At 44.4% G+C, this 1,153,433-nt stretch overlaps 2 protein-coding genes, 1 long non-coding RNA gene and 1 pseudogene across 12 annotated transcripts; 1 reads left to right on the forward strand and 3 right to left on the reverse strand.

The window, feature by feature from the left end:
- Nucleotides 1-43,146: 43,146 nt before the first annotated feature.
- On the reverse strand, nucleotides 43,147-624,200 carry LOC146785286 (E3 ubiquitin-protein ligase TRIM39-like). Of its 8 annotated transcripts, none has more exons than XM_085634247.1 (8): nucleotides 623,989-624,200; nucleotides 438,127-438,254; nucleotides 366,587-367,005; nucleotides 315,103-315,177; nucleotides 312,324-312,542; nucleotides 191,601-191,623; nucleotides 173,868-173,983; nucleotides 117,363-117,481 (listed from the first exon to the last, which is right to left on the reverse strand). In XM_085634247.1, the coding sequence occupies exons 3-8, from the start codon at nucleotides 366,998-367,000 to the stop codon at nucleotides 117,447-117,449; spliced, it is 882 nt and encodes a 293-aa protein (XP_085490373.1). In that variant the 5' UTR covers nucleotides 367,001-367,005; nucleotides 438,127-438,254; nucleotides 623,989-624,200; the 3' UTR covers nucleotides 117,363-117,446. The 8 variants fall into 8 exon arrangements, with proteins under 8 accessions (XP_085490378.1, XP_085490379.1, XP_085490373.1 ...); XM_085634248.1 differs by lacking the exon at nucleotides 623,989-624,200 and adding an exon at nucleotides 514,011-514,125; XM_085634253.1 differs by lacking the exons at nucleotides 117,363-117,481; nucleotides 173,868-173,983 and adding an exon at nucleotides 43,228-43,341 and having other exon boundaries at nucleotides 191,559-191,623.
- LOC146785287 (uncharacterized) lies at nucleotides 201,271-234,782 on the forward strand. The gene is made up of 2 exons (XR_014970613.1): nucleotides 201,271-201,464; nucleotides 233,209-234,782. It is a non-coding gene; the product is annotated as an uncharacterized LOC146785287 (long non-coding RNA).
- On the reverse strand, nucleotides 548,194-549,540 carry LOC146785288 (NACHT, LRR and PYD domains-containing protein 12-like; annotated as a pseudogene).
- Nucleotides 624,201-1,043,378: 419,178 nt separating the features above from the next.
- LOC146785289 (potassium voltage-gated channel subfamily E member 3-like) lies at nucleotides 1,043,379-1,049,296 on the reverse strand. 3 transcript variants are annotated; one of them, XM_085636410.1, is made up of 2 exons: nucleotides 1,048,886-1,049,296; nucleotides 1,043,379-1,044,072 (listed from the first exon to the last, which is right to left on the reverse strand). In XM_085636410.1, the coding sequence occupies exon 1, from the start codon at nucleotides 1,049,239-1,049,241 to the stop codon at nucleotides 1,048,906-1,048,908; it is 336 nt and encodes a 111-aa protein (XP_085492536.1). In that variant the 5' UTR covers nucleotides 1,049,242-1,049,296; the 3' UTR covers nucleotides 1,043,379-1,044,072; nucleotides 1,048,886-1,048,905. The 3 variants fall into 3 exon arrangements, with proteins under 3 accessions (XP_085492536.1, XP_085492537.1, XP_085492535.1); XM_085636411.1 differs by lacking the exon at nucleotides 1,043,379-1,044,072 and adding an exon at nucleotides 1,044,898-1,045,465; XM_085636409.1 differs by lacking the exon at nucleotides 1,043,379-1,044,072 and adding an exon at nucleotides 1,044,898-1,045,471 and having other exon boundaries at nucleotides 1,048,886-1,049,288.
- Between the last annotated feature and the right edge of the window lie 104,137 nt (nucleotides 1,049,297-1,153,433).

A 1,153,433-nucleotide genomic window follows, 5' to 3' on the forward strand; every position in this document is an offset into this window, starting at 1 on the left:
GGCAGGCAAGGGCCCAAAACGTAGTGAGGCGACATCAAAATGGCCTATCGCAAAACCACCTGGTTTTGCAAGGGGGGTCACTTTGGTTTTTGGCCCGGTGCTCGGCGGCCATCAAGGGAAACCTACCAAACCCACGCATTTCTGAAAACTAGACACCCGGCGGCTTCCAGGGAGGTATGGCTTGCATGGATCCCCCAACGTTTCCTTACCCAGAATCCCCTGCAAACCTCAGTTTTTGCTCAAAAAATCACTTTTTTCACACATTTTGGGGTGGGAAAGTAGTGGCATCACCGGGCTCACACAAATTTACCACCACCCAGCGTTCCCCCAGGTCTCCCCGTAAAAATGGTGCCTCACTTGTGTGGGAGGCCCAAGTACCCGCGGCAGGCAAGGGCCCAAAACGTAGTGAGGCGACATCAACATTGCCTATCCCAAATGTCACCTCACTACGTTTTGGGCCCTTGCCTGCCGCGGGTACTTGGGCCTCCCACACAAGTGAGGCACCATTTTTACCGGGAGACCTGGGGGAACGCTGGGTGGTGGTAAATTTGTGTGAGCCCGGTGATGCCACTACTTTTCCACCCCAAAATGTGTGAAAAAAGTGATTTTTTGAGCAAAAACTGAGGTTTGCAGGGGATTCTGGGTAAGGAAACGTTGGGGGATCCACGCAAGCCATACCTCCCTGGAAGCCGCCTGGTGTCTAGTTTTCAGAAATGCGTGGGTTTGGTAGGTTTCCCTAGATGGCCGCCGAGCACCGGGCCAAAAACCAAAGCGACCCCCCTTGCAAAACCAGGTGGTTTTGCGGTAGGCCATTTTGATGTCGCCTCACTACGTTTTGGGCCCTTGCCTGCCGCGGGTACTTGGGCCTCCCACACAAGTGAGGCACCATTTTTACCGGGAGACCTGGGGGAACGCTGGGTGGTGGTAAATTTGTGTGAGCCCGGTGATGCCACTACTTTTCCACCCCAAAATGTGTGAAAAAAGTGATTTTTTGAGCAAAAACTGAGGTTTGCAGGGGATTCTGGGTAAGGAAACGTTGGGGGATCCACGCAAGCCATACCTCCCTGGAAGCCGCCTGGTGTCTAGTTTTCAGAAATGCGTGGGTTTGGTAGGTTTCCCTAGATGGCCGCCGAGCACCGGGCCAAAAACCAAAGTGACCCCCCTTGCAAAACCAGGTGGTTTTGCGGTAGGCCATTTTGATGTCGCCTCACTACGTTTTGGGCCCTTGCCTGCCGCGGGTACTTGGGCCTCCCACACAAGTGAGGCACCATTTTTACCGGGAGACCTGGGGGAACGCTGGGTGGTGGTAAATTTGTGTGAGCCCGGTGATGCCACTACTTTCCCACCCCAAAATGTGTGAAAAAAGTGATTTTTTGAGCAAAAACTGAGGTTTGCAGGGGATTCTGGGTAAGGAAACGTTGGGGGATCCACGCAAGCCATACCTCCCTGGAAGCCGCCGGGTGTCTAGTTTTCAGAAATGCGTGGGTTTGGTAGGTTTCCCTAGATGGCCACCGAGCACCGGGCCAAAAACCAAAGTGACCCCCCTTGCAAAACCAGGTGGTTTTGCGGTAGGCCATTTTGATGTCGCCTCACTACGTTTTGGGCCCTTGCCTGCCACGGGTACTTGGGCCTCCCACACAAGTGAGGCACCATTTTTACCGGGAGACCTGGGGGAACGCTGGGTGGTGGTAAATTTGTGTGAGCCCGGTGATGCCACTACTTTCCCACCCCAAAATGTGTGAAAAAAGTGATTTTTTGAGCAAAAACTGAGGTTTGCAGGGGATTCTGGGTAAGGAAACGTTGGGGGATCCACGCAAGCCATACCTCCCTGGAAGCCGCCGGGTGTCTAGTTTTCAGAAATGCGTGGGTTTGGTAGGTTTCCCTAGATGGCGGCCGAGCACCGGGCCAAAAACCAAAGTGACCCCCCTTGCAAAACCAGGTGGTTTTGCGATAGGCCATTTTGATGTCGCCTCACTACGTTTTGGGCCCTTGCCTGCCGCGGGTACTTGGGCCTCCCACACAAGTGAGGCACCATTTTTACCGGGAGACCTGGGGGAACGCTGGGTGGTGGTAAATTTGTGTGAGCCCGGTGATGCCACTACTTTCCCACCCCAAAATGTGTGAAAAAAGTGATTTTTTGAGCAAAAACTGAGGTTTGCAGGAGATTCTGGGTAAGGAAACGTTGGGGGATCCACGCAAGCCATACCTCCCTGGAAGCCGCCGGGTGTCTAGTTTTCAGAAATGCGTGGGTTTGGTAGGTTTCCCTAGATGGCCGCCGAGCACCGGGCCAAAAACCAAAGTGACCCCCCTTGCAAAACCAGGTGGTTTTGCGGTAGGCCATTTTGATGTCGCCTCACTACGTTTTGGGCCCTTGCCTGCCGCGGGTACTTGGGCCTCCCACACAAGTGAGGCACCATTTTTACCGGGAGACCTGGGGGAACGCTGGGTGGTGGTAAATTTGTGTGAGCCCGGTGATGCCACTACTTTCCCACCCCAAAATGTGTGAAAAAAGTGATTTTTTGAGCAAAAACTGAGGTTTGCAGGGGATTCTGGGTAAGGAAACGTTGGGGGATCCACGCAAGCCATACCTCCCTGGAAGCCGCCGGGTGTCTAGTTTTCAGAAATGCGTGGGTTTGGTAGGTTTCCCTAGATGGCCGCCGAGCACCGGGCCAAAAACCAAAGTGACCCCCCTTGCAAAACCAGGTGGTTTTGCGGTAGGCCATTTTGATGTCGCCTCACTACGTTTTGGGCCCTTGCCTGCCGCGGGTACTTGGGCCTCCCACACAAGTGAGGCACCATTTTTACCGGGAGACCTGGGGGAACGCTGGGTGGTGGTAAATTTGTGTGAGCCCGGTGATGCCACTACTTTCCCACCCCAAAATGTGTGAAAAAAGTGATTTTTTGAGCAAAAACTGAGGTTTGCAGGGGATTCTGGGTAAGGAAACGTTGGGGGATCCACGCAAGCCATACCTCCCTGGAAGCCGCCGGGTGTCTAGTTTTCAGAAATGCGTGGGTTTGGTAGGTTTCCCTAGATGGCCGCCGAGCACCGGGCCAAAAACCAAAGTGACCCCCCTTGCAAAACCAGGTGGTTTTGCGGTAGGCCATTTTGATGTCGCCTCACTACGTTTTGGGCCCTTGCCTGCCGCGGGTACTTGGGCCTCCCACACAAGTGAGGCACCATTTTTACCGGGAGACCTGGGGGAACGCTGGGTGGTGGTAAATTTGTGTGAGCTCGGTGATGCCACTACTTTCCCACCCCAAAATGTGTGAAAAAATGATTTTTTGAGCAAAAACTGAGGTTTGCAGGGGATTCTGGGTAAGGAAACGTTGGGGGATCCACGCAAGCCATACCTCCCTGGAAGCCGCCGGGTGTCTAGTTTTCAGATATGCGTGGGTTTGGTAGGTTTCCCTAGATGGCCGCCGAGCACCGGGCCAAAAACCAAAGTGACCCCCCTTGCAAAACCAGGTGGTTTTGCGGTAGGCCATTTTGATGTCGCCTCACTACGTTTTGGGCCCTTGCCTGCCGCGGGTACTTGGGCCTCCCACACAAGTGAGGCACCATTTTTACCGGGAGACCTGGAGGAACGCTGGGTGGTGGTAAATATGTGTGAGCCCGGTGATGCCACTACTTTCCCACCTCAAAATGTGTGAAAAAAGTGATTTTTTGAGCAAAAACTGAGGTTTGCAGGGGATTCTGGGTAAGGAAACGTTGGGGGATCCACGCAAGCCATACCTCCCTGAAAGCCGCCGGGTGTCTAGTTTTCAGAAATGCATGGGTTTGGTAGGTTTCCCTAGATGGCCGCCGAGCACCGGGCCAAAAACCAAAGTGACCCCCCTTGCGGTAGGCCATTTTGATGTCGCCTCACTACGTTTTGGGCCCTTGCCTGCCGCGGGTACTTGGGCCTCCCACACAAGTGAGGCACCATTTTTACCGGGAGACCTGGGGGAACGCTGGGTGGTGGTAAATTTGTGTGAGCCCGGTGATGCCACTACTTTCCCACCCCAAAATGTGTGAAAAAAGTGATTTTTTGAGCAAAAATTGAGGTTTGCAGGGGATTCTGGGTAAGGAAACATTGGGGGATCCACGCAAGCCATACCTCCCTGGAAGCCGACGGGTGTCTAGTTTTCAGAAATGCGTGGGTTTGGTAGGTTTCCCTAGATGGCCGCCGAGCACCGGGCCAAAAACCAAAGTGACCCCCCTTGCAAAACCAGGTGGTTTTGCGATAGGCCATTTTGATGTCGCCTCACTACGTTTTGGGCCCTTGCCTGCCGCGGGTACTTGGGCCTCCCACACAAGTGAGGCACCATTTTTACCGGGAGACCTGGGGGAACGCTGGGTGGTGGTAAACTTGTGTGAGCCCGGTGATGCCACTACTTTCCCACCCCAAAATGTGTGAAAAAAGTGATTTTTTGGAGCAAAAACTGAGGTTTGCAGGGGATTCTGGGTAAGGAAACGTTGGGGGATCCATGCAAGCCATACCTCCCTAGAAGCCGCCGGGTGTCTAGTTTTCAGAAATGTGTGGGTTTGGTAGGTTTCCCTAGATGGCCGCCGAGCACCGGGCAAAAAACCAAAGTAACCCCCCTTGCAAAACCAGATTAACTATTGTTACTACAGCGTGAGAATTTTGGAATAATACTGCAAAGAAAATGTGGCAGACAGTTTGAGGTTTACAGGACAATGGGGATAAAAAATATTTTTCAATTCACTAGAGAGACATCACCATGAACTCCCAAGGGTTTTCGACAATATCTACAGTTGGTGGGTTATTCTTGCATGGAAAGTGTACCTTGCCAGAGAAACTAAAGACAAAGATTCCTGCACAACCATCTATTCCTCAAACACACACACATACTGGTTGGATTTGGCACGAGGGCGAGTCATGGTTCAGTGTATTAAATTTTATTAACAAGAGATTTCACAAAAATGAAATGCACTGTCAATAATTAAATTCTCAAAAAACCAAACCAATGACTCGCAGCTCGTGAGCTGTAAAGCCACGTCAAGGCACCAACCACTTTACAGGCCATTCACACACCTTTCATACGTGATACAAACAAGACCATTCGCACCACCAGGCACAAAAGCAACACATTACAAAATTCACCAAAAAGGGACAAGGTACACCCTGCTTCAGAAAGACAAATATTACTGCACAGCCATCTAATCCGCAAGCACACACACATACTGGTTGGATTTGGCACGAGGGTGAGTGATGGTTCAGTAGATACAATTGTATTAGCAAGTGATTTCACAGAAATGAAATGCACTGGTAATAATTGAAAGGGCGAGAAACTGAACCATTGACTCACAGCTCGGGAGCTGTAAAGCCACGACAAGGCACCAACCTCTTTACAGGCCATTCACACACCTTTCATACGTGTGAGACATACAAAACCATTCACACCGTCAGCCGCGGGCCCATCACATAACAAAACTCACACCAGCACACAGCGCCATTAAAGGGCCCATCACTTTCACACGCCCACAATCCAGACACAGCAACTACACAGGCTGATGGATTGCGTGGAGTGGCACTCAGCTAGCAGTGTGTGTAGTGACCAGCAGAAAGTCAATACTCACACACAGCCAGCAGAGCACCAGTCCACACACACCGCTAGCCAAACACCAGTCCACGCACACCGCTAGCCAAGCGCCAGTCCACAGACACCACCAGCCAAGCACCAGTCCGCACACACCACCAGTCCACGCACACCGCCAGCCAAGTACCAGTCCACGCACACCGCATGCCAAGCACCATTCCACGCACACTGCCAGCCAAGCTCCAGTCCACGCACACCACCAGCCAAGCACCAGTCCGCACACACCACCAGTCCACGCACACCGCCAGCCAAGTACCAGTCCACGCACACCGCCTGCAAAGCACCATTCCACGCACACCACCAGCCACGCACCAGTCCACGCACACCGCCAGTCCATGCACACCGCCAGCCAAGCACCATTTCACGCACACCACCAACCAAGTGCCAGTCCACACACACCAACAGCCAAGCGCAAGCCAACAAACACCGCCATCACATTTAGGATTTTTTTTTTAAAAAACACAAACAAATTGCAAATAGATACAAATCTTCTAACAGAAAATCAGCAACTAAATACATTGCACTAACACCAACCTTGAAACAGAATCAAATTATCCAAAGAATACAGACCAGGCAGTTCACTTTACCACTCAAGAATCCTCCCCAAAAATTTTTCGGGTGTGGTACGCTCTAAAACAAGCAGAGAGACACAGTGCAGGATGAGAAGGACAGTCGGGGCAGTACATACGACTCTCCTTCCGCAAACCTTTTCGCCAACAGACTCTACATCTCCTACTGGGAAAATCTTTTGCGGGTGTGGGAGGAGTGTGATCTGGAAAGTGGCGTTCTTTCAATCTAGCAACATCCTCCACCAGTCCAACTCTAGGAACACTTGCCTGTTCCACTACAACAAGGCTGCCTATTACAGACTCCTGAAACTTAGCAAAAGTCATCTTTGACTCAGGGCAAGAATCCTGGAACACAACAAAAGCATTAAACATTGCCATGTGGAAAAGATGGATAGCCAACTTCTTGTACCAAATGTAAGCCTTACGAAGAGCAGTGTAAGGTTCCAACCTCTGATCTACTCTGTCAACACCACCCATGTGCCTATTATAGTCTAAAATGCACACAGGTTTGCGCGCTTCAGCGACCTGACCCCAAACAGTCACAGGTGCAGTGCTTTCATCATGGATGGTAGTCAGCATGTAGACATCTCTCCTGTCAGTAAACTTCACAGCAAGAAGCTCCTGGCAACGCAACGCACTGCACTGTCCCCGCACAAGCTTTTGACACACAAGTTCTTTCGGGAAACCTTTACGGTTAGAGCGGATTGTGCCACAAGCAAGAGTGTCCACTTTGGCCAATTCCCTGAACAACCGCACACCAGTGTAGAAGTTGTCTACATATAAATGGTGGCCTTTGTTAAATAATCCTCTTCCAAGTTCCCAAACAATTTTCTCAGTCACTCCAAAAGTGGACGGACAACCAGGGAGATTAAACCTAGATTCCTTACCGGTGTACACCCTGAAATTAGAGACATATCCAGTCCTACTGTCACACAGCATATACAGCTTTATTCCCTAGCGTGCCCTCTTACTAGGAATGTATTGCCTAAAAACCAAGCGGCCCTTGAACAACACCAAAGACTCATCCACTGCAATTTGTTTCCCAGGAGCATAGATCTCAGGAAATCGATCAACAAAGTGATCAAGGACAGGCCTAATCTTAAAAAGACGGTCACAATCAGGGTGATCTCGTGGCAACGCTAAACCATTATCAACAAAGTGCATCATCCGAAGCAGAAGCAAATACCTGTCACGAGTCATGACTGCCGGAAAAATAGACGTTGCCATCAAGGGACTGCTAGACCAATATGAAGCCATTGATGGCTTCCTTAGCAAGCCCATCAAAAAAGTTAAACCCAAGAACTTCTTCATCTCTTCAACATTTGTGGGAGTCCACCGGGTAGCTCTAGAGTGTGGCTTAAGACTGGCACAGTTGTCCCTCAAAAACTGTTCGGCATACAAATTAGTCTGCTCAACAATCTCTGCAAAAAACACATCATCCATAAACAACTGAAAAAAATTGACCGGCAAAAAGTTTTCAGTATTCACTCTAGACCCTGGAACACCAGTAAACTCTAGCAATGCCGGCTGCACCATGCCAGGGGCAACCCAGAGGTCATCACTTTCAACGGGAAGCCTTGCAGCCCCAGCCTGCAGCCCAGATGCCTCTTGCCGCACTACACCAACGGGAAGCCTTGCAGCCCCAGCCTGCAGCCCAGATGTCTCTTGCCGCACTACACCAACGGGAAGCCTTGCAGCCCCAGCCTGCAACCCAGATGCCTCTTGCCGCACTAGCGGCACATCAGTCTCCTCCTCTAACACAGGCACTTCATCCGCACTAAGAGTATCTTCATCATCCGATGACTCCATACGGAGAGACAACTCACTGCCAGAATCGTCCCCTGCCTCCTCTCCCTCAGATGCAGAGTCAGTCTCTGAACCAATATCAGAGGAAGACTCAAACAGCAAACCAACAACCTGCTGAGCAGTCATCCTGCGGCTAGCCATTTTACTTACTAAGATAGAAGACTGCACAAACAAGTCAACAACAACCAACAATGTGCAAACCAAGTAAGTAAAGAAATGTGTACCTTTATCACAAAGATCAATGTACTCAAAAACTATACAATCCAATTACAAGAGACAGCTGCACTCACCAGAAACTAACTCTGCAGTGACACAGCAAAAACCAACGATATCAAACTAGAAAGAAGAAAAAAAAAACACATTACTCACAAGACAACAAAATACACATCGAGCACCAATGCAAAAAGTTTTTGACACTCAAAAAACAAACATACTGCTATTATTACACCATTTGCAAAAACAATTCATGCAGAGAAATCAAACACATTTACATTGTACAAAAAGAGTCTCTTACCAAACTACACAAACAGCAGAACCGCCAGAAACACGGCAAACTCAAAAGAGCAAAAGCCTTCACCTAGAACAAAAAAGTAAAAAAAAAAAAACATTACTATTGCAATTCACAAAAAAAAACAATAAACATAACAACATTCTATGTTACTACCCAAATGGTCAATCGTTATGTTCCAGGTGGGGCAGAAAACAGCAGGAAAAAAAAGGCTACTCTGTCCCGGGGCGGGTGCGCCAAATACATATTATAAAAATTGCCCCGTGGAAGCGACACTTGCCAAAGGGGTCACTTCCATTTTTATTTACACTACTTCCCTGGTGTCCAGTGGACTTTTCTGCCCCCCCCCCTGGGGCCAGACACGGAGCGAAAGTGGAGCGATCTGCCCCCAGGGGGGGCAGAAAAGTCTTTGCAAAAATGATTCCCCAAGGGAAGCGACCCTTGCCCAAGGGGTCGCTTCCCATAACAAAATTGCGAAATTCCCTGGTGTCTAGTGGGCTTTTTTGCCCCCCCCTGGGGGCAGAAACGGACCGGAAGTGGACCGATCTGCCCCCAGGGGGGGCACAAAAGTCTGTGCAAAAATTCTCCCCCAGGGAAGCGACCCTTGCCCAAGGGGTCGCTTCCCATATCATCATTACGACATCCCTGGTGTCTAGTGGGCTATTCTGCCCCCCCCTGGGGGCAGAAACGGACCGGAAGTGGACCGATCTGCCCCCAGGGGGGGCAGAAGAGTCTTTGCAAAAATTCACCCCCAGGGAAGCGACCCTTGCCCAAGGGGTCGCTTCCCATATCAATATATCAAAATTCCCTGGTGTCTAGTGGGCTTTTCTGCCCCCCCCGGGGGCAGAAACGGACCGGAAGTGGACCGATCTGCCCCCAGGGGGGGCAGAAAAGTCTTTGCCAAAATTTAACCCCCAGGGAAGCGACCCTTGCCCAAGGGGTCGCTTCCAAATTCACCATTACGACATCCCTGGTGTCTAGTGGGCTTTTCTGCCCCCCCTGGGGGCAGAAACGGAACGAAAGTGGACCGATCTGCCCCAGGGGGCGCAGAAAAGTCTGTTACAATATTGTCCCCCAGGGAAGCGACCCTTGCCCAAGGGGTCGCTTCCCAAATGGCCGAATACAACATCCCTGGGGTCTAGTGGGGGCATTCCTGTCCCACGATCGCGACGCTGTGCGCGATCGTGGAACAGGAATACCCAGCATTGAGACATCAGGGGAGAGGAAATACTCTTTCCTCTCCCCCGATGCCTCAAGGCCCTGGAATTCCGCCCCCCCGCCACACTGCAGCAAAACACCTACCTTCCTCGTTGGACGCGCTGGAAGAAATGAATTCCAGCGCGTCCAACGCTTCCTGATGACGCCAGCGCGCGCTGTGCGCGCTGACGTCACCAGGAAGCGTGGGGGGGCTCGGGGGTGGCAGCGGAAACTCTTCCGCTGCCATCCCCATCTGTGGGGGCACGATCGGTGCCCCAGGGGGGGAGCGCCAGCGCTTCCCCCAGGGGCTGTGCTCATGACGGAGCGGTTCCGTCATGAGCACAGCTCAACCGATGCTCATGACGGAACCGTTCCGTCATGAGCATCGAAGGGGTTAATGAAGGCAAAAATAATACAAGGAATAAACAAAGGTTATAGTCACTGGAATCCTCCAGGCTAAGTACGTTACCAGCCCACAGCACGGATGGTCCTAACCGTCCTCTGCATATACGCCGATCCCGGCGTATGCCAACAGAGGGCAGAAATGAAATGGCCGACAATGCCAATCGGTAGGCTGTGAGGGGCACGAAGAGTGTTGGGGAGAATCGAGGAGTCAGGGAAACACCCAGCCGGGGTCTCTACCTGAAGGGAGCAGCCGCTCAACCTCTTCCTCAGACTGCACCGGGACGCGGAGTCACCTCCTGGTGATGCGTCACCGATACCCCAATCACAAGCAAAGAAGACTGAACCGAGAGCAGCCGCTCGATCGATCCTGTGGACTTCCGAGTCTGTAACGCGGCAAACACCTCCTGGTGTGCGTTACAGCTGGCAGTCCCTGTATCTCTGGTCGGGCTGGGAGTTACGACTCCAACCAGCAAAAGCGCCACTGCGCTTTGACTCAGCCGAGTCAAAAAGCGAAGCTCAATGGTTATCCGGTAGAGCTTCCGGGTCCTTCACAGGTGACGATGGGGCAAGACACGGCCCAGGGAGTAACGACTCGACCTACCTCCGTTCTTGCCTTACTGGAGCACCACTCCGGAACACTGCTTCTTCACTAAGCAGGTACGTCGGTGTAAACACAATATCCGACAGCGTTGTACCTCCCGGTTCCTCCCTTTATAGGGCGTGTTTTCCTTGAGTTATGTAACAGCTCTCCTGTTTACATAAGGGCGTGTTTTCCTTGAGTTATGTAACAGCTCTCCTGTTTACATAAGGGCGTGTTTTCCTTGAGTTATGTAACAGCTCTCCTGTTTACATAACCTCTCAACCGCTAAGCATCCTGGGAGATGTAGTCCGTTTTCGCTGGTTACCGTTTTCCTCCCCTCGCATGACAGGAATTCTTGACACATGTTCGAGCAATTGACTTACTTTCACATGGAGGGAAGCTAATATAACTTTCCTCCCTTCACTCTGAACATGGGACTCATACTCAAAAAGGTTTTCTCATTAGGATACTCCTTGTTCTTGTACCTCCAGTCCCCTTTCAAAAGGGGAGCACAATGATTTCAATGTTGCAGAGTCCTTTTCCACTACACCTTCTACTTGCCTTGCAGTCATAATTACAGATGGTTACCTAGTGCAGAATTGCTAATGCCTCATTGTTCTGTGTAATTGTCACCCATGGCGATTGGTCAAGTGGTGCCCTGACATCAGAAAGCTACAGCAGGATGTCATCTTACATGAGTGCAAGCAATAGGATACATTTATCATGCTATTGAAATGGGTAGCAGGCTAAACAGGAATCTCAGGTGATGGCAAAGATAGAGAGATGAAAGAAACGAGGGCATTATTTGAGACTTATTCATTTTTTGAAGGTGTTGGTGATCATAATATTCTCAGGTTCTCTATAGGTTAAATGATAGGGATGTGCAAGAATGAAGATGTCAGAATCTGTTGTTCATAGTTTTCCCGTTACCACTAACTGTAGCATGAACCTTCATCTATAAACTGATCAGATCCCTTAATAGTTATTGGTGTACCATAAGCTAAAAGAATTGCAGTGAGCAGGGTACGCTGTCACTTGGCTAGCAATGAGATTGTTTTATCTACGTTCTAATATACGTGCTAGAGTTGTGTTGAGATTGGTAGCAAAGGAGGCTTCGGATTGTGAGAAGTATCCAAGGTTGAAAATAAAATTGAGATTTGAATTCTTTTTGAGCTGTGGATTTTCACAATATCACAGACATCAAAGTACTGATTATTAACCCTTTATCAAAATCTGTTTGTTGTTGTGTTTCATTAGTTTGGAATAGACTAACAGTGGACTTTTCCATTTGCAGAATATATTGAATGACCAGCTGGGGCAGTGCTGCAGAAGAAAATTTTTCGGAGTTGCTGAGAGCAAAAAAAAAAAAAAAGTTCAGCAGCTGTCGGCTTGATTTACCAATTTACATGGTGAGTCAAACTCTCAATTTATCATTTTGCTTGTCCTTAAAAGAAGTTCACAGCATCTGACGGCTCTCAGCACCTTTTAGTGGGGTCTTTCGCATGAATAGTATTTGTCAAGACTGAAGCGATCAGGATGACGCTATGGGCATCATGAAAGCTTCTCAATTATGTTGACTGTCTACAAGGCTGACAATCCTACTTTAGATACTTGTGCTAGCAATATGTCAACAGAGGAAATTAGTGTCTTTGAGGCTGGAATGAGGTGTCTCATGTTAGAGCAATTGACTTACTTTCACATGGAGGGAAGCTCATATAACCTTCCTCCCTTCACTCTGAACATGGGACTCATACGCAAGAAGGCTTGCTCTTTAGGATACTCCTTGTTCTTGTACCTCCAGTCCCCTTTCAAAAGGGGAGCGCAATGCTTTCAATGTTGCAGAGTCCTTTTCCACTACACCTTCTACTTGCCTTGCAGTCATAATTACAGATTGTTACCTAGTGCGGAGTTGCTAATGCCTCATTGTTCTGTGTCATTGTCACCCATGGCGATTGGTCAAGTGGTGTCCTGACATCATAAAGCTACAGCAGGATGTCACCTGACATGAGTGCAAGCAATAGGATACATTTATCATGCTATTGGAATGGGTAGCAGGCTAAACAGGACTCTCAGCTGATGGCAAAGAAAGTGAGATGCAAGAAACGAGGGCATTATTTGAGACTTATTCATTTTTTGAAGGTGTTGGTGATCATAATATTCTCAGGTTCTCTATAGGTTAACTGATAGGGATGTGCAAGAATGAAGATGTCAGAATCTGTTGTTCATAGTTTTCCCATTGCCACTAACTGTAGCATGAACCTTTATCTATAAACTGATCAGATCCCTTAATGGTTATTGGTGTACCATAAGCTAAAAGAATTGCAGTGTGCAGGGTACGCTGTCACTTGGCTAGCAATGAGATCGTTTTATCTACGTTCTAATATACATGCTAGAGTTGTGTTAAGAGTGGTGGCAAAGGAGGCTTCGGATTGAGAGAAGTATCCTAGGTTGAAAATAAAATTGAGATTTGAATTTTTTTTGAGCTGTGGATTTTCACAATATCACAGACATCAAAGTACTGATTATTAACCCTTTATCAAAATCTGTTTTTTGTTGTGTTTCATTAGTTTGGTATAGACTAACAGTGGACTTTTCCATTTGCAGAATATATTGAATGACCAGCAGGGGCAGTGCTGCAGAAGAAAATTTTTCGGAGTTGCTGAGAGAAAAAAAAAAAGTTCAGCAGCCGTCGGCTTGATTTACCAATTTACATGGTGAGTCAAACTCTCAATTTATCATTTTGCTTGTCCTTAAAAGAAGTTCATAGCATCTGATGGCTCTCAGCACCTTTTAGTGGGGTCTTTCGCATGAATATTTTTTGTCAAGACTGAAGCGATCAGGATGACGCTATGGGCATCATGAAAGCTTTTCAATTATGTTGACTGTCTACAAGGCTGACAATCCTACCTTAGATACCTGTGCTAGCAATATGTCAACAGAGGAAATGAGTGTCTTTGAGGCTGGAATGAGGTGTCACATGTTAGAGCAATTGACTTACTTTCACATGGAGGGAAGCTAATATAACTTTCCTCCCTTCACACTGAACATGGGACTCATACTCTAGAAGGTTTGCTCTTTAGGATACTCCTTGTTCTTGTACCTCCAGTCCCCTTTCAAAAGGGGAGCGCAATGCTTTCAATGTTGCAGAGTCCTTTTCCACTAAACCTTCTACTTGCGTTGCAGTCATAATTAAAGATTGTTACCTAGTGCGGAATTGCTAATGCCTCATTGTTCTGTGTAATTGTCACCCATGGCGATTGGTCAAGTGGTGCCCTGACATCATAAAGCTACAGCAGGATGTCATCTGACATGAGTGCAAGCAATAGTATACATTTATCATGCTATTGAACTGGGTAGCAGGCTAAACAGGAGTCTCAGGTGATGGCAAAGATAGTGAGATGAAAGAAACAAGGGCATTATTTGAGACTTATTCATTTTTTTAAGGTGTTGGTGATCATAATATTCTCAGGTTCTCTATAGGTTAACTGATAGGGTTGTGCAAGAATGAAGATGTCAGAATCTGTTGTTCATAGTTTTTCCCATTACCACTAACTGTAGCATGAACCTTCCTCTATAAACTGATCAGATCCCTTAATGGTTATTGGTGTACCATGAGCTAAAAGAATTTCAGTGAGCAGGGTACGCTGTCACTTAGTTAGCAATGAGATTGTTTTATCTACATTCTAATATACGTTCTAGAGTTGTGTAGAGAGTGGTGGCAAAGGAGGCTTCGGATTGAGAGAAGTATCCTAGGTTGAAAATAAAATTGAGATTTGAATTCTTTTTGAGCTGTGGATTTTCACAATATCTCAGACATCAAAGTACTGATTATTAGCCCTTTATCATAATCTGTTTGTTGTTGTGTTTCATTAGTTTGGTATAGACTAACAGTGGACTTTTCCATTTGCAGAATATATTGAATGACCAGCAGGGGCAGTGCTTCCGAAGAAAATTTCTCGGAGTTGTTGAGAGCAAAAAAAAAAAATGTTCAGCAGCCGTCGGCTTGATTTACCAATTTACATGGTGAGTCAAATTCTCAATTTATCATTTTGCTTGTCCTTAAAAGAAGTTCATAGCATCTGACGGCTCTCAGCACCTTTTAGTGGGGTCTTTCGCATGAATATTATTTGTCAAGACTGAAGCGATCAGGATGAAGCTATGGGCATCATGAAAGCTTCTCAATTATGTTGACTGTCTACAAGGCTGACAATCCTACTTTAGATACTTGTGCTAGCAATATGTCAACAGAGGAAATTAGTGTCTTTGAGGCTGGAATGAGGTGTCTCATGTTAGAGCAATTGACTTAGTTTCACATGGAGGGAAGCTAATATAACTTTCCTCCCTTCACTCGGAACATGGGACTCATACTCAAGAAGGTTTGCTCTTTAGGATACTCCTTGTTCTTGTACCTCCAGTCCCCTTTCAAAAGTGGAGAGCAATGCTTTCAATGTTGCAGAGTCCTTTTCCACTACACCTTCTACTTGCGTTGCAGTCATAATTACAGATTGTTACCTAGTGCGGAATTGCTAATGCCTCATTGTTCTGTGTAATTATCACCCATGGCGATTGGTCAAGTGGTGCCCTGACATCATAAAGCTGCAGCAGGATGTCATCTGACATGAGTGTAAGCAATAGGATACATTTATCATGCTATTGAAATGGGTTGCAGGCTAAACAGGACTCTCAGGTGATGGCAAAGATAGTGAGATGAAAGAAACGAGGGCATTATTTCAGACTTATTCATTTTTTGATCGTGTTGGTGATCATCATATTCTCAGGTTCTCTATATGTTAACTGATAGGGTTGTGCAAAAATGAAGATGTCAGAATCTGTTGTTCATAGTTTTTTCCATTACCACTAACTGTAGCATGAACCTTCCTCAATAAACTGATCAGATCCCTTAATGGTTATTGGTGTACCATGAGCTAAAAGAATTGCAGTGAGCAGGGTACGCTGTCACTTAGTTAGCAATGAGATTGTTTTATCTACATTCTAATATATGTTCTAGAGTTGTGTAGAGAGTGGTGGCAAAGGAGGCTTCGGATTGAGAGAAGTATCCTAGGTTGAAAATAAAATTGAGATTTGAATTCTTTTTGAGCTGTGGATTTTCACAATATCACATACCTCAAAGTACTGATTATTAACCCTTTATCAAAATCTGTTTTTTGTTGTGTTTCATTAGTTTGGTATAGACTAACAATGGACTTTCCATTTGCAGAATATATTGAATGACCAGCAGGGGCAGTGCTGCAGAAGAAGATTTTTCGGAGTTGCTGAGAGAAAAAAAAAAGTTCAGCAGCCGTCGGCTAGATTTACCAATTTACATGGTGAGTCAAACTCTCAATTTATCATTTTGCTTGTCCTTAAAAGAAGTTCATAGCATCTGACGGCTCTCAGCACCTTTTAGTGGGGTCTTTCGCATGAATAGTATTTGTCAAGACTGAAGCGATCAGGATGACGCTATGGGCATCATGAAAGCTTCTCAATTATGTTGACTGTCTACAAGGCTGACAATCCTACTTTAGATACTTGTGCTAGCAATATGTCAACAGAGGAAATTAGTGTCTTTGAGGCTGGAATGAGGTGTCTCATGTTAGAGCAATTGACTTACTTTCACATGGAGGGAAGGTAATATAACCTTCCTCCCTTCACTCTGAACATGGGACTCATACTCAAGAAGGCTTGCTCTTTAGGATACTCCTTGTTCTTGTACCTCCAGTCCCCTTTCAAAAGGGGAGCGCAATGCTTTCAATGTTGCAGAGTCCTTTTCCACGACACCTTCTACTTGCGTTGCAGTCAAAATTACAGATTGTTACCTAGTGCGGAATTGCTAATGCATCATTGTTCTGTGTAATTGTCACCCATGGCGATTGGTCAAGTGGTGCCCTGACATCATAAAGCTACAGCAGGATGTCATCTGACATGAGTGCAAGCAATAGGATACATTTATCATGCTATTGAAATGGGTAGCAGGCTAAACAGGACTCTCAGGTGATGGCAAAGATAGTGAGATGAAAGAAACGAGGGCATTATTTGAGACTTATTCATTTTTTGATCGTGTTGGTGATCATAATATTCTCAGGTTCTCTATAGGTTAACTGATAGGGTTGTGCAAGAATGAAGATGTCAGAATCTGTTGTTCATAGTTTTTCCCATTACCACTAACTGTAGCATGAACCTTCCTCTATAAACTGATCAGATCCCTTAATGGTTATTGGTGTACCATGAGCTAAAAGAATTGCATTGAGCAGGGTACACTGTCACTTAGTTAGCAATGAGATCATTTTATCTACATTCTAATATACGTTCTAGAGTTGTGTAGAGAGTGGTGGCAAAGGAGGCTTCGGATTGAGAGAAGTATCCTAGGTTGAAAATAAAATTGAGATTTGAATTATTTTTGAGCTGTGGATTTTCACAATATCACAGACATCAAAGTACTGATTATTAACCCTTTATCAAAATCTGTTTTTTGTTGTGTTTCATTAGTTTGGTATAGACTAACAGTGGACTTTTCCATTTGCAGAATATATTGAATGACCAGCAGGGGCAGTGCCGCAGAAGAATATTTTTCGGAGTTGCTGAGAGAGAAAAAAAAACTTCAGCAGCCGTCGGCTTGATTTACCAATTTACATGGTGAGTCAAACTCTCAATTTATCATTTTGCTTGTCCTTAAAAGAAGTTCATAGCATCTGATGGCTCTCAGCACCTTTTAGTGGGGTCTTTCGCATGAATAGAATTTGTCAAGACTGAAGCGATCAGGATGACGCTATGGGCATCATGAAAGCTTCTCAATTATGTTGACTGTCTACAAGGCTGACAATCCTACTTTAGATACTTGTGCTAGCAATATGTCAACAGAGGAAATTAGTGTCTTTGAGGCTGGAATGAGGTGTCTCATGTTAAGAAGGCTTGCTCTTTAGGATACTCCTTGTTCTTGTACCTCCAGTCCCCTTTCAAAAGGGGAGCGCAATGCTTTCAATGTTGCAGAGTCCTTTTCCACTACACCTTCTACTTGCCTTGCAGTCATAATTACAGATTTTTGCCTAGTGCGGAGTTGCTGATGCCTTATTGTTCTGTGTCATTGTCACCCATGGCGATTGGTCAAGTGGTGCCCTGACATCATAAAGCTACAGCAGGATGTCACCTGACATGAGTTCAAGCAATAGGATACATTTATCATGCTATTGAAATGGGTAGAAGGCAAAAACAGGACTCTCAGGTGATTGCAAAGATAGTGAGATGAAAGAAACGAGGGCATTATTTGAGACTTATTCATGTGTTTTAAAGTGTTGGTGATCATAATATTCTCAGGTTCTCTATAGGTTAACTGATAGAGATGTGCAAGAATGAAGATGTCAGAATCTGTTGTTCATCATTTTTCCCATTACCGCTAACTGTAGCATGAACCTTCCTCTATAAACTGATCAGATCCCTTAATGGTTATTGGTGTACCATAAGCTAAAAGAATTGCAGTGAGCAGGGTACGCTGTCACTTGGCTAGCAATGAGATCGTTTTATCTACGTTCTAATATACGTGCTAGAGTTGTGTAGAGAGTGGTAGCAAAGGAGGCATCGGATTGAGAGAAGTATGCTAGGTTAAAAATAAAATTGAGATTTGATTTTTAGTGAGCTGTGGTTTTTCACAATATTATAGAATTCATAGTACAAATTATTCATGCAGTTTTTTGTTGTTTTGCATTGTTTTTGAAATATTCAAGTTATAATAATATACTAACAGTGGACTTTTCCATCTGCAGAATATATTGAATGACCATCAGAGGCAGTGTTGCAGAAGAAAATTTCTCGGAGTTGCTGAGAGCAAAAAAACAACTTGTTCATCAGCATTCGGCACTACTTTACCAATTTATATGGTAAGTCAAACTCGCATTTGATCGTTTTGCTTGTCATTAAAAGAAGTTCATAGCACCTGATGGCTCTCATTACCTTTTAGTGAGGTCTTCCGCATAAATATAATTTGCCAAGACTGTAGCAATGTGTATGATGCTATGAGTGTTATGATAGTTTATCAAAGACTTTAACTGTCTGCAAGGCTGACAAAACCTTCTTCAGATACTTTTGCTGTCAATATTTCATCTGCTGAAATTACAAATACAGATGGTTACCCTGTGTGTAATTGCTGATGTCTCGTCCTTCAGTGTAATCAGCCCCCAGGGCGATTGGTCAAGTTGTGCCCTGACATAAGAAATCCACAGGAGGATGTCATCTGACATGAGGTCCAATCAATTGCCTAGCAAGCAATAGGTTACATTTATCATGGTATTGAAATGGATAGCTGAGTAGACAGGACGCCCAGCTAGAATCTGAGATGTTGAGGTAAAAGAGACTAGGTCTTTATTTGACTTACACATTTCTTTGAAGGTGTGGTTGATAATATTCTTGAATTCTCTACAGGTTAACTGATAGGATATGCTAAAATGAAGATGTTAAAATCTGTTATTAATAGTTTTTATTGTTACCTTTAACTGTAGCATAATCCTTCCTCCCTCAACTTATCAGATGACTTTATTGCTATTGGTGTACCATAACCTAAATAATTGCAGTGAGAATGGTACGCTGTCACTTGGCTGTCCATGAGATCTTTTTATCTACATCCTAATATAGGTGCCATAGGATTGGGAGAAGTATGCTAGGTTGAAAATAAAATTGAGATTTGATTTTTAATGAGCTGTGATGTTTCCACAATATTATAGAATTCATAGTACTAAATATTCATGCTGTTTTTTGTTGTTTTGGAAATATTCAAGTTATAATAATATACTAACAGTAGACTTTTCCATCTGCAGAATATATTGAATGACCAGCAGAGGCACTGTGCAAAAGAGATTTTCTCTGCGTTCCTGAGACAAAAAAAAAATCTCGTTCACCAGCCTTCCATCTGCAGAATATATTGAATGACCAGCAGAGGCACTGTGCAGAATACAATTTCTCTGCGTTGCTGAGACAAAACAAAACGTGTTCACCAGCCTTCCATCTACAGAATATATTCAATGACCAGCAGAGGCACTGTTCAAAAGAGAATTTCTCTGCCTTGCTCAGACAAAAAAAAATCTCGTTCACCAGCCTTCCATCTGCATAATATATTGAATGACCGGCAGAAGCAGTGTTGCAGAAGATAATTTATCTGCGTTGCTATGACGAAAAAAACCAACTCGTTCACCAGCCTTCCATCTGCAGAATGTATTGAATGACCGGCAGAAGCAGTGTTGCAGAAGAGAATTTATCTGCGTTGCTATGATGAAAAAAAACAACTCGTTCACCAGCCTTCCATCTGCAGAATATATTGAATGACTGGCAGAGGCAGTGTTGCAGAAGAGAATTTTTCTGCGTTGCTGAGACCAAAAAAGAAAACTTGTTTATCTGCCTTTGGCACTACTTTACCAATTTATATGGTAAGTCAAACTCACATTTGATTGTTTTGCTTGTCATTAAAAAAATTTCATAGCACCTATTAGCTCTCACTACCTTTTAGTGGGGTCTTCCGCATAAATATAATTTGCCAAGACTGTAGCAATGTGTATGATGCTATGAGTGTCATAATAGTTTATCAAAGACTTTAACTGTCTACAAGGCTGACAAAACCTTCTTTAGATACTTTTGCTGCCAACATTTCATCAGCCGAAATTACTGTCTTTGAGCCTGGAATGAGTTTTTTTAAGTTTGAGCGATGTATTTACTTTCATATGGAGGGAAGCTCTTTTAACCGGTTTCCCTGCACTCTGTATGTGGGACTCTGATACTCAAGATGTATTTCTCTTTAGGATACTCTGTGTTCTTATAACTCCAGCCCACCTTCAAAAGAAGCCCAATCTTTTCAAAGTTGCAAAGTACTTTTGCATTACACCTCCTACTTGCCTTGCAGTCATAAATACAGATGGTTACCTTGTGTGTAATTGCTGATGTCTTGTCCTCCGGTGTAATCAGATCCCAGGGCGATTGGTCAAGTGGTGCCCTGACATGAAAAAGCCACAGGGGGATGTTATCTGGCATGAGGGAAAATCAATTGCCTAGCAACCAATAGGTTGCATTTATCATGGCATTGAAATGGATAGCAGAGTATACAGGACGCCCACCTAGAGTCTAAAATGTTGGGATGAAAGAAACTAGGGCTTTATTTGACTTATACATTTGTTGGAAGGTGTTGTTGATAATATTCTTGAGTTCTCTACAGGTTAACTTATAGGGATATGCTAAAATAAAGATTTTAGAATCTGTTATTCATAGTTTTTATTATTCACATTAACTGTAGCATAAACCTTCCTCCCTCAACTTATCGGGTGACTTCATTGCTATTGGTGTACCATAACCTAAATAATTGCAGTGAGAATGGTACGCTGTCACTTGGCTGGCCATGAGATCTTTTTATCTACATCTCATTATAGGTGCCATAGGATTGGGAGAAGTATTCTAGGTTGAAAATAAAATTGTGATTTGATTTTTAATGAGCTGTGGTTTTTCACAATATTATAGAATTCATAGTACTATTTATTAATGCAGTTTTTTGTTGTGTTGCATTGTTTTGGAAATATTCAAGCTATAATATTATACTAACAGTGGACTTTTCCATCTGCAGAATATATTGAATGACCAGCAGAGGCTGTGTTGCAGAAGAGAATTTCTTTGCGTTGCTGAGACAAAAAAGAAATCTCGTTCACCAGCCTCCCATCTGCATAATATATTATTTGACCGGCAGAGGCAGCGTTGCAGAAGAGAATTTTTCTCTGCGTTGCTGAGACAAAAAAAACTTGTTTACCAGCCTTCCATCTACAGAATATATTGAATGACCAGCAGAGGCACTGTGCAAAAGAGAATTTCTCTGTGTTGCTGAGACAAAAAGAAATCTTGTTCACTATCCTTCCAACTGCCTAATATATTGAATGACCAGCAGAGGCAGTGTTGCAGAAGAGAATTTCTCTGCGTTGCTGAGACAAAAAAAAACTCGTACACCAGCCTTCCATATGCAGAATATACTGAATGACCGGCAGAGACAGTGTTGCAGAAGAGAATTTCTCTGCGTTGCTGAGACAAAAAAAAACTCGTACACCAGCCTTCCATATGCAGAATATACTGAATGACCGGCAGAGACAGTGTTGCAGAAGAGAATTTCTCTGCGTTGCTGAGACCCAAAAAATAAAACTTGTTCATCAGCCTTCGGCACTAATTCACCAATTTATGTGGTAAGTCAAACTCACTTTTCATCATTTTGCTTGTCATTAAAAGAAGTTCATAGCACCTGATGGCTCTCATTACCTTTTAGTGGGGTCTTCCGCATAAATATAATTTGCCAAGACTGTAGCAATGTGTACGATGCTATGAGTGTCATGATAGTTTATCAAAGACTTTAACTGTCTGCAAGGCTGACAAAATCTTCTTTAGGTACTTTTGCTGCCAACATTTCATCAGCGGAAATTACTGTCTTTGAGGCTGGAATGAGTTTTTTTAAGTTTGAGCGATTGACTTACTTTCATATGGAGGGAAGCTCATTTATCTTGTTTCCCTGCACTCTGTATGTGAAACTCTGATACTGTAGATCTTTTTATCTACATCCTAATATAGGTGCTACAGTTGTGTTGATAGTGGTAGCAAATAAGGCGTAGGATTGGGAGAAGTATGCTAGGTTGAAAATAAAATTGAAATTTGATTTTTAATGAGCTGTGGTTTTTCACAATATTATAGAATTCATAGTACTAATTATTAATACCTTATAAAAATCAGTTTTTTTTGTTGTGTTGCATTGTTTTGGAAATATTCAAGTTATAATAATATGCTAACAGTGGTCTTTTCCATCTGCAGAATATATATTGAATGACCAGCAGAGGCACTTTGCAGAAGAGAATTTCTCTGCGTTGTTGAAACAAAAATAAAACAACTGGTTCACCAGCCTTCCATCTGCAGATTATATTGAATGACCAGCAGAGGCAGTGTTGCTGAAGAGAATTTCTCTGCATTGCTGAGACTAAATAAACAACTAGTTCACCAGCCTTCCATCTGCAGAATATATTGAATGACCAGCAGAGGCACTGTGCAGAAGTGAATTTCTCTGCGTTGCTGAGACAAAAAAAAACTTGTTTACCAGCCGACCATCTGCAGAATATATTGAATGACCAGCAGAGGCAGTGGTGCAGAAGAAGATTTCTCTGCATTGCTGAGACCAAAAAAAAAAGCCCGTTCATCAGCCTTCTGCACTACTTTATCAATGTGAATGGGAAGTCAAACTCACAATGGCAAGTTCCTCCACCTTATTAGCAACTTTTCAATTTCCTTTGCTACCTGCCCTAGATTATGTGCTGGAACTGCCCCCAATTAATGAATTATCGAGATGCCCAAATACCTGAACTCAGTCACATCCCATTCGGTGATATTTCAGGACATAATCTATGACTTAGTTGTATTCACTGCATAACCTGACTGTGAAAAAATGTGGGGCACTAACTTTACTACCCTGAGAATAGTCTGAAAGGGGTCTGATTTATATATTATTAAGTTGTCTGCATAAAGTGCTATCTTGCTTATTAGTTGTTGCATAGAAAAGGAATTACCTGGGGGTCTCTGCCCAGCTACTTAGAAAATACCTCTATATAAATATCAAACAAAAGAGGAGAAAGAGGATTCCCTTGCCTCTTACCCAGGGTAATCCTAAAACTCTCTGTCAGAACTCCATTGAATAGTATCCTTGCCAATGAGTTTTCATACTATCTCTGAAGAGTCAAAATAAAACATGGGCTAAACCCTTCTACCTAGATTTTCCACATATATACTCAGCAAACACAGCCAAATGAGTTGGCGGCATCTACTATGGCAACAGCCAATGGAATTGCATAATCCATTGCCAGATCAATACACCAGATCTATTGCTGTGTAGGATCATGAATTTGACGCATAGGAATAAACTCTTTCTGGTCCAGGTAAATTAATTGTGGGGCCTTCTTTGCTAGCCCACCTGCTAGAATTCTGGTGAGAACCTTATAATCGGCATTCAAGAGACATTGGCTGATATAAATCTGCCTTCTTTGGATCTTGAGCGGCTTCAGAATCAGCACTAGCATAGCTTCCCTTCATAAATCTGTGATCTGGGCGTTCTCAAAATATATAGAATTAAACAACTTCCTCCAGACCGGGATTTCCACCTTCTTTTGTATCTTGTATAGTTCCAAGGATATAGCATCAGGCCTCATAGCTTTGCCGTTCTTAGCCCGACTCAGAAGCTCCCAAACTTAATCTCCATTATTTGTTCTTCCAGAGACTCCCTTCCTGTCTCTGTATAATTCTAAATCCAGGATAGGATCTTACCTGGGCTCACAGTTTTGGATCACGCAGAATTTTTTTAAGGGTGTAGCTATCCTTTTGAGGAAAGGAGCAGGACTGGAGGTGCTATTGTCTAAAATGGATAGCTCGGGTAGATGGGTTTTGGGGGTATAAGATGTTCTAATGTTGAGTTTGTGTGTGTGGGTTTTTATGGCCAGAACATAGTCGACCTGTCAAGAATTCCTGTCATACAAGGGAAACACGCCCTTATGTAAACAGGAGAGCTGTTACATAACTCAAGGGAAACACGCCCTTATGTAAACAGGAGAGCTGTTACATAACTCAAGGGAAACACGCCCTTATGTAAACAGGAGAGCTGTTACATAACTCAAGGGAAACACGCCCTTATGTAAACAGGAGAGCTGTTACATAACTCAGGGAAAACACGCCCTATAAAGGGAGGAACCGGGAGGTACAAGGCTGTCGGATATTGTGTTTACACCGACGTACCTGCTTTGTGAAGAGCAGTGTTCCGGAGTGGTGCTCCAGTAAGGCAAGAACGGAGGTAGGTCGAGTCGTTACTCCCTGGGCCGTGTCTTGCCCCATCGTCACCTGTGAAGGACCCGGAAGCTCTACCGGTCAACCATTGAGCTTCGCTTTTTGACTCGGCTGAGTCCAAGCGCAGTGGCGCTTTTGCTGGTTGGAGTCGTAACTCCCAGCCCGACCAGAGACACAGGGACTGCCAGCTGTAACGCACACCAGGAGGTGTTTGCCGCGTTACAGACTCGGAAGTCCACAGGATCGATCGAGCGGCTGCTCTCGGTTCAGTCTTCTTGCTTGTGATTGGGGTATCGGTGACGCATCACCAGGAGGTGACTCCGCGTCCCGGTGCAGTCTGAGGAAGAGGTTGAGCGGCTGCTCCCTTCAGGTAGAGACCCCGGCTGGGTGTTTCCCTGACTCCTCGATTCTCCCCAACACTCTTCGTGCCCCTCACAGCCTACCGATTGGCATTGTCGGCCATTTCATTTCTGCCCTCTGCTGGCATACGCCGGGATCGGCGTATATGCAGAGGACGGTTAGGACCATCCGTGCTGTGGGCTGGTAACGTACTTAGCCTGGAGGATTCCAGTGACTATAACTTTTGTTTGTTCTTTGTATTTTATTTGCCTTCATTAAAAGAACTAACCCTTCACAAGTGGCTGCGTCCTCATTGTCGTGTCTGTTAAACGATCCTGAGACGTTCAGGGCGTTACAAAATATCCGACCTTAATAACACTAACTGTCTCCCGGTCGATAACAGACATGGCAACACTTGATGATGTGCTGGCTGCTTTAGCGGCCATGCAAGTTGAAGTGGCTGCCTCTAGGCAAGAAACAGCCGATGTAAAAGCCAGACTGGATGCTATCCAATTGGACCCGCTCATGCCCAGCACCTCCCTCACGAACCAGACCCCTGCGGTAGTAGTGGAAATGCCGGTAGCCATCCCCTTGGCAACACCAGAGAGGTACAGTGGGGATCCTAACACAGTGCAGGTATTCCTCACACAAGTGGCGCTACATTTATCGTGCAAACCAAAGGCGTTCCCCACGAGTCAGGCTCGTGTGGCTTTCCTTATATCCTATTTGGCTGGAAACGCGGCACAATGGGCCGTACCTCTGGTGAGCAGGGACGACCCCCTCTTATGTGATTGGGGTGCTTTTCGCGAGGAATTCCTGAAGGTATTCGACAGAAGGGCTGACTCGTACACGGCGGACCGTGAAATGCTTGAGTTGAGACAGGGATCCAACGACCTGGTGCAGTATCTCAACGCGTTCCGAAGGCTGGTTGCGGAAACCAAGTGGCCTGTTGCTAAACAGACGGCGCTCTTCCATCAAGGGCTGTGCGATGAGCTCAAGGACGCCGTGGCTCATATTGACCCTCAACCCAAGACATGTGAGGGCCTTATCAACCTGGTATTACGGCTGGAACATAGGCTAAGTGAAAGAAAGGGGGATCATGGGAGAAAAGGAAAATCCCTTCCATCCTATGTGACGGTGGGAAGTCCTGAAACTTCCACCGCATCCAAGGGAGAACCCATGGACATCAGCGCAATACGAGCGAGCCTCACAGCCACGGAGAAAGAGTCACGCCGTAAACAAGGATTGTGCCTATATTGTGGCAAAAAAGGCCACTACGTACGTGAATGCCCTGCCAAACCGAAGACGTCACGTTATCGGGCCAACCGGTCGGTAACAGCCGTGGTGGACATACCGGCGGAAAACTAGAGGACTCCAAGACCAGAGAAGGGGCATCTCGGAGTCACTCATCCATCCCTTCACTTTCCAACTCGGTCACTAAGGGACAACGACACCTGTTTATCACGGTGCACGTGGGAGTGCATGACCAGTGGATACCCGTTGTGGCCATGGTGGATTCAGGGGCCACTGGCATGTTTATGGACCACAACGAGGCATGCAGGCTAGGGCTAGTGCTTCTTCCCAAAGCAGTACCCGAAGACGTCTATGCGGTAGACGGAAGGCGATTGGTGACGGGGCCCATCGGACAGCACACGGGGGTCCTTCCGATGAGATATGGGAGGAACCATTTGGAACAAATCGATTTTAACATCATCCGAGCGCCCCAATATGGCGTCATATTGGGATTGCCGTGGCTACAGAAACACAACCCCTTTGTGGATTGGCCAACACATCGCATCGAAATGACGTCACCGTATTGCATCCTGCATTGTGGAATAAGAACGGAATCCCTTGACGCAGATGAGAGCGGGAGTCAGACGGTGGCTACAGCGGCAGAAAAAGATGTGGCTCTCCCCCAGGCTTATCACAGTTTTGAGGATGTATTTGATGAGGTGAAGGCGGAAGTGCTACCACCACATAGACAGTTTGACTGCCAGATCGACCTGGTGCCAGGGGCCAGCATTCGCAGCGGCAGGCTGTATGCCCTGACGGAGCCTGAAAACGTGCATCTCCGGGGGTACCTGGATAAACTCCTCAAGCTAGGATTCATCCGCCCGTCCAAGTCTCCGGCCGCCTCGCCACTCTTCTTCATCCCGAAGGCTAATGGGGAGCTGAGAGCCTGTGTGGACTTTAGGGCATTAAATGCGATAACCATAAAAAATCGGTACCCCTTGCCTCTCATCAGTGTACTTCTGGAACAGGTCAAGAAAGCTCGTATCTACACCAAGTTGGATTTGAAAGGGGCATACCATCTGGTGCGCATGAGGGACGGAGACGAGTGGAAGACCGCCTTTAAGACCAGGTTCGGCCTTTTTGAGTACCTCGTCATGCCGTTCGGTCTGTGCAACGCCCCGGCAGCCTTTCAGTACTTTTTGAATGAGGTATTCAGAGAGGAGTTGGATATCTACGTGGTCGTATATATCGACGACATCCTCATCTATTCGTCCAGTGTGGAGGAGCACGTACACCACGTCAAAGCTGTGCTCCAAAAGCTGAGGGAAAACATGCTGTTTTGTAAACTCAGCAAGTGTGACTTCCACGTCCCATCCGTGGAATTCCTCGGAGTGATGCTGAGTCCAGAGGGACAGGAGATGGCAGAACGAAAGATCAAGGCGGTGAAGGAATGGCCGGTGCCCCAAAGCGTGAAGGACGTCCAAAGTTTCATTGGCTTCGCCAACTTTTACAGGCGGTTTATAGATGGATTTTCAGGAGTGGTGGCCCCAATCACCCAGCTACTGAGGAAGTCCAAGGAGTTTGTCTGGTCCCCTGAAGCGAACAAAGCCTTTGAGGCCCTGAAAAGCGCCTTTGGTAAGGCGCCGGTGTTGGCTCACCCCGATCCGGATCTCCCCTACGTGGTGGAAGCGGACGCGTCGGATGTGGCGCTGGGGGCTATCTTGTCCCAACGCAACCACGACACAGGGGTGCTTCATCCCGTTGCGTACATGTCCCGCAAACTCAACGACGCCGAACGCAACTACCATATTGCGGAGAAGGAGCTTCTCGCAATCAAGGACGCCTTCACCGAATGGAGGCATTGGTTGATGGGGGCAAGACATGTGGTATCGGTGTACACGGACCATCGGAACCTACAGTTCATGACGGCCACTAGACACCTTTCTCCCAGGCAGCTGCGGTGGATGATCTTCTTTGCGGGGTTCAACTTCCGCATCACATATCGGCCGGGGACGGAAAACCGGAAGGCGGACGCCCTGTCCCGTCAATCTGCAGTTAAGGAACCATTGCCTGCAACCGAGCGTTCCATCATTTCCCCGAGGATGGTATTGGGGGTTATCCAACCGGATACTTTCCTGAGGGGAATAAAGAGAGGGATCAGGTCATTCGCATGGCGGAGGTGGCTCCTCAGTCACAGAGAATGGCAGCTGAAGGACGGGATACCCCTGAAGGGCAGGTGCCTATTGATACCCACGCCTAGGCTAAGGAAACAAGCATTCATCTGGTGCCATGACTCTCCATGCGCAGGTCATTTGGGCTTTGAAAAAACGGTGGCTAGCATGGGACGGCATTTCTGGTGGCCAACCATGAGAGTGGATGTCAGGAGGTGGGGACAGGAGTGTCCTACGTGTGCTACCATGAAGGCCGACCATGGCCGAACCCAAGGGCTCTTACATCCACTTCCGACCCCGGATAGACCATGGGATAGCATATCACTGGACTTCGTGGTGGGCCTACCGGTAGACCAGGGGATGACGGCAATACTGGTGGTGGTGGATTACTTGACGAAAATGGGGCACTTCATCCCCTGCAAGAGAGTCCCTACGGCCGGGGAATTGGCGTCACTACTCCTAAAGAATGTGGTACGACTGCATGGATTACCTGGGGTGATCGTGTCGGACCGGGGGTCGCAGTTTACTGCGCAATTCTGGAAGACTTGGTGCACTGCGCTGCATGTTAAGACCGCCCTGTCCACCAGCTACCACCCTCAAACGGACGGCCAAACCGAGCGCCTGAACCAAACGCTCAAACAGTATCTGCGATGTTTTGTGGACCAGGGCAGGGAAGAATGGGTCGACTTGCTATGGGTTGCAGAGATAGCCTATAACAACGCCACTCACAGCTCCACACAGTCATCTCCGTTCTATAGCAACTATGGCCAACATCCCAGGTTCTTGCCATTTCTACATCCGTTCAGAGAGGACAGGATTCCCGCCACAGCGGACAGGGTGGCACACATAAAAGACACGTTGATGCGCTCAAGGGCTGTCCTAATAGAGGCCAAGAGAAGATACAAGGCTGCGGCAGATAGGAAGAGAAGGCCCGGGCCACTGTACCGCACTGGAGACTACGTCTGGATATCCACAAGAAACATGAGGTTTCGAAAGAACAGTGTGTTCCATCCCAAGTACATGGGCCCCTATCGAATTACCAAGTGTATGGGTCCCGTGAACGTGAAGGTGTGCTTGCCCCAGTCATTGCGGATACACCCTGTCTTTCATGTATCATTGCTCAAACCAGCACCCTCCAAGCCGTCTGGGACACCTAGGCCGGTATGCGTGGAGTCGGAGGTGGAGTATGAAGTGTCGGGCATACGGGCGTCCAAATGGCGCAGGGGGAAGCTGTGGTACCTGGTTGCGTGGAAAGGCTATGGCCCGGAGGAGCATTCATGGGAACCGGCTGAAGGGGTTCATGCTCCGCGCTTGGTCTCCTTGTTCCATCGGCGTTTTCCTGCCAGCGCTGGACCCGTGGGGAGCCGCTGAGAGGGAGGATGTACTGTCAAGAATTCCTGTCATACAAGGGAAACACGCCCTTATGTAAACAGGAGAGCTGTTACATAACTCAAGGGAAACACGCCCTTATGTAAACAGGAGAGCTGTTACATAACTCAAGGGAAACACGCCCTTATGTAAACAGGAGAGCTGTTACATAACTCAAGGGAAACACGCCCTTATGTAAACAGGAGAGCTGTTACATAACTCAGGGAAAACACGCCCTATAAAGGGAGGAACCGGGAGGTACAAGGCTGTCGGATATTGTGTTTACACCGACGTACCTGCTTTGTGAAGAGCAGTGTTCCGGAGTGGTGCTCCAGTAAGGCAAGAACGGAGGTAGGTCGAGTCGTTACTCCCTGGGCCGTGTCTTGCCCCATCGTCACCTGTGAAGGACCCGGAAGCTCTACCGGTCAACCATTGAGCTTCGCTTTTTGACTCGGCTGAGTCCAAGCGCAGTGGCGCTTTTGCTGGTTGGAGTCGTAACTCCCAGCCCGACCAGAGACACAGGGACTGCCAGCTGTAACGCACACCAGGAGGTGTTTGCCGCGTTACAGACTCGGAAGTCCACAGGATCGATCGAGCGGCTGCTCTCGGTTCAGTCTTCTTGCTTGTGATTGGGGTATCGGTGACGCATCACCAGGAGGTGACTCCGCGTCCCGGTGCAGTCTGAGGAAGAGGTTGAGCGGCTGCTCCCTTCAGGTAGAGACCCCGGCTGGGTGTTTCCCTGACTCCTCGATTCTCCCCAACACTCTTCGTGCCCCTCACAGCCTACCGATTGGCATTGTCGGCCATTTCATTTCTGCCCTCTGCTGGCATACGCCGGGATCGGCGTATATGCAGAGGACGGTTAGGACCATCCGTGCTGTGGGCTGGTAACGTACTTAGCCTGGAGGATTCCAGTGACTATAACTTTTGTTTGTTCTTTGTATTTTATTTGCCTTCATTAAAAGAACTAACCCTTCACAAGTGGTTGCGTCCTCATTGTCGTGTCTGTTAAACGATCCTGAGACGTTCAGGGCGTTACACGACCCCTCATTTCTCGCGACCCTGGAGTGGATTCTGTTGGAGGCTCCATTACCGATAGTCTGGAGGGAGGGCTTTAATACCCTGCGTGATTCTACCCTAGATTCTACCAGGAAAAATTGTACCTCTATGCCTAAAACTAGGCAGGCATTAAGGAGTATGCTTCAAGATCTGGGGTTGGCTGATGTGTGGCACCACCAAATGGGCCAGACAAGGGGTTACACATTTCAGAGTAAAAAATATGGTTATTTCTCTAGGCTTGATTACTTTTTTGTGGGCACAACAATAGCAGATAAGGTTAAACAGACCCTCCAGAATTTAGCGATTTGCGGCGAAATCTGCACTTTTGTAAAAATGCCACGATTTTTACAAAAGTGTCTGCGATATTGAAGGAATGCGTCTGGAATAGATTATCGTATGAAATACCACTTTTTGTGGTATTTCATACAATAATCATCCATGGTTAAGCAAATGGGCTAAGCTTGCCACCCCATGGTGAAGTGGTGAATAGCGGTTCCATTTCTTGGAGCAACAGACTTTCGTAGTGACTATTCTCTAAACCCCCTTCATGATAGCAATATTGGGTATGTTTATACAACAGGAGTGGTGCACGTCTATAGTTTGCTTGGGTTGAACCAGAAAAATAAAAAGTTTCAATAAGAAAACAACCAGCAAGTAATTCACTACTGTTATGCCAGCGCAAACACCTTTTCACAGAAATTCAGATCTACAAAAATAGTGTGGCCTGGTTTTATGTGAAATGCTGCAGGCCAGCCAAATGAAACCACGGGCAAAAGGAATGAAAAACAAGTTACATATTGTGACAATGCACATAATGATGACATAGCATTTGACCCATGTACAATATTTACACCCCCCACCACCACCACGGGTCAGATTCCCACCACCAGGAAACATTTCCATAAGATATACTCAGACAAGCACATAACCTGCAATTGAATACAGTTTGTATAGTTACAGAACCAGTAACCAGGAAACAGCTTCCAGAATTGTTCCTGAACGAGGTCATGCTGTGGGCATCCTCAGGGAAGGCCTGAAAGGCAATTCAACACCCACCTCACTCTACAAACAGTCCCTGTGCTTAGCTCAAACCTTCATGGATATTGTAAAGAAACTTGAAATGAAGGGGTTGTATGGCATAAAAATGATCTCTTTTGAAACAATTACTGCTGCAGGGTGAGTGTGAGAAGGAGACAGGTTCACCCCGTCACTTACCTTCCGGGGGCCCCCGTATCCCCTGGTCTCGGGGAGCCCGGAGAGCCGACACCCGACGTCACAGGTCCGTCGAACATATGACGGAAAGGATAACCGCCCCCCCTTGTCCTTCCCCTTCGCAGGGACGAATCAGCGACGTGGAGAGCGTGGTAGGAGGAGGGGCTAACCCCGGAAGAACAACGGACCAGGCCGTGAAAAGAGACGAGGGACACCAGATCGAAGAGGAAGCGGTCGAAGGACTAGGAGAAGAGCAAGGCGGAAGCAACGGAGAAGAAGGACGCGAGGACCGAGATCGAGTCGGGAGAAAGACCGAAGAGGACGGAAAAACCGAAGAAGACGAGACGTGGTGCGAGGAGTGGTGGTGCCCACCGGAGGAGGCTGGAGAGCGGCCGCAACTCAGGGAGAGTTGCGGCGGAGCCTGTGAGTAACCCTGAGCGAGGGCGCAAGAGGAGCGGGTGGAGGTTGGGACCGGGTACAAGAAGGGAGGGATTGGCTGACGAGAGGGAGCACTGTTTAGAGTAAAAGTCCGCAATTGTCTCCGTAATCGTGGTTTGTCAATAGGAATGATTAGTCATCCCTAGGACTGCACTTTCCTGTAACCCCTTTTCTCCCATGTTCTGTTTGTCGTTTTGAGTTGCCTAAGGACCATATACACGATTAAGGAAGAGAGTACGAACCCTTTCCCGATCTGTACCTTATTCCCTTCACTTCCCCCCCCCCTTTTGTTTTACCTCTTCACCGTTCTCGCCCAAAATCACCTGTAAATACAAACACCCTCATAAGAAAGGAGGGAAGCACAATTCTCACGTGGTGTTGCGGTGATGGGATACAACCTTGGCACATACCATATACGTTCCTGACAGCCGTCTTTTCCTCTCTCCTATGAGCCTCCCTGGGACGAATGTGGGTCCGGATATACAACTAGGAGAAGAATCTCCCAAAGGACTCGGAGCGGTCGGAAGGGGCGGAGAACCATCGGTCGAAGGACCAGTAACAGAAGAAGAACCACAAGGGACTGTTGAGACATCCATACCACCCTCGTGTGGCCCATTACCTGTAATTTCGAATAAAACTCGCAGAGCATCTCACTATATACAGCCTCCTCGTCTGATTATCCGACCCGCCCTCCCACAAGTGGTGTCAGAAGTGGGATCCCGAGGAGACATGGAGGCCGTATTAACCAAAATGGCAGAAAATCAGGAGAGCCTAGGAAAGGCGATGGAGAGGTTCCTCACGGTGGTGGAAGAAGATCGTGGGAAATTACAACAAGTCATCACCAATCAAGGACAGACTCATGATACGACCATGGGGAAAATAGCGGATGCCCTGGGACAACAAAGAGGCCCCAGTACATTACCCTCCGTCATCCTACAAAAATACGTCAGTGGTGAGGATCCGGAGTTCTTTTTCAATAACTTTGAGCGCATGGCATTAGCCGCCGCATGGCCAGCTGATAAATGGGGACAATACCTAGGGCCTTTGCTTTCGGGAGAACTACAAGCCTCTTACCAAGCAGCGAACATCACGGGACTGACTCCATATCAGGATATCAAACATTGTATCATGGAAAGACTAGGAGTCAATGACGACACCTACCGATTGAGACTCAGACAGATCAAAGAAGGGCCCCAAGAAACACCCCGAGCCCTTTACTTTAGAGTAAAAGACATGGCCGACCGGTGGCTAAAACCAGCCACAGCTACCAAGGAGGATATTATGGCCAAAGTCTATTTGGAACAATATTTGTCCTCCCTTCATCCTCCCATACAGAAATGGGTGAGACAGCACGCTCACTTGACCCTGGAAACAGCGGTAGAGATCGCTAGTGCCTATAGCCAAGCCCAAGAAGCACAAAAGGGACGAGAAGAACATCCTTGGAGAACAGGAATAAGCGGGACCCTTCGACCCTCTCGTCCGACGTTAAGTCAAAAACCCGATCCTGCTATTATCATCCCAGGACCTCCTCCCTTCAGGCCTCAGGGTCCACCGGTGTTCAGACCTCCCCCCCCTGGGCCCCAATGTTTTCACTGTGGGGGGCTAGGACACATAGCCCGGTTTTGTCTCCAAAAGGAAGAACCCATGGAGATTGGAGTAGCACGGAATTACAGTTGTCACACCTCGACCCGACAAACCCCTCCGTATCACTGCGGGGTCTACGTAAATGGACAGCCCCTGACCGCATTGGCCGATACAGGCTGCCGACAGAGTGTCGTACGACCCCAGGATCTAGGTCCAGCGTGTGGGGATCCAGATGGCACGGTGCACATCCAGTGCGTACACGGAGACACTAAATCGTACCCCACCACTCATGTTCACATACAGCATGCCTCAGATTCCGGCTCAGATCTCAAAGTGGGCCTGATTCCCCGACTCCCGGAACCAATTATACTGGGGAGCGACTATAAATATCTACCCGAGCTACTCACGAAAGCCGTTCCTGAAGAGAAGGATTGGTGGAAGATAGCACCTTTCTCTCAGTGCGAGAATCACGAATGGCCACCCTCCAAGAGTAGAAAAACCAGGAATCAAAGAAGGAAAGAAAAGGGTCATCCAACGTCCGTTTTTCCCGTCAGGACGGAAGAGGGTCCCTGGGAAACCAACCGAGACTTTCGAGCCGCCCAGAGAGAGGACCCTGTATTACAGGAAGCATGGAACCAAGCCAAGGACCAGGTAGACCCCCTTCATGTAGGACCTCAATTCTTCATCCAGAATGGTCTGTTGTATAGACAGGCCAAAGCCACAGCCAATCCCCAGTTGTTAGTGCCTACCCCGTTTAGGGACAAAATACTGTACCTAGCCCATAGTCATTTACTGGGAGGACATTTTGGAGACGAGAAAACCGAACAATTAATCTTAGAACAGTTTTATTGGCCAGGCATATATAAACATGTAGAAACCTATTGTCGTGAGTGTCCTATCTGCCAAAAAAACAGTAGGTATAGACCTCCAAAAGCCCCATTACAACCTCTCCCAATAATCAATGAGCCGTTTTGTAGGATCGGAATGGATATCATAGGACCTTTACTTCCTTCCCGGAGTGGGTGTCGCTATGTATTGGTACTGGTGGATTATGCGACCCGGTTCCCAGAAGCTGTTGCCTTAAAACATCCCGATGCCACCAGTATCGCCAAAGCAATGATCGCCATATTTTCTAGGGTCGGGTTCCCGAAGGAAATTTTAACTGACCAGGGAACGCCGTTTGTGTCCAAATTAATGAGACAAGTATGTGCCCAATTGGGGATAAAACAGATAAGAACAGCAGCGTATCACCCACAGACCGACGGTCTGGTGGAGCGATACAACGCCACCCTCAAGATCACCCTAAAAAAACTATTGGAACTAGAAACAAGGAAATGGGAGGATATGTTACCCTTAGCCCTATATGCAATCCGCTGCAAAACCCAGAAAAGCACGGGTTACTCCCCCTTCGAGCTCCTGTATGGTCACCAACCTAGGTCCTTAATGGACATGATGCGGGAGACCTGGGAGGCAGAACCCGACCACTCTAAACCGCTAGTAGAATATGTATCCCAACTACGAACCCATCTGGGACAAATAAGAACGATAGTAAGAAACAATCTGGAAAAAACACAGGAAGCCCAAAAAGTACAATATGATAAAAAGGCGAAGAGTAGAACCTTTGCTGTGGGAGATGCCGTTCTGCTCATGTTGGCCTCCTCTGACCACAAATTATTAGGACAATGGCAGGGTCCCTATATAGTGTTAGAGAGAGTGACCCCCGTTACCTACAAGATCGAATTAGATAAGAAGCGCGGAACCAACCAGGTGTATCATGTGAACCTTTTGAAACGATGGGAAGGACCTCTTCCTTCTTTAGTAGGGGTTGGGAAGGATCTTCCCTTATATGTCCAATGCATTGATGCAGAGTTGCCCTCCGACTTACGATCGGAATTAGTCAACTCTCTCTTACCCCTCCAGCCCGTCTTCTCCTTAACCCCTGGACGAACCACTTTGGTGGAACATTCGATAAAAACCCAGGCAGGGAAAACGGTACGCCTTCGTCCGTATCGGATACCGGAGGCCCGTAGGAATACTATACGTGAGGAGGTTCAGCAGATGTTGCAGATGGGTATTATAGAACCTTCCACCAGTGAATGGAACTCCCCAATAGTGTTAGTACCGAAACCAGACGGTTCGGTACGCTTTTGTATTGATTTCAGGGAGGTCAATAAAATCTCGGAGTTCGATACCTACCCCTTGCCCCGAGTAGATGAGATGATAGAGCGGATCGGGAAGGCTAAATACATCAGTACCCTGGATTTGTGTAAGGGGTACTGGCAAATACCCCTTCGACCCCAAGATCGAGAAAAGACAGCCTTTTCCACTCCCGATGGGTTGTTCCAATTTGTAGTACTCCCTTTCGGGTTGCACGGGGCTCCAGCTACCTTTCAGAGGGCTTTGAACCGTATACTACAACCACATGAAAGGTATGCCGGGGCATACATAGATGACATTGTCATCTACAGTGAAACCTGGGAACAACATTTGACTCATCTCTATGAGGTAATTTAGACCTTGGGCAGTCAGGGACTCAAAATCAACCCGGCCAAAAGCCATCTAGCCGCCCAAACTGTAAGATACCTGGGGTATCTGTTGGGAGAAGGAGTCATACGACCACAAGACAATAAACTAGCGGCTATTACACAAATTCCCTTCCCACGTACCGCAAAAGAACTCCGGGCCTTTTTGGGGCTCCTGGGGTATTATAGGAGGTTTATACCCCGGTTCTCCCAGATAGCTGCCCCCCTGACAGATCTATTACATAAATCAGTAAAAACAGAAGTCATGCTAAGGAATCCCAGCCCCACAGTAGTGCAAGCATTTCACACCCTGAAAACCACCCTAACCTCAGACGCTGTATTGGCTAGCCCTGATTATAGCTTGCCGTTTATACTCCAAACTGACGCCTCCGATCAAGGGCTGGGGGCGGTCCTGTCTCAAGTCACCCAACAAGGGGAGGAGAAACCCATACTGTATATCAGTAGAAAACTGTTCCCCAGGGAACAGAACTATGCAGTCATCGAAAAGGAAGCCCTGGCCATCAAGTGGGCCATCGACGCCCTGAAGTATTACCTGGAAGGAAGGGACTTCACCCTGTATACCGATCATGCGCCATTAGAATGGTTGGCGCGGAACAAGGGGAACAACGATAGAGTACTACGGTGGTTTTTATCCCTCCAACCATATCGCTTTCATACCAAACATCGGAAAGGAAGTGAACAAGCCAACGTAGACTTTCTTTCTCGATTTCCTCAAACCCAAACCCCTACGAGAAGGACAGCAAGGGAAAGGGGATGTGAGAAGGAGACAGGTTCACCCCGTCACTTACCTTCCGGGGGCCCCCGTATCCCCTGGTCTCGGGGAGCCCGGAGAGCCGACACCCGACGTCACAGGGCCGTCGAACATATGACGGAAAGGATAACTGCCCCCCCTTGTCCTTCCCCTTCGCAGGGACGAATCAGCGACGTGGAGAGCGTGGTAGGAGGAGGGGCTAACCCCGGAAGAACAACGGACCAGGCCGTGAAAAGAGACGAGGGACACCAGATCGAAGAGGAAGCGGTCGAAGGACTAGGAGAAGAGCAAGGCGGAAGCAACGGAGAAGAAGGACGCGAGGACCGAGATCGAGTCGGGAGAAAGACCGAAGAGGACGGAAAAACCGAAGAAGACGAGACGTGGTGCGAGGAGTGGTGGTGCCCACCGGAGGAGGCTGGAGAGCGGCCGCAACTCAGGGAGAGTTGCGGCGGAGCCTGTGAGTAACCCTGAGCGAGGGCGCAAGAGGAGCGGGTGGAGGTTGGGACCGGGTACAAGAAGGGAGGGATTGGCTGACGAGAGGGAGCACTGTTTAGAGTAAAAGTCCGCAATTGTCTCCGTAATCGTGGTTTGTCAATAGGAATGATTAGTCATCCCTAGGACTGCACTTTCCTGAAACCCCTTTTCTCCCATGTTCTGTTTGTCGTTTTGAGTTGCCTAAGGACCATATACACGATTAAGGAAGAGAGTACGAACCCTTTCCCGATCTGTACCTTATTCCATTCACTTCCCCCCCCCCTTTTGTTTTACCTCTTCACCGTTCTCGCCCAAAATCACCTGTAAATACAAACACCCTCATAAGAAAGGAGGGAAGCACAATTCTCACGTGGTGTTGCGGTGATGGGATACAACCTTGGCACATACCATATACGTTACTGACAGCCGTCTTTTCCTCTCTCCTATGAGCCTCCCTGGGACGAATGTGGGTCCGGATATACAACTAGGAGAAGAATCTCCCAAAGGACTCGGAGCGGTCGGAAGGGGCGGAGAACCATCGGTCGAAGGACCAGTAACAGAAGAAGAACCACAAGGGACTGTTGAGACATCCATACCACCCTCGTGTGGCCCATTACCTGTAATTTCGAATAAAACTCGCAGAGCATCTCACTATATACAGCCTCCTCGTCTGATTATCCGACCCGCCCTCCCACAGTGAGTAGGTCACGGCAACCCCCCGAACTCACCCCTGCCAAATGGTCTACTAGTTGATCCTGTCATTCAGGGAATTGTACTCCAACTCTGAAGAATTCTACCTAGGCCAGCTACAAAAGTCAGTGTCTCATAGTAAAATAAAGTGCCCTGCCTCCGGCTATAAGGAGAGTCACCCTTGTGCACACAGAACATAGACAGTCACTTGATAACATCAAACAGTCATAAGTGGAGACCGGCGTGTCCTCTACCTCTTGTTTTTTTCTTCATCCAGAGGTGAAGAGGACAAAAGAGGATTACCTGGGGGATAGCACAGTTTTTTTAAAACCCTTGCCAATCCCCCCAGATGCGACACCACCCAGACAGAAATGAAATTTCCATAAGGTGATGGGGCTAATTAGGAATGGCTTGATGACCCATGGGGTTTGGGGTAATGCATACTCCCTGCGCTCTGGATCCACTTCAGCTTATTAACAGCACCCCTCTGCTCTCTCCATACATTCAGGAATATAGACAATGGCTTTCTACCCATACCGGGAGCCCAATTGTCAGTTTTTGCGTCAGAGCGGCAAAAAAACTGCCCTGGCCTAAGAAAAAAGTTACATTGTGTTCCCCTTAATGGGTTGACAGGGTAAACTGTCTCCCAAAACCTTATGCAAGGGAGGTCATAGTATTGTAATTGCATTTATATAGTGCTTACTACCCCTGACGAGGTGTCAAAGGGCTTTTTTGGCAAGTAGCATGCTACTCCGGAACCCAAGAAGGATTAGTGTTGAATTAGTATAGTGAAATATGAAAGTAATTTGAGTGGTGAATAGGTTAGTCATTTATTTGATTCAGAAGGTTAGCGGATGGATAGAAGAGGGAAAAAGGTTTGCATTTATATAGCGCTTGTTACCCCTGCAGGGGTGCATATATGGGCACTAGAACATCCCAGGGAGAAATACAGATCCCTCCCACGAGGTTAGGACTGGAGCTCTGCTTCCGTAGAGCTACAGACACTTTAAACATGCATATTGCAAAGTGGAATACTCTGCTAAAACAGTTTCCATTGATTTCAAGCTGAAAATGAATGATTATTTGTAAAATAAAGTGCTAAATTTAAATATTTGTGCTGCTAAATTTCCATATTTGTGCCACTAAATTTGATAATCCATGCTGCAATATCCTAGGGGGTCTGGTTAACAGAATTGCTCATCGGCCAGGACATATGTCTGACAAATCATAGTTACAGGTGAATGATCGATGTCTTACTCATAGACAAAACCCTAGGTGGATGGTCAATCATGCCCTTCTCCTTGACGCTGAAGTCATCTCGTCCCTGGAACAGGCCAGCAATGATTTATATGTTGATAATATGGGATCAGCCTCCCTCACAACAGTGTGGGACACATTTAAAGCATTCAAAAAGAGTTTTTCAAAACGCAAGGTGCACTAAGAATAGGACGGAGAGAGTGGAATGTGGTGCCCTTGAGCAGGAAATTGGGGTGTTGGAGGCCGCCCTGCAGGTGCAAAGCTCTCCCCAGGGTAGGGAACAAGTGAGAAAGAGGTTTGAGGGCGCCCAGCTAAATTACAAGCTTAGGAAAATAAATGCAGGGATGGGTGACAAGCCAAGAGAATGAAGGTCTTTGAGCATGGGGAAAGAGCAGGAGCACTCCTAGCTTGGAAATCCAGACCACAGTGGTCCAGGAAAATATTAAAGAGTAAATAATGAATTCCTAGGGGGACATGTCCAAAAAAGCAGGGTAGATGCAAGAACATCTGGTCTCCCTCTTCTCCCCATTATATACTGAGGAAATTACTCCAGACCTGGAAGACATTAGAGGTGGCTCCGGGATAGGATCTTATCTTGGCTCACAGAAACAGGAAGACAGTCTCTGGAACAAGAAATAACTGATTGCCCATGTTCTGAAGATACAGCCATTGCTATGACTTCAGTGGAAGGGTTGTTAGACGCGTGTGACACCAGTGAAAATAATGAAAAGACAATACCAAATGCAAGGACAAAGACCTTATAGACAAATTATCCTAGCATATGCCATACTGGTCACATCCACCTAAAGACCGAAATACTGAAAACAATGACAAGCTAATTCCTCACAACCTTGCCAAGGTTACAGAGCTACCAGCACAAATTGAGGTTTTTACATGCAGGCTGGCATTAGATAAAATAAGATGACTATATCATACCCATATTGCAAATTATTTAAGTCAGACCCCTATAGGGCTACAGAGGTCAATAAATGCACTGGCTAGTTATATGGAGCAAAAGACACACAATTGATGGATGGAATGCAGAACAAATCAAAACATTCAACCCCAGTCAAGAGAACTGGGTTAAATCCATCATTCTTTTGCTCACCATGCCACCCCAGTTTAGACCTGGCCATATGCAAATCAGTCTTGACCCTGTGCCTCATGGGAACGGTCCAGCCCAAACTGCCAAGCCAGGTCCTCCCTGGACCAGAATCAAGCATTCTAGGACCGGTTTCGGGGTTTCACCCCTCTTCAGCCAGGATAGCTTGATTCCAGTGGCACAGTGAGCCCAGGACCCACGTCTGGGCATACCTGGCGCACTTAGGGCGAGAAAGCAAAAGACACACAATTGATGGACGGGATGCAGAACCAATCAAAAAATTTACCCCAATCAAAAGATCGGGTTAAATTCATCATTCTTTTGCTCACCATGCCACCCCAGTTTTGACCTGGCCATATGCAAATCAGTCTTGACCCTGTGCCTCATGGGAACAGTCCAGCCCGAACTGCCAAGCCAGGTCCTCCCCGAGTGGGACGGGTATGCCCAGACGTGGGCCCCGTGCTCTCCATGCCACTGGAATCAAGCTATCCTGGCTGAAGAGGGGTGAGACCCTGAAACTGGTCTAGGACGCTTGTTTCCAGTCCAGGGAGGACCTGGCTTGGCAGTTCGGGCTGGACTGTTCCCATGAGGCATAGGGTCAAGACTGATTTGCATATGGCTGGGTTCAAACTGGAATGGCATGGTGAGCAAGAAAACGATGGATTTAGGCCCAGATCTCTGTACTGGGGTGAATGTATGACATTGTTCTGCATTCTGTCCATCAACTGTTATTTTTGTAGTTATATGGAGCAGCAAGGATATGCGCTGAACCTAAATAAAATAAAACAAACGTGGTCTGTTTGATTGACAAACCAGTTAGGAGACGTTTTCTTTGGATCAATGTCAATAGTATAAGAGGTTACATCTTCTATAAGTCCCTGTGAATATTGATTAATTGTCAGCTGACCTTCAAACAACACTTTCCAACGGTTAGTAAATGTGTTGTGGCCCATATCGTGGCAATTATTCAGTTGCAACAAAAGCTAAACTGCCCATCCTGCTGTCATCCCTTGCTCAGAGTTATGGCCGCACAACTTCTACCAACGGTTGCACATGGTAATAACCCACCCCAAAAAAAGAGGCGGCCTTGCTAAATTTGGAAAATGGATTTGTAAACAAGGTCTACCTCCACGCCAAGTGATGGCTGGAACTTGGCCTACTGAACCGAGAACTGCAAAAAATGAATGCGTTTGTAAAATTGTCCTGGACCCTTTGTGCCTACAAAAAAGGCTCCCTGAACAACTTGTGCCAGGAGGACATAGAGTTGCAGATGAGTAAAAACGTAATCAAATTATGGGGAGCTTACCTGTTGTCATCAATAAAAGCACTGGGCACAAAGGAAGACTAGGACACACTGTCAATGCATGCCATTTGGCTGAAAATCATTACCTCATACCAGCATTTAAAGCCCCAAGCATGCCTGACAACCCATTTTCCACTTGCATTAAAAAGTCAGTTTATGTTGTTTTACATTGGGCAATTCAAAACAAAAGATAGACAATTTGAAAGTACTGCCTATGAGGGTACAAATGAGATTCAGGCTCCCACATCTTATACCCACATCCAGCACTTTTAGTACACATTTGGAAGTTACTTAGATCAGTCTTTTGTGCAAGTGCACATGCGCACTTGTAGGCAAGCTGTAACTGATTCAACAGATTCAAAATCCCCTGGTGTTCCAAGGAGCCAAATTACTGTGCCTGGCTCAAAAAATACTCAGTGCCTCAATGCCCCAGGGGCCACAATGAGACACCACCAAAGAGGTCATTAGCTAAAGACTGTTACAGACTACCTAATGACCACACACTTTAGTTAATGCATCAGGCAATCAATTAAGCTTGCAGACTTGTAGGCTATGCACATCGCATTTGCAATTTTTGTGTTTCATAACTAATAAGCTGATGCTGCATTGCCACAGATGTTAAATTAATGTGTTCAACTGTTTTAAATCATCTGTTTTAATGATTTTAAATAACTAAATAGATGCAATTCAATACAGAGCTCCCAATCTATTTCCAGAAACCTAAATCACAAAACAGAATGAGGAAAAGTAGGTTGTAAGCTTGCAGGATGGTCATAATGGCGTATACATCAACTTTCCTTGTTTGCATCAATTGTGCAAAGCCTCAGTTCTGGTTCCATGTCAAAAGTGCAAAAATATGGGCTGAGGGCACGGGTGAAGTGTTGGGGTGGAAAAGTGAACAGCAGAGATCTTTCGTCCACATTATAACATGATCGCGTTCCTGCTTCATAGTTTAGAAAAACTCCCAAAGTACTGGGGCGCACACTGCAGCTGAGATGTGTCACGCTGCAGGAGAAATGAACAAAGTATCTCTCACCTCCCACTAGGCTCACCATCCAGGAGCCTGTCTTAGGTGGTGGCCTGATGAAGACCTTTTGTTGTGCGTACTCTTCACAGACCCCCACTGACCAGTTCTTCTTATCTGCCACCACCACCTCCCAATAATGCTGCCATGATTTGAAGTTCTCCTGTCCCAAGACACATGGCGAGGTGATGTGTTTTGCAGTTGTTAAAGGCCAGTCTTGCCCGGTCGGTCTGGCTCTCACACATTTACAGTCATCTGATATGACAAGGAGGGGATTGGCAGTGCTGGGATCCAGTGTGACATCTCCTGGCAAAGACAAAATAAATCCCAGATTAGAGGTATACAATTTCAAACATGTTCGCTACAAGAGATTTCAAAGCTATCAGCGCACTCTTTATAAGCGCAACTAACCACAGTATCTGACAGGGGCGGCTCCTCCATGTGGGTGGAGGAACATCACCCCATTGCTTTCTCGCAGTGCGAGAAGTAGAAACATAAAATGGTACTATGAATACCATTTTATGTTTCTGCTTCCGACACTGCGAGAAAGCAGAAGGGTTAGGTTGGGGGCAGGCGGGTGGGTGGTCCTGTTCCAGGGCAGGGGAGGAGTGGCTTGCCCACTGTTATGGACGCTGACTGTTTGGTCTGCCGCAGGGCTGACCAAACCAGTCATACGAACTCTTCCCTTTTCTCCATGTAGGCTGATTGCAACCAACAATGAGAAAATGGCCTCCCATAGACACCCGTGTGGTCAGCGTCCCAGCCAATCACAATGCTGCCATTGGAGCATTGTGTTTGGCTTAGGGGAGGGGAGGGAGGCTGCCTGCTTCCTGAGTGGAAGAGAGGACGCAGACCTGATCGAGCAGCGAAGGTAAGTTCGATTTTTTTCTTTTTTTTTTTTTTTTTAATTTATTTAAAACCAACCACCCCCCACCCGCGAGTCATGACGGTCGCGACTGGTATCTGAAAGAGCTTACATGACAGAAGAGAGACCACCTTAGATGCAAAACAATGTACGCAACAGGAGCCAATCAAAGAAAACAGCAGTAAACTTTCTCATATGGGAAAAATTAAAATGACAACAGTAAAAACCACTCAAATGACAAGATCAACCCACATTTGAAGAGAATGATGATCTCAAATGAACTCAAACAGCCCTTCACAGCAGGGGGCAATATTCATGCTGAACAAGCAAACCAGAGCCTGGAGAACTAGTTACATGATAAGAACCAGCCAACAACAGCAAATGACGTAGTTATACACGAAGCACTAATTAACATCATTAGCAGTAATAGTTTACTTGACAGCAACCAACTGCAGCCCAGTGTACTCCTTTCCCGGAGTGATCCGCCTGGACCACAGTAATGGGTTTAGTTCGACTCCACTCAGGGCATACACTCTGTCTCATCCCTCATGTACAGAGTGCTACAGCAAGGTGACTTCTAAACTGTCTCAGAGGTTAAAGTTCCCAAATTAATCTCATTCCTTATGCAGAAACCCCATTTATAGAGTTGAGCGGGATACAATTCTTCAAATCCATTTGTGGTTGCAGAGAGCGAGTGTGTGATAAGTGCTTTGTCAGATAAAACAAAGGTTATTTGATTTTATCAGTTAGAGGATGATCACGTCTAAACATATACATGCATTCATTAATGCATGTAGGAGAGTAGGATCTGCACTTATGTTGCCCCCACTTTTTTTCTGATGTATACACTGGTTTCTGGCTATAGTCTGGCTGGGACCCGGCTAATCAGGGCCCCAGCCTCTCTGTTCTCTCTAAACAACTTGGAGTGCATATTAGATGCACTAGTGATTGGATACTGTGGTACCTTATGAGCCCCTAGTATATGGTACCTTAGGTACCAAGTGCATAGGTACTTTACAGGCCTTCCAGGGGCTGAAGCATGTATTATGCCACCCCTGGGAAGCAGACTAAATCTGCCACCACAGGCCTGCTACTGCAGCCTGGGTGAGGTAGTGTTAGCACTCCTCACTGAGGTATAGGTTCCCTATATCTCACCTTACACACACATATAAACCTATCAGTCACCTCTAAGGCAGGCCCTATCAATCCTGAAGGCAGGGTGCTTGGTTTACATGTGAGGGTGTGCCTCTGCCTGAGCAGGGCCCCTCTCCAGCCCTCAGAGTCTATTCTCTGTGGCTGTTTGTGGATGCGGTTAAACCATATACTCTTAAGTGCATTATAACCTGGCGGTAAATGCTAACTTTGGGATGGCTGCATCAAAACATGTCGTGTTTGGTGTCAAAAGCCTTGAATCATACCCCCACACCAGTAACTGGTGTGGGAGTATGATCCCACCCTTCTAGAGGGATAGACATGTACCTACTGTGGAAACACGGTAGAATCCTGAAAGAGCCCTGGCATCACAAAATGGATGCCACCAGCACAGACACTGGGCTGCCCTCCTGCTGCTGACCGAAACTCGCAGTGGAGGAGGCCCAACAATAGGCATCCTGTCACATGGAGGTGTAACCACCTTCCAGACAAGATTTAGTGTATTGGGGCTGGGTGGGTGCCCTCCTAGAGTGCTTTCAAGTCCTACCCTGGGGAAGCAGTAGGCTCCTCTGTGCATATGCCAGCTTAAACCGGTTCAGGGGCTACCAACCCCTGCTCTGGCGTGAAACTGGACAAAGGGAAGTGGGTGTAACCACCCACTCTCCTGACCCTCCCATAGGAGTGGTCATACAGCTAGTCCCTCCCTTTCCTTAAGTATAAGATAGGGAACCCTTGCTATTGCAAACTAGATATCCCTGGATGACACTCTACAAGAATAATCCTTGACCTTCGACGTTCCACTACCTTTGGAAGACTGAAGAATCTCCCTTGGAGTCAAGGAGTGACTCCCCTGCTTGGCAGGCACCAAAACTTTCCCGCTCCTGCTGGAGTCCAAAGTCCCTGCAGCCCTGAAAGTGGATTTCCTGACTTCTCAACCACCATTGTGAGTCCCCAGCAAACCTGAGGCAAGTGGACCCCACGAGTGACGAGGAACAGCAATACCCGGGTACCGTGCACTATTGTCAAGTGCAACCCCTTCACTATGTTCTACGAACTTGTGCATTGGACCAAGTGTGGTCCAAGCCTCCATCAGGATTTCCTTCAAAAATCAGAGGCCTACCTCATCCTGAGTGACCGTGGGCTCCTGTGAAGTGAATCCTCATGAGGCATCTTCACGATCCCTTGCCGGCTGGCTTGTGGGTCCCCTGAAGACTTTTCTACCAAACCAAAGGGCTCCCCTGGTTGCTCCAGGCCTGCCCTGACTTACCCTTGCTGGGTGAGTCTCTAAGATCTTGTTGGTCTGCACCGCTGACTTTCTTCATATTCCATGAGACTTGCTGTTGCCAAGGCTTGTTGACTCCAATCCGGTTGCCGACACCTTAGTAAGCTGCAGACTTTGTGGGACACACTGAATCCAGCTCCTGGTTGTCGTCGATGCCTCCTGGACCTCGTGGCTGAAGAGTCAAGACACCTGTGATCACCTGAAATCACCCGACGACTGTGAACATCCATCTTCCTGGACGCGGGTCACTGGCAAGTGACATTGAACACTGTCTCCTCTGCTTTCAGGTCTTCTTTCTTCAGAATCCAGTCTTGGATTCCACCGGACACTTCTCCTGTCTTCGCAAGCAGAAAACCTTCTTTGGCTCCCATTGAAAACGACGCCGCGACCCGACACCAAAAGACACCTATGCACCCGGCTTCCCTGAGTGAGGTAACTCGTGCACTCTGGTGCTCCTGTGTGTGTTGGCTCTCGAACTACTTACCCTGTAAGTGACTTGCTTGTAGACTCTCCCGAAGTACCCTAAAACTTTAAAATTCCAACCGCGACTTGCTCCATTGAAGTCTATTGGGATCCGCGGCAGACTTCTCACACTGCATGCGTCTGCCGTGGGTCCTTTACTTACCTGCCTTGGATGGATTAGTTGAGGCCCCAGCGCTTCTGAAGACTTTAGGCCTTCTCCCTTCTCAAGTGGTTCTTCTTATACCTCTTTTTTAGTATATGGTCTGGTACGCCCCTAGGGCCCCAGCCATATAAGTGCTTAATTTGTTGTGAAACATTGATTTGTGCATATGTTCCTGACTTCTAATCTCATAAAGAGTTTAGTAGAGTGTGTCTAGAAATAAATACATATATATGTTATATATCTACCTGTGTGGTGTCCTTTCATTTGGTAATTCACGAGATTATAAGGTAAAACAAGCTGCTTTACATTCCTCTGAGACTTAGCCTGAAGGCCGCTCTCCACAGCTACCACTAGGATAGCTACCTTTAAAAGGTTGTCTTAAATCTATCTACCATAAGAGTCGAATTGGACTGGTGCAAGGTGCCCACTTTAACTAGTGACCAGCTTATGCCAGTCCAACTTCTCACAATGCGTAACAAATAAGGAGAATAATGTCGCCGTTAAAAAAAATCATGATAAGCTCATATCTTTTGTTTTTTAAGTATATAAGTTTTAATTCCATGATAGCTATTTATGTACCATGATATTTCAAGATGTCATGTAACCTTACTAAGGAGCGAATTATTTCTGGCAACCACTGAACATGACAACCCTTGACCCTTCAGGGATCATGGAAACAGTACAGTACTTTTCGCTCAATCGTGCTCACTTAGTCTCACAGATACACACAGAATAAACATTGGGAACATTTTCAATAACTTATTAAACCAGCATCATTCTACTATAAAACATAAGTGCTGCAATGATGAGAAGACAGAAGCAAACGTAAGAGATTACTATCCAAAAAAGAGTAAATCGTAGATACATTTCCACCATGGTGCTAAAACCATGAATATACGGAGGCATATATAAAATCAGTAATCTTAGGTAGGGTCTGCATTGTAGGAGTACGCTAAGTGTACCTAAATGTACCTAGCCTATATGTGGGTGTATAGCCAAGAATTCCCTAGGAAGAAGCCAACCTCATTACCTGATGGGAGGGAATAAAGGACCCTGTTTTGGTCACAAGTTGGACACCCCGCAAGGGATGTCAGACCACTGTGTGCTGGAGCTTCTGTGTGCAGGGACCCTAGTTTCAGCGTGGAAACGTCTCCTTTGGTTACCTATTGAAGGTGCGGTTCTTTTATACCAAAAAGGTAACCTCAGGGGTTCTGCCTAGATTGATATGTTATGATTGTGATTATATAAATGAACCTGAATCAATAAATGCAATTATGCAAAGCAGTCCAGTCATCCGCGGATGACAATAGCGATGACTTTCATACACAGTTTTTATACAGAGTATGTACAGGGGGTACATGTCGTACATAACATGATTAAGATATGATTCTAAGAATCCTCATGCATAATAAACACGGCTAGTTTCAAGGAAACCAATAGACATTTATTTAGCACATAACTGGGTAAAAGGTCAGTGCTAGAATTGTTCTGTAGCGCAAGGTAGGACAATGTAGGTAAAATGTCGCTTCGCTACTTAGGTCTAGCTCATGAAACATAACAAAGAGATGTGTCCCTGTTCTAGAAGTAGAACACAACTTTTGGCAAATCGCTTCCATCCTAAAGTCCCTTTCATAGCTTGCATTGCAACCTCTGGTTAAGTAAGTATTATAGAGGTGATTCCACTTTTTTGATGCAGGGGTACAGAACAGCAGCAATTCACTTGTCATCGCAAAATTAGGTATTCCTCAGGAAAAGATAAAAGCATTATACAGCAACAAAATAATTCATAGCATAAGATCATTTATATCAAGCTTAATAGCTTTAACAGTCAATAATAAGTTCTATTGTATGAAATCAGATATTGATTCAGTGACTCTAGACCAGAAATCTTTTGGTTCTATGTACTCTGGTTGATTCAAATTGTTCCTGGTGTACATTGGAGAATGCAAATGATGTACATATTTTCCTAGACATTTTCATTTAAATAATCTCAATGGTGTATAATAAAGCATATTATCAATTTAAATTACTGCGATGAAAGACTGGCATTTCTGAGAGCATCCAATCCCATTTTGATTAAATTCAAAATCCCCCCACCTCTCCCAGCGCTGAGCCCTTTTTTTGCGATTTGGGGAACTTTGCGCTTAGGTATCGATAACCTTTTTTCCACATGAGGTATCCTTGCCATATTTGTGCCCTTTTTCCCAAAATCCTGAGGATTCTAAAAGTGCCAAGGGTTTGGATTTTCCTGGGGGGGGGGGGTCGGGGGGGGGGGAGAGGGGGGATGGAAAATTAGGAAAAATATTACAACATTTTGAGTTTCTTGAGGAAAGTAGGAAAAAGAGCTCTGGATAAAATTGGGTTTTTTTCTCCTAAAAGTGGAATCAATAAAAGGGTTTACAGTGCGAAAGTCACCATCTTCCCAGCTTTCAGAAACATGAAGAGCTGAATATAAAAAGAATTATTTACCCAAGTTTGGGCATTTTTCAAAGGGATAGCCCATTTTTCATATTTTCTTTTTTGCTCTCAACCTATTTCCAGTTTGTGGTGGAAACCAGTGTGAAAGCCAAGGATGATCCAGAAAAGATGTATCTTTCTGAAAAGTAGACAACATTCTAAATTCAGCAAGGGGTCATATGTGTAGGTCCCCCAAGGCTTTCCCAAGCAAACTGGTAAAATAAATAAGTACTGAAAATGAGTAGAAAAAACGTCCTTTGATGACAACATTTTCATCTGTAACTTTTTGTCACAATGGGTGATTTACAAAACTAATATACCATTACGTCCGCTAGACCCTAATGGTTGTGAGCATATATAGGGTTTATAGATTTGCATAGAACCCAAGTTACCCAGAGCCTACAACTGATCTGCACCGTACAATGTTTTTTCATTGTGTACCGAGTATAGACCATTTCATTAGGTGAAATAGGTGAAGTGAAAAATGGGTATGAAGGAAACCTATGTATTTATGAACTGGCCACAAGATATGGAGATTAGGAGCAGTGGTTATTTGTACATATGAGTTTGTGAGTACCCGTACTAGAATATGGTTTAGAGGGTAGTTTTCCAAATGTCGTCTTTCTTACACACTGGCTTACATTTGGATGGCACAAATGCAGCAACATTCAATTGTCAATAACAAATATCGTACTTTTCAATGCTTCTACATGTTTTTTGATGGAAATGGTACCTCACTTGCGTGTGTAGACCTTCTACCTGCAACAGAAGTGTCTCTAAATGCAACAGGGATACATCACATTTTTCCACTCAAAACTTACCTTTTTTATGCAAAGTGGGTAGCTGTGGATTGTAGGCCCTAGTCAGCCAGCACTTTAGGGAAACCTAGCAAACCTGTATGTTTGCAAACTAGACACCTAGCGAAATTCAGGATGTGGTGACTTGCATGGCTCTCATCAGGTTGTTTTACCTAGAATGCCTTGCAAACCTCAAATTGTGACTAAAAAAACAAATTTTTCTCACATTTCTGTGATGGGAAGTTCAGAACCTGCGTGGAGCCACACACTTTATTCCACCCAGCATTCTCCTAAGTCTTCTGATAAAAATGTTTTCTCACTTGGGTGGGTAAGCCTAAAGCACATAACCGGAAACTGCCAAAAACGCAACATGGATACATCACACTTTTCCACTAAAAACACACCAGTTTTTGTGAATTTTGGGCCATAGCTAAGGGGGCACTGAGGCAATCTCAGCAAACCAACACATTTTTTGACAACTAGACACCTGGGGAATCCAGTGTGGGGTGACTTGTGTGGCTCTCAGAAAGTTGTTTACCCAGAATCCCTTCCAAACCTCAAACTTTGATTAGAAACCTAAGGGAGACCAAACAAATCTGCACATTTAAGAACACTAGACAACTAGGGAAGTCCAGGGTGGTGTGCCTTGTGTGGATCCCATGAGCTTGTGTTGCCCACAATGCCATGCAAACTTCAAACTTTGCCTGAAATCACACATTTTTTTGTGATGGAAACTTCCAGAATCCACAAAGTTTCTACCACCCAGCATTACCCCACTTGTGCTAATAAAGACGCTGCCCCACTTGTGTGGCTGGGCTGAGTGCCCACGACATGAACAGGTCTTCAACACTAGACTACACCTAAATCATGGCCTTCCTTGTTACTCTGCCCACACTCAGCCACATGGCGGAGACACCTGGCTCCGTCTTTGTGAATACTTGACTGTCTTAAAATTATTCGTTATCGTGTCAGCCATGGTCTTGCTATAAAGCACTAATGGAAATGCCACTTGTGTTATAGGACAGTGGGATTGCTTCATCAGAAGGTTGGCAGAAACGTTTGCCACCTCACCCAAATTGAAGCCTCATCAAACACCCATTGGGTTGGGGAAGCAACTCAAAAAGGCAATTAACAGCACCATAAGATCCCTTTACCACAAAACTGTTGACATAGGCCTTCAAGCAACTCTAAGACTACACAAAACCTCATTTTAGAAGCTGAAATGGGCCATAAGTAGATCACAGGAAGATGAGCTATGGGCCAGATTACCATTTCAAGAAATTAATTTTGGCCCTGGGGAGGTGGTGTTCATCGGGGCCACTGGGAGTAATGGTAAGTCTCCCCCATTTGAAAATTAAACAGCCCCAGGGAGGTGGCGATCCCCGGGCATAGGGGGGTCTGCAAGGCCCCCTACTGCATTAGTGTTAGCCTCGGGGAGGTGTGGCAATCCCCAGTGCTGCGCGGGGTGCGATCTCTGCATAATTTATAAGTGAAACGCCGGGAAGGTGGGGATCCCAGGTTTTTTTTAAACCCTAGTAGGGCCCCCCTGTGCCCCCTCCTTTCGTTTTTTTTACATGCCCCTGGGATTTGACCCACCGGGTGCTTCCTTCATGTCTTTTATTTCTCAATTTTAAGCTAGATCCACCTGCAAACTTGCAGCAAAATTGAACCCAAACATTTTTTTTAACCCCCGACCGGGTTCCCTCGGGGACCACGACAACAAACCTAGGGTGTCATTGTAGTCCCTGCCCCCTTTTCCTGGGCTCCTTTTAAAAAAATTGTGGGACTCTGCTTCAAGCCGAGTCCCAAGAGGGCTGCCAACATTTCCTTGTTGAAGTGTTGGCAGCCAATCAAATTTCAGTACAGGGACTGCTGTGGATTTGCAGAGCCACAAAAATCCACGTCCCTAGATATCTATTGTCTTTTCCCTTCTAATATCTCAAACTACTGAATGGATTTACAAACTTTCTGGACCAATATCTAGCTTTCTGCCAAATTTTGTGTAATGCCGTTCAGCGGTGCGACATGTAGACGTGTTTGAAATCCCTATGTGAAAATGCATGGGTAAAAAGCGTTTTGGCACCCCCGTTTTTTTCTCAGCCACTGCTTGATGGATCACACTGAAACCTTCAACACACCAACTGAACAGACTAAAATCAAAGTTTTGAAACGTTTGTAAATATTTAGAGTGGCACCAAAGTTATTGGTAAAACTAATGCTGCTCTTCTTATGGAAACTAGGTCTATGGAAACGAGGTCCTAACTATAACTACGATGTAGTGGAAATCGCATTTTATTTGTAGGGGTGCATTATAATCACATGTGTAGAGCGCACCGACATATAAGATTTTTTCGTAGTAACATGCAGTGTTAGGATTTAAAATGTATTAACCTGAAGCGTGTGCTAAGGCCATTGAAAAGTAACATGGAGATTTTATGTAGTAAGTGAATGTAACTAGCAGGAACAGCTTGTGCTGTGAAACTGACATTTATTCATGTACTAAACGTGTTTATTGATAGTGTCATTTTTGGTGTAGATAAATGCATTGATTTAATGTGCCATATTTTCCTATGCAACTTTGTAAAAGCTCATATGCTGGTTTCTTTTGTTAGCTGAATCTTGTAGGCCTGAAATGCAGTTCCCTGGAAACTCTTGGTTCAGAGTTAATAGCCGAGTTTCATGTGTGGTGTGGAATTTGTTCTTTCTCATGTTTTTTGTTGCAGGTGAAAGAAAAATTATTCTAACTGACAAGAATGCCTTTGTAACTTCTTCACTCCTTGCCTGACTAATAATACAATCGTATAGCTTGGGTCGATAAAGGAAGGTCATTGTGCTTCACATCTGAGAAGGCCTAGGAACCAAGGACAAATTGTTGCAAGAGAAGAACACAGCTGTCCCATGGAAAACTACCTTTGGGATTGTACCCAGAGCAGATGGTGTGACCTGCAATGTATCTTGGGAAAGATGCCTGTAATAATGTGCTGTTGGCAATAAAGAGACCACTTCTTCCTTTACCTTTGGAGAGAGAGCCTCTTAGCATATGGAGTCTTTAGAAGAAGTATCTCCAGCATCGAAGGGTCAGACAGCATAAAGCTATTGAGACAGAGCTTGTTCTGACACCTTTTTATTCCTTTCCTGAGAATGCTAGTAGAGATGTCATTTTAGTGTTAGTGTAGGGATAGATTAATGCTTCTTACTCATCAACTCTCGATGCAGGGGAACTTGAATTTATGCTTCCTAATCCTCTGTATTTTAATCTTGAATTAAATGTTTTAGTTATGCTACATTGTCGCAATTGGATAAGCAGATCTGGCTTTATGCTTATTCCGATGTACTTTTACACTCTCATCTTGAGGTGTCTTTATGTTCAGTTATTTGTATCTTATAAATCAACTGACCACACATAGTTGTTTGTGGTTACTAACAAGGTGTCAAAGAGAATTTTGTTTAATTGATTAACAGTAATAACAAATGTTCTCCCCTCTACGCGTCCATGCTGCTAAAACAAACATCGGATTGTGACTCCAGAATAGGTCCAGAACTTATGGGCCCAGCCCTTTCAGTTGGTAGCAGAGTAGGATGGTAAGCACATGAAGCGAAGGGAGATTCCAAAATTAGTCTAGAACAGTGAAATCTAGAACCTCAAAGTACCAGAATAGAGCCCAATGACCGAGAACAGAGAGCAACAGAATCCAGAGGAGATTGACAGAGTCTGATGTGCGGCAAGATCAGCGGCGAGCAGAGGAGTGAGTATCGATAGGGTGTATGTTGTGTGCTAGATTGTGGGAATGATTTGATTGTGTAATGTCCTGCAGAGTCGATGTGAGAATCAACTGATTATGAGTTCAGGCTAAACGTGATCCAAGGATTGAGATTTGAGTTTCAGGTTGCAAAGTGGCCTAAGATTCCAGGATATATTAAAGGTGCAGAAGACACGGAGATTAAGATTGTGATTGTCTGACCGAAGAGTTGAGGAGTTGCCGTGAGATGTCAATGGCAGGGAAATTTGTGTGATTGAGATGCATGTGAATCATTTAGTGGACCTTGTGTACAGAGGTGAGCTCTACTGATTCATGTGACCAGCGCAGGTTGAGGTTCATCCTGTGAGATTGTACTTGGGTGACTGAATTCTATCGATCTTTTAAATGGCAGACAATTATGGGGTTTAAGACGACTGTGTGAGCGAATGTACATGGAGAAATTGTGAAGGAGGCTGAGCTGCTGCAAGGAGTGAAGGTGACGTTAGTGTGTGTCCTGCTGGGATTGGTTAGTAGTCATCAGGAAGCCATGGTTTGAAAAGCATTGTTCCATCATAATCCATTGAACAACTAACAGCAATTGAAACATGCAATGTTTTAGGGTGTTGAGGGATCTTTTCAAAATTGGCATAAAATCACTGTAAAGGAGGGTAAATTGTCTTTCCACATTTTGGTTAATTTCGGTTGGATGTATTGCACCAGATGAGGGGAGTAGATTTGCACTGCCGCCTTTGCCTAGACCATCACAGTTTGAGCCGTTAGATGCATGGATGCGTGCAGCACATGCTGAGCAGAGGGAGAAATACCAGTAGAAGATGAGGAAGGATTTCAGGGCATGCCAGGACTCACAGTGGGACACACAGCTTAAGAGATTGAAAGTGGATACTATTGAGGGAGAAAGGTGTACCCAATGTTAGTAGGAAAAGGAGATTCTCAGAACAGGAGCAACAAGTCAAATGGTAACGATAGTAGTGACACAGATAACAACCCATCCAATATGTTGTCTTCAGAGTGCCCATCACCTTATAATCCACAATTTGGGGACGGGGGCAGGACTCGGGAAGTGCAAAATCATTGGGAGTGCCTCAGTTCAAGTGGGTCCTATTACAGCAGGAGTAGGGGGACAGGAGTGTCCATCCTAGGAGTTAAGGAACAGAACGGAGTTAGCGCTGCTTCACAGTTTTCAGAAGCTCTTACAGTACCGGATACTATTGGTTCCATTGTTCCTGTGTGTGACCCGAGCTCAGTGGGAAACCTTAGTTGAAAACGGTCCATACAGGTTAAAGGAATTGGATTGGGAAGATCGAGGGGACGAATGGAAATTGTCCATCCCTAGTGCCTGTGAAATCTAGTACCCCTTTAACATCTACTGCCGATCCTTCTGAGTACACATTGGTTCCAGTACTATACAGTCTATACCTATGGCAAGCAGTATTTCAGACCTATGGATGTGGGAAACAGCAGTGGGGGACCAATGGGTGCAGTCTCAGAAGCAAGCTCGAGTCAGGGAGCCTCTGGAAATCAACATGTCTTAGATGTTTCTGTCTTAGAATCCTGGGTGAGAGATCACAATAACAGCAAGGAGGGTCAGCATAGTACATCAAGTCAGGGAACCATCAAAGCTGCAATGAAGGTGAAAATATTAGATGTAGTAAGGTTGAAGGCGGAGGTAGACGAGATCATTAGTGGGAATTTACCTTCGGACAGAATAGAAATCTATGAGCCAGATGACCTGTAGTTTGTAGCGAAGAAAGTCACCCACAGGGCAAGACGAGCACATGAGAAGGTATTAGAGTTAGCTCAGAGGTATGGATTTGACGTGTGAAAAAAAATGTTACAGGGAAATCATAGGCTTAACTACAGTGATCAGGAACTGGAGGAAAAGAGAATGATGGGACTGAAGACACTTATCAGAGAGTTGATTGTGGGAATAAGGGCTTGGAGTAGTTTGGATAAATTGGAGGAAAGGTGGTCAAAGAAGAAGAGTGCAAAGGTGCTGACAGGGGAAACACTACCTCAAGGAGGGACAACATAGGGGGTCGAGCCATATCTGTTATGGGAGGTGCCTAGTTGAATGTACGTATATGTTCCTGAGAGTAGAGGTGACCTTGCTGCATTTAATGATAATTCCCCCAGGTCGAGGACGGAACCTGATGAATGGTACAAGCAAGTCAATCACTTTGTTAAAATCTTAGTGTTGTTGATTGACTTAAATGCTGTGTTTTAAATTGTGGTTCCTAGAGATCTGTGTTCAGCTTGTAAGATAGCCATTGACTGGCCTGCTGCTGAGCCAGAGAGGGATTCAGTAACTCATGGTCCTTTTCCGTTGGTTATGAAAAAGTACAATCAGGTGATCACATGGTTGCAGTCCAAAATAACCCAATTGATGTCTTGAGGGGCTAAGATAGAATAAACGACCCAGGAGCCTAAAGAGTCAGTACATGGATATTTCAAAAGGCTGTTACAAGCCTTTAAGCAGTACAGAAGTATATGACAGGACTGAGGCTGGAGGTTAGCCTCATGATCCAGCAACATTTCATCTGTTGGCAAAATAAGTCTGTGGGCAAAGTCCTGCGGTATACCAGGTATTGCAGTGATGAGGTGAATTCCAAACATAGAAGGACAAAAGGAGAAGTTGATGCTGGTTCAAATGTGAAATGCACAGAAGGGAGATCAGATACAGGCAACACCAGAAACAGTAGTTTGCATTCAAGGAAATGTCCAAGTAGGTGTCGAAGTTGCATCAGTTGTGAGACTGGCGGGGCAGGGAAAAGGAAGAGGTGTCCCCATAGATCCTAAAACAGGGATAGATGTTGCAACACATGACAAAAGTGACAAGCAGTGGTCTTTTTCAAAGATCGGGCATTGGAAGAGCGAGTGTCTTACCTGAATTGTGCGAATCAGCTGCAGGAAGGAAACCTTGTACAAGTGACAGGTGTGGTAAATCTGTCACCAACAGTAACTAGGCCGAGTTCTCTAAATGCAGGAGGGAATCATAACCAGTTAGTGCACGTGCCACAACGTCCTAGAATCTCGTAGGGAAACCAAACTTATCATTAGATGCCCCTAATGGAACGGCTGGATGGATTTGATCAGGACCCGTCCTTATGACGGTGCCTGAGGAGGGAGGTCTAACTCTTATGACTGTCCCAAGTGTACAGAGTGGACCAGACGTAGATGGCCATCCCATTACATTCTTGATTGATACTGGTGCTACCCGTTCTGCTGTGAGATCTGCAGTACTCCCAAACGTACCCTTCTCAGGAAAATCAATCTAAGTTGTAGGAGTTACTTACAAAAGAATGACAAATGCTTTGACGGAAGAGGTACCAGTGAAAATTGGAACCTTTCAAGTTCACCATCAGTTTGTGGTGTGTGATTGAAGTCGAATCTGTTTGCTAGGACGTGACCTTTTGTGCAAATTGAATTATACCATCTATTGCACGCCAAGGGGAATTGAATGGCAGACTAATGATAAAGACATTGTTTTCAAGTTGGCTAATCAAAATCATTATGTAACCATGTTACCTTTACTCACAGTTGAAGGCATGCCACTGGATCTGAGAGACACCGTCTCTCCAGCAGGAGAGGAAATCGGACTGATTCGAGGAGTTGAGCCTGTCCACATACAGATCAAACCTCATGCAGAATTCCCGAGAACACCTCAATACAATCTGACCCCAGAAACGGTGGCAGGGATTGGCAGGGATTACACCTGTAATTGAGTCCATGCGCAGGGCATTCTAAAAGAGATCCTGTGAAGCCCGGGTTATTCTTCCATCATGGGATTGAAGAAACCAAGCGGGAAATATCACATTGTTCAAGACCTTAGAAAGGTGAATAACATTGTGATGTCATGTTGTACCGTGGTACCGAACCTATATGGGATCCTGTTTCAGATTCCTTGTAAGGCTGCATGGTTCACAGTGATTGACCTCTGGCTCTCCTCATGCAATGGGATGGACAAAAATGCCCAGCAGATTTTATTTGCTTTCCATCTTGAGAATCGTGTCTTCATGTGGTGTTGTATCCCTCGAGGGTATACTGAAAGTTCATCCATTTTCAATCAGGTACTAAAAAATAACCTTGAGAGCGTATTTATGACCCAAAAATCGGTGCTAGTTCAGTACATTGATGACCTCATTGTGTTTGAAATGCGGGCTGCTAATAAGAATGATATAATCACCTTACTTGAACCATCTAGCTAACAATGGGCATAAGGTGTCTCCAAGTAAACTTCTTTATTGCCTGAATGAAGTTCAATATTTGGGACTTCAAATTGAGAGAGGCAAGAGAAAGGTGTCACCAGAACGAGGAATCGATCATGAAAATGTATCCGCCTACTACCCAGAAAGAGGTCAGGATGTTCTTGGGAATGGTTGGCTACTGCTAACAATGGATTCCAAATTTCTCCTTGATGGCAAAGCCTTTGCAGATGCTGACCCACGAGGATATGTGTGATCCATTACCTTGGGATAACAACTGTTTGCTTGCCTTCTAGAGCTGAGAGAGTGTCTGTTGTAATCTGGCATTCCTAAAGTTGAAGCGCCACACAAAGCATTCTCATTATTCTGTCATGAGCTGGAAGGTTGTGGTCTTTTTATACTTGTCAAGGTACGTGGGGGTGCCCGTAGACCAGTGGCTTATTTCTCAGCTACATTAGATCCTGTAGCTTCAGCGTTGCCCAGATGTCTCAAATCCATTGCTGCACCAGGTGTCAGTACTTAACGATGGGAGATCATTGTGATGGATCATTCACTTACTGTTTATGTACAGCATTCAGTTGAGCTCAGTGCCAAAACCTACTACCTTGCTACCTGTTCCAAATGCTGATGGGGAAAATTGTGAAGACCAAGACTGTCTGGATGTTACTGAGCTTTGCACCAAGCCGAGACCCGACGTTGTTGATGAACTATCAACAAAAGGGACTTGATCTGGATCAATCAATGGTTCATGTCTAAGAGACAATTAAGGTAATCTGAGAGCAGCATTTGCGCTCTGTACCATCTATGGAGTGGTGTAAGTTGCCTATTTATAGGGCGTACACTCACACATTCATTGCTTTGACCCCTGAAAGTCTTGTCTCAGAGCAAATCGTAGTCACCATCTATACCAATAGCCAATATTAGCAGAGAGGGTTCCTAACATCATCAGGCTCTTCCATTAGGAATGGGGAATATGTGAGACAACTATTAGAAGCGTTGCCGTTTCCAAAAGAAGTGGTGGTTGTTAGGTGCGCAGCCCATGGAAGGGAAATCAACATTTTTACCATGGGGAACCTGTATGCTGCTGAAGGTGCTAGTTCTTATGCTACACATGCATGTATTTTCAAGGGGGAATACATTGGCTAAAGTGCAGAGAAGATCAAACTCAGCATGCCGCCAGCTGTTGCAGACACATGGGATGAAGTCAGGCATTTGTAAATGGAAGCCACAGACAAGGAACAAGGTGGTTGGATCAGAGCAGGTTGTGAGAAAGAAGAAAGTGACATATGAGTTTCAACTGATGGTAGGGCAGTCTTATTGAATTGTCTGTTAAACCCAATGGCAAGGCAAATTTATGGAGCAGCTAACATAGGAAGGGATGTAATGGTGAGATTATTGAGGCAGACTTAGTTCAATCTGAGGTTTTGTGTGATTGCAGAAGCAGTGTGTCATCGGTGCATCACGTGCCAACAGATGAATGCTGGGAAAAAGACAGTTGTTGCTCTGAGTAACATTGACATATCAGGGGGTCCCTTCAATTGGATCCAATTGGACTTTGTTGAGATGCCTGTGTGTAATAGATTGAAATACATCTTGGCTGTAGTGTGCATCTTTTGTTGATGGGTGGAAGCTTATCCGACTAGAAGGTGTGATAGTGTCACAGTAGCGAATTTATTGTTGAGAGAACTCATTCCTAGATTCGCATTTCCAACTACATTGTAGTCAGATAGGACATACTTCCATAGCGAAGTCATGAAGCTATTGTGTACTGCCTTGTGTGTGGATCAAGGATTGCCTAATGCCTCCAGCCAATAACTACAACGCATAGTGGAGCTAATTAATGAGACCTTAAAGGCTGGCTAAAGCATGTGCTTCAACATCTTTGAAATGGCCTGATGTGTTGCCCTTGGTTCTTGTAACGCCCTGAACGTCTCAGGATCGTTTAACAGACACGATAATGAGAACGCAACCACTTGTGAAGGTTTAGTTATTTTAATGAAGGCAAAAATAATACAAGGAATAAACAAAGGTTATAGTCACTGGAATCCTCCAGGCTAAGTACGTTACCAGCCCACAGCACGGATGGTCCTAACCGTCCTCTGCATATACGCCGATCCCGGCGTATGCCAACAGAGGGCAGAAATGAAATGGCCGACAATGCCAATCGGTAGGCTGTGAGGGGCACGAAGAGTGTTGGGGAGAATCGAGGAGTCAGGGAAACACCCAGCCGGGGTCTCTACCTGAAGGGAGCAGCCGCTCAACCTCTTCCTCAGACTGCACCGGGACGCGGAGTCACCTCCTGGTGATGCGTCACCGATACCCCAATCACAAGCAAAGAAGACTGAACCGAGAGCAGCCGCTCGATCGATCCCGTGGACTTCCGAGTCTGTAACGCGGCAAACACCTCCTGGTGTGCGTTACAGCTGGCAGTCCCTGTATCTCTGGTCGGGCTGGGAGTTACGACTCCAACCAGCAAAAGCGCCACTGCGCTTTGACTCAGCCGAGTCAAAAAGCGAAGCTCAATGGTTATCCGGTAGAGCTTCCGGGTCCTTCACAGGTGACGATGGGGCAAGACACGGCCCAGGGAGTAACGACTCGACCTACCTCCGTTCTTGCCTTACTGGAGCACCACTCCGGAACACTGCTCTTCACTAAGCAGGTACGTCGGTGTAAACACAATATCCGACAGCGTTGTACCTCCCGGTTCCTCCCTTTATAGGGCGTGTTTTCCTTGAGTTATGTAACAGCTCTCCTGTTTACATAAGGGCGTGTTTTCCTTGAGTTATGTAACAGCTCTCCTGTTTACATAAGGGCGTGTTTTCCTTGAGTTATGTAACAGCTCTCCTGTTTACATAACCTCTCAACCGCTAAGCATCCTGGGAGATGTAGTCCGTTTTCGCTGGTTACCGTTTTCCTCCCCTCGCATGACAGGAATTCTTGACAGTTCTAATGAGCTTGTGCAGCATTCCTGACATGAGAACTGGGTTGTCTCTGCATGAAATGTTTGATGAGAAGTGCGATGCACATGCCTGCTGTTCCAGCAGCTGCATTGATTAACATCAAAGATGACTTGATCCTTGACTACTGTAAAGGATTGGCTGATGTGGTTCATTCTGTGTCTCATTAGGTTGGAGCGACAACTGCACCAACATCAAAAGACCTCTGCCACGACCTGCACACAGGTGACTGGGTGCTTGTACAGAAGCATGTAAGGAAAAACTGTCTTGACTCTTGGTGGCGTACACCATATAAGGTGATACTTGTGTCAAATACCGCTGTGTAGTGTGGAGGAGTACCGAACTGGATCCACGCTTCCCGTACCTGAAGAGTAACAGGTCCCTCCGATGAAACAGCTCCTCTCCCAAAAGTAGTTCCAGCAGTTATTGAGGGGTCACCGGAGAGGGCAAGCCAAGCTGTGGAGGTTTCTGATGAGGCCAGATACCCGCCAGATCAAGCTGCGGAGGGTCAAGCTACACAGGACCCTGGTATAGACACTGATGGAAGCAGTAAGGTTGCAAGTGGTATAGAGTCTGACTCAGCAGAGGAAAATGGTGTGGAAATTGGTCATGTGCAGTCAAGGACGAAGGATGCCGCAGGTGAGACACGGGCTGTGAGACAGAAAAGAAAGAAATGCACCAATAAGTGAATCTTCTCTTTCAGACGCAAATTTTGGGTTCCGAATCCTGATCTGAGTGAGTACAAACAAGCCACAGGAAGTGTAAGGAGGTCCAGGAGAGCAAGAGTGCCATTTCAGAGAGATTTCTCTCCAGAGTGGACTTATCTGGTTACAAATCCTGGGGAAAGTGAGGTCCGAGTTTTTGTTAGTGATTGTCGAGCTCTTACTGAGAGTTCCTAAAATAGAGTCTGTCTAATGCAATTCTGTCTTTGACTATGCCTTATCCACCAAGGTTGAGTGGTTTACGGCCTCTGATTCGGGAAGACATAGAATTTCCGACCTTCAAAGCTTCACAGTCTCCTCAATAGATTGTACCATTGAGAGCTGAACTGTTACAATGAGTCATTGTAGAGATGGGCTCTAATCTTATATGGGAAGTAAATTTAACATTTTAACTGTAAATAAAATTGCTTGAAAGAAGATAAGCTAGGCCCAAGTGGAAGAAGAATCAAAGTAGGGACTTATAGAAGAAGAAATTGGCACGATATTTACACAGCTTGAAAGACTTCCCTAGCCCAAAGACTGTTAAAGAATTTGTCCAAGATCTAAAACGATTTGCTAAAGGCTTTTGTTGCATATGAATAGGAGACCATTCTAAGGAACGGGGTAACCCAAAGTAATCAAGGACCTGGGTATTATATGGTACAAAAGACAATGGTCCTGAACCTATATTTCAATGGAATCAATCAAGGGTTATGATTTAACATATTATAGAGTAGAATACTCAACATAAAAAGTGCAACAAAAGTCCATAATCTGGATAACCATATATTTATTTAAAGCAATTTTGGTGAAAACCAGACAGTACATAATACAAATAGCAGTTGGAGAAAGGTTGCTCCAGAGGGAGACGTGCAGTGAAACAGAGTGCTCAAGAGTGAAGTGATGAAGAGAGATACTTCAACAGAAATGTATAAAAAATGTAATATGTCAAGGCAAAATCAAGGGGGACCGGTTGTAAATCACCGTCCCTAGGTAACCTGGCCCAATTATATTCACACAAGATTGTTATATCAGTTCTCACTAGAAATCAATTCTAGGGTGGCACGTGAAAAGACCAGAAAAAGGGGTCCAGGTTAGGTTAGTTGGGCGTCGATGTTTCGATCCGACTTGTGGCCAAAAGGGCGTTTGGTTCCTCGGCCTGGCGGATCTTCATCAGGACTGGGCTGGGCAACCCATCAATTAAAAGTGAGGACAGAAGTCCGTGGTTCCTTTAATGAATCCAACATGGGGGTATGCGTCTCCAACGTAATCTTCACACTTGGTTTCAATAGATATGCCCCGGTGACCTAAAGGAGATCATTGCGATTCCAAGCCACTAACAAGAGTCGTGAAATCAAATTGCTCCGGGGGTTAGGCAAGCGCGTCTTCACTTCGCGGCCGTCTCCAGGCATTTGACGGCTTAACGCTTACCGTGTGTTAATCAAGGAGAGCGAGACCGCCGTTGCTGACTTCTGTATGGAGATCGTAATCTCGCGATGTGTCGAATGATATGGCTGTGTGTACCCGACTCGTTATAGCGTGAAGGGATAGAAAAGGATATAGAAAAAAGACTAGTGGAAAAGATAATGGAAATGATAATAGAGTTGCGAGTTGTAAATTGAAAATAAGAGAAATGTGTTGTGAACTATAAGTGAAAAACATACATATAAATATAAAAAAATTAATTAAAAAAATTAAGTGAGAAGGATATAAAAAAAACACCAAGTGGTGAGAGGATGTCGCACGGGAACAGAAAGGAGATGATAGTGTGTAACATGTAACTGCAAGTGTTGTGAAAGTGAGAATATGGGAACATTTTTATAGACAATTACTGAACATGACTATGGTATGTAATAAAGGGCAGTATTGACATCTGAACCATATTACAAAACAGATCAACAAGGTGAAGTTAGAAAACAGAAAATAGAAACAATTCTTCATAGGTAACATAAAAATTCCATTCGATCGTTCATTCCGAACGGTTTCATGGAGTTTAAGAGATAAATCCAATAGTTCTCTCGCTGTAACAGGAAATTATGGTTGTCTCTTCCTTCTTTTCTGGAAATTGTTTCAAGAATGCAGAATTTAAGTTGGCTGATGTTGTGGCCGGCTTCTAAGAAGTGTTGAGTCACAGTGGATTTCATTTGCTTGGTTCTGATGTTGGATTTGTGTTCGTTCAACCTAATTTTGATTTTCCTCTCGGTTTGCCCTACGTAAATTTTCCCACATGGGCATTTGAGCATATAGACAACGTTGGCAGTGTCTCTAGTGTAAGTGGGCACCTTGCACCAGTCCAGACAACCCTTATGGTTATTCAAGAGGTCTCAGACAACCTTAGAAAGCTATCCAAGTGGTAGCTGTGGAGAGCAGCCTTCGGGCTTAGTCTTGAAGGAGTGTAAAGCAGCTTGTTTTACCAGAATGCAATCCTATAGTATAGATGGAATGAAAAAGAACCACACAAAGTATTTATAAGAATATGTATTTATTATGGAACACTATCTAGTATGTTAAAGTATCTCCTACACGGAGATCGACACAAAGCACACAATACTTGTGTAGAGAAAGCACAGCAAATAGCACTAATAGTGGGCCCCAGAGGGGGGACCAAACCATATACTAAGAACGTGGTATAAGAACCACGACTCGAGTCAGGACAATGTCAAGAGGACGTTGAATTGCTGCGGACCAACAGAACCACCCAAGTTTAGTAGATAGGGACCCGATGGAGAGAGTGTGCAGTGTGTGAACTTGACCGCGTGTTCCATACAAGTCTATGTGCAAGTTGCTGTTGTATTTTTAAAGATTAGAGACCCTTCCCAGTGAACCCTGAAGAAAACCCATGGGGAAAGACAGAGTGTTGGAGAGCCACCCCACCCGTTGATACCGTGGTACCCAAGTTACTTATCCCAGGTAAGCCGGGTACATAGGTGTGAAGTGGCATCCGAAACCACCGTCGAACCCAATGGAGTACTTCAGGAAAGTGCTGCTGCAGGAAGAGATGAAAGTGCCCAGAGGAATCCAAACGTGTATTCTTGAAGAGGATTACCTGAAAGCAGTGGGGACAGTGTCTGTCACTCAGGCGTGGCCAGGAGACTTGGAAGACGGATGCCCTCCGATGTCGGGTGCTTCAGGGAAGATGATGGTGACCTTGACTTTGCAGCTGCGAGGACCCGGCAATGCTGAGCCTGACTAGGACCCTAATACAAGCTGTCCCATGAAGGATGTCTAGTGCAGAGGGGTCGGTGTCTGGCGGGAGTACCAAAAAGCCTTGGCAAACACAGTCCACGTAGGAAGTCAAGAAGGTGTACGGTTGGGACCAGCAAGGCCCAGGAGGCTCATCACAAGCAGGGGAGACGGGGCAGGCCCGAGCAATCAGGGGAGCCCAAGCAAAACAAAGGGGACCCCCAAATGGACCCACAGGCCAAAGGCTGGTGTGGAGATCCAATAATTCATCAATGAAGTCCTTGTTCTGCCCAGGAGGTCTACAGTAGAGCAGGAAGGTTGTGGTCTGAGTTGCAGAGAATGGAAAATGACACTTTGACCCTTAAATGTGTATGTTTAAATGACTTACCCCTAATTGGCTTAACTTAACGTACTTGCCCCTGGGTACCTCTGGTACCATATACTGAGGACTTATAAGTAAGTTAAGTGTCCCACATGGACTGAAGCACTTATTGTGCCACCATGACTGTGCAAAGCAAGGCATGACTCCAGCAAGCCTTTGCAGACTGGAAGAAAAGATTTTAACTGCTACCTCAACTTTGCAATTCAAGCCAATGGCATTGCCCCGGACTTCCTTTTCGATATTCGCAAGTCACCCTTAAGGAAGATCTAACAAGCCCTAAAGGCAGTGAGCATTATATTAAAAAGAAGGAGGTTTACTTTTAAAAACTTTAAAAATGACAATGTTGGGTTATTACTGTCAAGACATGTAGTGTAGTAAAGCTAGTAGCCTCATTAGCAAGTATGAAGTTACACACGGACAACATAGCAGTGCAAATTTGCAAATGGGGTTACTAATTATGGTACTTCATCATATCAAAAGAATCATTGCATTAAATCCAACATGTTGATCGAGTCCAAATTAATTTAAATATTTTATAAATGGCAACTTTAGAAAGATGCCACTTGGTTGCCCAAAGTTGTCCAGTTGTCGTTTTCGGCTGTGCACAGCTGCTGTCGGTGCAACAGCCTGCTGCTCTCCTGGGGAGGGGTGAGAATGACTCTCAGGAAGTGAAAAAAGGACTTGCGAGTATAGAGACATAACAAGAGTTGGTGTGAGCCCAACCAACAAGCTTCAATGGGAAAGTCACCTTTGAAGGGAAAATGGAAGTCAAACTTGTAAGGGGCTATTATGATCACGGGAAGAGAAGGGAATGCTGCTGCCAAACCTTTTTTCCAGAGGAGTGTAGCACCCAAGTAGCCATTCCTCTGGGTTGGGCTAGGAAGCTCCACACACAGAGGGAAGGATCTTGCTATGCTAGGAGTGGGCAGAATAGAACATCCCAGGCAAAAAAGCCTCACTGATGCTGACATCAAGTTGCAGTCTGGAAGGCCAAGATCTGACCCTCAAACATTGGCTCAGAGTCTCCTGGACCAGGAAGAGTCATCAAAGTGCACTTTTGTTGAGCTAGAAGGAAGTTACCACAAGTTAAAGGAAATTGCTAGGTTTACAGTAACCGGAGACCAGTAAAGCAGTGGCAACTGGACCTGTGCTAGTCTACACCTAGATCTCATGGAAGATCAACCCCTGAGGCCAAAATGCCCCCCCAAGCTGGAGGACCAAGATATGGCCACAGGAAGACCCATCAGCTCAGCCTCCTCCTCAGCATCTTCATGCATCCTCTATTCCCTGTGAGAAGTTGGCCTGGTATATGCTGTTCACTAGTTATAGTGGGCACCCTGTACCAGTCCAAACAACCCCTTATTGATGATAGGATAAAGACAACCTTTATTGAAAGCTATCCTAGTGGTAGCTATGGAGAGCAGCCTTCGGGCTAAGTCTTGAAGGAATGTAAAGCAGCTTGTTTTACCAGTCTATAATCCCTTGAATGACCAAATGAAAGGTAGCAACTCCAGGTATTTATAGATCTAAAATAGATGTATTTATTTCTAAACACACCCTACTATAATAATAATGATACTGCCATTTGTAGAGTGTGAACAGCTACCTCTGAAGAGGTGTCCCAGCGCTATAGCAACAGGTCGCACGTAAGAAAGCAAGCAACATAACAAGAGTCTTGATTAAAAAGCCATGTTTTGGCTGCTTTCCTAAATTGCGTTTCTGAGGTAATCTGACGGAGGGCATTAGGCAAGGCGTTCCAAATCAAGGATGTCCTGAGCATGTAAGATCTGCCTCCCATCCGTGCTTTCCTGACTCCAGGGGTACATAGCAGGTTCTGCGAACTAGACCTAAGTAGATTATCCTGCTTGTATGCACCTAGCCTATGCTTCAAATAGCTGGGGCAAGTGCCATGGAATACCCTACTAGTCTCTTTATGAGGCTAGAGGTCCAAACACATAAGTTACACGTCAAATATTACAGTAAAATAGCAGGAATACACGTCAGGCCCTAGGGGCGAGCCAAACCATATACTAAAATAGTGGTATAAGAACCATGACTTAACTAGACACAAGGCCTAGAGCCTGTAGAATTGCTGGGACCCCAAGGAACCACCCAAGGTAGTGACACAGAGGACCCACGGGGGCCGTGTGCAGTGTAAGAACACAGCCGCGAGCTCCCGTTAGCGTCTATGGGGAAAGTCGCGGTTAGATTTTTAAAGATTAGAGAATCTTAGAAATGAGCTAGGACCAAACCCTTTTGGACTTGGGAAGTTCTAGGGTCAAGACCCACGGGAGCACCAGAGTACTCGAGTTACCTCATGAAGGGAAGCCGGGTGCATAGGTGTCAAATGGTGTCGGGTCGCTTCGTCGTTTTCAATGGGAGCTGCAAAGAAGTGCTGCTGCTGGGAAGATGTGAAGTGTCTGAAGAGATACAAGCCTGGATCGAAGTTGAGAAGAACCTGAAAGCAGAGGGGACAGAGTCTGGGTCACCTGCCAGTGACCAGGGGCACGATAGACGAATGCCCACTGATGTCAGGTGTTTCAGGTGAAGAAGGTGAAGCTGGACTCTTCAGCCACGAGGACCAGGAGGCGTCAAGGATGACCAGGAGCTGGATTCGAGCTGTCCCACAAAGGATGTCGAGTGCTGCAGCATTGTTGCCTGGATTGGACACAACATGCCTTGGCAATAGCAATCCACGCAGAAAGGAGAAAGATGCCTCGGCGCAGAACAGCAAGGTCTGAGGGACTCACCACTTGGTAGGGAGTCAGGGCACATCTGGAGCAACCAGGGAAGCCCAAGGAAAATCAAAGTTACCTTCACAGGGACCCACCAGTTGACGCACCAGGGATCGCGAAGGAACCTTGAGAGGAATCACAAAATGGCGGCCCACGGGTCACTCGGGGTGACTAGGCCGACAATCTTCGGTAGATTCTCTGCTCGAGGTACGGGCTACAAGTAACCCCAAGCACGACTTCAAGAGACGCCGAGAAGTCAATGCACTTGCAAAAGTGCATGGTGACCAGGAGTTCTGGTTCCACGTTACTCACGAGGGCTGCGGGTCTTAGATGGCAATCCTCTTCCTGTGTTGCAGAGTCTTCGGCGTCCAGCGGAAGCTTCGGAGATGCAGACCGGCAAATGCTTTGTTGGTGCCTGCCAGGCATGGGAGTCACTCCTTGACCCCAAGGGAGATTTCTTTAGTCCTCTAGTCTTGAGTAGACAGTCGAAGTTCCAGGATTCAGTTGCAGAGTTTTGTCCAAGGATATCTAAAGTCCTGTTGCCAGGGATTCTTTACTTATACCTAAGGAAGGGGTTGGACTAACTCTAGAGACCCACCTATGGGAGGGTTTTGAAAGAGGGGTGGCTACACCCATTTCCTTTGTCCGGTTTCGTGCCAGAGCAGGAGCTGGAAGCCCCTGAACCGGTTTGAGCTGGACTATGCACAGGGACACCAAATGTGCCCCCAGTGCAGGACTTCAAAGCACTCTGAGAGTGCTCCCTCCCAGCCCCAATACACATCAGCCTGTCTGGGAGGTGGTAACACCTACCCTGTGACAGGAAACCTATTTTCCAGGCCTCCCCTGCTGGAGTTTCAGTCAGCAGCAGGAGGCCAGACCCGTGTCTGTGGCTGCAGCATCCATTTTGTAATGCCAGGGCTCTGTTAAGTTGGTATCTGGTATACCGGTGCTGCCGTGTCTCTTCCTCTAGAAGGGTGGGATCATATTCTCACATCAGGAATTGATGTGGGGGTATGATTCCAAGATGTTTGCATGGAAACATGTCATGTTCGGTGTCAGTCAGTCCAAAGTTAGCAATAACCGTTTTAGATACCATCCACTTAAGAGTATATGGTCAGGTTGCACTACTGACAACCCCGGAGCAGAGATTCCAAAGGCTGCAGAGGGGCTCAGCTCATGCCTGGGCACCCTCTCACATATAACCAAACACCCTACCTTCAGGATTGATAAGGCCTGCCATAAGGGTGACTGATAGGTTAAATATATCTCACCAAGCACTGCACATAGAAACCTATTTCTCAGTAAGGGGTGCATGCACCACCTTACCCAGGCTGCAGTAGCAGACCTGTGGTGTCATTTTGGAGGGCTTTCCAGGGGTGGCATAAGACATGCTTCAGCCCCTGGTAGGCCTCTGGGGTACCTATGCCCTAGGTACATATTATACTATATACTAGGGACTTATAAGGGCACCTCAGAATCCAATCTGTGATGTACCTAAGGTACATGGAATCAATTTACAGAGGAAGAAGCTAGGCTGGGGCCCTGAATAGCAGGGTCCCAGCCAGACTTAAGTCCAAAAACAGTGTTACAGCAGCAAAAAGTGGGGGTAACCATGTGAAGCAGATCCTACTCTCCTACATTCCTTACATGAGGACAACTTCATTGACTTCAATGGCAGATCGACCCAAGAACTAACTGAACTGGAGACTGCTAAAATCTACAGGTAACTGGTCCGCTGGACCTCACTGACCTGTGACTGGCTGGTTGGATTTGGCCCCCCCAATACACGCTAGATCGCGATTTAGGGTTAGCCACAAGAAGCTACTTGAAAATAGCCATCGCTATAGATTACAAAGATTTATTACATCAAGTGAAAAGCAGTGTTTGTTGTGTCTTTAAAAATACATCTCTCTAGAATTCTCTGGTGGATTACATTTATTGAGGTGTCTATAAAAGAAAAGCTTGCATTTGTTTGTTTTTAAAATAAACTGATGTTCATCTGGGTTATCTAGATCGGAGTGTGAATATTGGGATTGGCAATATGAGGTGCTGGTGAGTCACATGATTTTATCTTACCGGTTTCATTTGAACAGAAAGATCGTTCCAAGGCCCTTCCTGGCCCAAACAGGCAATATTATCCTCTGACTGCCCTTTAGTGGGGACGCCTGTGTGATAGGATGCCCTTAAGGGTTGGTTGAAGTAGGGGGAGGGCAGAATGTGATATAACAGCTGCATTTCACATTTTCATCTGAACAGGCAATGTCCCTTCCTGTGCAAATGGATGATGGGAAATAAAGTACATTTGCTGGGTTTCCCTTTTGAAGAGGTGTCTGGCAGGACAACAGTGGTACCAATGCCTTTGCAGATGGATGATGTGAAATTCAGTGATCTTACTTCCAGTGTAGATGGATGATAGGAAATCCAGTGATTCTTATTTTAAAGATGAATTTGGAGGGAAACAAGTGAGTCACTGAGGGTCTGATTCAACAAAGGTCAACTTACACATTTTGGTAAGTTTACTCTTTTTCAGTATTCACAAACAAATGATTTACTAGTAACTTTATGACTAGGGATGCTCCGCTGTTGGGAAGGAAAACTCTACACATAAAGATTGGACAGACCTTTCTTTTTGGTTTTGGAGTTTTCTGCCCTGACTGCAGAGTCTCTTCAGTCATAAAGTTACTATTAAATTACACTTTTTTAACTGCTTCATTGGCAAGTGCCCTCACCTTTATAGCAAACATTGCTGAGCCGACGCAGGGGGTAAGCGAACCGCTTGTGAAGGTGAATAGACTGATTGGGTCGTGTTAGAACTTGGCCTGGTATATGCTGTCCACTAATTAAAGTGGGCACCTTGCACCAGTTCAAACAACCCTTATCGTGATTTAAGAGGTCAAAGATAACCTTATAAAGCTATCTAAGTGGTAGCTGTGAAGAGCAGCCTTCAGGCTTAGTCTTAAAGGAATGTTAAGCAGCTTGTTTTACCAGAATGCAACCTTGTAGTATTGGTTAAATGAAAGGAGAACCACACAGTAGTTATATTATAAATACATATTTTTATAACACTCTAGTGTGACACAGTATCTCCTACACAGAGATAATCACAAAGCACACAATACTGTAGCACAGAAATGAAAGTAAATAGCACTAATACACAGTGGACCCCAGGGGGGGGGGACCAAACCATATACTAAAATAGTAGTATAAGAACCACGACTCGAGTCAAGACAGTGTCTAGAGGATGTAGAATCACTGGGACCCCAAGGAACTACCCCAGGTGAGTAAGTAGGGACCCCAAGGAGAACGGGTGCTATGTGCAATTCAATGGGAGAGTTGTGGATGCAGTTTTAAAGTTTAAGGTCCCTTCTCAGTGGATTACGAGGAAACCCTTAGGAACATAGAAGGTTGTAGAGCCACCCCACCCGTGGATACTGAAGTACCAGAGTTACCAATCCCAGGGAAGCCGGGTGCATAGGGCTGAAGTGACGTCGGAAACCGCCATCGATCTCAATGGAGGACTTCAAGGAAGTGTCACTGCTTGAAGGAAGAAAAGTGTCCGTTGGATTCTTTATGCAAACAAAACAAGAAGGCAGTTGTGGTATATACAGTAGCACATCAATACAATAGAAAACTAAACTATGCGCTATGACAAATAATAAATTCCCAGTATTGGTGCCTCTCAAGGTCACAAAAACATCCCACTGGCAAAGGATGTCACTACACGGTATGTTCCAAGAACATCTGTGTTTTTACTATAAGAAAACACTGTGCCTCGGCACTCCTGATGTAATTGTTTTAGTCTTGGCCAGTAAGCAACAAAAAGAAAACAATCCTTTCTAAACCTGCTCACAAACACATGTCAATCTTAATGAATCATGCAAGAAATGTCTTTGATCATTACTGAAGAGTTTTAATTGTCTGATAACAATGCTTCACTTCGCACTAGTAACATATCAGTCCAGTGTAGAGAAACAAACAATATTTCAACAGATGGAATTCGAGTTCCTGATGTTTCCTCGGTGTCAGAGATGATGGCAGCCAACACTTGTTTCGTTAATCACTGTAACTTCTTCAAGGCTTCAATTCTCCCTCTATTCTAAGTTAGGAGCAGCATACAAAATCTAAAATGTACAGAGATTCCGAAAAATCCTTATATGACTTCATGAAATCTGGATGCCTTTCAAATAACAGATCCACATGAGAATTCAGTAGTTCTCTGAAGGGGTCCTAGAAAATTAAGTCCAGATCCCAGGTTCAAATTCTGTACAAGCCACTGTTGTGAAAAAGTTGTCAAGCCTTATGCGGAAACGCAGCGTCCACGTTCAGATAACAGAATTTTATGGATAATATCTAAAACTTGCACTATGTATATAAAGAGTGCTCGAGGGCTATGATGTGCCCTTCCAATATGTGTAAATAAAATGCACACTAATTCCATCTGATCTAATATTGTTTGTGTTTCTACACTGGACTGATATGTTACTAGCATGAAGTAAAGCATTATCTTCAGACAATTAAAACTCTTCAGTAATGATCAAAGACATTTCTTGCATGATTCATTAAGATTGACATGTGTTTGTGAGCAGGTTTAGGACCTTGTTTTGAGGATTGTTTTATTTTTGTTGCTTACTGGCCAAGACTAAAACAAGTACATCCGTTGGATTCTTGTCGAAGAGTACCTGAAAGCAAAGGGGACAGAGTCTGGGTCACTCAGGAGTGACCAGGGACTTGGTAGATGAATGGCCACCGATGTCGGATGCTTCAGGTGCGCGGAGGGAGTCCTTGAATCTACAGCTACAGGGACCAGGAGATGTTGAGGACAACCAGGAGCCAGATACGAGCTGTCCCACAAAGGACATTGAGCGCTGAGGGGATGGTGTGCAGTGGAAGCACCAACAAGCCTTGGCAATGGCAAACTTTTCAGAAGGTCAAAGGGGGTTACGGTTCGGACCAGCAAGGTCCAGGAGACTCACCACAGCAAGGGGGGTCATGTCCTTCCTTGAGCAACCAGGGGAGCCCAAGAATAGAAAAGTTGAGTCCACTTGAGGGTCAAAGGCCGGACGCACAGGAGTCACGAGAGGACCTCGAGCAATTTCACCAAACAGCAGTCCACGGAGCACTTGGTGTGAGGAGGCCGGAGTATTTAGTTGGAAATGGTGCCAGAGGTTGGGGCTAATTGGAGCCCAGTGTACTTGTTCGGGAAACGCCAACAAGCATATGCACTTGCAAATGCATGCAGAGCTTAGGGGTTCGGGTACTGCAGGCCCTATGAGGGATTCTAACCTCAAACCTGGTGAGATGGCAGCTCAGACCTCAGGGGATCTAGAAACTCAGCTTCTATGGTTTATGAAGGCTTCAGCAACACAGGAGGTGAGGGTCTGCAGACCGGACAGCAGTGTTGCAGTGCCTGCATACGCATGGGAGTGACTCCTTCACTCCAAGGGAGATATCTGCAGTTGTCCTTGATGCTTCACTGGTCCTACACGAAGCCTGGATGGTGCACAGGCACAGACGATACTTCAGACTGGGAGGGAGACAAAGTCGAGCCCAAAAGAAGTCCAGCGTGTCCAGACAGTCAAAGTTGAGTGGTTTTTGGCTCAGAATCTTGTCCACATCGAATCTAGGGTCCTACAGCCAGGTAAGCCCTTAATTACCCACGGGAGAGGGTTGGACAGTGGGGAGGTTACTCCCCATGTCCTTTGTCCAGTTTTGCGCCAGAGCGGGAGTCAACGGCTCCCAGGACTGGTTTAAACTGGACTATGCACAAGGACACCCAATATGCCCCTCATGCAGACTTTCAGTCGCTTGCATGAGCACACACCCAGCCCTAATACACTAAATCCTGTCTGGGAGGTGGTCACACCCCCCTGTGACAGAATGCCTATTGTTCTGCCTTCCCCTGCTTGAGCTTGATTCAGCAGCAGGAGGGCAGAAATGTGTCTATGGTAGGCAGCCAACATTTTGTGCTGTCCGGGACTAGAAGGCTGGTACTGGGAACACCAGGGACCTCACGAAGCTCGCCTCTGAGGGGTGGAATCATACCTCCCCCACCAGTTACCGGTGTTGGGGTATGATTCCACAATGTTTAAAACAGCTGAAACTAACCCTATCGTGTTTGGTGTCAGAGATGGTCATCACGCGGTCGCATAATGCCACTCTATATGTCGTAACTGACTGCCTCCCTCACTGACAACCCGGGAGAATGGACTCCATAGGCTGCAGGGATGTCCTGCTCATGCAGTGGCACCCTCTCACTTATTACCTATAAGTCACCCCTACAGCAGGCCTTAACAGTACTGAAGGCAGGGTGCTCGGTTCTAAGTGCAGTAAACCTATATCTTAAGTGGTGCAAGGACCTGTAGGTCCATTTTGCATGGCCTCTCATGGGTGGCATAATACATACTTCAGCCCATGGGGGGCCTCTGGGGTATCTATGCCCTGGGTACATGGGCACCATATACTAGGGACTGATAAGGGTACCCCAGTATCCAATCTGGAGAGGACCAAGGTACATGTCGTAACAGTTTACGGAGAAAGCAGATAGACTGGGGTCCTGATTAGCAGGATCCCAGTCAGATTTGTCAAAAACCAGCACAGCACCAGGCAAAAAGTGGGGGTAAGTATGCAGAAAGATCCTACCTTCCTACAGGTCCCCTCCGCTGCAGGCACATATTGGAAACTAGAGCGGCCGATACCTGCTAGCAGACCTCAAATCATACTGGACTTGCTTCTCCTCCTTCTGATTTGTGACTGGTGGCCGCTTCCCCATGGGTGTGCACAGGCAAGAGGGGGGCAGCGCCTGACTTGAGCAAGTGTGCATCAAGGAGATGTGGCTTCCCTGTAGACTGAAAACACTATGGTTGCTCCTGCTTCTTCACAGCACTGAGCAGATGCCTTTCAAGGGGTTCAATTGGAGTCCCTCCGGAGACCTTCCATACATTTGATTGATGTGCTGCAGGAGGGTAAGACGAGGCGCCGAGTGGTACAGGCTGAGGTGTTCAGAGCCCACCTTGCTGTGCTAAAGTTGGCAATGGGGAAACAAAAAAAAGGAGAACCACTCCTTGTGGGCAGGACAGGTGACCCCTCTGTGACCTCAGCAGATGTGGGTACATGCAGCCTGTTGGGGATGGAAGATACCATACAAGACCACACAGGGAAATTCAGGGAAATTCTGGCTGCCATCATAGACATCAAATCTACCCTTGAACCCAAACTGGATGCTCTCACCATTGACAGAGGCCTCATACAAGTGAACCATAGGAAGTTGAAGGAGACTGCAGACACAACAGAATCCAATATGGCTTCCTTTCACCCATTTGTCCAGGATGCACACTCTCATATGTAGGTCGTTCAGGAGAAGGTACACCAACTGAGGCAGAGAGTCAATGATTGGGAGGGTCATTACCAACAGAACAAGCAAGTTGGCCTGCCTGAACAAGCTGAGCATGGAGCTCTTCTTATAGCATTTTTTGGTAACCAATGTCCTGGAGGGAAAGCAGTTGATGTTCTTCTCCATGTAACATGTGCTAAGGATGCCTATTCATCCCCCGGGGGCTCCACCTAGACCTGTGGTGGAGCGTCTGTTCAATTTCAGTGACGGGGATAACATATTGCAGGTGGATGGCACTGCAGTCACCATTGATCCTGACTTCAACATGGAGGTACAGAAACTGAGAAAATACTTTCATGGAATAAATCAATATCTTAGGTAATGGCACATACGATACATGTTGCTATTCCCGTCCAAACTGTAGGTTATCTATTAGGATGTCGCGAATTTTTCATTTCTCTGGAAGAATCCTAAATATCACTTTAAGGTGTGGGGGGGTGTCCTGGTTGGGAGGTGGGCTGACAGCAGAGGGTGGACAGAAGCCCAATCAAGGCCAGGGAGAAGGAATAGACCAAAGAGTGCTCCTCCTTAGTAAAAGATTGATGAGGAAAAGGCAATGGCAGTTGCAGTGGTGGGGCATAGTGTAAGGATCGTCAGTTATGTTCCACAGGAGCGTCAGGAACCTGGAGAAAGTCCTCAGTCTTCCCCTCCGGTCTTCCGACTCTATCAGACTCTAGAGTAACGGAAGACACGATAGGGGAAAACAGGGAAACAAAACAAGGATAGGTGGGGAAAGAAGGCTGGCTGTGCAAGTAGACCACCTCAGGTTAATGGCAGGAAATCTCAGCTGAAAAACAAATTCTATATTAATGGTCTCACAATCAAATGACATTAAGGTATTAACACTATGTTATGTAAACCTACCAATATTATTTGGCACCACTCGGTATATAAGGAACTCCCAACACTGTTGTAGTTATTTCACAGCACTAGAAATCCCTATGACGGGAAACAGTGTTACTAACTCGTCATATGCTTTGAAATGATGCTTAATTATCAAATGGTTAGGCTCACCCCTTTACTATGCAAAGGACTGAGGGAGATGTCTATGAACGTCTTCTTCAAATACTTTCCTAAGGTTAGAGATTCACTGAGGGGCCGAAGGGAAATGACATGGATTAGGGACTAATGGAGGACATTCATATATAACCCCACCTATATTAATAACAAGCTTTATTACCAGGTCCCTTTATCTGCTGCCTCCTAACTGTAGCGCAATGGTCCACGCTAGTCAACCCCACCTTCAAACAAAATGGGGAATAGAACGCTGGAGCGATAACACCTCACTCCTTTTGCGGGATGAATACTGAATACGGAGCGAGAACTTTACAATGGTGACAAGGCTTGCCGACACACCGGCTATTTACACAACAGAGAAATGCTCTAAACGCCAGCTTGAACTAAAGAAACCAAATGCCGGTCACCCACTTAAGTCTAAAACAACAGAATAGCTCGCATAGAGAAGAACGCCCACAAACTCTATCGAGCTCGAGCAGGAATTCAGCACCTTACTTGGTAACAGGCGCTCACACGGTCAAAGTAACACCAACCAACTGGAGTGCGCATTCAACGTTACCGCTTCACAGAAACACGGCAACTGCACGCGAAACACGACAGCAGGAGTCCGACAGCTCTCGAACTTCGAAACGCCGTCAAGACCGGAAACAGGAAATACGAAGGAACGGAAGTCAGGCAAAACACGAAGGGGACGGAAATGAGCTAGGTGCAAGAACGCTAAGCAGCATTTACACGCGCCTACGCTCCTTATGTACTACTCGTCTCTCTTGGGCAGGACCGCGGGGCATGACACATAGTACTGGGACTCCTCCACACTTGACAGACGATCAGCTTTGGAGGCCTTGCAGGCATGTGGATCTGGTTACAGTGACTGAGACCTTAAATTGGTGGAACTAGTCCTCCGGTTGGTCCCGGAGGTAACACTTGTGGCTGTGGATGGGATTCTGTAACTCCCTAGTCTGCCCATGGATATCTGCAGTGGAAAACTTTGCACTTGCTATAAAATAGGCAGTGGTGGCGCAGGGCATGGAGAGGGCATTTTTCTTAATACTGGCGATCCTGTTTATGATCATGTCCCCTGCAATATGTCTCCTCCTGGGCTTGAGGACTTCTAGACAGCAGCATTGCATTGCAAATGGATGAACAGCTGTTGGTAGATCAACCAGGGACAATGAGTTAAATTGGGGTTTGTTTAATTATTGCTTACTTTTTGCTTTTAGATTCTTGGTACCTGAGCACGAAGGTAGTGCAAAGAACGACCCCCCTGTGAAAACTTGACATGTATCTGACTGGCATGTGTTAGCCCATCTAATACACTCTACACATTATGGAAGACGGCAGTCAGAAAACTGGCCCCAGCTACAGCATCCTTACATGGAATGTCAGGGGGCTAGCGAACTACAAGAAAGAGAACAGAATTAATTCCTATCTAAACTACAGGAAACCCACCTCAAAGATAGCAAACTGGACAAATTACATAAAAGTTAGAGAGGCATAGTGGTGGGCACTACATACTCAAGGTATGATGTGGTGATTTTTGGGTTGCCCCTGGGTTACCCTATCAGTTATATCAGAGGGCAGATTTGCTAGATGGAAGGGACTGCTGGACGGTCTTCCACTCACAGTGGTTGTACTTTACACACCTAGCTGAATCAGATTAAGTTCCTACATTCCCTCAACTCTCCCTCCCCTAATGCCAAAGTGCCATGTATCTGGGGAGAAGGCTTCAACAAAGTATCAGACACACACTAAGACAGATATTTTCCCCAGTCAGGTGCCTTGTTGGTGGCCACGACAACGAAGTGATTGCAGCAGTAGATGACACACATGCTGGTTGTGGATATCAGGCGCCATATTACTGTCATGTTTTTTTTTAGAATGACTACTTTCAGTTCAAAATATTTTACTGAGTTTTAAAAATAGATGAACAATAAACAGACAAAAAATATTAGCTAAAGTGTGGTAAACAGTCACAGTAATGAGATGCATAGTAATGATAGTGCACAATTAGAATATCCTGTGCATAAGAAGTGTATTGGAATTAATAACAACCTTGAAAAGAAATATAAATTATAAACATATATAGGGCTACATATGAATACTGATTTGAGAATATTAAAAAGAAATGCATATTCATATCTGTTCAATTCGAAATATATGGAAAACACTGGATGAATATAAAAATTCGGATTAAAGGAGATATTTTAGTTTTACAAAAGAAAAATCAATTCTTTTCTTCAGAGAAAGGCTCCAATCCCAACAGACTTGTACAGATAAACAGTTTGCAGATTTCCATTTCGAAGTGATAGCTTTGAGTGCACATTAAATAAGAAGCTAAAAATTATTTCATAGCCATTTATGATAAATGTTTAGGAAGGGAGAAAGATTTGTTTATAATGATGATAGGGGAATAACAAACTTAAATATACCAACATTGAAAAATGAGATTACAATCAAAAAGCTATGTTTCAGATTCTGATGCTGAATTACAATGCCAACAATCGGGTTTATCAGCAAGGTGTGCATCATATACTTTGACAGGAGACCAATAGCAATTGTTTAAATTAAATTAATTGGATTGGCAGATAGACGAAAGTAACCAACTAGAAATATTGGAGAATGGCCACTTTCAAAGTGAAAAATTCATAGTGCTATAGTTCTGGTATAAAATTCTTATTTCAGTGCTTTGAATACGCAATAGGATCATTTTTCAAGCTATGATTATAACACATGTATCAGTGCATGAGTCAGCCCTGGTACTCATGGCAGCAAAATTTGGCTGGCAGATCCTCATGATACCTTAGGTTTTGACCATCTTTCGCTATTGGATCCCCCTAAAACCAGAATGGTAACTTTTGGAAATAGGTCTGTGAGAATGTGGATATTAGTTGGGGAGGATGTGAGTCTTTATCAAGTACTAGTGTTACAATTTCGTACCAGTTTGGTCTCAATAATTCAAACCTGACCTCACCCCATGGTAGCTGTATCACAGAGCAGGCAGGCTTAACTTAAGTGAAATATCTAAAGCATCAGTACCAAAACATGTTTTCTACTTTTTTAACTAATTCCATAACAACCCTACTCCAATTTAGGAAGGAAAAAAGTGCCAATCGTCGCTACACTGGGTCCATGTAAAAAGTTAAGACCAACTGTCCGCTACTGTCGGTAAGGTACATTTCTGTGGAAAGTGCTTGCTGCTGTGTCATCGATGGGTCAGGCTTCAGACTGAGTCTAAAGGAGGGTTATACAACAGTAGCTTGGTGAAGCGTGGTTCCTCAGTTTGAACCACAACTCTGGTGGAAAACTTAGGGCCTAATTATGAGTTTGCTTGCCCATCGAACTGGCGGTCCGACCACCATATTCAGAGTTTGGTGGTCGGACCGCCACAGGATCACAGCAACCACCGGGTATCATGGATGCTGCAGTGGTAGTACAGCTGTCAGCGGCCGCAATATGTGGGTGAGGCCGATGCTGCACCACAGAGCATATTATGAGTTGCCTCACTGTGACCCTATCCACAGCGAAGAGCTCGGCATGGAAAGGGTGGTGGTGAGGCAACTCAAGGGGCACTTACAGGAACCCCTTGTGACTCATGTGCTCCACTGCATGCAACTCCTTGCACAGTTGTGTCACCTGCATGTCCCCCCGCATGTTGGCCCCCTCAGTTCCTGCACAGGGAAAAATGCACAATATGGTGCATTTCTTACTGTGCAGGAACGACTCCTATGGCGCTGACTTTCGATGGCCCTCTTTTGAGCCTTAGAAAGGCACAGCCATAGGACTACCACAGGAAGACCGCCAGCCAGGATTCAACTCGTAATCAAGCGTGGGGTCTGACTACAGATTTGACTGTCTCGCAGCGAGGGGCTGACATGGCGGCCTGCTGTGAGACTTCCAAACTTGTAATCAGGACCTGAGTCCGAAGGAGGGTTCGACAACAGCAGCTTGGTGAAGCGTGGTTCCTCAGTGTGAACCACAGCTGTGGCAGGAAACTTAGTTCTGTGGTTAGCAACCTCAAGAAAGTTCTGGACGGGCGAAGTCTGGAATCTGTACTGAGAAAGGGCTCGTCAGATGCTGTTTGACATCCATCTCTGTGAAGTATCTCTCTGTTTGGATTTTGAAACTCTTCTGAAATCCCAAATCAGTTCAGCAGGGGAAACCAATGAGTTGAACCTGATTGGCGCTTTAACATCAGCAGCTTCAGTGCCGGCCTCAACTGGTTCTATGGACAATTAGAAACTTTTTCAGAACTTTTTCTACAGTTTTGCAGGTTTTAGGGTTAGAAAAGTACACTCTAACACCGGCCAAATGTCCATGACCTTGTGGTCTTTGGTGACCTGGGTGGCCCTAAATGGGTTTCTTACTTCAGGAGAGTGGATTCTCCTATCCCCCTGTGGATCCCACCTCTCAGCCTTCTGTACTAAATGGATAGTCGGTCCGACAGAAGAAAATACAAACCAATAACTGTTTATTATAATACACTCAGAGTGGAGCCCAATCTGCCTAGTCACTAGGAGTGCTAAATAGGGAACTGAAATCGAAAAACATAAAGCTACATTATGTACATTTCATAACCGGGCGCAAATACGCCCACAGTGGAATTTTCCAAGCAGGTGCAGTTAAACAGCGGAATACAGAAAAAAACCAGTTCAGCGCTCATATCTTACATAAAGTAACATAGTCGAAGGTCGTTCCACCCGGAGCCCGCCACCAGACATGTAGGAGGGGGCCTCTATCTAGTGAGAAAGCTATGTGCTGACATGAACAGTGTGCTCATTACTAAAACAAAACCTAAGGGAAGAAACAAAACTCAGAGGGGAGTATTTCTCGGAATTGGACGAGATCCGTTTCAAACAGCCTAAAATGGCACCCAAATAGAAAATGGTGCAGAGAATGTTAACTTACATAGAGCACTGCGTAAGCATAAACAATTTCAATTCTAACAGAAAATGTTTAAGCTCATGCTAAAAGGAGGGTCTAACAGGAACAAGGGGAAATAAAACTACAAACGGTACTAAGAAATCGCATGAATAAACAATTATGAGCACTCCATACTATCTTTTTTTTTTTAAAAACAACGAAAGAGTGAATGGGGAAAAAAGGACAAAAGGAGAGCAACAGCGTGGGCAAAAACCAAAAGGATTTGTTAAAAGAACTCTCACTCACCAACCTAGTTGGTGACATGCTTCATCATCGGGTTCCCACCAAGGAGGCCGAATGCTTCCCTGGTGTGCTGCGACGCCTGAATTACAGCGGAGCTGGTTTTTGGATGGGAAGGTGGGTGTGAAATTTAAAAGGTTAATGGTTTTAACCAGCAACTAATTTAATCAAGGCAAACCAAAGACCAGTAAAAACAGGAGAGATGGACTAGAGCCGGTTGGTTAGGATAAACCAAGCCCGTCCGATTGTAATTAGTGAGAAAGAAAAAAGGTCGACATGTTTCTGCTTATCATGCTCAGTTGGCTAAGCATTCATCAGGACCAGGTGGACCCCCACGGCGGTATGCGCACGCTAAGGCGCACCCTAACCTGTGGAGATCAAGTGGTAAAACTTACAGTTCTACCGAAAAAGCCTTCTTACTATTCCGGGGCTAATAATGTTCGTATACAATGTACGACTAACATCATGGGTCCGAGAGGGGGGTAGTGAGCTATAGTATTTCCATGCTCGCACACTCCCGCGATAGACCTGGATCGGTCCTGCTCGGCCCTATCAACATCAGGAAGTGGAACAGTAAGGAGGGAGGAATTCTCGAAAATTCCCTCATCGATATTCATAAGATCCTCAATATCCTTTTGAATCATAATAGAAGCGTAGGTGTCATGAATTGATATCTTCTTTTTGGGGGTGAGAATAGTGGTAATAGGTGCAGCAGAATGGAAGACATTGAATAAGGGCACAGCAGAGCACCAATATCGCAATCAAATAAATCACTTATTCAAGAATCCAGCCCCAGCTGCCAAAGAGAGACCAACTCCAATTCCCACTTTCCATTCCTTTGACGTTGTCAAGGATATCTAAAATGTGTTTGGTAATATTCTTTTCCATATTCTTGATCCCGACCACCCACTGATCGCCCACTCCTGTACATACACCACCACTCTCAGTTGGAGAGCACGCCAATATATTCGGAACAGTGTGGTGATGTCATGCAAAGCTGCCACTGTGGTATTAGATAACATTTGTAGCTTGCACCCAAAATATTCTCTAACCTTCTCACCCATGGACATAGAGGCACCACTTAAAGTGAAAATAGAAGAAAGAATGTATCCAAAAGTGACACCATGGGGGCGTGGCCAAGATGGCGGTGAGATAGGACAGGAGTCTCTATCCCTCCGGCGCCGCCGTTTCTCAGCCTTGCATTATCCCCCCTTCTGGCACCCATCTGTGCTCACCGGAGGGTGTCTGGCTGGCTGTGGCTGTATGGCGGCTGGTGGTGGCTCCTGTTTCGGTCTTCGGGGCCGGTGATAACTCCCGCGCGGTGCATCCCTCCCGGCCCCGGTATTGCTGCGGCCTGGAGGGGAGTGAGCGGTGCACCTGACGTTCAGGGCGCATGATGGCGGAGCACCGAAACCACTGATTGGCACCGCGTTCACCCAGGAGGGATCCAAAGTGAGGTTGGCGCGGCGGCGCCCGAGAGTGCTTTGCAACGGGCGCCATCTCTCCTGCTGCAGTGACGGCCTGGTTGGGTCTCTGAAAATGGCGGCCGATGCTCCGGGCCTCTGACGGAGCTTGAGAAGGCCGAGGCTGCGCACCCTACTTGGGCCCTGAGGCTGGTGTGGGGCTTGCGGGTGACAGCGCTTGCCCCAGGAAGCAGGAGGTGAGGAGGATCGGCTGGGTGCGGGGCGCGCTACCGGCACGTGAGGGCGTCGGTCCGCAGATCGGCGAACGGAGCTGCGCTCAGCAGGCAAGCCCTCGGATGAGTGTAGTAGCGCATGAACCTGCTGGGGTGCTGGTGGGGCAAGTCTGGCGTGTGACAGCTGAGGAGTGGCTGCCCTCAGCGCTGGGTCCAATGCAAGGGAGGAGACAAGTGGAGGCCCGTGCTGTGATCTGAAGGTTGGGCCTACCTGACGGTGACTGCAGGGTCATGCTTGCTGAGGCCTGTCAGCTTGATCCATCGTGCAGTAGCGGCTGTGTCTGAGGATGCCTGCATGACTAGTGCTGCCCTGACAGACAGCGTGTTGATGTTTGGCGGGGTCTGTGGGCAGAGTCTCTTCCCCGAGCAAGGGGAGGTGAGGCAGGCTGCGGAGAAGTGTTGTTGGGCCTGCTGTGTCCTGGAGTCCTACTGGTGCTGGCCTTGTGGGTAGGCTGGAGGGAGGTGGCCGTGCCTGGCTCTTCCGGGGCCTATCCCTCTGCGTGGGCCCTGGACTTGGCTGCCCTGTTGGTTGAGGGTGAAGTCGGCAGTGAGCCTCACTTGATTTGTAGGAGGAGTTGCGGCTGCTGGGGTGCGGGAGCGGCTGGCGCGGTTCTCTCTTTGTCCCAGTGGAGTACTGGCCTGAGCGCTCTGTCCTGGCTGTCCGGTCCCAGTGTTGTTAGTGAACAGGCGCTTGGCTCCGGTTGGGTACCAGCTGTGGGGGCCAAGGAGCACGTCGGAGCTAAGATGTCGACGTCCAGAGGGCGGAGGGAGAAGTCTCTGAAAGATGCAGAAGCCGACGGGCTCGTCGGCCTTGCAGCCTGCGGTTGGGGCTCCGGCGGTGGATGAAGAGGATGCGCCAGCGACTAAGGCCTTTATGCTCGAACTCTTCTCGGCTATTAAGGAGGACATCCAGGATCTTCGGTCGCAGCTCTCTGCTGACTTGCGTGAGGTGCGGCGGGACGTCGATGGCATTGGGGAGCGGGTAGCGACACTGGAGGAGCATGATCTCAGCAGGGAGGACGATCTCCATCAGCTCCAACAGGAAATGTTGTGTCTGAAGGGACAGAACGTGGAGCTCCAGGCACACGTGGAGGATTTGGAGAACCACTCCAGACGTAACAAAATTCGGATTCGTGCGGTCCTTGGAAGGGTGAGGGCGACGACCTGCGGGCCTAGGTCAGTGCTTTGTTTCTACAGATTCTCGGGGATGAGGAGTTAACAGAGATTCGGATGGACTGGGTTCATCGGGTGGGCCTGCCGCGTGGTGCCAAAGCTCCCCCTCCTGATATACTTGTTTGCGTCCACGACTTTCAATTGAAGGAGCGTATCCTGCGTAGGGTGCGGGATTTGAATCCAGTGCAGTTCCGTGGTCACCAGCCCATGCTTTTCCAAGATCTGGCCGTCTCTACTCTGAGCAAGCGCAGAGACTTTAAGCCCATTACTAACCACCTTCGCGCTCAACAAATCCTTTACTCCTGGGGTCACCCGTTTCATCTTATCTTCAAGTACAATTGCACATTGCACCAGCTCCGCTCTTTGGAGGAAGCGTATGACTTGTTGCGCATTGAGAAGCCCGCTGATGGGGCGAGAGCTAAGGGGTCGCCCCCTCGCAGACGTCGTCGCTCCTCGGGGTGGCAGCGAGTGGGAGCAGCGCGTGTGAGCCCCGCCCCTGACATGGCTGCTAGCAGACTGGAGCGGGAGGCAGCGCTTTCTTCCGTATCGCAAGCCACGGATAGCCCGACGACACCTTGAGTCATTCACCATGGTGACCACTTGGGTGCTTTATCTGGCGCCGGAGGGAGGAGATGTTTTTGTCTGTGGGTGGTTTACCCCATGACTTGGTCATCGAGTTGCCAACTGCCGTCGACCTGTTGCGGTCTGGGCCTGTGCCACGTTTCCCCGGACATTGTATTCTGTGACGAACTTTTGTCATGTTTTTTGGCTTGCTCATTGTTTTGTATTTTTCGGGGGGTTTCTTTGGGAGTTGTACAGGGTATTCTTGTGTTTTAATTTGGGACTCCGCATCAGCTCACGAGTTTCCACGGCAGTTCACTGGTTTGAGTCAGCTGGTCCTCCCTACCTATGGGGTGGGTGGTCTAGAGCGGATAACTAGCCCCGCGCTTCCCTGTTACTGTGATGGGTAGGGACCTGAAAATCGTTAGTTTAAATGTACGGGAGCTGAATAATCCTGTAAAGCAGGCTGCAATCCTCTCCGTCTTAGAGAATGCTGGGGGTGATGTCTGTTTAGTCCAGGAAACCCACCTGCTAGCTATGGACACTAAATGCATGCGGGATAGGCGGTTCCCGCAACAGTTCTGGTCCTCGGGGCCGTCTAAGAAAAGCGGGGTGGCGATTTTTCTTAGTGCAAAGTCGCAATGTAAAGTGGTTTCCATGGTGGAAGACATACGGGGCGGCTGCTGGCTGTCAGGATACATTGGGGGGATGAATGTTTGACAGTGGGGTCGTTATATGCCCCGAATGAGCGTCAGGAGCCATTTTTGCGCCGGGTCCTGTCCGAGGTGCTTGCCACCCCCGATTCGGCACTCTTGATTGGAGGGGATTTTAATGTGGTAATGGACCCTATATTAGATAGGTCAGAACAGAGGTCTACTCAGGATGGAGCGCTGTCGCAGCCTTGAAAGCAGTGGTTGTCAGACTGTGGTTTGTGTGATGTGTGGCGAGTGCAGCATCCTAATGTGCGTGATTACACTTACTTCTCAGCGGCGCACAAAACATATGCGCGCCTTGATCACTTTTTAGCCTCTTCGTCTCTTCTCCCGCTTTTGCAAGCGGTGGATATTACCCCCCACTCCATATCGGATCATGCTCTTATCACGGTCCTCCTCCCTGTGCGATGCGTGCAGTCAACACCCCCAGGCTGGCGTCTTCGTGATTCCCTTCTTCGCTCGGATGATGTCACTAAGCGCGTCCGGGATACTATTGTGCATTACCTCTCTGAGAGTGATCAGGAGGGTACGCCCTTAGCATCGGTGTGGGAAGCTTTGAAGCTAGTAGCGCGAGGTGAATTCATTGCGATCGTTGCGTCGTATGCAAAGCTGCGCAAAGAGAAACTCGCAGAGGTAGAGCGGGAAGTGGGGGAACTGGAGGCAAGTTAAATCAATAAGGACATTGTTCCCTGTTGGCGGCGAAACTGAAAATATCGATCACCTGCTCAACAGAGGAGAAAAAGGTGGGAAGAGTGTAAAGATAGGGAGAGGGAACAAGGGGGGGGGGGGGAAAGAAGAGGAGAGGGGAATAGAGGTGGGATGAAAAGAGGCAGAGAGAATTTCCCCAGTCTCAAGGATCCACTCCTGAAGGGGAGGACTCTATGAAGCCTCTCGTGAGCCCTCACACACCCCGAAGGATGTCTTGCTTCATCATTGGGCTAGTTGTTGCTCCTCGTCGGGCCGGCGCTGCAATGCCCGACGGTCCCCCGAAGGGTCTCTCTATCGGAGGTCTTTTAAAGAGAAAAGCCGTAAGGTGAATGCGGGTGTGTGGGCAAAGAAAGCAGTGAGGTGGATCCGAGAGATAAGTGGTAGGATGCGTGCAGAGTGTGTGAATTTAAAAATGCCTAGGGGTGTCCAGAAAGGTGGATATTTAATAGTATGGAGCCTCTGGCAGACTAAAAAGACCAAAAGGTCACGGGGTCACTAATCAGCTCAAGGTGCTGGTGTGACTACAATTAAAAAGGTCGACATGTTTCACGCCTTGGATGCCCGGACGGGTCAGTGGCGTTTCTTCAGGACCGTAGACAAGTGAAAAGTAGTGCACGGTGAAGACGGGAGTGCCAGAGATTGAAAGGGTCACTCACGTCTAAGAAAAAAGGTTAAAAAAGGTACGGGACTGCGGGGTACAGTGACCTGGTCAGCAGAGACAAGAAGAACGTACCGAACTAGTGTAACCTGTAGGGGAAATAAAACGGGAGGGGGGAGGTAGGAAGGGTAGGGATGCGAGAGAGAGGGGATGGGAAGGGGAGGGAGGGGTGACAAGACACACATGAATAGTTAGGACAGAACTGGTACAATTTGGACACAGTTATTACGAGAAAGCACAGCAGGACCTGTATGTGCCCCCGCAAACCATTCACATGGTGATAGTGCGGTCACCCCGGTGACCATGTCAACAAAAACGAACATCAGTGACGTATCGGGCGTCCTGCATGAGTCTGAAGTGCAATCTACTGTTTCAAAGGTAGACTCACTCCCCTGCATTGAGGAGCGGTGCAGGGCGGGGACCAACACTCATTGCGGGAGTTACTGTATAGATATTAACATTGTCACTGAGGTTGGAAGGAAGCGTAGGTGGGGGTGTTATTAGTGACGCCAGAGGAGGCGGCACGTGTTATCGTGGACAGGGCATAGACATCATCAACTTAATGTAGCGAACAGATCATAATAGCAAACAACACACAATGCCATGAAAAGCGGACCCACTAGACTAGTTCTGGGGGGCCCGGGCGTGAAAAGATTATGTGCAGTGAGCCGAACAGATGGGAGAAACACAAATGCAAGAAAAACGAAAAGCACACACTTCACGTCGCAAGTAAACAACGAGCCCACTGGACTGATTGAGGAAGGGGCGTGGCCGGACCTGATGGTGCGGACAGAGAGCGGACGCTCAATAAGAATGTCACTTGAGGAAACAGTGTCTATGCACATGGCCGTGAGGAAATTAAAAGCATGAAACTTCTATAGTGAATTGCAAGGTAACCCCATCCTTACCCTCGTGTATCTGTACGGGGCTGCATAGGATCCGCCGAGGCTGCCAGCGCCCTATTTGCTGGTGGACCAAAACAGAGCGTAGAGAGTATAAGGGAGTGACTCCTGCATGGAGGTGGACTACGTTTACAACAAAGTCCCTGTAGGATCCTGCCTGTGTGTACTCACGGTTGCGTCGGGGCCGGCTCAGTCAGCACCTACCCACTGCCATCGGCTGCCTGGAGATAGTGTCCGTTGCTTGCAGGCTTCATTTTAAGGCGTCGGAGAAAGGGAGTGAACCACTTCCTGTGGGAGGGCCGGAGGCTGTGCGCGTGCCGTGTGTCGCGCATGCGTGGGTGAGTGTGTCTATGGTTGTGCGCATGCGTGGAGTAAAGAAGTGAAGCTACGCCAGATGCGTATGCAGTATAGACACCCCATAGTGTCCTGCTCGAGGATGGTGAGTTATCCTAAGGGGCTCGTAGGCCCATAATAAACCCCAGGTACAGCCAGGACTGAAGAGGGTGGCATACTCGGGTAACCCGGACATGGTATGTCCCGTGATGTGTACTGTGGGTCCCCGGTGTGTCCCGGGTGCAGTCAAGAATACGAAAGGTGCCAGATATGTGTATCTCGGACATGTTGTGTCCCGTAGTGAACAATGAGGCGAACACGGGTCCCCTAACCTGTACACACTGAACCAGGAGCAAGCGAAGAGGGGGAGAAGAGAACTCCAGACCGTAGGGTTGTATGTAAACTTAGTTATAGCGCGCCCCCGTGTATTCTATTACTCGCTCATATGTGGTGAGGAGTATCCACGGGAGTGAAAGTATGGTCGTAGTGAGTTACAGTTCTACCCAGGGTATCTCGTCATTAAGTCCCTGCGTATTGGTACGGAGGCGGAACACCCAGCGTTGCTCCTGGCGTAATAGGGCTTGAGCATTCCAGGAGGGTCGTGACTCTAGTATGGTCCATGTAAGTTGTTCGCTGGTATGCCCATGGTCGATGAAGTGGTTAGTGAGCTTCGTCGCAGTCCGTCCACGACGGATGGTACTCTTGTGTTCGCTGATGCGGACTTTAATGGGGCGTGAGGTCATGCCGACATACCTTGAGCCACACGGGCATGTAATGAGGTAGACGCAGTTTTTGGTGTTGCAATTAGTGTGACCTCGTTGTTCCCATGTAAAGTTGCCCAGAATGAGTTGCTTACTGTGCGTGGTCGTAGAGCAAGCGTGGCAGTTTCCACACGGGTAATGGCCTGACACAGGGGTTGAGTTCCACAGTGTGTTGTTGGGTTGATCCTGTCTACGTTGCAGCGGCCGTGTGTTGACCAGTCTGTCACGTAGGTTCGCTGTTCTTTTAAATGCGAAGCGTGGTAATTCTAGGTTCAGTGTGTCAGTGTTCAGAATTTTCCAGTTCCGTTTTATGATCTGTTTGATTTTGTTGGACTGGGGTGTAAAGGTGGTGACGCATGTGATGGACTCGCTGGGTGTCTTTGTTCTGTGTTCCAATAGTGCGTCCCTGTGATTGTTTCGGGCTCTTTTTCTTGCGTATCTGACTACTCTCTTGGGGTAGTGTCTGTCCAGGAGGTTTTGCTCAAGGTGGTTGGCTTCGTTCTCATAATCCTGACTGGTTGAGCAGTTCCGTCGTATGCGCAAGAATTGTCCGTACGGGAGGTTCTCCCGAAGGGCTTTGGGGTGGTGACTGTTGAAATCAAGCAGACTATTACGGTCTGTCGGTTTTTTGTGAAGTGTGGTCCTCAGGGTGCCGTCCTCGAGGATGATCAAAAGGTCCAAAAAGGGGATGGAGGTGTCACTTATAGTTCCCGTGAATCGAAGGTGTGGGTTCAGTCCATTCACCCATTCCAGGAAGGTTTCGCAAGACGTTCTGGTGCCCTTCCAGAAGATCAAAATATCATCAATGTATCGTTTCCATACGATGATGTTTTGCTTGTATGGGTTTGTGTCGGGAAAGATGTGACTGTTCTCGAACGAGGCCATGTACAGCCCTGCCAGGCTCGGCGCGAAGGTACTCCCCATGCTGGTACCTTGTACCTGATGGAAGATTGAGGTTTTATACATAAAGAAATTCTCTTTCAGGGCTAGTGAGATCAGATCCATGATGAAGGTCACTGGTGTATTGGTGAGAGGTTCCATCCCTTGTAGTAGGTCGTTGACCACCTCAATGGTGGCGTCTTGAGGAATGTTGGTATACAACGCCTCTACGTCCATGGTGAGGAGAAAGTCAATAGATTCCATGTTTTCTTGGTTGATTTTTTCTATGAGATTAAGAACGTCTCGAGTGTCCTTCAGGTAAGCGGTGGTATTCTGTACCAGCGGACGAAGAAAATAATCGCTGAATTGGCTCAGTGGTTCCAGGAGGGAGTTGATGCCCGAAACTATGGGTCTCCCTGGGGGTGGGGTGACCCCCTTATGTATTTTGGGGAGGATGTAAAAGTAAGGTGTTCTGGGGTCATCGTTGATCAGAAATGCCGCTTCCTGTGGGGAGATCCACCCCTCTGTATTCGCCTCGTTGACCAATATCCTGATTCTCTTCGATAGATCTTCAGTGGGGTCTTTGTTCAGTTTGCGATAGTATTTGGTGTTACTGAGTTGTTTCTCACATTCAGCTTCGTAGTCAGTGATGTCCAGGAGGACAGTTGCGCCCCCTTTGTCTGCCGGCTTAATGATGATTGTCTCATCTTTCCTGAGTGATTCTAAGGCCTGACGATTCTTACTCGGGAGGTTGTTGAACGTAGGTCCTTTCATGAGTTGAGTCGTCTCTTTCAGTACAGCCTTCTCAAAGGTAAGTACCTCTGGTGGTACCATAGAGGATGTAGGTGTGAACTTAGATGGGGGTCTCAGGCCGGTGTCATCTTTGTCCTGGGGTGGTTTATCCAAAAAGAATGCCTGTAATCGAATCTTCCGGAAAAGTTGGTGTAGTTCTTGATTCATCCTGAAGTCATCTTCCTTTGGGGTAGGAACGAAACCGAGGCCCAATTCGAGTGTCGTGGTTTCATCTGCATTCAGTGGTCTCTTGGAGAGGTTGACAATCAAGGTCTTTGATTCGTCATGCTCCTGGTTTGTCGCTGGGGTTGCTGGTGTGGTTGTCCGGCGTCTTGCCATATGACCTGTTTCTGACCTCTTCTTCTCCCTCTGCCTCGCCCCCTGCCTCTGTACTGAAAAGGAGGAGGTGGGTTCGGGAAGAAAGGTTGGGTGTAGCCTTGCTGGGCATAGCCTGATTGTGGTCCGTTGAAGGCAGGATACCACATTGGGCCTTGGGGCGGATAGGGGTGATGGTGGAAGCCATACGGGTTGGGTGGCATGAGTTGGGGCGGTGGGAGAAGGCCCTGTTGTTTCGTGGCTCTTCCCCAGCTTCTATCGCTTGAGTTGCTGTAGGACGACTGCCCTGAGTGATTGGATGAAGTCGAGCCATTTTCAGAGAGGGCATCGTTGTCCGTGGTTTGATAGTCCTCTGTGATGTACGGGTATACTTTTTCCCTGTCAAATTTTTTGACATCTTTCTGGAGTTTGGTAATTTTCTGTTGTAACAGGTAGTCACGGTGTTCATTCATCTCGCTGTTGATCTCTGCGAGGCGTGTTTTGTACGATGATATGTTGATCCCTGTTTTCAACCCATCCTCAGAGATCTTAATCTTGATGATCAGGGCTTCTGATAAGCGTTTCGCTGTGCTGATGATCAGAATGAGCCAGTCACGAGTGCACTTCCAGGCAATCTGACTCCATTCTCTCTTGAATACCGGGTCGTCAAGGAAGATGCGAGGGGCTGTTCGTACAATGAGGCCATTGGGTGCCGCATTGGCCCTAAGGTATTCGGTCATAATTTGGCCATGGAGAGTAACCTTGACCAGTGTTTTTTTAAGAGTTGATAATGAATTCCAGTCTCCTTGGGTACTGGAGCAGGCCATATTCCCGTCTGTGTCGAGTATAGACGGTGTTCTCAGAATTTCAGAGACGATGTCTTCGCCAAACGCGAGACCTAGGGTGTCCCCTATGTTAGGTGTTGACATGTTCACAGTGTGTAGGTGTGGGGCCTAAAGAAGAAGGGGGGGGGGGTTTTGGAGTCAAAACGTGAGAGGAGAGGGGTAGGGAAAGGAAAGAAATGATGTAGCAGATAGAGAGGTCCCTCGGCTGGGCCGCCGTGCAAATACTCAGTCAAAAAAGGAGAGGGGGGGACCAGGAGCTCGTTATGGTCCAATGTCCGTGCTCCACTCGTAACAGTTAAATCAATAAGGACATTGTTCCCTGTTGGCGGCGAAACTGAAAATATCGATCACCTGCTCAACAGAGGAGAAAAAGGTGGGAAGAGTGTAAAGATAGGGAGAGGGAACAAGGGGGGGGGGGGAAAGAAGAGGAGAGGGGAATAGAGGTGGGATGAAAAGAGGCAGAGAGAATTTCCCCAGTCTCAAGGATCCACTCCTGAAGGGGAGGACTCTATGAAGCCTCTCGTGAGCCCTCACACACCCCGAAGGATGTCTTGCTTCATCATTGGGCTAGTTGTTGCTCCTCGTCGGGCCGGCGCTGCAATGCCCGACGGTCCCCCGAAGGGTCTCTCTATCGGAGGTCTTTTAAAGAGAAAAGCCGTAAGGTGAATGCGGGTGTGTGGGCAAAGAAAGCAGTGAGGTGGATCCGAGAGATAAGTGGTAGGATGCGTGCAGAGTGTGTGAATTTAAAAATGCCTTGGGGTGTCCAGAAAGGTGGATATTTAATAGTATGGAGCCTCTGGCAGACTAAAAAGACCAAAAGGTCACGGGGTCACTAATCAGCTCAAGGTGCTGGTGTGACTACAATTAAAAAGGTCGACATGTTTCACACCTTGGATGCCCGGACGGGTCAGTGGCGTTTCTTCAGGACCGTAGACAAGTGAAAAGTAGTGCACGGTGAAGACGGGAGTGCCAGAGATTGAAAGGGTCACTCACGTCTAAGAAAAAAGGTTAAAAAAGGTACGGGACTGCGGGGTACAGTGACCTGGTCAGCAGAGACAAGAAGAACGTACCGAACTAGTGTAACCTGTAGGGGAAATAAAACGGGAGGGGGGAGGTAGGAAGGGTAGGGATGCGAGAGAGAGGGGATGGGAAGGGGAGGGAGGGGTGACAAGACACACATGAATAGTTAGGACAGAACTGGTACAATTTGGACACAGTTATTACGAGAAAGCACAGCAGGACCTGTATGTGCCCCCGCAAACCATTCACATGGTGATAGTGCGGTCACCCCGGTGACCATGTCAACAAAAACGAACATCAGTGACGTATCGGGCGTCCTGCATGAGTCTGAAGTGCAATCTACTGTTTCAAAGGTAGACTCACTCCCCTGCATTGAGGAGCGGTGCAGGGCGGGGACCAACACTCATTGCGGGAGTTACTGTATAGATATTAACATTGTCACTGAGGTTGGAAGGAAGCGTAGGTGGGGGTGTTATTAGTGACGCCAGAGGAGGCGGCACGTGTTATCGTGGACAGGGCATAGACATCATCAACTTAATGTAGCGAACAGATCATAATAGCAAACAACACACAATGCCATGAAAAGCGGACCCACTAGACTAGTTCTGGGGGGCCCGGGCGTGAAAAGATTATGTGCAGTGAGCCGAACAGATGGGAGAAACACAAATGCAAGAAAAACGAAAAGCACACACTTCACGTCGCAAGTAAACAACGAGCCCACTGGACTGATTGAGGAAGGGGCGTGGCCGGACCTGATGGTGCGGACAGAGAGCGGGCGCTCCTCTGTTGAGCAGGTGATCGATATTTTCAGTTTCGCCGCCAACAGGGAACAATGTCCTTATTGATTTAACTGTTACGAGTGGAGCACGGACATTGGACCATAACGAGCTCCTGGTCCCCCCCTCTCCTTTTTTGACTGAGTGGGGAACTGGAGGCAATCCATAAGCGGACCAGTGCACCGAGAGTGTGGAGAGAGTTAGAGAAGCAGCGGCGTATGCTAAAGCATTTGGATTTGGATAGGGCTGAGCATGCTCTCCTGCGTCTGTGTCACAAATTCTACCTCAGCGGGATAGATGTGGAAGGATGCTTGCTCATAGGCTGCGGGCGCAAACGCAGAAGTCGGCAATCCACTATATTCGTGACCAGAACGCGGTTGAGCATTTCACACAGATGCCCTTATTGTTGAGACCTTTTGTCAGTTTTATCAGCGCCTTTATGTGAAAGATGATGCTCCCATGCGGGATCCAAGGGACTACCTGCGGGCTTGTGATATCACTCCTTTAATAGCATCGTCGGTTGCCAAGCTTGACTCCGCTATCCGTGTTGAAGAGGTAGTGTCGGCGATCTCGCGCTTAAAAACTGCTAAGTCCCCGGGTCCGAATGGCTTCACGGCTTTGTTTTTATAAAACATTTTGTATGGAGCTGGTTCCCCTTTTAACAAGGCTTTTTAACTCCTTCCTAAACTCCGGGACGGTGACGCCCTCCATGTCTGAGGCGGCGGTTTCTGTAATTCTCAAACCCGGAAAGGATCCTGCGGAGTGTGGCTCGTACAGACTGGGGGAGATAACACGAAACGTATTCTGCACCTCCTCGATCTTGTTCACTGATCGCGCATGCAGGCCTTCCTCCTCCCGATTGACGCGGAGGAGGCATTTGATAGCGTTGACTGGGAGTACTTATTTTAGGTGTTGCGCATCTTCGGGGGTTGGGGTTAACTTTATCCGATGGGTCAGTTGCTTATATGCCTCCCTCACAGCAGCGGTGAGGGTGAATGGCTGTAAGTCGGCGCTTTTCCCCATTTCCCGGGGCACGAGGCAAGGCTGTCCCCTGTCCCCACTCCTGTTTGCGCTCTATATGGAGCCTTTTGCCCAGCGTATTCCGTCTAATCCTGACATTGTGGGCCTTAAATTTGGGGCTGATCCACACAAAATCACCATGTATGCCAATGATGTCATTCTTTCGCTCACACAGCCCCGGTCAACGCTCCGTTATCTGACCAAGGAGCTGACTGCCTTTGGGGAGGTGGCGGGGTTTAAAGTCAATTTTACAAAGTCCCAAATCCTGAATATTTCCGTGCCGGCAGCTGAGGTGTCGGATCTGCAGCAGGACTTTGCTTTCCAGTGGGTGCACTCGAATATCCTGTACCTTGGCATTCGCCTGACTGCGTCCATAAATAGAACAGCCGCTCTTAATTACGCCTCGTTAATGGAGCAGACGGCCAAGGCGCTGGCAGCCTGGTCCTGGCTCAAGTTGTCGTGGTACGGTCGGATGGTGGCGGTCAGGATGACGGTGCTTCCTCGCATCTTGTACATCTTCCAAATGCTCCCCTTGAGTCCTCCGCCAGGGGTGCTTCGGAAACTGCAGGGACTTCTAAATAGGTTTTTGTGGGATAATAAGAAGCCACGTCTCGCGCTGGCGCTTGTAGCCCAAAAGTGCAGGGAGGGTTGGGCTTTCCATTTGTGGGCGCTTACTACCAGGCGGCGTGCCTCCGCTATATCGTAGAATGGAACCGACCTCTATCCAGCAAACACTGGAATTTTACGGATCAAGCAGTGGCCGGTCGAAATATATGGCGAGAACTGTGGCTTCAGTGCAGACATAGAGCGTGGGGGCTGTATTCCTCACCGATCACCTCCCCGACCCTCAGAGTGTGGGATCGACTGGCGGGTCCGAGGGGTTGGACCACGTTCCCTTCCCCTATGACCCCAATTGTGGATAATCATGATTTCCAACCGGGCTGTGCGTCCCCAATTTTTCAGTGTTGGAGGGAGGAGGGTTGTAAACGCGTAGGCTCTCTTTTTGATCTTGAGAGTGTAATTCCCTTTTCCCAGCTGCGCGAATATTTTGACCTGCCGGTGTCGGATGCCTTCCACTACTCGCAGGTTGCACATTGGGTTATGCGTGCGGATAATTTTGCTCTTCTGTCCCGGCCCCTTACGACCTTTGAGAAGTGGATAATGTGCAAAAGAGGGGACCGTAAGCTCATGTCTTTATTCCATGATTACCTTGTACTCGCCGACACATCGCACAAGAGCGCAAATCAGATGGGAAACGGAGCTGGGGAGGCCCTTGACACTTAAAGAGTGGGAACACATTTTTTATCGGGCGCATCACACTGCTTCCAACACCGCAGGGGCAGAATCTGCCTACAAAGTGGTTACTTATTGGTATCATACCCCTGTGCGCATTAAGAGTTGGGATAGATCCAGATCGGGCCTCTGCTGGCGGGGTGTGGTCAGCCTGGTACCCTGGTTCACTTGCTATGGCGCTGCCCGAAGCTGGTGCGTTATTGGAGAGCATTTCTTGATGATATAGATGTGGCCTTTCAGATCAAATTGCCCCGCGCTCCTGAATACACGCTATTGGGTCTTCCCCATCCTAAGTTTTTCCCTCTGAAATCATTGCAGGGTAAACAGATAGCCCTGGTATTGTTGGCGGCTAGACAGGTGCTTTTAGCGCATTGGGGGTCCCTGGCATCCCCGGATCCCCGTGATTGGATCTTCAGACTGTGGCAGCAGTTGGCTATGGAGCGTCTGTCGCTTACTGCAGATGGGAAAGGCACGGAATTTGCTAAGCTGTGGGCTCTGTTCTTGCAGATTCTCACTAGAGATATGAGGGAAGTAACCTGCCCAAAATTTTTGCAAATCTTGCAGCTCATTCCCTTAGAGCCACCTGGAGTATCCAGTGCTGGAGAAGCTAGATGAAGGTCCATTGCTTGGCGGCTTCGGTGTGGGGTAGGTGGTCATGCCCGAGCTGATGCGGAGAAAGGGAGGGTTGGGGGGGGTGGTTTTTGTTGTTTAAGTACTTCTAAAAGTGGTTTCTTTGCTTGATGCCTTCACGTTTTACCTTAGCATGAATTGAACGCGGGGTCGTCTTCCGGGATGTAGACCTAAACGCTGTGTCATTTTCAGTGCTTTTCGCTCTGCCAGCAACCTGATGTAGGCAGCTAAGCTGTGTACAGTCGATTTCGCAACCACGCAATAAAAAAGTTGCATTCCAAAAGTGACACCATTACTATAATTATTGTCCTCTAGATCGGTCACTCCCTCACAGAAATCCTTTGTCAAAGTCCTTTAAACCCATCGTATGTGAGGCTTAGCATATTTACAAGGTACACCTAAAGGCAATACCATTCCAAGAACTACATCATCTGTATCATTGTGGACATTAGAATATGTCCCATTAGACAAAAAGAAAAACACTGGGTGTGCATAAATTAGTCCCTCATAATCCACTGCTGCATACCTGGAGTCCATTCCAAAAGTACTTTGATCATCATCATTCACCCAGGGGATTTTATTTTGGTACAGCACTATTTCTGAGCAATTTATATACAGTGCTATTCACAATGGGGCAACAAGCGGGATAAAAGCCAGCCTCTTGGGTAACTATCAATTCCTTGTAATGCCAACCCACCAATGTGACATTCTTTTTCTCCATATATAAATTGTCACAATAGGTATTGTTATCACAACCTGGATAACACATTCCCAGTGGCTTTTTATGTTATAGACATGGTCCCGTATAACCAAAACCAAATACTCCTTTCACTTCTGTAAATTGAGGCGGTCGAGAATAAGTATAATTTACAAGTGACAATGGATATGCAGTCCATAGACTAGTGACAGATTGGGTGGGTTAACAAGCTGTCCCCTCTCCGGAGAACCTCTTATGTGTCTCCAAAAATACATTACTCAGGCTGTTATTTTGTTTCTTTTCGGGGAGATAGCCTTACTCTTGCTGCGTAAAGGTACACTTTGATCATTTTCCAAAACCCATGACACCCACACAATATTATTCTCAGCAAAACCAAAAAAACAACACAAATCATTTTGTTTTTCCATGTCCTCATCATATTATACTGTGCAACAAGAACCATTGGCTGCTCTTCTTCAGCAACCTTTCTACCAAAGGGATGCATAATAAATTGCATAAAGAGGTAAGAATGCAACGAAAATATACTAGTTCCAAGTGTCCGTCAGAGCCTCACTGGTACAGGCTCCTATCGTCCAGCAATAGGTTGGGGATCTTGAGCACCGGCGGTGAAGCTTACTCTGTCCTAAGCTCTTTTAATTTATCCCATGTAGATAAACATGGTACACCTGAAAGGTATACTTCTGTTCTCCCTACCTAATGTTCAAGTGAGCAGGGCAAAGTGATGTTGTGGTGGCCTGGAATCCTCAGGATCGTACGTTGCTCTAAGGGGTCCACCTCTCGACACCCCCACGGTCTGGTCAGATACACACAGACTCCATGAGGTGATCAAGCGGGGGAAGGAAAGGATGGGGACAGCGGGGAGGGAGACCTGTAGAGAGAAGAAGACAGATATCAGCACTAGAGAACACTATGCTTTCCTATCCTTCCCTTTTTTGCCCTCCCCTCCAACCCTAGGGAACCTCGCGTACCTGTAAAGGAAAATAACAGTAACGCCGAGGCAGGTACTCACTCTCACCACGAGCGACAGCGTAGGAAGATTAGACAGTTAAATGCTGTTCATAGCGTTCATCAGTTAAGAAAACATAGGTCTGACCTGCCACGAAGGAATCCTCTCTTCATGCAGGTGGAAGGTTGCTCCGCACGGAACCCTGGTAGCGGGTCCCCCCAACGGAGCAACTAAGGGGCGAGGTCCTGTCCTGCCACCCAGTGCTGTTAGACAAAACAGCAGTTTGAGGAAAGATTACCAGCAATCACCGCCACGTCGGCCCCACAGCACTGCACCGGATTCAAAGTAATCGGCACCCGGGCGGCGTCTCCAGAAGCACTTGAGCGCTTCCTGGATGGTACGTCATCACGTTTCCCGGTGTGCCGCAGGGGTGCTTGGGTGATGTAGTTTCCCTAGCACGTTCTCGTGCGCCGTGGCATTGTTCCCCCGTCTCCCCTCCTATGCGTTCTTACAAGTGAATACAATATTCTCCACTAATTTCTGTTGGTGCTGAACTCAGTACTACCTATCTTGCGCAGTCCATCGCTAATCTTTCTTCTCCTTGGACTCAGTATCCCTCAGCCGAGGGCGCAAATTGTACCTGGTAGCCCCAGGCACCATGTGATCAATTAACAAAGGCTCCTGAATAGCTCGAATCTCTGGGGGAACAGCCTCGTTCAAAACATAATCCTTCTCCTTAACGGTCTGTGTCCAGGTCAGCTGGGCGTCGCTGAAGGGAATAAACCTGGGCACCTGCTCGCACTCTGGGGCATACTCTTAAGGAGCTATAGCCGAGTTAACGGCACTTTAGTGCAGCCAAAGTCACGATAAATCCATAGCCCCATTCACAAGCTATGATAGCATCCTCAAAAAACATCGCCACGGATGACCCCGGCGACTATCGCTTATGAGATGCAGAGTAGGCGTTCCCAAGCAAAAAGCCGTGACAATACCACTCCACAACATTCTCAACAACCTGCCTGATCTGCGATAAGAACACAAAACAGCAGGAAATTAACACCTGCTCTGACCTGGTGCAAAGTCGGATGACAACCGGCTGCAGCCAAGGGAGCATAGCCCATAGCCAAGCATGAAGAACAACAGATGCCCCCGAGCAACTGAACATGCAGCCCGGAGCCCCAAGAGGACAACAACACATATCCCCACTCTGACCCCAGACCCCACCACCCCCCTCCCTTCTGCCAAGGAGAATGCACATCAACTCCACAAAACCATGACCCAAACAAATCGCCTGAAGTCACACAACCACAACACCTAACAGACAGGTGTGGATGTGTGTTTCAAATTTGGTGGCCACATCATATAACCAAAACAAAACCATGATTGTTTTTATTTGTTTCATCTGTAATAAAGAAGAGGCACTGCATGTCTTCTCTGGGCAGTCCCGGAAGAGGGAGAGAGAAAAGAGAGAAGGAGAGAGAAAAGAGCGGGAGAGAGAAAAGGGAGAGAGAGAGGGAGATAGAAAGAGAGAGTGCCGACACTGCGGACCCAGGCCCCACGGCTCACCTGCAGCCACCGCTGTGTCTCCAACCACGTGCCGGCACACACTGCAGTCCCCCAGGTCCCTCATCTGAAACAGTTGCCAGAGACATGAATGGCAGAGTCCATACAGTAGCACATGCCATCACCGCTTCCCGCCCCAGTGCACACAGGCTGCTGCACCCCAGCCCCTCCCACCGCCCAGCAGAGACTGTCTGCCCCTGCGTGACCAGGCCTCACTGCTCCCCTTCCGCCACCGGCGTGTCTCCAAGAGGGCCCACCACGTGCCGGTTGGATCTCCAAGACCGTGGCCCCCCACCATGGCACCATCCACATCATGCAGCCACGCACCATGGGCCACCAGGTCACACACTTGATTCTGGGTCTTGATTTCACAATGGCAGAGAATACCTCAGTGCACAGGGCATCATCGCAGGCTGCACACCCGCTCAGCCCAATAGGTGCCACTAACTCTCTGAACTGTGAGGCGACGCCACGTGGCAGGAGGCAGGCACTGCCTGCTGGCTCAGGCCTACACTGCGGTCCAGCAGGCCTCACACCAATGCCAACATTCTAGAATGCCCGGAAGACGCATCATCGTAGGCTGCATAACCGCTCAGCAGTGAAGGTGCCCCTATCTCATTGCATCGAAACACACCGCCCCGTGGCAGTGTGCCTGTGCCTGCTGCAGTGCATCCGGTGCCACCAAGTCTGTGCACCGCTAGCCATAGACCCTTTATGATTGCCCAGTGCCGGTGGTGACATGATGGCGTCTGCACCACAGGACTCAAGGTGACGTGGCAGGGCCCTAGGCCCTCATGCATAAAGGATACCCACACGGAGACACCCATTTGGAGAGTGCAAATGGCCTCAAGTATGTGCACCAGGCCCTTTTTAGTGGCACGGTCACATGTCCTGTGACGCCGGTGCCGAATGGGTGTGGTGTGGGTCTGAACCATCCTGAAACAGCAGTGAGGGAGTGGCCATGGCATGCAGACAACTAGACCTGTGAGGAGAAGATCCCTACAGGGAAGACCTGGGACATGTAGCATTGTCGTCCCCCCTCTGTGAGCGTAGTGGACTGGCCTGGCGTATGCCAGTCCAGCATAGGTGTGTGAACAATAAGCCCGGGGCTGTGTGCGTGCTTCAGTTCTGGCCTGAACAGGGAAATAACAAATGCATGTTTCCCCGTTCTAGTGTCGGCGCCACCTGGCACGCAATCGGCAATGTGTCACCCTGTGACCCAAGTCCCACAACATAAGCAACATGGACGTAAGGTGCAATCAATACCCCTACATGCATTCATGCCTCCACACCTGCAAGATCATACACATGACACATTGTTGTGAAAATGAATGTTTAATGCATATTCAATGGAGTGTTGTATGCGGAGCAGTACAGGTCCATGCAAAGACCACATTGCAGCGTCGGCCCGTGGTGGGCCATCCAGAGTCCTTCTGTGAATGACATGTTCCTCAGTAGTGGAGGAGTTCAGTCCGCAGTTTGATATCTGTGTCATGGGTGACCAGACAGAATATGGCAGTCCAGGTCGAGGTCCAAGGTGAGTGTCGCAGAATGCATCGGGGGACACTGGAAGGGGATGATGCTGAGGGCAGAGCCAAGCATTAACAGGCCATATGGTGGACATGGATGCTACTGCTTCCTTATGACCACGAGGCCAGATTCATCCACATCTTTGTCCTCTGCTGTTTCAGGTGCCTCATATGTGGGTGGTGGTGGTGGCTGTGTGGCAGTGACACCGCAGGGGCCGGAGATGTGGATGGAGTGGTAGCAGCAGCATGCATCGGCGCCAGGCCTTGTGGCAGCAATTCCATGAGGATGGTCTTTATGGCATTGAGGGACCCAGCCAACTCTCGCTGGTGTGCAGCCATCTCAGCGGCTGTTTCCGCACGCTTACGCTCCCTGTCCTCCATGAGCCTCCGCATGAGTCCCAACTCCTGGGCGAGCTCTCAGGAGCCACTATGACTGGACAGTCGTTCTTGCCTCTGAGTCAGCACCCTGGCGATGTCTGACATGGTTCGTTGAAGAGCATGGAGTGGACTGTCGGTGTCCGTTAAGGACTGTGAGTGGTCCCTGATGGGACTTATACACCCACGTATGGCATCTAGTTTGGCGGCCATGCAGTCGAACCCCACCTGCACCTGTTCGGCCAGCTTCTCCTGGCACTCCAACACATGGAGTTGGAAGGCCATGTGTTGGTCGTGCGGGTCAGCTGTGGTGGTGGGTGCTGCCTGCTGTGTGTACTGTGTAGGGGGTGGGTTCTCCTCGTAGCAGCTGGGCTGCGCTGCTCCTGGAAGTGGGCTCCGGAGGCTCTCCACGAGCTGTTGGAGAGTGTCGGAGTCAAAGGTCTGGTTCTCCTCTTCGTCATCGGAGAAGAGAGGTTGGAACTGCTCTGCAGGAGGTGTTGTATTTCCCTCTGCAATGTGAAGGGGGGATGCAGTTTAACATTGTGTTCACATGTATGTTGACGCATTGAACATGTTTACATGCAGACTGAATGACTGTGTACATTATGACTGTTTGTGGGGAGCTGCCTATGTGATGTGGGACAGTGGACATTTCGACCACTTCATGGATGTGTGTTTGTACTTGTACATTGTCAACTCACATTTCCCTGTAATGCCATATGTGATTGGCCAGTTACTGCACACAAGCGGGACCAGTTGTGTCCCCAGTTCTGTTGTGGACGTGTTGCGGATTGTGCCACATTTTGGGGGCGTTGCCCCTGCAGCTCTGAGTTGGCTGCCCCTGATCCCTTACAAGCGGTGTGCCTCTGCCTTCTGTGCTTATACAGTGCTGGGATGTGGCATTCGTGGGTGCATTGGTATCTTGGTGGGAGTTGGGGGGCTGGGGCATGATTTGTCTGATGATTTGCTGTGCTTACTTGTGCATGTGTTCCATTTGGCCTATCTCCTCCATCCCCCCAGTCCCTGGTTGTTACTCACCCTGTTGCTGTTGTGTACGGTCGTGTTGAGCAGTGTCCGGGCCCCCAACTCCTGCCACCGTCTCCCCACTGATGACTGTGGACACCATTTCCTCCATCTCGTCCAACTCCTCCTGTGGCGCTGGACTGCCACCTCGTGTCTGCATTGCTGCCTTCCGGTTGTTTGCGAGCTTCTGCTTGGTTTTGCGCTTGACATCATTCCAGCACCTCTTGACCTCGTCCATTGTCCCCTTCAGCATTCCGACTGCATTCACCTTGTCCACGATGGTCTGCCATGTTCCATTTTTAGTTGCCAGTTGATGGTGTTTTATCACCTCCATTATCAGGATCCTGTTTTCCAGCAGAGTGAACCTTTTCTTCCTACTCTTCTTCTCCTTGCCTTTTCCTGACCCCGAAGTCCTAGGCTGGTCCTCCGGTGGGCTTATGGGGTTCTGGTTGTCCTCAGCAGTTGCTCCGGCTGACTCCATTGTGCTTCGCAGTTGTTTGGCTTTTGTAGGTGTTTTTTTTCACCTTTTGTAGTGCATTTTCCCGCATGTCACGTGGGGATTGCAGGCCTGTGGCTGGTTTTCACAGATTTTTCTATCACGATTGGCATCATTGCCGCTTTTTTGGCGTTGATGTTTCGCATCACGTTGGTTTTTACATGTTGGATTTACACGTTGTCGTGGGACTATCGTATGTTGCCGCCGGCTTGGGAATACCAGATTGACACAGAATTATATTCCCGCGATGGACTGCGATGTGGTGAGTTGCGATAAGCTACTCTTGCCGTAGTTATCACACGTTCTTTAGAATATGCCCCTCTGTGTCGCCCACGCCTTCTTTGACCCACTGGTCATTTGGCAACGGCAAAGGAATCCTCCGGCAGTGGGTGGCGTGGATCCAGTTTTTTTGACCAGCAAACTTTACAGCCGTCTATGTCACCAACAGAACCTGATCAGGACCCTTCCAGCGCAGCTCCAAACTTTTCTTTCACTGGAAATTCCGGAGGAGAAAGTAATCTCTGGGCTGAATGTCATGGCCGGGTCCCTCTGGTATAGGAGGTAGGGACTTCCGCACGGGTTGGTGAATAGAACGTAAACTTTCGGTAAGCTGGCCACGATAATCAACCAACACTGGATATTCAATATCTAAATATTTACTAGGACGTGGGATGCTCCACACATTTGCCTGGTCTCCGAACACGACCTCATAAGGTGACAATCCTGTTATAGACTGGGCTGTTGTTCTTGTTGACAAAAGAGCTAACGGTATAGCATCTGGTCATTTTAACCCTGTTGTCTCTTGGATTTTTGCCAATTTCAATTTGAGAGTGTCATTGTACTCCTCAACAAGACCAGCTGATTGGGGGTGATTGGCAGCATGAAATTTCTGCTTAGTGTGCAACCCTTCACAAATCAGTTTAATCACTTTCCCATTAAAATTACTTCTGTTGTCAATCCAGATAATTTGAGGCAAGTAGAAATGTGGAAAGTACTCTTAAAAGGAGTACATTCACAATCATAATGGCCGTATTATCTTTAATGAGGTAGGCCTCAACCCATTTACTGAAAGCACATACACCCACCAAAAAATACTTAAGTTTATTGCATTTCTCTAATTCGATTGTCAAATGGGCAATAACGAGCTGAGAGACAATGTACGATGAGGTGAGTATTTATTCTCAAAATTTGAAACATATATCGGTACAAGTCTTGGTTCTGGCTTCCTTCTTGTCTTCAGAGGAAGTCTTCAGGGCTGGTTCTCTTCAACATCTCATCAGATAGGACCCAGTAGATGTGGATAATAATGAAAATAAAAAAACAAAATTAAGAAATACGTTTTAATGAGTTCATCCTACACGGACTAATTGGTTGTAGGGAGACGAGTGGGGGAGGAAAATACCTTAACCGCCACCAGGTGACCGTCAGCACCACGCTTGCTTACGCTGCGAGCTATCTGAGGTTTTTTCGCCTCCCCGGTCCCCATGGTGGATTCCCTCCCGTTCCGATCTTCTTTAAAGAGCCACCCCCGTACCCGAGAGCGTACCTCTGATAGCCATGCTCCTCCTGGAGCGTGGTGGGTAGGCGTGTAGTACTGGATCGGGTCCGGCTCCCTTTGTTGAATTTTTAGAGGTGGCGACATCCTGGTCTCTCCCGTGGAGGAGGCGTCTTCTTCTTTGCTGGTTCTTTGACGGTGTCCTTCTTGTCATGGGGTCCCGACATGTAGGTGCTCCAGTCCTCCGTCTTTCCGTCAACTCACTCTTCCAATGCCTGTACTTCAGTTTAAATGGTCCGCCTCCGCCGTGCCTTCACTGGAACAGGGCCATGTGACCCTTTCTGATGGGTCAGGTTGGCTTCCTGGGAACTGAAATCCTTAAAGGGGCCGTAACCAGTCTCTACCTCCTGTTGCCACGGCGACTGAATATAGAATACAGGAGAGATGAAAGGGGGTAAGAGGTCAACGTTTTTACTTTCCTCCTCGCCCCATGAAGTCACCACGGGACATATGTAGTCCATTTGGAGGACCTCAAAAGGAAAAGTGGGTGGTGCAAAATTACCAGGTGGTGTAGTGGTGCCCTTATCTGGATTATGCATCATACAGACCATGCAGTATTTCACCAAATGTGCAGCCATCATGTTATCATTAAGCCACACAGGGGCTAGCAATTTACAAATGCCTTTTGCACTAATATGAGCTGGACCATGTGTCATAGTGACCACGGAAAAAACATTTGCATCGGGCAACATCCTTTTTTGTTGCCCCGATTTATCAATCCAACACCCTTCCTCATTCAACTGTGCTGTACTCTCCTGCCATTTTGCTAGTTCCTCTATCGTGGCTTCACTTTGTATTTCCTTTACACTCTCAAGGGTATTTTCAAATATAACAACCTTGGGAACCCACCTAGCTACCTGCAATAAACATGCGTTTCATTTTACTTCGGGCAGTTTCCTTAGCTACCTGATCTGCAAAAGCATTTCCTCTACTCACATCATCTGTAACCTTCCTATGGGCACTGCACTTGATTATTGCCAATTTCTTTGGGAGCGGTAAAGCAGACAAAAGCCGCAATATAAGGTGCCCATGCTGAATCTTGGGAACATGAGAGGTAAGAAACCCTCTCTCTGCCCAAAGCCGGCCAAAATTACACGTGACCCCAAATGCGTACTGGCTGTCAGTGTAAATATTGACAACCAGCCCTTCACTCAATTCGCAAGCTTGAATAAGGGCAGCAAGCTCAGCAGTTCGAGCCGACTGATAAGGAACCTGTGATGTCTCTTCCACTGTCCGCAATGTAGTGATAGCATAAGCTGCAGTGGCGGTGCCATCTGGTCATTTAAAACAAGAGTAGACCCAAAAAAAACAAGATGTCGTGTAAAGAACCTAGCAGAAAAAAGGGAAGTATTTTCGCTCAATCTGAGTTGGAAAAGCAGCTGAAAAGAAGTCCCGTCACTCACCAGGGTTTCCCCATGGTGACATGCATCATCATAGGGGCCATCTCAGTTCGCTGTGAACTGAGGCGTTCCACGACTTGCGGAGTTACGTAGGAGCACTGTTGTGAGAACTATGCGTGGTGCGGTGGAGTGGGAGGCGAGTTAAAAATTTCCTAACTAGTGGGCTAAATAACTTTATTCTGGCTCCTAGTCGGTATGTCTAAAAATGGGGTAAGATACTGGGAAAAACCTAGCTATGATGGGTTAGGGGTCCCTAGTAAACTGTCAACATGTTTCGAGCCTCCCCAAAGCTCTTCGTCAGGACTACACAGGGTCCAGCCCTGTGTATACCACTCCTAAAGTGACCTCGACTTGAAGTAAATAGTGTTGATAAGCAAAATAAACGCTGCAACTAATAACCATGTGTTAATACATACGATAAATCAATTTGTCACGTAGTGTCTATAGGATAAAAGAGAAGAACATTGTTAATGGAAAAGCCGCCCCCCAATCTAGATCGGTGGGTATATCATGTAGATGCAGATTTCTCACACTTAATGCTGCGTTATGGTGTGTGAATCTAGCAGTAAAAACGTGTTTCGCCGTGCCTGTAAAAAGTAAAATACTTTTTGTGAGAAGTTGGCCTGATATATGATGTCACTAGTTCTAGTGTTCACCGTGTCTCAGTCCAAACAACCCTTATGGTGATTGGTTGTAAAGTCAACCTTATAGACCAGCTATCCTAGTGGTAGCATGGACAAGAGCAGTCTTAGGCTAAACTCTGTATGGCATGTGAAGCCAGCTGTTATACCATTTGTAACCCCTTGAATACCAAATGAAAGGACACCACAACAGATATATATATAAATAGAATGTATTTATTCTAGTCAAAATACCCTCAGCACTCTTTATGAGATTCGAGGTAAGTACAACATAATCTTATTTAAGCATACATAAGTCACACAGGTAAGTAATACAGTTAGGCCCTAGGGGCCACGCAAACCATATACTAAGTAAGTGGTATAAGGACCACTGTCACGAACACAAGTTAGGCCTAGGCCTAGGGAATCGCTGGGGCTACACTACACTACCAGTTGCTAGGAAGTGGGAGGCCCACGGGATTCAGGTGCAGAGTGGAAACACTCACGCGTAATGCGTTAAAGTCGATAGAAATAGTAATAGTTAGAAATAAAGAGTTTTAGGACACTTCGGAAGGAGCTAGGAGTTAGAGACTTGGAAACTAGACCCTAGGATAGTCAATACCCTTGTGAGCACCGGAGTACTCGGTTTACCTAGCCCACGGGCTGCGGGTGCATAGGTGTGAACTTGTGTCGGGTTGCTCTGTTGACTCCTATGGATGCCTGAAGAAAAGTTGCTGACAGGCAGTCAGTGAAGAGTGTCCGGTGGATTCCAAGGTTGGAATCAAGAAGAAAGAACACCTGCAAGCAGAGGGGACAAAGTCTGGGTCACTAGCCAGTGACCGTGTGGAACCAGGAATGAACCAGGCGATGTCGTGAAGATGCAGGTGAAGAAGTGAAGCTTGTCGCAGCAGCCACGGGTACCAGGAGGCGTCGAGGACAACCAGGACCAGGAGCCGAGCTGCCCCACGAAGGCTCTTGCTGTCAGCGGCGTCGATGTTGAGTTAGGACCCAACAAGCCTTGGCAAGTGCAACCCACGCAGGATGAAGGACTCGCTTCTGTCGCAGACCAGGAAGGCCTGAGGTGCTTCTCTTTCTCAGGGAAGCAAGGGCAAGTCTGGGTGAACCAAACCAGCAGTGGAAAGTTACAGGTTCGTCATCGCAGAGGCTACTAGCCAACGGGCCAGCAACCGGACAGACGGGTCGAGCAGGAAAATGCAGAAGGGCCCCACGCAGAACTCGTGGAGTGTGGAGGGCTGATCTTCGTTGCAGATGGTGCTCGGGGTTGGGGCTTCTCAATCCCCAGAGTACAACTTCGAGGATGCCTCAGAAGATGCGCTGTAAGCTATTAGCCAATTTTCCCAGGTAGCCGGTCCCATGTCTCTCGTTGCCTCCACGGATCTCAGCTCGGCTGTAGATGTGGATCAGGGTCGGAGAAGTCTGGAAGTCAAGGCGCTGGTCGGGCTCTGCAGTCGGTTCCTCGTAGAGCTTCGGGCAAAGCAAACGGCAGGTTGCTTGATGGTGCCTGTTTGAAGAATCTCCCTTGTGGCCAAGGAGTGACCACCCTGTACGTCTTCTTCCGTAGTTGAATGTCGAAGGTCCAGAGTTTCTGTTTCAGTCTTTCAGGATAATCCAAAGTCCTAGGGACTCAGCTCCCACTCTTTTACTAATCTAGGGGGCTGGGTTACCTGCTAGGTCCCTCCTATGGGTGGGACCTGGGAGGGGGGTGGTTACAACCCCTTCCCTTTGTCCAGTTTCGTGCCAGGACTGGGGCTGGAGTGCCCCAGCACCGGTTTGAACTGGACTATGCATGGAGCACCTTGTGTGCCCCAGGGAGTGTCTCGTTTCTTTCATCCCTCCCTGCCCCAATACACTAAGGCCTGTCTGGGGTGGTGCTAGCACCTCCCAAGGCAGGAAACCTATTGTCCAAGCCTCCCTCGATGGAAGGACTCCCAGCAGCAGGAGGTCAGACTTGTGTCTGTGGCAGCAGCGTCCATTTTGTGACGCTGAGGCTCTGGTTAACTTTAACCGGGTAAGTAGGACTTCAACATGTCTTCCCCCTCTAGAAGTGGGGAATACTATCCTCATCACCAGAAATGGTATGGGGGTAGTATTCCAAAGTGTTAGACACCTTACACAACATGTTTTGATAAAGCCAAACCATAGTTACCATAACCGCCCCCAGGATTGTTAAGGCCTGCTATAGGAGTGACTGACAGGTTACCCATGTGTCTATATATATAAGGTAGGTATAGGAATACTACACCTAAGCAAGGGGTGATCACTCAGCTGGGGCAAGGTCGTGTAATCAGCCAGTTGTGTCATTATGGAAGGCCAGCCAGGGGTGGCCTAATACATGCTGCAGCCCCTGGTAGGCCTAGGGTACACCTATGCCCTGGGTACCTAAGGTACACTGTACAGGGGCCAATAAGGTGATCCTTACCAATTGGGTTATGTACCTAAAGTACATAGTATGAATTTAGAGAGAGAACAGCTGGGCTGTGGGTCTGATTAGTAGGCCCAGAGCCACATCTAAGTCGAAAACCAGTGAAGCAAAAGCAAAAAATGGTGGTGACCATAAAGCAGACCCTACTCTCCTACACTTTTGCTGCTCGAGTGATAGTGGGTGACATTAATAAAACAAACACCGCGTGACTTAACATGACACACAAAACACTTAGTCACATACTCATATGTGGGCACAATTGTACCCCATCATCTTCAGGGGATGAGGGTCATCGACATATAGTTCTCCTTGAGGGTCAGATAAGGGAACATCAGTCAGGTCCACCCGTCCTTTTGTCTCCTCCTCCGTCTGGAAAATACAGTCATGTTTGTCGACTGCATCATTCTCAGAAGGGAGGGGTAGTAACGTAGCTGGATTCAGAGTGGCACATCCTTTGATCATAATGTGTTTAGCAAACAATGTCAATTCATAGCCAGTAAGACGTGCACTGGTGAGGTGCTATGTCTCTGTCCTATTCAAAAGTGTATCCACAGCATGGGGTACCATAACTGTGAAGTCAGTATCAAGTACGAGTCCAGCCGATTGCCTGAGCGAAGTGGCCACAGCTGTGACCACTCTCAGAAAACTAGAGAGGGCCCTAGTAACAGGGTCAAGCAAAGCAGAAAAATAAGCACAATACCTCTGTTTATCCCAAAATTTTTGTGTTAGGACAGAAAGTGCGCAGCCAGCCATCTCATGGACATGGCACACCGAATTTTAACAAACCGTTTGTGCTCTAAGTACCGGAGCTGAACAAAGCGCAGTTTTTAACTGCTCAAAAGACTGCTGGCATTCGGGCATCCAAGACAAAGGCTCATGCACTGCTTTCATTGTTAATGCAAGCAAGGGTTTGATTAGTAGCGAATAATTTGGGATCCACTGATGACAGAAAGATGTACGTGCTTTATAGGTATTACTTCCTACTGAGATTGTGGAATGGGCATTTTAACAATAGTACTGATACGCTCAGGGGTCAATCTCCTACCCTCCTTCGACAGAAGGTGACCTAGGTAGGTAACCGCCTGTCGACAACACTGAAATTTCAAAAGAGACACCTTATGGCCAAGATGTGCCAAATGCAGCAACAATTGTACAGTTCTATGCTTGCAACCTTGTTCCGTATCAGAATCAATTAACAGGTCATTGACATATTGCACCAAGACATTACTGGAGGAAGTGATAGTGAATCCAACTGACTTTTCAATGCTGGACTATAAATACTAGTACTCTCCGTATAGCCCAGCGGAGCACAACAGAATCTAAAGCTTCTGCCTGCCAGTGTAAATCCAAACAAACACCTCCTCTCTGGATGAATAGGAAAACTAAAAAATGCGTTTTTCAGATCCATGACAGAAAAGAACTTAGCAGTAAATGGAATCATCTTTAAGAGCGTAGTGATATCAGGAACCACTGGAAACTGCAGAACCACAATTTTATTAACCTCTCGCAAATCAATCACAAAGTGATAAACATCATCGATAACATCAGGGGAACCCAAAGGTGTCCTCTTAAGGACTCAAAGAATAGGACTATTGCAAATGTTAGCAGACGTTTCCTCAACTACTCCCTTTTATATCAAATCTTGAATCATCTGAAGAGCCTGTTCACCTGCCTGCGGTATCTTATGCTGAGGAATGCGGGGTAGAATAGCATTTTCTTTAACTTGTCTAGAAACTGGTGGTATATGCAATGGACCCACATCTGTATCATCTGTGGCCCACAGTGTGGGTGGTACCTGGGAAATTCAGGTGGAAGGGGGGCATCCTGAGAGAAACACTTCCTAGTGCTCACATTGGAACCCATAGAAATATAAACACCTGCAGGGGAGCAAGAAATTGTAGCATACAATTTCTTCAACAGATCCAAACCCATCAGATTTTCACCACAATTGGATGTTAACAAGAACGGAGATTCCACAGTGAAAGCACCAACAGTCAGTGCCAGGGGTCGTGAAATGGGACCTTACAACAGGTACGCCTGAAAAAACCTACCAAAACATCATTATGCTGCCGAGGACCATATGTCGTGAAACAGAATTCTTCCTAGTCGAGCCTTGCAAATCCACTGTGACATAAGGTCCACGCTGATCCACAGGTATCTGAACTGGTCCTTCACTCTGGCCCTGGCTGTCCTAACTGTAAGAAATACCTGTCACATCATCCATGTCATAATCATCATGATAATACTGTCCATCTCTTGGGTCATCAAAATAATTATCAGAACGGCCCACTGGAGCGGCAACAGTCTGATTTCTGTAGGTTCTACCACCAGAACCTCGTCCTCTGGAGATGCAACTTTCTGTAAAAGCACTGGGCACTGGCTACACCAATGTCTTTCCTCCTTACAATACGCACACTGATTCTGCCCCAAAGCTGTCGTGGAAGGCTGCCGAGTACATGGCAGCTGTCGAGAAGGACCTCCTCATCCCCTATTATTTCCCTAAATGCTTGCTGCAACACCACCTTCATATTTAAATCTGTATGTTTTTTTTCAGTTTTATCCTTTTCCTCCTGATCTCGGTGTTCAGAATATTGGGCCATAATCAAAAACTAGAGAGAGAAGACGTGGACCAAGTACTCTCAGACGCCTGTGATCCTGCAGTGTACCAGCAACAGATACTCCACTACCATATACTCACCTGGGCCCATAAACACACACAATTGAGTGAACCGCTGGAGTCAAAGTTTATATATATTTTCAATAATCAGGATTAGTTATTTGGTACCTCTGTTCATCTAACCCTTTCACTAATCAAGTAGTTATTTCCTCTGGTCGATGGACCATTAAATGAACTAGTTGATGGTGACAATGTACATAACTCTAACTTTTCTATATGTAAAGTAAATAATCACAGACTCAGGAAAGTTTAAAATCTTTATCTACATTTCAAACTCATGTGCAATCAGCATTATTCTTAGGAGAGAAAATTCAATTATATCATCAAACAAATATAACAAGGACTTACTGAATGAACAATGTCTGAGGAAAAGGAGAGGATAGAGAGAAAAGAACATCTGCAAATAACGTAAAGTTATAGTTACCACGAATGGTGTGAAGACCAACCCCCTGGCCAAAGGGCAGGTAAGGTCCCCCACAAAAGGTCAGGAGAAAAAGACTTCAGGACAGGATAGTTGACCTTTCGAAATACCGACGGTTGCGCCGCACCCCTCTCTGACACTCTCTTCCCCCTCAAGTTTCTATCCTAATTTAATTGGGTTAGATAAGAAGATCGTGAAAGAAAGTACTGCATTTGGCTCTTCATGAGCATCCCACAGCATCTCTCCCAGAATCAGCATCTCCTGCTCCAGGCTCTCCCTCTCAGCAGCCTCAGTTTTAGTTAGTTAGTTAGAACAATCTTAATTATACCTTTCGTTCATCATGTTCCACCCACTAAAGTTTCAATATCGTAAAAATACGAAATCTAATTGGTCAGGCAAGGGGGGGGGGAAGATCATCACACCATGCTTACATGTCATCTAAATCAGTTCGACCATTGTTCACAAACCCATCCCCTTAATTTTTATTCATAATTTTATTTCACACACGCCCCATTTTATTTGCAACATTTTTTAACAGTCTGAATACGAGTCCACATCGTTATACCCTGGGAACGGATGGTGAAAAGTTTAACATTTTGCGACCTTGGCTCCCGTTCAACATCAGTGTCTTCACTCCGAGTTAACTTTCAGTGGACATGCGCAGTCTTCCTTTTACTCAGCTTACTTCAGTTAAACATGAGAGACACAAATGTGCACTAGTGATAAAGTCAGAAAGACAAATATTAATTTTACGAACAAATGGTTTCACTGTATACCACCCATCTCTGCTCTATTCCCCTTTACTTCTTAATACTTTTCCCGCATTAGCATTAGTAAAATAGCTTGTTTCACTTCAGGTAAGCAGATGCCATGCACACAAGTCTTCAAGACTCCATTTTAGTGTTCATTCGCAAGAATTTCTCTCCAAGCGATAGCTTGTCATACTGTGTAGATGCAGTTGACGCAAGCGCAGTAAAGATTTCACGTTAAAAGCGGTTTCAGTCCTTCGTTCATGTTATTCACGTTAGTAAACACATAAGCAAGCTTCACTAACCCGCGTATTCATGTGGTGCGCATTCGTTTTACGCAAAACAATTTTAATAACTTGTTAGGAAGTAAAAGGAGCGGATTGCTTCTGAGCAAGTGTCTTTTCTACGAGTCCTTGCTCCATCACCTGCAAACGAGTCATGATTTCTGGAAGAAGGTTAGTAACAAACCTGTCAACAAACAATCGAACTCCTCCCTCAGTGGACATATCCTGCCCACTATAATCTAAAAACTTATCTTTAAACCGAGTAAAAAAATCATACACACTCATCCTTCTTCTGTCAACAAGCTGTCACTCTGTCCCAGCTTACCTTCTTACGTGGAATCAATGTAGTGGACATATGCTGCAGAACGTGCTGCTGCAGAAAAGGCTCAAAGTCACGCATAGCTTGCCAAATGTCCACAGTGTAATAAACTGGATTACTAGACCACTTCATAGCCTGTCTTGCTAATACATCCTTCTTATCCCCACCTACTCCAGAGCGCACCAACGAACCCACTCGCTCCCTAAATTTTGCCTTGTACTGGCGTTACAGCATCCAAAAGTATTGGAGGATGAATGACCATAGAAGGAGAAGCAACAGAATCAATAGGTGTAACTGTAGTCAATGTTTGCACCGGAGAAGAAAGAACATGGAGGATGAATGACCATAGAAGGAGAAGCAACAGAATCAATAGGTGTAACTGTAGTCAATGTTTGCACCGGAGAAGAAAGAACAGAGGACACAGGAGTTGAAACAGTAAATGTACTAGAGGTCACAGTCATCAAAGATGGTGAGGACAAAGAAGGAGAGGGGGCACCATAGCTGTCAATACAGAACAACCAAAACTTATGAAACAGGCTGCTGTGACTGTAAAGGAAAAGTAGGATATATCCTCTGTGGGGCAAAAGGAGGCGGAGGTTTAGTATCTAACACCTCTACAAAAGTATCATTTTCCTTTTTGACCAAATAAGACTTGTCAACATGCAGCAAAAATCTCCTATCTTCACATTCAATTCCTGACTCCTGTTTTTCTCTATCATATGCTACAGCTTTTTCCATCAATGTTTGCATTTTGCCTTTATGTGTGTCCCTCTCCATCTTTAACCGCCTCTGTCTGGCCTGTAAAAACCCAATCTTTTGTTCATTAAAGGTTCCCGTCAAAGGCCACTGCAACTCGACATTGTCCCTCGTATATTTGTGCCATAATGTACTAAACATAATAGGGCCAAGACCATGTTTCACATACATATCAAAATTAGGGCTGGCTTTAGGAGGAGCAGGCTGAGCTTCTTCCAACCGAGCATCTGCAGAACAACACAAATTCCAACGTTTGCTTAGGCCAGGCATTATAAAACAGAAACAAAGTCATTAGTTTTACCTGGCAAAGTATTTGCAAATACTTTTTATCAAGACAGTGCTTGGACCATACCGAACTCAAACCTAAACGGTACCATATCCACAAAGAACCAAAACGAACTCACCTGATATCAGTGGTACAAACAAACCGGCTCTCCACTGCTGACTCTTCAGACCAAACGGTCAGACCCAAGGGTTTCTTCGTTCAGGACTCTTGTCGGGATGACCACTGGGTGAGGCACCGTCCGGCAGGACAGAAGGAGAAGCTGCGAGTAACAGATACTCTTCGTGCAGGGATCCCTGAGCCGTCAGTATGACCCAATGATGTCCTCGGCCCCCCCCCCCTGTCTGTGGAAAGTGATGAATCAATCACCCGAAGGAGTCCCTGTTTGTGCTCCAACTGAAGGATGTAACCCATTTAGGGACATCCAGGTCACTAAAGACCACCTCTCAGCCTTCTCTACTGTCTGACCGATTCCTCATTTAGTACAGAATACAAACCAATAACTGTTTAATATAATGCACTCGGAGTGGATCCCCATCTGCCTAGTCACTAGGAGTGCTACAGAGAGAACTGAAATGGACAAGCATAAAGATACATTATGTACGTTTCATAACAGGGTGAAAACATGCCCACAGTGGAATTTTCAAAGCAGGTGCAGTTGAACAGCGGAATACAGAACAAATGGTTCCGCACTCATATCTTACACAAAGTAACATAGTCCAAGGTCATCCATCCGGAGCCCGTCACCAGACATGTAGGAGAGGGCCTCTATCTAGTGAGAAAGGTATGTGCTGACATGAACAGTGTGCTCATTACTAAAGCAAAACCTAAGGGAAGAAACGAAACTCAGAGAAAAGCGTTTCTCGGAATTGGACGAGATCAGTTTCGACCAGCCTAAAATGGCGCCCAAATAGAAAATGGCGCAGCTAATGCCAAACTACAGAAAGCACTGCGTAAGCCTACACAATTTCTTTTCTAACACTCCCCAAAGCAATCAGGAAGGGCCAGGGCAAATCTAGTTGGAAATGGTCAGCTGGGCTCTTGAAAAGTAAAAGTAGCCTTCTTGAAGTTGTTGTGGTCCTGTAGCTTAACAGGATGTTAGCCAACTGATCATTCAAACTGATTTCTTAGTGCAAAGTACAAGTGGGAACAGGTCCTGCCTTGAGGTTTCTCTCTACAAGTTCAACTGCATGTGCAGACCTTCTGTCTTCCACATTGTCACATTTATGTCTAGCACCAGTTTGTGGGTGCAGGAATCTTGTTGACCAATGGGGAAAAAGTTCGAAGAGGGAACCCTACCCACCTTGACATCACTTGCATATCTTGTATAATGTGCAGTTCCTGATCATGCAAACTATTCTCTTCTGTGAATGGGTCAGCATATGTATTGATGCCAGATACGTATTAGGGTGAGATGTGAAATGGGCTGTTGCTGCAATGCAAACAAGGATAAGTGTCAATTTTCTCATAGTTTCAGTTTTCATATTTGCACTAGAACGCATTGCACTTTTTGATTCTTTTGCACATTGTACATATTACACATGGTATTTGGACAAAATATTGGATCAGAAATATCGAGTTGCTGAAATATCAGAAAAAGAATATTGAGATATAAAAATATCAAAAATATTATGATGCAGAAATATTGTTTTCAATATCATTCTCAGTAACATCATTGTTAATATAGTTTTCAAAAATATAGTAGTAAAAAATATAGTTTTTTGTTATCTTTGTGTGTCAGCTAATGTGTGGACTTTGTGTTATTATTGTTTGTAAAATTGTTAATATTTGTAAATATTGTTTGTAATTTTAAGTGAGTTATACGTTTTTAAATTAATAGCTAATATTAATTTATATTGTCATGGGGGTTGCTAGGTTTGTAGGGTGGGAAGTTAATTATAAATTATTATTAATTAGTTACTTATTTTTACGTATTTAATTGCTTAATAAATATGTAAATAGTGTAATGATTATATTTTGAAAGTTACATATTAGGCCGGGCTGCTGTGTTTGTACGGGTAATGGATGGGAAGTTAATTAATAATTAACAATTTATGTAATATTAGTCATGCAACTTGTGTAGTACTTGTGTTTTTTAAGTTCTATATTAGATGGGAGCTGCTGGGTTTGTAGAGGTATAAGGTGCAAAATTAATTTATTTATTAATTCATATTTAAATTATTAATTAATATTTAATTGATAATTATGTTCATTGTGTTACATTTATTTATTTTAATTATATGTTAAGTGTGGACTGTGAGGGTATAGTGTGGTAAGTTAATTAATTGATACATTACTTGTTGTAATTGATAATTATTAATTATATTATTAATCAATTTACTACTTAAGGAAAAGGAGCGTCTTCTCATTATCAACAATTATATCAGTCCACAGTTGACATGTATCCAAAGAACAATCGGCAGGCCAGATTTTAGTTGCAATGAATTATTCAGTTTAATTCCTGAAATATCAAAAACAGCATCATCTGTTCAGTATCACATGGTCTTGACAGCCTACGTGTTTCGTCCTATGCTGGACGTCATCAGGGCTGCAAGAAAAGTACATATAAACTTATCAGTACCTTTGAATACAAATAGTGCAAACATCAATACATTGCTCAGTATCAACCCAATTACAAACAATTTATATGATTTGTTCAATGATATCCTGCCTATTTCCATTTTATATTCCTTGTCCCAGGACCCTAACATCGAAACATCTTTTGAAAAGAACATATTGTTTATCCACAAAAAAATCTGTCATTTTTATAATGAAATTACTGAATTCATATTTAAAGATAATTTCCAGATCAAACATCAACAGGTCTTCTAAAAAGAACATACTGTTTATCCATACAAAAATCTCAGTCATAATTATATTGAAAATACCCAAATTCATGTTTGAGGATAATTTGCAAATCCACTAATCCTAACCCAATCCTGGACCCTCTTGTCCAATTTTAATTTATTGATACTCTGTTACCTAATCACTTAAAAAAGTGAAATTAAAAGGGACATACCTAAAATTATAATGCAATTAATCCTTTGTCTGAAAGTTAATCTTCCTAGGTTGTTCCTTATTCATTAGCTTCGATATCTAAATGTAAAAATATTATTGTGAGTTCTCTGCGTGGCAATTATGATCAACCTAATTGTTATCCCTCTGGATATCAAGACCTACCTAGTCAGTGGCAAAATCCGTTTCATGTTATATCCCGTATTTATTCAATTGGTCATTAGTCTCCCCTCGATCCTTTTCCAATGTATAAATGCTATATTCAAATAAAGCGCATTTTAATCTTGCTGAAAGTTAATTCTAAAACAAAAAGTAGGTTTTATTTGGAAAAATCTATTAGTCCGTCAATTTTATATCCTATGCACCTTAAAGTCTGAGTGTACTGTGTTACTGAGGATCAATAAAACAATATAAAGGCATGTACCGTAAGTTTGTACTCTTCATTATTCCTCAGTAACTTGGCTGTTATATCGCACAATTATTTGCTGCATCCAAAAAAGAAAGAACAACTCTCATAATCCAAACTCGAAATCCCATTTCACAAATGATCTAAAAGAAATATTGTGACATTTTAACCTTCTACTCGCTAAGCCACAAACAAAACATCACTGAAGCCCTTAATCGTTTCTCGAAGTAACACTCCAATTCCTCTCCCCAAAGGGAAGAGACTTGTGTTACGAATCCCAAACAACACAATCCTAAAGCCTTAATCTGATTACTAACAACTGCCACGATGAGCCTGTGTCCACGTACAGCCAGTCCGATAAATCCCGCTGTCGTTAAACTTCTTGTGCTCTACTCCCTTTAAATGTTTTTTGCACCAATTAGGTTGTCAAATTCTTTCAGCACCAATCACAAATCCTTATTCGATTTACATTTTGAATACCTGTTTTCCATGCAGTCCGACTCTATTTGGACCAATCAAATTCCTAGTTCGTCCTACCTTTCTAATCTACATCCCATTGCTGGCTCATCCGCCTTCGTACTTGGAAACCAAGCTAATATCTGGTAGCTGTGAGCCAATCAAAGCTCATCATCGCTATTCCCCTACTCTGCATTCTGTCGACATGTGCTCTATCTGGTCTGATTACACATTCCGCCTATCAGACACATTGTGAGTCCTCTTTCCGTTACCTTGTACGTGGATACGTTATGATTCTAATTGGCATGTTTGCCAATAGGTGACAAAATTCTACATTTATTTATTTAAGGAGTTTTATATAGCGCTAGCCGGACCCGAGGTTATCGGAGCGCTTTACAACAGTTTTTTGCAAGAGTTATATAGTAGAGCAGTCTTATGCAAAAAGGTTCGGAAGGTCAAGTGTGCTGTGCATTATTGAGATAGTACGCGAGTCCTGAGGTAACCTCATTGTATGCACAATTGTCTTGGAATGAGCTGAGGTGTGTCTATGTGATACAAAGTCGGAGAGCAACGGAGTCGGGGTTAGCGTTAAGGCGGTGGCTATCCATTCGGGAGGGAGCAGTTGAGGAAGATGGCTTTTAGGTGTTTTTTTTAATTTTGAGAAGGACGAGATAGTTCTGATTGCTGCAGGGATGGAGTTCCAGATTTTGGGTGCGATTCCGGCGAAGGACCTAGCAGCAGTTTTTTGATTGCGTGTTTTCATAGGGATGAGAAGAAGGGTGTTGGAGTGCCTGGGGTTTCTTGTCTGACCGGCCCTCTTGAGTTTGGCGGCCAGATAGTCCGGTTTTCCTGTGTGTAGGGCTTTGTGCGTGAGGCAGGCAGTTCTGAAATTGGCACTTTGTTCAACTGGTAGCCATTTTAGTTCTCTTAGTGCTGGTGCAATGTGATCGTATTTCCTGATTCCAGTGACCATTCTGGCTGCTGTGTTGAGGGTTGTTTTGAGGGGCGCTAGGTGGGATTTTGTGGTGCCGGTGCCAGTTAGGGTTGCATTCCCATAGTCAAGTCTGAAGAGCACCAGTGATTGGGTGGCTTGTTTGAAATCCTTGGTAGGGATGAATGGTTTAGTTTTGTTGAGAAGCTTAAGGTTGAGGAAGGAGCTTTTTGTGCAGTTTTTGATGTGATTGGCCATACCAAGTTTTGGGTCTAGGATGATTCCTAGTGATTTTACGAAGTTAGCCAGAGTGAGATAACAGTTGAGAGCATCCATAGCTTTAAGCCATTCTGCAATTTAAGGGTTCTCTTCTTTGTTGGAGATGAGGAGGATCTCCGTTTTGTCTTGATTGAGTTTTAGGTGATTTTGAGACAACCAATGTTGGATTTCTTTTAGAGTGTCATTTAGTCTGAGGATGTCATCTTGGGAGGAGGTTTCTAGATAGATCTGGGTGTCATCAGCATATAGGTGGAAGGGGATGTTGGCATTTTTAGGTATGGTGGTGAGGGGTTCCATGTATATGTTGAATAGTTGTGGTGAGAGCACTGAACCTTGGGGAACACCCCTACTGATGGGGTGTAGGTCGAAGGTAAATTTTTTGATTTTTATCCTTTGCGAGCGGTTATGTAAGAAGGAGGAGAACCAGCGTAGGACCACCTCATCGGCACCTATCTTTTCTTGTAGGGCCTTGATGAGTAGTTGGTGATCAACCGTGTCAAAGGCTGCTGATAGGTTGAGGAGAATGAGTAGGCAGCATTGATCGGTATCGAGCGATTTGTGGATATCATCTGTGATGCTGAGGATCGCAGTCTCAGTGCTATAGCCTTTTCTGAACCCCGATTGGTGGGGATCAAGAAGGTTGATTTTGTCCATGTGCTAAGTCAGTTGGGAGAGGACGCATTTTTTGAGGATTTTGACTAGGAGGGGGAGATTGTAGAAGGGTCTTAAGTTATTCAGGTCCATGCAGTCAAGGCCTGTTTTTTTTTTAGTAGTGGCATTACTTGGCCGACTGAGGTATTCAGGTATGATGCCGGTTCTCAGGGAGCTGTTAATGTTCCTGCACCAGAACGGGGCTATGGAGAGTTTTCGTTTTTTGGTCAATTGGGTGGGTATAGGTTATACATTATCAAAACCGTGGTTACGCTATGATTATAATTAGCGTATTTACCAATGTCTATCAGAGATCTCATGTCGCGCTGTATCCACACACTGCATTTAACCAGCTACCGATACCATGACTTCAATGTCAACTTTCACGCTCAGTAGGCATGCTCGTCGACATATTAGTCGCTCCAAATATTACAGTCCTGACTAATTCTCGCTCCAGTACTTATATTCGGTATACGCACTCATATTCGCATTGTCATTGATGACTGGACTGATTCCCTGTTTATAGTCTTCATCTCCACTTAAATAATTTAATTTGTGTAATTAACCTATTTCCTGTAATTTTCTATCCCATGACATTAGTTTTTCAGTCATTGCATAGCAATAGTTGTTCCATTTTAATTAACCTCACCTCATTTATCAGTTGTTTTAATCTTAATTATTAACTGAGAGTTGAAGAAAAATAATATAAAATGTAGGCAATTATCATAAATAATCAGCTGAGTGGGTTAGTTTAAGTAATAATGCTGCTCATTGTCACTATTTAGGCCTAGGGCTACTGCCCTACACCTACTGATCCATCTAGCTGCTTGCTGTCGCAAGTATAGTTCCCAGTCCCCACCTCTTGCTCCCTGTTCTACTCTTTGTAAACCATGAAACTTAAATTTTGTTTTATCTTCATGATTGTCGTTTATGTGCTGAATAGGTGGAGATTTGACATTGTTTAGAATTGCTCTCCTATGTTCCTGAATCCTCACCTTCAAAGCTCGCTTAGTGCTTCCTATATAAATCTTCTGACATTCACATATGATAATATGAATTACTCCACAACTATTACAGTTCACGATATTTTGTAGGACTGTTGTAGCATTTGTGATTGAATTCCTGAATTCGATTCACACTTAAGTTACATGCTCCGCATGTAAAGAACCCTTTAGGTGGGGCCGGAAGCCAATTCCCCCTCTGGGAACTTAATGGTTCCAAATAGTTCCACGTAATTAATGCCCCTAGAGTGGGACATTTCCTGTGTAAAATCTTGGGCTTGTCGGCCACAATGTGTAGTAATCCTGGCACTCCTTTTAGTAGATCCCAATTTTTTTCTAAGATCTTATAGATCTGTTTTTGATTAACACTATAAGTTGAGATGAAGGCTACTCTTTCCTTTTCTGTTGTTTTCTCTTTCTGTACCAGAGTTGTCTCTCTCTTAACCAAAAGGATTCTGGTTTTAGCTCAATTTTAACCAATCTTAGATTATCAAGCAGAGGATACTCAACTTTGTAACTGGTTCAGTTCTGTTTCGAATTCCTTATCTAAACTACAGTTACACCTAATGCGTATCATTTCTCCGTAGGCAATCCCTTGTATGACTGCAGGGGGGTGGGCACTGTCTGCTCGTTAAAATAGAGTTTGTGGCTGTTTTTTTTTTTAAATAACTTTCTTTGTACTCTATTCTCTACTATAAACAGCTCCACATCTAAAAAATTCAATTTTGTTTTGTTGGTGGCACATGGTGAAGGTGACATTAAAATCATTGGTATTCAAAATATTCTGTTCGATCAATCTCTAATCCTCTCCATATAACCAAAATATCATTGATAAATTGTCCCCAAAATAAAATTAAATCCATCCATTTTGATGCTCTCCTACTCCAGGCGTGCTCCCTCTCAAACCACCCCATAAAGAGGTTGGCATAAGAGGGAGCAAACCTGGAGCCCATTGCAGTGCCTCTTATCTGGTGATACCATTCACCTTCAAAATCAGCATGCTCATGTCTGCTAACATATTAGAGTGGTCCCATAGACTCGCACTTCTTTTTCCCACAAAGTGATGTAACGCCTCTGCGCCTTTATCGTTTTCTATGCAGGTATATAAACCTACAACATCTAGAGTAACAAAACTCATCTCTTCCTCCCAGACCATGTCCTGTAGTTGATTTAGCACATCCATAGTGTCTCTGATATAAGAGGGAAAATTTGTGACTAGAGATTTTAAAAACAAATCTACAAATTCAGAAAGGTGTCCTGTCAGACTCCCAATGCTGGAGACTGGAGACTATAGGTCTTCCTGGTGGCTTCTGTAAAGATTTATTTATATATTGCCCAAGATACATAAAAGGAAAAGTGGGATTGAGCACATTTAGATATTTATATTCCTGCTCATCCAAGAGAATAGTCTTTCTGGTATTTTTCTGCCTGCCTCTTTAGTTGAATTATAATTTAGTTTCCTGCAACAACTCGTGTCCCCCAATTGCCTCTTTATCTCATTGCAATAATCCACCCTGCCCATGACCACAATATTGCCGCCTTTATCGGCTTCACGTATTACTATTGTTGCATCATTTTTTAGGGTGATGATTGCTTGACGTTCTTCTCTGGATAAGTTATCATAATAGCCATCATTTTTCTTGCCACTTTTAATTAAATCCTCTAATTTATATAAATCATCCATGGTCTTTTTCACAAATAAATCAATCGCTGCAAACTGGGGACCATGGGGAATAAACTTGGATGCTGGTCTCAAACCACTAGTACAGTCATAGTCTGTTGGGGTATCTACATCTTCTATTCCATATTTTTCACCTTCTGTCAAAGAAACCAAAGTATGTGTTTGAGATATCATCAGTGATTTCACTGACCATGTCATGAGTGTAATATGTGACGTCATCAGCAGTGCTTTGTGGGGGCACGAGTTGTAGTTAGCTGAACTAACTATAAAGGCGGAATTTCTATGGTTTTGTACGAGTGAAATGTCCAACTAACTATAACGTCCCTGAAACCTATAGTTTTTCTAGTGAATTTCTAGGGTTTTTTAAATGCTATTTTCTAACTATAACGTGCCTGAAACCTATGTTTTTTTTTGAGAAATTAGCATTTAAAAACCACTGAAATTCACAGAAAAAACCATAGGTTTCAGGCACGTTATAGTTAGGGATGTTATAGTTAGAAAATAGCATTTAAAAAACCATTGAAATTCAATTAACTCCCCTTGAATCCAGAAGGTCCCTGGTGGCCAAATAGCCCACTAGGTACCTCCGGTAAGCGCCACAGAGCTGCGTTGCAGACAGGTGTAAAAAGGGGCGTGGCCTCGGACCACCTCTCTGCAACGCAGCTCCCTGGTGCATAATGAAGGTACCTGGTGGACTAGTTGGCCCCCAGGGACCCCCATTATTGAAGGGGAATTAATTCCCCAACTTACAAGATGCCAGGGGGCGAGTTTGCGGAGTGCTGCAGGGAGGGGGCGGGGACTCCGGCGACTTGCCAGTTCCTTTTAAACACAAAATATTAATTGACTTTTATGGGAGGGGGGCTGTGTGTCCCCCCCTTACCTGGGCCACTTTTGGCCCCGGGGACCCCATCCCCCAGGGCCTGGCAGACTTAAAAAAAAAATAATAATAATTCGGGAGGGGGACCGCGCGGCCCCCCTCCTCAGGCCATTTTTGGCACCAGGGACCCCATCCCCCGGGGTCTGGCCAGCCTTTTCGTGTTTTTTTCTCTATTTAATTAATGGGGACGCGAGGCCCCCCTCCCAGGCCACTTCTGGCCCCAGGGACCCCATCCTCCGGGGCCTGGCTACTACGTTGGGGGCCGCGGGGGGAGCCCCAATGCTCCCACAGTCCCATCTGCTTCCCACCTCCTGCGGGAGCCGGCATTGCTTTTCCACACGGGGAGCTGCTAACATGCAGCTCCCCTTGTGGAATAGCAATCTACTTTGGATTTTTGAAGCGAGAGCAGGTTTCCTGCTCTCGCTTCCAAAATCCAAAGCAGAGTTTGCTCTTGCCCTGCCATAGCAAACAGCAGTGGTCTGGGGGTGGGTACCCCAGGACACTGCAGGAGCCGGTCCTGGGGGCTTTTTTATTAAATAAAGCATGGGGGTCCCGCCACCCCATGCTGCCCTGAGGACCGCCACCTCCCCGGGGCTTCTTTAATTAAGGGTGGGGGCCTCGCAGACCCCCATGCCCCAGGGACCACCACCTCCCAGGGCTGTAATTAATAATTATTGTGAGAGGGCTCGAGCCCCCCCACACTGCCCCGGAACCACCACCTCCCCAAGGAACTCGGATTTCAAATGCGGGGGTCCGTTACGGACCCCGGGGACCACCACCTCCCCGGGGTTTTAAACGTTGGGAGGGGGGCCTTCTTGACTCTTCTCATTCTGTTATTTTAAATTTGTGCATATAATTTCAATATTTAATGCTGTCAATATTTAGTCTTGCGCCAAGGATGACACAAAAATGCCCCCTACAAAGAATCACAACAAGTACAACACCATGCCAACCACGCACTTCACCATGGTGCAGCTTGCTAACAGTTTAAAAATGCCTTTCACCGCCACACGAAGGGGTTTGAAGCACTATATAAATGCCATACAGTTCAGGGGTTACACAACAGGTTTGTATGTTTTGCCTTCTAGTGCCGGTGAAGCATGGGGCTGATATGTTACAAAGATGAAATGATATGTGCATGAGTATGTGTATAGCACACATGTACCATTTGAATGGCTTTGTAGCACTTTTGGAGTCTACATGCCTGTGCTATTCTCTTTAACTTGAATCTAGGTGGTCTGAACAGACTGTCCTTCACTAACCAGGCTAAATGACTTCAAAGTGTGTTATAGTGTTGGTCCTTATTATTGGTGTAAGCTGCAACTAAGATGTACTTGATTCTTTCAATGATCTCTGCAGCGCATTATGTATATGGACTGCTATACTTTTGAGTTAAATGCTGGTAGTCAACGTAATAAATCCCAGGTCGGACAATTACAAGCATGCACTCCCATAAACACAGTTGTCAATTGTATAGGTTATAAGCAGGGCCACTGGAATTAAGCGAAAATCACAACGGCTGCACAATAGCATAATTATAGATTTGCCGCATTTGTCTCATGATCCACCATCTGCTGAATAATCTGCAGATTTTAACAAAAGAAATTGTTTTTAGCTCAAACGGTTCAAAAGTTACTAAAAACCTAGTGGCGCGTGTTGCTGTACAGTAAAAGGCTTTTTGCTAAGGTTGATTGGTTACCTTTCTGTTCCTTATTGCTCTGTTTGGCTATCAAACTGGTAATAATGAGGTGAAAAAGTACAAAAGAATGAAGTAATACTATTAAAAAATATGCAGCATAATACTACATAATTTACCTTCCTTGCTGCATAATTTACTCAACACTGCCGCTTAATTTGTCCCTCTCCTGCCGCAAAGTTCCAGTGTCCATGGTTATAAGCAATTGTGTGTGCCTGTAGTAATGGTGTATTTATGGAAACGTATTCCGACTGGTCTGGTATTGTCAGATGATGTGGAGATATGGGTGTGATGTTGAGGGGGGCATTTCTGCCACGGCCAAATGCGTTTTGAGCTATTTTGTGTACATGAAGGTGCCAGAGTTCTGTCTGCTGTGTTGGATGTCAGTTGTCCTATTTTTATGTATGTACATCTTGATCTTTCTTCAATAGATCATACAGCAGCTATTTAGTTCAGATACAACTTTGAAAAGAGAAATGGCACCTTATCTGCCCTTTTGTCGTGTGAAGTGGCTGGTAAGGCGAGCTAGTGAAATGCAGTGCTGTGTGAATGTGTTGCGTTAACGCTAACTTGTTCTGAATGTTTCAAGAAGAGAGGGCAGCAGTGCATAATTTGTGAAAAAAAAGGTGCCAGGGCCCTTATGAGGAGGCCTCTGCCCAAATAATAATTGTCTCACTGATTGTTTATACCGTGCTATATTAAGTATATACAGCTCACACACACTGAGAGAATACGTCTTGGCGCTATGTGTTTTAAAAATATATATTAAGCAACCCCGTTTCAAAGCCTGACATTGCAAGACACAGGTGATCCGTGTTTCGGTGCAACAGATGCTTTTCTGTGTATAAATAGGTCTGAAATGATATATACAAAGGCATATGCCTAAATAGGCACAGTCTGTACATCTGCCTTACTGCCAAACCACGCCAATCTGCCTAGATTCTTTCTGCCCCTCTCTAACTGTGCAACAACCTTACAGTTAGGTGGGTATATACAGAACAGTCTCTATGCTGGGTTAACGATATTGGTTTAAACTCAAGTCCACAGTTCTGAAAGGCCTCCTGGCGCTATCATAAGCATGTTTCCTGGGCAGAATGCGGTGCTCGTCTGAGTGGACTCCTGAGCTGCTGTAGCGCCTCCGATCCCTAGATCCTCAGACTCCCACTCCCTCACCAGCCATGCCCTCAGCGTGGACAGACTTATAGTGCCTTGGTCCATTTTTGTTGTGCTTTCCGGCACCCTCACACGTTTCACAGCTAGCCATATACTTCCAGTGCTAAGGTTCATGTGTCTGCCGAATACTCTACCTTCTAAGAAGCTCTTGCGATCTAAAATGGGTACTTTTGATATGTAGAGAATTATTCTGTAGTGCTAACTCAGGTCAGAATGGTAATCATTGCTTGGCACAACATCTTAGGTTTGGTTTCAGGGCGGAAGCAGTAAAGGGGAAAAGAACGTGATTTTCGGAAACTTCTGTCTGGGGCTAACCCTATTTTAAGCCAATTCTGTTCCTATTTTTAACGTTTGAACTGTAGCAAGGCGTATGTTATACTCGTTTGATACATGTATTTATGTGGGGGCGTAAGGCTAGATTCACAGCAGTGGCTCTGGAGACCAGCACAAACGAGGCAGACCTGTGTTGAAATATATTCACTATGACAGTGCAGTCCTTCGGGGAAGGTCTGAACCGGGGACAGCATCTCAGCCGGCCCCGGTGAAGCCAGGATGAGGCAGACAAATGCCCGAGCCCCCAGCCATGTGCTCGGCTCCCCGCTTCATTTCCACTGGAAAGGGGGCTGCTACAACCCCCTCCCTGCCCTGTTCACCTGTCTCTCCCTCCCCCACAAACCCTCTACTGGGATGAGGAATAGCCATGCGCCATAATCCGAACTACTGCGCTATGGTTTTTTAATCATGTGTGTACGCATTTTGACAGTGAAGTAGTTGTTTAGTAATCTCATAATCCTGACAGAATTGAACAGTGTAAATCTTGGGAAAACGCTTCCCACCTGAGAAGACCCACCAGACCTGCCCAACCGGGGCCTCATTTAAATGAAGCGCGGGAGCCGCGCTTCATTTTTTAAAAATAATTTCGGCGGGATTCGCGACCCCAGCGTGAATTCCGCCATAATTATAAAAAAATATGTTTTTTGGGCCCTGGGGTCTATGTGGGGCCCCCAGAGCAGGCCTAGGGGGTCAGGGTGTTTCTACTCTGTTCCCTTTTCTTGTTTTTAAACATTTTTTTCACTGTTTTCTTGTGACTCGGTAGAACCGAGTCACAAGATGGCTGCCAACACTTCCTGGTTTAGAGTGTTGGCAGCCAATCACAGTGAAGCTCGTTCTTGGGAGGGTTTGCGAACACACCGCTGCCCCAGTAATTAAAACTTTTTCTTTTTCAAATTTCTCAAGAACTACTAAACGGATTTACACCATTTAACAAAAAGGACTCTTTCTGAACCAAGACCTACCTTTTTGCCAAATTTGGTGTACTTCCATTCAGCAGTTCGGGCTGTAGCTTTGTCTAAAGTTTCCCACGGAAAATAACATGGGCAAAATGCATTTTGGGACCCCCCTTTTTTCTCAGCCCTGGCTTGACGAATCACCCCGAAATTTTCAAGACAGGAGCTGACCGGAGCGGGCCACTGATTTTGAAAATTTTGCAAAGATTCGTCATTTGGCGCCAAAGTTATTGGGAAAACAAAAAACACTTTTCCTATGGAAACTAGGTCCTAACTATAACTACCTACTGGCAACCACCAGTAGGTAATTAATAATATATTAATATATATATATGCTTTTTATAGTAGTAACTTAGCACTATTTTACATTATAATAAACGTTTGTGTTTTATGTATAAATATACTGAAACTAATATTTGTGTGAGACTAATATTTGTGTGTATGTTTAGATAAGTATACACTTATATATAGTATTAAAAGTTGCTTAAGTGTATTTAATTTACATTAAAATAATAAATCTTAAATATTTTCATATATAACATTAATATAAAGTATATGATCTTGACCTACAATGCAGATTCCAATGGTATTCGTAAAATCTTGGCAAAAAATTGGGACATTCTCAAATGTGACCACACTATTGGTGACCACATTTCGGATAGGCCCAATATAACTTACAGGAAAGGCAGGAGCATCAGGGATATGTTAGTTTATAGTGATGTTACCATCTATCCCAACAGACACGAACATGGCTTGAAGGGATTTTTTCCCTGCGGGCATTGCAAAGCATGAAAAAACAGCATTTTTGTCAAAGGTATCTCATACAATGGTGTCACCAAAGAAATTGCACAATTCCTCACCTGCAGTACCACCTTCGTCATTTATGTAATTGAGTGCCCATGCAAACTTTGGTACATAGGAAGTACCACTCTGTTGGCCAAGAAACGTGTACTTGAACACTATCGAGGTATCACACATAATGACGAGAAGTATCCAGTGGCCCGTCACTTTAGGGACAAACATTTCTACAATCCAGCCCTTATGAGATTTTTTATTCTTGAACAGATTACCATCAATCCCAGGGGCGGCAATAGAGTACTCAAATTGAGACAAAGGGAGTCCAAGTACATCGTGGACTTCCAGACCAAGGTACCAGGTGGTTTAAATCAGGATGAGGAATTGGCAATACATCTTAGAGAGTATTAGCTGACATTTTGACTGCTCTCCTCATAGGATGCTGCCTGCCGTCTCCTAGGTGTATATTGGTTTTAATATATCTGTGAGATTTTTAACGTACAATCTATGATTCTTCCTCTTCCCATGTGGTAGATCTGTGCATTAGAGACTATATGCGAATTGTTATTAAGTTGCATATGATTTATATTTCATTTATTTATTTCTATTCTTTTTTATATCTCTTTTTCTCTCTTTTTTCACAGGAGGAAAGGAAGGGGCCCACACTTCACGGGCAACCTACCCTTTTCCCCCTTTTCTTCACTGAGCACCATGACTGGTCGGCCTCTGAGAGCACGTATGACTTTGAATTTATAGGTCACCACTTATTACAATATGGCACTTGCCGTCGACTTTGACTTGGATCATTATTTTATATGACCAGCATATGTTAGCTATATTCACTAGTGGTCTTGTACTCTTAGCTTGTCCATATACTTGCATATACATTGTGGGGCATTTTAGTCCTTTTAATGCAAGAGTGTTGAACACTGGGTTGTCTGAAGGCATTAAACCGTATATGGGGGCACTTGCCCATCACATGGTGTTCTATCAACATAAGTGTTGACAGTGATATTCAAATATTAACAAATGTACATTGTATTCATAACTTGACGAATGCACACTATGTGCATCAGCTAGTTTAGCGCTTCGTCGCACGATTGGGTCTATTCACATGTATCCAGTGAGCTGGCCACAATATTCTCATTGATAATCATCACATTGTCGGCACCATTAGAGATTGATCACTGTTCCACTAATGCAGCCACATTTTATTTTACTTTACATTTGACTATATGGCAATAATGTTTAGTTTTGTGATGAGACCGACATTCTCATGGTCATTCTAAGTGCATTACGAAAACGTAATTACATGACATGAGTGGATCGATTTTGATATCCAGTGAACTTGCCATATATCTTTATTGACAACCATGTTCATCCTATTACTATGTGGCAACATACCATTCTAAGATGTCTGCCGTCATAGCTACAGCATGATAATTTTTGTCTTTTGTTTATGCTCACTACTTTAAGCTTTATCAGTCATGGTTTGTGGTGCACTGTTGGATTACGTGAACAAGGCTTCTCCGCAAGCTGAAACGCGTTGTAATTAAACACCCTTGAATTCTCTGGAGTGTCCTGTGATCCGTTTACCGAGAGCGCACTACTAGCAACCTTCTTTATTGGATTTCACTACCGGCGTGCTCCGCCGGTGTGTGCGCCACCTTCCTTGGGTCCTTGACTGTCGGCAGGAGCGACTTTGTTGGATTATATATATATTACCTACTGGCGGTCGCCAGTAGGTAGTTATAGTTAGGACCACGTTTCCATAGGAAAACCTCAACATTCTATTTTGAATAACTTTGGCGCCGGTCGACGAATCCTCGCGAATTTCTCAAAATAGGTGGGGCGCTACGCTCCGCTCCTACCCTGAAAGTCTCGGGGGGATTCGTCAAGCGGGGGCTGAGATAAAAGGGGGGTCCCAAAACGCGTTTTTCCCATGCATTTTTCCATAGGACCTTTAGAACGAGCTACAGCCCGAACGGCTGAACAGAATTACTAGAAATTTGGCAGAGAGGTAGTCCCTAGGTCAAGGAAGTGCCTTTTGTAGGTTTGGTGTAAATCTGTTCAGTAGATTCTGAGAAAATAGCCTTTAAATCAATATATATATCTGAGCCCGCTTACGGTACGCTTACGGTACGCTTACGGTACGCTTACGGTACGCTTACCGTAAGCTTACGGTGGCGTGCGTGAGCGCGATTCTGATTGGCTCTTAGATCTTAGTAAACATTCGAATCGGCCGAAACCAGGAAGCGGCGTCCGCCATTTTGTCTCTCGCACTGAGTGTTGTTTATCAAACATGATGGCCAAAAACATGTTACGGGGCTGTTTTGACAACTCCCTCCCACATAGTCATGTTGAGGGAGTCCCCAAACATCCCCCAAGAGCAAAAACGGTTTTATTTTTTTTTCGGCAATTTCGCGGGGTACGCTTACCGTACGCTTACCGTACGCTTACCGTAAGCTTACCGTACGCTTACGGTAAAAAAATAAAAATAAAAAAAACACTATCCACACTTACCCCACCCCCTGTGCTTTTGGTGGCCGCAGGCCACCAAATGTGCAGGGCTTATTAATAGAGAAAAAAAACGTAATTTTGGCAACATGAAATTATAAAATCGAAATAAAAAAACAATATCCACATTGACCTCACCCCCTGTGCTTTTGGTGGCCGAAGGCCACCAAATGTACAGGGCTTATTAAAGTTGATAAAAACCGTGCACGGAACGAACTGCGTTAAGTGGGCGCGCACGCCACAAATGGCGTAAAGTAACTTAGCATTTAAAAAACCGTACAAATTCACTGAAAAAACCATAGGTTTCACACACGTTATAGTTAGGAAATAGCATTTAAAAAACCTTGCTAATTCACTGAAAAAACCATAGGTTTCACACATGTTATAGTTAGCTGGACATTTTACTGATAAAAAACCAATGAAATTCCCCCGTTATAGTTACTGTAGGCAACTATAACTCACGCGACCGTAATCCTCTGCTGATGACATATGTGTCTTTATGAAAAAAAAATATTTGTAATATATGTATAGCTAAAATTTAATGGAAGAAGATATGGGCAAATAAGTGTCTAAATACAGTATTAGCATCAGCAGAGGATTGCGGTCGCGTGAGTTATAGTTGCCTACAGTAACTATAACGGGGGAATTTCATTGGTTTTTTATCAGTAAAATGTCCAGCTAACTATAACATGTGTGAAACCTATGGTTTTTTCAGTGAATATATATATATATATATATATATATATTCAGTGAAAAAACCATAGGTTTCACACATGTTATAGTTAGCTGGACATTTTACTCGTAAAAAACCAATGAAATTCCCCCGTTATAGTTAGTTCAGCTAACTATAACTCGCGCGCCCGCAATGCACTGCTGATGACGTCACATATTACATCACTCATGACATGGTCAGTGACATCACTCATGACATCACTGATGACATCTCAAATGACATCACTGATGACCTCACTGATGACATCATCCAGTGAATGTGTGTTTTTCTGAAAATTAAATATGTTTTATATATGTATATCTCAAGGTCGATGGAAGAATAAATGGGTATATTACTGTCTAAATGGATGATTTCTTTTTGAAAAATTGATTCTGTAACTGACTGATTAAGTGTATCATAGTGAATACATGGCTTAGTGAGTAATGTTTAAATATATAAATATCTGTATCAGTCTCTCACTTTGTGTATAAGTGGCTGCATGGGTTGGAGAGTAGCTACATGGGTGTCTATATAGGTTATTAGTTGGTTTTTTGAGTATCAGTATGAGTGTCTGCATGGTTCGGTGGGGGGTATGACGTAGTGCATAGGTGCATGAATGAGTGACTCACTGTTTGTATGTGTTGAACAGAGCATGTGTGCAGGACTGCATGGGTGGATGAGTGTGTGTATGGGTGTGTTAGTGAGTGAATGACTGTCTCAATAGTGTCTTTATGAGTAACTACATATGTTTAAAACTAGTATATGTGACTATTGGTTTATATATGTGAGTATATGTGAGAGTGAGAGATTGAAAGAGTTCCTGTATGAATAAGTATGTGTTTCTATAAGTGATTGTTTAAAAGACCAAGTATGTGTAAGTTTCCGTAGAAGTAAGTGTGGTGGTGTGTGTTTAACTGTATATGCAAGTAAATGGATGTTTGATTCTTTATTGGCATGAGTGACTATGTGTGTGAGTAGCTCTATGGATGAGTGGCGTTGTGTAATAGGATGTATAGGTGTATGAGTACATATGATAAGTGAGTACATGTATGAGTGACTGTATTGGACTGTTGGTGAATGAGTGGATGTGTATGTGGATCTTAGAATTACTGAAGAGGTTGTTGTAACTGGTATTGGTATGTCCATTGTTTTGTAAATTTTAGTCTCTATTTTTGATTGTGTGTATCAAAGGTTTTATTAGGGGAAGAGGAGGTCTGCCACTCTATCACAAGGATGATGTCATCAGTGAGGTCATCAGTGATGTCATTTGAGATGTCATCAGTGATGTCATGAGTGATGTCACTGACCATGTCATGAGTGATGTAATATGTGACGTCATCAGCAGTGCATTGCGGGCGCGCGAGTTATAGTTAGCTGAACTAACTATAACGGGGGAATTTCATTGGTTTTTTACGAGTAAAATGTCCAGCTAACTATAACATGTGTGAAACCTATGGTTTTTTCACTGAATTTCTAAGGTTTTTTAAATGCTAATTCCTAACTATAACGTGTGTGAAACCTATGGTTTTTTCACTGAATTTGTATGGTTTTTTAAATGCTAAGTCCTAACTATAACGTGTGTGAAACCCATGGTTTTTTCAGTGATTTTGCAAGGTTTTTTAAATGCTAATTGTTTTTTTTTCTTCTATTTTTTTTAACATATTTTTATTTTATTTTTCTTACCTTTTATAAAGACTATGGTTAAATTTTTAAAATTCTTTAATATGTTTTTTTTTATATTTTTTTTAAAATAAACATGTAAAATTTATTTGCAGTACTTTTTTTATATTTTTTTTATTATTTTTTTAGTACGCGTACCGTAAGCTTACGGTAAGCGTACGGTTTACGCTACATCCGTAATTTATCCACGCTGCTTGCGTATAGTTACGCAATTTGCGTAGCCGCGCGTACTCCGCGTGGGACGCGTACGCGTGTGCGCTACACGCGCACGTTACGCGGAAGTGTCGGGTAGTGTCTGTTATGCGCATGCGCACAAGCGCGTGTCTTTTTTACGCGCATGCGCACTTTTGCCGTAAGCGCACCGTAAGCGCACCGTAAGCGTACGGTGGGTCATGTGATCATGAAACACAACTTTTGATTGGTTGAAACTACTTTCAGTTCTAGAACTCTCCTACACCACACCCATTCCCCTCATTTCTGCTTGTGATCCCTTAGGAGAAGGAGCTGGTTTGTCTTTGGGATACGATGGCAGAACAGCAGAGCTCTTCTGAGAGTGAGGCTAGCACTAGCAGCACTGTCTTGAGGCAGAGATCGAGGAAACAAAAGCCCTCTTATGTATGGGATTATTTTACTTTTCCTGAAGGCCAGCAAAAGGTGAATGCACCCTTAGTAACTTGCAGGCTGTGTCAGCGTGTACTTTCTAGAGGTAATCCTGACAGGAAGTATTCCTTTGGGAATCACACCATGAAGAGACACCTCAAGGATGTACACAAAAGGACACATGGTCATCTTTTTGGAGGTAACTCTTCAGAAAGACAAGCAAGTACATCCACAGCAGCTCAGCCTGGACCATCATCTGCAGAGCTGACTCCTTCTTCTGCAGGTCAGGTGAGCCCTTCATCTGTGGGGGGAGCATCTCCTTGTGCTGGCCCTCTGGAAATTAACCCTCGGTTTGCGAGGGTTGAAGTACGGTGCGCCACTTGTCACGATCTAATTACTTATAGGGAGACCAGTGTTTCCCTAGTGAACAGTAAAATAGATCAGCACACTTGTCGTACCGTCTAATATTCCCAATCTTTCTTTCCTCTGTCCCTGCATGAACACAACAGCTGTTTTAAGAGCCAACCTTACCTTTCATCTATTTTTTATATATGTTTTTAAAAACTTTTTTTTTTTTTTACCGTACGCGTACGGTACGCGTAATTTTTTTTTTTTTTTTTTTAAAAAACACAAAATCAATCATCACATTACAAGGTCCTTGAGAGACTACAATTATTATTATTGACTTACCATACTCACTCAAAAAAATATTTATTCATTTGTTTTTTTAAAAAATAGCTTTAAAAATGGTTCTAGTTTTCAAAAATTTTCTATATGAATCTGAAAAAAAAGAAAAAAGTATTAATATTTTTAAAACATTTTATAATACAGTACACATATTTACATTTTTTTCCCAAAAATATTTTTGCCTTATTTTTGCTGTTTTCAGAATATATTACATTTCACTATAAATTGTGAAAGCAATTGCATTCATCATTTTACAGCGGGCAAAAAAAAATAACAATCACAAAGATTGTAATAAAAAAGCCCAGAATCTCTTTTTACTTAAACTTAACATTATAGAAATGCATAATATTCTAAAAAAATATCATATAATACCAATAGTTATTTCTTTAAAATACCGTCTGATATGTTTGAGATATAATATTGTGATTATACTTCTGAAACAAATAACTCCACAATACATCTGATTCCATTTCCTTTAGGGCAAATAGTAATTTTAAAATTTTGTTTGGAATAAATTTCCAACAGTAATCAAATAAAATTCTAAAGTTTAATTTGTCCAGATCTCACTGATTCTCTGTTACATTTTGGTTCACAAATATTTTTGGAATAATTTATTAAGTCCACAATAGAATTGGTTACTTTTCCGCATGGCCAAATAGTAATTTTTTAAATCATTTTTGAAAAAAATTCCAATGGCAGTCCAATAACATTCCAAAATTTAAATTGTGCAGATGTTACCGATTATCTCTAAATTATTGGTTTTTCAAAGTTTCATTAAAAATTAAAAAAGTCCACATTACAATTGGTTATCTTTCCATTAGGCCAAATGATAATTTAAAAAATCATTTTTCTACAAAATTGTAATGGTAATGCAGTAAAATGGTAAAATTATTTTGTCCAGATCTTGCCAAATCTGTCTAAAATTTAGGTTTCAGGAAGATTAGATAGGAATTTGCTAAATCAAAAGGCAAACGTTGTTTGAAAATCAATTGGGAATCATTACACAGTGTCCAACCTTTTTCACATTTAAGATAAACTGTGTAATGTCCAGAAGTAACAGTAGGTCCATCATGGAAAATTATTGCAACAGTTACAAACGTTTTTCCTGAAATTGATAATTGCTGTCCTGTAAACTTCTTTATTAAAGTATCCAATTTTGAACCATCAGCTCTACATCGTTGCATCATTAAAATTACATACTGTCCGTATTCCTTTAAAATTAATGTTGAAAACATGTCAGATTTACACTCACCACATTTCATGCTATGATTAGCATCTTTAACTAATTTTGCAAAAGTAACTGTTTTACTTTCTGGCAATGTCAAATAAATAAACCTTTCATTATCAACATTAGAACCACATATATTATAACAATTATCACAACTATGTTCCCATTTATAAGAGAGACCAAAAAAAATGTCAATGGGAACTCCTTCTTCTTCCACTACCTGAAGAAAATACATCAAAAATTCCTGTACGTCTTGCTGTACATTTTGAGAAAACTGTGTTCGTCCTGAACATACATCTAAAAGTTTTCTAATTTCAGTGGCACTTTCTATTTGAATTTTATCTTTACTCAGCTTTTGAAAAAGGAGACTCAGCTCTGAACAGAATCTTTTTCCCTGATTTACTATTATCTGCTCTTGCAAACTTTCCAGATAAAATGCAACATTCAGCACTACATTTGCGTAGCAGTTGACACCAGAGCTATTTTCAAAATGACATCCTACAACCTGTTCTTCATTTTCCTTTTTCTTTTTGCTTGCAATTACATCACTCCTCTTTTTTTTCCTCTTCTCTACATCTTCATTACAGATATTGTCATTTTTTCTTTTACGAGAAACTACACGTTTCTCTAACACAGGATACTGACCTAAATGAGGAGCATAGCTTCTTCTTAATCTATTATACTCCTTTACACAGTTTGTATCAGCACTAACTTTTGAGTCATCAAAGTCTATCATGAATAAACCTGATAATGTTTTCACTCGTGACAAAGCAACATATGCCATACCTTCTTTGAACACAGTTGAACCAATGTTCACAAATGCACAATCTACAGTCAATCCTTGAGACTTGTGAATAGTTACAGCATATGCTAGAGAAAACGGAAACTGCTTCCTACGTGCATATAAGTCTTTCACAAGCATGAAACGAACTGTACAACGACAAATATCTTTAACTTCTTCTATCTGATCAAATTTTATTTTTAAACATTCAATTCCTTCTTTTTTCTGATAATTAATAAAACCCACAACTCTTCCCATAGCTCCATTAACTAAACCTTTTTCAACATCCAAATTTCTTCTTAAAAATACTCTACAGTTCATGCAAACATATAGATTTTTTTCTAATCCAGCTGTTTTGGAGATGTTCTTCTCTAGTGAGTCCAATTTATTTTTCATTTTGCCTGTTACTGTGACAGTAATTCTTCCATCCTCAATTTTGTCCACTGCTTCCAATTTCCTGATCTCTTCCTTTTCCAATTTCAAAAGCTCCTCATTGAATATTGAGCATTCACGTAGAGTTGGCATTAAGCAGATGACACTTTTGTTTTCTGCAATGTTCTTGTATATCTTCTCTGCAACTATTTCTTCCTTTGGAAATAAATTATGTAGCAGCCGACTCTGTAATGCTTTTTTGCCAACTTCTGTGAGTAGTCCAATTCTGATATCCTTCAGAATACTTCCATATTCTTCATCGCTTGCTTGCCTCATATTAGTAGTAAGTTCCTTGTACTCAAAGAAGGACCAAATATTTGTATTTCCGATGCTTCCCAATGACTTCTTTGTGTCTTCATGTGTGACAGTACTAAACACTGGTTGTCCTTTAACTGGAGTAAGTTGCAAAAGATCTCCAAAAACTATGACGTGTTTTCCACCAAATAACATGTCATAGTCTGTCTTCAAAATTTGCTGCATTCTTAAATGCATAAAGGCAAGCATTAAGTTTGATACCATGCTCACCTCATCAATAATGAGAACTTGCATCTTCTTCAATACTCTTGAAACTTCCAAGGATGCTTCTCCAGTTAGCTTGTTGAATTGTATTTTGTTCTCATGCTCCACTGGTAACATTAGCAAACGATGTAAAGTGATTCCTTTTATGTTATATGCTGCTAACCCAGTTGGAGCAGTAACCACACAAGACAAAGTAGAATCCGTTTTTTGCTTTAGGTAGCTTCTGATGACTTTTATTAGGAAACTTTTTCCAGTTCCAGCTTGTCCGCTTACATACATCCTGATTGGATGAAATGATGTGCATGAGCACTCTTTTTTTTCATGTAGAAATCCGTGATCAATTTTGTTTTTGATCTCTTCATAAATTTGTTGCTGCTCTTGATTCAGTTGTCTTTCCAAATTTTCTAAGTCTATAAATTCTTCTTGAGCTTGATTCATAGCCGTTTCCACTTCATTCATGGCTATTGATGCTTCATTTTCAACGATTGGTTGTCCTAGGGGATCTTGACTGAGTGTTCCTGAACTTTGGCTGTCCTGAGAACTGTCTCTAGCTATTTCTGCTGCAATTGTAGTTTCCTGTTCAATTTCTTCATTTAACATTTGCAGATAAGTTGAGAATGTACTGCATTGTATGCTGTCTTTGCAAGCATTAAAATAATCTTCATAGCTTTGAAATTCTCCCAGTAGTTCATCCTCTGTACGCCATGGTTTAAACAACTGTAAAAGAGCCAAGTAGTAAAATTCCTTCTTGTCAGTAGTGTCACAACTCAGCTTCCGGTGATTTATCAAACTTCCTTTTGTTTGCTTCACCAAACATCCTTCTTCACCAACGACTTTATATTTTCCATTGTTGATGTCTTCTGCAGCTTTCCGTGAATAAATGTAGTTCTGCAACACTTCATAGAGACACATGTTCTCCAGATGATGACTTCTCTTGGGATAATAAGTGTCCAACATGTTTGATTTCAAAATATCTGTACTTTCTGGGTCATTCTCGGCCAAATATTCAATTTCTCCTACAGATTTCAGTACCCGATTTCTCATTGCTGCAAGGCCTAAACTTGCCCAAATTATTCTTCTTGACTTCGAGTAGAGACTTGCAGAAGATAACCTATCTGAACATTCGTAGGATCCAATTTCTCGATGCGATAACATCTTCAAACTGAAACTGTACAGCTTCTTACTGACAGTCTTCTCGTGAGAAATCTCTTCCCACATTTCCTTCAATTCTGTTTTTTCTGATTTCGTAATGTAAGACGTTACATATCGAGCAACAGCAATGGAATTGTCAGCAACATACTGTATATCCATGTTAGCGTTCCACATGGATAAAATGACTGGGTTGTAGTCATTTATATTTTTTGATTCTTCTTTTCTTTTAAGGTTGTAGGTATTCTTTGGTGATTTTCTTGTGATAGTATGTCTCACAGCTGACATAAAACTGTTTACTCTTCCATTTGAAAGAACAGGTCTAGGAAATCCAAATCGACATTTAGTGTAGTATTTTTCTTTGCTCTTGTATTTCCGTCGACAGTATTTTCCACACCGATGACTTTGGAAACCTAAAACTTGCTCCTTTAACTTTTTCTCTTCTGTGTTTTTTGGTATAGCACATGTTGCATATTCTTCAATGTAAGATAACACTGCTTCATCAGTATCTGTTCCAAACTTTGGGGCATCCTTGATCCACAACAGCATATGAATATGAGGAGCACCTCTTGCCTGGTACTCTTTTCTCCAAAAGAAATCCACTACTTCTCCAAGAGGTGGATTTTTTTTATTGCAGATGAAGGACATCATAGCCTCAAATCTATGATTGAAATATCTGCAAACATTAACCGGATCCAATGAGCACAGTTCTCCTGCTGTCTTGTATTCGATGTTTTTAATGTTTGAATTGGCCTCTCGTAGAAAATCCAGTAAATCATCCCAAGCGTACTCGGCACAGCTTAGGGTAAGGAACCATGTTGGTGTTTCTAAATTCCGTAACATGCATTTTAGTTCACCATGGCGTCGGTACCAATATTCATTTGCCCCACGCTGACAAGCCATCAGATTGATCAGTTGTGTTTCCAAATGATCATCTCGGTGCTGCACTTTCTCCATAAAATCCTTAGCAGACACATTTTGTAAATGTACTCCACTTTTTAAAATGTGATTTACTGCATAAGACAGTGCAGACAAGTCGCTTTCAAATAAAAGATGGAACAAATAAGGAATACTTTGTCGAAATCTGGGATCTTCAGCATATAGTCTTGTAGTCCGATACTCAGAAGCTGGAATCTGTTCTGGACGTTCATCGTATCGTCCTCCTTTTCCTTTAGGAAACAGCTGGGGAAAACATCGAGCTTCCAAGCTCTCCTCCCATACACTCACGGGAGTTCCTTTTGCTTTCTTCATCTGAAAGAGATCAATATTGTCTCCCATAACTTCTTTTGAATGAAGAGGATGTATGCTAAAATGTTCATAAATTTCTTCTTCCTTTGACTTGTCCACTTTTTCAATTTGTCCAGTTGGTGTTTCTGTGTCTTCTTGTAAATCTTCTTCTTCTTCTTCTTCTTCTATATAAATTGATTCATACCATTTGTTATTCCTTTTCAAATACAAATTTGCTTTTTGTACTTTCCGTACATCTACCAGCTCCTGCCAAATCTTCTTATTCTTTGTAGGTACACCATTAACCAGAATAATTAATGGTTCAGTTTCCAAAGTATCCGCATCAATAGTTTCCATATTTTTTTTCAAATCCAAGGGCAAATACACCACACTACCTTTTAAACCTCTCAGTAAATCTGAAGGAGGTAATTTACCAGTTTTGGGCTCCATACGTACTATGGTCTGGAACGGATGAACACATTGAATGAGTATAGACTCATATGTATTTAATTCAGAAAGTTCAGCAGGAATAGCATCCAATTCTAAATTATTATGTACAGCTCTGGTCGGCATTCTATTTTCCTCTAACTTGTTGTAACAGTATTTACAAATACGCTGATCTTCACCCAATTCAAAACAATTTTCTAGAAATATATATGTGGCAAAATCCTTCCACTTATAATTATCTTCATTTTCACTCTTTCTGTAGAGATCAACATTCCTAGTTTGTTTTCTATAATGAGTTCTGCGGCAACAAATACAAGTAAAATTTGGTCTTTCATTAGAGACTATTGCAAATTTTGTTATGTGATCATTAAATGTGTTACTTACAGAGGGTTCTACATTCTCTTCCACTTCTTCCTCATTTACTGTGTCCTTCTCTGCACTGTTTTGTTCAGGACCAAAGTAACAAAACTGAATTTCATCAACAACCTTCTCTACATCTGATACCGTTCCTCGGAACAGAGCCCTATTCAATTCATTTAACTTTATTGCTGGACTTTTGGCAAAATACAACCGTCTCACAAACTTTCTCATTTCAGTATGATGAACAGCCAGCATCCTAAAATGATGGAAAACACTATTGCACACTTTTCTAGATAGACAAGCCAGAGAATGACCCTGCAAACCAGTATTCTCTCTCACTCTGCATGGATCCAGACTTTGAAGCACCTTAATCTTCTGTTTTATACTTTTTTTACTATATTCTCTTAGGAATCTATTGACAAATTTCGAGAGTTTCTGACGCACAGTGCAAATACTACTACAATTCCAAGTGTACACTGGGGCTTTAGGACGTCTCCTCATTGCCTCATCTGCCATCACTTGTACCTCATCTCTTGGAACCATTATCTCCTTCTCCATTATGCAACCATTTTTTACTTCGTATGAACGACCTCTGGTGTCAACTGCATGCAGCAAACTATTACTTTGAAAATAGCTCTCTTCATTAAAAAAAGGTTCACTACTTGAACTATGCATCCACTTTCCTAAAAACACTTTACAAAAGTTTGATCTGTTCACTACTCTTTTCCTTTTGCTATGTGATTTCAGTACATTAACCATTTTGTCTAATGTACGCATCCTATTCAAAATTAATATGAATAGTTTCCTTTTTAATTCTAATGTCTTTGCTGCAATGGCTGCAATTTCTTTTTTTCTCTTATAAAACTTTGCCTTTTGCTTATATTTCTTCACATCCTTTATCAAATTGGACATAACTCTTCTCTGAAACATTTTTCTACGTATCTCTTTAAACGCTGTTTTTCTGTTTAAGTTTAACTTTTTAGTTGCAGAAGGTATATTTGCATTAACTAAATTCTCAATTTTTTCTTGTCCTTTTAGTTTGAAATCATTCTTTCCTGTACAGACATTTTGTACATTTTTCCTTTTTTTGAATATATTCCTTAGAAAATCTTTTTTTTGCTTACCAGAAGATTTTTTCTTCCTCCCAACATCAGCATCTTCTACTAACTTTGATCCTCTAGTTGTCTTCAAATATAGTTTTTTTTTTTGCGTTTTTTGAACTCTGGATTTTGTAGGCATCTTAAATTTTGTTCACTGCTCTTCAGCAATACCTGAAAAAAACTAAAAAAAAAATTCCTTTATTTTATTTAAATATATTACTACATTTCTTTTCACAATACTCACAAAACGAAATTTCTTTGCCAATTTGAATGCACACTTACTGCTCTTTTTTTTGGGCAAGTGAAAATCACTTTTACAAACTGACACATTATGAAACCACTTTTCAGATTTTTTAAAAAGCCCATGTCCAGACTGCTACACTCCAGCAAGGGCAACCAGCCTTAGTGATGCTGAATGTTTTTGCATTACAGACTGAAACCTGAAAACCCCACTCGCTTGTAAATACTGTGCATGATTATACATGGCAAGCACATGGGTGTGTGCTAAGAGTCTGCTTCTTCCCCCAAAAAATCGCTCCCCCTTTTTCCTACTAATGCAACTGTGAAATCACCAGAAAAAAACGCAATAAATCTCTGCCTATAATTCCTCTTTGCACACAGAGTCATGTTTTCACATTAGTCCCAAAACGAAATTTCTTTGCCAATTTGAAAGCACACTTACTGCTCTTTTTTTTTGGGCAAGTGAAAATCACTTTTACAGACTGACACATTATGAAACCACTTTTTTGATTTTCTTAAATGCACATGTCCAAACTTCTTTTTCAGACTACCACCATGTGTAACCTGGGTGGCTGCCTACACTCCAGCAAGGGCAACCAGCCTTAGTGATGCTGAATGTATTTGCATTACAGACTGAAACCTGAAAACCCCACTCGCTTGTAAATACTGTGCATGATTATACATGGCAAGCACATGGGTGTGTGCTAAGAGTCTGCTTCTTCCCCCAAAAAATCGCTCCCCCTTTCCATCTAATGCAACTGTGAAATCACCAAATAAAAACGCAATAAATCTCTGCCTATAATTCCTCTTTGCACAGAGTCATGTTTTCACATTAGTCCCAAAACGAAATTTCTTTGCCAATTTGATAGCACACTTACTGCTCTTTTTTTTTGGCAAGTGAAAATCACTTTTACAGACTGACACATTATGAAACCACTTTTTTGATTTTCTTAAATGCACATGTCCAAACTTCTTTTTCAGACTACCACCATGTGTAACCTGGGTGGCTGCCTACACTCCAGCAAGGGCAACCAGCCTTAGTGATGCTGAATGTATTTGCATTACAGACTGAAACCTGAAAACCCCACTCGCTTGTAAATACTGTGCATGATTATACATGGCAAGCACATGGGTGTGTGCTAAGAGTCTGCTTCTTCCCCCAAAAAATCGCTCCCCCTTTTTCCTACTAATGCAACTGTGAAATCACCAGAAAAAAACGCAATAAATCTCTGCCTATAATTCCTCTTTGCACACAGAGTCATGTTTTCACATTAGTCCCAAAACGAAATTTCTTTGCCAATTTGAAAGCACACTTACTGCTCTTTTTTTTTGGGCAAGTGAAAATCACTTTTACAGACTGACACATTATGAAACCACTTTTTTGATTTTCTTAAATGCACATGTCCAAACTGCTTTTTCAGACCACCACCATGTGTAAAATGGGTGGCTGCCTACATTCCAGCAAGGGCAACCAGCCTTAGTGATGCTGAATGTATTTGCATTACTGAGTCCAACCTCAAACCCTTAAACTATTCTTTTTTTTTTCCAGTACACCTTAATTTATTGTGAAAACATAGTCCATATTATTTTACATGTTCCTCACATTTAAATTTCTCCCAAAACAGAAAATGATAAACGCAACTTCAACAAAAAGAATTTTCATTTCTATTATTCATTTCTTAATTTACCATATACATCTCCTCTCAAACTCTATCCTCACCTTTAAAATTAGTTAGTTGTGAAAGAAATGTGGCACTCAAACAGCAGATTATCAGAGCCAGGATCTCTGTTGTGTTCACCTCTCTCCTCTCAGCAGAACCAGATAATGGCAAACTTTCCCTCTATTTTTCCACACATATACATGTAAGTTTCAAATCTCTGTGCTTCCCCCTTTTTTTCAAATGTAATCACACATTTCTATTGGTTGAAAACCAACCCTTTTCCAAAAGTACCCTGCCCCCAACTTGACTTCTGCCTAGTACCCTTCCCCCAACTTGACTTCTGCCTGCTACCATAGCAACAGCTCATGGAACACTGCTGTGTGGAGTTAGGTCAGAAGTTCGCCACACAATGTTTCAATTCCACAGAGCAAGAGTGCTTGACTTTTCAAACCTAACAGCAAATCCATAGTACTGTTCTTTGGTAACACATTTTTCTGTACCAATACAAAACATGCTTCTATTAATTTACACATACAGCCTAGTTTTTATTCTAGAATGGTATGAAACAGCCAATCAGTTCTTTTTGTTTTGAAAAAAATATGTATGCCTCCATTTCCAAACTGTCTTTCTTTTCATATTGCCATTCTACTGAAAGACACCTCCTGAGTGCATCCAGTTCTCCTTTGAAGATGTTCACAGTGTGGATTGTAGGGCACAGCTATGTCTTCTGGAGTGAAAAGTTTGCAGAGAAAACAGATATGGTGAGAGACCTTGCTTTGCCAAATGTAGACATTAAATGGATTGGTCAGAGAGGGTTAAAGTGGCACCAGTTGATGCCATTGGTGAAATCCTTCATGCAAATCCAACACCCTGACCTCATAATAGTGCACTGTGGTGGCAATGACCTAGGCACTTTGACTGGGGTAGGTCTGGAAATGCTTATGAAGGACACCTTTGCACAACTGTTTTCACTTTTCCCTAAAACTGCCTTTGTGTTTTCCAACATATGCCAAAGGCAAAAATGGAACTGGTCCAATCATTTCTGTCCGCAGATTGACAAAGCAAGAAAGCACGTCAACAAATCTGTTTCTGCTTTCCTCCGTGACTATGGTATGGGTGCCATTTACCACAACAACTTGCGTTATGACATGCAAGACATTTATAGAGGAGATGGTGTGCACTTCAATGATGAAGGGAACAGAGTCTTCCTTTTGAACCTTAGACTCTGCATCGGTACTTACTTGTAAGTACCACTTAAAAAAATGACTTCATAAACACAACAGCTCTTTTTAGAGCTCCCTAATATCTAAACTCTTAAATCTGCATTTCATTTATTTATTTATTTATTTTTACCGTACGCTTACCGTACGCGTACCCCGTGATTTTTAAAAAAATCAATAAATGTTTTTTTTGTACTTTTCTGTCCTTCTTTGACCCCCTTACAAATGTTAGGGGGTCTGTAACTCTCCTCATTGCCCCCTTTTCTTGTTTTCACTCTTTTTTTTCAGAGTGAAATACACAAAATGGCGGACGCCGCTTCCTGGTTTCGGCCGATTCGAATGTTTACTAAGATCTAAGAGCCAATCAGAATCGCGCACGCCACCGTACGCGTACGGTAAGCGTACCGTAAGCGTACCGTAAGCGGGCTCAGATATATATATTGATTTAAAGGCTATTTTCTCAGAATCTACTGAACAGATTTACACCAAACCTACAAAAGGCACTTCCTTGACCTGAGGACTACCTCTCTGCCAAATTTCTAGTAATTCTGTTCAGCCGTTCGGGCTGTAGCTCGTTCTAAAGGTCCTATGGAAAAATGCATGGGGAAAACGCGTTTTGGGACCCCCCTTTTATCTCAGCCCCCGCTTGACGAATCCCCCCGAGACTTTCAGGGTAGGAGCGGAGCGTAGCGCCCCACCTATTTTGAGAAATTCGCGAGGATTCGTCAACCGGCGCCAAAGTTAATCAAAATAGAATGTTGCGGATTTCCTATGGAAAAGGGGTCCTAACTATAACTACCTACTGGCGACCGCCAGTAGGTAATATATATATATATATATATATATATATATACATACATATATATACACACACTAATAAACTATTTTTATTAGTTAACAATATTGGCGTGAAACAACAAAGTTAGTACATAAATATATAAAATATTCTAAGTGTAGGGAAACAATAGTCTAGTAACTAATTTTTGTACATGCCATTTCTGTATCAAGGTAATGTTGTGATCCATTGCACATATCCAGATTTGCAAAACTATTAGCTATATTTGCACACATATATGACAGGGCCATTAGGAGTAATGTGGTATGATAATGCATTTTATAGAGAAGTAGGGTTATTCCAAATAAGTGCAGGCAAGATTTTTAATGGCTAATTCGGGATTCATATTAACATGGAAGTATAAATGTGGGACATTTTATCGTATTTGTGCATTGAGTAGTGCCATGCCTTATGGTTATAATGATGCTATAATGGCTGATTAAGGTGGATAGCATATTGTATGAAGGTTGATCTGGGCCCATCTGTGAAAAAAGTGTTTGGCTATAAGATTAATATTAACAGACTATGAGGATTATATTGTTTAATATAAATGGCCTGAATAATTAGCGAACTATGAAAGACATTGAAAATGGATAATAGACAATACTCTGGATATAATCCTCACTCAAGATATTTATATTAAACTTGCCAAAATGACAAACTTTTAAATGTTTCATAAATGGGCAGGCTATGATTGCCTCTCTTCATCAGCAGCAGCCAATAGAAGGGTAGTCCTATAAATCAATAAACAATTACAGATGGAAATCAGTACCTCCCATACAGATAAAGAGGGTAGATAGGCTTGGATTATTGGCTTTATTGTCAGACAATTCTCTATGGTTGCTACAATATATACCCCAATGAGGATCTCCCTGTATCTCATTGAATTGCTCTCAGTCAATTATGATTATGCCTGGCAAGGTGATCATAAAAAGTGACCTTGGGCCAGATGTACGACCTTTACATTTTGCGACTCACAAATTGCGTTGCTTTGTAACTCGCAATTTGCGACTCGCAAAATGCAATTTACAACAGTGTCTCATACACTGTTAACGATTCCTAATGGGGTCGCAATTAGCACCTGCCTCTTGAATATTAATGAGCCAGGCAATTTGTGACCCGATTAGGAATGGCCAGCTCTCACTGGGATGGTGGCATGCTCGGGTCAGCAGACCACCATGTCTGTCACTGCTTTAATAAAGCAGGTTTTTTTTTTAATTTTTTTTTTTAATGCAGCCCATTTTCCTTAAAGGAAAACGGGATGCATTTAAAAAAGAAAAATTAAACGTTTGTTCCTAAAAAATGAAACAGTCAGTGGTCCCTGGAACCACTGCCTGATCTCAAAAAATATTTTCGCACATGCTCACAAAGTGGAAGGGGTCTCCTGGGGACACCTTCCCATTTGCGAGTGGTTTACCACCTGCTTGAAGTAGGTGGTGAACTGCGAATGTTTTGCTGCCGCAAATGCAGTAGCAAAACTATGTTACATTACTTTGTGACTCGCTATTAGGAATAGCATTTGTGACCGCAAAAAAGGGTCCTGGCATGTACAAACGGGACGATTTTCTGTTTGCAACCACAAAAAACGGTCGTACATCTGGCCCCTTAACATTATCTAAATCAGGAGTTTAGGTTCATCAGTGAGCTATCACAGACCATATAAAAGTAGAAGGGATAAGAGACTCTCTTATAATCCAATAGTATTTCATTTAGTGGATGTTTTGAGAAATTAATTTTCAAGTAAGCAACAGTTATGTATCAGTATAGATCAATAGCAAGGTTGGATTTTTTTTTAATCATCATCTGACTTAATTCTTCAGCGGTATGAACATTATCCAAATGGTTTTTTAGACCTTCAAATTGTAGAAATGCATATCTTCTATATTAGGTAGCCCCAGTCTGTTAATAATAATACTTTATTGCACAGTTAATAAAAACCATTACAAACCAACATCAATAAAAACGTTTTTGTGTGTCTGAAGCAGCATAGAAGATTATATTAATACGGTGGTAAGATATAAAAAGCTACAATTAAAAAAAATTACTAAGTCTAAAATTATAAAACTACAGCGGGAAGGGAGATTGGCCCACTGGTAAGTCAGTTCTATCTTTACCATTGAGGAGCTTTACGTAATTGAGCTGACCTGCTTTCCTCTTCAAGATGCATTTGGTTGTTGCAGTTCATAATCTGGATCGGTAGCAAGACATTCTCATCTCCATATGCTTATTCTTTGTAGCGTTAAGTTCCAGTGGGCTCCTTGATGCCAATTGGGCCCCCATTATTATCCGAGTGTTTTAGCTCTGAGGATGCAAGTGATGCACTGGGTTCCATCAATTTAGCTGTTTCGGTTTATTCTTTCTTTTTATTAAGGCGGACTTCTGCAGCTTCAATATATTTTACTAGTCTGCAGCTCAGTTGAACTTCGTCACCCGAAAAGCATGCCAGGACAGCTTGCCTGCATGACCTAATTCGTTTTTTGTTAAATAGTGGTCTCAGAAGGTTCCGGCGGTCTTGCAACAGCTCCTTGCAGATGGTAATAAGGTGTATGATGTTATCTTAGTCATTCCCACAAAGACGGCACTTTGCTGGCATTGGGGGACGTAGCCAGGGAGACATATGGTCTGCAGAAGGCAATAGTCCTAGGCGATATTTCAGAAATGTCTCTTTTGTTTTTTTGGTAAAGCTAGTCTGAAGATATAATTGTGGCCTGAGCTTGGAGTAAGATTGTATGGTTAGCCACCCATGAGCTCGCTCAGTCAATAAAACTTTGTCCTGCAGGAGAGATTCTTTTCTAATGCTGTTGTTTACTGCTTTTTTAAAACCTGCCAGAGGCGCTTGTAGATCCCACAGTTGACGCACCCCCAGATGTTTTATTGCGTCCTCCAAGAAAAGCCTTGCGGGGCAATTTTCTTTGGTTTGCAGTTCCTTCCAGAGGAGAGCGTTGAGTGTGTTTGCTTCCCCCCTGCTTATTTTGTACCAGCTTTTTAAGTATACACCTTTACGTGCCAGCTCTTCCTTTACCAGCCCAAATTCAAGTCTAATCTGCGCGGCTGAAGTGTACCTTGGCAAGCCAAAGATCATGCGCATGGCTCTTGTTACTGTTCTATCTACCGTTTTGGCGTCCCTTCCTCTCATCCCTTCGCTTCCATAGGTGATAGATGGGATCAGTTTTGCCTGTTTCACCTTTATTAAAGGAATGAGGTTTGGTCCTGTGATCTTATTTTTTAAGTTTCTTAGGGATACCGCTGTCATTAATCCTCTCTTTTTTATCTAATCGCGTTGTGGCTTGAAGCTGCCGCTGTGGTCTAAGATGTCCCCCAGGTATCTATATTTTCTTGTAACGTCCAGCTTCCTTGAGTCCAGGAACCAACTAGTTGATAATTTCTTTTTGCTATTAGTTATGCACATGACCTTTGTTTTTTCTTGATTGATACTGAGTTTGTGGTGAAATCTAACAGTCGCTGTAAGCCTATCGGGGTCCGGCTAAGCAAACATTGGTTTGAGAACGGCAGCCCAATATTCCGGCTCTTGTTTAAACATGACTGGGGGAAAGCCATTTGGGCCTGGTGCTCCCTCGCGTCTCCCTTTCGAGATTCTTTTACATATCTGTACATTCGTGATTGAAAATTCCTCATTGTGTTCGAGAACTTCTTTGTATTGTGAGTTCCACGCTTCGGAGACATTATTGGGTTTGTATGAATCTATCCGTGATTCTTAGGCATCGTTTAGATGTGCACCAAGGAAAGTTGTTCAGGCCTCTTCCGTGGCATAGGATTCAATCCCCTGACTTTGCTCGCTGATCAAACTGTTAATGTTTTGCCAAAACCGCGCGCTGTTATTTGTTTTGGCGTCATGTAGGATTTTTCCCCAAAAGGCCTCATCAGCTTCTTTTTTAAGTCGCCATATCAATTTCCTGCGAGTAGCTTTTAGCTGTCTAAGCGCTTGGCATGCGGCGGGATCTGTCCTTGCTCTTCGGAGAGTGTTGTTAATCTGGGTCTTTAGCTTTTTAGCTGGGTATTTTTTCTAAAATTGTGATGGTTAAAGCCCCGAAACACAAGAACCATTCTGTCGGTCCTTACATTTTTATTTGTATTGAATTTATCTCGTAAGGTTTTGGTGAATTTATCTCGTAAGGTTTTGGTGAACATCTCCCAACTTTTTATTGAGTCTGTGGTTGCTGATTTTGCCTCTCCTAGTGCTTGTTTCGCTTGAGATGAAAGGCGGATAAAGTGCAAAACTAATGACCTACAAAGCCTTTTATTTGTTGAACATTCTGAACCTAGTCTGTTGGCGGCGGGAGGGCTTGATGTTATTGGAGCTTCAATCGTGATTTCCTGGGGAAGGTGGTCACTGTAATCCATCGAACCGATGTGGAAATCTCTTGCCCTTTGATACAGGCCTCGAGAGAGAAATGTGAAATCGATTGTGGAGCTAGCCTTAGTGCTATGAAATGTGGCGGATTGAGGACGGTCCCCTGAGAATCTACCATTGAGTGCTCGTGGGCCCATCTCTTCTAATTTTGAGAGTAGGCTCCTAGCTGTTTTCGAGCTTCTGCCTCCCAAGGTGTTATCTTGGTTGCTTGGTTCCCAGGCAAAGGGATCCTCATCTTTGTTAGTCTCTGAGGCTAAATTGCTGAGCATATTTAAGTTGAAGTCCCCGGTGATGATCAGGCTGTTGGATTTCTCAGTTGTTATTAGTTTTGTGAGTTCTTCCTTCAGCTGTTGAGCTCCCTTGGTTTTTTCCCTAGGGTGTAAGTAAAGGTTTATTAGGACTATGTCCTCTTTTTTGTTCTGCTCTCGAGAGGTCACTCGCAGTGCTTGCATTGCATTTAGGGGAAGTAGCTTGTAAGCCAGGGGTACTACTTCAACAATGGATTTTAGTGAGCTGCATATAGCCAGGCCTCCCTTCTTATGGCCAAACAATGAGCTCTATGTAGGTGGCAGGGAGTTTAAATTGTATCCCGACAGTACTGGTGGGATGTCGGTCTAGGTTTCTTGCAGTATGATGATGTCGAATCTTTGCAAGTAGGTGTTTAGTTCTGGATCCGAGAATTTATCTCCGAAGCCATTGATGTTCCAAGAGCACAGGTTGAGGACATTAGGCATATTCCCTATTGTTGGTTTATTTTGTCATTGATTTTTGACTTTGACATTTAGGGTCCTGGATAGCCAACTCCAATTTTGAGAAGTTGGACTGTGATTGGCAGATAGTCTCTTATTGGCCTGTTCTCGATGGACTAAGTTCTCAGGGGTTTTACTCCGTGCCCCTCTTAGGACTGAGTTCGAATTAGGCTGCCCGTTCTCTTTCTTTTGCTGGCTATCCAGGGTTAGAGGATCTGGATATCTTGGTTTAAGAAATGGTTGAAGTTTTATTCCCCATGACTCGAATTTTGCTTGTTCTTTTAGCAGTCTCTCCGGGAATTCTGCTGTGGCCCATACTATTTTTGTTGCTTCTACCCCTGAGTGTCCCGGCATTTCTATGAATTCTACTGATTCCAGATCACTAGAGGATATATTTTTAAGACTGTTGATTGTTTTCAGTAGGCGTAGTATATTCCCCCTATTTAGAGTATCTATTGTGCCCCTTGATTTATACTCCGGGTGGAAGACTATTATGGTAGTGCCTATTTGCCCCTTGTCTTGTGTCTGGATGTTGTTCACAATATTAGGGTCCTCCTCTGAGCCTTGTTGTTCCTCCTTTGCTTGTCAGTCTGTTTATAGATGGTTGTTCAATAAATTGCATCCGGAAGAGGAACCATGGGTTTCAGAAATTAAAATAGAAATGACTCAGGTTTTTTTTTCAAAATGATAATACTGCAAGTGTTTATGTGGTTTTGTACACAATTAAGAACACCATTAGAGCCACTATAGGAACTAAAGATATAGCAGAAAGAAATACCATTCGACTAATAGAGAACAAGTTGGAACATTGAAAAAAGCAGGCCCAAGATCGGTATCTATGTCATAAGAACAGTATCAACGGCCACTCTCTTGACATATCACATTGAAATATATTTGACTATTAAAAATTTTATACAGAGGGCATATGTGGAGAGTGAATATTCTGGTCTGTTTTTGACCTGAAAGGCATGGAAAAAATTGTCGAAATTAGGTCACTTTATAATGCTGAAACAATTGCTTTAGTTACAGAAAGCAAGATATTTCAGGACATGGTACAGCAGGATTATGAAAATATGTATGGCTACCAACAAGAATTGGAAAAGCCTTCCTATTCCAACATTGTCAGGAGTTAAGCACAAGCATTAGTAAAACCATTCACATTTATGTTGATATACTGGTAAAATTTAGTGAATAGGAAAACTAGTGGGGAAGATGGTTTTCCAGGTGAGTTTTTAAAAAGAATCTGAGTCACTTCCCTACCTGCCACGCTACCGGAGGAGGTGTTGCCTTTTGCCTGGTGTGCGGCGAGGTCACGCTGCTGAGCGCCGCTTCGCTGCTGCCTGCTGCTTGCTGCCTACAACTCCCATCACCCTCTGCGGCAGGCCCGGAAGCCGCCGGACCCTCATCCGCGCCTGGAGGCGCTTAAAGATCAGCCGTGCCGCTGACAGAGTGGGCGAGTCACTTCCCTACCTGCCACGCTACCGGAGGAGGTGTTGCCTTTTGCCTGGTGTGCGGCGAGGTCACGCTGCTGAGCGCCGCTTCGCTGCTGCCTGCTGCTTGCTGCCTACAACTCCCATCACCCTCTGCGGCAGGCCCGGAAGCCGCCGGACCCTCATCCGCGCCTGGAGGCGCTTAAAGATCAGCCGTGCCGCTGACAGAGTGGGCGAGTCACTTCCCTACCTGCCACGCTACCGGAGGAGGTGTTGCCTTTTGCCTGGTGTGCGGCGAGGTCACGCTGCTGAGCGCCGCTTCGCTGCTGCCTGCTGCTTGCTGCCTACAACTCCCATCACCCTCTGCGGCAGGCCCGGAAGCCGCCGGACCCTCATCCGCGCCTGGAGGCGCTTAAAGATCAGCCGTGCCACCGTATCGCGGGTCCGCGCGCGGGTAGGCGCCGGGAGAAGCCCGGGACAAGGGCGGGACCGTCTGAGGCCGTCCAGGGCCGACCAGGCCGGGCTGGGCCCCCCCCTTGACATTGGGCGCAAGAAGTAAGTCATCGCCGATATAGACTCTGGTTCACTGACACTTGGGTAAACTGTGCCTGTCGTTATTCATTGATCTGTTTGGTTCCGTGACAAATGGCTGGAAAGGGTGGAAAGGGTAAGCGTCTCACGGCCACCCCCACAGTAGCCGGGACTATGGACCAATTCATTACACGTGCTGTCTCGGTATTGGAACATGAGATAGCCATCACTGAAAGACGCCTTTCGTTAGATCCCTTGTTTGGTAGGCGCTCTTCATTGGGTCCGCTAGCTCTCGTCAAATCACCAAACATCCCCAGAGAGCAGCAGCGGGAGGAGGTATCATCACTTTCCACGTCTGATTCATCTCAGCGCCTGTTATCTCCATCCGGGAGGTCGATAAATCTCCCAGTTATTACAGATGTAGTGCTAGAGGAGGAAGCTGCATCTTCACCCGTTCCCAATGTCCCCCGCCCTCAGACTAGAGCAGGGGCTAGATCTACCACATCCACCAGTGCAGCTACCCAGAAAAGGAAAAGGGGAGGGGTTAAGGATGGTGGTAGGCAGGCAAAAATACCCAAAGCATCCAAGAACACGGGACTCCCTGACACCTTAAGTACTAGTGCCCACCACTTTACGACTGAAACTAGTTTACTTGCTCCCCCTCCACCTGATACTAACAACATAATCTTTCAGCTAGAACGCATAGTACGATCCTTAATCTCTCCATTATTGGAAAGGATCGAAAAGGTTGTAACTAAAGTCGATAAATTGGAACAATCCATCTTGGATAATTTTTGTTCGCTAAAGAATGTTGTTAAGCTGTGTACCAGGGATATACCTAAAACTAATTGTACACACAGAGCAAAATCTACTCTTGTCGTTCCATCCTCACCAGGCATACCCTCTGCCCCTGTTCTTACTACTACAGGTATTGGTATAGCTACAAACCTTTCTACGCCACCTCGAAATACTCAACAACTATCACGGCGGGAGGGAGCGCAACAAATCAGTCAGTCCCTGAGGCAGGAGGGTTGGTGAAGCAAAGTACCCTCGGGCACTAACACCACGAATTTATAAAGACCGAGCACGATTATTGATATACCTCCCCTAGGTAATGCAATCAGGCCACTCCCGACCCAAATACATTTACCACAAGAATCTTTTCCCTACGTTGTGGTACTAACGGGTGTCCCCGAACTCCCCAATAACAAAAATGAATCCTTTGAGCAATTAAAAAATAAAGTAAGTCATTGGCTTAACATCCATAGACCAATCCCGACTGAACTGAATGGTCGGATTCTTTTTGTTAGAAGGGTCCACTGGATAGGCTCCCAACCAAAAAACACTCAGGGTGATTGCATCATTGTTAATTTCAAAGACCCACGCCTCCCTAGGTTTATTACTGAACACACATCCTATGGTCCTAGATCTGGCATAGAGGCCCACAACTTAAACTATTTTTATACTCGAGGTTTTTGTCATTGACAATTGCATAGTTTGACATCCCCCTTACCTCCTATGACATTGAGGGCAAACGTTAGCCTACCCACAGATGCCCAGGTGGTCATTTCCCTGGCCCGGATAGGTACACACACAACACCCAGAGCCCTATTGACGTCTCCATCCGGCCTGAGCGAGAGGGCAAATGTACCTAGCAAGACTATTGTGCACCACACCATACGGCCTAGTAACTATTTTGGCACTCTTTTGTCGTGGAACCTGGCTGGTATTAAGACTAAATTTGACTCACCCGAATGGGTCAGCTTTGTTAACAACTATGATGTCTGCCTACTGCAGGAAACATGGTCCCCCGAGGCTCGGTTTATGCCAGGATACTTGAACTTTTATGTTCCAGCAACCAAAGGCCCGAAAGGCCGTCCTTCTGGTGGACTAATCATTTGGGTTTGCCAGGATCTATTTTCACGTGCTGTTGCGATCGACACTGGGTCCCCGGATATCCAATTAGTGAGATTAACTCTTGACCACAAGGGCACTTTGGATATTTACAATATTTATCTTAGGGGCACGAAAGGGAAAAAGTCAAGGGAGTTGGACATTTTAACCACACTCATTGAATCTAATTCGTGCCAGAGGGATCTGATTGTAGCCGGGGACTTCAATGTTACTTTCGAACCCCTTCTAGATTCTGATTCAGAATGGGGTTTTGACCGCGACGAGGACCGACAATGGGGTATCCCAGTACTTTCGTTACCCCCCATTAAAAGGTGGTCCACGGCAGCAGTCCAGGCAAATGCATTTTGCCTTGAAAGCGGCTTACGGGCACTGAATGGCAGAACAAAAGGTGACAAGCTGGGAGCACCCACCTTTGATAACGGCCGCTCAGTCAGCAGGATTGATTACGTCCTTTGTTGTTTGAGGCTGTGGTGCCACCCTATAGACATGGTGGTGGAGAAAAGATTAGAGAGTGACCACAACCCCATTTGCGTCTCCCATTGCTGGTGGGGTACACCCCGCTCACTGATCAAGGTACCAACCTTGGATCCCTTGGCGTGTGTGCCATCAAACGATATGCGGAGGCTAAAATGGACCCTAGTAAAGACCAACGCCTCAGTAATGGCCCATATTGAAACTACCCTCTCTGCAACTAATGCCAATCTTGAAGAAATTTTGAAAACTAAAGATCAAAATGTACAAGCAACTAGAATACATGAGTCATTCTTCGAGGGTCTACGTGCTTTCTTTTTTAAGCAAATGCAAAAACAACAATTGACGTGGGACCCGTGCTCACTACGCCACTGGAGTCAAGCTATCCTGGCTGATGACGGCTGATAGCCAGAAACCGGTCCTAGGATGCTTGATTCCGGTCCAGGGAAGACATGGCTTGGCAGTTCGGGCTGGACTGTTCCCATGAGGCACAGGGTCAAGACTGATTTGCATATGGCCATGTCTAAACTGGGGTGGTGTAGTGGGCAAAAGAACGATGGATTTAACCCAGATCTCTTGACTGGGGGAGAATGTCTGCATTGTCAGCATTCCGTCCATCATTTGTTTGTTGTAACGCTTTTCGCCCTAAGTGGGATGGGTATTCCCAGACGTGGGACCCGTGCTCACTACGCCACTGGAGTCAAGCTATCCTGGCTGATGACGGCTGATAGCCAGAAACCGGTCCTAGGATGCTTGATTCCGGTCCAGGGAAGACATGGCTTGGCAGTTCGGGCTGGACTGTTCCCATGAGGCACAGGGTCAAGACTGATTTGCATATGGCCATGTCTAAACTGGGGTGGTGTAGTGGGCAAAAGAACGATGGATTTAACCCAGATCTCTTGACTGGGGGAGAATGTCTGCATTGTCAGCATTCCGTCCATCATTTGTTTGTTGTAACGCTTTTCGCCCTAAGTGGGATGGGTATTCCCAGACGTGGGACCCGTGCTCACTACGCCACTGGAGTCAAGCTATCCTGGCTGATGACGGCTGATAGCCAGAAACCGGTCTTAGGATGCTTGATTCCGGTCCAGGGAAGACATGGCTTGGCAGTTCGGGCTGGACTGTTCCCATGAGGCACAGGGTCAAGACTGATTTGCATATGGCCATGTCTGAACTGGGGTGGCGTAGTGGGCAAAAGAACGATGGATTTAACCCAGATCTCTTGACTGGGGGAGAATGTCTGCATTGTCAGCATTCCGTCCATCATTTGTTTGTTGTAACGCTTTTCGCCCTAAGTGGGATGGGTATTCCCAGACGTGGGACCCGTGCTCACTACGCCACTGGAGTCAAGCTATCCTGGCTGATGACGGCTGATAGCCAGAAACCGGTCCTAGGATGCTTGATTCCGGTCCAGGGAAGACATGGCTTGGCAGTTCGGGCTGGACTGTTCCCATGAGGCACAGGGTCAAGACTGATTTGCATATGGCCATGTCTGAACTGGGGTGGCGTAGTGGGCAAAAGAACGATGGATTTAACCCAGATCTCTTGACTGGGGGAGAATGTCTGCATTGTCAGCATTCCGTCCATCATTTGTTTGTTGTAACGCTTTTCGCCCTAAGTGGGATGGGTATTCCCAGACGTGGGACCCGTGCTCACTACGCCACTGGAGTCAAGCTATCCTGGCTGATGACGGCTGATAGCCAGAAACCGGTCCTAGGATGCTTGATTCCGGTCCAGGGAAGACATGGCTTGGCAGTTCGGGCTGGACTGTTCCCATGAGGCACAGGGTCAAGACTGATTTGCATATGGCCATGTCTGAACTGGGGTGGCGTAGTGGGCAAAAGAACGATGGATTTAACCCAGATCTCTTGACTGGGGGAGAATGTCTGCATTGTCAGCATTCCGTCCATCATTTGTTTGTTGTAACGCTTTTCGCCCTAAGTGGGATGGGTATTCCCAGACGTGGGACCCGTGCTCACTACGCCACTGGAGTCAAGCTATCCTGGCTGATGACGGCTGATAGCCAGAAACCGGTCCTAGGATGCTTGATTCCGGTCCAGGGAAGACATGGCTTGGCAGTTCGGGCTGGACTGTTCCCATGAGGCACAGGGTCAAGACTGATTTGCATATGGCCATGTCTGAACTGGGGTGGCGTAGTGGGCAAAAGAACGATGGATTTAACCCAGATCTCTTGACTGGGGGAGAATGTCTGCATTGTCAGCATTCCGTCCATCATTTGTTTGTTGTAACGCTTTTCGCCCTAAGTGGGATGGGTATTCCCAGACGTGGGTCCCGTGCTCACTACGCCACTGGAGTCAAGCTATCCTGGCTGATGACGGCTGATAGCCAGAAACCGGTCCTAGGATGCTTGATTCCGGTCCAGGGAAGACATGGCTTGGCAGTTCGGGCTGGACTGTTCCCATGAGGCACAGGGTCAAGACTGATTTGCATATGGCCATGTCTGAACTGGGGTGGCGTAGTGGGCAAAAGAACGATGGATTTAACCCAGATCTCTTGACTGGGGGAGAATGTCTGCATTGTCAGCATTCCGTCCATCATTTGTTTGTTGTAACGCTTTTCGCCCTAAGTGGGATGGGTATTCCCAGACGTGGGACCCGTGCTCACTACGCCACTGGAGTCAAGCTATCCTGGCTGATGACGGCTGATAGCCAGAAACCGGTCCTAGGATGCTTGATTCCGGTCCAGGGAAGACATGGCTTGGCAGTTCGGGCTGGACTGTTCCCATGAGGCACAGGGTCAAGACTGATTTGCATATGGCCATGTCTGAACTGGGGTGGCGTAGTGGGCAAAAGAACGATGGATTTAACCCAGATCTCTTGACTGGGGGAGAATGTCTGCATTGTCAGCATTCCGTCCATCATTTGTTTGTTGTAACGCTTTTCGCCCTAAGTGGGATGGGTATTCCCAGACGTGGGACCCGTGCTCACTACGCCACTGGAGTCAAGCTATCCTGGCTGATGACGGCTGATAGCCAGAAACCGGTCCTAGGATGCTTGATTCCGGTCCAGGGAAGACATGGCTTGGCAGTTCGGGCTGGACTGTTCCCATGAGGCACAGGGTCAAGACTGATTTGCATATGGCCATGTCTGAACTGGGGTGGCGTAGTGGGCAAAAGAACGATGGATTTAACCCAGATCTCTTGACTGGGGGAGAATGTCTGCATTGTCAGCATTCCGTCCATCATTTGTTTGTTGTAACGGTTTTCTTTTTTAAGCAATCAAGAAAGGGCTCTATGCCACCGTCTAAGCAACCTAGGTGGTACGACAAACAATGTAAAAGTGCAAGAGGCACCTTCGCCAAGCCCTTTCTAGTGGGAGTATACCACTCATTCAATCTGCTAGATATGCTTATAGGAAAAGCCTTGCCCAAGCAAAACGAAAATGGGACGTTCTGTTCTGGCTTGAATTGAAGGATGCTTGCTACGCCCGGGACACCAGACTATTCTGGAATGTGCTAAAGTGGGGCAGAGGGGGCGCCCCTGAAAACCCCGCAAACCATGTCACTCAAGAAGATTGGTTGGGGTACTTCAAACCCCAATATGCACGAGACCCCCATTACAGAAATGAGGGGCTCAATTCCATATGTCTTCTATTCGTCGGGGCCCTTTTGTTCTAATGATGTTTTAGTTGCCTTGTCTTGTGTAGCCGCAGGGCGGGCCCCTGGTTTGGACGGTGTTCCATCTGACCTTTTCCTCGATAATAAAGCTTCCTGGAGCAAGTACATCACCCTAATTGCGAACGCCGTGGCTGAAGGTGCCCCAGTACCTAAATCCAGGGGGGGTGCTATTATAATTCCAATATACAAAAAGGGTGACAAAACCCTCCCAGGGAACTACAGGCCCATCAGCCTAATTGACACAATTCAAAAAGTCATTGGGAGGATGGTACTGAACGAGGTACTCATCTGAATAGAAGCTAATAAGATCCTTTCTAATCTCCAAGCGGGCTTTCGCAAATTTACCAGCACTGTGGACCAGGTGTTTTGCTTCAAACAATTGCTTTGGAAGGTTGTCGAACTAGGCAAAGGCAGTCTCTACGTCACCTTTGTGGATTTAAGAGCAGCCTTTGACCTTGTCCCTCGAGAGCAACTCTGGAGGGTTCTTGAAAAGCTCGGTCTACCCCTGGAGCTCTTGACTCTAATTAGGAGACTCCATGAGCCTAACTTCGCAAAAATACAATGGGGTGGTCCGGGGGAAACAACCCCCGAGTTTCCTGTCGAGCGAGGTGTGCGCCAAGGATGCGCCATGGCCCCTACACTTTTTTCTTTGTATATCAACGGAGTAGTTGATTATATACTTCAAGCTAACACCGACGCCCCCAAGTTGGCAGGAGCCCCTATACCAATACTAATGTTTGCCGACGACACCCTTATAGTGTCTAAAACACCGCGCGGCATGCAAAGGGCTCTGTCAATTTTTGAACATTTTTGCAAAGACTATGGCTTGGAGGTTAATGTGTCAAAGACTAAGCTTATGACATTCAACCCACACCCAAGCTACAGAGCTGGCAAGCTCATAATGAACGGCCAAATTCTGGAGGAGGTAACAGACTTTCCCTACCTGGGCATTTATGTCTCCCATAATAATCGGTGGAATAGACATTTGGAATTGTCCACGCTGAAATTTACCCAGATCACGGGTGCGCTGGTTAAAGAGCATAAAAAATCTCTCACCAAACCTGTTAAACCAGTGCTACAAGTATATGAGGCAAAGGCCCTAAACTCAGTCCTGTATGGGGCAGAGCTCTGGGGTTTTGACTCATTAACACCCCTAACAGCCGTTGAAAATACATTTTTTCGTTACATTATTGGCTTACCACAAAGTACGCCAATGGTCCCATTGCGTTACGATCTAGGTAGAAAGGCCATCAAGGACTTGGCCAGTCTCCATCCGGTTTTATACTGGAGGAGACTATGGACTACACCGGAGCTCCAATCTTGTGCATTGGGTATCATGGACGTAATTCAGGTTGACAAGTTCCACAAGATTGGGTGGTTAAGGAATCTTCATGAATCTTTAAAAGCTCTGGGGTTGGAAGATCTATGGAACGACCCAGTTGGCGCCGAGTTTCCAGCCAAAAAGCTATTGAAAACATTATATTGGGAACAGGTAAATCACAGGGTGTGGGGTACCTTTTCTGCCCCCACAATGACCAGCCGTTTTTTAGAGGCAAAGGTCGTACCTTTTTTAGAACCTTTTTGGGATTTGATCACTTCGCCAAGTGATAGGAAACTTTACTTCCAACTCAGAGCAGGCTCCCTCCCACTTAGGGTTTTAACTTGCGGGTGGTTTGGTACAACTATATGCACCTGTCCTGTTTGTGGTGCTAAAGAAGAAACCATCGCCCACTTCTTGTTTGTTTGCCCTGCATATGCTACCCCAAGACGTCACTGGCTCTCTCCTTTATGTAAACTACTGGGCACAAGGAGATCTGCCGTAGCCATCAGAATCTTACTTACAAGCACTTTACCATTCCACCCAATAGTCTTAGCTAAATACTTGGGGTGGGCATGGTCTCTCAGACTAAAAGCCCTCCGGTCCAGTGCAAAGGCACATAGGTAGGGCCTCAAACACCACTATTATTTGCCTATTAACTCTATTTTTAACATTGTTTTATTACTGATATGTAATGTATATCATCTTGTCTGCTTCAATGTTTAATATCTCTCTTACTTACAACTTTTATCTATTTATTGGAAAGATTTTAGATTTTATATTACCCAGTGATTGCCTCATTTGATAACTGTGTTTTTGTTTGTGTCTTGTATGAATTAACTTAATTCGAATAAAGACTATGATGATGATGATGAAATTTTAAATCAACCTATTTTGAAATTAGCAAATTACATATTGAAGGGAGGGAGACTTTCACTGTCTTTTGATATCGCTGTACTGGTAAGTTTCTCTAAAAAGAATAAAAATTAGGGGTGAGCGAAGAATTCCACTCTGGTAGCCGAGTTTTGCCCACTCCGTGCTCCATGTAGAGTCCAAAACACTCCGCAAAGTGACAGGGAGCGGAATTTTTTTAAATTTATTAAGCGGCTAGGCAATGATAAGTTGGCGAACACTTGTGTGAAAAAATAACATGCTAGACCTCCTGGTAAGATTTCTCATCGTGGGAGGTCACGGCAGGTCACGACCGCTTGCGTTGAGAAATCTGCATTAAGAAGCTGCTCGAGTAGAATGTCTACTTGAGTGGAAGAAAACAGCAGCACCCTCTGCTGATTTTACAGTGTGAGACAAACTCCTGGCGCTAAAAATTAGTGCAAGCAGCGCAACTTAACAGACTCTGGCCGAACTCCATGGAGCGCGGCTAAGTTTTTCTCGTACTTCGCGGAGTTCCACAGAGTAAAACTTCCCGAACTCCACCCAGGCCTCATAAAAATCCTGGAAACTTAAACCCCGACAGGCTAATTAGTTTCTTGAATATAGACTATGAAATAATAGTGAAACTGTCAGCTTGTAAAATGCTTTAAGTTTCGACCAAATAATAAAAAGGATCAAAAATCTACTAATATGAATTGCTATTATAATAAAAACTAATGCTCCAACGAAGCAATTAATTTCCAGTTCAGGTTTTTTTATTAGATGGTAAAAAGGCATTTGATGTTGTAAAGTGAGAAAGTCTTTTTTCTTTTTTAAAGCCTTTGGGCCACACCACAGCTTATCACGGTATTATCCAACCTCTTCAAAGCAGCGAGGACTAGATTAATTGTGAATTGTATTGATACTAGTCCTTTCAAAATCAAACGTGGAAACAGCCAGGGATGCTCACTATTCCCTCTTCTTGCCTTATATCATTTCTTATAGCAATGGCTAGTAAACTTTATACGACATTTAAAGTGCCCACTAATAAAATTACTACAAATAAGTTATTTGGTGATGATGATATGCTCTTTTTAAGACCAGAACTGGACATCCAGCAAAGAGAATTTAATATCTTTTTGATGGGAGGATATAGAAAAAATAAGTTACTTACCTATACACTGTGGTTCTCCAGTATTGATATCTTTCATAGATTCAAATGCTTGTATCTTCCCCGTCGTCATGGTGGGAGTCTTGCAGTAGTTAGAAAAGAAGTACCATAGAAGTACATAGAAACCACCAAAAGGAAAGAAAAAACTTTAAAATTCTTCAGCATCTTTATGTAGGCCCAAACTTTGACCAATCAGAGACCAGCCCAAGACCTCAACTCCCCAGCAGAGCCACCAGACCTCAGATTTCACGCACAAGTGTGCTAAGGTTAAGGGGAGGAGGGAGGGCCGCATGTGAATCTGTGAAATATATCAATACTGGAGAACCACAGTGTACAGGTAAGCAACTTGTTTTTTCTCCAGCATTGAATCTTTCATAGATTCACATGCTTGTATCAGAGTAGTTAGCAGTGTCATTCCTTAAGTTTGCGACTAGGCAAAGACCTTCATATGCAATAAAAAATGAACATACCAATACATATGAATCATGAAATCCAAGTAAATTGTTAAATAGAAAATAAATCTGTGAAAAAACAAATACACAAGATAAATAGAAGTGATAGATACGAAAAACTGTACCTTAAGCAAACAGATGGTATGGAAAGCGGATGCTGCAGTGGGTCAAGCTGTCCTAAGACGAGTCTAGGCAGTAGTGCTTGGTGAATGTATGCACGTTAGACCATGTTGCCACTCTACAAATTTCTGGAAGCAATACCCTGGCAAACAGGGCTGTAGAAGCTGCCATCTTCCTTGTGGAGTGCGCGAAAACTTTTGCAGATAATGGTTTTCCAGCTTTGTTATGGTAGAAAACAATTGCAGAGGAGATCCAACGTGCAATACTGCTCCTGGAAAGGGCTTGGCCCTTCCTTGGCGAAGTAAAGGAAACAAATAGCTGATCTGAATTTCTGAAAGTCTTTGTTCTATGCATGTAGAACTTGATGCATCGCTTTACGTCCAAAGAGTGCAATGCTCTTTCAGCGGCAGTAGAAGGATTTCCAAAGTACATGGTGAGCACAACTGGTTGATTCAAGTGAAAAGAAGTTGGAACTTTAGGAATGAATTGATGATTTGTTCTCAAAAATAGCCTGACTTGTCTGAATTGAAGGAAAGGTGCAGCTACAGTGAAAGCCTGATTTTTTCTGATTCTTCTAGCCGATGTGAGGGCTAAAAGGAGAGCCGTTTTCCAAGAAACATATTTTAAATCAGCCTTGTGTATGGGCTCGAAAGGCAATTTTATCAATTGGGTTAGTACTGTGTTTAATTCCCATAGGACTGCAGGGCTCTTTAAGGGTGGGAAAACTCTGAAGAGGCCTTTCATAATTTTTGTAACAATTCTTGTAGACCACAAGGAGAGTTCTCCAGGTGTCCTGCAAAACTTGGAAATTGCCGCCACGTGTACTATGATTGATGAGTGAGCCAAAATTGACTTAGCTAAGTGAAGTAGGTAAGGCAAAACCTGTTCTGGGGTTGAGAGCAAAGGATATAATTATTTTTCCGCGCACCAGTGGCAAAATCTCTTCCATTTACAGCATACGACCTATTAGTGGAAGAAGCTCTGGCTCGTTGGAGGATGGACCTGCAATCTGGAGCAATGTCTAAATCTGTGAATTCATAGTCGTGAGGTTCCAAGCTGACAAACTTAGAGATTTTATTTGAGGATGAACAATCTGACTGTTGTTCCTTGAGAGCGGGTTTGGCAGTGGTGGAAAGAGAATGTGCGGAGATATCGAGCACAGGAGAAGCTCCGTGAACCAAAACTGCCTCGGACATGCCACAGCTATGAGAATGAGATGACATGGTTCTTTCTTCATCTTGCTCAATACTCTTGGGATGAGGGGAAACGGTGGGAATGCATAGGCGAACGTCCCCATCCACTGCATCTGCAGAGCATTCCCCCAAGAGTTTTTCTGAGCAAACCTGCTGGCGAACCTTTCGCACTTCCTGTTGCTCTCTGTGGAAAAAAGATCCAGTTTTGTAGTACCCCACAGTTTGAAAACTCATCGCAACTGTTCCACGTCTAACTCCCATTCGTGACATGGATCTGATTTTCTAAGCAGGAAAAATTACCAATCGTTGTCCATGCCCGGAACATGCTCTATTTGCAAAGTTAGGTTGTGCTTACATTCAAATCTCCTGGGCCTGTTCTGATAATGTGAGAGACCTGGTGCCCCCTTGTTTGGTAAGATAGAACATTGTTGTGGTATTGTCTGTTCTTTACCAGAGCAGAGGATCCCTGGATTCTTTAAAGAAAAGCTTGCAGTCCCAGAAAAACTGCCCTCAGTTCCAAAAAACTGATGTGTAAAAACGTTTCTTAAATGGACCATTTTCCGTGGATTTGAAATTCTTGGAGATGCGCCCCCCAACCGTCCATTGAAGCGTCCGTTGTCATAATGTAACAAGGCTGTGCTGGTTGAAATGAGAGGCCTGGAGAGATATTGCTTTCTTTTTCCCACCATGATAGAGCCTGCTTCATTGTGTGTGAGAGAGAGAGATGGTGTCCTCGAATGAGCCGTGCGCCTGAACCCAGTGTATGTCTACCTGCTCCTGGAGTGGCCTCATGTGCAGCCGACAATTCAGAATCAACAGGATGCATGATGACAGCATCCCCAGTAAGGATTTGAATACTCTCACAGAAGTGGACTCTATTGCGCGCAGAAGGGTTGCTAAGCGCCTTATCTTGTGCTTCCGTTCTGAAGTGGGAAACGCCTTCATCAACTTGCTGTTCAGTAAAGCCCCTAGAAAAATATGCTTTTGGCTTGGAATCAAATTCGACTTCTCTACGTATAGCTGTAACCCCAGAGACTTGAAGAGCTGCTGACAATCCCGTGTAGATTTTCTGGTAGAGTGAAATGTAGCTCCTTTCACTAGCCAGTTTTCTAGGTAGGGGTAAACCTGGTGCCCCTGCCTTCTCAGAAAAGCTGCTACAGGAGTCATACATTTCGTGAAAACTCTGGGAGCTGAGCGAAGGCTTAATGGCAAAACCTTGAACTGGAAGTGATCCCCAGCCACCTCGAACCTTAGGAATTGGCGATGCTTTGCATGAATGGGGATTTGAAAAGTATGCGCCCAAGAGATCGAGGGACGCTAGAAAATGTCCCTCATTTATTAATAAGAGAATTGCTTGAAGGGACTACATCCTTTATTAGGAAGAAATTAGAAAAGGTGCCTTTCAGACAATGAGGGAAGGGCTTTTATTCTATTGCCCATTCTTTTAGTAGTAGAAATGTCTTGCTTTAACAAAGAACAGATGATGATGATGCATTTTTCTTGGAGGTGGAGTTCTTGTGGACAAATTCTAGGGTGTGACTGTGTTGGATGATGTCCAGCACCCATTTGTCCTTCATGCTGGCTTGCCATTGATTTAGAAATGGAGAGAGCTGATGGGACTTTAGAGGCTGAAAAGGAGATGAGATGGCTGGTGGAAGACAAACATCACTGACGTCTTGAGGAATCCTGCGATTTTCCTCATCCTGCAGGCTTGCGTCTAGCTGATTGTATGATAGATTGGAGGCACAAAATTGTTGCTGTCCTCCATATTGTGGTCTGTCACTCTGCTGAGAATATGTATGACTGGTAGGACGGTCTTTGCTGGAACTGACCTCTTCCTCTACCTTCACGAAGGGACTGAAAACACCTTTGTTGCAATGTGCCTTAGGAACCTGCGGTCTCGGTATCCTTTGTGATGCCCTGTAGCTCTTCGTCTATGTGCTTTCCAAACAGATTTTCCCCATCGAAGGGCATATCCAGAACCTTCAAATGAACTTCAGGGCAGAAGGACGTCACCCTAAGCCAGCCCTGTCTACGAAGAACTGCGGCACCTGCCATTTGCCTTAAAGCAATCGAAGACAAATCCATTGCAGAATCAATACCTCTGTAGACACTCTAGCACCCTCCTGCAGGTGGTCCTTCGCTTCTTTACTTTTATCCTCGGGAAGGTGTTCGAGAAGAGGAGCCAGGTCTGACCATAACTGACGGTCGTACCTCCACAAAATCGCTAAGGCATTAAAGGCCTTGATAACAGTAGCGGCCATAGTAGCGAAGCGTTTGCTGATGCTGTCGAGGTGTTTGCCTTCCCTATCTGGAGGCACTGAGCAAGGAGATTGTGGATTCCTAGAATGCCTCTGCGCAGCTTGCATTATAACTGAATCGGGACGAGGATGACCAATTAAATACGCCGGAGCAGAATCAGGTGCGTTGTATTTTTTCTCCATCCTCTGTAACACAGCAGGAACGGAGGCTGGGTTCTTCATAATTTTCAGACCTTCACTCCAAATCGAATCCACAATCGGAATGGATCGAACCAATTTCTTTGTTGCATCCTTAAAATCATAAGGAAAACATTCGGTTTGTACCACAGGCAAAGGCAAATCAAATCTTCTAGAGGCTCTCTCTAGTACTTCATGAAAGCCCCCAATATCTCCCAGGGGAAAGTTTCTTGGGGGGGGGGGGGGGGGTTAGAAGGCGACGGCGAAGATGGAGCCACATAATCAACCCATTCTTGACCAAGTAGGTCCGGTTCCTGAGTGAGCTCACCCTCTTCAGGTTGATCGTCTGCCTCACTCTCGAAATAATCATCTTGGATTGTAATGCATCGAGGAGCCTGTCTCTTAACCTGTGCAACAGGCGGTGGAGGCGGAGCAACCTGAATATTCAGACCGCAGGGAGTCAATGGAACCGGGGCATGAGAGTACAGAAATCTTTTAGGCAGATGTTAAATGACTATCCTAAGGTCTGTGACTGGGGAGATTGGCAACGGCATGGAATCTCTCCGAACTTCCTGACGCTCTTCACTATCCTTACGAGGCGTATGCTCTTGGAAAGAGTTGTATCATTGGGTCTGAGAGCGACCCGTGAATAAGTAATCCCCTTCTATATATTCTGAAGTGTCCTGTCCTTGTGCCTCCTCCTCCTCATAAGTGTCCTGGCATTTAACTCTAAGCTGTGAGGGGCTGTAAGCAGCGCTAAAAGACTCTCATCCCCTGATTCCTCCATATCAAGAAGGTGAGAGAGAAGCAACGGTGATATCTTGGGTAAAGGTGACAAGCCTGGTGATTTTGGAACCAAATGGAGACCTTTAACGTCCTGCTTTTGATCCGTAGATGATGCCGTTGGCGACGGAAAATGCCTGATAGTGTTTAAATCACCCTCTTGGCCAGTGTCGACGACGATCACAGTTGTCGACGGGTGTGGGGCCGTCGACTCTCTGGTCAACAGTCTTCCCATCAACGAAGTTTTAGACGCAACTGTCGACAAAGTGTTCGTCGTCATCATCGCCATCAAAGCCGTCAAAGATGCCGTCGACAAGAAAATCGTCGTCACCGTAGAAGACTGGGATTTGGTGGAAGTCCTCAATGACGGATCCGTCGACAGTGTTTTTTCACCAACGAAGCCTGTTTGAGAGGTGTGACAGGCAGAGAAGCAGTAGAGGATTTCTTCAGCCCGATTCCTTAAGCTTAAGGGCTGTTTTATCGGCAGTAAATATTTCTCTGCCTTTAATCTCTTTGAATCAGTTTAGTGAAGTGGAGCCCTCACTTTTATGCTTCCTCTTAGCTGAGGATAGCCCAGGGCTCTCTTCAACATCAGATCCAGAGTCTGTTGTTATGGCTCCATAAGAAGAAATCAAAATCAATCTGGTCTACCCTAAACATACAGCCAAGGACTGTAAATACTACAGAGCCTTTTCAGCAAAAACTCTAAAGGATAAAGGCAATAAAGAAAGTCCTTGTGTGGATCTTCAGAAAAAAGCCTTGCCTTCCCATAGGATCTATATGGCCTAAAAAGTGTCTTCTTAGAACCCTCAGACATCTTTGAAGCAAAGAAGGTAGAAAAACTATACTTTGACGTGAATTCTAGCGGGGTCAAAAGTTCACTCACGGAGAAACTGAGCAGCGCTCAGGGAGACTCCCTTACACACGACGTGCTGTTAGAGACCAACCCTAGACCTCAACTCCCCAGAGCCAACAGACCTCAGATTTCTAATTGGTCAAAGTTTAGACCGACATAAAGATGCTGACGAATGTTAACTTTTTTTCTTTCCTTTTGGTGGTTTCTATGTACTTCTATGGTACTTCTTTTCTAACTACTGCGAGACTCCCACCATGAAGATGGGGAGGATACAAGCATGTGAATCTATGAAAGATGCAATGCTGGAGAATAAATGAACTGAAAATTATGATTTTTATATGTAATTGCTCTACAGACACTTTAGTTCCAGAGCTATGGCTGTTGATCAACTAGAGGTAAAAGAGGTATTTGGAAATAGATATGACTACTAATGTGGATAATCTACTGAGCTATACTGCAGACCATTAAAATATCAAATGTAATCTTTTTTAACAAAATAGAATCCAGTTTTTCTCACAATCATCGGTAAACTAGCTTTCATAAGAATGTTGGTAATTATTTGGATCAATAAAGTATCTGGGTTGGCACTCAACCAGCAAAGTTAGAGGGATTAGCTCTGCCAGAAATGAAACAATATTATTTTGGAAATTTTGCACCTTTTTCCTCCGGTTTCATATGTAATGTACATGATAATGATAATGATTTTATGAGTTAGATGCTTGAGAAATATAAAATTAACAGCTTTTAGCGTTTGACTATAGCATCAAAATCATTTACAGTAGATGGATATTTAATGGAAAAGAATAATGCATGAACATTTGCTCTTTCTATGTCTCAATGTGTCCACCCGTCTTGAGGATATTACACTCGATCAACAGCTACTCTTGGAGAATAATAGGCTACAAAGATGAAAATTGAAAGGGTACTCTTACATGGTGGACTTCTTACACAGGATGTATTGAAAACATGAGCTAATATTGGCCCACATAAAAGACATTTGAAAGGACATTCATTTATAAGACCATAAAATAGAGTCTATTATTTAAAATTTCAGATACCTCTTTTTTCAAAGAGTTTAGAACTGGCTGAAGATCTCATAGAGGCAACCACAAAAATGTCAGTTAAAATTTTCTAAATAACAGGCTCATTATCATAAAGGAGTGTATGTAGTCTCAAGAATGGCTCATAAGTGCCAGACAGCTGAGAGCATGACCATCTCACTTGAGACATGAAATACAATGAATTGGTATGACTTTTGAGTTCTCAACGGAGTACATTTTCACAATATGTAATTTTTTGCTAAGTGCTTATTATACAGAACAGTGGCATTTTTAAATGAGAATAATTCACAAAATCATTGAAATTGTTATAAATATGCATCGTAGCTGGAGGGCAATTGAACACAAATTATATGAGCATGCCCAAAATTGAAGAGCTTCTTGGCAGAGCTATTGCAATATTGTCAGGCCAAGTTAAGTATACATCTATTAGATGATCCTCAATTAATCCTGCTGAACTATACTGTGCTCCGTTAAAAAAAACTGCAATATGTTATGCATAAAAATGCTTATTGCATGATCTTTTTAAAACTGCCAAAATGGAAAACGACATCAACTCCCTCATTTGAACAAAAAATGTTGAAAGTAAAAGAATGTGAAAAGCTATATGCATTCAGAACTGGATCATTTATGAGATTATTGGCTTTATGAGAAAACTTTGTATAAGGGAGTAGGACTCACTGGATTCTAGCAGGTAGGATTTGGCGCAATTAGGCCCCCCCCCTTCCTTTGGTTTATGGTGTGATGAATGATGTTAAATTATAAGGGGATTTTGCACTGTAAGAAAATATGAAAATGTAATGATCCAATACTTAAAATTCTTAAACATTTTCATCTGTGCTACATGGAGAGATTTTGCTATATTATATATATATATTTACCTACTGGCGGTCGCCAGTAGGTAGATATAGTTAGGACCTATTTTCCATAGGAAATCCGCAACATTCTATTTGGAATAACTTTGGTGCCGATTCTCCGCAAAATTTTCCAAACTCTTGGCCAGCTCCGGTCTGCTCCTATCCTGAAAGTTTCACGGTGATTCGTCAAGCGGGGGTCGAGAAAAAAGGGGGGGTCTCAAAACGTGTTTTCCCCATGCATTTTCCCATAGGACCTTTAGCCGCAGCTACAGCCCAAACTGCTGAACGGAATTACACCAAATTCTGCAACGAGGTAGTCCTCATGTCAGACTCGTGCCTTTTGCTTAAATGGTGTAAATCCGTTTAGTAGTTCCTGAGAAAATTAGAGTTAAAAGTACATATATATCTATGGCCTCGGAGGATCCGCGCACCCTCCCGATCACAAGATGAATTTTAATTGGCTGCCAACACTCTGAATCAGGAAGTGTTGGCAGCCATCCTGTGCCTCGGTAGAACCGAGGCACAAGAAAGCCAAAAAAAAACAACGCAAAACGCGACAATGGGGCAGGGTAGAAACACCCTGACCCCCTAGGCCTGCTCAGGTGGACCCACAAGGACCCCCAAGGCCCCCAATTTTTTTTTCTTTTCTTTTCTTTTTAATAAACGGGAGGATGCGCGCTGGATACGCAGATCCTCCCGAGAGAAAAAAAAATTCAGCGTGGACTCCCGCGCTGAATATGCTAATTTGCCCCCGGGTAAACCAAATCCCGGGGGCATGATAAAAAAAAGTGTGGGGTCCCCAATTCTTCCGATATAGTTAGTTGTACTAACTAAATCTTGCGCGCCCGCAATCCACTGCTGATGATGTCACATATTACATCATTCATGACATGGTCAGTGACATCACTGATGACATCTCAAATTACATCACTGATGACATCATCCAGTGAATGTCGTTTGGTTAGTCATTTAAATATGTATTATATATATATAGCAATTTGCATTGAAGAATGAGTGGAAATATAAATATAAATATCTTGATGGAGGCTTTAGTAGCAGTGTGATTGACTGTTTACTTGACTAATTTATAGTGTCTCACTAAATATATTGGATAGTGACTAAACTGTGTGGTGAATATCTGTATCACTTTGTCAATTGTTGTGTAAACTGCTGCACCAGTTGGTTACTAGCTAAGTGAAAGTCTATATTAGTTATAGATTAGTTAACTGAGTATTTGTATGTGTGTGTGGTTCGGTGGGGGGGGGTGTGACTGCCCAAATATGTGTGAACAGTTGATTCAGTAGGTATATGAAGTTAAAACTACATGTTATAACAGTTGTTTGGGTGAGTGAATATCTTTATGGGTGTGGTGATGAGCAAATATATGTCTCAATGGTACATGTCCAACAAACTAGAAAAATAAAAGCCAGTGTATGTGTCAGTTGTTGTATATAAATAGGTATACATAAGACTCAGTGATTGTATGAGTGACTGTATGGATAACTGTATACTTGTAATAGTGTTTTAATAACATACTAAGTATGAGTTATTATCTATATGAATAGATGAAGTGGTGTTTGTATAAGTGTGTAGCTGACTAAATGTAAGTATGATCCATTGTTCGGATAAGTGAGTAGGATGACTGCATAAGTGATTAGGATGTGTGCTGGTGTGTAATGTCGATATAGGTGTATAAGTATATTTGATAGTGTTCTATTGATCATTGACAGCATGTATAAGTGAATCTATAGGTAAGTGATTAGATGTGTGCCTAGATCTAGGAATCACAGAGTGGGTGTTTAGAAACTTGTATTGGTGCGTCAATGGTTTTAAATCTGGCACTCTGTATTTTACAGTGAGTGATGAAAGGTTATACTAGTGTATGATGAGGTGTATCTGATTGTCACGTGGATGATGTCATCAGTGATGTCATTTGAGATGTCATCAGTGATGTCACTGACCATGTCATGAATGATGTAATATGTGACATCATCAGCAGTGGATTGCGGGCACGCGAAATGTAGTTAGTACAACTAACTATAGCCGAGGAATTTCAATAGTTTTGTTCGAGTGAAATGTCAAGCTAACTAGAACACCCCTAAAACCTATTATTATTTCATTGAATTTCTAAGGTTTTTTAAATGCTAATTCCTAACTATATCAGGCCTGAAACCTATGTTTTTTTTCAGTGAATATATATATATATATCATTGATATAATATTGAGAGGAGTGCAAAGGCTCAGATTTCTCCCAATTAATAAAAATAAAAAATGAAAAGGCTACCAGGGGCATTTGGCAGACAAATATTGACTTTCTAATGCCCCTATTTCTGAAATAGTTACACAAAATTTGACGTTGGCATTAAGGTGGATTTTCCCTAACTATGAACATTAATTTGGAGTGTTTTCCAAGCTAGTGTCAATCTGAAGTAAGCTTTATTAAGTGCAATAAAGTAACCCTGTGTTTTCTATTGCAAAGCCAGCCTTGCTACTGTGCAACATGGGTTTGGGGGCTTTTACACTGTAAGGATATCTAAACATTAAATATACATGTTCTACTTTTAAATACCTGCCCTAAGACAGGGTGACTAGTAAGTCAGACTTTAGGGGTTATTTACTACTATATAAAGGAAGGTCAAGGTTTTTTAAAGGGATAATTTTAAGAGATCAAATGGCAGTTTCAAAACTGCTCAGCTAGTTGCTGGGAGTCAATTTGTACATTGTCACTTTAGTGGTGGCACAATAAGTGCTGCAATACACTAGTGACATTTAACTTACTGGCCCTGGGTACATGGGGTACTATGTACTAGGTACTAAAATGTAAATTAAATGTGCCAATCAGGATTTTAACCAGTTCTGCAACAGCAAAAAGTGTATGCATCCACAACAACTATAAAAAAAATTACCACAACATAACATAGCATGTAATATCTAAACAACAGCTGTTTCAGCACTTTTGTGTATACTGATGAACATGCCAGATTGGCTGGCATGCGTATTTTGGAAATCAACCCAAATTATTATATAGTGTTAATTGGGTGCATCAGGAAAAGCAGGGTGGGGGTATCTTCACCTTTGAGTTCTGCCATGTTCTTCTCAAGGATGATGTACTGTCGGTGGAGAGTCTTCAGCGTCGCCTTCTCTGGGTAGTTTTTCTCCAGGGGATTATGATTTTTTGTACTTTCACACCTGAGGGTTGAGACATATGTTATTAACCTAGAGTGTCCTTTGGATAAGTGAGGGTGAATGGGGCAGAGGGCTACACCATTAAATAGAAGACACATTGAGGTCTTGATAATGGCAAAGAGAGTACATTGGCCTTCTAGAATGAGTCATTCAAGGAGGTGACATAATATTTAATGGAGGCAATGAATAGCCATGAGAATGTTCAATCTGAGACATGTGGAAGACTAAGGCCCTAATTTGGATGTAAGTCGGAGTTTCCTCCGACTGACAATCCTGTGGTTTCGAAACTTACTGACCTTGGGTTGGAGGTCTGAAACTGCAATTACCTTATGGTGTCAGCCACATGGTGCAGGGATTTACAGGGAGCACCATAGGTGCCCCCTTGGCTCCCAACCAGAGTCCACTGAAGAAGGGGGGCCCTGCTAGGACCCCCAAAGATGCTTTCTGACAGGATTTCCATGTCGGGCTTTGTCACATGGAAAGCCTGTCGGAAACCAACATCATAATCCCGTCGGCACAAACGCCGTCCTTGTAGGATTATGTTGGTGGTTCTGACTGGCCAAGAGGCTCCTTGAACCTGTCAGAAGCCAGTTGGATTTAGCGGCCGGTTTAAATTCCGACCGCTGTAATCGTAATATGGCGGTCGGAATTCAAACCAAGGATGTCGGTCTGTAAGCCTCTAGCGAGCGATCGGAGACTTACTGGTCGGCATCCTAAGTAGGGCCCAAGTGGTAACATACATAAAGAAAAGTTTGTAATGGGAAAAAGAGAAAAAAAATCAATGGGAGAATGCAAACGTTCTCAAACAGGTAAGAATCGGAGAGGACATTTCCTTGTGTGATAAAGTCTAGATTTTTAACTTTGAAGGGATCAGGATGGAGGGTATAAGCTGCATGACAATAAAAGTGCTACATAGTTCGGTCCATAGTCTTAAATGAAGATAAAATATGGAGGCAAATACTTGGGCGCAAACAAAAATTAAGTATTGAGATTTGATTGAAAAAATCACACTGAATGTTCATACGTACTACTGTAACTCATTGTAGAATGCTTTCTATGCGTTAATTGCCAAAAAAAACAAAACACTAATTGCAACATTGGCATATCATCCAGGCAGCGTGCAAACTGTCAGGCAAGATCAATTCCAGCCACTGCCAAGCCCCCAACCAACACACCCTCAGTGAGTAAACCAAAGACAGTGCCTTTAGATGGTGGCCAGAGGATCACTAATGAAAAGAAAAGACAAATAGTTCATAAAGAAGCCTTTTAGTTTGGAATTTCTGTCCAGAAAATATACAAAACATCCAATACAAGAAACATTTTAATGTACCAATCATATAGGACTTGATGGGTGGAAAATCAATCCTGTGAGGACAAGGTGTGAAGGGGCTTGACTTTGGATAATGGAGGCTTAAGGAGTGATAAAGCCACTGCAGTCCACAGACTGGAGAACAACCGATGCTCATTGCCGCCATTGGAAGCTTGAAAAATGACTTCACTTTAACAGGAATTCTGAGATTAAACCATCCATGGCATTACAGGACTCTTCTCCAGGCTAAAGCTGAAAATCTAGTGGCGATTCACCCTGCCGTGCACAGCATACAAAGACTATAATTTGTTGTGATCTATATTTGTACTTGTTATGATTTAAACTGGTGTGGCAAATATGTACATAAATAAATAACTAAATAAATGAATCTCCATAGTTTCATCTTAAGTGTTGGTTTCTAGTTCAAAACCAAAAGTGTGTATGTTGTGGCCCAAAAGATATTTCAACCTCCTCCCCGTAAAGTACTCCATTACTCCTTTGCCTCCTGCTCTGCATCGGTCCCAGCACCCCACTTCAACATGGACTTCACCTAACATCTCTCCATCTACTTTTTCACTGCTATCCCACCAATCCTCATTGGATGTTTTTAAAATAAAACAATATTTTTGAATCCTTATTGGGGGCCTGCTAGCTGCAACTTGCTATTGGGATGCCCCTTATCTTTGATGCTCTTTCATGTATATATTTTTATTTTACTCTACTACTCAAGGTTAAAATCTGCCTTCTTGGAATAGTAAACATTGTGGTAGATTTACTAAAAACTCCCGCAACTCAGTGCAGCAACCAAAGTTGATGTGCTGCACTATGTGAGAGAACAGCACAGAGCCATACCAATCAAGACATTGCACTGTTTTGTTCTCTCACTAGAGCTGCAGCGCTAGCAGCTGCCTAGAACTATGCCCGCACCTTAGTGCAAAGGTGTCTGTCATGCCTAGCATAGTTTTTGTTCTGCAAAAAATACCATGTCTAGACAAACTTTCAAACTTTCAAACTTTTCCCACTTTGCATGTGTGATGTACAGTAAAGCACACATGCAAAGTGGGAAAAGTTGGAAGAACTATAAAAGCTTTGTGGCCTATTCACAAAGTGCATTAGGAAGTACATTTAATAGTACTACAAAAGTACTACTAACGCTTCTGGATAAGATGGAGGCAGTGTAGGACTGTATGTGGAGCTTATCACATATGCCAACCTCCCCTCAGGACACCAGAGGTGCACCTGTCAGGACCCATTGCAGCATCAGACCTTGGGTAATGAGCATCATCAAAATACGTACATTGGCCATCGCTCAGAGACCGATCCCAGAAAGAAAGATCCACACGTAAGAGAGAGCACTCCACACTATTGAAAGTGTCTGCCATTTGATGTACTGATTGGGCTTGAGTGCCCGGGTGGACAAGGAATTAACTAGCAATTCATGGGGCCGAACTGCAACTGCCACCAGTCATGAGTAAGCAGGTGGGTGGCGGAGAGGCATTAGACCCTGGGGCTTGTGTTAAAATGATGAGACACGCGGCTAGAAAATGGTTATGAAACCTATGGAGGATGTTTGAAGAGAATACAGTGACCAGGGCTAGTTGTGGTAAAAGGCCCACGGAAGCTGAGTGAAAACTAGAGGTTCCCCATGATGACCTGGCACATGGCAATAGATACTGTAATAAAATCTGGAAATTACGAGAATATAAAGAAGGGACTTTCTTTTGCAATACGAGAAAGGCTGAGATGCTGTGGTAATACTGCTCCTTCCCCAGGATTGATTTCTGTGTGCTGCTGAATGGTGTTGTCCGATGTTGGGAACCAAATGACAACTAGCTAAACTAAGGAAATGTGAGTGTTAAGTGCACTGGCCCATGCAATGCCCCCATAAGGGACAACAGGTAGTTCCTATTGAGGTTTTTTTTTTAATGAGAAAGCCAGATGGTGGATCTGACCATATGCATGCACAGGAAATGGCAGTGAAAGCATCTCAACTTACAAAGGTTGATCTCAAACCTGCCTCCTGCAAATGAAAACGGCCGTGAAAAAGATTTTTTAAGAAGGCCTGAGTAAACAGCTATTGAAAATAGGTCTAGATTTTACAGACATTAAAAAACAACCTAAAACTAAAGGAGCAAAGCCTAGATCAGCCAGAAGAGGTCATGCAAACTGTGGCAGACATGGAACAAACAGTTAGAGCAACCATATGCTACCTAGAAGTGTAGACAAGCTGGCTGATGGCAAATGTAAAGACCTAGAAAATAAGTCACACTGCAAAAATATAGGAATCCAAAACTTATAAAGGTCACAGAGGTCAAAATATGACCAACTGTATAGCAGAACTGCTCAGAGCCATTTTACCTCAAGACGTGACCTAGCAAGTGGGAATAGAGATAGCTCTCAGAATGTGAATGGAGAACCTCAGAAGAAAAGGACAGACAGGGAGATATTGTGGTCAAACTGTCTCACTTTCCCCCAAAAGAGTGAGTCATGGCAATGTCAGGCAAGATGAAGAAAATCGCGTATTGTAATAGAGAAGTGGTCCTATGCCAAGATCTCTTTACAGCAATGCCGCAGAGATAGAGAATTTAGAGAGATCAGTGCAAAACTGAACAAAAGACAAATTCTTTATATTTGTCTCCTACCAGAGGGTTGCAGTTTACTTGAAAAGGGCTCGATAAGTTCATTAGAGCACCTGCTGCATTTTTTACCCTCCTGGTACTACAAGATGATAGAGAGGAGAGTAAATGTAAACTGAACCGCAATAAAATACAACTATGCCACAGAGGAAAATCAATGACAGGTGATGGGAAAATGCAATGTTCATGACTTAAACCAACAGTGACAAAGTAATGAAACCATCAACACAAGAGAAAGGAACTGTGTAGTCACACAGACATCAAAAATTTGGCAACTTAATAGGAGAGAACCCGCAAGACGGCCTTTAAGGTAGGGGTGAAAGGACTTGAAGAAGCTAGCGAAAAATGCAGTGGAAGTTGGAGTATTAGAGGTACATAAGAGACATAAGATAAGTGCAATGCAAATGCCCAATAGAATGCATTTAGAATCCCTACATCCCGTTGCTGACACAGTCCTATAATGGGTCATTAGTTTTAGCAAGACGGGAGGGGGAGACAATAGAGACAACATGATCAGACCCTTGACTGTGCACAACCTTTGGTTTTTTATCATGTAGTCCACCCTTGTGAGTTATAGAAGGGAGCAGAAGGGTCGACCTTTAAACTCCTGTCTCATGATCTTTAGGGATACCCCGCCCATAAAGGGAAAGATAAGCATGTTCAAGTTAGACTTGGTGTTAGTTCTGTCATCCTTAAGTTGGTCTTTCCCCCCACGTTTGGCCTTTTCCTTCCCATTTTTTGCTGTAAATTTTTGTTGGTGTTAGGAACCTGCACACTGTAGCACTGGTTAGCAGTGGTAAAGTGCATGTGCTTCTCCTCTCAGCTTGGTAACATTGGTATGTACACAATCAGAATATTTGGCTTCCTTGTAAGTACCTTGTAAAGAGGTATACCATATACTCAGGGCCTGTAATCTAAATGCTACTAGTGGGCCTGCAGCACTTACTGTGCCACCCACACATGTAACTTTTCAAACATGTCCCAGGCCTGTCATTAAAGGGCATGTGTGTGCAATTTCCCGCCACTGCGATTTGGCATTTAAAACCCCTTCCCAAGCCTTCAACTCCTTTTTTAGTGCCCATCACTCACCCCTAAGGTAGGCCCTATATGACCATGAGGGCAGGGTGGAGTGTACCTAAAAGGCAGGAAATGTACTTCCGTGCTTTACATGTTCTGGCAGTGACAAACAGCTGAATTTGTTTTTCACTGCTGTGAGGCCTACTCCTTTCATAGGCCAAAATTAGGAATTCCCTTATACATCTTAAAGCTATTCCTTTCTGATCAGGAAAAATTACTTAATCATGTTTGGGATGGTAGGAATAGTAATGATAAATCATTTTTAATGGTAAAGTTGGATTTATCAGTACTCTTTTAGAAATGTCACTTTTAAAAAGTGGACATTTCTCTGATGTTAACTTTGCTCTGTGTTTCTGTAGCCTGTCTCCAATCCATGTCTGGCATGGGTAACAGATACACTGTGTGCATACTCTCTAGAAAACCACAACACAGGAAGGGCTGGCTGTGACAGGAGATACATCTGCATACTGATAGTCTTCCTGGGTAAGGAGCCAGGGAGGTAGTTCACACATACATCTGAAAAAGTTGTGTCCTGCAACCACACAAAGCACTGATTTACCCCCTACTGATAGTCTGGGGCCAGGGCTTGGCTTAAATGGGCCTTGTGCACTTCAGAGGACTCTTTCGGGAAATTACCCCCCTACATCAAAGACACATCTGAGTAGAAGTATAAGGGCTCTGACCCTACCAAGAAGTGCACTACTGGACCTGGAAGAAACTACGCTGGAATAAAGACTGAGCATAGCAAGATGGCAAACCTTCAGCATAGCAATGTTTCCAGGAACTGCTGCTGGGCCTGATTGAGCTGCCCTGCTGCCTCCTGATCTCTGCCCTGTTGCAAGAAGGAAGGACACCCCGGAGTTAATCTAAGGGCTTGCTGACTTGCCTCCTGTTCTTTCACGAGGTATCAGGACTATCAGAGACCTCCTAATCAATTATACCCCAGTATTGAAACACTCTTAAACTACAAGAACTCTGCTTCAAGAAAGCAGGTGTAATTGCCAGTCAGATTCCTGAGCACCGATCCCGGTGTTAATTGTCTGCATTTGGTACCATTCAGAAACTTGCAAGACTCTGCCTGGGGGGTACTGAGAGCGCTTGTCGTAGGGACTGGTCGTGGTGGGCTCAGCACATCATGTGAGGTTCCGCCTGGCAGCTCAACAAACACCTCCTGGGGGCCTCTCTTATTGCCGCTGCATCAATAGAACTCCCCTCACCACAGCCCCTTCACTGAGCAGGTGTATTGGCAGCACCGCGCACCACGAGACTCCCTCGACCAGCAGTGGCTGCACACACCTCCTGTTCCACTCGGGGGCCCGAGCAAATCACCGTGCCCGGAGGAAGCTACAGGCACTCAGTGAGTACCCCAGACTTGGGCAGGCCCTGGCCATCAGCAGCTGTTCCAGCCCGTGGTGAGTGACAATTGAGTAGTTTGCTTCTGCGGCACGCAAGTGGTCCCTGGAGTGGGTCAGCATCCTTTACCTGCAATTTGCCAGGGCTTCGATGGACATCAACCCTTGAGGCCAAATTCACCCAACCATGTTTATGAACCCAGTGGCGGCCACAGGAAGACTCCAGACACCAGCTCAGCATCTTCAGCATCCTTGAGCATATTCAACACCCTACATCGCTTACATTATTGATTCCTTTGGTGGTTCACCCATAGAGCCTGGAGCTAGACTGGAGACCTCTTTAACTGCGAGGTAACTGTCCAATTGAACTTTATTGATCTCTATGACCGACTCCCTGCCAGTCTTGGTCTCCAAAAGAGTGGGTTTATAGTCATTTCCACATTACTTGTGGCTAACCCTAAACCATGAGTCTTAGTAGATTACAATGATTTATTGTTTGTTTAAAAATTAATTTCAGTGAAACCCTCCAGTGGATTTTTGTCATTGAGGTGTTTATTTAAATATAAAAATACAACCTAATTTTATAAATTGGTGTTGTGTTTTAATTTTGATTTACCCCACGCAGCATAAGAGAAATACATTTCCAAACTTATATAGAGAAATGTACACCTCAGGCAGTGAAAAATCACAATGAGATTGACACCTTTATAAAATAAGATCCTGCTCCCAGCAGTCCCTCTCAAGTGGCAAAAGCAGCTTGCCATTCCTTTCACCTCAGAATAACTCCTAAAAGCAACACATCTCTACAACCAAATAAAGCCCAGGGTCCAGGTGGACTCACAGGAGCCTTCTAAAGAGAGTTTGCATCACTGCTGCTGCAGCCACTAACAGACCTGTACAACTCATTTTGCAAAACCAGTAGTACTACCCAAGCCATGTGAGAGGCAACATTGATCCCAAAAACAGGAAAGCCTACCGACAAATGCAAATCATATAAACCAATAGCACCCCTGAATACTGATGCTAAGATTTTTACAAAGATCTTGGCTGAATATCTGGGAAGAGTGCTGCCAGTTCTGGTTGCAACTGATCAGGTGGTTTTCATTAGGGAAAGCTAGGGGGCAGACAATGTGCGAATGATAGCACATATAGTTGTGAAATGTAGGAAATTAATCCTGGCTCTCTTGGTGTCTAGAAATGGACACTATCAAACGAAACCCATTAAATGACCAGCATCAAAATTAGTGGATGTGGGGGAACCCTGACAGATTCTCATTACATAGGGGAACTAGACAGGGGTGCCCCCTGCCACCACTTCTTTTTGGCCTGATGATTGACCTCCTGGTCATCTATATATGAGAACCCCCCGGCACTAAAAGAGTGGTTTGATGTAAAAGAACAGAAACTTCCCTGATGAAGTGCTATTGACATTAACCGAACTCAGTGCCTCTGAGTGATTTATTCTTGGATTTCAAAAAGGTGGCAGGTTTTCTGGTCAACAGATAAATCTTAATTGTTTCAGTTGTGCATCTGTTTCTAGGTATGGATATAGTTAACCAGGTGAAGTGCACTAAGAACGTGATCAAATACTTGGGAATCTATTTCACCAACACAGTAGAAAACTGGGTTGTGGATAAGTGGCCCAGATTCAAGTCTCAGATAATATCAGACATAAATGGAAGGGGGAATCTATATCCTTAATGGGAAGACTCACTGCTATAAAAATGAAAGTTGTAACCGACTGCTGTACCTCTTCCAAGCTCTGCATATGGCTAGTCCACTGGTAGCATTGGAAAAGAAGGATTTCAGTTCCTGGATATTATTCAACACCATAAAGCAGCTCATCTCGGAATCATAGTTGAATGGTCAGCAAGAGAATCTGAAAGAAGGTGGCTATTTATGGATAGGGCAGTGGCGGGCAGAGACATGATGGACCTGCCATGGCAAAACAAAGGGATGAGAGCCAAGTCACTATACATCTTAAAAATCACTAAGAAAGCAATGGGGTTATGGGACTGCATTGCTGCACATAAGGTCTATCAGCTGACATGAATCCAGGACGTCTTGAGGTTTGATTTGTGGACAAAAAATATGTTCGAGGAAAGCGAAAATCAAATCATTCAGTGACTGTAAATGGGAGTTTCAAAATAAAGAAACTGACAGGATGCAGTATTACCAAGTTAAGCATTAGGCCATGCGCCTCACCATTAGAGAAGCTGCGAACAGACCTTCAACACAGTTTGAAAAATTCCTGAGCACACATGAAATGACCAAGGGACTGATAGCAAAGCTCTGACAAAGGGTTAATATAAAAAACGAATGGACCTACCCGAAACAATGAGCTGGATAGAACCTTTAGCGACATGGAATGACCCCATAATTAGATCAATTTTTACAAAAGCTTTAAAAGTGTTCAACAAAGGCAAAAAGAGCACGAACTAATAATGGAAAACCTTTCTCACGCTCTTTTGTACATGAAGAAAAAGTCAACAATTTTGGTCCCCCTTGCAATATTATCTGAACTCAGTACTACTGAGAAGTTAGGCTCCATCGGAATCTCCATAATGAACATTAACTTCATTTAACAAATAGACTTGAGAGAAATGAGGCCTCCATGTGTGTCAGGGCTACATAAGTAATAAGGCAGTGTTAAATGGACATAGCGAGCGGTAGCTTGGAGACTGGCAGGCTAGGCAGGATTTAATCACGGTTGCTTTTGTTTTCTTGTTATTTAATAGCATTCTTTAAAATGACATGCATACAAAATGGGGCTTGTAGAAAAATAAACCAAGATCACTGTAGGAGACCCTGTATTGAGAAATGTGTATTATTGTAGATCTAGGTCTATGAACAAACTAAATATAAATGTGTTATACTACTAACCTACTACAAAATGGTATTTACACACTTATGTGTATGGAGATCTCTGCAGGAGAGGCATTGGTGGAGACCTCCGAACAGAAGTATACATTTTAGTAGTAAATGAGGGAAGGATGAAAGGGAGTGGCTGCAAAATAGGGAACACTTACTACTAAAGAAATTGGGTTCAAGAAGGAATAAGGAGGGGTTAATGGATGGCTAGGGGTTTAAGAAAGAACATGCATCCAACCATAAAATAGTATGCCCTTTCCTAGTCACACACTGCCCTTCTGTAGTTACTACTGTCAAAAAGGATCCAAAGCAGTCATAAATGTACTTCAGCTCAGATGTGGACAAAGTCCTGCCCCACCCTTGGCCAGTCATACATACTGCAAGACCCTATCCTAGAAAATAGTGAAGGTAGGGGCTTAAACCCCATAGGAACAAATGTTAACATTAATGAAATGATGTAAACATTTTTCAAAAATATTATTACATTTAATTTCATGTAAAAAAAACAATCATTTATTTTAAAACAAGCAAGTAGGAAGTGGTCCGCCAGGTTATTGCCTCTTTTAAAGGAAAAAAGGGGCGGTGGCTGGAAAGATGGATGTGTCCATAGGACATTCCAATTTTTCTCAATGATTTTGTTTACTTTCTGCCCGTCGAGCAATAAAGTAGAGACAAATGGAATGCATTTGTTCTCTCATTTCTGTGTAAGTAAAATATCCCTAAGGCAGTACCAAGCACGCTTGTAAGCCAGTGTGATGAGGCACCGTGGGTAGCCGCCTGAGGTAAGTTTTTCTGATAGAATCGCTGCCTCCCGGAAGTAATATTTTTTCCATTTGCAGTTCCTCTGTATCAAGTGGAAGTGGCCAAATAGGAGACCATCTCTAAGCCCACTTGGATGGTAACTGGAGTATAATAGGAGTGTGATCCATTCCGTGGGATTGCGGAATAGTGTGGTACCGATCTTTTTGTCCTCTTCATGGAGGGTCAGATCCAGGAAGTAAAGATCATTTTTAATAGAGGAAGAAGTGAATTTCAAATGGGACTAGCAGTTATTAACCCACTCCATGAAGAAGATAAGGATATCTTCGCTACCCTGCCATAGTAGTAGGACATCGTTGGTATACCTGCGCCAAATACTTATTTGGTTCAAGAAAGGGTTGAGGGGTGTGAGAATGAAATACTTCTCCAGATGGTGTATGCACAGGATGGCAAAGTTGGGAGCAAAACATTCGCCCACGGAAACCCTTTTAATTTGCAAATGAAAGGTGTCCTTGTAAAGAAAATAATTATTGCTGCGAGCAATTTTGAGTAAATCCATTACAAATTCTGTTGGGATGGGATAGGGTTTAGGACGTGCAACCTGAAGGTTTTGGATAACCAATAAACCATCATCATGTGAAGAATTGGTATAAATGGACTCGATGTTGAGGGCGAGGCCCACCATTAAGTCAGTAGAGGTGATGAATGGTTTGTCTTCTATAAAATGAATGAGGCCAGTACTGTCTCATATGAATGTATCAGTTGATGGAACAAATTCCTTGATGATAGCATCTATGCATTTACCCAATGGATCAAGGATAGAGTCACATCCAGAAACAATAGGGCGGCCTGGCAGATTGGAAGTGTCCTTATTTATCTTTGGGAGGGTATAGGTAACAGGCATCCATGGATGTGGTTTGCTAAGAAAAGGAATTTCTTTTCCATTATTATGCTCGGGAGTAAAGCCTGACTGGTTACCCTTTGACCCCCTATCTGACAGTCATTCAAAAATACAGAGGATAGAGTGAAATAGTGGTGGACCAGTTGGTACATGCCATCACATGGCCCAACAAGTCCATAAGGCCAACTCTATCACATCAGTATGGGGGCTACCCACTATGTTTGGACTTTTTAGATGCCAAAACTGCTTAGCTTGCCCACTCATATTCCACAGAGAAGAATTTATGGTGGACAATTACACATACCAGCTAAATCAATCCACCAACTGCTGCTCTATGAATGTAATGTATGCGATACGGTGTCCATGTGATCTACTGTACATTGGCCAGACTACACAGATGGTAAAACAGCACATCATCCAACACAAAAGCTGTATTTGGTGCTGAGTGGAAAATGCCCACCTTGTCACACATTACACTGAGAAAAATCACTCTGAAACAGACATGGCGTGGTAAGTTATTGACCAATGGGGTGGAAATTTTCAACAACTCCTGAACGGATGTGAATGCAGATGAATAACACATTGTGGTTCTGTTAAAAACAGATTGAACACGCTTGATGAATGGAATAATACCATTATGCTCTGGGGAACTGTCTTCCTTATTGGCTTTCCCATAATACTACTTTGGGTAGCTACATTTCATAGGTAATAATGGAAACAAGGAAATGACTACCCAAAGAACCAATTTGATTATTTACTACCTGTTAATTTGGTATCCCCTCCCTTACCTATTCATATTGCAGGTCTGTCCCATAGGATTTGAACCCTTTTAGTCATCTCGGCTTCCAAAGAGTATGAATATGTTCCATTATCATTGTATTATTGAATATTACCTGTATTGCATAACGAAAATGATCACCTTCCTTCTGTAATTTGTTTTGTTGCGTCAGTTATTCTATGTATGTATGTATGTATAAAACACTCTTTTTAATGGCCTTGCTGTAGCCCCCTTGGGGGACTCGTAATACCTTCCTTCTCCCTCTCTGTCTTCTCTAGTGTTTTACACATCCGGCTTCTTAATCGTTTCCGGGACGTTTCCATCCATGCCCCCTGCACGGATTCACACCGGCGTTGGGAATTCCCAAGGTCACTTCTCGGATCCAGTTAACCACCTCTACCGCTGTGGACACGGCCCCCTCTCATTCACTGGTGATCCTGGCCATTTTGCACACGCCATAGATTGTGGTCCTTCCCTCTCTCCCCCCTTTTTAAATGCCCCCACCCTCTCCTCTCATGGTTTTCAGTCTCGCTACAGGACATTTATATGATTACGCTGGCTCCGTCTAGACAACGTTTTCTTCCTAACCCTGGGACGAATCGGACCGCGTACGCCTGGATACACACACCTATTCCATTTCCCAACTGGGGAGTCTATGATGGGTATATTGCTATTACCCCAGGCCAATTGTTGATAATCGCTCCTCTTCCCTGCCCTTGCATGCCAAATTAACACTATTCACAGCACAATTGAGTTACAGCGGCCAATGAGGTCTCATCGTAATCATCACTGCAGTTCCACATAGTGTCTGGCAGCACATTACCCATTGAGTGCAATACAGATTTACTCCAGAGTACACATACTCCCATGCCCTCCACTCCTCCCTGTTACCTCTGTCAATTGTCTCCCCCTGCTTATGTAGCCCTCTGTTCAGAACTCCCGCAATACAATCTTTGGATTTCTTCCCATTCTACAAGGATTTGTGTTTCTCCCTTGGGCACTTTACCTAAGAGGAATATTACATTTACCTAGCCCACCCTACTCCATGTATTTGATCATCTTTCTGTTCTTTATTAATGTCCTTGGTGGATCAAAACACTATTCTTATTCTATCCTCTTTGATTTCTCCTTGTACAGCTCCAAAACATTGTTGTGATCAATTCAGGTCATCTTCAGGACCGGGTTACAAGTCGAAACACAGTTGACTATTCAGCAAAACTTTTGGCACAATTTTGGCCATTCAATTCATTATTGACTTTGAATTTCCAAAAGAATTTGAATTGGAACTTCTTGTAAAGCAATATTTATCTAAGTGTTTGTACACTAATTACTTCCTTGGTCCAGAGATTCTTTTCAGAGGAGCTATGGTGCCAGGAAACCAGGGGGGAACACGGTGGGGAGAAAAAGGGGAGGGAGAATTGATGGAGCAAGAGTGGCAGGAGAAGAAGGGGGGTAACAAGGATTAGGATAATTGGGAAGTGCAGGAATGGGGAGTGTTAGTGGGGGAATAGAAGAAATAAAGGGGGGGGATAGGAGGAAGGGGAATCATGTGGGTGGGTGCATAAAATTGTAAAGTAAAGTGGAGTAGAATGCTTTGATGATGTGAAGGAGTCATGTTGATATTCTGATTGGGCTTCCTGTCACAGGACAACCCTCATTGTCATTTTCTGTCTGCAAAAAAGGCGTCCATACCTGGAGAAAGAGGTCAGATTGATTATGTAAATTATATATGACTCGTTCATGGGAGGCTGTGTGGATCATTGCCACCAACCAAGTCTCTTGAGATGGAGAAGTTGGCAACCTCTACTGACGCAGGATACATAGCTTAGCTGTGGCAAGCGCAGTATGACAGAGTCAATGTTGCATTTTTGACAACTCTGGGGAGCATCGCAAATCATGTAAAAGGATAGCAGCAGTGAGCAGTAGACACATGGGCATAGTGGCGCTCAGGGTCTTGCCCATGTAAGGATTGTACCAAGGGATATTCGCATATAATATGGGTAATATCGCAAGCCGTATTTGCACATCATCAGCAGTTTGAATGCGAAAGAAGGCCAGTGTTATGTAATTTCATTAGTGACCAGTGCCACACATGTAAGATTTTAAATATACTAAATTTCAGTCTTGACTCTCGAGCACCCCTGTCCAGATCATCTGATAATTCTGCCCACTCCTCCATTCCATTAAAGATCAAAATCAGGTATGCCATCTGTGACGAAGAGTTTGTAATAAGGGTTGTGAGAAAATATGAGAGGTGAGTACTCTGCAAAGACCGGACATGACTCCTTTGTGCATGCCCCACGTGTGGAGGTACAACAGCACTGGTAAGATTGGTAATGATGATGGCCAGGGGCTTGGCCCAAGACATTTCTGCAGGCTGCGACAAAGCTGCTTATACCTGCAAAACTGCGACATGGGAAGAGAAAATTCCTCTTGGAGCTGCGCAAATGTTTTAAAGTCCCCATTATAGAATAGTTGATCCAGGGTGAATATGCTCACCGACTCCCAGAGGGACCATGATTGTGGTTGTTTATTGAAGCATATGCCAGCACTCTGCCGGAGGGGGGCTTTTTCATGAATTTGTGGGTGTGAGACCATTAACCGATGCACACATTGCTAGGCCCTGTGCATGGCTAATAATATCGGGTTAGAGGGGTTTTGAAGGCACACCTCTTGTCCATATAAAGAAGAGAGGCCTATCCCTGTAGATAGCAGATGTCTCTTTATGTGCACCCATTGCGGTACAGTGGTGGTTATTTTAATAGTGGTGATATGGGTAATAGTTTCAGTGATAATAGTGATAATGAGGGTGGAAATGGTGGTGACGATGGTAATGGTGATGCTCTTCACTCGTTCTCCTCCTATCTTTCCAACCCACACTAGTTTGTTCATATAGATATCTTCTGGTCACAAAAGCTTCCTATCATCTTTGGAGGCTTCTAGGGCTCCCTATTGTCTCCTGTCATCTTCAATCTTTACATGGAGCCACACGTTCCTCTACCCACAGATATTAGGATCAAGATTCACCAATATGTTGATAATACACAGTTCTGCTTGAAAGTCTCCCCTGCTTCAGACATACAATGGCTCAAACACTGCTTGCATCTCATCCAAACATGGATCTTCAGCACCTACCTGAAGCTCAACCCAACCAAAACAGATCCTGTTATTTTCCACGAACAACAAACAAGACAATACAAACCTGGCTCAATGAGTAGAACCTTGATGACCTTGAACCCCAACTATCACCGAATGCCAAGTCGCTTGGATTCACCCTGGACATCAGCCTCATTCTCAAAAAACACATTGCCAAAAACACAAAGACGGTTGGTACCAGCTCGTTCTTCTAGAGAAAGTCAAACCATTTCCTCCAAAAAACAACTTCAGAACTTCTTTTCAAGCCTTCATGCTCTAGCTTGTGGATGGTGGTATTGCCATATTCCAAGGACTCCCACACTCGACACCAGCATCCGTTATGCTGCGGCATCTTGGATGCCCCTGTCACATCCAGGCATGAAGAAACATAATCGCATTGCCTCTATATTGATGGGACTCCCTTTTTATTTACAAAGTCAGCATGTACAGCACTCTACTTATCTTGCAGACAAAGCTAAACATTTCTGGTGGTTTTCCATACATATTTCTTAGATCAACCAATGATGTGGCACATTGGGTCGGACAAGCTGGACGGTCAGATTTGAGCTATGAAAGTTCATTGGGATAGGCACTGTCCCATCTTTAATTTGAAGATGCAGTACTAATGTAACCAGGAATAGTATGATAGGTGTCTTGGAACTGGTTTGTTTCAAGTTTTTTTTAAAGTTATAGGTTCTAGAGAAATAATATTTATGTTTTAAAAAAAAAATGATCTCGTACAGATACTGGTATTTCTGGACCACCTCCACCTCTTTGTCTATACTGTGTCTGGATATGTCAAGCAGTTTTATTGGGGCCGTAGAGAGTGAAGGAACAGATTCCGCCTGCTTTAAAAGGATATTTGCTTTTAGTTAATCTAAGTAAATCCTTTGTCAGGAAACGGGTAAGGCATACGCTTCAAGAGTTTTGAATATTTTAGGGTCTTTATTTATGGATTAAATATGGGTCATCGTGTTCCGTGTAATGTCTCCATCTTCCACCAACCTACACTTCCTGTCAATTTGTCTCACTCATTTATGCTTTTTTAAAGCTCTTTGTCCCATATTCACGTTTTTCCTATCTTTATTTTTCTCCTTCCTGCTTTATTCCTTACCTTTCCTTCTCTTACTTTTCACCAAGGGACTTTGACCACAAGCAAGTCACAATCCAGTTCCAGGCCACAGCCCAACACCAGTAGGTACCGCCACAAATTAAGCAATGGTGTCCCCTCGTGCAGTTACAAATGTTGTATCGTGTTTATGTCATTAGAAGGCTGTTTAATTGTTACAAGCAACACGAATATTATGCCATTTACACTTTGCTTGGATTCAGAGAATGGTGTAGTATTGTTGGGGGGAACATCTATGTCTTGGAGAGGTATATTGTGACAGGATCTTGGGAAGGCACTCCAAAGCATAGTAGTAACAGCTGGTAATAGTAGTCTAATGCCAGACCTAAAGACGGCATATGTCAAGTCCTTTTGATTCTGCTAAAATCATATGCACAATATAATTACGGGGGTTTCAGTCAGCCCTTTTCACCCTTGGTCTTTAGCTGACTCATTCACCTTTTAGCACCCACTGTGGCATACAGCATTGGGCAGTGGGTCAGTTCCCTTCAGTAATTGTCTAACTTCGCTGTGACTGATGACAATCTGAAGGTTCACAGGGAACACATCCACACACTACTACTACTACTGTAGCAATTCTGACTAAAACATATTTTTGCTTTCAGCCACATTTTTTTTTTTACTTTAGAGGTCAGAGCTGGCCTTTCCTCAGATAGCAACCTGGGCAGAAACAAATTTGACGCCCAGACTGCTACTTGTAACTAAAGCAAGAAGTAGCAACGGGTCCTATTTCTATTCGCTGGCCAGTTGTAACCTCACCCCAGTGACTATCTCTGAACACAAACATTTGTGATCCTCCACCAAGCCACCTTAGTTTCCCCACATCGTACCTCCTTCACACTGGTGACAAGTCGGTGGGTGGTGTAATGGGATTGTGAGCGTGCGTGATGGTAAGGGCTAGGAGAGAGATGCGAGGGGACTTGTGGCAGTGTTAAAGAAGGTACCAGCAGCATGTTAAAAGAAAATAAAAAAAGAAATAAAAGCAGTTTTGGCAGAATCACTGGAGCCAGGTTAGAGGTAGACTGCTGCATACACAACCTTCGTGCAGAGGGGTCAGTGTGACCCTCTAAAGTTTAGCACCCTGAGCCTGTGCCCAGCTTGTCCATACCAAAAGCCAGCGCTGGTAGAGGAAGAGGGTCCAGCAACTCCCCCCGCCGCCGCAACCCCGCGAAAAAAAGAAAATGTAACAAAAGCCATGGCAAAACATAACAAGCATTTATAAAGTCAAAAGGGTGGCAGCCAAACCTGTTTGGTTTTGCCAATGCTTGTTATTATGAGATGGTCTCTGCTTTGTTTTGCTCATAATGTGTTCAATTTTGGACAGTTGTTTGTAATGAAAAAAGAGCGCTCCATTCCCGTATGTGCGTAGGAACAATGATTAAACTGGGCTCTTTCGAAAAGGTTTAATATGGTAAAAAAAATTGAGAGGCAGGGATCAAAAGAGAGAGAGAGAGAGATGGGACGCGAGAGAGAGGGTGGGATGGGACGCTAGAGAGAGAGAGAGAGAGAGAGAGAGAGATAATGGTAAAGAGAGAGGCATGTTGTGTGCCGCCCTAGAGGGAAATAATCAAAAGTGTGTGATCAATACCGTGCCTCAGGTCAGAGTGTGTTTAAGAGAGATATTTACTCACAGGTGTCCTGTGGCGATATAGGACCAGAGAGTTAAACGCTACCTGCTCATGATGCTCCACATGTCCTAGAAATAGAAATGGGGTAGGGGGCACAGAGGGGAGAGAGAGAGAGGGAGAGAGAGAAACAATACATAGATTAATATCAGTGTCTCTGTTCAGCACCACCTCTTGGTATGAATGTCTGTGACCAGCATACATTAGAATTGAATGGGGTACAGAGCCATGGACCCAGATCACAAAACTCTGGCTCTGTTACATGTGAGTGGTGAGCAAGCACCTTCAACACAAGTTTATGAAAGCAGATGTGTGGATGTGTGACAAGAATGTTTGAGCATATTTGTTGTGCTGAATCTTTTGTGCTAGTGAGGTGCAATGTCGTTTTTGTGTTGTGTTTTCATACCAGATTATTGGATTGTGTTGTTGCTGTGTTGTGCTGTGGTTGTTGGGTTGTCTATTTTGTTTTGCCCTGTTTTAATTTTAGTTGTGTCGTTATTTTGCTTTGAGTTATGGTATTGTGTTTTGCTGTTTACTTGTGAGATGTGAACAAAATACTGCCACGTTTCCAGCCAAAAGAAACGTATATCTTTAAGCTTCCAGTTGTAAACATTGATCTGCCACTCTCTAGGGTGGTAAAATACTGCTGATCCAGCGTTTCATCTATTTAGGGCACTAGGCAGCCCAAACCTGTAGCAAAGACCTGTCATAGACGAGCACTTCCAGTTCCACCTTTATGTGATACGGCCTATAATCTATAACTGATTTAATTTATCATCAATACAAAAATCCATCTCTGACATCTCTTCTGGCACAGACAGTTAATAGTTGCTTACTTTAGTTTTACTCTGCCATGGTTGCCTAAACCCTTTCCATGTTTAATTCGAGGTTGCCTCCTAACCTTTACAATGATTGCATACTAGATGTAACGGTGCAACGAGGGTCAGATTTACTGAAAGTTCATGCAACACAGCAAGGCAAGTTGCTGAACTGCTTTGCGTGAACGGGCGAGAGCTTGTAACCCCTACCTGGCGTAGTGTAACACACCGCAGCAGAAGGCGCTGTGCTCCATAATGTTTTTTTTTTTTACAAAGACACAATGCGACGCAAATCAGCCCTTATGTGGTTTTGTAAATTTCAATTAGCATTTTGCACCATTGCTGCGCCACAAAAGTGGCTCAACAACGAACCAAAGTATTAGTAAATCTGTGCCTTGATGGTGAAGGACATGTGTTATTTCATTCTTAACGATTGTGAGTCATTATAGCCAACGAAACATCAAGTATGTTTCATATAAAGGTGCCTTGCTAAATAAAAAAAACAATACCAACATTTTGTTTTTCTTGGACATTCCAAATACTCATTATTACCTACAATAACTTCATATTTTATCTTTGGCACTTTTCCTGAACAATTTGAGATCCGTTTCCTGTAATGTTACTTCATGCTATGAAGGCTGTAAATAACACTCACATGCAAACAAAGTACATTAACTATATGGTTGCAACATGACATGTTTTTATGTTTTAATCATCAATTGAATTTATGTTAATAAGATTAGATAATGAAGTTGATGCTTGATAACAAGCATGAAATAATGTATGATGTGAATAGAAAATGTTTTTATTACGCTAATTAGTACATTGGAAATGTTTGAAGAAGCTGATTAAATGCTTAACATTTTACGTTCAGTAAACTTCTGAGAGAAAAAACTTTTTCCTGATTAATGGCTCAGGAGCACAAATATATTCTTAACAAAAAAACAATGCACACATAGATTGTTGTGCAAAAATAAATCCCCGGAGGAAATATAAAATGAAACAGAGTTGACCTCCTTATTTACAACAAAAGTGTCTACCCCCGCCAAGAAAAGTTGTTTTAGATCAATTTGACTGCAAATGACAAGCAAGAGAAACCACAAGTTGTGTGAATAGCCTGCATCTGAAACACATCAAATATACTTGAGGGCAGATTATGGCCACAAGTTTGATATAATGTTACCAAAAATGCTCACAATATATGACAGAAGGGCCACTATTGTGCAGTGATAGCTAATTGTCTCGAACAATGCCCACAATGTTAATATGGGCCACAGTTATACCAGAGTTCCCCAATAACTTATGATATTCCATGGATTCAAGCACCTATTGTGATAACTTTCTAGTCAACATATTATATGCTTTTTCGAATATTCACTGTAAACCAGAGGTATCCAAGAGACATTGCAGAGGACGCCTCAGCCACAACTTATTGTGCCATGATTGGTCATAGGCGAACTCACACAAGAGTAGATGAATACCGCTCTGGCGGAATCAACCACATAGGGAGTTCTTATAATTCTTAGTCTGAACTGAAGGAGGGATACAGTAGTATAAATATCTAAGGATAAACCCGAGGAGTTCCTTTTTATTAACGGGCAACCTTGATATGGTTTCAGGAAAGGCTTGAGATGATTGTAGATCCAGTACAATGGTTCATCAATCCATTTTTCTGCCAACATGTTTTGACCAAGTTTGTAAGCCAACACATGTCAATGGTCTTCTTCAGGGCCAAATAATTCCCTGTCTAGCCTATTGTTACGCCCTCAAGAAGACCATGGACCTGTGTTGGCCTACAACGTCGGTCGGAACTATGTTGATATTATAAACAAATTATCTTCGGTAATTTCATTTGAAAGCACTGTTTTCCAAATTAAATGATAAATTCTATAGATCTATTGACTAAGTACTGTTCCTTTCAAGATATTGTCTGCAGAGCAGACATTCCATTTATGCTCACTCTTCTCCTTAATTCATAGAGGCATTCACAGAAGCCAGAAGTAGAGAGCTTGGAGAGAGGGAGAGGTGGTGGTATGCCCTGTACAACACTAAGCTGTTTTACAACGTCTGTGGTACTTCTTGGAACACAGGTGACAGAGTTTGATTGAGAATTCTTCCCTATATTGGAGCTGGTAAGGACATAGTCACTGCCTAATTTGTAAAAGAAAATAAGTGCCAGGATAGAGATGCTGAATGCAAGACAATTGAAGGGGAACGGAACATCATCACCCTGATACTGGGGTGCTGCATAAAGATCAAGGGACAGCAGTACCTCCTGTTTATGAGTTCCTGACTGAGAGCAGCCTAGGGGACTTTTTGAATCTCGCTGCCCTCCAGCCCTTTGAAAGGAGCACCACATTTCCCTGCCTAAAGTATCCCAGTGCATGTGAAACACAATCTGTTGTATGCTTCTCTAAGGAGCTCTTTAAAATCGTCAAATCCCTTACCACAATAAACCCCGGAACAAACAGCTCCCAACATTCCAAAGAAAGATGAAATGGGTTAGCCTCATCTTTCAAGTGCAAAGTGGAAAATATCTACAATTCCCTCCACCCTAACTCCACCAAGACATTAAAGTGCTATGGGGGTCCTCTGAAGTACCTAAACTCCCCAAGGAAGAGTGAACAAGTGAGTGACAAAATGAGTGAAGATCTGGGGTGCTCCATATTACAGAATATTAAATCAGGCTCCCCGCTAGACCTGGCTCCACCCCATATTCTTGCCCAGGGTGAGAAAGCTGTTCTTAGCCAACTTTCCAATCTAATAGATCTCGCCTTTGAAAATGGCACAGTACCCATAGAGTGGAAATACGCCATCATTAAACCCCTGCTAAAAAAACACAACTGGACCCTGCAGTTCTGGCCAATTATCGCCCAATATCCCTGTTGCCTATTTTAGGCAAGATTGCAGAGAAACACGCAAACAGCACGATCTCCAGTTTCCTGGAAGACAACAACATCATACACCAGACCCAGATGGGATTCCGACCAAAACACAGCACGGAGTCAGCACTGCTTGTGGTCACTGAAAAACTCAAATACATCTTCGAACAAGGGAGAACTGCGGCCCTAGTACTTTTGGATTTAAGCACAGCGTTCGATACAGTAGACCACACAGTGCTAATCCAAAGGCTTGAGGATGTTAGAATTAGAGGAACAGCCAACCAATGGGTTGCATCATTCCTGAGTAAGATCCTTCCAATGCATGGAGGCCGGATTCAAGTCAGACTCCCTCTCAGCTCCTTGGGGAGTCCCTCAGGGATCCTCCCCAAGTCCAATAGTCTTTAACAATTACCATAGCCCCTTGGCCCACATAATACAGGAATTTGGTCTCTCCATCGTGTCATATGTTGATGACACGCAACTAGTGGTCTCAATCTCAGATTCCCTTAACTCAGACCATAGACAACTTGTCCCTTGCCTGGAAAAAATCGGATCCTGGATGGCTGACTGTAGCCTCAAATTGAATGGGGACAAAACCGAGCTAATGATCTTGGGCAGCAACTTCAGCCCTCGCTCGGAGATTCCCTGGCCAACTATTTGGGGGCCGCCCCCTCCTCCTAAAACTTAGGTATGTGGCTGGACCAGGACTTGACGATGGAGGTCCAGGCCAAAAAACTATCAAGTACTTGCTTTGGGATACTCCGTATGATCAGAAAAATAATGGCCCTGCTCCCAGAGGAGTCGAGGAAGACTGTAGTGCAAGCCTTGGTGGTATTGAGGCTGGACTACGGCAACTCTCTCTTTATGGGCTCTCCTAAATACGTTACGAATAGACTGCAAGTCGTACAGAATGCAGCTGCCCGACGGCTGTTGAATGTACCCAGACACCATTCAGCCCGACCCTCACTGAGGGAGCTTCACTGGCTTCTGGTCCAAGCCATGATCAAATGTAAGTCCTTAAGCCTGGCCCATCGAGCCAAGTATGGGAGAGGCCCCTCCCTGATCCAAAAGATGGTCTCACATTACTCACCCCGTCACCACCTTAGGTCAAGTTCCAACTTCCTGATGAATCCTACCAGATTCAAGAGAGCCAGATGGGGCGGAAGGTCATTCACCCATCTGGTACCCAAACTGTGGAACAGTATGGATCCAGAACTCCGACTAATTGAAAACAAAGTGTCCTTCAAAAAAAGGACTCAAAACATGGCTCCTCACCTAAACCCAAGTGCTAACATCTGCCTGTCCTGTATCACCTCAGCGCTGACATGCCCAAGGGTAGTCACGCGCTTTACAAATCCCCTAAACCCTGCTACTACACTGCTAGAGGGTGGAAAACTGCCCAAACAAAAGGATCCTCACCGTGACATTTTGCAGCACTGCATCACCTATCAGGACTGTAATTGCTTGAAGCCAGCTGGGGGCTGCCTCTGCCTCACACCTTTGTGGTCACATCACAATGTGCAAGTAGTCAAAGAAAATGGATACTCCAAACATCACTGGCAAACTCAAGAGTCTCCTCCTGCAACCACGGTAGAAATTACTTTCAAGAAGGACCCTCCTAAGAGGAACACAGCGGAGCGACTCTAGACACGATTTTACAGGTGATAGCTGCATGACGCGAAGCACTCGAGTTCAAAATACATACTATGGTAACAGACTTGGGGTTGTTGTGAGATGACCATCGATGCCTGGCGGAGAGGGCCACTACCATTGAGCAAACACTGCATGACCTCAACCCTGCGGCAATGAATGTCGAACAGGGAAAGCAGGGTAAAGACACTGGAGATGCGAGCGGAAGATGCTGAGAGTAGGGCAAGACTAAACAACCTTCAAATCATTGACCTGTTGGAGAGCATTGAGGGGCCGGGTGCCGACATGACTAACTTTTTGTAAACAGTGGTCCACAGCGAAGTGGCCCTGGTGGGCCTTTCTCCGTTTTAACACACTTGAATGCACCCAGCGTGTACCACCATGACCACTGCTGCCGGGAGCAGGCCATAGACCTGTAATAGCCAAAATACTAAACTTTAAAGATCAGGACCATATTCTAGTTCAAGCCCGGCTCAAAGGGGACATAATAGTGGAAAATTAGAAGGTGATGATTTTCCCTGACTTCACAAAAGAAGTGCAATAGCAGAGACCATCTTTTGCAGAAGCTAAAAAAGTCTCAGAAGTTTAGGCATAGCATACACCATGCTGTTCCCTGCCAGGCTCCGAGTGACATATGACAATGCAGTGCACTTCTTCCCCTCCTCACCCCAGCGCTTGGACTGGATTGAGCATCTCCCCCGATGGGAAGGAAGCCCTGTCATTGGCAATCAGTGGAGCACTTGAAAACCTCCAAGGAAGAGAGTAAAAACTGACACGAATGCAATCCCATCCCGTTCCCCAGCACTGCAGGAAAGACAGAGAATGGTAGAGGTGGTGTTGGCCATAAGTGGAGCAGGATCCAGTCCTCCCTCAGAACTGGGTGAGGGGGAATTCAGGGACTCAGACTCTGACCATGCCTCGATCTCCTCCTGAGACTCAGACATCTCTTTTCCACAGGTCCCACATCGCACTGGAGACAAACGTATTTAATACTTCTGCTCTGGGTGGGCTGTAGTAGCTCTAGATTGGGAGTACCACTGCCTAAGGAAACAATCTGAGTTATATCAATGGGCTTTGACTTATTGGGGTGGGAGTGGACTGAAATAATCCTTATTGTTTTCCAGATGGCGTGAAGTGAAGCTGGAAGCCCCCTTGTCGAGCGCACCCCCACTACTTTGAAGTTGTGTGTATGTAGAATGCATGATTGCTGAATTACTATTTATTGGTTTGGATGGAGGTGATTTCACTTCTTATCCTGGGGTTGGGACATTGTTGTTTATTCTATAGGGACTGTGTGTTGTACTACCACTGCCTCCATGGTCTCACCCTTTGCACAATGGCTTCAAGCCACTGACCCTTATGAGGACTGGTGCCCAACAAAGAAAGACCCAGGGTGTCACTTAAACCGCTCACTATGGCAAGCCCCTTGTCCTATAATTTCATCAGCTGGAATGTCAGGGCCCTGAATAGTATGGCTAAGTGCAATAAAGTTCATGCATACTTAAAGAGATGGGGAGCCCATATTGCCCTTTTACAACAAATCCACCTCACTGACCCTGAGAGGGAGGAACACCGCAAGACATGGCGGAACAGATATATGCCACAATCTATACAGCCTTTGTCAGGAAATCCTGGGGTGGATCTGCCCTGGAGTGCCGTTACAGAAAACAGGTAAGATAATTGACCCTAATGGGAGGTATGTCCTGGTGATGGGCCATCTTGCAGGTCTAGAACTGACCATTGTTGAGCTCTATGCCCCCAACTCAGACCAGGGGGGTCTTCACTGAATTGTCCCAAACACTGGCCCCACACCTGATGCAGCCCATCCTACTTGGTGAGGACTACAGTAGTATTACTGACTCCACACTCGACCACTACTACAAACCCTTGGGTGATCCATTGTAATAAGACTAGAGCGGAAATTCCTGGATTGCAGTGGAGATGGGGCTCAATAGAGTCCTAAAGGCATTTGCACCCAGGGATCAGAGACTATTCATTCTTCTAGAGGATGCACAATCTGCATGTCCTACTGGATACTTTTCTTTGCACATCGCACAGTCCTGTGCACTCCTGGGAAGCAGAGTTACTCTGCCGCACGGTCTCTGACCATAGCCCAAGATTACTTGCATTTAATTGCCACAGGGAGGGCCCTCGAATCCCTGACTGGTGCTTGCAAGTTGAAACCCCAGAGGATCTTGTTTAGGCAATCCATAGGGAAAGCCATCAGAGACTACTTTACAGATAATCAGAGGAGATGTTGTTGGGTGTGCATTGAGTGAGATGCTTTCAATTCAGTGATAAAGGGCAAGTGTATCATTGATGTAGTGGGGGGGTCCGTCATGCCCTGGTCCATGACATAGAAACACAAGAGAGAACCTGGATTACCTGGGGGGACCCAGAGAGGGCACACCCTGGGAATCAGGAGCTGAAAAAACAGCTTCTAGACGTTAAAGAACTATTGGCTGCATGCACAGAGAAGTATACACAAATCGTATGCTGATGTTCCTCTGCAATGTGGAGCAATCAAGCAACAACTCAGGCCTCTGCATTAACTGGAAGAAAATGCACACCTGGGGGGTCAAAATCTACCACATACCCGGGACATCCTAGATGGCAATATTGGGGTGGCTGTTAGGGTGCTTCACACAAATGTGAATCTCTGGAAAATTCTCCATCTCTGTAGCAGGACATATTGCGATTGCAAAAATGGTGGCACTCCCTCACCTGCTCTACCTTTTTAGCACACTACCGATTATCATTCCCCGCAAAATGTTTTCAGAGATGGACTCGTTACTGAGCAAACTTATCTAGGGTTGGGTAGGCATAGGCCTACATCCGATGGGGGACTGGCAGTGCCAGACCTTGAAGACTACTATCTGGCAACCTAAATCCAGTGATTTTAAATAATGGCTTCACTTAGATTGTGCCTTTAGGCTGGTGTCTCTGGTGAAATCAGCAGGTTCCAGATCCTTTTGACTCCCAAAAGTCCTGTTATAGGGGGATCCATGGAGTTGCAGGCTGGCAGTATCCCCTAACCCACCTACATTACTCTCCAGATATTCTGTTATGAAGATTAGAGATCATGGACAGGACAGGGGCACTGCGGGGATTGACGGAGTGGTCAACATTTGGAATGACCCGAGTTGGTGATCTTTACAAAGACGACAAGCTTTTGTCATTTGAGGACTTTTTGGAGGCGTACAAGCTGCCCCGGGGACAGTTTTTATGCACCGAGCAGCAATGGCGGCATTGCAGAACCATTGGAGGACAGGCACAGAAGACCTGGTAGATCCCAAGCAATCACTATCCTATGTAAGGTACTGAGGGCGTATATGACTACCCGATTGGGAGAACAGCGCCTGAGATGGGAAGAAGACATAGCACTCCCAATTACAGACACAGGGTGGAGCACAATGCTACCTAATACTTACACAGTCTCATGCAACAACACATTTAAATGAATTAATTTCTATTTTTTGCATGGGGCATACCTTACCCCTGGTAAAATTATGTGAACGCTCGGAGCACCTGCAGCAGCTTGCCCACATGCAGAGAAAATGGAGCACAGTTGCCTGAAATGTTGTGGGCCTGCCCTACTTTACTTGATTTCTGGGAGGCAGTAGTAGAATGCATTAGTGATATTACTGGGAGCACGATCCCATGCACCCCACTATTAGGGGGATTCCCATGATCAGCCTAATACAAAGTACTTACTAAATTTGTGGACCTACTCTGGTACTCATGAAGCAAGAGATCACCATGCAATGAAAGAGAACCAGAAGCCCCAGGTGAGCAAGTGGAGGGAGGTCCTCCTTCTATGGGTGGGACACGAACGTGCAGTTTTATTTCAGGAAGTGAGTAGAGGTCGCAGCTTGATAGATAGGACCAGGGCTCGAGACACCTTAGTAGAATGTCTGAAAGAACCTGACACAGATTCTCCTTACAGTTCCTTGATTTCAAACGATTCCTCAGGGAAAGCCTGAAACTAGTTGGGTTCAGATATGAAACACTTTGGGTTGTTCGCTCCTGTGAGAAAGAATGAGATCTAGCTCTCTACTGTGCAGGAGAGATAAACTCAGTGGCGGCTCCCCCATTTGGGCGTGGGGGCGTCGCCCCACTGCTTTCTCGCGGTGCGAGAAGGCAGAAAAATAAACGGTAAAAACTACCATTATGTTTCTGCCTTCTCGCATTGCGTGAAAGCAGAAGTGCCTCTGTGCCTGGTTGGGGGTGGGCGGTCTTGGTCGAGGGCAGGGGGGGAGTGGCTTACCCACTGTTGTGGGTACTGATCGTTTGGCCGGCTCCAGGGCTGACCAAACGATCAGTACCCACAACAGTGGACAAGCCACTCCCCCCTGCCCTCGAGCAGGACCGCCCACGCTCCATTGTTCTCTATCCAGATAAAATGTCCCGGCTGGGGCGCTTTCCTCCTGCGCCTACAATCACGACGATTGGCTTGCGTAGGGAGGGAAGCTGGCTGCTTCCGGTTCCTGCAGCAGGAACACGCCGACCAGTACAGCGTGAGTCGTGACCGGCCAGCAGCGGAGGCGGTACCAGGCACTCAGGTAAGTTTTACTGTCTTTAAATTGTTTAATCCCCCCCCCCCCTCCGTGATTCCCCCCCCCCTTCCTCCCTCGAGCATACAGGCAACGAGGAAGACTGACCCCCTTTAAAACAGGACCGCACAATGAGAAAGCACCAGCACTGGCGAGAAACACGCGACTCAGTAACAACTGCTTAAATCGGTTTATATCCAGAAAGCTTTTTCGAATGTAGTACCTCCCACCTTCCACACGCCCCTGCCCCATCACCAATCCCTCACAAACATAATATGCTAAAACTATGGGCATAGTTCACCCCCACCCTTAAACACTTCATTAGTTGGAGGGCAGCAGTAATATGGTGGAGGGCGCTCCGGGATGCAGGTTGGACGCCTCTTGTTCAGCAAAGAAACCTGTCCTGGTGTGTTCATTTAAATTGAGGTAGATATTCAGTTAGGTGATGCTCAAGCGGTGAGAGGGGGCGGGGCTCAAGTACAGAGCCATAAATGCAAACAAGGAAAATCACAAATACGTAATCTAATTTCAGTGAAATTTAAACATTAGGGTAAAAATGCAATCATCATTTAGCTGACTGCAACCACAGGCAACACTGATTTTCTTTGTTCGGACTGCTTTTGTGATTATCTGTCTCCAGTGAAGTCCGATATACGTGAAATGAACGTCACTTCTTTATATCTGTGGTGTCTCGTCAATCATTTTCAACTACGTTTTCATTCCCTGTCTAGTGTCTGTAATCAGGCTGCAAAAAGCCTGCAAGAAATAATTGTATTACATTCCAAAGGTGAAGTGGGTAAGCATAGCGTTCACTGTGTTTCCATTTACCAATGCAGCGCAGCCTATACTGTCAAAACGGCATACACGTAGGACCTGACTGACTGGTAAAGGGGCTATTAACTGGTGTGAATGTTTATGTTACTTCTGGCAAAATCTGTGTGCCTTTGTGTTTTTGAATTATTGCTGCTTTGTCAAAATGCAGAGGACAGGTCAGTTGTAAATGTGAAGTGGAGAGCAGACATGACACGTTTTGCGTCGGACTGATGAAGTCAAGGGTTGCTAATGTAATCTGGTGATAGGAGGAGGAACACGCAGTTAGGGTCTATTACAGTGTTTGCATGTGTCAGCGCAAAAGAACAAGGAGTTTGCGTCATTAAACCTTTCTGTGCATTACCTATGGGGATTATCTTTCAAAGGCACTGTAGTACACTCTCCGATACACAACAACTTCGATGGTCTAGTAAAGGTACAATAATATTACTACACAAACATAAAAAGCCCTTAGTGAAAGCTACATTATCTTATGTACAGTTATAGCTCAAAGTCGAGCATCTCTTCACAAGCAGGTAAAGGTAATATCACAATCTCACATATGGGAAAAAATGATACTGTCCTGGATAGAAATTATTGAAAAGCTTGTGTGCAGACACCCTTCTGCCTTTCTCATCTACTGCTGTCCAAATGATTTAAAGGCGCAAAAAAAGAACTTCCCAAATCAAAAAGCACAGCCCCTCCCTGTAATAATAACATATTCTCCCATAACACAGTTGGCGGTGAGAACTTGAGTGACTTAGCGTGCATCACTAGTCGCTCCGGGTGACAACCCTCAGTCCCTCCACCCCTTGCACCCTCATGCATCTCTTTCTCAACCTAACGTATATTATTACTTTTTATATAAGGTTTTAGACTGTCGAAATGTTAAAAATATAGTGCTATTTTATGCTTCTACCTGAAGAGCTGCTGTGCTGAGAATACATTTGTTTGTGGCTTGCCAGAGATTTCTGCTGTTGCGATAACATGGGGGGTGAGTTTGAACAGAGCAATATATCTTAGTGGTTTGCGTGGAAATCAGTAAAGTACATTGGGCAGTGCACTGACAGGTACCTAGAACTGCATGTTAGATGTTAAAATGTCATTTTATTCGCTGCATTCTGCTTTAAATGATAAACCTTTACCTTTTAAGATGTTGGACGATGTGTGCGCCTTGAGGCTCTTTTTGCCCAGCGCTTTGTTAACTCTTGCAATGTACCGTGTATGCTAGTCACAAAGGCAAATGATTACCTAAATTCATAACATTTTGTTTTGGAAGGTCAAAGTTCTCCTGCTGTGCCTTGTTTCTCAGACGTAATGCAATCTAGAAACATCTGCTTGTTAGCTAGGCTTGATCGCGTATTCTGTTGTTTTTATTGTGTGGAATTTTTATCAATTTACCATAGCAGAGCAGTCATATTTTTTTTCATTTCCCAACGATATGCCATAACTTTGGGAAATGAAAAAAAATATGACTGCACATGGGATTGTGACAGCTGCCTACTTAACCAAGCAGTGGGTGCAGGCAGATTTGAAACAAGCTGTCATGGTTCAGAAAGTCATGGATGGGGGCAGATATTCTAAGAGCTCGTATTGCTCTATTAACTTTCCTGCTTCCTCAAATTTGCTTGAAAATGCACCATTTAACCACTCTCTTTTTCAAAATTTTCTCGGGGGAGATCCCCCAAACCACCCGTAGGTTGTTCGAACTCGCTCGCTGCGCTCGCTCGCCGCGGTGCAGTACGGCAATAATTTTACGCCCCACCACTTTCAAATGTCACCAGCCACCACTGGATAAACTGTAATGCATTGCTGAATTTGACATAAGGCATGGAATGGGAGGGGTGAAGGGAGGAAGGGTAGTACAGTTTAACAAGTGCGTTAGAGGCAGGCTGAACTCCAGTTAATGTATTGTTCGAACTTTTGTTTCTGAGAAATACTCGCTATGATCGGGCTTCCGCAAATGTACAAGGAACACAATATTTCTGATTGTAATTTGTATTTTGGCCTGAACTGCACAGTTTACCACTGATAAAAAGAAATACAATTTGTTTTTTTTTTAAAGTCGTCATGGCAGTGTAAACTTGCCACACAAGCTCTGCAGTGGCAGGCGTGAAACATGCTTAAAGGGCTACTTAAGAGAGTTGCGCAATCAGTGCTGCAGGCCTTCTAGTAGCATTTGATTTACAGGCCCTGGAAACATGTAGTGCACTGTACTAGGGATTTATAAGTAAATTAAATTTGCCAATTGTGGATAAGTCAATCGGCCGCCACAAACAAGAAAAGGTGGGACAGGGAGGCGGGAGCAAAGGAGCTGGGAAGGGAGGGAGTTTAATTATAATAAAAATGAAAGAAAAGTTGGACTTACCTGCAGCTGCCGGCCACCTCCCGCGTCACGCCTTTGTTTTGGTTCTTCCTTATCCCAGCAGTCACTGGGACTACATCAAACACTGCCTGGTTTCAGGTAAGGCTTGCAGACCAGGAGAGCTCTCCTGTTCTCTTCCAGCCTCCCCCCATATCAGCAGGCATTCAGTTTTCAGCTTGCCTGGCTCCGGACTCCACGACTTGGAGTTTCACTCACCACAAGGAAACCTTGAGTGCTAGCCAACTGTCCCTGGGTGCATTTTAAAGCCAAATCAGCAGTCTACTAACCTACCAGTCACCTCAAATCTAAGGGGGATTCCTGCAAGCCAAAGCAACAGCCAGCCCATCTGCTAGTCACCTTAATACTCCACAACTACAGTACTCAAGGGGACAGACAACAGCACTCGGAGTTTAGGGGGACATTTACCTCAAGGAGAGGACCCTCTGTACAAAAGGCTTTTTCCCCCCTCTCAGGGAGAAACCACAACAACCCAGGGTGAGCTGCGGAGGTTAAAGGTCGATCCCTACATTCTCAGCATGCAGAGAAGGAAGCCCACTACCCGTTCAAAATCAGACTAAGGAGAAACAGAGGAAAGCCTCCCCAACTTCAGCAGCTATCAGGAGTTCCCATGACACTCAGAGCACCGTCCAGGCTCATTTAGCCCCCAAAGACTCCCCCCAAAGGCCCCAACATGCACTTCTTTCAAGCATCTTCCCTCAGCGGGTCCCAGCAAACACTTCACTTTCCATCAGAAAACCCAATGGCAACTCCTTGCTGGCTGCCTGATCCTACAGAAGCCACCTGTCTCGCATAGTAGTGCGTCTCAACTGGGAACGTAGGTCTCACTCCTGCCCAAGGCTGGGCAGCGCCCTAGGGAACAATCCAACAAACCCCCGGCCATCACACAATGCTGCTACAGTTATTCAGGCCTGGGACTCTCAAAAGCAGAAACAAACTATTTGAAGATGGCCAGGGGCCTTTGATGCATTTGGCACTACTTCTGAGGTAGTTTCCCTACAAGTCCGCCCTCAGCACCAACCCTCCCCCAGGCCTCCACTTAGACTAGTTTTCCAGAGCTACTCACAGCCAGTGCAATGAGGACAGGTGTACCCAAACCCAACCAAGACCTGGGGGACCTCTCAGCATCCTTTTTCCATAACCTGGAGACCAAAATCAAAAGAACATTGAAGCTATCTATGAAGTTGTTTAGAACACCACAAGGAACCAGACAATCTTCCCCAGGCACCAACAGGATGGAGGACTTTCAACTGACTTCCATTTTCACAGCACAAAACTCCATGGCCAGAGCACTAATATGGCAATCTACCAAAATGGAGGTACAAATATATCTCCTCCAATCAATTGCACAGTGGCTAGTGGACCTCAGAGAAAAAAATGTGTTGCTGCCAAAAAGACTGCACCTGCTCATCTGTTGCTTTCATTGATAAATGGGCAACTCTCCCTGAAGTCTTGATCGTCCTGGCCGCAACATTGGGGGGAAAGATCAGCACCCTGCAGTTAGCAGGTCAGCACCCCTTTCCAACCAAAGTTTAGTGGCAGTCAACTCAGCCGGCCCATTCTCTAACTCAATAATTGATTTAACAGACAGTCCTAAGCTAGCTCCAGGCTCACGGGGCCTATTCTCACACGACAACCAACTTTCTGAATCTAGCACCGGCACCAGCACTCGTCCAACAGGCATTACGGAAGGCCCATATAGTTCAAAACGGCCAAGTGAGCCCCTCTCCAGGAGGGCCAAGAAAAAACAAAGAAAATAGCACTAAAGTGTTCCAAACTTAACGTAAACTTCCAAAAGAGTGGCGTCTTTGCTAACCACCCAGAACCTGCCTCCTCCTGCTGTAAACGTTCTCACCCAGTCGTATGCGATACCTGCCCCAAGGCCAGGTGCCAGCAATGCAACAGCCACTTAAGCATAAGGGCCCAACTCCAAAACTCCTCAACCTATGAAGCCCATAAAGGTAGGGCATGATGCTAGAATAAGCCCTGTCCCAGAGAAGACACAGCTCCCCCCAAACCCCTAAAAACAAAGGAGAAGGCTAGCACCATGGCTGCATCTGCCTGGGAGTCCAGCACACATAACAGAGAGCGCACTGCCTGGGGCTCTATAAGCACGCCTGCTATGAAACTCTGCCATACCAACATTCTATCCACCTGCTCTTTTACGCAAAATGCTTCCCCAAGGAGAGAAGGCACCTCACAGAGCACTTTTTGGGCAAAGAGAGCCCACGTCACATAATCAACCACTACACAGGTGGTGTTGAGTGCCCTAGGGATAATGCTAACTCCTAGATATCGCATCAAAGGGCAACACAACATCTTAAATAGGGGCAATATACTCCATCTACTTAAGCACATACTATCTCTGGCTTACATCCAATCAGAAAACCTCACCTGGGTTAGATCCATGAATCTACCAGGTGACACCCATGGCAAATCAACCCTGAAGGTTAAATCCATCATTCTTCTGCTCACCATGCCACTTTAAGACTGCAAATCAGTCTTGACCCTGCTTCTCATGGGAACAGTCCAGCCCAAACTGCTAAGCCAGGTCCTCCCTGGACCAGAAACAAGCATCCTGAGGCCGGTTTCGGGTTATCACCCCTCATCAGCCAGGCTAGCTTGATTCCAGTGGCACAGTGAGCCTAGGATCCACGTCTGAGCATACTAGGTGCACTTTGGGCGAAAAAGCAAAAGACACACAAATGATGGACGGAATGCAGACAAATAACAAATTCACAGTCTAAACTGGAATGGCGTGGTGTGCAAAAAACGATGGATCTAGGCCCAGAACTCTGTACTGAGGATGAATGCTTGATATTGTTCAGCATTCCGTCCTGTTCTTTTATTTAGGAGACTTGGACCACTGAAAAAATGCCGCTCACGGCATGTTACGAATTTCACTCTCCAGCAATAAAGTGCAACATCTTCAGCTGGCCATCTGGTGGTCTCTCTGTCTTCATTAAACATACTTGAAAAATTGAGGCCAGCGAAATATGCACCAATTTGCCTGACCTACAAGTGCTGCTCTTCAAAGGGTTAAAGAACACACTCCAGCCTATCCAACCCTTATATCAACCCTGCTCTGTACCAGAGAAAGCAGGCTCTAAATTCCCTGCTCTTATAATTGAAGATGTACGAAATAAATATACTTCTCACTCTCCTATATTTGTTGGGGATTTCAATAAAACGGCCCTGGGCATGTTTCCCCGACCCTCCAGGTCTCGCACAGAGTCTGCACCACTTCAGAGTCTCATTGACAGTCGAAGATTAGTTGCTGTGCAATCCCTAAAAGAAGCATACGACCCACAATGGCTACCTCTTCCAACCTTTAGGAATATATCGACAGTTGATCATATCTTTATTAGAGACTCGCTGTCCTCCAACATTTGCAAATTTGAAGCTGGCGAGAGGGGCAAGAGTGATCATAGGCCTCTGTGGGCAGTCCTGCAATTAGCCTCAGAAGCTTTGCAGCGATCACTGTCACTTAGGGAACCGGGGAAGAACGACATAAGGTCCTTCTGAGAATTAAATGGCCTGTAAAGCTGGGCGGAAAACTGTCCATGTGAATTGAAAAAAAGGAGTTGGCCCTCTCAACATTTGGGACATTCATTAACCCGGGGCACTGGGAGGATCTGATTGCTGAACTTAAACAGGCACTGGGCGGCAGACTGGGATCTCTCCGAGAAATGACACCTCTGTTCAAACATCTACTCCTCTCACCAGATCCAAGGACCTACTTGCTAGCAATCGCATTCTCTGAAGGGCACTGAAGGCCAGAGTTAAAGGTGGCAATAATCACCAAGGCCAAAAGATCTCAGAGCTGCCCAAAGATAGATAGTATGTCAGCAAAGGGCAAAGAAAATTGAGGAATGGCTGAAAATGTTCACCCTCCTAAAAAAGAAGAGCCATTCCCACCTTCCCATACCAATAACCTTAGTAATTTCATCCAGACTAAGGAGAATGGCGTGGCGGAACAAGTGTGGGTCACTTATGTTAAGCAGTTATACACCAGTGACTCGGGAAAAGCAAACATATCAACACATTGACCCCCAGCCGCACTTTATCTGGACCAACAAGTTACCTTCATCTTGGAGGCCTCTGTAACAGACACCATTAACACAATGAGGAACAAAGGGTCCCAGGATCGAAAGGGATTCCTGCTGCCGTCTGAAAATCTACATGCCTCTACTTGGCTGGGCTCTTTACACCTCTGATGAATCCTGTCGGTATCGGTGCAGTTTCAAAAACGTAGTTAATTATTTTCCCAATCCATAAAAAGGGGACCACTCAAACCTGGCAAACTGCCGGCTCATTGCTTTATTAGACCTAGAAGCAAAAAGCCTATGCCCACATTTTTTGGGCAGAGATGGAAGCTTGCGCATCCGAGAACAGCATCCTTCCTTTCTTTCAATCAATTCAGGCCTGCAAGCTCCACAATCGACAATATCTTAGCACTAGCACACTTGTTACACCAAGACGCCCTGTGAAAACAACTGCCACTATTTTGTTGCCTTGATTACTACAATGCAGCATTTGACCGATTGGACCATTATAACCTGTGGAAGAAATTGACCTCATGGAGAATTATCCCCCCCACCCCAGCTTCTGAACGCCATAATATCTCTCTACCAGGGGACTTGGGTCTGGATAAAAAAAGTCAAACCACAGTAATGGCCAAGGTGCCAACTAACAATGGTCTTAAGCAAGGCTGTGTGTTGGAGCCTCCTCTTTTCAGTCTGTACACAACAGACCTGGGCAAGGCACTTGAAGGTGCTAGTTGGGAACGATTGGCTACCTATCCTGCAGTATGCAGATGATATTATAATCATGGACCATTCCAGAATAGGCATACAGAGAGCCCTCAGCACCCTCCATTGCTACAAGCAAGTGAACAAACTCTTGGTAAATCGGAGAAAGACCAAAATAGTCATCTTTGGTAAATATCCACACAAGAAACTCAACCAAATGGCAGCTAGGAGACCTGTAAATTACAACAACTACAAAGTACAATTAATTAGGCATCTGGTTCAATGAGAGGGATAAACCAGGGGACCACCTAAAACATCTCAGAAGTTAGGAAGCCAAGATCACCACAGCCTGAAATGCCTAAATTCCTATCTTCACAGCTCAACAGCGGTACCAATATTAAAAGTCCCAAAAGCAAAATTGATGCTAGCTCTAAACAACGGCTATTTAGCCTCCCCCGGTGCACTGGACACACATCTGATAAACTCTCAAATCACACTGTACAAAAACATCTTTAATGCTCCTCAGCAGGCCAGAAGATCAAGGCTGTGATTGGAGCTGGCCCTTGCAAGTCCGGTACTGGCAGTGCCTCGGGGACCTAATGATATACTGCATTAGGACCCTGTGGGCCCCGGAGTCGACTCTCAAAGCACAGCTTAAAACAATCTTTGAGGAAGAGGACTCCCCATGGCACTCCCAGCTCGCAGTGGCAAATAGCGGTCTGAACATAGAGACCGCCAACCTGCATAATTCGGTCATGCCATTCTCAGCCTGGAAAAAAGCAGTGAATGAGCAGGTCATGAAAACCTCATTTGAACGGTCAGAGAACCATCCTTGTGGCTCTGGATTAGACCTGGGTGGTGTTCATGAAGTTCTACTTGTGGAACTCCGCGAAGGCCAGAAACACTCTGCCGTGCTCTGCGGAGTTCTGCCAGCGACAGAGTCTGTTAAGTTGCGCTGCTCCCACTGATTTTTAGCGCTGAAAGTTTGTCCCGTACTGTGAAATCAGTGTGAACAGCACTACGAATCATGCCAGAAGATGCTGCTGCTTTCTGCCACTTCAGTAGACATTCTACTCGAGAGGCAGCTTCCACAACACGAGTGGCAGCTTCCTCAAAGTAAGCGGCATATTCCTCAAAGCGTCCTGCTGTGACCGCCAGCATTGAGAAATCCCGCCAGGATTAGATGTAGCGTGCGTTTTTTTTTTCGCAAGCACTAGCCAACTTAACATTGGCAAGCTGCTCGAGACAAAAAAACTCTGCTCAGAGTCACTTCATTTAGTTTTGCAGAACTCCGTGCTCCACGCGGAGAGGGCGAAACTCTGCGAAATCCGCCGGCAGAGCAGAATTCTTCACCCACCCCTACTCTGGAGGACTCCCATATCCTGGGGCAGGCTCAGCAATACCTTCAACAAGCTTTCCCATCTCCAACACCTAAAAAACAACTCACCTACATGAAGCTTCTTGCCCTTCCAATCATGGACTTTAACCCAGCCGGGGCATGGAGGGACAAGGTAACAGCTTGTCGATTATGCAACTATTGCAGAGAATTGTCCCAGATCCCACAGGCAAGCACTGGATCATTGTCTCTCCACTTACTTCAGACTCATGCCAGGCCGAGGAAACTTTGGGGTTACTCGACCCATAGGTTGCGCGTCTATGATTAGACAAAAACCACGTTCCCTCCCTCGTAAGCAAACTAAAGTGGCTTATTAACTAGCAAGCAGTCAACTGCCTAGTTATTAGTCATTCAAATGTTGTACCGCAGGCACTTTGCACTTTTTGCACACAAATCCTTCCTTATGCTTGCCCAGAGTACCTAGGGCATATGAACTGTAGAATTAGAGTTTACAATTTTTGTCTTTAAAACAAAGGAATTTTAAATTATGTTTTTTCGAATGCTTATATTTTACAGATTATACTATTTTATTACATTTCAAATTCTTACTTGGCGGTACATAGGAAATTGCTGAGCACTGATTTAACATGTAATGATTTTAAGTAATCGATCATGAATAAACTTAATGATAAATGGTAGCAAAAGGATACCAGATGATCACATGCAAGCAACATTATTACAGTGTTTAGGCAAGAAAGAATTAAGAATATTTCACATTTTATCTTCACCAGAGGATGACTGTTGAACTTGGCCCTTCTGGCCAGTTCACCCCTAGAACTTTTTGCATTATCTTAGCCTTTTTCCTATGTTGTACTAGTGGTTTTAGGCCTCTAGGCGCTTTCACACTGTGTCCCAGTGGAAAGTGCGTGCGCTCTGTGTATGTTTAGTGAGACTGACCTGCCCTCCCAAAGGAATGCATGGGGGATCTGAGTGACCGTGTTAAGTCCTGATGTGAGAGGAGTGCAGGGTCGAGTTTGGTATGTGCGAACTCGTGAGAGTGAATGCTGCGCAATGATGTGTGCGGCGTTACGGTGTCTCGTGTAGAAGTGCCACTTCTAGAAGCTGGCCTGTCTGTATAATAAATGTGCAGTGACTGTCTGGCTTGCTATTGGCTGGTGTGTCTGGCTCCAGGAGTCAGGATGGGTCTGCCCCGGTGGTGAATGGAGAGAGCTGCATGTTGATGGCAGGGAGGAGTACACCTGGGACCTGAATAGGGCTGGGCTTTCCCCACACAATGCTGGCTCCACCCCCTGTGGTGCGTCTAATGTCCCTGGCCTGTCCTGTGAATAGGGAGAGGGGCTGAGCAAAACAAAATTCTCAGGAACCAGTTGCATCTGGTTCGCCCCTTCCCTGCACCTTTGAAGACAAAGGATTTTGTGTACAAAAGAAGGGGCTGTGATCCCAGGAAATGGTTCAGTGTTCCTGTTCCTGACGGAGGAGGGGGCTTGCTGCTGCCCCTGAAACCTCTCCTGGACTTGTTCTCCTTTGCTGCAGGACTTTTGCCTGCTCCTAGCGCCTGGTGAGCGCTTTATTCCTTTGTCAAGAGCCAAGCGCTTTATTTTTCCCAGAGGAGGAGCGAGCAGGCTATGCAGCGCTGGGCTGCGATCTCCGCCGAGGGAATCCTGACATAGGGATTCCCCTGTGATGCTGCCGGGAGTGGGTGCCCACTCCACATTATGGTGCCTTTGATAGCGGGAGCCTACCCCGCTTTATTCTTATTTTTACGCCGAGTAGAGGGAGCCCACCCCGCTTCACATTTTAAATTGCGAGGGAGCCCACCCCTCATTACCGAGCAGAGAATGCTGCCGCGATCCGTGGCCCGCCTGGTTGTGGGTGGGGTCAGCCGGACGGAAGCAGGAGAGACATGCAGCCGTAAGCGTGGCTGCGTGATGAGGAGGACGGGAGCCTACCCCGCCTCCTCGAGTGCCGTTAAACAAGTCCCGGGTCCCAGCATGGGAAAAAGGGAGCCTTGCGGGCTCCAGTTCCACCCCCCCCCCCTCGTCCTGGAGGGAGGGAGGCGGGTTCGCCATCCGGAGCCGTGCAGGCTCCACGTTGAAGTCCCGGGTCCCAGGAGGGGGCCTGGGCAAAGTGGAGAAGCTGCCGATGCCAGACGGGGCTCCCGTGGGGAAGAGGGAGCCCCGCGTGCAGCCTCAGCGTTGCCGCCCGGAATAGATGCCGCCAGAGTCTCCCAAGTGAGGGAGGAGCCCAGAGTACGGCCGCCAGAATCCCCTGAGAAGACTGGAGGAGTCCTGCCTCTGGAGTGGCAGCCCGGTGAGTGGTGCTGCCTGGGGAGAGCGCGAGATCAAGGCACAGTGTCAGTGCTACATCCCTGAGCGGGCCCGACGTTGCGGGCTGCCCCAACGTTATGTGCATATTTTGTTTAAGGGCCCCAGTGGGGGCCCACCGGCCAGTGGTGCCCAAGCCTGCCACTGGGTGGCTCCAACGAAGGCCATGATTATTTTAGGAAGGCCCAGAGGGGTCCAATGCTTGTCAGGGTACATTATTTACTTCTAGAGCCCCAGATGGCTCCAACAGTTGGGGACAAATTCCATTTTAAAAGCGCCAGTGCGCTCCACAGTATTGGGTGCACATTCCATTTTAAAGGCGCCAGTGCGCTCCACAGTACTGGGGGACATGTTGTGTTTAGAGCCTAAGTGGCTCCAACGTTTTTGGCATATTGTGTCAAGGACCATTTGAGAACCCATGCCTCATCATTTGACTTCTACAGCTGCGCAGCACTTAGTGCCAGCTGCAGCGTTTAGGGCCCTGTTCTTGTCCCCAGCTGCCCAGCAAGTAGTGGGCAGCTGCTACGTTTAGGTTCTGGCGCAACCTGGACCCTAATTTGATTTAGGTGTTATTGTGATTTATATACTAATGCGTTGGGTGTTAGGAAATGTACTGTGTGTAGCATGTTTTGCGCACCCTGTGTTTTATACCTCTAGATATGATTATCCAGTATTAGGGTATCTTTCATAGATTCACATGCCTGAATCATTCCCCGTCGTCGGGATGGGAGTCACCGGTAAATAACAAAGCAATGTCTTAGTAGACATATATAGTAAGAGGCCCCAGAGGCCTTAGCTTAGTAAGCTATCCACGTCCTTATGTAAAAAGGACCAAATTTTGTCCAGTAGCCAATCAGCTAGCACCACCCTCTAGAACCCTCCTGGAAGGAGCTCTAGTCCCTCAGATTTTCTACCGCATGTCGTGCTAAGGGAGTCTCCACTGAGCTCTGCTCATTTCTTTTGGATTTACAGTATTTCTTGCTACAAATTTCTTGGATTTCGTCATGGCTGATACCCCAAAGAAGGGACTGTTCAGATCCTGTGCTTCATGTGGGAAGAAGAGGCTTCACGTCGACGACCAGCATAACGACTGTCTGTATTGCCTCTATCCCAACCATGATTCAAAAGACTGCAAGGTATGTCGGACCTTCTCATCTAAGACCCTGAAAGACCGAGAAGGGCGCCTTTTAATTTGGCTGCAAAGGCTAAAGGACAAGGAATCTGTTGTGTCCTCTGAGGAAAGTGAGGGATCTTCAATCTCTTCTCACTCCTCACGTAAAAGACCAAGGGTGTCATCTCCGGGCCCTTCGTCACAGCCACCTCAAAAGAAGACGCAGAAAAAGTCTTCAGAGGTCCTGGCCTTGCCTCCGCCAGGGATTGCTTCTCCTAAGGCTGTACCACATACCTTCAAAAAACCAGTCTCCACCTCATCGACGACGGCCTCGTCGATGGTGGCTTCGACGAGAAGATCTCCGTCGACAGCAATTTCTGTTACCTCGTCGATGACGACACTATCAACGGTGGCATCCCACTCTATGTCTTCGACGACGACCACTTCGTCGACGGCAGGTAAAGCTATCTCGTCGACGTTAGACATTAAATAGTCATCGTCGTCGATTAAGCTGCCGAAGGGAGCGTCGACGACGACACCGTCGACGAAAGCTTCCTCGTCGACGTCGACTTCATCGTCGACGAGGGCACCGTCGACCATCGCCATCGACGCCATCGTCGATGCCATCGTCGACGAAGAAGACATCTTCATTATCCTCGTCGCTGACGACGACACCCTCATCGACGACGTTGATACCTGTAACACCGTCTACACCTCTACCGTCGACGGGCCCGTCGACGGATATGGACTCTGATATCCAAAGTACATATGTGCACCTAAAAATAACCAAACGTGCACTGACTCCGGCCCTCACTTCACCCAGTAAGGTCCCAACCTTGCCTCCGACTCACCTTTTTGAAGAGGAAGATTCGGATGATGCCAGTCTCTTTCCTGCGGCGACAAGTCCATCGCAACTTCATGTAAAGTATCAAGATGTCTCTGACTATGAGGACATTGCCCAGGAAGATAAGGAGGTTTCACCTCAGGAATACGTGCAGCCCCCACCTTCCATGGTGTGTCTGCCTGCGTCTCTGGTCACGGACCTCCAATTCCTAATATCGGATTACAAACAACGATTTCCGACGCCGGCACCTTCCCCGATGCCAGCTGGGCCTTCAACATCACGGCCACGACCGCCTCCATTGGTTTTGCAACCAGAGCCTGTCGCATCGCCACCTCGTCCCATCTCGGATGACGAGGATGAGGAGGAACCTGAAGAAGGAGAGCTTCAGGACATCCAATCTCACCAGGATGAATGGGATGATTACATCCTTCCCTGCCCGGTTTCACCCGCCCCTACCGCAGCCGACTCGCCGCCAGAGGGCATCGGCGGTTTTCATAACATCATAGAAAGAGCGGCCCAGCGCTTCCAGATTCCAATGCCCTCGCACCAACAAGACTGTTTCCTTTATGATTTTAAGGACCGTTCAAGAAGTCTGTTCGGGCAATTCCTATAATTGATTACATTTGGGACCAAGGCATAAAGATTATGCAGAACCCTTCATCGGTCCCTCCAGTACTACCACGCCTGGACAAAAAATATAAAGCTCCAGACACCGCTTCGGCTTGTCTCACAGGCCATCCAAAGCCGGACTCTGTCATTACTCAGGCTGCACAGAGGAGATCAAACAACCCAGCTGCTCTGTTGACAGCTCCACCAGATAAGGAGGGAAGACGTCTGGAAAACATAAGCAAGCGTTTTTCCTCAATGTCGGCCTTAACAGTGCGTGCCTCCAATGCCCTTGCACTGTTGGGACGTTACAACCGTCAGATGTGGGCGGACATTGCACCATACTTGGCGGACTTGCCAGAGGAATCAAAGGATGAGGCAAAAAAGATTTTGCTAGAGGGTGAAAGATCTGCCTCTGAACTTATAGACTGCGCAATGGATATTGCTTCGACCGGTTTTAGACAGCTGGCTGGCGCAGCAGTCCTCCGACGCCAGGGTTGGCTCAAAGCAACCTCGTTCAGGCCGGAGGTCCAAACCAAAGTGCTGGATATGCCATATGATGGCCAACTTCTCTTCGGACCTCATATTGATGAGGCATTGCAGGTTATCAAAAAAGATACTGATACCGCCAGGGCTTTGGGTTCTTTACAGTTTCGGAACCCTTCCTTTCGTGGTTCAAGAGGGAGAGGTCAGACTTCCACTAGGGGAGAATTCCAACAACGTTCTTCCTTCTCTTCCTCCCAACAATACCGTCCGCAATACCAGCAGCGACAGCAATCCTCATACCACAAATCTTCCTTTCGTGGCAAAGGAGGAAGACAAAAGGGCGCCGCTCGGCGGCAATGACTTTTGACTGCAGCCGGTTTCAAGCTTCTCTCCACCCTCCAAAATTGGCGGAAAAATCTCCCACTTTCTCCCAAATTGGCAAAAGATAACTACGGACCGATGGGTCTTACAATTAGTACAATTCGGCCATTCTCTGGAATTTATACGGATCCCTCCCCAAACTCCTCCCCGCCAAAAAACTCACAAAAACCTACGTCCTCTACTTCTAGAAGTGAAGATTATGCTCCAGAAGGGAGCTATAGAGAGAGTTCCCCCAAGCCAACAAGGAAAAGGGTTTTACTCCCGCTTCTTCCTCATCCGAAAAAAAGAGAAAAAATGGATACCTATATTGGACTTGAGGGATCTGAACAAGTTTCTGAAAAAACAGTTGTTTCGTATGATCACCATTCAGGAGGTTTTACATCTACTCAATGCGAACGACTACATGGTGTCGTTAGACCTACAAGACGCCTATTTTCATATACCAATACACCACAACCACAAAAAATTCCTGCGATTCATGGTGGCGGGCAGGCATTACCAGTTTCGGGTTCTGCCTCAAATCGGCGCCACGCATTTTCACCAAATGTCTAGCTCCAGTGGCTGCACACCTACGCCATTACCATCATCAGGTCTTCCCATATCTAGCCGACTGGTTTATCAAGTCTCCATCTCTAGAAGGCGCGACAAGGTCTTCCAACGCTTGTCTGACGCTCTTCGATTCACTGGGACTAACTCTCAACCACGGCAAGTCTGTCCTGCAGCCGTCCCAGCGCATGCAATTTCTGGGAGCTACACTAGACACCATACAGAGGAAAGCATTCCCATCACAGGAACGCAAGGACAAACTTCGGTCTTTGGCGCTCCGGATAATGTCCAGAAAGACGCTGTCAGTGCGTCTCTTCAAATCCCTACTCGGGATGATGTCTTCTTGCATCCTATTGGTCCCGCATTGCCGTCTTCGGATGCGACCCCTTCAGGAAGCACTGTCGGATCAGTGGATCCAGTGTACAGGGTCCTTCGGCGACATCATCCAGGTGACCCCAGTGATCAAACAAGCTCTCCGATGGTGGGTTTGCTCCCAGAACCTTTCTCAAGGCTTGCCTTTCTTGCTTCCTGCTGCTCCTCATATAATCACCACGGACGCCTCCTTAGAGGGCTGGGGGGCTTTCCTTCAAGAACTGCAGATAAGCGGAAAGTGGTCCCCTTCAGAGAAGATGCTTCATATCAATCTTATAGAACTACGCGCAGTCTATCTGGCTCTGGTGGCCTTCCTTCCCAGAATCAAAGACTCCATGGTGCTTGTCCGGACAGACACCACCACGACAATGCACTATCTGAACAAACAAGGAGGAACTCGCTCGCTGACACTTTCGCGCGAGTCGCCAAAAATTTGGAACTGGCTGCTCCGCCACAACATCTCCCTCCGAGCAGATTATGTTCCAGGCGCCCACAACGTGTTGGCAGATTATCTCAGCAGGAGGCAAGCAGTATGCCACGAGTGGGAACTGGATCAACTGGTTCTCAACAACATATTTGCTCAATGGGGCACCCCTCTGCTGGACCTCTTCGCCACCCAGAACAACGCCAGATGCCAACACTTTGCAAGCTGGCATCCCCAACCAGGGTCCCTGGGGAATGCCTTTTCGATAGCATGGTGCAACGTCTTTGCGTACGCCTTTCCGTCGTTTCCCCTGATTCCCAGGGTACTAAGGAAGAAGAAAGCAGAACCCTGCACTCTGATATTAATAGCTCCAGCTTGGCCACGCCAACACTGGTTCACGGAACTTCACCTCCTTTCCCTGGAACCTCCAATCAAATTGAAGCCGTTTCCATCTCTTCTAACACTCAACAATCAGCAGGTTCAACATCCGGATCCGGCATCTCTCAGGTTATCAGCATGGCTCCTGAGTTCAGAGAGTTTCAGGGCTTAGACATTCCTCCAGACTGCAGACAAATTCTAGCTCGAGCAGATAGTACCAACAAAACGTATTCACTCAAATGGAAGATATTCTGTATCTGGTGTAAAACAAACAGGTTACACCCTCTTTCTTCAACCCCGGAGCAGGTCTTGCCGTACCTCCTGCATCTGGCAAAATCTGGTCTTGCTCATGCCTCCATTAAGGTCCACCTAGCTGCAATTTCACGCTTCAGGAGATCCTCTTCAGGTCCATCATTATGGTCTCATAGACTCATTAAGCAATTCCTTAAAGGACTGTTTCGGACCTTTCCTCCAGTAAAGCCTGTTCCACCGGCTTGGCATCTCAACACGGTTTTAGCTCAACTGATGAAACACCCGTTTGAGCCAATGCACAGAGCTGACCTTAAGTATGTCTCCTGGAAGCTTGCGCTCTTGCTGGCCCTTACCTCGGCGAGGCGAGTGGGGGAGCTCCAAGCGTTCTCCATCCAAGACCCATTCCTTCAGTTCAAACAGGATAGAGTCCTTCTCCGCACAAATCCAGCCTTCATTCCTAAAGTTCCATCTCAGTTCCACCTTAATGAACCTGTTGTTCTACGCTCATTCTTCCGAATCCACAAACAGTGGCGGAGAAAACTCTACATTCCTTGGACATTAAGCGCTGTCTAAAGTTTTACATTGATAGAACGAAATAATTTCGTAAATCTAATCAGCTCTTCATAGCGTACAGTAGGCCTCGAAAAGGGCTACCGCTCACAAAACAGAGCATTTCCCGCTGGATTTCTTCAGCCATCACTTTCTGTCATCAACAGGCAGGACGTCCGCTGCGATCAACAGTTCGGGCCCATTCCACAAGGGCCATGTCTACTTCCATGGCACTGTTTGCTGGGGTGCCCATTGTAGACATTTGTAGAGCGGCTACATGGAAGACGCCGCCGCATACATTCACCAAGCATTACTGCCTGGACACGGAGTTCATGAAGGATGCGTCAGTGGGTCAAGCGGTACTACGTCATCTTTTTCAATAGAGGTGAGCCCTTTCTTTCATCCCACCATCCTTGCTTTACGCACATTTCGCATTGTAATGTATTCTTTGACTGAGTCATTGTTTGTTAGTGCTGCTGTTTCTTACAGATATATGTGGTTATCTAGTGGCTGTATATTTACCATACCTTTCGAAATGTGCTTTTCATTGCTTACTACTCTGATTCAGGCATGTGAATCTATGAAAGATACCCTAATACTGGATAAGGAACGCGTTACTTACCTGTAACTGCGGTTATCCAGTATTGGTATCTTTCATAGATTCACATGCAACCCACCCGCCTCCCCTGGAAGGGCTCTCTTGGATCTCTCAGTGATACAACTACTTAGCACTGTGCTTACGAAAATCTGAGGGACTAGAGCTCCTTCCAGGAGGGTTATAGAGGGTGGTGCTAGCTGATTGGCTACTGGCCAAAATTTGGTCCTTTTTACATAAGGACGTGGATTGCTTACTAAGCTAAGGCCTCTGGGGCCTCTTACTATATATGTCTACTAAGACATTGCTTTGTTATTTACCGGTGACTCCCATCCCGACGACGGGGAATGATTCAGGCATGTGAATCTATGAAAGATACCAATACTGGATAACCGCAGTTACAGGTAAGTAACGCGTTCCTTTCTGCATAGGAGGTTGTTTTACCTGTTTTGGTTTATGTTAGGGAGATTATACTTCCCTGTGTGATGTACGCCCCTAGTGTAATTATACTTAGGAGGTAGGGTCTAATGCGTTAGAATTGTGAGAGATTGCATAACGTGTTTATGCCCCTCTGATGTATACAGGATAGGTTTTATACCTGATTCTATTATGATAATGCTGAGGTCATTATTGTGCCAGTAGTTACTGGTTGTGCTCTACAGTGATAATTTGTGTTACAGTTAGTATATGTTCTACATTTACAATTGGTGATTTGTGCTAATTCTGACAGTGGTCCATGTGGCCCTGTCTGGTGTAAATAGTCCCTTGTAAAATTCTTCCCAGTGCCAGTCGGCACAGTGTAAATTATGTGATTATCATCTAATGTGTTTATTATAATACAAAGGCTATTTTTTATATATAACCTTGTGTGGAGTTTCTTTTGTGGTGGGCCTAGGGTGTTGTTGCTGTGTGCGCGCGCAAACGCTTTACACATTGCCTCCGAGATAAGCCTGACTGCTCGTGCCAAGCTACCAAGGGGGTGAGCAGGGGTTATCTTTGGCGTGTAACTCCCCAGCCCTGACTTAGAGTGGCGGTTTCTGCCTGGCTTTGGCGCAAGCCCTAGCCAACCAGAAATCCCATTTCTAACAATGCCGATAGTGGCAAAAAGCATGAAACAGCTAGGGATATGATTTTGTCAAAAAATAAACATTATATGAGTAAGATACATTTTTTTCCTTGGGTTCAAGAAGATAATAAATATAGTAAATGAATATAATAAATTAGTAAATGAATGTAAACAAGTATGTTGCCAGTGTTGTGTTAGGGGTTTATTAGTTAATTTTAAATTAACGGTTCAACATGACGAATATTTAACAGACCAGTCATGGTTCAGATGTCAAACACTTTAAAGATAAAAATGTGGCAAGTAAGAAATCCCACATTGCTTGAGACAATGGGTATAGATAATTGAGAAAAAATAGCATCTTAGAGCCTGACAAGGAAACCTGGCTGCCAAATTTCATATCATACCCTCTGCTTGGTATTTGTACTGCCGTTTCTGTGCCTCTCCCCGCCCCTCTCTCCTCCGTGACCTGACTGCCTGTGCCTTTTTTCCTTTTGTATCCTGAGTGCCTGTGTCCTCTTTTTGCTTCTGTACCCCGAGTGCCTGTGTCCTCCATTGCATTTTTGTGCCCTGAATTGTGCCCCCCTCTTACTTCTGTACCCTTGTTTGCGCCCCGTTACTCTCCTCGCCACTCGTTCCCGCCGCCGCGGCCTGGTTGCCCCACCCCCTTGCATCCCATTGGCCGCCCCGCTCCCACCTCCCAGCTGCTCCTCCCTCCCTCTCCCCCTCATATGGAGGCCGCGTAGCGGGCGCGCCGCTGGCGCGCCGTAGGCGCGCCAAAGGCAAGCCCGTCTGCGCCCGTCCGCGCCTGGACCGCGCCCAGTGCCAGACACCCTGGCCCCCGCAGACGCCAGCCCACCCGCAGGACCTACGACACCGCCACCCTCATCGCACTCAACACCGGCCGGACCCCCGGCTGCTACCGAGCAACCCCAAGAAGCACCCATGGACCATTCACCTGCCATTCCTGCAAGTTCTCCTGCATCCGGACCTGTACCGCACCCGCCAAGCCGAGCACCAGCGGCAACCACCTGAAGTGCATCCTGCTCAACACCCGCTCCGTCCACAGACACGCCGTGTAACTCTGTAACCTGCTCGACACCACATCTCCAGACGTCGCCTTCCTCACGGAAACATGGATGAACGCCTCCTCAGCACCCGACATCGCCATCCCGGACGGATACAAGATCACCCGGAGGGACCGCGTCAACCAGACAGGAGGAGGCATCGCCATCGTCCACAAGAACACCATCCGCATCACGACCAACTCCGACGACACCCTCACAGCTGCCGAACATCTTCACTTCCAGATACACACCGACCCCAAGACCACACTCAGAGGCACCCTCATCTACAGACCCCCAGGACCCCGCACTCAATTCAGCGACGACATCGCAGACTTCATCAGCCCACACGCCCTCCCCTCCGCTGACTACATCCTCCTTGGGGACCTCAACTTCCACCTGGAGAACAACAACGACAACACCACCACCCTGCTGGACAACCTCGCCAACCTCGGACTCAAGCAACTGGTGAACTCCCCCACCCACTACGCCGGACACACGCTTGATCCAGTCTTCTCCTCCAGCAGGTACATCTCCTTCAGCCACGCCACCGGACTCCACTGGACAGATCACAGCTGCGTCCACTTCAGCTTCAGAAGAACCACGACTCACCACCACCCGCAACAGGCTCCCCGCAGGAGCGGAAACAAGATCACCACCGACCAGCTCACCACATCACTGAGCCAGAACCCTACCCTACCGCCAGCTCAACGGACCCCAACCAAGCAGCCAACAACCTCACACAGTGGATCACCAACTGCGCTGACGACCTCGCACCTCTGAAAAACCATCCCAGCAGGCCCGGCAGCAAGAAAGCCTCCTGGTTCAACGACGACCTCAAAAACTCCAAGAAGAACTGCCGTACCTTCGAGAAAGCCTGGCGAAAAAACCCGACTACAGACAACATGACCGCCCTCAAGCACGCCTCCCACAAACACCATCAGCTGATCCACACCACCAAGAGGACAGCGTTCAAGGAACAACTAGACAACAACGCACACAACATCACAGAACTCTTCAGCATCGTCAAAGAGCTCTCCAACCCCAGCGCCAGAAACAACAACATCGCTCCCTCACAAGACCTCTGCGACTCACTCGCCTCGTTCTTTCACCGCAAGATCGCCGAGATACACAACAGCTTCGGCGCGCAGACCACGCACACAACCACCGAACCGACGACCCCCACCACCACTCTCCGCGCCTGGACCCCGGTCAGCACCGAAGACACCATCCACACGATGAACACCATCCACTCCGGATCACCAACCGACCCATACCCCCACCAAGTCTTCAACAAGGCCGACTCCGTCATCGCACCCCAACTCCGGGACATCATCAACTGCTCCTTCAACACCGCCGCCTTCCCGGAGAGCTGGAAGCACGCCGAACTCAGCGCCCTCCTGAAGAAGGCATCAGCAGACCCCTCCGACCTCAAGAACTACCGCCCCATCTCGCTCCTCCCTTTTCCTGCCAAGGTCATCGAGAAGACCGTCAACAGACAGCTTGCCGCCTTCCTCGAGACAAACGGATCCCTCGACCACTCGCAGTCCGGCTTCCGAGCCAACCACAGCACTGAGACCGCCCTCATCGCAGCCACTGACGACATCCGAGCCCTGCTCGACAACGGGGAAACAGCGGCCCTCATCCTCCTGGACCTCTCCGCAGCGTTCGATACTGTCTGCCACCGCACCCTAGTACAGCGCCTCAGCAACATCGGAATCCAAGAGAAGGCACTGGATTGGATCATCGCGTTCCTCGCCGGAAGAACCCAGAGAGTCCGCCTCCCCCCGTTCAGATCCGAGGCCACCGAAGTCATCTGCGGCGTTCCGCACGGATCATCACTCAGCCCCACCCTCTTCAACATCTAAATGAGCCCCCTCGCAGCCATCGCACGCCAACACAATCTCAACATCATCTCCTACGCCGACGACACTCAGCTCATCCTCTCCCTCACCAACGACCCGGCCACCGCCAGAACCAACCTACACGAAGGGATGAAAGACGTAGCCGAGTGGATGATGAACAGCCGCCTGAAACTGAACTCAGACAAAATGGAAGTCCTCATCCTGGGATCATAACCCTCCGCCTGGGACGACTCCTGGTGGCCCCCCGCCCTGGGCAGCGCACCCAAACCTATGGACCACGCACGCAACCTGGGCTTCATCCTGGTCTCCTCCCTCTCGAAGACCAGACAAGTCAACGCCGTCTCATCGTCGTGTTTCAACATCCTGCGCATGCTCCGAAAGATCTTCCGATGGATCCCCACCGAAACCAGAAAGACGGTCACCCAGGCTCTCGTCACCAGCCGACTGGACTACGGAAACACCCTCTACACCGGAACCACAGCAAAACTACAGAAAAGACTCCAACGCATCCAGAACGCCTCCGCACGACTCATCCTTGACATCCCCCGACACAGCCACATCTCCGGACACCTGAGAGACCTGCACTGGCTCCCCGTCAGCAAGAGAATCACGTTCCGACTCCTCACCCACGCACACAAGGCCCTCCACGACCTGGGCCCCAGATACCTCAACAACCGCCTGACCTTCTACACCCCCACCCGCCAGCTACGATCGACCAGCCACGCCCTTGCCGCCGTTCCACGCATCTGAAGAGCCACCATGGGAGGAAGATCCTTCTCCTACCTGGCAGCCAAGACCTGGAACTCCCTCCCCATCCACCTCCGCCTGACCCAAGACCACCTCTCCTTCAGGAAACAACTCAAGACCTGGCTGTTCGAGCAGTAGCGGACCCCCCTCCCCCTAGCGCCTTGAGACCCTCCGGGTGAGTAGCGCGCTTTACAAATGTCTTGATTGATTGATTGATTGATTTATGAATTACCTATCCACATTATTACAAGTGCAGTAGGATATAATGCACTTGCAATAAATGTCAGACAAGATACCCATCACACTTGTGATGGAGTACCTGTCTGGCAAACTCTAAATCAGGCCCTAAATGAGTAACCTTTATCAGTGATAAAAACATGATAACATCTAGATAGTGGGGTGTAGTAAATGGAAAGGAATACTAAGATGAAAGCAATGTGTAAATAAAGAAAACACAAACAAGAATGTAAAAGGGGAAATCAGGATATATATAGGACACACAGGCTTCAGTGGTGAAATATGCATGGGATGTGGAAGTTATAGCCACAAATCGGGTGGCAAAGATGGTTGCGCTTGCAGAGCCACGTGCATTAATCCAAAAGTTTTATATTGTGTACAGGTACACAGAAAAGGTTATATGAGAAAGTGTATAAATTGCATAAATTCTGAATATATGCTGAATGATGTAGGGGATGCCTGATTAGAAATGCATTTAAGGGTACCAAGTGGAATATACAAATCAAAAATATAGATGTTGTAGTGATATAAACCTTAATAAACCATAATACCATTGGAAGAGTCCTTAAACATGAGACAGAGAAAATTATTGAACTGACTTGGAGTAAGAATGCAAATGCCAAGTTATCTTATAGCCTATATTGAATGTATAACATTACAATGCAAATATTTACAACGCATGCTTTCACAACACGGTTTTTACATCGCAGCATCCATTACAACGCATGATTTTTTAACACTTGCCATTAAACACATTTTTAGAAACTACATTTACAATGCATTCCATTACAACGCATACCATTACAACGCATAATACTTTCAGGGCAAGAGTAGGGTAAGTGTTGGATAGTGTAGGGGTAAAAAATACTATTCCCACTCCAGTGAGTGCAACAGTAGGGAAAGTGTTGGATAGTGAAGGGGTAAAAATAACTATTCCCATGTACCCCAAAACCCATACCCACCCTAAAACTTAAAATAATACCCCATTACTTACCTTATAATCTGTTGTAATGGCATGCGTTGCAGTGACATACGTTGTAATGGCATGCATTGTAGTGACATGCGCTGTAATGGCTGTGTTGAAATGGCATGCGATGTAAAGGTAGTGCGTTGTATAGCTGCGTTGTAATGGATGTTGACCGCCTACATTGGATCTAAAAACAGGAGTACTATGTTCAGAGTATATCTAGCAATAAAGGAACCCACATTTTAGAATGGTTACACCAAGCAACTCCAGGTTTGGAGAGAAGACCATGAGTCAATTAACAAATATGATTTTTAAGACTATACAAAGAAGTAGGTTTTTGGATAAGAAAATAATGGTCAGTTTTTATGGAGAAGTTAGGAAAACTAAAGGCTTTAGCCATGAATATACTGCAGAGAAGATGTATTCAAGGTATTTAAAGTTAGAAGCACACCACTGAATATAACAGAGAAAATTAAGCACGAATTAATGAAACTGTGTAATTTCGGTACCATAAAAGAATGAGCTGCATCAGAGTGGCTCACACCAGTCATTATAGAAGGTAAACCCAGACTACTCGAACAGGGTATCTAGTGACATCAAGGGATTAAAGAATGCAATTTTGGTAGACAGACATCTCAAATAAACATTGTTGAGATATTGAGACCACAAGATAAATCCAATAGAGTTTTCCTATCATCAGAATGCTAACCGATATAATGATATCCTTCATCAAGCCATCGAATATCATTTGTGACATAATTTAGCATGTCAATACCACCACATTTTATGTTTATTGGCAATGCCTTTGTTCTTCCGAGAATGATGAGAAAATGTATGAGGATATGTTGTGAGTAAAATTACTTTCAGGATGACATTTTGTTCATTAGTTCCACTGAGATGGAACATAAAGCCAAATTATATGAGGTATTATAAATATTGAAAGTGAATCAACAGAAGAAGGATTTACTTGGACATTAATCAGGAACGGTGGAGTCTTATTTTACAATTTTACAAAACAGTATAAAAAATCATAAAATATGATTTATGTATAAAAGGAAGAAATATGTATACAATAGTTTAGGAGAAGTTCAATTTGAGAAGACGAAAGTCAAGGATACACCCATTATAGAAACATTTCTGTATACTTCCCCCCACCAATAACCCACTTTCCAGCAGAAATTACTAGTAATAAGTCCACTAACATGGAATAGGGTCAAGTAAAGGTCTCAGTAAATTAGCCCCTTGCTCAACCCTTGGTAGCTGACAACGAGCAGTCAGGCCTAACCTAGGAGACAGGAGTTTAAAGCATTTAAAAACAGAAATACAGCAAATAAGTAAGAGAAAACAAACAATAAAAATCCAACACCACTTTATGAAAATAGCAAATATTTTTTATGAGCAAACCGACACCAAAACTACAAACATCCAATGTAGGGAAGCAGAGATATGAATTTTTAAAGATTAACCACTCTATAGTGATTAAAAGCTCGTAGCGCCACTCTGGAACATCTGGTCACACTTAACCAGGACAAAGTCAAAATTTCACGGCCACCAGCAATGGAGCCCTAGTCGGATACACTAAGCAGGAGGCCCGGGTCAGAATTTTACTTTCACACTTAGAGACATTCCTGGAGTGTTTTCTTCTGATGGCCGTCGACCCTCCACAGCAGGCCGGATTCAGACTAAGGTTTCCTTGAGGAGCAGGTCGAATCACGGAAGTCTGGAGCCTTCAGCGGGGTGAACCTGAAATCCTAGCCTGGTCGCTGTTGAAGGTTGACTCTCGCGGATGGGTTGTTCACCTCATTGAGCTTTTTCCCAAAAGTTCTCCAAACCTCAAGAGGTGCTACCTGAAGGCCTCCTTGTGGGTTCAAAGTGTCCAAAACATAAATCTAAAGGTCTGAAATCTCCAGGATGGTCTCTGAAAGGTCTGGACCACAACTCCCACCATGCACCTAGCCAAATCCTTAAAACCCACTGGACACACTCTAGGTTTGTGGAAATGATGCAGGTGGGCTCTGCAACCTTTAGTTGAAGGGAGCCACTCCTAAAATGTTCTTTAAGCCACACACCGTCCCCAGGCCTGTAGTACCAAAGTGTGCCACAGGCGCAGTCATTCAGAGTGCAGGGTTTTGGGTGCAAATTCAGGTTCCAGCAGGACAGTGATTCTTTTCCTTGTAGTCTCATACAGCAGAACAGCGAGGTTAGGCACCTCTCACATATTTAATCTCTGCTTTGGGGCACCCCTGACTAATAGGATGAAGGGTGCCACCCTGGTGCAAGACCACTTCCCTAATAGTGTGGCATCTTCTTTCCCAGAAAGCACTATTCCTCCAAAATCCATCATGCCTGAAATCTCAGCATAGAAGTAAGAGCTAGCTAAACCAACTCACAGGGTGGCACATTTTCGTAAGCCCGCCCTCTCCTCACATCTGCAAATTCCTCTCCTTAGCCTGTCATCTGGTAGGAAGAGGGGTGGGCCTGCCTGGCATTTTAGCCTGTTCTGTTCTCTTTTGAAGCTCATGCAATTATGGTCCATCACCCTGCTCAGACATTCCTTTGCAGCTGCAAAACTCCCACCATCAGATAACCTCTGCTTAGCGATGGCACTTGTCACCTAATAAAGGCAGCCTGGCTAATCCTGTTAGAGCTGACCAATCAGGGAAGACTGCAGGAAGGCTGGATGTTGGCTTACAGAAAAAAAAAGTTGTATAACTTTTTTCTGGACCAGTTATTGATAAATCCAAATAGATTCCAATTGTCGAATTTATCATACCATTCTTTTAAGTCTTTGAATGATATGTATTCACTTCCAAGCAATAAATATGCATGCATAACATATTGAAATGTTAGCCAATGAGCTAAGTATCTAAAATGGGGAAAGGAATAAAAGGGGCAGATTTCCCCCACCAGGGTTTCATAAAACATCTTTTATAAGGACCCTGCTTATAGTTACATGACTTGCTCCCCCCCCAACCCTGGGACACATAGCAGAGGTCTGGGGGTACCTAATATATAAAAATAATGTAGATTGCCACTTCTGAAGTGCCCATAGCACCAACGTCAAGTTTACAGTGAACACACTTTTAGAATCAGTGCTGCAGGGCAGGGCTTCTTTTTAAATGACAGACACTCAGCAGTGCACACATGCAAGTGCAAGCAAAGCTGCTGGCCACTAAACCTCCATGCCCTATTTTATACCAGAGTCTTATAGGAATAATCAATTCCCCTGCCCTCTTATCTACCAGGGGTTTATAGAGTAGGTCATACCAATTGTAAGAATGTACTTTTAAAGCAGTCTACAAGGCAAGGCTGCATTTAAAATTACACACAGCAGTGCACACATGCAAACTGCATAAACTCTGCTGACCTTCTAACCCCCCATGCCCTATTATCTACTAGGGTGTTAAGTAGATTAATCCCCTTTGCCCTATTACTTACTAGAGACTTCTAGGGTAGGTCAGGCCAATTGTAAGTGTACCATAATACATAGTGTACCCTATACATATGGTGTGTTTCAAACATTGACTGTGCCCTGGGCTCTGCTGTCTGACTCAGCACTGGACTGGGCCTATTACCACCAGTATCATTCAGCAAAAAATGGGGGTGAGCAGGACAAAAGGATGACTTTCTATTAGTTGTCATTTACAAAATAGCACCATAGTATAAACAGATGGCAACCAAACACAGATTTTGTTGGTGCTGTCTTAAATCAGATACAAGAGGCTAGTGCAAGTGCAAGTGTACTGCAGGACCTAAGCAATATAAAAAAAAATGATAATCTGCACAAAAGCATGAAGTATTGAAAACTAGAAGACTAGTATTTCTTGCATGCAGGCATTTCAGACCATGCATGTTACATACCACTCAAAATATGTCCAGGCCAAAAAAGTCTCTAATTCGCTTAAAGACTATGCAGGATTCTGGATTAGCCTCACCAATGATTATGAGATGGCTGGTAAATGTATAAGAGTAAAACTTAACATGGAGTTTGTAGCTTGAAAAAAACTGCAAATCAGATTCATTTAAAAAATAAGGATGAAAATACTAAAACAAGAAGGATTGAAAGATGAGAAGCAAAAAGACAAGGTTAGGGAAAAGTTGTTGGAATGGAAGTAAAAAAAGCTATAGAGAAAGCAGAAAGGATATTTTTGGTGCTCAAGGGTTTATAATTTCACCACCAAATAGGGACATGTTTAAGAGAAGGATGTGCAACCAAATGTAGAGGCCTTGGTAAGGGATAAAAGAATAATCAGAGCCACCAAACTAATTCCAACAAAGGAGATGGAAAAAAAACAGTTGAATTAGGCACATCAAGGCCTATTAGGACACAGCACGATCAATAGTTGCTATAATTATAACCAGCATTAGATGGAAAGGTAGAACTTTTGGATAAAGAATCTACAAGCGTACATAAAACTAAGGTACAACCATTGACACCTGTGGAATATCATGTAAAACCACGATGCAAAATTGACATTGATATCATGGGATCTACAGATAGCTTTGGTGAATGCACTTGGTTAATTTTGTGGATGATTATGACAGTCGATTCTTTTTTAATTTGTGAGTAATGTAACTACGCAAAGCGTAATAGCTTTTCTAGAAAATGTATTTCACAAACGTTATCTAGAACACCTTATATCGAATAATGGGCTACGGCTATGTTTTGATGAAATGTGCAGAAATTTAAAAAGTTGAATCATAGTACACATTAAGACTGCAAGAATTAATAATAATTTACTTAGATAAAAAGTGGGGAATGAGAAAATTAAAAGTGGAAGAGAGGCAAGTGGTGAGAATAAAAAGTCCAAAATCAGAAAGAAAAGTACCTCAATGTTTTCCAATTAATGTGATGAGAGTGGGTAGAAGTACATTGAGAGTCGGAAATAGCTCTGTGTCAGACAAAGGAAGGCCAGTCAAATTAAATGTGGAAGCATTAAAAAGAAAAGAGACAAAAGTAGGAGGGAAATGATTGATAGAGAAAGTGTTTGGAAATAAAGGTGATGAGTATGTCATTGTTTCAGTTATAACAGGTCTGCAATATTTCTTGTATGAAATGTATATAGTTCATGCTGCACCTATAGAATGTGGATTTTTTATCTATTGTAAAGATTCCCTGTGCCTTGAAGGTCATATGTAGTTGGTAGATAATGACAGAGGATCTGCCGCCTACAAAAGGGTCTGTCGGAGATAATTGCATTGTGTTTATGCACTCTATTTAACAGCATGCCAGCAGAACAAAAGGTGGGTTGTGTATCTACATCTCTAATTATCTTCTTTTTCCCAATGTTACTACCTGATCTACCACTAGTTTTCACCAAATACTTGTAGTGGACTTATCACAAACAATTGTGTTGTGGTTAATTTTTTATAATAATGCACCTAATTGGGAAATGTTGACAGTACTATGCCAGCTGGACAGGGATCTTATGTCCCTGTGCTGTATCAAGAAGAAGGAGTTTATCATCGCTTCACGTGGTGATTTTAATATTTACCTGTGTCCCCTTCCTTCAAATAAAGTATGTGGCTTGATAGACACTTGAGGCCTTGACCAAAGGCATTTTATTCCTACTGATTATGGTGATAAAGTGAATGAGATGGTATATAATCACAACCTTGCCTTTGCTAATCAATTATGCTCCCCCGTTCCTTTTAATAGCACATTTAATGGTAGCAGTATCAATGTGGTAATTGATTACATTTTATCATAGTATAGACCACAGGGTGTCCTGACTAATTTTAAGATACTCTGTGGTTAGTGGTCACTGAGAGAGATCGAGTGTCTAACCTTACCCATTGGGTAAACCACGCATACATGGCTAACATAAGCGTAGAGAACATTGAGGTGGCTTAGAAGTGGCTTCGAACAATGGTCTTTCCATACATTGGTCAAAGGTAGATTCAAACAACTTTTTGAATAATTTGGTTACCGAACACCAGGAAGATTTTGCAGATTGCCTGGTTGTTTTTGAGGTTGTTTTGATGCCCTTTATAAACATCTCAAGAGGGATCAAAGAACTCTTGTCAGCTCATGACCACCAGGCAAATCATCGCAAACAAGGCTGGTTTTACCTTCATTGCTCGAAGGCGCTTAAGGATCTTAAAGCTACCTTGCCCATCAAGAAATAGTGCCTTCATAAAGTTATTGTTAGGGCGCATTAACACTGCACCATTTTTGGAATTACAGGCGTTGGACGCTTTGCAGTAATTTTCAATCGATGCCTAATTGAAGGGCGCACGATATTGCCGATTTGAATATAAGTAAAATGAAGACTATGTATATAATAGTGAGAGATTAGAAAGGTTACAATGTGGGAAAACCTTCGTACTTAGAAATGTGAGTACCACATAAGCAGTGAAAACAACACATACGGCATTGCGGACCGCAGAGGAAACATGCGAGTAAGACACGATAGCTCGCTATTGGTTGCTTTTATCCAGGCAGCCGGTGGAGCATACTAATTGGATTATGTAGTGTTTCCGGGGACGCGGAGGCCCCGGCGAAACCTACGGCACTAGGTTAATTTGGCCGAAATACTTCCTGTTTTCACGTAAGGAGGGTACGGATAGCATCGTAATATGATAGGCTAACACCGTACAGACCAGAGGGAAAGCAATTTAGGCATATGTTAATTGGAGGGCTACCTTTCTAAAATTGTGATTGGTGCATTGTACTTTTAAAAGCGTAGTGGCGGGAAATATGCATCACAGCAGAGTTATCATACCGGCTGTGGATGCTTCGTGAATATGAGGAATGAATCGGCAAATTGTTTTTCTGGGAAAGCGCTTCGCTTTAATCAATATAGGAAAGTCTTATTTGATAGGTTTATGAAGGGCTAATAATGATGTCCTCCTTTACCATGTTTTTAGATTGTCATTAAAAAATTGGTTTCATTATGGATGATTCATTTTGGAAGCTATTCTAGAGGAGAGGGGAGCAGACCTTGATCTAGGTGAGGATTAGCGTTTAAGGAGGCACTTTTATCATGATGAATGCTAATATTTATGACATTAGGACTTGTAATATGGATTGGAGAGAGAATAATCAGATATTATGTTTTATATGTAGAAAACTCTATTTTTTGGAAGAAGTGACTTAACATTGGAGAGAACGTATATTCAATGAATATTAGCATCTTTCAACGATTGACATCTATATTGATGCATTAATATTTAGGAGGTATGTTATATATTATTTCATACAGTTGACGATTAAGACACAAGTCCAGAGGTTCTATCTTTGGTGCAGGCAGTGAACAACACTAGTGTAATGGGCATTAGAAGCTATTAATTTATATTTTAATTGAAATCATTGAATTACAATGATTTTCAGAACGGCAATGACATTTGTTGTAAAATATCAATTGGGTGAATATCAATGGTCAATAGACGTTTTAGGATAATATTTTCTATGGCAACACTCACAGTATTGCAACCATGACAAAGTATGCGAAAATATATGATTCCATGGGCTATGCTAATGCAATGGCGATGTAATTAACCAGGGGTAATTCTTTCATTTTTTAAATTGTTAAATAGGCAGGATTCCAAATAAATGTTGTTATTTTGAGTATGATTTTCCATTGTAGATATTCACAATGTATTGAATAGTGATATTATGTTTTTCTTTCATTTCTACAGCCCTGATGATGTCCCAAGGGGGACGAAGTGCGTGGCTGTGGCCGTTTAAAATTGTATAAATCAACTGATTGGATACATAAGACTGTACAAATCGACATAAACTTGTTGGAGCACGCTATATGAAAATTCTTGAAAAAATAAAGAAGTTAACTGGAAGTGACTTTATGGACTGCATCTTTTGAGACTACAATGTTTAATTGTTGGATATCTATTATTATTCCGCTCCTTCCCTTCTTGATTGACGTGCCCAAAAGATGTTCAGATCTGCAGGCAAGCATATAGATTGGCACTAAGGGAAAGGGAAAAGAATTTAAAATGCTGGTTGAACTAGCTTCTATCAAAGCCTCCCAGGTATCAGAGATAGCACAGCTTTTTGGTGCATTATAAGTTCCCCTTCCTGAAAGATGAGGGAGCACTTCGTTTGGAGACTGCCATCACTAAAGTGGAACGGATAGCCCATTTTGCTCTATCCACCAGTTATCAAATTCATCTACTGTTTGGGAGGATCCTGCAATCAATCTTAGGTTTATCCTTGACAAAGTGAGTAGGGTTATTATGCTTAGAAAGGGTGGGAAGGCTCCTGCACCAGACGGAATTCCGGTTGATCTTTTCAAGGAAAATATTGCATTATGGGGACCTATGTTAACTATGGTGCTAGAAGGATGTAGATGTGTAGTTTTTTTTAGCACTTATTTCAAATGCTTATTTGTCCTGATTTACAGAAAAGGTGATCGTTTAAACCTATCTTGCTACCTCCCAATCTCCCTACTTGATTCCCCGATTAAAGTTGTAGGCAGGATTATATTGTAAACACTAGAGGATTGGGCGGACAGCAATGAGATACTATCAGATGCTCAGTATGGTTTTCGTAAAGGTTTAGGGACAATAGATCAGTGCTTGAACTTAAAACTGTTAATTGGAAAATACCCACTTGGTAGGAAAGGTAATTTATCTTTGGTCTTTGTGGACCTATCATATGCGTTTGACTGCATTCATCATGAAAAACTGTGGTCCATTTCAAAATAGCTAGGGGTAAATAATTCTATAACTTTTTTTTACAGAATCTGTATACAGACAGTAGAGCCAGAGTATGATATGGCTTATGGGGTGAATGTACACCATGTTTCGTCATGAGGGGGGAGTTAGGGAGGGGTGTGTCCTTGCCCCATCTTGTTTACCCAGTTTATTAACAACCTGGGTGACATGTTGGTTAAAGGGTGCAAGGACCTCCCCCAAAGAGGACAAAGACCGGTCCCAGCCCACCTCTTCGGATGATGTCATACTTATGACCCGCACCTCCATGGTCCTACAAAGTCTTTTGATTTCCTTTTCGGAGATCATGCTCAGATTTATGGTTATGCCAAAATCCTGCAGACATCTATAATGAAATGTGGGAAGGGCTTAGTAAGATGTTGGGACCTTTTTGTTAACAACAATAAACTTTGTTTTACCACTTCATTTTCATATTTAGGGGTCATGTTCTCACAGAGTGGGTCATGGAGGGTTGCTATTATTGCAAGGAAATTTAACATTGTAAAATCTTTTGCTGCCTTGACTAAGTTTGCACACCAACACAGCAATAAGCTGGTTAATGAAATACTGACTATACACAAGTCCAAGTGCATATCAACTGCATTACATGGGGCAGAGCTATGGGGATTCTACAATATGACCTCCGTACAAACTGTGAAGAATCTGATTTTTAGATCTCTTCTGTCAGTTTCTCAGAGCTGTTTGTCCCAGGTTTGCCATTCACAGTTGGGGATACTGTTCCTAGTCAGCACAGCATGATCACGTCCCATTCTTCTGTGTTACAAAGTTTGGACTAGTCCAGACACTCTTTTGAATCGTAAGGGATTCCTGGATTGCCTTAATTTGGCAGCATAAAATCATGTACCCTGTGCTGAAAAATGTCAAACCGATCTGCTCAGATTTGGGGCACTGAGAATTCTTTGAATCACCTGAAACTTTGCATTCCATATCAAGGAAAGAACTAAATAAGATGTCTCACATTGTTTGAGGAAGCTAGGTTGACTAATGAACTAATTAATCCCAGTGTACTAAGGAACAAAAGGTCTTTGGTTACTTGTTCCTTACAAAAATATTTAATGTTTGTTCAAAGTACCCAGCATAAGTTTGTCCTGACTTGCTTTAGGAGGACATCTTTCTCCGCTTAGTGGCATTTCCAACCCAGAATGACTGGTCCAAAGGTTTACCTAAATGTCTGTGTGATAATACATCCACTCGGAGCACCATACATTCAAGGAATTGAGGAGTCAACATACTGTAGCTATTTTACTTAAACAGTGCTGCCCTCCCTTCTTTTACCTGCAAATGTTAAGGCTCAGATTATCATTCTTACTATCTGCTACTCTGTGGCAATCTATTTGTGGAACGTTTTACAGTATAGGAAAACAATGATTTTATAGCATGGCTTTCTGATATTGCTTTTTTCTATTGAATGTATACTTTTAGTCGGTTGCTTTGTATGAGATCTGAATATTGATTTAATACATATTGTATTCAACTTTTATGATATTTCATGAGCTAATTCTATGTGGCATACATATAACTATTATGTAGCACAATGCACTACACACATTAGGCATCTTTATGTCAGTGCCATTTTATACATTATTTTGCAAATCTTAGACTTTCCAGATGGCATAGCAGACCTGTTTTAAGCGTATTTTAAGGTTTTTTTCTTGAAGTTTTTGTCGCTTGGTTTTAGTCTTAATGGGAAGACATTTTTTTAGCTTTAAGTGAGGAACCAAGATCTCATGCTAATTCTATACATGTTGTATTGATTTGATTTTTTAATCCAAAGATCCTATCATGTTTTTATTTGGAGTATGTCCTTTTTGTGGTTCAGATGAACCGAAATAAAATTATTGAAGACTGAAAACAGCATGTTCATTACTTAATGGGACTATCGAAGCAAGTCACAAATTTGGCCAAGGTGGGGACAGGCTGCTGTAAAGAAGGAAGCCAAAAATATCCAGATAGTAAGAAATGTATGGCCACTTTGACATTGACAGTGGAGACATCCATGAGCCTCATTGCAGTCTACCATAACTGACTTGGTTCACTGTTGTGCAACCATGCTGGACATTTGCTCGATTTGTCTCCAGACTTGTGTTGAATGGCCAGAAAATGTCAATAGTCTAGGCTCCGTAGTATGTACATCAGCATTAGCGACGTATTGTATAGAGCACTGTTAGCAAACAATCTGGCTTCTTATCCTATGATGCCCCACACCAAGGACGGACAGAATTGGATCTCCCTACGGGAACATCATATTTTTTTTGCATGAAATTTCCCAACATTCTGTAAATGTTATGCCCTTGGAGAAGAATTTGTTTATGAGTATCTTCCATGACTTTTCTTTATGTCAGTATGCATTACTTCTAGAAAACAAGTCTTGCGAAATACTGGTAGGAGACTGATTCGAGCAGAGAATATCTCTGGGTGAAACATTTTTTGTGTGACCCAGCCTCCTGCCTCGCAAATATTAACAAAAATTGCTTAATGGAAAATTTCAAGATGTTTTGCAAATGTCACTTAAAACTCATTCAGAAAGAGTTTCTGGGGCTTTTAACTAGCCTTGGTGTAATGTCAAGAATAATTAGCTATGGTCAAAAAAGATTTTGTAAAGAGAATTTAAATGTGCCACTAGAATGTCAACATCTTTTTCAATGAAGATCATCTACAATGTCATGTGTAATTCTTGTACAGGGGAATAAATGGAGTACTCTCCACACATCCTAATGCACAGATTGCACCACCCAGAATCATAAGGCAGCTGCAATCTTAATGTGATTAGCATGGCCATGGAAAGGGCAAGTAAGAATCTATCAAGTAACGGTGAGCAACACAGTTAGCATTCCCACACCTCAATGTGACTGCCTGCATGAATTAGCTACCAATTTGTGCCACTCCAAGAAGAAGAAATGTGTTTGTAAGTACATAAGGGACATGCTGAGTACCCACCTTAATTGACAAGGAACAATGAGGTCGCTTCAAATGGAAATACCACTCTAATCTAAATCAATACATATTTAGCGTATGAGGAGTTAAAGTTATGAGATAGTTGGCCCCTTCACCTTCTAGCCTGTATTTACCTTTCCTCTCCTGACACATTTTTTATATCTGACAAAAGGCAAATTTAACATTACGGCACTTTAAATATAAAAGAAAGTTAGGCTTGCTCAACCCAATCATTGCCTATACATTCCATATAATAACCATAAAAAAAATAAGTATACTCTTTACAGGGATCCACACAAAAACAGAAGAGTTTAAGATTAGGACATTAGTTCATGCCTCCCACCCTAGGATTACCTGCAAGTGATATCCCTAGCGCCACTTCAAGAGGGTGGAACAGGGAGTATTTGTACAATGTAGTGTTGCACGGAACCTGCAGCTCAGTGAATATGAACGCGCACACTGTGACCTCAAGCACCTTCTGTTTTAAGTCCACTTTCCTTGCCCTTACTTGTGCCTACAGTACAAGTAAGAGCAGAGAAAGTTGTCTTAAAACAAAAATACCCTAATTGACAACAAGCAGGAAAAACACTCCTGTGAGTGGTGTTTCAACTTCCTCACCCACCAGCACAAACACACAAGTATAATCCCTCACCTACATGCCAAGTCCAACTTCATTGATTGTTAACCCACTCATGGGCAACTGTGAAAGAAAAAAGTACAAGGGGAGGGCAAACAACGCCCTTACACCCATTTAAACCTGATCTTATAGATGTGTGTGCAAGAACCCCCCGCAAATCAGTGAGTTTGAATTAAACAAAAAGTTCCACCCTTGTAGCTGTCAACAGAGCGTCCTTCCGATGACCTAGAGTCGTGTCACTCCTATTCTCTTGGAGAACACACAGCTTTGTTAAAATAACCCCGACCCACCAAAAGGACCCTTGGTGGCATGCTTCATCATCAGGTTCTATACGCCCCCTCTGCAGGACGGGGCTTGCTACGACCAACGAAGACGCGGGAGCACTGAGTAGTAAGCACTATGTGTAGTCTAGGAGGGAGAATGGGAGGGTCAGATGTGAATAGTGAAGTGAATAGAATGGGTAAAAAATACTTGGCTATGCGGAAAAATCAATTTTAATGTCCCTACTAGCTGGTATAATTAAAGTGGGGAAATGGAGGTACTTTTGCGTGGGTCCTTTTGGTGGGTTAGGATTATTTTAACAAAGCTGTGTGCTCTCCAAGAGAATAGGAGTGACGTGCATCTAGGTCCTCGGAAGGACACTCTGTTGAAATCTACAAGGGTGGATCTTTTTGTTAAAATCTACAAGGGTGGATCTTTTTGTTTAATTCATGCTTATTTGAGGAGGACGTATCCACCTCTTCTACCTCTTCACTCCACCCTTCTGTTTTTTGTAATCAGTGAGTTTGGTCATGATTACAGACGGGTTGGAAGAGAAGAGGGTTCAAGGGCCACTCCCTAACATTTATGCTCATCATGTTTTCACTTTCAAGTGAGATCATCTACTCCAGTGTCTAAGTCTCTGAATCCTCTGATGCAAGCCTGGTGTGTTTATCAAAGTTGTTAACGATACAAGGAATCATCCCTTTTGCAAGCCATCAACTCTGGCAACATCATCTTTATGTTTCTCCTCTTGTTTGGATAGTTTGTGCAGTGATTTGTTGTTTGCCTTTGAAAGAACCAGCAGGCTCTTGCCTGAACAGAGTTCCCTTGTTTCTTCTACTAGTATCTACTCATTCTACTAAACAGAATCCCAAAGGCAGCAATGGACTGAGTAGGAATCTGTGGTGACCAGTTTGGTCTTTGGTTCATCCAGGAGCAACAGCATGTATTTTGAATTCCAGTCCATTCAGATTTATCTCAATAACATCAAAATGATGTCTGTTGATACTAAACTGCTTGAGCAAAATCAACTGTATGTCAGAGCAACATCTACAGAAATATTGTTTGGCATCAATATCGTGTCCTAAATAATGTTTACAAACAAACAGCTCCATTGGGTGTAGTTTTCTTTATACCTAAAGTCTGATTATATTCTGACAATGATATTCTGCCTGGTCATTTCTAGACTGTGGTTCTGTTCAGACTATTTTAAGAGGTGTGCTATGGTGGGGGTGAAGAATGATTCAACAGAGGAACAGCATCAGTGCACTGTGGGCTAGATTTACAAAAAGGTTTGGAGATTTCTTTCAGCATGACCCCCTTGGTGAGTTAGTTTCAAGAAAGAGCTTGCCACACTGGCCTTCGCTTTTTTCGAGCTGTCCCACTATCATGGTGGTGTTGTGATAGGAACAGCTCGCCACATCTTCATCTAGATTCTGAGGACTTTTGTACGGTTGTATGATGGAACAACTACCACTTGAACAACTACAGTCTATACAACTACTCCTTAACCACTACTTAGTTTAAACCACTAGTTTTAACAACTATTGTTTACATCTACTATGCCTGTAACGCGATTGCCTGTATCCCATTAATGTATTTATATGTATGTCGCCAATAGGTAGTTATAGTTAGGAACTATTATCCATAGGAAATTCGCAACATTCTATTTGGAATAACTTTGGCACCGGTTGATGAATCTTCGTGAAATTTTCAAAACTGGGTGATTCATCAAGCGGGGGCCAAGAAAAAAGGGGGTCCCAAAACGGGTTTTCCTCATGCAATTTTCCATAGGACCCGTTAATCGCAGCTGCAGCCCGAACTGCTGAATGGTATTACACAAAATATGGCAAAGAGGTAGCCCTTGGTTCACACTCGTGCCTTTTGGTTAAATTGTGTAAATCTGTTCAGTAGTTGCTGAGAAAATCAAAAGTAAAATCACAGATATATCTAGGCGGAGCCTAACCACACATCTCATCGTGAGATCTGATTGGCTGTCAGCACTTCATCCAAGAAGTGTTGGCAGCCATCTTGGGACCAATATACATGATAGCACCTCATTAAAAAGCATTGCAGTTAATAGAAGGTTTTAAGACTTTAGTTACATTATAAATCATTTGTTGATGGTACCATACTCATTTTAGGAATTGTGGTGTGTTCTAAAGTGATTTTACCATGTGAAAAAGCCTTCTGCTGGGATATCATGAATCATGTTTGAGAGAAAGCTATTTTTTCATGCTTTTCCCACAGCGGATTGGAAGGTGATCTATAAGCTAAACTGAGAGCATATTTTCTGTATATTCACATTATCTTTCTCAGTTATGTGAGAATGAAGTCTGACGTTTTCAGTAAAACATGTACATCTAACAAGGGCAGAGACTGTCAGTTGATTCCTTTGTGTTCTACTGCAGCTTCCCAGAGTGTTCTAAAGAACAACTAGAGCGCTAACAGTCTTACTTATGACAAAAGTATGGCACACCTGAAGCCATCTTGATTGGAATAAAGTGGTAACACTTACAACATTTAATTTGCAAAGTAGTAAAATTAGGGGGTTCATTTTGCATAGAAATTGTGATTAGTGCTGCAGAAAGAAAAATTAGGGCACATTTTGACTTCTCAAATCCTCTTCTATTTCATTAAAACATTCTGACATGCAGACTGAAACATGCACTTTGAATACCAGCAGCAGACTTCCCTGGTGATCAGTAGCTTTACTACAGTGACCTAATGAGCAAGTAGAGTGTTAACATTCAGAATTTATGGCAAATGTGTGACACATCTGAATGCCTTCTTGATGGAACCAACGTAAACAAGCATTGAAAATGCAATAGGACTTGCCCTTGTTTAAGTTAAAGCAATTCTGTTTGTAATAAGGTGGCTTTTTAGCTTTGCTTTTATTAGTGTTTTTCAAACTTTCATGTACATAACATGCATATGTATGCATATATGTATATGTATGCATGCATTTATATTTGTATTTATATAGATATGCAGATTATATATATGTTTATATATGTATATATATATATACACATACATATATATAAATGCATATGCATATATATATGTGCATATGTTTGTGTGTAGAGAGAGGTAGAGGTGTAGAGGTAGAGAGTAGAGGATGAGTAATAGAGAGTAGAGAGACGAGAGTGAGTAGTAGAGAGTGGTAGAGGGAGTAGCAGAGAATGAGTAGTAGAGAGAGAAGTAGAGAGTAGTAGATAGTGGGTAGTAGAAAGTGAGTAGCAGAGTGAGAGTAGTAGAGAGTAGTAGAGAGTGAGTAGTGGAGTGAGTAGTAGAGTTTGTAGTAGAGTAAGTAGTAGAGAAAGAGTAGTAGAGAGTGCGTAGTAGAGAGTAGTAGAGAGAGAGTAGTAGAGAGTGAGTAGTAGAGAGTGAGTAGTAGAGAGTGAGTAGTGGAGATCAGTAGAGAGTGAGTAGTAGAGAGTAGTAGAGAGGGAGTAGTAGGGAGTAGTAGAGTAGTAGAAAGTGATAAGTAGAGTGAGTAGTAGAGAGGGAGTAGTAGGGAGTGAGTAGTAGAGAGAGTAGTAGAGAGTAGTAGAAAGCGAGTAGTAGAGAGTGAGTAGTAGAGAGTGAGTAGTAGAGAGCGAGTAGTAGGGAGTGAGTAGTAGAGAGAGTAGTAGAGAGTAGTAGAGAGTAGTAGAGTGAGTAGTAGAGAGTAGTAGAAAGCGAGTAGTAGAGAGTGAGTAGTAGAGAGTGAGTAGTAGAGAGCGAGTAGTAGAGAGTGAGTAATAGAGAGTGAGTAGTAGAGTAGTAGTAGCGAGTGAGAAGTAGAGTGAGTAGTTTAATTTAAAAGGAACACAATGAGGGGGTTCATTTTGCCATAAAAATTATGATTAGTGCTGAAAAAAGAAAAATTTGGGCACATTTTGAGTGACTTCTCAAATCCTCTTCTATTTCAATAAAACATTCTGACATGCAGACTGAAATATGCACTTTCAATACCAGCAGCAGACTTCCCTGGTGAGCAGTAGCTTTACTACAGTGATCTAATAAGTAACTAGAGTGCTAACATTCCAAATTTATGGCAAATGTGTGACATATCTGAATGCCTTCTTGATGGAATCAAAGTAAAAAACTGAAAGTATTTCCTACTGAGGAGACTGAGTAAATAAGGAAATTAGGAAACTTCATAACAAATAAGTCTCCCAAGATGGCCACCAGAGACAAAAGAGCCCACATGTAGCACAAATATCACCCAGATGTAGCCCAAGTATAGCCCAATGACAGCGCTCGAGTGGTTCTTTAGAACACTCTGGGACATTCTAACAGTCGTACTTACGGCAAAAGTATGGCACACCTGAAGCCATCTTGATTGGAATAAAGTGGTAACACTTAAAACATTTAATTTGCAAAGGAACAAAATGAGGGGGCTCATTTTGCCATAGAAATTATGATTAGTGCTGCAGAAAGAAAAATTAGGGCACATTTTCACTTCTCAAATCCTCTTCTATTTCATTAAAACATTCTGACATGCAGACTGAAACATGCACTTTGAATACCAGCAGCAGACTTCCCTGGTGATCAGTAGCTTTACTACAGTGACCTAATGAGCAAGTAGAGTGTTAACATTCAGAATTTATGGCAAATGTGCGACACATCTGAATGCCTTCTTGATGGAACCAACATAAACAAGCATTGAAAATGCAATAGGACTTGCCCTTGTTTAAGTTAAAGCAATTCTGTTTGTAATAAGGTGGCTTTTTAGCTTTGCTTTTATTAGTGTTTTTCAAACTTTCATGTCCATAACATGCATATATGTATGCATGCATTTATATTTGTATTTATATAGATATGCAGATTTTATATGTGTATATATATATATACACACACACATATATGCACATATATATGCATATGCAGTTATATATATGTTTATATGTGTGCGTGTAGAGAGAGGTAGAGGTGTAGAGGTAGAGAGGTAGTGAGGTAGAGGTGCAGAGAGGTAGAGGTGCAGAGAGGTAGAGAGTAGTAGAGAGAGGTAGAGAGTAGAGAGTTAGTAGAGAGTAAGAGAGAGTAGCAGAGAGGGAGTAGTAGAGAGTAGTAGAGTGAGTAGTAGAGAGTGAGTAGTAGAGAGTGAGTAGTAGAGAGTGAGTAGCAGCGAGAGAGTAGTAGAGAGTGAGTAGTAGAGAGTGAGTAGTAGAGAGTAGTAGAGAGTGAGTAGTAGAGAGTGAGTAGAAGAGAGTAGTAGAGAGTGAGTAGTAGAGAGTTGTAGAGAGTGGTTTGTAGAGAGTGTGTAGTAGAGAGAGAGTAGTAGAGAGTGAGTAGTAGAGAGTGAGTAGTAGAGAGTGAGTAGTAGAGAGTAGTGGAGTAGTAGAGAGCAAGCAGCAGACAGCAAGTAGTAGAGAGTGTGTAGTAGAGAGTGAGTAGTAGAGACTGAGAAGTAGAGAGAATAGTAGAGAGTAGTAGAGTGTGAGTAGTAGAGTGAGTAGTAGAGAGTAGTAGAGTAGTAGAGAGTGAGTAGTACAGAGTGAGTAGTAGAGAGTGAATACTAGAGGGAGAGTAGTAGAGAGTGAGTAGTAGAGAGAGAGTAGTAGAGATTAGTAGAGAGTGAGTAGTAGAGACTGAGAAGTAGAGAGAGAGTAGTAGAGAGTAGTAGAGAGTGAGTAGTAGAGTGAGTAGTAGAGAGTAGTTGAGAAGGAGTAGTAGAGTGTGAGTAGTGGAGAGTGAGTAGTAGAGAGTAGTAGAGAGTGAGTAGTAGAGCGCGAGTAGTAGAGAGAGAGTAGTAGAGACTGGTAGAGAGTGAGTAGTAGAGAGATAGTAGAGAGTAGTAGAGAGTGAGTAGTAGAGAGTAATAGTGAGTGAGTAGTAGAGAGTGAGTAGTAGAGAGTGAGTTGTAGAGTGAGAGTAGTAGAGAGCAGTCAGTCAGTGTCAGTCTGTGTCAGTCAGTCAGTGTCAGTCAGACAGTCAGTGTCAGTCAACCTGTGTCAGTCAGTCAATCAGTGTCAGTCAGTGTCAGTCAGTGTCTGACACAGATTGACTGACACTGACTGACTGACACAGATTGACTGACACTGACTGATTGACACTGACTGACACTGATTGACTATCAGTCAGTGTCAGTCAGTCAGTGTCAGCTAGAGCAGCTCTGATGGCCTGGTTCTCTGGCTCTAAAGCAGCTCTGCTGACCTGGTTCCTTGGCGCTAAAGAAGCTCTGCTGACCTGGTTCCCTCCCTCTAAAGCAGCTCTGCTGACCTGGTTATCTGTCTCTAAAGCAGTAGAGAGTAGTAGAGTAGTAGAGAGTGAGTAGTAGAGATAGTAGTAGAGAGTGAGTAGTAGAGAGTGAGAAGTAGAGAGTGAGTAGTAGAGAGTGAGTAGTAGAGATTAGTAGAGAGTGAGTAGTAGATAGAAAGTTGTAGAGTGAATAGTAGAGAGTGAGTAGTGGAGAGTGAGTAGTAGAGAGTGAGTAGTAGAGAGATAATAGAGAGTAGTAGTGAGTGAGTAGTAGAGAGTGAGTAGTAGAAAGTAGTAGAGAGTGAGTAGTAGAGAGAGTAGTAGAGAGTGAGTAGTAGAGAGTGAGTAGTAGAGACCGAGAAGTGGAGAGTGGTAAATATTTCTCCTTTACCGGGACTGAATTTGGTACAGAAACATTATAAAATAGCTCAGTAAAATGAAAGGCAGAATCCGTGATATTAGAGTTTCGGAATGGGCTTTATTCCAATAAGCGATTATAATCGGATGCCTCAAGTTCCATCACCACGGGGGTTCAGGAAGTGAAGTACATACTTTATTGACAAGCAGTAACTTTTATAATACATACATTATAATGAAGTGAATACAGTAGGCGTAACAATTGATAAGGACATTGACGTTTGGTTTGCGTAGCCGAAAATGGGTGTAATAATGAGTAAAAAGGAACATGATTGGTTGTGATGTCATGTATAGGTGGATCTATAAGATAATACTTGGCATGGATGCGCGCGCAGCAGTATGACGTGTAATTTGACGTGTAACTAGGGGGTGACGGGGACTTGACATTTAGCTCTATATGTGGAGACGAGAAGTCTGGGAGGTCAAGTCAACCTAATCCCAAATCATATCTAACATCCTATGTTTAAAGAACTATGTTATCCAAAAAGGAGGACTCTCGGACAGAATCTATTCTATACTGACTGTGCGTGTACAAGCGTCTAAGTGTCTACACTGAATGCGAGGGGGTAGGAATATTCCATGGTAACAAGGCTATGAATTACTTGTATGAGGACAGAGAAGATGGGTCTTTTTGCTTGGTAACTGGAAGAATGTTTACTTAAACTACTAGGCAGGAATGCATCGGCTGAGGGGGAAGCAGATAATTCGAAGGTGAAATACAGTTCTTGGCAGAGAGTAAGCTGATGTCAGGCTTCGCGAGCCGCGCAGAGAATGAGACAAAGTTCATGGTCACAGATGCAGGCTCGGGCTGGAGTTTTTAGAGGCAGAAGGCAAGAAGAGTTTGATGACAGAATCAGGGCCTACTTGCCTGGACTGAAAAATGGCATAAGTGAACCATATAAAGCCGGTGGCCTTTCATATTTAAGAATGGAATATCCGGCCTATTCATGGCGGATCTGGCAGAGGACATGTTGACGGTGGACACGCATGTGTTTGCGTCATCAATACTGGAACTGGAGGGACCATACATGTACTTGCGACATGCACATAGAACCGTTGGGGTCCAAGATAGGGGACATAACTGACCAGGAAAATCCATATTTCCACATTCCCTCCTTGTCCCCTACTTGCCCTTCAAGAGATATCAATCTTCATCAATCCATTGATCTGTTCATATAGCATCATTTGTTCTTCTTTCTTCTTCCGGGATCTCGAATGAAAATCTTGATGTGGGATACACGATGTGGCACACAGACCACAAATCGCTGGTCCACATTGTAGACATAGACAGCAACTGAATAGTATGAGAAGGCCAATACCTAGGAAGGATAGAACTCTCCATCCCCAGGCTGATACCGCATTCCAAAACCAACTGGACCAAGTCCAAGTGCCTGGGTTCTGGTGTATCTGGCTTACAATCTTATGAAGGCGAGTGATGGCTTTATATACAGATGGCGAATTTTCTGGTATGAATACGCAACAGCTTGATCCGATGACCCTACAAGCTCCGCCCCTATCAGCCAGGATGACGTCAAGGACAAGACGATTTTGAAGCACAACAATCCGCATAGCAGACTGCTCTTCCGTTAAATTGCCTAAGGCGGAAATAGTCTCATTCACTACTGCTTCAAGGGTTCTAGTTAATCTACGTATCAGCTTACTATTAGTAACAGTACCTATATAGGGAAAGACGCCTTTATTAAAATCTACATACTTGTCCCATGCCGTCTCAGTGTAATCGACAATGGGGAGATCTCTCCGTTTTCTGTTGTGTACTAAATGAATATTTCTGTAATAATCAGGAGGAGCTAGGAAAACAGGTGGCAAAAGGAATGCAATGTAGCAGGTACCATCCCAATCTAGGGGTAGACGCATATATGCAGTCTGACCACATAGGAAGTAGGAGTGGCGAGAAGCTCTGAATGAAGATTTGCCTTGGTCACTGAATTCTACGGTAGTAGTGCATTGACTGTGGCCCATATGTATGGAACCAACCTTTCTTACACATAATTCACCTTTTGCTGGGAATACTGACATGGTGGGTAAGACTAGCTCAACTTCGGATACGACATTTAGAATCATGAGATTAGGTGTAAAATTACCTAATCCATATACTTCATTTTCTAGATCAGTTCCTGTTCTTTTGGGGCGACCCTCCTTGTCAGGGTAACAGACTTTGAATAAAACTAGGTTCAGGTTTCCCCATATCCAATGGTCTTGGTAAACTGCTGTGTCTGAGTCTATGGAATTAATTAAACTAAACCATGCTCCACAGGAGCCATTATGTGTAAATGGATGTGGAAAAAAAGGCAGGACTCCTTCATAATTCTGGTAGGGAGGGAGTCGGCCACACACCCAACAATTGGTGGCGTTACTAGTCTGATGGGAATGATGTAACATACTAATGAAAGTGTTATTGCGCAGCGCAAGTCTATAAGACAATTCATGCGGAGGTAAGTCACTAAAAGAATGTTCAGCAGCAACATTATAAACATGTCTAGAAATAGGGTAATATATGTGCAACAACATACTTGTAATAATTATTAAAAGACTCAATAAAAACAAAATTAATAATGTCACTATGCAGTGGCTACGCAGTGATTTACAATACGCCTGTCGTTTCAACATTTTTCGGGTATTTTCTCTACTCAGGTCCAAGGGATACATGTCAGAGACAATTCAACCGCTTCACCTTGGAGAGGACTTAAACAATCAAATTGCTCGACTTGGTGGGCCTAAGCTTTAGTTTGTAATTTTCAGATTTGCTCGGTTCAACAAAAGGAAGCTTTGTATCAGTCTGTGAGGGAGTGCAGGGCACAATGTCTATATCCGAAGATAGTCCATGAAATTTCTTGATGTGGCTTGAATGAATCCAGCCCTTGCGGCCCTCGATCTTCACGGCTGTTCTTGTGGTCAACAGGACCAACTTGGGTGCTTTCCACCTGGGCTCCAGTTGAGTCTTTCGGTCGAAATTTCTCACAAAGACAAGATCCCCCGGAACCACGTCATGGGGTTTCACCTCAGTGTTGTTGGGAAAGGCTGCAGCTACCTGTGAACGAGAAGATTGTAGTGCAGACATCAAGGAAGCCAAGTAATCTGTCAGCATATTACAGTCAATATCAGTTATTTTGCGTGGTATAGGCGTCCCCCACATATTCGGTGGTCTACCGAAGATCACCTCATACGGGGATAGCCCTGTTCTAGAGTGTGCTACCATTCTCATGTAAAAAAGTGCAACTGGTAATGCTACTATCCAGTCGACCCCTTTCTCTCTGCATATTTTGGACAGTCTGATTTTCAGTGTCTGATTATGTCTTTCTACAAGACCTGCTGCCTCGGGATGTCGGACACAGTGGAATTTCCACTGATATCCTAACAGAAGTGAAACGTGTTTCATTAATTCGGATGAGAACGGCTGGCCGTTATCTGAGTAGACAACACGTGGTAAACCGTATCGTGGGAAGAATTCTCGAACCAACTGTTTGGCAGTAGTCGGGGCAGTGTAATCTGAAACCGGGTACGCCTCTGTCCAACGGGACAGAGCGCAGACAACTACGAGAACATATTTGAATCCTCGACATCGTTCCATCTGGATATAATCCATCTGTAGGACTTCAAAAGGGTGATCAGGAGGATGAAATCCACCCTGTTCTACGGGAACACTTTTTCCTGGGTTGAACTGGCAACAGATCATACAGGTACGGACCTTTTGTTTCGCTGCTGCTCGTAAATGTTTATTGAACCAAATGTGTTGAATGCTGTCTAGCATAGCTTTTTCTCCTAGATGTGCCGGACTATGTATAGTGTTAATTACGACTTGGACCATTGAATCAGGAAGGAACCATACAGACCTTTCCTTCATCATCCATCCTTGGTCCGTTTGGATCCCTCCTAACTCGGTCCATTTCTTTATTTCGTCTGGTGTAGCATGTGTCTGTATGTCAATTACGTCAAGAGTAGGATCTTTAACGGTCATACAATGTGTCGGTGTCGGGACTATTGTCTTTGTCATGTCGGGGGTCTGAGTTTGAGCAGTCAGTTTAGCTGTTCTGTCGGCTAGATCATTGCCCTGGGAAATGATATCAGTAACCTTCGTATGGGCCTTACATTTCATAATTGATATTTCAGTGGGTAGATGTATTGCATCTAATAATGCGTGAATGAGGGGTCCGTGCTGAATGTGGGCACCGTGGGAAGTTAAATAACCTCTCTCTCGCCACAGCACGCCGAAGTCATGTACAACTCCGAATGCATAACGTGAATCAGTGTATATGTTGACTTTTTTATTCGTGGCTTGAATACAGGCTTGCGTCAGAGCGATGAGCTCTGCGGCTTGAGCTGACAAAGTATTTATACGATTAGTTTCAATGACTTCAGTATCTGTTGTGACTGCATAAGCGGCTACTAACTCTCCTGTACTTGTTCTCATGCATGAACCATCGACATAAAATGTCAAGTCTGGATCTGACAATGGAACATCGGTCAAGTCTTGTCTGGGTTTTGTCGTTACAGTAATAACTTCAATACAGTCATGGGCTAGTGGGTCTGTTCCGGTTACTGGCAAAAGTGTGGCCGGATTCAATGTGTTACAGCGTCTTATTTCTATATGTGGCTGAAACAATGTAAGTTCATATCCTGTAAGTCGCGCTATAGTCAAGTGTTGTGTTTGCGTTCTATTTACAAGAACCTCTACTGCGTGGGGTACTTGAACTGTCAATGGATGTCCTAACACTATGGCATCGCTTTGTCTGATTGCTAAAGCTGTCGCTGCTACTGATTTCAGGCACGCAGGAAGAGCCTGAGCTACGGGATCTAATGTACTAGAGAAATAGGCACATGGTTTGTGTGCTCCTGCTTGTTCCTGTGTGAGTACTGACAAGGCAGTACCTTCGCGTTCTGTAACAAAGAGTGTAAACTGTTTTTTGTAACATGGCGTTGCTAAAACGGGTGCTTGACATAAAGCTTTCTTTAGGCTTTCAAAAGCTTGTGTGTGTTCCTGAGTCCAAGGGAGAACAGTCGATGTGGCTGCCTCCTGTGTTGTCAATTGAATGAGTGGTTTTGCTAGAAATGCATACTGAGGGATCCACTGCCTACAATATGAAGTGAGGCCTATGAAAGCCCGTACCTCATTTTGTGTCTTGGGTATTGGCATGTTAGCTATTAACTGAATACGGTCGGGTGTAAGCTGCCTTCCCTCCTTGTCCAGCGAGTGTCCAAGATAAACAACTTGCTGGACACAGAATTGCAGCTTAGAAGGGGACACCTTGTGCCCTTTTTCGGCCAGAAATTGTAAAACTGTCAGTGATGCTTTCTCACATTCAGGTTCGCTTCTTGCGGTAATCAGCAGATCATCGACATATTGAAGCAAAGCAGTGTTGACTGGCATGTGGATACTGTCAAGTTCTCGTTTCAGTGCTTGGCTATAGATGCTGGGGCTTTCTGTAAATCCTTGAGGTGCGCGTGTGAATTTAAAGCTGCGCCCATTTAAACTAAATCCGAACAAATATTGGCTTTCCTGATCTATTGGGACGCTGAAAAAGGCGTTTTTGAGATCAATTACAGTAAAGAATGTCGCTTCGGAATCAATGGCTGTCAGTAATGACGAGATATCTGGGACCACAGGAAATTGTGGCACAATGCATTTGTTTAATTCGCGCAGATCAATAACCAATCGATATACTGGCGGCGCTGTAGGATCTGTTCGTTTAAGAATCGGTATTATCGGTGAATTACATATATTGGAGTCTGTTTCCACAACTACTCCTTGGGCAATGAGCTCGTCAATGATTTGTAGTAAAGCCACTACAGCATCTGGTGGTAACTTGTATTGTCGCATTCGTGGTAGCACCACTCCTGCCTTTAATGTGACTCGATATGGTGTAATATTCATGCAACCAACATCAGTAGGGCCTTGTGCCCATAGACGTGTAGGTAAAGTCTGCAGTCGGGGATCCATGTCTCTAGATACATAGTGACCTTTAAAATCACGTAAAAACAATCTTACTCCTTCCGGAGAACAACATATTATAGCTCCTAGAGCTTTCAACGTTTTTATTCCTAACAAGTTTTCTGGACATGATTTAGTAAGCAGTAAATCTGTAGTTCGGGTCAGAGGTCCTATCGTAAGTGGCAAAGGCTGTGACACTTCATTAACAATAGGTTTTCCTGAAAAACCAAGGGAAATATTCTGTGAGCCTGAGAGGGGTGCCCCTGGAACTTCACTACGTTTTATAGTTGTTCGACTTGCCCCTGTATCGAGTAAAAATTTTCTATCTTGACCTAATAATTTACTATGTACATAAGGTCCTTCTTGATCTACAGGAATCTCGATAAGGGGTAAGTCAACTTCCCTCTCTAGGCTTGTTCATGCGTAACGCTGATACTCGGGATATTCATACTGTGCGGTCTGATACATTTGTCGAGTTGTTGTCTGTGTGGCAGCAGCAGGCAACGGTGGTGCAGCTGGCACAAACTGTATTGACTGTTGTGAGGCTGGCATGGCCTGGGCATGCTGCATAGCTCCTTGTTCATTCTGATCTTGTCTTAGTGGCCGTGATCTTTCTTGTGTTTTACCTATGGCGATATTATGTTTTAAAACTGGACAATCGTGTACGTAATGGCCTGGCTTTTTACAATAATTGCATGTCCCCTTTACAGGTCCTGCTGAATCGGAATGTGTCATACCCTTTTTATGTCCTTCAGCTGGAACTGTCTGGGAAACTAGCATTTTCATTTTTGTGTCTTTCATGCGTCTGTGTTCATGTTCTTGTTCCTCTTTAATTCTATTGTGGTGGTACTGTAACATTTGTAACATTTGTGTTGGAGTGTTACCTTGCCAGGTACTCTCGAATTTTAATACTCTATTCTTTACTGGGGGCAGAGCATTTTCTACTAATTTTGTTACAAACAGATGTGGGTATGATTCGCTACTTGCTTTTATGCCACTATTTATACCAAAACATTTTTCAAAACGGGCATAGTAATCACTAGTGTCTTCGTCTTGCTTCTGTTTACAGGCTGAAATTGTACCCCAATCTTCCTTTTTCGTAGTTAATAAACGTGGCAGTACCTGTACTAGTAGTCCTGGTAATGCCTTAGTTTTGTCCCCAAGCCCCGAACCTGGACCTCGGGCCCTTTCTTCTGCTTCTAATGCTGACCATTCTATCTTTTGATCACCTACCTCCCACTCTTTTTCCTTGAGTTTCTCATAAATGCCAGCAGGCATCAACACCTTTAATATTGTCATAATGTCGGGGTAGGTATATTCTCCCATGAGTAACATGTCTTTAATTTCTCGGTGAAACCCCGCTGGGTCCTTGTCATGACTGGGTACTACTTTCTTCATTTCTAACAATTCTATTTTCGATATAGGCGTATATACAAATACGCGTTTAAACTCGTTGTCCTCACCCTTTATTGGGTGCACTTCTCGTAAGGGATTCTGTCTATCTATGTGATACGTAGTCCTTTCCTTGACAGACAATGGAACATGTTCTGAACATACAAAAAGAATATACTGCTTTCTTGATTCTAGAATTTCTTTAATTAATTCAGTACCTGGACCTCTCCATTTATTCATAAGTAATTCAGTCAGTATGTCAGGCAAGGGACCAGGGTCCGAATGCTGACTCCGATATAGTATAATGAGTTGTTGAATCATATAAATCCCAGCTAACCTTTGTTCATCTGGGGTAAGATTCAAAAATGTGCGTACTACTGTATCATCACTATATTTTCCGGGACTGTCCACCCAATGGACAGCTGCCCTGGCTAAATCTTGTTCATCCATAGAATCGAGGAAATGATAACCCCTTCGTTCTTGTAGTAGTTTGTCGGCGGTTTGGAACGAATGCTCGTTAGACCTTATGTTAATTATAGGTATTTGAAAATTTCTGTTATTATCTGGACATATCGGATGTATTGAGTCAGTGTGATATCTAGTCTTACTCCTATTACAAGATCTTCCTCTACCTACATAGGCTATGGTGTCCGACTGTCCTGTGGGCAGTCCTGACCCTTCTTCCTCGTTTTGTTCGAACTCGTCTACCTCTAATCGCTCTTCGTGTAGGCGTTCTATTTCTTTACGGATCTTTCGGCACATGGCTATTATACAGTTTTGTTTATCATGTCTCCCTTCCGATATATTCTGGCTCCATCTTGTAAGAATTTTCATGGCTTCCGGGTCTACCCCCGGTCGGTCTTGATTTCTGATCACACAGTTTATGAGGAAACGTAACAGTTCCCCCTGTATCTCTACTTTCTGGTATTCCATAGCTCTGTAAATACATTCTGGATCTCGCCCTGTTTGGACAAAATGATATATATTATCTAGATGCGCAGTCATTCCTGGTAACTTTGCTAAATACACTGCGGCTCGTCTGATACGCAATGATGCTAGGGTCATTTCGTCCTCCTTTCCAGGCACCGGGTCATATCTACAGTCTATAAGAAGTTCCTTAAGCGTACGGGTACTAAGGAGTTTGGGTGTACGTGAATGCGCTGACTCTTGAAAAGTAAGTTTATTTATTCTGGGTGGCGTAGAAAAGACATTGGTAGCTCCTCCCGCGGCCCCATCTGGGGCGTCGGGTGTAAAAGGATTCGTCGAACGTGACACAGCAACTACAGGTGTGGACACAGCCATAGAAGTAGCTGTAGGAGCGGATACAGAAACAGATGTGCTTGCCGGAACTTGTGACTCGATTTGTTGCTGTAGGGATACGGGTACTGGATCTTGGCGTTGAACCTCCCTGGTATGCGGTCTATGTAGGGCAGAGTTAGCATACTCGGGAGCTGCGTCATCTAAATATGAGGAAAGAAAAACATCTTCTGCGGTTCTAGGATGCCCCTTAGGATGTACCTTTATTGGGAACAATGGGGTTGGCAAGTCTTTTGGTGTCTCTGGAGTAGCCTTAGGTAATCCTTCGGCCAGGAGAGGATACATACCATTCATAAGGGCATTTCTTTGTCTGTCTACTTGTTCTGATTTTACTCGGATACCTTCCTCAATTAATAGATTCTCTCGAACTTTATTGGAATTCTCTTTACTCTTCTCCTCCTGTCTACGTGCTTTTTCTGTTCGTCTATGTGATTCTTTACGCCATAATTCAACGGCGTCTTTCTGTGACTGTCTGACTTTTCTTTTCCATAACTCTTCCTCGACTTTCACGATGCATTCTGCATCCCAGGTCCCCGCTGTGGGCCACCTTTGACTTTCTGGTAATCCCTTGGTATAGTCTACCCATAAATCAAGAAATAATATAGCGTCTAAGCCATGTTTGTGATACATAAAGTGCCCCGGAGTGTCCCTAGGAGGAATAGGGACGGCTTCTTCGAGAACCCCTTTTCTGGTAGTGATCTGTCTTAATTTCGAAAAGAGCGGCATATTGAGAACTGACCTTATACTTGATTTTGACCTGATACTTGAATTTGAACAGACTTAATACAATAAACACGATAATGAACAGTCATTCATACCACGATATTCAGAACATACTTAAACACTTTAAACATTTAACATTAAACCATTAACTGAAACAACAATGATGATCGTCTGCATAACTAATCACCAAGCTTAATTCTCGACAATAACTAGACAATAACTAGACACTTCGGAATACTTGATATACTGCTAAACAGTACAGATACACTGCTAAAACAGTGCAGACCGGATTTGTGTACCCAAACCCGTCTTGACCGGCACAACCTATGTGCACGTCAGAAATGCCTCCCCAGCAATGGTACTCACCGGGTAGCTTCGGAAACGGAAGGCCTCAGTAACTTGAACTTGAACCGGACCGGACTCGACTCGACTCGACTCGACTCGACTCGTCGGACACTGGGCTTGACTTCGGACTGGTGGGTCTCTGTATACCTCGGATCTTGCTCTCTCAGCTAGGCTCTGGTCGGGATACTTCGCACTTCTCACCGCCTCGTCTGGGTGTTGATTGCAGTCTCAGTCGCCCCCGCTTGACCGGAGGGAGATACAGGAAATCCTGCTGGTACGCGTTATTGTCCGTCCAGCTGTGGCAGGAGACCGGGCCTGCAACACACCGCCGGCGCGTGAGATGAGAAAGTGTCCCTATTCGGGCGCCATCATGTGGTAAATATTTCTCCTTTACCGGGACTGAATTTGGTACAGAAACATTATAAAATAGCTCAGTAAAATGAAAGGCAGAATCCGTGATATTAGAGTTTCGGAATGGGCTTTATTCCAATAAGCGATTATAATCGGATGCCTCAAGTTCCATCACCACGGGGGTTCAGGAAGTGAAGTACATACTTTATTGACAAGCAGTAACTTTTATAATACATACATTATAATGAAGTGAATACAGTAGGCGTAACAATTGATAAGGACATTGACGTTTGGTTTGCGTAGCCGAAAATGGGTGTAATAATGAGTAAAAAGGAACATGATTGGTTGTGATGTCATGTATAGGTGGATCTATAAGATAATACTTGGCATGGATGCGCGCGCAGCAGTATGACGTGTAATTTGACGTGTAACTAGGGGGTGACGGGGACTTGACATTTAGCTCTATATGTGGAGACGAGAAGTCTGGGAGGTCAAGTCAACCTAATCCCAAATCATATCTAACATCCTATGTTTAAAGAACTATGTTATCCAAAAAGGAGGACTCTCGGACAGAATCTATTCTATACTGACTGTGCGTGTACAAGCGTCTAAGTGTCTACACTGAATGCGAGGGGGTAGGAATATTCCATGGTAACAAGGCTATGAATTACTTGTATGAGGACAGAGAAGATGGGTCTTTTTGCTTGGTAACTGGAAGAATGTTTACTTAAACTACTAGGCAGGAATGCATCGGCTGAGGGGGAAGCAGATAATTCGAAGGTGAAATACAGTTCTTGGCAGAGAGTAAGCTGATGTCAGGCTTCGCGAGCCGCGCAGAGAATGAGACAAAGTTCATGGTCACAGATGCAGGCTTGGGCTGGAGTTTTTAGAGGCAGAAGGCAAGAAGAGTTTGATGACAGAATCAGGGCCTACTTGCCTGGACTGAAAAATGGCATAAGTGAACCATATAAAGCCGGTGGCCTTTCATATTTAAGAATGGAATATCCGGCCTATTCATGGCGGATCTGGCAGAGGACATGTTGACGGTGGACATGCATGTGTTTGCGTCATCAATACTGGAACTGGAGGGACCATACATGTACTTGCGACATGCACATAGAACCGTTGGGGTCCAAGATAGGGGACATAACTGACCAGGAAAATCCATATTTCCACAGAGAGTAGTAGTAGAGTGAGTAGTAGAGAGTAGTTGAGAAGGAGTAGTAGAGTGTGAGTAGTGGAGAGTGAGTAGTAGACAGTAGTAGAGAGTGAGTAGTAGAGAGTGAGTAGTAGAGCGCGAGTAGTAGTGAGCGAGTAGTAGTGAGCGAGTAGTAGAGAGCGAGTAGTAGAGAGTGAGTAGTAGAGAGTGAGTAGTAGAAAGTGTAGAGTAGTAGAGAGTGAGTAGTAGAGAGTGAGTAGTAGAGAGTGAGTAGTAGAGTAGTAGAGAGCAGTCAGTCAGTGTCAGTCTGTGTCAGTCAGTCAGTGTCAGTCAGTCAGTCAGTGTCAGTCAGTGTCAGTCAATCAGTGTCAGTCAGTCAATCAGTGTCAGTCAGTGTCTGACACTGACTGACACTGGTTGACTGACACAGATTGACTGACACAGATTGACTTACAATGACTGATTGACACTGACTGACACTGATTGACTATCAGTCAGTGTCAGTCAGTCAGTGTCAGCTAGAGCAGCTCTGATGGCCTGGTTGTCTGGCTCTAAAGCAGCTATGCTGACCTGGTCCCTTGGCTCTAAAGAAGCTCTGCTGACCTGGTTCCCTCCCTCTGAAGCAGCTCTGCTGACCTGGTTCTCTGGCTCTAAAGCAGCTCTACTGACCTGGTTCTTAGGCTCTAGAGCAGCTCTGCTGACCTGGTGCTCTGGCTCTAGAGCAGCTCTGCTGAACTGGTTCTCTGGCTCTAAAGCAGGTCTGCTGACTTGGTTCTCTGCCTCTAGAGCAGCTCTGCTGACCTGGTTCTATGGCTCTAAAGCAGCTCTGCTGACCTGGTTCTCTGACTCTAGAGCAGCTCTGCTGACCTGGTTCCCTCCCTCTAAAACAGCTCTGCTGACCTGGTTCTCTGGCTCTAAAGCAGCTCTTAGAGAACCAGGTCAGCAGAGCTGCTCTAGAACCTGGCTCTACAGCAGTTCTACTGACCTGGTTCTCTGGCTCTAGAACTGCTCTGCTGACCTAGTTCTTAGGCTACAGAGCAGTTCTGCTGACCTGGTTCTCTGGCTCTAAAGCAGCTCTGCTGACCCGGTTCTATGGCTCTAAAGCCGTTCTGCTGACATAGTTCTCTGGCTCTAGAGCAGCTCTGCTGACCTGGATTCTCTAGCTCTACAGCAGCTCTGCTGACCTGGTTCTCTGGCTCTAGAGCAGCTCTGCTGAACTGGTTCTTAGGCTCTAGAGCAGCTTGCTGACCTGATCTGTGGCTCTAAAGCAGCTCTGCTGACCTGGTTCTATGGCTCTAAAGCAGCTCTGCTGACCTGGTTCTATGGCTCTAAAGCAGCTCTGCTGACTTGGTTCTCTGCCTCTAGAGCAGCTCTGCTGACCTGGTTCTCTGACTCTAGAGCAACTCTGCTGACCTGGTTCCCTCCCTCTAAAGCAGCTCTGCTGACCTGGTTCTCTGGCTCTAAAGCAGCTCTACTGACCTGGTTCTTAGGCTCTAGAGCAGCTCTGCTGACCTAGTTCTCTGTCTCTAAAGCAGCTCTGCTGACCTGGTTCTATGGCTCTACAGCAGCTCTGTTGACCTGGTTCTCTGGCTCTAGAGCAGCTCTGCTGAACTGGTTCTCTGGCTCTAAAGCAGCTCTGCTGACCTGGTTCTCTCCCTCTAAATCAGCTCTGCTGAATTGGTTCTCTGCCTCTAGAGCAGCTCTGCTGACCTGGTTCTATGGCTCTGTGATGCGGGCGATACCGAAGACGAGTCTTCCGTGAACTTCAAGATGGCGGCGGCTCCATCCCACCAGGAGGAAGGCAGCGCTCTAGTTCTCCCGGCTGGCGCAGAACTGACGTCACACGCCAAGCCAAGAGAGTGCAAAATCGCCTCGGACAGGAGAGGAGGAGAAGAACCCGGAGTAGCGCCGAGGAGAGACCCGTACAGCGGACAGAGTCGAGGGAGTACCGAAGAGGGAGAGCAGAAGGACCGTGAGGACCCAGCCAATACCACTCTCGTGTCCAGTCGTCCATCGGAGAACCAGGACGCCGAGACACCCCATGCTACAGTCCCGGAGGACTGTAGCTTCAGGTCAGTGCCTTTCCTGACCTATTTAAAGCGCTTAACTGGGAGGGGGAGAGCAGGGAGGACACACGAAGCAGGGCACTAGTCAGGACCGTCCTATCCCTCACGACCCCCCCCCCCTCACAGACCGTGGTGACAGTACAAGCAGGTGGAGGGTCAATCACACCCAAATGAAAGTCCTGTGTCTGACGGGAGGTTGTTTTGTGTTTCCTTTGTTTCCATGAGCCACGACGTTACCCAAAGAATCCCAAGAGGCTGACGTAAAGCGGACAGACGAAGAGGGAGCGTCCACCGGACCTGGGACTTCGTCTCATTTTCTTTGCCCTTATGACTGGGTGTATCAGTTACCCCTATTCGGACCTTGTTTAAACCATTAATAAAATTAAAAACCCTAACATCCTCCGTCTGCCTCCTAAAGTACATCGTAACTTACTACCGAAGAGGGTCAGTTGTAGGCCCTGGAAGGGTGGCAAACTCACAGGCTCTAAAGCAGCTCTGCTGACCTGGTTCTCTGACTCTAGAGCAGCTCTGCTGACCTGGTTCTCTGGCTCTAAAGCAGCTCTGTTGACATGGTTATATTAAACCAGGGCAGCAGAGCTGCTTTAGAGCTATAGAAGTACATATATATTATTTTTATGAATTTCTTAGATAATCTCTTACCCCAATATGTATATTAAAGACACATACATATAATTTTGGAACATAATTTTTTTTGCAGGAGTCGCGCAACCAGCATGTATATGACGTCACGCGGGACCCGCCACTGCGCAAGCATCTCGTGACGTAAAGCGTATGAGTCACGAATGCGCGGGAGCAGGAGTCACGGACTGGTTGCATACCAATCGCGCACATCACGTAATATTAAATGTATACGATGTAACTGAAAAACACGCAGCCGTCGCACACCGTATGCGGATCCTTCACAACTTTTCTAAAATGGCGGCTAGAATCCGCGCGCCCACCGTGATGTGTACGCTTTGAGAGCGCGACCCCGAAAAAAAAATTGCATTTAAAAAAATAATAATATACATATATTAACATAAAAAATGAAAACCAAAAAATTAATCAATATTTCAATTTGAATGTTTTTTTAAACATTTTTTTGCAATTTTATATAATGTTATTTAGTGAATAAAATATTTATAAATAAACAGTAGTTATACCTATTTTTTGTGCTGATTGTCTACAGTTTTTTTTAACTATCACAATTAGAAATTAGCATTTAAAAAACCTTTGAAATTCACTGAAAAAACCACACTAGTGTAAGATGGGGTGTATCACATTGTCACGTGGATGATGTCATCAGTGATGTCATTTGAGATGTATCAGTGATGTTATCAGTGATGTCACTGACCATGTCATGAATGATGCAATATGTGACATCAGCAGCGCATTGCGGGCACACGAGTTATAGTTAGCAGAACTAACTATAACGGAGGAATTTCTATGGTTTTGTATGAGTGAAATGGCCAGCTAAATATATATATATGTGTGTGTAATGGGTTCGTATGTACATGTAAAATACTTAAATTTCGTGGTAAAGGCATGCATGATAAAGACATATGCGTCATAAAATTAATGTTGGTAAGTATTAACACTATGGGATCGATTAGGATGTAGGGCGGATCGCCACCGCCCGCATGGCGGTGGCATTCCGCCCTACAACACATCCCGCCTGCCTCCCATTTCCCTGTCGCCATATTAGTATGGCAGGGGTTTTCCGCCAGTCACACAGGTGACTGGGCGGAAAAGGGGCCTGATTTGGTGGTGGTGTCTGCTAGACACCGCCATCCATATTAGGAAGGCAGCGGGAAGCAGCCTTTCACGTAGCGGCAGAAAGGCATGTGGATTGTGCTTACGGGGGCCGTTGCGGGCCCCCAGGGTATTGGGGGTGGGGGGTGTACATGGGGGTACCTATGGTACCCCCCTACATTGTCATGGACAAGGTGGCAGGCACCACGCGGTACCTGTCACCTTGTGCATGACAATGCACACAGTGCATTCCCAGCATTGTGGCGGGCGGTGCTGTGAGCCACAATGCTGGGAATGGAGGATGCCACCGCTGCAGTGGCATCCTAATTGCTGGTGCAGGCGGCCAGTCCCAGCACCGCTAGGGTGGCGGACTGTCAGGATGTGTCAGCAGCGCCAAAACAAGTAATGCCACTAACCTTTAGTACCACCAGCGGGGACGACGGAGTGTAGAGAAGTCCCCCTACTTCCCTGAGCACAACCAAACACAGAGTAGATATACACTGCTATGCAAGGAAGCACCCCGGGGACTAGGGAAAAGGGATAAAATAATAAACTCTGCTGCTGTGCGGGAGTCTTCTTACACCTTAAGTCTGGTCTATGGCTCGGTATAACTTCAGAAGTCACCCCACAATCATAAGCTGCAGATGAACGAACAGAGAGGGATATGAGAAATAATTCGGGTATTCATTTATATCACATAACAGGATGCTCATATAGACAGATACTCACACTATAACAAGCAGCAATACTCTTAGAGAAGGTTCTGAGACTATCCAATCCCAGTGAGACCATACACTGAGAGACGATGAACTGGAATGCCAGGGAGTTTATGAACTCACTGAACCCAAGGATAATTTCAATCAACAAACAAAGTCACGTTAAATGGTGCCTAAAGAGGACTATGAATAGCACCATAAACAAGCATAAAAACGCTGTTAATAGCACAGCATAAGAGCGAAGGAATAAAGTTGTGCACGCAATAGTCACAAGCTCAAGTTCAATACCACTGAGCAATTGCGCGCCAAACCACTGTTTCCAAGCACAGTATAGATTGTAAGCACAGGCTCCAAAAGAGAAGACCAGCGTGGAAATAATTACGAAATTAAACTGTTTCAAAAAGCAGAAGGAGCACTCCAGCACTTCCTTTCTAGTTAGGTTAAATACCTTGTGTTTCCAGCGTTGGTAAAAAACAGAATCCTCTGACCTTGAAAGCAACCCTTCAAACACTTCAGAATGAAGAAATGTCAGCAACAGTGATTAATGTGAACCAACTGGAACACTTCTAAGAGAAAGCCCGGGCCTCAAAAAGCAATTGCCTTGCTTGACGAAAAGTGTTTCTATGAGGAGTTTTCCAGTTGGTTCACATGAAAGCTTGGGCCTCGGAAAGCAATTGCCTTGCTTGTCGAAAGAACTTCAGCAGGAAACAACAAATCCAAACTGGAAATCCAGTGGGGAATACCATCCACTTACTCGAACTCAAAAACAGGTGAGATTGTCAAGCCCCGACCCCAGGAAGGGGAGGGGCTTTATAGGAGCAGAAATCCAGGCATCTCCTTATCCATCTACCAGCATTCCGTCCCAAGGGATTCTGGGACATGTAGTGCGCTGTGCGCCATTTGCCAATAGACCTGGTAACATGCATACAAGGGAAAAGAGCCTTAACTGTAGGTGCAGGGAAACCCATCTTTCGTGATCTACGCTGAAGAATCGCGACACGGACGGACTAAAGTCCCCACCCGCCATCCTAATCGGCCCCTATGTGTGTATACACACACACACGGACACACACACACGGACACACACACTATTAATGTTATAAAATCCCTTTCCACCCCAAAAACCCACACCCACCCCAAATTTTAAAAATTCCCTTTCCACCCTAAAGCCTATGAATTCCCTTTCCACACGAAACCCCCACACCCACCCTAAAATGGCCCCTGCAATCCCAAAAACCCATACCAACCCTAAAATTACCCTTGTCTCCCAAGAACCCATACCCACCCTAAAATTGCCCCTGCAATCCCAAAAAACCCATACCAACCCTAAAATTACCCTTGCCACCCAAAAACCCATACCAACCTAAAAACCCATACCCACCCTAAATCCTAAAATTACCCTTGCTACCCAAAAACCATACCCACCTTAAACCCTAAAAATACCCTTGCCACCCAAAAACCCATACCCACCCTAAACCCTAAAATTACCCTTGCCACCCAAAAACCCATCCCCACCCTAAACCCTAAAAAATACCCTTGCCAGACAAAAACCCATACCCACCCTAAAATTACCCTTGCCACCCAAAAACCAATACCTACCAAAAACCCTAAAATTTTCTTTGCCACTCAAAAATCCACACCCACCCTAAACCCTAAAAATACTCTTGCCGCCCAAAAATCCATACTCACCCTAAACCCTTAAAAATCCACTTGCAATCATGTATTTACCTTTCATACTTTCCAAAATACTTTCAGTTTGAAGTAATATTTTTGCTGTGAGTATGCCTTTTCCTTTGAACTTAGCTGTAAATGCATTAAACACATTTTCACATAATAAACACTATTTTCCTTAACTTATTTTGTTAAAAGAAAAAATCAAAAAACCCACTCTACAAAACCATATAAAATACGGCCATCCACCATTTCATCAATAGTAATACATCTGTTATATACAATCCAAGAGTGCCATCTACTGGCCAGAGGTAGTTGTAAATGCACTAATGGTTTAAAGACTCGTGGTTCAGGTTGAGGTCGTTGTTAAGGAGTCGTGGTTCAGGTCCTACATTGTCAATGAGTCGTTGTAAAGGCCGTTTCCCCTTTTGTACATCCTGTAGCCTGTTTAGTCAGTTTTTGGGTGGTAACCTCGAATAGTAGATGCTCGATGGATGACTCTGCATTAGTCCCAGTTTCTGAAAATGTGCAAAGTTCACTTTGCAGCATGTTTACTTCAATTACAACTGTATCCGTTCCAACATTAGAGTACTGCAAATATCAAGGATTGCAATGAGAATGGCCTCAAGATATTAGGACTTCTTGAAAATATTTGCTTATAGAGGAGAAGCCATATGCACCATGTCTCTTTCTGCCTCAGGAAAAGATTATTCTGCAATATGGTCCAATTGTAGATTAGGCTTGTCAGAACAACGTAACCTAGCTCATTTCTGAAGGCTCTATTAAACTGCCAAACAGCTGTAAAAGTGGAATTGGGTGATTAAATTATAGTGCCCTGTCAATGCTGAACCTCCAGGATTTCTTTCTGCATGGCTGTGACTTTGTTTAGTGGCACCTGCAACAGAGGAAAGTTTGGGGGACAACAAGTCCGATACTAAGGAAGCACCCATATCAGAGCAGAAAAGCACCCTCACGTCATCATACAACATACTGGCCTTCATTCACAAAGGTAAGCTTACACTTCTATGTAAATTCATGATTGTTAGCTATTCACAAAAATTATTTTACTTCTGGCATCCTTACAACTGCGGATTCTCCGCACATGCAAGGATAGGGCTATCCTATCTTTTTATTTGTGGAGACTCCACAGTCGTAAAGATACTCCTAGTAAAATATTATGAATGGTAAACAATTGTAAACTTGCACAAGTGTAAATTTACCTTTGTGAGTCAGGCCCACTGAGCCTAGAAAGGAACCAGGATAACACTAGCATCCAGTTAGCTACACCTCCGGTCAGAAGTAAACTGTGGGAGTTTTCGTCAGTGTGCAGAGAGGAGTAAGGCAGACCCCCATGCAGCTCCCCATGTTCCCGTAGAGCGTGAACATAAATTGATGTTGCTTCTCATAGTGGGGCAATTGATTCTAGAGAGCTCAAAGCACCCAAAAGGAGGAGAAGAGCTGCATCAAGGACTTCTCCCATCTTTACTACCAGTCTACAAAAAAAGCACATTGGGTATCACTGTACCCCAAGTGCAGGTACTCCATATCAGACCCTAGTCCAAGGGCCGACACAGCTCACGCCCTTTTTGTCAGGTGGGTGGCGGTTATGGCTAGAGCCCTCACTAGGTACTCTTGATTGCTGGATCACACTGGAATGGCATGGTGAACAAAAAAACAATGGATTTAGGCCCAGATCTCTGTACTGGGGTGAATGTAAAACATTATTCTGCATTCTGTCCATCAATAGTTCTTTTTGCATTTGTCACCCCAAGTGGGACGGGTATGCTCAGACGCGAGTCCCGTGCTCTCCATACCACTGGAATCAAGCTATCCTGGATGAAGAGGGGTGAAACCCCGAAACCGGTCCTAGGATGCTTGTTTCCAGTCCAGGGAGGACCTGGCTTGGCAGTTCGGGCTGGACTGTTCCCATGAGGCACAGGGTCAAGACTGATTTGCATATGGCTGGGTTCAAACTGGAATGGCATGGTGAGAGAAAAACGATGGATTTTAGCCCAGATCACTGTACTGGGGTGAATGTATGACATTGTTCTGCATTCTGTCCATCAATAGTTCTTTTTACATTTGTCACCCCAAGTGGGACGGGTATGCTCAGACGCGAGTCCCGTGCTCTCCATACCACTGGAATCAAGCTATCCTGGATGAAGAGGGGTGAAACCCCGAAACCGGTCCTAGGATGCTTGTTTCCAGTCCAGGGAGGACCTGGCTTGGCAGTTCGGGCTGGACTGTTCCCATAAGGCACAGGGTAAAGACTGATTCACATATGGCTGGGTTCAAACTGGAATGGCATGGTGAGCAAAAAAACGATGGATTTAGGCCCAGATCGCTGTACTGGGGTGAATGTATGACATTGTTCTGCATTCTGTCCATCAATAGTTCTTTTTGCATGGATCACATAACCACAGCATTCCTGCCACACTGGTGTCATATGGGCTTGTTTTTCCTTACCAACACTGCTCAGTTGGAGACATGTCACGTGGACAAAGATGGTGGCCCCACTGAGAAGTGTGAAACTGATTGAGGGTCACATGTTCAGAATTAATTTGTTCAGATGTTTCAAGGATGCAGAGGCACCAACTCTATGCTGCTCCCCGCCACAGCGTCATGGCCCTGAAAGCACCGTTATATTCCCGAGTTAGGCCCATGTAGCAAAGCAGCTTATTTCTTACATTGTTCTATTTTTGCGTTTGTGACAAAGTTGGAATAGTTTCCCTGAAACTAAACTTGTTTACACATCTAGCTTTGCACAACATGATCACAATCGCTGAATATCATGTACAAGGTCTCTTCTCGCACCATTTACAAATGTCATCTCTAGCTTCATCCATGGGGTGAAAGGGCTAGCTACATAGCCATAACATCACTAATCTATATGCACATCACAAGGATGCATTTATAAAAGCTGAGCATCCCGATATTTTAGGAGAGGAGGCACTTCAGCTGACACTGAGGGTTCCTGCATGCTGATACTTCACGACGCAGTGGTCTGACTTTTCGTCAGGGGTGTCCAGTTTGTGACCAAGATGAGGTCCTTCATTCTCTCTGATCAGGTAATAGGGTTGGATCATCCCTTGGGGGGATTCTTGGCTCCACACCTACGCACACTCTAGGTAGACTTAGAGTAGGGTTCGCATAGTATGAGTACGCTCGATTACTACCTTGTTTTATATTCCTACATATATAGACTGTTTTAGCACAATGGTAGAACTATATCTATGGCACCAAAAGTGTAAATAGTAATCACTTTTACCTGCTTCGGTCTATTAATCATAGCAGCACAAGTATTTCAAACAAGAATAACGTTGGTTTAATAAATATATTTAAAATGTCCCACTGTGTATTCTCTGTATACTTCTCTGAGAATAAGTGAGCAAAAGGTTCGGTACCGTTTCCACGCTAAAATGGTCACGGTTGTCATGTTCAGTGGTTGCCAAAAACCATTTTCTCCCTGGTAAGGATAGGGGAGCTTACAGTGGCACTGTGAGCTAGCTAGTCTCTAGACCAACATATCCTGGGGGCTGTCTGGAATCAGTCTGGACACCAAGCTCTTAGATTATGTAGTCCCCTTTACCACTCAGCCTTACACCAGCACTCAAGTTAGACCAATATCGTAGCTGCAAAAAAACATTTTTGAAAATAAAAATTTAATTTATAATGTTCAGAAACTGTTCCAGCTACACAGGGCAAGTGCTGGAAGACTTATAGTACAAAAAAGTCAAACTCATTTTCTGAGATTTCCACTGCCTTTGCCGTTATAGCCTAGTCTTGCTCTTGGATTAAATCCCTAGCCAGTATACCCTTGTGAGAAGTTGGCCTGATGTATGATGTCACTAGTTCTAGTGTACACCTTATATCAGTCCAAACAACCCTTATGGTGATTGGTTGTAAAGTCAACCTTATAGACCAGCTATCCTAGTGGTAGCATGGACAAGAGCTGTCTTAGGCTAAACTCTGAATGGCATGTGAAGCCAGCTGTTATACCATATATAATCCCTTGAATACCAAATGAAAGGACACCACAACAGATATATATATATAAAATAAAGTGTATTTATTCTAGTCAAACCCTCAGCACTCTTTATGAGATTAGAGGTAAGTACAACACAGTCTTATTTAAGCATACATTAAGTCACACAGGTAAGTAATACAGTTAGGCCCTAGGGGCCACGCAAACCATATACTAAAGAAGTGGTATAAGGACCACTGTCACGGAAATAGGATAGGCCTAGGGAATCACAGGGGCTGCACTACACTAGCAATAGTTAGGAAGTGGGAGGCCCACGGGATTCAGGTGCAGAGTGGAAACACTCACGCGTAATGCGTATAATCAATAGAAATAGTACAGTTCTGAATTAAGCAGTTTAAGGACACTTCTGAAGCAGCTAGAGAGTCGAGACTCGGAAACTAGACCCTAGGATAGTCACTACCCTTGTGAGCACCGAAGTACCCAAGTTACCTAGCCCACGGGCTGCGGGTGCATAGGTGTGAACTTGCGTCGGGTTTCGTCGTGGACTTCTATGGATGCCTGAAGGAAAGTTGCTGACAGGCAGTCAGTGAAGAGTGTCCGGTGGATCCCAAGGCTGGGATCAAGAAGAGAGGAGACCTGCAAGCAGAAGGGACAGAGTCAAGGTCACTAGCCAGTGACCACGTGGAACCAGGAAGGAACCAGGCGATGTCGTGAAGATTGCAGGTGAAGGTGAAGCTTGTCGCTGCAGCCACGGGGACCAGGAGATGTCGAGGACGACCAGGACCAGGAGGCGAGCTGTCCCACGAAGGCTCTTGCTGTCGGCGGTGTCGAAGTTGAACTAGGACTCACCAAGCCTTGGCAAGCGGAACCCACGAAGAACAGAGGACTTGCTTCTGGTGCAGACCAGGAAGGTCTGGGGTGCTTCTCTTTTGGAAGGAAGCGGGAGCCAGTCTGGAGGAGCCAAACCAGCAGTGAAGATTTCTGGATGCGTCGTCACAGAGGCCACTAGCCAACGGGCAAGCAACCGGACAGGCGCGGCAAGCAGGAAAATGCAGAAGGGCCCCACGCAGGACTCGTGGAGTGTGGGGGGCTGATCTTTGGTGCAGATGGTGCTTGGGGTTGGGGCTTCTCAATCCCCGGTGCACAACTTCGAGGGTGCCTCAGAAGCTGCGCTGGAAGATACTAGCCACTTTTCCCAGGTAGCAGTTCCCACGTCTCTCGTCGCCTCCACGGATCTCAGCTCGGCTGTGGATGTGGATCAGGGTCGGAGAAGTCTGGAAGTCAAGGCTCTGGTCGGGCTCTGCAGTCGGTCCCTCGTAGAACTTCAGCAAAGCAAAGGGTAGTCTCTTGATGGTGCCTGTTTGCACAGGGTAGCCACTCCTTGGCCACAAGGGAGATTCTTCAGTCTTCTTCTTTCGTCGAATGTCGAAGGTCCAGAGTTTCTGTTCAAGTTGCAGGTTCAGGATAATCTAATCTCCTGGGGCCCAGCTACCACTCTTATACTAATCTGGGGGGCTGGGTTACCTGCTAGGTCACGCCTTATGGGTGGGACCTGGGAGGGGGGTGGTTACACCCCCTTCCCTTTGTCCAGTTTCACGCCAGGACTGGGGCTGGAGTGCCCCAGCACCGGTTTGAAATGGACTATGCACGGGACACCTTGTGTGCCCCAGGCATGTCTCATTCTTTTCATCCTTCCCTGCCCCAATACACTAAGGCCTGTCTGGGGTGGTGCTCGCACCTCCCAAGGCAGGAAACCTATTGTCCAAGCCTCCCTTGCCGGGATCACTCCCAGCAGCAGGAGGTCAGACTCGTGTCTGTGGCAGCAGCATCCATTTTGTGATGCTGGGGCTCTGGTTAACTTTAACCGGGTAAGTAGGTTACAACATGTCTTCTCCCTCTAGAAGGGAGGGATAATATCCTCATCCCCAGAAATGGGATGGGGGTATTATTCCAAAGTGTTAGACACCTTACACGACATGTTTTGATAAAGCCAAACCATAGTTACCATAACCGTTTAAGATTATAAGGCACTTTAAGAGTATATGGTAGGCTATATCATAGAACAGCTATAAGGACATGGTTCCGAAAGCTGCAGACAGGCTCAGCTCATGCTAGAGCACTATCTCACATGTTACCAAGCACTCTGCCTCCAGGATTGTTAAGGCCTGCCATAGGAGTGGCTGATAGGTACACATGTGTCTATATGTAAGTTAGGTATAGGAATACTACACCTAAGCAAGGAGTGATTACACAACCTTGCCCCAGCTGAGTGATCAGCCAGTTGTGTCATAATGGAAGGCCAGGCCAGGGGTGGCATAATACATGCTGCAGCCCCTGGTAGGCCTAGGGTACACGTATGCCCTGGGTACCAAAGGTACACTGTACAGGGGCCAATAAGGTGATCCTATCCAAATGGGTTATGCACCTAATGTACATAGTATCAATTTTAGAGAGAGAACAGCAGGGCTGTGGGTCTGATTAGCAGGCCCACAGCCACATCTAAGTCGAAAACCAGTAAAGCAAAAGCAAAAAGTGGGGGTGAACATAGAAAGCAGACCCTACTCTCCTACAACCCTGGTTTCTCTTTTTCCTTATGCTCAAACATTAATAGTAGAATAGTTCTGTGCAGGGCTAAGGCAGAAGGAGAAGTATCGTTTCTTGATAAACATTACAACAAACCTTTACAGCTAGCGCAGTAGTTTACAAGTTGTTAGAAAGTCCAATTTTTTGTCATGGTCGCCCCACTTTTTTCTCTAGTTGCTATCTTCACAGGTCTGGAAGTGCACTGGGACCCGCTATCTAGGCCCTAGTAATTTTCCCTTAAAGTGCAACTGTTGAATTTGTACACCTAATTGGCAAGCCCTTATCAATCTTTGTAAGTCCGTAGTAGATGGTACAGTGGTACCCAGGGCATGGGAGATAAGGTGTCACCAGGGCTGCTGCACTTTATTGTGCCCCAAGTAAAAGTATGTCTGCAGGTCTGGCATTGCAGCCCTCCAGCTGGAGAAGAGCTCTGCACACACTACCTCCTGGGCTAAGGAGGACAACCTTAAGTAGAGTGCATTATGTTAACGGTATGGATATATATGTTCATACATATATATCCCTACAGTAACCCTGCAAAGCAAGGTTTTACTGTAAGAGATCGGAGTTTCATAGAGTAACATAAGCTGGATACCGGGCAAACTCGAGATAGCCAGCTCCAATATGAAATGGCTGAATTGTGTTGTGTTTGGTATCAAACACTGTGATTTTTCACCCCAACACAATTTTCGTTTCAAGGGTGAGCTGGCATGCACAAGGATGCCACCCTGTTTGAGTTTCCCCCTAGGATATGAAGCTCCAGTGCCTTGGCAGGCTCCCCAAGCTGTTTACTGCCAACACAAGAGTCTGCACTCATGGTGGGATGTGCTGGCTCCTCCCTGGACAGAGAGAAAGGCCTGGGCAGGAAGGAGGTCCCACCTCCACCCTCCCAGAATGGCTAGAGCTTACATTAATCAAGGCGGTGAGCCTTCAAGGCTTCGCTGCCCTTGATATGTAATTACCGTGTCCCCCGCTGGAGGACAAAGCCCTTCCCACAATGTCCAGCCCTCTAGGTGGGGAAATTAGTTATACTCTGGGGTGGGTTAGGAGGACTGTACACCCAAAGAAGTGTTCTGCCATTTTGAAAGGACCCAACATAGAGAATTCTGTGTAGGACAGTGATGTACACCCACAGGATGTTGTCACTACAGGGGCAGATTAGCCTCAGGGATCAGTAGCCAATTGGCCAATGTCCTTCACACCCTTAATGCTCCTTAAACTAAGATTTAAGGGGCTCCCCCTGGCCCCAGTACTACAGTTCTAACTTGGAATCCGAGAAGAAGCACAAAGATGTCGTCACCGAAGCACAGCGACTCTTTGTGCTGGTCAGTGGCCTGAAGAGACCATTGGCCAGATGTATGAACAATGTTATCATGTGCAAATGGGTTAGCGACTCATTTGCGCATGCTAAAATTGTCATGGCCATGTACCAACATAATTTCGCGAGTCGCAAATCAATTGCGACTCGCAAAAAAGTGTTTAGAGACTCGCAATTGGGAAGGGGCATTCCCTTCCAAATAGCAATTCTCAAACCCAAGTACTAATGTTTTGCGACCGCAATTGCGGTTGCAAAACACTCACAATTACCACCTACTTCAAGTAGGTGTTCATGCAGTCACAATTGGGACCCCTTCTCCTTTGCAAATGCCTGTGAAATAAATTTTAAAGGAGAGGCAGTTGTCCCAGGGACCACTGCCTGCCCTTAAAAAATGAAACTAAAACGTTTCATTCTTTTCTTTTTAAATGCATCCTGTTTTCCTTTAAGGAAAACAGGCTGCATTTTTTTTTTAGAAACTGCTTTATTTAAAATCCATCCCAGACATTGTGGTCTCCGGAGCCCAGCAGGCCACCATTTCTGGGAGGGCCTGTCATTTCCAATGGGCTCGCAAATTGCGAGAGGCTCATTAATATGAATAAGCCTCGCAATTTGCGACCCCATGTGGAATCGCAAACAGGGTTAAACACACTTTTGTCCATTTGATTTTGCGCCTCACAATTCGCGACTCACAATTTGTCGCAAATTGTGAGGCACAAAATCAAATGCTTGTACAGCTGGCCCCATGTTCTGAATCTGTGGTCCATGGTGAAAGCTTGCTTCTCCCTGCACGAGGGACTCCAGTAGACACCAGAAATCAAAAACAGACTGCTCTGACTGGTGGAACCAGTGGACTGCAACCGCCAGAAGACTAGATAGGCTGTGTCACAAGAGTTGCTACCCACTGGCCATGTCAAGAGGAGGCTCATAGAGAAGAGGTGTCCTGCAAGCCCAAAGTGTTGGCTAAATTCACACCAAGTTTTGAGCCATTAGTACACTCATGTCGATGTCCAGCTACTGGTGTACCGGAAGATTTCATTTGCTTAAGCCAAGGCTTGGGGATCGCCAGTTGGGAGATCGACCAAGCAATCCACATCTCCTGCCCAAGAGCACCTCACAGCGACTGATGTCATCAACTACCCAACTGTTGTGTTTCTGCATCAAGAAGTTGGAGTCGTCGAGAGTGCCACAAAGCAACTTTGATGAGACCTCCCTGGGTGATTGACAGCTGACAGCTACCCTCTGCACCCGGTGCTGTCAAGCAAGGTAAAGAAATCCAGCTGTTGGACCCGGGTCCTGGGACCCCAAAGGCCTAAACTCTCCAAGGGTACAGCTTATCTTTAATGACAAGTGTGGTTTTGCCAAGTACTACATTTTCACAGCTCCTGTGGATCCCATTCAGCATCATGGACAGCCAAGAAACCTCTGCACCCAGACTCCCTGTGCAAGGTAATGAAGTAATGATTTTTGAGTCTTGGTCTACGGACCCACAGAACCTTAACCACAAGAGGGTTTGTTTGAACTCGCCCTCCAACTATCATTTTGCTGAGTCTGTTTTCCCCAATTGTCTTCAATGGTGAACCTTTGCGGTCATTGCATTTACTTTATAATCCTTTGAAAAACTATAACTCTGGTTATCTGTAACATGTCAAGTTCATTTAAGTGCCTATATTTATATAAAAATGCAAAGTATTTTTATAACTTATTGTCAAGGTTTCTTTTGAGTCATGTCACTTACTTGTTGTCAATATTAATACCGTGAAATGCTTAACACATGTTCCTCTGAGTACTCCTAACTGCTCAAGCTACACTACGAGGACCAAGCTAAGGGTACTAAGTTTGAATCTGAGGACCACTTCTGTGTATTGTGGTAGTATTAAATAATAAGGCCCCCCCAGCTATATCATATAAACTTCCACCTTGCAACACGAGGGATAAGCCCAATGGTCCTGCAGTGCTTCTTCTCTCCTAGTCATTAACGACAAACGCGCAGTAAATTGCATTTGGATAGTGAAACAAGAAACTTTTATCTTTTATTGGTGGAGAGCATACACACACACACACACAAACATACACGTATACATATATATCATCATAAAAACATAATTTTCAATCACAAAGATCTTATAATGGACACTTCAGTACATACATAAACATAACAACGTAAAAGAGTAATTTAAAATAGCAGAGTTGCCTTCTGGCTAGCACGGGGGCAAGTAAACAGTTGACAAGGGGGTACAGTTTTGCTTTATAAGGCAATGCCATATTAAAAGCACAATCGCATATATACGCAAAGTTACCAAGGTAAACAATTAGTTTCATTATAAGTAGATAAATAATTAAAAAGCAGTAAAAAGATGGAGCCAGGCAATACTAAAAGGACATATATCCATTACTACACCAAAGCAAGGATATCACACAATACACTTTGAGCGTCTGATCCATAGGGCCATTAGAAAAATGTATTGAATCCAAATATCACGACTCTCCTTGTACTAAGTATTCTGAACACTTCCAGGGACTGTCTAACACTAATACACCTGCATAGCGGGATAATCCACTTGGGTCCTCAAATTTTTGTCATGGGGCAAAAAAATACTAAATGGACCAGGGACTCAGGACCTCCTTTGTATGCTGGGCACATATCGTCAAAGTGAGCTTGGCTTTGCCATCTACTACAGCGCACCTTAATGGGGAGTGACATATCGAAATTGAAGGAATAAATTCCGAGCCAATGGTGGGACAATCTAATCACTAGTATCTTCAAATTACGGAAAGGCTTTAAAAACTATAAACTGCTGAGTAGGCAATCCTTCAGCATTGGAAACATTCTCCACCATAATGAATTCCCAGTAAACTTCTTTGACCCGGTCACTTGTGATCTGGCAAATCTTCTCTGGGTCAGTCCAACTGGTTTCCAACCCCAATTTTCTCAGGAGTACCTTGAGGGAATGAAACCAAGACATTTTGCTAACTCTTGTAGATACCATGAGATCCAAACGTCCCACTTGGTATTGGTTAAGCACTTTAGTAGCTCAATGCCAAACATTAGGAGCCTCCATTCCATTTTATGGGGAATCTTTCTTTGAGCCAAGTCAAGGACAATTCAAATCAGAGGGGAGCTTGCCGGAAGATTAAGAAGGGATATTACAAAGTGGTATTCAGTCACAGAAAGGCAATCAATATTCCCACCTCCCCACAATTCTGCTCCATGGATGACTAAGCCTAGGGCTTTGGTATTATAGATTTCTAGTGCTGGAGTCACTTTTCCTGGCACAGTCCTTTTGTGGATCTTGGTTATGTGAGAGGTTTGCTGAATAAGTGAGAGATGCGCTTTCTCAGGTGAGGAGCCAGCACAAGTTTAGAGTTAAGCGCATGCCTAAATAATCAAAGGTGGAAACCAATTCAATAGGGCGATCCCCAATGGACAGACATCTGTTGGGTGTATTCAGGGTATATTGGAAAAGCCCATATACTTAGTTTTTGAGACATTTAACTTCAATCTTCGTTCATCCAAAAATCTTTTAAGATCATTCAATAGCTAATGAAGCCCTTGGGGAGACTGTTCCGATGATACGCTATTGGTATCAAAGAGAAGGTATGAAGTAAAAAATGTTTTCCTTTTCGAATGGAATATTTGCTAATTCATTCACACATTCTATTAATTACAACTACCAAAGTCAGGTATTCACAAAATCACTCATTGTAATGGAACACTTAAATGCAAGGCAACGTCAGTTTATATAAAATCAATTAAATGGTTTATTCGATTCACAAAGTTTCTTTCACCACAATATAATCATTATAAAAAATGCATTAAATTTTTAATAAAACAAAAACACATTTAAATAACAAATTGAATAAAAAAATACAGAGTAAGACAAAATACAAATCAACAAGGAGATTTTAAAAAAAGACAATCAATTTGTCATGAAACAGTTAATTCAGAATTTTGTTGCCCGCGATCGGAAGACGCGGAAGTAGCTGCCCGGGAACGTAGATCGTCGGACTTCAACAGCCACGAATTAATCGTACCCGGAGCAGTAAAAGAATTCCTTACAGCTCAGAATCGTTTAACAAAAAGGAACGAAGTGATTAACAAAGAAGCACGCAGTGAGGAGATTAAATAAGATGTTCTTTGCCCACACCCACGAAGAACCCGGAAAGCCCAGGGAAGTGCAGAATTGAAAAAATCACTCCCGCAGGAGCACAGCAAAACCAATGAGCAAGCCTAGTGCGTTGGTCGCACAGGCAACCGTTCATGGATAAGGAGATACCATTTCTAATAGTCCTGAAGAAGGAGGTCATAAACTACGAATAGCCTCCGAAACGCGTCGACGCAATACCGTTGTGTTAAATTTGGAAGGGGCACACAAAACCTTTGTTAAATAAGGAAGTCAACCCTTATTCAATTGTTGCCCACAAGGTTTCCGAATTAACTGTTTCATGACAAATTGATTGTCCTTTTTTTAAAATCTCCTTGTTGATTTGTATTTTGTCTTACTCTGTATTTTTTTATTCAATTTGTTATTTAAATGTGTTTTTGTTTTATTAAAAATTTAATGCATTTTTTATAATGATTATATTGTGGTGAAAGAAACTTTGTGAATCGAATAAACCATTTAATTGATTTTATATAAACTGACGTTGCCTTGCATTTAAGTGTTCCATTACAATGAGTGATTTTGTGAATACCTGACTTTGGTAGTTGTAATTAATAGAATGTGTGAATGAATTAGCAAATATTCCATTCGAAAAGGAAAACATTTTTTACTTCATAGTTTGTCGGTGCTCTATTTCCTTTTTGAAAATACAGAGCCCCTCTCTTACCTTGTTTTAAATCAAAGAGAAGGGCCAGGACCCTTCTCTCTCTGACGTTTGGAGCACACACCCATCTCTGTCAAGATATATATATATATATATAACCCACTGGTGGTCACCAGTAGGTAGTTAGGACCTAGTTTCAATAGGAAAAACATTTTTTACTTGCCTATATAGTTAAAGCTGTTTGAGTCATCTTCACAAAATTCTTCCCCAAATAGTGACAATCTGGGTTGTGTTGTGCATGGAAAGTTTTGGGGTGATTCGTCAAGCGAGGGCCGAGAAATGGGGGGGGGGGGGATTGTTAAAAAAAATGCTTTTTCCATGTTAATTCCCACAGGAATTTTAGACATGACTACAGTCTGAACCTCAGATTGGAATTACACCAAATTTGGCAGAAAGCTAGATGTTGTCCCAGAAAGCGTGCTTTTTGTTATTTGGTGAAAATCCATTCAGTAGTTTTAGAGTTATTTAAAGAAAAACACATTTGTATATCTAGGGGTGCAAATCCATTGCAGCGCTGTACAAATCCATGCACCTACAACAGTGCTCTGATTGGCTGGCCCCAACCTGTGTGGAAAGTTGCAGTTGCCACTTTATTAATCAGGGCATGGTCCCGGGGAGGGGGGTTGAATATAGATTGCAAATTGTAGAAGGGGACTCACGCACACGCTCACAGACCCACTCAGACACTGATACAGCCATTCACAGATCCAGCCAAAGAATAATGCACTCACTCAGATCCAGTCATAGAATAGCGCACCCACTCGTGGACCCAGACAGACACTAATGTAACCACTCACAAACCCACTCAGACACTCACACATCCAGTCACAGACCCAGTCACTGATGCACACACTCAGAGACTGATGCACCCTGTCACAGACCTATTCAGATACTGATGCACTTACTCACAGACCCACTAAGACACTCACACACTCATTGAGTGGGTGCTTGAGTCTGTGACTACATCCCTCAAAGACCCAGACAGACACTAACACACCCTCTGACAGATCCACTGAGACATTGACACAACCACTTACAGACCCACTCAGGCAGTTATGCACCCAATCATAGATGTCTCAGCCACTGACGCACCCACTCACAGACTCACATATACACTCACAGAGCCATTCAGACACTCACAGACCCAAGAATACACTCATGCACCCATTCAGAGAAGCAGTTACAGACTAATGCACCCACTCAAAGGCCCAGTCAGACACTAACGCACTCACTGACAGACCCACTGAGACAGTGACACAACCACTCACAGACGCATGTAGACACTCATGCACCTCCTCACAGACCCTTTCAAATAAAATACTCACCCACCCACTCACAGATCCACTCAGCCTTATGCACCCATTCACAGACCCACTCAGATTATAGTGCATCCAGTCACAGACCGACTCATAGACTCCTGCACCCACTCAAACATTGAGAGACCCACTCGGAGACACACTCACACCCCCACTGACAGACCTACAGACAGTCACGCACCCACTCACAGACCCACTGAGACACTCATAAGTTCACTGACAGACCCTGTGAGACATTCACACACATACTCACAGATCCACTTAAACACAAATGCACCCAATGATAAACCTACTCTCATACTTATAATGCATCCAACTCAGGCACTTACGCACCCACTGAGAGACCTACTCAGACTCTCATGTACCTACTCACAGATACACGTAGACTCAGAGACTCACACAGTCACTGATAGACCGACTCAGGGACTTACACACTGACAGACTCACTCATAAAGTCACTCACAGATGCACTTCAACACTAATGCACCCTCTCACAGATCCACTCAGACACTTATACACCCACTCAGATACTTATGCACCCTCTGATTGACCCACTGAGATACTCACGCACCCACTCACAGATTCACTCAGACTGATGCACACACTCACTCACAAACTCACTCAGACACTGACACACCCACTGACAGACTTACACGGACAGTCACACACCTACTCACAGATCCACTGAAACACTGAATGTCTAATGGGGTCTGCAACTGGGTACATTGCACAGCTACTCACAGAGCCATTTACACATGCACAGTCCAAAACAGAGTCATGAATCCTGAATTTGCTGTTTTCTATTGAACGTATGCTTTTGGTTTGCAAACCCAAAATGGATTTGTGACCCCCCCCAAAAAAACAAGTTTTAATCAAAAATTCACTTGTGTTTGGAAAAAGGGTGGCTCTTAGAAGAGCCTTTGTGTTAATTGTGTATAGATGATAACTACACGCAAAGCCGGATGCAGTCCTTCAAGTTGTTAAGGAATATGCTGTCGCCTTTCTCTAAGAAATGTACTCTGTCACTTCTGTATATATGCTCCATGTCAAAGTGTACATTGTTGTTGTAGATGGAGCCCATGTTGTGGTCTTTGATGTATGAAGAAATTGTTTTCTAAACATGTTTCCTGGCTTCATCTATCTGTGGACAGAATACATTTGACCGCTTCCAATTCTGCCTTTAGACAAATGTTAGAGAACACCTAGGCAGTGTGAGGGGGAAAGTGCTATTAATTTACCAAAAGTGTTCTTCATGAGGATTTCCAGTCCTAACCCAGTCAATGTGTCTAGGTCATTGCCCCCACAGTGCCCAATTGTGATGTCTGAATATTAGCAATCCATAATGCTTTTAACCAAAAGGCAGCAACTGATGCCACTTTAACCCTCTCTGGCAAACACAAGTTCCTGTCAATGCCTCTTTTTAGCACACTCTCTGGCCCAAAACACAAAGCTATGACCCACAATCCACACACTAACCGTTTTAAAGGCAAGAGCAGAAGCACACAGGAGAATGCTGGGGTTGAAATAGGCAGTGTACAAAATGAAAGGAAGTTAAAATGGAAGACAGGACCTGGTTTAAAAAAAAGGACATATTTGACTGGATAGTGTAAATATGTTGGGAGCTACAAATAGGTAGTGATTTATTATGTAAAGAAAGTGGCTCTGTGATTGACTCTGGTTAATGAAAAAATACTTTTTTCTATTTTGGATATGCTAACATTTTCAAATACTCAACCGCACTTGCTACAGTTGAATTTGAAGCTAGTATGTTGCTGACAGAAAGTGTTGAGAACTTATGACCTACTGGTACAGTAGAGTGTTGCAAAGGAGGTTGCTGTGGAAACTGAGGTAGAACAGTGTGGAGGCAGGATTCTAAATACACCATATTTTCTAACTAGAAAGGAAAGTGGTTTAGGCATAGTACCTATTCGGAAATACAAATTTCCCAAATTAACACTATCACAGTATGTCAAAGGGAGATGAAAAATGAAAGTAGTACATTGGTAATGCATGAACTGATACCAGTAGAGATTTTCAAATCCATCGCAAAGTTACACAGGGGCCTGCTCTAAGCATCACAACCGATTTGCGAACCCCCCACAGACACTACCAGATTGAGCTTCTTAGCAGGAGACTAAGAAAGAGGTTTTGAAAAAAAACCAGACCATTCACAAGTGGAATAACAAAAGAAAAAAAAGAAAAGAAAGGTTATGATTTTCTAAGTATCACTCTAAAATAGTGGGGAAAGATTGCCATTACTGGTTCCTTTCTGCTGGGAATTTCAAGTAATAGTGCATTAAAAAATGGAGAACAACCAAGCTAGTACACAGGTTCTAGATGCATTCTACATCTGATTGTGTAACCTAGAAAAGTAGACCTTCAAATATATGTGAGGTGATCTAGTCCAGTACCTGTGTCTTCAGTTTAGATTGCTACATTGAAATGACATTTATAACGTCTTGGCAAGTCCTAAGGTTTTCTTTTATTACACTTAAATCATTCCTAAGGTAAACTGTATGTAGCTAATAGGGGAGGACAGTTCGTCTTTACGAGTCAAAACATGTAGGTTGATGTTTCAGTGAGTTAAAAATACAGTTACAGAGCAGTATACCCCTATTAAACATCCACCGATTTATCTATGCATTCAGTGAGATACCTATTTAGAAAACCATACAGCCACTCACAAACTCATTCAGACAGTGACATAGAGTCAGTTGTACACACAGTTACATTCCTCTGTTACTGCTGGATACATAACTGGTGTGTCAGTGAATGTCTAAGCATCTAACGCTTAGTAACACATCCAGTGAGCTATATATACAGCTACGTGCATACAGTTTTACAGAGGATTGAATTAGTACGTGAGCCCCGCATATATTGATATAATTAGTTAGACATCCAGTAAAACACCCACAAACAGATTGATGCATTCAGTCACTATGTACTACAGTGCTGACAATAGCAGCCTCGGGCCTGCTACTGCAGAGCGTTTGTGGGCAGTTTTACTGCTAAGTCAACTTGACAATTAAAATCCCTTTGTCAAGTCTTAAACGTGAGTGTATCCGGTTCTTTGAACCTTAGGTCAGGGTAAGCCTTAGAGAGCTTATACCGCCAAGGTGTCATTTTGTATTTTCTACGAGGTCCTGAAGAAAGCTTTGTGATTAACAATAATAAGCTGAAACATGTCGACCAATTGCATATATACTTAATAGGATGTATCTGACCAATAATTATCAGAACTAGTCATCCTACACTGTTTTAATCAGTGCCTGATTAGTCATCATTAAAATTGTCTTTTGGCGAATTTTGGGCATTTTTTAATCTTCACTTTTTTTCACATATCACACACGAGAATTCTGTTTGTTTGATATCTGCGCTCCGCTGTAACGAAAGCGTCGAAGCACACCAGAGGTGCATTTGGCACCCCTGGTGGAACCCTATGATGAAACATGTCACCGACTAGGTTGGTGAGTGAGGGTTCTACGCATATATCTGATTGATCTTTCGGCAGCATTTCGTAATTTACATATGCATGTATATGTGCATATGTATTCGTATGTGTATGTATATATGTGTATGTATGCATAATTTTACTACTGGTATTTTTCTGCTTTCTCTGTACACACTCTTTCGTTGTTTAAAGTTCTAGCATAGGGGGAGTAAGAGTGTGACTCAACCCTCTCTCGCTTGTTGTTTTCATTTATGATCTAGGCAGCGTGCAGCTGTGAGAGTTTGTCACTGATTTCAGTGAGTTTTGACTAAGATTTTAAACTGAGGCACTAAAATGGAGAACACAGGGCTGTCTTACACTGATGCAGAGGTTGACGCATTACTAGCTGATTTCTCTCTTTTTTCGGACCCTTCAATAGCACAGACAATCTCTCAGACTACGGAATGGGAAAATTTAATAGAACAAAAACAAAGTCGCATTCGTACCATCCTTCATGGGACAATATTGACTGAATATCTACACAATAATATAGCCCCTAAGGGCCTTCTGGTTACAAATGCACCTCGTATTTTCCTGGAAGACCCTGTATTTAGGAAGGATTGGGCCCAGATCGCGTGGCATTGTACCCGTGACTGGCTTGTCCTAATCATTAAAACTGCCTTAAGACTTTCTGAGGCCTTTATGGTAGAAATCCAACTGACAGAAACGCATTTTAGAACGACTCTAACTGGTTATAAGAAGAAACTTGATGAGCTTAACAAAGAAATCACTGAATATAAAGATACACTAACTCAATCTAAAGCTCAGAAATTCCAGAAAGATCTGAAACGTTTCTCTTTTACCAAGATTTATCCCTATTTCCACCCTGATTACATTCCTCCTACAAAAAACGAGGATCAAATGGACATGGCAGATGACAATGATTCTTTTTCAAGTGGCTCCAGTAATGAGAGCACAAAATTTAAACAACGAGGGAGAGGCAGGAACAGACCTTATCAGTATCAACCTAACTGGCAACCTTCCCCCAATCAAGGGGGTTTGAGTTATCATAATCAGTTCCTATCTCCCCAATTCCCCCCTTTTATGGGTTGGAATCCCGGCTACATGCAACCACCTCCTTTTGTACAGAATTCCTTTCGCCCTCCTTTTTTAGACAGAGGTCGGCGAGGACGAGGGAGAAGGAGAGGAAACAATCAGGTACATTGGGACCAGGAGGAGGGGATAGGCAACCACACACGCAGCAAGGCCGGGACCAGCAACCAAAGAGTCTAGTGACTAATCTATCTTCAGTTATCCTTACTCAAACTGAAAGTGAGGTACTAGAGAGAGGATTGGGTTTCGTCCCTACTGCACGACTGGATCGTTTCCGGTTACATTGCGAACTTTCAGAATTTTTTAGAAAACTAAAACTGAAGTTCTTTTTTGAGAAACATCAGTCTGAAATCACTGTAGATCATCCCAGTGACACTGGTTTACGTCTAAAATCGACTTTTACACCTCCCCCTCATCTGATTCCAGCAGAAATAACTGCCTTTGAGCAAGCGGTTTTCAATGATGTGGAGTCATTCCAGGATCAGGGAACCTTTAAGAACATGAGCTCAGTGGAGCTCCAGGCCCTACAGTCCTTACAATCCAACTCCTCAATTGTGATAAAACCAGCAGACAAGGGGGGTGGTATTGTGATTCAGAATGTCAATGATTACGATCAGGAATGTAGACGCCTTTTGGACAACCCTAAAAATGATCTTGTGTTACCTAGTGACCCTTCCCCACATTTAAAGGCTGTCATACACAAACTTGTTGAACATGCAGAGTCCAGTGGGTTTATTACCAAACATGAGGCAGATTTCCTTACAAAAGGGGCAGAGAAAATTCCATACTTTTATACTCTGCCAAAAACTCACAAAAACAAGCTACCACCTCCAGGTCGACCGATAGTATCGGGCATAGGGTCCTTGCTAGAACCCCTTTCAATCTACTGTGATTTTTTTTTAAAACCAATCATCCAGAACACCTCGACTTATTTAAAAGGCCTCTTTACAAGATCGAAGGGTAAATAATGATATTACCATCCTCGTACCATTGGACATTGAGAGTCTATATACGAACATTCCCCAGGACGATACCATTAAGGTCATTGGGTAAGCTTTGGACTCGGTTCCTTGGACTTTCCAAACACCTAAACAATTCATTATTGACTGTGCAACTTTGGCACTCAAGAAGAATCTTTTTGAATACCAGGGCACACTATATCTCCAGTCCACAGGCACTTCGATGGGCAGCACTTTTGCGCCGAGTGTGGCTGGGATGTATGTCTACGATTTCGAATGTAAGCACATTCTGAGTGCGTCTAATCCCTTCTCCTCCTATCTTTCATTTTGGAAGAGGTATATAGACGATGTTTTTATCATTTGGCAAGGCCCTGAGGACATTCTTCTTGAATTTTTTCTATGGATCAACACCTGTGATCCTAATTTGCTCTTTACTCACTCTCACAGTAAGGATGAGATGGTCTTTCTGGATGTGGTGGTCACTATGACAGAAGGCAATTTACTGACTAGAACTCATTACAAGCCCACTGCAAAAAACAACCTTTTGACTTTCTCCAGTTTCCACCCACAACCCCTTAAAGAAAATTTGCCCTATGGGCAATATTTACGCATTCGACGTAATTGTAGTAAGGTGGAGGACTACCGAGCACAGTCAAAAGAGCTGACACAGAAACTACGAGAGAGAGGCTATCCTGACAGGATCCTTTCTAATAGTTGCAAGAGGGCTAGGAACCAACCTCGAGACATTCTCCTGCAAGACCTACCTAAACAGGCAACTACCATTCCATTGACATGTGTGACGACCTATAATGTTGCGTCAAATGCAATTTCAAAATCCATCAAAAAACACTGGAGGATACTAGAGAGTAATAACATCAAATACAGTTGGTCGCACTCTGCTCGTCACACCAGCAAGTTGCCCCAAGGAACTGTGGTCAATGTATTGGCGACGGCGAGTACGCCTATGCCACGGTGTGTGTAGAAAAGTATGTGTCGCATTAGCCATCCCTGGACACGTGTTTCGAGGTAGTTGCCTCTCGTCAGCAGGGAGCAGGTAAGTGTATAGGGGTGCCGCGTGGACTGCCAAAATGTAATTAAAACAGGTAGAGTACCTCTCATGGCGGCCAATTGGATTTGTTGTATTAAGGCTCCCTTGAGCCATTGGGGCTGACGAGCCCTGGACCAGCACCTGCGCGCCATGAGAGGTACTTTACCTGTTAATATGTTATTGGCAGCCTACGCGGCACCCCCATACACTCACCTACTCCCTGCTGACGAGAGGCAACTACCTCGAAACACGTGTCCAGGGATGGCTAATGCAACACTTTCTTTCAACACTGTGGCACAGGCGTACTCGCCGTCGCCACTACATGGACCATAGTTCCTTGGGGCAACTTGCTGGTAAGACGAGCAGTGTGCGGCCAATTGGATTTGGAGTAATAACATGAAATGGGAGAGACCCCTGTTCTCGTATAAAAAGGCCAGAAGCATCAAAGATTCTTTGGTTCACACTAGACCTAGAAATCTGAGGAGTCCCACTGTATCCTCTGTTCTTAGTACATGGGGTTTACCACCAGTTCTGGGGCATTTCCCCTGTGGTTCGTGTAGTGTCTGTTATTTGACCTCAGCCACTAAGACACTGAATCTGGAAAGTGGTAAGATATGGACACAACGCGAACACACAAATTGTAATACCACTGACGTGGTCTATCTAATCACCTGCCCCTGTAAGCTTAATTATGTGGGGATGACTACCAGGAAGGTCAAACAACGGATTGGGGAGCATCGTAGCAACATCCGCTGTAAGAAAAACACCACTAAATTGACTGAGCATTTTGTACGTCTGAACCACACTGTGGATGATCTACATTGGACCATAATAGAGCAAGTCAAAACAGGGTCCAATTCATCGAAATTACTGTTCGAAAAAGAACAGCGATGGATTTACCGCATGTCCACACATCTAGTGGGGCTAAACGACAATATTCCGTGGGGATCGGTCATGAGACGCAGTAATTAAATGCCTACAGTAATACTCTATTGTATTTTCTGACTTTTATCCTAAGGTCTATTGGACTGTTTACCATCTAAATAACAAGGGCTGTTTGTTATACCTTTATTAGGGCTGACTTTCTACCATCCATACTTAACCTGTGATCTGTCTAACTTTGCATTTAATGTGGTTGATCCGCTATCCCTTTTGTTCTCTCATGTTCCCACACAAATAACGAAGGTTTTTTGTTGCACCGCTATTTGGGATGACTTACTATTATTAAGACTCAACCTGTGAACTATTTAATTTTGCATCGAACTCAGTTGATGCCACCTTTGGTTTCTCAGGCCCTCTACTTTTCCGACTCTGATTGTTGTCTGCGCATGGGTCGCGACTCACATAAAGTTATGTGTGCTTTTTCAATTTTTTCTTTGCTCTAAGAGGAGTTTACGTTCTAGCAGACGTCTTCCACGCTGGTCACGTGATATGCTGACTGGTTTGAGGAAGTTGAGTGACAGCATTATCGTCACTTCTCAATGCTATTTAAACTCGGCTTTTTCTATCGTCCGGTGACTCCGGGCTCGGTGGTACTAATTAGGTTGATCTACCTGGCAGAGGACTTGGATGAAGTGAGTACCGTGTTTCACTTGCAATATAGAGAAGCACGCCGGGTTTTTGATTTCACGGGGATAATAATGTTATGTGTTTTTCCTGTGTTCTTCTTTCACGACTCCAGTTGTTCTGTAGTCCCGCCACCCACCTTCTTGCCTAAGGAGCAAACCTTTTCATTTTAACACGCAAGCCTTGTGTATATATTCTCCATTTATTTGATGTGCCTTAGTTTAAGCGTTTTTACAACTACCGTATAGTGAACCACGAGGTCTAGCTCATCTGATAATGGGCATAATTGAGGAGATTCACTCATTTTATGCATAATGGATTTGAAGGTTTCTTCATAAAAGTTTTTGGAATTCCTCCACGATTCTATAAGCACTGGTTACCAAGGGATGTTGTCAATGTACAAAATTAACTCTCTAACGTTAGTATACCAGATGTCCATGTGCTGTTGATCTTTTCACTCAAAAAGTATGAAAGCCGCTAGATGAAGCTGTGCTTTGGAAATGAACAATAGAAGTACTTTAGAGTTCATTATGTTTTCTTTCAGATATCCTGAGGGCTTTGTGGATTTTTCGAGGGCTCGCACGGAACCGTGAGTGTATCCGGTTCTTTGAACCTTAGGTCAGGGTAAGCCTTAGAGAGCTTATACCGCCGAGGTGTCATTTTGTATTTTCTACGAGGTCCTGAAGAAAGCTTTGTGATTAACAATAATAAGCTGAAACATGTCGACCAACTGCATATATACTTAATAGGATGTATCTGACCAATAATTATCAGAACTAGTCATCCTACACTGTTTTTAATCAGTGCCTGATTCGTCATCATTAAAATTGTCTTTTGGCGAATTTTGGGCATTTTTTAATCTTCACTCTTTTTCACATATCACATACGAGAATTCCGTTTGTTTGATATCTGCGCTCCGCTGTAACGAAAGCGTCGAAGCACACCAGAGGTGCATTTGGCACCCCTGGTGGAACCCTATGATGAAGCATGTCACCGACTAGGTCGGTGAGTGAGGGTTCTACGCATATATCGGATTGATCTTTCGGCAGCATTTCGTAATTTACATATGCATGTATATGTGCATATATATTCGTATGTGTATGTATATATGTGTATGTATGCATAATTTTACTACTGGTATTTTTCTGCTTTCTCTGTACACACTCTTTCGTTGTTTAAAGTCTTAAACTTCACCTTCTACTACATGTAAGTAGGCCGTGGGTAGGTGATAGAAAGGGTGGTATATGCTTAAAAGGTAAGACATGCAGTTTGAAGTTTTAGTGAGTTTCAGGTTAACATATGCCCAGTTATGGAAAAAACAAAAAGAGTCCTCTCAGAATTTACAAAATAAAGTGCTAAGCTTCCAAAAAATGACAAAACCCAAGTGAACCGTTTGGTTACTAGCATGGGAAAGTAATAAAATGTTTTAAAATAACCCTCACCCACCAAAATGTCCCTTGGTGGCATGCTTCATCATCGGGTTATTCCCGCCCCGCTGCAGGATGGGCGTGCTACGGCCAACGAATACGTGGGAGCACTTTGGAGTGAAGTAAATTAGGTGCATTGGTGTGAGAGTGGAAGGGTCAGGAATTTGTGAGTTTAAAAAATACCTGGCTTTTTGGAAAAACTAAACTTTAATGCTCCCTATAGCTGGTATTTATAAAAAAACGAGTAAAGAAGGAGGGGAAAAGCTTTAATAAGCAGCTCCCTCGCTGGTCGACATGTTTCGAAGCCTACCCTTAAGCTGCTTCTTCAGGACCAAATATAATGATCCCTGTTACCACTCTGACTAATGCCTGGTGCTGTTAGCCTATTAGCTGTTTCGGATTTAAATACTTCTGTGCAAGACATTCGTTCGATACCTACTTGGTAATATTCTTTAATAGAGCGAATATACAATTTCTTAATTTTGACAATCTAGAAGGATAGAAGCAAAATTAATTAGTAGTCTAGGTGCTCTTTGATATTATCATTACATATCTTCACCCTAATTGTGTGAGGAAAAAATTGTGATATATTTTTTTCTCTATGATATATTTTTCATTTCATGCACAATATTGCATAAATCATTTGATTCGTGCTACCCTCTTTTTAAAAAAAGGACATACAAGACATAACAATATATAACATTTAAACATACACACACACTTGTATTTTCATAAGTTGTGCAGAGACCTTAGCCTTTTTTTAAATACCAATCAGCCTAAAAAATGTGAGGCAGTGAAGGTGGTTTTTCACTCCTCTTTATTGATGAAAGAAAATGGTAGAGAAACTTACAATATAGGTTTCCTAATTGGACCCCATGAGCATCAACACGGGAGGGGAGGAGCTTATAGTCAAACACAGTTGGTTTAAATGAAAAAGATTTGATTTAGAAACTAGGTACAAAGAAATGATTATCTGTCCTGGTGTTGAGGTCAGTAGAACCCAATAGTATGGTAGCCTAAACTATCGGCTGTGCTGTACTTACTTCGTCAAAGCATCTCTCTCACCCATAGAACACTGAATGCTCACTGAGACCCGGTATTTGTATGCGGAGCGAGCTGCAATCAGTGACAGGCAAGAAATTCAAGAAATGGAATAGGTTGAACACCGCACCTTCCATAACACGACTAAAGATCAAAAACAAGCAATACAAGATTTGGCCAACAACAGTGACATTGTGATAAAACCGGCCAATAAAGAAGGTGCCATAGTAATTCAATCTACAGAATCATACGATCAAGTATGCCAGCACCTCGTGCAGGATCAAAGGAACTATGAGATTTTAGCAGAGGGCACCATAGAATCGATCCGGATAAAAATTGCACACATGGTTGAGGAAGCCACTTCCCACAATTTGAGATCTACAAAAGAAGGTGATTTCTTGACAGCAAAATCTCCAACTACCCTATAGGAAATAATGCCATAGGTTGGGGCTAATTAGAGCCCACTTGCAAATGAACGCAGTGCACAGGGGTACAGGTATTGCAGCCCTCACAAGGGATTCTGTCCTCAAACTTGGTGAGAGGGCAGCTCAGCCATTTACAGACGTAGGAACTCACCTCCTGTGTTGCTGGAGCCTTCGGAGTCTGTAGGAGCTCAGGAGTAGCAGACCAGTCAGTTGTGATGTGGTGCTTGCCAATGCAGGGGAGTGACTCCTTCACTCCAAGGGAGATATTTTTGGTTGTTCTTGATGCTCTACAGGTCCTGCACGGAGCCTGTATGCTGCACAGGCACAGACAATGCTTTAGACTGAGAGGGAGACTAAGTCCAGGGTGTCCACACAGTCAAAGTTCAGTGGTTTCTGGTTCAGAATCTTGTCCACGTCAAATCTAGGGTCTGACAGCCAGGTAAGCCCTTTGGTACACACGGGAGAGGGTTAGACAGATTCAGGGGACCCTCCCAGGGAGGGTCTGGACAGTGGGGAGGTTACTCCCATGTCATTTGTCCAGTTATGTGCCTGAGCAGGAGCAAACGGCTCCCAGGACTGGTTTGAACTGGACTATGCACAGGGAAACCAAATGTGCCACTCATGCAGACTTTCGGTCGCGGGCAAGCGCACACACTCAGTCTTAACACACTAAATCCTGTCTGGGAGATGGTCACACCTCCCTGTGATGGGATGCCTATTGTTCCACCTTCCTCTGCTCGAGCTTGGCTCAGCAGCAGGAGGGCAGATATGTGTCTCTGGTCAGCAGCAACCATTTTGTGCTGCCTGGGACAAGAAGCCTAGTACCGGGAACACCAGGGACCCAGCGAAGCTCGCTTCTGAGGGCTGGAATCATCCCTCCCACACCGTGATTCCACAATATTTGACACCAAACATGAAAGGGTTAGTTTCAGCTGTTTTAGAGTTGGTCATCACACGGTCACATAATGACACTCTATTTGTCGTAAATGGCTGCTGCACTAACAACCCGGGACAATGGAATCTGTAGGCTGCAGGGGTGTCTTGCTCATGCAGTGGCACCCTCCCACTTAGAACCAAGCACCCTGCCTTCAGGATTGTTAAGGCCTGCTATAGTGGTAACTTATAGGTTTTAAGTGTAGTGACCCTTAGATACCTATATCTTAAGTAAGTGGTGCATGCACCAACTTACACAGGCTGCAATGGCAGGCCTGTAGTTCCATTTTACATGGCCCATCATGGGTAGCATAATACATGCTTCAGCCCATGGAAGGCCTCTGGGGTACCTATGCCCTGGGTACATGGGTACCATATACTAGGGACTGAAAAAGGTACCCCAGTATCAAATCTGGAGTGTACCCAAGTACATGAGACAGCAGTTTAGGGAGAAAGCCAATAGACTGGGTTCATGATTAGCAGGATCCCAGTCAGACTAGTCAAAAACAGTATCACCTTTAGTAAAAAGTGGGGGGGTAACCATAAGAAGCAGATCCTACTTTCCTACACAAAAGCATAGAGGCACTGCCACACACTGTTAGAAAGCAACAGAGACACTTAGAGAATCCCTCACACACTGACATACCACTTATGTATCAGGGAGTAACAGAGTAACTGTACACACAGTTTGAAACCCCAACACTTAGTAACACAGCCAGTAAGCCATCCATACAGCTACTCGCTTACAGTTTTGCAAACCCATAGGGTTACTAGGAAAGATGTAAAATAGTGATATTGTTATATACACATCCAGTCACACACCTACAGAGAGACTGATGTACTCACACACATATGTACTCAAGTGCTGACACAATTAAGTCACCCATCCAGAGGCAAAGCCATTTAAACATATCTTGGGTCTACTAATGCAGAGCCTGTGTGTGCAATTTTACTACTGAGTCGACTTGGCATTTAAAATACCTTTGCCAAGCCGCCTCCTACTACATATAAGTCACCTGTAAAGTAGGCTACAAGTAGACCAAAATGAAGGGTGGTCTGTGCATTGAAGGTAAGACATGCACTTTGTAGGTGTGCATATAACTCATTAAAACCTCAGACACATATGCCCAGTTATACATGCAGTCTCCTACCAATACTACAACTCATAAACCTATTTACAAAAGTACAGAGGCGCTCACACACCCAGTTAGATGGCAACATAGGCACTTACACATCCACTCAAACACTGAAATACCACTTGTGTACCCAGCAGCAACAGTCAGATTTACACATAGTTGCATACCCCAACACACTGCTTGCATACAGTTTTACACATGCATAGAATTAGTAAGAGATATACTATATGTTTAGTTAGACATTTGGTAACACACCCACAGACAGACTGATACATTTAGTCACATATGTACTCAAGTACTGTGATAATCGAGCTACCCATCCAGAAAAATAGCTCTTTAAACATGTCTTGGGCTTGCTACTGCAGAGTCTGTGTATGCAGTTTTACTGCCAGGTCGACTTGGCATTTAAACCCCCCTTTTCCAAGACTTAATCTACCCTTCCACTACATATAAGTCATCTGTAAAGTTGGGTTATAGGTAGGTGATAGTGAGGGTGGTATGTGCTTAAAAGGTTAGGTATGCACAATTAAGTTTTATTGAGTTTGATACACACTTATAGACCCATATACCCAGTTAAGCATTCAGTCTCCCACCCAATACTGGAACTCCTAAACCTATATACAAAAGTATAGAGGCACTCACACACCAAGTCAGACAGAGAGAGAGGCACTTAAACATTCACTCACACACTGACACACCACTTATTATCCAGCAGTAACACAGCCATTTCCATAAACACTTACATACCCCAATACTCACTTAGACAGCCAGTAATCAATCCATACAACTACTTGCATACAGTTTACAGATGCATAGGATTAGCAGGAGAGTCACTCATATACTGATATAGTTACTTAGACATCCAGTAACTCGGCCACAGACTGATTCACTCAGTCACATACGTACTAAAGTGCTGACATAATCAAGTCACCCATCCAGAGAAGTAACCCTTTAAACTTGTCTTGGGACCAGTAATGCAGAGCCTTTATGTGCAGTTTTACTGCTAGCTCGACTTGGCATTTATAATTCTTGTGCCAAGTCTCAAATCCCACCTTCTACTACATATAAGTCTAGTGTAAAGTAGGCCATGTGTAGGCGATAGGGAGGGTGGTATGTGGTTAAAAGGTAATTCATGAAGTTTGAAGTTTTAGTGAGTTTCATGTACACTTACAGACTATTATGCTCAGTTTTGTAGCCAGTCTCCCAACCAATAGTGCAACACATAAACTTGTATACTAAAGCATAGAGGTGCTCATATGCACAGTGATAGCAACAGAGTCACTTAGTCATTCATTCACACACTGACATACCACTTATGCATGCGGCAGTAACAGAGCAATTGTACACACATTTACAGACCCCAATACCCAGTAACAGAGTCACTAAACTATCCATACAGCTACTTGCATACATTTTTGCAAACTTATGGAGTTACTAAGAAAGCCATTGAAATTGTGGGTGTGTTACTGGATGTGCATGTAACAATATCGCTGACTCTGATGCACTCATTCACATATGTACTCAGGTACTGACACAATAAAGTCAATCATCCAGAGAAGTAGCCTTCAAAAATGTCTTGGGCCTGCTAATGCAGAGCCTGTGTGTGCAGTTTTACTGCTAGGTTGACTGGACATGTAAAATCCCAAGCCTTAAACTCCCATCCTACTACATATAAGGCACCTGAAAAGTAGGCTGCAGGTAGGCCATAGGGCAGGATGGTATGTGCTTAAAAGCTAAGACATGCACATTGAAGTTTTATTGAGTTTGATATGCTCTTGTAGACCCATATGCCCAGGTATATATCCAGTCTGTCCCCCACACTGTAACTCACATAACTACTTACAGAAGGATACAGTCACTCACACACTCAGTCAGACAGCAACAGAGGCACTCACACACTCAAATAGCATTTATGTATCCAGCAGTAACAGAGCCAGTTGTATACACACACTAACACAGCCAGTAAGCTATCCATACATCCACTTTCAGACAGATTTACAGACCCATAGAGTTACTAAAAGAGCCACTCGTACACCAATATAGTTACTTATATATACACTTGCACACAGGGACTGGTACACTCTCTTAGATATGTACTGAAGCACTGGCACAACCAAGTCACCCATTGAGACAGTATCTCTTTAAACATGTGTTTGGTTTGCTACTGCTGAGCCTGTGTGTGCAGTTTCACTGCCAGGCTGACTTGTCATAAAAAAATCTATGCCAGCCTTAAAATCCCCTTTTTATACACATAAGTTACCTCTAAGGTAGGGCATAGGACAGGGTGCTATGTGCTTAAAAGGTAAGACATGTACTATTTTGTTCCAGTGTAGCCCTGCCAAGTCCCACACATCAGGCGTTAGACTAACGCATTTCAGGGCGGTGGTCAGCATCACAGCACTGAAATGCAAAGTCACGCATAAATGGGATATGCCCCCTCGCTTATAATGCTGACTAAACTAAAGGAGTGGCAGCGCGCCGTGCCGTGGGCACTGCCACTGGCAGGCATGGGGGCTGTGGCTGCTACAATTTATTAATAAAAGAAGAAGATTTTCCAGAGCAGCATTCATTGTGACAGACCGTGAGGTAACTAGGCGGTGCTCAATTGGCGCGCGCCGCAGAACGTCATGTTCTGCTTCCGCCGGCTGTAGTTAAACGTGAGGCAGTCTGGCAAATAGTGGTAGCGCTGGTGCTGCTCGGCGGTAAATTGAAATCAATGACCCCGCAACTGCAGGACCCAACCCACGGACCCCGGCGGCTGCTGGATCCTACAGTGTGCAGCTCCGCTGTTCCTGCTGCTGACTGAGTGAGTAAGTGTTAACTAATTTTCTGGAGTAACTACTACTAGTTTCAGTAAGTTGTAGTCCAGGAGTGGTTGCTCGGTCGGCACGGGTGGCAGCCGGGCAAAGAGCACTCATTAATAAAAGTACCACTGCTACCGGCCAGTCAGCATGGAAAAAACACTTCTGAGCGAAAACAGATGCGGTTTTGGTGTCTCCAACATCTCCTCAGGCACACTCTTTAACTGTGGCCTGCTATTGCAGCCTGTGTCCCCTCAGTCCCCATGCCAACCAACCACAGAGCTTCAGCCCCAAGACGCACCTCAAGAAGAGAAACCAAGTGGTGAAGCTTCCAGCTTGGTAGATACACTCCCCAGTCACTTTACTGGCAGCAGTCAGGCGAGTCATTAACGCATTTTCACTCTACAGTCTCTGTAGCATTTGCTTAACAATACTGGGCCGCAATGCCAGTTAGTTTACACCTGCAAAGGAATGTCTCTTTGAATTATAGTTCAGACTGAGCCTGGGAGTTTACTTGGTTCACGCAAAGAATACATTATATTAATATTGTGAGCGTGATGAATGATGCCTGGCAATTTCTAGCACCATGCAGCTTTAAAGGCCAAGCTGACCGCATCACATTATACTCAGATGCTCTACTGTAAAGGAACTCTTAAACGGGTGGTCATATTTGAAATAGCACAGGTCATATGGGGTTCTAAATATATATTAATGTATGCCTTTGTAATCAAAGTTATATTCAACAGAATGCTTTTTTCTTTGCTTCTGCGCCTGCTGCAGGCGGTGAGCGGGGTGGAGCCCTCAGGCCAAAGCGGTGTGACCCCAGCCTAATTGGAAGTACACTGTTAGCTCGCCTAGACCGGTGGGTGTGTATGACTGGAACAACATGTGACACCAGCAGATCCCCATTGATCAAGGCCCTAAAAGGAAGCTCCAAGCACTGCACAGAGTGAAAGCTTACTGATGCAGGACAACACTTGCAGCAGCCCTTATCCTCTCAGAGAGAGCCTCAGCCACTGCCCACAGTGCAAAACCAGCCAGCACTCAGTAGTACAGCAGGCCCTGGCAGAAACCAGAGGCAGTTCCACACCATTTCTGTGTGGCAAGTCAACCCGCAAGTGCTGTAGCTCAGAACCTATGAACTACTGCAGTTTAAGCAATTATCAAAAATCACCAGTCCAGCCCTTATGTGATGAAACACTGCCTTGTAATACTTTCTGTGACTAACTTTTATCCAGTAACACTTTGCATTCTGGGACTTGTAGTTTTCTCTTTTTCTTATCCTACAGAATGGGCATAATACAAATCCCAACAACTGGACTTTGTGGATGTGGGTTGCTTCTTCACTGGACTACTGGAGTTTGAGCATCTCCAGGGCACATATGACCTTCCATTTCAGGTGCTTTGAAGCAGATTCAAGATGGTTTTAGAGCTTCTCATAGCTCAAACAAAATTGCTTGGTATTGCTAGTGAGAAAGTGTCACTCTAAGTGTCACCCATTAGCACATTGAGCATCACTCATAAGTACATTGAGAGATAGAAATGTTGCACATGAGCAATCTGAAAACTTAGAAGCTATATAAATATTCCATTGCCACCAGCTGAACCTGTAATACTCTGGTCCTAATGGAAGCAGACTCTTTGAAAGTCAGCAGTACAGCATTATATTTGTATAGCGCTCCCAACCAAGTGTACCTGCCTAAACCCGCCGCGCTTGTATTTAGTAGTTCAGCTAACTTGCTATGGCTGCTATTAATAAATAAATTAATGCTTCAATCAGTCTGACCTGCCTGTGCCCTCTCCCTTCAGTGTACTGAGTCTGAGAACTGTGCAGTCACGCAGTCTTACTCTGCTCAGTTTTCAGCTGCCTTCCAATAGCGCACTTTAGTTCAGTGACTTTGTAGAGTTTCTAGTTGCTCAAATGGGTGTAAGTTTATGTTTCCCCTGTCTTCATTGCTTGAATTTGCTCGCGAGAAAGTGTCACTCATAGTCGTTGAAATGTCACTCTTAATTACACAGAAATTATGAAAATGTCACACATAGCAATTTGAAACCTTTGGCAGCTGTCAGTGAGTTTGCTGCCCACTTAAACATCTTTACACCCAAGTATACATCCAGACTTCCACCCATACTGTAACTCATATACCTACTTAAAAAAAGATAGAGGCACTCACAAAGCCAGTCCGACAGACACTTAAAAATGTACTCACACAATGACATACCACTTATGTATCCAGGAGTCACAGAGCCATTTCTACTCACACAATTATATACCCCAATAGTCACTAACACAGTCAGTAAGCTATCCACACAGTAAATTGCATACAGTTTTACAGGGGAATAGAGTTCGTAAGAGAGCCAGTGAAATAGTGATATAGTTACTTAAACATCCAGTCACACACACACAGACTGATACACTCAATCATATATGTACTCAAGTACAGACACAACCAAGTCATCCAGCCAAATAAGTAAGCCTTTAAACATATATCAGACCTGCTACTGTAGACTGTGCATTAAGATTTTACTGTTAGGTGGACTTGATATTTCAGACCCCTTTCCCAAGCCTTAAACTCTCCTTGTACTACATATAAGTCGCCCCTAATGTAGGCAGTGAGCAGGCCATAGGACAAGATGATATGTGCTTAGAAAGTAAGACATGTATATTGAGACGAAGTAAAGCTATTATGTTTAATGTCTGTGGAATTAAATACTGTTATTATGGATTATATAGGGTTGTAGGTGTTTTAGGTATATAATGTAAAATGTATATTGTATTTTGTTTTCAGATATCTACGTGTGTTAAAAAAACATTGGCAAGAAAGGAACAGAGGAAGAAAAAAAAAACAGTACTATCTGTAAAAAACTGAAAAAAAAAAAGATGATGGACAGAATGTATTGAGGAAAAAAGATCTGCTGGTAAAAGAACTAAGCAGTTTCTTTAAAACAATATCAAGAACATTGAAAAATTTGGAAAAATTGTGAACAAAAAGGAAGCTAAACAAAGAACTCCGAAACAAAAAGCAGTTACTCATGTTCAAACTGGAAAAACGTCTAAAAAGCAACTCCTCTGATATTAAGGCAGAAACAATACAAATACTTAGGAAAAACAATATTTAGGAGTAAGGTAATACAAAATTTACAAAGAAATATAAACCAGTATAAAAGAAGAACAGCAGCTTACAAACAAAAAGAACACATGGAAAATGTAGTAGATAAAGCATTTGCTTGAAGCGTAAACTATTTATATTAATAGTTAAGAGAATGAGAAGACTGGATAACACTGTTCTGTACGAAGAGGAAAAGCCAAAAAGACTTGGTAGTAAAAGTAATTGTTGCAAAATCTTCAGCTGCAAATAAAAGCATACTTCCAGTGCTGAGCCTTTTTATAAATGAAGACGTTAGTGCATGTAGTTGAAACAACTCATCGATGTTATGAGGTGAAGGATGGTACTCCTATTCCATAATAGGAGATTATTCATAGGAATCTAGAGGAAGTTATAGCTGAAGAGGTACACGGAAAGCGTAGGCAGGCCCCTATATACAAATGGAACTGTAGCAGTATTTGCAGTGTGCGGCAGGAATCATTTGATATATTGAGAACTTTCCTACATATCTTTCCATACAGAAGTCTGAAACAGAATATAGGGATTTGCAAGGATTAGATCCATACAAAGTAAGGAAGTATAAACATTTACAGGGACATTCATTTACATGTCTTTCAAAGAAAATATGCCAAAGCGCCCTACATCACTTGAGAATGTTAGCTGTTCACCACTCAAAAATGCTAATTTTAGTTAGGAGGCTTTACTATGTGAAATCTCCTTCCCTCTGTTTAAGAGAAATGACTAGAGCTTGTTTACATGGTAGAGTAGCAGAAGTAGAAAACGTTTGTGAAGATGTTTAGTTTTGATTCCTTGGTCCTGAAGAGGAGTCTAGGGAAAATGAGAATTTGGTTACTGGAGGTGTAGAGGAACAGGACACAGGCATTAGTATTGATAACTTTACAGAAGAGATTAGAAAGATCAACACAGTTTCTTCTGAGAAACCAAACCGTGTTTGTATTTTATAGTGAGTGCATCAACAACAAAGACAAACTTATAATTGTATTCTCAAAAACTGAACCGGAGAACAGAGATAGGAGGCAAGAATTTGCTGTTTATTTATTTGTAGAAAAACACTGAGTTGTCTATGCAGCAAAGTACATGTAGGTGTTGCTATGATAAGTTAGAGAATAACAAAATGCCAGCTAGAGCAGTACATATCAAGTTAGAGTTAGTATGTATTCCACCAGAACTATGAGATTTAAATGTTTATGAATCTATTCTCATATGATGTGTACACCAATTTCAGGCTTTAGCTCGTCTGGAGCCAAAGACTGAGAAGCTGCCACCAACTGAGCTATAGAAAGGTCTTAAAGGTAGAGTTGTGTATTTACCTTTAGAATTTAAACAGAATATTGAAACTATGGGGTTAGAGAGAGATACTGATTAGCCAGTTATCATTCTCATAATTGGTGTGCCTACCAACAGCAAATGTATTGTGTGTAGTAACAGCACCAACTGAATTAGCTGCAGTAAAGGAATTACTCTAGATTAACTACTTATGCTTCCTGTTGAACATGATACTAAACTGGAATACCAAATGTTATTGTGAATATTGTCATGAGGTGTCAAGAGTATAGAAGAAACTGAAGCTTTTAATTATTGGTGAGGTGAGCATGGTCCCAAACTTAATGCTTGCCTTCGCGCATTTTAAAATGCAACAGATTTTAAAAACAGAGAATGCTGTGGAGTTTGGAGGAAATTAGTTGTCGTCGATGACCTACTGCAACTTACCCCCATTAAAGGACAGCCTGTTTTCAAGACACTTCTCCATGATGAAACTCAGAATTCTTTGGGAATTATTGGCAATGTAAACATTTGGCTAAACCTCCAATACAAGAAACTACTTAAAAATACATGTCAATTATCTGATGTGGAATATGTAAATATTCTGAAGGACATTAGAGTAGGAGTTCTGACTAAGAAACAGAAATGTACCTTCCTTAGGAAGTCAACTTATCAAGAAACTATTCTCTTCTAAGAACACAGCAACACAGCTAATGTTCAATATAATTGAAGAAGGGAAATCCATAGTCTGCTTAATGCTTACACTTCAAGAGTGCTCCAATTTTAATGAACAATTACTGAAACTGGAGAAAGAAGAATTTTTTTGAGAATCATTTTTTTGAAATTACAGCAATCAACAAAATGGAGCACCAGGAGGTAACAGTACTGCTAAGTGCAAACCTGCAAGTAAAATTGGATCCTTGGAGAAATCTGTATCCAGGACGGCAGAATTAGAAAAGTGATTACACGTGTGCAAAGGCTGTAGAGTAATTTTGAGGCATGATTTAAATGTTGAAGAAGGATTGGTAAATGAAGCGATGGGTAAATGTATTGAAATCATTAATTTTCCAAATAGGGATGTCATTGAATACATAGCCATAGAATGTGAAGCAGATTATTAGATGTATTGTATGTTTTTTGCTTGTGACAGACATATATGCAGCAGCGGCAGCAGAACTAAGTGACTCTCACATACGCTGTAACTATCCATAAATCTCAAGGTTTAAATGTAGACGCAGCGTTTATTAATATTGGTAGTACTATATTAAAAAAAGGTATGTCATATGTTGAATTGTCTCAAGTAGCAACATTGTCTGGTTTGTTTTTGGTTGATTTTGATAACAGCAAAGTTAGTCAATGCAAGTTGTGTCAGAGAGTAAAATCACTTAAGATGTATACGTTCCTCATTTATGACAGTGTCTCATTTATGACAAACAGAAAATCTGCCCAAAGCAGAAGCTCATAAAATAATGTATGGATGTTGCAAAAAAAGAAGAAAAAGAAGAACAAAGAAGGTGTTAAGAAGAAAAAAAAGGAGAATGAAGGAGCTATTGTAGCTTAGTAGTTGTCAAACACTTCTGGTGTCAACTGCTATGCAAGTGTTGTTCTCAATGTACTGTTTCATTTACCACATCTTATAAATGCAATTGGACAGAAACCACATAAGAGTATATTCTGCACTGTGTGCTTTGATGCAATGTTTACATACTGATGAGAATGTTGGCTGCTTGAGTGGAGGGCGGACCGGTTAGAGCGTGACATGCCCCTGCCCCCTGACTCATCATACGGGCTGCACAAAAAGGGCTGTAACCCAGGGACATGCGATTTAAACTTAATGTGAGTCGCGTCCTGCTGGCTGCGCTCCGCTTTTGTGTTTGTTTTTACTGAAGCCTTTATTTTTCGAATTGCCATTTTGACACAGTGTGTTTTAAAAAGAAACTTGTTTGCTGCTAAAACTCCTACCTTGCGCCGCACGACTCTCGCTCCGACCTCGGTCCACCACAGCTGTTGGCTGCTTGAGTGGAGGGCAGACCGGTTAGAGTGTGACAGGCCCCCCCTGACTCATCATACGGGAAGCAAAAAAAGGGCAGATGCCAGGGACACGCAGCGGGCGCGCTCAGCGGGCGCGCCGCCGGCGTGCCAAAGGCAAGCCCGTCTGCGCCCGTCCGTGCCTGGCCAGGACCTAGGGCCAGAAATCCTGGTCCTTCTATTGAAAATCACGGACATACTTTCGATAAGCAGCCTACAATAAATGTTCAAACTAGCAGTTCACTGAGCCCAGTGGAAAACTCCAGACTCCGGTATGCCCCAGAGCAATTACAGGCTCTTTGAGTACCTCTGTCCCCGGAGTGCACAAGAGCACATTTTGCAGATAAAATAGAAACATACTCTAACTGCGGTTTCTGTTTCACACCTAGAATGGAAACCAAGAAGGATAAACAACCCTCCAGTACAAACCAATTATCTTCTCAAAACAAACTCTTCTCTCATCAATATAAATTGTCGTTCCCTCCCTAAACACAAACTTGATGTATTTGACTTGCTAATTAACGACCAACCTGACGCGATCTTTCTCACAGAAACCTTACTCCACGAGAGCTCAGGTCCTGACATTGCCGCAGCGTTACCCACCAATTATGCAATAGTCAGGAAAGATCACAGCGTGAAAACCAGAGGGGGTATATCTATTGTCTTTAGGAAAGACTACCAATGTGAATTTGAACATCTCCCTTTCCCCAACTGTGAGGCAGCCCTCTTCAAGCTATCCCTCACCCCAACGATTACCCTTTCAGGTATACTTGTCTATCGTCCCCCCACCCCCTCTTCTTCCTGGACCTCGACATTTCCTGAAATCATAGCTCCTCTGGCTATGAAAACAGCCACCTTCTCCCTTTTGGGAGATTTAAACCTTCACTTAGAAAACACAGCTTGTAAAAATAGCTCTAATTTTATTTCTGACTTGGCCTCCATGAATGTCCATCTATTAAATTTTGGGCCCACACACAAGGCAGGCCATTTTTTGGATCCCATCTTTTCTAACCTCGTGGAGATCACTTGCCTTCCTGCAACGGTCAAGTTGAAATACTTGACATAATTTGACTAAATTGCTCGAAGACACTTTTCAACACAGTCAAGGAACTCGCCGGTTCCAAAACCCAAGCGTTGCCTCCTGCACTCAATAAAAAGAAATGCGAGGTTTTGGCGTCCTTCTTTGTCCAAAAAGTGGATAAGATATATCAAGATATTGTGCTGGCGCAAACGGAAAATCTTTCCCCCACTCCTTTACTCCTTTCACCTTGTGAAACAGATGACTCTCTGCCCAATCAAGTAGCGTCACCTGATATTCCTGACCACCACCTCGAAACCTGGCCTTTGTTGAATACAGATACTTTAGTTAAACTTCTCAATAACACAAAATCAGGATCACCTAAAGATCCGCTGCCTATTTCTGTAATAAAGCAGCTGGGTTTACCTTCGCTATCCGTGATAACTGATCTCCTAAATGCCTCGCTGCAGGAAGCCTTTATCCCATCAGAATGGAAGCATGCCATGATACACCCCCTTCTCAAAAAAGCAAATGTTGACCCCGACATACCCTGCAACTATCGGCCCATATCACTATTACCTGCTTTCTCTAAAATTCTTGAAAAGCATATCCATTTATCTCAGTTTGTGACAGCCCAAGAACTTCTTCATCCTTCTCAGTCAGGCTTCAGAGCAGGTTTCTCCACCAAAACCACCTTACTAGGGGTTACGGAAAACATACGTCACCTCCTAGACAAGGGAGACACCGTGGTTCTTATCCTGTTAGATCTGAGCGCTGCTTTTGACACGGTGTCTCACTCTGTGCTAATCAAAATTCTTAGGTCATTAGGCATCTGTGGCTCAGCTCTGGATTGGCTCATTGCATTCCTTACAAACCGCACCTTTCAAGTTTTCTCACGTACAGCCTGCATAGAAGTCCATTCCTTTTTTCATGGAGTGCCGCAAGGTTCTATCCTTAGTTCCCTACTTTATAATATATATGTAAGACCTCTAGCTGATGTGGCGGAGGAATCTGGGCTATCCCTTTTCTCATATGCAGACGATTCCCAAATAATTTTTTCTCTCTCCTCAGAAAACACGAATGCTCCTTCCTCTCTTAAAACTGGTCTAAACAAAATAACATCATGGATGCAACAAAATGTTTTCAAATTGAAGCGAGAAAAAAACGGAGGTACTTGTATTGGGCAAAAATAAAGATCTCTGGGACCCCAAACACTAGCCTTGTGAAATGGGCACTCTTCCCTCTCCTTCCCCCCCAAGTCCGTAATCTGGGCATCACGATTGATGCTTCACTCAACATGCATTCCCAAACAGTTAAAGTAGCAGCGACATGCTTTACTATTCTCAAATGGTTACCAGAGTCCACCCGGAAAACCGTGGTCAATGCCTTAATAACATCAAGACTAGACTACGGAAATGTGCTGTATTTGGGCTCAAACAAAACCGTAGTCCACAGACTACAGATGGTGCAAATTCAGCGGTCAGACTCCTGTGCGGAGTCCCGAGGGCCACCTCCATTTCCTCCCATCGACGTAACTTACACTGGCTCAGGGTGGAAAACCAAGTAAAGTTTAAAGCCCTGAGCTATATGCACAAAATCAAAACTGGTCATGCTCCACAATATCTTCAATATCTGGTCAGTCCCTACTTTCCCTCCCGAAACCTTTGCTCCGCCACTCAAGGGAGGTTCATTGTCCCCAAAATCAAACTAGCTCGGATGGGCGGAAGGTCCTTCTCTTATCTAGGTCCCACACTCTGGAACGCCTTGCCCACAGCACTACGCAACAAAACTGACTATGTTCAATTCCGCAAGTCCTTAAAGACGTGGCTTTTAGATAGAAGACAAGAAGGGCTGATTATTTATCAAAGTGCTGAATTTGCTCACTGCACCGGGAAACCCTTTTTGGGTAGCTGTCGTGCATTATAAATGTAAATAATAAATAAATGTAATATATAGTGCTTCAGGCATTCCAGATCTAGTAGATATATGCAGTGGATCAGTCATATTTACTCAAAATACTCAACAAGATGCACAAGAATTTATAATGGTCAGCCTTGGAGATTAGAAGAAGAAGAAATGAGAATTGCTGACTTATTTGGATTCAGCACACGTGGAACCATGACTGTGAAGATTGCTCTATTATGTACACAATTCAAATAAATTCTGAGTGATTTTTGTACACATTACCGAATTGCAAAACTGTGTCTTTTAGCAGATTATTCAAAATGGCTAACCAAAATATGACATGCCCAAATTATAGATGAGATGTTGTGTTTTATATCTACATTGCATATATGAAGAAGTAGAAAATAACTTTTATTAGTGCTACAGTGATGCAGAGCATATGGATCTAAATTGGAAACAGAAATACAAACTTCAAAGCAGGAAAATATCAATTCCCAGAAGAACTTATACTACTTTGGCTATCATCTTTCACGAAGGACCAGGCACTATAATGTCTATTTAAAGACTGAAACTGGATGAAAGGAATGCAATGACTTCTATCATAAATTCAAATCCAAGCGAAAACCTTTCAAACTTTCAAATTCTTATCTGTTGTTTCTTCAACTAAAGTTTTACGGAGTATTTTTCATAAACAAATTATGTAGGTATTTCTTCAACATGGATCATCAGTGTTTAAGACATTCTTTGGCCTACCAGAGGTGGTTTTTAAAAGGATCTCCAAAATTAAAGTGTGTTGTCTATCTATTACTAGTATTGTACCAGTTATAATAATAAAGCAGGTATTTTTGCCAAATTTCTTTTAGATTAGTTGAGCAACTGCAAGTGAAACAATTCATTAATAATTGTAGTGAGTGCAATGCATAGTCTCATTTATTTGTAATGATATACTGTGCAGTTTTGATGTTTTTTCCAACAGTTGATGCAATTATTTTTTCCCCACTGTTCAAAGATGAATATTTATACAGTACATCATTTATTGATTACAAGTATGGAAGCTGAGAACAGTAAAAAATGTGAAAATGAAATGCATTCATGAAATGTAAAATACAATTACAGCATAACAAATGTGTACTGTTTTGATTATAATATGAACCTATGCATTGCAGAATTTTTAAGTTTTATATGGGAAAATCTTATACTAAGTTATATTTATGTTTTTTCTTTTTATAGAAGAGATGATTGGCAGCATCTACTGGAGTAATGCAATATCGTATTTAATTATTTGTACGCTGGTCTAGAAACATCATAGACATCGAGGCACACACTGATATAGCCATTCACATATCCACTCAGAAACTAGTTAATCTAGTTACACCCACTTACTCATCTATACAGCTACTAACACACAAACTAAACAAACCCATACAACTAGTTACAGACACACTTACTAATCCAGAGGGACTTATACAGTCACTTACTCAAAGATAGACCCACTGACACAGCCACTCAGTCAACCATATACCCACTGACATACCAACTAAGTAATCCACACAGTCAGTAACGCATCCGCTAACTCACTGATACAACCATTAACACATCCATAAACGTAGCCACGCACACACACAGTCATCCAACAACTCACCTACACATGCACTCATGTACCTATACAGTCACACACACACACACACACACACACACACACACACAAACAGTTACTCACTATAGCCTTATAGCCCGTTGTAGTGGGCTATGCTGGCCATTAAAGGCCCACTCCAGTGTTAAACAAGGGAGTGGTTCTTTAATGGGTGATATAGCCCACTATGGAGGGCTACGAGGCTATTAAAACATTCTATCCTCTTAGGGGTGGAATGTTCTAATTACTAAAAGAAAGGCCTCACGGAGCCTGAGGGGGTTGAAATCCCCTCGGGCTCTGTGAGGATGTTCTTCACAGCAAGAGCTGTGAAAGCAGAACATTGGAATGTTCATTCTTAGTGCTTTTACCAGCCATTACAAGCCCACAGCACTCAATTGTCTTCAATGGAGTGCTCAATATTCCAGTGTTCTAATATAGCCTTATAGCCCGCCGTAGCGGGCTATACTGGCTATTAAAGGCCCGCTGCAGTGTTAAAGGCCCGAGCCGAAGGCGAGTAACTTTAACAAGGCAGTGGGACTTTAATAGCCGGTATAGCCCTGCTACGAAGGGCTATAAGGCTATTGGAACATTCTGCCACTAGAGGGCAGAATGTTCTAACAAATTAAACTAAGGTTTCAGGGAGCGAGAGGGGATTGCAATCCCCTCAGGCTCTCTGAAGCCTTTATTCACAGCCACAAAGAAGAATTGGAATGTTGGAGCACCGGGCTTATAGCAGCCATTATAAGCCCGGAGCTACTCCACTGTTTTCAATGGAGCTTCCAACATTCAAATGTTCCAATCATGAATATACTATTCACACAGCCATTCCCACATGCATATAGGCACTCATGAACCCACTCACCCTTATACCACTCATGCATTCACTCGCTCATACAACCACTCATGCACCTTTTCACTCACTCATACAGATACTCTCACCCAGTCACTCACCAGTATATCACTCACACACACACTAACACTCACTCACCCATACAGCCACTTATGCACCCTATTGCTCACTCATACAACTATTCATGCACCTAGTCACTCACCTATACACCAGTCACACACCATGCAGCACTCACACCAACTGTCACCCTTACACCCACTCAAAGATGAAATTCACTCATTAATATAGGCAGGTCTACATGCAGTCTCTAAGTGGGTGTGTTAGTACTTGTACAGGTTACTTACTCATACAGCCATAAATATACCCAATCACTTATCCATACATTGACTAACATACCCATTCCTTCATTGATACAGCCACTGACACAGGTACTCACTCACCTATAGAGCTACTCTCACTCCCACACTCATACAGCCAGTCACAAACACAATTACCCACAGACCCAGACACACACAGACTAACCTATGCAGCCACAGCCCCTCACTAACCCATACAGACACTCACACACATATACCACTGATGCAATTACTCACTTATCCATACAGGTTGTCAAACACTCAATTATTCACTCATAAACCTAGTAAAACACTAAATCCCTCACTCACCCATGGAGCTACTCATCCACTCACTCATAAATACACCACTCACACATCCATTCACTTAACCATACAGTCTCTTATGCACCCACTCACTCACCCATTAAGCCACTCACACATCCTTTTACTCAGGCACTCATGCACCCACTCAATGACTCATGCAGTCAATTATGTACCCACTCACTCATCCATAGAGCTACTCTAACTCCCTTTGATGCAGCCATAAACCCCCTCACACATGCACTCACATTCCAATATAGCCACCTATGCAACCACTCACCCATATAGCCATTCACTCGCCTACTCACTCACCCACCCATACAATCACTTATGCACCTTATCACTCATGCATACAACTCACACACCCACTCACTCAAATATCACTGATACACCTACTCACTCACTCATACAGCCACTAGCACACCCACTAAGTCGCCCATACAGCCACTCGGACACAGTCACTCACCAATACAGGCAATTCCACATGCACTCACTTATCCGTAGAGGTACTCACACACGCACCCACTCACTCACTCACAGACCCATACAGTCATTAATGCATCCACTCACTCATTCCTAAAGCTACTCACAGGGGTACTTACACACCCATACAGTTACTCAAACACCCACTCAGTCACTCACAAACACAGTCACTAACTGATACAGGCACTCACATATACTAATAAACCCATGCAGCCACTGACACACCCACTCTCTCACGCATACAAACACTAACACACCTATTCACTCATCCATACACTCACTAACACACTATCAGACAAAACAAGTTATAGTCACATTGTTACAAACATACATTTAACATATGTTTTTTCTTTCTTAAACCAGAATAGGTGGTTCTAACAAGAACCATTTTGTTTTCACTTTTTTTCTTTTTTGTATTTTCTAACAATTTTGTTTTTTTCAGTTAAAAAAAGCAGTAAAACCTACTGCAACAAAACAAACAATGGTTCTGCAAAACAAATTTAACACAAACAAAACAAATACTTGTGTATGTTACAAATGTCTATTAGAGCAGGGATTGGTTTTTCCCCCATGTTCAAAATCTTCGTACAATTGAGAAACAATTGCCTGATCTTTGCAAGCTCTTGGGCAATCACAGCAACACCTGATGACATTTGAGGACCTGATGAGGCCCCTGGCTGTTCATCATCTCCAGCAGATCCTCTTTGCTGGCTCTTCTCCCATTCTTTCTGGGATTATTCAAGATGTTTATGGTGGATTGTTTTCAGGTGCTTAAGCAAGCTGGAAGTACCACACTAGTATTTCTGGTCTGTGCTCCTCGATAAGTGTCTTGTGGCAGATGTTACATGCCACCTTTTTCACCAGAACTTTTTTTTTTTGCACAATGGGACTGGAAAAACTGTGACGCAAAACTCTCTCTTTTTGGCCTGAAGTCCTTCTCTGATCCAGAGTTAGACTGATCTTCTCCATGAGTCTCAGGAGCTGATGCCATTTTTTTGAAAGACAAACTAACCAAAAATACCAAATGCAAAACAAAATGAAGAAGGGAGATGGAGAAGTATTAAAATTCCCACCCACTCCTTAAGAATACAGAAAATGGGTGGGGCCTTCCTCTATTAATCATCGAAAGATGTTTACAGCAATCAAATCAATTTTTCCAGTCTCACATGGAATCCACGATGACGTCGCGGTTACAATGCAACATCATTGTGAGTCTGGAAAATGTATTTAAACAAGCTTTAAATAGTTTTTTACTATAATAATAAGAGTTTCATCACCTTCTAATTAAACCACTCACCTTAAGCAATATGTTTTAAGTCTCTAAGTGTGTTTCTAACTATTGCCAAAAAAACACATTGTTGTGATCTCTAAAGATCCTGGAAATATGCGACCCTCTGTTCGTAACAGATTTGCAAATCCTAATAATATGAGCCAAAAGGTTAGGAGGAAGACCACTCTTTATTTCTCACTCTAATAATTTCATTGGGTACAAGGGGCAAAGAGGTCTCTGCAATATAGGACTGGGAATAATGACGGCTCTACTATAAAACTATGAACTGTTCTTCCATCACATTACAAAAATTAAACGCACACAAGGTCACTTGAGAAATGTATTCATGGTCCATTACAAATCTGTACAGTAGAATATGCACTAGATATTTATCCATCAAGATACCACTTACTAATTAACAGTATGAAGTACTCCAGTTGAGTAGACAGTTTGTGCAAAAAAATGAATGCAGAGTTAACATTGCGTCCTGGCCCTCTTGCTCATTTCAGAAAATTTTAATTTCAACAGGAAGCACTTACAGATATAAACATATCAAGTGACCCAGATGAAGCTCAACATCTGTAAAGCACAAATGATCTTAACTTATGGGGTTGGCAAATACAAAGGAAGTGTCTTTTGATGCAATGTTCATTTATCAAACCACAATCTCTCTGTAGTGAGTGTCACAAGTGGGTTCTTTCTTTTCATGTGCTCGTGAGAACAGACTTCATTGTTGTTCCTTTACATTGCTATGTGTATGCAAATCTGCAAAATAACTTAAAAGCTCTGCCCATTTGCTTGTCCACCATTTATGTTAACAGTATGCAAAGGTCTCCCCTCCTTTTCTCATGTCGGTGGAATGTTTAAAAAAGGACTCTTGGGAATGTTTCCCAGCAAATTTGGAGACAAGTTCTTGAAGCACAGGAATATGAAGATAGCTCAGTCACAGAGAGAAACACTTGGTTCTTATTGTTAAAAGTATCCTTGTTTGGTGGAGATTCACACTTTAGTAGTCTTGCCGTCTTCTGTATACAAGTATAGTTTGATACCAAAGATTTCTGGGACAAGACACTAGACAGAATATCCCTTTGCCAAAGTTAGACGCATATAAGGACACTGGAAATATTAACTCAAGGTCCTTCACACAGTTGTGTTGTAGAATGTGGACTAGACATTTACCCAACATGGTAGCACTGACTAATTAACCATTATGTATTCACTGAAAAAACAAAATGTTACAGGAACATTACAATTAGGAAATAGAATATAAAAATAAATCCAAAGGTTACAGGGATGTTATAGTTAGGCTCAAATTTCACTCATACAAAACCATAGAAATTCAGCAGTTACAGTTACCTGAGCTAGCTATAACTTATGCCCCCACAATGCACTACTTATGACCTCACAAATTACATGACCCATGACATGGTCAATGACATCATCCACAGAACCACTCATATCCCATATAACCTTTCATACACCCTGTGGTAAGGACACCGGCTCTATCACGCCACCCGAGACGTCCGAAAACTCCAACATGGCTGCCGGTGCACCACTGACAGGAAGTAGCGGTGCCGGTCTAGACTTTCTCCCCCTCAGCACCTGAAGCAGGAACCCAGAGGAGGGACAAAAGGCAGAGATGGAGGAACGAGACGCCAGCAAGTCGCGGGAAGCTAGAGAGAAGAAGGAAGACGGGGAAGGCGGCCCCGAGTCCAGCAGAAACTGAGGAAACGACTAGGGATACGGAAGAAGACGATCCCCAACCAGACCGATCGGTAGAAGGAGGAGGCGAGGGCGCGAGTAACGCCCACAGGACCGGCTCTCCTGGAAGGGACACGGAGGCGGGTTCTCCCTACACCACGGACCTCAGGGTCGTGGCACCAGGCAAGTGACAGCCACACGTCCTTTCTCTATAAGGGGGTGGTGGGCAGGTCTAAGGGCCACACAGAGACCAGCACGTTGAATCTCTCATGTAGGCACCGCACATTTAGGACACCGGTGGTAGAACACAACCTTCCCTCCCTCCCTCCCTCTCTCTCTCTCTCTCTCTCTCTTGGTATTAAAACAGCTGACTCAAAGCAGTTTTGTTTCTTTTTTTTCGTTGCTGTCCTTGCCCTGTCCCTTCATTCCAGAGACACAGAGGGAACAGATCGGGATCTCGACCTAAGGAGAAAAGAACCCCAGAGAAAGCCCAGATGTTTGATTTTTGGAGAAAGGAACCTTGATTTCACCGGATTTGTTTTGTCCCTTTCTCACCTGCCATTCCTGGAGATGCTGTACTGTTAAACAAATAATAGAAAAAGAAAATAAAGAACATACTTACACCAAAACATAATGTCTCGACCTCCTCTGGGTAAAAAGGTGTAGGAGGTGGAAGATTTACCTTAGGGGCAAAAAGCTGACAAACCCACTGACACATCCACACAACCACTCACATACCCTTTCAAAGATCCATCCATGTACTCACACAACCACTCATTCATCCATAGAGCCATTCATGCACCCACTCACTCACCCATACAGCCACTCACGTACCCACTCACTCACCCATCCAGCTTCTCAACACAGCTACTCACTCAACCCTACAAGCACTCACACACATACAACCATGCAAGCACTCACACATCAGCTCACTCACCCAACCGCCATCCACAGACACTCACTCTCCAATACAGCTACACACACACCAACTCACTTAACCAAACATCCACTCAGCCACTCACTCATCCATACAGCCCCTACTCACTTATACAGCAATTCAGACACCTACTCACCCACCCCTACAGTCACTAACACACCCAATCACCCACCCATACAGCCACTCACACAGCTACTCACTCACCTACACAGAAACTGACACACCCACTCACTCACCAATGCAGCCATTGACTCACCTACACAAATACTCAAATATGCACTTATATAACCATACGGCCACTCACACACCCACACAGCCACAAAGATACCCACTCACATATGGATACACACAGCCATTCACATAATATATGTTAGAAGTAGTATCACTCAGTAGTACACCCAGTATACTAATTTAACCTTTGAAGTAGCCTAGTATGTATGTTTACTGGATTATGTCATCAGTAATGCCACTGACCTAGAGTATTGTAATATGTGAGGTCATAAGCAGTGTGTGGCATAAATTATAGGTAGTTCAGATAACTGTAACTGACACATTTCTATGGTTGTGCATGACTGAAAAGTGAGCCTAGCTATAACATCCCTGTAACCTTTATATATATCTCAAACACAACACAATCTTCCCAAGCAGGAAGAATGCGGTATGCCAGACTGCAGGAGATTTGAAATGAACACTTTATTGACACTTCAGATGCACAGCAGGGCTTTAGATATACAGATATAGAAAATACCAAAACACAAATGATAAAATGTGAATATTGATGATACTGTATACTTATTTACATGGTCAGAAGACTTTTAATCAGAAATGAACATTATTTTTAGTTTTTTTTTTTATAGTTATGTTAATAATGATAATAAAAGCTCAAGGAATCATTCAAAAGTTATGGCTTGATTTTTAACAGAAGAGAGACAGCCAAAAAGTGCTTTGAGGAAACCTTATTCGCCTTCTTAAGGGTAAGAATGCAGAGCATGGGCCGTATCATGAAGAGCTACAGTAACTCATAGCAGAGCTGAACACTTTTTTTGCATTTGAGGTGTCTAAAATGTATATATACAACTGAGAATTTGTCTGAATTAATGCATGAAATGAAGAAAACGCAAGTCAGAAACAGTGAGCAAAGTTTGTCTCTTTCTGTGCTGAGCCAGCTCCCATATGTTGACAGATGTACTCTACATCTGATACACTTAGAGTAATCCTTTAAGTAGGCAGGTATTTTCTTATAACAGCGTTTCCTTCAAATTATCTATTACTGAGAACGAATCTCCACAAATAAATTTCCAGCACACAAAGTCACCATACAGTGAAAGCATCCTTTTTATTAAATGTTTTGTTAAATTGGTTCTTTCTAGGCATTGCTTAAACATTGCACATTTCTTTTGCAGAGAGTATGCAAAAATCCCCCACAAATTCCATGAAATGCTGATCAGGCATTTTGCAGTATTTTTTCTGTGAAATGCATCCATTTTGGAATTCAGGACTCATTTTTGTGCTAAAAAATCCCATGCAAAATGGCATGTGATGCCGAACAACAACCACCTGTGTTCTGTTCATTTGCATTTTTTCATGATCCTGTGAAAGGATTTTTACCCAAAGGAATTCTCAAGGTAACATGGCAAAATAGCATGATCTTGGGAATTTTGTGGAACAAACATATTGTGAATTGCCAGAACTTATGCAAGATTACACTGATATGTGCAAAATTTCACCCAGGCCTCACGCCTGTACTAATAATTGTTAGGTCGGCCTTAAACTCAAACCCTGAAAAAACAGGATAGACTGTCTGTGAAACACATTTTGTCAAGTTATTTTCACTGAAAGATCAAGTAGTAATGACTTTTGAATGATTCATTAACAAAAGCAACCCAAATTCTCATAATACCTCCCGGCAACCGAAAGTTACTGATGGGGAGGGCAAAAACCGAAGGAGGACTGCAAACGCAAAGTAATAAAATTGTACTGCAAAGCCCACTAGTTCACATTTTTCAGTGGTGCTTCTTCAGTGGTAAAGAGGCCATATAGTCAAGGGAAAAGACCTATCCTCTATACCTAGTCCAGCATAACTGACTATAACTAGCAATTAACATTCTAGAACATTCCTTTGATGAAGACTGCTTTTCATACATAGTGTGACGTCATTCACTGGAGGGCCCCTTTCAATGAAACCTACCGAAGAGAAGTCATTGTTTGCCTTCCTCTATAGAATTGAACTCCACAGTGCACATAAACCACCTAAGGCAGCATTGGTACACTAAGTTAGGGGAAGCTCTAAACACTCCAAACATAATTATTACATTCGTATGAGTAAAACAACTGCAGGTATTAGCACCAGGAAGGGATGATCTGAAATTTAACATCTATTGCCATCCATATAAGCTACTGTTCCTTCTGGCGCATGCATGTTGAGTATCTACAGGAGCAACACTTCCTCACAAGTTCCGTTTCAGAACTTTTGGAAAGAAAGATATTTGTAAGTCAGAAACTCGAGTTGTAAAATATCATAGGGCCAGTATCTCAAGGATCAAAATATCGAGACAGTAAGTGCATATACAAATGCATAGATTTACCATTCTTAAATCCATATCAGCGTTCCTTTAAAACATATATTTATATGTGTTGCGTTGAGTAAAGTACTTACCGTGATGAAAAATTGGTCCTTGATAGTTAGCTCAGAATATTTTGGACCCACAATATTTTCTAGTTAATAGTTCTTGTGGAATACCATCAAGATGCTCTAAAAGTATTGAAGATTTTATGCGAAAGTTCTCCTCCAGCTCTGTTGTTAGATCCATAGCGAAGTGTCTGCATATTCATTTGTTGCCAATTCCACTTATTCTGTGCATATCTTCCATTGGAAAAAAGTTGTATTTCTTGTTCCATTGAGCATAAACACCCTTCCACTTACAATAATTCCATATTCAGTCATAGGATTTTGTGCTAGTAGTTAGATGCAGTAGTGATGGTTCAAAGTCAGAGCAGTTAGTATGTATCCTATGGGAATCACTATTGTATGCTGCCTCGTTAAGGCATTAACGAATTAGAATCACATTATCATAGCAAAAATCAAATATAACTCTGTGAAACTGAAAGACAATGTTGAGAGACCATAGAAATCCAAATAATTATTTTCAAAGTATGAATTACAATTATTCCAAGGGAGTTTACAGGATGACATTAAGGAACTTCAATTGCAAACTGGGTATGAGTAATCGCCTGCTCTGGGTCATAGGTAAGAAGTCATAAACAAGCTGTTTCTGTTAGAAAATGTCATAAATTATATATGTGCCCATGATATTAGAAGGAGCTGAATCAGTGCTCTCAGAGGAACTACTGCCTTGAGAGTACTGAGGAGCACATCTTCGACATCCAAAGGTACTTAATCTCACTCACCTTCAGTATCTCCCTGTCTGGTTGCTCGGTCTTTGATTGTAGTTCTGATATTATGTTCTGGAGGTAGTGAGAATATTTTGATAATGTTTTCCTTCTTTGTATAATCTTCTCTAGAATATCTACTCGTTCACACTGCAAGTCGCAGTAAAGACTATGCCTCTTTGTAATCAGTAGATGCTGCAGATATCTAAGCTCATTTCTGATCATTTGTTTCTTACTCTGTAAATTGATATTTAATAAACCATTTAAACCAGGAAAAAGTATGTGCATGCTGTAAATATTAAAGCTTATTTAAAAGTATCCAAATTCTGAAAAGACATTCAAGGATTAAGAATTGGATATATATAGACAAAATTATTTCATACACACTTCCCACATAATTTCTGATAAAAGAAAGCAACGTTGGAAATGTGCCAGTAATCACATTATGCTTCAATCAAAACACCCTCACTCAAGTATTCCAACAAATACCAACCTCTATCACCTATATATCAGAATATCAACAGCAAAAAATACTGCCAGGCTGAAGTATTGTGTCCTAAATATCATCTACAAAAATATTGTTCAATTGAGTGAAGATCTGCTATCATTAGTTCAAATGAAGCTATATTTTTATAGAAGATACCTAGGACCGACTATGTCTGACATTTTGGAAGCATGCCCTTTCATTCTTAGTGGTTTGTACTGCATTTATACAAATTAATGAAAACAAGAGTGAGAATTCGTACAAAACTTTGGCAACGTCGTTTCTATATTAATCCAGAGCTTTAAGAAGTAAATTGTAGTTTGTTTTCAGATCACGCAAAAAAAGTTTTAATATACATAGACATATTTGAAAGTATCATAACAATTACATTTGAAAGAGAACTGTATTTTATTCATCCCCCCAAAAAATATTGCTAAAATAGGTGAGAGTTGGTGTTGATCTTCTCCCATGCATTTAGAAAAATAGTACAAAAATGTCCTTTCAAATATGTTTCCATCCAAAAGTAGTCAAGCTTTTTTAAGTGGGGCTTCCAGTGAAGAGACATTCACAAGTTTAAGAGCAGAGGGTCTCCATGTTTTCTATTATGAAAGACTTGCATGTGATAGATTGGAAATCCTACTTCATTCGTAGTGGTGCATCATTATCACGTGTAGAGCGCACCCTCATATATTTGTTATATTAACATGAAGTATTAGAATTTTGAAATGTATTAATATAAATACGTGATGTGTTTTAGGCCAATGACAAGCAGCATGAAGAATTAACGTAGAAAATGAATGTAACAAGCCAAGAGCATTAACAAGAGGAAGTTGTGCTGTGAAGCTGACAATTCATTCATGTATTAAATGTACTTATTAATTATTTCATTTCAAACGTAAGTAAAATGCATCACTTGCAATTGCCTTAATCCTATGTGAATTTGTAAAACTTACATGATTTTTTTAAATGTTAGCTGAAATTTGTAGGCATGAAATGCAAGTCCCTGAAAATTCTCACTTTAGAATTAACCGTTTCAATTTCAAGTGTGCGGTGGAATCTGCTCTTTCGCACGTTTTGTGTTGCAGGTGAAGAGGATCTCTTTTAGGCAGAATAATGTCTTTGTTTTATTAGTTAGGCAAGGAGGGAAGAAGTTACAATTAGGTGGCTTGAGTTGATAAAGGAAGGTCATACGCTTTGAACAGGAGAAGGCCTGGGAACCAAGGACAAATTGTTGCGAGAAAGGTACACCCGTCTACATCGTGGAAAAACACATTCAAGACTGTATCCAGAGTGGATGGCGTGACTCAAAATGCATCATGGAAGGGCTACCTGTGGATAACTGGTTGTTGGAACCTGGGATAGTGTGCCACTTCTTTCTTGCCTTTAGAGAGAGCGCATTCTAGAATGACCTCTGTCTTTGTGATGGTAGCTTTATGCTACTTGGCCCATTGATCGTGAAGAGGCTTCTTAGGAACACTTCACGCACTGACAACTTTGTCCTTTATCCTGAAATTACACATGTAGGGATGTCACCTCAAGTGGTAGAATAGGGATAGAATTAATGCTTTTCACTCACCAACTCTTGATGCAGGGAAATTTGGACTCATGCTTCCTGATTTTCTGCATTATACTTCTTGAATTAATTGTGTTGCTTATGCTGCTTAAACTGGATGCATGGATTTGGCTTTATGCTAATTACTTTGTATGTCTATAACCTAGTGTTGAGGTGTCTCAATCTTCATTTTTTTCTGGCTTTGTAATAAACCAACTAACCCTTAAGTAATTGTCCGAGGGTTATTATGCATCAAGGAGATTTATTTGTCTAATTGATTGTCTTCCTTACGACTTCATGCTGCAAAAAAGAACCATCAGAATGTGACTCTAGAACAGGTCTAGAACTTGTGGGCCCTGTCCTTTCACATGAGAATCATGCAAACTTGATATCTCTTGCAATATATAGAGGATTCTAGACATAATCTTTGTGTGATGTGTTTTGACAGCTTTTTTCTAAAATGCCAGTATATCTCTTGTTAAAAATCTAGAAGGCTACATCTTATTCTTTTTTTTTTTTTTTTTTTTATTTCCATGAAAGTTCCACTATTATAAACATACATGACTTATCTTATTCTAATGTAAATCAGAGTCTGCTTAAAGTGCTTACTTAAACACATGGAATCATAAAATGCATTTTGATTTATCTAATGGGTAATTTTATTATTGGCATAAAGTTTTCACCCAGCTTCTCCATAATAATGGAGAAGACATGGTCTGATCCTCCTGCCACCCACCTAAAGAGAAAGCCATCTCACCCACCTCCAATGCCTTGAGTTTTGGCTCGTTTTCCGACAGCATCTTCTTCAGCCTTTCTCCATGCCTTTCAAGAACATCCTAGGAACAATAAACAATATTTTTCTCAAAACCTTTGTGCTAACTGCCATTAATTCAAATGATGTAGAACTCAAACAGTACATGGCTGTGTTATATCACCTTGCTCCCAACATCACTTGCCACCACGTTACACCACACATAAATAGCTGCGCATCCAGCAACAACAATTGTGCCATTTTTAGTGATAACATATCTGCCCAGGAAGAGAAGAACCAGAAGAAAACAACAAGATCATATATCAGGACACCTCAGATTCTGGCCTCTGAGGTTAATCCAAGTTTCAGTCAATGCACTATACAAAGGATAACAACATAAAATACAATTTTGAAAGTGACCTTTCCCAAAGGCAGTGTTTCCGGTCTAATTATGATCAAGGTTGTATGAGGAAATAGCAGCTGTATAAGTGCATAATGTTCAGTGTAAATACTGCCTTGCTTTAAAGCCCACGTTCATCAACTTCAATAAATGTAAGTTCTTTGATGCATGTAAATACCCAGTGGATCTTTTTTCATATGCATTTTTGATTACTATGTATGGCATGTCTGGTGTGCTCCGAATGAATACACATTTACTGTTGTCTTTCCTCTTCGTTTGTGATCAATAACAAAATAAAGGGTTTGGAGCATACATTATTTCCTATATATTATTTATCTTTTTTTTCAGTGAATTCTTAAGCTTCATATCCTACTGAAAGGACACTGTGGGGCAAAAACAGGTGAAAGGTGAAAAGAGAAAGGAAAGAGGGAACACAAAAATCAGTGAATGACTAACTAATGCATGCAGTAGATGTCAATGGTACTCATTATGAGTAGACTGGTAGAAGAGGGTGGTAATATCACTCATGGTTTTACTGGTTCTAGGGATATTAGTAAAACCCTGTTTTAGTATTCCCAAAAGCTGACCAACTATTTATGGCCCCCTATCAAGTGGGGAATAACTTGGACATCAGTGCTACTACATCAAATTTTGAAAGCTAACCTATAATGCCATTGGCTTTACTGATGAAGGAATCCAACAAGCATAACCTGGAAGGTTTGTCAGATTTGTCACAGTAAATCATATAGTATTAATGCTCCTCAGAATTCTGTAATCCCCAGTGGTGCCCTGCACTTTCTAGCTACATTTTTTCACACCTTTTAGGTGTATGTTTAGAGCACAGCTCAAAATCAGGTTATAAACCTTGCAAAAAAAATTGCTACTTTGCTTGAAAGAAGGACCATAGAAGTAGTGCCTGTGGAAGAGAAAAGCTTAGGAGTTTGATGTCTTTACATCTGAAGGTATTGTTCTTGGGTTCGGTCTTGTTGTCCTTGAACTCAGGAGATCACTTAGTGTCCTTCAACCACCAGAATGGTTATTTTAATCTTCCAACTCTACCCTTCAAAGTTGCAAATTGAGGGTCATGGTGGGGTCGCAACGATGCACAATGCTTATAAAAAGATCATTGCTCATCCACAGAGAATAGCGTATATTCAGGTTATGATTCTGATTTGTGTGACTCCTGTATGGATCCTGGTCCTGTACATCTTGTATCTTTTAGGCCTAGTGGTGTCATGCACCTTGTTGGGGCTCAGGCCAGAGATGTATATAGAAGAGCCCTCTAGTGTTCCCTAAGGAGGCAGTAGCTGCAACCCCAAAGAAGTATGGTATGGATGATATATGAACCCTAATCTCTACAGATATTCCTACACTTACTCACAGAAATAATGAAGTTACATGTAATATTGCACACTACCACTATGAATGCCACACAAGGCCTTCACAACAACACTGCCACTTCCTTGGCAAAGGGATCTGCCAGGATGAAACAAGAATTCCACATCTTACCACAACTGGGTGACCCACTTTAAAACCTTATACAGTTGTTTCTACCCACATACAAACTATGAATCCCAAAACAAGACTGGTCAATCTCAAGTTAGTACTGTGCGACCGTCCTGTCCTAACGCAGATTCTTTCTTTGAGACTGGACACTTCAACAACATTGAGGTCATACCTGTCATAATTTCGCAGAAAACAGGGAAGACCCCAGAGCTGGAATGAATCCCAGTGGACCTCTTTTCCTCAGCACCAGTCATCTGGGTTCCATACCTCACCTCCATTTTTAAGGCCATTCTGGCTGGTGCAGATATTCTCAAGTCATGGAACGGGGCAGAGATTATTCCCATATAAAAGGATCAAAACTGGATCCGGCGAATTTCCAGCAAATCAGTCTTATTGAATCAAGTCAGAAACGTTTCTGGAAAGTTATATTAGACCGCTTGCTCTCTTGGATTGAAGAAAGCAAAATCCTGACTCAATTTCAAGCTGGCTTCCGCCCCAGGACCAGTACGTTTAAACAGGTTTTTAGGTTCCAGCTGGTTAGGTGGAAAGAGGTGGTTTTTGGTGATTGTAGTCTGCATGCCACATTTGTAGATCTTAAAGCAGCATTTGGCATGGTCCTGTGGGATAGACTGGAGAATCCTTACCGAAATGGGGCTTCTAAACCACATTCTTACCATCATCATGCGCCTTCACTAAAATAATTTTGCTCAGGTACGATGGGGCCCCAATGGGAAATCAATTGGTCCACTTGGGGATGATAAAGGATTCCGGCAGGGCTGTGTACTTGCCCCTATATTATTCTTGTTGTTTATCAATGGATGCATAGACTACTTGATGGCCTGCGACAATGACTCCCCGGTTCTTGGGAAGACTATGATTCCAGCCTTGTTGTTCACAGAGGATATGCTGTTGATATCAAAGACTCCCTAAGGCCTAGAGACACTCCTGAGCAAGTTTAGTCTCTTTTGTTTAGGCCAAGGCCTTATGATAAATGAAAGTAAAACCAAATCAAATTCATGGCAATTCATCTGCACAGAGGCTTTAAAGGAACTATACTGCTTTCTTGAGGGGAAACGGGTAGAGAGAGTGCATGAATTAGATTACCTCGGTATCAGTCTGTCTAGTACAAATTCATGGGTAAATCAAGTTACCAAAAGCACCCTCATTCTGAAACAGAGCAGCAGCATTACTAAAATTTGCAAATAATTTCTCTACCCATCCAGTCTCTCTGATCCTCGAAGCATGGAGGCCCCAAGCCATTGCTGCAAGTATCTACTTAGCAGAACTGCAGAATCACGTTATACTAGACGCATTGGAAGTGGCAGAGAACAACTTCTTGAGAATGGTACTTAAAAGCCCCCAAAGCACCCCTCTAGTCTATAAACATGACTAACAAATCTGGCCCATTGTCCAACGAATTCAACTTTTGTACTGTTCCAGGTGGGAGGAGATAGATTTGAAACTTTGGGAATTGCCGTTTTTTACTTGTGTGTACTTTCACTGCTGCAAAATCCCCACGGAGACACTGCTTTTCATTTTTTAACTTCCCCTCTGCCTCCTGCCATGCACGTGCTTCGTGCTGGTTGGTTGGCCTTGACCAATCAGACAAGCCAGGGAGGAGCCAGTTGAGCACCTCGGATATTTTAAGCACACCGCGGGGGGGGGCGCTCCTGTTCCAGATGATATTTGTGTTAGGAGGAGATAGATTTGAAACCTGGGGAATTGCCGTTTTTTTACTTGTGTGTACTTTCACTGCTGCCAAATCTCTACGGAGACACAGCTTTTAATTCCTAAAAACTTCCCCATGCTTCCTGCTACGAACGTGCTTCGTGCGGATTGGATGACCTTGACCAATCAGACGTAAGCCCGGGATGCGCCAGTTGAGCTCCTTGGCTATTTTATGCACGGCGCAGCACTGACGTGCTGCTGTTCCAGACGTTATTAGTAGTGTTCAAGGTAAATTGGAAATTCCACCGGGGTGAAATTTTGGAGATTGGAGAGGGTGAAGCTCTCAATTTCTGCATCACCATCTCCCCCCTTTTTTTGTTGCGAGGCACCCTGGTATACAGACCCCCCGGACCGGCAGGCCCTTTTCTTAGAGCGCTGGATGAGCTAATTATCCCATGAGCTCTTCATTTTTCCCACTTCATACTCCTCTGGGATTTTAATATCCACTTGGACTGCGGAAAGGCAGGAGACACTCAGGAGTTCCTCGACTTCCCGAGACTTGCCGAACTCCAACAATGGGTTAGCTCTCCCACTCACTGGGGTGGTCACCTGCTTAATCCTATTTGTTTCAACTTTTCTATCTCAGTTAAGGATCCCCTACCTGTGCCCTGGTCCAATCATTTCTTGATCAATTTGTCCTGACAAATCCATTATAAACATAAGTCGAGACCACCCGGTCAGGGGCACCAGGGGAATCCTCCTTTAGAATCGACCCTACTGCCCTCAGTCTTGCTCTTGCAGTCACGCCCAGCTCTCACCAATGACTTGACTGAAACCCTAGACAGTTTCACCAACTGGATTTCCCAGGTGGTAGAGCGCCTCGCTCCCGTGACCTGTCATAGCTGCATAAGGGATTCTCCTTCTAAACCGTGATTCTTGATCTCCCTTAAAACCCAGAAGCAACAGTGTAAAAAATGTTAACGTATGTGGAGACAGGAGTATTGCCTGATAGCCAGGACTGCCCTTAGAAAGGTACAAAAGTCCCATTATGCCTCAATCACTTAAGCTAAAAGTCTTCATTATGCTGAGTGCATTGCCCTTTCGGGGAACAATACCAAAGAAATCTTTAACATCGTTCAAAGTTTCCTCCCCCCTAAAGCGGAGGCCATCACCCATCCCTCCTTGCCTGCCTGGTGTGAAGAACTCTAGTTTTTTCATCAATAAGATCCGAGCACTCCAATCTAATTTTGACTTTGGCAATAGCTTGCCAGCAGGGAGCACTCTTCCTGACTGGCTGTCTCCTACTACTTCGACTACGTTTGTGGCCTTTGAAGCCATCGCTACGACGTACTCTTTAACGGCCCTCAAATCTCTTAAATCTGGTTCACCAGCAGACCCTTGTCCAGCTAAATTGCTGACTAGGCCGCGGAGACGATCAATCCTGAGTTAAATTCAACTGATCAACCTATCTCTTACCACAGCCACTGTGCCTACAGCCTGGAAACAGGCCAAAATTGTCCAGTTGCTGAACAAGCCCACTCTTGATCCCAACTTCCCTCCAGCTGTCGCCCTATTTTCCTCCTCCCTGCTGTGGTGAAAGTATGTGAGAAACTAGTTAACAGACAGCTGTCTGAATATGTAGAACAACATGGCGTGCTTCACCCAGCACAATCCGGCTTCACAGCCTCTTATTGCACTGAGGTTTCTCTGGTAGAAGTTGCTGAAGCCATTCGGGAAACTTTTGATTCCGGAAGCAGGGCAGCTCTGATTCAGTTAGACCTGTCGGTTGCATTCAACACTGTGCCACACTCCCTGCTCCTGGATTGTCTCCAGGAAATTAGAGTATCTGGGTCTGCTTAGAGGTGGCTGAAATCTTTTCTAGAGGGCAGAACGAAACAAATCTGGATTCCTCCTTGTTCATCGTCACCTCAGAAAGTGACCCAAGGAGTGCCACAAGGGTCGATACTGAGCCCTTTACTCAGTAACATTTACGTCTCTTCCCTGATCCAGATGGCTGAAGAGCTCGGTGCCAAAATCATCGCATATACTGATGATACCCAGCTCCTTACATTGAAGAAAAATGACTCCTCCACCTCCCTAGTTAAATCTTGAACGTCAGGTGTCTTCAGCTGGTTCTCTGCTGCCCAGTTAAAATGTAATGAGGAAAAAAACGAGATTCTTCTTTTCGGGAACTCCCCCCCCATAGTTCCGGAAGTCGTTCTCGCCAGAAGAATCTCCCCTGCCGACCTCCGAGGGTCAACCCACGAAAAAGTTAGGGATCTGGTTTGATGAGAAGCTGAGCTTCACTACTCAGATTAAGAAGCTGACTGGTTTGTGCTTTCTCCCCATCTTGGCAAGGGAAACTGTCACCCATGCGCTGGTATCCTCACTCCTTGATTATGCCAATGCCTTGTACGTGGGTCTGCCCGGCTATCTACTGAACAAACTGCAGGTGGTGCAGAATGCCACCGCCAGAATTCTTCTTAATATTCCCATAAAGACCTGCGTGAGAAAAAATCTGCACAACCTGCATTGGCTGCCGGTGATTGAGAGGGTGAACTTTAAATCCTTGGTCATGGCACATGCAGCTCTCTATGGACTTGGCCCTGTATACTTGAGAAAGAGCTTCAGGTTCTATGTCCGTACCTGTCAGCTGCGCTCAGTCACGCTGTTTCTTGCTCACATCCTGAGATTTCACCTTAAGAGGGTAGGAGGGAGCTCTCTTGCTTTCAGAGCAGCTGTGGCCTGGAACCTTCTCCCCCTAGACCTCCGCAGCATTCAGGATCCTAAGCTTTTCAGGAAAATGCTTAAGACCTTCCTTTTTATCTAAGCCGTTCATCCTTCTTACCTGCCTTTCCTTCTACTGGGCTCGCGCCGGGACACTCTTCTGAGTAGCTGTGTGTGCTCCAAATCCCCGTAAACAAACATTTGGAGGAGATAGAATTGAAACTTGGGTGATTGCCGTTTTTCACTTGTGTGTACTTTTACTGCTGCTAAATCTCTATGGAGACACTGCTTTTAATTTTTAAAACTTTCCCTCTGCTACCTGCTACAGACGTGCTTTGCGCAGATTGGTTGGCCTTGACCAATCAGACGCAAGCCTGGGAGGAGCCAGTTGGGCCCCCCGGCAATTTTTAATACATGCAGACGAGACGCTGGCGCACCAAAGGCAAGTCTTTCTGCGCCCGTCTGTGCCTGGATGTTGCCAGGCGCCAGGCACTCTGCTCCTTTGCACAGCCACAGGATAGCCTATTCCCACAAGGAGCTTCTATATCTCAAAACTCAACCCAACCTCTGCATCAAGCATGCCTGGCTCCCAGTAGATGGCCCATTTTACTGCAAACATTATGAGTTTAAGCTAAGGATGGGCAGCTGCAATATGGCACCTTCCCACACCTCAGAGTTAAAATTATTTTGTTTAAACTGTCGTTCACTGGTCAACCACTACGCTGAAGTGTTTGACCTGTTACAACACTGAATTTACTTTTTTTAACAGAGACCTGGCTTACGCCTGACTTTGTAGCTGAGCCACTGTTGGCTCTTTTTTCAGGGTTACACTATGAAACAGTACAATAGAGTTGGGAATAGAGGGGGGGCATAGCTGTAATCCTTAAGGAGCACTATTCTTGCAGTATCACCAGGGACTCTATTCCGGACTGTGAAAATGCCCTCTTTAAAATGATACTCAACTGCTATTTCACGCTATCAGGCCTGCTAATCTGTCATCCCCCTGGTCCCTCTAAAGCATTTAGGGAAGTTTGTGTTAACCTGGTTGCCACACTGGCTACTAAATCTGCTAATTTTAACATTGTGGAATACCGCAACCTCCACATAGAAGACTGCCATAACAAGGAGGTCGCTAATTTCTTAACTGATCTTGTGGCCTGCCAGTTGATACAATGTGTCCCGAGTACTACGCACTTAGCTGGGCATCTTTTAGACCCTGTATTCTCCAATTTACCCTTGAAACTTCATCATCACCCTCTCCCTATGGCCTGTTCGGACCACTTTTTAATTTCTATATCGCTACGAGATCAAGGTCCACCACAGCGTGTTCACTCCTGTCCCATTCTGAAACGCCCGTGGCATAATCTAGATGCAGACCACTTCTGTGACCTCCTTCTAACGCAGATGCCCCAGTTGCCTCCTAATATAGAGGCAGCTAACAGCCTTTTCCATGCATGGCTCACCAATTGCTCTTGACAGCTGCATTCCTGCCAAACGTACCCACAGTAAAGGAACTCTGACCAGTCCTTCGTTCAACAAGTCTGTGACCCTTGCTAAGAGTCCATTAAAGCTTACCACCAACTAATTCGGAAGTCCAGGGCCGATTATTTTGCACTCAAAATTAAAAGTAGCAGTAACCCTGCAAAAAGCATCTCCTCCCTTCTCAAAGATTTGAGGAAACCCATCACAGCAGCTGAACCTACCATCACTTTGAAAACTCAGTGCGACGATCTGGCTAACTATTTCATTAATGAGGTAGAGAATATCTACAAGAACTTCCTGACCATGAGCCGCTACGCAAGTCATAAGGCACTGACAAGCTCCCCAGTCCCCTCTCCTTTAATATCGCAGGCAGAGGTACGCACTCTCAGCAGCTGAATCAATTCCGAGCTCTCCAGCTGACCCACTCAAACCTGACCTGTATCAAAAATTTCAGAAACACCTTCTACCGGTCTGCAGTGAGCTGATTAACCTGTCATTGTCAATGGCAATGGTACCTGCTCCATGGAAGCATGCTAAAGTAATTCCACTGCTGAAAAAACCCTCTTTGGCTATATCTAAGCCAGAAAACATTTGTCCTATTTCCCTGCTCCCGTTCTTGGCTAAAGATACTGAATCTTATGTAAACTCCATTCTGACCAAATATGTGGAGTCCAACGAAATTCTGGACTCTTCCCAGAATGGTTTTAGATCTCACCACAGCACCGAATCTGCCCTTTTGGCGGTTACTGGACATTTGCGGGGCTCCCTAGATGAGGGAAACACCTCAGCCCTGATCCTACTTGACTTAAGCGCCCCGTTTGATACAGTATGGCATGAGATACTGTTGCGGCGCTAACAGGCGATAGGTATCAGAGGTACCGCATTAGCATGGTTCTCATTATTTCTTGCTGGAAGATCATTTCAGCTTATCGCTCCCCCGTACTGCTCTCAGGAGTACGCCATACGTCATGGAGTGCCCCAAGGACCGACGCTGAGCCCCACGCTTTTTAATATTTATATACAACCCCTTGAGGTGGTAGCGAAGGAGAGAGGGCTGTCTTTAGTATCATATGTTAATGACACTCTGCTTGTGATCTCCTTCTCCAACAACTCTTATCAGAATCTGACCAAATTTCACGATGACATGGTGGCCCTTGCAGACTGGATGTCGGCTGTCTGCAGCTTAATGCAAACAAATCTGCAATTCTTTTAGAAAGAGATACTCGCATATGGGGTGAGCAGCAGTGGCCCACCTCACATGGGTCAGCCCTCCTGCTCAAGAAGGCTGTAAAAAATCTGGGTGTCTAGGTAGACAGTTCATTGTCCTATGGAGCGCAGACAAAAGCAGTTGCTGGAATCTGCTTTGGACTTCACCGAGGAGCTAAGCCTCTGGTAGGGTTCTTCGACCCACAAACATGCCAGATCATTATCCAGTCCTCTATACTTTCAAGACTAGATTATTGCAACTCTTTGTATCTGGGCGCTAACAAATCTGGAATCCAGCAATTACAGAGGGTTCAAAATGGCCATCAGGAACATTCAGAATCACTGGGCCTTCAGAAAGGCTGTGAAGACCCAGCTCTTTCCGGCATAATTTCCCAGTCCTATCTCGCCTCTGCAATCTATTTCTGGAACTAACCCTGGGACGCCCCGTTGCTGGGACAGCCATGCGCTTTACAAATCAACTAACACAACATAATGGACTGGTTTTGAGTCTGGTCGAACCCTGAGTTGGCTAATTACAGAGGGTCTTCGAGATGTTTTGGACAGGTCCCAGGGTGGGAGAAACCTCCTGTGGCTGGCAGACATGCTGCTCACTAGGTTTGCAAATGTATTGGTCAGATCCACGATTGATTTCCCCCCTTGAAATAAAAACTCTGAAGGCAATGTACTGGGATCAGGTGGGGTCTGAACTACTCCTTCAGCCCGGCTTGGTGAAACACACCAAATTGTTCCTAAAATGCAAGCCATTCCCTTCTCAACAAAAACTACATGGATGAATTAGGCCCTCCATTCACAAAAGAATTGTACATTAGATTTAGATTGGGCACCTTACCTTTAGCAACTGCCACCAGCAATTGGAAAGCCAACCACAGGGGTACCAATTCTTGCCCTGCATGTTCAAAATACTACAAGCAGAGAAGGCGCTGGAAAGTTCCTCTATGCTGTTTCCACGGTGTCCACCACTACAGGCTAGCAGTGAAAATCTGTAGAGTTGACATATCTCCAGTAATAGAATTCTTAATTGCCAAATCTTTAGAGAGCATCTGGCCCATTCTGTGTAAAATTGTAATGTCTTTTAACTCGACATTACAGCCTAGTGCCACATCAATTAAGGATATTTAACTGTATTTCCAGAATGTGCTGTGTGATTTTACAGATCTGACTTGTGTTACTATTGTTATGCCTGTGATTTTAATACAGTTTCCAGACTGGATTTGAAGTAATCCATTTATATTGTATAATTTAGGAGAATTGCTTTTATGGTCTATGACCGAAATAAAGAAAATTAAATGGAATGGGATTCATCAGCAATGTCGTCTTTTTTTGGTTCTTCTCCAACCATTCCAATAAACACCAGTTTGTTCACAAGGGCACTTCCAGGTCCTAAGAGAGACCTCTCACCTGCGAAGTCGCTCAGGATTCCATACTGTCTCCTGTCATCTTCAACCTCATGGAGCCACTTGGTGCTCTACTCACAGATAACAGCATCAAGATTCCCAATATGCCAATGATACACAACTCTACTTGAAAGTCTCCTACTTGAAAGTCTCCTCTTCTTCCAACATCTAATGGCTCCAACAGTTCTCTAAACAGCATACAGACTCGGTCGTTCAGAGCCTATCTGAAGCTCAAAACAACCAAGACAGAATTCCTGTTATTTTTGAAGAACAAAAAGCAGGAAATAATATAAACCCGCCTCAGTAACATGAACTTTGATGGCTTTGAACCCAACTTTCATAGAAAACCAAGACACTTGAATTCACTCTGGACACCAAACTCACACTTCAGTAACACCTTTAAAAAAAATACAAAGATGGCATGGTAGCAGCTATCTCTTCTAAAGAAAGTGAAGCCATTTCTGCAAGAAATCGACATCAGAATTGCTGTTCAAGCACTCATACTCTTGCATCTGGATGGTGGCTAATCCCTTCTCTATGGCCTCCCAGATTCTGCACTGGCAGCCTCCAAGGGCATCTTACACACTGCAACATGTCTTATGTAGGGCCTTAAAAACTTTGATTATATCACTCCCATCCTGATGGGAACTCCATTGGCTACCCTTGCCAGCACGCACCATCTTCAAAACCAGCCATGTCATTCACAAAGCAATCACAATCCAGCCTCCCCCTGATCTTGTAGACAAACTCACCATCTCTGGTGGGTCTAGACACGCCGACGTCAGTACACCATCAGACTGCAGAATATGGAGTGTAAAGTGAAAAGAAAAAAACGGGCCACCAGGCATTTTCCATCTATGCACACAGGATTTGGAATAACATCCTTGTATTAATCAGAACCACCTGAACTCTGCTGCAGTTTAGGAAAGTGTTAAAAACTCTACTTTTTGAAGAACACTACATCACAATGCATTAAATATGCACAACCAGGTACCTCACCCATCACTCTTTGACATTATGCTTGTCTTTGACCTTGTACAACACTCTGCTGCCTTTATGCTAAATTCACACTGCAGAACATACATACTTTACAATACCCTCAATTTAAATCAGCTGGTGCTTTCTTGCAGCATGTGTAAAGTTAATAATGTGCCTACATTTTATTGGACTCAATCACTTGTCCATCCTTCTAGGAAATTTGCAGGAGAGTTGTGGCATTGGCTTTACAGTTGTTTACCCTGGCTAGAATCTCAAAAGCCTCATACCTGCTCTATCTACCTTAGATCTTAAGCAGGTACTTCTTTGAACCACTCCCCATGAAACATATATCCTATCTGCCTTTCAGAGGATGACCTTCATGATTCACACAGGGTTACTTTACTAGGCTCAGATTGGGACACAAAATAGGCCTCGGCACCAAAATAAAGTGGCCCCCATTAGTGACTCAGTTAGATAAAAAAGTTGCCCACATTTCCAAAAGGGACAGTTTTTGCCTTGTAAAGACGTTCTATAGGTGTTTTCCAAGATATGGAAGACTGCATGCATTTGTGCTTACTGCAAACAACGTTCTGAAATAATATCAGCAAAATAAACTGTGAAAACTGGACCACCCGACAATAAAACAGGCCTACTAACCTCCAGAAAGACCAGCTCACACACTGACCTATCAGACCAGACCTGCGGGCATTACCTGATTACCCTATAAGTCAGTTGGATCCTATGCTTTAACTTAAAAAAAGTGGGAAGCCTAGCTTCTATCTCCCTGCTCTATATGTCTGTGTTTGTGCCCACAGCTCCAGTTCAATTGCTGGAAGGCTGGACTTGTGCTGCACTGCACTGTAGCTCTCTGGCAAAGAATAAATTGTGCCCCAGCTGATAGTCTGGGAAATGCACAGATGAAGGGTATGTCTCAAAAGGAAAGACTATGAGCATCAAAAGGAGGCTTTAACTCTTTCATTTTGTCAGATATCCTATTCACAATCGCCAGAAATCATTATAACCCACGTGGAGGGTGCTCCCTAAGCTCGACTCACTGGGGTTTAGTATGAGCAGCCTGCCATTGGTGGTGATTGTCTTTTACTGGTGGTGATCTTATTGTGTAAAAGAGAACATATGGAGATGAGTAGATAGCTATTCAGGTTGATGCACTTCAAGGCATTCTTTTTGATGGGACATTGGGTTGCTATGTTGACCATCTCTAGTCCTGCATGTCTAATGCATGCTATCTGCCAGAACCCTGACGGGTACCTGACTTAGACTGACTTTGACAACTTTTACTGCATGCCTTTCATCCTTGATGTTTTGAACCTTTCTATTTCCCACACAGTGTATGCTGTCATCCAATTCTGAACTTTATCAGCTGTAGATCCTCCAAAGAGTGGCAGAATCTGATTTACAGCTGCGTCACCAGGAAAGCCAAAAGGGATCATAACTTTTAAGCCATGCTAAAAAGGTCATCACCCTACGTGAAATTGCCAGGTTACTGGGACTGCTGAAAAGGAAACTGCCAGATTGTTGTGTTTACAAAGAGGTTTATTTGGAAGGTAACTGCTTTTTGAGTGATGTGTCCTATATTTTGGAATTTTCATCTGTGTTAGGGATGCAGACTCCAATTTGTACACCCACTGCCACTACACCTGCCACTGCACACACACCAGCCCACCAACCAGCCTGACCCGAACACACCACAGACACCACCTGAACAAAAACACCAACATGCGCCCTTCTCAACACATGCTCACTATGCAAGCACTCCACTGAATTATGGGACCTCATCGCCACCCTCGCACCCAGCACAGTCTTCCTCCATGAGATCTGGCTCAACCGAATATCCAATGTTCAACACTCCATCCATCATCCCCTTTGGTTTTGCTTTGTTCGCCTTAAGTTGGCAGGGTATGCCCAGACGTGGATCCCTTGCTCACTTTGCCACTGGATTCAAGCTAGCCTGGCTGATAAAGGCTGATTAGCCAGGAACTGGTCCCAGGATGCTTGTTTCCGGTCCAGGGAAGACATGGCTTGGCAGTTCGGGCTGGACTGTTCCCATGAGGCACAGGGTCAGACTGATTTGCATATGGCCATGTCTGAACTGGGGTGGCGGAATGAGCTAAAGGATGATGATGGATTAAACCCAGATCAGTTGACTGGGGGTGAGTGCTTGCAATGTTCAACATTCCGTCCATCATCCCCTTGGGTTTTGCCCTCAACTGACTATCCGCCACAATCCCCAACTATTATAAAATCACTCACCAGGACTGCACCAACAAACCATCATTCACTAACAGACCATACAGTGTACCACCACCACCGACAAAACCACCAACCCCATGGAACAACTCAACTACAAGCTCCACACAGACAAGACAACCACCAGAGGCACCCTCATACACCGACCCCAAGGTCCATGCTCTAGCTTCTGCAAAACCATCGCAGGATTCATTGTGCCCCTAGCCCTAGACTCGAAGGACTACAATTTCCTATGCAACTTAAATTTCCACATGGATGACCCCAATAACAAACACTGCACACCTCCTCAACAGTATTGATCCAGCGGTTCAACAACAACAGATACTCTACTAACATATACTCACCTGGGCCCATAAACTCACAGTGCATAAAACCGCTGGGGTCAAGTTTGTAATTTTTTCACAATGTTTAGGATTAGTTATTTCATACTCCTAACTAACCTTTCACTGATCAAGAAGTTCTTTCCTCTGGTCAATGGGCCATTAGCTGAACTAGTTGATGGTGATAATTAATTCTATCTTATTCATTTATTTAAAGTAAAGAACCACAGACTCAGGAGATTTTTAAATCTTTATCTAAATTAAATGAATGGGAACCATTTCAAAATACAGTGCAGTCACCATCATTCATAGGAGGGAAAATTCAGTTAATTAAACACCAAGCATGTACTTCGGACTCATACAATAATCAATGCTCAGAAAGGAGAGGACAGAGAGAAAGGAACATCAGCAAATAACGAGAAATTATATTTACCAAGAATGGTGTGAAAGACCAACCCCAGGCCAAAGGGCTGGTAAGGGTCCCCAGAATAGGTCAGGAGACAAAGACTTCAGGACAGTATTCAGGACAGGATAGTTGACCTCTCCAGAATACCGACGATTGCGCTGCACCCCTCTCTGACACTCTCTTCCTCCTCAAGATTCTTATGCGATCTTCTGATCTAACCCAATTAAATTAGGATAGAAAGTTCTGCTTCAGGTTCTGCATTCGGCTCTTCACCAGTATCTCACACCATCTCTCCCAGCAAAACAGCATCCACAACTCACAGCATCTGTGTCTCCTCGTTGCTTCTTCATCTAACTAACTAAAGCTTATCTTAATTATACCTTTTGTTCTTTATGTACCACCCACTAAAGTTTCAATATTGTAAAAATATGAAATATGATTGGTCAGGCAAAGGGGAAGCTCCATCACACCATGCTAACATGTCATTAAAATCAGTTCAACTATTGTTCGCAAACCCATCCCCTCAATTTTCATTAATAAATTTGATTCTCACTCGCTTTCACATTTCACTTTGAAACAATATAATACAATTTTGAATAGGAGTTTTCATCGTTGAACTCTTCACCATTCGTTCCCATGATGTAACACTCAATCTTGGCTCCCTTTCAAATGTGCAGTCATGGCCTTCATGGCTTCACTCAGAGGGCATGCGCGAACTTTGCGTCACTCAGCTTAATCCAGTTGTACCAGAGAGGCCCAAATACGCACTTGTGATAAAGTCAGAAAGACGAATATTAATTTCACAAATAAAGTGGTCGCACTGTATACCACCCACCTCAACTCTATTCCCCTTTACTTATTAATTCTTTTCCCACATTAGCATTAGTAAAATAGCTTGTTTTCGTTTCAAGATCACAGATGCCATGCATGCGAGTCCTAAAGACTCCATTTTAGTGTCTTCTGCTCATGAGCCAGAATTTCCTTCCAAGCGTTATTCCTTCATACTGCGTAGATGCAGTTGATGCATGCCCACAAAAGTTCCCCGTTTAAAGCGGTATTAGTCCGTCTTCATTGTTATCCGCATTAGTACACATATACGCAAGCTTCACTAACCCGCGTGTTCATGTGGTGCGTATTAGTTATTCACGAAACATGACTAATAACTTTGTTAGTAAGTTAAACGATTGGATTGCATCTGAGCAAGATTCTTTTCTGCGAAACCTTGCTCATTCAATCCCCTCTCTGATGGCATTTTTGAGCCACCACAAAATTACCCATCCCTTCCCAGATGCCAACTTTAGCATATCTCTGCTTCTTTTTCTTCCCCTTTATTTTTGTTGGTTTCTCCTTTTCCTTCCAAATTTTTCATCTTTTTATATAGCTTTCCTTTTATTTCTTTAAGATGAATTTCTTTGTATTCCCTCTTTTGTTTCCATCCTTTCCCTTCCTTTTCTACAAGTATTCATTTTTTCCCCTTGCTTCTACAACATTTACATGTAATCAACATTATCAATACTATTGTCATTATCACAACTACTGGTAATATTAATTGACCTAGAAAACTCTTCCCAAAATTAGTAAACCATTTCCCTATTGATGTTATACTCTTAATTTCCCCCATACATGGTCAACCTCCAGTTGTGTCAAATCTTCATGCATTCTTGTAAAAGTTTCAATATACCCTTTAATTTCCTTACTTTTGTCAGCAATGTAAGTGCAGCAGTGTTGAATTTTCAACATACCACAGACTCCTCCCTCCTTTGTCAATAAGATATCAAGAGCAAGATGATTTTGTAAAACCATAGACCTTATCGCAACCATTTCTGTATTAATCATTAAGAAACCTCCAGCCGCATCTGTAGAAAGAAGATCAACTATTGTTGACATTTTGTAAATTTTACGAGAATTTAGAATGACTCTAACTGAGGGTATCAATGCACTAACTATATCCCCTACAATTTCAGATAAACTAGCTCTCCTTATTCGTGTTAGTTCATTAGTTATTTCATGGATTCCATTGATTCTGTTCACATGGTAGATCTTTGGAAAATGGATTCCAAAATAACAACTACCATACCATCTTGAGGGTAACCTATAATAGGCATTATTTCCGCACACATAATAAACTCCTGGAAATACAGGATCAGTTCCCCCCCCTTTAGTCCTCATCCTCCTACAATTAGGAAGTTGTGTTCACATTCACTGGAACCAATGAAAATTTTATTATAATCTGTCTTCAACCTATGAAGGCAGAATTTTCCCCTTTTCACAAAGTCTAGGGACATTGCAGCATGAGCCTCGCCCTTTGCTTATATTCCCTCTCTCAGCCCATGAAGGTACATGAGATTTCTGTCCAGCAGCTTTCTTTGTTAAATCCTGTCTTCTTTCTTCTACTAAATTCAAAAATTATTTTTCCTTCTTCACGTAATATACACGTTAGGTTATCCTTGTGTGCCTGTGCTATATCTATTGAACTCATTGTTAAGAAAATTTCTCCCATAAACTGAGCATCTTTACTAGTAAGTACTGGATTCATATTCTTTTTAAAAAGGTAGTTCATAAAATACTACAACTAAGTTAGAGGAAAAATACCGAAGTTTCCCTGTTGCATAAAATAAGCTTGATCGAACGCTACATGACACACCATATGTTAAAGGTATATGGTGATAGGTCCCCTTCTGACACGGATGAAGGTAATTTCATACAGACATAACTACTAATCAGCATTGTATTAACGTACTGAAATAACAATTTAGTAAATACATTTAAAGACGAATCATTATCGGATTCATTATGAAGATAGTTTATCTCATCTTCTACCACCTATTTCTATTTTAGTCCCTTTTATTCTATCTACTTTCTCATTAGTAGTTGTATTATTCTTATTATTTGTTTCCATTAACAAAAGTACTCCACTGTTAGAAATAACCACACTAATACTACTAATAGGATACTACATATGCAAAACCTAAGACATTTTCGTTTAATACTTCGTTTTGGTTGTTCAGTGACTTCAACTTCTGCCATTTTAGTATGAGAAAAATTATTTTTTCTTTTCTTACTTTATTCTCAACTCAGTCTCTTTTATTTCTAAGGGGGTTTTAATCTGTTGTCATCAATCTGTGCAACATGTACTTCCTCAGATTCCTCACGTAAATCTAAATTTTCAAATTCTTCTAGGATTACATAGGTCCACTCAGGGGCCTAGTATTTTCTGTTTAGAATCCTCAGTCTTGGACTTCTTCGAGTGAGTTTTACTATTGGCTGTTTGGATTTAGTTTGACTTGAAACTTCATTTACTTGTTCTGGTATTTCCCCTGATTTTCTAAGGTAGTATCTTAATCTTTTCACTCCACCTGGCCAATTATCACCTTTTCTAACTCTTTTGACCTGAATTGCAAATTCACTTTCTTTGACGTTTACTAAAATTCTTTTATTTTCACTTTGTCTGGGCACAATCTGTTCTTGTTCTTCTTCCCTTTCGAATTGTCTTTGTTCTGTATTTTCTGAATTTGGATCTTCTTCTACCTGCACCTGTTCAGGTCTTATTTTAGTTTGTTCTTCTTCTGCCTGAACCTTTTCTGCTACATATATCTGGTCCTGTTCAGGTCTTATTTCAATTTGTTCTTCTGCCTTAACTTGTTCTTCCTCTATCTCACCCTTCTCAGGTTTCTCAATAGCTTTGTTTATTTCTACCCGAGTGTGTTCTTCTTTCCTCATCTTTTCCTCTCTACCTTCCTGTCGCTCTAATTTGTTTGTTCTTCTTGTTTCAATAACAGCTTCAGGTACTTCAATCACTGGTATCCACTCTTCTTGACTTGTATGTGGTTGTTCATCATCTATTTGTCTTTCAGAATCTGTCACTTTAGATTTTTTGACTTCACAACCTTCAGCTTCCGGTGTCTCGGCTAATTATGTCAGTTGCTGCTCTTGTTCTTCAGATGGGCTTGGAATTCTTCTGGTATTGCTAGCATGAATCCAGTTGGGTAAACCTGCACACTTCACTGCTGTGGTAGTGACTAGTACGACTTGACGTGGTTTATCCCACCTGGGTGCTAGACACGATTATCTTGTGTGTTTCTTCACTAACACCCAGTCTCCGGGATTCAAATCATGCGCCTGGTCTGGCTGCCTTGCAACCTGATGAGACAGAACACACCATTTCAGCCAATCCTTTGCAATAGTCCAATACCAGATCATCAGTTATATTCATCAATTTATTTCCAGGAATAAATGCTTGCCTCATTGCCCTTCATGAGGGCTCAACCCTGTTTTCCTGTCAAGAATGCTCCTGAGACCCATCAATACAAGAGGCTGTGCTTCTGGCCATTTTAGCATTGTGGATGCACACACCTTCCCCCTAACCTTGACTTGATTGTGCCGTTAAGCTGTTCCACTATTCCAGAAGCCTCTGGACGATAAGCAGAGTGTAGTTTTTCTTCAACGTTAAATGCAGCACAGATTAATCGAATTATCTCATTATTAAAATTAGGTCTTCTATCTTTTTCCAAAGTAACTGGAAAACTGAAACAAGGTATCAACTCCCTCAACAGTAATTTAGCAACTGTGAGACTGTCATTTCTTCTTGTGGGGTATGCCTCTACCCATCTCGAGAACAGAAACACTATGACAAGTACATACTTCAATCCATTGCATGGAGGCAACTCAATGAAGTCTAATTGCAGTCTAGTGAAGGGTCCTTCTGCCTTTCTAATCTTTCCCCAACTAACCACTGTCTCTCTGCCTGGGTTTTGCTGCTGACAGAACAAGCATCTTTGGCAAAGGCTCTTTGCAACTACCCTAAACTTTGGATTGTACCAACTTTGCCTCAATAGCCTGATCATTGAGTCCCTGACAATATGTGTTGTCCCATGTTATACTCTTGCCATTTGAGATAGTAAGCAATCTGGCATGACTGGTCTGCCATCTAAGTACACCCACACTTCAGCTTCTGTCCATTTTGTACAACCTGAATTTATCCAGATTTCTTTTTCCTTAACTTCTTCCTGCAACTGTCTAACCTTATCCCATGTTTCTGGAACTGAGAAAAACTTAAGTTGGCAGCTGGTTTCAATTGTTTCCGCTTTTCTGTTAATTACCATTGTGTTTCTCGCACAGTATTGAGCAATGTGGTCTGCGTACTTATTACCTGCCGTCACACAGTCAATTCCTGACCGATATGCAGCGCATTTAACAACCGCTATTTCCTTTGGCAATTGTAATACTTCCAACAAATCCTTTACATTTTTACTGTTTCGAATAGGAGATCCCAAAGAAGTCAGAAATCCCCTCTGCATTCAGAGCTGGCCATAGTCGTGCACAACCCCAAAACCATATTGACTATCCGTAAATATGGTTATTTTCCAATTTTTCCCAATTTTGCATGCCTTTGTTAAGGCTACCAATTCGGCTACTTGTGCAGACTTGACTCCAGGTAAACAGGATGCTTCAATGACTCCTGAAATTTTACATACAGCATATTCAGCACTTAGCCCTCCTTCTTCCATTCTCAGACATGACCCATCCACGAACAATTCATTATCAGATTCCTTCAAGGGTGTTTCTTTTATATCAGGGCGAAGCTTAGTACATAATTCAGTCAAGTCAAGGAAAGCTTTATTCGACTGCATTTTTTGACACTCATAAAAGCTCAAGAAATTCATAACAAATACATACAATTCCTAAAATTACACACAAACAAATAACAAAGATATAAAATTCAGTATAAATTTTAAAACAACAATGATAAGAATCGATCTAAAAATGGCAAATGCCCATTCGATTATAATTCATCAAATATCATACTTTTTCTAAAATGCAGTACCTTCTTTAAATACATTGCTATGCGCCAAGCTACATGTTCGTTCTCCAAGAACTGAAGTTTGATCAAGGCCGAGTGACATTGCCTTAACTCCTGTTGTTTTAAAAGAGGCAGAATCCACACTTTCCTTAACACTAAAAAAAATTTACAAAATAAAACTAAGTGTATAGTGGACTGCCCAGCTTGCTTATCACACGGACAAGGTTGCAAAGTTTGTGACCAATCGTTCATTCTTGGAAAAGTCACCAATCTGTGAACAGTACCCAGCCGGAACCTAGTTAAAAGACGCCTGTCAAAACCACCCGGTACAAATGCTAGATATGGTTCCATATCAAGAGTGGTTAAATTTAACTGGTGTTGTTTTACACTGGGCTTTAAAATCTCATCTGACATTCTTATTATGCTCAAGAGCTAAAGACGCTCCTTTCTTAGCTTCTTTCTAGGGATTTTTGCATTGAGTCTGGGTCGGTAAAATATTCTGCGTGCCCTAGATCATTCATAAACTTACACACGTACCTAACCAAAGGAGTTTTTAAAACCCCCTCTAATTTAAGGCAATCTTGTAGTATCTCCCTATTTGGCTTGGTTTGCTCCTTTAACCAAATCCTGTGCCACAACAGGAGGGGTTCAAGTTTTATGAGATCTGAGATAAATGGGAGACCCAGCTCATCATGGCAAGCATAGGAAGAGGTGCTAGCTGGGACTGATAAAATATATCTTAAATATGAAGTTTCCACTGCTTGGATCGGGTGAACATTAACAAAACCCCAAACTCCCGCCCCATACATTGCCGTTGTAATACATTTGGCTTTATAGATCTGAATAAGCTCTGCCGGGGGATTTCTACGTAGCTTCGTAGAAAAGGAGGTATGGGCAGCCTGGTTCTTTGCAAACGTCAATTTTTTTTTTTAATAGAAATAGCTTGAGCCCATGAATCACCTTGATTAAATAGAATACCAAGGTAAGGAAGCTCTTGGTTGTAGCTAACTTCTGCCCATCAACATACCTGCCCCTTGAGCTTTTGCTTCTCCCACCGCAATTCATAATGTATGTCTTTGATTTGTTAATCGAGAGACCTAGATCCTTCATAAAGTCTGTATAACTGTCCAGGACCCTCTGAAGACCAATTTGAGTTCTTGACATAAGTACTGCGTCGCCCGCATAAAGGAGAGCAGGTATGGGTCGATCACCTACTAAGCGGAAATCCTGATTATTCCTGAGCAGTGCTTTTTCCAAACCGTTAATATACAAATTAAAAAGAAAGGGAGCCAGTACACAACCTTGCCTGACCCCCCTTCTAATGGGAAAAGAGGCTGTGCGCTCACCTCCTACAATTAGCTGAGGCACCACTATACAAATACCGTAAAAAAAGGATAATATGGGGTTCCACATAATTCAGTCACATCCAAACAATCATGATCAATCTCATCTTTCACTTCCTCACAACATGGATCTGGCAATAATGTGTAGGATTCATTATTGTACATCTTATCACTGTCACATTCATAGCTCCCAAAATCACTCTTTCATACTTCGTCAACCGACTAGGAGTGAGGTGCTGTGTTCGCTTTCTTGTCAAAAGAATCTTAACTGAGTGTGGAACGTACACCTTTACAGGATGTCCCATCACAATTGACTCACTTTGCTCCAGACGCGTTCAAGTAGCAGCTACTGCTTTTAAGCAGCCAGGTAAGGCTGAAGCCACTGGATCCAAGGTGGCAGAGAAATATGCCACTGGACTTCAGCTCAATCCATGTCCCTGTGTTAAAACTAAAAGTGCACAATTTTCTCTTTCACAACAAAACAACGCTAACTATTTTGAATAATCAGGTATACCTAAGGCAGGGGCCTCACACAGACAATTTCACAAATGCTTCCAGACATTCGTCATTCCAATCAATTGGATCTTTCGCTCTTTTCCGAGTCAATGGTTTTTCTAGCAGGGAGAAGCTATTTATCCACTGCCTACAATACCCAACCACTCCCAGAAACATTCTCATCTCCTTTTGTGTCTGAGGAAGTTGCATCTGTTTGATTATTTTTATTCTTTCTGGTGTCACTTATCTAACTCCTCCTTCTACTTTATGCCCTAAGTATCTAACTTCTTGTTGACAAAACTGCAATTTTTCTAGAGCTACTTTGTGTCCTCCTTGGGCCAAATGGTTCAGTAAAGCAATTGTGTCATTTACACAATCTTTGTGTCTTTGATGCAACCAATGGGTCATCAATGTACCGAATCAGAACTGATTTCCCCAGGCATAATTAAGGACTCTAGACACTTTTTCAAGATTTGATTAAAAATGGAGGGACTCTCTGTGTACCCTTGAGGAACTCGGCACCATGCCAAAATACGATCTTCAAACCTGAAGGCGAAGAGATACTGGCTGTCTGGGTGCAAAGGTATGGAAAAGAATGCCTGACACAGATCAATTACTGTAAACCAACCTGTATTCCAATGTATTTGATAAAGAAATACTGCTGGATTTGGCACCACTGGGCAACAAGGCACTACAATTTTGTTTATTTTTCGCAAATTCTGCACTATCCTGAACTTACGACTGGGCTTTTTGAGCCCCATAATTGGCGAATTACAAGGACTACTCATTATCTCTTTCAAAATTCACGGTTTAATCATTTGGCCAATTACTGGAGCACCTCCTGCTTTTACTTCTGGACTCATTTTGTACTGTTGTGTGTTTGGGAAAACGGCACCTTCTTTTACCACTATTTTCACTGGATCTACATTTGTTCATCCACCCTATAACTTTTCCCGAAAAATCCCGTACATCTAGATTCACTGTGTTTCTTAATTCTTCTGGAAATTCACTTTGTCATTAATGAAAACATCTCATCTACTTCTGTACTTGCTTAGCTAGCATCATTTTTTAAACTACGTCCTCATCAAGTGTTTGGAAAGCAACACTATTAGACGTACAGTAAATTGTGCAGTTCATTTTGCACAATAAGTCTCTTCCCAATAGATTTACTGGGCTTGAGTCACAACCTACAAACGAATGCATGTCTTTAAAATTTCCAATATGCACTTCCATTGGTTTTGTAACTGTGGTTCTAATCTGTTTATTTGACACTCCTACAACTTGGATAGTTTCTCCAGAGGGGTAGGTTTGGGATGTCTGCTGTTCTCACAGTAGACCGGGTAGCACCAGTGTCCAATCGAAAAGTGATGTCACTTTCAACTTTCTGGTCAATAAATGGACCTGTCTGATCTACCGGGGAGGAGGAGGAGGAGGAGGAGGAGGAGGAGGAGGAGGAGTCCTCCTCCTCCTCCCTCCCTCCCTCCCTCCCTTCCTCCCTCCCTCCCCCTCTCTCCCCCCCTCTCTCTCTCCCCCCCCCTCTCTCTCCCCCTCTCAGGCACCATCATTGCACATAGTCAGATTCGACATCGTTCTATAAAACATACTGTGAAACCACAGGTTTATTCTTACCACTTTCTCCATGAAATCCAGTGTTCGCACTGTATTTTTGAATGTTCACATGGTTTGGCATAGGAGGTTGTGGCAACTGATACTGTGGAGTAACTATCTGCTGCTGCTGTTGCACAACCACTTCATTATGCATCTGCGGATTTAAATTTTGATTTGGCCCATTATTATTCTAGACATTTTTACACTCATTCCTCCAATGTTCAAGCTTTCCGCAAGCATGACAAGGAGATTTCTTCCTTGCTTCCTCTATTCATTTGTGCTCGTCCTTTACCACCACTCGACACTTGTTCACTCTGACTCCGGTCTTTTATCTCATTATCAGTTTGGGAAATTAATTTTGCTTCCTGCTGCCCTGCCAATTACACTTCTCTTTTAGCTTCCTATGCTTTGCCTCAATGTCGTCATCACAATACTTTGCATATTTCAATATTTCATCTATCGACTTGCTTTGCCAGCACAACATGTGCTGCTGAATCAGCTGACTAATCTCTGGTTTCAGACCATACACAAACCGATACAGAAAATGTCCCATATCCTTATCTCCAATGTTCTCAAAATCCACTATACTGCTTAAACAATTGTAACAACCTCTCATAGTACGCATGCACGGACTCTTTTGGCTCCTGAGTCGTTCTATCTATCTTAACCCAATCAGTCTATTTGGGAGGGATTTTCCCTTTCAATAACGTAATTACTTGGTGATACTCTCCTCCTCTGATGGAGCTCTTGTTTTAGAATCTCTCGGATACTCCTCATTTGGCAAATCAACTGTAATCTTACATTCTGTCCATAGTTGAGCTGGTACCACAATATCGAATAAATCATCCAAATCCTTCAACAAAACCTTTGAAACTTTCACAATCCTTCCACCTGTTTGTACCATTCAACTGGTTTTTCTCTTAACCTAGGGAAATCATTCGTAAATGACAAAATATCCTGTCTACTCCAAGGAACATGAACATATCCACCACCAGGAACTACTCTCATTGGACACATTCTCTCAATCCTATGTGTTTCTTTCATCGGAAATGAAGGTGACCCTTCTTTTGCTTGTACTTCCTCTTTCTTTCTTGTCCACCTACTCCTCCACTTGTCAATGTCTCCCCACTTTCGCAAAATATTTATCAACTCTTATCTGTAATCTTTTACCAGATGCATTCATACTTTCTAAATCCTTTTCAGTAAACAGCACTCGATATGGTTTTTGCAATAGTTTTGATTTCCCTATGTCTATTCCAATCTCTGAGGCAACTTCTGTCAATTTCTCATGAAATATTTTTGCTGTTCTTGTTATGCTCTTGCATAAAAATAACAACTCTTCATCATCGTAGATATTCAATCTTTCTGTACTCACATTACCAGCTATAATTTCTTCCAAATCCACTTTCAATCTGCTGATATCTAGAGTTTTTGATTGTGAGCTTAATTTTTCTATTCCCTGTGCCCAGCTCTCTGAATCTTGAGGAGTAACCGCTGTTGAACCTCCTGTTCTTGCAGGGACCATAGACCCTTTGAGTTTCAAGATCTCAGGTGAAACTCTCTTTGGGGGTTTCTGCTAAAGGCTCCAATATTGGGAGATCCATTAATAAAATGACTTAATCACTCTCACTGGTCTGATCATCCAATATTACTACTTCTTTTCTAGGATTACTCAAAGTAACTGTTATGGCTTGAGGTTTTGGGCAACTCATTTTATCTCCATATAACAGAATAACTGGAACAATATACTCACTGGTACTGTCAAGGATTCTGTATTTAAATTAAATTGGCTTATTTTCTAAACTAATACTTTCCTAGTTTTATTTAAGGCTTCCCTCTCATTATCTTTCAACACCTTATTAACCGATGTATCATGTCAAATTTGTGGGATTAAAGGCGTTCCTATCACGGGTGCACTCGGGTTAACTCTTCTAGGTTCTTCTTGGTATGGTGGAGGGCTTTTAATTAAAATATCCTCCACTAATTCAACATGATTCTCCATATCCTGTCAAATTCATGTTTCTCTTCTTTTCTTTACACTTGCCTCCTGACTGTTCTTCAGCCATGAATACTGGATACAAACCCTCTGTCACTACAGCTCTTCACCAACGCTTCATTTGATCTCCACTCGACTCATACGGATAGCTAGGAAAAAACCTCTAAATCGCCAACCACTTCTGAATTTTTCACGATCAAATGCCTCAATCTCCCATTCTTCCAAAGCTTCATACTGTGTCATTCTAGGATTTGGTCCTAACATATTCATTCTATCTCTCAAATTCTGAAGTATCTTTAGATTAAAAGTACCATGTTTGGAAAAAGCCAAAACACTATCACCTTTTGTACACTCCACCCAATTCTCCAACCATACACAGGTGTGATATCCTTTCTCCATCATCATAAATGAAGCAGGTGTCTTAGGTGGCGGAATAAGAATTCCCCCTCTAGTCATTACAGGTTTGTCTTTCTTTAAGAATTTAATTTTCTTAATTAACGTAATTTTCTTTCATCCTCCAAACATTTCAGACGTACGATATAGGAAAGAGTCTTCCGTATATCTTCTAGCTCGATTACCTACGCCACGTCCGATGTCAGCACGGCTCACACCCGCAGTCAAATCAGGACACGGCATACAATTCTTCTTTCAACCAACCCTAGCGCTGCTTTCATCTATCAACCAATCAGATTCAGGCTCGCACTCGTGGTCTGACCAATGCCAGCGTGGCCTTTTGTGACGTCCGTATTGCTCCTCACTACTGACCCTCCCTTTACAACTTGCTTCTTTCTCACGCCCGCTGTTCCAACCAATCCCAGCACAGCTCTTTGTGACGTCAGTTTAACTCCTGTGACTGACCCTCCCTTTACAAGGTTATACGAAAACTTCTCTTAAATAAACTTTGTTAGTAACATAAAAACATTCTCTACTCTGTCTGTTCCACTAACCAAAGGAAAGATTTCAACTTATAATTGAGTTTCAGAATTAGTCCTCTTCCGCTGTGAGCACAACCCCTGTAACCCATCATTCAAGCTCAGGAGAACCGGCTACTCCTTCAGTGTCACCCGTATCGGGAAATTAGACCAAAGTTTCACCAGCGAACCCCTTTTGCTATCATTCACACTCTACTTTTACATGATATAGTACCCAATACAACACTGCCAGCCTGCAGTGTGGCTTCTATCACCAACCGCTTATTCCATATTATTCCATACCCGGGATGCCCAGGCAACCTCTGTACCTGTGCTTCTAGACAACATAAAACAAAACACTAACTTTTGTTAAACGTAAATCAATAATCAATAACAATATTTAGCACCAAACTAGTCAATAATAACCATAACTCTGCTACCAGAAAACTGATCCAGCGGTTCAACAACAACAGATACTCTACTATCACCTGGGCCCATAAACTCACAGAGCGTAAAACCGCTGGGGTCAAGTTTGTAAATTTTTCACAATGTTCAGGATTAGTTATTTCATACTCCTAACTAACCTTTCACTAATCAAGAAGTTCTTTCCTCTGGTCAATGGACCATTAGTTGAACTAGTTGATGGTGATAATTAACTCGAACTTCATCTTATTCATTTATTTTAATGTAAATAATCACAGACTCAGGAAAGTTTTAAATCTGTATCTATATTAAATACATGTGAATCATTTCAAAATACAGTGCAGTCACCATCATTCATAGGAGGGAAAATGTAATTCATTAAACACAAAGCATGTACTTTAGACTCATACAATAATCAATGCTCAGAAAGGAGAGGCCTGAGAAAAGAACATCGTGCAAATAACAAGAAATTATATTTACCAAGAATGGTGTGAAAGACCAACCCCCTGGCCAAAGGGCTGGTAAGGGTCCCCCGGGATAGGTCAGGAGAAAAAGACTTCAGGACAGGATTCAGGACAGGATAGATGACCTCTCTAGAATACAGACGATTGCTCTGCCCCCTCTCTGACACTCTCTTCCTCCTCGAGACTCTTCCGCGATCTTCTGATCTAACCGAAATAAATTAGGATAGAAAGTTCTGCTTCAGGTTCTGCATTCGGCTCTTCATCAGTATCTCACAGCATCTCTCTCAGCAAAACAGCATCTACGACTCACAGCATCTGTGTCTTCTTGTCTATTCTTCATCTATCTAACTAACTAACTAAAGCTATCTTAATTATACCTTTCGTTCTTCATGTACCACCCACTAAAGTTTCAATATCGAAAAAGTACGAAATATGATTGGTCAGGCAAAGGGGAAGCTACATCACACCATGCTTCTATGTCATTAAAATCAGTTCAACTACTGTTCGCAAATCTATCCCCTTAAATTTGTATTCATAAATGTGATTCTCACTCGCTTTCACATTTCACTTTGAAACAATATAATAACATTTTGAATAGGAGTCTTGTTAGAAATGGGGGTCTCTACTTGGCAAGGGCTTGCACCTTTGTCCAAATAGGGACCATTCTTCCTAGTCAGGATAAGGGAGTTACACTCCTAAAATAACCCCTGCTCACCCCCTTGGTAGCTTGACATGAGCAGTCAGGCTTATCCTAGAGCCAGTGTGTAAAGCATTTTGCAGATAACCAACAGTAATACAGTGTAAGCACTGCAAACAGACACCACACCAGTTTAGAAAAATATCCAATATTTTTATATACTTGAGACAAGACCAAAATGATAAAAATCCACAAAACAGTACTTAAAAATCTTCAGTTACAAAAAAAAAACCTTGTAAAACAGTTCCTTGATGTAATCGCTCCATGCGGGGCTAGTTCTGGCTGACCGCAGAGTCGTGGGCCAGCAACTGCATTGGGAAGACCCGCAAACAGTACCTTTCAGGAATGCAGGGCGCCGATGACCTCTCGTTGAGCTTCTAAACAGACGGCGTCCCCAGGCATCGGTTCTGGAGCTCGGTGCAGGAGTCGTCGGGGCCCTCGAAGTCACACGCGTTGCAGATCGAACTCCTCTTTGTTGAAGTCAGGAGTGCTGGCATCGGCAGGCGATGGGTGCTGCGGTGCAAAGTGCAGCGGTGCGGCGTGTGGTGCCCTCAGTTCGCGGTGCGAGCAGCAGCTCGGTGGCGTGTGAGATGAAGGTGGTGCTCGTCACGGTGCTGGCAGGTCACGGTGCAAGCAGCGGTGTCATTGCTGAAGCGCTGTCATCGGCTGATGAACTGGAGTCGATGGCACGGACGTCGGTAGGCCAAGGCAGCAGTGCGGGATGAGGGTGGTGCGTCGTGTAACTATGAGCTGTGCCCCCGAACCATGGTGGAAGCAGCGGCGGCAATTCCGGCATGGAGTGGCATCGTCGGGGATATCAAGGTGTCGTCGTGAAGCGAGGCGGTGCGGAGTGCGGCGCCCACAGGTCGCGGTGCGAGCAGCGGCTTGGTGGCGGCATCCGCAGGCGTCATCGGTGAGACCAGGGTCAGGCTGCGGCGTTGCCCTCTGCACTGCCTTTAGGACACGGAGTCGACAGTGGCGTCGTAGACGGCATCGAGCTTGAAGTCTTTGCTATCCCTGAGACTTCTTGAACAGGGGGCAAGCTCTACCTCATGCCCTTGGAGAAACTCACAATAGTAGAATGCAGCCAATGCAGGCCAACACAGCAAAGCACACAGCAAAGGGTTAGTTCCTCCTCACAGCTTCTCCAGCTCTACTTCTTGGCAGTCTTCCTGATCCAAAAGAGTTCTGAAATCTTGGGGTCTGGGCCCCAATATTTATACTAGCAAATCCTTTGTCCTCTGAAGGCAGAGGGTCCTGTCCCTAGTTCAAAGCAGTTCTGGGTGCATTCTGCCAGTGTGTACCTTCTTCATTTGTCAGTGTGGGCCAGGGCCATCAGACGCACAATAGGAGGTGGACCCGGCATTGTGGAAGGCAGGCACAGCCCTATTCAGGCCCAGGTGCTACTCCTCCCACCACTCTACATTCAGATAGGTCTATTCAGCCCTGTGCCGACTCAACCTGTCTCTTGGAGTCTCCCCCGCCCCTGTCACTCGCAAACCAGACAGACAATACACAAGCTAGCAGAGGCAGGCTGGATGGTTGGGTAAGAAAATACCTACTTTCTAAAAGTGGTATTTTCAAACACAGAATGTTAATGTCAGGTTTTGTTCTGCGGAATCCAGACGCAGCAATAAGCTCCACCTCCGGACCGTCCGAACACCCTGAAGTGAATAAAGACACAGGGTGTTCGAATAATACGGCGAGGGAAAAAAACCCTATCCGGGGAAAAAACCTTAGGAAGGGAAAGGAAAGGGTCAGCAGGGAAAGGATGCTGAAAAACAAGATACACAGGTTAGTACCATGATCATAGTCTACTCTCAATAAAGTCTCGCTAAAGTAAATGACTGTTCACCTGAAGTTACTCAGCGTAAGGTCTGCACTTCAACGAATCTCTCCTGATCCTCCCTCTCCCTGTAGAACACAAAGAACCCCGTTAGCTGGCAGCGTGGATATCGTCCTCCTTCTCCCTAGAATATGGTTGCTTTCTGCTTAACCTACCCTTGCCACCTGAACACTAGGACCCCAAAATGGATACAATCAGGATAATGTGCTTGGATCCTAGCTCCCTTTCCTGAGGGTTCACCAATCCCTGATGAGTGAAAAAAGAACAGTCTCGGGGTATATTACATCATATACTCCGGTCACATGACAATAATCTCCATCCAAACGTAGATTCCTCCAAACACGGTAGGGCGTAGTGATCAACTACCGCCGTCCGCTTTGGCACCTGTAATCCACAATGTAATCTGTGATTCGTGACGGCAATGCAGAGGAACGCCTTCCCCTAGCACTCCGCCACTGGTATCCGCCACTCAAATGCCTACAAAGGGCAAACAGACAATATTCCGCTCTCACGAGCTGCCGTCTACTGTCAGACCTCTATGGTAGGTCCCCTGACAGTTACCTGGCTTCCTGAGCTGCTTGCTTAAGCGCGAGATGGCAATCGCCGGGCTAAACACGGTACCTGGTCTTTTGTAGTCAGTCCGCCCCCAGTCTTAGGACACAGTCGCCACGTAGAGGCTCCGGAAAAACGAGAGCAGCCGCTCTCGTTAAACTTCCAAAATCGCGAACGTCTTCCCCACCGTCTTTCCGTCCTATATCCGAGTTCCGCCGCAAAGGCTGATGGGAACAGTAGTTTAAACCCCGGTGAACCTGGGAGATGTGGTTTTTCGGCAGGCGCACGGCTAAATCCTGACAGTTAAAACCAACTTCACTAAAAGATGTATTTTATCATTCTGAGTCGGGCATACTAAACTCTAATTTCTACCATGTTCCCTGGGTCAGTTAGAATTATAAGATGTTATAATCAAACTGCCCATTCTGGCCTATGGGGACAGGTAGCCTTGCCATAGTGAAAAACGAAATAGGCTGTAATTCACTATCAGGACATGCCACACACACACCAGGGCATGTCCTACCTTTTACATACAATGCACCCTGCCCGTGGGCCTACCATAGGGGAGACGAACATGTAGAGAAAGGGAAGGTTTAGGGACTGGCAAGTGTGTGCACTTGCCAAGTCAACATGGCAGTCCCAGGCTGCACGCAGTCTCTGCAATGGCAAGCCAGAGTTACACTTTACGGGCTGTTTGCGTGGGTGGCACAATCCAGTGCTGCAGGCCACCAACAGCATTTGATTTTATGGGCCCTGGCACGCGCAGTCCACTTTACTAGGGACTGACACATACATCAAATAGGCCAATCATGGAAACACCAATCCATAACACATTTTACAGAGAGAGCATATGCACTTTAGCACTGATAAGCAGTGGTAAAGTGCTCAGAGTCCCAACATCAACAACAGCAGGTCAGGAAAAAATAGGAGGAAGAAGCAAAAAGTTTGGGATAACCCTGCAAAAAGGGCCATCTCCAACACAACCCCCTTCCAGCCTAAAGCCAGGGTAGACCAATCCATACCTTGATGGACTTCACTGCTTGGGGCGATAGAACATGGAACCTGGCCCACAACAGCAGGGTTTTGTTCCCGTTCTATGCCTCCCTAAACCCAGTTGGATCCCTCTATCCATGCTGTCAGGGCCCACTAAGCTGACCCATGGGGAAACCTTCTCCTCACCTGTGAACACCCTCTGTGCAGCGCCTAAACTTACTTTGCTCACAGATGTGTCCCAACAGGCCGACAGTACCCGCATGGCCACAACAGCGGTGTGGCCCAGTCCACCCTGGGGTGTGACTCCTCTCCCCCTCCCAGGGGCAACTCTGTCCACCAGGACAGCAAGCCACAGTGACTAACGACAGTTGTCAGTGGGGAGACCCAGGCCTTATGCCTCTCAGGGCTCTCTAACCTCTGTGGCATCAGAGATTGGGGGGCGGTAGCCCCAGGTGCCTGGCACACTTTGTCCACTCTCCCTCTAGTCAGGTCAGGGATGACATCCTAGCACTGACCCACCAGCCTAGGGTCCGTACCCGGCGGCTGGACAGGAGACTGGGGTAGGCTTTCCCACCCCAGGTCCTTCTCCTTGGGCCTCTGTACCCTCCCACCTGGAGCGGCACCCATTTCCAGAATTGTTAGGGCACCTGTGGCAGGTGTCCTGCACAATTCACCCACCAGTTATGGGGTGCTATCCTGCAACTGGTACACCAGCCCAGGGTCTGTACCCTGAGGCTGAACAAGGGACTGGGGTGGACTGTCCTACACCCGGTCCTCCTCCCTGAGGCTTTGTACCCTCCCCACATGGAGCAGCATCTCCAGAAGACAAACTGGTAGGGGCACTATTAGCAGTCAGCCCTTCCTCCAGGTCGGGGGGGGGGGGGGAACACCCTGAACCTGATCCTCCAACCCAGGGTCTGTACCCTTAGGCTGGACCTGTGCCTGGCAATCCAGGACTTCTGGGGGAGTACACCTACCCCCCAAAGGATAACACACTCCTCATGAGTTATGCAAGAGTCTGCCTGGCGCAGGTCTCCAGCCGCCTGTCCACCTGACAAAGCATGAAGACCCCCCAGGCCAGAAGTGGCCTCACCAGGATCAGTCCGGTGGTGCTCGGACCTCAGAGTTGGCAACTCCTGACCCACTGATTCTTCCACTGGGGACGACGTCCTCCCCTCACCCTTTTCTATGGACTCATGCACCCTCCCAACTGGAGCGGTGCTGCTAGAAACCAGGACCGGTGGGATGCTTGTTTACAGCCACCCCCCCAGTTGCCCAGACACTAGGGGATCCCCCTTAATAGGTGGCCTTCCAGTACAGCTAGGGCCCCCTAATGGAACCAACCAGGCTCTGGGACCAGGTGTCGGGCACCTTGTGCCACAGCCCCTTCCCACTCCTTCTCCACGGAGACAGGACGTGATTCCCTACACCCTTCCCCACGACATTAGGACCTATCTGGGCTACCACAAACCTTTCCCACCACCCTTGGTTGGGAAATACCTAAGCCACTTACTTCCGGATCACCCCCAGATACTTCTCCAGACCCTCTGGAATCCACAAAAAGGTCTGCCTCCAGTGCAAGCTCCCTGGGGTCAGAGAACTCACACTCCACCGGGTGTTGGCATGGCTCTGGAAAAGTGACTTAAAATATGCTCTACAACAATTGAATCACACAGCCCCACACAGGTGTTAACCAAACTACCCTTCATCCAACCGTCCAGTGCCTCAAAAAAGTATGCCACATCATTCTCACAAGACTGGTGAGACAGTGTCTGACTGTTGCTGTCCCTCAACCCATACTTTTCTGACTGGTCTCCATACTCACTTACCAGGACCCCTATCATGGGGGAAACGGTCTCCCTGCACCTCTCATCTAGAGTTAGTAGAGTGTCTCTCCCACTACCAGGAATATGATCCCCTGGGCTAGTTCCCCAATCCACCTCAGGGACACTGCGTACCACTGGAGTAACCTCATAATCCTGAACCCCCGGGTGTATGTCAACCCCCTCCTTGAAGCAGGGCCCCAAATGTGTGTGCGTGTACCTCACCCTCAGTACTGGACACTACATTTTGCCTGCCACCATCTGGGCTGGGCATAGCCCTACTGGCTTCCCAGTCCAGGACTCTCATCTTAATGTTATGGTCTAAACTCCTCCTTTTCTCCTCCATGGCTAACCTTAGCTTCTACTGTTCCGCAACAGCTCACTTTGCTTCCCGTCTGTCCTCCAGCTCCTCTGGGGACAAGGCACTGCAGCCTGGTTTAGAGGGTGCCCCCCTCCCAAAAGCACATCCACCCTTGGAATAGGCTCTCCTGCCTCCATGCCAAGATTCCCAGACAACTCACTAGCATGTCTGGCTGCTACCCAGGCCCTCAGCGCCTTTTGCAGCTCCTCTTTTCTGGTTAGGCCCCTGATTTGGATTTAGAGGTTTTTGCAGATCGCCTTCATTTCCTTCACAGTGTAGGTTTCTAACCTCTTCTCCTCAAAGGCCACTTCCAAGGATGCAGCAGATGATGCAATTGATTCAGGCATGATGTACTGGAAAGTTAAAGTTCAAAGCCAATGGAAAGGCAAAAATAGACCCAAAAAGAAACAGTATGTGGTACGTAATGGTCTGCGATGTGGTAGTAGTGCACACCAATCACTGTAGGTCAAGTGTAAACAAGTCCTATCCTCACCGCTGCCACCCAATGTTAGAAATGGGGGTCTCTAGTTGGCAAGGGCTTGCACCCTTGTCCAAATAGGGACCCTTCTTCCTAGTCAGGATAAGGGAGTTACACTCCTAAAATAACCCCTGCTCACCCCCTTGGTAGCTTGGCATGAGCAGTCAGGCTTATCCTAGAGGCAGTGTGTAAAGCATTTGCACATAACCAACAGTAATACAGTGTAAGCACTGCAAACAGACACCACACCAGTTTAGAAAAATATCCAATATTTTTATATACTTAAGACAAGACCAAAACGATAAAAAGCCACAATACAGTACTTAAAAATCTTCAGTTATCAAAATAACTTTGTAAAACAGTTCCTGGATGTCGATAGCTCCATCCGGGGCTATCATGGCATCGTGAGCAAACAAATCCAAACAAACAGTTCTGGCTGACCGCGGCGTCACGGGCCAGCTATGGCGTCAGGAAGACCCGCAAACAGTACCTTTCAGAAATGCAGGGCGCAGATGACCTCTTGTTCGGCTTCCAAACACACGGCGTCCACAGGAGTCTGTTCCGGAGGTCTGTGCAGGAGTCGTCGGGGCCCTCGAAGTCACACGCGTTGCAGATCGAACTCCTCTTTGTTGAAGTCAGGAGCGCTGGCAACGGCAGGCGTCGGGTGCTGCGGTGTGAAGTGCAGCGGTGCCCTCCGGTCGTGGTGCGAGCAGCAGCTCAGTGGCGGCATAAGATGGCATCATGGGTGAACCAGGGTCGCGGTGTGAGATGAAGGCGATGCTCGTCACGTTGCTGGCAGGACACAGAGCAAGCAGCGTCGTCGTCGTTGCTGAAGCGCTGTCATCAGCTGACGAACTGGAGTTGAAGGCACTGGCGTCGGTAGGCCAAGCCTGCAGTGCGGGATGAGGGTGGTGTGTCGTGTAACTTTACAAGCGGTGCCCTTGAACCACGGTGCAAGCAGCGGCATCAATTGGAGCAGCTGCGTCGGGGATATCAAGGTGTCGTTGTGAAGCAAGGCAGTGCGGAGTGCGATGCCCACAGGTCACGGTGCGAGTGGCTCGGTGGCGGTGTCATCGGTGAGACCAGGGTCGCGGTGCGGTGTTGCTGCAGTGCCCTCTGCGGTGCCTTCAGGACACGGAGTCGGAAGCGGCGTCATAGACGGCGTTGAGCTTGAAGTCTTTGCTGTTCCTGAGACTTCTTGAACAGGGGGCAAGCTCTACCTCAAGCCCTTGGAGAAACTCACAAGAGTAGATTGCAGAAAGTTCAGTCCAGTCCTTTCACTGCCCAAGACAGAAGCAGCCACTGCAGGCCAACACAGCAAAGCACACAGCAAAGTGGTAGTTCCTCCTCACAGCTTCTCCAGCTCTTCTTCTTGGCAGTCTTCTCGATCCAAAAGAGTTCGGAAATCTTGGGGTCTGGGCCACAGGAAGTGGAGCCAGCATTGTGAAAGGCAGGCACAGCCCTATACAGTCCCAGGTGCTACTCCTCCCACCACTCTATATGCAGATAGGTCTATTCAGCCCTGTGCTGACTCACCGTGTCTCCTGGAGTCTCCACCACCCCTGTCACTCGCAAATCAGACAGATAATACACAAGCTAGCAGAGGCAGGCTGGATGGTTAGGTAAGAAAATACCTCCTTTCTAAAAGTGGTATTTTCAAACACAGAATGTTAAAACCAAACTTCACTAAAATATGTATTTTATCATTCTGAGTCCAGGCATACTAAACTTGAATTTCTACCATGTTCCCTGAGTCAGTTAGGATTATAAAATGTTATAATCAAACTGCCCATTCTGGCCTATGGGGACAGGTAGCCTTGCCATAGTGAAAAACGAAATAGGCTGTAATTCACTATCAGGTCATGCCACCCACACCAGGGCATGTCCTACCTTTTACATACAATGCACCTTGCCCGTGGGCCTACCTTAGGGGTGACTAACATGTAGAAAAAGGGAAGCTTTAGGGACTGGCAAGTGTGTGCACTTGCGAAGTCGACATGGCAGTCCAAGACTGCACGCAGGCCAGAGATACACTTTACGGGCTATTTGCGTGGGTGGCACAATCCAGTGCTGCAGCCCCCCAACAACATTTGATTTTATGGGCCCTGGCATGTGCAGTGCACTTTACTAGGGGCTGACACAAATCAAATAGGCAAATCATGGAAAACCAATCCATAACACATTTTACACAGAGAACATATGCACTTTAGAACTGATCAGCAGTGGTAAAGTGCCCAGAGTCCTAAAACCAAGAGGCTAAATGTTTAGGGATAACCCTGCAAAAAGGGCCATCTCCAATAAGTCTTCATCGCTGAACTCTTCACCATTCGTTTCCATGTTGTAACACTCAATCTTGGCTCCCTTTCGAATGCGCAGTCAAGGCCCAAATACACACTAGTGGTAAAGTCAGAAAGACAAATATTAATTGCACAAATAAAGTGGTCGCACTGTATACCACCCATCTCAACTCTAGTCCCCTTTACTTAGTAATACTTTTCCGGCATGAGCATTAGTAAAGAACAAGTTACTAACCTTCGGCAACACTTTCTGATGGATACAGTATCTGCCTGTGGATTCCTCACCTTGTGAATATCCCCTGCGCCAGCAACATTCGGAAACTTTTGTAGCTCTCCACGCCGATGAGGTCGAGGACGACGTCACAGAGGCACAGCTCCGCTCGCGGCTCCGCTGACGTCACTGGATCCATAAGACCACCTAGTCGGCGTGATGACGTCAGTTCCGCCCTTTTTTCTGTGCCTTCGAGGCACACGGACAGACGGACAACAGTATATACACAGTATACACAGTACATAATATTCAAACCAACACACACAGTGTTAAGACAACGCAGGAAGGCAAAAGAAATTACACACTTCCTTTGATAGCAACAGATACATTTTGTCACATTAACAGTATTGTAGGTATACAAGGGTGGACAACGGGGAGGCAGTTGGGTCAGTGAGGAATCCACAGGCAGATACTGCATCCACCAGAAAAAGCGTTACCGAAGGTAAGTAACTTATTCTTCTGATGGATACATCTGCCAGTATATTCCTCACCTTGTGAAAAGATTCCCACAGCAGTCCCATTCCCGGAGGAGGGTGTCCACCCTTCTATACCAGAAAATCCTGAAGGACGGAACGAGCAAAGAGTCTGTCCCTCCTCAACTCAGAGTCCAAGCAGTAATGCTTCTCGAAAGTGTGGAGGGAGGCCCAATTGCCACTCTACAAATGTCCTCCACAGGAACACCCCTAGATAAGGCAGATGTAACAGACTTTGCCCTAGTAGAATGGGCCCTTATACCCTCTGGAGGCTCCTTACCGGCCAAAGAGTAACACATCTTGATGCACAAGATATTCCATCTGGAAAGGGTGCGCTTGTGCACCGCTCTGCCTTTCCTGCAGCCAACAAAGCCCACGAAGAGCTGGTCGTCCACTCAAAAGTCCTTAGTCCTATCGAGGTAGAAGCTCACCGCCCTCTTAGGGTCCAAACGGTGAAGCCGCTCCTCCTCCTTGGAAGGGTGAGGGGGAGGATAGACGGTAGGAAGGGTAATCGATTGCCCGAGATGGAAAGGAGTTACCACCTTAGGCAGAAAAGCAGCCCTGGTCCTGAGTACCATTCTATCAGCATGAATGGTCAAAAACGGGGGTTTTGAACTCAGAGCTTGAAGCTCACTTACCCTCCTTGCCGAGGTAATGGCAACGAGAAAAAAACGTTTTAAAAGATAACAACCTTAAGGAACACTTGTGCAAGGGCTCGAAAGGAGAACCCATCAGGTAAGTTAAGACAAGATTTAAATCCCATTGAGGCACAATAAAAGGAGTAGGCGGAAACTTATTGGTAAGGCCCTTAAGGAATCGTAAAACAATAGGTGACTTAAACAAGGACGGCTGATCTGGCAAGCAAAGGAAAGCCGACAAAGCCGATAGATATCCCTTCACAGTAGCTACAGCAAAGCCTTGCTGAGCAAGAGAAAGAGCAAACTGAAGGATGTTGGATAAACGAGCCCTCAAAGTATCAAAGGACTTCTCTCCAATCCAAAGGACAAATTTTGACCACCTGTAGGAATAGATCGACTTGGTGGAATGATGCCTGGCAGACAAAATAACGTCTACCACGTCAGGCGGGAGAAAAAAAGAATTCAGGTTGCCCCGTTCAATCTCCAGGCATTAAGGTGTAAGCTCTGGAGGTGAGGGTGTAGAACCTGCCCCTCCAACTGCGAGAGGAGGTCTGCCCTGAGAGGGAGACGGAGCGTAGGGCACGAGGAGAGGTGGAGAAGATCTGTGTACCACACCCTTCTTGGCCAATCCAGGGCTATCATTATGACTTGGGCCCGGTCTTGGCTAATCTTCCTCAGAACCCGAGGAATCAATGGTATGGGAGGAAACGCGTAAAGGAGTTGTGAGCTCCAACTCAACTGAAACGCATCCCCCAACGCTCCCTGCATGGGAAACTGGAGACTGCAGAATGATGGGCAGTGAGCATTCTCGTGAGTGGCAAACAGGTCCACCGAGGAGTTCCCCACGTCCAAAAGACGTGACGAACCACCTCCGGATGGAGCCTCCACTCGTGGTTGGCAGAGAACTGCCGACTGAGACTGTCTGCCCACACGTTCAGAACTCCAGCCAGATGATTTGCCATCAGACAAATCTGTTGATCCTGAACCCAGTACCAGAGACGCAGAGCCTCTCTGCAGAGACAATGCGATGCCACTCCTCCTTGATTGTTGACATACCACATCGCGGTAGCGTTGTCCGGCAAGACTTGAACCGACTGACCGTGAAGGGAAGGGAGGAAGGCCTTGAGTGCCAAACGCATTGCCCGCAACTCCAAAAGGTTGATGTGAAATTCGATCTGGAGGACTGTGATTGACATAGGGGGAGTGATAACTACCCTGTTCGAACACACCCCCAAGAAATCATGCTGATCGGAGACAGAACTCTAGATGAAACAATTGCCTGTACTAGTGCCCGAGTTCTTACGTATACCTCCACGAGAAACCATCAAATATTGGCATCTGTTTGTAATATGTCAATTGAACAAATGATCCCCTTTGGCAACATAATAAATACTCCTATGGCAATAGAAAGGTAAAAGCCCTTACAAAATATTCCTAATAGTGGTAGCAAAATAGCCTTGATATCATGGAACATTGCAGGTATTGCCCAGAAAATGCTGTCTCCTGACTGGGGTAACTTTATTGACAAATACGACATTTGTCTATTTCAGGAGTCTTGGGCTGTTGATCCTGTTTTTAGGGCAGGATACCTTAACTTTTACATCCCTGCAAAAAAAAAACCCTAAAGGGCGTCCTGTAGGTGGCCTTGTGGCCTGGGTTCGGCAAAATCTAGGCTGTTGTGTAGTATTGTGAAAATCCTCTGATAAAGATATTTTAGTGTTGAAACTCAGTAGGGCTAATGAGAGTACCCTTGCTATTTTTAATGTGTATGCTAGGGGTCAGAGGGGAGGACAAAGCTCAGAGACTATAACATCTCTGGACTTACAATTAGAAAATCTTCCCGTTCATATTATTCCTATTGTAGCAGGGGATTTTAACACTACATTTGAACCATTGGGCAACGAGGTGCAGGAGTTATCAATAGAACAGGACCTTAGATGGGGAATCCCAAGGCTTGATTTACCCCCTGTTAAAAGATGGTCAAATGTTGCAATCCAACTTAAGGCGTTGTGTCTTGAAAGAGGCCTCAGGGCTGCAAATGGGCGTACCAGATCAGATTCGAAAGGAGTAACTACCTTTGACAATGGGCGCTCTACTAGCCGTATCGACTATATATTGATTGATCTTAGGTTATGGCATAGACTTGATGACATGAAGGTAACATGGCGGCTTGAAAGTGATCACAATCCCCTATGTATTGATTTCTGGGCCACGATTAGGGAGGGAGACGTGACCCAAGCTGAGGGAACTATATCCTCGGATTTAGTGATCGCAAATGATAAACGCCATGTAAAATGGAACAAAATAGTTGAACATCCTGAAAAGTTGGAAGCCCTTAAAGCTGAAGTAGTTAAGAACACCGGTTTTATGTCAAGAGTCTCTAGTGTAGAATTCCCACGAATTGTGATAGAAGCCCATACTAGTCTATTTGATAACTTGAAAACCTACTTCTTAAAGGATATGAAGCCAGGGAGACAGGTTTCAAAAACTAACAACGCTAGTTGGTTTAATACTACATGTAGAGTGGCTCGCCAGAAGCGGAGTGAAGCTTTAAGATCAAGAGACCACTTGGGGGTAAGAGGTGCAAGGGACCATTATAGGGATGTGCAAAAAAAAGCAAAAAAACACTGGGACCAAGCATGGTGGCAGGATCTGAGAAGTGCCTGCGCAGCAAAGGATTCGAGAATTTTCTGGAGCATTGTTAACTGGGACAGGGGAGGGCGTCCGGAGCCCCCCCAGAATAATGTTCCTCAGGCACAATGGGTTGAATTTTTTAGACCCCAGTACGCTGGTAGCGCAACTGGGGAGGATCTACCATCACATTTTTTTAAATTTTATTCTGGCACAGTGTTTTCTATCAAGGATGTTGAGGTAGCACTTGATTGTGTGACAAGGGGAAGAGCTCCAGGTATGGACAGAATTCCGGCCGATGGATTTCTCAGTGATAAGCCAACCTGGTGTCAGTACATAGCCCTTCTTGCTAAAGCAGTGGCTAATGGAGCTCCAGTGCCCCCATCTTGGAAAGGTGCTGAGATAATTCCTTTTTTTAAGAAAGGAGACAAATCCCTCCCCAGTAACTACAGGCCCATAAGTCTTATTGATTCAATACAAAAGGTTATGGGTCGTTTAGTGTTAGGAAAAGTACAGACTTGGGTAGAGGATGCTAACATTCTGTCCCCATTTCAAGCGGGATTTCGTTCCTGTACCAGCACCACAGACCAAATTTTTCGGTTTTTAACTATTTACTGGAGGAATGTGGCCCTGAATGGGGGGTCACTTTACGCTGTCTTCGTAGATCTTAAATCAGCGTTTGATCTGGTCCCTCGGAGGAAACTGTGGGGTGTGCTTGGTGACCTGGGGATGGCTCCGGAATTGAGAACACTTCTCGCTCGCTTACATGAGGGCAATTTTGCAAAAGTTAGATGGGGGGCGCAGGGGGAGGTTACCGACTCCTTCCCTGTTGGGCGTGGTGTCCGACAGGGGTGTGTGTTGGCTCCTACCCTGTTCTCTTTGTACATCAACGGGGTAGTGGAGTACCTTTCGATGACCCCCACTGATGCTCCCCTACTGGCTGGCAATCATGTCCCTGCCCTCATGTTTGCGGACGATACTTTGCTCATCTCCAGGACACCGAGCGGCCTCCAGAAGGCCATTAATGCATTTGGAGAATTTTGTTCTTTAAGAGGGCTAGAAATAAACACTTCAAAAACCAAGTTCATGGCTTTTAATCAGCATAAATCTTTTAGAGGCAGTATTTTAATAAATAATGTGCCCCTAGAACAGGTGAGTGCGTTTACGTACCTTGGTATCTCCCTCCAGAAGGACTTGGGTTGGAATCACCACTTGGATCTTACAGCCCTAAAACGACACCAGCATATAGGGTGTTTGACCAAGAAATAGAAGTCCTCTTTTACAAAACCAGTCACTCCTGCCCTAGAAATTTATAACGCTAAAGCGGTGAGCTCGGCCCTTTATGGAGCTGAGCTCTGGGGATTTAACGATATAAAACAGCTAGTAAGATTAGAAAACAAATTTTTACGTAACTTTGCTAGCGTCCCAAAAAGCACTTCTACGATCCCGCTTCACCTAGACCTAGGGAGGAAAAATATAGCGGACCTAGCAAAGTTACGGCCACTCCTCTATTGGAGACGTCTCTGGGTCACTCCGGAACTTGCGCAATATGCCCTGGGTTTTAAGGATGTGATCTTACGGGACTGCTTCCATAGAGTAGGTTGGCTAAAAGAGATCAGGTCCCTACTTATTAAGCTGGATCTAGAGACACTTTGGGACAACCCTGAGATGGCAGTCCTCCCATCAAATGTGCAACTGAAACAGAAATACTGGGAAATGGTTTATGCATCTGTAGTTCACTCCAGTATTTCAACTAGCCTAACAGGTCGCTTTCTGGATTCTAAATCATGGCCAGTGTGTGAGGCCTACTGGGATTTGATCGAGAGGCCCTTGGACCGAAAACTTTATTTTCAGTTCAGGATAGGTAGTCTACCCATCAAGACCTTTACCTGTAAATGGGCTTCTAGAACTGATGACAAATGCCACTGCTGTATGGCAATGGCTGAGACCATTACCCATGTATTTTTTGTTTGTCCGTTATATGCGGCCCCACGGCGGAGATGGCTGAGGCCGATTTGTATTTTGTTGGGTGCCCGGAGATGTGCTGTTGCGCTGAGAATCGTAGGGTCTGATTGTAGCCCTACTATAGCTATAGCAGTTGCCAAATTCCTGGGCTGGTCCTGGATCATACGCACTGGCACTTTAAATAAAACTATTGCTGCTACCTAATCCTAAGATGTACTTTCTAAATATGATCTGTTTCACCGTGCTGTCTCTCCTTTTTTAACTGTTCTTAAGGTTTTTTAGATACATGACAGTATACGGAATTTAATTATCTTTTATCTTGTAATTGTAATGTATTATGTGTTATCTATTTATTAAGTCGTGTGATATGTGTTGTATTTATGTGCTTTTATGACAAACTGTCGAAATAAAGCTTTTTGAATTTGAATTTGATGTGAAACAACCTTTCCTCTGGCGACCAAAGACCCTTGATCTCCAGATCCCCCAGATGAGCACCCTACCCTAAAGTGGATGCATCAGTTATCACCGTGGCCACAACTAAAGGAAGATGGAAAGGCTTTCCTTGAGACAGATTGCCCTCCACACTCCAAGACAGATCCGCTGCAGCTTCTCTGGAGATCCTCAGACTCTGAGATCTCCTTTATGCCGATACCACTGCCTGCGGAGGCACCACTGGAGGGCCCTCATGTGCCAGCATGCATGGTTGACCAACAGAATGCAGGAAGCAAACAGACCGAGCAGACAAAGGACCTTAAGGACTGGAACGACCGCTCCATTGTAAAACAAGGGAATAATTTCCTGTATGTCGAGAATCCTTTGTGACGGTGGGAATGTTCGACACACAGTAGTTTCCAGGACCGCCCCTATGAACAGGTTGCGCTGAGCAGGCACCAGGTGAGATTTGGGCACGTTTATCGAGAAACCGAATTTGTACAACAGCTGGGTTGTAACTTGCAGATGATGAAGCACCTTCTCTGGCGACTCCGCTTTGATCAGCCAGTCGTCCAGATAGAGGAAAACTGGAATCCCCGACCTTCTGAGATGGGCTGCCACCACTGCCATCACCTTGGTAAAGACTCGAGGTGCAGTAGTAAGACCAAACGGAAGGACCGCAAACTGATAATGTTGTGACCCTACCGTAAAACGGAGATACTTCCTGTGCGACTTCAGGATGGGGATGTGGAAATACGCATCCTGCAAGTCAATGGACACCATCCAGTCCTCCTGTTGCAGCGCTTGAAGAACCTATGCAAGGTTAAGCATCTTGAACTTCTCTTGCTTCAGAAAAGATTCAAGATCGTGAGGTCCAGGATTGGACGCAGCCTGCCATCCTTCTTCGGAATCAGGAAATACCGTGAGTAGCATCCCTGACCCCTTTCCTGCTCTGAAACCACCTCTATCGCACCTTTTTTTAGTAATGTTGGGACCTCCTCCTGCAGGAGAAGAAGATGGTCCTCCGAGCAACCACCTTGGCAAGGAGGGTAATTCGGAGGAAATTCCCGAAAGGGAAGGGCGTACCCATTTTCTACAAGATCTAGAACCCAAAGGTCTGTAGTAACCGATTCCCAATCTTGTAGAAAATGGGTAAGCCGGCACCCCACAGGACCAACATGATCCAGAATGGTGGATCTAGGGCTGTTTTGCAGTGGTGGGAGGGACGGAGGAAGAGGAAGAGGAGGAGGAGAGCTGCCGACCTTGAGCACGACCTCTGATTCTGCCCCTGTAGCTCTTATACAGGGTGTTCTGTTGCTGCTGCTGCTGGGGCTGCCTGTAGGTCTGAAAGGACGATCTTCCAAAGCCTCTGTACCTCCTAAAAGAACCCTAGGTTGTGTCTGCAGACCCTGAGATTTGGCCGTGGCTTTACTTTCTTTAAATCTCTCCAATGCAGCATCAGCTTTTTTACCAAAAAGCCCAGAGCCGTCAAAAGGCAAGTCCAGAAGAGGGAGAACTCAGATGATTTCAGCCATGCACTCCTCCTTGTGGCAACAGAAGAGCCCATAATTCTAGCGACAGAGTCCGCAGTATCCAACCCACTCTGGATAACCTGACATGCAGCCGCCTGAGTGTCTGATGGCATCTCATTAAAGTTATGTCTGTCCTCCTCTGATAACTTAGGGGCCAGTTGTTTAGCTGAATCCATGAGAGCATGGATATAACAGCCCAAAAGACAGGTGGCATTTGTCGATTTTAAGGCCATACTGGCAGAGGAGAAGACTTTATTGGCCGATTGGTCAAGTTGTTTTAGCATCCCTGTCACTAGGGACCTGAGGAAAGGCACCTGAAGATCTCTTGGAACAAGCAGCCTGAACCACCAGACTCTCCGGAGAAGGATGGGATGTAAGAAAGTCTGGGTCCCCTGGAGCCGCCCTGTATCTTCTAGCCACAGTTTTAGAGACCACAGGAGCTGAAAAGGGCTTACGCCATACCTCCATGACCCGTTCAATGATGGCATCATTAAATGGCAGTAAGGGTTCTGACACAGAGGAGGGAGAATGTGCAGCCTCTGTGAGGATGTTTGGCTTGAACTCAGCAGATGGAAGCTGCAGATCCAAAAGCTCCACTGCTTTTTTAATAACCGTGTGGTAGGGAGCCACATCTTTAGAAGGAGTATCAGCTGGAGGAGTAATCTCCCACTCTGGTGACAAATCCAGGCCACTAGCTTCTTTCAACTCCTCAAACAAATCATCAAACTCCATGAGCTCACCCTCTTCCATCTCCTCAACCTGGTACCTTTGTTCTTCCAGGACTCTGAGCTTCTCTCCTGGATCTAATCCTCACAACAAGTGTCGGCGGCGCCGTAACCGACTCAGACGGTGCTGCCAGAGTCGAACGAGGTCGAGCCGGAGCCGGTGAAGATGGAAGCGGCATCGATGTCCTCGGCGCCGGGAAATGCCAAGATGGTGTCGCCGGGAAAAAAGGCATAAAAGGAGCCTAAGCACAGGCTTGAGGAATCCCCAAGTTGAAAGCCATTGGACCCATCTGGCCTGAAGGGGCTCCTGTCAGGATTGCCGCAACGGAGACCGCCAAGAACAACTAAGATGGCTGCTGGAGAAAGACGCGCATGAAAAGGGAGAGGTCAGTGGTGCTGAAAGCCCGGCCTCCCTCGCATGACTGTGCTTCGCGTCACGGAGTTCGTACCCGCTTTTACTTCCGGTGCACTTGGGCAACTTCACTCCCATATCGGTGTTTCGCTCTTGCTTTGTGCTTATGTCCTTCGGTTCCTGTATCGGCGCATTCTTTCATCAAAACTAAAAAGAAATAGAAAGAAACAGACTTTTGGGCTGCTTCTTGACTAACCGTGGATACGGTAACAACGCACTTGCGCCGTCACTTATTTTGGTTTACTCTGCTGCAAAACTGGGGACACGGTAACAGCGCTCCTGCGCTGATCTTTAGGATTAGTTGCCATTTTGTTGTTTACTTACCTGAGGTAATAGATGACTTGGGGGGTTTTGAGGCAATCTTCTCTTTTAAGGGTGCTAGGTGTACCTACAAGTGAGGATACAGAAAAAGCCATATATTGTACCCCATCTCACCGTTTTATCCCAGTGTTGAGTGCTACAAGAATTGTATAGGTGGGCAAATGTTAACACTTTGTAATTGCAGGGATATGTGGAAACAAACTAATTATACAAAGACTTATTCCTTTGTTTTACAGACCTACAACACATGCTGTCATATGACCCCTAGCTGCTTCTTTTTCCAGTACAGAAGAAGGGAACATTTAGGTATAGGAGGTCCTACATAGAAAAGTTATACAAACAGTTTGTAGTCTGTTTGTGCTCTCTTTTGTTTTCCATTTTACAGCCTTGAGTTTCCAAGTCCTGTGGTTGCTGATCCCAGCCGAGGAATTTTCTTCCCTCCTTTCCTTGTTTTGTTTCCCTTCTTCCCCATGTTACCTAGGCTGGGTCTGGTACAATAGGTGATAGGGGGAAGTTGTGGACCACTCTTCAGGTCCATAACGTTCCTGTGGAAACGGGTGAGAATCTGACAGCTCCAGAGGGGTACATCGCTCTAGCGAAGACTCCATACATTGTATTTAAATAATGCGTGGGATCTTGACCCGCGCCAGGAAAGGGAGGATATGGCTCAGATTGAGGCATAACCGGACTTGGGCCGATCAGCGCCGACGGTGGAGACAGCGGAGTCGAAGACTCATCAGGAGTCGGATCTTCCTCAACTGGAGCTGGAGAATGAGCCAGCGTCGGAGAAGGAGCCGGAGCCAGAGAATGCTCCGGTGAAGCCGCAGGCGAGGTCAGGCCAACAGGAGAAGCAGGAACAGAGACGGGAGAAGGTGAGGTTGATCTCGGAGCGGCTTCTCTATCCGAACGATGTCGAGAACCATACCTGTTCTTGTTTTTGTGTTTCTTGGGATTTGAAGCATGCCCCGACTCTTCTCCTTTTTCATTCTGGCAATAAACAACTAGGCCTCTTTCCTTTAAAGCATTTGTACTCATCTTGCAGCAGCAGGAGCATCCCTCGACGTCGTGATCTGACGACAGGCACCAGACACAGTTCTCATGCGGATCCGTGATGGACATGTGCTTACCGCACTCGCTGCACGGCTTGAATCCGGACTTCTTAGTCGACATTTTCTAACAGGAAGCAAGAAGCAGCAAAACAAAGTAACTAGCCAAAACTACAGAGAGTCCCAGAAAACCGTAAGCGTCGATGGCGCGGAAAAAAGGGAACTGACGTCATCACGCCAACGAGGTCTTCTTATGGATCCAGTGACGTCAGCGGAGCCGCGAGCAGAGCCGTTCCACTGTGATGTCGTCCTCGACCTCATCGGCATGGAGCGCTACAAAAGTTTCCGAATTTTGCTGGCGCAGGGGATATTCACAAGGTGAGGAATCCACTGGCAGATGTATCCATCAGAAATAGCTTGTTTTCGTTCCAAGCAAACAGATGCCATGCATGCGAGTCTTCAAGACTCCATTTTAGTGTCTTCTGCTCATGCGCGAGAATTTCCTTCCAAGCATTAGTTCATCATACCGCGTCGATGCAGTTGATGCATGCGCACAAAAGTTCCCCGTTTAAAGCGGTATTAGCCCGTCTTCATTGTTATCTGTATTAGTACACACATTCGCAAACTTCACTAACCCGTGTCTCATGTGGTGCGTAATAGTTATTCACAAAACAGGATTAATAACTTCGTTAGTAAGTTAAACGAGTACATTGCATCCGTGCTAGTTTCTTTTCTACGAAACCTTGCTCCATCAATATGAGCAGCCTCTGTTTGACCCAGATTCTCCACAACCTTACACACACCGCAGGACACACGATGGACCCCGATTTCAACCCCAGCAACCGCGTCAAATACAGCCATGTCACAGAACTCACATGGACCAATCACTCCATCATCCACTTCTGCATCTCCAGCACCCGCACTGCCACCCCCCAGATGACCAATGCCCCCTCGCCGGAGTTGGAATAAAATCTCAGAGACCAGCTGGGTGAATGTCCTCAAGTCAACACCTCCAACCCTGCTACCGCCACCAATCTCGAACAGAGAGTAAAAAACTTCAATGCCTGATCACCAATTGAGCAGACATCCAGAGAAAATACTTTAAAAAGGCCTGCTGGTACACTCAAGAACTCAGAACAGCGAAACGAGACTGCAAACAGTTGGAGAAGAGATGGTGCACCAGCAAGGGCACCTCAAACAGGGCAGCCCTCAACCTCTACCACAACCTGCTGAGGGCAACAAAGAAGACAGCCATTGAGGCACGCATCACAACCAGTGCCAACAATGCCAAGGAACTTTTTAATATCGATAAGGAATTCTCCAACCCAGCTGCCAGCAAAAGCAACATCACACCCTCACCAGAGTTGGGCAACAACCTCGCCCACTTCTTTTGTAACCATATACAGAAACTTCGAACCCCAATCCATCCCTATGGACTTTCACGACAGATATGCCACTACCATAACTGACACAACCCACACACTGACCACCTCGAAAATCTTCTTCACTCAGGAAACATTCTCCACCATGATATCCACCCACTCAGGAACTCCCACAGACCCATGCTCTCAACACATCTTCAACCTCAGAAACCAAAGGATAAGCCAGAAACTCACCACCCTACTCAACACCTATCACCACCATAACATTTCCCGATGCCTGGAAACAAGTCGAGGTCTTCATTACTCAAAAACTCTCCCCCGACCCGAGCAAACTAAAAAACTATCGTCCAATCTTCCTGCTCCCATTCCCAGTGAAAGAAGTGGAAAAGATCAACAATCAACTTGTGACACCTGGAGCAGAACCAGCTATTCAACACCTCCCAATCCAGTTTCCACAGCAATCACAGCAGTGAAACCGCCCAGATTACAGCCACCTAGACATCCAAACCATCCTTGACCGAGAAGAAACAGCAGCTTTGATACTCCTCGACCTCTCAGCAACCTTCAGCACTGTATCCCACTGCACACTGATCGAAAGACTCCAACACATCGGCATACAAGGGAACACGCTCAGATGGATCACCTCTTTCCTCACTGGAAGGACCCAGAGGATCCACCTTCCACCTTTCACCTCTGATCCCATGGAGATCACCTGCTTTGTCCCCTATGGCTATTCCGTCAGCCCCACACTCTTCAACGCATATATGACCCCGCTGGCCAACATCATCAGATCCCACGGTCTCAACATAATTTCCTACCCAGACGACACCCAACTCACCCTCTCACACACCAACAACCCCACCACCACCAAAACCAGCTTCCCCAGATGAATGACAAATGTTGCTGACTGGATGAAGAACAACTGCCTGTAGCTGAACACAGGCAAGATGGAAGTACTGATCTTTGGCAACAGCTGCAACACATGGAAAGACACCTGGTGGCCATCAGACCAAGGACCTGTACCCACTCTCTCCAACCACGTCAGAAACTACAGAATCATCATTGACAACAAGGTCACCATGACATCACAGATCAACACCATCTCCTCTGCCTGCTTCCTCACTCTGCACATGCTACATAATATCTTCAAGTAGCTACCCCTACACACGAGACGTACCACGACACAAGCCCTCATCACCAGCCAGCTGGACTACGGCAATGCCCTCTACACAGGAATTGGAGCACACCTTCTAGGAGACTTCAGACCATACAGAACACCGCAGCCAGACTCCTCCTCGGCCTTCCCCCACAAAGCCACATTACACCTCACCTTAGGAAATTCCATTGGCTCCCCATACAGAAGAGATTCCAATTTAAGCTGCTGACCCACGTACACCAGGCTCTACACAACCAAGGACCTGTCTACATTAGCCACTGCCTGACCTTCCACCAACTATCGAGAAGACTACCCTCCGCTTCCCTTTTACTTACCCATACACTCTGCATCTACCAAAGCAGAAGTGGAGGATTCTCATTCTCCCACATTGCAGCAAAGATCTGGAACTGCCTCCCCACGCATATCTGGACAATCACCTCACTCCCAGAATTACGAATGGACCTCAAAACCTGGCAGCTCGAATAAGCCTCTGGGGCCTGCAAGCGCCAGGATACTCTATTAGGTGAATAGGAACACTTTATAAATCGTGATTTATTGATTCATCAAGCCACGCAAGGCCACCTTGTATGGCCGTGCGTGGTTTGATAAATCTAGATTAACGCAATGCAGCACAACTCGCTGCGTTGCATTACTCTGCACAAGGGATGCATTTCATGGGTGAAGCGTGGGTGTTCCCATGCATCCAACCATGGATTTAGGGGCATTCCCAGACTTACTATTCCTGGTGACCTGGGAATACATCAAAATACCTTGAATCCCCAGGTGAGGCATAACAAGGAGAAATGTCATTATTTCTCCTAGTTTTTTCCTCTATGTGTGCTACATTCTGCAGCACACATAGAGAGAGGGAAATGCCTCAGAGAAATGTTTTTGTGCAAGAAAGTGCCTCTTCCTCCACAAAACAATCCTTTCTGCAACACTGGCACCCTTGTATCAGGTGCAAGAGTGCCTGCGTTGGTGCTGGGCAGTGGTGTGTGCATGAGTGCAAGAAAAGGACAGGAATGCAATGTATAATTTTAAATATGGAGCATGCCTGCCCTTGCTGTTTCACGCTGTGCAGCAAAGCGGCTTGCTGAGCTACATGAAAGTTTGCTTAATATGCCGCTTAGGGACAGATTTACTAACATTTTCCTTCATGGTTGCCCACTTTTGTGGCTGATGCATGATACAAAATGCTAGTAAATATTTACAAAGCCACGCAAGGGGGAATTTGTGCTACCTTGCATGGCTTTGTAAAAAAAGGTTACGCAATACAGCGACTTGCTTTGCATTGTGTTACATTTCATTCTGAGAGGCATTCCATGGGTGAAGCATGGGCGTTCCTATGCATTCACCCATTTGTTTACTTGCAATTTCTGGTTTACCAAGAGAATGGTGTAACAAGGAGAAAAATCTTTTTTTCTCCCATTATTTCCTACAATCCGCAGCACACATAGAAAGTGGAAAATGTCTAGAGAGATAGTTTTTTTGCAGGAGGTTATCCCTTCCTGCACAAAAACACTTCCCCTTGTAATGCAGGCAGCCTTGCACCATGGTGCAAATGTACCTGCATTGACACTAGGCTGCCTGAAGTGCACCAGCACTATCAGATGTATGCTGCATTTGTGTGGATATGGTGCATTTCTGCTCTCTCCCTTGCAAGCAACGAGCGCATCAAGTTGCCTTGCTACACTGTGTTGCATGAAGTGTTAGTAAATCTGGCACCTGCTCTCTCATGCACAATTTATGTACCTGCGTCAAAAGCGATTGCCTGCAAACAGCAAAGCTTGGAAACATAGGGCAGTAATTGTCTGTATTTCAAAGCTCTTCAGTCAAGAGCACATGCGCTACCTCAGAGATTTTTCAAATAATGGTTTGATTTGTAGATGTAAAAAAGAAATGCCCAGATACCCTGTCTATCTGCACAGCATAAAGAGTGGGCTCTGATAGCCCCCATTGAATATAAATACCATCTGCTATGGAGCAACAACCTAGAATGTTTAACATAGTTAGTGATCAGTGCCCCTAGGATCTGCTTTGCACGTACCTTATACTGTAGGGCAGCCTCTTCTATGGGACACACATCATGAGACCTGTGATCCCCCGCCTGTCCACAGACCACACAGATGGGTTCTCGGTCATCCCTGCAGAAGAGTGTTAGTTCTTCTTCGTGTTCATCACAGAGATTTCTATTTTCGATTTTCCTCTTTCTTCTATTCATTTGTCTGATTACAGCTGCTACATTTCCCAGTTGCCTGTTATGTTGAAGTTGTTTTGTTTTCAATTTTGCTCTGCACACTGGACAGGACAGGTTTCTAGGCACCTTCCCCCACCTCCGAGTGATACAAGTTTCACAAAAGTTGTGTCCACACATTGTGGTTACTGGATCTTTAAAATATTCTCCACAAATCAGGCAAGTAACTTCAGCAATGAGATTCTGCAGCTGATGTCCTAGTTCCATTATGCCTGGAGAAGAATTTAGAGAGGCATTATTAAATGTTTAATGTTATGCATAACACAGAGTACATGCAGGGCTTCACAGCTAAAGGCTGCATTTACAACCATGCCTCATGGCCCAGAGATTGTTTTCTTTGTAGAATGAAGGTAAAGGCTTGCACCAAATATGATGGCACCACATAGATAGTGACAGACACAATAATTATGATTTACAACTATAATTCCCCAGTACCCTCCTGGTCTGATTGCGATAATTTGCCATTTGGGCCCTCATTAAAAGTTGCCCGGAGTAATATCCCCAAGAGAAATACTGCTCTGGGCAAAAACAGGTTTTGTTGTGGCTCTTCGTCCTCAAACTCCAGACCCAACAATTAATGCCCCAGACAAACTTAGCCCAGAGACCTTTGAGGAGCTGCTTGGGCTGTAGGCACATAGTGCCTCTTACTCCTGATGCCCTCTTACTTCATCTAGGGTTGAGCAGAAAAAATTCCCCATAGTGAAAGGATATCTGCCATGCTTTTTCCCCCGGCTGCCAGACCACTCCCCATACCTGAGGAAACAAGCAATTGCAGTGCAATCGGTCTCGCCTTTGGGACTTTATATGTATTTAGCTATGCAGCACATTAGCCTGGGTGCTGAAACATCTACTGTTCTTCAACATGGAGGGAAAGTAACCACCAAACTGCGTGACAGGCCAGGTTTGAGAACACATGGAGAGAAATATTGCATTTCAGCATGAAATGGTATGGTCCAAAGCTCTGTTTTAATATGTAATCGGGGCCTTCGGTTGTCATATCACTGAAAATACAAGATTTGAAAAAAATATTATTGTCTATGGGTGCTCAAGGAAGACAATTTTTTATGGACAGGAATCTAGAGAATGCTAAAGTGATTCTGGTATTTTACTGACCTCTGCTGATCGTTTTCTATCAAGAAAGTTAAATAGAGGCAGTTGCCAGATAAATTAAAAAAAGAAAGTTCCTCAGCAGAATGCAATTCTGGTATTTTACTGACCTCTGTTGGTCGTTTTCTATCAAGACAGTTAAATAGCGGCAGTTGAACAGAAAAAAAGTCCAAGTGGAAGCATACAAGTCCTAGGGCTGATCTCCAGAACCCACAAAGTATATACACATATAAGTATATAATAAGTATATACTAAAGTATATACAAGTGGTCTTGAATGTTTGAACTAAAAAGGGCCTGAAACATTAACCACCTGCCTCTTGCGGAATTGAACCCAGTATTACAGTTTGTGTGTAATTCCTAAATCCTAGGACAAATGTTTGTAATCCTCATTATCTCACGCAGCAAGTTCGGTCACTTTTATTAAATTTGGCCATCTTATCGATTCACAGAGATAACAGGGAACTCAAAATGAAGCACTCTGTGGCATTGTTTATAAGGTGTAAAGTCCTCTTCTACTAATCGTCCTCCGTATTATCTGTTAATCAGTTTCCGTCTGCATGTCATAACCTCTAAATCAGTGCTTCTGAAACTTTTTAGAACCACAATCCACTTATTAGCATGGCAAACTTTCTTGACTCATCTAGCTTTAATTGACATGGGGGGCGATTTTTAATTTATCGGGAGCATCATTCAGTAGCGCATTAGCCTTAAGAGACAGCACGTTTTCGATTGAATTGGCCATTACATTTGCACAAACATACAGTTTTACTGATGGAACAATATTGCACACATGATGATGCATAGAAATTGTGTTTCAGTGAATATTTATCATTTGCTCTTCACCAAGTAAACGTTTCTTGATTAGTTTTGATCCTATTAAATCTGTTTATCATACTTCGCAATTCCAAAAACACATATGCTTCATTTTTGCTTTCCGAACTGCTGAATGTGTACAGTTCACTTACTGATATTTATTTTTTGTTGTGTTACAAAAAATTACATCCTATAACCTTCCCTTTCACATACACTGTCCCCAAGCACGAGTGTCATATAATTCTCTATACTTTTCTTTCTCTGACTCAAATTGAGAGGAGCCTAACACAATTAAAAACAAGCAGTGGTTTGCCAGAAGACATAGCCTGATATTTGACCTCTATCATTAAAGTAGCAAATGTGACCAGCTAAAAACAGAGTTTAAAGGCATCTTTATTTATTTTTTGGACCTTCACCATTTACCAAAAAATGTTTAGCAACCCACTAGTAGGTCCTGACCCACAATTTGGGAAACACTATACTAATTATTTGTCTTATGGACCATATCTCCTTCCTTTCTCAATTGTATGCAAACAATCTATTTTTTTATATTCTAAAAGGAAGAGGTAAAACAAAGGGAAAACGTTGTGGCTAACATTGAGTGGCTATGAACAATACAATAGCAAAGCCGTAAAAGTCCCTTTCTTATCATTACTATTACAACTATATTTGTGAATTCTACACAAGTGTATCTCCTTTACTATGGGATACCACCGTTTTTACACACCATCTTCTTACATCATTGCATACGCCATCCTTCCATCATCGAATTCTCTTACTCACAATCAACCTCTAAACCTAATTCCTTACCCCATCTTAAATGTTACCCCAATCCCAACCCTATTCTTACCCTCTCCCTAGCTTATATTCTTACTGTACCTTATTCTAGTCCTTGCCCTATGCACATGTTATAATAATAGTTTATTTCAGACAAAAAAATTCCATAAAACACCAATGCTATAAAAAAATACAATAAGAAATTTGCACACACATAGTGAATGTTTACTGACAGCACAAATATAAATACTTTCAAATAATATATTACTAGTATAATTGAAATTTTAGTGAAGGCTTTTATAAGGAAGTTACAAGACCCAGTTCAATAATACAGTCATCTCATTTTGGAAGTTTCACCCAAAAACCACATTTCGTAGTAGAATGTTAATATCACTTAGCCAAGCAGACTGATATGCTGATGGTTTATCACACAAAGGATTGGGAGCTCTCCAAGCTATGCTATGGTAGTTCGAGTCCTGTAGAAGTCCTGTACAAAATTGTAAGCATCCAAGTTTTCTGAGCTTAGTGACTGTTTTTCATCCACCCTAGTCTCTTTCACAGTCATGGACCCTGTGAAGAGGAGAGCAGCTGATAGGTAGCTGTGAGTCAATCCCCTTTTACACTGCATGAGGCTAGGTGTGTGCCTTTTTGTTTTACACAAAAGAGGAGGCTGGGGATTTGCTCTACAGATAAACCCCACCCCTTATCTTTAAGGTATTTCTTATCAAGGTTTGGGATGAGCTTTGGAACTCTGGAACCCCTCAGAGGTAATGGTGCTAGAATATAAAACCTTGGTGAGCTGATTAAGATTCTTTTCCTCATTATGTGAAGGAAGAAATAGTTGTTTTTTTCATCCCTTTGAGATTGTTACTGTTCTTCACTTTAGACTTTTTATGAAATCAGAATTTCCAATAACCTCATCCTATTCTCCTCAGGCTACATAAATCCTCAGTGTGTGTATTTGTGGGCGAAGTGTATTGACATTTGACCTATCTGAGAGGTGTCATAAGAAACATGAATCCCATGCCCATGTTATGAATCTTAGCATGCAAATGATGACCTGCACTGATGGCTAGTTGCAGCTCTGCACTGGATTGCTATACGTAAACCTGGGATCCTCAGACAAAGATTTACTTTTTGTTTCTCATTAAAGTTTTTTATTTTTTATTGAGCAGAATATGAGAAGCGAAAAAAACAGCTGTCGAGAATACAATCTCATCACACATAATTAAGCAAAACTTTCTATCAAATGCAATTGATGTTAGCAGCAAATCCTTGATAATGCCTCCATCCTACCTAAAAATGTACAAGATAGTAAAGTGCTCTAGTTCTGCTCTCCGTAGCTACCACTTGGATAGCTTTCTAAGGTTATCCTTTACCTCTTAAATCACCATAAGAGTTGTTTGTACTGGTGCAAGGTACCCACTTTAATTAGTGGACATCATATACCAGGCCAACTTCTCACAGTGCTCTAGTTCTATAGTGCAGTGACATTGAAAACATCATAAATATGTAGGATTGACAAAACCTTAGCCAAGTTCTATTTATGAAATAGCCCGCCCCTTAAAGGCTTTTGTTCCAAACCATCAGAAAGCCATCACTATCCCCTAGCAAAACTAACTCCAAACCTTCTCTTATTAAACATTGAACAATGAATAGTACAATACAAAAGTGCTATAGAACGTAAACAAGCACATAGATTTAAAACTCATTCATAAAATGCATTAGTGACTTATTCAAGTAATTTTGCTAATGATTTTAAACCTTAAGAGAGTGCAATCATGGGATAACTTGTATTCTGTAAGCTTTAATTCCTAACCACTAAAGAGTCTTCACTGTTTCCTAATAAAACTAACTCTAGCTGTTTTTCTATCATACCTAGCACCCTAGCAAAAACGCTGTAAAACTGGGCACCAACACATACATTTACTGGTTACTTAATAGAATGCATTAGTGGCTATATGCTTTACAATAAGATATTGGAATCTTGGAAATCATGAGCCAACTCACAAATTGATTGAAAACCTATTCATGAAGAGAAATTATGCTCACTGGATTCGAATACTTTCAAAATTGCCAAGCTTTTTGCCAAGTAACCAACTCGTCATGCATATGCCTCCTCGGAGACTGTAGTCATCTTCATTTTAGCATACCAAAGTTCAGGTGGTTGGGATTTTTTACGTTCTCCAATATTGCAATATCAAGGAGTGTGCAACTGAAATGGCAACACAAATAAAATATTATAAATGCTTATTGGCCCTACTAATAACGTATGACGAGCCAAATAATACAAAAGTAGCTTCTGGCACTATTGCCAGATGAGGACATTTACTACGCTCTTGAAAGAATTATTCCAGAATTGACACAGCGCAGGGCATTAAATAAGAAAATATGCAACCAATCTCCTGTATAGTTTAGTTGGCACCAAAAACATTGATCAGGGATTGACTGAAACATCAGATGCAGGGTTTGAGGGTATAATATGCTAACCATCTTGACAAAAAATACATTATTTTAAAATTAGCTGACCTCAAGGATTTACCCATCTCTGAAACATATTTTCATTTCCCTGTTGTTGTCTTGCAATTAGTCGTTTTTATAAACTTTACTCCAAAAATTCAGGAACCAAAGCAAGAGTAGAGTACTTGTGTAACGCCCGACACCAATTGCCCACTTCCGTCAATTTGTTGTTTACTAAGAGAAGGCCTAACACTTGTGCCGCCTCACTCATCTACTGATAATTTGACCTTAAAAAACCTGATATCTCCATGAAACTGAACATTAGCGAATGGCTCTGTCCCAAGTTGTACAATTATTTCCTCCCATATTATCGGTTTTTGCCCCATGAAAAAGTCACCAATCTTAGTGAACCCCTTGGCCTTCCAGGATTCCTAACTGAGCTTAGACAGAAGAAGTCCTAAACATTTGCCATCCTGCATTCAGGTAAACACATGGCAAACTGGAACCTGACATGTATTTAAAAAAAGCCTGAATAACAACTTTCCAATACATGAAGCATCGTGTACCTGGTCATTTTGGGAAGATTTGCTATTTTTAATAATACTGGTAGATCAATTGCTGATTCTTTCACCATACCTATTAATAAAAAGTTATCAAAAACTGCTGTCTCCAATGAAAGTTGAATCACATTATCCAATAGTGCAGCCTGATGGTAGGTCTGAAAATGAAAGCACAGAAGTCATCCCTGGATTTTAGCAATAGTAGTATTGAAAGCTTTATCCTAGGATGTTTCTTATTCCATTTTATGTTTTAATCAGTAGATCTATCTCTCTAAAATATGAATTACTAATGTTAATAAGAAGATTAAAAATATAAAGGCAAATTAGACATTTTAAATAAAGCCACCCTACTGATCAATGTGTAAGGAAGTAGAAATCATCTACCAATAGTGTTTTTAAATTTGGCAAGCAAGGAATTATAATTTAATTGAAACAATTGCAAGTGGTTATTCGTAACACATAACCCCCAATAGCAAATTGGGGGCTGGGAGTCGAACTGATGCTAGAAATCTTAAGGGACGATTTCTTATTAAAGTTATTAGTCTGTGCCTTGTGCTAAATGTTCAGTGAGAAGTTACATTTCTTTGTAAGAATTTAACAAGGCTTTGTTGTGCAGTTCCAATATCTGGAGCTTCAAGAGGGTATCTAAGGCTAGTCCTTCACAGAAAGATCTCCTTGTGACCCAAAGGATAATGTGTCTCCTGTAGATCAGAAGCTTGAGTTCTCAAGGACCTTTGTGGACCTGTCTTGTTTGCTTGACCATTTACTTACACATCTGTTCAGCCTGAATTTCAAAGTGCTGATATAACCTTGGTTATTACTGAAAAGTGATAAGTGAATGCTTATCATATTGTAGACTTTGTGCCTCTATCAGCAACAATGAATCCCCCCACGGCCTTGGAGATCATCTGTGGCAGGATTATAGGTATATATCTGAAAGAGACATCTAGCCATAGGTTCCTTAACCTTTGAATTGAAACCTTTTGGGTCCTGTACTCGACAAATGTAAGCTACATACCTGCATTCCGTTTGTTTGCGTTGTTTGGGAAAACTCCAAGGATTGTGGCTCCAGCCAGAGGCTGAAGCTGAAGGCGCTCAAGGAACGCTGTATGAAGTTGCTGACGGCATGTCTGACTGGGTCCTCTGAGACTTCACGGCCTTGGTCTTTTTCTTCTCATAGCGAGGTCTGTTCCAGGAGCCAGAGCAGTTCTCAAGGACGTCGATCTCCAGAGACATCCAAAGGTAAACACAGGCTTTTGAAGTCACTGAACCCTCCAGCTTTGCTGTGTGGAGACTCCATCTCCCATTGCTCCTCTCACTTGCCTGTTGAGGAGGCTGTATGTGACTCTGCCCGTGTTTTTTCTTCTTTCCATGAGCCGTGGCATCGATGGCCCAAATGAGGGGTATTATAATTTTCTGTGGGCACCCACATTCTGCTGGAGCGCCCCAGGGCCCCAAAGAGGTGAGTGGAGACACACCAGTGGGTTCACCCTCGGTGTCGTTTGGGCCATCTGAGTCATTGGGGCGGTGCCAGTCGGCGTTGGCCAACTCCGCTACGGCACCAGTGCACGGCCCTCTGGGGGGCTTTGCCTTCGGCATCCGCTCTTGACAAGCCAGCTATGGCACTGATCTCGACTGCACTGATCTATGTCACTTCTCCTTCTCCTATCGAAAGTTTAAGGGTCACCTGCTCAGCATTGGGTGCAGAATCGATAGAGTAAACTAGGGAAAATGTGGCATTTTCACTTCCTTCTCAAGGTGAGACTTCAGGACGTCACCTTTTGACAGGTGATGCAAGGGAGTATGGGTTTTTTCAGCCCATCCCTGAGATTATTCCATCTTTGGTGGAGAAGAGTTGAATAACTGCACTTTGAAAGGCTAGTGGGCTGGAGTCTTCTCCAGCCTCAGGGCTACTTTCCCCTCCTAGTCTCTGAGGCAAGTTCCTTATTTGCCGATATGTTGAGGAGAGTGGCTGTAGTTTTAGAGTTGTCACTGCCTACGATGCAGAAGTCCACTAACCATCTGACTGATGTCCTTTACCAAGGTCAGACAGGGGAAGAGTCTGTTCCTCCATACAGTGAAGCCCTGTTCGACATATTGTTAGGAACTTGGGCCAAGCCTGATTCAGTAGTCTCAGTGGACTGAGATATATCTCACAGGCACCTGCCTGCTCCAGGAATCCCAGTTTGTCTCCTCAGGCATCCTACCACTCGTAGTCTGGTAGTTTAGGATGCTACAGACTCACAGAATATATATTCTTCACCTAAGACTCAATTGAATAGAGACTCTAGGAGTCAAGATGCATGAGGCAAATGCATATTTGCTTCTGCAAGTTCTGCTTTAAGGTCTACCAACAAGTCTTGTGTTCTTGGGCATTTTTAACACGCTTTGTGGGACTCTATGCAGACTATGTTGTCATCACTTCAGGATGACCTCTGTTCTGATATTGAAAAGCTGATTAGAGATGGCCAACAGGCAGCTCAGCTGATAATTAGATGTGGCATGGATACTACTGATACAATAGGGGGCCATGGAATCCTCTGTTGCACTTTGGCATCTTGCATGATAAAGAACTTCACGTTTTTCAGAGGCTGTCCAGGTGACTTTGGTCGATATGCATTTTGATGGTACCCATCTTTTTGTGGCTCAGGCCAATTCGGCATTAAGGCACTCCAGAGATAGTCAGAGTGATACAGTCATAATTACTCTTTTTCTATTTAGATGTTCTTTAGTGTTGTCCATATACTTGGGTTTTATAGGTGAGACAGGATTTTTGTTTTTCAAGGAACTAGTCTTGTCAGGGCATTGACAGACCCACCTTTTGTTTACACCAGATTGGTATTCCTGCGAGAAGCACATGTTATAGTTTCAATATTGTCTTGAACAGTTTATGTGGTACAAGAATACCTGAGGAATAGTTTTTCCTTTTTCATGTTCCTCCTGAAATGGGCTACATGCTCAAGAGGTCATTTGCAGATGTGTCTTCCGGTTAGAAAATTTACATTTTGACATGCTTCTTCGAAGAAGTTCAGTATGCTGGTATGAATTGCTAATGACTTACAGTATGTCTTATAGAGACATGTAACGGCCCAGAGGTTTCGTTCCTCGCTCCAGGATTGATCTACTCTCCTTCACCCTTCTAGATTGTTTTATACCTCGTCTGGGACGCTTACTTAAACTCTGCCCTTGCGCCCAGTACCTGTTCCCCCTGGAATCCACGCCTCCCCTCCATCTACACCCTCTGGCCGTCCTGCCAGCCCGCGTCCTTCTCCCCTTGGATTTCATGCTGGAACCCTTTGAATCACACAGCGTCAACCATTATATCTACTAATTTACACAACGCCTTTGGTTTCTACCAGAAGCACTACCCCCTAATTATTGACCTATGTCCTGATGATGACCTGAAATTATCCAGGTTGAAACACCGTTGACTACACAGCCTAGAACTCAGGCACTTCTGTGGTCAAATAAACCATCAAAATAATTTTGTACATAATTGTATACATCTGCATTGTTTGTTGACCACTGTATTTCTTTTCCATTGCGCCATTCATGCTGTTACTTGCACCTTTGTGTCACTGCGCCATTCACAATTCACTAGCACGTTCAGTGCCCACCTTGTGTGTTACAGTCATTGTACAAATATATGTACTGTAGTGCTTATTAACTACTTGCAGAATTGTATAAAAACTTCATTTTATCTATCCTTGGCTCATGCTGTGGTCTCCCTCCCTTTTCCCGTTCACTTGTGATTGACCTCACCTCGCCAAATTGTTTTCTTCCTTCTTTTAAAATACCCTCCAGTTGAGACGTTGTTTTTTGTTGCATATTACGCCCGGTCTCACTTGGGTTAGCGGGCTCTACTCCTGTTTATTGCTATGTTTTTTTTTCTTTTTTTTCTTTAAGGGATCATAACAGTACAATCTGGGACTTTGTAAGAACTAAATGTGCATTATGAGCCCTTGTCTGCCCTTACAGTCAGATTGGATTTTGGCTCTTCTGCCTTGTGGACAGTTGCTGCAATTGGGTCCCCTTTTAAGGTATTGTCCAGAGGTCTGATTTATTTGATTCAATTTGACCTTCTAGGCCGAAGTCGGTCATAAGTGCTTGCTGTTGGCAAGGGCTCATTTTCATGTGGGTTTTCATTAGGGGGTACAAGCCAGTTAGGATACTTTTGACAGCCAGCAGTATCTTAATAGTAAGTCACACAAGGTGTTTCATTGAGAGCGAGATTTTGCTTCTGATATTATATTGTATGGTACTTTAGGACCCTTTTTCAGTTCTGTTTATTTATGTGTGTACACAGAGTTTACAGAAGTGTATTGCATATGTGTTTACACATGCAGTGATATAGTTCTGCTACATGTAATTCAAATGAATTTGATATTCTATTTTGAAGCCGGAGCCATTTGTATGCGTGGAACGTACATCTATAGATCTGGGTATAATTGATGAATATTTATAGCAGATTGATATCCGTTTGCCATCTTTCCATCTATACAGGCACTATGCAATGTGGGGATCGTTTGGTGGTCATTTTGCCTAAAAAACACAAAAAAACAAAGAGTAAATATTCTTTGTTTAGGGATCGACTTTGAGGTTTATCCGTCTTGATACCTGAAATGATCTTCCTCTCTTGCAATGAATGGCTTTATTCACCTTGGTGTTAATGGGAATGGTTTCTGGGATCCCTTCTCTTCTGGAGTTATCAGGGCAGATTTCCTTCAGATATTTCTTTACTGATGCAGAGAATGTGGGTTACATGGCATTCGGTTTGCCTTTGGCCCTTCTAGTCCAAGGACTCACTTACCCTTTGGGGGTTAAATACTATTATCTGACTGTTGTCAGATTCCTTCTGACAGGGTATTAACCTGTTCCCCTTGAGGCTTTGGTTTTTCTGTGCCCGCTGGGTTGTTTCTTATTTACATTATCTGTGGTCATTGCCACTATTTTTAAAGGGAACCATTATCTTTTTCGTTTAATTCATATGCATGTCTGGTCTGTGGTTCATTTCAACCAGCAGGTTTTCTTGAGAACTATTGTAGGATTAGCTCGCAGACCCTCTTCCGGGTGGGTATAGCTATGGTTATTAATTAAAAAGTTAAGGCATCTACAGCTAGATGTCTATCAGATTAACAAGTTACTTATCTTCTGTTACATATTATCTGGTAGAGAGACAGTCTAGTCGCAGATCCCTTAACACCCTGCCCATAATCCTCGCTCTGCAAACATCCTGTAGTATAGGAGTTATACCACTTTTCAGTACCGGTTTTATATACCGGTGATCACTGTTTCACATAGTTGTGTGATTCAATAGATCGCTCGGTCTTACTTCTTAAATAATCACTTGGTATTGCCATACCTTTCATTTTCAATTGCTTCATCACTCTATTGGGTCTTTCCTTATGGGCCTTGTCTGGGTATTGTTATAAGATTTATTTTCATTTTCTAATTATGTTTTTTAAAGATATACTGATTTTTTTGGCACACTGTTTCCACAGCCAGTTTTGATAGTGGCTCAGTATTTTATCGTGGAGGGTTTCACAGAAGAAATTGACGTCCGTGCCCCGGAGGGGACTTAAATGGCTCCACTGACAGAGTCAACGTCATCATGGGGTCGTGCGACACCGTCCCCCGGCACGCAGAGGTACAGCTGAAAAAGTTCCAACTCCAGTCTGACACCTAGGGGAAAATTCAAAAGTTAAGGAATCTGCAGCTAGACTATGTCTCTGCCAGATAATAAGTTACCGAAGGTAAACAACTTGTTCTTCAGCATGTTCAGTCTTGGATTTTCTATGTGACATTTTTCCTTGCAGGGACTTTTGTATTCGTTCACTTGGCCGAGCAGCTCCTGCTGACATCTATGTGCAAACTTCTAGTCATTTGCGTTTGTCCTGGCTACATCCTTGCTGGCTTTCATGCTTTAATGGTTGATTGTAAGATTCCGGTTAACATGGATTGTTGTGTCATGCAGATACTTTGACCTGAAACCTTTATGTCCATTATTGGGACTCCATTTTGTCATCAGCCTTCTTGGAAAATGGCGACCTCTTCCTTTCTAGATTCTAAAACATGGTGGTCTTTACCTTCCTAGGCAAAATACTTATGTCACATTCCTTTGACCCATTAATGTGTCACATCCTTGTAAACCTAATCTATAAAAGATGTCATATCCCAAGGCAATGATGTATAAACAGAAAGTAATTTCCCTCAGCAGTGACATACAAAAGCGATCACATCCTCCTGGTAGTGTCACAAATAAATGTTTCTCGTGCGACAGTTGCCTGAGACAGGTGTCTTTTACAAGTTCAATTAACAATTATCACCCAAACAGTGTGGTCTGTATTGATGTATTTTTATCTTATCAGTACATCTATCTGATATATATGATTATGTCAATACATTCCTTAAAAAGGTAAGAAGGGTCAATTTACTATAAAATTCATCTGAAATCACCACTAAATCTAAGCGCATAGAAGTAGGTGTTAGGTTGCTAGGCTGAAAAATGAATTTCTTACTCTGTTGGAAATGTTTATATTATTCTCATTGTAGGTCACATGCCTTGGTGCTATAGTAATCATATTCTGTGTGGTTACTTTTCATGTTCTAAACAACAGAATTAGAAAGCTGAAATAAACACATTGTAACAATAAAATGTCTCTTACTTAGTGCAGTACTTCTGTGATATTCTAAAGACTGGAATCGAGTTTAAATTACCACTACATCCCTGAAACCTTTTCAGAACTGTTAGTGACCTAGAAAACACTGACATCACATCAACCAGAGAGCTGCGTGAGCTTATGTGGGGGTACAGTAACCGAGACTTTCACGTTTAAGTGTTGGTGAACTAAACTAAGTTCAGGTATCTAGGTGGGAAAGTCAGACATTGTAAAACTAAGTTCTTAGGCTCAGTTTACAATTTGTGATTATATTTTACTGTTCAATAAGGTTGCAAGAAGCTGGTAATGTGGACATAACAAACAGTACGCTTTTGAGCATGTATGCTAATCTTCCCATAAGTCCACTTAGGAATTCTGAAGACTTGATTCTTTTTCTTTGTATTATGAGCTGCTTACCACACGGACGGGGACATTGATACACTATTGTCTAAAAAGGGTAATCAGAAAGGTAAAACAATAGCTTATTTCTGGTCCAGCAGAAGATGCTTTCTTTGAAAATCAAAGAGTCACCGTTCAAATCCCAGATAAGTATTAGAAGTGTGTGAAATGTACAAATACATTGTTTGCGAAATACACACTTTTTTTTAAATCTCAAAGTGTACACAAAACGAAATTCACCAGTATCTCAAGGGTATGTCTTGCATAACAATTTAGAGAAGACAAAGAATTCACAGAAGACACCAACAGAGGACTAATCAAATGAGAAAAGGTGTTAATAAAGGAGAAAATATTCATTAGCAATATCTATATTTAAATCACTGTATTGTGGGAAAAAATCATGTGAAATGTTATACTATGTGAAATTGTGTACATGTTGCTCATTTTATATGGTTCAAAATTAAGAAATTATACTTGCATAAAAAAATTTGTAGAGTAATTACGAGTATGCAGCTCTTTAACACTAGCTTCTTAACTGAAACTGAATTTTTCCACAGAAAACTGTGTAAGACATTATGAATTCGGTATGTAGACTACAGATAGGCCTTCTGTCTTTGATATGCTCCTACATTTGCCTTTATGTTGATTTTCTACCATGTTTTGCTTCATTCAGTGTTTTCTGGTTTCCTGGCACTTAGATAAGGCAATTTCCTTTCAGTATTTTCAGAAACATTCTGGCCATTCTCCTTTGATACACATGATTATGAGGAAAAAAAACATCACACTTGACGTCAAAGACCTCAGTCATCTTGAACAGTCTTGATGAGACCTCAATGTTGGTTGAAAGTTCTGTTCTGGCAGTCTATGGATAAACTATTATTATACTCAAGTGTACATTGAAATAGTTGGCTATTTTCTGCCTGATAAGTTAGATGTATAATGCCTCTCTGCAGGCTGTCTAAAGCTTACTTTTGAGGGGCAAGGGTATGCTTAAGGCAATTTTTTTTCCATGTTTTAAATCTGTCTATATTACACAGCATAAAATACAGTCGAGTGTGCAGCCAAAACAAAACTCAGTAGGGTAAATAGAATAGTTACATTTCTCAAACAGTAGTCAAATTTCCGGTGCCATACTGTTCTATCATTCTTTTCACACCAGGGAACAGTGCTTTGTTTATTGTTGTGGCTGCTCAAAACCACTGAGGCCCTCATTATGAGTGGCCTCTTAATTCAGATAAGGCTGGTAGTTTTCTACTTTCATGTGGAGATTTCAGCTGCTGAAAACTGCCACATCTCTAGGAGGTCTAGGGAAAAATGAGAAATTATGGGGCAAATCTGATCCTGAATTACTGATTCCCCGCAAGTCCTTTTTCACAGGTGCCCCTGTGATCTGTTACTATGGGGGGGGGGGGGAAGCCCAGACCATTTTCTAGGCCACATGCAATGAGGGCCAAAGGTTTCTACAGAGGGATCGATTCCAATCCCGGGTCAGACAGCTCTTCGAGAGCTGTCTGTAGCCTTACCGTGCGACCGACACGTACCCGACATGGTCCGTCCTGTAGAAGTAAGATGTGCATAACTGCCAAAAACATGACCGACACGTAGGCTGTGATTCAAGCTCCATTCTCCGTCCGAGCAGGTAACTCCGAACGCAGAACCGAGTCACCCGGAAGCAGTATCCATAGCAGTTTCCGGCCTGACAAGTACGATGTGTACTTCCTACGTGCCGGATGGGTCGCCACGTACGGCACGTCACAGCATCCGGAAAACAGGCATATCAGCTACGATTCTTGCCACAACTCAATCCACGGCTACGAGACGGACCAGCTTGCAGCGGGTACGAGACGGAGCAACAAGCAGCATGTACGACACGAACACATCATGAATCCCATCGCGCAGGTCATACCAGTACTCAACATTTATGACCGGATCAGGAACCGATGCCGACGGCGCAGGGGGTAAGTCAGACACCTACCACAAAAACAAACGACACTTACCCGCAAAATGGCACACACACACACAGGGGATCCACATCCTGACCACTAACAGGCCCCAATAGGGGTTGTATGGCCAGCACCACTACCACCCCACCCTTAGGGCTTATGTTCCCCTGCACCCCTGCCACCCCCAGCCATAGGGTACCTGTTGCCCATCACCCCTGCCACCACCACGCATAGGGGACCTGGTGCCCATCACTACTGCCACCCCCAGCCATAGGGGACTGTTGCCCATCACTTCTGCCACCCCCACTCATAGGGCTTATGTTGCCCATCACTACTGCCACCCCCAGCCATAGAGCATATGTTGCCCATCACTATTGCCACCCCCACCCATAGGGGACCTGGTGCCCATCACTCCTGCCACCCCCAGCCATAGGGGACCTATTGCCCATCACCCCTGCCACCCCCACTCATAGGGGACCTGGTGCCCATCACTACTGCCACCCCCACTCATAGGGCTTATGTTACCCATCACCCCTGCCACCCCCAGCCATAGGGCATATGTTGCCCATCACTACTGCCACCCACACCCATAGGGGACCTGTTGCCCATCACCCCTGCCACCCCCACTCATAGGTGACCTGTTGCCCATCACCCCTGCCACCCCCACTCATAGGGGAACTGGTGCCCATCACTACTGCCACCCCAGCCATAGGTAACCTGTTGCCCATCACTACTGCCACCCCCACCCCCACTCATATGACTTATAATGCCCATCACCCCTGCCGCCCCCAGCCATAGGGGAATGTTGCCCATCACTATTGCCACCCGACTCAAAGGGCTTATGTTGCCCATCAACCCTGCCACCCCCAGCCATAGGGCATATGTTGCCCATCACCCCTGCCACCCCCACCCATAGGGGACCTGTTGCCCATCACTACTGCCACCCCCAGCCATAGGGGACCTGTTGCCCATCACTACTGCCACCCCCACTCATAGGGCTTATGTTGACCATCACCCCTGCCACCCCCAGCCATAGGGCATATGTTGCCCATCACTACTGCCACCCCCACCCATAGGGGACCTGTTGCTCATCACCCCTGCCACCCACACTCATAGGGGACCTGGTGCCCATCACTCCTGCCACCCCCAGCCATAGGGGACCTGTTATCCATCACCCCTGCCACCCCCATTCATAGGGGACCAGGTGCCCATCACACCTGCCACCCCCAGCCATAGGGCATATGTTGCCCATCACTACTGCCACCCCCACCCATATGTGACCTGTTGCCCATCACTACTGCCACCCCCACTCATAGGATGGGTAATGTGCCACACATCCATCATACTCCAATATTAGGTATGTCAGCAAAATACATCCCCCCTAACATCATGACAACAGTGTTTAGTCTGTGACAAATGCCCACAACAGTGATTATGACTTCGAACATACAACGTAACTAACAGCACATGTGTGAACAACAAATGAGTGTGCCCTACACAAGGCAAGCATCACCATAGCACTGTGTCAATGTAAAAAGAACACCCCCTCACTGTGTAGAACAAAAGTTAAGTGTGGGCTTCAAAACTGCAGCAGATGTTGAGCATTGTGGTGATGGGGTCTAAACCCCCCCTCATCACAGTGGCCAAAAGGTAAGTGTCATCATGGTCAAAGCTGCAAATAACAAACAGCATGTATGATCCCTGCTCCCAAGACATTAAACACTTCTGGGGCGAAGTAGTGGTTGTGTCCTATTCCCACAGAGATGTGGTGAGGCCAACAGTGCTGTGAAAACATAACACTCTCGGCCATGTGCAGACAGGCACCACAAATGGGGGCTGACAATGCATACAGTGTACAATGACACAAGAGCAGAAGTGACCATCACAAAGCATACACACATCTCGAAAATAGACAATAATCAAACAACCTGTGTAGAGTGTAGGCGTCAGCTCACAAACTCCCATTCCATGCCAGCAATGGCACCTACTAACCAGGATGAATGTGCACAATGATGCGATATGACTCACAGAGACAGCAGGGAAAATCACAGAAACAGCATCCAGACAATGGCCCACAACAGCAATATCAATGCACTGATGCAGATGCACAATCACAAATAGGCAACCTCACACTGCACATCTGACACAACGTGTGTGTGTGTGTGTGTGTGTGTCTCAGTATCCCCAGGCAACTACACAACACATGAGGGGGGTTGAACCACAGTGACACAGAGCTGTACACAGTGCCATACAAAAGTAAACCATCATTGGGACACCCTTAGTGGGCAATCAGGCATTGTGAGATGAGAGGGAGCACAACAGGCACATGACACAAGCTGGAATGAACACCAACTAACACAGCAAGAGACTGATACACAACAGCACTGCCCCCAGTGACCGGACATTGGGGTGACAAGCATGCATGACACCTCCACTGTGATGACAAAGGCAGATGTCGTACAAACTGGGAAACCCAGACATTTGTCCTGTTCCACAAACGTACATCACACATACACAGACACAAATCACTCAGCATGGCCCCTCATCCATGGACTAACGGGAGCTAGGGGACCATCCATGCAAACATTTACATCAGTCCACCCTCAACACCACACACCCTGAACTGCAACAATGTGCATCTGTGAAGCCCACATGGACAGGTGACATTGCACATGCACCCATGAAAAACACAGGAATGTTGGGAGGAACTAAGGTGCACAGACTCATCACACAAGGACAGTTTACAACCCTGGGGAATAACAGACATGCTGCACAGTATGCGGTACATAGCCATAACATCAAAGCTCACGTAATCTTCAGAATACCTGCCACAGTCCCAGGACAATGCAGAAGCCAAGGAGAACCACAAGGCACACATGCTGACACCTGCCAACATTGCAGCCCTGAACCCGACAAGTGGGAGCAGTCACACACACATACACATGTCTCAATCACTGATAGGTACCACCTAGGGACAACTACATGACATTGCAAATAAACAAGTGCCTTGGGGAACCCTGACTGTGTCCCATCTGCGTCTGACATCATCATCACCACCACTCAGAACTGACAAATCCCAATGATGATACACCAATTAACAGTAGTGTGTCATGCACCCACATATATGGAAGCCCATGGCAAAGTAGTGGGATGAACCCAGTACCACTCAGCAAGCATCAACAACAGGAACATATCAAGGGAACACTGCCTGTGTATGAAAAGGGATGTGGACACACATGCTCATACAACACACACCATGGGCCCAGGCTAGGTCATGGGACAACACACTTGAGGGGACCCAACTCCTGTGGAAGCCCAGCTGTGCCAAACATATTCACAGCACGTCTCACTCATGTCAGCAGAACACTTGGTCAGTCAGCCATCAATTACCACACAAAGGCTCTGGTCACAACAGCCTGGGTACGTGAGTCTCCCCGAAGTCCTCTGCACATACTCAAAACATATGTCTAGCAAGTTGCACAGAGGACCCAGTTGCTCCTACACCAATGATGCCCACACCTGTAGGTCCAGTGGTGATGCGCACAAAGTATGTGAAATTGACAAATTGGACAATGGGAAGCACATCATATGTGCATGGGTGCAAGCCAGAGATGTGACCATGCAAATGAAATGTTCAGAGATGTCCACAAATAGTTGCTCATGACACACCCAGGTAGCTGCAAAGGATGACATGGATACACACCAGAATAGGATACATATCTCATGGACCACATGGAGTAACTCACATCAACACATCAGTATTCTACATTGGAAACCAAGCATTACAGGTGCAAGGGCATGTTAAACATCATCAACATAATGTACAGCTAAATCAAGTTCACAGGGATAAAGAAAAAAGCTTTATTCAGCATATTAAAAGGTAAATGTCCATTCAAACAAAATGCCAATGGCCAGTCCATGTCCAAATGCCAAGGAATGAACTAGAGTGACAACTGTCACACGTTGCTTGCCTGCACTGCTAAGGACCGGGGTCATCCCCTCGGAGGGGCATACATGGGGGCAAGCCAGGCACCGCAGGGACAGGATCAGGGCTCAGCAGAAGGAGGCAGTGAAGAGGTGGTGGATGCAGGCGAGACACTTGCAACTGCAATGGAGACGACTGAAGTGGTGGGTGCAGTCACAACTTTGGGGCATAAGTCAGATGGGGTGGGTGCCGGCACAACTCCAGTGGGCAGGTCAGATGGAGTGGATTGGGTCCACACTGCAGTTCCCAAGTCAGACGGGGTGGTCGTGGACTCCACTGCAGTGCCTACATCCATGTGAGTGGAATGGGGTGCAGGTGAGGTGGGCAGGGCAGGGGGGGGGTGGGACACGTTCCCACATCAGTGGCAATAACCGTCTGACCTTGTGTGGAGGAGCAAGTGGTGGGGGGGGAGGGCCTTAGCATTTTGGGGATGGTGTATCTGTGGGTGGGGGAACCCGGGGCAGGGAGTGGCGGGGATCCTCTGGAGTGGTGGCCTGGGGGATGGAGGACAGAGACTTTGTCTTGGAGCTGCATGGTGGTGGGGGGTCTTGCTCTTCCGGCTCCGGGGGGACTTGCGGGTGGGGGTCTCAGTCTGACTGCACCTGGGGGAGGATGTCTGGGTGTGAGGGGCACTCCCCTCTGTGTGTGGGGACTTCCTCTTCCCCTTGTAATCAGGATCTGCTGGGTCGGTGGAGAAGAGGCCAAGGTAACACTGGAAGAGCTTCTGGGGAGATGGGGTTGCAGGTGAGGCAAGGGGAGGGGTCTGGGAGGGAGAGGTTTCGGAGGACTGCGGAGAGGTTGTGGATGACTGTGTGTGTGTCTGCAAACCAGCCCCTGTGAGTGTGGTATCAGTCCCCTGCGCTTGCTTGTGTGCACGTCTAGACCTTGGTTTGGATGTTTGTGTGCTGGCCGTGTCTGCGGCTCTGTGAGAATGTGCAGGTGTTTGTGTGCTTGGCACAGGTAGGCTGCTATGAATCGTGGGTGGTGCAGGGGTAGGAGGGGTGCAGGATTGTTGGAGGAGGGACACTGCTGTCGTCAGGGAGGAGGCCATGGACTGATTGGTCCTCTGTAGGGCAGACATGCCCGATGAAATACCCTCCATGACACCAGTTGTGTCAACAGACTTGTGTGTGCATGGAGGACCTTCAGCATCGACGTCTGCCCTACATGGATCTGTCTAAGTAAGTCCACAGACTCCTCACTCAGGGCATCAGGGGACACAGGGACACGGGGTGCAGTGCCTGGCACAAAGGAGACATGCTCACGAACACGGGAGCCTACAGGGACCCCTGGGATGGGATCCAATGGGAGGGTGGTGATGGTGGTGGTGGTGGCGGGGACAGCCTCTCTAACTGGGGTTTGGTGGCTGCTGACACCCGCCTCCACAAGGGAGTCATCCTCAGAGCTGCTGTGGCCCTCAGCTGGGGGGGGGGGTGGTGCTGACGACTCCTCTGTGTGGCTCCACTCGCCCTACGTGCCACTGGGTCCCTCCCCCCCCCCCCCCAGACTCCTCTCCCTCTGTCCCTGTCAGGCTCTGTGGCTCCTCCCGGTCCATGGAGCAGTCCCCTCCAGTGGCCGTGGATGTATCTGGATAGGAATAGGAAGTAAGAGAACAACATCAGTCACCTGCACCGACTGCACACACCACAGTGAATACATCACATCACAGGGCAAGCCCTGGCATCATCAGCTGGACACAGCTCAAAGTGCCAACACAGTTTATAATAAGCCAATTGTAATTCTCAACGTCAACCATGGCACACATATCCCTCCTTGACTTGCGCACATATGTCTGTTGCATGTTGGATGCTAATACCCCAATGTGCCGACATGCACCACCCACACATTATTTGGACATGCAAGTGAACATGTAGGAGTATGTCACTATACACACAGCACATCTCTTGCTACTGACTCAGTACAGGTGTCCGGATGAAGGGATGGGCAGAGACTCATTTCACATGTTTGTGATGCATGCCAGCAGCACACACTATGATGTTCTCATGTCCTGATGGGCAATGCCACAATGGGGTGCATGGTGCACACTTGAACACAATGCAGGATCACTCATAGCAAGTTAAATGCCATGGCGCTGGGATGCCCTGAAAGTCAGTCAACGATGTCTCCCGTCACAGGGGCAGGGCATCCAGACAACAATATGCACTGACTCACAATCCTAGCTCAGGGGTAAAGCTAACTCTGCAGATGACCGGCGCACTTGCCCATCCCCTGCAAACAACATATACAGGACCCAGAAGACCCCACATCATGCAAATCAGACATATGAGTCTCTGCAAACGCAACTCCCTGTACATTAACACATCACAGTCTGCCATGCATGTAACCCAGCTGCATGAAGGACACAGTTACATACACCATTGTGCACGGTCAGATGATCACACACCTATATGTCACAGGTCTCGTCTCTCACAGTCACATCTCAGATGTCCTGCTGACACTCTATATCACGGACACCCCAGTTGTACGTAACAAGCCACACCCTAATGACAGAGGCAGACACCTGAGGGCACATGTCACTAAGCACAACCTGTAATTTAATACACAGGAGTGGGATTACAGAGTGTTTCTAAATGCCCTTGAGGAGGCATGACTGCCCAGGTCTCCATGAAACAGTGTTTGGCCGTGGAAAGTAGTCAGGTGGCTAAGCAAGTGTGACATACTTGATATACATACTCCTGAGGCCCCAAAATTGGCGTACCCTACTGCATGGGTTTGTTTGAAATACCCCAGCCACATGTAGCGAGTCAGACCAGCAATTGGAACACATCTCAAGGGCGCACACACAGATCACATGTCAGATCTCAGGTATTGGGCAAACAATTGACCCACCCATGAAACACACAGAGTCACGGGAACAGATGCTGTCCGGTAGATGACGCATAGCTGACTGCAGGGACACAGTGCCCTAGTGACAAGCAACAGACTGTAGGGGCCACACCTGTGGAACAGATGAGGAGGGTGCATCACACAATTGAGGGACCAGAGTATTGGACTACAAAATCTACGTAATGTGGAAGCGTGACCAGGCCAAAAGAGTGCAATTAGCATGTCAGACATAGTACACAGATTAAAAACTGGGGTGGTGTAGTGGGCAAAAGAACGATGGATTTAACCCAGATCTCTTGACTGGGGGAGAATGTATGCATTGTCAGCATTCCGTCCATCATTTGTTTGTTGTAACGCTTTTCGCCCTAAGTGGGATGGGTATTCCCAGACGTGGGACCCGTGCTCACTACGCCACTGGAGTCAAGCTATCCTGGCTGATGACGGCTGATAGCCAGAAACCGGTCCTAGGATGCTTGATTCCGGTCCAGGGAAGACATGGCTTGGCAGTTCGGGCTGGACTGTTCCCATGAGGCACAGGGTCAAGACTGATTTGCATATGGCCATGTCTAAACTGGGGTGGTGTAGTGGGCAAAAGAACGATGGATTTAACCCAGATCTCTTGACTGGGGGAGAATGTATGCATTGTCAGCATTCCGTCCATCATTTGTTTGTTGTAACGCTTTTCGCCCTAAGTGGGATGGGTATTCCCAGACGTGGGACCCGTGCTCACTACACCACTGGAGTCAAGCTATCCTGGCTGATGACGGCTGATAGCCAGAAACCGGTCCTAGGATGCTTGATTCCGGTCCAGGGAAGACATGGCTTGGCAGTTCGGGCTGGACTGTTCCCATGAGGCACAGGGTCAAGACTGATTTGCATATGGCCATGTCTAAACTGGGGTGGTGTAGTGGGCAAAAGAACGATGGATTTAACCCAGATCTCTTGACTGGGGGAGAATGTATGCATTGTCAGCATTCCGTCCATCATTTGTTTGTTGTAACGCATAGTACACAGATTAGGCATGGACTTACCCCCTTCCTGCTGCTGTCTGGCCTCAGCTGCCTAGCCAGGTCCGGGAAGACCACCACCAGTATCCGGAGCATGTGGGGGGTCAGGGTCCGGTGTCCACCCCTCCTGCACGGAGGTGACAGCTTCAGCTGGACTCCAGCTATCCTCTGGGTCCAGCCCTGAAGGTCCTTCCACCTCTTCTGGCAGTTGCGGATCCGGCGCTTGTAGACCCTCACCGAACAGCCTGGGCGATGGTCAGCCATATCTCCTGCTTCTGGTGGGCATCAACCTGTGAGGATGACAAAGTTAAAAGTACATTAACACATATGCCCCAGATTTGTGCTGCACACATTTGGATATACATGTCATCATCACAAAGGGAAACTAGTTACACAGGTACTACAACCATGGGGAAGGACAAATCACCTGCATGTCTGACATGTTAATAATGCCTGGATAGTTTAAGCTTGCACTAATGCACTTTAGCAGCAGGACACCTGTTCATTACATGTACCTACACACTTTGGGGGATGAAAGTAGTCAGTGAGAATGCTTGCCACGGGTGTACACACTGCTAGTTAGACAACATGCATAATTAAGAAGGCAGTGGACTGCACACTCACCTGCTCCCCTGGTTTCCCATAGAGCCTGCTGTACTGTGGAAGGAGCCCGTCTAGCAGGGCCTGGTTCTCTTCCTCAGTGAAGGCTGGGGCCCTCTCCAGTGTACGTGCCATAGCAGGAGCCAGAGGATGCAGAGACAGCAGCAGTGGTAGCAGGGATGTGGTCCAGTAGCATGTAGTGCAGGCAAGTGAGGTCCCTGGGGTCCAGCCAGCCTTATATCGGAGCTGCAGAGACAGAATCTGTGCCATGTGTCCCAAGTGATAGGTCCAACACGGTTGCATTCTATGAATCTGGCCAATCCATGGAATTGTACGACTCATACACGCCTTCCACATCGTTCAAATCTTCACCTTCATGAAACACTTGAAATTGCAACATTGTTGTAGGCATCCAACTGAATTTCCAGTGCACAACTCGTACAAGTTTTGAAGCCGCATCCATGACAGTCCAGAGCCAATGGGTGCACCCGGTCAACTGACTGTACAATGTGTATTTTGAAATTACACATGCACCCGTCTCCATACGATTCAATGGCCAAGTAGTACACCTGTCTCGGACCATACCTGCCTGACACGTATGCATGACAGTCACCTGCTTCGGACCTCATTGCATTCAATGGCAAAGCGTACGCACGGCTCGGTCCTGAACCGTGCAATGCGTACGCATTGTCGCCTCCTTCGGACCTCATTGCATTCAATGGCAAATCGTACGCATGGTTCGGTCATGAACCGTGCAAAGCGTACGCATTGTCACCCGCGTCGGACCTCATTGCATTCAATGGCAAAGCGTACGCATGGCTCGGTCATGAACCATGCAATGCGTACGCATTGTCACCCGCGTCGGACCTCATTGCATTCAATGGCAAAGCGTACGCATGGCTTGGTTATGAACCATGCAATGCGTATGCATGGTCACCCGCGTCGGACCTCATTGGTGTGACTATTCTACAGATTCAACACACAATTACTAGCCAGGGACACCTGTGCACACCTACAACACTACAGCATTGGCCACTCAGTGTCCAATGGCATGTAAGGCTGCATTCCCTGGGTGTTTGGGGGGGCCCACATTTGGTTTGTTGGGTGGCACTTTTGTGCAGCCACTCCCAGGCTGTGCACATGTCCATGGGGGCAGAATCCTTTGTGTGTCGTGCACATTACCACTGTGATGTGCAATTGTACAGTAATGGGCATGAGTCACGGACACAGTTTCATGTTGGATATGTTTGGGACAAGTCACATACATCCGGAGTCCAGGGGGTGATGGCATGTACGTCACAGTGACACCTGTAGCCACAATACTGATGTGCACCCACAGTCTGTGTGCATGTTGTGTCTCAGATGTGTCTGATCAAATGTGGCCAATGGGTGACAGTCTCCACATCCATGTGGTATATGCATCAACCTTGATGGTGTGTGTGTCTAAGAGACGTAAATGTAGGGCCTGCAGGAACAACAGTGGCCACTACCTTTGGGACTTACGCTTGCCTTGTGGTGTGTACGTGATACGCTATGTCCATGCCAGTGTCGATGTGGCAATACAGAGACCCTGGGTTTCTGCATGGCAAAGATTTGTGATGCCTGGGAGACATCAGGCCTCACTTGTCACTGTGGTGTGTGTTTGGAACGTCACAGAAGTACATAGGTTGGGTGACACAGCCAGATGATTGGCCATTGCACTACATGGGACTCATGTGGACAAGTGGAATTGAGATGTGAGGTGATGGGTCATGTAGGGGACATATGTGTCCATGCCCAACAGCACACACCTCAGTACATTGTGTAATGTCATGGTCTATCATGTGATATTGAGCCTGGTCATGGCCACATGGGTGGATGAACCGACAATCTTCCTTTATGCATCTCTGTACTGCAGGGAACCAGCTGTCCATAGATCATTCCCAGACCTTGTGACCATGCAGGAACGCAACTGCATCAGACGGTACCGCTTCACCAGGCCACTGATTGAGGAGTTGGCGGAGCAGTTGGCGCCACATCTGCTACCTGGCCGGACATACCCTACAACACTGACCCCAGAGGTGAAGGTGATGGCAGCCCTGCACTTCTTTGCTACTGGTACCTTCCAGTACACTGTGGCGACTGCTGGTGGTATGTCGCAAACTATGTTTAGTCGGGTGCTACCCAATGTCTTGGAGGGGATGTTGCATTTCCTAGACCTGTACATCAAGTTCCCTAGCCCAGCTGAACTCCCTGAAATAAAGGCTGCATTTTATACACTGGGGAGGATGCTGAACGTCATCGGATCTATTGATGGGACACATGTGGCCTGGATACCACCACAGGCACATGAGCAGGCATACCGGAACAGGAAGCACTACCACTACATCAATGCTCTGGTGGGACGTCTTGCTGACATTTCTATCACACGTGTGTGCACGGTTCCCTGATACGGCACACGATGCCTACATAATGAAGAGTAGTCGCATTGCAACGCTGATGTCACAGATGCCAGCTCAGCATGCCTGGCTTGTCGGTGTGTATTGACGGTTTTGGATTGTGTGTGTTTGTCAATGTTGTATTCCACACTCCTACAAAACTCAGCTATTTGTTCATTTGTGTGTGTGTGTGTAGGTGACTCCGGATACCCCAACATGCAGTGGTTGCTGACACCCCAGTCGGACCCCTGTGACACCAGCCGAGATGCGCTACAATGAGGCACATGGTCGGAGCAGGAGGGTGATTGAGCGCACATTCGGCCTCCTGAAAAGCCGCTTTCCCTGCCTGGACAAGACCGGAGGGGCCCTCCCATATGAGCCTGCAAAGGTGTGCAAAATAATCCTTGTATGCTACATGCTACACGACATGGCAGTGCGGAAGGAGGTGCCTCTCATCCAGGATGACGATGACCAACCTCCAGCACCTGTGGAGGATCCCGGCCTGGGCCAAGATGCCAGTGATGAGGATGAGGGTGACGTCCGCTCATCAACAACTTCTTCACCTGAATGTGAGTTTCCAGGGTTGTCATGTCAATGTATGGAGGTAGCCTGGAATGTGTTGTGTCTGCTCTGTTGCTGTCTGAGTGTGTCTGTGTGCCACTTGACTGGATGCGTGCAGTGATGTCTCTATTCAGGGGGTGTGTAATCCACAATAGGGTTGTACTGCCAACTTGTTTTTGTGTAGGTTTCTTGCAACATATTTTGTGCATGTGTATTGCATTTCTCTCCTGTTCTGCTGTGCGTTTGACTGTGGCTTGTGTCGGTCCTTCCCAGGGTACTTTGCCTGTTGTTTGGTCAACACTGACCCCCAACACCCAGAATCCAACACCAGTGTGGAAGTGGTCAATTCCCATCAACTAATGTACCACACATACCTGACTTCAATTCTCCAACATTTTGTGAGTGTGTGTCCACTGTTGCGTAGAATTACCGTGCAACTATTGTGGAATAAACAGGTTGCTGATGTGTAATGAACCTGTGCTATGCTTTATGTGCGTTGTCTGTCTTCCCACATCTGACTGACATCCGCTTACCTCACCTGTGGACTTGTTACCACTGACTGGGGTTGGTGTTGTGTCTGTGCATGCCAATGTGTTACAGGTCAACATCATTGTGTGGGATGAGTAACATGGCCATGGTGAGTATGTGTTGTGGTGCCATCGTGGTGTGTCTCCCTCACATGTGTCACATCACCATGACTCACGTTACGTTGGTCACATTGTTGCAGTATTTGGCATGCACTATAATGTGTAGCAGATCGACATCTCCATGACACATGACAAGTTGGAATCACAACAGAGGCAAGTATGGTGTACTGGTGAGTTTATTTTCAAACATGTGTGAGGAAAGTGCACAGGATGGTGGGTGCTGTACATTGGTTTTGGAATCCAAAGTTCACATAAGAGTTGGATGTGCTGGTAGATGAAATGTCCAGAGTAAAGTCCACAGTCATCTACTACATTGGCCCAACATGAACCCTCCATGTCATGTGGGCGAGTTGTGTGCGATTGGACAAGATGAACGGGTTGCGTACAAAGAACATTGTCCAGAACAGGTTTAGAGGCCCTGGGGGATGTGCTGGGACATCTGCCTCTCACATATCCTTCGGATGACCCCTCTTTTCCTGGGGGGGGGGGATCCTCAGGTGCAGGCCTCTGCGGTGTAGGGGAGTCTCCGCCAGAGTCCTCCTCCCTCCCTGTGGCACTGGCAGATGGTGTTGCAACAGATGTTGTGGCCACACAGGGAGGTGTGGACAGGTTTGTGTTGATCTGGCGGAGGCATTGGAGTATGTCCCGATGCACCGCAGTAAGGGCATCCCACTTGGCCTCCATGCGGGCATGGTGGGCAGCCTGCTCCTGTTGCATGTCCTCGAAGATCCCCACTACCTGGCCAAATCCTCTGGTGCTATCCTGGTACGCATCTATGATGCATGCCAGGTGGGGGGAGTCATGCAGTCCAGACCCCTCTGCAAGGCACGCCGTCTGCCTCCCACCCCTATCCACATGGGCAGGACCAGCGGCGGGACGCACAGGTGACACTGGGACCCCTTGGGTGGTGTTGTGTCCCTGTGCTGTGGGTGTACAGTGGCCTTGGTCTGTCCATGTTGGCGGGGGTGCCCTGTTGGTTTCCAGATGCTGGAGGCATGGGTACAGATGTTGATGCTGCTGGTGCTGCATGATGACTCACACCGGAGGGGCCAGGTTGGTCGTTGTCATCTGAAGAGGACAGAGACAGAGTCAAACCAGAGAGCTCAGTGTCCGCCAGAGTCTGGGACTGGGAATTCTCTTCATTTAGTGCTGGGTGCCCAGCACCACCTGTGTTTGGAAGAGACACACGATGCGAGTTATGTTTCTACATGCATCGATGGTTCACAAACATGACATTTTCTACTTTACGGACAGATGCCTGCCTGTACACTGCTTTTTCCCAGCTTGTCACAGACAGAGTTTGATATTGTTGTTGCCCATTTCCCAGAATGGCCTTGTGCTCCCCACAACAGAGCCCAGTGTCAGACATCTTGTCAGTCCCTTCCCATTCCCTGTGAGGCGAGCATGGTTCAGTGTATGCTTACTGGGCCATGTGGGTGGGTGTGGATTGTCTTTGACTGCGACTCCCATCATACTCTTGGCTACACCCCCCCTTCCCAGCATGCCCATACTTCCTCCCTCTTGACTCTGCTTCCCTGTGAGGGGGTGTGACAGCAATGGCAAGATGGCGGACTGTGAAATCCTGGTGTTTGTTTGGCTACATTTCCAAAGAGAGGCCCTGTGCTTCACACAGCTGCACCCAGTATGGTGTATCTTTTGCTGATATTTCACATTGGTGTGGGTCAATGCATTCTACCCGGTGAGTTGTGTGGAGTTTGTGTTGAGGGGTGTGTGTGTCTCCCCACTTGCTGGTAAGTATGGTCAGAGCTGTCAGCCCTCCTTCCCACCCGGCCAGACATCCCCACCATGAAACGTGCTTCCATTGTGGGGCGTGCAAGTTGTCTTTCAGGATGTCAGTCAGTGGTATCCTGCTTCTGATTTGTGCACCAGCCCTAGCAGGGCCTTGTGCTCCCCACAGCAGGAGCCAGTGTCAGCCATCTTGTCAGTCATTTTCCACTCCCTGTGATGTGGGCATGTTTCAGAGAGGTCTTGATGGGCCAATTAGGAGGGGGAGCATTATCTGCGACTACAGGCCGAATTATGCTTTTGGATACACTCACTTCACCTGCATCCCCACAATTCCTTCCGGTCAGTCAGCTCAGTGTGAGGTAGTGTGTTTGTGGTAGCAAACTGTCTGGCAGTGTCTATTTAGCTTTGTACCACTGCCTTGCTCTATTTGTTTGTAGGTTGGTGCATGTCATGACACAGTTCCAAGTCACTATGAGATGGCAGGTATTGTGTTTGTCTGACTGGCATACACATCTTGGTATGATAATCTATTGGTTACTGTAGCTTTGCTTGCGGTGCATGGTTTCACTGTCCCCTTGCCACACAATATTGGGTATGTTGTTTATGTACTCACCAGGCTCTGGTATGTCTGTTAGCCCATGGACGCTCTCTGGTGGTAGGATGTCCCGCACCTTCTCCTCCCAGGTCCTGAAGTAGACTGGTTTGGCAGGAGGGCCACCAACTGTGCACTGACTCAGGGTGTGATCGTTTTCAATGAGTTTCTTGACCCTCCTGCGCACGTCATACCACCTGTTCTGGATATCGTCCTTTGTGCACCTTGCTGGTGCTTGAGCATTCACCTTGTCCACAATCCTCGCCCACATCTTGGTTTTCTGTGACATGGGGGTCCTTTGGACCAATGTACCAAACAAATGGGGCTATACTCTGATGATCTCGTCTACCAGCACTCCTAACTCACTATCTGAACTTTGGATTCTTCTTTGGGGTCATGGTGATTGGTGGTGAGGGATGTGTGCGTGAGGTTGCAAGTGAGGGTGGGTTGGTGTTGGTTTTGCTGGCTGTATGTGTGTGTGCTTTTGGATGAGGTGCTGATGGTGTGTGGGTTGTGTGATGGGAGAGTTGTGAGTGTCTGTGGTTGCTGTGTAATGGTGTTTGCTGCTGGCTGTGTCTCCTGTTTGCAAGGGATGATGGTAGTGATTGTAGTCCTTTATATAGTTGGAGTTGTGTCTTTGTCCCAGTTTTTTATTTATTTGATATTTATTGGCTTTGTCATTGCTTGTTTGGTGCTTTTTTGGTCTTTTTTCCTTTGGGTTTTGTAGGCATGAAGGAGACGTTCATCTGATGGAAACGGACAGTGATGTTGGCTCGTGCGGGCTTCTCCGCCTCGTTCACGCTGCCTATCTTCTGTGTTTCATACGCGTCAGTCGCGAAGGTCTCTATTGCTTGTGGGCCCGGTTGTCTGTGCGTGTCGGTCGTGCGGCTTGGTCTCCATGCGAATCGGTCTGGTTTTACACGCATTGCATCGCACTGCGCGGATCGAACATCGCGGGTACGGGTCAGTCGGGTTCATTCCGGGTTTGTGTCGGTCGGTGAAATTTGCATCGGTTTTCCGGCCTGGATCACTATTTTCCCTACGGCTCGGTTGTACAGCTTGTATTCCGTACGTATCTGTTGTAATTCACACCCGTTGCATCGTACTGCACGGGTCGTACGGCGCTGGTCCGTGTCGTTCGGTATCCGGTCCAGGTCCGTGTCGGTCAGTTCGTTTTGCGGCCAGAATTGAAATCGGCCCCAGAGTAGCTCACAAAATCCTGCAAGCTCATGTCCCTAGGAGTGAAGATAATGCCAATTTTCTTTCTTGAGAGTGTGTAAACCTTGTATTTTGTGATAATACATTTTTTCCACATTTTTAATGGGAAGAAAATCAAGATTTTATCAAAGGCATGGAGGCTAATAATATGCATCATCTCTTTTATTGCCTTATACACAGCAGCAACAAGAAACATAAAATTAGAATACCAACAATACTCTAGAACCTTTAGAACATGCATATATTTTCAGAATGCGCAGCCATAGTCATTTTCTTGCTGCAAATAATCCAAAAGTTCATCTTCATATTAAACTGCAACTCAACTGGAAAAAAAAATAACTAAATCCTTGATAATCCTCATTGAAATAAGTCTTCTTAACTTTGACCTGAATCACAAAATCAAACAGATCAGACAGGCTGGGCACAAACAAGGGAAGAGATAATATTAGCCTCCGTGCCTTCAATAAAATCATGATTTTCTTCCCATTATAACTGTGGTAAATCTGCATTTTATGGTAAGGCCCGAAGACTATTTTAGTTCAAAGCACATCCAAAACTTTCTGTGCAGCATTTTCCACAGGTTTAAAGCAAAACCTTTTAAACATTGCATCACTACACCAATCCGCAGCCAATTATTACCCCATCAAGAAAGCTTTGCTTGACATTGCCCCTATAGCAGAATGCACCCCAAATATGCTTATACCCTCCATTTTCATCACCTCCTTAATCTACCTTGCCAAGGTAGGTGCTGACACAGCCTTAAAAGGCTGTCTAAAAGAAACCATTACCTGCAAACAGCCTCTCTCCTTCAACTTCTCAGTTCTTTTCTCATATTCTTTCAAACTAAGTACCACACACAAATTGTCACGTCCCTCCATGCTAGGATAAAATATGGCCCTAGACAGTCTTAGTCCTCTTACGCAACACAAAACACACACCCTCAGGGGGGATCTTCCTAGAAGTTACCTCCAAGGCTCTAATATCAGATACTCTCCTAAAAGAAATAGGCCAAAGTAAAATCATCATTTTCCAAGAGAACACCTTCAGAGTGAAACAATTTGCTCCCCAATTTTCTGCTTCCCTCAACACCACATTTACATCCAATAGAGAAGCATAATTTGTTTTGGGAGGCAATTCCATTGTACACTCTTAACAATCCTCTTTACCAAAACATGCTGACCAACTGGTACTCCGTCCACCAATTCATGTCCTGCTGAAATCTCAGATCTACTTAAATTCACCTAATTATATGCCAGACACTGCCTGAACTAACCCGTCAAATGATTTACTACATCAACTACGGGAGCAGATGCGGGATCCAAGTCACTCACAACACACCAACTGTCGCGCCAAGGACTAACCTTTTTAGGGATACCCACAGGAGCGAAGAGGCTCCTACCACCATCTAAGGAACACAACCTGTAAGCGACAAATCCTCACTATACCAAGTTGTCTCCCCCGGAAGGTAGAAGGAGGAATGACGACGAGACCACTTCTTGTGATTCTTAAGGTGTGAGGGCGTCTCAGCCAGGGAACTCTGTAATTGTCCTATTGACGTGTCAGGAATCTCTCGAATGCATAGGGGAAAAAATAAGAGAAAAGAACCTATTTGTAGACGTTTCTTTTATATAAGCCTCTTAGCCGCTGCCTCTAGTACAATGTGTGTAAAACAACCAAGGGAGTACTCACCAAAGGCACTTACGTAGGCTCTCAAAGAGTGAATCTCACTCTGTATCCACAAAACAAAGTAAGACGTCAGTAGGGAGATTCTTATAGGGTTCCTAATAACTCTTGTTGTCCCAAAAATAATAATCACAACACAAATATCAAAACGTGACTCTGGTTCATCAGTGCACTGACCTTTCTTGCAGTGCAGCGAACGTCTTGAGAGAGGACCATGCTGCTTCACACTGGTCCAGTACCTGAAGAGCCACAAACCAATTCTTCTGCGGGACTAAAGCGGGACAGAGACCATAGCGCACTTCTCAATGGCAGCCCTCAATTTCCAGTAATGCGATGAAAGGAAGGAGGGACAAAGTAAGTCTCCACCTGTTCACTGGCAGACTCCAAAAATGCCAGTTGAGGACAGCGGGACTGAGGGTGGTATTCTTCCCACCGGCCGACTTCAAACGCCAGCATCGGGGTGCAAATATAGAGGGACAGGGTGTATTCATTTCTCCATCAGCCGATTCAAAAGGCCGGGATCTGGCCATGAGCAACACATAAGTGAATGTCAGGGCGGAAAAGACTAGACCGCACAGGGAATAGCCTCAAAGTCAAAGGCGGAAGTGGAGCAGGGACTCAGGAAGGAGGATCCAGGGCATGGTCCAAGCGTCGTCGGGGAAGAATGAAGCCAAGCCCGGAGGCTGCTGTGCAGGGAGTTTATATACTCCTCGCTCATGACAACATGATCACTAATTGGCAGCAGCGGTGTTGGGGTGATCCAGTGAATACAATTGGCTTTCTACACACGCTGTCTATTTGTAAAGAAAGAAGGAAAGAAAATGATCCCTATTGTGGGGAAAAGGGTTTGCGCTGGCATATCATGGTTTCAAAACTACTATTCTAAGCCTGTGCTGTGACACCAACTACACCATCTTCGCCAGATCGACCTGTTCGCCCTAGTTGGGCCTGGTGCCCAGGACACCTTGATAAGTTCTGTAGCCTCCTCTGATAACCCAGGCACTTGCCACACTCTCCTTAAATTAGCCAGCCAATCAACATCAAATGTCCTGCTAATACCATCTCCTGACAATTCCCTTGAGTATACAACAGAATCTGAGGGAAGCATAGTAACAAAACTGGATCGTCCAACAATTTGTTCATCACATCTAGGAACCACACCTGAGATTGCCAGAACGGAGTGACCAGCACCAACTCCGCTCTCTCTCTCCTTACTTGCATTAGCACTCTCTGCACCATTGAGAAAGGAGGAAAAGCATACATTCTCCCTTTCTTCCAATACTGAAGAAAAGCATCTGCCCAAGTCACTTCCGGATCTGGTCTCTAACTATAAAACCGGTGCAACTGTGCATTCAGTCTGTCCACAAACAACTCCACTTCCAGAGGTCGCCATCTTTTTTCCAATCTCAAGAGCACTTCCCTGTCCAACCTTAAATTGCTTGCATCTGTCAGAAACCTTGAGTTCAAGTCAGCTTCTAAGTTGTTCTTCCCTGGAATATACGGAGCCTGCACCATTATCTCCCTGTCGAAACAAAATCTCCAAAACTCTTTATCCATCTCTGCCAAACCTCTTGAAAAAGGCCCCTCCAACTTGTTGACATAATGAACTGCTGACACCTTCTCCATCTTCAACAGTACACAACAGTTTGCCTGATCTTCCAGAAAACTCTTCACCTCAAAAGAACTCGAAGAGTTCCGGGGGTTGATGGGCATCTCCTTCTCCACCTTCGACCACTGTCCCCCAGTTGTTCCCGTGCCACATCTCGCTCACCAACCACACAGACCTGCATCCGATTTGATTACCACTTCCAGAACCCCCCCCCCCCAAAAAAAATTCACCCTTCCGTTCCATGTTCATCAAACACAATTTCAAGACATGCATAGTATCCAGATTCATTCCTACCTTCTGGGAATACTTTACCCTTAACCTTAAGTGATAACCTTTTAACCTTTGGAGAGCCCTGTAACGTAGGGAAGATGTAAAAAATTGCCTGAATCGAACCCGAAAGTAAACCTAGTACCATTGCCAAATGGTGTAATGTTATCCAATCTGAATTCTTTACTCTCTTCAGTTCCCTGTGAATTCTCTTCACTTTTTCCATCGGCAACCTCAACACACATTCCAAGGTCTGTATCTGGAAACCTAAAAACTTCATCTCCTGAGCTGGATTCACACAAGACTGGTCTCTGTTCACCACAAACCCTAAATCCTTCAGCATTCACACAGCCAACTGCCTGTTCTAACGCCATCATTTCCTCCTTCCTCAAAACATCGGCCAGATACACAATCAGATGGACACTCCTTGATCATAACCACGCCATTATAGACCTCATCCCTTTTGTAAAGCACCATGGTCTGATGTCAACCCAAGCGGCAGGCTGTGTAACCTCTATCGACTCCCATTCCATCTGAACTGTAGATAATCTCTGTGTTCCACACACACTGGAATCGTCAAATAGGTGTCCTTCAAGTCCAACCTTGTCAACCAGTTCCCTTTCCTCAACAAATTTCTTAACATGTGTACCCGTTTTATTTTTAAGTGGTTGTAACACACCCAATATTTAAATGTCCTCAGATTTATAATCACGTTCATCCATTTGTCCTTCTTTTGACTAAGAAAATGTTGCTTACAGAACACCCTGGAACCTCTTCCGCTCTTTCTATTGCGCCCTTTTCCAAAAGCATCTTTACTTCTAGAGTCACTACATCCTCCTGTTCCTTGGAGAACCTCTACAATCCTGGACACTCCTCCTGAATCCAGACCCCTACAAAGTCTATATGATAACCCTAAATTGTAGTCAAACCATGGGTCTTGAGTAATTTCTCTCCATCTTGTCACAAACTGAGCTAGTCTGCAGCCCAGCTTTGCATGGATACACAAAGGATCTTCGCTTAAACTCACCTGTTGATCCCCTTCCTCTTCTCTCACTCCGGATTCCACGTAACCTCGCCTTTTGCATCTGTGGATAAAATTTAATTTGCTCTGATCCCATAGCCATAGCCATAGGGTCTGAAACTCCGTAAGAAAGATTGGCAAGTAATTTCCTTGACCACACTTTCTCCCAGCCGCACCAAAATCCTTTTTCATGTTCTTCTGGACCTTTTGCAATGAATTAAAGGTCCCCCCATACCTTGACATGTCTCTGACAAATTCCTCATCAAATGACATTCCCTCGCTTTCAACCCCAAACTCCTTGCTGGCCAACTCCGCCTACTTGGAGTCAATTTTCATTAAAATGCTTTTGTGCCTCTCTAAGCATAATGCCGCAATCGAATTGCCCAAGAGGCAAATTGCTCTCTGCACCCATTGTCCTTACTCAACCACATCTACCCCCATATTATCATCATGTGCTTCCTCGCACATTTCAAAAACCTTGGTCAGGGGTCCCGGAATGTCCAACAATCTATCCTGGCACCCTTTCAAACCTTTATCCAACTCTTTTCTTGGCTCTCGCCTCGTTTTATTTAGAAAAATCATCATTTTTGGATCCACCTCCGGAGTATTTGTGACTTTCGACTGCAGGGCAGGTCTTGGACACTCAGACCTAAACCAAATCCGCACCTCCTTTTGAATTGCCCTTCAAATCCAATAACTCACATATTGCGCCACACGTCATGCTGGCAACCACTGTGGCAACAACGGATGCTGAATCTGAGGATCAAACATCTCCTCTCCAAGGGGATCCACAAAATCTCCCATCTATAACTTTATCTTCTTTTGATCTGGCCTCATTGCGCTCCGTTGCCGGTCTACACAATCCCCAATGACCTGTAAGCCCTTACTTTGAAAAATCTGTTCAACCATCGCATATCACAGCTATTTTAACAGCTACCCTGATTATAAAAAATATTGATCACTTTGATGCCTTTACAAAACACATACGCTCTGAATATAAGGTCCCTCTCATTCATCCTCACTGTTGACCTGCCTTCAATACTACTAACTCAATAATAATTTTAAATGTACTTTACATGAACTCTTTCACCTTTTACTCAAACAGGCCTGCTCCCAGTACTCACTCAAACCTCAAACAAAAAAGCCCATATCTTATGCATATATCAGCCTTTGAATTTCTCATACACTACTAAGAACAGTAGAATGTACTTATCTGTGGATGAGCAGCAACAAAATAAGGAAGGTGGCTGTGCATTCTGAGAATATATGCATGTTCTAAAGGTTCTAAAGTATTGTTGGTATTCTAATTCTGTTTCTTTTTGCTGCTGTGCAGGAGGAAATAAAACAGATGATGCAGAATATTGACCTCCGGGCCTTGCCATAAAATGTGTTTATCTTTGCAGGCATTCCGTAGAAATGTTGGCACTCAATGTTTAGGGAATGGTATCAATGTCTTGGGACAAAACTCTAGGGAGTTTGGGAAAAATCTAAGGTCCAGATTGAGGTAGTACAGGCATGAGTAACATTGATCATCGAAGGTCAGATTAAAGTCAAATTTTTATGATAACCACTAACTATGTGAGAAATTTCAGTTTAATTTCTGTGCATCATGAACAAATTAAACTAACTAAACAATGCAAGACCACAATGGTCTGTGGTGGGTCAGCACAAATTATTGCAGAAACAGGAGGACAAATAGCAGGAGGACTATGAGTACTAGGGCCAGAATCATCAGGATCAGATTGAAGAGGACTATGAAGCTCAAGACCAGGAGCACAATGTAGAAACGGAAGACTAAGATAAACAGGACTAAGATAAACAGGACAGGGACTGGGAACAGATGACGGGTCACGACCAAGGGCTCCATGAGGACTGGAACAAGGAGGCCTAGGTGAACTAAAAGTATCAGGGCCAGGAGAACCAGAAACAGGATAAGGAGGGCCATGAAGATCAAAAACTATGGGACTGGGACCCAGAGTAAGATGTGGAACAGATCAAACTGAACTTGAGGGACGAGGACCAGGGTGGAGATCAGATGTATCAAGGCTTAAACAAGGAAGATAGGGGACAGGACCAGAGAAATCAGGATGGCTAAAGCCACAAAGATAATCTCAAGAGGACCAGGACACAGTAGACCAGGGAGACCAGGACAAAGGGGACCAGGGAGACCAGGACAAAGGGCACCAGGAAGATCTAGGCAAACAGGACCGGGACCTGGGATTCAGAGATCAGGAGGACCTGTGTGAGGAGTAAAGGGAGATCAGGATCATCATTTCTGGGAGGAGCAGGCTGAAGGGGCTAGGAATAAGGTGGCCAGGAGGATGAGGAGCAGGATGGCTAAGACAAGGGGGACCAGTACAAGGAAAACCATGACCAACTGGTGTAGAACCAAGAGAACAAGAAGTAGGAGGACCAGGGTCAGATGGATCAGGTCTAGGAAGATCAGGAGAAAGAAGATTATTAGCAAGAGGACCAGGGGACAAGAATAAACAAGGAACATGGGGGTCAGGACCAGTGCCAGGAGGACCAAGAATAGAGCAAGGGGACTGAAAGGATGTGACCAAAAGTAACAAGAACATGTCTGCAAATGCAAGAGGCAGCAGCACCTCAGAACACCAAGGGAAGAAGAAAGACCAAGCACAGTAGTAGCAGGACCAGGGTGAAAAGGATCAGAAGGCCCAGAACAGTGACAGCCAGGAAGTCAATTGGGAGTGCACCATAATGGCTTTGGCAGACCAGGTCCAAAATGGCCAGGCTTAGGAGGGCCTAAACAAAGAAATCCAAGGAACAAACCAGTGGGTACAGAACCAGAAGGACCAAGAGAACAAAAATCAGCCAGAACTACAAGGACAATCCAAGCCAGGAGGATAGAGGCATAGAGGGTCATGGCAAAGAGGTTCAGGAAGAACCTAGGTGAACCAAGGGGGCCAGTAGGACCCGGAGTGGAGGTATCAGGAGTCAGATGAACAGGATGAGAAAGATGAGAAGAACCAGGACAAGAGACTCGGGTTAAACAGACTCAGGAAAAAATAGGAATTCAAGGCATGGGGGGGGGCAGAATGGACCCAAGACCAGGACCAAAAGAACTAGGGATCCAAACACTGAAACAAGAAGGACAAGAAGCAAGAGGATCAAGTCCAGTATACTCTAAATTAGGAGAACAAGAACTGTGAGGGGAAAGAGCAGAGGCCAAAGTCAAAAGAGGAAGAGCTAATAAAACCAAGGAAAAGAGAATCCATGAAACCAAAACAAAGAGGACCCAAAAGATCAAAATCCAGAGGCCCAGATGGATCAAGACCTAGCCAAACCAAAATGAGAATGATCAGAGTGAGGAGGAAAACAAGCCCAAAGACCAGGATGACAGAGGCTAGGAGTGCCAAGCTGATTAACTAGGCCCAGGTTGGCCAGGAGGAGGAGGAACAGGATGACCAGAACAAGGAGGATCACGAACAAGAGATTAAGCTAGTTTAAGGACTAGGGCAAGGACCAGGAGGACTACAGATATCAGAAACAGGTAGACCACAACCATGGGGGCCACAGTGAGGAGAATTGGGCGGACCGGAAGGATCAGGATCAACAAAACCGATGCAAAACTAGAAGGACCAGTTGGAACGTAACCAAGGAACATGATCTAAAATACCAAGTGGAGTAGGAAGACCAGGGCCTGGCATAGCAGGACCAGGGTGACAAGGATCAGGAGGACAAGGACCAATGTATACAGTACCAGGTGGACTAAGAGGCTAGGGACCAGCATCAGGAGGACCAGGGTGGCCTAAACCAGGAAGACCAGTTATGCTAGGCCTGGGAAGATCAGGACAAGGATGGCTAGATGGAGCAGGGTTGGGACGATCAGTAGGACCAGAACAGAGGGGGGGCCATGGTTAGGAAGGACCAATATAAGGAGCAAGAGAACAGGGAGTGCCAGGAACGAAAATTGGCAGGTATGCCAGCAAGTACTAGAACCAGTAGAACTGGATTCAAGAACCCACTACAAGGGTGACCAAAGCTAGGGGGACCTGGGGGAGGACCAGAACAACCCAGAAAAGGAAGGCTTGGAACAGGACCAGGAGTACCACCAGTACCAGGAGGCATAGAAGGATCAAAAGGAGACTTATGTGCTTCTAGGCCACCTGTATTAGGATATGCTTCTTGCAAATGGACCTCAGTGATGAGTCTTACGCTGTCAACTCATAGAGACCACCCCTTTTTACATTGCACTGATAATAAATATGGGCTCAAAAAAGCAGCTTTCATGGTGGATACAAAATCCTGTCACTCTAGCAGTTGTTGGCGGTGGTAGAGTTGCCTGAGGCTGTATCAGGGGAGAGGTGGACTAAACACTTGGCAAAGGGGTCTAAATTAGGCCTGGGTGACACTCTACGGAATTCCGTGGAGTTGCAAAAAAACCCATAAGATTCCACGGAATTCTGCCAACAGACAGGAAATGCTCATCCTGCCATTTGTGCTGCTTTTTCCATGCCAGTAGCGCATTCCACACTGAAAAATTTGCATTAACAGCACCGAGCAGTGCACAAGGGCACAGCCATTTTGTTTTTCCTGATCCTGTTTCTCCCTGCTGGCTGCCTGTTCCACTCTTAATCCTATCCAACCTAATCCACCCCCATCTGATATCCCAGTTTCCAATGCCAACTTTTGTTTACTTCTTGGCGTTACTGTCTGACTTTCCCTGTGTTTATTTAGTGTTCCAGTTTGTGTTTTTGTGATTGTTTTTGTACGTTACTTTTACTTTTCCGACCTGTCCTCCGTTTCCTTCCTATCCCAGTCAGACCCCCTCCTGGCCTTCTCCTCTCCCGACTGCAATCCTCTCCAATCCTCCCTCCCCATCATGGCAGCAGAAGCAGACAGCACCACCTGCCACCCTCTGTGGGCAACGAAGGCAGGTAGGGTAGATGTGAGGCCAGCCCCATCTTCACACTCATTTTCTGGGTGCACGCCACCTCCTGTACAGCAGGTGGCAGGACAGGAAAGGGGTATGCCCTGTGGTAGCATCTAGTGCCAAGTTCAGCTATGTGCTGCAGCACTGGCATTACATGCACCCAGCAGCAGCTGACACACCGCTGGGCAGATATCCTGGGCATGGATCAGGGCCTGTATGACATGCCCCCACCACACGCCCCGGGGACCGCCACCTCCCCGGGGCACTGAACATGTAAAATAGGGGGTCCAATACGGACCCCCAAGCCCCGGGGACCACCATCCCCCCGGGGCTTTAGCTTAAGTGGGGGGGATGGCCCCCCCAGGGCCAGCTCCTGCAGTGTCCCGGGGTGCCCAACTCCGGGACACTGCTGTTTGCTATGGCAGGGTGGGAGCCTCGCGGCTCCCACCCTGCCATAGCAAACTGCTTTGGTATTTGGAAGAGAGAGCAGGAAACCTGCTCTCTCTTCCATCCTCTTCCATCCTCTTCAATCCTGAGGTCTCCTGGGTGCCAACTAGCCCACCAGGTACCTCCAGTAAGCGCCACGGAGCTGTGTTGCAGAGTGTTGTAAAAAGAGGCGTGGCCTCTGAATACCTCTCTGCAATGCAGCTCCCTGGCGCATACTGGAGGTATCTGGTGGGCTAGTTGGCCCCCAGGGGACCTCAGGATTGAAGAGGAATTAATTCCCCAACTTAAAACGCGGCACACAGCGTGTTTGCACACGTCACCTCAGGCCACTCCCCCTTCCTTCACCATTGTACAAATATTACTCTAAAATCAGCCGAACTACGAATTCCGATATACTCACCTGTAATCAGGAGAGAACCCAGTGCTGCATCTTTTAGCCCAGCACTGACCCTGAAAAGTAATTCTAAGCGTACTTACCAGTAACTTGTATTTCCTTCCATAGGAATCCATTGTGTGGTTTTCACCAGAAATGTTTCTAAGTGTCTATTTTCACAAACTAAAAATATTCCTAAAAAATAGTCTGTATGACTTAAACACATTCTTTCAACTGTTTACAGGAGGTTGGCCAGTGCTGGATCCGGGATCCACCACTGAGTAAGCAAAAGTAACAATAACACTACTTACCTGCTGAGTGAATTTTCTGCCGTAGGATAAAATTGGTGATTCTATGGGAAAACGTTTCTAAGTGTCAACATTTAAAATACAATAATATTCCTTAAAAATCACTACTGTAACCTAAGCGCTTTTACTCAACTGTTTACAGGAGATGTCCAAGGACTGAATCTAGGATCCAGTCTTGTGGTTAGAAAAGTAATCCATAAAGTAACTAATTGCATTTAACTAGAAATTCACATTGAGCTCAATGTTGCTTTGTGTTTGAAATTGTGTTGCCCATTGCAACAACTGTAACTACTGTATTTAAAAGTCTGTTGCCTATTTGCCATGTATTTAAACTAAATAAATTAATTCTGAGAAAGTATATTTTGTATAGCAATGTATAATGTAATTATAATGTAATTAAAAAAATATATCTAAAAATAAATAGTTTAAAAAATGTAGTAAAATCAGTATAAAAAAAAATCAGTATAATAATTAATACATTCAAAATTGTCATTTAGAAAACCTTTGAAATTCACTGAAAAAACCATAGGTTTCAGGCCTGATATAGTTAGGAATTAGCATTTAAAAAACCTTTGAAATTCACTGAAAAAACCATAGGTTTCAGGGGCGTTATAGTTAGCTGGACATTTCCCTCATACAAAACCCTAGAAATTCCCCTGTTATAGTTAGTTCAGCTAACTATAACTCGCGCCCCCGCAATGCACTGCTGATGACGTCACATATCACATATTACATCACTCATGACATGGTCAGTGACATCACTGATGACATCTGAAATGACATCACTGATGACGTCATCCATGTGATAAATTAGTGCATCTTCTCACACCCTTTGATATACTCAATCAAAATTTCAGACGTCCATTCTCAAAACCATAGATACTCCAATACCAATACCCACTCATTGACTTAGAACTACACACACATCCACTCACTCACCTGTACAGTCACTCATACTTACAGTCACTCAGTACAGGACTATCATATGCATTTATACACCTACATAGACACTCACACACCACCAATCATCCATAGAGGTACTCTCACACCTAGTCAGTCATGCAAATAATTAATCACACTCCCATTTACTCACCTATGCAGTTATACACACACAAGTTCACTTACTCATAAAAATAGTACCACATTTTTACGCTCTTATACAATAACTGATACAAGCACACACTCATCCATACAGCCACTCACAATCACACACTCTCACATATACCCACTTATATACTCTTACACACATATATACTGCCTTTCACATATGTAGTTACTCACACATGTACCACTGAGATATACATTCAATCACTAACACACCCATACATACACTCACCCAACCATACAGTCCATCACAGATGCACTCTTAAAACCATGCACCCATAGAATCACCCACTCACACATGTATGCACAGAGTCACACACACCCCACCCACACAAACACTCAGGCACCTAAACAGATACTCAGACAACCAATCAATAACCCATAGAAACTCTCATATAGCTATTCACAAAACCATGCAGCCGCTTATACACCAACAGACAGATACAAACATTCACACAGTTTAGTCACTAGTCTGCAGTAAGATACGCTTAATGACTCACTTATACAGTCAGTCACGCACCTACTAAATCATCCATTCACACACTTATACATCCACTCATTATTCCATAGGTTTTTCCCTATATATATATATTAAACATATTCAAAATTTACAGAAACACACACTCACTGCATGACGTCATCAGTGATGTCATTTCAGACGCCATCAGTGATGTTACTGATAGGGGTGGGCGGAATTTACGAAATCCACTTTCGCAAAATATCGCGAAAATGTTAAAAATTATCGCAAACACGCGGAAATATCGCGAAGATGCGGAAGTTTTTTTCCCGCATGTTCGCGAGATTTTCTGCATGGTTGCGGCTCGCCAACTCACCCATGGGGTTGCTCGCGGGCGCGGCCATCTTGTTTTCAGTTGTCTCGCGGTGCATGATCGCGAGAAGAAAGAAGTGATCGCGCGACGCATGACGTCACTGCGGGCGCGAACTGTCGCGAGACAGCGCAAATGGCTAAAAACAATACAACATCTCAATGAGAACGCGACCGGATCAAGAAAACTTGTCGGCGAACACAGGGATTCAGGTAAGGCAATCGCGCGCGCGAGAATATATTATTTTACAGCACGAGCAAGAACCAAATTATCGCTAAGCTGCGGAATGCGGAATGCGGAATGCGGTAATTGACATTTTCGCGCTTTCCACGGAACGCGAAAATGTCAAATGTCAAATTATCGCAATTTCCGTGAACGGAACGAAATTTTCGCCCAGGCCTAGTTACTGACCATGTCATGAGTGATGTAATATGTGATAGGTGACGTCATCAGCAGTGCATTGCGGGGGCGCGAGTTATAGTTAGCTGAACTAACTATAACAGGGGAATTTCTAGGGTTTTGTATGAGGGAAATTTCCAGCTAACTATAACGTCCCTGAAACCTATGGTTTTTTCAGTGAATATATATATTACCTACTGGCGGACCCTGTTTCCATAGGAAAACCGCAACATTCTATTTTGAATAATTTTGGCGCCGGTCGACGAATCCTCACGAAATTTTCAAAATAGGTGGGGCGCTGCGCTCCGCTCCTACCCTGAAAGTCTCGGGGGGATTCGTCAAGCGGGGGCTGAGATAAAAGGGGGGTCCCAAAACGCGTTTTTCCCATGCATTTTTCCATAGGACCTTTAGACACAGCTACAGCCCGAACGGCTGAACAGAGTTCCTTGAAATTTGGCAGAGAGGTAGTCTACAGGTCAAGGAAGTGCCTTTTGTAGGTTTGGTGAAAATCTGTTCAGTAGATTCTGAGAAAATAGCCTTTAAATCAATATATATATATCTGAGCCAGCTTACGGTGCGCTTACGGTGCGCTTACCGTACGCGTACGGTGACGTGCGCGAGCGCGATTCTGATTGGCTGTTCGATCTAAGTAAACATTCGAATCGGTCGAAACCAGGAAGCGGCGGCCGCCATTTTCTCTCTCGCACTCTGAGGGGGGCAGCATAAACAGTCAAAAAACATCTAAAGGGGTAGTATATTTAGTTCTTAACCACCCAGCATCGATATAGGTGTCCCCCAACATCCCCCAAGGCCAAAAAAACAATTTTATTTTTTTCGAAAAATCGCCGATTACGCTTACCGTACGCGTACGGTTAAAATTATTTAAAAAAAAAAAAAATTATCCCCACTTTCCCCACCCCGTGTGCAAATGGTGCCCTAAAGGCACCATTTGTGCATGGCATATATATTAATCAAGGAAACTAAAAATGAATACCTTTCACAACGAAGCAGCGCACCGCGTGACCACCGTGCGTGCACGGCACTAACTGCGTAAAGTGGGCGCACGGTGCGCGAAGAGCACCGTGCGCGCACGGAACGAACTGCGTTAACTGGGCGCGCACGCCACGAATGGCGTAAAGTAACTTAGCATTTAAAAAACCGTACAAATTCACTGAAAAAACCATAGGTTTCACACACGTTATAGTTAGGAATTAGCATTTAAAAAACCTTGCAAATTCACTGAAAAAACCATAGGTTTCACACAAGTTATAGTTAGCTGTACATTTCACTCGTAAAAAACCAATGAAATTCCCCCGTTATAGTTAGTGCAGGCAACTATAACTCACGCGACCGCAATCCTCTGCTGATGACATGTGTGTCTTTATGAAAAAAAAATATTTGTAATATATGTATAGCTAAAATTTAATGGAAGAAGACATGGGCAAATAAGTGTCTAAATACAGTATTAGCATCAGCAGAGGATTGCTGACCTGGTTCTCTGGCTCTAAAGCAGCTCTGCTCACCCGGTTCTATGGCTCTAAAGCAGTTCTGCTGACCTGGTTCTCTGGCTCTAAAGCAGCTCTGCTGACCTGGTTCTCTGGCTCTGAAGCAGCTCTGCTGACCTGGTTCTCTCCCTCTAAAGCAGCTCTGCTGACCCGGTTCTCTGGCTCTACAGCAGGTCTGCTAACCTGGTTCTCTGGCTCTACAGCAGGTCTGCTAACCTGGTTCTCTGGCTCTACAGCAGGTCTGCTAACCTGGTTCTCTGGCTCTACAGCAGGTCTGCTAACCTGGTTCTCTGGCTCTACAGCAGGTCTGCTAACCTGGTTCTCTGGCTCTAGAGCTGCTCTGCTGACCTAGTTCTTAGGCTACAGAGCAGCTCTGCTGATCTGGTTCTCTAGCTCTACAACAGCTCTGCTGACCTGGTTCTCTGGCTCTAAAGCAGCTCTGCTGACCCAGTTCTATGGCCCTATAGCAGCTCTGCTGACCTGGTTCTCTGGCTCTAAAGCAGCTCTGCTGACCCGGTTCTATGGCTCTAAAGCAGTTCTGCTGACCTGGTTCTCTGGCTCTAGAGCAGCTCTGCTGACCTGGTTCTCTGGCTCTGAAGCAGCTCTGCTGACCTGGTTCTCTCCCTCTAAAGCAGCTCTGCTGACCCGGTTCTCTCGCTCTAAAGCAGCTCTACTGACCTGGTTTCTCTGGCTCTACCTGGTTCTTAGATAATCTCTTGCCCTAATATGTATATTAAAGACACATACATATCATTTCGGAAAATAAAAAAAATTTGTCGCGCCCCAGCATGTATATGACGTCACGCGGGACCCACCACCGCGCAAGCATCTCGTACCGTAATGCACATGTGTTGCAAATGCGCGGGAGCAGGAGTCGCGGCCTGGTCGCATACCAATCGCGCACATCACATAATATTAAATGTATATGATGTAACTGAAAAACACGCAGCCGTCGCACACCGTTCGCGGATCCTTCACAACTTTTCTAAAATGGCAGCTAGAATCCGCGCACCCGCTGTGATGTGTATGCTTTGAGTGCTTGTCTCCGAAAAAAAAATGGAAACATTTTTTTAAAGAAAATAATATAAATATATTAAAATAGAAAATGAAAACAAAAAAATTAAATCAATATCAGTTTGAATGTTTTTAGATTTTTTTTGTCTATTTTCAGAAAAATATATGTTATTTAATGAATAAACTATTTATAAATAGTTAAAACACTGTAGAAAATCAGTACAAAAAATAGGTATAACTACTATCACACTTAAAAATTAGCATTTAAAAAACCTTTGAAATTCACTGAAAAAAAACATAGGTTTCAGGGGTGTTATAGTTAGCTGGCCATTTCACTCGTACAAAACCATAAAAATTCCTCCGTTATAGTTAGTTCTGCTAACTGTAACTCGCGCGCCCGCAATGCACTGCTGATGATGTCACATATTGCATCATTCATGACATGGTCAGTGACATCGTTATGCAGTCTGTTCATCTAGCTAACCAGCCAACACTAACTATAACTCGCGACTCTACCATGAACAGTGGTTGTGACAAATATTGTAATTTAAGTTATAAGTGATGTTATGAATGTTATGATTTCACATGCTACAAGTGATTTATTTTGTAAGGGTATAAACAGTTCATGGAAAAGGCATGAGTTATAGTTAATGTAGTGTGGTGAATGAGGTCACAAGACTGTGTTCAGAGGTGCGCAACTTATAGTAATTTGAAGGTGGAGCGAAAATTATAAATTGAAGTTATAATTGTAACTTTACAATTTTAAATGTTTGTGTGTTTTAAGTTGGGTTTGTATAGAAAGAATGCATAAGGTATTTCTAACTATATATTATCCTTTACCTTTGTTTTTTTCATTGTATGTTAATGTTTTTTATTTTTGAATAAAAGTAGGTTTCAAATCGCAGTGTGGACTGTAGGAAGGTAGGGTCCTTCTTGCATGGTTACCCACCACTTTTTGCCTGGGGTCAGTGTGTTTTTCAATAGTTTGACTAGGATCCTGCTAATCAGGACCCCAGTCACTGTGCTTTCTCCCTAAATTGACCAAGGTAAGTACTTATGTACATCTGCAATTGGTTACTGGTCACCCTTGTATGTCCCTAATATATGGAACTGAGTTATCCAGGGCATAGGTACCCCAGGGGTCCCCCATGGGCTGCAGCATGTATTGTGCCACCCATGAGAGTCCACTTAAATGGTGTTTAGAGGCCTGCCATTGCAGCCTGTGTGAAATGGTGCTTGCATCTCTCACAACAGATATAAGTTTGCTAATATCGGATGTCACTGCACTTACAACCTTAAAGTCACCCCATGTCAGGCTCTTCAGTCCTGAGGGCAAGGTGCTTGGTTATAATTGTGAGGGTGCCCTTGCATGAGCAGGACACTCTTATAAACCCAGAGTCGATTCTCCAGGCTTTGTAACTGTGGTCAGCCATTTTGATACATTAAGTGGGCATCAGTCATTTTAAGAGGTCTATCTATATAATGGCTACACCAAACCCGGTCATGTTTGGTATCAAACATGTTGGAATCGTACTCCAACACTGATTCCAGTGTTGAAAGTATGATCTCATGTACTGAGGGGCTCCCTTGGGGTACCCCTTACACTACTGGTAACAGCCTTTCAGGATCTGACAGCAAGCTAGTGTTGCTGCCGACCATGGACAGGATTCTGCCCTCCTGCTGCTGAGCCAAGCTTGAGCAGGGGAAGGTAGAACAATAGGTTTCCTGTCATAGGGAGGTGTGATCATCACCCAGACAGGACTTAATATATTGGGCTGGGATGGGGCACTTGCCCGCGCTACCAGACTGCTTTGTAGGTACATTTGGTGCCCTCCTTGCACACTCCACTTTGAGCCAGTTCAGGGAGCCCTTGACTCCTGCTCTGGCACAAAATTGAAAAAAAAAAGGTCACAGAAGTATCCTTCCTTCTGTCCAGCCCTTTCTCTGGGTGGTACACTGGAGTCGTTCCAACCCTTTCCCTAGGGTACTTAAGGGCTTACCTGTGGGCAGCTCATAAGATTCATTGGGGGACAAGACTCAAACTTGAAACCACGTCACTCTTTGACTGTCTGGAAACTTGGACTTCACTGGACCTCACCTGGAACAAAGACTGCACCAAGGATGACTCCTACTGCTCCTAGTCTCACTGTTCTGCAACTCGCCTTCATTGTCTGTCTCTGCTTCTTCCAGGATCTTCAACAGACCTGTGGGTATCAAGGACACCCAAAGTAATATCCCTTGGAGTGAAGGAGTCACTACCCTGCATCTGCAGGCACCGCAATGAAGCTGAGCGGTGTACTTCTCCTGACGTCTCACAGAATTGAAAAGTCTCAGCAACACAGGTGGTTGTTCTGCAACCCCCTCAAGGCCTGACCTGTCCTCTTTGCTATTTTGAGGCTGTATCCCTCGTTGGAACCGCTGAAACTAAACCTCTGTGCACCGAATTCATTTGCCATTGCCAAGTCTTGTTGATTCTGCACTCCAGAGATCTTCGAGTTTCAAAAAGCTCCAGCATTCAGCACCTCTTTTTACCAAGTACAATGTCCTCATGACATCCTCTGCATCAAGGGCCTTCCTTCTTCATGAGCTGTTTGAGGTCCTCTTGCGACTCTTGTGCCCTTGGCATTTGGGTCCTCCTTAGGGCCTTCTCCTGCTCCAGTGGGCTCCCCTGCTTGCTCTGGACCAGCTATGGCTCTCCTGCTTGTGGCGAGTCCCTTGAAGCTTGTTAGTGATCCCACCCGACTCCAACCCCTTGGTTTTCAACTTCCAACGTGGGACAGCTCGTGCACAGCTCCTGATCTTCCTCAGCTTCACCTGGTCCTCACAGCTGCAGGGACAAGGTCACTGTCAACACTTCTGAACCTTCTGACATTGTTAGGCATTGCTCTTCCATGCCTCCTGGACACCTCTGAGTGGCATAGACTCCGTCTCCTCTGCTTACAGGTTCTCCTCTTCAAGAATCCACCCTTTAATTCCAACGGACTCTTGCACAGTCTTCTCCAGGGGCCTCTTCTGTGAAGTCCTCCATTGTGGTCTACGGCGGTTTCCGACGTCACTACCCACCTATGCACCCGGATTCCCTGGTGTTGGTATCCTGGTTCCCAGGGTATCCACGGATGGTTGACGCTCCAAACATCTGTCTCCCACTGGGTTTCTTCAGGGTCCACTGGGAAGGGGCCTGGTCCAGGTTTCATTCCTAATTGTAGCTCACATCTCTCTTTTTTAGTATATGGTTTGGTCTCCCCCTGGAGACCACTGTATTTTCTGCTTACTTACTTTATTGCAATTAAAGTATTATTGTGCATTCATATTGATATCTCTGGGTAAGAGATATACCAATGTGTTAGTGAGTGTTGTGTAATAAATAGACCTATGTTAATATATACACTGTGTGATTCTTTTTTGTGTAACCTACACAACATGATTAAACTGGTAAAACAAGCCGCTTAACACCTTCAAGATAAACCTGAAGGCTGCTCTCCACAAATACCACTTTGAGAGCTTTCTATGGTTATCAAAAACCACTAAAATCACCATAAGGGTTGCCTGGATTAGTGCGAGGTGCATCACTTAAATAAGTGTGCACCATATTAAAGCCAGCCTCCTACTTGGAGTATCAATGACTGGAATATCATAAAGCGGAGTGGAATACAGTACAGTGAAGAAGAGGGTCGTAGAATCTAATGTAGTAGAGTGGAGTATTGTAAAGTGGAATTGAGTGGAGACGAGTACAATAGACTGGAGTGACCCAGCGTACAGTGGAGTAAAGTGTTATAGTGCTATACAGTAGAGTTGCATGGTGTGTCGAATCGTGGATTGGAGTATTGTAGAGTGCAGCGGTGTGTTGCACAATTTAGTGGCATGTTGAACAGTAGAGCAGAGTGTTTTTACAGTACAGTGTTGTCAACTGGAGTGTCATGAAATGGAGCATGATGGATTAGAGTCTCATCAAGTAAGTGGCATAGAGTGGTATAGACTGTAGCAGAGTGTTGTAGTGTGTAGTGGAATAGAAGGAGTTCAGTGGAGGAGTGTTGTATAGCTCAGTGTTGTCGAGTGTAGTGTTGTGCAGCACAGTGGTGGAGAGTCTCGTACAGCGTAGTGTTGTACAGTGGATTACCATGCACTGTGCATCAGTCGACTCCCCATGACGTTGTTGGCGTCGTGTTCATCGATATGACGACCCTCCTAGTCTGATCCTCCAGGTTCATGGGCATCCAATTGGTGGCAGAATATGCCATCACCTCCACCACTGGTGTGACATCACCTTGAACAGGTGGGTTCTTCAGATAGTCAGAAGGGGCTACTCTCTTCCCTTCAAGACTACCCGTACCACCTTGCCTCCTACATGCAATCGGCTGATGGAGGATCACCTTACTTTACTTTGAGAGGAAACTGCAACTCTCTTGGCATTGCATCCTGGAATGTAGGAGGCCCAGCAAATAAACAGGGTTTACCAGGATGGCCCGATTTTCTAAGTGACCTTGATATAATTTGTATCCAGGAAACTGGATGTAGAGCCCCCATTTACTTTGAGGGTTTTTCATCACACTGCCTGGAGGCTGCTCCGTCGCCTGCCGGCAGAGCCAAAGAGGGGCTTATGGTTCTCATATCAAATAAGCTAATGGTAAACATCAACAAACAAATAGCTGTAGGACCACACTCATTAATCCTGTGGCTAACATTTAGGGGAGGCCGTGATATGGTACTGGTTGATTACTATGATAATGTTCACTGCACTCTTGGGAAGATGGTGTCAGCCCTTGAAGGGGGGGGGGGGGGATTATAGACACTTCTCTCCTCTATTACTAATAGTTTATTATTTTGGGGAGGGTACTTTAATATCCAAGCTTGCCCCCTGTCTGCCACACGGGTGTGTGGGGTTACCGACCAGGTTGGGGCTGGCTACTTAAATTTTTCTCATAATGATTATGGGGTCTTACTGAACTCCATGATTACTAAATTCAATTTACATGTATTAAAATGTGCCTGTGACAATAATGGAGACGCTATACCGACCTTTACAGGGAGGAACACAGCATCTGTTATTGGCCACATTTTTTTTTTTTTGTAAAAGTTTTTTTATTAAGCATCAAGCAGAACAGCAATACAGACATTAGTACATTTCAGGGGCGCGCAGGCTCCGAGGTTGCAAAACAGTCAGCTAAAGTGAGTGCAGCTTCGCACCGCCCCAGTGCATACCACACCCCCGAACAAAGTGAGCGATGCTAATTGTGCCACATTTTAATATCAGCTAATGTAAGTAAGTGGTGCTCCACAACCAGTGTTGCCAAGTTGAACCCGAGTGATCCTAATTGTAGTGTATTGATTATTTCTTTTTAGGGTGAAGAAGTCGATGGCTCAGCAAGTTTCATTACAGATATTACCCCCATAACACCCAACGGGGTCTGCCTTAAGTGGGATGGAGTTGATCCAATTCAAATCATGTACGGTATCTTTTCCGAGGGTTATAGAGATATTATTTATTGCCTGGAAGAGAAAGTTGCTCCTGAACGGCTACTCTCTATTTTTATTGGCATCACCAATATAGTTAATTATCTTTTGACCCATCCGAGCAAATTGGGTGGTGCCCAACGTAGGGGTTGTTTTAACCATGTATGTACAATAGCCTCCAAAGAACTGAAATTGGCCCTTTATTGTCAACCCAGGGACAATATGATGATTAAATCATTTAGATCTAAATATAAAGATGTCCTTGTCAGGAAAAAAGAGCTTTAAGAGGAGGCCTGATCCAAATCTTCTCGGGCCGCAGCGGATAATAAATTATTTTCCTAAAGAGCAAATCTCTTCCTGAGTTCTTATCCCATGTCACATGCGAGGCTTGGGTTACCCACTTTATGGAAATATTGCAAGGGAGGAACAGCCATTTGGGACCCCTTTACCCTTGAACATCACGACAGAAGAAGTCTCGACAGCTCTGAAGGAAAGCGTAGGGAGCAAAGCCCCAGGTCCTGATGGGGTCTGTAAGACCTGGGGTCACCAAGCCCTAAGGGGGTAACGTGACTCGAGCGGTTGGGCACCCAAAGGCTTATGTGTAAAGCGACCATACAACACACACATCCCCTGAAACAGGAAACGCACACAATAAGGGACACCACACAGTAAGATCAATGCAAATTAATCAGTTTTATCTAATCAAATGATATGCAAGCACAGTTCCTTAGATGGCAATGGGCATCACTTGAACACATTAACATTTAGAGTCACCAGCATTTCATTATTGTCACATAGGCAGTACCTGAATACCTTTGCGTCAGATTCACCAATAATTCATTATTATGCAGTAGGCCACACCTGTATACCTTAGCGTCAGATTCCAGGGCACTTCATCATAGCTCCAATGGCGATACCTGGCGAACCTGGGGGAGTGGTAACTACAGCGGTCAATCAGAGCGCTGTGCCCCTCCCACCACTAGCGTTTCACTCTGCCGTGGGTACCACGCGCAGTGACTAACAATTATCAGCGCTTTGAAATAGGGCTGGGAAACTTAGCGCCACCTCAGAAAACTAATAGCGCGTTAAGGCAGGACTCGCAAGCATATCGTTAGCCCGGGCATTACTAGCGCCTCGGAGCAGAACTTGGGCACACAGCGCTACTCGTAATCACAAGGCATTAGGCACTTCAGAGCAGAACTTGAGAACACAGGGCTACTCGTAATCATAAGCAGTAAACATTTCAGAGTAGAACTCGAGAACACAGCACTTCTCGTAATCCTGAGACATTAAGCACCTATGAGCAGAACTTAAGAACACAGCGCTTCTCGTAATCATGAGACATTCAGCACTTTTGAGCAGAACTTAGGAATACAGCGCTTCTCGTAATCATGAGACATTCAGCACTTTTGAGCAGAACTTAGGAATACAGCGCTTCTCGTAATCATGAGACATTAAGCACTTTTGAGCAGAACTTAAGAATACAGCGCTTCTCGCACTCAACAGGCCTTAAGCAGGCGGTCCCCTTTTACGCGGCAGTCTCAAGGCAAGGGGGCAATCCCACGGAGGGGAATCAGAGTCTCGGCCGGCACCGGAGCGGTCCCCAGACGGTGCGGTGACGCTCCCGATCAGCAGGGGGCGCACTGGATCCTCCGCAAGACTCCCAGGGAGCAGGGGGGTGAGTCCCAGGCCTACACACGGCCACACTACCTCCCAGCCCCCAGGGGTTACCTTGATCTCGGCGTCCTGGTCTCAGGAGACACTCGGGGGTTCCTCACGGCTTCAGGCCCCGCAGTCAATGCGCTCAGCAGCCGGGGACTGGTCACAGCCTCTCACGCCTCCGACAGCAGCTGCGACGGCAGCGACGGGGCCCGGGGCTTCTCCGCGGGCCCCGACTCAATGATGGGGCACACTTCAGGCCTCCAGGCCGCGGCGGTGAGCACGCTTCAGGTCCCCGCACCAGGGGGGGGGTGACAAGTTAAGCAGGGGCGACGGCGGGCTCAGCGCTCCGCGCCCGATGCGGGACTGACTCAGGGGATCCCAGGCAAGGTCGGGGAGCGCAGGGGTCACAGCGCTAGTACCTGGTTGATCCCCAGCAGTCCAGCAGTCACTTTCAACTTAGATTTCACTAGGGAGCTTCAGAATTAGGTTTCAGCATTCAGTTTCAGCATGAAGTTCCCGCGTTTGGTTTCAGCATTCAGTTTCAGCAGGAAGTTCCAGCAATCTTACTGGCGCAGGTGTCTCTGGCGCCCTTAGGGATTCTGTTTCTGGGGGTAGGGATTGAGTTGGTGACTAGTTCCTTCCTAGTCAGGTTTGGCAGATGGCCCCTGGGTTCTCCTACCGCTGGGCTAGATCAGTGGGCTGTACAGGATCCCTCACTCACTTAAGAGGCAGTACCCAAGTCCTGTCACTCTCAGAGGCATGAGTCCCTGGCTAGGCCCTACCGCCGACACTCCTGCGTGGATCCTCCAGGTCTGCTTTTCCCCAACTGGCCAACTAACTAGAAAAAGTTCCCTCCCTCACTTAAGTAGCCCTAGGTCAGGTGACCTCTATCCAAGGCAGCAAAAGTAAAACCACACCTCCATTCTAGAAGGTTCCAGCACATTCCAGGAGCTTCCCCATTCTACCTATGGGACAAAAAAGGCGGGCTGGTGTCGCAACAATGTTGTGGGGTTCCAGCCAGCTCCTGGCAGCTAGGGTGCTACTAATGAAGACCACTCTGCAGTAGCAGGGGCCTGTGGCAGCCATCTTGGGAGAAGGGAGCACCTGCACCTTAACACTGATTGGCAATGAAAAGGCGCCCAGAGACCTAAGTCCAACGTAAAAATGAGGGTGGAAAAAATGAGGCACGATCAAAAATAGATGGGGAGACCACCCTAGGGCTGACAGGTCTAACAGGGTCCCAGTGGATGTCTACAAGGAGGTTTTTACCCTGTGGGGCCCAATCTTAACTAGAGTTTTTAACATGGCTGCGACTTCCGTGATACTGCCATCTTGGAGAACATCTATCATAGTAACAATCTATAAAAAGGGCAACAAATCAAAACTATTGCCCCATATGGCTTCTAGATTCTTCGGGAACATTAAAGTCCTACTTATGAGATTGGAAGAATGGGCATGCAAACACTCTATTCTTTCGCTTGCCCAGTAAGGTTTCAGAAAAGGTGTGGGGACATTACAGCAATGCGTGAATTTAGGTTTAATAATAGGTAAATATTCATGTGCAAAAGGTGGGAGACCATCTCTGCTTTGCAGATTTGAGCAGTGCTTTTGATTTAGTTGACTATACTGTTCTTTGGACAACGTTGCAGTCCAAGGGGGCGCCCAAAACAATCATCTGCTTTCTTGCAAGGCTATATGAGAAACTATCATGTAAAGTAACCTTTGGCCCACGAGGTGAATGTACTAGGAACTTTGCGGTAGAACATGGTAACTGGCAAGATTGTGCCCTTGCCCCCCCTACTATTCTCCCTGTTTATTAACGGGGTGGACATGGACCTACAAGCCATACAAGCAGATGCCCCCAACCGGCTGGGCATTCTAAACCAGTGCTTCTGTATGCAAACGACCCAGTTTTGCTGGCAAGGACCCTGGCGGGGTTACAGCAACTAATTAATTATTTTGGGGATGTCATTACTGCACGAAAACTGGTGGTCAACAAAAGTAAAACCTATACAATGATTTGTGGGGCAAAGCATAGGAAATGCAGAATGTTCTTTATGGATAACACCCCGGTAGTTACTGTGGACACCTTTTACTACTTGGGTATTATTTTTTCAGGTAATGGCCTATCGTTCCAGGAAATTATAAATGTCAGGGGAAAGATGAACAGAAGTGCCCAATGAATCTTTAGATTTTCATCTAAGCTGGTCACCAGAACAATAAAGGATATGATAGCAAACTACAGGGCCAGGGATGTAGCCATTGCTACATATGGGGCCGGTGTGTGGGGCAATCATAATAGCAAGGCCTTCTAGATAGAGGAAAATAGCTTCCTTAAACACCTGCTATGCCTGCCCACTTCAGCCTCCACAGAGATTATACATTGAGAGGTAGGACTACAACATCTTTCAGATATAGCTGCACTTCGCCCCTTGTTGCTCTAGCGTTCTATTTGGCTGAAAGAGGAGACTAGCTTCACCAAATCAGTTATTTTAGATGGTCTGTCTTTGGATAATGTATTCTGTATACTGTGATTAATTTATATCAACTCTCTTTTTATCAAGTTATTTAAGATGGCAATTTAGCCTGACCCTTTATCAGTAGTATAACTTACTAAATGGACTATTAAAGAAACGTTATTGATTTATAAAAAGAAAGCCCAGATGGAATTAGAAGGTGAGAAGTCAATTGCTGCAATCAATCTTACACTTCTGCTAAAGGAGGGATGCCATGGTTATTTAATGTATGTCTCTAACTTAATGTATTGATTTGTACTGATTAGATTCAGATTGGGTATTGCCCATCATCTAGTTGCCTTCCCAGCTATGAAATCTTGGCCCCTAGACACAATTCCCTGCCCATGCGACAGTCGGAGCAAGCAAAGCACTATGCAGTTTATATTGTTCTGTGATTTTTATTCAAGTTTTAGGTGTTATTATTTAAAACCCCTTTTGCTCGCACAAGGCATTGGTTCGCACATTGCTGCCCTGAAATACCTGCTTGAGTTAAACGATATAAGGGTTTGTCTCAATGTTGCACTTTTTATTATAAAGGCAATTAGTATACGCAAAAGTATAGTCTTATTGAAGCCATGATGAATCTTTGATGTTTTTTTAATCTCATAGGAATTTCTTAACAGGAACTTTGATATGTTTTATGATCACAATGATGCTTTATGGGGGTTGTTTTTTACTTATATTTTTAACATAACTGTGTGCTTTATTGTATTTGCTTCTTCTGTATACTTTTATGGTTGTTTTTTTACATACTGAATAAAGTTTCTAATCAAATCAAATTGACTCTCTTGGCCAAGGTAGCCATAGAGAGGCTTCCAGTGCAAGAAGTAGGCTGTGGTTGCTATTCCCGCTACCTACTGGTTCCCAAAAAGGACAAGACCTTCGTCCAATCCTCTACTTCAGAACCCTCAACTGCTTCTTTAAAAAAAGAGAAGTTCAAGATGCTCACTCTGGTTCAGGTTCTGTCTGCCCTGCACCCAGGAGATGTAATGGTAGCGCTGGACTTGCAGGACGCTTACTTACATATTCCTGTCCTGCCTGACCCGTCGTCGCTACCTGCGGTTTACAATGGGCCACAAGCATTTTCAGTTAGCTGTTCTCCCCTTCGGCCCCACCAGTGCTCCTCGGGTGTTCACCATTATGATGGCGGTGGTTGCAGCTCATCTGCGGAGACCAGAGGTTCCAGTCTTCCCCTAGCTCGACGACTGGCTGCTGAAGGCAGACTCACCCCAGAAGGTCTTCTCCCACCACCAGGCTACAGCGAACCTACTGCCTTTGCTGGGGTTCACTATCAACATTCCGAAGTCACACCTGACTCCTGCCCAGATGCTCCCTTTCATCACAGCTGTCTGTACACAGTGCAGGTTCAGTTTATCCTCTCGAACAGCAAGTCCAGCATTCAGGCTATGATACTGATGTTTCAGCCTGTCCTGGATTTTGGTTAGAGTGACTCTGAGGCTGCTGGGCCTCATGGCCTCTTGCATCCTGCTAGTGACTCATGCCAGATGGAAGTAAGGCTCTGCAGTGGGATCTGAAGTTCCAGTGGGTGCAGCATCAGGGAAATCTCACCGGCCTGGTCCAGATCTCGAAGGGAACTGCGCAAGATCTGCAGTAGTGGTTGACAAACCAAAAATGGGCTACAGGCAGACGCATCTCCTCTCTCCCTGGGAATGGAAAAAATACCAAACCTAATACTTACGTACATTGAATGGTGTAGCACAGAACACAGGGAAACTGAAGCTGAAACCAAGATGGCTGCCTTTGACTTTTGCAAAGGCAGTCATCAGCCAATCAGCTAAGGACTAGTAATTGCTATATACCTCTAGAGTACTGTGGTACTACCACGGCCACAGATATAGCTAAATTAAAAACACTCAAAACTTATGAAATACTTACCCTCCTTATGTGCAGTACCCCCAAAGAACCATGTGTGCACCATAATATGTAATCCCTCCAAATTTCATCAATATCCTACCAACGTTTTTCACGCTACGTGAAATTTAAAACTATGTAAAATGCATTGGATTTTATGCCTGTTTTGGGCCCCCCTTTTTTCTTTGCAGCCCCTTGATAAAACACCGCAAAACTTTCAGGTCTACAAGAATGAAATGAGGGCAGCTGTTAGGCAAAGTTTTTCAGACAATCAAACGGGGTGCAAAGTTATTAAGGAACAAACCTCCTACAAATTCCTATCTCTGGTCACCCTAACTATAACTATAGAGTGTCTACCGCCACTCTGTAATTTTTCTATATATTACCTACTGGCGGTCGCCAGTAGGTTGTTATAGTTAGGCCCTAGTATCCAAAGGAAAATAATTTTTCGACTTGCCCATAACTTTGGTGGTGTTTGACCAATCTTCAGGAAATTTTGCAAAAAAGTGTCTAAGTAGGTTGTCATGGAAAGTTTGGGGTTGATCCATGCACTGGGGACCGAGAAATAGGGGCACAAAATAAGGGTACGCTTAATTCCCATACGAACGCATTGTTGAACCTACAGCCCGAATGGCTGGACGGAGTTACACCAAATTTGGCAGAGGTAGATGTTATGCAGAATGTGCTTTTTCTTATTTGGTGCAAATAAGTCCAGTAGTTTTGCAAACATTTAAGTGGAAAAAGATCTATATCTCGCTGGTCACAAAGTCTTTTCAAATAAAGTCGAGCTCGTGCAGAGAAATGCACCGCTCTAATTGGCTGCCAACACTTCAACCAGGAAGTGTTGGCAGCCATCTTGGGACTCTGCTTCACTGTGTCCCAAAATACAAGAGAAAATAAAGAAAAGGGGGTAGGGTTGGGATACCCTAAACCCCAAACCATGGAGTTAAAGCATAAAAGCATTATTTTTTTTTTTTTTTAAATTTCGCAAAATCGTGGCAACATTTTTCAAAAAGCAAACAAGGGTTTTACAATTACCCCCTGGTGGGCAGGTTCCAGGGGCATATGATGTATGTAGGAGGGGTTTAGATGATAGTCGTGCACAGCTCCAAGGTAATCTTTAGGTTAAAGGCGTGAATCGTGCTCCTTCGTTTACTCCCTGCTTTGGAGTATGTGCTATGAACTGAGGAAAGCAGTAGCGCTGATCAGTGCTAGTGTCACAAAGGGCACTGATTTTTGGTGTGCTGGATTCACCAGCAAATTTTGATCAATAAAGTTTTCCAAACTTGAAATTGCTCTTCATTGCAGTATTTTATTCATACTTCTGAAAATATATTCATGGAAGTATTCAATAGTTTATACTTGGTATTCAATTCCTTTTACAACAATCCATATGTTCCCAACAATCCTTATATTCCTGTTCCAATGCATTTCGGCCTACTGGCCTTCATCTGGGAAATCTATGAAACAAAGAGTGGTATCTATCACTAATAATTCTTCAAAAACAAACAATGTTTAACTCACTAAATCTTTGTTATATAATATCTGGTACCATCAAGTGATATACATACTATGCTACGTTCGACAATTGAAGTAGCCATTTACATTTACGCGTACAGATTATTTTCCGATGTTAAAACCAAATGTATGCGTGTTTTTACTGCTGTTAACTGGAGCCTAGTAACGTTACAAATTAATCTCGCAGTCAGATTGGCTAGCGCTGCGCGTTAACTAACAAGCATTCGTTGACGCTTTAAACCAATGTTAACAGTTCTAATGTTAAACAGGTTCAAGTTGCCTCGAGTGGGCTGCAAGCATTAAACGTAACGTGGTAACGTTACTATTCCAACTTACAGACAGGTTAAGTGGCGTGGCACATTAGCCGACAAATGTTTGTAAGCGCTTAAAGCAAATGCTCGCGGTTCCGATATTAAATGAGTGCAAGCTGCTTCGGGTGGGTTACAAGCTTTTAAACGTAATTCCTTCTTACCGAATATGCAGGAGACTGAGTTCTATCAGCGCTGTAAGCAGAACGTTCTCAGCGCGATGCAAGTTGGCGTGTGACGCGTGTGGGCTGTACTACGATGTTTTAAAGTCGCGCATGTATCAGTTAAAGGGCCAGTGTCTATATGTGTGTTTCATACTAAGCAATACTAACACTTAATGGCAATGATGATAGTTACAATATATTATACCACGGAAACAGTATATCATAATGTACAATTAACATAATCATGACAGAATATTAATAGATTTATAAATAACAACTAAATTCAGTTCTTTCATTTATCCCCTGAGGACGCAGGGTTTGCAAGTGGAATATCCAGTGATTTTCACGTGTCAATAAAGTCTTTCTATTATCTCTCTCTTCATTTTTTTCCACAATTTCCAATATGCATGCTCTGATCTGGTTAATCTGATGATTTTGTTCAATAAAATGGTTGGCAACCGCTGATTTAAACACTTTTGTTCTTATATTGCTTTTGTGTTCAGTTAATCTTGTTTTTAGTTTACGTTCAGTTTGTCCCACATAGGCTTTTCCGCATGGGCATTTTAGCATATAAATAATGTTTTTTGTGTCGCAGGTACCATTAACCTGTAGCTTGATTTTGTTGCCCCGCATGGGGTGAGTGATGGTGTTACCCTCCATGATATTGTTGCAATTACTACAGTTTCTGCATGGGATAGTGCCTTTAAAGGTTATTAAAGGTTTTGTGAGAGTAGGTTTCTTTATGATTTCACCGAGATTTTTAGCTCTGGTAAATGCAAATGTGGGTTCATCCTGGAAGATATTATTGAAGTCCAGTTCTGTTTTGAGCATACACCAATGTCTTTTGATGATTTTCTTGAATTGTGGAGTGATAGTAGAATATTTACTCACGCATGTAATTTTAGTTGTTTTTACACTTCTTTGAGAAGAGAGTAACATCTGCCTGTTCTTGGCTGTGGCTCTTTTGTGGGCATCCTGTAACACCTCATTTGGGTATCCTCTTTTCTTAAATTTGTCAATCATGATTAGTGCTTGTGTCTTGGATTCCTTCGGGTCTGAGACAATCCTTTGTACGCGGAGTAATTGTGAATATGGTAAGTGTTGTTTGAGAGGGGTAGGGTGGAAACTTTGGTAGGCAAGCAAATTGTTTCGATCAGTTGTCTTGGTGTATAAAGTAGTTTCAAACTTATCACCTATTTTAAGGATGGTTACATCCAGGTAATTAATTTGTTTCTCATGTACTACATGAGTAAATTGAATCCTTGGATCAATCAGGTTTAGTAGTTGGATGTTGTTGATCAATTGGTCTTCTGTATCTTTCCACAAGATAAAGATATCGTCTATATATCGCAGATATAGATGTAACCCTTGTTGCCATTGGGGATTTTGTAGAATGTATTTATTCTCATACTGGTGCATGAAAATGTTCGCGTATGCTGGGGCTGCTGGATTTCCCATGGCGGTGCCAGACTTTTGTAGGAACCATTTATCCTCCCATTTAAAGAAGCTGTGCATCAATGTGAAATTGAGTAATTCCAGTAGAAATATTTTCATATTTTCGTCATATTCCATCTGAAGTAAGGCAGTTTCCACGGCCTCTATCCCTAATGCGTGGGGTATAGAGGTGTACAGTGCTTGTACATCAATGGTACACATGAGTATCTTTTCGTTGGAGTCCAATTTCACGTTATTCAACTTATTTAAAAAATCTGTAGTGTCTTTAATGAAAGAGTTCATGTTGATGACGTAAGGTTGGAGGTATTTGTCAATTAGTTTGCCAATAGGTTCCTGTATGCTGCCACAGGTTGATACTATGGGGCGACAAGGTGGTTGTAGGAGGTTCTTGTGGATTTTTGGTGTAAGGTAAAACCTTGGTGTTTTGGGATGATCCATAGTCAGATATTTTTTCATCTTATCATCCACGCATCCTTTATTGATGCCTTCTATGATGATGGTTTGTAGTACCACTTGTATTTCCTTGGTGGGGTTTTTATCGAGTTCCATGTAGGTATTCTCATCATTAAGATGAGCTTGAGCTTGTGAAATGTAGTAATCTTTATTCATGATGACCAAAGCGCCACCCTTGTCCGCTCTCTGACAAATGATGTTGGGATTGGATGCTATGTTTTTGAGAATAGCTAGTTCTTTCTGGGTAAGGTTTTTACTTTTAGTTTTTTTACGATAGTTGATCTTACCTAAGTCTTGTTTAACCAGTTGTTCGAACAAATCAAAAGTCTTATGGCTGATGGGAGCCATGTAGGTGCTAGTGGTAGTGAGACCTTTAAGGGAATCCTCCTTACTTTGTTGTTGATCCTGTTGTTCTCCTACTATGTTAGAGAAAAAATGACGCAATCTGAGTTTTCTCATCAGTTTAAAAAATCAGTGCCCTTTGTGACACTAGCACTGATCAGCGCTAGTGCTTTCCTCAGTATGTAGGAGGGGCACATGGAGCCCCCTCCTTGGGCTTAACAAAGGCACTTTTAAATATAATGCTGGCAGGCAGTTAATTGGGGGGGCTCATTGACCCCCCTGCCACAAGGACCGCCAGCTCCTCAGGGCTAGTAAAAATGTGGGGGGCCTTGGGACCCCCTGCCCCAGGGATCGGCACCTCCCTTGGGCACACACTTTACTTAAAAAGCAGAGGATGCCCTAAGGCCTGCCTACCGCCTTCAGGGATGGCCACCCTGCAAGGGCACAATTGCAATCACTAAGGCAGTCCCTTAGGGACCCCCGGCACTGGGGACCAACACATCAATGGGGCAAATGTGATCAAAGGAGGGGGCCACACAGCTCCCACAGGAGCCCTAGATGGCCCTAGGCCCGCCACCTCCTCAAGGTCAGACCCAGCAATGTTCCAGGGTTCCCACCCCTGGGACAAAGCAAACCATTGCAAACACTGCTCCGCTGTATGGAAGGTAGAGCATTAAAATGCTATCACTTCCAGGAAGTGAAGCACAATTGCTTTTGGACAGAGAGAGCAGCAGGATAGCCGCTCCCTGTGTCCAAAAGCAATGCCGGGTCCCGCAGGAGGTGGGGAGCCTGCAGGGACTGCGAGGCCTTGAGGTTCCCCCCGCAGTCCCCAAAGGAGAGGGGAGGCCTTGGGAGATAGGGTCCCCAGGGATGAAGTGGGGGCAGGGAGGGGGGGCCCTCTCCACATTTAAAATATATAGATTACCTACTGCCGGTCGCCAGTAGGTAGTTATAGTTAGGACCTATTATCCATAGGAAATCCGCAACATTCTATTTGGAATAACTTTGGCGCCGGTTGAAGAATCTCCGCAAAATCTTCAAAACTGGTGGGGCGCTCCAGTCCGCTCCTATCCTGAAAGTCTCAGGGTGACTCGTCAAGCGGGGACCGAAAAAAAAAAAAAGGAGGTCCCAAAACGTGTTTTCCCCATGTAATTTTCCATAGGAACCTTTAATCGCAGCTACAGCCCGAACTGCTGAACGGAATTACACCAAATTTGACAAAAGGGTAGCCCTTGGTTCAGAGTCATGTCTTTTGGTTACATGGTGTAAATCCCTCGAGTAGTTCCTGAGAAAAATCAATAGTAAAATCAAATATATCTGGGCAGAGCCTAACCACACATCTCATCGTGAGATCTGATTGGCTGTCAGCACTTCATCCATGAAGTGTTGGCAGCCATCTTGGGACCAATTTACATGATAGCACCTCATTAAAAAGCATTGCAGTTAATAGAAGGTTTTAAGACTTTAGTTACATTATAAATCATTTGTTGATGGTACCATACTCATTTTAGGAATTGTGGTCTGTTCTAAGGTGATTTTACCATGTGAAAAAGCCTTCTGCTGGGATATCATGAATCATGTTTGAGAGAAAACTATGTTCTCATGCTTTTCCCACAGAGGTTTGGAAGGTGATCTATAAGCTAAACAGTGTATGTTTTCTGTAAATTCACATTATCCTTCTCAGTCATGTGAGAAGGAAGTCTGACATTCTCAGTAAAACATGTACATCCAAAAAGGGCAGAGACTGTCAGTTGATTCCTTTGTGTTCTACTGCAGCTTCCCAGAGTGTTCTAAAGAACAACTAGAGCGCTACCAGTCCTACTTATGACAAACTTATTGCACAACTGAAGCCATCTTGATTGGAATAAAGTGGTAACTCTTATAACATTTAATTTAAAAAGGAACAAAAGGAGGGAGTTCATTTTGCCATAGAAAGTATGATTAGTGCTGCAGAAAGAAAAATGAGGGCACATTTTGAGTGACTTCTCAAATCCTCTTCAATTTCATTAAAAAATTCTGACATGCAGACTGAAACATGCACTTTCAATACCAGCAGCAGACTTCCCTGGTGAGCAGTAGCTTTACTACAGTGATCTAATAAGCAACTAGAGTGCTAACATTCTGAATGTATGGCAAATGTGCGACACATCTGAATGCCTTCTTGATGGAATCAAAGTAAAAAGCTGAAAGCATTTCCTACTGAGGAGACTGCAGTAAATGAGGAAATTAGGAAACTTCAAAACAAATAAATCTCCCAAGATGGCACCAGAGACAAAAGAGCCCAAATGCATCACAAATATCACCCAGATGTAGCCCACATGTAGCCCAATGACAGAAGTGTGCAAAACACTTATTTTTTGTGTATTTGCAGTTTTATATAGTGCAGCCTTGTCAGGTATTGGAGTGCTTTACATGAGCATTGGTTACATTACACAAGATCAAATTCATTTTGTTTTGTTTTTATTAACATTTTTATTGAGCAGAGGAGAGCAGGATAAATAACAATTTATAAACACTTTTACAGTTACTTTCTGATACATGTATGAATCTGAAACACCACATCATGACATACCAATCTGTAAACGAGAATATAGCCTTAAAAAAAATAACAATAAAAAATAAAAAAACAACCCCACATAAAGTAGCGTCATGCTTTCTTAAAGTATAAGCCATAAAAATAACCCGAAACAAAGTGTAGGGCTACTAAAGTGCAGCGTGCGACACTATGGGACTTTCTACAACACTTCAATTTTATATTGATAGCAATTTATCTAATGGCCTCCATTTCACAGTAAGAAAAGCATTTTGGTTGTAGACATGGGGAGATTAAGTGATTTGACCAGAATCACAGAATGTTGAGCTGAAGCAGAGACTCCAACCTGGTTCCCCAGTTGCAAAGTCTGTAGCTCTGGAAGTAACACCACATCCTCTCCCCTAGGTGCAACATTTAATCAAGTGATCAACTGGATAAAAAAAACAAAGATTACAAATAATTTAAAAGTTGTTTGTCGCTATTTGAAAACTCAGAAAATAGGTCCTCATTTTAGTTTTTTAGAGCACTAACCATAATTTTGATGCAAATAAGACCCTCTCATATATGTAATTTCTAAAGGCATTCTCTAGGTATTACATCAAGATGACGTCAGGCGTTCCACACTTTTGTAATGAACATAGAATGTTAGCAATCTAGTTGTTCATTGGGATACTGTTGAGAGGCAGAGGCCAGGGGCACGGACTTTGAAAATTGAAGGCAGGTAGGAGAGTGCAGAGTCAACAATTTGAGCACACTGGGCGGGCAGGCAGGAAGGGCAGTGGCAGCACAACAGACTATGGAGGGCAGTGGAAAGGGGGCAGGGGCAACAAACCTACAATACAGGACTGGCAAGAGAGGCTGTGGCAATATAATAGACCATTGTGGGCAGAAGGAAGAGGCAGTGGTAATCCAACCATACATGCCAACAGACCCTTTTCAGCCAGGAAACGTCCAATGTTTTTAAGCTCAAATGGGCTTAATTTGATCTGGCTAAAATCTCGTCTTTTTGAATGTAACTCAAAGGGGAAAATAAATACCCCAGTTTATTTCAAAATCTCCCTCTTACCAAGTTCAAAATGTTTGCAAGTATGGTACATTGGATCATGGTAGGCAGTAGGAATTGGGGTAGGGACATGGACTCGGATAACAGAGCACAGGAGGGACATGAAGAGGTGCACCAAAATGACCCTACAGGGCAGGCATCAGGGTTTGCAGCAGCACAATACACCACACAGGGCATGCAGGACGGGAGTGCAGCACAACAATCCATAGAAAGCAATAAGGAGGGGACAGGACCATGCACATGGGCAACAGAGAACAAAGGGGAAAGAGGTAATGGTAGCTAGCTAACCATAATGGACAGACAGGAGAGAAAGCTGCAGCATAACAGACCATAAAGGGCAGGAGGGACGGATCAGGGGCATTACAATGGAACAGACAAGCCAGGAGGGAGGAAATAGGAGTCTGTACATGGAAACAGAGGGCTGGGGGCAAGGGGGCAGGGCAGGATCAGCAAGATGACCATGGAGGTCAGGCAGGATGGGCACTAGAAACAAGACACACCATGGAGAGCAACAGTGAGACTATGATGGCATACACACAGACCACACAGGGAAGGTGGGAGGGGCTGTGGCAGCACAGAAGACCATGCATGGCAAGCGGGAGGGTTAGTGGCAGCACAATGGCTATGATGGGCAAGAAGGAGGGTGCAGGGGCATGCACAAAGGACCATGGAGGATAGAAGGGAGGGTCAGGACCTGGGCACAGACAAGAGAGATCAGGGGAAGGGGCCTCACAACAGAGGCAGGAGGAGCAGTTGCAGCACAACAGACCAGGGAGGGCAGAAGGGTGTGGCAGTAAAACGGACCATGGAGGACAGGAGGAAGGGGATAGGGGCATGGCATGTGGACAGGCAGGGTGGAGGTGGCAGGGACAGGTTACAGTCATCCGACAATGCTAGGCAGGTGGGAGGGGAGTGGCAGCTCAACAGAACACTCAGAGTAGATAAGAGTGGCAGGTCCATGGAACATGGTAGGCAAAAAGGATGGAGCAGGGGCATGCACAAAGACATCGGAGGGCAGGGGGAAGGAGAATAGGGGCAGCAAGCTAAGCACAACGGCTAAGCAGGAGGTCAATGATGGGCTATAGAATTGGGCAATGGAGGGCAGGAGGAGTGGACTGGTACATCATGCTAAATGGAGGGCAGTGGCAGCACATCAGACCATGCATGGCAGGAGGGAGGAGGCTAGTCCATGGATTCAGACAATAAAGGATAGGGAGGAGGTAGATGGGGCAGCAAGCTAACTGTTCAGAGAAGGGGGGTATTAGGAACTTTATTGTTTTTAAAATGTGTGTGTGCGAACTACTTCAAATATGAACAAGTATGCAGCATTATCTCACTTTTATTCAGGAAGAAGAGGACGTTTGTGACTGTGACTCTGGGGTCACTTGGCAGAAACACCCCCTGCCCCTCCACCCCCATCGCAAAATGTAATGCCCGTGAAAAGGGTAGGTGGACGCAGTGTTAGAGAACATAGGCCTGAGAGCACGATTGAAAATGAAAACTAGATATAGTATATGGTATAAACTATGCACCAAAAAGTGTGATATAATATGAACCGGGGCGTGAAATACAATATGCAATACATTGTGCGCAATGACAGATTCATTGGAGAGCGCGAGATAGCACAGGTACTAGCGCGTGCTATGCGATATGCGCCTTGGAGTGTAATATGCACAGGGCAGTGTTGTGTAACCTAACTAGTCTCTTAGGTTGTAATAGAAAATATGTGCTGGGGAGTGTAACTTTGCATATGCACTGTGACAAAGATATGGATCCCAGATTGTAATATGCATGACATAGCGCTGTGCGTTATAACATAGGCCTCGAGGAAGGCATGTTAGATGGGGCAATATAACCCGTGCGAAGGCAAGTGTGGCATGACATATTCACGGGGTGGTGTTACAGTGCACATGGGCTAGAGAGTGTCATAGCAGACGCACTAGCTGGAGGAATACAACACAGAGGTGTGTGGCACTCGGCGGGCACTGGTGGTTGTAACACAGCATTGGGCTCAGCCAGGAGCACGCTGTGACTCTCAAGTGTGGTTCGTTTCCTTTCCAGAGAGTAAAATAAAAAGTATTACACATCCGGCGGTGGATGTATGTTTTATTAACCGTGAGGGGGGGTTTCTAGCTTAGTTTGGTCGAATTTTTGTCAAATCCCCTTTGAATGGCTTGGTGTGAGTGTGTATTAAATGTGCACGTCAATAGCTACACATGTTTGTATAAATAAACGACAAGGGTGTCTACTTGGAGAGTACCCACCGGCGGGGGCGCCGGGATTAGGCACAGTAGGGCGTCAGACACGTCAGAGCTTCACTAGCAATATAAATACATTCCATGTGGATTCATTGTATGCATAGTCGCCTTTTAATGAATATCACGCAAATCGTCATGGTGATAGGTACATACAGTTTGTCCAGCATGTCCTAGGTGTTTCTATAAATATATATTTTTTTTAAACAATAAAAAAAACAAAGGCCGGCCCCGGGGGATGGGGTCCCCGGGCCATAAGTGGCCTGAGGAGGGGGGCAACGCAGCCCCCTCCTAAAGAATTTTTTAAAAAAAGAAAAGGCCATGACACGGGGGTTGGGGTCCCCGGGGCCGATTAAGGCCTTGGGAGGGCCACATTTATTTTTTTCAACAACATAAAATTAGGGTGCAGGCCCTGGGGGATGGGGTCCCCAGGGCCAATACATAGGAAAAAGAAGGGGGGCCACACAGCCGCCCTCCTTAAAAAAAAAAAAAAAAAAAAAAGAGACTGGCATCGCACTGGAGGCCAGACCTCCTCCTTGCAGCACTCTGCAAACGCGCCCCCTGGCCAGTTGTAAGTTGGGGAATTAATTCCCCTTCAATACTGAGGGTCCCTGAGGGCCAACAGGTATTTCCAGTATGCGCCAGGGAGCTGCATTGCCGACAGGTGTTCTGAGGCCACGCCCCTTTTTACACCTCTATGCAACGCAGCTCTGTGGCACTTACTGGAGGTACCTAGTGGGCTAGTTTGACCCTAGGGACCCTTAGGATTCAAGGGGACTTAATCTCTCAACTTAGAACGGCCACAGGGCGCGTTTACACAGTGGGGAAGGGAGGGGACGGGGCCTGAGGTGACGTGTGCAAACACGCCCTGTGGCGTGTTTTAAGTTGGGCAAATAATTCCCTTTCAATTCTGAGGGACCCTGGGGGCCAACTAGCCCACCAGGTGCTTCCAGTAAGCGCCACTGCGCTGCAGAGAGGTGGGCTAGGCCATGCTCCTTTTTACATCTCTCTGCAACGCAGCTCTGTGGTGCTTATTTGAGGTACCTAGTGGTCTAGTTGGACCCTAGGGACCCTCAGGATTCAAGGGGACTTAATCTCCCAACTTAAAACAGCCACAGGGCGTGTTTACACAGTGGGGAAGCGAGGGGACGGGGCCTGAGGTGACGTGTGCAAACACGCCCTGTGGCGCGTTTTAAGAGGTAGTTTTAATCCCCTGCCCTATTATATACTAGGGGCTTACAGAGGAGATCATGCTAATCACAGGGGGACCCCAACGCATAGTGTTCCCTAGTGTATGTAGGTGTTTTTCACTGTATTCGGAGTGTTTTTTAACATAGCACTGGCTCTAGGACTGGTTAGTCAGACTCAGTTACCACCAGTATCCGTCTGAAACGTGGAGGGTACAGGATGATTTTGCAACAAGGATTCTTTCTGCTCTTCTGTTTGTTCTTTCTGCACGTTATCCTTCTTCCTGCACTTTTCTTCGTCTTTGAGGAAATTCACTGAAAAACCATAAGTTTCAGGCACGTTATAGTTAGGAATTAGCATTTAAAAATCCTTAGAAATTCACTGAAAAAACCATAGGTTTCAGGGGCCTTATAGTTAGCTGGACTTTTCACTCGTACAAAACCATTGAAATTCCCCCGTTATAGTTAGTTCAGCTACAGTGATGTCATTTGAGATGTCATCAGTGATGTCACTGACCATGTCATGAGTGATGTAATATGTGACGTCATCAGCAGTGCATTGCAGGCACGCGAATTATAGTTAGCTGAACTAACTATAACGGGGGAATTTCAATGGTTTTGTACGAGTGAAAAGTCCAGCTAACTATAACGCCCCTGAAAGCTATGGTTTTTTCAGTGAATTTCTAAGGTTTTTTAAATGCTAATTCCTAACTATAACGTGCCTGAAACCTATGGTTTTTTTCAGTGAATATATATATACACAGTACTAGGAGACACAGATGAGCTACAGTGAACAGCAGTCAGTTGGGATAGTTCTACACATACTGGACAAGAGAATAATAGCGGTACACAATCCTGGCACACAGACTATAACAACATTTAAGAAATGTCAAAGTGCCTTAATATCTAGAGCGTGGAACTTGCTGTGAGTCACACTTGCATAGGGCACTGAGGTAAAAGTATATGCACTACACCTTGTGCAACTGCGTCTCCCAGTGCCAAACTATAGACCCACTACTCTGAGCCCATACCCTACACTTGAGGGGCCACAATAATTACAAAGCTCCCCCTCTATGGGAGACACTCCACATCTACCACTGCAGTTGCCACCGGTATCCCCATCAACGTCATACTACTAGAGACTCCTCCACAGAATTAATTCAGTCAGTGAGAAGTGTAGTAAGCAACGGGAGCCCTGATCTCGCCCACCAGCACTCACACCATCTCCTTAAAGCACCAACTACCTGGAGCAACAGGGAGGTTCACAAGTTACTAACGAAACACTAGGCTGTGAACATCACACATCATTGCTGCAGACACTCCACGACCCCAACTTGCCCCTGGTTTGTGAGCCTCACGCCCAGCAGCTGCATGAACAGCAGCAGCAGCAGCCCTTACCAAGTATCATAGAGCAGTTACAAAGACACCCCTCTACGATGCACTACCCATTATTGTGGGCATATTAGAAAGAGAATAGTATTGTTCATTCGCTGTCACAAATTGCCCACCTGAAAGATAGCTCCAGGAGATGAGCAAATAACCCACACAATACCCTAGATTATAGATCACGGTAGATATAGAAAAAGGCTGTGTGTTGCCCTTTCTGAGGATACATCACCATCCTCTGTTCAGGCCCCACCCCTAACTTGTACAATACTATTGACACTAATCTCAACCCTGGGAGTTGATGCAGCAGATCTGCAGCAGGTGAGGCTGATAACACCCAGTGGAGGTACACCGTTACTCCTTTCTACACACAACGCTAGAGAATAATGGCAACACCACTGGAACACGTGAGAAAAAATGTCACCGCTCAGGAAAAGTGTATAATAAAACATTGTGGAGAGTTGCACAAACTCACGCAAAATATGCTACACCCATGGCCAAAAGAAGGTACATTTGATAGGGCAGTTGTAGAGAAATTGCTGGCCGACATCATGGAATGTATGATGTCAGCCTAAGGTGGAATGTTTGGGATTGAACTGGAGAAACTGTTGAGCTGGGAGCTCAGCTGGGTTGTCGCTATATAATAAATCTTCTTGAGGAACCAAACTACTCTTCATGTAATCTTTACATTGGCGACGAGTTACAAGCCTGTGCAGGGGACAGAGAGCGACAAGTCCATCCCTGGAGAAAGTGAACCTGCATGTCAAAACGTAAGGCAAGTGTTCACGGTTTAAGGTTAAAAAAAAAAAAAAAAAAAAAAAAAAGGGGAAGAGAAAAAGACAGAGGGAAAAGCAACGCTGCGCGAGATTTAAGTGGCCACTTTAAGGGGAAGACTAATCTTATCATAATCATCCCCATAGGATTGCTTGCGTCCTGCTTCCTGTCTTTGATGGCACACCGGCGCGATTATCGGCGCGCGTGTCCCCAACTAGCGGTTAAGGATCTAGTTGAGTGCTGTTGAGCGTATCTCACTGCTAATAGTTTATTTCAGCGAGTTTGTAAGCTGAATTCATCATAAGGAGATATATGCGGCCGACGGTTTGCTGAATTCCGGAAATTCAAAATAAGGAATTGTCCGCGGGTGCCAGTGTTATATTCTCTGAGATAAGACTACTATCTTTAATAAACAGCAACTGTGCTGTGCGCAATGAGGGGTGAAGATTTTAAACATGCCTTGGCGATCGCATAACTGAACAACGCGCGCTAAACATTTCTCCACACGCGACATAAGCGCACGCTCACATTGCTGCACGCGACGCGCGCTGAGGATTTCATTAGAGCCTTTCCAAGTATTATTTCAAATGGGCCTACCTTGGGGATCTTCAAGTCGTCCATTGGTGGAATAAAGGGGACTTGCCGTGGACCTATCGTGTTGAGGAGGAGCGCTCGTATTTCTGACTTGCCGTGGGTCTGTTTTGTTCAGGAAGAGCACTTGTGTTCTTGAAAACAAAGAAAGGACAATTTTTAGGAGGAGCACTTGTGTTTCTGAAAAGAAAGGAAGGACTACCTCCTTAGTGAGGAAATGGTAAAAACCAACAAGGGACATGGACCCTACGTAAACATACTGAAGATATAGACAATAAACATTGGAGTGATTTTAGGTGAACACGCTAAATACGAAGACTATAAACATTGGAGTGTATATTAGATTTTAATTTGCTTTATTGTTTTAGATCGTTGTTTCTAACTCAAAATGGGTGATCAGAGCATGGCGTCACCTCCACCCTTTTTAGCTTCTCCAGGAGATCCACCCGTTCCGTGGAAACAGTGGAAAATATTGTTCTTCACACATACATTAGCTATAGGTGGAGATCGGTATGGTCTGCTTAGGCGCCAAGCCATTCTCTTGCATCATTTGGGTATAGAAGGAAGGAGGATCTATGAGGATTTACCTGAAGTGTCATTAGGAATGGGAAATGGGCAACCGAACAATGTGTTTGAAATGTTTATACAAATGTTAGATATACAATTCACTCCTAAGACGAACTTAGTATTAGAACGTCACAAGTTCTTTTCTAGAGTACAGAAAGTTGAGGAAAATATTGCATCTTATGTGGCTACATTAAGGGGATTGGCATTATCATGCCACTTTGAACAGTTAACTGATTCTTTGATTAGGGATCAAATTGTACGTTGTACTAATGACAAGAGGATAAAAGAAAAGTTATTAACGAAAGATCCTAATTTAGAAGAAACTATAAAAATTGATAAAGGGATGGAACATACGGCTATATGGTTGAAAGAAATAGACAACACTAGTTCGGAAAATAAAAGTAATGTTGTAGCTGAAGTAGATGTTCCCCAAATAGAAAGGAAGAGTGTAGGAAAAAGTACAGATACCAAAGTAATAACTGATAATAAGAAAAAAACAGAACTTGGGGCAAGGCAGAAAAATACAAATTGGAGAGAAATAAAATGTTTCAGATGTGGCGCGCCGGGTCATTTAGCATCTAGTACAACGTGTGCAGCTAGATCCACCTTATGCAGGAGGTGTGGAATGAGAGGGCATTTTGCAAAAATGTGCAAAACCAAAATGGGAAATAGTGACACAAAGAAAATTCAATTAATAGACCAAGAGGTCGATGACATTTGTGTAAATGTTCAAGAAATAACTCTGACGGTGAATGGTGAGCAAGAAAGTTTTAATGAGAATGGTGCGACTGTAGTAAAACCGTGGGGTGTGAAATTAGAAAGTAGCAATAAATTAGAGAAGCCGCATAGTGATATTTTATTTGATGGATTTCCTATAAGAGTGTTAATAGATTCAGGAAGCTTATTCACTCTTATTTCTAAAGAGACCTTTTTCAAACTCAATGATTCTTCGCTAATGAAGTCTGATATTAAGGCTGTTGGGTATGCTGGAAGGAAGATAGAGATTTTGGGCTTTAAATGGACAACAATAAGTTTTAAAGACAGGAAAGTTTTTGGAAGGATGTATGTAACTGATTATGGCTCGGATCTCCTTGGTTCGCGACATCAATATGACTTAGGGATAATCATCAATCCTTCTGCCAAAGACCCAATACTATTAGCCGAACAGGACAAAATAGAGGAAGTTTCTCCGAAAAATTGTGAAGACTTAATGAAGAAGTTTCCTAAGGTGTTTTCAGATGAATTGGGTCTGTTGAAAGGGTTTTCCCATAAAATCATTTTGAAACATAATATTGTGCCGGTGGTACATAAGGTGAGGAATGTACCTAACTTGATGAAACAAGCCTTGAAAGAGAGCTAGATAGGCTGTTGGAACAACAAATTATTGAACCAATAGAAGCCTCGGAGTGGTTGGCTCCTATTGTCGTGGCACCCAAGGGGGATGGGAAGATTCGCTTATGTATTCACTTGCGAGATTTATATAAGTGTATTTGGATAGACAGGCAACCATTACCAAATATTTCTGAGATGCTAACTATGGAAGGTAAGGGAGTTATGTTCAGCATGCTGGACATGTCCTCTGCCTACCATCAAGTGAATTTACATGAGGAGTCACGACATTTAACATCTTTCGTTATTCCGTTGGGGGCATTTCGTTATAAAAGGATGCCTTTTGGGTTAGCATCAGCATCTGCTGTCTTCCAGAGAGTGATGAAAAATATTTTTGGGAACTTAAAACACGTATTGTGTTTTCAAGATGATGTGCTGATTGTGGGAAATAGTGACCGTGGTCACGATGAGTTGTTTGAAGAAGTCAGGTTTAGATTAGAAAAATATGGATTGACTGTGAAGAGGGAAAAGTGTCAAATAAGGAAAGAGGAAGTTACTTATCTGGGACACACCATAAATGTTAAGGGAATTAGTCCTAACAAAAGTATTATAACTGCTGTGGAAAATGCTTGTAGACCTGCATCTAAGGATGAATTGAAATCATTCCTTGGCTTAGCAGAATACTGCTCTAAATATGTAAAAAAAACTTCACAGAAATTGTCGAACCTTTAAGGAAGTTGATGAAAAAGGGTGTGGAATATAATTGGGCAAGTGATTGTGAGAATTCCTTTTCCGAAATAAAGAGATCTATTGTGTGTGCCCTAACGTTGGGTCATTTTGATGTGACAAAGAGGACATACATAACTACTGATGCAAGTGGGGTTGGAATTGGAGCCGTACTCACTCAAGTTCATGATGGGGTAGAAAGTGTAATTGGATTTGCATCAAGGAGGTTACAGGGAGCTGAGGTTTCTTATTCTGTAATTGAAAGGGAGGCTCTGGCTTGCTGTTGGGGAATTAACCATTTTAGATTTTATGTGTGGGGAATTCCTTTTAAATTAAGGACAGACCATAAGCCACTGACATACATCTTCAAAGTTGGTCGAGGTCTTGAAGGGAATGTCACTCCTCGTATTACAAGGTGGTTATTGGGTGTGTGGGAATACAATTTTGAAATTGAGTTTGTTAAAGGAAGCAACAATGTTGTTGCTGATTTTTTGTCAAGGATGCCTGAGGAAGGTGTGGTTTCAGAAATACAAGATAGTGAGGTGTTATCAATTGAAGGAGAGCTATGTATTGCTGCTAGTGAATGGGCATCTGCTAAAGAGAGTGATGGTGTCATGAGGGAAGTTGAGGAAAAGGTTGTGCATGGTTGGGACAATGGAGATACTCAGAGCTGATATACGAGAGTATTTCAAAGTCAACGATGAGTTAAGCATTGTAGGTGGAAAACTCAGGAGGAGGAGTCAGTTTGTTCCTCCCATCGCCATTCAACCTAGAATTCTTAATATTATTCATGAAGGTCACTTGGGACGTAGCGCCATGAAAAGAAGAATCAGGGAGGTGTTTTGGTGGTCAGGTGTTGATCATGATGTTGAGGAAAAAGTAGAGGATTGTGTGGCATGTGCTAATAGTGACAAGTCTAAAGTAATCAGACAACCTCCATTGGAAATGACACATTTTCCTAGTAAGCCTTGGGAAAAATTGGCGATTGATTTTTTGGGACCTGTGGTAAAGTTAGGAACTACGAATAAGTTCATTATTGTACTAGTGGATTATCATTCCAAATGGTTTGAGGTCAAAATTGTGCCAGAGGTAAACACGTCTATAGTTATATATTTTCTGGAAGAGACTTTTCTGGATGAAGGATTGCCAAAGACCATTGTCTCTGATAATGGGGTACAATTTGTATCTAAAGAAATGGTGTCTTATTTGAATGGTTTGGGTATCGCTCATGAAAGAGTGGCACTGTTCCGTCCACAGGCCAATGGCCTTGTGGAGAGAGTGAATCGGTTGATAATGGAAAATATACAATTGTCATTGGCAAATCAGTTATCATGGAAAAAGGAATTAAGAAGATTGATGTGGTCGCATAGAGTCACACCTCATTCTTCAACTGGGATTGCACCTTTTGTTTCTCTCAAAGGGAGGATTCCAAACTCTAAGGAATGTCCTGTGTGGTTGAAGGATGGTGTAGAAGTTGTGGTGGATAGAGAAAAAATTAGAGAAAATGTGATGGAGAAAAGTAGTAAAAATGTTTTATACTACAACAAAAGAATGGGAGGGAAGAGATCTTTGTTGATGCCGGGAGATTGGATTGTGGTACGGAAGAAAGGTTTTGTCCATAAAGGAGAAAGTAAATATTCAAATCCTTGTAGGGTTAAGGAAGTCAAACATAATGTACTGATTCTAGAAGATGGAACCATTAGGAGTATGGGTGACGTATGTAAAGTTTGAAGTTAATCTGTAGTGTTTATGATTCAAAGTTTAACCAGACTTGGTTCTGTTAATTCATAGGGAAACTGTTGTAAAGATCAATATTTTGTTTATTGTAAAGGGGGAGATGTGTAGAGAAATTGCTGGCTGACATCATGGAATGTATGATGTCAGCCTAAGGTGGAATGTTTGGGATTGAACTGGAGAAACTGTTGAGCTGGGAGCTCAGTTGGGTTGTCCCTGGATAATAAATCTTCTTGAGGAACCAAACTACTCTTCATGTAATCTTTACAGCAGTACTAGATCACGCTACAACATTCCTGGAGGGGAAGTACTCCAGTAAAACTCAAAAAACATAAAGACACCCTGGCTATATGGAGAGTCTTTAAGGACAATGACGAACAAGCCCCAGTACCTACCGCACCTCCACCAGCCTATGACGCAGGTGACATATATACAGAGCGAGTTATCAAGGCTGACCTAGAGCCTAATTCAAATGACCAGGCAGCTGTAGGCCATGAGGATATTTCTGTCCCAGACCTCTCAGATGATTCACCAGACAACAGGCCAGAGAATACGCAGGGTCAGCTATCCCTAAGCTCCCAAAGCCCAGGGATGCAGTGTGCAACATCAGGAATACCAGGTCAGATTGATGCGCTATTTACAATAAAATTTACACCAGCATCCGAATCTGCAGCACACCAGCAGGAAGAGGACCCAGAGAGCGATGTGGCCTTTGGTGGTTCACAGCACAGTTCCCACCTGCCACTTCCCAGGCCTAACCCCTCCCCAGCCCCCACATTTTTCACTGAAGATAACGAGCCGTTAGAGACAAGGACTAGAGATTATGGCCCATTCCTCTCCCCTGGCCAGCAGCATTACAATACACAGGCACACTATAATGGGTGGGGGCCCCTTAACACTGGTCCCAAGCGAGAGAAAGAGCACTTGCTACAATTCAATGAAGGAAACAGGGATAGTGAACAATATCACTCTGAAGTAGCCACCGAGGCAGACATTAGCAGGTGGAGAACAGAGCATGATTTCCACCAAAGAACAGGTAGAGAAGCAGGGGACATGTCACACAAGCAGGACTCAAGAAGCCCCACTGGCAACCCCGCAACAATACAGCGGTTGTCATTACAAGTGTTGCAGGGTAGAGGATCAACTCACTGAACTAATGGGTGGTTTAGGCCAATTTAGTAAAAAGCAGCAACCAACACTAAATTAATTAGCTGGTGCTGCCTTCCCGGTGGGTTCACGTAGGGGCCATGGATAGACTTACATCAGGGAGCTCAAAGCATGGCCCCAGCCCCACCACAGAGCAACCCAGCAGCTTCTCCGACGGCCAACCTAAGTACACCACAAGCTCTGCCAACAGTTGTTAACTATAACACCCAGATGACACCACCATCTATGCCCATACCTCAGGCATCGCCACCAGTAGTTGCACCACACAGGCCAGTGGCACAACAGATAGATAGACCTAGATAATTTTGATCTGCGTAGCATGCTTGAACGGGCAGAAACAAGATGGAGAAGGCAGAGAAGAACAGAGATAGAAAGACTTGCAGTGTTAGGGAACCCTGGGCGACCTGATGACATCCCACAGGAATATGATGTATCAAGTACTGCACAGCTGCGAACAACAAGATCTAGAGCTCTGCACCGCATGGCCATTTACAGGCCAACACCGCCAATGACCAACGGTCTGACGCCAAATGAGATAGTAATACTTGGAGAAGGGTCTGACTACTATGTCAATCCATTCTCAGATAATTTGGCAGGTTGGACAGAAGCTAATGCAGCTCAAATTAATGTCTGGCCTCGAGAAAGGTCTTTTGAACCAGAAGAAATGGCCACTGCTGAAGAATGTATTCTGCAGGGGGCAAGAGACAACGATTGGGACTACGAGTACATGAGCCAAGGCCTAAGAGTCTGGCAGAAATATGCACATAGATATGATCACACAAGGCCCACAGGGGTGACACACCAGCTGCCCCTGCTATTTAAAAATGTCAATGACCCCCCCCTATGTCCCTTGGTCACTTATGGACAAGGACAATTTGAAGAAACAACTCCCACCCCTCACAGAGGGTGCTGGAAAGTGGATACAAGCCTTTACAAAGCCCACTGCAGGTGTGCCATTGGCTATTGGGGATGTAAAAAGTCTGCTAACCTCCCTGATTGGAGAGAATGCAGAGGATATGTTCACACGCATGGACACAAGACTGTCCACCACTAATACACGATGTGATGGTAATCCTTTCAATAAGATTAGACCATCCCCATGAAATGAATTGCGCTGGAAGTTTCCCCGACGTCCCGGACATTGGGTCTCTGATGTCACAAACAATGCAAAGCAATGAAGATCCAGCACAGTACATTTCAAGAATGAAAGAAAAATGGCATCAGTAGTTAGGAGAAAAATGGGACGGGACTGGGGGTAATTGTAGATTCTTTTACCACACAGTTAAAAAGGGGCTGCCCACCGCAGTACAGTACAAATTAGATGGAATAGTAGCAATGGAATGCAAACCATGGCCAGAAATACAACACAGGAAATTATCAAAGAGAGGGAGTGAAGAGGTATCTTCACTCCCTCTCTTTGATAATTTCCTGACCTTTGACAGCGTGCAGCTGTGGGAGTTCCTTTCCCATAACTTAACCATATTCCGGTTAAGACTTTCCTAAACCTTTTTGAGTATATCTTTGTAGTTAGATTAGGCATCCTGTTACACCTCAATACATCATGGCGGAAAATACCGGTTTGACATTTACCGACGAAGAAATAGAGAACATTTTGTCGTCATTGGGAACCTTTGAAGGACTGAATATGTCAGGATTTGAGAATCAGGGCGCCTACGGGATTACGAGCTCCTGGTAGGCGAACACTACAAGTCCCAGCAACCCCAGGTGAGGGGAGGGGCTAAAAGACTTTATAGACACAAACAACGCGTCGTGGCGTTGTTCGTGATTCTGGAACCTGAACGCAGCGGAGGACGTTTCACGCTGCTGCGGCTCAACCAATCAGTCTAGTGAAACCTCGTAGAAACCCGCCGAGGGATCTCGGCCGACGGACCTAGGCCTCTTCAACTAAGTAGTCGAGGAAACGGGGGATTCGTTGAAGGACGCCGTTGGAACTCTCGTTTTCTGGATTTCCGGAGCGGCAAGTCCGGACGCTATCAGACCTGGTCAGGTAAGCCGTGTATGTGTGCACGGCGGACAAAAAACCTTGTTTGGACCCGAGACGGCCGTCTTGTGGAACCGTCTTTGTTATAGCTGTATTCTTTATTAGTGGCCATCCGGCAGCCATGTGGGTGGAGCCGGCCAATAGTTCTTCATTTCTTTGACGTAGGTACAGTGCCTACAGCACCACCAAGGAGAGGGAGCTGGGTTCAATCTCCAAGACTCCGAGACCTGTTGGTGGGGAAGAGAAGCCCTGAAGTAAAGGGTTCTTGAGGCCACTGCCCGATTATCATTTCTTCGAGTCCTAGTACAAGGAGTGTGGGGAGGCGTTGTTTGGTACGTACGAGGACGAAGGTGTATGAACGGGGTGGAGGAATGAATCGACAGGGACTTTGGTGTTAACGTGTTGGCCTTTTTGTTTCTTCAGTATATGGAAGTACCCTGCCAGCCCAACGGGAAGACTGGTGCTCAGAGAAGCCCCGTGGCAGGTATGAGCGATGACTAGTGAGACTTCATGAGAGTAGACTATCTGCGAGTTGGTTGTAATTGTATACTCTTGTCTTACAGGTGTCCCTTCCCACGCAGATCCTACCCTATCCTTTCCCTCGCCTGATCGCCTCAATACTCTGGAGCACTATCAATCAGAGTTTGGGGATGTCAGGAGGTGGACCCTATTCAGCATCGCCCAGATCCTGAGGAGAATCGGGGAGCCGTGACAGCATCACGAACCCAAGAAACATACTCCTCCCGGTCTGGGCTTTGAGCACAGATGGCCACGTTAGAGGAGGTGATCCAAGCCCTAGCGGCCGTGCAACAAGAGTTGGTGGCGTCTCGCGCTGAGACAGCCGCCTTAAGAGATAGGGTGGAGAGACAGACGAGGAACCCCTTTGATATAGGGGCTGGACAACCCCAGATTCAGGTCACAGTTCCCCCACCCATACCTTTAGCTAGTCCCGAGCGGTATGCGGGAGATCCTTTAAAGATACAGGCGTTCCTCACCCAAATCACGCTTCATTTCTCATGCCGTCCGTCGTCATTCCCGACGAATCATTCCAGGGTGGTGTTTGCAGTTTCGTATTTGACGGGGGATGCGGCTAATTGGGCGGTTCCGTTGGTTAGGAACGATGATCCGTTGCTGACCGACTGGAACGCCTTCCGTGCGAAGTTTGAACGCGTGTTCGATCGACGGGCTACCACCCTTAGTGCCGACCAAGAGCTGTTAGAATTGCGCCAGGGCAAGAAAGATTTGGTTACGTACATGACAACGTTCAATAGACTAGTGGGGGAGACAGCGTGGCCCGAGGAGAAAAGAATGGCCTTGTACTATCACGGGTTAAAGGATGACCTTAAAGACGTCCTGGCGCAGATAGAACCCCAACCCAAGACCTGTCTGGAGTTAGTCAACTTAACACTACGTCTAGATCATAGGCTCGCAGCGAGAAAAGGCGAGAGGGGTGCAGGAGGATGGGAGCAGGATAGGCGAGCCCCGCCAGTAGTTCCTGAACCCGTGCCCGAACCCATGGAAGTCGGAGCTATACGACCTCCATTGTCAAAAACCGAGAGAGAAAGTCGCAGGGTCCTGGGACTCTGCATGTATTGTGGGAAGAAGGGCCACTATGTAAGGGAGTGCCCCCAGAAGCCCAAGAAACGACCTACCGGTTCGTTTGGGAAAAAGGTGGCAGTCACAGCCAGTGGAGAAAACCTTCCATCAGACAAAGCCGAGAGCGAAACAGTCTCAACAGAGTGGAACTTGCCTTCGCTAGCGGTGGGTGAGAGAAAGACTACCGAAACCCATATTGTGCTGCCCATGTCCTTAAAGACCGGGTCAGCCTCACATCAGGTTCTTGCTATGATAGACTCGGGCGCCACAGGCAACTTTATGGACGACGGGTTGGTACGTAGGTTGGGCTTGGGTAGGGTCCCGGTTCTCAAACCTGAGACAGTGTTAGCTGTGGATGGGACTCCTCTGACCTCCGGTCCCATCACCGCACAGACGGAGGAGATAGTCTTGGTTCTCCACGGGGAGCGGCAGGATCACGTAGAAGAGATCCAGTTGAACATCATCGAGGCCCCGCAATATGAGATAATCTTGGGGATGCCGTGGTTATGGCGACATAACCCAACCATGGATTGGAGACTGAAAACTGTCTGTTTCACCTCCCCAGAGTGCCTAGAACAGTGTATGAAGGAGAGGGGGTCTGTACCCCACACGCACGCCCTGGCATCGATTTGGCAGGTAGCCACAGCGGTCGAAAAAGAGACCGCACTACCGCAGGAATATGCCAGTTACCGGAGTGTGTTTTGCGAAAAGGAGGCAGAGACACTGCCGCCCCACCGCGAGTACGATTGTAGGATAGACTTGGTGGATGGGGCGGTAATGCCCGCTTGTAGGGTGTATGCCTTATCGGAGCCCGAGACCAAACACCTGCGGGAATACTTAGACAAATTCTGTGCCTTGGGGTTTATTCGCCCTTCCCGCTCGCCCGCGGCGTCCCCCCTCTTTTTTGTATCGAAGGCGAACGGCGATCTTCGAACATGCATAGACTATCGCATGTTAAACAAAAACACCATCAGGAACCGATACCCTTTGCCACTCATCCCTGTGTTGCTGGATCAGGTGAAGGAGGCCACCATTTACACCCGGCTCGATCTCCGAGGGGCCTATCATCTGGTCCAAGTCCGCCGTGGGGATGAGTGGAAAACCGCGTTCAAGACCAGATTCGGTCTTTTCGAATATCTTGTGATGCCGTTCGGGCTTTGTAATGCCCCGGCGGCATTTCAATATTTCGTGAACGACGTCTTGAAGGAGTACATAGACAGATTTGTCATCGTTTATATCGATGACATCCTGATTTTCTCTGGCTCCCCCGCGCAACATGTAGGTCACGTACTACTGGTTCTCCAACGCTTACAAGAACAGCGGCTATACTGCAAAATCAACAAGTGCGAGTTTGGAGTCCAGGAAGTAGAATTCCTGGGAGTGATTCTGAGTCCGTGGGGGTTTAGAATGGCTGAGAGAAAGGTGAAAGCAGTTCAGGAGTGGCCGGTGCCTAGCTGTGTGAGAGACGTCCAGTGCTTCCTTGGGTTCTCCAATTATTATCGGAGGTTCATCTCCCATTTCTCGCAACTGGTTTCTCCCATCACCAGGTTGCTGAGAAAGGGGGCCGTGTTCATTTGGACCCCGGAAGCCATGGAAGCCTTTCGTCAACTAAAAGAAGCTTTCTGTACAGCCCCCATCTTGCGACACCCACAAAATGACGCTCCCTTCATAGTAGAGGCGGATGCCTCCAACGTGGCTGTGGGGGCGGTGTTGTCTCAACGAGACAAGAGGACGGGACAGTTACATCCCGTGGCATTCCTGTCAAAAAGATTGAGTCCTGCGGAAACCAACTACTCGGTGGCTGAAAAGGAACTTCTGGCCATCAAGAGGGCCTTCCAGGAATGGAGGCACTATTTATGGGGGGCTCTTCATCCCGTCACCGTCTACACCGATCACAAGAACCTGCAATACATGAAGACGGCCAGGCTCCTATCGCAGAGACAGCTCCGTTGGATGTTGTTCTTTGCTGAATAAGAGTTCGTGGTCACCTTTCGTCCAGGCTCAGACAATCGAAAAGCAGACACCTTATCGAGGATCGGAGAGAGCGAAGCAGTGGCGCAACCACCGTTGGAAGCCATAGTCCCTCCGGAGAAAGTCCTGTGTGTGATCACCGCGGAGAAGTTCATGGAGCACGTCAAGGCCAGTCGATCCCAGGTACGGTGGCAGCGCTGGGTGGAACAGGACCCCTGTAGAGTCCTGAAACACGGGATACCTCTCCACAAGGACCGGCTGTTCCTGCCCACAAAGGAGCTACAGCTACAGGCTTTCAATTGGTGTCACAATTCGGTGTTGGCCGGACACCCTGGAAACCAGAAAACGATACACCTGGTGCAAAGACATTTCTGGTGGGAGAGTTTGAATGCAGATGTCAAACGATGGGTGTCTCACTGCGAGACCTGTGCCCGGGCTAAAGGAGAAAACAACAAGGCTCGAGGGAAACTGATGCCGTTGCCCACACCACCACAACCCTGGCACACCATCAGCGTGGATTTCGTTTTAGGCCTACCCCCTGATCAAGGATTCACCGCTATCTTGGTGGTAGTGGATGGCCTAACCAAGATGGGGCATTTTATCCCCTGCAAAAACCTTCCCACGGCAGGACAAACAGCGCAGATGCTCTTGACCCAGGTGGTGAGGTTACACGGCCTCCCGCGAGTGATTGTCTCAGACAGGGGCCCCCAGTTCGTGGCAAGGTTCTGGCGCATGTGGTGCAAGGCGCTACATATGGAGCCTGCTCTGTCCACCAGTTTCCACCCGCAGACTGATGGGCAGACCGAGCGCCTTAACCAAACCCTCAAAAAATACTAGCGCTGTTTTTCAGAAGAAGCGACGGAGTCATGGGTTTCATTGTTGTGGTTGGCTGAGCTGTCGTACAACAACACCTGGCACAGCTCCATCCAAGAAACACCGTTCCGAGCCAATCGAGGGTTTCATGCCGCAACACTGCCGGTGGCGATTCCCCAAGAAGTACGGAATCAGCCCACGGTGAAAGAACAAGTGGACAGGCTCTTGAAGCTCCACGAAAAGCTACAGGGCGCTCTGAGACAAGCTAAGCAACAGTACAAGCACTGGGCCGATCGCCACAGGCAAGAGGGACCGGAGTATCGGGTGGGGGATCAAGTGTGGCTCTCCACAAAGAACATCCGCTTTCGATGGCGCAGTGTGTTTCATCCCCGCTACATCGGACCATATACGGTGGTGCGACAAATCAACCCTGTGTCGTATCAGTTGAAACTGCCTGCCTCGTTAAGGATTCATCCGGTGTTTCACTGTGGTCTTCTGAAACCGGCGAGGAAAGCCAAGAGCCGCAAGACTCCGCCGATAGCACGGGACGGCCAGCTGGAGTATGAAGTCCACCGCATTCTGGACTCCCAATTCAGACGTGGTCGATTGTGGTATCTGATCTCCTGGAAGGGGTTCCCGTCCGAGGACGACTCCTGGGAGCCAAGCACGAATGTTCATGCCCCTCTGAAGGTGCGCCGGTTTCATGCCCGCTATCCTGAGAAGCCAGGGTCAAGGAGGCGCTGGGGAGGGGGACGTACTGTCAGGATTTGAGAATCAGGGCGCATACGGGATTACGAGCTCCTGGTAGGCGAACACTACAAGTCCCAGCAACCCCAGGTGAGGGGAGGGGCTAAAAGACTTTATAGACACGAACAACGCGTCGTGGCGTTGTTCGTGATTCTGGAACCTGAACGCAGCGGAGGACGTTTCACGCTGCTGCGGCTCAACCAATCAGTCTAGTGAAACCTCGTAGAAACCCGCCGAGGGATCTCGGCCGACAGACCTAGGCCTCTTCAACGAAGTAGTCGAGGAAACGGGGGATTCGTTGAAGGACGCCGTTGGAACTCTCGTTTTCTGGATTTTCGGAGCGGCAAGTCCGGACGCTAACAGACCTGGTCAGGTAAGCCGTGTATGTGTGCACAGCGGACAAAAAACCTTGTTTGGACCCGAGACGGCCGTCTTGTGGAACCGTCTTTGTTATAGCTGTATTCTTTATTAGTGGCCATCCGGCAGCCATGTGGGTGGAGCCGGCCAATAGTTCTTCATTTCTTTGACGGAGGTACAGTGCCTACAGCACCACCAAGGAGAGGGAGCTGGGTTCAATCTCCAAGACTCCGAGACCTGTTGGTGGGGAAGAGAAGCCCTGAAGTAAAGGGTTCTTGAGGCCACTGCCCGATTATCATTTCTTCGAGTCCTAGTACAAGGAGTGTGGGGAGGCGTTGTTTGGTACGTACGAGGACGAAGGTGTATGAACGGGGTGGAGGAATGAATCGACAGGGACTTTGGTGTTAACGTGTTGGCCTTTTTGTTTCTTCAGTATATGGAAGTACCCTGCCAGCCCAACGGGAAGACTGGTGCTCAGAGAAGCCCCGTGGCAGGTATGAGCGATGACTAGTGAGACTTCATGAGAGTAGACTATCTGCGAGTTGGTTGTAATTGTATACTCTTGTCTTACAGGTGTCCCTTCCCACGCAGATCCTACCCTATCCTTTTCCTCGCCTGATCGCCTCAATACTCTGGAGCACTATCAATCAGAGTTTGGGGATGTCAGGAGGTGGACCCTATTCAGCATCGCCCAGATCCTGAGGAGAATCGGGGAGCCGTGACAGAATACAGCAGAACCCTCATTTGGCAACAATGACTGGGACGAGATAAAGGAATTAAGGCGCACTCAAATAAGAACTGCCCTCCATGGTCTACTCATGTCAGAATACCTAAAATAAAATGCAGCACCACAGGGTTTGATTGTTCGCAACGAACCATACATCTTTCAACATGATATGAGGCTCAAAAAAGACTGGTCACAAATATCGTGGCATTGCACAAGAGACTGGATTGTCCTAATGATAAAAACAGCAAGCAGATTGGCATTAGAATTGAAAACGGAAATCCAAACCATAGAAACAAGACTAAAGAGCTATGAATCTCCCAGTAGCCTGAAGAAACATCTAGAAGAACTCAATAAAACGTTGAACGACTTTGAGGCTACTCTTAAACCGAGCAAATATAACAAACTAAAAAAAGATACCAGTAGATTGAGTCATGAAAAAATATATCCATATATCAGAGAAGACTACAAACCTCAACAAGAAGTGACTACAGACGATGATTCATCTGATACCGGTTCCAATAGCTCGGGGTCCAACCACGGGAGAAGTCCTAGATATCCAAGCATGAGGAGCAACTATAGACGCCCTAATCAACAAGGACCAAGAGGATGGGGCAATTTTCAAGGGCCAACTATGTATCCTCCGCAATTCTTCGGACCACCCCCATTCCCACATCCTCAAGGGACATATCCACCATGGCACTATCCACTCCAAGAATACTCCTATTTTGATCAAGTTCCTTTTTTAGGAACACGTCAAGGAAGAAACAGGGGAAGGAATCGGAGAGGCAACAACGTCCATTGGACACCCAGAGAAGAAGAACAAGTGAAAGTATCAACCAGGAGCATGACAAAGGCATCAACAAGCAAGAAATGAACCTGGTAGTGAATCTTACCAATGATCCATTAACAGCAGCACAGATCTCAGTCCTAGAAAAAGGACTAGGTTTTGTGCCAACAGCAAATATGGATAGTTTCCTACTATGTAAAGAAATACAAGAATTCATGAGGAGACTTAAATTACAAGTCTTTTTCAAAGACAAAGAACCAAGAGAAACACAAGACACTGGCTTAAAACTCCAATCCACCTTCACACCACCGGATATCACTCTTCCCATAGAACTGCTCACTTTTGAGAAAGCTGTAATGAAAGATTTGGAGAACCTGCACCCAACCACGAATCAAGCTTTCCAGAACACAACCAGAAATGAAAGACAAGCAATACGAGAACTCAATGGTAATCCCAACCTGGTGATAAAACCTGCTGATAAAGGAGGGGCCATAGTTATACAATCCAAAGATCAGTATGACAATGAATGTAAACGTCTACTTCAAGACCCTAGAAATTACAAAATCCTGGATCATGATCCAACAGAAAGGGTAAAAACAAAAATTATGAGCATGGTAGAAGAAGCACTTGCTCATGGATGGATAACGAAAAAAGAAGGAGACTTCCTGATTCAAGAGTCGCCCAGAACACCTTATCTATATACTCTTCCCAAAATACATAAAAAACTAAAAGATCCTCCCGATCGTCCCATCGTATCTGGTATAGGATCCATCCTAGAACCAGTTTCAAATTTTGCAGATGCATATTTGAGACCCATGGTTCAAAAAACATCAACGTACCTGAGACACCAAAGACGTTCTTGTGTTATTAGAAGATCTTCCTTTTGACCCCGAACACCAATTGTGTTGTGATGTTGAAAGTCTGTATACCAGTCTACCGCATACAGAGACTCTAAACATCATTGAGGAAGTCCTCTTTGATACTGATTGGGAGTATCAAACACCCAGAAACATCATCATGGAATGCTGCAATCTAGCACTGAGAGAGAACTTCTTTAAGTACAACGATACCATCTATCTTCAGAAGCACGGGACCAGCATGGGGAGCACCTTCGCTCCCAGTATAGCTGGTCTCTATGTACATCACCTGGAAACAACGAAGATTCTACATCCCAACAACCCTTTCCACAACCACATTAGTATCTGGAAAAGATACATAGATGACATATTGATCATCTGGGACGGCGATGAAGATACCGCTAATCGATTCATTACTTGGCTTAACTACCAAGATGAGTTTCTGAATTTCACCAGCACAATTTCAAACAAGGAGTTTATCTTTCTTGACTTGAATATATCACCTAAAGATGGGAGACTGTTGACTACGACACATTTTAAAACCACAGCAAAAAATTGTCTTTTACTATATCAGAGTTTTCACCCTAAACATCTGCGAGACAATCTTCCTTATGGACAATTTTTGCTTTGAAGACGTAATTGTACAGAAGTCGATGATTTCAAAATCCAATCGGAAGATCTCAAAGTCAAACTTGCAAAAAGACAATACCCCAAACGGATCATAGACAAAGCATACAAAAGAGCGCGCAAGAATTGCAGAGAGAGCCTTCTTGAACCTGCTATACCCAAACTCAATGAGAATCGACCATTCTGTATTACCACATATAACACTAATTCCAACAAAGTTACTAAAATTGTGAACAAGCATTGGCGTATCCTGAATAGTGGAGGACTCAACCTCCCGAAACCGATTTTTTCACACAGAAGAGGGAAAAGTATTCGCGATATGCTTGTCCACACAAGACCAAGTCCTAATGAACCTACAGGCCAATCAACAGCTATGGCTAAAATTCAAGAACACCATCCATGTGGAAGATGCAAAGTTTGTTCACTTACCAGCAAGAGTACAAGTATCACCTTTCTTGATGGCACTAAATGGGAGCAGAGAAAATTCACCACCTGTAACAGCAACAATGTTGTGTATTTGATCACATGTCCCTGTCAACTAGAATATATAGGGATGACAACACGATCCGTCAAAACAAGAATTGGAGAACATAAAAGTAACATCAGGTGTAAAAGAGGTGCTACAAAAATGGCAGCACACTTTATTGATCTTGCCCACGCACCAGAAGACATATCATGGACAGTCATTGAACAAGTTCCAAATGAAAAGTATCTCTTTGAAAAGGAACAAAGATGGGTACACCGCCTAAAGACTAATATCACAGGCCTGAATGACGACATTCCATGGAGTCAGTTGTAATTGCATTAAGAATTTCCTTTCTGAGCTATGGAACTAATGCCTCCCCCTTTTGAAATTGAGAACTTATTATTTATTTATTTTCAATCTTTTTTGTCTATTACGTTTCAACTCTTGACACAGGGAGTTCAACGTCTCAAGAACCAATATGGTACTATAATTAAATTTTGATATAACCATATCTTTTTTATAAACGATAAATCTGTTCATAATCCGATAGAATCTAAAGTTGAACACCATTTTTTTCCCTTTTCAACTTAAGAAACATAACAATTATTACCATCTCCCTTCAAAATGATCGTTTTCCAAATGCAGTATTTCCACCATCTGTGAAAAACCAGGTAATGAAATATGTAGTACTTTACAGACCGATCCGGGGCAGCCACTTTTTCCAAGCCCTTTATGTTCTAGCCTACGAATTGCTGACCTTTTCCCACCCGATTACGCAACTTGCCTTAACATTTTCTTTTTATTTTTTTATTTTTATTTTTATACATGTATTCTTGACAAATAAAGAAGACATCGCTCATTTTTGTTTGGACACAACCCGCAATAAATACGATGTGTTTACAATCGTTTATTTCCACGTGCACAAAACCAGGAGGTAAACGATAAGTGAAATGCCACTATTTCCTTTTTGAACTTATATTCTATTAATCTCAATAGACATGACAACCATTACTACCTTCAGAACGATCGTTTTTCAATGTTCATTTCAACCTTCCGTGACAAACCAGGAAGTGATATATCGACTACTTCGTTGTCCCACTCTGGACGGCCATTTTTTTCAAGTTCAAACTGGTGATTCTTTCTCGCAACCCTGTTTCAACCCGTTTTTCTTTTATTATATATATTTTTTTCTGACTAAAAAAAAGACACCGCTCATTGTTTGGACAACCCTTTTAAAAAAACGATGTGTTCACAAACTTTCATTTTCTTTCTCTCAAAAAGCAGGAAGCAAATTATTTAGCACTCCGTAAGCCCATTCCGGGCGGCCATTTTCTGTAGCCTTTTACGCACTAGTTTTACTTGAAGCTTTTCCCGCCTGTTCCCTCCCGATAAAAGCTTCGACTTACACTTCCGTGTTGACATCCACGGAGCAACACGTAGGTACATGGAAGCGAGGAATGATCCTGAAAATCGTAAGTTTAGACTTGGCCAAGTCTTTAAACCAGGCCAGTGTGACTGCTAATTTGCCGACTTACGGCGGCCCTTTTCAAAAACGAATGCGAGGTTTATTACCCTGCAGTGACTAAACCAGGCACCCTTCCCTCCAGTGTGTGCTCATGAAGCTTGAACATTACGCCTAATTAATGTATGTACATAGCGAATTTACACAGCAAACGATTGTGGGCGATCACGCCTAATTAATGTATGTACATAGTGAGTTTACACAGCAAACGGTTTTGGGCAATTGATCAACGGGAGCATTTCTTTTAAAAGCAACAGATGGTTGATTTTTATACTATATCAATAACATCAGTGTTTTGGGTCGTCTTCTGACATCTACTTTTGTCGTAAATGTTGTCGTTAATATATGTACAGTTTGTCCTTTGTCTAACTACCATTTCCTTTCCATTTCTACAAATAAAACATGGGTAGTGGGTAAAAAATACCTCACCCACGCTGATATAGAAAGAAAAATATATATTGAGAAAAATATATCACGAAAACAAAATGAATTCTAATTAGATAAACCAAAGTATGGTGATGTGTTAATCTAACAGCGATAAACTCGTTTGTATTGTTGTTTTCCTTCCTTTTTTCTTACAGATACCAAATTGGTCTTAAATCACTGGGGTCAATGTACCCTTGTTCACAGATCTACAAACCTTTAAAGGTCTGGTGTATTGCAATAATAGGCATACAAACCAAATTACTAATTCTATATTGAGTGCAATAGCGATTACTAAATGTCGGTCCTGATGAGTAAAGCAGTGGGGACTGCTTACGAAACATGTTGACCCAGTAGGCAGCCACAAATTTGTGACACTTCCTACACTCTTCTCCATTTTTAATTTTCCCAGCTAGAGAACTGAATAAAATTGTTTTTTCTACTAGCCAGGGTCCTTTTAATTTTTATATCTTACACTAAACCCTAGCACTCACATCCCTTCACTACACATAGCCTATCTATTCATAACAACAGTGCTCCCACGTATTCGTAGGTAGTAGCACTCCCCACCCCGTAGAGGGACGGGAAGACCCCCATGATGAAGCATGACACTATGGGATTCATAGTGTGTGAGGGGTATTTTAAAAACACATAGTGATTTCCGTGACACCTCATGGATCACTCTTTTCACCTTACTTACCATCACTTAAAAATTAAAAATAAATAAATATTATTAACTTTCATATTTAGATAGGGTAGAACCACTTTTGTTTATAATACAGAAATACAACACCACATCATTCATTTTTGCAAAAAAGAGCAGGAACAGGAGAAGAAGAGGCTATTAGCAATTGAAAACGCAGCAGCTAAATTAGTACAGCAAAAACTTAAGAAAAGAGAGGCCCTTGACACAATGATGGTAGCCATACCAGTGAGTCAAATGACTGCTGTCACCAATTTTCAACAAGATGCCCAGAATGCACTAGGAGGTAACACACAGGTAGCAGCACCACTCATGCAGGCACAGCCCATCAATAACAATGCACAACAACAGACATACACCAATGGGCAACAACAGGAGTAATATGGTAATGAGCAGATGAGGTATGCAAATACTGGGATGCGGGGAGAGGTAGAGGATTAGGCTCCCAAAGACCTGCACCACAGCCAGGAGCACGACTGTGTTTCTACTGTCAGCGACCCAGACACCTTGTTAGGGAGTGCCATACTAAAATATGGGATGAAGAGAGAAGTCGGCAGGTAGAGGACATCCACAGCAAGCTCAGGTGCCAACACAATACTTCCAGCAGCAGCAGCCACAGTCACTGCCGCCCCAAGTAGTGTACTCCTATCCTTCTCCAGCACAGCGACAGCCAATGCTGCAGCAGGCACAATTACAGACACATGTGATGGCTCAAATGCAGCCCCCTATTCAACAAGCACAGCCACAGCTACTTCAGCCACAAATGTCTGTGCACCAAATGGTACCACAGACACAAGCCCCTGTACCCCAGGGAGCCACGGTAGTGCCCCCCACCAATACGTTTTCCCAGGGCACCATCCAGCAGTACCAGGCTGGAGGATATTTAAGTTAGGACAGCCCACAGACAACTCTAGTGTGGCCCATGTTATTGTGCCTCACAAATATTAGAGAGGACCAAGTTGTGTATGTCACGATTAACAACAAAACTTATAGTTTCTTGAATGACACAAGTGCTACATTTTCCTGTATTAGGGAAGGAGCACTGCCCATCTCCAATCTGATTGCAGACACACAGGGTTTCCTTGGGGCAATAACAAGGGTCCCTTTCACCAAGCCACTACCAATGGAAATAGGAGGTAAATGTATTCAGCAACGTCTACTCTACTCAACACAGTCCCCAGTAAATCTCTAGGGACGTGATCTCATGGCCAAATTAAATGATAATAAATTTCAATGAGAACGGCACAATGACCTGCTCCATTCCTGGTACATCAATGGCCAGAATGACGGCTGTCACTGTGGATTCTTCCCGGAGAGAGGAGATAAGAGCCCGCCCAATGGATGAGCAAGCATTCTCCCCAGCGGTACACACTGTTGTTGCCAACACACCAGAGATGAATGGGCGCACTGTCCAACTTCCCAAAGAATTTCTCTTTCGTCCCCAATCACAGAACATCCCTGTACCTGGCAAGAATATGATCCTAGGAATACACTGTCATGAAATAACACCCACATATGGAGCCTTTTTAGCCCTAGACGACTACGCCCATACATGGGCCTGTGTCATTTTCATTGAACCTGGACACCAGGTGAGGAACATTTCAGATCACCAACTATTTGGAGATCCTGAGGAATATTCCAAAGCAGAAATTATTTATCAAAATGCAGTCCCCCTATCGGTGACGGTTGAGATTAGAATACCAACTCCACCCACAGTATTTGATGCTACCCGTGACTCAGACTTAGCTCAGGTACCCAGCATCCTTTGGACAACAGGTCCCAATGATGTGGGGCTCATTCAATCAGCTACGCCATTCAGAGTGACACTGAAACAAGGCGCCATTCCACCCGGAGTGTGCCAGTACCCTTTGTCTAAGGAAGCAGAGGAAGGCATTGCCCCTACCATACAAGCACTGCTAGGCCAAGGTGTGATATACCCCTGTATTTCCTCGTGTAACACGTGCCTTTTTCCGGTACGCAAACAGAAAACAAACCAATGGAGACTAGTACATGATCTTCGCTCGATTAACAGCATAGTGGTTCCAGAGTTTCCCATTGTCCCTGACCCTTCAGTAATACTTACCAACATCCCACCTAATACCAAATACTTCTCCGTCATTGACCTGAAAAATGCATTTTTCAGGGTCCCTTTACACACTGACAGCCAGTTTTTATTCGCATTTTCATTGAAAGGTAGGCAATTCACATATCAAAGATTACCTCAAGGGTACTGCGAGTCCCCCAGTGTGTTCAACACAGTTGTTAAAGATGACTTGTCAAATTTCCAATGTGACAGCACTTTGCTACAATATGTTGATGACATACTCCTCTGTAGCTACACTGAGCAGCAGTGCCGACAGGATACAATTGCTCTGCTTACAACACTGGCACGGAGAGGATACAAAGTAGCCAAATAAACTTTTTCCTGACAGTATTGAAGTACAGTACCTAGGTCAGCTGATTTCAGCATCAGGGAGAAGAGTTACCCCAGGAAGAGTAGAGGTAATACGAAACACTACTGAACCTCAGTCAGTTAAAGACATGCAAAGGTTCCTAGGACTAGTGAACTACGTCAGACAATGGGTTTTTGACTATTCTACCATCACTGCACCACTCCTGACAGCTGTCAAAATGGCCAAAGACAGACATAACAAGATTGACTGGACATCTGAAATGACATCAGCCTTTGCAAAATTGAAAGATGAGATTACAAATGCACCAGTGTTAGGATCTCCTGACTACACAAAAGAGTTCTATCTATTCACTGACTGTAATGGACAGGTCATGACAGCAGTCCTACCCCAGAAGTACCCCATGGGCCACAAACCCATTGCATACTTCAGTGGAATGTTAGACTCAGTAATGAAGGGCCACTATCCCTGTGAACAAGCTTTATCGACCGCAGCATTTGCTGTTGAAAAAAGCACCCCCATAGTTATGGGCTTCCCTCTGACACTGTACACTGAGCATGCTGTCTTTGCAATAATACAAAAAGCAAAAACATCTCTTACCACACAAAGAGTGTCAGGATATGAAGTAATACGGTCATTGCCATCCTTGAAGGTTGTTAAATGTCACACTGTGAATACAGCCACGTTCTCTGCCCATCCCATTGCCACCACTGATGACACTCATGATTGTGCCACATATTGTCCAGACGAGTCAGGAACAGCAAAAGAGGACCCATTACCAAATAGTATAATTTACTTTGTTGACTGTTCCTTTACCATTGATCAAGAGACAGGAATAACGTACACAGGTGCTGCAGTGGTCAGAGCACAACAGATGGACTCCTCTGACTCTCTAGACATTGTACAGCAGATAGCATTGCCATCACATTACTCAGCACAAGCAGCAGAATTAGTAGCTTTGATTGCAGCCCTCAAATATGGAGCAGATAAGATTACTGTGAACTCCGATTCTGCATGTCACGACGACGACACATTCCAGCATCTTGAGATGGAAAAGGCGGGGCTTCCTCAAAACAGATGGCACACCAGTACTGCACAAACAGTTACTTGAAGAACTAATAGATTCATTAACATTGCCAACAGAAGTGGCTGTAGTAAAGTGTGCTGCACACACAATTGGCCAAGATTTCATTTCCAGAGGCAATGCCATGGCAGATTGAGCTGCAAAAGCAGCTGCCAGAGGGCCCCGACCCGTACCATCTCTAGTCACAGCGCAAAATACCTGTGTCCCCATCCTGCTTGCTCAAGATGCATCCTTAGCAGAACAGGTAGATACACAAAATACAGTTGATGACACAAGTGAGCTGCCGCTATCAGATACCCCTGATCCAACACTTCAATACACTATTGATGATAAAGAGCAATATGATCTCATTGCACAACTACACCTTCAAGAGATACAGGAGAGTGCCCCACCTGAAGAAAAAGAGTTGTGGAAGAAGAGGGCAGTGCAACAAGATGCCTCAGATTTCATTTACAGACAGACAATGACAGGAAAGCCAGTCATGCCACAGCACTATTGCAAGTGGCACTCACTCAGTTACACCTTCCTACACATGTCCCTCGTGATATCATGTCCACAACTTTGCAGACAGAGTGGTTCCTCCCCAATGCGTATGAGCAGATACAACTCTTTATTCATCAATGCCTCATTTGTCAACAGTATTCACCTAACCCAACTATGAAAACAGTTGCCTCAACAATACCAAGGCCCAAAGGTCCCTTTAGAGTGCTCCACATTGATTACGTAGACATGATTGACAGGTGCCATAATTACTGATACCTCATTGTAGTGGTATGCCCTTTTTCACGGTGGATTGAAGCTGGACCAGGTGTCCATTGTGAAGCAAAGGCCGCAGCTACCTTCCTGCTTCGTGAGGTCATATGTCGCTGGGGTTTACCGGATGCCATTCGCAGTGACAATGGCAACCATTTTTCAAACGCCATTTTTGACGTACTTACCACAATGTTAGGAATAAAACATAAGTTGACGTCAGCCTATCACCCGCAAAGCAATGGTATTTGTGAGCGCCTCACGGCCTGCTGAAAGCCAAAATCAGTAAGATAAGTGCAACAATTGGAAAGAAATGGCTCTATTGCCTTCTCATTGCTCTGTTCACACTCAGAAACACTCCCAGTTCTGATCATCACCTCACCAGCTTGTCACGGGCAGATCAATGAATGTGGTTGTTCCCTCCACCAGACCTAAAGTAGACACTGAAACGTCTTCTGAGATTGTGAAAGCTGAACTGTTTGATAACTTGTGTGCTCTAACTCGTGCTGCAAAGTTCCTTTCTATTCAGATATCAAAGACAAAGAACAAGGGCCCTATTTCTGATGAACTTCCACCTATTTGCCCTGGCACAAAGATCTTCATAAAGAAACAAGTCCGGAAGCGGAGAGACCCAAAATTTGAAGGACCCAATGAAGTTATAGACTTCACCCACTGCTGTCCGAATAGCGGAGAGGAAGGCATGGATACATCGGAGCCACGTGAGGATCCACCCGGCACCATCCAAGGTCTGAATTATGAATGAGAGTAGGGCATCGTGTTTCCACTGACCATCCAAGAGGAGTATGGAGATCGCATGGTGGTCTATGGACTGAGACGCAGTAACAGACGCACCCCGCATATCGAACTTTCACTCAAAAAGATATGTACAGTCACCATTATTTTCTTTGGTACATTTGTTGTTGCAGTAGCTGTATTTCACTGGCTTGCAGTACGTTCAGAGAGAGAGAGGTGCAGCTAGCAATATTAGACCTATCACCACCACAGGACACCCCCTGTCCAAGACACTTCCTGGTACCTATGCACCGTCCACCCTGGCGCCTTCCACACCCCCTGCCAACCCTACAGAATGGGATATGGGACTTGATCTCACCCTGAAATCCCCTGTGCCAGATACTCAAACGTTCCTGCCAAAATAAGCGAGTGTTCGGTATAAATTGAGTACCAAAAGCAAGAAAGTGCCAGTCAGGTATACGCCACGTACCGCACGTAAGAAAGCAACGGCCCGCCAATATCAGACTGGGTCAGTGACCTTCAAAACACAGTTGTTTACACTTCTGACCAGCACTCTATGCCGGATTTCCACTCCTAGTGCCCTGATAAGACAGCAGAGGATAATGGGGTTCACAACGCACTATTAGACAACATGTTGTATAGAAACATGATGGAGGTTGTGAGAAAGGTCACAAATGAGTCCTGTTTTGTGTGCTCACACATCCCTCACGCTGTGGGCGCAGATAAATTATTATTTCCCAGAGAAGTGCCACCACCCACCGCCAAATGTCTCCTACACCGGTTTCTTTGCCGCATACATGGTCAGATACAACTCCACTCAGCCGAAATAGATGGTGCATTTGTGAACACCACAGAGTGGGATGACAAGTATATTACATTTTCAGTTGTAACTGATCCATCAGAGTTTGAAAGGGGAATGGAGGTTTATCATGGTATAGAAGTGCCTGCCAACCTAATGCAGGTTTGGGAATATCACTTTAAGAGACTAGGGTACTTCACCTTCCCAACACCCCCATCAAAATGCCACTCACCCGAACATCGCCACGCCAACCATACCGATTCCAAATGCCCTTGTCAGTGGAGGCCAATACTGCGCCAAAAGGCCAATATTTATTTTAACAGCAAGTGGAATGGCCCACATGACATGATATGTAAGGCCGCCTCCTTAGGAAACACCATTGTGGAGGAAGAGAACAAACATATTAACAAGGATACAAGGGGGGGTGGGGGGGGGGGGGAAGTGTGCTGAGATATGGGCACAGGAAACTAGAAGATACACTTTCAATGAGGGTACAACAAACAAACCAAAAAGAGCATACAAGCTAAAGTCTCCTCTCCTTTGTTTCCTAGGTAACGGTACAGTTTCTGTGGGGCGGAACACTAACTGCAGCGACACAATTTTTAATTCGGACCTTCAGTACGGCACCTCCAGCCTCATGGACATCTATTGGGCCTGCGGTGAACACATTTACCTGCAGCTGCCTCCCCACTGGAAAGGACTCTGCTCCATCATTACGATGCATGAACTGCACTTGGTTGTACCAGCAGCGAACATTTCCCACATCCATACCCACCCGATGACAGGTGATATCACCCTGCTCCACCAGCAAAAGAGGGGCGTCTTGAAATATTTCTCAGGTGGCCCATTTCACGAGATTCCACAAGAATTCCGCCTTTTCAACGAAGCTGAACTTTTCTTCGGGGGCGCTTTCCCCCTGTTCCAGACAAAAGCCAATGCTCGCTGGCTCCAGGTGACGCGGTACAAGCTGATGCAGCTCGTCAACAACACCTGTGATGGGTTCAACGCCGTAAAAGAAGAACTGCGACCTTTGCGACTTATGGTTCTAGAGCACATATATGTTCTAGATCAGTTAACTGCAATGAATGGTGGTGTATGCGCGAAGGTGGGGAGACCCTGCTGTACTTTCATTTTGGCCAATGATGCGGACAATGGAACACTTACAAAGGCCATTAAGAACTTCGACAATCTGGGGAAACAGATGCATGAGGAGGGAGGTGCTGAAGCAGACGTTTTTGCTAATTGGTTCAACTTGGACTGGATGCCTTCATGGCTGTCTGCTGTACTAACATTTATAATGCCTATCGTTTGTGTGTTGTTGCTGTTGTGTTGCGGTATACAGATTTTAATACATGGTGTAAAAATCTCTAAGGTCATTGGTATGAACTACGCAGACTCAGGATTATACACTGGAGTATGCATGGAACAAGGGGATGGGGAAGAAATAGCTATGTTAAATATAGTAGAGCTCACCATCCCTCACTCCAACAGGTCACAGGTTCCCCTTAATAGTAACTACCAGGCCCAGGTGCCTAGTAGCCCCCCACTTCCCTTGAGTAAAGACTTGGTGCACCCATATGGGATAATGGCTGACCAATTAGGGGGAGGGGATCACCTGGAAAGATAGAAGCAGACCCGAATAAGAGCCCTGGAAAGCCTTCTCTTCGTGACGCAACCTGGCCACTGCCCCCACCACCAGCTAAATATGCTGTATGAATGGTGTTCAAAAATGAACAAGTGGAGGGAAAATGAGAAAGGGACTGATTTTCCCATATAATTACCCTGAGACATCCCTACCACTCAGCCAGCATGAAACCCCTGTTTAGGTACTTCTGTTCAATATGTAGGCCTCTTTGTTAAGTTGACCATAGTTCTGCCATTTTCCTGTATAGCAGGCTAAAGGCAGGTCTGACCCAAATCATATCCAGCTCCTCTTTCTGCGAGGCCTCCTGCTCCAAACTAAGAGCCCCCACCCTACCCGTGTGCTAAGTTCATTATCTCAAAATTCAACATCCCCCTGGTCTTTCGACATACAGTAGGCTGCATCCTGGGCTGGTACATACTTTTAAGGAAGTTGCCACCGCAGATGTGCCAAGCTAAGGAACACAGGATGTGAAGATATATATATGTATATACAGAATACCTTTACAAAACACATTTTTCTACTTGCCCTCACCAATTTACGACGAGCGCTTGGCCTGAAAAACTGACCTTTTCACCTAGTCTACGTTCCGCATTTAGTGGGAAAGCGACGATACGTCTGATAAAAGTTGCAGACCAAGTTTTTGGGGTAGACTGACGTAGGTAGAAGTGGCGTGAGATGACGTTATTGTAGGCCCTTCTCATAGCCTAAAACCATATAAAAGGGGAGCTCACACAGTCCTCGGAGGACTACCTCGCAGTCTGTATGTAGGTAACAGGCTGTGTAGGTTTCCCGCCCCCCCCCCCCCCCCAAGAGCTAAGAAGCTCTGGTCTTACTTAAAGTGTCTTGTTCTGCTTTGCTTAAAGTATTTTGTTCTATTTTACCTATATGAAATGTCATGTTATGTTTAACCATTGTTCTTTTCACTTTTGCATTTAAAATGTTTTGTATTGTAATTGCAGGATTGCTCACTCTTGGGTAAACGGGAGTGTTCCTAGGTAAAAGTGTTATGTATGCGGAGACATATTTTACTTCATTTATGCTGTTTTCATGGTGCATTTATAAATGTGTTCTTTAGATTTAGTCTCTCTCGCTCTCTGACAGTACAATAGTTAAGATACGGAAATACCATCTAATCCATGTGACTATCTGGATTCTGAATTTAATGCCTTTGTCTTGCAGTTTCTTTGAAGTTGTACCTTCTCATTAAACTGCCAATATACTTTGCTTCAAATTCCATGGCTCACATGTCTGTTTCCTTCACTTTTAGAGCGAGCGTTCCTAGGCACCCCGGCTCAAATTAAGGTGCCCCTTTTGTCCCTGACTCACTCCCTCGATCACTCGTGATGGCTCCCAGAGGTCTGTGCTCAGCCCCCTGCCCCCTTGACCCTTAATAAAGCTTCCCTCCAACACCAATACCAGTTACAAGAACCTATTCAGTAATTCTAAGATCCACATACACTCATTCACCAATAGTCCTATACAGTCACTCATACATGTACTCTCATCATATGTATTCATACACCTATACATCCTGTTATACAACGCCACTCATCCATAGTGTTACTCACACACATAGTCACATACTTATTCATACAGGAACTCTTCCAATCTCTCACTCTCACATACACTCACTTATATACACCAATAGTCATATATACTAGTTTAAAACATATGTAGTTACTCATAAAGACACTATTGAGACAGTCATTCACTCACTAACACACCCATGCACAGTCCTCCAACCATACAGTCCTGCACACATGCAGTCTTCAACACATACAGTGAGTCACTCATTCATGCATCTATGCATTACGTAATACCCCCCTCCGAACCATACAGACACTCATACTGATACTCAAAAAACCAACTAATAACCTATATAGACACTCATGTAGCTACTCACCAACCCATGCAGCCACTTATACACAAAGTGAGATACTGATACAGATATTTAAACATTACTCACTAAGCCATGTGTTCACTAAGATACACTTAATCAGTCAGTAATACAATCAGTTTTTCAAAAACAAAACCATCCATTTAGACACTTATATACCCATTTATTCTTCCATCGACCTTGCGATATACATATATAAAACATATTTAATTTTCAGAAAAAACACATTCACTGGATGATATCAGATGTCATGAGAGATGTCATGAGTGATGTCATGAGTGATGTCATGAGTGACGTAATCAGCAGTGCATTGCAGGCGCGCAAGTTATAGTTAGCTGAACTAACTATAACGGGGGAATTTCAATGGTTTTGTACGAGTGAAAAGTCCAGGTAACTATAACGCCCCTGAAACCTATGGTTTTTGCAGTGAATTTCTAAGGTTTTTTAAATGCTAATTCCTAACTATAATGTGCCTGAAACCAATGGTTTTTCAGTGAATATATATTACCTACTGGCGGTCACCAGTAGGTAGTTATAGTTAGGACCTATTATCCATAGGAAATCAGCAACATTCTATTTGGAATAACTTTGGCGCCGGTTGACGAATCTTCACGAAATTTTCAAAACTGGTGGGGCGCTCCGGTCCGCTCCTGTCCTAAAAGTCTTGGGGTGATTCGTCAAGCGGGGGCCGAGAAAATAGGGGGTCCCAAAACATGTTTTCCCCATGCAATTTTCCATAGGAACAGTTAATCGCAGCTGCAGCCCTAACTGCTGAACGGAATTACACGAAATTTGGCAAAGAGGTAGCCCTTGGTTTACACTCGTGTCTTTTGGTTAAATGGTGTAAATCTGTTCAGTAGTTGCTGAGAAAATCAAAAGTAAATTCATAGATATGTCTGGGCGGAACCTAACCACACATCTCATTGTGAGATCTGATTGGCTGTCAGCACTTCATCCAAGAAGTGTTGGCAGCCATCTTGGGACCAATATACATGATAGCACCTTATTAAAAAGCATTGCAGTTAATAGGAGGTTTTAAGGCTTGTGTTACATTATAAATCATTTGTTGATGGTACCATACTCATTTTAAGAATTGTGGTGTGTTCGAAGGTGATTTTACCATGTGAAAAAGCCTTCTGCTGGGATATCATGAATCGTGTTTGAGAGAAAACTATTTTCTCATGCTTTTCCCACAGAGGTTTGGAAGGTGATCTATAAGCTAAACTGAGAGCATATTTTCTGTCAATTCACATTATCCTTCTCAGTCATGTGAGAATGAAGTCTGACAATCTCAGTAAAACATGTACATCCAACAAGGGCAAAGACTGTCAGTTGATTCCTTTGTGTTCTACTGCAGCTTCCCAGAGTGTTCCAAAGAACAACTAGAGCGCTAAAAAGACAAACTTATTGCACACCTTTAGCAATCTTGATTGGAATAAAGTGGTAACACTTAAAACAATTAATTTGCAAAGGAACACAATGAGGGGGTTCATTTTGCCATAGAAATTATGATTAGTGCTGCAGAAAGAAAAATTAGGGCACATTTTGTCTTCTCAAATCCTCTTCTATTTCATTAAAAAATTCTGACATGCAGACTGAAACATGTACTTTGAATACCAGCAGCAGACTTCCCTGGTGAGCAGTAGCTTTACTACAGTGATCTAATCAGTGGCGGCTCCCCCATTAGGGCGTTGGGGCGTTGCCCCACTGCTTTCTCGCGATGCGAGAAAGGCAGAAACATAAATGGTAAAAAAACGACCATATATGTTTCTGCCTTCTCGCATTGCGAGAAAGCAGAAGTGCCTCTGTGCTTGGTTGGGGGCGGGAGCGTGGGCGGGTCCTGCTCGAGGGCAGGGGGGAGTGGCTTACCCACTGTTGTAGGTACTGACTGTTTGGCCGTCGGCCCTGAGCCTACCAAACAGTCAATACCCACAACAGTGGGTAAGCCACTCCCCCCCCTGCCCTCGAGCACGACCGCCCACTCTCCCTTTTTCTCTATGCAGGAGAAAATGGCGCGGCTGGGGCGCTCTCCCCAGCGCCTCTTCAGCATTGAGATTGGTGGAGGGAGGGAGGGAGGCGGCCTTTCCAGTTGACGAGGAGCTGCAGGAATTAACGCAGGACCGGACGGCGGGAGTCGGAAGTCGTCGGACCCATCCAGAAGCTCAGTAAGTTAAAAGTTTTATTTAATATTTATTTGAAGTAAGTTAATAATTATTAAACCCCTCCCGCCTCCCCCCATACCCCACCTGACGACCCCATTTCCACCCCCCCCGGCCATAATGCAGGCCGCGACTAGTAATTGTATTTATTTGTTAAAGGTTGGTCGAATTAATTTCCTGTTTAATTCCAGTGGTTTTACGGTTGCCATATTTTGTACGGGCTTTGGTCGAAATCAAGCCCATTTTCTCGACTAATGGTTAGTGAATTTCTTAAATGAAGATATGCCTATTGGCCGACCTAAATATCTCCAGAACGAACTCTCTGTTGTCAACAGTTAGACCCCCGGCCTCGTGGTCCTAGTACCTGCGTCTATCACCTTTGCACTGCGACATTGTCTAGAGACAAACAGCTCCGGGAGCGCATAAACCGAGAGCAGGCCGTATTAAAATTCCAGATTATGCCGGGCGCCGTGAATGGCAGCTGCCCCTGTATTAAGGGGCGACTAATGAAGCTGCGAGAGTTCACAGCAGTCATGTCTCCGAGTTTAGGCGTAATGCATGCTGCAATCGACAGTGCCCACTATGTTTGAAAAACATGATGTACGAGAATCGTGTTTCAAGCCTCTGTCACTGCGCATGGTATGTTATCCATTCCTGACGATTGGTTTTGAAGCTTGGGGGTCTGGTTAGGCTGCAAAAATGAAGCACTTTACAGGTTCGCGGCATCATAGTGAAACGTTGCCGTTTTTCAAAGAGAAACAGGCACATTTTCATTTTTTCCACGTGCCTTGCCCTTTTCTGTTCACACTTTCTTCGTTTCTACCAATTCCTTGGTATTCCTAAATAAAGCCTCCCGCCTCCCCCGTGACTCAATATGCTGTGGCCATTTGTCGCGGGTACATATTTCACACAAACGCTACAAGTTTGACATGGAAACCCTGGTAACAGAAATGTACAGTCTGGGGAAGTGGGCCTGCGCTGAACCATGTATTCATGTGTGAGTTGGCCTTCTGTTTTTGTGGTTGGCATGCGGCGGTAACGCTGCGAAACATGAAAGACTCAGCTCTGTTGAGAAAAATACTGTCACCCTGTGACCCTAAACAGAAGTGATTAAAACGTGATTTTCCCATGTGCCTCTCTTCTCTGGGTATGAGGGTGTTTGCAGGGGGTGGAGGAGGGAGGAAGCTGACGGATAATCATTCCCTTGTAGTGGGATCAGCAAATTAGTGAGGGGGGTGGGGTTATATGGATTCCTTTCGCCATAAAGGGAATCCCTGAGATGAAAGCCTAGCCAAACACAAAAAACACAAAGAGATCGCATACGGCAAACTTGTACTCCCCTGGCAACGAGTGGGTTAATTAGTTGTGCTTGTGGGAGGAAAAGAAAAGTGACTGTAAAAGATTTGTTTTTATTATTATTCAAGCGTCTTGAAAAGTGGTTGTTAATGAAGACTTGCTGGGTTCTACGCTGCATTGTAATAAGCATAGGCCTACACGTCTGTGCACACACACAACGGCACCTTTCTGCACTTGCCACTGTGCACTACGAGACCTGACTTACGAAGTGCAGACTTATGGGCCATGGCTGATGTCAAAACTTTACTGCTTTTTAAAAGGTCACCACAGTTTTTAAAACCCATTCTTACCTGGCCCCCCCAAAAGAAACTGCTGTGTAGGTGTTAAATTGTACCTGAACTTGATACCCAGTCTGGCATGTTGTGCATTTTGGGCAGTCGCTGTGTTGTGTCCTAGCGGATCTCTTGTTCAAAATATTTATTTTACATAGTTCACAGCATAACTAGGCAGGTTCAAGGGTCCAGAGCAGAGATCTGGGAGAAAAGGAGAGATGGAAGGAAGGACGGGAGAGATGAAAAGATGGATGGGTGATGGAGAGAAAGAGGGATGGACGGATGGCAAGAAAGGTGAATAGATGGAGACAAAAGATAGTGATGGTACTGGGAATGTATGAGACTATATGTGGGCAAGTTAACAAATAAAAGGAAGAACTCGACCACAGCTGAGCCATTCACTGTCTTTGTTAGAACAGATTCACAATTGCTTTATTAACATTCCTGCTATCTCAAATTGGCTTTAAAATGCACCATTTTCCCACTCTTTTTTCAAAATTTTCACGGGGAGAACCCCCAGAACCCCCGTAGGTGGTTTGCGCTCGGTCGCAACATTACAGTAGGCCCATTGTTTTACGCCACACCACTTTCAAATGTCACCAGCCGCCACTGGATCTAATGAGCAACTAGAGTGCTAACATACAGAATTTATGGCAAATGTGTGACACATCTGAATGCCTTCTTGATGGAACCAAAGTAAACAAGCATTGAAAATGCAATAGGTCTCGCCCTTGTTTAAGTTAAGGCAATTCTGTTTTTAATTAGGTGGCTTTTTAGCTTTGCTTTTATTAGTATTTTTCAAACTTTCATGTACATAACATGCATATATGTATATGTATGCATGCATTTATATTTGTATTTATATAGATATGCAGATTGTATATAAGTTCATATATATTATCTACTGGCGGTCGCCAGTAGATAGTTAAAGTTAGGACCTATTTTCCATAGGAAATCCGCAACATTCTATTGGGAATATCTTTGGCGCCGATTGACGAATCTCCGCAAAATGTTCCAAACTTTTGGCCAGCTCCGCTCCGCTCCTACCCTGAAAGTTTCGCGGTGATTCGTCAAGCGGGGGCGAGGAAAAAGGGGGGTCTCAAAACGCGTTTTCCCCATGAAATTTCCCATAGGATCTGTTGTCGCAGCTACAGCCCGAACCGCTGAACGGAATGACACCAAATTTGGCAAAGAGGTTGTCCTCAGTTCGGACTCATGCCTTTTGCATATATGGTGTGAATCCTTGCAGTAGTTCCTGAGAAAATTAGAGTTAAAAGTACATAAATATCTATGGCCGCGGAGGATCCGCGGACCGTACACGCACCGTACGCGCACCCTCCCCGAACTGGGCGCGCACCCTCCCGATCGCGCGTAATTGGCTGTCGAGTGTCTCTCTACATTCCAAACCAGGAACTGTTGGCGGCCATTTTCTGCCTCGGTAGAAGCGAGGCTGAAGAAGCAAGGGGAAAAAGTGTGTAAAACATATAAAGGGGGCAGAGTGGAAATACTCTGACCCTCTAGAGGTGCTAAGGGGGGAACCCCTTTTTTTTTTTTTTTTTTAACGGCGAAATGCGCGCATCCTATCACGTTGGATGCATGGATTCTCTCGCGGTGGGTTCGCGGATCCAAGAGAAAGAAAATGAAATTGTTGGGAGATAAAGATTAAGCTTAAGTGTTTTGTTCTTGAGTGGCTCTAAAAAGAGTTGTTGTATTCATTGAGATTTTTTGGTACTTATAAGTAAGTACCTATACAGAGTCTAAAGTTGTTGAGGAAGACTCAGTTTCCTTCATCAGTAAAGTGTACTCCATCTCTCCTATACATCTCTTGCATATGAAGGCGCAGATTGTTATTGTAAATGGACCCCATTCTGTAGTCTCGAAGAAAAGCAGAAACAGATTTATTCACATGTTTCCTAGCTTTCTCAATCTGTGGACAAAAATGATCGGACCAGTTCCATTTCTGCCTTTGGCTTATGTTAGAATACACAAAGGCAGTTTTAGGGAAAAGTGAAATCAGTTCTGCAAAGGTGTCCTTCATAAGCATTTCCAGACCTACCCCAGTCAAAGTGCCTAGGTCATTGCCACCACAGTGCATTATTATGAGGTCAGGGTGTTGGATTTACATGAAGGATTTCACCAATGGCATCAATTGATGCCCCTTTAACCCTCTCTGTCCAATCCATTTAATGTCTATATTTGGCAAACCTAGGTCTTTGTGAATGCCTTTGTTTTCTGCATACCTTTGGCTCCAGAAAATGTAGCTGTGTCCCACAATCCACACTGTAAGCATCTTGTAAGGAGGTCTGGATGCACTCAGATGGTTTCTGTAAATGAAATGGCAGTTTGGAAAGTAAGATGTTTCTAAAATGGTGGCTAAGATGCAATTTTGAAAAAAGACAAGAAATCATTAGTTGTTTGACAACCTTCTACACTGAAAGGTAGGGTGCATATTTCTGTTTTTTAAACTCATGATTCTTATTGGTTGACAAAAACTGATTGTAAGGAACATTATATATAATAAGCTGATATGTTGAGAAGTCAAGCACACTTGCTGTTTTGATTAGCAACATTGTGTGTGCTGAACTTGTGACCTGTGTGCTCAGTACAGTGTGCCATGACCTGTTTCTATGGTAACGGGCAGAAGGCGGATTGGGGGAAGGGTTGAAGTTTATGTAATTTGGAAAGGGTTGAAATGTTTAACCAATAGAAATGTGTGTTTGCTTTTGAATTTATGTGGGAAGGAATGTGATTTGATGTTTATATGTATATGTGTGGAAAATGAGAGGGAAACTTTGCCATTCTTTTGTTCTGCTGACAGGTGCACAGTGCAGAGATGCTGTATAAGAAAATCTGGTGTTTGACTGATATCTAGTGTGTGACTGATATACTTCTTAATCTACAAAACATCTTGAAATGTGAGATATTTAATTGTGAGGGGATGTATGTAGACTATTTTTATTTTAAATCAGACTAATGTATTTCTTCTGCTAAAGTGTAGGGAGTACTTTTTTTCTCTACAATCTTGACAGTGTGTGTGCATGTAGAAACCATTTAGTGATAAGGATTTGTTTTTTTCATGTGTTTGTAGACAGATAACTATGCAGTTTTTATATTTTGGTAGAAACCAGTCATTGTTTATGAATTTGTGAAATGAGTTATGTTTCTGCAGTAAAATGTAGTACTCCTTCTAGATGAAGAAATGTGTTTTGGTATAGTGCAAGGGATAGTGTTGTTGGTCTAGAATCACACAGAGAGCCTGTGTGCATTTGGGAACCACTGTGAGAGAAGCATTTAGTAACATCTTGTATTTGCTGACAGATACCTCTTTTAAAACCTGTCATGTTGTCAAGTTTTAGTAGCATTAGAAGCCAGTCTTTGCTTATGCGTTGATTAAATGAGTCAAAACAACAATGTCTCAACTGGATGTCATTTAAAAGGCAAATTTCAAAGCAATAATGAAATCACAAGGGGAAGGAAGGGAGACCACTAAGAAATTCATGAAAAAAATATATTGTAAGTAGTTAGAACAGCACTACGGTACAATAAAAGTACAAAAGACCAAAACACACAAGTGAGCACTGGGCGTGCTAGTGATGGTGAACGGCGCAGTGAACACAATAGGTGAAGACAGCGTGAACGGCGATGAAATAATAATGACAATGTGGTCATAGGAATATAACTATATACAATCTAATTTAAATAATTTTACAAGTGACCACAGAAAAGCCAAAGTTCTTTGCTGAGGGTTGTCGACGGCGTTTCAGCCTGATTGATTTCAGGCCATCATCAGGACAATGGTCATAAATAAACGTGTGCTGGACGTAGTATAGGTAAATACGGAGAATCCAATAAAGATAAATCTGGATGCAGATCAGCGTGTAATCAGTAGATTAGTAATCAGGGGTAAACATCACCGGGATCTGCAACCGGCAAGCACTCGAAGTCCGGGAGCCAGGTGTAGGCGTCAAAAAGGTACGTGCCTCGGGGGAAGAATCAGAACTGAGTGAATCAAAGGGCTGCAACCGACAATCACTCGAAGTACGGGAGCCAGGTGTAGGCGTCAAAAGGTATGTGCCTCGGGGGAGTCAAAGCTGAGTAAATCAAAGGGCTGGACCAAATCTTCAAAGAAAAACGGGACGGGCGAATCAAGCGTCCATGCATGACATCACTGATGACATCACTGATGACATCATCCAGTGAATGTGTGTTTTTCTGAAAATTAAATATGTTTTATATATGTATATCTCAAGGTCGATGGAAGAATAAATGGGTATATAAGTGTCTAAATGGATGATTTGTTTTTGAAAAATTGATTGTGTAACTGACTGATTAAGTGTATCATAGTGAATACATGGCTTAGTGAGTAATGTTTAAATATGTAAATATCTGTATCAGTCTCTCACTTTGTGTATAAGTGGCTGCATGGGTTGGTGAGTAGCTACATGGGTGTCTATATAGGTTATTAGTTGGTTTTTTGAGTATCAGTCTGAGTGTCTGCATGGTTCGGTGGGGGGTATTACGTAGTGCATAGGTGCATGAATGAGTGACTCACTGTTTGTATGTGTTGAACACAGCATGTGTGCAGGACTGTATGGGTGGATGAGTGTGTGTATGGGTGTGTTAGTGAGTGAATGACTGTCTCAATAGTGTCTTTATGAGTAACTACATATGTTTTAAACTAGTATATGTGACTATTGGTGTATATATGTGAGTATATGTGAGAGTGAGATGAGAAATTGAAAGAGTTCCTGTATGAATAAGTATGTGTTTCTATAAGTGATTGTTTAAAAGACTAAGTATGTGTAAGTTTCCGTAGAAGTAAGTATGGTGGTGTGTGTATAACTGTATATGCAAGTAAATGTATGTTTGATTCTCTATTAGCATGAGTGACTATGTGTGTGAGTAACTCTATGGATGAGTGGCATTGTGTAACAGGATGTATAGGTGCATGAGTACATATGATGAGTGAGTACATGTATGAGTGACTGTATAGGACTGTTGGTGAATGAGTGGATGTGTATGTGGATCTTAGAATTACTGAAGAGGTTGTTGTAACTGGTATTGGTATGTCCATTGTTTTGAAAATTTTAGTCTCTATTTTTGAATGTGTGTATCAAAGGTTATATTAGGGTGAGAGGAGGTCTGCCACTCTATCACAAGGATGATGTCATCAGTGATGTCATCAGTGATGTCATTTGAGATGTCATCAGTGATGTCATGAGTGATGTCACTGACCATGTCATGAGTGATGTAATATGTGACGTCATCAGCAGTGCATTGCGGGCGCGCGAGTTATAGTTAGCTGAACTAACTATAACGGGGGAATTTCAATGGTTTTGTACAAGTGAAAAGTCCAGCTAACTATAACACCCCTGAAACCTATGGTTTTTTCAGTGAATTTCTGAGGTTTTTTAAATGCTAATTCCTAACTATAACGTGCCTGAAACCTATGGTTTTTCTGTGAATTTCAAAGGTTTTTTAAATGCTAATTTCTAACTATGCCTACAGAGATAGGACATGTGAAGAAAGAAGAAAAAAAGCACAGAAAGAAACAAAAGAAGTGCAGAAAGAAGCAACAGAAGTCCTCAAATACGAAGATAAGTGCAGGAAGAAGGATAACGTGCAGAAAGAACAAAAAGAAGAGCAGAAAGAAGCCTTGTTGCAAAATCATCCTGTACCCTCAACTTTTTCAGACGGATACTGGTGGTAACTGAGTCTGACTAGCCAGTCCTAGAGACAGTGCTATGTTAAAAGACACTTAGAATACAGTGAAAACACCTACATACACTAGGGAACATTATGCGTTGGGGTCCCCCTGTGATTAGCATGACCTCCTCTGTAAGCCCCTAGTACATAATAGGGCATGGGGATTAAAACTACCTCTTAAAACAGGCCACAGGGCGTTTTTGCACACGTTAACTCAGGCCCCGGCCCCTCCCTTCACCACTGTGTAAACATGCCCTGTGTCCATTTTTAGTTGGAAGATTAAGTTCATTTGAATCCTGAGGGTCCCTAGGGTCCAACTAGCCCACTAGGTACCTCCAGTAAATGCCACAGAGCTGTGTTGCAGAGAGGTGTAAAAAGTGGCACGGCCTGGACCACCTCCTTGCAATGCAGCTCAGTGGCGCTTACTGGAAGCACTTGGTGGGCTAGTTAGCCCCCAGGGGCCCTCAGTATTGAAGGGAAATTATATCCCCAATTTAAAACGTGCCATAGTGCGTGTTTGCACACGTCACCTCAGGCCCCGTCCCCTCCCTTCACCACTGTGTAAACGCGCCCTGTGGCTGTTCTAAGTTGAGAGATTAAGTCCCCTTGAATCCTAAGGGTCCCTAGGGTCAAACTAGACCACTAGGTACCTCCAGTAAGCGCCACAGAGCTGCGTTGCAGAGAGGTGTAAAAAGGGGCTTGGCCTCAGAACACCTGTCTGCAGCGCAGCTCCCTGGCGCATACTGGAGATGCCTGTTGGGGGCGCGTTTGCAGAGTGCTGCACGGAGGGGGCATGGCCTCCGGCACGATGCCAGTCTTTTATTTTAATTTTTTAAGAAGGGGGGCTGTGTGGTTCCCCTTCTTATTCTAATTTATTGGCCCTGATGACCCCATCCCCCAGGGCCTGTCTCCTAATTATATTTTTTTGACCCCAATCCCTAGGGCCGGCCACTGTTTTTTATTATTTTAAAAAAATATTTATTTATAGACACACCTAGGACATGCTGGACAAACCGTACGTACCTATCACCATGACGATTTGCGGGATATTCATTAAAAGGCGACTATGCATGCAATGAATCCACGTGGAATGTATTTACACTACTAGTGAAGCTCTGACATGTCTGATGCCCTACCGTGCCTAATCCCGGTAGACACCCTTGTCGTTTATTTATACAAACATGGGTAGCTATTGACGGGCACATTTAATACACATGCACACCAAGCCATTCAAAGGGGATTCGACAAAAATTCGACCAAAACTATGCAAGAAACCCCCCTCACGGTTAATAAAACACACATCCACTGCCGGATGTGTAATACTTTTTATTTTACTCTCTGGAAAGGGGACGAACATCACTTGAGAGTCACAGCGCGCTCCTGACAGAGCCCAATGCTGTGTTACACCCACCATTGCCTGCCGAGTGCCACACACCTCTGTGTTGTATTCCACTAGCTAGTGCATATGCTATGACACTCTCTAGCCCATGTGCACTGTAACACCACCCCGTGAATATGTCATGCCACACTTGTCTTCGCACGGGTTATATTGCCCCATCTAACGTGCCTTCCTCGATGCCTATGTTATAACGCACAGTGCTATGCCATACATATTACAATCTGCGATCCATATCTGTGTCACAGTGCATATGCAACGTTACACTCCCCAGCACATATTTTATATTACAACTTTAGAGACTAGTTAGGTTACACAACACTGCCCTGTGCATATTACACTCCAAGGCGCATATCGCATAGCACGCGCTAGTGCCTGTGCTATCTCGCGCTCTCCAATGAATCTGTCATTGCGCACAATGTATTGCATATTATATTTCACGCCCGGTTCATCTTATATCACACTTTTTGGTGCATAGTTTATACCATACACTATATCTAGTTTTCATTTTCAATCGTGCTCTCAGGACTATGTTCTATATAACACTGTGTTCACCTACCCTTTTCACGGGCATTACATTTTGCGATAGGGGGTGGAGGGTCAGGGGGTGTTTCTGCCAAGTGAGCCCGGAGTCACAGTCACAAACGTCCTCTTCTTCCTGAATAAAAGTGAGATTATGCTGCATACTTGTTCATATTTTAAGTAGTTCGCACAGACTCAATGTTTTAAAAACAATAAAGTTCCTAATACCCGCCTTCTCTGAACAGTTAGCTTGCTGCCCCATCCCCCTCCTCCCTATCCTCGGTTGTGTGAATCCATGGAATAGCCTCCTCCCTCCTGCCATGCATGGTCTGATGTGCTGCCACTGCCCTCAATTTAGTATGATGTACCAGTCCACTCCTCCTGCCCTCCATTGCCCAATTCTATGCCCCATCATTGACCTCCTGCTTAAACTCTGTGCTTAGCTTGCTGCCCCTATTCTCCTTCCCCCTGCCCTCCGATGTCTTTGTGCATGCCCCTGCTCCATCCGTTTTGCCCACCATGTCCCATGGACCTGCCACTCCTATTTACTCTGAGTGTTCTGTTGAGCTGCCACTCCCCTCCCACCTGCCTAGCATTGTCAGATGACTGTAACCTGTCCCTGCCACCTCCACCCTGCCTGTCCACATGCCATGCCCCTATCCTCTTCCTCCTGTCCTACATGGTCCATTGTACTGCCACACCCTTCTGCCCTCCCTGGTCTGTTGTGCTGCAACTGCTCCTCCTGCCTGCCCCGTGTGGTCTGTTGTGAGGTCCCTTCCCCTGAACTTTCTTGTCTGTGCACAGGTCCTGACCCTCCCTTCTATCCTCCATCGTCCTTTGTGCATGCCCCTGCACCCTCCTTCTTGCCCATCATAGCCATTGGTCTTCTGTGCTGCCATGGCCCCTCCCACCTTACCTGTGTGGTCAGTTAGCTGCCCCTGACCCCGTCCCACCTTCCCTCCATGGTCTGTGTGTATGCCATCACAGTCTCACTGTTGCTCTTCATGGTGTGTCTTGCTTCTAGTGCCCATCCTGCCTGACCTCCATGGCTATCTTGCTGCTCCTGCCCTGCCCCCTTGCCCCCAGCCCTCTGTTTACATGTGAAGACCCCTACTCCCTCCCTCCTGGCTTGTCTGTTCCATTGTAATGCCCCTGATCCGTCCCTACTGCCCTTTATGGTCTGTAATGCTGCAGCTTTCTCTCCTGTCTGTCCATTATGGTCAGCTAGCTACCATTGCCTCTTGCCCCTCTGTTCTCTGTTGTCCATGTGCATGGTCCTGTCCCCTCCCTCTTGCTTTCTATGGATTGTTGTGCTGCACTCCCGTCCTGCATGCCCTGTGTGGTGTATTGTGCTGCTGCAAACCCTGATGCCTGCCCTGCAGGGTCAGTTTGGTGCACCTCTCCATGTCCCTCTTGTCCTCTGTTATCCAAGTCCATGTCCCTATCCCATTTCCTTCCATGATCCAATGTACCATACTTGCGAACATTTTGAACTTGGTAAGAGGGAGATTTTGAAAAAAAACTGGGGTATTGATTTTCCCCTTTGAGTTACATTGAAAAAGAGGATATTGTAGACAGGAGACAGATCAAATAAAGCCCATTTGAGCTTAAAAACATTGGACGTTTCCTGGCTGAATCGGGTCTGTTGGCATGTATGGTTGTACCACCATTGCCTCTTCCTTCTGCCCACAATGGTCTATTACATTGCCACAGCCTTGAAGGAGGGTAGATTTTGTATCACAGGGGGCCCCTGGCCCGTTCTGTCCACACCTGAAGTATGAGACCCTTGTCCTTGCCCTGCCAGCCGCATTTGTAGGCCGTATTAAATTGACCAGCGGGTCCTGTGTTGCTATATAATTATCCTGAGACATCCTTACCACTCAGCCAGCATAAAACCCCTGTGTAGGCCCTTCTGTTCAATATGTAGGCCTCTTTGTTAAATTGACCATAGCTCTGCAATTTTAGTGTATAGCAGTCTGAAGGCAGGTCTGCGAGGCCTTCTGCTCCAAACTAGTAGCCCCCACCCTACCCGAGTGCTCCGTGCTCGGTATCAAAGTTCAACATCCCACTGAAGCTGTCGACATACAGTAGGCTGCATCCTGGACTGGTACTTGCTTCCTGGGCAGGTTTCCCGCTTTTAAGGAAGTGGCAACCGCAGAGCGTCAAGTTAGGAGAACTGAGGAGATTTTGTACATGAATATATTGAATTCCCGTACAATACCCATTATTTTCTGCTTGCTCTATGGAACTTACGATAAGCGATTGGCCTGAGAGACTGACCTTTTCACCCAGTCCATTGTCAGCATTAAGTGGGTAAATGACGAAATGTCTGGTAAAATCTGCAGACGAAGCTTTTGGGTAGCATACGTAGCTAGATGTAGCGTGCAAAGGAGCCCACAAAATGATATAAAAAGGGAGCACCCACAGATATCGACGGACTACCTCGCCGTCTGTATGTAGGTTAACAGGCTGTGCAGGTTTTCCCCAAGAGCTGGGAGCTCTCGTCTTCCTTTGCTTAAAATGTCTTGCTCTGCTTTGCTTGAAGTATCTTATTCTATTTTACCTATATGAAATGTCATGTTATGTTTAACCATTGTTCTCTTTACTTTTGCATTTAAAAGATTTTGTATTGTAATTGCAGGAATGCTTGCTCTAAGAGTAAACGTGAGTGTTCCTAGGTAACATTTTCCTTGGTGTAACTTGTTTCTCATGATGCATTTATAGATGTGTTTTCTCTCTCTCTCTGTCAGTACATTAATTGAGATACAGAGAATATCATGACAGCTGTATGATTATCTGGATTCTGTATTTTGTACTTTATGTCTCTATTCTGCGGTTTCTTTGAAGTTGTATCTTCTCATTAAACTGCCATTGTATTCTGCCACCAATTCCATGTCTCATATGTCTGTTTTCTTCATTTTTGGAGCAAGCGTTCCTAGGCACCCCGGCTCAAATTAAGGTGCCCCTTTTGTCCCTGACTCACTCTCCTGCTCAGTTCTGTGGTGGCTCCCGGGGCTCTGGGGACCGCCTCGAGCTTCCTTGACCCGTAATAGATCTTCCCTCCAACAGCCTCTCTTGCAAGTCCTGTATTGTTGGTTTGTTGCCCCTGCCCCCCTTTCCACTGCCCTCCATAGTCTGTTGTGCTTCCACGGCCCTTCCTGCCTGCTCAGTGTGGTTAAATTGTTGCCTTTGCACTCTCCTACCTGCCTTCAATTTTCAGAGTCCGTGCCCCTGGCCTTTGCCTCTCAACAGTATCCCAATGAACAACTAGATCGCTAACATTCTATATTTATTACAAAAGTGTGGAACGCCTGACATCATCTTGATGTAATCAAAACTGTAATACCTAGAGCATTTCCTTTAGAAATTACATATATGAGAGGGTCTTATTGGCATCAAAATTATGGTTAGTGCTCTAAAAGACTAAAATAAGGACATTTTGTCTGAGTTTTCAAATAGCGACAAAGCACTTTTAAATTATTTGTTATCTTTATGTTTTTTTATCCAGTTGACCACTTGATTAAATGTTGCACTTAGGGGAGAGGATGTGGTGTTACTTCCAGAACTGCAGACTTTGCAACTGGGGAACCAGGTTGAAGTTTCTGCTTCAGCTCGACATTCTGTGATTCTGGTCAAATCACTTAGTCTCCCCATGTCTACAACCAAAATGAATATGTGCTTGTGTGATGTAACCAATGCTCATGTAAAGCACTCCAATACCTGACAAGTCTGCACTATATAACACTGCAAAAACACTAAATAATAAGTGTTTTGCACACTTCTGTCATTGGGCTATATTTGGGCTACATCTGGGTGATTTTGGGCTACATTTGGGCTCTTTTGTCTCCGGTGGCCATCTTGGGAGATTTATTTGTTATGAAGTTTCCTAATTTCCTCATGTACTGCAGTCTCCTCAGTAGGAAATGCTTTCAGTTTTTTACGTTGATTCCATCATGAAGGTATTCAGATATGTCACACATTTGCCATAAATTCTGAATGTTAGCACTCTAGTTGCTCATTAGATCACTGTAGTAAAACTACTGTTCACCATGGAAGTCTGCTCCTGGTATTAAAAGTGCATGTTTCAGTCTGCATGTCAGAATTTTTTAATGAAATAGAAGAGGATTTGAGAAGTCACTCAAAATGTGCCCTCATTTTCTTTCTTCAGCATTAATGATAATTTCTATGGCAAAATGAACCCCCTCATTGTGTTCCTTTTTAAATTAAATGTTTTAAGTGTTACCAGTTTATTCCAATCAAGATGGCTTCAGGTGTGCCATACTTTTGTCATAATGAAGACAGTAAGCGCTCTAGTTGTTTTTAAGAACATTCTGGGACATTCTGTCATTGGGCTATACTTGGGCTACATCTGGGTGATATTTGGGCTACATTTGGGCTCTTTTGTCTCTGGTGGCCATCTTGGGAGACTTATTTGTTATGAAGTTTCCTAATTTCCTCATTTACTGCAGTCTCCTCAGTAGGAAATACTTTCAGTTTTTTACTTTGATTCCATCAAGAAGGCATTCAGATGTGTCACACATTTGCCATAAATTCAGAATGTTAGCACTCTTTTTGCTCATTAGATCACTGTAGTAAAGCTACTGCTCACCAGGGAAAACTGCTGCTGGTATTGAAAGTTCATGTTTCAGTCTGCATGTCAGAATTTTTTAATAAAATAGAAGAGGATTTGAGAAGTCACTCAAAATGTGCCCTAATTTTTCTTTCTGCAGCACTAATCATACTTTTTATGGAAAAATGAACCCCCTCATTTTGTTCCTTTTGAAATTAAATGTTTTAAGAGTTACCACTTTATTCCAAGCAAGATGGCTTCAGGTGTGCCATAAGTTTATCATAGGTAGGACTGTTAGCGCTCTAGTAGTTCTTTGGAACACTCTGGGAAGCTGCAGTAGAACACAAAGGAATCAACTGACAGTCTCTGCCCTTGTTGGATGTACATGTTTTACTGAGAATGTCAGACTTCATTCTCACATGACTGAGAAAGATAATGTGAATTTACAGAAAATAAGCTCTCAGTTTAGCTTATAGATCACCTTCCAAACCTCTGTGGTAAAAGCATGAGAAAATATTTTTCTCTCAATCATGATATCCCAGCAGAAGGCTTTTTCACATGGTGAAATCACCTTAGAACATACCACAATTCCTAAAATGAGTATGGTACCATCAACAAATGATTTATAATGTAACTAAAGTCTTAAAACCTTCTATTAACTGCAATGCTTTTTAATGAGGTGCTATCATGTATATTGGTCCCAAGATGGCTGCCAACACTTCTTGGATGAAGTGCTGACAGCCAATCAGATCTCAGGATGAGATGTGTGGTTAGGCTCCGCCCACATATATATATGCTTTTAAATGCTATTTTCTCAGGAAATACTGAACAGATTTACACCAAACCTACAAAAGGCACTTCCTTGACCTGAGGACTACCTCTCTGCCAAATTTCAAGTAAATCTGTTCAGCCGTTCGGGCTGTAGCCCTGTCTAAAGGTCCTATGGAAAAATGCATGGGAAAAACGCGTTTTGGGACCCCCCTTTTATCTCAGCCCCCGCTTGACGAATCCCCCCGAGACTTTCAGGGTAGGAGCGGAGCGTAGCGCCCCACCTATTTTGAAACATTCGCGAGGATTCCTCGACCGGCGCCAAAGTTATTCAAAATAGAATGTTGCGGATTTCCTATGGAAAAGGGGTCCTAACTATAACTACCTACTGGCGACCGACAGTAGGTAATATATATATATATATATATATATATATATATATATATATATATATATATATATATATATATATATATATATTATATTACCTACTGGCGGTCGCCAGTAGGTAGTTATAGTTAGGACCACGTTTCCATAGGAAATCCGCAACATTCTATTTTGAATAACTTTGGCGCTGGTCGACGAATCCTCGCGAATTTTTCAAAATAGGTGGGGCGCTACGCTCCGCTCCTACCCTGAAAGTCTCGGGGGGATTCGTCAAGCGGGGGCTGAGATAAAAGGGGGGTCCCAAAACGCGTTTTTCCCATGCATTTTTCCATAGGACCTTTAGACAGGTCTACAGCCCGAACGGCTGAACAGAATTACTAGAAATTTGGCAGAGAGGTAGTCCTCAGGTCAAGGAAGTGCCTTTTGTAGGTTTGGTGTAAATCTGTTCAGTAGATTCTGAGAAAATAGCCTTTAAATCAATATATATCTGAGCCAGCTTACGGTGCGCTTACGGTACGCTTACCGTACGCGTACGGTGGCGAGCGCGATTCTGATTGGCTCTTAGATCTAAGTAAACATTCAAATCGGCCGAAACCAGGAAGCGGCGGCCGCCATTTTCTCTCTCGCACTGAGAGTCATTTTTAAAATATAAAGCCCAAAAACATATAAAGGGGCTGTTTAGACAGCTCCCACACACATAGCCATGTTGAGGGAGTCCCCAAAGATCCCCCAAGGCCAAAAACGGAATTTTTATTTTTTCGGTAATTTCGCCGATTACGCTTACCGTACGCGTACGGTAAAAAATGTAAAAAAAAAAAAATTATCCACACTCTCTCCACCCCGTGTGCAAATGGTGCCCGAAGGGCACCATTTGTGCATGGCTTATAAAATATACGAAAAATTAAAATATTACCTTTCAAAACGAAGTGCATCATATGTCCTCCATGTGCGCACGGTGCGCGAAGCGCATCGTGCGTACATGGCCCATCTAGCGTAACGTGGGTACGCGGTGCGCGCACGGCACTAACTGCGTAAAGTGGGCGCACGGTGCGCGAAGCGCACCGTGTGCGCACGGAACGAACTGCGTTAAGTGGGCACGCACGCCACGAATGGCGTAAAGTAACTTAGCATTTAAAAAAACGTACAAATTCACTGAAAAAACCATAGGTTTCACACACGTTATAGTTAGGAATTAGCATTTAAAAAACCTTGCAAATTCACTGAAAAAACCATAGGTTTCACACATGTTATAGTTAGCGGAAATTTTACTGATAAAAAAACCAATGAAATTCCCCCGTTATAGTTAGTGCAGGCAACTATAACTCACGCGACCGCAATCTTCTGCTGAGGACATATGTGTCTTTATGAAAAAAAAATATTTGTAATATATGTATAGCTAAAAATGTATGGAAGAAGACATGGGCAAATAAGTGTCTAAATACAGTATTAGCATCAGCAGAGGATTGCGGTCGCGTGAGTTATAGTTGCCTGCACTAACTATAACGGGGGAATTTCATTGGTTTTTTATCAGTAAAATTTCCGCTAACTAGAACATGTGTGAAACCTATGGTTTTTTCAGTGAATATATATTACCTACTGGCGGTCGCCAGTAGGTAGTTATAGTTAGGACCACGTTTCCATAGGAAATCCGCAACATTCTATTTTGAATAACTTTGGCGCTGGTCGACGAATCCTCGCGAATTTTTCAAAATAGGTGGGGCGCTATGCTCCGCTCCTACCCTGAAAGTCTCGGGGGGATTCGTCAAGCGGGGGCTGAGATAAAAGGGGGGTCCCAAAACGCGTTTTTCCCATGCATTTTTCCATAGGACCTTTAGACAGGTCTACAGCCCGAACGGCTGAACAGAATTACTAGAAATTTGGCAGAGAGGTAGTCCTCAGGTCAAGGAAGTGCCTTTTGTAGGTTTGGTGTAAATCTGTTCAGTAGATTCTGAGAAAATAGCCTTTAAATCAATATATATCTGAGCCAGCTTACGGTGCGCTTACGGTACGCTTACCGTACGCGTACGGTGGCGAGCGCGATTCTGATTGGCTCTTAGATCTAAGTAAACATTCGAATCGGCCGAAACCAGGAAGCGGCGGCCGCCATTTTCTCTCTCGCACTGAGAGTCATTTTTAAAATATAAAGCCCAAAAACATATAAAGGGGCTGTTTAGACAGCTCCCACACACATAGCCATGTTGAGGGAGTCCCCAAAGATCCCCCAAGGCCAAAAACGGAATTTTTATTTTTTCGGTAATTTCGCCGATAACGCTTACCGTACGCGTACGGTAAAAAATGTAAAAAAAAAAAAATTATCCACACTCTCTCCACCCCGTGTGCAAATGGTGCCCGAAGGGCACCATTTGTGCATGGCTTATAAAATATACGAAAAATTAAAATATTACCTTTCAAAACGAAGTGCATCATATGTCCTCCATGTGCGCACGGTGCGCGAAGCGCATCGTGCATACATGGCCCATCTAGCGTAACGTGGGTACGCGGTGCGCGTAGCGCACCGCGTGCCCGCCGTGCGTGCACGGCACTAACTGCGTAAAGTGGGCGCACGGTGCGCGAAGCGCACCGCGTGCTCACTGTGCGCGCACGGTGCGCGAAGCGCACCGTGTGCGCACGGAACGAACTGCGTTAAGTGGGCACGCACGCCACGAATGGCGTAAAGTAACTTAGCATTTAAAAAAACGTACAAATTCACTGAAAAAACCATAGGTTTCACACACGTTATAGTTAGGAATTAGCATTTAAAAAACCTTGCAAATTCACTGAAAAAACCATAGGTTTCACACATGTTATAGTTAGCGGAAATTTTACTGATAAAAAAACCAATGAAATTCCCCCGTTATAGTTAGTGCAGGCAACTATAACTCACGCGACCGCAATCTTCTGCTGAGGACATATGTGTCTTTATGAAAAAAAAATATTTGTAATATATGTATAGCTAAAAATGTATGGAAGAAGACATGGGCAAATAAGTGTCTAAATACAGTATTAGCATCAGCAGAGGATTGCGGTCGCGTGAGTTATAGTTGCCTGCACTAACTATAACGGGGGAATTTCATTGGTTTTTTATCAGTAAAATTTCCGCTAACTAGAACATGTGTGAAACCTATGGTTTTTTCAGTGAATATATATTACCTACTGGCGGTCGCCAGTAGGTAGTTATAGTTGGAACCTAGTTTCCATAGGAAAAGCATTTTTTGATTTGCTAATAACTTTGGCGTCGTTTGACGAATCTTTGTGAAATTTTTCAAAACAAAATTCTATCCAGGTCAGCTCCTATCCTAAAAGTTTGGGGGTGATTCGTGAAGTGGGGGCTGAGAAAAAAGGGGGTCCCAAAATGCATTTTCCCCATGATAATTTCCATAGGAAATTTTAGGACGAGCTACAGCCTGAACTGCTGAATGGAATTACCGCAAATTTGGCAAAAAGGTAGAGCTTGGTTCAGAAAGCGACCTTTTTTAAATGGTGTAAATGCGTTAAGTAGTTGCTGAGAAATTTAAAAAATAAGAGTCAAAAAATCAATTTCCCATAAGAAACTTTGGGCAAGGCTACAGCCAAAACTACTGAACGGAATTACCCCAAATGTGGCAAAAAGGTAGTGCTTGATTCAGAAAGCGACCTTTTGTAAAATGGTGTAAATCCGTTCAGTAGTTGCAGAGAAAGTAAAAAAATATAAATGTATATATCTATGGCCGAGGAGGGTTCGCGAACCCTCCCGACCACAAGCTTTATTCTAATTGGCTGTCAACACTTCAAACCAGGAAGTGTTGGCAGCCATCTTGTGACTCGGTAGAACCGAGTCACAAAAAAACAGAAAAACAAAGGTGTAAAAAAAGAAAAGGGGGCAGGGTAGAAACACCCTGGCCCCCTAGGCCTGCTCAGGGGATCCCACAAGGAACCCCAGGCCAAAGAAAGCTTCTTTTTCTAAAAGAAAATCAGCCGAATTCGCGCTGGGTGTGCGAATCCGGACAACATTTTTAAAAAAAAGTAATTGAGGCCCCCGGGTGGGCCAGGTACCAGGGGCATTTGTAACAAATATATGCGGGCCCGTGGGGGCCCCTGCAGCCCCAGGGACTGCCACCCCCTAGGGCTTTCTTAACAATATGTGCAGGAGGGCACTCGGCCCTCCCACAGCCTCGGGGACCACCACCTCTGGGGCTTCTTTTTTAATGTGTGGGGGCCCTCCAAGGCCCCCCAAGCCCTGGGGACTGCTTTTATTAATTATTCACAGGGTGCACACGGCCCCCTGCTGCCCCAGGGAGCACCACCCCCGGGGCTTTAAAAAAATAAATAATAAACCTGTGTGGGGGTGCTTGAGCCCCCCCACATGCCCCGGGGATTGCCATCTCCCCGGGGCACTAACGTGCAAATGCGAGAGTCCTTTATGGAAGCCCCAGGGACCACCACCTCCTGTGTACACTAGTTGGGAGAGGGGCCGCGCGACCCCCCTCCAGGAGCCCTCAATGGCCCTGGGGACCGCCACCCCCTCAGGGCCGGCTTCGGCAGTGTCCCGGGGTGCCCACCCCGGGACACTGCTGTTTGCTATGGCAGGACGGGAGCCGTGCGGCTCCCGTTCTGCCATAGCAAACACTGGTTTGAATTTTGGAAGCGAGAGCAGGTTTTTTGCTCTCGATTCCAAAATCCAAACCAGATTGCTTTTCCATACAGTGAGCTGTATGTTAGCATCTCCCCGTGTGGAAAAGCAATGCCAGCTCCCGCAGGAGGCGGGGAGCCGGTGGGACTGTGGGGGCATTGGGTCTCCCCCACGGTCACCAATGGATAGGGCCGGCCCCTGGGGGAAGGGGGCCCCTTGAGGCCTAAGGAGGGGGGTCACGCAGCCCCCTCCTTTAAAACTAATTTTACAAAAAATCAAAATGTGGCCATGCCCTGGGAGATGGGGTCCCCAGGGCTGAAATTGGCCTCGGGAGGGGGGCCGCGTGGCCCCCTTCCCGTTTTTATTTTTTATTTTTTGTAAAAAAAAGCAGGCCCTGGGGGATGGGGTCCCCAGAGCCCTAATTATTGTAAAAGGAGGGGGGCCACAAATCCCCCCCAAGTAAAATAAAATACTAAAATTAAAAAGCCGCATTGCAACAGAGGCCCCGCCCCCTAACTGCAGCACTCAGCAAACGCGCCCCCTGGCACGTTGTAAGTGGAGGGATTAATTTCCCTTGAATACTGAGGGTCCCTGGGGGCCAACTAGCCCACCAGGTACCTCCAGTATGTGCCAGGGAGCTGCGTTGCAGAGAGGTGTTCAGAGGCCACGCCCCTTTTTACACTTCTCTGCAATGCAGCTCGGTGGCGCTTACTGGAGGTACTGGAGGTACCTGGTGGGCTAGTTGGCCCCCAGGGACCCCCAGGATTCAAGGGGACTTAATCCCCTACCTTAAAATGAGCCACAGGGCACGTTTGCACACTTGTCACATCAGGCCCCGCCCCCTCCCTGCACCACTACATCACTGATTGAACATATGTTACTGAATGCATGGCTATAACGTGCCTGAAACCTATGTTTTTTTTGTGAATTTCTAAGGTTTTTTAAATGCTAATTTCTAACTATAACATGCCTGAAACCTAAGGTTTTTTCAGTGAATATATATACACACACACACACATACATATATAAATGCATATATATATGTGCGCGTGTGGAGAGAGGTGGAGACAGGTGGAGAGTAGAGGATGAGGAGTAGAGAGTAGTAGAGAGTAGTAGAGAGTAGTAGAGAGTAGTAGAGAAAGTAGCAGAGTGAGTAGTAGTGAGTAGTAGAGAGTGAGTAGTAGAGAGTGAGTAGTAGAGAGTGAGTAGTAGAGTGAGTAGTAGAGAGTGAGTAGTAGAGAGTGAGTAGTAGAGAGTGAGTAGTAGAGAGTGAGTAGTAGAGAGTAGGAGAGTGAGTAGTAGAGAGTAGTTGAGAGCGAGTAGTAGAGAGAGTAGAGAGTAGGAGAGAGAGTAGTAGAGAGTGAGTAGTAGAGAGTAGTAGAGATTGAGTAGTAGAGAGTGAGTAGTAGAGAGTGAGTAGTAGAGAGTGAGTGTAGTAGAAAGTAGAGAGTAGGTGTAGTAGAGAGTAGGTGTAGCAGAGAGTAGTAGAGAGTAGAAGAGAGTAGGCGAGAGTAGAAGAGTAGTAGAGAGTATGTAGTAGAGTAGTAGAGATTGGTCAGTCAGTGAGTGTCAATCAATGTCAGTGTCAGTCAGTGTCAGCTAGAGCAGCTCTGCTGACCCTATTCTCTCCCTCTAAAGTAGCTCTGCTGACCCTATTCTCTCCCTCTAAAGCAGCTCTGCTGACCCGATTCTCTCCCTCTAAAGCAGCTCTGCTGACCCGATTCTCTCCCTCTAAAGCAGCTCTGCTGACCCGATTCTCTCCCTCTAAAGCAGCTCTGCTGACCCGATTCTCTCCCTCTAAAGCAGCTCTGCTGACCCGATTCTCTCCCTCTAAAGCAGCTCTGCTGACCCGATTCTCTCCCTCTAAAGCAGCTCTGCTGACCCGATTCTCTGGCTCTAAAGCAGCTCTGCTGACCCGATTCTCTGGCTCTACAACAACTCGGCTGACCCGGGTCTCTGGCTCCAGAGCAGCTCTGCTGACCCGGGTCTCTGGCTCTACAACAACTCGGCTGACCCGGGTCTCTGGCTCCAGAGCAGCTCTGCTGACCCGGGTCTCTGGCTCTACAACAACTCGGCTGACCCGGGTCTCTGGCTCTAGAGCAGCTCTGCTGACCCGGGTCTCTGGCTCTACAACAACTCGGCTGACCCGATTCTCTGGCTCTACAACAACTCGGCTGACCCGGGTCTCTGGCTCCAGAGCAGCTCTGCTGACCCGGGTCTCTGGCTCTACAACAACTCGGCTGACCCGGGTCTCTGGCTCTAGAGCAGCTCTGCTGACCCGGGTCTCTGGCTCCAGAGCAGCTCTGCTGACCCGGGTCTCTGGCTCCAGAGCAGCTCTGCTGACCCGGGTCTCTGGCTCCAGAGCAGCTCTGCTGACCCGGGTCTCTGGCTCCAGAGCAGCTCTGCTGACCCGGGTCTCTGGCTCCAGAGCAGCTCTGCTGACCCGGGTCTCTGGCTCCAGAGCAGCTCTGCTGACCCGGGTCTCTGGCTCCAGAGCAGCTCTGCTGACCCGGGTCTCTGGCTCCAGAGCAGCTCTGCTGACCCGGGTCTCTGGCTCCAGAGCAGCTCTGCTGACCCGGGTCTCTGGCTCCAGAGCAGCTCTGCTGACCCGGGTCTCTGGCTCCAGAGCAGCTCTGCTCACCTGGGTCTCTGGCTCCAGAGCAGCTCTGCTCACCTGGGTCTCTGGCTCCAGAGCAGCTCTGCTCACCTGGGTCTCTGGCTCCAGAGCAGCTCTGCTCACCTGGGTCTCTGGCTCCAGAGCATCTCTGCTGACCTGGGTCTCTGGCTCTAGAGCATCTCTGCTGACCTGGTTTCTCTGGCTCTACAGCAGCTCTGCTGACCTGTTTCTCTGCGCTCACGATGCACGCACTCGACTTCGCGAAAATATATTTAAAAATAATATAAGTTTATTATAAGTACAAATATATTATTTCTATGAATATCTTAGATAATCTCTTGCCCTAATATGTATATTATAGACACATACATATAATTTTGGAACATCATTTTTTTTCCGGAAGACGCGCACCCAGTGCGCCCCAGCATGTATAGGGAGTCACGCGGGTCCCTCCACCGCGCAAACATCAAGTATCGTAATGTGCATGTGTCGTGAATGCGCGGGAGCAGGAGTCACGGACTGGTCGCATACCAATCGCGCACATCAGGTAATATCAAATGTATATGATGCAACTGAAAAACACGCAGCTGTCGCACACCGTACGCGGATCCTTCACAACTTTTCTAAAATGTCAGCTAGAATTCGCGCACCCACCGTGATGTGTACGCTTTGAGTGCGCGACTCCGAAAAAAAAATTGAATTTTTGTTTAAAGAAAATATAAATATATTAAAATAAAAAATGTAAACAAAAAAATTAATCAATATTTCAGTTTGAATGTTTCTAAAAAATGTTTTTGGCAAATTTCAGAATATATAATGTTATTTAATGAATAAAAGATTTAAAAATAAACCGTTAAAAAACTGTAGAAAATCAGTACAAAAATAGGTAGAACTACTATCACACTTAAAAATTAGCATTTAAAAAAACCTTTGAAATTCAGAGACGTTATAGTTAGAAATTAGCATTAAAAAAAGGTTTCAGGGGTGGTATAGTTAGCTTGCCATTTCACTTGTACAAAACCATAGAAATTTCTCCGTTATAGTTAGTTCTGCTAACTATACCTCGCGCGCCCGCAATGCACTGCTGATGAGGTCACATATTGCATCATTCATGACATGGTCAGTGACATCACTGATGACATCTCAAATGACATCACTGATGACATCATCCACGTGACAATCTGATACACCTCATCTTACACTAGTATAACCTTTCACTCACTGTAAGATACAGAGTACCATATTTGAAACCATTGACACACCAATACCAGTTACTACATACCCACTCAATGATTGCTAATTCTACACACACACACACACAACTCCCCATTCAACAACAGAATCATTTATACATGCAGTCACTGATTAATAGAACACTATCAAATGCACTTATACACATATATAGACATTGACACATCAGCAGTCATCTTAGTCGGTTATGCAGTCATCCTACTCACTCATGAAAAAAATTAATCACACTTAACATTTTCTCACTTACGCAATTATCCAACAACACCTCATTTATTCAAACACACAGTAACTCATAGTTAATCTGTTTAAAAAAATCACCATTACAATTATACACTCATTCATATAGTTACTCACAATCACTGACTCTTACACATACTTATTTAGATACACCAACTTACATACAATGCCTTTTATTTTTTTACTTTGTTGAAGATGTACAACTAAAACATATTCGCTCACCAACACACAAATAATTACACTCAGACACCCAAACAACTGTTTCCACATGCACTCTTAAACCTATCCACCTAGTCAATCAACCATTAACACATCTATGCATAGAGTTACACACACCCCATTCAACCACACACAGTGTCCCATACAAATACTCACCCAACTAATCAATAACTAATATACACACTCATGTAGTTAGTGAGCAACTGATGCAGCATGTTATACAACAGAGACAGTGATGCACACATTCACATAGTTTAATTACTAATCCATGTATTAAGTGAGACACTTAATTACTCACTTACACAGTCAGACAGCTACTAAATCCTCCATCCAGACTGTTATAGATCCACTCAATCTTCAATACAGATTGGTATATACACACCTACATATATATATTCACTGAAAAAAAACAAAAGTTTCAGGGACGTTATAGTTAGGAATTGGCATTTAAAAAAACCTTAGAAATTCACTGAAAAAACCACAGGTTTCAGGGGCGTTATAGTTAGCTGGACATTTCTCTCGTACAAGTTTTAAATATCGTTAAGTTTTTAAAAACTTGATGAACTTTTAACCTGCACGTGTTGTAGAATGTTCTAGAGAGTGTGTGGATAGAATACGTTGCACTTCTGACTTCTATGTGTTGTTCAATATTAAAAAAATGGTTCATATGGAAAATTAAAAAGAAACCAATAGAGAAGTTTTGAAACCTAAAAGAATCAAGGAACTATTCTAATTTATTCTTTACATGTATTTATGTGTGCAGCAACATAATTATAGACACAACAGCACTAGGATGAGGAAGAAGCAGGGAGTGGGGGGAGGGGGGCGGAGATGGGCAGAATGGCACCCATGCACAATTAAGTACAACACACATCTAGACTAACAATGGCCAAAATGAAACACCAACAAGCAGCACAAGTCACACAACCCGCCAACATCACACCACTCAACGAGCATAGAAGTGAAAACCACGGTGCATTCATACAGGATGTGTACAAAGGCCATTCGTTGGTGTTGTGGGATGTCTGCGACCGTGGTCATCATGGATGAGATGCCCAGCATGTGGCACATGGTCGAGTTCACCATGTGTTATAATGCCTATTTGCGTATGTCCTGCTACATTCCAACTACAACATCACAGTGCCGTTTGGAGGTGGTGCATGCCAGTTTACAACATCACCTGCTGCGGCTCTTGTAGCAGGCCACACCAGAATACAGAGACACACTTACCGCACTTCCTGTACACGGACATGTCCGAGACACCCCGTTCCCCTTGCCGGATAGGCACACCCCTGCACTGACATATGAACCCCAGACCAGCACACGCCAGTTGTGCATGCAGGAGGATGCGTGCGTAGCTACACATCCAGGCTCACTGCCAATGCTGAGGTGACAGCACACTGTGATGTTGCAGGGCTCATGCTTATCATGCTAAGACAATGACCACAGGGACACACTTACTAAGATGTGGGTTTGGGGGGCATTGGCAGTCCTGGAGTTGTTGAGATGAGTCTTCTGGCCCTCATGGGCATCCCTGTATCATGCTCATTGACTCTATGGTACCTGTGGGTGTTCTGGTGTGGCTCTTGGCTGTGTTCCCTTTCATGGTGCAGGTAGTTGTCCTGCTTAACACCAGCTGAAAGCAGGTGTAAAATCCCTGGTGCCAACGTGTCTTATCGCCGGAATATGTTTCGGATTGCAATTGGTGTGAAAGTTGATGTGATTTTTTTCGTGTGCAGAACAATATACGAACTGAGCAGTGTATCTCATTAAGATCCAGCACCTGACGCACTATTCCCAATCAATATAAATACAATGAGATTACTTAATAGATTGTGTGTGTACACTAACTGCAGCCAATACCTCAGTGCAATTCAATACAGGATTTTAGTATTTAGAATAAATCGGAAAGGTGCACCTCGTGTCTTTTTGCACGGGAATGGCTACTCTCCATTTCATTATCAGCACTTTAACGGAAGTAAAGTTGAGATAAATCTAACACGTTATTCAGAAGTGAGTGCAAACTGCAGATCTCATCAGTATTCCAGCGATAAGTCCCCCAAAATTTAACACCATGGTGGACTCCATCAAATAACAGTAATAAGAACAAGAAAGAGTCACACAGCAGTTAAGAGAACAACCAAAAACGTAAATTATTTCAAACTTTATTTTTTATAATAATATATAAACGAAAAACTATTTTCAAACTTTATTTTTTTATTAACATATATATGAACAATCAACTAATAAACAAAATGTAACAACAATAATAAAAAACAACAAGGTGGAACACTACTGTGGGGACAATGGATGTCGACGACCGACCTGGAAAATAAGAAAGATTGTTAAAAAAAAAACCATGGTATTCTCAACAAAATACCACAATAAACAAATCACAGATATATAAAATGCATACAGCTAACAAAATGTTATAAGTTTAACTTACAAAAACTGTAAATGTTGCCGCTTTAAAATATTTACCGAATCTGAAGAAAATGTTTTGCAGAAGGCACCACACAAACAACGTTTTTCTTCAGTGGTGAGGAAATTTTTTACTTTTTCCAAGGAACAAACAAAGACCAATGCCACCTTCGTCACTCGCAAGATTTGCCAAAGAGTTCTGTTACGAGGAAATCCTAACAAAAAATACTCGTGCGGCACAGCAAGTATGATGAAACACCTAAGGACCCTTCATCCAAACAATCTTGCACGAGAAGAGTGCAAACAGATGAGAAACACTCCTGTTCTGTATCTGTAAAAAAGAATCACAAATAAATGTATATTAATAACTTTCAAATTTATACTATTCCATTACTGTACAAACACATTTTATATAAAAACTGACTATGAAACTATAGCCCTGAACCACAAGTGTGACGATCATTAAAACACTACATGCATAGTGCATACTACTTTGAAGCAGTTCATGCCCTAAAGCCTACCTCACTAAAAGACTACATGCTAACTGACTAAATGATTACAGTAGTATAAGGAGACACACTTGGTGACTCACAGGGTGTTTGCTAGAAGAGTATGAATACTAACTAGGGAATAGAAGGTGTGAAACACAACTGTGTAGGTGATTAGAGGACTGCATCCATACTGCATAGGCATTTAAAGCAGTCCATGTGCTAAGGCCTGGCTCACTGCATGACTACTTGGGTACTGACTGAATGATTATCGTACAGCAAGGAGAGTGCCTAGGTGAATTTATAAGTGCTAGGCTTTTCGCACAGAGAATAGATTAGTACTTGGTTCTGAATGGGTCACTAGAGGAGTGCAAAGGCAGTGACAAGTGCTGGACTGTATGGATACTGACTAGGAAATTGAAAGTGTGAAAGACAGGTGTCTAGGTGGTTAGAAAACTGCATGCATAGTGCATAGGGGTTTGAAGCAGTCCATGTGCTAAGGCCTGGTTCAGTGTATGAATACTTAGGCACTGACTGAATGATTAGAGTACTGCAAAGATAGTATCTTGGTGAATTTATAAGTGTTTAGGTTTTAGCACAGTGAATGGATTAGTACATGGTGCTGAATGGGTCACTAGAGGACTGCAAAGAGAGTCACAGGGTATTTCCTGGAAGTGTATGGATACTGACTAGGGAATTGAAGGTGTGAAAGACAATTGTGTAGGTGGTTAGAGGACTGCATACATAGAGGATAAGGGTTTGAAGCAGTCCATATAATAAGGCATGGGTCACTGGATGAGTACTTGGGTACTGACTGAATGATTAGAGTACTGCAAGGAGAGTGCCAGGGTGAATTTATTAGGATTTGGCGCTGTGAATGGATTAGTACATGATGCTGAATGGGTCACTAGAGGAGTGCAACGGCAGTGACAGGGTGTTTGCTGGAAGTGAACGGATACTGACTGGGGAATTGAAGGTGTGAAAGACAAGTGTGTAGGTGGTTAGAGGACTGCATGCATAGTGGATATGGGTTTGACGTAGTCCATGTGCTAAGAACTGGCTCAGTGCATGAATACTTAGTCAGTGACTGAATCATTAGAGTACTCGAAAGAGAGTGTCTAGGTGAATTTATAAGTGTTTGAGTTTTGGCACAGTCAATGGATTAGTACATGCTGTTGAATGGGTCTCTAGAGGACTGCAAAGGAAGTGACAGGATGTTTCCTGGAAGTGTATGGATACGGACTAGGGAATTGAAGGTGTAAAAGACAAGTGTATAGTATGTCAGAACACTTTTATTTGAAGCAATCTATTTGGTACTTAGAAACTGACTAAATAATCAGACTACTTCTAGGACAGTGCTTAGGTAAAACTTTTAAATTTTCAGTTCTGCCACAGTGAACAGATTAGTACATGGTACTGCACCTTAGTGTCAAACCCGGACTCATTTTATCAATGCATAAGCAAAGACTAGCTTCTAATGCTACTAAAACTTGACAACATGAGTTGTTTTAAATTAGTTATCTGTCAGCAAATACACGATGTTACCAAATGCTTCTCTCACAGTGGTTCTCAAATGCACACAGACTCAGTGTAATTGTAGACAACAACCACTATACCTAGGAGTTTACCAAAAATCATTCACTACTGTGGAAGTGGGAAGCGAACTGCACACAATCTTCATATTTCAGGACTGCACTTTTGTGTCAATGCCCGACTCATATAATGAAAGCATAAGCCATAACTGTCTTCTAATGCTACTAAAACTTGACAACATAACAGGTTTTACAACACTTCTCTGTCAGCAAATACGCAATGTTACCAAATACTTCTCTCACAGTGGTTCCCAAATACACACAGACACTCAGTGTGATTCTAGACAAACAACACTATCCCTAGCAGCTTACCAAAACTCATTCACTACAGTGGAAGTGGTAAGGGAACTGCACACAATCTACATATTTCACGACTGCACTTTAGTGTCAATGCCTGACTCATTTAATCAACACATAAGCAAAGACTGGCTTCTAATGCTACTAAAACTTGACAACATGACAGATTTTAAAACAGTTATCTGTCAGTAAATACACAATGTTACCAAATCCTTCTCTCACAAACCTTACCCAAATGCACACAGACTCACAGTGTGATTTTAGACAAGCAACACTATCCTAGGAGTTTACCAAAACTCATTCACTAGTCTGGAAGAGTTAATGGTACTGCACACAATCTACATATTTAAGTACAGCACATCACTGTCAAAGCATGACTCATTTAATCAACATATAAGAAAAGACTGGATTCTACTGCTACTAAAACTTCACAACATGACAGATTTTAAAACAGTTATCTGTCAGCAAATACATGATGTTACCAAATGATTCTCTCACACTGATCCCAAATACACACTAACTCACAGTGTGATTCTAGACAAGCACCACTTTCCCTATGAGCTTACCAAAACTCATTCACTACAGTGCAAGTGGTAAGGGAACTGCACACAATCTACGTATTTCACGACTGCAATTTACTGTCAATGCCTCACTCATTTAATGAAAGCATAAGCCATAACGGTCTTCTAATTCTACTAAAACTTGACAACCTGACTGGTTTTAAAACACTTATCTGTCAGCAAATACACGATATTACCAAATGCTTCTCTCACAGTGGTTCCCAAATGCACACAAGACTCACTGTGTGATTCTAGACAAACACTATCCCTTGCACTATATGAAAACACATTTCTTCATCTAGAAGTAGTACTACATTTTAGTATAGAAACATAACATAACTCATTTCACAAATTCATAAACAATGACTGGTTTCTAATTCTACCAAAATATAAAAACTGCACAGTTATCTCTCTACAAACACATGAAAAAAACAAATGCCAATCACAGAATGGTTTCTACATGCACACACATTGTAGAGAAAAAAAGTACTTCCTACACTTTAGGAGGAAAAATACATTAGTCTGATTAAAATCAAAATAGTCCACATACATCCCCTCACAATTAAATAACTAATCTTTCAAGTTCTTTTATAGATTAAGGAGTATATCAATCACTCACCATATTTTTTTTTACAGAATCTCTGCACTGTTGCACCTCTCAGCAAAAGCAAAGAATGGAAAAGTTTCCCTTTCATTTTCCACACGTATACATGTAAACATCAAATCACAATCCTTCGCACATTAACCAATAGAAATGTTTGCTTTTGAGTTTAACATTTCAACCCTTTCAACTGAAATACATTTCAACCCTTCCCCCAATCTGCCTTCTGCCTGTTACCATAGAAACAGGTCATGGAACACTGCACTGAGCTCACAAGTTCAGCACACAATGTTCCTACACAAGACAGGAAGTGTGCTTGACTTTTCAACATATCAGCTTATCATATATAATGTTCCTTACAATCTGTTTTTGTTAACCAATAACAATCATACCTTTAAAAAACAAAAATATACACCCTACCTTTCAGTGTAGAAAGTTGTTATACAACCAATGATTTCTTGTCGTTTTTCAAAAAACGTTGCCGTGGATCCGCGCACCCACCGCGAGAGAATCCGTGCATCCAACGCGATAGGATGCACGCACCATGCGCGTATTTCGCCGCTTTTTTTTTTTTTTAAATAGGGGGGCCACAGGGGGTCCTTCTGGGACCTAAGCAGATCTAGAGGGTCAGAGTATTTCCACTCTGCCCCCTTTATATCTTTTACACACTTATTCCCCTTACATCTTCAGACTCTCTTCTACTGAGGCAGAAAATGGCTGCCAACAGTTCCTGGTTTCGAATGTAGAGAGACGCTCGACAGCCAATTAGCATTCAGCGTAGAATCAGGAGGGTGCGTGCTCCATTCGGGGAGGGTGCGCTTACGGTGCAGGTACGTTCCGCGGATCCTCCGCGGCCATAGATATCACTAACTTTTTTACCCTAATTTTCTCAGGAACTACTGAACAGATTCACACCAAATATGCAAAAGGCACGAGTCCAAACTGAGGACTACCTTTTTGCCACATTTGGTGTCATTCCGTTCAACGGTTCGGTGTGTAGCTGCGACAACAGATCCTATGGGAAATTGCATGGGGAAAACGCGTTTTGGGACCCCCCTTTTTTCTCGGCCCCCGCTTCACAGATCACCGCAAAACTTTCAGGATAGGAGCGGAGCGGAGCTGGCCAAAAGTTTGGAGAATTTCGCGAAGATTCGTCAATCGGCGCCAAAGATATTCCCAATAGAATGTTGCGGATTTCCTATGGAAAATAGGTCCTAACTATAACTATCTACCGGCGAACGCCAGTAGAATAATATATATATATATATTCAAATACAGATTGAGCGCCGGGCAACTTACCTGTAACCCAAACAGTCTCAGACACTGGTCCCCACCAGTGTAGTTCAACATATTAAACACAAACACATCTGAGAACAGTACAAATCCACAGATTCAATAATACATAGATGATTAGTCTTCTTGTTCATTCAGGGACGTTATAGTTAGGGCCAGATTTCACCCATACAAAACGAGTGAGTATCAGCAGTTATAGTTACCTGAGCTAACTATAGCTTATGCCCTACAATGCACTGCTCATGACCTCACATATTACATCACTCATGACATGGTCAGTGACATCACCAAGGACATCACTGATGACATCTCAAATGATATCACTGATGACATCATCCAGTGAGTGTAAGTATTACTGTACTACTCAAACGGACATTGCAGCATGTACTAAGTTGAGTTCCAATGTGTTGGCACCTCCTGTATGAGGGATTTAACCGATACATTTTTAGCATGCTGCAAGATCCTCAACTGCTTCCAGGCTTTACAAAAATGACTTAAACGAGTGTAGATTCTTCAGCAGGTGGCCAGTATGTTGCGGACTATGTACTTATTTATTTTTTTAGAAAGTCCGGTACAATCAATGTAATGCAATGTGCCAAACACAGGACCCTGAAATATTCACCATCTGCCATGCTCTTGACTATATCACTGCCATTGTCTGTGGAAACAAGCCCAATTCGGAGACCTCGGAGTCAAAGCCATTCAAACACCTTTCTGTTAAAGTCTTTCAAGATGTTTGCAGCTATATGGTATTTCTCTATGGCGATCATCATTACTGTTGCATGCCACTGATGACTTTAGAAATGCTTAAGTGTTGAGAGCTACAGATAGCGGTCGCCTAATCTCCACAAAAGAGACATGTAATTAGTAGCATACCAAATGGTCAACATGTTTGTCATCAGGTGATTGGTGCATAATTTGGCCAATCAATTGCAGCACTTCTTGATGGAGTTCTAGAACAGCGACCCTGGCAAAATAGATATGGCTGGCAACCTTTCATTTTGGGGAGATAGGCATCACAAATTTTTAACAATGCCATTCCTTCCACAAAAGAAAAAAAGGAGGAGGTCCAGCGCGAACATTTTAGTCAGTTTACTATTGTATACAAGTCCAGTTGGGTGGTTGCATTCAAATGGTCAATTCTGCCTACTAATAGTAGCTTGGATTGTTATTTTTTTGGGGTGCAACTGATACGGGTGGATTCGGGAGAGACCCCTGAGGTGGAAGTCTCAATGTGCATCTTGAGGGAATCAGTGTATGCGGTGATGTCAGCATCCAAGTTTTATGCCATTTGGAGGTTGGATGTGATGGCACACAGCAGGAGACCGGGCTTCTTTGTGTAAAGCGGTCATCATTATCTTCATCCTCACCTCCTATCACTGTGATTGGAGATGCTTCCCCTCTCTCATCACCACCATCTACCTTTTTAAGGTGCTCCTCCAATTGGATTGCATGAGGTTTTTATATTTGAGACGTTTGGCCTCCAGTAGCATAGTGTGAACATGGCTTACCTCAATGAACACTTGTGTGGCAAATGACATACTGAAATGTTATCCTCCTGTTTGCTAATCGTAAAGTCGTCTCAAACTGGGGAGGAGAACATTTTTAGTGTGTCACTGCCAATGTCTGAAGAACTGGAGGTAGGGTGGGTGTGTCGCTTGCCTCTCTTTAGTTTGTTCTTCAACTGAGGGAGTGGGAGGTGCAGGTCTAAGCAGGGCCTTACAAATATGAAGGTGGTGGTGGTGGAACCAGTGCCACATCCCTCTGAGCAGGTCAAAAAGGTGGGGTCATCTGTGTCCTCTGAGCCACCCTCCATACTGAATCACAAGCTAATCAACATCACCGTCACTTTCCTTAATTCTAAGGCTTTCAGGAACTTTCCTTTTCTCTGGTTTTTCATGGAGGGCCTCGGACTCGGCTGGGGTCCAACCCATGACCAGATCGTCAGACGGGCCTCGGAGAAGATGGTAGAGTAGCCTTTCTATTTCTTGCTAGTGATCGTGAAACCAGTGGTTCAAGAGCTACATCTTGCTCATCAGGAAGCTCAACCTCCTGTTCTACTCCTACTTCAGAAAGTACTATTGCTGGTTGTGGCTCCTGTCGTCCAGTCTGCTCAGTTTTCTGCTACATTTGGGTAATTTGCAATTGAGACAAATCCAATTCAGACTCACTACTCCTGCCATGACTGCAGTGGCTGCCTTGATGAGAGATACGTTTATGGTTTAGGATGGGGTGGTGCCATTGTTGATGCGGGAGTGCTGCTCCCAGCTTACTTCCTGGAAGGTGCCAGGCCCACAACGTTTCATGAAAAAGGTGGAGGCCAGCATGCCAGTGGTAGCAATCTGCTTCTTCTGCTCCTCACTGGCCAATTTCTTTCTTGGCAGGAACACCATCTTCAAGCTCCGTCAGTAGGCACTTAGTTGCACAAGCGGAAGCAGAGGACTCCAGTGGTGTGGGGTCACATTGTGCTGGCCTTCTGTCTGGCAGTACTATGGGCGATGTCTCTTGTGTACCTAAAAGCAAACAAACAAACAAGAAGCACATTCAGTGAAACATGGCATTTTAGCAGTATGAATTATTCATACAGACAATACAATTTGGTGAGGTCATCCCCAAAAATTAACAATACTGTATCCATTCCAAAACAAACCATAACATAATATTTCAATTAGGATAACAACATACAGTTCTAAAGGTTAACTGTATGTGCCTCTACAGCCTATGAGATACCACTGGCAGGCAGGGGATGCAGAGGAAAATGGAAAAAACCTTAAAACATGAATGCTGGAGTGCCCCTATGGCCTAAGAGACCTGTGGCAGGCATGGGGTGCAATGAAACATTGAATAATCATTAATAAAAATGAATGCTGATGTGCACCTAGGGCAGCTAGGGGGTGCAGGGGAAAATTAAATGCTGGTGTGTCTTATGGCAGGCATGGGTGCAGAGAAAAATAATATACTTCTATAAAAATGAATGCTTATGTGCGCTAATGGCCTAAAAGGCCTATGACAGTCAGGGGGTGCAGGGAAAAATTTAATAATTCCTAAACAATTAATGCTTGCATGCTTCAATGGCCTATTGCAGGCAAGGGGTGCAGGGAAAAATTGAATAATCCTTCAAAATTCAATGTTGGTGTGGGGGGAAATCAAATATGCCTTAAATTAATGCCGGTGTGCGCCTCTGGCCTATGAGACCTATGACAGGCAGGGGGTGCAGGGAAAAATCCGATTGTGTAAAACATGTAATTGCTGGTATCTCACTAGGAACTATCCTTTAGGATTGAAGGAGGTGTAGGGAAAAATAAAACAAAAATGCAAACAGTATATAAACACTGCACATACACACTACAATCATATTCAAGGACATTAAAGTGATATCAGGGAAAACAAAACCAAATTAGCAAAAAAGCCTTGTCCTCTTCTATCAATGGCCCTAGAAAATGGCTTAGAAAGCTGGAAAAAAAAAAAGGATTTAACACACTGGCTGGCTACACAATATGGCAGCCAGCCACATGTTCAAACAACAACAAGCAAGAAGGCATGGACAACTAAGAACAGGTGCAGTCCTATGGCAAAAGCACACTTGCAGGTTACTCAAAATGGCTGCCGGCCACATTCTCAAACCACAACTAGCAAGAAGGCATGGGCAACAAAGAACACATACAGGCTTATGGCAAAAGCACAGCAAACAAAGGAGGCATTGTCAACAGAGAAGAACAAACTACCATCAATACAGCAATGACAAAAACAAAAAATAAGTATGTTACAAAAAAAATCCCAAAACACACATCCTCCCAAGGCATCAAAATATTTCCCCATCTAAATATACACCTTTTGCAGAAAAAAAGGGTAATACAAAAAAAAAATGTTGCATTTATTCCAACACCGTCCTTAAATCAAATGTTTTAAACGATAGATACCACAGAAACAGTGGTTTCTTATAGCCAATGCCCAATACTGGTTGGATGGCCCATGGGCAGACAATGTCACATGATAAAATAAATGAATAGTGCAAATTTCACAGACATGGAGAAAATATGCTTAACTGTTCAACCTTTTTTTCTTATAAAAGCCAATGCATGTGACATCTTAATTGTCAAGGACAACCCAAACTCATCCATACATGCCCTCATGGGAACAATTGAGCAACATTTTGAAATGTGGTGTTGTAAACTAAACAGAGACAAGTCGGACGTTAAATTTCTTATTTCACTAGGAACAAAGAACCTCTTGGGTGAATAAGTCCTAACTTGGCAACCTCAATACATTAAGTATTTGGGTATTTAATTCAGCTCTGATCTAGTCGATACTTTAAAACACAATAAACAAATAACCCTTCTATAGATCAAGGAATGATTAGACAGACCCCAAAATTCATCACTTGGTGGGGTGGTATTGACACCATAAAAATTATAGGTACCCCGACAATTACTTAATTAGTATGCTCACCCTACTGCTTTCGGACGACTTCCACCGGCAGTTAGATAAACTGATCACAAACTATCTGCCAAAGTAAAAAAGGCTAGAATAGAGCTACAACAACTACACCTCACTAGCACACTAGGAGGAGTTAACCTTCCCGGTTTTAGAAATGATCAGACAGCCTTTTTAGGCAAACAGGACACATATTGGTTCTCCATACCTAGAAATTATACTCCCATGTGACTCACATTTGAAAAGTCCATTCTGGACAATCTAGATACTGCTGTTGTGCTTACTGTTACTTGCAAACATTGCAACTAATCCAAATATATATTTAAAAATACCAGAAATGCCTTATTGGCCGTTGACAGGAAACTGCCTTCAAAAATGTAGTTCTCCAATCTAGCCTCTCTTTGCAACAACCCAAACATCACATACCAGGGTCAGATCTTCTATTGGGACTCATGGGTTGCCAAAGGTATATACTTCCCTAGACAACAAGGTTCTATATGCACTTCCTTAACCTTCTCAGATCTAAAGAAACAATATCATATAGATGAGCGAGAATTCTACAATTTCCTCAAAATTAAGACGTCCATTACAAAATCCAAGACCCGCAACAGAGAACCATCCCTAACATCTCTCATTATGAAACTCAATTAAGTAGACCATCAGGTTTCCAAATTGTATCATTTTCTGCAAACTAGCACATCAAACACAAACAAGAAAATAATGGAAAACTGGGACAGCCAATCCTCAAACCCCACATCTGAAATGGAATGGAGTTAGAAACTGAGTTTCTGGTTGGCAGAGGCATGCACCCTGTCCAAGCAGAAGCCACAATCCTATTCAGAGTAAGCTAGATACACTTTAAAAGATAACCTGTGCTCACCCTCTGGTAGCTTGGCACAGAGCAGTGAGGCGTATCTAAAGAGGTAATGTGTAAAGTATTTGTGCAACACACAGACAGTAACACAATGAATACACAGCAAAACGACTCCACATAGGTTTATAAAAAATGGATATTATATTATAAACAAAAGGAGACCAAACCGACAAAAATCCAATGTATAGAAGCTGAGATATTAAATTTGAAATGCATAAATACAGTAAAGTCACTTAAAAGCTACTAGCTCTAAATGGTTACTTTAGGTCACACTGGACCATGGAAAAGCCAAAGTTTGAGCCAACGTTGTGAAAGCACAGGCCGGCTGCACAACCCACGCATGCCCCAGTGAAGAAAGTAACTTTCCTGATCGCAAGCAACGAGATGATCTTCTCCAAGCAGTGAAGGTAATTGGTCAGTTCTGATGAGGGGTGCTGGAGGAAAGACATTGAGCGATGCACCAGATTCTGCCACACAGTGGAGGAGATGCATCGATCTCACCAAGTTGCAGCAGCAGCGATACACTATCCGATGCATCAGTCTCTGAAGGCAAAGTACTGGTTCTGATGAAATGTGCTGATTTTACCCCTACAACCAGATTGATGCACTGGTTCTGTTACACCCAGACAGGAAATGCATCAAAATCCATGTTGCAAGTATCTGGGCCACGTCCAGTGAGCCAGGCACAGAAGCAGGGGAAGAGACTTTTATTTCCCTGAGTCTCAAGTAGCAGGAGGCAAGCCAACAAGCTCATGGAGATAACTTGCTGTGAAGGCAGAGTCCAGCTTTACTTCAGCTGAGTCAGAGAGCAGCAGACAGCAAGACAACACAAGAGAAAAGCAGGCCATCTAAGTCTACAGTCCAAAGATGAGTCCTTTAAACAGAACAGCAGTCCTTCTGACAGAGATTCAGTTCAAGATCCAGAAGTGTCCGATTTTAGGGGGTCAGAGGACCAGCAGTAATACCTAAAGTGCTTTGATGAGGGGAGGGGGGATTCAAAACAGCTCTCTGAAGGGCACAGGTTCCCCTTTTAGCCCAGTCCTATCTGCCAGGCTATCTATGGGGGTAAATCAGCCATTTGTGTGGGGACAGGGCACTACCTATTCAAGTGAAGTGTTAGCCCCTCCAGTCCATCCTGGCAAGGCAAGACAATCAGAATGCAGATGTATGTACATGGGTATTCACACACATATCTTTCCTGTTTTGTGGCTGTCTAGAGGAAATGTGCAAAGTGTAGCTTTCACCCATCCCAGAAGTGTACTGGAGACAGTCTGTCAGGAACACAGAGCAGTGAGTGCAGAGAAATGCCCACGTTCTTCTAAAATAGAAATGATAAATCCAACTTCACCAGTAAGTAGGATTTATCAATACCATTGCAAACACATGAAACATGAAAATGTTACTCTTCTCTGATCAGGAATTACCGCTTAAAAGTGAAATTTAGGAATTCCCAATGCTAACCTATAAGAAGAGTGATCCTCCTAGCGTAGTAGGAAAAAACGAAAAAGGCTGTTTGTCACTACCAGGGCATGCAAAGCATAAAACTATGTGTCCTACTTTACTTACATAGCACCCTGATCTTAGGGCTTCCCAGGGCCTACCTTAGGGGTAACTTATAAATACAAAAATGAGAAGTTTAAAGCTTGGCAAGTAGTTTTAAAGCCAAGTCGAAGTGGATGTAAACTGCACACATGGGCACTGCAGTGGCAGGCCTGAGACAGCTTTGAAAGGCTACTTCTGTGGGTGGCACAATGACTGCTGCGGGCCTACTAGTGGCATTTAATTTACAGGCCCTGGATATGTGGTATACCACCTTACATGGGACGTACAAGTAAGTTAAACACCAAATTACACATAAGCTCACGGAAGAAGCACATGCACTTTAGCACTCATTAGCAGTGGTAAAGTGCTCAGAGTCCCAAGGCTAGCATAAAGATTCAGCTAAATGTCGAGGGAAAAAGCAAAAAGATTGTGAAAAGACCACCCTAAGGTTGACAGGTCGAACAAATGCCATTTGGAAAAAAGGTTAATTAACACAAAGTAATACCTGTTCTCTCCCAAACTCAATATTGGCTAATCCATAAAGTCTACTGGACTCCCTCCTACCTACATACCCTGAAACTTTTATGAAACCCTACATGTTGGACTTGTTCGGTAGAAACCAGGAACCTTGCCCATCTGATTTTTCACTGCAAAACTGAAAATCTTTCCGGGACAATGTTTTCTCCTTTATCTCCAAGCTCTTCAATATATGCCCCAAGAGGGAATTCTCCTCTCTAGTCAAAGGTTTCCTTGACTCTAATATTAAATGACTGGCTGCACACCTCCTACTTGATCTCTTGTTGATAGCTGCAATTAAATTGCTTACCTCTGACTGGAAACCCACTTACAAAGCTGCTTTTACAGTATGGTTAAACTGGATATCACACATCAGAGGGGCTGAAATTGTTGCTCTGCAGCACTCATCCTGCAAATCACAACGTATATGTACATGGAAATCAGTAGATAACATCTTTGCTGTCACCAAACCCCCTTGAGTTGGAATTCCTTGCTTTTACCTTAGGATCTGAGATGGCTGACTTTTTACCCGTACTAGTGCGAACGTCGCATGTGGTTCCAACAAGATAATCTGCTTTTTTTCCTTTCTACTTCCTTGTCATGACTTCTTATTTTGTAACTTCTGTCTTTTTTTAATATCGATCTTATGTTTCATTTATACTAAACTTGTGGAAGTTTCTAACATTAATGCATGCAATACTGCACTTTTCCTCCTCAAATGATATTGTGAACCGTGTATGATTTACCTTGTGTATTTCTTTCATGTACCAGCTGTGACAATTAAAATTTAGTTTTTTACTGTCTATTTTTGTATGAAAAATCAATACAGTATTTTGAACAAGAAAACCTAAAAAAATGTAATGCCAAAAAAACCTCTACTGCAACTCCAGGCCACCCACCACAAACACAACCAAATTAAAAAATTTAATAAAAGGTTCAAATATATGCAGGTGCATGCCTTCTATCAAACAACACCCTCAACCAAAAATATTTGAACTTACTCGTTGTGAAGTCCTTAAAATCCAATGGTATATGCAGCAAGAATTGCAGACAAAGAAAGTGATCCTTTCACCTCAAAATCCAACTTAAAAGTGACCAGGATATGGACAAAGCACTGTGAGGAGTCTTCTGAACAGGAAGAGGAAGATGGAGTCTCTGAGACTTCCTTCATGTTGAAAAAAAACCAAATATATGCATTTTGTACTAAACACCAACTGTTCAAGTAGAATATTCACTTAAAAAGAGAGTTTCAAGTTGATTTAATTTCTTCACGAGCATAAAAATCTACTTGAGGTGCAGCCCGACCGCACAAGATAACTACCATTACAAAATGGCGCCGGAGGTCTCCATGTCAACTGGAAATTGTGCTAGAGGCCAGCTAATCTTGCTTGTGCTTGCAAGTATGCATTAATGGAGCTTTGCGTTGTTCCTGTGAACATCGCGAGGCTCGAGTGGTTGATTGGCGGAATTTGACAGGAACTCCTCTGTACATGTATAACGTGAAGTTACCAAATTCCGCCAATCCTGCCAGAAGAATTATCATTCCACCCGGGCCTAGGCTAAATGTGGTTGGGTAAAAAGGGTGGGGGGTCTGTGAAAAATGGAAGAAAAAGTTTGGGAAACTAAGAGCTGAAGTCAGCATAAAATGGTCAGTGGCTAAAAGAGGTAGTTTCATGGACAGAGGAAGGGGTGAGGGAATCAGCAGATAAATGGGCTAAGATGGCCTGCAGAAGGCCTTTGGATAATAATTGGATCTGGCTATAGCTGTTTTAACACTGAAAGCCAAGGCCAGCAGCTGCAGCACTAACATGAGTGGCCTGCAAAGCTTTAGGAGAAAGTGGAATTGTGATGGAACTATGTTTTCTGCAAAAAGTGATTGGAAAGTGAGCAAATCGGCTCTAATGGAGAAGATTGCTAGAGTAGTCTGCAAACCAATTAGCCGTCAGAGGAATCATAATACAGATCATGGGGTTTTAAGGTTAAAATGACAGTTGCAAGGGCTGTAAAGATAGCAGAGATTTTGCAGAAGTGGTCTGGCTGCTGACAGGTGGGGGCTCGGGGCAAATAAAATAAAAAAGTCAAAAGAGGTATTCTCAAGACAACACTGAGGCAGTGAGAGCTAAAATATTGATTCTGTGATCACGGAGGGACGACAAACGGGTTCAGTGCTCTCTGAGGTCAAGCACTGGGGTGAACAGACACTTGAGAGTCAGCAAGGCTGGAGTAATAGGAAACAGTAAGGAATGAATGCTAGAAAAAAGTGAATACTTGAAGGCCGGCAGGGCAATGTGAAGGCTGACAGGGTGCAGGCGGGAGATCTGAATGCCTAAATCAACAAAAGGTATCAAGGGCTAGATGGGTGGCTAAGAGGGTCATCTAAGGATGGTCTAATAAGATAGTCAGCTGATTGGCTCAGAGGGTTGGAAGAGGTGGCATTGAAATGTAACACTAAGAGGAGGTGGCTTCTGTGCTGGTGTGGGGCTATGAGTGATGACAAAAACAAGGGCCAGCTGCAATGTTAAGAGAAGGCTGTAGAAGCACTTATATCGACAGATGTATAATCAGCATTTGGAAAGAGTAAAATATGGGTTCTTAGGGAGTAAGGCGCAGAACTGAATGGAGTACTGGCAGAATGAGCTGGCAATTATAAAAGGGCCTGTAGGGGTTGCAAAATCCAATAGAGAGAGACTGACAGGTCAGATTAGTTGTCAAAACTGGCAAAGGGGAGGTTCTGGAGGATTGGGAGTGACAATGTGGACCAGCAAAGGGATTCTAAGCGGCAGAGGCACTGGTTTATAGGCTGCAAAGCAGCAAGGAGTGGCAGAATACCATGTTTTGTGACATATTAGCCTTGACCAGTCCTTTTTTCCTGTGTCAAGGTAGAGTGCAGTCTACGGACCTTACTTACAAAGTTCTGCATTAGCATCACTCTTTGATCCCTGTACTGACTTTCTATGTGTTTTGAGTGCATGAATGTGCAGTGCATGTGTTGCACTTATTTAGTAGATAGACTCCATATTCTGTGAGAGCCTGAGTGCTGGGGCCAGAGGGCTGCATTTTGGATGAACCCTAATTTAGGCTAGCCCAAGATGGAGGGTGAATACAGTTGCCCTGACTGGATATGTACTGACAACATTCCTGTTGCTGGAGTTTGCAGATCCAGACTCTGAAGTGAGGGAAGACCGAGACAGGTCTACCCTTAGAAATTCAATGAGGTCATTCTTAGCACAGGGTTGCGGATTTGATGTTCCTTAGCACTGTCATTTGAATGATGGTAGGGGTGAGGGATGGGTCAGTTGTTTCTATTATTAAAAGTGAGTATTCATCTAAGCAGTCTTTCACTTTTGGTCTTCCTCCGATTTTTGCTTCAGGAAGGCTAATACCAGCCAGGTGCAGAGATCGCATACTCTATTGTACCCTTGTTTTGGATACTCCTGCTTGGAGTCAGCACCACCTCTACCTGCAGCAAAAGCCATCACCTAGCACAAATGCGGTGTCTGAGCTACAGACAGAAAATTACATTTGAAATAGAACCACCCAAAACTGGTTCTGAGACAGTGCATCCACATCGCTTGTCTGGAGGAAAACGTGCAGAAAAGTGTGGCTGCAAAATGATCACTCTGTAGGTCACAATAATTAAGGTTAAAAAACGTCTCTGTAAATTTACTGTTGTTTCTCCCATATTTGTCATTTGCAATGAATAAAATTGCTCTCTGTCTTTTTTGGTCTGTGCCTTTCTCCCCATAGTGATACAAGTGTAAAGTCTTGTGCTCATTCAGTATATTAATCTGCTGCTATTAGTTAGTGATTAGTTCCTGTCACCTTAAAGCCTGAGTTTAATGGCCAGGATGCTCACTCAGAATCAGAACCAAGTCAAACAGAAAAGCAACAAAAATGTAGCCCTTCCAGAGGATATGCATGATTTCCAAGTTCACTGGGGAGAACGTAGGTATAGCCAGAATAACGGACCGGGTAAGATTGTATAGCAATTTCCAAGCCAAGTAAAGGATTTTTATCTTTTTAATCTAGTTAAATTTTTCTGATGTTGGAAGTACAATGAAAAAATTAGGAGTCCTCGCTCCGTTACTCCCTGAAACTTAACTTCTCAAGATGATTTTTCTGAGAGCATATCAAATGTTGCAATAAGCTTCCCAAATACATTCTTTGTTAACACTGCAAGTACCATATCATTGGTGTAGAGACAGAAAATAATTTCATTGCTGGTCTATTGGGCAGAGAAAGTGTCCTGTTCTAAGAATGCATCGTCTTATTTACATGCAGAATATATGTGGTACCAATACCTCACCATTATACACCAACGTGGCTATACTTGTTGAATAGCAAGTAAGTAAGAATACTGTATGGTATCAGAGCTACAATATTTGTTACAAAAACATATAGAAAGTGGTTAATGATAGTATAATCAACACCTACAAGTTTGGAACATCAACTGCGTTACTAGCTCTAAAAAGGTAATGCATATAGGCCGTTTAAGAATCGCATATTTGAAAAAGGGACTAAGCAGAATATATCCTTGATCCATAGTCCCCAGTAATTTGTTTTAAAAGGTATTAGACTCAAATGATGATGCACCAACCATGCAATCATTTAGTCTACACAATATATAATTTCCAAACATTGCAACAAAGGCATCTGACAAAAGAGTGATTCACGTTTGCTCAAGTACATTGATTACATTTTTTTAAGATACATACTTTTTCTTCCTTCTGTCTTGATAATTGAATGAACACTCAATGAAACTAAGTCTGCATAAGGGGTACTTTGCAACTGGTTTTCAAATCACACTATGTCACTTGGGTACAAGTTGTTTCGTTCAAGTGTTTGTTTTCACAAATCACTGTTTTCAGACAGTTTAGTCAGATTTTTTTTAATTGCACTAAACTTGGGGCAGAAAAAGAGGTATTGATAGATCGAGCTTTTTGGTAATCCTATATCCCATTTCTGGTGCATTCATATATCTTTGAGTTTAAGCAAGTACATAGCTCTAGAAGAGTAAATAGCACTTTGTCTTGCAAAGAATCTAATCCTCTGTATCCTCAGACACCTCTTTAGATACATTTAAAAGTAGCAGGTACAGTGCTTAATTCGTAAAAGAAACAAATATCGAGCCTGTGGAGTCTTGATTTCAACTCAAACACTCCCTGGATCTGTATTTCTATCTTGCAGGTTCGTTGTTATTCCTTTTTTTCACTTTGTCACTGATTTTCCATCATTCTCTTCCTCCTTCATTCTCCTGTGTGTATTTTTCCTCTCTTGCTCTGGATCAAGGTTTTATGAGAGAAAACAAGTGTGGTCCTGTTAGAAATGGGGTATATGGTTGGCTAGGGTACACACCCAAGCCAGGCAGAATCCACCACTCTATTCAGGGTAAGGGAGATACATACCCAAGATAACCCCTGCTCACCCCCTTGGTAGCTTGGCAGACCAGTAAGGCTTATCCCAGAGAATTGTGTAAAAGCTTTTGCGCAACACACACAGACCTTTGACACACTAGGCACACCACAAATAGAGAGACTTCACACAACAGTGTATCAAAAATACCCTTTGTATTATATATACATACAATCACATTAGACCATAAATCACTTTGTAGCGAGTAAAGAACATTAGATCACATTACATAAATCACTGCACCACTAGGCGCTTGTCACAAAGGTGCATATAAACCACATAAGACCGCAATTACATGATTTACTGTGCCACTAGGTACTAGTCATAAGAATGCATAAATCATGAATCATCATCCGTTTGCCAGAAGGCAATTGCCATACCACATTTAGAGCAATGAGGTAAATCCCTAGAAGTTGCATATGTTAAGAAAATAATGAAAACAGCATTACTTATGCATGTATTGGGTAGCTCCCTGAAGAGAGTATTCCTTATTCTGTCAATATAAGCACATTATACATCAGGGTACAACATATGAATCATTTGAGGATGTGTTGCGGGGCCTTGGGCTGAGGACTGCTGCCAATAAAAATCCTTGCTGTGGAGAGGGACTCCTAGTCCCAAAAAGCTGTGCCCAGGAGGTGGGGCCAACATTCTGCGTTTTAGCCCACGAAGACTCCCGCAATGCGGGACGCATTGCTGGGCCGTGGGCTGAGGACTGCTGCCACTAAACATCCTTGCTGTGGAGAGGAACTCCTAGTCCCAGAAAGCTGTGCCCAGGAGGAGGGAACAACTTCCTGCTCTTTATCCCACGAGGAGTTCCGCGGCGCAAGACGCGTTGCTGGGCTATGGATTGCTGCCACTAAAGATCCTTGCCGTGGAGAGGGACTCCTAGTCCCTGAAAGCTGTGCCCAGGTGGAGGGGCCAACATCCTGCTCTTTAGCCCGAAAGGACTCCAGTGGCGCAAGATGCGTTGTGGGCCCTGGGCTGAGGACTGCTGCCACTAAACATCTTTGCCATGGTGGGGGGCTCCTAGTGTCAAGTTATGCAAGTACTCTCTTACCTTCAGGAGCACTTGATTGTTTTCGCAGAGACGCTATGAACCAACTTCCTAGAACTCTACTGGATAACCTATGAATTTTAACTTACTCTAGGCTACTAAATAGAGCCCCGGGAGGAGGGCCGGATACTGGACGCACGTAGAAATCCTGTTGTCGACCTGCGAGGCAACAGAATATTAATGTAAACTATGCGAACCTAGTTTTCCTATTTTACACTGAGTTTTAACTTTAGCCTTTTTAATTTTGTCTTTTCTAAATAGAACTTGTGCCTACCTGCGATCTGGGGAATTCTTGATATGCGCCCAGTCGTCTTGTGATGATGTAGAAGTGCAGATGATGAAATGTTGTAACGACTTCAGTCAGTATCTTGTGAGTTATTTGCTTGTATCTAAATAAACAAACATAGCATTTACTTTCTAATCTTGCATTTGAATATTTTCTTTTAGCATTTCTATTACGACTTTTCTTTTAAAAACTGCGAAGGCACTTACTTTTATGAGCTTGCACCCATAATCCGTAAACCTTCACTAGACCTGCAATATTTAGAATAAAAAACATGCAACGCAAAAGACATACAAAAAGTACTCTTCTTCACAAACTTTTCTTTTAGTTGAAAGTCCAAGTTCCAAGCATTATCTATGCTATGTAATCAAGAGTTCCAAAAATTAAAGTTCTAGGTGAAATTCTTCAAGCTTTCTTGCGTAGGGCGCCAGAAACTAAAATCTGTACTTAGATCTTCATTCTTTGAATTCCTCTATCCTTAGATTCCTCTGGTGAAGCGATGGTGCCCTCCTGTGGATGAAGTCAGAAGACGCGGCAGCTCCGAGATTCAGGTGAGTTCTTCGTGGAATGCAGGAGGCTAAGCACTGGAAAATGGCTGGGTGTGGCTTTAAATACTCCTGCCACACCCAGAACACCAGAACCTTCTTTACGTGACTCGCGCACGTAGCGCGAGTCACCGTCTTTGCCGATCCCGGTTTTAATATCGGGTCGGCTTTTGAATGCAGTGCGCTTCTCTTGCTGCGCGCTAACTCTGCATTTAACAGGCATCAAATTGCTAAAATCCATACAGTAAAGCGGAAATGTATAATCATGAGCCATAAACATCGCAATTTAAAGAAATAAGCTTTCTACAGCATAACCTAAATACTTACAGTTATGGCAATTATAACACTTACGGCAGTTACAATAATAATTACCATAAATGATTCATTAACATAAAACACATTACAGATCTCTTTTCACGGAGTGCTGGTTGCACGGGACAGGGGTGGGTTTTTACTTGGGGAGAATTCAAGGCGCTTTAAAGGAAGCGTGTCCTTGATGTTATATGTACATTATGTTTCATGACAGTACTCCCCTCTCAAGATCCCCCCTAAAACTAGAGGGACAGGTTTTGGTTTATCAGGATATTTTTTGTGAAAAAGTTTCACCAACCGAGGAGCATTCTGAAGATTCGCAAGAGGTTCCCATGACCGTTCTTCAGGACCGTAACCTTTCCAATCCACTAAATAATGTAATTTCTTTTTAATTCTTTTTGAATCAAGAATTGCTCGAACTTCAAATTCAGGATTACCATCAATTTCTACAACAGGAGGAGGGGCATTAATCCGAGTTAAAGGATTAAAAGGCTTTAGTAAAGAAACATGAAAGACTGGGTGAATTTTATAACGAGGTGGTAAGGTTAGATGAACACTAACTGGATTGAACACCTTCTCTATAGAAAATGGTCCTATGAAACGAGGACAACATTTTCTTCCACCTAAAATCTTTAAATTTTTTGTGGATAACCATACCTTATCACCACTGGCATAAGATGGTTGAATTGAGCGATGAGAGTCTGCTTGTTTCTTTTGTGTTTCTTTAGCACCTGCTAGATGATAACGAGCTTGTTGTTGAATAGACACTAATTCTTGTACATAAGTAGAGACCGAGGGAGTCAAGTTAGTTTGAGGTTTGTCAATACAAACACCTTGTGGGTGATAACCATGAGAACAAAAGAATGGAGACATTCCAATAGACACATGGTCAGAATTATTATATGCGAATTCTAAGGCCCATAAAATATTCGACCACTCTTGTTCACAACTGTTGATCATACAGCGTAAAAATTGCTCAATGGTTTGGTTAGTTCGTTCTGTCAACCCATCCGTTTGTGGGTGATAACTGGATGAAGTACGAATGTCCATTTGTAGGTTTTTCCCCAATTGTTGCCAAAAATGAGAAATGAACTGGGGGCCCCTATCTGAAATGATAACGGAGGGAATTCCATGTAATTTTACGATTTCTTTCATGAAAATATTAGTAAAATCTTTAGCTGTGGGTAATTTTTTCAATGGTATAAAATGAGCCATACGAGTGAACTGGTCAATAACAGTTAAAATCGTAGTGTAACCAGTTGAAGTTTTGGGCAATTCTACAATAAAATCAAGAGATATGGTATGCCAAGGTTGTGGAGGTATTGGTAAAGGACGTAATAAACCACTAGGGGATTGATGTATAACCTTGTTCTGTTCACATACAGCACATGTTATAACAAACTTTTTTACATCTTCAAACATAGTTGGCCTCCAAAAGGTTCGTTTAATTAACTGATATGTTTTCGTGATTCCAGGGTGTGCAGATAAGATGTTATCATGATGTAAATGCATTACCTTATCTTGTAAAATTACATTTGGTACAAATATCTGGTCACCCATATACAAAAGATCATTTCTTAACTGTAACATAGGATAGTCAGATTTCAACTCTTGCACAGTTTTAGTGTTTAGTTCTTTTCGTATTTCAAATATGATGTCTTTATCAATTATGCCAACTTGAAAACATTGATCGGGTAAAAATTTTTGTGACATTTCTTGACTTTGAAAACAGTCTTCTGTAATTCCGATTCGAGATAAAGCATCCGCTTTATTGTTTTCTTTTCCAGGACGATACGTAATGATGAAATTGTAATCATTAAAAAACAAAGTCCAACGTAACTGATGAGCAGATAGGGCTTTGGCTGATCGTAAAGATTGTAAATTACGATGATCAGTATATATTGTGACCGGGTGACGCGCACCCAACAAGTAATGGCGCCATTCTTCAAATACAGCTTTTATTGCCAATAATTCTCTGTCAGCTATGGCGTAGTTTTGTTCTGTAGGAGTTAATTTCCTAGAATAATAAGCTATTGGATGCATTTGTCCAGTTTCTTTAAGTCGTTGTGACAAAATTCCTCCAATCGCAAATTGTGAAGCATCAGCTTCAACTATGAATGGTTGAGACGGGTCAGGATGCATTAAAATTGGAGCTGTGGTAAATTGATTCTTGAATTCTTGAAAAGCCTGTTCAGCAGACTGATCCCATTCAAATTTTGCATGTTTTCGTAATAACTTGGTGATTGGGGTTATGAGCTTTGAAAAATCATGAATAAACCGCCTATAAAAATTGGCAAACCCTAAAAAACTTTGGATTTGTTTCACAGACGTCGGGCTAGGCCAGGTGAGTATGGACTGTATTTTCTTTGGATCCATTTCAATTCCAGATGGAGTAATAATATAACCCAAAAATTCAACTTTAGTGACATGAAACATGCTTTTCTCAAGTTTGACGAACAGAGAATTTTGTAAAAGTTGTTGAAGAATGGCCCTTACTTGCTTTACATGGTCTTCTTTGTTTTTCGAATAAATCAAAATATCATCAATATACACCACGCAACAGATGTCTAAAAAATCTCGTAAGACTTCATTGATAAAAAACTGGAATGCTGCTGGGGCGTTGCAGAGTCCGAAGGGCATGACCTGATATTCATATAGACCAAACTTAGTACGAAATGCGGTCTTCCATTCATCTCCCTCTCGGACTCGTACAAGGTGATATGCCCCACGCAAATCCAGTTTTGTATATATTGTGGCATCTTTTATCTGATCTAATAAAGTCGGAATTAGTGGTAAAGGGTACCTATTTTTAATTGTCACATTGTTCAAGGCGCGATAGTCTATGCACTTGCGCAAATCTCCCCCCTTCTTCGGTATAAAAAAAAAAAAAAGAGGGGACGAGACTGGGGATTTAGAATGTCTAATAAATCCATTTTCCAAATATTCATCCAAGTAGATTCTCAAATGTTGATTTTCAGACTCAGTAAGTGCATATATGCGACTACAAGGGAGAGTCGCACCTGGCACAAGATCAATCCGACAATCGAAATCTCTATGAGGCGGTAACGTGTTAGCCTTTTTTTTTTATCAAAAACATCCAAAAGATCTGAATATTCAGATGGAACTCCTTGAATGGCTAACACAGTCTCTGATGTTTTAGGAAAATCATAACCCTGTATTAATAACTCAGAAATGTGTTGTGGTAAACAATTGGCTTGACAATACTCTGATTTAAATAACAAGGTTTTCTTTACCCAATCTATTTGAGGATTGTGTAAAGCTAGCCACGGAATTCCTAAAATTAACCGAAACTGTGGTGCATCTATGATGTCAAAAGATATAGTCTCAGAATGTTGTGCTGAAGAAATCATGAGTAAAGTGTCTGTCTGAAATTGTATTGGGCCTGACGATAACTCTTTTCCATCTACTGCTCTTACTATTTCAGGGTTATCTTTTTGCACTTTTGAAAATCCTAATTCACTTAAGAATTTTGTGTCTATAAAGTTTCCTGTAGCTCCAGAATCAATTAGGGCATCTATAGACCAAATCACAGATTTATTTTCAGGAGATTGTAATGTCACTTTGATACCAAGATGGTTTGAAGTCATAGTAGGATTAGTAGAGGCCAAACTTGCTTGCGTACTCGACAGAACGGCCTCTTTTTTTGTCGAGCACTCTAGTTTTCCGACTGATCTAAAAGGGCCACCTCGTTACTCTTCCCTTTTTCTTTATTAGGACGGGTTGGACATTCTTTTACGAAGTGTCCAGATTTTCCGCAATACAAACATTGATTCATCTTTCTACGTTTCTCTTTTTCTTCCTTTGTGAGAGGGCCTCTCACGGTGCCTATCTGCATTGGTTCTCCCATATCTATTTTGGAAGAGGATTCATTTCTCGGAGTAGATTTATCCTTAAATAAAAACATTTTAGAGTCAGTTTTGGTTTTTTCTCCTTTTCGTTCACTTAGCCTGTGATTTAACTTCACTACCAAATCTATAAATTCCCCACAGTCTCCAGGTGGGTCTAAGATTTGAGTAACCATGTCTTTTAATTCATCTCTTAGTCCTCTGTAAAATATTGACACTTTTCTCTTCTGGCCAGTCAGCTTCTATAACTAGCCGATTAAATAAGGAGATGTAATGAATTAAATCAGATGATCCTTGTTTTAAATTGAGCAGTGCATGATCGGCCGACTGAACAAAGACATGTTTGGCAAATAATTTTTTCATGGTTTCTTTAAACCGTCTAAGATCATATAGTAATGGATCATTCCTGTCCACAATTGGTACTGACCATAAGGCTGCATCACCCCCTAAATAAGATAAAATGAAAGCCACTTAAGAAGAGTCGTCAGGAAACGCTGTAGGTTTGGCTATAAAATGAAGGTGACATTGATTCATAAAAATAGTAAATTTTGCGCGGTCACCATAAAATCGTTCTGGGGGAGCTAATGGAACTGAAATTGGCGTTACTACTTGAATTTGTGTAGGGGTTGAGGCCGAAGCGTTATGCAAGGTTTGCATATTTTGCGTAAAACTAGATGGTTTTAAAATGGACTTATTTGTAGAAGGACCTCTCCGAGGATTTACACCAGGAGAAGCTGTGGCCTGCATATTATTTTGTAAGACTGAAATATCTCTACGTAAGGCTGCATTCTCTGTTTTAATATCAGTTAACATTACAGCTATGTCTTGTAATGAGATCTGTGGATCTGGATTCATAGCGTCCGGGCGAAACCCTTTTTCGTGGGCTTAGCCTTCTGTCAAGTTATGCAAGTACTCTCTTACCTTCAGGAGCACTTGATTGTTTTCGTAGAGACGCTATGAACCAACTTCCTAGAACTCTACTGGATAACCTATGAATTTTAACTTACTCTAGGCTACTAAATAGAGCCCCGGGAGGAGAGCCGGATACTGGACGCACGTAGAAATCCTGTTGTCGACCTGCGAGGCAACAGAATATTAATGTAAACTATGCGAACCTAGTTTTCCTATTTTACACTGAGTTTTAACTTTAGCCTTTTTAATTTTGTCTTTTCTAAATAGAACTTGTTCCTACCTGCGATCTGGGGAATTCTTGATATGCGCCCAGCCGTCTTGTGATGATGTAGAAGTGCAGATGATGAAATGTTGTAACGACTTCAGTCAGTATCTTGTGAGTTATTTGCTTGTATCTAAATAAACAAACATAGCATTTACTTTCTAATCTTGCATTTGAATATTTTCTTTTAGCATTTCTATTACGACTTTTCTTTTAAAAACTGCGAAGGCACTTACTTTTATGAGCTTGCACCCATAATCCGTAAACCTTCACTAGACCTGCAATATTTAGAATAAAAAACATGCAACGCAAAAGACATACAAAAAGTACTCTTCTTCACAAACTTTTCTTTTAGTTGAAAGTCCAAGTTCCAAGCATTATCTATGCTATGTAATCAAGAGTTCCAAAAATTAAAGTTCTAGGTGAAATGCTTCAAGCTTTCTTGCGTAGGGCGCCAGAAACTAAAATCTGTACTTAGATCTTCATTCTTTGAATTCCTCTATCCTTGGATTCCTCTGGTGAAGCGATGGTGCCCTCCTGTGGATGAAGTCAGCAGACGCGGCAGCTCCGAGATTCAGGTGAGTTCTTCGTGGAATGCAGGAGGCTAAGCACTGGAAAATGGCTGGGTGTGGCTTTAAATACACCTGCCACACCCAGAACACCAGAACCTTCTTTACGTGACTCGCGCACGTAGCGCGAGTCACCGTCTTTGCCGATCCCGGTTTTTATATCGAGTCGGCTTTTGAATGCAGTGCGCTTCTCTTGCTGCGCGCTAACTCTGCATTTAACAGGCATCAAATTGCTAAAATCCATACAGTAAAGCGGAAATGTATAATCATGAGCCATAAACATCGCAATTTAAAGAAATAAGCTTTCTACAGCATAACCTAAATACTTACAGTTATGGCAATTATAACACTTACGGCAGTTACAATAATAATTACCATAAATGATTCATTAACATAAAACACATTACAGATCTCTTTTCACGGAGTGCTGGTTGCACGGGACAGGGGTGGGTTTTTACTTGGGGAGAATTCAAGGCGCTTTAAAGGAAGCGTGTCCTTGATGTTATATGTACATTATGTTTCATGACACCTAGTCCCAGAAAGCTGTGTCCAGAAGGAAGGTGCAACATCCTGCTCTTTAGCTCACGAGGACTCTCGTGGTGTGGGACTTACCCGGGCAAAGCCCGGGCCAAGGACGGGCCGGTCCTGTGCCAGTCAGCGACAGGGAGATGCTGAGCAGGACCACCCACCTTGGTTTTGCTGCACTACAGTGCCACCTGTTTGTGCAAGACTTTGTTTTGTCCTCTCCAAATCGGCTTCAATCAGTCGTTGCCCGATGTGGTAACGGAGCCATCCGGCCCGTTCTGATACGCATCGCACGCATCCACGCACCCGGAGGGCGGGCACGCCCGAAGGTATAAATAAACGGGCGCAAGACCGCTCGTGGTCTTTGGCCCACTGTAGTACACCTGCTTCCTGTGTCCATATGTTCCCTGCGCCTACCACGTACCCAGGCCTAGTGACACTCCACATTGGTGACGAGGCAGAGCCCACCCGCGCATCGCCCCTCCCGTGTACTTGCTTTGCGAAGGTCCCGCTGTCGGCGATTCCTGGAAGTCCGGAGGCAGGACAGACCGCGTTTCAACACGAGCGCCCTCGCGCTGCCAGGCAGGGCCGTTGGTGACGCTCTGGAGCCCTGGGGGAGGATCATCTGCCCGCCCACTGCCGGTAAGCTAGCGCCGGAGGGGGGAATCGACCCTCGCGAGCCCGTGCTGTGTCTGGTCGGGGTGGGAGTACCCCATGGTCGTCTGCTTTGCAAGGCCCCCCCTGCCTCATAGAAGTGTGCGCGAGGGAAGGGAGCTGCAGGGGCGTCCGCAGCAGTGCCTGCTTGGGAGGCTCAGCCCACAGAGACAAAGAATCGAAGGGAGCAGCCAGTGGTCTCGCCTGCGCGCAGCGCCAGCCAGGCAGCTACAGTCATCCTAGGCAAGGGAGGAAGGAGACAGTGGTCTCGCCAGGGTAGCGGACCTGCAGCCACGGCCCGAGAGGAGTGTGTCTGACGGAGAGGTGCAGCAGGCATGACCACCCCCGGCACCAGTGGAGGAGGCACTCAGCAACCGCCACCGCAGCGGGCCGCGCAGCCAGCGCCTGCCGCGCCTGGACATGGCGCAGTAGCCCCGCTACCTCCATTTAGCGAGCTTTCGGACCCCTCCACGGCGGCAGTGCGATGGCGCTCATGGATCGGACGGTTGGAGCACTACTTTGTTGGGGTGCGAGAAACGGATGAAACAGTCAAGAGATCTCTCCTCATGTGCTACGGAGGCGAAGAGCTGTACGACCTCTTCGAGACCCTACCAGACAGAGGGAACGCCAACTACTATGCGGGTGCTATAAGGGCCCTAAATCGTCACTTTGACCCCCAGACTAACCCCGACTTCGAGTGGTTTAAACTCAGCCAGGCGCGACAAGAAGAAACGGAAACCATCGACGGCTTCTATGCCCGCCTTCGCAAACTCTCGCTATCGTGCACGCTACCGGACCAGAGAGCAGAGATTCGGGCGCAGCTCATCCAGGGATGCCGGTCGGTCCCACTGCGGCGCCTCATCCTACGGCAGCCGGGCATCTCCCTTGACGAGATCTTGGTTCTGGGCCGGTCCCACGAGCTATCCAATGCGGACGCGATGGAAGCGGCCCTCAACCGGCCGGCTGCGGCCCTGAAAGTGCCTGCAGTCAAGGAGGAGAGAGTGGATGTACTACAGAGGCGACCGACCCATCAGCGTGGAGCCACGAGGGCTCCCCAGAGGAACGCCTGCGGTAACTGCGGCCTAGACCACCCACCAGGCGGAAGATGCATCGCGAGAGGACAGACGTGTTTGAAGTGTGGACGGGTGAACCATTTCGCGAAGGTCTGTAGAGGCGGAAGAGGGCGAAGCAATGCTGGGGGCACGCGAGGTGCCGTGGCGAGTGTGTGTCAACTGACGTTGGAGGAGTCCCCCGCCCAAGGCGACAACACCCAGCTGGAGTTGGAGGGCGAGGCGGATGATGACGAGGTGTTCGTCTCGTTTGTTGGCAGAGAAGGCACGAGGCGCAGGCCGCCGCCCATGTGCGACATCACGGTGGCCGGGTCTCCGGTGAGCGCTCTCATCGACACTGGGGCATCAGTGAACGTAATGGATAGCTGCCAGTACGAGAGACTGTCGCCGCGACCACCCCTGCGACCCTCCAAGGCCCAAATATTCACATATGACAGCGACAAGCCACTGTCCCTGCGAGGAGTGATCGAAGTTGAAGTCGTTAGCGACGGCAGGAAACTGGCCACGACGTTCCACGTGGCGGAAGGAAAACGGGGCACCCTGCTGAGCTGTCACACCGCCGAAAACCTGGCGCTGGTGTTCTTCGCGAACCAGGTGCACGACCTGCACGCCAGGGAGATGTTAAAGGACTTCCCCATGCTGTTCCACGGTCTTGGATGCCTGCGCGGGAAACAGTTCAAACTGCACGTGGACCCCACGGTCCGGCCCATGGCGCTCCGGCATCGGAGGATACCATTCCTCCTCAGACCACGAGTGGAGGAGGAGTTGAAGAAGTTGGAGGACCTGGGGGTGATCGAAAAGGTGTCGGGCCCCACCCAGTGGGTGTCCCCCCTCGTCGTGGCGCCCAAACCCAAGCAGCCAGGCGCCATCTGCTTGTGCGTCGACATGCGCCTCCCGAACAAGGCAGTGAAGCGCAAAAGACACCTCACACCCACCATGGACGACATTGTGCCTGACCTCAACGGCGCCCAGTGGTTCACAAAACTGGATCTCAATGCAGGATACCATCAGCTAGAGCTCCACCCGGACAGCCGCAACATCACCACTTTCTCCACCCACGTTGGCTTACGGAGGTACAAGAGGCTGAGTTTCGGGATCTCGTCAGCCGCGGAGGTGTTCCAGAATGCCATACGGGAAACTCTCTCTGGACTCCAAGGAGTCATTAACTTGAGCGACGATATACTGGTGTTCTTGAAGACATTGGAAGAGCATCACAGGCATCTTCGAGACACACTGCAGCGGCTGGCGGACAATGGCCTTACCCTGCACGAGGCCAAGTGCTCCTTCTACCAGGAGTCGGTCGAGTTCTTTGGCTACGTCCTCGAGGGAAGGTTTGAGAGTCGATCCGAAGAAGGCGGAAGCGATCCGAGCAGCCCCGAGGCCCACATCTGCCACCGAGGTCAGGAGTTTTCTAGGGATGGCAACCTATTGCGGGCGGTTTATCCCCAATCTCGCGTCCTTGTCGGAGCCACACCGCCTCCTCACGAAAAGCGGCCAGCCCTGGACCTGGGCAGTGAAGGAAGATCTAGCATTCCAGGCGGTCAAGGACGCGCTCATCGACGACAAGGTCATGTCGTATTTCAGACCACATCGGCAAACGGAGGTGGTAGTGGATGCTAGCCCCATCGGGCTGGGTGCAGTCCTGATGCAGGAGACGGAAGCGCGGGAGTGGGTCCCCACCGCATATGCCAGCAGGGCCCTGACTGCCACCGAAATGCGGTATGCGCAAATAGAGCGAGAGGCGCTGGCCATCAAGTGGGCCTGCCAGCATTTTCACCTCTGCCTGTATGGCCACGACTTCCGGGTGGTCACTGACCACAAGCCCCTTGTCCCGCTCTTCGCTGGCACCGCACGACTGGGCCCACCACGGATCGAGAGATGGGCAGTCCAGCTGCAAGCCTACCGGTTCTAGGTAGTCTTCCGCCCTGGGGCCAATAATCCTGCTGATTTTCTGTCAAGACACCCGGGCCCATCCCAATCGGGTCCAGATCCTTCGGATGTGAGCTGCACGGAAGAGTTCGTCCGGATGGTGTCACAAGCGGCGTGCCCGGTGGCACTCACGTTGGAGGGCATTGGCAAAGCCACGGAGTTGGACGAATGCCTCATCAAGGTGAAGCAAACGCTGGTAAACCGGAATTGGCGGAACTTCCTGGACGGGGTGCAAGCCCTCACCGAGGAGGAAAGGGTTTTTCGGCAACAGGTGTGGAAAGCGCAGAGTAAGCTCAGCGAGGGACAACATAGAGTGATCATGAGAGGTGCCTCGCTCGTAATCCCGAGGAGTCTCCAAGGAGAGGTGGTTCGCCTGGCTCACCAAGGGCATCAAGGCGTCTCCAAGACCAAGGCCAGGCTACGGAGCAAAGTGTGGTTTCCTCGGATGGATGCCATGGTAGAGGAAGTCGTCCGCAACTGTCACTCGTGTAACATCACGGGGGGCGAGCCGGCACCGCATCCGGTGATCACGGAAGACCTGTGTCTAGAACCCTGGTCCAAGCTGTGTGTGGATTTCGGATCTTTTCCAGATGGGCGACACACCTTGGTGGTAATGGACTCGCACTCCAAGTTCCCGGTGGTGGAGGTGGTGCCCTCCACAGCGTTCAGCCAGGTGAGAGCGGCGCTGGACCGCACATTCGCCATGATGGGTCTGCCCGAGGAAGTCCGGTCTGACAATGGGCCGCCCTTTCAGGGCAGAGAGTTCCAAGAATACCTGGCAGCCCGAGGAGTCCGGCACCGGAAGATCACCCCGCAGTGGCCCCAGGCCAACGGAGAGGTAGAACGGTTCATGCGCACGATGAACCGGGCGCTGAAGATAGGAGTGGACCAAGGGGAAGATGCGGAGCAATGCCTATCACAGTTCCTCAGCGCGTACCGCCGGACACCTCACTGTACCACTCGGTGCGCACCTGCGCACCTCCTATTCCGGAAGGCCCCCAGAGACAACATCCCGGCGAGTCAGTCGTGGCAGCCTCGGCCGCTGGACCAAGGTGCGGCTCAGGCCAGGAGGCGGACCTCCAATGAGAACGCCAGTCGGGCTCGGAGGGCCCAGGCGAGGAGTCTCCGGGTGGGGGACAAGGTCATCATGAAGGACCGCTATCCAAACTGGAAGTATCGCACCCCGTTTGAATCGGAAGTGTGGGAGGTAGTCAAGGTGCAGGGCACCATGGGGTCGGTCCAGAGAGGAACACGAGTAGTGACCCGAAACACATCCTGGTTCAAGCAAGTCACCACGGCCCCGCGAGAGACTGACCCGCAAGAGGAGGAATTGGATGCAGGAGAAGGGTGTAGCTCGTCCGGAGGGCAAGCGAGCCCACAGCGGAGCGCACCCCCACAGTCCGGCGCGGAAGTGCGAGAGGACGGGACGAACGGGTCCCCCGAAAGTGCAGGGGCACACAGTGGAAGAGGAACCTGCGGGACCGGACGAGGAGAAGTCCCCCGGAGCCAGAAGTATGGCCTCCGGCCGAATCCGGTCCCTAATCAGAGACTGAGGGACTTTGCGTGGTGTGCGCAAGAGAGCCGAACAGTTCCGTAGCGGATGATCTCTCTATCTGAAAGATTGGAGGGATGTGGTAACGGAGCCATCCGGCCCGTTCTGATACACATCACACGCATCCACGCACCCGGAGGGCGGGCACGCCCGAAGGTATAAATAAACGGGCGCAAGACCGCTCGTGGTCTTTGGCCCACACTAGTACACCTGCTTCCTGTGTCCATATGTTCCCTGTGCCTACCGCGTACCCAGGCCTAGTGACACTCCACACCCATGACTAAGTCTCCAAGACTGCGTTTGAAATTGGAACCTGCTTTCTTAAAAAATCTTAAACCGGTGCGAATCTCGAACATTACACAGCTGGGAGAGAACTTGAAATAGACTTGCACCCTATACATCATTGTTGGCGAGGTTGCAACGTTGACATTTTATGGTATACCTACTGAGGGGAGTGTAACTGCCTATCCCTTGGATAATGTGCACACTAAGTGTAGTGACAAAGGGTCTGTTTGTTATGTTTTTTTAGAAAATACTGTCAATTGTTTGGGTAACCCTGAACAGCCCAACCTCATTATAAAAAAGAAAAAGAGGGAAGATTACAGTCCGCTCGACCAGGGGGAGGCACTAGTTGAAGTATTCCCACCTTAACATAATTCAAAAACTCGCCACCATGGGTAAGGGGGAAGGCCACAGAGGGACTTCGCAAAAGAGAAATCATCCAAAATAAGGAAAAGCGCAGCTGAGAACTGTACTATAGAAGAAATTGATGACCTGATTGAAGAGGTAGAGTCAATGCTAAGCAAAAAATGCCAAACAGTAAGTAAATACAAAACAAAAACCACAGCATTTTACAGTAAATGTGCGTCAGGTTCCCAGATAGAAAGCACTTTAAAGCCAGGCCAAACAGAAGCAATTATTGAGACCGTGCCCCGCATACCTGGTACCCAACAGTCTTCAGCCACGCTTTCCACCCAACGAGATTCTGATGCCCCACAGCAAATGAACTCCCATGCCCTAGATGAGCTAACTTGCACTGTCAGAGGCTAGGAGGCTCCATTGTCCATTGAGTGCTCAAATAGGTTTTTCCTATTAATCTCTGCACCAGCGTCAGACGATAGTCTTGCCCATTCCCCTACCCAAAACTCTAATCCAAATGTGTCACCTAGTACAGAGGTGAGATGCTCTAACCAACGAGGTTGCCAATTTAAAAATATTAATTAGGAACCTAATACAGCAAGGTAATTCAGACAGGAATGTTGTACTTGAGGAATCTTGTGGACAAAATAGAAGTCCCAAGATGTTCCCCAGGTTGCCTAAATTACCAATTCTAAGCCTTTTTTCTGTTAAAATGTTTTCCCTCGTGACTCATGAACTCCACTACCAATATAACCCGTTGTGGCTATATTTTTCATTAATAATAAATCAGTTCCACCACACCATTTAAAGATGGCGCCGACAATTGCAACCCGGATATGACATCAACCAAGTCAGATCCAAGGCGGAGCATCATGGGTCCTTCCGGTGGCTGCTAGTGAAGTAAACTGCGATCGGCATGGGAGCTGGAGTGGAGCAAAGCCGGACTTGCGTCTGTGTGCGGTTAGAGTAAGCATGCCCGGGTGCAAGGCTGTGAGAGAGCATGCTGTTTTTCTGTAGCACTCAAATGGGCAGTACTTGGTGGTGTTTGTGGTGCATAATCGCTGTGGAAGGAGCATGCGACCTTTTACTTGGGTATTTCTAATAACCAGAAACGGAGGTCATAGGGGGTTAAAAGGCACCGAGGTGTTGATGATATTACCTCCAAGTGGGTGGATATCGCTATAGATACGGCAATGTTTAATTGGCATATCCACTCTTTAATGAGCACAGTAGTGAGATATGAAAGGTGTTTTTAGATTGTGAAAAGAAACGAGGTGAATAATACACAAAGTTAATACGCTCAGTGATTTACAATTGTGCATATAGCCCCAGGTTGACAAATTGCACCTGCAGGAGATCCTAGGGGTGTGTGGTTAACGGTTAGAGAATACCCCTCGAGATGGTTTACCGGTATGAAAGATGATAGCAACCACCCGGTAAATATATCAGGACTGCTGTGTACCATATGTTACCGTCTAGGGCAAAAGATGCCTGGTGAAATTTTTATATTTTTAAGATTTCCTCACTGTTTTGGCATGGTCTTTGTCTCTTTTCTTTGTTTGTCTGTCAATCAATCTAGGCTCAGAGTGAAACTATAGTGAGGTGAAGACCGGCCCAAGCCATGATGAAATTGCTGCAAGGTATTTGGCAATGAAACATGTTGGCCGTTCCATTACTGAAGTGGTCCGCAACAATGTTTCCTTTTTAATCTGAATGGGCTCATGAAATCCAATAAAGTAGGCTGATTTGCCAGTGAGTCCCAACTCATTTTAGCTTGGAGAAGCGAGTATACCCTTTTTTCACGACGGGGGTACTAGGGGGACAGCAGAAAATAAGCACAGTTTGTGCATCTGTTCACATCTCACCTCTTATTTTTTCCTTTTCCTCACTCTCTAAACTAATATCCGACACATATTTTATTTTCCACGGTCAAGAAAGTCATCAATGATGATAAAAAAGCGAGCAAACTGGTGAGTACCTACCAGCAGCTCTCTTGGTGATGCTTATGTGAGGTACTTTCAGACCTTTCACACATTTTTCTTGTACACACCAATTAGTGGGGGTACTAAGCTGGTGGATTGACAAACACCGAAATGTAGACACTTGGGTCCAGCTGTTATTGGCACTCTTTAGGTTCCAGCCTTTGGGGCAGAGATATTACTTCCCTGCCTATAGGATCCTCATAAATCAGGTGTGTGAGCTCAATCAGGTCTTTGTTGATATAGTGATATAATGAGTGGAGGGCGACATGATTGATTATTCCCTCAGATGCTCCTCATTGTTGATGATGATGATGTATGCACAGGGGCTCAGACGTGAGAGCATTTTATCATATCAAAAAAAAAAATTGACAGACTTTGCCAACAGTGTGGAACCTTTAGTGGTCCAGCAGTCTTCTCCTAAACATCCTTTGGTTATCGGCTTTTGGTGATACTACTGAAATTATTACGGATAGAATTGCCTAGCCTTTTCTGATGAGCAGATTGCTTTACTATTGTCAGGCCCCTCATTATTACAGGACGCCCCTTTAATTAGTACCAGATCAGCGAGAGAGGAGTGGGAGATACTGACAAACACAAAAAAAATGCCAGATCAGGGTTGCCCTGCATGGGGCGTTGATGACTGAATATCTCTGCGCAGGTGCTGCCCCTGCGAGCTAGATAGTAAGGATAGAACCAAAAACATTTTGAGGATAAACAGTTCCAGGTGGACTGGAGTTACATTGCAAAAAAGTGTAACCGGGACTGGTTAATCCTTATTATCAATACAGCGAAGAGACTCAGCAAAGAGTCGTTGAAAGAGATAGTTGACCTTGAAGAGGCTATTAGGGGGACACGACCATCACTGACACCAAGGAACAGCTGATATGGATCCAAATTGATCTTGCGGATTATAAAAATTACATGGTCAACCAAAAAATCCAGAGTCTGAAACGCAAATTAGATCGGTTTTCTCATGAGTGGGCTTTACCCTATGTGGAAGATCAATATTATCAGCCCAGTACAGAACAGGGTTACCAAACAGGGGATTGTCGTCCGACTAGAAGAACCAAACACAGCTGGACATTTGACAACACTAGTAGTGAGGAAGAAGAGGCTAGTGAACAACCCCCGACATCTAATCAAAATTGAGTGAGATTTGAACGGCGTGTACTTCAGGACATTGCTGCCTTAGAGCAGTCGAATAGGCAGCAGACTTTCAGCAACATGGGTCGTGATGACTGGCAAGCAATAAATTCCTTACAGGAATGTAAGGAGGAGAGGCAGGAAGCCCACCAGAAGTACGGCGATTCCCGCTGCGGACCGGAAAGGGTGAGTGGTCTAGTCTCGGAAGACGAAGGAGGCCCCCTTACGTCATACGGAGGAGACGGCCAAAAGCGTGGGGAGATGGAGCCAGAAGAGAGGAGAGGTGGGTCGGAGATGGCAGGAGGAGACCGGACAAGCAAGTAGGACGAAGCAAAGGAGGAAGACACGGGCGGCGACGGAAGGAGGGCGGAGACCCAGGAGAGAGCATTGTACAATGCGGGCAAGCCCGGTGGCTCACCGAGGAGAGAGGACGCCCTGGGTCCCTATGCCATGGTCCTGGACACGGACCGTGGAACAAGGTGAGTACCTTTGGGAGGATCGTTTTGGTGGGGGTGGTGGGGAGGCACGAGGAAGTAGGTCACGCGTGTGTTTTTTTTGTATAACTACCACGCCAGCTTTTCCACTCACGCCCCTTCCTCACAGTCCGCTATAAACTGGTGACGGTAGCACATGCTGATAAGCCCCTAGTCTGCCAGTAACCCCTGGTTTATTTCTTTTTCTTCCTTTGTGTTTTTTTTTTTTTTGCTTTTTGCTGCACCACCAAACCGACGGGAGTGGTACACGGAGGAGCCAGGAGCCACCACGTTCAAGGCCTGAAAAGAAGACCAAGGGAAAGGAGCAGCCTGTTATCAGACGCTATCACTGCTGCGAAGAACACAGCAGTTCCTTATTTTTTTTTGTTTGCCCACAGAACAAAAACAGTGATTGCCTGAGAACCACCCCAGAAAAGAAATAAACCTCGTTTTCGTTGCAAGTACACCTGATCTGTTCCGTGGTCTCCTTTGTCATACCCCACCCCACTACAAGGACAATGAAGCTATAACTAAAAAACCGGCCTATAAGGGCGGCACGGTTGTGGTGATGAATACTAGGGATTAGGAGGCAGAGGTTTTGAGACTCCTGGGAATGTGTGAGAATTATCAACCGCTGACACTGGAGCCTATAGGGGAATTACAAGATCTTACTAGGGCCATGGTAACAGGTGCTAAAAAGAGAAGGTGAATCACCCATAAGGAAGCTGACTTCCTTATGAACCTCAAGCCCAGGATGCCGGCATTCTATATCCTGCCGAAAATTCATAAGGCACAGGACCCTCCTCCGGTTCACCCGATAGTATCGGGTATCCAATCTGTTTTAGAGCGGTTGTCCCAGTTTGTGGACTTCTTTTTGAGGGAGTCAGTAATAACTCAAGCTTCATATGTACAAGACACCACAGATGTCCTAAACATCTTGAAAACTATATAGAGTATGATCCTGAGCATCAATTTTTGGTGACAATAGACATCGAATCTCTTTACACAAGTATACCCCAAGATACCACGCTGGTGGCAGCAGCGCGTGCACTTGGGTCTCGAGAATGGTTTTACGATACACCGCAGTCATTTATGTTGCAGTGTGTGGAGTTGGCATTCACCAGAAATGTCTTTGGCTTCAAGAACAAATTGTACCTTCAAGTGTCCGGTACCTCTATGGGGGCAACTTTCACGCAGAGTCTGGCCTGCATTTATGTGGGCCAGTTTGAGGAGAACTTTATCCATCACATCTCTAATCCCTTCAAACAGAACATGTCTCTTTGGAAGAGGGTCATTGATGAGGTTATATGCATTTGGACCGGGGCTGAGTATAGACTGTTGGACTTCCTAGAGTGGCTCAATGGGTTGGATAGATGTCTTAGATTTACATGGACCATCAATAGGCATTCTGCCACTTAGTTAGACTTTGACATCACAGCTTTGGACAAAAAACTCCATACTATGGTCCACCAAAAACCTACGAACAGGAACTCACTTTTACACTATTGTTCCTTTCACCCTAGGGCCTTGTGTGATAATCTGCCCGTGGGCCAATTCCTAAGATATCGTAGGACATTATACGTAAACCAAAATGTATATGGAGCAATCTCAGGATCTGGTAACTAAGCTTGGAAGTAGAGCATATCCTACTCAAGTAGTGAAAAGAGCTCGTAGGAGCGCGCTGAACACTCCCCGTGATGCCTTACTGGAAAGAAATGAAAGGCAGAAGGAGATTTGCTTTAAGTTGTCACAACTTTTGACCCTATGTCTACAAATATCAGACAAATCAGCAGATAACACTGGTCTTTGTTGAACACAAATGCTGTTAAAACGTCGCCCCCGAGGTTTTCATTCAGGAGAACACCGAACTTGAGAGTTTGGTTGGTTCACACCCGCCCCATCCAACGTATTAAAGAATCTGGGATTCCATCTGGACATTACCCATGTGGTGGTTGCTCTGTATGTGATCTAACAGAGACAATGAAATGAGTGCAATTAGCTAACGGAAAGACATGGTACCTAAACAAGTTTAGCAATTGCAATACCACCAATGTGATGTATAGACTAACCCCTCTCCTGAGGACTGCATTATATTGGTTTAATAAGGCACAAAATCAAAGTCAGAATTCAGGAACACATCAGCACAACTGACCACACACCTGGTTCGACATTTTCAAGAACAAAGACAACTTCAGGGACATGAGGTGGACAGTGCTAGAAAGAGTAGTTGGAGATGCACACAATGTTGAAGACACATTGGTTAGGAAAGAGATGCAATGGATTTTTTCAGAGCAGGTGGACCAAGTTGGTCTGAACGATTACATTGAATGGAACAAAGTGGGCAGGGCAGGTAGCCTATATGAGGTGTGGACCAGACGTAAATGAATCAAGCACATCTGGTTCGTTAAGACCCAAGTGATGTATTGTTCCAAATAGCAACACTCTGCGATGTCAGTGATGGTGGTGGCTATATATCTGAGCACATTCCATTCAAATACATCCCCTTTATGTAAAATATAGAGGTACCGGGGTTGACCCAGCTGGCTGAATAGCTACGCCCTTTGCTAATTAGGTAACCTTGTGCACCACGGTACTTAGATGGTACAAGGAGGGCGTGTAGCTAGGGGATTGCAAGATTATGCCAAATATATGGAGAGATACACGTCTATTATTAACACTCTGGCATGCGCCTATAACAAAATCCTCTATGCTCACATATTGGAGATAAAAAAAAACTGTGTCTCACTTTTGCGTGCAACTATACCAACCACTGATAGTTGTGCACAGGTTTTTGTAATTCAAAGCTTCTTTTTTAATTTAACCCAAAGAATTAGCAATTCTAAGCCTTTTTTCTCTTAAAATGTTTTCACTCTTGTGACTCATGAACTCCACTGCTGAAATAACCTGGTGTGGCTATATTTTTCATTAATAACAAAATCGCTTCCATCACACCATTTAAAGATGGTGCCGACAATTGCCACCCGGATATCACATGGGTCCTTCCGGTGGCCGCTAGTGAAGTAAACCGTGATCGGCATGGGAGCTTGAGTTGAGCAAAGCTGGACTCACGTCTGTGTGCAATAAGAGTATGCGTGCCCGGGTGCAGGGCTGTGAGAGAGCTTGTTTTTCTGTAACACTCAAATGCGGCAGTACTTGGTGGTGTTTGTGGTGCATAATCGCTGTGGTCGGAGCATGCAACCTTTTACTTGGGTATATCTAATCACCAGAAACAGGGGTCAGAGGCGGTTAAAAGGCGCTGAGGTGTTGATGATATCACCTCCAAGAGGGTGGACATTGCTATAGATACGGCAAGATTTAATTGGCATATCTACTCTTTATTGGACACAGTAGCGAGATATGAAAGGTTTTTTTAGATTGTGAAAAGGAACAAGGCGAATAATTCACAAAGTTAATACGCATAGTGATTTACAATTGTGCATATACCCACAGGTTGACGAACTGCAACTGCAGGAGACTCTAGGGGTGTGTGGTTAACGGTTGGATAATACCCCTTGAGGTGGTTTACCGGTATGAAAAATTATGGCAACCACCCGATAAATATATCATGACTGCTGAGTACCATATGTTACCATCAGGGCAAAAGATGCCGGTTGACTTTTTTTTTTTTTTTTTTTTTTTTTAAGATTTCCTTACTGTTTTGGCATGGTCTTTGTCTGTTAATCAATCCAGGCTCAGAGTGAAACTATAGTGAGGTGAAGACCGGCCCGAGTCCTGATGAAATTGCTGCAAGGTATTTGGCAATGAAACATGTTGGCCTTTCCATAATTGAAGTGGTCCGCAACAATTGGTTTCCTTTTTAATCTGAGTGAGCTTATGGAATCCAATAAAGTAGGCTGATTTGCCAGTGAGTCCCAACTCATTTTAGCTTTGGGAAGAGTTTTTACCCTTTTTTCACTAGGGGGTCCTAGAGGGACAGCACAAAATAAGCACTGTTTCTGCATCTGTTCACATTTCACCTCTTATTTTTTCTTTTTTCTTACTCTCTAAACTCATATATGACACGTATTTTATTTGCCAGGGTCGAGAAAGGCACCAATGATAATAAAAACGTGAGCAAACTGGTGAGTACCTACCAGCAGCTCTTTTAGTGATGCTTACGTGAGGTACTTTCTGACCTTTCACACGTTTTTCTTTTTTCTTGTACACACCAATTAGTGGGGGTACTGAGGTGGTGGATTGACAAACACCAAAATTTGGACACTGAGGTCCAGCTGTTATTGGCACTCTTTAGATGCCAGCCTTTGGGACAGATATTACTACCCTGCTTATAGGATCCTCATGAATCAGGTGTCCAAGCACAATATCGTCTTTGTTGATATAGTGAGATTTGAAATTACCAAACAAAGGATACAACACCCTCATCTCATAGGCAAACCAGTAGAGGGCCTGAACGTAGATCTGTACAATCAAGATCAAGGGGATGGGAACGGTTGGGAGAGGGGGAAGACTAGCAGTATTAAAAAGAGCAAGGCCTGAGAGATGGGATGCGTGTATGAGAAGAGTGATGGCTGGACAAAAGTATATTTACAACAACAAACCACAGCATAATTACAACCAGAGGGGACATTACAACTTGACAGTAGGAAACACAGGAAAGCGACTTTGTGAGCAGGACCCATACATTGCACAGTTGAAGCCAAACCCAACCACTAGTTCTCTAGACCGCAGGCAGACCCCCACTAACTACAGAAACAAAGATAGCCATAGATCAGTGGAGTGGAAAATGTACATGACAAATGTCCCTAAACTTAACCTTTCTTCCGATAGGAAGGATGAAGAGTCATTAAAAAAATAAGATAACATACTGGATAAGACAAAAGCGTAAATGCTTATCAATAATACGTTCAGACATACAGAAAGTGGAACGTTTGTCGAATAAGCATGTAGCCTATGACACTATACTCCTCATCCAAAAATCAAAGAGCCTAGACAATGGTCTAATTGCACTTGACCTAAGAACATGCCCTCCCTCTAATACCCTGGTGAAATTTAAGCAGAACAGAAACAGTAACAATGCAGGAGAGAATCAGATAGAGCCCACAAATCCCTGAAAATCACCCCATCTCGGCCCATCCTAAAATAATCTGGAGGCAGTTGATTGACGGTCAACGCAGGACTTTGTACCTGCCCGATGTGAAAGGCCCTTGTGTACCCCTAGAGGAAATCTAACCCTACAGTTTATGGGGAGGGCATAATGGGAGATTCTGTACTAAACAGTCCCATCCCAGAAATGAAGAAGCCCAGCTACTGTAAAGGAGTTTAGTATCTTGGAGCATAGCAGGGCTGAAACAAAAAGTAATAGACCATGAATGGCAGGAGTATATGAACCAATAGGACTTTTGCCTGTTACAAGAAACCTGGGCACTGGAACCACCACATAAGTTGGGTTTTAAAACGTTTAGCATCAGCGCCGTTCCCTCAACGGGTGGCCTGGTCTTCTGGACAAAAAGAACTTTAAAGGGTGATATAACCCAGTTGGAATTACCAGCAGTAGATATTCTGGGGGTGAAACTAAAAACACAAAATAAAGCAGATATATATCTGCCAAATGTCTACAATAGATCAAGACCTACTAGTATGGAATCCCCAGTGATTGGACAATTTTGTAAGCTCCAAAGAACCCTAGGGCAACAGTAAATATAGGTGGAGATTTTAATTGTAAATCTGAACCGGTTGTAGGCTTGGAAAGTATTCCAGAGGAAGCGGATAAGGCAAGCGATGTTCCGCCCTTGGAGGCTGGCACCTCTGTATCCTGCACAACTGCAGTGGCCCAACTGATCCGATTAGTTTCAGGGCAGGGATTGAGGGCCTGCAATGGCAGGCTGCCCTCAGATAGACGAGTGCCTATACATTCAACAGAGGTCATAGTAAGAGTAGAATTGATTACATAATGGTCAGTGCCAACTCATAGGGTAATTTAATTGATTTAAAAGTAGAGGTTAGAGATGACAGTGATCACTTCCTACTGTGCTTAACAATGCTGGGATCTCTTTTCGAAACTTGGACTCTGGGAAATAATGCTAACGTTAGAAACCCAATCCAACCGATAGTTAGAAAAAAATCATACAGTTCTAAAAAAGCCATCTATTGTAGGCGATCGTAAAACTATGAAGAGGATTTATAATACCTTCTCAGATGTTTTAGCTCCTTATATAGATACATCTACGCAGGAGATCCCTATTGTACCATGGTAGATAAATTGAAACTGCTCTTGAGTTTAGAGTGAGAACAAGTACGATTGATCAGGTCTTCATACTTTTATGCATAGGTTGGAGATACACAAATTTAATGGGAGGACATCTGTATATAGCATTCATAGATTTGAAGGCGGCTTTCGATCTTATCCCCAGGGACTCCCATTGGAACTCCTTCGAAACTCAGGGAGTCCCTGCAGATCTTTTGACACAGATAGTCTGTTTGCATGAAGACAACTATGCAAAAGTTAGATGGGGACCCAGAGGTGAACTTACCGAGCCGATCCCTATAAACAGAGGAATAAGGCAAGGTTGCATACTGGCACCCACTATTTTTATTATACGTAAATGACATTGTGAATCACCTCCAAGGGTGTAAACACAATTTGCCAAAGTTAGTAGGGGTGCCATTACCGGCACTACTATTCGCCGATGACACAATCCTGTTATCACAAACTCCGAAGGGATTACCAAATCTATTAGACTCCTTCAGCGAATATTGTGTTTTCAAAGGCCTCGAAGTAAACTCCAACAAAACCAAATACATGGCCATAAATCGCATAAAACTTTTTAAGAAATATATTACAGTTCAAAAACAAAAGCTAGAATGTGTCCAACTTCAACTACCTTGGCATCACATTAGACACAAAATTGACATGGAATTCACACTTACATAAATGCAAGGCTATCTCGCTCCAAAACCCCATGCCAATATTGAAAAGCAACAGAAAAGTGCATCTAAAGCAGTGACTCCCACTCTTGAAGTCTACAAGTACAGGGCACAATCCGCAACCCTCTATGGAGCAGAGCTCTGGGGGGGCCACTTGGCAAAACATGCTTACAGAGGTTGAAAACAAATTTCTAAGGATGTTTTTACATCTGTCTGTACGCACTCCTAGGATTCTAATTAGTCAGGATAGCAACATAAAGCGAATAGACCAACAAGCTACATTGAGACCTCTGGTATTCTGGGTCCGTCTGTGGACCATAGAAGAACTTAAAAACTATAAATAGGGGCTAATCGAGATACTGAGACTCGACCAGCATGCAACACTTCCATAGGTTAGACATGCGTAAACATCGTTCTGTAAACTAGGTCTAGACCACTTTTGGGACACACCCAGCACATTAACTACATTTTCAAAAAAGATCTTGAAAAATACATAGTGGGCGTACATGCAAAATAGTATCCACCACTGTTCTGAAATAGGTAGGTAAAAATCCCAGTTCCTATTAACAAAACCACTTCCCTCTTTTGAACAATATTTGGATGCAGTTCAACCGCAACTGGACAACTCATTGTACATGAAGTTTCATTTTGAGGTCCTACAGGTCAACTACAATACAGCAAAATGGTCACATAATAGCAGTGATGATAGAGAGGCCTATTGAGCCCTAGGTTCACTTAATGCAGTAGAAAATGACTCCCATATATTATTTGTTTGCCCAGCGTATGCCACACCAATGAAAAATGGATTAAACCCCTGTGTCAAAATTTGGGATAGAATTTTTAAAACTTATACATCCCAGAGAATTGTTTTTAGTGTAAGCAGATATGTATTTACTGTGAACCTAATAAGCAAGGGAAAAGACATTACATTTTAGCTATTTGTGTCTTGATTTTCAAACAATGCACTTTATTGCACTTACACTTTATTAACTTATGCCTCGAACTAATACTCCTTCAATGACTGAAACATTACACAACGGCATAAAGAATCAGAACACGGTTTTATATTCATAATCAATGTATGTGTTATTTATTTTAAGATAATTTCTGAGCAAGTGATCACAACTGGAAAAACACGGGCATTTTTTATATTTAATTTTAATCGTTATGAATGTATGAAATGCACAAATCTGCATCCTTTATGATTTTTTAAACCAAATAAAGATTATGAAATGAATCAGTTGTGTAAGGCCCACAACCAGGTGAATCGCCATATATATACCGCCGTAAAGACATAAGGTGAATCTCCTACAACTGCAGGGAACCCATAGAGGCAGTGCATCCGCACGTCTATTCTAAGCTATGCAGTATTTCAGGTATTCCCATTATGATACAGAAGCCTCTGCACGAGGGAAACTTGGGCTTACCTTACATATAAGAAAAGGGAAGGTTTGGGCCTCAAGTGGGTGCACTTGCCAGAACATGGCAGTTCACAACTGCGCACGCAGATACTACACTGGTAGGTCTGAGATGCATTTACAGGGCTACTCATGTGTGTGGCACAAGAAGTGCTGCACGCCCAGTAGTAGCATTTTAATTACAGGCCCTGGCACACACTGCACTTTACTGGGGACTTACCAGTTAATCAAATATGCCAATCATGGATAACCAATTATTGTTATAATCTATGCAGAGAGCATCTGCACTTTAGCACTGATCAGCAGTGGTAAAGTGCCAGAAATCCAAAAGACCAAACAAAAAAAAAAAAAAAAAAAAAAAAAAAAAAGGGAAATCAAGCTCAGAAAAATAGGAGGCAAAAAGTTTGGGGATAAAACCTGTCAAAAAGGCCAGGTCTAACAGGTCCCCAAAGATAAATGCAGGTGCCCGCCCCCACCTGCAACCACAGGCTCAAATGAAGCTCTGGAGCAGGAGCATTTGTGGAGGAAGTGATAACTCCATGGGGCTTATTTACAAGCCCCTTGCGCTGCGTCACTTTTTGTGATGTACCTGCGGCGCATTTTTCTGCCCCATATTTACAAGGGCATGAAAAGCCACCCTTCGTGTCGATTCCTGTCCTTGTCAATACGGCTCCTTTACAAGCAGCACTCTGTGTTAACCCCTTGGCTGCGGCAGGAATTCCGCCGCAGCGCTGGGGGGGGTGTTTGGGGGCAGCGCGGTGGCGCTGTGCTCATGATGGAGCCACTCTGTCATGAGTCACGGTTGAGCTGTGCTCATGACGGAGTGGTTCCGTCACGACTCCGCCCACTGCGCTAATCGCCCGCACAGGCGGGGAATTAGCGCCGTGTGGGCGGAGCGGCGGCCAACGGCCGCAGCATGACGGAACCACTCAGTCATGAGCACACAGCACCCGTGGCTCATGACGGAGTGGTTCCGTCATGAGCGGGGAAGGGTGCATTCCGTGGGTGTTGCTGTGGGTGTTCCCACCCAATAATGACGTTTCTTTGCTATTTGTACAGTGCTCAGGTGAGAAATGACGTGTCTGATATTTTTACACCCAGAGCAATATTGTGGAAGACGTCTGCTGCTTAGCCACAGTCTCAGTAAATAGTTACGTTTCTTTGCTACTTGGACGGCTGCTGGCCAAACAGTACATAATTTCTGCTCTTTAGGTAAATAATGAAGTTTCTTTATATTTGCAAGGCTACGATGCAAAAAGTACATAATCTCTACGTTTTAGCCATCAGCCAGGTACACAGTGAAGTCTCTGTGCTATTTATAGGGCACAGGCCAATGTGTACATACTCTGCTATTTAGGCAGTGGCAAGTTAAATACTGAAGTGTATTTGCTATATGTAATGGGCAGGAGAAATTGTACATCATGTCTGCTATTTTGCCATCGACTGGGAAAGGAGGGGTTTGTTGGCAATTTGCATGGCCACTAAATAAATAGTGCAAAATGTGTGCACTGGCTGGGTGAATAATGAAATGTATTTGCTCCACTTCCAGCCTATCCCTGCATAATGTGTGCTAGTTAACATAAATGTTGCTTGTTTCCACGGCTACTGGCCAAAACTGTGCGTAATCGCTGATTTTTATTGAGAATCCATTTAATAATGATGTTTCCTTGCTATCTGTACAGCCGCCAAGCAAATAGAAAATAATCTCTGCCATTTCTATAAACAGAAAACAAAAGTCTCTATTTTTTTCTTTGGCATGCTAGATGGCCAACACCTATTTGAATATCGAACTGCATATTTAATAATTACCAAAGACAAAAAAGCGTGTTAAGATACATTTCGGCACAATGTTACCTATTGAAAAACTGCCGACAACGGCTTCTTTGCACTCATGTTACCTTTGAGCAAAAAGCACTTCCCAACGCACACATAAAACAAAGGAATTCGGTGCCAATCTCACAGCAATAGTAGCCCATCAAAGTCTGTGCCCACAGAGCATTCCAAATGGTGGTTTCTCTATATAAATTCTACTCAACCGATAAATTTCAGCTGACATACCCAACTCCGTTTAATCAAGATGGGCGCATATTTGTGTGCGCCAAAACCGTGTACGCGTATCGTTTATTCCCCTTACCTCCTGCTATATTTCAGACTTTAATGTAGGTGAAGCAAGGATCAAATAAAGTTCCTGCCTGACCCCAACACACTTCTGAAAATTGATCGGTCCCCTAGCTTAGTGGTCTCAGCCGTGGCGTCAGAGAACACGCGCTTCTCATCTCGCACAGAAAGCAATGCCATACTCCCGTGACGGACTTCATTTCATGTTTTCTGTTCCCTCCGTTACCTTCAGATGTCTTTCTTCCAAGCTGCTGGGGTCGGCGGGCAGTGTGCAAATGGCGTGGCGCAGCCCTGTCGCTGGCAACGGGTGCTCTAGGAGTCCACGCCAAGGTTCGGTGACGTCACAATGCCAAACGTGACTGCTCAGACTTGCCGTAGATCCAGTATATAGGATTGCTGACGTAGTCTGGAAAAATACCATGGGGGTTCGTAGCAGGTGATTATATCACCTGCTAAGCATGCTGGTGAAGCCTCAAGGTACAGGATTATAGTCTCCGTTAACCAGCGGCTCACTCGGTTGTTTGTAACACAGAGGGATGTGCTGCTGCACTGTCCGGCTGAGTGGGGTTTGTCCAGGGGTGCATTTATAAAAAAACATAATAAATACAAACTTGATTTCTATGTAAGTACAATTTAAGCTTTAGCCTTTCACCTGAAGACATTTTAAGTGACATAAATGCTCTTTTTCGGGTTTTCTTAACGATGCTTGTACCTTTCAAGGCCAAATATTGCACTGTCACAACTTACTCTGATGACAAGTATTATTCTCCAGTATGTGCTGAAACGTATACCCTCTGAAGTTGTAACGAAAAACATCTGCTGCGAAGGACCTTTGAGATCTTGCGTTTTAGCAGATCTGCAGTGAGAAATAAATACGTTACTGTAGAAAGGTGGGTTTCTCCCCCAAAGTAGCACAGGAGGCAGTGCTGAATTATACTGTGTGTTTATTCAATTATAGCACACAACACACAAGAGCGCCGGGCCACACAACCTTGCGCGCCGCGGCTCCGCTCTCAATCCGCCCCACACGCTGCTCGCGCATGCGCATATCGTCCGCCTCGCGTTCTCTTCTCGCGCGCCGCGTCATCACGCAGCGTGCGAGACTAGAACGCACACTACATATCCCCCTCCTTTTTCACATTTTTGATAACATATAGTCCTCACTGTCTCTAGGGCTTACACCCTCCATCGAGTTCAAAGTCCTTGAAGCGACTGTGCTTCACAATCACTCTGCCTGCACGGGTGCGCCTTACCGGGGTGCCAGGGTTACCAGGATTCTCGCTTCCAGCTGGGCTGTGGCCTCGATGTTGTTCGCCTCTCTCCCCTCCTCCAGGGCTGTGGCCGTCCTCCATCGCCAGCTCTTCCGTTTCCTTTAACCCCGGGGGGCCCTGCTCCTCTCTGTCCTCTTTCTCTGCTGTTCCTCCCCTTCCTAGGGTTGGACTTTCTCCATTTTCTTTCGTGTATGTCTCTTGGGTTGACTGTTCATTCTCTTCCTCTGGCCATTTCATGATCTTGTTACATTTTGCCATGCGGTCATGGGACCACACGTTTCCATCGCTGAGTAAGGCGGCTCTCTCGTATACCTCCTCCACTTGTAGAGGCAGGCTGTACTTGCTGTCTCCCTTCTTCCTTCGTACTGCTAGCTTAACTCTCACCCACTCTCCTTTCTCCAGAGTGGCATTCTTGACCTTCCGTCTCTTATTGTAATGTTCCGTGTACACCCTCTGGGCTTTTTCCAGGTTGTGTTGTACCACCGCCGGAGACCATTGACTTGTGATAGTCTTTTCCCTCCATATGACGTTGTCTTTGGTGAAGGGGTGCCTCCCCCGTAGGATTTGGAAGGGGCTGTACCCCGTCCCCGTGGGGGTGATGCGGTAGGCCCACACTGTTTTCTGCATCTCTTTCTCCCAGTCCTTTCCCATCATGATGGCTGCTTGTATGGATCCCATCAGCACTCTGTTGAAGCGCTCCACCTGCCCGTTGCTCGCCGGGTGGTACACCGCCGTGTGCAGCAATTTGATCCCATTGCGCTCTGCATATTTGTTCCATTTTTCCGACCTAAATTGGGGTCCATTATCGCTCAACAGAGATCTGGGGATGCCTTCTCTCAGAAAGACCCAAGTAAGGAATTTTATCACAGTTTCTGTTTCCATTTCTTCCTGTACGTGTATCTCCTACCATTTGGAATACTTGTCGACCAAGACACAGATGTACTGGGGTGTTCCATGAATGTCCAGTACCGGCCCCAGGATGTCCACCGCCACGTCTTCCCATGGCCCACTAGGTACGGCGAATTTCCCCAGCGCCGGCCTTAGGGGAACCAGCGTCTTGTCTGCTCCTTGGCACTGTCTGCACTCCCTCACTTGCCTTTCCACTTGAGCATCCATACCTGGCCACCAGTACATGTGTTTCGCTTGCGCCTTCGATTTCACTATACCCAAGTGTCCTTCGTGTAGTAACGTGAGTAGTCGGGGGACCACTGCCGCTGGGGGAACCACTTTGTCTCTCCTGTACAGGAATATTCCCTCGTTCCCTACAGATAATTCTTCTTGTACTTCGTAGTATTTCCGGAGGACTTCTAGTCGCTTCTTCTCCGGCCACCCCGTTATTATATGTTCCTTGACCTTGCGGATCTCCTAGTCTTCTCCGTATGCCTGTATCCAGTCTTGCTTGCTTATCACCCTTTCGGGATCCTCCATTATTGCCACCATCTCGTCTTCCTCAGGCGTTTCTTCCGGGGCACTCTCCATGGCCGCTGCTCGGCTGAGATAGTCCGCCACTTTATTCCGGGTCCCCGGAATATACTCTACGTCGCATCGGTATTCCAGTAATTTGAGCGTCATTTTCGCTATGCGGGGTGTGGCTCCTGCATGCCCGCTCGGGGTGAGCACCTTGACCAAAGGCTTGTGGTCCGTCTTCAGTGAGAACCTTGTGCCCCATAGGAACTGGCGATATTTTCCCATCGCCCACACCACCGCTAGCATCTCCTTCTCAATCACACTGTATTTCTGCTCCGTGGGCGATAGTGTCCTGGACGCAAAACTGAGTGTCTCCACCTGTCCATCACTCCCTTCCTGCAGGAGTACGGCCCCTAGGCCTTTCTCGCTAGCATCGGTCGTCAGAATCGAGCGGCCTTGTGGGTCATATCCCTGCAGGGGCACCTCATGACTGATGTCTTCCTTCAGTGCCTCAAATTCTTTGTGTGTCTTCTGTCCATTTGTATGCTGTTTTGTCTCTCGTTGGTTGCCTGAGGTGGTGGGTCTTGGTTGCAAAGTGTGGCACGAATTTGCTGTAATATTCGGCCATCCCTAAGAAGGACCTTACTTCCTCTTTGTTGCTGGGTGCAGGTGCATTACATATCGCCTCCACGTTCGCCCTTTTGGGAGTGATGCCATGTCCGCCTATTTCGTGCCCCAGGTAGGTGACGGATGTCATGCCCAGTCTGCACTTTTCCCATTCGGCTGTCAGGCCCTTGTCCTCTAGCACTCTGAGTACTTTCTCCAATCTCTCATCGTGTTCTCTTCTATCTGCCCCCATGACCAGTATATCGTCCTGAAAGTACAGGACGCCCTCAATGTCCTGAAACAGCCGGTGCATCAGCTTTTGGAACACCGCTGCTGCGGAGGCTAAGCCGAATGGCATTCTACGGAATTGGTAGCACCCGAAGGGTGTGATGAACGATGTCAACTTCCGGCTTGACTGGTGCAGGTCTATTTGGTGGTAGGCAGACTTTAAATCGATGGTGGAGAACCACTTCACCCCTTTGGTCCTGGCTAGCATTTCCTCGATGCGCGGTAAGGGGAACTTCTCTACTATGAGACACTTGTTTAGTTCCCGAAGGTCCACACAGAGGCGGACTTTCCCATTGGGTTTCATCGACACTACCAGGGGGGCGAGCCATTCCGCGCTGTCAATCGGCTCTATTATCCCCTCCTTTTCCAGCCTGTGTAATTCCTTCTGCACTGCTTCTTTCACCGGGAAGGGTATGTTTCTGACTTTGTGGGACACCGGACGGGAGTTTTCTTTAAGCACTATCCTGTGTGTAAATTTTTCCAGTTTCCCCACCTTCCCTCCGAATACCCTCGGGAATTTATGCTTCATCGCTTCCAGTACCGGCCAGCTCCCTGGCGACTGTCATGAGGACTTGTGTGTCGCCTCCCGGGTCTAGTTTGATCCCTAGATCCCCTTGGTCCATCCATCCCAGTATGGAGGGGCCTTTCTCCGCTATGTACAGTTTGCACTCGGCTTGTCTTCCCCGGAATTCAAAGGTCAGCTTTCGGTACCCTACCATGGGTATCGGTTCCCCTGTATACGATACCGGACGAATGTCTGGGGGTTCCAGCCTTGTTCCCAACGTTGGTTCAAACTGCTCCTTCCATACCGCTTCTTGGATGATGGTATACGGGGATCCCGAGTCAATCACTATTTTGATGTTCACTCCTCCTATCTTCATGTCGCATTGGGGTTTGCGGGTTCTCCTCCCGTCTATCCCCAGCACTTGATCCTCGATACACAGTACCTCTACATCTGCCTCCTGCTCGTCTTCTTCTCGTTGCTCCTGTTCCACATACTTCACCACGGGTCTCTTAGTCTTCCTTCGGCAGACTTTCTCATAGTGGCCCATTATGCCACAGAACATGCACTTCGCCCGGAACGCCGGGCATCTCTTGTCCTGGGCCACGTGGGCAGGGCTGCCGCATCTGTAGCACGCTCCAATGTTGTCTCTTGTCTGTTTCCCCGTTATTACCGTATTCCCCTTCCACTTTGGGGGTCCTCTGCTCTCCTGAGCTGGTTGCTTACTTCTCCCCTGCGTGTCCGCATCATCCACCTTGTTCACCATGACTTTGGGGACCACCTCTCGTTTCGCTGCCTCCGCGCACCGTTTGGTCAGCTCAGCTTTCTTCACCATCGCCATCACTTCTTTTAATGGCGCCTCGCTGTTAGCCCACAGTTTATCTTGCACGCTTTTGTTCATGGTATGCATGCCGATTTGGTCCTTGATAAACTCATCGTTCAGGGCTCCGTATTTGCATGTCACTGCCAGTTTCTTCAAGGCCGCCACATATTCGTCGATGGTTTCTCCTGGTTCTTGTCTTCTCTGTTGGAAGTTGTACCTGTCCATCGATACACTCACCGCTGGGCGGTAGTGGGCGTCCAGGTTCTCCATGGCGTGCTTATATACGTCGTCGTCCGTGTTTTGTCTAAGTTGCGGCACCAGATTCTGGTAGACTCTTATGCCTTCCGGGCCCAAATTGTGCAGGAGTATTCTTTTCTTCCTCGCACTGGGGAACTCTTCTCCATTCTCATCTTCTAGAGCCGCCAGGTAGTTCTTAAAATATTCCCGCCAATCTTCCCACTTCATTTGGGGTTCTCCTGGTCTTGGCAGGAACGGTATGAGCGCCGTCAGTGAGGTACCTTGGGTGCTCATCTCTCCTCTCTTCCCTGGCGCTGCACCTGGGCCTCTTGGACTCCCTGGAGTGTCTACCCGCTCTGGTCGTGCCTGCTCTTTCTGTCGCGTCTCCTTCGACCCCCCCGTCGCTGCCTGCCGCCGCTTCCGCCAGGATCTCTGCGACTAGGCCTCACTCGTGCCCCACGTGGTTTCACGCTATATGTAGGTCTCTGCACGTGGTCCGTACCGTGTGTTGGCTGCCTCTGCCACGCTCTTCGTGTGTTCCCTGGGGACTGTTCTGCTCCCTTTTTTTTTTTTTCCGTCGGTCGGTCCCCACTGCTCTGGCCTGTGCTCTCTGCTGGTGGTTCAGGGTCTATCTGCTGGCTGCAGTTGTAGCTATCCCACTCTCGTCGCCACTGTAGAAAGGTGGGTTTCTCCCCCAAAGTAGCACAGGAGGCAGTGCTGAAATATACTGTGTGTTTATTCAATTATAGCACACAACACACAAGAGCGCCGGGCCACACAACCTTGCGCGCCGCGGCTCCGCTCTCAATCCGCCCCACACGCGGCTCGCGCATGCGCATATCGTCCGCCTCGCGTTCTCTTCTCGCGCGCCGCGTCATCACGCAGCGTGCGAGACTAGAACGCACACTACAGTTACAAAAGCAAAATGACATAGTTGGAAAAAAAAAAATCAGTCTCCCACAGATCCCGGAGGCCCATCTACTATTATCCTTCTCTGTCCCACATGTGTGCTGTGCGGTTGTGCTTGCATGATGCATGTGAAGGAGTCCACGTGCTGGTAAGGGTGCCTTCTCAGAGTTCGTGGGAAAAGGAGCGCAAAGAAGACGGAGCAATATCACCTGTGCAGAAGGAGCAGAAACTTAACTGTTACTACAGGTCGAAAAGCCTTTCCTGGTGGCCCTTGTCTGCTCTCAGTATGAATGCACATATGCACGGTAAATAGTTACTACATCTCAATGAAGGGAAAATGTAGCCAGGGAACAATGAGAGGAGGGAAACATTTAGGAATGTATTGACCATAAAAAAGATTCCCACACTGCAAGAAATGGTGAGACTCTGAGGGCTGCGAGAAGGTACAATGAAATCAAGTATGTGGCACAGGGACATACAAGAGCAACGTTTTAAATGCTAAGGACATTTCTTATCAGTTTACATTTACAGCCAAGTATGGAAAGGTTTGGTGTGGGAGTCATAATGTTAGTGTTCTATTGTGCTCTGGCATCTAACCGGATCAATGTATCCATTTCAGCAGCCTTATTCGATTGAGATGTACATTCAGCAGCTTTGGTTTGCTGCTTTCATCTTGGTGGGCAAAGCAGAAATGTTTCTGTGGCGGGTGGGGGGGGGGGGGGCGGGGGTAATGAGCCCGAGGAAGGCAGAGATTCCCAGAGGAACTTGGCAAAGGTAACAGAAGAGCTTCTTACTAATTTTGACGAATGGTGTAAATGTATACTTACTCCAGCTAAATTTGTGTAACTGGGATGTTTTCTTCTTCGCTGTGTTTTAGCGATAAATCCAGGGCTGGTTCCAATCCAGATTAAGCAGCATAGTTTAAACTGTATAATGTGTTAAGTGACCAAATATAATTAAAACCCCAGCAGTGGTGTAACAGATCATGATGGAGCCCCCCCCCCCCTGCAGAATCTGAGGAGGGTTCTTCAAGTCGCCCCTATCTCACTGATATTCACTGGCCTTGGGATGAAGGGGGGAGGGGTTTGACAGTTGGGGGCACCTCTGCACCGAATGGGCTGTGGTGGCTTGACCTCCAATAAATCTAAACAGAAAGTCTAAATTTGAATCAAATGACTGAATCAAAATGCCTTTTAGCATTGGGACTACAATGACATGAGCCTGCAACAATTCGGCCGCACTGATACGGAGTCCTCCAGACCATGGACTCCAAAGTTCTAACATGAGATGCAGAAGAAATTCATGCCCTGACATCGATGCAAGCAGGAAGTTATTGCGATGTAGTCAACAGGCTCTGAAGTGTTGTTGCAAATGTAAATCAGGTCTTTCTTCTCCAAGGCACTTCTTACAAATTTGTCCTCATAAATTTCATACCAGCAACCCATAGAGTAGGAGAACTACTTCCTCACACATCTCGCTTGACTGTGCTCGCAGACTCCAGTCCAGCATCTATTCCTGGAGAGGCTTTGATCAAGCTCCACCTTTAATCTTATTCCACACTCAAACAAAAAAGGAAGCAAAGGACAGACAAAATAAGTTTCATCGGGGGATTTCTTTCCTCAATGGCTGCTCAATAGGAATGTGGTGTAGAAACAAATCGAAATAATAGCTTTTGAGATCTGCTTGACGTACCTCGGAGTACAGGAAGTCCTCCAGCAATTTCAGATGCATCTCCACATCACCGGTGTATGCACAACACACTGCTGCAAACGGTTCATGGAAAACTAAGTAGGCAAAGATGTAATAGGGTCCATTCTGTCTCCCTTTCCAACTAACCTGGTTTAGGGGGCAGCTGGAAGCAGCCATAGGATGTGTGTGTCTCATGGGTCTGTATGTCTGCTCACTGAAAATAACTTTCTTCTGCTTAATACCAGGCAGAGCCAATGTGGTGAGACCCTTTGTCTATCAAAGCCCAGTTGATCCTTTTCCAATAGATAGGAGTAGAAGGAGGTGAGGAGTTGGGCTGGGGTATGCTCGCACCGCACAGATATGCTCCCCACTTTCAGAGATTGACAGTTCAGTTAACAGGCCAGGGGTATGAAGCATATGGTGATCAGGTCTACATCATGCTGCACGCAGTTGATTGCCACGGTTGCCGTGCTCTCACTGTGGAAGAACTTGCAGAAATACCGTCACTGCTCATCTACTGAAAATCCAAATATGGTTGCATGTCTGTCAATAGTACTTAGGCCGATGAGTATTCCCAGCTTGGCAGTAGTGAGTAAGGAAGCCTCAGGTAAATCCTTTCTCATGAGCAGCTTACCAAAAATGGCCAGAGGAGGAAGCTTTGTATCAATAGACACATCCTGGCTTGATTGTTCATCACACATGTCCACTTCATCAATCCCATCCAAAATTATGAGAACTTTTTCGGGTCCTGCTAGCAAAGCCTCTTTCAGCGTTTGTACTGACCCTTTGAAGTTGTTAAATAATACATCAGTCAGACGGAATTCATCCTGAGAAGCAGTAAAAACGGAGCATCTCACACAGAAGACCAACATGAACAGCTCATTGTAAATCAGTCCAGAAGCCCACTTGAACATCAATTTATGAGCAGTGAACATCTTTTAGATTCTAGCCATCCAACAGAACGTGTGTTTGGTAAGTTGCAATGATGGTCCTCTTGAAATAAATCCTTGACGTTAATGCACCTTCCTTGGTGTTCGAGTTCCCTTGGGCTTTCCTGGTGAATGCTTCCTTTATTCTTTAGAAGGGATTCTAAGTCAGCCTCATTCTCTTGCCTCTGCTCTACTATGACAACATCTCTGTAGAACTGATCAAGGCCTTGTTGGCCTTGTCCAGCACAAGACACTTAGGCCTCAATTATAGAGTGTTTAAGTAGGAAAGTAGGATCTACTTATATGGTTACCCCCACTTTTTGCCTTGTGCTAACCTGTATTTTGACTAGTCTGACTGGGATCCTGCTAATCAGGACCCCAGTCTATCTGCTTTCTCCCAAAATTGTTGTGTTGAGTCCTTAGGTACACTCCAGATTGGATACGGGGGTACCCTTCTCAGTCCCTAGTATATGGTACTAAGGTACCCCAGAGGTCTCCCACGGGCTGAAGCAAGCATTATGCCACCCATAGGAGACAATGCAAAATGGATCTACAGGCCTGCCATTGCAGCCTGTGTAAGTTGTTACTTGCACCACTTACTTAAGATATAGGTTTACTATAGCTAAGGGTCACTGCACATAAAACCTATAAGTCCCCCCTATAGCAATCCTTTGCAATCCTGAAGGCAGGGTGCTTGGTTCGAAGTGAGAGGGTGCCCCTGCACGAGCAGGATGCCCCTGCAGCCTACGGAGTCCATTATTTCGGGTTGTCAGTGAAGCAGCTGTATACTATATAGAGGGGCACCGTGTAATTACGAGATGACCACCTCAAAAAACGGCTGCAACGAATCCTATCATGTTTGGTATCAAAAATGTTGGAATCATACCACCACACTGTAAATGGTGTGGGAGGTATGATTTCAAGCACTGGAAGAGCCCTCCGTTAGGCTCTCAGTGTTCCCGGTGGCAGTCTTCCAGACCCGGACAGCACAAAATGGTTGCTGCCGACCAGACACACATTTCTGCCCTCCTGCCGCTGAGCCAAGCTCAATCAGAGGAAGGTGGACCAATAGACATCCTGTCATGAGGAGGTGTGACTACCTCCCAGACAGGATTTTGTGCATTGGGACCAGGTGGGTGAGTTTGCCAGCTCCAGAAAGTCTGCATGAGGGGCACACTTGGTGTCCCCGTGCATAGTCCAGTTCAAACCAGTTCTGGGAGCCGTTGGCTCCTGCTCTGGCGCTAAACTGGGCAAAGGACATGGGAGTAACCTCCAGAGGGTCCCCTGAATCTCCCCAACCATTTCCCTAGGATACTTAAGGGCTTACCTGGGTGTAGGTCCCTAGATTCGTCGTGGGATAAGAGTCAGATCACATTGTCAACGGAACCCCTCTAAGTTTTTTGTAGGTCTGGGAGAAAGGTGGAAACAACAAACAAAAACCAATATCAATCCTCCCACTAGACCTATATTTCTTTCACAAGGCTGCATACAGCTCTATGGGACTAACCACAATTAGGGCTCACGGTTTTATGGTATTAATTTTTTTGCCATTTCCGTCTGTATTTATCCATATTTATTTTTGGGGTATTTTATCTGTATTGATCCATATTTATTTTCCCCACAAGTAAAAGACGCTGCAGCTAGTATTTTTCCACATTTATTGAAATGGACAATGCACTCATGCACTAGTTTGTTATTGGTCAACACAATACATTCATCTGAAAACTTTGCCATTCGCAGAATGTCCCAAATACGCCTAAAAGTGCTATCATCTGGTCCATATTCTCATTGTACCAATGACTCTTTCACCCCTCTACTATACCCCATACTCCAGTCCTTTGATGGAAACCACAACTCCTACAATGCACAACCCAATGCCGTTCTGCTTTCTAGTTATCCTCGTGAATCAAACCCATTCCACCACTCGTTCCCCTCTCTTCTCTCTCCAAGTCACTGACATCTGAATACAAATCTCACATCTTACCCTTCTCCTGATAATACTTAATGAGTTTGCCACCTCCTCAATCCAATCCAAACTGACATGATCGTGCCCCTCTCATCTCGCCCCATATGCCTCCAATCTGTATGCCGAGCTCCCATCTACCCCATCTATCAGTTCTGTAAAATGAATTACCTCATTGAAATCGTTACTGGCAACATAACCTCCTCGTCTCCATTTCTTCGAGTTATTGACCATCATGCAGCATCATAACCATTCACATTCGCGCCAGTTTTAAACCCCATTCACATGTGCCCAATCACTGTACGTGCTCCCAACTCCGTGACGCATTACCCCGCTGCTATACCTCGGTTATCCAATCATGTGTCAGAAACCTCAACGCGTGCAATGCTCTCCCCACTAACAGTTCTCATTCTGATCAACTATAACAAAAATTGTGATAAACACATGCTCGCAAATCCAACTTGCCCCCATCCCCAGAATCCCATGATGCATTCAAACTACATAATTAGTAAAAGAAATGACATGAATTATAAAACAAAATGAATGCTTGTTTCGTTACTCGAAAAAAGAAAACGCCTAAAACAAAATATAGGACTAAAAATATATGACATGACAAAAACATCACACACAGTTAAACTAGTCTTGTATCAGCCACAGTCCTTAAGATGTCATATGTGCACTTGTAACTGCAGAGAATTCAATCCAACTCTTCACTGTCTCCATAGTGATATGTTAATCTTGACTGAAATAACACCTGTGACATTTTTCAACGGGGTGCAACCCTCCTTCGGGACGGAGATATTGCTAAGCATGAAACATTGTTGAGTATGCACTCCTTCCCTTAAATTAATTCAATAGTCCGGGCTGAGACAGCTTCTCGGACACACACAGTTTTTGTGCTGCCAGTCGCACCAGAGTACTTCACAGGTCTTTAAAAGACCATTCACTTGTTAACGAGGCTTTGTTGTAAATACTGATAATGCCAGAGGTGATACTTACTCTGTGGTGAGCAATCACCATACCATCCTGTTTTGCAAAACTCTGCTGGAGCACGGCAGCGCCGCAAAATGTGCTAGTATTTTCCTGTTTTTACATAGAAATACAGACAAATGAAAACGTGTTTTCCGTCTATATTTATATGTAAAAATCAGTTTAAACGGAAAACCGGGAGCCCTAACCACAATGAGTACAGGGTACACAAACAATTTCTATTTCGACATAAAATAATGATTTATGAATAAAATACATTGTATCATTTATATAAAAAAAGGTTAAAAAACATTCATTGTATCCATCATTTTCTTCCACATTTCTTTTAGATGAATGTTCCACAATTTCATTTTTTGACAAAGATCAACATAGACTAGGTTTGTTATAAACTTGAACAATGCTATACATGTCATTCATAAGAACTTAAATGACCCCTACAGATTGACCACACTTTCATCCTAGCCTTTCACATCCAAATACATGCTCATTCATGCAAAAAATCATATCCTACCCTCCCTTGGTCGCACACACTATAAGGTCACCCACAAGACCGATGTATTACAGTCTTCGTGACAGTGTGTGGGCTGGGTATCTCACAAGCAGGTCGAATGACATGAACCACATCTGTGGTTGCCTAAAATGGGCATGAGGCCAGTGATAGATCTTTGTGTTTTGTCTATTTTCGGTCCATCTCCGGTATGTACTAGCGTATCTTTGAGATTCCGATTTCTTCTATATGCTAGTTTGTGAAGCTGTATTTTTTCTTCATCGTCATGGACATGAAGTATTTTCCAGTTTCTATTTAGAATGTTCCTTACTTTAAAGTTTAGTTGAGAATGATTGACAACACCTACTATTTGGTCATTGTTTTTCCGGACCGTTCCCAGTAACAATGCATCTCGGTTATAGTATTTGGCTCGTTTGAAGGAAGTTTTAACCAGACGCTTAGGATATCGACGATCCAAGAGGCGTTTAAGCAATTCACCATGTCTGTTAAAGTCTTTTATACTCAAGCAATTTCTGCGAATTCGTAAGAATTCGCCGAATGGAATAGAATCCTTTGGTCTGGAGCGATGGAAGCTACAATGCTGGAGGATGGTATTTTTTGCCGTTGGCTTCCTAAAGAAACTCCCCTGTAAGTCACCTGTCTCTCCTGAGATGAGTATATCCCAAAACTCTACTTCTGTAGTGCTGAATTTAGCCCTGAACTTAAGGTTTGCATCACTGGCATTAAGCCATTCTATATATTCTTTAAGCATGATGAAATAACCTATCCCTATGAAAAGAGGTCATCAATAAAATGTCTCCACATTTTAACATTTTCATAGAATGGTGCCGCCTCATTGAAAAGATGTTTTAGCTCATATTCATAGTCAGATCAGACACCACTGCACTTCTACCGTCTGGGCACGCTGGACTTCGTTTGGGCCTGACTTCGTCTCCCTTCCAGTCTGCTGCATTGTCTGTGCCTGTGCATCATACAGGAACCTTCCAAGGCCTGTGAAGTATCAAAGACAACCACAGTAATCTCCCTTGAAGTGTAGGAGTCACTCCCCTGCATTTGCAGGCACCACAACTAAGTCGACCGGTCTGCAGATCCTTAGCTCCTCTGGACTCGGTGGGCTCTGCAACACAGGTGGTGGTTTTCCACAGCTCCCGAGGCCTAATCTACCCTCTCACTAAGTTTGAGGCCAGTATCCCTCGTGGGGGTTGCAATTACAGAACCCCTGTGTACAGCGTCCAACTTGCAGTTGCAAAGGCTAGTTGGCTTCCTTGGAAGACGATATTTGGGCTCCAAGTAGCCCCAACCGCGAGCACCTCCAGTGACCAAAATCTTCAGCCAGACCACATTGTGTGCATTGTGGCCTCCATCTTTTAGTGAGCTGCTTGAGGTCCTCTCGCGACTCTAGTGCCTCCAGCCTGTGGGTCCACTTGAGGGTCACACTTGTAACTTTTGGGCTCCCCTGGTTGCTCGGAGCCTGCCCTGACTCCCCTGCCTTTGCTGAGTCCCCTGGACCTTGCTGGTCCAGACGTTACTCCTTCTTTGATTCCTTCATGCTTTACCTTTACCAAGGCTTGTGGTGGGCCCGCCGGACACTGACCCCTCAGCACTCGACATCCTTTATGGGACAGCTCGTATCGTATCTGGGTCCTGGTCTTCCTCAGCGTTGTCTAGTCCTCACAACTGCAGAGTCAAGGTAATCGCCATCTCCCCCTTAACCACCGACATTGGAAGGCATTCATCTTCCAAGTCTTCTGGTAACTCCTGAGTTGCATAAACTCTGTCCCCTCTGCTTTCAAGTACTTCTATTCAATAATTCACGTTTGGATTCCCACGGACACTTTCTCCTCTTCCAGCAGCAGCACTTTCCTAAAGTCCTCCATTGGTTTCGATAGCAGTTTCCGACACCACATCACACATATGCAAAAGGCTTTCCGGGTGTAGGTAACGTGGGTACTAGGGTATCCACGGGTGGGGTGGCTCTCCAACCTTCTGTCTTTCATGGGGTTTCTTCAGGGTCTACTGGGAAGGGTCCTGAATCGTTAAAAATCCAACCGTGACTTACACAGAGTTGTATGGAGCACGCGGTTGAATTCCCACACTGCACAAGCTTTGCGTGGGGCCCCTATCTACTCACATCAGGTGGTTCCTTGGGGTCCCAGCACTTCTCCATCCTCTTGACACGGTCTTGACTCCAGCCATGGTTCTTATACCACTTTTAGTATATGGTTGGGTCCCCTTCCCAGGGGCCACTGAGTATTTCGTTCTATTTACTGCGTTTCTTTGCTAAAGTATTGTGTGCATTGTGTTTATTTCCATGTTGGGGATATTGGAACACACTAGAGAGTATTATATAATAAATAAAAAAAATTATAAATACTTGGTGTGGTTCTTTTTCCCTTAATCGATACTAGAAGATTGCATTCTGGTGAGACAAACTGTTTTACACTCCTTCTGGACTAAGCCTGAAGGCTGCTCTCCACAGCTACCACTTAGAGAGTTTGCTAAAGTTGTCCAAGACCTCTTAAATCGCCATAAGGGTTGTCTGGACTGGTGCAAGGTGCCCACTTACATTAGTGGACATCATATACCAGGCCAGCTTCTCACAGCTTGCTTTTCACAGCTGCCTTGTATGCTGCTTTACCTACAGAGTAAAAAGTTTAAAAAAAAAAAAGAATTGATTTACTTTTCCGAGTGAAATACAAACATTCAAATTATAATTTCTTGATTGTGAGTTCCAAGAAACATCATTGGATATCTGCAAGAACAGCACAGCATGTAGATGAGAAAAAAAGTAGAAGATGTGAATAATGCCTCAATAAGACTTTCACTTTAGGCTAAGATTCCAGTCATACCTGTATTGTAACTGTGGGTGAGAGCAGGTCAGGATAGAAGGGAAAGCCAAAACTGGGTGGCCTCGCCAATAAATACACAAAATATAGAAGTCCACTGAGATATGTTCCTCAGTGATGTATGTGGCATGGTACATTGCCAAAGACTGGAGTCAGCTACAACGAGGGGCTCATTAAACAGTACAGTGTGAGGGGTAGTGCCTCATACAAGATGGTTATACCATTCCTCAGTGAAGCATGGGGCATAGTGTTCCATCAAGGGATGGCTATACCAGTCTACTGAGGGACACAATCATCAGTGCTGGGTGGTGAGCAGGGTCTGCATATGTGGATGCATTTGTAAGTAATCATACCCTGTAGGGCAAAAATGAATATTGACTTGAGCAATGATTGACTCTCTAAAGGTGCTCAGCTCCAGCTGCACAAGCTGCCAAATGAGGGGATGTTGCAGTTTATCCCACTCTACTGTTTGAATATAGGACTGTTGGAAAGTCTCCGTCATTTGCCAGTAGTCCTCATGGCTCTTCGGATACACCCTTCTTACTCATCCTATCACTTACTATCCCATAGACAGCACAGCCTAAGCGTGCTGCACATCTGCTGACTTTAGTTGAAGTGCTCTGTGCAGGTTTTATGTAAAATCTGAACTCTCAAGTCCAGACTTCTACCACCTCTAAAATCTATAGGTAATAATGCAGAAAGAAGGGGTGAGAAAAAGCCCATATAACAGCTCTTACTAGCTCAGCTAATGCAACCCTCAACCAGAGAGTACCAATGTCTCGAATATATAAAATCTGAATGCCACAAAGTGGGTTATTTGCCAAGGAACAACGCAAAGAAAATGGTGACCCTATTCATGTGCTGATGTGGAGCAAGAAAATCTAGTGGCCCTGAACAGAGACACCAAAAGCTCCTTATAGGTGATCTGACATAAGAATAAGCTACACGTCAGAAGAGAGAGGCGGTCCCACATACAGCCAAATTACAGCAGTTCTCTTCTTTCTAACCCAGGTTCTGAAAGAAAGATAGAATGATCACCTCTTGAGAACTACGTAAACTGGATGAAACCAGTGGCTAAAATAGAGATTGAAAATGCGAGCTTCAGTTCTATCTTACAGTTACACAATAAAGCTCCAAGATCTTCCAGTTTCCAGGTGTGAGAAGTTGGCCTGGCATATGCTGGTCACTAGTTATAGTGGCCACCTTGCACCAGTCCAATTCGACTCTTATGGTAGATAGGTTTAAGACAACCTTTTAAAGAAAGCTATCCTAGTGGTAGCTGTGGAGAGCAGCTTTCAGGCTAAGTCTCAGAGGAATGTAAAGCAGCTTGTTTTACCTTATAATCTCTTGAATTACCAAATGAAAGGACACCACACAGGTATATATATCAAATATATATGTATTTATTACTAGACACACTCTACTAATCTCTTTATGAGATTAGAAGTCAGGAACATATGCAAATATCAACGTTTCACAATAAGTTAAGCACAAATATGGCTGGGGCCCTAGGGGCGTACCAGACCATATACTAAAAAAGAGGTTTAGGAATGTCGACTTGCAAGGGGACAAGGCCTAGGGCCTGTAGAATCGCTGGGGCCTCACTAATCCACCCAAGGCAGGTAAGAAAAGGACCCACGGGAGACTCGTGCAGTGTGAGAACACAGCCACGGGTTCCCTATTGATTTCAATGGAGCAAGTCGCGGTTGGAATTTTAAAGTTTTAGGGTACTTCTAGAGAGTCTACAAGCAAGCCACTTACAAGGTAAGTAGTTCGTGGGCCAACACCCACGGGAGCACCGGAGTGCACAAGTTACCTCACCCAGGGAAGCCGGGTGCAGAGGTGTCTTTTGGTGTCGGGTCGCGTTGTCGTTTTCAATGGAAGCTGAAGAAGTTTTGCTGCTTGTGAAGACTGGCGAAGTGTGCGCTGGAATCCAAGGCTGGATTCAGGATGAAGAAGACCTGAAAGCAGAAGGGACAGTGTTCACAGTCACTTGCCAGTGACCCGGGGCCAGGAAGATGGATGCCCACGAAATCGGATGATCAAGGGTGTTTTGACTCTTCAGCCACGAGGTCCAGGAGGCGTCGACGATGACCAGGAGCTGGATTCGGAGTGTCCCACAAAGTCTGCAGCTTACGGAGCCAACAAGCCTTGGCAACAGCAAGTCTCGTGGAAAGTGAAGAAAGTCAGCGGTGCAGACCAGCCAAATCTGAGGGACTCACCCAGCAACAGTAAGTCAGGGCAGGCCTGGAGAAACCAGGGGAGCTCTTTGGTTTGATGAAAGTCTTCAGGGGACCCACAGGCCAGCCGGCAAGGGATCGCAAAGACGCCTTGTGAGGATTCGCTTCACAGGAGCCCACGGTCACTCGGGACAAGGTAGGCCTCTGATTTTCAAGGGAAATTCTGCTGGAGACTTGGACCACACATGGTCCAATGCACAAGTTTGTAGAACGTCGTGACGGGGTTGCACTCGACAATAGTGCACGGTACCCGGGTATTGCTGTTCCTCGTCACTCGTGGAGTCCACTCGCTTCAGCTATGCTGGGGACTCACAATGCCCTTCGAGAAGTCAGGAAATCCACTTCCAGGGCTGCAGGGACTTCGGACTCCGGCGGGAGAGAGAAAGTTTGCGACCGTGGATTCAAGTTTTTGGTGCCTGCCAAGCAGGGGAGTCACTCCTTGACTCCAAGGGAGATTCTTCAGTCTTCCAAAGGTAGTGGAACATTGAAGGGCCAGGATTCTTCTTGTAGAGCGTCGTCCAGGGATATCCGATTTGCAATGGCAAGGTTTCCCTATCTTATACTAAAGGAAAGTGAGGGACTAGATCTATGACCACTCCTATGGGAGGGTCAGGGGAGTGGGTGGTTAGACCCACTTCCCTTTTTCCAGTTTCGCACCAGAGCAGGGGCAGGTAGCCCCTGAACCGGTTTGAGCTGGCATATGCACAGAGGAGCCTACTGCTCCCCCAGTGCAGGACTTCAAAGCACTCTAGGAGTGCACCCACCCAGCCTCAATACATTAAATCCTGTCTGGAAGGTGGTTACACCTCCCTGTGACAGGATGCCTATTGTTGGGCCTCCTCCACTGCGAGTTTCAGTCAGCAGCAGGAGGGCAGCCCAGTGTCTGTGCTGGTGGCATCCATTTTGTGATGCCAGGGCTCTTTCAGATTTCTACCGTGTTACCACAGTAGGTACATGTCTTCCCCTCTAGAAGGGTGGGATCATACTCCCACACCAGTTACTGGTGTGGGGGTATGATTCCAAGTTGTTTGACACCAAACACCAAAGTTAGCATTTACCGCTAGGTTATAATGCACTTAAGAGTATATGGTTTAACCGCATCCACAAACAGCCACAGAGAATAGACTCTGCCAGCTGCAGAGGGGCCCTGCTCAGGCAGAGGCATCCCCTCACATTGTAAACCAAGCACCCTGCCCTCAGGATTGATAGGGCCTGCCTTAGGGGTGACTGAGGTTTATATGTGTGTGTATGGTGAGATATAGGGAACCTATACCTCAGTGAGGAGTGCTAACACTACCCCACTCAGGCTGCAGTAGCAGGCCTGTGGTGTCAGATTTAGTCTGCTTCCCAGGGGTGGCATAATACATGCTTCAGCCCCTGGTAGATCTGTGAAGTACCTATGTCCTTGGTACCTAAGGTACCTTATACTTGGGGCTCATAAGGTACCACAGTATCCAATCACTAGTGCATCTAATATGCACTCCAAGTGGTTTAGATAGAATAGAGAGACTGGGGCCCTGATTATCAGGGACCCAGCCAGACTATAGCCAGAAACCAGTGTTCACATCAGAAAAAAAGCGGGGGCAACATAAGTGCAGATCCTACTCTCCTACACCAGGCCAAGGTAATCCCACCCAAAACTGTGGAATTGATTTCAGAACAGTGATCTCCAGGAGCTCAAGGGATCGAAAGTGGAGAGATGCTAGAGAACAGTAGGCTCCATGCATGAACAACAGGGTCGGTGCTGGCCTAGAGAAAGCAAAACACCTCAAGAGCCTCAAAATCAAAGGCTTTCTCCACTCAGACCTCCAAATGAACCCTGTTGGCTCTTATTTATTCTTATTGGAAGTGAAGCATAACCATTCACGGCTCCACGGAACTCTCCTCCTGAAATAATTGCACTACATCCGGAATGCCGTACACCACTGATAACAGGGATTATCTTTGCACCATTTCTTGGAACTCAGATCACTGGAGAGTCTCTTGAAATGTTAGATTGCAAGTTTCTTGGGATTACTTCAAATGCCACCCCACCAGTTCAAAATCCATACCTAGAGCTTTAAGTTCCTCCAAGCCTAACTACCTGATTGACAATGACATTGGGGTGCTTCACTAAAAACAAATCCAATGAATTGCTTAGTAAACAGTTAGAAGGTAATCTGAAATATAGGTTTATAAATTGCATGCCAGGTACGTAAGAAAATCAATACTTATTTCAGGAAGAGGTAAATGTGTGATTTGCCTTTCTGAATGAGAGATGGGCGGACTGAGCTGGTCAGTCCACTGGAAGACACTTGCAAAGCATTTATTGTAACACCATTGAAATGGTTGTATTTTCACTCAGGAGGTTATAAATATCATGACTTTAAGTTTGAGAGTATCTCCTACTTAGACCACTTTGTCACCTTTTTTATGTAGCCCAAGTAGCTTTATTTTATTTTTGTAAATGTTGAAATTCTGTTGTGTTCAGGGCCGGACTGGCTGTAGAGGGCACCGGGCGTTTCCCTGGTGTGCCGCCAGGGTGGGGGACGGTTTTGGGCCCCCGATGGGACATTTTTGTTAAGGGGGCTGCAATATGGGCCCCCTCTAACAAATCGCCCGAAACCGGCCCTAGCAAACAGCTCAGCCGCACACCCCCTTGCCCCCCAGAGGGGGGCAACCGAGCAGTTTGCCAGGGCCCATTTTGGTTCCCAGTCCGGCCCTGGTTGTGTTTACTTTTCTTCTTACCTGAAGTGCTTAATTTGTGCCAGTGGTGCAGATGGTGCACATAGTCACCCATTTTAGAGACCTGGATTTAGGTTTCATCGTCGTGTTCTGGCCAAGTGTACAAAAGTGAAAGGAACACATTAAAGAAAGTGCAGCGTCCTCCGCAGCCCGGTAGCATGAAAATGAATTGTGCCACACAAGAAGCTGACACATACGGAGCTCAGTAGTACACGTCTTTTTTTCTCAGAGTGTAACGAATAACTGACACATACTGCATCATGAATTTTATTAACTACACCCAATCACTTACATCACTAGACTACGGAGTCAGTTAGGGACCATATGGGTCCCGCGCCCTATAATACACAAGACTCTTCGGAAAGGATCATGAAGAAAAAGAAAGTAAAATAGTGACAAAGGAAAAGAATGGCAAAAAAACTCCAAGAGTGAGATAAAAATACAGGAAGTTGAAGAAAGCGCCATGAAGTGCAATTAAGAATAGGATGCCTTGGCATCCACAATCCCACCTTTCAGCATGGCAGACAGCGAGCTCCAAAGAAAAACTTCGGACCGCTGCACTTATTTTTGTTACAAGTTAAGCACCACTATCTGTTATATTTTGCTGGCCTATTTTAGCAATTCTTTGTGCAGAGTAGCTGAAAGGCAGAGGCTAGATATGTTAACAACACAACAGGTAATCAGCAATAATTTAAATGAACTGGGCTCTGATGTCACCGGAGCTGATGCCGGTACAGCACACGGGGCGGGTACAAAACGGAGACAAACGATAAAACAGAGACCGCAGGCGAGACATGAACTGACTGAACAGTTCACACCAAGGATAGCATTCAGTCCGGTTCCAACGCTCGTAATTGTGGTAAATAAATAGGGGGGAGGACCTTAGCTTAAGTAATAACAAATCAGAGACCTGGAATCATGAGGAAAGGAGCAGGAGTTAGGTATGAGAGGGACTGGCATAACAAGAGAAGATTGATTGGTAATGACTTGTTGTATTATGTCAAGTTATTGTTCGGACTTCTATGTTAGAATTGCATTGTAATAATCAAGCAAAAAATTATATAGTTGAATGGGATACACTTGAGGAGCGATCTCATGCCAGCAACGCTCTGTCAGTGTGTATATATGTGTAGTATATTATTATGTCTTAAGTTGTCTGTTGGCCATAATACGCAAATAAGTAACACATGCTATAAACTTGGAATTACGATCTGCCATGCGTAGATATTGTAATAAGTTCTTCATACACTAGGTCTCTAAAGTTAACTACAAAATGCAAATAAAGACTTTTTTTTTTAAATTAAAAAATGGGAGCTGATGTCGGTGACATGGTTTGCCTATCCTGGGGCATTTTGACCCTTCCTAGCTAAGGTCTGCAGAAGAGGGTTGATCAACTGGAGAATCAGACAGCCTCCCTTAGCAGCGAGTAAATGTAGACTTGGGTGCTCTAAATCAGTGGTTCTTAGCCTGTGGTCCGAGGATCCTTGGGGGGGTCCACCAGGCCTTACTCAGTGGGTCCGCAACTGTATTTAAAAAAGAATGATATTAAAATTAAGAAATTTATCATTAATAAAACTACATACAAATATAGAAGCATAGTGGAAGATGGTAAAACTTGTTCTATATGCGATTGTGAATTAAGCAAAATATTGCAATATTGGAGCTTTGGTTTGGAGCATACTTTTTTTTGAATTTTTGTGTATTATTTTCAGCTTTCAATCCTAGAAATTGCCAATAATGTCTCACTGGAGGTCTCTGGATTCCAGTAACAATTCAGTGAGGGTCCAGAGAAGTCAAAAGGTTAAAAACTGCTGCTCAAGGTTACTGTGAGGTAGGGCAGGCAAGCAGGATGTATACCGGGGTGGGTGGCACACTGGAAATTACGCATACTGAGCCAGGGTCATCGCAACCCATGAAAAAAAAACAATTATTCAGTAGTTCAGGTGACAGAAGTCACCCTGCAAAGAATGTGATGTATAAACAGAGATTCACAAAAAATGCATTGAAACATAGGTAGGACAAATCTTACATAATGCAGCTTCATACTGAGATAAGCAGTTTGTAATATCCTGTTCATGTTAATGTTCTGCCATTATCTCTCCCCCTGCTCAGCCAGTTTGAATGTGCTGTGTGCTGCATGGAATTTTGGAGTTAGGATGCGTATTGGAATGTTGGGTGCCTGTGAGGTGAAGTGCAACAGTTGGAGAATGGGCTGAGCAGCAGGCAGGCTGCTCCTGGTGGGGCTGCTTCACAAGGGCTTATCTACTTGTAACTTACTTCAATAAATCTACATCCTACCTGCATGAACCTCCTTACTACATTATTTTGGCAAAGAGTTGGTGCTATAACAAGATTTCAGGGACCTGGCGAAAAAAAAAAAAAGGAGGACCTGAAGATGGAGCAAATGACAGAGCCTACAGATGCTGGAAACACAAAGTACATGAGGAGGTTTCCACAGGAAAGGAAAAACTCCAAACAAGATACAAGGGTATTCTACACAGAACAACAAAAGTCTACAAGAAAGAAAGAAGTCCTTCACAGAAAAGCAAAGAAGTCAACAAGAAACACGTAAAATGACACACTATGCCTCTCAGCCCCACAAGCATCATCATCATCTGACAGTCCTAGCCCAGGCGTGCTGTGTCCATCAACATTACTTACTTTGGACTTTCACGCTACAACCACTGATTCCGTCATCAAGTCTAACAACCTACAACGTTTAAATTCTTTTGGGTCATGTGTATGCATTTCTAGTCACATACTGCTTGACCCTGTGGACATTCAAAAACAACAAGGAACTAGAAGAAACTACGCAGTCAACAAGAATTGGAGGAATGGTCCCTGCCCCCTGTCGTCCATGCCTAATGACACAGTGCTGATGATTTCTCTCTACAGTGGGATGTTTGTTTCTGGCTACAACTTGCCACCTTGTGCATCGGTATGTAGGGAGATGTGTAGCTGCAGGACGCCTAAACGTGCACATTTGTTACATCACATGCTGTGGATCACGAGGTTTGTCTGGATAACTATTCTAACGATGTGGTGTTTCATCAACCTAGGGACCTGCTTGAGTGGGTGCCTACTGGCTGTCCTTGGTCTTGTCTGTCACCTTGGCAATGTTGTGACTGACTTTCTACCTCATCAAATGGAAGTTGTGGCGTTGGTGCCTTGCCTGCTCTGTGTCGGTTTCTGTGGGAGTGTGACATTGCTGGGGAGTCGTTTTTTCCCCTCATCACAGTTTCTCTCATCAGAAACACAGCTTCTGTGGCCGTTAAACTGCTGCTTTGCGGTTTGGAATTCTAACGATTTTATAGTTGCAGCGTGTGCAACATTACTTGCGTTCCTCGTCGCGTGAATCCTTGGTGTCATCGTCAACGTTGCTAGGTAGTTTCAGGCAGCTTCCTGAGCTGCTCAAGGATGCATGGGTACATGAACGCGCCAGGAACAACCCCGGCACTATGTAGGATACATCCCGCCATTTTCTTGAACATCAGATGAAGTCTAGTGTTATTGTTCAGTGCTGACGAGAGGCATGGCTGTGTCTGTGCCAAATATCGATGTCGGTTCAAAGCTACAGAGCTCTTCCTAAGTGTGTGCACCAGAGGTTACTTTACGTCATGGCCGCATGCTGTTTGGTGACTGTATAAAGCACACTGGACAGTGGATGTGGCTGTGATGGGTCGCAAGTATTAATTTCGTCTTGGAAGGTGGGCTTCTGTTCTTTTTAAACCTACTGCAGCACCTGGGTCGATATTATAAGTTCTTGCCTTTGACTTGAATGTGTGCGTTTGTTTTTTGTTGATACGCACACTCTTGGCATGTGTCAAGCTTTGCTTATTAGAAACTTGGCGTTTTCACACTGGATTGCAGCGACAAGCTCACCACTAACTCTTACAGTGAGCATGGACTTTGGATTACCTACTCCAGCCTGGACTATGCTCACTACAACTTTCTTGGAGCTGTTTTACGTGCAGTTTAATTTTGTGATACGTAGCTGCTTTGCTGCTCATATCCTGCATGGATTGTTCCTTACATTCTTTTCACATTTCCCCATGTTCTCACTTTACATTGTACTCTTCCCTACTAGAGGGATAGCAACGGGTTACAGACCCTGTTTACGTAACATTTATCTCAATGGGCTTTAGCCCCATTTGACTACTTCACATTTGTCACTATGGGTTACAGCCACTTTTGCTTACATTACATTTGCCTCACATGGGTTTTTCTCCCATTTACACAGCTTCTTGTTGTACTTACCCTCACTCAGAGTACCTTCTTATGGGTCGTAGGCCCATTCATGTTAGCTTTCCTGCCCTATGCCTGGAGGTAGGTTATGGGGATCAGTCCCATTAACAGTTACTTACCTTCTTCTGTTCCCGGGGTAGGTCATGGGTGTCAGTCTCATTTACATCAGCTAGTCACCCTTATGTCGGGGTAGCTCATGGGTTTTAGTCCCATCTACATATACTTGTGGTACATTATTAACCTTACTTAGGGTGTCTCTTATAGGGTGTGAGTTCCATCTCCGACAGTGGTTATCCTCATGAGGGCTGTCCTGATGGGTGTCTCTCCCATTTACATAGGTCTCTTCACTAACCTTTACATGAGTAATCCCCCGCTGGGGTACAGTTTTGTTTTAGTCTATGCCTAGACTTTGCTGTTCATTTATTTTTAACATTATGCTACCATTGTATTATTTCTCATTTTGAAATTAGGGGAGGATGAGTGATACTGTTTGTATTTCCTTCTCGGTTTTCTCACTTGTTCAGTTCTCCTTGTGATGTTACATTCTCTTTTCATCCATGGAACTTGGACTATATTGGATTGTTATTCTTCCTTTGCCCATAGCCTCTCTCTTATCGTAGTGTGTTTCTCTTTCTCCTATATCAGATGGAGAGCCTCTCTCCTCTACTGTGTGTGTCTGGGTGCCATGCATGTCTTCGGAGTGTATTGTGCTATGTCTTCCTTTCTTGCATGCCTGCCTGGCGAGTGGGTGTGTTTCGGGGTTGCCTTTGGTGAGTTTATGTCCATCTTCCTATTTGTTGTTTCCTATGTCTTTTCACTTTATTCTACTTGTTTGAAATTTATAGATAGAGAGGATGGTTCATATTAATTTTTGTATATTTATCCATCACTTCCTTTTCATGGTCTTCCTCCTATCTCTTCGCTCTTTCCAATTGTTCATTATGCTTGCATTTACTCTGTTACTTAGTGTTCACATTGTTTTATCTTCTTTCATGTAACCATATTTATGCTTCGGTTATATAAGAAAGGGGGTATGTAGTATCCTGTTCATGTTAATGTTCTGCCATTATCGCCCCCCCCCCCCCACTCAGCCACTGGGAATGTGCTGTGTGCTGCATGGAATGTTGAAGTTATGATGCGTATTGGAATGTTGGGTGCCTGTGAGGTGAAGTGTGAGATTTGGAGAACGGGCTGAGCAGCAGGCAGGCTGCTTCTGGTGGGGCTGCTTCACAAGATCTTATCTACTTGTAACTTACTTCAATAAATCTACTCAATCTACATCCTACCTGCGTGGACCTCCTTACTACACAGTTGTAGAGGAGTTTTTTCCTCAGACACTGTTCCTGTTTACCAAATAATCCACAAAAGTGCACTCCCTGTACTAGAGTTAGGAGGACTGGTTGTCACACTTTTATGTTGCAAGGTGCGGAGTTGCTTCGCATGTTTTATGTATAGAAGGGGCTTTCGCTCGAACACCGGAAACAGGACGTATGTTTGGGTGGGCTGCCTGTTATGTTTAAGGTGGGAATGCATTATAAATAATAGAGCTGCCTGAAGAACAGAGGGAAGAGCAACCTCACAGATGCTACACTGACATGAAAGAGAGGATTGGTTTCCTTGGGTTCCTTTTCAGAGGAGACATGGTCTGGCATTCGAGTCTGACTGTTCCTGTCGGAGCAGGACTAAGGCTGATTTTCATATGGCTGATTCCTGACTAAGTTAGAATGGTTGACAAAACAAAACATTGTAGTCCATAGTGATTACCAGTGCTTGATTTGTAATAGAATAAGTCCTGCTGCTCAAAGTTATTGTCAGAGGCCGACGGTTTACACTTTTAATTGTCAGCAGGACCTAGACACTAGGGCTGGGAAGTCTTGATTACACCGCGTGCCTCCTTCATCCATGCACAGACATTTCCTGCCTTCATCTTGCTTTACCCTCTTTGTGTTAATATCTTTCTTGCTTTGGGTCAAAGTCTGATGAGGAGAAATAAGCGCTGGTCCCCAAAAATGAGGTGTAGCACCGAAGGAGTATGCAGTTCCTGTAGGGTGGGGAAAGAAGAGAAGGAGGCTAGGTTGGTCAACACCCTTACTCAGTAGTAGAGTGTGGGTGTCTCCCAATTTGGGAAGTGGGGCCCTCACACCCATTTGGGTGTCATGCTTCATCATAGGGCTTGCTCCTAGTCGGGCCGGCGCTGCAATGCCTGACGGGCATCCTATGAGGGGATCTTTGTCAGAGATTATTTCCCCCAAGCCGTATAGGCCAGGTGCGTGCGAAGGGCCTAGTGGTGTAGATTTGAGGTGATGTGAGGAGAAATAAAAAGAGGCTAGGTGGTGCTCCAAAATGATTTTTAAATCTGCGAGCCCACTTGTCTCAATTAAAACCAGAATAGGGATATCGTCGATTATAATGGTCGTAGGTGTCTATATGTGTGTAGTCATGGTCAACATGTTTCTTGCTTTATGTATGTAAATCACTCTGCAATTCTTCAGTACCTTTCTTGAGGCTCTTTCTACATGGATGGTTGGTAATGGAAAAGGAACCAATCACTCTGATGACCCTTCACTGAGGTACCTTAATAATACAAATCATGGGGCCAACCCAATTCAGTTTCAAGTCACGTCTCATCAATAGTTAGGCAGAGCAAGGATAGTTACAAAAGTTAAGGTAATGAGTTTCCTGGATAACAGGTGCCGGGAACCTACCCCTCGCTCTGCCTCATTGGGAGCCTCTTCCCCTGGAGAAGCGTAATGTTATTTACTTACTAACACGGTTTATTTTTATTTTTTCTGTGCAGGTCATGCAGGATTTGTGTGGACATCGGGGTATTATCACAGAATCTTGTAAGGATGGCGTGGCTTTCCTAGAGAGACACTAACATGGATCCAATTGCAGCGAGTCTAACTCTTTTCCAAAATGAGAGTTCTAAAACTGCAACACTAGGAAATGGTAGCTCAGGAGTCAGGGGCTCAGTAACTCAAGTATGTGTCGGCTTGTAGCCAATCTAACTAATAAAGAGAGAGGAGGACATTTTGTGTGGGGATTAAATCACCCCAGATATTGGAAGAACGTTGGATCTTAAAATTATTGCTGGTATAATATTATAGAATGATTGTAGCCATTTTGTTCAGACATTGTTTGATAGCACATAGTTTATGTAGGATGGGTGTATGGATGATATAGCGAGACATTTGGGAGTCAAACTACTTTTGACGGATAGTCTGATGACAATTGTGCTTATGGTGATTCACTCAACATGGCATTTTTGAACACTCTGGTATGTTCCTGGCACGTGTGTGCTGAACTAGTTGAGTTGGTAAAAAAAAAAAAGTGTAAAACGTGCCTTTTGAAGCATGTCGTCCATATTGCTTTGAGAACATCTAAACAGGCGCTCATAGAATTAACGGACTCAAAGATGTTGAATACTGTCAAAGCAAGTCCCTGTTTACTGGGTGATGTGCTTCCCCAGTATGCTCATATTTTTGAGTACAAGCTTTTTCATCCCGGACTCTATGACAGGCAGAGAAGCACTACTCGGGAAAGAAGCTTTAACATGATCAAATTTCCTAATCTATTTTGTCCAGCACTAATTTAAGAGCAAACACTGATCACCCTCTTTGAATCTTTGGCAAAGTGGAAACTTGAAAAAAATGTTTAAGTGCAGCTAGCACTTCCAGTATTGGACCTCCATGAATGTCAATGCATGGGAGAAGTTTATAGTTCGCGGAACTCTGCAAAGTGCCAAAAAAAACTCTGCAGAGTTCGCAAGTGGCAGAGTGCAGTGCGAACTGCGGTTCATGCTAATCTTCCTGCCGCTCGGGTAGAAATTCTACCCGAGGGGCAGCTCGCGCACACCAACTTCCTATTAGCAAGCGCAAGCGGGGAAAAAAGTCTGCTGCACTACGTGGAGCGGAGTTTTCTGCACTCCGCGAGCTCAGTGGAGCGCAAAGTTCAAAAATCTCTGCAAACTCTGTGAACGGAACGGAGTTCACTGCCCAGGCAGAACAAATTAGATTATCACTTAAAGTAGAGCTTAGCTAGTTTGTGTACCTTGCATTTAATTTTTGACTAAGATTTTTGAATGAAAGGGGTTTCTACGCACACTGATTACTAACAAACGGTAAAGTTTATGCAATAAATCTAGACATACTATGGAGAAAAAAATGTGAATGATTGTGTCCTATGATCTATAGCTTATTGACACCACTCAGTGAAGCAATGAGGTCAATGTTATGGTCACACCAGACCATATCAAAGTTGTGAACAAGAGGACACCATTTCATTTGATGTGTGTTCTGAAAGGAGGACGTCCAATCTAGCATCAGGTCACCTATTGAAATGGAAATATGGACAGGCATGATAATGGTGCAGAAAGTAGGGCACGTAAATAGAAGGGTGCAGTCTATAGGACAGTATTATTACAACTCGACAAACTGCACACATGAATCCAGTATTCTTGTAGATGCTCTATCTGGATAAACCCAATTATGATAAATTCCTAAAATGACTAAGCCAGGGCGAGAAATCCAGGTTGATGAAAATTGATTATGAGGTATTGTCAGAATTACAAAATGCCCTTTTCCAGGAAAATCCAATGAATAACATAGAAAAAGAAATATATTCTTGAACCTGGTTAGACTAAGTATTTCTGTAAAAAAGTTTACACAACCTCATGTGTAAAGAACTTTAAGAATGTAAACAAAAAGGAAAAAAAGAAAAAGCTAACTGGGGAAAAAAACTGGACATGGTAGTCTTTAATCTATGTTTACCAAAGTATGAATGGAAGCTCAAACGAACACAGCATCAAAGGAGGATAGGGGAACAAGGGGTATGTGGGGAAGGGGACTCTCAAACAAAAAAATGTAAAGATTGAAAAGGACTTGGATGAGCGTTAATAGGTGAACCCTCTAAAACAGAATAAGGAGGATGAAGGAGAACAGAAAAGACGGAGCCAAGTTAACAGGATATACGTATTGTATCTGGTATTTCTAAAGCACGACTATCACTCCGCAGGAGTATCTTGGCACTATGCAGAAATAGATGGATGGTACAGGGTGGTCCGAGTTGCCTTGGAGAGACTGAAAGGGTTAAATGAGAGAGAAGCATAGAGAGTCAGGAGGCTCCAAAAATCCAGGTTTTTAAGGATTTCCTGAAATAGGCGTCAGATTGGATGAGACAAAGATGGCTGGGGAGTGTATTCCATGATTTTGCCCCGAGGACAGTTACTGATCTACCTCCTCTACTTTTATATTTGAAAGGTGCAGGTTTTAAGAGGTTAGCGGAGGTGGATCTCAGAATACGTGTTTGTGTATAGGGCGAGAATCTAGATCTTAGGTACATGGGTCCTGTGGCTCTAAAAGTAATGACGAGTATCTTGAATACCACTCTTTTGTGGAAGGGTAGCCAATACAACACTTTTAAAGCTGCGGATGCTGAGGAGCAACGTGACAGCTTAAATACCAGGCGGGTTGCTGAGTGTTGAACGGTCTGAAGTTTTTTTTAGGATTGCTTTGTTTGCACCTGCATGGAGGCTATTGCAGTAGTCTAGCCTAGATGTTATTAGGCTGCTGTAACAGTTTTCCTTGTGGCTGGGAGAAGGTCAAAAAGAAAATTCAGGGATTTGATCAGCTAACAACACTTCCCTGCCACTGATAGTGCTTGCGGACGGAAGGATAGGGTAGAATCAAATTTTATCCCAAGTTTGTTTACTACCTCCACCGTATTGGGTGGTGGAGGGGTATTTAGTGGCCATCAGGGACTGGGGGTAAAGGTATTGGCTTTGCCTAGGAGCATGATTTCAGTCTTTTCCGAGTTATACTTTAAGTGATTCTGCTTCACCCAACGAAAGACCTCTGTAAGACAATGTTGGAAGTTTTCTTCAGCATTGATCGAATGTTTAGCTCATGTTAGAATCAGCCGAGTGTCGTCTGCATAAGAGGTATTTTCCATGTTGAATGATTATATCGATTCTATAAGTGGGGCCATGTAGATGTTAAACAGTACTGGACTCAATACAGATCCCTGACGGACACCTATATGCAGAGGTTTCATGGCTGACTGGTAGGGCCCAAGCGTGGTAACTTGCTGACGGCCTGTCAGGAATGGTTTGAGCCAGGCCAAAACCAGATGGGAGATGCCACATGCGTTGATGTGATGTAGCAAGATCTCATGGGAGATGGTATCCAATGCAGCCGATAGATCTAACAAAATCAGTACTGCGTTTTTTCCCTTCATCCAGGGCGGATTTAAGGCTCTCCGCGGTATGGAAAAGTGCTGATTCTGTGGAGTGTAATGGCCTAAAACCTGATTGAGTCGAATATAGGATGTTTGTGATTTCCAAAAAGGTCATAAGTTGACTGTTGGCTATTTTTTCAGTAATTTTACTGAGACAGGGTAGTAAGCAAATAGGCTGGAAGTTAGAAAGGGTGGTGGGATCTAACAGCTGTGTTTTTTTCTGGAGGGGCTTAATGGACGCGATTTTCCAGTCTGGGGGTACCTCTGCTAATGAAAGTGATGAATTGATTATACTAATAATGAATGGGTTCACAATGTCAACAATGGTGTGAAGGATTTTCGGAGGGCAAGGGTCAAAAGGGGATTCCGATTTGCAGAAGCGGATAGTTTGGCGGGATTGTTCCATATCAATCATTTGAAATTAATATAGGTAGTGCACTTTATTCTGGACTTTAGAGGCTGGTCTAATGGTGGTGGGAGGGTGGGGGGGGGGGGGGAAGGTATATCCTTAAAATTGGCATGAATGTTTTGAATTTTCTGTTAAAAAAATATCCGCTATTTGATTACAGAGAGATTGTGAGAGAAATTTCTCATTCGAGTGCTTTGGGATGCGTGAAAGATTTCACTATCTTAAAAATAGTTTTTGGGTCAGAGTCAGCTGAGGCAAGTACTTTGGAGCAATATACTTTCTTTTCTAGTCTGGTTAGATGAGGATAGGCTTTTAAGGCTTGTTTGAACTGAGAAAGATCTTCTGATTTATAGTTTCTTCGCCATCGGCGCTCAAGCTGCCTACATTGGAGATGTCGATCTATCAATTTTTGTGTGAACCAACAACAAGAGGTTTTAATGATGGGGTTTGTCCTTTTTAAGTTGACTGGGGGGTCTAGAGTGTAACAGAGTAGGGACATCCAAGAGTTAAAATTTTGGGAGTACCTAGCATGGTCTCCTTTTAAATTGGCTATGATGTCTAGAGCTATATTATTAAGATCAAGGTTGGTTAACATTTTTGTTCCATTTACAGACCATGGTGGGAGGGCCGCTGGAACGGCTCTGTATGTGGTTGGTAGATGTGCGATTTATCTCAAATGGGGTAAACCAGTGGTCCGTCCAGGCCATAGGTAGTGGGGGATTGATTTTAAGGGATTGGTAATCAGAACATATTCCATCCAGTGTATGTCCGGTGCTATGAGTGGGGGAGCATACTAGCTGTTCTAGATCTAGGGTGTTCAGTGTGTCCAAGAAGTTTTTAACTCCTGGTTCATTTTTGCATTCTAGGTATAGGTTGAGGTCCTCAAGGAGGGTGAACTTGGAGTACCTAAGGATTAGAGGACCAAGGCCATCCCCCAGCAAGTCTAGGAATTGGGTGCTTGAGCCTGGCAGACGATAAACTAGGCCTCCAGGGAAGAAAGTAGACCCATCGATTTGAAGACAGAAACCTAAAATTTCAGCCCCTTTTAGATCAGTGATGTCAAAGGAGGAGCATTTGAGCGTATTGTGGTAGAGAATTGCAAGCCCACCTCCGTGTGAATCCTATCTATCTTGTCTTTGTAGGACGTACCATTGGGAAGGGCCTGAGCAAGGTCTGGGTCACACCACTCCTGGAGCCATGTTTCTGTAACAAACAGCATATCAAGGTTCTGATCCAGGATCAGATCATGAATGATCTGAGTGTGCTGGGGGAGAGATGGAGCATAAAGTAGTCCTCCTAGGAGTGAGTTGGCGAGCCTTGCTGCTTTCTTAGGTTGTTCTGGTTGCAGGTTAAGTGCAAGCTTGCTTTTTATACAGGTGATGGGTCCGTTCCAGTTTTCCGGGTGCAAGTAATTGTCACAGTTCTGTGGGGTTTTATTGACGCTTAGTAATACATCTCTTGTTAATGGCATACCCGGTTTAAAAAGGGCAACATTTTCCATAAACAAAGGCATGCCTAAGGTCGACTCCCCAATATGTTGGGGCCGGGACACAGAGCATGGATGCCCACATTGGAAGATAACAAGACATAAATTGCTTAGTTACAATAGACAATTTGGTAGATGGAAAAGACAGTGAAGGAAGTGAGGAAAGCTATAACTTTGATATGACTGAATGTGCTAGGAGAAAACTGGGAACTGGATGATGCTACAGGAAGATGTCACATTGCTAACACTGTGGATGAATGTAAGGAAGACAGGATGGTCAATGGTATTGAAAAAAAAGTAGCGTGGATTCTGGTTAAGAAACCCGAAGTGAAGTGTTTTACAGACATACATGAAAGCTGTGGCCCGATTTCTAGTTTGCCAACATGATTGCGTGACAACTACTTTTACATGGAGTAATTCTGTAATCTTGGATGTTTTGGTCTTTAAATTGCGTATTTCACTTCCTCAGTTTTTATTATTGGATTATTACTCATTCTTCATTTACTCATTCAGTTAGTTGTTATGTTTTGTAAATGGGGATTGTGTGCTGCGCTTATTCCCATTTTGAAGTAGGTGATTAAAAATATATGTGTTTAGGTTTATAAAACATTACAATTAAACTCTGGCTAAGATCACGAATCACTAAAAACAACCAACTTTACTCAAAAAGCAGAATCATCACTGCAAACCGAGAATACTTGACCAGCACGTTACATGCAAATGAATGCCTATTGGGCGGTTTATAGTATTCACAGAAAGCTGTGCTGTCTCCCAAGCGCTCAAAACAACATTTAAACCATTTGACTATTCAGCCCTGGGATTGGAAATTCACAACCGGGATATATTTTACAATACACTTTCATGGTTCTAGTTTCCACCCCACTGAAAGCTTTTCTAAGCCATAGGTGCATTCAGCCTCAAACCCCCAGTAGACACTGGGTAAGCGGGCATGTCTTTGATCTTCTTGCACAGACCCTACAACACTCAAGAGTGATAGGTAGATTTTTTTAATGCATTTGTCACTTTGATTGACAATAAGAACTAAACAAGCATTTGCAATGCAATAGGTCTCGCATTTGCGGGAGTTAGAGCTATTGGCAGTGTAAATGACAATGTCTTTAACCTATGCGCTTTCCTTTACAGTGCAGTGGCCTTTGAGACCTTATACATTTTTTGCAATGCAGTATATTAACCTGGGTTCTGTGCTGCCAGGAATTGAATAGCTATACAATTTCTATGCACTGGGTCATGAAGTCTGATTCAGGAATATACGCAGTTAGCAGAATGAAGTCTAGTGACGGATTTTATTTAGCTAGATCACTGATACTCCAAGTATGGCTCTGGTGCCACTGGCAGCCCTCTTGACCTTTACATGCGGCCCACCTGGTGAACAGCAGCACAAACTGCTGTTTAGCTGCTGAGCACTAATAGTCAGGAAAAAACGTTTAATAAAAGGGCAAGCATTTATTAACCTGCAACTAAATGCTTGGCTGTTTTTTTTTTACCATTTTCCTAGAACTCCTTGCACAATCCCTGGCCCACCCAGATCCTGTATGCCCACCCTCCTGGCATCAGTGTGGCCCTCGGTCATACCACAGACTGTACTTTGTGGCCCCTGGGCAAATGTTTGAGGGGACCCATGAGCTAGGTCATCAAATTTAATGAATAATTTGCCTAAAAAAAAACCCATTAAAAATGTAAATGGACCTTTTACCAGTTGTGTACTAATTGAGGGAAAAGCGCTATTCCAGATGAGGTAAGAGCACTAGAACACGGTTAAACAATTGGTTAAAAGTGACCCCACACTGAAGCACATATTTAGCTCAGTTGTAGAGTGCGTACTTAAAAGAACCAAAAGGGCTTGGCATAGTTAGGTTTTGGAGAAATCAGTCTCGGCAGTGCAAATATTTGTTTTTAAACTGTGAAAAACAAGCATAAACATGGTAAGTACCAAATGTGCTACATGAACATGAACAATGTAAAAACCAATATGACTGTCTAGCATTTGTGCCAGTCATTTCTGTATCAACACTTTGAATGAAGTAGGAGTCTTGTTATCTGGATGCCAGAGCTGGGTTATATTACTCTGTTTCCTAGGAAGTTAGATGAGTTTCAACCAAGTCACCATTTTACTTCATAATACCTTGTTACCAAAACTTGCGACTGAAAAACACCCAAACCATTCTTCATCAATCCCAACCTCTGACAGCTACTCCCCTCCTTGACACAGTCCTTATGAGAGAAGCAGCAGCAATGAAAGTTCACAATTACAAACACAAGGCACACATCTTTCCTGCTATAATCTAGTTGAAAGAAAGCAAGAAGTAGGAAGGAAGCGAGGAGCTAATCCAACAGGATAACTTGGACTGGAAGTTCCCAAGATGAGGGTGGGCTAGCCAACAGCAGGGCACAGATATAAGCTCACATTAAAGTGAGACAGGAGCATAGCTTCAGATTTGCACACCACTTGTGCCGGGTCCTGAAAGAGGTCTGAAGAGCTTGGATTGCGTTCGAGCTCTGACAAGGCTATATTCAAATATGAAAGGTAACCCTTCTGTGCGCACCCTCCCCACTGTTCTTTCCACCACTAGGTGGATGATATGCAAACCGGCCACAAACCACCATGCAGCCACTGTCCCATCCACTGTCTGCATGAATACACGGCTCAAACCCAGTGGCAGCTTTCCCCTTGGGGCGTGGGGGCGTCGCCCCCACTGCTTTCTCGCCGTGCGAGAAGACAGAAACATAATGGTAATAACTACCATTTTATGTTTCTGCCTTCTCGCACGGCGAGAAAGCAGAAGTGCCTGGTTGGGGGTGGGTGGTCCTGCTCCAGGGCAGGGAGGGGGGGGGGGGGAGAAAGAGTGGCTTGCCCACTGTTGTGCATACTGAGCAGGACCACCCACTCTCCCTTTTCCTCTATGTAGACTGCTGCATGCAGCCTACATAGAGAAAATGGCCCAGGTGGGGCGCGCTCCAATGCGCCTCACCACTTGTGATTGGTGGAGCCTGGAGGGGAGGGAGGCTCAGGCTGCCTTTGCTGAGGACGAGAGCTGCAGGCTGTGAAAAAACGCAGGACGGTGGGAGAGGGAGCCCGGACCCATCCAGAAGCGGGACGGTAAGTTTTATGTAATATATATTTTTTTTATTACATTTTTTTAACAAACCTCTCCCCCATACCCCCCCCGCGACGACCCCATTTCCACCCACCCCCCCGCCCACGACTGAAAAGTACTAGTCCCCGGTGCAGGTGTACAGACATCCCTTCAAGCTCGTCATGGCGGTGACTGAAATCAACTTTTGTTTACATTCAGATTGCCTGGAGCAGACAGAGCTGTGAGTGTGTTAGATAGAGGTGGAGGCCAAGTGGCTTCTGTGGTGAATGACGAGCAATCAACCAATAATAATAATCTCAAAGTTCAGTGTTACACAGTGAGTTCTCCTAATCAATATAATCATATTGTCAGAGTGCTGTTAATAGAACGTCTTACTGCGGCCTAACTTCGTGGCACTGTTCTTACACACTACCAAGGCACCAAAAGACGAGTCGGCCTGAGGCTCACCCTTGTAACCTGCAGGCTTCATCCAACATCAGTAACACGCACAATAATCCAATGAGCTCCGGTGTCATTTGCAGTTTTCTGTCGAGAGACATTTTTGGGAAGCTGATAATTAAATTTCGCAGAGAGCAAGCTGCTCCTGAGCTGCCCAGATCTGCTGTTGTCCTTTCAGCTCAGTAATAAATTACCGAATCCTGAAATATGCCCCCTACATAGCAAAAGCCTAAATACCGGTCGGTAACGGGATATTTACCGAAAATCGTCCGTTACCGACCGGTATTTGGCTTCCTACATATGGCCCTTAGTGTATGACCCTACATTAATTCCATCATTTTATTTTCTGTGGCTAACATTTGCTTTCCAGCCTCTGGCTCTGAGGCACTTCGAATCTGGGCAACATTTGCTCTTTGGACTGTAATTTGGTGTTTGAGATTCATAAAAGCTTCTCTGATGGGACCAGCGATTGTGTGCTTGTTGTGGTGGCAGGTACAGAGTTCAGAAAGGACATTTATCTGTACCACACTCGGCCACATCTTGGGAGGAAAGAATGCAAGGGCCTGCTCACACCTCCTTTCACCCCACTGTTGAATCTAGATTAATAGAAGGGTGAGTCAGCATAGAGAGAATTCACATGCATTTCCAGAACAACTTTATGCAACCTTTAAAGAATGAGTTGATGGTTCAAGCCTTTCACTTGTATGCATCAGTGGCGGGCAGAACCATTGGAAGGATATGGTTTTGTGGGTGAAACATTCTTCATAATTATGGATTTGGCGCATTTGCACCGTAATCCAGCATCAGCGGCATAATCTGCAGATTGAAAAAAAACTTTTAGCTCGAAACAATCGCCAACCACTAGCACAATTGAAGCACTGCTTACACCACCGATTCCCCCTTATGTTGTTTGGGCTAGCTCGCTATGCTTGCTCGCCTTAGGGCAGTGCAGCAATAATTTTACGCCTCACCACTTTTGAATGTCACCAGCCGCCACTGCTCAAACCTAAACAAATAGTGCAAACATGATCACACCCTGCAGGAAAGAAGTGACTCAGCCATACACAAGAATGTATGGAAACATACTATCACTAGATGAATTACGTTCACCAAGGGTACTTTGTCATCACTTTTGTGCACAAAACTTTACTCAAGCCTCTTTACCTCTGGATTTTTCTCGGTACTGCGCGTAGCAATAGCATTCAGGAAAAAAAAAAAAACACTGATCAAAATGAAAATGACAGGCCAAAGGATGTGGAGGGAAGGCAGAAGGCTGTTTTAGGGATGTGTATGATGTTTTTTTAAACATGAGGCAGGGAAAGCAGTTAACATTGTTTCCATGTCAAAACCAAAACAAAAAAAAGAAGGTTCATGCTAATCTAGCTAGTGTTTTACATTCACTATGTCTAGCGTTTACAATGAAATACATAGAAAGGAAAATTCCAGTCACATAAACGTTTTATAATAGAAAAGCGCAAGATGCGTTTAAAGCTGAGGAATCTTATTGAGCGCTTCCTGCTCTTTTCTTTGGTTTAGTGCTAGGCAGGGCCCTGTTAGATTTACAAACAAAATGTGTGTATGTTCTCCGTTGTGGAGAGGCGAGCGAAGGTAGGGCTGAACTCCCCACAGCTCTTCAAACAAACACCGTCTAGAGCCATGGGGCCGCGGCCTGTGTGTTCCCCCATGCTGCTTGCAGATGGGAAACACTTTTGGCAATCCACTAAAATGGGAAATACTGCTCTGCTTTAAAGAGTCCATGGACATGTTGCTGCTGTGCACAGAAACAGGCGACACCCCCCAGACGTGGAACGAAGGTGGTTAGCAGGGGGTGCATGGTGACATGTAAATGAGCACTGCTTCCGGACTCCAGCAAGCAGCACAAATATGCACAATTTGTAGTAGGCCTCAGCATGAACGCATGCACCAATCACTGCAGTGTGCTAAAATATACAAAGATAACAAGCCTGCAGCACGGTGCTTAAGCATGCAGTCCGTGATAACATCATGTTTGGGTCCTACATCCAGGAACCCAGTTCCCGCTATCATGCCTTCCAACGCCCTCTCACCTTGCTCTCCCATACGGGAAACACCCTTAATAACGAATCCCTAACAACGAGTGGGCTTAACAACGACTCCCAAACAACGACCTGTACCTGAACCACGACTCCTTAACCCCTTCGACGCGCATGACGGAGCGGTTCCGTCATGCACGTCGGTTGCGCTGTGCGCATGATGGAACCGCTCCGTCATGGCCCCGCCCGCGCACAGAACCTTCAGCGTGGCGCGGAAATCCGTGCCGCGCTGAAGGGGTTAACTACTATATCTTAACCACGACCTCCAAAACCAGAGGTAAGTTTCAATAATTAAATTAAAAAAGTTACAAATGTTATTTTTTTTAATTGATTAATTCATTTCCTTATTTTAATTACACTGTTGATATAATGAACTTTATATAAATTTTAAAAAGTTAGGCCAGTAGATGGCACTGTAGGTTTGATTTTTAAATTATGCGAATTTGAACTGTGCTCGCTGTGACTGTTCCTATCTGGTTTTAACAGTAGAAATGGTCACAAAAGGGTGGTTGGACGTTAATTATACGTTTTATATGAGAAGTCTTTAAAAAATGAAAATATGTTCTGGAATCCATTTTTTAATAATTTTATTTTCTGAGAAAAAAAATGAAGGAATTATATTTTATAGTTTTTTGCCGTACATTACTGTATCTTTGTAAGTTCTTATTTAACCTATATTTTTAAAATAAATACGAAGTGTTATTTAGTTTAAATACAATTTTTTCAAGTTTCAATCTTGCGTAGATTTGAACGTAGTGGTAGATTCAGGTAACATGGCAATTAATTCATTTTCGTGGTTTAGTAAGTCGTTAAAAAAGTAGTGGTTTGGCTTTGGTCGTGGTTCAGCCTTCGTGGTTTAGGCATTCGTTGTTGAAGTGGTAGTTGTTTAATCATACATCCCTCCCATACATCAGAGATGGATTTCTCCCTCAGATGATGTCCCCCCTCCCCTGCATCCCCTGGCCTTGAACTCACCTACACCCTCCCTAGTGAACAACCCCCCTCCACAAGACCTATAACCCACATCCGGGCCCTGCTGCTAAGCTCAAAGAAATACACTAGGAACTTCTAAATCTCAAAATTATCATTCAAAAGCTCATTAATTCCACTGAGGAGCTGGCCCTGGATCTCTCTTCCAACAAGTCCTTGCAAGAGATCCGGCATATGATCCAACCCCACCAAAATCTCCCACCTCTCTCCACTATGTTACTGAGTGACCCCGGGCTGAAACCTCCAACCCAGACCTGGAACACCACTCCCTACCCAAATGCCCCTACTAGACCCGCCAGATCCAAAAATCAATTAACAGAACCAGACATTCTCTCCCTCCTCTGAGCTTACAACGCCCCTCTTACGCTCATCCCATTCCCCTCCTAGAACTTCACTAACTGCCCCTTTAAATGCCCCGGACTCTGCTTATCCCAAGCAAGGGAACTCAGAGGCTATCCAAAGCATCACATCTAACCCTCTTAAAGCACCCAGACTCAACGTTGATGCCTTAAACATTAATAACCTCATGCAGATCCCCACTATGCAACCTTTGATCACTGACAACAATTCACACCTGACATGCATGTTACTCAACTGTAGATCAGGGGTGAAACATGCCACGGACCTTGCAGATCTCATCCTTGCTCAAGAACTTGACCTCCTTATCCTTACCAAAACTTGGTTTAATGACTCCTCAAGCCCCATCCTTGACACTCTAGTCCCTCCCAGCCACAACATTATCAGACTCGATTGAGCTAAGAAAACGGGAGGTGGCATAGTTTGTATCTACCACAACTATCTTTAAGCAAAACAGTCCCCTTCAGCTAATCTCTCATCCTGTGAATGTTTAGGCATAGACATCACTACCTCACATAGACCCCTCTACACTCGCACATCTTCTACCACCCACCAGGAGACAACCTCCCTCTCATTGAACAAACTATGGAGACCATCTCCTCCAACCTCGGCCGACACTGTCCACAGATCTTCCTTGTCGACTTCAATCACCATTGGAATGACCCGCACGATCAGGTGGTTAACACTCTTAAAAACCTCCTAACTGACCTCTCCCTGACTCAATTCTGTGATAGTACCACACACAACTTAGGCTTGACCCTTGACCTAATTATCTCCATTCACCTCAAATATATTCTCCCCTGAGACTGGTTGGACCATAACTATATCAACTTCCGTATCCTTGAAAGCTGGCACTCCAAAAGATCACAACCAATAAAACAGAAACAGTGGGGGGGGGGGGAAAAAGAAAAATCGCTCCACAAGACAAACGTTATTGAGCTCATCTCTCGGGGGCGTGGCTTGGCACCCAACGCGAATGGCGGCACCTGTGAGGCTCCCTGGAACGGTTCAGGACAGCACGTTCTGCGGCTTTCCTTTTGTTCGGGGCGAGCGGTTTTGGACATAGGAGGATGTGCCGAAAGAGACCGGCTGCTTTCTGAGACCTTCTACTGCCTGTAGCTCTGAGAGTTCATCATACCGTGCTCTGCCTTTTTAGGAACGTGGAGCGCGGCCGCCATCTTGTCTACAGCGTCTCTTCTGAGGAGAAATCCTGGTGAGAGAGATGCAGTGCGCACATGCATGTGGCGGTTTTCTACTCCTGCAAACTCTAATATTTTGAATATTTCAGCCCTTATCTGTGGAGCCCTACATTGAATTAGTATTTTCATGACATTCTGCTTATGCCTACCATCATCATCTTTTGCTTTGCTCATATCAACATTCACTTTGGAGGTTGGTCTGTCATGAAACCCTGATAACCTCATAGATTGCCTAATTCCTTTAAGATTGGAAATGGTTCGCTTCGCTATGCATGCTTGATGAACACTGTTCTATATAACCTCTTCTTGTATCTAAGCACTGGTTTTGGGGACAGACTAAATAAGACTCCAAGCCGTCTTAGACATTTCACCATTAAAAAGAAAGGTATATTAAAGGAATATCCTTTAGATACTGGCAAATATCAGAGGTGGTGTACATGCCTTAACCTTTTGTGTGTAAGAACAGACGTGAAAGACTTTTTGCATGGCCATCCTCATCACCTAGCTCTTCTCTATTGATCGCGCGGCTCGTACTGAATTCTATCTGCGGCTCACTCAACAATACCTCTTCACAGGGCTTGGTTGTAGTCTCACCAAAACATAGTAATACTGAACTCTACCACATCATGTCCGACTCTCATATGGGAAGACTAAAAAAAAAGCTGGGCTCCTTTGTACCACGCCTTACACATACGTTTATCAAAAGCTCTAAAATCTTCTCTGAATTTTCTAAGATGGAGGAGTCATTGGCACCTGCTTCCAAAGCTTTATCTCCTTTGAACGCAAGTACTTCTATGGCTGGCAAAGTTACTACCAAAAGGTTGAAAAAAGATCCACCTTCTCCATCGAAAGACTCTTCTCCTGTATCTTTAGATATATTATTGGAGGAAAGACGGGCACTTCGCCACCTTATGGAGGATACTTACACAAAGCTGCAATTCCTAATAAAGAACTGGTCTCAGATAAATGAGCGTCTCACCACAGTGGAACAAAGTATCTCTTCATTTAGTCATACTCATGAGAAGGTTAATTCACTACAGTCACAGAAATCATCATTACAGCAACTGGTTGAGGATTTGGAAAACCGAAATGGAAGACATAATCTTCGCATTCATGGTTTGCCGGAGGGCTCAGAGGAACCAGATCCCTGATCCTTCTTCAAATCCTTTCTTCCTAAAGTTTTACACCCACCAAAAGGAACTTCGCTCAATATTCAACAAGCTCATAGACTTGGTAACCAACGCGCAGACACCGCCTCTTCCCGGAGACCAAGAGGGGTCATCATGTATTTCCTGGAGTGCAGAGATCTTCAAGGTGCTTTTAGCAGCCAAGTCTATTCAGCATATTTCATGGTCCGGATCTACATTCTTTTTTGCTCAAGATTATGCCAAGTCCACGGCAAATAGACGCAAGGAATTTTTTTGCATGAGACCTGCTTTACGTGCTATGGGTGCTAGAGACGGCCTTTTTCACCCCTGCCTCTTCAAGGTCACATACAACAACAAAATGACAACTTATGAAGACTGCAAAGTTTCATCAATGTTTGCAAAACTGACTATTTTCTTTTCCAGAGCTTCATCTTCATTTTCTCAAGCGGTTTGAATGGTTCTTTTGTTTATAATAATGGTACCTTTTTTCGATTTTATCGTTTTTAGGTTTTGTTCTCAAGCTGTTTAATTGGTTCTCATGTATATTATATTGAAATCTCTTCTTGGTTTTATTGGTTCTATGTATTAGTGTCTAATACCTCTATTCAGAGTATTTGTTTGTTCTTAGCAGTCTGTTCCGTTGGCTCTTTTTGTGGCATTGTGTTTATATTATGCGTGTTCTATCTTCCTGTAATGATAAATAAGGTCCTTTTTTTTCTTCGTTTTTCCTCCATACAGGTCCCTGGATGTATCCACTTACTATGTATCCTCACCTTATTTGATTTGATGTGGTTTGTTCTCGTCCTCGTTTAGTTGAGTCTGAACAAGCTATTCGTTCCTCATGGCTTCACCTACCCCCACTCCTTTGTGATGTCTTTTGAATTAGGTATGTTTCTTTTTCATTCTTTTTTCCCCTCCTTTTTCTCGTCTCCTATACATTTGTATTACATCTTTTCCTACTTTTTTTCTTCCCCTCCTTCTGGTTTATTACTCTGTCCTCACATTAATATCTAATTTTCTTTGGTATCTCTCTCTCTATTGTCTTTCCTACTTTCATGATCTTCTTTCTTCTTCCTCTTCTTCTCCTTTTTTCTTCATGTCGTATATCATTTTTCTACCCAAGTCTTTCACTTCCTAATTTTCTTAGTTTTTTCTAGCTCACTTCTATATCCATCTTTCTCAGTTTTTCTTTATCATTATATTTTATACTCTTCTAGTTGGAATGTTAGGAGTCTCACTTTTTGTTCTTCGAAGGTCTTTGGGGGCCTTCCTTTCCTGGTTATTTTTTTGGGGTGTTTTTATGTCTTTGAAAATCATATCATGGAATGTCAGAGGTCTGAACTCTATCAAACGTCAACGTGTTTTAACGCATTTATCCAAATTAGGAGCAGATATTGTTTGCTTGCAGGAAACTCATTTAAATGCTATAGAATCTTTAAAGCTGAAGAAGGGTTGGGAATGTCTTTTTCTCCAGGTGATGGCAAACGCAGTGGGGTTTATCACAAATAATTAAAGATTAATTTGCTTTCTCAACAGTCCGATGAGGAAGGTAGATGGTTATATACTAAAATACAAGTGGGGAATGTTCCGATATCTTTGTTTAATGTTTATGCGCCCACCAATGGCGATACTTTGTTTTGGTCTTCTTTGTCTCAGCAAATTTCCTCGTACATTGATGATAATTTAATCCTCGTTGGTGATCGCAATCAAGTGATGGATCCTTTCACAGATCGAAGTTCATTGGTTTCTTTTAAACCCCATAAAGCACATAAACTATTCATTCAAACCATTCAGCAATATAAACCTATTGATGCATGGAGAATTTGTAACCCCACCACTAGAGAATTCACGTTTTTCTCCCCAGCACACCAAACTCAATCCAGACTGGATTCTTTTTTTGTTTCACACAAGATACAAACTTTCAGAAGCGCTGAAATTGGCTCCATTCTGATCTCAGACCAGGCTCCTATTTCCATTCAATTGGATTTAGTTTTAAAATCTAACTTACCTAGAAGGTGAAGATTTAATAACTCACTTCTTCTTGACCAAAATTATCACACCTCTTTTGTTTCCTTTTCTAATGAATATTTTTCTCTTAACCAAACTGATAATCTACATTTTTCTATTGTTTGGGATGCATTTAAAGCAGCTGCTAGAGACTTCATCATTGGTTTTGTTTCCAAAAAACGTAAAAAAGCCCGTAAAGTTACCAGTGATCTTTTAGCTGAGATAAAGAGGCTAGAACACTCCTATTACTCCTCAAAATCCAAGAATTGTCTCTCACAACTTAAGGCAAAATTTCAATTTAATAAGGAATCAAGTGACAATGCCTCGTTAGAGCTGTTGAAGTCAAGTGCTAAATTCTATGGTGGTCAGAATAAAGCTGGCAAACTCCTGGCGATGTACTTAAAATTAACAAGTTTGATATTGATGCTATTTTTGATGAACACAACGCATTGCGAACCAAAGATCCAGAAATATTAAAAGAATTTCTTTTTTTTATAAATTATACTCTCCTTCAGATTCCGACATTACACAATTTCGCCCAGGTATCCATAATTCCTTTAATACTCAAATAAATTAGCCTCGAAGGGGGTAAAGTCTATCACAACAAGAAATTCTTTGTGCTTTACAATCACTTAAGAAAGACAAAGTCCCGGGACCTGATGGATTTACAGTTGAATTTTTTACTCAATCAAATAACTTCCTTTGGTTATTATACAGAAGATAACCATAAAAGTACAATTTGATAAGCACATTTATAATATATATTAAAAAGTGATAAAAAAGAAAATCAACCCTCGTTAAAATGAATAATAACATTTTCATGCATGAATTGATTTCCGTGATTTAAAAAACATTTTTTTTTTAAAGCGGAAACAGATGCAACAGTAAATATATGGTCTAGTTTCTGAATGGTTAAAAATGCAGGGCGACATGGGCTAAGTTCCATACTCTTTAATATTGGTACTATCCATCTTCCCCTCGATATAGAGTAGAACTTACAGAAAAACAAAATGTGTATATCCGATTGACTAGACAAATCATCACATGGACATTTATAAAGTTGTCTTGTCCAGTCATTCATCTTGGGGAAGCTTAAAAATCTAAATAAGATATTTAGCCTAAACCGTGTTAATAAAAACCTTTCAAAGTCCTTCATGTATATCTTAACATACGGTTGAATATTAAAAGTGGTCATTATTAGATGGTGAGCCACCACGGTGGTTGTCGTCATTTCACAGTTAATTCTACAATCACTCAGATATGTCATACAACGATCTTTAAGGTCTTTCCTAGAGACATTACACATCGATGAGGGATCGCTAAAATACTCCTGGTGGCCTATTTGTATAAAAACATCTTTACATAATGCAACCACTTAATCTTGCTAACGTTGTGAATATTCATCGCATCCTTCAAAATGGAACGATTAAAAACACTCTTCAGTAGTCCATACCTTATGCCACAACAGAACCGGTTGTACCTTAATTACATCTTCTAGGTACGACTGTCCGAGTTCAGCGTGACATAAATGTGGAGGCACTATCCGGGACTACTAAGAGATATCACAGAAAACAATTTTCTGCAACCTGTAATGATTTCACATTTGTATGTCCCCATAACCGTGCGCCATAGGTCGCAATAGCTACACAAGTGGCTCCATCGACGCACAGAAGTTACCCAATCAGCCTTCTGCCCATTTTTCGACTAAAATTAGTCAAAGCCATTAAAGAGTTACAAAACAGGAATCTTCTTCTTTTACCGCATTTGTCCATGTACCAGTCTGGTCAAACAAAAGTCCTAAATAGGGAAATGTAGGTGTAAAATCAAGGGGTTTAGAGTTCATGAACATTACCTTTTTCTTTTTGTTAGCCCCAGAGCCACAATTCATGCAAAACGTCTTTGTGCAATTGATTCCCAAATCCAGATTTGTCATGAATTGAGAGAAGAATGTTACCATCCTCTGCATGCCAACGGGTGTCCGGGCCATCAATACCACATCATCCGCGTATAGGAGTGCAGGAACAGATCCATTGGCTACCTTAGGCAGGTCCCAGCAATCCCTCAGCAAGGTTCTTTCTAGGTCATTAATATAGATTGTGAACAAGAATGGGGCAAGGACACATCCTTGCCGCACTCCTCTTGCAATACCAAAAGCCCTTGTACAATCCCCATTCTTTCCAAATCTAACTTTGGCCCTTGCTCCAGAATAAAGCTCCTGGAGAAAAGAAATTATAATTGCATCCACCCCTAAATTTTCCATAATTAGCCATAACTTAGTGTGGGTAACACAATCGAAAGCTGACGTTAAGTCAACAAAAGTTAAAAATAAGCAACCTCCCTTGGCTCTGGTATATTTTTCTAGGAGGATATATATATTAAGGCCCTGATCAATAGTACCAAGACCCTTCCGAAAGCCATATTGCAGATCACCAATAATTAAATGTTCATCCGCCCATGATTGTAGTCTATTTAAAATCACACGTCCAGGGGGAGCGCTAGGTGGCGCTAGCCAAGATGGCCGCGCCGAGGTAGAGCTCCGTGCTACCTGACCCCTCACATCCGTTCTTCCTCCGTTGTTGCCGTCCTGGCTGCAATCCGCTTCCTGCCACTTGCTGCGGAGTTGTAGCCCTACCCTCGCTGCGACTTTTGGCTGCCTCCGAGCCTTGGGGACTGAGCTTTGCCGCCTGCAAGAGTCACCGCAGCGGGGGCGCGCACTCGGCCGGTTCCTCGGCCGGCGGCGCCTGCTACGAGCGCCCGCGGTGCTACACGAGGGGCGCAGGCCTCTGTCTGCTGGCGGCTGTCCGGAGGCGGGAGAAGCCCGCGGAGAGGCATATCGGCCTGTGACACACCGCGGGTGAGTGGGGGGGGGGGCGCGATAGATCCCCAGCGCCTCCCCGGACCTTCCCCGGCCGCGGGGCCCTGATCGGCGGGCGGATCGGCCCGAGCAGTAGTGGGAGCTCGTGGGGCTGGGCCCGGATCAGTGATTGCCGCCACCCGCCATATTGTCGCACCCTGGCCTGTGAACCGGTGCATCCTCCGAAGGACTGCCTTCCTCTGCCCCCCCCGGCCCCCCTGCTGCGAGCGTATGGTGGTGATTGCTGCTGGCGAGGTCCCCCGTGGAGGCTCGGCCCCCCCCCCGGATCTTCTGGAAGGCCCCCGCACATCGCGCTCCGGTGCCCGCGGCGGCGACCTGACGGGGGGGCGACGCTGAACTGGTTCCGCCTGGTGCCGACTGCTGGGGGGCTGCTGCCGAGGGGGCCCCTCTGCCCATTGCCCCTCGTCCCCCCTGCCTGGCGAGGTGGCCCACGGGGCTGCGGTGGGCTGGAAGGGGGCGCCCTGTGACCTCTGCGTCCCGGGAGCGGGGGCAGTAGCGGTGCTCCGAGCTGCTGGACTGGCCCTGCGGCTTGCCCGGGGGCCTCCTTCTGGGACTGCACGGGACGCGGAGCGGTGCTCGCCCGGCCCCGGAGGGCGCGACGCGTTGATCCACCATGGGCAAGGACAAAGGCCCTAAGCAGCTGGCAACATCCCACCAAACTAAGATTGACCGCTTCGCGACACCGGACCCCCCGGGTGCCAGCGGAGGGGAGGCGCCCGCCCCCAACAAAGACTTGGCCACCATCCTACACGCGATCGATGCCTCTCGCACCTCGTTGGAGGGGATGGTCGGGGAGGTGAAGATAGATGTTGCGCTTCTGAGGCAGGATCTCCGCAACGCCACGGCCCGCATCACGGAGGCCGAATCGTGGATCTCCGCGACGGAGGATGACATCCATCAATTACAAGACCAGGTCCGGGAGCTCACGACCCACTCCAAGGAACTACACAGGCGGACGGAGGATGCCGAAAATCGCGCCCGCCGCAATAACCTTCGCTTGGTGGGCTTCCCGGAGGGGCTCGAGTCGGGCCGGGCCGACGACTTCCTGGAGGCCTGGTTTAAATCCTGGATGCCGGCGGGCAGCTTGTCAACCTGGTTCGTGGTGGAGAGGGCGCACCGGTCGCTGGCGTCCAAGCCTCCGGTGGGGGCCCCCCCGCGCCCCTTTATTCTTCGGATCCTTAACTTCAGGGACAGAGATGCCATTCTGCGGGAGGCTCGGGTGAGCGGCAAACTGGCCTATGACAATCACACCATTATGATTTTCCCAGACTACACCCGGGAGGTCCAGGAGCAGCGCCGTTCATACACGGAGGTGAAGCAGCAGCTGCGCTCCCTGGGCCTTCAGTACCAGCTCCAGTTCCCGGCCCGCCTCCGTCTTGTCTTTCAGGGTAAGACGCTGTTCTTTGACACCCCCAGGGCGGCCTGGACATGGATTACCGAGGAGCGGCCTCTGCAGCAGCCGGGCGGAGGGCCGCCCGTTGCAAGGCCCGGGTGCCCCGTTGTGGCTGGGTCCCAGCGGCCGCGGCGCGGGAAGCGCACACGCTCCCGGCAGCGGCGAGGTGCCGCGGTCCTCAAGGCCCGGTCTGTGAGCGCTTCTGGCAGACCGATGAGACTCCTCCGCCTCCTCTGAAGCCTCCTCCCGGGCGGCCGGGGGATCCCGGCGCCGAGCATCACCTGGGCCGACCGGATCTCCGACCCCCCTCAACACGCACATTGACTCATCAGACCTTTCTCGCAGTCCAGCTATATGACTTTTTTCTTTGTTTCTTGCAGTTGCGGGGAAGGTAACAGCCTTGCCCGAGGGCGGGGGGGGGGGGGGGAATTGGGGGGGTGGTTGCGGTCCTCCTGCGCCGTTCCTTCCCTTTTGTGTTGGCCCGAGTGGTCCATGACTCCCAGGGGAGGGGGGTTGCGATTAGCGGCATGCTCGAGGGCCGGCCACTCAGCCTCCTGTCACTTTACGTGCCGTCCACGGGGCTGTCCTCGGCCTTATCTCTGACCACGTCCTGGCTAACGGCTTTTCCACCTGGTACTGTTGTTCTCGGAGGAGACTTTAACGCCGTCTCGGCCCCGCACCTCGACTCTTCGGGTCCGGTCTCGGACTCCGGCGCGGGCGAAGCAGCTGGCCGGGTGGGCAGAGGCACAGGGCCTCTGTGATGTGTGGCGGCTCTGGCACCCACGCACGCGACAGTATACCCACACCTCGGCCGCCCACCACACTCGGGCACGCATCGACGCGATCTTTGTCCCCTCGGCCGACTGTCTGGGTATCCAAGACGTCCGCATCCTTCCCCGGGGGATATCCGACCATTCTCCGCTTTTGCTGGGTTTGGGCCCCCCACCTTACGGTGCTCGCCAAATGTGGCGTTTCAATGCGTGGTTCCTGCAGGACAAGACGCTCCGTAAGGAAGTGGGGACCGCGCTGGCACTCTATTTTGGCGACAACGACGGATCGGTCTCCTCGGCGGGCACCCTCTGGGAGGCTTGTAAGGCCACGGTTAGGGGGGTTGCTAAGGCACAGGTGATGAAACACCGCCTGGCGCAGCTGCAGCAGCTCACAGCCTGCGAGGCTCCGGCGCTGCGCCTGGAGCAATCCGTCTCTGCCTCTGCCGACCCGGCCGAGACCCGGCAGCTACGGCTCCTACGTGAGGAGATTAGTCAGCGGTCGCTTGACGCAGCTAAACTTCTTTGGCAATCATCGGTGGCGCGGGTATACGGCTGGGGCGACAAAAACGGGGCGCTTCTGCACCGGCTGGCCACGTACCCCAGGGCATCACGCATCATCCCGGTGGTGACCGACTCGGGTGGCGCGCTTTAGTCTTCATCCGTGGCTATAGCGGACGCTTTCGCTCAGTACTACTCACAACTCTACCGGGCACGGGCATCGGATCTGTCTTTGGCTTCCTTGCTCGCCGCTGGTGCCCTAAGCCTTCCCCGGCTGGGGCCGAGTGATTGGGAGAGCCTGGAGGCTCCCATCGCCCCTGAGGAGATCGGAGACGCGATAGGGCGCACGTCCGCCGGGAAGACCCCCGGCCCGGACGGGTTCCCGCAGGAGTTTTACGCCACCTACAAGGAGCACTTGGTTCCACGGCTGGGTGCCCTGTACGCGGAGGCGGTTGAGAGAGGCTTCTTCCCCCCAGAGGCCGACATTGCCACAATTGTGGTCCTGCCTAAATCCATTCCGCCGCCCAGTGACAGGTCGGCCTACCGGCCGATCTCTCTGATCAATACCGATATCAAACTATATGCCGCGGTCCTAGCCCAGCGGCTCCGGCCCTTCCTGTCGCGTTTGGTGCACCCGGACCAATGTGGCTTCATGCCGGATCGAGGCACTCGCCATTGCCTCCGCCGCCTCCATGTGGCTCTGGCGCACCGCCACCGCCTATCTCCATACCTCACTCTCCTGCTGGCTGACTTCGAGAAAGCCTTCGATTCGGTGGGGTGGCCCTACCTGTTCGACGTCTTGGCTCATATGGGTTTTGGTCCCAAGTTTGTTGGGATGGTGCGGGTTCTGTATGCGCGCCCTCGCGCCAGAGTGTTGGTTAATGGGGCACTGTCAGGAGCGTTCCGGATCGGCCGGGGCACGCGGCAGGGGTGCCCGCTCTCACCCCTCCTTTTCGCGCTCGCAATGGAGCCCCTTGCCGACCTAATCAGAGCGGATCCTCTCATTCGAGGATGGGGGTGGCCGGGCCTCGAGGAGGACAGGATCGCCCTCTATGCGGACGATGTCCTGCTGTACCTTTGTGACCCAGCGCGCTCGGGTCCTCGGGCTCTCCACATTTTGGGCCGCTTTGCCCGCGCCTCTGGCCTCTGCCTCAACTCGCACAAGTCGGTCCTCGTGCCTCTTCATCCCTCCCGCGAATGCTTCGATTGGCAGACCACGATTCCCCTCCGCCGACTGTCCTTCCAATACCTGGGCATCTGGGTCTCCCTCCTCCCGGAATTGAGCTGGGCACTCAACGTGGCCCCTTTAGTCAAAAAAGCCAAAGCAGACCTCACTCGGTGGCACTCGCTCCCGCTGAACCCGCTGGGGCGCGTGGCGCTCTACAAAATGATGATCCTCCCTCGGTTTCTGTATGTATTGCAGAACACCCCGGTGTCCTTTCCGAGATCGTGGTTTCGCGAGTTGGACGGGATGGCCACCAGGTTCCTCTGGGGTGGTGGAGGCCGAGGCTGGCCTTGCCGATCTGCCGCCTCCCCACCTTTGATGGGGGGCTTGGTATGACCAACCTCTACCTTTATTACCTGGCCACCCGGCTTCTGGTCATCCACGACTGGTTTGGGGGGGATGGTCCGATCCGGCCTACAGGGTGGAATTGGAAGCCCTGGGTCTCTCCAGCGTTCAGGACCGCATGTACGGCGCCCCGGTTCCCTCCTCCTGCCCCGACATCACTAGGGCGGTTTTCCTGGCTTGGCGGGCTGCGCTCCGCCACACCGGATGGACCAGGACATTGACGCGCGCCACCCCTCTCTGGCATGGGACATGGTTGCGGGAGGTTGTGGGGCTGGAGGGCTTCGGACCGTGGGATTTGCTCGGCATCTCCCAGCTGGGGGACGTGTGGCGAGGGGGGCGCATGTGCTCATACTCAGAACTGCGGGCGCGCTTTTCTCTCCACTCGTCCCAATTCTATAGATACCTCCAATTGCGACACGCCATACGGGTACACACCCCGCTGGACATCCGGCTGCCGGACCATAGCCCCCCAGAGGCTCAGGTTCTGATGGGTAACCTAGGAAAGGGAGGCATATCCAGAATATATCGTTCCCTTGTTAACAATACCCCTGTGCCCCAGGAGGGTCTGAAGGAGCGATGGGAGGAATGGGTGGGTCCCTTGGACGAGATCGACTGGCGGGACGCCCTTATGGCCCCCAGGCTGGTGACGGCCTCCGCCAAGCTGAGGCTCATTCAAATCTATTACCTGCATACGGCATACCTTACACCAGCGCGCATGCGCCGTGCGGGTCTTTCCACCGACGCAGCCTGCCCTCGCTGTAGCTTTGACCAGGCCGACTTCATTCATATGGTATGGTCATGCCCGGAACTGGAGGGGTACTGGCGTAGCATTGAAACTGACTTGACGGATGTCCTGGGGTGGGAGGTGCCACACGACCCCAAACACATCCTATTGGGTATCACTGATGGCCTGGACGGCACCCGCGCTGAAAAATTGTTCCTTATGACAGCGCTAATGGTGGCAAAGCGGGACATTGCGGCGGCCTGGAAACAGCCGCAGCCGCCCAGTCTGACCAGGTGGAGCGCGGGAGTGGACTGGTGTGCGGCGCAGGAGCGGACTCTTTACCAAGCTCGGGGCTGCCACAAAAAATATCGTAGGGTGTGGGGGAAATGGTTAGGAAATGTGGTGTGATCTGGTGGGGCGGGGTGGGGGCAGGGGGGGGGGGTGGTCCGGGGGGGGGGCTGAGAGGGGGAATGATTCCCAGATGGGACTACTGTATATTGTTGGTCTGAAAGGCTCACTGTTTTTGTTGCGAAAAAACAATAAAAACTTGTTTATCAAAAAAAAAAATAAAATCACACGTCCAATGATCTTAATTGTTGAGTCTAATAATAAAATGGGGCGATAGCACGAACAACTCATTCTATCCCCCTTTTTAAATATAGGTACAATAACAGACTCATACCATGACTGTAACAATCCACTCGTGCAGCATGCATTAAACACTTGCGTAAGGAGTGGACTCCATAACGCCACCTTATTTTTGTATAGGTCAAGCGGCACCCCATCCGGGCCCGGAGCCTTTCCTCTCGTACTGGTTTTAATGCCCATGTTGACTTCATTCAAGATGATACCCAACTCCACTCTCTTAAAACTATGTGGAGGCTCAAAGTCGGCTGCATTCTCTAATGTTATCTGCTCTAATACGGGCGAAACACTATATAAATCTGTGTAATGTGAAACCCATTCATTCTCCGTTATGGCTATCTCTATTGTTGCTTTTGTTTTATCGTTGAAAAAAGGGGCATTAACCGCTTTCCAAAAAGCTATGGTGTCTTTTCAGTGAAGCCTCACACAAGGAATTCCATGCTTCTTTTTTCATTTCATCTCTTCTTTTATGAAGGGTCTTCTTATAATTCTTTCTCAGGTCCCTTATTAAAATCTGGTCTTTTTCAGGAGCATTTAAGGAATGTTTCAGGTTAGAGTAAGCCTTAATGCAAGCTGTGTCAAACCAACCCACTGAATCTTCTCTATGTTTATTGGTTTCTATCCACAAACTTTTCTTAACGTAAGAGGCAATAACTGCAAAGTTTTTGGTAATTTCAGAATTATTTGAATTTTCATCCAGGCAAGCATAGATACTAACTTCACATTTCTTAACTAGGCCAAAAAGAAAGTCATCTGGTATCACCTTTGTCCATTTTAACGAGTACCCATTTTGTCTGTTCAAGGCAATATTATTTATAAGCTGCCTAGGTGTTCTATTTCTAACATATTCATAATTAGGTATTAAAATTTCAACACTTAAAGGGAAATCATCGCTTAGAGCAATGTCAAGAGTATTAATATTCCTACCTTGTGTTGAATATCTGGAAGATATTATAAAATCGATTCTTGAAGAAGCGCCTCTACCATTAAATGTGGGACAGAAAGAGGTCTCTGGTTGACAGAGTCTATTAGCATAACCCATATCACAAGAAAACATTATTTCAGTCATTAGATCCCCACATACAGTATGTTCAAAATGCGATAAACTAATCTCTCTATCCAACATTATACCGCATGTCCCTGACTCCCCTCTTTTACATAGTGAGCAATTAAAATCCCCTCCCCAAATAACAAGGACTTCTTTAGTTTTCCAGCCTAATAAACTTTTAACATCTGTATTCAATGCTCTTAATAGGTCTTCAATTTCTTCAGAAGGGGCATTATTATAAAGATTTATAATAACCAAACAAAGCACTTTATCTACGTGTATCCTAACTGTATGATAGAAATGGTTCATACTAGATACTATGTTTTCACTCTTGAAATATTTAGATCTATAAGCACAGAGTCCCCCTTTTGCCCTTCCATGTCTGGAGCCTATCGCTGATGTATGTAGTGTCTTAAAACCACACAAATGGCGGGCCTCTTCTGCCCAAGTTTCTTGTAGACTTGGTATATCATACCCATTTACAAGATCAGGCCACAATTGGTTAGACACCTTTGTTTTTAACCCGGCCACGTTCCAAAACATGATCGCCGATTTGCCCTCTTTAATGGCACTATCTACCTGACTATTACATCTAAGGGTTTCAATAGAACTGATGTTACTTTCAATATGGATATTAGCTGCAGGATCGTTATCCCCCATTTCCCCGCTAGCTTCTATATCTGATGTCCGGGTTCCCACACAGGAATCAGGTTGAAGACAACTTGATCCGTCTATGGGTTGGCCATTTTGTATAGTTATATTCCATGGATTAGCAGTATCATTAACCATAACATACCCGGTTCTCAGTCAATCCACTCCTTCAAGCCCATAGAGCCTGTTGAAGCGATTAAAAGTCGGGAGGTTGAGTTGATTATTGTGCAACATCATTGAGTCCCCTCGCTGTGCCTCAAAAGAATACAAATTTGATTGCTGGACAATAGGAGGGGGATACAAATAACTTAAATCAAAAGGTCTGTATACTGCTTGCCCTCCTTCGATGGTGCCAATCACAGATAAATTCAACTACCCGTCTTTCTCTAAAATTGATAGTACAGTCACCTGCTAAATCCTTTGGTCTATGTCCCACCCAGCCTACTCTGCGAACAAACAAAATTTCACTATGAATATAGGAGGTGAGGGGGTCTATTGTTTAGCCAAAAAATAACCTTATTTTTCAAGTCGGTATACGTTTCTGTACTGCCTTTATCTAATTCGGGGACCCCAGCCATCATAACAATGTATGGAAAGGAATCCGGGGGTAAATCGATTTGTGTAAAAGAACACTTGGTCTTCACATTATTCGTCCTTTCATTAGCTGTACTTGATGACTTTCGGGCCAATCCAGATTCCCTGGGTTCCTGTTCCTGCCCCCCTCCCCCTTGTTGTCCCCCTCTTCCTTGTATCACTGCATCACTGTAGGTACTTATACCGGCTTGACTATTCCCACACAATGATACAGCAAGTGTATTGGGTACAGTTGGAATGGGCAACCGGGGTGTAATAGTTGTGGGATCATGGATTATGTTAGTATCCCCTGAACTCGGGTTGGGTGTCCCCTCAGCGGATTTTTTCAAAGAGTCAAGATTTATTGCAATAGACTGTTCAAATTTGGCCAATCTTTCATCGATAAATTTCAATCTCTCGAGCAGCGGTAACAGAGGACTTAATAAGTTGCTCCACCTTTTCCATAAATCCCTCTTCAAATTGGGGCAAAGAACGGCCTGCAGACTCCGTCGGCAAGTCCCTTGACAAAGGATTATTTGTCAAAGGGGGTGCAGTATCTAGTAAAACCGGAAACTCACATTCCGCATTCTTGGCAGTTCTAGACATTTTTGTTATCTTTGGGCAATTTTCTTTATGTGAGCCCCCTCCTCTCCCTCTTAACAATAGATCCTGTAGCTGGTTTTAGGGATGGGGATTTAGGTTTAGGTGCTGACCTTGTGGATGTACGTGTAACTGTTCCACTAGCCATACCAGCCAAGGCAGAATCATCAGTTAGGATAGTAGAGCTAAAATCTTTTGTCACAGATAGAGTCGGCATTACGTGTGGCTGGACATCATTACTTTCTGCGACATCAGTGGGATGAGGATTAACAACTATTTGTTGTTCAAGAGAATTTACCAACATTAGCCCTCCTAGGGATGATCGCTTAGTATACATGGGGTCCAATGAAAGTCGACGTTCAGTTAAGGCTATCTCTTGTACCAATACTGACGTAGCCCTGGTTATGAACTGATCTAAAGTGCCGACGACCCCCCCGCTAGTCACAGCTTTCTTCCCCTTCCCTTGCAGCCATCGTTCCTATATACTGTACTGAATAACGTTACCAAACTTTTTCTGACTCCACGAGACAGAACCACACTGTTATTCACAATTAGTAGGGGCTTTTACGATGTTAACAATGTTAGAGGGGTGGGCCCAGCCCAGCTTCCTCCGGTCTCCAACGGGCTCAAACGGGCCCGCCCTTGGCCCGGGCTTTGCCCGGCACGCGTCCGCGCGCGTACCGCAAAGCGGAAGCGGCGAGACGCTTTATCTCCTCAGCACAGGCAGGCTCAGGTGCGGGCTCTCTCCTCACGCCCCCTGGGACCTGTAGTTCACAGCAGTTAAGTCCACAAACAACGAAGCGGCTCACTTCGCTCCTATCCTTCTTCCCAAATTACTCAATCTCTTAAATCTTTTTGCACAATCCGGGAAATCTTCAGGTTCCTTTTTAGATGCATAAATATGTCTAATACCCAAAGATGGGAAGGATTTGCAATATTGTAAGAACTATAGACCCATTTCTCTTGTAAATATTGATTATAATTTTTTTTCCAAAGCCCTGGCTATCCGTCTTGAATCATTCCTTCCCCAATTATTAGGTGCATAGCAATCTGGTTTTGTTAAGGGCCGTCTCCTTTCTGATAATGCCGGACTGTTCTTCGATATTTTATCAAAAGCTCCCGACTCCTCTTTACCCACACCCCGTCCCACGCAGCCCTGTCTCTCCCCCCAAAAAAATGCCTCCTGGAGTCAATTCACACACCTCAATAACACTGCCATCCTCAACATACTCTCGACCCTGAAACCTTCTAATCACTTCAATGACCCACTTCCCCCAAACTTCTGCAAAGAAATGATAGGATCACTAGTCCCACTCTGGTCCAAGATCAGCAATGCCTCTCTTCTTCAAGGTGAGATGCCTGACTGCCTGAAGGCTGGCCTTGTGCTCCCTATTCTCAAAAAACCCACAGTGGACCCTGAAGACCTGAATAACTACCGACCAATCACAAACCTCCCTACCCTTTTAAAACTCTTGGAGAAATTTGTACATGAACAACTGCGCAAACACATTGAGCAATTCCAACTTCTAGACAAATTCCAATCAGGCTTACGCACGGGCCGCAGTACTGAAATGGCCATCACTCATATAGTGGATGATGCTCTCACTCTGCTTGACCAGAATGAAACCTGCCTACTAATACTACTTGATCTCTCATCTGCATCAGAACGCAAAGAGTCAAATCCAATTAAACTCTATCCAACTCCAGCCCCTGCACTCTGGGTGTCCCCCAAGGATCCTCACTCTCCCCCACGCTCTTTAACCTTTTCATTGAACCACTGACTGTAATCCTCAAAGCATAAAACATACCATATCACATGTATGCGGATGACACCCAATTGTACATGAAAATATACTCCCCCGAAGACATTAAGTCACTCAACGGAACCCTGCTCAAAACCCTAAATTGGCTAACCACCAACCACCTCAAACTTAACGCCCTCAAAACAGAATTCCTCCTCATCTCACCCACTAAGCAGACCCCCGCTGTTGTGAAATATCTAAGCAACCTCACTGCTCTCAACTGCACACCACACGTTATTTACTCTACGAAATCACTGGGAGTGGTGCTAGATAAGAACCTCAACATGCAAGATCACATCGGAGCATCTACCAAAGGAGCGAACTTCCAACTGAGCATCCTAAGAAAAATCAAACTCTACCTTCCCCAAGATGACTTCAAATCACATTTGCAAGCACTAGTCCTCTCTGGACTAGAATATGGCAGTGCTACTCTATGCGGACTGCCAAAACTCAGCTTAGCCCCCCTCAGAGCTTCACTTAATGCGGCGACCAGACACATCACTGGTTCCAAGAAGACCAACCACATCTCTCCAGACCTGAAAATCGCTCAACTGGCTTCCATTTGAGGCAAGGATCCACTTAAAAATTGCATGTATGACCCACAGAGCTCTACACTTCAATACCCCCACTCTACCTGAAAAACAAGCTCGAACTCTCCGGCTGTAACCGGCCCTCAATGAGCACCAGCACACTGCTGCTTAAGCCGAAGAAATTTTAAAAACTGAAAACATATCCGTACATTCTCTGGCATTGCCCCGCGAATATGGAACAACTTACCCACGGAAACCAGACTGATTCCCTCAACATTTGCCTTAAAAAGAGAAGTTAAGGCCCTCCTAATGAACAATTTGCTGAACTAGAAGTTTTTCTCCTCCTGCCTCCGATCTTTTTTAGCTGTTTTGGCTACTACCTGACATTTGTTATGGCCCGTGTCGCCTGCCACTATGTCATTTTGTTCCTGTTGTAAATTGTTTTTCTTGTTCCTGTTGTATTTTGCTTTTCTTTCTTTTCTCCTACAGCTATCATCCTATGTCTTCCGCAACCCATATGTAAAGCGCTCCGATACCCGATTGGGTCATGTTCGCACTATAAAAAAACTTTTAAAATAAATAAATAAATAAATAAATACTGGTTCTCAGGTAAAGCACTTCAATACTGTTTGGGTCGAGTTTACGCTATATAAATTTGCAAAAACAAAAATGTATGTAGCAGAGACCCTACCACCACACTGATCAACACAAGAACACTTCCCAGGGTACTATTTGCATTCACTGCCTCGAGGCTCGCCTCTATCTCCCAAGTCAGATCATCTCACTGTTTAAAAGGTTGGGGCTCCAGATTTATTTATTTCTTCTCCGTATAGTTTATGTCTTCCTCTCAAGGTCAGTGGCCCCGCTATCATGCTAGCGCATGGGCAGCATTTACAGTGCCGGAAGCTTTTCACACACATTAGGGTATAAACCACACCCTATTTCCGGAATTACCTATAAACAGCCAGTTGAACAAGACTGGCCTGCCTATTTTTTTACACTCCTGAAATATAAAATTCAAGTAAAGAGCTAACGTGCGTGTAAATGTTTTGTTGACTTTTTCCACACAAGACAAACCGCACATGTGAAAGAACGAGTTTGATGAACAACCATTTTGAATGAGGTGGAACCGTGAGTTTCCGCCGGAGTTGTAATGGAAAAACAAAGCTGAAGTTTCAACATTCAGATAAATGACAGATTTGAGGGTGTGGCGAAGATGTGGATCAGCAGTGCACAGTGGTCCTCATATAGCGCCTAGAGCAGTGAAGGTCTGAACAGTATTCCAGACACAGCGCCAAGTGCGGTGAAAGTATAATGATATAGTCAGGTATCCATGTACAGCGCAAGTGCAACGCGGGCTGTATAATGAATGCATTGTGATTGGTGTGATCAGTTATCAAGGACGACTTTGAACCTGGGTCTAGCTGGAAGTTCAAGCATCCTGTGTCTATCTGTAATGCAGCTGGTGCTCCTGTAAAGCGCTCCAATACCTTCAAGCCAAGAATGTGCTGTAGTGACCGGCACTCCTACAGCACAGAAGGGGCGAGATGGAGAAGGGAAGACTTGCCTTGCAACTCCTGGTGCCCAGAGGATTTATCGCCCGTCTGTACAGCCTCCACCTTTAAAAACAAGTACCATGTGAGGGGGTATGGAATCCAAATCGGACGATCAAGAAGAGATGCTGAACCTGGTCACAGTAACAGCAGTAAAAAACACAGAACACGCTTGCAAAAAAACAGAAGCAGGCTGGAAACTGGTATCCGTTTGCAGCTCCTCCCTCAGCTCCTCTCCCCTCACAGAAAGCTCTCTAGGCCCCACCTTGTCTCGGGAAACAGCTTTGAGACTGCAAAAGCACGCTGCAGCTTTTTAAAAACAAGGAATTGACTATCTCAAAGCAGGACACAACCAAAATGTCTGCACAGCAAAACGTTTGAGCACAATCTGTGGATGCATGTGGCTCCTACAAGGTTGCAGCTGTTGCCTCCCCCATGCTGCAAGAAACCCTTTGAATGGGATGGAAATGAGCACATGGAGGAGTGGGAAGGGCTGCAATGACTCATGCCTTTTCACAAACAGGACTTCAACAAGCCCAATCTCCCTTAAAAGGAAGCCCAAATGAATCAAATATCCTACCCAAAATAGCCCAACTGCTGTACACATGGAAAAGTGCAAAAAGGCTGAATAAATACAATCAACAGAGCGGGAGGAACAGAGAGGAAGGCAGTACTGACAGAATTGTGGCATAAAGAGGAGATGGGAGGGAGGAATTATATATTTTCATGTAAGCAGCTTTGCCTCCAAAGCTGAACACAGGCAAACAGTAACAGACTAGGAAACCAAGAAATAAAATAGTCCTCCCAAGAACACATAAAGAGCCATATCGGAATGAGACAGTACTTAGTTCCTGCTGCATGGGAGTAACAGAAGGGGAAACAAGAGGAACAAGGAGACAGGGCTGACCACTAGCAAGCAAGGATTTTTAAGGGTCACTGAAACAAACCAATTAAAAGCAGGGGGGTGGCTTTAAGCCAACATGGGAAATTACAACAGGTCTTGAATGCTCGACCTAAAAAGGTAAAGAGAATCGAAATTTGAGAGATATGCCTCTTGAAATAAGTGAGTATGGTGAACAATTGCATAAGTGTGACCACCTCATTATGGATGAATTCTCCTGCCCTGGCTTCACACCTACTAACCATTAATTTCAGGTGTTACTCCAATAAGTTCAATGGAAGCTGGAAAAACTACAAAACCCAGAATGCGTTACGCTGTCACAAAATAGTGCAGAACTGGAGGCATTGTCCATCATGACTTAGAGGGAGGTGGTCACCCCAAGTAGGAGGTACGTTAAAAGGACTGTAGAGTGAGTGAAGAGGAATTTCGAATGTGCAATTGTTCTGCTCTGTAATGGTTGAGGAAGTAGATGGCATGCATTGTGTGTACAGTGTTTGCATGGCTGGACTGGCTATCCTGCCACTCATATTTTGCCAGTGGGTTGCAGGCTAGGGAGCGGCTTTCAGGGCTGGTTGGCCTCTAATGACTCAGAAATAAAGGCACTCGTATCCCCTTTCCATTTACAGGCTCTTGCAGTGTGGGGCGGTTTCTAAAGTTTTTGTGACGGCTGATTTTGTTTTTGAAGCCAGATCCCGGGCCAGACAAAAGGCACACCTGGGAGAACACTTCCAGAAACTGGTTAGGTTTATGTTGGACAAGCAGCACGGATGTCTGTGCATTTGTCGCAGTCTTAGAAAAGCATATTCCAGGAACAAGTGAATAATTAAAAGGAAAGATTTCAAAACCCAAAACATTTAGTACCAACATGTTCTGAGCCTGCAGCTTCCTTGTCTTCCAAAGCGTGAATATGTGCCTGAAATTATAAGGCCTTTCCACATATCTTTAAATCTTTAAAAACGGACATGAAATCAAAATTAAATCAATGCCCTGTGTGCTATAAGACTTTGTGTGTGACAATCACATGTGTACCTAGATGTTTAAACAGAAATTGGACAGATATATGTATGGGTTTAAACCCATATTTGTACTTCTGGGGCTAAACTGCACCACACCCTCTGCCCACACAGATTATACCAAACCCACAGCTGCACCTAATTTCTATTATATACATTGTCTGTCCAATTTATGAAAACATTCAACACCTCTGCACAAAAAAGTAAATAATGCATAAATACAATCTTAGAAGATTTTTCAGTATTGTAAAAATTTACAATAAAAAAAAATAGTGCTCTTCTACAAACTCGTTATCGTTAAAATATAATGTATTGATCTCAATTTAAACATTCCTGCAACAAAAAGCAATGCAAGCATAAAAAATATATATAGTTGCTAGATGGTCGAATGTTACTGTCTATAATTTCAAGATGGCAGCTGTTGGACTTGGCCCTATTTTGTCTGACCTGTTGCTGGCTGTTTTATGACTCTGGGCACTTTACCACTGCTGATCAGTGCTAAAGTGCATATGCTCTCCCTATTGTAAATTGATGTATGGATTAGTGATTCCATGATTGGCTGATTTGGTTTACTTGTCAGACCCTAGTACAGTGCACCAGGAGTGCCCAGGGCTTGTAAATCCAAATGCTGCTGGTGGGCTTTTAGCACTGGTTGTGCCACCCACAGAAGCAGCCTGTAAAAGTGTGTCTAAGTCCTGCCATTGCAGAGCCTGCGTGCAGTCTGGTACTGTCATCATGACTGGGCAAATGCACTCACTTGCCAATCCCTAAACCTTCCATTTTCTTCATATCAGACACCTCTATGGTAGGCCCAAGGGCAGGGTGCATTTTAAGTACAAGGTAGAACATGCCCTGGTGTCTGTGGCATGTTCTAATAGTGAATTACAGCTATTTTCGTTTTTCACCATTGCAAGGCTACCTGTTCTCCTTAGGCCAGAACGGGCAGTTTGATTATTACATCTTATAATCCTAACACACTCAGGGAACAGGTTAGAAATTCAAATTTAGTATGCCTGAACTCAGAATGATAAAATACATCTTTTTGTGAAGTTGGTTTGAATATTCTGTGTTTGAAAATACCACTTTTAGAAAGTAGGTATTTTCTTGTCTAACCATCCAAACCTGCCTCTGCTAGGCTGTGTATTCCTTTTCTGGAGTTTGAGTGACAGGGGCTGGGGGATTTCAGGAGACACGGTGAGTCAGCACAGGGCTGAATAGAGAGATCTGCATCTAGATGGGTGGGAGGTGGTGCACCTGGGACCTGAATAGGGCTGTGCCTTCCCTCCACAATGCTGGCTCCACCTCCTGTGGTGTGTCTGATGTATCTGCCCTGCACTCTAAAAGTAAAGAAGGAGTCATGTAAACAAAGTGCTCCGGGACTGACCAGAAATGGTTTGGACTAGACAAAGGCCTCTCTGCCTTCAGAGAACAAAGAAACTTAGTATAAATATTGGGACCCAAACCCAAGAACTTTAGATCACTTTGGGAAACAAGAAGAAACTTTTGCTGAGTTGTGGAACCAGAAGAAACTGAGGAGAGAATATCCCTAAGCTGAAGTGCTGCTTGGGGGATTGGTCTGCAGTGGTTGCCTGACTGCCAAAGAAGGGAGAAAGGACTTTGTGTGCACTTTTATTCAACTTGTGAAAGATCGCCAAGGACTTGGAAAAGAGCTTGCCTCCTGCTGAAGTCTCAGGGCCAACAGACTTCACCCACCAGCTCCCCAAGAGTTCTTTTGAAGTGCCTGCAATTGTGCTGGACTTTGAGGACTTGCGTATCGCAAGGATCTGGAAGCGCGACTCAAGAACCAGAAGCGTGTCGCCGAACTGCAGCTGCACAACACGAAGCGCCTCTCATCACCGAAGAGGATCGACATCGCAGCAGATGCCGCCGCAATCCCGGGAAGCGTGTCGCAGAAGAATCATTGAGTCAACGCAGGTCCACCGAAGCGCCTCGCATCGCCAGGAGACTAGGATCGACATTGCAACAGATGCTGCCGTATCACTGGGAAGCGCGTCGCAGGGCTTGTTGCGGCTCGCATCGTGAGGAAACATCTCGCATCACCGGAGAACAGGATCGACGTCGCATCAGGCGCCACCGCATCTCCGGGAAGCTTGTGGCATCAAGAAGAAAGCGCCATTGTTGTTTATTTGCACCGGATCTTCAACGCATCACCGTCTTTGCAACACTTTTGTGGCCCTGCGTGTTGCATCTAAGGTACATTGAACTCTGAGTGTCGCATTTACCATCTTAAGAGAACGAAGCTAAATTCTACCTTTTTAAAGTAACAGTATTGTGGATTTTTGTCGTTTGTGGTCTTGTGATTAGTCTATATAAAGAATACTTATTTTTTATATAAAACATGTGTGGTGTCCATCTGTAGTGTTGTCACTTGATTACTGTATGTGTTCACAAATGCTTTACACACTGCCTCTGAAATAAGCCTGTCTGCTCGTGCCAAGCTACCAAGGGGGTGAGCAGATGTTATCTTAGGAGTGTACCCCTTTACCCTAACTAGATGCAAGGGTCCCCATTTGTCACCTATGCCAACTAGAGACCCCCAAATCTAACATGGTGGTCAGCGGTGAGGATTCTGGACTTGCATTTGTGACTCATGTAAATGTAAATGTTGTAGACTTGTAAAGCGCACAGCTGCCCCAGCAACGGGGCGTCCCGGCGCTGTAGACCGCTGGGGAACCCGTCCTGGCTATCCCTGTGAGATGGTCCCTTTCTGGGTATCTCCAAGGTGAAACCAGGCATCCCCGGCCTCTGTGGGGGGCCGTTGTAGAGATGAGGCAAGCTTAATGCCCAGAGTTGCCGAGTGTGTTCCTGGTTAGAGTAGGTACCGAGGCGAGAATTATCGAGTCCGTTTTGACCCTGGTCCACGACCCTGCCGCGTCGGGAATTGAACCCTGGTCCCTGGCCGATTCTCTGCTTACGGGTCTGCCGCCTCTAACCAGTGAGCCACACCTCTCCACTGTGTACAGTGATTGGTGAACACTACTAGTGAGTGCAGACCAAAACGCAACCACATAATGTGTCTGTTTTCTGGTGTCCTCCTGGAAGTATTTTTGATACCATGACTCTGGTTAGTTGTTGGAAAATGGAACTCGACTTCTGGCACATGTTTGTCTACACAATGAAGGAGCTACGTGTGTTTTGCAAGGAAAGAGGGCTGCCTGTGAAGAGAAGGTCCAGGGAGGATCTAGAGGCATCCCTATTTCAGTATGAGTTACCCAACTGGAAGGCAACACTACCAGTGGAGCCTGAAAAGGAGGAATTCTCTGAAAATTCGGGAGAAACAGAAAAAAATAGCTGGCTTCTGGATTATGAGCAGAGGCTGAGAGAAATTGACGAAGAGCTGAGAGAGATTGAAGAGGTTCAGGAGGGCCTTAGCCCAAGAACAAGAAAGTTGGGCAGCTCAGAAAGTGAGCTTTGCTGAGTTGGAGGTGGAGTCCAGCTCAGATGGTGGCAGCAAAATGGAGTTATCCAGTGCTGAGGGAGTAGTACCCACACACACACACACACACACACAGATGTAGCACCTGACTTGAAGGAGGGGGTTAACATACACCAGGAGGTACAAAGATATGAGGTAGCTCCAGTAGTGCGCAGTGTCCCTGAGGAGAATGGGGAAACTGATGCAGGGGTTCATGGTCCTAGTGGTGGGCAGGACACTCTACTGACTCCAGATGAGAGATGCAGGGAGAGGGGTTCCCCCATGGTTGAAGTCCTTGTGTGCGAGTGTGAAGACCGCCCAGAAGAGTGTGGGTTGAGTGACAGAAACAGTCAGATACTGTCTTGCCAATCTCAGGAGAGGGGCGTGGAGTACGTGTGCAAGGTACTGGATGGTGAGGTGAAGGATAGTTTGGTTAACCCTTGTAGGGGGCTATGTGATCCAATTATGGGAGAGCATATTGTAAGTCCCTGTTTTCCAGAGCTATGCCAACACCTGTTGGAGATTGAGTTCTCTGACCGCAGGGAGCTCACATTGGAGGCAGACCTTTTGGTGGATTCCAGAGGGTCTGGAGAGGCATTGGGGAGTGATCCCAAGAAGAGTGGTTCATGTATCTTCCAACCCAGAGTGGTGGTGGGGGGGGGGGGGGGGGGAAGGCTCACTGTGGCCCAGCTAGGTCCCAGTATAGTGGGAGAGGTGTAGAGACTCACGTCCTGTCTCAGTGGAGAAGGAGTGAGAGTGGGGCTGCGTGTCCCAAGGTGCCAGAAACCCAGTCTCAGAGCCTGGATGGTTCATTATGGGAACACCTGGTGGGGACCCTAATCTGTCCTGAGGGGATGCCCGTTTTGCGGGATCACCTAGTGTCTGGTGAACTGTGAGTGTCTGTAAGCAGGCCTCCATCCGTTCTGGTGTCTGGCAGTGCCACTCCTAAGAGGAGGGTGCAGAAGTCCAGACTGAGGGGTGAGAGGGGGAGAGTCCCCAGTGGAAGAACCAGTGGGTCAGGTGCCAGCCAGAAGGGCTGCGTCACCAGTGAATGACCATGGTGACACCACTTCTGTCCTGGGGGATCTTGGCACACGGTCAGATGGACAGAGGTCGGAAGATCTGCACCAGGCAGACTGTCACACAACACATGAGTTGTGTGTCACCCTTGGGGGGGGCATAGGTGCTCCCCAGGAAGTCCTGTTGCGCCGGGCGAGTGTTCAACCACAGGGGTTGGTCCCTGGGTTGGGAAGCCAGGTTAAGGGGTTGTCTGACCTGGAGGAAGGGGCAACTGTAATCAGTGTCCTGACCGATGTAGCTTCTAGGGGTACCACTCCAGTTGGGAGAGTACAGCGCTCTGGAAGGGGGTGCAGAGGGAGGGAGTCCTCACCTCTGACCCCGGTGCAGCCCGAGGGTTTAGACCCTAGGTTGGAGTGCCAGGTTTGGTGCGTCTCCCCCTGACCTGGATGCCCAGTTGCAGGATAGAACCCCTGAACTGGTGGGCTTATTGTGCTGGACACCTGCCCCAGTTGCCCTGGCAATTCTGGAAGGGGTACCGCTCCAGGTGGGAGGGTACAGAGCCCCAAGGAGGAGGACTGGGTGTGGAGAGCCCACCCCAGTCTCTTGTCCAGCCACCGGGTACAGGCCTGGGGCTGGTGGGACAGTGTCAGGATGTCATACCTGACCTGATAGGAGGGAGAGTGGACAAAGGGTGCCAATCACCTGGGGCTACTGCCCCCCGCTCTCTGATGCCACAGAAGTTTGAGAGCCTGAGAGGCATAAGGCCTGGGTCTCATCACGGACTACTGTCATTGGCCACTGTGGCATTCTGCTGTCTGCCTGTTGGGACACACCTGTGAGCAAGTTAAGGTTAGGTGCTACACAGGTGGTGTCCACAGGTGAGGAGAAGGGTTCCCCATGGATTAGCTTGGTGGGCCCTGAGAGTATGGACAGAGATTGCAATAGGTTCAGATTGGCGTAGAACTGGAATATGCCCCTGCAGTTGCGGCCAGGTCCAGGTTCTATCGCCCAAAGCAGGGAAGCCCATCAAGGTAGTGATTGGTCTACCCAGCGTTTTGGCTGGAAGAGGGTTGTGTTGGGCTTGGCCCTTTTTGCAGGGTCATCCCTGAACTTTTTGCCTTCCTCCTATATTTTGTCTGACCTGTTGGCTGTTTTATGACTCTGGGCACTTTACAACTGCTGATCAGTGCTAAAGTGCATATGCTCTCCCTATTGTAAATTGATGTATGGATTAGTGATTCCATGATTGGCTGATTTGGTTTACTTGTCAGACCCTAGCACAGTGCACCAGGAGTGCCCAGGGCTTGTAACTCTAAATGTTGCTGGTGGGCTTGCAGCACTGGTTGTGCCACCCACAGAAGCAGCCTGTAAAAGTGTGTCTAAGGCCTGCCATTGCAGAGCCTGCGTGCAGTCTGGTACTGTCATGCTGACTGGGCAAGTGCACCCACTTGCCAGTCCCTAAACCTTCCATTTTCTTCATATCAGACACCCCTATGGTAGGCCCAAGGGCAGGGTGCATTGTAAGTATAAGGTAGAACATGCCCTGGTGTGTGTGGCATGTTCTAATAGTGAATTACAGCCATTTTCGTGTTTCACTATTGCAAGGCTAACTGTTCTCCTTAGTCCAGAATGGGCAGTTTGATTAGTACATCTTATAATCCTAACAGACTCAGGGAACATGGTAGAAATTCGAATTTAGTATGCCTGAACTCAGAATTATAAAATACGTCTTTTTGTGAAGTTGGTTTTAATATTCTGTGTTTGAAAATACCACTTTTAGAAAGTAGGTATTTTCTTGTCTAACCATCCAAACCTGCCTCTGCAAGGCTGTGTATTCCTTGTCTGGAGTTTGAGTGACAGGGGCTGGGGGATTCCAGGAGAGCGGGTGAGTCAGCACAGGGCTGACTAGAGAGATCTGCATCTAGATGGGTGGGAGGAGTTGCACCTGAATAGGGCTGTGCCTTCCCCCCACAATGCTGGCTCCACCTCCTGTGGTGCGTCTGATGTCTCTGCCCTGCACTCTAAAAGGAATGAAGGAGTCATGTAAACAAAGTGCTCCAGGACTGACCAGAAATGGTTTGGACTAGACAAAGGCCTCTCTGCCTTCAGAGAACAGAGAGAAACTTGGTATAAATATTGGGACCCAAACCCAAGAACTTTAGATCACTTTGGGAAACAAGAAGAAACCTTTGCTGATGAGTGGAACCAGAAGAAACTGAGGAGAGAATATCCCTAAGCTGAAGTACTGTTTGGGGGATTGGCCTGCAGTGGTTGCCTGACTTCCAGAGAAAGGACTTTGTGTGCACTTTTATTCAACTTGTGAAGGATCTCCAAGGGCTTGGAAAAGAGCTTGCCTCTTGCTGAAGTCTCAAGGCCAACAGACTTCACCCACCAGCTCCCTTAGAGTTCTTTTAAAGTGCCTGCAGTTGTGCTGGACTTTGAGGACTTGCATGTCGCAAGGAGCTGGAAGCGCGACTCAAGAACCAGAAGCGTGTCGCCGAACTGCTGCTGCACAACACGAAGCGCCTCGCATCGCTGAAGAGGATCGACATCACATTTACCATCTTAAGAGAACTAAGCTAAATTTTACCATTTTAAAGTAACAGTATTGTGGATTTTTGTTGTTTGTGATCCGTCTATATAAAGAAAAATTATTTTTGATATAAAACTTGTGTGGTGTCCATCTGTAGTGTTGTCACTTGATTACTGTATGTGTTCACAAATGCTTTACACGCTGCCTCTGAGATAAGCCTGTCTGCTCGTGCCAAGCTACCAAGGGGGTGAGCAGGGGTTATCTTAGGAGTGTACCCCTTTACCCTGACTAGATGCAAGGGTCCCTATTTGTCACAGGTACCTACCTATGCCAACTAGAGACCACCAAATCTAACAGCAGCCATGTTGCATCTCTGCAGGAGCATGACATGCACTGCCATTAAACACTCAGCCACACGTTTTATTTAAAAAAAGAAAACGTATTTCCTTTATATCAGCAGTTGAAGGAAACGCACAAGCAATAAAAAAAAAAGAAGAGAAACCTAAATGCTACAGAGGTGACATAAGCCCATGTATATGGAGGAAAACCATTGAATAGGGAGCAGCAAAGTGAAATAGACAAATAAGCCACCCGAGAGAAAGATGCAGTATTGAAGTACTGATTACATTGTTAGACTTTATGGCTTGTACACTATAACAGTATTGTCTGACACTATACATGACCTTGGTGACAAGTTAAGGCCAGTGGCGGTTTCTTTATTGGGGCTTGGGGGTGTTGCCCTCCTACCCCAGGCCCCATAGTAAATGATTATTTTTAAAGATTTCATTCAAATGTTTGTTTATTATTAGCCGCAGCAGTGCACAGCATGGGCCAGCAAAGTTTGCCATTTTGCAGTAGTCAAGTGAGGGCGGGAGGAGACTGACGTGGGTGGGGAGGGTTGAGCTTGAAGGGTTGAAAATGACAGAGCTGGGCCTCCTTGGGGTGAAGTGCACATGAAGGTTGGATGGGTGCCTTGCTCTGCCCAGCCCGACATGTGCACTTGAACACTTGCCTACCTGCAATGTTAGGATCCCAGGGGATTACATACACAGCCCCCACTTCCACAAAGAAGCCATGGCAGCCACTGACTGAGCCAATACTCACGCTGCTCTGATGCCGTTTGAAGCCAGAGGGAAGCATCCGTCTAGATTGGCTCAGGAGCAGTACTGGTCGCTCGTATTGCAAAGGTGCGGGAAGGGGAAATACAAACTAAAGAACAAATTATACATATATAAAATTGCACTTCCCTTTACCGATGGCTGCCACCTTGCTCTTAATCCTCGCCTCTGGACGTCCAGGTACTGCTGCACACTGTGCATGTCAGGTGCTAATCCCAGCTCTACTCTCATGTTGGGAATTCTATTGATTGGTTGTTTGGTCTGAGCGCCCTGGTTCGATGCTTAGACAGTGCCTGGGAGCCTATGTTGATTCTCCACCTGGCTGTACAGTGCAGCTCGGGTAGGAGAAAGTCTAAGAGTGCATGATGGTTTGGTCGGCCCCAGTGATCCGGCTAAACCGTCATGCACACTTAGCAGTGCACACCACTCCCTTCTCCTCCCTTGTGCTGCAGCATCAATGTGGATGGCCTGCCCCTCCCTCGGCTCGCAGCCTGCAGGAGGAAAAATAAAATGATAAAAAATGTTTGATTGTCATTTTATGTTTGTTGATTGCCTCTGCTGGCTTTCAACAGGGGGGGGGTGACACTCCTCCGCCACACAGTGCTTAATTTGTAAAATAATAAGTGTTGGGGCTCCGTCGGGTGGCCACTGTAGCTAGCACCACACATTGTCCCTGTCAGCTACCAATGACAGTGACAACACATCTACTAACCATCACGCTCTTACAAGGGCGACAGATCATACTATAGCAGGCCCCCAAAGCTATAAGAATGGCGTGCAGCAGTGCTTTGTTCATTTGCTTTATGGGAATACTGTTTCTTGCATAGTACTTAGCGACTACGTTGTGGGACTTCATAGCACATTTAAAGCTACTCTGTGGTGCTCATTTAATTGACTTCAAAATTAAGACGTAGAACGAAAGAATCTCATGTTGTATTCAAATCTTTGCTACTGGGCACTAACCCACTGAGCTATATTATGGGGGTTCTAGCTTGAAATTTAAGGCAGTGTAGAAGTGCAAGTGTCTTAATTATTTCAGATGGGTAGCTGCCAGTGTAAGTGAAGAAGACCCCGTACTTAATAGAGTGTCTGTGGGGTTGATTTATTGAAAAGTGGGCTTTAACTGCACGGGGGAGACCTGGGAGAATAAGAGGAGTGGTGAATGTGGGGCGAAGAGGCTGTGGAGAGAAATGGGGCTGTGCATACAGGAAGAGAAGACCGGTTAATCTTTGTTTTTATGAAGAGATGGGATCAACCATCTAAACCAAGTGAAGATGTATTTGCATGATAAATGGACCAGGAGGTGAAGGGCAGTGGGCTTGAGGAGAGTGCAGTGAGGCACTGAAGAGGTTAACGCACTTATTGGCCAAAGGGGCATGGAGAGGAAAGACGGACATTCACTTCCATACATAGGTGTGTACCAATGCCCATAGACAGTGGCAAGCGGTCTAAATACCAGAGCAGCCACATGCAGTCCTTTCAAACCAGGAAGTGCTTCAATGAGGCTTCAGATTCGCCAACGAGCCCTGGCGGTGCGCTGTGGAGATGGTGATTTTATAGCACAGCAGGAATTATTGAACAAGAGAACCATGGTAATGCGGTTTACATTCTTAGAACCAGAGAAGGCATGTTGGACTAAGCTGAAGGATACCCAGGCCACGCCTACAAACCCACTCACTGGAAGAAAAATGTTTAACGGCCCATGCAGATCAGAATTTAATACAAATTTTCCGATAAACATTTTTCTTCCTGTGAGTAGCTGTGTGGGCGTGGCCTATAATGCTGTTAAAATGGCCTGCATGCTCCAGTGCATTAGGGGCGGAGTGCTCCCTGCCTTGGGTATACATTTTTCAAATGCTGTTTTAATGAGACTCCCAATATGGATTTTGCTCTGTAACTCATCAGGAGAATATGAGCAATAAGTAGCCATGTAGCATAATGCATTCGTATCGCACCTGTTGATATAGGTCTTCTCTGCAAGGAAACATTTAGTCATTAACTATTTATGTATTGTTTTCCGTAGCGCCATTTCCACCACGTCCAGGTTTCAGAGCGCTGTAGGTTTCAGAGCGCTGTATATTGCATTGTGATACAAAAGCAAACGTGATGACTGTATGAATATTAATATTGAGTAAAGCGATCAGGACCATAAACCAGTGCAGACGGGTCAGGAGTATGAGAAAGGAGGAAAAGTGACATTTAACAATAAGTTTAGATAAGTACAGCTAAACATAGATTATTCCCTGGTTTACTGATTTTAGAGAACGTCTACCGCCATGATGCCTTCGGGCAAACGTGTGCAATTATAATAAATAAATCAAGTTTATAGATGACATAAAAAACATGACGAGTGATTTCTGTTGCAAAAGAGAATAAAAACACACTAGATTGGATATCATATGTAATGTAGTGCTCTTCCCTTCAGTACTTCTCCCCAATGAAGACGCTGCACAGGTCTGAGGTTTGAAGGGTTTAATTGTCAGAAAATACGTATATGCAGGAGCGCCGGTTCGGAGCTCCGATCGCGTTTGAATCAGCGCGCTGATGCAGATTCTAAAATGGCCACCGCCGGAAGTCCGCTGACGTCGCACATAGTGCGCGCCGCAGACTAGACCGCTACACCACATCTCCCTCCTTTATAAACACAACATACTAAGTCCCCTCTTCAAATGTGAACAGTCTTACTTGTGGTCCAGGCTGAACTCTTCGAACCTTCGTGGCCGCATTATTCTCCTCCCGCAGCGTGTTCTCCTGCCTTCGGCGCTCGCGGTGGTGTCAACCCCGCTCGGGAACGCCGCCCCACTCGCTTCTCGGAGTTTCGGGCCACCCAGCTCCGTCTCCTCCAATGTCTCTTGAGCGTCCTGTCCTTGCGTCCTGGCTCCCCCTTCTCCCGGGCTCCTTGGCCCCCGAGGGGAACTTCCTACTCCGCCTTCTGGTCTCCTCCTTTCACATTCTGTCACCGGTGTGGATCTGGCCCTTTCTGTGTTGTTCAGTTCATTTTCCAGTTCTGTCTCATCGCCCCTGGCACACCTCGCCATCCGATCTTGGGCCCATATCTTCCCGTCGCTCAGTAAAGCGAATGTGGAGTACGGTTCCATTACTTGGAATGGGGGCGTGAATTTGCTGTCCCCTTTCTTCCCTGGTGTTGGCAATTTCACCCTCACCCACTCCCCTCTCTCCAGTGCTACTTCCTTGGTGTTATGCCTTGAGTCGTAATAGTCTGTGTACACGGCCTGTGCCCTTTCCAAGTTCTTGCGTACGACTGCCGGTGACCAATGACTCTGCACTGTGAGCTTCTTCCATGCCACATTGTCTCTAGTGAAAGGTTCTCTCCCTCTCAGTATACGGAACGGACTGTAGCCTGTGGAAGCGGGAGTTATCCTGTATGCCCATAGCAGTCGTTTGAGTTCCTTCTCCCAGCTTGTACCCTGGCCGATTGCACCGATCCCATTATTACTCTATTGAATCTCTCCACCGCTCCGTTCCCCGCAGGGTGGTAGACCGGCGTGCGCCTGACCTTTATTCCGTTCCTGTCCATGAAGGCCTCCCATTTGGTCGACGTGAACTGTGGGCCGTTGTCGCTTAGGATCCCTTTGGGGATGCCCTCTCTGATGAATACTTCCGTGAGGAATCCTAGGATGGTGTCTGTCTCCGCGTTCTCATCCACGTGGACTTCTGGCCACTTCGAGTACCTGTCGATGACCACGGTGAGGTACTTCTGGGTACCACTGGCGTCTTGTATTGTGCCTAGGATATCTACTGAGATTTCTTCCCAAGGATTTCCAGGACATTCGAAATGCCCCAGTGGTGGGCGCAGAATCCTTTGCGTCTTGTCTGCATTGCTGCACTGTTCGCATGCTCTGACATGACGTTCCACCGCGAGGTCTAGTCCTGGCCACCAGTAGTCCTCCTTCACTCTCCCTTTCGTCTTCACTATTCCCAAATGCCCTTCATGGGCGATGGCAACGACTTTTGATCTCAACACCTGCGGAGGCACTAACTTGTTGCCCCGGAACAGGAAACAGGGGTCGTCCCCCAACGATAGTTCTTCCCTGACCTCCCAGTACTGTTTGAGCTCTTCTCCGAGTAGCCTCTTCTCCGGCCACCCTTGCGTCACATACACCTTGACCGCCTTCACCTCCTCGTCTGGCTCGTACTCTTCTTCCCACTCCTGCCTGCTTATGGCCTTCTCGTGGTCGCCCATGAACGCCACCGCATACTCTCCCCAACTTTCTGCGCCTTGCGTCTCTGCAGATTCCTTTGCCGCTGCTCTGCTCAGATAGTCTGCTACTCTGTTCCTGGTCCCAGGTATGTACTCTACATCGTACACATAGTCTAGGAGCCACAGCGTCATCTTGGCGATTCTCGGTGTTGCGTGCTCGTGGCCACTGGACGCGAGTACCTTTACGAGTGGCTTGTGGTCTGTTCGTAATAGGAATCTGCCTCCCCACAGGAATTGTCGGAACCGTTCCACGGCCCATACCACCGCCAGCATTTCTTTTTCGATTACACTGAATTTGCATTCGTTGGCCGCCAGTGTGCGGGACGCAAAGCTGATTGTGGACGTCTTCCCCTCTGTGGACCTTTGAGTTAGTACTGCCCCAAGGCCTCGGTCGCTCGCGTCCGTGGTTAGCACCCTGGGTGCCATTGGGTCGAACCCTTGAATGGGTACCGCTTCGCATATCTCCCTTTTCATCCTCTCGAATTCCAGCTGTTGCTCCTCCTTCCACTCAAACGCCGTTTTGTCCTTCAGGATCGATCTCATGTGGTGGGTCTTCGAGGCAAAGTGGGACACAAACTTGCTGTAGAATTAGGCCATCCCTAGGAACCAGTGGCGGCTGGTGCCATTTAAAAGTTGTAGGGCGTAAATGCTTGTCCTTAATGCTATAGGTGCTGTGCACCGCCTAGAAGCAACGGCGCTTTGATGCCATGCAACGGAAGGGCGACTCGCATTCAAGGCCTGCCAGGGAGCCTTGCTTCAATACTTAAAGACGTTTATTGTAGATGCAAAGCATCGGTTGTCACACCCCGTAATACACGCGTTCGAGACACGTTTTATCACGCCTGACGTGCGTCCAGCTTCTGGGGGCAGTAAATATAACTAATAAATAAATAAATAAATAAGAGGTTGAGAGCATTCGGCGTAGTGGCGAGGAGAACAAAACGGCACCATGAGAGCTATATCAACGAAATATCTGAAAACATTATCAGAAAGAGATATGAAATACATTTTTAATGAATCTAGAATGTTATTGAACCGACGCAATAGGATACAGCAGAAAACATTAATCTAACAAAATAAAGATAGACACTTTTAATCGTGGCCTGACGATTTCCGTTTTCTGAACAGTCCGGATGACGTAGATACAGAGAAGCATATCCGCCCTTTCCTATTTAGACCGTTTTCTAGAGGAACTATTAACAATTAACTTTAGGGATAAACAGATTTCATTGCAGAAAACATTCTGAGACCATTTAAAGTAAGGATACATCTAGTGTCTCGCTACAGCTTTTTACTTTTGTTTTAATATCACTTCAGTTTGACTGGATGTTATTAGTGGAGTCACGTGGATACCTTTGGTTTTATTCTGTTAAAATGGCTGTCAGAGGAGAAGGGTTGTATTATGGGGTGTGGTGGTGCAACCCCCCCGTTTAACACACGACCAACCCCTCCAGGACCCATCAGGATTCGTTTATTAAACCATAGCTCAGTGTTTCCCAAACCGATTTTTTGTAGGTTGCCAAAGTTCAAGCAATAATTAAAGATGCCTTTATTCTGTAATTATCTTGACACATTTGCTGCGCTTCGATGCCAGAGGTCAAATGTCAGGGTGTCTTCTGCTGCTTATGGTTTAAGATGGGAAATGGTGCTCACACACTCCTCACTTTGCAGATAGAGAAAGAAAAAGTAAAGTGAATGATGTCACAGTCTCGCTGGGGTACAGTCGCGGCTCGCAATACTCGATGGGGGTGGACTCGGGTGGGGACAGGGAGAGTTTTAAAATAAAATAAAAACTTACCTGACCGGCATCTGCTCCTGGGCCGGAGTCCAGCGTTGGCTCTCTTCAGTTTTTGAAAAGGGGAGCAGTAGCGTCACAAGACTCCCGCCCTGCCTTCTTCAATTCCGGCCGGCTGCAGCTCTCCTTGCGTCATCGGGACAGCCTCCCTCCCTCCCCTCCACCAATCAGAACTCTCCAGGCGAATCTGAGCGCGCCCCACCTGGGCCATTTTCTCTATGTAGGCTGCTGAGAAAAGCCAGAGTGGACGGTCCTGCTCAAGGGAAGGGGGGGGGGGGGGGGAGGGAGTGGCTTGCCCAGTGTTGTGCATACGGACTGTTTGATCGGCCCCAGGGACGGCCAAACAGTCCCTATGCACAACACTGGGCAAGCCACTCCCCCCTGCCCTCAAGCAGGACCGCCCACCCCCAACCAGGCACTTCTGCTTTCTCGCAGTGCGAGAAGGCAGAAACATAAATGGTAGTTATTACCATTTATGTTTCTGCCTTCTCGCACTGTGAGAAAGCAGGGGGGCGGTGCCCAAACGCCCCTATGGAGGAGCCGCCACTGCTAGGAACGTCCGGACCTCTTCCTTGCTTGACGGCGTGGGTGCGTCTCTGATGGCTGCCACATTGGATGTTTTTGGTTTTATTCCTTCCTGGCTGATCTCGTGCCCCAGATACGTGACAGTTTTCATGCCAAACTTGCACTTGTCCCACTGGGCTGTGAGCCCATTCTGCTTGAGTACTGCCAGCACGTCCGCTAGCTTCTGGTCGTGATCCACCCGGGAGGTGCCCATCACCAAGATGTCGTCCTGGAAGAACTGGACTCCCTCCATCTTGTTGAACAGCCGGTACATTAGCTTTTGAAAGACGGCTGCGGCAGAGGCGAGCCCGAACGGCATCTGCAAGAATTTGTAGCACCCGAACGGGGTTATGAATGAAGTGAGGTGGTTGCACGATTTGTGGAGAGCAATCTGGTGGTATGCCGATGTCAAGTCTACTGTGGAGAACCACCTGGCACCCTTGGTCTTGGCCAGCATCTCGTTGATGCGGGGAAGGGGGAACTTGTCCACCACAATGTTCTTGTTGAGTTCTCTGAGGTCCACACACAACCTCACCTTCCCGTTGGGCTTCTGCGCTACGACCAAGGGGGCCAACCATTCCGCGTCGTCTATGGCTTAGATTATCCCGTTGTCCTCCAACCTCTGCAGTTCCTCTTGTACAGCCTCTCTGGTGCGGAACGGGATATTTCGCACTTTGTGGGACACCGGGCGGGCACCCTCTTTCAGGTTTATTTTGTGCGTAAATTTAGCTAACTTCCCAATATTGTCTCTGAAGACTTCAGGGAACTCCTCCTTCCACTGTTGTGCTCCCACTCCTGGATCCTCCTCCATCATGAGCACTTGTACGCGTCCTCCTGGGTTCAATTTTATCCCTAGCTCTCCTTGGTCCCTCCATCCTAATACTGACGGTCCTTTTTCTGCCACGTATAACTTCCCTTCGCACTTTCTACCCTTGAACTCGAAGGTCAGGGGGCAATAACCTACCATCGGTATGGGTTCCCCTGTAAATGTCACGGGATGGATGTCTGTGGGGCGCAGCGGATACGTTGTGTCCGGTGCAAAATCCTCCTCCAATATCTTCCTTCTAATGATCGTGTAAGGAGAACCTGAGTCCGCGACCATTGTGACTCCTACTCCTACAATGTTCATGTCGCATCTTGGTTTCTTGTCGACCGCACCGTCTATCCCCAATATCTGATCCTCTACCATCAGGATCTCTTCATCTTCCTCCAGGGTTTCGGCCTCATCCTCCTTGCCTGTCTCCTGTGCCACGTACTTCACTAGTTGCCTCGGCGATTTCCTTCGGCACACCCTCTCGTAGTGTCCCATCAGGCCACAGTACGCACATTTTGCTCTGAACGCCGGGCATCCTTTGTCATTGGCGGCATGTCTACTACTACCGCATCTGTAGCATGTATTGGTGCTTCCTTGTCCCTGTACCTGCTGTTTCGCACCCCGGGCAGTGGACTTCCTGTATGTCCGCGCGTTTTGTTGCTCTGCAGCCATGTGTCCCTCGCGGCCCTTCCGTTCCTCTATCCTGCACACCGCCTGTTCTGGAAGGCGGTCCCGCTTAGCTGCCTCTGCACACCTCTTAGACATTTCTGCTTTCTTCACCATGGCCACCACGGTCTTAAGGGGCGCGTCTCCGTTAGCCCACAGCTTCTCCTGGATGGAAGTGTTCACTGTATGCATAATGATTTGGTCCCTGATCAACTCTTCCTGGAAGGTCCCAAATTTGCACGTTAGGGCCAGCTTCTGTAACGCCGCCACATACTTGTCGACTGTTTCCTCTTTGCGCTGCGCTCTGTGATAGAAATTGTACCCGTCGATGGCGGTGCACACCGCTGGGCGGTAGTGGGCGTCCAGATCGTCTAACGCGTGTTGAAACACATCATCGTCTCCTGTGGGCCGCGCTTCCTTCACCAGGTCATCGTATACCCTCTGTCCTGCTGGGCCCAGATGATGTAGAAGTATCTTCTTCCTGCGCGAGCTCGTGAACCTCGCTTCGCCCTCTTCCTCTAGCGCAGACAGGTAGTTCAAGAAATACTTTTTCCAGTCCTCCCACGGCATCTCCGGGACTCCCACTTTGATCAGGAAGGGTACTGGGTTCGGCAAAGCGGACGTTAAGGCACTCATCTTGCCTCCGGCTCCCCTTCGGCGCGTACCTGGGCCCGAAGCACTCGATGCTCTGGTACCCCTGGAGCTTCCCTCGCCTGGGTCGTCGTCCTGGCTGGACTGTCCGTTTCCCGCGTTTCCTTCTGCAACCCCTGCCAGGGTGTATGTTGTCACCTGGCCACGTGTGCACCGGTGGCGCTACCCCTCGCTCTTCTGGGCAGCCCCGGACACCCCCGTTGCCGTAATGGACCAGGCTGGGGTTGGGACCACACCTTCATCCTGCTGCGCCCCCTTGGCGGCTCTCCGTGACTCTGCCACGCTCCTGCAAGTGTGGTGGGGACCTTGAACGCGGTAGTCTCACACCACGTGGTTCTGGAGGCAGCGCTGGGCCGTTTCACCTCCTCGTCGCCATTGTAATGTAGTGCTCTTCCCTTCAGTACTTCTCCCCAATGAAGACGCTGCACAGGTCTGAGGTTTGAAGGGTTTAATTGTCAGAAAATACGTATATGCAGGAGCGCCGGTTCGGAGCTCCGATCGCGTTTGAATCAGCGCTCTAATGCCGATTCTAAAATGGCCGCCGCCGGAAGTCCGCTGACGTCGCACGTAGTGCGCGCCGCAGACTAGACCGCTACACCACATCATATATAGCAATATATATCGGTAGGTAAAGTTATATGTTGCAGAAAGGAGTTACTGTCCCCAACACGCATCTTACCAGCATGGCTTCCGCCTGACTGCAGCAGGGACCGGGCTGCCCCTTATTAGCAAACTGAATCGAGACACCATAATCGCAGACTACACATTACTGAGACTTTTCGTTTGAATTTACCCGAGGCCTGCTGCACAACACGCTGCTTCCGTCTTCGGCGGGCGATTGGTGCTGAGGCTGCGCAGTATCCTGGGGCGGGCCAAAGGCGAAAACAGTGATCATTGGTCCGACTCATGTCTTAGACTTGATGATTTGCCAAGGAGGGACGGGGCGGATTAATAACATATTTTCCAGGCGTCATTGGCAGCGCTACTGTGATTGATTGTAGTGACCGGTATGCTGAGGCAAGGGACCCAGGCGCCGGTTTCTGACAGTGTGTGTGTGTCTCTTAATAGGTCGGGCTTCCGCAGCGTCCAATTTGAAATATTTTAAGCACAGTCATGTTCGATATCAGCTCTGCGCCGCCACTGGGGAGACCCATGTGAACTCAGTGAGCACTGAGCAGGCAGAAACTAATATCGCACGTAGACCCTGACAAAGCACCGGCACAAATTAAGCACTGCCGACATAAGTTCACGGGGGTGGGACTGCAGGGCCAAGCTGGTGAACTCCCATGCATGCCTGGAGGCAAAGTCACAAGTGTTCTCTTCTCTGGGACAGAGAGTGTTAGTGTCTGTGACACATTCTGGGAGTTCTGTTCTGCTTCTGTTTACGGGTGGGATATACGTTAAATCATAGCTTCTGTACTTTTGTCCTATTCTTGAATCTGCATGTAAATTGCGGATTCAGTTACAAGCTGCGGCGGCGACTGGATTGGGACTCCCAGGGGTAAGATTCAAATAAATTGTAAGTATCCTCCGCAGTGTTGGATTTAATAAACTGCTTATTAAAATATATGCAATATAAAAAGGTCACTACGAAGTGTACGGTTACAGAGAAAATTTCATCAGACAATGAGACATGGGTAGGGATCTGATCACACAGGGTCAGTCTTGTCAAAAAAATATACTTTGAATTTATGAAGGCTAATAAGGGAGCAATTGTACTAAAAAATAAAACAAGGGTACAGCTTAAGGCCATGTAAGGCGAGGCAAAGAAATGGCTAAAATTGATTGCCCGGTGGTCTCGACCAGAAATCTTACGCAAAATTTCTGCTGATTGAAGGAACAATTATGGCATTACACAAGAATGCCAATTTAATTAGCATCCCTACCATTTAACCTAGTTAAAAAGAAAGAATAAATACTTGTTTCAGGGAAGGGATACAAGTCAGGGTGCTCGGATGTCTTCAGCTGTCTAATATCTGATCAATCGTGGCTATTGGTATAAGTGTTTTAACTTTTGCCAGGAAACAGAAGAGAGTTTTGTTGCTGCCAACCTTGGGTCATGCTGTGCATTCACCTATAAGTGAAAATTTTTCTGATAAATGCTTTTAGAACTCGGATACAGCTTAATGACGTACAGATCAGAGAGAGCACATGGTAGTAGTATGAAGTATGACTATACTGCGGTTGCATGTAGTCCATTGACGTTGAGCAGTTGTGCAGCTGTCATGCTGACTGCACTACTGTGCCATAGAGATGGAAAGGGCATTGTGTGCCGTACCGACAGTGCGGTGTGTCAAGAATTCCTGTCATACGAGGGGAGGAAAACGGTAACCAGCGAAAACGGACTACATCTCCCAGGATGCTTAGCGGTTGAGAGGTTATGTAAACAGGAGAGCTGTTACATAACTCAAGGGAAACACGCCCTTATGTAAACAGGAGAGCTGTTACATAACTCAAGGGAAACACGCCCTTATGTAAACAGGAGAGCTGTTACATAACTCAAGGGAAACACGCCCTTATGTAAACAGGAGAGCTGTTACATAACTCAAGGGAAACACGCCCTTATGTAAACAGGAGAGCTGTTACATAACTCAAGGAAAACACGCCCTATAAAGGGAGGAACCGGGAGGTACAAGGCTGTCGGATATTGTGTTTACACCGACGTACCTGCTTCGTGAAGAGCAGTGTTCCGGAGTGGTGCTCCAGTAAGGCAAGAACGGAGGTAGGTCGAGTCGTTACTCCCTGGGCCGTGTCTTGCCCCATCGTCACCTGTGAAGGACCCGGAAGCTCTACCGGTCAACCATTGAGCTTCGCTTTTTGACTCGGCTGAGTCCAAGCGCAGTGGCGCTTTTGCTGGTTGGAGTCGTAACTCCCAGCCCGACCAGAGACACAGGGACTGCCAGCTGTAACGCACACCAGGAGGTGTTTGCCGCGTTACAGACTCGGAAGTCCACAGGATCGATCGAGCGGCTGCTCTCGGTTCAGTCTTCTTGCTTGTGATTGGGGTATCGGTGACGCATCACCAGGAGGTGACTCCGCGTCCCGGTGCAGTCTGAGGAAGAGGTTGAGCGGCTGCTCCCTTCAGGTAGAGACCCCGGCTGGGTGTTTCCCTGACTCCTCGATTCTCCCCAACACTCTTCGTGCCCCTCACAGCCTACCGATTGGCATTGTCGGCCATTTCATTTCTGCCCTCTGTTGGCATACGCCGGGATCGGCGTATATGCAGAGGACGGTTAGGACCATCCGTGCTGTGGGCTGGTAACGTACTTAGCCTGGAGGATTCCAGTGACTATAACTTTTGTTTGTTCTTTGTATTTTATTTGCCTTCATTAAAAGAACTAACCCTTCACAAGTGGTTGCGTCCTCATTGTCGTGTCTGTTAAACGATCCTGAGACGTTCAGGGCGTTACACGGTGTTGGAAAGACCATCCCGTGCAGGTTGTCATATAGATGCAGTGAAGTGCTGTGCATCATATAAATAGTTGTTGTGCTGCATTCTGTGCTGTATTCATATAGTACTGCACTGTACTGTGCAGTTGCAGTGTGGTACTACATGCCATGTAGTGGCAGGACAGTACTTCATGTGGTATAGAATAGATGCAGTTTTGCAATGTATGTCGTGTAGGAAGCACAGTTCTACAATGCTTCTACATGGTACTGTATATCGTATAAATGCAAGCCCTATAGATGCAGTGTGTATGGTACACCTGTGGTGCTTTGCTGTTTGCCGTACAGCTACAGCTGGTGTGTAGCCATGAAAACAGTGCTGTTTGGATTTAAGATGCAGTGCGCCATAGCAGTTACTCATATTACATAACAGAGCCTGAAATTGAAACACCTCTCTAGAAAGAAATTCTCCTTATTGAAATCGATGATGTCGCTTATATCACTGGGCTCTGTAAAGGTACAGCAATAAATAAAGAAATCTGGTGAGGTACACACGGCATTGTTATCTCAAAGTCTGTTATGAAATTCTGTGGTTATACTGAATAGGCAGCTACCTTCGTCCTTATCATTTGAAATCTGATTATTGATGTCATAACTACAATTTCACAAATGCCTTATTAACCTTCTAGCTTTCTCAAATTTGCTTAAAAATGCACCACTTGCCCACTCTTTTCTCAAATTTTTCTGGGGGGGGGGGGGAACCCCCCGAACCACCTTTATGACTGTCGGGCTCACTCGCCACAGGCACTCATCAAGTACTTTTAAGCTTCACCACTTTCAAATGTCACCAGCCGCCACTGGTAAATGCAGTGCTTGGTGCAAACACCTTTTACCACCATATTATGGAAACAGAAATCTGAAGGTGGTAATATGTGACAAGAACATTTATGCATAATTGTTGTGCGGTATTTTGTTGTGGTGAGGATGCGCTCTGTTTGTTATGCTGCTGTGGTTTGTGCTGCATTATTGCACCATCATTTTGTTGTTTTGTTCTGCAGTTGGGTCACGTTCTGTTTAGTCTGTTTTGTTGTGATATGCCCTATTAGGTTTTAAATGTGCTCTTATGGTGTCTTTTTTGTACTTTATAGTACTATGTTATTTACTCTGAATAGGTCAACAATTGCTGGTATATTTCCTGCCCAAATCAGCACGTCTTGAAAGTCCATGTAATAAGCAACCATTTACCACTATCTAAGATGGTAAAATAGTGTTGCTGTACCTCTCCAATCACGTAAGACAGCAGACACAGTCTAAACTTAATGCTCACAGTGCTTGCTTTATGTGATACAGACCCTGGTGTCCTGAATTTCATAATGTCTCCCTGATTGTCTAACAAATCTCTGTGGATAGGGTGATCAGATGACTCCATGTCACCAAGCCACAATTTTTCTATTTCTCAGGTTTGATTTAACATAACAGTGCATTCTGGGAGTTGCAGTCTTGGTTCATTTTACTTTAGCCCACTGGACCAATGCACCTGAAAATGCTGTGTAAAAAGCAAAGTCAAAGAATGGGAAAGTGGTGCCAAGGTGACACGAAGTCATCTGGTAACCCTGCCCGTGGACCTACACCTAAACATTGTGCCTTATGAAAGCGATAGCACTTTAAGGGGACAACTTCTTTTAAAAGGAGTAAGAACAAAGTGACCACACATACATAAGTGGATCCAAAATTGAAAATGCAAAATGCTTGCACTGTTGAATCAATTATGTTAATCAGGTGTATTCCTTTTTCCCAAGCAGGACCAATCTGTAGCATGTGCGAGCTGGGCCTATGTTCAGTAAAACGACCTCCAGAGGGGCGGCGGGGCTAGCTGCAGCAATATTCCTAGAACTCACGTCTGAAGAAAAGTGTGTTTAAACACTTTTTCTGAAGGCTGCTGGCACCCTGGACTGCTTTTTGTTTTCATGGCGCTCCTTAATCTTGCTCACTCCTCCCACTGCTCCCAAATTTTAAATGCAAAGGAAATTAAAGATGATGAGCGGGAAGGGGTGCCAAATTCTACCAGTGCCTTCTCTGACAAAAGGCCAGCTCTGCGCAGGAAAAACAATATTTTTATGGCAAACTTACTCAGCGAGTCCTCCTTGAACTCATGTTGGCGAGGATATGAATTTGCAGATGATCCCCGACGCTGCGCGCGGCGCAGGTTGGTGCTAATCTCAGACACGTATTAATTCAGCACTAACAAGAACCCGGCGCCTTACGTCCCTCTCAGCCAGCAGCAGTAGTGTGATGGATGCTAAAGTTTTCTGGGTCCGGAAATGACAAAAACCCTCCCGGAAGGCGCGATCTCTCGCCACGCCTCTACCTGCAGCTGACAGCAGTTCCCGTCAGCTACGAATTTCACCTGCAGCGACACGCCCCAGTCCTGCAGCTGAAACTAGACATGGTGGCCAACAAATTCCCCTCACCCGAGCTGAACCATGGTGATATTTGGCATATAAATCGTGCAACAAACAAAAATAAGTTACAGTTTCTTCAAAATTCAAAACAGTGTTTTTTCTTAACACGTGGAAGCATTTCACCTTTGGACAACGGGTTATATCACTGCTTTGACAGGCGGTTAGTAAAAGTGGAAGATGTTTCACTGACTTTAGAGACATTCATGGCTACCCCTCCCCCTTGTGACGATAATGCCATTGGCGAACTAAGAGGCAAACAGGGTTGCCACCTTTCCAGGAGAAAGATACCTGTCGTTTGTTGTTTCAAGAGTCTGCAAAGGCCTGTATGTGATAGTAAATAAGACTGTAAACAAACTTCTATGTATTCATTTGTGAAAAGCTTTTCTGTCTTTGTTTACTTTCGAATTTTAGTTAGTGGACATTAAGGCATTTCCGCATACATTTGAAGTGCTTTCTATTTATATTTTCGGTCTGAAGTATGTACAGAAAAAAGCTGAAAAATAACGATTTTAGGCGATTTTCGTTGATTTTGTAGCCAGCCTGGATATTAAAATTCTGGTGCTGCCGGTAGAAAACCAGTCAGTTGGCAACCCTAGAGGCAAATCAGTTCTCATATGCACTTTATATGTGGCCTAAATACTTATTATACATGGAGCAAAATTATAGTTTATTAAAGCAAACACAAGAGTTTTTTTATACAGTGCACATCCCTAACTCACATATTTGAAAGTGCTCTCATATGCAATAATTTGGTGTCATAAAATACTTGCCACACAATTTGACCAAGTGGGGATTGATTCCAGGTTTTCATCCCCTGCTTTCAACACATCCTTCCTGCAGCCGAAAACTCCCCCTCAGTTCTTAATTTGTAAAAAAAAAAAAAAAATGTGTCAGGGCCCTAGTCAGGAGGTGATTGTAGCTTGCACCACCCATTGCCCTTCCCTGACTGGCAATAACATCTACTAACTATGACACTTCTACAAGGGTGACAATTTGGACTTTTCCAGGCCGCTCAAAGCTATAAGAATGGCTTGGGCAGCTGCTGTTAGTCATTTTTAATGTATAAATAATTATTAAACAACTGTTGTGCTCATTTCAAAATTAGACAGGCAGCGCCACCATGTGGTGCACTGTCATGAGTGCTGATGCCGATAATTAAGTGCTGGTGCCGAGCGCCGGAAACCACAGGCTCAAATTAAGCACTGCTCACCCTGCAGTTGGGACTCCTAAATTGCAGCTGACACAGATCCACTGTCCACATCTCCTTTTCATCCGACACACTGCAACTTAGAACTTCGATAGCAGACAGACCATCCCTCAATTTGAGATTTCTCTCACTACAGAGAACTCAATATTCCTAAAATCTTCCAGTGCACCTGTCCCTTCTGCAGTTAGTACCTCATTCTTGTAGCAGAGAACACCCAATGCTAGTCACAACTCCCCACTGCACCTAAAGCATTTTGACTCCTCTGCTCTGCAACTGGGCACCTTTGCTGCTGATACACCCTCACTGCAGCTGAAATCACCCCCACTACAGTTGTCACCTCCTTCCTGCACCTGATGATTTGCCACTGCACACAACTCCTTTCCCCAGCAGGTGGCACCATTTAACACCACAGGTGTTGCCTAACTCTCTGCTTAGCTGCTATTTATTGCACCCGATAAAATCCAACACTAGGGTTCAGAATTTACCAGGTACAATTAATAGCACCTATTCCAAGCTTTTGGTGCTCGACTCACCAAAATCTGCCTGCTACTGTAAATACCATATTGTTCATATTGTTTTTACACTCTAAATCCTGGAAGGTTCAATTTTCCATAATTTATGATTGGTGAGGTATTTACTGCACTCACTAATTACTAGATGTGGTAAACACCACCCAACTAGGAATTCCAATCCCTTTGCAAATAGGGGCTTGTGCAGTTCTCCCCCCACTTATTTCACCGGGAGCTCGATAACTGGAGCAAATGGAGCCACACATTAACTCTTTGGCCTCTCTGGAGTGAGATTGGAGCTCATTCAGAACGATGCTCACGCGCTGGCTTCTCTGATGCAATCGCATCTAAGGGGTGAGCGAGGGGAGGCTGATGGTGCAAGCCACCTTTCGTGATGTCACTTCCTGTCGTGACGTCAGCGTCCCCCCACTTCTTTTTTTAGGACTTGTGCTCTGCTTATAAACAACTTATGAGGAAATGGCAGTGCGATCTCAAAGGTGTTGCCTGTTAGTGCAGTGCTTACTTTGTGCTGGTTTTTGGAAGTGGTGTGCACCAGGACTTGTTTTTGAGGACCTGGGGTCACATTATACATGCAGAGCACTTTCCTTCACTGCGCCGGGTGCCCCTTTAAAAAGGTGTACCCGTCGCACTGAAGGAAAGTGCGCTGTATTATGGGGAATGCGCTGCCCCAGTGCAGCCGCAAACTCGTGCTGTCCTGGGGGAAGCGCATTCACGTGAAATACAGAGTGGTTGCTTTACAGCTGCTCCCTGTTTCACGGGGCAGACGACAAACCCCTGGACTTTTAGAGGGGAATAGGGATCCCCTTGCAGGCGGGTGCAGTCATTGACTGCACCCGCCTGCAAGAGGCTGTCTGGGGGGGTCCATGGGACCCCCTTTACTCCCTGCAGAGGGCTGCTCTCAGGAGGCGCACTGACAGTGTTCCTCCTGAAGGCTTATTTTCCTCTATGCCCATGTCGGTAATGCAGTGTGGGCGCAGAGGCAAAGGGATTCCCTCTTTTGCATGGAATGCCCACTTGATGATGCGCTGGCGCTTTATGTGCACCAGCATTCTTGGTATTACAGAAGGGGCCGCACAAGCATCTGCAACCCCTTCTGTAAAACCAAAGTGCCCCGGGGAGCGCAAAGCGGGCGCAAACACCCATTGCGCCCCCAGGGCACTGCATCTAATACGTCCCCTGGAATTATTTTTAATCGTCAGACTTTGACCCATAGAAAGTGGAAGAAAAGCAATAAAGGGAGAATGTAGGAGAAAAAGAAAGATGGAAAACAGTGACAAAGGGAGAAAGCAGGAATGAAACAGACATACCAGAGAAATACCAAAAAAGACAGAACGTCTAGTATTGTGAAAGAAAGCAATGAGGTGAAATCAAAACCAAGAAGCTTTGGTATTTGGCCAACCCAGCAAACAGCAGCTCTAAAGAAATATATTGGGCCCATGAGCTTATTATTGTCATCTTTATTTTTAGAAATTAAGCACTAAGTATGTACATCAGGAATGTGGAGTGGGGCTTATTGCACATCAAGGCTATACAAGCCTCTGATGAAGTCTCTTGTACATAAGTGTGAGGAAAGGGGTTTATTATATGATGTGGTTGTGCAACCTCACCATGTAATAAAGTCTCAATTCCGTGTCAGGTTTAGTCAGGTTCATGTGTAAACCCTCTGCTCAGTCCTGGGCAGCTGCGATTAACAACAGTCAGGCTTTATCAACGGAACAAGTGTAAGGAGTTAAGAAGTACCAAGGTAGTTAAATAAGAAGAAAACACTACACAATAAAAATCCAACTCCAATTTATAAAAGTTGTTTTTAATTTTATCTTTAATTAGAAACCTCAAAGAAAAGTTCTACTGAAGGGTTCTGCAGATATGAAGTTTGAAGGAAACAATAAATGACAGGTTTTCACTTAGCTCAATTAACACTGGTATCTACCACAACTTGAGATTAGGCTTAGCCACAACATATGACTCAAAAACAGCCATAAGGGCACTCATGCGACGACCAGCTCCATCAGGTGGCCAGTCACTGGGACCGGTAGGGTCTAGTTGAATAGTTACCTCGCAAGGAGAGCAGTCTCAATTTGAGTATCAGGGTCTATGGATGAACACCAATGCAGTGGTCCTGATGCAAGGGATACAGAATGATAAAGATGCTCAAGGATGCTGACTATCCTGAGCCTGTGTCTGGGTTTATCTTGTGGCCACCCCTCAGTCCATGACCACGGTCAGGTGACTTTGACCTCAGAGGTTGATGTCCCACCAAGCCGGGGTGAAGTCTAGCCAAAATTCAGTTGCCACTGGTCTCCATTTACAGTGAAACCAGTGGTTTTATTTAACTTGCAGTAACTTCCATACTGGGCGACCAAGTGGCACGCCAGTGCTCTCCCGGGTCCAACTGAATCGGCTGTAACTTTTGAGGGTTGCAACTCAGTCTCTCAGGCTGTACTTCAGCAGCCAGCGGCGGTCTGGTGTTCTTGGCTAACAACTTACCAAAGCCAATTTCTTCAGCTCTTTAGGCCCTGTGGCTGCAACAGGGAGCTAGCCAACTGTCACTATTTGAGGCACCTTCTCTCCCTGGGGCTCTAGTGTGACATTTCCTCGAGCAGCGCACCAGAAGCACAGATCTCTCTTTGCTATCCCAGGGGGGAGCAGGTGCAATCCAGTCTTTGGTGCAACCTCTCTTTGCTGGTTCCAGGGAACAGCAGGGCAATTCTTCTTTGGTCCTCTCTCAAGTTCAGAAGTGATCTCAGGTCTGGGTGTCAGGGGTGCTACTTTTATGTCTGTCTTATGCCCTCAGGTAATGTGGGTGACTAGTAGCCAATGGACTACCCGGTCCCCTCCTGATGGCTTCATGTTATGTGAGGCTTTCAGTTAGCCCAGAATGCACTATTCTACCTATTCCAAAAATGACAGAACTTCTCTTGGTGCTTGGAGCCCCCTAGCCTATCCCAGAGGTGTGATTACCTGGGTGCTTCAGGTCAATGGAAAACCAGTTTGACAACGTCTTCCCCGACTCTGTCTGAGATGTCAGCCTGTCTGCTAAAACAAAATAGCAGCCCTCCTCGTGTGTGACTACCATTTACCCTTCAAAAGAGGCTTCCCCTTTGAAGCCTACCTTTTGTGGCCACATCCTATTGAGACATCCTGCCAGGTGGAGGTAATATCTCTCCCAACTACAGGCCCTTTGTGTTCCTTGCTGAGAGTCATTCACACCTCTGCCAAGGAGGGCAGAAGGCTGCCTCGAGGACAGCAACTTGTGTGCAACCATAAACGGTCACTGAAAACGTTGGGTAACAAAAAAAAAATGTTGCCATTTATGAAATAGTTAAATTAAATTCGACTTGAGTATCAAGTTGTGTTTAATGCAACATATATTTTGATACCTTGAAGTATCATATTTGATAGTCCCATTCAGAAGTTAGCCCTGCTGAGTTGTAAGCGTGTAACTCTGTACTTGCCAATGGGGCTACCAACCTCTCCACAGTAAAACCACCAAGGCAAAGTTTTTACTGCCAGGATATGTAAAGTTACTAAAACACATATCTATCTTTTTAATATAATGCACCCTGTCTAGGGCTTAGTTGGCCCGTCTTAGGGGTGACATATATTTTAAAAAGGCAACTTTAAATGGCAGAGTTGACATAGCAGTTTACAAACTGCTCTACCAGCCTGCAATGGCAGTCTGGGTGTCATGTTTTACATTCTCACACTTGCGGTGGCAAATCCAGTGCTGCAGCCCATGAGGGAAACTTTAATGTACAGGTCCTGGGTACCTTTGGTATCATATACTAGGGCATTATAGGTAGGTTAACTTATGCAATGGTGGGTAAACCAGAGAAACAAAAACTTTTAAGGGTTAGAGCACATGCACTGAGGTTGGGGAAGCAGGGCCCAGTGCACTACAGAGTCACTACACCAGTACCTAATAGTCAAAGGTTGGGGGCAAATAGGGTGGATGAACCCACAAAATGCCATTTCTTCACACCACCCCCATCGAATACATCCAGAAGAAATAGCCAGACTCTATGGTAGTTCTCCTTGACTATTCAGTGGGATGGGTTGGGAAACTGGCGTGCCTTGGAGGGCCCATTCAGCCTCACATCCCTCTGCCAGGATCAATCCCTCTGGAGAGTTGATCTACCTAAAACAAGACAGCCCCAATCTAAATTTGCCTTGCATAGGACTGTGTCTCTATTCCTCCTTTCTCTCCCTTTTACTTGGGACTGTGGGGCACTAGTTTCACTAGCCCCTACCTTAGCTAGGGCAACACCTAACTTACGCACTGAAGCCACTCAACACTTGTAAATCCCCACTAGGGCCAACAACGTCTGCTAACCTCATTGGCTCTTGTGAGTAGGGGAGACCACCCCAAGTGGCAGACACCCTCCTTCCACCATTTCTTCTGTCAGCTAAGGGGCAGTGCCTTAGGGCTTAACAGCTGCCTGGCAGTTCAGGACCTCCACAACAAACATACCGTTTTCTTTAAGAACAGTGGTGGCCTCACCAGCACCATTATTGGGGTACTCTCCTACCTGAGTAGGTTGCCCCTGGCCCTCTGTTCGCCTCTCTATGAGTGTTCTCCCCGCCTAATCCTGCCACCTCTCTGGAGCCTCTGCATCCTACTCTTAGGGACAGTACACCAAGAATCGTTGGGCGTTGGAGTGCCCTGGGTACTGCCACACTTGGTTCTGTGCAGAGGTCAGAATGGACTAGCACCCTGTTCAGAGTGAGTTTAGCTTCCCTTTCTAGGGATACGAAAGCCTCAGAGATGGCAGTTGCCTGCCCCTGGGCTGTCCTCACCCTTACAACGTCACCTGGCAAATACTGGTCAGGGCAAATCAGCTTGTCCATCATCATTGTGTGCTGGCATCGGTATCTCTCGGAGCCCCATTAATAGTGACCTGGCGGAAGTATCTACTACCATCCTCAGGTATCACCAGATTTCCATCTGGCCCAACCTCCCAACTGCTAGATAGTTTTGAGTTTGCCGGATATTGGTGTAACTTCTCTGTCAGACAGTTAGTAAGGATGTGCTCTTGAGCCACCAAATTATAGAGCCCTTCAGAAGGGCCTGCATTGTTACCCTTTATTCAGCCATTCAGTGACTTTACTGAAACATCCACAAAGTCCGCCCATGTCTGTGATGTCCGTGTGTTTCTGAATTTCTATTGATACTCCTCTGGGGTGAGACCATATAACTCTGTAAGTGATGCCTTAATGTTGGTGTAATACTCTGCCACCTCATCCTCTAGGGTAGGAAGCCTATCTCTCCCCACCACTGGTTTCAGTTTCCACAGCAAGCACCTCTAGTGTAAGGCACCCAGCTTCCTCAACCTAATTGTTCTCTCACAGGATGTCACTCACTTTTCCATGTCATACACCTCGACATACTTAGGCAAAATACCTTTGGGCAATCTTTGATGATGGGTACCCCCTACAGGTACCTCAGTCTCTTTGTTACAGCCACCAACACATTTGGACCTCAGGCCCAATCTGGCCTTCCTCTCTTCAAGGGTCAGTCTCTTGTCCTACTGTTTCATGGCTTCCAACTCAGCCTGGATACAAGGTCTGCTGCTAGTTGTCAAACTCCCTTCACACGAGTGCACACTAGCCTGGGTATAAGGAGTTTTATGGTTTTTGTGTCCTTGCTCATCTCACTTTCCAGTGTAATCTCTATTTCGAGAAGGGCTTGAGCTCTGCCAGCCTCCTCCCAAGCCCTAAGAACTTTCTCAAGATCCTCCTTTTTGGCTAAAGAGCACACAAAAACTTGTATCCTTGCACAAAGCCCTCAACTCATTGATCTTGAGTGTGAACAAAGTAGCCAAATCAATCTCTTTAGTTTTCTGAACCTCTCAATAACTTCCAGCAACTTAGAAAAAACATTAAAAAACGTTTGGAACTCTTTAAAACAATACTTAAAACACTTCAAATTCTGCTCCAATGCAAACACTTTGATTAGCAATCTAAAGTACTTTCTGTCTTGTGTGACTTTTGGCAGATTTTTCAGTTATCTAACATATTAACTGAATGGTACTGCAAAGCACAAGTTCTGGATCCCATTGTGAGGCCCCAATGTGAGGAAAGTGGTCTATTATATGTGGTGTGGTTGTGGGACCTCGCCTTGTGATAAATTTACAATTCCGTACCAGCACCAGTCAGGTTTTTTGTAAAACAATAGCTCAGCCCAGGGCAGCTGTGGCTCAGATCAGTCAGGCTTTATCAAAGGGACAAGTGTAAGTAATAAGAAGTACCAAAATGTTTACATAAGAAGAACATTCAAAACAATAAAAATTGGACACCAATTTATAAAAATAAGTTGTACTTTTTTCTTTAAATAGATACCGCAATGATAAACATCCACCAGGGGGTTCCAGAGATATGAATTGTTAAATAAATAATATATCACAGTTTTTCACTTTGCACAATAAATTATTGTAATCTACCATAATTGCAGTTTAACGTTAGCTACAACATGTTACTTTAAAACAGTTATAAGGGAAGGGCACTCTTGTGGCAATAAACTCTAACAGGGAACCAGTCACAGGGACCAACAAGGTCCAACATAACAGTTGTCTCACAAGGAAAGCAGCCTCCAGTTCAGTTCCATGGTCTATGGGAGAGTCACCATAGGAATCAATGGAGTGGTCCTGATGCAGGGAATACAGCATGCTGAATATGCTCAAGGATGCTGAGCCAGTGTTGGGAGTTTTCCTGTGGCCTCCCCTCAGTCAACAAACATGGTGGGGCAACTTAGTTCTCATTGGCCACTGGTCTCCTGTTACAGAAAAATCTGCAGTTTTGTTTAACCCATAGTAATGTCCATGCCTCTTCCTGGTCCAGCAGTCTCAGATGCAACTTGTGAGGGTCAGGATTCGGTCTCCCAGGCTGCACTTTGGCAGTCAGTGGCGGTCAGGCATCCTAGTTACCAACTCTTCAAGACAGGCTTCTTCAGCTTTTATGGCACTGTGGCTGTAACAAGGAGTCAGCCACCTGACGCTTGGAATACCCTTCTCTGTGTGGTGCTTGGGGACGACACTTCAGGAACAGTTGTTTCTTTGCAGGCCCAAGTAGAGCCGATGCCGTCCAGTCTTTGATGCAGCCTCTCTTTACTGAGTCTAGGGAACAGCAGAACACTCCTTCTTAGGTCCTCTCTCCAGTTCAGATGTGATATAAAGTCTTGATGCGGGGGTACTTTTGTTATGCCTATTTCTTGCCCTCATTAAAAAAAACATGTATTAAAGTCACAGTCTTATATGTAGACTAATGAAGAATATTCAGGTCTCCATTGTCATATTCCCTAATTGTCATTCTGTGAGAATATGTAATGCTAAAATCTCTAAAAAAAAAAAGCCATGTCCATGTCTTCTTCTATCAGGTCTGATACACATCATAGACAGTGTGGAACACGTCTTGGCAATTCTTACATTGTAACACACAGAAAATCATCATTTTCAAGTCATGTATAAACAATGTACATTTAGTTGTATTCACCATCACATGCCCAGCTAGCAACCGTTCATGCAACACCATCACTCATCATCTGTTGCCCTCAGAATAATGCCTATATTTCTGTTTGTCATTGTAAGGGCCTGTATGGGTGACATTGCTGGAGTAAGTCAAGTCACCCTTTTTTCTGAGATGAGTTTTCTCTATGTAGACCTTTATCAGGGTTTATGTTTGAGTGGGGAGTACCCTATGCTTCAGCTGAACTTTTGATACCCATAGTAATCCATTGTTAAAAGTGACTTGTGGAAATATCAAACTTTCGAGGCACCGGGGAGTGGTAAACATGACAATGTGAGTCTCTGACGCAGTAACTATTGTAATGATGAAAAATGTATTTTAAAGTACATGATGTAGCAAACATATACACTCATGGGTCTTTCCTTTTCTAACCTTTCCTTTTCAGAGGATAGCAAAGAGGAGAGCAGGGAACAATGGAAACAAGAGCAAGAACAACAAGCCCCTTGGCCACGGGGCAGGCACAAGACAAGACAACCACAACTGAGGAGGAGGATGAGGGCTCCATCAACGTAAGTGCATCTGGCCTGAAAATGACAAGTTGAAGAGACTCCTGGCAGAGGCTGAACACAATTGAGGATGTGGTCAATTTGAGCACCGCATGCCAGAAGAGGTTTGACGTTGAAGCGCCACATGGTCTGGAAGACGTAACATCAGTGTGGTCTTTTAGAAATGAGTAGGCCCCCACAATACGATGGCCTGCGGCTGCACCCCCTTCCATCCTCCCTCCTCCAACGAGTGCCAGTCCAGAAGAACAGAGGCCAAAGGTGATATTTGTCACTGATGCCCACGAGCCCTCACGTGTGACTCCATACTGGGCCCCCACAGTACGTCATGATGGCTGCTTTTCAGGAGGCAATGAGTCTGTTGGTTGCTGGACAGCAGGCACTCTTCCAGGGCCTTACAGTGGTGGCTGAGGCCCCCCAAGAATGACATCTGACCAGCATCACAAGGTCTACTGCCTTCTGTCCTCCTGGACTTCATCCATTTCCTCACATTCCAGTCTCAATCCCTACCCACCCTATGTGTTTTGTCAGCTCTAGTGTGTCTTCCCCCTCTGCCCCTAAAACTGCTTCATTATGAGCACCAGCTGTGGAAGTGTTGGACCCTGCCTCGCAACCCACAATACCTGTGTCAGAGAAGGAAATCTAAGTGCTCATATTACCAGACCAGAAAAGGACGAAGCGCTAGGCACGTGTGCTCTCTGCCCAGACCTGCACTTCAAACACAGCATCTGGACTGCGAGGCTGGCCTTCATTTTATGTTGGACTTGCTAGACTTTCACTTGGATTGGAACATTACTTTGGGATGTCTGATTATTGGAACTATTGCAGTGGACATTTTCCTTTATTTTCTATATTTTTCCCATTGATTGTGGCACACAAACTTTTCCCCTGATATTGCGGAAGTGTCTTCTTCTGTTGCTCATTCCTCTCCCAGTAAACTTCTTGCCCCCCATCCTCTAAGATGACTCACGCTTCTTGACCCAATACACTATTTTAGTTCTCCCTCCCCTCTCGAGGGACAGTTAAAACCTTAATATCTTACCCAGAACCCATGCCTCGCTTTAATATTGATTTAAATTATTTTAAATAAAAAATATTTTTTTAAAGCTTACGTAGATTTGTGGTGACCCTTTTCAGAGTGTATGGGCACAACTATAGACAGGGGTGAGTGTCTTTATCTAAGGGTGAATGGCACAGGACCCAGACCCTCACAGACAATCCATGACGTTACTTGCATACACCGGGCTTCAGGGGTAGGCAGACACCGGATCACAAACTCGCGGAGGGTAGGTGAAATTTATGTTTATTACAAATTTCCATGTAATAATTTTTTCAAACAGAGAAAACATTGCTTGTGCTTGGGAGGCACCAAATTGTATCGTGTGCTCAGAGAGGGCGGATTTCAGTAGCAAACGTGAACCGTGTTACAGATTCTCCCACGGATATTTGCTTTGTCGATTGCCAACAGATTTTGGCATTCACAACAAGGATGCATTTCAGAAATAGGTGCTTTATTTCAAATTACATCTCATAAAAATGTAATTAGGCGCACTTCTGTACCGCATACTTGTGAGAGAAATTCGTTTTTCATATATATTCAGGAGCGGGGTGGATGAAATCAAAATTCAGTTTATACTTTGTCAGGATTGAGCAGTGACAGGTTGGTGAAAGCATCATGGGGTGGTGGTTGCTGTCTGCAGCCACGGTAGTTGAAGGGTCATTTGCATCCTTGGCTAAACAACACTGGACCCAAAGTGAGTTGAGGTTAAGGTTGGGCACTGGGAGCAGGTGAGTTGGAGGAGCAGTTGGGTTGGTGGAGCGGTTGGCGGAATGTGGTGGATCAGCCCTGCAGATGGTTGTTTAACCGTACTTGCCTCAGGCACTTGACTGGCTCTGTAGCCTGAGGTGGGCCATGTGTGAGAAGGCTTATTTGAGCTGTGTGGTTGTGGGGTGACACCTTGCACCCTCCTTCCAGGACACTAGTAGATGTACGTGTAGCAACTGTTCAATGTTCTGTGGAAATTTCTCTATGTACCCAAGGACACGGGTCTAACTAACTCTAAAACTTGTAAAGTCTTCAAGGTGGTTGGAGATGTTGCACGTGGTCCCGTTTCCCAATTATTCCCCAGAAGACTTCTGGTCAAAGAACTGATTCTCCAGTGGACAGCATTTGCTGATAATGACCACTGCCCCCTGTGTATGTGGTCAATTTGTACAGGTAACTGGTTGTCCCACCACAGAGAGGTGCATCTGGAAGGTCGTCGGCTGGGGAGTTTGCTCATTGGGGAAAAGACAGCCTCATGTAGGGATTCCTCTGTGATAAGATGGAGATGAAACTGGAGTTGCATCTGGATGAAAGAGTTAAACAAGGGAGGCATCTAATTTTCCTGTAGCCTGAGGTGTGGCTAGAGGTGAGAACTGCAAGAAGGCCATCTTCAGATCCTTAGCTGTGCCTGGGAGCTTGCAATCAATAGACGACTCCTAGGCGGGATCATGCTGGCCTGAAAGAGGTGAGAACTCAAGAGGACCATCTTCAGATCTTTAGATGTGCCTGGGGACTTGCAATCAAGAGGTGACTCCTAGGCGGGACATGCTGGCCTGCAAGAGGTGAGAGAACTCCAAAGGACCATCTTCAGATCTTTAGCTGCACCTGGGGGCTTGCAATCAATAGGCGGGATCATGCTGGCCTGAAAGAGGTGAGAACTCAAGAACACCATCTTCAGATCTTTAGCTGCGCCTGGGGGCTTGCAATCAATAGGTGACTCCTAGGTGGGATCATGCTGGCCTGCAAGAGGTGAGAAATCAAGAGGAGCATCTTCAGAACTTTATCTGTGCCTGGGGGCTTGCAATCAAGAGGCGACTCCTAGGCGGGAACATGCTGGCCTGCAAGAGGAGAGAACTCCAAAGGACCATCTTCAGATCTTTAGCTGCACCTGGGGGCTTGCAATCAATAGGCGGGATCATACTGGCCTGCAAGAGGTTAGAACTCAAGAGGACCATCTTCAGATCATTAGCTGTTCCTGGGGACTTGCAATCAAGAGGCGGGATCATGCTGGCCTGCAAGAGGTGAGAACTCAAGAAGACCATCTTCAGATCTTTAGCTGCGCCTGGGGGCTTGCAATCAATAGGTGACTCCTAGGCGGGATCATGCTGGCCTGAAAGAGGTGAGAACTCAAGAGGACCATCTTCAGATCTTTAGATGTGCCTGGGGGCTTGCAATCAAGAGGCGATTCCTAGGTGGGACATGCTGGCCTGCAAGAGGTGAGAACTCCAAAGGACCATCTTCAGATCTTTAGCTGCACCTGGGGGCTTGCAATCAATAGGTGGGATCATGCTGGCCTGAAAGAGGTGAGAACTCAAGAACACCATCTTCAGATCTTTAGCTGCGCCTGGGGGCTTGCAATCAATAGGTGACTCCTAGGTGGGATCATGCTGGCCTGCAAGAGGTGAGAAATCAAGAGGAGCATCTTCAGAACTTTATCTGTGCCAGGGGGCTTGCAATCAATAGGTGACTCCTAGGCGGGATCATGCTGGCCTGAAAGAGGTGAGAACTCAAGAGGACCATCTTCAGATCTTTAGCTGCGCCTGGGGGCTTGCAATCAAGAGGCGATTCCTAGACGGGACATGCTGGCCTGCAAGAGGTGAGAACTCCAAAGGACCATCTTCAGATCTTTAGCTGCACCTGGGGGCTTGCAATCAATAGGCGGGATCATACTGGCCTGCAAGAGGTTAGAACTCAAGAGGACCCTCTTCAGATCATTAGCTGTGCCTGGGGACTTGCAATCAAGAGGCGGGATCATGCTGGCCTGCAAGAGGTGAGAACTCAAGAAGACCATCTTCAGATCTTTAGCTGCGCCTGGGGGCTTGCAATCAATAGGTGACTCCTAGGCGGGATCATGCTGGCCTGCAAGAGGTGAGAACTCAAGAGGACCATCTTCAGATCTTTAGCTGTGCCTGGGGGCTTGCAATCAATAGGTGGGATCATGCTGGCCTGCAGTGGGGTAGCAGTTGATGTGTCATCCTGCATGGGACCAGCAATCTGCTTTTCCTCTGCAGCACGGGAGGTTGCAGAGAATACAGCCTGCAGCAGGGTTATTTTTTTTTTCTCCTGGCTTTACATACTGACCTTAGCTTTTAGAAGGCATAGCATCATCACGTTGTACCTTAAAAATGTAAGCAACGGGTAACACTTCAACAAAGACATACGAGAAATTACATTGGTAAATAGACTTATCAGATGTTTGATATTTAACCACACACATGAGCTCAAAGAGTGAATTACCTGTGACTTCCATGGTTGAATGCTTTGTCGACGAACCTTTTATCGTCAGTTGCTGACATCTGTCCCTAAGATGGAAGATGAAATGTGCCCCTTGATGCAGTTGCTGCAGGAAGGAGTAATAACATTCTTTTAGAATTTGAACAGTGTGATTGATGACTTCTGTGATAACTGTGACTAATTGTGTCCAGGATGATAAACATTGAAGAGCAATATAGTGTATGTGTTTCACATGTAAAGACTAATACATAAACAGACATTTGTTATAAATGGGAAAAGGGGAAAATGAGCTGGAAATGGCTACAGATGTAAGTATATGTATTATGGCCACAGACGTACCTGACAGATGGGTAGTAGATGGCCAAATTCCTGCTTGCAGAATGTCCACAGATGTGGTCTCATTGGTGGAGCTTAGAATTGAGACCAGGACTGATTGAATCACTGCAGCTGTTGAGATATATACAGAGTACTGAGATATAGCAACACAAATAGGATGAGAACTTTGGAAAATTTGGGAACATGTTAGTCTCACGCAGGAAATGGACATTAATAGAGTCCTTTCCTGGGTGACCGCTACTGGGAAAATGTGGTCAGTTTGAGATGGGCATTTACATGACGTGAGAGAGTGCCAAATACTGCAACAACGAATATTTCACTTTATGATTGGCTGCAATGGGGTCATGTGTGACATGAGAGGGTGACAGGAGACATATTACACATACTTACCAATGAAGTTGCACAATTGAAGCTTGCATGTTGTGACACAAGGTCACAGATATCAGACTTATAAATTCACTGATTAGACCTGCTTATGAGATATCATGAACACCAAGTCCTTGTTGTTCTATAGAGTTCAACTTTCACTATTCTCACACTAATTTAGAGGTAGATATGCTTAAACAAACTGCATTGAACATGTAGATAAACTTGCAAGGCACTGGCATCAGTTACTGTGTGTGGCCAATATGCATGTTGGTGCTGCCAGTGCAGTAGAAGAGCAGGTGATAGCAGGTGAAGAGGGGTCTGACAGCACAGGACCTGGGCAGCAAAAGGTACACATAATATGCATGAGCATATTTGAGGCCTCTTCACATACAGTAGAATAATTTGATGAGTACATTGTCTCAACATATATTTACAAGATACATTAATGGAAGTTTGAGCTACAACAGTCAAAGGTATACATTTCCCAAGAGTACGGTTGTGGCATTGATAGCTGAGTTCCATGCCTGACTGGATGGCTGGGTTGCGTTGAGATGTGGTGCCTGTTTGTATCCCTGGCACAAGACGGGCTACTGCATCTCCAACTGTTGCAAATAATGTACTAGACATGGAACTTTAGAAAGGAAAAATAAGAGGTGGCAAGATTAGTACAATCAGTTTGCTCTTTAAAGGAGAGAAGCTGTGTGTAAGTGACGTGGTGTTTGTACCTATCTATGAGGTGCGAAATGTGATGTTTGAGGGCAGAATGACATGAGTGGGGAGTCAGAATCTAAATGAAAGGAAGTGATGTTTTCTTCACTCCTGGCCTGTTGTCGGCATTCCCTGGAGCAGGCAGATGAGAGAGAGTGTACGCTGTCGAGGATACATTTGTCAAGTGGATAAAATGGAGGGGGGACCTGAATACATCTCCAGAAAGAGCCTTTGCCTCTGTATCCTGAAGGATTCTCCACCTGCTTCCTCTTATCCGGATGCTTTTTCTTTAAAACCCCGGTGTACCACTACCACCAATGTAGCCACATAATGTGTGATCTCCCTCTACATGGCCTCCCTCTCTGCTACACTGGACGCATGCGGGGGCAGACAATTAGTCCCCTGTGGTGATCCACTAAAAAATTTAGATTCAAGTATTGTCTCCTCAATAAAGTTCTTCTTCCTCTTGAGTGTGGTGGGTTGCATTCTGGAGGCTAAGGCTGGTCTCTGGTGTCCAAAAAGTCATACATAGCAAGGGGAACAGTGCAGAGTTTGACATGTGGGCTGTATATTTGTTCTTCAGAGGTTAATGCTTGCTTTGTGTATGTGATTTTGCTCATGTGTATGTTGTTATCCTGTTCTCTTCCATTCCTAGTTCTTTATAGCATAGGATGAGATTTTGTCCTTTCCTACAGAGAATTCTGCTTAAAGGTGTATACCTGAAATCTATTTGCAAAGTTTCTTGCAGAAATTTTACAGATGTAAATGCAGTTGTCTGTGTCGTCATCCCATTATGTTAGGGAGTGTAGACCTGTACTCCTACTACTTGGAGAAAATCTATGCCTGGATTTGGTGCATTGCACTCAAGCAGAGATTTCCAACCAGGCCTAGGCAGAAATTTGCATTTGCGGAGATCTCCACTGTAGATTCCTAGACATGATTAGGGCCCATAGGTTTTCCTCCCTTTTCCCATAAGGAATGGATAAGGAACATTGGCTTTTTGCATTTTTGTAGTTCTAACAAAACTGTTTTCCTTTAAAAAAAATTCCTTAATCTATTAAAGTTGAACAGTTCTATTTTTGTGAATCCTAGGAAATGTAGAAAACTAAGCCATTAAATTTAGGAGCAAATGTATGACCCGGTTTGCGTCCCATTTGCACCACACGACGTGGTACAAGCGCGACGTAAACTTTAAGTAAGAATTATGAAGCCAAGCAAGGCCCTGAGTGGCTCCATAAATCTGGAGTAAAGCAATGCAGCACAAATCGCTGCATTGCCCTACTCTGCCCTGGGAAGGCGCTCCATTGGCATTGTGTGGGTATTCCCACTCAACTCCTGTGGATTTTGATGCATTATCTGATTTACCAGAATTTGTAAACCTGGGAACTGGGCCATAAAGACAGTAGCGGCTTTCATCTACGGGGAGGGAGGGGGGTGGTCACGGGCAAATACATTTTAAAAAAGAAAAAAGAAACACTTAGCTTGCACGTCCTGCCCTCCAGACCTCTTCTTTCTGGAGTGCGGGGCTGTGAGCGCGAGCAAACTCCCTTGCCCAATCCTGGTGCTGCTGACATGCAGCATGTGAGCAGCACCCTGATTGGAGGGAGCAGCCTCATTAGTCCTGCATTTACTCTCAGCCCAGCTGTTTTAGGGGCGAGAGGTTCAAATTACGCATGTCTAGCCGGCCATCCCAAGACGAACGGCCAAAAAAACATGCAGACTTTAAACAGTGCAAAGAGCCCTCTGCCCACCACCACTCCTCCCTGCTGTCACTCAGCAGGCCCCGCCCCGTTCTGCCACTTGGTTCAGGACGGGACTACGAAAAATAAAATGGTAATGAATTACCATTTTATTTTTCATCTCGGGGGCATTTCCGTGGGGCAACGCTCCTCCGCTCCAACGGAGGAGCTGCCCCTGCAAAAAGATACGCCTTTCCAGGGGATGTGTAACGAAGAGAAATATCTTTAATTTTCCTTGTTACTTTCTCTTTCTATACATAGAAAGAGGAATGTGCCTCTCAGGATTGTTTTTGTGTAGGAAGGTGTCCCTTCCTACACAAAAATAATCCAGCATGCAATTGGAGGCGCCCTCGCACCGTGCCTGTGTTGGCTCTTGGCTGCCAAAAGGGCACACGCGCAGGTGAAAAGGCAGGAATAAGCCATATTGAGTTAAATACGTCGCATTCCTGCCCTTTCCTGTCACGCAGTGCAGTATAGCAAGGTGTCTTGCTCCTCTGCACTGCGTGACAATTTCGTAAATATACCTTAGTTTTCTTTTATTGAATTGCTGTTTTTGAATAAATCTCTAGTACCCACTAGATGGCGCTTTTTGCTCATAATTGAAATTGAAGGAAAAAATGCGTGCCTAGAATGAAGCTGGCGTCTAGTATTTTTCGTTTTGAAGGATGTCTGTTAGGATATAATGAAAATCGAAATTTAAATTCTTGCTAATAAATGCAAAGAAAGAAATTTACAGATTAATTCAATTATTACAGTGAATTGATAAGTCAAACTGGCTAAGAAACACTTAATTTGGCTTTTGCTATTTGGTTCTGAAGAAGGCAAATTCCAGGAGCAAAAAAACGTATGTTGATGGGGACATATTAGATGCACTGTAATTTAAATGAACACTGATATGATTGACAAGGATTTTGGACTGTTTAAATGAACACGTTTTGTGAAATGAAAAATTCATTTAAAAAAACTTTTAGAACAAGTATAGCAAGCTTTAACCCCTGCTGTTTCTTGAAAGTTTGTGGTACCAATAATCAAAATATAATCCTTTAACTTGTCGCAAATGATATGCATAAAAGAATGGATGTGTTCTTAACTTTTTTTTAAAATATGATGAGGTTTGGAATAATTATATATTTAATAGATTTTTCAATCAATTTTCTTTCTCCGACAGTAATTGATTCCAAAGTGCAAGGCCTTTATCTATGCCAGGATTACAAAATACAGTCTTTGGCCTCTTCCAATGTCATCACAGAAACCGAAGCTTCATCACTTATCAGACAACAGTAGGGTTCTATTATTATTTGAGACATAAAAGATAAAAAATATAATTGATTTTAATACAGCCATAATTAGAAAACAAAAAAAAATATTTCGCATATTGATGTTATGGGCACTAGGACCCTCGTGGTTCTGGGCTGACTCTGAAGAGGAAGAACATAATATGTGGGGAGGTGTTAGCGTGTAGTTAATTGAAAAGTATGATGTAATGTGCAGTGCGTGAGCTTATGTTGAGGAATAAAGTAATGCTCAACCACAGCTCCTGTGTGGGGAAATTCATCTGCATGCTCCTGGGTTGAGGAAGATGCTACATCTGGTGACTAGGATGGGATATGTGCCCCGAAGAAAGCAAGGCTGCTCTCTCTGAGAGTCTGCAATGGTACAGCAAACTGCTTGTGTGTGCCACATGTGCCTCAAATCGCTGCAAAACAATCTATGACTGGTACAGATGGAGTCAAAGCCCTGCTCCAGTCTATACATGGCCAAAGAGGACAGCGAAGGCTTTACAGAGGAGCACATTCAAAAGGCCCACCAAAACCGCAGGTGAAGCGGTCAACGGAAATGCTGTGCTATGCCCCAAATACGGAACAATTACTCAAACGAAGCCAAAAGATAATAACAGCGACTACCAGGTATGAGAAATAAAAAAGTTACTTACCACCACAGATGAGCAAAATATTCTACAATCTCAGATCGGGCGTAGTGATCAAAATTCAAGCACAAGGGTTGTGCTTGCAGAAGTTACAGGTGCCTCCGAATACGTAGAGGGCTGTCTGAACAGCACATGCTCTCAATGATGGCAGAAGAAAGCACGAAATACAATCCAGAAGTATTCCTGAAATAACCACAGCCTTTCAACACTTCTAAGAAGTGGAATATTGGTGCCAGGTGTGCTGCGTGGCTAGAAACATTTAATGACTTCATAGATGCACTTGAGGAAAAAGATGACAAGAGGATCATCTAAAATGCAAACAAGCTTGCAGGAGATGGAGTGAGGAAAGTACTAAAGAAAATCACAGACTGATATAAAATCGTACCAAAATGTAAAAGAAGCGTTGGAAGCCAAGTTCAACCCAATGCCAAATGTCAACTATGAAAGGAATGTCTTCAACAAAACACAACAGTTTGGAGAAACAATGGATGAATTTGTTGAAAGACTTGATGCACTCATTAAACATTGCAAGTTCTGTGACTTCACTGATGAAGAAGCCATGTGCCTCAGAATCATTTATAACAAACAAATGATGGACGGAATGCTGACAATGCAGACATTCTCACCCAGTCAAGAGATCTGGGTTAAATCCATCGTTCTTTTGCCCACTACGCCACCCCAGTTCAGACATGGCCATATGCAAATCAGTCTTGACCCTGTGCCTCATGGGAACAGTCCAGCCCGAACTGCCAAGCCATGTCTTCCCTGGACCGGAATCAAGCATCCTAGGACCGGTTTCTGGCTATCAGCCGTCATCAGCCAGGATAGCTTGACTCCAGTGGCGTAGTGAGCACGGGTCCCACGTCTGGGAATACCCATCCCACTTAGGGCGAAAAGCGTTACAACAAACAAATGATGGACGGAATGCTGACAATGCAGACATTCTCACCCAGTCAAGAGATCTGGGTTAAATCCATCGTTCTTTTGCCCACTACGCCACCCCAGTTCAGACATGGCCATATGCAAATAAGTCTTGACCCTGTGCCTTATGGGAACAGTCCAGCCCGAACTGCCAAGCCATGTCTTCCCTGGACCGGAATCAAGCATCCTAGGACCGGTTTCTGGCTATCAGCCGTCATCAGCCAGGATAGCTTGACTCCAGTGGCGTAGTGAGCACGGGTCCCACATCTGGGAATACCCATCCCACTTAGGGCGAAAAGCGTTACAACAAACAAATGATGGACGGAATGCTGACAATGCAGACATTCTCACCCAGTCAAGAGATCTGGGTTAAATCCATCGTTCTTTTGCCCACTACGCCACCCCAGTTCAGACATGGCCATATGCAAATCAGTCTTGACCCTGTGCCTCATGGGAACAGTCCAGCCCGAACTGCCAAGCCTTGTCTTCCCTGGACCGGAATCAAGCATCCTAGGACCGGTTTCTGGCTATCAGCCGTCATCAGCCAGGATAGCTTGACTCCAGTGGCGTAGTGAGCACGGGTCCCACGTCTGGGAATACCCATCCCACTTAGGGCGAAAAGCGTTACAACAAACAAATGATGGACGGAATGCTGACAATGCAGACATTCTCACCCAGTCAAGAGATCTGGGTTAAATCCATCGTTCTTTTGCCCACTACGCCACCCCAGTTCAGACATGGCCATATGCAAATCAGTCTTGACCCTGTGCCTCATGGGAACAGTCCAGCCCGAACTGCCAAGCCATGTCTTCCCTGGACCGGAATCAAGCATCCTAGGACCGGTTTCTGGCTATCAGCCGTCATCAGCCAGGATAGCTTGACTCCAGTGGCGTAGTGAGCACGGGTCCCACGTCTGGGAATACCCATCCCACTTAGGGCGAAAAGCGTTACAACAAACAAATGATGGACGGAATGCTGACAATGCAGACATTCTCACCCAGTCAAGAGATCTGGGTTAAATCCATCGTTCTTTTGCCCACTACGCCACCCCAGTTCAGACATGGCCATATGCACCGCTTTGTTCGCCATAAGTTGGCAGGGTATGCTCAGACGTGAGTCCCTTGCTCACTTTGCCAATGGATTCAAGCAAGCCTGGCTGAAGACGGCTGAAATGCCAGAAACCGGTCCTAGGAAGCTTGTTTCCGGTCCAGGGAAGGCATGGCTTGGCAGTTCGGGCTGGACTGTTCCCATGAGGCACAGTGTCAGACTGATTTGCATATAGCCATGTCTGAACTGGGGTGGCAGAGTGGGCTAAAGAACGGTGATGGATCAAACCCAGATCTGTTGACTGGGTGTGAGTGTTTGATTGGTTCTGATGCTCCGTCCATCACCACCCCCTTTTGTACCGCTTTGTTCGCCATAAGTTGGCAGGGTATGCTCAGACGTGAGTCCCTTGCTCACTTTGCCACTGGATTCAAGCAAGCCCGGCTGAAGACGGCTGAAATGCCAGAAACCGGTCCTAGGAAGCTTGTTTCCGGTCCAGGGAAGGCATGGCTTGGCAGTTCGGGCTGGACTGTTCCCATGAGGCACAGGGTCAGACTGATTTGCATATAGCCATGTCTGAACTGGGGTGGCAGAGTGGGCTAAAGAACGGTGATGGATCAAACCCAGATCTGTTGACTGGGTGTGAGTGTTTGATTGGTTCTGATGCTCCGTCCATCACCACCCCCTTTTGTACCGCTTTGTTCGCCATAAGTTGGCAGGGTATGCTCAGACATGAGTCCCTTGCTCACTTTGCCACTGGATTCAAGCAAGCCTGGCTGAAGACGGCTGAAATGCCAGAAACCGGTCCTAGGAAGCTTGTTTCCGGTCCAGGGAAGGCATGGCTTGGCAGTTCGGGCTGGACTGTTCCCATGAGGCACAGGGTCAGACTGATTTGCATATAGCCATGTCTGAACTGGGGTGGCAGAGTGGGCTAAAGAACGGTGATGGATCAAACCCAGATCTGTTGACTGGGTGTGAGTGTTTGATTGGTTCTGATGCTCCGTCCATCACCACCCCCTTTTGTACCGCTCAGAATCATTTATGGCTGCCTTTCCGAATCCTTTAGAAGGCGCATGCTGAGAGAAACACACAGTCTGGAGAAAATGCTGATGGCTCTGAAAGCAGGAGAACTAGCAGCCCAACAATCTGCTGACATGGAAGCAGAAACAGCGCACAATGAATCGATCTTAGCTGTGAAAAGCAAGCACACGCAAAAGCAAGATTCACATAAGTCGGCGTCTTCAATGAAATCAAAGCTATGCTTCCGGTGTGGATTACCGTTTCCCCATGAAGGAGAATGTCCATCCATTGGCAGGTCTGTAAATGGTGGGGAAAAAATTATAATTGTGTAACTGTGTACAGAGCTCAAGAAAAATCAACTGTGTCACAATAAAAAGAAAAGATGGACATGAGAACGCTCCAGAAGCATCCTCGCCAGGCCCCTAAGACCAAAAAACCCCGACAGCTATGACAAGAGGAAACCAGGTAAGATCAGTCATCTTCAAGCTCATTATACAAAGGTTGAGTACCAGTGAAGAAGATGGGTGCGCGCTTATGATGTCTACCCAAGAACAATGTGCATATGTGGGGTTAGCTGCCTGTAAAGAAGATCACAGTTCAAAGAAAACTACTCACACAAAGCAAAAAGCTTCATTTGGACGCTGTCCCAAAATCACGGTACAAGTAAAAGATCAACCAATAACTTTCACCATAGACAGTAGTACATCGATTAATATCATACCCGTGGAAAAATTTAACAGCTTATACCCTGTGCCTCGCTTCACTCTGTTTGGCATGAAGGTATATATTTGGGCCGCTTCTGAGTCATTGCCAAGCCAAGGGTGTTTCATGGCGACAATGTGACACAAAAAGACATTGGTGCAAGCCACCATTTATGTTCTGCAAAGGACTTCATGTAACGCTTGTTTGCTTAGTTTTGCCACCACTGCTGACATGGGCTGATATCCCTCAACTACAACCTGTTTGCTCAGTCTGAGATCATAAGTCAATTCCCAACATTGTTCCATGGCGTAGGAAAACTGAAAAAAATTAAAGTACAGCTTCATATTAATGAAGACATTTGCCCTGTTGCTTAGCAGCATTGCAGAGTTGCTTTCCATCTACAAGAAGCTGTAGAGAAAGAGTTAGGAATACTTTTAAAACACAATATCATTGAATGCTCCACAGGTCCCATGCCATGGGTTTCAGCCATAGTAGTAGTACCGAAGAAGGCCAGAAATGGAGACGTATGCATTTGCATTGATATGCAACAAGCAAACAAAGCCATAGAGAGAGAGAGAGAGGGGGGGGGGGAGACCCTGTTCCACACATAGCAGACATGATCATGCAGCTAAAAGGAGCCAAAGTGTTTTATCGTCTTGACCTGAACTAGGAATATCATCAACTCGAGTTGGAGGGGGACTGCAGGTACATTGCTACCTATTCAACTCATGTTGGTTTGTTCAGCTTCGGAGACATTTCAGAATGTTAGACGCCGAGTAATCCACCCTGTTACACATGCTTTCAATTACAGTGATGGCATATTGGCTTTTGGAGAAACACAGGAAGAACACAACAAGCCCTTACATGAGTGTGCCAGTGACTTGCTGATACAGGTCTCAGACTGAATGCCACAAAGTGTAAGTGTCACAAAACCAAACTCAAATTTTCTGGGGACATATTCTCTGATGGGTATTATGACTCCACACCTAGACAAGGTGAAAGCACTGTCATCCACTTGCCAACCAGAATGTTACCATCCTGCAATCCTTTCTAGGTATTGACAGTTACTGCTCAAGAGACATTCACAAATTTGCCACAGTGACTGCTCCTTTGAGAGACTTGACAAAGGCAAATGTACCATTTCATTGGTTTCCGGAATGTGACCAGAGTTTAAAGGACATGAAACGTGCAATTGAAAATGCACCTGAAATGTCCTACTTTGACCCTAAGTTACACACTCAAATAACGATTGATATGAATCCACTAGGGCTAGGGGCAATCCTTGCTCAACACAACGGCCATCCAAATGCTCAGAGACACATCATAGCATATGCTAGTCAAAGACTGTGTGAAACAGAACAGGTCAACTCTCTGACAAAGTTCGAGACACCGATGTGACTCGGAAAAGAAAAGTGAAAATGTATGTAGATCAATGTCACCATGCCCAGGAGACAGTCTTTGACAAGGAGACTGAGTACTGGTTAAACAGAAACGAATATGGAAAATGGACACTCCTTTTGCCATTGACCCTCCACAGGTTGTTGGGTGCAAAGGATCTATGGTGACAGCACATTGTCCTGGACAATCCATCACTTGATACACATCACATTTTAAACACCTACCGCAACACTTCTCGAGTTAAATCACATTTAAGGTGACCCCGTCAGCAGGTCTGGCTTAAGTGCCTGAGCCAAAGACGCTGTTGCCTAGTCCGGGTGGATCTTGATCACCCAAGCTGACAAAAAAAGTGTGAGCGCTTCACCAGCTTCTTGAGGAAATTAGATTTTTTGTGATGTCTGCCACTTTTTATTTAATAAAGGGGGAGATGTAGCATATTGATGTTATGCTCACTAGAGTCCTTGTGGTTCTGGGTGGACTCAGAAGACGAAGCACGTAATATGTGGGGAGCTGTTAGGGCCTGGATAATTGAAAAGTATGATGTAATGCGCAGCATGTGAGGATATGCTGAGGAGTAAAGTAATGCTTAACCGAAGCTCTTGTAAGGCATAGTTTATCTGCATACTCCTGGGCTGGGAAAGATGCTACAAAATATGTATATGATTTTCAGTTTGATACACACTCATCTCCAAAGCATCTTGTGAAATCATACCGAACCCCTATTACATCTATTAATGGCAGTGTCATGAGCTTACAAGCATACAGTTCCTCTTTAGCTTAGAAAATACATTTACCTTTAGATAAGACCATCTATGCGCATAGTGAAAGGAGACAGTATACGGGTTAAAGCAAGGGTTTGCATCCCAAGTTTAATCATATAGGAATTAGATCAAACCAGGAACCGAAAGTAAGCTGTGGTTGTTGTTTCATCAAGGTGATTTTACATGCAAATATCTGAAATCATCTTCAATCTGGATCCGTACTGCCTTAGAAATGCCCAAAGAACAGTGTTAGTGCTGCTCTTTGATGAAAGCAAATAGAGTTTTAGGCAATGCCAGTTATGTTTCAAATTGCACACTCCTTATACTCACACTTTTGGTAACCTTACAAAACCTTTAGTCCCTCTGGAGATATGGCTGCTGAGCCCTAAATCACATGTCTGTAAGGGTGCTTCCTATTTATCAAAGTCAAATTTGTAATAAAAAAAACATTCAGCAGTGCCATATGAATTGTCTGCTAAAGTCTTCTCGTATAAGCCTTCCTCAGTGCCAAGATGGAGGGTTCTTCCTGCTATTAACTCATTGGAGCCCCATCAAGGCAATTCTTACACACATCTGAGATTCCAACATAGGTTTGTCACATGCTTTTTCATCAAAAAGTTGGCCAAGATATTTGGAAAAAGAGACCATCTTGAGGTGCAAATCTGACAATTGCATTGGACTGGTGAATGACAAAAATGCATTACTTATGCTTTAACCTTATTTACTGTGAGCAGCCTTCCAAGAAGTGGTAGATAATGCCAAGTATGGAGCAGGAGTGGGTACTAAGGGAATATGGCACATTACAATGCAATATAATACATCACGTGTCATTACAACACGGTCGTTACAACGACCGTGTCGTTAGTACGCGATGTATTACATCGCAAGTCTTTACAACGACTTCCAATAGGGAGTGCGCTGGACTTAGGAACAGTATTATATACTATTTGTACTCCAGTTTGCGCAACAGTAGGGAAGTTGTTGGAAATCATTTCCAATACCTGAGTGCCCTCTACTGGAAGTCATTGTAATAACTTGCGATGTCATTACATCGCGTACTAACAATGCAGTCGTTGTAACGACCGCATTGTAATAGCACGCAATGTAATGACAGCGTTGTAAACGCTGTTTCCCCTCCTAAGGCTATGGTGCCCCCGGAGACACCAGGGAGCAAAAAATGAGGAATCAACTTGCTGTCCCTGTTCCACAGGTGGTGATGGTGAATTCGTTGGGACTGACTCCAGTACTTACAGTGAGATATTGGATTTGAGCGGAATTAAAATGATGTATCGGCGAGGTTATGCACATGATCCATGAGTCCAACAAGACTATATCTTATTTCCTGAAGGACATGTTGGTGATACCCATCATCTAGCCATTTAAGGTCAGTGTTGTTATCAATGAGGCTGAAAATGCTAGGATGGAGAAGTAAGTCTTTGCTTCTAGGCCATCATGCCTCCCCCTCCCCCCACTTTTGACTAAGAAGCTGCAAGGACTGATGTGGATTTGAGTGCTGTCAAGTCTTTATGAAAGATTGATACAGATGTATGCCATTACCTCCAAAAAGATGCTGATTGATTCTACCGATAGGACATGTTTCATTCTAGAAACGCGATATGATCTGAAATAGAGCTTTCTCTGAAAGCCAAAAAGCTCACTCAGACGGGATTGCATACTCGCAAATAGAGACATTCAATCAGTAAATGAATCAAATTCATAAGTGTCACATTGGATCATAGATCCGGTGATCCTCCTGACAAAGGCAGTGAGTGAGTTGGTGTTTTCTGATCCCTTCTTAAACTCCTGTATGATCAGGGTGTTGAAATTCAAAGTCTTGTGGTATTTGACACACTAAGTAATTATTGGAAATAACTCACCCTTCGCAAATCTCCCTGGGGAAAACAGTACAGTATTTACCATAACATGTAGATTTTAGTGTGTTAAGCAGCAAAATCTGCATGTTATTACCCAAAACCTTGTAATGGGTGCTGTTTAGCTGGGGCTTCTCTGCAATGGCAGAGGAGGATTGCCCCACTGCCTGGCTCAGGTTCAGCAAATGAAAAATAAAACAATGTTCGAGCATTGGTTTATTTTTCATTTGCTGGCTCTGAGCCAGTGCTTGCAGGGGGTGGGCCCAAGGCACGGGAGGGGGAGGAGGAGTGCTATATGCACTCTCTATGTGCGCATATGTGTTTGGCCGGCCATCACAGTCTGACCAAAACACCCATGCACACTTAGGTTTCTCCAGCCTGGCTGCATTGAACAGCCGGGCTGGAGAAATGCCCACAGACTCCCTGGCCTGAGCGAAGTATTTTTTCAGCCCGCTCAACCAATCCCCCTGCTACTCTCATTGCATGAGAGCAGCACAGGGATATAATGGGAGTCTGTCCCAGGGGCTGCCGGGACCATGAAGAGCTCAGGAGGCATGACACAACATGGGAAGCGGCCGGCTTCGGTAAGTTATTATTTTTTAAATATATATTATTACTACCCCCCTCCAATTGCTCCTCTCCCCTGCCCACGCTCTCCCTCCTGCATTACCTCCACCCGCCCCACCAGCCTTTTTTTATGTGGCGGCCGCCACTGGTGCAACATTTTATAAATTCCTAACCTTGGGGAGTTAGATATTGGTTGCAATAATAGTACCTACTCCTCCAACGCACTCACAGTCAGAATCTAAGTAGGATCATAAGATGCAACTAAACTTAAAAGAGAAAATCTCAAATTCACAGGGAGCACTGGAAGTCGAATTACATTGACCATGTACCTCTTTTTTACTCCTTTGAAAATGATAATTTGAAAGGGTCATTTGTAGCAAGTCTGTTTAATGAAAGGACACAGATTCTGGGGGTGCATTTTTCTCGGGGAACAACCTTTACAACGCAACTTTTACAACGCACTACCATTACAACGCATTTTTTACAACGCATAATCCATTACAACGCATGACATTACAACGCATGACACTACAACGCATTTTTAAAAACTACCTTTACAACGCATTCCATTACAACGCATACTACCATTACAACGCATACCATTACAACGCATAATATTACACTATACTATCCAACACTTACCCTACTGATGCACCCCCTGGAGTTAGAATAGTAATTTTTACCCCTATACTATCCAACACTTACCCTACTGATGCACCCCCTGGAGTTAGAATAGTAATTTTTACCCCTATACTATCCAACACTTACCCTACTGATGCACCCCCTGGAGTTAGAATAGTAATTTTTACCCCTATACTATCCAACACTTACCCTACTGATGCACCCCCTGGAGTTAGAATAGTAATTTTTACCCCTATACTATCCAACACTTACCCTACTGTTGCACCCCCTGGAGTTAGAATAGTAATTTTTACCCCTATACTATCCAACACTTACCCTACTGATGCACCCCCTGGAGTTAGAATAGTAATTTTTACCCTTATACTATCCAACACTAACCCTACTGTTGCACCCCCTGGAGTTAGAATAGTAATTTTTACCCCTATACTATCCAACACTTACCCTACTGTTGCACCCCCTGGAGTTAGAATAGTAATTTTTACCCCTACACTATCCAACACTAACCCTACTGTTGCACCCCCTGGAGTTAGAATAGTAATTTTTACCCCTACACTATCCAACACTTACCCTACTGTTGCACCCCCTGGAGTTAGAATAGTAATTTTTACCCCTATACTATCCAACACTTACCCTACTGTTGCACCCCCTGGAGTTAGAATAGTAATTTTTACCCCTATACTATCTAATACTTACCTTAAATGTAATTTAATATTATGCGTTGTAATGGTATGCGTTGTAAAGGTAGTATGCGTTGTAATGGTAATGCGTTGTAAAGGTATTTTTTAAAAATGCGTTGTAGTGTCATGCGTTGTAATGTCATGCGTTGTAATGGATTATGCGTTGTAAAAAATGCGTTGTAAGTGCATGCGTTGTAAAAGTGTGCGTTGTAACGTCATACATCCATTTTTCTCCTCTCTGAGAGTTCCACATTTGCCCCTGATTTGGTGTGGAACAATCTATACAAAAGAGCTGGGAAACACTTTGGCCAGGTGGCTAGCCCAGCATGATCCAGCTGTGAAGAGATGGTGGGAATTGACTGCAGACTGTACACAAGCCTTTACTGGTTACATCTGAACATGGTGTGGCATCTACCTGGTATTCTCCCCTTACTGCATGTCCACCAACTAAATTCAACCTATTCCACTGCATAGTGAAAATCCGCATGCAAAAGGCAGGCGACAAAATACGAGGAAGATGTTGGAATGCCAGCAGGCCCCCGCAGCACTCACGGTGGGGAAGGGGGAGGGGGGGTGCGAGATGCTGAGCGCCCCCTCAGCCCAGTACTCTGGCCCGACAGCTCCGGACTAAATCCAGAGTTGGGTGGCCCTCCATGTACCTTTCAGGGGGGCCCCCTCATGTTTTGTTGCGCCACCGAATACCACCCCCTTGTATGCAGCAAGTTAATGGTGAGCGAGGCCTACATCCTCAGGGCCTGAGTCACAAAGATAACTTACAATTTTTAGTAATTTAAACGTATGAAGAATTTGCCACTGTTTGGATATTCAGTGTAAATTTACTCCAAACGTGTAACTTAAGCATCTTCACCAAATTTAAAGTTCTGGGGGCTATGCACTTTCAAGTAATTTACAGTTTGGAAAAAGAATACTACTTTATGGCTATTCCAAAAATCCGAGTGGAAGTTTCACTTTTGGAGTAAATTTATTCTCAGATTTTGTGAATAGCCAATAAATACCTAACTATTTCAACAGTGTAAGTTACCTTTGTGAATTAGGCCTATTGTAGTTAACCTGGAGCTTTCCTGTCTCAGACATGGAGTGCACCTCATATGTAGGGACTAGGATGAAGAAGCAGAACCCAGAGGTCACTTTATACTTGCAAACATATGTTTTTCACACCTAATGGAACCTAACGGTGCAAAATGATGTATCTTTTTATAAAGTATTTTTTTATGCCTTCACTTATAAATCTGTAGTTGATAATTGTGGTTAATATTTTGGAGGACATTACAAGAATTTCACCGATCTACTTATGGCAGGTTACATTAAAATAATCTTGGACGTGTTAGAAATGTTAGAAATGATTGTCTGTGTCTTTGCAAATAAGGGCCAAATGCATACACAACTAAGGCACAGGTATACAAGATGTACATTTATTTGCAAAAGGGCCAGTTATCCCCTATCATTCCATGTTCACCTCTGTTGCAGAATCGCATTCCATAGAAGTAACATAACACTCTGGACCTCAGTGCTCCATTGTTAATACTTCCCTGTTGATATCTCTTCTCAGGTGGCTGGAGGCACTTGACCCCTGACCTCGCAATAAAGGATCAGCCCAAGGCAGCAACTTGTTCTCTTTCATTAACATGCCATTATTTTCCAAAGTTCACAGAGTCAATATTTTGAACATCTCCTGGTACTTGACCTTTCTATTTCACTGCTTTTCCCTTTCTTCCTGTGCTCCAGTCAAGCAAGAGTAGGCAACGTTGACATGCTAATTAAGTGACATTGCACGAATTCGTGCACTTTTTGCCCTCTCACACATCTACAGCAACTCTAGGCTGAGGAAAATTACCAGTGCAGACATTCAATATTTAAACATATGTTCATGAAACCCTACGACACTACAAAAACAAGATGACTTTTCTGCCTAATTCGACAGGTGATAATGACTCTTAAAGGATCCAAGAGTTAACAGAGTGCCCCTAAATTGCAATCAATCACTGAAATGTAAAGGCTGATCTGGGGCCCAATGCATCAATGTTACTTTTCTGTCCATGCACCGGTGCTGCAAAAAGTGTCATTGTTTGTGAGGGGTACAAGAAGATTCACAATATTTAAACAAGCATTTGCAATGCAATACGTCTCGTAAATGACAATGCCTTTTATTTATCTGTTTTGATCATTAGCACATAAATAAAAAGGCATTGTCATTTACAATGCCAATAGCTCAAACTCTAGCAAATACGAGACCTATTTCATTTCAAAGATGTGGCCGCTATTGTCCTGGGCTGCTTGGAAAGCGAAAGTGCGCCTGGCACTCTGAATGTTGCAGGAAAACATGTTGTGCCTGCAATAGGAGAAACTCATTAAAGAAATTAGTGTTTACAGACTGTATAAGACATACTGTGTAACAACAGAAGTAAAAGGGCCAGTCCTCATGGGAGGTTACAAATGAAAATAGCGGTATGAAGGAGGGACTAACAAGCCTATTAACAAATCAGAAGCCAGCATTTCCAAAGGACAATGACACAACCCAATGAAAAATATGGTCTGAGAGTGGGAGGAACTTCAAGTCCAAACTTGAATATAGCTTGCCTCACAGAGCAGTGCACCCGCTGCCCAGGCTCGACATAAAAAGGCATCTCACACGGTGAGTCATATACAAATTATTCTACGAATGGCAGAAAAGAAAATAATTAACAAACTACTATCATATTAATTTTTCTGTCGAATTTGAGATTACAATGGGTCTATTAAGAGATGTGTCAAATTTTAATCAATGGGTTATGCAATTTTTTAAAGCAGTTTGCTTGGTAGAACAGGATGATACCAACAAGGATGAATTGTGGTCACCGCTTCTGGGGTTATTAGTGAAAGAAGAGGACTAACATTGGTATTGGTCATATAAAAGATGATGGGAGGAATGATTGCAAATAGTCTACCACTGGCAATTGCTCAGGTAGCATCCCAACCCATCGTTTTTCACACACTGCGACACTCTAGACAAAGGTTTGCATTACGCAAACCAGTACCGATCCTGCTTGTCATGGGAACAGTCCACCCTCAGTGCCAGGCAAGACCCCTCCAGAAAGGAACACAGGCATCCCCAGAACGGGTTCAGCTTCATCTGTGAAGTACTGCTTGGATCCTAAGGCACAGTTAGCAAGGAACCCACATCTGGACAAACCTTTCACCACTTAGGGTATTACATCAATCACACAGAAGGTGATGGGTGCAATCCTTGCCAATAGTCTAACCACTGGCAATCATTCAGGATAACATTTCAACCTATTGTGCTACCGGTCAGAGAGGGTCTGACTTGGCCATTCAGGAAGGACTGTTCTTACGGAAGGAGGACCAAGACTGATCTGCATATGGCTGAGTCCAATCTTAGGTGGCATTGTGGGTAAAAGAAGGATGGGTTGGAATGCTACACCGAGCAATTGCAAGTGGTTAGTCTAATTGTAAGCATTTCTTCCATCAACTTTAGTGTCTTTAATGTCACTCCGTAAGTGGCCAAAGGTATGCCCAGGCGTGGATCCCTTGTTCACTCTGCCACTTGAACCAAGCAGGACCCAACTGAAGAGACTCAATCAAGCCAAAACCAGCCTTTGGTTGCTTGTGTTTTAGTTCAGAGAGGACCAGGCTTGGTAGTTTGGGCTGGACTATTCTTATTATAGCAGGACCAAGACTGATTTGCATGTGGCTGTGTCTAGTCTGAGGTGGCATGGTGAGTGTTAGAAAAACTCCCACTCCCACACCGGTAAGGGTTGGTGGTAACGGGGTCTTTCCAGGACATACAGTGTGGTAGCTTGGCTCGAGTGGTCAGGAATCAGGCACCGTGCTAAGCATACGTCATACCCATACAATAACCATGCGTGCATCCGTTCCAAAAACGACTCTACACCGTAAAAATTATGAAAATAACTTGCTTTATCTTCTTTTTCTCTTAGTTGCTGATTAGATAAATAAATAACAATCACAATATACAAACTTTTTAAATATTGCAGGTCAAATAAATACTGGCTTAATGATTCAATAAATAGGGGTGATCATAAATAATGAAGGCATAAATATAAGTGCAATACATACAGGCAATTAAATATTCTGAGGCAATAAATACTGTAAACCAATAAATATTGTGCATCAATAAATACTGTGGACCAATAAATACAGTGAAGCAATAAATAGGTTAAATACAATAAATACAGTGCCTCCAATAAATAATTAAAAGCTGACAGTGACACTCATAGAATCAGATCACATTTGAGATTACTATGGGCTAATTTGGCCCAGGCACAGCTTGTGGGGATGTGGAAGGCTTGAGGGTGTCTACTCCCTGGCTTGGACAAGGCTGAGGCCTAAACTGAGGTAGATCAAGGGGGGAATACCAGAGACCTGGCTCTCTCACTCTACACAACCCCTCTAAATTAGTCTCAGCTCACCCCTGGCACAGTCCAGCTGGTTCCAGCACCTCTCTAACCCCTAGAGTAGTCTCTTAGGATTCCACAGGGCCTTTGGCGCCCTCTATTCCACTTACTGCCCTTTTTCTGATGTTCCGACGCCGCTGGAGTCGTGTCGACGCCGTGAGGCGGATCCGGTTCGACGTCGGCGGCCTCGGCTCGATCTCGACCTCCGATTCGATGGCGTCGGGCAGTCTTTACTCGATGTCGACCTCGGGCGGCTCCGGTCCGATGGCGACCTCAGCTTCGATGACGTCGGCCGGCCTTGGCTCGATGTCGACTTCCGGCGACTCCGGAGTGCGATTCTCACTCCCGACCTCCGGTGCTCCTCTCCTCAGGTTTCCGGCGACTCCGGAGTGCGACCTCCACTCCCGACCTCCGGCACGATTCTCTCAGGTTCCGGCGACTCCGGAGTGCGATCCTCACTCCCGACCTCCGGTACACCTCACCTCGGTCTCCGGCGACTCCGGAGGGCGGACTTCACTCCCCCGTTGACACCGCTCACTCGACCTTGGTTAACTTCCACCTCGACCTCTGGTACACCTCACGTCCTCCGTCGGCGCCCTCTCACGATCTCTGGCGGCTCTGGGCACGACGTCTGCTTCTCCAGTCAGCGCCGCTTCTCCACCTCAGGCTCCAGGTCTCCAGGCTACTCGACGTCCGGCTCCAGGGAAACCAGTATCCAGGTCAGGATCTTGCTTTCTTGACTTCTAAGGCCTGTTCCTGCTGTCCAGGTCCTTAAGATGGTTTTTCTCGCTTCTTCCCACACAGGGCTCCAGGCTGGGCTCAGTCAGTAGGGACTAGTATCACGGGTGGGTTTATGGACCCCACTCCAGGCACAAGTTTCCACCCCTGCTGCCTCACTCCTTCCTCCTTCAGGTTTCTGCTGCTCACTCTTCACCAGTCAGGTGCCAACTGCCAGCTCCAACTGCCAACTCTCTGTCTTAGCTTCCCAACATTCTAAACCGCCTCCAACGGTCACAGGGTTCTGGAATGTTCTGGAAGGTGCTAGTAGGTTCCAGTGGATGCTGGTGATGTCACAGGTGGCCACCATTTTGTGCTCCAGGCCCTCAGACAGAAGTTTCAGGGGTAGATCAAATGGCTCCCTGAATCTGCATCAATACTACAAAAACGAAAACAAATGAGGGAAAAAGGGCCAAGTCCTACATAACCCCCTTCCAGCCGAAAGCCAGGGTAGACCGATCAATGCCTTGATGGTCTTCCCTGCTTGGGGCGAGAAAAGGTGGACGCAGGCCCGCAACGGCAGGAGCACCCGCAAGTTCTCCTCCGCTCTGGAACCCAATGGTTCCCTAACGAACCTCCCTGGTCCAACAAAACCACCCCACTGGGGCTCCCTAGCTAGTTGTGGCCAGGACCGGACCCTGGGCCGTCCAGATGTCTCTGGCCCGGGTGATCTCGCGGAGTGGGGGGCAGTAGCCCCAGGCCTGTAGTGCCCGTTGACCACTCCGGTCCTCCTCCTTGCAGTCCTAAACTGCCTCTGGACCTTCCTCCTGGGGTTCACACCCTTAGGCTGACCAGCCTTCAGGGGCGAGGCTCTCCTCCCCCTAACTCTCCTTCTGGGGTTCCTCACCCTACCCTGCGAGGCACCCTCAGACCAACACTTCCTCCTCAGTCTAGGGCCTTGACCCCTCAACTGATCCTTCAACCTAGGGTCTAAACCCTTAGGCTGAGTCGGTGCCCGAGGCGAGACCTTCCTCCCTCTGCACCCCCTTCCAGATTTCAGCACCCTCCTAACGGGAAAAGTACCCCTGGAAGTCAATTTCGGGGGGACCCGGTTAACAGAGGCCCCACCCGCCAGGTCAGGCAACCCCTGAGCCTGGCATCCCAGCCCAGGACCTAAACCCTGAAACTGGGCCAACCCCAGAACCTCAGGCGCGCTGGTTACAGTCGCCCTGGGTCCTCCTGACACTAGGGGCTCCCCTGCACTGGAGGGCACATCGGGACAGCCTAGGCTCCCAACCTGGGGCTCCCTTGTGGAACTCTCCAGGCCCTGAGACTTCGGTTGGGGCACCTCGGGACACCTCCCCGTCTCACGCCTTCCTACAGATAGGTCGTGAGGCCCTACAACCCTCTCTCCCTGGGACCTAGCTGGGCTATCTGCCACTTCTCTCACCTCGCTGGGTTGGGAGATCCCTGCACTACCCCCTTCAGGTTCCCACCCCAATGCCTCCTCAGACACCCTGGTGATGTCATCCTGGGGTAAATAAACTTCTAGCTCCTGTGGAGCTTCCGGTATGCTGCCACCAGTGTCCTCGCTGGACACACTCATCTGGAGGGCACGCAGCTCCAACTCCCTCATCCGAAGCTCGTGCGCCATCCTTCTCTCCTCCATCTCTTTCTCCAGCCTTGCTAAGTCCCATGTGAGCTGTCTTTTCTCCCTCCGGTCTGTTAACTCCACTTCAGACAAGCCACCGCTAGAGGCACTGCTGCCCTTCCTGGAAAGTGTCCTGGGCCCCGCTGACAGGTTCCCCACCTCCGGTTGGTACAAACCAGCTCCCTCACTGTCGGGCTCTCTATCCCTGTCCTCCTCCTCAGCCTTGCTTTCTCGGCGTGCCTCCCCCCAAGCCCTTAAGCTGGTTTGGAGTGCACCCTTCTTTGCTCCTGGGGGACAATACACCCCCTCCCGCTGGCAAAACTCCCTGAGTTGGGCCACAGTGTACGTTTCTAAATTCTCCAGTACAAACTCCATCTTGCCCACTCAGGTCAGAGGACAGTTATTTGCAGTAACAATGCAGGGGGGTACCTTTAATAATACCTCCTCCCACCACCAGAGTAAATTTGGAAAAAACAAAAACCCACAATTAGGAAGGCCGCTTTGAGAAAACTCCCGGTGTAGGCCTATGGACTACCCACAGTTATTGTTGAGTATACGTAGGCACAGCTCTATCCCACCGCTGAACACCAATTAATGTTAGAAAAACTCCCACTCCCACACCGGTAAGGGTTGGTGGTAACGGGGTCTTTCCAGGACATACAGTGTAGTAGCTTGGCTCGAGTGGTCAGGAATCAGGCACCGTGCTAAGCATACGTCATACCCATACAATAACCATGCGTGCATCCGTTCCAAAAACGACTCTACACCGTAAAAATTATGAAAATAACTTGCTTTATCTTCTTTTTCTCTTAGTTGCTGATTAGATAAATAAATAACAATCACAATATACAAAGTTTTTAAATATTGCAGGTCAAATAAATACTGGCTTAATGATTCAATAAATGGGGTGATCATAAATAATGAAGGCATAAATATAAGTGCAATACATACAGGCAATTAAATATTCTGAGGCAATCAATACTGTAAACCAATAAATATTGTGCATCAATAAATACTGTGGACCAATAAATACAGTGAAGCAATAAATAGGTTAAATACAATAAATACAGTGCCTCCAATAAATAATTAAAAGCTGACAGTGACACTCATAGAATCAGATCACATTTGAGATTACTATGGGCTAATTTGGCCCAGGCACAGCTTGTGGGGATGTGGAAGGCTTGAGGGTGTCTACTCCCTGGCTTGGACAAGGCTGAGGCCTAAACTGAGGTAGATCAAGGGGGGAATACCAGAGACCTGGCTCTCTCACTCTACACAACCCCTCTAAATTAGTCTCAGCTCACCCCTGGCACAGTCCAGCTGGTTCCAGCACCTCTCTAACCCCTAGAGTAGTCTCTTAGGATTCCACAGGGCCTTTGGCGCCCTCTATTCCACTTACTGCCCTTTTTCTGATGTTCCGACGCCGCTGGAGTCGTGTCGACGCCGTGAGGCGGATCCGGTTCGACGTCGGCGGCCTCGGCTCGATCTCGACCTCCGATTCGATGGCGTCGGGCAGTCTTTACTCGATGTCGACCTCGGGCGGCTCCGGTCCGATGGCGACCTCAGCTTCGATGACGTCGGCCGGCCTTGGCTCGATGTCGACTTCCGGCGACTCCGGAGTGCGATTCTCACTCCCGACCTCCGGTGCTCCTCTCCTCAGGTTTCCGGCGACTCCGGAGTGCGACCTCCACTCCCGACCTCCGGCACGATTCTCTCAGGTTCCGGCGACTCCGGAGTGCGATCCTCACTCCCGACCTCCGGTACACTTCACCTCGGTCTCCGGCGACTCCGGAGGGCGGACTTCACTCCCCCGTTGACACCGCTCACTCGACCTTGGTTAACTTCCACCTCGACCTCTGGTACACCTCACGTCCTCCGTCGGCGCCCTCTCACGATCTCTGGCGGCTCTGGGCACGACGTCTGCTTCTCCAGTCAGCGCCGCTTCTCCACCTCAGGCTCCAGGTCTCCAGGCTACTCGACGTCCGGCTCCAGGGAAACCAGTATCCAGGTCAGGATCTTGCTTTCTTGACTTCTAAGGCCTGTTCCTGCTGTCCAGGTCCTTAAGATGGTTTTTCTCGCTTCTTCCCACACAGGGCTCCAGGCTGGGCTCAGTCAGTAGGGACTAGTATCACGGGTGGGTTTATGGACCCCACTCCAGGCACAAGTTTCCACCCCTGCTGCCTCACTCCTTCCTCCTTCAGGTTTCTGCTGCTCACTCTTCACCAGTCAGGTGCCAACTGCCAGCTCCAACTGCCAACTCTCTGTCTTAGCTTCCCAACATTCTAAACCGCCTCCAACGGTCACAGGGTTCTGGAATGTTCTGGAAGGTGCTAGTAGGTTCCAGTGGATGCTGGTGATGTCACAGGTGGCCACCATTTTGTGCTCCAGGCCCTCAGACAGAAGTTTCAGGGGTAGATAAAATGGCTCCCTGAATCTGCATCAATACTACAAAAACGAAAACAAATGAGGGAAAAAGGGCCAAGTCCTACATAACCCCCTTCCAGCCGAAAGCCAGGGTAGACCGATCAATGCCTTGATGGTCTTCCCTGCTTGGGGCGAGAAAAGGTGGACGCAGGCCCGCAACGGCAGGAGCACCCGCAAGTTCTCCTCCGCTCTGGAACCCAATGGTTCCCTAACGAACCTCCCTGGTCCAACAAAACCACCCCACTGGGGCTCCCTAGCTAGTTGTGGCCAGGACCGGCCCCTGGGCCGTCCAGATGTCTCTGGCCCGGGTGATCTCGCGGAGTGGGGGGCAGTAGCCCCAGGCCTGTAGTGCCCGTTGACCACTCCGGTCCTCCTCCTTGCAGTCCTAAACTGCCTCTGGACCTTCCTCCTGGGGTTCACACCCTTAGGCTGACCAGCCTTCAGGGGCGAGGCTCTCCTCCCCCTAACTCTCCTTCTGGGGTTCCTCACCCTACCCTGCGAGGCACCCTCAGACCAACACTTCCTCCTCAGTCTAGGGCCTTGACCCCTCAACTGATCCTTCAACCTAGGGTCTAAACCCTTAGGCTGAGTCGGTGCCCGAGGCGAGACCTTCCTCCCTCTGCACCCCCTTCCAGATTTCAGCACCCTCCTAACGGGAAAAGTACCCCTGGAAGTCAATTTCGGGGGGACCCGGTTAACAGAGGCCCCACCCGCCAGGTCAGGCAACCCCTGAGCCTGGCATCCCAGCCCAGGACCTAAACCCTGAAACTGGGCCAACCCCAGAACCTCAGGCGCGCTGGTTACAGTCGCCCTGGGTCCTCCTGACACTAGGAGCTCCCCTGCACTGGAGGGCACATCGGGACAGCCTAGGCTCCCAACCTGGGGCTCCCTTGTGGAACTCTCCAGGCCCTGAGACTTCGGTTGGGGCACCTCGGGACACCTCCCCGTCTCACGCCTTCCTACAGATAGGTCGTGAGGCCCTACAACCCTCTCTCCCTGGGACCTAGCTGGGCTATCTGCCACTTCTCTCACCTCGCTGGGTTGGGAGATCCCTGCACTACCCCCTTCAGGTTCCCACCCCAATGCCTCCTCAGACACCCTGGTGATGTCATCCTGGGGTAAATAAACTTCTAGCTCCTGTGGAGCTTCCGGTATGCTGCCACCAGTGTCCTCGCTGGACACACTCATCTGGAGGGCACGCAGCTCCAACTCCCTCATCCGAAGCTCGTGCGCCATCCTTCTCTCCTCCATCTCTTTCTCCAGCCTTGCTAAGTCCCATGTGAGCTGTCTTTTCTCCCTCCGGTCTGTTAACTCCACTTCAGACAAGCCACCGCTAGAGGCACTGCTGCCCTTCCTGGAAAGTGTCCTGGGCCCCGCTGACAGGTTCCCCACCTCCGGTTGGTACAAACCAGCTCCCTCACTGTCGGGCTCTCTATCCCTGTCCTCCTCCTCAGCCTTGCTTTCTCGGCGTGCCTCCCCCCAAGCCCTTAAGCTGGTTTGGAGTGCACCCTTCTTTGCTCCTGGGGGACAATACACCCCCTCCCGCTGGCAAAACTCCCTGAGTTGGGCCACAGTGTACGTTTCTAAATTCTCCAGTACAAACTCCATCTTGCCCACTCAGGTCAGAGGACAGTTATTTGCAGTAACAATGCAGGGGGGTACCTTTAATAATACCTCCTCCCACCACCAGAGTAAATTTGGAAAAAACAAAAACCCACAATTAGGAAGGCCGCTTTGAGAAAACTCCCGGTGTAGGCCTATGGACTACCCACAGTTATTGTTGAGTATACGTAGGCACAGCTCTATCCCACCGCTGAACACCAATTAATGTTAGAAAAACTCCCACTCCCACACCGGTAAGGGTTGGTGGTAACGGGGTCTTTCCAGGACATACAGTGTGGTAGCTTGGCTCGAGTGGTCAGGAATCAGGCACCGTGCTAAGCATACGTCATACCCATACAATAACCATGCGTGCATCCGTTCCAAAAACGACTCTACACCGTAAAAATTATGAAAATAACTTGCTTTATCTTCTTTTTCTCTTAGTTGCTGATTAGATAAATAAATAACAATCACAATATACAAACTTTTTAAATATTGCAGGTCAAATAAATACTGGCTTAATGATTCAATAAATAGGGGTGATCATAAATAATGAAGGCATAAATATAAGTGCAATACATACAGGCAATTAAATATTCTGAGGCAATAAATACTGTAAACCAATAAATATTGTGCATCAATAAATACTGTGGACCAATAAATACAGTGAAGCAATAAATAGGTTAAATACAATAAATACAGTGCCTCCAATAAATAATTAAAAGCTGACAGTGACACTCATAGAATCAGATCACATTTGAGATTACTATGGGCTAATTTGGCCCAGGCACAGCTTGTGGGGATGTGGAAGGCTTGAGGGTGTCTACTCCCTGGCTTGGACAAGGCTGAGGCCTAAACTGAGGTAGATCAAGGGGGGAATACCAGAGACCTGGCTCTCTCACTCTACACAACCCCTCTAAATTAGTCTCAGCTCACCCCTGGCACAGTCCAGCTGGTTCCAGCACCTCTCTAACCCCTAGAGTAGTCTCTTAGGATTCCACAGGGCCTTTGGCGCCCTCTATTCCACTTACTGCCCTTTTTCTGATGTTCCGACGCCGCTGGAGTCGTGTCGACGCCGTGAGGCGGATCCGGTTCGACGTCGGCGGCCTCGGCACAATGTCAGTTCCTGACGACGCCGGTAGGCGGCTCCGGTTCGATGTCGGCGGCCTCGGCTCGATCTCGACCTCCGATTCGATGGCGTCGGGCAGTCTTTACTCGATGTCGACCTCGGGCGGCTCCGGTACGATGGCGACCTCAGCTTCGATGACGTCGGCCGGCCTTGGCTCGATGTCGACTTCCGGCGACTCCGGAGTGCGATTCTCACTCCCGACCTCCGGTGCTCCTCTCCTCAGGTTTCCGGCGACTCCGGAGTGCGACCTCCACTCCCGACCTCCGGCACGATTCTCTCAGGTTCCGGCAACTCCGGAGTGCGATCCTCACTCCCGACCTCCGGTACACTTCACCTCGGTCTCCGGCGACTCCGGAGGGCGGACTTCACTCCCCCGTTGACACCGCTCACTCGACCTTGGTTAACTTCCACCTCGACCTCTGGTACACCTCACGTCCTCCGTCGGCGCCCTCTCACGATCTCTGGCGGCTCTGGGCACGACGTCTGCTTCTCCAGTCAGCGCCGCTTCTCCACCTCAGGCTCCAGGTCTCCAGGCTACTCGACGTCCGGCTCCAGGGAAACCAGTATCCAGGTCAGGATCTTGCTTTCTTGACTTCTAAGGCCTGTTCCTGCTGTCCAGGTCCTTAAGATGGTTTTTCTCGCTTCTTCCCACACAGGGCTCCAGGCTGGGCTCAGTCAGTAGGGACTAGTATCACGGGTGGGTTTATGGACCCCACTCCAGGCACAAGTTTCCACCCCTGCTGCCTCACTCCTTCCTCCTTCAGGTTTCTGCTGCTCACTCTTCACCAGTCAGGTGCCAACTGCCAGCTCCAACTGCCAACTCTCTGTCTTAGCTTCCCAACATTCTAAACCGCCTCCAACGGTCACAGGGTTCTGGAATGTTCTGGAAGGTGCTAGTAGGTTCCAGTGGATGCTGGTGATGTCACAGGTGGCCACCATTTTGTGCTCCAGGCCCTCAGACAGAAGTTTCAGGGGTAGATAAAATGGCTCCCTGAATCTGCATCAATACTACAAAAACGAAAACAAATGAGGGAAAAAGGGCCAAGTCCTACAGTGAGCAAAAGTCTAATGGGCTGGAATGCTACCCCTAGCGAATGCCAGTGGTTAAACTAATTCCAAACATTCCTCCTATCACCTTTTTTTGTGTTTGATGTAATGCCCAAAATGGAAAGGGTATGCCCTCTCATCCTAATATAACCTTTGATACACACATTCAAAAATAGAAACTAAAAATTTCAAAACAATGGACATACCAATACCAGTTACAACAACCTATTTAGTAATTCTAAGATCCACATACACATCCACTCATTCACCAACAATCCTATACAGTCACTCATACATGTACTCACTCATCATATGTACTCATACACCTATACATCCTGTTACACACCGCCACTCATCCATAGAGTTACTCACACACATAGTCGCTCATGCTAATAAAGAATCAAACATCCATTTACTAGCATATACACTTATACACACACCACCACACTTACTTCTACAGAAACTTACACATACTTAGTCTTTTAAACAATCACTTATAGAAACACATACTTATTCATACAGGAACTCTTCCAATCTCTCACTGTCACATATACTCACATATATACATCAATAGTCACATATGCTAGTTTAAAACATATGTAGTTACTCATAGAGACACTATTGAGACAGTCATTCACTCACTAACACACCCATTCACACACTCATCCACCCATACAGTCCTGCACACATGCTGTCTTCAACACATACAAACAGTGAGTCACTCATTCATGCATCTATGCACTACGTAATACCCCCCACCAAACCATACAGACACTCAGACATTCATACTGATACTCAAAAAAGCAACTAATAACCTAGACACTCATGTAGCTACTCACCAACCCATGCAGCCACTTATACACAAATGGAGAAACTGATACAGATATTTACATATTTAAACATTACTCACTAAGCCATTAAGATACATTTAATCAGTCAGTTATACAAACAATTTTTCAAAAACAAATCATCCATTTAGACACTTATATACCCATTTATTCTTCCATCGACCTTGAGATATACATATATAAAACATATTCAATTTTCTGAAAAACATACGTTCACTGGATGATGTCATCAGTGATGTCATTTGAGATGTCATCAGTGATGTCATGAGTGATGTCACTGACCATGTCATGAGTGATGTAATATGTGACGTCATCAGCAGTGCATTGCGGGCTCGCGAGTTATAGTTAGCTGAACTAACTATAACGGGGGAATTTCAATGGTTTTGTACGAGTGAAATGTCCAGCTAACTATAACGCCCCTGAAACCTATGGTTTTTTCATTGAATTTTGAAGGTTTTTTAAATGCTAATTCCTAACTATAACGTGCCTGAAACCTATGTTTTTTTCAGTGAATATATATATATTCACTGAAAAAAGTTAGTTCAGCTAACTATAACTCGCGCGCCTGCAATGCACTGCTGATGATGTCACATATTACATCACTCATGACATGGTCAGTGACATCACTGATGACATCACTGATGACATCTCAAATGACATCACTGATGACATCATCCAGTGAATGTGTGTTTTTCTGAAAATTACATATGTTTTATATATGTATATCTCAAGGTCGATGGAAGAATAAATGGGTATATAAGTGTCTAAATGGATGATTTGTTTTTGAAAAATTGTTTGTATAACTGACTGATTAAGTGTATCTTAGTGGCTCAGTGAGTAATGTTTAAATATGTAAATATCTGTATCAGTCTCTCACTTTGTGTATAAGTGGCTGCATGGGTTGGTGAGTAGCTACATGAGTGTCTATATAGGTTATTAGTTGGTTTTTCGAGTATCAGTATGAGTGTCTGAGTGTTTGTATGGTTCGGTGGGGGGTATTACGTAGTGCATAGGTGCATGAATGAGTGACTCACTGTTTGTATGTGTTGAAGACAGCATGTGTTCAGGAATGTATGGGTGGATGAGTGTGTGCATGGATGTGTTAGTGAGTGAATGACTGTCTCAATAGTGCCTTTATGAGTAACTACATATATTTTAAACTAGTATATGTGACCATTGGTGTATATAAGTGAGTATGTGTGAGAGTGAGAGATTGAAAGAGTTCCTGTATGAATAAGTATTTGTTTCTAGAAGTGATTGTTTAAAAGACTAAGTATGTGTAAGTTTCTGTAGAAGTAAGTGTGGTGGTGTGTGTATAACTGTATATGCAAGTAAATGGATGTTTGATTCTTTATTAGCATGAGTGACTATGTGTGTGAGTAACTCTATGGATGAGTGGCGTAGTGTAACAGGATGTATAGGTGTATGAGGACATATGATGAGTGAGTACATGTATGAGTGACTGTATAGGACTGTTGGTGAATGAGTGGATGTGTATGTGGATCTTAGAATTACTGAATAGGTTGTTGTAACTGGAATTGGTATGTCCATTGTTTTGAAAATTGTAGTTTCTATTTTTGAATGTGTGTATCAAAAGTTATATTAGGGGGAGAGGAGGTCTGCCACTCTATCACAAGGATGATGTCATCAGTGATGTCATCAGTGATGTCATATGAGATGTCATCAGTGATGTCATGAGTGATGTCACTGACCATGTCATGAGCGATGTAATATGTGACGTCATCAGCAGTGCATTGCGGGCGCACAAGTTATAGTTAGCTGAACTAACTATAACGGGGGGATTTCAATGGTTTTGTACGAGTGAAAAGTCCAGCTAACTATAACACCCCTGAAACCTATGGTTTTTTCAGTGAATTTCAAAGGTTTTTTAAATGCTAATTTCTAACTATGCCTACAGAGATAGGACATGTGAAGAAAGAAGAAAAAACGCACAGAAAGAAAAAAAAGAAATGCAGAAAGAAGCAACAGAAGTCCTCAAAGATGAAGAAAAGTGCAGGAAGAAGGATAATGTGCAGAAAGAACAAACAGAAGAGCAGAAAGAAGCCTTGTTGCAAAATCATCTTGTACCCTCAACTTTTTCAGATGTGTACTGGTGGTAACTGAGTCTGACTAGCCAGTCCTAGAGCCAGTGCTATGTTAAAAGACACTCAGAATACAGTGAAAACACCTATATACACTAGGGAACACTATGCGTTGGGGTCCCCCTGTGATTAGCATGACCTCCTCTGTAAGCCCCTAGTATATAATAGGGCAGGGGATTAAAGCTACCTCTTAAAACGCGCCAGAGGGCGTGTTTGCACACGTCACCTCAGGCCCCGTCCCCTCCCTTCCCCACTGTGTAAACACGCCCTGTGGCCGTTTTAAGTTGAGAGATTAAGTCCCCTTGAATCCTGAGGGTCCCTAGGGTCCAACTAGACCACTAGGTACCTCCAGTAAGCGCCACAGAGCTGCGTTGCAGAAAGATGTAAAAAGGGGCACGGCCTAGACCACCTCTCTGCAACGCAGTGCAGTGGCGCTTACTGGAAGCACCTGGTGGGCTAGTTAGCCCCCAGTGGCCCTCAGGATTGAAGGGGAATTATTTCCCCAACTTAAAACGCGCCACAGGGCGTGTTTGCACACGTTAACTCAGGCCCCGTCCCCTCCCTTCACTACTGTGTAAACACGCCCTGTTGCAGTTTTTAGTTGGGAGATTAAGTTCATTTGAATCCTGAGGGTCCCTAGGGTCCAACTAGACCACTAGGTACCTCCAGTAAGCGCCACAGAGCTGCGTTGCAGAGAGATGTAAAAAGGGGCACGGCCTGCACCACCTCTCTGCAACGCAGAGCAGTGGCGCTTACTGGAAGTACCTGGCGGCCTAGTTGGCCCCCAGGGTCCCTCAGGATTTAAAGGGAATTATTTCCCCAACTTAAAACGCGCCACAGGGCGTGTTTGCACACGTCACCTCAGGCCCCGTCCCCTCCCTTCACCCCTGTGTAAATGCGCCCTGTGGCCGTTCTAAGCTGAGAGATTAAGTCCCCTTGAATCTTAAGGGTCCCTAGGGTCAAACTAGCCCACTAGGTACCTCCAGTAAGCGCCACAGAGCTGCGCATACTGGAGATACCTGTTGGGCTAGTTGGCCCTCAGGGACACTCAGCATTGAAGGGGAATTAATTTCCCCAACTTACAACTGGCCAGGGGGCGCGAAAGCAGAGTGCTGCAAGGAGGGGGTGTGGCCTCCGGCGCGATGCTCGTCTTTTATTTATTTTATTTTTTTAAGAAGGAGGGCTGTATGGCCCCCATTCTTTTTCTTATTTATTGGCCCTGGGGACCCCATCCCCCAGGGCCTGCACCCTAATGTTTTTTGTTGAAAAAAATAAATTTGGCCCTCCCAAGGCCTTAATCGGCCCCGGGGACCCCAACCCCCGGGTCATGGCCTTTTTTTTTTTATTGTTTAGGAGGGGGGCTGCATTGCCCCCCTCCGCAGGCCACTTATGGCCCCAGGGACCCCATCCCCCGGGGCCGGCCTTTGTTTTTTATTATTATTTTTTTTAATATATTTATAGAAACACCTAGGACATGCTGGACAAACCGTATGTACCTATCACCATGACGATTTGCGTGATATTCACTAAAAGGCGACTATGTATACAATGAATCAACGCAGAATGTATTTACACCGCTAGTGAAGCTCTGACGTGTCTGACGCCCTACCGTGCCTAATCCCGGTGCCCCCGCCAGTGGGTACTCTCCAAGTAGACACCCTTGTCGTTTATTAATACAAACATGGGTAGCTATTGACGGGCACATTTAATACACATGCACATCAAGCCATTCAAAGGGGATTCGACAAAAATTTGACCAAACTATGCAAGAAACCCCCCTCATGGTTAATAAAACACGCCTCCACCGCTGGATGTGTAATACTTTTTATTTTACTCTCTGGAAAGGAGACGAACCTCACTTGAGAGTCACAGCGTGCTCCTGGCTGAGCCCAATGCTGTGTTACACCCTCCAGTCCCCGCCGAGTGCCACACACCTCTGTGTTGTATTCCACCAGCTAGTGCGTATGCTATGATACTCTCTAGCCCATGTGCACTGTAGCACCACCCGTTGAATATGTCATGCCACACTTGCCTTCGCATGGGTTATATTGCCCCATCCAATGTGCCTTCCTCAATGCCTATGTTATAACGCACAGCGCTATGCCATACATATTACAATCTGGGATCCATATCTTTGTCACAGTGCATGTGCAACGTTACACTCCCCATCACATATTTTATATTACAACTTTGGAGACTAGTTAGGTTACACAACACTGCCCTGTGCATATTACACTCCAAGGCGCATATTGCATAGCACGCGCTAGTGCCTGTGCTATCTCGCGCTCTCCAATGAATCTGTCATTGCGCACAATGTATTGCATATTATATTTCACGCCCCGGTTCATCTTATATCACACTTTTTGGTGCATAGTTTATACCATATACTATATCTAGTTTTCATTTTCAATCGTGCTCTCAGGACTATGTTCTAAATAACACTGCGTCCACCTACCCTTTTCACGGGCATTACATTTTGCGATGGGGGTGGAGGGTCAGGGGGTGTTTCTGCCAAGTGAGCCCGGAGTCACAGTCACAAACGTCCTTTTCTTCCTGATCAAAAGTGAGATTATGCTGCAAACTTGTTCATATTTTAAGTAGTTCGCACAGACAAACATTTTAAAAATAATAAAGTTCCTAATACCCACCTTCTCTGAACAGTTAGCTTGCTGCCCCATCCACCTCCTCCCTATCCTCTGTTGTCTGAATCCATGGACTAGCCTCCTCTCTCCTGCCATGCATGGTCTGATGTGCTGCCACTGCCCTCCATTTAGCATGATGTACCAATCCACTCCTCCTGCCCTCCATTGCCCAATTCTATGGCCCATCATTGACCTCCTGCTTAGCCTCTGTGCTTAGCTTGCTGCCCCTATTCTCCTTCCCCCTGCCCTCCGATGTCTTTGTGCATGCCCCTGCTCCATCCTTTTTGCCCACCATGTTCCATGGACCTGCCACTCCTATCTACTCTGAGTGTTCTGTTGAGCTGCCACACCCCTCCCACCTGCCTAGCATTGTCAGATGACTGTAACCTGTCCCTGCCACCTCCACCCTGCCTGTCCACATGCCATGACCCTATCCCCTTCCTCCTGTCCTCCATGGTCCGTTTTACTGCCATACCCTTCTGCCCTCCCTGGTCTGTTGCGATGCAACTGCTCCTCCTGCCTGCCCCACGCGGTCTGTTGTGAGGCCCCTTCCCCTGAATTCTCTTGTCTGTGTCCAGGTCCTGACCCTCCCTTCTATCCTCCATGGTCCTTTGTGCATGCCCCTGCACCCTCCTTCTTGCCCATCATAGCCATTGTGCTGCCACTAACTCTCCCGCTTGCCATGCATGGTCTTCTGTGCTGCCATGGCCCCTCCCACCTTCCCTGTGTGGTCAGCTAGCTGCCCCTGACCCCTCTCACCTTCCCTCCATGGTCTGTGTGTATGCCATCATAGTCTCACTGTTGCTCTCCATGGTGTGTCTTGTTTCTAGTGCCCATCCGGCCTGACCTCCATGGTCATCCTGCTGCTCCTGCCCTGCCCCCTTGCCCCCAGCCCTCTGTTTCCATGTGCAGACCCCTATTCCCTCCCTTCTGGCTTGTCTGTTCCATTGTAATTCCCCTGATCCACCCCTCCTGCCCTTTATGGTCTGTTATGCTGCAGCTTTCTCTCCTGTCTGTCTATTATGGTCAGCTAGCTACCATTGCCTCTTTCCCCTCTGTTCTCTGTTGTCCATGTGCATGGTCCTGTCCCCTCCCTATTGCTTTCTATGGATTGTTATGCTGCACTCCCGTCCCGCATGCCCTGTGTGGTGTATTGTGCTGCTGCAAACCCTGATGCCTGCCCTGTAGGGTAAGTTTGGTGCACCTCTCCATGTCCCTCCTGTCCTCTGTTATCCGAGTCCATGTCCCTACCCCAATTCCTCCTGCCTACCATGATCCAATGTACCATACTTGCGAACATTTTGAACTTGGTTAGAGGGAGATTTTAAAAAAAAACTGGGGTATTAATTTTCCCCTTTGAGTTACATTGAAAAAGAGGATATTGTAGACAGGAGACAGATCAAATAAAGCCCATTTGAGCTTAAAAACATTGGACATTTCCTGGCTGAAACGGCTCTGTTGGCATGTATGGTTGTGCTACCACTGCCTCTTCCTTCTGCCCACAATGGTCTATTATATTGCCACAGCCTCTCTTGCCAGTCCTGTATTGTTGGTTTGTTGCCCCTGCCCCCCTTTCCACTGCCCTCCATAGTCTGTTGTGCTGCCACTGCCCTTTCTGCCTGCCCAGTGTGGTCAAATTGTTGTCTCTGCACTCTCCTACCTTCCTTCAATTTTCAGAGTCCGTGCCCCTGGCCTCTGCCTCTCAACAGTATCCCAACGAACAACTAGATTGCTAACATTCGATATTTATTACAAAAGTGTGGAACGCCTGACGTCATCTTGATGTAATCAAAACTGTAATACCTAGAGCATTTCCTTTAGAAATTACATATATGAGAGGGTCTTATTTGCATCAAAATGATGGTTAGTGCTCTAAAAAACTAAAATGAGGACATATTTTCTGAGTTTTCAAATAGCAACAAAGAACTTTTAAATTATTTCTAATCTCTATGTTTTTTATCCAGTGACCACTTGATTAAATGTTGCACCTAGGGGAGAGGATGTGGTGTTACTTCCAGTGCTGCAGACTTTGCAATTGGGGAACCAGGTTGGAGTTTCTGCTTCAGCTCAACATTCTGTGATTCTGGTCAAATCACTTAATCTCCCCATGTCTACAACCAAAATGAATTTGATCTTGTGTGATGTAACCAATGCTTATGTAAAGCACTCCAATACCTGACAAGTCTGCACTATATTAAACTGCAAATACTCAAAAAATAAGTGTTTTGCACACTTCTGTCATTGGGCTACATGTGGGCTACATCTGGGTGATATTTGTCCTGCATTTGGGCTCTTTTGTCTCTGGTGGCCATCTTGGGAGATTTATTTGTTATGAAGTTTCCTAATTTCCTCATTTACTGCAGTCTCCTCAGTAGGAAATGCTTTCAGTTTTTTACTTTGATTCCATCAAGAAGGTATTCAGATATGTCACACATTTGCCATACATTCTGAATGTTAGCACTCTAGTTGCTCATTAGATCACTGTAGTACAGCTACTGCTCACCACGGAAGTCTGCTGCTGGTATTAAAAGTGCATGTTTCAGTCTGCATATCAGAATTTTTTAATAAAATAGAAGAGGATTTGAGAAGTCACTCAAAATGTGCCCTCATTTTTCTTTCTTCAGCACTAATCATAATTTCTATGGCAAAATGAACCCGCTCATTGTGTTCCTTTTTAAATTAAATGTTTTAAGTGTTACCAGTTTATTCCAATCAAGATGGCTTCAGGTGTGCCATACTTTTGTCATAAGTAAGACAGTAAGCGCTCTAGTTGTTCTTAAAAACACTCTGGGACATTCTGTCATTGGGCTATACTTGGGCTACATCTGGGTGATATTTGGGCTACATTTGGGCTCTTTTGTCTCTGGTGGCCATCTTGGGAGATTTATTTGGTATGAAGTTTCCTAATTTCCTCATTTACTGCAGTCTCCTCAGTAGGAAATATTTTCAGTTTTTTACTTTGGTTCCATCAAGAAGGCATTCAGATGTGTCACACATTTGCCATAAATTCTGAATGTTAGCACACTAGTTGCTAATTAGATCACTGTAGTAAAGCTAATGCTCACCAGGGAAGTCTGCTGCTGGTATTCAAACTGCATGTTTCAGTCTGCATGTCAAAAAAATTTATGAAATAGAAGAGGATTTGAGAAGTCAAAATGTGCCCTAATTTTTCTTTCTGCAGCACTAATCATAATTTCTATGGCAAAATGAACCCCCTCATTTTGTTCCTTTGTAAATTAAATGTTTTAAGTGTTACCACCTTATTCCAATCAAGATGGCTTCAGGTGTGCCATACTTGTGTCATAAGTAAGACTGTTAGTGCTCTAGTTGTTCGTTAGAACACTCTGGGACATTCTGTCATTGGGCTATACTTGGGCTACATCTGGGTGATATTTGGGCTACATTTGGGCTCTTTTGTCTCTGGTGGCCATTTTGGGAGACTTATTTGTTATGAAGTTTCCTAATTTCCTCATTTACTACAGTCTCTTCAGTAGGAAATACTTTCAGTTTTTTACTTTGATTCCATCAAGAAGGCATTCAGATGTGTTACACATTTGCCATAAATTCAGAATGTTAGCACTCTAGTTGCTTATTAGATCACTGTAGTAAAGCTGCTGCTCACCAGGGAAGTCTGCTGCTGGTATTGAAAGTGCATGTTTCAGTCTGCATGTCAGGATTTTTTTATCAAATAGAAGAGGATTTGAGAAGTCACTCAAAATGTGCCCTAATTTTTCTTTCTGCCGCAGTCATCATACTTTCTATGGCAAAATGAACCCCCTCATTTTGTTCCTTTTTAAATTAAATGTTTTAAGAGTTACCAATTTATTCCAATGAAGATGGCTTCAGGTGTGCAATACGTTTGTCATAAGTAGGACTGTTAGCGCTCTAGTTGTTCTTTAGAGCACTCTGGGAAGCTGCAGTAGAACACAAAGGAATCAACTGACAGTCTCTGCCCTTGTTGGATGTACATGCTTTACTGAGAATGTCAGACTTCATTCTCACATGACTGAGAAAGATAATGTGAATTTACAGAAAATATGCTCTCAGTTTAGCTTATAGATCACCTTCCAAACCTCTGTGGGAAAAGCATGAGAAAATAGTTTTCTCTCAAACATGATTCATGATATCACAGCAGAAGGCTTTTTCACATGGTAAAATCACCTTAGAACACACCACAATTCCTAAAATGAGTATGGTACCAACAACAAATGATTTATAATGTAACTAAATTCTTAAAACCTTCTATTAACTGCAATGCTTTTTAATGAGGTGCAATCATGGATATTGGTCCCAAGATGGCTGACAAACACTTCTTGGATGAAGTACTGACAGCCAATCAGATCTCACAATGAGATGTGTGGTTAGGCTCTGGCCAGATATATCTATCTTTTTAACTGTAATTTTCTCAGGAACTACTGAACGGATTTACACCATTTAAGCAAAAGGCACGAGTCTGAACTGATGATTACCTCTTTGCCAAATTTGGTGTAATTCCATTCAACAGTTCGGGCTGTAGCTGCGTCAACAGGTCCTATGGGAAAATGTATCGGGAAAACGTGTTTTGGGACCCCCCTTTTTTCTCGGCCCTCGTTTGACGAATCACCGTGACATTTTCAGGATTGGAGCGAACCGGAGCTGGCCAAAAGTTTGGAAAATTTTGCGAAGATTCGTCAATCGCCGCCAACGTTATTCCAAATAGAATGTTGCAGATTTCCTATGGAAAATAGGTCCTAACTATAACTACCTACTGGCGACTGCCAGTAGGTAATATATATATATATATATATATTCACTGAAAAAACCATGGGTTTCACACACGTTATAGTTAGGAATTAGCATTTAAAAAACCTTAGAAATTCAGTGAAAAAACCATAGGTTTCACACACGTTATAGTTAGGAATTAGCATTTAAAAAACCTTAGAAATTCAGTGAAAAAACCATAGGTTTCACACATGTTATAGTTAGCTGGACATTTTACTCGTAAAAAACCAATGAAATTCCCCCGTTATAGTTAGTTCAGCTAACTATAACTCGCGCGCCCGCAATGCACTGCTGATGACGTCACATATTACATCACTCATGACATGGTCAGTGACAACACTCATGACATCACTGATGACATCTCAAATGACATCACTGATGACATCACTGATGACATCATCCAGTGAATGTGTGTTTTTCTGAAAATTAAATATGTTTTATATATGTATATCTCAAGGTCGATGGAAGAATAAATGGGTATATTACTGTCTAAATGGATGATTTCTTTTTGAAAAATTGATTGTGTAACTGACTGATTAAGTGTATCATAGTGAATACATGGCTTAGTGAGTAATGTTTAAATATATAAATATCTGTATCATTTTTTCACTTTGTGTATAAGTGGCTGCATGGGTTGGTGAGTAGCTACATGGGTGTCTATATAGGTTATTAGTTGGTTTTTTGAGTATCAGTATGAGTGTCTGCATGGTTCGGTGGGGGGTATGACGTAGTGCATAGGTGCATGAATGAGTGACTCACTGTTTGTATGTGTTGAACAGAGCATGTGTGCAGGACTGCATGGGTGGATGAGTGTGTGTATGGGTGTGTTAGTGAGTGAATGACTGTCTCAATAGTGTCTTTATGAGTAACTACATATGTTTAAAACTAGTATATGTGACTATTGGTTTATATATGTGAGTATATGTGAGAGTGAGAGATTGAAAGAGTTCCTGTATGAATAAGTATGTATTTCTATAAGTAATTGTTTAAAAGACTAAGTATGTGTAAGTTTCCGTAGAAGTAAGTGTGGTGGTGTGTGTATAACTGTATATGCAAGTAAATGTATGTTTGATTCTTTATTAGCATGAGTGACTATGTGTGTGAGTAGCTCTATGGATGAGTGGCATTGTGTAACAGGATGTATAGGTGTATGGGTACATATGATAAGTGAGTACATGTATGAGTGACTGTATTGGACTGTTGGTGAATGAGTGGATGTGTATGTGGATCTTAGAATTACTGAAGAGGTTGTTGTAACTGTTATTGGTATGTCCATTGTTTTGAAAATTTCAGTCTCTATTTTTGAATGTGTGTATCAAAGGTTATATTAGGGGAAGAGGAGCTCTGCCACTCTATCACAAGGATGATGTCATCAGTGATGTCATCAGTGATGTCATTTGAGATGTCATCAGTGATGTCATGAGTGATGTCACTGACCATGTCATGAGTGATGTAATATGTGACGTCATCAGCAGTGCATTGCGGGCGCGCGAGTTATAGTTAGCTGAACTAACTATAACGGGGGAATTTCATTGGTTTTTTACGAGTAAAATGTCCAGCTAACTATAACATGTGTGAAACCTATGGTTTTTTCACTGAATTTCTAAGGTTTTTTAAATGCTAATTCCTAACTATAACGTGTGTGAAACCTATGGTTTTTTCACTGAATTTCTAAGGTTTTTTAAATGCTAATTCCTAACTATAACGTGTGTGAAACCCATGGTTTTTTCAGTGAATTTGCAAGGTTTTTTAAATGCTAATTTTTTTTTTTTCTTCTATTTTTTTTAACATATTTTTATTTTAATTTTCTTACCTTTTATAAAGACTATGGTTAAATTTTTAAAATTCTTTAATATGTTTTTTTTTAATATATTTTTTAAAATAAACATGTAAAATTTATTTGCATTCCTTTTTTTCTATTTTTTTTTTTTTTTTTTTTAGTACGCGTACCGTAAGCTTACGGTAAGCGTACGGTTTACGCAACGCCCGTAATTTTCCTACGCTGCTTGCGTATAGTTACGCAATTTGCGTAGCCGCACGTACTCCGCGTGGGACGCGTGCGCGCGTACGCTACACGCGCACGTTACGCGGAAGTGTCGGGTAGTGACTGTTATGCGCATGTGCGCGTGAGCGTGTCTTTTTTACGCGCATGCGTAGTTTTGCCGTAAGCGTACCGTAAGCGTACCGTAAGCGTACGGTAGGTCATGTGATCATGAAACACAACTTTTGATTGGTTGAAACTACTTTCAGTTCTAGAACTCACCTACACCACACCCATTCCTCTCATTTCTGCTTGTGATCCCTTAGGAGAAGTAGCTGGGTTGTCTTTGTGATACGATGGCAGAACAGCAGAGCTCTTCTGAGAGTGAGGCTAGCACTAGCAGCACTGTTTTGAGGCAGAGAGCGAGGAAACAAAAGCCCTCTTATGTATGGGATTATTTTACTTTTCCTGAAGGCCAGCAAAAGGTGAATGCACCCTTAGTAACTTGCAAGCTGTGTCAGCGTGTACTTTCAAGAGGTAATCCTGACAGGAAGTATTCCTTTGGGAATCATACCATGAAGAGACACCTCAAGGATGTACACAGAAGGACACATGGTCATCTTTTTGGAGGTAACTCTTCAGAAAGACAAGCAAGTACATCCACAGCAGCTCAGCCTGGACCATCATCTGCAGAGCTGACTCCTTCTTCTGCAGGTCAGGTGAGCCCTTCATCTGTGGGGGGAGCATCTCCTTTTGCTGGCCCTCTGGAAATGAACCCTCGATTTCGGAGGGTTGATATTCGATGCGCCTTTTGTCAAGATCTAATTTGCCATAGGGAGACCAGTGTTTCCCTAGTGAACAACAAAATAGATCAGCACACTTGTCGCTTTGAATAATTTTCCCATTCTTTCTTTCCTCTGTCCCTGCATGAACACAACGGTTCTTTTAAGAGCCAACCTTATCTTTCATCTTTTTTTTACATATGTTTTTAAAAACTTTTTTTTTATTTTTTTTTTACCGTACGCGTACGGTACGCGTACTTTTTTTTTTTTTTTTTTCAAAACCACTAAAAATCAATTATCACATTACAAGGTTCTTGAGAGACTACAAAATACTGTGCATGATTATACATGGCAAGCAGATGCAACTGTGAAATCACCAGAAAAAAACGCAATAAATCTCTGCCTGTAATTCCTATTTCCACACAGAGTCATGTTTTCACATTAGTCCCAAAACGAAATTTCTTTGCCAATTTGAATGCACACTTACTGCTCTTTTTTTTTTGGCAAGTGAAAATCACTTTTACAGACTGACACATTATGAAACCACTTTTTTGATTTTTTTAAATGCACATGTCCAAACTGCTTTTTCAGACCACCACCATGTGTAACCTGGGTGGCTGCCTACATTCCAGCAAGGGCAACCAGCCTTAGTGATGCTGAATGTATTTGCATTACAGACTGAAACCTGAAAACCCCACTCGCTTGTAAATACTGTGCATGATTATACATGGCAAGCAGATGGGTGTGTGCTAAGAGTCTGCTTCTTCCCCCAAAAAATCGCTCCCCCTTTTTCCTACTAATGCAACTGTGAAATCACCAGAAAAAAACGCAATAAATCTCTGCCTGTAATTCCTATTTCCACACAGAGTCATGTTTTCACATTAGTCCCAAAACAAAATTTCTTTGCCAATTTGAATGTACACTTACTGCTCTTTTTTTTTGGCAAGTGAAAATCACTTTTACAGACTGACACATTATGAAACCACTTTTTTGATTTTTTTAAATGCACATGTCCAAACTGCTTTTTCAGACCACCACCATGTGTATCCTCAGTGACTGCCTACACTCCTTCAAGGGCAACCAGCCTTAGTGATGCTGAATGTATTTGCATTACAGACTAAAACCTGAAAACCCCACTCGCTTGTAAATACTGTGCATGATTATACATGGCAAGCAGATGGGTGTGTGCTAAGAGTCTGCTTCTTCCCCCAAAAAATCGCTCCCCCTTTTTCCTACTAATGCAACTGTGAAATCACCAGAAAAAAACGCAATAAATCTCTGCCTGTAATTCCTATTTCCACACAGAGTCATGTTTTCACATTAGTCCCAAAACGAAATTTCTTTGCCAATTTGAATGCACACTTACTGCTCTTTTTTTTGGCAAGCGAAAATCACTTTTACAGACTGACACATTATGAAACCACTTTTTTGATTTTTTTAAATGCACATGTCCAAACTGCTTTTTCAGACCACCACCATGTATAACCTGGGTGGCTGCCTACATTCCAGCAAGGGCAACCAGCCTTAGTGATGCTGAATGTATTTGCATTACAGACTAAAACCTGAAAACCCCACTCGCTTGTAAATACTGTGCATGATTATACATGGCAAGCAGATGGGTGTGTGCTAAGAGTCTGCTTCTTCCCCCAAAAAATCGCTCCCCCTTTTTCCTACTAATGCAACTGTGAAATCACCAGAAAAAAACGCAATAAATCTCTGCCTGTAATTCCTATTTCCACACAGAGTCATGTTTTCACATTAGTCCCAAAACGAAATTTCTTTGCCAATTTGAATGCACACTTACTGCTCTTTTTTTTTGGCAAGTGAAAATCACTTTTACAGACTGACACATTATGAAACCACTTTTTTGATTTTTTTAAATGCACATGTCCAAACTGCTTTTTCAGACCACCACCATGTGTAACCTGGGTGGCTGCCTACATTCCAGCAAGGGCAACCAGCCTTAGTGATGCTGAATGTATTTGCATTACTGAGTCCAACCTCAAACCCTTAAACTATTCTTTTTTTTTCCAGTACACCTTAATTTATCGTGAAAACATAGTCCATATTATTTTACATGTTCCTCACATTTAAATTTCTCCCAAAACAGAAAATGATAAACGCAACTTCAACAAAAAGAATTTCCATTTCTATTATTCATTTCTTAATTTACCATATACATCTCCTCTCAAACTCTAACCTCACCTTTAAAATTAGTTAGTTGTGAAAGAAATGTGGCACTCAAACAGCAGATTATCAGAGCCAGGATCTCTGTTCTGTTCACCTCTCTCCTCTCAGCAGAACCAGATAATGGCAAACTTTCCCTCTATTTTTCCACACATATACATGTAAGTTTCAAATCTCAGTGCTTCCCCCTTTTTTTCAAATGTCATCACACATTTCTATTGGTTGAAAACCAACCCTTTTCCAAAAGTACCCTTCCCCCAACTTGACTTCTGCCTAGTACCCTTCCCCCAACTTGACTTCTGCCTGCTACCATAGCAACAGCTCATGGAACGCTGCTGTGTGGAGTTAGGTCAGAAGTTCGCCACACAATGTTTCAATTCCACAGAGCAAGAGTGCTTGACTTTTCAAACCGAACAGCAAATCCATAGTACTGTTCTTTGGTAACACATTTTTTTGTACCAATACAAAACATGCTTCTATTAATTTACACATACAGCCTAGTTTTTATTCTAGAATGGTATGAAACAGCCAATCAGTTCTTTTTGTTTTGAAAAAAATATGTATGCCTCCATTTCCAAACTGTCTTTCTTTTCATATTGCCATTCTACTGAAAGACACCTCCTGAGTGCATCCAGTTCTCCTTTGAAGATGTTCACAGTGTGGATTGTAGGGCACAGCTATGTCTTCTGGAGTGAAAAGTTTGCAGAGAAAACAGATATGGTGAGAGACCTTGCTTTGCCAAATGTAGACATTAAATGGATTGGTCAGAGAGGGTTAAAGTGGCACCAATTGATGCCATTGGTGAAATCCTTCATGCAAATCCAACACCCTGACCTCATAATAGTGCACTGTGGTGGCAATGACCTAGGCACTTTGACTGGGGTAGTTCTGGAAATGCTTATGAAGGACACCTTTGCACAACTGTTTTCACTTTTCCCTAAAACTGCCTTTGTGTTTTCCAACATATGCCAAAGGCAAAAATGGAACTGGTCCAATCATTTCTGTCCGCAGATTGACAAAGCAAGAAAGCACGTCAACAAATCTGTTTCTGCTTTCCTCCGTGACTATGGTATGGGTGCCATTTACCACAACAACTTGCGTTATGACATGCAAGACATTTATAGAGGAGATGGTGTGCACTTCAATGATGAAGGGAACAGAGTCTTCCTCTTGAACCTTAGACTCTGCATCGGTACTTACTTGTAGGTACCACTAAAAAAATGACTTCATAAACACAACAGCTCTTTTTAGAGCTCCCTAATATCTAAACTCTTAAATCTGCATTTCATTTCTTTTTTAATTTATTTTTTCTTCCGTACGCTTACCGTAAGCTTACCGTACGCGTACCCCGTGATTTTTTTAAAAATCAATAAATGTTTTCTTTGTACTTTACAGTCCTTCTTTGACCCCCTCACAAATGTAAGGGGGTCTGTAACTCTCCTCATTGCCCCCTTTTCTTGTTTTCACTCTTTTTTTTCAGAGTGAAACACACAAAATGGCGGCCACCGCTTCCTGGTTTCGGCCGATTCGAATGTTTACTAAGATCTAACAGCCAATCAGAATCGCGCTCGCGCACGCCACCGTACGCGTACGGTAAGCGTACCGTAAGCGTACCGTAAGCGGGCTCAGATATATATATTGATTTAAAGGCTATTTTCTCAGAATCTACTGAACAGATTTACACCAAACCTACAAAAGGCACTTCCTTGACCTACGGACTACCTCTCTGCCAAATTTCTAGTAATTCTGTTCAGCCGTTCGGGCTGTAGCTCTGTCTAAAGGTCCTATGGAAAAATGCATGGGAAAAACGCGTTTTGGGACCCCCCTTTTATCTCAGCCCCCGCTTGACGAATCCCCCCGAGACTTTCAGGGTAGGAGCGGAGCGTAGCGCCCCACCTATTTTGAGAAATTCGCGAGGATTCATCGACCGGCGCCAAAGTTATTCAAAATAGAATGTTGCGGATTTCCTATGGAAAAGGGGTCCTAACTATAACTACCTACTGGCGACCGCCAGTAGGTAATATATATATATTTATATATATATATATATACACATATATATATTCACAGAAAAAACCATAGGTTTCAGGCACGTTATAGTTAGGAATTAGCATTTAAAAAACCTCAGAAATTCACTGAAAAAACCATAGGTTTCAGGGGTGTTATAGTTAGCTGGACTTTTCACTTGTACAAAACCATTGAAATTCCCCCGTTATAGTTAGTTCAGCTAACTATAACTCGCGCGCCCGCAATGCACTGCTGATGACGTCACATATTACATCACTCATGACATGGTCAGTGACATCACTCATGACATCACTGATGACATCTCAAATGACATCACTGATGACATCACTGATGACATCATCCAGTGAATGTGTGTTTTTCTGAAAATTAAATATGTTTTATATATGTATATCTCAAGGTCGATGGAAGAATAAATGGGTATATAAGTGTCTAAATGGATGATTTGTTTTTGAAAAATTGATTGTGTAACTGACTGATTAAGTGTATCATAGTGAATACATGGCTTAGTGAGTAATGTTTAAATATGTAAATATCTGTATCAGTCTCTCACTTTGTGTATAAGTGGCTGCATGGGTTGGTGAGTAGCTACATGGGTGTCTATATAGGTTATTAGTTGGTTTTTTGAGTATCAGTCTGAGTGTCTGCATGGTTCGGTGGGGGGTATTACGTAGTGCATAGGTGCATGAATGAGTGACTCACTGTTTGTATGTGTTGAACACAGCATGTGTGCAGGACTGTATGGGTGGATGAGTGTGTGTATGGGTGTGTTAGTGAGTGAATGACTGTCTCAATAGTGTCTTTATGAGTAACTACATATGTTTTAAACTAGTATATGTGACTATTGGTGTATATATGTGAGTATATGTGAGAGTGAGAGATTGAAAGAGTTCCTGTATGAATAAGTATGTGTTTCTATAAGTGATTGTTTAAAAGACTAAGTATGTGTAAGTTTCCGTAGAAGTAAGTATGGTGGTGTGTGTATAACTGTATATGCAAGTAAATGTATGTTTGATTCTTTATTAGCATGAGTGACTATGTGTGTGAGTAACTCTATGGATGAGTGGCATTGTGTAACAGGATGTATAGGTGTATGAGTACATATGATGAGTGAGTACATATATGAGTGACTGTATAGGACTGTTGGTGAATGAGTGGATGTGTATGTGGATCTTAGAATTACTGAAGAGGTTGTTGTAACTGGTATTGGTATGTCCATTGTTTTGAAAATTTTAGTCTCTATTTTTGAATGTGTGTATCAATCTGCCACTCTATCACAAGGATGATGTCATCAGTGATGTCATCAGTGATGTCATTTGAGATGTCATCAGTGATGTCATGAGTGATGTCACTGACCATGTCATGAGTGATGTAATATGTGACGTCATCAGCAGTGCATTGCGGGCGCGCGAGTTATAGTTAGCTGAACTAACTATAACGGGGGAATTTCAATGGTTTTGTACAAGTGAAAAGTCCAGCTAACTATAACACCCCTGAAACCTATGGTTTTTTCAGTGAATTTCTGAGGTTTTTTAAATGCTAATTCCTAACTATAACGTGCCTGAAACCTATGGTTTTTTCTGTGAATTTCAAAGGTTTTTTAAATGCTAATTTCTAACTATGCCTACAGAGATAGGACATGTGAAGAAAGAAGAAAAAATGCACAGAAAGAAACAAAAGAAGTGCAGAAAGAAGCAACAGAAGTCCTCAAATACGAAGATAAGTGCAGGAAGAAGGATAACGTGCAGAAAGAACAAAAAGAAGAGCAGAAAGAAGCCTTGTTGCAAAATCATCCTGTACCCTCAACTTTTTCAGACGGATACTGGTGGTAACTGAGTCTGACTAACCAGTCCTAGAGCCAGTGCTATGTTAAAAGACACTTAGAATACAGTGAAAACACCTACATACACTAGGGAACATTATGCGTTGGGGTCCCCCTGTGATTAGCATGACCTCCTCTGTAAGCCCCTAGTGTATAATAGGGCATGGGGATTAAAACTACCTCTTAAAACAGGCCACAGGGCGTTTTTGCACACGTTAACTCAGGCCCCGTCCCCTCCCTTCACCACTGTGTAAACACGCCCTGTGTCCATTTTTAGTTGGGAGATTAAGTTCATTTGAATCCTGAGGGTCCCTAGGGTCCAACTAGCCCACTAGGTACCTCCAGTAAGTGCCACAGAGCTGCGTTGCAGAGAGGTGTAAAAAGTGGCACGGCCTGGACCACCTCTCTGCAATGCAGCTCAGTGGCGCTTACTGGAAGCACTTGGTGGGCTAGTTAGCCCCCAGGGGCCCTCAGTATTGAAGGGAAATTATATCCCCAATTTAAAACATGCCATAGTGCGTGTTTGCACACGTCACCTCAGGCCCCGTCCCCTCACTTCACCACTGTGTAAACGCGCCCTGTGGCTGTTCTAAGTTGAGAGATTAAGTCCCCCTGAATCCTAAGGGTCCCTAGGGTCAAACTAGACCACTAGGTACCTCCAGTAAGCGCCACAGAGCTGCGTTGCAGAGAGGTGTAAAAAGGGGCTTGGCCTCAGAACACCTGGCTGCAGCGCAGCTCCCTGGCGCATACTGGAGATGCCTGTTGGGGGCGCGTTTGCAGAGTGCTGCACGGAGGGGGCATGGCCTCCGGCACGATGCCAGTCTTTTATTTATTTTAGTTTTTTAAGAAGGGGGGCTGTTTGGTTCCCCTTCTTATTCTAATTTATTGGCCCTGATGACCCCATAACCCAGGGCCAGTCTCCTAATTATATTTTTTTGACCCCAATCCCCAGGGCCGGCCACTGTTTTTTATTATTTTTAAAAAATATATATTTATAGACACACCTAGGACATGCTGGACAAACCGTACGTACCTATCACCATGACGATTTGCGTGATATTCATTAAAAGGCGACTATGCATGCAATGAATCCACGTGGAATGTATTTACACCACTAGTGAAGCTCTGACATGTCTGATGCCCTACCGTGCCTAATCCTGGTAGACACCCTTGTCGTTTATTTATACAAACATGGGTAGCTATTGACGGGCACATTTAATACACATGCACACCAAGCCATTCAAAGGGGATTCGACAAAAATTCGACCAAAACTATGCAAGAAACCCCCCTCACGGTTAATAAAACACACATCCACTGCCGGATGTGTAATACTTTTTATTTTACTCTCTGGAAAGGGGACGAACATCACTTGAGAGTCACAGCGTGCTCCTGACAGAGCCTAATGCTGTGTTACACCCACCATTGCCTGCCGAGTGCCACACACCTCTGTGTTGTATTCCACTAGCTAGTGCATATGCTATGACACTCTCTAGCCCATGTGCACTGTAACACCACCCCGTGAATATGTCATGCCACACTTGTCTTCGCACGGGTTATATTGCCCCATCTAACGTGCCTTTCTCGATGCCTATGTTATAACGCACAGTGCTATGCCATACATATTACAATCTGGGATCCATATATTTGTCACAGTGCATATGCAATGTTACACTCCCCAGCACATATTTTATATTACAACTTTAGAGACTAGTTAGGTTACACAACACTGCCCTGTGCATATTACACTCCAAGGCGCATATCGCATAGCACGCGCTAGTGCCTGTGCTATCTCGCGCTCTCCAATGAATCTGTCATTGCGCACAATGTATTGCATATTATATTTCACGCCCGGTTCATCTTATATCACACTTTTTGGTGCATAGTTTATACCATACACTATATCTATTTTTCATTTTCAATCGTGCTCTCAGGACTATGTTCTATATAACACTGTGTTCACCTACCCTTTTCAAGGGCATTACATTTTGCGATAGGGGGTGGAGGGTCAGGGGGTGTTTCTGCCAAGTGAGCCCGGAGTCACAGTCACAAACGTCCTCTTCTTCCTGAATAAAAGTGAGATTATGCTGCATACTTGTTCATATTTTAAGTAGTTCGCACAGACACAATGTTTTAAAAACAATAAAGTTCCTAATACCCGCCTTCTCTAAACAGTTAGCTTGCTGCCCCATCCCCTTCCTCCCTATCCTCTGTTGTGTGAATCCATGGACTAGCCTCCTCCCTCCTGCCATGCATGGTCTGATGTGCTGCCACTGCCCTCAATTTAGTATGATGTACCAGTCCACTCCTCCTGCCCTCCATTGCCCAATTCTATGCCCCATCATTGACCTCCTGCTTAAACTCTGTGCTTAGCTTGCTGCCCCTATTCTCCTTCCCCCTGCCCTCCGATGTATTTGTGCATGCCCCTGCTCCATCCTTTTTGCCCACCATGTCCCATGGACCTGCCACTCCTATCTACTCTGAGTGTTCTGTTGAGCTGCCACTCCCCTCCCACCTGCCTAGCATTGTCAGATGACTGTAACCTGTCCCTGCCACCTCCACCCTGCCTGTCCACATGCCATGCCCCTATCCTCTTCCTCCTGTCCTACATGGTCCATTGTACTGCCACACCCTTCTGCCCTCCCTGGTCTGTTGTGCTGCAACTGCTCCTCCTGCCTGCCCCGTGTGGTCTGTTGTGAGGTCCCTTCCCCTGAACTTTCTTGTCTGTGCACAGGTCCTGACCCTCCCTTCTATCCTCCATTGTCCTTTGTGCATGCCCCTCCACCCTCCTTCTTGCCCATCATAGCCATTGTGCTGCCACTAACCCTCCCACTTGCCATGCATGGTCTTCTGTGCTGCCATGGCCCCTCCCACCTTCCCTGTGTGGTCAGTTAGCTGCCCCTGACCCCCTCCCACCTTCCCTCCATGGTCTGTGTGTATGCCATCACAGTCTCACTGTTGCTCTTCATGGTGTGTCTTGCTTCTAGTGCCCATCCTGCCTGACCTCCATGGCTATCTTGCTGCTCCTGCCCTGCCCCCTTGCCCCCAGCCCTACTCCCTCCCTCCTGGCTTGTCTGTTCCATTGTAATGCCCCTGATCCGTCCCTCCTGCCCTTTATGGTCTGTTATGCTGCAGCTTTCTCTCCTGTCTGTCCATTATGGTCAGCTAGCTACCATTGCCTCTTGCCCCTCTGTTCTCTGTTGTCCATGTGCATGGTCCTGTCCCCTCCCTCTTGCTTTCTATGGATTGTTGTGCTGCACTCCCGTCCTGCATGCCCTGTGTGGTGTATTGTGCTGCTGCAAACCCTGATGCCTGCCCTGCAGGGTCAGTTTGGTGCACCTCTCCATGTCCCTCCTGTCCTTTGTTATCCAAGTCCATGTCCCTATCCCATTTCCTTCCATGATCCAATGTACCATACTTGCGAACATTTTGAACTTGGTAAGAGGGAGATTTTGAAAAAAAACTGGGGTATTAATTTTCCCCTTTGAGTTACATTGAAAAAGAGGATATTGTAGACAGGAGACAGATCAAATAAAGCCCATTTGAGCTTAAAAACATTGGACGTTTCCTGGCTGAATCGGGTCTGTTGGCATGTATGGTTGTACTACCATTGCCTCTTCCTTCTGCCCACAATGGTCTATTACATTGCCACAGCCTTGAAGGAGGGTAGATTTTGTATCACAGGGGGCCCCTGGCCCGTTCTGTCCACACCTGAAGTATGAGACCCTTGTCCTTGCCCTGCCAGCTGCATTTGTAGGCCGTATTAAATTGACCAGCGGGTCCTGTGTTGCTATATAATTATCCTGAGACATCCTTACCACTCAGCCAGCATAAAACCCCTGTGTAGGCCCTTCTGTTCAATATGTAGGCCTCTTTGTTAAATTGACCATAGCTCTGCAATTTTAGTGTATAGCAGTCTGAAGGCAGGTCTGCGAGGCCTTCTGATCCAAACTAGTAGCCCCCACCCTACCCGAGTGCTCCGTGCTCGGTATCAAAGTTCAACATCCCCCTGAAGCTGTCGACATACAGTAGGCTGCATCCTGGACTGGTACTTGCTTCCTGGGCAGGTTTCCCGCTTTTAAGGAAGTGGCAACCGCAGAGCGTCAAGTTAGGAGAACTGAGGAGATTTTATACATAAATATATTGAATTCCCGTACAATACCCATTATTTTCTGCTTGCTCTATGGAACTTACGATAAGCGATTGGCCTGAGAGACTGACCTTTTCACCCAGTCCATTGTCAGCATTAAGTGGGTAAATGACGAAATGTCTGGTAAAATCTGCAGACGAAGCTTTTGGGTAGCATACGTAGGTAGATGTAGCGTGCAAAGGAGCCCACAAAATGATATAAAAAGGGAGCACCCACAGATATCGACGGACTACCTCGCCGTCTGTATGTAGGTTAACAGGCAGTGCAGGTTTTCCCCAAGAGCTGGGAGCTCTTGTCTTCCTTTGCTTAAAATGTCTTGCTCTGCTTTGCTTGAAGTATCTTATTCTATTTTACCTATATGAAATGTCATGTTATGTTTAACCATTGTTCTCTTTACTTTTGCATTTAAAAGATTTTGTATTGTAATTGCAGGAATGCTTGCTCTAAGAGTAAACGTGAGTGTTCCTAGGTAACATTTTCCTTGGTGTAACTTGTTTCTCATGATGCATTTATAGATGTGTTTTCTCTCTCTCTCTGTCAGTACATTAATTGAGATACAGAGAATATTATGACAGCTGTATGATTATCTGGATTCTGTATTTTGTACTTTATGTCTCTATTCTGCGGTTTCTTTGAAGTTGCATCTTCTCATTAAACTGCCATTGTATTCTGCCTCCAATTCCATGTCTCATATGTCTGTTTTCTTCATTTTTGGAGCAAGCGTTCCTAGGCACCCCGGCTCAAATTAAGGTGCCCCTTTTGTCCCTGACTCACTCTCCTGCTCAGTTCTGTGGTGGCTCCTGGGGATCTGGGGACCGCCCCTAGCTTCCTTGACCCGTAATAGATCTTCCCTCCAACAGCCTCTCTTGCAAGTCCTGTATTGTTGGTTTGTTGCCCCTGCCCCCCTTTCCACTGCCCTCCATAGTCTGTTGTGCTTCCACGGCCCTTCCTGCCTGCTCAGTGTGGTTAAATTGTTGCCTTTGCACCCTCCTACCTGCCTTCAATTTTCAGAGTCCGTGCCCCTGGCCTCTGCCTCTCAACAGTATCCTAATGAACAACTAGATTGCTAACATTCTATATTTATTACAAAAGTGTGGAACGCCTGACATCATCTTGATGTAATCAAAACTGTAATACCTAGAGCATTTCCTTTAGAAATTACATATATGAGAGGGTCTTATTGGCATCAAAATTATGGTTAGTGCTCTAAAAGACTAAAATAAGGACATATTTTCTGAGTTTTCAAATAGCGACAAAGCACTTTAAATTATTTGTTATCTTTATGTTTTTTTATCCAGTTGACCACTTGATTAAATGTTGCACTTAGGGGAGAGGATGTGGTGTTACTTCCAGAACTGCAGACTTTGCAACTGGGGAACCAGGTTGAAGTTTCTGCTTCAGCTCGACATTCTGTGATTCTGGTCAAATCACTTAGTCTCCCCATGTCTACAACCAAAATGAATTTGTTCTTGTGTGATGTAACCAATGCTCATGTAAAGCACTCCAATACCTGACAAGTCTGCACTATATAACACTGCAAAAACACAAAATAATAAGTGTTTTGCACACTTCTGTCATTGGGCTATATTTGGGCTACATCTGGTTGATTTTGGGCTACATTTGGGCTCTTTTGTCTCCGGTGGCCATCTTGGGAGATTTATTTGTTATGAAGTTTCCTAATTTCCTCATGTACTGCAGTCTCCTCAGTAGGAAATGCTTTCAGTTTTTTACTTTGATTCCATCATGAAGGTATTCAGATATGTCACACATTTGCCATAAATTCTGAATGTTAGCACTCTAGTTGCTCATTAGATCACTGTAGTAAAACTACTCCACCATGGAAGTCTGCTCCTGGTATTAAAAGTGCATGTTTCAGTCTGCATGTCAGAATTTTTTAATGAAATAGAAGAGGATTTGAGAAGTCACTCAAAATGTGCCCTCATTTTCTTTCTTCAGCATTAATCATAAATTCTATGGCAAAATGAACCTCCTCATTGTGTTCCTTTTTAAATTAAATGTTTTAAGTGTTACCAGTTTATTCCAATCAAGATGGCTTCAGGTGTGCCATACTTTTGTCATAATGAAGACAGTAAGCGCTCTAGTTGTTTTTAAGAACATTCTGGGACATTCTGTCATTGGGCTATACTTGGGCTACATCTGGGTGATATTTGGGCTACATTTGGGCTCTTTTGTCTCTGGTGGCCATCTTGGGAGACTTATTTGTTATGAAGTTTCCTAATTTCCTCATTTACTGCAGTCTCCTCAGTAGGAAATACTTTCAGTTTTTTACTTTGATTCCATCAAGAAGGCATTCAGATGTGTCACACATTTGCCATAAATTCAGAATGTTAGCACTCTTTTTGCTCATTAGATCACTGTAGTAAAGCTACTGCTCACCAGGGAAAACTGCTGCTGGTATTGAAAGTGCATGTTTCAGTCTGCATGTCAGAATTTTTTAATGAAATAGAAGAGGATTTGAGAAGTCACTCAAAATGTGCCCTAATTTTTCTTTCTGCAGCACTAATCATACTTTTTATGGAAAAATGAACCCCCTCATTTTGTTCCTTTTTAAATTAAATGTTTTAAGAGTTACCACTTTAATCCAAGCAAGATGGCTTCAGGTGTGCCATACGTTTATCATAAGTAGGACTGTTAGCGCTCTAGTAGTTCTTTGGAACACTCTGGGAAGCTGCAGTAGAACACAAAGGAATCAACTGACAGTCTCTGCCCTTGTTGGATGTACATGTTTTACTGAGAATGTCAGACTTCATTCTCACATGACTGAGAAAGATAATGTGAATTTACAGAAAATAAGCTCTCAGTTTAGCCTATAGATCACCTTCCAAACCTCTGTGGTAAAAGCATGAGAAAATATTTTTCTCTCAATCCTGATATCCCAGCAGAAGGCTTTTTCACATGGTGAAATCACCTTAGAACATACCACAATTCCTAAAATGAGTATGGTACCATCAACAAAGGATTTATAATGTAACTAAAGTCTTAAAACCTTCTATTAACTGCAATGCTTTTTAATGAGGTGCTATCATGTATATTGGTCCCAAGATGGCTGCCAACACTTCTTGGATGAAGTGCTGACAGCCAATCAGATCTCAGGATGAGATGTGTGGTTAGGCTCCGCCCACATATATATGCATTTAAATGCTATTTACTCAGGAAATACTGAACAGATTTACACCAGACCTGCAAAAGGCACTTCCTTGACCTTATGGCTACCTCTCTGCCAAATTTCAAGTAATTCTGTTCAGCCGTTCGGGCTGTAGCTGTGTCTAAAGGTCCTATGGAAAAATGCATGGGAAAAACGCGTTTTGGGACCCCCCTTTTATCTCAGCCCCCGCTTGACGAATCCCCCCGAGACTTTCAGGGTAGGAGCGGAGCGTAGCGCCCCACATATTTTGAAAAATTCGCAAGGATTCGTCGTCCGGCGCAAAAGTTATTCAAAATAGAATGTTGCGGATTTCCTATGGAAACAGGGTCCTAACTATAACTACCTACTGGCGACCGCCAGTAGGTAATATATATATATATATATAAAATTCACTGAAAAAAACATAGGTTTCAGACATGTTATAGTTAGCGGAAATTTTACTGATAAAAATCCAATGAAATTCCCCCGTTATAGTTAGTGCAGGCAACTATAACTCACGCGACCGCAATCCTCTGCTGATGCTAATACTGTATTTAGACACTTATTTGCCCATGTCTTCTTCCATAAATTTTTAGCTATACATATATTAGAAATATTTTTTTTTCATAAAGACACATATGTCATCAGCAGAAGATTGCGGTCGCGTGAGTTATAGTTGCCTGCACTAACTATAACGGGGGAATTTCATTGGTTTTTTATCAGTAAAATTTCCGCTAACTATAACATGTCTGAAACCTATGGTTTTTTCAGTGAATTTGCAAGGTTTTTTAAATGCTAATTCCTAACTATAACGTGTGTGAAGCCTATGGTTTTTTCAGTGAATTTGTACGGTTTTTTAAATGCTAAGTTACTTTACGCCATTCGTGGCGTGCACGCCCACTTAACGCAGTTCGTTCCGTGCGCGCACGGTGCGCTTCGCGCACCGTGCGCGCACAGTGAGCACGCGGTTAGTGCCGTACACGCAAGGTGGGCACGCAGTGCGCTACGCGCACCGCGTGCCCACGTTACGCACCGTGCGCACATGGAGGACATATTATGCGCTTCCTTGTGATAGGTAATCTGTTAAATTTAATTTGTAAGTGATGACAATAATATGCCATGCACAGAGAGTGTTTTTTTTTTTTATTAAAATTTTTAGCGTAAGCGCACCGTACGCGTACAGTAAGCGTAATCAGCGAAATTTTCAAAAAATAAAAATTTACCGTTTTTGGCCTTGGGGGATCTTTGAGGACTCAACTAACATGGCTATGTGCATGGGCGCTGTCTAAACAGCCCCTTTATATGTTTTTTGCCTTTGTTTACAGCCCCCCCCTCAGAGTGCGAGAGAGAAAATGGCGGCCGCCGCTTCCTGGTTTCGACCGATTCGAATGTTTACTTAGATGTAACAGCCAATCAGAATCGCGCTCGCGCACGCCACCGTACGCGTACGGTAAGCTTACGGTAAGCGTACCGTAAGCTGGCTCAGATATATATATTGATTTAAAGGCTATTTTCTCAGAATCTACTGAACAGATTTACACCAAACCTACAAAAGGCACTTCCTTGACCTGAGGACTACCTCTCTGCCAAATTTCTAGTAATTCTGTTCAGCCGTTCGGGCTGTAGCCCTGTCTAAAGGTCCTATGGAAAAATGCATGGGAAAAACGCGTTTTGGGACCCCCCTTTTATCTCAGCCCCCGCTTGACGAATCCCCCCGAGACTTTCAGGGTAGGAGCGGAGCGTAGCGCCCCACCTATTTTGAGAAATTCGCGAGGATTCGTCGACCGGCGCCAAAGTTATTCAAAATAGAATGTTGCGGATTTCCTATGGAAACAGGGTCCTAACTATAACTACCTACTGGCGACCGCCAGTAGGTAATATATATATATATATATATATATATATATATATATATATTACCTACTGGCGGTCGCCAGTAGGTAGTTATAGTTAGGACCCCTTTTCCATAGGAAAACCGCAACATTCTATTTGGAATAACTTTGGCGCCGGTCGATGAATCCTCGCGAATTTCGCAAAATAGGTGGGGCGCTACGCTCCGCTCCTACCCTGAAAGTCTCGGGGGGATACGTCAAGCGGGGGCTGAGATAAAAGGGGGGTCCCAAAACGCGTTTTTCCAATGCATTTTTCCATAGGACCTTTAGAACGAGCTACAGCCCGAACGGCTGAACAGAATTACTAGAAATTTGGCAGAGAGGTAGTCCCTATGTCAAGGAAGTGCCTTTTGTAGGTTTGGTGTAAATCTGTTCAGTAGATTCTGAGAAAATAGCCTTTAAATCAATATATATATCTGAGCCCGCTTACGGTACGCTTACCGTACGCTTACCGTAAGCTTACCGTACGCGTACGGTGGCGTGCGCGAGCGCGATTTTGATTGGCTGTTAGATCTTAGTAAACATTCGAATCGGCCGAAACCAGGAAGCGGCGGCCGCCATTTTGTGTGTTTCACTCAGAAAAAAAAGAGTGAAAACAAGAAAAGGGGGCAATGAGGAGAGTTACAGACCCCCTTACATTTGTGAGGGGGTCAAAGAAGGACTGAAAAGTACAAAGAAAACATTTATTGATTTTAAAAAAAATCACGGGGTACGCGTACGGTAAGCTTACGGTAAGCGTACGGTAGAAAAAAAAATAAAAAAATAAATGAAATTCAGATTTAAGTGTTTAGATATTAGGGGGCTCTAAAAAGAGCCGTTGTGTTTATGAAATGATTTTTTAGTGGTACCTACAAGTAAGTACCGATGCAGAGTCTAAGGTTCAAGAGGAAGACTCTGTTCCCTTCATCATTGAAGTGCACACCATCTCCTCTATAAATGTCTTGCATGTCATAACGCAAGTTGTTGTGGTAAATGGCACCCATACCATAGTCACGGAGGAAAGCAGAAACAGATTTGTTGACGTGCTTTCTTGCTTTGTCAATCTGCGGACAGAAATGATTGGACCAGTTCCATTTTTGCCTTTGGCATATGTTGGAAAACACAAAGGCAGTTTTAGGGAAAAGTGAAAACAGTTGTGCAAAGGTGTCCTTCATAAGCATTTCCAGACCTACCCCAGTCAAAGTGCCTAGGTCATTGCCACCACAGTGCACTATTATGAGGTCAGGGTGTTGGATTTGCATGAAGGATTTCACCAATGGCATCAATTGGTGCCACTTTAACCCTCTCTGACCAATCCATTTAATGTCTACATTTGGCAAAGCAAGGTCTCTCACCATATCTGTTTTCTCTGCAAACTTTTCACTCCAGAAGACATAGCTGTGCCCTACAATCCACACTGTGAACATCTTCAAAGGAGAACTGGATGCACTCAGGAGGTGTCTTTCAGTAGAATGGCAATATGAAAAGAAAGACAGTTTGGAAATGGAGGCATACATATTTTTTTCAAAACAAAAAGAACTGATTGGCTGTTTCATACCATTCTAGAATAAAAACTAGGCTGTATGTGTAAACTAATAGAAGCATGTTTTGTATTGGTACAAAAAAATGTGTTACCAAAGAACAGTACTATGGATTTGCTGTTAGGTTTGAAAAGTCAAGCACTCTTGCTCTGTGGAATTGAAACATTGTGTGGCGAACTTCTGACCTAACTCCACACAGCAGTGTTCCATGAGCTGTTGCTATGGTAGCAGGCAGAAGTCAAGTTGGGGGAAGGGTACTAGTCAGAAGTCAAGTTGGGGGCAGGGTACTTTTGGAAAAGGGTTGGTTTTCAACCAATAGAAATGTGTGATTACATTTGAAAAAAAGGGGGAAGCACTGAGATTTGAAACTTACATGTATATGTGTGGAAAAATAGAGGGAAAGTTTGCCATTATCTGGTTCTACTGAGAGGAGAGAGGTGAACAGAACAGAGATCCTGGCTCTGATAATCTGCTGTTTGAGTGCCACATTTCTTTCACAACTAACTAATTTTAAAGGTGAGGTTAGAGTTTGAGAGGAGATGTATATGGTAAATTAAGAAATGAATAATAGAAATGGAAATTCTTTTTGTTGAAGTTGCGTTTATCATTTTCTGTTTTGGGAGAAATTTAAATGTGAGGAACATGTAAAATAATATGGACTATGTTTTCACGATAAATTAAGGTGTACTGGAAAAAAAAAGAATAGTTTAAGGGTTTGAGGTTGGACTCAGTAATGCAAATACATTCAGCATCACTAAGGCTGGTTGCCCTTGCTGGAATGTAGGCAGCCACCCAGGTTACACATGGTGGTGGTCTGAAAAAGCAGTTTGGACATGTGCATTTAAAAAAATCAAAAAAGTGGTTTCATAATGTGTCAGTCTGTAAAAGTGATTTTCACTTGCCAAAAAAAAAGAGCAGTAAGTGTGCTTTCAAATTGGCAAAGAAATTTCGTTTTGGGACTAATGTGAAAACATGACTCTGTGTGGAAATAGGAATTACAGGCAGAGATTTATTGCGTTTTTTTCTGGTGATTTCACAGTTGCATTAGTAGGAAAAAGGGGGAGCGATTTTTTGGGGGAAGAAGCAGACTCTTAGCACACACCCATCTGCTTGCCATGTATAATCATGCACAGTATTTACAAGCGAGTGGGGTTTTCAGGTTTCAGTCTGTTAATGCAAATACATTCAGCATCACTAAGGCTGGTTGCCCTTGCTGGAATGTAGGCAGCCACCCAGGTTACACATGGTGGTGGTCTGAAAAAGCAGTTTGGACATGTGCATTTAAAAAAATCAAAAAAGTGGTTTCATAATGTGTCAGTCTGTAAAAGTGATTTTCACTTGCCAAAAAAAAAGAGCAGTAAGTGTGCATTTAAATTGGCAAAGAAATTTCGTTTTGGGACTAATGTGAAAACATGACTCTGTGTGGAAATAGGAATTACAGGCAGAGATTTATTGCGTTTTTTTCTGGTGATTTCACAGTTGCATTAGTAGGAAAAAGGGGGAGCGATTGTTTGGTGCAGAAGCTGACTCTTAGCACACACCCATCTGCTTACCCTGTGGAATCATGCATAGTATTCACAACCGAGTGGGGTTTGAGGTTGCACTTAGTAATGCAAATACATTCAGCATCACTAAGGCTGGTTGCCCTTGCTGGAGTGTAGGCAGTCACCGAGGATACACATGGTGGTGGTCTGAAAAAGCAGTCTGGACATGGGCTTTTATCAGAATCTGAAAAGTGGATTCAAAATGTGTCAGACTGTAAAAGTACTTATCACTTGCCAAAAAAAGAGTAGTAAGTGTGCTTTCCAATTGGCAAAGAAATTTCGTTTTCTGCCTAATTTCAAACCATGACTCTGTGTGCAAAGAGGAATTATAGACAGAGATTTATTGCGTATTACTCTGGTAATTTTACATTTGCATTAGTAGGAAAGGGGGAGCTATTTTTTCTGCAGAAGCAGATTCTTAGCACACACCCAGCTGCTTATCCTGTAGAATCATGCATAGTATTCACAACCGAGTGGGGTTTGAGGTTGCAGTCAGTAATGCAAATACATTCAGCATCACTAAGGCTGGTTGCCCTTGCTGGAGTGTAGTCATTCACCCAGGTTATACATTCCTGGTCTGAAAAAGCTGTTTGGACATGTGTTGTTTTCAGAATCTGAAAAGTGGATTGAAAATGTGTCAGACTGTAAAAGTACTTATCACTTGTCAAAAAAAGAGTAGTAAGTGTGCTTTCAAATTGGCAAAGAAATTTAAACATATCAGACGGTATTTTAAAGAAATAAGTATTGGTATTAGATGATATTGCATTTCTATAATGTTAAGTTTAAGTAAAAAGAGATTCTGGGCTTTTATTAATACAATCTTGCCCGCTGTTAAATGATGAATGCAATTGCTTTCACAATTTATAGTGAAATGCAATATATTCTGAAAACAGCCAAAATAAGGCAAAAATCGTTTTTGATAAATATGTAAATATGTGTACTGTATTATAAAATGTTTTAAAAATATTAATACTTTTTTCTTTATTTTCAGATTGATATAGAAAATTTTCGAAAACTAGAACCATTTTTAAAGCAATTTTTTTTTAAAACAAATGAATAAATATTTTTTTGAGTGGGTATGGTAAGTCAATAATAATAATTGTAGTCTCTCAAGGACCTTGTAATGTGAATATTGATTTTTAGTGTTTTTTTTTTTAAAAAAAAAAAGTACGCGCACCGTACGCGTACGGTAAAAAAAAAAAAAAAAAGTTTTTAAAAACATATGTAAAAAAAAGATGAAAGATAAGGTTGGCTCTTAAAAGAACCGTTGTGTTGATGCAGGGACAGAGGAAAGAAAGAATGGGAAAATTATTCAAAGCGACAAGTGTGCTGATCTATTTTGTTGTTCACTAGGGAAACACTGGTCTCCCTATGGCAAATTAGATCTTGACAAAAGGCGCATCGAATATCAACCCTCCGAAATCGAGGGTTCATTTCCAGAGGGCCAGCAAAAGGAGATGCTCCCCCCACAGATGAAGGGCTCACCTGACCTGCAGAAGAAGGAGTCAGCTCTGCAGATGATGGTCCAGGCTGAGCTGCTGTGGATGTACTTGCTTGTCTTTCTGAAGAGTTACCTCCAAAAAGATGACCATGTGTCCTTCTGTGTACATCCTTGAGGTGTCTCTTCATGGTATGATTCCCAAAGGAATACTTCCTGTCAGGATTACCTCTTGAAAGTACACGCTGACACAGCTTGCAAGTTACTAAGGGTGCATTCACCTTTTGCTGGCCTTCAGGAAAAGTAAAATAATCCCATACATAAGAGGGCTTTTGTTTCCTCGCTCTCTGCCTCAAAACAGTGCTGCTAGTGCTAGCCTCACTCTCAGAAGAGCTCTACTGTTCTGCCATCGTATCACAAAGACAACCCAGCTCCTTCTCCTAAGGGATCACAAGCAGAAATGAGGGGAATGGGTGTGGTGTAGGAGAGTTCTAGAACTGAAAGTAGTTTCAACCAATCAAAAGTTGTGTTTCATGATCACATGACCTACCGTACGCTTACGGTGCGCTTACGGTACGCTTACGGCAAAAGTGCGCATGCGCGTAAAAAAGACACGCGCTTGCGCGCATGCGCATAACAGACACTACCCGACACTTCCGCGTAACGTGCGCGTGTAGCGTACGCGCGCACGCGTCCCACGCGGAGTACGCGCGGCTACGCAAATTGCGTAACTATACGCAAGCAGCGTAGAAAAATTACGGGCGTTGCGTAAACCGTACGCTTACCGTAAGCTTACGGTACGCGTACTAAAAAAATAATAAAAAAAAATAAAAAAAGTACTGCAAATAAATTTTACATGTTTATTTTAAAAAATATATTTAAAAAAAACATATTAAAGAATTTTAAAAATTTAGCCATAGTCTTTATAAAAGGTAAGAAAAATAAAATAAAAATAAAAATAAGTTAAAAAAAATAGAAGAAAAAAAAAACAATTAGCATTTAAAAAACCTTGCAAATTCACTGAAAAAACCATGGGTTTTCACACACGTTATAGTTAGGAATTAGCATTTAAAAAACCTTAGAAATTCAGTGAAAAAACCATAGGTTTCACACACGTTATAGTTAGGAATTAGCATTTAAAAAACCTTAGAAATTCAGTGAAAAAACCATAGGTTTCAAACATAGCTGGACATTTTACTCGTAAAAAACCAATGAAATTCCCCCGTTATAGTTAGTTCAGCTAACTATAACTCGCGCGCCCGCAATGCACTGCTGATGACGTCACATATTACATCACTCATGACATGGTCAGTGACATCACTCATGACATCACTGATGACATCTCAAATGACATCACTAATGACATCACTGATGACATCATCCTTGTGATAGAGTGGCAGACCTCCTCTCACCCTAATAAAACCTTTGATACACGCATTCAAAAATAGAGACTAAAATTTTCAAAACAAAGGACATACCAATAACAGTTACAACAACCTCTTCAGTAATTCTAAGATCCACATACACATCCACTCATTCACCAACAGTCCTATACAGTCACTCATACATGTACTCACTTATCATATGTACTCATACACCTATACATCCTGTTACACAATGCCACTCATCCATAGAGCTACTCACAAACATAGTCACTCATGCTAATAAAGAATCAAACATACATTTACTTGCATATACAGTTATACACACACCACCACACTTACTTCTACGGAAACTTACACATACTTAGTCTTTTAAACAATCACTTATAGAAATACATACTTATTCATACAGGAACTCTTTCAATCTCTCACTCTCACATATACTCACATATATAAACCAATAGTCACATATACTAGTTTTAAACATATGTAGTTACTCATAAAGACACTATTGAGACAGTCATTTACTCACTAACACACCCATACACACACGCATCCACCCATGCAGTCCTGCACACATGCTCTGTTCAACACATACAAACAGTGAGTCACTCATTCATGCACCTATGCACTACGTCATACCCCCCACCGAACCATGCAGACACTCAGACTAATACTCAAAAAACCAACTAATAACCTATATAGACACCCATGTAGCTACTCACCAACCCATGCAGCCACTTATACACAAAGTGAAAAAATGATACAGATATTTACATATTTAAATATTACTCACTAAGCCATGTATTCACTATGATACACTTAATCAGTCAGTTACACAATCAATTTTTCAAAAAGAAATCATCCATTTAGACAGTAATATACCCATTTATTCTTCTATCAACCTTGAGATATACATATATAAAACATATTTAATTTTGGAAAAATGCATGGGAAAAACGCGTTTTGGGACCCCCCTTTTATCTCAGCCCCCGCTTGACGAATCCCCCCGAGACATTCAGGGTAGGAGCGGACGTAGCGCCCCACCTATTTTGAAAATTTCGCGAGGATTCATCGACCGGCGCCAAAGTTATTCAAAATAGAATGTTGCGGTTTTCCTATGGAAACAGGGTCCTAACTATAACTACCTACTGGCGACCGCCAGTAGGTAATATATATATATATATATATATATATATATATATATATATATATATATATATATATTTTTTTTTTTTAAACAATGATCCGAGCCTTCAGGAGTCACTCAACAGCTCCCCCTTTCCTCGACATTCCGGTAAGTAGTTTGTTCGCCCTACGCGTTTCGAGGCCGTTTTGTCTCTCATCAGGAGCTGGCTGCTTTCTTCTCTGGCGCTTGAAAGTCTCTAATTTACATGCATGATTGATTAATTGCACCCAGTGTGCCGCGCTAAGCGCGCTGTAAGACTGATGCACGTTGGGACATGTGGTCCCAAGAGAGTCATTCTTTACCTTTTGTAGGCTCCAAGCGCCAGTTTTTTGTGGGAGAGCACCATCGTTAAAATAGACGAGGCTGAAGGTTGGAACTGCGCCCAACCTGAACAGCACAGTGAGCCCAACACCTACAAAGGATACTACCTCGAGATTACCCTCCTACTAAAGGAAGAATTATGGTAAAAAAAACTGGCGCTTGGAGCCTACAAAAGGTAAAGAATGACTCTCTAGGGACCACATGTCCCAACGTGCATCAGTCTTACAGCGTGCTTAGCGCGGCACACTGGGTGCAATTAATCAATCATGCATGTAAATTAGAGACTTTCAAGCGCCAGAGAAGAAAGCAGCCAGCCCCCAATGAGAGGCAAAACGGCCCCGAAACGCGTAGGGCGAACAAACTACTTACCGGAATGTCGAGGAAAGGGGTAGCTGTTGAGTGACTCCTGAAGGCTCGGACCATTGTTTAAAAAATTTTGACACGCCTGTCCCGGCGTGTGGGAGAGCACCATCGTTAAAATAGACGAGGCTGAAGGTTGGAACTGCGCCCAACCTGAACAGCACAGTGAGCCCAACACCAACAAAGGATATTACCTCGAGATGACCCTCCTACTAAAGGAAGAATTATGCTAAAAAAACTGGCGCTTGGAGCCTTCAAAAGGTAAAGAATGACTCTCTAGGGACCACATGTCCCAACGTGCATCAGTCTTACAGCGCGCTTAGCGCGGCACACTGGGTGCAATTAATCAATCATGAATGTAATTTAGAGACTTTCAAGCGCCAGAAAAGAAAGCAGCCAGCCCCTGATTAGGGGCAAAACGGCCTCGAAACGCGTAGGGCGAACAAACTACTTACCGGAATGTCGAGGAAAGGGGGAGCTGTTGAGTGACTCCTGAAGGCTCGGACCATTGTTTAAAAAACAAATATATACATATATATATATATATATATATATATATATATATATATATATATATATATATATATATATTACCTACTGGCGGTCGCCAGTAGGTAGTTATAGTTAGGACCACGTTTCCATAGGAAATCCGCAACATTCTATTTTGAATAACTTTGGCGCCGGTTGACGAATCCTCGTGAATTTTTCAAAATAGGTGGGGCGCTACGCTCCGCTCCTACCCTGAAAGTCTCGGGGGGATTCGTCAAGCGGGGGCTGAGATAAAAAGGGGGTCCCAAAACGCGTTTTTCCCATGCATTTTTCCATAGGACCTTTAGACACAGCTACAGCCCGAACGGCTGAACAGAATTACTAGAAATTTGGCAGAGAGGTAGTCCTCAGGTCAAGGAAGTGCCTTTTGTAGGTTTGGTGTAAATCTGTTCAGTAGATTCTGAGAAAATAGCCTTTAAATCAATATATATATCTGAGCCAGCTTACGGTGCGCTTACGGTGCGCTTACCGTACGCGTACGGTGACGTGCGCGAGCGCGATTCTGATTAGCTGTTAGATCTTAGTAAACATTCGAATCGGTCGAAACCAGGAAGCGGCGTCCACCATTTTCTCTCTCGCACTCAGAGTGTGGATTACAAAACAAAGGGCAAAAACATGTAAAGGAGCTGTTTAGCCAGCTCCAAAGCACCTAGCCATGTAGAGGGAGTCCCCAAAGATACTCCAAGGCCAAAAACGCAATTTTAATTTTTTCGTTAATTTCGCCGATTACGCTTACCGTACGCGTACGGGAAAAAATTATAGAAAAAAAAAAATTATCCACACCCTCCCCACCCCGTGTGCAAATGGTGCCCGAAGGGCACCATTTGTGCATGGCTTATCTACACTTAAAAAAAACAAAATGTAACCTTTCACAACGAAGCGCATCATATGTCCTCCATGTGCGCACGGTGCGCGAAGCGCATCGTGCGTACATGGCCCATCTAGCGTGAGCGTGGGCACGCGGTGCGCGTAGCGCACCGCGTGCCCACCGTGCGTGCACGGCACTAACTGCGTAAAGTGGGCACGCGGTGCGCGAAGCGCACCGCGAGCTCACTGTGCGCGCACGGTGCACGAAGCGCACCGTGCGCGCACGGAACGAACTGCGTTAAGTGGGCGCGCACGCCACGAATGGCGTAAAGTAACTTAGCATTTAAAAAAACGTACAAATTCACTGAAAAAACCATAGGTTTCACACACGTTATAGTTAGGAATTAGCATTTAAAAAACCTTGCAAATTCACTGAAAAAACCATAGGTTTCACACATGTTATAGTTAGCGGAAATTTTACTGATAAAAAACCAATGAAATTCCCCCGTTATAGTTAGTGCAGGAAACTATAACTCACGCGACCGCAATCTTCTGCTGATGACATATGTGTCTTTATGAAAAAAAAATATTTGTAATATATGTATAGCTAAAAATTTATGGAAGAAGACATGGGCAAATAAGTGTCTAAATACAGTATTAGCATCAGCAGAGGATTGCGGTCGCGTGAGTTATAGTTTCCTGCACTAACTATAACGGGGGAATTTCATTGGTTTTTTATCAGTAAAATTTCCGCTAACTATAACATGTGTGAAACCTATGGTTTTTTCAGTGAATATTTATATATATATTCACAGAAAAAAACATAGGTTTCAGGGGTGTTATAGTTAGCTCCTCCTTTTCACTCGTACAAAACCATAGAAATTCCTCCTTTATAGTTAGTTCTGCTAACTATAACTCACGCGCCCGCAATGCACTGCTGATGATGTCACAAATTGCATCATTCATGACATGGTCAGTGACATCACTGATGACATCACTGATGACATCTCAAATGACATCACTGATGACATCACTGATGACATCATCCACTGAATGTGGTTTAGTTTGAAATTTAAATATGTATTATATATATACCAATCTGTATTGAAGATTGAGTGGATATATAACTGTCAGGATGGAGGATTTAGTAGCTGTCTGACTGTCTTTTTAAGTGAGTAATTAAAAGTGTCTCACTTAATACATGGATTAGTAACTAAACTATGTGAATGTGAGCAGCACTGTCTCTGTTGTTGTATAACATGCTGCCTCAGATGGTCACTAACTACATGAGTGTGTATATTAGTTATTGATTAGTTGGGTGAGTATTTGTATGGGACACTGAGTTTGTGTGTGGTTGGATGGGGTGTGTGTAACTCTATGCATAGATGTGTGAATGGTTGATTGACTAGGTGTATGGGTTTAAGAGTGCATGTGGAAACAGTTGTTTGGGTGACTGAGTGAATTTATTTGTGTGTTGGTGAGCGAATATATGTTTTAGTTGTACATCTTCAACAAAGTAAAGAAATAAAAGGCATTTTATGTGAGAGTTGGTGTATATAAATAAGTTTGTGTAAGAGTCAGTGATTGTGAGAGTAAATATATGAATGAGTGTATAATTGTAATGGTGCTTTTTTAACATATTAACGATGAGTTACTATGTGTTTGAATAAATGAGGTGTCGTTGGATAATTGTGTAAGTGAGTAAATTTAAGTGCAATACATTTTTTTCATTAGTGAGTAGGATGACTGCATAACCGACTAAGATGACTGCTGATGTGTCAATGTCTATATATGTGTATAAGTGCATTTGATAGTGTTCTATTAATTAATGACTGCATGTATAGATGATTCTGTTGTTGAATGGGTAGTTGTGTGTGTAGACTTAGGAATCAGTGAGTGGGTATGTAGTAACTGGTATTGGTGTGTCAATGCTTTCAAATATGGTACTCTGTATTTTACAGTGAGTGATGAAAGGTTATACTAGTGCATGATGTGGTGTATCGGATTGTCAAGTGGATGATGTCATCAGTGATGTCATTTGAGATGTCATCAGTGATGTCATCAGTGATGTCACTGACCATGTCATAAATGATGCAATATGTGACATCATCAGCAGTGCATTGCGGGCGCGTGAGTTATAGTTAGCAGAACTAACTATAACGGAGGAATTTCTATGGTTTTCTACGAGTGAAATGGGGGAGCTAACTATAACACCCCTGAAACCTATGTTTTTTTCTGTGAATTTCTAAGGTTTTTTAAATGCTAATTTCTAACTATAACGTCTCTGAAACCTATGTTTTTTTTCAGTGAATGTCAAAGGTTTTTTAAATGCTAACTTTTAAGTGTGATAGTAGTTATATCTATTTTTTGTACTGATTTTCTACAGTTTTTTAACTGTTTATTTATAAATATTTTATTCATTAAATAACATTATATATTTTTATGAAAATTGCAAAAAAACATTTTTTAATTAAAACTGAAATATTGATTAATTTTCTTGTTTTCATTTTTTATTTTAATATATTTATATCATTTTCTTTAAAAAAAAAATCCAATTTTTTTCGCAGTCGCGCACTCAAAGTGTACACATCACGGTGGGTGCGCGCATTCTAGCCGCCATTTTAGAAAAGTCATGAAGGATCCGTGTATGGTGTGCGATGGCTGCTTGTTTTTCAGTTACATCATATACATTTAATATCACGTGATATGCGCGATTAGTATGCGACCAGTCTGCGACTCCTGCTCCCGCGCATTCACGACACATGCGCATTACGGTACGAGATGTTTGCACGCTTGCGGGTCCCGCGTGACATCATATACGTGCTGGGGCGCGCTGGGTGCACGACTCCCGCAAAAAAAAATTATGTTCCAAAATGATATGTATGTGTCTTTAATATACATATTAAGGCACGAGATTATGTAAGATATTCATCAAAATAATATATTTGTACTTATAAGAAACTTATATTATTTTTAAATATATTTTCGCGAAGTCGGGTGCGTGCGTCGTGAGTGCAGAAAACCAGGTCAGCAGAGCTGCTGTAGAGCCAGAGAACCAGGTCAGCAGAGCTGCTCTAGAGCCTAAGAACTAGGTCAGCAGAGATGCTCTAGAGTCAGAGAACCATGTCAGCAGAGCTGCTGTAGAGCCAGAGAAACCAGGTCAGCAGAGCTGCTTTAGAGGGAGAGAACCAGGTCAGCAGAGCTGCTTTAGAGGGAGAGAACCAGGCCAGCAGAGCTGCTTTAGAGCCAGAGAACCAGGTTAGCAGAGCTGTTTTAGAGCCAGAGAACCAGGTCAGCAGAGCTACTCTAGAGCCAGAGAACCAAATCAGCAGAGCTGCTTTAGAGCCATAGAACCAGGTCGGCAGAGCTGCTTTAGAGCCAGAGAACCAGGTCAGTAGAGCTGGTCTAGAGCCTAAGAACCAGGTCAACAGAGCTGCTCTAGAGCCAGAGAACCAGGTCAGCAGAGCTGCTGCAGAGCCAGAGAAACCAGGTCAGTAGAGCTGCTTTAGAGGGAGAGAACCAGGTCAGCAGAGCTTCTATAGAGCCAGTGAACCATGTCAGCAGAACTGCTTCAGAGCAATAGAACTGGTTCAACGGAGCTGCTTTAGAGCCAGAGAACCAGGTCTGCAGAGCTGTTGTAGAGCCAGAGAACTAGATCAGCAGAGCTGCTCTGTAGCATAAGAACTAGGTCAGCAGAGCTGCTCTAGAGCCAGAGAACCAGGTCAGCAGACCTGCTGTAGAGCCAGAGAAACCAGGTCAGCAGAGCTGCTTTACAGAGAGAGAACCAGGTCAGCAGAGCTGCTTTAGAGCCAGAGAACCAGGTCAGCAGAGCTGCTCTAGCTGACACTGACTGACTGACACTGACTGACTGACACTGACTGGTTGACACTGACTGACACTGATTGACACTGACTGACACTGACTGACTGACACTGATTGACTGACACTGACTGACTGACACTGATTGACTGACACTGACTGACACTGATTGACTGACACTGACAGACTGACTGACACTGACTGACTAACATTGACTGACATTGACTGACACTGACTGACTACTCTCTACTACTCTACTACTGACTCTCTGCTACTCTACTACTCTCTCTCTACTACTTACTCTCTACTACTCACTCTCTACTACTCTCTACTACTCACTCTCTACTACTCTACTACTCTCTACTACTCGCTATCAACTACTCACTCTCAACTACTCACTCTCTACTACTCTACTACTCACTCTCTACTACTCACTCGCTACTACTCTCTACTACTCACTCTCTACTACTCACTCTCTACTACTCACGCTCTACTACTATCTACTACTCACTCTCTACTACTCTCTACTATTCACTCTCTACTACTCACTCTCTACTACTCACTCTACTACTTTCTACTACTCTCTACCACTCACTCTCTACTACTCTACTACTCACTCTCTACTACTCTCTACTACTCACTCGCTACTACTCTCTACTACTCACTCTCTACTACACTCTCTACTACTCTCTCTCTACTACTCACTCTCTACTATTCACTCTCTACTACTCACTCTCTACTACTCTCTACTACTCACTCTACTACTCTCTGCTGCTCTCTAGCACTCACTCTCTACTACTCTACTACTCTCTCTCTACTACTCACTCTCTACTACTCTCTCTCTACTACTCTCTGCTACTCTCTACTACTCACTCTCTACTACTCACTCTACTACTCTCTACTACTCACTCTCTACTACTCTCTCTCTACTACTCACTCTCTACTATTCACTCTCTACTACTCACTCTCTACTACTCGCTCTCTGCTACTCACTCTCCACTACTCACTCTCTACTACTCGCTCTCTACTACTCTCTACTACTCACTCTCTACTACTCACTCTCTACTACTCTCTACTACTCTCTCTGCTACTCACTCTCTACTACTCACTCTCTACTACTCTACTACTCTCTACTACTCGCTCTAATACTCACTCTCTACTATTCTCTACTACTCACTCTACTACTCTCTCCTACTCTCTACCACTCACTCTCTACTACTCTACTACTCACTCTCTACTACTCTCTCTCTACTACTCACTCTCTACTACTCACTGTACTACTCTATACTACTCACTCTGTACTACTCTCTACTACTCACTCTGTACTACTCACTCTGTACTACTCACTCTCTACTACTCTCTACTGCTCACTCTCCACTACTGATTCTCTACTACTCGCTCTCAACTACTCTCTACTACTCACTCTACTACTCACTCTCTACTACTCGACTACTCTCTCTACTTCTCACTCTCTACTACTCTCTCTACTACTCACTCTCTACTACTCACTCTCTACTACACACTCTCTACTTCTTGCTCTCTGCTACTCGCTCTCTACTACTCTCTAGTACTCACTCTAATACTCACTCTACTACTCACTCTCTACTACTCGACTACTCTCTCTACTTCTCACTCTCTACTACTCTCTCTACTACTCACTCTCTACTACTCACACTCTACTACACACTCTCTACTTCTTGCTCTCTGCTACTCGCTCTCTACTACTCTCTAGTACTCACTCTAATACTCACTCTCTACTACTCTCTACTACTCACTCTCTACTACTCCACTACTCTCTACTACTCACTCTCTACTACTCACGCTCTACTACTCTACTACTCTCTACTACTCTCTCTCTACTACTCACTCTCTACTACTCACTCTCTACTACTCTCTCTACCACTCTCTACTACTCACTCTCTACTACTCTCTACTACTCACTCTCTACTACTCTCTCTCTACTACTCTCTACTACTCACTCTGCTACTCACTCTCTACTACTCTCTACTACCCACTCTCTACTACTCACTCTCTACTACTCTCTACTACTCACTCTCTGCTACTCTGTACTACTTTCTACTACTCACTGTACTACTCACTCTCTACTACTCTCAACTACCTTCTCTCTAATACTCACTCTCTACTACTCACTCTCTACTACTCACTCTACTACTGTCTACTACTCACTCTCTGATACTTTCTCTACTACTCTCTACTACTCTCTACTACTCACTCTCTACTCTCTATTACTCGCTCTCTTCTCTCTACCTCTCTACCTCTCTCTCTACTACTCTCTACCTCTCTACCTCTACCTCTCTACCTCTACACCTCTACCTATACACCTCTACCTCTCTACCTCTCTGTACATGCACACATATGCACATATATATATGCATATGCATTTATATATAAGTATGTGTATATATATATATATACATATATAAACATATAAATATAATCTGCATATCTATATAAATATAAATCCATGCAAACATATACATATACATATATGCATACATATGCATGGTATGTATATGAAAGTTTGAAAAACTCTAATACAAGCAAAGCTAAAAAGCCACCTAATTACAAACAGAATTGCTTTAACTTAAACGAGGGCGAGACCTATTGCATTTTCAATGCTTGTTTACTTTGATTCCATCAAGAAGGCATTCAGATGTGTCACACATTTTCCATAAATTCTGAATGGTAGCACTCTAGTTGCTCATTAGATCACTGTAGTAAAGCTACTGCTCACCAGGGAAGACTGCTGCTGGTATTGAAAGTGCATGTTTCAGTCTGCATGGCAGAATTTTTTAATGAAATAGAAGAGGATTTAAGAAGTCACTCAAAATGTGCCCTAATTTTTCTTTTTACCTCACTAATCATAATTTCTATGGCAAAATGAACCTCCTCATTGTGTTCCTTTTAAATTAAACTACTCACTCTCTACTACTCACTCGCTACTACTTTCTACTACTCACTCTCTACTACTCACTTTCTACTACTCTCTAGTACTCTACTACTCTCTACTACTACTCTCTACTACTCACTCTCTACTACTCACTCTCTACTACTCTCTACTACTCTCTACCACTCACTCTCTACTACTCTACTATTCACTCTCTACTACTCTCTACTACTCTCTCTCTACTACTCCCTCTCTACTACTCACTCTACTACTCTCTACTGCGCACTCTCTACTACTCACTCTCTACTACTCTCTACTACTCTACTACTCACTCTCTACTACTCACTCTCAACTACTCACTCTACTACTCTCTCTACTACTCACTCTCTACTACTCTCCCCTACTCACTCTCTACTACTCTCTCTCTCTACTACTCACTCTCTACTACTCACTCTACTACTCTCTACTACTCTCTCTGCTACTCACTCTCTACCACTCCCTACTACTCACTCTCTACTACTCACTCTCTACTACTCTACTACTCTCTACTACTCTCTCTACTACTCACTCTCTACTACTCACTCTCTACTACTCTCTACTACTCTCTCTCTACTACACACTCTCTACTACTTGCTCTCTACTACTCACTCTACTACTCACTCTACTACTCACTCTCTACTACTCCCTACTACTCACTCTAATACTCACTCTCTACTACTCACTACTCTCTACTAATCACTCTCTACTACTCACTCTGTACTACTCTCTACTACTCACTCTCTACTACTCTCTACTACTCACTCTCTACTACTCTCTCTCTACTACTCACTCTCTACTACTCACTCTCTACTACTCACTCTCAACTACTCTCTCTCTACTACTCTATACTACTCTATACTACTCACTCTCTACTACTCTCTATTACTCACTCTCTACTTCTCTCCCTACTACTCTCTACTACTCACTCTACTACTCATTCTCTACTACACATTCTCTACTACTCTCTCTCTCTGCTACTCAGTCTCCACTACTCACTCTCTACTACTCTCTTCTACTCACTCTCTAATACTCACTCACTCTCTACTACTCTCTACTACTCCCTCTACTACTCACTCTCTACTACTCTCTACTACTCTCTACTTCTCACTCTCTACTACTCTCTACTACTCACTCTCTACTACTCTACTACTCTCTACTACTCACTATCAACTACTCACTCTCAACTACTCACTCTCTACTACTCTACTACTCACTCTCTACTACTCACTTGCTACTACTCTCTACTACTCACTCTCTACTACTCACTCTCTACTACTCATGCTCTACTACTATCTAATTCAGTGAAAAAACCATAGATTTCACACACGTTATAGTTAGGAATTAGCATTTAAAAAACCTTAGAAATTCAGTGAAAAAACCATAGGTTTCACACATGTTATAGTTAGCTGGACATTTTACTCGTAAAAAACCAATGAAATTCCCCCGTTATAGTTAGTTCAGCTAACTATAACTCGCGCGCCCGCAATGCACTGCTGATGACGTCACATATTACATCACTCATGACATCACTGATGACATCTCAAATGACATCACTGATGACCTCACTGATGACATCATCCAGTGAATGTGTGTTTTTCTGAAAATTAAATATGTTTTATATATGTATATCTCAAGGTCGATGGAAGAATAAATGGGTATATTACTGTCTAAATGGATGATTTCTTTTTGAAAAATTGATTGTGTAACTGACTGATTAAGTGTATCATAGTGAATACATGGCTTAGTGAGTAATGTTTAAATATATAAATATCTGTATCAGTCTCTCACTTTGTGTATAAGTGGCTGCATGGGTTGGAGAGTAGCTACATGGGTGTCTATATAGGTTATTAGTTGGTTTTTTGAGTATCAGTATGAGTGTCTGCATGGTTCGGTGGGGGGTATGACGTAGTGCATAGGTGCATGAATGAGTGACTCACTGTTTGTATGTGTTGAACAGAGCATGTGTGCAGGACTGCATGGGTGGATGAGTGTGTGTATGGGTGTGTTAGTGAGTGAATGACTGTCTCAATAGTGTCTTTATGAGTAACTACATATGTTTAAAACTAGTATATGTGACTATTGGTTTATATATGTGAGTATATGTGAGAGTGAGAGATTGAAAGAGTTCCTGTATGAATAAGTATGTGTTTCTATAAGTGATTGTTAAAAAGACTAAGTATGTGTAAGTTTCCGTAGAAGTAAGTGTGGTGGTGTGTGTTTAACTGTATATGCAAGTAAATGGATGTTTGATTCTTTATTGGCATGAGTGACTATGTGTGTGAGTAGCTCTATGGATGAGTGGCGTTGTGTAATAGGATGTATAGGTGTATGAGTACATATGATAAGTGAGTACATGTATGAGTGACTGTATTGGACTGTTGGTGAATGAGTGGATGTGTATGTGGATCTTAGAATTACTGAAGAGGTTGTTGTAACTGTTATTGGTATGTCCATTGTTTTGTAAATTTTAGTCTCTATTTTTGATTGTGTGTATCAAAGGTTTTATTAGGGGAAGAGGAGGTCTGCCACTCTATCACAAGGATGATGTCATCAGTGAGGTCATCAGTGATGTCATTTGAGATGTCATCAGTGATGTCATGAGTGATGTCACTGACCATGTCATGAGTGATGTAATATGTGACGTCATCAGCAGTGCATTGCGGGCGCGCGAGTTATAGTTAGCTGAACTAACTATAACGGGGGAATTTCATTGGTTTTTTACGAGTAAAATGTCAAGCTAACTATAACATGTGTGAAACCTATGGTTTTTTCACTGAATTTCTAAGGTTTTTTAAATGCTAATTCCTAACTATAACGTGTGTGAAACCTATGGTTTTTTCACTGAATTTCTAAGGTTTTTTAAATGCTAATTCCTAACTATAACGTGTGTGAAACCCATGGTTTTTTCAGTGAATTTGCAAGGTTTTTTAAATGCTAATTGTTTTTTTTTTCTTCTATTTTTTTTAACATATTTTTATTTTATTTTTCTTACCTTTTATAAAGACTATGGTTAAATTTTTAAAATTCTTTAATATGTTTTTTTTTAATATATTTTTTAAAATAAACATGTAAAATTTATTTGCAATACTTTTTTTATTTTTTTTTATTATTTTTTTAGTACGCGTACCGTAAGCTTACGGTAAGCGTACGGTTTACGCAACGCCCGTAATTTTTCTACGCTGCTTGCGTATAGTTACGCAATTTGTGTAGCCGCGCGTACTCCGCGTGGGACGCGTGCGCGCGTACGCTACACGCGCACGTTACGCGGAAGTGTCGGGTAGTGTCTGTTATGCGCATGCGCGCAAGCGCGTGTCTTTTTTACGCGCATGCGCACTTTTGCCGTAAGCGTACCGTAAGCGCACCGTAAGCGTACGGTAGGTCATGTGATCATGAAACACAACTTTTGATTGGTTGAAACTACTTTCAGTTCTAGAACTCTCCTACACCACACCCATTCCTCTCATTTCTGCTTGTGATCCCTTAGGAGAAGGAGCTGGGTTGTCTTTGTGATACGATGGCAGAACAGCAGAGCTCTTCTGAGAGTGAGGCTAGCACTAGCAGCACTGTTTTGAGGCAGAGAGCGAGGAAACAAAAGCCCTCTTATGTATGGGATTATTTTACTTTTCCTGAAGGCCAGCAAAAGGTGAATGCACCCTTAGTAACTTGCAAGCTGTGTCAGCGTGTACTTTCAAGAGGTAATCCTGACAGGAAGTATTTCTTTGGGAATCATACCATGAAGAGACACCTCAAGGATGTACACAGAAGGACACATGGTCATCTTTTTGGAGGTAACTCTTCAGAAAGACAAGCAAGTACATCCACAGCAGCTCAGCCTGGACCATCATCTGCAGAGCTGACTCCTTCTTCTGCAGGTCAGGTGAGCCCTTCATCTGTGGGGGGAGCATCTCCTTTTGCTGGCCCTCTGGAAATGAACCCTCGATTTCGGAGGGTTGATATTCGATGCGCCTTTTGTCAAGATCTAATTTGCCATAGGGAGACCAGTGTTTCCCTAGTGAACAACAAAATAGATCAGCACACTTGTCGCTTTGAATAATTTTCCCATTCTTTCTTTCCTCTGTCCCTGCATGAACACAACGGTTCTTTTAAGAGCCAACCTTATCTTTCATCTTTTTTTTACATATGTTTTTAAAAACTTTTTTTTTTTTTTTTTTTTACCGTACGCGTACGGTGCGCGTACTTTTTTTTTTTTTTTTTTTAAAAACACTAAAAATCAATTATCACATTACAAGGTCCTTGAGAGACTACAATTATTATTATTGACTTACCATACCCACTCAAAAAAATATTTATTCATTTGTTTTTTTAAGCAACCAGCCTTAGTGATGCTGAATGTATTTGCATTACAGACTGAAACCTGAAAACCCCACTCGCTTGTAAATACTGTGCATGATTATACATGGCAAGCAGATGGGTGTGTGCTAAGAGTCTGCTTCTTCCCCCAAAAAATCACTCCACCTTTTTCCTACTAATGCAACTGTGAAATCACCAGAAAAAAACGCAATAAATCTCTGCCTGTAATTCCTATTTCCACACAGAGTCATGTTTTCACATTAGTCCCAAAACGAAATTTCTTTGCCAATTTGAAAGCACACTTACTGCTCTTTTTTTTTGGCAAGTGAAAATCACTTTTACAGACTGACACATTATGAAACCACTTTTTTGATTTTTTTAAATGCACATGTCCAAACTGCTTTTTCAGACCACCACCATGTGTAACCTGGGTGGCTGCCTACATTCCAGCAAGGGCAACCAGCCTTAGTGATGCTGAATGTATTTGCATTACAGACTGAAACCTGAAAACCCCACTCGCTTGTAAATACTGTGCATGATTATACATGGCAAGCGGATGGGTGTGTGCTAAGAGTCTGCTTCTTCCCCCAAAAAATCGCTCCCCCTTTTTCCTACTAATGCAACTGTGAAATCACCAGAAAAAAACGCAATAAATCTCTGCCTGTAATTCCTATTTCCACACAGAGTCATGTTTTCACATTAGTCCCAAAACGAAATTTCTTTGCCAATTTGAAAGCACACTTACTGCTCTTTTTTTTTGGCAAGTGAAAATCACTTTTACAGACTGACACATTATGAAACCACTTTTTTGATTTTTTTAAATGCACATGTCCAAACTGCTTTTTCAGACCACCACCATGTGTAACCTGGGTGGCTGCCTACATTCCAGCAAGGGCAACCAGCCTTAGTGATGCTGAATGTATTTGCATTACTGACTGAAACCTGAAAACCCCACTCGCTTGTAAATACTGTGCATGATTATACATGGCAAGCAGATGGGTGTGTGCTAAGAGTCTGCTTCTTCCCCCAAAAAATCGCTCCCCCTTTTTCCTACTAATGCAACTGTGAAATCACCAGAAAAAAACGCAATAAATCTCTGCCTGTAATTCCTATTTCCACACAGAGTCATGTTTTCACATTAGTCCCAAAACGAAATTTCTTTGCCAATTTAAATGCACACTTACTGCTCTTTTTTTTTGGCAAGTGAAAATCACTTTTACAGACTGACACATTATGAAACCACTTTTTTGATTTTTTTAAATGCACATGTCCAAACTGCTTTTTCAGACCACCACCATGTGTAACCTGGGTGGCTGCCTACATTCCAGCAAGGGCAACCAGCCTTAGTGATGCTGAATGTATTTGCATTACTGACTGAAACCTGAAAACCCCACTCGCTTGTAAATACTGTGCATGATTATACATGGCAAGCAGATGGGTGTGTGCTAAGAGTCTGCTTCTTCCCCCAAAAAATCGCTCCCCCTTTTTCCTACTAATGCAACTGTGAAATCACCAGAAAAAAACGCAATAAATCTCTGCCTGTAATTCCTATTTCCACACAGAGTCATGTTTTCACATTAGTCCCAAAACGAAATTTCTTTGCCAATTTAAATGCACACTTACTGCTCTTTTTTTTTGGCAAGTGAAAATCACTTTTACAGACTGACACATTATGAAACCACTTTTTTGATTTTTTTAAATGCACATGTCCAAACTGCTTTTTCAGACCACCACCATGTGTAACCTGGGTGGCTGCCTACATTCCAGCAAGGGCAACCAGCCTTAGTGATGCTGAATGTATTTGCATTACTGAGTCCAACCTCAAACCCTTAAACTATTCTTTTTTTTTCCAGTACACCTTAATTTATCGTGAAAACATAGTCCATATTATTTTACATGTTCCTCACAGTTAAATTTCTCCCAAAACAGAAAATGATAAACGCAACTTCAACAAAAAGAATTTCCATTTCTATTATTCATTTCTTAATTTACCATATACATCTCCTCTCAAACTCTAACCTCACCTTTAAAATTAGTTAGTTGTGAAAGAAATGTGGCACTCAAACAGCAGATTATCAGAGCCAGGATCTCTGTTCTGTTCACCTCTCTCCTCTCAGCAGAACCAGATAATGGCAAACTTTCCCTCTATTTTTCCACACATATACATGTAAGTTTCAAATCTCAGTGCTTCCCCCTTTTTTTCAAATGTAATCACACATTTCTATTGGTTGAAAACCAACCCTTCTCCAAAAGTACCCTGCCCCCAACTTGACTTCTGCCTATTACCCTTCCCCCAACTTGACTTCTGCCTGCTACCATAGCAACAGCTCATGGAACACTGCTGTGTGGAGTTAGGTCAGAAGTTCGCCACACAATGTTTCAATTCCACAGAGCAAGAGTGCTTGACTTTTCAAACCTAACAGCAAATCCATAGTACTGTTCTTTGGTAACACATTTTTTTGTACCAATACAAAACATGCTTCTATTAATTTACACATACAGCCTAGTTTTTATTCTAGAATGGTATGAAACAGCCAATCAGTTCTTTTTGTTTTGAAAAAAATATGTATGCCTCCATTTCCAAACTGTCTTTCTTTTCATATTGCCATTCTACTGAAAGACACCTCCTGAGTGCATCCAGTTCTCCTTTGAAGATGTTCACAGTGTGGATTGTAGGGCACAGCTATGTCTTCTGGAGTGAAAAGTTTGCAGAGAAAACAGATATGGTGAGAGACCTTGCTTTGCCAAATGTAGACATTAAATGGATTGGTCAGAGAGGGTTAAAGTGGCACCAATTGATGCCATTGGTGAAATCCTTCATGCAAATCCAACACCCTGACCTCATAATAGTGCACTGTGGTGGCAATGACCTAGGCACTTTGACTGGGGTAGGTCTGGAAATGCTTATGAAGGACACCTTTGCACAACTGTTTTCACTTTTCCCTAAAACTGCCTTTGTGTTTTCCAACATATGCCAAAGGCAAAAATGGAACTGGTCCAATCATTTCTGTCCGCAGATTGACAAAGCAAGAAAGCACGTCAACAAATCTGTTTCTGCTTTCCTCCGTGACTATGGTATGGGTGCCATTTACCACAACAACTTGCGTTATGACATGCAAGACATTTATAGAGGAGATGGTGTGCACTTCAATGATGAAGGGAACAGAGTCTTCCTCTTGAACCTTAGACTCTGCATCGGTACTTACTTGTAGGTACCACTAAAAAATCATTTCATAAACACAACGGCTCTTTTTAGAGCCCCCTAATATCTAAACACTTAAATCTGAATTTCATTTTTTTTTTTATTTTTTTTTTCTACCGTACGCTTACCGTAAGCTTACCGTACGCGTACCCCGTGATTTTTTTAAAAATCAATAAATGTTTTCTTTGTACTTTACAGTCCTTCTTTGACCCCCTCACAAATGTAAGGGGGTCTGTAACTCTCCTCATTGCCCCCTTTTCTTGTTTTCACTCTTTTTTTTCTGAGTGAAACACACAAAATGGTGGCCGCCGCTTCCTGGTTTCGGCCGATTCGAATGTTTACTAAGATCTAACAGCCAATCAGAATCGCGCTCGCGCACGCCACCGTACGCGTACCGTAAGCTTACCGTAAGCGTACGGTAAGCGTACCGTAAGCGGGCTCAGATATATATATTGATTTAAAGGCTATTTTCTCAGAATCTACTGAACAGATTTACACCAAACCTACAAAAGGCACTTCCTTGACATAGGGACTACCTCTCTGCCAAATTTCTAGTAATTCTGTTCAGCCGTTCAGGGCTGTAGCTCGTTCTAAAGGTCCTATGGAAAAATGCATGGGAAAAACACGTTTTGGGACCCCCCTTTTATCTCAGCCCCCGCTTGACGTATCCCCCCGAGACTTTCAGGGTAGGAGCGGAGCGTAGCGCCCCACCTATTTTGAGAAATTCGCGAGGATTCATCGACCGGCGCCAAAGTTATTCAACATAGAATGTTGCGGATTTCCTATGGAAAAGGGGTCCTAACTATAACTACCTACTGGCGACCGCCAGTAGGTAATACATATATAAACATATAAATATAATCTGCATATCTATATAAATATAAATCCATGCAAACATATACATATACATATATGCATACATATGCATGGTATGTATATGAAAGTTTGAAAAACTCTAATACTAGCAAAGCTAAAAAGCCACCTAATTACAAACAGAATTGCTTTAACTTAAACGAGGGCGAGACCTATTGCAATTTCAATGCTTGTTTACTTTGATTCCATCAAGAAGGCATTCAGATGTGTCAGACATTTTCCATAAATTCTGAATGGTAGCACTCTAGTTGCTCATTAGATCACTGTAGTAAAGCTACTGCTCACCAGGGAAGTCTGCTGCTGGTATTGAAAGTGCATGTTTCAGTCTGCATGACAGAATTTTTTAATGAAATAGAAGAGGATTTAAGAAGTCACTCAAAATGTGTCCTAATTTTTCTTTTTTCCTCACTAATCATAATTTCTATGGCAAAATGAACCTCCTCATTGTGTTCCTTTTAAATTAAACTACTCACTCTCTACTACTCACTCGCTACTACTTTCTACTACTCACTCTCTACTACTCACTTTCTACTACTCTCTAGTACGCTACTACTCTCTACTACTACTCTCTACTACTCACTCTCTACTACTCACTCTCTACTACTCTCTACTACTCTCTACCACTCACACTCTACTACTCTACTATTCACTCTCTACTACTCTCTACTACTCTCTCTCTACTACTCCCTCTCTACTACTCACTCTACTACTCTCTACTACTCACTCTCTACTACTCACTCTCTACTACTCTCTACTACTCTCTACTACTCACTCTCTACTACTCACTCTCAACTACTCACTCTACTACTCTCTCTACTACTCACTCTCTACTACTCTCTACTACTCACTCTACTACTCTCTACCACTCACTCTCTACTACTCTCTCTCTCTACTACTCACTCTCTACTACTCACTCTACTACTCTCTACTACTCTCTCTGCTACTCACTCTCTACCACTCTCTACTACTCACTCTCTACTACTCACTCTCTACTACTCTACTACTCTCTACTACTCTCTCTACTACTCACTCTCCACTACTCACTCTCTACTACTCTCTACTACTCTCTCTCTACTACACACTCTCTACTACTTGCTCTCTACTACTGACTCTACTACTCACTCTACTACTCACTCTCTACTACTCCCTACTACTCACTCTAATACTCACTCTCTACTACTCTCTACTACTCACTCTTTACTACTCCACTACTCTCTACTAATCACTCTCTACTACTCACTCTGTACTACTCTCTACTACTCACTCTCTACTACTCTCTCTCTACTACTCACTCTCTACTACTCACTCTCTACTACTCACTCTCAACTACTCTCTCTCTACTACTCTATACTACTCACTCTCTACTACTCTCTATTACTCACTCTCTACTACTCTCCCTACTACTCTATACTACTCACTCTACTACTCATTCTCTACTACACATTCTGTACTACTCTCTCTCTCTGCTACTCAGTCTCCACTACTCACTCTCTACTACTCTCTACTACTCACTCTCTAATACTCACTCACTCTCTACTACTCTCTACTACTCCCTCTACTACTCACTCTCTACTACTCTCTACTACTCTCTACTTCTCACTCTCTACTACTCTCTACTACTCACTCTCTACTACTCTCTCCTACTCACTCTTTGCTGCTCTCTCTACTACTCTCTACTAGTCTCTCTCTACTCTCTATTACTCATCCTCTTGCATTTTCAATGCTTGTTTACTTTGGTTCCATCAAGAAGGCATTCAGATGTGTCACACATTTGCCATAAATTCAGAATGTTAGCACTCTAGTTGCTCATTAGATCACTGTAGTAAAGCTACTGCTCACCAGGGAAGTCTGCTGCTGGTATTGAAAGTGCATGTTTCTGCATGTCAGAATTCTATAATGAAATAGAACAGGATTTGAGAAGTCACTCAAAATGTGCCCTAATTTTTCTTTCTGCAGCACTAATCATACATTCTATGGCAAAATTAACCCTCTCATTTTGTTCCTTTTTAAATTAAATGTTTTAAATGTTACCACTTTATTCCAATCAAGATGGCTTCAGGTGTGCCATACCTTTGTCATAAGTAAGACTGTTAGCGCTCTAGCTGTTCTTTGGAACACTCTGGGAAGCTGCAGTAGAACACAAAGGAATCAACTGACAGTCTCTGCCCTTGTTGGATGTACATGTTTTACTGAGAATGTCAGACTTCATTCTCACATGACTGAGAAAGATAATGTGAATTTACAGAAAATATGCTCTTAGTTTAGCTTATAGATCGCCTTCCAAACCTCTGTGGGAAAAGCATGTGAAAATAGTTTTCTCTCAAAGATGATTCATGATATCCGAGCAGAAGGCTTTTTCACATGGTAAAATCACCTTAGAACATACCACAATTCCTAAAATTAGTATGGTACCATCAACAAATGATTTATAATGTAACTAAAGTCTTAAAACCTTCTATTAACTGCAATGCTTTTTATTGAGGTGCTTTCATGTATATTGGTCCCAAGATGTCTGCCAACACTTCTTGGATGAAGTGCTGACAGCCAATCAGATCTCACAATGAGATGTGTGGTTAGGCTCTGCCCAGATATGTATATGATTTTACTTTTGATTCTCTCAGGAACTACTGAACGGATTTACACCATATATGCAAAAGGCACATGCCTGACCTGAGGACTACCTCTTTGCCAAATTTCAAGTAATTCTGTCCAGCCGTTCGGGCTGTACCTTCGACTAAAGGTCCTATGGGAAAATGCATGGGGAAAATGTGTTTTTGGACCCCCCTTTTTTCTCAGCCCCCGCTTGACGAATCACCCCAGGGTATGAGCTGAGTGGAGCGCCCCATTAGTTTTGAAAATTTCACGAACATAAGTCAACCGGCGCCAAAGTTATTAAAAATAGAATTTTCAGATTTCCTATGGGAACTTGGTCCTAACTATAACTATCTACTGGCGACCGCCAGTAGATAATATATATATATATACATATATATATATATATATTTATATTTATATATATATATATATATATTATCTACTGGCGGTCACCAGTAGATAGTTATAGTTAGGACCGTGTTTCCATAGGCAATCTGAAAATTCTATTTTGAATAACTTTGGCGCCGGTTGACCAATCCTCGCGAAATTTTCAAAACTAATGGGGCGCTCCGCTCAGCTCCTACCCTGAAAGTCTCGGGGTGATTCGTCAAGCGGGGGCTGAGAAAAAAGGGGGGTCCCAAAACGCGTTTTCCCCATGCATTTTCCCATAGGACCTTTAGTCGAAGGTACAGCCCGAACGGCTGAACAGAATTACTTGAAATTTGGCAGAGAGGTAGTCCTCAGGTCAGGGAAGAGCCTTTTGCATATATGGAGTCAATCTGTTCAGTAGTTCCTGAGAAAATTGCATTGAAAAGCACATACATATCTATAGCCGTGCACCGTGCGCGCACCGTGCGTGCACCCTAACATGCACAAGCGTAATTCTGATTGGTGGTTACATGTCAGTCAACGTTCGAATCGGTCGAAATCAGGAAGTGTCGGCCGCCATTTTGTTTGTTGTGGGTGCGAGAGTGAAAAAGAGAGGTGGCGAACGTAAAAAGGGGGCACGGTAGAGAGTTCCTGACCCCCTAGCCTTTGTCAGGCGGTCCCTAAAGGACCCCGAAGGGTGAAAAAACATTTTATTTTTATTTTTTTTAAATCGCGGGGTGCGCGCACGGTGCGCGCACGGTGAAAAACCATTAAAAAAAAAAGAAAAATTAAAAAACAAATAGCATTTAAAAAACCGTACAAATTCACTTAAAAAACCATAGGTTTCAGGCACGTTATAATTAGGAATTAGCATTTTAAAAACCTGGCAAATTCTCTTAAAAAACCATAGGTTTCACACATGTTATAGTTAGGTGGACATTTCACTCGTAAAAAACCAATGAAATTCCACCGTTATAGTTAGTTCAGATAACTATAACTCGCGCGACCGCCACTCCATCACAAGGATGATGTCATGAGTGATGTCATGAGTGATACCACTGACCATGTCATGAGTGATGAAATATGTGACGTCATGAGCACTGGATTGCGGGCGCGCGAGTTATAGTTATCTGAACTAACTATAACGGTGGAATTTCATTGGTTTTTTACGAGTGAAATCTCCACCTAAGTATAACATGTGTGAAACCTATTGTTTTTTAAGTGAATATATATTATCTACTGGCGGTCGCCAGTAGATAGTTATAGTTAGGACCGAGTTTCCATAGGAAATTTGAATAACTTTGGCGCCGGTTGACGAATCCTCGCGAAATTTTCAAAACTAATAGGGCGCTCCGTTCAGCTCCTACCCTGAAAGTCTCGGGGTGATTCGTCAAGCGGGGGCCGAGAAAAAAGGGGGGTCCCAAAATGCGTTTTCCCCATGCATTTTTCCATAGGACCTTTAGTCGAAGGTACAGCCCGAACGGCTGAACAGAATTACTTGAAATTTGGCAGAGAGGTAGTCCTCAGGTCAGGGAAGTGCCTTTTGCAGGTCTGGTGTCAATCTGTTCAGTAGTTCCTGAGAAAATAGCATTTAAAAGCATATAAATATATATAAGCGCACACCGTGCGCGCACCGTGCCCGCCCCGTGCGAGCACCCTAACGTGCTCAAGCGTAATTCTGATTGGTGGTTACATGTTAGTCAACGTTCGAATCGGTCGAAATCAGGAAGTGTCGGCCGCCATTTTGTTTGTTTTCAGTGCGAGAGTGAAAAAGGAAGGTGGCGAACGTGAAAAGGGGGCAGGGTAGAGAGTTCCTGACCCCTAGCTGTTGTCAGGGGGTCCTTGAAGGACCCCGAAGGCAGAATTTGTTTTTTTTAATTTATTTTTTAAAAATCGCAGGGGTGCGCGCACCGTGCTCGCACGGTGAAAAACCAAAAAAAAAAAAAAACGTTTTTAATACGTAGTTTATTGTAAAATAAATATATTAAAAAAATAATAATACATAAATAAATTAGCATTTAAAAAAACGTACAAATTCACTTTAAAAACCATAGGTTTCACACATGTTATAGTTAGGTGGATATTTCACTCGTAAAAAACCAATGAAATTCCCCCGTTATAGTTAGTTCAGATAACTATAACTCGCGCGACCGCCACTCTATCACAAGGATGATATCATCAGTGATGTCATGAGTGATGCCACTGACCATGTCATGAGTGATGTAATATGTGACGTCATGAGCAGTGGATTGCGGGCGCATGAGTTATAGTTATCTGAATTAACTATAACGGGGGAATTTCATTGGTTTTTTACGAGTGAAATATCCACCTAACTATAACATGTGTGAAACCTATGGTTTTTTAAGTGAATATATATCTATATATATATATATATATATATATCTTTATTACACATTTTCTTGCTAAAAATGATACCGCACACCTGTGAGCAGGCCTATGCTATGGGAAAGAAAAAATACAAAACTCTGACAAGGCCAAGTGTAATTTGGAGGAGAAAACACAACAGATCATTCTCATCATGGATGGCAGCAGTGTTTTATCCAGGAGTCGAATTCCACTGAAGAAAAAATTAACAATCCCAGCAATTTCTACAAACTAGAGACCCAGAGGAATTCAGGGATGTTTGGCGCCCATAAAGCCCAGCACTTAACCTTAACCGGAATAGCATGCAAACATTAAAAAAAGGCAAAACCATGGATTTCCTCATACTTACACACTGGAATATACCAGAAAACTTGAGCGAATACCAAAGCAAAAACATCCAGCATTCAAACATTTCTCACAATATAAATGGTATTTCACTTTTACGACTGGGCCTACTGTCCTATAACAATGATATAATAATACTTGTAAAGTGCACAGCTGTCAAAAACAGGCGTGCCAGCGCTAGCAGCAAGCAATAAAAGTCAACCAACATAAATCCTCACTGACAAAAAAGCCATGTTTTAAGCTGCTATCTAAACTGGGCTTCCATGGAAAGTCTACGCAGGGAAAGAGTTAGCTAATTCAAGCCTTGGTGGTCATATAAGTAAAAGATCGACCACCTATAGATTTCTGACAAAAGCCAGGAGTTGTGAGTCAAAAGGCTTCTTTCGATCTGAGGGGGGAGCAGGGATATAGTGAGAGAACCTCCTACAAAGAAACTTTGGCACCACCCCATGAACGGAGTGAAAAGCAAGCGCCTGTGCATTAAAAAAAATCCTCTTCTCAATAGGGAGCCAGGGTAAATTCTTGAGGCGACCTGCTATTCAGTGGTGTTTTGGGACTCCCAAGATCAACCTAGTGGCGGAATTTTGAACTACTTGCAAATGTGTAATCGATAAGGCCGAAAGATCTAAAAATAAGGCACTCTCAAATTCCAATCTAAAGGTAATAACCTCATGAACAATGGCTTTCCGTGCTTCAACCAGAACAAAACCGAATGTCTTTCTCAGCAAGCAAAGTAGAGCAAAACACGCCCCAGCCAGCAAAATGATGTGAGCAGTGATGGATGGCACAGCTCGCAGGTGGCAGGGCGTGGTGAGGGGGCAGCAGGGGGTGGGGGAGACACGGGGCACAATGTAAAATAAAAATAAGAAATTCACTTACCTTGCCGCCGGGTTCCACGTCTCCATGTTTCTGCTCCTGCTCTCCTCTGTCTCAGACTCCAGGAAGCACAGCCAGGCTCCCCTGACCAATCACACAACACTGCAATGCAGCATTGTGATTGGTAAGCACCCAGGCTCCCCATAGCAAATTACAAAGCTGCAATGCAGCTTTGTGATTTGTCCGAGCGCCATAGTTCAGTGCTCAGCCAGGGACATGAGCATCTTCTCCATGCAGGCTGTAAAGCAGTCTGCATGGAGAACAGGGAAAGTGCACATGACTGTTTTGGACAGCCCATGAGGACAGCAAAACAGTCACTGCGCACTTAGGAGGGTTCCACCACTCCTGCTCTGCAGCCCCACCCCGCCCCGCCCTGTCACGCAAAGCTGTTGCAGCAGGAGGACAAAATAAAATGATAACATTACGTTATTATCATTTTATTTTTTGCCTTTTTTTACTGCTTCAAGGCAGTGGGGTGATGCTCCTCAGCCTTAGCGGAGGAGCCGCTATTGGATGTGAGGATGGAAGGAAAGCCTATCATCAATTATTACTCCAAGGTTTTTGTATGACCCATGGCGGTATTGCAGATGGGCCAAGTTCGGTTAGCCGCCAGTCATTGAAGCATCTATTGGCTTTGTGACAGAAAAGTAGCATCTCTGTTTTAGAAGAATTACAAAGCAAGCTATTTAGTGTCATCCATTTCACAATCTTCAGTATGCAGCACTTGAAAATCTCTTCTATTGCTGGACTATCTCCTAGCAATAAAATAGGTTGAATATTGTCCGCAGGTAATAACCTGACTACCTAAGGCTTTGATGATGTTGGCCAAAGGAAACATGTATATATTGAATAAAGTGGGATCAAAGGATGAGTCAGTCGGAACTACAGTTTTAGGGGCTTGCGCATGGGAGACAAAAGTCTCTCGCCTAACGGCTTGTGATTTGCCTGACAGAAATGGTTGTATTCAATGCAGACTGCAGCCCCCACTCCAATGTCGGCTAGTCTTATTAAATAAGTTTGATGTGAGATAGTGTCAAACGCTGACCACAAATCCAAAAGGATTAATGAAGCATTCTGACCCTGGTCCAAGTAGCTCTTGATAGATTCCCTGACCTTGACAAAGGCTGCCTCAGTGCTATGTCTCTGGCAAAAACCAGATCGAGATGGATGTAACAGTTCATGGTGTTCCAGGAAATTGTTTAGTTGAAAGTTCACCAACTTTAACTAGTATTTCAAAAGCTGTGGGTAGCAGTGAGAGTGGTCTAAAGTTCTCCAGCTTAGTGGGCTCGGCCTTACGTTTTTTAACAAAGGGTTAACTGTGGCCTGCTTTCATACTTTGATGAAGAGGAAAGGTTGAAAATTCACTTCACTGATGGCTGCTTTTTTGGGCTGGGTTGGCCAGAATCCAGATAAAATCCATCCTTAGATATTTCTTAAAATGGGAGACCAGGGTAATTCAAGGAGGTGCGGTCTTCTTTGATGCATTGATCTCACCACTCTTTCTTTCTCACTATGCCTTGCAAAAAACAATTAGATCAGTACTTCTTTATACCTCAATCAACACTAGAATTTGTGGTCAGAGGCAAAGGTGGCATCCCCCTGTATTCCCAGACTTTTACCCAAATTAACGGTAGCCCGAGTATATGGGTTGGCCTAAGGGACGGAACATTAAGGACCAAAACATCCACTGTATATGTTGACACCTTCTTTGCAGCCACCAGAAGACATCATCCTTAGAAGAATAACCATTTTAATCTTAGCCCAGGGCTTGTATTACTTCATATTAGCTCAAGCCCTGGGACTTAGCTATCAATGTAGCAGGTGCAGTTGCACCGGGCTCAGAGTTATCAGGGGCCCACTTTACTTCAATTAGAATATCTTCTATCACAATACAATAACAAGGAAGTGGAGCCCTTTTGTTTCCTTGCTTAATGGATCATTACACCCTGGTTATGCAATCACTTAAGCTTTTATGTTCACAGAAACATGAGAAGACACCTGCATATGGCAGAATTTTAATAAAAGTTATAAACCTGACATGGCATGTGCTCACTTCCACCAGCACACAGGTCACATGTAGGCTTCCAGGACAAGATATCCATGTTCACAATAATGATTAGTTAATAGAAAATAAAGCAGGCCATTGCTCTACTTATCACCAACCTAGTTTTTCCATTGGTACTTTTTTTGTTTTGATTGTTCAGTACCAATATCAAACACACAAAAGGTGATGCGAGGAATGCTTGCAATTAGTCTAACCACTGGAAATTCTTCTGGTAGCATTCCAACCCATCATTTTTGTCCACCATGCCACCTCAGATTAGACCCAGGCATATGCAAATAAGTCTTGGCTCTACTCCAATAGGAACAGCCCAGCCCAAACTCTCAAGCCAGGTTCTCTCTGAAATTAAACACAAGCAACCCAAGACTCTTCAGTGAGGTGCAGCTTGGTTCCAGTAGCAAGGAACCCACAACTGCAACTAGCCCACCAGCTACCTCCATTAAGCGCCACAGAGCTGCGTTGCAGAGAGGTGTAAAAAGGGGCGTGGCCTCAGAACACCTCTCTCCAGCGCAGTCCCCTGGCGCATACTGGAGGTTCCTGGTGGGCTAGTTGGTCCCCAGGGACCCCCAGTATTCAAGGGAAATTTGTTCCCCATCTGCAAACGCGCCAGAGAGTGCTGCAAGGAGTGGCAATGCCGGTCTTTTATTTATTTTTATTTTTTAAGGAGGGGGGCTGTGTGGCCCCCCTTCTTTTTCTAATGTATTGGCCCTGGGGACCCCAACCCCCAGGGCCTGCCCCCTAATTTATTTATTTATTTTTTTCAAATTTGGTAGGGGCCCACGTGGCCCCCCACCCGAGGCCTTAATCGGCCCCAGGGACCCCATCCCCCGGGGCATGGCCTTTTTTTTTTTTTAATTCTTTAGGAGGGGGGCTGCGTTGCCCCCTCCTCAGGCCACTCATGTCACGGGGACCCCATCCCCCGGGGTCGGCCTTTGTTTGTTTTTTTGGGGGGGAGCGGGGCCGCGTGGTCCCCCTCCCGGGCCACTTGTAGCCCTGGGGACCCCATCCCCCGGGGCTAGCCCTCTCCGTTGGGGACCGTGGGGGGGTCCCCAATTCCCCCACGGTTACGCCGGCTCCCCGCTTCCCTCGGGAGCCGGCATTGCTTTTCCACATGGGGGGCTGGGGAGCTGCTATGATGCAAGTTTGGTATGGCAGGGCGGGACCCACAAGGCTCCCGCCCTGCCATAGCAAACTACAGTGTCCCGGGGGTGGGCATCCCGGGACACTGCAGGAGCTGGCCCTGGGGGGTAGCGGTCCCCAGGGCCATGACAAGGCTCCAGAAGGGGGGCCATGCAGCCCCCCCTCCCACAATTTACAAAGCCCTGGGGGTGGTGGTCCCCGGGGCTGGGGGGTCCATCACGGACCCGGAGGTGGCGGCCCCCGGGGCATGTGGGGGGCTTCAGCCCCCTAACAGAGGTTTTTTTTTTTTTTTAAAGTCCCGGGGGTGGCGTTTCCCGGGGCTGGGGGGGGGGGGCAGTGTGCACCCTGCAATAACAATGAATTAGAGCCCCAGGGGTGGCGGTCCATGGGGCTTGGGGGCCTTAGAGGCCCCCAACATTAAACTAAGAAGTCCCGGGCTGCGGGGAGGCAGTGAGCCCCCCGCAATTATGTTTGAAAAGCCCCGGGGGTTGGCGGTCTCCTTTGGGCCCCCCATCCCAATACAAATATTGCCCCCAGGATTTGGCCCACCCGGGGGCTAAATATTAACGAAGCGCAGGAGCCCGCGCTTCGTTTTTTTTTCATTTCGGGCGAAATTCGTGCTGGGTGCGCGAATCTCGCCGATTTTCTTTAAAAAAAAAAAGGCTTTTTTGGGCCCTGGGGGTCCTCGTGGGACCCCCTGAGCAGGCCTAGGGGGTCAGGGTATTTCTACCCTGCCCCCTTTTTGCATTTTGCGCATTACTTTTTCAGTTTTCTTTCGCCTCGTTTCTAGATGGCTGCCAACACTTCCTGGTTTGGAGTGTTGACAGCCAATTAGCATAAAGCTCGTGCTCGGGAGGATCCGCGGCCCTAGATATATATGTGTTTTTACTTTTGAATTTCTCAGCAACTACTGAACAGATTAACACCATTTAACAACAAAGGTTCTTTCTGAACCAAGAACTACCTCTTTGCCAAATTTGGTGTAATTCCTTTCAGCAGTTCGGGCTGTAGCCATGTCTAAAGTTTCCTAAGGAAAATTGCATGGGGAAAGCACGTTTTGGGACCCCCTTTTTTCTCGGCCCCCGCTTGACGAATCACCCCGAAACTTTCAAGATAGGAGCACACTGGAGCGCCCCACGAGTTTTGATAATTTCGCGAAGATTCGTCAATCTGCACCAAATTTAGTGGGAATAGAATGTTGCGAATTTCTTATAGAAAATAGGTCCTAACTATAACTATCTACTGGCGACCGCCAGTAAATAATATACAGATATATAGTTATGCATTTATTTTAATAATTAATTGCATACTGTTAGTAAGTGTCCACAAAATACCCCCTCAAAATCAGATGGTATTATGAGCAGTCCAAGATTGTCAGTAGTAGAAAACATATCTATCCCAAAGCCCAGATTGGGGTTACAATTCACACAAGCATAGCATCTCTTGATACAAAATTACGTTTTTTCATTTTCCATGTTCAAGTGATGTAAGTTTGGTACATAATAAAAAACATTTTATGTTTTTGCTTGTTTATTAACCGTGGGTATTGTTTGGTTTTTGGACAAATTGCAAAAGCTATACATTTTTGCAAAAGGTAACGTATGTTAATTTCATACATCAGCCTTCAATACAAAAAGATACACATGTAAACCTTGTCACCAGTTCCTCATGTTCCACTCGCATTCGCCATTTTGTTAATTATGTTATTAGATTATTTAGGAAAACCTTGGCCAATCTACACAAATGGCCCCTCTAATAAATTTGTAAACATATTTTTCATTTTCAGAAATAAAGAGCTGTCTAGGAGTGGGTTACTTTCTAGCTGCTTGCAATTAATTCTTGCTAGCAACCCATGAATTGCAAGCAAGTAGAATCTGCAACGTGGGAGATGTTAACCAGCAGTTGGAAGGAGGGGCACAAATGTGTTTTTTCATTGCTCCTTGTTTCAGATAACTGGGAAGATTGCCATCCTACCATAGTACATATTTTGCTGATGCTAGTTTCAGAAAACACACCTTCTTGCCCAGCAATTCACTGGGCAGTTTTATTAAAAAAATATGTTTGTGCTATTCTCAGACCACTCCACTGGCAATCACAAATCTTGTGCATCTCCACAATCCCCAGCATGGGTAAAAAGGATGTAAAGCTGGCCTAGATCCACAGCATGTGGCTGAATTACGTGGGCGCCCCAATGTTGAGCAAATGAAAAATAATACCATGCATGGGATTTCAGGACAGCTCCCTCAACCTCCACCATGGATATTTTGTATTGCTTTCATTATTTTCGGGTAAAGCACGTTTGCAATACCTTTAAATAATATTTATACTGATGTTAACTTTGGTGTTTTCTAAATTTGATGGGTTTTGGGATAGTTTCATTTTTAATGGATTTGTCCAAAACATAAATGTGGGTTCGATAGGGCTTCCAAATAAAAACATATATATTTATGTTTTTCACGGTGCGTGGGCGCCTGTATTGCCTCTGCAGGATATCTCGCCTGATAAGGCAAATGTTTCTTTACATTTGCAGGTTATTTGCAAGTTCTTTGCTCCTCGTGTTCTGTTGATTTCATAATGTACTGATATTTCAACTTCTGCAATAATTTTGATTACACTATTGTAATTTTGGTTGTTGATCTAGCTTATTGATCTCCACTAATATTTATCTAAATATTTGCCTGCGGATGACACTCTCATTTTGTTGGGTTTTGTGAAGCCACCAGATTTAATGATTTTTCACAGATTGCAAGAGAAAAGCAATTATGCAATATTGTTTTTTGTTGGAGCGTTGCGTGAAATTGAATTGTAACCATTCCAGTGTATATTGCAATTCTCTTATTTTTAAACGGTCTAATTCAGGGATCTGCTTGATAGTTTACAAGTAATGGGCAACATTGTTTCAGATTTTTAACCACTGTGAATACGTTTGTTGTTGTTTTCTGTAAATAGCATTGGAGATACTTAATCAAAAATCTTGCTTATTTTATATTATAGCAAATTATATGCCTTCTACGTAAGTTAAATTTAAATTATGGTTTTGTATTTTTCTCCTATTTAAGTGTGGTGGTAGTAGAATTCTTGAATTTGCGTGTAAGGTTTTGCTCAGTTCACTGAGGTACACTTTTTACTGGGTTCATGGAGCTTTATTTATAATGTATTCATTATACTACACATTGGTAGTAGTTTTTTAACATTTAAAATATTTTAAAGGTTTTAACCTACCCAGCCGGTTTAAATGTTGCAACGTGACTTTACCCAAGGTTTCCCACGGTGTTTTTATGCTGAAAGTTTTGAATCTGTATTTTATGTCTCACTGTTACCTCGATATAAAATGTTTTACTCTGGAAAGTAGATGCAAATTCCACGGGTCGTCTGTCGCCTCAGGGATTTTTCGTGGCCAATCTGGTGCTCCCATTTTGTGTCAAACTGTTTTTTAAGCAGTGTTTGTTCAAGGTTTCTGGAATCTGAAACAACATATTGCTGTATGCTTTTATCAGAACTTTATTGGTGGAAGCAATGGTCTCGTAAACTATTTTTAATTCTTTGAATATCTTTTCAATTACCTCGAGGTTTGACTGGCTATGCACCTGCTTGTGTTCCATCGAATACATCATTTTTTTTACTATGTTGTAGGCACTGTACCAACTTTTGAAGGTGATGTATGGGGCATTTTCACCAGAATATGGTTTTCTTTCCCTCCAATATTAATGTACTATGCAGGACTGAACTGCAACTTTCCATTAATGTTTATCCCAATATGTAATGGCATTTCAAATGTCTTTTTACAAAATCAAACTAGCAACCTTCATTACCTATTGAGTTGCAAAATTATAAGAGCCCCATAATTCTCCTAAATGGTATGAAAACTACCTGTAGTTAGCAACGTTTCTTGCTGTTAAATTCTGACTTTCACGCCCCTTTTATAAGGTGCTTCAAGTATTTAAAAAGGTCGCCAACATCCAACCAACTTCAGAGCTGTAAGGAAATGGTTTAGCGGTTATCTAGAAAGAAAAAAGTGCATCCTTTTTCAGCACGTGTACTGACATATTTCCAGTTTTAGTGGAAAATCTACAACATAACATAGACATAGGACAAGTAGGAAACTTTGATCTACAAGAATGTGAGTAATTCAGTGGTCGAGGTGCATTAGAAAAACTATGGGAACTGCAATGCTGCATGCAATGGGGCGGGGTCTGTGAGAGTGGGGGCGGGGTCAAAGGTGCGGCTAAAAAAACGAAATATTCTGTACTTTTTTTGGTCTTTCACCTTCAGGTAGCTACATATAAAAATTAACACAGCTTAAATGTCAAAGAAAGGTAAGTTAATCAGTGGAAAATACACTATCATACATTATGAAGCCTCTTTTGTTACCAGAGAGACACAGAGTTAAATCTTGGTTGTTGCAGTGGAGAATAGTAACTTCTTTATGTTTAGTACTACGAGGTCCCAATCTGTAACAGAAAGCACTTGCATTACAGACAGTATGAGATAGACTGCTACAAAATGTGTAAAAAGGTTGATGAGAAAATGGTGCTTATAAAATGTAGATTTTAGTAATGCCCAGACTGTAAGTAATACAATTTTGTTTTATATAACTGTCCCTAAACAGCACACACTTCACAGCTCAGCTGGTAACTCCCTTACACTACCACTCAAAAAGAATAAATCTGTATGTGTGATCATGAAGCTTCAAGCGAATCCATCTATTAAAGCCAATACCATACTCCAAGCACCCTCTACACTTGCAGAGTAACCATTTGCACACATTTGCATTTCTTTCAGGTAAGCAGGCACCCTGGCAAGAAGGCTTGTTTCCTTTTTAGTTGTCTGCCAGCCTTCGGTTTCACAGCACAGGAGACTCACTGAATGACACTTCAGCTGAAGCATTTAAACTATCTGAATTAACTGTACTGGGACTGTTGTATTTTCATATAAAGGAGGGGAACAGTTTTTCATAAATTAAAAAAGTATGGACATGTCGTGTCTCTTCGATCCCGCCCACTTCAGCCTCTACTGCAATTGGGACATCTTTTGTGTAACAAGCATTAGCAAAACCAACACGTGTGGCCTTCAGAACCTTGTGCAGTGATTACAGTTTATCTATTCGTATTGCAATTAAATAAAAAGAAAGAAAAGAAAAGAAAACGCAGCCATTTAAATGGGGCCACCATAAGAGTGCAATAAAAATTCTAAACTTAAAAACATTCATAGACGTGGTCGTTTTAATTGTAATATTTTTTAAATAAAAAAATACGCATTGCTATTCCCTAAACTGAAAGATTTTTGTAATAAATTTGAGAATATTCATGATGTATCTGTGCACGAAATTACAAACATGGGTTTTCTCAACATCACCATTGATACAAAAGTAAAAAAGCAAGAAATGGAATACCACCCACGGGATTTATCGCCAGTAATGTCACTGTGGCTTAAAATTTGGAGGGAACGCTGTACGTGAGTTTATTTATTCACAGGCATGTTTATGTAAAGCGGCAGGCAGAGCAGTCGAAAAGTTAGACATTTTGTAAATACTTTACAGACAACAGCCAGTAGATGGCGATCACGTACAGTACAAGATCATCTCGCTCACTAATTTTCCGCAGGGTCATGAAACTGCTAAACATTGAACAGTGCAATAAATAAGAGGATTGTTTCATGTCGCGGTACATTTGGGAAACCTTCTGGCCGAAATATATTTATAATACTGTAAAGTGAAAGGGGAACTGCTCAGGATATAGTAGCATAGCCAAAAAAACAGCACGAAATCTGTAATTGTCATCTTTAAAGGAGTTTGTTAAGTAAGTATGGTGACCAAACACAATTTTTAACTGGAATACAACGAAAGTCTTGTTCTTTATACATTGACGTTATAATGGAATGTTTTACAGTCCACGCCTAGAACGCTTCAGTCTTCATTCGATGGAATGTAATGAATCCGTCCCACTGTTGGCAATGATATACAATGTTTTATGAACACTTCTACAGCTACAACCCCAGCTACAACCCCTCAAAGATTCAAAATGAAAGACACGACATCAACAGCCCAGTTTTCAAAACGCCCACATTGTTACCTTAGCAAAAAAGAATTTAAATTCAATTCTGAAAACAGCACCATCAGAAGTGGAGGCAAATGAAGCCCTTTTCCCCAGGCTCTGCTCCTTGAAGACGCCCAACAATGAGCTAATGGCGAGGTTGTTGGCATTCGTGGCATATTCGTATCCCCAGTCCCTGTAATCATTGCAGTGAACCTGGCTGTGCCCACACTGACAAGTGGCTTGCAGCCGACTTGATGTGGGCAGCGGGTGCACATAGGCTTGAAATCGCCTGCCCTGCACCCAAGGGTATCCCACCTTGAAACCAGTGCCAATAAGTCAGGGGTAGTGAGTCGGTGATGGGTGGGTCCCATAATTCTCTGTGGGCCAATGTGTGTTGCACCCTGTCTGGAAAAGCAGTGCCACGAAGGCTGAGGAGAACAAATCTTAGCTCTGCATGGACCTCTTACCCTGCTGCAAGTGTTGCTGCCTGCCACTTTATTTATAGCTGAGGTATTTAAATTATAGCAAAAGTGTATTTAGATTGTTTTCCTTCAGTACATTAGAGAATTTCAATGCACTGGGTGGTCTTTATTAGAAATAGTGAACTACACCCCTTCTGACCTGATCCTTTTATTAATGACTTGTGAGGCAAGTCAATTGTTTTATGCCTCCTATATAAGCCTTTATTTATTATTTTGTTCCTCATAACCTTCGGTTTTGCTGGGACTCTAATCTGAGCAGTAGCTCACAATGCTCTTAAGCCTTTGATGAACCTCCCCAACTCTCGCTGCTGGTCCTGAGAGGCTCTTGAGATGTCAAATTCTATGTTGAAGGAAAGGGCATCTACCTTCGGGTTTCCCCCCTTCAGTGCCACTGACAAAATCATCTCTGTAAGGGAGTATGTCTTGATGTGCACCAAGATCTTCCTGGGATGTTTTCTATTTGGATTTGTTTTTAAAGGGTCTCGGTATATCAGAGGCAAGATCTACAGTAGGGTCTAGAGATGGAATAGCTTTCTTAAGTAGGTTAACCACAAACTCTCTCAAACTATCACCTTCCACCCCCTTCTGGGACATTCAACAACCTTAAGTTCTGGCACCTAGCATTGTTTTCCAGGGTATCCAATTTCCACTGAATTTCTTTGCCCCTTATACTTAAGTGTCCTACATTTAATCACAGGAAACCTTGAGATTACCCTTTAAATCTTCCAATGATTCATCCAAGGCTTTTGTCCTTTTCATTAACATGTCTATCTTTCCTTCCAACACTTCATAGACGCCCTGGATGCCCTTTTGGATTTTCTCCAAAATATACATTTTTGATTCGACCTCTTCCACTAGATTACCCAACAACACCTCAGCACTGCTCAATGCAGCATCAGGCTCAGAAACACTGCCCTGCTCCTTATCACTGATGTTTTAAGCTTGGCTCGCTCATCCCTCCTGGTCAACCTCTGTGTGCCCCAGTGCTAGCATCCGAAATCTACTCGGCGCAGGAGTTCTTGCTAAAGTGTCTATACCTCCTCCAGCATTCAAGGTTCCTACAGCCCCACCTCAATGATGCCGTGGCTTGATTCCTTGTTATCTTCAGGCTTTTCTTGCTCTGGCAAGGTTCTCCTTCCTTTTGAGCTGCCTTCGCGGATTGGACCCTAAAATTGGCCCTCAGCGAGGGAGTGATTTTATGCTTGTTTGGGTGTTTTAACTGCTCAATAGCTCCAAGGGCTGGTTTCACTGTGCTGTCATGAAGGAAATGCACAAACAGGGCTGGGGCAAAGATGGGACACTCTACTCTATTTTAGCCCTGCATCGGAAGTTTCCCGGGGCTCTTTCCCTGCTGCCTCTCGTGCTGGCGCTTCCTGATGCTTGCACATGCCTGCTGAAGCCTGCTCCATCGCCCATACAAGACCGCCTCAACAAACCGGCACACCACTTTGCCTGTAGACAGTCAACAACATGTACTGAGGCTGCCTGTAGCGCCCTCAAGTGAGATCTGACCCAACCCCGGAAGGTCTCTTCCAAGTCTAGCCACCTCCTGCCAGACTGCCACTCTCCCACATGCCTCCACAGGAACCCCCGGCCTGGGATTTACTGCTCTCTCCACGAATATCCACACCCGCAAGGCTTCTCCTTCAACTTCTCACCTACAGGTGAGCCATTCACAACAGATATGTTCAGGAGCTCTGTCCTGCCTGTTGACTTGTGAGCACCAGAGAAGATCTCCTGACCGGCTCGTCTAACTAGCCGCAGTGTTCCCCCAGAGAGAGTCAGAGGAGATGGAGAGCCTTATTAACAAGCATTGGCATAGCCAATAGGTCTCACTTTTGGGACCTTATAAGTGTTTAGCCATGGAACAGTTGCATAACTAAATACTTATAAGGTCCCAAAAGCGAGACCTATTGGCTATGCCAATGCTTGTTTATAGAGGCACTACAGTTGAAGATTCTAAGGGTGGAAGAGCACTGCTCCGTTAGCAAGTATAGGCACTACAGCGCTTCCAGCTTCAAAAGTAACTGCAGACACAAAAGAACATGGAAAGGGGGGGGGGGGGGTGAGTGCTAAAGCAACACAGGGAAGGCTGGCATATGGTGATCACTTTCGCGGCCACTTTGATGTTCTCAGTGGCCGCGCGTGGCTCACTGAGAACATCAAAGCAGCCGCTTAAGTGATCAGCAGGCTGCCAAATGGTGCGCGCGCCTGGCGCACATGCACTGTAGTTGCCGGCCTGAAAAGCACTCGTTTGCACTTCCAAATCCCGCTTTCTATAGCTCTCGCCAGGGCAGCGCTAAAGCGCTGGCTCAGGCGAGACCTAAAAAGTGAAGTCTCAAAAGGCTTAGAATAGCACCATAGGAGGAGCTCGAATGAGTATTACAGAGCTATCCATAAGAAAATCAGGAAGGGCTCCCGGGGAGGCTTGAGTGGAGGTTTGAGTTGGGGGGACAGTGGAGTACAGGGAAGGGAGTATGAGGGGAAAAAATAGAAAAAACAATATGTGTCCTAAATTGCATCAGGAATGGAGAAAGGTGCAAGAAAAGAGTGGCGCACAGGAGGCTGGGCACTAAGCAAGGCACCTAAATGATGGGCGAAGCAAGAGGATTTGTAGGCAATAACAGGGAACGAGTCCTGACCTGAAATGTAAATAGACTTAGAGTGCAGAGCAGACGAAGAAGGATTCTAGAGTATTTAAAGCAATCAGAAGCCCAGAATATAATATTACAAGAGATGCACCTTCTTAAAAAAGAGTGTGCTGAATTGCTCAGGATAAAGGGATGGATCAGGGAGTTTGAAGGTACAGACCAGGCATTTTGCACGAAGGGGGTGGCCCTATTGATGAAGACCCTGGTTCAGGCATGCATGAGGGAGTACACGGATGATAGCGGTGGGAGATGGGTAATAGCCAAGGTATTGAATTAAGGATTTTGGTATGGAATTGCTGGCTTTTAATACCCAAATATAGTTGATTTTGGTCCTCTGCAAGCTCCATAGTACCATTTATTAGAAGTCACAACGCTAATAAATATAGTGAACAGGCCGGCTCAGCACACATCTATTGTTGCACACAGTTTTAAAAGTTCACAGTAACACACTAGAGTCGGCTATGAATTCTGTGTTGTGCTTTTACGAAAAAATCATGAACAAAAGAATAAAGGAATAAAAAAGGAATACATTTTTTTTACAACCTGATGACTTATTTGACTGATTTGGGAGACGCTGTGCTAAAGTTTAATTATTGACTCTTGCGTGTTACTGTGAACTTTTAAAACTGTGTACAACAATAAGTGTGTGTTGAGCCAGCCTGTTCTCTGTCTCTTTGGGCTTCCCAATTAGTGGGGACCAGCCACGGCCCGTGGAGGGTGTTCTAAGGGGCGGAAAGGCGGGGCGGGGGAGGGGCAGTGTGGGGGGCACTAAAAACCGGAATATGGAAAATTGGAGGTAAGTAAACAATTAAATAAATAAAACGAATTTCGTAGAGCGCGCTGCATCGCAATTTGCGATGCAGGGCGCGCTACGAAATTCGTTTTATTTATTTAATTGTTTACTTACCTCCAATTATCCATATTCCGGTTTTTAGTACCCCCCACCCTGCACCTCCCCCGCCCCGCCTTTCCGCCCCACGGAACTCCCTCCACGGGCCGCGGCTGGTGGGGACGTAGGAAGGTCACGTTCCCGGCTCCTTGCACCATATTTCTGTTTCGATTACTCCTCACTAGACTGCCTGGTGCAGGTCTTCAGTGCCTTGAACTCCTGCTTCCTGTTGTGCCAATAAATATAGTGGTGGAGTTTAACATCTTGTTCGGTAGACAAACACACTGCGAGGACACCAGCTAGTTCTCACAAGATGCAAGCACAGGTCAGGCTTACGATTAAATACCTGGGTCCAGCGATGCATGGAGACAGAAGGTCGGCAGAGTTAGAGAGTTTTCCTTTCACAATAAGAAATATGGACACTTCTCCAGGATTGATTTTTTTCTAGTAGATGTTAAAATTACTATTAATGTGAAGAAGGTGGCTCATCTCCCAAAGCACTTGAGTTGTCACTGAGGCAGGGATTAGACCCTCCCAAGATGGACACTGGATAGAAAGCTGTTGTTGGATCAGATGGTGGTAGACCAGCTGAGAACAGATACAGAATTATTCTTTGAGATAAATAAAGGATTCCCCCGATATAGTTTGGGGCTTTTGTAAGACGTTCATAAGGGCAGAATTGTGGGTATAGCTGCACACAAAAACAAAGAAGCCAGGAATAAAGTTCAAGAGCTTGAAGGAAGAATCTCTAAACTCTAGTTTGCGGCACAGGAGTCTCTGGTGGGAATACGGGAGTGGGCCGCCCAAATTAGTAGATTGCAAGATGCTAAGGATGATCTGGCACTCTAGATGGAGGAGGCCTTGCGTAGGGAATGGGAAGTCAGCAAGTTAGATCACTTCAAGTATGGAGCAGGGTGCAGAAAGCTTCTGGCTAGAAAACTAAGGTGAGCTGTAAAAGGAATCTGTTTAAAGAGATAAAGGATAAGATGACTGGGACATTGTGGATCACAATAGGGACATAGAAGAATACTTTGTTGTTTTTTATCAAGATCTCTATATAGAGGAGTTGAAGGTGACAGAGGGTCTGATAGAAGACTGGCCAAGTGAGGCACCACTCCAGAAGCTTGAAACTGAGTTAAAAGTTGCATTAAATGACGAGATAAGACAAGATGAGGTTAAGCAATTATTGAGGGAAGAAAAAAGTGTAAGGCACCATGTCCCAATGGTTTACTAAAAGAGTTGTACATTGCCCTGGAGGACAAGCTACTCCTAGTGTGTACTAGATTGGTGGAGGATGAATTTTCAAGGGGTAGCATTCCCCTGCAGTCATGGGATGAAACCACAATAAGTGTGATCTTAAAGCCAAACAAGGATCCAGATCTGTGGAAATCCTATAGGCCGATCTCTTTGCTGAATTGTGACAACAAAATCACAAATCTTTTTGCAGAGAGTTTGAATAAAGTGATTGGGGCTTTAGTGCATGAGAACCAAAAAGATTTTATAAAGAGGGGGCAACTACATGAGTTGACTCATTGGTTTACTTAATCACAAGGTATGGCAACCTAATGGAAACCTCTATTGACTGTCATAACGTTTGATGCTGCCAAGGCATTTGAGAGGGTAGATGGGCCATATTTAAACACAGTGCTCAGGCATAACGATTTGGGTGAGAAGTTTTGAAGAGTAATTCAGTTAATATGTAGGTAGCCAGCAGTGAGAATTGCTATAACACAGATCAAAATAAGAAGAGATACAAGGCAGGGATGTCCGCTGTCACCCTTGCTGTTCAATCTAAATATAAAGCTGTTAGCAAGAAGGTTGACGAAGAACCCAGGTGTTGTGACATTCATATGTAATGGCTGGGAAAGGAATGTTGCATTATATGCAGATGACCTAATGTTCTATACAACAAACCTGGCAGATTCGTACCCCATTTTACAGCAGATAATTCCAAAATTGGGAGTGTTTCGGGCTATCTAGTAAACACCGCTAAAACAGAAATTATGGTTTGGAACACTCAGTGTGATGGTCTCCTGTGAAAAGGTGAGATAAGGTATCTTGGGATCAATTGCCCCTCTAACGTTTTTTCTTCTGTGTGCGGCAATAAAAATTCTCTGTGCACAGCAGCCACCGCTGCATGCGCCAAAGGCATGTAAAAACTCACTATGCAAGCAATTGCAGCACATGAGCTACCAAATGTAAAAGGTTAATTTTGACTCACGCTTAGTTACATGTAAAAATCATATTTACGTCGGACGTATTATAGACTATCTTGATGATACCAGTACCCCATGGCATTTTCTCCACCAGCACCTGGATTAAACAGGTACAGAATTGACAGTTCTCAAATGTTTGTACCATTAAGCAAATTTACTTTGAATAGTGTGGAAAAGCATTCAACAGAACTCTCAACTTTTCCCGTGTCAGGCATGATTAGCTGATCCAGTCATGTTTTTTTCTTGCCATTGCATAACATGTATTTTTTCCCACCACATTATAACAGGAAGACTACAAGCAGTAGAATGAAAATTTAAAAAAAGGATCGCATGAGCTAGCTATGATGTCATTGGACAACGGGGGATGAGCTAGCCATTCCCTGACACTGGACAGCAACAGATATATACCTCTGGTGCATGAAGCCCAAACATAACTCTGGGTCGTGTGTGAAGTGAAACTTCATGCCATGAAGGAGTGGAAGGAGGAGCACTTCTTGGCACAAACATAGGATTGCTGCCAGGTGCGTCACTGCTGCAGGTCACTGCCTGATTTCTGGGCCTCAATATGATCCAGGTATCTGATTTTCATAGAGATGCAACTGGCTCTGGGCCCAGAGCCTCCTGCTTTCTACCTAGAGTTTTCATCTTCTGGAACTGACACTGCACCTTTTGTTGTCGTCGCCCAGGCTAAGCTGGCTCTTTTATTCTCCACTTTCTCTGGTGAACCTCAAAGCCCGAAGAGCCCATGAGGCCTCTGACTAGGACTAGGTTTCTACCAGAGATTTCAACCCTGGCCCTGGTCAACGCTGCTCAGCTTCTTTCTGATGCAGCAGTTGCTCCGCTGCCAGGATTTTAACCATCACTGTTCTGTTACAAAATATGGCAAAATTCTGAAAGGTGAAGGCCATTTTGATATGATCCCAGTCCCAAGCCCAATAGTTGATGGAGAAAGAGTATCTTGCAGGGCTTTACCTTGTGACAAGAACTTTGGCAGCTTTGAGGATATTTTTGGATCGTACTCCGACTGCATTCAGATGGCCAATATCATCAATCATGATGATATCAATGAAGCAGGTAATCTTTTTCCCCTTACTAGCACAGACGGTGGAGAAAGTTTGGCTCTCCAGAAAGCAACCGACCTGGGCACTTTCCCTGAGATAGATCTGGAGAGCCCATCAACACCTCCGAAGGAGGAGGTTGCCTTCTTCATTGCTGTGCTACACAAAATTATGATTATGGAATGCCATTGTCTGTAGATGAAAACAAAGCTAACCACAGAGATTCTGCATTTAGCCTCCTCTGGTGTGAATCCCTAGCTCCCTTTCAACAAGGCCTTCATAGATCTCATTTTGGTCATATGAAGTAAACAGGCTCCTACTCAGATAGTGAATCACTAGATCACCCAGCATCATAACCCTTCACCTCAACCTTCCCTGGCTCCCTTCCAGAGAGTCTTGTGGTATAGGCTTCCACTTTGGCCTAGCAGAATCCTCACTCTTTTTTCTCTATTCTCCAAGAGGGAATCTAAGAAAATTGAGGCAATGGGGAAGGAGTTGTTCTTTTCGGGGAGCTTTGCCCTTTTGCTCCAAGAATGAGACTTGCCTTCTGGCTTGTTACTTTCATGATCTTTGGGAAATTGCACAAATGTTTTTCCTGAACCTCCCTGATCACCATTTGGACCATTTTGCAGAAGTGTTGCATGATGGTCAGTACACAGCTAAAGAGAACAGGTTCTGTTTTGGCCTACATACAGTGAAATGGCTGGTGAGGTTCATGGGCTTCTTTATTTTCATGGGTTTCTTTATTTCCATGCACCACTATGCCTGGATGCACTCACCTGGCTGGTTGGTGATGTCCAGTTGATTTTTCTGAGCATTTCCTTTGCTGATGCCCATGTTTTAGCCAAGAAGGGTGACATACCCTTGGGACATTTTAAACAGGGTTATGCCATGGCCCATTTATTTGCCTTGGCTCTTCGGTTCCACAGACAATACTGTAAGTTCGGGAGTTACTCCCAAGGTGTACCCTTTTGGCAGCACCAGTAGTCACAACCCGTGCAGTAGCAGTTCAACTAGTTCTTTCCACAATACAGAGGACATGGCAGTTACAAGGGTGTCAAAGGACAGCACAAGAGTCTTCCTCCTCTCCAGAATCGCAAGACCAATTTAGATCACCCTTGAGGGAACACACCTGGCCTGTACGTAAGAGTGTGCCATTTTACTTACATCATTAGCTCTCCATCTCTACGGACTATTAGTTCCTATAGAGTGTCAAGCAAGGTACACCCTTCCAGGACATGTTCTTTCCCATTATGCATTTCCTCCATCCCATCAATGGACCATGCTTTCACGCTCTCCATCACAATGTATTTTCTTTTCTTTTGGCACTGTCAACAAGTTGTAGAGGTGGGCGAGCCAGAGGAGGCTTGAACCAAATGCCTGACTCTGGCTCACTTTGAGGTCCTCTTGGAACCTCAAGACCAAAATGAGCTGCGCTTTCATGTAGATTCTGCCTGCCTCCCACACGTTAAGCTCATGTGCCAAAAATTGAAGACAAACATTAAGACTTGATGTAAAGTAGGAAAGATAATAAAACACCTATCTAGCACCAGAATTACACAATGTGAAAACAAAAAACCTGGGATCAATCTTATCTTCCTTGTTTGACCAGACTTTGTGATCTTAAACAAATGTTTAATATATGTGCCTGTGTTTTTTCATTATTGCATATGAGAGCACGTTGGAATATGTAAGCTGCAGATGTATGATATACAAAACATATCTTGTGTTTGATTTAATAGACAAAAGTGTAATGTGTTTTTATCTATAATAAGAATATAGGCCATTGGTGGGGTGCATATGACAACTGACATACATCTTACTTCACTAATGGCATTGTTATCATGGCAGGAGACATAAATGTTTCTAAATGCATATTTTAAAAATGTCAATTTTGTTAAATGCATTTTAATGCTGTGAAATATTCTGATGTACTAAAGTGAAATGCTTTTGTATGGTAAAGAAATATGATTTTTGGAATTTTGAAGAGATCATCTCATATTTTTGCATGATGTTTGTTCCATAATTTGCATGCTGCACATTACTAGGACTTGGCTCATACACAGGTATTTAGAGCCAAGCCAGACCCTTCCCTTGGACCATCCTGTTCTAATTCTTATTTTAAATGTGTATATATGTGTATATATTGTGTTGGAATTTTTGGATAACTTGTGCTTTTATGATCCGTTTTAAAGAGATTGAATAAAGCTGTGTGACTAACTGACCATCCTGTTAATTTGTTGACCCTCTCGCCTCTAATACTTCACTCTCAGTATCTCAACAGCTATATGTCTCCTTTGTTCCAAATGGCACAAATGAGACCTTCACCCTGTGCTCTACAGAGAGGCCAAAGATTGCATGAACATGTTTTCTGAACACCCCTTTTAAGCACTCTCTGGCCTAACCAACACAGATTGACAGCAGGACTCCCCCTGCCTGGAAGACGAGCAGGACGAAGTTGGAGGATCAGATTCTATAAGTAATGGCCAACTGGAAATGTACTATGGGGGGAAGATGCGCCTGAAGCAGCGTCCTTGTTTATGCCTGCTTGTACCTCTGACGCATCTGCTAATGTAATTTTGAGGCAAGTACTGCAGAGTGATACAAATACTAGTTTTAAAATGTCATCGAATAGAGCGAGAGTCTGCTCAAAATTGGGGAACGGGGACTGGTTGGGCTTTGTTGGAGGTTTTGATCTTTTATGTTCACAAAAAAACCTGGCCCACAGATGATACTTTTATGAAATGGGTATCGCTCCATCTGTGTACCAGCAATCCCATTCACATCAGGAAGGGCCAAAGGAGATATTGTGGTGCTTATTGCTGTAAAATATGCTTTTGTAAAAGCCAAATGCATTTGCTCATCTCCCCTGGTATCAATTATTAGTGATCTCTGGTTTGGTCAAGGTCGATATACTATTGGTGAACTTGTATTATAATATCTTTGAGAAGAGAAACTGTGAAGTAATAGAGTTCCTGCAAACAGAAATCGCTCAAGCCTCCGATAAGTGGCAGCCATTATGTATTTTATGGGTTGGAGATTTTAATTGCACGATCTGTAAATATAGCACTCTGCGCGTGTGTGGGCTGGAAGATAGTGAGGGCCAGCCCTTGGCTCATTTTAATCACTCAACCCTGGGGAAGCCCTAACATCCATCTTGGTAGTAAATTACTTAATTTCCTTAAATAATAGTGCCCACAATCCCTTCATGCAGTGTCCAAATTATGTTCGAGGTGGTAGGGACAGTTCTATCGACTTGGTGTTAATGACAAAGAATTATACTTTCCTTGTTCAGGATTTTAGAGTCATATCAAACTGCTCTAGCGACCATTATCTGCTCATAGCCTCTCTTAAAATAAAGCCTAAAACGGGGCCCACTGATGAACCTCTGATTCAATATAAACCTAATAAAGGAATCATATTGGAATGGGATCAGGTAGACCCATCAAAATTTGAACAAGATATCATCCTAAAAAATTATAATCTCATAGATGGGAGTGGGAATCCAAATTCTACCCCGGTTGAAACAGTATGGGGTTTCAAGGTGCTCTGTACCAACATTGCCCAGATGTTAGTTAAGAACATTCCTCAAAAGCTTGGTTCAACACTGAATGCTCCAAAGCTCATAAGGAACTAAAAACTGCCCTACATGCCATTCTTCATGATAGAGAGCTAATAAAAAGTACGAGGAGCAAATATAAAAAGGTGATGGAATGCAGGAAGATGGAATTGAGGAAGGAGGCGCAGGTTCCTTTAAAGTTTCCAAAAAGTTTTGGAAATCATGAATTGCCGAATGTTCACCAAGGATGTGAGATTGATGGACTCATTGATCCTGGGTGAAGTCTGGGAAGACCATTTTTCCAGCATTTTTATCCCCTTACATAGGATAATAACAGAGGAACGATGGGAAATACCCCATGACTCAACCGAAGCCTCAAAGCTCAGTTTGTCCATTACAGTTCAAAAGGTAGAGGTGGCTCTTGCACAGAGCATCTGTTTAAAAGCCCCCAGCCCGGATGGGGTCCCCCTTGATATTTTTAAGAGAACCCCTAACTTGTGGGCACCATTACTAATGAATATTTTTAAAGCAGCCATTATTAGTCCACTGCCTGGGTCATGGAAAGCGGCAATTGTAGTTCCTGTTTTTTAAAAGGGTGATACAAGTGATCCAGCGTGTTACAGACCCATATCATTTATTGATGCAACAGCAAAGGTATTAGGCAGGGTCCTTCTTGCACATTTAGAAGAGTGGGCATCTATGAAAGGGATCTTGTCGAACACACAATATGGTTTTAGAAGGGGTCTGGGCACGACTGAACAATGTCTCAATTTGTCCCTAATTGTCAGTAAGCAAGTGAGGTCCATGAAGAACTCTGTGCATTTGGCCTTCATGGACTTATCTAGTGCTTCTGATACTGTCAGTTGGGACACATTGTGGGTCATGATGGCAGACATTGGTGTTGAAAAAGCACTAGTAACCCTTCACCGTAGGCTCCATATGAATACTTCAGTTACTGTAAGGTACGATAATAAGGGGGAAAAACACACCCAATCATCTCCAGCGAGGGAGTTCACCAAGGATGTATTTTAGATATAACCACAAAAGTGAGGGTAGAGGCTGATTAGATCCGCACCCAACAAATATCAGTGGTTACCGTAATTAGTGGAAGATAGTGCACGAAACCAGAGAGTACTCCCCTCTTTACTCTCAACAATGCAGGATGAGATCCTACATCAACATACATAAAACGCAAAAGGTTCAGCACTATACACTATCGTATAACAACTACAACAATCGCTTGATAACAGAGCATGTGACACAAAGTGTAAAGATTTTCTTCTTTATTGCTCTCGAATAGAGATTTCTTGTATTTCACATTTCATGTTCACATAGCCGTAGCCAACGCGTTTCGTCTCACACAAGACTTCTTCAGGGCTCAAATGTGTCATGTATACTGTTCTTCTTTAATTGGAAATTCCTATGATATGGATTCAGCGATGAACACTTCTCTAAGTCACACAATGTTTTGTAACGGTCTGATAGCCAACGTGTTCAAGTCATAGTTTCAGCCTGAAACTATGACTTGAACACGTTGGCCATATCATAGGAATTTCCAATTAAAGAAAAACAGTATACATGACACATTTGAGCCCTGAAGAAGTCTCGTGTGAGACGAAACGCGTTGGCTACGGCTATGTGAACATGAAATGTGAAATACAAGAAATCTCCATTCGAGAGCAATAAAGAAGAAAATCTTTACACTTTGTGTCACTAAATCTGTTATCAAGCGATTGTTGTCGTTGTTATATGATAGTGTATAGTGCTGAACCTTTTGCATTTTAAGGATGTATTTTAGCCCTGTTTTTATTTTTAATTTAAACAAATTGGCTGGAGGCCTTTTTATTAAAAAGGGAGCTTGAAATCCTCAAAATTGTTAATTAATGTGTCCCCCCGCTTTCATACGCAGATGATACAGTGTTATTGGCAAGAACAGCTATGAGTTTGCAGAAATCTCTTGATGCTTCTACTAATTTTATGACATTTCTTGATTTAAAAGTTAATTTTACTAAATCATATCTTATGGTATGTGGCCCAAGGACCACAAAAAAGAAAGCTTTCATTGTCCGGGGAAAGGAGATAGAAAAAGTTAGTAATTTTTCGTTTCTGTGCAGCTTATTTAATAATCAGATGAACTGGGAACCTCTCTTGACCATTAGAGCACAGCAGACAAGCAGGGCTGTGGATGCGTTATTTCGGTGTACTTGTAAGCTGGGGCAATAACCAGCGAAAGAATTATTAACTCTTTATAGAGCTAAATGCATTCCTACTGGTACATATGCAGCCGGGTTTTGAGGGTATAATAGAAGCCAACAGCTCCAACTAGTAGAAAATAAATGTATCAAAAGATTACCGATGGTACCAAAAAGCACCCCCACGTCACTCTGTCATGCTGAACTGGGCCAAGGGCTTATAGAGGACTGTATTGGCTGTGCCCCCATTTAATTTATGGGCTAACATCTGGCTCTCGGAGGACTAAGAGTTCTCAAAAGATGTTATTAAGGACTGCCTTAATACGCATAATTCTGTAAAGATCCCCTTGCTTCACCTCTTGAGGGACAAGTTCCTGGAGATAGGTCTAGGATACTTTGTTGAATACCCTGAAAGAATTCCTCCAAATGCTAAGGCAATTATCAAACAGGCGTTCCTTAATATGGATAACATGTGCAATTGTCATTACTGAGGTTATTCAGGAGTTTTTTCACTTGCATTCCGTCCCTCCACAATTTTATCGAACTTTTTCCACAAATTCCCAGATCAGCTTTTACCTTACCAGGTTTTGGCTCTGCACTGTGGCACTTTCTGTTAGTGTTCCCTTGTGGAGGAGGCTGAATGGACAAGCTTACGCCTTGCACGTGTGATAATTGTTCTAGGCAAAGCACAATGCACTTTCTATTATTTTGCACGTTATATAAGTCAGTGAAAACTAGATTTCTGCTTCCATTATTGAGGAACGTTCGTCTATGTTCATATAGCGATGGTTTTAACTATTTGTACTCATTGGCCTCTACAGACATCTGTATCGCGGTAGCAATCTTTATAAGGGGCTCTATTGTGATTAGAAAGCGATATGAGTGAAATTTGCATAAGATTGCCGGGATGGATCATGTTAATCTTGCTTTCTGTTATAAGGGGGTAACATGTTGTTTTTCATTTTTTTTGCTGAATTTTTATGAATTGTAAAAACAAAATTATACTGTGAAACTTTTATGGTTCTTTGAAATGAAATAAAATTATTTTTGACTTTGACTTTGAACACCCTTATGGCCCAGTGAGAGGCACTAGGAGAAACTCACACTTCTTTCAGATGCAATTTCGAAGCACTCAATCTTACCTCATCATAAACCCCATCCACAACCTGAGTTCTCCCAAACACTTGGAGGCAACTTTGCTTGCATGATGCTGCTGTACAAGATTCATAAACTACATAAAAAATAAATTACTGGAGCACATCTGGGAAAGTAAAGTTCTCATAGGAAGCAGAATTGTATATACCATATAACATGAAGTCAAAAAGTGAAATATATCAGGGACTGCATTGCTGACCTCTATTACTTTTAGAAAAAATATTATTATTTGCAACATTAAGGGCATGAATATAATGGGGGCATATCTACAAGGCCAGGCGATAATTATCGCTCAGCGCTCTTAGTGCGAGGATAATTATCGCCAGCCAACACTGAATTTTATCGCAGAGATAGCGTGCTATCAGCAACGCTTATCTCCAAAGCGATAAAATTCAACACCCAAGCTGCCAACTGTGCGATTATCGCTGGAAATCCAGTGATAATCGCACAACGTTAGGCGAAAGCTTGCTGATAGGGCAAGGCAGACTTAGCCATGATATATACCTTCCTTAGGATATCATGGCTAAGTCAGTTGAAAAGCAGGTGTAAGGAAAGTAGCGATAACCATGGTTAGCGCTACTTTTCTTATCGCTATGCTTGTTAGCGAGTCCTTTGATAATTGGAGAAATGTCGGTTAGCGACATTTCTCCAGTTATTTCATGAAGGAACGCCCACTTTGCATCTCATTAGACATGCAGAGCTGGGCGTTCAGAAAACAGGCGCTAAGGCAAGGATTTGAGCGATAGCGTGACCTTGCTGATATAGCGATAAAATTATCGCCGCATTTCGGGCCGAAAACAGCCGCAAAAGCGGTGATAGTTTTTTATCGCCGCCTTGTAGATATTCCCCGTAGTTGAGATAATCCCATTGCGGTTTTCACCTGACCCTCACTGTCTATACCTCTGGCCTCAGCCATTACAGTACTGTGGGCTGCTTGAAACCTGAGAGGCCGGTATCATGCAAAATGTGTTTTGATACCCAAAGGAACTGCTAAATGTCCTACTAACTTTAGCAGACCCCCCTTCAGCACTAATCACACAAAACTGCTTACCATCCCACAATCCCCACAGCTGGGTCTCTGCACATGGCCCAACTCAATTGCACTAGTGATTGAAAGGGAGTGGCTTAGCAATCTCCAGGGCACAGTTTGTAGTTTCATTTGGGCCTCCTGGGGAGTTGAAATTTGTATGGAAAATGCCCCATGGGAGGAGGGAGAAGGGAGGTTTAGCAGCTCTAGAGTTTTAACTATACTAAATAATTTGCATCAGGGAGACAAGCATTTCCCATTCAAGTTTGGAGAAGGTAAGTTCTTCAAGAAGATGAAAATGAAAACTTTGGGTGCAGCCATTAGACTTCAGGACTAATTAGATGAGTCTTAGGAACCATATTACAGTTAATTTGCCCCCATTTGGAACTCCCCAGGTACCCTGGATTGCTTGCAGGATTGACTAGTAATTCCCTTGTAGATGCTGAAATAGACAGTTGGGGGCAACTTATCCAAGATGGAAGTTTGTTGATTTGGGAATCATTCCTCAAGAACAGATTACAAGCTGTCCAGCTTCCGCGATGACCAAACTCCCAATGACTTTGTTATGCAATGTGCTACACTAGCACTTAAAGAAAACTTTTTCAGCTTTGAAGGACAACTGTTTTGGCAAACCACTGGTACTTCCATGGGGAGTACCTGTGCACCAAGCATGGCCAACCTCTATATGCATAACTTTGAGATTCAACACATCTATCCTCTACATAATCCTTTCCATTATCAACTCAAACTGTGGAAACGCTATATAGATGATATCCTGGTCATCTGGGAAGGTGACCAGGAGTCTCTCGAAGACTTCTCTATATGGCTTAACACACGGGATACTAATCTGAGGTTTACTGGTGAGAATAACAACTTCTCCATTCCTTTCTTGGACCTCAGACTGTACCCTAAAGATGGGAGGATCCATACTGAGCTATATCAGAAACCGATGGCCCGTAATTCCTTGTTGAGTTTTCATAGCTTTCATCCAAGGGCATTACTTACCAATCTTCCAGTCGGTCAATTTCTTAGACTAAGGAGAAATTGTTCAGAACTGGTTCAGTATCATAAACATGCCAAGAAGTTGACTGAGGAGCTAGCTGCCAGACATTATCCAACACAACTGATAAAAAGAGCGGCCAAAAGAGCCCGTAACAACGACAGGGGGGCACTCCTGGAAACATATACCAAACCGAAATCAGATAGATTGGTGTGTGTGACAACTTTCAGCAACCTAACTACAAATGTTAAAAGGGCCATCAATAAGAATTGGCACATACTTAACACAGGCAAGCTGACACTGGATTCGCCCCTATTTGCATTGAAACGGAGCAGTAATTTACAGGATCTCATGGTACATACACGACCAAGAACTGTTGTACATCACAACAGCCAGTCAACACTGTGGAATACTAATCCTGTGATTGGTCACTTTCCATGTGGATCCTGTTCTTGCTGTCCCTTTACAAGTCATGTAACGGAGCTGGATATTCTACTGGGTGTTCCGTCTTAAAAGCCATCTGAGAGGTCTTAATGAGGATATTCCCTGGGGCTCTGTTTAACTTTTCCAGGTCCCCCACAGCGCTTCAATACATTTCTAGATGGCTAACAACACACAAATATGGGAGTAATCATGTTAATCATAGAGGGTGGATAACATTATGACTGATCCTCATTGAATCAATGCCAGCATAATGGTATGAGTCCTGTCTTTAGTCTTGATTTATATCAAATACATTCTGATCTACCTCTACATTCCCTATACATGCTGGTCTGATTTTTTATTTTATGGGATACACAGTCTTTAGTGTGCATCATGTACCCAATCACAAACATTGTGTAATTTTGATTTGGCATCTTGCTCTACATATGGAACTATATCTATGTAGTATTTCCATCTGTTAAGCCACCTAATCTAGATGTGTTACGTCGTGGTGGCACGGCCCCTTTCTGGTGTAGAGCTCTCAATCACTGATTCACCATCTCAGTACATTGTGGGCACACTAGCCATCTTGAGTGCAACTGATGTCTGTGTGTATGTTTTTTGAGCTTACGAGACTGCTGATATTGCTGTCTCCCGACTATTGTCCCCCGATCTTCTGTAGTGTAATTCACTATTTTTTGAATGACCAAGACTACATTTCCCGTGTTCCCTTGCAATTCTTCATGGCATGGCCCCGCTTTTGATGTCGAGTTCCATTCATGACAAATCAATCATTACACTACATTGTGGACACATTATTTATTTTCAGTGTGCCAGGATTGGCGTTTGTATTTTTCAAGTTAAAAAAAAACGGCGTACACTCTTGTATTTCGATCGTGTATAGCGTAATCCACTTCTAGCTCTATGACTAAAACTACACTTCCCATGATCCCTTGCAACCCGGACGTTAATTGTTCTACTTCCGGGTAGACGCATTAACGAAGGTGCATGGGTTGATTTAAAAACATTGTGAGACGCGCGGTCTCTCCCCCTTCGGTTGGTGCTCTGACTAGGACGACACGGATTAACTGAAGGTACTGGAGTGAGCGAGTGTGGGCAGCCGTTGATGGCTTGTGCGCTGTTTAGATAGGGTGATTATTGACCCTATTTGTGCAGTTTTTTACTGACTAAGCCACTACCAGTGAACGCATACCTTATAATCCTTAGGGCTGGATGTTCACGTGTAGCGCTATTGACCTACTCGCTTCTTTGGGATGCTGGGGTTAGCAGGTGCAATATCGCATACTGACGATTTTAATTGATTTTGCTTGTTGTTTAATTCATTTTTTATTAGCAGTAGACCAGAATAAACTGATCTGGCTATGTGCAGAGTATATTTAATCTCTCTACATTGCTGATAACATTTAATACATGTTCCACACCCCAACAGCTACACGTGACTATGTAGTGACTGTGAGTCACTCGTTTTTGGGACATGTGATTTACAAAGTCTTTACTTTTTTTTTTATTAATGTCCTGAATACTGTGTACTGTGTAAATAATAGATTGTGCTTGTCATAATGACATCTAATGACAGCAAATCCAATCTAGCAGTTTATTTGTCCATTTCTGTGCAACATGGGAGAACCATACTGAACCGGTCTTTTATCTTTCTAGTAATCTGTGCTCTGTAGCATCATTCTTCGCAAGGTAGAGGTAAACTAACATTACCCCTAGGTGAGTTTATACAATACATCGACTTACCTGTATGATGTTTGTTTTTCCCCCCTTTTTAATCACGTGTGCAACACATATCACGTGTGTGGTGTTTATTTTGGTGTGTGGAGGTTGACCTTAATGTTTTGGAAATGATACTGAATTTATCAACTATCTTTTTCCAGAGACACTGGACCGGACTGCAGCTGGTCCTTTTGTCATGTACACCTTACCAATGAGTATGGTCTGTAATTTATTTATTTTGGTTATACGAGCAGAGTGATAATATTGAGAGGTCCTGATGAATGCCGCGAACAAGTAGTCATCTGGCAGAAACATGTCGACCACCAATAACTAGGATATTTTGTCAATCCTAGATCACCTCATTTTAACTCTAGCTGATGGGAACTACTATTAAATTTGACTTTGTTACCCTGTAGCTAGTTTTATTTATCCACATTCTGTTTAAATTCACACTCTGCCCCTTACTCCCCCTGCCAACTTTGGTATCCCCATTAAAACACCTCACGCTCCTCTCTTGTCCCTTTTTGAGAGTTGTAGCCCACACTGTATACTTTGCGGTTACAGTGTGCAAGAGGGGACCCAATGATGAAGCATGTCACCCTCGGGTGAGTGAGGGTTCTCGTCTTTAAAAGAAAATATTTCTTTTGCCTCCCTTCTTTACACACACCCATTTTGCTTTTTAGGACAGTAGCATTTCATCACTTTTAGTGAGACACAGGCATAAATTTTACCAGTTCTCCAGTTGGGTAAATGCAGTGAGGCAGAGGAGCAGGAGTGATATATCCTTAGGACACCAGTTGCAAGATAGCTCTCCCAAGAAGAAAGAGGTTGCAGTATGGTATTGGGCGATAATTAAGGCTGCGGGTGGAGACATCACACTGGCAGATGAGCTTGACCTGAGGGCGCTGCAGATAACGAACAAGTGGCAAGTCTCTATGTGGGTTTCGTATGAAACAGTGAAATCTGGGCCTCTAAAAAGAATCATCTGCTTATGTTGCATAGATTGTATTGGCCCTAAAAAGGAAGTCGAAGTTTGGAAATTGAGCAGCAAAGAGGTGCTATAAATGCGGGCTTGAGAAGATGGGATGATGTGCAGTGTCCTGGCAAACAGCTCTTCTGGTAGGAAGTGGGTAAGGCTCTATGTGAAATAGTCAATAGAGAAATTAAGATAAGCCTCTTGCTAGTGATTTTTGGTATCCTGGAAGAGAGTGGGTCCACAATTAACCTGCCCAATAGACAGCGCTCCCTGTTATTGCATTTGTTTTTACTGGCCAGACGGGAGTTGTGTACGAAATGGGTCTCCCTGGTCTCCCCTGAGTTCACAAACTGGATATAATATGTGTTGCAGGTCAGCAAGTTGGATTCGAAACGCCTGTCAGATAGAGCAGCAGAGATGTGGTTGTGGGTGTAATGATTGTGGGAACGGCGGAATGCTACAAAGAGCGAAAATGGAGGTCTGGGCAGTCAAATGATTAGACGCAATGGCCAACATACTTAGGCTACTGGGGTCAAGGAGTATGTGTTGGAGAAGGTCTCACTCAGGTCGGAGTGCGCTTGCTGGATGGAGCATCATCAAGGTCTATTAAACCATATGCAAGAGAGATTTTTTACACTGTGCATCCTGAACTGATTTTCAAAGTTCTTTTAAATGTGATGATGTGGGAAAAGGAAGCACAATTGAAAAAAACAATTGCTGGGGGTCACACAATCTTTTAAGTTGGGAACCTGGGGTTGAAACCATGAATCCAGGTATTCTGATTTTATTCAGCCACTGAATAGGTATGCATTCTTTTAACCTTCTGCTCAGATGTCAATTTTTTTAGGACCCCAAGAACCATATCAATGAATTGCCTTGTGCCTCCCATACACTATCTTAAAAGTTGTTATAGATGGAGCAACATTACAGAAAAGTAATCACACGTTTTGGTTAAGCTGGGAAGCCGGTTTCTCTGGGTTAGAGACCTGCAACTAGTTTTGCCTTGAGTGCCACAAAAGCTTCTGACTAGCCAGTCACTAGAATTCATGCAATCAGATAATATGGACTTGAAGCAATTGAAATGGGACAAGGCGACGCCTTTTGTTAAAATTCTTGCAGTCCTAGAGATGTTAAATTGCCAACACAAGTTAGTAAGAAAGATTTAAAAATGATTCTGATTGGAAAAAAGATGACTGCCAGGGGAAATAGAGAGTTTTTTAAACCGACCGTGTCACTGTACCTCTCAGGTCCCACTCGACCAAGTGTCCAGAGCTACTTTGTCCTAGTATTGAACTTCCAACATAGATTCTACCTAACTAGACTGCAAACAGGCACACTTCACTTTTAGGTTGCTTTTCCCAAGATGGGCTTTTTGTTCCTAAAAGTTACCCAAATGCCCAATCAGTCCACAATGCATTTTATTCTTTTTTGTAACTTTTATAGGTAACAGGAAACAAATAGTTTGCCCATTGTTTTAAAAAGATTTTTTTATCATAAAGATGCTTTTAACTTTATCCCTAACCTTGGTAATAAGAACTTATGCTACAGAGTTTCTGTTTTTTATGCCATCCAAAGAAGAAAACAGCTCCCATATCATTTACCCTTAACAGTGAAAATTGATGTCAATTAATCATCCCCTATAGGAAGCTTCTGACAATGTTTTTCTTACTCATTGGCCATTGAGTTTGAATAGCTCGGTGTCTGGTGTCATGTGTTCTGTATTTTTAATCTGTCTAAGACCTGAGACCATTAGTTATCTATTCTTAAATAGGAATGTTTTCAGATCTTTGTATGATTTTATACGTGTGACTCTTTTATGGATACTTTTTTCCGAATAAGGATTTGTTGATTGGGTTGCCAAGACCCCCCTAAGCATCTACCATTGCCTGATAATGAAGTTGCAGACAATCTATCGCAAATTTTGTGTAAAGTTGCCTAGCAGACAACAAAAGGTTAATGATGTTACTAAGACACTTGGTTTCATAGGTCACCAAATCTCAGCAACTAAAGACTCAGGGTGTCCTTCGTGTTTTTAGGTCTCTAAGGCCCTCATTATTAGTGACCAGTGTTTGGGCCGATATTTATCACACCTGATAAAATCTGACTCCACAGTGGGTGAAACTCATCAGTTGTGGTAAATAGCGCCCAGTTATGTGTTTGTCCCCAGTAATGGGGAATACCAGGTGGATTTTGTGCTTAACATGACGCAATCTGCATGTCCAGGTAATTACTAGGCATTTTTCACCCAATTTATGGCATGTTTGACTGGCAAAAATGTATTTGGGTAAAACTGCAGGTGAATGGTGTCAGTCGCCAAACTTATAATTCTAGTATGTGCAGCAACAGATGTTATCGCACATGCCAGAAGTATCTAGCCCACCAATAGTTAGGGCCCAAGGTTCTCATTCTGAAATTCTGTGAAGTACCTATTTGGATAGAAATAAGAGGTTCCCTCTGAGTTGGTATTACAAGAAAAGTGCACTTGGCACATTTCACCAAATAAACCTGGAGAATTCGTCCCCAGAAAACCAGTGGCGTAGCGGGGGGGGGGCTGTGGGAGGGGGTGTCTGCCCCAGGCAGCATGAGTTTTCGGGACTCCCCCTACCTGCGGCCATTGCGGGACGCGCAGGAATCACCAGCACCTCCCCCCACCCACGCTCTCACCTGCAGCCCGCACAGGAATGGTCAGCAGCCCCCACCCTCTTACCGGTGGCCGGGCAGCAAACCATTTACCGCCATGAGTAGCTACGCCACTGGAAGGTGCAGAAATCATGACATACCTGCAGAAATTGGCGCTGTAGCGCTGATTTTCTCGGTATTAACCCAATTCATAAGGAGCAAAATGTATTTCTGTGGTAATTTCCCATCATCAAATTATTGTTCCTTGCAGTATTTTTAAAGCGAAATTACTGAACCAGGGCCATTCACTCTCCGTATGAGGGCCTAAATGCTATTGAACTTTAATACTTTCTCTCCTGATTTCAAATGTGCTTGCTTACTTTTACCGTCATTCAAAGTTATTTTTCTTTCAAATGTTTATAACGCAGTACAGTCCAATCCCACTCTTGGGTTACATCAGTTGGAACAGTTTGCGTTGAATGCCCTCCCACAAACATACAATGGTGAGATTCTTATCACACTGGTCGTGGGTAATTATAATACCCATTTCAAACTCCTTAATAGATTATATTCAATTTTTTTCCTTGAAAATGAAGTCTAGGGAATCCCCTTCTTAATGTGTTATTTTCTATCTCCTCATCATAAATGGTACCTCAGTTGGCTAATATAGTCCTCCAACCTATCTAAAAAGCGACCATTTCCCACACATTCCATTTATAAGCTACCATTGGGTGTGCTAAGCCTCTATAACTCTAGCTGAAAGTACAACCCAGTTTTAACCGCCTAACAGCGACATCACCTAACAGCGACTGTTACATGTATATACTTGCTTACTGTGCTAGCCAGCAATAGCTGATGGAATTCTGCCTCCATTATTTGCCATTGGACTCAAGCTGCACCCTACTGTCGAGGCCCACATAGGCCAAAACCAGCCTGGGGTTGTTTGGAGGGGGGCCAGCCTTGCAATCTGGACTGGGCTCTTCCTATTGGACCAGGGTTGATTCGTACATGGCTGGTTCTTGTCTGAGGCTTCATTGTGGACAAAAGAAAGATGGATTGTATTGCGACAAAGAATAATTACTAGTGGTTGAGATTAATTTAAGCAACCCACCCATCCCTTTTCTGTTTCCACTAATACTTTTTTTGGGGCAGGGTTTGCCATACAATACTGTTAGATACATTTAAACTGAGTCACGATTTCCCTAGGGGATATGTATTACTAGCCTTGGTGATGTGTGCCAAGAATGTGGCCACATGACTTATGCATGTGACAAATAAGCAAACATGTTGGTAATGGCTTTAGTAGCTTTGTTAATAGTGATTTACACTGATATTTTTAAAATCAGCTATACGCAAGACGATTCATTCGGCACGTAGGCACAATTTACACAAGTCACACATGTTTTGTGTGCTCATATAAATTGGGCCCATTCGCGTTACAGCATTGAATGCACTCTTACTCATCACTCTACAAAAGAACACATTCCCCACTGTTCAGCCACACCACCAAAACATCGACTGTATGCATGCGAGTGTGAAACAAGGGACACTTCACGTGTGATTAAATTGGAATTTCCTGTTTACTAACCGGTAACCTTCAATAATCCTAGTCCTACTCATCCCAGGCAGTACTTGTGAAGTGAAGACTCACCTTGGACAGGAAACTCCAGAAAAAGGCTGGGAACAAACAAAATCCTTGCCCACCACCATTAGGGTCCATAAATAGGCTGGTGTTTCAAGCTTCCTTCTGACATACAAAGTGCAGACGAAGGCTGAATAGTTTGGGGAGGGATGCGTTGTCTCCTCCTCCTAATTCCTCAAGCTGAGACAGATAATTCCAAGGCGTTGTGGAGTTTACGCAGTAAGGCACTAGGGGAGCAATGGGCTATGAGGGTAGCAGAGGGAGATGACAACCCTACATCCCAAGTCTGAGCTGTTTCGATGCCAGACATGGGTAAGCATCAGAGTGAACACCTCTTGGTAATCAACTTCCACCTGCTGCCACTCTATATATTGTGGCATTGGTCAATGCCCCCCAGTTAGGTTTCTGAGACCAGCCAACAATAGAAAACTAAAGTCACTCACTGGATTCATGTGAACTTGGTTGGCAAACATTACTATTTTGATGACATTCCGCTTGTGCGTGAAGAAGGGCGGCTTGGTTGGCAGCCTAAAAACGTCCAGGGGGATGGTGTTATTGTTAATTTTACAAGCCCTCTTAACACATAGGGTCTTCTATGTCGCGCACAGAATGGTTTGCCTCGCCATGAGCAGGTGGGACTATTACCTCTGGGCTATTTTTATCAGCATTTGGCCATATCCTCGGCTGCAACTGTTCACAACAGCACAGGTCTCTACCTTACCCAATACTTTTTATTAAATGACTTCCAATAGATTTTCAGCTTTATCTGACCTGGACTCCAAGCAGCAGTAGTATGGGCAGCAGTATAACTGTGCTGAAGCTACCTCTGTACTCCCAATTTGGATAACTCAATTGGTGAACTCTACAGTTACTCCCGGCCAAGCCTTATCTTCTGGAATGTAGCAGACCTGCATAATAAATTGGACAAACAAGAATGGCTAAACTTTATAACGATATTTTCGAATTTGTGTCTTCCGGAGACACAGCAAGTGGAAACAACTGCATATTATCGGTTACGTAATACACCATGTACCTTCAGTTCGCTTCAATTTGGGAATAGCGATGCAGGATTGGTGGTCTACATCTCCCCCTATCAGAAGCCTGTATATATAAATAGTCTGTTTTTTTTAACCAAATTATTGGAACTGAAGTTTCAAGGAGAATATGGATAGTATGTGTGAATTTCTATGACAATATTTTTAGCATTGGAAGGAGTGCTGTGATTGAAAGTCTAGATAGAGACTTAAGCAGACTCAATATGAGAGATCATGAGTGGGATATAATTTGGGGCGAGGATTGTAACGCCCATTTATGTACATGCCCTCCTAGGAGGTATTTGGCTTTGTGATAACAAGGCAAGTGGTCAAACACATATCACGCACAAGGGTTATGGCAATATGGTGCCCCGCCCTGCCCAATAATAGCCAGGGTACTCAATTACCGGGACGAGACACGGCCCTCCGTACCAAGGAAAGCACCATTTCTTCAACACCCCTCAACATGCGCAGGACTTCATTAAGACTCTGCCGAAGCAATCCGTGGGCCGTTCCTCCCCACCCCACCGCCAAGACGGAGGGGGGGACACTTCGGACATTGAATGAAACACTGCTACCCCGCTTTTGAAATGGACATTGCCCACCAGGAGTGAGCCGGGCGCAAATTGCATAGGGGACCTTGGGCTTCCGTTGTAGACTGCACACGGCCGCGGCGGGGCGGGGTGCCCTCCCTGGCCGCACGGACCAACCACATGCCCCCTGGAGATGCGAACTCCTCTGAACCCACCTAGTGCGAGTCAGAGACCTTACCACGCACAAGTTGATAGCTATTTACTGCTCACAAACTTGGCTTGCATACTGGTGACTGACACATCCTGTCCCCTCCACTGTATCACTGGTGACACCAATCAGGCCTTACGTATATACCGGTAATCGGAACGAGATGAACATCCATGTGTCTACCCGAACACCCTCGCCTGAGCGAGGAGACTCTGGTCGCCCTCTGGACTCCACACATCAGGTGAACCCTTACCATTGTATTGTTTTCTTTTTGTTAGTCATGTTACCGTTTAGACCACTTTCCCCTGTTGGGAACTTGGCACTAGGGGGCAATTGGGGGTGGGGGGGTGGGACAGGGGCCACGGCAAGATTGGGGTGCCGATGTGGGAGGGGGAGGGAGACTCATGCACACCCTCTTGAGGGGATTAGGACCTCTTGACATGCTACTTGCCACTGTTCTGTCGAGCATCCACACGACTGGCCACCGACGCCGACCTGGACCATGTCCACGGCCATGTATATACCAGTCAAGCCGCTTCCATGACTGACTGCTCTCGACCCCCCGCATACAACTTCCTCACTTGGAACGTGGGAGGCCTGGGAGATCCCCACAAACGCCGACACATTCTGTCTTATTTAGATCACCATAACGTCCATTGCGCATTGCTGCAGGAGACACATTTTAGCCCCACCGCCCCTACCACTTTTGCATCTCACTGGGCTAGCTACGCACGCTTTTCTTCTTACTCCTCCTATGCTCGGGGCACGTGTATCCTTGTAAAGAGATCCCTTCCTTACACCCCCATAGGCTCTCTAGAAGACAAGCAAGGCCGCTACACTATTCTCTGGGAAAGTTAGCCGCTCAATCCTTCACATTTATCTCCTGCTATGGACCCAACACTGATGACCCGGAATTCTTCCGGGTGCTCTGGGGCAAGATCCTTGACATCGGATCTACTCACTTGGTCTGGGGCGGCGATTTTAATGTTACAATAAATCCCACACTGGACCGCTCGCACCCGCAGCCCACCACTACTCGAGCTCACACTACACCCTCAAAGCGATTGTTGCTGACCATGAGTTGTTAGACGCTTGGCGCTATCTGCACCCGGCTATTGCGGGAGGGAAATCTGCTACACCACAGCCCGCTCCTCCTGGTCTCGGATAGATGGCTGGTTTGTCACCAAAGGTCTCACCCCCCGGCTAACACGGGCTTCCCATCTCTCTCGCACATACTCCGATCACTCCCCAATGCTCATCAATCTTATCCCCCGCATGAGGACTCGCCTTTTCTGGCTTGGCGCCTCAACTCGCTATCCCTGATCGACCCAGTATTTAAACAGGAAATAGAACAGGAGATCACCGACTTCTTCCCTAGGAACGAGAATTCTGTGGCGCAATACTCCACGATATGGGAAGCATTTAAAGTTACCATTTGGGGACTATGTATTGCAAAGAGCGAGGGAATCTTGCGAGATATTCAATCCACTCTACATAGATTGGAGACAGAACACAAACACACAGAAACCGAGCTACAAAATGCCCCTTCCCCTGAGTTACAGGCTCGGATGCGAAGCCTACTTAATGAGTATCAGGAGACAGCTGAGAGCGAGTGTAGATTTAGGGGAAAATACCACAGGGCGCGCCAATATGGAGAGGGAGACAGACCGGGGAAGGCGCTAGCGTCCCTGATTCGCCCCCCACAATTCTCAAATATAGTCCTCAAAATTGAAAACGAGGACAGCCAACTGCACAGAAACATGTCTAATATTGTAGACACTTTCCGCAGGTTTTACAACCTCCTATATAAGACACATAGAACTCAGCCGGAGGACTTCACCCCCTTTTTTGAGGACACCGCGATTGCCTGGCTGGGTGACAGACAGAGGGAATTTCTCCTACGCCGTCACAAGGATGAGGAGATTATATCAGCCATAATGCAGCTGCAATCCAGCAAAGCGCCGGGGCTGGATGGCCTCCCGGACGAATTTTATAAAACATTCCACCACTTACTTATTCCAGTGCTGAGGCACGTATATGAAGAGGCTCGAGAAACGGGCATACTCCCCCCAACTATGCGCGAGACGCACATTATCGCCTTGCCTAAACCTGGTAAGTCAACCACACACTGTGATTCATACAGGCCTCTCTCAATAATAAATGTTGATGCCAAAATTTTGGCTAAATTAATCGCCAATCACCAATCGCATTAGCCCCCTCATGACTGCCTTAGTACTTCCCGATCAATCAGGATTCGTACCTAACAGGGGCACTTCTCACAATCTACGCACTCTGTTTGCGATACTCCATGACATTCATCCTGACATGAGCGCAGCAGCAATATTCCTTGACGCCACTAAGGCGTTCGACTCCCTGGAATGGGACTATCTCGCCTTCGTCCTCCAATGCATGGGGTTTCCCACCCCCTTCCTAGCCTGGATAAATCTGTTATACACTGGCTTACAATCCAGAGCCGTGGTAAATGGCATCCTGTTATCTCCCTTCACGATAGCACAGGGCACCCGGCAGGGGTGCCCCCTCTCGCCTCTACTCTTCGCCATTGCGATCGAGCCTCTGGTGGCCAAGATCAAGCAACACTTCCGTGAATGTGCGCTGATTTATCCGGAGAGGCAGATACTAGTCTCGCTGTATGCGGATGACTGTACATTGTATCTGCGCGATCATGACGTCAGCCTCAACCCCATTCTCCGTCTACTCATTCTCTTTGGCCACCTCTCCGGGGTTAACGTGAATTGGGGGAAATCCCAGATATACTCTCTCACAGGCTCAACCGCACGTTTTGAATCTGACTACCCACTTGCGTGGTTTGGGGGCACGATCACATAACTTGGAATAACTATCTCCCGTAACCGAGACGAGCTGATGCAATCCAATTATGGGCGAACATTAGACCTCCTAACTGACAAGATTACCAAATGTGTTGCGCTGTCCCTCTCCATGTCTGCCAGGGTCTCCCTGATCAAGATGGTGGTGCTGCCCAAATTGCTTTACCTCTTCACCAATATCCCTCACGCCCCCAGCCGCCATTTCTTTAGAAGTATAAAAACCCAGTTGATTTGTCTGGTGTGGGGTGGGAAACAACTCAGACTTACCTGGGACATCCTCACGCGACCCTTTGCCTCCGGAGACTTTGAAGTACCTGATTTAGAACTCTACTTCACGTGCGCCCAAGCTCACTTTGCAGCTTATTGGATGCATCTCCCCCTTACATGCCTCACCTAGCTGTAGAAGATGGGTACATGGCCCCCACACCTTGCACAGCATACCTAAGTACCCCTGCGGTCCCTTGACATCTAGCCTCCACCTCTGTCCAATGCACCACGAGCGCCTGGCGAGATCTAGCACGTAGAATCTAATGCCCCCTACGCTATTCGCCCTTGACGCCGCTACAGGGGCGACACGATCTCCCTGTCACGTAGGAAGGAGGCTGCCGCCGTATGCTACGCAAGCTATCCTGTCTCACCTGGGGATGACTGTACACACACGGGAAGTTTAGTACCAGTGAGGAATTCTTCGGCACCACCTCCCCCACCCCCCTGGAATGATTCTATTACGTGAGGCTTAGACAGGATATGTGGACCCTCACCCAATGCTTCCCGCTGGAACCCCCCATTATGCTTCCTCTTCACGTCCTCTTACAACAAACCACTCCCGCACATGTGGTGTCAAAGCTGTATCGCACCACCCAAAAGGAACGGGAGGGTGACCCTACCCCAACCAAATGCAAATGGGAAGAAGAGCTTGGGCATCCTCTCACGGCCTAGCAGTGGTCCTTTTGCTGCTGCCATACTGGCGTTACTTCCGCCAACAGTAGGCTACGCCTCACACATTACAAATACATTCAACGACTGTTCTATACGCCGGCTCGCCTACACCGATTACACTTACGAGAAAATTACCTGTGCGATAGATGTGGAGCAGCGGGTGCAGACTTCGGATATTCGGCCTGGGATGTCCACCTGTCTGCGAATATTGGAGAGAAGTTCTCAACGCTCTAGACAAAATGATAGGAACACAAGTGCCCACTGACACCCTCACTGCTCTTTTAGGGTATACCAAACCACTGCCTGCCAAGATACGGCGATATACCTCCTTGGCTCTCCTACTAGCCAAACGACAAATTGCTTGCCGATGGGGCAGACGCCGTGCCCCCAAATTCAAAGATTGGCTGAGCGACCTTATATTTTGCCAGGAGCAGCTGCGCACCTATGCTGAACTTTTGCCACCCTACTCTTGCCGGCGAGATATTTGGGCTCCTCTCCAAGCCCACCTCCTGGAACAGACCACCACCACTGACACTGACCCCGACCCCCATTAGGACGGGGATAATACACGAGGCGTAGATGGGAACTGAGTAGCAGGGGACTCCCAAAAGACCAGGGCGCACTGACTGAAATGCCTTCATGGGGCTTTGACTACACACTATATACAGATATAATTGGGTAGCGAGAATTATATAATGTGGACTCGGCGCAACTTGGGCGTAGTGGACGAACAGTGGCGATATTACTGTGATTGGTTGAATTAAGTGTTAGATTGTAATGGTTTGAGACCTTTATTTGAAACCAACCACAATGTCTGCCCACCTGACACTGTCGGCCCGACGAGGTTGTAGGTGGCTTGCTGTGTTCCTTCCCCCACCTCCTGTGTTAAAGAGCATATCGCGATGCAGTGCCGGCCCGCTGGGATGTCGGCACCATGCTGTGTCAGAACTGAACGGTGTGAATAAAGTATTTTTTTTTTTAACTTAAAAAAAGAAAAAGAAGCATAGGTGCTATAGAGCATTATAACAATCTGTCTCTATTAATTTCAAAATATACAGTTGCCAAAAGGGGCTCAATTTACTTTGGTTTTATGGACTTGTCAAGTGCATTTGATTGTGTCTCTTATAGGAAAGTGTGGCCCTTGATGGTGGATAGGGGGTGGATATGAAGATAATTAACATCATCAGAGACATCTACAAGGGGACAACTGCCAGAGTGAGATTTGGAGTAGGGGGAGTGTACTGAGGAGTTCTCCATATCTAGGGAAATGAGGGGGGTGTATTCTCACACCCTTCCTCTTAACCTTATATCTTAATAATTTGAAGAAGGTACTAGTGGAAGGTGGGAAGGACATGCCCCAGGTTGGCTATGATCCAGTGTTCGTGTACACGGATGACTTGGTTCTGATGGCACGCACACCTAAGGTGTTCCAGCTTCTGATGGATAACTTTTCAGCTTAAATGGGAGATCTAGACTTAAAGGTTAATATCAAGAAGTCATTCGCACTGATGTGCAGGGCATCCACCTCAATAAAGCAAGCACACATATTTAGCTATATGGCTGTTATTTTTAACCCCAGAGGAACTTAAAGGCATCAGGTAGAAAGGAGCTGTGATCAATTTGCCAAAGCAAATAATGCACTTTTTTCCTTTTCATCTAAACTGGGTTTAAAAATCATTAAAGGAATTGTGCACAATATACAGTGCAAAATGAATATCAGCAGCAACATACAGGTCTAGACTTTGGAGACATGCAAATGTGAGGAAATTAATTGTGTAACTAAATGTATGCCTAAAATGATTATTATTGGTGCCCACAAGTTGTATGTCTGCCCTATGCCACTCTGAAATAGGGCTGCCACACAGAAGATTTCATTAGATTAAAAACCTTTGAGACTATGGCTCTGCATATGGACTAAACTAGAGGGGACCCTAAACAGGAGAGCAGTGGTAGTTTATTACTTGAACAGGCATTATTAATACCTTGATTAAAGAACATAAAAGGTTTATGTCATGGGATAATCACGCCAAATGTCTATGATGATCCTGAAACAATGCTGGATGTTGCAAGGTAGAGCTCAAATATATTTGTTTTCAGCCTTTTTTGCATGAAAGACTATCAGACATCAGGCACAAAACAAGTTTAAAGCATATAGGGAGTTGACACCGGAAAGGGGGCTTCAACCTTATTTATCAATAATTCTGGAAACTCAGGATCGATATTTTCTAATATGTTTTAGGCTCAATATGGTGTACCTTATTGCTACCCTTCCACATAAGAATGACTGGTCAAGCACCTTGGCCAAATGCCCCATGTGACAACCGCTCCACTCAATGTATGCTACACTTCACACTGTTTTGTAGGATTTATTAGACTCCTAGGTTATTATTTTTCAGACCCATTTCTAAACAGCAAAACATGAATTATAGCAACCTGGCCCTAACTTTCCTGCAAAAGTTGCAATCCCCATTAATATGTGCCTCTGTAACATCCTTTTTTATGGCACGCCATGCAATTTAGGAACTCTATGGGAGACCAATGGCCTGACTATATGCAATAGGAGTTGAACTGATATTTTTTAAAGGACTTGATCTTATATTTGGCCTCATTGATAAATTCACAGGTTTATGATTTATATCAATCCATGATGATCAACAGTTTGAATACATTCAATAGGTGCTGGAGAGATATAGTGTTTTGGGCGTTTATTAATAATAAATTGTATGTTTGATGTTCCTCTCAGGACACTTGCAAACAGCGTTTTTATGGTTTACTTTTCTTGCACACTTTTGTTCAACTGGTACTGAAGTGACACTGTTGTTAGAAGCTTTAATTGCGGTGAAATGGTTGTTTTAATGCTGATTTTATTGTATGTTTATTAACTGTGCCTTTATGGCTTTTTTCTTCAAACCAAATAAAGATTGCTGATTGATTGATTGATTGAATAGACTAAACGTATCAAAGCACACATCCCTCGGTAATGGTCAGTGAAAAAGCCTCATTCCCTTGCACTGTCACACCAAGAGAAACCACCAGAAGTCAGTTTGATGGAGAGTAGGATATCTATTCATCTAAAGCAGAAGAGTCCATCTGACAACTATATACAATAGCTCCCCCTCTGGAGATGAGAGCTACCACTTGGCCTAAAATAACATTTAAGTAAACTTAGGAGAAAAAGTAAGTACAGTATTAAAACTATCCTGCCAACAATCACATAAGGAGCAAGCATTGGCAAAGCCAATATGTCTTGCCTATGCAAGAGCTATTGGCTTTGCCGATTTGTTTTAGCCACGTTGTACACCAACTTGGCAGCTGTTCAGCATGACTAAAGGTTAGTGGCATAAAGGAGAGTGGGGTGGAGTGGAGTATTGTAAATTAGAGTGTCGAGGAGTATAGTGGAGTGGTGTAGAGTAGAGATGAGTATCATGGAGTGGAGTGGAGTGTCATGGAGTGGATTAGAGTGGAATGGTATAGTGTTGTAGAGTGTCATGAGCGAGTAGAGTGGAGTAGAGTGGAAAGCTATAGAGTGGAGTAGAGTTCAGTGGTATAGAGTGGAGTAGAGTGTCAGAGTGGAGTAGAGTGTCAGAGTGGAGTAGAGTGTCATCAAGTGGAGCAGCATAGTGTTGTTGAGTGGTATAGAGCAGAGTGGAGTGGAGTGGCTTAGAGGCTGTTGTGTAGAGTGGAGTAGAGTGTTGTAGAGTAGAGCGGTGTAGAGCACAATAAATTGTCTTAAAGTGAAGTGGCATAGAGTGGAGTAGTGGAGTAGAGTGGAATGGCATCCAGTGGCGTAGAGTAGAATGGTGCAGAGTGAAGTGGCATAGAGTGTCAGAGTTGGAGTGGCATAGAGCGGTATAGAGCAGCATTAGGCGGAGTGTAGTGGTTTAGAGTAGAATGTTGTAGACTGTAGTGGCATAGAGTAGAGTGGTGTAGAGTGGCATAGCATGGGTAGAGTGACATATAGTGCAGTGGTGTAGAGTAGATTGTTTCAAAGTAGTGTGAAGTGGCATAGAGTGGAAGAGCATAGCGTGCAGTGTCGTAGAGTGGAAGGGTGCACAATAGAGTGTAGTGGCATATAGTGGAGTGATGCAGAGTAGAGTGGCATAGAGTGGAGTGATGTAGAATGAATTGGCATAGAGTGGCATCGAGAAGAGTGGTGCAGAGTATACTGCAGTGGCGTAGAGTGCAGTGGCATAAAGTAGAGTGGTGTGGAGCTCAGTGACAGAGAGTGAAGTGTTGCAGAGTATACTGTCATAGAGTGTAGTGGTGTATAATAAAGTGGGGTAGAGTACATTGGTGTAGAGTGCAGTGAAGTAGAATGGTACAGAATTGAGTGGAGTAGCGAGCAGTGTTTTAGAGTACAGTGATGTAGAGTAGAAAAGAGTGGCGTAGAGTGCAGTGGCGTAGAGTACAATGGTGTAGAGTGCAGTGGTGTAGAGTGTTGCAGAGTAGAGGATAGTGGCGTAGGGTGCAGTGATGCAGAGTGGGTAGGCATAGAGTGCAGAGGCCTACAGTGCATTGTATTTGTGTAAAGTGGTGTAGAGTGCATTGACATGGAGTGCAGTGGTTATAGTAGAGTACAGTGGCTTAGAGTAGAGTGGTACAGAGTGTAGTGGTGCAGCGTAGATTGCAGTGGCATAGAGTGGAGTGGCACAGAGCAGATTGTTTCAAAGTAGAGTGAAGTGGCATAGAGTAGAATGGTGCACAGTAGAGTGGAGTGGTGCAGGGTAGAGTGCATTTGGGTAGAGTGCAGTGTCATAGAGTGAATGGTTGCAGAGTAGAATGGCATAGAGTGGAGTGGCATGGAGTAGAGTGGTGTAGAGTGCAGTGGCAAAGAATGCAGTGGTGCATAGTAGAGTGGGGTAGAGTGTATTGCTGAACAGTGATGCAGAGTAGAGAGGCATAGACTGAAGTGCCATAGCGTGGAATGGTGCAGAGCAGAGTGCAGGGATGCAGTGTGGAGTGGTGTAGTGTGAGTGGTGCAGAGTAGAGTGCTGTGGCATGGAGTGGTGCAGAGTAGAGTGTAGTGGGGTAAAGTGAAGTATGCATGGTGTGGTAGTGCACTGTAATTACAGACAACACATCTTCAATTGAAATGACCATTACATTTGCACAGACATACAGTTTTATTGATAAAGGTACAAAGTGCACAAACTATAATGTGTGGAAATGTCATCACCTAGTGTATTGATTTGTTTTGATGGCATTATAATATTTGTTTCCACCACACTTCAGAATTACCCCCAGTAGCCAGCATGACTGTCATATAAATCTGCTCACTTTGCAGTAAGAGAAAGAAAAGTAAACACCAAGCTCTCTCGGAGGATGGAGCCTGACATTTTACCTCTGTCTTTGAATGCACAGCAAATGTGACATGAAAAGAACAAGATTTAAGAGTCTGTTTACAGAAATGAAAAGGAAGGATACTGTAAATAGGGTCTAGGCAAGGGAAAGGACAGACTCAAGCTGGACAGCCTAAAACAAATAAAGCCAGCAAATAGAAAGCAGAAAGTGTGAGTTACAAACTAAAAAGTCAATGGTAAGCAACGGGCGCAATGCATTCCCAGTAAAGCTTTTCAAATGCCCCAAGATGTTGTTCGCTAACCAAAATACTGCGCTGTCTGGTAGGCTTCAACCTAAAAACTGCATTATTTAGTAGAGCACCCTCTTTGCCAATTCTGCAGGCAGAAGTGTTTATTACCACTACCTTCATGATCAGAAATAATATATTTGAGCTCTCATCCCAACACCAGTTCCAGGTAGGACCAGAGGTCAACTTGGAGTTCGTTCCACCATAACTAATACAGTCTGGCCTCTCAGAATCACAAGAAACTTCAGAAGCTACCTTTCAGTGAAGAAAACTCCCATGATAAAGACTTTCATATAGTGAAAATCACGTCTATTATGCCCCTTATATTTAATCATTCCTCCAGTAGACCGTTTACTCTTTTATGTACTGAACAGCACCATGATTGAACAGACAATGTAGACACATAAGCATGATGTCATTGGGACATAATTCAATAACCTTTTAGTCAAAAGCCTCCCTAACCAGCTGGAGAGAAGAAAATGGATTCCACATGCCTCTTTTCCCTGTCCTACCTTCCCATATCAACTACAGTTAAAGAAACACAGGCAGGTGGCACAGCAATGCAGGCCAAACATCAAGAATCCCTTCGACAAGCCCACACAGTTCCATGTAGATCAGTCAACACCATTCTTTATCAGCTTTGTTCCATAGTAAAAGCTTGAGCCTGCGGGGTTCCAATATTCAGCTATCACCATGCTCCAAACCTTGTGGCTGACATGGACCTTTCTTTCCAATTTATCATAAATGAACAATCCCACAGAAACCAAAAAAAGGCACCAGGGGAAAATAAAATGTGACAGATATTTCCAATTGGCATTGCCTTCTAGTACTCACCTTTGGAATAAGAGCAAGAGTCAACATAAACACAGCAAGCATTCTCCTCCACAAACGTGAGTCATAATGCAAGGATCAATTCAGAATACTGTATTTGCCACCTCCTCTCCTTGAGCCAGGAAGGGGAAGACCTTAGAGCGGCATAAGCAACATGCTTATGTCTTCGTCTTAGTTGGAGACAGGAAGAAATTGAGGATTCTGGGAATGCCACCATATTTATGGCATCCAGTAGTAGGTGAGCGGGGCGTGCGATCACATTTTCCTGAAGTTTCGTATCTCAAGGAGGCTTCACCTCTCAGGTAATGGCTGGGGCGAAGATCAGGGATTCAGAGGTAATGGGCTTTGTTTCGGCAAATGGATTGCACACATGTGGTTCATCATTTCCTGTAACTGAAAGACCACATGCAAATATCTGTCTTACATCATAAATGTATTACATACACACATGCATTTTGCATAGGACATCGCTTAAGAAAATCTGCTGTACGCTGACAAATATTGAGCAAATATTCAGCATGTCCTTTCTGACCTTATGTCAACTGAAACGAGAAATGTTTACACCTTAACGTTTGCCAGCTTATCCCAGTTGCCCTCTATCCTCTGTTTAGATCCCACTTGCCAGTGGATTCCCAGTGCTGTCCCTTGTTTTATATAGCCTTAGAGCCCGACTTAGCGGGCTCTACTGCCCATTAAAGGCCTGCTCCAGCTTTATTTCGGCTCGGGCCTTTAACAAGGGAGCGGGCCTTTAATTGCCAGTAGGGCCCTACGGAGGGCTCTAAGGCTATTAGTACATTCTGCCCCTAGAGGGCAGAATGTTCTAATTTGTAAAAACATAGTATCCGAGCCCCAGGGTGTTTAAATCCCCTCGAGCTCCGAGAGGCCTCTGTTCACAGTAGCAGCTGTGAAAGGGAAAAGACATTGGAATGTTGCTCTCACTGGCCATTAGAAGCCCAGAGCACTTCATTGTCTTCAATGGAGTGCTCAACATTCCAATGTTCTAAGGAATCTTATGTACTACAAGAATCTGGCCTTAAAGCTGCACATGTAATGGAAAGGCTGCATATCATGCGCTTGCATTTTTTACTTCCTAGGTGAAATAAAGCAAAGCGTCTGCAATTTAAGATACACGTTTCACTCACTTTCCTTCAAAATTCTTGGAATATTCAGGTAATTTAAAATTATTATATTTCATGCTACTGGCATTTTCTTGACAGTTTTCAGTTGTTTCAAAATAAAAGCATATTTCTGACTGTAGGTTTTCCGAAGACACATATGGCAGGATGCCAGTGTATATTTAAAAAAAAAAAAAGATCTTTCAATCGTTACAATATAGCCTGAAAGAGAGCTCCGGCATGCCTGTCTAGTTTAAGTATATGAGTTCAAGGTGTAGAACGGCGCTGTTCATTGCATCCAGATACATATATTTGATTGTATCCAAATGGATATCTGTACTTTTCTGCTTAGCTTGAAACTAATTTACTCTAGGAAGGATTCTGTGTGTATTGAATGTGGCCTGGGTTATTGAGTTTGTTACTAACCGAGACACACTGGTCTACCTCCAGTGTATCGTTAGTAGAGTTTAACGTAGTAAATTAATGCACATTAAGTTATATTCAAGATATTTTTTCCTATGATCACTTAGCATTCTGCACTGTTTTTCCCATCACCGCCATCCCTCCTTTCCTCTGTTCCTGCAATGCTGTTTTGACATCTTGTTATTTGTCCTGCACGCACATTCCTATAGATGAAAAGTACAGTCTTACTATGCTGTTCAATAACACAGGTCGTGGTTAGAGCTTGATGGTCATTCCCTCTGATTTAGGGGAATAATTCCACTTTTTTTCCATTCACTCATTAAGGGATCCCACCCACTTCAGCATCGGTGTGGCCACTGTGCCACTGTGGCTGAACAGCTTGCTGAGGAGAGTGGGGGTCTGAGAAAGTCAGGCCACATTCAAAGAAGCAAGCGCTCTCTTGATCCAACATGCCACCATGGTCTCATTCTATTTGCGGCCGTCTACTGTGTGGTTTCAACATTTTTGCCAGGGCTGATTTCTTTGATGTTCACTACAGTTTTGTATGACCAGCAAAGAGGGTGCCTCTTCCTCTGTGATCCCCCCTCTTTTCCTTTGGGTCCGTCTTCCACATCAATTTCCAGCTCTACTACGCAACCCATCTGTGTTAATGATGTTTTTTCTCACAATGGAGACTGTCTCATCTGATTTTGCAGTAAACGGAAAAGATATCCTCTTAAACCAATGTCGCTCCATGTGCCCTGTTGCATCATAGGAGAATCAATCAGTTATGATATAAGTGAAGATGGTGGCTTAGATAGGACACTTGTCAGGTTTTCAAGTCTTTGGTTTATGAGCATTGAGTCAGGGTTAAACATGAGTATTTCTATGGTGCACCTTAACCCAAGGGTATCTTGGCGCTGAATACCAGATAATTATCAGGGTCAGGGTTGAATATTAATTTCACTCACTGTGGTGATCCAACAGTGGTCAATCAAAACCAATAATTGTGGTATGTGATCTACTTATAGCACAAACCTTCTCTACGTGCTTTGGATTTTGTTGATGCAACTGCTGAGGTACATTTGTGGTTCTTCAGATGGCAAGCAGTCACAGGCCTCTGCCTCTTTACAGTGAGACTCCTGAATGGAGTTGTGATTTTATTTTTTTATTTATTTCTTTTCTTTGATGAATTTTATGTAGCGCTGGCTAGACCCAGAAGTATCAGAGCGCTTTACATAAGGTTCACATTGTTACAAAGTTATATTTGTTACAAGTTTCATCTGTTGAAAGAAAACATTTAAAAAGCATAGAAAATGAGATAAATGGAGTGTAGAGGGGTAGGGGAGTAAGGTAAAAGGGTAGGAGGGAGATACGCCGGAGAGACAAAGGAGAGTCTGCCCAAAGTCCGGCTGAGTAGGTGACGGTTGAGGGGGGCCAATTGGTAGCACCAATCAGTCACCGGAACATCAGCTTGCAATACGCCTCAGGCTCCCCAAGCTCTTAAAGCCGCACCAAATGGCCTGGTACTGCCAATCAACTTGTGGATGCCATGACTGTGAGCCTCCTACAGCTGAGAGCTGATTATAGTAATGCTAAAAAAAGTGGGGTTCACATGGTGTTCTCCTCCAGACCACAGAGCCCAATTCTAGGCCTTCTTTCATTTAACAGGACGCCACTGGTGCGAATGCATGCTTGTCGTGTACTGAGGCACAAAAATACAAATCAAAAGAAAATCGCTATTTTGGACTAAAGACAGGTGTGCTGGCTCGCCAGAGACAGGTATGGGCTCTTCACCATCCCAGCAGAACGCTTTGCAAATTGATTTATTTTACACTGCAGTACCCATTTTCAGGTTGCCTTTGACACCAAAGGCCACCAGTAGTTTTCATGGAGCATGTGCCAAGTGGCTAAGACTCTAGCAGGCGCTAAACCGATGCTATCATGAGCTGCCTTAAGTCAAGTTAGGCAGACTTGCTCTGTATGTTGCAGTGATTTGCAGTTTGCTTTCTCTTAAGCTGCGACCGACAATTTTGTATCCTTTGAAAAGGGTAAAATTGCCCTAGGATTTCCAACTGCTTCCACCAATTCAATACATTTCAAGCCCTAATGCTAGAATACTCTTAGCTAATGAAGGTGACCACAGCCCTGTGTCTGACTAATCTATCACCTAGGATGGAGTATCTGACTACCAGATCCCCTGACAAGTCAGAAACGGACCTAGGGCCTGCAACTCTGCTGGAAATGCTGCTGCTTGGCACTGTCTGTGACTGAGTAAGTCAAGTACTGTGGAAGACGGTGCTAAGAGTATATCCATGTAGGAGGGAAAGCAGTTCTGAAGAGTAGATCTCATACCATTGGCCTGCACAGAAAGGAAGCTGTGCAGAAGGACATCGAGGCCCACAGTGAGGATCTATGGTGAGCCCTCTCCATCCCTAAGACTCAAGGCTTCACACACCCTTCACAACTTTCTAAGGATCATATTCCAGGTTACCTTAATGTGGTACATAACTGGCAGAAAGGGATGCATTTGTCAAATCCCTGGCTTTTAAGCCAACAATGTCCTCCAGCTACCAAGACCGAACACTCGTACAGGTAGCAGGTAGGATTGTGGACCAATCCGCCATTACCTATTAGGGGAAATATGAATTTACTATTCATAACTCCACATCAACATACCTTGACGATATATATATATCACCAAGGTACATATATGTGCAGTTAGGTATAAAAAATCTATACTTACATCCATTTCAATATTTGGAACTCAAAATGTTGTCCTCAGTATTGCCTCCCTCAATATTATGGCTTCGATAATCAGGGAACACCCCTTTCAATGGCTATCCTCAACCACCGTCCATGCAGCACACTCATCCTTCAAGCTCTTCAGTCCTACCTGACTGCCATCTATGCAATCAGAAACAAGGCAGCCATCTTCACTGCCTGAATGCTGCATAATATGGAATCCTGGGGGTCAGTCTGATCACTAATTACCTCTCAGCCTGATATGCTCAGACTGAGGAATGGATTGTTTACTGAATAGTTTTAGATCACCTAGGGCCTCTTTGGGACGGCCTGATCTCTCGAGGGTCGCTGGGATCCACAATGCAGCTCCAGCGTCTCTCCAGCTCCTAACTCCTGCCAGTCTAACCTTCAGCTCCCATCTAACATTCTCCTTCAACCCTCCTCTTCCTCCTCCCGACATTCCAGCGATGACATCACAGGGTGTTTCAGCTTTGCCTGGCTCTCGAACATTCTGCCTATCATCACAAACAAAAACACTTGTTGTACAGATAAACATTTTAGTAAACAAGACAACCCTGCTCAGAATAAATGATATTGAAATATACCGATCAGCACCAGCGTCTCTCCTGCAAATCAGTTATTTGTGCGTAGACCCCTAAATTATCGACCACTTAGGCACTACAATGGGCTGAGGGGAGAGATGACGAGACATAGCAACAGCTGCAGTATTAGAAACACAAACAACTCCATTTGTTGTTTGAAATGGTGGACTGACAATCCTTCTCAAGTGGCAGGCAAGAGAGATGAAAGTTCAAATTGAAAGACTAGTCTGCTGAAGGGAGTTCAGAAACCTTTGCGACTGGTGGAAATGGTGACATGTCATCCTTGTCTTGTACTATGCTCAAAAGAGGGAACAAAGTGCATAGTAAAGGGCTGGTCTGCTTGAAACAGCTCAGATACTAAAAGGCGTTGTTTGTTGATGACAAAATGCCAGCCTTTCTCTAGTGCCACAGTGAGAGGTGAGGTTGCGGTGCGCAGTTATGAGCTGCCTTACTAGAGTGCACTTTGCCATCTGCTGTTCCATCCTGGGGTGTGCCACCCTCACCTGCACCCTACCTGATCCACAACTCTGGGAGTGGAAACTTAAAATGCAACTTGCTTGCCATGTGTGGGGGAGGTATTGGGCACATTTTGACACACATTGGTACAGTGATTGTGGCCAATACAACAACAACCAGTCAACATGTTTCTGACAAACTGATTTTAGGTTTTAGAAAGAACTCATTACCTAGCTTGCTCTGTAAAGGACACCTCAAGATAAGGAGCCTTGAGATATGAGCCTCCTGTAGAGCAACACTTTAAATAGCTTTTTAAGTATGACGTCATCCAAGACCTTTTGTTTTAATTAAAATATATGTGCAGTGGTGTCTTCCTAATAAAGGTATATTGAAAAGGATAAGATTGAGTGCGACGTCCTTTGTTTGCAAATATATATATATATAAATAATACATATCTACATATAGGGCTTTCAGTCTACCCTCTCATTCATTGGTCTGCAGTAGTGTCATTCATCTTTTGCTACACCCCCCCCCCCCAACCATCGCATAGAGCACTGTACCCAAGTTCAGCTCTCTTCAGCCATTGGCTTAACTGACTGTGGGTGAAGGCACCTTGCTCTTGCACATTATGGACATCAGCACAATAAGTGGTCTCTTACAGTGCCCTAGATAGTTCCATGTGTGCTTTCACAATTTACAAAATGGGCTTTTCAGACAATGTTTGTATAACTTATAGAATGGACTGGCAGTACCCAACAATGCTACTGGGCTGCTCTTGTGTCATTTGTCTAAAACCATTCACAAACAAGGCAAAGTCAAAAGATCTGGAGCCAACGCCAAACCTATTGACTTTGCCAATGCTTGTTTAGCATGAGGGACAATGAAAATATTTAGATGTCCAAGTCCATCTGTCCGGTGAGATTGGATCCTACCAGTCCTGTTCCGTGATGGAACTTCCATCATACCCAGAGAGTTGGAACTGTGTCTGAAACTCATTGAAATGGAGAGTCTTATCCCTAGATGAACACATGTATTAGAGGAGCTGCTAGCTGCCACTGCTCCAGCTTGTATTGTATTGTATTTGTATTTATATAGTGCTTACAATCCCTTAAGAGGCGTTTAAGTGCTTTTCAGGGGTAGTACACTACTACGGAACCCAACACAGATTAGTGGTAGATTAGTATAGTGAAACTTGAGTTTATTTGACCGGAGGACATGTGAGTGTTAATTGGATTGAAAGGGATAATGGGGAGGGATAGAAGAGTCTAGAAAGTGTTTATTGGGAGATCATAGTAGTAAGATGAGGTTTGTGATGAGTATAAGAAGAGCTGGACAAGGAAAGAATCTCTAGAAGTGAATTAGGGAAATCATAGCAGTAAAATGAGTTTTGGGATGAGTGAAAGGAGGGATAGGTGTGGGAAGAATTCAGAAGGGTAGTTTGGGCAATTATCCATGCATGTATTCTTTGCTCTCCAATAGGACCGCTCAACCTGCATCAAGCTGACGTCGGTTTGTGTAATGCCTTCCACAGCTGGGAGGATACGCCAAAGGGGATGGGCCTGGTGGGAATATTCTTCCTTTGGCATTGTTCCCCACCAGCCTGCCCTAGGGACCTACAGGTGGATGTCTGCACCGCTTGGCACGACCACCAAACACGGTGTGCCCTAAATGCATTTATTCTCTCTATTCTGTCTACCTCCCCTTTTTGTGAGCCTTCCTTCTACCTTCATGGTGGTCACTGATGGGCAAAGAGCAACAACCAGCGCACATGTCAAACTATGTCAAGATGGAGGCCTTTTTTGAATAGATGGCCTTTAATAAGAGTGCAACTTAATTCAAACAGATTTTAAAACAGTAACAAATATATAAACACTTAATAGTTATTGCATGTGTGAGAATATTTTTTGTTCTACATGTAAACTGTGTAAATTCAGTGGTTGCACATAATGGCTGATCTGTTGACAGTGTATTCATTTTCCAAAAATATTTTGATATCGATTCTTAATCAATAATTGCTTTCCAAAAACATGCTTTGCTATTTATGTTGTTCCTTAATAGAGACATATAAATGTCAGCCTAACTGCGGCTATCTATCCTAGGGGCTTGGTAAACATTTTTATGTCTCGCCTACGCAGCGCACATGCGTTGCATAGGAAAAGACCTTTAGAAATTGATTCAGTTTTGCTGCCAAAAACGTGCACGCATTGCATTGCTTTGAATGGCAACGTGTGCATGTTTGGCGATTCCCTTGTGGGAGCGAGCTTTCAAAACATCTGTTTGTAATTAACTTGCAAACAGATGGTTTAAAGCTCGCTCCCGCAAGGTAAACGCGCCACTGCAAAACCAAAGGAAATGATGGACGGAGTGTTGAACAATGCAAGCACTCACCCCCAGTCAACTGATCTGGGTTTAATCCACCACCGTTCTTTAGCCCACTCTGCCACCCCAGTTCAGACATGGCCATATGCAAATCAGTCTGACCCTGTGCCTCATGGGAACAGTCCAGCCCGAACTGCCAAGCCATGTCTTCCCTGGACCGGAAACAAGCTTCCTAGGACCGGTTTCTGGCATTTCAGCCGTCTTCAGCCAGGCTTGCTTGAATCCAGTGGCAAAGTGAGCAAGGGACTCACGTCTGAGCATACCCTGCCAACTTATGGCGAACAAAGCAAAACCAAAGGAAATGATGGACGGAGTGTTGAACAATGCAAGCACTCACCCCCAGTCAACTGATCTGGGTTTAATCCACCACCGTTCTTTAGCCCACTCTGCCACCCCAGTTCAGACATGGCCATATGCAAATCAGTCTGACCCTGTGCCTCATGGGAACAGTCCAGCCCGAACTGCCAAGCCATGTCTTCCCTGGACCAGAAACAAGCTTCCTAGGACCGGTTTCTGGCATTTCAGCCGTCTTCAGCCAGGCTTGCTTGAATCCAGTGGCAAAGTGAGCAAGGGACTCACGTCTGAGCATACCCTGCCAACTTATGGCGAACAAAGCAAAACCAAAGGAAATGATGGACGGAGTGTTGAACAATGCAAGCACTCACCCCCAGTCAACTGATCTGGGTTTAATCCACCACCGTTCTTTAGCCCACTCTGCCACCCCAGTTCAGACATGGCCATATGCAAATCAGTCTGACCCTGTGCCTCATGGGAACAGTCCAGCCCGAACTGCCAAGCCATGTCTTCCCTGGACCGGAAACAAGCTTCCTAGGACCGGTTTCTGGCATTTCAGCCGTCTTCAGCCAGGCTTGCTTGAATCCAGTGGCAAAGTGAGCAAGGGACTTACGTCTGAGCATACCCTGCCAACTTATGGCGAACAAAGCAAAACCAAAGGAAATGATGGACGGAGTGTTGAACAATGCAAGCACTCACCCCCAGTCAACTGATCTGGGTTTAATCCACCACCGTTCTTTAGCCCACTCTGCCACCCCAGTTCAGACATGGCCATATGCAAATCAGTCTGACCCTGTGCCTCATGGGAACAGTCCAGCCCGAACTGCCAAGCCATGTCTTCCCTGAACCGGAAACAAGCTTCCTAGGACCGGTTTCTGGCATTTCAGCCGTCTTCAGCCAGGCTTGCTTGAATCCAGTGGCAAAGTGAGCAAGGGACTCACGTCTGAGCATACCCTGCCAACTTATGGCGAACAAAGCAAAACCAAAAGAAATGATGGACGGAGTGTTGAACAATGCAAGCACTCACCCCCAGTCAACTGATCTGGGTTTAATCCACCACCGTTCTTTAGCCCACTCTGCCACCCCAGTTCAGACATGGCCATATGCAAATCAGTCTGACCATGTGCCTCATGGGAACAGTCCAGACCGAACTGCCAAGCCATGTCTTCCCTGGACCGGAAACAAGCTTCCTAGGACCGGTTTCTGGCATTTCAGCCGTCTTCAGCCAGGCTTGCTTGAATCCAGTGGCAAAGTGAGCAAGGGACTTACGTCTGAGCATACCCTGCCAACTTATGGCGAACAAAGCAAAACCAAAGGAAATGATGGACGGAGTGTTCAACAATGCAAGCACTCACCCCCAGTCAACTGATCTGGGTTTAATCCACCACCGTTCTTTAGCCCACTCTGCCACCCCAGTTCGGACATGGCCATATGCAAATCAGTCTGACCCTGTGCCTCATGGGAACAGTCCAGCCCAAACTGCCAAGCCATGTCTTCCCTGGACCGGAAACAAGCTTCCTAGGACCGGTTTCTGGCATTTCAGCCGTCTTCAGCCAGGCTTGCTTGAATCCAGTGGCAAAGTGAGCAAGGGACTCACGTCTGAGCATACCCTGCCAACTTATGGCGAACACAGCAAAACCAAAGGAAATGATGGACGGAGTGTTGAACAATGCAAGCACTCACCCCCAGTCAACTGATCTGGGTTTAATCCACCACCGTTCTTTAGCCCACTCTGCCACCCCAGTTCAGACCCAGATCTCTTGACTGGGGGAGAATGTCTGCATTGTCAGCATTCCGTCCATCATTTGTTTGTTGTAACGCTTTTCGCCCTAAGTGGGATGGGTATGCCCAGACGTGGGCCCCGTGCTCACTACGCCACTGGAGTCAAGCTATCCTGGCTGATGACGGCTGATAGCCAGAAACCGGTCCTAGGATGCTTGATTCCGGTCCAGGGAAGACATGGCTTGGCAGTTCAGGCTGGACTGTTCCCATGAGGCACAGGGTCAAGACTGATTTGCATATGGCCATGTCTGAACTGGGGTGGCGTAGTGGGCAAAAGAACGATGGATTTAACCCAGATCTCTTGACTGGGGGAGAATGTCTGCATTGTCAGCATTCCGTCCATCATTTGTTTGTTGTAACGCTTTTCGCCCTAAGTGGGATGGGTATGCCCAGACGTGGGTCCCGTGCTCACTACGCCACTGGAGTCAAGCTATCCTGGCTGATGACGGCTGATAGCCAGAAACCGGTCCTAGGATGCTTGATTCCGGTCCAGGGAAGACATGGCTTGGTAGTTCGGGCTGGACTGTTCCCATGAGGCACAGGGTCAAGACTGATTTGCATATGGCCATGTCTGAACTGGGGTGGCGTAGTGGGCAAAAGAACGATGGAATTAACCCAGATCTCTTGACTGGGGGAGAATGTCTGCATTGTCAGCATTCCGTCCATCATTTGTTTGTTGTAACGCTTTTCGCCCTAAGTGGGATGGGTATGCCCAGACGTGGGTCCCGTGCTCACTACGCCACTGGAGTCAAGCTATCCTGGCTGATGACGGCTGATAGCCAGAAACCGGTCCTAGGATGCTTGATTCCGGTCCAGGGAAGACATGGGTTGGCAGTTCGGGCTGGACTGTTCCCATGAGGCACAGGGTCAAGACTGATTTGCATATGGCCATGTCTGAACTGGGGTGGCGTAGTGGGCAAAAGAACGATGGATTTAACCCAGATCTCTTGACTGGGGGAGAATATCTGCATTGTCAGCATTCCGTCCATCATTTGTTTGTTGTAACGCTTTTCGCCCTAAGTGGGATGGGTATGCCCAGACGTGGGTCCCGTGCTCACTACGCCACTGGAGTCAAGCTACCCTGGCTGATGACGGCTGATAGCCAGAAAACGGTCCTAGGATGCTTGATTCCGGTCCAGGGAAGACATGGCTTGGCAGTTCGGGCTGGACTGTTCCCATGAGGCACAGGGTCAAGACTGATTTGCATATGGCCATGTCTGAACTGGGGTGGCGTAGTGGGCAAAAGAACGATGGATTTAACCCAGATCTCTTGACTGGGGGAGAATGTCTGCATTGTCAGCATTCCGTCCATCATTTGTTTGTTGTAACGCTTTTCACCCTAAGTGGGATGGGTATGCCCAGACGTGGGTCCCATGCTCACTACGCCACTGGAGTCAAGCTATCCTGGCTGATGACGGCTGATAGCCAGAAACCGGTCCTAGGATGCTTGATTCCGGTCCAGGGAAGACATGGCTTGGCAGTTCGGGCTGGACTGTTCCCATGAGGCACAGGGTCAAGACTGATTTGCATATGGCCATGTCTGAACTGGGGTGGCGTAGTGGGCAAAAGAACGATGGATTTAACCCAGATCTCTTGACTGGGGGAGAATGTCTGCATTGTCAGCATTCCGTCCATCATTTGTTTGTTAAAACGCGCCACTGCCCCATTGAGCCCCTCGCATATCTTGAACCTCGCACATGACAGAGTCGAGCCCTGCTTTCATCCTAGCCTTTTTAGTACCGCTTGTTTATTTTGTTAGACAAGTACAAGCAGTCTTAATACAGCTATACATTTAAAATAGAAATGTTTGATGCATTTAATATTGTACCGCCGTATTATGATAGTTATGGTTACATTGCAGTTTTAAATTAACTTAATGTGAGCGTAATAAACTAAGCGGGCTGGACAGCTTATGAATTTCCCTTTAAGTAAGCGCTTGAGTCTGGTACGAAATTATGGGTGTTCCGCTCTGGGTGCTAAAACGTCTTTCACGTCGCTCGCAACAGTAAGGATTTCCCATACATGCCATCACCTAATAGCAGTAAAAGCACCGTGATTCCATTCAGCATCGCTCGCCATGTAAACTGAAAGCTTTTCAAATTTTGCGTATCCCAATCCTGCAGGTTTTTATTTTAACATTCAATCCTGAGCCTGTAATGATGCTTGGTGCTCTGTCTGCTAGCTGCTGTTCCCCAATAACTTGCTGGAGGCTCTGGGAGGTAGTTAGATACCTTTATTATCATTTAGATCACTTTCCCGAGAGAGCGCCGGGCAACACGCTCCGATCGCCGTCTCTCGCAACACGCTACTCTTGCGCATGCGCAGTAGCGTCCAATATGGCCGCTACGCGCTTCGCCGTCCTTACGTAGTGCGCGCGTCAACTAGACCGCGACACTACATATCTCCCCCTTTTCATACCACCCAACACAATTTCCCCAACCATGTGGTTAGTCCATTTCATAGTCTCTAAACTTGGATGGTCTCACCACTGCTCTTCCCACCCGGGTGTGTCTTACCGGTGTGGAGTGTCCTTCTCGGCCTCCCTCTGCGACCGGGCCTCCGCCGGTTCCTTTCGGAGTGCCCTGGCCCTCTCTCTCTTCTTTCTCACCATCTTCCCGGGTCGTTTCCCCCAGGGACCATCCGCCTGGTGTGTCTCTCTCTCTCTCCAGCTCTTCGCTCATGTTCTCTCCGCGCTCTCTTTCGGACGTACCTGCGTCCCTTGTCGGCCCTTCCGTCGGGGTTTCCCCCTCCGCGTCCTCTCGGGGCCATTGTATGATTTTGTTGCACTTGGCCATGCGATCGTGCGACCACACGTTTCCGTCACTGAGCAACGCTGCCCGGTCGTACACCTCTTCTACTCTTAAGGGTGGGGAGTACTTGCTTTCTCCCTTCCGCTTCAGGACTGCCAGCTTCACTCTGACCCACTCCCCTTTTTCCAACGCCGTCTCCTTCACCCTCTTGTTGCGGTTGTAGTGTTCCGTATAAATGCGTTGTGCCTTCTCCAGGTTGTGTTGCACCACCGCCGGAGACCATTTGCTGGTGATGGTCTTCTCCTGCCACGCAACATTGTCTCTGGTGAAGGGTTGTCTTCCTCGTAAGATCTGGAAGGGACTGTACCCCGTACCGGTGGGGGTGATACGGTACGCCCATATCGTGCTTTGCACTTCTTTCTCCCAGTCCTTGCCCCTCGTGATGGCTGCCTGTATGGAGCCCATAAGCACCCTGTTGAACCTTTCTACTTGTCCATTGCTGGCCGGGTGATATATCGAGGTGTGTCTAAGTAGTATGCCGTTCCTGTTTGCAAACGTGACCCACTTGTCCGAGGTGAACTGGGGGCCACTGTCGCTGATTATGATCCTGGGTATGCCTTCCCTGAGGAATACCGCCTTGAGGAAGCGCAGTATCTCGTCCGTGTCCATGCTCTCGTTGATGTGCACTTCTGGCCATTTCGAGTACTTGTCTACTAACGCACAGAGGTATTTGGGGATCCCCTGATCGTCTAGTATAGGCCCAAATATGTCCACTGCGACTTCTTCCCATGGGTTACTGGGGTTCGTGAACTTCCCTAAGGGTGGTCTCATTGGCTTCAGTATCTTGTCCGCACCTTGGCACTGCACGCAGTCTCTCACGTGCCTCTCTACATGCATGTCCATTCCTGGCCACCAGTACGTTTGTTTAGTCCTGGCCTTTGTCTTCACGATTCCCAGGTGACCTTCATGTAGTATGTATACCAGGGCCGGTACTATGTTCTCCGGTGGTACCACTCTGTGGCCTCTGTAGACAAACACCCCGTCGTTCCCCACCGACAGCTCTTCTCTGACCTCGTAGAACTGCCGGACTTTGGGTCTTTGTCTTCTCCGTTCTGGCCACCCTCGTACAATGTACAACTTGATGTCGTCCATATCATCATCCGCCTCATACGCGTTTTTCCACTCCTGCCTGCTGATGGCTTTTTCCGGGTCGTCTGTCAGGGCTACCATCTCATCTTCGTCTTCCATGCCATTGGAGGCACTGTCCATCGCGGACGCCCTGCTGAGGTAGTCCGCTATCTTGTTTCTTGAGCCCGGGATGTACTCCACATCGTACCGATACTCCAGGAGTTTCAGCGTCATTTTCGCAATCCTGGGTGTGGCGCTGGCATGACCATCCGATGTCAAAACCTTCACTAGGGGCTTGTGATCCGTCTTCACTTGAAATCTGGTACCCCACAGGAACTGACGGTACTTCGCCATGGCCCATACCACCGCCAGCATCTCTTTCTCGATCACACTGAACTTTTGTTCCGACGCCGTCAACGTCCTGGACGCGAAGCTGATCGTCTCCGTACCTCCTTCTGGTCGTTCTTGCATGAGCACCGCTCCTAGCCCTTTGTCACTCGCGTCCGTCATCAATATGGACCGCCCCTGGGGATCGAACCCCTGCAGCGGGATCGCTCCACTGATTTCCTGTTTCACTTTGTCAAACTCCTCCTGCGTCTCTTCAGTCCATACAAACGCCGTCTTGTCCCTCGTGAGTTGCTATTTAACAAGAGGGTATGCAGTTCCTAATAATAACGTCGTGTGTGTTAGAATCACTAAGTCCCAAGGTGATGGTGTGAACGCGGTCTAATTGCGCGGAGTAAAAGATACTCCTACTGGAAATGAAGACCCTCACACACCCAACAAGCGGGTGTCTTGCTTCATCACCGGGTCTTTGCTCCTTATCGGGCCGGCGGTGCAATGCCCGATCAGGCACCCCAAGGGGGCCTTCCTGTCGGAGATCTTTATTTCCAAACGCCGGTGAGCGAGGTGTGTGGGGAAATGGTTAGTTGAAATAACTAGTGTAGGTGCAAGTGGAGTGAAAGGTAAGTGTACTAAAACAGGGTAGGTGATCCACTTCAAACAAATTTAATAAAGTGTGGTCAACACCCTGATTAAAAATAATTGGCACATCTCTCACCATTAGGTGTATGAGTGATATGTGCTACAACAATAATAAAAAAAGGTCAACATGTTTCTTGCCTGGATATTGATTAAATGGCAATTCTTCAGGACCAATGTATACGGCTACCTGCACCTTTTTGGTGGTGGCCACAACCTCTAAGAGGTGTCAGTGGTAGCCACACGTACAGCACCCTAAAAAAGTGTGGTGCCGTGTAAATCAAGAACACACAACCTGTGAAGGAAAAACACACAATTTTTTTTGGAAAAACATTGTTATAGTAAAACAATTCGAGGCATTTGGTTCAGTTACAGCTACGGATTATGTCAAACGAGAAACCGTGGCATGCCTTGAATGTGAGTATGTATTAAAAGGACTTTATCGAGGCAAACAGCAGACTCTTATAGGCGGACTTAATCTATACTTCATAGAAGGCATGGTACTATTGGTTTTATACAAAACTCACCCTATTAGGCTGTGGAGACAATGTGGTCAGGGTAGGAACACACTAATTGTTAGTGTCCTAAAAAGGAGGAAGAAAAATAAACAAGCAACAAGTGCGTCAGGAAGATCTGCGTCAAGTGCAATTGAAATAGATGGACAACCCATATGGTAATTATTCTCATGGGGAACAACAGCATATCAAGTTTGTTTGATGCAGATAAAGAAACATGTAAAACAAAAATCCCGGAAGCACTCTGGTAGATGCTTACTACAGTTATTACATATTCTTAGAACATATTGGAACAGTGCCTGCTCAGTAATGATAACGCGGATGCAATCCCTGTCACTGCTACTTATATACTCCCACAAGCATGGGACTCGAAAAGTGGCAGAATTGCCCTTAGCGTGTTGACACAAGGTGTATTGAGATTACAGCAGCCAGTTAATTGAAAGATTTACACACGCAATTGGTGATGGGAAAATAAGGATGGACTATTCTCAGCGTGAGGCACAAAAGCGCTAGTGAGACTGCCGAGATCAGAGACGGTATATGCTATCTACGAACAGTATCCCCTCAGATGCGTGGTGAAAACTAGGTACAAAGAGCCGCATACCGACTCCCTTAGTTATTCTGAAATTGACGAGGGAAACGTATAAAATATACTCACGGTTGCGTCGAGATAACTTTACCGTAAACCTATGACCCCGCCAGCAGCTCAAGTCTGGTGAAGGTACAACAGGTAGGCTCCCAGATATGCGATCCGTCAAGCGTGTTTCGTCACTGCGTCTCGGGAAGTAAACAGTGAAGGGGGCGTGGCTACGTTCCAGAAACTAGACCGCCACCCGTATTGCCTGTACAAGATGTCCGGGACGCCGGAAGTGATATTCTGGGGATTATGTTATGAGAAAATTACCTCCACTACTGCGAGAAGGATACGTGAGAGTGGGAACCCCAAAGCGCTATATGGTGGTCCCTTCAGTAATTATCAAAAAAGTGTTTAAAGATGTAATTTTGTTATGTGAGCGTAGGGATGACACATGCTCACAAGAAACCAAACTAGTACCCGATCGTGAAGTTGAATAATGTCTAACTGTACATTGTGGTGCTTGGTAAATATGCCACGCAACATAAACTGATGGAGCGCGGAGCGCAATATGCACACAGTCTTAACACCCCTCATGTTCGGGGAGGGGCACATGAGTCCTAAATAAAAATATGTCAATTCATATCAATAATTATTATATGACCACTGACTGACTTACGAAGTCAAGACCGGCCGAAATCAGAGGCATGCTCAGAAATCGTTGTTAAAATTTATATCATACAGGCCTAAGAAAAATATATACGCATTCATGAGCAGAGGAAAGGCTCATCGAGTATGAATATAAATAAAGTTACATTTACAGGGAAAAAAACTAGTCTAAGTCAAGTTAGACTACTCCACGGAATGTCCTCATTCAGGCCAATAGTGTCAGCTGTCAATCTCAGGACCCAGCGTTGTTCAAGTCTGAATAGGGCGTTTTTTGACATGTGGGGGTGAGATTCCAGAACCACCCATTTGAAAGAGGTGGGTGCATGACGTACCAAGTTGTAGTGGGTCGTCATTTTGGTATTAGTCTTGGCACATCTGAAATTACTTTTGTGTTCAAGCATACGTGTTTTCACTGCGCGTGTGGTCATACCTATGTATGGTAAACCACAAGGGCACGTCATCAAATAAATGCAATTTATTGAGTTGCAATTTGTATGCTTATCGATCTGCCATGTCACGTCATTGGGGAGTGCCAGTTCTTTACTGATTAGTGTCTGAGGACACATCGAGCACATCCCGCAGGGGTAATGACCCTTAACTGGGGGTAAATTCCATAATAGTCTCTGAGACCCTGTAGCTGGTTTCTTAGGCCTAGTGTGTATTAGAAGGTCCTTGAGGTTGCTCGTGCGTTTGAATGCAAATCTGGGGACTTCCAAATCTAGATCTCCGGTGTTAAGAATACCCCAGTGTTTTTTAATGATTGCCTTAATCCTGTTCGAATCAGGGGTGAAGGTGGTGACACAGGTTAACGATTGATCAGGTTCTTTAGTGTGAACTTCTAACAGACTCTCTCTGTTGTTATTTCTCGCTCGTTTACGAGCACGAGAAACAACCTGTGGGGGGTAGTCGCGCTTGATTAAGTCATGCATAAGCGTCAAGGACTCTTTCAGATAATCAGCCGCAGAACTGCAGTTCCTTCTGATTCGTAGAAACTGACCAAAAGGTAAATTTTCTCTTAACGCTTTGGGATGGTAGCTGCTGAATAAGAGAAGGCTGTTTCTGTCTGTGGGTTTGCGATACAGACTCATGGAGATTGTACCCCCTTCCAGCTGGACGAGTAGATCCAAGAAAGGAATTTCTGTATCAGAGATAGTATGGGTGAATCTCAAATAGGGATTAAGAGTGTTGATCCACGTACAGAATTCTGTGCAATTCGTATAGCTTCCCTTCCACAGGACCAGGATGTCGTCGATGAACCTTTTCCAGAGCAGTACATTCGCGGAGTAGGGGTTGGAGGGATGGTGTATCACCCTACTTTCGAAAGCTGACATGTACATGCATGCCAGACTCGGCGCGAATGTACTGCCCATGGAAGTGCCCTGGGTTTGGTGGTACAATTGTGTGTTGTACTCAAAAAAGTTCTGTGTCAAAGCCAGGCTAGCACATTCCATGATGAAGGATACTGGTGTGTTGGAGCTAATCTCACTGCTGCTTAATGCATCCTCGATAACTTGGAGGGTTGCTTGTTGGGGTATGTTGGTATACAACGCCTCGACATCTAGTGTCAGCAAGAGATTGATTTCCTGTGGGTATTGGAACCCTTCCAGAAGACGGAGAATATCAGAGGTATCCTGGATATAGGAGGGGGTTGCTTTCACCAGGGGCTGGATAAAGTGGTCAACAAATTGTGATAATGGTTCCAAAATAGAACCTATACCAGAAACAATCGGACGTCCTGGAACAGGGGATATTCCCTTATGAATTTTAGGCAGACAGTAAAAGAAGGGGATCACTGGGTCTTTAGCTATGAGAAAATTGGCTTCTTTTTTAGTAATCCACCCTTCTAACTCAGCCGTAGAGACCATAGATCCTATGGTACGAGTAAGGCGCGGGGAGGGGTCTTCTTGGATGGGTGTGTAATATCTAGTATTGGTAAGTTGCCTACGGCATTCAATGTCGTAGTCAACTGCAGACATAATAACCGTCGCCCCACCCTTGTCAGCTTGTTTTATGACGATGGTGGTATCATTCGCCAGGTCTCTTATGGCTGCCTTCTCACTCGTGGATAAGTTCTGGAAAGGAGTAGGACCAGTATCTGTATTGAGATCCTTCAAGACTGCCTTTTCAAAGGTCAGTACTTCTGGTGGGACCATGCTCCTTGTGGGCGTGAATGTAGACGGCCTATGCAGGCCAGAATCTTCAAGATTGGGTGGTGGATGATCTTGAAAGAACGCCTTTAACCTGATTTTGCGGAAAAGCTTCTGGATCTCACATGTGTCACGGAATCTATCTGTTTTGGGTGTGGGGACAAACCCTAACCCTTTCTGGAGCACACTTACTTCCACTGGGTTGAGTGGTCTAGAGGACAGATTAAGCATCAGTCTCTCTTGTCCCTGGTCTGGCTCCTGGTTTCCACTGTCCTCGGCGGTTGTTCCTGCCATTGGACTCTTTTTTGTTGTCGCCCTCTTCTGCGCCCTCTTCCTCTGCCCCAGCCTCTGTCTAAAAAAGGTTGCTCATCTCTGGGTTGGAAAAAGGGCGGAGGGGGGCCTTGGTGGTACATCGGATATTGCCAGAAGGGGGGTGGTCCATGAAAAGGAGGCATATTGTATGTTGGGTAGCCTGATTGTTGGTAAGGTCTAGTCTTCCTATTGTTGTTGTTCCAACTACCTGTACTTGAGTCACTGTTGGTTGAGGAACCTCGTCTAGAAGGTCCAGAGTTTTCATCTGATGAATAACTAGTGACTGTGGTCGTATAATCTGCCTTCAAGTAGGGATATACCTTTTCTTGCGAAAACTTCTTGATGTCTTTTTGAAGTTTAGTTATTTTCTGCTTCATCAGATATTCCCTATTTTCAGCAATTTCGGCGTTGATCTCAGCTAATTTGGTCTTGTATGTGGTCGTTTGAATAATGACTTTGATAGCTCCCTCTGCTGTTTGGATCTTAATTAATAACGCATCTGCTATTCTTTTTGCTGTATTTATGATAAGAATCAGCCAGTCCCTGGTGCATTTCCATGCTACCAGGGACCACTCCTTCTTAAATAGTGCATCTTCCAAAAACAGACGAGGAAAGTTGTTTACAATGAGTCCATTGGGAGCTATGTTTGCCCTTAAATATTCCGTCATCATGGCTCCATGGAGTGTTACTTTGAGCCACTCATGTTTGAGGTTAGACAGTGAAGTCCAATCTTCTGTGTGGCTCCCAGAGGCGGCACTGCCATCGGCAGCCAACAGTGATGGTGTTCTAAGAATAGCTGCTGCTGCTTCATCATCGAAGCTCAGCCCTTGAAAGTCCTCCATCTACAAACCGCGAGATAGGGTCCAGAAGGACCGATAAAAAGAAGACAAGGACACAATTAAGTTCTGCCTACTAGTAAAATGGTCCAAACAGATACATTCAACTGCTTGGTATCCTAAATTTCCCACGGGACAAACCCGTGCAATGACTCTCAAACAAGACGGGGGAAAGGAGGGGCTTTTGCAATAATACTCTAACTAGATGATATTGCAGGTCCAGCATACATGCCCAACAATCAGTATTTAACAAGAGGGTATGCAGTTCCTAATAATAACGTCGTGTGTGTTAGAATCACTAAGTCCACTAAGTCCCAAGGTGATGGTGTGAACGCGGTCTAATTGCGCGGAGTAAAAGATACTCCTACTGGAAATGAAGACCCTCACACACCCAACAAGCGGGTGTCTTGCTTCATCACCGGGTCTTTGCTCCTTATCGGGCCGGCGGTGCAATGCCCGATCAGGCACCCCAAGGGGGCCTTCCTGTCGGAGATCTTTATTTCCAAACGCCGGTGAGCGAGGTGTGTGGGGAAATGGTTAGTTGAAATAACTAGTGTAGGTGCAAGTGGAGTGAAAGGTAAGTGTACTAAAACTCTAAGAGGTGTCAGTGGTAGCCACACGTACAGCACCCTAAAAAAGTGTGGTGCCGTGTAAATCAAGAACACACAACCTGTGAAGGAAAAACACACAATTTTTTTTGGAAAAACATTGTTATAGTAAAACAATTCCTGCCTGCTGATGGCTTTTTCCGGGTCGTCTGTCAGGGCTACCATCTCATCTTCGTCTTCCATGCCATTGGAGGCACTGTCCATCGCGGACGCCCTGCTGAGGTAGTCCGCTATCTTGTTTCTTGAGCCCGGGATGTACTCCACATCGTACCGATACTCCAGGAGTTTCAGCGTCATTTTCGCAATCCTGGGTGTGGCGCTGGCATGACCATCCGATGTCAAAACCTTCACTAGGGGCTTGTGATCCGTCTTCACTTGAAATCTGGTACCCCACAGGAACTGACGGTACTTCGCCATGGCCCATACCACCGCCAGCATCTCTTTCTCGATCACACTGAACTTTTGTTCCGACGCCGTCAACGTCCTGGACGCGAAGCTGATCGTCTCCGTACCTCCTTCTGGTCGTTCTTGCATGAGCACCGCTCCTAGCCCTTTGTCACTCGCGTCCGTCATCAATATGGACCGCCCCTGGGGATCGAACCCCTGCAGCGGGATCGCTCCACTGATTTCCTGTTTCACTTTGTCAAACTCCTCCTGCGTCTCTTCAGTCCATACAAACGCCGTCTTGTCCCTCGTGAGTTGCCTCATGTGGTGAGTTTTTGTGGCGAAGTGGTGGACGAACTTGCTATAGTACTCCGCCATCCCTAGAAATGATCGTACTTCTTCCTTGGAGGTGGGCGGAGGTGCGTCGCAGATGGCCTTCACGTTCCCTTTCTTCGGTGTTATCCCCTGCGCTCCTATCTCATGCCCCAGGTATGTAACTGATGTCATCCCGAAGTGACATTTCTCCCACTCTGCCGTCAGGCCGTTCTCCTCCAGGATCTTCAATACCGCCGACAGCTTCTTATCATGGTCTTCCAGCTCGGACCCCATCACTAGGATGTCATCCTGGAAGTACTGCACTCCCTCGATGTCCTTGAATAGGCGGGCCATCAGCTTCTGGAACACCGCAGCTGCCGAGGCAAGACCGAAGGGCATGCAGCAGAATTGGTAGCAGCCAAACGGCGTGATGAACGATGTCAGTTTTTTGCTTGTCGAATGCAGCACTACCTGGTGGTATGCCGATTGCAGGTCGATGGTGGAGAACCATTTCACGCCTTTCGTGCGGGCCAACATTTCCTCTATGCGTGGTAAGGGGAATTTTTCTACCACGATGCACTTGTTTAACTCTCTGAGGTCCACACATAGACGCACCTTGCCTGACGGTTTCATGGCCACCACCAGAGGCGCCAACCACTCCGCGCTGTCGATGGGTTCGATGATTCCCCCGTCTTCCAGTCGGCGGAGTTCCTGTTGTACCGCCTCTCTCACCGCAATTGGTATGTTCCTTACTTTGTGCGCTACCGGACGGGTGTTTTCTTTAAGGACGATCTTGTGGGAGAACTTCTCTAGTTTCCCGATCTTCCCGCCAAAGACTTTCGGGTGTCCACTCCGCCATTTCTCCGCTGTTGACTCCTCCCCGTCCAGGGTCAACATCACCTGGGTGTCCCCTCCTGGGTTCAGCTGTACGCCCAACTCTCCTTGGTCCATCCAGCCCAGGACTGACGGTCCCTTCTCCGCGACGTACAGTTTGCAGAGGGCGCTCCGCTCTTTGAACTGGAACAACAGCTTCTTGAACCCCACCATCGGGATGGGATCCCCTGTGTAGGTGACCGGTCGAATGTCGGGGGGTTCTAGCTGTGCGCCCCATGTGGGTCTGAACCTCTCGTTCCACACCGATCTTTGAACAATCGTGTAGGGAGACCCTGAATCTGCCACGATGGTGATGCTTACTCCTCCAATGATCATATCGCACTGGGGCTTGCGCGTTCTTCTCCCATCGATGCCCAGCACCTGGTCCTCTACACACAGGACTTCATCGTCTTCTTCCAGGCCTTCTGCTTCTTCCCCTGCGTCTTGCGCTACAAATTTCACCGCATGCCGTCTCCCTTTCCTTCGGCATACTTTCTCGTAATGACCCACTAGGCCGCAGAACGCACACTTGGCTCTGAAGGTGGGGCACCGTTTGTCGTGCGCTGCGTGGTTCGAGCTTCCGCATCTGTAGCACCTCATCGCTTCACTCTTATCTTGCTTCCATGTCTGTCCAGGTTTTGCCTTCCCTTTGGGCGCTCCTCTGTACTCCCCCGTCGCTGTTTTACCCCGTCCGTGCTGGTCCGCATCATCCACCTTATTGACCGTGAGTTTGGGGGCCGGGTCTCTCTTTGCCGCCTCCGCGCAGCGCTTGGTCAGTTCCGCCCGTTTCACTATGGCGATCACATCTTTCAGAGTCGCATCCCCACTCGCCCACAGTTTATCTTGCACCGTCTTGCTTGTCGTATGCATTACGATCTGGTCCTTGATGAATTCATCCTGTAACCCTCCATACTTGCACGTCATCGCAAGTTTTCGCAGCGCCGCCACGTAGTCATCTATGGATTCCCCCGCTTCTTGCTTCCTCTGCTGGAAGTTATAGCGGTCAATAGAGGTGCACACTGCAGGCCGATAGTGGTTGTCCAAGTCTTCTATGGCGTGTGAGAACACGTCTGTGTCCCCTACCTGTCTGACGCCCGGTGTGAGGTTTTGAAACACCCGTATTCCTTCTGGTCCCAGGTTGTGTAGGAGTATCCTCTTCCTCCTGGCACTGGAGAACGCCTCCTCGTTCTCATCTTCCAGCGCTTCTAGGTAGTTTTTGAAGTACTCCCTCCAATCTTCCCACTTCATTAGGGGTTCTCCCGGGCGTGGAAGGAACGGGATCGGCGTTGTTAAAGTTGATGACTGTGCACTCATTTTGGCTTCCGCCTGTTTCCTTGGGCTACCTGGCGCGTCTGTCCCCGCTCCCCTTCTTCGGGTACCTGGGACTGCGTTCGAGCTGCCTGCGCCGTCGTCACCCGATTCCGCCAGGGTCTCCTCTGCCGTTCCGCGGTCCGCCTGCAATGTTCCTCTACCTCGTGGCCGGCTCCTTTACTGCCCACGTGCCACTCTCTGGCGTCTATCTGCCTCTGCAGCGCTCTCCCGGTGCGTAGGCGTCTGTCCTCGACCCCCTCGGTCCTCTTACCGCGTGGGGTGACGTCCCTCCTTGTGGACACTCCTCTCTGAAGCAAGTTGGGGGGCACCTTCCTCCTGTTCCATGCAGGGTTCTCACCAGCCCAGTCTCGTCGCCACTGTAATGATGCTTGGTGCTCTGTCTGCTAGCTGCTGTTCCCCAATAACTTGCTGGAGGCTCTGGGAGGTAGTTAGATACCTTTATTATCATTTAGATCACTTTCCCGAGAGAGCGCCGGGCAACACGCTCCGATCGCCGTCTCTCGCAACACGCTACTCTTGCGCATGCGCAGTAGCGTCCAATATGGCCGATACGCGCTTCGCCGTCCTTACGTAGTGCGCGCGTCAACTAGACCGCGACACTACAGAGCCTGTTTCTGCGCTTCATAAAAGTCGCACGTGTAAGGCCAGTACCGGCCTCACTGGTGACTTTAAACTTTTCTATGGTCGACAGCACTCACATGATTTTGTGATTGCACTCAGGGCTTTAAGTGGGACGGGTCCTGCAGATGCTCAGCACCATCAGTTCTAGATCTATCGGGTTCTCAGGGTGGAAAAAACAACAACTCTGCCACAGTACCACCCTTCAATGCCCCTGAGGTAACATCAAAGAGACTCGTTCTATTTCTTTCAAATTCTCATCTTTTTAGCACTGAAGCATTTTCAATGTTATGTACAACAAAACCATAGTTGTTGGTTATTTAGCTTAAGCAACTAAAAACCGTTGAGAAAGCCAACAGACCTGGCTTCTTGCAGTTTAAATGTTACTTGTTGTATTGTATATCTGGATGCAGTAACAGCAAGATGCTGACCGGTTGGACGGCATCTATGCTATGCACGGATGTTTTGCTTACTGTTCTTTAAGCCACGCTTTTAATTACATCGGCCATGCCCTTTTAAGAGATTCCCCCCACCAACCCCAGTGTTTTTCAACCCTCTTACAGCCCTGGTTGCACTGAAAGCCTCTGATCACTGGTTTACTTTTTGAGATTTAGATTTCTGGACCACGTTCCAAAATTCGCCCAAGTGCCTTTGGCTTTACTGTCATTTTATACTAGCTGTTGTTTGACGTAACTTGTATTTTATTTTTGTTTATTCACTATAAACGTATTTGTTTCCCCCATAAATACTACAGTCCTTATACTAAATAAACAAGCATTGACATAGCAAATAGGTCTCGCCTTTGGGACCTTATAAGTGTTTAGCCATGCAACACTTGATGTTGTTGCACCAAGGATATTGTGCTGGATAACTAAACACTTATAAGGTCCTAAAGGCAAGACCCATTGGCTATGCCAATGCTTGTTTCTGATTGTACTAAGATGGGGATTTTGGAAGAAGAGTGATTGCAGCCCCTCCTGCTTCAGCCCTCTGCTAAGCTGCAAATGGTAGGGTCAACAACTGCTGCTGAGGAGCCAATGCATGGCACTGAGGTCAGAATATTATTGGGGCTCACAGCAGGGGTGTGCTGATGCAGAAAAAAGGCACTTAGCAAGTTTTCAAAAAGGATGCTTCCAAGTCAATTAATTCTAATCAAAGCTTTTTAACGATTGATGGTCTGATACCTGGGAGTGAGTGTTGACTATTTTGAGGATTAACTAAACGTTGTATGGCACTTGTCTTTGACCCACCTAATATCTAGGCTATATGCATTGGACTAGAATGATGCTTTGATTCCGGCTGATTTATTGTGATTCTCTCTCCCTCATGTTTTTATCGTGTATGGTTTTATGATGTGTTTTTAATGTTTTTCGGCCTATGTTTACCTTTTATGGTTCTAATTCCTAACCGAATGAAGGAATTTTAATACTAATAATCAAAGCACTCCACAGGCGTATTCATAGAAGAAATACAGAAATGAAATAGAAGCAGACTGTAAAGAGGAAATACTCCTGTCGGATTATCCACAATGTTCCTGACATTGTATGCAAGCATTGGCTGAGCGAGGCTGGCCCAAACAAACCAATAGCTAAGAGGGCAGTGCTTAATTTGTAAAAAAAAAAAAAAAAAACACGTGCCTGGGCTCTCATCAGGAGGCCACTGCAGCTTGCACCACACATTGCCGCTGCCAATGATAGTAACAACACAACTACTAACCATCACACTCCTTACAAGTGTGACAATTCGGACCATTCCAGGCCCTCATAGCTATATGAATGGCTCGGGCGGCAGGTAATAGCCATTTTAATGTATTTTGAATTAATAATTGACTGTTGTAGTCATCTAAAAATTTGCTAGACAGCGCCACCTTGTGGCAGACTTTTACAAAGCACCGGTGTTGACAATCAAGTACAGGTGCTGAGCACTGGAAACCAACGGCTCAAATTAAACACTGTGAGAGGGGCTCCCTCCCCCCTTTGTATTTTTGGTTGTGATCGCAAGATCGCTCTTGCAGATGCAAAAAACTGTTTCTTTCTAGACCTAAAAATGCCACGCCCTGTGCACACATGGTTGTAAATCAGAATGGGTTTTCACTGCCAGCTCATTTCACTTTGTCTCCCTCTTCCTTCCTAAACAGACACACAGCCGTTGTGCCGTTATTCCATTTATAGTTCTAAAAATAAATGTAACTCCCAGACATTTTGGAATCAAACTAATGTAATAATAAAACTAAACCATGTCTACACACTTCAGTGTTTCTGGCAGGGCTGAATCATCTCTGGCATGAAATATCTGCAATATCACATGTCCCGGAAGGTCAGTAGAGACATGGCTATAGATCTGGCACCAATCCATTTGGCTCGATGTATCACTGAAGCTATGGGCAGATTGATCATTTGAGTATGTTTGGTCAAAGTCCAAAGAGGCCCCGTGCCAAGAAGTTAGACTATATACTTTTACATTACAGACTTTCCAAATGAATTCAATGGCGCTTGTCAGAAACCAATGGGCCGGAAGGGAAATGAGAGTCTTGTGATGTTTGCGATTGTGCAGTTGCCTTTACTTGTCAGCGCATATTTTACTGTATCATAGTTGAGCGCTTTGACTGTTCAATTTGGAGAAACAACATTGAATATGTATGTAGCTCATTGTAAAGTACAGTTTGGAAATAATCTTTTCCAGGAGACCGCAAATTTACTGATATGTTCTTTAAATGCTACACTGCCTGGATTCAAAAATCTCTTTCCTCAAAAGAACACTCAACGGTCCAGATATACGACCATTCCATTTTTTGGGTCACAAATTTCAATTTTTTTGCGACTCGCAAAATGGAATGTACTAATGTTTCTCACATTTAGCAATTCCAAATGGGATCGCAAATTACCTGCCTCATCAATTTTCATGAGGCAGTTTGCAATTTGCAACCCATTGTTAATGGCCTACAATCGCAGGGATGGTGGCCTGCTGGGGACAGCAGACCACCATGTCTGTGCTTGCTTTTTAAATAAAGTAAAGTTTTTTTCCTTTCTGTTTGCGACTGGGTTACCACCTGTTTTAAATTGGTGGTAACTGCGATTGTTTTGCGACTGTATTTGTGGTTCCAAAACAATCGTACATCCGCTTGCGACTCGCTATTAGGAAGGGATGCCCTTAGCACGCCCCCACCTAATAGCAACTCGCAAACCCTATTTTGTGAGTCGGTAATAAGTTACCGACTTGCAAAACAGGGTTTGTACAGGCTACAACCCTTTTTAGCGGTCGCAAATGGGCCAAATTTCCATTTGCGACTGCTAAAAACGGTTGTACATCTACCCCAACATTTCTTGTAATGCTGTACATAAGTAGCTGGATTGCATTAATTGCAACTGGTGATGCACCTTTTTTATAAAACCAAAATTCTGTTGGGTGGTGTTGTATCACATTTCACTCTCTGTTAGAAGTGACATGACAAATAATTTCACCAGTGCTAACTTCTAACAAAATATTTTGGTCACTTATACTGCTTAAAATTGCCTGTATTTGTCAAACAATAGTTTTTGTAATTTCGAAAAATATCCACAGTTCGGCCTCTAATTTTTTGTTTGCATGCTGAAGTACAACTAGTTTTACAAATTAAATATCGAAAAGTCGTATTCCCATGCTGAGAATTTTTTGGTGGGTAATTTGTAAAAACAATCATATTTTGGACTACAGATAATAGATTTAAAGGAAGTGATATTAAACAAGTTCCCCTAGCCCTACTGTTTGTGCAGATGTTATTAGATGAATTTGTGGTTGTAAACTTTATTCTTTTTTTCAAATGCTGCTGTTCTTATTTGGCGTGTACAGGATGATTAATTATGCCTGTCCAGTTTTGGATCGCTTGTGTTTTCTACATATTGTATCATTCTTAGCACGTATTTATAAACTGTATTTATACTGCTGCCGTCTGCAGGGTTTTTAGATATAAACCAAATAAAGAAAGATTTGATTGATTGAGATTGTACACTAACTGTAAGACTTTTTGCAAATTACACCCAAAAAATGCTAGCATGGCAGATACAGGCAATTACAAAAAGTATTATGTTCGTACAACTAGCACCAATTAATGATATGCAGCTTCTAATAAAGTAAAAAAGAGGGGGCAAAATGCGCTCCCCCCCCCCCCCCATGATTAGCACTACCCAGTGCAATTTATGTGATCTGAGACCAATGTGTTTTCAGATGCAGCATTATTATACACGACTTCTCTTAAAAGTATTGGCAGGGTCCATAAAAGAGGAACACATTTTGAAAAAAAATGTTTCAAGACACTGTTATCCTTCAGTTGTAATGTTCCTAAAACAATTAAGAGTCTTCCTCTCGTTTAATATAATACAAATGTTGAAAACCTCACAAAGCATTTGATGTAATTTTGTCAAAGGCTCATGTAGCTTCAACTAATAGGCGAATTATACTAACCCCACAACGTTTTATTAAACCATGTTATTGCTTTATGGTACAACCAGTCAAAATGATGAAGGATACACAAAGAACAGAATTGAAAAAAAATGTGACGCACGAGGCCAGCGCATTGCTTAAAATTCGATTAATTATTCTTAAAATGTGAAATGAAACCATGAGTAATCATTTCATGACATATTGGTCTGGCTTCTCAAAGACATCAGCCCTGTAAAATAAATATACTCTTGCAAATTACTTGACTTGCAAAAGTAAGGAATTCACAAAAAGTAACCTCAAACTTGAAGTTTGTTAACCCATGTTTAATAATACCCCACAATTAAGGGTGGATGAAAAATTCCGTTCCACCTGTGAAATTGGTGGAAATTTGGCAACTTTGTGTTATTCTGGAATTTTTTCTTGTGCATGGTTCCAGAATGGTAAGATGGCGAGCGCAAGTGAGATTTGGCATCCCTAGTGTGATTTACAGTCGCCAGGAGGACCTCCGGTGAGATTTTTCTAATGAGGGCCGTCGTAGCCATTCATGCTTAGTAAGCTGCAGTAGAAAATCTATGCGATCGAAGAAAGATCAACTTGAGTAGCTGTGCCCTCTGGTGTGCCACATGATGCTGTTTGTGCTGAATTTCCAGAGCGAAGCGCGGTCCTGGAGCTAAATTACAGCTCAAGCAGCACAACATGCCTATTTCTGCCAATTAGCAGGAATCTCTCTGAGTTTTTATGTAACTCTGCAGATTCCCGAGGAGTCAAATTTCATGAGTTCCACTCACTCCTACCCACAATGATGTGATATTACTAATGAGTAAAGGTCTTAGAGTTTTTGCTGCTCTACAGATACCAAAGTACACCCATCCACAACTACCCCCTTCCCAGCAGGTGTGCACACACAACACACACAAGAAAGTTACTTATTTGACATTGCACCCTTAATTAGGACAATTAGCAATAATACTATGTGCCAAGTACATGCATACTTCATATAGCTCCTTTCAAATGAACATATCTGTAGAGCCACCATGATGCTCTTAGCGACGTGAGGCAATGCTGAAACTTTAATAAACAAAGAGAATGTTTGAAGATGTAATGCACTCTTAATGTTAGCATTAAAAAACGGTGACACTAAGGGCCGGATTATGATGTCGTTAAGAAAGCATTCCCACCGAATCGATTCCGGAATGCTTTCCGAATGACTCAGATAGGGGGAGTCCGACCGAGTGATTTGGATGCATCCGGATACATCTGGATATGATTCGGTCAGACTCCCATTGACTTCAATGGGAGCCTGTGTTTGGAAAGAGAACACAGGCTCCCATTGAAAAAAGGGGTGGTTGGGGAAAGTCGTGCACCCTGTGGCGGGCACTCCATGGTGCCTGCCACACTGTGCATACATGGGTATGGGAGACCCATGGCTACCCCCACTGGCCCGATTCAGAGGGCCCCAGGTGAAGGCTGGCCTGCGATGGGCCCCCGAAGTCCGATTCCTACAGCATTTTCGTCTCGGCTTAAACAATTCGGAACGGCTGTCCGAATCAGTCATCCTACTCGCTCGTTCGGAAACCGTCTCCGTTGGGCTTTAGAATTCGGCTCTGAATGACTCGGGCTACCTCAATCCCATTCGGAACAGATTCCAACAGCCCGGACGGCTCCCTTGCATTGTACTTGGCTGTCCGGAAAGGTGACCGATTCGGTCAGAAACAAGACTTCCGGATCGGTTTCCACCGCATCAAATGCCATTTGGAGCCGTTTCTGAAGACATCATAATCGGGCCCTAAATATGAGATCTATGATAATATTCTGGTTTTATAATTCATGTGAGACTGCAAACCATGTACAAAGGCTCATCTCACATTTCATTATTACAGTTCAGTTGGGACGTCTCTTGTCACCTGTAATAATGAACTGACATAGCTGCTCAAATGTTATTATTTATTATATTTGAGATGTGACTTCTATAGTTACCTTTAATACCGAAATGACATATCTGCTCAACTCGTATAACTTATTAATATTGTGTTGTGATGTCATACTGCCAGTAGGAAGAGACAGCATCAAAGGCAAAAGGCGGATCATGGAGCACCATTACAGCTGCTTTTTAAACAACTAAATTAAAACTGTCTTTACTTTCTTCTGGTCTTTTTTTTCTAAAATGGACAGTGATGAGCAGAAAAGAGATATTTATGGCAACATGTTGTTCTTTGATCGTTTTAAGTTATTACAGGAAATTTAGATTCTGTTTATACAATCTGAGCTGCAGCATTCTTTGAGAATCTAACCTACATTAAATTGATTCAAATATCCTTTTACAGCAAAGTATTAACCACTTTTAGGTTTGTTTAGTTTCACACTACATATTGTGTGTGTGTTCTTCATGCATGCCATGTATGCATTTAAAAGCTTTGTGAGTAGAGTGATGGTGTCACCATGTATTATAAAGAATACAATTCCCCCTGTCGTATATTAAAAAGAGATTGCAATTTACCTCAGATATCTATGACCTCTTAAAAGACTGAGTCCTTTGGCAACTGGCAATGTCCTTATAATTATTGGCTGAGGGGACTTTTACCTATATTTTGTTTATCTGAAGCAGTCTTGTAGCTGCTTGAGTGCTTTATGAAAGTGAGAACTATAATAGCTAGCACAATTAAATGTCAGTTTCAATATTTAATTATTTTTTGAGTTCAAAGAAATTTTATTAAGATTTTTGTATATAGCAAACATAAGAGAATACAATAAACAGAAACAAAATATAAACCAAATGAGCAATCAAAGAAAACAAGAGTATAAAGGTGATAAGCAAGTCATACATGTGGGGGTACATGAGTGACAAAAGGAAATCGGTAGGGTAGGATTGTGAAGAGTCGAATACATTGTAATTCGTAAACGATGTCATGGTGCCGAATTAAGGCATTTACGTTGATGTGTAAATCAATATATATAAGTCAACATGAGAGAACTATACATCTTCATAAGAGAGTATTTGGTAACAGCATTTGGAGTCAATGGCTTGTTTTCTAAGAGTACGCTGTGTTAATGATTCACAAGAGGAATTATGGCGGTGTGCACACTGTGTGAATAGTACCACAAGGGGCCATCTCTCAACAATATGACTAATAAGTGGAGATAGGAAGGGGGAATATTGGTATGGAGGTTTACTAGTAGCCAAATAGGAATCAAGGGTTCACCATAAAGGTCTATGTTGTTATTTCCATGGGGAGTGTTGTAGAGCAATGTTGTCTGCACCTATCATAACTCCAATGAAGTTTAACCATGACTTGAAGGATGTGGAGGCAGTGTTTTTCCAGTTATAAAGAACAGACCTGCAGGCAGTCATTAGCAGAATACCTAGAAGTGAAGCATCATTGATGGAATTCAGTCAAGGGTCAAAAAAAACCATAATAATGGAGTGAAATGAAAGGTGAATTTGGAATCTGAATAGCATCATCAGGAATTTAAATATTCTGTCTCATAAGGCAGAAACAGCACTGCAATGAAAAATCATGTGGCGTAAGTTACCTATTTCTTTATTACAATTCCAGCAGATACGGTCGCTTTTGTGGCCAACTTTATGGAGGTTTGATGGGGTCCAATAAATTCTATGCAGGAGCCAAAATTTAGTCTGGGAAAGTATTGGTATAATTTTGTGGAAGACAGCTGATTTCTATATCAATTTCCAGGTCTCTTGGGGTATGGATTTATGTTCATGCAATTTGGCCTGTATGGCTAGGTTTAGTCATGTGAAGAGAGGCTGTAAGAGTTTATAGTATCTCACGACCCGGTGTCCTGATTTGTTGGCCATATTAATCAGCCTTATTTAGAGAAGGGTCTTGAAATAACTGTTTGCCTCTAGATATATGCAGGATTAAAGTTGGAGGAATTCACAGAAATCCATATTTTCAAGATTGTATTGATTCTAAAGATCCTTGAAAGGGAGTGGATAATCCTTTGATCCTAAATGTGTCAGAAAATGAATGCCTTTGGAGGACCAAGATTTCCAGTGTAGTGGGGCATCAGTGATCTTTAATTTGGTGTTAGTACAAAGACAGATTGTGTTGAATTACTTTAGTGGACATTCAAGGTGACTAGTTTTAGTAGTGTTTTAAAATATTTGTTTGGCTGGTAGGGAAGGTTTAATCTTGGTGGATAGAAGCATGATGGGGTGAGCGTTTTCCAAGATTTCTTGTTCTATTAAAAGCCAGGCTGGCATGTATTCAAGTAGTGGAGATAGCCACATGGATCCCTGTTTCACCACAAAAGCAGATTGACAGTTTCTAAAGTTTGCCCCACCCATATCAACAGGTAGTCATAGTTTCTTAATTGAGATCCTAGGGCATTTATTTTGCCAAATAAAGTTAGAAAGTAGCTTGTCTAATTTGTGGTGGAAGCCATCTGAAAGAGTGAGTGGAAGCATGCATATGAGGTAGTTTAATATAGGTGTGACCATCATTTTTAGTGTCCTGATGTGCCCATCCCCCCCAGTAATAAATTTGGGGTTCCAGCTGTCCGGGAGATTTCCACTTTTTGCAAAGCTGTAGTTAACACCTGAGATTAGATTATAATTTTGAATGTGGTAGAGAAGCGGTTCTAAGGCAAGGATGAACAGAGAGGGGGTACGAGGAAATGCCTGTCTTGTTCCCTTTTCTAGTGAAAAGGGTGTAGAAATTAAGTCACTCACTCTCACTCTAGCGCTGGGGTTGCTGTAGAAGGCCATAACCATTTTGATAAAGTCTTCACCCAGATTACATTTTTTCAAGGTTTTTCTGAGGAAAGTCTAGAAGACTTTATGAAATGTCTTCTCTCTGTCTGGTTTCGGAGGGTGATTTCTTGGCTTTTTCTAGTATATGGCATAGTCAGCGTGTTTTATTGTTTCATAAAGCCTATCTGTGAGCTATTGATTAGTTTAGGTAGAAGTGATTCTCAGTGTTTGGGTAAGATCTTGGCACATATCTTGGCATTCAAATTAATTTGGGGGATGGGCCAGCAATTTTTTGCTAAGGTTATGTCTTTCTATCTTAAGGAATTACCACTATGGTGGCTTCACCTGTTGTTCAGGTGACAGAGTCAGTTTCTGCAAAGCATTGAAATAGATCAAACATTGTAGGGAGTAGTAAGGATGTGAATGTTTTGCAGACGTTGGTGGTAAAGCCGCCTGGGCCTGGAGTTTATGTGATTTGAGGGATTAAACTGCTAGCTGTATTTCTTCTGCTGTAATGGTAAAGATGAGTTTTTGTTTATCTTCTGGGATAACCATGGTAGGTTTAGTTTATAAATTTAGCGTTCGAGATTTGGCAGGCATCCTGGTATAGTGACTCATGGAAGTCTTTAAACACGTCTAGGATCATTTGAGGGTTCATTTGTATGTTGCTCATTTTACCTTTTATAGAATTAATTTTTTGGGGTTTTGTTTGTGGCATTCCAAAAGTAAGGGGTATCAGTGTTTGGTCTACAGAGGTTAATGAAGTGAATATGTTTTCCATTTTGTCAGAGTTTTGTGATTACTAGCCTACCTTCAACCTCAGTGGAGAGTGATATTAGGCTGAGATTATATTTTTGGGAGTTTATCATTATAACCCCCTTCTTTTTATCACGGGCGGCCGGCATGGCTCATGGTGGGAGGGCAGGTCCGGGGGCCGCGGGTGTCGAGGGGAGTGTTGGCGCGGGAGGTCGCAGGGGGTGTCGCGCAGGGGGGCAGGGTTTAGATTTTGTTTTAAACCTTAGCTGGAGGCCAGGTCCCGCGTCTTCTGTGCTCCTGATCTTCTGAGTCCACTTCCAGGAACAGGAAGCGGGCAGCCAGGCTCCCACCCCTAAGCCAATCGCAACTCTCCAATGGAGCATTGTGATTGGTCTGAGCGTCATGACACGACGCTCAGCCAGGGGCTGTAGGGGTGGGCATGTTCTCCAGACAGGCTGTAATGCAGCCTGAATGGAGAACAGGGAAGTGCGCATGACTGCTTTGGGTGGCCCGAGAGGGCCAACCAAACAGTCATTGTGTACTTGAGTGGGCAGAGCAGCTCCACCCACTCTCCCGCCACAAAGGAAACATAACATGATAATAACTTTCAGAGTAGCCGCCACTGCTTTTTATTTACAGAAGTGGAGCAGATAACTTCTCTTGTCTATCTGGTGTTGAGGGAAGAAGCTTCTTTTTCAATGATTTTAGTTTCTTGGAGTAGTATAAGGTCAGCCTTAAGTTTGAACAGATAGTTCACAATTTCTTTATGCTTAAAGGGGTGGTTTAGCCCCTTAATATTCAGAGAGACTATTTTCAGACCATTAGTGGGGAGTGAATTAGTCATCTTGTAAGAGTGGATGAATGGTTGGAACTAGTGCATCGGGAATATCGAGTTGTGGAGAAACAAAAAAAAAGTGTACCACTGACATGGCATGATATACTACAGTGAATCCAATAAGTGTAAGGATCTAATGAGAGTAGGAGCAGGCCAAGTTTGGGATGTACTGGTCAGTAAGTAGGCATAAAATGAGGCACAACACAATGACCATGAAAAATCATAAGATGAGAAAATAAATGTACCCATGCAAAAGGCCCTCTACTCTCTCCCATATCCACCCACCCATCTATCCCACCAAAAACAGGTAAATAGGAGGAGACGACAGAGAAACATCAACCAAAGACTAAAGGACTGAGTAGTAAGTAACATGTATTTAACAACCTAGAAGCATAATAATTAAGTATTGGTGCAAAGTATAGGGTTTGGTTAACCAGTCGTGAATATGATCAGTCAGAAGTACGGTTTATAGGAGCACATCACCCTATATAAACGTAAGTATGTTATAGTAAGGCACATTATCAAGTATAGATAAACAGAGTTGCTAATCGTCATCCTTTTCAGCCAGTCAGATTATAATAGAAATAGGTAATAAATACAGATTGATGACTTATCTGTAGATGAGCAGACATTACACATTTAAGAATGAGTCAAATATTGTATTGTTTGATGATTTAGTGTTTCCTTTTGTTGAGTTGGAAATTGGGATTCCATTTTGTGGTCTTCTCGCTCATCCAGGAAGGTTGCCGGTCTTTAGCGTCAGTGAAAACAGATTGTTTGCCCTCCACAAACAATCTGAATCTTACCAGATCATCAAATGAGAATTGTAGATTACATTTTTTGAATTGGAGTCGAAGAGTTAAGAAACCTTTCCTCATATCCACTGTTGCTTTTGAATAGTCTTGCAAGACACATTGCAGAGAATATGATTATGCTCGCGTATGTGGTTTAGGATCAGTTTATTGTGTTGGAAGTGGAGAGATTTGCAGACGATCTGCCTTGTAATTGGTTTGTTCACAGGTTTGAATGTGGGTACAAGATGTACACATTTGAGTTCAAAGTATTTGGCAAATGAGATGCCAGTGACTTGTGGAAGTCATTTTCCAAGAAGGTGATGCATGAGTCTTTTGAGTCTTCTGTTCCCTCTGGGATTCCAAATATTCGAAAATTCCCTCTGCGATTTCACTCTTCCCAGTCACATAATTTTTTGTGGAGGGCTTTTGTTAGTGAGCGGAGCGTTATGAGTACTTTATCTGATTTTGATGAGATATTCTCCACAACGCTGAATCGTTGTTCTGTGTCTGAGAGTCATCATTAATGTTGTTGATGTCCGCTCTAATGGCGCTCAGTTCCAACTGCATTGCATCCGTGTTGCTTTTGGTTAATTTTGCGAGATCATGAACTTCGGCCAGCTTTTTTAGGATCACTTCCATAGTAGAATTCATATCTATTTTCCCTTTGATCTGTGAGTCCGGGGATGGAGATTCAGCTTTAGGTTGTTTAAGTGAATATTTGAGTTCTTTTTCCGCCATGGTTTGATCAGCAATGGATTTGTAAGTTCAAGAGATATGGAGAGTTTTAGAAAGTTCTCAGTGCACCTGTGTCACAATTTGAGGCCTGAACAATGGTGTTAGGAGATCAGGGGTGTGCAAGGTGGGCAACAGGAAGGTGAGTCTGGTATCTTATATTCCCTTTGGAGCAACAGTTTGTTTAGTGAGATTTTGGTGGATCTGTTGTACCTCGTACAGATAGAATACACTCTGCAAGCTCTGTGCAGTGGATTGGTGTACCTAAAAGCAAAGGCAGATTTTACAATACAAAAATGATTTTTTTTAGGTCTACCTTCTTGGATCTATAGTCTCTGAGCAGTTTGTAAAGGTAGGCTATATATAGTATGAAGAGGCTATTTGATGGTGGAGTGATTCAAGCAGGCGATATTCCCTTACCAGGCAAGGGAACAAGGTAAGAGAGATAGGAGTCTGATGGTTGCAGTGGTAAACCCTCCTTCAGTGATAGCCATGCACGGAGTTAGCACTGTATAGCATGAAAATAGCACTGTGCAGCACTATGTAGCACTGTGTAGCCCAGTATAGTGCTCTCAGTGGCTAATTTCCAGGATTGATAACTGGTAGGTAGGCAAACATTGAGGAAGCTGGACAATGTTGCAAAAGAGAAGTATATAGTGGTCATGGGTTTGATCCTCCCTTGTGGCCTGGGCTACCAACTGTGGGGGTGAGTTTCAACATGACCTCTGGAAATTATGAAATCCTGTGACTTATTTTCCCCCCAGTACTTCAGTACTTGTGGGCAACCCCATGGTGTTTGTACCAACGTGCCTCTTTGCCATCATCCACTTAAGAAAAGGTCCATATGCCGGACCTAGCATTGCCATAATGGTCCCACAAGCACCACCAGACATATGCATGGTTTGGGAAAACAGCCACAGGCCTTGTAAACTGATGTTTCTTTAAGTGAGCAGTAAAACACCTTCTCAATAAATCAGCACAAAGACGTTCTTCAAATGAACGTCAGCGTAGGGCTATGTCCCTTTTCGCTATCTTATAACCTATGTTGACTAGTTTCTTTTGCTTTCCCAGGCCATCCCAGCTTGGGCATACCCCAAACAACATCATCCGAGAATCTCTGTACAGTGGAAAACCGATCAATGCTCCCAGGGTATTGAGGATTTGCGTCCAGTATCCCTAAATTAAGGGGCAGTCCCAGATCACATGCATTCAAGTGCCCCTCTCAGTCTTACATCTCAGGCAATCAGGGACCAGCTCCCTTCTGATTTTCTAGAGTGTGTCAGGAGTGTAGTACACCCTGCGGAAATATTTGAACTAGATTAGGCAGAGTCTGGAAGGGATGACCACTTGTCTGCCAGCCATCTTGGCCTCTACCCAATCTTCCTCATGCAGTTCCCCCAAATCCTGCTCCCACCTTCTTTTTAGTGTCTCTATTGGATCTGGCACATCAGTCACCAGTGATTTATACATTTGGGAAATCCCCATATAGGCTATCTTGTCCATTGTGAGTTTTGATTCTAGGTGCTGTAGTCCAGTATAGGGTGCAGCCTCTCCCCCCACCAGGCCATTAATTGTAAATACAAAAAGATCTGGGATCTATGCAGCCTGTACTCTTCTGTCAGTATGTGGCTTAATGGCCAAACGCCTCCTAACGTTGAGATCTCTGTTTCGTGCCATGCCTGAAACCTGCTCAATCGAGAAATGACAGAGAGCCATGTCCTCAGCCGCAGGGGTGTCTCCCATGACAACTTTTTGTCTCATCTTATCCACCAGGCCACCCTGCGCCAGCTTTCAAGGAGTTACAAGGAGTATATCTATTACAGGAGGTAGAGTTTCGAAAATCGTGGACTCACATAGCATTGGACACGGTCCATTTTCTCCCAGGGACTCAGTCTCTAATCTATAAATCTGTCCCCGAAGATCCAGTCATTTATTGTGAGCAGATGAGAGGCCAAGAAATAAAGTGATATAGCCACTGTGCCCATCATAGGTTGGTTGTATTTTTTTTCTTGCAGTCCGAGGAGGAGAGACCCAGCTTGGGGAATTCTGCACGGGTAGTTCAGCAACGTATACAAAAGTTAGGGCAATGATATAATTTTAATCAGCTTCCCCTTCCCCATCATGTTTAACGGAAGTTTACTCCAGCCACCCCTATATTCCTTGACCTTGGCTATGGCTCTGGGTACGGCCGGACTGGGAAGCCAAAACAGCCCTTGCAATTTTGATAGGACGAGCCCAAGGTGATGGGGTGGAGTGAAAGTGCGGAACACTGCTGCTGCTTTTGGTACTGCGGTCCGTAACCTACCCCCAGTAACAAAAAACCTGCCCCCACAGCTGCAAAACCGGCCACCCACCCTTCCAGCCTCCCAGGAAAATGCCCTATTCCCACTACGGCCAGTCCGGCCTTAGCTCAGGGACATTTAATCCTTTGCATAGGGCTCTGAAATGTTTTTGTGGATTTTAACTTAGTGAATATTTTAATCATTCACATAGGAGCCGAAGGATAGGACGATGGCTTTCCATGTTCCTTGAAATTATTGAGGTCACCTCCGGTAGGTTTCCTAACCACTAGGTCTTTTCCTTACACCCAATCTTATATTTTGAATTAGGGCAGGCTGCACCACAAGCGCATTACTTAGACATAAGCAGAATGAGTGATAATTTGGACAGGGATAGATTAGCGGCAGAATTATTTGAAGACTTGTGTAGAGGAAGTACGGTTAATGAGGCGGTCAGGGACACTAATCAGTCAAAAAATGAGGGATTACGTGATAAATTTGTTAGGCTTGAGAGACTCAAGCGATCTGAGATGTCAAAGTGGTGGGACGACACCACGCTCAAACAATATATGAAACTAAACAGGATTCCGAGGGGTCTTCGATCCCAAATCATCCCAACATATGATGACTTGGACGAGGACTTCCTCGTGATTTGGGAGAAGGAACTGACATCTAGTTCGATAAAATTAATGGAAATTCTTATTGAGAACGCAGAGAGAAAAGTGAAGAATTTGCAGGCTGAAATTGCACAATTGGAAGTGGAGATTGCATCTCTTAATATCCCAGAAGTAGCAGCTAAGAATTATGAAATCCTTAAAGGGGGACTGTTAAACCATCAAAATGATATTAAACAAAGAAAGGCACGTAAGTTAAAGAGAGATGAAGTGGATTATATTAGTGGAAGAGTGTTTACTTTTTCCCAAAAATATGACTATCTCATCACAACAGATAAGAATAAACAGGTGCCTGAATCACTATCTATGAGTTCCATTAATACCTTATTAAATACTGTACCGACGAGTGGTAGTGATGTGGAAGGAGGTTCTGGAGTTATGGGGAGACAATTACACCCTTTGGGGAACTCATCTTTCCTACAGGAGGTGAATCGTATCAAAAGGGGGAACAGGGAGCAGGTCAAGAGAACAGGAAATATAAGAAAACAAGGAGGGGCAAGAGGAGTGGCAGCAGAAGGAGACAGAGCAGGGATGAAAATGCGCTCTTGGGAAAAGAAAGAATAAATGCATCAGAGATAGGAGAAGTTGAAGTAATTAACCTATCAGATCGTGTGCTTACAGATGAGATGATTAGGTTATTGAAGAAAGGTCTGGGATTTTGTCCTAATTACAAAGGGAACGTGTGTGATACTAAAATTGACTTGTTTCGATTTGTTAGACGTTTAAAATTGAAAAAATATTTTGCTATGAATCCTAAACCGAATAAAGAGGTTGTATCGCAAATTTGCAATTCAGTGTCAAATACATTGACAATCAAGGATATTCAGGACACTGTGACATTGCTTTCAATTACCAAAATGGAAGAAGATCCAGTGACAATAGGGAGGGTACTGGAAGATCTGGATATCAGACCAGACCTTTCCATAACTAGTAGACTCAAAGAAAAATCTCGGTGGTCTCGAATTTAGCGAGTGGTAAAAACATTGAAATCTTTCATACCTTGGTCAATAATGATTTGGACAATATCTCAAGTAAAAGATTTGCCTCTACCAAAAATCAGAGGGATAATTTAACGGGACAAGAACGTAAGACATTGAAAACCTTAGCAGATGATCCTAATTTGATTATTAGAAAGGCGGACTAAGGGGGAAACCTTGTTGTGATGAATAAGATTGATTATGAACAAGAAATATACTCCCAACTGAATAATGTACAATGTTATGAAAGAATTGCATATAATCCTATGTTCTCTCTTGTAACTAAGATTAATGGACTCCTTAGAAATTGGCATAACAACTGCCTTATTGATGATGATGAATTTCTATATTTAAAATGTAACCGTCCAAGATACCCTTGTTTATATACCTTACCAAAAATTCACAAAGACCTCCCTTTTCCACCAGGGAGGCCAATTGTATCGGGGATTGGTGGACCTACGGAGCGTTTATCACAATTTGTGGATCTATTTTTACAGCCAATAGTGGTTAACCTACCTTTTTATATTAAGGATACGAGGCATATTCTAAATATATTAGGAGATATCACATGGGAGACAGGTATGATGCTGGTAACACTCAATGTGGTATCATTATATACCAGTATACGCAATGAACTTGGTTTGAAAGCGGTTAAACATTTTCTTTCTAGAAGACCGGCAAGCCAATGACAACACACCCAAATGTTGTTGACTATGACAGAACTGATATTATGTAATAACTATTTTCTTTTTAAAGAAGAATGGGTCAGGCAAACTCAAGGAGTGGCTATGGGCTCCAGATTTTCGCCGGCCTACGCCAATCTGTTCATGGGCTGGCTGGAAGAGATGGTGGTATGGGGCCCATCAGGCAGTCGTTGGAATGATCAGATCCTCTACTGGGGACGTTATATAGATGACTGCTTAATGATCTGGACAGGCGCAGTTGAAATGTTGCAAGATTTTATAATTTATCTTAATAATAACGACAAGAATATCAGAGTTACATCACATGCAAGTTCTACAAAAGTGGAGTTTTTGGATGTGGAATTGTATGTTAAAGATAACAAGATCCTTAGTAATATGTATCGGAAACCAACTTCATGTAACGCCATTTTACAAGCAGATAGTGCACATCCCGACACCAGATATAAGCGATCCCATTTGGGGAAATGATGAGGGCACGTCGTAACTGTAGTGAAGAGGGTCAATGTAAGGTATGCATTGAGGACATGGAAAGAAGGTTTATCCAAAGGGGTTATTCAAAACAAGACATTTTCAAAGCCAAACAAAGGGCGTTTTCAAGATCCATAGAGTATCCACCTTGAAGCCGACTCAAATTGTGACATTGAACACACCGACTATTAGAATGGTCGCTGATTACACTCCTGTTAGTAAGATCTTACACAAGAGCTTGAATAAGCACTGGCACATCTTGAAAGCGGATAGGACACTGCAAGAATTTCTAACTGATAAACCTCAGATCACTTTTCGTAGAGGCAAGACATTGGGCATGATATTGAGTCCCAGTTATCCTACAGATAAACGACAGGAACCATGGTTGACACAATTCAGTAAAGGCTTTTACAAATGTGGCCATTGTGGCATGTGCAAGTTTGCAAGAGATAAAACTAAACAATTTAAGGACGACAAATGTCAAATATACGACATTTTAACTAACAAAAACTGTAGTACCAAATATGTTGTATATGTCATCATGTGTAAATGTGAAAGAATCTACGTGGGCAGCACAATAAGGGCCTTAAAAGATCGTGTCAGTGAACATATGCGAGCAGTGAAATATAATGATACTAGATACCCCATTGCAGAACATGTTTACAACTGTAAAGCACAAGGTCCATCAAAGTCATTTCAATTTTTTGGCATAGAGCATGTTAAATTAGATCCACGAGGTGGAAATAGAGAGCTCCAACTGCAGAGGCATGAGGCTAGGAGGATCATGCATTTGAGGGCAGTTGAAGAAGGTCTAAATTATGACCAGGAGCTACAGTATTTTCTAGGGGATTAGGCATTGAAGAGCTGCAAATCAATCTTTCAAGTGCAATTATCAGTAAGGTAGTTTTCATAATTGACTACTCTACAGGAAGTTGTATAGGGTAGTAAGTCGAGATCAGACTTATGGCACATGAGGGCATACTTTAGTTGTGGCATTTTAACCATAAACAAAGTTATCACTATATCTTATCAATCATAGTGATAATGGTGGCATGGACGGTTTGTATTACGAACACGTGATTGGAAGGACCTTTCGAACGTGTATTTTGGGATATTTAATTTGAAAAAATATATATATTAAGGTTACCGATTACAAAGGTCTAACTTGACCACTTTCATTATCGTTTTGCTTACACGCCTGATATTTAGGATGGCATAGGTATACATGCTAGCTGCATGATACTCAATCTTTATATTTTATTTCAGTGGAATTTAATATAGTTTCTTAGAAATTTGTTATTTTAATTTACACTCAAATTCTGGATAGGTACAATTTTACCCGATGAAGGTACGCTTTTATGCACTTTAAAACTTCTCTAAGTTGGCGTCCATAGTGGGGAACATAGGTAGTCACCTCTTTGATTTCCATGTCTTTAATACATGTCGGCTTTGCGACGTTACCGCCTACGTGTACCTGTATTCGGGTTGGCGGGAGCATTGAGAGGTGAGCGTGTCCGTACTTGTTGATGGTGTTTTTCTGATCGGTAAGAATTAGGCGGCTTAGTTTGAACAACATATTTGTTTGACTTATAGGTCCCGGTACTTCAGGGAACTCGGTTGGAACAAATTCCTTAACATCGGAACGCTACCCTTGAATTGTTTGTGAAGTATATATTTGTGGGGTAAGAGTTATATTTGGATAAGCCCTTTACTAGTAACGGCGAATTTTCACATCCGATTAGTTAAATATCAAAAACTTTTTGTAGGTCATTGAAGATTACAGACCTGATACTCAGACGATAATACTAGATTTTATTTGTATTGGACAACGTGGGAGTCAGAGGTGCTGGTTTCACGTACTGATGAAGGTGAGAAGCGATATAATCGAACAAGAGGTATTACCTTAGATGATTATTGGCATGGTGTAGTTACTTTGTTTAACCTCTTCAGTGCCCATGACGAGATAGTCTCGTCATGGAGCACGGTTGCGCTGTGCCCATGACGAGACTATCTCGTCATGAACCCCACCCACTAGTGCAACGCCCGGCACAGGAGGGGGAAAGGGCGTGGCACTGAAGGGGTTAAGATCTTGTATTAGTATCTGTATTTGTTTTTTTAGGGGTTTTACATCAACATTGATAACTGTTACGAATATCATGAATTCTGAGGGAATTTGAATTGAAATGAAAATATTAGGAGGTAAGATTTGAGAGGACTCAAGCGGTTAAACGGTTAACGGACTGATCAGCTCATGCCTCATGTGTCTCGCAGTTACTAATACTTGTATAATATTTTGAAATATTTTAGGGATTTTTTGAACCAAAGAACAAAAGGTACAGATGTATTAATATTGGGTGGATTTACCAAGCATGCCTTTCACTAGGGCTGGTGATATCGATAACATTGCAATATGACACTATATTTCGTATGATCTATTAAGGTTTTTAGGATACTTGGGTTATGTACATCAAAAATGTTTTTTTATGTAATACTGCATGTCAAAAGCACTATAAAGATTTATTAATATATATATAACTATTCAGCACATGTAAAAGGACTGCCTGATTTGATTTGCACATAAGTTCTTTCCTCTACACGAGCTTGTATTCTGGACTTATTTAAGTTATTTTGTATATAAATATTGTAGATTCCATTTTTGTTATTTGTGTTGCTTCCAGCCCTGAGGAAGTCGTTTGGGTTAATCCCTATAGTGACGAAACGCGTCGGGAGTGGAAGACTTTATTGAAAATTAAAGAAGAACAGAAGCCCGAATGAATACTGTCCTTCTGTGATTTACTGTCATATTGTGTCTTTAATAATAGCGTGTGCATCAACATAAGTAAACAGTTTAATCAATCCTAGATTGAGCCTTTGGGGATCGGGGTGGTATTCCCCTAGCTTGATAGCACCACAGGTACTTTTGTGGGGTTAGTTATTTACACTGTGGAATCTTGTTGTAGCGCTAGCTCTTTCCCTTACACCACTAAAAGGTAACTGTAAACTTTTTGGAGACAATGAAAATTGGCAGGAATCTCTGCCACCTGCCACTGAGTTATGCCTAGAAGAAGAAGGGTGTTAGGAGTCACACAAACCTGTCAGAAGATCTCTCATCAATAGGTGAAATATGGAGTACCAAAAATCAAGTATTAATATTTTACAGAAGATTAATAATTGCTATGACTATTCTTCAACAAACAATATAAGGAGGAATTACTGCAATGACCGTTAGTAACTCAGCAAACAAGAGGAATAAAAGAGTGTTTTTTATCCAATCATATTTCTGCACACATCCCTGGCGAAATTATTCAATCCCTACCTATGTTATAGCTAACTGATTTACAACAGTGTTTTTGAGAATATACATGCTGAGTCATGCACCACCCCACACACCTTTATGCCGTAAGGCCTGAATTCAGTGGTTTGGCTATCAGAATCCACCTAGCAACGGGTCCATCTGCCTTTCCCAGGACCAATTACCTGTGTTTTTTCTAACCCTTTCTTATATGGTGGTCTGCAGTGCTCTAGGGGTGGGGGGGAAGGGGGGGGGTAGCCAGTTCATGCTCAACTCTGGTTTCCTGAAACTCTTTGATTCAGGAAGAACACAGTTCATCAGATTCAGAACTGATCAAGGCTGTTTATTGTTGGCGAACCATCGCGAAAGCTTGCCACTGCGGCGAGTGTAAATATATTCCTTCTCTGGTTTGTTAAAGCCACAGAGAAGTGCAAACAGACGTGGCAAATGAGTACAGAGAATTTTAAAAGTGGACAGGCTTTACAGGATGACAAGGCCTAGGTTATTATACAACAGGTGTGTTTTCTGAGCCCTAAAATATGTTTTTTTTTGTTTTTTTGGCTGAGTTTTATATAGCTCGAACTTGACCCGAATCCAATCAGGTATCAGAACGCTTTACATAGCGCCAGTTACGTTACATGAGGACACACATTCATTCTTTGTTAGGCACAGGGAGATTAAGTGATTTGCTCAGAATCACAGGGTGTTCAGCGTCATTACCGAGACTCGAACCCAGTTCCGAGGTTGAGCGCCCTAACCGTTAGGCCAACTCCTCTCCCCTATGCGCTCTCTTGTAGTCAATGCAAGAATAACAGCCAGATTAACTATCACCAAGGCTTACACCATACGTAGCATCGCATCTATATTTAATAAACGTTATGGCACAAATATAAGGCGTTGAGCAATGTTTTTAGGGGCTACTAAATATGTCGGCTGATGATGGTGAGAGGTCCTTGTAGGAGTCTTCAAAATATCCATACTACATCTCTGATAAAGGTAGTCAGCGGCACTTTTAGTTACTGGGCAAGGATGAGAAAGCTGAAGCAAATGTAATTCTACAGTTGGCTTATATGGAAGGACTGGAAAAAAAAGTGAGGGTGTGATTGCACAGCAATCTTGCTTTTTTATGTTTTGTCAGGTATAAGGATGCATTTCTGGGAGTGTGGATGAGACAGTGTCTTGGCAGATGTCTTTAATTTATATATCCTAGTCATGTTTTTGGGCAGTAACATTGTGCTTTCGTCCAGACAGTATAATTCGTCCTTTTTGTCCTTGAATATCATATCTGTGTATATTTGAAGCTGCACTGATCTGCTAACATTAGGCTGACAGGCAGGAACTTGTAATGTCACTTTAGAATGTTCAGCAGGAAGCTGCTCTGAAACTCTGGAGTGCTGGCCTACACCATGAGCAGCCTTTTCACTGCTCAGACTAATAGCGGAAGCAAAACTGGGCATGAGCCTGGAGGGCAGAGAGGAATTGATGATGGTGGCTCTGGTCTGAAGAATTTCTGCTCAGTCATGTTTTGTTGAGGAAGATGTTATCTATGTTGACGGCTGACTGCATGGATAAGGAGGGTTGGTTGAGATGTTAATCGGATGTTAAGAAAGGTTCCAGAAAGCTGGTTGAGAGGTGAAAGGAAGACGGCTTGAATGTCATGGGGCCTGGGAGGAAGGGCAACATGTGACTTTGTCAACGTTTGTTTCAGTTAACGATGCTTTTACTGCATCTGGGAACAGAGTCTAGGGGTCACTATGAAAGCTGAGTGTCCTCACTGATGTGGTCTGTGGAGTACCCACTCTCATTGACGCTTTGTCTGGTTGGTTCAGTTTAAGTCTGCTCTATTTCTTATAATAAATAGACCTCCTGACCATATCACCCTGACAGCAAAACCTTTGGAAAATACCTTCCCCTGATGCATACTTGTCTAATGCTGCTGCCCCTTTTATTTCACCCATAACACTTTTCTGTGGTGCGTGTGTTCTCCATCTATAGGTAGGGGGCAATTACATTACACTTCTGAACTCCTATGGTTCCAATGTCGACGGACCAGATTATAGTGTGCACTGTTCCTCTAGAACAACCTGTTCAAATGATAAACACACTTGTTATCTTAATACAAAAACAAACTAAACCAACATTTTCTCTTTTCGAGAGGTTGTTATTAATCAATAAATCATAAATCGTAGTACATTTCTATACATTTGCATCCTTCTATGCAACCATTCAACACCAAAAGTTGTGTTAACAGAGTAAATCCTTGATTTCTTACATCAGAAAAAACATACTCTGTACAATATATATTTTTCTAAACAATTTTTCCTTTGCGTTGCAATTCCCATTTAGAGCGGTGCATAGCTGTCATGAAGCCCAATGCATTTTGGGACTCACAGGTCCCTTCCTCAAGGGCAATATTCTGTGAAATATTTCTATGCCATATAGCGTAAAACTGTCGGAAGGATCACAGAAGTAGGAATCAGTTGAACAGAGAAATCGTTCAAATATCCATTGTCTCAGCTTCGTGACCGACAGCATGATTGCTTACTCTGGCACCAGTCAACATAATGAACACACATGACCTACATGACATCTGGAGAACTAGACATCCCACACACACAGAAGGTAAACATATATCCACGGTACACAGGACACGCGTGAGACTGGACTACTCGCTGGGCACAGCGGAAATCTGTGGGCGGACAACGGATTAGAGCCATCTTGTGCATATGCTATCTCCTCACTCGCCAATCAAACTAACAGTAGCAACCAGTGCACCTAATCAACGTGCATTCATGTGGTGCCTGTTGCCACATTTTTATAGGACTCTGCATTCTCAAATGACCTAAAAAATGAAATATTAACATACTTTGAACTTAATAAGAGCTCTGTCTAGCCACTGGGTACACTTTGAAACATCTTCAAGGCATACCTGAGAGGTACCTGCATAGCGAAACAGCATGGTATCTGTAGAACCCTATGTAGCATCCTTGATCAGCTCGAACAAAACCTCAAAGACCTAGAGCAAGCTTACTCTTTTGCCCCGTCATCTGATATGCTTATGAGATCAGACAGAAACACATTGACTATACAAAAACAGCAGAACTGGAGGCTAAGTATTCACACAACTACACCAGAGCCAGAACATATGGAGAGTCAGAGAGGCTGGGCAGAACATTGGCTCCCATGCTGTGGCCTGACAGGCATATACAGGCAACTACTTTTCTACAGAAAGATGATGGCACTATCAGTAGTGGCTGGCAGAGAACGAGGGGTGGAGGAGTGGTGAAGTACAAAATACAAAAATATATATAAAAACCACTTACCTCCTCGCTGCGTCTCCCCTCTGTTGTTCCACACCCAGGCTTCTATTGCAGCGTTGTGATTGGTCTGAGCACTGTTGTTCGCCGCTCAGACAGGCAGTGGCAGCCTGGGCATGTTCCTCACCAGGCTGTGCATTACAGCCTGGTGGGGAACATGCAAAGTGTGCATAACTGTTTGGCTGGCCCAAGACCGCTGGCCAAACCATTAGACGCACTCCTCCCCCTGTGCCACCAGCCCCCCCAACCCAGCCCTGGACCTATAAAAAATGAAATGATAACAACAACGTTATTATCATTTTATTTTTCCTGCTCTAAGAGCAGTGGGGCGACGCTCCTCCGCCTCAGCGTAGCAGCCGCCCCTGGGTACTATGATATACAATTCTGATGAAATACTGACAGAGCTGGACGATTATTATTCCCATCTCTAAACATCGCATATTTCCAGATCACAAGAGGAATTCAAGGAGTACTTTGAGCATATAGTGCTGGCCTGGATTGAGGACCCAGGACGACTATTCCTGGCGGAGTCACACAATCTTGAAGAGGTCCTAGCTGCGATTGCTGCGATAGTAGGACTCTCCACAGGCTAAACACAGGGATGGATTCCCTGCACACTATCATAAGCGATATGTGAGCCTCCTAGCGCTGCAACTCTTACAGGTCTAAAATTATGCAGTGCAACAGGGGATGCTGCTTCCGTTGATGTGTGAGTCCATCATAATCATGTTACTCATACCGGGCAAATTGCATCTGGAGTTGTCCCTGTCCTTTATAAACACAGACGTGAAAATCCTTGTCAAGGTTCTGGCTAACAGGTTGCTTTTACTACTACCGACCTAGTACTCCCAGACCAGGCAGGATTTATACCTGGCAGGTCTACGACACACAACGTGTGCATGCTGTTCATTCTTATACACCAACTGGACCCTGAACACGAGGAAGCAGCAATATTTTTGAATGCCGCTATGCCCTTTGATTCTGCTGAATGGAACAATGTACTCTCTGCCTTGACATGTATGGGAATCCCATAGAACATATTTGCCTGGATGCAGCTACTATATGTGAGAAAGTGCCATCTTTCTTACATGGTATGCCCCCACTTTTTGCTAAATTGCTGAATGTACTTCGATTGAGTGTACCCTGGGTCCCTGCCAATCAGGTGCCCAGGGCCTATGTTCCTTCCTTAAACCACACAAACTCCAAATTGGCAAACCCTAGCCACATGTCAGCCCCTAGTAAATGGTACCCTAGGTACCCAGGGCCTTGTGACCAGGGAAGGCCTCTAAGGGCCGCAGCACTCATTGTGCCACCCTCAGAGGCCCTGTACCCTTACACACACACTGCCCTTGCAGGCTGAGTGTCTGGGTGCAGGACAAAACAAAGAGTCGACATGGCACACATCACTGTGTACCATGCCCATCACCTACACTGCCAAGGCATATGTCAGCCACCCCTCTAGCTGGGTGCATTACGCCTATGGTGTGGGCACAGGAGCAGGAGCCCTGTGCCCCTACAGTACCCGGGTCCATTCCCGGGCACTGTAAGTGCAGTGCTGTCATTTAAGAGTACATGGTGCTGAGAGCTTGTCAAACACGAGCTCCACAGCACCATATTGGCAACACTGAAGCCTGGGAAGTTTGGTATCAAACTTCTCAGCACATTGAACCCACACTGATGCCAGTGTAGGATTTAATGTACTAAGCACCCCAGAGGGCATCTTAGAGATGCCCCCTTACAGCTAACTTACAATCCACGTCTGCTCTGAGGCTGCCCAGGCTGCCACACAGCAGACACGTTGCTGGACCCCTGGGTGGGAGAGCCCCTGCTCTCCCGGGCCTGCAACAATGCACATCCTGGGTGAGGTGAGAAATCTCCTCCCCCAGGATGAGCAAAGGGAAGCTTCAAAGGCATGCCGCCATTTGGAGTTTCCCCAGGCCACTGCAACCCCCCACTCTGGCGGGAAGCTTGGCCGGAAACCCCATACAAGGACAGGGGATGTGCCAGCCTGCCCACCCCACCCCTCAGGTGGGGGAGGCGAGGTGAAGCACATCTCCGGGCTCTCGCCATCTTGAAGATGGGAGGCCCTACCCTATCAGGATTAGGCTACTGCCCCCCTCCCACAGGAGAGAGGCAGGATAGGGGGTGTACCCACCCCAGGACAAGGACCCATTGGTCCCTGGCCTTTACCTACCTGTAACGCCCCTAAATCTAGTATTTAGGGGCACCCTGAACCTTCCTTCCAGAGATTCCAGATAGAAAACGACAAGAAGAGCAAGAAGAACAAAGACCTGCCCTGCAGCTGCTAAAAAGAGACGAAGACACCAACTGCTTTGGCCCCAGCCCTACCGGCCTGTCGACTCTCGAACCTGCACCAGCGCGGCATCCCTCGTGGCCAGCAACCTCACCAACCCCGGAGGACCTGGCTACCCTTTAGCTCTGAGCCCCTGGGACTCCCATGAGTAGAGGCTCTACTCAAGAAACCTATTTGCTATCCCTGGCACCAGCCCGGGACCGCGGACCCAACACACTCTGCACCAGCCAAGCCTGGCCAGTGCCGGAGTGGACAAAGACCCAGAGGACGACCCCACGGCGACTGTGACCCAGAGTCCGGCACCCAAGGACCCCCCTCGACATCCCGGAAGAAGCCTGCAGCCTCAGAACCAAGTGCCACCCCAGCCGCGATCAACCAGAGGGTAAGATTCCCGACGTCAAAAGGCACCCCTGCACCCGGCGCCCTGCGGCCCCCTGTGCCCAATCCCGGGGTACCCACCTAACCTACAACTACCCAACTTACCTCTCGAAGTGGTGGTGGCACCTGAAACCTCCTCGTCCCCGAGCCTGCAGCCTTTTTCCAAACCGGAACATTCCCATTGATTTCCATTGAGCGCCCGAAGGCTCAAAAGCACCCTGCACCCAGCCGCCCGAGTGGCCCTGGCAGTGCCCTCTCTACACTAACCTACTTCCCCACTTGCCCTGAGTAAGTGACCAGGAGCCCAGCTCCCACAGCCGCGTGGCTTGCCAGACAGCAGCCACCAACCAAGGCCCCCCTATCCCTCATAGGATAACATTGGGCCTAACTCTCTCTGCACCCGGCCGTCCTGAAACCGCTGAGGGTGAACCAACTGTACCTACCTGACACTGGGGGACCCCTGAGTCCATGCCCGGAATTTCAACTCTGCCAGTCGAGTACTTACCCTTAAACCGCTAACTTCATTTTCCTCATAGGGTAACATTGACTGGCTTTTTCTTCAAAAATCTTCTAAGTGTGAACTTTTCAAAACTGCAAAAATTCACCAAAAATCAGCCAAGTGACAAAAACGAATTTACTCACCTGCTCCTAGGTGAGCTCCCAGTGCTGGATCTTGGTGCCCAGCCCTGACTCTGAAAAGTGTTCACAACTATACTTACCTCTAACTCGTTTTTCTCCCATAGGAAACCATTGTCTGCTTTTCTGTGAAATTTCTTCTAAGTGTCTACTTTTGAAAATGTGAAATATTCTTTAAAAATCGTACCATTTCTGCAAACGAAATTACTTACCTGCTTTTGATAAGGACCCCAGTCCTGGGTCTAGGCACCCAGTCCTGGATTACTAAAGTAACGATAAAGTACTCTACCTGCAATTTGAATTTCTTGCCATAGAGATCCATTGAATGTTTTCTGTGAAATATTTTCTAAGTGCTAACTTTTGAAATAGCTAAATATTATTTAAAAATCATTACAGTTATTAAGTCGACTTTCATCACTTGATTCTGAATACTGACCCCAGGCTGGTTCTAGGAGCCAGACCTGGAATTCCAAAAGTAATCTGAAAAGTAATTTATTACAAATAACCTGAATTTACCATTGAGCTCAATGCATTGTTATGTTTAGGAAATAGGATTGTTTATTGCAACCAACTGTGACTGTTTACACAAATTTATTGCTTAAAACAAAAGTATTTATATTCACCCTCTCATTCTGAGAAAGTATATTTTTACCCCCTTTGTGGTTCTAAAAATAAAACAAGCATATATTTTATATATATAAACCATTGGCCTAGAGTTCAGTTATTGAGTGTGTGAAACCATTTGCTGACTGAGTGTGTACAATAAATGCTTTACACTGTCCTCTGGTACTGCCTTACTGCTCGACCAAGCTACCACTTTTGAGAGTAAGGTCATACCTAACTTTGACCTCTATCAGCCTCTGGGGGACTGTGGACTCTGTACACCCTGTACCTATTAGGGAACAGTATATACAGAGCCACTTTCTCACATTGGTGGATCAGCGGTGGGATACAAACTTGCATTTGTTGGACTACTTGGTTACCATCTGATCACACGACAGAACTCTTAAAAATTGCCTTTAGAATTCTGATTGGTTTTTCCAAAATTACTAAAAGTCTTGCTAGGGCCTTGCTTAAGTCCCATTAGAATTTTAGAAAAATAAAAGTCACTATAGTCAGGGTAGAGGGTTAGAACTGTCAGGTTAGAATGTCTCAAACAAACCCAGCTATTAGTGATAATAATAACATGGACCTGGTGGAGGAGCTCGACCTCACACCTTACTTACACTTGTCTTTCAAGGAATTGAGGTCCTTATGTAAACTCAAAAATTTACAAATGGGTCAGCATCCAACCAAACAAGGGCTCCAGGAGCTCCTGGCTGAGTATGCTAAAGACCACCCATCTGAACATGGTGATGGCCAGTCAGATGAGGAAAGGGAACCAGGGGAGGAGGACAGCAACCTCCCCATACTGCACCCATACCCTCCAACTCAAGACATAGCATCTGGGCACCTAGAGACCACACAGGTGGCTCTGGTCCCAGAGACAACACTGGGGGACCCCCCAGTGAAGAGGACAGCCTTGTGAGGCTGGCCAAAAGAATAGATCTAGAGTCCAGGCTCCTGGCTCTAGAAAAGGAAAGGAGAGAGATGGGTTTAGCACCCATCAATGGTGGCAGCAATAATAAAAACAAGGATAGGGAGGAAACTTCTGACCTTAAAATCCCCAAAGGGATTGTCCCTAAATTTGAGGAAGGTGATGATATCACCAAATGGTTCACAGCCTTTGAGAGGGCTTGTGATATCAGGAAAGTAAAGAAACCTCTCTGGGGGGCACTCCTGTGGGAACTGTTCTCTGGTAACTGCAGGGACAGGCTTCTGACTCTCTCTGGGCCAGAAGCAGGATCCTATGACCTCATGAAGAAAGCTCTGATTGAGGGATTTGGATTCACCACTGAGGAGTATAGAATTAGATTCAGGGGGGCTCACAAAACCCAGACCCAGTCCTGGATTGATTTTGTAGATTTCTCAGTGAAGACACTGGATGGTTGGTTAGCTGGACATGGTGTGCAGGATTTTACTGGATTGTACAATTTATTCATGAAGGAACATATTTTGAGTAACTGCACAAATGAAAAGTTGCATCAGCATTTGGTAGACCTAGGTCTAATTTCTCCCCAAGAATTGGGAAAGAAGGCAGACCACTGGGTCAAGACTAGGGTGACCAAGACAACCACTGGGGGTGACCAAAAGAAAGTGGTCACAAAACCTCCCCAGGGGAAAGGTGGTGAGAATCCCCAAGATAAAAAGTCTGAGTCTTCCAAAGGGCCCCAAAAACCTGTTCAGGTGGGTGGGACCCAAACTACTCCCTATGTGCCCCAACCATATAGGGGAAGAACTTTGAACCCTTAAAGGCCTGGTGTAATACCTGTAAGAAGCAGGGACACCTAACTGTATCTTGCCCCCAAAACAAAGCCCCTAAGGCACCCAGTACAGCCACTCCTGGGGCAGCAAGTATACAAATGGGATCAGAGGTGTACCCTGAGCAAATCTGGGAACACACTGAAGCAAGTTTAGTCTCCTTGGGAGAAGTGGAGTTTGCCACTGTGGCTGTGTGGCCCCCCAACTTAAAGAAATACTTACAGTACCCCTGGGTAAATGGAAGTAGGGTAGAAGCTCTGAGGGATACAGGTGCCAGTGTCACTATGGTGAAAGACACACTGGTTTCCCCTGAGCAATACTTGATTGGGAAGTCTTACCCAGTCACCAACGCTGACAGTGTCACCACTAGTCATCCCATGGCCATGGTAACATTAGGCTGGGGGGGGGTTACTGGCCTGAAACAGGTAGTGGTCTCTCCAAAGTTGCCAGCTGCATGCCTGCTTGGAAATGATCTGGAAACCTCAGCCTGGGCTGAGGTTGAGTTAAAGGCCCATGCAGCCATGCTGGGCATCCCTGAATTGGTGTGTGTGCAAACCAGAGCACAGAGCTTATTGGGAAGAGGGATTACTGTATGCTGAGGCAAGAGACCCCACTCCTGGAGCCACCAGGAGGGTGGTAGTGCCACAGAAGTACAGGGAGTTCCTCCTAACTTTGGCTCATGACATCCCCCTAGCTGGACATCTGGGGCAATCCAAAACTTGGGAAAGGTTAGTGAGTCACTTTTACTGGCCCCAGATGCACCAAAAGGTGAAGGAGTTTGTCAGCTCCTGTGTTACCTGTCAGGCCAGTGGCAAGACAGGTGGCCACCCAAAGGCCCCCCTCATTCCACTACCAGTGGTGGGGGTCCCCTTTGAAAGGGTAGGTGTGGACATTGTGGGTCCACTTGAACCTCCCACAGCCTCAGGGAACAAATTCATTCTAGTAGTAGTGGATCATGCTACTAGGTACCCTGAAGCAATTCCACTTAGGACTACTACAGCTCCTGCAGTAGCCAAGGCCCTCCTGGGTGTCTTCACCAGGGTGGGTTTTCCTAAGGAGGTGGTTTCAGACAGAGGTTCCAACTTCATGTCTGCTTACCTAACACACATGTGGAAAGAGTGTGGAGTGCAGTACAAGTTTACTACACCCTACCACCCACAAACCAATGGCCTTGTTGAGAGGTTCAACAAGACATTGAAAGGTATGATCATGGGACTCCCTGAGAAACTCAAAAGGAGGTGGGATGTCCTGTTACCATGCTTGCTTTTCGCTTACAGGGAAGTGCCACAGAAGGGAGTAGGTTTCTCACCCTTTGAACTTCTGTTTGGTCATCCTGTAAGGGGACCACTGTGTCTTGTAAAAGAGGGCTGGGAGAGGCCTCTTCAGGAACCCAAACAGGACATAGTGGACTATGTGCTTGGCCTAAGGTCCAGAATGGCTGAGTATATGGAAAAGGCATCCAAGAACCTTGAGGCCAGCCAGGAGCTCCAGAAGCACTGGTATGACCAAAAAGCTGCACTGGTTGAATTTCAACCAGGGCAACAGGTGTGGGTTTTGGAGCCAGTGGCACCAAGGGCTCTCCAAGACAAATGGAGTGGCCCTTACCCTATCCTAGAGAGAAAGAGTGAGGTCACCTATCTAGTTGACCTGGGCACTAGCAGGACACCCAAAAGGGTCATCCATGTGAACCGCCTTAAACTCTACAATGATAGGGCTGACATCACCATGCTGATGGTGACTGATGAAGAACAGGAAGCAGAGAGTGAGCCACTCCCTGACCTCCTATCCTACAGCCCAAAAGATGGGTCAGTAGATGGTGTGATTTTCTCAGACACCCTCTCTGCCCAACAGCAGACTGACTGCAAGCAAGTCTTGCAACAATATGCTAGCCTCTTTTCCCTGACCCCTGGTCTGACAAGCTGGTGTACCCATGATGTGGACACTGGTGACAGTGCACCTGTCAAGAACAAAATCTATCGACAGTCAGATCAAGTCAAGGAAAGCATCAAAGCTGAGGTCAGCAAGATGCTGGAGTTAGGGGTCATTGAGCCTTCAGAGAGCCCCTGGGCTAGCCCAGTGGTTCTGGTCCCCAAACCTCATCAACAGGGTGAAAAGAGAGAGATGAGGTTCTGTGTGGACTATAGAGGGCTCAACTCTGTCACCAAGACAGATGCTCACCCTATCCCAAGAGCAGATGAACTGATAGACAAATTGGGGGCTGCCAAATTTCTCAGTACCTTTGACTTAACTGCAGGGTACTGGCAGATTGGCATGGCCCCAGGAGCAAAAGAAAAGACAGCATTCTCCACCCCTGATGGGCATTACCAGTTTACTGTGATGCCCTTTGGGTTAAAGAATGCCCCTGCCACCTTCCAGAGGTTGGTGAACCATGTCCTGGCTGGGTTGGAGTCCTTTAGTGCAGCTTATCTTGATGATATTGCTGTCTTTAGCTCCACCTGGCAGGATCACCTGATCCACCTTGGGAAGGTTTTAGAGGCTCTGCAGAGTGCAGGTCTCACTATCAAGGCGTCCAAATGCCAGATAGGGCAGGGCACTGTGGTGTACTTGGGCCACCTTGTAGGTGGAGGCCAGGTACAGCCCTTACAACCCAAAATCCAGGCCATCATGGACTGGATAGCTCCAACAACCCAGACCCAAGTCAGGGCATTCCTTGGCTTGACTGGGTACTACAGGAGGTTTGTGAAGGGGTATGGGTCCATTGTGACCCCCCTCACAGAACTCACCTCCAAGAAAATGCCCAAGAAAGTTAACTGGACAGTTAGTTGTCAAAAGGCTTTTGACACCCTAAAAGAAGCAATGTGCTCAGCACCAATTCTAAAAGCTCCAGATTATGCCAAGCAGTTCATAGTGCAGACTGATGCCTCTGAGCTAGGGATAGGAGCGGTCCTATCCCAGACCAATGATGAAGGCCAAGACCAACCTGTTGCTTTTATAAGCAGAAGACTACTCCCTAGAGAGCAGCGTTGGAGTGCCATTGAGAGGGAGGCCTTTGCTGTGGTTTGGTCCCTGAAGAAGCTGAGGCCATACTTGTTTGGCACTCACTTCCTAGTTCAAACTGACCACAGACCTCTCAGATGGCTAATGCAGATGAAAGGGGAAAATCCAAAACTACTGAGGTGGTCCATCTCCCTACAGGGAATGGACTTTGAAGTGGAACACAGACCAGGGACTGCCCATGCCAATGCAGATGGACTTTCCAGGTTCTTCCACTTAGACAATGAAGACTCCATAGGACAAGGTTAGTCTCATCACCTTTCGTTTGGGGGGGGTTGTGTGAGAAAGTGCCATCTTTCTTACATGGTATGCCCCCACTTTTTGCTAAATTGCTGAATGTACTTCGATTGAGTGTACCCTGGGTCCCTGCCAATCAGGTGCCCAGGGCCTATGTTCCTTCCTTAAACCACACAAACTCCAAATTGGCAAACCCTAGCCACATGTCAGCCCCTAGTAAATGGTACCCTAGGTACCCAGGGCCTTGTGACCAGGGAAGGCCTCTAAGGGCCGCAGCACTCATTGTGCCACCCTCAGAGGCCCTGTACCCTTACACACACACTGCCCTTGCAGGCTGAGTGTCTGGGTGCAGGACAAAACAAAGAGTCGACATGGCACACATCACTGTGTACCATGCCCATCACCTACACTGCCAAGGCATATGTCAGCCACCCCTCTAGCTGGGTGCATTACGCCTATGGTGTGGGCACAGGAGCAGGAGCCCTGTGCCCCTACAGTACCCGGGTCCATTCCCGGGCACTGTAAGTGCAGTGCTGTCATTTAAGAGTACATGGTGCTGAGAGCTTGTCAAACACGAGCTCCACAGCACCATATTGGCAACACTGAAGCCTGGGAAGTTTGGTATCAAACTTCTCAGCACATTGAACCCACACTGATGCCAGTGTAGGATTTAATGTACTAAGCACCCCAGAGGGCATCTTAGAGATGCCCCCTTACAGCTAACTTACAATCCACGTCTGCTCTGAGGCTGCCCAGGCTGCCACACAGCAGACACGTTGCTGGACCCCTGGGTGGGAGAGCCCCTGCTCTCCCGGGCCTGCAACAATGCACATCCTGGGTGAGGTGAGAAATCTCCTCCCCCAGGATGAGCAAAGGGAAGCTTCAAAGGCATGCCGCCATTTGGAGTTTCCCCAGGCCACTGCAACCCCCCACTCTGGCGGGAAGCTTGGCCGGAAACCCCATACAAGGACAGGGGATGTGCCAGCCTGCCCACCCCACCCCTCAGGTGGGGGAGGCGAGGTGAAGCACATCTCCGGGCTCTCGCCATCTTGAAGATGGGAGGCCCTACCCTATCAGGATTAGGCTACTGCCCCCCTCCCACAGGAGAGAGGCAGGATAGGGGGTGTACCCACCCCAGGACAAGGACCCATTGGTCCCTGGCCTTTACCTACCTGTAACGCCCCTAAATCTAGTATTTAGGGGCACCCTGAACCTTCCTTCCAGAGATTCCAGATAGAAAACGACAAGAAGAGCAAGAAGAACAAAGACCTGCCCTGCAGCTGCTAAAAAGAGACGAAGACACCAACTGCTTTGGCCCCAGCCCTACCGGCCTGTCGACTCTCGAACCTGCACCAGCGCGGCATCCCTCGTGGCCAGCAACCTCACCAACCCCGGAGGACCTGGCTACCCTTTAGCTCTGAGCCCCTGGGACTCCCATGAGTAGAGGCTCTACTCAAGAAACCTATTTGCTATCCCTGGCACCAGCCCGGGACCGCGGACCCAACACACTCTGCACCAGCCAAACCTGGCCAGTGCCGGAGTGGACAAAGACCCAGAGGACGACCCCACGGCGACTGTGACCCAGAGTCCGGCACCCAAGGACCCCCCTCGACATCCCGGAAGAAGCCTGCAGCCTCAGAACCAAGTGCCACCCCAGCCGCGATCAACCAGAGGGTAAGATTCCCGACGTCAAAAGGCACCCCTGCACCCGGCGCCCTGCGGCCCCCTGTGCCCAATCCCGGGGTACCCACCTAACCTACAACTACCCAACTTACCTCTCGAAGTGGTGGTGGCACCTGAAACCTCCTCGTCCCCGAGCCTGCAGCCTTTTTCCAAACCGGAACATTCCCATTGATTTCCATTGAGCGCCCGAAGGCTCAAAAGCACCCTGCACCCAGCCGCCCGAGTGGCCCTGGCAGTGCCCTCTCTACACTAACCTACTTCCCCACTTGCCCTGAGTAAGTGACCAGGAGCCCAGCTCCCACAGCCGCGTGGCTTGCCAGACAGCAGCCACCAACCAAGGCCCCCCTATCCCTCATAGGATAACATTGGGCCTAACTCTCTCTGCACCCGGCCGTCCTGAAACCGCTGAGGGTGAACCAACTGTACCTACCTGACACTGGGGGACCCCTGAGTCCATGCCCGGAATTTCAACTCTGCCAGTCGAGTACTTACCCTTAAACCGCTAACTTCATTTTCCTCATAGGGTAACATTGACTGGCTTTTTCTTCAAAAATCTTCTAAGTGTGAACTTTTCAAAACTGCAAAAATTCACCAAAAATCAGCCAAGTGACAAAAACGAATTTACTCACCTGCTCCTAGGTGAGCTCCCAGTGCTGGATCTTGGTGCCCAGCCCTGACTCTGAAAAGTGTTCACAACTATACTTACCTCTAACTCGTTTTTCTCCCATAGGAAACCATTGTCTGCTTTTCTGTGAAATTTCTTCTAAGTGTCTACTTTTGAAAATTTGAAATATTCTTTAAAAATCGTACCATTTCTGCAAACGAAATTACTTACCTGCTTTTGATAAGGACCCCAGTCCTGGGTCTAGGCACCCAGTCCTGGATTACTAAAGTAACGATAAAGTACTCTACCTGCAATTTGAATTTCTTGCCATAGAGATCCATTGAATGTTTTCTGTGAAATATTTTCTAAGTGCTAACTTTTGAAATAGCTAAATATTATTTAAAAATCATTACAGTTATTAAGTCGACTTTCATCACTTGATTCTGAATACTGACCCCAGGCTGGTTCTAGGAGCCAGACCTGGAATTCCAAAAGTAATCTGAAAAGTAATTTATTACAAATAACCTGAATTTACCATTGAGCTCAATGCATTGTTATGTTTAGGAAATAGGATTGTTTATTGCAACCAACTGTGACTGTTTACACAAATTTATTGCTTAAAACAAAAGTATTTATATTCACCCTCTCATTCTGAGAAAGTATATTTTTACCCCCTTTGTGGTTCTAAAAATAAAACAAGCATATATTTTATATATATAAACCATTGGCCTAGAGTTCAGTTATTGAGTGTGTGAAACCATTTGCTGACTGAGTGTGTACAATAAATGCTTTACACTGTCCTCTGGTACTGCCTTACTGCTCGACCAAGCTACCACTTTTGAGAGTAAGGTCATACCTAACTTTGACCTCTATCAGCCTCTGGGGGACTGTGGACTCTGTACACCCTGTACCTATTAGGGAACAGTATATACAGAGCCACTTTCTCACACTATACACTTCTTCTACCTCTGAGATACGAAGGGACGTTTGTTTGTCTGAGACATTCCCTATTTGCCATGGCACTACACTAGAAGGAACCCTTATCTCCAATCCTCTGCCCCATAGCACAGAATCACTACCGTGCACAATTCGCCAGCTCCACTGTAGAAGAGGTCTTGCCAGATATGATTGCAGAGGAGTTAGAACTGGCCCAAAGGTTTATCTACTGAGATAAACAAGAACAATACCAAGCACTATCCAGCACTTCGCCTTCTTAGCATTATTACTAGCCAAGAGACAAATATCATGTGTGTAGAGTGCAAGACTGGCTACAGGATATGATCTCCTGTAACAATCAGTTATAACTGTTTTACCCCCAGGTCCCTACGTCCTCGACACCTTCATCACAAGTGAGATTTACTATCTCACCGACAGAAAAAGAGAACGAATGTATGCTGGACCTACCCTCCCCCTCCCACTGGGAGTACATAAGGTGTACTGGTCCCAGCATTCCTCCTGTTCTTTTTTTCTGTCTTGCTGACAGTGATGTGGACGTGGCAGGAGCGGGGGCGCTCCTGCCTTTTGCTGTTTACTTACGCGGAGGCTGCTGGTCGGTCCTTCGTCTGAGGCCTCTCCCTCCCTGCCGGGCTTGGGGGGAGTGGCGCGGGCTTCTCCTTCATTGTTTCTGCCGCGCAGCGGTGGTAATACAGCGTTGGCTTTTCCTCTGGCCCGATGGCCGCCCCACCTGGCCTGCCGGGCTTGCTAGGGGGCGTGGCTGGTGTGCTGCTCCAGGATTGGCTGCAGCTTCCTTCCCCTTCCGGTTTTCGGCCTGCCTGACTTCCCGGCTGTGGGCTGCTCATTATAAACGGGCCGGTGGGGTGAGTACCGCATAGCGGTTTTGTGCTGTGGTGTTTCTTTGTGTTTGGCTGTGATTATTGTGTTATCCTGCCATGGGGAAACGTTCGAGGAAGAGGCATCATTGGGAGAGGTCTTCCTCTTCTTCTTCTTCGTCTGCTGCTTCCAGGTCTCCTTCCCCTGCCAGGTCTCGACGCCGTGATGGTGGTGGAGATGCGCGTATTAAGCGCTTGATCCGTGAGACTTTGACCGAGATGGGTGATGTTGGGACCCGTCGCAGGTGCCCTGCTCCGGTTTCTTCGGACTCTTCTGGGGATGAGTCTGCCTGGTTAGGGGACGGCGAATTGAAGGGCAAATATGTGGACAAGGACACTTCGCCGAGTATTCTGAAGCATGTTAAAGAGAACATGGGGTTCCCTGATGAGGACGCTCCGAGTACCTCTAGGGGGCCTTTGTTGCGTCAGTTTCGGAGTGCTGCCACGGTTGATGTTCCTGTCCATCCCTTCATTAAAGATGTTCTGAAGCGTGAGTGGGCTGATCCTGATCGCATTTTGATTCCGCGCTTCATGGCTCGGCTTTATCCTCTGCAGGATATGGCTTCGGCCCTTCCGGATTCTATCCCTATTGACTCCTTTGTGGCTAGTTTGGTGGGGCGCACTTCCCGAGCTGAGGACGCCGTGCTGAAGGATCCTGTAGATAAGAAGGCGGATGTTGCGCTCATGAAGGTTTATTCTGGTTCCCACCTGGCCTTGCGGGCTGGCATCTATGGGACATATGTTTCACAGTCTCTGCTGTCTGACCTGAAGTTGCTCTATCAATCGATGGACAATGCCACAGACTGTTCCGGTTTTCTTGAGCAGATCGAGCGTCAGGTGGAGCTCCTGTCCGATGTCTCCTTTGACGTGGTGTGTGCTTCTGCACTGTCCGGCGGGGCTTGTGTGGTGGCTCGTCGCAGTCTTGTCCTTAAAGACTGGAAAACTGACTCTGCTCAGAAGGCGTGCGCTTTGCGGTTGCCTTTCCAGAGTACTATGTTATTTGGGGGGGAATTGGAGGCCAAGTTGCATAAACTGTTTAAGGAGAAGAAGCATTCTTCTTCGTTTAAGGTCTCCGCTTCTGCTCCTGTCCCTTCTAAATCCAAGTCTTTCTTTCGTCCTGCCTCTCGTAGACAGTTTGTGAGAGGCCAGGGAAGGTTTGCTTCTGGCCGGGGTCAGGATCGTAAGGTTAAGTCCCCTCCGCTTGCCAAGCCGCGTTCCTGACTCTTTGGCAGTGGTTCCCGGGTTGTTGGTTGGAGGGTGGCTGCGCTTCTTCCTGGCGGCCTGGGTTCAGTCTTGTTCCGATGTCTGGGTGTTAGAGATCATTCGCCTGGGTTATACTCTGGAATTTTCGGTTCCTCCTCCAGATTCCGGGGTTCGGCCAACTCCCTGGCCTTCTTGTCATTTGAAGCGGGCTCATCTCTCTCGGGGGATTGTGGATCTTCTTCGGAAGGGTGCCGTTCAGGAGGTTCCTGCTTCGGAGGTGGGGGAGGGCTTTTATTCCCTGATCTTTCTGGTTCCCAAAAATACGGGGGGGTTTCCGCTTGGTTTTGGACCTAAAGGTGATGAACAAGTGGATGACCAGGGTTCCTTTTCGCATGGAGACTTTGCAAAGGGTGATTCCTTTGGTACTTTCGGGTCACTTCATGTGTACCCTGGATCTTCAGGATGCTTATTACCATGTTCCGATCCATCCGCGGTCCCGCAGGTTTCTGTGGTTTTGTGTTCTGGGGTGTCATTATCAGTTCATGGTATTGCCCTTCGGTCTTCGGTCGGCGCCGAGAGTCTTTACGAAGGTGGTGACTCCTTTGGTCGCGTGGCTTCATCTCCGAGGGGTGATGGTGTACCCGTACTTGGACGACAGGTTGGTCCATGCTCCATCTCGGGTCCTGTTGTTGGTGGAGGCCCGGGAGGTGGTGTGTTCGGCATTACGGGCCCATGGTTTCCTGATCAACTTCCCAAAGTGTCAGCTGACGCCGTCTCAGGACATGGTTTTCATTGGGGCCCGCTTCCGCTCGGATCTGAACCGAGTGTTCCTCCCCGAACCTCGGGTTGTGACGTTGGTGTCCCTTGCTGGGCGTTTCTGGGTGGGGGGTGCCTTTCCGGTGCGCCTTTGGTTGCGTCTTATGGGTCTGATGGCGGCGACTGTTTTTACGGTGGCCTGGGTGCGTTTTGATCTGCATCCCCTTTGGGTGTACCTCCTGTCTCTCTGGAATCCCCTGTCCCACGATTTGGAAGTTCTTATTCCGGTGTCTCCTGTGGTCCTCCCGGTTCTTCTGTGGTGGTCGCTGAAGGGCCATCTGTCGCTGGGTCTGCCTCTGCAGTCTTCCCCTTCTCTAGTCTTGACGACGGATGCCAGCTCCTTGGGGTGGGGTGCGACCTTGGGGTCTCGATCCCTTCAGGGTCGTTGTTCCCTCCTGGAGAGCCGCCGGTCGTCCAACTGGCGAGAGCTGACGGCTGTTTCCCGGGCTGTGATGGGTTTTCGGGGTCTGTTGCTCGGTCGGAACGTGTTGGTTCGGTCCGACAATATGGTGACGGTGGCTTATCTCTATCATCAAGGGGGGTTCGTTCGGCCTCTTTGACTGCGGTGGTTGTTCCCCTGTTTTGTTGGGCGGAGGGCCATCTGCTGTCTCTGACAGAGGTTCATCTTCGGGGAGTGGACAACTGTGTGGCGGATGTCCTGAGTCGTTGCTTTCCGGATTCTCTGGAGTTGTCTCTCACCCTGGTTGCGTTTCGGCTTGTGTGCGGGAGGTTTGGGCTTCCCTTTCTGGACCTCTTTGCCTCCCGGCACAATGCTCAGCTTCCTCGCTTCTGCTCCCAGTTTCTGCAGGAGGGTAGCTGGGGGGTGGACGCCCTGTCGATTCCTTGGCCATCCCGTCTCCTCTATGCCTTTCCTCCTCTGGCTCTGGTTCCCCGATTTCTGGCCCGTTTGTGTCAGGAGGATCGGGAGGTGGTGGCGGTCCTGCCGTTTTGGCCTCGGAGGTCCTGGTTTCCGACAGTTCGTCTTTTGGCGGTGAGGTGTCCCTGGTTTCTTCCCCTGTCCCCGTCTCCTCTGAGGTCTTCCCCGTCCCTGTCTCTTCTCCGGTTGAGGCTGTCGGTGTGGAGGTTGAGAGGCAGGGTTGGAGGCGGCACGGTTTCCCGGAACAGTTAGCGGTGACCCTTCAGCATTCCCGGCGGCCTTCTACCCTCAAGGCTTATGATCGGCATTGGGGTAATTTCGGTCGTTGGTGTTCAGCTTTGTGCCTGTCCCCTTTGTACTGTTCCTTGCAGGTTGTGCTTCAGTTTTTGTGGGAGGGTTTCGAGAAGGGTTTGGCTGTGTCTACTCTGCGTGCCCAGTGGGCCGCGGTTAGGGCGTTTCGTTCCCCGTGGGGGAATCTTTCGGATGTTGAGGACTTGGTTTCTCGTCTGCTCCGCAGTTTTTCTATTTCTCGTCCAGTACCTCGCCCTTCCTTTCCCCTGTGGGATTTGCCATTAGTTCTTCGGGTTTTGATCGGTCCGCCTTTTGAGCCTTTGGCTGAGGTGGATTTGAAGTTTCTTACTCTCAAGGTGGTTTTTCTGGTGGCCATCACCTCTGCTCGTCGTCTTGGGGAGTTGGGGGCCTTGATGGCGCGTGAACCTTTCCTGTCCTTCACGGAGGGTGGGGTGGTGCTTCGCCTTGATTCTTCCTTTGTGCCGAAGGTCTCTTCACAATTTCACAGGTGCCGGGAGTTGGTCTTGCCTGCCTTGGGCTCTGCTTTGGATTCTCCTGGTGGTCCCCGGTGGTCCTTGTTGGATGTGTGCAGGGCTTTGCGCATTTATCTTGATCGCACGGCTGTGTTTCGCAAGTCTGACTCCCTTTTTGTCTCCTTTGGGGCTGCTTCACGTGGGGGTAAGGCTTCTTCTGTGTCGATCGGACGTTGGCTGAAGCAAGTCATTTCCTTGGCCTACTCTCTGTCTGGGTCTCCTCCTCCTTTGGGGGTTCAGGGTCGTTCTACGAGGGGGTGGCTGCCTCTTGGGCGGAGGTTCGGGGTGTTCCTCTCTCTGAGATTTGCAGAGCTGCCACGTGGGCCTCTTCTAATACTTTCATCAGGCATTATCGGCTCCTCAATGTGTTGGGGGATGATGGGAGTTTTGCGTTGGGGGTGTTGAGCTCTGTTCGCTCCTGATGTTTTTTTCTTTTTTGTCTCCACTAAATCTCTGGGTTTGTTTTGCTGTCCTGGCGGTTTGTTGTGTTTTCTGGAATGAATGCCGGTGTCTGCTTTTTGTATTTCTCACTTGTGATGAAGCTGTTGAGGACGTAGGGACCTGGGGGTAATGTCCTATTACTTACCGGTAATCTTCATTACTCCGGGTCCCGTAGTCCTCGACACCTTCATGACTTCCCTCCCTTCCTCCCTGTCTGCCGGCCTTCATTGTGGCTTGGTATTTCAGGAGGAATGCTGGGACCAGTACGCCTTATGTACTCCCAGTGGGAGGGGGAGGGTAGGTCCAGCAGTCCTTCGTTCTTTTTTTCTGTCGGTGAGATAGTAAATCTCACTTGTGATGAAGGTGTCGAGGACTACGGGACCCGGAGTAATGAAGATTACCGGTAAGTAATAGGACATTACTCCATGCTGTTCCCGACTCAATGCCCCAGAAATATATGGGACCCCCTCTAAACAGATCTACTGAGCCACAAACTTGGGAACATGGAGGTGGACCCAGGGTACCTGACATGAACATGCGGCCTTACATTGTGCATGTTTGAAACGAGAGGGCAGTGGGATCGTGTTATTTGCATAGTTGACGCTCCCCTAATGATGCAGCAATTACTACATCGATGCATGCAATATGGCGCCCCATCATGTACTGATGGTTTATATGGTAAATAGGCAGTACAGTAATCATTGGCATTATTGAACTTCGTTGAGTGCTGTACACAAGATGCAATTGAACTGTGCTTGTTTGTTCTGTGTTCTGCACTGTACAATTGTTACATTTCCAAAATAAAACAATAAAAAGGGAAAATCAGTGCTGTATGAGTGGAAGGTGTGTGGCATAAGTTTAAACCTGATGCAAAAAGTATTGTTAGGCCAGTTCTCGGGACTAATAAACTCACTGGCAACTAGGCAATCCTTATGACAGTTGCCCCAGGGAACTCAGAAGTCAGATCCTACTGATGGCTCACTGAAATGCCAAGAGCATATTTTTTAGGGTTTGACTCTCAGAGAATAATGCGGGTAAGCATTGAAGGCTAAACTCTGGAGGGTGATGTACTTTCAGAAACTCAGGTACAAATAACACACAATTAACACACAATAACTTGAAGGTCCAGGCAGTGTTATAACTTGTTTTCAAATACTGTTATTCGCATTACATTTCAATAGCATAGTAAATTAAATATTATAATTCAGTCACTTACTTTTCTACCCAATTACCTATGTGATGAGAATGTGAATCCTCTGGTGTTGCAGGAGGAATTGTCGCCCACACTAGCAAGTTAGAAGCAGCTGGATGAGCAGACTTTTCTAAATATGGCTGAAGCGCCGAGTCTGGTCAGCTCTAGCTAATTCAGAAATGTATGATTAGACTCATATTCTTATGTTTGTTCACATTTCTGGTGCATGTCTCAAAATTGCTTGAGTCCCAGCGACCTGCTATGTGGCTCTTTTGTTAGGGACCCCCTTCCTGGACTAATCTAACCAGTCAGCACTCATGTACACCTCAGTGTGAAACACACACCTCAAGTGAGGTATCTTGGTCATGACAATATGACAGTAGGCAGCCTTCCCAATCTGGAGTACAGTTGAAACAGTGGCGTCACTAGGGGGGTGCGGGGGGTGCGGACCGCACCGGGTGACACCCTCACGGGGGGTGACACCAAAGGGCCGGTCCGGTCGGTGTGGTGTGGTAAAACAGCTCTCAGATTCTGATTCGACCCTGTGACTTGCAGGCGATACGCAGACCGCAGCTGTAGGCAGAAAGTCCCCCTGCCTGCCGCCCTCGCTTGGTTAACAGGCAAGCACGCTGTACTAGTCCAGGCTGCGGTGCGTGTGTGCTCTACTCCGTCATGACGCAGTCCACGCTGAGCCACTTCAGCGACGTGACTCCTGTTTACCAGGCCTGCGGGGCACAAAAGAGTACGTCTAGCGGTCTCCGTGCCTAGCTCCGCGCCACAGATAAGGTTTCTTTCCTTACGCGGCATTTTGTAATAAGGGAAGCAGCCTTCGGGGCTTGCTGCAGAAATTTCAGTGTTCCAAAGCAGCACAGTTAGCTCTGACTGGGAGGTAAAGCCTTGCCTGTGTGTGGTGCACCTTAACCTGTCCATGTCGGAGGCTTGCAGCCGGGCCTACCCTGCAGGAGTCACACTGTGGGGGAGAGGCAGCCATCTCCGGGTGAGGAAGCTGACTTTCATTCACTGTTCACTCGGACAGCCAAGTGAAACTTGCCGGCTGCCCCCGAGGAGAGGATTAGAGGAATGGTCGGCTAGCACTGTTCAAGGACTCGACCACCTCTGCTGAACCGCATCCCCAGCACTGAACAGGACGATTCGGTAAGTACCACTCACATTGCCCAGCCCGTAATGAATCTTGGAACACCGGTTTCGTTCTTTGAAAATGACATTGACAGATGTCCGTCTTTTGATATGTGTCGAATCTAGAAACAGACCATGGTTCTTGTGGTATACATCTGCTTTCTTTTGGCTAGCGCTTTATACAGCCTTTTTCAGCTTATAGGCACAATAGAGGTCACTATTTAAAGAATTATGTGATACTTAATTGCCAAATATCAGGTTGTTATAGCTTGTCCAGTTAGGATACCAGTGCATTGATTGAATTAACTGCCATTGCAGGTTAGATGAGACTAAATAAAGGCAACTTTTGTAAATTGACAATTGAAACTAAACTGAATAATTTTAAATTAGCAGGATCATTCAAGGAAATTACACAGACACTAATCATTTAGGTGACAAGCCTATTTATTGTAAAACATTCAGGGGGCATATTATCAATAAACAGCAATGATTATCGCTAAGCGCGTTAAGCAACAATAAAACATGTCCAGAGAACTGGTGATTAATGATCCTGCTGGAGAACAGTCCTTTGCCTGTTGGTAGTTTTGAAATGCAGATAAACTGTATTTTATTTGGATAGCTCAGTGGGTTACTGCCTTTGTCACAGAGATTCTTGTGTTACTTGCAGTTCAAAAGTTACAATCCTAACATAGGACAGTGGCTATGAACTGTCATCAAGGACCAGCAGACAAACCTGAATGGTATAGTTAGAACTTCACTTTTTTTGTGTTACTATAAAGTTAGAAATTCCCCAGTCTTTCATTATTTTAATGTTGCTAAAAAGAGTTTGGGCCGATATATACATTTTTATTAGTAAAGCCAAGCCCCAACCACTACGGTATGCTTTAAATCCTGAGTTTGTGCTTCCCCAGCCCAAACCCTCTTTAAATTTACTGCCCACCAGTATGGATGCCATGTGATTCCTACATCTTGTAATCCTCATTGGCTCATGTGACATTCCCTGTAGACGGAATTACATACTAGCGATAAAACCCGCCCTGTCATTGCCTTTCTGTTTTTATTTAATTAGCAATCAGGTCATTAGGGCAACTGTGGAACATATTTTAAAGTGCGTGCTAATTATATTTACTGCTATATTTAATGTTTTAAGTTTGAAGGTGATTTTGCTAATGTTTTTTACGGGAATAATGAAAGTAGAGCTGGATGGGGCTGATATGGGGCTGGGGCCCGAAGGTCAGCTGTGAGATAAGGTACACAGGAGCGGGATGGTCGAAAAGTGGATAATCGGGCCCGGAAGTAAGTACTTGTGTTAAAACCTGGCCTGTTGGAATTTGAGGGTTTGCACTTACATCCAGACATCGCTCTTACTTTCAAATAACTCTCCACATGCTCTGTATCAGGGCCGGCTTTAGGGTGGTGCGACCGGTGCCACCGCACCGGGTGCTGGCTTCCTGGGGGCGCCGTGTTTGCAAGTTTATTCTGTTTTTGAAGCACCTGCTGCACCTCTCATCCAAACCTAGTAATTCTCTCCTCTCCACACGAGTTTCAAAATCCCCATTGGGAGTCTAGGACACCAAGATGTCCCAGCATGGTGCACTGAGGCGTCATACTCATTAAAGAAAGACATATGCAAAAATTGATAAAGTTATTAAAAAATGAGAGCGCCAAGTGTAATTTTACACAATATAATTTTGTGTATGTAAATTTTTTGTATAAGGAAAATACGGCAACTCCATTTTTGCTCCACAAAAATTGAAAACCCATTCACGACGTTCAAGCTGATTGTACCCGTCTATGGCTGCAATCAGCTTGTTTCTGTTGCCTTTTCCTAAACTTAAGCATCAAACTAAATAGATTTTAAATATTGTGCGGATTTTTTATTTATCAGCCATTACGTTGGTGAATTGGTGTTTTCCCCTTTTTGAGTTGTCTCTAGACACGACCGAAAAAAAGCTGCCAAATCTTAAACCCTAAACAATTTAGCGCCGACTAAAAAAAAAAATAGCTCCATCCGCGCAAGTTTTGTAATTTCTTCCTTCTCCTCCTTTATTTACTTTTCATGCTCGCAGACTGTAGGCATACATGCTTTTTTGCTTTCAACATGAGCTATTTTTGCTATTTTCGCGTAGATATTGTGGTAGCGAAAATGGTTATTAGCACGAGTGGCGATCCGCCGCAGACGTCGTTTTGGTTTCCCCGCTGAGAAAAGGAAGCAAGTCCGAGCAACAGGCTGCTTATAACCAGGGAAGCACGCGCCCAAGAGCGTGCATGTGCGCGTGCTGTCTGAAGCACGAAAACTGAAAATTTCCTTAACTGTCACTCATCATCTTCAAAGGTTGTAAGGTCTGGAGACCCGAGGACCTGAATATTCCAAAGTAATACCCCGGGCCAGAGGATTTCGCATTCCTCTCCATAGATTTTCTGTAATTATGGCATCGAGGAGACAAGTTACATCTTGGCCTTGGATTCTTACAGAGATTCCGTAACCTGCCACGGCTGCATCAAATTAGACCTGACAAGGGGATGAGAGGTTCTCCCGGCAAAAATACTTACACCAGACAGGGAAAAAATGAGAATCACAAATTTGTATCACATTTGTTCCAGCAATATTATTTTGCCATTATGTATTTCTGACGGAAGAATACTGCAGAGCAGCCACGGGCGCTGCAAAAGCAAGAGCAAACAGGAAATACCAAGCCTGCAGAGTATAGTCTCACTAACTGAAAACGGCAAAGGTTAATAAAAAAGACCTTTAACAAAAATGCGAATTGTAAACGATTTTAACGCCAGGCTCTGCTTTGAGGAAATGACGTCAGACGCTCTTGTTCTTGTGCTGGTTTGGGACGCCTATCCTCGAGCTTACGTGCCCTGCGTTTAATATTTTTTTATTGCCAAAATATGGTATCCGCCATTAAAAACGGGTAATGTGCCTGTTTTCTGTATTCTTTAACGTCAGATGCCTGATTTATACTGAAATAACAATGCAAACTTGTATGTTACCGTTTGCTACAAAGGGCCCCTTAAAGCCAAAGATTCAGCAGTAAAAACACACAGACGGGGCCTATTCATCAAGGCTTTTTGGAACAGGTAGTGGTACTACAGGAGCTCACTTTTACTTGCTTTTACATGCCTTTATGAATAGCCATCTAAAAAGGGAACATTCAGAGACTATTCATACAACTCGTACATGTAGAAATCTCTGTGCCCTCTTTGCACATTAATAGGGAGTTTGACGTCACGGGGCCGATTTACAAAGACATATAAGAGTACTTAAAGATTAAGCTATAGTACTGCTTCCTGCAGTCATGAATGCTTTTGTGAATCGCTTCATGGCTTCACACCACAACCTCATCCTTAACATTTAGAGGGAACAATATCACATAATTAAACGACTCACCTTTTTTGTGTGGCAGTTTTACATAGCACAAACTTGACCTGGCGGCATAAAAGTACTTTACAAGAGAACTAGATTAAGTTAGACATTTTTGGCACGAGGCACTAGGTGATTTGCTTAGAACTACAGGCTGTTGAGGTGGGGATATTAGTTCATGGTTCCCAGTTCCAAAGTCAGCAGCTCTAGCCACTGGTCCCCTGTATTTTTGAGTCTCATTATGTTACACATGTGACTTCAGCGGAGGATGGATAGTTCGGTCTAGGACCAGTGCTTAATTTCAGCCAGTGGTTCCCAGTGCTGGGCACCGGCACTGAATTGGCAAAATCTGCGCTGGTGAGAGTCTGCCTCAAGGTGGCGCTGTGTGGCTAATTTGGATATGACAACAACAGCAGGTAACTATTAATTAAATATACGTTAAAAATGACTATTATCTGCCGCCCAAGCCATTCTCACAGCTTTGGAGGCCTGAAATAGTCAGAATTGTCTCACTTGTAGGAGTGTGATGGTTAGTAGTAGTGTTGTTACTATCATTTGCAGCATGGCGGGGCAATGTGTGGTGCGCGCTGGAGTGGCCTCCTGATGAGAGCCCTGGCACTTATTTATTTACAAATTAAGCGCTGCCTAGCACCATGTAGTCAGTGATTTCCTGCTCCAAACGAAAGGCTTAGGCCTTATTCTTTGTGCTCATGATCATCATCATCTTACACCTACATACTGCTAAACTAACCTGTTCTGGGCCCATGATCATTGTAATAGATTCAGAAGAGACCAATAAAAATGCATTAGCTAAGCTATTGGGCATGCATACAGAGATAAAACATGAATGCAAATATTGATATATACCACAGATATGCACACTTGTATACAAAGAGAACAAAACACAGACACCCGTGCATGCACAGAGCAATGTATTTACAGACATCGATGCACACACATACTCTGACACACTCTGATAACCAAAAGTAAAATACACATGCACACAAATTTAACAGTCACCTGTGGACACAGGCTAATAGGCATGAAATTATATATTCGCATGGACACACAGACACATGCAAACACACACACAACACAAATAGCACACACCACACATGTTGCCAGAGAACACACACCAGGCCAATATATATGGTCAAGGTTATAGACAGAGAAAGGGATAGAAGGATGAACACTGAACGGATGAATTCAGACTCCACGAACATGTCATCTTAAACGTAGGTCCTCTGTTGAGGAAATACAATATGAACTGGAGAAAAAAGTGGAAGGCCTGCATCCATGCAAATCCTCACCTTTCCTACGGTGATGCATGATAGAATATTTCTATCCATATATCCATCAATTGGTCAGAGTGTAAAACAAAATCAAAAGTAAAATTGTGAGTAAAAAAATGTAACGGGCTATTTTGCAGATGGAGGCTACCTCTGTGTCCCTGCATCTGTTACCTGTCCCTATTTGGCTCATAGGCCCTAGATACGCTCTCTCGTTCTCCAAAAACCAGAGAGATGACTAAGTATTCAGCAGCAAATCTAAGCATCTCTTGGAGAGTACTGTGCGATGGGTAGTAGATATGTATGGTCACTGAAGATTGCTGAGGATTCACACACGTCTATGTGTATACTTATGTCCATACTAATGATTACTGCTGAGTAATTCACACACTATAGGAGACCGCATTATTATTAGAAACATACTTCTAGAAGTAGTAAACACAATATGGAACAGTAGGCATGAGTCTTAGAGGTATTCACATAATATGTGATTAGTATATATCACCAGGAGCGGTAGAACAATAATAATTTTGATTATTTCAAAAAGTTCTTTTGGAAAGAAATGTGGGGACAATAAAACTAAGAAAGGAAAGGTAGAGAAAAAGGGGCGATGAAGTAATACTATAACAAAATGTGCCACATTATGCCACATAATTTGGCCTTTCTTGCTGCATAATTAACACAACGTTGCCACATGATGTGGCCCTCTCCTTCCGCATATTTCCAGTGGCCCTGCTTAAGCATAGAGTGGACTTCGTCTCTGCCTCAGATGAGTATTTCCCTCTCACCTCATGCTATTGGCTGTTTGATGTAACATTGTGCCACTTCTGGAACAATCACGTAGCTATGAATAGGACTCTATTGTGCATCTCAAATTTAGAACAAATCATCATTTATTAAAATATTTAAGTTATAGATGCATACGGAGGGCAATCACTTTTTGTAAAATTTTTCCACTAGAACAGGCTTTTCCAAAAAATGTAGTCAGACTCAAAACGCAAGCCAAACTATTGTCCTTGTCAAGGATTGGTATTTGTTGTATTTTTGATAAGTATTTAGCTACACACTGGGTTGTGGAATACAAATTTTGCTTTAGCTATCGAGGTGCTAGACTACAAATAGTTGTATGGACACTCGTTGGTTATTTATCCTTCATTCTAACATGAGGGGAGTTTCTGTAGAGTGGGGGTGGTATGCTTCCGGTTCTAGGCACTTGTAAATGCTGGAGTCCCAGTGCTTGTAGCAATTGCAGCTTCTTAATATGCATCGTAGTGAAGCTAATTAGTAACACATTAGAACCTCAATTTATTACACTAATGTAGCTTAGATTTAGATAGTAAATTAAAAATGCAAAATTTTGATTCCTCCAAGGGCAGATTGGCAGCAAAGATTATTGCCATTATTTTCGCTTTTTCTACAGCGAGTTATTGGTTTACCATTAAATATATTTCACTATATACCTATAAAACTTGATCCTTTTGTGATATGCAAAAACAGTGCAGGTTTTTCTTTGTGCAACCGTAGTGAAGTTTGATTCATCCATTTGAGGAGCTCCAGAAACACTGATTTCAAAGACTACTGATTATTTTTATTCTGTGCTGATGATTATTTCTGTAACATTTGCATAGATGTTCAATTGGTGTCCCAGTGCATCATGGAATAGCTCCCCCTGCATGCTATAGAATAAAGGTGAGCAACGTAACTGGCATCTGACACATTGAGCATACACTAGTACTACTATTGATCCCCCAATCACATGTCAATTTCCAGTCTATAGCACTGTCAGGACAGCTCCCCGGGGGAACTCGGGCAACTTGTCAATCCATGTAACAAGCAGGCAGGTTGTTCCAGGAACCACAGGAACTGGACATTACTGCTAGCTCACTGAATTGCTTACTACCTCCTTGTTTAAGGCTTTGATTTTCAGGGTGTAGCAAAGTTGAACAATCAAGACTTACTCTTAGAGGGTGGTGTGAAGTCTAATCTCAGATTGAGTGCAGAAGTAAACAGCACACAGTACATTTGTTGAGTGAGCAGCCAGTTGTGTTAATTCAGTGACTTCAAGCATTGCTTTATGCTTGCATGTCCTCCAGCTGTTTTGGGGGGTAAGGTGATCTGAGCAGAACATGTAGGGGAAGAAGGATCCCAGTCACAGCAGCCTTCGGGGATGCATGATGCGGCCAAGCAGATGATTCTTGGGTTATGGATGGAGAGATCCTCCGGCAATGATTCCAGTAGGGCGGAGTAGGGTGCGCTATTACCTGCACTCAGTGAAGGCTCATACAATGGTGTGGGATCCGCAGCAGCTGTGGTAAATACCTCCTATATCTAGTTCCCCATATCGCAATGCAGCATAATTTGCAGATTTCTTATTTAGAACACCAAAATATGAATGTATTTCTTTTTTTTCCAGTCCTTTTCCTCCCAAGACATTTTGGCAGGTGTGTATGTGATTAAATATGCCAGGGAAAAAGACCAAGGGGGCAAAACATATCACATCATGGACTTATGATCTCTAAATAAACTCCTCTTTGCAGATGGATCAGAAATGAACCCCTTGCTCAGAATAGGAGCCATAGATTTTGATCCACAAGAGAGCATATTGGCAACAAGAGCTAAGTAGGGTTAGTGCAGTCGCAAACAGAATACATCATTGGAAGGGTTATTGACAGTCAACATCCAGCAATCAGCAGCGTGGGAGATCACCGCACTATGGCTGCACTGGGACAGTGTTGAAGGGAGGCAAAACCTAAAGGGGACGAGGAGCTCATTATACAGGCCTACAGACAGGGTAGTGATTTACTACAGCATCTTCTTTAGCTGTTCCTTCCTTTCAATGCAGGAGCTGGAGCGCAATAGTATTTTTCAATCTCATACAAGTGAAGTAGCGAGAGCAGAAGTAATGTGGTGACTGGTATGATGCACTCGTCATTGTTGCGTAGGTCTGTGGTTCTTCTGTCGCTGGCAGCTCCTTCGTCTCCTTCTCAGGCAGAAGATCCTCCTGGCAACTAATGGGCCTGGGCCTGGGATGCTGAGTAAGGCATCATCTAAGTGCACCAGGTTGTATACCTACGTCTCCTTCAAGTTGCACCAATCATATCTCTTTCCCATCAATCCTGAATTAAGAGCCCTACTGGTAAAGGGGAGACACTCAAACTTCCTGCCCCTGTTTGTTCAGACCTTTCCTCTGTCCTGGAGCTTAGTGATCCTTGAACTCAAAAGGAGAATTTCGACACCTTACACATCAGGCAAACTTGCACCAAAACACACTGAGAGTTGATGTCATGCCCAGTTGTCACTTACATTCAAAACCAGCCCTCAATTTTTGGAAAGACCAGAAAATGGAATGGCATTTTCCTTTTGCTACACTTTTGTTTCATGTAAACAACGATCACATAAAATAAACGTCACTATATTTTCAGGGTGATAGCAGGCATCCCACAATGTCCAGTAGTTTTTAAAAAATCTATCTCAGTCTCTGCTGCAGCCATTCAAGGACTGCTCGTCTTGATAGAGTAGGACGCAGGAAGCATGGGATGGTCATGCTCGCCTTTCTCCTCTGTTGAGGTGTTTGGTAGTGGGCCATGGCCCCTGGCCACAGTCCTCTGTTTAGGTGTTTCTTCTCTTAGGCCACAGGATAACCTGCAGGAGCCAGCTTGGTTCAGGAAAGGTGAAGAAAAATAAATCTTGCTGTTCCATTGAGGCCTCTGTCATTTAAAATCAGACGCACAACCCCTAGCTTACAATGGTTGGAGCAAGGGGGAGATTAATACAGGTGGGGGTGGGCAAGTTATAGAAAGACGATACAGAACTTTTTATGAACTACCGTACACAGATATATCCAGTGCTTGATTTGTAAAAGAAAGAGTGCCAGAGCCCGAAGCTCTGCTTAGAAGCCTGTTGCTGGTGCAATTAAGCATCAGTCCACCAAATACCAAGGCTGGTAGTCTTAAATCCTGCTCATGCCTCTTTAATCCACCATCTCACACTCCCTGCCTCTTTATCTCACTCTTGCTGGTTCCTGCTTTCTCCCTCTGTGATGTTTTTCCCATCTTTCTCTTCCTCCGTCTTTCTGGTGTGTGTGATTTTCCCTCTCTTCCTATCGGTCAATATCTCATGTGTACAAATTAGTACTGGTCCCCAAAAATAAGTGACAGTGGCCCCACCTGCAATCACAGGCTCAAATTAAGCACTGGTGCACATCCTTCTAGCCTCTGGATGCATACATACATGGGAACGCACATACTTGAGTATGCCAACACTCATGTACAGCAGTGCTCTTCACACACACAAATATCACGTATAGATGCAACGAGAAGGCTCAGTCATGACACACTATGGGTTTGCCCAACTTGCAGTGACTTGTACTTTGCAGGGCAACAACGATAAAAGAATGTACAGATTCTCTTAGGGGACTTGAGAGCATGGTCACCTACTCAAGCAAACATACTGCGTCCAGCGAATCTTAAAAGAAGAAACATGTTGGCACATGGCTACTGCTTTCGACCCTAGAGCCCAAAAGTGATCCAGACTGTGGAATTCTTCTGACCAATCTACCAGCATCAACACAGCTGTCTCACCATTCCCCAGGCAGGATTTTTAATTTCTTCATGTGGCAGGAATGCTGTAGGGCAGCTATCCTGGTCCCTTAGTTACTCCTGGCACAACAAGCCTTTGGCCAAGATTTATGAGGCATTTGCATTGTCCAAGGTGACGTAAGTACAACACAAAGATTTCAGTAATATTTACAAAGTCAAACGTAAGGCAATTTGCGCTGCCTTGTGAGGCTTTGCATATGTAATGCAATGCCGCTGGTGTTCCTTCCTGCACAAAAGCAATCCTGGCTATAATGCTGGCATCCTTGCATTATGGAAGCAACACAGTGCACCAGCACAAGGCGAGAACAGAAATGCATCACACAAAAAATACTCCAGTTGACCAGTAGATGGTCGGGGATTTTACTCTGTTGTTCGTGTCGAAGGACAGAGAACAAGAAAGAAAGGAAAATAGCGTGGGGCCTCTCTAGTGAAAGGTTGTGCTAAGAACAATCTTGTGTCAAGGAGAGAACGCTTCTTGTTTTAGTTACCCTCACACACCCTAGTGGTGTCATGCTTCATCATCGGGTCACCCCGACCCCTATAAGTCGGGGTGGGCTCGACCACAGTGTTGGGAGCTCTTTTGATAGATGAAGATAGGGGGGTTAAAGATAAAATACCTCATGTTTCAGTCCTGAGCGGCCAAAAAAGGTCCCGGACTTTCTTCAGGGCAGAAGGTAAACCCCTATGTGAGGGCTCTTACAGGAAGGGGATTCCCTATACTTTCTGTAAGGCGAGGGCAGAGTAGCTACTCCTCGCTGTGTGTTTAGTGTATGTGTATCTGTGTATAGCCAGTCTCCATCTGAAAAATTGCAAAAGGGGACAGATACACCATAAAACCACTAAAAAGAACGTTCAATCAGTGTCATACCCAATAGGTGTATGGTGATTACATGCTGACCTTTTTGTGCATGCCTCCGATTGAGGAGAAGACCCCTCAATGTGCCACTCATCCTGTATAGCTCTGAGACATACTAGTTATATGTGACAGATCTAGTGAGGTGGCCATTTTACTCGCATTCTAACACTATCTGCGTGTTAGTTGCAATTTCTTTATCAGTAACAGTATCGCACCAATGTAAAACAGTCTCAGATTGCAGTAGTAATTGCACCGTTTCATAGAAATGACTAAATGAACACCATGCATGTATAGACACACTCATCCATTTGCGTTCATCATCTCTTCATACCGTCATTCCGACTTACCAATTGCGGGAGGGCTGCGCGTTTCACATAGGACCAGAGCGATAATGTGGGTGGTCTGAAGAACCGGGGTTTAACACAGCGGCGTCAGGGGCACGCCTAAGATCTTCTAGTTCACCTGTCTTGGTACACAGAGACACGGAATACTTCTGGATGGCATCAGAGACCAAGTTTATTAGCTGCAGCTAGTAACAGTGATCCTAGAAATACATCACGGTGTAAATTCTCAGGAGACTGCTCATTTTACTAAGGCGAGACGTCTCCTTTCCAGTGGAATTGAACCCAACTCATTATCTTCCCACTCCTGACGAAGGAAGGTACACATGACATCAAAAACATACCTTTGTTTTGGTGCCTCCCACTGTAGGAAGATATCCATAACCACTTGTGGACTGTACTTGGAGGTATGCGAAACCCATCTACGAGCAAGGAGATCTAACACTGCCCGCTCTTCGGGACCAGGGAGCTGACTACGTCTCTGCTTACGTTCAGAAACAGGGGTCATATTCAGTGACCCAAAGAAAGGAGACAAAAGACTAGTGACAGTCTCAGTCATTTGTTGCCGAGCAGAAGGAGAAGAAGTTGACATGAGGACAGGAGGCAAAGTGTTTTGAGGTGACAAAGACGTAGGGACAGAAATAAGAGAAGTCGAAGATAAAGGAGTGTAAGGCAAAGGAGTTTGAGTCAAGGCTGGTGGCAAGGCTGGCGGCCCTGGAGGGGGCTGCGCCGGGGGAGGAAGAACCACCTGTGAAGCAACGGGTGGCTGAACAACAACAGGGGGTTGAACGACAACAAGGGGTGCAACAACTGGAGGTAACGGAGGTGCAATAGCACCCTGCACATAAGGGGGTGGTAATCTCAGTAAATGTGACATCAAAGGATCCTTTTCAGGGTCTATAGTCACATTTGAAAGGGGAGGTGGCAAAGCCGGGTAACATTTGTCAATGGCCATGCAATGTTGTCTATCTGACACTTCAATCGCACGATCTTCTTCATCTTCCTTAAACTGCCTAGCAGCTTGCATTACCGATATATTCCTTTCCTTCCTATCTCTCTTAGCTTGCTTAATTTCTCGCTGTTTGGCTTCCTTACGCCAAAGGCGGAAAGAGTCAAACATCGCCGGCCGGGCTTTCTTCTCAAATAGGTGCAACTTCTAGGTTATCTAAAACATCTGATTCAAAACTACCATGTTGGGGCCATCGTAAAACACCATCTTTCCTTGTATAACGGACCCATACTTCATTAAAGGTAATGGAACCTACACCATGCTTTGAATAGAGCTCATAAATTGGAGTTCCAACCGGAGGTATCGGACACGAGTCCTCCAATCGGGAATCCCTATTACAACTACAACAAAACCATTTCCTAAATTTGCTAAAACCAGACATCTTTTAGCTCACTAGTCTTGCTTCAAACTTCAAGGGGTTATCAAAAATGATACACTCGCAAATATATGAACCCCCGGCTTCGACTCTTGCAATGGCCGAATCAAAACCAAGAAACAAAACAAAGTCGTGGGAGCGACCCACTTATACTTAACCAAAATGTCTGTCACGCCACCAGAAGACCGTCTAATGTCTCGCCTTACAAATCATCACAAGAGGGTCCAAGACAGGGCGACAGTCAGGGCAGCAGTCCTTCGCAGCCGTCAGAAAGGGGAAGCCTCGCAGAAAAAAACCTTCGGTCCACGTCGACATGCAGGGGTCGATGAAGTGGCGGCCGTCCTCCAAAATTTCCTCACGGGGCTCCTCACAATCTTCGGGCTTGGACCAGTACCGCTGAAGTCGCCCTACGTTGGGCGCCAGTTGAAGAACCGGGGTTTAACCCAGCAGCGTCAGGGGCACGCCTAAGATCTTTGAGTTCACCTGTCTTGGTACACAGAGACACGGAATACTTCTGGATGGCATCAAAGACCAAGTTTATTAGCTGCAGCTAGTAACAGTGATCCTAGAAATACATCACGGTGTAAATTCTCAGGAGACTGCTCATTTTACTAAGGCGAGATGCCTCCTTTTATACCCAATATTCACATTATAAATGTACACCCACTGCACAAAATTCTAGCCAATAAGGTACATGTTCAAACAAAGTGTCACATAACAAAAACTCAATTTACAGTATCCCAACCCAAAAGTTAATTATTAGGAATGTCCCAAATTCAATCTCCACAAGCCGGACAAACCTATAATTGAAAGCATAACCCATGTAATGAAGAAACATAAAAAAAGAAATGGTAACAGAGGCTGAACGAGATAAGGCATGTGCAAGGAAACTAAAATTTAACGATGTCCTGAACATTGATTGGCAATCTCAGACAAAGATCGATCAGGGAAATTGGCTTTGCGCGGTCAGTTTCAGGTGCAGAGGTCAGTTTCTTACAGTTCATTTCAGAGTCAAAAAGAAACCTAATTAATGTATACATGAACTAAGAAGGCCAGGCCACTTTATTCGCCAGGCTACCTTCACAGGCCTACGTGAGGGCAACACAAAATGGTGGCACAGAACAAAATGGAGTCAGACTCGAGAATTACAGAACCTCAGACCCTCCTTTTGCCATTACGTAGGCAATAACCTAAGACTCATGTTAATCTGAATCTAGGTCTATGTCGATATTCATTAGGTCATCAAGGTGTTGCTGTAGCATCATCTTATTATTCTCTACTTCTCTCGGGACAGGTCTCCGAACACACATTGTAGCACAAAGACTACAAATGGCGGGACCACACTGGATGCAAAGACAACAAGAGAAAAGGATAGTTAAAACCATACCAAGGAATGTCAAAATCTTCCAACCCCATTTGGACAGCAGTCCCCAAAACCATCCCGTCAATGACCAGTCTCCTTCGTCTACATGGATAGACTCAGAGATTTTATACAACCTAAAGATGGCTTGGTACACTGTAGGGGCATTATCTGGTATGTAAACACAGCAACTGGTTCCAATCAATTTACATACTCCTCCTTGATCTGCAAGTATGATGTCTAATACCATACGGTTCTGCAAAGTCATAAGGCGGTCCGCTTGAAGCTCAGCTGTAACATTACTAAGAGCACCTGCTGTCTCATTAATAGTAGCTTCAACAACGCAGACAAGCTGTCGAATATGCCTACTATTGATCATAGGACCCCAAAAGGGCAAGAAGCCCTTGAAGAAATCTCCTACTTCGTGTGCTGCGGTATCTTCCTTATTGAAGACACCTCTACCATATCTTGTTCTATGATAGTCTGAAGCAGTAGTGTATGTAGGGGGAAGTAGAAACGCCACATAACACGTTCCTGAAAAATCAGGTGGCAACCATGTGTAGGCTCTGTCATGACAAACAAAATATGTGCCTTTAGCTGGCACAAACGGTGGAGGAGTCCGAGATGAATAGACATAGGTTTGAGCACACACACTCTTACCTAGCTGAGCTTTCGGATTCCGACCATTACCTTGAAAACAAAAGTCGCCTCGGTGGGGTACAATCCAAATAGTGGGAGACCTTTTTTGTCTCTCCTCCTCTGTCAAATTGGTACTATACCCAGTCACGTCCCAACCAACGTAAGCCTGCACCTCATCCTTAGGGATAGCATTATATGCATCAATATCTCGGATCATAGCTACTATTCCCCTTATTAAGGCACTATTGCTCGAGTTATCTTTAAGGGAACGTAAGGGGCGTACCTCATTTGCATAGATAAACATGGTCTGAAAAGCCCACACAGACCCATTAAAAGAAAAAGGCAAAACCAAATATGGCATACCTTTATCTGTCGTATGAGGCATAAGACCACAAACCCAACAATTAGTGGTATTTACTACTAACTGATGCTGATGCAACAACTGTATAAACGAGTTTTGACAAATTCTGATCTCCTTGTCTGTTCATGTTCAGGCAACGTATAAAACTGGTGCAAAGAAACAGTAGTGAAAGAAAGCAAAGGTTGGGAGGCGGGTGCAGATGTCTGTTGTGTAGCATAGACAGTCCAACCCACACAAGCTAATGTGATACTTAAAAACATCAAAAAGCACAATATTATAAAAATGTTCTATGTATCAATGTACAAAATCTTATCTTAAGATCTATTCTCTCAACATCTCTTTCAGTTACAACAGACTCCATCCTCTAACGTGCTGCTCACGGCAATTTTCATTCTTCACTCAAGTGTGCGTCCAGGCATCCTAGACGTCCCTAGAACCGCAGACCTTTCGTCAATACGCGGGCCACCCCTTAAGTTCTTATACCGCGACCCTGCAGCTGAACCCAGATGGTGGTTCAAAAAAGAAAAAATAGTCTCTTGTCTGAAAGAGTGTAATTCACAAAAAAATTCATATTTTATTTGTCCTTTTTAGACTTTAAGTTGTAGCGTTCTTTACCAGGCACAGTTTGATCCTGAAAGAGTGTCTCTGGGTGCGTAGTATCAAGTCTCAAACACGGCGGCACAGCTTCTTGCAAGACTTTATCATCCGCACGTCCTGACTGAGTCCATTTCAGATGTGCATCGCTAAAAGGTACAAATCTCAGAACCCTTTCACTCTCGGAATCGGCAACACCTTCCCGGACCCACTTATCGTACGGTAAGGGCAAAGGTATCTTCTTACAATGGGTACCATTTACCCAGTTTTTCTTGCCGAACACCTTAATAGCAGTCCGAGTTGATAACAGGACTTGGTATGGACCGGTCCATCTTGGTTCCAAGTTCTTTGACCTCTGGAAATTCTTGGTTAGAACCCAGTCGCCAGGTTGAATCGTGTGGCCTGCGTCTACAGAAACTGAAGGCAAAGTGTCATGGACCTGTTGGTGAAGAACACGCAATTTAGCAGTCAAATCATGTAAGTAGTCAACCAACATAGGGTACTCGATATCACTGTACTTCTTAGGCCTCGGCACACCCCAGACATTTGCCGGGCATCCAAAAACAATCTCGTATGGGCTAAATCCCACGCGAGAATGTACTGTCGTTCTCGTGGACAAAAGTGCCAATGGTAAGGCATCGGGCCATATAAGACCAGAGCTCGCTTGCACCTTAGCCAACTTCAGCTTCAGAGTGCCATTATAGCACTCGACCAGGCCTGCTGACTGGGGGTGATTCGCAGCGTGAAATTTCTGTTTAATACCCAGACCCACACATACTTTCTTCATAATCTGCCCCACGAATTCACTTCCATTATCACTCCATACCATCCTCGGCAAGCCATATCTGTGAAAGAATTCTTTGAGCAAAACCTTGGCTGTAGACAAGGCAGTATTATCCTTTAGGGGGTAGGCCTCTAGCCATCTGGAAAAGGCACAAACAACCACAAGGACATACTTCAAGTTATTGCATCTTTCCATATGAATATAGTCTATCTGCAGCACCTCGAACGGATATGTTGGAGGAGCAAAATGACCCGCTGGAGTTGGAGTTCCCTTTCCAGGATTATGCATCAAGCAAATCATGCAGTGTTTAACCAAATTCTCAGCACACTTAGGAATTCCACCATTCTGCCATACCGGAGCCAATAACTTACATATCCCTTTTGAACTAATGTGAGCCAACCCATGAGCCATAGTAACCACCGGAAGCACATATGCATCCGGCAACAACCATCGCTGGTGCTCTGACAACTCAACCCAACAGCCTGTTGAATCCAACATTCCCGTACTCTCTCTCCACATACTCAATTCTTTCTCAGTAGCTTCTGCCTGAATCATCTTCACACTTTCTGTTGTATCTTCACACATTCCTCCTTCCACAACCCATCTGGCAGGACCTGCAACATACATCCGAGTCGTCACATCTTTCGCCGTTTCTCTCGCTACTTCATCTGCAAACGCATTCCCTTGACCCACATCATCCGTAACCTTCTTATGCGCACTACACTTCACTATCGCAATTTGGGTCGGCAAAGTAAGTGATTCAAGAAGTTCACTCACTAATTGTCCATGCTGAATTTTCGTACCATGGGAAGTAAGAAATCCTCTCTCTTTCCACAAGCGACCAAAACTGTGAGCCACGCCAAATGCGTATTGGCTATCAGTATAAACATTCACTCTCTTTCCTTTTGACAACACACACGCTCTAGTCAATGCTATCAACTCCGCTGCTCGCGCTGAATTCTGTGCAATACGTGCTGTTTCAACAATCGTGTGCAAAGTTGTGACAGCATATGTTGCAGTCGTCTCTCCATTCGGAAGCTTAAAGCACGAACCATCTACCCATAGGGTACCATCAGGATTCGAAAGAGGAGTATCTTTCAGATCAACTCTACCCTTCGTTTCCTCCTCTGTCCGGAGAAAACAGTCATGCTGTTCCTGAGCATCTGTCTCTACAAAAATCGGCAACAATGTAGCTGGATTCAATGTGTTGCACCGCTTGATGTGCACATGGCTAGCCAAAAGCGTCAACTCATAACCTGACAAACGAGCACTGGTAAGATGTTGAGTCTTCGTTCTATTCAATAGGGTATCCACTGCATGTGGGCCAATCACAATCAATATATTATCCAATACCAAACCAGCAGACTGTCGGATAGAAACAGCCGCTGCCGCTGTAGCTCTTAGACAACTAGGCAACGCCCTAGCTACCGGATCTAAAGTAGCTGAAAAATACGCACATGGGCGCTGCTTGTCTCCAAATTGTTGCGTCAACACTGACAACGCACAACCTTCTCTCTCGTGTACATAAAGTGTAAAAGGTTTACTGTAGTCGGGGGTACCCAACACCGGAGCAGAACACAATGCATCACGCAATTCGGAAAAACTCTTCTGACATTCGTCAGACCAAGGAAGAGGGTGTGGTGTGTCCTTAAGAGTAAGTGCCAACAAAGGTTTCGCTAGCAAAGAAAAATTCGGAATCCACTGTCTACAATACGAGGTGATACCTAAGAAGGCACGCACCTCTCTCTGTGTACATGGCACAGTCATTTGGGCAATCGCTTGAATATGCTCTGGGGTCAATCGCCTTCCCTCCTTCGACAAGAGATGACCTAAGTAGGTCACTTCTTGGCGGCAATACTGCAACTTCGAAGGTTACACTTTATGATGAAGGTCAGACAGGTGTCGCAACAAAGAAAGAGTAACTTCTTTACAAATCTCTTCATCATCAGCAGCAACCAACAGATCATCAACATACTGGATAAGAGTAACACCAGAAGGCAATGCAAGAGTATCAAGCTGAGTTTTCAAAGACTGACTGTAAATGGAGGGACTCTCACAATAACCTTGAGGAGCGCGCTTAAACCAGAAACTGCGGCCTCCTAAAGAGAAGCCAAAAATATCCCTACTTTCCTCAGCAATCGAAATACTGAAGAAACCGTTCTTCAGATCAATAACAGAAACCCAAGCAGCTGAGGCAGGGATCATAGTCAATAAAGCAGTAATGTCCGGGATAACAGGAAACTGTGGCACAACGATCTTATTGACCTCTCGAAGGTCGATCACAAACCGATACACAGGTGGCTGAGAAGAGTCAGTACGCTTAAGGACAGGCAGAACAGGATTGTTACAGACATTACCTCTCGTTTCTTCAACCACACCTTTCTCAACCAAATCATAGATAATCGCTAAAAGAGCTCTTTCGCCATCACTGGAAATTTTTTACTGGGGAAACCGAGGTAATTTAGCATTCAACTTAAGGGTAACAACGTAGGGTGGAATCTGCAAGAGACCAACATCATTGGGACCTGTAGCCCAAAGTGTATCAGGGAGAGAACGCAGTTCCAGTGGAAGGCGATCCTTAGACAGATACATCGGGGAAATCACTTTCTTACCCACCGTAAGATGTACTCCCGAAGGAGAACAATGTAATGTCGCATGCAATCTTTTCAAAAAGTCCAAACCCAACAGATTCTCGCCACAGCCCGTCGTTAGAATAAGGGGAGCCTCCAATTCACAGGGACCAATAGAAAGGGGCAAAGGACAAGAAACCGGATTACGAACTGGGGCGCCAGAAAATCCTACTGAAACATTGGTCAAGCCAGACAAAGGTGCGCCGGGGAGTTTAGAGTGCATGATAGAACTCTTTGCTGCACCAGTATCCAAAAGAAAAGGTTCTGCCACACCTGATGTAATCACTTCAACATAAGGTCCACTCTGGTCTACTGGAACTGACACTACTCCCTCCCTTTGTCCATGGCTGTCCTAACTATCATTAAAACCAGCACTCTCACTTCCAACATATTAATCATCAGTGTAGTACTGAGCTGACTGGACGGTCGGAACATTCTGTTGGTCAAAATAATTCATAGAATTCTGAGGGGAAAAGGAACGTTCATTCTGCGGAAACGTACCACGTCCCCTACCCCTAGGTACTTGTTGGAAATCACCACGACCTCTCAGACCAGACATACCATTCGCACGCTGTAGCAAGATCGAGCAACTATTCTTGAAGTGACCTTCTTCTTTACAATAAGCACACTGATTAGGGCCTAGCGGGAGTCGCGAAGCAAAAGACTCAGGCTTCTGCAACAGTTTCTGAAACTGTGGGGGTTGCTGAAACTGGGAAGGTTGCTGAAACTGACGCTGATTAGGGCGAGGCGGATAAGCCTGCTGCAGAAGAACTTTCGTTTTTAATTCTCTAGTCTTCTTCTCTACTTTATCCTTCTCATCTTTATCTCTATTCTCATAGTATTGTGCAGTAGCCAATATCTGAGCCGTAGAAGAAACAGCCCATGAACTCTCAGAGTCCTTTAACTTATTAGAAAGTTCAAAAAGTAGATTAAAAACAAACGTATCTACAAACAACCTCTGACCACCTTCTGTACTCATATCCTGACCACTATGATCAATGAATGTTTCCTCAAACCTAGTGAAGAAATCAGACACACTCTCGTCTTTCTTTTGTTTGCATGCTGCTAACTTGTCCCAATTCACCCGCAGAGGAGGCATCATAGTTTTCATTAAATTAATAATCCTACCAGGTAGTTCTGCAACTAAGGGTTCAGGTTTGGCACCTCCTACCTGCCGACCATCTGCAGCAGTAATATTAACCCATGTATCTCCTAACTCTGGCGCGTGATCCTCGTGACGGATCTTCGCCCACAAGGGTTGAGGAACTACATTACCCATCAACATATCTATGTTAGCTAAATTCATAACACACGCATCAACTGTCTGAGACAACTCCTTATAATAACCAGCAGGATTTTTACGGGGGTCAGGCAAAGTCTGCTTAAGAGCCAGGACCTCAGCTCTCTTGCAAGGGACATGCACCCACACTCGCTGAAAATGAGCCGGTGCAGCCGCAATACCATGAGCGGCATCAGCCACAACTGCCTCCCTCCATACAGGGGGAACCTCTCTCATAGGATACTGCTTCACTTTTCTCCTAATAGAAGGATCAGGTTCGAACAATGACTGAGGTGAAAGTCTAGACCTAAAAGTGAATAGTGTCTCTACCGCTTCCTCAACATCGGAACCCACTATCGTCCCTTTAGCAAATTCAGACTGAACATTAAGCAATTCCAGTGGAATTGAACCCAACTCATTATCTTCCCACTCCTGACGAAGGAAGGTACACATGACATCAAAAACATACCTTTGTTTTGGTGCCTCCCACTGTAGGAAGATATCCATAACCACTTGTGGACTGTACTTGGAGGTATTCGAAACCCATCTACGAGCAAGGAGATCTAACACTGCCCGCTCTTCGGGACCAGGGAGCTGACTACGTCTCTGCTTACGTTCAGAAACAGGGGTCATATTCAGTGACCCAAAGAAAGGAGACAAAAGACTAGTGACAGTCTCAGTCTTTCGTTGCCGAGCAGAAGGAGAAGAAGTTGACATGAGGACAGGAGGCAAAGTGTTTTGAGGTGACAGAGACGTAGGGACAGAAATAAGAGAAGTCGAAGATAAAGGAGTGTAAGGCAAAGGAGTTTGAGTCAAGGCTGGTGGCAAGGCTGGCGGCCCTGGAGGGGGCTGCGCCGGGGGAGGAAGAACCACCTGTGAAGCAACGGGTGGCTGAACAACAACAGGGGGTTGAACGACAACAAGGGGTGCAACAACTGGAGGTAACGGAGGTGCAATAGCACCCTGCACATAAGGGGGTGGTAATCTCAGTAAATGTGACATCAAAGGATCCTTTTCAGGGTCTATAGTCACATTTGAAAGGGGAGGTGGCAAAGCCGGGTAACATTTGTCAATGGCCATGCAATGTTGTCTATCTGACACTTCAATCGCACGATCTTCTTCATCTTCCTTAAACTGCCTAGCAGCTTGCATTGCCGATATATTCCTTTCCTTCCTATCTCTCTTAGCTTGCTTAATTTCTCGCTGTTTGGCTTCCTTATGCCAAAGGCGGAAAGAGTCAAACATTGCCGGCCGGGCTTTCTTCTCAAATAGGTGCAACTTCTAGGTTATCTAAAACATCTGATTCAAAACTACCATGTTGGGGCCATCGTAAAACACCATCTTTCCTTGTATAACGGACCCATACTTCATTAAAGGTAATGGAACCTACACCATGCTTTGAATAGAGCTCATAAATTGGAGTTCCAACCGGAGGTATCGGACACGAGTCCTCCAATCGGGAATCCCTATTACAACTACAACAAAACCATTTCCTAAATTTGCTAAAACCAGACATCTTTTAGCTCACTAGTCTTGCTTCAAACTTCAAGGGGTTATCAAAAATGATACACTCGCAAATATATGAACCCCCGGCTTCGACTCTTGCAATGGCCGAATCAAAACCAAGAAACAAAACAAAGTCGTGGGAGCGACCCACTTATACTTAACCAAAATGTCTGTCACGCCACCAGAAGACCGTCTAATGTCTCGCCTTACAAATCATCACAAGAGGGTCCAAGACAGGGCGACAGTCAGGGCAGCAGTCCTTCGCAGCCGTCAGAAAGGGGAAGCCTCGCAGAAAAAAACCTTCGGTCCACGTCGACATGCAGGGGTCGATGAAGTGGCGGCCGTCCTCCAAAATTTCCTCACGGGGCTCCTCACAATCTTCGGGCTTGGACCAGTACCGCTGAAGTCGCCCTACATTGGGCGCCAGTTGAAGAACCGGGGTTTAACCCAGCAGCGTCAGGGGCACGCCTAAGATCTTTGAGTTCACCTGTCTTGGTACACAGAGACACGGAATACTTCTGGATGGCATCAAAGACCAAGTTTATTAGCTGCAGCTAGTAACAGTGATCCTAGAAATACATCACTGTGTAAATTCTCAGGAGACTGCTCATTTTACTAAGGCGAGATGCCTCCTTTTATACCCAATATTCACATTATAAATGTACACCCACTGCACAAAATTCTAGCCAATAAGGTACATTTTCAAACAAAGTGTCACATAACAAAAACTCAATTTACAGTATCCCAACCCAAAAGTTAATTATTAGGAATGTCCCAAATTCAATCTCCACAAGCCGGACAAACCTATAATTGAAAGCATAACCCATGTAATGAAGAAACATAAAGAAAGAAACGGTAACAGATGCTGAACAAGATAAGGCATGTGCAAGGAAACTAAATGTTAACAATGTCCTGAACATTGATTGGCAATCTCAGACAAAGATCGATCAGGGAAATTGGCTTTGCGGGGTCAGTTTCAGGTGCAGAGTTCAGTTTCTTACAGTTCATTTCAGAGTCAAAAAGAAACCTAGTTAATGTATACATGAACTAAGAAGGCCAGGCCACTTTATTCGCCAGGCTACCTTCACAGGCCTACATGAGGGCAACACAAAATGGTGGCACAGAACAAAATGGAGTCAGACTCGAGAATTACAGAACCTCAGGTCCTATTGTTAGTATTTTAAGAAAAGATGAAGGTGGTGGTGAGGGGTGTAGGGTAGGTGGAACCAACATTGGGGAAGGATTCCCCGAGAGTAATAGAGAGCGTAAGATCGAGTGTGCTGACACCGAGCGTGTCACAGGGCTGTTCGCGCACTTACTTCAATAGGAGTTCTCACCCAGCATTTCAACCTGTTTGGCTCCGGTCCTCGGCTCGTGCAAATAATGAGACGAGAGAACCGGTATTTAAACATATTATTGGCGCCATGGAGTAAGGGAACGAAGTACGCCTACCCCGGGTGAACCGGAAGTGATGCTGCCCCGGTGTAACCTTGCGCGGGGAGCGTCACCAGGCATGATGGGAAATGTAGTTGAACGCTCAGCGTTCAACTAGAGCGTTGTAGTTTGAATGTCAATCTTGAATAATCATTGCCACGTCGTACCAGCAGTGTGGGGAGCGAGCTAAAAATATGAGATTGACGTTCAGTCTGGGGTGCCCATGCGACCACATTCATTTGTTAATTCAAATGGGATATGCCAAAATGCGGTATTAATGATCCGCTTCAGGTTAAGAAATAAGGAAGTGGTGGGACTGAGGTCTCATAGTTAGCAGTTGATGGTTAAATAGTGCTTTTTGAATCAGATGATGTCGATTCAAAGGTATAAAAACACGAGAGATAGGAGATAATCATGCAGCGTGTTTTAGAAATACGGTGATGTCCTTTCAGTTCAGGATAAATAATGTGTGTGTCTCTAAATATCTAGAGTCCTTGTGATACAACTTGTAAATGCCTCATTCAGACCATAGATTAAGCGGCATAGAGGGGTATTTTCAGATTCCATAAATGCTAGAAGTAGTGAACACGCCCCAGTTGGTCTCTGAGGAAAAAAGAGCTAATGGTATATACATTTAGATAATTATATTTATATTTATTGAGGTTCGTTCTAGGTTTTAATAATGCACTAATGTGTGGATGGAATGTCTGATTCATTTGTTGAGTTGGCTCCACGGGATGCCGTCGTTCAGTCCCATCTCATGGGTTTTCAGACGGTATACCCACCGTTGTTCTTTGTCTAGTAGTCTTTTTTGTAGGTTCCCACTACCCTTCACTTTCTCAATCACCGTCCATCTTATGTCAGTGTCTTTGTGATGTTTCTCCACATAGTGTGCTGTGAGTCTGGTTGCTGTGACAGCCCTCCTGATTGTACTTCTGTGTTCGCTTATGCGGATCTTGACCTTGCAACTGGTCATACCTACATAGAGTAGGTCACATGGACACTTGATCAGGTAAATGACTGATTCTGTGTTGCAGTTGGTGTGGGACCTTTGTTCCCATGGGGTGCGTAGGCCTAGGTCAATACTTTTGGTAGGTTCAGTGAATTCACACACTACACATGTCCCACACGGGAAGTGACCTGTGACTGGCACCGTGTTCCACAAAGTCACTTGGCTGTCACTTCTTGGTTTGTATGTGTCTGTATGGACAAGGGAGTCTTTTAGGCTCCTGTTTCTCTTGAATGAGAACATAGGTTTCTCATACGTTAACTTGTTTGATGTGAGTATTGTCCATTTCTTATTGATTATTTATTTGATGAGGAGTTGACACAAATCATTTGTTGTGGTTGGGTTTTTTCCGGGGTTTCCAAAAGAGCCTCTCTTGGGGTGTTTCGTGCTATGGAGCAGTTCTGCTCTTTACCTTTCATGAGATCCAGCCCATCAACTTTGCTTGCTGTCCCCCATTGCGTGGAATATTAGGAAATGTGTCCTTCAATGTCTACCTCCTGCACCCAACCCCCTTCCTCCAGTGTGAGGAAGAAGTCTGAGTATCTCCACTCATGTCCTTCCAAATCTGCAACCCCTTTAAACTCCCCACTGTTCACTCAGGACAGTCCATTGTTCAGCCAAGGTCCACAGTCCACTAGCCCCCACTCAAGGAAGTGAACACTTGCCTTATGACAGCAAAACGCTTGATCTCAACAGTGATCTATTTGCAGGAGTCAGAAGTTTGAAGTTTATCCTCTTACTAATTGTAACGTATTGGCAAAGAGGGTTTCTTGCTTTTGGTTCTGCGCATCTAGTCATAGTTCATGCACAAAGCACCAACAGGAGCTTATCCTAGGTGCCACAGGGGAAGAAGTAAGCCAACCTCTTCCCTAGAAAGGGTAAATTGAAGCTAAAAAAGATTACAAGAGCCACTGCACTGCAATTTAAGGGAAAATCAGTCTTGCCTTTGGAGAACAATAATTTCAAAGGAAGAAGGGGAGTTATAAAAGTGGGAGCAGAATTAGGGAATCCTTGAGACTCATGCAATGGTGAGATGGCTCGTCACAAAATAGAACAGGCTGAGTGGCAGGGTGCCACTTTGGGAGGCTTATCACTCTCAGATATTGTCAGCACAGACATCGTCAGCACAAAGGATGTATCCACAGAGACTGTGTGATCAGTGATCCAGTGGCTCACCTTACAGGCCTTGGGGAAGTTAACTATCAGCAAGAAATGGGCTATCATGGGATACTGTGAGGAGAGAACGGCCTTGGACAATCTGTGTTGCACTCAGCGGTCTACTCAACAGATTTTGACTTTCTCTCTGCACTCACTGAAGATCATGCCATTGGGATCTTAGGCTAGGCTAAGCAGTGACCACAAGTCTTCGGTGTAGGGAATCTTAACAGATCAAAGTTCGATACAGAAACAAGGGTGACAGATTTACCCGAAGCTCTTCACTAAATGAATCCATCTCCTCTACAAGCTAATAAGTCTATGTACAGTATGTCTAGTCTCCTGCCTCTGGTTCTGTTCTTCACATGAAAAGGTGTACCGAGCTTCTGAAATTGAAAAATGTAACTCTAAGCTGAGCTATAAATCTGTCTTGTATCCCCCAATGGTAGTGTGGGCAACGCTGACCGGACACTCAAATTCAAAGTTGTTCCCAGTCCTATGAAGTGAACTAATAATTCAAAAGAGCAGCTTTCTTGTAGGTTTATGCATTTCGATTCCTCTTTATATTAGAGAAGTGGGAGATGTTGCTCAAATAAGATTTTAAATTAGGACTGGTAAATGCAATACATCATAGGAAATCTCAAGAAGATTGTTCTACTATGATTATCTTCTGAATGTTTAACGATTCACACAATCAAATGCAAATTTAGAATTAAACCAGACGAAAATCCATCAAAGGAAGCCATCAACATTGACTGCTACTTTAGTGTGGCATTTAGGCTCTGACTCAGCAGTTACAAGCCAGCAGAGGGGTGTAGAAGCAGCACAAATGGTTCTGTGTTAAGTTTGTGGATGTCTAGTGCTGCTCTCTCAGTTCACCTGTTTCATTGATTTCAGAGGTTCTACTAAAAGTCTGATGTTGCGCAAATACACTCTTGTAACTCCCCCAAACTCCTGCCTACAGTATAAAACCCACTGCCCCACCCACGGGCTGAACTGCAAGGTACAATATAACAAAAGTGATAACTGGTCACTGTTCTTTCCTCATCACTCTCTGTCTGACCACATCTTTTTCTAGTTGGTCACAGAGTGGCAAATGGTCAGTATGTCTCATTAGCCTAACCCAAGCTATGACAATCTGGAAATAGTATGGTCAGAGGAAGTGGTATCTCAGTAATGCAGTCCTCTCAACCCTACTAGGGTAAAGAGGGCTATAAAACCTGACAACACCCAAAAAAGCTTTGGTGAGAATAGCTGAATGCAGAGTGCCTTGGACCTGAGGTCTCAGAGTGGCCCCCACAAGCTCCATCGACCCTTTTGTTGTGCCGATATATGTGATTCAGTCCACTCCTTCATCCTGTGCTCCACATCCCTGCTGAACGCCTGCTAACTGCCTTGCAGAGCTGTAATAATAGCGACAGACTGAAAGGGAAACCAAAACAAACAGAGCAGGCCGCTGCCCAGTTGACAAAAGGTAAGTTGGGTGATAGTCACTTGCATTGCGTATGATGGCCAATAGTTATCTTTCTTCCAGAGTTACCTTTAAAAGTTATGTGTGTTGTTACTTATCTGTGTTCAAGGTTAGCAATTTTTCATGGCTTTTGTTACTGGTTTCACATTTTTTCCCCCTGTTCATCGCTGGTGATGTCTCAGTAGGAATTCATTGATAAATAGTGTGTACCTGGCACTTCATTGGTTAGAATGTACCAGTCACTTTGTGAACCTCTCTGGCAGAGGCTTTTTCTCCCAACCATCCCAGATGCATGCACAACCATCAATATTAAAGGTGACATTGCTGGCGCTTTCCACTAACCAGGATATTGGGTCTACAAGGAAAGTCGGCCTCATAAGCCTCCTTGACTCTAAAGGCAGCTGTGGTCAAGCAGTAACATATATAAATGCTTATGCATTAAAAGGAATGCAAAACTTGAAAAAGCTCACAAGTCTAATAAAAAATAAAAAGCTAACACATTGAATACGGTGGTAATTTAGAGAACCTGCAAGTACACACAATACAGTGTTCACAGTCCCCAAATCAGCATGACCACTAGAAAATTTATGGAGGAATCACAAATGTAATGCAATAGAAGACAAGTCAGTGTATAAAGACATGGAGGGTTCTACTCATTTATAAGCGCTTGCAGTCATATCCTCCAAACCACGAGCCCTGTGCTTTAAAATGAGACATTAAAATCCTCCTGACAACTCCTGGTAACCTTGTAACTGTCTTGCAAACCATTGCCATTCTTGATTCTTCTCGAAAAGTGATAAACAACAAGTGGAAAGCTTAATCCCTTGCCTGACCCCAAGATGGCTGCCACAGTTTTCCCTACCACCGGACTCCGACCAGACCTTGAATACATCCCCCATCGGCCTAAAAGGCAGCCCCAGCTCCTTCTCTGGTTTGTTTTTACTCCCTCCCCCCACCTCCTTCTTTTACCTCTATCTTCTAGTGGGGACATGCTCTTCCACTACTTTGACTCTGTTACTGTAGCCTATGTATCTATTCAGAACAGTTTTTCCCGAACGTTGAGACCTAAGCAACATGGTTGATGCCCGGTGGAGTTGTTAGACAGCTAATGAGGAGATTGGCCTTGGTTTCCCCCTCGACCGTCACCTTCCCAGCCGGATATTGGACACAGTTCTTCCTCGTCTCCCTGCTATGGCTCCTTCCTCCCCTCCTTTGCTACAAATTCTCTCAACCTCGTTGTTTGTTTATTGTACCTTACTACTCTATTGCAACTTGTAACGCAATGTTCCTCTGGTATAGAGCTCTGGTACCTTCGGGTCTGGCCAGCGCTATATAAACCTTTTTAGATGTACCTTTTAATGCAACGATCCTCTGATTAAGCGCTCTGATACTTCCGGGTCTAGCCAGCGCTAAATAAACTTCTCAAGTCAAATAAACTCTAAACTGGTTTTCCTGAACGCTGAGACCTGAGCAACATGGCTGATGCCCGGTGGAGCTGCTAGACAGCTAATGAGGAGATTGGCCCTGGTTTCCCCCTTGACCGTCACCTACCCAGCCGGCCATTGGGCACAGTTCCTCCTCGTCTCCCCACTATTACTCCTTCCTCCCCTCCCTCATACGAATTCTTGCAACATTGTTTATGTGTACTGTACCTTACTATGCTCTTGTAACTGATGTAACTTTAAACGCAACCATCCTAAATGTAAAGCGCTCTGATACCCTCTTGGGTCAAGTTTGCACTATATAAAACTTTATAAATAAAATAAATAAATAAATAAAAATTGCGATACTGTAACTCCACAAAAACACAGGGCTCAGTTAACAAGCAATTTTCAGCCATAAATGTATGTTAACTGCAGATAGTGACTCAATTTCCACCTGCTATGTATCTACGAAAGTTTACCTATCTGGTAAAGATTCTTCTACTAGTGCCTATGTTGTAGTGCAACTACAAACATTTACTGATTAGTAAACCCCATATAAAGAGTGAGTATTTTTTTTACATTTGGGCCAACGAGACACACATTACTGGGGTGTAAACAAAGTGATCAGTAATATTTGTTTTCCGCTGCATTTAGGATTAGGGCCTGGTAGCCCCTTAAAATACTGGTAGCTCACACTCTGAGTGTCCTTGTGACTCCAGAGCGGGATAAGGTTCTGGTCTGTCCCCCCTCAAAACAAAGAGGGACCCAGCCCACAAGCAAAGAACACACTCTAGGACGTCTCAGCTCATTCTAAGGGTCTTTCAATCCAGACTCCTCAAGTCAAATCGGGTGCTAGACCTCTTCCCAAAAAAGAGTGTCAAAGAGAGATAAAAATGAAAGACCGTGCAGGGCATGCATGCACTACACAGAGTCACCATTAGCCCTATCTGTACCTATGATGTTATGATTCATGTTATCCTCTTCTGGTATATGATGCGGGTAGGAAGAGGCTTCTATGCACAATGCCCTGAACTCCCTGGTCATAGTGGATGCTCTTATGCAGACACATCCTTGTACAGCAGCATGGCAGGCAAGCAGAACTTCAGTAGAGCTTTCAAGGCATGTTTCTATCAACAAATAAATGGGGAGTACCCAACACCACAGAAGGGTCTACTCAAGTATGGTTGATGTCGGCTTTCCTCCTTTGAGCTTGAGTGAAACCTCAGCCTGTACTTCTTTTGCCTGGCAGTTGTACCATTGGTGTCAATCACATCCACACCATCTCTCCAGTAGTTCAAAATTGTAACCAACCTGTATGCGATTGATTTTCCCTCCTTAGGGATTCATGGGAAGGGCACTCTTAATCTTCTCCCAGAATGCACTGTGTTGATGAGTTCTTGCATACAACTTATCATGTATACTCTCTAGTGCTCTCCTATGATGAGGGACCACGAGTATTCCCACTATGTAGAACATGGAGGCAATGGACACAGCAAAGAAAGAGAAAATAGGGGATAGGTTGGCCCTTTTTCTTTGCCTGTGGCCAGTATTCATCCTCCTTCTTGCTGTCACTGCCTCATAGAAAAAGATGCATGCAATTAACCAAAAGTAACCCAAAATCAGGTGCACCAATGGTGATCACAAACTATCATCCTTTTTGTGGACATTTCGTTCTTCACCATAATTATTGGACAACTCATACACATTTTTGCAAACATTCATGCACAACGAATAATAAACATGAAATGCCCATTTGTCATGCTCCAAGTTTGGTGCAATGATGTTGGTGTACTCCAGAAGACCTGGTGAAGACCTCTTAAAAAGCAAAAGAGGGCCCCTGAAATGAATAAGGCAGGGGACCAGGGGAAAATACACTATGCTGTAAAATAAAGAAGACCCCGCTGCCACAGATAACTAAAAACGGAACATCTCGCTCTTCACTGGGACAAATGTTACCACATGTAGACCAACCCACCCAAAGGCTTTAAAGAATAAACTAATAAACGTTGATTATAAAATTATGCTTATTTAATACAAAATGTACTCAATACATATAATATCCTTTTAATAAATACAACATGGTCCAAAACTAATACTGAATCAATACTATGAAAAGAAATAATAAGAAAAAACAATTCTTAACCCCCACTCAAACAGCATTCATACCTCCTCTGCCATTCCAACTCGCATAACTTGTCACTCACACCATACATAACCAACTCTCATGTTTCATACACTTCATAGTATTTTTTTAAGTGTCCACAATGTAAATACAAAAGAGCAAGTAGCATACAACCAGAGCAGCATATAGAAAATTCATCAAACTATTAAAGTGCAGTGAAGACTACGTACATTATTATATATTCTCCAATGCATCCAGTATATTCATACTCCAAGTGTCTTGATAAATCACTATAATGTCCATAATTATAACCATTTGGCAGAGACTTCTCAGTACATCGTTGACATCCTGACGTTCCTGTTGTGATCTGCGCCGACGCCATCAGGAGACTTGTTGAAAAGGCAAAGGACTCTGAGTGGTCACTGAAGATCCCAAAGCAACATACTGCTACGATCTACCCAGAAATCATACACCTCAATGTCCTGCACCTGAAAGACCAATTGTTTTTCGGACCCGGCACACTATTGGAACCCCTGCCACAGTTTACAGACTTCTTCCTTAGACCCATTGTGGCCACATTGCCATCTTTTCTTAAAGACACTAGGAAGGTCCTTGATATCTTAGAGGGCATCGAGTTCGATTTTGACAAGCATATTTTAATGGATTTGGATGTGGAATACATGTATTCTACAGGAATAAACTCTGCACAGTGTAGAGTCCCAGGAAAACACCAAAATACACAAATCCAGGACACCCATCTCATTCATTATGAACTGTGTAACTTCGACCATGAAAGAAAATTTGTTTCAGTTCAAGAACCGGCTCTATCTATAAATATCTGAAATTCTCTGAGCATGGCAAATCTATACATGCACCAGTTTGAAGTATCCCATATTTTCCACGATACAAAATGCTACTTTGCCAATCTGAAATATTGGAAACTCTATGTTGATGATGTGCTCATATATCGTCACCTCAAATTCACACAATAATTTAGTAAGGCATGCCTCCCTTTTCTGGACCTCCTACTATAACCACTAGGATGACATGTGGCATCAGACCTCAGGAAGCCAAATGATCAGAATTCCCTGTTATTATATGATAGTTTTCACCCGAAAGCGCTGAGGGATAACTTTCGTGTAGGACAGTCTGCGTGTGGTATGTAATTGCTCTAAAATAATGACTTAAAGGAAACATGTCAAGACCTTGAGTCCATAATCAATCCAGAGGGGAAACACTCTTTACCATGCACTCAAAACCAAGCAGTGCATTTACAACGCAGGCATTACAATGACTGCGACACCACACATTCCTTTAGCACATAAATCATTACAACGACTTGCTTAAGGGAACGCAGTGTTGGACTGGTGTTGTACTTTAAGTCCAAGACCTTCCCTATTGATGCACAGACTGGAGTTGGAATAGTAATTTATACTATTCCAAAGTCCGGTGCTTCCCTTAATAAAGCAAGCTGTTGTAATGACTTGCGTGCTAAAGGAACGTGTGGTAATGACACAGTCATTGTTTAGAATGCGTTGTTAAGGCATGCATGGTTTAGGCATGCATGGTTCTGTTGAAGGAAGTGACCCACTCGGGACCACCCGGGTCACTAATGACCACCCCTTAGCCTTCTGTACTAAATGAAGAATCGGTCAGACAGTGGAGAATATGAACCAATAACTGTTTTATTCATATACACTCAGAGTGGAGCCCCATCTGTACAGTCCATGAGAGTGCTACACAGGGAACTAAAGAACAGCGGACATAGAGATACATTTATGTACATTTCATAGTTGGACAAGACAGGCCTACAGTGGAATTTTCCAGGCAGATGCAGCTGGACAGTGAAATACAAAAAAGGGTTTTGGTTCTCGTATCGTACACAACTTACTACAATCCAAGGTCATTTCACACTTTGCCCGCCACCAGACAAGTGGGAGAGGACCTCTATCTAGTGAGAAAGGTATGCGCTAATATGAACAGTCTATTCATTACCGAAACAAAACCTTACATTTCAGAAATTAAACTTAGCAAGGGCCATTTCTTAGAAATAGACGAGATCCATTTCGAACAAACTAAATTGGCGCCTGCAATCAAAATGGAGCAGCGAATGCTAAGTAAAACATTACATTGAATAAGTTTTAACACTGTCATACAACCATCCAGAGACATCCAACAAATCTAAAACAGAGAGCAGAAAAGAGGGTACGCAAAAATAAAAACCCTACTCTTCCGGAAACATACCTTTGTCCACCATCTGAGAGATTTTGTGACCCACTATATTAACAGAAAGATACAAGCCTAAAAATAAAGTTGTTGGTGCACTCGTCTACTTCTTGTCACAGATGAAACAGAATGTGCGAGGCCCAAACAAAAGAATCAAAGTCCAAAGATTTGCCCAAACCAAGGTGACTGGAAAAACATTGGTAAAGGCAGAGTGTGTGGTGAGAGAGACTTGGGAGGGATGCATCTGGGAGCCCAGGGAGGGGCTGGCACAGCACTGATGTCATTGTCATCTCGGAGTCGAGATAGATGCAGGCGGCATGCTGCCGTCACTTCCGACCCCTGAAAGATGCTGAGAGTGCATTATGGGTAATTAGGAGCGGCTTACAGTCATTAATGGGACTCCTGAGCTCTTCTGGCGTGTACCAGACTCCCCCGACACACCCTCAGCTCAGGAGGCAAAGTCCATCTGATACATAAAGCAGTGCCGCTCTCTGCTGCAGTAGTGCCAAGTGTCCCAATGCACCAAGGCACCAGGCACTGAGACATGTGACAGAAAGCACAGGCAGGAGAATTTAGATGCACAGCGGGTGCCACCTGGGCTGGAAAATGGAAGACACAAAGACAGGACGAAGGGGGAGTCGGAGTCGTGGGGGTGGAACAGTCACGGAGCTCGAGGATTCAAACTCTGGGGGAAGCAGAGAGCAGACAGAAGACTCATAGACAGCATAGACAAGTCATGTCCACAGTGACATGAGGCGTGAGTGTCCACACGAGGCTTGAAGACTGAGACAGGAGTCATGAGGGCACAAACAGGAGGTCTTAGGGCATAGACAGGAGGCATGAGAGAAGAGACAGGGGCATGAGGGCACAGGCAGGAAGTCTAAGGGCACAGACAGGAGGCATGAACACCCAGGCAGAGGACATGAGGGCACAGACAGGAGGCATGAGGGCACAGAAAGGAGGCAAGAATGCACAGTTCGGAAGAATGAACACACAAAAAGGAAGCATGAGGGCACTGACAGAATACAAGAACACACAGACAGGAGGCATGATTTTGATGTCGTTGTAATTAAATTAAATCACCCTTAAGTTGTCAGACATGGACCAGTAAAATATTAATGCCACCTTCTATAAAGTAGTGTCTTTCTGGGACTACATATCCTATCATGCCAACAAGTTCAAGCTTTTCTGACCCAAGACGTACACCACATCCGTGTCCTGAAACATGCCCTGGGAGAAGGAGCAAGTATCTCCTCGACTCGAAAGGAGAACAGTGAATGCCGCCGGCCACGCAGGTAAGGGCACGTGGGGCTGCACTAGCCTTTGGGATCATCGAGCTGCTGCATAGTTTAGTCTTGTCACTGGCGGCTCAAGTATAACTAAGCCAAGCAACCACTGCCCTCCAATATTTTTTCCGTGACTGCGGATCCCTGTGTATGGACATGGGGGTGGGCAGTAAAACCAAAGCATACAGCCTTATCTTTTAAATCACCCTGTATGCAGTGCTTCAGCCATTTGAAAAAAAAAATGTGGGGGCAATTAACAAAGGTATACATATCTTCATGTCGCAATGTTGACCTCTTTAAATACCCTGCACATGGTTTTCAGGGCAGATGTTTTGTGTTTTTCATGGAGGTACCCTTTATGATGACAGAAACCTTACTAGAAACTGCATGTATTTCATGGTTAGATGTTTTCACACTATTGTGCACACCCAGATAATGTGACAGTACTAGGAGATATCAATACCATTGTAACGAATGAATACGGTCCTTTAGCCACCTGTACTCACCATGATATAATGTGTCTTGTAGTCGCATTCTGCGTTCTACTGACCGGTAGGCTCAACTTCAGTCCCAGAGACTCAACCTACAGGGGTAAGCATGTATTTACGCCTGTGTTAGCCTCACATTGGTCATGTGCTTTTTACAGTGATACCTACTGATCATGATCACTGCATGTTAATCGCACATAACTGCTTTGAAAAGTCACATTGAGAGATGGACAAATGATTGTCTGTTGTGTGTACTTGTGTTTTACTGCTTTCATGTTTTGCAGGTCAAGACAAAGGTGAGTAAATTTCTAGTTCTTGTAGCACTGCTTGTACTCTTTTTCACCTTGTTCTACATTGTTTTCACATTATATTAGTTGGCTGGGTGACTATACTGATTCTGAAAGATGTCTCCACACCTTCCTTAAGGGTATGAAGTAGGTAGAAACATGTTGACATCTTACCAACAATTAGGTTGAAGTGTCCTCCACTTACTTTTTAATCCCATCCCTTTGGGACACATAATATAGTTTGTTGAGATCTACCAATAGGTAATTTTATTCACAAACCTACCCACCCCGCACAGCCACAACACTCAACTCACAGAGGTCTACCTCCCATGGACAATCCTATAAAGTGCTCCTCCTCACTGGTTGGAGAATTGTAGCCCACACCAAGAGCTTCTGTAAGTGGTTTGAGAAGGCACCCAAGGGTCGGTGAGGGTTTTGGTCCTTAACGACTTAATTTGTTCGTTGTTACAGTGATAGAAAGAGTACACAGGTAACAGTCTCTGTGGTGCAACAGCCCACAGATCACAAGCATTTATGTGATTATGGCATAAGAATAGGAGACATGCTCCGCTAAACCTCTTTGTGTCTTGTTGACATAAAAAACAGACATATGAAATACAAAAATGTAACGATGATAATGATGAACTTAGCCTAAAATGTATACTATACAAAATGTCATTGGGTTGTGTTGCCACCAGTGCTTTAAATGGGCCGGTACTCACCGGTACTGAGTACCGGCACTTCTTAGATTTAGCACTCGGAGTACCGGTACTTCTCTACTGCCGAGGAGAGTACCGGTACTCATGAAAAGCTGGTCCTGGCGGCCTTTCTTTGATAGCTAAGGCACTTCTGTAGACCTGCGCCAGCCCAGCTGAACAATTCGGCGTGGGCTCATTTGCATACCAATCGGGTGTTCACAGACATCGAGGCCGCCCAGTGACAGCGTAATTAAGAGAGCCATGGGAGGTAACCAGGTTCAAATGGCTTTAAGCCCACCCGATTAAGTGTCTGCTAATGTTTGTCTGCTTGCCTGTGATTGTTGAGAAAAACAAGAGAACGGGGAAGACAATAGAGACACTCTTGGTAGTTATATTAAAAGAAATGTGTGGAATGCGTTGTGGGTGCATGTCTGCTTGTTTCTTTCTGTGTCACTGGAGAACATATAGAATTGTGCGGAGCAACAGCAATTAACAGAATTGATGTTGCACATATTACAAAACAACGAAATGTTGAAATATCGGCGCGTTTGGGTTTCGGTTGTTTCTAATGAGTAAACAAACCCGCTTTGTTTATTGAAAGACATTTCTCATGTGTTTTGGTATGTGCGGCAAGTAGTATCGAAGTCAATAAGTATCGGCATGATTTCTAAGCCCCGCCCCCAAACCCCGCCCACTCGCCACATTTAAATGAGTACCTGCACTATTTTGCCCCCATTTAAAACATTGGTTGCCACCACCTCGTAATCTTGGCAAACTCTGTTGTGAGTGAAGTCTGGCAATTAAAATCTGACAGATGGGCTTAAATGTTAAAAGCAATAACGCACTGAATAGATATAAATATATATAAATATGCATTAAACGTGTTTGCCAAAGGGCTCTTTCCAATTTAGCAGCCTCTTGAGAGGTAATAGGTCCCTGTCGCAGGAAAAAAAGATTGTTTATGAGGTGTGTGCTATGAGTAATTCATCCCCTTGCAGGATCATTTTGAAAATTAAACTAATAGCTCAACAGCTACAAAAGGTGAAGTCTAGGTTAATTTTAATTAGACCAACGGATGCAAATGGGTGGAGAAAGGCATTATCATGGCTGCTGGCTGTGTGTGGGAGTCGACTAGGAACCAAGTCAATATTGAGCAATTTGGACCTTAGTCAATTTTCTTCTTAAAATGTTGTTAGGGTGTGAAAACCTGTTCCACTGCTTTGTCTGGGTTTCCACTATTTAGAGCACGAATGCAAAGCCTCAGAAAATCTATACAGAAGAGACATTGTCTAAATTCTCTGAATTTCTTCACAGTTTACCTCTCACTCAGAAGAATGCCATAGGTATTATGTATTATTCTCCATTGAGAGTAGTTTCCTGTACATCGCAACAAACACGGGGGAAGGGGAGGGGGTATTCAATTCCTTAAAAAAGGTGCAAAAGTACGTTCAACGAGTTCCTCTTCTATTTGAATGTAATTTGGCACTTTTTTGGAATTCATATACATCCCCAGCAGTAAGGAGTCTGTTAACCTGCACTTTTCTAAGCTTTCCAGCTGCACTGCTGGAAAAGTCATTGTGACTACCTCCAATATTAATACATATGCCATGCAACACTGCATGCACAGTACAAGTCTGCACCGAGGAAAGCCAGGGCTTATTTGTAACTGCATACTTTTTTTTCTGCCTGACGAAACGTTTTTCACATAGAGAGAACCCTTCCGCTGCACTTCCCACATAGTTTAGAGGGGGTTGTGGCCCCCCTTCCCAACCTGGAAAGCGATATACTCTATTACATTGCAGGAGCAAATCCCTGACCATTTCCAGGGTGGGACAGGTCCAAGCGGAGTTTGTGAATGCTCACAAACCTCCAGGTCTGAGGGCGTTTACATACCCACAAGGCTATTAATGTCATGTAACGCTTACTTACCACTACATACGTGGGACAGTCGGAGTTACTTCTGCAAGAGTAAATAGTGTTACAGATGCAAGTTATCCTTTTGTGAGTGTGCGGCCATTTTTAATTTTAATTTTTTATTTTACAAGCTTTATATAGCGCGAGCTAGACCCGAAGGTATCAGAGCGCTTTACAAAATCGTGAACAGGAATACAGTAAATAAGGCACGCAAACAGAAAAGAGGCGAGAATTCAAAATAGCAAAATAGTAAACATCATCGAAAATAAAAGCAGTACCAAAAACAAGAGAAGCAGATTAGAGATGATCTAAAGGACAGCATAAACAGATAAACAGCCTATTATCATTGAAGGGACTTGCAATACATGCGATAGTTTACCAAAGTCAGTAATCTAGGAGTTAAAGTATTTGTTTAGGAGCAGTTTTTTCAGGTTCCTTTTGAAGCTAGGGAAGGAGGGGTCATTTTCACCAAGCTTTGTCAGATCACTGACTGTATCATATATTTAACATGGTTGGAGCATGGTAGCGATTCTGAAACATTTCGCAATATCAACACACCTGTATGTTACAATAGAAACCTTTCCTGTTGAACTCATTTGCCCTCTGAATTCTAAAATGCAAATTTCCAAAGAAGTGTTCGGAACTAAGGCTGCCTATTTTAAAAAGCAACACTAGACAGTCAAACATGCTTTTTCAACCGGGAGTTCGATGACGAAAAGGCACATTTGCTGACCTTATAAGGAGTAGGTACAACTAGACAGAGATTTAAAGGGGTAGGTCCAAAGATCTGTTGCTTTTCTATGAAATATGCACTACACTGCACACAATGCAAGGCAATGCTGGCAATTAAGCAAAGGTCACAGCAAGAATTATACTTAGGCAATCCATTCCAACGAATGACCGATTCCCTTTTGGGGTGCAAGCTTGAGTTTTGACAAGAAACAGGATTCAAAGTCAGACTTTAATTGCATTTCCATCTAAGATTTTCTGTATGATTTTTGCAAGATAAAACCTGACCCTATATGGGCGGGCAGCTATCATAAATGTTATTTTACACCTTGAAATGGTGAATTACACACACTCTTCACTGTTACCTCCCATGGTGAGGTCCAAAACATCTAATGGTGTGCAGCTGGTTCACGAGTTAATTGCTGGTCACTATTGATATTTTCTGGGCCCTCAAAATGCACCTGAGTGGCCCATGAAATGACAGCCATAGAAGGGCAAAGTGGGGAGCTGGGTGGCTAAAACATTTGTAACTTAGTGAGCTAACATTTCCTTTGCAAATCATTCATTCAAATTGGGCCTAGGTGGCAAGACTCACACATGATTACCATGGATGAAACGTTAAATGATCAGGCACCGTTTGTTCATTTGCTCTGAACATTGTTATTTGATGAAAATATCTTGTCCACACTGATAACGAAAAGACAAAGGAGGAAACTGAACATCCTTCTGTTACCACTGTCAGCTTTTTTAAATGTGGTGCTTGCTGTTAGTATCACATTGCTTTACAACAGAATAATTTGCCTTCAACACCCCTAAATTATCCCTCTAATGGAAAAATTGCCAGTTCTTGGTGTTTTTGTTTTCCTCCAAATCAATCTCCCTAAATCTACGGCAAGTGTTTGACCTCTGGATTCCAATTCAGATTTCGTAGTTCTGTAACATCTTTTGCACAATGGGAGGAGAACAATGTATCCATCAATTCTTCTCTAAGGCATGGCTACAGCAATAACAATCCTGCGGACTATACATCTCAGACCACAAGATCATCTCCAGTCCTGGTAATTTGTTCACATGGCATTGCCATCTCTTCAGGAAGGCTGCTACAAGAGAGCTTTGGCTCAAACGATGCATTTTGGGATGTCTCTCTAGCATACGGGTGAATTTCTGACATCGATATGCTGCAAAGTTATACATTTTTCTCATCACCTCCTCTGTGTACAAAGACAACTTATGCTTCATGCTAGGACAATCAGGTTCTGGGCTGCAGCATTGCATCCCACCCTAAAGTATTGTCTTACTCTACAGCAAGTGTTGTCCTACATTTTCAGCAGCCATTGGGGAAGAATTTATCGGGTACATAGAGAGCGTGCACCCTGTCTGAAGTTCCCCGCAGAAAGTTTCTGTTGGTTTTGAATTTTGTGCCTCAGCACAAAATGCAATCATGTGTGGTCACCGGGGGCTCACTGTGAGACAGGCTTCAAACCAGACAAAAAAAAGTTTATAATATTGTGATACTAGAATATCATCCCAAGAAGATTTTGCTATAGAAAACATGGTTGACAGGAATATACCAGGTAAGAATTTTGTTTTTTGTTTTTCGTGTTTTTAATATTGTTGTTGAAAATAGCGTGGTTTAAAATATTGTTGTAATTAATGTTGTTTTTTCTATATTTTTGTAATGTTACAAGTATTATGTATTGTTTAATGTTTTTAATGTTGAAATGTTTAGTATTTGTTTTTAGTTTAAATACATTTATAATTAGAGATTTAAAAAAATATATTTATTAACAATAGTGCTCTTATTTTTAACTATGTTATTTTTCCAAAAGCGGGATGTTGGGTTTCTAGGTTACAAGGGTGGGGAGAAGATTTAAAACATATTCATTTAGAATTGCTTTGTTTTTATTGATCATTTTAAAAAGTACATTTGTAAATATAATGCTGTATTTTAGTTATGTTAATATTTTTTATTTTTATGTTTATGTGAAATTGAAATACTAGTTTGCTCATTAGTTTATGTAGATAGTATAATTAAATGTTATTGTATATTAATTTTCTTACATGTAATTGGAGTTGGAAATGATGCATAAAAATACTTTTAAAATATTAATATTGTTAAATAATTTTTATAATTTAGAATGTGGATTTTTATTTCATTTATGATCTTGAAAATTACAAACATTTGGTTGATGGTATCTTGTATATATTATATATTTATTTATATATAACGTATTTAATAGTATTATTTACTTACATTTTGTCCATTTTTACCAATTTTATTTCAAGAATGAGGAAAATATTTTTTTTAAATCTTATAAGGGAAATTATTTAATTTTAAGGGGAAAATGTTATTTTACAAATATACAAATTGAATGTACATTATGTGGTTGAAAAAGTTTACTTTAATAAAAAAAGTTAATATGTATAAAGTTTTCAAAGTCTTTAGTGTTTGCTAAGTACAGCACCAACCTCAATGTAGTATGCTTCGAGTGGTAGTAGTATATGTAACGCATACACTGTCCAACATTTTCCTAATGTAGCTTGTTTTGGAGTGGGAATAGTAAATCAAACCCCTTTAATTTCCAATACCATCCCCAAAATAGTTTAGATTTGAGTGGGAATAGTAAAACTTAGCCCTTTAACATTGAACTCCTCCCTCGCTTAGATTTGTTTAGAAATAGTAATTCTGACCCCTTTAATGTCCAATATCTTTCCCAAAATTGTATATATTGGAGTCGGAATAGTAAATCTGACTCCTTCAATGTCCAACACTTTCCTGCTGTGGTTTAGTTTGACTTGGGTATAGTGAATCACACCTCTTTAATGGCAAACACCTTCCCCAAAAGGGCATATATTGGAGTGGGAATAGTAAATCTTATCCCTTTGAAATGCAGCACTTTCCCTAAAATGGCTTAGATTGGTGTGTCAATAACAAATCTGACCCCTTCAATGTCCAACACCTTTTATATTGTAGTTCAGTTTGGAGTGGGAAAAGTACGTCTGACCCCATCAATGTTCAACAAATTCCCCAGAATTGCTTGCACTCAAGTGGGACTAGTAAATCTTAACCCTTCAATACCCAAAACCTTCTTGAACATGGGTTGTGTTGGAGGGGAATCGTAAGTGTACCCCCTTTAATGCCCAACACCTTCCTTAAAGTAGGTTAGACTGGAGTGGAAATAGTACATTTTACCCGTTTACTGTCAAACAAGGGCACCAAAATAGTTTAAATTGGAGTGGATTTCTATATGTTATCTTTCAAATGTAAAACATAATGAGAAATAGCATTGTAGAATGGGACAGGAATAATAAATAATACATTGTAACATAGTTCTGCAATAACATACATTTATATACTCATTTTTAAATATTGAAATATGTTTTAATGTAATCTTTCTTATTGCATACACATATGTTGTTTATATTGTAACATGCTTTTTACACATGTACATAATTGTTTTTAACATATACATTTTTATTTTTAAAGTAAACGTTCGAAAATCCTTAAAGCAATACGCATACATTTCTCATATATATTACTAAATACTACTGATTATTAACATTATTTTTAGTCTACATTTTTAATACATTAAAGATCATTTTTAGCATGTGCTTTACATTTAATGACAATTTAAATTTTTTATTGCACTTGTTTATCACATACATTTTGCTATTTTCATAATTATTTTTTTCAATTCAATTCAATTGATTTTTATTTGGATATGAATATATCCATAAAAGCACAGATCAAATAGCAGCTGGGAAATACATTAAACAATAAAAAAAGCATTTGCAATAGAAACATCAACGTCATAAAAAAGGTAGAGAATTCCCAATAGCAGCATGTAAACACAGTGTAATATTTAACAGTTTGGGGCAGCAATCCTGATGCTTTAACCATGATCATAAGTTTGCAAATTAGTTCACTTAATGGATAGGCCTTCAATGGGTACCCATTGGGGCACGCGCACAAACCGCCGCCTTCAAAAAGGATCCCACACGAAGAATTAAATCATCCCCTTCCAGCTCGAGAATTTCCATGTAGGCTACCTTATGGTCAACTATGGCAATATTCTTAAAAAATTGAATCAAAAACCATTTGGTATATTTTTGATAGAAATTGCAAAAAAATAAGAAATGTAATATAGATTGGGTACTATGATTATTGCAGGGACATTGTATATGGTCAAGATTAGCATTGTACCCTAATGGGAAGCAAAGTACACATTTTAAAGTGTCTGCCCTTAAGCATAAGAGAAATCCTCTCTCCCAACGACCCTTGATTTTTAAACGGTAACTTGATGGTAAGTTTGATGACAAGTGGGATGCGTCAACTAAGTACATGTACCTAGCAACGGAGGATTTTCAGGCCTCCTTCGCATATCTTACATTTCTATACTGTGTATACAGAGCCTGCCGAAGGGATTTTTTATTTATGTGCTCTATATTGGTTGGTTTTAAAAAGATATGTTCCAGATTCACGCTGTTTAGACTCTCCCTAACAGCCGCAAGCCAGGGTATGTCCCTCCACTTTTCACATTTGAGGCAATATATTATTGCATCTCTAGTGAGAGTTGCCGCCGGGTTTTCCAGATTGACAGACAAAACATAGCTGGGCGAGCCCTGATATAGTCCTCAATGTATGTCAATTTCAGTTCATTATGGCAAACATACTGTGAAGAGGAGATCGGGTCCCCCAGAAGTTTACGGCAAAATCTATTTTCCTCAACCTGAATGCTACAACCCTTTGTGAAACCCTAAACTTCAGCACCATATGTTGCGGTGAGAATACACTGTAATTTAAAAATGTTATTGATAGCTGAAATCACCTCTGTCTTTTTCGGTTGAGGGAGGCATAGTATTGAATTATTGGCTTTTAAAAACTTGCTCCTACTATGTGCAACGTGATCAGCCCAGGAACCGTTAGCTGCGAATACCAAGTGCAGGTGCGATGTAAACTTTCAGAGCCTATAGTAATTGTATTGATAAGGTGCTTTTTTGGGCCACAGGTCATTAAAAAAGATTATTCAAAATTGGTACAAATATCTAAACCAGCCATAAAATCTACAAATCCCCGAACTAAAGTGCATAGTGCATTGGGTGTGTGGCCCATTAGGACCGCATCATCAGCTTACAGCAGGGCGGGGAGTATATTGCCATTAATTCTGGGAACATCATTTGTTAACTTAAGTAAAGAGCTGTGAAGGCCGTTGATATATAGGATAAAAAGATGAGGGGCCAGGACATACCCCTGCCTAACCCCTCTACCAATATTGATGTCCCCTGAAACCTCCCCGCTTTTGCTGATCCTCACCCGAGGTTTTAGGTCCCTATGTAAATAAGATTAAAAGTGGACTAAAACCTCATCCAACCCATAATTTAGAAGAATCGACCATAAGCGTGACCTGTTGACATAGTCAAAGGCCGAGGTAAGATCCATAAAAGCCAAATAAATAGGGGATTTCTGGGCTATGGTATATTTTCTGATAATCAAGTTAAGGTTTAGGCACTGTTCAACTGTGCCAACTTTGCTTCTAAAACCTAACTGACAAGTATTAAAAATGTGTTCTTCCTCGGTCCATGACCTAATCTTGTTAAACAGGATCCTCCCGATAATTTTCAGAGAATTATCAATCAAGGAGATCGGTCTATAGCCACTTGGGTTGGATCTATCGCCCTTTTTTCCAAAACCGTAACAATGATGCTGGTAGACCATGTACTCGGGATCGTAGCATTGGTTAGGTTGCTAAAAACATTTAATAAAAGTGGCGCGCAAAACTCCGGTTTGTGTTTGATGAGGTCAATAAGGAGCCCGTCTGGACCAGGAGCTTTGTTGCCCAAACTTTGATGGATGGCATCCTCTACCTCTAGCAAAGATATCTGAATCTTAGAAGAAATTTGATGGTTGTAGAGGTACTCGTCTTGTAATGGGGCTGAATAGATTCTGGAAAAATGCGCTTCCCAAGATTCGCTTGTTATATTGCAGCTTATGGGGGTTAATGTGTGGCCCATAGACCTCATATCTTTGACTGCTGTCCATAAACCATTCCAATTCTTAGATCTGGCAGTACATGCAAGGTTGTCCCACCGCTCCTTTATAATCTCATCAATTATTTTTTTACTGATTGATTTCTATCGGGACATCATTGTTAGGCAATCTTGGTTTCTGTCAGTTGCAGTTCCATGCCACTGGTTTAGAGATAAAGTAGACCATTTTTTTTTTATTATTGGGGTAGAGGATATGTTGGCAGGTGTGTTTTTTAATATAGTTCCTGTAACTTCCTGGGAGCTAGTGCTTGCTTCTCGTAGGTCTGGCAAAACATGTTTTACTTTTAACTCTGTTACATTTGGGTGGAGGTCATATTCTCTAACAGTAATTACAACATGTGAAGGAGACCTGTAAGAGTGTTTTATTGTGTAGCTATGAACCTAATGTATTGTGTTTTAACCTGTTTTATTGTACATCTTTCATTGCCTATGGCTGAAATAAAGCCTTTATACTACCACTACTACCACAAGATCATTTCTAGTTGTAGCCCTCCCATAACGAGCATTAGCATAGTATTTTGTACATTTCCAATGTTTATGATGTTTGTCCTCTCCTGACAGCATGTATATTCCATGTACTATAATAAGTGTTTGCCTTTCTGGGATGCAATTATGTGACTCTTTCTGCAACTATATCTGTAAATATTAATCAATTAAAGTGTTCTTTTGGTTTCATTGTTTCATGTTAAAGTTTAATGACTACTTTGTGTTCAGTTGAAATTTTCATTTTGACAGTTTGTACTTAATTTGTTTGCTGCATGCTAATTAAGGTTTATGGTTTTAAACCCTTCCCCCTTTTTGAGGATACCATTGATGACATTTTTCCTCCATTCACACGGAAATTGTTCCTTCAATTTTGATATATGATTCTCCTGACTAAACTGTTCTGTAGCAAGTGGTGTAGTCATGCTCTTTATGATGTTACATGTCCCGCTTGCAAAGAAGGCCCCAAATCCTTAGTCCATCTTTTATTTGTTTGTCTACACTTCGAGAATTTGAGGGCCAAGTGTATTATACCCTTGTGCAGTCTCATTGGACCTGGCTACTATCTAGAGGTGCTTAGAATACTCAGCACATATACTAGTAGACTAGTGGTATTTGGCTTAAACAAAATCCTGCTGGCTTTATGGATTAGACACTCAAAGTGCTCTGTGCAATATACTTAGTTTATAGTATCTAATAATTTGTATTTTTATATTAATGATATGTATTCTTTATATGGTTTTTACTCTGGCATGGGATTTTAAGTGTACATGTTTATCGAATTATGCATTTTGTGGTGTTTATAATCATGTCTGTAATGTATGTATATATGTATTGGTTGAGATGCACTTTTTAAGATCTCTGTGATCGATAATAAAGTTATGATGATGATATATATATATAATATATTTATATAGCCACGATCAATGGTTGGCTTCCTGGTAGCCCAAGTGTCATAGCAGCAGAGGCCTGCAAATATGGGGTAAACACATTGCAGGTCATGTCACCCATTTCCAGCACTCCTGTGAGAATCAGGGAACATTCCTCTGTAAAATTGACTATTCAGTATATGTACTAAGATGTATGTGCCCCACGATGTAAGTGGGGAGCATGATTCTTAAAGTGCATCTGCCATTCTTACAACATATCAGGGCAATAAAGGACAAAAGACCACACTTATACTGTGGCACGTCTTTTTGAGGAGGTCCATGGGAGTAAAGATGTAGACCTGTGCTCTTTTGCCCTGGATGCAGTACCAGCCAATATGAGGGGAGGAAAGAGGGAACAGCAATTAAGGAGACTGGAGTCTCAGTACATCCTTGTGCTCAACACTAAAACACCCAGAGGGCTTAACAAAGAGGAAGATTTGTATGTACATATTTAGGCACACATAAATGATCAATTTGTTAGAATATATCTAGTCAGTTCGTGTGGATAAGACATTTAGGCCCCTTGTTCAGTTATGTCACGTATGAATGGGTCCTCTTCTTGGGGGGCCTAAGATGATGTGGCCACTATACGTGGCACAACCACTTTCACCATATACAGCTCACAGGAGTTTTAAACCTTTATGTAAATTGGTTCTACTCCCACTACCCCACTAAATGTTATGAAATTCTTCCAATTGAGCACTGACATGTAAACATGCAGTGGGGCCTTGTGAGAGGGCAGTATGGCTAAAACTGATTGATTGGTTTCATTAGCGAGTGTAAGAGGCAAGGAAGTCAGCCCGATAGGGCTTTAGAAGTTTCTGGGAGGCACACTATTCGTCATCACCTTCCAAGCGACCATTGATTATGTATCATGTTATTATTTGCTACCTTGAAATTTATTTTCTATGCATCAGCATGGAAGGCTGGAACTGCACTGCGTTATTTGTATATTTTGGTTGATTCATTTCACTATATCCTTTTCTTTTTACAAATAACCTGTTGCAGAAAACCGTGCCTTCCCCTACATGGATTGGATTGATTTGTCTATTATGAATTAATAACAGGTCACGGTAGAGAGATGTAATGATGTATTTTGTTTACATTTGCCCTCCTGTGAATCTTTCTACAGTTTTTATTACACACATCACTTTCTGAATTCACATCATGATGTAAATAGCGTGCACAAGAGGGCGTTTGTTGTTGTGAAAAATGCTGCTTCCTTGGCCGAAACGTGTTATTGAGAAGTCACGCCCTGGCAATAAACTGCTCTTGCATTGTGAACCCGAGCTGTGTCAGAGCCCGTTTTTAGTTAGGACCATGTTTCCATAAGAAAAGCATTTTTTGCCTATAACTTTGACGTTGTTTGACGAATCTTCATGAACTTTTCCCCCAAAAAATGCGCTGGTAATTCTAGATGTGCTTGGAAAGTTTCGGGGGGATCCATTAAGCGAGGGACGAGAAAAAGGGGGAGATCAAAAAAAGTATGTTTCCCATGTTAATTCCCATAGAGCAGAGGTCTTAAAACTGAGGGGTGCGCCCCCCTGGGTGGGCGTCAATGGGTTCCCAGGGGGGCGCAAATCCCTCTGCAAGTATATGTAAATGAAGATGGCCTGGAAGTGCTCGCAATGTTTATTTGCTGCATTTCCAGGCTGTCTTAATTCACTCAGAGCTGAGAAGTGTGAACTGTGATCAGAGTGGCGTGGGGGCGGTGGTCAGTGAGTGTGCTGGCAGGGTCAAGAGGTTTCTAAAAATAAATAAAAAGCCCGGTCTATCCTCCAAGTTGTAGCAGTATAGGCTATTTTTGTTTGGCACGCTCTGAAAAAGGTAGAATATTCGCTCGCTGTGTTCTATGTTTTTCCATTGGCTGAAACGTAGAAGTAGTTAAAAGGGGTCTGAGATTACAAGGTGTCACAGAGGTGAAGACTGTTCAGTGGGTGCTCCCCAAACCAGCTATTTAACACCTAATAGTTTTCATAGGTCCCCTTTAATGTGGTGCAGCTGTTTAGAGAAGATTTATCCTCTGCATGTTGCGAGAGGAGCACTCACCAGGAAGTCAAACCTGCCTTGCCTGTGCAAGTGGTCAGGCGATGGTCTTAAAGGCTCAGCGCAATGGCAGCACGGTGAGGTCGAGTCCATGGCCACCGTGAGGCCTCTTCTGCATGTCCTATCTCACTCCAGAGGGCCAGCACTGGATGGCACTAGCAGGCCAACAGTCAGTGGTTGTAGGTGAATAACACTTTTTGAAAACTTCTGAAAAACTGTGTTTTTCTTTCAACAAATGTGTCTACGGTTATTTGGTAAGAGTCTAGAAAATTGTTATTCCATAAGAAGAATATTCTAGCGACTGTGCTTCGTTTGGGACCTCATTGCCGTAATTTGTGAACATTGTTTGGGCTTTCCAAAATAAAAGAAATATTCTTTTTTGATTATTGGCAAAAATAATGAAACGTGTGCCAGAAGTTTTCCATTTGTGACAGAAAACATTTGACCCGTGGAATAATTGGCTTGCGATTAAACTAACCTGTATAATGACTGACTGGAGTAAACTGAGCTGCATCCACCATACTGATTTGCAGGTAGAAAACTAATATCACATATTTACGGCTTTCTTCTTTCTTCAAACGCCAAAACTTCCATCTTCTTGCTGCTTGTATCACCAGTGTCTGTACTATGTCAAATGTTTTCTTTCTTTTTTTATGTTTATGACCGAAACAGAGCAATATTATATTCAATGTTCTGTAATATTAAATACCGCCTTTTTAGGTGCTCTTCTACAACTGTCAACAGCACTAGGCCTTTTACAGGGCTCCACATCTGAATGCAAACTAAGCAAGTGTGAATTTTCCTTGGTTTTACCACACTCGCCGGTGTTTTTCATTGGAACTGGCAGAGCTGGCGCACATTGGATGCACACCAGGGTTACTTTTGCTTGTTTCCTGCCGCGAGTAAGCTAGCAAGGGAGTGGGGGCGAGAATTGGTGGGTTTAGAAATGTGTGAAATGCAAATTGCTCCCTCCTGAAAGCAATGCTGGGTCTGGTGGCTTGGTGGACTAATGCGTTCTCTGTGGGGGCATGTGTTTACCCTCATCCCCCTCCACCTCCCTTTTACTCATCACTAGCCTCCTCCTACTGCTATGAGCCCCAAAACAAACAAAAGCAAGAAAAAAAAATCTAAATCCTTCCCTTTTCTATCCCTCAGCCATACATTTCAATCCAAATAACAGACTAACATGTCCACCACTCAAATGAATTTCATATTTCACTAAACTCATTTACCACTAGTCCTTTATGGGTTCCAGAGTAGCGTGCTACCGTCAAAAAAGCACTCAAAACCTCATGAGGGGTAGCAAGCGCTATATAAATGCAAACCTTTTTACCTCTTCTACCCATTCGTTATCCTTCTCACTCCAAATCACTGACTCACATATCCACCACTCAAATAACTTTCATATTTCACTATAGTAATTCACCACTAACACTGTATGGGTTCCAGAGTGGCATATTGCGCATAGTTATGGATTTGCCGCATTTGCTACATAATCCATCCAGGCTGCATAATTTGCAGATTTTAACAAAAAAAATAGTTTCTAGCTCAAACGGTTCAAAAGTTACTAAAAATGCAGTAACATGATACCTTGCAGCAGACTGGTCACCTTTCTGTTGCCTATTGTTATATGTGGGTGTTAGAGTGGTACTTATATGGGGAAATATATGCCAGGACAATGTTAGCAAGTATAAAAATGGCAAAATAATGTAGTAATGCTGAACAATTCTTGAAAGTGTGATAAAAGCTTGAAACCACTCCAATAGTTGAGGTGGCTTCTTTACAAATGTCTTTAATTTGAACGCACACCCTGACACTTCGTTGTTGGTAAATATAAAACACGCCCAGTCTGGTTGTAGTTCTGGGCCCAAACCCCCCTTTTCTTGAAAAAATCACAAAATATGCAGCATTGTGCAGCATAATTCGGCTTTGCTTGCTGCATAATTTAGTCAACCCTGCTGCATAATTTAGCCTTCTCCTGCCACATAATTCCAGTGGCCCTGTTTATTGTGCTATGAGGTCCCAACCTGTGGCAGAAAACATTGTGAATATGTAAGTCATTATTTTAAAATAGTATTTACATAGTCTAATCTAGGCTGCTGATGCAAAATAATGCAGTGAATGAGATAAAAACAAGTTCTTGCAGAATATACTTTAAAAAAAAATGTATTTTGATTTTTCAGAAAAATACAAATACATACAACTCACACACACACCAGCAACATAGCCAGATTCATTAACGTATAAGATCAACAGTACACATTATTCCTGTACTACAAAATGGTAGGTGGCTGGTAATTAGGGTGTATCTCACCATAAGTCTTATCATCAATACAATTAATGATTTCTGCAATGTCCTACTAAGGCATTAATTAACCAATGCAATGGTGGGGGAAGCTGATCCATACTTCAGACTTCGAAACATATAATTCACCTTCCACGTTCATTAACATGCCTTCTTTGCATTCCTGCCTCTGTTGTCTGTGCCATCTCTGTGTTGTTCTGTGACTCTGACGTTATCTCATGATTGTCTCTTAACAGGAAGGTTTGATAAGGTCCCCAATAGTTTCTTGTGCGGCTTCTGGGGGTAATAGTTCACTATATGTGTCTGCCTGGGTGTTGCAATACAGCATGCCTGTGTGCCAATACGTTATTTTTGGAAGTGGGCCCCTCATCCATCGCAACGCCACCCTCCGCTCGGCAAGTAGGAGGCCTATAGCAACCAATGTGCGCAATGTCTTGTTCATGGGGAGGTCCCAACCTAAAAGTGCCATTTTCGGATCGGGTTCTAAATCTGTATTGATAATAGTGCCCAGCTCTCTGAACACAGTATCCCAGTACACATAAATCCCTGGGCATTGCAACGCAAGATGCCAGAATCCCGCTTCTTCTTGCCCACATCTATGGCATCTGGAGAACTCTGCTAGTCCATATCGAAACTGGCGTTCTGGTGTATAATATGCTCTATGTAAATATTTGAAGTATATTAGTCTGTGTCGACCGTTAAGAGAATTTGAGCGAGTGTGGGTGCAGCAGTAGGACCATTCTTTGTCACTGATAGGGGTGCCTAGATAACGCTGCCACTCTAATCTTACCTTTAGGACTTCAAACTTACGCGTGTCCTAACGACTACTGTAGAATTTGGTAATTAACTTTGTAGGTTCTTCTGATTTGATAAGCATGGAGAATACCTCCATCTTTTGTGGCTCGATAAGGTAATCTCCAATGAGTGGTTGCCAGATTTGCCTAGCTCTATAATAATGATAGAACACTGTACCTCCTATCTGTTGGTCTGGCAATTTTAATGACTCCCAGGGTGCCAGCACCCCATCTTTAAAGAAATCGCCCATTGTGAGGATACCAATGGCGTTTAATACCTTCCTTGCCCCTACTTCTTGGCCTAATGGCAACCACATGCACCACTGTAGCGGCACTTCTGGAGCATAGATAAAGGCTCCCGCCTGCTTGTGTAACCGAGTTTGTCATGCCTGTACAGTGACTGGAATAGAGTCAAAAACTTGTAACGTCCTGGACGTGGACTGCGTAAGGGTCTTTGGTAGTGTTAGGGGATCTGCGGCGTTTCTTTCTATGTAAAAAAAGGGCAAATCTTGTGGCCCATGGATCCAATAGTGCGCGAACACACTACTTCCTTCCTCGTAATATTTATCTAGGTCTGGGGCGCCCATTCTCCCTAAGTGATACAGTAGAGTGAACAGAGTCCTCAGATTATGCGATAAATTACGACTGTTCAGGGCGTATAATCCCTGGGAGCAGCTAGGCCAATCTATTAGCTAATATTTTAGTATCGACATTTAGCAAAGATAGGGGTCTGTACGATGTACAATTAGTAGATGGCTTACCGGGCTTAAATAGTGCCACAATAATTACCTCACGCATAGAGGGTGGCATGCTACATGCCTCCGCCACCTCCTCTTAAAGTGTCTTAAGGCGAGGGATCAAAAGATCCTGGAATGCTTTTGTAGAAAGCAACGGTAAGCCCATCTGATCCTGGAGCTTTCCCAGATGCCATAGCTTTTAATGCCTCCCGTATTTCGTTTGAGGTCAAGGGAGCCATCAAGTGTTTCCTGTGTTCTACCACTAGCCATGGCATTTTAATATATGACAGATAATCCTCTTGCGCTTCTAAGGTGGAGGTGTTTTGAGAGGTGTACAATTTCTTGTAGAATGTGCAAAAATGATTTACCATGTCCGAGGCTGTGTGCAGTGTGTTCCATCATCATCCCTCATACCTGCATGGTGTCTAATTCCCTTTTTGGCCGTAAAATCCCTGCTAGCATGGCTCCTGGCCTCTCCCGCTCTCCATAGCATCGGCCGACGCGTATTTACCCATATGTTTAAGCTCCTCATTAGCTATATCTAGGTGTTCTGTCAGTTTCTGCCCAAGGTCAGCGACATGTTGTGAATTTACCCATCTGCTATTACTCTTTCTAGGTGCCCAATCTCTTGTTCCAGGTGGCTAAATCTACCTCGGATAGAACGTAACACTACTGCGTGGGTAGATATCATCACCCCTCTGATGAACACTTTGAACGCTTCCCATGACGTAGAGAATGAGTTAACTGACCCAATGTATTCAGTGAAAAAAAATTATTTTGCTGTGGCTAACCCCTCTTTGAAGACAGTGTCGAGTAAGAAATAAGGTGGAAAGCGCCATGTAAACGCTGGTATCCTCGGTACTCCCATCCCCAGGGCCAGCCGAACGGGGGAATGATCAGAGTACGTTAGTGGCACATGTGTACATTCTTCTACCTTGAAACTGAATTCTACGGAAAGTAGCCAGTAGTCTATCCTAGTGTGTGTGTCGTGCGCTGAGTAGTGTTTATAGCCTCTCCCATCTATGCCTCCAGATATCTATGAGCCCATTTCATTGCATTATGTCCTGGATGGCTCTGGCCGCCACAGCCGGACGTCTGGGCGGGCCCTGTGATCTATCTACTTGTGGGTTTAATATACAATTAAAATCGCCCCTCCAGATTTGTGGAATCCCCTCCATTGTGTCAATCTAGAGGCTAGGGAGTGATAAAATTGCGGGTCATCATGATTAGGGCCATATATACCCATTAAAGGAATCACATATCCCCTTGTTTACACATGGCTACACATATCTTCCTTGTGGCTCACAGAAAATCTCCACTCCTGCCCTTCTATCCACCCAGATCAGCACCCCCGGAGCGTGGGAAGTGAAATTTGAAGAATAACATACCCCGTGTAATTTGCGGTGTGCCGCCTCACTTCTCTCCAGAGTGAGATGTGTCTCCTGTAGCACAGAAATTGCCACTGCATGCCGCTTTAAATAGGCACCCACCCTTCTAACCTTTCTGCTGTCATTCAAGCCTCGAACCTTCCAGGTCAAAAGCCGGAGGGTTTGTGTTTTCTCACCTGTTATTACCATGATTCATTAACCTTTTCCGCCATATGTAATGTTTCCTGCCTGTAGTGTGTACCATTTGCAATCTCAATAACCATAATCATGCAATATTCACATTCAACCTCACCAAACACCCATGCCCTTCCAAGCCTCAATGAACCCCCAACTGTCGTGGCTATCTGGTTCCCCCTCCCTCCCCTAACTAAAGAAACAATCCCCCCTCAAAAACCAGCAAGACAAAAGGTGTTATACACTCGGGGGCAGATGTGGCCATCTTGTTAAGTTCCCAATGCCACTCTAATAGTTCACCTTATGCTATAAATCTTAGAGATGTAGTGTCTCTCTGGGTCTGATAAGTTGTATACAGTGCGCCTACTACATCATCAATGTCTCGGTCGAGGCGCCTCAGTTAATCACCAAAGTTATTGCGTATGATCAGATGGCACTCTGGTCTCACTTTGGGTCCATGTAGCAGTCTTTAACATATGATCATTAATACCTAGAATGCTGATTATGAATGCACTACGTTACCACAATTCTTCATACCACAGTATTTCTCTGACGATCACTCATCTGTGTCTTGGTTCTCTAGGGCTTGTACAGAGGTCTCAGAGTGCGCCGGTGAGTGGCCCGGTGAACTATGCTGTCTGCGGCGCCGCTCCTTTTCCGATTTGAATCTCAACACCTCTTTAGGATCCGTGAACAGGTGTAACTTGCCATCGACTTTGTCCCTCAGTTTTGCTGGGTATAGCATGCTGTATTCCAGATTAAGATCTCAGCGCTTCTTTTTTGCTGGAATCAAAAGTTTACGTGGCTCCTGTACCTGCATCCTAAAATCCGGAAATAATGTTATTTCCATTCCCTCCTGTCGCAGTGCCCCCAGCTCCCTTGCCTTATGCAGTGCCGCGTCGCGATCCCTGTAATTAAGGAGCCTGGCTATTATTGGTCGTGGGGCCGCACCTGGTATCGGTTTTGGCGCTAGTGTTCTGTGTGCTCATTCCACCACTAGTATTTCAGAGAAGGTGTCTCTACCCATGAGTTGTACCAGCAGCTTTTCTATGTATTGCTCCATATTACCTATATTTGTAGATTCTGGCACACTTAAAATGTGGATGTTGTTGCGTCTGGATCTCGCTTCGAGATCTTCAGCCTTTGCTCGCAGAGTCTGTAATATCTTGTCCCTTTCCTTATCAGTTTCCGCCTCCGCTCGGGTAACATCCTCTATATCCGATATTCGTTGTTCCACTATGTCGAGTCTGCTGCCATGCTTGTCAAGTCTTTCGGACATCCTGTCCATATGAAACGCATCTATTTTACTGTTGATTTTGGATGGCTCTGCTGAATAGTGCGAAACACGTGTTTCATATCCACTTTAGATCCAGAATCTGTATCATTTTCCGCAAATCAAAGTGCAGTTTAGGCTGTAATTTGTCAGTTTTACCCAAGCTATCCCCTTATGCCCCTAATTGGCGCTGCAGTACCGTATGTTAGAAAGTGTTAGTAGGGTGTCGCCGCACAGTGTGATTCCAAATTGGTTTGTGGTCTTGCTCGATTCACAAGCCTACCGTCAGGCTTTACTTATCAACCCCTGCTTGCAGTCAGCATGGTCAATATTCAAAGTCACAAGAGCAACCCTTATGTCCCTGCGAACCGGGTAAGTACACTGTACTACAAAACAATGTTCACAAGGAACTCATTTGAGAATAGTCATCTATCACATACAACATCAGTAGTTGTCTTTGAGTTAATCTCTCACAGAACTAACATGAAGTCAGTACTTAACACAGTAAGCCTACACACAACCAATCATAATTTACAAAGCCTCAGCCGAGGTCTTTTATTTAGCAAAAAACTTTTTTCAAAACACATATAAAAACATATCATATATACATTACTCCTCTCTTTTTCTTACATTCGCAGTGCAAAGTGACCCCAGTGAAACCATAACCTCACAGACACAGATAAACAAAGTGCAAAAGGTTATTGGAAAAATTGAACAAGGACAGTTTTGTAAATAATATGATAATTCAGTCAGAGCTGTCTCTTATTTTGTTTGTCGACGGCGTTTCGACCCACTTCTAAGTACCGGGTCTCATCAGGACTGTAAATATGGGGGCTGGTGGAAGGAAGAAGAAGAGGGCGTGTATAACTATATTGGGATCAGGATAATGATATATACAATTAAAATCTTAGAATGTATTATGCATAGTTACTTGAAGGCTTACCTAGTTTATGGCATACAAAAGTCCATTTCGGATCCAGTATGCAAATTAAATAATAGTATCCAAACCTATAGGTAATGAACATACACATATTATAGTTCATAGTTTGAATGAAAATGTGACGTTTAATCATCAGCTCACCATGGAGTGGGATATTTAAATGTACTCACTTTGACTTTGTTAGAAAATAATGTATATGATTGTATCTTCCACCGATAATGGTCAATTAGCAGGTCGAATAATTGGCGGGACACGATTCCCTATTAAATGAGGAATAGGGGTTGTTAGTTGTATTTCCTGTATATTCTAGAGTAACACCACGGTGTCGTTAATTCATTCAAAACCACTTACTTGGGCTTTTTTGTTAATATTTATCCCTATTTCCAAGGTGCCCCATCATTTTAGGGAGATACGACCTGTTCTTAAAATGACTTTGCTGTAATGTATCGAAAAAAATAATCAATAAAATAATCAATACATGACTACCTCAGAGTAACGACGCTGGAGTAGCGATTGCAATTACTCACATTTTTGGTAAACTGCAGTGAAGGAAACGAGGTCTGTAATCCAACCGGGCAATAGCCGATTGGCCCACACTCTACACGCGCTTAATCCGTGTCGTGCCAGTGACGGAATGAATCACGCTGGCTCCCAGACCCGGAAATGAGTCAGAAGATATCTATCTCTCTCGGCCCGGGGAAGAAAATAATGGCAGCCATCTTATAGTGGCTGACGATGTTCCACGATTCAAACGTGACATCGACTCACATAATCAGTCATGTAAATATTTTTTGAAAAACCCCAATATGCTGCCCAAAAACGGCATATCCAGTGAATCATTTCATTGTTGAAGCGTCTTAATCTATATCTCGGGAGACCGATTTAAATAAAGAAAGCGTGGCCATCTTGGATTGGGAATAGCAAAAATAGGGTGACTACAGGTTAGAAATACAAAACGGTGATGTAGATGTATTACATGTGGCATATACATGTATAAATCCTCCAATACAATAATTACTGATGTAAGGTCATTTCCACCTGCATGGTCAAATCAGGTTCTAATACACAACTCATTATTGTCATTATGTGACAAGGTCCAAAAAGACATCCACGCCTACAGTAAGGAAAAAGCTTTTCCTTATTTGGTGGAGGACTTTTATGTACAACCACAACATTTCAAAAAGAACGTCACTTGGGGGCGGTTCAAGAACAATAACTTGGTTGGCTTCTCTGAATCATCAGCAGGGTCGGAGTCCTCAGACGACGCAGGGGAAGGTACAAGTGCACAGCCAAGGCAACAACAGCAGCCTTTTTTAGGACAGGCCCAGAGGGGAAGGGGGTCCAATCGGAATCAGAGAAGAGTATGGCACCAGTTTGCCGGCGAAAGGCAAACGCGCTGCCAATACTACAAATGGGGCCCGAACAACTAGAAATTCAAGATAACACCCATATTGGAGTTTTAGATCAGCACTTGGGCGACAATGTCAGAGAAGGATTAACCAATCCTGACACCACCATGATAGTTGATACTATACATCGGAAAGAATGTATACCAATCTTTAATTTATCCACTCATGTCATGAATGCCCATGAATTATCACTCCTGAACAAGGGCCTGTCGTTTGTCCTGACTGAATACACGAACTTCTTCCAACTGCAGACTGAATTACATAAATTTTTCAGATCATTACGTCTTAAAGTCTTCTTCAGTGATCGTGCACAAGTCCCCACTCACCCGAGATCTCAAATGCGTCCAAAATCTACCTTCTTTCCAACAAATATTATGATGCCACCTGAAATTATAGCATTTGAGAAAGGTGTTTTGGAGGACATTTCAAATTTGAAGGCACAGAAAAAATTTACTCCATACAACATCTCGAAATCTGAACGGGAGGCCTTGATTTCTTTAAAGAACAATGACCAGATCATTTTGAAACCCGCCGATAAGGGTGGCGGTATTGTTATTCAGGAAAGATCGAAATATGAAGGAGAAATTATGAGGCAAATAAATAATGAAGAACATTACAAGAGATTACCTCGAGATCCCCTGAAAGACATACAAAAGTTAATACAATCTGTAACGACTAAGGGTTTGGAAGATGGCTTCTTGACTAAACCAGAATCTGATTTCTTGAATAAAATCTGCCCAAGGACACCGGTCCTGTACACTTTACCTAAAGTGCATAAGGACTTGGTTAACCCCCCAGGGAGACCTATTCTGTCTGGCTGTGGGTCTGTAATGGAACCATTGGGTTACTATATTGATAGCTTCATCAAGGGATTCGTTCCGGATTTACCCACATATGTTAGAGATAGTACTCACATGATCAATTTGATTGAAAATATGGAGTATAATCCAGAGATAGAGACCTTGGTCACGATGGATATCAATTCGTTGTACACAAATATTCCCCAGCAAGACAGCATTGAGGTAATCAAACAAATTTTAGATAAAAGACCAGCACAGTTGGAGGTCCCCACAGAGTTCATTATCGATCTGTTGAACATTGCCCTGACCAAAAATTATTTCAGGTTTAATTCGGACTATTACCAGCAATGTTCGGGCACATCAATGGGTGCAATTTTTGCCCCAAATCTGGCGAATCTTTTCGTTGGAGACCTAGAGGAAAAGTTTATCATCAATACCAACAATCCTTTCCACACTAATATCAAGTGTTGGAAAAGGTATATAGATGATATTTTCTTCATATGGGTAGACACTGAAGATCTGGATGATTTCATATCATACCTACATACCTGCCAGTCTGCACTCACTTTCACCTACTTTAAAAATAAAGAAATGGTACCCTTTTTAGATCTCAAAATCAGATGTCGAGTTGACCATCTTGACGTTACTCTGTATCGAAAACCGACGGATAGGAATACACTATTACAATATAACAGTTTCCATCCTAGGTCCCTCAGAGATGGTCTACCCTATTGCCAGTTTCTGAGGTTAAGACGAAATTGCACAGAGAAACAAGATTTTTTTACAGAAGCCAACCTTTTGAGTTCTAGGTTACGTGAGAGAGGATATCCCAAGAGATTGGTTAAAACCTCAATGAAGAGGGCCTGGTTTAGTCCCAGGGAGGTTTTATTGGAAAAAACGGTGAGAGAACCTATGAAAAAAGTTGTGTGTGTCACCACCTTCTGCCCGTGGAGTACACAGATACAACGGACAATCAAAAAACATTGGTCTACCTTAAACACCTTAGATTGTTGCAAAGAAATGCCCCTATTCTCTTTTAAAAAAGGAAAGAATATCAGAGACCACCTGGTTCACTCAGACACGAGTGTGTTCAAAAATGAAAAAAGCATACAAGAACTTTGGTCATTACCAGCAGTTACAGGGCACTACAAATGCGGGAACTGCGTGGCCTGTAGCCTCACAAGAGAGACTAAATTCTTTGAGCATGGAGATATTAAGACCAAACTGCATGATCTAACAAATTGCTCAACCCCTAATGTCATTTATTGCATTTGGTGTCCGTGCGATCTAATTTATATAGGGCAAACCATGCAACCAGTAAAAGCACGGATAGGCCAACACAGGAGTAGAATCCGGTGCAAGGTGTTGAACGCCCCCTTGGTCGATCATTTTATTGAAAAAGACCACACAGCCAATGATCTAACCTGGCAGGTGGTGGAGAAAGCTACACTTCCACGTAGAGGTGGCGACATGTCCCTGATTCTCCAGACTTTGGAATGCAAATGGATAGACAAGTGTGGGTCTATCAAAAAAGGTCTGAATAATCTTGAAGAGTGGCGTAAATTTATTAGTCTACATTGAATAGACGGAAAGAGTTCAGCCAATGAGTAAATCTCTGTATAACACCATGTCTTTATCTCAGTAATTGTTACACTAACGAGATGTGAATGGACAAGAAAAGGTAAAATTTTTTTTTTTTTTAAAATCGATACTTTGTATGGTGTAATTGTCGTATATGAATATGGCTGTTACAAAGGAATATTGATGTGGATTGATTATATAATGACAACAATGAGAAATGTATTACAATCTGATTTGACCATTTATGTGGAAATGATCATGCACTAGTAATTATTGTATTTCATTCATGTAACGCCATTTAGAATATCTGTGTTTCATCTTTGTGTATTGTTTACTTGATAACAAAAAATTTTCCACATCTTTTTGGTTTGTATTTTCGATCCATTGTTTATTCTAACAATCCTTAATTGTTCTACATTGGCTTTTATGATCCGAATTGATAAACAATGGTCACATAATGACAATAATGAGTTGTGTATTAGAACCTGATTTGACCATGCAGGTGGAAATGACCTTACATCAGTAATTATTGTATTGGAGGATTTATACATGTATATGCCACATGTAATACATCTACATCACCGTTTTGTATTTCTAACCTGTAGTCACCCTATTTTTGCTATTCCCAATCCAAGATGGCCACGCTTTCTTTATTTAAATCGGTCTCCCGAGATATAGATTAAGACGCTTCAACAATGAAATGATTCACTGGATATGCCGTTTTTGGGCAGCATATTGGGGTTTTTCAAAAAATATTTACATGACTGATTATGTGAGTCGATGTCACGTTTGAATCGTGGAACATCGTCAGCCACTATAAGATGGCCGCCATTATTTCCTTCCCCGGGCCGAGAGAGATAGATATCTTCTGACTCATTTCCGGGTCTGGGAGCCAGCGTGATTCATTCCGTCACTGGCACGACACGGATTAAGCGCGTGTAGAGTGTGGGGCCAATCGGCTATTGCCCGGTTGGATTACAGACCTCGTTTCCTTCACTGCAGTTTACCAAAAATGTGAGTAATTGCAATCGCTACTCCAGCGTCGTTACTCTGAGGTAGTCATGTATTGATTATTTTATTGATTATTTTTTTCGATACATTACAGCAAAGTCATTTTAAGAACAGGTCGTATCTCCCTAAAATGATGGGGCACCTTGGAAATAGGGATAAATATTAACAAAAAAGCCCAAGTAAGTGGTTTTGAATGAATTAACGACACCGTGGTGTTACTCTAGAATATCCAGGAAATACAACTAACAACCCCTATTCCTCATTTAATAGGGAATCGTGTCCCGCCAATTATTCGACCTGCTAATTGACCATTATCGGTGGAAGATACAATCATATACATTATTTTCTAACAAAGTCAAAGTGAGTACATTTAAATATCCCACTCCATGGTGAGCTGATGATTAAACGTCACATTTTCATTCAAACTATGAACTATAATATGTGTATGTTCATTACCTATAGGTTTGGATACTATTATTTAATTTGCATACTGGATCCGAAATGGACTTTTGTATGCCATAAACTAGGTAAGCCTTCAAGTAACTATGCATAATACATTCTAAGATTTTAATTGTATATATCATTATCCTGATCCCAATATAGTTATACACGCCCTCTTCTTCTTCCTTCCACCAGCCCCCATATTTACAGTCCTGATGAGACCCGGTACTTAGAAGTGGGTCGAAACGCCGTCGACAAACAAAATAAGAGACAGCTCTGACTGAATTATCATATTATTTACAAAACTGTCCTTGTTCAATTTTTCCAATAACCTTTTGCACTTTGTTTATCTGTGTCTGTGAGGTTATGGTTTCACTGGGGTCACTTTGCACTGCGAATGTAAGAAAAAGAGAGGAGTAATGTATATATGATATGTTTTTATATGTGTTTTGAAAAAAGTTTTTTGCTAAATAAAAGACCTCGGCTGAGGCTTTGTAAATTATGATTGGTTGTGTGTAGGCTTACTGTGTTAAGTACTGACTTCATGTTAGTTCTGTGAGAGATTAACTCAAAGACAACTACTGATGTTGTATGTGATAGATGACTATTCTCAAATGAGTTCCTTGTGAACATTGTTTTGTAGTACAGTGCAGTCAGCATGGAGCAGAGGGGGCTCTCAGATTACCTGTTGTCTCAAGCCTGCTGCGCCACACTTGACTGATGTACTGATGCTTTTCTTTAGTGGCTAGTCTCCCTTGTCAACCCCTTTCTGCTGGTAACATGGGGCCAGGGAGGTTCCTGAGATTCTCTTGGCCCTTTATTTGATGTCCCTGGGCAATCTAGCAGCCTTCCAGCGCTGCTGTGTGTGTTTCTTTGTTGACCGCCCCTCACAATGGCCGAATCTGGTGTGCCCGTATGCACCCCTCTGCGTGGGCTCACTGTTCCGGTCCGCTGTAGATTTTCAGTTGCGGTCTGTGCTCCCCCCTTGGCTACACTCGCAGCGGGGAGCACTGTGCAACACTACAGTATGCTGGAGCAGGGTGCTCGCCTCACCTCATTGTCGCATCCTTGTGCTTCCGGTTCTGCAGCAGTTGCATGCATTCCCGACTGGCCGTCCATCTCTGAGTGCGGCCGTGTGGCGTGATGGTGGTGATTTGCCATCTCTCGAGCCAGGGCCGACTAGCGTAAAGGATCTCGAGGACAGCGCCGCATCTGTCTGTGTTCTGCTCCGCTGCACACGCTACAGCGAGTCCTGGCGCCGGATCATGGAGCTCAGGGGCACCTCGTCTCGCTCTCTGGTGTGCCTCCGCATTGTGCTGTTCCCCCACACCGATCTCAACCGCAGCTATCTTTTCATGCAGCTCTACATTTCCGCCTCATATGCCATCGCCGGAGACTCTTCTATGGCAGGTATTTTAGGAGGATAATGTCGGATTTCTAGTGGTGTTAGGGAGAGTTACCCTAAAGAGCGGCCATCTTAGAATCAGGCCGGCTCCGCCCCTCTTGCAAAATATACTTTTTAGTAATAAGTAATCAAACTCTATCTAATGCAGATATTTTTGTAAGTGTCTCAACAATTCCAGTTCTCAGCTGATAACACCCCTACATTACATCTCAAAAAGAATAAATCTTTGCCACCATGAATTTTTAGGCAGAGCCGCTGGAATAACTCATCAGGAGATGACCACATTATGCCTCAGGTTTGACTTAATTATGCAGCAAGAACAGGTAAATTATGGGGCACATTACTTCATTATTTTGTCATTTTAACTCATGGTAAAGCTGTCAGGGGAAATATTTCAACTCATTAGTATCAGTTTAACACCCAAATACAGCCGTAAGCAACTACAAGATTACCAATCAATGCCTTCCTCTGCTCCGGAACACTTTGTCACGTTTTAAGTAACTTTTGTTCCGTTTTTTTTTGTTGGAATCTGCAGATGATGGGTTATGTAGCAAACTCATAATTATGTGGAAAATGCTGCTGCTGCAGAAACCCAGAATTCCAGTGGCCCTGACTTTAAGGGACTTAATCAATTAACGGCTGGTAAGAAGGCTGGTTTCTTCTTTAACTTTCTTCATTACCACTACACCTTTCACTTCCAGGCTGAGGCTCCTCAAAGTCAGCATTAACCATTCAGGGTCAGTTTTTTGTGAAAGCTGAGTCCATGGGGTGGCAGGTAGAAGGCCAGTATGGTTGCATTCAGATGCAGAGCCCTAATCCTCTCGACCCCTAGGGCCTCACAGTAATGGTCTAGAAGACAGAGGAAAGAATTGAGATTCATAGATATTGTCAAAAAGAAGGCCCTGAATAGGAAGCACTGTACGGGAGCTCATTTTCTATGTTTACAAATGACCAGAGACAGATTCTTCAGAGAGATACTCCAAAAAAGAGTACAATATAAGTGGTCTCTTTTTTTTTTTAAAGGGCCATTCATTAGTGAAGCTGGAATTGCTGCCAGGTGTGTAAATGTAATGAACAAGAAAGGCTTGGGTCCATGCACTATCTGGACTAGACCCTCTTAAACTGTAACAATCAAAGTGTCCAGAGAGATCGTTTTGTAATTAATCAATCGTGACTTCAGTACTCTGTTCTAAAGCCTGTATGTTTTTATTTACACATCTCTTTTACTTTAGTTATCAAACAAGATTAACCATTATTTGCAAGTCATCTTGTCGGGCAACACATATTTTTTCAAAAAGTATAAAGTCATCAAAACAATAGTTCACAAAATAACACCACAACATTTAAAACACAATTAACACAGTTCACAGTACAAAAATATATATATAATGCAAGTACAAGCACCAAGTCCTTGGTATACCAATACACCTGGCGGACACATATAATAGTCACAGAGTTTACTGCCTCTTGTCCTGCCTGTGTGAAAGGCTCAGGGAATGATTATCTCAAGGTTGTTGTCTTTGTGGGGACAAAAAGATATATATGTTCCCTCTTGGCACACCCAACTCTTTACACCGTGAGCGCAAACCAATGCGTTTCAGACCCTAGGCTGCTCAAGGGTTCTCCTCAGGGCTTGGACTTGATAAATTAGTTTCAGATGCTGATCGGCACTTTTCTTGCTGACACCGTTTTGAGTCTCTTTGAATCTTCTTGTTCTTAGTCATTCTTTGTATTAAAATTGCCTGCAGTCATTACGACATTTCAGCTTCTGTTGGTGAGATTTACTTTCAAGGTTTTGTGCATATCGGTCGTAGAGCTCGCCGGTCTTCACTTGGGACGGGAAGTGTTGGCAGCCATCTTGGGACTCGGCTTCAGATGAGTCCCAAAAAAAAGCAAGAATAGAGAAAAGGGGGCCGGGTAAGGCATACGCTTACCCAGTAGCTATGATCCTGGGGTCCCAGAGGGACTCCGGCAGGCCAAAAAAGCATTTTTTAATTCAATTCACAGCGGTTTATGTGAATCATTCACAAATATCACTGTGAATTTAAAAAAAAACAAGTGCGATCTCCCAAGCTTGTTAAAAATGTAGCCCCCGGGTGGGCCAGGTCACAGGGGAATGCTGGAATAAAAAAAAGGAGAGGGGCGTACGGGCACCTCTCCAAGGGCTTATTTTTGCCCCAGGGACCTCCCCCGGACTATAGTTTATATTTAGCAAGAAGGCCGCAAAGACTCCCGCCAGGTCCCAGGGACCACAAACTCCCAGGGGGTATTGTTAACATTTTGTGGAGCGGCCGTGCGGACCTCCCGGACCCTGGGGCCCACCACTTCCCTGAGGCTATTATTAAAAAAGAAATGGGGGAGGTGTGCTGGCCCCCAGGGACCGCCGTATACCACCCGGGAACCACCACCTGCCCGGGTTCAGTCCATGCATAACAAAAGATGGGGGCCGTATGGCCCCACTCCTAGAGCCATATATGACTCTGGGGTGAGCCACCCCCAAGGGCCAGCCCCTGGGGCATAGTTGTTTGATTTTGCCAGTCTGAGCTTTGACAGCTCCTGCCAAGCAAAAGCAAACACTCTGCTTCGAGGGGGCGGGAACTGTCAAGCTGCTCCAGCTTGCTGGAAGCAGAGGTTTCATCTCTTTTCCTGCCTGAAACAGATGAAACTATTGCTCTTGCTCGCAGGGACCTTCATTTCCAGGAGCTCTCTGCAGCCAGAGCCATGCCAACTCCCGCAGGAGGCGGGGAGCCGGCTGGGACCGCGGGGGACTTGAGGCACCCTCTGCTGTCCCCATCCTGCACTCTGCGTTACCTGGGTGGGACCAGGGCACCAAGGGACAAATGGCTGGGCCCTGGGGGATGGGGTCCCCAGAGCCGAAATGAGCCCAGGGAGGGGGGCGATACAGCCAGTGCATTTCCAACCGATTTTGGTGGCGTGTTCTTGATGCAGTGAAATATGAGGAAATCTCCACCAAACATAGAACCACTTACTTAATATAGTTAAGAGAAAAGACCTTTGTTTGGTGGACATTTATCTGTTTGTAGTCTTGCTGTCTTCTCTATAGGAGGATTCATGTTATCACATATTTCTGGATAAAGACACACCAGGAAAAGTCAACATTGCCAAAATGCACACATTTTCACTGGTGATATTTCCTTATGCTCCATTACGCAGCTGTCGTGTAAAATATGTTCTGGACATTTACCTAAGAATGTAACACTTAGTAATCAACCAGTAGAAAGTCCTACACTCCGGTAGATATTTTGTGCAAATCTGTGGCCTCCTATTTGATAAAAGAGCAGGTGCCGTTTCTTCGTGGCTGAGTCATTCACACAGCTACTGACACACCAACATAGACACTTAGACACCTACTCACCTACTCAGGCACTCACACACCCACTCACAGACACACTGAGACACTCACTGAGACACTCATGCCCTTAAAAATGACTCAGTGATAGTGGATAGGATGACCTTCAAGCCACAGATCACTTTTAGAAAGACATGCTCAATGAGGGATCACCTAGTAAAGAGTGAGGTAACTACCATCAAGACAAGTATGCTTGAACCTATCCCAGGCTTTAAGAGATGCTTAAAGTGCAAAGCTTGCATTCATGAAAAGAGCATTACTGAATTACACAGACCCTTTCACAAGACATTGAAGATAAGAAAGACCTTGACCTGCAAAACGGAATATGCAGTGTATATTTTGTCTTGCCCATGCCCCAAAATGTACACAGTGAGTATAATTTTGCCACAATCGAGCCCTGCATCACCTGCAGGCTATAAAGAACATAGATGAAAATTACCCAGTAGCCCGACACTTCCAGAAAACGCATGGGGGGATCACAAGATACTTACATATAGTATCATAGACAGCGTGCCCAGGAGACTGAGAGAAGGCGGTAGGGAAAGGGAGCTCAGAAGGCTGAAATCCCAATACATTTTACAGATGGACAGTAAAGGGACATTTGATTTGAATATTGAAGGAGAAATGTACATACAACTGTGACTCCCCAGATAATCCTTGCTGCTCTCTTCTAGATCGTCAAAAGTTCAACTTTTTAATCCTTTTTAACCCGAATTTTTGTATGTATGTTTACGCAGAGAAAAAGCTAAAAGGTATCACTATGAAAGATGGACAGTGTAACACCATTAATTAGGTGTTGACTACCTTCTTTGCACACAATACCCTCCAAAAGTCAACTGAACAGACCTGGTTTGTCTTCAGTTATTTTTCACATACTTTTATATGTTTACTAGATTACTTGGGATGGTCAGCTAATGCGTAGTGATGTGTGAACAATTGAACAACAAGACACATGCCTACTGGGGCATAATTGGTGACACAAAGACACAATCTACTTGGAGCCAGAGTGTGCAGAAGCATAGTGGTAATTTGTTTGAATCATTTGAATTATTATTTTTCCAATTTCAGTTGAAATGCTATTCCATTTTCTATTTATCTGGTTTGCATGGCGTCGGCTATATGATGCGCCATTGGAAGTGGTTAAACCTGTCAGTCAATTGAGACCTCAGCTATGGAGACATTGAAACCTGTATGACTGCACATGGACACACAAACTCATCATTCTACTAGACATTGAGTTTTTTAGTCCACTGGAGCGATACACAGTATGACTCAACTGGAACCCTAAGTGTCTGTCTTTGTTTGATATATGGCACGCAATATAGCTCCATAAGCAGAATTCTCTATATGATTTATCGTTGCATAGCACTTGCAGCCGGTTTGTGCAATAACACAGTAGCTAATTGTGTGCATAGTTACAATTTGAATTGTGAGAATTTACTTTGTCTAATTTTCCATTTTGGCATTAAAGTTTATTTGGACCACCTATATGACACATCATATTGGATAATAGAACGTTGAATAATATTTACTGTTCTAAGATGGTTCTTGATTATGTTCCAAAACCTCTTTGCACACTAATACTGTGATTATCGAGGAGACTGTTCCATCATGAAGAAATGTTTGGATTTTGTTTTATGCATGAACTTATGTCATAGCAATGAAATGTAAGCATTATTACGATTTAATGCGCTTTACACTGTAAATAGCCCTTCCAATATGTCACCGCTTTATGCTATATTAAGCTTTGTCCTTCCTTTATGTTGGTAACTAAGTCAGCACAGAATTTCTTTTAAATGGATTGTAATGCTGGCGTTTAGCATTGTGACAAAGGCGTACAAGTGCTGAAACGCGTTGGTGCTGGTCTTCTCGCCAAAGCAATAAACACACTGAACTACACCTTCTTGGAGTGCCGAGATTTTCTTGCCTTAGGAGAAAGCTGCTTCTGAAATTTTACAGCTCTCAGTGTATTGCCGCACTCGAGCACCACCGACGGTTTGGCAGCCTGCAAGCAGAACACCACAATTTCCAAAGGATATATGTATATATGTGTGTTTGTGTGTGTATGTGTATATTTTGCAGGCTCAAAGGTCACCCAAAACTCCAGACGGGTGCTATCTCCGCAGAAGTGAGGGTGAAACCACTTTAAAAATTATTCAGAAGAAAAGAGGCATGGAGCACTCACTGGACATTTAGTAGATTTACTCAGAGCAAATGCATTACGGCACACTGCCTTTATCAGTGCTCATTCCTTAGCACGATGGTTTGTATGTGTTTTTAAAGAACATGGGGATTGTTTCAATTGGAGAATACGGAAACCAGCAAAAAAGGACTGCTATTCAAAGTGCAAATACCAGTGTTGTTGGCCGCCATGCCAGTGTGTTAATTCTTGACTTTCTAGCCAGATAGAAAACACTTAATTTTCATTATTTTAGAGTTCTCATAGTCTCAAATGATCACATGCAGTATTTATTCTTGCATTGAATAAAAAACGAAAATGTCTGTTGTACCTTGCATGCAGGCAAAATCACTGCAGTCTTTTTAATGATGAAAGACCACTGTTCTCACACATAAAAGTGCCACAATATTGCTGTCCCTGGCCGCTGACACTGTGTAAGTGTAGTACATCCCAGTTGGCGTTAGTCTGTATAACTTCAATACTTTAATTCAATAATTAAGAACTGGTTGACAGGTTTGTATTTTCATTTCCAAGCCCGGCGGTTCTGGCAGTACTTGAATTGCAGGCTTTAAGGTCACCCAAAACCGCCGAACTCTGGACGGGTGCTATCTCCACAGAAGTGAGGGTGAAATCACTTAAAAATTATTCAGAAGAAAGGAGGCACAGAGTACTCACGGGACATCTAGGAAATGTATTCAGAGATAAAGCGTTTCGGCACACTTACTTCTTCAGTGCTCATTCGTTGGCACAATGGTTGGTATGTGTTTTTAAATAACATGAGGATTGTTTCAATTGGAGAACATAGAAACATAACAGTGAAAAAGGACTGTCATTTGAAATTATATATATTACCTACTGGCTCTCGCCAGTAGGTAGTTATAGTTAGGACCTATTTTCCATAGGAAATCCGCAACATTCTATTTGGAATAACTTTGGTGCCCGTTGACGAATCTTCGCGAAATTTTCAACACTTTTGGCCAGCTCCGGTCCGCTCCTATCCTGAAAGTCTCGGGATGATTTGTGTAGCGGGGGCTGAGAAAAAAGGGGGGTCCCAAAATGTGTTTTCCCCATGCAATTTCCCATAGGACCTTTAGCCGCAGCTACAGCCCGAACTGCTGAACGGAATTACACCAAATTTGGCAGAAAGGTAGACCTTGGTTCAGAGTCATGCCTTTTGCTTAAATGGTGTAAATCCGTTCAGTAGTTCCTGAGAAAATCAAAATCAAAATCACATATATATCTGGGTGGAGCCTAACCACACATCTCATCGTGAGATCTGATTGGCTGTCAGTATTTCATCCAAGAAGTGTTGGCAGCCATCTTGGGACCAATATACATGATAGCACCTCATTAAAAAGCATTGCAGTTAATAGAAGGTTTTAAGACTTTAGTTACATTATAAATCATTTGTTGATGGTACCATACTCATTTTAGGAATTGTGGTGTGTTCTAAGGTGATTTTGCCATGTGAAAAAGCCTTCAGCTGTGATATCATGAATTGTGTTTGAGAGAAAACTATTTTCTCATGCTTTTCCCACAGAGGTTTGGAAGGTGATCTATAAGCTAAACTGAGAACATATTTTCTGTAAATTCACATTATCTTTCTCAGTCATTTGAGAATGAAGTCTGACATTCTCAGGAAAACATGTACATCCAACAAGGGCAGAGACTGTCAGTTGATTCCTTTGTGTTCTACTGCAGCTTCCCAGAGTGTTCTAAAGAACAACTAGAGCGCTAACAGTCCTACTTACGTATTGCACACCTGAAGCCATCTTGATTGGAATAAAGTGGTAACTCTTAAAATATTTAATTTAAAAAGGAACAAAATGAGGGGGTTCATTTTGCCATAGAAAGTATGATTAGTGCTGCAGAAAGATAGATAAGGGCACATTTTGAGTGACTTCTCAAATCCTCTTCTATTTCATTAAAAACTTCTGACATGCAGACTGAAACATGCACTTTGAATACCAGCAGCAGACTTCCCTGGTGAGCAGTAGCTTTACTACAGTGATCTAATGAGCAACTAGAGTGCTAACATTCTGAATTTATGGCAAATGTGTGACACATCTGAATGCCTTCTTGATGGAATCAAAGTAAAAAACTGAAAGTATTTCCTACTGAGGAGACTGTAGTAAATGAGGAAATTAGTCAACTTCATAACAAATAAGTCTCCCAAGATGGCCACCAGAGACAAAAGAGCCCAAATGTAGCACAAATATCACCCAGATGTAGCCCAAGTATAGCCCAAGGACAGAATGTCCCACAGTGTTCTAACGAACAACTAGAGCGCTAACAGACTTACTTATGACAAAAGTATGGCACACCTGAATCCATCTTGATTGGAATAAAGTGGTAACACTTAAAACATTTAATTTGCAAAGGAACAAAATGAGGGGGTTTATTTTGGCATAGAAATTATGATTCGTGCTGCAGAAAGAAAAATTAGGGCACATTTTGAGTAACTTCTCAAATCTTCTTCTATTTCAATAAAATATTCTGACATGCAGACTGAAACATGCACTTTTAATACCAGCAGCAGAATTCCGTGGTGAACAGTAGCTTTACTACAGTGATCTAATGAGCAACTAGAGTGCTAACATTCAGAATTTATGGCAAATGTGTGACATATCTGAATACCTTCTTGATGGAATCAAAGTAAAAAACTGAAAGCATTTCCTACTGAGGAGACTGCAGTAAATTAGGAAATTAGGAAACTTCATAACAAATAAATTTCCCAAGATGGCCACCAGAGACAAAAGAGCCCAAATGCAGCACAAATATCACCCAGATGTAGCCCACATGTAGCCCAATGACAGAAGTGTGCAAAACATTTATTTTTTGTGTTTTTGTAGTTTTATATAGTGCAGACTTGTAAGGTATTGGAGTGCTATACATGAGCATTGGTTACATCACACAAGATCAAATTCTTTTTGATAGTAGACATGGAGAGATTAAGTGATTTGACCAGAATCACAGAATGTTGAGCTGAAGCAGAAACTCCAACCTGGTTCCCCAGTTGCAAAGTCTGCAGCTCTGGAAGTAACACCACATCCTCTCCCCTAAGTGCAACATTTAATCAAGTGGTCAACTGGATAAAAAATACATAAAGATAACAAATAATTTAAAAGTGCTTTGTCGCTATTTGAAAACTCAGAAAATATGTCCTCATTTTAGTTTTTTAGAGCACTAACCATAATTTTGATGCAAATAAGACCCTCTCATATATGTAATTTCTAAAGGAAATGCTCTAGATATTACAGTTTTGATTACATCAAGATGACGTCAGGCGTTCCACACTTTTGCAATAAATATAGAATGTTAGCTATCTAGTTGTTCATTAGGATACTGTTGAGAGGCAGAGGCCAGGGACACGGACTCTGAAAATTGAAGGCAGGTAGGAGGGTGCCGAGGCAACAATTTGACCACACTGGGCAGGCAGGAAGGGCAGTGGCAGCACAACAGACTATGGAGGGCAGTGGAAAGGGGGGCAGGGGCAACAAACCAACAATACAGGACTGGCAAGAGAGGCTGTGGCAATATAATAGACCATTGTGGGCAGAAGGAAGAGGCAGTGGTAGTACAACCATACATGCCCACAGACCCGATTCAGCCAGGAAACATCCAATTTTTTTAAGCTCAAATGGGGTTTATTTGATCTGTCTCCTGTCTACAATCTCCTCTTTTCAATGTGACTCAAAGGGGAAAATCAATACCCCAGTTTTTTTTTCAAAACCTCCCTGTTCACAAGTATGGTACATTGGCTCATGGAAGGCAGGAGGAATTGGGGGTAGGGACATGGACTCGGATAACAGAGGACAGGAGGGACATGGAGAGGTGCACCAAACTGACCCCACAGGGCAGGCATCAGGGTTTGCAGCAGCACAATACACCACACAAGGCATGCGGGACGGGAGTGCAGCACAACAATCCATAGAAAGCAATAGGGAGGGGACAGGACCATGCACATGGACAACAGAGAACAGAGGGGAAAGAGGCAATGGTAGCTAGCTGACCATAATGGACAGACAGGAGAGAAAGCTGCAGCATTACAGACCATAAAGGGCAGCGGAGACGGATCAGGGGCATTACAATGGAACAGACAGGCCAGGAGGGAGGGAATAGGGGTCTGCGCATGGAAACAGAGGGGTGGGGCAAGGGGGCAGGGCAGGAGCAGCAAGATGACCATGGGGGTCAGGCAGGATGGGCACTAGAAACAAGACACACCATGGAGAGCAACAGTGAGACTATGATGGCATACACACAGACCATGGAGGGAAGGTGGGAGGGGGTCAGGGGCAGCTAGCTGACCACACAGGGAAGGTGGGAGGGGCCGTGGCAGCACAGAAGACCATGCATGACAAGCGGGAGGGTTAGTGGCAGCACAATGGCTATGATGGGCAAGAAGGAGGGTGCAGGGGCATGCACAAAGGACCAGGGAGGACAGAAGGGAGAGTCAGGACCTGGGCACAGACAAGAGAGTTCAGGGGAAGGGGCCTCACAACAGACCAGGGAGGGCAGAAGGGTGTGGCAGTAAAATGGACCATGGAGGATAGGAGGAAGGGGATAGGGTCATGGCATGTTGACAGGCAGGGTGGAGGTGGCAGGGAAAGGTTACAGTCATCTAACAATGCTAGGCAGGTGGGAGGGGAGTAGCAGCTCAACAGAACACTCAGAGTAGATAGGAGTGGCAGGTCCATGGAACATGGTGGACAAAAAGGATGGAGCAGGGACATGCACAAAGACATCGGAGGGCAGGGGGAAGGAGAATAGGGGCAGCAAGCTAAGCACAGAGGCTAAGCAGGAGGTCAATGATGGGCAATGGAGGGCAGGAGGAGTGGACTGGTACATCATGCTAAATGGAGGGCAGGGGCAGCACATCAGACCATGCATGGCAGGAGGGAGGAGGCTAGTCCATGGATTCAGACAACAGAGGATAGGGAGGAGGTGGATGGGGCAGCAAGCTAACTGTTCAGAGAAGGTGGGTATTAGGAACGTTATTGTTTTTAAAATGTGTGTCTGTGCGAACTACTTAAAATATGAACAAGTATGCAGCATTGTTAGAAAAACCACACTCCCACTCTGAAAGGGTGGTGGTGGTCTTCCGGACACACTGTGGTAGCTTGGCTCGAGTGGTCAGGAAACAGGCACCGTGCTAAGCATACATTATACCCATACAATAACCATGCGTGCATCCGTTCCAAAAACGACTCTACACCGTAAAAATTATGAAAATAGCTTTCTTTATCTTTTTCTCTTAGTTGCTGATTGGAAAAATAAATAAGACAATCACAATGTACAAGGCTTCTTAAATAGTGCAGGTCAAATAATTACTGGCTTACTGATTCAATAAATAGGGGAGATCATAAATACTAAGGACATAAATACAAGTGCAGTTAATACAGGCAATTAAAAATTCTGAGGCAATAAATTCTGTAACCAATAAATATTGTGCATCAACAAGTCCTGTGGACCAATAAATATAGTGAAGCAATAAATAGGTTAAACACAATAAATACAGTGCCCCCAATAAATAATTAAAAGCATACAGTGACACTCATATAATCAGATCACAGTTGAGATTACTATGGGCTGATTTGGCCCAGGCACAGCTTGTGGGGATGTGGAAGGCTTGAGGGTGTCTACTCCCTGGCTTGGACAAGGCTGAGGCCTAAACTGAGGTAGATCAAGGGGGGAATACCAGAGACCTGGCTCTCTCACTCCACACAACCCCTCTAAATTAGTCTCAGCTCACCCCTGACACAGTCAGGCTGGTTCCAGCACCTCCCTAGCCCCTTAGAGCAGTCTCTCAGGTCTCCACAGGGCCTTAGGCGCCCTCTACTCCACTTACTGCCCTTTTTCTGATGCTCCGACGCCGCTGGAGTCATGTCGATGCCGTGAGGCGGTTCCGATTCGATTTCGGCGGCCTCGGCACAATGTCAGTTCTTGACGACGCCGGTAGGCGGTTCCGGATCGATGTCGGCGGCCTCGGCTCGATCTCGACCTTCGATTCGATGACGTCGGGCAGTCTTGGCTTGATGTCGACTTCGGGCGGCTCCGGTCCGATGGCGACCTCGGATTCGATGACGTCGGCCGGCCTTGGCTCGATGTCGACTTCCGGCGGCTCCGGAGTGCGATCTCCACTCCCGACCTCCGGTGCTCCTCTCCTCAGGTTTCCGGCGACTCCGGAGTGCGACCTCCACTCCCGACCTCCGGCACGATTCTCCTCAGGTTCCGGCGACTCCGGAGTGCGATCTCCACTCCCGACCTCCGGCACGCTTCACCTCGGTCTCCGACGACTCCGGAGGGCGGACTTCACTCCTCCGATGACGCCGCTCACTCGACCTCGGGTGACTTCCTCCTCGACCTCTGGTACTCCTCACGACCTCTGACAGCGCCCTCTCTCGACCTCTGGCGGCTCCGGGTATGACGTCCGCTTTCCAGTCGGCGCCGCTTCTCCACCTCGGGCTCCAGGTCTCAGGCTACTCGACGTCGGACTCCAGGGAAACCAGTTTCCAGGTCAGGATCTTGCTGTTCTCTGTTTCTAAGGCCTGTTCCTGCTGTCCAGGTCCTTAGGATGGTTTTTCTTGCTTCTTCCCACACAGGGCTCCAGGCTGGGCTCAGTCAGTAGGGACTAGTATCAAGGGTGGGTTTATGGACCCCACTCCAGGCACAAGTTTCCACCCCTGCTGCTTCACTCCTTCCTCCTTCAAGTTTCTGCTGCTCTCCCCTCACCAGTCAGGTGCCAACTGCCAGCTCCAACTGCCAACTCTCTGTCTTAGCTTCCCAACATTCTAAACCGCCTCCAACGGTCACAGAGTTCTGGAATGTTCTGGAAGGTGCTAGTAGGTTCCAGTGGATGCTGGTGATGTCACAGGTGGCCACCATTTTGTGCTCCAGGCCCTCAGACAGAAGTTTCAGGGGTAGCTAAAATGGCTCCCTGAATCTGCAGCAACACGAAAAAGTCTGGTGGTTCCCTAAAAGGAAAAATTCAAACAGGGTTTGAGGCACAAGTGGGACAAAATAAATAATGATGAGGAGGGACCACCCAAAGGGCTGACAGGTCTAACACGCGTCCCCCCCAGCTGAAAGTGGGGAGAGCTACCCAACCCCTTGGGAGTTCTCATCACTAAGGCGGAAATACCTTGAGAGACCGTCTGCATTGGCGTGGTCCACTCCAGGCCGATGTTCCACCTGAAAGTCCATCCCCTGTAGGGAAATAGACCACCTCAACAACTTGGGATTCTCCCCCTTCATTTGCATCAGCCAACGAAGGGGTCTGTGGTCGGTCTGAACCAGGAAGTGCGAGCCAAACAGGTATGGCCGCAACTTCTTCAGAGCCCATACCACTGCAAAGGCTTCACGCTCTATTGCACTCCACTTCTGTTCCCTGGGAAGTAGTCTCCGGGATAGGAAGACCACGGGTTGATCCAGACCCTCTTCGTTGAGTTGCGATAACACTGCCCCAATGCCATGTTCTGATGCATCTGTCTGGACAATGAACTCCTTGGAAAAGTCTGGGGCCCTTAAGACCGGGGCCTCGCACATGGCTTTCTTCAATCTCTCAAAGGCTTGCTGACAAGCCTCCGTCCAGACTACCCGTCGAGGTTGCTTCTTGGACGTGAGCTCCGTGAGGGGGGCTACGATGGTACCGTACCCCTTCACGAAGCGGCGGTAGTATCCCGTGAGGCCCAAAAATGCTCGGACCTCAGTCTGTGTCTTGGGGGGTTCCCAGGCCATGATGGCCTCGATCTTCGCCTGGAGGGGTTGCACCGCTCCCCTACCCACCAAGTGTCCAAGGTACACTACCGACCCCTGCCCGATCTGGCACTTGCTGGCCTTGATCGTCAATCCAGCTTGTCTCAGGGCCTGGAGAACAGCTTGCAGGTGACGCAAGTGATCCTCCCAGCTGTTACTGAAGACGGCTATGTCATCCAGATAAGCAGCAGAGAAACTCTCCATTCCGGTGAAGATCTGGTTTACCAGGCGCTGAAATGTGGCAGGTGCGTTCTTGAGCCCAAAGGGCATTACACAGAACTGGTAGTGGCCATTGGGCGTGGAGAAGGCTGACCTTTCCCTTGCTCCATCAGTCAAAGAGATCTGCCAGTACCCAGAAGTAAGGTCAAAGGTACTTAGATATTGGGCAGCTCCCAGCCGGTCAATTAATTCATCCGCCCTAGGGATCGGATGAGCATCAGTTTTGGTCACTGAATTCAGTCCCCGATAGTCCACACAGAACCTCAGTTCTGGTTGGGCACCCGGTGGTGCAGCTTTTGGTACTAACACCACCGGACTAGACCAGGGGCTGCTAGAAGGTTCGATCACTCCTAGCTCCAGCATCTTAGTGACTTCACTATGTATGCTGGCCTTCACCTTGTCTGACATCCGGTAGATCTTGGACTTCACAGGTGGGCTGTCTCCTGTGTCCACGTCATGGACGCACAGGTGAGTCCTACCCGGGACAAGGGAGAACAACGAAGAGTACTGCCCCAGGACCTGGCGACAGTCCTCCTGCTGTTCAGGAGTTAGAGATGGGGAGAGAATCACTCCCTCCACCGACCCATCCTTTTCTTGAGACGCAAACAGATCAGGGAGAGGCTCGCTTTCCACGTCCTCTCCTCCGTCAGTCACCATCATCAAGATGACTTCGGGCCTCTCGTGGTGGGGTTTGAGGCGGTTGGCATGCAGCACCCGCAGGGGCTGACGAGGGGTCTTCAGGTCCACCAAGTAGGTAGCCTTACCCTTCTTCTCCAACACCTCAAAGGGTCCTGACCAGCGATCCTGGAGGGCACTAAGCTCTCCTGGTTCGATCACCCACACCTTCTGGCCAGGTTCCAACTCCACCGGGTGAGCGTTGTGGTCATACCACGCCTTCATCACTGCTTGGCTGGCTTCCAAGTTGTTAGAAGCTTGCTTCCACAACTTAGCCATTTGGCTCCGGAAGGCCAGCATGTAGCTCACCACATCCTGGGGAAGCTTTCTGGGAGTTCTCTCCCATCCGTCTCTCACCAGGTTGAGAGGTCCACGTACAGGGTGCCCATACAGAAGCTCGAAGGGGCTGAAGCCCACTCCCTTCTGTGGCACTTCCCTGTAGGAAAAAAGTAAACAGGGTAGGAGGACGTCCCATTTCCTCCGCAGGCTTTCAGGCAGACTTCTGATCATGCCCTTCAAGGTTTTGTTAAACCTCTCCACCAGACCATTTGTCTGGGGGTGGTAAGGAGTGGTGAACCGGTATGTCACTCCACACTCCTTCCACATTGCCCGCATGTACGCTGACATGAAGTTGGTCCCCCTGTCGGACACAACTTCCTTGGGAAAACCCACTCGGGTAAAGATTCCCATCAGGGCCCTAGCCACAACAGGTGCTGTTATGATCCTCAGAGGTATTGCCTCTGGGTACCGTGTGGCATGATCCACCAGAACCAGGATAAACCTGTGACCAGCTGTAGTCGGTGGATCTAATGGACCCACAATGTCGATGCCCACCCTTTCAAAGGGGGTGCTAACGACGGGAAGTGGTTCCAGGGGAGCTTTTAGCTTCACCCCTGTTTTCCCACTGGCTTGGCAAGACACACATGTCCGGCAGTAGGTATCGGACGACACTTTCATTTGAGGCCAATAAAAGTGTGGGACAAGACGGGCGAAGGTCTTGTCTTGCCCCAGGTGTCCTGCCAATGGGATCTCGTGAGCCAACTCCAGAAGGAAGGCTCGATAACGTTGAGGAACTACCAAGGCTCGTGACGATCCATGTAGGGGTGCCTTGGGTTCACTGTAGAGGAGGCCATCCTCCCAGTAAACACTGTAGTTCCCTTCAACGTTCCCTGCTGCCTGGGCTTCGGCCTGTCGCCTCAGCCCCTCAAGGGTAGGGCACTCCCTCTGGCCCTGGCAGAATTCCTCCCTGGACGGGCCTCCCTCCACGTGCCACTCGGCCGGGATGGGTAGGTCCTCCAGGTTGGTAACGTCCCCCACCGCAGACTCCTGGTCCACCACCTCCGGTGGCCTATCCGTTCTACGGGGTGGGGACGCCGAGGCAGGCTCCTCCTGTCCTCGGTTCTTCCCTTGACTGGCAGCTGGCTGGGCCTTTGTTCCAGGCTCCAGCCGAAATGAACTCCCTCTTCGGGTAGTCGCGGACCTTGTGCTAACACAGGCCCAGTCAGGTGTACCCAGCATCTCAGTGTGAGTCCGGTACTCCACCTCCTTCCAAGCGTTGTGCTCCATGTCATTCCCCAGCAGACAATCGACTGGCACGGCAGGGCTTACGGCAACTCGAAGTGAACCTGCAACCCCCCCCCATTCAAAGGGAACCTCGGCCACTGGATAGTGGCCTGTTCTGCCGTCAGCCATCGCGGCTGGGTGGAGTACATCGGGAATTACCTGCTCTGGAGACACCAGTTGACTACGTACCATAGTCATACTGGCTCCTGTGTCTCTCAGAGCCTCCCCTCTTTGGCCGTTGATGGTGACCCACTGCCCATACTTTGCGGTATTTGCGGGCACCTGGATCTTGGGAACCATCTCCCGTTCTCCCAGGGACACTAAAGTGACACCCGCCCACTCCCTTCCCTTAGTTAAGGGCATCTCCTCCCCGAGCACTACACTAGCTACTCCGGGGGTCTTTCCTCCAATGGGAGGGGGTGGCCGTTTCAAGCACTTCGGATCTCCTTTATAGTGTCCAACGCCACCGCACTCGTAGCAATGGACAACCCTTGGCTGCTGACTCTGGCCAGGATTAGGGTTTCTGGGTGGGTTAGCCCTAGGGGTGAATCCTGTTCCCTTCCCTTGAAAGTTATTTTGGGGGCCTTTGGAGAACTCCTTTTTCTTTTCCCCTCCCTCTTTCTTCTGGGGGGCGCCCGGTCCGGCCTTTTGAGTATCCCCTCCAGTCCCCCTTATGGACACCCGGGTACTAGCCCAAATGTCCGCCTCCTCAGCAAGCTTTCGGGGACTGGTCAGCTTGCTATCCACCAGGTGTTGCCGCAGTTCAGGGAAACATTTCTCGAGCAGGTGTTCCTTCAGTACTAGGTCAAACAACCCCTCGTAGTTCCTCACTTCACTGCCCTGAATCCAACCTTCCAGTGCCTTCTTTGCATAGTCCAGGAAGTCCACCCAATTCTGTGTGCCCAGTTTGTGACTACCCCTGAACTTCTGTCTGTACTTTTCGGGTGTTAGTCCAAACTTTCTTATGAGCGCCAGTTTCATGGTGGGGTAGTGGGTCTGCTCATCCTCCTCGAGGGCCAATACAGCATCCCTACCAGCTGGAGGCATGTACTTGTACAATCCCCCTCCCCAGTACTTCACTGGAACCCCATGGGCCCTTAACGAGACCTCATAGGCCGCTAGCCACTTGGCGATATCGTCACCCACCCCATAGCTAGCTACTATGTCCTTCGGCAGGTAGGGTTTGGATTCCCTGGTGATTTCTTGGATTTGGCTGCCACCATTAGGAACAGGTTGTGCCCCGATTCTCAAGATCTGAAGATCTATTTCTTTCAGTCGTAATTCATGGGCCATCCTCTGCTCCTCCTTCTCCTTTTCCAGCCTTGCTAAGTCCCATGTGAGCTGTCTTTTCTCCCTCCGGTCTGCTAACTCCACTTCAGATAAGCCACCGCTAGAGGCACGGCTGCCCTCCCTAGAAAGTGTCCTGGGCCCTGCTGACAGGTTCCCCACCTCAGGTTGATACATCTCAGCCCCCTCGGGGTCAGGCTCTCCATCCCTGTCTTCCTCCTCAGCCTTGCTTGCTCGGCGTGCCTCCCCCCAAGCCCTTAAGCTGGTTTGGAGTGCACCCTTCTTTGCTCCTGGGGGACAGTACACCCCCTCCCGCTGGCAAAACTCCCTGAGTTGGGCCACAGTGTACGTTTCTAGATTTTCTAGTACAAACTCCATCTCGCCCACTCAGGTTAGAGGACAGGTTTTGTGCAGTAACAATGTAGGGGGGTACCTTTACTAATACCTCCTCCCACCACCAGAGTAAATTTGGAAAAAAACAAAAACCCACAATTAGGAAGGCCGCTTTGAGAAAACTCCCGGTGTAGGCCTATGGACTACCCACAGTTATTGTTGAGTATACGTAGGCACAGCTCTATCCCACCACTGAACACCAATTATGTTAGAAAAACCACACTCCCACTCTGAAAGGGTGGTGGTGGTCTTCCGGACACACTGTGGTAGCTTGGCTCGAGTGGTCAGGAAACAGGCACCGTGCTAAGCATACATTATACCCATACAATAACCATGCGTGCATCCGTTCCAAAAACGACTCTACACCGTAAAAATTATGAAAATAGCTTTCTTTATCTTTTTCTCTTAGTTGCTGATTGGAAAAATAAATAAGACAATCACAATGTACAAGGCTTCTTAAATAGTGCAGGTCAAATAATTACTGGCTTACTGATTCAATAAATAGGGGAGATCATAAATACTAAGGACATAAATACAAGTGCAGTTAATACAGGCAATTAAATATTCTGAGGCAATAAATTCTGTAACCAATAAATATTGTGCATCAACAAGTCCTGTGGACCAATAAATATAGTGAAGCAATAAATAGGTTAAACACAATAAATACAGTGCCCCCAATAAATAATTAAAAGCATACAGTGACACTCATATAATCAGATCACAGTTGAGATTACTATGGGCTGATTTGGCCCAGGCACAGCTTGTGGGGATGTGGAAGGCTTGAGGGTGTCTACTCCCTGGCTTGGACAAGGCTGAGGCCTAAACTGAGGTAGATCAAGGGGGGAATACCAGAGACCTGGCTCTCTCACTCCACACAACCCCTCTAAATTAGTCTCAGCTCACCCCTGACACAGTCAGGCTGGTTCCAGCACCTCCCTAGCCCCTTAGAGCAGTCTCTCAGGTCTCCACAGGGCCTTAGGCGCCCTCTACTCCACTTACTGCCCTTTTTCTGATGCTCCGACGCCGCTGGAGTCGTGTCGACGCCGTGAGGCGGTTCCGATTCGATGTCGGCGGCCTCGGCACAATGTCAGTTCTTGACGACGCCGGTAGGCGGTTCCGGATCGATGTCGGCGGCCTCGGCTCGATCTCGACCTTCGATTCGATGACGTCGGGCAGTCTTGGCTTGATGTCGACTTCGGGCGGCTCCGGTCCGATGGCGACCTCGGATTCGATGACGTCGGCCGGCCTTGGCTCGATGTCGACTTCCGGCGGCTCCGGAGTGCGATCTCCACTCCCGACCTCCGGTGCTCCTCTCCTCAGGTTTCCGGCGACTCCGGAGTGCGACCTCTACTCCCGACCTCCGGCACGATTCTCCTCAGGTTCCGGCGACTCCGGAGTGCGATCTCCACTCCCGACCTCCGGCACGCTTCACCTCGGTCTCCGACGACTCCGGAGGGCGGACTTCACTCCTCCGATGACGCCGCTCACTCGACCTCGGGTGACTTCCTCCTCGACCTCTGGTACTCCTCACGACCTCTGACAGCGCCCTCTCTCGACCTCTGGCGGCTCCGGGTATGACGTCCGCTTTCCAGTCGGCGCCGCTTCTCCACCTCGGGCTCCAGGTCTCAGGCTACTCGACGTCGGACTCCAGGGAAACCAGTTTCCAGGTCAGGATCTTGCTGTTCTCTGTTTCTAAGGCCTGTTCCTGCTGTCCAGGTCCTTAGGATGGTTTTTCTTGCTTCTTCCCACACAGGGCTCCAGGCTGGGCTCAGTCAGTAGGGACTAGTATCAAGGGTGGGTTTATGGACCCCACTCCAGGCACAAGTTTCCACCCCTGCTGCTTCACTCCTTCCTCCTTCAAGTTTCTGCTGCTCTCCCCTCACCAGTCAGGTGCCAACTGCCAGCTCCAACTGCCAACTCTCTGTCTTAGCTTCCCAACATTCTAAACCGCCTCCAACGGTCACAGAGTTCTGGAATGTTCTGGAAGGTGCTAGTAGGTTCCAGTGGATGCTGGTGATGTCACAGGTGGCCACCATTTTGTGCTCCAGGCCCTCAGACAGAAGTTTCAGGGGTAGCTAAAATGGCTCCCTGAATCTGCAGCAACACGAAAAAGTCTGGTGGTTCCCTAAAAGGAAAAATTCAAACAGGGTTTGAGGCACAAGTGGGACAAAATAAATAATGATGAGGAGGGACCACCCAAAGGGCTGACAGGTCTAACAAGCATAATCTCACTTTTATTCAGGAAGAAGAGGACGTTTGTGACTGTGACTCCGGGATCACTTGGCAGAAACACCCCATGACCCTCCACCCCCCATCGCAAAATGTAATGCCCGTGAAAAGTGTAGGTGTACGCAGTGTTATATTGAACATGGTCCTGAGAGCACGATTGAAACTGAAAACTAGATATAGTATATGGTATAAACTATGCACCAAAAAGTGTGATATAAGATGAACCGGGGCGTGAAATATAATATGCAATACATTGTGCACAATGACAGATTCATTGGAGAGCGCGAGATAGCACAGGCACTAGCGCGTGCTATGTGATATGCGCCTTAGAGTGTAATATGAACAGGGCAGTGTTGTGTAACCTAACTAGTCTCTAAAGTTGTAATATAAAATATGTGCTGGGGAGTGTAACGTTGCATATGCACTGTGACAAAGATATGGATCTCAGATTGTAATATGTATGGCATAGCGCTGTGCGTTATAACATAGGCATCTAGGAAGGCACGTCAGATGGGGCAATATAACCCATGCGAAGGCAAGTGTGGCATGACATATTCACGGGGTGGTGTTACAGTGCACATGGGCTAGAGAGTGTCATAGCATATGCACAAGCTGGTGGAATACAACACAGAGGTGTGTGGCACTCGGCGGGCACTGGTGGGTGTAACACAGCATTTGGCTCAGCCAGGAGCACGCTGTGACTCTTAAGTGAGGTTTGTCTCCTTTCCAGAGAGTAAAATAAAAAGTATTACACATCCGGCGGTGGATGTGTGTTTTATTAACTGTGAGGGGGGTTTCTTGCATAGTTTGGTCGAATTTTTGTCGAATCCCCTTTGAATGGCTTGTTGTGCGTGTGTATTAAATGTGCCCGTCAATAGCTACCCATGTTTGTATAAATAAACGACAAGGGTGTCTACTTGGAGAGTACTCACCGGCGGGGGCGCAGGGATTAGGCACGGTAGGGCGTCAGACACGTCAGAGCTTCACTAGCGGTGTAAATACATTCCACATGGATTCATTGTATGCATAGTCGCCTTTTAATGAATATCACTCAAATCGTCATGGTGATAGGTACATACGGTTTGTCCAGCATGTCCTAGGTGTTTCTATAAATATATATATTTTTAAAATATTAAAAAACAAAGGCCGGCCCCGGGGGATGGGGTCCCCGGGGCCATAAGTGGCCTGAGGAGGGGGGGCAACACAGCCCCCCTCCTAAAGAATTTAAAAAAAAAAAAAGCCCATGACCCGGGGGTTGGGGTCCCCTGGGCCGATTAAGGCCTTGGGAGGGCCAAATTTATTTTTTTCAACAAAAAAAATTAGGGTGCAGGCCCTGGGGGATGGGGTCCCCAGGGCCAATAAATTAGAAAAAGAAGGGGGGCCACACAGCCCTCCTTCTTAAAAAAAATAAATAAATAAAAGACCGGCATCGCGCCGGAGGCCACGCCCTCTCCTTGCAGCACTCTGCAAACGCTCCCCCTGGCCAGTTGTAAGTTGGGGAATTAATTCCCCTTCAATAGTGAGGGTCCCTGAGGGCCAACTAGCCCAACAGGTATCTCCAGTATGTGCCAGGGAGCTGCGTTGCTGACAGGTGTTCTGAGGCCACACCCCTTTTTACACCTCTATGCAACGCAGCTCTGTGGCGCTTACTGGAGGTACCTAGTGGGCTAGTTTGACCCTAGGGACTCTTAGGATTCAAGGGGACTTAATCTCTCAACTTAGAACGGCCACAGGCCGCGTTTACACAGTGGTGAAGGGAGGGGATGGGGTCTGAGGTGACGTGTGCAAACACGCCCTGTGGCGCGTTTTAAGTTGGGGAAATAATTCCCTTTCAATCCTGAGGGACCCTGGGGGCCAACTAGCCTACCAGGTGCTTCCAGTAAGCGCCACTTCTCTGCGTTGCAGAGAGGTGGTGCAGGCCGTGCCCCTTTTTACACCTCTCTGCAATGGCGCTTACTGGACGTACTTAGTGGGCTATTTTGCCCCTAGGGACCCTCAGGATTCAAGGGGACTTAATCTCCCAACTTACGCGTTGAAAGTTGAAAGGTGAGAGTGACTGTATTTACGCTAGGGGAGCGCCTGGTAAAGGGCCCCTTCGTTCTGCTGTATAACCTGATTATTTATCAGTGCACCGATACACTCTGTGTTTTAAAAAAACCTATTTGCGCCGCACACTCACCGCCTTAGTAGCACACAATCCCCGGTCAACCACTGATTTTTCGGATTGTGTGGAGGGATTCCCGTGCAACAGGAAGGGCCCGGCACTTCCGGTTCAACCCTCCAATCAGCTGCTGGCAAACATAGTGAAAAGCCAGATGCCAAGCGCAACGCGCAGCGGACGCGTTGAAAGTTGAAAGGTGAGAGTGACTGTATTTACGCTAGGGGAGCACCTGGTAAAGGGCCCCTTCGTTCTGCTGTATAACCTGATTATAAGGAGCGCCTGGCAAAGGGTTCCTAATTACGTTGTAATATCACCTGCATATTGCTTTTAAGTTGAACAATTTTTTAAAAAGTGCACCGATACACTCTGTGTTTTAAAAAAACCTATTTACGCCGCAGACTCACCACCTTAGTAGCACACAATCCCCGGTCCACCACCGATTTTTCGGATTGTGTGGAGGGATTCCCGTGCAACAGGAAGGGCCAGGCACTTCCGGTTCAACCCTCCAATCAGCTGCTGGCAAACATAGTGAAAAGCCAGAGGCCAAGCGCAACGCGCAACGGACGCGCGCAGCGGGCGCGCCGCCGGCGCGCTGAAGGCGCGCCAAAGGCAAGCCCGTCTGCACCCGTCCGCGACGGGCCGGGACCAGGGGCCACATCCCCTACCCAAACGAGTAGAGACACCCCAGGAGAGACGAGCTGCCTTACTTACTACTCTAGTGATGAGCTTAGGAGTCTCAACAGTATAAAGGTAGGAAAATCTGCACTATGTGCACGAATGGGACCATTAAACACCATGGGCCCTTTCTGCTGCAATAACTGCAGATGGGAGAGTGACACCTGGCAGGATGCCACTCCAACAAACACCCCAAATGTTGCCCTCAAATGCATCTACCTTAATGCCAGATCTCTACCCAAACACGCGACGGAGATATGGGACACACTGACCGGTCTTAAACCCGACTTGGCCTTTATAACAGAGACCTGGCTTGACAATCATAGCACCCCTGATGTCGCAATAGCCCTTCCAGCTGATTACAAAATACTTCATTTAAATAGAGTGAAGAAAAGAGGTGGAGGGGTAGCTTTGCTATTTAAGGACTCCCTCTCTTGCAGACAAGAGGTGATCACACAGGCCAATAGCCATGAAGCTATGGCATTTTCAGTGTCTATAAATATCAACATTCTATTAGGTGGAGTGATAATTTATAACCCCCCGGGCAGTACGCTGGACTTTAGTGTCCAGCTTCTTGCACAAATCATGCCAGTCTGTCTTAAAAATAAAAATATCCCGCTGATAGGGGATTTCAACATACACTACGACAATGGCAACAACCCCCTTACTAAACAGCTACTGGAGGATATGGAAATCCTACAGCTGACTCAGAAAATTGATCAGCCTACACACATAGCAGGACACACATTAGATCTGATGTTCTCTAATATAGGAACCATTGACATCAATGAGATAAAACCAATGACATGGACAGACCATTTTATGATTGTGTTCTCTATCAACCTATTTACTAAACACTTCAAATCACCGGCCTTTGAAAACCATTGAAATTCCCTGGGTGCGGGTGCGCAAGTTATAGTTAGCTGAACTAACTATAACGGGGGAATTTCAATGGTTTTGTACGAGTGAAAAGTCCAGCTAACTATAACGTCCCTGAAACCTATGGTTTTTTCAGTGAATTTCTAAGGTTTTTTCAATGCTAATTCCTAACTATAACGTGCCTGAAACCTATGGTTTTTACAGTGAATATATATATATATATATATATATATATATATATATATATATACCAAGAAACTGGTCCAGCCCCGCCACTTGCAAACACAGGCGGTGAAAGTCTGGCAAGGACCTCTTGAATGCGCTGAAAGAGTCAGGAACCAACAGCAATTCAGTGCAAATGCAGGTTTATTCGGCATAAATAACTCCAGCATGTTCATCGGACATAATGTCCGCCATATATATATATATAAGTGTGTGTGTGTATGTTTATATATACATGCATATATATAATATTTGTTTGAATTTTATGTAATGTTTAGTAGTAAATGCCTTCATATTAATCTTACTTTATTAATTTTATATTATTTTCATCTGTTTAATCAATTTAATGCGCTATATATTTATTTTAGTTGTCTTTTGAGTAGATAAACTTTTAGACATTTTTAATATTATATTTTGGGTTTATGTAATATGCAATAATTTTCATATTATTGTATTATTATTTTGTTAATTTTGGGCTTTTAAAGTTAATGATTAATTTCTAGTGAATCAGATAATGTTTACTTTATTTACTTAGATGATATTGTTGTAGGTGATGTTTTTTGCAATTTTTCTTTTAACATATATATAATTTTAATGGCATGACAATTTTTTGTATTTCTATAGTTTTGTGTTCGATTTTATGGTATTTTAGATATTTTTCAGCAATATTTTTGTTAGTGATATTTCAGTAAACAGTACTTTTTGGACTATATTAGCATTATTTGATATTCTGGGTGTAGATATTGTCTCATATAACTCTGATCTATGGGGGCACGCAATGTGTTCTATCCTTTACTATGAATGACTACCCTAAGCTCACTAGGACGTGGATGACTGACAGTTGTGGCAACAACTGATTATAATAACAATACAGGCAGTTTTACCTATGATCTGTGTCCCCAGCACCTGCGTTCTTCACTCCAATCATGTGAGACTAGGGTGATGTGTGTGTCTGTTGCTAATGTGTATGCCATAGGATGTGCATGTGTGCTGCATGTGACTATTGCCAGGGCGGAATCTCTTTTGATTTCCTGCACCTGAGTGGTACATATGGGGTAGGTTAGATAGAGAGCCTACACAGCAATGTGAAGTACCGGGCTTTTCCAAAGCATTCTTTAGTTCCTTTGTACTAGATCAAACTCTAAGGGGTGCAGAATGCAGCCCACATAGAAAAAAGAAAATTGCCTGGAGGGGCTTAGCATTTTGACGCATTCCCAGGTGTACTAGTGTTACTAAATACTCCATCATGGGTGAATGCGTCAGAGCACCTAAACTCCACCCATGGAATGTCTTCCTGGGGTAGAGTAAAGCAAGACAGTGACTTGCTCTGCCTTGTGTGACTACAGATTTACCTAGCCATGCAGAGCCACGCAATGTGGCTTTGCATGGCTTAGTAAATCTCACTGAGGGCCTACGTTGCCTTGTGCTGCCTCGTGTGATGCAATGGCAATGCAAGGGTTTCGTAAATCTGGGACTATGTTATGAAGGGTGTGAGAAAACACTTGCTCCCTTCCTGCTCCAGTCTTTCTCAGATTTGTTGTCCACTACAGGTTAAGAGGTTGTTATGTGGGGAAGCTTCTCAGTCTGTTATGCTTTTATTAGGTCTGTCCAGACAAGGAGTGCCTAGCTCCACCCCACATTCCTGTTAACAGCGTGAGACAAAGAATATGGCTGAAACAGCCTAGGGGAAATACACACAAGTTAGGAAATGCCTAAGACCAGACCCACAATTAGACTTGTGGAACACACAAACTCTGCCTGCAAACTTGGTATAATCATGGGGCAGAAACCTTCAGCCAGAGTGCCAAGATATCTTTCCAAACAGAATCCAAAATCTGGTATGCTGAACAACCCATTGCATAAAATAGGGTGGCTCTAGAAAAGCAGGACTTCAAGGAGCAGTGACCAAACAACTTGAAGCGGACAGCTGAAGCACAGTGAAGAATCTGCATGACAGGTGATGTGGTCAATCCTTAAGATGCTGATGCTCTTTCAGCCTCCCCAGAAACTGCAAATGTATTCAGCAGTTTTCTCTCCAAGAAGACATATTTCCTGTGACAACCTGCTGCTTTGAAGGTTGCAATGGCATTTGGTGGTCTCACAAAAAGCAAAATTGCCTATGGAGGCTTGGTGCTATACCCATGTCTTTCGCTGCATTTGGAGGTTACTTTGACCTCCACTTGGATCACCACTGTCTCCATCCCTTTTTTATGCATGGTGGAGACGTAGCCAAACATCCAGAACTGCTGACTGTGGCAATGGAGGAACAGGTGTGCGTCCTGGTATTGGCTTACCATCCTGTGGCCAATCACTTAATTTCCCAGTGCCTATTACAAAAAAAATCTCACCTTGAGTAATGCAATCTGGTGCTCAAGTAAAGCACTCTAATGCCCTTGAGCCACGTTCATGCTATACAAAACTGCAAAATAAATAATTAAAAAAAAATTATAATACCTTTTGGGGAGGTTGGTTGTGTCTCAGGTAGCACAACAGTCTTTGTAGCTCACAATCATGCCTCAAAAAAGGGCGATGAACTCAAAAATCTAATCATTACCCTCCCTAATGAAAGGACTAATCTCAGATTGGATAAGAGCATTCTCGTTGGGTGATAGACTGATATTTGTGAAGTTAGTGATGGATTTCTGTGCTAGAGTTTTTACTTTATTTGGTCACACTTAGGGGCATATTTATGAGAGGTTTGCCCAATGCTTGCTCCACGCAATATGTAACATGCATGACGCAAACCTCTAAGTCTGAATTATGAAGCTACCCAAAGACACTTTGCGTGGCTTTGAATGGCTTCATAAATCTGAAGTAATGCAACGCAGTGCAAATTGCTGTGTTGCATTACTCTGTGAAAGGGAGGCATTCCATGGGCATTGCATGGGTGTTCCCACACAACTCCCATGGTTTTTGATACATTTCCAGATTTACCGAACTTGACAATCATGGGAATGTGTCAAAAATATATGGCTCCCCAGGAGAGGCGTAGCAAGGAGAAATATCTTTATTTCGCCTCTTTTCTTCCTCTTTCTATGTGTGCTGCATTCTGCAGCACATATAGATAGAGGAATATGACTCTAAGGATTGTTTTTTGTGCAGGAAGGTTCCCCTTCCTGCACAAAAACAATCCTACATGCAACACAGGCACCCTCGCACCATGGTGTAAGGGTGCCTGCTTTAGTGAAATGCTGCCAAAATGGCACCAGCGCAGGGGGAAAAGACAGGAGTGTGCCGTATGGCTTAAATACGGTGCATTCCTGCCCTTTTTCCTGCAATGCAGGGCAGCACAGCAAGGTGACTTGCTGTGCTGCAATGCGCCACAATCTTCACAAATATGCCCCTTTGGGTTGTATGTTTAAGCATTGATTCACCAAGATCCTCACTTAAAAGTCCTTTCAAGGGCTTAGAGAACGCAATCTATCTGTTGTTTTATGACAATACAGCATCTCAATTTGCACAGCATCTGGCCCCTGATTGTGCTCTTTTCTAAAGGTTTTTTGTCAATTTGGTGGTGATTATTTTTCTCATTTTCTTTTTATTGTATAAGAATTCATCTTTACTGAATAATGAATACACCTTATTACTCAAATCCATTGTTGTTGTGATCGATCAGCATTTCAAGCTGGAAGTTGACAATTACCAGATAGAAAATAAGATAAATGATTTTGTAATAAAAAAGTCTCCATAAAGTTACCATAACAAAAACTCTTATTAAAACGTTGGAATATATGACAAACAGAACCATATTTCAAAGGAGTTTCAATCAGAAAAATATTTTGCATATCGATGCAGGGCAAATATTTAGTATATGCTTTCAAGTACCTCAGAATCTGAAAAAAGATCCATTTTTCAAGGAAATACAAAAAGAAAAGGTCCATGTCACAATAAAGGCCACTCCTACTCTAATATAGCAGAAAAGGTGATACACCCATGTAGTAGGGGAAAAGATTATCATACATATGTTACTACAGGTGAAAAAAAACATTGCATTTATCCTCTAAAGTGCCCATGTGAATTGGTTTACGTTTGGGAAAAGAATACTTACTTAATTAATTAACATAAATGGGATATACAAACCGAGAGCATTAAATCCTCTGTGGACACCTACTTTAAACAAGCAAAACAAAATGTCAAACAATTAAAATTCCAATAGGAAGAAATCATTACCACCAAATCATAACAAGAAAACAATAGATATTTATTGCCAAGAGAACAATCCATATAAAGGTTGGATGATTTACACTCTAGTGGATTGGCAGATAGAATTGAGGTGTTATACTTTCATTGATACATAGAACATGGCACTAAAATGAATGAAAGACAATTGTGATCTTAATGAGAACGATTCAATGTATACTGGGGGTAAGAAATAAGAGCATGTGATTCTAAATATAAGTTTAAGTTTGGATTTGAACTACAAACAAAAATTGAGAAAATATGCATTTGAACTACAAGAGAAATAAAAGTGATACTACAATACAGCAGGTACGGTTATGACTTGGGCGATTTAACACAACTTAATGTTGAAAAAACACACTAGAGTTGCAAGAGGACTCCAAACATGGCAGCATTAGATTGGCCAATGGTAAGAACGTTTGAATACAAGAGGTGTTTACTTAAGGTATTTTAGACTACTAAAATAGACTCTACGTAAATTAAATATTATGACGATATCTAAAGCTAATATTAAACAAATGTCACAACCATTATCACACATCAACCTGGTTACCATTGAACATCACTCATCCCTAGAGCCATATGTAGTTAAAGAATACTGTGCACATTCTCAAATTTCTCTGAACATTTTTACTAAGACAGTCTTCATGCAACAGTTAGAATAAGCTTTTTCTTCTTGCACATTTATGCTTATTATTGCTTGAAAGGCTCTTCTGCTTCAGCCAGTTTAAATATTTTCATTGTTTCTAACCGCTGAGTTTTATGTAGTCATTACAATTTGCATTATCACGGGTTCACACTGTATGAACAATATATTCTTGATCTCTTTAGCTGTCTTGATTTGGTTTTACTGATTTTTGCATCTTCTCTTCCATTACATCCTTCAAGACCTTAAAGACAGCAAATATACCAAAATCTGAGCAATGGGTTCCCCAGGGAGACTTTAGGTTATCTCTTTTGAGGTCTTGCCTCCCAAACCGAAAGGCTGGCTGATTGCAAAAGATGTGTTGGTGCTTACCCCCCCTTAATTGTTTTCATTTGAGTACTTCTAATTTAATGGCTTGTCTTCCTTTCGTACATTTGACCCAATCTTCTTTACTATCCTTTTGGTAGGCTGACTTTTGTGAGACGTTGGCCTGGTATATGCTGTCTACTAAATAAAGTGGACACCTTTCACCAGTCTAAATGACCCTTATGATGTATGAGGCCAAAGATAACCTTTAGAAAATGATCCTAGTGGTAGCTGTGGAGAGCAGCCTTCAGGCTTAGTTTTGAAGGAATATAAAGCAGCTTGTTTTATCAGAATATCACCTCCTATATTGGTTAAATGAAAGGAGAACCAGACAGTAGTTATATAAAAATATGTATTGATTAATATAACACTCTCTAGTATCCTCTACATGAGGATAGAACACAAAGCACACAATACAAGATCAATAGAACAGTTGTAAGTAGCACAATACACAGTGGGCTCCAGGGGGAGACCAAACCATATAACAAAATAGTTGTATAACAATCACAACTTGAGTCAAGACACAGTCTAGAGCACGTAGAATTGATGGGACCCCAAGGAACCACCCAAGGTGAGTAGATAGGGACCCCACGTAGAATGGGTGCAGTGTGCTAACACAACCGTGGGCTCCATACAATTCTATGGGGAAGTCGCGGTTACAGTTGTAAAGTTTAAGGACCCTTCTAGGAGGACTTCGAGCAAACCCTTTGAAACTTAAGAGGTTGGAGAGCCACCCCACCCTTGGATGCGGTAGTACACGAGTTACCTATCCCAGAGGAGCCGGGTGCATAGGTCTAGAGTGGTGCCGGAGACCGCCGTCGTTCTCAATGGAGGGCTATGAAGAAGTACTGCTTCTGTGAAGGTGAAAATGGTCCAGAGGAATCCAAGCCTGAATTCTGGAAGGAAGGAACCTGAAAGCAGAGGGGACAGAGTCTGGGTCAGAGTCTGGGTCACTTCAGAGTGACCAGGGGCTCGGTAGACGAGTGCCCACCGATGTCGGGTGCTCAAGTGCAGAGAAGGGATGCTTGACTCTGCATCCACGAGGACCAGGAGATGTCGAAGACAACCAGGAGCCGTAGATGAGCTGTCCCATGAAGGATGTCGAGTGCTGAGGGGTCGGTGTCCGGCTGGAGCATCATCGAGCCTTGGCAAAGGCAACCTATGCAGGAAGGTCAAGCAGGTTACGGTGTAGAACAGCAAGGTCCAGGGGACTCCACAAGCACTGGAGAGTCAGGGTATGTCTGGAGCAACCAGGAAAGCCCAACTGAAATCAAGATGACCCTCAAGGGGACCCCCAGATCTAAGGATCAAGAGTCTGGAAGGGACCTCAAGCAAGATTGCAAAGTACCAGCCCACCGAGCACTCAGTGCGAGGAGACCAGAGTACTTTGGTGAGGGTCAGGACTACACGGACTACACGGACTACACGGAGTCCAATGCACAATCTCGGGAATCGCCTACAAGCATATGCAATTGCAAATGGATGCGGTACACAGGGGTTTGGGTTATGCAGTCCCCACGAGGGATACTGGCTTCAAACTTGCTGAGAGGGCAGATCAACCTCAGGGACTTTTGAAAACCCACCTCCTGTGTTGCTGAAATCTTTGGAGTCCGCAGGCGCTCAGGTGCAGCAGACCGGTCAGTTGTGTTAAGGTGCCTGCAGTTGCAGGGGTGTGACTCCTTCACTCCAACAGAGATTCTTCAGTTGTCCTTAGTGCACCACAGGTCCTGCACGGAGCCTGTATGGAGCAAGGGCACAGACAAAGCTTTGGACGGAGAGTGAGACGAAGTCGAGCCCAGTCGAAGTCTAGCGAAGTCCAGAGTGTCCAGACGGTCGAAGGTCAGTGGTTTCTTCTTGTAGAATCTTGTCCATGTAAAATCTAAACTCTTACAGCCAGGTAGGCCCTTTTGCACCCACGAGAGAGGGTTGGACACATATGGGGGACCCTCCTAGGGGAGGGTCAGGACAATGGGGTGGTTACATGTCCTTTGTCCAGTTTCACGCCGGAGCAGGAGCCAATGGCTCCCAGAACTAGTTTGAGCTGGACTATACACAGGGACACCAAATTTGTCCCAAGTGCAGACTTTCAGGCACTCTCAGAGTGCACCCACCCAGCCCCAATACACTAAATCCTGTCTGGGAGGTGGTCACACCTCCCTGTGACAGGATGCCTATTGTGCTGCCTTCCTCTGCACAAGCTTGGCTCAGCAGCTGGAGGACAGAAAGGTGTCTCTGGTCGGCAGCATCCATTTTGTGCTGTCTGTATCGAGAAGGCTGGCACTGGTTCGACCAGTGTCCCCACGAAGCTAGCTTCTGAAGGGTGGAATCATACCTCCCACACCGGTTACCGGTGTGGAGGTATGATTCCAATGGGTTTGATACCAAACACGATATGTTTCTTTGCAGCCATTTTCGAGATAGCATTTACCGCTAGGTTATAATGCACCTCTACCTATGTGTCCTGCTCAGTCACAGACAACCCTGGAGAATGGGCTCCGAAGGCTGCAGAGGGGCTCTGCCAATGAAGAGGCACCCTCTCACTAAAAACCCAGCACCCTGCCTTTAGGATTGATAAGGCCTGCTATAGGGGTGACTTATACGTTTTAAGTGTAGTGACCAATAGATATAGTGAACCTATATCTAAGTAAGTAGTGCTGGCACCAGCTTACACAGGTTGCAGTAGCAGATCTGTAGTTCCATTTTGCATAGTCTCTAATGGGTGGCATAATACATGCTTCAGCCCATGGGAGGCCTCTGGGGTACCTATGCCCTGGGTACATGTGTACCATATACTAGGGACTGAGAAGGGTACCCCAGTATCCAATCTGGAGTGTACCAAAGTACATGCATGACAATTTAAGGGAGAAAGCAGATAGACTGGGGTCCTGATTAGCAGGATCCCAGTCAGACTAGACAAAAACAGTGAAACATCAAGCAAAAAGTGGGGGTAATCATAAGAAGCAGATCCTACTTTCCTACAACTTTTATCCTTCCATTGCTCACTTTTAGTGAACTACTTTTTTCTTTTTGAGAAATCATTCCACACATTTTATACAGCTCTCTGCCTTTTCTCACAAAATACATGACTCCTGCACTCCCTGTTGCTATTTTCATTATGTGCTACTTTTGCCCACTTACCCCACCTTCCTTTATTTTTATTCCTATTGTCCACTACCAATTGTTTGATCTCCAACAGGTCTTTTGGTGACCTCACTGCACTTGCAGTCCTTTAATTTAAATTACATTCTTTTGAAAGGCCAGGCAGCATACAGCTGCTGGCCCCTCCACCTTACAAAAAGTGCTTTCATGCTAATGCCATTTTATTCTTTTTATCAATGCATTTAAATCAGGGAATAAAACAAATGGCACCCACATCATTCACAGGCTCGTGCATGAGTGGTGGTGCATAGGGGAAATATACGTCATCACACATGCATGCAAATATGAAATGACATAATGTTGTAATTGTGCTTTTTTGATTTTGCCTGCTGCTGTAGAGCATTGGGAAAGACATTTTGTTTTTGCAGATACAGCACAGCATCAGGGGACAGGATTGGCAAAGCCAAGAGGGCTAAAAGGCGAGACTCATTGGCTTTGCCAAAGCTTGCTTGAATCACTGAGCATAGGTGTTGGGGGACGTGGGGATAGTTAACTAAGTCTTTACTCTCTCTCTCTCCAGTCTCGACCAGGCTGGCAGAAGTCTCAAGTTTCCCAGTTCCATTATGAGTAGATCATTCACCCAGGTTTTATTTTTCCATTACGGTACTTTTAACTCTGTCTTATCCCATTATACCTACAAGATTCCAAGTATCAGCAAGTTGAAAGAAAACCTATACGGTGTAACATGTTCAATCATGGACATGGGAAGAGTTCTGGGCTAGTGGCTTACTCTATGTGATCCAGTAGGTATCTGGCCTCCTCACTTTTCATCCGTAGTCAGTTCAAAGGAGGACCCTCCTAGCGCTAAGGACTAGATAAAAGAATACAGACAGGACTCGTTGTCTGTAAGAGCCTCTGTTAAGAGAAAATGAAATTTGAGGAAATCATGCTACCGCAGACATTAGTAGAAAGAAATACAGAGCAATATGTAGTTAAAGAGCAGAATATGCCTTGATTTCATAAAGATGCAATGTAGGGTAAAGTTCACCAGAAAGCAGAAACACGAGTGCCACAGGTTTTTAGTTAAATAGAAAAACATGTTTACATGCCTTGAAGAGATTATAATCACAGCACACAAGCAGAGTTCATTCTCGATGAAACTTGGTTCAGAAAATTATGGCCAAAGGTGACTTCAGTTTAAAGCATACAGAGTCAGATAGGAAGTCTTGGGAACAGAGAAATAAAAATGAACACACCAAGAGAAATAAGGTTAATGTTTCATTAAAGCTTTGTTAGAAGTATGATAAAGAAAATGTGGAGAAAAGGTTATGAGTTTAATGGACAGAGGTGATTGAATGTTTTGTAAAAGTATATTATCAACTTCTGGACCGGTATTGACCTGTTATTGACTTTTTTAGACAATTGTGCCTAAGTCATTACTTTTTCAGCTCTATAAAAGAGCTGCCTGAAAGCAGCAAATTGGGATAAGCTTTTTCAACTCCACAGAGGTGACTGATCTCCAAGCCGTAATAAGTAAACCTACTTTGCCTTCCCACGAGAAATCTTGTCTCTTTTTTATTCCACTTTTCCTCCAACACCTGTACAGATCGATTCACAAAAATGTTGTTAGGCACTAAGGGGCAGATTTACTAAAATACAGTGCAATGCAGTGCAGCTTCTAAACCAAAGTTGCTGTGTTTTGCATGGCGAAAAGAGCAACACAGAGATGTATTTACTAAATATGGCTTGTTGCTGCTCTCTTCCTCAGTGCTGGCAATGTCTAGTGCCACGCACACACCATTGCACCAAGTTTGAAAGGGGTCTGCATGACGGCTAGCCTAGGGTTTGTACTGGAAGGATGGCCTTCCAGTAATAATTAATAAGTCTCGATAAGTTGTAAAGTATTTCAAGTACTACATGTGTGCTCTACAGTGCAGGACACATGCTACATGTGAACTGTCTGATCAAATAAAAACATTTCTCCAACTTTAATTTTTCTGACGCAAAGTTTGGTATGACAATTTTAGTATATAGGACTTGGTGTAAAAAACATGGGTGCCTTTGCTGGAATTCCCAAGTATCACCCTTGTAACAATCTCTTAACACAAAGTGGCACAAAGCAGCACAGAACACTGAGTTTTTGCTCTGGAAAGTAAATACCCTTTCAAAACGTTCACTACTTTGCGGTGGCTCAATGTCTTGATAGATGTGTCCCTCAGGGTGCACGAAGTTCCAAAGTTTTTTTGTTATGCCACTTTAATTTCAGACAAGTGCAATTTGTTCATGTTCATGTATTTCATCTAATTTCTGTTTTCTTTATGCTAGCATGGGTAGCATAGGTTTTTACTCAAGGAAGATTTAGTTTGAATAAAAAATGTTTGAAAGGTATTGTGAAACTGGAAATCTGCAATCGGTGAATTTACTGCACGCGCTGTATATCCTAGTCTATCAATGTTCACTGCCATGCTTTAGAAGCTGTATTAACAATGCATTAAACTAGGGTCTCGCATGACTTTTGCATGCAAGGACATATTTCATGTACAGTCTCATGCAGATGACTGCCTAAACAAAATTCATGAACTAGTGATGTTTCATGAGAATTATATGCAATAGGGATAAGAGTGAGCGGAGAGCTCCGCTCCGCCCACGGAGTGTGCAGAGTGTTGCCTACTCTGCGCTTCGCGAATAGGCAGAGTAGGCAGCACTCCACACACTCCGCGGCTGAGCGGAGTTGACACCAGCCCCCGCCTCCCACCCGCCCTATTAACAATAGTTATAGAAGCTTAAAAAAACAACATAAAGTAGTAAAAAGCCTTACCTGAGCTGCGGCGTCCCCGGGCTGCCCTCTTCCTCCATCGCGACTTCTTGATGACAACTGCGCATGCGCGGGTGCTCGCACATGCGCATTTCTTGTGAGAAATGCGCATGCACGAGCACTCGCACATGCGCAGTTGTCATCCAGAAGTCGCGATAGAGGAAGAGGGCAGCCCGGGAAGCCGCAGGTCAGGTAAGGCATTTTTTTTACTACGTTCTATTATTTTTTTAAGCTTCTATAACTATTGTTAATAGGGCGGATGGGGGCGGGGTGGCGTAGCGGAGCTATGCGGAGTGTGCGGAGTGTGCGGAGATTGTTTTCACCTCTGTGGCGCTCCGCGTAGCCCCACTACGCCCACTACGCCCAGGGTTAATTAGGGGTATGAAAAAGTTTGCATTTTCAACAACCCTTTTTCAGAGTAAAATGAGGAAAATATACACAGCGTATGGATTTATGAATAAATGCTATTCATTTACAAGCACTAACTTACACTCCTGAGAGTACGTAGATGTAGGAAAAGCCAGAAATTTTCTGAAATGCTGCTTATAATGGAGAACTTCATGAGACCACGCACAGTAAAAAAAATGTGCACATACCTATCACACTCATGCTTTTCTTTGACCCTAATGACATTACGAGTTTAACCCCTTGTAATGCTCTTAGCAATGCAACACTTTGCTGAATAGTCTCTGCTAAGGAGTGGAAAATCAAAAGGGTATGCTGACCTCTTGACCCCTATTTATCTTTTTTTTCTTCCACAACCCTTTATAAACGGAGATGTTAGAGCTAGAAAGGTCAGGGCAAAGGCTATCAAGGGGCAACTCACAATTAGCAGGTGCCACCTATAACTTCCTCCATTTGAATTCCTTGGGTGAGCCTTTCTTCACAGTTTTATATCTCATGGAGCTGACCATGCACAATTGTGTGTATTTAAACAGGAGGGATGGGCGATAAATTCTGCTCCACTGGCAGAGTTTGTAGAGTTTTGCCCAGTCCACATTATGCTTGAGCTCCGACAGAACTCCACCAACCGGCTTGTGCCTGAGATTTTCCTCACACGCGGCTTGCCAATGTTAAGTTGTTGAGTGCGAGCAAGAGTTGGCGTCCCCTAGTCAATTTTCAGGTGCATTGATGGCATCTGGCAAGTTTTACTCTATGCGGGTGGTCACAGGCAGTTGCGAATATTTGCTGTGAGAAAGCTGCTGCTTGTGGTTAGAAAGCTGCCGCTCGAGTACAAAATCTACTCAAGCGGCAGCAAAGAAGCAGCACCCTCTGACATGCCGCGTGGTGCCATTCGTTCTGATTTTGCTGCACAGAACAAGCTTCCTGTGTTAAAACTCAGCACAACGTGCCGATTCCGCCCACTCACAGAACTCCATGGAATCGCACTGAGTTTTTATGTAACTCCATGGAATTCATTTAAGTGAAACTCCGCGAGTTCTGCCCACCCCTAAATTAAAGTTAACAGCATGGAAGAAGAGCGTCCCAGAAAAATACAATGTCAGCAATGATAACAGGTAGAGTATAGTTAGAGACATCTTATTAGCTAGATGATACCATTTTGAGTCATGGGAACTAAAGGTAGCAAGGAAGATGAGTCAGCTAAGTTAAGTGGAAGATAGATAGAAGCTGTGCTCTAATGTCTAGTCCAAAGGAAAACCAAATTCACAAAAATAAATTCTTGGCAGAGGCGTCAGACAGAAAAGCTAGCCAGAAATAAGAGAGGGATCTGGATTTCAGAAGAATATACTACACCACAATTTATATGAAAATATCTAGGGTTAAGTCTGGAAATTTTGGATTTTCATTAGTAACTGGAAAACATTGAATTTCACAGCACTTTCACAACTTTTATGCTCTCTGGTGTCTAAACAGTACATGTGCAATGCCTACCTCTTGGCATTTTTCTCTGACAGATGCTCCCACTAGAGCTCACTTCACCCATGGCAAGTCTCTTAATATGGCCTTGAGGCCATCCACAAGTTCCCTGGACTCTTGGGTCCTATTTCCACTCCTGTTTCGGGAGCATAAACTTTCAAATTCTTTGTAATGAAACAGACTCATGACCACGTAGAAGCCAAGACTTAAACCTTTTACCTTCAGAACAAGAGTTTTCCCATTAACATATATCTTCTTTAATGCCAAATTAAAATGTATTACAATATAAATATAACAAATTCTGAATAAACAATTTGCATATGTTAAAAATTATTAACTTGTGATTTGATATAAAACTTTTTTTTAAAACCTCCCCACCTTAATCCTCTAAAAACCTAATATCCAGCTATTAAAAAACAATTCTTTTTATATGTTACCACAACTGAAAAGTATGAATTTCACCAATTTCATTACTAAAAATGTAAATTACTCAAAACACAAATAAATAGAAATAATATACATATACAATCAAATACACTACAATAAATTATATGATAATGATATTTTTGCTATCTCTATATTCTTGACACTTAGGGCCTCATTACGATGTCGGTCGGGAAGCAATCCTTGTCTGAATCCTTTTTGACCGACTCAGGTTCGGTGAGTCAGACTGACCAATTGCGATGTTTCCATACACAGTTCGATTGGACTCCCATTACTTCAATGGGAGCCTGTGTTCCAACCGACAACACAGGCTCCCATTGAAAAAAGGGGTGTTACGGAAAACCTTGCACCTTGTGGCAGGCACCCCATATTACCTGACACACTGTGCATGGTTGTAAAGAGGGTTCCCATGGGTACCCTACCGGGCCCCAACCAGAGGCCTCCAGGTGAAGAGGGGCTTGCTACGGGCCCCTAAATTCAGTTTCCGACAGCCGCTCTGTGTCAGTCAATCCAATTCGGAAAGGCTGTCAAAATCTGACATCATAATACGTCGGTCAGAAACACGGTCTGTAGAGCTGTACAATTTGGTTCCGACCGACTCTGAGTCTCCGAATGCCGGTTGAAACTGAGTCCTGTTTCGGGAGCATAAACTTTCAAATTCTTTGTAATGAAACAGACTCATGACCTCGTAGAAGCCAAGACTTAAACCTTTTACCTTCAGAACAAGAGTTTTCCCATTAACATATATCTTCTTTAATGCCAAATTAAAATGTATTACAATATAAATATAACAAATTCTGAATAAACAATTTGCATATGTTAAAAATTATTAACTTGTGATTTGATATAAAACTTTTTTTTAAAACCTCCCCACCTTAATCCTCTAAAAACCTAATATCCAGCTATAAAAACACAATTCTTTTTATATGTTACCACAACTGAAAAGTATGAATTTCACCAATTTCATTACTAAAAATGTAAATTACTCAAAACACAAATAAATAGAAATAATATACATATACAATCAAATACACAACAATAAATTATATGATAATGATATTTTTGCTATCTCTATATTCTTGACACTTAGGGCCTCATTACGATGTCGGTCGGGAAGCAATCCTTGTCGGAATCCTTTTTGACCGACTCAGGTTCGGTGAGTCAGACCGACCGATTGCGATGTTTCCATACACAGTTCGATTGGACTCCCATTACTTCAATGGGAGCCTGTGTTCCAACCGACAACACAGGCTCCCATTGAAAAAAGGGGTGTTACGGAAAACCTTGCACCTTGTAGCAGGCACCCCATATTACCTGCCACACTGTGCATGGTTGTAAAGAGGGTTCTCATGGGTACCCTACCGGGCCCCAACCAGAGGCCTCCAGGTGAAGAGGGGCTTGCTACGGGCCCCTAAATTCAGTTTCCGACAGCCGCTCTGTGTCAGTCAATCCAATTCGGTAAGGCTGTCAAAATCTGACATCATAATACGTCGGTCAGAAACACGGTCTGTAGAGCTGTACAATTTGGTTCCGACCGACTCTGAGTCTCCGAATGCCGGTCGAAACTGAGTCCTGTTCGGGAGCATAAACTTTCAAATTCTTTGTAATGAAACAGACTCATGACCACGTAGAAGCCAAGACTTAAACCTTTTACCTTCAGAACAAGAGTTTTCCCATTAACATATATCTTCTTTAATGCCAAATTAAAATGTATTACAATATAAATATAACAAATTCTGAATAAACAATTTGCATATGTTAAAAATTATTAACTTGTGATTTGATATAAAACTTTTTTTTAAAACCTCCCCACCTTAATCCTCTAAAAACCTAATATCCAGCTATAAAAAAACAATTCTTTTTATATGTTACCACAACTGAAAAGTATGAATTTCACCAATTTCATTACTAAAAATGTAAATTACTAAAAACACAAATAAATAGAAATAATATACATATACAATCAAATACACTACAATAAATTATATGATAATGATATTTTTGCTATCTCTATATTCTTGACACTTAGGGCCTCATTACGATGTCGGTCGGGAAGCAATCCTTGTCGGAATCCTTTTTGACCGACTCAGGTTCGGTGAGTCAGACCGACCGATTGCGATGTTTCCATACACAGTTCGATTGGACTCCCATTACTTCAATGGGAGCCTGTGTTCCAACCGACAACACAGGCTCCCATTGAAAAAAGGGGTGTTACGGAAAACCTTGCACCTTGTGGCAGGCACCCCATATTACCTGCCACACTGTGCATGGTTGTAAAGAGGGTTCTCATGGGTACCCTACCGGGCCCCAACCAGAGGCCTCCAGGTGAAGAGGGGCTTGCTACGGGCCCCTAAATTCAGTTTCCGACAGCCGCTCTGTGTCAGTCAATCCAATTCGGAAAGGCTGTCAAAATCTGACATCATAATACGTCGGTCAGAAACACGGTCTGTAGAGCTGTACAATTTGGTTCCGACCAACTCTGAGTCTCCGAATGCCGGTCGAAACTGAGTCCTGTTTCGGGAGCATAAGCTTTCAAATTCTTTGTAATGAAACAGACTCATGACCACGTAGAAGCCAAGACTTAAACATTTTACCTTCAGAACAAGAGTTTTCCCATTAACATATATCTTCTTTAATGCCAAATTAAAATGTATTACAATATAAATATAACAAATTCTGAATAAACAATTTGCATATGTTAAAAATTATTAACTTGTGATTTGATATAAAACTTTTTTTTAAAACCTCCCCACCTTAATCCTCTAAAAACCAATATCCAGCTATAAAAAAACAATTCTTTTTATATGTTACCACAACTGAAAAGTATGAATTTCACCAATTTCATTACTAAAAATGTAAATTACTCAAAACACAAATAAATAGAAATAATATACATATACAATCAAATACACTACAATAAATTATATGATAATGATATTTTTGCTATCTCTATATTCTTGACACTTAGGGCCTCATTACGATGTCGGTCGGGAAGCAATCCTTGTCGGAATCCTTTTTGACCGACTCAGGTTCGGTGAGTCAGACCGACCGATTGCGATGTTTCCATACACAGTTCGATTGGACTCCCATTACTTCAATGGGAGCCTGTGTTCCAACCGACAACACAGGCTCCCATTGAAAAAAGGGGTGTTACGGAAAACCTTGCACCTTGTGGCAGGCACCCCATATTACCTGCCACACTGTGCATGGTTGTAAAGAGGGTTCCCATGGGTACCCTACCGGGCCCCAACCAGAGGCCTCCAGGTGAAGAGGGGCTTGCTACGGGCCCCTAAATTCAGTTTCCGACAGCCGCTCTGTGTCAGTCAATCCAATTCGGAAAGGCTGTCAAAATCTGACATCATAATACGTCGGTCAGAAACACGGTCTGTAGAGCTGTACAATTTGGTTCCGACCGACTCTGAGTCTCCGAATGCCGGTCGAAACTGAGTTGGAAAGATGGAATGGTTAACTTCTATCGTAATCGTCGGTCGGAAATGTTTCTGAGTTGGTTGGAAACATGGGTTCCGACACTGGTCAGGAAAATCAGAATGCCGTTCGGAGCCTTTCCGGCCAACATTGAGGCCCTATATATTTTTATCACAAATTTTTTTCCGATATTTTGTCCAAATACTGATTGCTATAAATGGGCTTAGCTAGTGACTGAGTGGTAGTTTCACTTCCCCTTAACATGTAGGTTGTGACCCAGGGTTTTCTGGGAAATATAGGTGATGTAGCTGATTTGTGACAGTTATAATAAAAGTAGTAAGTTAAGAAGGCATAATATTCACTCCGTGACTTTAATAAAATCAAGGCTTTCCTTCACAATTCTCGATAGGAAAATGTGCATTTTGTGCATCACAAACTTTGTAAGCTACATTATTGTACAACCTCAAAAGCACTTCCAACATCAGGTCCTACATGCTCTAAAATTCATCAACTTTTAAAATATAAATTTAGGATTGGAGCACCAGGATTGTATGTGATTAAGAACTAATAAAGCATTACATTATTTTAATGATGTCTTTTTTCCCCCCGAGCTTAGCAAGCATGTAGCCGTTTTTTATTGTATATTTTAAAGAAAAGTTTTAAAGAACGAAAGCAGAATTCCGATTTTGCCATATTTAAGTGATGCTTTTTAGCTCACATCTCTACACATTCTATTTATGGCTGATTTGCATCAGTTGAAAGGCCTTTAACCCACTGGGTGTTTTTTTAAACTGTTTCATTCTCTATCAGCATTTAATATCCTCCACTTGGTAGACATGTTTGCTGTTGGACACCTGTGGATTTAAAGGTGTATGTTAGGTTAAATAGTACCCTAAGAAGGTTTTAAGACCCACGGGGCGCTAGACAAGTACCAGGATGTATGTGTTTTACGGTAATAACTGTCTGTGTACAAAGCAAAGGTGTTTCTGCTTGTCTTTTAAACCAAAATCCTAATAGTACCACTATCCCAATGTAATTGTGTATATATTTAGATTGGATAATCACAATGCATGTATAAGAACATCACATTCCCCTAGAAATGTCTAAAGCCATTTTAGAGGAAAGAACACACACAACATCCCTCCTCCGCCCCCCTCCTCTGTACACCCCTCCTTAGTGATGCAGCCACGTTTGTGTCAATGGCGTGTGAAGTTTTTTTTTGACTATGTTTTTGCCAATTAAATCCAATTCCACTAACTTGTGAGAATACAAGTCAAAATACGCGTTTGCTTTCTGGGAAAGGCATAGGCAAAAGTATTCTCTGTTGCTTAAAATGTGTGCCCAGCTGCAATGAAAGTGAGGAACCGAGCATTGCCATGGTGGAAGGGCACAACAAAAGGTTAACGAGAGAACTGCCTCACAAGCCGAGATGGAAATGACACTTTTCAAGCTCCAAGAAACACTGAGAGCTGTGCAGAAAAAATCCGGAGAAGTAACTCATGCTTACTTAATTTATGTGGGATGTGGCAATGGTTGTTACCATGAAATTTTCCACGAATGAGTAATTACCACAACAATGCCTGCGCAGCTTGCAGATGCCGCCCCATTCCCGCCAAAAGAAGATCAGAGGTTCTGTTGAGTCAATTAGTTTTGTGATGTCACGAAAACCACAAAGACGTGTTTACAACTCTGCATGGTCGACGACTTTTCCTTTCACATGGAAGGCTTCTTGCTCACCTTACTCGAGATGTTCTTTGATTGATTTCTTAACATCTCATTCGAAACTTCTGTGTTTATCGATTGTTTAAATGCGTTTATTGAACTATTCAAAATTCTAAAAAGAAAGTCAGTGATGCGCAGGACAGAACAGTCTCTTCAAGAGAGAGTTTTTCTTTTGAGTTCTGGCTTTTGGTCTATTATTTATGGCGCATTTGTTGATTTAATCTACTTTTTAAAGTCATGTTTGTTTTGTTCCTTTGGGAAAATACTGAAGTATTATTTGCAAGTGCAAACTGAAAGTCGACTTGTGTGGAAAAATCACTGAAAATGTACAAGACAATCATTTTATCCATTCATGATTGAATTGTAGACTTTTTCCCCTGAAAAACAGAGGAAAATACTTTCTATTCATTTTCCCCAGACAATGTCCAGATACATCATTTAAATGGACAACAATTAAACAGTTTTTCTTTATGCTAATGTAGGAACGGAAAGCTGAGCGTGGTCCAGGTCTTCTTTGTAAAATAATAAGACCCTTTCATTTATTCAAAGGGCCTAAACTGGGCATAATGCAGTACTATCTGTACCTTATTGATGCTGTGAGATAAGACTCAGATTTCTGGAACACTTTTTATTAATTATGTGTGTTCACCTATAAAAAAAAGCTGCAAAACTGCAAAATGGATAGCCCCGATTTTCGTTAGAGATGAAACAGAAGGTATAAAAACACAAAAACACATAACAGAGATAACATGTGAGAAGAATTCGTGGTACAGGACCATGCCTATGGAAACAAGCATTGGCATAGCCAATAGGTCTCGCCTTTGGGACCTTATAAGTGTTTAGCATAACTAAATACTTATAAGGTCCCAAAAGCGAGACCTATTGGCTATGCCAAGAGGCCGTGCTGCCGCGAAAGTGATCGCGATCAAACATCAAAGCGAAAGTGAAAGTAATCGCGGTAAAAGCGGCGCGCGCGCCGCGCACATGCACTGTGCCTCTAGGCTGGCCTGGTAGCACTTTTTGGAGCCCTCTCAATAAGTCTCGCCAGACCAGCGCATGCGCTGGGTCAGGCGAGACCTAAAAAGTTACCCTACTGCCTAGAATACACTCTTTGAACAACTAATGTACTGCTTTTGAAGTACTGACATTACTATTAGTATCACTATGTGCCCCCTGACCCAGGCTTTAAACAGCATCACACATTTTTCCCAATGTGTCCCTTTAATAACCCGATCCATCCTCTGATTGAAGGACAGGCCTGAGAGCCAATTAAGTGTGGACAAATTGCAGGCTCCCAAAGCAGTACTTAATTTGTGCTTGTGGTTGCGGGTGGTGGGCATCCCGACCATTTTTGCAGATGGTGACTTATTTTTTTATCAGCAGACTTTGACCCATTGCAAGAGAGAGAAACGCATAGAAGGGAGCTGGAACGAGAAAGAACGAAAATCAATGCATAAGGATGTGGTCCGTCGGCTGCGCTGCCGCCTCTGGTGCAGGAAACCAGGGTTCGAGCCTCGAGGTCGCGTCCACATCATGTGATTCTGGACAAATCACTTAATCTCCCTGTGCCTGAATGTGTAATGTAAATACGGTGCTATGTAAAGCGCTCCAATACCTTCGGGTCGAGTTCGCGCTATATAAATATGTAAAAAAAAAAACAGGAATAAAAAAGATCCAGCAAGAGTGAAATAAAGAGAAAGAAAGTGTCAAGAAGTTGAGGCATGAGGTGGAATCGAAGCAGCCTTGGTATTCAGCAACCATGACATCCAGCAACACCAGCATGAGGCTTCAAAGAAAAAAGTGGCCCCTGCACATATTTAACTTTTTTTATTAATTTACTGATTTACAAATTAAGCAATGCCTGAGACCCACAACCACTGAGGAAAAAGTACTGGACGAAAGAAATGTATTTAAACTGTTCCAGAGGAGTGACACACAGATATACCTCAGTGCTTGTTTATCCCGAGTCTGTAGACAATGCTCCTGCACCTAACCAAAATGTGTCAATGATTCAAGTAATGTTGAGGGCAACGTTCCATTACAATCAATGTACACATTTTCATAGTGCTGTAAATACGTTGTAAATCAGGGTCTTGTAATAAAAAAATGAAATAATATTTATTGTTGATAGTTCAAGATCACGCTGTGCTGTACATTACGTTCCTCCGTTGGAGAGACAGCCAGTGGGCGTCTCGTGCGGAGGAGCATGAAAGCACTAACCAGTACTGTAGTAGATCTTTCTTCTGTTGTCGAGCCTAGCACTTTGGGGTTCTGGCAGAGGAAATGAAGGCTAAGTTGGTGCTCTCCCTACTTCTTCTGAAACGTTTACCCTTGGGCTTCTGAACACAACAGTACCGTTCCCCACCTGTACTTAAACCAACCCAATACTGGGGCTACACATGAATGGATAAAGACCCTCTCCCTGGAATGCTTGTGTTGGTTCCCCTGTGAGGATCCCTCGGTGCACTTCCCCTCAAGAGCTCTCTCAAACTTATCAAGATACCGGTGACAGGATATTTTACCCAAAGAGTTGAACTGCACCGTTGAGTGGCTCAGTCTGTTGTCTCGGTTCATACTGGGTGTATTGCTGTGGTGTGAGAACAGGAGTCATCGAGGGGGACATACACTGTACTGAGCTGTCTTTTATGTTTTACTTCTACTAGGAGAGAGAAACTTGGGAGGGCAGGGCCTTGCCTCAGGTGCACACATCCGCCTAGCCGTCCTTGCCATTGGGTAGGTTGAAGGAACCAGGGATCCGCCCTGGTGTATTAAGGGAAAGTGTTACCGGCTCAAGACCTTTGCCTAAGGTGTTCTCTTTCTCCTCTTTCTTTCCATAGTATTGGGACGACGGTGTGCGCTCCCTCTCCTCTCTCTTCCAGTCTCAACATTCACCCCTTGTTTTGTTTCAGGTAGGGGAGAACTGTTCACCTAAAGATCAATTGTCAAAAGGGGGAGTGAGGGGAGGTGGGGTAAGGTGAAAAGAACAGCCGGGACTAATCTGGTTCTTCTTGTGTCTCCTTAGATCTCCCTCCCTGCTGTTCCCATCCTTTCCTTCCCCCACTTAACTATCTCACCAGTCCGAGTATATTGCTCTTTGGACTTGGGGCAGTTTAGAGGTGGACCCCTTGAGCATCGGCACAATCCCGAGGACCGCGGATGGCGAATCCTGACAGAATCATCGGCCCAAGAATTCACTTGTCCTCTTGATTGTGCAGGTGTGGGAGATGGCCACCTTAGATGACGTTATGGCCGCGTTAGCCCAAGTCCAAGTAGAGCTCACTGCATCCCGGCAGGAGACAGCAGCTCTTCAAGCTAAAGTAGATAGAATGCAAAAAAAAACCTTCGACGTAGGAGCCTCTTCATCCCCATTACCCGTTCCAGTAGTGGTGGAAATGCCTTCACAGATCCCTCTAGCCCCTCCTGAGAGGTTCTATGGAGACAATCGAAAGGTTTAGGTGTTTATGACACAGGCATTGCTCCACTTCAATTGCAAACCAAAGTTATTCTCCACCAATCAGGCAAGAGTGGCCTTTGTGATAACTTATTTGGCAGGGGAGGCAGCGCAGTGGGCAGTTCCGCTGGTTAAAAGAGACGATCAGCTACTCTATGATTGGGAAGCGTTCCGGCATGAGTTCGAAAAGACCTTTGACCGAAGAGCCGAAACCTTTTCGGCGGATAAAGACCTGTTAGAACTCCGCCAAGGGAATACCGAATTGATTACTTATCTAAATAACTTTCGAAGATTGGTGGCAGAAACCGAATGGCCGGAATCCAAGCAAGCCGCTGTCTTTTATCAAGGGCTCAAGGACGAATTAAAGGACGTCCTAGCCCAGGTGGACCCCCAACCACAGAACTGCACTGCTCTTATTGACCTAACTTTACGTCTGGATCATAGGTTAAGAGAGCGTAAGGGGGATTCTCGGCGCAAGGAAAGGTATAATACCCCGTTGGATCGGCCTCCTCCTGCGGAACGAGGGGCCACAAGACCTGAGCCCATGGAGATAGGGGCGGTGAGAGCTTTGTTGACCCTCAGCGAAAGGGACCACAGGCGTAAACAGGGTTTGTGCCTCTATTGTGGAAAAAAGGGCCATTATTTACGCGAATGCCCCGTGAAACCAAAGTATGGGCGCGCACGACCTGGACAAGTAGCCACGGTCACCGCCAAGTCTGAGTCGGAAAACACCTCAGCTTGAGGGCTCATGAAGGGGAGCCGTCAAGCGGTCTCACGATCCCTTCCGTGAACCAGGCCAACGTCCTAGAAACTGAACACTTTTTCGTAGAGATGGACATTGTTAGCAAGCTGGGATCTAAACACCTCCACGCAATGATCGATTCCGGTGCCACAGGATGTTTTATCGATAAGGAGGAAGCCCCGAGATTGGAGATACCGCTTCTGACAGACCTGAACCTGTTTATGCGGTGGATGGGAAGGAGCTAGCAGCTGGTCCCATTACGTACATCACGCCCGAACTCGAACTAGTGTATGAGGGGTATCATCACGAAATGATTTCTTTTAATGTTATACAAGCCCCACAATACGGAGTTATCCTTGGTCTTCCTTGGCTTCGTCAACATGAACCAACTATCTCTTGGAAACATGCAACACTGTCCTTGCGATCTGTTTACTGCCAAACACATTGCCACCAAACCGTCCTCAGTCCTTCCATCGTGTTAGCCAGAAGACAACATATAGCCACCGCTGCAGAAAAGAGCGTAACCCTGCCTTCCTGTTATCAAAAGTACATGGATGTGTTCAGCGACGTCAAAGCAGAGAAACTACCCCCGCATAGAGACTATGACTGCCGCATCGAGCTGGTGCCCGGGGCGGTGGTGCCTTGTGGTAGAATCTATGCCCTTGCGGCTCCTGAGACCCTACATCTCCGGGAGTACTTAGACAAGCTCCTCAAGTTGGGGTTTATCCGTCCGTCCCGATCACCCGCGGCGTCCCCTCTCTTCTTCATCCCGAAGGCTAACGGAGAATTGAGGTGCTGCATAGATTATCGCGCATTGAATGCTATCACCATCCGGAATCAGTATCCATTACCCCTGATTCCCGTCCTGTTGGAGCAGGTGATGTCGGCGGTCATCTATACCAAACTAGACCTTCGTGGAGCCTACCATTTGGTCAGAATGTGAAGCGGGGACGAATGGAAAACGGCATTCAAAACGCGGTACGGTTTATTTGAGTATATGTTGATGCCGTTTGGGCTATGTAACGCCCCCGCCGCTTTTCAGTTTTTTTGTAAACGACGTGCTGAGAGAGTTCCTAGATCACTTCGTCGTTATGTATATCGATGATATACTGATCTATTCCGACCATGAAGAAGACCATAGAGGGCTTGTGAGCCGCGTTTTACAAGCCCTACAAGAACATCATCCGTTCTGTAAAATCACTAAGTGTGAGTTTCATGTGACATCGGTGGAGTTTCTGGGGGGGTTATATTAACACCATCGGGACAAATCATGGCTGAGAGAAAGGTAAAGGCGATCCTCGAATGGCCCCAACCTCAAACTGTGAAAGATATCCAAAGCTTCCTGGGCTTTGCCAATTTTTATAGGCGCTTCATCAACGGATTCTCTGAGAAAGTAGCACCACTGACCAGACTGACCCGGAAGAAGATCCCGTTTATCTGGTCCTCTGAGGTTCAGAAGGCTTTCGATCTCCTGAAGCACGCCTTTACGTCAGCCCCCGTCTTGGTCCATGCCAATCCGGAGATTCCGTTTATTGTGGAAGCGGACGCCTCTGAAATAGCGATAGGGGCGGTTCTGTCCCAAAGACACGCTATGTCCAGGCAGATGCATCCCATCGCTTTTATGTCCAGAAAACTCAATCCTGCAGAATGCAATTACACGCTAGCGGAAAAAGAATTATTGGCTATCAAGGACGCCTTCACGGAGTGGAGACACTGGTTAATGGGAGCCACTCATCCCGTGACTGTTTATTCAGATCACCGCAATCTCCAATACATGAGGGCTGCTAGGCATCTTACTCCTAGACAACTCAGGTGGATGCGGTTTTTCGCTGAATACCAGTTCATAATTACCTTACGTCCAGGTGCCGAGAACAGGAAGGCAGACGCCCTGTCACGACAAGACACCTCGACTCTTCCCTCCAGTGAGGTTGACAGAGCTATCATTGAACCAGGCAGAGTGGTATGCTCGATCCAAACAGAGGAGTTCCTAAAGAACACCAGACAGCAAACACGCTCCTTCACCTGGAAAACTTGGCTGAAACACCATCCGGAATGGCAAATCCGGCAGGGACTCCCCATGAGAAACCACCAGTTATTGGTCCCCTCGCAGAAACTGCGACGAACAGTGTTCGCTTGGTGCCATGAACTTCCCTGTGCCGGACACATGGGGGGAAAGAAAACCCTTGACAAAGTATTGCGCCAGTTTTGGTGGCCGTCGGTTCGTCCCGATATCCTCTCCTGGGTACGGAAGTACTCGGTTTGTGCACAGATGAAACCAGACCACAGAGTGGCATCAGGACTCCTTCATCCGCTGCCCACGCCCGAGGTCCCCTGGGAAAGAGTGTCAGTTGATTTCACTGTTGGGCTACCAAAGGATCAAGGATGTACAGCAATAATGGTGGTAGTGGACTATCTCTCCAAAATGGGCTATTTCATCGCTTGTTCGCAGGTCCCTTCTGCGGGCCAACTGGCCTCATTGTTTCTAACGAATGTGGTTCGGCAGCACGGTATTCCAAAAGTCATCATTTCAGATAGGGGATCCCAATTTACTGCCCGCTTTTGGAAAACCTGGTGCTCCATGTTAAAGATTGAAGCCTCCCTTTCCACCAGTTTCCACCCGCAGACAGATGGCCAAACGGAAAGAGTGAACCAGACATTGAAACAGTACCTAAGGTGTTACGTTGATAACAACACAGAGGAGTGGGTGGAATGGCTCTGGGTGGCAGAGATAGCGTATAACAGCTCCAAACACGCATCTACTCTACATACCCCCTTTTTCTGCACTTATGGTTTTCACCCACGGGTCACGCCTCTGGTACTTCCTAGTCATAACTCCATACTCCCAACTCTGCAGCAGCGCCTGTCCCACATTCAAGCAACTTTGCTAGAGGCTAGGGACAACCTGATTCAGGCCAAACGATCCTATAAGACTCAAGCAGACACACACCGCAGACTTGGTCCCACCTACAAGAAAGGAGAGAGAGTGTGGTTGTCCACTAAGCACATAAGGTTTAAACGCCCCAGCGTATTCAATCCCAAATACATTGGTCCCTACCCGGTAGTGAGACACGTTAATCCCGTAGCTGTGAAACTCAAACTGCCAGCACACTTCCGTATACATCCAGTATTCCACGTCTCCCTGTTGAAACCCTCGCACTGCCCAGTCAAAAAACCGCCTCTTCCCATTTGGGTGCAACATGATAGGGAATATGAGGTACAGAGGGTATTGGACTCCAAATGGGTAAAGCGTAAGCTGTGGTTTCTTCTTGCATGGAAGGGGTATGGTCCAGAGGAGAACTCATGGGAGCCAGCGGAAGCAGTCCATGCGGATCGCTTGGTATCTGCCTTTTTTAAAAAGAATCCGTCCAAACCCGGCGCCGGTCAGTGTCTTCCGAAAGGGAGATGTACTGTCAGGATCACGCCCCGGTGAACACTGACGGCGCCGCTGCAGGAGATTACAGTGACGATCCAGACTAGCGGTATACTACGATTCCCATGAAGCCTAGCGGCGTCACATCACACGTGACCGCCGCTACGCACGTAAGCCGGATATAGGTATTCCAGGCAGAGTCAGCGCTGCCGATGATTCGACCGAAGCAGCGTCCCGACCGCAGCCAGTTCCTGGAACGATCCCTGTGATTAAGACCACACACCATTGAGAAGCGGTACCGTGAGTACGCGCAACTCTTGTTGTCAAGCGTAGTAGAAGTACTGGGTTAAGGAGCTGAGTATTTGGGGAGAGGCTTCCTCCAAGAGTCTCTGTGAGAGACAGTAGCTCTCTCTCTGTGGTTCCTTGTGAGCCTTCCGAACCTCGCTTTGTGAGCTTACGATTGTTCGTTCCTCCGTTGGAGAGACAGCCAGTGGGCGTCTCGTGCGGAGGAACCCTATTGACATCTTTGAAACAATTTGCACGTCTTGTTGTACTTTGCGTGCAAGTGTGGTACCTTTCGTTCCTCCGTTGGAGAGACAGCCAGTGGGCGTCTCGTGCGGGGGAACCCTTTTACATCTTTGAAGCTGTTTGCACGTATTGTTGTCCGTCGCGTGCAAGTGCTGTACATTAGGTTCCTCCGTTGGAGAGACAGCCAGTGGGCGTCTTGTGCGGAGGAGCATGAAAGCACTAACCAGTACTGTAATAGATCTTGCTTTTGTTGTCGAGCCTAACACTTTGGGGTTCTGGTAGAGGAAATGAATGCTAAGTTGGTGCTCTCCCTACTTCTTCTGAAACGTTTACCCTTGGACTTCTGAACACAACAGTACCATTCCCCACCTGTACTTAAACCAACCCAATACTGGGGCTACACATGAATGGATAAAGACCCTCTCCCTGGTATGCTTGTGTTGGTTCCCCTGTGAGGATCCCTCGGTGCACTTCTCCTCAAGACCTCTCTCAAACTTATCAAGATACCGGTGACAGGATATTTTACCCAAAGAGTTGAACTGCACCGTTGAGTGGCTCAGTCTGTTGTCTTGGTTCATACTGGGTGTATTGCTGTGGTGTGAGAACAGGAGTCATCGAGGCGGACATACACTGTACTGAGCTGTCTTTTATGTTTTACTTCTACTAGGACAGAGAAACCTGGGAGGGCAGGGCCTTGCCTCAGGTGCACACATCCGCCTAGCCGTCCTTGCCATTGGGTAGGTTGAAGGAACCAGGGATCCGCCCTGGTGTATTAAGGGAAAGTGTTACCGGCTCAAGACCTTTGCCTAAGGTGTTCTCTTTCTCCTCTTTCTTTCCATAGTATTGGGACGACGGTGTGCGCTCCCTCTCCTCTCTCTTCCAGTCTCAACATTCACCCCTTGTTTTGTTTCAGGTAGGGGAGAACTGTTCACCTAAAGATCAATTGTCAAAAGGGGGAGTGAGGGGAGGTGGGGTAAGGTGAAAAGAACAGCCGGGACTAATCTGGTTGTTCTTGTGTCTCCTTAGATCTCCCATCCTTTCCTTCCCCCACTTAACTATCTCACCAGTCCGAGTATATTGCTCTTCGGACTTGGGGCAGTTTAGAGGTGGACCCCTTGAGCATCGGCACAATCCCGAGGACCGCGGACGGCGATTCCTGACACACGCTATCTGATTATGGGGGTGGATATAAAAATATGTCTAGATGATGGGGTGAGCAAGAAGTACAGGAAATATTTACTGGTTTCTGAACCATGTATATGTTGACTGCATGTGCGAATCTTGCTCGGGCCATTACTTGGATACTTGTTATCTGTGAGTGAGTCCAGAAGGGGATATTGTTGTGGCCCTTCCAGATAGCAGAAGCCAGAGAAAGGCCAAGGGAATCACCCTAGCTTCAAACATGTGTCTTCGCTCCTAAACATTCTCCAGCCTGGCCCTTTGTAAAGATATATGGAATGTCTGAGAGAGAGCTCAGATTCACATCAATTCTCTGGCCTCTCCATAATAGGTGCTGCTTGAACTCTGTAGGATACAGTTAGGAAGTCATTGTGGCCATAGCCACACACCACACACTCCATAGGGTTCTTCTATTAACGTAGAGAACTTCACAACTACAGCATTCATGTCCCACACGACAGGGCAGAGGAGCTTAGGGGGCTGGCAGACAAATTTAAAAAAAAACAGGAGATGCTGAGAGGCCTCTCCCCCTAGCATGCAACAGGCAAAGAGAACTATCCTTCAGCTATGACAACTTCACTGCCACCACTGTCAGTCCTCGTCCGCCCAGTTAGATGAAAGTAGTCACTCTCATAAACAAATACTGGCAAAGCCAGTAACCATTGGGACCTACTGGCTTTGCCAATGGTTTTAGCAGTGCTGTACAGCATCCCCAGTAATGTGCAGCATGGCTAAGGAAGAATAAATAAAAGCTTATTATGGTGTTGCATGGGTCATTTTGTAAATATACAACATTGCCCATATGCATGCCTACAAAATGACGTGAGTGCTTTTTTTTCTTTTTCTGTTTTCATCCGAGTTGAATCTCTAAATAAAAATTGTAAAAGCTGGTGGGGAAGCAACACAGAAGGGTGGCAGCAACACGGGGCATTTTTTGGGAAGCAACAAGGAGAGTGCAGGTGTTGTGGCAGATAAAAGCAAACAGGTGACAGAGAGACCAACGAGGAGTGCAGAGGGAGAAAAACAAATGGACCAAAAAGAGCGAGGTGGAGCTTGCATGGTAAAAATACACAGGCAAGAAAGCAACATGGGGGAGAAGCACATGCAGGTGAGTGCATCATAGAAGGGGCGGGAAGAAGCACAAGGGTGAAGGAGAGCGAAACAGAGTATGGAGGAGGGAAGAGAAGCACACTAGATAGATATCTTTAAAGCACAGGCACTTTTATAGAGTGCTTAAGAAAAAAGAAAAATGTAGTTTCATAAAAGGGAGAAGTGAAAGGACACAAGTCAATTGGAAATACTTCAGGGGAGGGATAGATACAAGATCGACAAGGCAAGCCATTAAAAAGAGGTAGACAGAGGAGAGTAAAAGTAAAGCCAACCCATGTTAAGCAATGGATGGAGTGCATCCCCCCTCTTTTCTTAGTGATCCCACACTATGTCTTTCACAACAAAATAGAAGAGCTTTCTGGTAGGATCGACATAGGAAGGTGCACCCGGTGTGCCCATCTGACTTCACTTATTTTGTGCAAAAAAAGATTGCCTAGTTCTACTGAGAATATGATGAACTGAATCTTTCAATGAGTAAATAAAAAGGCTTTAAACAATTTCTTTCAAATCAACAAGTTTTATAACCATCGGTCATTGTGTTTAAAGAACTGAGGAACAATGCTGTTTATAGCTGCTCCCCCATAGTAAAGGCAAGGAGGCTGAATCGAGAATCAACCAATTTGGTTTATTTTATAGCAATAAATGAGCATTTGTCTAAATTACGTTTTTAATATTTGAAGTCCAAAAGAGCCAATGACAGGTAAGTACATAAATATGCTACAAACAATCATGTAGAATGAAATAAACTGACATACAAAAAAAGTAGATGAGTCTAGATCAGGAAAGCATTCAACATGTTGGGATGCTGTTTTTTCTGGACAGATATTCGCTCATGCAACATTTAGTGGGTATAGATTCACTTTCCAAATGGATTCTGACTCTACCCTGTGGTTTTGATCTCGAAAAAATAGTGCAAGTGTATCAGTGGTGCATTGAGTAGGGTGGGTAAGCTTTCGCTGTGGCTGCCTTTTCATTACATGGAGCATTGATGTCGCATGGAAGGTTTCCATTTCCAACATATTCAATTTTGCTTCTTATGTGAGTGCTAAATTCATATTCAAAATATGATGTATTTTATTGAGTTTATCAGGAGAGCCTTTCTTAGGTCGAGCCTCGCTAGCGCATGCGCTGCTTTGCAAGGCATTCTGTTCCTAGAATATGGGCTTTAAGCACTGCTCATCTTTTCAATTGGCTCCTCCTACTGTCCTTTGTCAATGTCGGCTTTTGATTGGAGGATAGGCTTAGTAGTCCCTCCTTTTGGACTTTTGTATTCTCCCATGAGGACTGCCCCTGTCACATGTGCTTTTACTCTTCATGTTATTTCCGAAACTTCAAGAGCACTCTTTTTTTAATTGGCCTGCCTCTGTTCATGTTAAGTTTTTTGTTTGATTTACTTCCTGCCATGAAACCTTTGTGGCTACTACATTTTTAAGTTTGGCCCCTCACTTAATCTCTTAATGTTCCAGTGTCATTCCACACACCCCCTTACCCCTCCCATAATAGTGCATGTCCGCCCCCACCACCCCTCCGAGGTCCCTGCTTGTTCCTACTCGTGTCAGTCCTTCTTCAGCTTGGGCGACCACTGTGCCGTCCCAACCGTCGCTGCTTATAAAGCAGCAAGATCCCTAGCGTTTGTTGTTCCTGATCACCATGGCCCTCCCCTAACCCCTTCTGGAGATAGTAGACTGCTGCAGATGTTCGGCGCCCGCTATGCTGTTCTTCCCGTCTCTGCTCATAAGGCAGTAAGAGCTGAAGCATGTGTTTTTTTCCCTAGCATTACAGCCCTCACCTACCTGCTTCTGGACACAGGACACCACTACAAATTTCAGCGACACCACCACCACACCAGCCACTGAGATGAGGGCTTCACCGCTGCCTTCCAGAAAGTAGACAAAAAGGAAGTGCTTTTAAAGACAGAGTTCTCCTTTTTTTTAAGGGGGTTTCTGTTTCCCATTTGGAATGATGGAGTTTTTGTAATGCGAGCAGTGAATGTTGTCGGAAGAGGCACTGCTACAGCATGGACTGTAAGTCATTGCAGTGGTGGCCGGCACAGATAAGAGCAGTGGGGCATTGGGGCGGGGCAGGGTGGGGGATGGGTCAGTAGATATACAACAGGCGAAGTAAAATTGAGTTATAAAAAATAAAACCACTAACCTTGCACTCGCCGCATCACCGGCGATGCGGCAAGCGCAAGGTGTGTGGTTTTATCTTTTCTATTTCATTTTACTTCTCCAGTCGTATGTCGGCTTACTCGATCCCACCGCTCCCCACTACCGCTCCGCATCACCACTCTTACCTGTGCTGGCCGCCACTTTGTGATTGTAAACAACGCTTTGTTTCTCCGCTTGCCAACGTGCTTTTATTCAGCATTGCTTCAATGCAGCGTCATCTGTGGGTTGTTGCACCGGGGTTCTTGAGACGAGGTGGGTCTCAAGCTCTCGCTCAAGCACCAGTGTGGGCCAGAGAGGGTGGCTTTCAGAGTTTTGTGATAATCGTGGGCCTCCCCAATCCCAACTCCCAAAGCACTCTTTCCCACCAGCACAAGAACTGTGCTCTTTCCCACAACAATCGGATAGTATCCATTTCCATTACATCGCCAATAGCTCTAACTCTAAAAAGAAAATGGCTGTACACTGAAAAGATATTGATAAAAGTACTTCATTAGAGGCATACTTGGTCAAATCCAAAAGAAAAGCAATCTTCTGATGCAAGAGTTTCCTGTGTGTCAGCAGCAGGTGTCCAGGCTAAATCATCGTTCTACAGTATAATACAAAGATGAGGTAAAAATGGCACACATTTAACATTAATTACATTTCCCTATGACATTATAATGTTATAAGTACCTGCCGCCCACATTATGCATCCCCTGCCAAAAGCAAGAATGCAGAACAAAGAGGAGGGACTATGAACTCTAGAAAGACAATTAATGATATTATACCAGGTTTTTGGTGTCCATTAGGAGGTTTAGTATTGCCATCTATGACTAACGTTAAAGAAAAACAAATTTTCAGCAATTGTCTAGCTCATTTGCCAAGCAATGTCAGTTGACGTTTAGTGCAGAGTGACATCATAATGAATACCTTGGGGGGAGCTAGGCCGCTGCTGCAGAATTATCATTTCACATGATTCATAGTTATAGTGTCCTACTCCTGTACTCGCTGATTGGTCAGCACACTATTAACATTCAAAACAAGGCTTTTCTTCAGTAAGATGTTGAATGGGGAAGTGAGTCAAGATTAGATGGGATATAATAGAGTTTCTGGTAAATAGGTGACATTAGACAAAGATGAAAAATAAAAAGCTAGTACAACACTTGTGTCTGGATCATAAAGTGCATGATTGGAGCAAAGTGGACAGGAAAGAGTGTCATAAACAATAAAGTGTACCAATACATATGTGAGACACTTCCCATGTACTTCCAGACTATAAGAAAGAATGCAAAAACTGGTTTGATTCTCCATTCTTACAAAGGAATTAGGAGTCGCATGTCTGTCTTAATAGTGCACAAGGTACCTCTCCATTAGGAGCAGAAGGCTGATGTCAGGTGATGTTTGACAGCTGATAGCAGAGAGAAGCTGATAATGTACAGAGTTCCTGGTTCATCCATTCCAGGGAAAATAGGAGGGTCCTGTTCCATTGTGAAATCCAGAAAATATTGCTCTGTTCTCACTCAGGGGGTAGAAGGGAAAATGTTAGAGAAGAATGATAATTTGTATGTAATTCTTTATCAGAAGGGTGCATCCAGTGACAGATGTCAGCCCTCCACTGTGGATGTCAACCAGTAAGTAAGAGCACACTACTGGGCTTCTTCATAAATGCACCTCAATCACAGCATGTGGAAATTAACCTTTTCATAGCAGATATTTTCTGATTACAGGAGAAATGGTCAGGTTGATGAGGTGCCAACTTTTGAGCTGGGGAGCCAGCTTTGAACCCCAGCATCCTGTGATTCTGGGCAACTCAACTAATCTCCTTGTGCATACAAATTGTGTAGCATATTCTGGTTGTGTTGTAAAGTGCTCTAACACCATCAAGAGAAGCAATATAGTGTATTTTGTACAGTTGGGTGTTATCCACTTTACAGATCATGCTTCTTTAGAGAGGGTGCTCTTTATACATATTTATGCAGTCACTCGTCACAAATGTTATTACATGTGAGCTCCTAGAATTAAAGATGAAATTGCACAGTATAAAAAAACTATATATTAAAGTCAAATATTCACACAGTGAAAGAAGCGATGTCTAATGCAAAACATTATAGTGAACATTTCTAATGTTTCTCAGTTGTTAGGAAATCAATAATCCTTCTAATGTCCGAATTATATAGGCCCAAGTAAAAACACTAGATCACTTGCCATCAACAATGAAAAATTAGTCTATTGAATCTTATCAATCAAAAGAATTGCCTTAGAAATAAGTCGCTAAATCAAAAACTGTGTGAGAAAATATTTAGTGCACATTCTGCATTCCAAAACCACAAATAATATACCTGCAGTTAACAAAAACACTTTGTAGAACGGTTAAACATAATTTACCATTACTGAATTCATTTAAGTAACTGATTTGCCTCAGTTTAATTTGTTCCTCACTATTTAATTACTTTCCTTTGCTAACTTGGCACATAAACCCTGTAAATAAATACATTTGAATAGACAAGTTCACCATTTGTTTGCCTCTTTGACCCTTTACAGCGCTCCAATACTTTTCATCTCATTGTGCACATATACATACATAACTCAGCATCCATAAGTTATTTGAATGTACCTTTTTATAAGCTGAACATTACATAAAGGAGCAGTAGAACCCACTTCAATAGACAACATATGCTTATAAAACAGCAGCATCAAAGGTAAAAAATACATTTCACTATTAAAAAGAAACCTTTCATCTTCAATCCTGACTTCAACTGAACACAAATGGATATTCATTGTTGTTACTAAATGAACACTACCAAATACTTGCAAACATAATTCTTCTTCCTTTTTTCCAGTAAACCTTTTTCTGAACAGATCTCTGTAGTTAGAGCTTTCTGCTAGGCTCATGATGGCCCATTAAGGATACACATGGGCAGCTCCCCTGCTGGTTTAATTGACCAGTCAACTCTTAGACATCATGAATATGAATATATGTACATGTGCACTTAGCATTACATTCTCTGTGTGCTCTAATGTTATTAATGTAAGTGTTTCACTTAAATTCAGTACTGGAGTACATTCAATTTAGAACTAGGAATCATATACACTGTGTGCCTTAACTTTATTAATATATAATATAGCTTTAGAGGTTAGATGAACCATCTTCACACTATTAAAATGTATTTACATTTGAAACGGGAGAGATTTATGCAGATGTGTGCACTAAGGTTTTCACATTGGTATTCATAATGTAGTTCTTAGTTAAACCTGTATTCGTGCATTCAAATTTACCTGACATTTACAAAAAGTGAAATGTTAATCTAATGCTGAAATAAAGTATTTACGTATTATTCATGTGTAGTTGTATGTGCACAAACAATATGAATTATTGAGCACTATTGAAAAAGATGCTTCACCTGACTTAATTAGGCCTGTATTTCCTTATGCATAAAATACTGTTTTTCCATTTCTGCTTGTGTGACTTTTCCTTGCAGGTAAAGATGAACCATCTTCACACTATTAAAATGTATTTACATTAGAAGCGAGAGAGATTTATGCAAACATGTGCACTAATGTTTTCACATTGGTATTCATAATGTAGTTCTTAGTTAAACCTGTATTCGTGCATTCAAATTTACCTTACATTTACAAAAAGTGAAATGTTTGATCTAATGCTGAAATAATGTATTTACATATTATTCATTTGTAGTTGTATGTGCACAAACAATATGAATTAATGAGCACTATTGAAAAAGATGCTTAACCTGACTTAAGTAGACCTGCATTTCTTTCTGCATAAAATACTGTTTTTCCATTACTGCTTGTGTGACTTTTCCTTGCAGGTACATTCACATGGTATGTTAGTTTGAGAATAGATGTAACTCGGTACGAGCGATAGAGAGCCTGAGAAGAAGACCTTGACAAAGAACATGGAGAGCTGGAGTGTTAACTGACAGTCTCTATTCCATAATATTGCGAGGAGTTACAGGTACCCAAGGACAATGGTGTTCTCAGGACTGGCCTGAGAAAATCTGCTAATGCTGCAGCTCACAATGTGAGAATGGAAAGGACAATGGAGCCCCTTACGGTGTGATCAATGGGTGTTACCCAAATATTTGTGTGGTATTAACTAGTGTTTTTACAGGTTGATGTTGGCCTCTTCTCCTTTGGAGTTTGAGAGGTACAGACCTCTATGCTTAACCCTTTGATTCTTTGCTAAGTGTGGCATAGGCTAACACTTATTTCCCTATCCCTAGAAGACTCTTGACTGAGCTTCTGAAATGTTGACACCTTTCCACATACTTTTCATAATTTTCTCTTTTACACATTTCCTTAACCTTTGAGACTCTTTAGATTACATTTCCTTTAATAGCTTTAGACTCTAGATCAGAGGACTTTAGATATTACTCATGTTTAAGAGAGAAGATCGAAGACTCTTCTCTGAGCGCCAGATTCTGCTGTTAAATCTTTGTATTTCTATGACTGAACTTCTTGTTCTTCTCATTCTGATGAGCCTTAACTTCTTCAGGAGGTTTGGCTACCCAGTTTTTACTCTGTACTTTTCTAGCTTGATATTGAGATTGATTTACATGAGCCTGACTGCTAACTAGTATTAAAACTTCTTGACTTTCTGACTGATTCCTGGCCCTTATTGTGTAGCCAAATGGGTTACACTGTTAATTATATGTGTTTGACTAAGTGCTAACTCCCATCACCTTTAAGTCACATAAAAAGACTCATTTGGATAACCAATGGTTAGAGGTTGGCCCAGCGCTGGATCACTAAGTACCTGCAGCAGAATTATCACTTCAGATGATTCAAGTTTTAATACCTTCCTCCTGTACCCGCTGATCGGTCAGCACACTGTGAACATTCAAAACAAGTACTATCATCAGTAAGATGTTGAATGAGTAAGTGAGTCAAGAGTAGATGGGAGATAATGCAGGAGCCTGGGAAATAGGTTAAATTGGACACTGTTGAAAAATAAAAAGCTAGTACAACACTTGTCGCTGGATCATAAAGTGCATGATTTGAGAAAACTGGACAGGAAAGAATGCAGGATAGACAACCTATAAAGATCAAAGTGCCAAAGTGTTTATGTGAGACACATCTCATGTACTTCCCGGACTGTAAGGAAAAATGCAAAAACTGGTTGGAGTCTCCACTCTTACAAAGGAATTAGGAGTAGAATGTCTGTCTTAATAATGCACTAGGTACCTCTCCATTAGAAGCAGAAGGCTGATGTAAGGTGATGTTTGACAGCTGACAACAGAGAGAGGCTTATAATGTACCGAGTTCCAGGATCGTTAATTCCAGGGGAAATAGGAGGGTCCTGTTCTATTGTACAATCCAGAAAATGCAATGCTGTTCTCCCTCAGGGGATAGAAGGGAAAAAGCTAGAACAGAATGATAATTTGTAGTTAATCCTTTATCAAAAGGATGTGTATAGTCACAGATGTCAGCGCTCCACTGTGGATGTCACCCAGTAACAGCACACTTCCGAGCTTCTTCATAAACGCACCACAATCACTGCATCTGGAAATGAACCTTTACATAGAAAATATTTTCTGTGTAAAGGAGATACAGTCTGGTGGATTGACGTGCCAGCTTTTGCTCTGGGGAGCTAGCTTTGAATCTCAGCCTCAGCTCTACATGCTGTGATTCTGGGCAAATTTATCTGTGCATACAAATTGTGTAACATAGTCTGGTTGTGTTGAAAAGTACTCTAAGATCATCAGGCAAAGCTTGCATTATATGGTGTATATTTTACAGTTGGGGATTAAACACTTTACAGATGGTGCCTCCTTACACATTATATGCAGTCACTCATCACAAATGTTATGACGCGTTAGCTCCTAGACGGAAAGATGAAATGACACAATATTAGTATAAAAAACTATATATGGAAGTCAAATATTCACACAGTGAAAAGTGGAGATGTCTATTGCAAAAAATTGGAGTGATAATTTCAACCATTTCTCCATTCTTTGGGAATCAATAATTCCTCCAGTGACCTATATATATATATATATTCACTGAAAAAACCATAGGTTTCATGCACGTTATAGTTAGGAATTGGCATTTAAAAAACCTTTGAAATTCGCTGAAAAAACCAAAGGTTTCAGGGGCGTTATAGTTAGGAATTGGCATTTAAAAAAACCTTAGAAATTCACTGAAAAAGCCATAGGTTTCAGTGGCGTTATAGTTAGCTGGACATTTCCCTCGTACAAAACCCTAGAAATTCTCCTGTTATAGTTAGTTCAGCTAACTATAACTCGCACCCCCGCAATGCACTGCTGATGACGTCACATATTACATCACTCATGTCATGGTCAGTGACATCACTGATGACATCTCAAATGACATCACTGATGACATCACTGATGACATCATCCAGTGAGTATGTGTTTCTGTACAGTTTTAATATGTTTAATATATATAGGGAAAGGCCTGTTGAAGAATGATTGGGTGTACAAGTGTGTGAATGGATGATTTTCTAGGCGCGTAACTGACTCCATAAGTGAGTCATTGAATATATCTTACTGCAGACTAGTGACTAAACTGTGTAAATGTCTGTATGTTTCTGTGTGTTGGTGTATAAGTGGCAGTATGGTTTTGTGAATAGCTATATGAGTGTCTATACGGGTTATTGATTGGTTGTCTGAGTACCTGTATGGGTGCCTGAGTGTTTGTGTGGGTAGGGTGTGTGTGACTGTGCATAGATGTGTGAGTGGGTGATTCTATGGGTGCATGGTTTTAAGAGTGCAACTGTGATGGACTGTATGGTTGGGTGAGTGTATGTATGGGTGTGTTAGTGATTGAATGTATATCTCAGTTGTACATGTGTCAGTAACTACCTATGTGAAACACAGTATATATGTGTGTAAGAGTATATAACTATCTATATGTGAGAGTGTGTGATTGCAGGAGTGGCTGTATGGATGAGTGTGTGCTTGTATTACGAATTGTATAAGAACGTCAGAATTTGTTAGTATTTTTATGAGTAAGTGAACTTGAGTGTGTTTAACTGTATAGGTGAGTAAATTGGACTGTGTTTAATTATTTGCATGACTGACTAGGTGTGTCAGTACCTCAATGGATGATTGGCGGTGTGTGAGTGTCTATATAGGTGTATAAATGCATATGATAGTCTTGTATGGAGTGACTGAAAGAATGAGTGACTGTACAGGTGAGTGAGTGGAGATGTATGTAGACCTAAGAGTCAATGAGTGGGTATGTAGTTATTGGTATTGGAGTATCTATGGTTTTCAAAATGGCCGTCTGAAATTTTGAGCCGGTGTATCAAAGGTTATATTAGGGTGTGAGAAGATGCACTAATTTATCACATGGATGACGTCATCAGTGATGTAATTTGAGATGTCATCAGTGATGTCACTGACCATGTCATGAGTGATGTAATATGTGACGTCATCAGCAGTGCATTGCGGGGTCACAAGTTGTAGTTAGCTGAACTAACTATAACAGGGGAATTTCTAGGGTTTTGCATGAGGGAAATGTCCAGCTAACTATAACGCCCCTGAAACCTATGGTTTTTTCAGTGAATTTTTAAGGTTTTTTTAAATGCCAATTCCTAACTATAACGCCCCTGAAACCTTTGGTTTTTTCAGTGAATTTCAAAGGTTTTTTAAATGCCAATTCCCAACTAAAACGTGCATGAAACCTATGGTTTTTTCAGTGAATTTCAAAGGCTTTTTAAATGCTAATTCCTATCTATAACTTATCTCTAAAGATATCATGTTTAATGATTTTCATTGGATTTCTATATTTTTCAAATTCAGTGTGTCAATTTCATTAATTATGTTTTTTGGAAATTCTTTTTTATCACCATTGTTTAAACTTATTTTTTCAATTAATTCTTTTAACAATTAAAAAATATTATTTGTTTTTATTGGGTTTTTCAAAAAAAATTTTTATATTTTTAAAAATCTTTTTTTAACTATATGTTCAAAACTTTATTTTATATATTTTTTTCCATGTTTTTTGGATCCACGCACCCTATGCGCACCATTCTCGAACCCTACGCGATAGCATCCGTACATGGTATGCGTTGGGTACGTGTTTAGTGCGCGATCGCAATGTGACCGGTACGTGACTCCCAGCCTATACGCGAAACGTTCGATGTACGTAACGCGACGTTTATGCGCTTCCGCGATGCGTCATCTGGGTCTATGACGCGGTAGGTGCTCGGATCCCGCGAAATATTTAACATTGAAAAAAACATATATATGTATTTCATGTGAATATTAATTGAAGACAAACTCTAAACTAGTCTTAAAAGTAATATATTTTTACATCTAATCCTATATTTTTTTTAATTCAATTTCGCGGATGCACGCTGGGTGCGTGATGCATAAGCTCACGGTGCGCGGATCCCATGTGACCTGCAAAAAAAGAGATTTGATTGGTTCATTACACTTCCTGTTCTAACTATTGAAAGACCCCACCCAATTCAATCATTCATTCTTTTTTTGACCTTCTTTGGAGGAGCATCTCTTTGCAGAGAAGAAGATTTTTGGGACTAAGATTTCACTTAGCTCTAACTTTTTTCAACCAAAAATGGCTTTAGGGCAGCAGGCATCACCTGCATCTCCTGATACATCTGAGGATGAATTTTTGGAGGAGACACCACGTTTTTCATCTGTGCTGTGGAAAGTTTTTACTTTTCCCGAGGGGCAAACGAAGACCAATGCCACCTTGGTCACGTGCAAGATTTGCAAAAGAGTGCTGTCGCGAAGGGATCCTAACAAGAAATACTCGTGCGGCACGGCAAGTATGATGAAGCACCTGAGGACCCTTCATCCGAACAATCTTGCACGAGAAGAATGCCGACGGATGAGAGACACTCCTGCTCCTGCGCCTTCCACCTCATCGCAGCCGAGCACTTCAAGAGTGCATCCATCAGCCCAAAATTTGGACATCTGTCCTCAATTTCAATTTTTAAAAGTGAAAGTCACAATTGCTAGTTTTTTTTGTTTTGTTCCCTGAAGTTCATTGTTTGGTTCCTCCTGTTTTTTTTTTGCAGAAAAACCAAAACAATTTAAAAATTGAATGTAAAAATTGTTCAGAAACCCCCCCAAAAAATATAAAAGAGGAAAGAAGAAAAACAAAAGTTCTTTAAGAACTAACTTTCCTGGTTTAAAAAAAGAGCTACATTTCTTTGTTAGTGTTTGAAAGTTTAGATGAATGTATGTGTAGTACGTAATTGACTGAATGAATGCATTAGTAGCGTATGGTGAATGTATAAGTGCAGAACTATCAGGAAGTGCTGCAGCATCACACAGTAACCTCTTTAACTGCAGTGTGCTATAGTACTTCCGAAGCACAGGGATGCAACATATGTACATAAATATGTTGCAAATCTATGCTTCTCTCTGCACGGCTGCTTAAACTGCAGCCATGTGGTGACACAGACACCCTTGCACCATAGTGCAAGGATATCTGTGCTGTTTGTTTTTCTGCAGGAAGACACACCTTCCTGCACAAAAACAATGAGAAAATGCATTTTTCTCCTTCAACGTATGCTGAACATTTCAGCATGCATTGAAGATATAAAAATGTGCTTTCCTACACCAATTTTAGAATGGTGCAGCATTCACACACATATCGAGATTCATGATTTCTGATCAATCTAGACATGTGTCTTGTTCTATGAGTACTCAGTGCAATCATGCACAACAACACTTATAGAACACCCTTTCAATGCAAAGTGGTGTGCATAATGAGGTTGTATTTACATGGAGTATAAAAAGTGCACAGAGTGCCTTTTCCTCTCTTTGTAAATATGAAAGAGTGTCTTGCGCAATAACTATGTGACAAAGTGTGACATATTTCCGGTTTTAAAATTCCTTGCGAATGATAGAAGGTAAGCACAGAGTTTTGTCTGCAAAGATGTTCAAAGAAGAATGATTGAAATGATTGCGGTCCTTCAATAGGTACAATGGGAAATATTATGAACCCCTCAAATCTCTTTTTTTGCAGGTCACATGATATCTGATTATGATCAGATTTCAAAACTACATAGGTATAAACAGAGTGTTTTTAGAAACGTGTTTCAACTTTGTAGCTTCTTGCAGACCTCCTCATTCTGCATATTGAGACTTAGTTAAACTTACCTTCACAGTAATAGGAATAAACAATGGTATACATTTTTTTCAGATTTTCATTGCAATCTAAATTCATATAAATTGCTTATTTTAACATTTGGATCTGTGAAAGAAAAGAAAAAAAAATTATAACATGTAATAATACATTTTTTTACAACACAGCATAATTTCCACAAAGTAATATGTTTGCCTTTTTTGCTGTTCTCAGAATATATTGAATTTCACTATAAATAGTGATTTCAATCGTACTCATCACTTAACAGCGGGCAAAAAAAAAAACAATCAGAAAGATTGTTTAAAAAAAAACAACATGCTATTCTCAGTAAAATACCAGGAAATACAAATCACACATATATGAAATGCTTACAGCGTACAACATTTTATAACTTTAACTTATAAAAACTGTAAATATTGCCGCATTAAAATATTCACCGAATCAATGACCACCAAAAAGTCCATAATTCAAAAATATACCTTTCCTTGAAGCCAAATGGTATTTTTACACTCCTTCTTTATGTAAATTGTCCAATGTTAGTCCTATTAAATTATAATAATAAATTCCTCAGAGAGTGATTATCTTCCTAAAACTTTGACTTTAAAAATATTAGGTAGGAAATTTGTAATTCCCTAGGCAAACATTGTTTAAAAGCCAACTGGGAATCATTACAAAGTGTCCAGCCTTTCTCACATTTTAGATTGGCAATATAATGTCCAGATGTGGTGGAAGGACCATCATGGAAAATGATTGCAATTGCTGGAAAAGTCCTTCCTGATATTGATAGTTGTGCTGCTACAAATTGCTTTATTAAAATATCCAATTTTCTTCCGTCAGCTGTACAATGTTGCATCATTAAAATTATGTATTTTCCATATTTTGTTAAGAATAATGTGGATAACATTTCTGATTTACATTGGCTACACTCCATGTTTTGAATTGCACCTTTAACTAATTTATTGAAAGACACTGATTTACAGTCTGGTAATGTTAAATACAGAAATCTCTCAGTGTCTACATTGGTGCTACATGTATACATGCAATTTTCACAATAATGTTCCCATTTGTAAGAAAGGCCAAAAATATTTTCTATTTCTACACCTTCATTTTAAAAAATGGTAAGCGTATACATTAAAAATTCTTGAGCATCTTGTTGGATATTTTGTGGAATTTGTGTTGAACCAGAACAGACATCCAAAAGACTACGAACATCTGAAACAGATTGTATTTTACTTTTATCTGTTGTCAATTTTTCATAAACAGAATGCAACAGAGAACAATTTTTCCCCGATTCTGCATAATTTGTTCTTGCAAACCTTCCAGATAAAAAACAACATTGACCACTACATTAGCATAGCAGTTGACACCAGAACTATTTTCAAACTGATAACCAACAATCTCTTCAACAATGTCCAATTTCTTTTTACCTGCAATCACAACATTATCTTGTTCTTTTCCCTTCTTGACACCTTCAGAACAGATATTCTCTAACCTTCTTTTTCGACCAACCACACGCTTTTCAAATACAGAATATTGACCTAAATTTGGAGCATACACCCTTCTTAACCTATTATACTCTTTTACACAGTTTACATCTGCAGTAACCTTTGTCTCATCAAAATCAATCAAAAACAAACCAGATAGGTGTTGATTCCGATCCTGTAAAACCCGGGTACGAATGGTCGTACGGAGCGTTTTTTCCGTCCGACTCGTACCCGGGAAAAACACCTTACAAACTCGCAAGTACGATTCGCACAGAACTACCATTTCCGTACGAGTCGTAAAAAACACCGACCAGCAAAAAAATACATACAAATCTGATTCTGGACGGCGCATACGCGACGTTCGGACGAAGTCAGGCAGCGTTCTATGGACCAGCAAGTACGATTCATGCCGACGTCACTCCGCACGCAGCAGTTTTTACGGGAGCCAAAAACTGCCGGGAAATTGAGGACAACGCAAACAAGGAGCCCCGGTACGCGACGGACAGCGATGGACCCCAACCTACGCGTCGTCCCGGCCCTCATTGCCTACCACCTCGTGTACAGAAACCGCCGCAGACGCCGCAGAAGGTCAGAACAACCCCCAGGGGCAAAGGGGGGGGGTGTGTGTGCAAGGGGCAGGAAACACAACCCACACCCCACAAATCACTAAAACATCCTGCACATTAATTACCTCCATGGTCTGGTCACTTCGGGGGGCGTGTCCACCAATCCCACGACCCGCCACTACGGAAGTGGACGTGGACGTGGACGCGTACCCGTCACCACCACAATGGTGGTACGGGACGTCCCCACGCCCCTCAGAGCGTGGGTACGGGCCGTACCACGCCTACCCTTACGTCACACCAACAATGGCGGTATGGCCCATACCCACGTCCCAAAGGCATGGATACGGGCCGCACCCCCAAAGTTGGGGTGCCGTAGGGGTACGGGCCGTACCCAGGCCATCAGCGCGTGGGTACGGCACATACCATGCCTACCCCTATGTCACACCAACAATGGTGGTACGGCCTGTACCCACGTCCCAAAGGCATGGGTACGGCCCGCACCCCCAAAGTTGGGGTGCCGTAGGGGTATGGGCCGTACCTAGGCCATCAGCACGTGGGTACGGCTCATACCACGACAGTGGACAGATACATAGGGGTGTGTGCCTATCACTCCCAGCAGTGCCCAGACATATGAGGGGTGTGTGCCTATCACTCACAGCAGTGCCCAGACATATGAGGGGTGGGTGCCTATCACTCCCAGCAGTGCCCAGACATATGAGGGGTGGGTGCCTATCACTCCCAGCAGTGGACAGAGACATGGGGGTGTGTACATCACCCTCCGATGAGCAAAACTCCATGGGTGCATGAAGGCATCCACAATGTGCGACAATGGTGAGAGTGCCATGACAACACATCACTGACAGTAGTGTCCCACTCCCATGAGGATGGATGTCCTTCCCCCACTGCATGACACACCACATGTGGGTGTGATGACAAATTACACATGCATACCCACCCCTGGCGGAGGCAGCACAATACACACACTGAGATCATGCAACAAGACTGTATCCTCATGTCAAACACCACTAAACTAAGAGAGCCTAAGGGAACACACACTGTCACCCACATTCCAGGACTGATAGGAATGTACAGGTGCCGGGGCAGCCAACAAGTTGTAGCCTCCCATGGAAGGAAAAGGGTGGAGTACACACAGATACAATTCCCACAATTGTCAGTCAGGTGCCCAAATACCCTACAGAACACGTAACACATGTGTGTGAGGCAGGGAGTACACACATGCATAGTGCATAAAAGGGAAAATGTCCACATGAAGTCATGTCAATATACTCCATACACAAGTACAGTGTCCAGCAAGGATGCCACAAACAATGCAGGTGGAGACATTGCAGAGCATGCATGGCCAAAGTCGAAGGGATGTGTCACACACCGAGGAAATGTTGACACAGCTCAGCACAACAATTGGGAAACACCCTGCAGGGAAGATGTCAGGTGCCACAGAGGAAGGAACACACCTTGGGACAATGTCACCATGCAGTAAGAGCTAACATGACCTACGAATATATGCAGACACCTTGTGACGGCATGCAGATACCAGGGTCCACCCCATGAGCAGCACACTACAACATTTCCCAGACACCCAACACATTATCACCACCCCAACTCAGGGAGCAGCAGCACCAACAGCAATACCAGAAAAGCAATAGTGTGGAAACGAAAAACAAAAAACCACATTCAGCATTTCGAAGAAAATTAGCTACAGTACACTATTCACCAAGTCCATAGGCCACGCCAGATGCGAAGTCCTGGGGGGGACACGTTGGGACGTGTCTCCCCTAGCTTGCCTGCACAGTGCACAGTTCACTGTACCATATCATCCACAGAAGGGGGGCATCATGTGGGGTGGAAGAACCAGGCACTGCAGGGACAGGAGGGGCACATGTAGGTGTCGTGGGTGCAGGGACGGATGACTCCACCACAGGGGGTGGGGCAGCGCCAAAGGAGGAGGTCAGTATGGCGCTGCACATGCCCGCAAGCTCTTCCAGTGTCTCCCCTGCACCCGAAGGAACCACAGGCCCCAAGGGGGGGGTCGGAGGGATGGGTCGCAGCGCAACTGGGGGAGGGTGTGGACAGGGGGGGACTCAACTACCCTGCCCGGGGAATCCCTCAAACGCTTGCGGGGTGGTGTCACACTGGGGCTGAGGGACAGACTGGCCATGAAGGACTCTCTGTCCGACTGTTGGGCAGGAGAGCCAAGGGGAGTGGTTTTGGAGGTAGTGGGTCGTGAGGACTGCGGACTCCTACTGTGACAGCGTGGCTGCTGTTTGCCCCCCGACCCAGTGGCTGTGCCTTCTCCCCCCTGTGTGTGCGTGACAGGAGATGTGCACTTGGCCTTCCCTGGTGGTGTGATGCCTGTGTCTGGTGGGGTGCGTGCATGGGGACGTCTGGGTGTGTATGGGACAGGCATGGGAGTGGGAAGTGCGGATGGTGCCGGGGTAGGGGGGGACGGAGCGCTGCAGGAGACCCACTGCTGCCGTCAGTGATGAGTCCATGGACCTCAGCAACATCCGTTGGTCAGACATCGCTGATGACATGCCCTCCATGTACGACACCATCCGTGTCAGCAGTCTGGTGTGGCCATGGAGGACACGCACCAGTGATGTCTGACCAACCTGCAACTGGTGCTGAATGTCCACAGACTCTGCATTGACGGCAGCAGGGGAGGCAGGGGCAGGGGGTGCGGTGCCTGGCACAAAGGAGACATGTTTGGTGTACCACAAACTCCCCTCACAACCCAGAACCCCTTATCCGACTAGCTTAGTGTCCCATTCGTTAGCCGAGGGTGAGCTCGGCGGTCCCAATGTATAGACAACCCAGAACAAGCGACTGACAATATTCTCAGGAATGGTGGGAATCAGACATACCTGTTTGTCATTATTCTCAGATCAGTCCACAACAGAATAGACAAAGACACAGTAAAGTTTAAAGAGTTCATTCAATGAACGTCGCGTCCTAAGATGCAGTACTGCGGCTAACATAAGCAGACAAATGGTTAAGTTCAGAAGCATCAGCATTGTTGCAATATCATAGACAATGAAAGGAGCAATCATAAGAAAATGACAGTGGAAACAGCAACCTTCCTGTCGCCAGTAAACCAATAGTAGTATCATTCGACTAATAGAAGGTCTCTAGGATTGAATGGGGGACCCCCCACCGTACAGATCAGCTCAGTGGAATCACATCACAGGATCATCTAGTCTCGTCTCCTGCGAAAGTTCTCCATCACAATGAAACTAAAACGTGCTGCACTGCAATATGGCAAGCACTCGTCTATCAGGTATCTGCAGCTGCGTGCATGTAATGGCTAAATAGTGGGATGATCAACCTGCACACAACAACATGCACCGTCTAGTCACCCAGACTGTTTGTGTACACAATGTACAGTACAAGCTCGCTGCTCACTGTGAAGGATGTCAAACAACAGACAGTTCTCGTGTGAAGCAAACTCGAGTAGGCTTTTTTCAATTAATAACACGCAACTACAGTGTCGTGTGCAAAAGCAGCAAAATTGGCAAGATGGCTTACTAACAACTAACGCGGTGGTGCCAACTTAGCATTGTACATAGGGAGATAGGAATCATCACTACACCCCCCCCCTTGTTCGTACTACTAACCACTAGGGGCGCAAATTCAAGAACGCAGAGTTCAAGTTTGATAGAACGGAACCAAGGGCATGAACTGGAAGTCCATAGAAGGGAAGCGAAAAAGTCAGAAAATAAATTTCAATAATGAACGATGTTGCAGGGAAATTAACCATGTAAAAGGGCAAAAAATATAACATCGATGGATGCACCATGAAATGAGCAGGGCTAAATTCAATCCATCAAGGTATAAGCACAATAAGTTGCAACAGCTTCCAAGAGGAAATCATTTGAACGTTCCGCAAAATTATCTGCCATCCAGTTCAGCAGGGGGAAAGAACACACGTGTTCCTCAACAATCGGGGCATCCAGCACCATTTGTGGACAACAGGTGGGGACATCAAGATAACTTCTGGATAAGAATTCAGTTGCAGCCGTTCCGATGTCCCAATTCCCTAGGACTCCATGTGCTGCAGCACAGGCCATAATCCTGATGCCAGAACAGTCCAACTCATGAGCCACTAAGGGGCTCATCAGTCGATCATAATCCGGGTCAGGAGACACCGAGTTAGACAGGCACAAATCCAGAGCCCATTCGAATGGACAATCTAGGCAATGAAAGACAGGTAGCACGCAGGTAAAGAAGGGAAACCGGAAGGACAATCCATAGGCAATGCTTAAGGTCGCCAGCGGCAGAGTGCCGTAGAATTCAAGCATCTGTTTCCGAAGATGGAGCAGCCGGTGCATGCTGTCTTGTAACGCAAGTTGTGCAGCCATAGCGTAGTACGCAGATCAATAATAGTACCCCAGCTACGAGGGCGAGAAGCAAAGGGAGACCTCCGAAGATGCTAGAAAATATCGAATGATGAAATGCGGGGATCACACCAAACAGAGTTTGGAAGGAGGTCACGAGGCCGGAGCCCACAATTTAGAAAAAAACAGCCAGGCCACTTTTTGATGAGGCATGAAAGATAGTCTGAATCCGAGTCCCAAAATGTAGTGGGAGATCACTGTTCAAAAGCGCTTGCACCTCTGTGCGCGTGTTAGCTACGTGAAGGACAAATGTTTCTCGGGATGAAGTCAACACGACTTGTTTTTGAGACAATAGAGGCCTTATTCTGCTCATCTTGTTGAACTCTGCTGTCAAAGGTTGGAATGGAAGGCTAGATGGATACATCGAGCTGGACATGCGGGGGTGGGAAAAGGACGTTATTACAGAAAACTACTCGTAGTGATACAGTCACGATGTGAGGAATTCCTACCAGCATCCCACAGCAAGCTTCATCATTGAATAGCACATAACTACCGTTAGCAAGCAGCGTACAAGACGGGTTCATAACTGGCACACGAATCCCTTTCAGAATACAAGCTAAATTATGAGTGTGTATATGACAAGCACCATGCAATTGAATGTGCCTGCACACCACAGAATGATCCGGAGTGGAAGTGCACCCTTCACCTTTTAAATACGCCTCCTTGCCGTCTCTCACGCACCTGTTGTCGCCTAGCACGGACAGAAGGGACCCGAGCAAGTGGGAGGGCGGTGATGGGAATGGAGGGTGCGGCGAGAGATGGAGTGCTGCTTTCAGCTCTGGGAGCAGTCTTCGTCCCCTCTGGGAGCTCTGCCTCGGACCCGTCAGCATCATAGTCGGTGTTGGGACTGGACAGGTCCGCTGCCTGACTCCCCTCGGCCTCCGTGCCACTTGCTGCGCCAGACTCCCCAGCACTGGTGGCCCCGGTGCTGGATCCCTCCCCCACGTCCGTGCCAGTGTCTTCCTCAGTTTCCCCCGACGATGCTATGGGCAAGGTGAAGAGACAGGAAATGATCAGACACCTGTATACATATGACACATGAGTCCAAACTACATAGGACCCAGCGCATAGCATGAATAGCAACATGAGTAACATCTACAATACTACAAACATATGTAGGCCCTGCACCACACAGTTGGTTTACCCACCATGCCACTGGGAAGCAATGGGGAGCATGACACAACAGCAAATTACTTGATATCAATTTATACAGAGGAGCTACTCTCTGGGGACAGTCGAGCACTGCATCACTGGCATGGCACAGTCACCTACACCCGCAACTGTCCCCTGATGCCACGGACATGGATAATGACACCTGACATGTAACTACCGGCGTTGCACGATGTGACTATGTCATGTGTGTGTCATGTGTTCCCATGAGCTTGCTGTAGTTGTTCCGTGACATGCATCTGCAGTTGCTGCATCCAACATGTGTCTGCGTGTCGATGGGCATGGCACACTATTACGCACACCAGGCCACATGTGGAATCAGACGTAACAGGTGTATGTATGCATCGCACATGAACTTGCGAGACAAGGACATATCTGCGTAGTCTCAATGTATGTGTGATCAGTCTTGACATGTACCCCTTCATGGCAAGGTGTGTGGACTGTCCTTTTTCAAGGACATGTGACCTGTGCCTCTAGTGTTCCGCAACCTGTCTGTATGATAAAACATCCTTCTTCGGCACATATGATGTCTGTCACTCCTGTAATGCGTCTACCTGTTCACTTACACTGGCCCACAGCTAGTTTCATGGCATGTCATGTTGACCTTGAGCACCCACGTGTGTAGCTGACTCTTGGTAGGGGTATCACCTGGCTGGCATATGTGTCCTGGATGCATTGCACAGAACAGACTCTGTATGTAGCATATGTGTATTAGCTGTTGAACATGTGCTCAGTTCATTGACATTGGTGTAGTGCTGTACTCAATCTTCGTTATTCCTTCCAAATTTCTGCAGGGCACCGCCTCTCCCCTGACTAATGCCAGACTTGGCTGCATGAGGGAACGTGACTGTATACGCCGCTATCGCTTCTCCCAACCGTTGATTGACAACTTGACCGCAAGGCTGGCACCACACCTCCAACCGCTACACAGGTATCCTACTGCACTGACACCCAAGATGAAGGTGATGGCAGCCCTACATTTCTTTGCCACGGGTACGTTTCAATTGACCATAGCTGATGTAGGTGGCATGTACCAGACCATGTTCAGCCGTGTCCTGCATGATGTGTTAGAGGCCATGTTGGTACACCTGGATGAATTTATACATTTTCCAACTCGTGAGCAGTTGACAGGTGTCAAGGGTGAGTTCTATGCCCTGGGAGGGATGCCCCATGTCATTGGGGCCATTGATGGGACACATGTGGCTTTGGTACCACCACAGGCACAGGAGGTAGCCTTCCGTAACCGCAAACATTACCACTCCATCAATGCCCTTGTGGTATGTCTTGCTAACATGCTGATATCCCATGTCTGTGCCCGTTTTCCAGGATCAGCACACGATGCCTACATCATGAGGCGCAGCAGGGTGCCTGAAATGATGCTACAGCTGCGCAACGAACGTGCATGTCTTGTTGGTGGGTATACTCTGTTAGTCCTGTATTTAGCGGTATCTTAATATCTTACTGCTTCTCCAGACCCACTTCTGTCCATGATGTTTCCATGTAGGGGACGCTGGCTATCCCAACATGCCATGGCTGATGACGCCTCTCTGCAACCCCAGAACTGCCGCAGAACACCGGTACAACGACACCCATGGGCAGACGAGGCGCGTGATTGAGAGGACGTTTGGACTCCTGAAGAGCAGATTCCGGTGCCTCCACAAGACCGGCGGCGCCCTCCCATATGCCCCGGTGAAGGTCTGCAAAATCTTCCTTGTGTGCTGCATGCTGAACAACATGGTAGTGGAGAAGGCCGTACCACTCATCCTGGATCCGGATGAGCAAGATCATCCACCCGTGGAGGATGAAGGGCTTGGGCACGGGGCAAGTGAGGATGAGGAGGAGGATGAGGACATCCGGAATCAGCTTATCCGCAACTTCTTCTCATGATGGTGAGTCCCTGTGTCTGAGTGTGCACGCTTAGAGCCTTGTGTGGCATGTGTTGCAATGTGTGTGTCGAGCTGACTGTGTGCTAAGTAACATGGAGGTGTGTTCTGATGTGTCATTCAAGTGATGATGTCATTCCACAAATTTTTCGGGAACACAAAATTCATTAATAGCATGGTGACAACATCATTCCTGTAGAGAGAGTACATGTACATGTCTGCGGATTACTAGCTCTTCGCTGACTTGTTGTGTGTTTGTCCTCCCCAGGTTCCTGCGGCTGTCGTCTGCTCATGTCATCATTGCCCTCCTGCTATTCCTCATGAGTATTGCAACGTGTGCTGGATCAGAGTTACATGCACAGACATGGTGAAAAGTCATTTTGGGTAAGGAGTGCAGCAAGGCGTTTTGTGGGTGGTACATGTATGTGGGGACTGCTCCTGTGCATGTTGTGTTGCCGTGCATACATGTCGACTCACCATGGGCCACATGACGTGTTGCATGGCTCCCATGAATTGATAGTCACCCTTCCTGACAGTCATCTGTCATGGATTGTGGATTCTGATGAAGGCATCAATGTGTGTATAACGTCCCTCAGGAACATACGGGATGCTAATGGTGGACATGGTGTGGGACATCCCCATGACAGCCTCAATGGGGAATTGCAGCCTCTCGGTGTGCAGCAAGGGGTGTGAGGCTCAACCCCTTCACTTGTGTGCCAGCTCAGTAGAATTTACCACATCTGTGTGTTGAAGGGGGTGTCCAGTGTAGTTCACACATGTTCAGCCAAATGACCTGTGAGTCTGTTCCAATGGATGCATTTCCATTAGTGTGAGGCTGAGTAATAAAGGTGTTCGTCACACTCCAAGGTGCCTCATCTCTGTCAATGCAGGTCTCTTGCCACTTGGCATGCGGCATCTCTGGAATACTTGCTGTAGATAATGCATAGGAGTCCATGTGTAGTTTAGCGACATGCATGCAGTTGCTCATGGATTAGGCTCCCTATTGGGCATGAAGTACATGGTCGTGTATGTTTTTTAGCAAGGTCGACCACACAATGGGCCATCAACAGCTGCTGAGGGTGTGTCTCCTGTGCGCAGGTCGCCCTTCAGTTTCCTGATCTGGTGTAATGGCTCTTTGGTGATTGTGCATGCATAGTCTCTGGGTGTGCCATGTGACACTGGACACTCCTTACTTTACACACGTGCCTGTTGCAGTTGTCCTTCTGACATCCTAGTCTTTGTGTGCAAAATGGGGCATTTTGCAGGGAGATGGCGCATGCTGCTGCGGGCCCTGCACAAGCACCCAGTGGCCACACACACAAGATGGTGTGCATCATGTTTGGCTCGCTCACATATGCCATGCTAGTCCACAGCATCTGGACCTCATGCTGCAACGCCCTCTGCATTATGCACATGATCCACAGATAGATCCACTCCAAGTTACGACAGACCATCCCCCAGGTCCATGACAACATCCGTCTCATATACTGCCCTGCCCTCTACGGAGCAAGTACATCCAAACTCCAATGAAACTGGTCCACTTCCAGGGGGCATCTGCACACCTCAGCTTCAACACCCTGTGCCCCAGCCACCTCACCGTCCACCATAGATAGCTGCAATGGATCACTGTCTGCTGCAGGATGATCTCCACACTCCCCACCCACACTCAGGAGGCAGTCCACAAACCCAACCCCACACCAACCTTGTACGTCTGTCATCCTAGAACCCGTTGGTCCATCTCCGTGCATCTAACCTTGCCCTGGCCACCGTTCTTCACATCCACCGTACTCCAGCATACAGGACATTGCTCTCCCACCTGGCCACACATACCTGGGATTCCCTCCCCGGGTACCTCCACATGGACCATGACCTCTACGCCTTGATGATGATCTCCCAAATAGGTCTGTCCGCACAGTTTAGCAAGCACCCCCTCAGCAACCAGAGGCCATCACAGATGAGTGTTTGGCTCCATGCCTACATTGAATGATACCTTGTGACCCATGTGTGTCCTGTACCAGACTCTGATCCCAGGGTATGGATGGCTGGAGTTAGTTCAACACTCAGGGATAGTTAGACATTTCCACACACATATGTTGTTGAATAATGCCAAATGACAGCAACATCTCATGTGCAGAACAATAAGAATTTATTTTTGGTGGGGTGATTCTTTTGGTAGATGTGCTAAGGTGCTCTACCGGGGGAATAGAATCCAAAGTTCACAGGGGGAGATGGCATCCTTGTCAGTTGGAGTCATCAGAGTCCAGACCACAGTGTTGGTCATCATTGGTCAGACTGTGACCAGCAAGTCCATGTGGCAGAGACTGTCATTGGATGAGGTGCTGCTATTGTGCCAGAGGGCCAGGTGCCAGGCCAGGTGACCTGGGAGATGGGGATGGTCCGCTGACTCTCACGGTCTTTTCCGTGGACGACCCACCTTCCTCCGGGGACCCTCAGATGCAGGCCTTGACGATGCTGGGGACGCTCTGTCAGATGAATCCTCCTCCTCCTCCCTCCCTCTGTCTGGTGCTGGTCTACGCCTGGTGGTACAGGGAGGGTTTGCCAGGCTTTGGGCGATCTGACGGAGTGATTGGCTCACGTCCCTGTGCACCGCCAGGAGCTAAGCCAGTCTTGCCTCCATCCGTCCTTGGTGTTGTTGATGACTGGCATGATGCTCGACCTGCAGGTCCTTAATCTCATCGAGGGTCCCCTGCATCCCGGAAAGTCTGGACACGACCTGGTCGATGCCTCTGGTGTCATGCTGGTATGAGTCCAGGATGTTGCGTATGTGTGACATACCGGGGTCCTGAGCTGGCTGGTCAGGTTCGCGCCTCCGCCTGCCTCCACTCCCACCACCCCTGCCCACATGAGCCTGGCCTGCCGTTGTGGGCACATCGGGTCTACGGGACCCCTGAGGGATGGCATTTGCAGGGTTGTCTGCCTCCTCCTGGGTGCCCGCAGAACCTTGTCCCTCCTGGTCAGACTGGCTGTGTTGTTCAGTGAGAGCAGGGCTCCTGGGTGTCTCCTGGGATGTGGCAGGAATGGGGGTGGGGGTTGGCACAGATGTACCTGACGCAGGTGCTGCAGGGGCTTGGGCACCAGAGGGGCCAGGTTGGTCGGGGTCACCCACGGAGTGGTGAGAGTCGTCGCTGCCGGTGGGATCGTCTTCACGCGGTGCCTGGGACTGTGATTCTTCCCCCCCAGTGTTGGGGGGAGATTGTCAACGTTGCCCTGTGTGTGAGAGAGAGACAATGTTAATGCTGTTTCATGCCACATCCATGTGTCATACATATTCAAGTTGACACAGTTCCTCCAGCTAGTTGGATGTCCCTAGCATTCCTCTCAGTGTCCATTTGGGGATGGGTATGTTGCGGGGGACAGATTGGGATGTTCTCCTGAGTGTGTGACCTGTAGATAGTAGGTTCTGATGCTTACTTGGTTCTGGATTGGTCTTGTTGTGTCACATGTCCATTGTGAGAGTGTGTGAATCCGTTGCCTGGGTGTGTGCTTGTGCTTGTGTTAGGGAGGGGGGGTTGTGACCGGGCGTGCTGTTGTGTGTAGTGTGAGTTGTCATTGGGTCTCCCAGGTGATGTGTGTGTCCCCTCATGGTGCATGCTGGCATGACAGTGAGTGTGAGTTCCTGTGCTAGATACCTGTGCTTGTGGAGTTGGTGTTTGAGTGTACAGTGGTCCCAGGAGGGGCTTGTGCTGCATACAGCAGGGCCCAGTGTCAGCTACCTTGTTAGTAGTTTGCCAGTCCCTGTGCATTGTGCATGAGTATGTACCTATGCCATATGGGCTGAGGGCATTGTTGTCTGTGTATCATTTTCACAATGTGTTGTGTGGGGCCCACCCTCCCAGCCTCCCGGACATCCAGTCTTGTGTTTGTGGTTGTTGTAGCCTTGGACATGGCCTTGCCTTGATTTGTGAAGGGTGCATGGTGACGTTAGTGGCATGGGTGTGGTTTTTGAGTGTGGTTGTGTGCGGTGAGTGCTTGGGGGTAGGTGCGTGCATTTGGTGTGTATGTGGTGTGGACCCCATTGCCCCCATGTTACATAAGTTGTTTGTGTACTCACCAGGCTCTGCGACTCCTTCGACTCCGTGTACTCCCACCGGCGATAGCATGGCCATCACCTTCTCCTCCCAGGGATGGTAGTGTATGGGTCTGCGGGGCGGCCCACCTCCAGTGATGTTAGTCTGGGCATGTTCTTCATTCATTTTCTTCTTGACCGCCCTGCGCAGATCGTACCACCTGGCTTGGCATTCATGCCTGGTCCTTCGGATGGGTGCAACAGCATTCACCTTACCGACAATCCTCTGCCACATGGCAGATTTTTCAGCTATGCTGGTCTGTCTGACCAATGTTCCAAACAGCTGTGGCTCGACTATGATGACTTTGTTGACAAGGATGTCCAGCTCCGCCGTTGTGAACTTTGGATTCTTGTCTGTGGGCATGGTGTGGGGTGTGGGTGTGGGTGTGGGTGTGGATGGTTGTGGGTGTGTGGGTGTGAATGTGAGTGTGTGTGTGTGAATGTGAAGAGGGGGATGTTTGTGGAAGAGGTTGTGTGAAGGTGTGTGAGTGAAGGTGTAGTGGAGGTATGAGTGATGTGGAGTAGTTTCGCTGTGGAGTTGTTTGTCAGTGGGGTCTGGCAGCAGTGGGTCTGTTGCAAAGGCTCATGGGTTGTGTGTGTGGGCCCTTTTTATTGGTCCATTTTTGGGTGTGGCTGTGTTTGAATTTTGGTGGGTGTTTTATAAGTGGTGGTTGTGATTTGGGGCCTCTGTTTGCCTGTTTGGATGTGGCAGGTCAGTCATTGAAATGTATTTTGTCATGTAGACGTGTTTTGTGGTGTTGTGCGAGTCGAATTGACCCTCCTTGTGCTGTTTTACAGTGTCCTGGTTCTGTATGAGTCTTTTTCGCGTAGGTACGATCCGCACATACGGGATGCTGGGTGAGGGTGCTGGGGTACGGTGTTGGTGTGCGGCACGTACATGCGGTGAGGGTACGGTGCGTACATGCGGTGGGGGGCTGGGGGTACAGTGCGTACATGCGGTGCTGGGGTACGGTGCGTACATGCGTTGGGGGGGCTGGGGGTACAGTGCGTACATGCGGTGGGGGTACGGTGCGTACACGTGCGGCCCTAGGGAACGGCGCTGTTGGACTTGGCCCTTTTTGCAGGGTCATTCCCAAACTTTTTGCCTTCCTCCTGTATATTTCCTGACCTGGTGTTGGCTGTTTTATGACTCTGGGCACCTTACCACTGCTGACCAGTGCTAAGGTGCATATGCTCTCCCTATGGTAAAATGTATTATGTGAATTGACTTCCATGATTGGTTTATTGGATTTACTGTCAGTCCCCAGTAAAGTGCACCAGGGGTGCCAGGGCTTGTGAATGCCAATGCTGCTGGTGGGCTTGCAGCGCTGGTTGCGCCACCCACAGAAAGCGGCTTTGTAAAATGTGTCTAGGGTCTGCCACCGCAGACCCTGTGCGCGGTCTGGGACCGTCGCGCTGACTGCGCAAGTGCCCCCACTTGCCAGTCCCTAAACCTTCCCTTACCTACATATTAGCCACCCCTCTGGTAGGCCCAAGGGCAGGGTGCATTGTAGGCATAAGGTAGGACATGCCCTGATGTGTGTGGCATGTCTTAGTAGTGAATTACAGCCATTGTCGTTTTTCACTATTGAAGGCTACCTGCTCTCCATAGGCCAGAATGGGCTGCTGGAGTCACTACACGCTGTGACCCCAGTGGAGAGCATGGTAGAATGTCAAGTTTAGTATGCCTGAACTCAGAATAATAAAATACTTCTTGTAGTCAAGTTTATTTTAATATCCTGGGTTTGTAAATACTACTTTTAGAAAGTTAGTATTTACTGACCTGACCATTTCAGTCCGCCTCTGCTGTGTGTGTGTGTTCTGCCTAGCAACAGTAAGGAGCAGGGTTGGGGAATCCCCAGAGACAGGTTGGCTGCCAGGTGGTGGGTAGAGAGATGACACCAGGATGGGTGGGAGGAGTACACCTTGACTCTTGAATAGACCTGTGCTCTGCCACCACAAAGCCGGCGCCGCCCCCTGTGGGGCGGCTGATGTCTCTGCCCTGCTGCTGAAAGGAAAGAGCAGAGTCATCATAACAAAGTGCTCCAGAACTGGACTGAGCCAGGCCCAGGCCCCCTGGCGCTAAAGAACAAAAGAATCACTGTATAAAAGTAGGAGCCTGGCTCCTAAGAAATCAGAATCCTGTTTTACCACAAAGAACCTCTGCCCGACTAGAAGGAGAAGGAGACGCTGGAGGAGCTGGCCTGCTGCTTGCCTTGCTGAGAAAGGAGAGGAAGAGACTACCGAAAAGACTTTGCTGCTTTGTGCTTTAAACATTCTCCAAGGGCTTGATCTGAGCTTGCCCCCTGAACTGAACCCCAGGACCAGTGGGTTCTCTGTGCTTTTGCTCGTCCTCCGATTCGAGCCGTGTGTGCATCCCGCTGGAAAGAGACTGCGCCCCTCAACGCCCCTCCTAGGGCCGTGACACTCAGGAGCTCGCCTGCCGCAACCCCGTGAGAGCCCCGCTCCGCCCGGAGCCGCTCTCTGTCCCCGGGCTAGGCCGCCTGCGCCCCTGTCACCGCCTGCCACTGGAGCGCGCTGAACGCGCTATCACCCCTCCCGCCGGAAACCGTCCGACGACTGTGATCTACGCCGGGTCATCCAGCTGCACTGACCGTACCCTGTGACCCCGCATTGCTATCCCCGGACACCTCAGGCCGCGCCGCCCCCGCTGTGGAGACCCCCCCTGCACCGCCGTGCTGAGGGTCGCTGGCCGCGCCTGCCTACCTGCCCACACCCGCTGATCGAGGACCCAAGACCACTTCCCAAGCTGAGAGTCGCACCGACCTGTGCCGACTCTCCCCATCGCTGAAGAAGTTCCAGTATCGGGCTCAGGGCCCGCAACGCCTTATTTCCCCGTTCGCAGGAGTCGATCTCTGTAAGTACTGGAAACACAAGTAACATTTGCAAGAGACTACAAAGTATCCATTTGAAGCTACGAACAAGGAACATTTGCCTGCTTTACAACCTGGTGGCATAGCGAAAACGTTACTGGTCTTGTGATAAGTCTGCTGAGATATATATACCTATTTTTACATAAAGAAGCGTATTTTTCTACATATCCAAGTCTAGTGTCCGTTTCTGGGGGGATTGATGTATTTACTGTGTGTGTGATTGCAAGTGCTTAACCAACAACGCCTGAGGAATCGCCTTGGCTGCTCACGCCACGCACCTAGAGGGTGAGCAAGGGTCATTCACGAGGGGTTATCCTGCGCCCTGACATAGAGGAGAGGGTTCCTGCTTGACACAAGGGCAACCTTGCGCCAACCAGAGACTCCCGAGGCTAACATTGTTGGCAGCGGCTGGGATTTCGGATTTGCATTTGTAATTTGCATACAGTGAATTATTAATCACCAGATAGTGAGAGCAGACCAAGTAACGCAGCCACAGGTTTTTTATTTTTTGAACTGCTGAGACATCGACCATTGCTTCAGCCATGCCTGGCTCACTCCCTGCTGGAAGAGCACTCTCTGTGATTTCTGGAATAGATGAGGTGGATTGGGAGGAACTGGAGGGATACACAGTAGAGGAATTGAAAGGCTACAGTGTAAAACTCCGAGTTCCCCATGCTGGATTCAAGAGGAAGGTCCAGTACACCAAGGCGTTGAGAGCCTGGAAAGAGTCAAGAGACCCACAGAATGCGGGGGACATCGTTCCACCCGACAACCTTGGGGAGCCCAGCAGAGTCCTGTCACCAGAGGAGCTGGCAGACAGGGCAGCAGTCAGGGCGCATGCAATGGAGATGGCAAAGTTGGCAGGACAAATAGAAATGGAAAAGCAGAAGTTGGCCTTGGAGGCACAACAACGCCAAATGGATTATGATCTAAAAATGAGGGAGTTGAATCTCAAGATCAAGAGTTTAGACCGCTCTCCCTCTGGTGGCAGCAATATTGAGTTTTACAGTGCTGAGAGAGTAGTACGCACACCCAGAGATGTGGCGCCTGACTTGAAGGAGGGAGTTAACATACACCAGGAGGTTCAAGGGCATGAGGTAGCTCCAGTAGTGCGCAGTATCCCTGAAGGGAATAGGGTAACTGGCGCAGGGGTTCATAGTCCTAGTGGAGGGAGGGACACTCTACTGACTCTAGCTAAGAGGTACAGGGAGAGGGGTTCCCCCAAAATTGAAGTCCTGGTGGGTGAGTGTGAGGACCGCCCAGAAGAGTGTGGGTTGTGGGACAGAGACAGTCAGATACTGTCTTGCCAGTCTCAGGAGAGTGATGTGGAGTACGTGTGTGAGGCACTGGATGGTAAGGTGAAGGATAGTTTGGTTAACCCTGCTAGGGGGCTGTGTGATCCAATTGTGGGAGAGCATATTTTAAGTCCCTGTTTTCCAGAGCTATGCCAACACCTGTGTGAGGGCGAGTTCTCTGACCGCAGAGAACTCACATTGGAAGCAGACCTTTTGGTGGATTCCAGAGGGTCTGGAGAGGCATTGGGGAGTGACCCTGTGGGGAGTGGCTCAGGTATCTTCCAACCCAGAGTGGTGGAAGTGGTGCAGAGTAGCCCAGCTAGGTCCCATGGTAGTGGGAGGGGTGTAGGGGCTCACGTCCTGTCTCAGTGGAGAAGGAGTGAGTGTGGGGCTGCGTGCCCCCAGGGGCCCGAAACCCAGTCTCAGAGCCTGGATGGTTCTTTAAGGGAACACCAGGCGGGGAACCTAGGCTGTCCTGATGGGCCGCCGGTTGAGGGGGATCCCCTAGTGTCTGGTGAGCTGGGAGTGTCTGTAAGCAGGCCTCCATCAGTTCTGGTGTCTGGCAGTACCGCTCCAGTTGGGAGGGTGCAGAGGTCCAGATTGAGGGGTGAGAGGGGGAAAGAGTCCCCAGTGGAAGAACCAGTGGGTCAGGGGCCAGCCAGAAGGGCTGCGTCCCCCGTGAGTGACCATGGTGACACCACTTCTGTCCTGGGGGATCTTCAGGCACTGTCAGATGGACAGGGGTCGGGAGATCAGCGCCAGGCAGACTGTCACGCGACACATGAGTTATGTGTCACCCTCAGGGGGGGCATGCGTGCTCCCCGGGAAGTCCTGGTGCGCCAGGCGAGCGTTCAACCGCATGGGTTGGTCCCAGGGTTGGGAAGCCAGGTTCAGGTGTTGTCTGACCTGGAGGGTGGGACTACTGTAATCAGTGTCCTGACCCATGTTGCTTCTGGGGGTACCACGCCAGTTGGGAGTGGGCAGTACTCTGGAAGGGGGTGCAGAGGGAGGGAGTCCTCGCCTCTGACCCCGGCTCAACTGACGGGTTTAGACCCTAGGTTGGAGGGCCAGGTTCAGGGTGTCCCCCCGGACCTGGACGCCCAGTTGCAGGATAGAACACCTGAACTGGTGGGCGAATTGCGCAGGACACCTGCCCCAGGTGCCCTGGCAATTCTGGAAGGGGGTACCACTCCAGGTGGGAGGGTACAGAGCCCCAAGGAGAAGGACCGGGTGTGGGAGAGGCCACCCCAGTCTTGGGTCCAGCCGCCGGGTACAGTCCTGGGGCTGGTGGGTCAGTGCCAGGATGTCATACCTGACCTGACAAGGGGGAGAATGGACAAAGGGTGCCAAGCACCTGGGGCTACTGCCCCCCGCTCCCTGGCGCCACAGAGGATTGAGAGCCCTGAGAGGCATACGGCCTGGGTCTCATCCCTGACTACTGTCAGTGGCCACTGTAGCATTTTGCTGTCTGTCTGTTGGGACACACCTGTGGGCCAGTTAAGGTTAGGTGCTGCACAGGTGGTGTCCACAGGTGAGGAGAAGGGTTCCCCATGGATTGGCTTGGTGGGCCCTGAGAGTATGGACAGAGGGAGTCCGATAGGTTCAGATTGGCGTAGAAATGGAGTCTGCCCCTGCAGTTGCGGGCCAGGTCCTTGTTCTATCGCCCCAAGCAGGGAAGACCATCACGGTGGTGATTGGTCTACCCTGCGTTTTGGCTGGAAGGGGGTTGTGTTGGACTTGGCCCTTTTTGCAGGGTCATCCCCAAACTTTTTGCCTTCCTCCTGTATATTTCCTGACCTGGTGTTGGCTGTTTTATGACTCTGGGCACCTTACCACTGCTGACCAGTGCTAAGGTGCATATGCTCTCCCTATGGTAAAATGTATTATGTGAATTGACTTCCATGATTGGTTTATTGGATTTACTGTCAGTCCCCAGTAAAGTGCACCAGGGGTGCCAGGGCTTGTGAATGCCAATGCTGCTGGTGGGCTTGCAGCGCTGGTTGCGCCACCCACAGAAAGCGGCTTTGTAAAATGTGTCTAGGGTCTGCCACCGCAGACCCTGTGCGCGGTCTGGGACCGTCGTGCTGTCTGCGCAAGTGCCCCCACTTGCCAGTCCCTAAACCTTCCCTTACCTACATATTAGCCACCCCTCTGGTAGGCCCAAGGGCAGGGTGCATTGTAGGCATAAGGTAGGACATGCCCTGATGTGTGTGGCATGTCTTAGTAGTGAATTACAGCCATTGTCGTTTTTCACTATTGAAGGCTACCTGCTCTCCATAGGCCAGAATGGGCTGCTGGAGTCACTACACGCTGTGACCCCAGTGGACTCAGAGAGCATGGTAGAATGTCAAGTTTAGTATGCCTGAACTCAGAATAATAAAATACTTCTTGTAGTCAAGTTTATTTTAATATCCTGGGTTTATAAATACTACTTTTAGAAAGTTAGTATTTACTGACCTGACCATTTCAGTCCGCCTCTGCTGTGTGTGTGTGTTCTGCCTAGCAACAGTAAGGAGCAGGGTTGGGGAATCCCCAGAGACAGGTTGGATGCCAGGTGGTGGGTAGAGAGATGACACCAGGATGGGTGGGAGGAGTACACCTTGACTCTTGAGTAGACCTGTGCTCTGCCACCACAAAGCCGGCGCCGCCCCCTGTGGGGCGGCTGATGTCTCTGCCCTGCTGCTGAAAGGAAAGAGCAGAGTCATCATAACAAAGTGCTCCAGAACTGGACTGAGCCAGGCCCAGGCCCCCTGGCGCTAAAGAACAAAAGAATCACTGTATAAAAGTAGGAGCCTGGCTCCTAAGAAATCAGAATCCTGTTTTACCACAAAGAACCTCTGCCCGACTAGAAGGAGAAGGAGACGCTGGAGGAGCTGGCCTGCTGCTTGCCTTGCTGAGAAAGGAGAGGAAGAGGCTACCGAAAAGACTTTGCTGCTTTGTGCTTTAAACATTCTCCAAGGGCTTGATCTCAGCTTGCCCCCTGAACTGAACCCCAGGACCAGTGGGTTCTCTGTGCTTTTGCTCGTCCTCCGATTCGAGCCGTGTGTGCATCCCGCTGGAAAGAGACTGCGCCCCTCAACGCTCCTCCTAGGGCCGTGACACTCAGGAGCTCGCCTGCCGTAACCCCGTGAGAGCCCCGCTCCGCCCGGAGCCGCTCTCTGTCCCCGGGCTAGGCCGCCTGCGCCCCTGTCACCGCCTGCCACTGGAGCGCGCTGAACGCGCTATCACCCCTCCCGCCGGAAACCGTCCGACGACTGTGATCTACGCCGGGTCATCCAGCTGCACTGACCGTGCCCTGTGACCCCGCTTCGCTATCCCCGGACACCTCAGGCCGCGCCGCCCCCGCTGTGGAGACCCCCCCTGCACCGCCGTGCTGAGGGTCGCTGGCCGTGCCTGCCTACCTGCCCACACCCGCTGATCGAGGACCCAAGACCACTTCCCAAGCTGAGAGTCGCACCGACCTGTGCCGACTCTCCCCATCGCTGAAGAAGTTCCAGTATCGGGCTAGGGGCCCGCAACGCCTTATTTCCCCGTTCGCAGGAGTCGATCTCTGTAAGTACTGGAAACACAAGTAACATTTGCAAGAGACTACAAAGTATCCATTTGAAGCTACGAACAAGGAACATTTGCCTGCTTTACAACCTGGTGGCATAGCGAAAACGTTACTGGTCTTGTGATAAGTCTGCTGAGATATATATACCTATTTTTACATAAAGAAGCGTATTTTTCTACATATCCAAGTCTAGTGTCCGTTTCTGGGGGGATTGATGTATTTACTGTGTGTGTGATTGCAAGTGCTTAACCAACAACGCCTGAGGAATCGCCTTGGCTGCTCACGCCACGCACCTAGAGGGTGAGCAAGGGTCATTCACGAGGGGTTATCCTGCGCCCTGACATAGAGGAGAGGGTTCCTGCTTGACACAAGGGCAACCTTGCGCCAACCAGAGACTCCCGAGGCTAACAGGCGTGTACATGCGGTGGTACGGCGCGTACATAAGGGGGTGCTGCGCATACATGGGGGTACGGCGCATACAGTTGCAGGGCTGGGGTGCAGTGCGGACAGGGTGCTGTACGGTGCTGACATATTTGGGGGTGGGGGGCTGTACGGCTCGTACACGGGCATGAGTTTACCCGTGTACATGTGTGCTACTGCGTTGGCTCCGTACGGGCCTTTTTACGTGCGATTGTGTATTCGGACGGATGGTCGGGATCATACTTGCACGCTCGGACTTGTGTTTTACGATTTGTACGTGAAACTGTCCGGATCACTTTCGTACACTTTTCCCGACGATATTCGGACGTGGACACTTTCCGACGCACTCTCGTAGACTTTTCCCGACGCTAATCGTAGTTATTTGTCATGGACGGATCGTACTTGCCAGTTTGTACGGTACTTGTACGACTCGTATGTAAAAAAATACGGATACGGGTCGTACGCAAATGATTTTTACCGGATCGGAATCGGCACCATAATGTTCTGACTCGCGACAAAGCAACATATGCCATACCCTCTTTAAATACAGTAGATCCAATGTTCACCAATGCACTGTCTACACTTAATCCTTGAGATTTATGAATAGTCACTGCATATGCCAGAGAAAATGGAAATTGTTTCCTACGGACATATAAATCTTTAACAAGCAAAAAACGAACTGAAGAACAACCAATTTCTTTAACTTCATCAATCTGATCAAATTTAATTTTTAAAAATTCAATTCCTTCTTTTTTCTGATAATTCACAAAATCCACCACTTTACCCATTGCACCATTAACTAAACCTTTCTCTACATTACGCCTTAAAATTACCCGACAGTTTACACACGCATATAGTGTGTTTTCTAAACCAGCAGTTTTAGATATTTTTTTTTCCAAACAATCCGGTTTTGAGCTCAACTTTCCCGTCAAAATAATAGTGATTCCTTCATGCAGTAATTTATCGATGGCTTCCATTTTTACAATTTCTTCATTTTCCAGATTCAATAATTCTTCGTTGAATATGGAACACCCGCGCAGTGTTGGCATTAAACAAATCACTGACTTATTTTTAGCAATTTCCACATACACTTTTGCAGGAACTGCATTTTCATTTGGAAAGACATTGCAAAGTAATCGACTCTCCAAAGCTTGCTTGCCTTGTTTTGAAAGAATTCCAATTCTTATATCTTGAAGAATACTTCCATATTCAGCATCATTTGCCTGTCGCATATTTGTTGTCAGTTCTTTGTATTCAAAATTACTCCAAATGTTCACATTACCAACACTGCCAAGAGACTTTCTGGTATCTTCATGGGCAAGTGTTTTAAATACCGGTTGTCCTTTTACCGGAGTCAGTTGCAGTAGATCTCCAAAAACTATGACGTGTTTTCCTCCAAATAACACGTCATACTCTGTTTTAAGAATTTGCTGCATTCTTAAATGCACAAAGGCAAGCATCAAGTTTGAGACCATGCTCACCTCATCAATAATGAGAAGTTTCATTTTCTTCAGAAATCTTGAAACTTCACAAGCGTCTCCAGATAGCTTGTGGTATTCCAATTTGTTCTCATGCTCTACTGGCAGCATTAGTAAACAATGTAAATTAATTCCTTTAATGTTATGTGCTGCCAACCCAGTTGGAGCAGTGACAACACAAGACAAATGTGAATCAGTTGTTTTCTGCAGATAACTTGTAATTACTTTAATTAAGAAACCTTTTCCTGTTCCAGCTTGACCACTCACATACATTCGGATAGGTTGAAATGATGTACATGAGCACCCTCTCTTTTCATGAAGTAATCCATGGTCAATCTGCTCTTTCACTTGCTGATATATTTGTTTCTGTTCAACATTTAGTTGTTCTTCCAAGTTTCCTAACTGTATTGCATCTTCTTGAGCTTGATACTTTGCTGTTTCCACCTCATTCACTGCAATCGCAGCTTCATTTTCAACAATTGGTTGTCCTAGTGGATCTTGACTCAGTGCAGCAGAACTTTGACTGTCTTGAGAACTGTCTCTAGCAATCTCAGCTGCAATTGTAGCTTCTTGATCAATTTCATCATTCAACATTTTGACATAATTTGCGAAAGCACTGCATTGTATGCTATCTTTAGAAGCATTAAATGAATCTTCATAGCTGGGGTAATCTCCAAGTAATTCCAGTTCTGAACGCCATGGTTTGAACATTTGCAAAAGGGCTAAATAGTAAAATTCCCTTTTGTCAGCAGTGTCGCAACTCAGTTTCCTGTGATTAATTAAATTTCCTTTCCTTTGTTTCACCAGACATCCTTCGGAACCAATCACTCCATATTTTCCATCGTTGATGTTCTCTGTAGTATTCCGTTTAAAAGTGTAGTTTTGCAGCACTTCATAGAGACACATGTTCTCAAGATGATGACTTCTATTTGGGTAGTATGTGTCCAACATATTCGTTTTCAAAATATCTGTAATTTCTGGTTCATTTTCTGCTAAATATTCAATTTCTTGAACAGATTTCAGTACCCGATTTCGCATTCCTGCAAGACCTAGATTCTTCTACTTTTGGAATATAGACTTGCAGATGATAACCGATCTGAACATTCATATGCTCCAATTTCACGATGCGATAACATCTTCAAACTGAAACTGTATAATTTCTAACTTAGTCTTCTCGTGAGAAATCTCTTCCCACATTTCTTTCAATTCAGTCTTTTCTGATTTAGTAATGTAAGACGTTACATATCGAGCAACAGCAATGGAATGAGGAAGGCGGGGCCGGCATCGGCCCCGCCGCCATTATGGCGGGTCTGCCGTGCCCCCATCTCTCGTCCATCTCGTTGGCCCCGCATTTGCTGGGGGCCGTGCCCCGGAAGCGATTGGATCGCTTCCGGGTCATGGGAGGCTCCACCGCACCCCGGAAGTGATTTGATCACTTCCGGGGCATGGGTGACCCTCTCGCCAGGAACCAGTTTCAGCTGGTGGATGGGGCGACCCTTTAAAGCCGGGGGGAGCACCAAATGCGTCTCTTGCTCTCTGCTCCCCTCGGCAGCACACCCGTCGCGTGTGCCCCCTCCCTTGGGAGGATCGTTAACCTTTTTTCCAGACGCCCTGATGGCTAAGCGCGGCGAACGGCGCCCTGATATTGCGAGTGTGTTAGACGCCCTGATGAAGAAGATTGGGGAAATGGACAGCACCATGGCACAGCTGGCAGACAGGCTGGATGCGCAGGAGGGGTCCTCGGGGAGGTCACGCAGGGACACTTTACCGCCAAGAGAGGCTTTCCCGCCCCTGCCAAAAAAGAAAAGGGCAAAGAAAGTACCGTAGGTTGTCCCTGGGAATTGTGGGGGGGGGCCCAGCTTTGCCTGTAGTGCCCGTGTCCCCCAGCACACCGGCGAGCGAGCCTTCTCCCATAGATGGGGTAGGGGGGCCAGTTCCCGTGGTTCCTTCACTTATTCCGTGTCCCCCGACGCACATTATTTCGCCGCCAACGCCAGGAAATCCTATCATCCCGCCGGGGGTGCCAGTGCCGGGGGTGCCCAATGTCTCGTTAAATGTTCCCCCTGCACCCGGGGGGGTACCAACACTTCCAACTGATTTTGTCTCCAGCCTAGCAGCCGTGCTTCCCTGGCTTGGGGGCATGGGGTTGAATTTGAGTGCGGCGGGTGTGGCCGGGGCGGACACATTGGAAAAGGCGAGACAGCTAATCGATCAAAGCAAGCTTAAAGAAGTATCATTGGTCGTGACCCCCAAAGACACTGCGGGACCCTCGCATGGTAAGCCACAGACATTGCCATTGTTGGGCATGGGCGAATCGCGCACATCGTATGAATCTCTGTCCCGCCATTTGTCACAGGAGGTTAAGGAGAGAATTTGGAAGGGGACATATATTGACATTTTCTCACTCTTAATAGACGCGGTTGAGAGGGAGGAGATGAAGAGGAAGAAAGATTATATGCCCGCGCGTGAGTGGGCGAATGAGATGCTAAAGTACAGGGTGGAGGAGAACATCAGGCATTGGATGCTGGCGTTCAATATTTACATGGCTGTGATGACGGAGCATTTCCCAGAGGAGGCGCCCGCAATGTCTTGTTATTTGTCTAGGATCAGCACGGCGCAGGCAACGAAAGGGGGCACAGGGTGGTTGGATTATGACAAGAAATTCAGGCGCATCAGGGCATCTGATTCGACCCTAAAATGGAATCAGGTGGAGGGGATAGCTTGGTTAGTTCATTTGGGCGGTCTGACAGCAGAGCCTACAAGGGACGCGCCAAGGCCGCAGCCCTTTCGGGCGTTCCCTCCAGCTGCAACAGGTGGGGGGGCTGGGAAGAAGGGATGCTGTTGGGATTTTAATAGGCGCACCTGCGATAGGCCACCAGGGACATGCAGATTTAAACACGCGTGCAGTTTCTGTGGCAGCTCAGGACATGCCGAGGCAAAATGTTTTAAAAAACAGAGAGATAGAGGGGCCAAAAAATCGGATTGAAGGTGTTTTCAGCAAAGCTAGGTCCCCGATTCTTCTGCACGCAATGATACCCTGGTTGAATAGATACAAATGCACGTCCACGGCAAGGATGCTGGTCGAAGGTTTCAGGGAGGGTTTTAGAATCCCAGTGGTGGATTTTGTGGGTCCCTCTTTTTGCAGTAACCAATTGTCGGTCACTCAGAACGCTAGGGTGGTGGCGGCAAAAATTGAGAAAGAATGTAGATTGGGCAGAGTGGCGGGGCCTTTCGATGAGATCCCTGTGCATAACTTTGTGTGTTCACCCCTGGGGGTGGTCCCGAAGAAGGAACCAGGGGAATTCAGGCTGATTCACAATTTATCAGCGCCAAGGGGGCAGTCGGTGAATGACTCCATTGATGAGGAATTCTGCTCTGTGCGTTATGCATCTGTTGATCAGGCAATTGAACTCTTGAGGGGTTTGGGCCCGGGGGCGCTGATGGCTAAATCAGACATAGAATCTGCTTTCAGGCTGCTGCCCGTACACCCGAGCGACTTTCACCTACTTGGTTTCCAGAATGAGGGCAAGTTTTTCATGGACATGTGCATGCCTATGGGGTGTTCTGTGTCATGCGCATATTTTGAAATGTTTAGCACTTTCCTAGAATGGTCTTTCAGACAAGTGGCTGGGCATAGGCATGTGCTGCATTACCTTGATGACTTCCTTTTTCTAGGACCACCAGGGAGCGCGGTGTGTGGGCAGGCCCTGGAGCAATTTTGTGCACTGATGAAGAGTTTTGGGGTGCCACTAGCACAGGATAAAACCGTTGGACCATCCACGGTCATAGAGTTCCTGGGGATCGAGCTAGACTCAGTCGCGGGGTGCTCACGACTTCCCACTGATAAGGTGAGAAGGTTTGGGGACTCACTGAGGCAATGTCTAGAAACCAAAAGGGTAAAGTTGCATCAGTTGCAGCACATGGTGTGGCTCACTGGTTAGAGGCGGCAGACCCAGAAGCAGAGGTCGGCCCGGGACCAGGGTTTGATTCCTGACGCGGCAGGGTCTTGAGCCAAGGTCAGCGGACTCGATAATTCTCACCTTGGTGCCTACTCTAACCATGGATCCCACTCAGCAACTCTGGGCAATAGCTTGCTTAATCTCCACTTACGGCCCCATCAGCGCCGGGTATGCTTGTCTTCACCTTGGATATGCCCAGTAGGGACCATCTCACAGGGAAAGCCAGGGTGGGTTCCCCAGCGGTATACAGCGCCGGGACGCCCCGTTGCTGGGGCAGCTGTGCGCTTTACAAGTATACAACATTTATATTTACATTTACATTGTAGGTCAACTGAATTTTACATTGCGTATCATACCAATGGCACGCCCTTTTTAGAAATCAATTGCGCAGGCAATGCCTGGCCTTAAGCAGAAGCACCATCACACCAGATTGAGCGAGGAGGTCAAGCAGGATATGCGTATTTGGTTGGCATTTTTGCGGGACTTCAATGCCTCTGTCCTGTGGCCCGGCCCAGTCACCTCCTGTGCGGAGTTGGGTTTAATGACAGACTCCGCGGGCAGTGAGGGGTTCACCACCATTCTAGGCACTCAGTGGGTAGCGCAGCGTTGGCCGGCATGGTGGGTGGACGCGGGACTCACGGCGAACATTGGTTTCCTGGAATTGTTCCCCATCTGGGTGGCATTGTCCGTCTGGCCGGAGCAACTGGGAAACAAAGCAGTTGTTTTCTGGTCCGACAACATGACAGTGGTGGAATGCATAAACAACCAGTCAGCAAAATGTAAAATGATCTTACAATTAATCAAGGAAATAGTTTTGAAATGCTTGCAGTTAAATCTACAGTTTAGGGCAAAACATGTCCCGGGGGTATTGAATCACGCCGCTGACGCACTGTCTCGTTTCAAGATGCAGGTTTTCAGATTTCATCTCCCGGGAGCAGCACCACACCCAACGCCTTTCCCCGAACAGCTCTGGCAGATTGGTGCCCCCACTTACCGGACTTGGCGGCAGCTAGCCTAGCGCCAGAAACAAGGAAGGCATATGAAGGGGCGTTTGGGGCATACTGCAATTTCCTTGAAGGACCAGGGGGAGGGGCATTGGGCGGATTCGGCCGGGGTGTGCGCTTACTTGCAAACCTTGCGGGATGAAGGGCGGACAGTGGGGTCAGATGGAGACACATGGCAGCCATTTCATTTTTTGCACAAATGAGCGGCAGGCGGGACTCTACTAAAGCATTCGTAGTGCACAAAGCGTTGAAGGGTTGGCAGCGCTTGTAGGGGTCGGCGCCTGACATTAGGCGCCCGATAGGTCTTACTACCTTGGCATCAATTTTGGGTGCGCTAGAGCAGACCTTCACTACCGTGACAGAATGTTTATTGTTCAAGGCAGCCTTTACCTTAGCTTTCTATGGTGCCTTTAGGATAGGGGAATTGGTGGCTAAGAATAAAAGGGACATGGGGGGAGGCCTGCAGCTCGGTGACATACGCTTCCATAACGATGCATTGCAGGTTACCATTCGGCGATCAAAGACAGATCAGGAGGGGAGGGGGCAGGTAGTAGTTCTGCGGCGGGCAACGGAGAACCCTTGCTGCCCGGTGTTACATATGGAAGCCTTTTTGCCATACAGACCAAGTAATAGGGGGGGCCCATTGTTGATGCACACGGGGGGGGACCCACTGACCAAATTTCAATTTAAGCGGGTCTTGGATATGGCGGTAGGCAGTGCGGGGATGGACCCCAGTGATTTTGGAACACATTCCTTCAGAATAGGTGCCTCCACCGAGGCGGTCGCACAGGGTATGGGGGAAAGAGAGGTGCAGAAGATTGGGCGGTGGGTCTCCAACTGTTTTAGGCGCTATGTGCGAGTGGATATGTTATGACATTCCATGACAATGGTACTGATGGCACTATTTTCCTTGTTTGATTGTTAGTTCCCTCGGCCTGTCACGCAGGAAGAGAGACAGCGACACCTCACCAAGAAGAAGACTCAATCAAGACAAAAGTGAATTCCCCGGACGCCAAGTTGGAACGCCATGTGTGTATTTTTGGCCATTCGTATGTTTCCCGTCTAAGTGACTTTTTTCTTGCAGGAAATGGGGCAGAGCGCGCAAAGCGGTTAGGTGTCAGGGTTTCCTTTTTGGCCACGGGGGGCTGCGTTTCGACAGGTTCAGAGAACGGATAGGTCACATGCTTGCCTCTTTGGGCACCCCCCCGGCGCTATTATTTTGCATCTTGGTGGTAACGACTTGGTGCACCTAAATAGGAGGATCCTGATTGAAACAGTGCTGTCAGAGTCAGCATGGCTGGCCAGGCGCTGCCCAGGTACGGTTATTGTGTGGTCACACATGATACCAAGGCTGCAGTGGCGGGGAGGGGAATCAGTGAAGGCCCTCAATCACTCGGTTCAGAGGATCAATAATAAAATAGACAAGCTGTTTAGGACCCCCAGATTACAAGTGATTGCTCATGGGTGCATAAAAGGGGACGTCTGCTACTTGCGAGATGGGGTACACCTTTCACGGTTGGGGAACGAGTTATTCCTGGGCAACATTTTAGCTTGGCTGGACCGATTTCAATGGTGAGTATGACCTTGGGTTTTGGGGGGGCCTGATAGTCGGTCTACAATGCAGGCCTGTGCGGTAAGGTCATCGGTTGGACAGACTAAATTCACTAATCTTTTGGGGCGCCTTATTAAGTGGGGCGCCCAGAGGGGAGGGACATGTGGCTCTCACCAGACTCCAGGGGCAGCTTCAACCGGTTGATTGGAACGGTGCGGGGCCACAGGGTGGTTACGCTTTCCATTGGCTGGTTGGCCACCCCACACGCGGGCGTAAGTAAGCTGCGCTGTCTGCATGGCCCCTTTATGGAGTAAGTCTTGAACGTATGGGGGTTGCCTTTTGGGAAGTACTTCTGGGTCAGCTGGGCCCCCTGCGCATGCGCACTCTGGTTGGGGTGCGCGGGACAATTTGGATTAAAGGGGGAGGGGCCAGCGTGTTGACCTTGCCGTAGGCCCAAAGGAATACGCAGAAATGTGATCAGCAATATGTTTAGACTAGGATAGGAACATTATGTATTAGAGTTTTGTTAAAGCTAGGAATGCATCGAAATGTACCGAATCCTGTCTTGTCATTTCTGCGTAATTGTATATTTGTGTGCAAATATGTGTGTTTGTTAATAAATACGATCGGGGGTCAACGACCCCCTATTCCAAAGAAAAATGTTTATATTGGTCTATGTTGCGGTAGAGGGGAGGAGGGGGCGGTAGGCCGTACCGGACCAGAGAGGAAGGCGGGGCCGGCATCGACCCCGCCGCCATTATGGCGGTCGGCCGTGCCACGTCTCTCGCCCATCTCGTTAGCCCCGCATTTGCTGGGGGCCGTGCCCCGGAAGCGATTAGATCGCTTCCGGGTCATGGGAGGCTCCACCGCGCCCCGGAAGTGATTCGATCACTTCCGGGGCGTGGGTGACCCTCTCGCCAGGAACCAGTTTCAGCTGGTGGATGGGGCGACCCTTTAAATCCGGGGGGAGCGCGAAGTGCAGTCTCTTTCTCTCCGCTCCCCTCGGCAGCACACCCGTCGCGTGTGCCCCCTCCCTCGGGAGAATCGTTAACCTTTTTTCCCCCACCCACCCTCCCTGAGATAGATGTTTGTTGAAGCAAAGTATGGTTGATGTATTTTTCCACAGGGTGTCAATTATGAAGGGAAGTTGAATATAAATGCCTTTTTGTCGTGTTTTAGGCGGTATTCCGGGTCAGGCGGTAAGGTCATCGGTTGGACAGACTAAATTCACTAATCTTTTGGGGCGCCTTATTAAGTGGGGCGCCCAGAGGGGAGGGACATGTGGCTCTCACCAGACTCCAGGGGCAGTTACAACCGGTTGGTTGGAACGGTGCGGGCCAAAGGGGGGTTACGCTTTCCATTGGCTGGTTGGCCACCCCGCACGCGGGCGTAAGTAAGCTGCGCTGTCTGCATGGCCCCTTTATGGAGTAAGTCTTGAACATATGGGGGTTGCCTGGTGGGAAGTACTTCCGGGTCAGCTGGGCCCCCTGCGCATGCGCACTCTGGTTGGGGTGCGCAGGACAATTTGGATTAAAGGGGGAGGGGCCAGCGTGTTGACCTTGCGGTAGGCCCAAAGGAATACGCAGAAATGTGATCAGCAATATGTTTAGACTAGGATAGGAACATTGTGTATTAGAGTTTTGTTAAAGCTAGGAATGCATCGAAATGTACCGAATCCTGTCTTGTCATTTCTGCGTAATTGTATATTTGTGTGCAAATATGTGTGTTTGTTAATAAATACAATCGGGGGTCAACGACCCCCTATTCCAAAGAAAAATGTTTATATTGGTCTCTGTCGCGGTAGAGGGGAGGAGGGGGTGGAATTGTCCGCAACATACTGAATATCCATATTAGCGTTCCACATGGATAAAATAACTGAATTGTAGTCATTTATGTATTTCGATTCTTCGCTTCTTCTTAAGTTGTAGGTGTTTTTCTGAGACTTTCTTGTGATGGTATGTCGCATAGCTGACATAAAACTGTTCACTCTTCCTTTGGATAATACAGGACGTGGAAATTTAAAACGACATTTGGTATAGAACTTATCCTTTGACTTCAGTATTTTCCACACCTGTGGCTTTGAAATCGTAAGACTTGTTGTTTTAAGTTTTTATCTTCTCTGCTATTGGGAAGAGCACATGTAGCATATTCTTCAATGAAAGACAAAACAGTTTCATCTGAATCTTTTCCAAATTTGGGGGTGTCCTTGATCCATAACAACATATGTATGTGAGGAGCACCTCTTGCTTGATACTCTTTTCGCCAAAAGAAATCCACAACTTCTCCAAGAGGAAGATTCTTTTTATTGCAGATGAAAGACATCATAGCTTCAAATCTATGATTGAAATATCTGCATACATTGACAGGATCCAAAGAGCACAATTCTCCAGGTGTCTTGTATTCAATATGTTTTATATTGGAATTTGCCTCTCGAAGAAATTCAAGTAAATCATCCCAAGCATACTCAGCACAGCTTAGTGTAACAAACCATGTAGGAGTTCCCAAGTTCTGTAGCATACATTTCAGTTCTCCATGTCGACGGTACCAATATTCATTAGTCCCACGCTGACATGCCATCAGATTAATCAACTGAGATTCTAAATGATCATCTCTCTGATGCACTTTATCCATAAAATCCTTTGAAGTTACATTTTGAAAATGCATTCCAGTTTTTAAAATGTGATTTACTGCATATGAAAGTCCAGACAAGTCACTTTCAAACAGAGGATGAAACATATAAGGGATACATTGTCGAAATCTTGGATCTTCTGCATATAATCTTGTTGTCCGATATTCAGATGCAGGAATCTGCACAGGACGTTCATCATATCGCCCACCTTTTCCTGTTGGAAACAACTGTGGGAAACAACGAGCTTCCAAGCTATCTTCCCATACACTCATGGGACTTCCTGTTGCTTTTTTCATTTGAAACAACTCAATTGTATTCCCCATCACCTCTTTGGAATGAAGTGGATGTACACTGTAATGTTCATAGATTTCTTCACATCTGGGCATGTCCACTTTTTCTATTTGTCCACTTAATGTTTCAGTATCTTCTGCTAAATCTATTTCTTCTTCTCCTACAAACACATTTCTATAGTACTCATTACTTTTTAACAGATACAATGATGCATTTTGCACTTTTCTAACATCCACTAACTCTTGCCAAATTTTCTTATTCTAAGTAGGAACACCATTAACTAGAATGACTAGTGGCTCATTTTCTGCATGGTCTACACCAATAGTTTCAATATTTTTCCTTAAATCTAATGATAAACACACAACTCTTCCTTTCAATCCTCTTTGCAACTCTGATGGAGGTAATTTACCTGTTTTGGGCTCCATATGAACAATAGCCTGAAACGGGTGAACACATTGTATGAGAATAGACTCATACGTATTTAAATCTATCAGCTCTGGAGGAATAGAAACCAACTCTAGATTATTATGAACAGCTCTAGCAGGCATTTTATGCTCATCTAATTTGTTATAACAATATTTGCAAATACGCTGCTCACATCCCAAATCAAACCAATCCTCTACCAGCAAATAAATTGCAAATTCCATCCACTTCTCATTATCTTCTATTTCACTTTTTAAATACAGATTGACACCCCTAGTCTGATTTTCATAGTGACTTCGCCGACAACAAATACAAGAAATATTTGGTCTTTCACCTGAAATTACCTTAAACTTTGTGATTTCATCCTCAAATGTTTCTGTAATTACGGGTTGTACATTGTCTTCAACATTTTGTTCTACTAATGTGTCAGTTTCTTCACTCTCTTGCTGAGGACCAAAGTAACAAAACTCAATATCATCACAGACCTGCTTCACATCTGATACTGACCCACGCAAAAGAGCACTGTTCAACTCACTTAACTTTAGTGCTGGACTTTTTGCATAATACACCCTTCTCACTAACTTCCGCATTTGAGTATGATGTACTACCAGCATTCTGAAATGGTGAAAAACACTTTGACAAACTTTCCTAGAAAAACAAGCCAGAGAATGACCTTGCAAACCAGTATGTTTTCTCACTCTGCAAGGGTCTAGTCCTTGCAACAGCTTAATCTTTTGTTTTACACTTTTTTTAGTATAGGCTCGTAAAAAACGACATAATTTTTCAATAGATTCCTGTCGTACACTGCAAATACTACTGCAATCCCAAGTGTACACAGGGTTTTTAGCACATCTCCCTAAAACTTCATCAGCTATCACTTCTTCTGCATTTCTTTCAACCATTTTCTCTTTCTCAATTGGACAACCGTCGCTAACCTCATAACCTCTACCACTGGTGTCAACTGCATACAATAATTTTCCGCTCAGTGAATAACTCTCTTCGTTAAAAAAAGGCTCTGAACTGGAACTGTGTTTCCATTCTCCCAAAAAAACACCACAATTTTTATTTCTATTAATAACTCTTTTCCTCCTACTTTTGGCCTTCATTACATGGATTGGTTTATCTAGTGATTGAATTCTGTTTAATACTAAAATAAACAGTTTCCTTTTTACTTCAAAAGCCTTTTCCACAATGTTTTCAATATGCTTCTTCTTTTTATAAAATAAAGCTCTCTTTTTATATTTCTTCACATCTTTCAGCAAATTATGCACTACTCTCTTGTAAAATATTTTTTTGCGTAATTCCTCATACTGATTTTGCCTTCTTTTACCATACTTTATCTCCTTTGACTGACCATTTGCTTTTATACTTTTCCTCTTATTTTGAATTTTTTTCTTACTTGAAGAATTCTCAGTAGTTCCAGCAGTATCTACATTCTGTTTGCTCCTACAAACATTTTTAATAAATTGCTTTGTGATCTTACCAGAAGATTTTTTCCTTTTAGCCACATTATCTTGTACATTCAATACTTGTGGTTAATGTTTCTTCAAATAATCTTCCTGTCTCTGTTCTTTTCTTTTTCTTTTTTTTTCTGGCATGATTTCTCTATTTTAACGTTGAAAAACAGTATCTGTAAAAAAGAACCACAAATAAATGTATATTAATAACTTTCAAATTTATACTATTCCATTACTGTACAAACACATTTTATATAAAAACTGACTAAGAAACTATAGCCCTGAACCACAAGTGTGACGATGGTTAAAACACTACATGCATAGTGCATACTACTTTGAAGCAGTTCATGCCCTAAAGTCTACCTCACTAAAAGACTACATGCTAACTGACTGAATGATTACAGTACTATAAGGAGACACACAGGGTGAGTAACAGGGTGTTTGCTAGAAGTGTATGAATACTGACTGGGGAATTGAAGGTGTGAAAGACAACTGTGTAGGTGGTTAGAGGACTGCATGCATACTGGATAGGCATTTGAACCAGTCCATGTGCTAAGGCCTGGCTCAGTGCATGAGTACTTGGGCACTGACTGAATGATTAGAGTACAGCAAGGAGAGTGCCTGGGTGAATTTATAAGTGGTTGGCTTTTGGCTCAGTGAATGGATTAGTACTTGGTACTGAATGGGTCACTAGAGGAGTGCAAAGGGAGTGACAGGATGTTTGCTGGACTGTATGGATACTGACTAGGGAATTGAAGGTGTGAAAGATAAGTGTGTAGGTGGTTAGAAGACTGCATGCATAGGGGATAGGGGTTTGAAGCAGTCCATGTGCTAAGACCTAAGTCGCTGGATGAGTACTTGGGTACTGACTGAATGATTAGAGTACTGCAAGGAGAATGCCTGGGTGAATTTATAAGTTTTTGGGTTTTGGCGCAGTGAATGGATTAGTACATGGTACTGAATGGGTCACTAGAAAAGTGCAAGGGGAATGACAGGGTATTTGCTGGAGTGTTTATATACTGACTGGGGAATTGAAGGTATTAAAACAAGTATGTAGGTGGTTAGAGGACTGCATGCATAGTGAATAGGCGTTTGAAGCAGTCTATGTGCTAAGGCCTGGCTCACTGCATGAGTACTTGGGTACTGACTAAATGATTAGAGTACAGCAAGGAGAGTGCCTGGGTGAATTTATAAGTGGTTGGCTTTTGGCACAGTGAATGGATTAGTACTTGGTACTGAATGGGTCACTAGAGGAGTGAAAAGGGAGTGACAGGATGTTTGCTGGACTGTATGGATACTGACTAGGGAATTGAAGGTGTGGAAGACAAGTGTATAGTATGTTAGAAGACTGCATGCATACTGCATAGACATTTGAAGCAGTCTATGTGGTAATGTATGGTTCACAACATGAGTACTTGAAAACTAACTAAATCATCAGACTACTGCTAGGACAGTGCCTGGGTAAAACTTTTAAATTTTCAGTTCTGGCGCAGTGAAGAGAATAGTACATGGTACTGCACTTTAGTGTCAAACCCTGACTCATTTTATCAATGCATAAGCAAAGACTAGCTTCTAATGCTACTAAAACTTGACAACATGGCCGGTTTTAAAACAGTTATCTGTCAGCAAATACACGATGTTACCAAATGCTTCTCTCACAATCCTTACCCAAATGCACACAGACTCACAGTGTCATTTTAGACAAGCAACACTATCCTAGGAGTTTACCAAAACTCATTCACTAGTCTAGAAGAGGTAAGGGTACTGCACACAATCTATATATTTAAGTACTGCATTTTAGTGTCAAAGCCTGACTCATTTTATCAATGCAAAAGCAAAGACTGGCTTCTAATGCTACTAAAACGTGACAACATGACAGGTTTTAAAACAGTTATCTCTCAGCAAATACACAATGTTACCAAATGCTTCTCTCACAGTGGTTCCCAAATGCACACAGACTCACAGTGTGATTCTAGACAAGCAACACTATCCCTAGCAGCTTACCAAAACTCATTCACTACTGTGCAAGGGGTAAGGAGACTACACACAATCTACTTATTAAAGTACAGCACAATAGTGTCAAAGCATGATTTATTTTATCAATGCATAAGCAAAGACTGGCTTCTAATGCTACTAAAACTTGACATCATGACAGGTTTTAAAACAGTTATCTGTCAGCAAATACACGATGTTACTAAATGCTTCTCTCACAGTGGTTCCCAAATACACACAGACTCACAATGTGATTCTAGACAACAACCACTATCCCTAGGAGTTTACCAAAACTCATTCACTACTGTGGAAGTGGTAAGGGAACTGCACACAATCAACATATTTCAGGACTGCACTTTTGTGTCGAAGCCTAACTCATTTAATCAACGCATAAGCAAAGACTGGCTTCTAATGCTACTAAAACTTGACACAGACTCACAGTATGATTCTAGACAAGCACCACTATCCCTAGGAGTTTACCAAAACTCATTCACCACTGTGGAAGTGGTAAGGGAACTGCACACAATCTACACATTTCAGGACTGCACTTTTGTGTCAAAGACTGACTCATTTAATCAAAGCATAAGCAAAAACTGCCTTCTAATGCTACTAAAACTTGACACCCAGACAGGTTTTAAAACAGTTATCTGTCAGCAAATATCCAATGTTACCAAATGCTTCTCTCACAATGGTTCCCAAATGCACACAGACTCACAGTGTGAATCTAGACAAGCAACACTATCCCTAGCAGCTTACCAAAACGCATTCACTACTGTGCAAGGGGTAAGAAGACTACACACAATCTACATATTAAAGTACAGCACATTAGTGTCAAAGCATGACTCATTTAATCAAAGCATAAGCAAAATCTGCCTTCAAATGCTACTAAAACTTGACAACAAGACAGGTTTTAAAACAGTTATCTGTCAGCAAATACACAATGTTACCAAATGCTTCTCCCACAGTGGTTCCCAAATGCACACAGACTCACTCTGTGATTCTAGACAAACAACACTATCCCTTGCACTATACCAAAACACATTTCTTCATCTAGAAGGAGTACTACATTTTAGTGTAGAAACATAACTCATTTCACAAATTCATAAACAATGACTGGTTTCTAATTCTACCAAAATATAAAAACAGCACAGTTATCTGTCTGCAAACACATGAAAAGCACAAATGCTTATCACAGAATGGTTTCTACATGCACACACACTGTCAATAAGATTGTAGAGAAAAAAAGTACTCCCTACACTTTAGCAGGAGAAATACATTAGTCTGATTAAAATCAAAATAGTCTACATACATCCCCTCACAATTAAATAACTCACCTTTCAAGTTGTTTTGTAGATTAAGAAGTATATCAGTCACACACCAGATTTTCTTATACAGAATCTCTGCACTGTGCACCTGTCAGCAGACCCAAAGAATGGCAAAGTTTCCCTCTCATTTTCCACACATATACATGTAAACATCAAATCACATTCCTACGCACATAAATTCAAAAGCAAACACACATTTCTATTGGTTAAACATTTCAACCCTTTGCAAATGACATAAATTTGAACCCTTCCCCCAATCTGCCTTCTGCCCGTTGCCATAGAAACAGGTTATGGAACACTGTACTGAGCACACAGGTCACAAGTTCAGCACACAATGTTGCTAATCAAGACAGCAAGTGTGCTTGACTTTTCAACATATCAGCTTATCATATATAATGTTCCTTACAATCAGTTTTTGTTAACCAATAAGAATCATGCGTTTAAAAAACCAGAAATATACACCCTACCTTTCAGTGTAGGAGGTTGTCAAACAACCAATGATTTCTTGTCTTTTTTCAAAACTGCATCTTAGCCACCATTTTAGAAACATCTTACTTTCCAAACTGCCATTTCATTTACAGAGACAATCTGAGTGCATCCAGACCTCCCTTCAAGAAGCTTAGAGTGTGGATTGTGGGACACAGCTATATTTTCTGGAGCCAAAGGTATGCAGAAAACAAAGGCATTCACAAAGACCTAGGTTTGCCAAATGTAGACATTAAATGGATTGGACAGAGAGGGTTAAAGTGGCACCAATTGATGCCATTGGGGAAATCCTTCATGCATATCCAACACCCTGACCTTATAATAGTGCACTGTGGTGGCAATGACCTAGGCACTTTGACTGGGGTAGGTCTGGAAATCCTTATGAAGGACACCTTTGCAGAACTGATTTCACTTTTCCCCAAAACTGCCTTTGTGTATTCTAACATATGCCAAAGGCAGAAATGGAACTGGTCCGATCATTTTTGTCCACAAATTGAGAAAGCTAGGAAACATGTGAATAAATCTGTTTCTGCTTTTCTCCGAGACTATAGAATGGGGTCCATTTACAATAACAATCTGCGCTTTCATATGCAAGAGATGTATAGGAGAGATGGAGTACACTTTACTGATGAAGGAAACAGAGTCTTCCTCAACAACTTTAGTCTCTGTATAGGTACTTACTTATAAGTACCAAAAACTCTCAATAAACACAACGGCTCTTTTTAGAGCCACTCAAGAACAAAACACTTAAGCTTGATATTTATCTCCCAAAAATTTCAATTTTTTTTCCTTGGATCCGCGCACCCAACGCGAGAGAATCTGTGCACCCAACGCATTAGGATGCGCGCACCCTGCGCGCATTTTGCCGTTTTTTTTTTAAAGGGGGCCCCAGGGGGTCTTTCTGGGACCCCCTAAGCACCTCTAGAGGGTCAGATTATTTCCACTCTGCCCCCTTATATGTTTTACACACTTATTCCCCTTGCTTCTTCAGCCTCGCTTCTACCGAGGCAGAAAATGGCCGCCAACAGTTCCTGCTTTCGAATGTTGACAGACACTCGACAGCCAATTAGCATTCAGCGCGCGATCAGGAGGGTGCAAGCTCAGTTCGGGGAGGGTGCGCTTACGGTGCAGGTAGGGTGCGCGGATCCTCCCCGGCCATAGATATCACTAACTTTTTTACCCTAATTTTCTCAGGAACTACTGAACAGATTCACACTTTTATGCAAAAGGCACGAGTCTGAACTGAGGACTACCTCTTTGCCAAATTTGGTGTCATTCCGTTCAGCGATTCGGGCTGTAGCTGCGACAACAGATCCGATAGGAAATTGCATGGGGAAAACGCGTTTTGGGACCCCCCTTTTTTCACCACGATACTTTCAGGGTAGGAGCGGAGCGGAGCTGGCCAAAAGTTTGGAAAGTTTTGCGAAGATTCGTCAACCGGCGCCAGACTTATTGGGAATAGAATGTTGCGGATTTCCTATGGAAAATAGGTACTAACTATAACTATCTACTGGCGACCGCCAGTAGATAACATATATATATATATATATATATATATATATATATATATATATATATATATATATATATATTCACTTAAAAAACCATAGGTTTCACACATGTTATAGTAGCTGTTCATTTCACTCTTAAAAAACCAATGAAATTCCCCCGTTATAGTTAGTGCAGGCAACTATAACTCACGCGACCGCAATCCTCTGCTGATGACGTCAGATATTACATCACTGATGACATATGTGTCTTTATGAAAAATAAATATTTGTAATATATGTATAGCTAAAGATTAATGGAAGAAGACATGGGTAAATAAGTGTCTAAATACAGTGATGTAATATCTGACGTAATCAGCAGAGGATTGCGGTCGCATGAGTTATAGTTGCTTGCACTAACTATAACGGGGGAATTTCATTGGTTTTTTACGAGTGAAATGTCCAGCTAACTATAACATGCGTGAAACCTATGGTTTTTTAAGTGAATTTGCAAGGTTTTTTAAATGCTAATTCATAACTATAACGTGTGTGAAACCTATGGTTTTTTCAGTGAATATATATAGATATATATATATATATATATGTATGTACATATATATATTTTTTTCTGCCGTACGCATACGTTAAGCTTACCGTACGCGCACCCCGTGATTTTTTTTAAAAAAAATGTAAATTTATTTTTCATACTTTTGTGACCTTCTTGGACCCCCTGACAAACGCTAGGGGGTCTGCAACTCTATTCGTTGCCCCCTTTCCACATTCTCCTCCTTTGTTTATCAGTGTGAGACACACAAAATGGCGGCCGACACTTCCTGATTTCGACCGATTCGAATGTTTACAGTCATGTAATCACCAATCAGAATTAAGCTCACGCACGGCACCGTGCGCGTACGGTAAGCTTACCGTACGCGCTCGGAGCGCGCTTATAGATATATATATTGATTTAAATGCTATTTTCTCAGCAAATACTGAACACATTTACACCAGACCTACAAAAGGCACATCCCGGACCTGAGGACTACCTCTCTGCCAAATTTCAAGTAATTCTGTTCAGCCGTTCGGGCTGTAGCTTGGACTAAAGGTCCTATGGAAAAATGCATGGGGAAAACATGTTTTGGGACCCGCCCTTTTTCTCAGCCCCCGCTTGACGAATCCCCCCAAGACTTTCAGGATAGGAGCGGAGAGGAGCGCCCCACCTATTTTGAAAATTTCGCCAGAATTCGTCAATCGGCGCCAAAGTTATTCAAAATATAATGTTGTGGATTTCCTATGGAAACACGGTCCTAACTATAACTACCTACTGGCGACCGCCAGTAGGTAATATATATATATACATATATATATATATATATATATATATATATATATATATATATATATATATATATATATATATATATATATATATGAAGCTCAATGGGGAGTGTCCAACAACGAGCCGCACTCTACTCAGATACGCTTTTCCCTAAACAGCATTTATTGGTATGGACAGGCAGGCTCGCAGTAAATGAGGCAGTTGACAGTAGCCCAACGCGTTTCAAGACATTTCTCTTCCTCAGGGGCGTGACGGTCAAAGAGAGCATGACAGACTCCAACTTCCTTTAAAGCGATATCGCACACCATGATTGGTCGCTCTGGATGAGACAGTGCGTTGCATTGTGGTTGTTGAAGTCAAAATATTTCCACAAATGGATGCTCTCGCAATTCCTGCTAATTAAAAGCTCTACATGAGCCCTGACGAGCTAGGCTGTCCTCAATCCATTGTCTGAGTCCCACATAGCGAGCCCAAGATTCCTCCGAGCTCGTGGCCCCGATGCTTTCGGGTGGTGCTGGCTCAGCGGCAGGACGGCCGCTATACATGAAGCTCAATGGGGAGTGTCCAACAACGATATATATATATATATATATATATATATACATATATATATATATATTATCTACTGGCGGTCGCCAGTAGATAGTTATAGTTACAACCTAGTTTCCATAGGAAATCTCAAAATTCTATTTTGAATAACTTTGGCGCCGGTTGACGAATCCTCGCGAAATTTTCAAAACTAATGGGGCGCTCCATTCAGCTCCTACCCTGAAAGTCTCGGGGTGATTCGTCAAGCAGGGGCCGAGAAAAAAGGGGGTCCCAAAACGCGTTTTCCCCATGCATTTTTCCGTAGGACCTTTAGACACAGCTACAGCCCGAACGGCTGAACAGAATTACTTGAAATTTGGCAGAGAGGTAGCCATAAGGTCAAGGAAGTGCCTTTTGCAGGTCTGGTGTAAATCTGTTCAGTATTTCCTGAGAAAATAGCATTTAAAAGCATATATATATCTGGGCGGAGCCTAACCACACATCTCATCCTGAGATCTGATTGGCTGTCAGCACTTCATCCAAGAAGTGTTGGTAGCCATCTTGGGACCAATATACATGATAGCACCTCATTAAAAAGCATTGCAGTTAATAGAAGGTTTTAAGACTTTAGTTACATTATAAATCATTTGTTGATGGTATCATACTCATTTTAGGAATTGTGGTATGTTCTAAGGTGATTTCACCATGTGAAAAAGCCTTCTGCTGGGATATCATGATTGAGAGAAAAATATTTTCTCATGCTTTTACCACAGAGGTTTGGAAGGTGATCTATAAGCTAAACTGAGAGCTTATTTTCTGTAAATTCACATTATCTTTCTCAGTCATGTGAGAATGAAGTCTGACATTCTCAGTAAAACATGTACATTCAACAAGGGCAGAGACTGTCAGTTGATTCCTTTGTGTTCTACTGCAGATTCCCAGAGTGTTCCAAAGAACTACTAGAGCGCTAACAGTCCTACTTATGATAAACGTATGGCACACCTGAAGCCATCTTGCTTGGATTAAAGTGGTAACTCTTAAAACATTTAATTTATAAAGGAACAAAATGAGAGGGTTCATTTTTCCATAAAAAGTATGATTAGTGCTGCAGAAAGAAAAATTAGGGCACATTTTGAGTGACTTCTCAAATCCTCTTCTATTTCATAAAACAATTCTGACATGCAGACTGAAACATGCACTTTCAATACCAGCAGCAGTTTTCCCTGGTGAGCAGTAGCTTTACTACAGTGATCTAATGAGCAAAAAGAGTGCTAACATTCTGAATTTATGGCAAATGTGTGACACATCTGAATGCCTTCTTGATGGAATCAAAGTAAAAAACTGAAAGTATTTCCTACTGAGGAGACTGCAGTAAATGAGGAAATTAGGAAACTTCATAACAAATACGTCTCCCAAGATGGCCACCAGAGACAAAAGAGCCCAAATGTAGCCCAAATATCACCCAGATGTAGCCCAAGTATAGCCCAATAACAGAATGTCCCAGAATGTTCTTAAAAACAACTAGAGCGCTTACTGTCTTCATTTTGACAAAAGTATGGCACACCTGAAGCCATCTTGATTGGAATAAACTGGTAACACTTAAAACATTTAATTTAAAAAGGAACACAATGAGGGGGTTCATTTTGCCATATAAATTATGATTAATGTTGAAGAAAGAAAATGAGGGCACATTTTGAGTGACTTCTCAAATCCTCTTCTATTTCATTAAAAAATTCTGACATGCAGACTGAAACATGCACTTTTAATACCAGGAGCAGACTTCCATGGTGAACAGTAGTTTTACTACAGTGATCTAATGAGCAACTAGAGTGCTAACATTCAGAATTTATGGCAAATATGTGACATATCTGAATACCTTCATGATGGAATCAAAGTAAAAAACGGAAAGCATTTCCTACTGAGGAGACTGCAGTACATGAGGAAATTAGGAAACTTCATAACAAATAAATCTCCCAAGATGGCCACCGGAGACAAAAGAGCCCAAATGTAGCCCAAAATCACCCAGATGTAGCCCAAATATAGCCCAATTTCAGAAGTGTGCAAAACACTTATTATTTTGTGTTTTTGCAGTGTTATATAGTGCAGACCTGTCAGGTATTGGAGTGCTTTACATGAGCATTGGTTACATCACACAAGAACAAATTCATTTTGGTTGTAGACATGGGGAGACTAAGTGATTTGACCAGAATCACAGAATGTCGAGCTGAAGCAGAAACTTCAACCTGGTTCCCCAGTTGCAAAGTCTGCAGTTCTGGAAGTAACACCACATCCTCTCCCCTAAGTGCAACATTTAATCAAGTGGTCAACTGGATAAAAAAACATAAAGATAACAAATAATTTAAAAGTGCTTTGTCGCTATTTGAAAACTCAGAAAATATGTCCTTATTTTAGTCTTTTAGAGCACTAACCATAATTTTGATGCCAATAAGACCCTCTCATATATGTAATTTCTAAAGGAAATGCTCTAGGTATTACAGTTTTGATTACATCAAGATGATGTCAGGCGTTCCACACTTTTGTAATAAATATAGAATGTTAGCAATCTAGTTGTTCATTAGGATACTGTTGAGAGGCAGAGGCCAGGGGCACGGACTCTGAAAATTGAAGGCAGGTAGGAGGGTGCAAAGGCAACAATTTAACCACACTGAGCAGGCAGTAAGGGCCGTGGAAGCACAACAGACTATGGAGGGCAGTGGAAAGGGGGGCAGGGGCAACAAACCAACAATACAGGACTTGCAAGAGAGGCTGTGGCAATGTAATAGACCATTGTGGGCAGAAGGAAGAGGCAATGGTAGTACAACCATACATGCCAACAGACCCGATTCAGCCAGGAAACGTCCAATGTTTTTAAGCTCTAATGGGCTTTATTTGATCTGTCTCCTGTCTACAATATCCTGTTTTTCAATGTAACTCAAAGGGAAAAATCAATACCCCAGTTTTTTTTCAAAATCTCCCTCTTACCAAGTTCAAAATGTTTGCAAGTATGGTACATTGGATCATGGAAGGAAATGGGATAGGGACATGGACTTGGATAACAGAGGACAGGAGGGACATGGAGAGGTGCACCAAACTGACCCTGCAGGGCAGGCATCAGGGTTTGCAGCAGCACAATACACCACACAGGGCATGCAGCACGGGAGTGCAGCACAACATTCCATAGAAAGCAAGAGGGAGGGGACAGGACCATGCACATGGACAACAGAGAACAGAGGGGCAAGAGGCAATGGTAGCTAGCTGACCATAATGGACAGACAGGAGAGAAAGCTGCAGCATAACAGACCATAAAGGGCAGGAGGGATGGATCAGGGGCATTACAATGGAACAGACAAGCCAGGAGGGAGGGAGTAGGGGTCTGCACATGTAAACAGAGGGCTGGGGGCAAGGGGGCAGGGCAGGAGCAGCAAGATAGCCATGGAGGTCAGGCAGGATGGGCACTAGAAGCAAGACACATCATGAAGAGCAACAGTGAGACTGTGATGGCATACACACAGACCATGGAGGGAAGGTGGGAGGGGGTCAGGGCAGTTAACTGACCACACAGGGAAGGTGGCCGGGCCATGGCAGCACAAAAGACCATGCATGGCAAGTGGGAGGGTTAGTGGCAGCACAATGGCTATGATGGGCAAGAAGGAGGGTGCAGGGGCATGCACAAAGGACGATGGAGGATAGAAGGGAGGGTCAGGACCTGTGCACAGACAAGAAAGTTCAGGGGAACGGGCCTCACAACAGACCACACGGGACAGGCAGGAGGAGCAGTTGCAGCACAACAGACCAGGGAGGGCAGAAGGGTGTGGCAGTACAATGGACCATGTAGGACAGGAGGAAGAGGATAGGGGCATGGCATGTGGACAGGCAGGGTAGAGGTGGCAGGGACAGGTTACAGTCATCTGACAATGCTAGGCAGGTGGGAGGGGAGTGGCAGCTCAACAGAACACTCAGAGTAGATAGGAGTGGCAGGTCCATGGGACATGGTGGGCAAAAAGGATGGAGCAGGGGCATGCACAAATACATCAGAGGGCAGGGGGGAGGAGAATAGGGGCAGCAAGCTAAGCACAGAGTTTAAGCAGGAGGTCAATGCTGGGGCATAGAATTGGGCAATGGAGGGCAGGAGGAGTGGACTGGTACATCATACTAAATTGAGGGCAGTGGCAGCACATCAGACCATGCATGGCAGGAGGGAGGAGGCTAGTCCATGGATTCACACAACAGAGGATAGGGAGGAGGGGGATGGGGCAGCAAGCTAACTGTTCAGAGAAGGCAGGTATTAGGAACTTTATTGTTTGTAAAACATTGTGTCTGTGCGAACTACTTAAAATATGAACAAGTATGCAGCATAATCTCACTTTTATTCAGGAAGAAGAGGACGTTTGTGACTGTGACTCCGGGCTCACTTGGCAGAAACACCCCCTGACCCTCCACCCCCTATCGCAAAATGTAATGCCCGTGAAAAGGGTAGGTGAACACAGTGTTATATAGAACATAGTCCTGAGAGCACGATTGAAAATGAAAACTAGATATAGTGTATGGTATAAACTATGCACAAAGAAAGTGTGATATAAGATGAAACGGGCGTGAAATATAATATGCAATACATTATGCGCAATGACAGATTCATTGGAGAGCGCGAGATAGGGGATTGGGGTCAAAAAAATATAATTAGGAGACAGGCCCTGGGGGGATGGGGTCATCAGGGCCAATAAATTAGAATAAGAAGGGGAACCACACAGCCCCCCTCCGTGCAGCACTCTGCAAACGTGCCCCCAACAGGCATCTCCAGTATGCGCCAGGGAGCTGCGCTGCAGACAGGTGTTATGAGGCCAAGCCCCTTTTTACACCTCTCTGCAACGCAGCTCAGTGGCGCTTACTGGAGGTACCTAGTGGTCTAGTTTGACCCTAGGGACCCTTAGGATTCAAGGGGACTTAATCTCTCAACTTAGAACAGCCACAGGGCGCGTTTACACAGTGGTGAAGGGAGGGGACGGGGCCTGAGGTGACGTGTGCAAACACGCACTATGGCACGTTTTAAATTGGGGATATAATTTCCCTTCAATACTGAGGGCCCCTGGGGGCTAACTAGCCCACCAAGTGCTTCCAGTAAGCGCCACATAGCTGCATTGCAGAGAGGTGGTCCAGGCCGTGCCACTTTTTACACCTCCCTGCAACGCAGCTCTGTGGCACTTACTGGAGGTACCTAGTGGGCTAGTTGGACCCTAGGGACCCTCAGGATTCAAATGAACTTAATCTCCCAACTAAAAACGGACACAGGGCATGTTTACACAGTGGTGAAGGGAGGGGACGGGGCCTGAGTTAACGTGTGCAAAAACGCCCTGTGGCCTGTTTTAAGAGGTAGTTTTAATCCCCTGCCCTATTATATACTAGGGGCTTACAGAGGAGGTCATGCTAATCACAGGGGGACCCCAACGCATAATGTTCCCTAGTGTATGTAGGTGTTTTCACTGTATTCTAAGTGTCTTTTAACATAGCACTGGCTATAGGACTGGTTAGTCAGACTCAGTTACCACCAGTATCCGTCTGAAAAAGTTGAGGGTACAGGATGATTTTGCAACAAGGCTTCTTTCTGCTCTTCTTTTTGTTCTTTCTGCACGTTATCCTTCTTCCTGCACTTATCTTCGTATTTGAGGACTTGTGTTGCTTCTTTCTGCACTTCTTTTGTTTCTTTCTGTGCATTTTTTCTTCTTTCTTCACATGTCCTATCTCTGTAGGCAGAGTTAGAAATTAGCATTTAAAAAGCCTTTGAAATTCACAGAAAAAACCATAGGTTTCAGGCACGTTATAGTTAGGAATTAGCATTTAAAAAACCTCAGAAATTCACTGAAACAACCATAGGTTTCAGGGGTGTTATAGTTAGCTGGACTTTTCACTTGTACAAAACCATTGAAATTCCCCCGTTATAGTTAGTTCAGCTAACTATAACTCGTGCGCCCGCACTGCTGATGACGTCACATATTACATCACTCATGACATGGTCAGTGACATCACTCATGACATCACTGATGACATCTCAAATGACATCACTGATGACATCACTGATGACATCATCCTTGTGATAGAGTGGCAGACCTCCTCTCACCCTAATATAACCTTTGATACACACATTCAAAAATAGAGACTAAAATTTTCAAAACAATGGACATACCAATACCAGTTACAACAACCTCTTCAGTAATTCTAAGATCCACATACACATCCACTCATTCACCAACAGTCCTATACAGTCACTCATACATGTACTCACTCATCATATGTACTCATACACCTATACATCCTGTTACACAATGCCACTCATCCATAGAGTTACTCACACACATAGTCACTCATGCTAATAAAGAATCAAACATACATTTACTTGCATATACAGTTATACACACACCACCACACTTACTTCTACGGAAACTTACACATACTTAGTCTTTTAAACAATCACTTATAGAAACACATACTTATTCATACAGGAACTCTTTCAATCTCTCACTCTCACATATACTCACATATATACACCAATAGTCACATATACTAGTTTAAAACATATGTAGTTACTCATAAAGACACTATTGAGACAGTCATTCACTCACTAACACACCCATACACACACTCATCTACCCATACAGTCCTGCACACATGCTGTGTTCAACACATACACACAGTGAGTCACTCATTCATGCACCTATGCACTACGTAATACCCCCCACCGAACCATGCAGACACTCAGACTGATACTCAAAAAACCAACCAATGACCTATATAGACACCCATGTAGCTACTCACCAACCCATGCAGCCACTTATACACAAAGTGAGAGACTGATACAGATATTTACATATTTAAACATTACTCACTAAGCCATGTATTCACTATGATACACTTAATCAGTCAGTTACACAATCAATTTTTCAAAAACAAATCATCCATTTAGACACTTATATACCCATTTATTCTTCCATCGACCTTGAGATATACATATATAAAACATATTTAATTTTCAGAAAAACACACATTCACTGGATGATGTCATCAGTGATGTCATTTGAGATGTCATCAGTGATGTCATGAGTGATGTCACTGACCATGTCATGAGTGATGTAATATGTGACGTCATCAGCAGTGCATTGCGGGCCGCGAGTTATAGTTAGCTGAACTAACTATAACGGGGGAATTTCAATGGTTTTGTACAAGTGAAAAGTCCAGCTAACTATAAACCCCTGAAACCTATGGTTGTTTCAGTGAATATATATATATATATATATATATTCACTGAAAAAACATAGGTTTGAGGGGTGTTATAGTTAGCTGGACATTTCACTCGTACAAAACCATTGTAATTCCTCCGTTATAGTTAGTTCTACTAACTATAACTCGCGCGCCCGCAATCCACTGCTGATGACGTCACATATTACATCTACTAGAGGAATTTCAATGGTTTTTTACGAGTGAAATGTCCAGCTAACTATAACACCCATGAAACCTATGGTTTTTTCAATGAATATATATATATATATATATATATATATATATATCCAACTCTCTTCAACAAGAGAAAATAGGGTCGCACTCCGCAAAATGTAAGTTCTGTTCTTTATTTCAGCCCATGTAGAGTTTGCAACAAATCCAAAACAAAGCGACGCGTTTCGGTCTTGCCTCAAGACCTTGCTCACGATACTGTGGCTTGGTTTGCATACGCATTTCATAACTGTTTTTTGAAAAAACAAGAGCATTTTCTGTCATGTGACTTTGAGTGCATTATGGGAATTGTAGTTCCCAACATCAAATTAACATCAGCTTTTAACATTATCAGCATGTTTAAATCATTAACAATGTTAAAGGAAAACCCCATTCAATATAGTGTGTGTAAAGCAATATTCTGCAAACCATTTGTGCCACAGTAAATGTTTTTCAAAAAGTACGTAATTAATGTGATGCCCAATAGATTTTTTTGACAAATGAAGGTGGGGTTTTTTTCCGATTTTGTTCAGTTTTGTGTCTCTTTTATACCCCTCCAGTGGGGTGTGACATTCAAGTATTTCAATCATACTTGTGTCTTTCCTACTTGTATCTCCCAATAGATTAACAAAGTGGCACCCATATTTATTTACACGGGTCAGCAATAAAGGTAACCATGGACATGTTTGAAATTAACCAATTGAATAATCAATGCATTTCCCTTTCATGTTCCAAGCATTACAGACTACAAAAGACCCCTACAAGATTCCAAAAAGATTCAAAGTTTAAATCTGCGAGAATCCATTTAATTCAGAGGTGGCTGTATAATTCCTCACTTTGGTTGAGCCCATAAGGTGTTAATGTTCTGAGTTTAATGATATAACGAGATTCCTTTTGACGTAGGGTTTTCTCTCTGTTACCACCTCTGATGGTCAATGGTATGGATTCAATTCCGTAAAATTTTAGGAGTTTCCAATTATTGGTGTGTGATTGATCCATATGTTTCGCCACAGCATTGGATGTGTCCTTGTTTGTTACTGCTTGTGTGTGTTCCAAAATACGTTTTTTTAGTTCACAAGTGGTGCTGCCCACGTATTTCATTTTACATGGGCATTCGATGATGTAAATTGTGAATTCACTTTTGCACGATATTAGCTGTTTTATTTGCCATTTGGAGCCGTTTGCTAAGCAGAAATCTTTTGTAGGTTTGGCAATCTCACACACTTTACATTTCTGACATTTTAGCAAACCTGTCGTTTTTAGCCAATGAACATCCTTTTTTCCTTTATAGTGACTGTTGACTAATCGATCTTTGAGGTTACGAGCTCTGCGATACGTGATCATTGGGTGATTACCCACAAGTTCTTTGACTGTTTCATCCATTTGCAAGATTTTCCAATTTTTTCTTAGTATACTGTTGATTTGTTGGGCATCATTCGTAAAGTCTGAAATCATTCTGATGGGTTCCTTGTCCAATTTGATCTCTTGCTTTGGTTTCAAACATTCTTCTCTCGGTTTCTCATCTGCTCGTTTCCAACATCTTTTGATCAGTGTTTTATCATACTTTCTCAACTCAAATCTCTTTGCTGTTAGACGACTCTGATTTTTCCATTCTTCGTATTCCGTACATATCCTGCGAAGCCTCAAGAATTCCCCGTAGGGTATGCTGGCAATGAGTGACGGTTGATGGAAGCTGGTTGCTTCTAATGTAGCATTGGTTGCTGTGGATTTGCGGTGAACAGTAGTTTGAATTTGGCCATTTTTTATGTAGATGTCGGTATCTAGAAAGGTCACTCTCTCCTTGTTGATCTCAAAAGTAAATTTCAATTTGGCCGTACTTGAGTTCAAAATTTGAAAATATTCAGCAAATTCCGCTTTGCTTCCATCCCAGATAATCAATAAATCGTCTATAAAGCGATTCCACATGACGATTTTATTGACATATTTATCATTTTGTAGATGCCAGGCTACTTCTTTCTCCCACCAGCCCATCACTAGGCAGGCATAGCTCGGGCTGAAGGAAAAACCCATCGCCGTACCCATGTTATGGCGATAGATTTCCTCCCCAAAGACAAAGATGTTTTGCGTCAAACATATTGAAATCATTTCCAATAACATGATGTTGTGATCATTGTAATGAATGTTTCTTTCTTTTAAAAAGAATTCACATGCCTTTAAGCCCATTTCATTTTCAATGTTCGTGTAAAGGGCTGTAACATCCATAGTAATGAGATGGTAGCTATCTTGCCAGTGGGTATTTTGCAGGTTAATTAAAAGATTCGTTGTATCCTTGATGTAAGAATTTAGATTACATACGAAGGGAGCTAGGAAAAAGTCAATATAATTGGCTAAAGGTTCCAACAAGGTTCCCTTTGTTGATAAGATCGGTCTTCCCGGTGGTCTTTTGGAGTCCTTGTGCAGTTTGGGAAGGAAATAGATAGTTGCTATTATGGGAAATTGAACAGTTAAATATTTGACTTCAGCTTCATCCAGTAACATCTTTCTAGCCCAAGACAAAAGCTTTTGATCTAAATTTCTTTCCTTCCCAAACTGCACAAGGACTCCAAAAGACCACCGGGAAGACCGATCTTATCAACAAAGGGAACCTTGTTGGAACCTACTGTTCACCGCAAATCCACAGCAACCAATGCTACATTAGAAGTAACCAGCTTCCATCAACCGTCACTCATTGCCAGCATACCCTACGGGGAATTCTTGAGGCTTCGCAGGATATGTACGGAATACGAAGAATGGAAAAATCAGAGTCGTCTAACAGCAAAGAGATTTGAGTTGAGAAAGTATGATAAAACACTGATCAAAAGATGTTGGAAACGAGCAGATGAGAAACCGAGAGAAGAATGTTTGAAACCAAAGCAAGAGATCAAATTGGACAAGGAACCCATCAGAATGATTTCAGACTTTACGAATGATGCCCAACAAATCAACAGTATACTAAGAAAAAATTGGAAAATCTTGCAAATGGATGAAACAGTGAAAGAACTTGTGGGTAATCACCCAATGATCACGTATCGCAGAGCTCGTAACCTCAAAGATCGATTAGTCAACAGTCACTATAAAGGAAAAAAGGATGTTCATTGGCTAAAAACGACAGGTTTCATAAAATGTCAGAAATGTAAAGTGTGTGAGATTGCCAAACCTACAAAAGATTTCTGCTTAGCAAACGGCTCCAAATGGCAAATAAAACAGCTAATATCGTGCAAAAGTGAATTCACAATTTACATCATCGAATGCCCATGTAAAATGAAATACGTGGGCAGCACCACTTGTGAACTAAAAAAACGTATTTTGGAACACACACGAGCAGTAACAAACAAGGACACATCCAATGCTGTGGCGAAACATATGGATCAATCACACACCAATAATTGGAAACTCCTAACATTTTACGGAATTGAATCCATACCATTGACCATCAGAGGTGGTAACAGAGAGAAAACCCTACGTCAAAAGGAATCTCGTTATATCATTAAACTCAGAACATTAACACCTTATGGGCTCAACCAAAGTGAGGAATTATACAGCCACCTCTGAATTAAATGGATTCTCGCAGATTTAAACTTTGAATCTTTTTGGAATCTTGTAGGGGTCTTTTGTAGTCTGTAATGCTTGGAACATGAAAGGGAAATGCATTGATTATTCAATTGGTTAATTTCAAACATGTCCATGGTTACCTTTATTGCTGACCCGTGTAAATAAATATGGGTGCCACTTTGTTAATCTATTGGGAGATACAAGTAGGAAAGACACAAGTATGATTGAAATACTTGAATGTCACACCCCACTGGAGGGGTATAAAAGAGACACAAAACTGAACAAAATCGGAAAAAAAACCCACCTTCATTTGTCAAAAAAATCTATTGGGCATCACATTAATTACGTACTTTTTGAAAAACATTTACTGTGGCACAAATGGTTTGCAGAATATTGCTTTACACACACTATATTGAATGGGGTTTTCCTTTAACATTGTTAATGATTTAAACATGCTGATAATGTTAAAAGCTGATGTTAATTTGATGTTGGGAACTACAATTCCCATAATGCACTCAAAGTCACATGACAGGAAATGCTCTTGTTTTTTCAAAAAACAGTTATGAAATGCGTATGCAAACCAAGCCACAGTATCGTGAGCAAGGTCTTGAGGCAAGACCGAAACGCGTCGCTTTGTTTTGGATTTGTTGCAAACTCTACATGGGCTGAAATAAAGAACAGAACTTACATTTTGCGGAGTGCGACCCTATTTTCTCTTGTTGAAGAGAGTTGGATATATTTTAACGGTCTGGGCTCGACCGTAGGATACCGCACTGGGGAGAGCGCCATTCTTTCCGACGAGGCGAGCCATCAACGTGGGATATATATATATATATATATGAAGAAGAAACGCCTTCAGGTAACCAAATCCTTGGCAAAAGACGAAGCGTACCCAATGTGCTTTTTGTGCCAGCGTTTATTTAGTGCCCAACACCAATGCCGCCATAACGCGTTTCAGCCCTCGTGGGGCCTTGATCACATGACAACGTTTGAGGACGTGACAGAAATATTTAAAGTGAACAACCTCATTATCAGATGCATCAGGTGTGTGTTTTGAGCAATAGACATAAAAAACATCCTCCGATCATATCTCAACATACCGGTAAATGCATGTTAGATCGGAGCACGATATAAATGTAAAATACATAATATATATATCTTTTTTTTCATACCTTTCGCTGGTTTCCCTGCTGCTTTTGCGGTGGCGGGCTCAAGCGAGGTAGCGATCCTCATTCATTTGTCCACAAAGCCTTTCCACGATGAAAAAAGCGTTCTTGAGCCCAGTTCCTTTAGCGTGATTATTTATTCAAGAAATAGCAAACAAACACCCGACGCGTTTCGGTGCCACTGCACCTTGGTCACGGGTAATCGACAGTTTGTGAAAAGTGCTACATATAGTGTTTAAACAAAACATAAAGGTAGGACTACCTGCCCCAACTCAATGATGAAGACCTTCAAAATTGGCATCCATTTTGTAATGGTCAAATCGTCACAAGTTACTGTTTCAAACATTTTGTAATTGCCACTGGTTACAATATCAGGTAAGAGCAACACAAACTTAATTATGCATATTTGTACAGGTTCATTTCAAAACAATTGTAGTGATAAGTCCAGCCCTAGTGGGCAAAATACTACAAACAAACGATTTTATAAAACCACCCAATTGACCAATCATGCTGTGTACTACATGTTGCTGTTTGATTTACGCCCCAGTGGGCCGTCTCGTTGATTTTAGTGAATACAAACAAGCAATTTAGTGTAAAACCACGCAATTGACCAATCTTCCTATATGCTATATGTTGTTACTTGATTTACGCCCCAGTGGGCTGTATCGTGAATTTTGTGAATACTGCCCCAGTGGGCCACAAATTTTATCAGTGTCTCATATACTTAATTGTCTCACTTTGCGCGAACCAAATCATAATTTCATAATGCTTCTGAAAGTAGATCTTCTTAATGGTATGCTGACAGTTTGGTCTCCTACAAAACATAAACACATTTTTGCAATCACTATACTAATATAAACAGTTAAAAAACAAACTTTTGGCTTCTTATTTACATCATGTAATATCTTATAATTTGAGTGTCAAATATACAGCACGTTAATGAGTATTTAACCTAAATGAACCGACATCTCTTCATCTTTGTTTAAACCTAACGGTTGTACTGTGTCATATTTAATAATCATTTTAGACTCCAATTTTCGTAACTCTCTCACTCTGTCTCCACCCCTTTCTGATTTTGGAATTCTGTCAAGGGCACAAAATTGTAGAACATTGATGTTTTTTCCATGTGTTTCTTTAAAATGTCTGGCAATGGGATATTGCTTGTCCTCGTTAATAATGGCCCTAGTGTGTTCCAAGATTCGTTTTTTCACCTGGTGAATAGTACTTCCAATGTATACTAAAGGGCAAGGACAACACAAAGCATACACGCAAAAGTCAGATTTGCATGTTAAATGTTTTTGAATTATGTATGGTTTCTGATTTTTTGATAAAGTGAGTTCCTTTCGGTTCACGCTATTTTTACATGCCTTGCATGAATTACACGTGTAAAATCCCTTTATCTCTTTCCATTTTTGCTCTTTATTGCTTACAGCACTGCTGCAAAGAAGATCTTTAAGAGCTGGACATTTTCTGAATGTGATTTTCGGCTGACTTCCCACTGCTTTTTTCAACACAGGATCAATGCTTAAAATGTGCCAATATTTTTTCAGACATTTTCTAACCTGCCACGACTGGCCAAAGTATGCAGTGATGAACCTAAGTGGTTCTTCTTGGTCGTCTTTAGGGATTTTTGGGTTTAAAAGGTCATCCCTCAACACTGTTCTAACTTTAGCACATGCTTGTTTGATTATTTTATTTGAGTATCCTCTTTCCCCAAATCTTTCTTTCATGTTTGTCATTTCTGATTCAAAGTCTGATTGTGTGCTGCAATTCCTCTTGGCCCTTAAAAGTTCCCCGTACGGGATGCTGCGGATCAAATTTTTTGGGTGGCAGCTGTCCGCATGTAGCAAGCTATTGCCTGCTGTTGGTTTCCGGAACAGCTTGCTTTCCAATTTACCATTTTTGGCATTAACAATCACATCCAGAAATTCGATGGTTTCTTTTTCTATTGTGCACGTAAATGTCAAATTGCAGTCATTTGCATTTAAGTTGGCCACGAATTGCAGAGCATCCTCTTTTTCTCCCTTCCAGATGCAAAATACGTCATCTATATATCTTGCCCAGAGACAAACGTTCTGGGTGAAGGCCGAGATCTTACTAGCCACCTGCTCCTCCCACCAGCCCAGGTATAAACCCGCGTAGCTGGGGGCGAAGCAGGTTCCCATCGCCGTACCCCGGGCCTGACAATAGATGACGTGATCAAACAGAAAAAAATTGTTTGAAAGACATCTTTGCATCATGCATACTAGCATTTCAGTGTGTAAAATATACTTAATGTCTCTTTGTTTCAAAAAGTGCTGATTAGCTTGTACTCCCAGATCATGTGGTATACACGTATATAAGCTATTGACATCCAGTGTCATTAGCCACATGTCTTCTTCCCACCGGATTTTTTCAATAACTTTTAAAAAATCTCGAGTGTCCTGTAAATAGGAGGGGAGTTTTTGGACATAAGGGCGTAAAAAATGGTCAATGTATTTGGAGGTATTTTCATAGGTACTCCCTATAGAGGACACAATAGGTCGTCCTGGAGGATTGACCCTGTCTTTATGAAGCTTAGGCAATAAATAAAGGGCCGGTAGTTTAGGATGGTCACATTTGAGAAATCTATATTCTTCGTCTGATATCAATCTTTGTCGTTTCCACTCAACTAGTTGCAATTGGTATTCGATGTTACTATTTTCGTAACAACTCTTGTTACTGATAGTGTAACTGTTAACATCATCCAGTTGTCGTCTACCTTCATTTAAATACATCTCGGTAGGCCATACCACAACATTACCACCCTTGTCTGATTTTTTAATGACAACATCTTTGTTGTTCTGTAGTTCTCTAATTGCTGTGGTTTGTTTCTTACTCAAATTCGTGTATTTCAATTTACTGGATTTGTCCAATCTTTTAAATTCTTGAGTTACACCCTTATCAAACACATCAATAATCTCATTGTGGATTTGAGGCAAGAATCTGGATTTTGGTTTGAAGTTACTATCGCTACTGCAATCAAAAATTATATTTTCCTCAGTTAAACAAGTTTGCACATCCATGGGATTGTCAACATCATTTTCTAACCCCTTCATTGTCTGCAATAAATCTATGTCATCAATCGTTAAAATGGTGGGTTCTACCGGATTGCTTATGGTAGACAATTTTTTATTCTGAAACCATTTACGTAGTTTCAGCTTTCTTACAAAATGAAAAAGATCTATTCTTCCCTCTGTATAGTTAAAATTACTTGTGGGGCAAAATGTGAGACCTAATGACAATACTTCAATCTGGTCAAATGTTAACTGAAGTCGAGGTCGAGGTCGAGGCGCCAGAGGAGGAAGCAGAAGAGGCGCAAAGAAACAGGGAGTGTTGGATGCCTACGTGGGAACGACGACAAGAGGCAAGATGGACAGAAAATGAAAGACAATCACACTGTGGTAAATTTATCGAATTTTCAGTTAACATTTGACCAGATTGAAGTATTGTCATTAGGTCTCACATTTTGCCCCACAAGTAATTTTAACTATACAGAGGGAAGAATAGATCTTTTTCATTTTGTAAGAAAGCTGAAACTACGTAAATGGTTTCAGAATAAAAAATTGTCTACCATAAGCAATCCGGTAGAACCCACCATTTTAACGATTGATGACATAGATTTATTGCAGACAATGAAGGGGTTAGAAAATGATGTTGACAATCCCATGGATGTGCAAACTTGTTTAACTGAGGAAAATATAATTTTTGATTGCAGTAGCGATAGTAACTTCAAACCAAAATCCAGATTCTTGCCTCAAATCCACAATGAGATTATTGATGTGTTTGATAAGGGTGTAACTCAAGAATTTAAAAGATTGGACAAATCCAGTAAATTGAAATACACGAATTTGAGTAAGAAACAAACCACAGCAATTAGAGAACTACAGAACAACAAAGATGTTGTCATTAAAAAATCAGACAAGGGTGGTAATGTTGTGGTATGGCCTACCGAGATGTATTTAAATGAAGGTAGACGACAACTGGATGATGTTAACAGTTACACTATCAGTAACAAGAGTTGTTACGAAAATAGTAACATCGAATACCAATTGCAACTAGTTGAGTGGAAACGACAAAGATTGATATCAGACGAAAAATATAGATTTCTCAAATGTGACCATCCTAAACTACCGGCCCTTTATTTATTGCCTAAGCTTCATAAAGACAGGGTCAATCCTCCAGGACGACCAATTGTGTCCTCTATAGGGAGTACCTATGAAAATACCTCCAAATACATTGACCATTTTTTACGCCCTTATGTCCAAAAACTCCCCTCCTATTTACAGGACACTCGAGATTTTTTAAAAGTTATTGAAAAAATCCGGTGGGAAGAAGACATGTGGCTAATGACACTGGATGTCAATAGCTTATATGCGTGTATACCACATGATCTGGGAGTACAAGCTAATCAGCACTTTTTGAAACAAAGAGACATTAAGTATATTTTACACACTGAAATGCTAGTATGCATGATGCAAAGATGTCTTTCAAACAATTTTTTTCTGTTTGATCACGTCATCTATTGTCAGGCCCGGGGTACGGCGATGGGAACCTGCTTTGCCCCCAGCTACGCGGGTTTATACCTGGGCTGGTGGGAGGAGCAGGTGGCTAGTAAGATCTCGGCCTTCACCCAGAACGTTTGTCTCTGGGCAAGATATATAGATGACGTATTTTGCATCTGGAAGGGAGAAAAAGAGGATGCTCTGCAATTCGTGGCCAACTTAAATGCAAATGACTGCAATTTGACATTTACGTGCACAATAGAAAAAGAAACCATCGAATTTCTGGATGTGATTGTTAATGCCAAAAATGGTAAATTGGAAAGCAAGCTGTTCCGGAAACCAACAGCAGGCAATAGCTTGCTACATGCGGACAGCTGCCACCCAAAAAATTTGATCCGCAGCATCCCGTACGGGGAACTTTTAAGGGCCAAGAGGAATTGCAGCACACAATCAGACTTTGAATCAGAAATGACAAACATGAAAGAAAGATTTGGGGAAAGAGGATACTCAAATAAAATAATCAAATAAGCATGTGCTAAAGTTAGAACAGTGTTGAGGGATGACCTTTTAAACCCAAAAATCCCTAAAGACGACCAAGAAGAACCAATTAGGTTCATCACTGCATACTCTGGCCAGTCGTGGCAGGTTAGAAAATGTCTGAAAAAATATTGGCACATCTTAAGCATTGATCCTGTGTTGAAAAAAGCAGTGGGAAGTCAGCCGAAAATCACATTCAGAAAATGTCCAGCTCTTAAAGATCTTCTTTGCAGCAGTGCTGTAAGCAATAAAGAGCAAAAATGGAAAGAGATAAAGGGATTTTACACGTGTAATTCATGCAAGGCATGTAAAAATAGCGTGAACCGAAAGGAACTCACTTTATCAAAAAATCAGAAACCATACATAATTCAAAAACATTTAACATGCAAATCTGACTTTTGCGTGTATGCTTTGTGTTGTCCTTGACTTTTAGTATACATTGGAAGTACTATTCACCAGGTGAAAAAACGAATCTTGGAACACACTAGGGCCATTATTAACGAGGACAAGCAATATCCCATTGCCAGACATTTTAAAGAAACACATGGAAAAAACATCAATGTTCTACAATTTTGTGCCCTTGACAGAATTCCAAAATCAGAAAGGGGTGGAGACAGAGTGAGAGAGTTACGAAAATTGGAGTCTAAAATGATTATTAAATATGACACAGTACAACCGTTAGGTTTAAACAAAGATGAAGAGATGTCGGTTCATTTAGGTTAAATAATCATTAACGTGCTGTATATTTGACACTCAAATTATAAGATATTACATGATGTAAATAAGAAGCCATAAGTTTGTTTTTTAACTGTTTATATTAGTATAGTGATTGCAAAAATTTGTTTATGTTTTGTAGGAGACCAAACTGTCAGCATACCATTAAGAAGATCTACTTTCAGAGGCATTATGAAATTATGATTTGGTTCGCGCAAAGTGAGACAATTAAGTATATGAGACACTGATAAAATTTGTGGCCCACTGGGGCAGTATTCACAAAATTCACGATACAGCCCACTGGGGCGTAAATCAAGTAACAACATATAGCATATAGCAAGGTTGGTCAATTGCGTGGTTTTACACTAAATTGCTTGTTTGTATTCACTAAAATCAATGAGACGGCCCACTGGGGCGTAAATCAAACAGCAACATGTAGTACACAGCATGATTGGTCAATTGCGTGGTTTTATAAAATCGTTTGTTTGTAGTATTTTGCCCACTAGGGCTGGACTTATCACTACAATTGTTTTGAAATGAACCTGTACAAATATGCATAATTAAGTTTGTGTTGCTCTTACCTGATATTGTAACCAGTGGCAATTACAAAATGTTTGAAACAGTAACTTGTGACGATTTGACCATTACAAAATGGATGCCAATTTTGAAGGTCTTCATCATTGAGTTGGGGCAGGTAGTCCTACCTTTATGTTTTGTTTAAACACTATATGTAGCACTTTTCACAAACTGTCGATTACCCGTGACCAAGGTGCAGTGGCACCGAAACGCGTCGGGTGTTTGTTTGCTATTTCTTGAATAAATAATCACGCTAAAGGAACTGGGCTCAAGAACGCTTTTTTCATCGTGGAAAGGCTTTGTGGACATATATATATATATCCACTCAAAGGTTTGCCTGCTGTGAGAGGACACCACACAGGTGAGTTCGTTATATAGCTCCATTTATTCAACGAAGGCATGCTCAGAAAGAACCAGCATCTCGGCTAAAATCAAAGTCCCTCCCGACGCGTTTCGTGCTCTGAAAAGCACTTCATCCTGGGGTGCTGGGATACTGCTGTTGGAAGCCGGCAAAGTCTGCTTGCACATTTAAACAATCAGTCCCCGCCCTGGTGGGCGTGGCCACAGCCTGCGGCCTGATGGTAAATGTAGTGCTTGTATTCCTCAAGTGAGTTGCCAGGTCCCAAACAACAACTTGAAATAAAATCCACAGTGGGTGAGCACACAGTATGCCAGGTTGTGTGCTGCCTCTCAATTCATTGAAAAGCACTCGCCTGCCCTTAGTGTTGAAATGCCAAGTGACACCGCAACAGGACTGCGCAAAAGCGTAGCAGGGTCTCTCTCGCGGCTCAGGCGGGGCCGCAACAAATCCACTCAAAGGTTTGCCTGCTGTGAGAGGACACCACACAGGTGAGTTCGTTATATAGCTCCATTTATTCAACGAAGGCATGCTCAGAAAGAACCAGCATCTCGGCTAAAATCAAAGTCCCTCCCGACGCGTTTCGTGCTCTGAAAAGCACTTCATCCTGGGGTGCTGGGATACTGCTGTTGGAAGCCGGCAAAGTCTGCTTGCACATTTAAACAATCAGTCCCCGCCCTGGTGGGCGTGGCCACAGCCTGCGGCCTGATGGTAAATGTAGTGCTTGTATTCCTCAAGTGAGTTGCCAGGTCCCAAACAACAACTTGAAATAAAATCCACAGTGGATGAGCACACAGTATGCCAGGTTCTGTGCTGCCTCTCAATTCATTGAAAAGCACTCGCCTGCCCTTAGTGTTGAAATGCCAAGTGACACCGCAACAGGACTGCGCAAAAGCGTAGCAGGGTCTCTCCCGCGGCTCAGGCGGGGCCGCAACAAATCCACTCAAAGGTTTGCCTGCTGTGAGAGGACACCACACAGGTGAGTTCGTTATATAGCTCCATTTATTCAACGAAGGCATGCTCAGAAAGAACCAGCATCTCGGCTAAAATCAAAGTCCCTCCCGACGCGTTTCGTGCTCTGAAAAGCACTTCATCCTGGGGTGCTGGGATACTGCTGTTGGAAGCCGGCAAAGTCTGCTTGCACATTTAAACAATCAGTCCCCGCCCTGGTGGGCGTGGCCACAGCCTGCGGCCTGATGGTAAATGTAGTGCTTGTATTCCTCAAGTGAGTTGCCAGGTCCCAAACAACAACTTGAAATAAAATCCACAGTGGGTGAGCACACAGTATGCCAGGTTCTGTGCTGCCTCTCAATTCATTGAAAAGCACTCGCCTGCCCTTAGTGTTGAAATGCCAAGTGACACCGCAACAGGACTGCGCAAAAGCGTAGCAGGGTCTCTCCCGCGGCTCAGGCGGGGCCGCAACAAATCCACTCAAAGGTTTGCCTGCTGTGAGAGGACACCACACAGGTGAGTTCGTTATATAGCTCCATTTATTCAACGAAGGCATGCTCAGAAAGAACCAGCATCTCGGCTAAAATCAAAGTCCCTCCCGACGCGTTTCGTGCTCTGAAAAGCACTTCATCCTGGGGTGCTGGGATACTGCTGTTGGAAGCCGGCAAAGTCTGCTTGCACATTTAAACAATCAGTCCCCGCCCTGGTGGGCGTGGCCACATTCTGCGGCCTGATGGTAAATGTAGTGCTTGTATTCCTCAAGTGAGTTGCCAGGTCCCAAACAACAACTTGAAATATAATCCACAGTGGGTGAGCACACAGTATGCCAGGTTCTGTGCTGCCTCTCAATTCATTGAAAAGCACTCGCCTGCCCTTAGTGTTGAAATGCCAAGTGACACCGCAACAGGACTGCGCAAAAGCGTAGCAGGGTCTCTCCCGCGGCTCAGGCGGGGCCGCAACAAATCCACTCAAAGGTTTGCCTGCTGTGAGAGGACACCACACAGGTGAGTTCGTTATATAGCTCCATTTATTCAACGAAGGCATGCTCAGAAAGAACCAGCATCTCGGCTAAAATCAAAGTCCCTCCCGACGCGTTTCGTGCTCTGAAAAGCACTTCATCCTGGGGTGCTGGGATACTGCTGTTGGAAGCCGGCAAAGTCTGCTTGCACATTTAAACAATCAGTCCCCGCCCTGGTGGGCGTGGCCACAGCCTGCGGCCTGATGGTAAATGTAGTGCTTGTATTCCTCAAGTGAGTTGCCAGGTCCCAAACAACAACTTGAAATAAAATCCACAGTGGGTGAGCACACAGTATGCCAGGTTCTGTGCTGCCTCTCAATTCATTGAAAAGCACTCGCCTGCCCTTAGTGTTGAAATGCCAAGTGACACCGCAACAGGACTGCGCAAAAGCGTAGCAGGGTCTCTCCCGCGGCTCAGGCGGGGCCGCAACAAATCCACTCAAAGGTTTGCCTGCTGTGAGAGGACACCACACAGGTGAGTTCGTTATATAGCTCCATTTATTCAACGAAGGCATGCTCAGAAAGAACCAGCATCTCGGCTAAAATCAAAGTCCCTCCCGACGCGTTTCGTGCTCTGAAAAGCACTTCATCCTGGGGTGCTGGGATACTGCTGTTGGAAGCCGGCAAAGTCTGCTTGCACATTTAAACAATCAGTCCCCGCCCTGGTGGGCGTGGCCACATTCTGCGGCCTGATGGTAAATGTAGTGCTTGTATTCCTCAAGTGAGTTGCCAGGTCCCAAACAACAACTTGAAATATAATCCACAGTGGGTGAGCACACAGTATGCCAGGTTCTGTGCTGCCTCTCAATTCATTGAAAAGCACTCGCCTGCCCTTAGTGTTGAAATGCCAAGTGACACCGCAACAGGACTGCGCAAAAGCGTAGCAGGGTCTCTCCCGCGGCTCAGGCGGGGCCGCAACAAATCCACTCAAAGGTTTGCCTGCTGTGAGAGGACACCACACAGGTGAGTTCGTTATATAGCTCCATTTATTCAACGAAGGCATGCTCAGAAAGAACCAGCATCTCGGCTAAAATCAAAGTCCCTCCCGACGCGTTTCGTGCTCTGAAAAGCACTTCATCCTGGGGTGCTGGGATACTGCTGTTGGAAGCCGGCAAAGTCTGCTTGCACATTTAAACAATCAGTCCCCGCCCTGGTGGGCGTGGCCACAGCCTGCGGCCTGATGGTAAATGTAGTGCTTGTATTCCTCAAGTGAGTTGCCAGGTCCCAAACAACAACTTGAAATAAAATCCACAGTGGGTGAGCACACAGTATGCCAGGTTCTGTGCTGCCTCTCAATTCATTGAAAAGCACTCGCCTGCCCTTAGTGTTGAAATGCCAAGTGACACCGCAACAGGACTGCGCAAAAGCGTAGCAGGGTCTCTCCCGCGGCTCAGGCGGGGCCGCAACAAATCCACTCAAAGGTTTGCCTGCTGTGAGAGGACACCACACAGGTGAGTTCGTTATATAGCTCCATTTATTCAACGAAGGCATGCTCAGAAAGAACCAGCATCTCGGCTAAAATCAAAGTCCCTCCCGACGCGTTTCGTGCTCTGAAAAGCACTTCATCCTAGGGTGCTGGCATACTGCTGTTGGAAGCCGGCAAAGTCTGCTTGCACATTTAAACAATCAGTCCCCGCCCTGGTGGGCGTGGCCACAGCCTGCGGCCTGATGGTAAATGTAGTGCTTGTATTCCTCAAGTGAGTTGCCAGGTCCCAAACAACAACTTGAAATAAAATCCACAGTGGGTGAGCACACAGTATGCCAGGTTCTGTGCTGCCTCTCAATTCATTGAAAAGCACTCGCCTGCCCTTAGTGTTGAAATGCCAAGTGACACCGCAACAGAACTGCGCAAAAGCGTAGCGTGGCATTTTAACACTAAGGGCAGGCGAGTGCTTTTCAATGAATTGAGAGGCAGCACAGAACCTGGCATACTGTGTGCTCACCCACTGTGGATTTTATTTCAAGTTGTTGTTTGGGACCTGGCAACTCACTTGAGGAATACAAGCACTACATTTACCATTTACCATCAGGCCGCAGGCTGTGGCCACGCCCACCAGGGCGGGGACTGATTGTTTAAATGTGCAAGCAGACTTTGCCGGCTTCCAACAGCAGTATCCCAGCACCCCAGGATGAAGTGCTTTTCAGAGCACGAAACGCGTCGGGAGGGACTTTGATTTTAGCCGAGATGCTGGTTCTTTCTGAGCATGCCTTCGTTGAATAAATGGAGCTATATAACGAACTCACCTGTGTGGTGTCCTCTCACAGCAGGCAAACCTTTGAGTGGATTTGTTGCGGCCCCGCCTGAGCCGCGGGAGAGACCCTGCTACGCTTTTGCGCAGTCCTGTTGCGGTGTCACTTGGCATTTCAACACTAAGGGCAGGCGAGTGCTTTTCAATGAATTGAGAGGCAGCACAGAACCTGGCATACTGTGTGCTCACCCACTGTGGATTTTATTTCAAGTTGTTGTTTGGGACCTGGCAACTCACTTGAGGAATACAAGCACTACATTTACCATCAGGCCGCAGGCTGTGGCCACGCCCACCAGGGCGGGGACTGATTGTTTAAATGTGCAAGCAGACTTTGCCGGCTTCCAACAGCAGTATCCCAGCACCCCAGGATGAAGTGCTTTTCAGAGCACGAAACGCGTCGGGAGGGACTTTGATTTTAGCCGAGATGCTGGTTCTTTCTGAGCATGCCTTCGTTGAATAAATGGAGCTATATAACGAACTCACCTGTGTGGTGTCCTCTCACAGCAGGCAAACCTTTGAGTGGATATATATATATATATATGCAACTACTAACACTCCTCGAACCTCCGTAGCAATGCAATGCAGCTGCAGCAGCGGCGAACAGAGGAAAACGGACCCCGATTACTGGCAGGAAGATGTTTATTCTGCTCCTTCTCTCAGTGACGCGTTTCGGGCACAGCAGAGCCCTTGATCACACATCGGTAGCAGTCTGCCAATACAGTTTAAATATACAAGGTGAGTTTACTTCCTGTGTCACATGCTAATAGACACAGACAACAGACTTGTAGAAAGACAGATTCCGTGAAATCACTTGAACAATCGCCATGATTTTGAATGCATGTGATGTTATTAGGTTGTGTGTGTATAATATTTCTGTATAAATACAAAATAAAAAAACACACCGTTTTGAACAATATTAGTTAGTCCAAAATCATACAATTATGAATCAAACATCAAAATAAATGCAAATACATATATAAATATATTTACAATTCAACACTGGAAATGGATAAAAAATACAACACATTATTAAAAAGACTGTGAATAAATAGGATATAAAATATCACTAATAAAACAGTATAAAAATAGTGCCACAAAATCCAATCACGAACCAGCGGAAGTAATATATGTCAGCCTAAATGCTTACTATGATGTGGTTATGGCCCGATTGTTGTCGTTTCATGTCTTAATACTTTATCTGAAGTGAATAAAAAGTGACGAAAACTATGTGCAAAATATTACTAACTTGATCCTTTTCTCACATATCATCTTTTATCGGAAAGGAATTTCAAGTATAAGTAAAACCCCTTACTAAATCTAAGAAAGACAAAATGTGCAAAATATTTTAAAGCAGCTAGAGTTTCATAATGAATATTATATACAGACAAGACCAGTGTTTACTCCTAATAACAATTTAGTCCCCAAACAAAACGGGAAGGAGTATATATATAATATATGATAGATAAGGAGGTGACTAAAAAAACATCAGTGCAGAATGTAAGATAAAAGATCCAGGTTTTGATCAACACATTGTCACAAGGGGAATGACCACACATTTCTATAAGAAATTGTGTAAGTCCTCTGTTGTATTCAACCCATGTGGTGCTTTACTATCAAGTTCTAGAATAATGCGAGATTCTAATTGCCTTAGCTTCTTTTCATTGTTGCCACCCCTTCTTAGGGGGGGAATCGCATTAATAACAAAGTACGAGAGGCAGCTCAAATCGTTGTCATGTTCTCGTTTAAAATGTCTGGCTACAGGATAAGATGAATCATTGTTGACTATAGCCTGGATATGCTGTAATACTCTGACGTGCACCTGTAGCTTGGTACTTCCAACGTAACGCAAACCACAGGTGCACGTCAGAACATACACAGCAAACTCCGTGCGGCATTTGTAGTTCCCTTGGATGGTATATTTTTCATCCGAAAAAGGGGTGGTGTAATGGGTAGTATTGACACCAAACTTGCACGCTCGACACGAGGAACATTTAAAAAAAACCTTTCTAGGTTTTAGCCAAGTGCCAGTGGTTCCTATCTCTGGACAACTTTTGACCAACTGACTCCTCATTGACTTCGCTTTTCTGAAAGTGATAGTAGGAAAATTGGGAAGGCGTGGTCCCAGTACCCCATCAGTAAGTACAATAGGCCAATTTTTCTTTATGATAGATTTGATTTTTCTCTCCTGTCTACTGTATGTTGTAATTAACTTTGGGCAGGTATCAATTTCAGTTTCATCAGTCAATTTAGCTGTCTTGTGCAGAAGAGTGTCTCTTGGTCTATCTTGGGACTTCGCGAGGGCACGTGTCAAAATGTTGTCACTGTACCCTCTTTGTCTTAGTCTGTGTATCATATCATTTGTGCATTTATCAAGTTGTTCCGCCGTACTGTAAATACGCTTGATCCGCAGTATTTCTCCGAACGGAATACTCTCTATCAAATGTTTGGGATGACTGCTGCTGGCATGTAGAGTGCTGTTGCCTGCTGTAGGCTTCCTGAATAAAGTTGTTTCAAGTTTGTTGTTTTCAATCAGCACTCTAACATCTAGAAATTCAATTGTGGTCGCACTGATTTGTGAGGTAAAATGCAACTTCAAACAATTATGATTGATAGTAGATATAAAATTGATTGCACTTTCCTCATCCCCTCTCCAAATCAGAAAAACATCATCAATATAGCGTAGCCAATGTACCACATGATGACTAAAAATTTCCAGATGTTGTTTCTTTAGGACCTGTTCCTCCCACCAGCCAACATGCAAACAAGCATAGCTGGGGGAGAAACAGGATCCCATAGCCACGCCTCTCAGTTGTTTAAAAATATCATTACCAAATAGAAAAAAGGTATTGTTCAGACACCAAGTTATTAGATTTATCAGCATTCTGTTATGTAGGAAAAATTCACCACCCCTAGAGTCAAGAAAATGGTTGACAGCATTGAGACCATTCATGTGATTAATGCTTGTATATAGCGATTCAATGTCTAAAGCAATCAGTAGAAAATCCGTCTCCCATGTGATGTCTCTGATTTTATTCAAAAAATCACCAGTGTCTTTAATATAACTGGGAAGCTTTTTCACAAATTCTTGTAAGAAAAAATCAATATACTGGGAAATATGTTCACTGATACTGTTGATGGCCGAAATGATAGGTCTTCCTGGTACTGGCTGAATTGATTTATGCACCTTTGGAATCAAATACAACGTGGGTATCACAGGGAAGTCAATGTCTAAAAATGTATATTCAGATGATGAAATTAGACCCTCCCTTTTGTATTGTAGCAATTGTTTTCTTAGTGATTCTTTGGCCTGATTAAACTCTTTGAGATTCGATTTCACATAGCACTCATGATTATTTAATTGTTTTTTTGCTTCTGCGATGTACTCTTTTTTCGGCCAAAGTACGATGTTGCCACCTTTATCAGATGCATTAATGATAATTTCGTTGATTTTACCCAATTTAGTCATGAGTCGGTCATATTGAATGTTCAAAAAAGATGAATTGTTAGGTTTTTTCTTTTTTTTAGACTGAATATACAATTTTTTAATATCATCTATCAAACGGTCGTGAAATATGTCCACTGAATCTTTGGGCATCATGGGAATGAAAGTGCTCTTGGGTTTGAAAGGACTGATTCCGGCTCCAATTTGAGTGATTCCTGCATTGTGTTATTTGCTCTGGGTATTGATGCCATCTTCTGTGCCAGATTGTGTTGCAGATACTTCATTACCCAATTCTTGCAAAACTAGGAGGGTCGGCGTGTCCACAGCTTGCAGTTCTAAAGTGTTTCCAGGGAAATTCTCCTGTGTTGTTTGACATTTTTCCAGACCTGTTTTTAATGTGAAAAATGTCTTTAGTTTCAGTTTGCGAATGAAACAGAAAATATCAATTCTGGTGTTGGCATAATTGAAGGAACTCTCGGGGCAAAAGCTGAGTCCTAGGGATAAAAGCTGTTTTTCTGCTTTCGAAAGTTCGATGTTGGACAAATTAATTATAGTTTGTTCGATTATCGCCTCTTTCTCTGCCATTGTTGTTTTTTCTTTTGTGCCGTTTTTCCGGCATTTCCGTCTTGCTTTTCTTCTGGCATTTCTCTTCTTTCGTTTGTTTGATTGTTCCGATTCCTCGGTCTCAGTGTGTGACGCCTGTCGATGACTAAAAAATCAACCTCTTCTCCCAGGCTCAAAACACCTCCATCCATATTTTTAGCCAAGATGTCTCCTTCAGAACCAGAATCGCTTGTTAAAGATTCGCCATCTGTCCCTGAGGCTTCGTTGTCTTTATTCATATCCATATGGGTGGGCTGAGGAATCTTGCCTACACGTCTATCCTCAAAGCGTAATTTTTTTGCATGTTCAAATTTTCTCGCAAATGTGTATATTTGTCCTTGTTGATAATCCATTAGATCACGAGCAAATTTAAACACTTTGCGTTTTTTAATTCTGTCCTCATGCTTTAAAAGTCTCTCAGCGATTTCTGACCTGGTTTTAGTGATATATTCCTTCAATTCTGATTTTGCCAATTCCTCGTTGATTTGCTCTATATCCTTGAGTAATTTTTGTCTGTCTATAGCTGCGTACTTAATCAAAATTTTAACCAGATTCATTGAAGCGATCAGATTACTCTCACCTCACTCTTTTAGCATCTCAGGGTTGGGCTCCTCAAAACTGGGTGCCAATAAAATTCTAAGTCCCCGAGGAGGAGCAGCACCATCCTTGGTGTGTGAGGAGGCTGCAAGCTCGGAACTGTTCTCGGGCGAGAAATGCAGCGATGGTGACAAGGTGAACTACTCGTTCTTTGAGCTCTGGGGCCCACTCAGGGCGAATATAATTACAGTGCCGGCCAATGCACACGGGACTTACTTAAAGGAAAATAACAGTTTTTAATCGGACTAAAAGTCCCAACACGCACCATAATGAAATGCACTAAGCAGGTGTTTGTAGAACTTCCGGTGTGCCAGATTTGCATAATGACCTTTGATAAAGAGGTAAATCCCTTGAAACGTGTCAGGTCTAATCAGTTACCCGGAGTGACAAGAGCGAGATGCCTGAAAGAGAAAACCGGATGGTTTGTTACCTGTTGGGTGCGCTCCTGAGCTCATGGGCATTTTGGTAATGATAATATGGCACGGCGGCCCAGCCGTGAGGAGCAGCACCATCCTTGGTGTGTGAGGAGGCTGCAAGCTCGGAACTGTTCTCGGGCGAGAAATGCAGCGATGGTGACAAGGTGAACTACTCGTTCTTTGAGCTCTGGGGCCCACTCAGGGCGAATATAATTACAGTGCAGGTCAATGCACACGGGACTTACTTAAAGGAAAATAACTGTTTTTAATCGGACTAAAAGTCCCAACATGCACCATAATGAAATGCACTAAGCAGGTGTTTGTAGAACTTCCGGCGTGCCAGATTTGCATAATGACCTTTGATACAGAGGTAAAACCCTCGAAACGCGTCAGGTCTAATCAGTCAACCGGAGTGACAAGAGCGAGATGCCTGAAAGAGAAAACCGAATGGTTTGTTACCTGTTGTGTGCACTCCTGAGCTCATGGGCATTTTGGTAATTATATATATATATATATATATATATATATATATATATATATATATATATATATATATATATATATATATATTATCTACTGGCGGTCGCCAGTAGATAGTTATAGTTACAACCTAGTTTCCATAGGAAATCTCAAAATTCTATTTTGAATAACTTTGGCGCCGGTTGATGAATCCTCGCGAAATTTTCAAAACTAATGGGGCGCTCCGTCCAGCTCCTACCCTGAAAGTCTCGGGGTGATTCGTCAAGCAGGGGCCGAGAAAAAAGGGGGTCCCAAAACGCGTTTTCCCCATGCATTTTTCCATAGGACCTTTAGACACAGCTACAGCCCGAACGGCTGAACAGAATTACTTGAAATTTGGCAGAGAGGTAGCCATATGGTCAAGGAAGTGCCTTTAGCAGGTCTGGAGTAAATCTGTTCAGTATGTCCTGAGAAAATAGCATTTAAAAGCATATATATATGTGGGCGGAGCCTAACCACACATCTCATCCTGAGATCTGATTGGCTGTCAGCACTTCATCCAAGAAGTGTTGGCAGCCATCTTGGGACCAATATACATGATAGCACCTCATTAAAAAGCATTGCAGTTAATAGAAGGTGTTAAGACTTTAGTTACATTATAAATCATTTGTTGATGGTACCATACTCATTTTAGGAATTGTGGTATGTTCTAAGGTGATTTCACCATGTGAAAAAGCCTTCTGCTGGGATATCATGATTGAGAGAAAAATATTTTCTCATGCTTTTACCACAGAGGTTTGGAAGGTGATCTATAAGCTAAACTGAGAGCTTATTTTCTGTAAATTCACATTATCTTTCTCAGTCATGTGAGAATGAAGTCTGACATTCTCAGTAAAACATGTACATCCAACAAGGGCAGAGACTGTCAGTTGATTCCTTTGTGTTCTACTGCAGCTTCCCAGAGTGTTACAAAGAACTACTAGAGCGCTAACAGTCTGAACTTATGATAAACGTATGGCACACCTGAAGCCATCTTCCTTGGATTAAAGTGGTAACTCTTAAAACATTTAATTTAAAAAGGAACAAAATGAGGGGGTTCATTTTTCCATAAAAAGTATGATTAGTGCTGCAGAAAGAAAAATTAGGGCACATTTTGAGTGACTTCTCAAATCCTCTTCTATTTCATTAAAAAATTCTGACATGCAGACTGAAACATGCACTTTCAATACCAGCAGCAGTTTTCCCTGGTGAGCAGTAGCTTTACTACAGTGATCTAATGAGCAAAAAGAGTGCTAACATTCTGAATTTATGGCAAATGTGTGACACATCTGAATGCCTTCTTGATGGAATCAAAGTAAAAAACTGAAAGTATTTCCTACTGAGGAGACTGCAGTAAATGAGGAAATTAGGAAACTTCATAACAAATAAGTCTCCCAAGATGGCCGCCAGAGACAAAAGAGCCCAAATGTAGCCCAAATATCACCCAGATGTAGCCCAAGTATAGCCCAATGACAGAATGTCCCAGAATGTTCTTAAAAACAACTAGAGCGCTTACTGTCTTCATTATGACAAAAGTATGGCACACCTGAAGCCATCTTGATTGGAATAAACTGGTAACACTTAAAACATTTAATTTAAAAAGGAACACAATGAGGGGGTTCATTTTGCCATAAACATTATGATTAATGCTGAAGAAAGAAAATGAGGGCACATTTTGAGTGACTTCTCAAATCCTCTTCTATTTCATTAAAAAATTCTGACATGCAGACTGAAACATGCACTTTTAATACCAGGAGCAGACTTCCGTGGTGAACAGTAGTTTTACTACAGTGATCTAATGAGCAACTACAGTGCTAACATTCAGAATTTATGGCAAATGTGTGACATATCTGAATACCTTCATGATGAAATCAAAGTAAAAAACTGAAAGCATTTCCTACTGAGGAGACTGCAGTACATGAGGAAATTAGGAAACTTCATAACAAATAAATCTCCCAAGATGGCCACCGGAGACAAAAGAGCCCAAATGTAGCCCCAAATCACCCAGATGTAGACCAAATATAGCCCAATGACAGAAGTGTGCAAAAGACTTATTATTTTGTGTTTTTGCAGTGTTATATAGTGCAGACTTGTCAGGTATTGGAGTGCTTTACATGAGCATTGGTTACATCACACAAGAACAAATTCATTTTGGTTGTAGACATGGAGAGACTAAGTGATTTGACCAGAATCACAGAATGTCGAGCTGAAGCAGAAACTTCAACCTAGTTCCCCAGTTGCAAAGTCTGCAGTTCTGGAAGTAACACCACATCCTCTCCCCTAAGTGCAACATTTAATCAAGTGGTCAACTGGATAAAACATAAAGATAACAAGCAATTTAAAAGTGCTTTGTCGCTATTTGAAAACTCAGAAAATATGTCCTTATTTTAGTCTTTTAGAGCACTAACCATAATTTTGATGCCAATAAGACCCTCTCATATATGTAATTTCTAAAGGAAATGCTCTAGGTATTACAGTTTTGATTACATCAAGATGATGTCAGGCGTTCCACACTTTTGTAATAAATATAGAATGTTAGCAATCTAGTTGTTCATTAGGATACTGTTGAGAGGCAGAGGCCAGGGGCACGGACTCTGAAAATTGAAGGCAGGTAGGAGGGTGCAAAGGCAACAATTTAACCACACTGAGCAGGCAGGAAGGGCCGTGGAAGCACAACAGACTATGGAGGGCAGTGGAAAGGGGGGCAGGGGCAACAAACCAACAATACAGGACTTGCAAGAGAGGCTGTGGCAATGTAATAGACCATTGTGGGCAGAAGGAAGAGGCAATGGTAGTACAACCATACATGCCAACAGACCCGATTCAGCCAGGAAACGTCCAATGTTTTTAAGCTCAAATGGGCTTTATTTGATCTGTCTCCTGTCTACAATATCCGCTTTTTCAATGTAACTCAAAGGGGAAAATCAATACCCCAGTTTTTTTTCAAAATCTCCCTCTTACCAAGTTCAAAATGTTCGCAAGTATGGTACATTGGATCATGGAAGGAAATGGGATAGGGACATGGACTTGGATAACAGAGGACAGGAGGGACATGGAGAGGTGCACTAAACTGACCCTGCAGGGCAGGCATCAGGGTTTGCAGCAGCACAATACACCACACAGGGCATGCAGGACGGGAGTGCAGCACAACAATCCATAGAAAGCAAGAGGAAGGGGACAGGACCATGCACATGGACAACAGAGAACAGAGGGGCAAGAGGCAATGGTAGCTAGCTGACCATAATGGACAGACAGGAGAGAAAGCTGCAGCATAACAGACCATAAAGGGCAGGAGGGACGGATCAGGGGCATTACAATGGAACAGACAAGCCAGGAGGGAGGGAGTAGGGGTCTGCACATGTAAACAGAGGGCTGGGGGCAAGGGGGCAGGGCAGGAGCAGCAAGATAGCCATGGAGGTCAGGCAGGATGGGCACTAGAAGCAAGACACACCATGAAGAGCAACAGTGAGACTGTGATGGCATACACACAGACCATGGAGGGAAGGTGGAAGGGGGTCAGGGGCAGCTAACTGACCACACAGGGAAGGTGGGAGGGGCCATGGCAGCACAGAAGACCATGCATGGCAAGTGGGAGGGTTAGTGGCAGCACAATGGCTATGATGGGCAAGAAGGAGGGTGCAGGGGCATGCACAAAGGACGATGGAGGATAGAAGGGAGGGTCAGGACCTGTGCACAGACAAGAAAGTTCAGGGGAAGGGGCCTCACAACAGACCACACGGGGCAGGCAAGAGGAGCAGTTGCAGCACAACAGACCAGGGAGGGCAGAAGGGTGTGGCAGTACAATGGACCATGTAGGACAGGAGGAAGAGGATAGGGGCATGGCATGTGGACAGGCAGGGTGGAGGTGTCAGGGACAGGTTACAGTCATCTGACAATGCTAGGCAGGTGGGAGGGGAGTGGCAGCTCAACAGAACACTCAGAGTAGATAGGAGTGGCAGGTCCATGGGACATGGTGGGCAAAAAGGATGGAGCAGGGGCATGCACAAAGACATCGGAGGGCAGGAGGAAGGAGAATAGGGGCAGCAAGCTAAGCACAGAGTTTAAGCAGGAGGTCAATGATGGGGCATAGAAGTGGGCAATGGAGGGCAGGAGGAGTGGACTGGTACATCATACTAAATTGAGGGCAGTGGCAGCACATCAGACCATGCATGGCAGGAGGGAGGAGGCTAGTCCATGGATTCACACAACAGAGGATAGGGAGGAGGGGGATGGGGCAGCAAGCTAACTGTTCAGAGAAGGCGGGTATTAGGAACTTTATTGTTTTTAAAACATTGTGTCTGTGCGAACTACTTAAAATATGAACAAGTATGCAGCATAATCTCACTTTTATTCAGGAAGAAGAGGACGTTTGTGACTGTGACTCCGGGCTCACTTGGCAGAAACACCCCCTGACCCTCCACCCCCTATCGCAAAATGTAATGCCTGTGAAAAGGGTAGGTGAACACAGTGTTATAGAGAACATAGTCCTGAGAGCACGATTGAAAATGAAAACTAGATATAGTGTATGGTATTAACTATGCACCAAAAAGTGTGATATAAGATGAACCGGGCGTGAAATATAATATGCAATACATTGTGCGCAATGACAGATTCATTGGAGAGCGTGAGATAGCACAGGCACTAGCGCGTGCTATGCGATATGCGCCTTGGAGTGTAATTTGCACAGGGCAGTGTTGTGTAACCTAACTAGTCTCTAAAGTTGTAATATAAAATATGTGCTTGGGAGTGTAACATTGCATATGCACTGTGACAAAGATATGGATCCCAGATTGTAATATGTATGGCATAGCACTGTGCGTTAAAACATAGGCATCGAGGAAGGCACGTTAGATGGGGCAATATAACCCGTGCGAAGACAAGTGTGGCATGACATATTCACGGGGTGGTGTTACAGTGCAAATGGGCTAGAGAGTGTCATAGCATATGCACTAGCTGGTGGAATACAACACAGAGGTGTGTGGCACTCGGCAGGCAATGGTGGGTGTAACACAGCAATGGGCTCTGCCAGGAGCGCGCTGTGACTCTCAAGTGATGTTCGTCCCCTTTCCAGAGAGTAAAATAAAAAGTATTACACATCCGGCAGGGGATGTGTGTTTTATTAACCGTGAGGGGGGTTTCTTTCATAGTTTTGGTAGAATTTTTGTCGAATCCCCTTTGAATGGCTTGGTGTGCATGTGTATTAAATGTGCCCGTCAATAGCTACCCATGTTTGTATAAATAAACGACAAGGGTGTCTACCGGGATTAGGCACGGTAGGGCATCAGACATGTCAGAGCTTCACTAGTGGTGTAAATACATTCCACGTGGATTCATTGTATGCATAGTCGCCTTTTAATTAATATCACTCAAATTGTCATGGTGATAGGTACGTACGGTTTGTCCAGCATGCCCTAGGTGTGTCTATACATATATATTTTTTAAAAATAATAAAAAACAGTGGTCGGCCCTGGGGATTGGGGTCAAAAAAATATAATTAGGAGACAGGCCCTGGGGTCATCAGGGCCAATAAATTAGAATAAGAAGGGGAACCACACAGCCCCCCTTCTTAAAAAATTAAAATAAATAAAAGACTGGCATCGTGCCGGAGGCCACGCCCCCTCCTTGCAGCACTCTGCAAACGCGCCCCCTGGCGAGTTGTAAGTTGGGGAATTAATTCTTCTTCAATACTGAGGGTCCCTGAGGGCCAAATAGCCCAACAGGCATCTCCAGTATGCGCCAGGGAGCTGCGCTGCAGACAGGTGTTCTGAGGCCAAGCCCCTTTTTACACCTCTCAGCAACGCAGCTCTGTGGTGCTTACTGGAGGTACCTAGTGGTCTAGTTTGACCCTAGGGACCCTTAGGATTCAAGGCACTATGGCACGTTTTAAATTGGGGATATAATTTCCCTTCAATACTGAGGGCCCCTGGGGGCTAACTAGCCCACCAAGTGCTTCCAGTAAGCGCCACTGAGCTGCATTGCAGAGAGGTGGTCCAGGCTGTGCCACTTTTTACACCTTTCTGCAACACAGCTCTGTGGCACTTACTGGAGGTACCTAGTGGGCTAGTTGGACCCTAGGGACCCTCAGGATTCAAATGAACTTAATCTCCCAACTAAAAACGGACACAGGGCGTGTTTACACAGTGGTGAAGGGAGGGGACGGGGCCTGAGTTAACGTGTGCAAAAACGCCCTGTGGCCTGTTTTAAGAGGTAGTTTTAATCCCCCTGCCCTATTATATACTAGGGGCTTACAGAGGAGGTCATGCTAATCACAGGGGGACCCCAACGCATAATGTTCCCTAGTGTATGTAGGTGTTTTCACTGTATTCTAAGTGTCTTTTAACATAGCACTGGCTCTAGGACTGGTTAGTCAGACTCAGTTACCACCAGTATCCGTCTGAAAAAGTTGAGGGTACAGGATGATTTTGCAACAAGGATTCTTTCTGCTCTTCTTTTTGTTCTTTCTGCATGTTATCCCTCTTCCTGCACTTTTCTTCGTCTTTGAGGACTTCTGTTGCTTCTTTCTGCACTTCTTTTTTTTCTTTCTGTGCATTTTTTCTTCTTTCTTCACATGTCCTATCTCTGTAGGCATAGTTAGAAATTAGCATTTAAAAAACCTTTGAAATTCACAGAAAAAACCATAGGTTTCAGGCACGTTATAGTTAGGAATTAGCATTTAAAAAACCTCAGAAATTCACTGAAAAAACCATAGGTTTCAGGGGTGTTATAGTTAGCTGGACTTTTCACTTGTACAAAACCATTGAAATTCCCCCGTTATAGTTAGTTCAGCTAACTATAACTCGCGCGCCCGCAATGCACTGCTGATGACGTCACATATTACATAACTCATGACATGGTCAGTGACATCACTCATGACATCACTGATGACATCTCAAATGACATCACTGATGACATCATCCTTGTGATAGAGTGGCAGACCTCCTCTCACCCTAATATAACCTTTGATACACACATTCAAAAATAGAGACTAAAATTTTCAAAACAATGGACATACCAATACCAGTTACAACAACCTCTTCAGTAATTCTAAGATCCACATACACATCCACTCATTCACCAACAGTCCTATACAGTCACTCATACATGTACTCACTCATCATATGTACTCATACACCTATACATCCTGTTACACAATGCCACTCATCCATAGAGTTACTCACACACATAGTCACTCATGCTAATAAAGAATCAAACATACATTTACTTGCATATACAGTTATACATACACCACCAGACTTACTTCTACGGAAACTTACACATACTTAGTCTTTTAAACAATCACTATAGAAACACATACTTATTCATACAGGAACTCTTTCAATCTCTCACTCTCACATATACTCACTTATATACACTAATAGTCACATATACTAGTTTAAAACATATGTAGTTACTCATAAAGACACTATTGAGACAGTCATTCACTCACTAACACACCCATACACACACTCATCCACCCATACAGTCCTGCACACATGCTGTCTTCAACACATACAAACAGTGAGTCACTCATTCATGCACCTATGCACTACGTAATACCCCCCACCGAACCATGCAGACACTCAGACTGATACTCAAAAAACCAACTAATAACCTATATAGACACCCATGTAGCTACTCACCAACCCATGCAGCCACTTATACACAAAGTGAGAGACTGATACAGATATTTACATATTTAAACATTACTCCCTAAGCCATGTATTCACTATGATACACTTAATCAGTCAGTTACACAATCAGTTTTTCAAAAACAAATCATCCATTTAGACACTTATATACCCATTTATTCTTCCATCGACCTTGAGATATACATATATAAAACATATTTAATTTTCAGAAAAACAGACATTCACTGGATGATGTCATCAGTGGTGTCATCAGTGATGTCATTTGAGATGTCATCAGTGATGTCATGAGTGATGTCACTGACCATGTCATGAGTGATGTAATATGTGACGTCATCAGCAGTGTATTGCGGGCGCGCGAGTTATAGTTAGCTGAACTAACTGTAACGGGGGAATTTCAATGGTTTTGTACAAGTGAAAAGTCCAGCTAACTATAACACCCCTGAAACCTATGGTTTTTTCAGTGAATTCATGAGGTTTTTTAAATGCTAATTCCTAACTATAACGTGCCTGAAACCTATGTTTTTTTCTGTGAATATATATATACATATATATATATATATTACCTACTGGCGGTCGCCAGTAGGTAGTTATAGTTAGGACCCCTTTTCCATAGGAAATCCGCAACATTCTATTTTGAATAACTTTGGCGCCGGTCGATGAATCCTCGCGAATTTCTCAAAATAGGTGGGGCGCTACGCTCCGCTCCTACCCTGAAAGTCTCGGGGGGATTCGTCAAGCGGGGGCTGAGATAAAAGGGGGGTCCCAAAACGCGTTTTTCCCATGCATTTTTCCATAGGACCTTTAGAACGAGCTACAGCCCGAACGGCTGAACAGAATTACTAGAAATTTGGCAGAGAGGTAGTCCCTAGGTCAAGGAAGTGCCTTTTGTAGGTTTGGTGTAAATCTGTTCAGTAGATTCTGAGAAAATAGCCTTTAAATCAATATATATATATCTGAGCCCGCTTACGGTACGCTTACCGTACGCTTACCGTAAGCGTACGGTGGCGTGCGCGAGCGCGATTCTGATTGGCTCTTAGATCTTAGTAAACATTCGAATCGGCCGAAACCAGGAAGTGGCGTCCGCCATTTTGTCTCTCGCACTGAGTGTTATTTATCAAACATGATGGCCAAAAACATGTTACTGGGCTGTTTTGACAACTCCCTCCCACATAGTCATGTTGAGGGAGTCCCCAAACATCCCCCAAGATCAAAAACGGTTTTATTTTTTTTTCGGCAATTTCGCCGAGTACGCTTACCGTACGCTTACCGTAAGCGTACGGTAAAAAAATAAAAAATAAAAAAACACTATCCACACTTACCCCACCCCCTGTGCTTGCGGCCACCAAATGTGCAGGGCTTATGAATTGCGAAAAAAAACTTAATTTTGGCAACATGAAATGATAAAATCGAAATAAAAAAAACACTATCCACATTGACCCCACCCCCTGTGCTTTTGGTGGCCGAAGGCCACCAAATGTACAGGGCTTATTAAAGTTGATAAAAACCGTGCACGGAACGAACTGCGTTAAGTGGGCGCGCACGCCTCGAATGGCGTAAAGTAACTTAGCATTTAAAAAACCGTACAAATTCACTGAAAAAACCATAGGTTTCACACACGTTATAGTTAGGAATTAGCATTTAAAAAACCTTGCAAATTCACTGAAAAAACCATAGGTTTCACACATGTTATAGTTAGCGGAAATTTTACTGATAAAAAACCTGTGAAATTGCCCCGTTATAGTTAGTGCTGGCAACTATAACTCACGCGACCGCAATCTTCTGCTGATGACATATGTGTCTTTATGAAAAAAAAATATTTGTAATATATGTATAGCTAAAAATGTATGGAAGAAGACATGGGCAAATAAGTGTCTAAATACAGTATTAGCATCAGCAGAGGATTGCGGTCGCGTGAGTTATAGTTGCCAGCACTAACTATAACGGGGCAATTTCACAGGTTTTTTATCAGTAAAATTTCCGCTAACTATAACATGTGTGAAACCTATGGTTTTTTCAGTGAATATTATATATATATACATACATACATACATACAAATATATATATATTCATGTAAAATCATTACATTACTTGCCACTAAAAATGAGATACTACAGTCTATTTAATCTTATATGTGCTTCATCGACCAATAGAATTGCCTTACAAATGCATCACTAAATCAAAAACCATGTGAGGAAATATTAGGTGCACATTTCACATTCCAAAACTTAAATAGTGAACTTGTAGTGAAAAAGCCCTTAGTAGAATAGCTAATTTGAATTAACATTACTGAATTCATTTAAGTAAATTATTTGCCTCCGTTTAATTTATTTCTCGTTATTCAATTACTTCCCTTTGCTTACTTGGCATAGACACCCTGTTAATAAACAAATTTGAATTAACAAGCTCACCATTTGTGTTACCTCTTTGGCCCTGTACAGAGCTCCACTACTTTTCAACTATGTGTGTTCATAGTCATACATAACTCAGCACCCAAAAGTTATTTTCAATTACTTTGTTATAAGCTGAACATTACATAAAAGAGTAGTAGAACCCACTTAAACAGACAAAATATGCTTATAAAGTGTTTACTGAATGAGCCCTACCAAATAATTGCAAACATAATTCGTCTTTCTTCTTTCCAGAAAACTTTTCTTTGAACAGATCTCTGTGGTTCGATATTTCTGCTTTGCTGATGATGGCCCATTAGTAAAAGGAATGGGCAGATACCCTGCTGCTTTAAATGACCAGTATTCCTGAGTTTATCTTTAGAGACGGAATCTATCCTTTTTCCTTTTGTTCCAAAAGTGGATAGATGTAGGTATTTTCTCTCCGTGCTGGGCTATGTAGGTGAAATAAAAACAGAAAATAATTTTACTGCTAACTTTCACACACCCCCATCATCTTTCAGCCCTCTTTATTTTCCACAAGCCAGGGTGCTGCTCTGTAGTGTTCCCTTAGGCTCCTGGGTGCCACCATGCTTCTTTATCATCTATGTATAGCCTCTGGCACAAGTCATAATTCCCCATGGGTTGAAATGATATGTGGATGAGACCCTGATCCTCCTCCAATTTTGCAGCAGCCAAAGTTTGGGCACTCTCTCCACAGTCATTCCAACAGCTGTCTAACTATCTTCGAGGCTTCATTTTAGATTTGCCTTTAGATTGGAATTTTTCTAAAACTTTGTTAACTAGACCAGATTATTCAGGCCCTTTTGCTATAAGAGCACTTTATAAATGTATACTGCAGTATATTTCAGGAATGTGTATTTCACACGAGCAATGATTGTTAACTTTCAGATATTCATATAGCATCTTAACTAAGTTTTAAGAAAGCAATTACATTTGGTCTGCTATGTTACATTACACGATTTTCTCTATGGTTACATGCTGCAGTGGGCTGCTTCAGGACATATCAATGTGCACACATTTGTACATCTAGTAAATCCAACCTCTTGTGTACAATTCTAGATAACCGGCTTTGGGTCGGCTCCCTTCAGCCATTGGTTTGTTTGGTTATCCCCCTTCGGCTATTGTTTTAAGACAGTATCAGGGCATTAATATTTTGACTCACAATCCTGCTATTGACACTTAGATGTATTATTTCACCTCTGACGGAATACTTACATTGTATATCTTGTAAAGAAGATATTCCCAGCTAAAAGAAATACTGCATTACCATCAAATGATTTATTAAAGTATCATGCAAATACATATGGTACTGCTTACTCATATTTGGATAATATTGTTTATAAAGAATTGTTCCATTGTCTGACAAAAATAACCCAAAATAAAAAATAATCTTTAAACATAACACAAAAAAATAAGTTATAGACCATTTCATTTCCAGCAGAATGTTCTTTCTTATTAAAATACTGTTCTTGTATTGCATGCACTATTGCACAAAGATAAAAAAAAAAAGGCAACATATAAAGAGCAAGACATTTCCAGGCTTGTCTTTGTATGCATTCTGTTGGTATTTCAGTTTGAGACAGGGACCTTCAAAAGCCTCTGTAGGTGAGAGCAACGTTTTGAAGCAGAGGAAGCCTTTTGTCAACATAGAGTGTCCTATTCACAAAGTTAAGTTTGCATGCAAAGGCCTCCTCACATGCAGCTCTACACCTACACCTCGGTGTAAATCTCCTAATAGCTGGAATTCACCATGTCCTTGAATAGACGTAGACCTAGATGTAGATTGATGAATCTCCAAATCCCAAAATGAGCGGATGATGATTCCTAAAACTGAGAAAAGTTACTATTAGTAGTTTTATGTCTTTATGTCGGTGCATTTATTTTCAAAAAAATATATTACCTATTTTCTAATTTAAAATTATTACAACACATTTCACTAACTCCTATTTACATAGGACCATCAGTATAACAAGTGACGATACACCTGCACTGAAATCTAATATATTTCTTCATTACTTAAATTAATGTTTTAACTTTTATTTAAAATATTTTGTAATTAAATTCAGTTCAGTAAATTAAATGTTCATTTTCCCTCTCATCTCTTACAGTATCATTTGAGTCAAATGATTCTTGGATGCAAGTTAAGAAACATTTTATTTGTGTTTCCACTTTGGACTAAAAAATATAGCATTTAAAATATGCTTTATGACAATGTTATTATATATATATTTAAAAAAAACAACATTAAAAATTATTTAACCATAAAATTTAAACGAATTGAAATAAAGTATTATTTAAAATATTATTTAATTTATTTTATGTTTTCCTATGTGTTTGCTTTATTCCTTGCCTTTATTGAGTTCTGTGGGAGTGAGTTGCATTAACAGGGGTGGGCCATGCGTGGTATGTGGCATACTCCAAGGCTGGGCTGCAGTACATTTGATCTTGTTTTGTCACTTGTACTAATGTAGTCATTTTTTTCATTTGTATTTTGTGTTTTGCAATTGTATTACCTTTTTGTAGTTTTCTGTTTTATATTGGAATGCCACTCCTAAAACCCATCCACAATTTTTTTGTAATTAATTCCCATTTTTCAACCACTCTGCGTTGTCCCTCCCACATTTGCTACTAAAAATATAACTACTTGTCTAGAGACCTTCTCTATCAGGTGGAGCTCTCCACAAAGTAGAGCTACGATTGGAGAAAATCACCAGCCGGAAGTTTGTGAATGGAATTTTGGCATTTGTTTAGAGTACTACTGTACATAGTCCAAATAGTTTTCATGAAAATATCACATATGTGTGTGTGTGTGACCTGTGTATTTATGTACCCAAGGTAGTACGGTACATCTGTCACCCTTAGAGGCGCCACAACCAATTGTTCCATTGTTAATAGTGACCAGGGAAGTTAAAAATATGTATCATTGCCCAGTCTGACTATATATTTTTTCTGAGGTGCGATCCGTCAGACACTACTACTGCCTTTTGTTTTTTACAATCACCTTCATGCACTATCTCTGTGGGGACTTAACCATCGCTATAATAACACACTATCTTTGTGGGGACTTGAACAACACTGTAAAAACACTCTAACTTTGTGGGGACTTGAACATCACTATAATAACACACTATCTCTGTGGGGACTTGAACATCTCTATGATAACACACTATCTCTGTGGGGACATAAACATCGCTATAATAACATACCATCTCTGTGGGGACTTGAACATCACTATAATAACACTCCATCTCTGTGGGAACTTGAACATCTCTATGATAACACACTATCCCTGTGGGGACTTAAACATCGCTATAATAACACACTATCTTTGTGGGGACTTGAACAACACTGTAAAAACACTATCTTTGTGGGGACTTGAACATCACTATAATAACACGCCATCTCTGTGGGGACTTGAACATCTCTATGATAACACACTATCTCTGTGGGGACATAAACATCGCTATAATAACATACCATCTCTGTGGGGACTTGAGCATTCCTATAATTACACACAACCTCTGTGTGGACTTGAACATCATTAGCTTTACTCTCTTTATAATGGGATTTAAGCTTTGAAGGTACACACTATTTCTATGGAGACTTAAGCACAATGATCTTCACCCACTATCTCTGTGGGGACTTGAACATCTATTTTAGCAAAAATGTAAGCAGCTAATGAAGCCGTGGGTTCCACTTGACCATATTTCTTGGTTCCATATGTTAATTTCTGTATGTGTAAGTTCCAGAATCTCCTAAGATTGTAAGCACTAATAAATAGGTTGCATACAGCTTCAAGTGTCTTTCTTTAAGCATGATATGATATTTTCTGGCATATTAAAATAATATGTCTTTAATGTACACCCCTAGTTTATATGCAGCAATTCATATATGAATAGATTATCATGTTGTTTGTGTATATTGTTGATAAAATAAACATTTAGCCATGTGCCTTCGACTGTATTCAATCACAAATAATGTTACAGACTAGGTCCCCACAAGGATGGTAGCACGTGTTCAGGTCCCCACACGGATGGTGCTGTGCGCACGAATAAATAACAATAAATTTGCAAAAGTGAAGCAGGATCCTGTATCATTACGTTTTTTCTTAACTGTTTCTGTTATTAGTATGTTTTAAAAACATTGGGAAGGGTTGGTCCCCACAAGGCAGGTATTCACACATAGTCCCCACAAGGATGGTAACAAGTGTATGTGTGTGCGTGTGTGCGTGAGTCTGTAAAAAAACGGTGGGAGGAATGTTTTGAATGGGCGATAAACATTATTTTAGGGCATGTGATGTGTTTTTCACTCTCAATTCCATGTCACTTTGTGTATACAGGTTACCTTTGACTTGTTAACACTGCTGGGCTCGCACAAAGAAGCATGGACATCTTGTAACATTTGAAATTATTAATTGATGTTTCTTCATCTATTTGCTCGTGTTCGATTGAGTCAGTCAACACCACTATTTTATGCCCTTTTCTTTTTATGCCTTTCTCTTCTTCGTCCTGTCATCTTAATTTTAATAATAATAATAATGGCTTGTATTTTATGTACTGCTACATATCGCATGTCTGCTATCTTCAAGAGCGGTAAGTGCAAGATCTCATGCAATTTCACATGCATAAACATCCTTGTATTTAGATATTAAAAAAACGGAGGTGTGGCCTATTGGCTAGACCGGCCGACCTTGGGGCAGGAGGAAACAGGGTCCAATCCTGGATCCAACCTCAACTTCGGCTAGCCAAATCAACTGAACTCTCTGAAAAAAATGTGTAATGTAGTCTGGTTGTGTTGCAAAGCGCTCTATTGCCTACGAGCCAGATTCGGGTTATTGAAATATCCTGCTACCTGTCCTGTAGCTAAAAATGTGGTATTCAAACGCTTCCCAATACAGCTTTGTAAAAGTGCGGTCTCGAAAAAACATGATTTGTTGGCGGCTTTTTTTTAATAAACATAATATTAAGGTGAATTTAAACTACAATAGCTGATTGCTGTTTTCTGTCATTGCATCCTAACTTCTCTCAGCGACTTTTTCCTGTCAACTTGCACACATTTGAAAAGGAGTGCATGCTAACCATACAATTAGACATGCGACACGCTGGAACATCAACAGTTGAGGCAGCAAGATAAGATATCTGTCTAATAGGCCATGCCCACGACCTAGCCCAACGGTCTTTTTTTTTTTTAAGTGATCTGTATTTTTTTATGAAACCTTAATGTAAATTGTATTTTTTACCGTACCTTGTCCTTTGTCCGTTTTCTCATAAAACGCATTCTTCTTCGAAATCATATTTCTCCACAGGTCGCGCCGTGTTCCACTTGCTCTTCTTGTTGCGGTCTTCGATGAACTCCTGATACGGGTCTTTCTTCGACACCTGCTTCTTGGACCGGACGTAGCCGAAGAAAACAGTCAGCGCCAGGAAGGAGTAAAAGAGCATGACGAAGAGAATGAAGAAGTAGGCGTTGTCGTAGGGCTTGACGAGGGCCTCACCATCCTCGGTGAGGTTCTGGCCCAGGGTCTTCTCTTCCTCCAGGGATTTCTCCAGAATTTGAAGAACGCATTTTTCGATGAGAGTCGCCAGAGCGGTGTGGTTCATGTTGCGCTGTTTTTGAGCACTTTGGGTCTGGCTGGGAGGAGAGGAAGAGCGCTGTACGTGTCGCTATCTCATTGCCTCTTTTGGTAAGGAATCCTGCTCGCCACCTCCGGGGAATCTGTGCGCTGATAAGAGGCAATGTGCGCGATAAGACATCCTTCCGGCTGCCATCACTTAGAGAGTGTGCAGCAGTAAATGGATTTAAACCCAGAGATGCTCTTTTAGTTTTCAATTGAAAGATTTTACCTTCGTCTTCATTATATTGTAAACGCAGTAGTTATTTCCTTCAATATATCACTTCACTCTATGACGCTATCATTAATAAACAATGATTTGGCCCAGGCAAGACATGCATGAAGTCAGGCTCGTTGCTCATGAGCACACCCCCTGTCTCCCCTTTGTAGAGAAATGCATGGCAGGTGAAAACCTACCAGTGGCGTAACACAGACCCCTGCAGCCCCCGAGCGCCAGCATCCATCAGCCCCTGCTCATGTAGAGCTCCATGCACAACCCATACTGCACCACCTTCGGCAGGTAGTGCAGGTCAAGCTAGGGCCGGAATAAGAACACAACCCGGCTCTGGGAATTGAGTTGGGCTGGCCGTGGAGGAGGAGCGGGGCGAGGTGGGAACAGGGGGGCTGACCTTCATGCAAACACTGCACTTGCTTTTGTTACAGAGGGGCGATATTGCAGCCCCGGTAACAAAAACAACCCCCAGGGGTCCAAAACCGGCCCCACCCTGTCAGCCCTCTGGGGAAACACTTGGTGCCCTCTATGGCCAGTCCAGCCAGAAGTAGGATAAAAGAACCACTGAACTGGGTGCAGGCAGGGGCATAGCTTCAGGGGGTGAAGGGTGTGTGTTTGGGGTGTGATATCCCCAAATAAATGCAGTCATGGGAGTTTATTTATTTATTTTATTTATAAAGTTTCATATAGCGCGAACATGAGCCCAAGGGATATCAGAGCGCTTTACAATTGGAGGGAGAGGAAGGTAAAGGTTGCAGTACATGAGTCAAATCGGAATACCAAACAGAACACATATCAAAATAGAACTCACAGCACAAGAACAGATACAAATGAAGGGGTCGACAAAGAGTAAGATAACACTGATACGTGGCGAACAAGGAGGGGAACAGATGATTCGAGAAGGGAAAAAAAAACAAGAATAACATCCAGCGCAGTGCTTAAAGGTGTAAGTCTAATGCAATAGAGCAGACAATCCAGCACCCTATTAAGGTAGGAACTTGTTCATAAGGAATCTTTTTACTTCCACTTTGAGAGTGATCTTGGAGGAGATTCTCCATATTTCTGGTGGGAGAGAGTTCCAGATCTTCGGAGCAGAGCCGGAGAAAGTTCGGTGACACGTTCTCCTTTTGTGAAAGATCTGAGGGTTCAGGAGGAGGGAGTTAGCACTCCTAGAGGGTCTAACCCCTCCGGATAGCTCCAACTTTTGCGCTAGATAACTGGGGGTTTTGAAATGGAGGGCTTTGTGTGATAAGCAGGCAATCTTTAGCGGTATTCTTGCTTCATAGGGTAGCCAATTTAGTGATTTCAAGACTGGGGAGATGTGCGCATTTCTTTTGGTACCCGTGACCAATCTGGCCGCCGCATTCAATGAGGCCCTTAGTGGGGCCCAGGTATATTTGGGGAGACCACAGAGCATAGCACTGCCATAGTCTTGCCTCGACAAAACCAGCACTTGGACCACTTGCTTGAAGTCAGCTTGTGGGATGAAAGGTTTGAGATTCCTGAGTGTCCTCATCAGGCGGTTAGCTCCCTTGCAAACATTGCTATATAAGAGTCTTCATGTTCAAGTGCATGTCCAAGGTGATTCTGAGAGATTTAGCTGAGTCAATAATGAGGGGGGAGCAGTGGAAAGCGGTGAGGTGGTTCATCCAGAGGTCTAACTTAAGAGTGTGATTCGGAGGAGACATGAGAAGGAATTCTGTTTTGGAAGTATTGAGCAGGAGGTGGTTCTCAGTTAACCAGCTTTGAGTAGTCAAAAGGGTAGTGTTGAGTGAAACGATGTAGTCGGGGGAGGAGACTTTCAGATAAAGTTGGGTGTCATCCGCACACATATGGAAGAGGATGTCCATGAAATTTAGAGCATTAGCTAATGGTTCCAAGAACAGGTTGAAGAGTATGGGAGATAGGGCGGACCCTTGCGGGACCCCCATGGATACTGGCGATGGCTAGGAGAGAGAGTGGTTCGCCTTCACTCTTTGGAATCTGTGATGGAGGAAGGATGAGAACCATTGCAACACCGTACCAGATCTTTTTGGGTTTTTCACGTAGTCCTCATTTAACTAAAATGATTTAACATTATTATTTTTGTTATCAGAAGCTTAGGCAGGGGCCCAGCTAATGCAAATCAGTATTGAACCTGTTCCTCATTGCAACAGTGTTTCCCAAACCTTGGTCATTCCTCTACCCTTCGGCATACTGTTTTTTACTTTGGAAATTTACTGTTCAAAGCCATCCCCCCCTTCCCCCCAAATTTCACTGACTAAGCTACGGCCCTGGGTGCACTTCTTGAAACACCACTACACAGGCTGAGGGTCCAGCCAGCAACATAGGTGCTGCTGTGCAGTATACGGGCCCACTCTACCATGGCACCCTTCTGAGCTTGGTGGTACCACTCGCACCGCCCTACAAAAGGGCACAAAAGGACGTGGCTAAGTTTGATAAGGAGAAGGTTTACCCCTACCTTAAGGATGACTATACCACATCCAAGACAAGCTATTCTTCCGATGAGAGTTCAGACAATGGAAGTAGAAGTGGGTCATCTAATAGTGACTCCAGTACTGGGAGTTGGGGGAACTACAACCAAAGTAGGCTCAACTTCCAATCATATCCCAATTTTGACAATGGGCCAGTTTTCCATGGCCCTATTCCTCCACAATGGCAGTACCCAATATACCCTCAAGGCCCTCCCCAATACTTTCCGATGAACAACCCCTCTTTTTTAGGCAGAGGTTGGGGCAAAGGAAGAGGGCGAAGAAGAGGAGCGCAGAAGGGGGTACAGTGGCAGGATCAAACCCCACATTCAGTTGAGACCAGGAGCATGACCAGGGGAAGGAGGGCTTAGTGGTTAACCTTTCCACTAGACTCCTTACGCCTACCGAAGAGTCAGTCCTGGAGAAGGGCCTGGGATTTGTTCCCACGCCCCTTCCGGACAAATTAAATAAAATGTGTGAACTACAGAACTTCTTCCGGAAGGAGCGACTTAAGGCCTTCTTTCACGACAAAACCACACCTGAGCAAGATGACACTGGGCTGCACAATCCTTCTAGGTTCACTCCTAACAATAGTATGATACCCCCTGAGATTCTAGCCTTTGAGGGAGCTGTGCTTAAGTTACTTACCAACATCCCTAGAGCTCCACTCTTTCACTATTTATCTAACATTGAAAATGAGGCAGCTAAGTTCCTATCCAATGATCGCAATATCATCATCAAACAGGCGGATAAGGGTGGGGCCATTGTAATTCAATCATCTGTGGATTATGACAGAGAATGTAGAAGGCAACTTGACAATAGCAACCACTACACCCCTCTAGCCGTGGACCCCACCCCAAGACTGTCGGCAGAAATAACTACTCTGGTTTTTGAAGCTGAAAATAACGGGTGGATTACGAGGAAGGAGGCGGACTTTCTAGTGACAAAAGACCCTAGGATACCTTACTTCTATACGCTCCCAAAAAGCCACAAGAACATCACACCTGTTCCAGGGAGACCTATAGTGTTAGGGATAGGGTCCCTGCTTGAACCACTTTCAAAATTCTGTGACCACTTCCTCCAGCCCTTGATAAGGAAGATACCCTCTTTTGTGCAGAATACCACTGATGTTCTCCGCATCATTGATAACATTGTGGGTAGTGACGGGGTGGACCTACTGGTCACCCTGGACGTGGAGGCATTAAACACTAACATCCAACAACAAGTCACTTTGGAAGCAGTCAAGTCCAACCTACTTAAGGGGGATTGGATCTCACCTACCCCCATCTCCTTCATCATGAGCTGTGCTACACTAGCCTTAACAGAGAACTTTTTTGAGTACGACACACTACTATTCCAGCAGACCCAAGGTACTTCCATGGGGAGTACCTTCGCCCTTAGTGTGGCCTGCCTTTACATGGCTATCTTCGAGGAAGATGTGATCATGAACCCGATCAATCCATACAGAAGTAACTTGACATTATGGAAGAGATACATAGATGATATCCTCATACTATGGAAAGGGGACATAACGACTTGTGAGGAATTTTGCAACTGGCTCAATACACAAAATGCCTTTTTTTAAATTCACACACACCGTGTCAGACTCAAGCATCCCCTTCCTTGACTTAAGGACATTACTCACCAACATGGGCCTTAGTACCACTCTATACAGAAAGGCCACCAACAGGAATAGTCTCCTTTTATACGATAGCCATCACCCGCGAGCACTCAGGAGTAACCTCCCCTTTGGACAATTTCTCCGCAGCAGGAGAAATTGCAGTACCTTGTCTGATTACAAGACAGAGGCCCTACGTTTACAACACAACCTGAGAGAGAGGGGCTATACGGAACAACAAGTTAGGAACTCCTACAACAGAGCCATGAATAACCCACGTGAGGCACTGCTACAGGTCTCGGTTAAAGAACCAACAGAGACACTAACTTGTGTTACCTCCTTCTTATATCATTTCTCCTTTATCAAGAAAACGATTAAAAAACATTGGGGAATAATCAATACAGGAAACCTGAACCTCCCACAACCAAGATTTGCTTTCAAATGCACGTCCAACCTTAAAGATATCATCGTACACACCAGGCCTAAGACTAAAGAATCAGGCGTCCAGAGGACCCTGTGGAATCTACCACCAGTTACCGGTCATTACCCTTGTGGGACCTGTTCTGTGTGTGACCAAACTACTGCCCTGAAGGAGATTAAATTGACTGATACTTTTACCTGGCAGAAAAGCAACACACTAATGGTAATTCATCTAGATGTACATACCTTCTTACATGTCCATGTGAGAAAAAATATATAGGCATGACGATGAGACAAATTAAGCTGCAAATCACTGAACACAAAAATAATGTGAGATGTCTAAAAACCACAACAAAGCTATACACACACTTCAGGGATCTGAATCACAGAGCAGAATCTCTTAAATGGATGGTTCTTGAGTCGCAACCCAAGATTACCCATCAAGCGCTCTTTAGAATGGAGCAGAGATGGGTGCACCGCCTTTCTACTGACATCAGCGGCCTAAATGAGAGCATAGCCTGGGCTGCCCTCACCATTAGATAGCTCAACTGGAGGACACTAATGAGATACAGACACCTCTATACATTTTGTACCATCTGATATGATGTGGGTTGTGTGACTGCCTTGTTGGTTACACCATTAACATTGCCTTGATTTGCCTGGCGCTTACACCTACTTCAATGGCTTTTGCCATCTTTGCTATACTTGATATTGACACTGCGACTATTACATCTCCTTGGGCACTGACACATGTGACTCTAAGCACATTTCTATAACTCTACTTTAATTAATCCTATTTTACTTTAGTCTCACAATGGGCCATAAGAGACTTATTTTCTATACTGTTGACCCCTTTTGACTGTTTACCACTATAGCGTAGTACATACATTGCTATCCTTCGCTGCTTCCTACACACACTCCAATGTGACCGCCATGGTCCCTGGTTTGCCTAGTGACACAAGTCGGTGTTACATCACCTACACCTCGTGACTCAACACGTACTTGCGCTGAATCCCACACAGCTGATTTGGTTCCGCGAGTGGTATACAGGCGTACTTAAACCCCAACCGGACGACAATCCAGTGCTCCGGTCTCTCAGTCTGGCGCAGGGGTAGATTGACTGCGATCGTCCTACTACGGACAGGTAAGTGCTGAGGCCTCGCTTCAGCCTTGTGAGTTTGCATGTGTTGGTATGAGGCTCTGCATTGTAATCTACCTAATTATGCGTTCCTACTCTTGAGGGACTCTAGTGCCCGGCGTTCCTGCACCCCGGTGGGCGCTCTGCTTGAGTGGTGTCGGAGAGGTAACTGCTGTGGTTGGCCGTCGCGGTGGGACCCCACAGAGCACTTGCTCAGGCATGTCTGCTCTGGGGGAGTTCACTGTGACACACATTCACTACTCCACTTCCTTGACGATATGACACAGCATTTCTACTGCTACCGACTTACACTTACGGAGTACGGAGTGGGGCAGGCTCCTGGCATGCTTGCTTCCTGAGAGGGTAGTCACCCGCTTACCGCATCCTCTTTTTGGATCATGTGGCCCCCTTTGGTCACTAATTACCATTGTACTCCCCACTATACAGGACACCACACTCTGAGGTGTTTTATGCTGTGAGTATCGTGGAAGCCAGCGTCATCACCTAGTTAGGTGAGATCCTTTACTTCCTTCTTTTGAGATCATCTTTGATTGCGTTTCACTCCAGTCACCTAGTGTTTTATCCATTATTTTAAATTCCAATTTTAAATTCTTTTGTAGAGACTAATGCATTGTACCCACACCTTTGCATTTTCTAGCTGGATCACGTTTTTTGGAGCAAGATGGATGATTTTTAAATCACTGATACACATGACCTTTCTTTTGTGTCTCCTTTTGTCATCCATATCTAGGTTACCACTTGACGGGACACCATGCTCGCATTTAAGGTTAAGGGTAGGTAGGAACTTCTCCACCAATCCTCAATGTGTAGATAGTTTTTTAGGTCCTGACGAAATGCACAGTATCTTTTGAACACACTGCGTGAAACATGTTGACCACAATTGTAGAGTAGAGCACTGCTCCCCTGGATCACTGGGGCAGTGAGCAGCCTCTCTTTTTTTTATTTTAATAAGGTGGATAACCACTCCATTAAAATTCCCTCTGTGGATTATTCAACCTTTTTTAGAATCACTTTTTCACCTCTACACTTCCCCCTAGGGCCCTCACACCCATGGCACCATACGGCAGGAACAGAAGTTCTCAGCTAAAGAGCCCCTTTGTGGGTGCCCGTCGAGTATTGCACCGCTGACCCAACGAGGAGCGAGTCCATATGATGAAGCATGACACCTAGCTTGCTGGGTGTGTGAGGACTCTAGTTCCGTTAAGGAGGACCCCCCCTTTTGTTTCCTCCTTCTCACGTTGCTCCATTTCCTTTGGGGAACTGCGTACCTTCCTTTGTATTCACAGTATGTCTAACCCATGCAATGACTTCAAATACCGTCAGGCACTTGCCAAGCCAAATGTTCAGGAAAAAATCACTTGGGCAACAAGTTAGTAAATGCATATCTGCCAATGATTTGATGCCTTTTAAACCCCAGATTTATCAATAGATTATCAATGAAAATAGATGTTCACTTTACAAGGTTCAGTCCCACACTGCAGGAACTGTGTAAATTCTAAAACATTTCAAGGTGAAATATAACAGATTAATTGGTTTTTACTAAGAACAAAGACAGACATGAACACAAAGCAACAAAACGCTCACTGAGGCCTGCTTGCTGAAAGTGACCAACGACCACCATGAAATTAGAGGCACTACTCTTCAGACCAGTTGCTTTCTGTGATTTTACCAGCTGCTTCGGAAAACTTTTATTCTTCTAATGGGAGTCCTCCCAGGTAAATTTCAATATTCCACCTGAAACTTGGCCATTCCTGAGGAAAACGTATACAGTTTTCATTTTGTTTAAGAGCAAAAACATTTCAGCCTCTCCCTCATTTTCTATCGATAAGGAGAACCTTTTCCGATTTTAATGTTTCAATTTGAAAAACAACATAGATTATATAAAAAAAATTGTACCTTTTTTACCAATATTAATGATTAATATCTTTGGTTGCCACAATCTTTTTGTTTACCATAGCTTTGAATATCCTACTTTTAGACTGCTTTATTTCATATTTTTTTACTTTGTATTTCGATGTTAGATGCTTCTGTGTGTTTCCAGTCAAGTCTTGCAACTTCTAGTTTTAAAAAAGTGTCCCTGTTTGCTACATATCAAGAAATCAATTTGAAGGTAGGATCTTTCTGGAAATATGTCAGAGTGCCTCGCAGCAGTCTAGGATGTAACTGACCTTTCTTCCATGACCTTAGGCCGTAACCTCCTACCCCTTTCCCTATGTGATCATCCTTTACCATACACTAACCTATCATTCAGACCACAGTGTAAATCCATCCATTGGGGACCTATCATACATCTACTGCTAGGCCAGGAAGCTGCTCAGTATTCAGTCCTTGCATGAGAACGTAAAGTGGCCTGGGTGTGGTTTAAAGTGGCCATTCCACAAATCCCTTTTTCCAGTGGCCTTGGGACAGATTTCATGCACCATGTACGCCATGGTATTGCCACATTCTCCATTCCTGAAGTTCTTGAACATCCATGGAGTGGCAAAGGACAGAGTATATCTGTGAGTAAACTGTTGGTCAGTCATACTTTGTGCCTTCATATTAGGTGTACTAGTGCCATTACCTTTCTCCTCCATCTTTCTTGTCCCAGTCACCCAGGTGCACTATGTGGTCGGGCACAGCATTCACCCATAGAAAAAAATTCCCCACACAACATGGCGGCGTGACAGGAAGTACTCGCCAACTGACCTATAAGGGTAGGACAACCCCAGACCATATCCTGTTTTTTTCTCTGTATTCTGGCTGAAACACCCATTGACATTGTATTGCTGGCATTTGGATGCAGTGGTGAGTATGTTTTAATTTTCTTTGTTTTGTGGGACTACTATAGCGTCTTCATTTTTTGCATTTTTTTTGTGTATTTTTGTTCCTGGACCGCCGCTCCCACACTGGGCGATGGGTATGAAGGCTTCTGTTTTTCTTGTCTGATTTCTCCTCTCCCACGCAGAGCGATTGGGAACGGCAGTGTGTTTTAATGTTTTTTCACCACCACTCCTACGCTGAGCGACTGGGAGTGGCAGTGGTGTGTATTTTCTTCCTTGCGCCGCTCCTGTGCTTTAGCGGTCAGGATTGGCAGTCACTACTTAGGTTATGTACCTCCACTCTCACGCTGAGCGCTGGGGGTGGGTGTTGAGCAGGCGTGTCTTCCACAACTTGTGCTGCTTGCTGCACTTACCTGGGATATGGTGTCATCTCAGTGGAGTTTAGGCTTGTGCTGCCTGGCTCACCCCAGAGGCGATTTCCCTGGGGATGTTATGGACGCAGGTTGCCGTCTTTGGTATGCCGTTTCACAGGGTCAGTGCCAGTTGCTCGGCAACTATGTCTCTCTCTGGTATTTAAGGAAGTAGTTCTTCCTCCATGTCAGCTGTTGTGTTTTTGTGTGCAGCCATGGAGGGTAAACGCTCTGGGAAGCGTAAGCATGATTCTTCTGGCTCTGAGTCAGAGCCTGCTTCCTCCCATCAGCCTGTGGGTTTGGATCTTTATGTCCTTCAGGCAATGATCAATAAGATGGTGGATCCTGCTTTTGCAGCTCAGGAGGGGCCGGTGCCTAAAGTTCCCAGAGTTTTTTCCCAGCCTGACCCAGACTCTGATGGTTCAGATGAGGAACAGCGGGGGGCTTTGTTAAGGGCGCAGAATTAAAGGAAGTGATGACTCACTAGAAGCACAATCTGGCCTTTCCAACTGTGGTTCCTCTGGATGAGGAGGATTTTTTTTCTCAGTACCACCAGTAGGAGACTGATGCTCTTACCATCCATAAGGCCATCTGGGGTCTTTTATCCAGGGAATGGTCTGATGTCGAGAAGGCTAGGTTCTCTCAGTTCCTCGCAAAAAAGTACCCTCTTCATAATTTTCTTGCTGAGTTCCCCCCTCAGGTGAAGGTGGACTCTCTGATGGCAGGTCTGGCGTCCAGTGGTTCCATCATCTTGGAGGATGCCTCACCTGGCGACCTGGTTGATAAAAAGGTAGACAGTTCTGCTAAGCGGCCTCACTCCCCCGCTAACTTTTCCATCAGGGCTGGTGCTTACACTTTATGTGGTTTTGTCACTCCTGCTTGATTTTCAGACCTTGTCAGAAGACCTTCAACAAAGGGATAATGTCAATTTGCGTCTGTCTCTAATGGAGTTGCAAGTACGCTTCTTGTCTGACAGTAAATTTGAGACTCTGTCCGCTGCTGTGGCCATTTCAGGTTCCATTATTTCGGTACAGTAGGTGAGGTCATGGAGAGCGGAGGTCTCCGAGAAGGCACTCCTGACGCGTTTGCCCTTTGATGGGGCTAAATTATTTGGCCCTTAACTCGAGGAACTATTGAAGAAGCCGATGGAAGATCATAGGCTACAGGTGCCTCTGCGGCCTGCAGTGAGAGGTCGGGGTTTGGTCATCGGCGGATACCCCCTCAGCTGGGAAGGGGCACTCCCGGCCCTTTCGTGGGAGGGAACGTGGCTGTGGCGCCCCACCCCTCTGACAAATCCTGCACCAGGCAGCTGGAGCCACCCTTACCAATTCCACTCCAAAGTCATGACTATCTTGATGTGAGCGGTCGAATTGGACAATATTCTTCCACTTGAACAAGCGATGTCTCCAATTCCTGGGTTCCTCGCCTGGTGGTAGAAGGTTATTCTATCAACTTCACTTCTTTGCCTCCAGATCTTTTCATCCCGATAGGGATTGAGGCAGGGGGTCTTGGAACTTCTCCAGAAGGGGGGCCATCATTCCTGTTCCAGAGAGCAAGTAGGGTCAGGCTTGCTACTCACTGATTTTCCTGGTACAGAAAGCATTGGTTGGTTTCCGCCCTTTCCTGGATCTCAAGACCTTGAATACCTATGTGCCTTACCAGAAATTAAAGATGGAGAGTTTGCAGAAGGTTCTGTCTCTTAATTTTCCTGGAGTCTTTCTGACATTCTTTTGGCTGCGTATTTCCATTTCCCTGAGCATCCTCTCTTCCAGTGGTATTTGTGGTTCTTTGCCCTGGGGCAACATTTCCAATTTTGTGTCCTCCCCTTTGGTTTGGCCTCCGCGCCTTGAGTTTTCTCGAAGGTCCTGGCTCCCCTGGTGGGTCTGTTGCATGCACGGGGTGCTTTTGTTTCCCTACCTGGGTGACTGGCTGATTTCTTCCTCGTCTTTCCTTATGGCCCAGAAGAATGTAGAGTTGGTGTGTAATTGCCTGGGGGCCCATGGGTTCCTTGTGAATCTCAGCCAGTCCCACCTCATCCCGTCTCAGGAGCTCTAGTTAATCAACGCTCTCTTCAATACACTGTTTCTTCCAGAATCTTACCAGCTTCGGCTCAGGTCTCGTCCGAAGTCCCTCCTGTCTGCCCCATTGGCTTCCACAAGGGACTGGTTGCAGTTTCAGGGAGACATGGCTGCTTCCCTTTTCCTGGTTCCTTGGGCTCTCAGGCACCTCTTACATCTGGCGTATCACCTTCTGTCTCACTGGAATCTGAGGTCCCAGGATTACGATGCCTCAGTTCTGGTGACTCCTGCCATTTCTCTCCAGCTGCACTGGTGGTTGCAGCCTGACAACCTTACGAAGGGGGTGTCCTTGGATTCTCCTGTACCCTGTTCCCTGACAACCAATGTAAGTCCTTAAGGTTGGGGAGTTATCCTCAGAACTCTTTCTTCTCAGGGTCATTGGACTCCAGCAGAGAGCTTGATGTACTTGGATTGGAAGGAACTGGCAGAAGTGTTCAAAGCTCTTCTGCACATTGCCCCTCATCTCAAGGACAAGTGTGTCCAGGTCCAGATGGACAATCAGGTGGCGCAAGCCTATTTGAATGGAGGGTGGACGCCCTGAGTTTACCTTGGCCTCGTGGTCTTCTCTTTGCCTTTCTTCCCTTTCCCATTCTCAGCAGGGTGTTGGCAAAAATCAGGAAGGAATGGGTGGTAGTGCTGTTGGTAGTCCCATTTTGACCTCGTGGTATCCCCTCCTGCTCCGTTTGGCTGTTGCTCCACCTTGGAGGTTTTCACTTTCCCCTTCTATGCTCCGCTTTCCTCACCTATCTCACCAGTCAATCAAGTAGCTGGTGTTGGGGGGTTGGAAATTGAGAGGCAAAGGCTAGTCACTTAGAGTTGTTCCTCAGAGGTGGCACTGTCCATTCAGAATTCTAGGAAAGGCAGTACCCTGTAGGTTTATGAACAACACTGGAGGAATTTCTCTGGTTGGGGTCCTTCAAGGGGGTTTGTCCCTGACTCTTGTGAGGGGTGTTCTCATTCTTGAGTTCCTCCGGGAAGGTTTCCTGATGCGGCTGTCAGTTTCTATGCCCCACAGCCAGTGGTCAGCCAGTAAGGCTATCGGGGGGCCTCTCTTTTGAGTCCTTGGCTTCTCGCCTTCTTCGCCTTCTTCACAGTTTCTTTCATTGGTGGCCAGTTGTTGCTTCTCCTGTGTCCCCATGGGATCTCCCTCGGGTCCTTCATGCCTTGCAGAACTCCCCGTTTGAACCCCTATCTTCTGTGTCTCTTGAGTTTCGAACCCATAAGGTGTATTTTCAGGTGGCTATCACCTCAGGGAGGAGTTTGGGGGAGATTGGCACCTTGCTTTGTCATCCTCCCTTCTTGTGTTTTTTTCCTGACTAGGTGGGCCACAATTATCCATTGTTTTTGCATGCAGAAATACCTGGTTTCCACTGAGCTTTCTGCCACCCGCGTGTGGAGTGCGTTGTGGATAAACTGAAAGTTTGTTGCAGCTTTTCTGATTTGGGGGCTTGGACCAATGCCTGGATGGGCAGCCCCCACCCTTTCTATTTTGCCATTTTTGTCCCCTGTGTCTGTTGGACTTTCTGTCCCAATGCAGGAAGCAGATTTGGGATAAACATCACATCCGCTCCCCAGAGGGGACATAAAGGCTGTTGCACCTGTTCTGGGATGGAGGTATTCTTTTTTGGGCCTGTTTTTCCCTTGTATAGTGGGCTTTCTGATCCCCAGGAGGCAGACTGGGGATAAACCCCACTAATCCACCCCAAGGGGGAGCAGAAAGATTGCTGCACCCGTTCTTGCTCAGGCATATGACCCTATGCCTTCAGGCATATGACCCAATGGCTGAATGGGTCTCCATTCCTTTTTTGGAGGGACTATTTGCTTCATGGTGTCTGGTTGTATTTCTACCTCTGCAGGCAGAATGAGAGTGAACTCCCCAATAAGCCCCCAGAGTGCTCATTCTTGGGTGGGGTCATGCCCAGACATCTAGGTTGCCTGCTTCCACCTCCGTTTGGGGCTGTTTATTCCCCTCAGTGTTTAGTGGGATTTCTGCCCCAAATATCCACAAGCACATGTTCAAATAAAACAAACAATAAGAAAAGAGACTAAAGATTCAAACGATTTGGTGGGACACTCGTCCTACCACTCCTGCGTGGAGGGACATAATTCAAAGAAGACTTAATGACCTGTGAAGGTTGCAGGGTTCTCTCTTTCAGAGCTGGTCTTTTCTGAACTGGCTGGGACTGGGCAGTGTTCCCAGACTCTAGACCAAGCTGCAACACAACCCTCATGGGAATTTTATCAATCCTGGACAGGTTCCATCAATTCTTCCCATTGACCCTAACAGCAAAGTGTGATGTAGCATCCACTTTAACAGGGGGGCCACATTTTGACAGTCCCTTGCGAACATTAAGAGGGGACTTAATTCTCACCCAATTCCCCACACACACACACTAGACTTGAAATTGACCCTATCAGGGACTGCAGGTTGTGAACGTGTACCACCATCCTCCTGTGTCTCCCCTCACCTCGACAGCAAACCCCACTTCTTCCTCCAAGCAGGACACATGTGAAAGGAAGCTTCCCTACCCCTAAGTAAATAAAGGGACTGGAGCCTGTGCTGGCACAGGGAGTTGTGCAATGTGCCCAGCATGCTCTGTACAGCTTCCTTGATATCAACTCTAGATGAAACAGCCCACTGAATACACTCAACAAGAATACGGTTGGTGTGCTCAATGAAACCATTGGCTTGTGGGTGATACAAAGCAACACGCCGATGAAGAATACCAGACTGGCACAAAAAATCAGACATCTCTTTTGAAGTAAACTGTACTCCATTGTCGGATACAATGTCTTTGGGGAAACCCTCTCTGGCAAAAAGTCTTTGAAGGAATTTGATGACCTCTTGAGAATTGGGGTCGGTCATAAAATGAACCTCCCACCACTTACTGTAATAATCAGCAACTACCAAGGCGAACTTGTATTTTCTAGGTAAAATGTTGAATGGTCCCACAAAACCGATAGCTAGCCTCAACCAGGGACCATCGAGTACCTCCACCTCTTGTACGGGAGGAGAAACAATCTTTATAACCTTGTCACTGGTACAACATGTCACACATCCTTCCACAACATAATTTTTTTGACGGTCCATGGAGGGCCACCAATACACACAACAAATCCTCTTTTTAGTGTTTGTTTGTCCAAGATGTCTCTCGTGGCCATAATCGATGATACGACACTTTAGAGATTCAGGAGGGACTAACTTATCCCCCTTCATAAACATTTCTCCACCCTCCAAGGTAAGTTCATCAGCGACCTTGGCGAAAGGATGAAGGTCACTATCCAAATGTTTTTCCTTTGGTTTGAGCTCTCTCAAGGCTTTTTGGGAAAGTTCAATACGCTTCACTATGGGGACAGTTTCTTGCAAAGAAGGATTCTTGAAAGTGAGGAATTATTCTTGAACCTTCTTGTCTCTACAATGGACTACAATTTGATCTCGAATAAGCTGGAAAGTGAAATGTTCAAATTCATACTTCGAAGCAGAACACGCACAGCTGCCACATAAGACACAATACTCTCATAGTTCTCTTGCTCTCTAGTAAAGAACTTGTGTCTGGCAACAGCTACACTGCTCCCCACATCAAACTGCTTCTCCAACATACATACAGCTTGCTCATACACATTTAATTCTTCTTTTCCCTCAACAACATCTAGGGGAGGAAGATGTTCTAAGACAGCCTGTCCCTCGAACCCCAGATTATGCTCTAAAATGAAACGTTTTCTATCAGCACTGAATCTCGTGCCCCCCATAGCACCTAAGTATTTCACAAACGCTCTATACCACACCTACAATCTAACTGGTGGGTCACCTGGAAGCTGTACGAAAGGTGGGGGTTGCACATTCTGCATAGTGAACACAAAATAAGAAACGTAAGATTTCTATATACTGTTGGGAGAACAAAAGTCCACCTGCAAAATAAAGAAATAAACACTAACACAACTCTGTTGAAGTAACAATAGTCCACCTGTGAAATAAAGAGATTAGGAATAGGGATTAGAACTTGCGCAGAGCTGTAGAAACACAACTGTCCACCTGTTAAACAAAGGGATTAGAATTTGTGCCATACACGGCAATGTATTTTCAAGCAAAGTAGCACCACCGCGTTGATGTTGGACTCCCAATGTTTCCAACGAAAACAATGCCATCTCCAATGAAAACAATGCCTCTAGTATTGCTAGTCTCTGGAGGAAAAACAAGAGTGTAGAACTCTGAAAGGAAACAGGGATACGTCTACACCGCTCACTCTCTAGATGATCACAGATGCTTTTACTGCTCACCCTCAAGGTGATCGTAGCTATTGTCGTGCAGCTCCTACTGGTGAGCCCCTTAGACGCAACGACTGCTGTGCCACTCCCCTTCAACACAGTAACTGCTGCTTCTACTGCTGTGTTGTCGCTTGCCCACAAAGCGATAACTGATATACCCAGTTAAAACAGAGACTGTTACGCCGCTCACCCCTTGAATACAGTGACTGCTGCGCACTATCAAACATCTATTACCGTGCAGGTACTACTGCTATGCTGTCGTCTCAGAGCGATAAAGGATGTGGCTTACCTTGAGACAAATACCAAACGCAGTTTCCGCCCCACTGTTTGCTTTCACGGAGTAGAAGTTTCAGCAGGTATGAGTTGTTAGGAACCATGCAGGGCAAAAACAACTTCACACTTGCCGCTCCGAAGCGAGAGATGATGCGTGAACTGCGTGCAGAGCGCGGCTCCTCCCATAGTGCAACAGAATGCATCAGGAGTCTAGGTTGATTTCCATGACAAGGAAAACCTGAGGTGACGCGCAGTACTTGATGCGCTGCTTCTCTGCAAACACCTTACGGAGATTCCACTGCACCATCAGATCGGGAACACCTACGCCAAGGAAGGATCTCTCCGCCCGCAAACACCGGCAGACACGAAGATGAACTCTTGTCACAAGGGCTCACAGCGTACTACAAACGGAGTCTCTCTAACACCGCACAGTCATGCACAACACGCTTAATCTCTTTAACAGAGCACAGCCACGCTTGTAAGTGTCTTCCGAAATATTTGTAGACAGCTTGCCATTTGACGAAAGACACCAAATGCTAAAAACAGCTCACCGGCACAGAGAGGGTGGGTAAAATGAATCCAATGGCTAGTCCACTGGTCTTAAAAGTTTTATCTTGGAACGTGAACGGACTTAGGTTTCCTGCCAGAAGGAAGAAGATCTTAGAATATCTTTATCTTACAAGTTATGATATTATACTCATCCAAGAATCACATCTCACAAAAGAAGACTGGGAAGAAATTTTAAAAAACTATAAGTGGATAGAACATTGTTTTTGTTCAACACAGACAGTCCCTACAAAAGGTGTGGCTATTATTTTTAGGAGGAACAGTCGAACAGTTATCGAGAATGTGCTGGCAGATACCCATGGTAGATGGGTATTGGTCAGGGCAAAAATCAACTCAACGTGGGTCACCTTTGTCAGCTACTATGGCCCGAATATTGATGACCCGTCCCATCTCCAGTCTCTTTTCCTGCAGATCGAAAATGTAAATGACCAAATAATAATAGGAGGAGATTTTAATATAGTCTTAAATCCTAATCATGACTCTTCCTCTAACAAAGCTATGGGAGCTACCCAAAAATCTCGAAAAACTTTGAAACAGCTTATGATAAACAACGGTCTTCTGGATATATGGGCAGAGAAAAAGCGAGGCCTGAGGTCAGCAGGGGGAAATTTTACCTATCTTAATCAGAAATACAATCATCGTTCAAGGATTGATTTCTTCCTGGTGGACCACAGGACTAGTAAAAACACGCTCCAAATTACCCATTTACCAGAGCATCTTTCTGATCACTCCGCTGTTCTTCTAGAAATAAATCTTCCTCACTGTTCCACTCCGCGAAGATGGACTTTGAGTCGTGTAATACTCCTTGAGTCCACAAATATCGATAAATTAAAAAAAGCTACAAAATAATTTTTCTTGTTTAATTTAAATTCAGCAGCCCACCATATTTTATGGGACTCTTATAAGGCCTTTTTAAGAGGCCTATTAACTTCCCTCTCCATAGCACAAAATAAGAAAGCAAAGGAATACATTATAGCACTGGAAACAATAATTGCTCACCAATCTATAGTGCTAGAACAGTCACCTACGGATCCTATTAGTATACAACAAATTTCTGTAGCTAAAAATAATTTAATAGATCATTTAGAGGCAATAAATAAAAAAAAATGGGATGCAAGTAGACTTGCCCATCATGACTATGGAGAGAGTTGTGGAAAATTCTTGGCATGGAAGACTAAGTCTGATCACGTTAGAAACACTGTGAAGAATCTTAAATGTCCAAATACAGGAAGGACTATTGAGGAAGACTCAGAGATTGAAGAAGCCTTTGTTCATTTTTTCTCAGACTTATATTCTGAAGATCTAATTCCATCGAAGGAAGACACAGAGGCTTTCTTCCAAGTTCTCCAACTCCCTACACTATCAGTAGATGACAGAGATAATCTGAGCGATTATATCAAAATAGAGGAGATATTACAAGCCATTAAAACACTGAAAAAAGGGAAAGCCGCTGGCCCAAATGAAATATATACTATCCTGAAGGATGAATTAGCTCCATTCTTACTCCAACTTTTTAACTCTGTCTATATTTTTGCCCAGGAAGTACCAGTATCCTGGAATGAGGCCGCAATTACTATAATTTTGAAGCCAAATAAAGACCCCTGTAATTGTGAGTCATATAGGCCTATCTCGCTTTTAAACAGCGACCATACACTTTATACTCAAATTCTCACCAAAAGATTAGACAAAGTAATTGGCACTATAATACACCCTGACCAGAAGGGATTTATGAAAGGGAGGCAACTGAAGGAATTGACTCACGATCTCATTGGAGCTATGGATTTGGCAAACCTCTATCAAGTTCCATTAGTGGTTTTAACATTCGACGCTGCTAAAGCCTTCAATAGGGTTAATTGGTCTTTTTTAATAGAAGTAATCCAATGTTTAATCTGGGAGAAACATTTCTGGAGGCAGTTAAGGCTTTATATAAAAACCCCTCTGCTAGGATCCTTGTTAACGGGAACTTAACAAGACAACTTAAAATTTCACGTGGGACCCGGCAGGGCTGCCCCCTCTCGCCCCTTCTTTTCAATTTATATATTGAGCCTCTTGCATGTAAACTAAGATTGTGCCAGATTATTTCCCCTTTTAAATGTCTTGGCTGGGAGAAAAAGATCGGCCTATATGCTGACGACCTTATGATTCTGACAGGAGATCTAGAACAGGCACTCCCAGAGATCTGGCTACAGTTGGAGAATTTGGGGAAAATATCAGGTTATTCTATAAACCAGCAGAAAACTGAGCTGATGTCATGGAATTCTCCTTATAAAAACGATCTGGAAAAACAGCAAATAGATATCTGGGGGTTCAAATTACCAAGAATATAGACATGATAGCCAAGCTGAACTTTGATAAGACCCTGGTCAGTGTTCGTCAGCAACTACAAGCCTGGGATTATATCCCTCTATCCATTATAGGTATATCTAATCTGTTGAAAATGTGCATTCTACCCAAATTCACTTTTCTTTTTGACACCATTCCTTTGGAATTTTCTAAAATTTGGTTTAGGAAAGGCCAAGGGCTATTCTCTTCATTTATCTGGGGCAAAACAAATCCTAGAACTTCTCAGAAAAAACTTAGGAGGAGAAAACTTAATGGGGGCATAGCTACTCCGGATCTCTATCTTTATTATTTTGCTTTCCATCTTAAAAATTTTCCACAACTCTTAAACAATAGACAGGCATATTTGCCTCTTTTTAATGCCTTAACCCAGATACATAGATAAGGCTGAAGATTCTCATAGCGGCCGCCAGAGTTTGGGTTCAAGTGAGGCTTATATTAAGCATATCCTTTTATAATGAAGAAACGCCAATTTGGGACTCTCCGGGTACTCCACCATGTCTACAAGATGCCCTATCTCTACCATTACGTAGAGCTAGGATAGTAAGATGGGGAGAGTTAATAGTAGAAAATGAGTTAATTCCCTGGCAATCCTTCTATGCTCTAGCTAACAATTCGATATCAAAATTTAAATATCTACAAATCCTCAGTTGGACCAACTCAATTAATCATGAAATAGTTGGAAATGGAGATGTGGTAAAAGCAATCTCTATAAGATCATCATCAAAGGAAGTAGCAGCATGGTATTGGCAAATGATCGAGGTTTGAGACAAAAAATCGAATATATTTGCTGATAACTGGAAGAAGGATATGCCAGGTGTTGATCTCGAAATTCTCGGGCGAGCATCAATGTCTACCCTCTGGTCGTATGTGAAAGCGGCCCCCCTAAAAAGAAACCACCTTTTCACTGTCCATAAGGCGTATTGGACACCATTGAAACTTTCCAAATTAGGGAATGGAGTGACAAAGAAGTGTCCGAAATGTATAGATATCAACGTAAATGAACTACATATGTTCTGGCAGTGTCCCTCAATTAAGCTTTTTTGGGATCATGTGACTGATATCACGGCTGAAATCTTATGCAGTAGGGTTGAGCTTACACCATCTATAGTCATTTTTGGAACCCCTGAAAGTGAAATAGCTAATTCAGTTCTTGCAAGAAATCAAAAGACACTTCTTTTTGTTCTGATTCTTTTGGCACGAAGAGAGATCTGTATTAAATGGATTACACCCGTCCCACCCACCAAATCAGAATGGATAAATTCAGTCCAACGTATTTCAACCCTTGATCGAGTAAGCAAAAGGGGCATAAAAACTAAATTTTGGGACTTATGGGACAGCTGGTTTTCAGCTTTTGCTTCGAGTCTCCCAGTGCCAAATTAGTTTAGACTGGTATTTTTTTTTTTTTTTTTTTTTCTTCAGTGGTCCAATGATTATAAATATGCTCACTTGGTCGAAATGATAAGAAAGCAGCTATGGTTAGTTGTGAATCGACCATTGAAGAGATTGTGCTCTGGTTATTTCCGATAAGCCCGTTTGGAGGCACTGTCTGGAGGTCTCATCTACCTTTTCTTCAATGAGAAGAGACGGACTTCTTTAATTTTCTTTCATACTGGGCTATATCTTGCGGTTTCAGCAGCTTCATTTTCTTTGAACTAAGGGCATATTTTGTAAAATGAGGACTTAAAAAAAAAAAAATGCCTCTTTCATTAGCATATTCAAAATAAAACTGAAGAACATTTTCAACTTGATAGCAATTCAACCAATACATGGTTTTGGTTGTGTATAAAACCTTTTTAAGAAGAATTATTTCAGAATGTTCTGTAAGAATTAGACACAATCATCAGAATGAGAAAAGGGAGCTTTAAGAAGCCCTCAAGAGATTAGAGGCAGATCTGCAAAAACGGTTTAAATGCTGAAATGAAATCAGAAATTCTGATAGAATTAAAATTGCATTATTCCATCTTTCCATTACTGGGCAAGTTCATTTTATCAAAATGGTAATTTTAACAAAATTGTTATTTCTGTCCAAGCTAAAGTCTCTTTTTTCTGCAAACTCAAAGCTAGAGTAGACATTTTGGGGACAAACAAGAGCCAAAGTATCTCCAAGTAAAAAGTCTCTTAGCACCTAAATCTTGCCCTGACTTTAACGAAAGATTTTGTACTATGCTTGATTTCTTCTATTTCTCCTATGGGACTGCACTCAAAGCATAAATACCAGAGATGCAACTCATATTAGGTGGGATATTAGGAAATACTTGGGATTTGTTTGAATTCATGGTACAGCTCTGTTTGGTCTAAATCTCAGTTTCCTTCAATCTAGCTTGACATTGATTTCCCACTGTGCAGTGAATTCTATATTTTAACGTATATATTACATGAGTAAGGGTACGTCAAGACATTTGATAATGTAAAACCAGAAAAAAGTACTCATTTGACCTTTTATTAATATGGACAAATTCAAGCAGATACAGAAGAAGGAAGTTAGGGATGAAATGTTAAAACCACAAAATACTTTCTTTATAATCCAGAATATGCTGAAAACAAACTTCAATTTTCAGGAATTACAAGAATCTGCTTGCGAGGAGGGTTAAAAATGAGATGGAGTAAAGGAAATATAAAAGTCAAATGCCATTTTGATAATTCATAATATGCTTTCAAATATGTAATATCCTTTAGGTAAAGGATATTATTTTTACAGATAATCTATCACTCATACTGACACCATGCAAGATAAATAAGATATTCAATAAGGATGGCAATCACTGTCCTAGATATGGTCAATAAAGCAGACCATCTTCATATGTTTGTATAATGTCAACAATTAGGAAAATGTCTGGCTTATCTTTAAGCACTCAACAATGGATAAAATAAAACCAAACATGATTTTAGAGGACAGTGTATTGCTGTACGGCTTGAACTCAGATTGGAAGGGATATCCATTATTGGTTCAGGTGGTATTAACGCTTGTGACAACTGTAGTGAAGATGATAATAGCTAGACACTGGAAATCTAGTAGTCCCCCATTCTCACACATGGTATGAATTAAAATAACCAGGTGTTTTGGAAAGAACAGGCAGTTGCTAATTTTCATAATCACATGGGAAAAATTGCTTCGGGCAAGGGATAAGGGGCTTAATGGATAGACAAGCACAAACCAACCACTAATGGTAAAATACATTTACAAGTTCACTGAGAATATAGATGATTGAACAATATAGATACCATATAGTGGTCATTGGGACAAGTTGTGTTTTTTGCCTCATCGTAGTCCAAAGATTAAAAGATAATGCTGAGGTTGCAGAATACCTGCTAAATAATGGATTCAGTCTGACAGTTGTCCCACAAAAATATATATATATTACGAACTGGCGGTCGCCAGTAGGTAGTTATAGTTAGGACCATGTTTCCATAGGAAGAGCATTTTTGGTTTTGCTTATAACTTTGGCGTTGTTCGATGAATCTTCATGAGATTTTCCAAACTAATTCTTTGTTAATATCAGCTCTTATGTTGAAAGTTTGGGGGTGATTTGTCAAGGGGGGGCAGAGAAAAAAGGGGGTCCCAAAACATGTTTTCTCTATAGGAAACCTTAAACAAGGCTACAGGTCGAACGGGTGAACGGAATGACCCCAAATTTGGCAGGGAGAAGGGTCTTGGTCTAGAAAGCACTCTTTTGTTTATTTGGTGTAAATCCGTTTAGTAGTTTTGGAGAAATATCGAAATTTGCAGATATCGATATTTGGGAATTCTGCCATCTGATTGGCTGAGGCATTACGAGCACGAGCTTGACGCTTATTGGCTGCAAGCGGTGCGAGCGGTTGCAACAAGGAAGTGTTGGCAGCCATTTTGTGATTCTGTTGAAATGAGTAAGGGGGAAAAAGGGTGAAAAGAGTAGGAAACAGGAGGATAGGAGCACTGTAACCTCTGTGGGGGAGTGCGAAGAGAAGTAGTCACTCCTACCGGACTGAAAGTGCGGTGTTGCTCAGAGTGACATTGTGCTGAGATGAGATGCTGCTACACTCGGCCTAAACCGTGAGGTCATTGCTGTAAAATTATGTGCTCTGGTCTTTGTAGCATACCTGTGGAAGTAGTGTTAGTAGGCATTTATACCATACAGGGAGTGGGAAGCGAACTACTGACCTCTACCGTGCGTTTATACTATGCCGGAAGTGGGAAACGAAGTACTCACGCCTACCGGTGTGAAGACTCGGGGATCAAACCGAGCTGATTGTTGTAAAGTGATGGGCTCTGGGCACTGTAGCATACTGGGCGCTGTAGTATAACTGTGTAAGTAGTGTTAGTATGAGTTTATACTATACAGGGAGTGGGAAGCAAACTACTCACCCCTACTGGTCTGAAGACTCGGGGATTAAACCGTGAGCTCATTGCTGTAAAGTGATGTGCTATGGGCGCTGTAGCATACCTGTGGAAGTAGTGTTAGTTGGTGTTTATACATTACAGGGAGTGGGAAGCGAACTACTCACCCCTACCAGTCTCAAGACTCGTGGATAAAACCATGAGCTCATTGCTGTAAAGTCATGTGCTCTGTGTAGTATTCCAATATAAGTCATAGTAGAATGTTGGTATTTAATGCTACTATAATGTAAGTTTGTAATGTTAGAATGTAGGGCTGTCATGAGGGGAATCTTGGGGAGTTTGTACACGGTGCTGGAGAAAATGGTTGCCTTGCTGTCTGGTCCTGTTGGTGGCTGTTTAAGCGGTCTTCTTTTCCTGCAATAAATCTACTTACCGGATCCACTGCTGTCTTCCTCTTCACTACATAAATTTGACGACGAGCGGGAGAAGGTAAAAAGAAGGCAGCACTCACCAAGATTTTGAGCTTGCTTGCGTTCTGCTGAAGACCTGTTTTCTTGGTGAAGCTGTTTCTACTCATCCCAGGGTCGTCGGCTGATCGAACTATGTGATCCTACCTCTGGTAGGATTTATATTTTTTGATTTTGGGCTTCCTCTGCCTCTTCACTACACTCTGGTTGCTGTACTACAGGTGGGCAAGTAGTGTTAGTATGCGTTTATACTAATTCTGTAGTTATGCATTAACCAATGCATCATGGCCCTATGGAGCGCCACCTACCAGGCGCAGGTCATACAATGTCCCGGGGTGTGCATCCGCGGGACATTTATGTTTGCTATTACAGGGCGGGAGCATTGCTTCCACCCTGTGATAGTAAATTCTTGTTTGCCTCGTTGAAGCGAGAGGAGGAAAACCTCATATTGCTTCAATAAAGCGGATCCGGATGGTAAAAATGGAGGAAAAAAAATGAAGCGGGGTCTCACCCGTTCATTTAAATGAGCCCACTGGTGGGTAATGTTCCAGGGCCAATCCTATTATTATATTGCGGGGTCTCTGCAGCACTGGGGACCTTAATCTCACATGTAAATTAGGCGTGAGAGGGCACAGAGACGTTTCGCAGACTAGGGGATCAACACCTCCCCGGGTATTGGCTACGAATTGTTCGGGGGCATCGAGGCCAACTCAAGACCGGGGATCGGCAACCTCCGGGGCTTTACTTAAATATGCAGGGTGGGCCTCGCCAGTCCTTGAAGCCTCGGTGGCCCTAGGCAGTGCCTTATTGGTTCTGTAATCACACGGGCAGTACTCATGGTGTTATAAAGTGATACACTCATAGAACCCTTGCCGTTGTAGAATTACCCAGGCTTCATTTATGTAATAGTCTGTTGGTTTATATTTGGTAGGTGCACCGCAAAATTACAAATGTTTTCCCTCATAACCGCCTATCAACCGCCGATTTTCACAATAAACTACAGACAAGTGTTGTCAGAAAAAGAAGACCCATACAATCCCTTATTTATTGGTAAAAAAAATAACTTTTATTAAAAAAACACAAATAAATGGAAACGTAACTTTATTCGAACAACAGTAAAACATGAAAGAAGTGGGTGGGACTCCTCCGGAATCAGTGTCAAAACCTGTAAGAGAAAAAAGAAACATAAGTATGTGTGCCATGTCCAAGAGAAAAAGAAAGGTAGTCAGTAGGAAAGGAAGAAAGTGAGAATTGGACAGTGAGCCAGTGGGTGGAAGGGAGAAGGGGAGGGAGAGTCAAAAGAACAGAGGGAGGAGGAGACAGAGCGTCGGCCTACTGCACCCAGCCCTCACTGTTCACCTCCCATCACCCGTGTGTCTGGGATGCTGGGGTCCGCTAGAAACAGTGCGGTCCAGCAAGTCTTTAAAATGAAACAGAGATATAAATGAGGCCAGAGATTATATTATTATCTATGGCTACATCGCTTGCCTGCACCTGGGCACTCAGGCTGCTGGACCCCAGGGCCTTCCCCCGCACTGTGCTTGAATGCAGCTCCTGAGCACCGAGGCTTCACTGCTCACCAGCCACAATCGGTGTGTCCAATGACGTGCCGGTGCGAGCTCCGACTCCGGGGTGCCTCTCAGGGTGGCACACCAGGGCTCCGGTCTGGCACGGTGTCTTGATACCATGATTGAAGGCGTCAGAAAGGCCAGAACATCAGCACCGGTTGAGCACCTGCTGCGTGCTTTTTCGTGCAACTAACTCAGTGTCCGAAAAAGGAGAAATAATATAATGGTGGAAACGTCTTAAGGTAAATGAAGGTTTATTTCAAGCTTAAGAGAGAACACCAGTTGAGTGCATCCTTCCTTCTTGAAGTACGATCTACCAACTGTTAGCGGTAATCGTGGTTCAAAGAGAAGGTGGAGTGCACGAGAATAGACAAGGGTAAATAATAATATGTTATGCCAATGTTCACATACAAAGGAACAGAGCGCATGCTAGAAGCATAATGTGCGCGTGCAATGCAGTGGCGCAAGCCTGTGTGCATGTACACTTAGTAGTCAGCTCACTACAGTGCCCCAAAAGCCAACGCCATGTGTCTGTAGGGCAGCGCTGCCCGCTGACTCAGGCCTACAGTACGGTCCAGCAGGTCCTTAAAATGAGACAGAGATGTGACTGAATGAGGTCAGAGATCACATCATTACGCACGGCAATATCGCTTGTTTGCACCGGTGCACCCAGGCTGATGCACCCCATCCCTCCCGCCGCACCGTGCTCAATTGCAGCCCCTGTGCACCCAGGCCCCACTGCTCATCTGCTGTCATTGGTGTGTGTCCAAACACGACGGCCAGCAGGGTTCACAATTCAGATGTAGTTTTGATTGCCAGGATGATGTACACCTCGTGGATCCCTTTTTTTTATTGTGCATTGTGATATGCGAGGTGGATGCGGCCATATCGGAAACCAATCAAAGGAGAGGTTACCTGCCTAACTACTTCTATAGGGTCCTCAAAGAGGATCCCATAATGGGCACAACAAGACCGGTACAGACAGTTGTACAAATTAATTGATAAAACAATTAAGAATAAAAACATACAAAGATTATATCCAATTTTGGATATAATCTTTGTATGTTTTTATTCTTCATTGTCTTATCAATTGATTTTGACTATTGAAAAATAAAATTGAAAAATATTTTTGGTTAAAGCCGTTGATTATCGGACTATTTTGTACAACTGTCTGTACCGGTCTTGTTGTGCCCATTATGGGATCCTCTTTGAGGACCCTATAGAAGTAGTTAGGCAGGTAACCTCTCCTTTGATTGGTTTCCTATATTTCCCCTGCATTACCTGCCTGTTATCAGTTGCCAGGGGTCCCCCTTCTTAGTGGATGCGGCCATATCACCTGAAGCAGTGTGGAAGAACTGGGACATGTGGCGTCGTCGTTATCCTATTTATACGTTCGCAAAGTGGGCTGGGCTTGCGTATGCCAAGCCAGCATAGGGGTGTGAATAATTATTTCGGGTACCTGGGCGTTGTTCAGCTCCTGCCTGGCCAGGAAGTGTACTCATGTGTGTGTCCCTGTTGCAGTTTTGACGTCGCACAATCCGCAATTTACATTAATGTAGCATGTACCGGGAGGGCGGCAACTATCGCTAATGAGATGCTGTCCGAAAACATTGAATGGACAACATCAAATGTCGTTTTCAAGCTTGTGGATATGCGCAGACACGCATGTCAATGGTGTGCGGTATTATTGAAAGTGTTGCTATCGCGAAGCGCACATATGTGCTAGGATGGTGGGAGGATCAGCAGTGAGGCTACGTCATACACAGTGATAACGCTCATTACAGTCAAGCAATGCATGTCAAACGTGAATCTGAAAGTCTCACATATGACACACTACTATACTGGTAAAGCCTGACAACAGAGCATACTGAAACACAAATCTACACATTACTCTTTACTGTTTGTCACATGTGATCTAGGATTTGCACTCTGCCCATGGCTGATGATACCCCTTCGACCCACCAATACCCAGGCCGAAAGGCAGCACGATAATGCGCACCCACACACACACCAGGGGCATAGTGTAACACACATTTGTTTTTTGATGTAGCGTTTCAGATGCATGGCTATCACACGTGGAAGGCAACTGTACAGAGCATGATTATTGATCAAGATGATCGTTGCATGTTGTGTGTACTATTAGATATGTGTACACAGCAAAAAAGATTTCAAAGAAGCTCTGTAAGCAGAAGAGGTGTCTCTCATCAAACGTTGTAGAGAGAATGACTAAAATGGGTGGGGTCCTCCAACCGTTACAACTGGAAATGTTATGAACCAATCAAAAGCTTTTTTTTAAGATCACATGGCAATTGCACCCGACACGATTTTGAGAAAATATATTTACCATAATATAAGTTTATTACAGTTAGAAATATATAAATGTAGAAAATATTTTAGATTATTGCTTGCTCTCATATACACTTTAAACCTATTTTGATATAGTTTTGAGACATAAAAAAAGAAATGAGGGAATGGTGTACCCGGCGCGATACCATATGTCTATGAGGTAACACAGGGCCTGGCTGCGTGCACTCGTCGCATACGGAATGCGCTGCCGGCGCGATCCTATACCTAGATGATGTAACGCGCATATTGGTACTGCGCAGCCGTCGCATACCAAACTAGGAGCTGGCGCGACCTTATACGTATATGGTGTTAGGCGGGACACGGTGCTACAAAGCCGTCGGATACGAAATGTGCATCCTTAACGAGTTTCATAATATCGCGGATAGTATTCACGAGGTGATGGAGCTTGGTACACTACCGGTACGGGAGTCTAGTTTAAAAAAAGATATATACATATACATACTTTTTTTTTAAGATATAAAAATCACATAATTTTTCAAATTTTAAAAAAAGGATAATAGAGTTCCAAAATATTACAAAAAAATAGAAAAAATATAGGTTTTATAAATATTAAAATAAGAAATTAACATTTAAAAAACCTTTGAAATTCACTGAAAAAACAATACGTTTTACAGACGTTAAGGTTAGGAATTAGCATTTAAAAAACCTAAGAAATTCACTGGAAAAGCCATAGGTTTCAGGGACGTTATAGTTATTTGGACATTTGAGTCATATAAAACCAGAGAAATTCGCCCGTTATAGTTAGTTGAGCGAACTATAACTCGCACGCCTGCAATGCACTGGTGATGACATCACATATTACATCACTCATGACATGGTCAGTGACATCACTGATGACATATCAAATGACATCACTGATTGGAGTTTTTTCTATTCATTCACAGAGTGCAATGATCGAAATGTTAATGAAGCAACTACAGCACTGTGACATTCGGACTGCCCATTCAGGGCGTGCCATTACGCATGTTAAATGGAGGACCTGCAGCACTTGCACTGAACTCATCGCCTCAGAAGAAGGAATAATATTCGAAACGCGTCAGGCATAGGGTCGATCTACATGGACACTGCCCATATCAATAAAAAGAGTGCTATCTCTAACAGCGGTCCAAGTGCTTCCTACGAGTGGGCAACTCTGAGCATGATGTAAAACGTTGCAGCCCAGCCGCGAAGAGAGCAACACCCCGTGAATTCCAGGGGGCCACGGCCGGTGCGATATTGATTGTGCCGACAATATGTGGGGCCCCATGTTGTGAATTGCGGACAGTTTTCCGTGCTGAGGCTCATTGGAGTTGTTTTCTATTCATTCACAGAGTGCAATCATCGAAATGTTAATGAAGCAACTACGATTCCCAGCATGCTCGGCACTGTGTCATTCGGACTGCCCATTCAGGGCGTGCCATTACGCATGTTAAATGGAGGACCTGCGGCACTTGCACTGAACCCATCGCCTCAGAAGAAGGAATAATATCCGAAACGTGTCTGAGCTCGATATATATATATTCACTGAAAAAACCATAGGTTTCAGGCACGTTATAGTTAGGAATTAGCATTTAAAAAACCTTAGAAATTCACTGAAAAAACCATAGGTATCAGGGACGTTATAGTTAGCTGGACTTTTCACTCATACAAAACCATTGAAATTCCCCCGTTATAGTTAGTTCAGCTAACTATAACTCGCGCACCCGCAATGCACTGCTGATGACGTCACTTATTACATCACTCATGACATGGTCAGTGACATCACTCATGACATCACTGATGACATCTCAAATGACATCACTGATGACATCATCCAGTGAATGTGTGTTTCTGAAAATTACATATGTTTTATATATGTATATCTCAAGGTCGATGGAAGAATAAATGGGTATATAAGTGTCTAAATGGATGATTTGTTTTTGAAAAATTGATTGTATAACTGACTGATTAATTGTATCTTTGTGAATACATGGCTTAGTGAGTAATGTTTAAATGTGTAAATACCTGTATCAGTCTCTCACTTTGTGTATAAGTGGCTGGATGGGTTGGTGAGTAGCTACATGAGTGTCTATATAGGTTATTAGTTGGTTTTTTGAGTACCAGTATGAGTGTCTGAGTGTCTGTATGGTTCGGTAGGGGGTATTGCGTAGTGCATAGGTGCATGAATGAGTGACTCACTGTTTGTATGTGTTGAAGACAGCATGTGTGCAGGACTGTATGGGTGGATGAGTGTGTGCATGGGTGTGTTAGTGAGTAATAGACTGTCTCAATAGTGTCTTTATGAGTAACTACATATGTTTTAAACTAGTATATGTGACTATTGGTGTATATAAGTGAGTATATGTGAGAGTGAGAGATTGAAAGAGGTTCTGTATGAATAAGTATGTGTTTCTATAAGTGATTGTTTAAAAGACTAAGTATGTGTAAGTTTCTGTAGAAGTAAGTGTGGTGGTGTGTGTATAACTGTAAATGCAAGTAAATGGATGTTTGATTCTTTATTAGCATGAGTGACTATGTGTGTGAGTAACTCTATGGATGAGTGGCGTTGTGTAACAGGATGTATAGGTGTGTGATTACATATGATGAGTGAGTACATGTATGAGTGACTGTATAGGACTGTTGGTGAATGAGTGGATGTGTATGTGGATCTTAGAATTACTGAATAGGTTGTTGTAACTGGTATTGGTATGTCCATTGTTTTGAACATTGTAGTTTCTATTTTTGAATGTGTGTATCAAAGGTTATATTAGGGGAAGAGGAGGTCTGCCACTCTATCACAAGGATGATGTCATCAGTGATGTCATTAGTGATGTCATTTGAGATGTCATCAGTGATGTCATGAGTGATGTCACTGACCATGTCATGAGTGATGTAATATGTGACGTCATCAGCAGTGCATTGCAGGCGCGCGAGTTATAGTTAGCTGAACTAACTATAACGGGGGAATTTCAATGGTTTTGTACGAGTAAAAAGTCCAGCTAACTATAACGCCCCTGAAACCTATGGTTTTTTCAGTGAATTTCTAAGGTTTTTTAAATGCTAATTCCTAACTATAACGTGCCTGAAACCTATGGTTTTTTCAGTGAATTTCAAAGGTTTTTTAAATGCTAATTTCTAACTATGCCTACAGAGATAGGACATGTGAAGAAAGAAGAAAAAACGCACAGAAAGAAGAAAAAGAAATGCAGAAAGAAGCAACAGAAGTCCTCAAAGACGAAGAAAAGTGCAGGAAGAAGGATAACGTGCAGAAAGAACAAACAGAAGAGCAGAAAGAAGCCTTGTTGCAAAATCATCCTGTACCCTCAACTTTTTCAGACGGATACTTGTGGTAACTGAGTCTGACTAACCAGTCCTAGAGCCAGTGCTATGTTAAAAGACACTCAGAATACAGTGAAAACACCTACATACCCTAGGGAACACTATGCGTTGGGGTCCCCCTGTGATCAGCATGACCTCCTCTGTAAGCCCCTGGCATATAATAGGGCAGGGGATTAAAACTACCTCTTAAAACGCGCCACAGGGCGTGTTTGCACACGTCACCTCAGGCCCCGTCCCCTCACTTCCCCACTGTGTAAACACGCCCTGTGGCCGTTTTAAGTTGGGAGATTAAGTACCCTTGAATCCTGAGGGTCCCTAGGGTCCAATTAGACCACTAGGTACCTCCAGTAAGCACCACAGAGCTGCGTTGCAGAGAGATGTAAAAAGGGGCACGGCCTAGACCACCTCTCTGCAACGCAGCGGAGTGGTGCTTACTGGAAGCACCTGGTGGGCTAGTTGGCCCCCAGGGTCCCTCAGGATTGAAGGGGAATTATTTCCCCAAATTAAAACGTGCCACAGGGCTTGTTTGCACACGTTAACAGGCCCCGTCCCCTCCCTTCACCACTGTGTAAACACGCCCTGTGGCCGTTTTTAGTTGGGAGATTAAGTTCATTTGAATCCTGAGGGTCCCTATGGTCCAACTAGCCCACTAGGTACCTCCAGTATGCGCCACAGAGCTGCGTTGCAGAGAGGTGTAAAAAGTAGCATGGCCTGGACCACCTCTCTGCAACGCAGCTCAGTGGCGCTTACTGGAAGCACCTGGTGGGCTAGTTAGCCCCCAGGGGCCCTCAGGATTGAAGGGGAATTATTTCCCCAACTTAAAACGCGCCATAGGGCGTGTTTGCACACGTCACCTCAGGCCCTGTCCCCTTCCATCCCCACTGTGTAAACATGCCCTGTGGCCGTTTTTTAAGTTGGGAGATTAAGTCCCCTTGAATCCTGAGGATCCCTAGGGGCAAAATAGCCCACTAGGTACGTCCAGTAAGCGCCATTGCAGAGAGGTGTAAAAAGGGGCACGGCCTGCACCGCCTCTCTGCAACGCAGAGCAGTGGCACTTACAGGAAGCACCTGGTTGGCTAGTTGGCCCCCAGGGTCCCGCAGGATTGAAAGGGAATTATTTCCCCAACTTAAAACGCGCCACAGGGCGTGTTTGCACATGTCACCTCAGGCCCCGTCCCCTCCCTTCACCACTGTGTAAATGCACCCTGTGGCCGTTCTAAGTTGAGAGATTAAGTCCCCTTGAATCGTAAGGGTCCCTAGGGTCAAACTAGCCCACTAGGTACCTCCAGTAAGTGCCACAGAGCTGCGTTGCATAGAGGTGTAAAAAGGGGCGTGGCCTCAGAACAACTGTCTGCAACACAGCTCCCTGGCGCACACTGGAGATACCTGTTGGGCTAGATGGCCCTCAGGGACCCTCAGTATCGAAGGGGAATTAATTCCCCAACTTACAACTGGCCAGGGGGCGCGTTTGCAGATTGCTTCAAGGAGGAGGCGTGGCCTCCAGCGCAATGCCGGTCTTTTATTTATTTTATTTTTTTAAGAAGGAGGGCTGTGTGGCCCCCCTTCTTTTTCTAATTTACTGGCCCTGGGGACCCCATCCCCCAGGGCCTGCACCCTAATTTTTTTTGTTGAAAAAAATAAATTTGGCCCTCCCAAGGCCTTAATCGGCCCCTGGGACCTCAACCCCCGGGTCATGGCCTTTTTTTAATTTAAATTCTTTAGGAGGGGGCTGCGTTGCCCCCCTCCTCAGGCCACTTATGGCTCCGGGGACCCCATCCCCCGGGGCCGGCCTTTGTTTTTTAATATTTTAAAAATATATATATTTATAGAAACACCTAGGACATGCTGGACAAACCGTATGTACCTATCACCATGACGATTTGCGCGATATTCATTAAAAGGCGACTATGCATAGAATGAATCCACATGGAATGTATTTACACCGCTAGTGAAGCTCTGACGTGTCTGACGCCCTACCGTGCCTAATCCCGGCGGCCCCGCCGGTAGGTACTCTCCAAGTAGACACCCTTGTCGTTTATTTATACAAACATGGGTAGCTATTGACGGGCACATTTAATATACACGCACACCAAGCCATTCAAAGGGGATTCGACAAAAATTAGACCAAACTATGCAAGCGGTGGGCGCCATCTTAGGTAGGGCTGGGGGTGCGCTCTAGTCGCTCCGCCCTCCCAGGCTATTTAGAGTTGCTCTGTGAAGCCCTCGCTGCCTATTTAGAGCTCTCCCTAGTGAGAGACGCTAGGGCTGCGAGCGTTTTTACCTGGAACTTACTAGCTGGCATAGGTATCTGTGAAAATTGTGATTTAAAACTGCTAAAAGATCGTTTTTATAACTTTTTAACTGGGGGTTTTAAATTGAATAGTTAGCTGGGGAATTGAGTTAGGCACACTGACATTTCTCCAACACGCTGATCTTCCTCTCTCTGCCTCGCCCAGCCGTCTTGTGTTATTTGCTGTTGGAGGCGGTGGGCGCCATCTTAGGTAGGGCTGGGGGTGCGCTCTAGTCGCTCCGCCCTCCCGCCCTCCCAGGCTATTTAGAGTTGCTCTGCGAAGCCCTCGCTGCCTATTTAGAGCTCTCCCTAGTGAGAGACGCTAGGGCTGCGAGCGTTTTACCTGGAACTTACTAGCTGGCATAGGTATCTGTGAAAATTGTGATTTAAAACTGCTAAAAGATCGTTTTTATAACTTTTTACCTGGGGGTTTTAAATTGAATAGTTAGCTGGGGAATTGAGTTAGGCACACTGACATTTCTCCAACACGCTGATCTTCCTCTCTCTGCCTCGCCCAGCCGTCTTGTGTTATTTGCTGTTGGAGGCGGTGGGCGCCATCTTAGGTAGGGCTGGGGGTGCGCTCTAGTCGCTCCGCCCTCCCGCCCTCCCAGGCTATTTAGAGTTGCTCTGCGAAGCCCTCGCTGCCTATTTAGAGCTCTCCCTAGTGAGAGACGCTAGGGCTGCGAGCGTTTTTACCTGGAACTTACTAGCTGGCATAGGTATCTGTGAAAATTGTGATTTAAAACTGCTAAAAGATCGTTTTTATAACTTTTTACCTGGGGGTTTTAAATTGAATAGTTAGCTGGGGAATTGAGTTAGGCACACTGACATTTCTCCAACACGCTGATCTTCCTCTCTCTGCCTCGCCCAGCCGTCTTGTGTTATTTGCTGTTGGAGGCGGTGGGCGCCATCTTAGGTAGGGCTGGGGGTGCGCTCTAGTCGCGCCGCCCTCCCACCCTCCTCACACCCTACATAATGTGCATCCCTGCCAGACGGCGCAGCGGGCTGGCGCAGCGGGGGCGCCGGATGCGCGCCGAAGCCGCGCCAAAGCCAAGCCCGTCTGCGCCCGTCCGCGACCGGACACGGCCCAGGGCCCCAACCCCTGGCCCTGATCGTAAGCTGACCTGGAGTAGGAGTGACTTAGTAAGTTTATCCTCGATCGTGTGCACCCGAGGCCACCATAGTGTAAGGGTAGGGGAGAATGAAGGGTGTAGCTATTGTCAATTCCGCTTTAGCTCAGCCCTACCAGACACCAGGGCAAGCAATCCCTCGCTGTCCTGCGGCCTCGTTAATGTTAGGTCGCTTAGCCGTCACAAACATGACGTTTATGACCTTCTCACTGATAAACATTATGATCTGCTGTTTATTACCGAAACGTGGCTAGACGCCAATTCTGATCCTGATACCATTCAGGCTTTACCTGATGACTATCAGATGGTGCGCCTGGACAGACCGATAGGCAGAGGAGGCGGGATTGCGATCGCCTTTAAACAACAATGGCCATGCAAACTAGAACTAGTTGACCTGGCGGGATGCGAAGCGGGTGTTTTCACCATAGCAATTGATGGGAGCATGACTATAAAGGGCCTGATAATTTATCGCCCACCGGGACCTATGGCCAGTTTTAAAAGAAACCTCCTAGAGTGGGTCACAGAAACAGCGATCAGGAGGGACAAGTTTTTGCTGTTGGGAGATTTAAATATACACCTGCAAGACGCACTAGACAAAGGAGCAGTGGAGTTCCGGGAAGAACTTCACACCCTACAGCTAGAGCTAAAAGGTCAGCTGCCAACACACAACCGTGGGCACCTGCTCGACCCAATATTCGCCAATTGGGAGGGTGTTTTAGCCGCTCCCCCAGTGCCCTTGCCCTGGACAGATCATTTTCTCATTCCGTTTACTATTTACTTGTCTAAGCATATAGCTAGCGCTCCCACCCCTCTTAACTACCCTCGACGTAGGTGGGCAAGATTCTCCCTGCGAGAGTTTAATAAGGCTCTTACCATGGAAGGGCCCCCAGGAGGAAATGACGTGACAGCGGCAAATAAATTGCTGAATGACCGTATCACGGCTGCTCTGGACCACACAGCCCCATTGGGTTGGTCTAATAAAGCTGTCCACAGACAAAGAACTGCTCCCTGGTTCAGCGAGGCGCTGCGCTGTGCCAAAGGGGACTGCAAACGAGCAGAAAGACAATGGAGAATGGCTTATGATGATCGGATGAAAGAGGCTTACCTCACAGAACGACGATCCTATCATAATAAAATCCGTATAGAAAAAGCCACCTACTATGCAGATAAAATTCACGTGGCGGAAAACTCGGCTAGGGAATTGTTTAGCATATATAAATCCCTTTCCACCCCAATAACCGTTACTCGAGATGAAGATCACTCAGTAACAGCATGCAATCGCATTGCTAACTACTTCGGAGACAAAGTGCGCAAGATTTACTCTGCTTTTCCCGACACGCCACCCTTAGCGGAAGAACCTGCAGATTTAGCAGGAGCTGAAGCTGACTCAGATCTGCTACTTCATTTCACCACTCCTCTATCGGAGGATCTCGTTAAAATCTGCAGATCCGTCAGATCTGGCTCCCCACGCGATCCTGCTTCCCCAAAAAGGCTGAGTGACAGCATAGAGACACTGGAACCTTACATCAGGCATTTGCTAGATGTCTCCTTTCGATCCAGTTCTCTACCTGTGGACTGGAAACAGGCTGTGGTGCCTCCCCTCCGCAAGAAGCCTAACATTGGCCTCGATAAGCTGGATAACTTACGCCCCATCTCTCTCCTGCCATATTTTTCGAAGGTGGCAGAGAAGGTGGTAAATAAGCAGCTAATGAAATATGTGGAGGACAGTAACCTTCTTCATCTGACTCAATTCGGGTTCCGGCCACGCCACTCCACCGAGTCTGCCCTTCTTAGGGCCTCCGAAACTCTCAGGCAGGGTGCTGACGAGGGTCAAACCATGGCTCTCATCCTTTTAGACCTTAGCGCGGCGTTCGACACTGTGGCACATTCCATCTTGCTACAGTGTCTGAGCAAAGGTGGGGTGAGAGGGGCAGCGTTGAAATGGATTTATTCATTTCTCGCAGGCCGAGGCTTCCAAGTGAGGCAGGGTGACTATTACTCTGAGCGAATTGCTCTGGACCAGGGGGTGCCGCAGGGCTCGTCCCTGAGCCCAACACTTTTTAATCTCTACGTAGCCCCGATTGCCTCCTTGGTAGAGAGCTACGGCCTCCGAATGGTTTCCTATGCCGACAACACGCAGTTGGTGATCTCCCTGTCGCGCGCACCCGATCTTTCGGCGGACATCTTCAGAGCCTGTATGCAAGACCTAGCTGCCTGGATGTCCGCAAACTGCCTTAAGCTAAACGGAAATAAGACCGAGGTGCTTGTCGTAGGGGGAGACCGATCGGCGTGGACGTCGGCATGGTGGCCTCCATGCCTTGGCTCAACACCTATCCCATGCCTGAAAGCAAAGAACTTGGGCATTTGGTTCGACTCCGACCTGACCTTCGGCCCTCAGATCAACCGGGTGGTCGGATCATGCTTTGGGACCCTCAAAAGTCTCAGGAAGGCATTGAAGTTTTTACCTGTAAAGGCCCGTCAAACCCTTGTGCATGCACTAGTCACCTCAAAGATGGACTATGGCAACCTCCTCTATCTAGGGACTCCGAAGAAGAATCTGAGCCGTTTACAGGTCCTACAGAATGCCGCTGCTAGGCTAGTACTTAGACTACCCAGAAGAGCCGCATCCTCGGTGGCCCTTCGGTCCTTGCACTGGCTCCCGATCAGAAGTAGGGTTGATTTCAAAGCACTCTGCATGTGCCATCGGATCATCAACGGGAGGTCTCCTCTCCCTTTGAAAGGACTGCTGACACCTTATGAACCGTCCCGCTCCCTCAGATCTTCTGGCTCGGGACGCCTTGTTGTCCCCAAGGTGTCCAGAGCACGGATGGGCGGAAGATCCTTTAGGTACCTTGCAGCCGTCAGATGGAACACATTACCCTTAATATTGCGTCTCGAACCATCTGAACTAATCTTTAGAGCCAAGCTCAAAACTACACTATTCGAACAGTAAAGTATTCCACTTCTGTAGGTTCCAGTTAGCAGCCGCTCCTTAGCGCGGGGACACGCCGCTGTGCGTCACCAAGCGCTTTACAAAACTCCCTAAATAGAAAATAGAAAAATACAAGAAACCCCCCTCACAGTTAATAAAAAACACATCCACCGCCGGATGTGTAATACTTTTTATTTTACTCTCTGTAAAGGAGACAAACCTCACTTGAGAGTCACAGCGTGCTCCTGGCTGAGCCCAATGCTGTGTTACACCCACCAGTGCCCGCCGATTGCCTCACACCTCTGTGTTGTATTCCACCAGCTAGTGCGTATGCTATGACCATGTGCACTGTAACACCACCCCGTGAATATGTCATGCCACACTTGCCTTCGCACGGGTTATATTGCCCCATCTAACGTGCCTTCCTCGATGTGTATGTTATAACGCACAGCGCTATGCCATACATATTACAATCTGGGATCCATATCTTTGTCACAGTGCATATGCAACGTTACACTCCCCAGCACATATTTTACATTACAACTTTAGAGACTAGTTATGTTACACAACACTGCCCTGTGCATATTACACTCCAAGGCGCATATCTCACAGCACGCGCTAGTGCCTGTGCTATCTCGCGCTCTCCAATGAATCTGTCATTGCGCACAATGTATTGCATAATATATTTCACGCCCGGTTCATCTTATATCACACTTTTTGGTGCATAGTTTATACCATATACTACATCTCGTTTTCATTTTCAATCGTGCTCTCAGGACTATGTTCTATATAACACTGCGTCCACCTAACCTTTTCACGGGCATTACATTTTGCGATGGGGGTGGAGGGTCAGGGGGTGTTTCTGCCAAGTGAGCCCGGAGTCACAGTCACAAAGGTCCTCTTCTTCCTGAATAAAAGTGAGATTATGCTGCATACTTGTTCATATTTTAAGTAGTTCGCACAGACACACATTTTAAAAACAATAAAGTTCCTAATACCCACCTTCTCTGAACAGTTAGCTTGCTGCCACATCCACCTCCTCCCTATCCTCTGTTGTCTGAATCCATGGACTAGCCTCCTTCCTCCTGCCATGCATGGTCTGATGTGCTGCCACTGCCCTCCATTTAGCATGATGTACCAGTCCACTCCTCCTGCCCTCCATTGCCCAATTCTATGGCCCATCATTGACCTCCTGCTTAGCCTCTGTGCTTAGCTTGCTGCCCCTATTCTCCTTCCCCCTGCCCTCCGATGTCTTTGTGCATGCCCCTGCTCCATCCTTTTTGCCCACTATGTTCCATGGACCTGCCACTCCTATCTACTCTGAGTATTCTGTTGAGCTGCCACTCCCCTCCCACCTGCCTAGCATTGTCAGATGACTGTAACCTGTCCCTTTCCACCTCCACCCTGCCTGTCCACTTGCCATGCCCCTCCTCCTGTCCTCCATGGTCCATTTTACTGCCACACCCTTCTGCCCGCCCCTGATCTATTGTGCTGTAACTGCTCCTCCTGCCTGCCCCGCGCAGTCTGTTGTGAGGCCCCTTCCCCTGAACTCTCTTGTCTGTGCCCAGGTCCTGACCCTCCCTTCTATCCTCCATGGTCCTTTGTGCATGCCCCTGCACCCTCCTTCTTGCCCATCATAGACATTGTGCTGCCACTAACCCTCCCGCTTGCCATGCATGGTCTTCTGTGCTGCCGTGGCCCCTCCCACCTTCCCTGTGTGGTCAGCTAGCTGCCCCTGACCCCCTCCCACCTTCCCTCCATGGTCTGTGTGTATGCCACCATAGTCTCTTTGTTGCTCTCCATGGTGTGTCTTGTTTCTAGGGCCCATCCTGCCTGACCTCCATGGTCATCTTGCTGCTCCTGCCCTGCCACCTTGCCCCCAGCCCTCTGTTTCCATGTGCAGACCCCCTATTCCCTCCCTCCTGGCTTGTATGTTCCATTGTAATGCCCCTGATCCGTCCCTCCTGCCCTTTATGGTCTGTTATGCTGCAGCTTTCTCTCCTGTCTGTCCATTATGGTCAGCTAGCTACCATTGCCTCTTTCCCATCTGTTCTCTGTTGTCCATGTGCATGGTCCTGTTCCCTCCCTATTGCTTTCTATGGATTGTTGTGCTGCTCTCCCGTCCCGCATGCGCTGTGTGGTGTATTGTGCTGCTGCAAACCCTGATGCCTGCCCTGTAGGGTCAGTTTGGTGCACCTCTCCATGTCCCTCCTGTCCTCTGTTATCCAAGTCCATGTCCCTACCCCAATTCCTCCTGCCTACCATGATTCAATGTACCATACTTGCGAACATTTTGAACTTGGTAAGAGGGAGATTTTGAAAAAAACTGGGGTATTGATTTTCCCCTTTGAGTTACATTGAAAAAGAGGAGATTGTAGACAGGAGACAGATCAAATAAAGCCCATTTGAGCTTAAAAACATTGGACGTTTCCTGGCTGAAACGGGTCTGTTGGCATGTATGGTTGTACTACCACTGCCTCTTCCTTCTGCCCACAATGGTCTATTATATTCCCACAGCCTCTCTTGCCAGTCCTGTATTGTTGGTTTGTTGCCCCTGCCCCCCTGTCCACTGCCCTCCATAGTCTGTTGTGCTGCCACTGCCCTTCCTGCCTGCCCAGTGTGGTCAAATTGTTGCCTCTGCACTCTCCTACCTGCCTTCAATTTTCAGAGTCCGTGCCCCTGGCCTCTGCCTCTCAACAGTATCCCAATGAACAACTAGATTGCTAACATTCTATATTTATTACAAAAGTGTGGAACGCCTGACGTCATCTTGATGTAATCAAAACTGTAATACCTAGAGTTTTTCCTTTAGAAATTACATATATGAGAGGGTCTTATTTGCATCAAAATTATGGTTAGTGCTCTAAAAAACTAAAATGAGGACATATTTTCTGACTTTTCAAATAGCGACAAAGAACTTTTAAATTATTTGTAATCTTTATGTTTTTTTATCCAGTTGACCACTTGATTAAATGTTGCACCTTGGCGAGAGAATGTGGTGTTACTTCCAGAGCTGCAGACTTTGCAACTGGGGAACCAGGTTGGAGTTTCTGCTTCAGCTCAACATTCTGTGATTGTGGTCAAATCAGTTAATCTCCCCATGTCTACAACCAAAATGAATTTGATCTTGTGTGATGTAACCAATGCTCATGTAAAGCATTCCAATACCTGACAAGTCTGCCCTATATAAAACTGCAAATACACAAAAAATAAGTGTTTTACACACTTCTGTTATTGGGCTACATGTGGGCTACATCTGGGTGATATTTGTGCTGCATTTAGGCTCTTTTGTGTCTGGTGGCCATCTTGGGAGATTTATTTGTTATGAAGTTTCCTAATTTCCTCATTTACTGCAGTCTCCTCAGTAGGAAATGCTTTAAGTTTTTTACTTTGATTCCATCAAGAAGGTATTCAGATATGTCACACATTTGCCATAAATTCTGAATGTTAGCACTCTAGTTGATCATTAGATCACTGTAGTAAAGCTACTGCTCACCACAGAAGTCTGCTGCTGGTATTTAAAGTGCATGTTTCAGTCTGCATATCAGAATTTTTTAATGAAATAGAAGAGGATTTGAGAAGTCACTCAAAATGTGCCCTAATTTTTCTTTCTTCAGCACTAATCATAATTTCTATGGCAAAATGAACCTCCTCATTGTGTTCCTTTTTAAATTAAATGTTTTAAGTGTTACCAGTTTATTTGAATCAAGATGGCTTCAGGTGTGCCATACTTTTGTCATAAGTAAGACAGTAAGCGCTCTAGTTGTTGTTAAGAACGCTCTGGGACATTCTGTCATTAGGCTATACCTGGGCTACATCTGTGTGATATTTGGGCCACATTTGGGCTCTTTTGTCTCTGGTGGCCATCTTGGGAGATTTATTTGTTATGAAGTTTCCTAATTTCCTCATTTACTGCAGTCTCCTCAGTGAGAATACTTTCAGTTTTTTATTTTGGTTCCATCAAGATGGCATTCAGATGTGTCACACATTTGCCATAAATTCTGAATGTTAGCACTCTAGTTGCTCATTAGATCACTGCAGTAAAACTACTGCTCACCAGGGAAGTCTGCTGCTGGTATTCAAAGTGCATGTTTCAGTCTGCATGTCAGAATTTGTTTATGAAATAGAAGAGGATTTGAGAAGTCAAAATGTGCCCTAATTTTTCTTTCTGCAGCACTAATCATACTTTCTATGGCAAAATGAATCCCCTCATTGTGTTCCTTTGTAAATTAAATGTTTTAAGTGTTACCACTTTATTCCATTCAAGATGGCTTCAGGTGTGCCATACTTTTGTCATAAGTAAGACTGTTAGCGCTCTAGTTGTTCGTTAGAACACTCTGGGACATTCTGTCATTGTGCTATACTTGGGCTACATCTGGGTGATATTTGGGCTACATTTGGGCTCTTTTGTTTCTGGTGGCCATCTTGGGAGATTTATTTCTTATGACGTTTCCTAATTTCCTCATTTACTGCAGTCACCTCAGTAGGAAATACTTTCAGTTTTTTACTTGGTTCCATCAAGAAGGCATTCAGATGTGTCACACATTTGCCATAAATTCTGAATGTTAGCACTCTAGTTGCTCATTAGATCATTGTAGTAAAGCTACTGCTCACCAGGGAAGTCTGCTGCTGGTATTCAAAGTGCATGTTTCAGTCTGCATGTCAGAATTTTTGTATGACATAGAAGAGGATTTAAGAAGTCAAAATGTGCCCTAATTTTTCTTTCTGCAGCACTAATCATAATTTCTATGGCAAAATGAATCCCCTCATTGTGTTCCTTTGTAAATTAAATGTTTTAAGTGTTACCACTTTATTCCATTCAAGATGGCTTCAGGTGTGCCATACTTTTGTCATAAGTAAGACTGTTAGCGTTCTAGTTGTTCGTTGGAACACTCTGGGACATTCTGTCATTGGGCTATACTTGGGCTACATCTGGGTGATATTTGGGCTACATTTGGGCTCTTTTGTCTCTGGTGGCCATTTTGGGTGACTTATTTGTTATGATGTTTCCTAATTTCCTCATTTACTACAGTCTCCTCAGTAGGAAATACTTTCAGTTTTTTACTTTGATTCCATCAAGAAGGCATTCAGATGTGTCACAAATTTGCCATAAATTCAGAATGTTAGCTCTCTAGTTGCTTATTAGATCACTGTAGTAAAGCTACTGCTCACCAGGGAAGTCTGCTGCTGGTATTGAAAGTGCATGTTTCAGTCTGCATGTCAGAATTTTTTAATGAAATAGAAGAGGATTTGAGAAGTCACTCAAAATGTGCCCTAATTTGTCTTTCTGCAGCACTAATCATACTTTCTATGGCAAAATGAACCCCCTCATTTTGTTCCTTTTTAAATTAAATGTTTTAAGAATTACCACTTTATTCCAACCAAGATGGCTTCAGGTGCGCCATACGTTTGTCATAAGTAGGACTGTTAGCGCTCTAGTTGTTCCTTAGAACACTCTGGGAAGCTGCAGTAGAACACAAAGGAATCAACTGACAGTCTCTGCCCTTGTTGGATGTACATGTTTTACTGAGAATGTCAGACTTCATTCTCACATGACTGAGAAAGATAATGTGAGTTTACAGAAAAGATGCTCTCAGTTAGCTTATAGATCACCTTCCAAACCTCTGTGGGAAAAGCATGAGAAAATAGTTTTCTCTCAAACATGATTCATGATATCACAGCAGAAGGCTTTTTCACATGGTAAAATCACCTTAGAACACACCACAATTCCTAAAATGAGTATGGTACCATCAACAAATTATTTATAAACCAACTAAAGTCTTAAAACCTTCTATTAACTGCAATGCTTTTTAATGAGGTGCTATCATGTATATTGTTCCCAAGATGGCTGCCAACGCTTCTTGGATGAAGTGCTGACAGCCAATCAGATCTCACAATGAGATGTGTGGTTAGGCTCCGCCCAGATATATATATGATTTTACTTTTGATTTTCTCAGGAACTACTGAACAGATTTACACCATTTAAGCAAAAGGCACATGCCTGACCTGAGGACTACCTCTTTGCCAAATTTCAAGAAATTCTGTTCAGCCGTTCGGGCTGTACCTTCGACTAAAGGTCCTATGTGAAAATGCATGGGGAAAACGCATTTTGGGACCCCCCTTTTTTCTCAGCCCCCGCTTGACGAATCACCCCGAGACTTTCAGGGTAGGAGCTGAGCGGAGCGCCCCATTAGTTTTGAAAATTTCACAAAGATAAGTCAGCCGGCGCCAAAGTTATTCAAAATAGAATTTTCAGATTTCCTATGGGAACTCGGTCCTAACTATAACTATCTACTGGCGACCGCCAGTAGATAATATATATATATATATATTAACAAACAAAGTGCCCGAAAGCTTCGACAGGGCACTCGTCAGCGTCCCGACCTCCGGCCTTCATCTGCAGCTCTCCCAGCATAACGGCAAGTATTATTCTTCAGCCTCTCATATGCTCACCGCTTGTTATGCAAACATGACACGCTTAATGCTGGACCCACTTAGGGCAATTTATCAATTAAAGAAGCATGCTTTTAAATGGAAATAAAAGAGAGCCCTTCCGTGTTTGCATAACAAGCGGTGAGCCTATGAGGAAGATGTTCATACATCGAAACGCGTCAGGCTGAAGAATAATACTTGCCGTTATGCTGGGAGAGCTGCAGATGAAGGCCGGAGGTCGGGACGCTGACGAGTGCCCTGTCGAAGCTTTCGGGCACTTTGTTTGTTACTATTTGCACACGGCTGCCCTGCCGTGGACAGGAGCACCATCTCGCATATACATACGGAGAAGTGTAGCTCACTGGTTAGAGGAGGCATACCCTGAAGCAGAGATCAGACCCGGGACCTGGGTTCGATTCCCGACGCGGCAGGGTCCAGAGCCCAATCGTCCACGGACTCGATAATTCTCGCTTCGGTGCCCACTCTAAGCACGAGTTCACACTATGCAGCTCTGGGCAACAAGCCTGCTTAATCTCCACAACGGCCCCCCGCGGCGGGATGCCTGGCTTTCACCTTGGGGATGCCCAGTACGGGTTATCTTACAGGGAAAAACCAGGACGGGTTCCCAATGCAAGCGCCAAGATGCCCGTAGGGTGATAGCTGCGCTCAATAAGTATATCAATCAATCAATCAATCAACATAGAGAGGCTGTGGTTTGAAACTATTTCATGGACCATTAAGCTCAGCGAACCAAATGCTAATAACTCTCCATGTTATAACGGAACCTCACTGAAGTAAAAGAAATGCTTTTAAAAAGATGCAAATGGAAACGGAAACCCACTTAGGGGAGATTCAGGCTCAACACGAGACTACATGTCCCAGCATGCTTCAAAATGACACGCTTAATGCGGGACCCACTTAGGGTAATTTATCAATTAAAGAAGCATGCTTTTAAATGGAAATAAAAGAGAGCCCTTCCGTGTTTGCATAACAAGCGGTGAGCCTATGAGGAAGATGTTCATACATCGAAACGCGTCAGGCTGAAGAATAATACGTGCCGTTATGCTGGGAGAGCTGCAGATGAACGCCGGAGGTCGGGACGCTGACGAGTGCCCTGTCGAAGCTTTCGGGCACTTTGTTTGTTACTATTTGCACACGGCTGCCCTGTCGTGGACAGGAGCACCATCTCGCATATACATAGAGAGGCCGTGGTTTGAAACTATTTCATGGACCATTAAGCTCAGCGAACCAAATGCTAATAACTCTCCATGTTATAACGGAACCTCACTGAAGGAAAATAAATGCTTTTAAAAAGATGCAAATGGAAACGGAAACCCACTTAGGGGAGATTCAGGCTCCACACGAGACTACATGTCCCAGCATGCTTCAAAATGACACGCTTAATGCGGGACCCACTTAGGGCAATTTATCAATTAAAGAAGCATGCTTTTAAATGGAAATAAAAGAGAGCCCTTCCGTGTTTGATTAACAAGCGGTGAGCCTATGAGGAAGATGTTCATACATCAAAACGCGTCAGGCTGAAGAATAAAACTTGCCGTTATGCTGGGAGAGCTGCAGATGAAGGTCGGAGGTCGGGACGCTGACGAGTGCCCTGTCGAAGCTTTCGGGCACTTTGTTTGTTACTATTTGCACACAACTGCCCTTCCGTGGACAGGAGCACCATCTCGCATATACATAGAGAGGCTGTGGTTTGAAACTATTTCATGGACCATTAAGCTCAGCGAACCAAATGCTAATAACTCTCCATGTTATAACGGAACCTCACTGAAGTAAAAGAAATGCTTTTAAAAAGATGCAAATGGAAACGGAAACCCACTTAGGGGAGATTCAGGCTCAACACGAGACTACCTGTCCCAGCATGCTTTAAAATGACACGCTTAATGAGGGACCCACTTAGGGCAATTTATCAATTAAAGAAGCATGCTTTTAAATGGAAATAAAAGAGAGCCCTTCCGTGTTTGCATAACAAGCGGTGAGCCTATGAGGAAGATGTTCATACATCGAAACGCGTCAGGCTGAAGAATAATACTTGCCGTTATGCTGGGAGAGCTGCAGATGAAGGCCGGAGGTCGGGACGCTGACGAGTGCCCTGTCGAAGCTTTCGGGCACTTTGGGTGTTAATATATATATATATATATATATATATATATATATATATATATATATATATTACCTACTGGCGGTCGCCAGTAGGTAGTTATAGTTAGGACCCTGTTTCCATAGGAAATCCGCAACATTCTATTTGGAATAACTTTGGCGCCGGTCGACGAATCCTCGCGAAAGTTTCAAAATAGGTGGGGCGCTACGCTCCGCTCCTACCCTGAAAGTCTCGGGGGGATTCGTCAAGCAGGGGCCGAGAAAAAAGGGGGGTCCCAAAACGCGTTTTCCCCATGCATTTTTCCATAGGACCTTTAGACACAGCTACAGCCCGAACGGCTGAACAGAATTACTTGAAATTTGGCAGAGAGGTAGCCATAAGGTCAAGGAAGTGCCTTTTGCAGGTCTGGTGTAAATCTGTTCAGTATTTCCTGAGAAAATAGCATTTAAAAGCATATATATATGTGGGCGGAGCCTAACCACACATCTCATCCTGAGATCTGATTGGCTGTCAGCACTTCATCCAAGAAGTGTTGGCAGCCATCTTGGGACCAATATACATGATAGCACCTCATTAAAAAGCATTGCAGTTAATAGAAGGTTTTAAGACTTTAGTTACATTATAAATCATTTGTTGATGGTACCATACTCATTTTAGGAATTGTGGTATGTTCTAAGGTGATTTCACCATGTGAAAAAACCTTCTGCTGGGATATCATGATTGAGAGAAAAATATTTTCTCATGCTTTTACCACAGAGGTTTGGAAGGTGATCTATAAGCTAAACTGAGAGCTTATTTTCTGTAAATTCACATTATCTTTCTCAGTCATGTGAGAATGAAGTCTGACATTCTCAGTAAAACATGTACATCCAACAAGGGCAGAGACTGTCAGTTGATTCCTTTGTGTTCTACTGCAGCTTCCCAGAGTGTTCCAAAGAACTACTAGAGCGCTAACAGTCCTACTTATGATAAACGTATGGCACACCTGAAGCCATCTTGCTTGGATTAAAGTGGTAACTCTTAAAACATTTAATTTAAAAAGGAACAAAATGAGGGGGTTCATTTTTCCATAAAAAGTATGATTAGTGCTGCAGAAAGAAAAATTAGGGCACATTTTGAGTGACTTCTCAAATCCTCTTCTATTTCATTAAAAAATTCTGACATGCAGACTGAAACATGCACTTTCAATACCAGCAGCAGTTTTCCCTGGTGAGCAGTAGCTTTACTACAGTGATCTAATGAGCAAAAAGAGTGCTAACATTCTGAATTTATGGCAAATGTGTGACACATCTGAATGCCTTCTTGATGGAATCAAAGTAAAAAACTGAAAGTATTTCCTACTGAGGAGACTGCAGTAAATGAGGAAATTAGGAAACTTCATAACAAATAAGTCTCCCAAGATGGCCACCAGAGACAAAAGAGCCCAAATGTAGCCCAAATATCACCCAGATGTAGCCCAAGTATAGCCCAATGACAGAATGTCCCAGAATGTTCTTAAAAACAACTAGAGCGCTTACTGTCTTCATTATGACAAAAGTAAGGCACACCTGAAGCCATCTTGATTGGAATAAACTGGTAACACTTAAAACATTTAATTTAAAAAGGAACACAATGAGGAGGTTCATTTTGCCATAGAAATTATGATTAATGCTGAAGAAAGAAAATGAGGGCACATTTTGAGTGACTTCTCAAATCCTCTTCTATTTCATTAAAAAATTCTGACATGCAGACTGAAACATGCACTTTTAATACCAGGAGCAGACTTCCATGGTGCAGTAGATTTACTACAGTGATCTAATGAGCAACTAGAGTGCTAACATTCAGAATTTATGGCAAATGTGTGACATATCTGAATACCTTCATGATGGAATCAAAGTAAAAAACTGAAAGCATTTCCTACTGAGGAGACTGCAGTACATGAGGAAATTAGGAAACTTCATAACAAATAAATCTCCCAAGATGGCCACCGGAGACAAAAGAGCCCAAATGTAGCCCAAAATCACCCAGATGTAGCCCAAATATAGCCCAATGACAGAAGTGTGCAAAACACTTATTATTTTGTGTTTTTGCAGTGTTATATAGTGCAGACTTGTCAGGTATTGGAGTGCTTTACATGAGCATTGGTTACATCACACAAGAACAAATTCATTTTGGTTGTAGACATGGGGAGACTAAGTGATTTGACCAGAATCACAGAATGTCGAGCTGAAGCAGAAACTGCAACCTGGTTCCCCAGTTGCAAAGTCTGCAGTTCTGGAAGTAACACCACATCCTCTCCCCTAAGTGCAACATTTAATCAAGTGGTCAACTGGATAAAAAAACATAAAGATAACAAATAATTTAAAAGTGCTTTGTCGCTATTTGAAAACTCAGAAAATATGTCCTTATTTTAGTCTTTTAGAGCACTAACCATAATTTTGATGCCAATAAGACCCTCTCATATATGTAATTTCTAAAGGAAATGCTCTAGGTATTACAGTTTTGATTACATCAAGATGATGTCAGGCGTTCCACACTTTTGTAATAAATATAGAATGTTAGCAATCTAGTTGTTCATTAGGATACTGTTGAGAGGCAGAGGCCAGGGGCACGGACTCTGAAAATTGAAGGCAGGTAGGAGGGTGCAAAGGCAACAATTTAACCACACTGAGCAGGCAGGAAGGGCCGTGGAAGCACAACAGACTATGGAGGGCAGTGGAAAGGGGGGCAGGGGCAACAAACCAACAATACAGGACTTGCAAGAGAGGCTGTTGGAGGGAAGATCTATTACGGGTCAAGGAAGCTAGGGGCGGTCCCCAGATCCCCGGGAGCCACCACAGAACTGAGCAGGAGAGTGAGTCAGGGACAAAAGGGGCACCTTAATTTGAGCCGGGGTGCCTAGGAACGCTTGCTCCAAAAATGAAGAAAACAGACATATGAGACATGGAATTGGAGGCAGAATACAATGGCAGTTTAATGAGAAGATGCAACTTCAAAGAAACCGCAGAATAGAGACATAAAGTACAAAATACAGAATCAAGATAATCATACAGCTGTCATAATATTCTCTGTATCTCAATTAATGTACTGACAGAGAGAGAGAGAAAACACATCTATAAATGCATCATGAGAAACAAGTTACACCAAGGAAAATGTTACCTAGGAACACTCACGTTTACTCTTAGAGCAAGCATTCCTGCAATTACAATACAAAATCTTTTAAATGCAAAAGTAAAGAGAACAATGGTTAAACATAACATGACATTTCATATAGGTAAAATAGAATAAGATACTTCAAGCAAAGCAGAGCAAGACATTTTAAGCAAAGGAAGACAAGAGCTCCCAGCTCTTGGGGAAAACCTGCACTGCCTGTTAACCTACATACAGACGGCGAGGTAGTCCGTCGATATCTGTGGGTGCTCCCTTTTTATATCATTTTGTGGGCTCCTTTGCACGCTACATCTACCTACGTATGCTACCCAAAAGCTTCGTCTACAGATTTTACCAGACATTTCGTCATTTACCCACTTAATGCTGACAATGGACTGGGTGAAAAGGTCAGTCTCTCAGGCCAATCGCTTATCGTAAGTTCCATAGAGCAAGCAGAAAATAATGGGTATTGTACGGGAATTCAATATATTCATGTATAAAATCTCCTCAGTTCTCCTAACTTGACGCTCTGCGGTTGCCACTTCCTTAAAAGCGGGAAACCTGCCCAGGAAGCAAGTACCAGTCCAGGATGCAGCCTACTGTATGTCGACAGCTTCAGGGGGATGTTGAACTTTGATGCCGAGCACGGAGCACTCGGGTAGGGTGGGGGCTACTAGTTTGGATCAGAAGGCCTCGCAGACCTGCCTTCAGACTGCTATACACTAAAATTGCAGAGCTATGGTCAATTTAACAAAGAGGCCTACATATTGAACAGAAGGGCCTACACAGGGGTTTTATGCTGGCTGAGTGGTAAGGATGTCTCAGGATAATTATATAGCAACACAGGACCCGCTGGTCAATTTAATACGGCCTACAAATGCGGCTGGCAGGGCAAGGACAAGGGTCTCATACTTCAGGTGTGGACAGAACGGGCCAGGGGGCCCCTGTGATACAAAATCAACAAGAGCAACAGTGAGACTGTGATGGCATACACACAGACCATGGAGGGAAGGTGGGAGGGGGTCAGGGGCAGCTAGCTGACCACACAGGGAAGGTGGGAGGGGCCATGGCAGCACAGAAGACCATGCATGGCAAGTGGGAGGGTTAGTGGCAGCACAATGGCTATGATAGGCAAGAAGGAGGGTGCAGGGGCATGCACAAAGGACGATGGAGAATAGAAGGGAGGGTCAGGACCTGTGCACAGACAAGAAAGTTCAGGGGAAGGGACCTCACAACAGACCACACGGGGCAGGCAGGAGGAGCAGTTGCAGCACAACAGACCAGGGAGGGCAGAAGGGTGTGGCAGTACAATGGACCATGTAGGACAGGAGGAAGAGGATAGGGGCATGGCATGTGGACAGGCAGGGTGGAGGTGGCAGGGACAGGTTACAGTCATCTGACAATGCTAGGCAGGTGGGAGGGGAGTGGCAGCTCAACAGAACACTCAGAGTAGATAGGAGTGGCAGGTCCATGGGACATGGTGGGCAAAAAGGATGGAGCAGGGGCATGCACAAAGACATCGGAGGGCAGGGGGAAGGAGAATAGGGGCAGCAAGCTAAGCACAGAGTTTAAGCAGGAGGTCAATGATGGGGCATAGAATTGGGCAATGGAGGGCAGGAGGAGTGGACTGGTACATCATACTAAATTGAGGGCAGTGGCAGCACATCAGACCATGCATGGCAGGAGGGAGGAGGCTAGTCCATGGATTCACACAACAGAGGATAGGGAGGAAGGGGATGGGGCAGCAAGCTAACTGTTCAGAGAAGGCGGGTATTAGGAACTTTATTGTTTTTAAAACATTGTGTCTGTGCGAACTACTTAAAATATGAACAAGTATGCAGCATAATCTCACTTTTATTCAGGAAGAAGAGGACGTTTGTGACTGTGACTCCGGGCTCACTTGGCAGAAACACCCCCTGACCCTCCACCCCCTATCGCAAAATGTAATGCCCGTGAAAAGGGTAGGTGAACACAGTGTTATATAGAACATAGTCCTGAGAGCACGATTGAAAATGAAAACTAGATATAGTGTATGGTATAAACTATGCACCAAAAAGTGTGATATAAGATGAACCGGGCGTGAAATATAATATGCAATACATTGTGCGCAATGACAGATTCATTGGAGAGCGCGAGATAGCACAGGCACTAGCGCGTGCTATGCGATATGCACCTTGGAGTGTAATATGCACAGGGCAGTGTTGTGTAACCTAACTAGTCTCTAAAGTTGTAATATAAAATATGTGCTGGGGAGTGTAACGTTGCATATGCACTGTGACAAAGATATGGATCCCAGATTGTAATATGTATGGCATAGCACTGTGCGTTATAACATAGGCATCGAGAAAGGCACGTTAGATGGGGCAATATAACCCGTGCGAAGACAAGTGTGGCATGACATATTCACGGGGTGGTGTTACAGTGCACATGGGCTAGAGAGTGTCATAGCATATGCACTAGCTAGTGGAATACAACACAGAGGTGTGTGGCACTCGGCAGGCAATGGTGGGTGTAACACAGAATTGGGCTCTGTCAGGAGCACACTGTGACTCTCAAGTGATGTTCGTCCCCTTTCTAGAGAGTAAAATAAAAAGTATTACACATCCGGCAGTGGATGTGTGTTTTATTAACCGTGAGGGGGGTTTCTTGCATAGTTTTGGTCGAATTTTTGTCGAATCCCCTTTGAATGGCTTGGTGTGCATGTGTATTAAATGTGCCCGTCAATAGCTACCCATGTTTGTATAAATAAACGACAAGGGTGTCTACCAGGATTAGGCACGGTAGGGCATCAGACATGTCAGAGCTTCACTAGTGGTGTAAATACATTCCACGTGGATTCATTGCATGCATAGTCGCCTTTTAATGAATATCACGCAAATCGTCATGGTGATAGGTACGTACGGTTTGTCCAGCATGTCCTAGGTGTGTCTATGAATATATATTTTTTAAAAATAATAAAAAACAGTGGCCGGCCCTGGGGATTGGGGTCAAAAAAATATAATTAGGAGACAGGCCCTGGGGGATGGGGTCATCAGGGCCAATAAATTAGAATAAGAAGGGGAACCAAACAGCCCCCCTTCTTAAAAAACTAAAATAAATAAAAGACTGGCATCGTGCCGAAGGCCATGCCCCCTCCGTGCAGCACTCTGCAAACGCGCCCCCAACAGGCATCTCCAGTATGCGCCAGGGAGCTGCGCTGCAGCCAGGTGTTCTGAGGCCAAGCCCCTTTTTACACCTCTCTGCAACGCAGCTCTGTGGCGCTTACTGGAGGTACCTAGTGGTCTAGTTTGACCCTAGGGACCCTTAGGATTCAAGGGGACTTAATCTCTCAACTTAGAACAGCCACAGGGCGCGTTTACACAGTGGTGAAGGGAGGGGACGGGGCCTGAGGTGACGTGTGCAAACACGCACTATGGCACGTTTTAAATTGGGGATATAATTTCCCTTCAATACTGAGGGCCCCTGGGGGCTAACTAGCCCACCAAGTGCTTCCAGTAAGCGCCACTGAGCTGCATTGCAGAGAGGTGGTCCAGGCCGTGCCACTTTTTACACCTCTCTGCAACGCAGCTCTGTGGCACTTACTGGAGGTACCTAGTGGGCTAGTTGGACCCTAGGGACCCTCAGGATTCAAATGAACTTAATCTCCCAACTAAAAATGGACACAGGGCGTGTTTACACAGTGGTGAAGGGAGGGGACGGGGCCTGAGTTAACGTGTGCAAAAACGCCCTGTGGCCTCTTTTAAGAGGTAGTTTTAATCCCCATGCCCTATTATATACTAGGGGCTTACAGAGGAGGTCATGCTAATCACAGGGGGACCCCAACACATAATGTTCCCTAGTGTATGTAGGTGTTTTCACTGTATTCTAAGTGTCTTTTAACATAGCACTGGCTCTAGGACTGGTTAGTCAGACTCAGTTACCACCAGTATCCGTCTGAAAAAGTTGAGGGTACAGGATGATTTTGCAACAAGGCTTCTTTCTGCTCTTCTTTTTGTTCTTTCTGCACGTTATCCTTCTTCCTGCACTTATCTTCGTATTTGAGGACTTCTGTTGCTTCTGTCTGCACTTCTTTTGTTTCTTTCTGTGCATTTTTTCTTCTTTCTTCACATGTCCTATCTCTGTAGGCATAGTTAGAAATTAGCATTTAAAAAACCTTTGAAATTCACAGAAAAAACCATAGGTTTCAGGCACGTTATAGTTAGGAATTAGCATTTAAAAAACCTCAGAAATTCACTGAAAAAACCATAGGTTTCAGGGGTGTTATAGTTAGCTGGACTTTTCACTTCTACAAAACCATTGAAATTCCCCCGTTATAGTTAGTTCAGCTAACTATAACTCGCGCGCCCGCAATGCACTGCTGATGACGTCACATATTACATCACTCATGACATGGTCAGTGACATCACTCATGACATCACTGATGACATCTCAAATGACATCACTGATGACATCACTGATGACATCATCCTTGTGATAGAGTGGCAGACCTCCTCTCACCCTAATATAACCTTTGATACACACATTCAAAAATAGAGACTAAAATTTTCAAAACAATGGACATACCAATACCAGTTACAACAACCTCTTCAGTAATTCTAAGATCCACATACACATCCACTCATTCACCAACAGTCCTATACAGTCACTCATACATGTACTCACTCATCATATGTACTCATACACCTATACATCCTGTTACACAATGCCACTCATCTATAGAGTTACTCACACACATAGTCACTCATGCTAATAAAGAATCAAACATACATTTACTTGCATATACAGTTATACACACACCACCATACTTACTTCTACGGAAACTTACACTTACTTAGTCTTTTAAACAATCACTTATAGAAACACATACTTATTCATACAGGAACTCTTTCAATCTCTCACTCTCACATATACTCACATATATACACCAATAGTCACATATACTAGTTTAAAACATATGTAGTTACTCATAAAGACACTATTGAGACAGTCATTCACTCACTAACACACCCATACACACACTCATCCACCCATACAGTCCTGCACACATGCTGTGTTCAACCCATACAAACAGTGAGTCACTCATTCATGCACCTATGCACTACGTAATACCCCCCACCGAACCATGCAGACACTCAGACTGATACTCAAAAAACCAACTAATAACCTATATAGACACCCATGTAGCTACTCACCAACCCATGCAGCCACTTATACACAAAGTGAGAGACTGATACAGATATTTACATATTTAAACATTACTCACTAAGCCATGTATTCACTATGATACACTTAATCAGTCTGTTACACAATCAATTTTTCAAAAACAAATCATCCATTTAGACACTTATATACCCATTTATTCTTCCATCGACCTTGAGATATACATATATAAAACATATTTAATTTTCAGAAAAACACACATTCACTGGATGATGTCATCAGTGATGTCATCAGTGATGTCATTTGAGATGTCATCAGTGATGTCATGAGTGATGTCACTGACCATGTCATGAGTGATGTAATATGTGACGTCATCAGCAGTGCATTGCGGGCGCGCGAGTTATAGTTAGCTGAACTAACTATAACGGGGGAATTTCAATGGTTTTGTACAAGTGAAAAGTCCAGCTAACTATAACACCCCTGAAACCTATGGTTTTTTCAGTGAATTTCTGAGGTTTTTTAAATGCTAATTCCTAACTATAACGTGCCTGAAACCTATGGTTTTTTCTGTGAATATATATATATATAGATAGATAGATATTATTTTTATTATTTTTTTACCTACTGGCAGCTGCCAGTAGGTAGTTATAGTTAGACTCATGAGTGATGTCACTGACCATGTCATGAGTGATATAATTTGTGACGTCATCAGCAGTGCATTGCGGGCGCGCGAGTTATAGTTAGCTGAACTAACTATAACGGGGGAATTTCAATGGTTTTGTACGAGTGAAAAGTCCAGCTAACTATAACACCCCTGAAACCTATGGTTTTTTCAGTGAATTTCTAAGGTTTTTTAAATGCTAATTCCTAACTATAACGTGCCTGAAACCTATGGTTTTTTCATTGAATATATATATATATATATATATTCTATTCCAATCCTGGCGGCGGCAACCAGTCAGGCACAGACTCCGTGAAATAGTGGCACAAAGGTAATTTGATCCAACAACAGCTAGACGCGTTTCGGCGGCGTACTGCCTTGGTCACTACATATATGTATTCACTGAAAAAAACATAGGTTTCAGGCACGTTATAGTTAGAAATAGCATTTAAAAAACCTTAGAAATTCACTGAAAAAACCATAGGTTTTAGGGAAAGTTATAGTTAGTTGGACATTTCACTCGTATAAAACCATAGAAATTCCCCCGTTATTGTTAGTACAGCTAACTATAACTCGCGCCTCCATAATGCACTGCAATGCAATGTCCCGGATCTGTCACGACTTTTGCTGTTTTTTTAAAAACAAAAATACTTTTTTGGGCCCGGGGGGTCTCTGTGGGACCCACTGAGCAGGCCTTGGGGGTCTGGGTGTTTCTTCCGTGCCCCCTTTTGTTGTTTTACGCCTTTGCTTCCATGTTTTCCTGTGCCTCGGTTACCAAGGCACAAGATGGCTGCCAACACTTCCTAGTTTGGAGTGTTGACAGCCAATTAGCATAAAGATTGTGGTCGGGAGGGTGCGCGGATCCTCCGTGCCTCTACATATTGAAACTTTTATTTTTTGATTTTCTCAGCAACTACTGAACGGATTTACACCATTTCTGAAACAAGGGCTACCTTTATGCCAAATTTGGTGTAATTTGGTGTAATTCCGTTCAGCAGTTCGAGCTGTAGCCGAGTCTAAAGTTTCCTATGGGAAATGCATTTTTTGACCTCTTTTTTAAAAAATTTCTCAGGAACTACTGAACGGATTTACACCATTTAACAAAAAGAGTTCTTTCCGAAACAAGAGCTACCTTTTTGCCAAATTTGGTGTAATTCCGTTCAGCAGTTCGGGCTATAGCCGTGTCTAAAGTTTCCAATGGAAATTAACATGGAGAAAACACGTTTTGGGGCCCCCCTTTTTTCTCCGCCCCCGCTTGCCGAATCACCCCGAAACTTTCAAGACAGGAGCTGACCGGAGCGCCCCACTAGTTTTGAAAATTTTGCGATGATTCGACAACCGGCGCCAACTTGTTATTGGGAAAAGAAAAAAGGCTTTTTGAATAGAAACAAGGTCCTAACTATAACTACCTACTGGCGACCGCCAGTAGGTAATATATATATATATATATTCACTGAAAAAACCATAGGTTTCACACATGTTATAGTTAGCGGAAATTTTACTGATAAAAAACCAATGAAATTGCCCCGTTATAGTTAGTGCTGGCAACTATAACTCACGCGACCGCAATCCTCTGCTGATGCTAATACTGTATTTAGACACTTATTTGCCCATGTCTTCTTCCATACATTTTTAGCTATACATATATTACAAATATTTTTTTTTATAAAGACACATATGTCATCAGCAGAAGATTGCGGTCGCGTGAGTTATAGTTGCCAGCACTAACTATAACGGGGCAATTTCATTGGTTTTTTATCAGTAAAATTTCCGCTAACTATAACATGTGTGAAACCTATGGTTTTTTCAGTGAATTTGCAAGGTTTTTTAAATGCTAATTCCTAACTATAACGTGTGTGAAACCTATGGTTTTTTCAGTGAATTTGCAAGGTTTTTTAAATGCTAATCCCTAACTATATCGTTTTTGTAACCTTTGGTTTTTTCAGAGAATTTGTATGGTTTTTTATATGCTAAGTTATGTATTTTTAATTAAAGATATTTTTTTTTATTTAAATAAAATTACTTTATATTCATTTATATATTATCTGTATTTTTTTATAAATTATTTTTTTTTAAAATTCAATTTGGATATTTTTTTTTATTTAATTTTTTATGTCCTCTTTTTTTTTTTTTATAAATTCTTGGGGTGCGCGCTCTGAGCGCGCACCTAGTACTATTTTATGAATTCCGGCGTACGGTATTTACGTACGCAAATATACTTAATGGTGCGCGCTGGGAGCGCGCACCCAGTACATATGCGTACGTACGTAGGCATGCGTCCTACGCCCTCGACGCGGTTTACTTCCGCATACGCTAAAATTATGCGCAATAACGGTCGCGTATACGCGTCTTCAACGTATGCGCGCTAGGTACGCGTATATGACGTATGCACCTTCGCGTTTACGCGTTCGTGCATACGTCATCGCGGGGTGCGCGCACGGAGCTTGCGCAGTGCGCGCACCTCGGGTTTATACATAATAAAACAGTATTTCTTATTGGTTATCATTACTTTCAGTTTCTAATTGTATCAATACCACACCCAATCCCCTCATGGCAAGTCATGTGATCAAGAATCTTCACTTTTGATTGGTTTGAAGTACTTTCTGTTCCAGATTCTTCCCAAACCACACCTACTCCCCTCATTATTAGTTCTGATTCCTTTGGAGAAGGAGCTATTCTGTTGTTGAGAGACAATGGCTGAACAGCAACCTACTTCAGACAGTGAGCAGGACACTCTTGAGAGGCAGAGGAACAGGAAGCAGAAAGACAGCTTTATATGGCAGTTTTTCACTTTTCCAGAGAATGAGAAAAAGGTAAATGCACCGAAAGTTACATGTGTACTTTGTAAAAAAGTCTTATCTCGTGGGAATCCTAACAAGAAATATTCTTTTAGCATTCACACTATGTTGAGACATGTTTACAAAATGCATCCAGTATCTTATCGTCGAGCTTCTGGAGAAAACCCTCCACCTGCTCAGCCGACGACATCTGCAGCAGCTCAACCGAGCACATCTTCGGCAGCTCAGGCGAGCACTTCAGCTGCGATGGTGCCTTCACCTGTTTCTTTACCTCTTGTTGGTCCACCTTGTTTGGCGAGGTTGTCTACACGGTGCACTGATTGCGGTTCTCTTATTTCTGTGGGGGAGACCAGTCTTGATCTCCTTCAGAGAAAATTTGATGCGCATACGTGCACTAGGCCATAGATGTTTTTTCTTTTTTTGCGTTTTTCTCTTCCTGTTTCCCTCCATTAACTCAAGGGCTCTTTTAAGAGCCACTTATAAACTTAATCAAACAAATTTTTTTTTTAGAATTTTTTTTTGAAATTTTTTTGAGGTGCGCGCACCCTGCGCGCACCCAAGGTTTTTTTTTTTTTTTTTTTTTGAGAGACTACAATTAAAAATTGAAAATGTGATTGTACAGAAGTACAAACCTCAAAACCCCACTCGCTTTAATTCCTTTTTTTTTTTTTTTTAAGTTTTTTTTCGGGTGCGCGCTGGGTGCGCGCACTCGGCGATATTTTTTTACAAAATATTAACCTTTTTTTTTTCCCTACAAGGTCCTACTTTAACCCCCTTACAATGCCTACTGGGTCTATTTCTACCCACTCTGCCCCCTTTTCAAGTTCTCCCCCTTTGTTTATCACCCCCTCTTTATGGGATTGACAAAATGGCGGCCGCCGCTTCCTGATTTCCACCGATTCGAATGTTTACTAAGATCTAACAACCAATCAGAATTGCGCTCGCGCACGGCGAGGTGCGCGCACCCAGCGCGCACTCTGCGCGCTTATAGATATATATATTGATTTAAAGGCTATTTTCTCAGAATCTACTGAACAGATTTACACCAGACCTACAAAAGGCACTTCCTTGACCTGGGGACTACCTCTCTGCCAAATTTCTAGTAATTCTGTTCAGCCGTTCGGGCTGTAGCCCTGTCTAAAGGTCCTATGGAAAAATGCATGGGAAAAACGCGTTTTGGGACCCCCCTTTTATCTCAGCCCCCGCTTGACGAATCCCCCCGAGACTTTCAGGGTAGGAGCGGAGCGGAGCGCCCCACCTATTTTGAGAAATTCGCGAGGATTCGTCGACCGGCGCCAAAGTTATTCAAAATAGAATGTTGAGGTTTTCCTATGGAAACGTGGTCCTAACTATAACTACCTACTGGCGACCGCCAGTAGGTAATATATATGTATATTTATATATACACACATAACGTGTGTATTTTGTTTTCTACCCCTCTAGAGTTTGACTACAGGGTCTTCCATTTCTCCTCCTCCCATGGGGCATGTAGGTTCTTGTCCTAGGGTAAGACACGTGAGAATTTCTCACATACAATGTTTTCATACTCAAGTAAGTGCACAGATGAGTGTCACATGTCACACATATAGCTACTGATTTTAAAGACATTCCGAGAAACTGCCATGGGATGGCTTAGCGGAATTTAGTTAGCCATCATAATCAAAGGCATAAACAAATAATAGTATGACTGGAAGCATATATGAAAATTAGGCAAGCAATAGACAAACAATTAGACAAATATTATGAAATATGTTTGGAACTTTTCTGGCAATTGCTTTGCTTTTTGTAATGACTGCTGGCAGGTTCATAATAATCAGCAGTGCTCTGATGCACATTATTTGTAGACAAATAATACATAATAAATAACTATATGTAGTAAAATACTGTCACGATTCGCGAGTGATTTGGGAACGCACTGTGAACACTGCCCGAGTCCTGTGCGTAGTCGGGCAAGACCTAGAAAGGACTCGATACTACAATGCCCATGATCCTTGGCGGCATTGGCGTTGACGTAGCGGAAGACCGGAAAGCTTATACTGGCTTCCGTCTCCCTCTGCATTGCCGATTATTCTGGAGCTGACGTTCTCTGCGCGTGGAGGCGCTTCTTTTTCCTGCAGTTTTTGGTCACGGTGTAGTAAGGGTGCAGTTGCACCAATATTTGATTTGCTTTAATTCCCTTTGGAGGCCATTACGATCTCTCTCTGGGTTGAGAGATTGCTTCATGAAACAACTTTGGGGTCATTTGCATATTCCGCATTAGTTTAGAACTAAGTATATTAAGTAACATTGCGGGCAATATCATATCTGATGATTCATTCATATACTTAAGGTGAAATTGACTGCAACTGAGTTCCTCCCTGTTGGAAAGACACATGTTTGTAGTCTATTGCAGGTGGCAGGGACTTCGGTGTTAGTTTAACCTTTAATCCTTTCCTTTCCCCGTTGGCAGAGTATGGTCATATGCTCATGCGAGAAGAAGAAACAAAACCTTGACATTTATGAATCCTCCATGAAACTTTATTGTTTGTCTGTCATTTCATTGGAGAAATGGTGCATTGGTGAATTGGTATGTGCTATAAATATAATAACACCGTATGATTTCAATTTGTGGTGTTAACCCGGTCTCTTGCTTTCTATTTGCTTTACTAACAGGGCACTGTGGTTGAGATGCCCCTGATTCCCTCATACAGTCCCCGTGAAGCATTGCTCAGGCATTTATGGGGTAGGTAGAAAGCAGCATGGGATTCGGAAACAGTGGTTCCATAATGCTATTGGGGATCATTGAGGTGTAAAATTCGTTGTTGGATATACATATATATATCTTTATGTTATTCTCATTACAGCATATAATTGACTCAGTGGCATCTAAAATCCATGGGTCACATCACTATGATGCAGTGAGAGAGTGTGTGTTCATGGTGTGCTCCTCTGTAATGTTATTTTCCTTTACAGGTAAATTCTTACATTGTGTTTATGCTTAGTACTAGTAGAGTGAGAGGGAGAGAGATAAGTAGAAACACATACTTTAGTGTATTTATGGTGTGTTTCTCTTTTTCTTGTTTAGGTCTCCCTCCCCGCTGTCCCCATCCTTCCCTTCCCTCACTTGATCGCTTCACTGAGCTGTGCTATTCTAGCATACAAACTTGATGCTATCAATAGGTGGACATATTAGAGCATCGATCCAACCCTGAGGAGGAGGTTGAACCGACAAATACCAACAATTATATGTGTTTACTACTTCTGAGAACTGGGGTGTGGGGCGCTCTGTAATTATTATAACCCCATGTCAGGAAGCCCCTGTCACAGAAGTAGAGATAGAAGAAATGGAGTGTGATACCATTCCTTCATGTATCTCTCTTCTCCTATATATACAGTTCCCCTTCACCAATTGGCCTGACTGCTATCAGCAAGACATCAAGGAAGAACAATGGGCAAGCGGCTCCCTTAAACAAGGAGCAAAAAAAGACCAACGGACTGACGTCACGCACGACACGCCCCATGTGGACGTGAAGAGAGCACATTAAAAAGACTTCTGGGAACGCCAAGGGCGTCAGGCGAAAGCAAGAGCAATTGCAGAGAGGAATCGAGAATGGAAAAAGAGACAGCACCTTTGGGGAAGAAGACTCTGTATCCGAGTGAAGATCACAGCTCCCCGGGGTGTGGACAACCTAAACTTGACGGTGGAGAGAAGACTGAAATAACAAGAACCCAAATGGCACAGAAGAACGCGGAGACTCCTTGCCACGACCCCGGAGGGATCTGGCTTTCCCAGGTTTGTGGGCGCCTACGGGGATATTGGCAAGGGGGAGGGGGATTAAAGGAGAGACGTGAGGGGGACAGGGTGAGAAAAGAGACTTGAAAGAAGAGACACCCTAAAATAATTTTTAAAAAGGGGGAAAAGACGAGAAGAGTTCAAAGGAATTTGGGAAATTCATCGCTGTTGGTTATTTCTTTCTTTTTAGTCACTCCATCCACCTATTCCCCTTACATTATACTACAGTTTATTTTCTCTCCGATACCCTCCCCTATATAATCCTGAATACGCAAAAGCACTTACCTGAGCCCTTCTTTTGTCCAAGGGACAAAGGCAGCTAGGACTCCACCTCCAAGGGCCTGAAGAAGAAGACCCTGCAGAAAGAGGAGACGGAAGAGAAGCAAAGAAAGAAGGATGCATTAATGCCTCATAGTGTCAATAAAACTTAAACAGAAAAGTAATATCACTTGCTTTGTGTCCCCTTTGTTACAAAAAGTCTGCACCCCAGCAGATAGGAGGTCCTCTGACAGGACTGTCTGACTCCTAATTCTCCCTATATAAAAGAGCATTTCTTGTTAAAGAGAGCAGTGAAGTACATCTGTTATTTCTCTTATTCTCCTAAGAGTGTGCAATGAGTACCCTTATTGGGCTTTTGAAATCTGAAAACTGGAGAACATAGCAAAGCACATACACTTACACTCCACAACAAACAAACATAGAGACAGTTTACATTGTAAAAATAATAATATAAATTAATATATAAATAATAAATTAATAAAATAGTACAAATAAAGAAGGAAACACTATTCAACTATCAACCAAACCAAAGCACATTCACCTAAACTAAGGAGATATATTATAAACAATAATTTGCAATGCAATTGGTCTCGCCTTTGGGACCTTATAACTGTTTAGCCAGAGCTATTGGCTCTGCTAATGTATTTAAGTTATGCCATAAATAAAATACATATTTTAAAAGCGATTACCGGTCACCATGGCAACAATCCTATTTGTGTAAGAGCTCTCTTGTTATTTGGCTAACTTCTACCGTTATGAATTACTGTTAGATTTATTAGCGAATGATGAGCTTTTGGGGCTACATAATGGCACAATCTTGCTGAATGCAGCTTCTCCACTGGAATTGGGGGTCACATTTGGCTTAAATATGTAAATGTCCGCAAACTAGCACATTCTGATAAAACACTTCCAAAATGGCTTTGAGACAAATCTCATATGCAAACAGCAATCCACTTTACCTGTAGACATAAGCCAGCAAGTACTAATTCCTTGTAGATGGCTTAACGCTGCATGAGTGAGGACTGTGCAGGGAAGCAGATGCTTCTCTATCAATGACCTGAATCAGGCAATCAGTCATATAGGCGAGACCTAATTAAGTGAGAAGGAATGGCCTGGTGTATGTGGGACAGTGTTGGCTTCTACCAGTGCGACCTGCAGTAATTGAAGCATCACTTATTGAATTGCAGACTTTGTTCAGCTGGGGCTCAGTCTCACAGCATTTCCATGTGTGAGGAGGGTCACTTATGTCACCCTTCGGAGATTTTCTTTAGTTTCCACCGACATTTGACATAAGCGGAGGAGTGTGTGTCTGCACGGAGGTTCCAAAACACGCACATTGAGCCAATTATTTGTAATTGTTTACTTTCTTCCCTGTAAGAAAAGATGGGGAATGCCTATGGAAAGGTGTGAGAAGTTGGCCTGGTATATGCTGGCCACTAATTAAAGTGGGCACCCTGTACCAGTCCAAACAATCCTTATGTTGATTTAAGAAGTCAAAGATAACCTTAGAAAGCTATCCAAGTGGTAGCTGTGGATAGCAGCCTTCAGGCTTAGTCTTGAAGGAATGTTAAGCAGCTTGTTTTACAAGAATGCAACCTTATAGTATTGGTTAAATGAAAGGAGAACCACACAGTATTTATAAAAATATGTATTTATTTATATAAGCATGATAAAGTATCTGCTACATGCAGATAATCACAAAGCACACAATACTGTAGCACAGAAACAATAGTAAATAGCACAAATATACAGTGGGCTCCAGGGGGAGACCAAACCCTATAGTAAAATAGAGGTATAAGAACCACGACTCGAGTCAAGACAGTGTCTAGAAGATGTAGAATCGCTGGGAGCCCAAGGAACCACCCAAAGTGAGTAAGGTACTGGGTGCCAGGGAGGACGGGTGCAGTGTGGAAACAGGACCACGTGCGCCATACAATTCTATGGGAGAGTCGCGGTTGCAGTTTTAAAGTTTAAGTACCCTTCTAAGTGGACTTCGAAGAAACCCAGTGGAACTTAGGAAGTTGGAGAGCCACCCCACCCCTAGATACCTTAGTACCAGAGTTACCTATCCTAGGGAAGCTGGGTGCATAGGGCTGAAGTGGCATCGGAAACTGCTGGTGAACTCAATGGAGGACTTCAAAGAAGAGACACTGCTGGAAGGAAGAAAAGTTCCCTTTGGAATCCAAAGGTGGATTCTTTTTGAAGAGTACCTGAAAGCAGAGGGGACAGAGTCTGGGTCACTCAGGAGTGACCAGGGGCTCGGTAGACGAGTGCCCACCAATTTCGGGTGCTTCAGGTGCGTTGGGGGGATTCTTGACCTTGCAGCCACCGGGACCAGGAGACGTCGAGGATGACCAGGAGCAGGATATGAGCTGTCCCACAAAGGATGTCGAGTACGGAGGGGTCGGTGTCCGGCTGGAGCACCAACAAGAATTGGCAATGGCAACCCAGGCAGAAGGTCGGAGAAGGTAACGGTTCAGACCAGCAAGGTCCAGGAGACTCAACAAACACAGGGGAGTCAGGGCAGGCCTGGAGCAACCAGGTGAGCCCAAGAAAAGCAAAGATGACCCTCAAGAGGACCCACAGGCTGGAGCCACAGGAGTCACTAGGGAACCTCAAACAGTTTCACAAAGCAACAGCCCACGGAGCTCTCAGTGCAAAGAGGCCAAAGTTCTTTGGTGGAAATGGTTCCAGAGGTTGAAGCTACTCGGAGCCCAGTGCACTTGTTTTAGAAATGCCAACAAGCATATGCACTTGCAAAAGTACGCAGTGCACAGGGGTACAGGTATTGCAGCCCCGACAAGGGATTCTGACCTCGGTGTGGTCCATCGGCTAAATTGCCGACTTTGGTGCTGGAAACCAGGGTTCGAGCCTCGGGGTCACGTCCACATCTTGTGATTCTGGGCAAATCGCTTAATCTCCCCGTGCCTGAATGTGTAACATAACTGGTGCTCATGTAAATAGGAGCTCAGGAGCAGCAGACCAGTCAATCGCAATGTGTTGGAGAGTGATTCCTTCACTCCAAGGGAGATATCTTCAGTTGTCCTTGATGCTCCACAGGTCCTGCAAAGAGCCTATATGGTGCACGGGCACAGACAATACTTTAGACGGAGTCAGAGGCGAAGTCGGGTCCAAACAAAGTCCAGGAAAGTCCAAAGTGTCCAGACGGTCGAAGTTGAGTGGTTTCTGGTTCAGAATCTTGTCCACGTCGAATCTAGGCTCCTACAGCCAGTTATGCCCTTTTGTACCCGCAGGAGAGGGTTGGACAATTTCAGGGGGCCCTCCCAGTGGAGGGTCTGGACAGTGGGGAGTTTACTCCCATGTCCTTTGTCTAGTTTCATGCCAGAGCAGGAGACAACGGCTCCCAGGACTGGTTTGAACTGGACTATGCACAGGGACACCAAATGTGCCCCTCATGCAGACTTTCAGTCACTGGCAAGCGCACCTACCCATGCCTAATGCACTAAATCCCTGTGACATGATGCCTATTGTTCTGCCTTCCCCTGCTCGAGCTTGGCTCAGCAGCTGGAGGGCAGAAATGTGTCTCTGGTCAGCAGCAACCCTTTTGGGCTGCCCGGGACTAGAAGTCTGGTACCGGGAACACCAAGGACCTCACAAAGCTCGTTTCTGAGGAGTGGAATCATACGATTCCACAAGTTTTGACAAACATGATAGGGTTACTTTCAGCTGTTTTAGAGTTGGTCATCATGCGGTCGCATAATGCCACTCTATATGTCGTAAATGGCTGTAGCACTAACAACCCGGGAAAATGGACTCCGTATGCTGCACGGCTGTCCTGCTGATGCAGTCACACCCTCTCACATAGAACCCAGCACCCTGCCTTCAGGATTGTCAAGGCCTACTATAGGGGGGACTTATAGATTTTAAGTGTAGTGACCCTTAGATATAGTAAACCTATATCTTGAGTAAGTGGTGCATGCACCAACTTACACAGGCTGCACTGGCAGGCCTGTAGATCCATTTTGCATGGCCTCTCATAGGTGGCATAATACATGCACTTCAGCCATGGGAGGCCTCTGGGATACCTATGCCCTGGGTACATGGTTACCATATACTAGGGACTGACAATGGTAACCAAGTATCCAATCTGGAGTATACCTAAGTACATGACATAATAGTTTAGGGAGAAAGGAGATAGACTGGGCTCCTGATTAGCAGGATCCCAGTCAGTCTAGTCAAAAACAGTGTTAAATGAAGCAAAAAGTGGGGTAACGATAAGAAGCCCATAAGAAGCAGATCCTACTTTCCTACAAAAGGAGACAGAGTGGAGCTGCAAAACAGTGTGAAGAGGAGAGATAGAAGCAAGGGCAGCATAGAAAAAGATAGAGGGGTCAGAGGGGATCACGAAAAGGGAAAGAGGCGCTCGAGAGGCAAACACAAGCAGAAGGGGAGCATGACCAACATAGTGGAGAAGCAGATTGATCAAATTTAGAGAACATTCAGGGGTGATAACTGCTCTATTATAAACAAAAATAGACATTGTGTAATGTGCACAGCTTTGGAAGTGTTAAACACTTTGAGCCATATTTTATCCCATTGATGAACACACAATTATATAGATAGATCATTTTCCAATAAAATTTCAACAGAGGTTTTGGTTCACACAGAAATTGGTGATAGTAAAATATTTTTAAATATAAGCAGCTTCAGGAATAGAATCATGATTAAAATTATCCACCGGCGTTGGAGGTGTGAATGTAACTGGGGTATGAGGGAAATTGTTAGTAATTAAAAGGGCTGTAGAACAGAGGATATTAATTCATAATCCTTTAAAAAAATAACTAGGTAAGTTGTATTGTCTTTGTAGTTGGGGAAAAGGTGTAACAGAATTATGCCTTACCAACTGTTGGACAAACATAATACCCTTCTCTTTCCAGTTTTTAAAATAAAAAGATTGGTGGTGAAATGTAATAAACTTATTATACTAAAGTGAAGAGGTTAGAAAGCTTTGTTGAAAATCAAGATCAGCCAGAAATATTGTATGTAACAAATGCTGGGAGTACTTAAAAATAGGGTTCTTGGAAATATAAGTGTTATCAGACACACAAATCACATCTTTAAATGAAAAATCCTACAGTAATGAATGTTCACATGCAATCCATTGTGGTATGGTAGTGTAATATTCCATATAGGTACCTCGATAAAGGCCCGGGTAACATCCCAACCTTTCACCTATATTCGTCCCTACATTACATACGTAACGGGCCTCTAGGACTGACCCTTAACCTAGTTACGGTACTGCTTACAGAACGTGGGGTTTTCCCTGAGCAATAGCCTCATACATTATGCATGAGGATTCTTGGAAACTCAGCAAGACTACCATCTCCTGCATAATTACTATGTACAAGGTTAATTTGCGACGTCATCCTAAGTCGGACAAATGGCACCGCAAGGTTGAACCCCTGGGGATACCTTTGGGTATATAAACATCACATCTTGCTGAGATAGAGAGAGACGATCAGAACTTCCATGCCGACACACTGATGGAAGATGTTGAGGTTTCGGCATGCAGATACTCCAGCTCGCAGTGGTCTAACATCCCTTGCGGTGTGTCCAACTCGAGACTAAGACGGGGTCCCACAGTCTCTCACTTCAGGTAATAGGGTGACTTTATCTTAGAGGGATTCTTGGCTTAACACCTACATACATGCTAGGTACACTTATGTACATCTAGTTAGGAATGCATCGTAGGGGTATGCATTTTATTGTCATGAATTTTATATACTTGCCTGTATTCATGGTTATAGCAAAATGGTAGAAATCTACCATCCTTTTACTTTCTTAGTGCTTCTAATCATTTATATCTGTTTCTGTTTAGTGGTTGTTTCAGCACACCTATTTTACACTAGAATGAAGACTGTTCAATAAATGCTTTTTGAAAAACGTCTATACTGTTTATTCTGTATATCTCATTGAGACTATGTGAGCATGAGTGACTGAGGGAAAAGTAGTACACTGTTTCCACGGTCCTGAGGGATCAGGGTTGTCATGTTCGATAGTAGCCAAGAACCATTCTCTCCTTCGTAAGAGGAGTTTCTAGGGGCACTGTGAGCTAGCTGGTACACAGGCCAACATACCCAGCGGGGGTGTCTCGAATCAGTGTGCCACCAATCCTACAGCGTATGTGGTCTAAATGCACAGATCCTATATAAGTTATATAGGGACTACATGAAAGTAGAGTCTTGAACGTCCTTAATTAAGGCATAAAATTGTTGAATTAAATAAGCGGAGTGATATAGCTTAAAGTCAGGAAATCAGACATCGCCTTCATTCTTTGGGCGTTTAAGTTTAAACAAGGCAATGCATGCATGTTTGTTGTTCCAGAGAAATTTAGTACAAATAGAGTTCGTCTGTGAAAAGTAATACTTAGGTATTTTAAAAGGTAACAATGAAAGTGTATAAAGGACATGTGGCACAATCATCATTTTGAGGGTGTCTAAACTGCCCCAGCATGATAAATGGAGAGAAGACCAGGATGAGAGTAACTTCTGTAGTTTAAGTTTAAAAAATTAAAATGATGGCTAATTATGTTAGAAATAGGAGGAGTAACCACACACCCAGGTATTTAATTATGGTAGGGCACCATGTAAAGTTAGTATTTGTAAACATATATTGATAACACAAGGAATTCAATGGTAACATTTCAGTTTTGGAAAAGTTTAGTTTGCATCCTGAAATGTTAGAATATAAATTGATCTCTTGTAAAAAGAAAATGATCGAAGGAGGACGGGGTTTAGAATTGTAAATAAGAGCATCGTCAGCACAAGCAGATAGCTTAGTGCCAAAGGAGTTGTGTTTAAACCCGGAGATAAGTGTGTTACAGCAGATGTGTTCAAGGAAGCGTTCTAGACAAAGAATTAAAAGTAAAGGGGAAAGAGGATAACCTTGCCTGATACCTCTAAGCAAATTGAAATATGGGGAGAAAAGACCATTAACAAAAACACTGGGTCAGAGTATAATAATTTTATGAATGAAATACATTTGGGACCAAAGGCAAACCAATGAAGAGTGGTAAATATTTTAGAACGTTCTGGCAATATCCACAGCAAGTCTACTCTTAATGAAACCCAAGTGATCAGGTTTGACAAGAAGGGGCACAATGGTTTCTAGGTGAGAATCTAGGATGTTGGCAAATATTTTGCAGTCGTAATTAATCAATAAAATAAGTTGATAGTTTTTACAAAGGGTGGGGTCTTTGTCTGGCTTAGGGGTGATAACAATCAGGGCTTCCATAAAGAAGCCACTTGCCTTAGAATTGAAAAGAAAAGAGTTAAAAAGCTCTGATGATTTTGGGGAAAAAAGATGAAAAGGAGGGAATTAATTAATTGATAAAAAAATCCATCTGGGCCAGACGTTTTAGCTATATTTATGAATTTGGTGGCATCAATGATTTCTTGAAGGGCTATGTCAGTTTCTAATGCTTTAAAGGTGTCAGGGATAGAAGGAGGATGGGGGACACCATTAAAAAGGTGTTTCATATCAGGTTCTGAGGGAATGGTATCTTCTGTATATAATGATTTGTAGTAAGATTGGAAAACAATGGAAATTTCAGAGTCAGATTTTTACATTCTGATTTAATTTTTAAGTAATTAGCCACCATTTTACTGCCTTATTTTGATCTCCGTGGAATTTAGATTTAACCTTAAGTAAGATCTGACACGCATCAATGCAAGCAAGTTTATTGAGATTAGATTTCGCTGTAATTAATTCATGTAAAACGGAGGAAGATTTAGAGGTGAAGGAAGTATGTTCAAGTGTTTTAATTTGCTGAAGCAATTTAAGGTATTGGGAATTTAACTTATTATTCCTTTTAGATAAATAAGCTATAGTAAAAGCCCGAAAGGAGTCTTAAAAGCATCCCAATTGCTAAGAATGGAGGTGTCAATAGATTGGTTAATTTGAGAAAACTCCTTCATAAAGCAGTGGCTTCTGTAATAAAATTGTGGTCCGATAGCAGGGAGCGATTGAATATCCAATGGCCAGTTTTGGCGTTATTGAGGCATAAATCGAAGGAAGATAAAACAGTCATGACCCAAAATAAGAATGAAATCAATGTTTGAGGATTGTACAGAAGGAAGTAAAGATGTAGTAACTAAAATATGGTCACCTCTGGACATGGTATGGTGTACATTGGAAAAAAAGGTAAATTTACATGTATCAGGGTTGCAGGTTTTCCAAACATCAAATGATAGATCAGTAGTGATGGCTGATTGAAATGCCTTATAGGATTTATCAGGATTGAATTTGCATTTTGATTTCCTATCAGTAAAGGAACCAACCATTGATTAAAATCACCAGCGACAATAATGGTGGGATTGTCAATAGAAGTAAGTTTTTCTGTAATATTAGGTCAGAAATCAAGATCAGGTTTGACTGGTCCAAAGAGATTAAATAGAGAAACCTGTTTGTTATGAATAGTAGCAGTAACTAATACCCATCACCCATCAGTTTCACATTCGGTTGATAAAATCTGTACATTGAATGATTTATGACATAGGATGGCCACACCATCCTTACGATTAGTAGCTGTGAAAAAAAAAACAACCTGACCAACCCGTTGGCTTTTTTATTTAAGTGATGCAACATCATTACAGTGAGTTATCTGTGAAAAGGCAATGTGTGAATTGCGTTTTGACAGATGAGAGAGTACCTTTTGTCTTTTCACTGGTTAGCCCGGACCACGAACATTCATAGAGATAACATTAAAAACATTTGGGAATAAGGATAGGGTAACAGGAACATTGATGCGTGACCGCAAAAATGGAGTGGGAGGCACAAAGACAGTTTTTAACAACAACAATATGCATGAATAATGCAAACATAGTAATACTTGAGGCCATGCAAGCACTCACATAATCACAAGAAAAGGAAGAAAAGGACAGAAAGAAGAAGGAAGGTATAGGCAAAAGGATCAAGAGAAAGATCAAGGATAGAAATCCAGATCTGAGGAGAAGAGCATGGAGAATGAGCATGAGACGTGTCAGTACCAGAACAAGAACAACAGCAGGGAGATGAAACATAAAGTAAATTGAAGAAGCCATAAACTCAAGACATTAAAGAAGAAACACACAAATCGTGCATAGCAAAACTCTTAAGAATGTTGAACATTAGTATCCATATTGTGAGATGAAATGTTCTGAAGAATAATTTTTAATTTAGCAGGATCGTCAAAGGATCATGAGGTGCCTTCATAAGTAATTTTACATATACAGATGTATGATGCCATTGCGAATATTCAACTGTCTCAATTGGGGTCGAAGGGCAAGGAACTCCTTTATTCTGATGTTTGTTGCATTAGAGAGGTCTTGAGAGATGAAAATGTTGTGGCCAAACCGAATGAGGGGATGCTTTTCTATGGAGACTTTCAAGACACATAAAAGGTCAGTGAATTCTAAAAATAGCATGATGAATCCTCTAGGTCTAGAAGACTGAGGGTGAGGATGACCAAGATGGTGTGCCCGTTGAATGTTGAGAGGAGGAGTATTCATAAGATCAAGAAGATCAGGTAGAAATGTCTTCAGTAATTCAAGAAGACCAGGGTCCTCGAGGGTTTTTAGAAATCCGTATAAGCGAAGATTATTCTGTCTATTTCTGTTTTCAAGGTCCTCAGTATGCAGCTTAAGTTTTTGTTTTTTTTTGTTCAAGAAAGGGAATTTTGGTGGCCACATCTTAAAAACTGCTAACACTTTGCTCCATTTCAAACATTCCACCCTCCATTTTCAATCCATAGGTCCTCTTTTCTTTGAGGTTTTTCATTGGTAGCACACAAGAAAGGATTTAGACCCCTCACCTCATCAAGGATAGTGTCCAAGACTGGATTATGAGAGGACATGATAGGTGATGGAGGATCAATGTTTGTCCTTTTAGGTTTCACGCTTGGAAAAGTGGATTTATCAGAGGTAAGTAAATCAGTAGCCATTTTGACGTAGTGTTTAGAACAATGTGGAATCTTCTGAAAGGGCCTTGTCCCACCCATATAATGTGATGTTGGCATAAGTAGAAAGAACAGTCAGTAGAACATAGCGTTGCAACTCCAAAAAGTATGTAACCGCCATATAACAGAATTCAGTTAATGTCGAGGTTAGATGAACAAAGGAAAAGGGAGAAAAAACATCTGCCAAGTCATTGGTATATTTCGTGCCATCAGTAAGGTAAAGATTCCAGAGTGCTGCGTCCGAAGAGTGGAGTTATTCTGTGAGGGAAGTAGAGGAAAAAAATACAGCAAAAGAGACTCACATTATTATACAGAGTATGAGGAAGAATCCCATGATAAGTGTTGGCATTAAAATTGCAGGACTGAAGGATGGCTTTGTTGTGGAGCTTATCCAAACTTTTGCAGAAATTCTTGAGGTGCGAGCGGTGCAATGACAAAATGGTGGCCGCTCTCTAATTATATAAAATCACCGCCATAGGGCAAGGGAAGAAAAAACTGCCCCAGTTGTACAGAATGATGTATATAAGAGTTCAAAGGGGCATATTTAGAACATATTTGAGTTTTGCCCCGAAGAGATTTAAAGTTTACTTGTCAGGCTGGCCATCACAAAACAGCAAGCCAAAGTGACATGCACAGTTTAAACTGAAGTGGCCACCACTCCTCTATGCTGCCAATCAGCAGCAATGACCCTGCCCTCGGACTCAACTCAGCTGCCAGCATGAAAAATAAAATAGTAATAATTTCATTTTATTTTTCATGTTGGCTGCGTTCGCAGCAGGGGCAGCTACGATTGTTCGCCCTAATGGAGTAGCTGCTGCTGATGTACACTACAAAGCACCAGCATTTTTTACCAATTTTGGCAACAGAAATGTCTACCACATTAAAATATCCTAAAATATGATTATATGCCAGAATATTGTACTCGGAAATGTCGTCTGACATAAATATTGTATGCTAAATAATGCTTCCAAAAATATAGTCCCATTGGTAAAGATTTTCTATTATTAATTTCAATGCGGCAATATTTTTGATATTCAAGAAACAATATTATGTTAAATAATATGTTGACAGTGATGTTCTGCAACCATGCCCTAACATATCTATAGTGTGATAATATTAACATTCAGTTAATATGTAACTAGAAAAATGTCTACCTTAAAAGAATATCCAAACCCTCCCATCAGCCCTTGCCACAAAATATTCTAGTGCAGTGCAGGAATAGAAAATTGAGCAACAACTAGAATAAGTTAAAAAGGTTATTTCTCAGGGATTTCTAAATCATTTAGTTGCCATTTTGTTAGGAAGATAGTTATGTATGCAGATTTTGATGTAGTCAGTTTTATTCTGGGCATTTGAGTAGTAAAATCTTTGATGCCGAGGTGATCACATAGAAACATAAAAAGAACTTCAGGGACAGTGAATGGGGAATGCAGGTTTGAAAACACAGCACTGCAACAGTTATGCACTATACTGACAGAGTTAGGAAATGTTATATAAACGTACAAACCATTGTACCATTATTCTTACTAGATTTCGATATAATCACTACATTTCATAGTATTTTGGGATGGTTGATAACTGTGCCTAAATATGAAATTAGTTGATGCATACAAAATATTATTACATCATAAGACATTGTAAAGATCCAGTTGATAGCCAGTGTGTGTCACCAATGGCACAAAGTCCCAAGTGTTTTCTCGAGGCTGTGCACATAGTAACATAAAATCAAAGGTGTTTATGAAACATTTGTGTGGGTCCTTCCATGAAGCATGCTTTTGTTGTTAGTTGGATTTGAGGTCCTATTGCAGACTATAGACTATGAAATAGAGTGAGTCTTACAATATCAACTAAGAAGGATTGTGTGATAGCTCGTACAGCTATTATATGAAAAGGACTACCATTGATTTGGAAAATGTTTTCCTTAAAATAATGTGGGTGTACAGGGAAAGATCTGCACATGAAAATGGTGAATTCCATCAATGAGGAAATCAGGCCAGATAGTTTTGGCGGTCTGTTTAGTGCAAATGAATATGGTCAAATTAGACTCTTTTATGCAGGCACCTGTTGTGTAGGTTACACAGCAGAAGGCTCCAGCCTTCTTAGAACAGAAGTTAAGGTGTGCACTGCCTATGTTGCACACTCATTGCTGGGGAAATAGAGACTTGTTGATTTTGGGAGACTCAAGTATGTTGTTTTGCTGTTGTTGATGCCCAAACCTCTTTAAACCATGCAAGTAGGTATCGTATCACTTTTAGAAAGATTACATAGCTTGCACCATATGGGATGTTCAGAAAACAAACTTTAGGAAAAGAGGTAAATGCTTTGGGCCTCATTTTTTTGAGGGTTGCGTCACGTTTGCATCACGCAACCTGGTACATATGTGACGCAAACCTCAAAGTCAGATTTTTGAAACCACACAAAGCCACTTTGCATGACTCTGAGGGGGTTCCAAAATCTTGAGTAACGCAACGCAGCGCAGCACAGCACAAATCTCTGCGTTGTATTACTCTGCCCGGGGTAGGCGTTCCATGGTCAATGTGCTGGTGTTACCACACAACTCCCATGGATTGTGATGTATCCATGGATTTTCAAGAACTTGTAAACCTGGGGATGCGCTAAAAACATACACCCTCCAGGGGAGGCGTATCGAGGAGAAATAGCTCTATTTCTCCTTGTTTTTCCTCTTTCTATGTGTGCTGCATTCTGCGGCACAATTAGAAAGAGAAATGTCTTGTGGTACTGTAAATTTCGGAACCATGTCGGTGGCAGGGTCCCACCATGCCGATTTTAGTATCAGCGAACCGCAAATGAGTAACGCGGTATGCATAAGTGTTTTCGTCATGTTTCACCGATGAATTCACCGTGTATACGATACTATGTATAGTACCCTCGGGTTCCATTTTAGAGCGTCAGCCATTCTTTTTGTTGCCCTCACATAGGCCGTGCACTAAGGCCATGCTTAGGCCTAAAGGACACGTACACCTTCTGGTGACTTCTTTGTGACCTGTGCAAACTGACTCCAATGCCCGAGGTCATTCATGTCCGGCCGGTCCCTTTTACTGCGGCCAAATGGGATTAGCATCAGGGCTTGACACATCATAAAGTCATTCTTCCCACACGAACCCGGACTAATCTCCTTCACACCTGACTCTGTTTCCTACTTTATGGCTTACTTTACGAGGAGGAGGTGTCGAATTGTGTGGGGGCTTCTGATATCTGATGAGTGTTCTGAGCCTCGCGGGGTAAATACTTGTGATCTGTACGAGCTGAAATGTGGGATTATCATCATGCCTTTACTGTTTCTTTGAAGCGGAAATATGTGAATGACCACTAGTAAAAGAGGGGCGGTGTTGCCCGGAGCGTAATTTTGTGTATATAAGTAAAGACTGTTTTTTGGTTCGGGAGCAGTCTCCTGAGAACATACACCGTGTTGTACTTCTCGGATACCTGTGATTGGTCTGCAGCCAATAAATACGATCTTTGACTTCACCTAGAAGACTCTGTGTTTCTGTAGTCTGAAACAGGAAGAACTCGAAGTCTTAGGGTGTGTCCCCTGGCACCGCTGGGTTGGTTGTGAAAAACCCAGTACTTCAGTTGGCGCCCAACGTGGGGCGATTTCAGCGGTACCGGTCCAAGCCAGAGGTTCGTGAGGAGCTTCGTGTGAAAATTCTGGAGGAAGGCCGCCACTTCATCGACCCCTGTATGTCGACGTGGTCCGAAAGTCTTTGCTGCGAGGTTCCCCGCGTCCCGACGGCTACAAAGGACTGCTGCCCTGACTATCGCCCTGTTTTGGACCCTTGGTGATTTTGGTAAAGCGAAACGATTTAACGAGTCTTCTGGTGAAGTCATCGATACCTCAGTTAAGTATAAGTGGAGCGTCTCCCAGTTTCTTGGTTTGGTTCTTAGTTTGGTATCCCTTTTGGGATCACTTTGATTTGGAACTTGCAAGTGCCAAAGCCAAAGGACTCGTGTATTCACGAGACTATCGTATTCGATAATCCTTTGAAGTTTGAAACTAGACTAGTGAGCGACGATGCCTGGTTCTAGTATATTTGGAAATTTGTTTTGTTTGGGTTGTAATAGGGACTCCCGATTAGAGGATTCCTGTCCGGTTCCTCCAATTGGAACTCCAACTTATGAGCTTTATGTGAAACATGGCATGGGCCCCATTGCGTATAATGAAGTATGGATCCGATACACCAGGAAAGATGGTGTTTTAAAATGGCCCCAAAATGGTAGTTTCGACACAGAGGTCCTAGATAACTTAGAAGTTAAATTATTCAAAAAGAAAGCCCGGCCGGCGATGTTTGATTCTTTCCGCCTATGGCGAAAGGAAGCCAAACAGAAAGAAATTAAATTAGCAAAGAAAAATAAAAGAGAGAAAGGTATGTCGATAATGCAAGCAGCTTCGCAGTTTAAAGATAATGAGGATGAGCAAATGAATGAGCAGTTACGTAGGCAACGTGAGTTAGTGATTGATAAATGTTACCCAGTTTTGCCGCCCCTTCAGCAAGACACGTCAAAAGAAAAGGAGAAAGATCGCCTAATGTCACATTTGCTGAGTTCGCCACCCCCGTATGTGCAGAGTGCTACAGCGCCTCCACAACCCTTAAATGTACAGCCTCCAGCTAATGCGCCGCAAGCTTTCCCGCAGCCGCCAGCTCTTCCTCAGCCGGCTCCTATGCCTACGGCGCAGCCCCCTCAAGGGCCGCCGATTTCGCTGCCTATCTCTTCTGCGCTCCCTGCAACTTTACCTAGTACATCAGCGGCCTCCCTTGGCACTCTTCCTGATACGACCCCTGTACCTGTATCTGCACCCGTTCTTCTTCCCTCTGACTTTCCCCCTGTTCTTGCCTCACCTTCTCCTTCTGCACGACAACGAATAGCTAGTGTGGTCACTAGCCTTATATCACCTCTCTTTGGGCCATCTAGTACGGCCCCTGGTCCACAACGTAAGCAGTTACGTAGTCAAATACCTGGTCCGAGAGAGAAAGAAGAACTGGACAGCATGGCACGTAGATGGATTGTTTATCCTTCTAGATATGACGTAGAGTCTGTTGTGAATGTTTTTCATCAATGGGAAGCACCACAACAAAGATACGTCTTTGAGAAAATGTGTGAATTCCTCTGTGAGGAATTAGAAGATCATGGTTTAGACTTAAGCCCGCAGGAGTTGTGTCAAGTAAGGTTTGGATTTGGAAAAGGCGCGATTGTGGGTTCTGATGTTGAGAAAGCAGTTGCGACATTGCTGTCTTTCAGGAATGGGGATTGTCATCAGTCGTTGTTTGAACAAGAATTCCCTGTAGGGAAACAGGTAAAAGCGCGCCAATACCCGATGCGTGAGGTTCCTCCAGTTTGGAGACCTGGTGATGCGAATGCTAACCCACCTGTTCAGCCATATTTTCAGCGTGTTTGGGTACATGTTCCCTGGAAGCGATCAGAAGTTTTAGCGCTTAAGCAGACATTGCCTGACCCCCGTAAAAACCCTGCAGGATATTATAAGGAGTTATCACAGACTGCAGAATCGTGTGTCATGAACCTAGCTGACATAGATATGTTATTCGGGAATGTTGTTCCGCAGCCTTTATGGGGAATGATTCGTAATGCAGATCATGCTGCAGAACTAGGTGACACATGGGCTAATATCATTGCTACAGACACTGCACAAGTTGGTGGTGCAAAACCTGAGCCCTTAGTAGCAGAACTCCCCGGTAGAATTATTAACTACATGAAAACTTTAATGCCCGCGATACGTGTGAATTCGGATAAATTATCTGCATGCAAACAAAAGAAAGATGAAACAGTGTCTGATTTCTTCACCAGATTTGAAGAGACATTTATCGACCACAGCGGTCAAGACATGAGTACAGAAGGTGGCCAACGGTTGTTTGTTGATAAATTTGTGCATAATTTGCTTCCCGAGTTGTGTAAGAAATTAATAGATTCAGAGAGTTCTTGGGCTGTTTCCTCATCAGCGCAGATACTGGCTACTGCACAGTATTATGAAAATAGGGATAAAGATGAGAAGGATAGAGCAGACAAGAAAACAAAAGAGTTAAAGACGAAGGTTCTTTTACAGCAAGCTTACCCGCCACGTGGAGATCAGAATAACTATTAGCAAGGTCAGAGTAACTATCAACAACCCCAACAGTTTCAGAGTAACTCGCAAAGGTTCGGGTATTCCCAACCGCGTATTCCTGTAGGTCCCAATCAGTGTTCGTATTGCAAAGAAGAAGGTCATTTTAAGTATAGTTGTCCTATATTGTTGCAGCGCACGAATAATGCTTATGGCGCGAGAGGTTGAGGTGGTCAGCAAGCTCCTAGAGGTAGAGGGCGTGGGAATGTTCCCCAGAACGCGCGTCCTCTTCCGCCTCAAAATACGATGAACAGTTTTGATCAGCAGGCCAATGTGCCTCGTAGAACAACTCAGTACTATAATAATGACTATTATGCAGAAGATGGAAATGCAGAAGGTAATGATTACTAGGACGACCGTAGACAAAGAGAGGGAGTTGTTTCAGTACCAGTGGATCAGAGTGGACCGTATGTTAAGGTGACTACAGCGGCTGTGTCGGAGCCTTTTCTGTTGGATACTGGTGCTGCAAAGAGTTCAATTACGCACTCAAAACTCCCGGGCGCGCCTTTGTCTGGCGAAATGAATGTTTCAGTAGGTTTTTCTGGCGCCCCGGTTAGGAACCCGATCTCTAGTCCTATGACCCTTTCTATTGGACCTTGTGAGCTGAAAGCACCCCTTATCCTAACGACAGGATGTGGTGAAAACCTGTTAGGATTGGATTTGTTAAAGAGATTGCATGCGACATTATATTGTTCCCCCTCGGGAGTACAACTTACACTGGGAAAGGAAGTGATTTCTCCCATGTATTTGTCAAAGATTAAACTGCCAGCTGATCTGTCGTCTCTTCCGGATGACATTTGGGCTACTGGCCATAACGATGTGGGTCTCTTGGAAATACCGCCATATGTGGTCACTTTGAAAGCCAATGTTAAATTGCCTCGCATTCCTCAGTACAAGATATCTAATGAAGGTGAGAAGGCATTGTTAGCAATAATCTATGATTTGATTGAAAAGGATGTAATTGAAGAGACAAGAGGCAACGTTTGCAATAGTCCTGTTTTGCCTGTTTTGAAACGTACTGACCCTTCTCAGCCACCTGTTTATAGGTTTGTGATTTATCTTAGAGAGGTAAATAAGATAGTTGTACCACAGTTTCCAGTTGTCCCTGATATAACTGCCTTGTTAACTATGATCCCAGCTTCCGCTGCTTGGTTCTCAGTGATTGATTTAAAGAACGCTTTCTTTAGCATCCCGATTGCAGAGGAGAGCAGGGATATTTTTGGCTTTAGTTTAGGAGGTCGCAGCTTCCGCTTTAAACGCGCTCCACAGGGCTACTGTGAAAGTCCGTCAATATACAGTCAGGCTTTAAAAGCGCAGCTTGATGCAATTGTTCTACCTAGTGGTGCTACCCTTATTCAGTATGTTGACGATTTACTAATCACCGCGGATACTGAGGAGATTTATAAAGAAGCTACATTGTCATTGTTGCGTCATTTGTCTGCTTCTCATCACAAAGTGTCTCTCTCAAAACTGCAATATTGTCGACAAGAGGTGACCTACTTAGGTCATCTCTTGTCGAAGGAGGGAAGGAAACTGACCCAAGAGAGAATTCAGGCCATTGCACAATTGAGTGTGCCAAGAACACAAAGAGAAGTGCGTGCTTTCTTAGGTATTACTTCATACTGTAGGCAGTGGATCCCGAGTTTCTCTTTGTTGGCAAAACCTTTGATAGCATTAACATGCAAAGATACACCGAATCCCGTCCAATGGTCTGAAGAGTGTCAGAAAAGTTTTTCGGAATTGCGTAAGGCATTATGTTCAGCTCCTGTGTTGGGTACCCCCGACTACAGCAAACCTTTTACATTGTATGTTCACGAGAAGGAAGGTTGTGCGTTGTCAGTGTTGACACAGTCTTTTGGAGACAGACAGCGTCCATGCGCATATTTTTCGTCGACTTTGGATCCAGTAGCTAAGGCATTGCCAAGTTGCTTGAGAGCCACAGCGGCAGCAGCTGTGTCTATTCGACAGTCTGCTGGGTTAGTAATGAATAACACATTGATTGTAATGGTTCCACATGCAGTGGACACATTGTTAAATAGGACCAAGACACAGCACTTAACCAGTGCTCGATTGTCAGGTTACGAGTTGACGCTGCTAGCGAGTCATGTGCACATAAAGAGGTGCAACACGTTGAATCCAGCTACATTATTACCGATTTCAGTAGACACAGATGAGATTGAACAGCATGATTGTCTGTTCAGAACAGAAGAAGAAACAAAAGGGAGAGTGGATATTAAAGATACTCCCCTGGTTGAGTGTGATGGTACCTTATGGGTGGATGGTTCGTGCTTCAAGCTTCCGAATGGTGATACGACTGCTGCATATGCTGTCACGACGTTGCACACGATTGTTGAAACTGCACGTATACCACATAATTCGGCTCAAGCAGCAGAATTAATTGCACTTACAAGAGCATGCGTGTTGTCAAAAGGAATGAAAGTGAATATATATACTGACAGTCAGTATGCTTTTGGCGTGGCCCATAGTTTTGGGCGCCTGTGGAAAGAACGTGGGTTCCTGACTTCGCATGGAACTAAGATTCAGAATGGTCAGTTGGTAAATGATCTCCTAGAATCACTGACCCTACCACTACAAGTCGCGATTGTGAAATGTAGTGCACACAAGAAGGTTATTGATGATGTTGGTCGTGGTAATGCATTTGCTGACGAGATCACGAAAGAAACAGCAAAAGATGTGACAAATCAAATGTATGTTGCAGGCCCTACAAAATGGGTTGGTGATGTTGGAATGTGCGAAGACACGATAGAGAGTGTGAAGTCCCTTCAAGCCAAAGCCACAGAAAGAGAATTGAGTATGTGGAGAGAAAGTAAGGGTAGATTGGATGAAAATGGTTGTTGGGTTGATTTGTCAGAGCACCGGCGATGGTTGTTACCTGATGCATATGTGCTTCCAGTGGTTACAATGGCACATGGAATGGCACATATCAGTGTGAAAGGGATTTGTAAGTTGTTAGCTCCAGTATGGCAGAATGCTGGAATTCCCAAGTGTGCAGAGAATGTGGTCAAAAATTGCATGGTATGTTTGAAATACAATCCTGGTAGGGGAATCCCAACTCCAGCTGGTCATTTTGCGCCTCCAACGTATCCATTCGAGGTTTTGCAGCTAGATTTCATCCACATGGAAAGGTGCAACAATTTGAAATATGTACTTGTTGTTGTTTGCGCTTTTTCAAGGTGGATAGAAGCTTATCCCCTAAAGGACAATACTGCGTTATCCACCGCTAAAGCCCTTGTCAAAGAGTTCTTCCCTATGTTTGGACTGCCGAGAATGGTCTGGAGTGATAATGGGAGTGAATTTGTGGGACGAGTGATGAAGAATGTATGCGAGGGATTAGGCATTAAGCAGAAATTCCACGCTGCAAATCACCCCCAATCAGCTGGACTAGTAGAGTGCTATAATGGCACATTGAAGCTCAAATTGGCCAAGATCCAAGCGAGTTCTGGTCTCAAATGGCCTGACGCGCTACCCTTAGCACTCCTATCAACAAGAATGACTGCGCATTCACGGGTGGGACTTAGTCCGTATGAAATCGTGTTTGGCCGTCCGGCCAATATATGGGGAGTGCCAAGGCCGACAAGATTCAGTGAGATCAAACATCCAGTACTGCTTGATTACCTGTATGAATTGATGGCTAAATTGCGTGTCTTACACCAACAGGTCCACGATACTCTGCCTCAGGCCTCTGAAGCTCCAGGACATCCTATCAATCCTGGATCGTGGGTACTGATCAGAAATTTCAAAAGAACGAAAAATGATGAGCCCCGCTGGACGGCCCACATCTCGTCCTTATCTCGACAAGATCAGCGGTTCGAGTGAAAGGGAAAAAGAACTGGAGTACATTGGCGTACATTGTAAAAGAGTTCCTTTGCCTCTGCCGTATGACCGGTGGGTCCAGGAGGGTATCGCTGATTCTGAGACTGACACTGTGCCCCGTTTCGTGCCATTTAGCGATGCACGTGTAAAAGGAGCAATTTCAGAACACGGGAACGACGACATTCTGCAGGAAGCTGTGCCGCCATCAAATCGATTGGACACCACAGCGCCTGAACTCTTGTTTCAAGACCAAACAGTACCTACAAAAAGTCGCTACAATCTGAGGCCGAGAACTATGGACAAATAAAAATTCCTATTCTTTGATATTTCTCTTAGAAGTGCAGCCCTCTCTTCCATTTGAAAGACTTTCTTATTTTTGCTTTTTCGAACCACCATCCGGGTTCAGCTGTAGGGTCGCGGTGCCAAGACTTTGGGGTACAAGCCGGAGACGTTAGGTCAACGGCTCTGGTTGGTCTAGGGCGTTCCCTGGACTGACAAGTGTACTCCTGAGCAGAAGACACCCATCCGCCGCGAACAGCACGATTAGAGGATGGAGTTTTTCAAGATGAAGAGACCTGCTGAGGAAATACATTTTAAGAGCAGAATATGTAAAGTAATGAATAGCAAACGTTTTGTAATATTATATCTGTTTGTCCTATTTAGCATGATGATGTTTTCTGTAGGTTATGTATTATTGTCTTTTCAAGTGCCGTTTGCACCCACTATACAGCCCATACCTCCTCCTACTGTTTCCTCACACTCTTTCCACCCTCTGCCTGAACACGAACAAGCTAGACGTTCTGAGTTCATAAACAATTCGTTTATTCAACTTCCGCACCAACACCAACTAGTTATGAATACGACAAATTGCTGGGTGTGTGGTTTGATGCCGCATACCATTAATAAGGGTATCCCATATCTAGTGCTACCGTTTAGCTATAATGGGTCATCATGGGCATTCCAGACTATGTTTCTTTTTGCGCTTGAAACCTACTCCCCGCGACCATCGCGTTCCACTAGACCTAACACGAACAATAAGGCCTTGATGAAAGGAGTTGCTGATATGAGCAGAGATATCGATGCATTTTCATCTATTCCCAAGGATGAGTTGCGAGCTTATGTAGGTTGGAACGCGACGGGGTATAGCATTAGTCTGGGCGAGAAACAACGTAAAAGTTCATCCCCAATCTGGGTCGTACCCCACATAGGTCGGTTCTGTTTACAAGGCAATGGTCAGAATCCAAGAGCTCAACTAGGGAAGAGTGACTGTACTGAAACGTACACTTTCCCATCACAGTTTTCCCCTGCGTTTTTGGCTGCCAAGGGTACATACTTTGTTTGTAATGATCGAGCATATACATGGTTGCCCCCTGATTTCTCGGGCACGTGTTATGTTGCAAATTTGCTACCGCCGACATTTACCGCCGCCTCTGATTGTCACAAGACCAGAGTTGTGAGAGGCGTTGTTAGTAAGGAGGATACTGCCGGTCAGGAAGCAGGAGACTTCTTCCTAGGTTTCCTGCCGTTTTGGGGACCAATGGTCAATAGTAGGAACCTGAGACAACTGACTCGTGTAGTGGAAACCACTGTTAATGTAACGGCTGGTGCCCTTGGTAACTTGACAGCTGAGCTCCAAGCGGATCGCCTTATGACGTTGCAGAACCGTATGGTTCTAGATGTAATACTTGCAGACCGTGGTGGGGTATGTAAGGTCATCCAATCAAGCTGCTGTATTTTCATACCAGATAACGCTCCGACAGTCTATCAAGCCATCTCCAAACTGCATAAGATTTCTGAATCCATTCACGTGGATAAAGGAGATTGGTCGATGATGGGGTGGTTCTGGGGACTGATATCAGCTTGGGGATGGAAGATTCTAGTAGTCACTGGGATAATCTTAGCCATTCTTTTCCTGCTCTGTTTATGTATACAGTGTGCTCCTGTAATGTGCAGCCTCTGTATTACATCATGTGTAAGGAGACCTGTATCAAGGGACGAGCTAAGCAATAGGATGATGCTACAGCAACATCTCCATGACTTCATGAACATAGACCTGGACTCAGATTAGTATAGTTATTGCCTATGTAAGGGCAAAAGGAGGGTCTGTGGTACTGTAAATTTCGGAACCATGTCGGTGGCAGGGTCCCACCATGCCGATTTTAGTATCAGCGAACCGCAAATGAGTAACGCGGTATGCATAAGTGTTTTCGTCATGTTTCACCGATGAATTCACCGTGTATACGATACTATGTATAGTACCCTTGGGTTCCATTTTAGAGCGGCAGCCATTCTTTTTGTTGCCCTCACATAGGCCGTGCACTAAGGCCATGCTTAGGCCTAAAGGACACGTACACCTTCTGGTGACTTCTTTGTGACCTGTGCAAACTGACTCCAATGCCCGAGGTCATTCATGTCCAGCCGGTCCCTTTTACTGCGGCCAAATGGGATTAGCATCAGGGCTTGACACATCATAAAGTCGTTCTTCCCACACGAACCCGGACTAATCTCCTTCACACCTGACTCTGTTTCCTACTTTATGGCTTACTTTACGAGGAGGAGGTGTCGAATTGTGTGGGGGCTGCTGATATCTGATGAGTGTTCTGAGCCTCGCTGGGTAAATACTTGTGATCTGTACGAGCTGAAATGTGGGATTATCATCATGCCTTTACTGTTTCTTTGAAGCGGAAATATGTGAATGACCACTAGTAAAAGAGGGGCGGTGTTGCCCGGAGCGTAATTTTGTGTATATAAGTAAAGGCTGGTCTTTGGTTCGGGAGCAGTCTCCTGAGAACATACACCGTGTTGTACTTCTCGGATACCTGTGATTGGTCTGCAGCCAATAAATACGATCTTTGACTTCACCTAGAAGACTCTGTGTTTCTGTAGTCTGAAACAGGAAGAACTCGAAGTCTTAGGGTGTGTCCCCTGGCACCGCTGGGTTGGTTCTGAAAAACCCAGTACTTCAGTCTCCCAGGATTGGTTTTGTGCAATAAAGTGCCCATTGATGCACAAAAACAATCCTGCATGCAACACAGACACCCTTGCACCATGATGCAACAGGGCCTGCATTGGTGCTATGCTGCCATAAGGGCGCCAGCGCAAGGGAAAGGACAGGAATGCTTCGTATTGCCTTAAAATGGCACATTCCTGCCCTTTTCTCTGTCATGCAGTGCAGCGCAGCAAAGTAACTTTCTGTGTTGCACTGTGGGCCTTTCCTCATAAATGAGGCCTTCATTTTTTTCACACATTGCACCGTGACCAGAACTGGAGCTGAAATGTTATACTTTACGACTACTCAGTGAAAAAGTGTCAAACCATACCATAAGTAACTCTACTACCAGTGCTTGATTTAGAAAAAGTGCAGAAGCCCAGTAGTTTTCTTGGGAGCCTCTTGCTCATGCTGCTGAATGCCAGGGACCCAAGTATAGCGGTTAATTCAGTGGTTATTGTTGTCTATTTGTTGATTATTGGGATTAGTCTTGTGCTCTCTGGAAATACTTTAATGCATGTATTAACTCTGGTTTCTTTGTGGTAGAATGATTCATAGGAGTTAGGTAAAGCACTAGAGGTTCCTATTTTTCCAATACTGTTTTTCAGATGCTTACAACAATTATGTGTTGAATTATGTTCAGTGGGGTGGTACATACAGCTCCCTGATTTTATATCACCTGCTAGGGAGAGTGATTCACCGGTACATGCAAGGTGAGTGACAGCAGATCACATGCTAGGGTGAGCGAAGGTAGAGACATGCATTTGCACATGCAAAAGGGAGTGGCAAAGGAACAGATTCCAGTAGGAAATCAGATTTAGTATCACAGCATCATGCTGGGTGGCTATTATTATAAGTTGGTAGGATTGTCTGGAGTAGTTCTCCTTGAAGTGTATGAGGTGCTGACTCTGGATGATGTGGGTTCTGACTCTGGATAATTTGAGTTCCTTGGTGGTCTAAGGGCGTAACCAAGGGTGTTTGTTGTAGACACATCAGCTGGCATTTGCTTTGTAACTTTTTCTTCAAATAAGCCCTAGGTATTCTTTCTGGCAGCTGGGATGGTATAACTTGCTCCAAACCCTTCTTCTGATAGTTAAGGTGACCCTCAGTCACTGTTTCCTTTGGTGGAAGAGAGTTCATAATCTGGCAGCCTATAAAGAGAAGTCAGCGTATCCAATCATTTCTTTCTTATGTGGTGAAATTACTAGCTAAGGTACTTACCTGCTGTGTATTTGGTGACTTTTTTGAGAGCTTATTTAAGGCCTTTACCATATATTGCTCAGTGAGCGATGCATAGAAACTTGAACAAGGATCTTATTGTGATAGGGAGCTTGTGTAGAGCATTCAGGACAGGAGATGTGAGAGAATTCATTTTTGCAAGTAGTAGTAGTCTTGCTTCAGGGTTCTAAATTCTCTGCATCCTTATGGCTGATTGTGAGGAGCCGAGGTAGAAACCATAGGCGTTGTTCACTTTTGAGAGGATGAGTGATGCAGTTGCGTGAACCTTTTGAGGGAATCTTAGATGTGGGGAGAAACATGGAAGTATTTTCATGAAGTAAAAGGAGGATTTCACATGTTTGTCCACTTGGGCTTGTGAGTGGAGAGCCCATGATAACTCCAAATCCCGGTTTGTCCAGCTAAGAAAATATAGGATCAAAGGTTTTCTAGCTGTCACAGGTGAGAATTTCTATTTTTGAAGCATTTAGTTTGATGTAGTTCGAAATCATCTGCTTTAAGCCAATCTATGAGTTTTTAGAATTTTACAATTTCAGTATCAACTTTGTATCATCAGCATAATAGTAGTATGTATGTAAGTTCAAAGTTATTGATTAGCTTGGGCAGGGGTTTCATGTATATGTCGAACAGCAGGAATCCTTCTGGAACTCTTGCTTTTAAGTTGCAAGGTTTTGAACTGTCTTATTAGTTCTGTTTTGTATGTATGATGAAATCCTGGTAAGGATGATGTCCTCTATGTAGATTTCCTTGAGCCTAATCATAAGGTTTAAGAAGCAGCAGTGCAACTATGCCTTTTTTGTCTACAGTATTTTTTAGGTTGTTCCAAATCGGGATTAGGTTAATACAGAGCAGAGTCATGTTTGGTAATCTGAGAGTTGGAGATTATCTTCTTTTGTAATGTGAGATCTGGAGGAATTCTGCTCTTTCCTTCAACTTGCTGAGGAGGCTCGGTTAGTTATTGGTCTGTAGTTGTTAGTGTCTTCTAGGTCCCAATCATTTTTCTTGACTAATGGAAATATGCAAACTTTCTTTGAGTCTTTTGGGAAAGCATCTGTTGATAAGGAGTAGTTGTTCATGTTTCTGATAGGGATAAAGTAACCACAGATGTTGATAAGAGAATCTACTGACATTTTGTGGAGGGCAAGGTTCCGACAGAGAGCTGGCTGTGCATCTTGCTTTAACAAGGTTTTTGAAATTCAGTGAGATTTCTTGGCTGGAAGTGAGAGTTGGGGTATATTTTCTGTGGTAGTTGTTTTTGATTGTGGAATATTGAGGCAGTTTGTTTCTCTGACTGTCAGCTATGACTCCAATGAGTGCACTTTTTTTATGTAACAATCTTATTGCAAAACTGAGTGGGAATGCTGATTTGACTGCTTTCTGGATTATAGCATACTGCTATAATTTTAGAGACTTCTTTTGAGGGGCATTTGGGATTATAGATGCTGTTTGAGTATTGGGATTTTTAGTATTTTTTATATTTGATTTGTACATCATGTTGTGTATGTGTAGGTGCATTTTGCCATGATTGTTCTTGTATTTATGACAAGTGCATACATTTGTCCTTTTATTTTTGTTAATTCTTCATTTATCCATGGAGCAAACTTTTTCTTGCTCTATTGTTTTAACATGTTTTAAGAATTAGTATTTTGAAGAGTGAGGTCAGCCATCCAAAAAGCTTTCTCTATTGTGTACATTTTTTTCATGTTGGAGTTAGAAATTAGCTTATCTTTCGGATCTTCTATGTTCTATTTAATCCATGGTCTATGGGAAGGTGAGGTGGGAGTTGGCCGGCCTTTTCATGGTATCTTGTGTGAGAAGGCAATGATGTGGTGATAGGACTTTGAAACTGGAGTGATTCTTCTGATAGTCAGCAGCTCTGGATTGCACCCAAGGTATGACCTGCTATAAGTGAGTGGTGAATGGTGAGATAATTTGCTTTTTATGTGTATGTGACTAGGCCAGATATAATAGTATTTGCTTGAGAGATATTACTTTTGTCGAGGCAAATTTGTATGTTGCCATAGATGCATGGATTGGAATATTTAATTGATATATTTGAGACTATATTCAAGAAGGAATCTGTGAAGGCTCCACTGCTTGGTAGGCTGTAGAGGAGTAGAATGTTGAGGGAGTTTGAGTTATTTCCGATGCTGAGGTTATGGCTTGTATTGCTGTAGGTTCTGAAGGTGATTGGGAGATGTTTGGGAGTTCAAGAAGGAGAGGTGTACTATTCATCAGTGTCATGGAGTATAAGCCTAGAAGAGTAGGGACCAGAGGGGATGGAAAAGATAGGCAGTCAGGTCTTTCGAAGGGTGATGGTAAGAGGTAAAATTGGCAGTCATGCATAAGGCTATAGAGATTTAGTTAGGGTTGCGGGACGTGAAAGGAGTTGATTGTTATTGAGGGTGATAGGAGGGGCTAAGGGTAGGGTATTGAGTGGCCAAGTTGTGGCAGGGAAGAGGAGGTAGGGGAAGATAGAGTAGGAAGAGGTATTGGGACACAGGGGATTTGTCAGATAAGGTTGCCCAATATGGGGTAGGAGAAACTGGGATGAGAGTTGGACACAAAAGTCATTGATTGTAATAGGGTGCTAGTGGATGTGGGGGTTTCAGTGGGTAGGAATATGAGATGAGGGATAGGGAGGTGGGCACCATGTGCGTGTGACTGCATTACTATTGCAAGAGTTGTTTTCAACTCTTGTTGAGTGTGTTCTGTCAGTTGTCTGGGAGGGGTTTGGGCCGGGGTAATCTCAGGAGCAGCTGTCCGAACATGGGTTATAATCAGAGGGGTGCTGCCTCAATCTGTTGTGGAGAAAAAAAAGTATTTTGGGAAGGATTACTGACCCTATGCCCTTCCAGGCCATAATAGGCCCAAACGGATTGTCCTCCCCACCCTTTGACTTGATGACCCAGCTGAGTTGCCCTTGGAGATAGCTTGAGGATACTGGTGATGGGTATCATGTGACCTTCACCTAGGCTCCCTCTAGCCTCACCTTTTAATTGCCAGGCAACCGCTAATGAGAGCCCCGGAAGCATAAGACAACACCTGTCTTGGCTCTTTTAAATACACAAATCCTTCATGGAGTATTTAAAAATTAGCGTAAGGGAGAGAGGAGTAAGATGGTTGTGTGGTTTTATTTTAGGAGCTGACTTCAGACTCAAGAAACTGCCACAGCAAGGCTTACTTATTCCATTGACGCTACTCTGTGTTTGTCGAATTTGATTGTTTATCTTCTAATCATATTTGATACAGAAATCTATCCTTTTTTTGCTACTTTTCATGCAGCACTGGCAAAGTCAATAGGTCTGTCTTTAACATTCTAAAGAGATTTTATGCATACAACACATGCAAAGAGCATGGGGGAATACCTGTGTTTGCATGTAATGGCACTTTAAAGGCAGAATGATTAAGGATTGCCAATGCTTGTTGCTTTTTTGGGGAAAAATATTCTGATTTTTTTCCATTACAATTTGGATAGTTAAAGGTGGGGGTTCCTTTGGTCCACTTACCCTCCTAGTGGTTACCCTTGCCTCTGAGGTGAACGGAGAGAGTGATCCTTCCTATTGGCAGAGCCGGCAAGATGGCCGAGTGAGTTAAAACCTTGATATTGGCAACTGCAGTGGTAATGAGTTGATGAGTCATCAATTTGAATTAAATAAGGCACTTGGGAAGGCTCATGGAAGTTCTAACACATGTTTAATGCAAAAGGCAAACAAGCATCAAATATAGTCTAAGTGCAATTGCCATGTCAACGTACCAGTGCTCCACCGCCTGATTAGTTGGAGCATGTAATGCAAGTTCTATGCAATATGTTTCAATGCAAAAACATAGGGGAAAGGACACATAAGTAAACAGAAACTTCCAATATACACTAGCGAGCAGATGCCAAGCTCTTCTCATGGAAAGAATGTGATAAGACCCTGAGGGAGAGATGCAGCAAGCTAAAGTAAAAAGACTGACTTCACTAAATCTGCAGTTCTCACTTCGCTGTGCCAACTTCAGAATGATGCTATGCTTACTTTAACACTTAGACTAAATGTGCACAGTACAACCTGGGATAACAAGATGGCAGTGCATCTAAAATATGTGTAAATGTGAACTAATGCTGAGGCTTGCTGAGTTTTAAACAGGTATCAAAACAAATTTGCAACTGTTAATACAAGCAGCTAGGTATAGGAGACATTACATCCTCATCATCTTGGTAAGTCCAAATCAACGTTTCATCCTATGAGGTAATTTATTTGAATAATAGCGACACGTGATATCTGTACTACTTAGAAGCATTATGAGATGCTATGTAAACATTTGCAGATTTTATTATCTCCAAGGTGTGTCGGCACTCTGCAGTAGGTTCCAGTTCTGATGTGGGGGTCATTAGGGCCATTCAGACCCAAGCAGGCGCCCCACATAGCCACTGGAGCTCTTACCTCTGCTATCCCTAGCACCCTACCAGGAGGCTGCTCTCCATATCTTTAGATCCACCTTCTTGGCAGAGAACTTTGTGCCACCAGTGCCACTGCACTGGATTTACTGAAGGGAGAGCTCGATGCCGCGTGGGCACCATGTTTTGTCTCCCACTGCATTCTTTTTTTTCCCACATACGAAATCCAAAAGCAGAGGTTTGTTAGTCAAAACAAAACAATCGCCCAGATGGGCGCCATCTATGTTTTCAGTCTGCCATGAGTTTCAGAGATAATCAGTGGTGGTCGCCACGGCAGGACATTACCTCGGCGAGGATTTCTCACTGCAGAACAGGTTGAGTTTGAAAATATAGAGGGTGGTTCCGCCCTTTTTAAAGTGTGAGGTTGGCAGGCAGAGCATCCTGCTTTTGGGGCAAAAACCCTACATCGGCCAACCTCAAGACCAACCTCAGTTCGTATTTTGAGATCCTCTGCTGACCCTAATCTAGATATTTAACAGAAATGCTAAGACAATGAGATCAGCATGCTAGGATATTACGGAAAGTTTTCATAAAAGTGTGATCAGGCAGTTTCCCATATTGCAGTGTTGTTTACTACATATTGACATGATTTTCGCTTTGTGAGTCGGGTATTTTTTTCTGCTCGTCGTTCCATGCATCGTGCCCTGCAAAGCTGAGATAAAATGGAAATTGAAATGAAGCACAATATTTCAAATTTCATTTTTTGTTTCTTTTGTTTTGTGGTAATTTACTTTATTCAATAAAAAAATTATCATAAAAGTATACAGTTTTTACAGTACAGTGAACTAAAAACGAAAACCCACCAATCCTTATTACAACGTCAAAACATGTTCATTTTTCCGCTTACTAATTTATACATTTAAAACATTGTCACATATTTGGGGGAGCGTCTACAGGATACCTGGAGCAATTAAGTGGGATAGGACAGTGCCTTGGTACTCCTCATACGTGTCGACCAAGCACTGGCCAGGTATTTGGCTACCCCACAAACCATGGCGGTTGAGGACGTATCAGTGCAAAGAACCCGCAGGGCCATTTTATGACATCTAAGGCCCAACCCCCTACATAAAGGCTTTAACCAAGTGCTCCTAGCTACCCTGTATGCGGGACAGGCAAAGAAGAAATGCGCCAGAGACTCGTTAGGAGCTACACATCCCGGGCAAGATTTCGTTAATCCACCCTGGTTATTCCACCTAGAGATAAAATCATTCACAGGGAGAATCCCAAACTTAACCTTTAAATAAAGCGCTCTATCCAGGGGTTTTTCTATAAAGTCCAAAAATGGTTTGAATTTCCTTGACCATTTGAACGTCAAGAACCGCTCAGTTAGGGATCCCCCTGTATCTCTACAAAAAATCTCCTGCTGAACCCAATCCCAATACAACTTCTTAATCATTTGCTTGGGGGGCGGAGATTGGCTCAGCCATGATTCGTTCAGACCGAGTAAAACAACCAGGTGCTTCAAATTACTCAGCCACTTAATCTTATTGCCTGTATTAAGCAAAATCAGTTTGTCTAAGACTGCTGCATAGTTGTGAAGCTCCTTGGTCCTTCGTAGGCGGACCCAAAAAAGTAATGGGCGCAAGCGCGCTAGATCTTTGAGGGAACGCCTGCCCAAGTCTAACCGTAATGATGTTAACGGAGTGGAAGGAGGTAGGGCTACCAAATCTCTCAAAAATTTATTTTCAGATATACCCAACTCCTTTAAGTTCTCAAACCCCCATAATTCAGAGCCGTATAGGGCGGATGGTAATGCTTGACCCTCATAAATTTCAAGAACTGGTGCTACAGGTTTACTCGTGGACTCCCGGTGTTCTCTCAGAACCGCCCCTGAAACTCTTTTATGATTCAACAACATTTTGGCCAAATGATCTTTCCAGCTCATCCGACTATTAACACTAACACCCAAATAATCAAAGGAGTCTACCAGCTCCAGAGGCTCCCCATTGAGCAAGAGATTGTTCCTAAATCTATTCGAGGGTGATAAGGCCATGAGCTTTGTTTTAGAGGTATTGATGGTAAGACCTCTATCGGTACAAAATGCACTAAAACGATTCAGGAGCTTTTGGAGACCTGCGGGGGTTTTTGAGATCAAAATGGTATCATCCGCGAAGAGTAGGGTAGGTGTTTTTTCCCCTGCCAGTGATGGCGCATCTGCCGAGTCCTCTCTCAGATGATCCACCACTCCATTCACAAAGAGAGAGAACAGAGTTGGTGCCATCACACATCCCTGGCGTACACCCCTCTTCACGGGTATCCTCTCTGTCAGTTGACCTTGGGTACCCCATCTGATCCTCGCATAATTCCCCTCATGGAGTTTCACAATGAAACCCAAAAGCGGTCCTGGGACACCCATCTTCTCTAGGATTTCCCACAGCCTTGCACGAGGGACCAGGTCGAACGCCATCCTGAGGTCTATGAAAGCCAGGTATAAACTACCTTTATTGATGGTAACCGTCTTCCAATAGATCGCAAAGAAGCGAAACACCTGGTCCATCGTGCCCACCTTTTGGCAAAATCCAGCTTGAAAATGCGAGAGAACACGCTCCTCTTCCATCCAGACACCTACCCTCATGATCATGACCCTACCAACTACCTTCTGGATCACGTCAATCAGACTGATCGGTCTGTAGTTGGCAGGGTCATCTCTGGCACCCTTTTTGAACACGGTTATCACCTCTGCTCCCTTCCATGAGTCTGGCACGGGGTATCCCCTAGAAATCAAGTTCATTAATATGGCAATAAATTTAGCCCAAGCTTCGGGTTCTTCCGGAAGAAGGTCCCCTGGAATCCCATCAGGGCCAGCGGCCTTCTTCGGGGTCAGGTGTCTAATAGCCAATACCACCTCTGAAGCCAAAAATGGATCTTCAAACATCATACTAGGGGGGACCCTACACACCGGGTCAGAAGGGGGAGGAAGTCCCTTCCAAACCACCATACAGAGCAGAAAAATGGCTGTACCATTGTTGGCTTGTAATATGATTAACTATTGGGGGCATGGTACGCTGCCTAGCCTTATTAATCATTTCCCAAAACAACGAAGAGTTCTTCATTTTGGAGGAACATTTGAGATCCTGCCAAAATTGTTCCTCCCATTCGCGTTTGGCCAACATCAAAGCTCTTGCATAGTCCTTCCTGGCTACTCTAACTAAGGGTTGACTCTTTTTACGTAGGGCCAGAGTTAACTCTTTCCTTTTTTCCTTACACATGTCTGAATACCAGGGGTTAGTGGTTTTTGGCGTTTTTTTCCCCTTGCTGGCATTCTTACCCTGGATTACAAAGTACTTCCCAACTTCCTCAACTGTGTGTTTATAGGCCAGTGCATAAAATGACCCCTGGGCACTAGCTGTTGCCAATTCAAGATCCATCAACTCCCTGGTCAGGTCTGCTACATACGCCCGAATCCTTGCCAGATTTTCAACCTGAAGTTGAACCTTGTCCCATTTCAACCTACGATTACCATTGAATGGGACAACCTCATTGGTTGACCTCAGGGGGGCGTTCTTCCCACGACCTTTTTGTTTGCCCCACCTCAACTTCATACACAGGGGGTTATGATCGCTATCCTGTGAGGGTACCACCACCATATCTATTAGATCACACCACAAGGTGACATCCAATAGAATATAATCAATTCTGGACGGGCCACTAAGCCTATTAAAAGTCATTGCTCCCGCACGGTCAGAGAGTGTCCTACCATTTACTGCTCTTAGATTGTATTCCACTGTGAGGGCGTTGATCTGAATTGCCTTTGATGACCATTTTTTAATTGGGGCGAGTGTCAGTGCCGGGATGGACCATCTAGAGTCCTCTTCCTCAATGCCCAAGGGGTCATCCCCACCGAGGGGTTCAAATGTGCAATTAAAATCCCCACCCACAATGGTTTTAGAGCCTGAGGGACAGCTAGCTAGTGCCTGGTCCAAAATTGTTACTGTGCTTGAGGTTGTATTCCCAGGGGTCCCTCTGGAATAGATGTTAAATAGATCTATCCTACTACCTTTTTTTGGTTCTACAAGTGAAAGGTGTTGAATGTCCCTACTCGCTAAATCATAGGTAGAAACATCCCAGTTCAGTTCTATTTTAACCCAGACATGTAAACCCCCTGCTGGTCTGCCCTTCCCACAACTTTGAGCAGGCAGAAAAAAGGTTGTATAACCAAGTTTGTGTACAGGAAGCAAGCTCCATGTCTCTTGGAACATGCATACATCGAACTTCTCGATGAAGATGTTCCATTCTGGGAGAAGCAACTTTTTTTGTAATCCCGCCACGTTCCAAGATACAATATGGATAGCCTCACTGCCTGTTACAAACGGGTCAATAACAACCCCCTGTTTCCCACCCAGCACCCCTGGAATAGAATCATTCGTAATTTCTAATGGGCATATTAGTTTTGGCAATGGGCAGCCATCAACACTGCACACCGACGACTGGGGATAAGTAGTGGTTACAATCCCTCCAGTAGCAGATCTATTAGCCACTGTTGATGCCTTAATCCCAATGACAGATCTGATGGACTCGCTATGGATCTCACAATCACTACCCGATGGACTGGTGGCGCCTGGGCTGCCCTCCCTGCCCGGCGTTGACTGTAATCTTCAATCACATTCTTCCATACCAGAGAACACATCAAATCTGTTCTCTACCTCCAAGGGAGTGAAGGGTCTCAGGTGGTCCAGTCTCATGTTGACGTTTCTGTTACCTCTCGAAGGCACAGTATTCCACCCTGTAATGTCAACAGCAGGGGCTGAGTGTAGACCATATGCCACGTACCTACTGGTGGGTACTCTAGGTATATTTGTAGAACTTAGTGGCTGTTTACTTATATAGGATAGAGGGAACACCAGAGATCTAGGGTAGAAATATGACAAAGCATGTGGGGTAATGCAGTTGTTACCATTTCCCCTAGGCCAGTTCAGTATGTAATCAACTGCACATGGGTCTCTAAAGTTAACTACCACTATGTCTCCCTCAATGTCTTTACATCTACCACCCAACCAAGGGAGACGTCTAACATGCAATATCTCACCATTAATGTTCTTGGTGAGTGGTCTGTGTAAACTGAGCCAATGCATAGTTTTGTTTTTCAACTGGGTGAACCATTCTCTATTGTTATCAACCAGAGGGGGCACCCCCGTTAGGACAACCACTAAGGGCTCAGCTTCTGGTGGTAGATTGACCTGTGGCCCGTTGTTCACCAGAGCCCTATAATCATTATCGATTCCCCATTTTCCTCCCATATTCCCAGGGGGTTCCGATGTTCTTCCCCCGGGGGGGATATTAGCTAATTTCTCAACCAAGGTATTTACAATCTTAGGGGGCGATGAACCTTGGTGGTTTAGAGCTGTCTGGTTAGTAGGTTGGGGTATAGCATTAATACAATGGGGTGTGACATTAGGTGCAATAAAAGTAGGTAATGGGTCTATGAGGGTAGAGGGAACGGGCACATTCACCTGGCCTTTGACCAAATCTACCTTCCTGCTTAAAATAGATTCTATATCTGTAAGTCGTTTCTCCACCCTCTTCAAACTCTCAATGATGGGGAGAATAAGAGACCTAATCAGATGGTCGAGATTATCATGTAGAACAACAGAGGGGGCTGACAACAACGGTGGATCAATGGCAACAGAGGGGGCCATCGATAATGATTCAACTGGAGTAGAGAATAATTCGGAACTGTTTGCATCCAGATCATGGCCTTCAGTGGGAGTAAAGGGAGCCAAGATAGGCGTAGTTAATGATTCAACCACTTTCCCCGGTGTGGTTCTGACAGTCAATTTTATTTGCTTCCCAAACTCAGAGTGGCTAATCTTAGGCTTGACCGGCCCCGCACCCTTCCTGCGTCTTATTTTACTTGGAGGGGGGCCATGAGGCTTAACCAGTTCAGCTTTCTTAGCGTTCTTCCTAACCGGTTTGCCACAACTAGGAGTGAGTGTTTTTAAGGTGACGGATAAACCATTCAAACTGTGGAGGGGAGTGCCACTAACATCCGGGTCGGTAGGGGTACACTGAATAAGGGAACAGTCCCGAAACAAATATGGGACACTATCCTGCGGGGATGGATCATTATCATTGTTACAACCACCTCCATCCAGAGAGAGAGACTGGGATGAGAGAGTTTCTTGGGCCCTAAGTTTTACACTTTCAACAGAGCGACGACGCTCCAACCTACGCTCAGCCAATGATTTTTCCCTACCCTCATCCAACAGAACCCTAGAAAAATATTTGTCTATGGAACCATTTATCTCACCCCCCGGTTTTTCCCAAGTAAATTTATCCGTCACCTGGGCCATTGCAACAATGACGATCTAAGGGACAGGGCCCGGCCCGGCCTCCCTCGGCCTCTGAGGGCCTTAGAGGGCCCGCCCTTTGCCTGGGCTTCGCCCCGGCCTGCTTCCCACTGTCGCGGGATTTGGAGAGACTTAAATAAGTAGGGGAGGGATCAGGAAGAGGTCGCCAGGTGTAGGTGATAGTGTTCGCGCTATGCGCCCTGGGCCTCGCAGTCTTGAGTAATAAAAACCCAAAGTCCGTAGCACACGATTGTGCGGTAAAATCCCAACTGATCCACAGCCTGGTCACAAGAACAACTTAACTCCAGCAGCAAAGATCAGAGCCTGCGAGTGGCTCCCGCGAAGCGGGGGCCGCGAGGCGTGAAGATCCTTGGGGGGGAGGAGTCAGGAAGAGGTCGCCAGGTGTAGGTGATAGTGTTCACGCTATGCGCCCTGGGCCTCGCAGTCCTGAGTATTGAAACCCCAAAGTCCGTAGCACACGATTGTGCGGTAAAATCCCAACTGATCCACAGCCTGGTCTCAAGAACAACTTAACTCCAGCAGCAAAGATCAAAGCCTGCGATGGGATATTTTAAACTACACAACCCAGAATGCATAGCGCCACTCAAAAGGCAATTAAGGCTGAACGCGTCCCAAATCATGAGATAAGAGGTGACTTGACAGTCATGGACGGCGTGAATTAAAGCAAGGATAAGACATATCGACAGTACATTTGGGAATGAAAAAAAACAGTCTTCAAAACTGTGGAAACCTCAGAGTCGAGTAGAGAACGTGTTTTGGCGCTTTTCTGACTGAACTCACGCCCCCTTCGCTATGGCAATGCGCTCGGCGCTCCAACTCTTACAACTCTTACAAGCAGCGAGAGACGTGAAAAGATTAAACAGGAAAGTTTCCTCGCTTTACCCACACAGTGGCGCCATTCATCTCTTCTTGGATTCCTTCCAGGCGGGAAGAAAGGATGCGGTCCCTTTCCCAGATGACAAGAGGAGTGCTTCCGAGGGCGGAGGGGTGCCGGGCTGTTCCTGCGGGTCTGGGTGCACCACGAGGGCTCCGCGCGCTTCCCACCGCGGGCAGCTCCTCCCAACGAGAAACGGCCTCTCCAGAATACAATTTCAGAACTCCTCTCCGCTGGAGGGGCCGATAGAAGGCACTCTGCTAGCAATCAAGAGGATCCACGGGGGCTGCGCCGTCCAAAGGTAAAGTGAGTAAGTGGAAGAGTCCTTGACGTTCGATGCCCGTTTAGTGTCTTCTACACATGGGAGGATCTCATCTTTTGTTTTCTTATGGAATGTTAGCCTCATTTTCGAGCTTGTCTCTACATGGCGAGATAACTCTTTCCTTTCAAGAAAACAATTAGCAACTAAACCAGCAACCTTACTCTGTCTGGAATCCTTTAAAAGAATTTCAGATGTTAAAGCCTTAGAGATCTCTAATAGATTCTATTCTCCAGAGGGAGTGTAATCTGAAATATGGAAAAGGACCGAAACTATGACCGAAAGCATCTTTCATTCCTTTTGTTTCCATATTCATGCGTGGTGCAGACTCTAAAGCTACTGTAAAATAGGGGTGGGCGGAATTTGCGAAATCCACTTTCGCAAATTATCGCGAAAATGTTAAAAATTATCGCAAACACGCGGAAATATCGCGAAGATGCGGAAGTTTTTTTCCCGCATGTTCACGAGATTTTCTGCATGGTTGCGGCTCGCCAACTTACCCATGTGGTTGCTCGCGAGCATGGCCATCTTGTTTTCAGTTGTCTCGCGGTGCATGATCGAAAGAAGAAAGACGTGATCGCGCGACGCATGACGTCACTGCGGGGGCGAACTGTCGCGAGACAGCGCAAATGGCTAAAAACAATACAACATCTCATGGAGAACGCGACCGGATCAAGAAAACTTGTCGGCGAACGCAGGGATTCAGGTAAGGCGATCACGCGCGCGCGAGAATGTATTATTTTACAGCGCGAGCAAGAAACAAATTACCGCCAAGCTGCGGAATGCGGAAATTTTGACATTTTCGTGCTCTCTGCGGAACGCGAAAATGTCAAATTATCGCAATTTCCGTGAACGGAACAAAATTTTCACCCAGGCCTACTGTAAAACAGCCACAATGAAGGATTTCAGGCCCCCAAGCCTCACTGCGCATTGGAATTACACAGGCGTGTGCTCAGCCACGCATTTAGAACTTTCACGAAAATAATTAGAAAAAAAGCTGCTGATGAGAGTTGAGGTGATAGGGTATAAATGTCATAGCAGGCACTGCTGCTTACATGCAAATGAGAGAGAAGAGGAAATCAATAGCCAGTGACAAGTGGACATCAGAGGCAACTCTGTCTTGGGCTGGGGTGGGGTAGGGCGGGGTGGGTGCCACAGTATGCGCTGCCGAGGTCATGTCCACTTGCCAACGTTGATGGAATTCCCGCTCCTCTTTTTTTTCCACCAAAGGAATTCCCGCGCAAATCGTTTTTGTCTAACGGCACGTGAAACCTTACCATACTCCAGTTAAAAAACAAAAAAAGACGAATGCGGGAAATGACAGTAGCAGCTGTTTTTCTCCACAATCAGAGCGCTGAGACATCAGAGCAGCGGCTTTGAAGTGCGAGCATCCTAGCGGAGAGCATTTTTGCCAACCTTGCCGTGTTTCTTTAAGCCCGACCTCTGAACTGGCTGTATGATGACTAATTCACATGCTAAGACGGCGGTATATCGGTATCACTCAAGCGCCTGCGATTGTCATTAGAGCTTCGCAGTAAAACAAAGATGAAAGTGGAAATCTGTAATATTATACAGGAGGCAAAACACTGCTTTTTTCTTTCAGAGTTTGAAATACGTGACTTGTAAAAGACATTTACAGCTTTTATATTCCTTCTCATTTTTTTTTAAAAGTCGTTATAAAATTAGCCTTTAATCTTATTAAAACCATAAATGTTTCATCGTGGTTAGTGGAGTGCTCACACATGCCTTTTTTGTTTCTGAAGTGCTGTGTTTAATCAGATTAGGTTTTTAAGGGCTTTGGTTTCTCTGGAAAGGAGTCATCATGATTTGGCACAACAGAGCCACTGCGGAGTCTGATGTTGTGTGCCCCTGTTGCCATGGGCAACGGAGAGGCATCAAGAACTCGCGAGGCTTCGTTTTGGAGGGACTACTTGGGCCTCTACGCCGACCTATGGTACTCTTTTCACCCACAGACCGTACTTTTGCCACACTGTATCACTGACACAGTGAGGCAGCAGCAGTGTGGCAAAAGAGCGGGGTAAAGCGATATGAAAAATAAGATAATATTATGGTGCGTCATAGCTAATCACGTGTATGTTCTTGTCATGAAGGGCGTAGGAGGCACAACCAATGGAAACCTGCAAGAATAACTACAGGTTGTAGCACCAAACTCTGCACTTTACATCTATTTCAAAACATATTCCTACGCCATATATGTATTTATCTGCTTTGTTCGGACGGCAGGTAATCACAGAAGTAATTCTCTGCCAGCTGGGGACTCAGAATGTATGTACACAGAAACACCCCCATCAACAATATGGTTCTTTGGGTATTTTTGCACCCGAGTTATACCTTTACACTAGACGTCTTTGACCCCCAATAGCCTGATGCAGACAGTTAAAAGCTAATGCAAGGGGCATTTGCACTTGATTTTGCATTAAGTGTCTCGTGCAACATTTTCTTGGTTCCCGATCTGTTCTTTGCACAATTTGCTCTGTGCAATACATGAAGGAAATTGATGGCAAAAACAAGGTGTATAAGCGAAACCTCCGAACCAAGTGTAAAAAGAAACCGATGGAAAATCCGATACCATGCAGTAACAACATTTTCCCAAGGTTATTTTTGGGCCTGAATTTTCCTCGTGTCTTGTAAAGGGGCTGTAACTGTAGAAGTGCAAATTGGGCATGGAAATTCATTGGCAAGCTTTGTTAACACCCATGCAATTACAACTCATCGCATTCTCAATGGCCGTTCATGTACCTCTCAATCGGGAGCATCCATTTTCACAGCCATGGGATTTTTTAAAATTTTTACTGGATGGGCACTGTCGTCGCAAAATTAAAATCTACCCCAAAAGATCAGGGCCGGACTGGACGTAGCGGGCAACGGGCAATCCCCCGGTGCGCCGCACAGGTGGGGACCGGTTTTGGGCCCCTGGGGGCCGTTTTTGTTACAGGGCCGTTCTTGCAGCATAGCTGCAAAATCGGCCCTGTAACAAAATCGGCCGAAAACCGGCCCTGGCACAGAGCTCGGCGGCACCCGAAGGGGCCGGCCGAGCACTTTGCCAGGGCCGGTTGTGGTTCCCAGTCCGGCCCAGCAAAAGATCTATTTATAAAATCTTATATTTGCTCATTTTTTAATGAAAAAATTATTTTCAAATTGTCAAATTTTTGAATGTATGAGCTATAATGTACATAGAGGTATCTCATTACTTCGCATAGCCAATGTATTATAAATATGTTTTAAAGGGCTTAAAAATAAAAGATAATTAAAATTAAAATTTTGTTATTCCAAATTTGAGGCAAAATGTGTTTTGAACCATTTTTTATCATGAGTGGTACAGAATGGAGAAAAAATATTTTGGTGATAGGCCACATAATGTACACTTTGTGCAGAGGAAAAACTGGGATAGCATCTGCACATGTTGCAGATTACGTTATAGGGATTGGAACAAAATGAATTTGCCACAAACGTAGTCCTTTTTTTCACAGTTTACTTTGAAGCAGGGCCGCACTGGGACAGAAAATAAGTCCAGCCACCAAATTAAAAGTAGCTCCAATTAGGGAATAAAAAAGCAAAAAAAAGTGGCCCACGTTTGAAATTTGGGACAGTTTTGAACCTGTAAAGACATTGTATATCCAGGAGACTTCCTGCATGTGTGCTTGTTGCTGCAGGCAATGTCAGGGAAATCAACAGGAAAAACCGACCCAAAAGACCATAGAACCAGACCAGCCCTTCTGGCACTACCAGATTGCCCTATAGGCCAGGCCGAACCTGTATTGAAGCAATATTATTTGCTCTTTCCATGTACCATTAGGAACAACAATAGTGCAAAATCAGTTTGATTAAATCATTAAGGTGGCTTTTATTGCTTCCCATTGCATAGCATTCACTAGGAGGGAAAGTGCTGGTGTGTTTTTGTGAAAATTAACGATGAGTAGTACAATTAAGGTACAGTGGGAACTATAGTAAGACAATTCTGCATATGGAAAACTGGACATCTCACAGTCTCACTTGCAGTACAGGTTAAAGGATGCACAGGCCAAAGTTTTCTCTCGAACTCTATGCTGTGGCTGCTGCTTGTTTAGTGGGACGTAGGGCTATGATCAGTGGAGACCAGAATAAGCAGTGCCCACAATTGGAAAGGTATACCATGGTAAAAGTGATGGTGAAGAAAAGTATGCCGGTTTTGGGTACCAGACAAGATGTGACCAGTTTACAATTTCTTGAACTTTTACACTTTGTGTTGATTCCTGCAGGCTAGAGACTGTGATACAGACAGGGTCTGCCAAGGAAATCCTCTAGGAGCAAGGGAAACGTTTGGATAGAGGAGTCTAATGCACATGGCTAAAATTCTTTCATGCATAGCTGTAATTTTAATTGTAAGAGAGACTTTTGAGAATGTTCCCTTTCACAGAATCCTCAATGTGCATCAGGGCAGGGAAGAAACAATTTTGACAAAATAATTCTTTACTGGTCTTTTGGAGACATTATTGATTTTATTGCAGCCACAGATTGATCACGGATGGCGGTTCTCTTAATATACCTTTGATATTATTTTGGTGGTTTTGGGGTGGGGGGTGTGCTAGTATGCTAAGGGAATATGTGAAAGTAAGAAAGTGAAGTGTGTAGCTTGAACATGGTGGGGGTTATGAAGGGCTAGTGAAGGCTAGTTGAGATGAACCGAGAGCCGAGTGTGGAATCCATTACATCTGGGTACCATCTTTCCTTCCCCAGATGCCACCAGTCCACAAATTCCATGTCCCTTCCAAAGCTCAAATAAAGGAGCAGCTCACCACTTTGTTTACCTCAGTTTTGCTCATTGAATTACTTCAACATCTCCTGTGTATTCTCACTAGCTGAGTAACAGGGGTCTGCAGCAGGAATGCATAGGGTAGGAGGGGAAGGGAGGAGCTGACAATAATTGATGTTGTACAACCGCCCATGTTTCTTACAGCCCAGACATGTATTGTATAGGATTGTAGAGTGATCGCACAAGCAACACTGCAGCACTATGCAGCAGGATTCTTTTTTAAACGTTCCTTCAGGTCATCTTTTGAAGGCTAGTAGGAGTCACACCAACTGACCCTATTTCCATGACATTCCCTCTCCATTTCCCCCTTTTTACTACTGTTACAGCTTTGTACAGACTTTAATTAATATGGTGCATCCAGGGAGAAATATTTTTTCTATTAAATCATGCCAGTTGCATGCTTGCTCTGTTTCAGTGTGACACTCTAATTACAATGGGTATGCCCAGACTTGAGTTTTATGTTATCTGTGCCAAGGGACTTAAGCTGCCCCTCACTGGTGAGGCCCAACAATGCTGAAACTAGTCATGGTTTATTTGTCTTCGCCGCTACAGGGGACTTGACTTTTACTATTGGACCAATTCTAATTTGCACATTGCTGGTTTCTGTCTGCACTAGCACAGGGGGGGGAAAACAATTGACTGGAATCCCGATCCACAAAGCTAAACTTAGATCTGAAGTCTAACTTTAGACCTGAGGGCTACATTTAGACTTGAGGTTTAAAGTTAGACTTGAAGTCTAAACTTAGGGCTTGATTCACAAAGGGCCTCTGCACTCATGGTGGAGGCCCCGCAGACATGGGGGAGTTTTTGCACTCAGGGTGGAATTTCCACAGTGAGAATTTTCATTGTAGATATTCCATCCCAAGTGCATAGACTCCTCCACGACTGTGGGGCCTCTGCCGTGAGTGCAGAGGCCCTTTGTGAATCAGGCGCTTAGACTTCAGATTTAAATTTAGACTTCAGGTCTAAGTTTATCTTTGTGAATTGGACCCTGAGTGTTGGCTAATGGCTGATAATTTTGCAAGAATTCCCCTCATCATCTTTGTGTTTCAGTGTAATGCCTTTAAGTATAACTTGCCTACACAGTTCCATGCTCAATGGACCACAGGGCTCAAGCTGCACCTTACTGATGAGCCAAGCACAGGTTAAAACCAGTCTGAGGTTGCTAGTATTCTTGTTTAAAAGGAGCTCGTCAAGGTAGTTTGGGCTAGACTGTTCCTATTGGAGCAGGACTACATTTTGTTTGTGCATTGCTGACCACTATTTGGAGTTGCATAAGGGGCACAAAAGGATGGATTAGAAAGAGGCTAACTGTTTGCCAGTGGCTCAGGCTTTTGAAACCTTTCCGCCCACCACCTTGGTGTTTCACTGGCACATGAACGTCAAGGGCAGTCTTTGGCAGATTGCATGCCAGCACTTCTTTTGGAGAGAATGAATGGTTCCTGATTCCCTTGTTCTAAGTAAACCTAAAAAGTTTATTTCCTAGGTTTGGTCACAGGAAACAAAAGTAATCTTTAAAACTCCACTCCGGTGGTTGGGCTTTTAAGCCTTCTAGGGCGCTTAAGTGACACATCTCTTATGTACAGAATGATACCTCAGACGAGTACTGGCCTTGTGACCTTAGCCTATATTGAATGTTCAGTGACCCTACTTTTCCTTCTTTGTGACCACATTTGGGGCCTTATTTAAAGTGGCGGATGGGATACAGCTATCCCATCTGCCATATTACTTGTGCATTATATTCTATAGCAATTGTAATACAGAGAACAGGATATCCGTCACATTTGTGATTGAGTATACCATCTGCCAAACTCTAAATTATAGCCTTAGTTGGAGTCCTGAGACACTGAGTGGTTGTTTTGTTCTAACCCAACCCAAATCTCTCCTCTCTCTCTGCGAGCATGTAGGCAAAAGCAGTATGGGGCTGATTACGACTTTGGTGGTGCAGGAGCGGGGCACCA

The sequence above is a fragment of the Triturus cristatus genome, chromosome 11, assembly GCF_964204655.1.
Source record: "Triturus cristatus chromosome 11, aTriCri1.1, whole genome shotgun sequence".
NCBI lineage: Eukaryota > Metazoa > Chordata > Amphibia > Caudata > Salamandridae > Triturus > Triturus cristatus.

What these genes read in the sequence shown, in the direction of transcription:
- LOC146785286 (XM_085634250.1), bottom strand. Translation starts at nt 367,000, where the DNA reads ATGGAACTAGGACATCAGCTGCAGAATCTCATTGCTGAAGTTACTTGC. An exon ending in CAAAACTCAAGGCATTGGAG is followed by an intron (nt 312,543 to 315,102) that starts GTGGGTGAGATG and finishes ATCAATTTACAG; the next exon opens with AGTAAGAAACAAATGATCAG. An exon ending in CAGACAGGGAGATACTGAAG is followed by an intron (nt 191,624 to 312,323) that starts GTGAGTGAGATT and finishes TTCTATTTCTAG; the next exon opens with GACATGTGGAGCATCATGAG.
- LOC146785289 (XM_085636410.1), bottom strand. Translation starts at nt 1,049,241, where the DNA reads ATGAACCACACCGCTCTGGCGACTCTCATCGAAAAATGCGTTCTTCAA.